Genomic DNA, 1153433 nt, shown 5'->3' with positions numbered 1-1153433 from the left:
GGAGCTCCGTATGCCACGGCAAACTGGCTGACACTGACGGCGGCGGTGCACAAATGCTGCGCAGCTAGCGCCATTCGACGGCCAACACCGCGGTTCCTGGTGTGTCCGCTGTGCCGTGCGTTTGATCATTGCTTGTACAGCCCTCTCGCAGTGTCCGGAGCAAGTATGGTGGGTCTGACACACCGGTGTCAATGTGTTCTTTTTTCCATTTCCAGGAGTGTAATAAGGACACGCCTGAATGTTACTGCAGGAAGGACAGGTGTAATAATAGTCTTAAAAAAGGGTGTATAAAGTAATTATCTAGATCGATTTGATGAAGACGTGAAATACATTTCTTTGTTTTCTTTGACGTTTGTTTAATAAGGGAAACACTATAGGGATCGTGAAGACAGGATTAATGCGCGAAGTCACGGTACTCTGACAGGCTATTGGATATGTGTATCTCGAGCGTCACTTCGACCAGCATAAAACTGAGAGCATACAATGTAGTCACAAGTTTCGTAACACCGTATGCTATAGTCACTAAGAATACTATAGGAGCTTAAAAGCGCAGGTAATTGGACAGATTTTGAGATTAGCGAAATATGGCAATAGGAAACATAACGTCACGCAACAATTATACGTAGATGTGACAACAGTCATGAAAGCCGCCTTAATATCGTGTCGGACTCCTGTTGCCCTGCGTAGCGCAACAACACGAAGTGGCATGACTTAACAAGTCGTTCGATGTATCCTGCAGATATACTGGGCCATTATCATCACGTCGGCAACCTTTCCACATGAATTGCCTGAGTACTAACGACAGCTCCGCCAATGTATTGCCCTTTTATATCCCGTGTACGCGATACTACAGTCATCTGTATAGGTGCATATCGTTGTCCCGCGACTTTTCTCACCTCAGTGTATAACATCATTCAACAATTGTATACTGTATAGAATATGAGCGGAAGCAACTTGGAAAAGTAATATTCGAGTATTTCTTGAAATTATTTGTGTAGAGGCCATAAATAAAGCACAGTAATGAAATTTGTGACGCTGCTTTGAATGATGGTCGAAATCACATAGAGGCAATGAAGTGCCGATTATGAATTTGAAGTTCAGTGTTTAATTTAGACTACTAGAGGATATTTGTGTGGGGTTGGTCTTAACCCAACAGACAACTATCTTCTAGTAGTCTAAAATTCTAACACTGAGCGTTAAATTCTTAATCGGCACTTCATTTGCTGTACATGATTTCGAGCATCATTCAAAGGTTCATCAAATATTTTTCTAATCCAGTTTATTTATTACTTTTAGACAAATCATTTCACAAAATATTTTACAATGTATTTTATTTCTTTTTATTTTCAAGTTCAGAAATCATTAAGTATAATGTATGTGCTACCCTTTCAACCATTTAAATAGACCTCGCGTTAGTCAGTTTGATACCCATTTGTCCACTTCCTACTCTTCGTTTGGCTATGAAAAACGCCCAAAACACTGTGCGTATTTGTAGTGAGTATTGGTTTTGTTCAGCTCAAACATTCTCATCTAAGAAATTACATCATCTGACCAAAAATCTGCCACCAACGCCACAGCAAGTGTGCAAGAGCAGGATAAGAGAAACGTCATTAATGGAAGCAGTGCCTGGTGAGCAGGCGCTGCTGTGTGATAAAGAGTGAGATGCCTATACGAGGTAATCAGATTGCTGCGAATTAAGATTGGACAATGTTGCATGGGGAGAAATGTAACATGAGAGCAACGTCATGACTGATAATAAGATCAGTGTATGAGTTACAGGATTTTTGAGACTCCGAGTGTAAGCGGCATTACGTGGAAATAGATGAGACGTTAAACTCATGTTTTCCGAACAAGTGATGAGCTATCCACTTTGACACCACGAGTGTCATCTGCTCTGCGTTCCACCGTGATTCCGCGGGAACGCAGACGCCAGCAGGAGAGCCGGTCTCTGGTCCACCCACGCGCCGCCCATAGCGTACGGCGCAGGCGCCAGCGCACAGACTCGGCGGAGAGTGCGGAGGGAGGGGGGTGGGGGAGGGGGGCGACCGGCATTTGTTCCGTGTCTCCGCGGCTCGCCGGGTCATTAGCCGCGCCGCGTGGGTGGATACCGCACCTCCGGTTTCGTCCAGGGTCAGTGAGCGATAAATCGGAATTCCTTCCCTAACGCCCCCGTACGTGTCTCCTTTCAGTGCTGGCGCCCTGTATTCGCTGAAAACTCGATCACGTGACGCCCTACATTTATTTATTTATTTATTCAGTTCAGCTAGATAATGTAGGTCGCTCGAAAAGCTCTCTCCTTGAGGTAGAAAATCTTCTGTCGACAAATCAACGCGGATTTAGAAAGCATAGCTCGTGCGAAATTCAGTTTAACCTTTCCTCGCACGATATTCCCCGAACCATGGATGAGAGCATCAGGCAGGTCTCATATTCCTAAATTTCTGGAAAGCGTTTGACCCGGTGCCGCACTGCAGACTGTTAACAGAGGTACTAGCATAGTATATGTGAGTCGGTCGAAGACTTCTCGAGTAATAGAACCCACTACGTTGTCCTCAGTGGCGAGTGCTAATCAGAGACAAGGCCAGGAGTTCCCCAGGGAAGCGTGAGAGGACTGCTGTTATTTTCTATATACATAAACGATTTGACGGGCAAGGCGAGCAGTAATCTGCAGCTGTTCGCTGATGACGCTGTGATGTACAGGAAGGTGTCGTCATTGAGTGTCTGCAGGAGGATACAAGGTGACTTAGAAAAAATTTCTAGTTGATATGATAGATGGCGGCTTGCTCTAAATGTAGTAAAACGTAACTTAATGTAGATGAGTAGGAAAAACAATACCGTTATGTTCGAATACAGTATTATTAGTGTGCTGCTTGACGCAGTCATGTCATTTAAATAGGTAGGCGTAACGTTGCAAAGCGATATGAAATGGAACCAGCACGTGCGAACTGTAGTAGGGAAGGCGAATGATAAACTTCGGTTTATTCGGAGAATTTTAGGAAAGTTTGATTCAGCTGTAAAGGTGACCGCATATAGAAACTAAAGCGACCCATTCTTGAGTACTACTCGAGTGTCTGGGATCCCCACCGGGTCGGATTAGAAGAAGACATACTGTAGAAGCAATTCAGAGGCGGTCTGCTAGTTTGTTACCGGCAGGTTCGATCAGTCCGAAATGGGAATCTCTGGAGGGAAGACGACATTCTTTTCGCGAAACACTATTGAGAAAAATTAGAGAATCGGCGTTTGAAACTGACATTTTATTGCCGCCAACGTCCATTTCGCGTAGGGACCACAAAGATAAGAGAAATTAGGGCTCGTATGGAAGCAGTTTTCCCTCAGTTTGAGAGTGGAACAGGAAAGGAAACGTCTGGTAGTGATACATACCGTGACTTGCCGAGTATGTATATAGATGTAGATGTAATTCCTCCAGTTGTACTTGGTGTTGTCTGAAGATTAGTTAATTGCATTTCGTTATTAAGAAAGTACCAACACTTGTAACGAATTTTTACTACGCAAAGCTATGAGCGTAAAATAGTCCTCAGTATAACGTTTTGGAGCACTAAGGCAATCATTGTAAAAATGAGTAAACTTCTCTTCACCCACGTCGTATAACGCTACCGTTACCGACACTGACCGCCATTTGATGACATCTTGAAGTTCCCCGTAATTTCTGAAACACTGACGGTAGTCTGTTTCTGTTTTTATTTGCGGGAAGAGGTCGTAGTCACAGGCAGTCAAATGAGTGATGAACAGATGACGCTCAGGCAATTGAAATCTAAAGCTAGTCAAGATTTTTTCGATTTTCTTGGCAGTGTGTAGAACATCGTCGTTGTGACGCATGACGACACTAGAACTCAAATGACACGTCGTCAATTTTGTGTTTCAGTCCATAGCATATATATATATATATAGCAAATATAATGTTCAGCAGAATGAAGTGATAGCTGAACCTCGTACCAAGAACTGAAATTTCCTATCCCAAAAGACGCTGGTCACAACCTCTTCCTAAGGTAACGTCTGGTGCCATTTCACAAGCTTCCGTGGTGAAATATCATGAGCCCATTTCTTAGACGCTATTTCGCCTCGAATTGACCATTGTCCATTGTCATGACATGGGATGTCGTGAAGTTACCTTACCAGGCAAGTGAGTTCTCAACTCTTTCTGTGGATTCTGCCCCCGACAGAAAGAAATATAGGCAAACCATTACGGTTCCTCTATGTATTCAGTACGAAAATTTTCGTGAAGCGTTAAGAATCCAGTCAAACACTTTCGTAATTGTGAATTGTCGACTTTCTTTGAGTGTTTCGTCTAGTTTTAGCATAAGTTTGGCGGTGACTGCAACCTGACTTCCACTCCAAGCGTGGTCGTACATTTCTCTTCCTCCATCCCAAGATATGCAGTACTACCTTCATTCATAAAGCTCTCCTCACAGACTAGACAAATCTCATTGTGAATATCCGCAGGTTCTTTTCTTCGCACGCATATCTTTGTCCGAAAAGAGATTTTAACTCTCGTGTTATGGAGTGACTGCTGACTGAACTACATACTTGTGTACAGTAGACGACGCCATGAATCCCATATTCTTCACAGTATGCAAACAGAAGTTAGTTCCAAATTGGCCTCATATGCGCTGAAAATCCGTGAAAGAATGCTGAAAATGAGTGGGATGTCTTCAGTAGCATGAACTTCGCTGCAAATTTGCCTTTAAAGAAAAAGTTCAGGAAGAAGAACGAATACAAAATTAGTTCAGTTTAAATTGAGGATGGAAAAGAAACTGATCAAATAACCCTTTTCTCATAAACAGAGTTACCACGTAAGATGGCTTCCGAAGAAACCAATTAACTAATAAATCACTAAGTTCTTCTTCAAGCTCTTCTAAGGAACATAAACATTCCGAAGGTACAGCCTTACGTACACGCTATAAGCTGTTGGCAGAGGACAGTGTACCTAGTCTATTAGTACTTGCGTTCTTTATCTTCGATTACCAATTATCAGTTACACTGTAGTTCGGGCAACGTAGTTCAGGTATTAGATACTAACGCCCCCTGTTTGTTCTCTAAAACACAGGGTCATGGTTCGAATACTATGCTGCATCGCACATCGGTCGACCAGACATGGTCTGCACATATGCACGTTATCAACTACGAAAACAATTTTTTCTTCATCCTTGTACAAACAAGTCTAATATGTAAATCCAAACTGCGATTCATATATCTCTGAAAAGACATAATTCCATGAGAGTGCACTTAAACTTTCGTGCGCCCTCCAAAAGAGGAAGAAATATGTAATCCAAAACAAGCGCTCCAATCCTGATCCATTTCACTGTTAACAGGGTTGTAAAGTGTTCGTGGCTGTCGTTCGACCAGAGAAAAGCAGAAACCGAAAATCAACTATAGAGAGTTCTGAGTATGAACGCGCGTGAATTGTAATTCACGTGTGCGCTGGCTCATTCCAAGCGAATTCTCGAGTGATCCTGATGAGACTTATACCATTTGGCTCCCTGAACACTGCCCGCCTTCATGAAGGCGTCTGGGAAACTTTCGATGGGATCAAGATGACCAACTGCAATCACGACGTCAGCACGCAGATTACGAGTATTTGACGCGGGCGCCTGATCCTTGGAGTAGGTCGGAATAGGATCGTGTTACACGCGTTAGATCTTCGGTGTACCTTCGCGAGATATTTCTCATCAGTTCCAGTCTATACCGAAATTACGAATCACGAAGCGATTAACATTAATTTGTAAGACTTGATATCGTCATGTAACTGAAATACAGCGAACTGTATTATTTATCAAATTTTTTAAATAGTCTTCATCGCAATAAAACATAAAATTACAGTTTGCTGATAACCAGTTTCGGCTGACTGATAACCATCTTAAGATCAAGCTACTAAGACTCAGTCTCTGTGAACAGGGTGGTTACAATTAAACTTTCGCTACCTGAGAGGGCCCAAGTGAGAAACGAGTCACTGTAGGAAAATGCAGTTTTGTTGAAATATTTGTAAGGACATCAACTCGAACGAAACTCCGTCCGAACAGGCCTTGGAAGGCCCGACGGTACCGACCGGCCGCCGTGTCATCTTCAGCTCACAGGCGCCACTGGATGTGGATATGGAGGGGCATGTGGTCACCACACCGCTCTCCCAGCCGTATGTCAGTTTACGAGACCGGAGCCGCTACTTCTCAATCAAGTAGCTCCTCAGTTTCAATCACAAGGTCTGAGTCCAACCCGCTTGCCAACAGCGCTCGGCAGACCGGATGGTCATCCATCCAAGTGCTAGCCCAGCTCGACGTCGCTAAAGTTCGGCGATCTGACGGGAACTAGTATTTCCACTGCGGCAAGGCCGTTGGCTTCTAAGGACATGAGGAACAAAAATAACGAATAAACTATTGAAAGAACCGCATTTTAAGTTCCACAACAGATGGTAAAATTTGTGTAACACGCTTACGTTCTAGGTTACAGACGTTGCTCAATGTGACAACCATCCGCATCCACGACAGCATGTAACCGCACTACAGAATTGCTCTACTATTGCCCGAAACATTGTCAGGTAGGGTGCGGGCTATCTTCCTCTCGATGCTCAGCTTCAACCTCCAAAGTATGTTAGTCCCTTATTCATAAACCCTCCCTTCAAGTAACCCCACAACCACAAATCACATAGGTTCAAAACTGGCGAACTTGGTGGCCACGCAGTAATTCGATCGGTAATTCGGACTTCCGAATTATGTTCTTCAACCCCGATGCGGAAAGAGGAATTCTACGTATTCGTTGAATCCGTCGAGACTGGCGAAGAGCGGCAGCACTATTGCTGTTGTTTTAATAGAAATTTCTCTTCGAGTAAAGCCCTGCTCACTTGTTCCAGACCCTTGTTGACTGTCTGCACCTGTAAATCACACTGATGCTTGTGTTTCAACCCCATGTTGCCGTGCCAGTGCCGGCGACTAACGGCAAGTCATGATACTATCACTACCAACAACGCAAATCCTGCAGTGCACAATCTGAACATCATTCCTATAAGGTTGGATACCCATGCTGTATATAGTTTTTCGCGCACACTGGCTCAAACAACGAAAGTTTTAATTATAACTACCCTCTTCAATGTTGGTCACAACTAAGTGTACCACGGAACATGCTATCTAAAGACCCAGTACCTATGTACACCGTTAACCCTAACAACATCAAAGTACAACTCGGAATTATGTTTTCTGAGGAATCTGTTGCTAAATAAGTGTTGGCCATAACATTGTTACTAAGTGCAACACGTCAACAATAAAATTTTTGTGAAAGAGTGGCTGCTATCGTTCAATCATATCTCATTATTGGAATATATCTCTAAACTAAAATTCATCTTCATCGTCAAGCAGTTACTGATATTAACAGCCTTACTCAGTGCCACTTTCTATTATTGACATGTTACATTCATTGTGGATGATATGGACAACTTTGTACTTAGGTACAGATTCCTTAGTAAGTATATAATCACTAAATCTTTAGTAACCTTGATTTGAAAATGATTGTCAATCGCCGGCCGCAGTGGCCGAGCTGTTCTAGGCGCTACAGTCTGGAACCGCGCGACCGCTACGGTCGCAGGTTCGAATCCTGCCTCGGGCATGGTCGTTTGCGATGTCCTTAAGTTAGTTAGGTTTAAGTAGTTCTAAGTTCTAGGGGACTGATGACCTCAGAAGTTAAGTCCCATAGTGCTCAGAACCATTTGAACCATTTGATTGTCAGTCAACCGAAACCGGCTATCAGCAAATTGTAATTTTTTCAGAATGAGATTTTCGCTCTGCAGCGGAGTGTCGCTGATATGAAACTTCCTGGCGGACTAAAACTGTGTGCCGGTCCGAGACTGGAGCTCTGGACCTTTGCCTTTCGCGGGCAAGTGCTCGTTGTTTTATAGCGATCAAGACTATTAACAAATCTGACACATTAATATCAAACCAACTAGCAACGAAGAGTTGTTTTGACTTACTTCTAACCTACCCTACGCACATAACCCCAGTTCATAGGACGGTCGCCAGACATCAGACTCTCCTAAGTACTATACGAACTCTCTCCAACAGAAATCTGCTTCACGAGCGGGATGTCACATTAGGACGAGCGGAATTCAGATTTAATATATGTTGTCTCTATAAGGCGAATGCTAAGATGGTCCCAGTAATAAGGTTACAGTCGACTTTCTTCTTCTCTTTGTCTAATCCCTGTTTGAATGTCGAAGAGAATGTTACGTCTCATTCGTCTTTCCTTCCCGCCACTGCTGCAAAACCCGTCCTTTTACAAAGGTCTCTGCTAGTGCACGGTACATCCTTACTTTAATACGATTTTTCCATGATATTACATAGTATATATATTTTGATCGTTCAACAGGTCTTATGTGAATATAGCAGAAAAATAATTTTGAAGGTCGTAAAACATGTCATACGCATGGCCGATTAGCGGAAGCCGCTCTTAAAACAAAAGGAAAGGGATTGGGTGGTCAATCCCAAAACATCCTGGCCTCTAATCTGGACAGCAGTGATCCAGATCCTAGCTGGAAACGTTATATTTATCTACTGCTGCCTGTAAATGACATAAGATCATTGTCTGTGGTCACTGTCCCTATTCAATATAATTGGTGCGTCTTGATAACTATTTTTTTTAATACGCACCCATAACACGTTTCAGCCACAGCTATCCACATAATCTGCACAGATAACAAATAGAACAAGTGAGAAGTAGTATTATTGCAAATATACATATTTGGAATAAAAATAAAACATGTCAAATTTACAATCTCGATACACTGTTCCCTGTTAGTTCTCTTGTATACTTCAACCACAGAAAAGTGCTGTTTAGTGAGGCAGTCTACTGTAAATAACAGTCTGTGGCCGTTAGGTGGCGTTAAGTACAAAAAGACTCGATTTTTTCTATTACTAAGTGTTAATCCATTTTATAAAATGATATATAAAAATAATACAAGGTGTCTCACATAAAACTGGTACGTCTCGTGCCCCAGATTCAAGTAAGACTAAACTAACTAAAAAAAGGACGTTACAAACATATAGTTACCTGTTTACAAGAGACGCTGGAAGTGGTGGCCATGGGCATCGTGTGATGATGGTACCAGCAACACGCTGTAATTCTGCAGGCGTAATGTTGATAATTTCTCTAGCAATGTTCCATTTAAGATAGTCTATTGTGCGAGGATTGTCGGCGTACTCTTTGCTTTTTAGTGTCACACATAAATAACAATCACCCACTGAAACTGTACACTGCGGTATCTTCGCCAAGTGGCGGCTATTGTGTTTTCTCCTGGTACTGACGAGGCAAGCGTGGCCATATCCTACGGGGTCTGCAGCCGACGCACACAAGACGGATAATATGCAAATACCATCTCCGACCCATCCCGCCCCATTCACTGTACCGTTACACTAGTAAGTCTTGGAAGATGCCAAAATACCAGTTTCATCTGAAAACATCTTTTCCTGTAAGCAGGCCCTGTAGTTCTCTCTTGCCGCGAACAAAGATTTCCACTTCTTCTAGTATTCTTGTATATGGCCTATTTTATGTTTGTCGGCGTCCAGGTGATTACCGAGGGCATTCGATGTAGAGAGCACACATATGATCAGAATAAGAGTGCCCACGGTAATTTCTGCATTGTGTCATCCCTAGAGTGACTCCCCATTTCACTCTGCTTCATCACCTTAACGCGTCATGTGCCCGCAGCCCCATCTGGTGGCTTTCAGTCTCACGGTGCGCAATTGTCATATTGCTTTGGCTAATTAGTGTTTGTGTGTGTGTGTGTTTTACAAATCTCTTAATGATACTGTTCGTGTTGATAGGGAGTTTTAGGTGCACTATTTAACGGACATCCAAGCAGCACTTGAAGCTATTTCACACCAGTCATATAAATATTTAACATAAAAACACAGAACATAATATCTGTCCAGATGCATAAGGCAGAACTAGATTAGTTCTTTAGTGCTGTATCAGACAAATAATAATATACTTGCTGTACTGTGGGCGATGTCGATCTAGAAACACATGCTGCTTTTATTGACTTGGAGGAAGCTCTTCATTCGGTCATTACAAACAGACTATGGACAATAATGGAAGAAAGAGGATATCCCGCACATACAGAGAATCAAAAGCTACACGAATGTTCCAAAATAATCATAAACACAAGTAGCTCAAAAACAGAAGAGATAATAGTAACGAGCGGTCTATGGCGCTGCAGTCATGGACTGTGCGGCTGGTCCCGGCGGAGGTTCGAGTCCTCCCTCGGGTATGGGTGTGTGTGTTTGTCCTAAGGATAATTTAGGTTAAGTAGTGTGTAAGCTTAGGGACTGATGACCTTAGCAGTTAAGTCCCATAAGATTACCCACACATTTGAACATTTTTTTGATATTAGTAAATAAATGCGCCAGGAAAGGGTTTAACTCGTCACCGTTGCTAATTAACATTTACTTATTGATGATCTCATAAGAAAATGGACGAATGAAATATATAACGGTATAGAACTGAAAAGACGCTGTCAGCTGAAATCTGCTGAATGCAGAATAACGAAGCAAACATACAACACATGGCGTATAGGTCATATGAACTAGGTAGGCAATGCTACGATCTGAAAATATCTTCCTGTAAAACAACAGTTATGGCTCACTACGAAAAACACCCAGCCGATCAAAAATCGTTGTTGAAGACAATTTACTGGAACAAGTACCCGGTTTTAGATATAAGGTCGCGACATTAACTTAAATAACAGTGTTGATGTATACAATAAAATCAACACATTTCAACACATATGTGGAACTTTTAATAAAAGCTTAAAGAACAAGACTAGGAAAGACACAAAATCAAAGCTTTACAAAACAATGACTGTGCATCTCATACTCCATAGTATTGATTCTTGGGTTTAGAAAATGAAAGACAGAAGCAGCATAAAGTCGGTTGAAATGAGATCTGTCAAGCGTTGCCCAAGGAGGAGCTCCTAGCAAATGGGAATATAGGTGAAAAATTAGGAATATTTAACTTAAAGGACAAAGTGGAAGAACATGGGCAGAAATGGAGGTAACATTCTAAACGTGTGGCAGAAGACAGAATTCCAGTCATTGTGAACAAGTGCATGAACTCAGGAAAAAGAGACATTGGAAGACCGAGAAAAAGATGGAAGAGGCATAGTGGCTAAACTTTGATGCGAAGAAGAAGAAATACATTAGATTAAAAGCGAACGATGAATGCGACTACATTGACTGCAGCGAATCAAAATGCAAATCTTACAACAGAGAGCAAAATTTCTCGGGTCAATAACTAAAGCCGTAAGTTAACTTACACGTGCAGAACAGGTTATAATAGATTGCAGGTAAAACAAACATTTTAAAGCTATAAAATTAGTAAGCAGCTGTTATTGGTGCCCATGTATTGTCGCAAGTCCAAAAAATGCGAAACATCAATACTTTGGTTCGGAAAGTATATGACGTTACCAAATAACAAGCCGCATCTCTACTTTAACTATCAGCGTGTCCATTACATGAAAGAGGCTTTATAATTTGGATGACAATCACACGACTGTAAAATATGAACCCATTGGAACTGTGTAATGCTACATGACTAAATGTCTTGGCACTGCAGCAAACATAACAAAGGAAGAATTTTTTAATCGATGTGATGTGTGTAATCTTGATTTTATTCCACGAATTTTTCGCCTCGAGCAACTCATCATATCATTTCCTAAACGTATAGGACACAATAGGAATCTTTTTACACCGGTTATTACAAACGGATTGCAAACTCACGTTAAACGTGACGAACAGCGAATCCATAACAACATGTTCCTCACCTTTGTAACTATGCTGGTTTCGCTCCAAGTGAACCACAATCTGTTTCGGCAACGACTCAGCCAAGACTGTCTTAGTCATTATCTGTGAAGAAGTATATGCGTATGTTGCTTATTATAACGTGACCAAAAGATGTGAATGCACTTGAGAAGAAATGCATTGGGCGCCTTGCACCTATAAATAAAACATGTTTAGCCTATGCATTAACTAGACAGATCCAAAACGGAAACAAAATATCTCATGGATTTATTTAGAGAAGGATTGTAAGCATTTTGAGGGCACGAACTCATTATCAAATTTCTTTGCATTAATTGTATTTGCATTGTGAAGTTTTGTGCAATTATTTTTGTGGTTTTGTCACCATGTCGCCAGTTTTCGTTGCGCCGTGCTTTTACAACCAAAGCTGCTTCTGTATGCTCCATGAGATACGGAACACAGCCTCCTTAGAAGAGCGCCAGGCTGTCTATGACTCTTAGATAAGATGAAACTCCAGAGAGGGCATCCGTCTGATGGCTCACAAATAGATCCCAAGTGGACATCCATTCGCCAGACATGGATATAAGCAGACAGGCGTTCCCACTCAGCAGCTAATTGGATGGTACCTACGGTGAGCGTGGTATCTCAACACAGGACAATCTACAGTCACCGCCAAGAAGAGTCAAACTGGACATTATGCAGCTATGTTAATCATTCGCTGGATTTAGGACTATACGAGTGTTTAAAGGCAGAACAGGGCAAGTGAAAGATCATCTATATTGCCACGCGCAGCTTTTACAAACCAATTACGTATCATAAATTTCTACTAATAAATAATTGTAAATAGTTGTTCACCTATGTTGCCATCTGTTTTGGCATAGGTGTAGCCTAACCTCATTTGACCCTGTGGCGAAGCTGTATAATTAATTGCTGCACAGAAGCAACACACCTGACAAAAGGAAAAAATTCGATAGTAGGATTTATCTTCCTGCCACATTCATATATTTGATGCCAAGTGCATTAGGTCAATACAATAGCTGACCAGAATGAAAATTAAGTGATAACAAGTATTTAACACGGAAAAATTGAGCATATGTACAAATTATTTACTCGCTATACCTGTTGTCTGCTCATAAGTGAACCAGATCTATGGCAAACTCAGTTTACTAGCTACAGTTTCAGTTGCGCCATGTGTTACTGTAGTTTCTTAACCCACCTCCTGGAATTTATTAGACGACTAGTATGCCGAAGTCCATCAGAATCAATGGGGGATGCGTTTGGAGAGCTTCTGTTTAGCGTTTTCCAAACTGTGCTTGGTGCTGTGATACGTATCCAACGCCTTCATAAGAAGAGAAAATGTTTCTTAATTTTTTTTTTTGTGTGTGGGAGCAAATGACATAATACATACCTCTTTAACAAGACGTACGTGAGGCATCGAGCGCCCTCAGGTCAACACGGGTAACGTCGTCTGAATCTTAAGAAGCAGGAGAGCATAGTACAGTCTTACACGCTGAACAGCTTTCAGGAAGTCTATTACAAGTATTTACACCTTTAGTTGCGCTGTACAGCCATCCCACATAATAGAAGTACTCCTAAAGGCCAAAACTAATAAGAACACACCGCTGGGAAAAAAAATTAGTACACTCTTTTAGATTTTTCCAATTCACTGCCGCGAGGGATTAGCCGAGCGGTCTAAGGCGCTGCAGTCCTGGATTGTGCGGCTGGTCCCGGCGGAGGTTCGAGTCCTCCCTCGGGCATGGGTGTGTGTGTTTGTCCTTAGGATAATTTAGGTTAAGTAGTGTGTAAGCTTAGGGACTGATGACCTTAGCAGTTAAGTCCCATAAGATTTCTCACACATTTGAACATTTGAACATTTTCCAATTCACTCAACATTTATTGTTGCAACAGTGCATATGGAGTACATGAAATGATTACATTTACAGATCAACAGCAAAAGCGGTTCTGAGCTACCAGGTATCGACCCATGCTGAAACACTCATATTAGTGTGTGGCGTAGTCCCCATGGGCAGCAAGGCAGGCGCTGACTCTGGCATTCAGTCGATCATACAGATGGCGAATTCTGTCCTGGGATACGTTATGCCACGGCTGCTCGACTTGTTCACGTAGTTCTGTTAAGAGTTGTTGGTTGACAAGCTGCAAGGGTCACTTTTCATCTCATTACATCCTACACGTGCTCGATTGAAGACAAGTTCGAAGAACATGCTGGCTGGTATGTTGGTGCACGTCTAGCAGATTACGTTAAGTTTCACGGGCAGTGTGTGGGCGAGCATTATCCAGTTGGAACAACACATCACCTTCCTGTTGCAAGAGCGGGAAAAGAACGGGTCTAAAAACATTCCGCACCTACCGAACACAGGTTAGTGTCGCCTGGGGAGATACCAGATAGTAGTAGCTTACCGCACCCCAGACCATAAGGATTGGAGTGTGACCAGTATAGCTTGAGCGAATGCATTCTGCGAGACACCGCTCACCAGCTTTACGTCGTACGCGTAAACGACGATCACTTGCGTGGAGGCAGAACCTGCTTTCATCGCTGAAGACCACAGCGCGCCATTCCATCTTTCAAATAATCCTCTAACGGCACCAGTGTAGCCATGCACGTCGATGCCGTGGCGTTAATGGAAGACTTGTTAGAGGTGTGTGTGTCCGTCATCCCACTGCTAATAACGGGTTCGCAAAAGTCCGTGTTGACACGTCTGGGCACACAAGAGCTATTACGAGGCGTATTCCGAAAGTAAGGTCAAATCGGTCACGAAATGGAAACCACAGTGAAAATCCGATAAAGCTTTGCATAGGCATGTCGGACAGTATCTCTAGTATGCCCGTTGATCGCATTACGTCTGTCTTTTCAGTTCTGAGCGCACAGTGAGCCACGTTAGAGAAGTGTCTCCCGCTAAGTATGAGTGCCAGTGAGAAATTTTTTGCCTGATTTGATGCAGCCCACACAACATAACTGCAAGGCATTTCCTTCTTCATGACAGTTCTCGGTCGCACTCTGCAGGGACAATGAGGAGATCCCTGCAGCGTTTTCGGTGGGAAGCGTTTGCTAGCCCTACATGCAACCTGGACTTTGCTCCCTCTGATTTTCATTTCTGCTGACATGAACCGCTGGCTATGAAGTCAACGTTTTGGCATAGACAACGAATTGCAGATCAGCGTAGAGAGCCGGCAAGAAGTGCATGTGGCTGCCTTCTATGACGAGGGTATTGGGAAGTTGGTACAACGCTACGACAAATGTCTCAGACGGAGCGACGACTACGTAGAGACGTTGCTGGAAGCTGTGGCTAACTACTGCAAATAAAACACTTTTGACCTTCACTGTGGTTTCCATTTCACTACTGATCGGACCTTACTTTCGGAATACACCTCGTATTGTGTGGTGGTAACTGTACGATCTGTCTGTCACTGCTGTCCTTACAATACAAAAATTATGTTCAAATGTGTGCGAATTCCTATGGGACCAAACTGCTGAGGACATCGGTCCCTATTCTTACACACTACTTAAACTTATGGTAAGAACAACACACACACCCATGCCCGAGGGAGGACTCGAACCTTCGACGGGAGGGGCCGCGCAGTCAGTGACATGGCGCCCCTAACCGCGCGGCCACTCCGCGCGGCTCGAAGATTATGGCGGACGTCTGCTGCATGATCGCCTACGGGTGTGAGAATGTCCACGTGACCACTGATACCAGCATCGTTGCACAACTGACGCAGCACTTCCAACTTGTGTGGCAATTCTCCGAAAGGACCATCCCAGCACTCGGAAGTGCTCCTCCGTTGCACGGATGCCTGCTTGCTTCACACGCCGGCACAACACTAAGCCTTCTGGCTGTGAGTACTCCCTATTAAAGGGTAGAGACAGATGGCGCTTTTGTAGCTACGCCGCTACTCTACCTGTCGGCAGAAAACATTGAAACAATTATTATTAGCTACACTATCCTTCAGGTGGAAGATGTCGTCATCGGATACAAGCCGACGTCGTCTTACCAGGTGGACTACAAAGTTTTTATAAATGAATATCGGGGTTTTAACGCTTTATAATATTTATTGCATTAAACTTACAGTTATAAACGCTATGTGAAATGAAAGAGCAACTCAAACAGTTTTAACAAGAACCTTATAAATGTTCAATGCGAGCACCATTTGTCACACACCACTTGAACTTCACTGTAACCAAGCGCTGGGTAGGCCGCAAGGGGTCCGATGACAGGGCTTGCTTTGCATAGCCTCCACGTTCACCCGACCTAACGCCATGCGATTTTTTCCTTTGGGGCTTCATCAAGGATCGTGTGTACGTGCCTCCGCTACCAGCAGACCTTCCTGAATTAAGAAACCGGATTGAAGCAGCTGTTGCTACAATCACTGAAGACACACTTATCAACGTTTGGGAAGAACCCGGCTATAGACTTGATGTGTGCCGTGTGACAAATGGTGCTCACATTCAACATTTATAAGGTTCTTGGTAAAACAGTCTGAGCTGCTCTTTCATTTGACATATCATTTATAACTGTAAGTTTAATATAATAAATATTAAAAAGCGTTCAAACCCCGACATTCATTTATAAATACCCTGTATTTTTTTCACGGCAGTATATATTTCAATAATGAAGATACGCCATTCTGCAAAGAGGAATGTGAGCATATCGTCCCGCTATTGGGTTAAATTTTTGTGCACGTGCGTACGGCGGACGTTGATGGACAGGCGACGAGCGACGAGAAACGGTCCGTGGGGACGGACAGCACTGGATTTGTGCGGCCCGGCAATGAATGGAGAGCACGCCATGCCACGCCACGCCACGCCACGCTCAAGTTGTAACCCGAGCGCCGTCTCGTCTGGCCAGAGGCGCCGCGCGGTCCATCACGCCTCGGCGCACTGCGCTTGCGGTCCTAAGGCGCTCCCATCCTGCCTACGTTAGATGGCTGCGGCACTGCGGGTCTCTGAACCGTTTGCAGCACGGGCACGCCGAGGAGCAGTGTCAGTCTCCCTCTTTCCACAACTAACCTATCTGAGACATTTGATAGTAACTAATTAATTTTTATTAGACAAACCGGGATTTCATGGTATTAAATGTAGATATTGTAGCGTCCCCTTATAATTAACGAAATAATGCAGAATGTAGAGCTATGTAATTCAACAAATATACACAGTCCACTCATATCAATATGGTTCAAATGGCTCTAAGCACTTTGGGACTTAACTGCTGAGGCCATCAGCCCCTAACTTAGAACTACTTAAACCTAACCAACCTAAGGACATCACACACATCCATGCCCGGGGCCGTATTCGAACCTGCGACCGAAGCGATATCGCGGCTTCAGACTGTAGCGCCTAGAACCGCTCGGCCACTCTGACCGCCCATATTAATATGACCACCCGCCAAAAACCTGAATGAAATGATGATAAATCAAGACCGTAAGCTGTCGACAAGCGTTGATATACATCAACAGTTGAAAATGTGTGTCCCGACCGGGACTCGAACTCGGGATCTCCTGCTCCAAGGCAGACGCTCTATCCATCTGAGCCACCGAGGGCACAGAGAACGGTGCGACTGCAGGGATTTATCCCTTGCACGCTCCCCGTGAGACCGACATTCCTAACTTAATGTCCACATACTATATTCGTAGTGCCCCTGCTCATTACACTCATTACTCGCCGCAGACTATGTTACCGAGTCCAGTAAGAGTTCGGGCAATGGTTGTGCATCCAGCAGAAGGTCAATGGCCGGTTAGTCTTAACTATATGAAGATGGTATCTGTTCTTTCGAACATGTCTGAAAGAACAGATACCATCTTCATTTAAAAACCTGAATAACCACCTTTTGCAGGTCGGACAACTGCGAGAGGTGCTGGAAGCTACCGACAGGGATGTGGAGCGTCCCAAGTCCGGAGCCATGGTCAGCTAGTTTACTCGGTTGAGGATCCACGACGTGAACACCCAGATCGAGATGATCCCACAGATTCTCAGTTGGGTTAAAATTCGGGGAGTCTGGTGGACAGGAGATTACGGTAAACTCATCCATGTGGTCATCGAACCGCGCACGTTCACTGCCAGCTGCGTGACCCGTTCCATTGTCCAACCGGCAGATGCCGTCGTGCTGAGGAAAAACAAACTGACGCATAGTTGTGTTGATCCATTGCGCCTTCCTTAATGATAAGATCACCCAGAGAATGCTACGAAAACACACCCTCCTCTGCCCTGGACCCTTCCGGTGATTGTTGTAGAGTGTTTGCTTTCAGACGTTTCAAGTCGTACACGCCAACGGCCATCTATCCGATGGAGCATAAAACGTGATTCATCTGAAAAACCCACCTGTCGCTACTCAAACTGCAGCCTTCGCCGCCGATGAACAGCAGGTAGTATGGGTGCACGAACCAGGCGCCTGCTGCGGAGGCCCACACGCAGCAATGTTCGCTGCACGATCGTTGAGAAAACACAGTTGGTAGGCCCTTGGTTCATCTGGGCGATCAGTTACTCAACAGTTACACATCTATTCGCCCGTACACATTACCGCAGCCGTCGTACACCCCTACCAAATATGGCCCACCGTGCACAACATAGCGTGATTTTGCCATGCACGGTGTACTTTAACCTCGGTGGTATGCGTATCATTTACAAACTTAGCAGTTTGGGGAACGTTTGCTCACTTGGCCCGAAAGTCAACGATCATTCCCTTTCGGACGTCAGATAAATCGCCCCGTTTCCGCATTACGACAACGACTGCATTGTTTTCCGCGTCCCTCCGACAAGCTTTATTCAGGGTGTTACAGAAAGGTACGGCCAAATTTTCAGGAAACATTCCTCACACACAAATAAAGAAAAGATGTTATGTGGACATGTGTCCGGAAACGCTTAATTTCCATGTTAGAGCTCATTTTACTTTCGTCAGTATGTACTGTACTTCCTCGATTCACCGCCAATTGGCCCAATTGAAGGAAGGTAATGTTGACTTCGGTGCTTGTGTTGACATGCGACTCATTGCTCTACAGTACTAGCATCAAGCACATCAGTACGTAGCATCAACAGGTTAGTGTTCATCACGAACGTGGTTTTGCAGTCAGTGCAATGTTTACAAATGCGGAGTTGGCAGATGCCCATTTGATGTATGGATTAGCACGGGGCAATAGCCGTGGCGCGGTACGTTTCTATCGAGACAGATTTCCAGAACGAAGGTGTCCCGACAGGAAGACGTTGGAAGCAATTGAACGGCGTCTTACGGAGCACGGAACATTCCAGCCTATGACTCGCGACTGGGGAAGACCTAGAACGACGAGGACACCTGCAATGGACGAGGCAATTCTTCGTGCAGTTGACGATAACCCTAATGTCAGCGTCAGAGAAGTTGCTGCTGTACAAGGTAACGTTGACCACGTCACTGTATGGAGAGTGCTACGGGAGAACCATTTGTTTCCGTACCATGTACAGCGTGTGCAGGCACTATCAGCAGCTGATTGGCCTCCACGGGTACACTTCTGCGAATGGTTCATCCAACAATGTGTCAATCCTCATTTCAGTGCAAATGTTCTCATTACGGATGAGGCTTCATTCCAACGTGATCAAATTGTAAATTTTCACAATCAACATGTGTGGGCTGACGAGAATCCGCACGCAATTGTGCAATCACGTCATCAACACAGATTTTCTGTGAACGTTTGGGCAGGCATTGTTGGTGATAACTTCATTGGGCCCCATGTTCTTCCACCTACGCTCAATGGGGCACGTTATCATGATTTCATACGGAATACTCTACCTGTGCTGCTAGCACATGTGCCTTTACAACTACGACACGACATGTGGTTCATGCACGATGGAGCTCCTGCACATTTCAGTCGAAGTGTTCGTACGCTTCTCAACAACAGATTCGGTGACCGATGGATTGGTAGAGGCGGACCAATTCCGTGGTCTCCACGCTCTCCTGACCTCAACCCTCTTGACTTTCATTTATGGGGGCATTTGAAAGCTCTTGTCTACGCAACCCCGGTACCAAATGTAGAGACTCTTCGTGCTCGTATTGTGAACGGCTGTGATACAATACGCCATTCTCCAGGGCTGCATCAGGGATTCCATGCGACGGAGGGTGGATGCATGTATCCTCGCTAACGGAGGACATTTTGAACATTTCCTGTAACAAAGTGTTTGAAGTCACGCTGGTACGTTCTGTTGCTGTGTGTTTCCATTCCATGATTAATGTGATTTGAAGAGAAGTAATAAAATGAGCTCTAACATGGAAAGTAAGCGTTTCCGGACACATGTCCACATAACATATTTTCTTTCTTGGTGTGTGAGGAATGTTTCCTGAAAGTTTAGCCGTACCTTTTTGTAACACCCTGTATACTATACTTCCACTCCCAGTGCTGCCACTTGCCGCCTGTGAGTGCTTACTGGACGTTGACGTTGAACATCGGTGGCGGTCACATTAATGTGACTTCACCGTGTAGATTGGGAAGGTTTCTGATACTGGTGAAAAATTATCATTAATGGTGTTCCTTGGGGTTCGATAATAACCACTACTATTTGCCATTTGTGTAAATAACATTTTACATATAACACAGCAAAAGAAGGAAGAAAGAAAAGGTAGATAACTGTTTAACGTCCCGTCGACGTCGGTATCTTTCGACACGGAGCACGTGCTAGGAATGTTTGAAGGATACGGAAGGAAATCGGCCGTGCCCTTTCAAAGGAACCGTTCTGGCATTTGCCTGGAACGATTTAGGGAAACCACGGAAAACCCAAATCTGGATAGCAGGACCCATACTTGAACAGTCGTCCTCCTGAATGCGAATCCAGTGCGCTAATCACTGCACCACCTCGCTCTGTCACAGCAGCAGAATTAGTTGTTTTCGTAGCTGAGTAGTCAGTACCAATAAACCTACACCAGGGAGATGAGTTAGGATTTAATTTTCCGTCAACGACAACGTCATTCAATACAAAGGACATTAACATATTATAGAGTTCCTTTTCCGTTTATAGATTGTCTAGTATAGGAAATGTGAATTCAGCATATCTGATTTCTGTAAAGTTACTCAAAGTAACCTCAGATGTATTAATTTATTTACATGAATTTTTTGTTGATTTTAATGAAATCTGATCCTGAGTTAACCGAAGGTTCCCCAGTTGTGGGTTGTGCAGCGGATGTAAGTAGTAGTTCTATAGGAAGGAATGTACTGGGTTACAAAACCGGACTTAAACAATTAATTCTTTAAAACTTATATTAAAATGGTACAAGCTATCTTAAATTTCAAATCACTATTGTTGGCAGTAAATTTCAATAGATTTTTCGTTCACATTTGGATACTTCATAGGTATTTTTAAGTGACATAAACTATGTAAGGTGTCAGGCAAATCCAACACCTTCCATGAAAACCCTGACATGATAAGCAAATCCAGTAGTATGTCACATAGCTCCGAATAAATCATGACATTAAATTAACCAAAATAATACGAGTAACGAGTGAGCAAATGGAATACCACAGACTAGCACAAGAATGCCTAAATGCATGTCATACCTTCCCACCGTGAGACAGATGCAGTTCCGAGGGGAGAAACGAGAACAGAAGCTGAGAGCAGAACCGTGTTAAGTTAGAAGGCCCTACGATAAGGGACAGACACCCACGTTACCAGCTAACCGCTAGGACCACACCCCAGCCGCAAGTTTTAGCGTGAGACTTTTTCGCGTCTCTGTTACGTCAGGACCACCCCCCCCCCCCCCCCCCCCCCCCCAGCCCATGTTAAAAGATAGAGCCCTCCAGAAAAACAGTATAGATCTTACGATAACCCAAAAAGGGCTACCCCAACCGCAAGTTTTAGTGTGAGACTTTTTCGCGTCTCTGTTACGTTGCAAACATTGCCCCACCATGAAAAGTATAACGTTTCTCATTGGATAGACAGAATTTTTGTAGGCGGAGCTTAAGTCACCATTGAGACCCTGATTGGTCAGATGAAAACACAGCCAGATAGTTTTTTTTAAACCAACTTCGGTAAATCGTAGTAAGGAGAAGTTAGGACAGAGTTGCTTCCGAGACGGCGAGGTGAGCGGAGCGGAGCTGCCCGCCGTCCCCTGACGAACACCGACAAGGTAATGAACGCACGCGATGACGCATAACAGCGCATAAAGCTTCACTCAGAACTGCAGAATTCTCATCTGTTACACCTCCTTTTTGCGTACTACTAGTGTCGATCGTCAATTAAAGCTCATGGTGTTCACATTTGCCACTTGAAATTAAAATCTGAAACGCGATGATTTTTCTGTTATATAGTTATTGAGAAGTCACATCAGCCACTGTAATTTACGACACGTTAGATAAGTAATTAAAGATGATTGAGGGTCACTGTAGACCATTTTGATAGTTTTCTCTCTTGTGAAACTTAATTTAAACCTAGATTATAGATGTGATATGGCATAGGTCATCCTTCGATCCATTGTAGAACTTGGAAACCCATTCAGGGAATATTCGTTCACATTTTTGTTGAACGCAGTTGGTTTTTACCATCCTGTATTAAAACATTTCCTTTTATCAATAGTGAAATTTAGAAACGATGTTTTGTGAGTAGAATAAAATTTCCAATGGTAAACTTAACTGCTTTTTCGACGTTATTTTACCAGCTAACTAAATATAGGAAAGCCTTGAACCCCTTCCACTAAATTTAGTTAGTATTGAGATTCTTTTACAGGGAGTGCAGTGGAGCTGACGCTGAAATCATTAAGTATTTGGTTATATCATCGCTAGTCTCACTGAACTCTTCTGAATTCTACATGTCATGTGTGGTCTGGCGTCTCCTTACCATCAACAGGTCCCAGGTTCAAAATTGTCAATTACCTAAAAAACACGCTCAGAGCTTCGTTGTGCGAAAGTGGTAGGGAGACACGATATAGAACAAACAGACACCACGCAGAATGTTAGAACTACACATGCCGTTTTTGGACTTATGTCAATTTTCTTGCCGGGGATGCGATATGTAGTTAACTGCCGACGCCATGAAGAAATCAGGCACACTTCTCCTGAGAAGGGAAAAAGGGGAAGGGAGAGGGAGGGAGAAAAGTAACAATGAGGCTGTGATCTGGCACGTGTAGAAGAGCGGGAAGTTATGTTGTTAGGTTGCCAGTTGATTGTTAGAGATGGCCTAATTTGATCAGGGAAAATAAATGCATAAATAAATAAACAACAGTCGCGCAGACACGACAGGATTAAAATTCATTTTTAGATGTGTAAATCCATATTCGGATGGTTCATAACTGCTGTGCCACCTCGCTTTCTTTCCGACGCTACGAAGTGAGGGGAGACACGTTTTCCACATTTAAATGTTCCCAAACATTCAAACGCTGGGAAAGGCCGCAGTTATTTACCAGTTAGTTACCACCTTGTGTTTGTATTCGCTAACGGGGCCCCAAACGCCGTGTGAACACACGTAGAATCAACATAAGAGTGCAAGCGTTTACGTATCTAATAAGTCACTTCACTAGAACAACACAACAGAGAGTACAGAATAGTCGACAAACAGAGTCAGCACCAGACTGCGACAGTAAAGCTTCGGCCAGAGTATCTGCAGAGACGGGATGGCAAACTGAGGCCTTGTGCTATAGACGGTACTCTTTGGCGAGTCAACACTGCCAGTCTAAGAGTTCAGAAATTCGGGACCGGGCGGGATCTTTGCCGAAGTAATACAAGGCTTATGTGACCAGTTAAATAGTTACTTGTGCGATCTGTACAACGAGCGTCTCTTGCAAGGAAGAGTCCCTAAACCGTGGAAGAACGCTGAAGTAATAATTAGTAAAGGGCAAGATACAGATCCAATGATACACAAATTCTACAGACCAATTTGCCTTTTGAACACTCTCGGCAAGATATTAACAAAACTACTATGCAAAAGATTACAGGATAGCAGACTGATACACGGGATGAGCCCTCACCAGTACGAGTTTAGAAGAGGTAAGTCAACTGAAGACGCAATTAACAAGGCGATTTCGCTAGCGACAGATACTCATTCTATGTACGTGCTAGCGGTGATGATTGATAACCTATGGTGGCCGTCTTTCTTGGTGGCCTTAGGCATTTGGAGTGTCCAGAAGCGGTGTAAAATTGCCTGAGCGATTATTGCCAAGGGCGACATGCTTTTTTAACGTTCCCAGGAAAGATAATAACGAAGACAATAACAAAAGGCTGTCCACAGGGATCAGTGTGTGGTCTGGAGTTTTGGGATGTAGCACTGGAGCCCATACTACAGAAGTTACATGACAGTGGTAACATAAGCGGTCTGATGGCATTTGCAGAGGGTGTGCTATTCGTTGTACGTCGTGACCCCAGAAGAAATATAGAAGACAAATAAAATGCGATTCTCCACGAACTTCAGGGGAACCTAATAAGAAATTCTAAAATAAAATAAAATGATGTAATGAGTAGGATAAGCGCAGTAACAAGATATCTAGGGGTATTTTTGGATGAAGGTAGTAGCTTTGCACATCTTGTATAGGAAGCAGGCAGGAAAGGCAACAACGTAATGAATAAAATTATAACCATTGCAAATAGGCAATTTCGGCTTCCCTTGAAGACAATCATAGTATACCACCAAATTATATTAGCATCCGTCGTAGGATATGGTGCGAGCAGCCTCAGTAGTGAGAAGAGTTCAACGAGGCGTGCTGCTTAGATTGACGGGCGCCTACAGCACTATCCTGAATGATGCTTTGTTGGTAATTCTAGGAATATGCCTTCTGGTCATGGAAATTTGGAAAAGGCGAGACTTTAACTGATTATAGAAAGGCAATCAAATGGAAGTACGAAGGGCGCTTGGAACTGAGGACAATTCAAAAAAGGTAATAAAAGATCGCATGTTACAACTGTGGCAAAATGAATGGGACACTTTAAGCACTGGCAGGAGAACATACGAATTTCTCCCTAACATCAGGGAGAGATTAAAAATGAGATTTCTTAACCCATCGAGTGGATTGATACATTATCTGACTGACCATGGCCCTTTCGGCACGTATCTATACAAAATAAGAAGATAGATGAATGATAGATAGCTGCGCCTACGGCAGTGTGGACACACCAAAACACACATTGTGGGACTGCGCGCTCTATGAAGATGCAGAGGTTAATGGACGTCAAGTATTAAGGATATGGGATATCAAAGCAGCACTAAAGGGCGAGTCTACTTGGAGCATCGTGGACGATGCTACAGCCGTGGTATCCAGCAAGGCCAAGGAAGACTTCATGAGGCATTCACCTTATCCCAGTTAAAAATGCGCTGTGAACATTGAAACGATGTCACAGCAAACGAAATGAAATCTTCAACAAGGCTAGCCAAAGAATGGAAAAAATTATGAATTTAACTACATGCTTGCTACATTTATGAGTCATTCTCCACGAAAATAAGTGTGTCGCTTATCACACAACAGATAACGAAAGTTAAGTGCAATTTGTGGGTGTTACCTCTTGGCTGGGTTTTCATATTCTTCCCCATTGTTTAATAAATTATTCACGTGTTTACGTCGGAGATTCAGTTATGAAGCTAAGTAGAGGACTTCACTATATCGATATAAATGGAAAGCCGTTACCAGAAATAAATTTATCACCCGATGAGCCTCTGAAAAACGCTGCGGCTCACAGTTTGTGAAAACAATAGCATCATTCCCTGCTATCTCACCTCTCCTCTCGCGTGAATGCAGTATTTCTGATGTGCACTTAAAAAGTATTGTTACGATGGAAGAATAAATGAGAAAAATTCCAAATATCTGTGAAAGCTGTAGACCCATTTGGTGTAGTACACATCTGCATATATTCTCTGTAAGCCACTGTACAGTGAATGGCGGAGGGCATTTCGTACTGTACAGTGGCCTTGAGAACAGAGTTCCAGGGTACAAAGAAACACAGCAAACGAAAGGAAGAACAGAACTAATCTGGCTACAGCAGATATTGAAACTGACCACCATTCATCTCTTGGGACAAAGGCCTTGGTCAGCAAGTTGCTGAAGGCGATCGAAACTGGACTGCTGAAATTGCTGCAGTCTCATCCGAAATGTTCTGCTTCAGTTCTTGAAGACTATCAGGGTTTTAGCTGTACATGTTAGACTTGAGGGTTCCCCACACAAAGCAATCGCACACAATCAAGTGACTTGGGTAGCCAGCTAGGGCCGCGATCAGACTGATCTCTGCTAAGAACTCTGTCAGGCTTGAACACTGTGTAAATATATTCCAAGTTTCGGCCGGCTGTATGGGCAGTTGCTCCACCCTGTTGGAAGTAACTATATGTCTATTTCTCCTTCGATAATGCTGCCACGAACGCTTTCAAAATGTTGGCAATGCAACGCTCGTAAGTCAGCGTCTGATGCAAGAAGATGGGACCAATAACGAGGCGTGCAGACACTGCACAACAAACCCCAACCTTCTGATCATGTCATTGTGTTTCGTGGAAGCTGTGCTGATTCTCCGCTACCCAGAACCTGTGATTCGGTGAGAGTTTCGTGGAAGCTATGTGGATTCTTCGCTGCATAGAACCTGTGATTCTGTGAGTTTACATAATCACCAGGAAACCTGGCTTGATCAGACATAAAGAACAGATCCGTGTCCAAGCCATTCATTGTTATCTCAGTGCACAGCCACTCACAGAACTGGAAGCGCTGAGGAGCATCTGCTGATTTTAATGCACGAACAACATATGAGCTGTGTGGCTGCTCAAGTCACGTGCTAGAAAAATCAAAATTGCAATTTAACCACAGCTACTCAAAGGAGATAGGAAGCCTTGGATTTTTGCTGATGGACAAACTTGTGGTTGGCACATAATTTTAATTTCCACCAAAGAAAAAATTTCATTATTACAGCGGTACAAAATTGGTATAATAACATAAATTTAATCTGGACCTTTGTCCTCTTAAGAGAATATACAACTGAGTTTAACCGTCTGCCATGAATTAATATAACAAACAATATTTTAAAGGTAATAATTAGATCTGATTGCAAAAGGATCACAGACAGTCCGCACCATGAGCCCACTGTTAAGTTCATTGCTTACGTAACCAAAATTTACACAACACTAATGATTCACTTTGAGTTACCTATAAAAAGATCTTGTCCGTCCCGGCGGACAGGCCGGATACTTAATAAAGGCTTATACACGGTGGTACTCAGAGCAAACGAGCAGAAAGCAACCGCCAAGCAATTTAGAAGATGATCAGGCTGCAAACCAGGGCAGAAAACACGCCGCACACACACACGATCTCAGCCTGCCCGCCAAGGCGACGAAACCCATCTGCTCCATCTACCAGACCATTTCTGAAACAGCAAGCCGGCCGGAGTAGCTGAGCGGTTCTATGCGCTACAATCTGGAGCCGCACGGCCGCTACGGTCGCAGGTTCGAATCCTGCCTCGGGCATGGATGTGTGTGATGTCCTTAGGTTAGTCAGGTTTAAGTTTTTCTAAGTTCTAGGTGACTGATGACCTCAGAAGTTAAGTCCCATAGTGCTCAGAGCCATTTGAACCATTTTTTGAAACAGCAAATAATTCACGCGGCAGACAAATTCAACTCGTGATTCAGCTTTTTCAAGACCATGCAGGGCTTACTAACTACGCGACTACATGTAATGTAACTGACAACCAAACTGAGACATTTACCGAATAAAAGAACAATTAAAACTACACTGACCTACAAAGCTCTGCCCTTCATATTAAAAGAAAGTCTAAAACGAAAATTGGGGGAAGAGCACACTAAGTAACATACTCCATCAAATTAACACTGCAAGGAACCTTTACAACAAGCGGTAAACAACACTTGGAAGCCTTAGATTTCATAAGTTCAGTATAACACTCTCTTATTCAGAACCATCCTTAGCTGATCTCCGGCAGATACAACATGCAACCATAAGTTTCACAAATCTTCACAGGTTAGCAGCAGCTTTTGAATCATACATAACTTAATGCTTCCAGTTACGCGATGAGAAGATGTCCAGCCTGAGATGACCTACCTGCCACTGTTTCGCAAGCAAACGCGTCGACTAAGCAGCACCGTACACATGGCGCGCGGCAAAACGGCAAGGACGGCGGGTCCCAAGCACAGCGGATAGAGACGAGGGCCTACCTTCAAAACATGTTGGTTCGTTGAACGCCGACGAGCGAGAGAGCTCGGCCACACGCCAAGCCGGAAGGTGGTTCAAAATGGCTCCGAGCACTATGGGACTCAACATCTTACGTCATAAGTCCACTAGAACTTAGAACTACTTAAACCTAACTAACCTAAAGACATCACACACATCCATGCCGAGGCAGGATTCGAACCTGCGATCGTAGGGGCCGTGCGGCTCCAGACTGTAGCGCCTAGAACCGCACGGCCACCGCGGCCGGCTAAACCAAAGGCGGAACAGTCAGACATATAAGACCAGACGAGTGCCGATATCAGCGACGGAAGCGGAGCATAACTAGCGCCAGTCGCCACGGCTCAGCAGAGACTCGGTAGGGATGTACAGTCGTGCTCAAAAGTATCCGAATGACCTGAATTGCATTTCACCTGATTCGAATGCAACCCACATAGCACAACTGTCTAGCAGGTCCTCTAATCGCCCCTCAGTACAGTCGTTTGACTATTGAAAATGGGTCCAACAAGTCACCACTAGAAATCACTGCTCTGTATCGCAATAACTCAAGATGTAAAGTAATACCAAGGTACTACAAATATCAGGGAACATCTTATCATAGATAAGACGGTTCTTCAGGCTTGTAAGTTCACATTTATTACAATAAATGACATAAACGAAATGTTATCACTCTCATTATTACGTCAGATAGGTAATTCACGTTGTAAGTCCGTCGTATTCATGATTTCCTCTTCAAAATAACATACCGTACTTATTATTTAACACATAATGACAATAAATATTTAAGTTATTCACGAGCAGCTAGTTGAGAATATGTATGAACTTCCAATGACACGACGAGCAGTCTCGTTCTGCATATGGATTCAAACCCAGGTCATGCAGACTAAGCAAAGACTTCGTGACTGACGGAAACTAACAGTCATTCCTGACTAGGCATACAGAGAGTGCTATACCTCGATTTTAGACAGTATCAGTTAGCAAATATCAACTTTAAATTACATAACGTAAACATTGTTAACGGACGCGAATTCCTACCCAGCATCTATTATCCTTTTTAACGAACTACGAGAGATGTTAAATATTGCTTCTTCACAAGTAACTTACTTGAAATGCCGTGAGGTAAAGCTTTGTGTTGGACAGGGATTCGAACCAGAACCTAATTGGATTGTCATCGAAGCACCATCAACTGTGACATATTGGATTTTCTCGGCAGTAGCTAGATGTTTTAACTGAAATGACGAGACGAAACATTAATTTTTTCTTTCCCAGGACTCCAACCTGGCACCTATCGCTGTTGAACGTTAAAAATGGGTTTGTTACAACAGCAGCAACATGTGAGCATGTTTGAACTAGAAATAATATGACGAAGAGTACAGTGCTGACTGGGAATCGAGCCCCACACATATCGTTGTTGACTGCACACAAAGAGACGTCAGCTACCGAATTTTTCTCCACAAGCAACTCGGAATAACATCCTTGAATTTACAATGATTTCGCAAACAGATCTGTGTCTCACTGGGACTCAAAAACGTCAGATACCGTCAGTGTTGACAACGAATGAAAGTTCATTAAAAACCAAAATTATTACCCGCCAGCAGATAGGTGTTCTCATGCTAGAGCTAGATAATACATAATGAAAGCTTTAGTGCCGGGCCAGTATTCGAACCCTTTCACGCGCAATATGTGGAGATGTTGAGGAATCTGCAGTTTTGAACAAACAACAAATTGCAGTCGAGCTGTATTGTCACGAAGGAATCAAATTCCGCTTTAAGGGCGGTCTGAGTTTCATTCCCAGATCAGAAGCAATTTTATCGACATACAGAAGCTCATATAAAAGATAGAATAAGTGTCCTGTGACCCTACATTGCGTTTGTTTCGTCATTAGAAATAAATAACTAGTATAAGAAAGGTTACTGCTGATAGAGTTTATACGTGACCCGACTCCTGACTGGATTGTGGTTCAACCTAACGTCTACTTGGTAGAGAAGGAACATCTTGTTCTGGAGGAATTGTTGTTGAGTTCTGGAGATGTTGTAGCTCTGTGTCAGCTAGTAGCGTAACGGTTAGCGTCACGCAGTGTTGATAAAAGGTCGCGAGTTTGGGTACATTCACTGCTACATTTTTTAAAACGCCATACTGCTGTCTGCTGAAGTTATCGATCTAATGGAACTTTGAACATAATTCCCTTCACTTCTCAACCCAAAATAGTCGCATGTGGAAAAAGGGATAACTTCTGCGACATTTTGTTCTTTTTCAGGTTTCATAGATGGCCAGGCTGCAATGCATCTCGAAACTTTTGTATTATGTATGGGGAGAGCGCATCGTGCCAAAATACGTCAGAAAAGTATTTTCTACATTAGCTGTCGTGTGGCAGTGGCATTTTATTCTTCATAAAACCTTGTTTGACAGCTTTAACTACCGAGCGAGGTGGCGCAGTGGTAGCACACTGGACTCGCATTCGGGAGGACGACGGTTCAATCCCGCGTCCGGCCATCCTGATTTAGGTTTTCCGTGATTTCCCTAAATCGCTCCAGGCAAATGCTGGGATGGCTCCTTTGAAAGGGCACGGCCGACTTCCTTCCCCATCCTTCCCTTATCCGATGAGACCGATGACCTCGCTGTTTGGTCTCTTCCCCCAAACAATCCAACCCAACCCAACAGCTTTAACTCAGAACAAGTTTTGTACATGCGTGTAATCAATAAACTGTATGTGCACTGTTAGACTGTTATAGATTACATCAGAGAATTCGCATATAACGTTGATGATTAATTTCTCTCTCATGGTAACTAATGTTTTAACAACGCTAAAAGAAACTGTACGAAAATTGTGCACCGTATAATAAGAAATAAAATAAAACTATCCACGATAAGCTTACGACGAATGTCTGTTTCAATAAAACTGAGTATCTGTACACACACGTGCCTCTATCGGCACTAATTAGTAAAATACTAATCACTTAGATTTAGATTGGGTCTGTGTTTGATTGGTATGCTGTGTCATACTCAAGTGCAAATGTGACATTTCATAAATAAAGTTATGTATTCCTAGAAACCCAAAATTTGTTTGTCAGAATCGGAAAGAGACATTACCTGTTGTGCAGCATTGTAAGTTTTTCACCATTGCACTATGAGCCGAAAGTATTGTCTTGCGATTTCCTTACCGATGTGTGATCTGACTGCTTGTAGCTCTTTCACAGAAGGGATGAAAACGTTACAGTCAGAAAAACTGAAACCACAAACCATAACAGACACTTTCTCTCAGGTTAGCACGTTTCCACAGAGCTAGGGAAGAGGCAGGCGTCTAGGTCGGCTCTTACGAGACCAGTAGTGGCTAGAACTCGTAAACCGCTATTTAAAGGACGAGATTAGATGCGATTTTCACGTGCAACGACTTTCTTGGGCTGAAAACCGTAAATTTACAATCTTTTGTTACAGCTCAAGCGTTAATAATAACTCAGATTATTCAATGGAAATGACAGGAAAAATTAAGTGAACTCTGAGGCTTAATTCCGTGCACACCAGGAAGTAACTCGTCGATCACAGAGTTGGCAAATATACCTCGCCTTGTTGCCAAATCTCAGTTACATTACCAGCAGGAAGAAGACGAACCGATGTGATCTTACAGCGGGCTGGAAGTGACCATAGCTGGCGTCTCAAAGACGCGGCTGCTACGGCCTGGAATACGTAATACGTCTGATTCACATGTCTGTAACTGGGTTTAGGGTCTGGAGCGTAGTTACTAATAATACTCAGAACTGACTGCAAACTAAGCTTCATAAATCAGTAACTCTCATAGTTGTTTTTATACAGGGTGAGTCACCTAACGTTACCGATGGATATATTTCGTAAACCACATCAAATACTGACGAACCGATTCGACAGACCGAACGTGAGGAGAGGGGCTAGTGTAATTGTTTCATACAAACCATAAAAAAATGCACGGAAGTATGTTTTTTAACACAAACCTACGTTTTTTTAAAATAGAACCACGTTAGTTTTGTTAGCACATCTGACACATAAACATATACGTAATTGGTGCTGTTTATTGCATTGTAAAATGTTAATTACTTCCGGAGATATTGTAACCTAAATTTGACGCTTGAAACCTCCGACGTTCAGTTGCGTGTTGTAACAAACACGGACCACGGTCGGCGAGCAGCATCTGCAGGGACATGTTTACGATGACGACTGTGTTTACGAGTGTGGCTGTAGTGCACTGTTGTGGTTTGGTCTAGCTGTCGCAGTGTCCGCATGTAGCGCTTGCTGCTATTGTTATTCTGCATTCGTCTCCGCACGCAGACCAATTGTAGTACACCGTGTTACCACACGTCTGTGATAGTGTAGTGTTGTAGGAACTGTGACCATGGTGTATTCGAACTCTGAAAAGGCGGAGATGATACTCATCTATGGCGAGTGTCGACGAAATGCATCTGAAGCCTGCAGGGTGTATGCAGAACGGTACCCGGACAGAGAGCATCCAACGTGCCGAACATTGCAAAACATCTACCGCCAACTGCATGCAACAGGTATGGTCGTAGCACGCAAACAGATCCGTAACAGGCCCGTCACAGGAGAAGCGGGTGCAGTTGGTGTGTTAGCTGCTGTTGCCATGAACCCACACATGAGTACATGGGACATTGCGAGAGCCGGTGGACTGAGTCAAAGTAGTGTCATGCGCATACTGCATCGTCACCGCTTTCACCCGTTTCATGTGTCGCTACATCAGCAATTACATGGTGATGACTTTAATCATCGAGTGCAATTCTGTCAATGGCCATTAACAGAGAATGCGTCGCAGTTCTACCTGCTTACCGATGAAGCGGGTTTCACAAACCACGGGGCAGTGAATCTACGGAACATGCATTACTGGTCCGTGGACAATCATCGCTGGCTCAGATAGGTAGAGCGACAGCGACCGTGGACTGTAAATGTATGGTGCGGAATCATTGGCGACCACCATATTGGTCCTCACTTCATTGCAGGGGCCCAAACAGCTGCAACATACATCGCGTTTCTACAGAATGATCTGCCAACGATGCTCGAAAATGTCCCACTGGAAACGCGTCGACGTATGTGGTATCAGCATGATGGTGCACCTGCACATTCCGCAATCAACACTAGGCTAAACCTTGACAGGATGTTCGACGGGCGTTTCATAGGACGTGGAGGACGCATAAATTGGCCAGTCCGTTCTCCTGATCTTACACATCTCTACTTCTTTCCGTGGGGCATGTTAAAGTAGAATGTGTACCGTGATGTGCCTACAACCCCAGAGGATATGAAACAACGTATTGTGGCAGCCTGCGGCGACATTACACCAGATGTACTGCGGAGTGTACGACATTCATTACGCCAGAGATTGCAATTGTGTGCAGCAAATGATGGCCACCACATCGAATATCTATTGGCCTGACATGTCGGGACACACTCTATTCCACTCCGTAATTGAAAACAGAAACCACGTGTGTACTTGTACCTCACCCCTCATGGTAATGTACATGTGCGTCAGTGAAAAATACCAATAAAAAGGTGTTAGCATGTGGACGTAATGTGCTGTTCCAGTCTCTTCTGTACCTAAGGTCCATCACCGTTCCCTTTGGATCCCTACGTAATTCGGTGCTCTCCGATACACACGGCCGAACAGTGGTACTCAAGCGTCAACTTTAGGTTACAATATCTCCGGATGTAATTAACATTTTACAATGCAACAAACGGCACTGATTACGTATTTGTTTATATGTTCAGATGTGCTAACAAAACTAACGGGGTTCCATTAAAAAAAAACGTAGGTTTGTGTTAAAAAACATACTTCCGTGCATTTTTTCATGGTTTGTATTAACCAGTTACACTAGCCCCTCTCCTCACGTTCGGTCTGTGGAATCGATTCGTCAGTATTTGATGTGGTTTACGAAATACATCCAGCGGTAATATTAGGTGACTCACCCTGTATATCTTTCGTAAGTGTACTCAAAACTAAGAAAATTACTGACGAACGTTTTCGTGCCTCGCCGATAGTCGAGCACAACAAACAAATAAAAATAAAAAAAGACTGTGTGTGTGTGTGTGTGTGTGTGTGTGTGTGTGTGTGAGAGAGAGAGAGAGAGAGAGAGAGAGAGAGAGAGAGAGGGAGAGAGAGAGTGAGAGTGAGAGAGAGGGGGGGGGGGGGAGAGAGAAAAGAGAGAATGTGAGGGAGAGAGATAAAAATAAAGAAGAATGAGAGAGAGAGAGAGAGTAAAAAATTGTTGCAAAGAAACTGAATCACGGTATGTAAAGAAATCTTTCATTAAAATGACACGTTCTACATCATTACGAAATGTATTCATGATCTGTGGAACAAGTATTAATCTAATGTAATCTAATCATATCATATTGCTGACTAGTCATGAAGAGGCACGAATTATAGATATTTTCGCCAATATCAGTAACCAAATCTAAACTTGAAAAAAAAAAAAAAACAAAGACGACAGTTTTTGTAATAAACCGGGACTCCTTTAAAGACGCTTTCGTCCCTGTTAACTAACCACGAAATATGTGTGATATACGTCCATTCCGAAGGAACAAAGTGTTCATGCATTTAAAGATGAAGCGCATGATGTGAAGTTCAGTGGCGGAAATACGAACCCAGCACGCAATCGGATTGTTAACTAAGTAAAATCAAATGTTAAGTATCGGTTTTTCTTACCAGCTGCTAGATGTTTGAATCTAAAAAAAGGATACAAATTTTTGTGCCTGAGTGACAATCGAACCGCACACCTACCATCCTTCTTTATCGTCCACGAACATAAGTAACACTTGCTTACTCACCAATAGTAAGATGTGTGCGTGTTTGACCAGAAATAACGACACCTGCTGCGATTGTTGGCAACACATGAGCAGACATTAAAAATGCACGTTAATTTTCACTAGCAGATTAGTATGAACGTGATAGGGCTTGAAATGAAATTATGAATATTTTTGTAATGGATCAGGATTCGGACCCACATACTTACCTTTGGAGGAGACCAAGAGAAGATTGCAGTCTTGGGAAAAGGAACGAAATGATTGAACTCTACTGTTCCGGGAGATTCAGATCCTCGAAAGATGAGATACGAATTCGAATCACAGTCAAGCACCAAATTTTTCAACGTCTCTAGTTCAATCAAGTACAAGAAAAATAAGAGCCCTGTTCCTTTAAATCAAATAAAATAAAATTTGCTAATGTAAGTAAGTTTATTGGAGACAGTATTTCTGTTTACCATAACTTCCGCCTATGTCATTTCCCAACGTAAACCGGCTCTGCCCAATTGGTAATGCAGGAATGTGATGTTTAATGCGGATTCTGGATTATAACGTCTTTCTCTTGAGGTTACCACAGGTAAAGTAAATCTGTTTGTGCCTCTTAAAAGTAGATGCCTGAACCCACACATTGCACCTGTGATAGTTCGTTCCACCAGACCATTGTGGTTACATTTCCCACCCCCAGGAGTGTACTGTAACGGATGATGTGCTTAGCTTACAAAATTAGTCACGGTGGAAAAAATGCGAGTCTAATAAATGGTTAAGTAGAAGCAATCTTCTGACGTGGAGATTATGCTATTCTCATGTTAGCAGGATGTAAAGACTCTTCTAGGCATCATAGCCTCGATGTAAAGCCATTTTGAAATATTCACTAATTCAGTAAATTTCATATTTCGAGAAAATCCACTGTGAAGTGTGAAGTTACCGGATACTTCGATTATTACCGTCATTATAACTATCATTTTCTTTATACCGTTGCTGGAACACATGTGCTTGAAGATCATTTAATGCCTTTGGTCATTATAGAAGTAGTTGCCCAAGAAGACGTTCTTTCCCTGTCTACGGAGTCCTTTTCATGTTAATATCAAACTTCAGCAATTACTCGCAGATTACATTAAAACTAAAGTAATTGATGAAGACGTTACTTGATAACAAAAACGCGCTGCCTTTCTTAATTTACTTGCGCCAAGAAATGGCTGTCGAATACTGCCAAACCAAAAGCCAATGGATCTTACTGCCTTCCATTATACGTCGCTGTCAGTTCTTCCACAAGATTTGGTCGACATGACCTGTTTAAAGTTGTGATTGGCAGAGAATGTTTTAGAAAATCAATTGTTTTCCTTTGCAATAAACAGAAAGATTTTCATTGTAAGCTATCCAAGTTCAAAATTTTCGCATTATTGGTTCAGATTTAGTATTCATACTCATTGACCTTATACTTAGTCGCTGACCATAAATTCTAAAATTCGTCAATAATTTTCTTAGTTTTGAGTACACTTACGAAAGATACATAAAAACAACTATGAGAGTTACTGATTTATGAAGCTTAGTTTGCAGTCAGTTCTGAGTATTATTAGTAACTACGCTCCAGACCCTAAACCCAGTTACGGACATGTGAATCAGACGTATTACGTATTCCAGGCCGTAGCAGCTGCGTCTTTGAGACGCCAGCTATGGTCACTTCCCAGCCCGCTATAGGATCACATCGGTTCGTCTTCTTCCTGCTGGTAATGTAACTGAGATTTGGCAACAAGGCGAGGTAAATTTGTCAACTCTGTGATCGACGAGTTACTTCCTGGTGTGCACGGAATTAAGCCTCAGAGTTCACTTAATTTTTCCTGTCATTTCCATTGAATAATCTGAGTTATTATTAACGCTTGAGCTGTAACAAAAGATTGTAAATTTACGGTTTTCAGCCCAGGAAAGTCGTTGCACGTGAAAATCGCATCTAATCTCGTCCTTTAAATAGCGGTTTACGAGTTCTAGCCACTACTGGTCTCGTAAGAGCAGACCTAGACGCCTGCCTCTTCCCTAGCTCTGTGGAAACGTGCTAACCTGAGAAAAAGTGTCTGTTATACTTATGGTCTGGGTTCAATTCCAACTTCTGCTGATGATTTTTGATAAGGAGAGACAGATTCTGTTCTCTTCTGGCTACGCCAAGTGAAGAAGGTATAACGGCGTTGTGGTCTGAAATTCACGTTAAACAAGATATTCCTTCTCTTCCTAGTAGACGTTATGTTGAACCACAATCAAGTCAGGAGTCGCGTCACGTAGAAACTCTATCAGCAGTAACCTTTCTTATATTAGTTATTTATTTCTAGTGACGAAACAAACGCTATGTAGTGTCACAGGACCCTTATTCTATCTTTTATTTGAGCTTCTGTATGTCGATAAAATTGCTTCTTATCTGGGAATGCAACTCAAACCGCCCTTAACGCGGAATTTGATCCCTTCGTGACAATACAGCTCGACTGCAATTTGTTGTTTGTTCAAAACTGCAGATTCCTCAACATGTCCACATATTGCGCGTGAAATGGTTCGAATCCTGGCCCGGCACTAAAGCTTTCATTATGTATTATCAAGCTCTAGCATGAGAATACCTATCTGCTGGTGGGTAATAATTTTGGTTTTTAATGTATTTTCATTCATTGTCAACACTGACGGTATCTGACGTTTTTGAGTCCCAGTGAGACACAGATCTGTTTGCGAAATCATTGTAAATTCAAGGATGTTATTCCGAGCTGCTGGTGGAGAAAAATTCGGTAGCTGACGTCTCTTTGTGTGCAGTCAACAACGATATGTGTGGGGCTCTATTCCCAGTCAGCACTGTACTCTTCGTCATATTATTTCTGGTTCAAACATGCTCACATGTCGCTGCTGGTGTAACAAACCCATTTTTAACGTTCAACAGGGATAGGTGCCAGGTTGTAGTCCTGGGAAAGAAAAAATTAATGCTTCGTCTCGTCATTTCAGTTAAAACATCTAGCTACTGCCGAGAAAATCCGATATGTCACAGTTGATTGTGCTTCGATGATAATCCAATTAGGTTCTGGTTCGAATTCCTGTCCAACACGAAGCTTTACCTCACGGCATTTCAAGTAAGTTACTTGTGAAGAAGCAATATTTAAAATCTCTCGTAGTTCGTTAACAAGGACAATAGATGCTGGGTAGGAATTCGCGTCTGTTAACAATGTTTACGTTATGTAATTTAAAGTTGATATTTGCTAACTGATACTGTCTAAAATCGAAGTATAGCACTCTCTGTATGCCTAGTCAGGAATGACTGTTAGTTTCCGTCAGTCACGAAGTCTTTGCTTAGTCTGCATGACCTGGGTTTGAATCCATATGCAGAATGAGACGGCTCGTCGTGTCATTGGAAGTTCATACATATTCTCAACTAGCTGCTCGTGAATAACTTAAATATTTATTGTCATTATGTGTTAAATAATAAGTACGGTATGTTATTTTGAAGAGGAAATCGTGAATACGACGGACTTACAACGTGAATTACCTATCTGACGTAATAATGAGAGTGATAAAATTTCGTTTATGTCATTTATTGTAATAAATGTGAACTTACAAGCCTGAAGAACCGTCTTATCTATGATAAGATGTTCCCTGATATTTGCAGTACCTTGGTATTACTTTACATTTTGAGTTATTGTGATACAGAGCAGTGTTTTCTAGTGGTGACTTGTTGGAACCATTTTCAATAGTCATACGACTGTACTGAGGGGTGATTAGAAGACCTGCTAGACAGCTGCGCTATGTGGGTTGCATTCGAATCAGGCGAAATGCAATTCGGGTCGTTCGGATACTTTTGAGCACGACTGTACGTGCAGATTCAGGTGGAGTATGCGTCGGCATGATCGGCGTGATATGCCGGTCTATTGTGACAGGCGTCGCGTTGAATTGGCGAGACTCTGACGCATTTAATGGTGAGCCGCAGCCACGTTTTCTCGTGTGCTGGAACGTTTCAGAATGTTTTTTTATTTGTTTATTTAAAACGTATCCTGTCTGATAACATTTTCGCTCTACACGTTGTATGGCATTCTTTGCTGATACTTTGATACCTTTAAACTTCTCAGCAAACAACTGATCACACCGTCTCCACGACTTTTTTGTCAAGTGTACTTTCCACAACGAACACCAGCTGCTCCACTGTGAGTACCATCGTCCTCTTTGCATAGCTCCACTCACACGGACACAGCCTGCACTACACTCTAAACCGATGTGGATCACGTGGTCGGCGTACGCGTGGTGTGCGAGTTGTGGGGCGCATGCATACATTCACGTCCATTCGCATCCAATCGTCCGGACCACTTTTATTTGCCCCACCCCGTATTAGTGATGCTCTGTACTATTTCATTTGCGTAATGACAGAGGGAAATATGACAGCCTCTGTATATACGAACGTGTGCTCGTCCATCCCGAGGCGACACGTTCGATGGTGTCAGCAAAACTATTGCAAAATCTTCATCGGATACAAGACTCATAAATTTACGCAACAGGGTTTCGTGCGAAAATGTCGTCTTTCCCCAAGCATATCTGTTACACTTTTTATAGGCTATACCGATCTGTTTCGATCCTAATACCATGTCTCTGAATTTGTTCGGTATTTGCTGTCAAACACTTCGTAATGGCTCCTGCACCACTATCGTATAGGACATGACTTTAGTTAAACAGTAAATTTTGTATCTTCTTTGTTTCTTTAAATCATTCTAATGCTTAAAAAATAGCAGAATTTGGCGATGCCAGGAATATGAAATGAATAGATTGCGATATGCAAAAGTTTGTTCTTGTGAAAGGAAAGGATTTCTGATATTGGAATTTGCCATCGTAAGTATATCTGAATGGTGCGTAAAGTGGCAGTTGACCCTAAATAACGAAAAGTGTGAGGTCATCCACATGAGTGCTAAAAGGAACTCAAACTTCGGTTACACGATGAATCAGTCTAATCTAAAAGCCGTTATCTAAATACCTAGGTATTACAATTACGAACGACTTAAATAGGAAGGAACACACAGAAAATGTAGTGGGGAAGGCTAACCAAAGACTGCGTTTTATTCCCAGGACACTTTGAAAATGTAAAAGACCTACTAAGGAGACGTTTGTCCGTCCTCTTTTAGAATACTGCTGCGCGGTGTGGGATCCTTACCAGATAGGACTGACGTAGTACATCAAAATGGCTCTAATCGCTATGGGATTCAACAACTAAGGTCATTAGTCCCTAGACTTAGAACTACTTAAACCGAACTAACCTAAGGGAATCACACACATCCATGCCCGTTGCAGGATTAGAACCTGCGACCGTAGTAGCCGCGTGGTTCCGGACTGAAGCGCCTAGAACCGCTCGGCCATGACGGAGTACATCGAAAAAGTTCAAAGAAAGGCAGTACGTTTTGTATTATCGCGAACTATGGGAGAGAGTGTCACAGAAATGAAACAGGATTTGGGCTGGACATCATTAAGGCGTTTTCCGTTGCGACAGAATCTTCTCACGAAATTCGAATCACCAACTTTCTCCTCCGAATGCGAAAATATTTTGTTGACACCGACCTACATTGGGAGGAACGATCACCACGATAAAATAAGGGAAATCAGAGTTCGTACGGAAAGATACAGGTGTTCATTCTTTCCGCACGCTGTACGAGATTGGAATAATAGAGAATTGGGAGGTGGTTCGATGAACCCTCTGCCAGGCACTTAAATGTGATTTGCAGAGTATCCATGTAGATGTAGATGTAGAAGTGCTGATACTCAAGTTCATATCTTTCAAAGTGGTAGTCCTTCCAAATACAATTAAATTCATCATAACTAAACCCTTTCAGTCCCATAACACATCAGTAACGATCTTGTTCTGAAAAGTGTTATTCACTGATATTTTTCGGTTCAAGTGAATTTGGGGTACTGTTGTTTGGACTCGCACATACGCACGAGACTGACATTTTAGAGTCAGAGGAGGTAAATGAAAAATATGCCTACCTCTCGGTGAAAGCACTCGAAAAAATATGTGCAGGTGCCTCCCTTTTGCCTTTCACTGTACGTACAGTTCACGAAAGCCAACAAGTGAATTAAAATTCCGAACAATGTTGCTTTTAAAGTAAAGAGTCAACCTATTTTTTAGTTTTCTGGGGTTAACAACCCAGAGCATGATGAGGGCACGAAAGTGTATGATGCTACCACCCAACTTGAGCGTTCGATTGTACTTCCATTTTAAAAGCAGTTCTGAGACTAGCACTCTCCAAAACGTTGTCTTCCATTAATTTAGCCATGATATTGGTGGCTGTGTATTAAATGGCAACCAACCACTTGTTATATGATTTTATTTATTTCAAGAAACGTTTCGAGTTTTCCCCCATAGTCGATTGACGCAATACAGGCGTATGTTCATGGTTATGAAGTTTATACTGACTGAGTTTTGAGCGTAGCAGTTGCCACTCGTGCTTTACCTTATAACTCGTTTTCGATTTATATTCATACAAGTAAAACACTTTTCTGTTCACTGGTGCATTGATGCAGCGCAGCATTTGCCCTATGGCCGACAGAGTAAAACACAGGTACAACATTTACAATGCAGTCGACATGAATGTAATAATTTTGGTAAACAGTGCTGCATCAGCTTCAATTAATTTATAGATTGACATCACGGATAAACATCAAGCAGTTTTTGGTGATACGTGATGCTGTTCTTTAATAACATAATAGTGATGCAGGTACAAATGTACTACAACTGGAGGTTGGTGGAAACCAGAAACACCTTTCGAGATCAAGAATGGTGTAGAAAAAGTGGAAGGTTGCTGTTTTTTTGTTTTTTTTAAGTAACATGTTCTTCGATGGAACTTCACCGTGTATGTCAGTAATCACTTTAATACCCACATAGAAGTTAAGAAAGTTGTAGATCTAACATCAGTTGTTACGGATTCCTAATTTTGGAACAAAATATAATCTAGATAAGCCCTGAACGTGTTTCAGTTCTCGAAGCTACGCCACGATACATAATTTACAAAGATCCGACAGCTAACAGGAAAGTCGAAACTGTGAAACAAGTCGCAAAAGAATCAGGTCAAAGAGGAACGGACAAGCAGACATTTTCCGTTATGTTCTCAACGACTGAACATCATGAATATTCGAGAATCATTTGACAGAAAACTGCATCGGAACATGTAACAATGACAGATGAGGTCAGAGCAGAGCCTAAGGCGCACAAACATTGACCGGGGTACTGTTCTCTATAAAAATTTACCTACAAATGAAAATACTGACCATTCTTTTTTTTCAAGAACTTTCACCTTGTGCAGTGAAATACTGAATTTGAAATAATGAAAACTATTCTCATTAAATACCAAAAGTAACTAGCTGTGTACGCAGTAAAAACTATTTAATTAAAACTCAATACTGAAGTGGATTATGAGAGTTTCGTGACACGAAGCGCAATTTCTGACTTGAAATGTCCACAAAAATAAAATATTGCTCTACCAAGAAGAAAATTAACTGTTTGAGATTACCTACGCTCTTCTCTGTTAATTAATATGCTTGCTTAGCACAACAACACCTGATAATTCTGACTGCGAACTTGTAACGCCGGAAATGCATATCCTCCTATTTCCATCTATTGTGCTATTATTTTTTTTCCTTGTTTTGTTACCTCAAGATATGACATTTCTGTCTCTTTATATTCTTCTTCTTCTGCTTTTACGGCCTCATTGGACCACTTCAGTCAATCATTTCTGGTCCTCTTCTTTGGTATTTTCCCCTTCCGAGTGGCCCAGTATCTCTTCATTCGTTCCGATGCTTTTCGTCGTTCCTCATCTGTAAATACCCTTTTCATTGTATGTCGTTTGTCAATTTTTGGTTTAAATCTTATTTCTGTGTCCCTCAACTTCTTTAAATTTGGCGTTTTGTTCTGCAAATCATCCAGAGTTATTTCCAGTTCTTCCATATCCTCTCTTATTTCCTTAAGCCATCCTCCTTGTTGTTTCAAATTCCAGAGTTTCTCAATAATTTTCCTTGATAATCTGGTTTCTGGTGTCCTCAGAATGTGACCACAAAAAGAGATCCTTTTCTTTCGTATAGTATCGGTGATGGGCTCCAGTTCTCTGTATACCACTTCATTTGGAACTATCCGCCATTGCCCAGCTTTTTGATATTTCTTATTTATGCATGTTCTAGCAATTCTTCTCTCTACTTTTAAAATTTTGTCAATTCTGTTTTTCTGGGTGACTTTAAAAAGAGTTTCACTTCCGTATGTAACCTCTGGTTGAACCACCGTCTTGTAATGTTTTAATTTTGTTTTAATTGATAGACATTTTTTATTGTACGTAGACCATGTTAGTTTTTGAGCTTTTATCATTTTATTAGTTCTTGCTCGCCATGCAGGTTTCTCGTCCAATTTGTGTGTTATAATTTCACCCAGGTATTTAAATTGTTTCACTATTTTAATTTCCCTATTGTTCACTGTGATGTGATCTATTACAAGTGGATCCGTTACCATTATTTCAGTCTTTTCAAATGATATCTGGAGTCCTAATTTTTGTGCTATATTTTGTAAGCTTGTTATTTGTTTCGTGGCTTCCTGAATATTATTAGCTAGTAATGCTAGGTCATCAGCAAATCCCAAGCAATTTAGGTTTATTTTATCTTTCTTAGTTCCAATTTTAATATTCATAGGATTTTCCTTGTACCATTCTCTCATTACATATTCAAGAGCACAATTGAATAGCAATGGTGATAAACAATCTCCCTGTCTCAACCCTGTTTTAATCGTAAATGGTTCAGATATTTCTCCTCTAAATTTTACTTTGGATTTGGTGTTTGTTAAGGTTAACTGTATCATTTTTATTAATTTAGGATGAAGTCCAAAATTCCTTAATATTTTCATCATTGAAGATCTATGGATGCAATCATACGCCTTTTTGAAATCTACAAAGGTTATGACTAGTTGTTTTTGCCTTCTTTTGTAGACATCCATAACTAATTTCAAGGTGATTATCTGTTCTGGGCAGCTTCTCCAGGATCTAAATCCTCCTTGATATTCTCCCAGTTCCAGTTCTAGTTGATCTTTACAGCGGTTGTATAGTATTCTTGACATGATCTTATACGTGCAGTCCAAAAGGGAAATTCCTCTATAGTTGTCTGGATTTGATTTTTCTCCTTTCTTATGTAATGGATGTATTATAGCAGTAGTCCAATTTTCTGGTAATTTCTCTTCATTCCAGATTTTTACTATGCATTGGTGTAATGCTATCTTTACTGGTTCTGCTGCATATTTCCAAAGTTCAGCAAACGTTTGATCTTCTCCACTTGCTTTGTAGTTTTTGAGTTCTTTCAAAGCTCTGTAGACCTCATTAATTGTAGGTGGATTTATATTTTCTGCTGGTGTTTTAATTGGGGTTTCTGTGTTTATCTGAAGAAGTTCTGGGGGATCTTCACAATTTAGTAACTTGTTAAATGCTTCTGCTAGAATTTCTGTATTTTTACTATTGCTATGGGCTAGGTTATTATCTTTATCTTTTAACATTAATGTTGGAGGATCATATCTTTGTAATTGTCTGCCAAATATTTTGTAATAGTCTCTTGAGTTTGTTTTTTCACTATTTGTTTCTATCATTAGAAGTATATCTTTTTGGTACTGACGTTTAACTCTCCTTATTATTTTTTGTGTTGTCTTCCTTTGTTTTGTGAGTTCCAAATATGATTTTTCTGTTTTTTCATTTTGATGCCTTAACCAGGCTTGGTGTCGACCCAACACTGCTTCATCACATTCATCGTTCCACCACTGGTGTTTTTTCCTTGGATTTATAGGGGCAACTTTTTCAGCTATTTGTTTCAATTTGGGAATTATTTCTTCCAGATCATCTGTTATTTTTATATCCCTGGTTTGTGCTTCATAATCCTCATTTTGTATCAGTTTATGAGGGTCATAGGTTCTCTTCTTCTTTTGGTGGGATTTTTTCTTTGCTAATGGGGTTAATTTAATTTTAATTTTTATCATGTAATGATCTGATCCGGTATCTGTCCCTCTCAGTACTTTCACATTGTAAATTTCCTTGTGGTAATTCTTATCCATGCAGACATGGTCCAGTTGCCATTCTCCTTTTTCCCAGTCTGGATGTTTCCAAGTTTTTAGTTTACTTGGTCTTCTCTTAAAATACGTCGACTTTGAGATCATGTCATGGTTTCTGCAAAATTCCACTAGTCTTATGCCATTTTTGTTTGTTCTTCTTTGTGCTGTCCATTTCCCTATTATGTCTCTATATCTCTTTTCCCTTCCTAGCTGGGCATTGAAGTCTCCAATTAAAATTTTGATGTGATTTTTATTAATGTTATTCGTCGTTTGATCTAAGAGCTCCCAAAATTTTTCTACCTCTTCTCTGTGTTCTTTTTTATTATTTTTATCATTTGTCGGGGCATGGGCATTTATTATTGTGTACATTTTATTTGCAGCTTTTAGAGTTAATGTTGAGAGCCTGGGAGATTGTGCTTTAAATTCTATTATGGACTCTATTATTTTCAGACTCACCACGAATCCTGTTCCAAATTGTGGACACTGTTTCATGACTCTTTTCCCTGGTATTCCCTTATAAATCCTATATCCTTGTGACTCTATCGGCTCCTGATCAGTATTTCTCATTTCTTGAAGTCCGGTTATGAGAATCCCCTTGCGATCCATTTCATCCGTCAGAATTTTGAGTTTGCCTGGTTGTATGAGGGAATTTATATTGTGTGTCGCAATGTAGTTTATTTGTCCTGTCTTGAGTTTTGCTCGTCTGTCCGTTTTGGGTATTTTCAGATGCTCCGACTCATCCAAGTTATCTTTCAGGTGACTGCCCACCGTATCCGAGTGCAGTCTTCCTTGGTTATTGCCAAGCGGTGGATTATTCCTTGAAAGATTTCCTTCCATGTTTGACTTTCAAAGGTTGTCAACCTTGTATGGAGCAAGCTCCGAGTTACAACTACGGTTGTTAGCCGTAGAGGTTTTTTAGTGTTTGGTCCGCGAGAGCTATTTTATTTCGCTCAAGTCCGCCAGTAAACTGGTGAGGACCCCCCTATCCGCCACCTGGGACGCGCCACGTCGGAGTATCACCTCTCCGCCTGCTACGACACCGTAGTAGGTTCGTGCGTCTCTTTATATATTGTAATTGTTTTACTGTTCGTATATATATATATATATTTATGCACTTATGTCGATGTATAATTGGTTTGTTTCGTAAATATTATTTGTATTTTTACGCTGGGTCTTGCCTAGGGAAAACTGCTATCGAACGATTACATCGATGGGTCGTATGAAGAATCAAAGTGTGTAGGATCTTTGGTAGGGTTAACTCTGCCGCGTGGAGCGCGGGCAGAGCAAGTGAGAGTCTGTCGGGAGTAGCGAGTGGAGCAGGTGTCGTGTGACGCTCCCGCGAGTTGCCGCGCTTTCGGGGTTTGGCAGCATGTAATTGCGCTCGACTCGCGATGATAGTTTCTGACATGGTGTCGCGGACGGGAAGCATTAGCTGGCGCACATCAAGAGCCCGTTTCGCCTGGTGACCGTGTCGAGAAGAAGGCGCGCCAACATCCAGCTTCTGCAACAGCGACGGCCGACAATGAGTGACTGTCGCCACCTCCTCGATCGACGGCTTCAAACCTTCAATCAACCAACAAAGAAGACTAAAAGCACGTAAAGTTTCAGAACTGTATGGCAGACCTCAGCTTTTCAAATTGTTCCATTTGCCTCGCAAAATTACAGCAACTTAGCATGAACCTTTGTTGCTCATTGTCCCAATTGCATTGCCAAGCAGGGTCCCTTCCTTTTCCGAAATGAACCCGAGTGTCGTTGAAATTCAAACGCCAGCATTAAAATAATATAATTAGATTTCACTGCTTTAATTTCAAAGTTCAGTAGCTGGCTACAATATTTAGGTTACACGAGCACAAATTTAGAGTGCGAGTTTTGTTAGCATATTTTAGCTTACCTGTGACTGCAGCTCAGCTTGGTACGTACTAAATTTTACTGTTGTTAATAGTTCAGAATCATTTAATTCAAGTTCAAAGTTAAATCTCTTGTTTCTAAATTGCGTAGAGTCAAGTTGCTTTTGAAATGATTGTTGAGGTAGTCCAAGACTAACCGTATTTTACTGAATTTCGATGTGCTTAAGAAAGAAAGCTCACTATTAACTTCAGTCACTAAATTAACTTTCGATTTTCCGGTTTTATTAATTCTTTTGCTAAATTAAGTCAGAGTGTAGCGAAATTTATTACTTCTGACAAACTTTCAGTTTTCACACTACACGTGTCAACCTTCAGTTGCCACGCTTCTAGTGTTAATTATATGTGTAATAACCTTTCTTTTTCAGTTACTATAGTAATTGTCCTTAGGACTGGCGACCGTGATTTCCCCCAAATCTCAAATATCTAATTACCGCTAGTTAATTGTTAACGTAACGGCCGCACATTTACTTTCTTTATTAACTTTACCCCTTTTCAAAATTAATTTCCACCAGTTTCATTTGCATTTTTCCTTTCATTTAGATGTAACCCTTTCCTCCCTCTTTACCGATAGATTAACTTCGGTGACGATTGCTTTTCCCAAATTTCCATTAGGTACACGCGGTTTAATTTTTTACTGTCATTAAGGTCGATAAGTGAGGGGGGAGGTTACAAACTGTTTCCTCAAAAGAATACAAAGTGAGATCCGCCTTGAAAGAAAGCAACTTACCTCACGCCCAGCATGTTCTTTTGTGTCTAGTGTACTGACGTTCTCGAAAGTAAATCGAAATCAGCAGAAGCAGCGTCCGCCCTCGGTAGCTGAGCCGCCGGCACGGTAGCTCAGCGTGTTCGGTCACAGGGCTGCTCGCCCTCTGTAGTAAAAAAAACTGAGTAAAGGAATCAACGGTCAACTTGATCGGATGTTTTGTGACGTCCGCCCAGACCAAAGTCAACGAACAAAAATTTAAAAAGAAATAGTGGTCAGCGTGACAGAATGTCAATCCTAAGGGCCCGGGTTCGATTTCCGGCTGTGTCGGAGATTTTCCCCGCCCAGGGACTGGGTGTTGTGTTGTCCAAATCATCATCATTTCATCCCCATCGACGCACAAGTCGCCGAAGTGGCGTCAAATCAAAAGACTTGCACCTGGCGAACGGTCTACCCAACGGGAGGCCCTAGTCACACGATATTTAGCAGCAGTTAAAGAAGGATAAACTACTCAACACAAAATTTGTTTTTTGCTTCTGTGGCTTCGCGTGGCGCAACGTGCAATCCACACACGACAAAATATTCAGAACTTTGCTAAGAATGATGAACGGGGGTTTTAAAGATCGTCGTTACTTTAAAATTAAATTCTGGTTATTGTCAAAAAAGACTGTTCAGCACAAGAAGACTCTAACAATTACGAAATTCCCTCAAAACAAAATTTGCAGACTTTCCAACCAGTCGCGTTATTTGTCACATAATGAAAACAAAGAGCTCAAATTAACACTGATCATAAATTTTATTAGTTACCTGAGGAACAAAGATTTTCTTCAATTAATAGTACTGGCAAACATACCTTACATTGTTGCCCATGCATTGGTACCTTGAAAAATTCCTCCAAAAACTTTCTCCTTCAATAGAAGCAACAACATACACTATGTGATCAAAAGTATCCGAATACCTGGCTGAAAATGACTTACAAGTTCGTGGCGCCCTCCATCGGTAATACTGGAATTCTGTATGGCGTTGGCCCACCCTGATGACAGCTTCCACTCTCGCAGGCATACGTTCAATCTGGTGCTGGAAGGTTTCTTGGGGAATGGTAACCCATTCTTCAAGGAGTGCTGCACTAAGGAGAAGTATCGATGTCGGTCGGTGAGGCTGGAACGATGTCGGCGTTCCAAAACATACCAAAGGTGTTCTATAGGATTCAGGTCCGGACTCTGTGCAGGCCATTCCATTACAGGTATGTTATTGTCGTGTAACCACTCCGCCACAGACCGTGCATTTAATTACATTTCCTTCAGTAAATATTTCTAAAGATTACGACTTTCGTGCTGTAGGGGCCGCTCTCTGCCGGGGTGAAAACCCCTACAAATTCGACAGGGTGCAGACCGAGCACCTTGCTCGATTGTGCTGAAAGATGCAATCGCAATCCCCGAATTGCTCTTCAACAGGGGGAAGCTAGAATATGCTTAAAACATCAATGTAGGCCGTTGCTGTGATAGTGCCACGCAAACCAACAAGGAGTGCAATTCCCTTCCATGAAAAACACGACCACACCATAACAACACCGCCTCCGAATTTTACTGTTGGCACTACACACGCTGGCAGATGACGTTCACCGGGCTTTCGCCATACCCACACCCTGCCATCGAATCGCCACATTGTGTACCGTTATTCGCCTCTCCACACAACGTTTTTCCAATCGTCCAATGTTTACGCTCTTACACCAAGCGAGGCGTCATTTGGCATTTACCGGCGTGATGTGTGGCTTATGAGCAGCCGCTCGACGATAAAATCCAAGTTTTCTCACCTCCCGCCTAACTGTCATAGTACTTGCAGTGGATCCTGATGCAGTTTGAAATTCTCATGTGATGGTGTGGATAGACGTCTGCCTGTTGCACATTACGACCCTCTTCAACTGTCAGCGGCCTCAGTCACTCAACAGACACTGTCGGCCCGTACGCTTTTGTGCTGTACGTGTCCCTTCCCGTTTACACTTCACTATCACATCGGAATCAGTGGACCTAGGGATGTTTAGGAGTGTAGAAATCTCGCGTACAGACGTATGACACAAGTGACACACAATCACCAGACCACGTTCGAAGTCCGTGAGCTTCACGGAGCGCCCCATTCTGCTCTCTCACGATGTCTAATGACTACTGAGGTCGCTGATATGGAGTACCTGGCACTAGGTGACAGCACAATGCACCTAACATGAAAACGTAAGTTTGTGGGGGGGTCCGGATACTTTTGGTCGCATAGTGCATGTTTACAAACAAGATTTTGTCAGATCCAAAAATATCAAATGTCTTTCTCTAAGAACACAGCATGTTGTTATCAATGGAGAGACGTCTACAGACGTTAAAGTAACCTCTGGCGTGCCACGGGGGAGTGTTATGGGACCATTGCTTTTCACAATATATATAAATGACCTAGTAGATAGTGTCGGAAGTTCCATGCGGCTTTTCGCGGATGATGCTGTAGTTTACAGAGAAGTTGCAGCATTAGAAAATTGTAGCGAAATGCAGGAAGATCTGCAGCGGATAGGCACTTGGTGCAGGGAGTGGCAACTGTCCCTTAACATAGACAAATGTAATGTATTGCGAATACATAGAAAGAAGGATCCTTTATTGTATGATTATATGATAGCGGAACAAACACTGGTAGCAGTTACTTCTGTAAAATATCTGGGAGTATGCGTGCGGAACGATTTGATGTGGAATGATCAAAAAAAATCAATTGTTGGTAAGGCGGGTACCAGGTTGAGATTCATTGGGAGAGTGCTTAGAAAATGTAGTCCATCAACAAAGGAGGTGGCTTACAAACACTCATTCGACCTATACTTGAGTATTGCTCACCAGTGTGGGATCCGTACCAGATCGGTTTGACGGAGGAGATAGAGAAGATCCAAAGAAGAGCGGCGCGTTTCGTCACAGGGTTATTTGGTAACCGTGATAGCGTTACGGAGATGTTTAATAAACTCAAGTGGCAGACACTGCAAGAGAGGGGCTCTGCATCGCGGTGTAGCTTGCTCGCCAGGTTTCGAGAGAGTGCGTTTCTGGATGATGTATCGAATATATTGCTTCCCCCTACCTTACACCTTTCTTCGCCTGGGCGCTAGGAAGTGGCAGGTGGCGGACCCAGCGACCCAGACACTTTGAACGCCCGGGAAAGACACCGGTACTCAATTGATACCAGGCTGAGTGGACTTTGGGCTGTTCTGAGGGGCTGCAAGAGGGACTAATCGCCGCCCCCAGCCGGGACTGAATCCAGGACCTCAAGGGCAGGGATGTAGTGTTCTACCCACTAGACCATCACGGCCACAAACACAGCTACCGAATCATACATTTTTTTGAGAAAAGTCAAGAATTTTGAAACAACAGTAACTGACTGGGTTTGTACGCTGGTTTACATCGTCTCCTTTAAGTTTTTTTGCTTGTATCTTCACTCAATTCCATTAGGGTAATCAAAATGGAAAAGGAACAGCTAATTGAGTTCACCATCCATGCTGAACTTCGTGAACTTTTTTCTGACTTATCATTCTCCACCAATACCAAAACAACGGTTTCGAAGGCGCTGAGTTGAGAAAGCTGCTTCTGATGAAACAAGTTTCTACAACGAGCAATTAGCAATAAAGAAGTGTGCGCACCTTCGTAGTCTGACCTCTAGCCGTCCCTGTAAAGTATTTTCGCGCGTCTTTATCAGTGTGACGCCGCTGCTTGCGCAATGGCACTCCCCTTGGGCTGGTTACTGGCGCCGGTCGCCGGCAGACGTGCCCTCGGCCAGCCATCACGCCCACTGCCGCGTGACCGCTCGCCGCTGCCGCTGCCGCCACGGGCCACGCCCTCGCTGCCTAGCGACAGCCTCCACACACACACACGTCACCCGTCACTTCTCGTACTGTACTGCCCCCTACTCCCACTGTACTGTCTTATCTGCAGTCGATACTGGGGTCTTACAGTCTTGACATGTTAACAAGGGCTTTCAAAATTATACCATCTGCAATACATTACTTTCAAATGGCTCTGAGCACTATGGGACTTAACTTCTGAGGTCATTAGTCCCCTAGAACATAGAACTACTTAAACCCAACTAACCTAAGGACGTCACACACATCCATGCCCGAGGCAGGATTCGAACCTGCGACCGTAGCGGTCGTGCGGTTCCAGACTGGAGCGCCTAGAACCGCTCGGCCACTGCGGCCGGCAACACATTACTGATTACTTCTGAGCGATAGATATTGTGCAGTGATTTTTAACGAGGTGCTTCTCGTAGTCTGCACCCCCCTAACACTTAATAAAAAAATCACGATACCTGAACAAGATTTATATTGTTGATGGTTAACGTAATTCGAGGGGGGAAAAGGGGGGGTCGGGGGAGGAAATGGGTTCTCCTATTCCAAACGTCCGTACTTGGTTAATGTTTAACGGCTCTAAGGACTCTGTTTGTTAAAATGGAACGATTTCTTTCTCAACACCATTCAGAGTTTTTGAGAGAGTAGAGAGATACCCTCAGGTCGTTGGCATTACTATTGCATCACAATATGGCCTCTCTCGCACTGACTTCTTCATATCCATATGTCTTCTACATCCTGCATAATCGATATTCGTTTTTACATTTGCGGATCTTTATCCATCCCTACCAAATTCTCTTACCTCCAGTACTGTCTACAATCTGAATAACAAGTTCTATACTCTCTTTTTGTGCAGCTGGTGCCCAGCATCCCGTAAATATTTAAAGATAGTCAATAATCCCTACAGCTGATACTGAATAAATCTTTGATACTACTTTTAATCTAAATAATCATCAACATACAAACATACAACAAAAAGACTGTTATTCCAGCCGATATGGCACCTGCAAACGAAGACGTCCAATAAGTCCACAGAATCCTTAAAAATATGATGGTTTCTTAATGTATCACTCATTGCCAGATGGAGGTTTTATAGGCAAGGTTTAAGCAGACTGTAAATCGTGGTCTGGTGACTTGTGTGCCTAGTAAGATGGGAGAGACCCACCGTGGTTTTCATACAACAGTTCGGAGGATGCTGAGGGACCAGAAACTGCTGCACTCTCGGTTCAAAAGGGGACGCACAAATGACGACAAGCGAAGGTTAGTAGAGATTCGCGCGCCTGTGAAAAGATCTATGTGCGAGGCGTACAGCTACCACCACCGTCACAGCTTAGCAAAAGATCTGGCAAATAATCCGAGAAAATTCTGGTCCTACATAAAATCGCTAAGCGGATTAAGACTTCCATTCATTCCCTTGTTCGCCGGCCGGTGTGGCCGAGCGGATCTAGGCGCTTCAGTCTGGAACCGCGCGATCGCTAAGGTCGCAGGCTCGAATCCTGCCTCGGGCATGGATGTGTGTGATGTCCTTAGGTTAGCTAAGTTTAAGTAGTTCTAACAAGGGGAGACCACACTGATTTACTGCAAACTTCGTACACTCGTAGTACTCCACGAGGACAATAAAATGTGTAAGCAGTAGCACGTACTTCTCAAGCGATATTGAGAAAATCGCAAGGCATCCCTGGCGTAGAGAAACAACTGAAAGATTTGAAACCAAATGAATCACCAGGTGCGAATGGATTTCCAGTTCGATTTTACAAAGAGTACTCTACGGCATCGTGCCCTTACCTAGCTTGCATTTATCGTGGGCCTCTCGCCCAGCACAAGGTCTCAAACGACTGGAAAAACCCGCAGGTGACTCCAGTATATAAGAAGTGTAAAAGAACGAACCCGCAAAATTACAGACCAATATCCTAAACTTCTTTTAGCTGAAGAATCCTTGAACATATTCTCCGTTCAAATATAACAAACTTTCTTGAGACTGAGAAGCTTATGTGCACGAATCAACATGGTTTTGGAAAGCATCGGTTGTGCGAAACTCAGTTTGCCCTTCTCTCACACGATATACTGCGAACTGTGGATGAAGGGCAACAGGCAAACTCCGTATTTTAGATTTCCAGAAAGCATTAGTCATGGCGCCTCACTGCAATTTGTTAACGAAGGTACGAACATATGGAATAAGTTCACAGATACGAGGTGCATTCAAGTTCTAAGGCCTCTGATTTTTTTTCTCCGGACTGGAAAGAGATAGAAACATGCGCATTGTTTTAAAATGAGGCCGCGTTCATTGTCAATATGTCCCAGAGATGGCAGCACTGTACGGCAGATGGAATTTTACCGCCAGTGGCGAGAATGAGAACTGTTTTAAATACTTAAAATGGCGACGTTTTCCTTACTTGAACAGCGTGCAATCATTCGTTTCCTGAATTTGCGTGGTGTGAAACCAATTGAAATTCATCGACAGTTGAAGGAGACATGTGGTGATGGAGTTGTGGATGTGTCGAAAGTGCGTTCGTGGGTGCGACACTTTAATGAAGGCAGAACATCGTGTGACAACAAACCGAAACAAGCTTGGGCTCGCACAAGCCGGTCTGACGACACGATCGAGAAAGTGGAGAGAACTGTTTTGGGGGATCGCCAAATGACTGTTGAACAGATCACCTCCAGAGTTGGCATTTCTGTGGGTTCTGTGCACACAATCCTGCATGACGACCTGAAAATGCGAAAAGTGTCATCCAGGTGGGTGCCACGATTGCTGACGGACGACCACACGGCTGCCCGTGTGGCATGTTGCCAAGCAATGTTGACGTGCAACGACAGCATGAATGGGACTTTCTTTTCGTCGGTTGTGACAATGGATGAGACGTGTATGCCATTTTTCAATCCAGAAACAAAGCGCCAGTCAGCTCAATGGGAGCACACAGATTCACCGCCACCAAAAAAATTTCGGGTAACCGCCAGTGCTGAAAAAATGATGGTGTCCATGTTCTGGGACAGCGAGGGCGTAATCCTTATCCATTGCGTTCCAAAGGGCTCTACGGTAACAGGTGCATCTACGAAAATGTTTTGAACAAATTCCTTCCTGCACTGCAACAAAAACTTCCGGGAAGGGCTGCACTTGTGCTGTTTCACCAAGACAACGCACCCGCACATCGAGCTAACGTTACGCAACAGTTTCTTCGTGATAACAACTTTGAAGTGATTCCTCATGCTCCCTACTCACCTGACCTGGCTCCTAGTGACTTTTGGCTTTTTCCAACAATGAAAGACACTCTCCGTGGCCGCACATTCACCAGCTGTGCTCCTATTGCTTCAGCGATTTTCCAATGGTCAAAAAAGACTCCTAAAGAAGCCTTCGCCGCTGCCATGGAATCTTGGCGTCAGCGTTGAGAAAAATGTGTACGTCGGCAGGGCGATTACGTCGAGAAGTAACGCCAGTTTCATCGATTTCGGGTGAGTAGTTAATTAGAAAAAAAATCGGAGGCATTAGAACTTGAATGCACCTCGTATGTGAAGACTTCGTAAATAATAGAATCCAGTATGTTGTCCTCGACGGCGGGTGTTCATCAGATCTTCAAGAGTGCTCCAGGGAAATATGATAGAACAGCTGCGTACATAAATGGCTTCGGAACCGCGCAACTGCTACGGTTCCAGGTTCGAGTCCTGCCTCGGGCATGGATGTGTGTGATGTCCTTTGGTTAGTTAGGTTTATGTAGTTCTAGGGAACTGATGACCACAGATGTTAAGTCCCGTAGTCCTCAGAGCCATTTGAACCATAAATGGCTTGGCGGACAGGGTGTGCAGCAATCTGCGGTTGTTGGCTGATGGTGCCGTGGTGTACGGTAAGGTGTCGAAGTTGAGTGACTGTACGAAGGTAACAGACGACTTAGAGGAAATTTCCAGTTGATGTGATGAATGGTAGGTAGTCCTAAATGTGGATAAATGTAAGTTAATGCGGATGAGTAGGAAGGTCAAGCCTGTAATGTTCGGATACAATATTACTAGTCTCCTGCTTGAGACAGGCAAGTAGTTTAAATATTTGGGCATAACGTTGCAAAGCGATATAGATGGAACGAGAATCTGAGAACTGTGGTTGGGAAGGCGAATGGTCGACTTTGGTTTATTGGGAGAATTTTAGGAAAAATTGGTAAAGGAGGCCGCATACAGGACGCTGGTGCGACCCATTCTTGAGTACTACTCGAGTGTTTGGGATCCGTACTCTAGATCAGATTGAAGGAAGACATCGAAGGAATTCAGAGGCGGGCTGCTAGATTTGTTACCGGTAGGTTCAAACAACACATAGTGTTACGGAGACGCTCTGGGAGCTCATATGGGAATTGCAGGAGGGAAGGCGACGTTCTTTACGAGAAACACTGTTGAGAAAATTTAGAGAACCGGCATTTGAAACTGACTGCCAAGTGATTCTACTGCCGCCAACACTCATTGCGCGTAAGGACCACGAAGATAAAATACGGGAAATTATGGCTTATACGGAAGCACATAGGTAGTCGTTTTTCCCTCGCTCTGTCTGCGAGTGGAACAGGAAAGGAAATAACTAGCAGTGGTACAGGATGTCCTCGGCCACACACCGTACGGTGGCTTGCGGATTATCTATGTAGATTTAGATAAAGAATCGATGATGACTTTATCTTTAGCGAAGCTAGACGCACCAGCGGCGAGAATACCTTCGCTTGCTGTAACCAAAAAGTGAATAAAATATCTTCAACCATCGCCAAATGATCATGCGAAGTTGATGCACTACTGCGTCAGCCTCTGTCACGTGATTCCACAGAACGCTAATATTGCAGCAACGTGTGGTCCAGATACGCTAGTTTCGCTTTCGGAAGAGGTTTGGTTCAATATCCACGGTCTGCCAGCCAGATGTAGATTGTTCGCGGTTTCCTTAAGCCGCATAAGGCAAACACTGGGATGGTATCCTTGAAAAAGATGTGGCCTGTGTCCTTCATCCTCCCTAACTCCGAACGTGTGCTGCGTTTCCAAAGACCGCTTCCCAGATGAGGCTACAAATCCTAATTTTCCTTGCTCCTTCAAAACCCAAGGCGCTACGACTCCTTCGAGTAACTATTTAGTTGTCTTCACGACATCAAATATACACTACTGGCCATTAAAATTGCTACACCAAGAAGTAATGCAGATGATAAACGGGTATTCATTGGACAAATATATTATACTAGAACTGACATGTGATTACACTCTCACGCAATTTGAGTGCATAGATCTTGAGAAATCAGTACCCACTGATTCCATATTCTGCTAATAGTCATTGGATCTCGAACAACGAGAGCAGCAACGTCGCGATACGATAAACCGCAATCGCGATGGGCTACAATCCGACCTTTATCAAAGTCGGAAACGTGATGGTACGCATTTCTCCTCCTTACACGAGGCATCACAACAACGTTTCACCAGGCAACGCCGGTCAACTGCTGTTTGTGTGTGAGAATTCGGCTGGAAACTTTCCTCATGTCAGTACGTGTAGGTGTCGCCACCGGCGCCAACCTTGTGTGAATGCTCTGAAAAGCTAATCATTTGCATATCACAGCATCTTCTTCCTGTCGGTTAAATTTCGCGTCTGTAGCACGTCATCTTCGTAGTGTAGCAATTTTAATGGCCAGTAGTGTATATACACTCCTGGAAATTGAAATAAGAACACCGTGAATTCATTGTCCCAGGAAGGGGAAACTTTATTGACACATTCCTGGGGTCAGATACGTCACATGATCACACTGACAGAACCACAGGCACATAGACACAGGCAACAGAGCATGCACAATGTCGGCACTAGTACAGTGTATATCCACCTTTCGCAGCAATGCAGGCTGCTATTCTCCCATGGAGACGATCGTAGAGATGCTGGATGTAGTCCCGTGGAACGGCTTGCCATGCCATTTCGACCTGGCGCCTCAGTTGGACCAGCGTTCGTGCTGGACGTGCAGACCGCGTGAGACGACGCTTCATCCAGTCCCAAACATGCTCAATGGGGGACAGATCCGGAGATCTTGCTGGCCAGGGTAGTTGACATACACCTTCTAGAGCACGTTGGGTGGCACGGGATACATGCGGACGTGCATTGTCCTGTTGGAACAGCAAGTTCCCTTGCCGGTCTAGGAATGGTAGAACGATGGGTTCGATGACGGTTTGGATGTACCGTGCACTATTCAGTGTCCCCTCGACGATCACCAGTGGTGTACGGCCAGTGTAGGAGATCGCTCCCCACACCATGATGCCGGGTGTTGGCCCTGTGTGCCTCGGTCGTATGCAGTCCTGATTGTGGCGCTCACCTGCACGGCGCCAAACACGCATACGACCATCATTGGCACCAAGGCAGAAGCGACTCTCATCGGTGAAGACGACACGTCTCCATTCGTCCCTCCATTCACGCCTGTCGCGACACCACAGGAGGCGGGCTGCACGATGTTGGGGCGTGAGCGGAAGACGGCCTAACGGTGTGCAGGACCGTAGCCCAGCTTCATGGAGACGGTTGCGTATGGTCCTCGCCGATACCCCAGGAGCAACAGTGTCCCTAATTTGCTGGGAAGTGGCGGTGCGGTCCCCTACGGCACTGCGTAGGATCCTACGGTCTTGGCGTGCATCCGTGCGTCGCTGCGGTCCGGTCCCAGGTCGACGGGCACGTGCACCTTCCGCCGACCACTGGCGACAACATCGATGTACTGTGGAGACCTCATGCCCCACGTGTTGAGCAATTCGGCGGTACGTCCACCCGGCCTCCCGCATGCCCACTATACGCCCTCGCTCAAAGTCCGTCAACTGCACATACGGTTCACGTCCACGCTGTCGCGGCATGCTACCAGTGTTAAAGACTGCGATGGAGCTCCGTATGCCACGGCAAACTGGCTGACACTGACGGCGGCGGTGCACAAATGCTGCGCAGCTAGCGCCATTCGACGGCCAACACCGCGGTTCCTGGTGTGTCCGCTGTGCCGTGCGTGTGATCATTGCTTGTACAGCCCTCTCGCAGTGTCCGGAGCAAGTATGGTGGGTCTGACACACCGGTGTCAATGTGTTCTATTTTCCATTTCCAGGAGTGTATATACACTGAAGCGCCAAAGAAACTAGTGTAGTCATACGTATTCAAATACGGAGATATGTAAACAGGCAGAATACAGTGCTGTAGTCGGCAACGCCTATATAATACAACAAGTGTCTGGCGCAGTTGTTAGACCGGTTATTGCTGGTACAATAGCAGGTTATCAAGAGTTAAGTGAGTTTGAACGTGGTGTTATAGTCGGCGCACAAGCGATGGGTCACAGCATCTCCTAGGTAGCTATGAAGTGGGGATTTTCCCGTACGACCATTTCACAAGTGTTCCGTGAATATCAGGAATCCGGTAAAACATCAAATCTCCGACATCACCGCAGTCGGAGAAGTTCCTGCAAGAACGGGACTGACGACGACTGAAGCGAATCGTTCAACGGGACAGAAGTGCAACCCTTCCGCAAATTGCAGCCGATTTCAGTGCTGGGCCATCAGCAAGTGTCAGCGAGCAAACCATTCAACGAAACATCATCGATACGGGCTTTCGGAGCTGAAGGCCCACTCGTGAACCTTTGATGACTGCACGACACAAAACTTTGCGCCTCGCCTAGGCCCGTGAACACCGACATTGGACTATTAATGATTGTAAACATGTTGCTCGGCCGAATGAGTCTCGTTTCAAATTGTACCGACCTATTGGAGGTGTACGGTTATGGAGACAACCTCATGAATCCATGGCCTGCATGTCAGCAGGGAACTGTTCGAACTGGTGGGGGCTCTGTAGTGGTGCTGGGCGTGTGCAGTTGGAGTGATGTGGGACCTCTGATACGTCTAGATACGACTCTGACAGGTGACACGTACATAAGCATGATGTCTGATTACCTGCATCCATCCATGTCCATTGTGCATCCCGACGGACTTGGGCAATTCCAGCAGGACCATGCGACACCCCACACGTCCGGAATTGTTACGAAGTGGCTCCAGGAACACTCCTCTGCGTTTAAACACTTTCACCGGCCACCAAACTCCCCAAACATGAACATTACTGAGCATATCTGCGATGTCTTGCAATGTGCTGTTCAGAAGAGATCTCCACCCCCTATTACTCTTACGGATTTATGGACAGCCCTGCAGGATTCATGCTGTCGATTCCCTCTAGCACTACTTCAGATATTAGTTCATAGCAGTTCTGCGTGCTCGCGGGGGCCCTACAGGCAGGTCTACCAGTTTCTATTCTTGCAAAGAAATTACCTAATAATATGAATAGATAGTACTACGTTGATCATTCATTTCTCAGTATCACTCAACGTACATTCTACATACACTATACACACACTGTCTAAAAAATTGACTTAGCATCTGTGACAGTCAAAAGGTGATGTCTTATTTTTGTTGTCGTTGCGATAACTTTGTCGTCTCCGCCTATTTGTATAGTAGCGGAAGTGTACGTTGATATGGGTTGAATATTCACGGTGTAACAGCCATGAACAGGAAGAATAGCAGACGGCCATCTGAAATAATAACTTAATTGTTGAAAGGGATGGTATCACTGTACGTTTGTTCGGGTAAATGGTTCCAAAATACTTTAGCATGGACCTTATGGGCAGTTGTAAAGAGCAGTTGCCCAGAGGCAGTTACCCTGAGGAATGGCTTACAAGGGAACCTCCCCATCGCACCCCCCTCAGATTTAGTTATAAGTTGGCACAGTGGATAGGCCTTGATAAACTGAACACGGATCAATTAAGAAAACAGGAAGAAGTTGTGTGGAACTGTGAAAAAATAAGCAAAATAAACAAACTGAGTAGTCCATGGGCCACATAAGCAACATAATGGAGAATGTAAGCTTAGGATCGATGTGGTCTCGTGGTAGCGTGGGCAGCTGCAGAACGAGAAGTCCTTGGTACAAGTCTCCCTTCAACTGGAAATTTTACTTTCTTTATTTTTTCATAGTTATTATCTGTCCGTTCGTTCATTGACATCTCTGTTCACTATAATAAGTTTAGTGTCTGTGTTCTGCGACCGCATCGCAAAACCGTGCGATTAGTAGACGAAAGGACGTGCCTCTCCAATGGGAACAGAAAACATTTGATCGCAAGGTCATAGGTCAACCGATTCCTCCACAGTAAAACACATCTGATATATTCTATACGACACTGGTGACGGCATGTGCGTCACATGACAGGAATATGTTGTCGACCCACCTAACTTGTACACTTGGCGAATGGGTAAAAAGATTCTTCTACCTTGCCCGATTTAGGTTTTCTTGTGGATATGATAATCACTCCCAAAAAAGTGATGAAAACATAAGAGTTTGTCACATAAACAGAAAATAAAAAATTAAACTCTTCACTAGATGGAAGATTTGAACCAAGGACCTTTCGTTCCGCAGCTGTTCACGTTACCACGAGACCACGGCGCTCCTGCGTTCCTATCGTCCTTATTGTTGCTTATCTTCCCTTGAACTACTCAGTTTGTATATTTTGCTTATTTTTTCACAGTTCCACTCTTCCTGTTTTCTCAATTTATCTGTGTTCAGTTTTTCAAGGCCTATCCACTGTGCCAACTTATAACTAAATCTGAGGGGGGTGCGATGGGGAGGTTCCCTTGTTAGTCAGTTGTTGCGGAAAGTTATCGCGAGAAGTTGAGCGCAATGGTTAAATTCACACTGTGAAATTCCCGGCGCAGTGACGGCTGTGAATGAGTGCCAGCTATTCTTTATTCCTGGCAAGAAATATTCTGGGAAATGAAGCAGATACCTACTGTCAAAAAGCGACAACAATTTAGTGTGAAACCAAGTGTGATCCTAAACACTATTAATTAAATGTGTATTAAACTATATGTGAAACACCTGTTTAAGGAACACGTATATGTTATAGAGATTAGGTCACCACTACTAAAAATCGTGTACGTACTTTCTGAAGCAAAATATTCACTTTACGGTGTCTAGGCTACTGCGACTATTCATTTATTCACAATACCGTCTTTTGCACTAACTAATATAGGATGTATTATTTTAAATGTTCATTAATACCACCACAACCGACTGGTGACATTTATTGAATACCAGATTGCTGAAAAATGCTTTGAAAAATGAATTTACCGTTTTTTGCTACTATTGGCCACACACTGAATGACACTTCATAGATAAGATTTCAAAGTGAGAAGACATGTAAACTACATTGACACTGACGTACTAATAGTCTAATAAAAGAAAAACTCAGTTGCGCTTGGAGGTATACCTCCATACAGTTCTTTTCCTACGAGATTTCATGAAACTTTCACTTTGTTGACGTCCACAAGTCTTGACAGCACGCCTTGCTTACTTCTTTCCTCGTCGCACACATTTGTGGGCTAACAAAGAAAACGTATTTAAGTTTTTTGGAAACATGAGCATTGAACATATGGTGTAAAAGTTGAAAATGTAACGAGTAAGAATCAATACCAGTAAGGAAACAAACATTGTTTTCGGAATTCTAGCTTCGTCCGCCATCGACGCAAATACAGTAAAGAGGGTTTAAATGGACTACGAAAGCATCCTTTTCACATTAAATACTTCGGATCTTCGTTATCTGTCGTGTATAAACAAAATGAAAGTTACTTTCACGAGGGCAAACGTATCATATTACTGGATCATTATGCATTTAAGACCAGAAAAACGGTTAACAATGCCGTTTTGACACTATATTATTAGTGTAAACATTGTAATATTTGCTATTTAAAACAACAGTCGTGTGCACACGACAGGAATTACGAACAAAAAGAAATTGTAAACAATCTCCATGCGAACAATATTCTGCTAATGTTTTGGGGCACCTATCGCATCGGCGCCGGATTCAAAACAACGTACAGCCCAAGTCGATAGCGCCTATCTCCTATTTTTACTGCCATCCAACCAACAGACCAATAATATCTTTGCATTACAATTACCTCATTTTACATACTTTTAAAAGTTTTCGTCTCTTTATATTAATTTCAGTGATTTTATCCCTCAATAACTCAAACTGTTATGGGGATAACTTTAAAGAAGAATCTTCCGCTCCCTAATATTTCAACCAATGAAGCATATTAGCACGGGAAGCTATCATTTTACTCATTCAATATTCGTTTGCTTTCTTCTGGGATTCCCTAGCAACTCACAAACAATTCGCGGAAGTATGTAATTTAGAGCAACTAAGGGAACGATGGAAAACATATAAAAATGACGATCACAAATAATTGATCATATCGTCCGCCACCAGAGTCGCATGATCGATATACGATGTACGATCGCACTTTCGATATGTATCTTTTGGATCCCGCGACTTCGATAGGCAATCATTCTTGGAAATAACCCATCCCTCCATAATAAGTGTCCGCCCGTCGTGGTCTCGCGGTAGCGTTCTCGCTTCCCGAGCATGGGGTCCCGACGGGGTCAGGAATTTTTCCTGCTTCGAGATGACTGGGTGTTGTTCTGTCGTCTTCATCATCATCATTCATCCCCATTACGGTCGGAGGAAGACATCGGCAAACCACCTCCATTAAGACCTTGCCTAGTAAGGAGGTGCGGGTCTCCCGCATCGTTCCCCTACGCTCTGTAAAGAAGCGTGGGACTTCATTTCCATTTTCCATAATAAGTAGTATATTGAGCTCGGGAAGAGATAATTTTATAGCATTGCCCACTCTAGAGTTTTAGATTAATGTTTCCCAAAAAAGAAAAAATTGCATTGGGAGAATGTATTGTGAAATGGAAAAGACGTTTTAACCTACATGTAAACTCCGCAAGTCATTTTGCGGTGTGTGCCAGAGGATACTTCGTGTGGCAGTGTCACTGTTCCAGTCGCGAACTGTCCACGGGAAGAATGTTTTCTGGTAAGCTTGTGTGAGCTCGAATTTCTTTAATTTTACCTTCATGGTCTTTGCTCGGGCTGCACGAAGGAGGAAACAATACATTGGTTGACTCTTCAAGGAACGTGCGCTCTCGGAATTTTAACAGCAGATCACACCGTGATACAAATCGCTTGTCTTGCAACGTCTGCCACAGGAGTATCTTCGTGACGTTTTATCGCATACTAAGATAACCTGTAGCAAAACGCGTCCCTCTTCTTTGGATCATCCTATTTCCTTTGTCAATCGTATCCGGAGTGGATTCCACACTGAAGAACAATACTGAAATATTTCTCGAACGAAAGTTTGTAAGCTACCTCCCTTAGGGGTGGAGAACACTTCCAACGAAGCTCAGTCTGGCATATATCTTACCTGCGAGCCGTATTGTGCAGTCATTCCACTTTCTATCGGTCCGTACGCTTAATTCCAGTTTATAAATGTGTCTGCTTTCAGTGATTGTTCTGCAATTGTGTAATCGCACAAAAAAGGGATTTCCAATACATTACATTTGCTTTTGTTTGGAGTTAGCAGTCAGTCTCTGCAACAAACGTCAGACCTCTGCTGGTGTCCCTGCACTTCGCTTCAATTTTCTAGCGTTGCGACTTCTCTCTATACAGCAGTATCATCCGCGAAAAGCCTAAGGAACTTTGAACGTTGCCCACTGCGTCAGTCATATATTTTGTGAAAAGTAACGGTCGTATAACACTCTCCTAGGGTATGCGAGAAGTTTCTTTTAGGTCTGAAAATTTATTTGCACTGAGAACGACATGTTGTGTTCTGTTTTCTAGAATATCTTTAATCACAAAGCTGGTCTGATATCATGTACGTTCTTATTTTGTTCATTAGGCGGCAGTAATACAAAACGTCCAGCGCTTTCCGAAGGTCAAGAAACACGGCTTCAATCTGGGCTCCGGTATCTATTGGTTTCTGGATCTCGTGAACGAAAAGAGCGAGCTTTATTTCACACAATCGTTGTTTGCGGAACCCACATTGATTCCTACAAACATTTTCGATCTTCAGAAATGTGATAATGTGTGAGCATAAAACACGTTCAAAAATTCTTCAAAAGACCGACGTTAGAGGTGAGATTTGTTCTTTTGTTTGTCTGTTCGACAATCGTTCTGGAAAACGGGAATGTGCTAAACTTTTTCACAATCGTTAGGAACGCCTCGCTCCTCCAACGAGGTACGATTCACAGCTGCTACAGAGGAAGTTAAGTTCTTCCTCATAAAATTCTTCATTCGTGTGGCCATAGTGTCCGTAGCTGGTTTATAATTCTTGAGTGTATTTCGGCTGTCGTTGCAACTACAAAAATGCTTGATTTTTTTTTTCACCAGACGCGTTTCAGTTTATCGAAGTAAAGCATCATTAGTTGTCTGTAATTAAGTTATATCATTTTGATTTGCTTCTAGATCGAAAATCAGTTCGTTAACAGTGATTAGTAGTTACGGTGATTTTCGGCTGATTTCTCGCTTACATCGGGAAATGCCGGCTGATAGCAGATCGTCGGTTTTCTACCTTAGACACTGATAATTTTGGTCTAATTTTTAGTTGCTCTGCAGGGCTATGCTTTTCTTATTTTTTTCACAACACACTTACTTTATCATATTCTATGTGCAATCGTACTGGTATCTCAGTAGGCCCAACGGTCTTTCCTGTATTCAGCGATTTCAGTTTCTTTTCTGTCCCGTGGTTAATAATTTTGATATTCGTCATTCTGACGTTATTGTGGCGATTGAAAGGAGGAATAGTGGTACGATCTTCGTCAGCGAAACTGTTTTGGAAACAGGCGTTTAGTATGTCAGTCTTCTCTGTCGGTCTCCATTTCAATGCCATTGCGGTCACAGAGTGTCTGGAGAGACGGATTCCAACCGTTTACTCCTCCAACATGGGGCCAACTCGTTCTTTGGTTTTCTTTCAAGCTAGTAAATAGAATTTGCTTTTTCATTCGTTAAAAACTTCACACGTGGTTCTCGTAAAGCTAATTTTTTGTTTCGTTCAGTTTCTGTTACTCTTTGAGGCTTTAGCTACGTTTAAATTTGCAGTAATGTTCTCTTTGCTTTCTTAGCAGGTTTCTAACAAGGCTATCGAACCACGGCGACTCGCTCACAACATTCCTCCACACATTCCTGTCTACGGCGTGTGGTACAATACCCTTGGACTATGTCCATTGATGCTCAACATTTTCGATCACGGAGATGGGTTTTTCAAGTCAACCCCTCAAGAAATCCGAAAACTGTTTTTGTCGCTTTTGATAAGCATAATAATCTTCCTAACTTTCTTTATATTCCAATTTACAACCGCATTCAAGCATTCTGTAACGGCCTTGTGATCACTGACAGTTTTGTTCGACGTTACTTAAACCGAAGAGTCCGGGCCTGCTGGTGACCAGGAGTACTAATATGTTGCCTTCATGAGTCAGTTCTTTGATTAGCTGTTAAGGCAATTTTCGAACAGGAGTTTAGAACGACCTCCCAGTATTCCCTGTTCCTCATATAGTCTTTATCACTTGAGTCCCCCAGTCTATAGCTTGTTAAGTACTTAAATATGCCACGCAGTTTACACGAAATATTCTCAAACTTTTCCCTCAAATGTTCCGCCACTAATACTACTGAGGCAGCATCCGATGACCATGTTTGATCCTCCTATAATACTTATCGCGTTATTTACTTATTGTTATTTACTTTGTTCATATTTTCTACCATACCATCGTCTCTGTTATCTGTGCAGCGCTTCACCGCATAGAATCTAATGCTTTATACATACTTTCTAACTGACATTTTAAATGAGTTTGTTTCAGTAACCTCTTTAATCTCCTCTGGAAATTTATTGTACAATGTAGTTTCTTGACACAAAATGCTTTTTGAGTTTCATGGTTTTTTCTACCTTCGTAAATATAAGTTAAATGTAGCCACAGATCTCGTTCCATCTTCATGGAAAGAGCTCCAGTGCATTAGTTATCAATCTTATTGTTAACATGCATAGCTGATTAGCGTATACTCATTGTGTTGAACATCTTTACAATGAGCCTGATTACTATTTTTGTTTATTATTGTTAAGGTCCTTCTCAGTAGTTTGAAAACTTTGTAAACTTTATGTGCATTTAGTCCTCAGAAAAGAATTCCATAGATAAGGATTGAGCATGTATGTATACAGTACAACTAATAGATATTGGCTGTAACACACCAATAACAGTATTCTAAGGTCGTAACATGCTGATAATATCCAGCTTTAAAGTATCACATCAATGTGTGAAAGTAGGTATTTGACTGCAGTTTATCATTGTGACAGAAGTGTGAAAAAAGTTGAAAGTCTCTTTTTTATTTTAAACTCATGTCTGTAAGTGTCAAGATAGTATCTGAGAAATGTGCAGAACTTATTTTGTTATGTAAATTTCGTGTAGTGCATCAGAACTATGGTGAAATTTAATTTTGAACAGTAATCTGTAGATCTCATGCTGCACGATGCGAAACCAGAGCAGTCGGTACATCAAGTAATTGGTCTGCGAGAAAGCAACCCGTTTTCAATTAAACTTACATGTGTCATCTGACGGCAAAACAAAATTAGATAGATTAAAATGTTGGCACTGAAATTGCTAATCTTTATCATTAGTCTTGCAAACAACTGTTATTGTAATTACAGAGCAAATGAACATAAAAATTAACGCAACTGTCTTTCTGATAAAACTGCTCGACAGTTAACAAGATAGCACTTTACAGAAATCTTTTACTGGTATTAAGCCTCTGAACTGATATGATATTTCCACTACTACACTCTTGACAATCATTGTGCTTTACAGAGGACATAAACCTTGATTGTAATTAAATTTATTGGTCTTTCTGTGAACGGAACGCTTGTCTGCTCTACAAGTTGTTGCTATTAGGAATAAATTTGTGACTGTCAAAAATCAAATTTCATTCGAGATACTTGCAATGTGCAATACAAGACGCTTCCTTACCAATTTTCATATATGCTTCGCAGTACAGAACTCGCAATGTGCAGTGCGAGTGTACAGTCATAAAAGTAAAAATGTAAATGGGCAACTAAACTTAACGACTGAAATTACAACAAAGACTACAAGTTTAATTATGATTCATTAAGCCAAAACATGCCTTTTAATGAAGTTCTCACAAGTACACAAGTTAGCAAAAATATTTCTTAATAACTCTACCGTATACAGTTGTCTTTCTTGAAATCTGTTTCGACTATAAGACAAGGTCATGTGCTCCATTATAAAATTTCCACAGCAGACTTCAACTATATGCAGTTTCCTAACAATAGGAAACTACACAGTCACAAAATTTTAAAAAAATGGAGCATTTTGATTGAATCTTGGTCAAACATTGCAAATTAACTAAACAAACACTGTTTTATTTATTTTTTATTTATTTATTTATTGTTCCGTGGGACCACATTTAGGAGAAGTCTCCATGGTCATGGAACAAGTCAATACATGAAATTATAACACGATTGTAGAAACAGATAAAATGAAATATAAGAAACATATTCAGGCGACCAGTCGTTAGTTTAAATAAAGAAAGTCAAGAATGTAACACTGGAATTTGCTTAATTTTTTAGCTCTTCCAGGAGCTCCTCGACAGAATAGAAGGAGTGAGCCATGAGGAAACTCTTCAATTTAGACTTAAAAGAGTTTGGGCTACTGCTAAGATTTTTGAGTTCTTGTGGTAGCTTATTGAAAATGAATGCAGCAGAATACTGTACTCCTTTCTGCACAAGAGTCAAAGAAGTGCATTCCACATGCAGATCTGATTTCTGCCTAGTATTAACTGAGTGAAAGCTGCTAACTCTTGGGAATAAGCTAATATTGCTAACAACAAACGACATTAAAGAAAATACATACTGTGAGGGCAATGTCAAAATTCCCAGACTATTGAATAGGGATCGACAAGAGGTTTTCGAACTTACACCATACATAGCTCGAACAGCCCGTTTTTGAGCCAAAAATACTCTTTTTGAATCAGAAGAATTACCCCAAAAAATAATACCATATGACATAAGCGTATGAAAATATGCGAAGTATACTACTTTTCGTGTTGAAATGTCACTTATTTCAGATACTGTTCTAATGGTAAATAAAGCGGCATTTAGTTTCTGAACAAGATCCTGAACATGGGCTTTCCACGACAGCTTACTATCTATCTGTACGCCTAGGAACTTGAATTGTTCTGTCTCGCTTATAACATGCCCATTCTGACTGATTAAAATGTCAGTTCTTGTTGAATTGTGAGTTAGAAATTGTATAAACTGAGTCTTACTGTGATTTAGCATCAAATTATTTTCCACAAGCCACGAACTTATATCATGAACTACATTATTTGATAATGTTTCAATATTACACACAAGATCCTTCACTACCAAGGTGGTGTCATCAGCAAACAGAAATATTTTTGAATCACCTGTAATACTAGAAGGCATATCATTTATATAAATGAGAAACAGCAGTGGCCCCAGCACCGACCCTTGGGGAACGCCCCATTTCACAGTGCCCCATTGGGACTGAACATCATTACCACTCTCAATATTGCGGAGGATTACCTTCTGCTTTCTGTTCTTAAAGTAGGAGGCGAACCAATTGTAAGCTACTCCCCTTACTCCATAATGTTCCAACTTCTGCAGTAATATTTTGTGGTCAACACAGTCAAAAGCCTTCGTTAAATCAAAGAAAACACCTAACGTTCGTAACCTTTTATTTAATCCATCCAAAACCTCACAGAGAAAAGAGACTATAGCATTTTCAGTTGTTAAGCCATTTCTAAAACGAAACTGTACATTTGACAGCAAATTATGTGAATTTAAATGCTGCAGTAAGCTTGTATATACAACCCTCTTGATAACTTTAGCAAACACCAATGGCATAGAAATAGGTCTATAATTGTCAACATTATCCCTGTCTCCCTTTTTATAAAGTGGCTTCACTGCCGAGTACTTTAATCGGTCAGGAAACTGACCACTCCTAAAGGAAAAGTTACAGATATGGCTAAGTACTGAGCTAACATACGTGGAACAATACTTCAGTATTCTGCTAGATACCCCGTCATATCCACGAGAGTTCTTGGTCTCTAGTGATTTAATTATTAACTCAATCTCCCTCTTGTCAGTATCATGGAGGAGCATTTCAGGTAACAGTCTCGGAACACTTTTTTCTAAGAGCGCTATATGATTCCCTGTTGGGACTAGGTTTCTATTTACTTCACCTGCTATATTCAGAAAGTGATTATTAAGTACTGTACATATATGCGACTTATCATTAACACGGACATCCCCACTACGCACTGATTCTATATTCTCGACCCGTCTCTGCAGACCAGCCACTTCCTTTACGACTGACCATATGGTTTTAATTTTATCCTGAGACTTAGCTATTCTATCTGCATACCACATACTTTTTGCCTTCCTAATAACTTCTTTAAGCACCTTACAATACTGTTTGTAATGGGCTGCTGCATTTAGATTTTGACTGTTTCTAACGTTTTGATATAATTGCCACTTTGTTCTACAAGATATTCTTATCCCTTTAGTCAGCCACCCAGGCTGCCTGTTTGTGCTAGTACCCTGTTTTGAACGTTCTAACGGAAAGCAACTTTCAAAGAGCATGAGAAAAGTCTTGAGGAAAGCATTATATTTATCGTCTACTGTATCTGCACTATAAACATCTTGCCACTCTTGTTCCTTGATAAGGTTTACAAAAGTCTGTACAGCAACTGGATCAGCTTTCCTAAAAAGTTGGTAACTATATTTAACATGTTTCTTGCCTAGTTTCACAAATTTTATTATAGTTACTGGATAACCTAGGTTTCGGATCATAAGACCATTTTCAAGTACGTTGGTTATTCCAAAGATGATAAAGCAAAGATATACGTGATTATAAGGCAAAGATAAAAATCTGAATTCTGAACGTATCGATCCTTCGCTTAATGTAAAATTACTTCAGTGATCCCCGAATCAGATTTTCACTCTGCACTGCACTGATATGAAACTTCCTGGCAGCTTAAAACTGTGTGCCGGACCGAGACTCGAACTCGGGACCAGTGTTTTTTTTTTTCGTGAGGTACGTGTACCAAATAAGGCCCACTTAACGTTTAGGAATTCATATTCAGTATGTGTAAGTGGTAAGATTCCAAGATCGCATGTGCAACATCCTACAACTGTATTCAGTTCAAAAATAAATGAACACTGGAAGTTTATTTAATTAATATCATCACTTTAAAGAAAATGTTTTTCAAGTGGGCCTTTGTTAGGAGACCTTGTTCCTAATATGGCCCATAGCCACATCTTGTTCATATTAACATTCTGGGGCATGTAAATGGCAGGAAAACTGTTTGAATACACTGCAAGAGTTGTAATGTAACTTTATTTTAGAAATAAGTGGAATTAGGTGATACATAGACTTTTATAGTTACTTGTTTTTACAAACGCTTCATACAGAACTGTTGGTACTTACAGCTTATTAATTATTCAAATTATTAAATTTAATCAGCAATCAGAATTGATCTGACAGCAGTAAGTTTCCTTATCGTAATAATAACAATAATTTTAATCATTACATTTTCAATGAACAAATGAATAATGATTCGTGAAACTGGTTTGGTTCATTTAAATCATTTTTTACAGGTGAGGAACAGGAAATTTCACATTTTGTCTTTGGCTGTCTACCCTACACAATCTTAATGCACATATTTCATACATTTTTTGCAAAGTCTCAAGTCGAATATCCTGTCTTCACAGCAGACGTGACAGAACAAGCCAACATCTTGCAACACTTTCTTAGTGGTAGAGGTGCTGCTTTCTTCAGCAAAGTCGTTATTTTTGCATTTTTTCTTCTAAATATTCTTTACTGACAGTGAAATTTTTTTTCGACGTATATCTTGCTTAGACCCAGTGCCTTCGTTGGTTTTTCTTTTGATTCTACGTGAGCAGTGCCGTACATACGACTTCCGCCTTGGAATTTAATGCTTCCTTCCGTGGTGTTTTCTTTTTTTTCAGCTTTGGTGTTTGCAAAATTTCCTTGAAAGAACAATCGAGATCTTCAGCTGCGTCACTATCTTCAAGACTGAAGTCACTTGAACTATCCTTTACTGAATATGCCTTGCTTTCTGACGAATGGGAATCAATTGACTGGCGTCTCTTTTTACAGAAAGCCTTTGGGACTGATTGAGACTCTGGCAGTTTCCCTGTTTCAGGGCAACTGTCATGTCCTCTTCTGGGTCAGGTCGCTCTGATAGACGAGAGGGAGCAAATGCAGTGTCTGAAATAGCTTCTGGATCAAAAGGATAAATCCCTGTTGAACAGAACCCAGACATGACATTTACTGGGGATGCTGGTTTTGGCCACACCTTGCTGAAGATTTTTCCAAACACACGTCTATTAATTGCTCTGTTTTCTTTCCTTTCATGTGTAGATAAGTGCAGCTGAGCTTCGTCATCCCAGTAAGACTCAAACGGCTTGAATACTGATTCATCCATACGTTGCACCTCATGTGTTGTGTTGCTGGGCAAGCAGTAAAGTCGGATATTGTGCTCTTCAGCAACGTCGCAAATTTCAGGATCCAAATATGACGATGCTCCATCAAATACCAAAATAACGTCTTTTTCAGGCTTGTATTTGGCAAAATGATGCATCCATTTGATGAATGTCGCAGTATTCATTGAACCCTTATCTGTCATATCTACTGCTGTCCCACGTGGTAAATAGTCTTCCCGTTCTGGCTTGCATCGCTTTCCTTTGAAAAGTATCATAGCAGAAATAACCTGTCCAATTGCATTCCCGCACGAGACAATGATAACATTTTCCCAAAAAAAAAAAATGTTCTGGGGAAACAAAGTGCAAGCGTTTCTCACCTTTCTTCGCTAAAACTTCAGGAGACTTGTGGAGTGAGAGGCGACATCCCTTTTCGTCCACATTGTAGATAAGGTAGGGTTTGTTAAATAACTTCAATTCGGACAAGACCGTTTTCAGTTTCTGAAAATGATCATTTACAATAATCTTGTTTAGCTTTGTAGCTCTTCCTGAATTCAAGTGTTGTGCCTTCCTTCTTGCAATGTCTGTGTGTCTTGGTAGGAAGACCTTGAGCCACTTGCGTCCAGCCAATCTCTTCGTCTCATTAAAAGAATTCTGCACACTGTTCTTTTCACAATATATATTTACATACACATATTCTGAGCACTTTTGCTGTAACTGGATATTCAACTTCAGCGTGTCGAAAAATTCTTTGACAAAATTCTCTTTCCTGAGCTTCGTCCAAACAAGTTTTTCGTCCCAAACTTTTGGTTGTTAGTTCACAACATATGTGGTTGTAGGTTTCGTAACGTACTGTGCCGATTTTCGGCACGATTGTGTTCCGGTCGCGAGTGTTAAGGTCGATATTGGCCTCGCCAGAGATACTGGAGCGCCGAGTTGGCGGCGAGGGGCCCTCTGGCAACGAGGAAAGGAGGGTTAGAGAGTACCGAGCGAGAAGGACAGAACGGCAGAGTGTTGGGGTTCGGATAGTCCGAATTGTGCATTAATAATTTTGGCACTCTGTGGTAATGAACTGATCGTGAAACCGAGACGCTTGGGAATTCAAAGCTACTACAGAACGATAAGCCGTGGGCTCTGCAATTGTATGGACGCAATTTATGGCGAGTTGTGACCGATGTCGTTTGTGGGTGTTTTTGCACAGCAGATAAAAAAGACAGTATATGCCCAACCTGAACACGCTGTACTGTAGCATGTTCGCCCAAGATAAGGATGTCATGATATTGGAGAAGAAAGCAGTGGAATACGGTACGTGTAATAACCTTCAGTGACTTCTGCAGTGTTAGTTTACTTAACTATGTGGAGATTGAGCAGTAACTGTCACGAGTGTGTAAAAGTGTGGCCAATGCCGGATGGCCGTTGTCATAAAGTTATTACATGTCTTATTGTGAACATAATTTTCTGTTATCAGGATTACTCATTGGACAGATTTGAAATTGTCAGATCTGTGCTGTGGCTCAACGGGTTATAAATACTGGAATTTTACAAATATGCTGACTATGAGTTTTGTATAGTATGTCTTAATATTTTCGCGATAAATAAAAGCGAATTTAGAAGATTGTAAAGTACCTTTCTACCATAACGATTCTGTAGGTTTTTATTTGGAAGTGATGTTTGCTACTGCTATTGGTTGAGAAATTATTACCCGATTAATCAAAGGAACTGTTATTTAACCAGCCTTTCTATGAGGTGTTTTAAGACTTGTTTTTCACTGAACTACTATTAATAAATTTCGTAAATCAGTAATGTTGTGTAAGCAGTTCTTGAAGGCACCAATCTCTAGTAGCCAATCAACCATGGCTGGGAACGGGCATTGATGTAACATTAGGGGACTAGAGGCTATTTGTTAAGTTGTGGCAACGCTAATCCTGTTGTTTGTTGTTCTTATTGAAGTGTCTAGTCGCCCCTAAATTGATTCCGCACAGTACATCGATGAAGCCTGTATGTTTTTGATGCGGCTCTGACAGACATCCCTTCAGTCCATAGCTCGTTTTAAATTATCTGCATCCCATGTATCTGTGGTTCCATCTAAAAACAAACATTTCCAGTAAGCCTGACGTTCCTGAATTAGGGCTATACAACTGTGATTATATATGTATCTTACAGTACCGTACTTCAGTTAAAGCTGCTAAAAATTATTGATCTAAATGCAGAACGCCCTGTCACAACGATTACCAAGAAGGAATTTAAAATGTTTTCTTTTGACATTTCTTGCAACGACCAACTAATAGCTCAGTAAAAATGTATAAATTTAGATTTAATTTAGAGATAGTAAATACGTGTTACATGAGGTTTCCCAGGATACGCTAAAATTAAATACGCATTGTCGTTATTCAGAACTCCATACAACAGGATACCAATAAGGCCCTCCTGGGACTTGTTGGAGCGCCACGGATGGTCCTTATTGGAAACAACCAATTTAAAACGAGTGTGCGTTTATTGTTTAAAAAGAAGCTTATTATTAGGAAAATAGTGGCATTATCTTAATACAGCACAGTTTTCTGCTCATTTGAAAACCGTAACACAACTGAAAGTAAAATGGCAGGCACGAGAGCAAGTGCAGAAACAGTTGTTGCCTTGGCCACTAAATGTCACAAGCTATCACTACCGAAGACACTTAACGCTGTTTTCAAAGCTTTCTATGCTATTAAATGAGAATGGGCCTTATTAGGAACTGGGCCTTATTTGGTACATGTACCTTATACCAGTACACAGTTCAGCAATTACACTGACATGTATAAACGAACCTAGCAATAAAGTTATACATCAGCCTAGAATTTTTTGTCTACTGATGACTGAGGCCCCAAGTTTTACTTCTGTCTAGGAGTTGTGTTATTGTCTAAAAGGACGCACGGTCTAGGGGGCGCCTAGCCACGGTTTGCGGCTCTTCCCATCGGAGGTCAGAGTCCTCCCTCAGGCATGGGTGTGTGTGTTCTTAGCGGACCGTGGGTCAACTCCACTGGAGTAAAGGTTGAAATCCTTTTAAATAATTTCTATTTTTTAGTTGCAGCTGGTCATGAAGTAAATTTTCTCTATCAATAAGATGTTTAAAAATTTGCAATTCTTCAAGGGAAAACGTTCTGCATCCTTTATAGGCTTGGGAGCATGGGCCATTTGGACAAGATGTTCATCAAATGTAGATCCTCGTGTTCCATCACCGATTTTAGTCGTCAGAGTTGGCCCACGGTCCACTTCGAATGGCCGATGCTGTTTCCCATCTGCTTTCCCCCTTTATTATAGTGCGTTTGTACATTCTCTGCATATTTTGTATTATACTGGTAATGACACCAGTGGCAAAGGTTTCTTAATTTGCCTGTTTTATGTTCAAGATATTTCTTGCTTCGCACGCCTGTGCCTCCCATACTAATTTATTAGTGACTGTAGTGGGGTTTCGCGCTCTTATTATAATATTTGAATGTAAATTTTCTTGCCCTGACTTAGTTAATAGCTAGTTCTTAGGAAAATCGTTTAATGTATTGTACCATAGGTAGGCATTTGACCATTTGCAGGACTGTTTCCTGTCACGTTTTGTTTACAATTTACATTGCGCTAACAAGGGAACTTCCCCATCGCACCCCCCTCAGTGGATAGGCCTTGAAAAACTGAACACAGATCAATCGAGAAAACAGGAAGAAGTTGTGTGGAACTATGAAAAAAATAAGCAAAATATACAAAGTGAGTAGTCCTTGGGCAAGATAGGCAACATCTAGGTGAATGTGAGCTGAGGTGCGCCGTGGTCTCATAAGTCTCCTGGGCCTGACGGAATCCCGGCGGAGTTTTATCAAATGTTCAGAAGGCAGTTGATTCCCAAATTAGAGTGTATCTGTAACGAATTAATGAATCCCGCCAATGGCGTCCCACGCGACTTCCTAGAAGGAACCATTGTTCTAATCCCGAAACATCCTGCAGGAAAATCTGTAACAAATTTTAGGCCTATCACTCTCCTAAATTCGGACTACAAAATATTTGCCCGCATCATAAACGAAAGATTAAAATCAGTATTGAACACAGTCACTGGATCATATCAATCGAGCGTAGGAAAAGACAGGTCAATTTACCAAACACTGCGCGACTACAGAGATAATATTTCCATTGCCGCAGCCTGTAAAATAAAATGCGCCATCGTATCATCGGACTTTGAGAAAGCGTTCGATAGAGTCGATCATGCTTACCTTTTTCACACCATGCGTGCCATGAACTTTCCGCAAGGTTTTATCAACATTATTACAAATCTTCTGCAGAAGTGAACATCGACAGTTATGGTAAACGGTCAGCCCAGTAGGCCCATTGTAATGAAAAGTTCGGTGCGACAAGGGTGCCCGATGTCTATGTCACTCTTTGCAATAGCAATCGAGCCATTACTTTTTCGCCTGAGCCACAACCTACAAGGATTCACTACACGCGGCCGTAGGATTGTCTGCAGGGCATATGCCGATAACGTTGCATTTATTGTCAAAGACAACGACGAGATAGAGAAAGCACTCGACATAATAAACAAATATGAACAAGTATCTGGTGCGAAACTGAATAGAAATAAGTCTAACATAATGAATATTGGAAGCGGATTAGGAGTTCCCATTCATGGGCCAATAAAGGAAATTGTCACCATTACATGTCTTGGGGTGGAGTATACAAGGAATATTCGGCAGAAGATCGCGGTTAATTACAGAAGAATCCTCAACACCATCCGTGCCTGTATACGTCAGCATAATCTCCGTACTCTTGATGAGATACTAAGAGTGGCTCTCGTCAACATTTATTTGTCCTCTAAATTAAATTACGTGGCGCAAGCCCTGCCAATGCCGAGGGAAGTGGAGAACAGGATTTTGGCTGCTTCTGGCCACTTCGTCAGCCGCGGCGACATCTTCAAAGTCAAGTACCAAACATTGACTCTGTCGACTGGGAATGGTGGATTGAATCTCACAGATGTGTACAATAAAGCACAAGCATTGTACGTCTGTAAAACATATAAACTGTGGAAGCGGTCAGTCAATAGTGTCGCCGCATTCTTGTTAAATGAAATAGCGCCGGCCAGCCAGGACGCCCCAATAGACGTTCACCACATCCCAAATGAACTTTACCACCTAAAACATTTCTTCGTAGAATATAGCTACATTAGACTGGGAACACCCGAGAAAGATGTCATCAAAGTCAAGAAAATATACCCAAACTTAATGAACTTTCAGACCAAGAACATCATAGAGCAAAAACACGCCGGTCCCTCTGGGCATGATATCTGGAGGAACATACACCACCCGTATTTACCAACAAAAGTGCGGTCATTGTGGTACTACTTTGTGAATAGGAAATTTCCAACGAACTCCAGACTACATTCCATTCACCTGGCTGATTCCCCTTTGTGTACCACTTGCAACCTGATTGATACAGATGAACATCAATTTGTCTGTGGAAATGCGAATAATATATGGTTGTCAATCAGAAAAAAATTAGCAACAATGCAGAGAAAGCCGCCGTATTTGATAACGCCAGCGTGCCTTTTATGCCCGGAAGAAGAGCTATACCTCACCTGCAAGAAAAATGCCGTCAACTGGTTGAAGGGACACGTTGTATTTTACCTGCTGTCCAGTAAAGAAAGGAGCGAAGGAGACATTTGGACGTACATTTCCGACCAGCATCACAAGCTACTACGCATGAATAATTATTCTGATACATACGCCAGCTTCCTCAGAAGAACAGTCATGTGAACTCCATTTTCGATGATGCGATTCAGAACATGAAGAAACGAGAGACAATTTGATCTTTGAAAAACAAATACGATCAAGTGACGAACATCACTATCTGGTTTAGACTTGGATTTTTTTCTAAAATGCCAAGGAACCTGTAATTAATTTTAGTTTGTTTTATTACTTTTAAATGTCAGTTAAAATTATGTACTACTGTGGAATGTTATGACTAATTTAAAAACAAAAAAAAAACCTGGTTAGCGTGAGCAGCTGCGGAACGAGAGGTTCTTGGTTCAAGTCTTCCCTCAAGTGAAAATTTTACTTTCTTTATTTTTGCAAATTTATGATCTGTCCGTCCGTTCATTGACGTCTCTGTTCACTGTAATAAGTTTAGTGTCTGTGTTTTCCACCGCACCGCAAAACCGTGCGGTTAGTAGACGAAAGGACGTGCCTCTCCAAAGGGAACAGAAAACATTTGATCGCAAGGTCATAGGTCAACCGATTCCTCCACAGGAAAACACGTCTGATATATTCTATACGACACTGGTGACGGCATGTGCTTCACATGACAGGAATATGTTGTCGACCCACCTAACTTTTACACTTGGCGAATGGGTAAAAAGATTCTTCTACCTTGCCCGATTTAGGTTTTCTTGTGGATGTGATAATCACTCCCAAAAAAGTGATGAAAACATAAGAGTTTGTCACATAAACTGCAAAAAATAAATGCAACAATTTCACAGTAGCACAGTTTTCCCTGTGCTCTGCCAAAACATATGTTTTTAACGTTTCAAATTTTTCCATGTGTAGACCGTCAAATCCTGCATATGTCCAATCAAAACTGAACATGTCCTGGAATTTTGGAAAGAGAAGTTGATTATGTGTGAGTGCCTGAACTTTGATAATTGCCCGAAAATAAAAAATTAAACTTTTCACTTGAGGGAAGACTTGAACCAAGGACCCCTCGTTCCGCAGCTGCTCACGCTAACCACGAGACCACGGCGCTCCTCAACTCACTCTCCTTGATGTTGCCTATCTTGCGCATGGACTACTCAGTTTGTATATTTTGCTTATTTTTTTCATAGTGCCACACAACTTCTTCCTGTTTTCTCGATTGATCTGTGTTCAGTTTTTCAAGGCCTATCCACTGTGCCAACTTATAACTAAATCTGAGGGGGGTGAGATGGGGAGGTTCCCTTGTAAGTAATTTTGAGACAGTTGTCTCTAGCGCTTGCACGCGCCCTTGGCCGCTGCCGAGCCTCGCCGCGGAACTGCTCGCGACGCCTATAATCCATTCATCATAAGAATAAACCTGATGCAAACAAACACAAACGCGATGATTGGCCAGAAGCCGTAGCACACGTACACTGGTGGTGTTACGCTCTTGGAAGTAGTTCTTACTCATGTATTGCATATGTTATTACTACGTTACGTTAAATGAAACTTTAGAGTCTTCAAATGTATTAACAGCCATCAACGTTTTTCATAATCACGCTTTAGCTACTTTTTTTTTCAAAAATCGTGTGCAGTCACGGCCTCTGCAGCGTTGTGCTGTGATTGTCGCGCTGTTAATGCGCGGTATAAAAGTAGTTGAGGCTGCTTTCTGTTCCGTAGTGAATCACGCGCGTGGAACATGCTCAAAGTGCCGAGAAATACACTGTTCCTAATGTTTTTCATAAATTTATGGAAATAATCGACTTTGAAGTTTCCCCAGCCTATATAAAATGCAGTAATAATTAACCCTAAATTGGATGTGTAGCGCACTTGGTAGCGTATTGGATCTCTGATTCCAATACGGTTACTCGTGCGTTAGTTCAAATGTCCCTAGTATCATTTTTTCTCGTTCAATTTGAAATATACATCTCGTAATTATAAAACTCATCATTTTTATGAATAATGCATGTCGTATTTTTTCTAATTACATATTAGACGCGAAATTCCTGTTTCCAGTCCAAATACGAATTCTAAAATTATCGAGGTTTTATGAAATACTGTTCGTAAGTTTTTTAAATTAAGAAAACATAATTTAAATTTTAAGGCACAAATAAAAAAACCAAATCCTCTCTATCTGGACTATGTCCATCGTTTTATACCACGGAGGTCGACAGGTATCATACATGAAAAACATTTTCACAGCATCGAGCACATCATAAAATGCTACATTTTTACATTTTGTAAGGTGTCAGGCAAATCCAACACCTTCCATGAAAACCCTGACATGATAGGCAAATCCAGTAGTATGTCACATAGCTCCAAATAAATCGTGACATTAAATTAACCAAAGTAATACGAGTAACGAGTAAGCAAATGGAATACCACAGACTAACACAAGAATGCCTAAATGCATGTCATACCTTCCCACCGTGAGACAGACGCAGTTCCGAGGGGAGAAACGAGAACAGAAGCCGAGAGCAGAACTGTGTTAAGCTGGAAGGCCCTACGATAAGGGACAGACACCCACGTCGCCAGCTAACCGCTAGGACCACACCCCAGCCGCAAGTTTTAGCCTGAGACTTTTTCGCGTCTCTGTTACGTCAGGACCACCCCCCAGCCCATGTTAAAAGATAGAGCCCTCCAGAAGAACAGTATAGATCTTACAATAACACAAAAAGGGCCACCCCAACTGCAAGTTTTAGCGTGAGGCTTTTTCGCGTCTGTTACGTCAGGACCACCCCCTCCCCCCCAGCCCATGTTAAAAGATAGAGCCCTCTATAAAAACAGTATAGATCCTACGATAACACTAAGAGGACCACACCAGCCGCAAGTTTTAGCGTGAGACTTTTTTGCGTCTCTGTTACGTTGCAAACTTTAAAAACATTGCCCCACCACGAAAAGTATAACGTTTCTCATTGGATAGACAGAATTTTTGTAGGTGGAGCTTAAGGTCAACATTGAGACCCTGATTGGTCAGATGAAAACACAGCCAGATAGTTTTTTTAAACCAACTTCGTTAATTGTAGTAAGGAGATGTTAGGGAGAGTGGCTTCCGAGACAGCGAGGTGAGTGGAGCTGGGCTGCCCACCGCCCCCTGACGAACACCGACAAGGAAATGAACGCACGCAATGCTGCATAACAGCACATAAAGCTTCACTCAGAACTGCAGAAGTCTCATCTGTTACACCCCCTTTTTGCGTAATACTAGTGTCGATCGTCAATTAAAGCTCATGATGTTCACATTTGCCACTTGAAGTAAAAATCTGAAATGCGATGATTCTTCTGTTATATAGTTATTGAGAAGCCATTTCAGCCACTGTAATGTACGACAAGTTAGATAAGTAATTAAAGATAATGGAGGGTCACTGCAGACCTTTTTGATAGTTTTCTCTCTTGTGAAACTTAATTTAAACCTAGATTATAGATGTGATATGGCATAGGTCATCCTTCGATCCTTTGTAGAACTTGGAATCCCACTCAGGGAATATTCGTTCACATTTTTGTTGAACACAGTTGGTTTTTACCATCCTGTATTAAAACATTTCCTTTTATCAATAGTGCAATTTATAAACAATGTTTTGTGAGTAGAATAAAATTTCCATTGGTAAACTTAACTGCTTTTTCGACGTTATTTTACCAGCTAACTAAAAATAGGAAAGCCTTGAACCCTTTCCACTAAATTTAGTTAGTATTGAGATTCTTTTACAGGGAGTGCAGTGAAACTGATGCTGAAATCATTAAGTATTTGGTTATATCATCGCTAGTCTCACTGAACTCTTCTGAACTCTGCATGTCATGTGTGGTCTGATGTCTCCTTACCACCAACAGGTCCCAGGTTTAAACTAGTCAATTCCCTAAAAAACACGCTCAGAGCGTCGTTACGCAAAAGTGGTAGGGAGACACAATATATAACAAACAGACACCACGCAGAATGTTAGAAAATGGCGACCCTGCCAGGATGGTAAAATACCATGATTGAAGGTCGACCACATGCCTAACTAGGTCAGAAAAATATCCTGTTGAAAAATTTTCGTAATAAAAAAAATTTCTTTGTACGTTATAAATAGTCGAAAACAGTAGCTGCAGCGATAGATAGTAAGAAAGTATTCAATAAAAGTGAGACATTCAGGCAGAGACAATAGCATAATTAAGTTATGAATTTTAATATTGTTAGAATTAAGTTTTCTCTCCAATGCAAGAGCACAGGTGGCGGATACATTGTTGACAAGTTGGTTCTGACCCAACAAGTAACTGAATGGTTTGTCAAGTCGTGTGAGCAAAAAGTTTATGAAACGCATGAGATCGTATGAGCGCATGTTGACTCGAAGCAGGGCGCGTGAATTGCTTTTAAAACAGAAAATAAAGGATTCGGAAAGATTAGCAATGGAAGATCGAGACCTTGACCGAATTGAGGTAGAGGCCCAGCATAAAAATGGACAGAGAATAGAGGACAGTACAACAGACGATGCAGTATCGCGAGAAATAGGACATATAACGCACCATAACGAGGATAATGTACGTCAAGCCATAGAAAACGTAAGTCAGCATACGACAGAGGAGCAGGAAAGTAGAGAGACAGTCGATGAGGATTCTAACTTGCGTCTTGAATACGTAGAACTCATAGTACAAGTAATCAGAGCTCCCTCACCACAGAGTACAAGGAATTCGAGCAGAAACGTGTCACCGCACAGTTCAATGCAATCGGTTGCGAACCAACACTTGGGCGAAAACACATAGCGTAGGACGTCGGAAGAAAACGCAATAGGACCCACCAATCTGACAGAATTATTACAATTAATGACGGAAACCATGACAAGACAAAATAAAGAAATTGCGAACCAAATTAACATTCAGAATGCAGAAACGACGAACCAAATTGCAGAAATCACGAGACAAATGCGTGAGATTAAAGAACAAAACAAAAAAATTCAGTTACACCTAAGTCATATTGAAGACGAGGCAAAAGAATCTCGAGAAGTGACAGGAAACTTAATAACAGGTCACAATCAATTGAGAATAGACATTGACAAGTACAAGTGGACGTACAAACATTGCGTAATGACATTCAGGACGAGATCAAAACATTACGTAACAACACCCAGGGAGAAGTCAAGAAACTACAGAAACAAATAAACGAAATTACTAGACAAGCAGCTGGTACAGCGCGTGAAATTGTTGAAAACAGTGTGTTACACAAACGTAAGCCGGCCGGAGTGGCCGAGCAGTTAAAGGCGCTACAGTCTGGAACCGCACGACCGCTACGGTCGCAGGTTCGAATCCTGCCTCGGGCATGGATGTGTGTGATGTCCTTAGGTTAGTTAGGTTTAAGTAGTTCTAAGTTATAGGGGACTTATGACCACAGCAGTTGAGTCCCATAGTGCTCAGAGCCATTTGAACCATTTGAACACAAACGTATCACAAAAGCAGCGCTGAAAAGATATGATAACCGCATAGTCAAAATAGAAGCGCAAACGAGGCGACAATTTCAGAAATTGCGAACAGAGTTGTTCCAAACCATTGAAGAGCGTAGTGAACAAGATCGAACAAGCACAGAGTCTGCAACCACATCCGTATCTGTAAGAGCACCGGAAAAACAAGCAATTAACGAAGATATTACGCATTTGCGATTCCAATCACAGGCGGAAAGTAACACACGTGAAATCAGACAGCCTGCACAGAAACAAACACGTTTCGAAATTCTTGATGATCAAACGTCATCACAAACACATGCGGAACCACAAATGTATGTTTCAAGACAGTTTGGATCGTGCAATGAAGCAGCAAGGTTAGCCAGACAAGATACCGAACCAATACCTGATAATGGAAAGCCAGGTCGCGAAGAGTACAGTGCAATGCATTCAGCTACACGTTCACAACCGATGGAAGAACATTATTGCGTACCACTCCAACGATACTACGCAAGGGTAGGCGAAAGTTACAGTGGACAATATCCAATGGATCTACCTCAACCGGAAAGAACGACGGGAGAAATGATCAGAAACAAAAGTGGCGAAGAATCGCGAATTTCATATGGAACTATGACGAAGTACGACAACGATCATTTCCTCACAGTCAGAAAATTTCAACACTTTCGAGAAGGAAACTCATTACATCCACGAACTTTTATTGATCAATTCCGAGTAGGATTACCAGAACACTGGACGCTAGCACACAAATTAGACTTTATATGTGCACGCATGTTAGGAACAGTCGCAGAAACCATGCAGAATGTTGCAGCGACATGCCGATCGTACGAAGATTTCAGAGAGAAGTTTCTCTCACGATACTGGTCCAGCGAAGCACAGAACAGAGTGAAGTACGAATTATTACAGAACCCATATTTTGAAAATTCAGGAGAGAAGAGTCCCGTGAAATTTTTCGAATTAATGGCAAAGAAAAATCAATGCTTAGATGTACCATACAGTGACGGAGAGTTGATTAAATTATGCGCGATGAAGCTACCATTGAAATACCAGCGGAGGCAATGACGTCGAAGCATTTAAAGGTATTCTAAGGGAACTAGAGTTCATATTTTCGGAAGATGACGCAAGAAAAAGAAGAAGCGCACGTGAAAACGAAAGCAAAAAGCAGTGGAATCCACAAGACACAGTACGAAGAAACAATAATTACGAACCATGTGATAACTTCGCACCAAGAAACGACAATAGATTTCAACAAAGAACCGGTTATGGATTTTGAAGAGAATATGGCAATAACTATAATTCACCCAGGAACGGCAACAACTGTTACAGTGGGAATAACGACAACCGGAACGGGTACTGGAGAACCAATAGACCGACATATTATCAACAAAGAAACCACTATCAACAAGCTGAACAAGAAAAGAGAATACAGATAGAAGAGGTGGAGGTAAGACCACCAAACCCCGATAAATGTTCGAATTGACAGCTAAGCGCCCATGCCAAAGAGAATGACGCACCGACTTAGGACAATTACAGCACCTTGAACAGAGAAGTAAAAATCTTATCACGAGAAGAGAAGAAGGAAGAAACAAATCCGCAGGGACCAGATGAAAACGAAGACAAGAAAATAACAATATCGTGTTTGGACGAAATTAATTGGGAGAATACCGACGAGGATGATGAATTACCAGAGGCATGCACAACGAATGTAGGAGGAAAGGACGAAGTAATGAGTATTGCAGAGCTACTTGAGATGGAAACCAGGGAAGCGAATTCAATGAGGATAATGCGCAGACGACAGAAGTTGAAAATAAGTTACGAGCGGGCACACAACTCAACGTATATAATGAAGGAAGTTATGAAGCGATAATTAGAGCATTTAGATGCGATTATGTGGAAGTAGCGACGAAGAAGGAGAAGATAGACGAGGATGAGGAAAAAGTAGAGGATGCTGAAGAAAGCGTAAATGAAGGAAGAAATAGAGAAGAGGAAATAAAAGAGAGAGAAGTAGCAGTCGAAGTTTATCCTACAGAAAGTTCGAATTCACAAGGGAAATTCCTAAAAAGACTCATGTATGATTCAGTGGAGGATTCGTTGATGCAAGAAGAAGAAGAACGGAACCAACCCTTTCAAATTCAACTAATTGTGAAGGCCATGGTAAAGCATATCCCAGTCAATATTGTAATTGATAGCGGAAGTGAACTGACTGTGATCTCAGAAAATTTATTCATGTAGTGTAATGCCAATGAGGAATTGCCAGTTCTGAAAACACGTAAGATTAAAGTAAGAGGTCCTATTAGAAACAATGCTGCGGAAGTTACGAGACAAACAAGGTTAACTCTTTCGTGTCAACGTCAAAAGATCGAAGCCAACTTCGTGATTATACCTAAACTAACTGTAGATTTGTTTATAGGTGCAGATTTCTTAAATGAGAGACGAGCGATAATAGATATGGGGATAAGTAGCGTAACATTCGGGAATGTCACACTTCTCTTTGAGCAAAAGCTAAAATTAGAAGAAATACCAGTTATAAACAAACAATTAAGGATGACGCGAGATAAAGAGGATGAACAATTAGAATGGTATGCACAAAAGAGGGAATCGCCTCAACTCATGTTAGAAGTCCATAAAGAAATCGACGAAAAATTGCAAGAAGTTCAAGGTATTTCGGAACACAGTAAAAGAGAATTAGAGGGTATTTTACGAGATAAAGCAGAGGTATTTTTACCTAAGACTGGCAGTATTAAGCACTTTCAGTACAATTTTGAAGTAAAACAGCACAAACCATTTAGAGTGCCACCCTATACAATCCCATTAAGCTACAGGAATAAAGTATTCCAGGAGATATCTAAAATGTTAGATGACGATATTATTGAACCAGCTGCCTCCACATATAACAGCCCGCTCAATATTGTAGAAAAACGAGATGGGAGCATCAGGTTAGTGCTTGATTCCAGACAGATCAACAAAATCATAATCACTGAGACAGATCGCCCAGAAAAATTAGAGGAATTGATACAAAGCTTCCACAGTGCTAAGATATTTTCATCAATTGATTTATGGAGTAGTTTATGGCAAATAGAATTAACCCCAGAATGTAGCAAATTTACAGCATTTATCGTATTCGGTAGATGTTACCAGTTTAAACGATTGCCATTTGGTTTAAACATATCATCAGCAGCATTTATTAGGGGATTTAATACTATACTCAGTCCTGAAATTTTACAAAAAATTACTTGTTATGTTGATGATGTGATTATAGCAGAACACTCTTGGGAACATCACAAAGACACATTAAATCGGTTTTTACAGATCATGAAAGAGCATGGGGTCACAGTAAATATAACAGAATCCAAATTTGGAAGGTGAGAGGTCAGATTTCTAGGACACATAATTTCTGAGAAAGGGGTAATGCCCGACCCAGAAAAACTAATGGCAATCAAAGAATTCTGTACTCCATATAATAAGAAAACTCTCAGAGAATATCTAGGTCTCACCGGATTCTATAAAAAATTTATTTTCATCGACTCTCTCGCAACACCACGCCTATGTGCATTGACTGGAAAAAACATGCCATGGGTATGGGATCAACAAGCCAATGAAGAATTTTTAAAAGTGAAAAACGCACTAACAACAGCACCGATTTTAGCACATCCTGATCTAACACAAAATTTTTGTATGGCCACTGATAGCGTGAAAACAGGTTTAGGAGTTGTTTTGTTCCAAGAATACGAACAGACAGGGCTAAGATCGTATAGAACAATTGCATTTGCCAGTCGGGTACTCACAAGAAGCGAGAAAAACTATTCAGTCACGGAGCTGGAAGCATTGGCCATTGTATGGGGCTTCCAACGTTTTCGATACTTCCTATTCGGAAGAAAAACAAAAGTATACTCTGACCACAAAGCATTAGAATTTCTGTTATCCGCCAAACTAACTCATGGGAGGTTATCCAGATGGATGTTAATACTACAAGAATTTGAATTCACTATTACATACATACCAGGACCAGCGAATGTATTAGCAGATGCTTTATCACGATGTCCACAGGGTGCATCCAATAACATAGGTTTGGAAGCAGCAGAAGACCAGTTTACAATGTACTATGCGAAACATGTACCTATCGAAAACTACATTACGACAGCATTGAAAAACATAGGCAAAGAACAGGACAAGGATCTCGAAATACTAGGAATCAAACACAAGTGGAGAAGTAAGGATGTTCCAGACATTCGACAGCACTATCTCGTAAAAAACTATGTTTAATTTTTTAGACGAAATGTTGCAACGAATGAATGGTTAATTTATATCCCAAATGAACTAATTAATAAGTACATATGGTATACACATTTCAGTAATGGCCACTTTGGACCAAAGAAATGCTTTTTAAAAATAAAACACACAAGCCATTTTCCTAATATGGAAAGACGAATTAGAACAGTATTAGTCAAATGCAAAAAATGTATGAGGGCTAAACACGTCACTTTCCAAACCTTGCCACCTACGTTTCCAATAATCCCTAAAAGATTAAAACAAATAGCTGCAACAGATTTGATGGGGCCCCTCCCATGCACAAGAAATGGATATATTTTCATATTTGTCGTTTTGGAACTTACTTCTAAATATGTTACCTTGACACCATTAAAACGGGCAACAGGTCTTACTATAAGTAAAGCATTTAGACAAGATTTTCTCAGACAAGTAGGTCAAGTGGAACGAATAAATTTTGGATAATGGCCCACAATACAAATCAGTGCAATGGCAGAACACGTTAAAACAACACAAAATAAAACCCATCTACATATCTAAGTACAAACCTAGCGTAAATCCAGCAGAATGATCTATGAAGGACATAGGCACTTTATGCCGATTATATGTAGGCAAAAGACACAACACTTGGGATATATACCTTAAAGATTTTCAAAAAGTAATAAATGAAATTCCACATAGCACTACACTACTACCTCCAGTTACTGTACTTAAAAATATTGAACCCCCAAACGTAACCAGAGGAAATGTTAGATTCCCTATTGTACCACGTAGACAGCACAAACAAGTCATAGCAACAGCACTCTCCAACATCAGAAAGGCAGCCATTAAAAGAAAAGAAAGAGGAAATAGAACAGCAATTAAAAGAACATTCTCAGTAGATCAGAAAGTATTTGTAAAAACACACCATCTCTCCAGCAAACAGAAACACAAAATACATAAGTTTTACGCTGCATACAAAGGCCCTGTCATAATTAGCCGAATTGCTCATGATAATGCTGTGGAACTAATGAACCCAAAAACAGGCTAAACCTTAGGACTTCACCATGTGAGCCATATCAAAAAGTTTGAAGATTAATTTTATTACTGGTAAATAATCAGCACAATATTTCAAGATTATGTTGCAGATAAGATTGTCAGGAGAAAGAAGAATTAAGATAGAGGAAGGTGGGAAAAAGAAAGTAGTTTCAATAAAAACAAAAACAAAAATAACACCAATAGTACCATAGATTAAGGTGAAGGAATAAAACGTAGATAGTCTAACAGCATGAAATACTAAAATGCTATACACCATGACACTACACAAAAAATAAAAAATAAAAACGAATTTGAGGATTCTTTTAGAAGTTGTGACTCAAAATATCTAAGAATTGTAACATGGAAAGGGCGCGGAAATTTGTAAAGCTTTTAAAAAGGCGTAAAACAATGTAGGTACTAGACATATGTTAAATGATTATAAGTAAAACTTTTTGTAAGAACCATTGTAAAAACTCCAGCAACGACAAGATGCAACGACCCACTAGTTGCAACGAGAGAAGTATCAAGAAAGAAGAGGACGTAATTAGCAAGACACGATTCCTACAAGGCAGAAGCGTCGAGAGAAAGGAAAGGACAGCGAGACCAACAGAAGGCCCTTGTATCGGAAGTGGGCAATAAATCTGCCCACTAAGCGGAACCCTGCTGGGACAGAACACTGAACCACACAGTAGTGGAACCCTGCAGAGACACGACAGGACACTGAACGCCAGAAGGGTCTCGGAATGCCCCCACCCAGCGGAGTGAGCAAAAAACGGCCCGACGAGAAGACCACTTGGGCAAGCCACCATTGGCAAAAAATATGTGTAAAAGTCACACTACTGCTATTAAACACGATGCTGATGCACGAAACTGAAGAAAACTTCCACAAAGTAAAAATGACACGTCTAATCAATTTATCAAACTGTTACTAAAAGGAGAACTTCAAAGCGACTAGTTATCAATAAATATTTCCATATCCTGCCCAGAGAAGAACCAAGAAGCAAGTAATAAGCAGAGAAAAAGCAGGAAGAACAGAAGTTGAAGATTCGCAAGATTGAGACCAAGAAGGAAGATGGGTGAAGAATAGACGACATACCTTCCCAAATCCCTATCCTATTGTAAACTAGTCGTCTGCAAAGTATTACAACGAAAAACGACCGCTCTCAGCGACACATAACGATGACTTTCACGCATACAAAGCCAGTAAACCACGAGATTCTGCACTCACAGCTCCATTCCATTATGGGACCTCCACAACAGCAACACACACTTGCAAAGCCAACAAGGAACAACGAACGAAGCTGTACATCAAATACTTGCCCACATCCATCTCGCTCAAGTCCATCACCTTCGTGCAAAAAACATTCACCAACCTCATACTTAAACATTCATAGGATTGTGTGAATGTGTGAAATCAAATTATGTGATGTAGGAATTATGCAAAAGAAATGTGTGAAAAACTAAATACGTTAAGCACACCAGACAGCTAATAAACTACAAAATAACAGTCATTGACTATGGACTTACGTAAAAAATAGATTATCGATAAAAATAAGTCATTAGTTCTGAAAGGGACAGTATATAAGGAACAAAAGTAAGGCATAATAAACACTAAAACTATATGCCACTTATTTTCTCCTTATAAAAATTAAAGAATAACTATATTTTACTTATTTTCTCCTTATAAAAACAAAGAATAAAAAATTATCTTGTTGGATGTTTTCCCTTTTTTTTAACATTTGTACCACTTGTTAGGATAATATCTCAATACTTGTGTGTGTATATTTCTTTGTCAAAGCAATTCTTGGAAATAATTCTTATTTGTTAGTGTAACAATGTTGAAATGAGTGTCTAGAAACAAAAACATTTTACTTGTTCATGATGTTTATAAAATGTGTTAGGAATAGATTTTACTTAATTATTACATTTATAAAAAAAATATATTTCTAAGAAAATCGATGTGAAAGACTCCTCACTTTCGATAACAAACTTCTTAAAAAATAAACTTCACACTTAACTAAAGAAAGAAAATAATTAAAAATTAATAATAGCATAAAAATATTCTTCTCTTGTCATTTTTGAGAATAATGTGGAAGAATATAAAAATATAAATTAGTAATACAAACTAGCGTAGAACCAGAATAATGTGGCTGAACAGTAGGCAACAAAATTTAGATAAAGGAATAATTTTTGACTGGCTTAGACAACGATTCAATCATTGCCTAAATTCAGTGCAAAAATGAAGTTCGAAGGGTGGTGATATGTAAAGAGTCAGGCAAATCCAACACCTTCCATAAAAACCATGACATGATAAGCAAATCCAGTAGTATGTTACATAGCTCCAAATAAATCGTGACATTAAATTAACCAAAGTAATACGAGTAACGAGTGAGCAAATGGAGTACCACAGACTACGTTCCCACCGTGAGACAGACGCAGTTCCGAGGGGAGAAACGAGAACAGAAGCCGATAGCAGAACCGTGTTAAGCTGGAAGGCCCTACGATAAGGGACAGACACCCACGTCGCCAGCTAACCGCTAGGACCACACCCCAGCCGCAAGTTTTAGCGTGAGACTTTTTCGCGTCTCTGTTACGTCAGGACCACCCCCCAGCCCATGTTAAAAGCTAGAGCCCTCCAGAAGAACAGTATAGATCTTACAATAACACAAAAAGGGCCACCCCAACTGCAAGTTTTAGCGTGAGGCTTTTTCGCGTCTCTGTTACGTCAGGACCACCCCCTCCCCCCCAGCCCATGTTAAAAGATAGAGCCCTCCACAAGAACAGTATAGATCTTACGATAACACTAAGAGGACCACACCAGCCGCAAGTTTTAGCGTGAGACTTTTTCACGTCTCCATTACGTTGCAAACTTTAAAAACATTGCCCCACCACGAAAAGTATAACGTTTCTCATTGGATAGACAGAATTTTTGTAGGCGGAGCTTAAGGTTAACATTGAGACCCTGATTGGTCAGATGAAAACACAGCCAGATAGTTTTTTTAAACCAACTTCGTTAATTGTAGTAAGGAGATGTTAGGGAGAGTGGCTTCCGGGACAGCGAGGTGAGTGGAGCTGTGCTGCCCGACGCCCCCTGACGAACACCGACAAGGTAATGAACGCACGCAATGCCGCATAACAGCACATAAAGCTTCACTCAGAACTGCAGAAGTCTCATCTGTTACACCCCCTTTTTGCGTAATACTAGTGTCGATCGTCAATTAAAGCTCATGGTGTTCACATTTGCCACTTGAAGTAAAAATCTGAAATGCGATGATTTTTCTGTTATATAGTTATTGAGAAGCCATTTCAGCCACTGTAATGTACGACAAGTTAGATAAGTAATTAAAGATAATGGAGGGTCACTGCAGACCTTTTTGATAGTTTTCTCTCTTGTGAAACTTAATTTAAACCTAGATTATAGATGTGATATGGCATAGGTCATGTTTCGATCCATTGTAGAACTTGGAAACCCACTCAGGGAATATTCGTTCACATTTTTGTTGAACGCAGTTGGTTTTTACCATCCTGTATTAAAACATTTCCTTTTATGAATGGTGCAATTTATAAACAATGTTTTGTGAGTAGAATAAAATTTCCAATGGTAAACTTAACTGCTTTTTCGACGTTATTTTACCAGCTAACTAAAAATAGGAAAGTCTTGAACCCTTTCCACTAAATTTAGTTAGTATTGAGATTCTTTTACAGGGAGTGCAGTGGAGCTGACGCTGAAATCATGAAGTATTTGGTTATATCATCGCTAGTCTCACTGAACTCTTCTGAACTCTACATGTCATGTGTGGTCTGGCGTCTCCTTACCAGCAACAGGTCCCAGGTTCAAACTAGTCAATTCCCTAAAAAAACCACGCTTAGAGCAGCTTATTTCAGTCTATCTGGAAAATATCACGTTTCAGTGAGCTCCTGCCTATGTGACTGAGAATCCTATTTATCTGATGGGAACAAGCTTTTAATACTCTGTTGGAAATGCCACCAGTTCCATGCAAACTTTTACTTTTGAGTGAATTTATTACTCTCCTAATTTCAGTAGGAAAGGTGGGTTGAATGTTAATTTAATTACTTCTATAGGCATAGCCTCTTCCACATACAGCCTTGCATTTTCTAATGAACAGCTGGAACCTATTTTCTCTGCAACAGACATAATTTTCTCAGACATAATGCATGTACTTCTGGACTTTGTAATAAGTGTTCTTAATACAGTACGGTAGTTTTATGATATTTGGCTGTTTCTGGATCATTACTCCTCCTAGCTATAAGGTACCCTTCCCTTTTCTGTTTACAAGATATTTTTATCCCTTTAAGCCTTGGTTTTTAGATGGTTTCTTACAATTATATTTCACTGTTTTCTTAGGGAACCTGTTTTCAAATATACGTACAAAGGTATTATGAAAGAGGTTAAATTTTCAATTAGCATCAGGTTCCCTGTACACCCCATCCCAGTCTGTTACAAACTTTCCCTAAAATTTGCAACTGTTAAGCCGTTAATTGAACGCACTATTTTCGAGGACTGTTTTGCATTACTGCACTTGTTTTGAACTGTGGCCATTGGTGTTGTACTGTATTACACAGACAAGAAATTATTTAGTTGCTTCTTTGTTCTGAAAGAAAGTGCGCTCCTGAAAATATTTAATGTTTCTGATATTTATAATTGAGAAAATATGGGCCCTTGCTGCATCCATATAATTAGGTACCAACAAGAAATGTATTTAAAAATACTATTTATAAACGTTAAACCACACTTGTATGGTGAGAAACGACGCTACTGAACTATTAGTGCCCTTGTTTCAAATAAATTTACTATATTAAGAAAATAGAAACGGATTTATCGATATTTATAACGCACAAAATTTCAGCTTAGGTCGTGGATGTCAAGGTATCAAACACCATTTTCTTAAATTAAGGAAGAGAACCATAGAAATGCTGAATATTGACTAGTGTGACAAGAACAGGGACTACAACCAGTATAGGACACGAAATTTCAGCTGATGACAGCCTACGCTTAAAGAACTAATTTTTGTGTACAAGATATACCCATGTGTCTCACTCGATAACCGTCGGGAGTAGTTGATTGAGCCAACACCTAAGTGGAGCATATGTTCCTGAGAGACTAAACTCAATTCATATGTGAGAAAATTAAAACAAACATAATTCAACAGGTAACCGCGTCGTAACAAGTGCTAAGCGAAATTTACATTCACTTTAGAGTGGCCAAGCTGCATTGATGTACATGTACAGTAAGGAATCGTTGCATATCAAACTTCATAGTTAATCCTTCTTCTAATGCCGGGGAAACACCAAACTTACCTAAGGAGATAATGTACTGTTGCTTTGAAAAGTGGGGAAGGAAAGTCCTTGGACCTTCTAGTCTCGCCTTTTGAATCCTGACAATGCTTATTCACTTACTGTTTCAGTTCACTAGATATCAATCAACTGCTGACGCTATTGAAAAGTTGCCCTCCTGGAGCGGGAAGTACAACAGGCTTCCTTACGCAAGAGATACCTTATGAGTGGACTTGCTGAGGCCACCAAGAGGGACTACGGGGACGACTATTCATCATTACTCAACCTGTCGAACCCTCGCTGCATTTGAGATTTCGAGTCGGTGAAGTCTGTCGGATTGGCTTAATAGGAGAACAGCATCTCCACACCCAGCGAGGTGGCGCAGTGGTTAGCACACTCGACTCCTACTCGGGAGGACGACGGTTCAAATACGCGTCCGACTATCCTGATTTGGATTCTCCGCAATTTTCCTAATCAGGTAAATGCCGGGATGGTTCCTCCTAAGGACACGGCCGACTTCCATCACTAATCTGATGGGACCAATGACCTCGTTATTTGGTCCCTTCCCCCAAATCAACCAACCAACCAACACCTCCCAAGTCTCGCTGTATATGCCGTAGCCGTCAACAACGTAAGGTACACCACAAGAAAACGAATGCAGTGCTCTTTGCAAAATTTTGCTCCTCTCCCAAGCTTGCAACAGTAACCACCCACGATTAGCATTAAAGCTTTTAGTGAGCTGAAAGTATAGGTCTCGACCTATCGATCGAAAAGATGGTGTGCGTGTGGAATTCTAACGTTCATGACGCATTACGTGATCCACCTATGTTCATAATGTAGAACACTGTTCTATACTTGAGAAAACCGTTGCAATTGGCCGGCCTCTTATAGGTTTACAAGCCACGTCTAAGGGACGAAAAGAGATGGTGCCTTACAGAATGTCATGAAGAGCTTTAGTCATACGTCCTGGAGAGCAGAAACAGCATGGCTCTTCCAGCTCTACAAATCTTTCCAATGGTCATTCTAGGCGCCCAAGTTAAGTATTTCACACTCAGCAACATCTAGCTGAAGGCCCAGCCAAGGAAACGACATTCACAGATCGGTCACAACCTGCAGAACTTTTTTGGCCCCGTGAGAAATAAGACCTAATGGCACTTGGTTTGGACCAGTTACGAGCACTTGCTGTGTAGAATGTTAATATTATACTACCTTCCTTACATTAACGTTTTTCATCGAAGTAATTAACTTATAAGAATAGGTTGTTTCGTAGATGCCACAAACCGTTTGTGGAATTGAGTTATAGTGTACACTGTTTGGGAAGCGTTGATTTAGAAAGTAGCCAGAAGATGGAATTCGGGCTCTCTACATATCACGAATACTAAATGAAGCTTCGCTGCGCTATCGCTATAGGGCATTGGCCTGCCGACAAATCAGTATTTCATCTCTGTCTACGACGTCATTGGATGGCAGCACTGGAGGGGATGCGGTCAACACAACGCTTGGCTGTGGACGTGTGCTTTCGAAACTGGAGTAGCTGCTTTTCCACCAGGACCTCCTCATTGTTCTCCGGAGTCTGAGTGGATCTCGTTCTACGGTTTTCCAGCGAAATATCATTCCATCTTCACGGCATCGGAAGCAGGCGCTCCCTTTTGCGGGTTTGGCTTTTGGCCCTTGAGCTACAGATGCAGACCAAACTATTGCTTTCAATATGATTTAAAAGTTTCGTAAATACTTAGCAGCACGACATTTGTTTACTATTGAACGTTACGGAAATTTGATTCTCATTGTTTCCTGTTCAGCGTTCGCTTACTAAGGTTCTGTGTTGGCAGACCTTGGGAAATAAGATTAAATTAGTTGGTTGCTGAAGTATGAGAACTTGCTGTCTTAAGATATGTGTGTGTGTGTATGGGGGCGATACAGATACTGGCAGGCTACTGCGTGGAACAATTGAACGGTTTACGATTAGATTCTTTTTTTACATTTTTAAGGTTGGATAGAACTGTGCAGTATAGGATAACGATGCAAGAAACAGGAAAATTGAAATATTTCTAAATGTTAAAGTCTTCTTATATGAGTACTTTATTTGGCAAGAATGCAGTTGGCTGTACAGTGGTAACTAGTTTCGGCAAAGTGGAACTGTCGTTTTCAGATCGCTTTAGTACGAGCAGTAGCGTCTACAACAACCATTGCCGTAATCGATAATAATGTTACTAACAGTACAGGTATCAACGACTTGTAACATTTGATATACATTTTATTTCTGTGATTGTCATGGAACGTATATAGTATACCTCTACTGTAACATTACTCTCGGTGTGGGGCGGGGGGACTGCGGTGGCCTGTTGTGGGGTTGTGAAAAACTGAGGGCTGTGGCGCGACGAAGCCAATCTGTCGTTTCTAAGTCAACGGTTCAATACGCAGTACACAATACAACGTTACTCTCGATTATGACAAAGTTTCTACCTATTAATGGGCGTTGTAAAGAATACTGCTTTTTCTAATATGATTTGAAACTAGCAATTCAAATTTGCCGAAACTAGTCATCATTGTACAAACAATTGACATCTTGCCGAATAAAGTGTTCTTATAAGAAGACATCAACATTTATGACTAAAGATCGCCCCCAACAAGAGTGACTATGTAAGGTAACAAGCAATGCAGAGTGGAGTATGTCTACAGGAAATAAATTTTGTCAAGTAATTTATGCAAAGTTTAATGAACCAGTACTGACATTGTTCATTGTATGAACTGCATTGCCCATGACATTGTAATCGAACTTTTATTATATTGGTTGTAACCGGTTTATGGCTACATCTTCCCCTTTGTTCCATTTGATTAAAGACGTTGGCATCCAAGAATTGAATCTGACTTTTCAGTTAGTAGCGTTGACAGCCATAGCCCAATCGCTAGAAACTTCCATCCAGCCACATATCAAGAGAGTGAACTCCACGACCTACAAGCTACTTCTGCGCAGGGATATCTGTAGAAGGCAGCAGATTTGTAAAATTAAAACTTTTGTAAAGTTTTGCTTGTGGTACATCCACAACTGCCATAAGTAATGTTCACGATTAAAATATGCGCTACTGCTGTACAGATTTTATTGACTGAAGTTTTTACACTACCAGGTTTCAGTGAATCATCCCCATCTTCAGGTGTATCTATAAAAAGTAGGTTGAAACGTCCATATCAAAGCTAACTTAGAAGGCAAAACATCTGTTGAGCCCCATATCGCAGATCTATTGCCTTGTAAGTTAGTTCTGATATGGACACTTCGACCTACCATTTATAGACACACCTGAAGATGGAGGCTAAGCCCCTAAAGCCTCGTAGTGTAAGGACTTCATTCTAAATAACTACACACATCAAAAAGTTTTGCATCACCTCGATTCTGAGAGTTCCGGAACCTGTACAGAAAATTGGAATAGAGATCAAAATAAACATCATTTCCGCCCTTTTTATTGCTCATGAAAACCACACATTGTATATTGTACCACCATAGAACGAGACTTTCAGAGATGGTGGTCCAGACTGCTGAACACACCGGTACTGTAATACCCACTATCACATCCTGCTGCATTGATGCATGCCTGTATTCGTCGTGGCATACTATCCACAAGTTCATCAAGGCACTGTTAGTCCAGTTGTCCCACTCCTCAACGGCGATTCGGTGTAGGTCCATCAGAATGGTTGGTGGGTCACGTCGTCCATAAACAGCCCTTTTCAATCCATCCCAGGCATGTCGATAGGGTTCTTGTCTAGAAAACATGCTGACCACTCTAGTCGAGCGATGTCGTTATCCTGAAGGAAGACATTCACAAGATGTGCATGACGGGGACGTGAATGAAGACGAATGCCTCGCCAATATGCAGCCGGTATGGTTGCACTATCGGTCGGAGGATGGCATTCACGTATCGTACAGCCGTTACGGCGCCTTCAGTGACCATCAGCGGCGTACGTCGGCCCCACATAGCGCCTCCCCAAAACAGCAGGGAACCTCCACCTTGCTGCACTGCTGGACAGTATGTCTAAGGCGTTCAGCCTGACCAGGTTGCCTCCAAACACGGCGCCGACGATTGTCTGGTTGAAGGAATATGCGACACTCATCGGTGAAGAGAACGTGATGCCAATCCTGAGCGGTTCATTCGGCATGTTGTTGGGCCCATCTGTACCGCGCTGCATGGTGTCGTGGTTGCAAAGATGGACCTCGCCCTGAACGTTGGGAGTGAAGTTGAGCATCATGCAGCCTATTACGCACAGTTTGAGTTGTAACACGAGGTCCTGTGGCTGCACGAAAGGCATTGTTCAACATGGTGGCGCTGCTGTCAGGGTTCCTCCGAGTCATAATCCGTAGGTAGCGGTCATCCACTGCATTAGTAGCCCTTTAGCGGCCTGAGCGAGGCAGGTCATCAACAGTTCCTGTCTCTCTGTATCTTCTCCTTGTCCGAACAACATCGCTTTGGTTCATTCAGATGCGCATGGACACTTCCCTTGTTGAGAGCTCTTCCAACGCGGACGCGATCGAACCACGGTATTGGCCGTCTAGGCATGGCTGAATTACAGACAACACGAGCCGTGTGCCTACTTCCTGGTGGAATGACTGGAACTGGTCGGCTGTCGGCCCCCTCCATCTAATAGGCGCTGTTAGTGCATGGTTGTTTACACCTTTGGGCGGATTTAGTGACATGTCTGAACAGTCAAAGCGACCGTGTCTGTGATACAGTCTATCTTCAGGAGATCTGGGAACCGGGGTGATGCAAGACTTTTTTTAATGTGTGTATAGAGCTATAACAGATGTTTTAATCATGAAAATAGAACTTTTGTGTTTTGCCTTGATGCAAGAGAGTAAAACCATAGCCCATTGCACGTCCTGCATTCAGAATACGAATCTAGACAGTGGCATGGACGCTAGGACGCTGCGCTGGTTGTGAAGAACATTGACTCCTGTCTTCATTATGATGGAAAGGTTAATCAGATGTCAAACAATTAGCTCCCACACTCGTAGCAGACCAGACGAATTGTTCCGCCGTACTCTGTCAACATCGTTATTGATGGGACGATAAATCCTAATCATGCTTGCTACAGTGCTCCTTGCTGGTACACGCTCTTCTGTGCGCAACACCGCGTATGCGATGCGTGCATTTCTGTGATCTCCGCGGGCCAATCTTGGGACGTGGCTTGTTGTGATTAGCACCACTTTCTTCCAAATCTGGCTGACTTTCATTTTAAGGCGTTTCTGGTAATCTATATTATACTATTTCCTTCAATACTTGTGAGTCCTTCCGAGATTCTGGATGTTACACATAAAAGGTTTTCGTTGTTCTTTAAAGTGAAAATCCAGGACACCTATGTTAAATTAACTCAGAGAGTATGTGCTTTAAATTAACATCTCTTTAAGTAGTTCGATCGATTAATTTATCAGCGGCAATGAATCTCCGAAAATTCTCCCCAGTTTGATAGTTCTTGTGATTAAGTGATACCCGATTCAAATTTCATCCTTTTTTCTAAAATGGTACATGGCTTGTTATTGCATATTTCATACTTTTTGAGATGAGACGAATGACTCGCAAATTTTGTGACGCTCATTAAGCATTAGTGGACTCAAATACGGCACCGAAGAGGCAGACATTTCACGCTAAATACCTGGGGACAAAACATGTCTCCTAATTGTATATCGGGATATCAAGAGAGATTATTAGGACGAAAATCAATAAATGTGACATGAGCGTTAGAAGTATAATGTTGGATGCGTAAAACTTTAAGAGAAACAAAACTATAAGAGAAGATCAAAATATTATACCATTCAACGTTACCGATTCTTGTATGATAAAAATACTGATATATTTAAGCTTTTCAATTTTTATCTAATACTTATATAGGTGTTGTATTTCATACTAGAATGTCGTGTTTCCAGTTTGGCACAGCTTTGGCACGGGAAACACGAAACAGTCCGAAGACGTCCGTCTTCTGGTCAGCTCCTGATCGTTGTCAGAATGCTAGTTTCTGATTACGCAAAGGCTTCTATTGTTTGGAAAAGAGCCCCGATTCGTTTACGTAATCATCATGAATTTCATAATTACCTAAGGGACCTTTAACAATGAACAATAAAAATTGCATTTGCAAATGAAATCATTAATAAATGGGGCGGCCATGAGTTATATAGAAAACAAGGAACGGCTTTCTGTCTACGACCAGGTTGCCGCAGTATTCTCTGCTGTCGTAAAGGCTGATAGACAGTTATAAAAATATGACATGGAGGTAAAAAAAGGAAAAGAATAGAATAAGAATTCTGGTAAACACTAAATATATTCAAATAATACACACATGCAATTAGGGCTTATTTATGAACAGCATAACTTACATAAGTAGTTTTCTGACTATGTTGTCGCGATAATATTTCAGCTTCTTGGTTCACGTCTGTATAACAAATTACACTCATTATCTTTCTCTTTCTTTCGATGCAATTCTTTCACTGTTTAACACTTTTATAACAATAACTTGCCGATCTACAGTATAGAACGTAAATTACTTGAATTTTACCAATTAATAACTGTTGTCTGTACGCTGACAAGACCGCTCATTTTTATGGCTCACAATCCACCTTCTTTACCCTTTCACATTACAAGAAGTGCGATAAAATCTGAAGATCTACAAAAGTTTTTACCGTCATATTTTTTATTTACAACGAAGCGGAACGCTCAGTTCAGCTTATGTTAAAATGTGTCTCTGACTGCTCAATCGATGTATTAGCATTTGCGCTAGATGCACATCTTTACAGTTACGTAAACTATACAAACCAAATGTCTTTCAAAGAATAGGTCTCATCTCATAAGTTGATCATTTAATACGTAGCTTGGTGAATGCCTTTCCAAGGCTACTGATAGCTTTCATACGACGGAAAGCCCAATGATATTACATCGCTTCCCGCATGAGGAGTTATGATTCTGAAAGATCCTTACGACTAAAGTGCAATCGTAATATTATTGGATCCACGTACTTAGTGAATGAAGTATTTAAGGATCTCTCCTTGTATGGAGCAAAACAAATATAAGGCATATAGAGGTACATACGTTTCACATTAAGTAGTCAAAATCATCACAGTTGCTTGATCATTAACAAACAAGGTTGTGGCTTGCTGCCGTCATAAGTGTTAAAGGATTTTACATAGGTTACTTCTTGCGTATTCTCAAGAATTACTTTCAAGCAACAGGAACATTGAAATGCTAACATAGATACAAATACAAATGCAAATACACATACATATATACACAAATAATGACAAGAAGAAAAGAAATTAATTTACAGGAATCATTTGAAGTATTGGCATATTTCCACCAATTTTGAACAGAACATAAAACTTTTATCAGTCTTTCTCGCAGCGACGTCACTCTTCACTTTGTAGTTGGGGGTATTTCTTATGAACTCGGGTGTTTTTACAGGGGAATTCTTTCATCACCTTTCACTTTTCACTACACTATAACTGGGGATCACCTTTTCACATTGTAGTGGAGAACACTGGGAATTTCACTGTGTGAAGAGGACTCGACGATCCATCGGGTCGTGTTGGGAATCAGGAAAGTTGTTGACTGGTTTAATGACGAATGAGTCAGTTTGGTGGCAGTCTTAATCTCATTCCAATTCATGTTTCAGCACATGAAAATACAGAGAAAAGAACTGTATTAGGTCTTGCTCATTAACTAGTATCTTAATCTAAGGGAATATAGAGTAAGAATTGAAGACAAAAAATTACTGTACAGACTATGTTCAGACATCTTATATATTATTCATGGTTTGTGGCTACGTTTCATATTCTTTAATTAGCAAGCATTAGCAAAACACGTTTCGTCTTGGACAGGTCTTTCCTAAGCAATGGATTTAGGAATATTGCCGTAGCAATTTTCATAGTTAGGGAAAAGTCGTCATTACTGTCCTTGTCATGTAAATATATTAAAATCGTGCGTAGTTAATTATCGTTTTATCATTTTTTATTTCCTCTCAAATGTGGAGCACGCACGCGCCCGTTATGCAGAGGAATCTTCATTGTTAAACGCCGGCGGGGAGCAGTCGTTGAATGTTGTCACAGTGCTTCACAGTCACGTGGTAACGAATTGGCGGTTTAACAGCGTTGGAAGTCCACGTTCTGCACTAGGCAGATAGTTCAGTGGCTACCAATCGTTTTATAACTTGCACATCTTGTTGAATAATGGATACTGGAGCAGCTCGTCAAGGTGACATAGTCAACCTGGACGGTAAATTGACTGCACCAGCGACGAAGAAGAGTCGTCGATGAAAATGACTACTATTACCTGTTGCGGTGAGCACAATAGCTTGTCTATCCTTTGTTTGGTAGTCATTGTATCGTCGTTGCAACGTGTGAATACTTATAATGCTACTTCACACGCGTATTATCACACGTGTCCATAAGTTTATCACAGGTTTGATTCACACGAGATATAGCTAGTTTTTCGTGCACATACATGTCAGATTACGGTTTTACACGCACCAGTATATATGTGTCCATCTTTTTGTCACTAAGTGAGCCACACGCAGCAATCCATATATGTCCATGTAGGTGTCTTTATACTACAGAGTAACATAGGTAATGCTAAAATCACTTATCATAAAAAAATATTTACAAAATATACATAGTTTTTTTCCTTTTTTTTAACTACTGTACAAGACCTAACGAAGGTCGTGTTTGCTATTCTGAATGGTGCTTCTGAAGCACGTTAGATTATATGTATTTTAAATCTTATTCATTCCCTTTTCTTATTGTTCTATAATAGCCTTTTTGAGGTTCTTTGTTCATTTACTCCGTTACATCAATAATCAGTAAAATATACCCTCCTTCAAGTGGCGAACAGTTCACGTTCAAAACTTCATCCAATAGAAATCGGGGACATTGTTAATATTTCCCAGGCTGCTTTTGCTCACAGCAAATCAATTTCTATCGCGTTTCGGTAAGTAACTGTAGATACGCATTAACCAATGAGCCACGATCGTCAGTACACACAATATACACACGTTTAGTCTTTTGAACCTATTTCCAAATTTCTTCCCCTAGGGGTAAGGTAGAAAGGTAAGAATGCTGAGGAAGAAAGCAAAGAAATAAAAGATACGAAGATAGATCAGTGAAATAATCAGTTTAGCAAATTCATTCTTTGCCTACACCGTTTTTAATGTCATCCACGCGGTATAACTTGACTTCAGCATTAAAATGTCGCACAAATCAGCCTCCAAAGCATCGTCAATATATAGTCAAAATCACGCCATGCTGACATATGACATAGCAGTATAATATAAGTAGATTATCTCAGTCCTCAACTAGGTATCTTAATATCGAAGATTTCTATATGATACACGTGGCATAGGAACGGTATCTCTAAGTTTCTCCAATACAGGACCTAATTATCATTATAAATGCATCTTTCTTGACCTGGTTGACTCATAGTAATAAATAAATTAAAGTTGCTCTCCGGTTGCGAGTACCATTACTCATTTCTTTTTACATTAACTATATGTTGCTGCTTATACTCGGTGTAACCTACGTATTACTTATTACTTCACATATACGGACATTTTGGTCTCAATGCAGAATTTGAAGAAAACCTTTACTACTTGGTTATAGAGAGATTTGAGGCAACGGCCTTGCCGCAGTGGATACACCGGTTCTCGTCAGATCACCGAAATTAAGCGCTGTCAGGCGTGGCCGGCACTTGGATGGGTGACCATCCGGGTCGCTATGTGCTGTTGCCATTTTTCGAGGTGCACTCAGCCTCGTGATGCTAATTGAGGAGCTACTCGACCGAACAGTAGCGGCTCCGGTTAAAGAAAACCATCATAACTACCGGGAGAGCGGTGTGCTGACCACACGCCCCTCCAATCCGCATCCTCAGCCAAGGATGACATGACGGTCGAATGGTCCCGATGGGCCACTTGTGGCCTGGAGACGGAGTAGCAGGTGGCATTCCGGCACATCCCTACTCAATTCGACGACTGCAGCCTTCTATGGTTCAAGAAACTTAAAACTAAGGCAAATCCTATTTTCCAAATACGTAGAGTACCTTCTTCAATCACATCATATCCTTCAAGCTCCATCATTACTTTGCGTCCACATCACTCAAATGATTACGTCACCTGCAGAATACATGTACATGCTGTTAACTTACATGCTTTCTAAACAAATCAAACTCTTGTTAAAAGTTGCAGCTTAACATAATAAATAACCCTTTTTGAATGTTTTTCCTGGTACTTACTTAGGTCTACATGGTGGTAAAGTCCTTTTACTCGTCCACTGACTGGCTCTGTCAACACATAAAAACCAATACGTGGCTTCCTGACTATAAGAGACGGTCCTTCGCATAGGTGTTGCCACTTAAGATTTTTATGTAAGATGAGAGATGGTTTGAAGAGTGACCTCAGAAGAACACGCTCGTTCAAGCGATACGACAGAAATTTATTGACATGCTTGTCAAATGCCTTTTTTCTTAAATTAGCATGAGTTGTGAGAGAGATCAGGGCTTGTCGTAACTTATTATGAATCGTTCAAATGCTCTGAGCTCTATGGGACTTAACATCTGAGGTCATCAGTCCCCTAGAACTTAGAACTACTTTAAACCTAACTAACCTAAGGACATCACACACATCCATGCCCGAGGCAGGATTCGAACCTGCGACCATAACGGTCGCGCAGTTCCCGACTGTAGCGCCTAGAACCGCTCGGCCACTCCGGCCGGCACTTATTATCTAGGTTGACTTCTGGACCTTGTATCTTGCGGATAGGATCAGCCCATTCATTGCTTTCCTTTCGCCTGGAGATTAGTTCTGAAAGTGTGAAAGCGGTCGAAGTGTATGGAAGGTTATTTACAATCTCTTCAAATGGAGAGTGGTCGTGCGGTTCTAAGCGCTACAGTCTATAGTAATTAGTTCTAAGTTCTAAGTGACTGATGACCTCAGAAGTTAAGTCGCATAGTGCTCAGAGCCATTTGAACCATCTTCAAATGGAGTAACGAAATCGACCCACAGTGTTTGTTAGTTCGGTACATAGGTGAGAATAAAACGATTAAACTCTTTGAAGACTAGTTCTGTCGGGTTACTTTGGGTTCTAAATCTTGAAATTAGAATCTAACACCATTACTGGTAAGAAATTGTCTCCACTCTTTTCCAACTAAGTTTGAAGCATTATCAGATAACATGGTTTCAGCGTACCAAAACGAGGAAAATAACCCTTTTATATTCGTCTTGCTAAAGGTTTTGCACTGGAAGAATTCATCGCGTATAAACGCACGTACTTAGTGACGAGATCTAGCAAAACAGCAAGGTACTTAGCACCTCCTCTTCATCTCGGAAGTGGATCTGCATAGTCATTTGATTAGGACGCTCAGTGTAGATAGTATTCAAAGGTATGACATTCGAAAGATTGAAGGGCTTTGCCTTCTGACAGATTAAACAATTGCTTAGCAGTTTATGAATTATCTTATGCAGATTGGGTACATTGCAATAGGCAGAAATCTTTCTTTTACACTTCTCAGGGCCATAATGTCCCCAGGATAGGTGAGTGTACCATATGAGATATTCAACGTACTCATCAGAAATACAAACACACCATTGCTCCGTCAACATAGATGTACGATGAAATAAAACACCATTGTCGTATTTATAAAATCTCGACAAACGATGATTAGGGTTGTCTTGTAGAAGCTGTTTGACTCCCTTCCGTTTATAGTCGCTTTCTTGCAGGGTACCCATCTGACGGCAAAGACGCAGAAAATAACTACGGTTCAAGGGATCTTTCATGATAAGTATCTTGTGATTGGAAACCTGTTCTACAAGTTCCGTAGGCTCCGGCACACCTTCCGGAGTGCGTGACAATGCATCTACAGCGATGTTGTTCTTTCATTTCACGTAAACAATTTCGAAATTGTACTCCTGTAGAAATAGGCACCAGCGGGTATGTCTCGGATGATAGAGGTTACACGAAAGGAGAAAACTAAGAGTTTGATGGTCGGAATACACTTTGATCGGATGACCATAAATGTAATAACTGAAACGGCGGAGCGCCCATACAACTGCCAATCCTTCTAACTCCGTAACAGAGTACGATCTCTCGCACACGACTGGCGAAACTAATTATCCTAATCTCCTCTTTTATCTCAAGTTTTCTTTAGCTGGAACAAATAAGCGCCCAAGCCTTGAAATGAGAAGTCACAAGAAATGCAGAATTCTGAGTTTATATCCGTATGACTGAGGATATTGCTGTTCAGAAGAGCTTATTTGATTTTGTCAAAGGCTTGCTGACATTCAGAGGTCCATACCCAATGATCGTTTTTCTTTAATAGATTGTTCAATTATGGATTGTTCATGGATTTATTTGGTATAAAGCGACTAAAGAAAGACATTAACCCTAGAAAACCTTTTAATTGTCTTTTGGTGCATGGCACAGGCAAGTTCCTTACAGCAGACAGTTTGTTAGGATCAGCAGAAATTCCCTCAGAAGAGATGATATGATTAAGGAATTTTACTTCTTTCTTTGCAAACTTTGATTTCGGTGAATTGGCGGTAATGCCAAAGTTAGCAGACCTCACGAAGATCTTCCGAATCAAGTCAAGATGTTCCTCCCATGAAGTCGAGGTTACTAAGAGATCACCGGCATGGACAGTTATTTTGTCCAGTAAATCGTGACCTAATACATGGTAAAGAGCGGCAATAAAGACACCTGAACTAATATTCAAGCCAAAGGGTACGACACGAAACTGATATGACCGACCTGCAAAGATAAAGGCCGTGTACTTTCTTGAAGATGGCGAAAACTTCACCTGCCAATAGCTGCTTCGAAGATCTATGATTGTCAGAGCCTTTGTAGTTGCTCCTCCAATGGTTCCGGTCGGGTACACACAGGTACAATAATTTTGTTGATGTTCCTAGCGTCTAGAACAAGCCTAACACTTCCGCCCTGTTTAAATATAGACAATAATGGACTCAAATATGGAGAGTCATGGGGCTCCATTATTTTCCAGTTTAACATTTTGCGGGTTTGCTAGCTGCGGGATTGCGGAACTTCATAGGAGGTTTTACAGTAGGTGTTGTGGAGCTTAACTTTCATGTCGAATACGTAGTTGGGTATAATTCCCGGTTTCTTAGTAAACACATTGATAAATTGTGATAACAGGTCGTATAGGTCCTTTCTTTGTCGGTCACCTAATCCGTCAGATTCATCGGCCTTCGTCAGTAATTCTACATGTGTCGATAATAAGTCAGTCTTCGTCCGCATCTTCTGACTCGTCTAAATAATTGAAATATTGTTGTCGAGATGTTAGCTTGCAGAGCTTTACTTTATATTCTTGGCTGGACAAGTTAACTTTGGTCATCTTAAGTCGAATAACTATACTCTTATCACTGCGTCTGAGAGTACATATACCTTCATACAAATGACGACATGATTCTTACGTAGAAACTCCATTCCTAGGAAGCAAGGTACTGACAGATTTTTAACAAGTAGACAAGTGCATGGTACGGTGTCTGATGCAAATCTCACTGGTACATGAATTTGTAGCGTCACTTTTTGAACTAAAGAGCCTACAGCTCCGGATACGGTACAACCTTGTACTGGCAATGACAGAACTTTTGCTACAGAACACAGTTTCCTATATTCACATAAAGGCAAAACATTGATATTGGCACCAGTATCTACTATAGTGACAAGTGGTACATCATGAATATGAATCATAGTGGACGCCTGAACCTGGTTTTCCCATAAATCCTCACCATTCAAAACGTCCTTCTCTTTCAACAAGTCATCCCATAAGTCAGTCATTGTCATATCGTATAAGGTTGATTTGTCCTCTAATTAAATCGCTCCCAACATGTTCCGCACCTTCTCCAAGGAGGCAAGGAAAAGAAGCTGCTTTTAGTTTTCCGCATGTTCACTACGTTGAATTTCGCTCACAATTACCTTTGAAGTACCGGGCGGTACGCTCGGTATGAAGTTTGGTTCTGCATTCCACATAAATTGCGTACTGTTTGTCGGAATTTCAGCCGAGATGGTGAGTGTTGGCTGGTTTTCTCTGGCATAATAGACGCGAGAATTTTGAGATTCATGGCTTTGAAGTTGATTGTTAGTAAAAGGCGGCGAACTATTCCTAAAGTTTGGAGCATACCGTTGTTTGTATTGCTTGGAAGGATTTTGAGCATTTCTCCCTTGAGAACAGTGCTGGAATCTAGGCTGGTTACCATACTGCTGTTGGTGTTATTCCAACGTCCTTCTCCATTGAACTTATTATTATTATTATTATTGCCTTGGCGATCGTTATTGTAGTGATAGCGATCATTGTAATTAACCGGCGAATTACCGTATTGCTGTTGTGTTATCTGGTATATGGGGTGATACCTGTTTTGATCCTGGAATTTGTTTCTGCTTCCGTTGCTGCGATAATAGTTATTACACGGCACGTTGAGTCCTTTACTGTTGTTGGGTTGGTATGACATATCTGAGTCTGCGCCTACGCCGTGCGGCTATGTAGTGTGCGGGCGAAGATTAGAATTACTTCGCGCACTTGCACACACGTCCTTTTGAATCCTGTCAAAGTTGTCAAGTACTGACAGAAAAGCCTCCAGGCCATCGTTACTGACGTTTACTAACTTCTCCTTGAGTTATACCGGTAGCTTTGACTTAAGGATCATAATTACGTCCTTCGTGGAAATGGGCGTGTCCCAATATTGTATGTTTTGCAGATATTTCTCAAAGTACCTACGGAGACCAGGACTTCTCGTATTAAACGGTTCAGCATTATATACTTCCTTTCTGAGGTGTTGTTGCATGCCTGAACTCCAGAATTTGTTCAGAAATTGTTTATTGAAGTCAGCGTAATTATTACATCTGTCAATCACTTCTGTTCCCCAGATAGAGCCCTCTCCTTGAATGTAACCTACTATAAAGCGCATACGTTGCTTGTCCTCTCAGCTCTCGGAAAAGACACCATTAAATGACTTCAGAAAAACTATTGGGTGGATGTTGCGTTTCTCTGGCAGAAAAGGCCGGAATACGAGGTGCCTGAGAACGCTTTCTTCTTTCATAAGCTCAAGAGTTACTTGATCATTCTGGTAGCGTACTAAAGGGTTCTTACTGCTGTGACCATGAACAAGTAGAGAGAATTATACACGAGACACGGGATTGTTATTGTATTCATGTTCTGAAGAAAGCAAGTGTGAATACTCACTTCTATTGCCATTAGGAAAATGATTGACTTGTTGTTTCAACTGCTCGATTTCCTCAGTGAGGTGTAATTTCCACTCGGGAAGATCTCGGTGAAAAACTCTACGAATTTCTCCTAATTCACTGAGAAGCGTATCTCCCGATGTACCTGGAGCAGCTAAAACTTCAACTGTGACTGACTTAATGGCTTGTTTTCTATGTACTGTTCTGTAGTCTCGACCCATTCTACAAATTCATTTCCTACCGTGGAACGTACGTTTGCGGCAGCATCATTCACCCTCTTTTCAATATTAATGTCGGATAGCGCCTGTGTCAGGTCATTGACCTGGCCTTGCAGAGTGATGATGTTGTCTGAAAGCTTGTTTACTTTAGCTCCGACCTCAGCAGACTTCTTTCGACTTGTACTTTGAAGTCTTTGTACATGTTACCTACTGTGCTCTCACATGCCTCTACCTTTTGCAGAATACCTTCTATCCTTTCATTAACTTTAGTACTTAATTCCACGATACATTCCACCGTGAATGTCCTTATTCTTGCCTCTAAGTTGGCAAGAACATCATCTAACCGAGTTTTGGTTGTACCAGTAACAGAGGTCAGATTACCAATGGTGGTATTTAGATGAAACCATTTTCGCTCTGTCTCCTGTTCATTTTGCTCCCTTTCGTGTTTTGCCCTTTCTTCCTTTTCCCTTTCTTTTTGTTCCCTTTCTTGTCTATCACGTTGTTCTTGTAATTTATAAGCTTCACTTTCCAGTTTCTCCTGTTCTCTTTCTTGAAGGAAAAATTCTCATTTCAACCATCGAAAATTCTCCCGCTTGTTGTGACAAAGCTTGCTGTGACTATACGTCACGCACAGTAACATCGTCTGCCGTTCTCTCTATTCGCCAATCGGGTCTGCCTATTCCCGTTCGCGAACGTAGTGGGTATGACTTGACAATTGTCATCACCGTCATCCACACTCTTTGTCGGCTTGCATCTGTCACCTTCCACGTTTATTTTAAAGTTTGTGACGTAAGTGCTCAAAGATATCTTTGGCGGCACGCCGATCGTTAACTCTCAGATGCGCACGCTCCGACGCTTCCTGATAGTCGAAAGTCACACCGCGGTAGCTGACGATTGCAGAGCTATAACGAGTAGAAGACAAGATGGCACCTAACTTTGAAAATAAGTGACAATCACCTACTAGACACCGAGTCCTACTATTATGGCATCCGTCTTGTGATGTTAACCGTAGTAACAACGAAGATGCTAATAATACTAACAAATAAACTTTGCGTGAAGAGATGATCAGAAATGACTCCTAACGACGTAGATAAGCAATTATGGAAGGAAATTGACAGAGATAGGATAAAATGAAGCAGTAAGGAAAGAAATTCCGGAAATTGGTCTTTTTTTATATAAAACGCGAGATTTTACGCGTAATGTAAACTGTACTTACATCCATCGTTTTGCGCACTGCTGTTATTTTTCGAAATTGTTAATACTTCAACCGTTTTGTTCAGTACTTCTAGTATGATAAAAAAATATTGATATATTTCAGTTTTTCAATTTTTATCTAATACTTATATATGTGTTGTATTTCACACTAGAATGTCGTGTTCCCAGTTTGGTACAGCTTTGCCACGGGAAACACGAAACAGGCCGAAGACGTCCGTCTTCTGGTCGACTCCTGATCGTTGTCAGAAGGCTAGGTTCTGATTACGCAAAGGCTTCTATTGTTTGGAAATGAACCCAGGTTCCTTCACGTAATCAGTATGAATTTTATGATTACCTAGGGGACCTTTAACAATGAACAATAAAAATTGCATTTGCAAATGAAATCATTAATAAATGGGGCGGCCATAAGTAATAGAGTAAACAAGGATGCCGCAGTATTCTCTGCTGTAGTAAAGGCCGATTGACATTTATAAAAATGACATGGAGGTAAAAAAAAGGAAAAGAATAAAATATGCCGGCCGGTGTGGTCGTGCGGTTCTAGGCGCGTCAGTCTGGAACCGCGAGACCGCTACGGTCGCAAATGGTTCAAATGGCTCTGAGCACTATGGGACTCAACTACTGAGGTCATTAGTCCCCTAGAACTTAGAACTAGATAAACCTAACTAACCTAAGGACATCACAAACATCCATGCCCGAGGCAGGATTCGAACCTGCGACCGTAGCGGTCTTGCGGTTCCAGACTGCAGCGCCTTTAACCGCACGGCCACTTCGGCCGGCGCTACGGTCGCAGGTTCGAATCCTGCCTCGGGCATGGATGTGTGTGATGTCCTTAGGTTAGTTAGGTTTAAGTAGTTCTAAGTTCTAGGGGACTGATGACCTTAGCTGTTAAGTCCCATAGTGCTCAGAGCCAATAAAATATGAATTCTGGTAAACCCTAAATATATTCAAATAATTCTCACAAGCAATTAGGGCTTATTTATGAACAGTATAACTTACGTAAGTAGTTTTCTGTCTATGTTGGTGCTATAAGATTTCAGCCTGTCCTGTGATCACTTCTATCACGTCTATATCACAAATTACACTCATTCTTTCTCTTTCTTTTGATTCAATTCTTTCACTGTTTAACACTTTTCTAACAATAACTTGCCGATTTACAGAATCGAACGTAAATTACTTGAATTTTACCAGTTAACAACTGTTGTCTGTACGCTGGCAAGACCGCTCATTTTTATGGCTCACAATCGATCTTCTTTACCCTTTCACATTACAAGAAGTGCGATAAAATCTGAAGATCTACAAAAGTTTTTACCGTCATATTTTGTATTTAGATCGAGCGGAACGCTCAGTTCAGCTTCTGTTAAAATGTTTCTGTGACTGCGCAGTCGATGTATTAGCATTTGCGCTAGATGCACATCTCTACAGTTACGTAAATTATATAAACCAAATGTCTTTCAAAGAATAGGTCTTATCTTATAAGTTGATCATTTAATACGTAGTTTGGTGAATGCCTTTCCAAGGGCACTTATAGCTTTCATACGCCGGAAAGCCCAATAATGTTACACGATCTGAATTAGCATCAGTGTTTGAAACATGGGATCTGGAGGACTGATTAAGATCACATGGTATTTCGATGTAACCTGACGACAGAAGGTTCGACAGTAGCATTATTAGAACAGAAGATGAATTCATGAACTAACAGCATCCCACAATGAAGAAAATATGGAAAGTACAGAAAGAATCGAGAATACAGAAATAGCAGGTAGTTCATTTAGGAAATTGAGTACTGTACTGAAAAAATGTTCCTTTTACGCTTGGAACGAAAACTATAGAAACGGCGTATAAATTCAATCCTAATGTGTGAATCTTAAATGGTAAACCAAAAACCAGTATGTCGCTGAACAGGCAGTGAATTAAACAATGTTGGAAGATACGAGAAGGGGCAGGAATGTAATAAATGCGTAAGACAGAAGCTATGACTGTCGTAACTACTTTTCATAACTGAAGCTGGGTTAGGCATATAGCAACACGAACAGGCGAAATATAATCTAATGAATGCCGTTGGATTCGCCGGAATTAGAAATGACCTACGCGGTGATATAATGGAAAGTGAATAAACACCACCAGTACATACACAGTACAAACTTAAATAAATGAATCTGAGAATCCTACCCCATGGAGTATTCTGGAGGAGGCTTTAATTACACAGTAGATGGAAAACGTCTGATTAATTATTCTCTTCCAAAGTTCTGTCGAATATCAAATATGAATCAAATGCAACACAAATAGCTGTGGCATATCTACGAGTTACATCCACTCATTTCACACGCTCTTCTATGACGCCACTACCCCAAATTCCGTAGTACAGAGGTAAGTACGAAACCTGCGTCACATAAACTCTCTCACCGCTTGTTCACACATCCAATTTTCATCATCAAGTGAATATACATTGAATCAGCCTCATTAAAATATATTTCCTGAAGAGATTGCTGGGTACTAGTTTTCTCATACAGCTTCAATTTGTAGGTACTTTGCAGGGGTAGCGTCTTTGATTCATAATCAAAACGTCTCCGGTCCCGGTTTCGATCCCCACCACTGCCTACATTTTGATAAATAATCAGCATTGGCGGCCGAAGACGTCCGGCATAAGAAGTCAGCCTCATTCTGCCAACGGCCTTGTCAAAGAGGGCGGAGGAGCGGATAGAGGTTCAGGGCACTCTCTTGTCCTAGGGGTGGGAAATTGCCCCTAAAGGCGGAAGAATCAGCAATAATCAACGACATGAGGATGCAGAAGGCAATGGAAACCACTGCATTAAAGACACGTAACGTGTATCCACAGGACATGTGACCTGTAATTGAAGAAGTGTCATGATGATCTCTCCATTGGCAAAAGATTCCGGAATAGTCCCCCGTTCGGATCTCCGGGAGGGGACTGCCAAGGGGGAGGTTACCATGAGAAAAAGATTGAATTATCTACGAAAGGATAACGTTCTACGAGTCGGGGCGTGGAATGTCAGAAGCTTGAACGTGGTAGGGAAACTAGAAAATCTGAAAAGGGAAATGCAAAGGCTCAATCTAGATATAGTAGGGGTCAGTGAAGTGAAGTGGAAGGAAGACAAGGATTTCTGGTCAGATGAGTATCGGGTAATATCAACAGCAGCAGAAAATGGTATAACAGGTGTAGGATTCGTTATGAATAGAAAGGTAGGGCAGAGGTGTCTTACTGTGAACAGTTCAGTGACCGGGTTGTTCTAATCGGAATCGACAGCAGACCAACACCGACAACGATAGTTCAGGTATACATGCCGACGTCGCAAGCTGAAGATGAACAGATATAGAAAGTGTATGAGGATACTGAAACGGTATTGCAGTATGTAAAGGGGGACGAAAATCTAATAGCCATGGGCGACTGGAACGCAGTTGTAGGGGAAGGAGTAGAAGAAAAGGTTACAGGAGAATATGGGCTTGGGACAAGAAATGAAAGAGGAGAAAGACTAATTGAGTTCTGTAACAAGTTTCAGCTAGTAATAGCGAATACCCTGTTCAAGAATCACAAGAGGAGGAGGTATACTTGGAAAAGGCCGGGAGATACGGGAAGATTTCAATTAGATTACATCATGGTCAGACAGAGATTCCGAAATCAGATGCTGGATTGTAAGGCGTACCCAGGAGCAGATATAGACTCAGATCACAATATAGTAGTGATGAAGAGTAGGCTGAAGTTCAAGACATTAGTCAGGAAGAATCAATACGCAAAGAAGTTGGATACGGAAGTACTAAGGAATGACGAGATACGTTTGAAGTTCTCTAACGCTATAGATACAGCAATAAGGAATAGCGCAGTAGGAAGTACAGTTGAAGAGGAATGGACATCTCTAAAAAGGGCCATCACAGAAGTTGGGAAGAAAAACATAGGTACAAAGAAGGTAGCTGCGAAGAAACCATGGGTAACAGAAGAAATACTTCAGTTGATTGATGAAAGGAGGAAGTACAAACATGTTCCGGGAAAATCAGGAGTACAGAAGTACAAGTCGCTGAGGAATGAAATAAATAGGAAGTGCAGGGAAGCTAAGACGAAATGGCTGCAGGAAAAATGTGAAGACATCGAAAAAGATATGATTGTCGGAAGGACAGACTCAGCATACAGGAAAGTCAAAACAACCTTTGGCGACATTAAAAGCAACGGTGGTAACATTAAGAGAGCAACGGGAATTCCACTGTTAAATGCAGAGGAGAGAGCAGATAGATGGAAAGAAAACATTGAAAGCCTCTATGAGGGTGAAGATTTGTCTGGTGTGATAGAAGAAGAAACAGGAGTTGATTTAGAAGAGATAGCGGATCCAGTATTAGAATCGGAATTTAAAAGAGCTTTGGAGGACTTACGGTCAAATAAGGCAGAAGGGATAGATAACATTCCATCAGAATTTCTAAAATCATTGGGGGAAGTGGCAACAAAACGACTATTCACGTTGGTGTGTAGAATATATGAGTCTGGCGATATACCATCTGACTTTCGGAAAAGCATCATCCACACAATTCCGAAGACGGCAAGAGCTGACAAGTGCGAGAATTATCGCACAATCAGCTTAACAGCTCATGCATCGAAGCTGCTTACAAGAATAATATATAGAAGAATGGAAAACAAAAGTGAGAATGCGCTAGGTGACGATCAGTTTGGCTTTAGGAAAAGTAAAGGGACGAGAGAGGCAATTCTGACGTTACGGCTAATAATGGAAGCAAGGCTAAAGAAAAATCAAGACACTTTCATAGGATTTGTCGACCCGGAAAAAGCGTTCGACAATATAAAATGGTGCAAGCTGTTCGAGATTCTGAAAAAAGTAGGGGTAAGCTATAGGGAGAGACGGGTCATATACAATATGTACAACAACCAAGAGGGAATAATAGGAGTGGACGATCAAGAACGAAGTGCTCGTATTAAGAAGGGTGTAAGACAAGCTACAGCCTTTCGCCCCTACTCTTCAATCTGTACATCGAGGAAGCAATGATGAAAATAAAAGAAAGGTTCAGGAGTGGAATTAAAATACAAGGTGATAGGATATCAATGATACGATTCGCTGATGACATTGCTATCCTGAGTGAAAGTGAAGAAGAATTAAATGATCTGCTGAACGGAATGAACAGTCTAATGAGTACACAGTATGGTTTGAGAGTAAATCGGAGAAAGACGAAGGTAATGAGAAGTAGTAGAAATGAGAACAGCGAGAAACTTAACATTAGGATTGATGGTCACGAAGTCAATGAAGTTAAGGAATCCTGCTACCTAGGCAATAAAATAACCAATGACGGACGGAGCAAGGAGGACAGCAAAAGCAGACTCGCTATGGCAAAAAAGGCATTTCTGGCCAAGAGAAGTCTACTAATATCAAATACCGGCCTTAATTTGAGGAAGAAATTTCTGAGGATGTACGTCTGGAGTACAGCATTGTATGGTAGTGAAACATGGACTGTGGGAAAACCGTAACAGAAGAGAATCGAAGCATTTGATATGTGGTGCTATATACGAATGTTGAAAATTAGTTGGACTGATAAGGTAAGGAATGAGGAGGTTCTACGCAGAATCGGAGAGGAAAGGAATATGTGGAAAACACTGATAAAGAGAAGGAACAGGATGATAGGACATCTGCTAAGACATGAGGGAATGATTTCCATGGTACTAGAGGGAGCTGTAGAGGGCAAAAACTGTAGAGGAAGACAGAGATTGGAATACGTCAAGCAAATAATTGAGGACGTAGGTTGCAAGTGCTACTCTGAGGTTACCACAGGAATGGAATTCGTGGCGGGCCGCATCAAACCAGTCAGTAGACTGATGACAAAAAAAAAAAAAAAAACAAAAAAAAAAAAACTGAGCACTCTATGTGGAAGAGCCCTGAATGGTGAGAGATTCAGAGAGGAGGGAGCTATGAGGGAATTTGAGCGCGGTGTGATAAAGGGAGAAAGAATAAAGAAATGATGCTGATACTTGGAGACGACTGTCTTTGTCACTCCATAAAAGTTGGAATGGCTCTAAGACCAGAGAACTAGTAACTGAAGAAGATTACCGGTTCGATTCCCAGCGCGACATTCGACTATATGCTGAAAACAGATACCGTACTTCTGGACATTTCGACATATAAGGCCTGGGCAAGCTAAAACATCAGAGGTCGGTAAAGATAAATGACAAGGAGGGGGGGGGGGGGGGAGATGGGTGGGGAGGTCATCTACACAGCAACTCTGCCCTCTGGGTCTGCGAGTAGTTTCATCACCGTTTGCAAAATGGTGGTGTTTCATCAAAGCTGATCCCGTCTCCTGCTGTTTGCTGGGAAGGTCTCTCCAAGGACATAGGACAATTGTGGCACAACGATCATGTATAGTACCTCCAACTGCCCATATTGCTCGTGTACATAGCACGTGAACTTTCCATTTCCATCGGATAACCATGTTGAACACTGTGACCTTAAAAATCCATTGTGACAACTCCGAATTGTCGGACTTGAGTTGGTCAGCGATGTGTATTACAATGACATGATTGTTATTGTATGGGTAATAATGTAAATACTGTAGCTTACATGGGAAAGGTGAAAATTACTCAACTCTGTGAGGATGCTACGTACTTGAGTGCGAGTCTAGACGGTTGGCAAAGATGTTACTGTGCAGCGTGTAATAACGCAAGAAAAACAAAAATGCATTCATATCAACGCCGTTTAAACACTAGCGCCACCACAAACCAAAGATGACTAATGACAGAAGTTATCTATCGTGAAAATTATTGACTAAGGGATTAGGTATCATTAACTTTGTCTCTGTTTTTTGAAAAGAAGAGAGCATTAGGACAGTGTTATTAAGGAAACAGTCGAAATTAATTAGCAAGTAACCTTACGAAGAGAGATGGAAGTTTTCACTTAGCTTCTAAGTGGAATACTGCTCTCTCGCTTGTCAAAAAACAGAGGGGCAGAGTTAATGCCGCTTCTCCTCTTGGTTACTAATTTTCTCTGTCGATAATTTCTGGCGTCGGTCGTCTTTTGTTGTATGGTAGCTCTCATGGAGGTAGAAAAGGAAGGAGCTGCCATTACGTCACATGCTTGGAGCCGATGTCCGCCATCTTACATAGTCCAAAACATTAGGTTCACAGCATTTATACCTCCATGGTTCATCGCTGTGATACTTCCCCGTGACGTAATTCTGAGTTTCCTGCCCCCAGTTTCGACCATTGGGAATATCTATCGACTTTCGTTGTCGTATCTCAAGTAGCATCTGGTACTTTGATTATGTGGATGTAATTATTCTATTAAAATGCCAGCTTGTGTCGTTTACGTGTCTACTAATCTATCCAATCGTAATCTGAATTTAAAAGAATCACATATCATCCGTAGGTCGAGCCTTTCAAGCAATATGTCCTTTTGCATACATGAATTATGGTTGCCCTGTTTACGTTCATTCTAGTCATTTTATTTCTGTCATTTACCTTTAGATCCAACTAGCAAAGCTCTCCGGGTGAACGCTGTAGCAACGAAAGATTGGGAAGCAACCATATTCAACAAAATATGTTCACATTATTTTCGGAAGAGAACATAGACCGAACATCAGTTTCGACAGTTCATACTACGCAAAATGCTGTGCCGTTGATTTTTCCTGCGATAAATTTTGAATTCAGCTCCTGTAAAATTATATTATAAAAGTTTTCTGCCAAGGTATCAGACATTACTTTTGTTACTATGTATGTCACTGCAGAACTGATATGTAATTATATATGATTTATTTTTGAAGGTTTCGTAACATGCAACACCTTTAATTAGCATTGCGGGCACGTGACGCGGTAACAAAAGTATGTCAGCGGAGTAGACGCGGATGGGGGATCACCTTGGAGAAGATATGGGCTGCAAACGGGGAAATTCATTGAGATAAGGGACTTCGACAAAGGGCAGATTATTTTTACACAGAGCCTATGAAAGAGTATCTCGAAAACGGCGAAGCTGGTCGAATGTTCACCAGCTACTGTCGTGAGAATCTACGGAAAAAGGCAGGACAGTGAAATTTACCACCAGGCGCTAAATGGTTGTACGTCCACGACTCTTCACAGAACGTGGGGCTCAGAGGCTTGTCTGCTTTGTAAAGAATGACAGATGGTGATCTGTGGCTTCACTGCCGAAAGAACACAATGATGGTGCACGCACAAGTGCTTCGGAGCGTACCGTTCATTGTACTTTGTTGAACATGGAGCTTCTCAGCAGACCACCCCTACGTATTAACATGTTGACACAGCGACATCATCAATTATGACTGCAGTGGACACGGGACCATCGGTATCCGACCGTCGATCAATGGAAACGTGTCGGCGGTGAGTCACATTTTTGCTACGCTAGGTCGATGGTCGTCTCTACAAACGTCGTCATCGAGGTGACCGGCGGTTCGAAACGTTCAGCGCGCCACGGACTCGGGCAGGTGCGAGCAGTATTGTTATGAGATACATTCTCTGTGCTTGCATGGAACCTTTGGTAGTAATCGAAGACACGCTGACGGCTGCGAATCTCTTCACGCTCCATGTCTTTCCCGACGGCGAAAGCATTATAATTGTCCGTGCCTCGGAGCCAGGACAGTGCTGCAGGGGCTTGAGGAGAATTATGAACTCAGTCTCATGTCTCGGCCACCAAATTCGCCTGTAGTAAATCCTACGAAACCCATCTGGATCGCTATCGCACGCCATCACAGTGGCTTGTTATTTACGGAAGTTACATGACCTGTTCTTAGGCATCTAATGCCACATACCTACCAACAAACTGTTGGATTCCTGATACGCTGAATCAGTGGTGTATTTCGTCCCAAAGACGGATTAACAAGCTATTAAGCAGGTGGTCATAATGTTTTCGCTCGTCGAAACATTAACTTTATTTTTCACTAGTGCCACTATCGTAGCCTGCACATATAACTGAGTGGAAAGAATGGTTCAAATGGCTCTGAGCACTATGGGACTCAACTGCTGAGGTCATTAGTCCCCTAGAACTTAGAACTAGTTAAACCTAACTAACCTAAGGACATCACAAACATCCATGCCCGAGGCAGGATTCGAACCTGCGACCGTAGCGGTCTTGCGGTTCCAGACTGCAGCGCCTTTAACCGCACGGCCACTTCGGCCGGCTGAGTGGAAAGCTTTATCTACTATACAATGGACTGTAAGGCAACAATGTTATGTCTACATGGACAAAAAAAATGGCTCTGAGCACTATGGGACTCAACTGCTGAGGTCATTAGTCCCCTAGAACTTAGAACTAGTTAAACCTAACTAACCTAAAGACATTACAAACATCCATGCCCGAGGCAGGATTCGAACTTGCGACCGTAGCGGTCTTGCGGTTCCAGACTGCAGCGCCTTTAACCGCACGGCCACTTCGGCCGGCCTACATGGACAGGTGCTTGTTTCTGAAAGCATTGTGGAAGCCCTGATAGTCATATGCAAATGAAATAAATATGGCCATGAAAGAATTATTAACACTATCTGGCTCAAAATAAATCTTTAAAAGTAGTCACAAAGCATACAGTTCCATATAATGGAGCACAACGGTTAATTAAGAGGCCACAAAATCTCAGTATAAAATGTAATATGTAAGCAAACAGATTTGAAACGGCAACGAGCAGGACGGAGAGGAAAACAGCTGTAGGCGAACGAACAACACGATCCACTAAGTGGTAAGAAGTACAAATGTAATACAGTTTACGAGTAAGACATCGAAATATGGGTCGGTAGAATGACTAATTACCTAAAGACAAGAAGAGAGAAGAAGATTTGTCAGTGTATTCATAACCCTTGAATATTCACTTGAGTGGTAATTCAGAAAATGACAGTACAGTTCGACAAAAATATTAAATTTCAAATGCATAACACTAACAAGTGAGGTGAAGCACCGAACAGTTAAGAACTATTAAATGAATTTCCTTTACTTTACGCCTTTGGTGACAATTTTGTCATCAGACTAACGGTTTCTGTGTAGAATGACCATCTTCAGATCTGCTTAATAAAGCAGACTTATAAAACAGATCTGAAGATGGTCTTTATAGACCGAAACGGTTAGTCTGATGACAAAAAATTTGTGACCATAGACGTAAAGTAAAGGAAATTTATTCTATATTCGCGTCACTGTTTTATTCGCGACCATCACGCAGCTTGTGTAAGAACTATTTGTGTCTTATGTCAAAAGTGACTACAATTTTTCTGATTTGCAGTTTTGACTTTAAACATAAGGCGCAAGATATCAGAAATAACGTGCAAGACAAGATTTAAGTCAATAGCTTTCAACATAGATTACATGGATGTACATGTTGCCAATAGTTCCGCTGATTACGCATTTGGTAATTTGCATTTCAATCACCAATAGAAATTAACTACGACGAAATCCAAATGCAAAATCATTCCAGGAATAGAGCCCAATCTGCATGTAAAATCTTAGACATTAAATGCAATGCTGTAGAATTACAAAAAACACATGAATAACAAAATTCGTGAAACTCGGATAGCAGAATTAGATGTGGTTAAAGCGAAACATGTCATAATTTAATAAAAGAACTACACGGTACTCGCCCCCCCCCCCCCCAAGAGATTCTAGTCGGTATGTAAAATTGTAAAGCTACGGTTTTAACGGCGAGCAAGCCTAAAAGCTTACACCAAGAACAAACTGAACAGACAAATATAGAAATTAACAGGATAAATTCCAATTTGATAAAATGGATCAAAATAAACAGGCACTCAGCAAATCATAATAATATTTTACTCAGCTGGTCAGCTACGCAAATCAATGAACAAATACGCCTAATGATCCATTGCCTTCAAACTTATCAAACTGGCTCTTCAACATGAATAGCACCAACTTGGTACAGACAGGATATATTATACATGTACAACTCATTCATTATAATGATTCTGCAACAAACTTCGTTAATACATGTACCACTCACATAAGTTTGTGTATCACGTAACTTAAGGAGATTATAAGAAAACAGCGAAAACAAAATGAAGCGGAATTTACTAGTGAAAATTTTGATAAATAGGCACCAGCGATCCATATACCTGACACAGATCATAACAACCGCTCTGTAGCAGCATTACACGGAAAATGAGGACATCAGCACATCCTATGGGCAAATAGCACAAATACCGGCTTGGCGGTGCTCCTGAAATACGAAGTGACAACTGCCCACTAGGGTACTTCTAACGGACAACGCAACCGCATACTAAGAGAAACAAGGACTAGAGACTTACCATAGGGTACAACGAAGATCACCATACGGTATAGCAATCGCGGATATAGTGCACCATTCAGGAGATCTAAATATCACTACAAGTTGCTACCGGTGGACACACCACACAAATAAGCATCACAAAACAACGGACGTTACGTAAGCCGTGATAGATGACCATTCGGTATGGTTAACTTGACATTTAAGTACTTTGCACAGGCACTCAACTATTCACGTGGTTCCAAAAAATACAGCATAAAAACGTTTCTCAACGCAAGTAGCCACACACCACGGCCAGATAGCACAAGGCGCACGTAACTAACAAGGGAACATTCCCAAGTGTCAGTAAACAATCTTGATGAAACTTTTAGTGTGTGTAGGGGGCAAAATAGTAAAATACATATTTTTTTGTTTGTGCCAACTTTCAGTTTTAAGGGGTAAAACATAGAGGGGATATCTTCGAAACGATGCTATATAAAAAAGTTTTCACATGAAAGTTTATATGTAATTAATGTTCTTGAAAACTGTATTACCAAGTTTTGTAATAATTTGAAATTTTGAAAAATACCCCACCACCATTAATTAATTCTGAGCAATGAAAACTTTTGTTTCAACATAAATTAAAGTTTTCGAGAAACGTAGAGCCCTGTGTAATAATGCTGGTTTCTGAAATTCTGGTTTTGAAAAATAGGGTGTACACAATGAATTTTAATATCTCATTAAAATACCTGCACATTCATTACTATTCTGATTGAGTTTCCTCTTATTTTTTAAGTTTTAAATTGTTATTTTACATTCATGTTTTTTGTTTTTTAGTTCACTATTTTACATACGTGTGTATCGTTAATTGAAAATATTATGGAAAACAGTTATAATAATGATAATCTTAAGGAAATGCTTAAAACCTAATGCTTTTGCACCATCCACATAAAATGAATCAAATTTCTACACGTAATATACACGACGGAGAAGCGAATGCAAAACAAAATTCGGCTGGATTTCAAATTGTCACGGGTGATCCTCTAAATATCCCTATTTGCATCAGGCTTATTTCAGTATATTGGTAAAGCTTGGCGAAGAGAACTGATTACATATAGTGCCTATATTGTTTCTCAAGTGGGGATTGTCACCATAATCATTCAAAAGAACTAGAGGTGAAAGACTCACAAAGTTCTTCCAACATCGAAAATCTGTATACGCCCTACGGCTGTACCTGTGCTGTCAAGCCCGTTGGAATCACCAGATGAAGAGGTTCCTTGTCCTCAGGCACGATACTACAAATGGTTCTTTCACAACGACCGCCGCAAGAATCTAATAATAATATACAGGGTGAGTCACTAACTATTGCCACCTAGAATAACTCCGAAAATATGATAGTAGCTGAAAGGTTTGTTGGACGAATGTTGCATGGGACAACGGGGGCCATAATATGACGTTGGTATTTTGTTGCTGGGTGGAATCGCGTCAGAGATATGGTCAACTTTGTTTTTGTAAATGGGGTACTCTAGTTTGGTACTTATTTTCTGATATCGGCTATCGAGACGAATCCAATGATGTGTAACAGTAAGGTCTTTGAAGGTCAACGAAGGTCACAAAGCTGGCATGAACTTCCATTTACAGAAGGTATTCAAAGTGATGACCCTTGGTATCAATGCAGTGCTGCAGTCTTTTTATCATGGATTGAGTGGTATTCCTTATCACATCGACACTTCTCGAAGCACATGCGCTGACATTTCTCTCTCGTATATCGTGGAGATAGTAAATATTCGTCTAATACGGTATATCCATCTAACGTGCCACTGACATGTAAAAAGCATTCAACGGTTTCGTAACACAACACTAATAGGAACGGTAAGACTACTATCGTCGAGTCAAGCGAATGTGAATGATGTATTCCTTCGAAGAACAAGTCCATATGCTTCTCATGTACGGATAATGTCAATGAAATTCAGTGAGAGCTAGATACTTACACGCTGAAAGATATCCTGAACTCCTCACCCTACACGTCGTACGTTTAAATATGTGTATGATAAATTGAGAGCTGGATCTTTAACGCATCGGAAACAGATCTGGCAAAGGAAAGTTACTAACGAGGAAACGGAAATTGGTGCTCTTGTCACTGTGGTTCGAGATCCTTGTTAGTTCGCGTCAAATCGCAAGGGAATCTGGCATGAGCCAGAGTAGTGTTGTTCGCGTTCTGCATCGTCATAAATATCATCCTTACTATATCAGTCTCCACCAAGAATTAACTGGTACGGATTGTATGCGTCGCATTGAATTCTGCCGATGGACTAAACTTCAGATTCAGAGGGATGACGCGTTTCTTAATTTGATTTTATTTACTGACGAGGCTACATTCACGAACGATGGAAGTGTTAATTTGCATAACATGAATTATTGGGGAACTGAAAATCCATGTTGGCTGCGGCAAGCTGCACACCAAAAATTATGGTCGGTGAATGTACAGTGTGGGACTGTAGAGGTCAGAAATATAGGCCCTTATTTCATCGAAGGAAATCTTATGGGTAGGAAGTACACCACATTCCTGCTAGAAACATTAGGTGTGTTATTGGAAGAAATACCTTTAGGAACAAGGAACAGAATGTGGTATCAACAAGATGGCTAGAAATGAGTTGCAGAGACAATTCCCAAATCGTTGGACTCGACACGGAGGAGATGTGGTGGCCGGCTCGTTCGCCAGACTTGACACCTCTGGATTTTTTCTTGTGGGCATTCGTAAAAGACATTGTTTATAAAGACGTTCCAACTACACCTGAAGATATGCGAGAGAGAATTGTTAGAGCATGTGCTTCGATAAGTCCCGATGGGATAGGGAATACTACTCAATCTATGATAAGAAGATTACAGCACTGCACTGATACCAAGGGTCATCACTTCGAATACCTTCTGTAAATGGACGTTCATGCCAGTTTTGTGACCTTCGTTGACCTTCAAAGACCTTACTGTTACACAACATTGGATTCGTCTCGGTAGCCGCTATCAGAAAATACGTACCAAACTATAGCACGCCATTTAAAAAAACAAAGTTGATGTTCATATCTCTAAGGTGACCCTACCTATCAACAAAAAACCAACAGCGTATTATGGCTCCCGTTGCATGCAACTTTTGTAACAAAAACTTTTCAGCTCCTATCATACTGTCGGAGTTACTCTTGCTGGCAGTAGTTAGTGACTCATGCTGTATATATTTGTCCCTCATTTTCAAAGAAAACGTCTGTCGAATATCGTTTGACCTCGTCACCGTTTGTTTACCAGATTTCGAAACTTTCAGAAGGACATTTTGGGATTCAAAAGGAGACTCTCGAATTCTCGTTTCAAATTCATCACTAGTTTCTTTTAAAAATATGAAAAGGAGGGAGATCAACGTGAAAAAACAAAAGAATCATTTTGAGCATCGTACAAGAGGACAAGAAACTGATGTAATCAAAGTTCACGCGCAGGCCGGAACCGTGGGACTGCTACGGTCGCAGGTTCGAATCCTGCCTCGGGGATGGATGTGTGTGATGTCCTTAGGTTAGTTAGGTTTAAGTAGTTCTAAGTTCTAGGGGACTGATGACCACAGATGTTAAGTCCCATAGTGCTCAGAGCCATTTTTAATCAAAGTTCAAAATATTATGATTGTGATTTATAGTTTGGAGCTCGTGTAACTTGTTATATTAAAGTCGAAATTGTTGCTTATTTTTTATAACAGTGACCATGTACATATTTCAGAGAACTGACTATACAGTAATTTTTCAACTGACAATAAAACTGATTACATGTGAGAGAAGGTTCTCGTACAGTACAGGCAATGTAACTTACACCGGTCTGTGCAAGCGACGTCGATCAATGGCCACCTGCTCCAATGGATAAAGACCTGCATATTTCATAGGATCGCCACATGTGCTCGATGCTGGCACGTAGCCGGTATTCGTTTTTGATATATGGGAAGAGAGAGATACGGTAAAAATCTGTCGGATGAAATTAAGGGAGCTTTTATATTTCGTAATTTTTCTCTGCTGGATGGTGAAGAATAACGATGATGAATGTTTGTGTGATGGACGTGAATGGATCCTGAGGGAGGCGGATCTACTTCGATGTTGAGTCTTCCTAATTTTCCCAACAAGAAACATAACTGTAACTGTTCGTACTGTCGTAGTGTTGCAGGAGCAGGCTTCATTTGGCACTGACGTTACACATCGTATACGGATGGCGGAGCAACGACAACTTACTCCCATTCCCACTGAGCGGTCAAAACACAGTCCTATAGCATTAACTCAGCTCACTGTGTTTCTACACAGGTTGCATAGTGTGGTAGACATTGCTCTCTCCGACTTTTGGGTAAAATTGATCTCGCTATCAACTGCTGTGTGTATTACAGCACATCGCCCCATATCAATGGTATCTTTCCCATCCGACCATCCACTGGGAACGCTGTTGATTACCGCACAATGATTGACTAAGATCACTCCGTTGAGATGGAGAGAACCTTGGCGGAACACTGGGTATCTGCTACTTGTCGCTGTGGAACATGGGATTAAATGTAGAGGTCATCACCTTATTACAGTTGTTTGGAAGCGCTCCTAAAGCTACAGACTCGGCCTATTTCCATTTGGTGCGATGCCCTCAACATGTCTTTATTTTTATTTTTTTTTAACAATAAGATAACAGTACCTCTTTTTATTTGTGCTGCCTCATGTTGTGAACAGCACCTTCCGGCGATGGTCAACACCAGAACAGTAATCATGTACAGTCATGCTCAAAAGCATCCGAACGACCTGAATTGCATTTCGCCTGATTCGCATGCAACCGGCATAACGCAGCTGTCTAGCAGGTCCTCTAATCGCTCCTTGGTACAGTCGTTTGACTATTGAAAATTGTTCCAACAAGTCACCACTAGAAAACACTGCTCTGTATCACAATAACTCATGATGTAAAGTAATACCACGATACTACAAATATCAGGGAACACCTTATCACAGATAAGGCTGTCCTTAAGGCTTGTAAGCTCACATTTATTACAATAAATGACATACCCGAAACTTTACGACTCTCATTCTTACGTCAGATAGGTAATGCACGTAGTAAGTTCGTCGTATTCATGATTTACTCTTGGAAGTAACGTACCGTACTTATTATTTAACACAAAATGACATTAAAAATTTAAGTTATTTACGAGCAGCTAGTTGAGAATATGTATGAACTTCCAATGACACGACGAACCGTCTCGTTCTGCATATGGATTCAAACCCAGGTCATGCAGACTAAGCAAAGATTTCGTGACTGACGGAAACTAACAGTCATTCTGATTAGGCACACAGAGAGTGATATACCTCGATTTTAGACAGTTTCAGTTAACAAATATCAACTTTAAAATTACATAACGCAGACATTTTTAACGGACGCGAATTCCTACCCAGCATCTACTGTCCCTGTTAACGAACTACGAGAGATGTTAAATATTGCTTCCTCACAAGTAACTTACTTGAAATGCCTTGTGGTAAAGCTTTGTGTTGGACAGGGATTCGAACCCAGAAGCACAATCAACTGTGACATATCGGATTTCCTCGGCAGTAGCTAGATGTTTTAACTGAAATGACGAGACGAAACATTAATTTTTTCCTTTCCAGGACTCCAACCCGGCACCTATCGCTGTTATATTCTAGAGAAAACGAACGTTAAATATGGGTTTTGTTGCAACAGCAGCGACATGTGAGCATGTTTGAACTTGAAATAATATGACGAAGAGTTCAGTGCTGACTGGGAATAGAGCCCCACACACATCGTTGTTGACTACACACAAAGAGACGTCAGCTACCGAATTTTTCTCCACCAGCAGCTCGGAATAACATCTTGAACTTACAGTGATCTCGCAAATAGGTCTGTGTCTCACGGGGACTCAAAAACGTCAAATATCGTTAGTGTTGACAACGAATGAAAATATATTAATCATCAAAATTAATATCCACCAGCAGATAGGTGTTCTCATGCTAGAGCTTGATAATACATAATGAAATCTTTAGTGCCGGACCAGGATTCGAACCCATTCACGCGCAACCTGTGGAGATATTGAGGGATATTCAGTTTTAAACAAACAACAAATTGCAGCCGAGCTGTATTGTCACGAAGGGATCAAATTCCACTTTAAGGACGGTCTGAGTTGCATTCGCAGATCAGAAGCAATTTTATCGACATACAGAAGCTCAAATAAAAGATAGAATAAGTGTCCTGTGACCCTACATAACGTTTTTTCGTCACTAGAAATAAATAACTAGTATAAGAAAGGTTACTGGTGATAAGAGTTTCTACATGTCGCCACTCCAGAGTTTATTGTGGTTCATACTAACGTCTACTTGGTAGAGAAGGAATATCATTTTTAATGTGAATTTAAGACCACAGTGCCTCTATATCTTCTTCAATTGGTGTAGCCAGAAGAGAAAGGAATCTGTCTCTTCCTATATAAAATCATTGACAGGAGTTGGAACCGAACCCAGACTCATTTTTCTATCGTAATGCCGTTGCGCCACACTGGATGAGAATTCTTACACACAGGCTCCCTGTAGTAATTTGCAGCACGTTCAGTAAATTCATTTTATTGGTTGACCGAATCACCATGAACTAGCTGCCTCGGCTACCCAGTGCATATATTCGACTATTTTGTAATCACCGAAATAAAATCACGTAACTGCCACCTTCACGGAACAGCCAACAGTGTAGGATGCAGAAATTGAAATAGGAAATGTTCCTTTCCACTTGAGCTACTCTATTGCGCTTTCTGTTTGTTGAAAACGTCGTGCAGTGCAAAAGAAAAGCTGTAACTCTCTCTCAGAAGTCTAGACCCAGCCGTATGCATTATCTCACAGCGCAGTGCAGTGCAGAAGTTCTGGAGGAACTGTTGAGTTCATGGTAAGTGTCGTGCACTGTATATAAGACGTCGCGAGTTCGAGTACATTCACTGCTACGTTTTTTAAAACGCAATTCTGCTGTCTGCTAAAGTTATCAATCTAATTGAACTTTGAACATAATTCCCTTCACTTCTCAATCCAAAATAGTCGCATGTCAAAAAAGAGCTAACTTCTGCGACATTTTGTTCTTTTCAGGTTTAATAGACAGCCAGGCAGCAGATGCATCTCGAAACTTTTGTATTGTGTATGGGGAGAGCGCATCGTGCCAAAATACGTCAGAAAAGTATTTTCTACATTAGCTGTAGTGTGGTAGTGGCATTTTATTCTTCTTCAAACCTTGTTTGACAGCTTTAACTCAGAACAAGTTTGCTACATGATGTAATCAATAAACTGCATGTGCATTGTCAGACTGTTATAGATAACATCAGAGAATTCGCATATATCCTTGATGATTAATATCTCTCTCATGTTTACTATTGTTTTAACAACACTAAAGGAAAACTTACGAAAATTGTGCACTGTATTATAAGAAATGAAAGAAAACTACTCACGATAAGCTTACGACGAATGTCTGTTTTAATAAAACTGAGTATCTGTACACAAGCGTGCCTCTATGGACACGAATTAGTAAAATACTACTCATTTAGATTGGGTTTGTGTTTAATTGGTATGCTGTGACATATTCAAGGGATATACAAATGTGGCATTTCATAGATAAAGTTACATATTCCTAGAACCCAAAATTTGCTTGCCAGCAGCGGAAAGAGGCGTTACCTGTTGTGCAGCATTGTAAGTTTTTCACCATTGCACTATTAGCCGAAAGTATTTTCTTGCGATTTCCTTGTCAATGTTTGAACTGACTGCTTGAAGCTCTTCCACAAAAGGGATAAAAACGTTACAGTTAGTGAGACTGGAGCTACGAACCATAACGGACGCTTTTTCACAGGGCAGCACGTTACCAAAGAGCTGGCGAAGAGGTATTTGTCTTAGCTTCGTCTAACGATGCCAATGGTTACTAGAACTCGTAAACCGGTACTTAAAGGACGAGATTTGTTGCGATTTCCACGTACAACGACTTTTCTGGGCTGAAACCCGTAAATTTTTAATCTTTTATTACACCTCAAGCGATAGTAACTCAGATTATTCACTGGAAATGACAGGTAAAATCAAGCGAAGTTTGAGGCTTATTTTCGTGCACAACTGGAAGTAACTCGTTGATCACAGAGTTGCCAAAAATACCCTGCCTTGTTGCCAAATCTCAGTTACAGTACCAGCAGGAAGAAGACGAACCGATGTGATCCTACAGCGGGCTAGGAAGTGACCATAGCTGGCGCCTCCAAGTCGCGGCTGCTACGGCCTGGAATACGTAATGCGTCTGATTCTCATTTCTGTAACTAGGTTTAGGGACTGGAGCGTAGTTACTAATAATACTCAGAACTGACTGCAAACTAAGCATCATAAATCAGTAACTCTCACAGTTGTTTTTATATTTCGTTCGTAAGTGTACTCAGAACTGGTAACTCACTCTCAGAAATTTTCGTGCCTCGCTGATAGTCGAGCACAACAAACAAATAAAAATAAAATAGTGTGTGTGTGTGTGTGTGTGTGTGTGTGTGTGTGTGTGTGTGTGTGTGTGTGACAGAGAGGGAGAGAGAGAGATAGAGAGAGAGAGAGAGGGAGAGAAATCAAAAAGAATGAGAGAGAGTGAGTAAAAAATTGTTGTAAAGAAATCTTTCATTAAAATGACACGTTCCACATCATTACGAAATGTATTTATGATCTATGGAACACGAATTAGTCATAATCTAATCTAATCATAACATATTGAGAAATAGGAATGAAGAGTCATGAATTACCGAAAGTTTTGCCAATACCAGTAACCAAATCTAAACTTGAAAATAAAAGACGACAATTTTTGTAATAAACCGGGACTCCTATCAAGACCCTTCGTCCCTGTTAACTAACCACGAAAGATGTCTGATATACCTCCATTCTGAAGTAACAAAGTGTGCATGCATTTAAAGATGAAGTGCATGGTGTGGAGATCTGTGACGGAGATACGAACCCAACACATAATCGGATTGTTAACTAAGTAAAATCAAATGTTACGTACAGGTTTTTCTTACAAGCTGCTAGGTGTTTGAATCTAAAATAAGGATACAAACTTTCGTGCCTAAGCGAAAATCGAATTGCACACCTACCGTACATCCACGAATATAGTTTAAGTATCAGCTGCTTACTCATCAGCAGTAAGATGTGTGCGTGTTTGACCAGAAATAACGGCACCTAATGCGATTGTTAGCAACACATAAACAGACATTAAAAATGCACGTTAATTTTCACTGGCAAGCCGGTAAGCAGGTGATAGGGCTTGAAACGATATTATGAATATTTTTGTATTGGATCAATATTCGGACCCACATACTTACCTTTGGAGGAGACCTAGAGAAGATTGCAGTCTTGCGAAAAGGAACGAAATGCTTGAACTATACTATTCCGAGAGATTCAGATCCTTGAAAGAGGAGATACGAATTCGAGTCACAGTCCAGCACCAAATTTTCAACGTCTCCAATTCAATCAAGTATCAGTAAAATAAGAGCCCTGTTCCTTTAAATGGCTATCGGTTCATCAAATAAAATAAAATTTTCTAATGTAAGTAAGCTTACTGGCGACTGTAAATCTGTTTACCATGACTTCCGCTATGTCATTTCCCAACGTAGACCGGCTCTGCCCAGTTGGTGATGAAGGAACGTGATGTTTAATGCGGATTCTGGATTATAGCGTCTTTCTCTTGAGGTTACCAGTGGTAAAGCAAATCTGTTTGTGCCTCTTAAAAGTAATTGCCTGAACCCATGCATTGCACCTGTGACAGTTCGTTCCACCAGACCATTGTGGCCACATTTCCCAGCCTAGGAGTGTGCTGTAACGGATGATGTGCTTAGCTTACAAAATTAGTCACGGTGGGAAAAATGCGAGTCTATTCAATCGTTAAGTAGAAGCAAGCTTCTGACGCGGAGATTATGCTATTCTCATGTCAGCAGGATGTAAAGACTCTTCTAAGCATCATAGGCCTGCCATTTTGAAATTTTCACAAATGCAGCAAATTTTTTAGTTCGAGAAAATCCACTGTGAAGTGTGAAGTTACCGGATAATTCGTGTATTACCGTCATTATTACTATCATTTTCTTCATACCGCTGCTGGAACACATGTACTTGAAGATCATTCAATGCCTTTTGGTCATTATAGAAGTAGTTTCCCAAGAACAGGTTCTTTCCCTGTCTGCGGAATCCTTTTCATGTTAAATGAGAGTGTCAAATCTTACGGGACTTAACTGCTAAGGTCATCAGTCCCTAAGCTTACACACTACTTAACCTAAATTATCCTAAGGACAAACACACACACACCCATGCCCGAGGGAGGACTCGAACCTCCGACAGGATCAGCCGCACAGTCCATGACTGCAACGCCTTAGACCGCTCGGCTAATCCCGCGCGGCTTTCATGTTAATATCAAACATCAGCAATTACTCGAAGATTACATTAAAACTAAAGTAATTGATGAAGACGTTACTTGATAACAAAAACGCTCTGCCTTTCTTCATTTACTTGCGCCTAGAAGTGGCTATCGAGTACTGCCAAACCAAAAGGCAAGATATCTTACTGCCTTCAGATATTCGTCGCTGTCAGTTCTTCCATATGATTTGGTCGAAATTTTTGATTTCTCTCTCTCTCCCTCCCTCTCTCTCTCTCTCTCTCTCTCTCTCCCCCTCTCTCCCTCTCTCCTCTCTCTCTCTCACACACACACACACACACACACACACACACACACACACACACATTATTTTATTTTTATATTTATTTGATTGTTGTGCTCGACTATCAGCGAGGCACGAAAATTTCTGAGAATGAGTTCTCAGTTTTGAGTACACTTAAAAGAAATATAAAAACAACTACGAGAGTTACTGATTTAGGATGCTTAGTTTGCAGTCAGCAACAAATCTCGTCCTTTAAGAAGCGGTTTACGAGTTCTAGTAACGATTGGGCTCGTTAGACGAAGCTAAGACAAATACCTCTTCGCCAGCTCTTTGGTAACGTGCTGACCTGTGAAAAAGCGTCCGTTATTGTTCGTAGTTCCAGTCTCACTAACTATAACGTTTTTATCCCTTCTGTGGAAGAGCTTCAAGCAGTCAGGTCAAACATCGACAAGGAAATCGCAAGAAAATACTTTCGGCTAATAGAGCAATGGTGAAAAATTTACAATGTTGCACAACAGGTAACGCCTCTCTCCGCTGCTGGCAAGCAAATTTTCGGTTCTAGGAATATGTAACTTTATCTATGAAATGCCACATTTATATACCCCTTGATTATGTCACAGCATATCAATTAAACACAGACCCAATCTAAATGAGTAGTACTTTACTAATTCGTGTCCACAGAGGCACGCTTGTGTACAGATACTCAGTTTTATTAAAACAGACTTTCGTCGTAAGCTTATCGTGGGTAGTTTCATTTCATTTCTTGTAATACAGTGCACAATTTTCGTAATTTTTCCTTTAGTGTTGTTAAAACAATAGCAAACATGAGAGAGATATTAATCATCAAGGATATATGCGAATTCTCTGATGTTATCTATAACAGTCTGACAATGCACATGCAGTTTATTGATTACATCATGTAGCAAACTTGTTCTGAGTTAAAGCTGTTAAACAAGATTTGAAGAAGAATAAAATGCCACTACCACACTACAGCTAATGTAGAAAATACTTTTCTGACGTATTTTGCCACGATGCGCTCACCCCATGCATAATACAAAAGTTTCGAGATGCATCTGCTGCCTGGCTGTCTATTAAACCTGAAAAGAACAAAATGTCGCAGAAGTTAGCTCTTTTTTGACATGCGACTATTTTGGGTTGAGAAGTGAAGGGAATTATGTTCAAAGTGCAATTAGATTGATAACTTTAGCAGACAGCAGAATTGCGTTTTAAAAAAAGGAGCACTGAACGTACTCGAACTCGCGACGTCTTATATACAGTGCACGACACTTACCATGAACTCAACAATTCCTCCAGAACTTCTGCACTGCACTGCGCTGTGAGATAATGCATACGGCTGGGTCTAGACTTCTGAGAGAGAGTTACAGCTTTTCTTTTGCACTGCACGACGTTTTCAACAAACAGAAAGCGCAATAGAGTAGCTCAAGTGGAAAGGAACATTTCCTATTTCAATTTCTGCATCCTACACTGTTGGCTGTTCCGTGAAGGTGGCAGTTACGTGATTTTATTTCGGTGATTACAAAATAGTCGAATGTATGCACTGAGTAGCCGAGGCAGCTAGTTCATGATGATTCGGTCAACCAATAAAATGAATTTACTGAACGTGCTGCAAATTACTACAGGGAGCCTGTGTGTAAGAATTCTCATCCAGTGTGGCGCAACGGCATTATGATAGAATAATGAGTTACGGAGAAGATGGGTTGGTGGTCTCTTGGATTGATGATAGGTTCATATACCTACGGTCTGTGTTCGATTCCAACTCCTGTCAATGATTTTATATAGGAAGAGACAGATTCCTTTCTCTTCTGGCTACACCAAGTGAAGAAGATATAATGGCACTGTGGTCTGAAATTCACATTAAAAATGATATTCCTTCTCTACCAAGTAGACGTTAGTTTGAACCACAATAAACTCTGGAGTGGCGACATGTAGAAACTCTTATCACCAGTAACCTTTCTTATACTAGTTATTTATTTCTAGTGACGAAACAAACGTTATGTAGGGTCACAGGACACTTATTCCATCTTTTATTTGAGCTTCTGTGTGCTAATAAAATTGGTTCTGAACTGGGAATGCAACTCAGACCGCCCTTAACGCGGAATTTGATCTTTTCGTGACAATACAGCTCGGCTGCAATTTGTTGTTTGTTTAAAACTGCAGATTCCTCAATATCTCCACAGGTTGCACGCGAATGGGTTCGAATCCTGGTCCGGCACTAAAGATTTCATTATGTATTATCAAGCTCTAGCATCAGAACACCTATCTGCTGGTGGATATTAATTTTGATGATTAATATATTTTCATTCGTTGTCAACACTAACGATATTTGACGTTTTTTGAGTCCCCGTGAGACACAGACCTATTTGCGAGATCACTATGAGTTCAAGATGTTATTCCGAGCTGCTGGTGGAGAAAAATTCGGTAGCTGACGTCTCTTTGTGTGTAGTCAACAACGATGTGTGTGGGGCTCTATTCCCAATCAACACTGAACTCTTCGTCATATTATTTCAAGTTCAAACATGCTCACATGTCGCTGCTGTTGCAACAAACCCATATTTAACGTTCGTATTCTCTAGAATATAACAGCGATAGGTGGCGGGTTGGAGTCCTGGGAAGGAAAAAATTAATGTTTCGTCTCGTCATTTCAGTTAAAACATCTAGCTACTGCCGAGGAAATCCGATATGTCACAGTTGATTGTGCTTCTGGGTTCGAATCCCTGTCCAACACAAAGCTTTACCACAAGGCATTTCAAGTAATTTATTTGTGAGGAAGCAATGTTTAACATCTCTCGTAGTTCGTTAACAGGGACAGTAGATGCTGGGTAGGAATTCGCGTCCGTTAAAAATGTCTGCGTTATGTAATTTAAAGTTGATATTTGTTAACTGAAACTGTCTAAAATCGAGGTATATCACTCTCTGTGTGCCTAATCAGAATGACTGTTAGTTTCCGTCAGTCACGAAATCTTTGCTTAGTCTGCATGACCTGGGTTTGAATCCATATGCAGAACGAGACGGTTCGTCGTGTCATTGGAAATTCATACATATTCTCAACAAGCTGCTCGTGAATAACTTAAATTTTTAATGTCATTTTGTGTTAAATAATAAGTACGGTACGTTACTTCCAAGAGTAAATCATGAATACGACGAACTTACTACGTGCATTACCTATCTGATGTAAGAATGAGAGTGGTAAAGTTTCGGGTATGTCATTTATTGTAGTAAATGTGAGCTTACAAGCCTTAAGGACAGTCTTATCTGTGATAAGGTGTTCCCTAATATTTGTAGTATCGTGGTATTACTTTACATCATGAGTTATTGCGATACAGAGCAGTGTTTTCTAGTGGTGACTTGTTGGAACCGTTTTCAATAGTCAAACGACTGTAACAAGGAGCGATTAGAGGACCTGCTAGACAGTTGCATTATGCCGGTTGCATGCGAATCAGGCGAAATGCAATTCAGGTCGTTCGGATGCTTTTGAGCACGACTGTACATGACTGCAAAATGATCGAACAATGCTTTTCGAAATGGAGCCCTGAGACATCTGCACCCTGTCGATGGGAAGATGAGATTAACTGTACAGATCATCACGTTCGAATAGCTGTTGGAAGCACTCTCCAATACCGCAAACTCTTCCAGTTTCCATATGTTGCAATGTCTTCCACATTTTTGTCAATGGGAAACATCGCCTCTGTGTTATATTTCTATAAGCCTGTGTTGTTGTAGCTGTATAGTCTATGCCATGCGCTGTTCAGTTGTCTATGAGAGCCAGAGGATCGAAACGTGTTAATGTCGGTTTATCAGCAGCTGACGCAGATCTCTGAGTCATGATAGAAAAACAGTATATGGGGGTGTACACTGACTAGGTGTGTTACAACCGAAAAAAGCAATGTATTAAACTGCTTATGAAGTAACAATACAGGAACCTCTCGTGTGATTGATAGTCTGTTGGATATGGTCATCTTATAGTACAGGCGATGAAATTTAACACCAGTCTGTGAAAGCGACTTCGATCACGAACCACCTGCTCCGATGGACCAATAGCTGTATATTTAATAGGATCGCCACATATCTTTGGATGATAGACATGAATGCACCGCAAGACACACAGATCTCCTTTGGGCTGCATATATGTAGTTTGGAGACGCGTTGCAATGCAGTAGCAAAATATTTGTCCTTCCTCCATGCTTATGATGTGTAGTCTTCCTAATTTTCCCAACAAGAAACACCACCATAACTGTTCATACTATCTCTTATATTACCTCGTGTTGCAGAGGAAATCTTCTATTGGCTCTGGCCTTACAGACTGTACACGGTTGGTGGCGCTATAACCCCATGTTCCCACATCCACCGATTGGTAGAAACGCGCTCCTGTCGCATTAGCTCAGCTCATCCCGTTCACCACAGGATTCAGAAGGTCCTAGATATAGCACTCTGCCGGCCGGTGTGGCCCTGTGGTTCTGGGCGCGTCAGTCTGGAACCGCGTGACCGCTACGGTCGCAGGTTCGAATCCTGCCTCGGGCATGGATATGTGTGTGATGTCCTTAGGTTAGTTAGGTTTAAGTATTTCTAAGTTCTAGGGGACTGATGACCACAGATGTTAAGTCCCATAGTGCTCAGAGCCATTTGAACCATATAGCACTCTTCGTCTTCTGTACAGGTCAGACTTAAACTGGGACGATCAAATAGACTAAGCTGCAAGGAGTGCAGGGAAGAGACTTAGGAGCAGTTACAAGATGCAGAGGGACTGTATAAAACACAGCGCTGGACTTCTTGGTGTATGCGATCCTTAGCAAATAGGTTCGAAAAAAAAAACAGTGACTCGTTTTCAGATACGGGAGTGGCATGAAATGATTCTCCAGTGTGCGCAACCATTAAGACAGCTCTACAGGACCCAACGCAAATATATGGTTGAATGGATGGACTTGATTCCAAATTGCAGACAGCATTTCTGCCTGAAAGCGCAACACTGTCAGTGAGCTGCGTGCGCCTGTAGACTCAAGACCACATTTTATGCAGAGTGATGGTAACATAGGCGCTATGTTCGTATTTTTTTAATAGCGTGGTCGTTACGTGAAATGTATGTTGTGGGTTGTAGAATCCCTCTGTGGTCAGCTTCAGATGTTATTTCTCAACAGTGTTCCTCGAAAAGAGCATCGTGTTCCGTCCATGGATTCCCAGTTGTCCTGCTTGGCGAGTGTAATCCGACTGCTGAAACAAAATTACTCGCGATACAAAATAACTGTCATGATCAATTTAATTAATTGATGTCAATGACGTGCCGCCTGGCGGGCGGAAGAGACGCCTTGGACGCCACAGAATTTTTGTATTCGTTGCACCGATATCTTTTAACGAAATTTTAATCTCCCGCCTACACAGGGTGAGACAGGCTCTCACGATTTGATTTGTAAACGCTGGTATGGTATAGCATCACATTGGTAAAAGACGACCTGTCATAGTGTACAAAACAGGCACATTCTCTTGAATTATAGCTTCTTGTTGTCAAACATAACATGATTGTGTTTCTTTCGACATGTGACCCAAAGACGTGAAAGATTGTATTCTCTAACGTTATTTCACGTGCACGACAGTTTATTTGCAGACACTGAACGCAAGAGACGCTCTCAGGTGGTATAATTTGTTCAACAGGCTGAAAGAAATCGCTTAATATAGATTTTTATTATTTTTTACTTTGGAGTTTAAATTATCGCTTTTTCTTTACTCCGCTGACGGTTTCGAAACATCTGGACAGTTTTCATGTGTTGGGAGTGTACTTGGGCTTTCTATCCAGAAGAATCAGGGTTTGAATCCCAGAAAGGGTACAGCCATTTTTAATTTCCCGTCAATCCCAAGTGCCTCTGGTGTTAGGGGGGTACACTTGGGGTTTCTGCCCAGGGGGGCCAAGGTTCGAGTCCCGGTAAGGGCACTGCCAATTTTAGTTTCCTGTAAATTCCCGAGTGTGGTGTGGGGTGGGATGTCAGCACAGCTCTGGGACAAAGAAATTCCCACCAAAATTCGAAATTTCCGCCAAAATTCAAAATTTCCACCAATGGGCAAGTTGGGAGAGGTGGTGGGGCGGGATGCGGAGGAGCGAGGGGCAGGGGCACACATGCAGCTGAGAGAAACACATAACGCCATCTTGGGGCTGGGGTGGGCGTGCCTGGGTCCGGTGGTGGGGGGCGTGGAGGCGGTGGGCGGGAGTGGGAGTCATTAATTGATCAATTTAATTAATTCGCATATCAATTTGATTTCAAAATTGCGCTCGTAGCACCTCTATGCTACTACTAATAGCTCATTTGCCGCCATACGGGACAAAATGGCGCTATCCAAATCCGACACTGAGGTAGCTGATGTGCACCACAGATGCCAGGGATGAACGACGGCTGTGGAGATGTGTATGGGCGAACAGACGTGCAACTGACCACCCAGATGAGTCAAGGTGCTACCAGCAGTGCTTCCTCAACGACCGTTCTGTGAATGTTGCTGCTTATGGGCATCCGCAGTAGGCATCTGGTTTTTGCACCATGCTGTCGTTCATCAGCGACGAAGGCTAGAACTTGCACCCCAGTACCGCTACTGGACGTCCAGTGAGTGGTGACAGGTGGCATTTTCACCTGAGTACGTTCTATGATCCATCAGACAGATGGCCGTTGGCGTGGAAGACGTGACACATCTGAAAGCAAACACTCTGCAACATCCATCGGAAGATTCCACTCCAGAGGTGGGAGCGTTATGGTCTAGGGAATGTTTTTATGGTATTTCCTGAGTGGTGTCGTCCCCATATGCAATTTGTTTTTCTTCGGCACGATGGCGTCTACCAGCAGGACAATGCAATGTGTCATACAGCTCGCAGAGTTAGTGTGTCGTTCGAGGATCACCAGGATGAATTTACCATATTCTCCGGGCCTCTAAACTCCCTGGATTTTAATCCAGTCGATTGGGCTGTTCGTGTCATGGATCCTCAACCGAAACCCATCGCAGCTGACCATGGCTTTGGAGCCGGCATGGCAACACATCCCTGTTGGTACCTTCCAGATCCTCACTGATTCGCGTCCTGCACGTCTTGAAGCGGTTCACAATGGAAAAGGTGATTATTGCTTTTGACAGGTGGTGAAATGCCTGGGCTAGCAGGCCAGAGCGGATTACGTTGTGGAAAGTGGACAAAATTAAGTTCCTGTCAGTTGCACTCAACACACAAACTTTATTTATCAACACACAATAACAAGAATCCAAAACACTCAAAACTTTAATAGACCTCCTTGATTAACTTTAGGTTGGCTGAAGGCCACACTTAAAATGGAAGGCACAAGGCCTAAGCAAAGATTGAAATACGAGGTTCTTCTGGAGGTTTCACCAAAGAATATTTTCTAAATCTTCAATCTAATGGGCTGACGGCCTTAGCAATTTAATTTTAATGGAACTTGTTTGGAGGTCGCATATTAAGCAATAAGAAGAGTTTCAATCAAAAGGCAGAAGGCCTTATCTTTAAACACTGAATGCAAAATTCGGCTGAAGGCCCATACAAAAGCATCACAATCTTATGCCTTAAGAGCAAGACAAGAACATTAATTTAAGAGATATTAAAACTCGGCTGAAGGCCACACGTCAACACAATAATTTAACGGCTTAAGGCCTTAAAACATTTCATGTAAAATTCGGCCAAAAGCCCCATATAAGGAATAACAATCTTATGCTTAAAGGGCAAGAGAGGAACATTAATTCAGGAATATAAAAACTCGGCTGAAGGCCACACATCAACCAAATAACTAAAACGCAAACAGGGAAGTTAGTATGTAACAGACACGGAACAGTGCTCAGAAGTGTCCAAGGGTCGGCCTGGGATTGAGACACCAACGCCCGTTTAGGTGAGACAGGCAGCCTGTCCAATGACTTCTTAATCTGGATGCAACCCAACTGACAGACAGCCGACCGACCAATCAACCAAATCAGTTCCACTCCACGCAACCAGCAAATAACCACAAGATTTCAATACAACGACGCACACAATATTGGCAACCACAACGACTAACAACACCTCAGCTGTCGAACTACACGCCACGCTGGACACCAACAATGCGACGAGGAAAATACACTGCCTAAAACTACGTCAATGACCACAGCAGGTAACCGGAACATCAACGGCCACAAGGGAGACGATACCGCTGGTGAACTTCAGTAACAGGGAATAAATTAAGTTATACTCCACAGGAAGATGGCTGGAATCTTAGTCGACTTAAATACCTACACGTTGTTGGTAGCTGGAGAGTCCCAAAAGCGACAACCAGGATCAAACGAAGAAATGCAAACAGTTGTAGCTCGATAGTATGTTAAGCGAAGACTCAACCTTCATTTCCAAGATCAGTGGGCGACGAACTTCGTAGCACTCGTAACCAGATCCTCACACTCCAATCGCGCGTGCACGCCGCCAGCGGCTCCAGCCCGACTCCGCGCGACAGGGGCTTGCTTGCTGCTCCACGCCAACCGACTGACTATACTGCTGGTCCGTCCGCGACTGCTGCTCCGTCGCGACTGCACTGCTGGTGCGTCTCCCGCTCATTGACTTCCTTCGGACGGACGAAATCCTGGAGATACTGGCTCAGACCCAACCATGCAGAGGGAACACAACTGACATCTCTACACAGGAAAGAACCGACCCAAATGTACGTCGTCGATGAGACGACCGACCGAACGACCAACCAACGGTCGACCCCGCTGGTACTGGCTGTGCAGACCTCACTGGGGCTCTGTCGCAACCAACTCCAGCGCTGGTCCTTCTCCAACTGACCGCCAGAGACACGACGACAGGGAAATACTATTGGTCGCCCAGAGGTAGTACGACATTGCGCTTATCGATACGCGCTGCTGCTGCCGCTCACAGGCAGGCAAGGCAGCAATTCAGCGACACCAGTAATTGAAATTAAAATTACGAGGCGGCCGTACGGTAAAAACACGATGAGACATACTAGATGGCACGAACATTAGCCACGCACGGCTCAGGTGGTCACATTAATGTGACTGGACAGTCTATACTGTAAACGTTTCTCGTCAGTTGAGTGACGGATCGGGTTGCCTCCAGTGGAAAGGCAGAGTCATTGTGAGAGGCTGACATTCTCATCGGTTTCTCTGTGGTTAATCGGAACTAAAGACAAAGGTTTCTAGCATCTTAGATGTATGAGGCAAGAGAAGACCACTATTCACCAGCTCGGCGGGGTGGATGTCTACAAATCACGTCAGCCAGTCAGCTCGTGAATGACTGAAGGTAATCGGCTGGCAAATGTATGCAGACATATTGGTAAACTAAGCATTGGAATGCTTGGAAGATCAGTGATGAACATTATCAGAAGCATCAATGACTACGAATGTTGCAAGAACTATTAAGAAAGGTAGGCAAATATTTTTGCTTAGCATGAGTGACAGGATACAAATTGCAGAGCATCTGAGCAATCAGTATCAAATATTTTCTGAGGATGAAGATGAGCACAAATGGATAATTTTCAAACATATTGTTCGATGCACCTTAGATAAGCATGTGTGCCGAGCAAGGCTTTAAGAGATGGGAAAGACCCACAGTGGTTTAATTTTCGTCTAATAATTTACTACTAAAGTAAACAGAGCTTCAACAAAAAGTTAAACGATGTCAAAGCCTAGCTGACAAACAGTGTTGAACGAAACGAAAGTTGGTGTAAGGAGAGCGATCAGAGATGCGTTCAATGAATTTGAAAGTAAGATTTTACCAACCGATCTGGTCAAAAACCCTACGAAGTTTTGGTCTCATGTAAAAATAGTAAGCGGATTGAAGTCATCTTTTCAGTCGCCCAGTGGCGATACTTGTACTGAAAATGAGGATAACAGATAGAAGTCCGAAAAGCTGAGTTCGAATTTTTGAAACTTTTTCATAGCCGAAGATCGTAATGCGGATGCTCTATTGCAGCATCGCACGAACACCGAAGAGACATATACAGAAATAAGGGATCTCGGACTAGAAAACAACTTATTAGCGGAAAGACATCTGCACCTGACGAGATAGCTGTGAGATTCTATAAAGATTATGTAAAAGAAAGCGCTGTTTTTCTAGCAATAGTTCATCGTACTTCGCTGGAGCAACAAAGAATACCTAGCGAATGAAAAAATGTGCAAGTCATTCTCGTTTTCAAGAAGAGTCCTTGAAAGAGGCACTTCGTTATCAGCCTATATCACTGATATTAATCTGCTTTAAAGTTGTGGAATATGTTTTATGCTCACGTATTATGATGTTTTTGGAGAACGATAACCTCCTCTATAAAAATCACGTATGAAATATGCAAACGGAGAACACAGCTTAGCCTGTTCACCTATGAGATTCATAGTGCCATAGACATCGGGGCCCCAGTTGATGCTATGCTCTTTGACTACGAGCTTACTAGAGATATAACTGGACTCAGGAATTACCTGCAGATACCATAGAACTCAACACGTCACTCCTTACGGAACAAAATCGAAACGTGTAAAGGTAATTTCAGGAGTACTAAAGGAAGTGTGATAACACCCTTATTGTTTGTGACATACTGTATGTTATAGCTATAAGTGCAGATATTTGTATTGATGACTGAGGACAGCGTACTGAACAACATTAGATCAGAATTAACTTTATTTGCAGACTAATAATAGCAGCTATTACGAGAGGGCAGTAGATCAGATATTTTAGGGTGGACAATGGCTCTAAGCACTATGGGACTTAACAGCTGAGGTCATCAGTCCCCTAGACTTAGAAATACTTAAATCTAACTAACCTAAGGACAACACACACATCCGTGCCCGAGGCAGGATTCGAACCTGCGACCGTAGCAGCAGTGCGGTTCCGGACTGAAGCGCCTAGAACCGCTCGGCTACAGCGGCCGGCTTAGTGTGGACATGTAGACGCAAAACGCATAGTCTATACTGACAGGCATAGTCTTCCACTTTCACTGATGATCTCCCTCCATAGCTGGTCAGATTCCAAATCTGACTCTAAAAACCCACGCTACGCGAATTTCGTCGATGCCTACGGGCCATATGTCACTTCTTACAGGAAACATGGGCTGGATCGAGTGTCGTCTTAGACACAACAATAGTGCAGGGGGCGGGGGGTACACAAGCACTTAAGACGAAACAGTTGGATGGCCTTTCGTTGTTCATCAGAGTCTTCTCGGCGGGCCACAATGACTGGAACCCTGGTATCTGCTCACATTAAAAGCAGTTGTTATGAGATAGAAATGCAACCAGTGTTTCACATATCCAGAAAATCGTTCGATAAAAGATAAAAATTATTCAGATAGTTACGGAGAGGAAAGTTTAATTGCCGGCCGCGGTGGTCTCGCGGTTCTAGGCGCTCAGTTCGGAACCGCGCGACTGCTACGGTCGCAGGTTCGAATCCTGCCTCGGGCATGGATGTGTGTGATGTCCTTAGGTTAGTTAGTTTTAAGTAGTTCTAAGTTCTAGGGGACTGATGACCACAGATGTTGAGTCCCATAGTGCTCAGAGCCATTTGAACCATTTGAAAGTTTAATTGTGGCTGGAGAGAAGAATACAAAAATGGTACGTTTCCTCTATCTTGATGTGTGTATCAACGCATTTGTAAAGCAAGCTGAGGTAGTACGTATATCTGTTATTTCAGCACGTGTATAATGTGAATAACCACTCTCTTCAAATTCATGAAAGAAATAAAAAAAAACACAAAATTTATCTACTGGACATTACAGTATTTTGATGCGGAATGTGCGTTTTTCCGGAACAGGTCACTGGACTTACATGGCAGATTCACAGTGTCTCCTGTCGTTCATTACGAGCACGAACAGTTTTACAGCACTCACTTTAACCAACGAAGAAAATTGCTTTAACGTTCTTGTGGTAATTACTAGCGCCAGGCTCGCAAGCGCTAATTCCTCCAGTTACTAAAAGAAACCGAGAAATTTGCAGTACAGTGCCAAATTCTTGCACTGAGAGGATGCCAAAGAAGACTTACTTCACTGTAACTTGTTTAGATAATGTTACCAAATTTGCGTTTTCACTTTGCCGATTATGGACACAGCATTTAAGACTGTTTTAAAAATAAAATACAACACTATTTTGGAATCCTCTACCAATTATTTGGTAGTATTTCGCAAACACATACCACTACACGTTCTACCTTGCTCTCTAACAATTAATTTTCGAGGTGCTTACCAATGTATTGAACGAAATGTTGCAGTAATTAGACAACAGGACTCGTATTAGTTAGCAGCAGGGCCTAGATACCCATCTGGCAATCCTGATTTACGTTTTTCGCGGCTTCCCTAAATGAGATGAGGTAAACAGTGAGATAGTCTGCCTAATGAAAAAAATGAATACAGAAGACAAGGTCGGATGTCACTGTAATTTCGTACACGTACACATCATCAGCAGGTATGTAAATTATTCCAACGACCTTGTCACAATTTTAACACGTGTTCCCGTCAGATCACCGAAGTTAAGCGCTGTCGCATTTGGCTCGCTCTTGGATGGGTCACCGTCCGGGTCTGCCGACTGATGTTGGCAAGCGGGGTGCACACAGCCCTTGTGAGGCCAATTGAGGAACTACTTGACAGAGCACCGACAACGGCCGGGAGAGAGATTTGCTGAGCACAAGCCCTTCCGTATCCGCATTCGGTGACGCCAAAGGGCTGGGGACGGCACGGTGGCCGATCGGTACAGTTGAGCCTTCAAGGACTGTTTGGACGGTGTATGTTGGTGTATGTAAATGATTAGTTAAAATTCTCTGTGACGGGTAGAACGGCCATCAGAGTGCATTAGTGTTCTTCGTGTTTGGTGTTGTTACCAAGACTGGTAGGATATACAAAGAAGACCCAAAGAAACTGGTACAACTGCCTAATATCGTGAATGGTCCACGCGAGCACGCAGAAGTGCAGAAACACGACATGGCATGGACTCGACTAATGTCTGAAGTAGCGCTGGAAGCAATTGACATCATGAATCCTGCAGGGCTGTCCATAAATCCGTAAGAGTACGAGGAGGTGGAGATCTCTTTCGAACAGCACGTTGCAAGGCATCGCACATATGCTCAATAATGTTCATGTCTGGGGAGTTTGGTGGCCAGCGGAAGCGTTTAAACTCAGAAGAGTGTTCCTGGCGACACTCCGTAGCAATTATGGACATGTGGTGTGTCGCTTTGTCCTGCTGGAATTGTCCAAGTCCGTCGGAATGCACAATGGACATGAAGGAAGCAACTGATCAGACAGCATGCTTACGTATGTGTGTCCTCTCAGAGTCATATCTAGACATGTAAGAGATCCCATGTTGTTGTTGTTGTGGTCTTCAGTCCTGAGACTGGTTTGATGCAGCTCTCCATGCTACTCTATCCTGTGCAAGCTTCTTCATCTCCCAGTACCTACTGCAACCTACATCCTTCTGAATCTGTTTAGTGTATTCATCTTTTGGTCTCCCTCTACGATTTTTACCCTCCACGCTGCCCTCCAATACTAAATTGGTGATCCCTTGATGCCTCAGAACATGTCCTACCAACCGATCCCTTCTTCTAGTTAAGTTGTGCCACAAACTTCTCTTCCCCCCAATCCTATTCAATACCTCCTCATTAGTTATATGATCTACCCATCTAACCTTCAGCATTCTTCTGTAGCACCACATTTCGAAAGCTTCTATTCTCTTCTTGTCCAAACTAGTTATCGTCCATGTTTCACTTCCATACATGGCTAAGCTCCATACAAATACTTTCAGAAACGACTTCCTGACACCTAAATCAATACTCGATGTTAACAAATTTCTCTTCTTCAGAAACGCTTTCCTTGCCATTGCCAGTCTACCTTTGATATCCTCTATACTTCGACCATCATCAGTTATTTTGCTCCCCAAATAGCAAAACTGCTTTACTACTTTAAGTGTCTCATTTCCTGATCTAATTCCCTCAGCATCGCCCGACTTAATTCGACTACATTCCATTATCCTCGTTTTGCTTTTGTTGATGTTCATCTTATACCCTCCTTTCATGACACTGTCCATTCCGTTCAACTGCTCTTCCAAGTCCTTTGCTGTCTCTGACAGAATTACAATGTCATCGGCGAACCTCAAAGTTTTTATTTCTTCTCCATGGATTTTAATACCTACTCCGAATTTTTCTTTTGTCTCCTTCACTGCTTACTCAATATACAATATACACAATAATAAAAGGGATCCCATATCACTTCCATTGAACATGCCCCACACCATTACAGAGCCTTCACCAGCTGACATGCGGGGCCCATGGATTCATGAGGTTGTCTCCATACCCGTACACCTCCATCCGCTCGATACAATTTGAAACGAGACTTGTTCGACCAGGCAACATGTTTCCAGTCATCAATAGTCCAATGCCGGTGTTGATGGGCCCAGGAGAGGCGTAAAGCTTTGTGTTGTGTAGTCATCAAGGTTACACGAGTGGGCCTTCGGCTGCGAAAGTCCATATCGATGACGTTTCGTTGAATGGTTCGCACGCTGACACTTGTTGACAGCCCAGCATTGAAATATGCAGCAGTTTGCGGATGGGTTGCACTTCTGTCACGCTGAGCGATTCTCCTCAGTCGTCGTTGGTCCTGTTCTTGCAGGATCTTTTTCCAGCCAGAGTGATGTCAGAGATTTGATGTTTTACAGGATTCCTGATATTCACAGTACACCCGTAAATGGTCGTACGGGAAAATCCCCACTTCATCGCTACCTCGGAGATGCTGTGTCGCATCGCTCGTGCGCCGACTATAACACTACGTTCAAACTCACTTAAATCTTGATAACCAGTCATTGTAGCAGCAGTAACCGATCTACGATAATTGCACCAGGCACTTGTTGTCTTATATGGGCGTTGCAGATCGCAGCGTCGTATTCTGCCTGTTTACATATACCTGTATTTGAATACGCATGCCTATACCAGTTTCTTTGGCGTTTCAGTGTATAAGGGGCGTGAGCAGCGCCAGCTGTTGAGTGGTCCCTGTGAGGATCATGGAGATGCCGCGTACTCGTATGAGACAGCGTTCCCAGCACCTTACAGAGTTCGAAATTTGAATTTTGGCCGGTTGGTCGAGTCGTGCAATATCCAGGTTTATGGGGAATTCGGACATCACAGTGGCCCGGTATTGGACTTCGTGGAAATGAGGGCAGGGTACCCGTCGTCAAGGTCCCGGTCGACCACGTTCGAGCACCTGAATGAAAGATCGCTGTGTTGTGCACTAAGTACAAATTTATGCCTGCCATCCGAGAACAAATAATGGACTCAGTATCACATTATGTGTCACCCCGCACGATTGGTCGAAGGCTAGCAGCAGATGGGCTGGAGAATTAGAGAATTACTGTTCCGTGCGTAAGCTGCCGTTAACACTGCAACACAAACGACTGCGTTTGTATTGGTGCCGTGACCGGGAAGCATGGAATGTTAAAGAGTGACTTCGAATTGTTCAACGATGAATGGAGGTTCTGCACTATCCTGGATGACTATCGTCGGCGAGTATGTCAGCAGCTGGAGAGAGCTCCCATTGTTCCAACATTTTGGAGAGGCACAGTGATGGTACTCCTGCCGTCGTGGTGTAGGGAACAATCGGGCATGACTACAGGCCGCGGCTAGTAATGATGGAGCGAACTCTGACGGTGCAAAGGTACGTCACACACACCCTGCGTCCCCGTGTATTACTTCTCATGCGACAGTATCGTGGTAGAATTCGTGAACAGGACAGTGCTCGTCTAACGTGGCATGTATCTCAATTAACCGTCCGCGTCATGCTGAAGTAATCCTGTGGCCTGTAAGATCTTCAGACATGTCCTCGATAGAACGTTTGTGTGACCAATAAGGACGTCAACTCCGTCCTGGTGTCAGTATCCATGATATCAAGGACCATTAACAGTAGTTGTAGGCCGGCGAGCCTTAGGAGAGGATACAACGGCTTTATGACACCCTTCCCAACCGAATCAGAGCATGCATCAGGCCGGGGGAGGAGGGGGGGAGGGCGCAACGTTACACATATAAGTGCCGGCCGGAGTGGCCGAACGGTTCTAAGCGCTACAGTCTGGAACCGCGAGATCGCTACGGTCGCAGGTTCGAATCGTGCCTCGGGCATGGATGTGTGTGATGTCCTTAGGTTAGTTAGGTTTAAGTAGTTCTAAGTTCTAGGGGACTGATGACCTTAGAAGTTCAGTCCCATAGTGCTCAGAGCCATTTATCCTCTATACAAATAAGTGGGCTCATAGGCTCATACTGCCAAGTTCTTTGTAAATTCGAATCGATTTTGTTATCACTAAAATAGCCTCACATATTCTCTCAACCCGTGATGTCTCATTTCGTTTCTTTCTCCCCTTAGGGTGCATCATTTTTTTTTTTTTTTTTTTTTTTTGGTCAGGTAGTGTATTTCAGAAAATAAGCCAAGAGCCATTTTCTTTTTTGTTGCGTGTTTGTTCGAAATATAGCGCTTACTTCAATGCGAGATGCTTTTAATAATTTCCACAACGAAATTCTGTCTTGAAATCTGGCAGAAAACCCAAAGAGATTCTGGTCATACATAAAGCACACCAGTGGCAAGACGCAGTCAATACCTTCACTGCGCGATAACAACGGTGAAGTCACTGAGGAAAGTGCACTAAAACAGAGTTATTAAACACGGTTTTCCGAAACTCCTTCACCAAAGAAGACGAAGTAAATATTCCTGAATTCTAATCAAGAACAACTGCCAAGATGAGAAACATAGAAGTAGATATCCTTGGTGTAACAAAGCAGCTTAAATCACTTAATAAAGGCAAGACCTCCGGTCCAGATTGTATACCAGTCAGATTCCTCTCAGAGTATGCTAATAAAATAGCTCCATATTTAGCAATTATATACAACCACTAGCTCACAGAATGATCCGTACCTAAAGACTGGAAAATTGCTCAAGTCACACCAATACCCAAAAGGGGAAGTAGGAGTAATCCGCTGAATTACAGGCCTGTATCACTAACGTCGATTTGCAGTAGGGTTTTAGAACATATACTGTATTCGAACATTATGAAGTACCTCGAAGAAAACAATTTATTGACATATAGTCAGCACAGATTCAGAAAATATCGTTCTTGTGAAACACGATTAGCTCTTTATACTCATGAAGTAATAAGTGCTATCGACAGGGGATGTCAAATTGATTCCATATTTTTAGATTTCCAGAAGGCTTTCGACACCGTTTCTCACAAGCGTCTTCTAACCAAACTGCGTGCCTACGGAGTATCGCATCAGTTGTGCGACTGGACTCGTGATTTCCTGTCAGAAAGGTCACAGTTCGTAGTAATAGACGGAAAGTCATGGAGTAAAACAGAAGTAATATTCGGCGTTCTCCAGGAAGTGCTATAGGCTCCCTATTGTTCCTGGTCTATATTACCGACATAGGAGACAATCTGAGTAACCGTCTTAGATTGTTTGCAGATGATGCTGTCATTTACCGTCTTGTAAAGTCATCAGATGATTAAAACGACTTGCAAAATGATTTAGATAAGATATCTGTATGGTGCGAAAAGTGGCAATTGACCTTGAATAAAGAAAAGTGTGAAGTTATTCACATGAGTACTAAAAGAAATCAGCTAAATTTCGATTACACGATAAGTCACACAAATCTGAGGGCTGTAAGTTCAAGTCAATTCTTAGGGATTACAATTACAAATAACCTAAACTGGAACGATCACATAGATAATATTGTGGGTAGAGCAAACCAAAGATTGCGATTCATTGTCAGAACACTTAGAAGGTGCAACAAGTCTACCAAAGAGACTGCTTACACTACGCTTGTCCGTCCTATTCTGGAGTGTTGCTGTGCGGTGTGAATCCGCATCAGGTGGGACTGACGGATGACATCGAAAAAGTACAAAGAAGGGCAGCTCGTTTTGTATTATCGCGAAATAGGGGAGATAGTGTCACAGACATAATACGTGAATTGGAGTGGCAATCATTAAAACAAATGCGTTTTCCGTTGCGACGGGATCTTCTCGTGAAATTTCAATCACCAGTTTTCTCCTCCGATTGCGAAAACATTCTGTTTACACCCACCTACATAGGAAGAAATGATCATCACGATAAAATAAGAGAAATCAGGACTCGCACGGAAAAATTTAAGTGCCCGTTTTTCCCGCGTGCCGTTCGAGAGTGGAACGGTAAAGGGACAGCATGAGGGTGGTTCATTGAACCCTCCGCCAGGCGCTTTATTGTGAATAGCAGAGTAATCACGTAAAGTAGATGTTGTAGACTGTCCGCAGAAACTCTAATCTTCACTGAGTCGTTCCACAATGGTAAAACTCTGGATTCGCATTCAGGAAGACGTCGGTTCAAATCCCCATCTGGTCATCCAGACACGTGTTCTACGGTTTCTCTAAATACCTTTGAGTAAAAACGTGGATAATGACGACACGACCGATTTTCGTTCCCATCCTTCCCTAGCCCTAGCTTGTGCTTCGCCTCTAATGATGTCGTCGACGATACACCAAACACTGATCTTCCTTCCTTTCGCTTCGTCTCATTGCGTTCACAACCAACTTCAAACTAAATTTTCGCTCATATCTCATAGCTTCTGAGCGTTTTCATTGGAGGGTACCGTTTGAAATTTAATTTCGTTACACAAAGTGTAGTATTATGGTCAGGAATAACATTATTCGGATACAGATAAAGACTGCTTTGACGCCACCTTTGCGAAGCCGTTAAGTACAGAACATTGGTACATGACTGCCACGAGGACATTACTTCATTCTTTTTGTGAAATTTCATTTAAGTCGTTCTCAAACATTTTGCACTACAATGAAGGGAAAACCGATAGAGGTACTCAAGGTACAATCCGCCACACACCGTCAGGTGGCTTGCGGCGTATGGATGTAGATGTAGATGTAGAAATTAATAACATACACCCAGTTCATTTTTAAACTGTCTCTGATGGAAAGAATATTACTTATAATTTGCACTGAAATTTTGTTTGTTTTTATTCAACATAAACATTTGTTTACAAAGTATCAGATTCTCAAACCAGCTATGAACTACTCCATTGTATATTCTCGATAAATTAAATAACAAAGAAGAATTACTTCTACGTGTAGGCAATGCGTTACAAGTAATCAGACAGCGTATAAATGAGGGTTTGAAGACTACGTCCGTCTCAGCCCAGATACGTTCACTTACGATGAATTAATGTGTTCCTTGGAAGTCTATCAGCAGCACGTGTAATGTTTAGGTGCTGCAATTTCATATTGATAAGACACTGGATTCATATTCGATACATGTCCAAACACTGCTCACTTTCGATCTATCTAGATTTAACTTGATGGTCCCCGTAGATTACTCTTGGAAAATATGGACTGCTTACAGCCTCAGCTTTGTAACTACTCGATAAGAGCTCGATATCTTATGATTAGCGGCTCTAAAGCAAACGGTAAAATAGACTTCAATAGCTGAAATACTGAATTCGGTTACAAAATGTTCACACACAAAGTAACATAAAGGAAAGGTGTCAATATTCATTACTGACCATTACGGCGGTAAGTGACAGTAATGTCATAAATTAAATTGAAATGTGGCTGAAATCTTCGAATCTCAACAGTGGACCTCAGTACGCAATTAGAAATTGATCAGCTAGATTGTATTTAAAAAATACATTAAAAATAAAAGCGAAACGTATCAGAACCAGCGTCTTGTATCAATTAAAACAATCCTGTAAGCTCAGTATGAGGTAAAACAAGTAGCAGGAATTATTTCAGTGGTAACATAGTTGGAAAATGAAGTTTCTATACGCCGGCCGAAGTGGCCGTGCGGTTAAAGGCGCTGCAGTCTGGAACCGCAAGACCGCTACGGTCGCAGGTTCGAATCCTGCCTCGGGCATGGATGTTTGTGATGTCCTTAGGTTAGTTAGGTTTAACTAGTTCTAAGTTCTAGGGGACTAATGACCTCAGCAGTTGAGTCCCATAGTGCTCAGAGCCATTTGAGCCATTTTGAAGTTTCTATAAGAAAAACATTTATACGGCCTACAACTCAAGTTGACCGGAACACTATCTTTGGAAATTCTGATGGTGTCATAGATAAAATACAGAGAGCGAAAAGTTATCCACAGCTCGTATAGAAACCAGACAGTGATTATAAGAGGCGAAGGAATTGAAAGGATAGCAGTACTTAAGAAAAGAGTGAGACAGGGTTCTAGCCTCTCCTCGATGGTATTCAATGTGCACACTGAGCAAGCAGTGAAGGATACCAACGAGAAATTTCGAAAGGAAATTGAAGTTCAGGGTAAAGAAATCAAAATTAGGGGGTATACTAAAGACACTATAACTCTGTCACAGAGGACAAAGGGCTTGGATAATCAGCAGACTGGAATGGATAATGCCTTGTGCAGAAATGAAACATGAACGGTAAACATCGCAGACAAGAAGAGGTAGAAGCTTTTTAAATATGATGATATACAAGAAAAGCGAAGGTTAGATGAGTAGATCGAATAACTAATAAGAAGGTACGAAATCAAATTGGAAAAAAGAGGCATGAAGAAATCGTCAGTTTAGCAATGGAGAAAATGTGGGGGGGGGGGGGGGGGAGGGGGGAGGGGGGAGGAGGAGGAGTAGGAGGAGGATGCTTGAGTATAGTCAGAAGGTAGTGTGGAGAACTGCGTCATACCAATCTTTGAAATGAAGACCAAAACAACAACAAAACATCTCAAGTGTGCTAGATTCATATCAGTATGGCCTTAAAGAGGAACTCAACTTAGATAAAGCGCAAAAGGCCATGGTCCTATTTGACGGCAGAGGAAATATAAATACTGTAAAATATGAACTGACAGGCACTTGATGAAAGAAGCTCATCCTGTGAAATCCTATTTACAAAATTCCAAAACCGGATTTTAATTAAATCCAGGATCATTTCTTAGGTTTGTAGTTGTTATGGTCTTCAGTGCAGAGAGCGGTTTGATGCTGCTGTATCCTGTGCAAGCCTCTTCATCTCCGAATAACTACTGAAACTTCATACATCCTTCTGATTCTGCTTATCTTATTCATCTCTTTGTCTCCCTCTAAGATTTTTATCCTCCACGCTTCCATGCAGAAGTCAATTGGTGATCGCTTGATGCCTCAGAACGTGATCTACCAACCAATCCCTTCTTCTAGTCAAGTCGTGCCACAAATTCTTCTTCTCCCCAATTATATTCAGTATCTCATTAGTTACGTGATGTACCCATCCAGTCTTCAGCATTCTTCTTCAGTACCACATTTCGAAAGCTTCTATTGTCTTCTTGTCCAACATGGCTGCACTCCATATAAATACTTTCAGAAACGACTTCCTGACATTTAAATCTATATTCGATCATACTGATAAATTTCTCTTCTTCAGAAACGTTTTTCTTACCATAGCCAGTCTACTTTTTATACCCTCTCTACTTCGGTTGTCATCAGTTATTTTGCTCCCCGAATAGCTAAACTCATTTACTATTTTAAGAGTCTCATTTCCTAATCTAATATCCTCAGTAGCATCTAATTTAATTCGACTACATTCCATTCTCCTCGTTTTGGTTTTGTTGGTGTTCATCTTATATCCTCCTTTCAAGACATTGTCCATTCCGTTCAGCTGCTCTTCCAGGTCCTTTGCTGTCTCTGGCAGGATTGCTACGTCGTCGGCAAACCTCAAAGTTTTTATTTCTTCCCCTGGGACTGTAATTCGTACTCCGAATTTTTCTTTGTTTGCTTTTCTGCTTGCTCAGTATACAGATTGAACAACATCGGAGATGTGCTACAATCCTGTCTCACTCCCTTCTCAACCACTGTTCCCTTTCGTGCTCCTCGACTCTTAAAATTGCAATCTGGTACCTGTACAATTTTGTAAATAGCCTTTCACTCCCTGTATTTTACCCCTGCCACCTTCAGAAAATTTCTTAGAGACTTCCGTATAAATCATTCTCACATGGAGTACGACTATAAAATACCACAGTAACTGCGTGCACAGAGGCATAAGGCTTGTCGTATTCCTGTGCTCTGTCCGCAGATGGAATGTGAGGGTACCATAATGTAGTGGATATACCGATAACACTTGGACAGGTTTTGGGAATATGTTCCTAATATTACAACGAGAAAGATATGATATGTTAAAGTGTTGTAGAAATTGTATGTCAGTTATAGAAAGAGTATTGCAGCATGTCAAAACACGCATTGACAGTTGTCAACACGCTTATGAACACGCTGGATTGCTGTTGCATGCCTCTCCAAGACCCTCACACGATGTTGAAAGCTTTCGTAGCGTTTCGTGACCATCTGATTACATTTATCATCATTTCACAACTGCAACACCGGATCAAATACTTCTAGCACTTTGGCTTTACGTTTGCAAAACAGTAAACCTTTCTCGATCTCCTCAATTTCAGCGATACCGCTGTGGAACAAATTAATCTGTAGCCTGTGTCTTATCCATATCACTCTCCATTCAAGAGTCAACAGTTATCAGTGGCGTAGCTTTGCTCTCGGCATAACCCAGCCGTTTTACTGCTGTCTAGGAGACGCACTGTAATCTATCTAGGCTTTCCTCATCCCTCTTCATTTTTGTTTCCTCCTTTCCATCTCATCTGCTAACCTTATCATGCTGTTTCTCGCTCCTCTGCGCAGTCAACTTCTTCTCCATATTTATTCTTTCTGTAGTGTTGTCGCCGGCCGCGGTGGTCTCGTGGTTCTAGGCGCGCAGTCCGGAACCGCGTGACTGCTACGGTCGCAGGTTCGAATCCTGCCTCGGGCATGGATGTGTGTGATGTCCTTAGGTTAGTTAGGTTTAAGTAGTTCTAAGTTCTAGGGGACTGATGACCACAGCTGTTAAGTCCCATAGTGCTCAGAGCCATATTTGTAGTGTTGTCACATATTTTTGTTAGATATTGCCACTCACGTTCGACAACAACGTGATGAGGAAATTGCGTAATGTTAATAATACTGATATTTCTTAAACTCTACATATTCATTATGAGACATATAATCGTTATTATTATTATTATTATTATATTATTATTATCGTTATGGTTTTATACCACCCACGTACGGTACGATTTGTAATACGTACTCGCTAAAGAAGTCTGTTTAGATGTAAGGAAGGTGCTGAAGCCCCTAATCTTTCCAGATGAAATAAATACAGTGATAAAGGAAAAAATAAACTGATTAAGTATCTATGCGATTAGAGTCTACATTGCATAAACTAATTGTTTTAGGTATGTTCGCAAATAAAGTAAGAGGGACAGTGCTGTGGTGAATGTGCAGCGCAGAGAAACTGGTTCACCATTATCCATCTTTCTTCCATGATAAATACGAGCCAGTACACCTCAAATAACGCAACTTCAGTGTGCTGGCGTGACCCATCATACATAAACCGCTAGATTATTATCAATACTTTGTTAGTAGTCGCTCTGTAGAAATTGTTCGTATGTAAGAACTGTTAGAACATACGAACCTTCTGGATAACAACTGCGTTTTAGTTGCTCCTAGTGTCCAAGCTGATTAAATACGTTGAGGGTGTTATTTCTGGCCGGCAGGGGCGGCCGAGCGGTTCTAGGCGCTACAGTCTGGAACCGCGCGACCGCTACGGTCGCGGGTTCGAATCCTGCCTCGGGCATGGATGTGTGTGATGTCCTTAGGTTAGTTAGGTTTAAGTAGCTCTAAGTTCTAGGGGACTGATGACCTCAGAAGTTAAGTCCCATAGTGCTAAGAGCCATTTTGTTATTCCAGAAGTAGTCCGCCCCGGTAGCTGAGTGGTACGCAGTCTGCTTTAGGCAGTGGCGCGGCACGGACCTGCTGTCCCGGCCGCGGGCGCGCGTGAACGAGGAAGTGTTTACACCGCCGGTACTCGCGCGTGTTGTTGTCTGACTCGATCACCATGGCACACAATTTTCGAAAGACTACGCTCCAATTTACGTTCGACAACGAATTTGCCAGACCCAAAGCTTTCGAAATAGAGCGTTTTTTGAGGGAAGAAGTTCGTTTACCTGCTGCAGACATAATTGGAATACACCTGTCCATTGTAAGCAGTACAATGTACGTAAAGATGACCGATGAAGCTGCGTGTGAAAGAACTCTCTCCGCTGCTCAAAGAGGCTTTAAATTTCGACACTCTGATGGCCATATCAGCGATGTAACAGTAGCTCCTTCAGGATTGGGTGTGAGGGTCATTCGGATCTTTGAGTTGCCGTTTGAGGTGCCAGAATCGATGGTTACTGAATCGCTGCGACCATATGGAACGGTACTTAGTCATACGCCTGAACGCTGGGCTAGTTTTAATACCTATCCTGTGCTAAACGGCGTGCGACAGGTGCGGATCGTCCTTACTAAACATATCCCGTCTTATTTATACATTGGCGGGTGTCGAGCTATCGTGATCTATGATGGCCAGCCACGCACCTGTTCTGGCTGTGGTGGAGAAGGACATATCCGCTCGGAGTGCATACAACGCCGCGTCGTGCAACTGCCACGTGGAGAAGCGTCACAGCGAGAAGTTCCCACGCAACTGCCGATGACGTACGTGTCGGTGGCCCGCCGGGAGGTGTTGCCAAGTTCGGAGCGTGACAAGGACGTGTTTATGCAAGAGCAGACCGAGTTACGGGAGCATGGAGGTGACTCGGAGAATGTCCCTGCACCCATGTCACGACAGTTGAGGGAGGAACCTTCCGAAAACTCACATGTAGCAAGAGACGTGGAAGTGGATGTCCAGACGGTGGCGCTGGCAACGGACCAGCGAACGACCGACGAACACAGTGAGGCAGCAGAGGGCAGGGCACGCAAACAGCGATCGCCGAAGCGTCGCAAAAAGCGTCGCCATAGTTCGGGTGACACGTCCCCCCCTAGCCTAGGGGACACGGAAGGTATCCTAGCCGAAGAACTGTCTGACACAGAACACGTGTCTTCAGAGGACGCTGACAGGATTCCGTCCGATGGTGACCGGATGTCCTGCCTTTTAGATGGTCCCTCTTCATTGACACCGACTGACCCAGCGCTGCCGACGAAGGAGTCAGGGACACCAATGTCCCGGCAGCCACGTCGAACTACATCAGAGGACGTTTCTCGGATGGATGACCACTGCGACTGGGCGGAACCAGTCGAAGACCTACAGGAATTGCCACCCGCAAATGATGACCACTCACCTACAGGATGCACACCACGGAACGACAACGAAGGAGGGCAGCCCGTTGGCGGGCACCCCTCTGAGCACGAATAGTGGACTAAAGCCCTTGGAGTTCTCAATGACATGACACGAGCATGACAACGACAACGAACCAAGCATATAAGGTGGGCACAGTGAACATTAACACCGCACGTTCGCTTGCAAAGATGCAACTTCTCCGGGACATGATTTACGCCACAGACGTTGATATTTTGCTGATGCAGGAAACCTTCAATGCTGCTTTTCCCGACGTGCATGGTTACAACACTTATCTAGCGCCGACTCCAGATGGAGGACGTGGCACAGCGATACTAGTCCGGGAAGGGATTCCGATGTGTGACCTCGATTACCTTCCTTCGGCTCGGGGTTTGGCTATGACCGTGAACGGCATTCGTATCGTCAACATCTATGCACCCTCCGGATCTGACACTCGACAGGCGCGTGCACGATTCTACTCGGAGGAGATTGCCCCCCTATTCCATGGGAGGTATGACCACATCTTGGTAGGGGGGGATTTTAATTGTGTACTCACACCGAAGGATCAAACTCCTAATTTCAGCTCCTGCCACGCATTGAACACGATCTGCCGGGACATGGCCCTTATGGACACGTGGGAAAAGATCCATGGGCAGCGAGAGGGCTACACGTATTTTACTAGCCATTCGGCGAGCAGGCTGGATCGGATTTACGTTTCTGAAGGACTAAGAGATCACGTGTTGGCTGCTGAACGTTGGCCCACAGCTTTTACGGATCACCTTGCGTATTTATGCACGTTAACCCTCCCACGGCAGCGGGTCTGGCGGAGTCGTAGTTCCTGGAAGCTAAATTCCTCCTTATTGGTGGATCTCGAATGTCGCCAGCGGATCGAAGAAACATGGCAGACTTGCACTCGCCGTCTGCCGCTGCACCGTACGGTTCTTTCGTGGTGGCTGCAGTGCGCAAAACCGGCGATACGAAGAGCTCTCATAACGTATGGCAAGGAAAAAGCAAAATGGCTCCGAGATACACTTGACTATTACTACATGGTGCTCCGCGACCTGTCCTCCAGGGCCCCATCGCCCGAACGTCAAGCGGAAGTCCATCGCCTTCAGGCCTGCATTTTATCAATCACGAGACGTCGACTGGAGGGACTTTCGATCCGTGCTCGGTGCTTGGACAACGTCGATGGAGAACGTATTGGCATGCATCATGTGTCCAAGGGACATGCGCGTAATCGCCGATCCCTAATCACAGTCCTCCATGATGACGATGGTCGGCCCTTGACGTCACAACAGGCCATTGCTACTGAGTTTCTGGAGCATTACCGCCTCCTTTTCACTGGGACGCCGACGGACAATCGGACGGAAGAAGAAATTTTACGACAGATGCAAACGGAGGTGGATGGTCCGGATGCAGAGGTGCTATTGGCACCCCTAACGGAAGATGACATCCGGGGCGCACTCGCGAAGGGTGCGGTGCATAAATCCCCTGGGCCAGATGGGTTGACACTCGAATTTTACCGCGCATTTGCGGATTTAATGATGTCTCAGTTGGTATTGATGTATAACGAGTTATTGAGCCCTGACACGGATGTTCCGTCGCAGTTCATGGCGGGACTGCTTATACCAATACCGAAATCGACAGCGAGTGACAGCGCCCATCAATTTAGACCGCTCACGATGCTCAATACTGACTATAAGATCTTTGCGCGAATGTTGGCGGCAAGGCTCAAGATTGTAATATCCAAAACAATACCACCAGACCAGGCTTGTCTAGGGGTTCGGAGCAACATACATTCTATCCTCGGCGAATACCGTGACGTAATTTCCCTGACGGACGCTTGTCGTATGCGAGCGGCGTTCGTATCGGTGGATTTTGATCGTGCCTTTGACAGGATCAACCATGATTTCCTTGACTCGACCATGCGACGCATGGCGATACCACAGGATTTTATTACCGTCCTCATGCGCCTCCTTCGCGGCGCTTCTTCGACGGTGAGAGTCAATGGCAGGGAGGTAGGAACGATTCCTGTTCGCAGCTCAGTTAGGCAAGGATGTCCCTTGTCGATGATACTGTTTACAATTGCGCTCGAACCATTGATGCAGACTCTTAGACGGACTCTAACAGGCGTCCGACTCCGTGCGAGCTCCTTCACGTGTCGTGCATATGCCGACGACTTGATGATACTCGTCCGGTCGGAGAACGAAGTAAGTCAGGTGGTTACCCTTCTTACTACGTACGGGGTAGCTGCGGGAAGCAGGGTCAACATGAATAAAACCAAGATCATGCACATCGGTCGAGGGCTGGACGCTCTGCGAAGTCCGTTTACGACGGTGGACATCTTGCGATGCTTAGGTGTCTTGTTCACCCGATCGCTACGGCAATCAGCGGCGGCGAGCTATCGACGTCTCCTCCAGAACGTCCGACTGCACATACGCAACAATTCACTCCGAACGCACGACCTGCTCCAAAGGGTGGACTACACTAATGTTCACCTGGCCTCGCGCCTGCCGCACTTGGCACAGGTACTGCCAATGCCACATGGTCTCGCTGACAGATTAATGGCGGCCTTTGGATACTATGTCAGCCAAGGAATGTTGTTTAAGATCAAATACGAGACTTTAACTCTCCCATACCACTCTGGAGGACTTAACCTCACGGATGTGCGGAACAAGGCTCTAGCTCTATACCTGCGAGCGACGCTACGAACTTGGAACCAGCGGCAACACGCCATCACGTCGGCCATCCTGGATGTGCTTCTTCCCACGTCCTTTGAACCACCGGTAGCAGTAGGCACCATCTCGCCCTCGTTTTCTCACGTCGCGCGATTTTTTGTTGATTTTAGTTATGTTCAGTTACAGATACCTTCTACCAGAATCCCCACTACCCGTGAGATATATCGATACTTGCGGCGTCATCATGGCAGCAATGTTGTCGAAATTAAATACCCAACACGAAACTGGCGACTGATTTGGCGAGCTGTCCACACACCTCTCCTCACCACAGCAGCGCGATCGTCATGGTATACACTAATCAACCGCAAGACAGTCAACCGCCAACGATTGTACGACATTCGCATGGTAGATTCCCCGCTCTGCCTTATATGTGGCATGCAGGACACCGACGAACATTCTCTGCAGTGCGGTGAGGCAAAGGATGTTTGGCGGCTGACGCAACGCATCATGGCCCTCCTCCGACGCACCGACGAATCCACGATCACGACGGACGCTTTATTTTTCCCTGACCCTGTCTTTTTCCCCTCACACAAAACATCGGCAATCCGATGGATTGGAGGACACGCATCACACTACGTGCTCTCGCGGACGTTGATATCGGTCATGGGCTATTGGCATTATCTACTAGAACAACACGAAATCATCAGACGCCACTCTAAATATAAAACGCATTTTGCGAACTTTCTAGGCAGCATGTTTCATAACCCCCCGAAGCGGTGGGGAGTCCCAGGTTTACGTTGGATCGAGGGATAGGATTTACTCCCAGTGAGGTGACGAGGATGTCACTTCGGCCCTATATTTATTTCCCTTCTTTTTTTATATATGATTTTTCTTTTGGGACATTAAAATTAAATGAATAAATAAAATATTATTGTTACTAAAACAAATTACAATATCAATGTTTCCTTCCTGCTGCCTCTCCCTTATCCTGTCAGGGGACGGGGACACCGTGGCCAGGCCTCCAAGTACGACCCCTGCCCACTCTGCCCCCTGACCTACAATAAAAAAAAAAAAAAAAAAAAAAAAAAAAAAAAGTGGTCAGCGTGACAGACTGTCAATCCTAAGGGCCCGGGTTCGATTCCCGGCTGGGTCGGAGATTTTTTCCGCTCAGGGACTGGGTGTTGTGTTGTCCTAATCGTCATCATTTCATCCCCATCGACGCGCAGGTCGCTAAAGTGGCGTCAAATCGAAAGACCTGCACCAGACGAACGGTCTACCCGACGGGAGGCCCTAGCCACACGACATTCCAGAAGTGTTCTTAGGGAAAATTTACTATAAAAGAAAATTTGCTATAACATCTCTTCCAAATATTGCACCTATTAACAAGATGGAGAAACCAAACGATGTACTGTGTTTAATTTCAATAACTTTTACTCGGAATTTAATTTCTGCAGTAAAAGCTCACAAACTTTCCTCTCTTTTTGTATTGATATTGAATAACTGCGAACTGAATAAAAATGACGATTGGGCACTTAAACACAAAGTTTTTATTGAAACCAAAACATCATCACGCCATTAACAGAAACAGTATTTATACATACGTTTGTCCTTTTATTCATTATATACTTCGGCCATAGCGCTAGAAATTTTGAACACTAACTGAGTGGGCCATCTGCAAGAAAAGAAAATTCACGCCAGTGCTTGCAATGTGACATGTTACTTAGTGAAGTAATAATAAAATAACAATAGAGTAAATTGTAACTAGCCGTTAGTCTAAGAGAACCAGCCGGACGATGTGCGTTCCGAAAACGCAGTTAAGTATCTTACACAGATCACTTGCAAGCATTTGACACAAAAATTCTTTTCTATTTCTTCAAAATTATGATTCTTCAAAACAGTGTAATACCAACTACCAAGCAACACACTAATACCCTGTTGAAAGGTATCCATAACATCAAGTGCAATAACTAATTGAATACAATGAGAAAAAAAATGATCTCTCTCCATGAACTATTAAGGGTCAAATGATAATTAAATCGAAACCCTTAGCTGCCTACAGGTGTTGTTGATATACATCAATGGGGACAGGTGGATAGAGCGTCTGCCATGTAATCTGGAGATCCCTGGTTCGAGTCCCGGTTGTGCCACACATTTTAGCTGTCTCCATTGATGTATATAAACAACACCTGAAGGCAGCTAAGAGTTTCGATTTAATTATCATTTCATTCTAGATAAGCTGCACGGTCATCAATAGTATCTGTTCTTTCGGGAACAGATACTATCTTCATACACTCCTGGAAATTGAAATAAGAACACCGTGAATTCATTGTCCCAGGAAGGGGAAACTTTATTGACACATTCCTGGGGTCAGATACATCACATGATCACACTGACAGAACCACAGGCACATACACACAGGCAACAGAGCATGCACAATGTCGGCACTAGTACAGTGTATATCCACCTTTCGCAGCAATGCAGGCTGCTATTCTCCCATGGAGACGATCGTACAGATGCTGGATGTAGTCCTGTGGAACGGCTTGCCATGCCATCTCCACCTGGCGCCTCAGTTGGACCAGCGTTCGTCCTGGACGTGCACACCGCGTGAGACGACGCTTCATCCAGTCCCAAACATGCTCAATGGGGGACACATCCGGAGATCTTGCTGGCCAGGGTAGTTCACTTACACCTTCTAGAGCACGTTGGGTGGCACGGGATACATGCGGACGTGCATTGTCCTGTTGGAACAGCAAGTTCCCTTGCCGGTCTAGGAATGGTAGAACGATGGGTTCTATGACGGTTTGGATGTACCGTGCACTATTCAGTGTCCCCTCGACGATCACCAGTGGTGTACGGCCAGTGTAGGAGATCGCTCCCCACACCATGATGCCGGGTGTTGGCCCTGTGTGCCTCGGTCGTATGCAGTCCTGATTGTGGCGCTCACCTGCACGGCGCCAAACACGCATACGACCATCATTGGCACCAAGGCAGAAGCGACTCTCATCGCTGAAGACGACACGTCTACATTCGTCCCTCCATTCACGCCTGTCGCGACACCACTGGAGGCGGGCTGCACGATGTTGGGGGGTGAGCGGAAGACGGCCTAACGGTGTGCGGGACCGTAGCCCAGCTTCATGGAGACGGTTGCGAATGGTCCTCGCCGATACCCCAGGAGCAACAGTGTCCCTAATTTGCTGGGAAGTGGCGGTGCGGTCCCCTACGGCACTGCGTAGGATCCTACGGTCTTGGCGTGCATCCGTGTGTCGCTGCGGTCCGGTCCCAGGTCGACGGGCACGTGCACCTTCCGCCGACCACTGGCGACAACATCGATCTACTGTGGAGACCTCACGCCCCACGTGTTGAGCAATTTGGCGGTACGTCCACCCGGCCTCCCGCATGCCCACTATACGCCCTCGCTCAAAGTCCGTCAACTGCACATACGGTTCACGTCCACACTGTCGCGGCATGCTACCAGTGTTAAGACTGCGGTGGAGCTCCGTATGCCACGGCAAACTGGCTGACACTGACGGCGGCGGTGCACAAATGCTGCGCAGCTAGCGCCATTCGACGGCCAACACCGCGGTTCCTGGTGTGTCCGCTGTGCCGTGCGTGTGATCATTGCTTGTACAGCCCTCTCACAGTGTCCGGAGCAAGTATGGTGGGTCTGACACACCGGTGTCAATGTGTTCTTTTTTCCATTTCCAGGAGTGTATATTAAGGTTCAAACTTGGAATAAATCCTGAGAAACACAATCTGAGGATATGGTTGATGGTCCCGCAATGGAGGTGAGTTCCTTCCCAGCTGAAATCAAGTGCTGGCTGTGCAACTCTACTACTCACGTTTTCGTGTTGCTTTCGCAAATCAAGGGACTAGCAGAAAAAGATTGTATTGTATTGTATTGTATGGAACTGGAGACCTAGAAACGACAGAGAGACTTTGTCCCCGCCATAGCCACGCAACAGGCTGCAGAAGTCCACTCACCCCACCGCCACCCCACACCGAAACCAGGGTTATGTGCGGTTCGGCTCCCAGTGGAAACCCCGGGGAATGTCTCACACCAGACGAGTGTAGCCCCATTATTCGTCCCTGCCGTAGCCCCGCAACAGGCTGCAGAAGTCCACTCACCCCACCGCCACCCCACACCGAAACCATGGTTATGTGCGGTTCGGTTCCCAGTGGAAACCCCGGGGAATGTCTCACACCAGACGAGTGTAGCCCCATTGTTCGTCCCTGCCGTAGCCCCGCAACAGGCTGCAGAAGTCCACTTACCCCACCGCCACCCCACACTGAAACCAGGGTTATGTGCGGTTCGGCTCCCAGTGGAAACTCCGGGGAAGGTCTCACACCAGACGAGTGTAGCCCCATTATTCGTCCCCACCATAGCCCCGCAACAGGCTGCAGAAGTCCACTCACCCCACCGCCACCCCACACCAAAACCAGGGTTATGTGCGGTTAGGATCCCAGTGGAACCCCCGGGAACGTCTCACACCAGACGAGTGTAGCCCTATTGTTAGCGTGGTAGAGTAATTAAGGTGTACGCGTATGTGGAGATAGTGTTTGCACAGCAATCGCCGACACGGTGTAAGTGAGGCAGGAAAAGGGGAACCAGCCCACATTCGCCAAGGCAGACGGAAAACCGCCTTAAAAACTATCCACAGACTGGCCCGCACACCGGACCTAGACACTAGTCCGCCGGGCAGACTCCTGCTGGGGACCGGCACGCCTTCCCGCCCGGAAAGCAGTGTGTCAGACCGCACGGTTAACAGGGCGAGCAACGGAAAAAGATTAGTTTTAATGCCCCGTCGAAGATAAAATTATTAGTGATAGGTAGCAAGATCGGATAGGACAAGGATGGGAAAGAAATCTTTCCGAAGAAACCACGACAGTATTTACCGTAATCGGCTTAGGGGAACCACAATAAAGTTAAATCTGGTTTTCCTGACGGTGAATCCCGCTACCCCCAGGCCCTTAACCATTGCGCCACTACACTCGATTTTTGTGGTTCAGAAAATTTTGTAAGAGACATGGGCTTAGACACGGGCGTAAGGACTTCAGTGAAATAACGAGACTGAAAAAAGATTGCAATAAATTTTAAGAAATGCCTGATTTCTCTCCCGGACATGAATATTTCTTTCTGAGACTGAGATACTCCACCCTTTGATGTAAAAAGATTTTGTGTCATTTAAAAACTTCCCTTTTCCGTAGTTCGAAATAATTAAATATTTTTGTTCAGTTTAAGCTTCAATTGATTGCCTTCTAAGATGACCAGTTCAATGAAATTACCATTCGATTTACTCAGTAATTAAACCAGTTCACTCTTCAATGTGATGACTGTGGGTGCGTGTGCGTTATTGATACATATCCTTAGGCAGGTACTAAATGTAATAAAGTCAGAGTGATTTACGCACTCCCGTTTTTATGAGCTTACACAACTGCCACATCTTTTTCCTGTTTCATTTCTTAGTTCTGACCGTCTGTTTTCCTTATAGAGTTAATAAACAACGTTACGTCACTAGAGATAATCGTTTCGCAACTTCATGATGGACGTAGAAGTGATATTTTGTTTCTGTCATGTAGCAGTAAGATCACCATCTAAGCACAACTGAACCGTGGGCAGCATAAAGCCAAGTTGTGCAACCAGTGAAATAAAAAACCTTAACTGCCACATCGCAATCATGCGTCACTCCCTCCCTCCCCCCCTACGCTAGTGACCAAAAACCTCATCCAATGAGCTACAGTCCAGAGTGTAACAGCTAAGGCTTCAGACTTCCTCACTTTTTGGCCAACAGTGCGGTCATCTACGGGGACATCTCTGGAGGTTCAAGTCGTAAGCTGAGGAGTGCAACCTGCCATTATAAGAGAGAAAGCACTAGCTAGGTATGTACACTGTAACGTGTATATTTACATCTGTATCGCCTTTAGTATCTGTCGCAATCATATTTGCAACATTTATGAGAGTGGTCAGCCACCGCAGGACTTTAAACAGGAAAGCGAGTCCTTGACGTGCTAACAGGTAGTTTCCTCTAGACACAGCAGAAGAAACAAACATAACTACATTTTCGGCATTCTTTCAAGTCTGTGACGGTGACCGTTAACATTACGTTCTCTGGCCCCATATTAGTCTTTCGATTAATTCTGTTATGTCCAGACGGTAACAAGCATAGAATGAAATTTATTTTCAATGTACTTAATGTTTCGGCATGGCATGTGACGTGTCTTATGGACAATATTGCACGAATTTTAGATAAATTTTTACTTCAGACACAAACTTAAGCACTTGTTCCTTTAGTTCAATAAAATAATAAAAGTAATGACAATTACAATTCGTTTTGCGTAAGGAAATCTTAATAAAGGTACGAAGTAAAATTTATATTTATCACGCCCATGAGAATTGACTTTGTTAATAATTTTAAGAGATTCTGCTATAACAGGCGGAATATTCCGGTTATTCTTTAAAAACATGTTATACTAGCAGCCAAATGTTAAGCATAACCCGGAAACGAGAAAAATGAGAAGAAAAAACAGCAAGATTTCCGCACAGGGAGAAGTGCTCCGTGTTCCGAATTGGCACTAGATTGAAGGATAAAGAAAAAAATGTGGTTAAAGCAATGTTTACACAGTCTTTGAACGCAGAGATTACTTCTTTAGTGAGCTTTAAATAGTAAATCACGAAGACTTCATTAGTATTATATATTGCAAGGTAGAATCATAGGACGCTTCGAAGCAGGCATCAATCTCAGCGTCGTTGAATACGTCACAATGTCATTTAAATGCCTTAGCGACAATTCGCAGACACACGAAATGTTCCTCTTACTCCGTGACAAGACAGTAACCTGGCTGTGCAAGTGAATTATAAAATACAACGATGCCTGCCTTGTATACAGCTGCCTCAGCAGTTAAGAATTTCCCGGAAAACTGTGTATCGAAGGCTCACAGCAGTTCCGTTGGATTTCAGAGATTCGGCACTGTGTGTTTCTCTCAGTAGAGTACAGAGACAGGCACCCTTATTATGGAGTCAGCAACGTAGGGATCCCTGGATGAACATACTTATCGTATATATTGGCTAACTGAATTCTGTATAACAGGACCGAGATACATAGGGAAGGCGTATTTCATCCCGATTGCTGTAACCAAAGGCTCTTACAGATCTAATAGTAGGTTCAACTGCAAATAGAACTCTTGATATTCTGAAGCATGACAAGATTTTCTTAAATCGGTCATCAGATTATCATTGGCTCTCCTTATTGACCCGAGAGTACAGTCACTGTGATACGTCGTCTGAAGATTACGCCAGGCGGCGAAACTGTACACCATACCGTCACCATACAGTAGTTCAAAAAGATGTTGCCGGAGAGGATGACTTGCTATTTCATGTTTAGTTTATTTATAACGTTTAGGTATTAACAACGTACATGGGATATTTTTAACATGATGAATGAAAAGTTAATATGGAGATCGGTGTTTTATAGAATCACGAAATCGTAAGTATCGATGTTTATCTTAATTAATGACAATGAATTTTAAAGGTTTATTGGCGTATTATGGTTCGATTAATTCATCGAGCGAGGCGGCGCAGCGGTTAGCACACTGGGCTCGTATTCACGATGGCGACAGTTCAAATGCCGGCCGGAGTAGCCGAGCTGTTCTAGACGCTTCAGTCTGGAACCGCGCGACCGCTACGGTCGCAGGTTCGAATCCTGCCTCGGGCATGGATGTGTGTGATGTCCTTAGGTTAGGTAGGTTTAATTAGTTCTAAGTTCTAGGGGACTGATGACCTCAGATGATAAGTCCCATAGTGCTCACAGCCGTTTGAACCATTTGACATTTCAAATCGCCATCCGACTGTCCACATTTGGGCTTTGATTCCTTTGAAAAAGGCGCAGCCGACATTCTTCCCCGTCCTTTCGTAATCGGGGCTTGTAGTCCGTCTTTAACGATCGTGCTGTCGGTGGGACGTTAAACTCCCTTGCTTTTCTTCGATTAGTTTATTTATTGTATTTTATCCTCGGCAAAGACTGTTGACGAATGTACGTGCTGCCATCAATACAAATGATTTTCTTTTGTATAGGCAAATAAATTTTTATCATTTCCTTCTGGAAAAACTGAAACTGAAGACAACAAAGCAGAAGCACAAACGTTTAACTCCGTTTTTAAATGTTCCTTCATATAGGAAAACCCAGCTGTAATGCCCCACTTTAGTTATTGTATCACTGCAAAGATGAATGAAATTGATATTAGTGCCAATGGCGTTGAGAAACAGCCGAAGTCGTGAAAACTGAACAAAGCTCTAGGGCCTAAATGACTCCCTATCAGATTCTATAGCGAATTTGAGTCTGAGTTAGCACCTCTTTTATCAGTAGCATACCGAAGATCCTCTGAACGGAAAAAGTGGCCGGTGGTTGGAAGAAACCACAGGTCACACCCGTCTACAGGAAGGGCAGCAGAGGTGATACGCACCGCCCAATACGCTTGAGAACCATTTGTTGTAGAGCCTTAGAACATACTCTGAACTCCCACGTCAACCAGCATGGGCTCCGAAAGTATAGATCACGTGAAACCCAATTTGCGCTTTTCTCACTTGACGACATGACATCCATAGATCAAGGCAGTCAGATAGATGCAGTGTTTCTTGACTTCCAAAAAGCAATCGACTCAGTACCAAACCTACGGTTATCATCAAAAGTACGGTGATAACGGGTGACAATCGACCTTTGTGACTGGACTCAGGATTTTTCGGTGGGGAGGATACAGCATGTTGTCTTGGTTGGAGACTCTTCGACATGTGTAGAAGTAACTTTAGGTGTACCCATGGGATCTTTCTGTTCATGTTCTAAATTAGTGACCATGCGGACAATATTAATTCTAACCTCAAATATTTTGCAGACTATGCATTTATGTGTAATGAAGCTACACATATATTCAGTCTGATCTCGACAATATTTCAAATCCAGTCTGATCTCGATAATATTTCAAAGTGGTGCAAAGATGTCGATTTGTTTCAAATGCCCAGAAATATACAAAGCGAAAAAGGAGATGGCATCAGTGAGTCATAGTTGGAAGCTGTCAATTCACACAAATACTGGAGTGTAACATATTGTAGTGACATGAAATGGAACGATCACATCCTCTCCATCGTAGGTGAAGCTGGTGACAGACTACGGTTCATCGATAAAATAACAGCGAAATGCAGTCAGTCTACAAAAGAGACTGCAGACGAAACAGTCGTGCGATCCATCTTAGAATGTTTCTCAAGTACGTGGGACCCGTACCAAATAAGACTAACAGGGATGTACAACGTTTACAAAGAAGGGCAGCACGACTGGTCATACGTCTGTTTGTCCCATGGGAGAGTGTGAAGAAGATGCTGAAAGAACGCAATTGGCAAACCCTTTAAGATAGTAGCAAACTATCCCGTGAAAGCCTACTTATGTAGTTTCGAGAACCAACTTTAAAGTGATGAATCTAGGAATGTACTACAACCCCCAAAGTATTACTCTCGTAGGGATAGCAAAATCAACACCAGACTAATTGTAGCGCGTACAGAGCCGTTTAAGCAAATAATCCTTCGCGCGCTCCTTGCGTGAATGGAAAGTCCTAATAACTGGTACAGTGGGACGTTCCCTCTGCCACACAATTGACAGTTCTTTGAAGAGTGTGGATATAGATGATGTAGACGTAGTTAGAATGATTATTTTTCAAGAGTTACTTGAATGAAAAAATTATAACAAGTTTTAGCTCGTACGATTTGACAAGTTCATGTAGTTGATGACCAGTTGTCGTTGTTACTGCAATTTTTAATTAAGTTCACAAAAGTGACCGAGGAAATCCATAAGGAATTGTAAATCACACATGCAATCTCAGTCTCCTGTTTCTTGTATCAGATTATGAAACTCTTTTAACATTTCACATAACCCTTTACTTCACAACAATAAGACATATCTTAATAATTGGGAAAATTATTTCTGTCAAGTACTACTTAAATTTGGCGGGTGGGGGAGGGGGGAGGAGAATTTGGAACACATGACTTGCTAAATTCAATATTTTTATCTACAAAATTTGTCAATATAACACAGCTGTTGTTGGTGAATAGTGCAGTAAAAATTTCATAAATATTTCGGGTTGGTCTTTCGAGAAATGTTGGAATTATCTCCTCCCCTATTACTGGGGCCCTATGCATATATCACAGGCCTATAATGAATTTAATTTAAGCCCAGATCTTTTGAAAACTATATTGGTTCTCAAATAAAGCTTCACTTCAGTGAGATAAAAATATTTATCGGCTTATCGAAAAACTACTCCTGGTTGTGCTGTATCAGAGGCATAAACATTGTAATCAAATCCATATATAACATATTTAAGAACAGTCTCTTTGTTCGTAGCCAACGTAATTGAATGATGGTCATAAAACAAAGGCGTTATGCCGTTAAAACTTAATAACGGACACAATCAGTATTTACATCATGTAGTGATGTTATCATTTTAAGCAAGATTTTAACTATGTGTGAAGCCGTGATAGCACAAACACTAATCAAGAATGTTTTGTAATCTGATAACGGCTAGATTGTTAGCCGAAACCAGTAACCTAACCAAATAAGGAAGATTCCACGTGCGAGCCTGACTTCATGGGTTCTGAACTCCTAACATAAATAACAAATTTACAGCAGATCGCATATCTCATGATTGACACTGTCAAAAAACTTAATGAATAATTTATCGTGGTAGAGTGCTGTTGTCTATGTATTTCTATACTGTAACTACTGTTGCTAATGAAATAAAACGATGATGTTGAGTGAAAGTTTACGTGATATTATGTGTAAAGTGTGACAACTATTGGAAGAAATATATACATGTATGTTCGCTTGACAGCTGACCTTGTCTTATTTGTCAGTTCTAAGAAGCTTTCGAAATGTGGTGCTACAGAAGAATGCTGAAGATTAGATGGGTAGATCACATAACTAATGAGGAAGTATTGAATAGGATTGGGGAGAAGAGAAGTTTGTGGCACAACTTGACCAGAATAAGGGATCGGTTGGTAGGACATGTTCTGAGGCATCAAGGGATCACCAATTTAGTATTGGAGGGCAGCGTGGAGGGTAAAAATCGTAGAGGGAGACTAAGAGATGAATACACTAAGCAGATTCAGAAGGATGTAGGTTGCAGTAGGTACTGGGAGATGAAGAAGCTTGCACAGGATAGAGTAGCATGGAGAGCTGCATCAAACCAGTCTCAGGACTGAAGACCACAACAACAACAAGAAGTGCTACAAGTAAAATAAACATTTCCTCTTACTGCCACGATGCCATCATCTTCAATTTCCTCTGTAATTGTGGACAATGAGGTATCTGTCGTTTTCCTGATAAATCAGAAACTTCATTTCTTCAAAGTACCACGTGGCACGACCTCCTAATCTTCTGTCATTTACTTCTTTCAGTTCCTTGTGGAAAATCGTTAGGAGTGAACTGAACTGAACTGAACTGAATATCTTTCGGTCTTAGCAGGAACTGATGTGTATTGCGCAATGCCGCCCTCACTGGGCACATTATACTACACAATATGTAGAACGAACTTCAGTATTTTTAAAGTTTCCCATCATCCTTCAGTCTATTGCGCAAACTGTCAATATCGATCTCAGATAATGGATATTAATTAGTAATATTGAACAGTATTACTCATCAATACTTATTATTGCGCAATAAATATTGATCGTGCAAAGGGCTCTTAACACGCGACATGCAATCAGCGACTCTGTACACTTTCCTCTTGCTGCTTGCAGTTGCGTGAACGCCTATAAAGCATTAACAGTTATTGCTAGAGGTGCAGTGAGAAGTAATTAGCCGACCACACCTGCTGCAGCCGTGTTCCATGAGCGACACGTCAGGCATACGCTCACATAAGAGATCCAGTAGTACCCACAGTTCTATGAAAAAAGGCCATCACTTCCTCGTCACTTGAAGAGAAGCATGTCATGCTGAAGTGTGGCATGTGGAGTGGTTCAAGTACCTCCGCCTCCAAAACCTTCCTGACGTAAAGGATACTGTTCAGACTGCCCCCAATAAACATGAGTCGAGGTTGCATTTCGAACCTAATGGCTTCCGAAACCATTTATCTGCTGTGGCATTAATAGATGCAGGCCGTCAGATTGCGGCCACTCCTGCAGAGTGTAACAAGCACGTGGCCACATCCGCAATCCTGGCTGAAGTGACACACCAAAACTTTAAATTTCACTGGTTAAAAAGGCCATTCACGGCGACGGCATTCATGTATCCAGCGCAGAATGACGCTTTTTGTGGTTTCTTTACAATAAATCCGAGACAAGCATGCTTATTAGTATGTTTAAAACTGCGATCGGTGACAGTTAAATATTCTGCCGGCAGTTCCCAAAAACGGGCTACGTGTGTACACCGTACTACTCGAAAAGAGCAAGTGAACTGACGCTCTGTTGTGCAACGGTGGACATTCCGCTTGTGATCTTTCGAGCGCTGATTGGAGCAACTATCAAACGACGAGCAATATTAATCAGACTCTAGCATCAGGAGCCGCCGAGCCACAGTCTTCGACAGGTCCTCCCGACCACTGCGACACTCCAGAGTCTAGAGAATACTGTGGTCGGATAATATAGTGCTTTATGGTCGTGGGGACAAGATGGTGGTCATCCAGTACCCTGGTCACATTACGTGGTCAACTACCTCCTCATCGATAACCCGTCACAACAGCATATCCTGAACGAGCTGCAGTGGCACGATATGAGAAACACGTTTTCCGAATCGATCACCCTGCCCTGTTGTAATTCACTCTCATGATGGTTTCGACGAGCCATCCTTGCATCCGCTTTCGCATTTACACTTGCTTTGATGGCCGTTCACGGAATGAGTTTCAAGTAACACGGGCCTTTCCAGTCACGCAAAGGAGAGACGTTGTAGTCCTCCAGGCCATTCACTTGAAGTCTGAATCGCTTACTGCTGGCACCCCTACGAGTTCTGATTAATTTTGTTTATAGGTTTGCAATTTTCGCCCTAATAAATAAAACTGCCCTACTGTAAATTCTCTACCCTACACGAAGGCAGAAGTCTTCAGTGTGACGTGAAAACTAAAATTCGATTAAGTGCTGGTATTAAAACAGCCGTAATGCATTTCACGACCACCGTTTCTATTGCTACAAGGCGTCGCTAAGTTGTACAGTAACATGATGCAGAATCGCCGGAGATTACTCCTTCAAAGAGCGTATCCGTATGTAGAGCTGCTGCAGTACTTTTTCTGTATGCATAAGAAAATTTGTACACCATCGGAGCATGTCATCTTAATAGGATGTTTCGACATCGCACGCTACAAGGCTGTGGCAGACGTGCGACAATTGCTCAAAAAAGCTTCAACTTAAATTTCGATATTCCTTCCCACTGACATCTTCAGATTTTTTGATAGTTTTTCTCCTTATAGTTCGCTTAATCTTCTGGTTTGCACAACTGCATAGGTTATTGGATGAATTAAAACAAGGAGTTCAAGACGAAATTCGAGGTGTCCTAGTTGAGACGTCGCAGCAAGTAATGGGAAATATCGACGACACTTTACAAAAATGCTTATGGAGAAAGACTCAGTTTATAACCTTGACAGTGTCCTTGACGTGTTGAGACCTGGCATTGTTTCAGTTTTAGTCAATAGAATGCTTATAAAGTTATGTCGCTAATAACCTGTTTGTTGCAGATCTAGATTTCAACCGTTATGCGGCTATCATCAGCATTATCGCTTGTCTATACGAACAGCGATAATGATAATCTGACTTGCACCTTACCGCACTGATGACAGCCATACAATGGTTGAAATCTAGATCTGCAACAAACAGATTATTAGTGACTGTTTGCTGCACATTTTCTCAGCTACAAACACACACAGTAACTGAGCATATCCGTACCATAGGGCAGAGAACCTGTCAACACTTCTATTCGATTTCTTCGAATTTTTTTGTCTTCATGAAAAACTCTTGAGTTTTTTTCATAAAGTATATTATGAAATTAATAATTACAGCTCTTCATTGATCATAAGCCATTCTGCAAACTGAACTGTTTCCTTCTTTAAAAGCTCCATAATGTGCATTTACACTTGTAGGCAAATCGATTCTCCTGTGTGTTATGACCTACCAAGTATGGTCTTTAACATTTCGAAAACTGAAAACTTTTCCTTTATCGCCAGTTGATTGCATCTAATGAACTTACTATACCAAAAAACGAATTCATTTTCAGGTACCTGGAGGTCTGATGTCTGGGAAGACTATGCCTCTAAACGACCAAACTGTGATGGACGAAACACAGGTAATTCTTTCTGCTTTTCTATTACGTCTTGGATTACCCGCCCGTTTTGTTCATCGTTTGTTCTGAGCGACTGTTTTCCCAGGGGAAGACAACCTCTCGCGGAATTATTTAAATATGCTTCTGCCAGGTATTTCAGTGCGATTTGCAGAGTATCCATTCAGACGTAGATGTAGAGAATCATTACTAACAAAACGATCGAATTTTGTAAATACTTTTTTGAAAAACAGTAACATACCAGAAAATTGAGAAACAGCTGTCGTTATTCCATTATTTAAAAAATGGGATCGCAGAGAATGTGACAGTGATCTAAGTATTAGTCTTCTGAACTCTGGTTAAAAGATATACCCAAAACTAATAACAAATACACTTGAGATACTTTGGGAAACGTTTCTTACCGAAGAACAGAATGGGTTTCGGATGGGAAGATCTTTTTAGATAGTGTTTTTTCCATTCTGCCAAATTACTGAAAAACACAGAGAACACAATTATCCCTCATATATAGCCTTTATTGACTATGAGAAAGCTTTTGATAAAGTTAACAGAGATCAATTATGGGAAATTTTAGAAAGAGTGGTATACCCTAGCATCTAACAAATGTAATTCAAAGTATGTATACACACAATAAAATTAATGTACAAAAAGACAGTCCATTTGCGAGAAACATACGTCAAGGAGTGAGTCAAGTGTTCCTTTATTACCCACGTTATTTAATATATACATAAATGACGTCGTAAAGAAATGGAAGAATAAAGTAGTGCACCATTATAAGCTTACTAATAAAGTTATAAATAAGTTTTTGAAAACACCCACAATTAGCACATTGTATTTTTTACTTACCGCTTTCCTTCTTCAGATGATGAATTTCATCTTTGTCGCTGTCAATGTCATCGTATGCTACTGTACTTTAAACGTAAATTTAAGTAATATAGTATGGCCAGGTTAATGTTTAGAGCTGCCAGTCAACTTTAAACGCAGTCGTTAATGCTGTCAGGCAACTTCAAACTATAAATTCTGGTGATGCTCTTGTTCATTTGAAGAGCGAAACCTGTAAATAAGAAATACAATGAGTGATTTGTGGCTGTTTTGAAAACTTATTTTTAAAAGTCGCTGCCCCTGGAGCCAATGCCTGGCCTTACTTAAGTTATAAATACACTTATGTTTGAAGATAATCAAATAATCTTAGCGGACACAGAAGATAAATTACAGAGAGCAATTTGGTTGTTGCACAAGATGGCAGACGATTATAAAATGATAATATCTAAAAGTAAAACTAAGATAATGGAATTCCATGGTAAAGAGCACTTAAGACCATAAATAATAACTGATGATAAGCTATTAGAAAAATAAATACTTTTAAAGACTGGTATTTAAGGTCTAATATAGTACAAACAATGATCAAGAATACATACTGAAAAAGTCCCAGCAGTTAGTAGGTACTCCAAATCGCACTCTCCTCACAGAAGCTAGAAAAGAGACAGTACAATTTTTTTTTAATGTGATGGCAGTGCCAATTGTAACATATGGGTCAGAGACTTGGACCCTAACCGCCACTCAAAGGAGTAGGGTTGAGACAGCAGAGATGAGATCCTATCTGGTTGCAAACCTATAGATCACGTAAAAAATATTGAAATAAGCAATGAAATGGGTGTCAAAAAGCACACTTCAAAAAATAGAGGAGTACAGAAAGAAACGCATGAGCTCATTCACAAGATGTCAGAAGAACGAATACCTAAAATAGTATTCAAATACACACCTGAAGGTAAAATGAATGTTGGGTGTCCTAAGAAGAGATGGAAAGATCAGCTGCAGTCTACTTGGAATTGGAACAAGCGGGATATGATGATGATGATGATGTTTCAGTACATTAGGATACATACACATCATACGGTATGAAAGTTGCATTTTTGGGTATTTAACGTTCCTCAACTTTAGATCTGAAAACGCCGTATATTCTTACTCTCGGACACGACGCCGTATGTTCTCACTCTCGGATACGAGATATCATTTCGTCCTTGTGTATGAGTAGCGTGTAGATGTTTGTTTCTGTCGTTTTTGTCTTTAATGCTCTACTATACGGTGGGATTTTGCTATGGAGATCAACTATCTGCACTCCGTATGTTTATGTGTCATTTTATAGTACGCATGCGGATATACACTAATTGTATGATGATAAGAAGCCATCGACGTCAATCCACAAACTTAACGAATTACTAACTCATCACTGCAGTAATATTCAGTTATAATTTTACAAAAAGAAACCTCTGATGTAACGACTTTCAACTAGCTATTAATGGAGGAAAATGCACGATACGGACAAGCAGGGTTCCTAGTGACTGCAGGATTGATGGATCAGATTAGAGTCTGTCTTCTCATTCAGATATTTCGAAGTAGATGTGCAGAGATATGAAATTTGACGATCACATAGAATCCGGTGTAGCTAAAGAACTCATCCGTCTTCATCCTTAAGACGCTGTAAGACAACAGTATGTCCTCAAAACAGGTTGTACCCACGACGATTGTACGGACTCTAATTAAATGCATCTCAAGTGCATGGAACCTATATCAGGTCGGACTAACTGAAACCGTAAAGAAAATATAAACAAGAGAGATGCGAATGTAATGGTTAGAGAGGCTAACAGAATATTGAAAATCTAAGCTGACAGACACGTGAAGAAGGATGCCATACATCTCGCAAGAACCTGTTACAAAACTCGAAAATCGGGTTTCCAGTGCGGAAACTTCCATTATTCTCCAGTCCCTCACGTATCTGTGCCGCAAAGAGTTAGCAAATAAAACTAGGAAATGATAGTTGGCATAGATGAGTACAAACGGTCATTCCCAACCCACTCCATCTGTGAATAGTACAGTAAGAAACAATATAGACCTTATAATTCAGATTAAATGGAGGTGTAGATAGTATCTGCTCAAGCCTCTCAATAACATGTGCAAAGCTGACATCGCAGTTGCAGCTTCTTCCACGCGCTGACACTGGATAGCAGAGCAGAACCCACCATCTCAGTTTCACTTTACAGTTCTTCCCAGGAGTTATCGAATATAATTAAAAAGTAAAAAGTATCTGAATATAAATTTGGAATACTACATCTGTTTCAAATTCTTGGTAGATGAAGACGTAACAAGAACCATTTTTGTGTACTAACGTTGAAAGCCCAATTTCGACGTCCTCAACACTCCCGGATATACAGAGAGAGGATAAAAACATGGAAATACCAAAAACTCGGCACTTTATCATGCTCAATATGGCGCATAAAACCCATTGGCATTCAATACAGTTTCCAGTCGTCTCAGAATGAACATATTCAGGTCCTAAATGGTTTTCAAAGAAATCTTATACCCACCTTCCTGCAAAGTAGTGGAAAGTTCGGCTAACGGTGATGGAAGTGGATAGCGATCGCACATCCTTCTCTCCAAAGCGAACCATAAAGATTTAATAATACTGAGATCTGGAGACTGTGATGATCAGAAGAGATGTGACAATTTATCCTCGTGCTCACAAAACCACTTCTGAACGATCCAATATGGGTGAACAGGAGCTCTATCGTCTTGAAACACACCATCACCACAGGGGAACAAACGCTGGACCGTGGGATGGACATGATCAGCCGAAATGGTCACATAATCTTTGGCAGTAATGCGACCTTGGGGACTAACCATGAGACCCATAAAATAGCATCATATGGCTGCTTAAATCTTAACTGAACCCCACTCTAGGGACCTAAACTAGGCCAGAAGTTGAAAACAGTGTGAATATCCGTAAGACACATACAGCCAGATGAATTTCTCCCGCTGCTCCACAGACCTGGTCTGATGACTTTGGCTCCACGTTTCCCCGTTACGGGCATTTCCATCACTGATGAATGGTTTCGGAATTCCAGCTCGCTCTGCATTTCGCTGTTTATGTAGCTCTCTTCGTGTTGTTTTGGTACTGACAGTGTTTGCGAGTGCGACATTCAGTTCTGCAGTGGCTTTTACAGCTGTCGTTCTCGTATTTTTAGTCGCAGTGCTCTTCAATGACCGTCTGTCACGATCCATCAACAAATACTTTCATCCACGTTGTGACTTAGCGGATGATGTATTTTCGTTTGCCCTGTATGCGATATAAATTTTCGATAAGATGCCTCTTGAAACACCAAACACTTCAGCTCCCTGGGTGACGGAAACACCTACCATACGAACACCAACAATGTGCCCACGTTCGAATTCACTTATCTCCGACATAATGCACTCACAACAGCATAGAACACTGTTCTGGCCACGACTGACAGTTGCAATGTACTGAGGTACATTGCACAGGTGACTTTCGTCGTCAAATACAGCAGCGCAAATTGCAGGCTCGGCTAACGTCTGCATTTATATCTAAGCAAGCATTTCTCGCTGTTTTTCCATATTTTTGTCCAGTCCCTGTATCTGAGACACATCACAGAACTCACCCTGTATACAGTGTTGTTCGCAAGATTTATACGGGCATGTCAAAGCTCTTCTGCCACAGCATTTCCAGTTCAGCTCGCGAATATTGCAACGGAAAAATGTGTCACTGTGTTTCTTTGCACGCAATCATACGAGGAAAAAATCAAAAATTCTCGCTATGCAACGCTGTCTTCTTTTGGGTCAATATGCTTCTTTCATTGTTTTCCCTTAAGTACTTTCCATTCCTCAAGTGCACTCTGGAAGACCTTGCAAGTTGACTTCATTGCGTTACAAACGCTGCACGTTTTCACGATTTCTCTTCTTACAAGGGAACCTCCCCATCGCACCCCCCTCAGATTTAGTTATAAGTTGGCACAGTGGATAGGCCTTGACATACTGAACACGGATCAATTGAGAAAACAGGAAGAAGTTGTGTGGAACTGTGAAAAAATAAGCAAAATATACAAAGTGAGTAGTTCAATGGAAGATAAGCAACATTAAGGACGAGAGAAACGCAGGAGCGCCGTGGTCTCGTGGTAACGTGAGCAGTTGCTGAACGGAAGGTCCTTGGTTCAAATCTTCCATCGAATGAAAAGTTTAATTTCTTATTTTCAGTTTATGTGACAAACTCTTATGTTTTCATCACTTTTTTGGGAGTGATTATCACATCCACAAGAAAACCTAAACCGGGCAAGGTAGAAGAATCTTTTTACCCATTCGCCAAGTGTACAAGTTAGGTGGGTCGACAACATATTCCTGTCATGTGACGCACATGCCGTCACCAGTGTCGTATAGAATATATCAGATATGTTTTCCTGTGCAGGAATCGGTTGACCTATGACCTTGCGATCAAATGTTTTCTGTTCCCATTGGAGAGGCACGTCCTTTCGTCTACTAATCGCACGGTCTTGCGATGCGGTCGCAAAACGCAGACACTAAACTTATTACAGTGAATAGAGATGTCAATGAACGAACGGACAGATAGTAACTATGCAAAAATAAAGTAAGTAAAATTCTCAGTCGAGGGAAGACTTGAACCAAGGACCTCTCGTTCTGCAGCTGCTCATGCTACCACGGGACCACGGCGCTCCTAAGCTCACGTACTCCATTATGTTGCGGCCCATGGACAACTCAGTTTGTTTATTTTGCTTATTTTTTCACAGTTCCACACAACTTCTTCCTGTTTTCTCAATTGATCTGTGTTCAGTTTATCAAGGCCTATCCACTGTGCCAACTTATAACTAAATCTGAGGGGGGTGCGATGGGAAGGTTCCCTTGTTATCAAAAATTAATAAAAAATTCAAACAAAAAAAAAATGGCTCTGAGCACTATGGGACTTAACTTCTGAGGTCATGAGTCCCCTAGAACTTAGAACTACTTAAACCTAACTAACCTAAGGACACCACACACATCCATGCCCGAGGCAGGATTCGATCCTGCGACCGTAGCGGTCACGCGATTCCAAACTGTAGCGCCTAGAACCGCTCGGCCACTCCGGCCGGCAAAATGCAAACACCTTGAATACGAGTCAACATAAATCATGTCTTACGATGTCGGTAGAATATTAATACTGGCGTAAAGCTAAATTTAAAAAAAAAACTTCATTCCTTATTCTTGGCCGGCCGGTGTGGCCGTGCGGTTCTAGGCGCTTAAGTGTGGAACCGCGTGACCGCTACGGTCGCAGGATCGAATCCTGCCTCGGGCATGGATGTGTGTGATGTCCTTAGGTTAGTTAGATTTAAGTAGTTCTAAGTTCTAGGGGACTGATGACCACAGATGTTAAGTCCCATAGTGCTCAGAGCCATTTGAACCATTTGAACCTTATTCTTGGTAGAATGACACATAAAAACATGCAGTAATCACCGATGCAGTAATATAAATTCGGTCCGCAGACCGATGAACACTGAGTGTTTGAGATCAACTTAAGAAGACTCGTAAGATGAGTTCGCGCAGTCACGTGCATGTAGCGCTACAATACAAACGTAACGATACATATATGCATCACGTGGGGGTGAAAGTATAATCCATTTCATTTAAGTTTAAGATAGTTGATTCAGTGATTTACAGGGAAACGCTCTTCATTTGAATCATACATCAGTAATTTTGCAGGAGGAAACAGTGTCTAAAACTAAACATTGTTTCATTGCAGAATTACATTATAACTTTATTTTATCATATTAGCGAACGTAAGGAAAGCAGAATTCCATCAATGCATCAACACAATCGTCCGCATAACCCCCTTCACTTCACTGGCGAAACTTTAAGCAGTATAAGGAACCCACGTAGGTCTGATAACTTAAAACATTATTCTGTGAATTACAGGTAAAAACTGGATATTTATATTGCCCATTGATAATGCTCTGCAATAACGTGGAACCTATATGTTGCAAAGGATGTCTTCCTCGAGACGATATGTGCGTTTGGATGTAAAAATATTTAGAGTAGAATGCACGTTTGGATGCATTTAGTTATATTCATTCAAATGCTAGAATATACGTGCCAACATTTTACTTATCAATAACCAACAGTCGAGGTCTGAAGTTATACTTACAATTTTCTCGTCTATTCCGTTTTCATAGCCCATGATGTTGTGTATATAAAGCAATTAGTTACAGATGTGATAAATGACTATTCTCATAGTACTATTTTACCTTTTTTTCCGCTTGGGACTGCTGGAATGCGATTCACGTAACATTGATCCTAATAACACGGAAGTCATGACAATAGTTTTTTTGGGACATGGAACTACGAACTGGTCAACAATATTTTGAGGTTTGATACCATAGAGACTGTATTAAGTCTCTCGTTTTCTTTAAAAATACAGGACACGCAAACGTACATTGTGGTATATAAGGCGGTCATAATAATCAAACATTTTATCGTAGTCAATAGGACTGCAACAACTTGTCGACGATGAATTCGTTAGACACAGTCAATCTCACTTCTGACAAGATCTACATCTACTTTTACATCTACATGAGTGCTCTGCAATTCACAAATAAGTGCCTGGCAGAGCCTGAGACGATACGCTGTACCCACACAATGTGATTAGAAGTCGCTTTTGAGGAATTGTCAAAAGCTTTCTAGAAATTTAGAAGTATGGAATCAGTTTGAGATCCCTTGCCGGTAGCACTCATTACTTCATGTGGATAAAGAGCTAGTTTTGTTTCGCAAGAACGATCTTTTCTGGGTCCGTGTTGTTTTTCAATAAAACGTTTTCTTCGATGTAATTTATAACGTTCGAACAAGATCGTGGAAAGCTCTTTCTTCTCTGAGGTGGTGGCTAGATTCCTTACGAAGACAACGGAATATACGTGTCTTTTCTATACACCCTACGTCCCAAGATCCTGTCCCCTCGTGTGTTAATAAATGCATCTAAAAAAAATTTGTTGGTGATTATTCTGCTTCTCCATCGTACACTGTATCTTAGGACTGATATTGTTGGGATGTATCAGGAAGACGTCCAACCCCTCTCCACCGTGTGTTCATACCACGAAGAGATCACCGACATAGCGGTACCACCAGGCTGGTCTTTTACTGGCTGACTGCAGCGCCCGTTGTTCAAAGGTCTCTACGTATAAATAAATTGACAATAGCCGGATTAAGAGAACTGCCCGTAGCCTCTCAGTCTGCTCATAAGTCATTATTATATTGAAAACAGGTTCTGATGAGGCAGTGTTCGAACAATTCCACAATATCTACTGGATACACGCGATAGCTTCTTTCACCGGATCCCAGTGTACAATTACACAACATGGAAACTAACAAGGATATTATCTGAGCCAATGTGCATTTCTTTTAATCTGTCAATGAAACGATATGAATTTTTAATGTGACTGTCAGTTCCACCAATGTAAGATATCAGCAATAAGCCAATGTGTCTAGAAAATCAACACAAAAACGGTAGTTCAGGTATACACGCCGACGTCGCAAGCTGAAGATGAAGAAATAGAGAAGATATATGAGGATACTGAAAGTAATACAGTACAAAAGAGGAGATGAAAATCTAATAGTTATGGGAGATTGGAATGCAGTTGTACGGGTACGAGCAGATGAAATGGTTATAGGAGAATAACGGCTTGGGACAAAGAACGAGAGAGGAATAAGACTAATTGAATTCCGCAATAAATGTCAGCTAGTAACAGCGAATACTTTGTTCAAGAATCACAAGAGGAGGAGGTACGCTTGGAAAAGACAGGGTGATGCGGGAAGATTTCCGATAGATTACATCATGGTCAGACAGGGATTCCGAAACCAGATACTGGACTGTAAGGTTTACCCAGTGGCAGATATAGTCTCAGATCACAATGTAGTAGTGATGAAGAGTAGGCTGAAGTTTAATACTTTAGTCAGGAAGAATCAATACGCAAAGAAGTAGGATACAAAAGTACTGCGGAACGACGAGATACTCTTGAAGTTCTCTAAGGCTATAGATACAGCAATAAGGAATATCTCAGTGGGCATTCATTCGAAGAGGAATGGAAATCTCTGAAAAGGGAAATCACAGAAATTGGAAAGAAAAACATGGATACAAAGAAGGTAACTGCAAAGAAACTATGGGTAACAGAAGAAATACTTCGGTTGATTGGTGAAAGAAGAAAGTACAAAAATGTTCAGGGAAATTCAAGAATACAGAAATACAAGTCGCTGAGCAATGAAATAAATAGGAAGTGCAGGGAAGCTAAGACGAAATGGCTACATGAAAAATGTGAAGAATCGAAAAAGATATTATTTTCGGAAGGACTGACTCAGGATATAGAAAAGTCAAAACAATCTTCGGTGAAATTAAAATCAAAGATGTGACATTAAGAGTGCAACGGGAATTCCACTGTTAAATGCAGAGGAGACGTCGGATAGATGGAAAGAGTAGATTGAAGGCGTCTATCATGGGAAAGATTGTGTCTGGTGCGATAGAAAGGAAGCAGGAGTCGATAGGTAAGAGATAGGGGATCCAATATTAGAATCAGAATGTAAAAGAGCTTTGAAGGAATTAAGATCAAATAAGGCAGAAGGGATAAATAACATTCCAGTAGAATTCCTGAAGTCATTAGGGGAAGTGACAACAAAACGACTATTTACGTTGGTGTGTAGAATGTATGAATCTGGTGACGTACTATCTGACTTTTGGAAAATTATCATCCACACTATTCCGAAGACGGCAAGAGCTGACAAGTGCTCATGTGTCCAAGTTGATGACAAGAATGATATACAAGAGAATGGTAAAAACAAATTGAGGATTTGTTAAATTACGATCAATTTGGCTTTAGAAAATGTAAAGGTACCAGAGAGGCAATTCTGACGTTGTGGTTGATAACAGAAGCAAGACTGAAGAAGAATCAAGTCATGTACATAGCATTTGTTGACCAGGAAAAAGCGTTCACAATTTAAATTGGTGCGAGAAAAATAGGTGTAAGCTATAGCGAGAGACGGGGAATACACAATATGTACAAGAGCCAAGAGGGAATAATAAGAGTGGAAGTGCTCGGATTAAAAAGGATGTAAGACAGGAATGTAGTCTTTCGCCCCTACCATTCAAGCTGTACGTCGAAAAAGAAATGATAGAAAGAAAAGTAAGGTTTAGGAGTGGAATTAAAATTCAGAGTGAAAGGACGTCAATGATCCGATTTGCTGATGAGATTGCTATCCTCAGTGCAAGTGAGGAGGAGTTTGCAAGACAACAACCATCTGCACGAACAGTTCGACGACGTTTGCAGCAGCATGGACTATCAGCTCGGAGACCATGGCTGCGGTTACCTTTGACGCTGCACCACAAACAGGAGCGCCTGCGATGGTGTACTCAACGACGAACCTGGGTTCACGAATGGCTAACCGTCATTTTTTCGGATGAATCCAGGTTCTGTTTACAGCATCATGATGGTCGCATTCGTGTTTGGCGACATCGCGGTGAACGCACATTGGAAGCGTGTATTCGTCATCACTATACTGGCGTATCACCCGACGTAATGGTATGGGGTGCCATTGGTTACACGTCTCGGTCACTTCTTGTTCGCATTGACGGCACTTTGAACAGTGGACGTTACATTTCAGATGTGTTACGACCCTTGGCTCTCCACTTCATTCGATCCCTGCGAAACCCTACATTTCAGCAGGATAATGCACGACCGCATGTTGCAGGTCCTGTACGGGCCTTTCTGGATACAGAAAATGTTCGACCGCTGCCCTGGCCAGCGCGTTCTCCAGATCTCTCACCAGTTGAAAACGTCTGGTCAATGGTGGCCGAGCAACTGGCTCGTCACAAAACGCCAGTCACTACTCGTGATGAACTGTGGTATCGTGTTGAAGCTGCATGGACAACTGTACCTGTACACGCCATCCAAGCTCTATTTGAGTCAATGCCCAAACGTATCAAGGCCGTTATTACAGCCAGAGGTGGTTGTTCTGGGTACTGATTTCTCAGGATCTATGCACCTAAATTGGGTGAATATGTAATCAGATGTCAGTTCTAGTATAATATATTTGTCCAATGAATACCCGTTTATAATCTGCATTTCTTCTTGCTGTAGCAATTTTAATGGCCAGTAGTATATATATATATAAATTGAGGTTTATTAGCCACTCGTTGCTATTGCATAATGGACTGACAGTGGAGTGCGGTTCACAAACCGCCTGCGCCTTATCTGGACTATTTCCGTTCCTGCTGACGGCCAGTAGCGAAAGTCTTGAACACGCGGCTACCGCGTCCCTGGGCGGCAGCGGCAGTGGTGACCTGCGCGCTGACCCAGGCCGGCCGCCGTGATAAGAGCGCCGGTGGGTGCGCCTCGCGCCACTCCAGCCCAGCACCGCGGCGCGCACAGACCTCCCCGTACCCACCCACACGCCAGCAGACATGTACGGCCGACGCCAGCACCTCGCCACAGAGCAGCAGCTCGATACGGTGAGTCTCCAGTGGCGGGACACTACACTGATCTAACAATCGATAGCTCTGCCGATCACTCGGATTTTTCAGTCGAATGGAACCACCGCAAGTATTTAATGATTTAATGTCTGCGGCCATGTCGAGTATATGAATGTTTTCACTCACTATCTGGGTTTCACTGGTTCCACTCAATTTGATAATATGACACAACCGACTGACACAAATCTCTGACACTTACGGATGAGCTTTCTTGTTTTTTTGTTTTTTTTTTTCGCTTTATTTTTTTTGTGAGTCATCACTCTTCGAAATGATTTGATGCGGCCGGCTGCGAATTTCTCTTCTGTGCCAACCACTTCATCTCTAGCAACCTACGTCCTCAGTTATTTGCTGTATATATTCCTGTCTCTGCCGTCCTATTTAGTTTTTGCCCTTTACAGCTCCGTCTAGTACGGTGGAAGTTATTCCTGATGTCTTAACAGATGTCTTAATATCCTGTCCTTTCTTCTTGTCAGTGTTTTCCAAATATTCCTTTTCTCGCTGATTCTACGGAGAACCTCCTCGTTCCTTATCTTATCAGTCCACTTAATTTTCAACGTCCTTCTGTTGCATCACATTTCAAATGCTTCGATTCTCTTCTGTTCCAGTTTTCCTACAGTCTGTTTCACTACCATCAACGTTGTGCTCCAAACGCGCATACTCAGAAATTTCTTGCTCAAGGCCTATGTTTCTACAATAGTAGACCTCTCTTGGTGCCGGTCGTTGTGGCCGAGCGGTTCTAAGCGCTACAGTCTGGAACCGTGCGATCGCTACGGTGGCAGGTTCGAATCCTGCCTCGGGCATGGATGTGTGTGATGTCCTTACGTTAGTTAGGTTTAAGTAGTTCTAAGTTCTAGGGGACTGATGACCTCTGAAGCTAACTCCCATAGTGCTCAGAGCCATTTGAACCTCTCTTGGCCAGGAATGCCCTTTTTGCCGTTTGCTAGTCTGCTTTTGATGTCCTCCTTGCTCCTTCCGTCATTCGTTATTTTGCTGCCTAGGTAGCAGAATTCCTTAAGTTGATTTACTTGGTGACCATCAATCCTGATGTTAATTTTCTGGTTCTTCTCATTCCTACTACCACTCATTACTTTCGTCTTTCTTCAGCCTTCCGCTGTGGCCGACTGGTCCTTGGCGCTTCAGTCCGGATCCGTGCTGCTGCTACGGTCGCAGGTTCGAATCCTTCCTCGGGCATGGATGTGTGTGATGCCGTTAGGTTAGTTAGGTTTAAGTAGTTCTGAGTTGTAGGGGACTGATGATCTCAGATGTTAAGTCCCATAGTGCTCAGAGCCATTTGAACCATTTTTTTCGTCTTTCTTCGATTGACTCTCAGTCCATATTCTGTACTTATTAGACTGTTCACTCGATTCAATAGATCCCGTAATTCTTCTTCACTTTTACTGAGGATAGCAATTTTATCAGGGAATTTTGTCATTGATATCTTCATCTTTAATTTCAGTTTCACTCTTGAACCTTTCTTTTATTTTCGTCATTGCTTCATCGATGAACGATAGGGGCGGAAGACTACTCCCTTTTTCAACTGAGCACTTTGTTCTTGATCTTTCACTCTTGTTGTTCCGTCCTGGCTCTTGTAAATATTGTGTTACCCGTCTTTCCCTACTACCTACCTATCTACTTATAAGAAACAGTGTCTACTCTCTACCTACGGCAGATGTATGAATCTCTCGGTTCAGTTTCCGGGTTTGAGATTTGTCATTTGGGGTTTGTTTGGGGAAGGAGACCAGACAGCGAGGTCATCGGTCTCATCTGATTGGGGAAGGACGGGGAAGGGGGGAAGGAAGTCGGCCGTGCCCTTTCAAAGGAACCATCCCGGCATTTGCCTGGAGCGATTTAGGGAAATCACGGAAAACCTAAATCAGGATGGCCGGACGTGGGATTGAACCGTCGTCCTCCCGAATGCGAGTCCAGTGTCCAACCACTGCGCCACCTCGCTCTGTGAGACGCTTCAATTGCTTTACTTTTTCGCGCTTCTCTTGCATGAGCCATTATTAGGGTTCCCATCTCTCTTGAGACAAATAACATATCTTATTTCAAGGAGAGCTGAATAAATAGTCTAAATTGGAAATTTGTGGTAAGGACTATGGGACCAAACTGCTGAGGTTATCGGTCCCTACGATAACGCACTACTTAATCTAACTTAAACTGACTTACGCTAAGGACAAAACACACACACACACTCATGCCCGAGGGAGGACTCGAAACTCTGGCGGGGGGAGCCGCGCGAACCGTAACAAGACGCCTGAGACCGCACGGCTACCACGAGAGGCAATAAATAGTCTATAGGGATGGCCTCCGGCCACACTCTACCACTGATCTTGCCAAATACAGATTAACATGCCGACACCGTGTAGATGAGGGATAAGTCTAGACAAAGTAAGACGTTTCTTCCAAACCACGATCCTGAAACGGAGAATGCACGTTACTTATGAACAAACAACAACGGTGCAGGCCATTTTCTAAAATAAAATTGTTCAGAAATAGCTTTACGTTGAGTTACGTCCATTTGCAAATAGCCTTAGCGGCCTTTGCTGTCATGCGTTCTGTGCTACGCCTAATGCGCAACTCGAATAACTCATAAAGAACTGGTTGAAAAAAATGTGCTCTTTAATACAAAATGATCCTCATTGTGTTATGTAAGTGAGTGGTAGAAGTGACGACGGACTTACTCCACGCCACTGCGCCGCACACTTTGTAAATCTGACTTAAGATGTTACAAGCAGTTCATAAGCCCTTCCTAAACTGAGAGAAGGCACGATAGAAGTTGAAAGTAAAGATTTGGTCGGCACTTTTGCAGTAAAAATCTTCTTCTCTGAGAACACATTTAAAGTGTATATTGGTATGTTGTAACCGTTTACTGTCCTCCAGTTTACTCGTGCGTCGATGAGATGTTAACTTCTTAACAAGACGCTGCCCCACCCTCATTGGGGTTGTAGAGGCTGGTGCCCGTCCCGATGTTCCTAACGTGCGACTCTGTTCTACAGGCATAATTGGTCCCTCCTACGGCGTTACCTATTCCTTAGATTCAGATTGAATGTTGACTAGATGTGGTATTTGAGTTCGGAGCAATTTGGGTCCAGCGAAATGGTCCTGATGTCTGTTTATCAAACATTCACTTTGAAACCTGATTATCATATAAATGTCCAACTTAAACTGTGACGAACTAAAATAGATTCAAAATTGTCGCATCGAAACGCATATGTTAAGGTGAACAAAAACTGTACCGTACTAAAATCTACTTTGATGTCAGTTTATTATCAGAACTGTCTACACTGTTTTTGTTTTTGTCTTCAGTCCAAAAACTTGTTTGACACATCTCTCCATGCTAGTCTATCCCGTGCAAGCCTCTGCATCTCCGAATAACTACTACAACCTAACTGGTGCAATATACATCCTTCTGAATCTGATTGCTGTATTCATCTCTTGGTCTCCCTCTACAATTTTTACCCCCCAATACTAAATTGGTGAGTCTTTGATGTCTCAGAATGAGTTCTATCAACCTATCCCTTCTTTTAGTCAAGTTGTGCCACAAATTTCTTGTCTCCTCAATTCTATTTAGTACCTCCTCATTAGTTATATGATCTATCCCTCTAATGTTCAACATTCTTATGTAGCACAAGATTTCAAAAGGTTCTGTTTTCTTCTTGTCTGAACCTTTTTAGCGTCCACGTTTCACTTCCATACATGGTTACACTCTATACAAATACCTTCAGAAAAACTTCCTAACACTTAAATCTATGTTCGATATTAATAAATTTCTCTCCTTCGGAAATGCATTTCATAAGTTATTTTGCCGCCCAAATGCAAAACTCATCTACTACTTTAAGCGTCTCGTTTCCTAATCCAGTTTCCTCAGCCTCAACAGATTTACTTTGACTACATTCCACAATCCTTATCTCGCTTTTGTTGATGTTCATCTTATATCCTCCCTTCAAGACACTGCCCATTCCGTTTAACTGCTCTTCTAAGTCCTTCTAAGTCCTGGCAGAATTACAATGTCATCGGCAAACCTCAAAGGTTTTATTTCTTCTTCCTGAACTTTAATTCCTCTTCCAAATTTTTCTTGGGTTTTCTTTACAACTTGCTCAGAGTACAGAATGAATAACATCGGGGATAGGCTACAACCCTGTCCTACTCTCTTTTCAACCACTGCTTTCCTTTCGTGATCTTCGACTATTATAACTGTGGTCTGATTTCTGTACAACTTGTAAATAGCCTTTCGCTTCCTGTATTTTACACCTACTACTTTCAGAATTTCAAGAAAATATGCCACCCAACATCGTCAAAAGTTTTCTCTAAGTCTAAAAATCCTACGAACTTGGTTTGTCCTTTCATAACTTTCCGAAATCCAAACATCTTCCACGAGTTCAGCTGTCTACAATAGCTGATGTAGCTGACGATTTCACTATCTTAGCACTGTTTTGTGGTGCTTTTGTCACATTATTGGTATCTCAGAAACACTGAAAAGTGGGACTGAAGTAAGCAATAGAGAGCGATACTGTGGAGCAGACGTTAGTCAGTATTCATATATCCTTTTCAGCTGCAGTGAATCCCTCGTGAAAGTAGCATAGAAGAAGCGTCCACTGGAAGCCACACTTATAAGAAGTTGTGGGATCATTGAACTGCAAGCAAAGGTGTCTGTTAGGCAAATCCAAGACAACAAAACTAACTTTAAAAAAGCAAATTTTATTTATATAAAGATTCAAATACAATATTTTCCCAGATAATCTGTCTTAAAATAGTAGTTTCAAGTAATCTTATTGGCTAATTGATAAATGCCTACCCCTAATAGCACTGAAGCTACTTACAATATCATAACTTCGTTCTCTTAAAACATCGCCTTCAACACTGGTCGAAGCAAACATAGGATGTGTAAGGGCGTCTCAGCGAAACTTCTGCAGTTTACTCGAAAGAACAGGCACGCCAGATCCGGGAAAGTCATTATAACCTTTTTCTTTGACTGGAAGGGTCGGCTGCTTATTGACTTTCTGGAACACGGCGTCACAATTAAAGCACAGCGGTACGTGGACTCTTAGTAAAAAATGAAGCGCACAGTCAACTGCATCATTCTGTTGCAAGATAATGCCAGTCCACATCTTGGCAAGGCTGTTTTTACTACGCTGCATATGTTTCGCTGAGAAGCTCCTACACGTCTTCCGCACCGTACCGATTTCTACCCATCCGATTTCCATATTTTTGGCTCGCTGAAGAAAGACTTTTATGACCATCGATTTGCTTCGGACAAAGAGGTGTACGCCTGTATACATTCATGGTTCCGTTGGCAACCGCAAACATTTTTCCATGAAGAATCTGACGGTCTTGTCTCACAGCAGAATAAATGTATCAAGAGTTACGACGATTTCTATTGAAATAATAAAGAGATCAATTACTTTTTTCCATTTGTCTCGGTTCCATTTGACTGCACTTCATAATTACTTTGCAGAGCTCTGTAGCACATGGAGGACACAAAAACTTTATGTACCATTTTGAGAATCCTGTCGATCGACTCCCTCATAGCGGATCATTAACAAAACCCTTAGAGTGGCAATCGGAGGAAGCCAAACCTAATTAAGAAAGGCACACGATAATTTCTGAGACATATTTGTCTGTTTGTAGCATGAGGTCGAGCATCCTCATGTTGGCAGACAGTATTCCTTCATGGATGTAATGAATGTTGGACCTAGTAGAGTGGCTGCAAGTAGGTTGGTTTCATTCAGGATTTCAGTACACTATTCTATTCCCCATTGTTCTAGTTAGGATAACTTTATTTTTCAATATAAACACCGTTCCTTACTCCACCTTACTGGGAGGGTCTGTATGCCCGCCATGGTACAACTCTACTGGTCGACGCCAGAGCCAAGGTCTTGCAGCATCAATAACTCCCCATCACCAACATACTGCTTCCCGCGGAGTGCATCCTTCATTGGGCCTAACAGATGGCATGTGCGAGATCCCGACTGCAGGACAGATAAGGAAGAAGAGTCCAAGAAAGTTTTGTGAGATCCTCTCGGGTGTGCAGGCTTATATGAGGCATTGCTTTGTCACAGAGAAGGAGAATTTTATTTGAATTTTTGTGGCAACGAACAGGCTGAAGTCGTTTCTTGAACTTCCTGAAAGCAGAACAATACACTTCACCGTTGATCGTTGCGCCCACCGTGACGGAGGACATAAAACATAATAACCGCTTCAGAGCCCCAGAAGACCATCGCAATGACTTTACCGGCTGAGGGTGCAGCTTCGAACTTTTTCTTCGGAGAAGGTTTGGTGTGAGGCCACTCAATGGATTGCCGTTTCGTCTCCGGTTCGAAGTCGTGAACGCATGTTTCATCGCCTGTGATGATGTTCGATAAAAATAGTCACGATCAGCCTCGTAATGTGCCTTGTGTTAGGCGGCGAGGAATCCAGCGGGCACACACCTTTGGGTACCCTAATCGTTGGACGAGTGTGTCAGCACTACCAACAGAGATGCACAGTTGAGCAGCGAGATGTTTGATTGTGACCCGTCTAACATCTCGAATGAGAGTGTCGGAACGTTCCAACATTTTAGCAGTGACAGCTGTGTACGCCTAATAGGGACGCAGCAGAAAGGACAGGTTTGCGCGTCCGTGTTGCGATGATGACAGACGTCTCGCCCAACGACTCACTGTGCTTTTGTTCACTGCCAGATGTCCGTAGACATTCGCAAGCGCCTGCGAATACCTGCCATGCTCTGGCTTTCCGCCAAAAGAAACTCAATGACGTCTGTCTGCTTGGAAAGCAGCTCCGTTACAGACGCCATTTTGAAGGCTATGTATAGCATCGCCACAAATCGGATCTTCATGAAGTATATGATCTGAATCGTGAATGTTCCACGATGTCCGACAACAAATTCTGCACTTTTATCAACCAAAATTGGCAGAGAAAAAACGTGTTTCATTACCTATTGAATGTCCCTCGTATTACGTTAAAGATACGAACATCTGTTTAATACATTGGTGTTCAAAATTTGAGGACGAAAGTAAGTGCCAACTAGACTGCTCGATGAAACTTAATCCCTGCGTAGAAAAAGCTGCTACAGTATAGTACAAGAGGTAACTGAAACCAGTACAAATGTACACTTCCAGTCAAAGATTATAATTGCATTGAAATCCCCGCGTTGGATATTACAAAAGGTGAAACACGGTTCTTAAAAGGAAGTGTAATCACCATGGACGACATTGCCTGCTCAGAAGCGAGCTCCCACTCTGGCCACGAGGGTGGTAAGGACATCTTGTGGTACGGCTTCCCATTGCTTCACTAGCCGCATTCGAGAACTGCTGGACGGTCCTTCCTGCAAGTGGACCTGCTGCAATACGGCTGCCAAACGTACTCTCATTGACGAGAGGTGGGAACACGTAATGCACCCAAGAACATGGTCGAACACGATTGGTTTGGTGGTCCAGGCGTTATGCTGTGGATAGGCATAATGAAACGTGAGCATACTGACCTCCATATCACTGGACACTGTGCAGTCAACGGTTAACGTTATTGTGTCACTGCACTCCTTCCCCGTGTGCGTCTTTCCAGGGCTTCATTCGACCCTGACTTTATTTTGTGGATGACAACTCACGACAGTCTCGAATTGTGCAAGTGGAGGAGCTCTTGGACCGAGAGGATATTTGGCGAATGGACTGACTTCCCCGTCCCCCTGCCGTAAATTTCATCGAGCACGTCTGGGATGCGTTGGGGAGATGACCTTCAGCACGATAAAGGGCACCAGTGACCGTACAGCAGCTACTGATGGCGCTGGTGGAGGACTCGAACCCTCTACCACAAGAACTCCTTCCCAACCTTGTGGCCAGGATGGGAGCACGTTACAGAGCATGTATTACGGTCCCTGGTGACAATACACCCGCCTTTTGCAATGCCCAAGGGGACCATCATGAATCGCGGTGAATTAGTGTAATTACTATCTTTGAATCAGAGTGTAGTTTCTGTTCATCTCGCTGCGTATTTCTTTCAGTTACCTACGGTAGTTATTTCTATGTATGGACAAAGTTTCATCGAGCTATGTTACTTAGTAGTGATACATCATTTGAAAGTTACTTTCATTTTCAAGTTTTGTACCTCAGTGTATCTAACCTAAATCTGAACAATTATGAATCTACATAAGGAAGTCCTCGTGAAAAATTGTTTTGAATTTCAAGCTTCAAATGGCTCTAAGCACTATGGGACTTAACATCTGAGGTCATCAGTCCCCTACACTTAGAACTAAACCTAACTAACCTAACGACATCACACACATCCATTCCCGAGGCAGGATACGAACCCGCGACGTAGCGGTCGAGCGGTTACAGACTGAAGCGCCTAGAACCGCTCGGTCACAGCGGACGGTGACTTTCAGGGGTACCTCGTGTTTGGCACGGGAAAACGGAGAAAGTAGTTGCTTGTCAGAAAGACGTGTCTCGTAATATCTAGGCATGTTAAAGTGTCGCCCAGTGTAGCGGCCATGATGACACTTTAATATATCTGATACATAAGTGGAATAAGAATCGACAAATGAATATTACTAAAATCTCGTAGGTACCTTTTCTTAATTTGTTGCAGTTAACATTAAAAATCATTACGTAAATTTGTACAAATCTGCTATTTCGAACCTGGAGATACTAACCAAGCAATTTCGACTTCTACGAAATCATCGACAACAAAACCAAGAATATTGCGGTCGCTCATTTTCTTGGTCGAAAAAGGTGTCTGTAGCGCTGAACTCGCGTCAGATGTGGCGACACACTCAAATTCTGTTCAAGACACAGAAGTATGAAAATATCACGGTCTCACAGTGACAGGGTTATTAGAACTGTTACGATAAAATTTTGTACCTGATGGAAGTGGCAGATGCACTTTGTTTGTATGACAACGGCGCAAAAATGTCAATAACAACTATCATCAGTCGACACAGGGATTCATTTTCACTTCGAAATTCGTAGGAATCTTTTAATTCTACTCCTTTATGGTCTTCTTTTTCTTCTGATTTTTCGTCTTCTTTCACCATACAATGTAACTTTTTTTTACCTTCGACGTGTTATTGAGGAAATACAGTCAAGATATTTCTTAATGTTAGTGATGTTCTTTCACTATTCTCGAAAGAAAATGCAACGGCGATGCTTCAAACGGCAGATTGTTGATAATCTCACCTCCTCGTTCCGTAGAAGCAAGACATACAATACAGATTTCACCTCTCCTTCCACATGATGTGACGCAGCAATGTAAATTCTAAATAGAGCTTCCTGTGTTTATTTTGTCTTCAACACACCTTAACCCTGAAGTCAGCGGCAGAATCGTCCAAATTGGATCGCTTCTTTATCCTACGCCTGAAGCGTAACTGATAGCAAGTTTGCGGGAGACATGAATGAAAAAAAAAAACACATCATTCACATGCGGCAGTAAATTTGTGTTTCGAAGTCGTCACACTCCCTCCTAGCAGCTCCTTGTCCTCGCTCGTGTCATCAGACTCATCACTTGTTTGCAGCTCTCTTACCGATGAAAAATCGCTTACATGATTAGGCATCGAACCTGGATCTTTCGAGTGTGCGGTAAGACACACTAACCTCTCAGACACGGCGCTCTCATAAACCAGTATCAAATTTCCTACTAGAGAGTGTAGTTCTGAAGGCCCGTTGTCAACATCTTGGGTCTTCTAACTTTTGCAGTCAAGATGTCATCGGTATTCCCAGATACGCAATAATTAAGTAGCAACTCATCGTAGTCAGTGCATAGAAGCCAAGTACTAAATTTGTTGATCGTGAAGGTCATTTAGATCGCCTTGCTCCAAATGGGTCAGTAATTAGAACACGACGCGCCGGTCAATAACGTTCTCCTTGGGCTGGGTGATGCCTGAGTACACACACCCGTGGAGCTGTTCCTCGTAAGAGTACTGTGTACAGATTGCAAACCAAACTCTGACTGCGTTTACTCTCACGGAACAGTGTGCCGTGTTTGAAGACGCAAAAGCTGGCTGCATACGAGTGTTGGTGAGGAGCGCAAACACAGCGCGTGGGCCGCCCACGTGCCTGCAGACATCCGCCTCGCTTAACGATCACCTCGTCCGCGGCTTCAGCACCCCTGGGGCGCTCACTGCGTTATTCGCCGCGGACGGCGTCGTTACAGCGAAGGGCCTCGGCTCGGCTCGTTACGTGATGGTCGGCCGGCGAGAAGGTCAGGAGCACGCGCGAGCTGACCGCCCAGTGGCGAAATCGCCGCCGACTCGCATCGCGCGCTCGCCGCTAGATAAGGCGCTGTTTATCCTGCGTTACGTACGGCGCTAATGTTTACAAATGCGTCTGATGATGGGGCAAGACCGCGTGTTTACGGGATCGGCGACCCTCATTAGGTCCTCTAAACGCCCAGAGGCAGACTGCCGAAATCACGCGTGTCGACCTCGCGATTATGTGACCTCGCGACCCGGCTCGCAGATAGGAGGCGCCGTTTCGTCACAGCGCCTAGCCAGAGGCACACTGAGACGCACATTACGAACGAAACGAACCGGTCTCGACAGCTGAAAATAGCTCTTCACCCTCGAGACACTTTTTCCTTTTATAGCTCAATTGCGTGCGTGCCCGTTACCGACAGCAGCTCGTACGCAGCACAGTGTTCCTTGTGGCAGGTGTTTTGGAGCCGGCCTCGGCGGTGTCATAGAAACAGCAGTTGATTGTACTGCTAAAATATTCTGACTAGGCATGTATTATCCATATTTTTCTTACATTCTGGATGAAAGAAACCTGTTATTGCTTAAATCGATAGCTGCATCGTCAACACGTGAGATACGCTCGTGCTACTCCATGACAATAGATGCTCATGCAGAGTACCTCCGCAACTTACGTCTGGGTCCTCCAGGTTACATATGCACGAACCACTCGCCTATCCCCATTTTCCTAAGTCACGTAACACTGATGCTGGTATATGTAAATAGAGAATAGCCGTCTTACTCTTTCACTACAATCAGTGCTCTATTGATATCGTCGACGAGACATCTTAAACCCTATCCGTTACGGCTGGCTGATTCGCCCATCTGTGATTCGGCAATTGGCTGCCTCGCCAATGCATAACCTATTGTCGTTACTTAACATTCCTTTCGTGCCTTCGCGAGTATTAACGGGACGTGACTCATTACTGGAGTGAGTTGGCCATAACGCTCCGCGAGGTATCATTTTGAAAGAAAAAGTGGACCAACGGCTCTTGTACAAGTTCTCTTGGTAAATCTTTTCAGTCTATCAGAGTATACGATAGCAAATTCAGTCAGCCCTTAGCACTATTCAAGTGCCTGGCAGATTCGACGTATTCGTTTTTTGAACCGGTAGCAGAATCGACAACTCTTGGTTCAAAATGGATCAAATGGCTCTGAGCACTATGCGACTTAACTTCTGAGGTCATCAGTCGCCTAGAACGTAGAACTAATTAAACCTAACTAACCTAAAGACATCACACACATCCATGCCCGAGGCAGGTTTCGAACCTGCGACCGTAGCGGTCGCTCGGTTCCAGGCTGTAGCGCCTAGAACCGCACGGCCACTCCTGCCGGCGACAACTCTTGGAACAGGCTCACGCAATGCTACTTGCGTCGGTGTCCTCCAGACTGCCCATTCGCATTTCTAACTTTATGACAAGTGTATCATTTAGACAAGAGGTGTAATACACTTCCACTCTCAGCTTGTGACCACTGCGCGTACTGACATTTCGAAGAAATAGACGCTCGTGATGTTCTTACACTGCCTACCACATCCAGTTGATGAGGTGCTGCCGTGTATATCAAATATGTAAATGTAGGTTGTTGGTAATGATGTCACGTGCAGGCTAATTTTCAGTATGACATGTTCGATCTTATGTGGAAATCGAACAAACATGGGGCACTATACCAACTCTAGTTAAAAAATCCCATAGCGCCTTCAATTTGATGCTGCGATCCGATGACCGATTCTTCGACAGTTGCTTATCACTTCCACAATTTTACCTAGTGGTCTGCCACATAAACTAGCGATCAGGAGATATGTGGGAATTCTTTGCTACAGTCATTACCCAAGTGAAATTTCGATGGTTTTTGTGCAATGATCAGATTAGTCGTGATTCTGGTCTGGCTGGCAATGTCTCGTTCCTAGAGCAACACAAGACAACTTTTATCTACCAAACTTCGAACATTTATTTTTCTCCTATAATATTCATGTAAAAAAGCTCCACGTCAGTTTAATTATGTAATCTCAAATAATTACATCTCATACCACTGACTACAGAAAAAATGGTGGAGTTTTGCAGGTATGCTTAAATGCGCTAATACAGCAGGTAATTCAAACAAAAAAACTTATTTTTCAGTCTATTAACAAGCAGCAGAGGTCAACGCATACGTTCGTTCTAAGGAACAGGAACAAGAAGTAAATTTCTGTTATTGTAACGATGGAAACGCTTTATTTTTCCTTTTTATTGACTCGATCAGCTAGATCACAAACAGCACAAGTGGCCTGTTCTTCTGGACAACCTTGAACTACCAGAAAAATAGAGAAACACTACAAAATGAATTTCTAACTCCGTAGTATGCTGCAATGAAACTTCTGTGTGTGTGTGTGTGTGTGTGTGTGTGTGTGTGTGTGTGTGTGTGTACCACGATTCTGCCCTAGATATTCTCATTCAGTGTTGTTACCGACGGAATTATACAGGCACTCGTAGTGGGTCGCCTCACAACTTCAGTTTTTCACTGTGACTCTGCACAGGCCTTATTGCGTACCTAGATAGTATAGCGTCGCTTTGGGAATGGCTGTGATGGAGCATGTATTTGACATAGCCTAAGGTTGTTTCAATAATTAATATTTCACTGTGCAGTTGAGCGTACACTGGACCGTGACTCGAGATTCGAGAAATGCTCTTACCAATAATCAGGTTCACACGGAAGAGCAGTACTGTGACCCCATGTGCAATCTCAACTTGCTACAAATGGTCAACACAGTTGTGTTTCGCCAAGAATAAAAGAATGAATTTCTTTGCTGCAGCTCTGGATAAGACAAACTCCCCGCTGTATCAGTTCTTTCAGGGGCCCCTGGACCCACACAGGAGAACTTTTGCAAATTTTGGATGTAATGAGGCGGAGCCGGTGCCAGGTTGAATCAGTGGGCATGCTCGGGTGACGCAATCGGAGGAGAACCACCATTAAAGGCGAGTGTCCAGTTGCAAGTCCTGAATGACGTTTACGTCTGGCAGTGGTAATCAAAACTTCCTAAGTTACTAATACAAAATAATCAGACGACGCTAATATCTTGGTGAACATGTATTACTTTATTTTAGTTTTCTGCAAAAAATTAGCATTTTTATATGAAATTTCGTATTTTATACTATAGCTTTCGTTGGAACTGTATTTATTCTTTTTTCTCTTTTATCAATAGCAAGTCTCCCGGTACTGCATAACGTACTGACACCTGCACTAACATCTGATTGAAAACATTGCTTTCTATCTTTCAAGTTCAGTTTGAGTACCTTTTTACTTTCTTTTGGCAATATACACCTTTGCAATTTCAATTATTTTCTCTCCTAATGGAATTTTAGCCATTGTTTGCATGTAAAAACATTTACCTTTTATTTTAGCCCTCTTCTATATGATTTCTTATTCTCATCTTTCACCATTAATTAGGTTTCAAGTTTTCTTTTTCTACGTAACTCACTGAAACCGATTGTCATATGCTTTGGTGTGGCAGGAATGTTAATTGACCATGTCATATTCTCGTTATTTACTGGAATTTTATAGTGGTCTACATTCTCTGTGTGCCACAGAACGAGTCAATTTTTTCTTCACCCCTTTCGTAAGTTTAAACATGTTTACTTTAAATAAATTTTAAAATTTTCTTGTTGCAATTTATCTTTGACACACGAAAGAGATCGACATCCGTCAGCTCTGTAAAATGGGTGAGATTTAGAAAAATTCTTGGTACCCGCTAATACGTAATATGAACTGTCAACGGGAGGGCAAGTAATTTTAATTTCATCCTCATCAGAAAAGGTTCCATTGCAAATCAGAGAAATTAAAAGAGCAGAATTATTTATCTAACCTCAGAAAAATTTTCTTTCTGAATTTTCAACAATAACAGTCAACTACCCTTCGAACAATTACTGTGCAAGCTGAAATTTTACTCATGCTCTAAGTCATTTAAGATTCGCAGCCATTCTAATTCCAATATTCGGTTGCCACTTGAAACATGCCATACATGTGACAGGAAAAACTCTTAAAAATAAAGTAGAGAATATCCAAGAAACGGTTGGGGCACCTTGCTGACTTTATCGCTACATTGTCAGAGAAAAATCGAATCATAGACAACAGTATGTCTGATTCTAAGTCGTGTCGTTTTCCTCAATAAAATTTAAATTGAAGCAATATCCTCTTAGAACAGCGACAAAGACAGACATTTTTATAGAGAAGTGACAGCTGCAAAATATATTTACGAAGTTAGTTTCAGAAATACAACAGTTCTTTTCACGTTAAAGAAAAGTTTAGCAGTAGGTTTTAAAACCAAGCAATGATAGGCCGTTGGCTTTAACTGACCTGAGAGCTGTCTCTGCAAATTATCAGAGGAATCCCAAACACAGTGTGGATTGATATTTACCACATATAAGAAGAATTTACAGGAATTAAAAATTGTCAGGTGCCAGAAGATTTGAAGCCAAACTCAAGATATCTAAACCCTGCTTAGCCGACATACAAATGGTTCAAATGGCTCTGAGCACTATGGGACTCAACATCTTAGGTCATAAGTCCCCTAGAACTTAGAACTACTTAAACCTAACTAACCTAAGGACATCACACACACCCATGCCCGAGGCAGGAGTCGAACCTGCGACCGTAGCAGTCCCGCGGTTCCGGACTGCAGCGCCAGAACCGCACGGCCACCGCGGCCAAGCCGACATACATCCAAGGTAGAACCGAACCATACTTACCAGTTTTAAAAGTTCAGAAACGCCCGACACATGGGAACACGTACGCGGACGAACGAACACACACACACACACACACACACACACACACACAACGTAAGTGGCTTCATGCCTGGTACAGGAAGCCTGCCAAGGTTCTGAAAGCCGCACACGGACGTCTATGTATCAGGCGGTTAGCGCTCTGGGTCTGCGGCCAAGGTGAGGAGTCGCCTACGGATATGGGAAATGACGTAAAACGAAATACCCGCTCGCCTTTACTTCCGGCAACAGGAAAGGAAAACTTGATTATCTGTTTCCCTAGTAGTTTGCAGGAACCTAAGGTGTAGTCATCTTTCCTGCCATCTCGCTTCCGCCTTGCGCCACATACGGAGATTTCCCCGATGAAGCGTATCTGAAGACTCCTTGCACTGCAAACAATCACACTGTCTCGATATGAGGAGTATATCACTAAAGCGGCGGTGGCTTGTGGCTGAGGAACGAAACAAAGCTTAGACATCAAGGCCACTAGAAAGTAAATTAGAAATTCGCAACTTATTAGCATTGAGGTCGTTAGAGATAGATCACTTGCTCCGTAAAACAAACGACGGAGAAGGAAAGTTATCGTTTTAAGCTTTCGCCTCGACATTCTTCTGAAGTGATCTAGGAATATCGAGGAAAACTTGACTCAGGAAGGCAGAGCGAACATTTGAACCGTTCGTCGCGAACGCAAGGTCATTAGAAACGAAGTAGACGATCAAGCAAGCAATGACAAGTCGCCGTGGCCTTGCCGGAAAAAATTCCCTCTTTATGCGGTTGAAGCGTTTTAAGGAAACTATTGTTACAGACTACAGTACGGAGACTGTTGTGATGCAACGCTGCACGCTAATCTGCCCCGTGCACGTCTCTTTCTTTCTGGCCAAGTACTGCAGCCTAAATTTATTTGCACAAGGGGGCCTGTGGGAAACTTTCGCACTTTTATAGTTTTATATTATGACAATATCTGGGATAAGTGTAGTCCTTTGGGTAGGAGAAGTTGTGGAAATGAAAACCGAACGACGTGGAATAACGAATATGTGATACATCCTTGTTTATATATTTTCATGCACATAATTTTGAACAAAGTTATTTACAGTGCATTACAATACTTCGGTGTAAACAATATTTGAGGAAAGAATGTATTCTTTGTGTGCTTTTTGGTTTTCATATACAAAAATATTATGTATTGTAATCTTCTTTTGAAAACCAATTTATTTCCCAAGACCGATATGTTAACACAATTGTTGGATTCCTAGTGTCGGCAATATGTTCCGCCACACTCAGATCTATAAAAACGAAATATTTCGAAATTATAGGTTTACATTAAAAAAAATTACTGGGGCATACACAAAAGCAAAATAACAAAAATTACATACTCATAAAACCGTGTAGCGGCAGTTCATCATAGAATGCTTACAGCACTCTGTCACAGGAGGACTGAACAACGTACTGTAAAATAATAACTCATGAAATTCTGCTCATATGGAGGGATGCAATCCAAAGTCAACAAATAAACATGGATACTTGTAGTAAGTAAAAATTAACAGTAATACCGTAAAAAGGTCAAGGCCTAACAGCGACATGCCAGGTTTTATGACTGAACACTATTCGTCTGAAAATATGGAGGAGCATGTGCTGCTTGGGTAGCTTTATACATTAGTGTATCCATTTATTAATTTAGAGACCACTGTGCTTAAACACTAGATAAATACGCTTTAGCACTGTATTACGGTCACATTAAGCTTATATTTTCAATTAAAGATAACCAGTTGAGCAAGGAGTTTGCAACAAACCATATGTTTTACAACGTTCACTATGTATCGTATTGTTAAGTTAACAGAAATACGTGGCCTTGAAAAATACGACAGCGCTGGTGGCAGTAATTCTCAATCCACATTAATAGTAGCCTATGACAGCCACTGAGAAAAGTCCAAATTTTGATTTTATATTAAAAAGCGAGCGCATTCATATGAAAATGCACTTATTGTCTTCTCTTTTTTTAATGACGTTTGAAAATTACGAGCGGTTTCCCTTGTTTTGGTTCGATCTTAACATCTCTCCTAAACAAACATTCAAGTATTGACCAGTCAGCGATTTAGTATTGACCGTCTCAGCAATTCTTTGGTCGAAAACCAACAAAATATTCTTTTGTGTTTTGCTTTGTATTATGAACTGCCTTCTTTCACGTAAACTCGCTGGAATAATGTCAGTGATTAATGAAAAGTTCCGATTATATCACGAATACAATTTAGCTTTAATTTATTACTATATTTCACTACCTGTGATTGCTATTTTGCCAATTATTGCAAAGAATAACTCTGAAGGTGAGTTAATCGTGAACACCAATGCTTCGTCAAAACACTGATTATTTTTCTTATACTGATTATTTTTCTTTTTTTAATTACTTTTTGATTTTTTATTGCTTCTTTTCACCGTCTCTGGCTCCATCAGACACGGCATCTTCTCTCCTTCTGCCGAATCTTTCTCTCTCTGAAGCAGTATGTAATGGTACACTACTCAATCATATCCGTACTTCTTAGTTGCACACTGCCTGTAATTCGATCCGTAATCAGTTGAAGTGACACATTATTTTTGCACGTTACAACGGCATCCTCCTTCCATACTCTTAACGACAGCGTCATCTCGCTGTTTGTGGCTGTATTTAAGAGTTTATCTTTTTGCACTAGAGTGTTGGAAGAACATATATTACGCGTTTTCTATCCAGTGCTTATACAACCAGCATATTTGACTGTATGACGGATATGCAGTGGATATAGTAACGTTTTAGTCTCTCATACTAATCATTTTTTACAGATATTGTTAGTATGTCTTCATAATGCTATAGCTAATTGTATGGAATGTATTTCATAGCCTTGCCTACGCCTTTTATTTTCTTATGTTTGGTTCAAACGCTTGTATTGTGCACCGGTCACCGAGAAAGAGTCACACGTTTTGTTATTGGTAATTTAATCCAAACATATGCTTTAAAATTCCATTCATAAATTCAAAGGTCGTCACCACACGTGAATGGTTTGAATTGTGAATAACTAGCAAGACTGACGATACGCATCTCTTCCTCGAGTGCCGTGGGAAATCCACTTTTTTTGGCGGCTACTGACTGTAACAAATTTCCTCCGTATTCACCACGTGGGCTTTAAAGTGGTTATTCTAAGCACGGTTTTCTGGGGAAGTGTCGCTTTTCCAGGGGAAGGAGCTTTCCAGAAAAGAATGAAAATATTGTCGGCTCCCTGTGTCAAACCGGCTCACGGAGACAGTCCGCTTGAGCACACAATCACACATTTACACCCAGGCGACCACAAACCACGGTAAAACGCTTTTACCAGAAAATACGTTAAAGGACCTATTAGAAACGACTGATTCAATTACAGAATACACTTTATGCTCGGCTGTTTCAGAGAACAAAAATGTGCTCTTTAGGAATAGACATGGGTTCTTCAGATGGAGAACTTGTGAAACTCAGCTGACTCTCTTCGTTCATAAAATCCAGAGCGTCGAACGCCATCTAGGTTGATACCCTGTTCCCTAAACTTCCGCTTGTTATTCATACAGTTCCTATCTGATGCTTAGAGAACAAAACACGAGCAAGTATCGGGCCAGCTTTGTGGCTGGACTCGGGACTTCCCAGCAGAGAGAACTCAACACGTCGTCCGTGAGGGGCCGAAATCGTCCGACGTAAAAGTAACCTCGAGAACATTCGAAAGGAGTGTTATAGGGCGGTTAGTGTTCACGAAATATGTAGACGATCTACTGATTAATGTCGAAACTCCATAAGGCTGTTCACGACCGATGTTGTTGTTGATAAGACAACTCCTGTGACAGAAAATTGTGATGAAATGCAGGAAGACGTAGAGGATCGACGCTTCGTACAAGGAGTTACAATTGACTGTCTACAAAAATGAATGTAGCCTGTTACGCTTAAATAGGCAGAGAGACGCAATGCTGTTTGGCTACACTGATGGCGATAAGACACTGGAAACAGTAACAAAATCAAATGGCTCTGAGCACTATGCGACTTAACTTCTGAGGTCATCAGTCGCCTAGAACTTAGAACTAATTAAACCTAACTAACCTAAGGACATCACACACATCCACGCCCGAGGCAGGATTCGAACCTGCGATCGTAGCGGTCGCTCGGTTCCAGATTGTAGCGCCTAGAACCGCACGTCCACTCCGGCCGGCACAGCAACATTTATAAAATTTTTGGAAGGAACCGTCTGGAGCGACCTACAGTGGTGCAACCATGTAAAACTAGTTTCAGGAAAAGCAGGCTGAGATTAACGGAAAGAGTCATAAGAAAATGGTGATTCATCCATGATTGAAGTGGCTTACAAAATACTTGATCGATCTATTGATCCTTGAATGCTGCCCGGCCACCTGGGGCTCTTACGAGGTAGGTTTGCTAGAGGAAATAGAGAAGATTCAAAGAAACGGTGGGAGTTTCGTCACGAATTAGTTTGGAAAACATTAGATCGGTACGGTATTGCTCATCAAACATCTGTGGCATGCACTTAGTTAGGAGCGTTGTGCATCAAGAAAATGTTTCCTTTGCAGTTTTTAGTGTGTACGTTCCAAGAAGACTTGCGCAACTTATTACTTCCTACCACACGCACCCCGAGAAATGACCAGGACGGGAAAATAAGGAAACTGGGGCTCGTTCAGAGGTTTACCGAAAGCCGGTCTTACTAAGTAGCGTCCGCTAGTGGAACAGTGAGAGCGGTACCAGAAGTATGCTCCACCACACACCGTAAGGTGGTTTACGGTGTGTAGATGTAGTTATAGTTACGACTGCAATGTCAAAATAACTTTAAGGCGATTAAGTTTCACACAAAACAACGTTCTGGTCATGTCAGCCTCAAGGCAAAACACAACGACCGCTATTTGGAACAAGATATAAATCTGTAGTGTTATGTTTCTGTGGTAATAGCGGCAATCGTGACGGTCAGAGTACAGTTCAACCAGCATCATGCAACTACGAGGCCTGTCCAGAAAGTAAGTTACGATTGATCGTGAAATGGAAACCACAGTGAATATCAGAAATGTTTTATTTGTAACAGTTAGCTACATCTTCCAGCTAATTCGCTACGTAGTCGCCGTTCTGACTTAGACATTTGTCGTAGCGTTGTACCAACGTTTCAAGACCCTCATCATAGAAGGCAGCCGCCAGTGCTTTCCGCCAATTCTCCACGCTGGCCTACAGCTCGTTGTCCGTGCCAAAATGATGTCTTCATAGCCAGCGGTTCATGTGAGCAGAGATGAAACTCAGAGGGAGACAATTACTGGCTGTATTGTGGGTAATCAAACATTTCCGACTGAAAACGATGCTGGAGCAACTTCATTGCCCCTGCAGAATGCGGCTGAGAATTGTCTTGAAGATGAAACAGCACGACAGTCATGTAATGTTGGCTGCATAGCTTCAGGCGAAATTTCTCACCAGGACCTCGTACTTGGCGGGAGATACTATTTTCTAGACATCTTTACGCGCTCACTGTGAGCTCAGAAATGAGAAGAGCGACGTGATGCTGTGTGATGTGATACAAGAGACACCGCCCAACACATCTGTGCAAAGCTTTATCGAATTTTCATAGTCGTTTCCATTTCTCGACTGATCGGAACTTACTTTCTGGACGCCCTTCGTATTTTCCAAAAGTAGCACTACTCAAAGCTTGCCGTTAAATGATTGGCAGCAATCGTAGCAGTTGGAACTGTTCGCGCTTGACGAAACACACACTGCATTTCTCAAACAGTGATTTATGGCGGACATTCAGATTTTCACGTGGACTGACAACTGACACACGATCGCAGTGCCGCACTCTACAGTGGAATGGCCTTCCATGCTCTGGAGGTCCCACGATACAACTTAACACTGAGCGTGACTACGTATCTTGTATCTCAGTTATATCGTGGCGCAGGATGACGGTGGGAGAGGAAAGTGGCTGGGGGCTGCGTAGGCGCAGACTCGCGACCAAAGGCAAAACAACTTTATTAAATACCTGAACAATATAAAAGTGCATGTTGAGAAAGCACGAACCAAGAGTTGTCGTTGAGGTTATCAGATGACCTTGATACCTGGTATAATACAGTAATACTTATGACACTCTTGACCCACTGGAGTAACCAGCCTTGTAGGGCACAAACATGTAAAAAAAGGAGATCTGATACACAGCATCAAAAAGTAATTAATGCTAGTAATGAAATTTGGGGAATATATTTGTCTAGATGAGCTATGTGATTAACTTCGCAGGATCACAAATTCATGTAAGTGCAAGGTAGGTCATTGCACAAGTAAAACGCTGGAACGTTAATAACCGGTGTAACTGCCAGAATGTTGAATGTAAGCACGTAAAAGAGCATGCATTGTGTTGTACTGGCGCCGGATGACAGTTTGTGGGATGGAGTTCCATGCCTGTTGCACTTGGCCGGTCATTACAGGGACGATTAAAGCTGTTTGTGGATGACGCTGGAGCTGTCGTCCAATGATGTCCCATATGTGCTCGATTGGAGACAGATCTGGTGACCGAGCAGGCCAAGGCACCATTCCGTCACTGTGTAGAGCATATGGGTTACGACATTGGAATGTGGGAGGGTGTTATCCTGTTGGAAAACAGCCCCTGGAATGTTGTTCACTAGTGGAAGCGCAACAGGTCGGATCACCAGACAGAGGTACAGAGTTGCAGTCTGTGCGTGTGATAACCACTGTCCTACGAAGTCGCATCTAGCGCGCGCACAAATTGGTTGTAGGTCCTCGACTGGCCTCCTTCTAACCAACACACTGCCGTGACTGACACCGAGGCAGAACCAGTTTCCATCAGATAACACAACAGACCTTCACACTGCCCTCCAATGAGCTCTCGCTTGACACCACTGAAGTCGCAAACGGCGATAGTTTTGAATCATTGGAATACACGCTACAGAGACTCTAGCTCGTAGATGTCCTTGAAATAACCGATTTGTAACAGTTCGTTGTGTGGCTGTGCTGGCTCCAGTTGTTGCTCCAGATGCAGTACGATGCGTCAGAGCCATACGTCAAAGACGATAATCTTCCCTCACGAAAGTGCCATGTGGCACACCAGCCTTGTCTTCATGCGACCGTACATTCCTATGATCACAGCTGCCAGCAATGACAAACAATGGTAACATTCCTGCCAAATCTTTCTGCAGTATTGCAGTAAAGAAAAGCTCTTCCGTAACTAAAGCGGTTGCCATTGGGCCGAAGAGACCAGTGTATTGGCGGAAAGATTCAGAAACATTCATGATAAAATCTTATGAGTACCTAGATTGCATCATACTCCTCTTCAGATTTCTTCAATGATCGACGCTTCGATCCGTCTGTTGTACTCTTCTTAGTGAAGTGTTGATAATGACGTCTTTATCGCCTTAAGGAAATTCTTAACTGACATCAACTTACCACGTCCAGTCTCATAGGTAACTAACCCTCACGAGCCGGCCGGAGTGGCCGTGCGGTTCTAGGCGCTACAGTCTGTGTATCGAAGGCTCACAGCAGTTCCGTTGGATTTCAGAGATTCGGCACTGTGTGTTTCTCTCAGTAGAGTACAGAGACAGGCACCCTTATTATGGAGTCAGCAACGTAGGGATCCCTGGATGAACATACTTATCGTATATATTGGCTAACTGAATTCTGTATAACAGGACCGAGATACATAGGGAAGGCGTATTTCATCCTGATTGCTGTAACCAAAGGCTCTTACAGATCTAATAGTAGGTTCAACTGCAAATAGAACTCTTGATATTCTGAAGCATGACAAGCTTTTCTTAAATCGGTCATCAGATTATCATTGGCTCTCCTTATTGACCCGAGAGTACAGTCACTGTGATACGTCGTCTGAAGATTACGCCAGGTGGCGAAACTGTACACCATACCGTCACCATACAGTAGTTCAAAAAGATGTTGCCGGAGAGGATGACTTGCTATTTCATGTTTAGTTTATTTATAACGTTTAGGTATTAACAACGTACATGGGATATTTTTAACGTGCTGAATGAAAAGTTAATATGGAGATCGGTGTTTTATAGAATCACGAAATCGTAAGTATCGATGTTTATCTTAATTAATGACAATGAATTTTAAAGGTTTATTGGCGTATTATGGTTCGATTAATTCATCGAGCGAGGCGGCGCAGCGGTTAGCACACTGGGCTCGTATTCACGATGGCGACAGTTCAAATGCCGGCCGGAGTAGCCGAGCGGTTCTAGGCGCTTCAGTCTGGAACCGCGCGACCGCTACGGTCGCAGGTTCGAATCCTGCCTCGGGCATGGATGTGTGTGATGTCCTTAGGTTAGTTAGGTTTAATTAGTTCTAAGTTCTAGGGGACTGATGACCACAGCAGTTAAGTCCCATAGTGCTCAGAGCCATTTGAACCATTTTGAACCCTCACGACCGGTACAAGTGTCTTTAAAGCAAACCTGATTTGTATGCTCATACTAGCGCTACTAGCACCACTCCTATGTGACTGGCGCGAAATCTGGACAGACATCATGTTTCAGAAGTAGAAACACACCTACCATCTTTCATTTATGTCGGACAACTCCTTCTCGGTGTTGCGATTTTTATTTTCGACAGTGTATGTACATCCTATAGAAAGGATGTAAAGAAAAGCAACATTAATAACAGGCAACTTGTCCCTAAAATACGATTCGGTCAGGTATAGCACTGTTCTTCAAATTCTAGTCCTAACAGTGGATTTGCTGAGTTTGACCAACGTAAATCCTCAGTTACTTAAGCATGCTACCACGAGCTCAACGGTTTGCACGACAATATAGCAGAAGACACTACATGCTGCCTTCCACTTGTAATAAATGAAACCACACATCAGCTAGTACTTACCTACTCTCAGCTGCTCCGTGTCTGCTGGACATAGGTAGGCAAACACCGCCCACTGCTCCAGCAAGAACCATGCCTCGTGTTGGCAGCAAGTTGGACCAAGCCTTGGCAGTCCGTCAGTCCAACTGCCTTGCTGCTGTACCCTGCTTCCAACTCGACATTCAAGTGTCCGCCCTCGATCTCCAGCTTGCTGTTCCCGCTTTCTCTGGGTAGTACGAACTCATACTCTTCTCCACCTCAGCCTCCTCACGACAATAGTGACAGTGGCTGCCCATCCTCTGTCTACATGGAACTGCGCTGAAACTGGCAAATCCAGGGCCAGCTATGCCAATATCCAAACCAGCTCGGCCGTCGCGCCATGCATCGGCCCGGCCCGGCGATGTACTGAAGACTCGTCGGCCGGCCTTCACCCACTGTGGTCCGACACTGGCACCAAGTTGAAGTTGCCACTTCAGTTCCGTTCGTCAGACTCCAGTTCGCTTTGTGAAAGCGCGCTACTACTCGCCTCGCTGTGGCGCTGCACTCGGCAACGAGCAGATACCTGCAACCTCTGGCGCATCAGGAAAGTAGGAGCAACGCTTGTGCGACTGTCAGTTGGGGCAGCAGTTCAAGCGTAAACGTGAAATTGACAATTCGCGACACAGTATCTAAAAAAATGGTTCAAATGGCTCTGAGCACTATGGGACTTAAACATCTATGGTCATCAGTCCCCTAGAACTTTGAACTACTTAAACCTAAATAACCTAAGGACGGCACACAACACCCAGTCATCACGAGGCAGAGAAAATCCCTGACCCCGCCGGGAATCGAACCCGGGAGACACAGTATCTAACTCTTGACAGTAAAAGCTATGTGACAACAACATCATCGTGAGAAGTACTCAGTGGCATGCCTAATGAAGTGAAACTTACCCGTCGTTTCAAATTAAAATTTAGCGTTTAACATTTCGTCGACGATGAGATTAGTGGAGACTTAGCACAAGCTCGAGTTGGACAAGGATGGGCCTGTAAATCAGCCAGCAAGCCTTAGAAAAACCGAGGGAAATCTTACTCAGTGCGGTCGGGCATTTGAGTCCTACTGCTGCAGAACGGGAGCCGACAGCTCCCTTTATTGTTGCGTGATTCACAGCCGGTCGTAGGCCTCTTTATTCGTCTCCACCTCGGCAGTTGGCGTGTCAATGTCACTGCTTATTCAATCTGCTCTTCAATTGACTTCGCGAGGCTTTCTGGCTCCTGTCCCAGACCATCTGTAAGCGGAAAAGTCCTAACAGTTAACCTCGCACGGATAGCAAATGACACTACCCACTAGACCGCATAAACGGTTGTTAACGATATTAATACAAAAACAAACCAAAAAAAAATGTTCAAACTGTAGCGCCTAGAACCGCTCAGCCACTCCGGCCGTCAAAAACAAACACTGTGGTAATATTTACAATATTAGCACGATCATATTTTGATCATGTATTCAAGAATGAGCGACTGACAGCTATCATTAGCAGCTGTACTACGGAGCATAGTAACTGTACTACGGAGCATAGTAGCTAACGCAAAAAGCTTCACTAAATTATTTACAAATCCTTTGTTGTAAGACAAACACAGTTGTGTTATATGCACGTGTGATGGAAAACTAAATAAATAATAAATTTCTGGATACCTTTGTTTGTTGACGATGTATTGTAAGAAAGTATTTCGTTTGAACACAAAATTTGTTTATTCTTACATTTCTTTTGTTATCTTGCGTTTCCTTAAGGAATATATTTGCTTACAGCTCCAATACGACGAGGCACAACTCTTTGTTGTTGTTTCTTAATCAATATCGTCATTCAAAGTGATTTTAGTAAATCCTTAATGAGTTCAATTATTTTCATTTTTAAATGAATTTTTTTCATGAGTTTCTACAAGGTTAGAGTGAGTCCTGGCGAGGATGGTTAAGGGTGTAGACATATAAAGGGAGCTACTGTAGTAAAATAGTTCTTTAAAAATTAAGATGTTTTCTCGTGACGGTATGCTGTATGGGCGCGAGTTAGCCAGTCAAAGTGATGTTCAAAGAAAGTTATTTTTATTTAGTGTCGAAACAAAGTTCTGAAAATAAGGAGAGATATAGTTCACGTAATTGCTAGATGAAAGCCGGTGCCACAGACACCGTCCAATGCAGCAGCAGCCAGTAGTCAGCACGTCATTTCTCTCATTCCCTCGCTAGTGGCTACTCACGGCGGTGAATGGTGGCTTGTTTCTACATCCACATACGTACGCTACAAGCAACAGTACGGTGCGTGGCGGAGGGTACCCTGTACCACTATTTGTCCTTTCCTTTCCTGTTCCACTAGCAGATAGAGCGAGGGAAAAACGACTCTCTGTATGCCTCTCCGTATGAGTCCTGATTTCTCGTACCTTATCTTCGTGGTCCTTACTCGAAACGTATATTGGCGGCAGTAGGATCATTCTGCAGCCAGCTTCAAATGCCGGTTCTCTAAGTCTCCTCTATAGCGTTTCTCGAAAAGAGCGCCGCCTTCCTTCCAGGGATTCCATTTGAGTTCTCGAAGTATCTCCGTAACACTTGTTTGTTGTTCGAACCTACTGATAATAAATCTAGCAGCCCGCCTCTGGATTGCTTCGATGCCTTCCTTTAACCCGACCTGCCGCGGATCCAAACACCCGAGCAGTACTCAAGAATGGGTCGCACTAGCATCCTATACGCGCACTTCAGCACGTTCAACAGGAATGAACAATCTCGATGAAGCGGTGATCCTACTCGCCATGTAGGCCACAATGAATCATACTTGGGCGTCGGAGGTGACAATTTAAGTGAAAAATTTGGCTAAAAAATATAAATTTGTGACGTCCCTTAGACCACCTAGGCGACTTGTACAAAGTCGTTAAACCAAAAATTGTGTAGCAAAATTTTATAGAATTAAATTATGAACCTCAAATGCTACGTTATAGTCTTCTGATTCAATAACTTCTCTAAAATAGTATTTTTGCGAAGTAGTTAAAATTAAATTTCCTCTGGTAGGATTTGAACAACAGGGTTAGCCTAAGAGATCTATAGATCCCAAATACTGCCTGCACAAAAAAGCGAGTACTCTCCTACATTGTACAGCGACACAGAGACACGAGGCTGCCCGCATTACTTAGGAACCATTTCATCTACACCTACATCTACATGTATACTCTGCAAATCACATTTATGTGCCTGGCAGAGGGTTCATCGAACCACCTTCACAATTCTCTGTTATTCCAATCTCCTATAACGCGCGGAAAGGATGAACACCTATATCTTCCAGTACGAGCTCTAATTTCCCTTATTTTATCGTGGTGATCGTTCCGCCCTATGTACAGGGTGTTTCAAAAATGACCGGTATATTTGAAACGGTAATAAAAACTAAACGAGCAGCGATAGAAATACACCGTTTGTTCCAATATGCTTGGGACAACAGTACATTTTGAGGCAGACAAACTTTCGAAATTACAGTAGTTACAATTGTCAACAACAGATGGCGCTGCGGTCTGGGAAACTCTATAGTACGATATTTTCCACATATCCACCATGCGTAGCAATAATATGGCGTAGCGTCTGAACGAAATTACCCGAAACCTTTGACAACGTGTATGGCGGAATGGCTTCACATGCAGATGAGATGTACTGCTTCAGCTGTTCAATTGTTTCTGGATTCTGGTGGTACACCTGGTCTTTCAAGTGCCCCACAGAAAGAAGTCACAGGGGTTCATGTCTGGCGAATAGGGAGGCCAATCCACGCCGCCTCCTGTATGTTTCGGATAGCCCAAAGCAATCACACGATCATCGAAATATTCATTCAGGAAATTAAAGACGTCGTCCGTGCGATGTGGCCGGGCACCATCTTGCATAAACTACGAGGTGTTCGCAGTGTCGTCTAAGGTAGTTTGTAACGCCACAAATTCACGAAGAATGTCCAGATAGCGTGATGCAGTAATCGTTTCGGATCTGAAAAATAGGCCAATGATTCCTTTGGAAGAAATGGCGGCCCAGACCAGTACTTTTTGAGGATGCAGGGACGATGGGACTGCAACATGGGGCTTTTCGGTTCTCCATATGCGCCAGTTCTGTTTATTGACGAAGCCGTCCAGGTAAAAATAAGCTTTGTCAGTAAACCAAATGCTGCCCACATGCATATCGCCGTCATCAATCCTGTGCACTATATCGTTAGCGAATGTCTCTCGTGCAGCAATGGTAGCGGCGCTGAGGGGTTGCCGCGTTTGAATTTTGTATGGATAGAGGTGTAAACTCTGGTGCATGAGACGATACGTGGACGTTGACGTCATTTGGACCGCAGCTGCAACACGGCGAACGGAAACCCGAGGCCGCTGTTGGATCACCTGCTGCACTAGCTGCGCGTTGCCCTCTGTGGTTGCTGTACGCGGTCGCCCTACCTTTCCAGCACGTTCATCCGTCACGTTCCCAGTCCGTTGAAATTTTTCAAATAGATCCTTTATTGTATCGCTTTTCGGTCCTTTGGTTACATTAAACCTCCGTTGAAAACTTCGTCTTGTTGCAACAACACTGTGTTCTAGGCGGTGGAATTCCAACACCAGAAAAATCCTCTGTTCTAAGGAATAAACCATGTTGGCCACAGCACACTTGCACCTTGTGAACAGCACACGCTTACAGCAGAAAGACGACGTACAGAATGGCGCACCCACAGACTGCGTTGTCTTCTATATCTTTCACATCACTTGCAGCGCCATCTGTTGTTGAAAATTGTAACTACTGTAATTTCGAAAGTTTGTTCGCCTGAAAATGTACTGTTGTCCCAAGCATATTGCAACAAATGGTGTATTTCTATCGCTGCTCGTTTAGTTTTTATTGCCGTTTCAAATATACCGGTCATTTTTGAAACACCCTGTAGGTCGGTCTCAACAAAATTGGTGAAAGTTGGTGATTGGAATTTCGTGAGAAGATTCCGTTGCAACGAAAAACGCCTTTCTTTTAAATATGTCCAGCCCAAATCCTGTATCATTTCTGTGATACTCTCTCCCATATTTCGTGATAATACAAAACGTGCTGCCTTTCTCTGAACGTTTTCGATGTACTCCGTCAGTCCTATCTGGTAAGGATCCCACACCGCGCAGCGGTATTCTAAGAGAGGACGGACAAGCGTAGTGTAGGCAGTCGCCTTAGTAAATCTGTTACATTTTCTAAGTGTCCTGCCAATAAAACGCAGTCTTTGGTTAGCCTTACCCACAACATTTTCTGTGAGTTCCTTCGAATTTAAGTTGTTCGTAATCGTAATACCTAGGTATTTAGTTGGATTTACGGCCTTTAGATTTGACTGATTTGTCGTGTAACCGAAGTTTAACGAGTTCCTTTTAGCACTCATGTGGATGACCTCACACTTTTCGTTGTTTAGGGCCAACTGCCACTTTTCGCACCATTCAGATGTCTTTTCTAAATCATTCTGCAGTTTGTTTTGATCTTCTGATGACTTTATTAGTCGATAAACGACAGCGTCGTCTGCAAACAACCGAAGACGGCTGCTCAGATTATCTCCCGAATCGTTTATTTGTTGTGAAACGAGACTGTTTTCCGTGAAACGAGACTGTTTTCCGACCTTTGACTGTGTCCTTAACCTCTTTGCCCTAAAATCGATCTCCTCATCGATAACGAACGAGGAGTATGGTACAGACACGTTCTTGTGCCCGCGGGACAATGTTTTGGTCGAGGTAAAACAACATCGTGTGCGGGGTAAAAGACAAGAGACTGAAGCTGCAATTTGTGTACATAACAAAAATGTTGAAATTACGGTAGTCTCCTTCAAAGTAGAACTCATTTAAGTTCACACACATTTCTTCGTTTTGCTTCTGTCATTTCTGCACCTCGTCTTCCGCGAGAGTGTTCGGGAGATCTGTCTCCTTGCCTTCCGGCGGAAAACAAGAGCACGCCCGCAGTAAACTGTCTCACTAGTGCCACCGAGTTGAGCGACTTTTATAACTGTTTCACACGACAAGCAAAAATTTCACTATGGAAAACAAGCTGAGCAAAAATACGCCACGCAAAGCGTTCCTTAGCCAGTAACCCCTTATCCCCGACTCGTTAAGGAACCGAACTCCCCTGGAAAACCGCTTCAAACGTCTGAATTACTTCACAAATGAGTTAATATGTTGAATATTTGACGACGCGCTCCGTTTTAGGAAACCTAGTTTTTAACGTATCTCGTACTGTCATACAAAGACATAATTTTGCAGGTAAATTCAGTGGTAGATGTGGATACTGACTGCAAAAAGGGGTTGTGAATAGATTTAGTAGCGAAGAAGTAATAAATTAAAACGTCATGCTTAATACTGAAGTTTTACAATAAGTACAGCGAAAAAAAAAGGTAGTGGCCCATCACGTCTTCTCCCCTAGCCGGATGGATACTTGCATTGAAAATTTCATTCACCTCCAGGACTTTAACACTGGAGTGCTCGCCCTCGGCTACTGTAGCGGGTAGGTCAGTTGGATTATCGACATTTGTGTGTAAAATTTACCAACTGGTCACAATCATTTCCAATGTGCTGGGAACTGACTGAGAAGAACGCTGTTCTGCTACAGCGCACCATGCTCACTTTTCAGATGATTAAGTATAGTTCCATATCAATGTGGAAGAGGAATTCAGGAAGTTACTATATGATAGCATATCTGAGGCACAAAACAAATTTTGCAAGACGAGTCTGGGAAAGACTTTGATTTAACGAGCTGTAGATAGCGAAGAATTCGTAACAGGTGGTCTACGTGGAGCCAAGACAGAAAGAAACTATCGCGTCTGGACGTTCCCATGATAACACCGTGTATTTGTTTACCGTTTTTTTTTTGTCGATGCGAGGTGCTCAATGTGTCTACAAGGAATGGGGTAACACTCTCAGCCGTGTAACGACGGTGTTGTATTAAGAAGACACTGCCAATGACAGTTGGTTTCAAACCCGACAGGACTGCTGCTGTCAGTTAATACAAGTCCGTCTCAACCAGTTTCCGAGCGGAAGTTGTGCCAGGAATTGCATGCAGTCAAAAGTTGGCGGCTACGTCGCAAAACGCCGTTGCTCACAGCGACATATGAAGTTGCATGGCTTCAGTGAGTCAAGCAACACAGAAACTGGGCAGCAGCTGACTAGCGTGCAGCGTGGTCCGAAAAACTGAGATTTTGCCTGTTATCAAATTAGGCAAGGTGTCGAATGCAGCGGTGGCCCATTGATGCGTTTCACCTACTGTGTATGTCTGCTGTAATTCATGGCGGAGGTTGTTCTACAATGTTTTGACGGCGTTTTTCTTACCATGACTAAAGACCCAATCATACAGAATACGTACGAGAAGTAGGGTTAACTCAATGTTCTCGGTAACAAAGTGATGCTCTTTTTTCTCCACCTTCATGATGAGAATACTCCGCACACTCCAAGAGTGACAACTACCTTCTTCACAGGGCTGCACGCATACTTTCACGGTTTGAGACAAATATTCAGCCACCGCCGCTAGCCCGCTTTATATTAGCCACAGAAAATGTCTGGGACTGTTTGGAATAACAGATGATACGTAACAACCCACATTCCCACAATTTAACATTTCTAGGGTATCCGATCATCAATGAGTATATTCATCTGCATATGGCGTACCTGAAGAAACCTGTGGACTCGGTTTCCTGGGCGGTGACTAATTTTTTTGTCCAGTGTGCTTACATCCAGAGTACCAGCGATGTCTACGAAACTGTTTCGAGTAGTGCTTGACTGCCCGGTCGAAAGAACAACTGAAGGGCAAAGTACTGAAAGCTACGATTCCGTTGTGACAGCGAGTATGCGCAATCGCCGCCGGCCAATCACAGCCGGGAGCAGAAACAATTGGCGGTGACTAGCGGTGGGGCAACTCGGCTCTCCGGTTACGTCAGCCGCGGTGCGAGCAGGTGGTTCCGCCTGGACGGGTTGCCGGTTCATCGTCTGCACACTCCGGGAATGCGGCGGAACCTGTCATCCGACACTTGCAAGGGCAAACAGAAAACACTCGCCCCTTTCAGTGTCGTTTATGTTAAGGCACTTTTCTGCATCAGCCATGATTAGCAACGTACACCAAATTCACCAGTAGTGCATTTTGTGTAACGGGATTCAACAGACGATCTCTTTTCTTAACTCAAATTTCTCGTATGATGATGTGTTAATAGGAAGTACACGCACAATGTAATGGTCTGTCGACATCAAGATCATTAGCAGTAATGTAAAAGCCACGCGGAGTGGCCGCGCTGTTTGAGGCGCCATGTCACGGATTGCGCGGCCCCTCCCGCCGGAAGTTCGAGTCCTTCCTCTGGCATGGGTGTGTGTGTGTGTGTGTTGTTCTTAGCATTACTTACGAGGTGCATTCAGGTTCTAAGGCCTCCGATTTTTTTCTCCGGACTGGAAAGAGATAGAAACATGCCCATTATTTTAAAGTGAAGCCGCGTTCTTGTCAATACGTCCCAGAGATGGCAGCACCGTACGGCAGATGGAATTTTACCGCCAGCGGCGAGAATGAGAACTGTTTTAAATACTTAAAATGGCGACGTTTTCCTTACTTGAACAGCGTGCAATCATTCGTTTTCTGAATTTGCATGGTGTGAAACCAATTGAAATTCATCGACAGTTGAAGGAGACATGTGGTGATGGAGATATGGATGTGTCGAAAGTGCGTTCGTGTGTGCGACAGTTTAATGAAGGCAGAACATCATGTGACAACAAACCGAAACAACCTGGGGCTCCCACAACCCGGTCTGACGACATAATCGAGAAAGTGGAGAGAATTAATTTGGGGAATCGCCGAATGACAGTTGAACAGATCACCTCCAGAGTTGGCATTTCTGTGGGTTCTGTGCACACAATCCTGCATGACGACCTGAAAATGCGGTGTCATCCTGGTGCGTGCCACGAATGCTGACGGACGACCACATGGCTGCCCGTGTGGCATGTTGCCAAGCAATGTTGACGCGCAACGACAGCATGAATGGGATTTTTTTTTTGTCGGTTGTGACAATGGATGTGACGTGGATGCCATTTTTCAATCCAGAAACAAAGCGCCAATCAGTTCAATGGAAGCACACAGATTCACCGCCACCAAAAAAATTTCGGGTAACCGCCAGTGCTGAAAAAATGATGGTGTCCATGTTCTGGGACAGCGAGGGCGTAATCCTTACCCATTGCGTTCCAAAGGGCACTACGGTAACAGGTGCATCCTACGAAAATGTTTTGAAGAACAAATTCCTTCCTGCACTGCAACAAAATCGTCTGGGAAGGGCTGCGCGTGTGCTGTTTCACCAAGACAATGCACCCGCACATTGAGCTTCGTGATAACAACTTTGAAGTGATTCCTCATGCTCCCTACTCACCTGACCTGGCTTCTAGTGACTTTTGGCTTTTTCCAACTATGAAAGACACTCTCCGTGTCTGCACATTCACCAGCTGTGCTGCTACTGCCTCAGCGATTTTCCAGTGGTCAAAACAGACTCCTAAAGAAGCCTTCGCCGATGCCATGGAATCATGGCGTCAGCGTTGTGAAAAATGTGTACGTCTGCAGGACGATTACGTCGAGAAGTAACGCCAGTTTCATCGATTTCGGGTTAGTAGTTAATTAGAAAAAAAAATCGGAGGCCTTAGAACTTGAATGCACCTCGTATTTTAAGTAATGTGTAAGTTAGGGACAGATGACCTCAGCTGTTTGGTAACCTAGGAATTCACACACGTTTGAGCATTTGAGTAATGTATAAGTTTACCTCGACACAGGTGGGTCAGGAATCAGCTATAGCCTGCAGTAGTGTAGCGAAACTGTGAATATCCTAAATTAATTTAGCTGGACGGAGGCTTGAATCTTATTCCTCACGGCTAAGAGCCCTGTATCTTAACCACTTTACCACAACAGTCGGACTATACATTTCTACCGATTCTTCTGCAAAATCACATTGATGTCCGATCCCCCCCTAGTTTTTAAAAATGAAGACAAAAATTTGGAGTAGGAGTCTGTCTCGTCAGCGTTGAAACTATTAGAGACGGCGTACTGAATAGGAACGGGGGGAGGACGGAGCGAAGTAAATTGTTGCAGCCCATTTAAAGAGCCGACAAGGCAGTTGTATCGAATAATTTAGAGAAACCACAGAAAATGGGAACCATGATACCAGGACCTCTCCGGCACTTATCCAGTGGCTTCAACATGGAGCTCCCTCGTTTTGTCTTTAAAAAACAAGAAGGTATGAGTTGTTTCGAATGATGTATCTGTGGTTACTATGGCTACAATGAAATTACAATTCATCGATCACAATTCTAGTATTGCGTATCAGGAATAATTAATGCACTTAATAACACTAAACCTATATATATCGCCTTCCGGTACGCAAGGGAACGATGAGTCATGATAGTCGTGGATCATTTAGGACTACACTATTCTTATGATGGATCAGCAGTTCGAGTGTCACATACCGTCATCATATAGATGTATGATCCATTTAACGCGGAAAAATAATAACGTTATTTTAAATACTTACTATACAGGGTGCTACAAAAAGGTACGGCCAAACCTTCAGGAAACATTCCTCACACACAAACAAAGAAAGAATGTTGTGTGGACATGTGTCCAGAAACGCTTACTTTCCATGTTAGAGCTCATTTTATTACTTCTCTTCAAATCACATTAATCAGTGAATGGAAACACACAGCAACAGAACGTACCAGCGTGACTTCAAACACTTTGTTACAGGAAATGTTCAAAATGTCCTCCGCTAGCGAGGATACATGTATCCACCCTCCGTCGCATGGAATCCCTAATGCGCTGATGCAGCCCTGGAGAATGGCGTATTGTATCACAGCCGTCCGCAATACGAGCACAAAGAGTCTCTACATTTCGTACCGGGATTGCATAGACAAGAGCTTTCAAATGCCCCCATAAATGAAAGTCAAGAGGGTTGAGGTCAGGAGAGCGTGCAGGTCATGGAATTGGTCGGCCTCTACCAATCCATCGGTCACCGAATCTGTTGTTGAGAAGCGTACGAACACTTCGACTGAAATGTGCAGGAGCTCCATCGTGCATGAACCACATGTTGTGTCGTACTTGTAAAGGCACATGTTCTAGCAGCACAGGTAGAGTATACCGTATGAAATCATGATAACGTGCTCCATTGAGCGTAGGTGGAAGAACATGGGGCCCAATCAAGACATCACCAACAATGCCTGCCCAAACGTTCACAGAAAATCTGTGTTGATGACGTGATTGCACAATTGCGTGCGGATTCTCGTCAGCCCACACGCGTTGATTGTGAAAATTTACAATTTGATCACGTTGGAATGAAGCCTCATCCGTAAAGAGAACATTTGCACTGAAATGAAGATTGACACATTGTTGGAGGAACCATTCGCAGAAGTGTACCCGTGGAGGCCAATCAGCTGCTGATAGTGCCTCCACATGCTGTACATGGTATGGAAACAACTGGTTCTCCCGTAGCACTCTCCATACAGTGACGTGGTCAACGTTACCTTGCACAGCAGCAACTTCTCTGACGCTGACATTAGGATTATCGTCAACTGCACGAAGAATTGCCTCGTCCATTGCAGGTGTTCTCGTCGTTCTAGGTCTTCCCCAGTCGCGAGTCATAGGCTGGAATGTTCCGTGCCCCCTAAGACGCCGATCAATTGCTTCGAACGTCTTCCTGCCGGGACACCTTCGTTCTGGAAATCTGTTTCGATACAAACGTACCGCGCCACGGCTATTGCCCCGTGCTAATCCATACATCAAATGGGCATCTGCCAACTCCGCATTTGTAAACAATCAACTGACTGCAAAACCACGTTCGTGATGAACACTAACCTGTTGATGCTACGTACTGATGTGCTTGATGCTAGTACTGTAGAGCAATGAGTCGCATGTCAACACAAGCACCGAAGTCAACATTACCTTCCTTCAATTTGGCCAACTGGCGGTGAATCGAGGAAGTACAGTACATACTGACGAAACTAAAATGAGCTCTAACATGGAAATTAAGCGTTTCCGGACACATGTCCACATAACATCTTTTCTTTATTTGTGTGTGAGCAATGTTTCCTGAAAGTTTGGCCATATCTTTTTGTAACACCATGTATACTCACCTAACCGAGACTAAGAAGAAACGGCGACTCGAAGCTAGTCGAACGGTTGTCTAAGGAACGTGCGGAAGACCAGAAAATCGGAATTTTAAATGAAAAATATTTTTCCACCGTTTAGCTCAGGGAAGATGTGAAAGAAATGACTACCGTGAAGGAGATGCTACTGACAAAACATCTAGTGTAGAGATTGTACAGATAAACGTACGTGGGAAATAACGTTAAAGATTGATATGTTTTGGCCATTGGGAAGTATCCTATAGTCAGTGAAGTAACTAAAATGTTTAATATGGCACCATGTAACTGTGCTATCAACAGGTCTGTGAAGACTGATTCAGATTCCAGACAAATGTTGCCCGTTTTAGTAACTGTGGACAGACCACTTTGCAGATTTTCAAAACCGTCGTTTTCCACCTCGAGCGGTCTGTCTGAGACTCTCTCATATCTTTAGGGCCTTATTGCCGCACATTTTGCTGTCTCATGGGAACTGAACGGAGAACGATTGCCCGAAACCCTCAACACAAAACGCGAAACTTTATGGTGGAGGCACTAAAGACCAGACCTGTACAGTACAGCCTTTTATCAACTCGTAAACCTTCTATCGATAGTAGTCTTCGCTCTATTGTACTTTTAACTTTTTAACCTACTAGTAGGCAATAGGTGTTCTAAAAACATTTTCATTGGGTTTTCATAAAATTGTGATGTTAATTATATGGTAAGTGATTATTAATACATGCTTTAACTTGCTATAACTCTGTTTTGTAAATTTTATTGGTAAAGATACTTCCCTACTTCATAAACCTCCATTACTGTGGAACCGATGGGCTGTTAGAAAATTTTGCCACTAACACCGATACAAAAGTGGGCGGTAACTTTTGTGACTACAGTTTTTCAAGTTGGCTGTTAACACTTCATTTATTTCATTTCATAAGCATTAACGAGTTTATAAATTATTTAAAATTCTGATTGTCTGTTTACATTTTTTTCTATTTTTTATTTGATATGGTTAGGTTTTATGGATCTATAAAATGTTTTTCAGAATTCTGATTGTCGATTTTCATATCCATTTCTATAGTGTTTGTGTTATCTGTTTCCACGTTTTACGAGAGTTTTTTTCAAATATTTCAGTTGTCTTTTGGTGATAGATTAATGCCCTGGGAAAACTATAAAATTGCATCATCTTACCAGGCAGTGTGCACGTCAAGATAATCGGGGACAGGGGGTAGTCGTCTGTCGTACATTGGATGCTTTATTGCGTGTTTTATAAATCCTTTTAGTCTCTGTGGAGCACGTGTTGCTAATTCTCATGTACTTGTGTTAAACCTGACGGTAATAAACTTACAGAAATTTTATTTTTCCTAAGGAGCAGCGCTGAGCTTGAGTCAAACGAAATAATTTCGATTTTTTGGATATATGGACTTTTACTGGCACTTTCCACTACCAGCTCATCGCTTTTTACCTTTCCAGGTTCCATTTATGTGTTACGCGCTTTACAAATCCCATATGTTCAACAATTCCACACCGAAATATGCATGTATGGCGTATTGCTTGCAAAATTTCAAAACGTGCAAACAAAATAGCTCCTCAGTAAATCTTCATGGACAGAAATAGACAAAAACGTAAAATGAGCTGAACATAGATCATATAATCGGAACCGATAAAATATAACCACAAATAAGCAAACTAAGTTCAACGACTCATTATGCAATCAATGCTGGAATCTTAGACCAAAACAGCGACAAAAAGCCTAAGTTTCACAATATAGTATTTTCATATGAAAAACAGCAATAATGAAAACACGCACTCCGAACGTGGAAATAATCAGCAGATAAAAAAACGTAGAAGGGCTACAAGCCGTCAGTCTTCTGTTTTCATGCGACTCGCCGCGACTTTCTCTTCAGTGGCAACCTCTTCGTCTTCTAGTAGCACTTACAACGAACATCTTTGGTGGATATATTCCACTCTCTTTCTCCCCCTTCGGTTTGTAGCCTTTGCAGCTTACTCTGGTACCATGGAGGTTATTCCCTGACGTCTTAACAAATGTCCTGTCATCCTGTACCTTCCTTTTGTCAGTGTTTGCCAGATATTTCTTTCCTCTACAATTCTGCGGGTAACCTTCTCATTTCTTATTTTATGCCAAGCTAATTTTTAACATCCAATAACAATATCTCAAATTTTTCGATACTCCTCTTTTACAGTTTTCCAATAGTCCACGGTTCACTTCCGTACATTCCAAAACGTACATTCTCAAAAATTTCTTCCTCAAATCAAGGCCAATGGTTGATACCTGCAGACACCTTTTGACCAAGATGTGCTAATCTGGTTTTCTTAGGTCCTTCTTGCTTCATCCGCCATATGTTATTTTGCTTCCGAGGCAGCATAATTCCTTTACTTCGTCCCTTTCGTGGTTCCCGATTTACATGTTGCGTTTATCATTAATCACATTTCCGCTAGTCGTCTTATCCGATTTGCTGTCAGTCCATATCCGATACTCACTGTTTCCTGTAATTCTTCACCGCTGAGGATAACAAAATCATCAACGAATGTTATCATTGATATTCTTCAACCCTTAATTTTAATTCCAACCAGAACCTTTTATTTCTGACATTGCCTCTTCCATGCACATAATGGAAAGTGGAAGGAAAGACTGCATTCCTACTTTACACCCTTTTTAATAGTGGACTTCGTTGTTTGTGTTTCATTGTCATTGTTCCCTTCCTTACAAACAGCAAATAAAGAGAATCTCATACCCGTACGAAACAAGTCTAAAACAAACTACAAATGAAGGCAGTACTAACAAACCACATACGTTGGTACAAAAGAAGAAGTATCAGTCAGTACCTTTTATTATTGACTTATTTTCAATATAGTCTTGATTTGTAGCAACGCTCTTCATTTTGAACCTATGTGTACCTTTCAATAAACTTATGTATGTTTGCAGGTGGGTGTATTCAGCCGCCAAATAATTGTTAAAATTCGTGGTGAAACTTTCGGCTGTCCTTTTTTTCGCAATTCTCAAGTGGCCACTACCAAGTTAAGCTGCCGTTTATGCCAACTTAGCTTGATAATGGTCATTTGACCGAAACTAGTAGCGATTTGTGCAAAACAAAGGATAGACAGAGGTTTCACCATGAATTTTAACAATTTCAATAAACTGATTGGACATTTGTATAACTTACAGACCTGCTGTAAAATATTTTCGTATTCAGACACGCTACCCAAATTTGAGAATTGCTTTATGGCAGAGATAAAACGTATTTCCAGAACTCAGGAATTCAGTGAACTGTAAACCGAGGTAAGGGCGTTCATTGAATTTTCGTGTCTAATGAGTGTTTCTGATTTTTAGGTCTATTTTCTAAAACTTGAGTGGCATTCTGAGTGGCGGAAATTGTGAGAAGTATGTACGAAGAAGCGAAATGGCCTCCAAGAGATCTTCCTGCACCGCATCCTTGTACGGATCTCTGGAAACAAAGGCCGACGTTGAGAAACAACTGTCTGTCAGACCGCAGCAGCAGGAAATGAAAGAACTGTGACATCGGAGGCGGAAGTCCCGTACATAACCGTATCAGAAGATAACACACATTTTTCTAGAAATAAATCTTCCAGAAACTTATTAAAATTAACGGAGACAAGGAAGTAAGTAAGGGTTTAGGATAATGAACTTCAATACTCAGAATTGTGTTTCGGGATTGGGGACAGTCAATGCATACAGAGAAGTGTAGAAAGTCCTTCGAGGCTTACTTGAATCTATTGACCACGATGATGAAAGAAAACTGGTAGCGACAAAGTGATATAAATTTATAAGGCAACAAACGAAGTTTCAATGAAATTGTAGTAACGAAAAATTTCAATTTTTGGAAAGAGAGAGAGAGTTTACTGTCTCTCGGGACTCGAGATTATTAGAGAAGTATCAATGGAGACTGACAACAGGTACAGAAAATGCAAACTCCTGGGAAGCAGCGGTGACAGAGGTATGGCGAAAGGGCACTCTAGACAGATTGTACTGCATAAGGTATTCCAAGAATTAATGTAGTTAATTTTAGAACTCGTGAGGGCGTGTCGTCTATCGCAAAACGTTTTCCTGGCATTCATTTTCTACTATACGTCCTATGCCTTGCAGCATCGTCCACTGAAAGTGACATGAATTGTAGGTGAATGCGCAGTTCAGACGGAAGCCTACGCAGAGATTGGTGTGTGGTAGGGTTTCTTTAAGAATGCAAGATATTCATCTCTTAAAAAGAAAGAATAAGTAAGGAACAAGAGCAAAAAAGCTCTCGGGGTTTCTGCCTATGGAATATGCCAACATGCCAGTTAAGTCTAGCGCCGTACTGTCCACCCTCAAGACAAATATGCGTGCCATTTAGCATAAAATGAAATGAGTGGCTTTAGAAGGAAAACCTTTTGTCCTTCACAGCCATTCGCGCAGTAAAAGTTGGTTCTGATGTAACATATGAGACACTTTCGGCTACTACATAAAATTTCTTGAAATTACCCGTCTCCTTCCGTAACGATCTTTTTACTCATATTTACTTTATCCGCTTCTTCGTGTGATTCGACTTTTCATTTTTGGTTTGTCTCGTATAAATTATACACAGCGTTACTAACATTTACTGGAAGTCAGAACCACCTCTTATACGCTGTGGAATAGTAAATTTTGTGGAGGATGCTTTTCGATACTTTCCTTGAAAAACGTTCTGAAGTATAGTTGTCGATGTACACAGTCAAAATATCTTGATATAACTAACTTGTTTAGTCCAAAAGAATATTTTTTAAATTAATATTGATTAAATAAAACATCGATACAAGTGAAAAGATAACTTAAGAAATACTTTGCCCTCGAAAAATTCAAGACCATATTAAATGCAATCTTTTGAACCACATTCTGTTTGGTTTTGATTCTGACTGTTTTGTAGTGATTTTCGTTTTTGTATGTTTTAGTCCTTATATCCCGACGTAAAAACGGTTCAGTCAAAGTATTTGAACATGGTTTACGTACAAACAGAGTCGGCAATCTGTGAAGGACAATGAACTCTATTTTGGCCCACTAAATCATAGCGAAAATTGGCCTTCAGTGTTACTGGAAATTGTATAAATGATCTATTGGTACATAAGACACTTCGAATTTCTGGCGTAGGGCTCGGCTGACGCCGTGTGCGCGACTTCATAAACCACCAAAATAAAAAATAAAAAAAACTGCCCCACCTGGTGCTGGGCAGTTGTGGAGAGTTTTCAGTGAGTACGCCAGTTACTATCAGAGTGACTCGAACTACAGTTTCAGATGATTAGACTGTAATAAAAAGCATTGTGAGAAAGTAACGACGCTATGCTGAAATGGAGCAACATGCTTTTTTGCGTTTGTTCTGAATGATAATGAACAAACATTACTCACAATCACAGAATGAACGCTTTGACGGCCGGTACTTGCGTTATTGCTACTATTTGATTTGTCGACATAAGGCCATGGTCTAAGGCATAATTCTCAGCCTAATGTTTCGTCTTCTACATCTAAATAAAACAAATACCGTAGCCCCAACTCTTCCCCACTACAAGCTCCGATGCATACGTCAGCGCGTCTCCGTGAGCTCAGGCAGCGGCCTGATGACGTCACGAAGCGACCGTTGCGTCGATATATACACAGACAGTTCGGCTTGCTGAGCTTTTTTCAGTCTATACAACTTTCTGAGTCGTTAAAGCATCTGATGAGGTCTCCAGCGGTGGAAGACGAAACGTTAGGCAGAGAATTATGCCTTAAACCACGGCTTTATGACCATAAATCAAATATCAGCAATTACCCAAAATGTCTGCCTATTTTTCAACATTTCAGATCACCCAAGACATGCGAAGCCGTGAAAGTGCACGATGGCTGTGGGAGTGAGAATATACTGAGAAGTTGCGACGTTATGCCAGAAGAACGAATCGTAGGTAGATCTCAATCGACTGCTCGAATATCTACAATCTGTGCTTAAGTTTGCGGTGCCGAAGCAGTCACCAAACAGTATTGCCGGTCTAATACGCCGTCCCGCAACAGACAAGATGAGAAAATGGTCTTTAAGACAGCACAACAGAGCAAAATTCTCCAGGTAACTCTCTGCTGGATCCGGGCGGCGCCAGACTTTTTGGAAAAGTTCTGAATCAACTACGCGCTAGCGCGACTAGGTCAAGAATAAAGTTGGCCGGCAATGATCAGCCGAAGGAGAGCTAATTCATGTGTGCCGAAGAACAGTTCTTACAGTATCTTACAAACTTTTAAAAAGTTTGTTAGGTAATGTCAGGTGGACGATCTTACAGGTATAGGAATGTGCGCAACAGATCTAGCCAAGTGCTACGTCTGTTGTGTTCTCATTTGTATGTTATTTATCCTTTCATGCAATTTTAATTGCTCTGAAACTATTTTTGCAACGGAATATCTTTAACACGAACGAATAAATAAAACCGACGTCACGTTAGCTCCTCCGTGAAAAGAGATTAACTTATTGGTACGTCTTTAGTATTGCGGATGTATAAGATATACGGGGTGTTTCACAGTTCATGTTAAACATTTCTATAGTTTGTGGAGTGCCTTAGTAGATCAAGTTACACATCGGAATCCATGTGCGGAAACGTCATCCAACGACGCTACGGAGCGTCAAAGTTATAGGCACCAACGCCTTTCAACGAATATATATGCAGGGCGATTGGGAGATGATGTTACAGATTTTCTAGGATAATGCCGGAGGATAAATGTGTCAATCTGAGGTAAGGATCCCAGTACCGGAAACGAACTAGTCGAAAGTTATAGGCGAAAACCTTTCTGATACCTCTGACAGTGGAATACAGGTACCATTAATGTTGTTGCTAAGATTGTAGGGAAGGCAACTTTCACAGATGGTAGTATGGACCAATACAAGAAAATATGTCCAGTAAACATGGGCTCTAAAATGCATGCCTTAAAAGCTACGACCACTTGTTCAATACAATCTCAAATAATTGAAATACTTACCCTTCTCCACAATCCTAGAAAGTCTGTAACATTATCAGGGAATCGCCCAGTATATATGCAGGGTGGTCCATTGATAGTGACCGTGCCAAATATCTCACGAAATAAGCATCAAATGAAATAACTATAAACAACGAAACTTATCTAGCTTGAAAGGGGAAACCAGATGGCGCTATGGTTGGCCCACTAGGTGGCGCTGCCAGAGGTCAAACGGATATCAACTGCGTTTTTTAAAATAGGAACCCCCATTTTTTGTTACATATTCGTGTAGTACCAAAAGAAATATGAATGTTTTAGTTGGATCACTTTTTTCGCCTTGTGATAGATGGCGCTGTAATAGTCACAAACGTATAAGTACGTGGTATCAGGTAACGTTCCGTCAGTGCGGACGTTATTTGCTTCGTGATACATTACCCGCGTTAAAATGGACCGTTTACCAATTCACCAACAGCGGTAACGTAAACTGGCAGAATATGCACTATTGGTCAACGGAAAATTCACGATGGCTGCGACAAGTGGAACATCAGCGACCTTAGCGGGTTAATGTATGGTGCGGCATTATGGGAGGAAGGATAATTGGCCCCCATTTTATCGATGGTAATCTAAATGGTGCGATGTATGCTGATTTCCTACGTAATGTTCTACCGATGTTACTACAAGATGTTTCACTGCATGACAGAATGGCGATGTACTTGCAACATGATGGATGTCCGGCACATAGCTCGCGTGCGGTTGAAGCGGTATTGGATAGCATATTTCATGACAGGTGGATTGGTCGTCGAAGCACCATACCATGGCCCACACGTTCACCGGATCTGTCGTTCCCGGATTTCTCTCTGTGGGGAAAGTTGAAGGATATTTGCTATCGTGATCCACCGACAACGCCCGACAACATGCGTCAGCGCATTGTCAATGCATGTGCGAACATCACGGAAGGCGAACTACTCGCTGTTCAGAGGAATGTCGTTACACGTATTGCCAAATGCATTGAGGTTGACGGACATCATTTTGAGCATTTATTGCATTAATGTGGTATTTACTGGTAATCACGCTGTAACAGCATGCGTTCTCAGAAATGGTAAGTTCACAGAGGTACGTGTATCACATTGGAACAACCGAAATAAAATGTTCAAACGTATTTTTTTTTCCTTTATTGATTTTCAATTCCCCCCGAAGGGGGCGGGCTGGCAGCAGCTTAGTACGCTGCTCTACAGCCTACAGACTTTTATTTTAAAAAACGGAAGAAGAAAAGAAACAAAAAAAACAGGCGATAAAACGGTGACGTCAAGTGTAAAATGGCGGAAAAACGCGGAAAGTTAAAACAGAAAGCAAAAGGGGTTGGCAACGTTAATAAAAGACACAGAAATCAGACAAGTAAAATAGTACACACACAATTAAAAATACACGGCGACAGTCTGGTTTCTGTTCGCAAGAGATAAGGCACACCCAGTGACAGTATGATGGCCGTTCGCAACACTTCCCAAAAACACAACACGGAACACTCACTGTAAAACACTCACTGTAGAACACTCACTGTAGAACACTCAATGTAGAACACTGCACGAAAGTGGCGGCACAAAGATGACACTCCCGAGCCAAAGGCAGATGGGGGGGCGGGGGGGGGGGGGACCTGGAGGAGGGGGAAGAGCAAGGAGGGAGGAAGGAAAAAAACGAAAAGGGGGGGGGGGACCAAGGAGGGAGAGGACTAATAAAGGGGGAAAAGGGCAGACGTGAGAGGGAATGAGAGGAGGCAGAGGAGGGAAATGTAAAAGGACTCGGGGGAGAGAACGGGGCAAAGAGAGGGGAGGTGGGGAAGAAAGAGGATGGAAGGGGGGGAGAGGGAGCCCAGGAAAAGGACAGAGGAAAGGAGGCAGAATGAGGATCAGAGTTGATAGGAAGGATAAATGGAGGGAGAGAGGGCATCATCCGGGAGGGGGAGTTGATGGAAGCCACCTTGGGAAAGGAGATGTAGGGTGTAGAGATGGAGGGTAGGGGGGACACAACAGTGAAGACGTGGCAGGGGGCGGGGATGGGAGAGGAGAGGAGCAACCAGGGGGTGAGGGGGTTCAAGGCGGCGGGAGGTGTAGAGGATGCGGATATGTGCGAGGAATAGGAGCAGATGGGGGAAAGATATGAGATCATAGAGGATCCGCGTGGGGGACGGGAGGCATATACGGAAGGCGAGGCGGAGTGTATGACGCTCAAGGATCTGGAGGGACCTATAGAATTTGGGGGGGGGGGGGGGGGGCAGATATCCAGGCAGGACTGGCATAACAGAGGATGGGATTCAAACGTACATACGTTCTATATTTTAATTTAAAAAGCCTACCTGTTATCAACTGTCTGTCTAAAATTGTGAGCCATATGTTTGTGACTATTACAGCGCCGTCTATCACAAAGCGAAAAAGTGGTCCAACTAAAACATTCATATTTCTTTATGCACTATTCGAATATGTAATAAAAATTGGGGTTCCTATATTTAAAAAAACGCAATTGATATCCGTTTGACCTATGGCAGCGCCATCTGGCGGGCCAACCATAGCACCATCTGGTTTCCTCCTTCAAGCTAGACAAGTTTCGTTCTTTGTAATTTTTTCATTTGCCGCTTATTTCGTGAGATATTTGGCCCGGTCACGATCAGTGGACCACCCTGTATAAATTTACAGGCGACGGCGCCAATAGTTTTGACGGTCCGTAGCGTCGTTGGATGTCGTTGCCGGACATGAGTTCCTATGTAAAACTTGATCTATTAAGTCGACTCTAGAACCTCTGGAAATGTGTAATATTAATTGTGAAACGCCCTGTATATCAATCGCAATTCAGAATGTTTTCGAGAAATGCGTAAGCAGGTATGGTACTGTATTTTCGCGAGAAGAAGTGGTACACAAAAATACTGTGATGGTCCGAACAGGGAACCACATTCTGTCAAGGTTAAGCGCTGTGGTTTCAGCATCCGCGCTCTCCGCGGAGAAGGAGGCGGCAGGGCCTGTGCTGTCCTGTGAGGCTTCTGTCCACTTCTTGTTTTGTGTCTGAAAAAATTGCAGAGGCGCAATAGACTGGAACTGGCGACAGGGCGAAAGAGGGGGAGGGGTGGGGGGGGGGGGTTTGGAGACCGCCAATGCAGCGTAATTTGGGGATCTCCAGCCGTGGCTCCCGCGTAGCTGGCTGACGTAACTCTGGGGCAGGTTGCACTACGTCCGTCTTTTGCAGACAGCGGCGGGAAATTGCGCCCGCGCCTGGGAAGGGTAAAAACCACTGCGGAGAACGCTGATCGGATCTAGTTTACCGGCCGGACGGGACCGGCCTCGCCGTAGGAGAGGGGGGTCGTGCGTGCCGGCGCTCTGTCGTATATATAACTGGGTGAGCGCGCCGGCGTCGTAGACAGCACGGAGCCGGTCCGCAGTAGGTCCACTTCACAACAGCAGCTCGCGCGCCAGAGCCACTCTCGCTGACCATGGGGCTCTCCGAGCTGCCGCATACGCGGGAAGAGATCATCGATGACGTAAGTTAAAACTACATTACGAGGTGCTCCCATCAAACACCAGTAGTTCGCCTAGTGTCTTCCAAACGATGCCCACAGCTACTCCTGGAAAGATAGTATAGAGAACGCTCTGAAGGCACGATCTACTTCAGTATTCCGGAAGCCATCGTACTGTGTTTAATAGAGTGTAGACCAGTATCACTTTCTTCTGTGTTTATTACAAAAAAAAAAAAAAAAAAATGGTTCAAATGGTTCTGAGCACTATGGGACATCGTAGGTCATCAGTCCCCTAGAACTTAGAACTAATTAAACCTAACTAACCTAAGGACATCACACACATCCATGCCCGAGGCAGGATTCGAACCTGCGACCGTAGCAGTCGCGCAGTTCCGGACTGAGCGCCTAGAACCACGAGACCACCGCGGCCGGCTGTGTTTATTACATCCAACGGTCGTCGGTATCCAACAACAGCTCCGAGTTGCTTATTATTTGCTCTCGTGGTCATTACTTGAGATGCTACCGAAAATAATTCAGTTGTACTGGAACGTGGGATCTTACAGTTCTGAGAGAAAGGTTCTCCACTATTCACAATTTCTTTCTAGTAGTGTCTATTTGTGAGGCTCTAGGACAGTCTAAACAAACTCGTGATGAATAGCGCAGTCCTTACATGAATCATCCCCATCTCATTTGTTAATTCAACTTCATAAGGGTCCAAGATGGACAAAGAATATTGATATCTTGGGCAGACGAGTTTTTGTATAGTACGTCAGGGGAAGACTTTCTGCTTCTTCATGAAATTATGATGGGAAATTTGAGATTTTCCAGACGAAATTAATCACATATGTTTGGCAAGGTTTCTTCAAACTAAAGACCGATGTATATAATAAAGTCATAACTTACGTGCCCCGTAGTAATTTTTTGGAACAGGTTAGACTACTAGACAGCCAACCCTGAAGGCCGGAGTAAAATTGCAATATAAATTTGGTAACATCTGCAATTTTATTACTTTTTTATCGCCAAGTAATACAAAGTAAAAGTTTGTATTGCAGTTACCGACCGTTCTACGGCTAATATATACTGTTTTGAGCACAGTCGCTACACACTATCTGCTTCCTCTGTGTGTATTTGTGCAGCCACTTCTTACAGTGAATGCACTGAATCCGGTTCACATACGGTCCGCTGTTTTCATAGTAGTTTATTTCACATACAATACAGTCGTTGTCTTCGGTAGTCGATTTAAAAAAAAAAATTCTATGTGTCGTTTAGTGACTGGAGAACGTTTTTTGGGTCAGTCCTTTTCTGTTGTGCTGCTTTTAAACTTTGTAGGGTTTCCTGATCTGTCAACACCGATGCCATTTTATTCCTCCTTTTCCCCGGTATTTCAAAAACTGGTATCGGTGCAATCTCTTGAAACGAGGTACAGGTTCCTGCTATAGCCGCAACACATTTGGATGCAATTTCTGCGCTTACAGATTCATTAGGAGAGTTGGATTCGGAGTTGCCAGATCCACCAAGAATGTTAGTTCCAACAGGACGCATCTTCGTAATCTCAAGGCATCATCTGCACATAAATGAATGAACAAAATAGGTATACGAGTGTCCATCTTTCCCCAAAGAAAATATGGCGTCTTACCCAGGTATCAGGATGAAATACGTATTCCAGTATGACAGCGAACTGGACGTAACTGGACGCACAAGTTTTTAAGTATTCTTGCGATTATTTTACAGCGTAAATATTAATACATAGTGCAGTTTTTTGTCTCCCAAAGAGGAAAAATATCCATTACAACAGCACCTACCGCATGTCTCTCGAGACTTCGACTCTAGGAAGCAGTGAACCACTGGGTTCTCAGCTCTCTTGAGACAGTGAAGTAACAGCAGAAAATAGGCATCATTGCCCGATTACCATCTCCCCCTGATTTATTCTAAATTATCACCTTCATAGGTGAATGATACAATCTTTAAGACTTTTCTGGTGTATCTCATTGTCAGCCTGGCGTCTGCCTTTCCTATGTCATTTATATTTCGTCATTTCGCATAATCTTTCGTGAAAAATATAATCTGTATAGATGTTGTGTGCTGCGCCTTTGACCCGAAATAAAAAAATCATCTTCTTTCGAGCAGATGTTTGACGATTTGATGGCGCCCACTGACTAATCGTGGATTACATAATCAACCAATATGTGGTCTTTTCGTCTATTTGTGTACAATAGATTTACTTATGTTGATGGGCAGCTACCAGTCTTGGCACAAGCGCTTGTGTTCTTCAAGTTTTCCTTTTATTCGGAACAATTTGCTAATGATCTGATCTCTATATTCTTTGGAATAGTTTTAGAGAGCCACAGATATCGTCCGCGAGGTAAATTACACATATGCGAGCGTTAAAACAACTGCCACGCTTCCCGAAGGGATGGCAATAATGACTTTTATGTTTGACGCTGTCTCTCCAACAAGAATGACATACATGTCCTGTTTAACAAGTCTTCAGTTGAACTGCGTATCGGATCCAATATTCAACAAGCACTCTTTTTGTTATCTCCCAAACGCCGAAATACATAAACACATTCGCCTATTCTAAGAGATAACTGGCGATAGTGGCGTAGCACAGTAATGGTTCAAATGGCTCTGAGCACTATGGGACTTAACTTCTGAAGTCATCAGTCCCCTAGAACTTAGAACTACTTAAACCTAACTAACCTAAGGACATCACACACATCCATGCCCGAGGCAGGATTCGAACCTGCGACCGTAGCGGTCGCGCGGTTCCAGACTGTAGCGCCTAGAACCGCTCGGTCACCTAGGCCGGCAGCACTGTAATACTTGCTTGCATATGTTCTGTGACCGTTGTAGACTGTAACAGCCGATTCGTATTTTCAAACACACAGGACGTTCCCTCATTCCAATGGCCTACCGTGAACTGCAGGTAGAAGGTACTTTCGATACAGAATCTAACAGGTGCTCCATCAAGTACACTGACCTTTCCTCTATCAAAAGTCTTCAGTTGCTTTTCAATTTCGGATTCAATTATTTCTATAATTATTATTTTTTCGCCCTTGAGACGCTGAAAGAATGTGGGAACCATGATGTGATTTTTCTCGGCTGAATTAATTTCAGAAGACAAAATGTTGTATTTCAGCCCTCGTTTTATCATCTCCTGCTATGGTGCGATCATGATCAATTAATATCCATACACAGTCCATGAGCGCCGATTTTACGAAGTACTTAGAAGTTTTCTGGATTTCTTAATAACTCAGTAGATAGTCTCTTTATTGAACACTTCTTGGGTCACTGTTCATACGCTTTTATGAGTTGGTTTAGTTCTTGTGGCTATATGCCGTGGCTGAATGTATCAAACTTTGCATAAATCCTGGTGTTGCAAAGACGTCCCATCCTAGGGAATCTGACCAAGTGAAGAGCCTAACTCCTGTACGGGGTTGCGAAGACCATACAGTGCATCGCTGCCATGCTGCCATGGCTTAGCTTCCGAACTTTTCACAACATTTTATGGCCAGAGTACAGCACACTGTTGATGGTGAATTATCCTTCAATATGCACTTTAAATTCTGCGATCGGGAATGTAGTTTTTAAAATACCTACTAACTTAGCTGACCAAGAGCCACTTTAGCGAGGCAAAGGTACGTAATTCAGTTTCCATTCGATACTACGACTTCCTTTCGGACAGTTACAATAACTGGCATGAAAGTATTTTTGATAAGTATTTATGATGTGAAATAAGGCAAAGCGGACCGTGTTTCACGTTCCTTGATAACCTGTTGGCGCAAACCCTTGTCCCTCTGCCTTCTCAATATATCGGTTCATTTAACAGATTGCAGAATATCAGATTGCATAGAGCTCTGTGATTTTTGACTCAGTATTCGGCTTGTGGCTGCTTCAGTACTAAGCTGTATGTTGGCCTTATTCTGCAGAACAGGCTTATTTTCTTGTCAAGTTTGGGTGGTGGTGGTACGGTCCTATGGGACGAAACTACTGAGGTCATCGGTTCCTAGGCTTACACAGCACTCAATCTAACTTAAACTAACCTACTCTAAGGACTACACACACCCCCATGCCCGAGGGAGGACTCGAACCTCCGACGGGGGGAGCCGCGCGAACCGTGGCACGACGCCGTTGACCGCGCGGCTCGAGTTTGGGAAAGACAAGCTTTACGTTATTATACGTCAGCCAAGTCATTAATAGTGTCTTTCGCACTCTCTCTATAAAACGTTGACAGAAGACTCGTTATTCAACTTAGAAAGTTCGTACACAATCTGATCATAGTAAATGTGCTCCGTTATCTGTGTTGCCAATAGAGTCAAGTAACGGTCGTGTACATTTTCCTTGCGTTTGAACTCAGATAAACTCAGTTTGTTTGTGCCATGACAAAAATACGTTGTGTATGTGCTCAGAGATAAATATGAGCAAACCACAGGTTATTGTTGTCCCAGTTTGGCGTGAGAAACGCGTAAATCTGAAAGTGACATCAAATTTAGAATATAAATAACTTACTAGTGAGCTATGCATTTCACTCTTTTTCACTGCCTTATTTTATTGTACTCGGAGGTCGATTTTTAATATACAGTGCTTTACTAGGCATAGTCCCTTAAAGACAGTATGTTCTTACTATTCTCCTGCATATGTTAGTACGTGTTTATGTGTGTGTGTGTGTGTGTGTGTGTTTGTGTGTGTGTGTTTAGTAACGTTATTGCGGACAAGATTAGCGCTTAGAGACAGCATCATTCGTGTGTTACAACGCTTTGATTTAACAGGGTAAAAAATCCGCTTCAATTGCTAGTGATTTCTTGTTTAATGTAGGACTTGTTTCGAGGCCCAGAGTTTCATCTTCATCGCCAAACATTTATGTTTCCGTAATTATTTGGTGGCACATGAAGATGAAGCTGTAGGCTTCGAAACCAGTCGTGCAATAAACGAGACATTAATGGCAACTGAAGCGGATTTTTTATTCTCTTAATATGTTCTTTAGTTACAGATGTTTGCCTGATCAAATCATTTGATTTAATTCAGAGTCGTCATTTGATTACTGCTTTGCATGAAAAGCCTGATGAAATTGTAAAGTTTGCGGTGTGTTTTGTGTTGTAGCCGATGCTAATGACGGGAGGCAACTACATCAAGGAGGGCCTCGACTCCGCCAAGAGCATCTGCCTCATCTTCTCGCCGGGAGAAAAGGACCAGGTCGGCGGGCTCGCCAAATGCCTCAAGCTCTTCGAGGTGAGTCCTTCTCCAATTCTTTTCTTTATTCACGTGAAGTACTTCTGATTTACTGAGCGCGCCATATTGTAATCCGAACAAACGTTTCATTCACTATTACAAGTGCTCTTCATAAGAGTACGTCACATAATAAGACCACTAGCTGTAGTGCCCCTAACACTGGTTCGTTTTATAAAACGTCGCAATCACAAATTCAGAAGAATTTTAAGGAAACTCAGTGCGGCCGCGAAAGCGTTCATATGCAGGGTGATTCCGTGAAGATGTTACAAGCTTTCAAGGATGATGGAGAAGGGTAAATGTATCAAAAAAAATGGTTCAGATGGCTCTAAGCACTATGGGACTTAACATCTGAGGCCATCAGTCCCCTAGACTTAGAACTACTTAAACCTAACTAACCTAAGGACATCACACACATCCATGCCCGTAGCAGCAGCGCGGTTCCGGACTGAAGCGCCTAGAACCGCTGGCCACAACGGCCGGCGTTAAATGTATCAATGTGAGATAAGCGACCTTACTTGGGTAAGGCGAAAATCTACTCAAGTTCCTCCTTAGCCTCGCGCAGTCCTCAAACTAAGGGCCACAGCTACCGAACCCTGATTATGTACAGAATTCCAGCTGAATACTCACCGGTAATGTCAGATAATTTCCCCTGTTGATGGATTAGTAAAGTGCAAGAAGTAACTTAATGTCAGAGAGACCGAAAATCCTAAGTCTACGGTACAGTGATAATGAATTCCACTTACCTGCACAAGTTTCATAAACCGCTGCATTTACAACAGTTGTTCAAAATGGCGCCCCAGCGTCAATGCAGGCATGGCATCGTCGTACAGAGTTTTGTCGTATCCCTTCTAATATCCCCGGTGTCGTTTGAACAACGTAGCATGCAGCGAGAATTCTTACCAGGAGGCCCACTTCAGTCTCGACAGGCATCTCATACACCAGGCTTTTAATATGGCCGCACAAGAAGAAATCAAGTGAGACCAGGTAGGTGGACGTTCTCGTCACGAAACAGGACCTCCTCTACCTACCCCCGTTTCAGGAACTGCCTGATCCACGAACCCTCAGTTTAACCTGAAGTGGAGATTTATCGTGTTGGAACCACATACATTGACGAATAACAAATGGGACACGTTCCAGCGATCTGGGTAGTATGTATCTGGTAAACACTGTGTGCACTGTAGCATTTAAGCGAGTAGGAAGAAGAAACGGACCTAATATGTAATCACTGCCTGCGCCTTCCCATCCGTTGGCAGATAATCTGTGTTGATGGCTCTTCACAGGTGTACGTGTGCATTCTCATCGCCCTAAACATGACTGCGACTATTTGGCCCTCCGTTTCTTGTGAAACAGGCTTCTACCCTGAAAAGTATATACGCAGGAAAGTGAGTATCGACTACATCTACATATCTACATCTATATATGTACTCCGCTAGCCACCAAGCGGTTTGTGGCGGAAGGCACTATTCGCACCAAAGTCATATTCCCCCTCCCCTTTGTTCCACTCGCGGAACGCGAGAGGAACAAGCGACTGTCCGAACGCCTCAGTACGATCACTAATTTCCCTTATATTTGAATGGTGATCATTGCGCGATATGAAAGTTGGTGGTAATAATAGATGCTCTACATCCTCGGCGAAGATCGGATTTTGGAATTTAGTGAGCAGCCCCTTCCGTTTAGCGCGTCGTCTATCTGCAAGTGTGTCCCACTTCAAACTATGAGATTTGTAAGGCTCTCGCGATGGCTAAATGTACCAGTCACGAATCTTGCCGCTCTTCTTTGGACCTTCTCAATCTCTTGAATCAGACCCAACTGGTAAGGGTCCCATACAGACGAACAATACTCTAAGACAGGACGAACTAAAGTATGGTAAGCAATTTTCTTTGTTGAAGGGCCGCATCGCTTCAGGAACCTACCAATAAAGGCGCTGCACAACCATTGGCTGAAAACAACACGAGGTCAGGAGTCCGCAGAAATCAAAGCACGCACTTCCTGTGGACGATAGATATGTAGCTGAATTTTTCCGTAATACTCGCCACACAGTACTCTGCGAAACATTTATTTCACGTGCAACTGATCGAGAGCTGATTGCAAGCGTCTCACCCACTCAGGCAAGCACTGCATCTTCAAAGTCGCGAGTCCGTGTAGTTCGTCATCCTCCCTGGTCCTTGTGCTGTGGTACCAACTGACCTGTTTCACGATATCACTGGAACAGACTTGGAAACATGGTGTGAGCAGGATGTCTTGCAGGCCGGTGTTTGGTTCTATACAAAGTTTGCGCTTCTCTGCTGCTTTCACTTGCTTGCACATACACGAAGATCATGTCTGCAAGTTCCGTCACCGGGTACAACTCCATTTGGTTAGGGCTGATCAATGTTATTACTTCAACTTGTAGACATGTACTGGAGTCTACTACAGTACCGACATTGTATACCAGGATTGATCATATCAGTAAAACGTACGCCACCTACAATGGATCAGTTGATCATCCCAACATTTACACATAGGTGTTCGTCAGGATTCCCCAGCCCTATAATCTTAGAAAAACGGTTCCGATACACGTCTTCTGCTGCCAGAGGTACCAGAAAGATATTAGCTTATAATTTTCCACTCGATTATTTCCGAACGAGGAACAAATTACCTCTAATTGATATCTTTACCCTTCTCCATCATCCACGAAAATTTATGCCGTCATCACGGAATAACGCTGTATATCAGTTCTCGAAATTGTTTAACAACTCATTAAGTGTTGTAGAAACCGACAAGTTACTTACAGCTAACTTCAACACCCATTAATTCGAGACACACACGCTAGAAGAGACGGATAAGGTTTTCACTTAAGTTTTATTGTTTGCTGTGTCCCTAGACAACACAAATTCACCCCTCTAAACCCACAGCCAGTGATAAGGACTGTATGCGTACTATGCACAGAAAAATTGCTTATGTGTAGGCCACTCACAAACAAAATAGCAATTTATTCCTATCTATCTCCCTTGAGGAATTGGACGTTTCTGTGGGGTTTTCGACTGCTACGATGGCTTGCGATAAATTAACTTAGTCTGTTTTTTCAGTTACCATATAATCAGTAAATCACGAGGCGCAACGGCAGCTCGTATCAACCTCAAGTATCTCGTTCTTGCCTTGTATTAGCTATTCGCATCTTCATAGCAAACTAGTTTCTCGTCCGTCATTCTGGTAAGTCTCCACTGCCAGTTACATAGACACGCGAAAACATGTTTGCTCACTTTCACTCCCTTAGGCTTCAAGGTTATGTAGTAGTGTGCTTTCCTAAAGGATGTTCTTTGCCCAGTGAGGGCTACCAGAACAGTTTACACTGTTAGTTCGCGGACTTCATGTAGACCGCTGCTCGAGGGTCTAATAAGAATTACGCCACACTTGTTCCAGTTTATACACTTCCTCACATTGCTTTCAGTTGTAAACACTAGCTCAGTTAAACCTAGTTCAGCATTTCTCAGTGAACACGAACAGCACTTGGGCAACATTTTCTTAAAAAGAACACAGAAAATTTGTGCACTGAAATGAAACTTCCTGGCAGATTGAAACTGTGTGCTGGACCGAGACTCGAAATTGGGACCTTTGCCTTCCGCGGGCAAGTGCTCTACCATTTGAGCTACCCAAGCACGACTAACGTCCCGTCCTCACAGCTTTACTTCAGCCAGACCACGTCTCCTACTATCCAAACTTCACAGAAGCTCTCCTGCGAACTTTGCAGAACTAGCACAACTGGAAGAAAGGATATTGCGGAGACATGTCTTAGCCACAGACTGGGGGATGTTTCCAGAATGAGATTTTCACTCTGCAGCGGAGTGAAAAACTCATTCTCGAATTTCTGCACTATTCTGCAGGCTCCATTTACAACTACCCTCCAACATAAATTCATATCTTCCCGTTTCATGGCACGCGCTTTGCCACTGAACCACTAAGCCCGACGACGGCAATTTTTTGTTGTGGTTTGATGCAGCTCTCCATGCTATTCTATCCTATGCAAGCTTCTTTATCTATCAGTAACTATTGCACCCTACATCCTTCTGAATCTGTTAAGTGTATTTATCTCTTGGTCCCCTTCTACGATTTTTACCCTCCACGTGACCTCCAATACTAAGATGGTGATCGCTTGATCCCTCAGAACACGTCTTACCGACCAATCCCTTCTTCTGGTCAAGTTGTGCCACAAATTCCTCTTCTCCTCAATTCTATTCAGTACCTCCTCATTAGTTACGTTATATACCCATCTAATCTTCAGCATTCTTTAGTAGCAACATATTTCGAAAGCTTCTATTCTCTTCTTGTCTAAACTATTTATCGTCCATGTTTCACATCCATCGTTGGCTACACTCCATGAAAATACTTTTAGAAAAGACTTCCTGACACTTAAATCTGTACTCGATGTTAACAAATTTCTCTTCTTCAGAAACGCTTTTCTTGTCATTGCCAGTCTACATTTTATATCCTCTCTACTTCGACCATCATCAGTTATTTTGCTCCCCAAATAGCAAAACTCATCTGCTACTTCAAGTGTCTCATTTCCTAATCTAATTGCCTGAGCATCACCTGATTTAATTGGACTATATTCAATTATCCCCGTTTTGCTTTTGTTGATGTTCATCTTATATCCTCCTTTCAGACACTGTACATTCCTCTGAACTGCTCTTCCAGGTCCTTTTCTGTCTCTGATAGAATTACGAAGTCATCGACAAACCGCAAAGTTTTTATTTCTTCTCCATGGATTTTAATTCCTACTCCAAATTTTTCTTTTGTTTCCTTTACTGATTGTTCAATATACAGATTGAATAACATCGGAGAGAGGCTACAGCCCTCTCTCACTCCCTTGTCAACCACTGCTTCCCTGTTATAACTGCCATCTGGTTTCTGTACAAATTGTAAATAGCCTTTCGCTCCCTGTATTTGACCCCTGCCACCTTCAGAATTTGAAAGAGAGTATTCCAGTCGACATTGTCAAGAGCTTTCTCTAAGTATACAAATGCTAGAAACGTAGGTTTGCCTTTCCTTAGTCTATCTTCTAAGATAAGTATTGCCTCACGTGTTCCAATATTTCTGCGGAATTCAAACTGATCTTCCCCGAGGTCAGCTTCTACCAGTTTTTCCATTCGTCTGTAAAGAATTCGCGTTAGTATTTTGTAACAGTGACTTATTAAACTGATAGTTCGGTATAATTTTCGCATCTGTCAACACCTGCTTTCTTTGGGATTGAAATTATTATATTCTTCTTGAAGTCTGAGGGTATTTCTCCAGTCTTATACGTCTTGCTCATAAGATGGTAGAGTTTTGTCAGGACTGGCTCTCCCAAGACTATCAGTTGTTCAAATGGAATGTTTTCTACTCCCAGGGCCTTGTTTCGACTTAGGTCTTTCAGTGCTCTGTCGAATTCTTCACGCAGTATCATATCTCCCATTTCATCTTCATCTACATCCTCTTCCATTTCCATAATATTGCCCTCAAGTACATCGCCCTTGTATAGACCCTCTATATACTCCTTCCACCTTTCTGCTTTCCCTTCTTTGCTTAGAACTGGTTTCCCATCTGAGCTTTTGATATTCATACAGGTGGTTCTCTTTTCTCCAAAGGTCTCTTTAATATTCCTGTAGGCAGTATCTATCTTACCACTAGTGATATATGCCTCTACATCCTTACATTTGTCCTCTAGCCATCCCTGCTTAGCCATTTTGCACTTCCTGTCGATCCCATTTTTGAGACGTTTGTATTCCGTTTTGCCTGCTTCATTATCTGCATTTTATGTGAATTGCAAAAACTATTGTTCTTTTCTGATTGCTGGTTTTTCTAAAATATTTTATACGACATCATCTCTGTGTATTCCACAATGCTGTAACCGATTCGACCAGCAACTGGTAGTCTTTAGATTGTCAATGGTTAAAGAGAGACAAATAATTGTTTTTGAATCTATAAAATCTGCTAAGTAACTATGTACGTAATGACAAAAAAGAATAAAATTATACGTAAACGCACATACTGTAAGCGGTAATGTAACGTTCCCGTTGCGTTATCAGCAGTACTACAGGCAACAGAAGAAGCCAAGGGTTTTCATAGGTGTAGCTAAATCCTCTTTTTGTCTATCATACATCTGAATTAACGAATAGCTTCTTCGGCAGGTTTTATAGTCGCATCCAGTAGAACAATGTGACAATTTTTAAACACGTGAAGAGTTCAGAATTTGTAAAAATGGGGTTAGTGGTTCACTGTGACTTGATGACGAGCATGCATTAAACAAGGAAATCATTGAATAGGAGTAGTAATTAAGAATACTAAAGCAATGTAGTGCAGGTGGAAGAACAATTAGTTGGCTCAATTCAGGCCAAACGAGGACTCTTTCTCAAAGCTCGAACCGCAGCTCCAAATGTGATAGTTTTCTGCTGCCTTTTTTGTGTTATTTCAAGGCAGGGTGGTGTCTGTACCATATTATAACATTGCTAACAAAGATGTTTTCTTGGGATAGGTTCATTTCAGCAGAAAGTGATGAGGAATGAAGGTAAGGCTTTAACGTCTGGTCGAGGACGAAACGTTAGTGCTGACCACGGAAAATACGAGTATTGATGTTCGTGGCAGAGTGTTGATTTGAACTGCTTTTTTGTAAAATGCGTGATCAGTTTCATACTCAGTTCCCCAATATGAGTCCATTGCATTAATCACTGTATCGCCTTCACTTGCTTGCACGAGATGGTCCACGACTGCGCAGGCCTGAAAGGCTATCCAAAACGATGGACACCAGCGTGACAGCTAGGCTGCGACTTCCACCGACTGCCCTCACTCAGGGAAAACAGCTCTCGCAGCGTTCTTCTTAGCCACGCAGCAATTGGAGACCCCATAAACCTGGGGACACCAACACACCGAAAAGATCGCATCCAACTTTAATTCGATGTTTGTAGAAGGTTTAATGCAGCTACACTTACTGGAAATTTCGTATCATAATCGGACAGTTTTTAGGTTCCGCACCTCACTCGGTTAAAACGGAATCTTTATAGCATCACTTTGAAGCTTATAACTCAATGCATTCAAAAGTTACGGCCATTATTGGTCATATATTTTGATACTCGCAAACTCACTCTTCAAAACCTATACCGTACTTTCCGTTGACCTAGAATCATGAAATTCGTCAAGTAGTAAGGTTTCAAAATATAAGTAAAGGAAAAAATTCTAAGATTGTTAATTTGCAAGTACACCACATGAAAAAAATTTTTTGTCATATGTTATCTGTTAACACCCATTTTCTCAGGAACGAGTAAGAGTATCAAGTTGAAATTTGTGTTACGTACGAAGGTCTATCGTTCCTTCTTAGGATAAAAACGTAAGCTTCTAAGTCAATGTAACAAAAAGATAGGGACATTTATTTCAGACATTTGGTACTCGTAAAATCACTCATCAAAACCTATAGGGTGATTCTCGTTGACCTAGAACCATGAAAGTGGGCAAGAAGCAAGATTTCTCAGTATAAGTAAAGGAAATACTCAGAAAGTCGTTAGTTTGTAAGCTTATCGCACAAAACATATTTCTTTTGTCATTTGTATCCGACTTCAAATTCAAAATTAAAACATTCTCCAAAGCCTTCTAATTCCCGGAACCGATATCTTGCCCTCATCAGCGTAAGTAGCAGACAAAAATGGTCAAGAGTCTCGATTCTCGGGATGGATGAATTGTGTATATAGATAATTAAGTTCGTAAGGAACTATCAGAGAGCGATTGCTACTCGTTCGTGCCTGGCTTTTTTTCTTTTACATAGCCAATGATGCCTATCTTTTACATTTCTAGCGAGAGCTTGTGTTCCGGAAAAACTATTACAGAATTGAACCCTCTGTTCCAAATTTTCATGCTTTTCGTGTGAAAAAGGGTTTAAAATGTGAATTTCTGGAAGCTGCTCATCTTTTAGAATGTACATCGCTGTGATTTAGGATCTAAATCTACAGCTACATATATCCCCCGGAAATTAGTCAAGGCCATCTGCTGCGTCATATGACGTCGGTTCAAACGCCAGTGACTGGTTTCATCACGTTATACAATTCAGCATCCTAATAAAAGATGCATACTTAAGCTAAAACCATATTTGCTGTGTAATCACGACAGATAACGTCGCAATAAACAGCCTGAAATGGGGGATGAGGCAATTTCAGAAGACATTGGTCAACATTAAAGCAATGCAACTGTAGCTGTTACGAATGGCTGTTTGGCTGAATGCGGCGGTTTTCGATTCAGGTTGTAATATTTATGAAGACCTGTTCTTACTCAGGCACATAGTTACGGCTTGCATAGTTATCGAGTGTTTTCCCAGCGTGAGGTGTCACAGGCATAAAAATGGCAGCGAACACACACGATGTGCTACTATTTATAAGCTATACTAGAAATTTTCCGATTCGAGATGGTTTACAAAGAATCGGAGCACTTAAGATGGGAAACAGGTACATGCAAAGGTATTTCCAGCCTTAAGTGCATCGTAATAGAATAAAAATCTGCTTCAATTGCCAGTAATTTCTTATTTATTACACGACCGGTTTCGAAGTCTAAACCATCTTCAGGTGTCACCAAACAATTATGGAAATGGAAATGTGTCGGCTGTCGAGGCAGGCGCCCCAGTTGATGGTCCTACGCTCCATTTCGTTTGTTTGTCGGGGGTGTGACCCATCGCGGCACACTGTCCGACTACCACACAATTATGTTTCCAAAATTTGTCCTGGCATTAGAAGATCAAGCTTTAGGTTTCGAAACTGATGATGATATAAATAAGAAATTACTGGCAACTGAAGGGCATTTTCATTCTGTTAATATGTTCCTCAATTGCGGCTGTTCGCCTGATGAAATATTTTGTATTAAGTGCATTGACTGTGTGTAACCATCAGGAACGGCAACATTTTTAATGTAGTTCGTAAAACAACACGAACAATAGCACATCGGATGAATTCTTTGTGATCTTATGCCTGTGGCAGTTTACTTCGGGTAACCACTCGAAAATAGCGATATAGCGATATAAGCCGTGACTAAGAAGAGGTCTTAATAAATGAGAAGAAAACTGTCGCCTTCATTCAATAAATTTGTAGCTGTGGTTCCCACAACGAAGAAGATGTAAGAACGACACATTCTAGCAACATGTTCTGTGTCATCTGTTAGCAAGGCAAACGAAGCGCAAATCGTTACCGGTGCTGTGAATAATATTTGATCCGATGTTTCCTCAGGTGGTTCGTAATTTATTTTCATTGACGTCAGCAGCCTGTCATTCTGTAATTCTTCCTCTATCTCAGTTGGTTTCCTGGAGTTCTCATATTTCAGAAATTTATGAGAGGTGTATAAATTTAGAGGATTTCTTACATTTATTTCTCAGATTACATTATTCCTACAACTTTTGTATTTATTTAAGGGAAGTGAAATTATTATTATTAGAATTGTTATTGTTATATTACAGATCTAGTGCTTAGAAAGCCATTCACAAAATTCCTCCAAAGTTGTTTCGAATAGCCCTTTCTAGTGAAATTTTCCATTAAGTTCTCTAAATTGGCTATTAAGATTTTTGTTATTGTTTTTCAGTGTGTTTACTTTGAGAAGGATGAGTGGACTGCAGTACTGTAAACAAACGTATTTCAAGGTAGTTTTTGTTCTGATCTTTATCGTGGCAGATGGCTTCTATGCATTGTTCCTGTAAAAGAGAGATTGTTTCTGACTTATCGTAGCAGGTGGTGAAACACCTCGACAGCATGCCATGTTTTATGCGGTAATCGTCGAAATATGAAAACAGTTGCCACAGATGTGAAGTCTCTGTGTAGTCAATTAATAATGAAAGATTCACTCAGTCAACTTGAATTTTACGATCTTCCAGCGCAAGCAACGAAATTTGAATTCTGAGGACTTATTTTGCGAGGAACAGTGAACAGTGAGACATCAAATAGCGACTATACGATAATCAGAAGTGTGAATGTTGTTCAGTCAGTGATCAAGAACTTATTTTTAACTGTGGGTTCCTTTTTGAGAAACTTTTCTAAGCCTCCGCTATGAGTAAATAAAAAGTGTACCGTGCACTACAGATTCAGTGCATGTTTTACAGGTGGAACGAGTGTGAATAACAACAGACCTTAACTAAATTCCTTAATAATACATCAGCGACTGTAATTTCCAGAAAATCTATTTAAAAACAGGTCTTTACTTCAATTTCGTGAAGAATAATTGGAAAAATTACAGTATATTGGGAATCTTATTTTTAAGCTTACTCTAGTTTAAACCAACTCGTTTCACTTTATTTGTAAAGCATCGTACATGGTGGTTCAGTACGTGTTTACGTTAAGTAGAATTAAAAACTGTTTTGCTTACTAATGTGATGTGTGTGCACGTTATTTACGACGCTTATTGCTCCTTTTCACATGTTTTGCAAAACAACTGGCTTTTCCTTCCAATGACAGCAACACTTGCAGTCGATCCGCTTGAATTCCCTTTCACTGGGGAAAGTAGACGTTCCACTTTCAGGGTATGCTATCGCTGTAGTACAAGTACTACATGTTTATAAAGAATTTACGTATACTTCAGCTTGACTACGTAGTCGATATGATAACGCACACTAATGCGTCAGGACGCAGAGGTAACCAGCTAGAATCCTAATTGTCTAATAATATTTCAGCGCCAGCATCTAACCCGTAGCACGATACGCAGTTTCTAATCGTCAGACTGCATCGTCTCAATCTGCGACCATGAACCTCGATGGCGGAGTTAGTTTTGGTTGTAGAAGTCTGTGTTTTGCTTGTTCAAGTATCGTTCAACCTCGAAAAGCGGCTCATCGTCATTTTGGAAATGCCTGAAACGCAATGGCTTCCTCATCCGAAGAAATGGGAAGGATTCACTGGGTGTCACGTCAGGACAATACAAGAGACAAGGCAAAATTTGACAGCCCAAAGACGCGGCGTTTGTGGCTGTCTCGTGCAGCTGGGCCGTTTTAGTGTCGCAAAAACTACCTCCTCGGACAGCTCCCCGCAACGTTTTGCCTTGGCAGACTCCCTTAATCTCGTCAGCAGGTTTAGTTAGTATGCCTCTGTGACGGTTTGCCCCTTACAAATATAATCTATTAGAACAACACCATGGCAGTTCCAAAAAACAGCATCACATTCCACAATAGGGTATGAGCCTACACCTTTTTCGTCGGTGGTGTGTCCTCAGGTTTTCCTGCTGATTGGTTTCTTCGATTTGGGGTTATAGCATTCACCCAGCAGTCATCCTTGGTCATAAGGCGTATAAAGAAGTGATCTGCATTAGCCTTACACAGCAGCAACTTCCCTGCTGCTGCATCGTTTCGTCAGGCTTCGTGAATGGGTGTGTGCAGTCGCGGCACATCAGCGGGCGGCGACCTTTGTCATGTTCGAAATGTCTTGCTAGACTTTGGAAACTTATATGTCACTAATTTTCACTTTTTCCCCTCTAGCCGTGGTTGTAATACACAGGTCTTCCAGCACACGGGCCTAAACTTCTATTGCTATTCACAGCGCTTCACAGAGAGATGGCCCTCCATTCTTCTTCACTGAAATTTATTTGACCACATAGGTAGTGTCACCTAACTACTGTGTGTGTTGTAGCACTGTTCCCCTTCCACTTTATGAGCGGTTTGTACCATTTTGTTTTGGTTCCTCCAGTGACGTTCCGTGGTTCTGTACGCGCGTGTTTCAATGTGTACCAGGACTGCAGAGATGTAGCCACAAAGAAACAAGAAATTGATTAGATAACACTATTTTTTCGAGTTGATCATTATGACTAACCCTTGTACTGAGTCAAATACCAAACCTCTTTACAGTCCACAATGGTGCTTCTGTTGACTGTGAACGTGGAAGTGAGGTTCTGCGGCCATCTTGACGGTATTCTACATAGGATACACTCTGAGCCAGTACCCTCTGTTTGCTTTCAGTTTCATAAGCACCCATAACGCTAAGCTGTGTAAGTATTCATCGGTCATCCAAATGATACAGATAAACGCTTAACACACTATGCCGGAGAACGAAGACAGAGCCAGTTTGGTGCATTCCACAAACGGACGTAGCAGTGCGTCGTGGCGTCCATGTTTCTAGTAACGACTACGAAACGCATTGGGATACTTTACAGCAATAATATTTGAGTTTCCTTAAGCCTTGGCAACGGTTCTGCTTTGCCTGCAGAAACACTCGGTGAACCTGATGCACATCGAGTCGCGGTCGTCGCAACGGTTCCCCAGCCAGTATGAGTTCATGGTGGAGTGCGCGCCGGGCGGAGACATCGGCGGCGCCGTGACCAACCTGCGGCAGAGCTCCGCCTACTTCCAGATCATCTCACGCAACCACAAGGACAACAGAGGTGAGTTGCCCGCCAAGTGTCTTCTTAAAGTAAAGTTCTGGCACAATCCCATACTTGAAAACACAATTATTTGCCCATTTGTAACTACATAAAACAGCGTGCTGGACTGTGATTCGAATTCGGGTTCCTACCTTTTGCGGACCAACTACTAAAAATACCTTTCTATACGTGTAACTTGTTGCAATTTTAGACCTATCGGGAAAAACATTCAAACATAGCACAGATACCTAAATCTTCAAAAATGTTCTGTCAAATACATTTGCATTTACATAACTAACAGTTTGAGACCCTCTATTCACATTATAGATCAGAAACGAGGCGAGTGCAAGTGTAATGTTGAGGGTTGCATACACTAGAAGTCAAGGCGTCGCTGTTATGTCAGTGCTACACCGGCTTTCTTCCTTCCCGCTGTAATTCCGCGAGTATGAAAAGCCTAAGAACGGTGACGCTGTCGTCGGTTCCTGGTCGTTGACTCGTTCTCTCTTACTGAAGTATGCAAGAGAGTAGGGCTACTCGTGACGTACAGTATGGAAGCTGAGTGCAAGGTCGTACTGTTGTAAAATGACACCGACAGAGCGGAACGACCGATTGTGAGACTGTGGAAGGTGTAATATGAAAATAAAAAACGGCAGTGTATACATTACAAATAAAATGCCCTCTATGTGAATGCAGAAATCCTTCCACGGAACAGAAGGAGTTGTCAAGGAGAATCTTTCTCAGTTTGTTTTCGAATTTTACTTTGCTGTCTGTCAGACGTTTTATATCACTCGTTAAGTGAAGAAAAATTTTTATTGCAGCATTGTGCACCCTTTTCAATGCTAATGACAACCTTAATGTGGAGTAATTAACGTCATTTTATCTTCTGGCATCGTAATTACGTAGATAATTGTTCCTTCTGAACTTCAATGGATTATTTACAACAAATGTCATGAGGGAATAAATATACTGTGAAGCAGTAGCCAAAAAGCATAATTCCTTAAACATATGTGTATAAGATGATCGTGGGTGAGCACCACATATTGTTCTCACAGCAAGTTTTTGCGCAATGAAGACCCTCTTTCTTAAACATGAGTTACCTCATAACACTATTCCACATGACATATTGAACGAAATATGCAAAATATGTCAACTTACTGATTTTTCTCTCCCTAAGACATGTAATCTGATTTTTCTCTCCCTAAGATATGTAATGATTCTAAGTGTAAATGTGGCTGAACTAAGTTGTTTTAGGAGTTCGAAAATGTACTTTTTTTCAATTTAAATTCTCATCAGTATGGACACCTGAGAATTTTGAAGTTTCCACCATATGTACTATTTCCTAGCCATGTGTTAGTTACACTTTTCATTGATGTAGTATCCCCAGATGTGTGTGCGTGTGCGCTCACATGACTACATATATTAACCACAACGGAGGGGTATCTGTTGAGAGGCCAGACAAACGTGTGGTTCCTGAAGAGGGGCAGCAGCCTTTTCAGTAGTTGCAAGGGCAACAGTCTGGATGATTGACTGATCTGGCCTTGTAACAATAACCAAAACGGCCTTGCTGTGCTGGTACTGCGAACGGCTGAAAGCAAGGGGAAACTACAGCCGTAATTTTTCCCGAGGGCATGCAGCTTTACTGTATGATTACATGATGATGGCGTCCTCTTGGGTAAAATATTCCGGAGGTAAAATAGTCCCCCATTCGGATCTCCGGGCGGGGACTACTCAAGAGGATGTCGTTATCAGGAGAAAGAAAACTGGCGTTCTACGGATCGGAGCGTGGAATGTCAGACCCCCTTAATCGGGCAGGTAGGTTAGAAAATTTAAAAAGGGAAATGGATAGGTTGAAGTTAGATATAGTGGGAATTAGTGAAGTTCGGTGGCAGGAGGAACAAGACTTCTGGTCAGGTGACTACAGGGTTATAAACACAAAATCAAATAGGGGTAATGCAGGAGTAGGTTTAATAATGAATAGGAAAATAGGAATGCGGGTAAGCTACTACAAACAGCATAGTGAGCGCATTATTGTGGCCAAGATAGATACGAAGCCCACGCCTACTACAGTAGTACAAGTTTATATGCCAACTAGCTCTGCAGGTGACGAAGAAATTGAAGAAATGTATGATGAAATAAAAGAAATTATTCAGATTGTGAAGGGAGGCGAAAATTTAATAGTCATGGGTGACTGGAATTCGAGTGTAGGAAAAGGGAGAGAAGGAAACATAGTAGGTGAATATGGATTGGGGGACAGAAATGAAAGAGGAAGCCGCCTGGTCGAATTTTGCACAGAGCACAACATAATCATAACTAACACTTGGTTTAAGAATCATGAAAGAAGGTTGTATACATGGAAGAACCCTGGCGATACTAAAAGGTATCAGATAGATTATATAATGGTAAGACAGAGATTTAGGAACCAGGTTTTAAATTGTAAGACATTTCCAGGGGCAGATGTGGACTCTGACCACAATCTATTGATTATGACCTGTAGATTCAAACTGAAGAAACTGCAAAAAGGTGGGAATTTAAGGAGATGGGACCTGGATAAACTAAAAGAACCAGAGGTTGTACAGAGATTCAGGGAGAGCATAAGGGAGCAATTGACAGGAATGGGGGAAATAAATACAGTAGAAGAAGAATGGGTAGCTTTGAGGGATGAAGTAGTGAAGGCAGCAGAGGATCAAGTAGGTAAAAAGACGAGGGCTAGTAGAAATCCTTGGGTAACAGAAGAAATATTGAATTTAATTGATGAAAGGAGAAAATATAAAAATGCACTAAGTGAAACAGGCAAAAAGGAATACAAACGTCTCAAAAATGAGATCGACAGGAAGTGCGAAATGGCTAAGCAGGGATGGCTAGAGGACAAATGTAAGGATGTAGAGGCCTATCTCACTAGGGGTAAGATAGATACCGCCTACAGGAAAATTAAAGAGACCTTTGGAGATAAGAGAACGACTTGTATGAATATCAAGGCCTCAGATGGAAACCCAGTTCTAAGCAAAGAAGGGAAAGCAGAAAGGTGGAAGGAGTATATAGAGGGTCTATACAAGGGCGATGTACTTGAGGACAATATTATGGAAATGGAAGAGGATGTAGATGAAGATGAAATGGGAGATATGATACTGCGTGAAGAGTTTGACAGAGCACTGAAAGACCTGAGTCGAAACAAGGCCCCCGGAGTAGACAATATTCCATTGGAACTACTGACGGCCGTGGGAGAGCCAGTCCTGACAAAACTCTACCATCTGGTGAGCAAGATGTATGAAACAGGCGAAATACCCTCAGACTTCAAGAAGAATATAATAATTCCAATCCCAAAGAAAGCAGGTGTTGACAGATGTGAAAATTACCGAACTATCAGCTTAATAAGTCACAGCTGCAAAATACTAACACGAATTCTTTACAGACGAATGGAAAAACTAGTAGAAGCCAACCTCGGGGAAGATCAGTTTGGATTCCGTAGAAACACTGGAACACGTGAGGCAATACTGACCTTACGACTTATCTTAGAAGAAAGATTAAGGAAAGGCAAACCTACGTTTCTAGCATTTGTAGACTTAGAGAAAGCTTTTGACAATGTTGACTGGAATACTCTCTTTCAAATTCTAAAGGTGGCAGGGGTAAAATACAGGGAGCGAAAGGCTATTTACAATTTGTACAGAAACCAGATGGCAGTTATAAGAGTCGAGGGACATGAAAGGGAAGCAGTGGTTGGGAAGGGAGTAAGACAGGGTTGTAGCCTCTCCCCGATGTTGTTCAATCTGTATATTGAGCAAGCAGTAAAGGAAACAAAAGAAAAATTCGGAGTAGGTATTAAAATTCATGGAGAAGAAATAAAAACTTTGAGGTTCGCCGATGACATTGTAATTCTGTCAGAGACAGCAAAGGACTTGGAAGAGCAGTTGAATGGAATGGACAGTGTCCTGAAAGGAGGATATAAGATGAACATCAACAAAAGCAAAACAAGGATAATGGAATGTAGTCTGATTAAGTCGGGTGATGCTGAGGGAATTAGATTAGGAAATGAGGCACTTAAAGTAGTAAAGGAGTTTTGCTATTTGGGGAGCAAAATAACTGATGATGGTCGAAGTAGAGAGGATATAAAATGTAGGCTGGCAATGGCAAGGAAAGCGTTTCTGAAGAAGAGAAATTTGTTAACATCCAGTATAGATTTAAGTGTCAGGAAGTCATTTCTGAAAGTATTCGTATGGAGTGTAGCCATGTATGGAAGTGAAACATGGACGATAAATAGTTTGGACAAGAAGAGAATAGAAGCTTTCGAAATGTGGTGCTACAGAAGAATGCTGAAGATTAGATGGGTAGATCACATAACTAATGAGGAAGTATTGAATAGGATTGGGGAGAAGAGAAGTTTGTGGCACAACTTGACCAGAAGAAGGGATCGGTTGGTAGGACATGTTCTGAGGCATCAAGGGATCACCAATTTAGTATTGGAGGGCAGCGTGGAGGGTAAAAATCGTAGAGGGAGACCAAGAGATGAATACACTAAGCAGATTCAGAAGGATGTAGGTTGCAGTAGGTACTGGGAGATGAAAAAGCTTGCACAGGATAGAGTAGCATGGAGAGCTGCATCAAACCAGTCTCAGGACTGAAGACCACAACAACAACAACATACATAATACTTATTTACTTCGTAAATTTTGTTTCGCTAAAACCAAACTCTCCCTCTCTCCCCATAGGGTAGGGTATGAGAGAGAGGAATTAGAGTTTTGCAAATGTTGACCCAAATACTGTATTAATTTTTTCCGCAAATTCGGATAAGTTTTGTTTGTTTCGTGGTCATGAGCCCACACAACTTTTAATTATCAAACCCCATCCTACGGGGAGAGAGGGAGAGTTTTAGTTTTAGCGAATCAAAATTTACAAAGTAAATAATTATCTTTTATTTATCCGTAACCATTTCCCACGCAAAAATGAGAACATGGATTTTCTTGAATTACAGATCCAACTACCAAGAATCAAAACAAATTTTTAAGACACAATGTACGTAGTTTTTTTATGTAGAATCTGATTCTGCAACAAAAAATGGGGGTCCCCATTTGAAATTTTGAAGTTGCCTCCCACCCCACCCCCAGGGGGCAGGGGTGGCGGGCTAATTTTAGCGCCAGAAGATGTCCCCCTCGAAAATAATCAACTTCGGATTCTACACAGTTTTTCGTGTGAAGTTTATTTTTCGAGTTATTCTGGTTTGTCAACTTAAAATTTACACACTGTATATAAACATTACAATGTTTAATGCTAACCAGTCAGGCATTATACTGGTATATAATATAATAATCACGTTCCCGAACGGTTGCGTATGCAGAGCCAGTGCCGTAAGTTCTCTGTCGAACTTATTGTGTTCTCGCTCTCCTTTCTACGCTGGTTTTTGTCCACTTGCACGCGGCAACGGGCTCAAGTGACAAGTTTCCAGTTAAATGGGCTCCGATCATACGGAGAGGGGAGTTTGGAGACACCGCTAGCGAGTTTACAGCTACTATACGGAGGCCATTTATGATCTCTAATTCATACAACTTTTCTACATAGAAAAGGATACAGAAAGAAAATAAATAATGAAGTGATTACGCTCACACGGATGGCACGTAATGTGACAACGCAAGTGTTTCAGCAGTCTATGTTGCCAGTTAGTATTCATACTTACAAGTTGCAGACTTTATGTTCTGGTTTGAGTTCCAGTAAAATTTGACCCTATTCCTTCACGTGAATTTCTGTTTTTGACATATCACAAAAATTCTGCAGGTCATTTTTTCATAGGTGGATGTGACAGTCGGTTCCTTCATTTACTATTCTGGCGACACAAAAGAACAGCACTGAAGATTTTGCAAACTGTCTTCAGCACTGCCCCTATGTCAGCGAGCAAAGCGTCACAGTGGCTGAGATACAGGAACTCGAAACTCTCACGCAAAAGGAGCAGGTTTAGATTCCACTCTAACTATTTAATTACTTTATCATCATGTTGGCGAGCTTTCTTCAACACTGCCATGGACATTCCCCCACCCATCATAGTCTAACCGAGCTAATGCTCCGTTTGTAGTGTCAATATCTAAGGACCTCATCATCAGACGGAAGTTAGAACCTAATCTTCCTTTTTTTCGTTTGCAAAGATCAGAACAAAACGGGACATTAAACCTTGCCCTCGCTTCGCACTTATGTTAACATTTCATTCCATGTAATAACTGTTGTCCCATTTTCGACATAGTTATTGGTAGTCATTTGAAATGCGAGATCAGGCTCCTTCGGGATCATCCAGCAGAAACGTTGGAGCAAATTAAAGTACGTTAACCTAGGATTATGCTTGGTTTCAGATACTGTTCCTTGGTTTCCACGCCGTATCCGTGACTTGGACAAATTTGCCAACCAGATCTTGTCTTACGGAGCCGAATTGGACGCAGACCATCCCGGTTTCACTGACCCAGTGTACAGAGCACGAAGGAAATATTTCGCCGATATTGCCTACAACTACAAACAGTAAGTAACTTTCGCCAGTGAAGTGTAGGCCTTAACGTACAACATTCATTTGAAAAATGTTAAAGTATATCTTTTAAGACACAGGTTCAAATCAACAGATACTATAATCTGCGGAGACTTCCAGTTGTGAAAACAGCTTCCAACTCGCAGAACTGCAAGCTCAATATCCGACTTCAAGCTTCAAATAACTACCTCAGTTGCAACTTCCAAACACACCCTCTTTTCGTATAGCTGAAACGCTTTGTGAACCTCAAACTGTTTGTCGTGCTGTTGAAGATATGGCAATACGCATCAACTGACGTTGCATCTAATTCACTGCTCTGATTGTCTCCAGAGCAAACGTGGAGGCAGAACGAAACACTTCTCGTCAACTGAAAAAATTCCGATTTATTTCTAATCATATCCATGAATATATGTGACAAAATAGCAAGCTGATTTCGTCGTATATATTCTCACTCATTTAAGGAACGTTTTTCATAGTGCCAATGCTTAACAGATTTAAAACAAAAAAATTTCGTTAAAAGCTTTTGTCTTAATTTCGTAGCCGGTTTGCAGCTATAACACGTGGATCAAAATATTTATTTCCATAATGCAGAGAATTGGTGGACAGTATGGTGCTTGACTATTTTATAATAGTATATAAGCTTATTTCGGTTTTACTGCCTTCATCAGTACATGTCCTGGCGTTGTAGACGGACATGTGTCAACTTGGAGTAAACTGTTATAGCCGTCTGTGGTTGTTGGATGCAATATATTTTTTTTTCAGAGACGTTTTAAAGTTGTTCGATAATTTTCTGTTGCACATATATTATAATACGTTTTTTATTGTTTGATAGGGGTAGAAATTCGAGTTTGACAGCTAGTTGTTTATTCAAAGATACTTATCAATTATGTATGAGTAAACTGTAAAACTTGAATTTATACGACTGTCAAGTAATTAAAAGCGTATTGTAATATACGTCAACAGCAAATTATCGAACAACTTCGAAATGTCACTGAAAAAAAATATTGCATCTAACATGTACAGACAGCAATAATAGTTTACTCAGTGTTGACATATCTTCATCTACAACGTCAGGACATGTCCTGATGAAGGCAGTAAATCCGAAATAAGCTTATATACTAAAATAAAATATCAAGCAGCATATTTCCTTGGCCTACCAGTTCTCTGCATAATGTCCTACTATGATATAATATATGCTGCAGATCACACAACAAAGAAATATTTATTTCCATTCCTGTCAGTGAAAAACTTAGACTTTTGCCAACAATAATAAGCTACCGAAATAAAATGTTATCTCTCACCTACTATGGTTTAACTTACTGGTCCTCATTTTAAGCTTCTGCCTGTTCCTCAGTTCATGTATCTTAAATGTTCGGTATACAGAAGAAGCAGTGTGATATGGCAGCCCGCAGAACGATGTTTAACGTCCGATCCTCACCCGGTCCTATGATTGTCTCGGCTGTTTACCTACCTTTAGCACTACTGTGGGATGATTCCAATTACACATTGGTCGTGTTTCTTCATAACTTAGTTGCATAACTGATTTTCAGGCAAGAATGTGTTATCACAAATATAACCGCGTCTAATACGATAATGTGGCTTTCAGACCAAACTCCAAGTTAATGATAGTAACACTTTTTTTAGAGTTGTTCATTGGAACAATTTCTGATATTTTGACACTTACTTAAGATCCCGTATACCTTGACGTGTGTTGGCGTCGAGCGTACAGCCGTCACTGATATTTCTGTGCGCTGTTCCTTCCAGTGGTGAACCTCTTCCTCACGTGGACTACACCAAGGAGGAGACCGAGACCTGGGGTAAGGTGTTCCGCGAGCTGACCAAGTTGTACCCGACGCACGCGTGTCGTGAGCACAACCACGTCTTCCCGCTTCTCATTGAGAACTGCGGTTACCGCGAGGACAACATTCCTCAGCTCGAAGATGTCTCCAACTTCCTCAAAGGTAAGCAGCCCATTCCGTGCATTATTCTCTAAGCTGTGAATAATTTCATCAAAATATACTCAGTGTTTCGCTCTCGATGACTAGCAAAGAGATACTCAAGGAAAGAAGTCACTGAACATCCGCTCTGGCCTATCCAGTCAAGCTCGTACCTAAACATTTTCGTTGTAGGTGCACTGCCGCAAGCTCTGAGTCACAACGGAGTTATACACAAACATACAGACCTCATTTATGTATCAGGTGTGTCTTCTTCAAGCCAAAGACAGCAGACATGTACTCTAGTGACAGTGTAATCGGAATTATAGCTCAGTCGTACTTTTACTGCGAAATATTACTACATCACTGCACTAGCATTTTCTTGCCACTTGAGCTGTAATGGAAATAACTCATCGCTCCTCTTTCTTATTTATTTTAAGGGCTCATATGATAAAGTTCATTTGCACTGCGTTAGTGACGCGGAGATTACTATTTGACGATGTTACGTATAAATATTTTGCTTAAAACTGTACCGCTTCTAGCGAGTTTTGAATGCTGTAGTTACGAGTCCATGCAATACGGGATATTTCTGGCTTGTTCTATTCAGAACATTATGCGGTTTACCTTCATTTCATTTGAACTGCACTATTTGATGACGTTATGTACTGATGTGTTGTCAGAAAAAATCTCATAATCAGGTTTATTTGATTCACATGACTACTGGGCGTCTTTGCCTCTAACGAGAAACTACAGTCATATCGAGGAGAACTGAGGCTATGTGGACATAATTATGATTTGGGGATTTTCTTCGTGCTACTGTACAGGACCACCTACAGGTATGGAAGGCACTCTTGGCCAATTTTGTTATGAACCTACCTTCAGGTGTCACGTTTACCCAAAATTATGATTGTGTTTTTGTGTAATATGGGGCATTCCAGCAAGATAATTTTGCGACATGGCTACAAATGTCAGCAAATGACGAAGAACGTGGTCTAACTACGTTTCAAAATACTTCTCTCGCCTTTAAATTCTCCAGAAGTTATTCCAGCTGAATGTCTATAGGATCCCTCCGTCCAAGGAATACCACGATCACTTACTGGTGTGATTTCGGGCGCTCAATCGAGCCGAGTTGCTAGTTCCATTTTTTCTGCACGGTATTTCGACAACCAACCTAGAACTATTTATGTGCGTCGCTATTTGAACTCCACTCAGGAGTTGAAGCATTGTGGTTGAAGTCTGGGAAGGAAGTACGCATAACAACACAGGTCGCAGCACCTGCTAGTGCTCATCTTCAGGCATTGAGGCAGTAACATATCATTTCTGATATTAAAACTAGTACGTAGATTATGCATATTTTTTGTGTTGGCTGGATATTCATTAGGTCAGATTGTATGGCTCCCTACATAGAAATAGAAAAAGTGAATGGTATATTTCTAACCACAAATACGTGCGAATTAGCAAATATTTTTCTACATAATTACGATGGCGACTATGCAACCCTACAATGTTGTTGGTGTTGCAGGACTGCAGTGCTGACCTAAGTATACAGCAGTAAAACTACTGTAGACTCTCATAAGCACATGTAAATTACAGTAGTTTTTCTAGTAGCCTTGGTCACTTAATATTGCAACGGCATTTCCTGTATGCTAGGTGTGTTGCATATCTATCGGACGTTACTCCATTTCAGCCGCTTAGTTCGTATATGTGATCAGTGTCTTACGGGATTCCACTAGAAACCAGAAGTGGTGAACAGTCTCGAAACTGACTGAGGATGTATAAAGGGTGTGTAACCTATGGAACATTTTTATTCTACATAATTATCCTGCTGTCTGTTATTTAAAAATAAACATTATTTGTAGAAATTGTCAATATTTAATTCAGGCTTTACTCGAGAACTGTTTATTTGTAAACTAAAAAAGAGGGACGTTGCAGTTAAAAAAGCAAAAAAAAAAAAAATAAATGTTTATCATATAGCGCTAGAAATCATTATTTCAACAAAAAAAAAAACGTAAAATAAAAAACATATCACAAAACAAAAGCACAAACATTGCTTCAATATTTCATTGAGCTTACATAAAATATACTATTATTCATAAACGACATTCACATTTATCAATAATAACAGGGAATGCGTGGCTTTGATCATGATGGAGATTTTATATCTGTGCTTGTCAACTGTACTTCTATCAACAGTAATTGCTTTGGTCACGTAAAACTGCAGAAGTTACGCGATCAACTAATTTATATTACTTATGAAACCCGATTTATATTTTGTAAGGATATAAAATGCACAATGGACTAACGCTGAACAATGTACGTTATGATTATGTGCCAAAGAAACAAAAAACAAAGACAAGTCGTCGGCTCCCGGTTTGTCTCTCACACATTTATTTATGTGTGTTTTCCTACCAATGCTACCAATACTAACGATAAACCTACAGTGTACTACGTCATTTATGTAGTGTACAAAGGCCAACGAACCGTAGTTTTGGTCGGGCGCAACTCTAGTTAAGTGTGACGTGTGGCGCTTGTCGGCAGACTGCACGGGCTTCACGCTGCGGCCGGTGGCCGGCCTGCTGTCGTCGCGCGACTTCCTGGCCGGGCTGGCGTTCCGCGTCTTCCACTCGACGCAGTACATCCGGCACGCCAGCTGCCCGCTGTACACCCCCGAACCCGACGTGTGCCACGAGCTGCTCGGTCACGCGCCGCTCTTCGCAGACCCCGCGTTTGCGCAGTTCTCGCAGGAGATTGGCCTCGCCTCCCTCGGTGCACCTGACGACTACATCGAGAAGCTCGCAACAGTGAGTACTGTAGCTATCCCACTGGCGCCAAGTTTGGTATTCTGTGTGGGGCGGGCAAAACTATGGATTTACCAAAAATGCAACACATTACCATGCCTCGCCTCGTATGGTGTAGCAAAACCTTGGGCATTCAAAACCACTTCTAGTCGTCTTGCAATGGATAAATACAGGTCCTGTATGGCTTTCAAGAGATTTTTATTCCATTCTTCCTGCAAAATAGTGGTAAGCTCAATAAACTATGGTTTAGGTGGATAGGAATCACGCACTCTTTTCTCCAAAATATAGCATAAAGGCTCAATGATTTTGAGGTCTGGAGATTGTTGTGGCCATCGGAGATGCGACAATTCATCCTCGTGCTCACAAAACCAGTCCTGAGCGATGTGAGCTGTGTGAACAGGGCCCATGCCGTCTTGGAACACAGCAACACCGTTGAGAAACAAACATTTTACCATGAGATGGGCATGATCTGCCAAAATGCTCACGAAATCCTGGACAGTAATGCAGCCTTGCAGAATAACCGTTGGACCCATTGAATACCGTGATATGGCTACCAAAATCGTCACTGCGCTCCCGCCAAGTTCCGCTCCTCGTATGTAAACTTGACCAGAATCTGGGAAGAGTGTGAAACAGACTCGTCAGACCAATTATCATTCCTCCATTGCTCCATGTTCAGGTTTCACGGCTTTGACACCACGTTTTCCCACTTACAGGTATTTGAATCACTGGTGTGGGATTCTGGAATTCCAGCTTGTCCTGCAATTCACGCCTTATGGAGCTCCCTTCGTTTTAATCATACAATGTAGGCTTTCACGGCTAGTGTTGTCTTCAGTTGAAACTTCCGGGATGACAGGCCGTGGTCGATGTATAAAATTTCCACCTAACGTTTCGTATCCATCTGCGTGACACATCTTCTGAGGCCGTCCGGCTACTGCCACTGAGGCTCCAGGTACTCTCGCATTTATAGAGCGCATAGAGGGCACCAGCATTCGTCACGTGATGCCGACGGTATTCCTATCTTTGGAAGGCGTCATCATTCTCGATTAAGAGTGATCGATTGTCATTCTGCTGGCGCAACATCGACATCAATATTTTCTCTAACTTTAAAACTTCTTCTTTTCTATTAAAATTGTTATGGTGTTTGTGAATCTCTATTGCTTCTATATACATGCGCACATGGTAATGGGATGTTCGTGCTAGAACGCTTGTCCCTTTGTTTTGTTTTGGTGTTGAATCAAGAATGCGACATTCAATTCTGCAGTGACTTTTGCACCTGTCGTCCTCTTATTTTTCGTCATAGTCCCCTTCAATGGTTTTCAGAAAGAGACAATTGGAAAAGAAAGTTTACATGCAAAAACAAATGAAAATGACCTGCTGTTAATTACTTTTGCGTTAAGTCAGAATATTGTGGTTAGCTCAACATCTTTCCCCCGCAAACAGATCCACAAAGGCACCTGGATTTCCCCAGATGGTGGCACCATCAATCAGATAAATCATCTGCTGATAGATGAGAGGCACAAGAAGTGTGTGATGGATGTGCGATCATACAGAGGAGCAGATGCAGACACAGACCACTTCCTAGTCAGCCAAATTACGTTTACAGCTGTGCTACAAAATGAAAAAGAACGTGGCCGAGAGACAGTTTGATATAGAGAAGCTTAAGGATCCAGAGATATGCCAGCAGTATAACATTAAAGTGTGTAACAAGTTTGAAGTATTGGCAACAGACCACGCTGATAATATAAGTGTTAACAAGCAATGGAAAGAGATAAGGACCTCTATAACTGAAGCAGCTGAAGAAATTCTAGGAGAGACAAAGCTAACAATGAAGAAGAAATGGTTCAATGAGACATGTGAACAAGCTGTGAAGGCAAGGAAGAGAGCAAGGGCAGTGTACATGCTGGATAGACAATGTGCGGTACAACAGGAAGCACTCAAGACCGTAAGAAGAGAAACAAATAGGATTCTGAGAACAAATAAAGTTCATGAACAATATGATTGATGAAACTGAAAAGGGAAATAAAACATCAGACAGCAGGAAAATTATTTCAGATGTTGAAACGTGAGGAATGGCCACAGAAACAAAGCTTTAGTTATTAATGGTAAGGATGGAAATATGCTAACAGACAAGAAAAAAAATTCTGAATAGGTTGAGAAAATATTTTGAAGAGCTGTTAAAAGCTGAAGATCCAAAGAGTGTCTTTCCATGTGAGAATAATACAGACTGTGAAGGAGAAGCCGCAAACATCTAAGTGATTCAACAAGATGTAGAAAGAGCAATGAGGAAACTAAAGAATAATAAGGCATCAGAGAGGATAGGATAACAGAACAGATGTTGAAGGCAGGAGGGGAAACTCTTCAGAAAGAGCTACGCTATCTCATAAAAGAAATATGGGAAGAAAAGGAAATCCCAGAAGAGTGGAAATCACCCGTCATTCTTCCACTGCGTAAAAAGACCAGTAATAGGAATTGTAACATCTACAGAGGCATTTCTCTCCTAGGTGAACCTTATAAAGTTCTATCTTTAATAGTACTTGAAAACCTTTAGCCATTTGCAAAAGATATTGTAGGAGAGTACCCGGCAGGCTTCCAGGAAGGACAGTCAACCACCAATCAAATATTCGCCATGAGGCAAATCTGGGAAAAGTGGTGGTAATTCAACCACCGATTACGGCTGACATTCGTGGACTTCTCAAAGGCTTATGACAGTATCCACAGATTAAGTATGTACAACTTCCTGAGAGAGCTTGGTATACCAATGAAGTTAATAAATATGGTCAAGGTGTGCACAGCAGAGACAATAGCCAAAGTCAAATACCAAGGGAGCTGTCCGAGGAATTCCATATCAGAACGGGTGTGAGACAAGGTGATGTTATTTCACCACTGTTATTCAATCTGGTCCTAGAGAAAGCAATCTGAGAAATTAAAAGAGAAAACAAAGGGGTGACGCTAAATGGTAGGACAGATTTATTGGGTTACGCAGACATTGCATTTCTAGCAGAATCAGAGGAAGAGACAGCAGAAACTGTAGAGGACCTACTGCAAAATGCAAGTAAGATCGGGTTACAGATTAATGCGGAAAAGATTGAGGTAATGGAGGTATCAAGAGAAGCCCCAATGACATCCAATTACAGGTGGGGATATGGAAATCTGCTAAAGTGGAAAATTTTAACTATCTCGGTACATGGTTCAACAGGCAAACTAATTTAAATCAATATATTGTGAAAGGGTCTAAAACTTATTTCAGTCTAAAGCAGATAATGTCATCCAAGAATCTGTCAATTAAGACCATACATAAAGCATACAATGTCGTGATAGTGCCAGTATTGTTTTATTGGACAGAAACCCTAAGCACAACAAAGAAGGATGCAGAAAACTTGCTGGTCTTCAAAAGAAAAATTATGAGAAGGATCTTTGGACCTGTCCAAGAATTATATGAGGTGATGAGGCAACCGAACATCGTTCAAAAACTGAAAGTGTGGAGAATAAGCTTGGCAGGCCACATTGCTAGGAGAACAGTTACCTCTCAGGCAAAAGGCATACTTATGGGAAAACCTGATGGTACCCATCCAATCATAAGATCCAGGAAGTGATAGGAGGATGAACTACAGAAAGACCTCTGCCAACGAGGAGTCTGTGACAACTGGATACAAAGTGCACAAGATCGCCATCTGTGGAGGAGCATTGTGAGGTCGGTGCATGATCTACAGGGTCCTCGATCACCAATTTGATGATGATGATGATGATGATGATGATGATGATGATGATAAAGAACAAGAATTAGATGAGGAAATTGTAAATAATGTATTTTAGAAAATTATTAAGTGGTTTTTTGCAAATGTACTCTCACTAAAGTTTGAGGAAAAACTGTACATAAAGTTCTGTATAGTAAATGGCATAACACCATCGGTAAATATAGACTTTGAACAGAAATCTGTTGTTAAGGCAGAATAGTCAAAATTTTTGGGTGTGTCCATTGATCAGAAATTGAATTAGAAGAAAATGATCTGCTGAAATGTTTGAGTTCATGTTCTTATGCTAGTAGGATTATTGCAAATTTTAGTGATAAACATACCAGTAAATTAGCACTATGCCTGTTTTAGTTCACTGCTTTCATATAGCATCATATTTTGGGTTAAATCTGACTGTGGGCACAGAAAGAGGTGAATTAGTTGCCACAAAAGCCTTTGGTCATTTACCAAATAGAATTAAGTCTGGCAGATAGCAAACCAGAATATGAAAACAAATTAAAAGAATTTGTGAATGACAACTCCTTCTACTTAATAGATGAATTTTTAGATATGAAGTAGTAATGATAAAAAAAAAAATCATGTAAATAAACTTACATTAAACTGACATGTTCCATATCATTACAAAGTGTAGTATTCATGATCTACGGAATAAATATTAATGTAATGTAATACAGTCATCCTGAGCATTTTCCAGTTGAAAGGGGAATAGCGTATCAATTGTCATTTTGGCCTCACGATTGTGAAGCAGAAAGAATGGTGTGAAACCTGTAGTATCTTGCTTCACTGGGCATTATTGTATACATCTCTCTCTGTTCAACATTGACGTACATTGAGAGCACATCTGCCAACTCTTATTAAAGCAGTCTATGAGACCATTAATTTGTCAGTGGTAGACATTTCCCATGATGTGTATGATGTTGAAAAGTGAGATTACCTCTGATACTAGTCATGACAGTAAAGCTTTTTCACAATGTGGTCAGTGCAGACTATTCTCCATTGATTCCCATTTGTTGACTTCAGGAGAATCCCAAACAAGTTGTTACCAATTCAGTGGAATGGCACTGCTAAAGGTAGACTTGATACCAGATGTCCTTAAGGTAATTGTGGCACATGCTTTCATCACTGGCATTCCTAACAGTAACTCACATAGTGCACATCAGATCAGTAGTGATCAACAATATCTGCATCTGATTCTGTCTAGAGCCTTCATGAATTCAGATGACCAGACGTTGGAGCATCATGGATAAACTTCAGGATACCTCACTGTAAATGAGCTGGGATGACAAGCAAATATTTTCACCCTGCTGGATCATATTTCCTCTTGTACAAAATTCTGTTAATTAATTTGATTTCTCCTTTGGTCAGTTCTTCACTCTTCAAGGCTTCTGTGGTTGTCAGCAATGCTAGATCTTCTCTTTGTTCTATATATCATCTTTTAATGGTGCGACTACTGAGATTTTATCCATGCTGCTGGTTGGAGTGCTGTATAGTTTAATGGCGTTACTTTGAACTCATAGAGGCCATCAGGAGGTGTGAAGGCCGTGTTTGCCTAATGAGTGTCATCAACTTTGATTTACCAGTAGCATGTCTCCATGTCCATAGTTGAGAAATACTTTGCACCTCTCAAGAAGCCTAGGGTGTTATCAATGCATGGCAGTGAGTAGACATCTTTCTTTGTGATTTTGTTCAGTTGTTGGTGGCTTATGCAGAAATGCCAAGTGCCCTCCTTCTCCACAAGGACCACTGGAGAGGATCAAAGACTACCTAAGGTTCAATGATGTCATCTCACAGCATCTTCACCACTTACTCCCAGATGATCCATCATTCAGCGAGTGACACCATATTTGAGCAATGGCTAAAAGTGGGTGATCCCCAGTGATGGTAGGTGTTTTATCAAGAGCCATTTAGTCCATTCTTTCTCCACTCCAGATACGTAAGCATATGACAACTGGCCCAGATCTGCTAACACTCACTGAAACTGTTATTTGGTCAGGCTAGATCCCATTGGGAATTCAGTAGTAGCTTCCTCCCTTACGTTGTATGTAGTGGAAGTAGAGCATGATTCTTCATTGATGGCTAATGCCCATTCCAGACTGGTTTGACTGTCCCTGGTACATATACCTTTAGAGATAAGTTGTGGCTGCTCATGACAATCAGTTCTCCTAGACAATCTACAGGGCTTATCCTCATCACTGGCAAGTAGATTTCTTTTGTGCCTATAAGAAACTTTTTGAAGTCAACAAAAGCTTCACAGTAAAATTGAACAAACTTTGTTATGCAAGCTTATTGAAATAGCTTCATCAGTCTGGAATTCTTATCTTCCACAATCTATACCTGCTTATGATGCTTACAAGAAGTCCCATTAAAGAATAATGTTGCGACTACATTCTGATAAAATAATAAATTCAAAGGGCTGTTTCCTGATGGGATATAGCTATGGCGTATTAAAGAGTGACCTCAACCAGGATACAGTGATAGTCTTAGACTTGCAGGTCAACTACATTCATCTGCAATTCACTGGCATGAATAGAACAATTGTGATGATTGATGTCTGGTGGGGATGTGAAAAACCGACCAGTTAAAATTTTTGGTTCTTAAATCAACACTTTTCAAAGACAGAGTAAGGTTTAGTCATAAAATTTCCATTGCTCTGAAACATTGCGTTATAACAGAAAATGGGTAAAGTACTAAGTGCTATTTTAATAACAATTTTGACAGAAATGAGCAACACATGGCATAAGAACTGGTACAGTATTGCTGAGACAATTATTTACCTATTACCATGTGTCATGGCCTATTAGGTGGTACGCATGTGTATGCAGTGAGCAAGACTTGCCCCATCTGGTTTATATCGTAATTTCTCACTGTCATTATCAGAAATTAGTTGTGGTACAGAATGCACCATTTCGAGTCTGGAAGTATTTAATGAAATGTGGTATCGAAGAAGAACACAGCTCCATTTGCTTTAAAACAATAAAAATGGGTGGAGCCACAAAATATTTGTGACATCATATAAGGAAAAACTTAAAACTTAACAATTCATTAATAATTTACAATAAAAATAGAAAGTAGCTGATCTGCTGCATGTGTCCACATAATATGCCTTTATCTGTTTGTAGGCCTTGAAAACAGAAAAATTAACATGAAAAACAGAATTTGTCAACCTCCATTTTCACTATTTAGCGGTGACTATCTGTAATGCCCAAACAGTGGTGTGATTATCAACTACAACATGATTTTTGAGCAGAGTTTCAAAAAGTTAGAATCAATAGGAGAATTCTGGTGATTTTTTGGTAGTTGCTGGCTGCAACTTGACTCTAAGTAAGCACAGCTTCCTCCTTTATAGAACGAGCATTTCAGCTCAACTTACTGATGTGTTTCTGATAGCCAAACAAAACAACCCTGGCATAAAACATGCATCCACATAAATTGCAGTGTATAGTTGGAGGAGTGCATGGTTGTAAGTGTTGGAGGTTTCTTGCTTGTCGCTTGGCCCCTTCGTGTCTGCAGTGTTCTTTTTCAAACAAGCTGAGAGCAGTGGATGTAGGGTTCCTCTGCAGTACATGGTCCACAGCACATTCTTCCCACGTTTTTATGTTTATGCCAGTCATCTTCATGATGTGTTTTATCTGGTCCTTGAAGCATTTGAGATGGACTCCACAAGGTCTACGGTCAGAGCAGAGTTCATTAATAAAGGATTGGCAGGGATGCCTTGTATCACTCATGTGATGAACATGCTTAATGTTCAAAATGTATCTGACTTTAACAATATTATGGAAAGGAAAGTTGCTACCCACTATATAGAGGAGATGCTGAATCACATATAGGCAAGATAAAAAGACTGTCACAATATAAGCTTTCGACCCACGAGGCCTGTGTATGAATAGTCCAAATATTGCATGGACAGCCCCAATTCTTTTATTAACATCTTGTTCACAGGTACAGCAGTTAGATAAGATGCTTCCAAGTTATGAAAAATGCTCATCCTGCTCAAGTGTTGTTTCTAGGATAGAGATATTGAACTCTAGGAGAGTTAATCCTGGGCACCTTGTGTTAGTGTACCTTCAATTTCCCACATTAATGGTAAGACCAAAGCAATCAAATGCAGTTTTAAAGCAGTTGACTGGCTGTTGTGATTCTGCCAATGTTAGAGCAGGAGATGTAGTGTCATCAGCATACTGTAGCTCTCTTTTAGTGTTCAACTGCTAATCACTTTATGAAAGAAGCATCAAATGGTGGATGGACTAAGTTTTCTTTTATTTCACTGTTTAATTTAATGCTTTAATTTCATGTGTCTTGAAACTGAGTTAGTCAAAATTTTTCAATCTTTGTTCCATTTCTATGTGTATTACGGGAAATAATAGGAATAAAAAACCAAAAATCATTTATTTCAGAAACCAGTTATTTTGAGTGATTTTAACAGTCAGGTAAAACTGGTACTGAAAAAAACCAATATAACTGAAAACTGGTTGTTTCAATGATAACTGCCATTCCTAATGTGTGGTGGCATAGTAATGGTTGAAAACTATTATTCTTTCTCTGTAGTAACATACAACTTGCCCAAGGTGTCACAGTGGACACTTAGCATTCTGTTTTATTTTCTCAGTGTGCTAGCACCATTTGATAATTTCCTTTCTTGTTGTGACAGCCTTTACCAGAGGAACTTAGCACACATCTTCTGTGATTCTATTTATCAAGTGTGAGATTTTGTCAGCTTCTGTCATATCTGGATTCACCATGTGGCACAGAGACAACATTCTGTATGTAAGACTATATCATTTGCCCATGTTCTTCAATTATTCTTCTGTTAAGTGAATGCTACTGACTGTCACCAAATGTTTTCCTCAGGTCAATCTAGAATTTGTCCAACCTATTGAGCTTCTCTTAATTGTTCTAAAATCAATGCAGTCTGTACCATCACAGTAAAAGTACACATTTGCCAAACACGTCATGTCATCCAACATGTTGTATTTGATGACTCAGTCAAATCCTTTCAGCCATTTCACAGTGTTCTGACCACTGTCTCTGACAGATGGCTGATGTGCAGCTGACTTACTGCTGTTTTGGAATCCACTAGTTTCTTGAATATATGAACCTTGGGAATGAGGCGCTGCTTGTATTCATGTTCTTGTCCATACAGGTGACGGCTGCTATGTTGCTTAATTGGAGCATCAGTGACATAGATGTCATGAAGTTTCCTAGTGTCTCCGCCAAATAATGTCATACCATAAAAACAATCAAATCCGAATATGAAGGCAGAGTCATCAATGAAATACAACACTTGGCACTGAAAGCTTGTTTATTACTGCCACCAATGTACTGCCAGAACAGAACTGAACCGATTCATGGCTGGTGCTGCAATTTATCCAAACATTAAATATTCCAGAAAGCTGTTGTTTATACAAATATCAAATATTCCAGAACATACAAACACTGCTAAAACAGGAATTTTAGAGAACCTTCAAGAATTAGTAAATACTTAATGACAAATAACTGTGGATGAATGAGTTTGAATTACCAACCCACAGCATGCCAGCTAGCAATAATAACTGTTAACTGTACAGCAGTGCAACTCATGGTGATTTCATCAACATTGTTACTGTAGGTGACTTGAAGGGGCCTGAGATACATGAGTATATGAAACCCTCTCACCACTTCAGTGCACTAATACTTTCAGAATAATATCAGTCAACTTACCTGTTTGTTTGTACAGGGCATTAGTAGCTGTTGTATCAAAAGTTTCTTAATGCTTGTACTGGATATGTAACCACTGAAAAGCATTTTTCTGCATCATGATACACATTTCATTTTATTCACCAAAATCATCACTAGAGGTAGTGTTTTCTCATCTGTTTCTTGCTTACAATGATATGATGTCCGCATGCACATTTCATTAGAATTTTCCTCTTTGACACTGTTGCTGTACATAAAAGATAAAAGAAAATGGGAGAAGATAAATGGCACACAATGTAACAGAATATAGTTGACAATGGTGGCGAGCCATTCACATAGCCCCATTCCCTGCCTCACCCCTCACAGAATTTCATCTTACCCACATACTGTATTTTTGTGAGCTGACTGGACTGATTCCAGTTGCTACTAACCAATATTACAGTCATAGAATACTAAGTTCTTATACTTCTTGAAGAGCACAATTTTACATTTCTACAGATTCAATGAAAGTTGCCAATTTTTGCACCATTTTGGAATCTTATTAACATCTGACAATATTTTTGCAACTGTTTTCTTCAGATTGCACTTCATTATAAATAACAGCAGTATCTACAAAATGTCTGAGGTTACTATTGATATAGCGTGCTAGGTCATTAACATAGAGGGAGTTTCAGCACACCACTGACTGACTTTGAGAAATAATAGGTCACATAAAGATGATCATCTTTTGTAAAGCAACAAGTTCATTTCAGTCCATCATTTATGAGATAAGGCATGTTCATAATGCATACTGCCACCTAGTAACATGCTGCACAGGTCCTAGTGAGTTGTTCTGTGGAGTCACATCAGTCCTGTCACTCAGATTTCAATGTATCTTCAGTGGCATACATCTTATTAGTACTGAATTCATGTTTTATGCTATTAGAACTGAATGAAACTTGGAGTATGGATTTTATCAGTTCACTGTCAACATTTTGTGATATTCTGAAGTGAGGGAAAGTGGAAGAACAGCTCTTTGTTTCTAAGAAAGATGATGCCATTACAGGAGACACTCCACCATAGTGTTATTTCTACAGTACATGGACTCTTATGAGAAACAAGGAGTTTTCATCCTCAGCATGTTGGTTGTGCTAGATGGGAAAACAACAGATTTTGAGGGTGAAGTGATCTGTAGATTCAGCAAAGAATCTTCAAGCAGCACATGTGCTATAGTCGTGCTATGGGAACAGGGCATGTATCTGTTTGGAGGTTACTGCAGGAGTTCAGTCTACATGCATACTATCTTCACTCACATTGTTGTAGTTTGTGCAGTGGTTCAGGCACAAAGAATGAATGATGCTGCCTTCCACACACATTTTATTTACAGCTGATGCCTTCTTCACACATGATGGGTATTCTAACAGCACGGACAACCACATCTGCGACTATGAGAACCCACATATGCACATGTGGATGCTGTTAGATTGCACCAACAAAGATTCTCCACAAACATGTTGGTGGGAATTGTGGATAATCATCTTCTAGGAACTTTAATACTGCCACCTAGAGTAACTGGAGCAGCTTACTCACAGTAACTGCAGACCACACTTCCAGAACTGCTGGACAACCTACTGCTTGCTGCATGCAGAGATCTCTGGTTACAGCATGATGGAGCCCCAGCATACTTCAGTGTGTGAGCACAACTGAACTGTCAATTTTTGGGAACAGTGCATAGGACAAGGGGGCTTGTTGTGTGGCCAGTTCATTAACCTGATGTGATGGCCCCTTGACTACTTTCTTTGCAGACATGTCAAGAGTATGGTTTACACTACTCCAATTGCCACTATAGTGTAGGTGATACCCAAAAACACTGATGCATTCCACCAAATCAGATAGAATCTTGATGTGCTCTCCAAAGTTGGAATGATATTGAGATGTATGGAGGCTTAGGGCAGATTGTTTGAACCACTCATATAAATCACTGTCAGAACAAGCCCAACAATAATAAATGGTAATTTTTATGCAACTGTATTTATTCATTATTATAATCTTAAGGATGTGCTTAAGACTGTGAGCCCCCCGCCCCCTTCCCTCTGATGTTCCTCAATAAAAAAAAGATTTTTTTCTCTGTGTAACCTATAATTTCTCAAAGTTTGTCGGCGAGGTCCTAAACACCGTATAAAATTTGAAGGGCAAGGATTCAAATACATCTACCTGAGGAATGCCTGAAATTAATTAGATATCTGTTGATGACTCTCCATCCAAGATAACAGACATTGAAATTTTTATAGTTTGCATCAGCCAGTTTAAATATTACAAATCCCCATGCAGTGATATTATGAACACAATAAATAAATTTCAGCTAAAAATATCTAATTTCCAGAATTTGTTTTCTGACTTATCTGCTGTTCTCTTTTGATTTTTACTTATACTTTAGTATTTCTGAAAGTGTTCTGGGCAAACGCTGTATCCATGATTGATATGGGGTTGTGTTGGTCTATTCATATCTGCTTAGTTTTCACACCCTTAAAAGCAGTCACAAATCTGCTAAAGGTAACTAGAACTGTTGCATGCAGTATCATGGCAGCATGTATATTTCATGAACAAACTGCTTCTGCTGTAAGCAATTGTGGAAGAAAAATGAAACTTCTTGAAAGATGGTAGAAGGTGTAAAAGAAGATTGTTACCTCTAACAGAAATGCTGCTGCCATGAAACTGAGTGTCGACATTAAGGTCAGTCTAAAAATCTTAATAACAATGAAAAAAATACCAGAGGAACCAGGTAAATGAAACATTCAGAGTAGTGTTGATACTACAAAAGTTGTAAATTAGGTGAACACAATGAAATCGCTTCAGTTGTGCAAAACCCTGTAGTGTTCAACAGCGGATACATCGAAGTGGACAAATGGTTCCACTTTGACAGCATTCACTATCACAAGATCCACATACATGTGAAGAGCCGCAGGAGACTTGCACTATAGGTGCTGTATTCTTGTAACAGTGAAACTTGGTTCAGGATCTGTAATCGTCCAAATGGCCATGTCGTGTTTTTAAATATGTTCTATGATCATACTGAAATGAGAATTTAAGTGCTAAGATTTTCATCAATACTTGGGTGTTACGGCTCTTAACATGCTTGTGAAAAGCCACAGTTGCATATCAGTAAAATAACAAAACTTTACAGGTCAAACAAAGTAATAGAAGCAAAAACTGTTGTGATTTTTTTTGTCACTAATATGACCCTGCATAAAGTAACTGTATGTGTAATGCATTTCTGTATGACAAGGTCAGTAATGGTTAAAGAGGGAGGAGAGGGAGCAACAAGCAAAAGAATCCAAAGCATTTAGACTTTACTAGCACTATGTAGTTTTTAGTTCACAGGATGTGTAATTTAGTTATAAATCATGCTGACAATAGTAGTAATCACATTTCATAGCTGCTGTCCATCCTATCTCCTCTATACAGTATTATTTTTTCTATGTTTCAAAATTTTCATTTAAGGATTAAGAAGTTTACATTATTTTCTGGACAGACAATACTATTTTTACACCATATACATCAACAGAATGTTTGTTTGCATAGCAGTTATAACCCCAAATGCTGCTTTGTGAAAACTGCAGCGTTATATGACAAAATGTATATGATGATGATGATGATGATATGCCTTTGTTATATTTGACTGTTTGATCAAAATGTCTGTATGTTCCAACATATAATGGTGAATTCCTTCTTTGCCTGAAATCGCCCAATATTATATATTTCACTTTCTATAGAAATGAGCATATAGAAGTTTTATGACTGACTTTATCATTAGTGAAACAGACTTCCACAAGTGATAACTGACACACTGCTATAGAACTAGTGTGATATTCCTGTCTTGTGATGCATAAGGTGTTAAACTACTGCCCTATGTCATATCAGGAGAGAGGGGCAGTGGGGCAGACCAGCACATGTAATGAGTTACCTCGAAGACTTGTTGAATCTAAACAGTATTCCTTTATTTTTTTGTTTTAGTGTTTCTGGTTCACTGTTGAATTTGGTCTGTGCCGTCAAGACGGTCATCTAAAAGCTTATGGTGCTGGTTTGCTCTCTTCCTTTGGAGAGCTGAAGTACAGCCTGAGTGGAAAACCAGAGCTAAGACCATTTGAACCATCAAAGACTGCAGAACAGAAATATCCTATAACAGAGTATCAACCTGTCTACTTTGTTGCAGAAAGTTTTGAAGATGCAAAGGAAAAAATGATGTGAGTAAAATAAAATATTCATTGTTAAATTTATAATTACTGGCCACTATTTAACATCAGAAGGTGAAACTCTGAGTACTGCCTCTGAGTACTGCTGATAGAAACACATAAAATTATGCTATATTTTTCTACTAGAAATATTGGGAATTCCCTGATCCAGGAATTCTGACTAATAATTTTATAGTTTCCTAGATCAAATTTTCCTTCTGATCCATGTATATAGAATTTAATATATTTTCTAGTTACCTATTGTAACACTACTTTTTTTCCCCAGAAAATATGCTCATACAATTCCACGTCCATTTGGAGTGCGCTACAATCCATACACGCAAAGCATTGAAATACTGGATTCAAAGCCACAGATCCAAACTCTGGTGGACAATATTAATGAAGAAATGCAGATTCTAATGGATGCACTGCGAAAATTATAAAGCAGCAAACATAGTTCCTGATCTGTATCATACCAAAGCTATAATATGTAGATAGGTGTGTTAATATTATCACGCAAAGATCGTACATTAAGCATCAGGTTAATTTACAAGTTAATTGTAAAAGTGTTACCTCTATGTCATGAATACATCACTATTTTGTAAATACTCACTGCTCATTTCTAATTAAAGATTTTTTTACAATTTTTGTCTTATTTATATTTTTTTCTGATACAGTTCCTCAAATCGGTGCTTTAGATAACACACCAAATTAAATTAAGTCCAGACATTTCACAGAGAACACTGTAGCTTACCACACATGAAGTAATCACAAGGAAGGAGAGAAGACTTCATTTCTACAACTGCCTTCAAATGCTGTGCTTACCATCCTTTTACCCATAGTGTTTGGCCCATAACTGTCAGTAATCTGCCTATGAATTTTGACCATTTCCACATCTTTTGCACACACAAAATGTGGTTAACACAAAAATTGGATTTTTCAATTAACTGGAACATTTTAAATAAAGATAAACAAATGTAAATGTATAGAAATGCTTCTATTTGGTGTTTGTGGGTAGCCAGTAGATACAGGTATTTGGTGTGGCTGTACAGATTGCCAGCCACAACACTGCACCAGCCATATTTAAAAACAATAGTTATTAGTCATATATGAAGACCACAAAGCAACATAGTGAGGCATTTACATCCAGTCTGATTTTTACAGTAGAGACCACACATAATTCTTTTTTATGTTATCTGAAATGACTTTCATACCTCACAATTACATATTATATGAAAGGTGCCAAGCTACACTGAAATAATGACTCCACGTTAAACTGTAGGTCACCCAATAAATGGATGTGTGTGCCAGTTTTCGGAATGGAGGAAGACAAGAATGATACCACCCTCAATAGGACTCTGCCTCTGAAAGCTTTGTAGTGTTCCAGCTATTCTCCAGGATGATGACTGATTCACAAAATTTTCAAATGCTATTGTATTTGAAAATTTAGCACTCTAATTGCAGGTCTTAATGAAATGACACATACTCACAGCAAAGAATTATTTTATTCTTCATCCATTCATTGTAATGAATCAGACTTTCATGAAGGAGAACATTCAAGGATGTGGCAAAAGTCAAGTTATTTACTAACAATGAGAAGCAGCTGTTTTAATCTGCATTAATAATTAACTATCATTAAACTGCTCTAAACTACTTGTGATAAATCAAGCTAAATTTAACATAGAAAAATTATGCCACCGTTTGAGAAAATGTGCCACTTCCTCAGTTATTGAAAGTCCTATATAGCTGCTGTTTATCTCCTCATTCTATGTTAGTATGTATGATTACTCATGATAGAACAATAGTTACCTACAGTTGTAACAGCAAATGGTTTGCTACTTGTCGTACATGAATACAGCTTGAGCTAAGATTGCCAGATAATATGTAAATGGAGTGGCTGATAAGGTACTTTCCAACTTTCTTTTGAGTTCATACAGGTACCAGTTTCTTGCTTGATGTCTAATAGTACTATGTTAGAGGTCCTTCATGTTTTCCTAGAGACTGTACCTTCCTGCAAAGTCAGCATGACAAGTTTTTTTTCTTACATTGTTGTTGGGTAAATCACAATTCAACTAAACTGATTTTTAGTTTCAAAAATCAATAAAGAGTAAATGTACCGGGAAGTAAGGATTAAAATTTCAAGTTCTTTGATAAGAACTCTGGTAAATATGCAATTATCAACTTTACACAATTTTATCATCACTCACTTTTACCAAACAAATAATTTATATTCATTCCCTATATTAACAATACAACATAGATGGAAATCATGCAAAATAAGCTAGCATCCTGATCTTGAAGCCAACTTACTGTGAGGTACTTCTAAGTGAAAAACATGCAAAACTGAGCTTCTTGATTAGATTATCTGACTGTTGCCTTCATTTTAGCATAACTGAGTCCAAAGGAAATTAACAGAAAGGATTTCAGTTCTATAATAAACGTCTACTTGTAGAACATTTTTTATTTATTTTGTTTTTCAAAATACTATTTATTTTTATTCATTTAGAAATACTCAATACCTATGTGAGACATGCCTCTGAAATATAGAAGTGGCCCAGATGAGTGGGTATGATCGGACATGAATGTATGCATATAACCACACCCCGTGAAATGTACACTACGTGTAGAACAACCACACAATCCACATCAGTTCAGAGCGTAGAGCAGGCTGTGTCATTGTGAGTGGAGCAATGCAAAGGGGACAATGGTACTCACAATGGAGGATCAGGTGTTCATTGTGGAAAGTTAAATGACAACAAAGTCATGGAAATAGTGTGATCAGTTGTTTTCTGAGAAGTTTAATTGTGTCAAAGTGCCAGCAAAGAGTGCCATGTGTGCCTTGCAACGCTTAGTCAAAAAATGGTGTCTGATAGCATCTGTTTTGAGCAAGTCGAAAAACATTCCAAAATGTGCCCACACAGCAAAAAATGTGGCTCCAGTTCACCAGAAAATGCTTCAGAGTCCTACCAAATCAATATAATTCATGTTGCAGAAGACAGGTATAACACATCATTCGTGTGGACGAATACTCCACCTGCAACTACACACACATTCCTACTGAGTGACTGTTGTTCATGTATTAAAACCAGCATATATTCCTCAGGACCTCCAATTTTTGTGTGTGGCTGTTCGCTGAGATAACAATAAATGGCTTGGACATAGATCCATTCTTTATGTCTGACGAAGACTGCTTTCACCCGAGTGGGTATGTCAGCTCACAGAATCACAAGTTCTGGGCACCAGAGAATCCACATAACTTCTACCAAACACCGTTGCATGATCAGAAGGTTGGGGTTTGGTGTGCAGTGTCTGCATGCTGCATTGTTGGACCCATCTTCTTCCATTAGATGTTGACTTCTACGCATTACATTGCCTACATTTTGAAACCATTTGTGGCAGCATTGACGGAGAAGGATGGAGCAACTACCCATACAGCCGGCCTAACCTGGAGCACATTTACACAATCTTCACGCCTGACAGAGCTGTTAGTAGAGGCCGGTCTGGTCACGGCCCTAGCTGGCCACCCAGGTCACCTAATCTGTTGGTGTGTGATTGTGTGAAGAGCCCTCAAGTCTAAGGTGTATCACAACCACCCTCATAGTCTTCAAGAACTGCAGCAGAACATTTCAGATGAGACTGTAGCAATGCTAGCAGTACAACTTTGATCTGCTTCAGCAACTTGCTGACCATGTTCCAAAAGTGCCAGGAGATGAATTGTGGTCACTTTCAACATCTGCTATAGTCAAGTCAGTACTGCATTTCCTTTCCTCTGCTGTGTTTCTTTGTACACTGGAACTCTGTTCTCTGGACCAGTTTCATTTGCCCCACCCTGTATAACAAGAAATGTGGGGCTAACAGCAGAAAATATAAAAGGTCAACTGATAATAGATTTGCAACACCGCATGTGTTTCTCGTTACAGTTAGGTGAGTTAGTAGATGGAGTCAATTCACCTCAAGTCATGATTTTTGTAAGATTAATATTTTCAGATATCTGTGTAAAAGAAGACTTGTTTACAATTTTGACCTTGAGAGACACTACATGAGAGAAGATTTTCATGACACATTCAAATCCATCATTTCTGAAAACAATCTCCCAAATCAGAATACTGTGTCTATTAGTGCCGATGAAGTGAATTGCATGGTGGGCAAACACAAAGGATTTGTTACCTTGTGTGTGAATGACAGACCTTTTCTGCCTTTCTTTAAGGATCATTGTATCATGCACCAATAGGTACTTTGTGGACATATTTTGAAAATGGCACATGTTATGAGTATTGTTACAAAAGCAGGCACTACAGAGAAGAAAGTTTACAGTGATATTAGAAGAATTGGATAGCCAATACAGAGACCTTCTATTGCATACTGAAGTTCGACAAGTGAGTAAAGGTATGGCTGTAAACAGATTTAGAGAACTGCTGACAGGGATAAAATCTTATCTCAAACAAGAGAATGATTTATTACAGCTACTTTAAAAACATGTCAGAGATAATATCAGCCATCAGACACATGCCTTTGTCAAGAAGTACTGTAACAATTGGATCTGACATGTGTAACTGATATGACAGTTAAACTACATGAGTTAAACAAATAACTCAAAGGAAAACCCAAACCATCACAGCATAATTATTATGTCTTCTATAACATGTTTCATGCAAAAACTTGACCTCTAGATAGCACATTTACAGAAATTAAATGTGGAACACTTTCCTCAAATACTGTCAGAACTGTCAGACCAACAAACATCATTCATCATTGGATCAAAAAGCTGCAAAGAAGTATATGGCCAACCTGACACCACTGAAGACAGCGTTTTAAAACTAATTTTCAGATTTCAAGGCAATGGAACCTGGCTTAGCTTTTGTAACTCTATTTCAAAATGGCATTTCATTAAAGTCAGAATACAATAAAGACAACTATTGAAAATTAGTGAGTGTACAAAACCTACCCTAACACTGACATTGTATGTTTTATTTTGTTTTGGATTAACTTATCTATATGAGGCAGCGTTTTCAAAGATAAACATAGTAAAATATAAGCATAGAAATAAATTGACTGGTCCTCATCTTTCAGACTGGGTAAAGGTGCTCTGACAAATCATTCACCAGTGGAAAATCCAGGATAGAATAATGACAATATTATGAAGAGGATACAATTATACTCACCATATAGACAGAGATGCTGATTTGCAGATAGGCACAACAAAAAGAGTGTGAAACAAGTGTGATTCACATATACATCACCACAGTCTTTGGCTGCTGAGACCATATCTAGTCTGGATCAGGCTGCTGCACAGGCAACTGCATTGAATGTCACATGCTTCCTCACATAAGATTTTGTTGTCGTTCAAGACCCACAGTGTACGAAAGTATTGACAATATTTAGCTGACTACTACATCTGGTGATAAGAAGAATAAAATACCTGTTAAATCAGTCACTGCTCATGCTGTACCTGATGGAGTATAAACTTGCCAATGATATGCAAAGCCAAGTATCTGATTAAACTTTTTTCAACATTTATGATAGTGTATATTTTAATTTTTTCCACGTATTTAATATCCTGAAAGTTGAGTCATAGGCCTACAACATTTGGTGGCAAGAAAATTATCTTTTACTGTGTGTCATTAAAATGGTTATTTTGGCTAGACTTGTTTAGTGCTTAAACCTTTATGAATTTTTAAGTTAGTAGATCTCTAAATGGGCTACAGTGCATGTAGTATGTCTCAAGCCTAAAAAGGTTCAGCACCCTCAATGTCAGGTGTCAAAAGGAATTTAATGTATTAAGTCTGTCTAAGAACCATGTAAATACAGGAATCCATACATAAAATACAGAGGACTGTAAATCAGCATCCTTAAATGTATGGAAAACATGGAAGAAGGAATAACTTCCATGCATGTAAAAAATAAAGTAAAGTTCAAATCTAATGAAACTAGTAGTTTATACTTATGTCAACAAGTGGAAGTCTGTGCTTGTGAATTTCTTCTACTGGAAAAATCATTTATAATTAGTATCATATGTAGATTCCCACTGGGAAACTTCCAAATAGTCTTAGAAAAAATTGTGTCATTAATGTGCTAGCTAGCAGACAAAAGAAAATGGACGATACTCTACGGAGCTTATAATATTAATTTTCTGAAAGCTTCAGATAAAAGAAATGATGTGTGAAAAAAAAGGAAAAAAAACAGGAATTCTGTTGTTAACATCTCCATCAGAACCATACAGCAAGCAGCACACTACTAGACAACATTTCTGTAAGCGAACACTTTATCAGTTTTATAAATGATGGCAACTCTGCTCCTAATGCACAGCTAATCATACTAAATAACTTAACTGATTTCAGTGATGTGTATCATAGAAAATAATCAGCCTAATTAATGGACAGTCTTAACGGAAGCTGGAAAGATATTTACAATGCTAGTTCCAAATTTACTGTATTTGTAGGTGGGTTTTTATCAGTCTTTAAGAACTGTTTCCTCCAAAAAACAATAAATTATAGCACTAATAAGACATCAAAAAAAGCTCTGGATTATAAAAGTAATTAAAATATAATGTGCAATGATAATGAAATTTTTGAAATGGTTAGGACAAACAGAGAAATAGGACTGATCACGTATTACAAGAAATACAGTACTGTCTGACTGTAAGTGATTTAAAATTTAAAAAATCCTATGTGTAATGCCTGAAATTAATAACACTCGTAACAAAATACGGTTAGGTTACTTTACTGCTTCAACCCTTTTCCAATTTCAGATGCACATTATGAGATATGGAGTAAGAGGACTTAATTTTGCATTATATATTAATCAAGAGTAAAAGGAGTAAGCTGCCTTAATATAATGCTGCAAACAAGATAAATGATATCTAGTTTTAGTGCTTCATATCAGGTACTTACAGCATAAAAATTGGCTTAAAGCTTTAAAGATATCATGTAAAAATACTGAAAACTGCTTCTTCAGTGAAGAGTGAGACACCGTCTGTGATGGACAAGAAGCTTCAGTCTCAAAATGCAGGAATAGGTGCTAGTTTGGTCACAAGAAATAGTTGCTTTCCCTTTATAATTATTTGAGACTATGACTATAAGAATAAAAAAAGATATGATTTGAGCTGTAACTACAACATAAAAAGATAATTTTCATGCCACACTTTCTTTCTTTTTTTCAGCCTTCTACTTTCCACTTCATATAAGCCTCTCAATACAGCTTCCTTTGATTGTATGTTCTCTCCTCTTCACTTAACATAGATTTATAATCAACTTCTTATCTTGTCTCTTATATGCTTTTAATATGAGTTTTCTTCTAATGATTAATAGCCTGTTTACTTGCACTCATCCCCCAGCAGCTGACTGTTCTCATGATATTTCGCATCATTCTCAAGTCTGAAGGCAGCAGTGATACTCTTTTCAAGATTATGTCTCGTGGGACATGAGCTCTGAGTGGTTTACTTCATCCTTTTACTAATCATGTCACATGTCTATCCTTCCCACTTATTTTTTCTTATGTTCTTGAAGAAAAAGAATCTAATTGTGAAAATGAGTCATCACATTTAATTAGCAGTGTTGGCACTCAACCTCATACTCCAACTTCAGCTATGCTATACAATACATCATTGATTCTTTGCAAACAACTTGAATATTGTACAAGCAGAAAACAAAAGAGATGCTAAATCAACTGAAAATCATATTCAGCAAATTAGAGTATTTCCATTTAAATCCAAAGGCAGGGAATGTGAACATTCAGCAATAAGGTTGGTTTATATTTCCACAAGCTATGCTGCATGATATGCAGAGTGCGATTAGCTTTGCTGGTTGGCGTGTTGTGGCTCACGAGTTCAAATCCAATCACCAGCAAATATCGTAATTTAGGATTACCGGTAATCACTTTTACAAGTACCTGAAAATTTGTTATGTTTGTAAAGTTTGCATATTCAATGTTTGTATAAATTTTAGCACTTTGTGTCTGTTCTGCCCATATGTTTGTGTTCCAAATAAACATGCTTTCAGTGTGCTAAATGTTGTATTTCATTGATGACCCCACCTACAGGGGGTCATACCAAATATGACAGAAACTGAGAAAATCACACTCTTGATGAAAGGAGTTGCAGATGATGGTAAAGGATGTCACAACAAGAAAGGTATTCATCAAGTGGTATCAATGCACTCAGGAAATGCAACAGAAAAGAATCAGATGAAAGAGGTGTGACTAACTCTTGAATATGGTCCCTATGGCAGTTGTGGAAGACAACTATGACCTTGCTTCTCCTGTATGCCAGGTGGTAAGAGAAGAAATACAGCATTTTATGACAGCCAGAACTGTAAAATCAAGAAAGCAAGAAACTGCAGCCCATGTATGTTGACCCCATATGATGTGAATTAAATGAGAATGTTGGAAAAGAGGTGTGTTGATCTTTAGCATCAATCTCTGCCACCAGTTGAATCCACCAGAAAGAATGGACCATCTTGACTTAGGCCACAATTGACAACACAAGTAGAATGAACTCCTCCACAAAGAATAATGCCAAACAGAAGAACAGATATTTGGAGGGCACAGGAAAACACAAGGCTAAGTTTCCACTGTGGACACACTGAATAAGTTGTATGCTGCTGCAGAGAAAGAAAAAAATAGTGTCCAACCACTACTATGCTGCCAGACATCAACCATAACATCAGTTCTATTCATGTCAGGCAACTGCAGATGATTGTAGTTGACCTGTGGGGCTAAGACCATCACTGTATCCTGGATGAGATCCTCCTCAGCACATTATAGCTATTTCTCACTCCCATAAAAAGCTACTAACATTTTGCTAAGCTGCCATATTCAGGAAAAGTAAATAAAGTGACCATCTATGGAAGTGAGGTCGCCATAGATGAAAATCCTTCATGAACCGAGTTGTCAGAAAATCTCAGTGACTTTATCAACAATGGCCAACCTCTGTGGCTGCTAGTAGACTCAGGGGCTTCTTTTTCGTTAATATTGAAAGCTTATTGTCACCAGGTAAAGAAGACTGATCCATGATATGAAGGTGATCATGCTGAAAGTCACAAATGAGAAATATGTCCATCCGACAATAACATATGTTGCAAGAATAATTATCAATGACAGGACACAGCCACTTGCACCTGTTGTTTTATCAGAGTGTAGTCGCAACATTATTCTTGGATGGGACTTCTTGAAGGCATCACAGATAGACTGTGGAAGGAAAGTGCTCCAGAGTAACGAGGCTATTTTAACAAGCACATATAACAATGTCTGCTCTGGGTAGTTTTTTGTTGTTGAAGGTGTTGTTATCCCACCGTCATCAATGACATGAGTTTCGGTCATCAGTCTAGATGCTCAGTTAAACTGTGTATCCTTGATTGGTTTAAATAAGCTGCTGATGCTTATAAAACAAAACTACATGTCAGTGATGATGATAATCTTTTTTTAGGTGGTCAAGGAGAAGTCTGGGTCATTAACTGTCATGAATAGCCACAACTTACCCCTAAATGTATGTATGTAGGGGCAGTCCAACCAGTCCAGGATAGGCATTAGCCATCAACAAAGAATCGTGCTCTGCTAGCACTACATACAATGTAGGGGAGGATGCTACTATCTAACTGCCAATAGGATCCAGTCTAAATGAAGAACAGCTTTCATGAGTGTTAACAGATCTGTGCCAATAGTCAAATGCTTTCTTCATATCTAGAGAGGAGAAAAGAGAGATCAAGCAGCCCATGGCAAAACACTGTACCATCAGTGGATATCATCCACCAGTTAATCAATGCTTGAATATGGCACTGCCAGCTGAACGATGGATAACCCAGGAGGAAAAGGAGAATATGCTGTAAGACGACATCACTGAATCTTCTGAGTCTTTGGACCTCACTTGTTATCCTTGTGAAGAAGGAAGGCACATGGCATTTCTGCATCAACAATCACCGCCTTACAAAATCTCAAAGATTTCTACCCATTCCTGTACTTTGATGACACCCTAGACTGTTTTATAGGAACAAAGTATATCTCAACCATGGGCACACAGGCAGGCTACTGGCAAATCAAGATTGATAATGCTGACCATGAAAGGACGACTTTGTAACAACTGATGGTCTCTATGAGCTCAAAGTTATGTCATTTGGACTGTATAATGCTCCAGCTACCCCATGAATGTATGATGGACAAACTACTTTGACATCATAAATGAGCCCTAGTTAGTGGCAATGGAGTCCACGTCAGTTCAGAGAACATAAGAGCAGTCCAGATTTTCTGAGTCCTCATTACATTTGTGCTGTAACAAGTTTTCTCAAATATGCTCATGTCACTGGTGATTTATAAAGGTTTTCTATACTAAGGCACATCCCTTACAAGAACTACTTCAGAGAGACAACATACTTTCCTGGGATGAGATGCAAGGAAGATCTTTCTTTTTCCTTAAGAAGGCATTAGCACCTTCTCCAGTCCTAACATTGTATGATGAGAATACTGAGACAGAACTTAACACCAATCTTAGTGGTTATTGGATGGGTGCAATTCTCATGAAAATTCAGAAAGCTGCTGAAAAGATGGTAGCTTATGCTTCCAGAGATATACTACTCAATATCCTTTGGCAGAACACAACAGAGTGGATGAAATCTCAGTATTACTGTATTTTATGACATTGTTGCTGAGCAGAGGGAAGATCCAGCACTACTGAGACTGAAACTTCCTGGCAGATTAAAACTGTGTGCCCGACCGAGACTCCAACTCGGGACCTTTGCCTTTCGCGGGCAAGTGCTCGACCAACTGAGCTACCGAAGCACGACTCACGCCCGGTACTCACAGCTTCACTTCTGCCAGTACCTCGTCTCCTACCTTCCAAACTTTACAGAAGCTCTCCTGCGAACCTTGCAGAACTAGCACTCCTGAAAGAAAGAATATTGCGGAGACATGGCTTAGCCACAGCCTGGGGGATGTTTCCAGAATGAGATTTTCACTCTGCAGCGGAGTGTGCGCTGATATGAAACTTCCTGGCAGATTAAAACTGTGTGCCCGACCGAGACTCCAACTCGGGACCTTTGCCTTTCGCGGGCAAGTGCTCGACCAACTGAGCTACCGAAGCACGACTCACGCCCGGTACTCACAGCTTCACTTCTGCCAGTACCTCGTCTCCTACCTTCCAAACTTTACAGAAGCTCTCCTGCGAACCTCACAGGAGAGCTTCTGTAAAGTTTGGAAAGTAGGAGATGAGGTACTGGCAGAAGTGAAGCTGTGAGTACCAGGTGTGAGTCGTGCTTCGGTAGCTCAGTTGGTCGAGCACTTGCCCACGAAAGGCAAAGGTCCCGAGTTGGAGTCTCGGTCGGGCACACAGTTTTAATCTGCCAGGAAGTTTCATATCAGCGCACACTCCGCTGCAGAGTGAAAATCTGTGGCTAAGCCATGTCTCCGCAATATCCTTTCATTCAGGAGTGCTAGCTCTGCAAGGTTCGCAGGAGAGCTTCTGTAAAGTTTGGAAGGTAGGAGATGAGGTACTGGCAGAAGTGAAGCTGTGAGTACCAGGTGTGAGTCGTGCTTCGGTAGCTCAGTTGGTCGAGCACTTGCCCGCGAAAGGCAAAGGTCCCGAGTTCGAGTCTCGGTCGGGCACACAGTTTTAATCTGCCAGGAAGTTTCATATCAGCGCACACTCCGCTGCAGAGTGAAAATCTCATTCTGACTACTGAGACTCTTAGAAGCCTTGAAGGAGGAGGAATGCACCAAAGGAGAATTACAGTTAATGAAAGGAACATTGTAGAAGATGAACTATGATGTCATCCCAGCTCAACTGTTGCCAGTAATCCCGAAGTATTTTCTTAACACTGCAACTTCTGGTAATCTGGAATTCATGGAAAAACCATACATAATCAAATACATGTCCCATTGACCAGGTGTGTTCCAATCTGTTAGACCCTGTGAGGAGTTCCAGCAATGGAAGTATGTGCTATAGTTACCACCAGAGCCATCCATCAGACTGGACTCAACCTCTTGGGGAGGTTCCTGAAGTCAATAAATGGAAATTAGAAGATAATATAATCTGCACTTACTGAGCAAGATATTGCAGTGGTCAGAACAGTGGACTCACATCTGGTACAAATTCCTGTCCTGCTATCCAGATTTCAGCTTTCTGCAGTTTCCCTAAATCACTCTAGACTGGCCTTATATCTATGTCAGTGGTGCCTCCCATGTGACATCTGTTCATCCTCTTGCAACCAAAGGCAGTGGCTGCATTAGTAGCAAGGTGCAGCACCTCTGAGTCACTATCCAAACCTGCTTTTGGTCAGGATATTAAAATAATAACTTTCTCTTTTAATGTTTTGTGACATCTGCCCCACGTGTGTTTAAACAGATGCTTTGCACAATGCCACAGGCAATCTGGATAGAGTTTTCATTGAAGGATGTCCATAAAATCAACCACTGCCAAGCTACAGTTACAAACAATCACTGTGTTTGTCAGCATGTGCTGAGATACAGTAGAGCAGAGTGAAAAGTGTCATATCTCAATGAGGAACTTGAAACAAGTAGTTCTGGATGGGAGAATGCAGAAGGACTATCATTCAATTGTAAAAGAATTGTTTACAGTGGATGGGTATGTACATATCAGAACACTTCATAATGAGAGGAATCCTCTACAATATACACTCACTGTAAAGAAATTTCTAAACTGACAGTGATTACTGTATAATATGTGTGAAATAAAGTATGGGGCAATAATGAAGACATGCTGAATAAAACCTGTTTGGCTAGTAAGAGGGCAATGTCTGAGGTTTTCAATGACTGTTGAAGCACAATATTATAGACATATCTCTCACAAAGCCCAAAGATATTCAGTCCATGCAAATAGATTGTTAATGGTATAAAAGGCAGTCTCCAGACACTTGGATGAAACAAGAACTGAAAAATATGGGAGCAAAGTGAGAGCAGAAATGCTGAATTCAGTTTTCAAACATTCATTTAAAAATTGTTTGAAGTATTGTCCCAGTTTAATTCTCATACCACTGCAAAGATCAGTGAAATATATATTAGTATAAGTGATTTTGAGAAACAACTGAAATTGTTGAAACTGAAGAAGATTCCAATGAAATCACTAACAGATTATGTACTGAATTTGAGGCTGAGTTAGGGTACACTTATCAAACTTCTATACTTGTAACTTCAGGTCTGCCCCAGGGAGTTGTGTTGGGACACTTGCTGTTCATAGGGCGTTAATGACATTACAGACAATATAAATAGTGAAGGTAAAATCTTCTACACTGTTAGGCTGCATCACATTCCACTTCAGTCTCTTCTTATGCAATCAATATTTCAGCCTCTCTGCTGGGCTCTTCTGTCATTTCCAGTTAGTTGGACACTATCAAAGACCAATTTTGCATTCACTTATAAGAAGGTGTTACCCCACATTCATTCTCCAGGAGCATGGTTAATAGGTGAAATTCCTCTGGTTGCTACTGGGTGGCTATCATCATTAAATAGAAAGTGAAACAGGCAGAGCAACAGGAGGGGAATGTTTATCAAGACATTATTGTCACGTTAGAGACATGGCTTCCTGGTAATTGATTGCATGCTTCACACACATTTGTTGCATATTTATTTCCTTGACAGCAGAAAAACATGAAGCTAGAAGCCTGTAACTGTCTTCACTATTGAATGAAGCTACATTCATTCTTGGAAATCTTTATCACTTCTGTGATCTCCCTTCTATAAATGTTTCTTCCCTAGGCTAGTATATGTATGTTATTGGCTCAAATGTTTAGCTACCGCAGATATCATCAGTAGTTTTAACTGCATGTGGCATTAATGCCCTTTAATATGTTCTTTCACTGTTCTCCCCGTTTTGGCTATATACACTTTGGCACAGCCACATGCCACTTCACAGATTCCAATAGAATGGACATAATCAGGTACACCTGTTCTGTGCAAAAGAACTTTTCTGACAGAAAAATGTGGTCTGTATACCATCTATGCATAGACTATTGTTGATGTGATCAGAAACACTAGAACAGAACAGTGACTTAACAGAATGATAAGCCAGTTCCCCATTCTTGTCATTAGCATAATTAATAATATTGTCATGTCATAACTATAACCAAGTTCAAATCCAAAAGCAAGGTCGTTAATGAAGCACAACACTTAGCAGTGAAAGCATGTTAATTATGTATACTAATGTAGAGAGAAAACAGAATTGTCTCCTGAATGTAGAGTGCTGCTATTTATACGAACATCGAATATTCCAGAATACGCAAAAGTTTCAAATATTATAAATTTCAAAAATGCACTAGAAATGCTAAGTACTGATTGGCAAACATTTGTTGATTATTGGATTTTAATTGGCAGTCTGCAGCCCACCAGCCAGCTACACTAACCACTATGTCACTTTGGATGCAGCACAGCTCATGGCATTGCTACCTCTACTGGAGAAACCCACTGGTTCTGAGAATCTCATTGGAACTGACTACAGCATCATAGACCTAGAACTTATCATTGATCCACTCTATGGCAGCACTGAAGGATCCGCATATTCTCTTCATTATGATGAACAACTGAAGGTAGGCCCTCCCATTCATGCTTTGCAATCATCAAGTGGAGCTTCAAATTCTCTGAATGAGAAGGACCCCAACAATCTGCACTTCAAGAATGTAGTAGGGCTACAAGTGGGGGACATGGACTATGTCTCCACTCTTTTGTCTTCTTGATGAAGGGTCATAATCATCGACTTTGTATGTGACGTCTGATGCATGACAAAGGATACAAAATGGCCCAATGGAGCATTTTAGTTACTTTTCCAGTAGTCCCACTTTTGACACAGGAATAAATATCCATATTCTGTCTCCCAGGCTTGATCTCACTGACCAACGCTTTATGTTATAGCATTCTAGTTCCTTCTCCTGGGCTTCCAGGATCACATGCAAGCAAGCTGTAGGTGGTAGCTGTAGATAGTAGAGCACTTGCCCGCGAAAGGTAAAGGTACTGAGTTCAAGTTTCAGTCCAGCACACAGTTTTAATCTGCCAGGAAGCTTCATGTCAGCGCCTACTCCACTGCTGAATGAAAATCTCATTCTGGAAACATCCCCCAGGCTGTGGTAATGCCATGTCTCCACAATATCCTTTCTTCCAGAAGTGCTAGTTCTGCAAGGTTCACAGGAGAGCTTCTGTGAAGTTTGGAAGGTAGTTCGAGTCTCGGTCTGGCATACAGCTTTAATCTGCCAAGAAGTTTCATATCAGCACACATTCCGCTGCAGAGTGAAAATCTCATTCTGGAAGCTCTCTTGCTTCTGCTGACAATGTGTTTCATGCAGTCAACCTAAATGTGGCTACAGTTGCCTGAGACTGCAGTCATGTATGTATGAGTTTGTAACGCCGGAAATGCATATCCTCATATTTCCATCTATTGTATTATAATTTGTTTTCCTTATTTTGTTACCTGAATATATGACGTTTCTGTGTCTTTGTATACTGTAATTGTTTTACTATTTGTATATATATGCATTTATGTTGATGTATAATTGGTTTGTTGTGTAAAGATTATTTGTTTTTTTTACGCTGGGTCTGGCCTATCGAACCATTCCATCGATAGGTCGTATGGAGAACCAAAGTGTTTAGGATCTTTGGTAGTGTTAACTCTGCCACGTGGAGCGCGGGCAGAGCAGAGAGAGTCTGGCTGGGGTGGTGCAGTGGAGCAGGTGTGTTGTGTGAAGCTCCCGCGAGTTGCCGCGCTTTCGGGGTTTGGCAGCATGTAATTGCGCTCGACTTGCGATGATAGTTTCTGACATGGTGTCGCGGACGGGAAGCATTAGCTGGCGCACATCAAGAGCCCGTTTCGTCTGGTGACCGTGTCGAGAACAAGGCGCGCCAACATCCAGCTTCTGCAACAGCGACGGCCGACAATGAGTGACTGTCGCCACCTCCTCGATCGACGGCTTCAAACCTTCAATCAGCCAACAAGGAAGACTGGAAGCACGTAAAGTTTTAGAACTGTATGGCAGACCTCAGCTTTTCAAACTTTTAAAATTGTTGCATCACAAAATTACAGCAACTTAGCATGAACGTTTGTTCCTCATTGTCCCAATTGCATTACCAAGCAGGGTCCCTTCCTTTTCCGGAATGAACCCGAGTGTCGTTGAAATTCAAACGCCAGCATCATTCGATTTCACTGCTTTAATTTCAAAGTTTCATAGCTGGCTACAATATTTAGATTGCACAAGCACAAATTAAGAGTGCGAGTTTTGTTACCGTATTTTAGTTACCTGTGACTGCAGCTCAGCTTGGTACGTACTAAATTTTACTATTGTTAATTGTTCAGAATCATTTAATTCAAGTTCAAAGTTAAATCTCTTATTTCTAAATTGCGTAGATTCAAGTAGCTTTTGAAATGATTGTTGAGGTAGTCCAAGACTAACTGTATTTTACTGAATTTCGATGTGCTTCAGAGAGAAAGCTCACTATTAACTTCAGTCACTAAATTAACTTTCGATTTTCCGGTTTTATTAATTCTTTTACTAAATTAAGTCAGAGTGTAGCGAAATTTATTACTTCTGACAAACTTTCAGTTTTCACACTACACGTGTCAACCTTCAGTTGCCACGCTTCTAGTGCTAATTATATGTGTAATAACCTTTCTTTTTTCAGTTACTATAGTAATTGTCCTTAGGACTGGCGACCGTAATTTCCCCCAGATCTCAAATATCTAATTACCGCTAGTTAATTGTTAACGTAACGGCTGCACATTTACTTTCTTTATTAACTTTACCCCTTTTCAAAATTAATTTCCACCAGTTTCATTTGCATTTTTCCTTTCATTTAGATGTAACCCTTTCCTCCCTCTTTACCGACAAATTGACTTCGGTGACGATTGCTTTTCCCAAATTTCCATTAGGTACACGCGGTTTAATTTTTCACTGTCATTAAGGTCAATAAGTGAGGGGGAGGTTACAAGTTGCGTCTGTGTGAGCTGTGTATCTGTCATCTACTTTTGACGAAGGCCTTACGGGCCAAAAGCATTTGTGACAGTCTTTTTGTTGTGCCTATCTGGGACTCAGCATCTCCGCTATATGGTGAGTACCAACTTTCCTTTTCAAACTATTGTTACATTCCATGCTGGATTGTCCACTGTTTGATTTCAACCTAAATATCATCTGGCTGAAACAGGAACAGCGCATTTATCATCACTTCGGCCACATGACCATGGAGCAGAAAGAATCATAGGAATCATTTAGTGTATTGCTTTGCTGTGTTATATGTGAATTTTACAACAGGAGGTATTGTATCCCAAACTTTCTGTCCAACACAAACATACATGGGGGGCAAATTTGCCAATGTCTTATTAAGGCATTCTGTGAGGCCACTGTCTGTGTGTGTCAGTGCTCACCATGTACCACATTGTTCAGAGAGTAGTAAGTGCAGACTATATACCTATTGATTTCCTTTTCTTGGCTTCAGGAATCTCCCCAAGAGGTTGATTCCAATGGAATGGCTCCATTGCAGGCAGAACTGGTATTAGTCATTCTGGAGGTAACTGTAGCACATGTTTCCATTGCTGGTATACCTTACAGGGTCTAAAAGATCAGTGGACACCTGGCCAATGATACCTACATTTGTTTCTAGCTAGGGCCTCCATGAATTCCAGATGACCATAAGTTGGTGTGGTTAGGAAATATTTCGGGATTGCTGGCAATAGATGAGCTGGGATGACATCATATTTCATCTTTGGTGCATTCCTCCTCCTTCAAGGCCTCTGTAGTTTTCAGCAGTGCTGGTTCTTCCCTCTCCTCAGCAACAATGTCATGTAACACAGTGATACTGAGATTTTATCCACACTGCTGTGTTCTGCCAAAGGATGTAGAGTAGTTCATCTCTGGAAGTGTAAGCTACCATCTTTTCAGTCGCTTCCTAAATTTGCACCAATATTGCACCTGTCCCATAACCACTAACAGTTGTGTTAAGTTCTGTCTCAGTATTCTCATCATACAATGTTAGGACTGGAGAAGTTGTTAACGCCTTCTTATGGACAGAGAGAGATCTTTCTTGCATGTCATTCCAGGAAAATTTGGCGTCTCCCAGCCATAACTCTTGTAAGGGATGTGCATTGGTACAGAAAACCTTTATAAATCACTAGCGACATGAGCATATTCTGAGAAAACTTGTTACATCATGCAATGCATGTCTGATACAACATACCTATACAATATGTGTGCCTGACAGTATTTTGGTATTTCGGTGGAGGTGCACAATAATGTCTGACTTCTCACAGTAATACAGTAGGGACATGAGCAAAGAAGAATAATGGAAACAGACACTCCTCTGTGTGCGACACATACTGGGATTTGGGTCAGAGAGGAGGCATGCTTGGATAGCTGAAGTGGCTAAGGCGATTACTTGCATAAAGTGGAAAATTTGAGTTTGGTTCCTGGTTTGGCGCAAATATTTTTTTTTTTTTTTTTTATCTATCTATCACCAATGGCTTATTTTAATGGCACAATACAGAAAGTATCTATCATAAGTTGTACTTTTCTGGGAAGCAAGAGACCAGGAGTTGTAACAACAGAGTTAATTCTCAGTAATGTGCCAAGTATATACCTAACATGATTGATTTCCCCTCAAGTGATGTTGCTCCTTTGACTTCCACTGACCAGTTTTCTTTATCATAAAAATTACTCCCACTTTATGGAGGAGGAGATTAGTGTTTTAATGTTCTGGCAATAACGAGGTCATTAGAGATGAAGCACAAGCTCGGATTAGGGAAGAATGGAGAAGGAAAGCAGCCTTGCCCTTTCAGAAGAACCATCGCAGCAATTGCCTTAATATTTCAGGGAAATCATGGAAAATCTAAATCAGCATGGCCAGACATGAGTTTGAACAATCATCCTTCCGAATGTGAGTCCAGTGTGCTAATCACTGACCTCACTCAGTACCACTTTATGAAGATTTCATTAATCAAATATCCCTTTCCTTTGTTTAAAGGTGGATAAATGCAAAATGAGGGATGCAACTATGAGAAACCTCTTACTGTATTTACTTAACATACTAGTGGTTAACCTCTAAGAGTCTATCACATAGTTTAAATAGATATGATAGTAGTATGAAGTGGTACAAAATGGGACAAAAATGTGAATTCAGTGGCAGAGAAGCTGAATGAAATGCTTAGATTTACTGGAAGGTTTTTGGGAAAGTGGAGTGTATCTATTAAGGAAATTGTGTACAAAATGTTAATGCAACTAATTTTAGACTACAGCTCAGTCATTTGGAGCATTCATCAAAAAAAGCGTGCTAGTGGGCATCCAACAAATTCAGAGACATACTTTAAGGATCCTTACATGCCAGTACAATCCATACAAAAGTGTATGATAACTTACATATTTTCCTTTTGGAGGCACAGAATGTTGTTTTTAAATTTTTTAAAAAAGAATACTGGCACTCAGGGAACTGTGCAACAGTTCTGCTGCCTCCATCAAATCACTCACATAGAGACAATATGAATAAGATGAGAGGGATTTGTATTGACCATATAAACAGCATTTTTCCACTCACCCCAAAAGCAAATGGAATAGGACATAAAATCACCAATATTGGTGTGATCCTGGCTAATGGAAATGAAATGTTTGTCCACCAAACAGCAGATTTGCTGAAAGCTGGCTGGTGAAGAGTGAAAGGGATGGATATTACCTTTGCTTCAAATACTTCAATACATTTAGGTTTCATTTATCTCAGTATACATGTTCTCCTCTTTGATTATCTTTTCAGTTCTCCTGTCATACTTTTGGTAATGTTAGCATTGCAAGCTTCCAAAATACACAGTACTGAAGCAATAATATACTCTACACAACTTATAGAGAAATGCATGTGAAATCTTCTTGTTATTCTAAGTTCACACGGACACTCCAGCCTTGCAACACACTAGTGTGAGCCTGTCAGTGACTTACATATCAATGTGATGGACATGTATTCACTCAGTACAGGTTTTGCTTCTGTTTTTTAGATATGGGCACAAGAAGTCTTGAAGATCATCATGCTCTACTAGCACTATTTATTACTGGATTCTGAGGATGGCATTTGGTTAATATTGTTGTTGTTCAGTCCAAAACTTGCTTTGATGCAGTGCTCTATGCTAGTTTCTCTTGTGCAAGCCTCTTCATTTCTGCATAACTACTGCCATCTACATACATTTAAAGTTGCTTATGGTTATCAATACTTGGTACCTCATTACAATACCAATCCCCTTACATTTTTCTCTATTACCAAATTGATGGCTCCACGCTGCCTTGAATGAGTCCTAACAACCAATCCATTCTTGCTGTCAAGCTGTGCAGTAAATTTCTTTTCTGCCTGATTCACCTTCAGTATCTCTTCATTAGTTACCTGATTTACCTATCTAATCTTAAGCACTCTTCTATGGCACCACATTTCAAAGTTTCTATGGTCTTCAAAATTGTCTGAACTGCTTACATGCAGATTTCACATCTGCATGAGGCAAATACCTTGAGACAAATACCTTCAGAAAAGATTTCCCATCACTTAAAATTTATATTTGATGTTAACAAATTTCTCTCTTTCAGAATTGATTTTTACTGTTATGTCAGTATACATTTATTATTCTCTCTACTTCAGCCACTGTCATTTACTTTGCTGCTCAAAGAAAAAAAACTCATCTACTACTTTTAGTCTCTCATTTCCTAATGTAATTCCCTCAGCATTACCTGATTTAACTGAAGTATGTTCCACCATCCTTGTTTTACTTTTGTTGATGTTCATATAACAACATATTTGCAAGGCACTATCCATTTCATGCAAGTGATTTCCAACTGCTTTGACATACCTAACAGAATTACAATGTTATCAGAAACCCTTGAAATTTTTATTTCTTTTCATTAAAACTTCAATTCCCTTTCCAAATTTTTCCTCGGTTTCCTTCAAAGCTATTTCAACGAATAGATCAAATACTGTCAGAAATAGGCTACACCACTAGTTTACCTCTACTCAACTGCTGCTTCCCTTTCTTGTCCTTCATCTCTTGTAACTGCAGTCTGGTTTCTGCACAAGCTAGATAACCATTCACGTCCTGTATTTTATTGCTGATACTTTCAGAATTTCAGAGACAGTACTTCATTCAACATTGTCAAAAGCTCTCTCTAAATCTACTATACCATAAAAAAGTTTTGCATTCCTTAAAACTATCTTCAATAATAAATCATAAATAACATCTTCTGCGACTTATTTAACTGATGGTTCAGCAATTTTCACATCTGCCTTCCTTGTAATTGGACTATTACATTCTACGTGAGGTTTCAGCATATTTTGCCTGTCTCCTAGATCTTGTATACAATGGAATAATATTGCCATGGTTTGATCTCCTGAGGGGCCTTAACAAATCTGAGCCAATGTATCCTAGGCCATGGTTCTTGTTTCAACTTAAGCCTTACTGTGCTCTGTCAGATTCTTCTGTATAGTATCTTACTATCACATCTGCATATACTTCCTTTTCTCTTTCTATAATATTGTCTTCAAGTTCATTACCCTCATATAGACCCTTCACACATGATGTCTCACGAGAAAAGATCAATATTTAGAAAAATGAGAGGAACGATCATTTGAGACACGAAAGTATAGTAAACATTTGCTCTACAAAGTTCCCAGCTCAGGAGCTATGAACACTTGTTTACCTTCACTACAGTAAAACACATCTCTTCTACGGAACAAGTGCTCATATATCTTAAGGTTCCCTTTTATAGCCCATGTTTACCAGACAAATTTTCTTGTGTTGGTCCATACTACCTCCTTCAGAAATACAGAAAACAAAGAGCTTGTAGTAGAAGAGATTTGTTTCACATTATCGAAGATGAAGAAGTGCTTGTAGCTCTTAAGGTTTATTTACTAGGCTTTTTTGCTTCGAATGTTTGTTCCTGCCATATCCCTAAATACTGACCACTCCTCCTGGGACACACTGTATACTCCCTTCATTTCAGCCTTCCCATTTTTGCTTCAGACTAATTTGACACCTGGACTCTTAATGCTCACACAGCAGCATTTCTTATCTCCGAAGATACCTTTAATCTTACTACAGGCAGATTTCCCTTAGTACTGTGTGTATCTAAAGGTTTGCATTCCTCCTCTAGCCCTTCCTGCTTAGCCTTTCTGTTACCCTAAATTTTCAGACATCTTTATGCTCTTCTGTCAGCTTCACTTTTATGTTTTCCCCTTTCATAAGCTAAATTCAGTATCTTGTGTGTTATTCAAGCATGTCTGCCTGATCTTGTCTTATTGGCTGGTTGCTCGCCTGCTGCCTACACTCTCTCAAAACAATCCATTCATCTTCTGTTGTTTTTCATTTCTCCCATTTCAGTCAATCATTATTTAATACTTCAGGATAGCTGGCCACAGAAGAGCTGGGATGATGAGCAACCATTTCTGCCCCACTCTTATACAAATTTCCTTTCATTAACTGGAATTCTCCTTTGGTCTGTTCCTCCTCCTCCAAGGTTTCTACAGTTTTCAGCAATGCTGCATCTTCTTTCCATGCAGCAGCACTAACATACAGGGTTGAGAAAAATTGTGTCACGAAATTCTAACCTTGGACAGCTGATGCCAGTAGGAACCAAAATTACTAATGTTGTGTAGGTCAACATTGAATCATTTTTTAACTATGGAAACTTAGCGCCACACGCTCCGATTGGCCATGGGGTTGCCCTGTTACCGTTCATCAGTTGACGGGTAATGTTATGGTTGTCGGTTCACACATATAAACGTCCCTCATCCCCGTCAGTGCCCCAACATGACGCGCGCGCGCGCGCGCGCGCGCGCGCACACACACACACACACACACACACACACACACACACACACACACACATGTCGAATAGGTCTTGCTGTTTGTCTTCACCTTACATCAGAAGCATTCAAAAGTAAGCTTCACTTTGGAGCACACATAATGTCACCTGCGATTTAGCCATACAGTAAGCATGGCAGTACAGTATTCATTTGAAGAACAACGATATACAGCGTTTGTTTATGGACTAACTGACACTATGCACATGAACCTCGACAGATGTAGGAGGAACATTACCCAGCAAGACACCACCCATACCCGCAAACGTTTACAGCAGTTCACCGGTGACTTGGCGAAACAGGCTCATTAACGGGATATCATGGTGATGCTGGAAGACCTTGAACACGACAAGATACTGCATTTGAAGAGAATGTTCTCGAGCGCTTTGAGGAAGCACCTATGTCAAGCGGTTGGACACAACATGGGGTCACTGATCGGTCAGTCTGGGAGGTTTTGAGGGATGACGGCCAGCATCCATTTAGTTTCCACACTGCCCAAGATCTAAATCCTGTGGTTGGCTATGAAGACAGGCTAGGGCTTTGCTGATGATTTCTGCGACGTGTTGCACGATATCCCAACTTCCTCACGTCACATGCGTCCACGGACACCAGGAACAATTTTTGCTCAACATTTGGGCAGGCATTGTGGGTGACCATCTGATTGGGCTGGTCCGTCTACTACCTCGACTTACTGGGGCAAATTACCTTCACTTTTTGCAAGAAACTCTACCTGGCTTGCTGGAAGATGTTTCCCAGGACATATGGCTATGCTTGTGGTTGCAGCATGATGGTGCGCTGCACATAACAGGACAGCACGGATATTTAAATGAACTCTTCGACGGCTGGATAATTGGCAGAGGTGATCATAGGACATGGCCCCTGCAACCACCAGGCCTCACGCCACCGCACTTTGGGGATTCTTCAAGGTTCTAGCTCAGCCACCTGGGCGCGAAGCACCTAGAAATGAAGAGGAATTAATGGATTGCATTCAACATGCCACCGATCGCATCAGGGCAATGCCAGGAATCTTTGAAAGAGTTCGGCAAAACACTGTTTGACGTTACCAAACTTGTGTCACATCAGAGGGTCGCCAGTTCAGGCACCTGCTTTAAGTAAACGATATCCTAGCTACAAAAAAAGGACCTTTTAAAAGTGGACACAATTTGTAAAAGACTTTCTGTATGTGAACTAACAGCTACTGATGGGTTTGTTCCCAGTACGTCTTCTCAAGAAACTACAATGGATGTGTTAAGACCCAGCAGATTCTCCCCCAGGTCCACAGGGTGGAAGGCTGGCATGCTACCACAATACATTCCCAATCTCTGGCAGGCAAAGCATTCATGGTCATGCGTTGTCTAGCAACAGGGCAATCCCGCGGCTAATTGGAGCGCATGGTGCCAAGTTTCCGTAGTTTAAAAATTGTGCATTGTCGACCTACACAACATTACCAATTTTGGTCCCCACTGGCATCAGCTATCTAGGGTTAAAATTTCATGACAATTTTTCTCCACTCTGTATAATGCAGTGATAATGAGATTTCCTTAATACTGTTGTAATGTGCCAAAGAAATCACTGAAGTGCTGTCAACGTTCTTATGTTTGTGTTAGGTTTTGTATACCACTGTGACATACTCATAGTCACAGTGACAGCCTTGCCAGTCAACCCGAGGAATCCTTCAGGCCAGTCAGCTAGTGTATAGAATGGTGGTCTATAACAAAGGTGCGTGATTTGCCAAATAAATCAATCTGGAACATGTTCGTTGTCAAACAACTGCAAGGCATTCTTTCTACATTGTAGAGTAGTCCATCTTAGAATTGTAGGGTATTCTGGAAACATAACCCATCAAATTTTCAGCACCTTCCTGAATTTTCATCAGAACTACACTTTTCCCATAACCACTAGGGTTGGTGCAAAGTTCTATATTGGCATTCTCGTCATCCAATGCTACGACTCATGAAGATGTTAGTGCCTCCTCAAGGGCAAGAGAATATCTTACTTGCACCATGTTCCAGGAAAATTTGGTTTCTCCCAGCAATAGTGCTTGCACGCAGATCAACATACAGGAAGAATAGAACTGTCTCTTAGATGGAGAGTGCTGCTATTTATACTGACCTCAAATATTTAAGAATATGAAACATTACAAACATACAAAAATCTGAGAATCTTCTGGAAATGAGAAATACTAAATAACAAACATTTCCCAGTGATGGGATTTGGAAGGGCGACCTACAGCACACCATCCAGCAACATTAACCATGAAACTATGTTGCATGCAGTCGCAGTAATGTTTCATTTGAAACCTCTTTCTATGTACAAACAATAATAAACTGCTGGCCTTCATTGTCTTCTTCAAGAAATCCAACTCCGATTCCAAGCTGTTATTGTCACTAATACAACATTGAACTGGTGTTGAGGCTCTGTTTGCTTCTGGGCTGGGTGGTGAAGTAAAGGGGCATCGAAGACCTATTTGTCTTTGTAGGTATTCTATATATTCTGTGTCCTAGAGTTTTGTCAGATCTTCTATAGACAAATACATCTTGAAACGAGAAACCAAGTGTATTTCCTACCTTCAAGAAGAAGTTGATCTTGGGATGAACCTCACTCAAACGCAACTGAGAGCTATCAAGTTCTTTACAGCTATGTGGTCATAAAACAATGAGCCAGTCACATAATAGAGCCAACAAGAAGGCTTTGGTGGTGTATTACTTAATGCCTGTTGTTCAAAATGCTCCGAAATATATCAGCTATTACTGGTGACAAAGTTGAATCCATTACAATACCTCCAGATTGCTGAAAAGAATCTACTATACACTTAAAATAGTTCAATGTAGAATTAATTCCATCAGGTCACACAAACAGCAATGAGATTATGATAAACATTCCCCTTCTCTCACTCTGCCTGTTTTGTTTTCCATCCAATGATGATGATCAACCAATAACATCAGAAAGAATTTCAGCCCATAACCCCACTTCTTCAGAATTCACACAGGATACCTCCCATTTATAGATGGATGTGCCATACGTCTTTGACAGTGTTCAGTTTACTGGGAACATCAGAGATCATGCAGAAGATCACAGCATAAGAATTCAAATGTCAATTGTATATGAAGAAATTAAACAGTGTAACAAATTAGAAGATTTTACCTTCAATGACAATGGCCACAAAAGCCTGCAGACTTACATAAAAAGCTTGTATGGACAAGATATTTACATGCTCACTAGACAAAAAACGAGCACAGATGAATCATTACACCTTTACAGACAGTGCAATGATCAAGTCACATGCTCAACTGTACATGTACTGCCTCTATGTGAGCATAAGGCAGTAGCAATCAGTGATAATATCACGTTTCACATGGACACTATATGTAAACAGGGGTAAATGTAAGGACATGACAATGTGGCAAAAAGGGGCAATCGTGTTTGGCCATATGGTTTTTTTAGTAGCTGGATTTGTTGACGTTTCACAGCAGACTGTCCAACGTGTTTGGAAGCAGTTGTGTAACACACATGGCTATGAAACACGATCTCAGACTTATGGTTAGAAAATGGTCCTGGCATAGAGAGACTGGAGATGTGTTTCTTAGCTTGTGAATCAAAATTGCTTTCAAACCCAATAAGAATTGTTGCAGGCAGTGGACAGTAGGTCCACACCAATCGGTTGGCAGAGAACACTGTCATGCGATCTGCATGCAATGAACATTTGGAGTCGGTCACCTCAAAAGAGGCTATTGCTCACACAGACACATACAGATGGCGACAGCCAAGTTCATTGAGCTTGGTGTATGTGTGATTTGTTTTCTGAACACTCCCCAGCAGCCTATTACATCTCCACTGCCCTGCGAAATCACTTGATTTGAACACTACAGAAAATCTATAGAACATGCTGGAACAGCAGATAAAACACTGGCATCTGCATACCCACTATTTGGTGGAACTGTGAAGTGAGAACCTCAGCGAGTAGCTTAACTGGGATGCAATATACCTGCACAACTTTGTGGACGACTTCCTAACCAAATCCAGGCAGTTATCAAGTAAAGGGGCAGATTACATGGTATTAAATTATGCTTGTAATAATCTCTCTTGGGGTGACAAATTTTTTGTCTGGTGAGTGTACCACCTTTAGGAGACTGGAGAACTTTTGCGAATGAAGAGGTTATTTGCTTAGTGATCTGGATTTTCTCTCTTGGTGTCAGAATCAGTCACCAAGTGCAGTTAATAAATACCACGAGGATCTACATAAGAGCTAGTGAACCACTTCTTCATGAAAGAATCCAACAAATACCCAGGGGCTTATATTGTGTTAGTTCCATTTCAACTGTTGTATATTTTTCACTAGCAATGTTCCCTCACCTCAAGACAGAATGAAATTCAATAATGCAATAAGGTTATCAGATTTCTATGCAATGAAACAAAAAAGAGAAGATCTAGAAGTTGTAATTGCATAAATAAGATACCATTCTTGATCCAAAATGGATAGTTGTATACCTCTCATCAGAGGAATTAGATGAAAGAACCACCTCAGTTCTGGGTACAGGACTAAATTTCATAACTAAATCTATGAAAGTTGTTAGTGCATCAAAGAATCCTTGTTTACTCTTCTGGAGATTCAGTCCAAAGAAGTATGACAGGACATATTTATTATTCTGTGGTGAATGAAACTGCCCAAATGCAACATACCAGCAAAGGAAAGGAAAGCTATTGATGAGAGAGAAAAGCATCACTTGACCAAAGCAGATAAGGGTAATGCTACAGCTGTTATGGTTGCTGTAGATGCACCAAAAGAACATGGGACAACTATTCGCTGATCCTGTGTACTGCAAGGAAAAAAGTGACCTGACAAACTGAAACAATAGAAAATTTATAAAAATCTGTTATCAGACTCTAGAACAGACAGTTCTGTCAGCAAGATTTAATGGTCTACCAAAGATACACAAAGAAGGGTGTCCGAGACCCATAGTGAATGGAATTAACTCTCCAATTTACTTTTCAGCATATCATTTGTTGGGGAAACCGAGACATCGAGATGTGTGTGACCTGATCTAACTATGTGTTTGATGAGATAGTTTAAACATAAAAGAAAGAAAAATTTGATGGATAAGCTGATGGCGTTAGTCTGAAAAAGACATGGCGAACAGAATACATGCTGCCCATGTAGCATTTGGTCGTCTCAGAAAATGAGTCTTCCTGAATAAAGACCTACCACTATACACCAAACTGATGGTTTATAAAGCTGTTATCATCTCTAACACTGCTCTATGGTTGCAAAACCTGGACATTATACCGCCGCGATCTGAAGAAACTAGAATGCTTCAACCAACAAAAGCTAAGATACATGGAATGGGATGACTTTATATCAAATACCACCGTTCTAGAGAAAGCAAAAATGAATAGTATAGAAGCTCTCATTATTGGGCACCAAATAAAATGGGTTGGGCATGTCCAGCGGATGAGAGATGACACAGACTTTCACATCAAATGCTGTACAGTGAAGCGAGTGCAGGTAAAAGGCCATGAGGTGCCCCTCTTAAACATTATAAGGATCATTATAAGAAAAACCAAAAAACTTGAACATCAATTCGAGTAACTGGTCCACCATAGCAGAAGATCGCAGTTGCTGGTGCTCAACTACCTCAAATGCTCTTCAAAACTTTGAGCGGGAACATCATAGACCGGAGAGTGACAAACGCCAGAGATGCAAACTCCTCCAGGCCCCTGTCACGCCCTCCACCTTCCATCATTTGTAATTTCAGTGGTCGCGTATTCCATGCTAGGACTGGACTACTATGCCATCAAAGACATTTCCATGCCTGAACCATGACAAAGGAAATCTCAGGAGAGAAATGAAAACTCGGATATGAGTATCAGCCGACAATGACGACGACGACGACTATGGTTTCCTCTATTTTGCCACTAGTGGCTGACATTTTTATGGGACATTTTGAAAAACAGATATTAAGTAATGTGCCACTAAGGCCTTCTTATTGGCTCCACTATGTGGATGACACATGTGTTATAAGGCCACATAGCACATTTTCACGGTTTTTTGAAAATGGAATTCATCCCAGCATCAATTTCCCCTTGAAGGTAGAGTGTGAGGTCAGTCTCTTACTCCTGAATGTGTTGGTCTATACAAGATATGACAAACACTGACAGGTCTTTAGATACCAGTTCACACCACTACCCAGACCAGATGCAAGCAGGGCTGAACAATCTATCTTCACATGCCATTCATGACAGTGACAATAATAGTTTGGATTTTTTAAAGAACAAATGAAGGCCAATATCAATGTTGGTTTGTCCATAGACAGGGCTTTCAAATGAAATATTATTAATTATGCTAATAAGAAAGATGAGGAAGCAGCTTCTCCATCTGTTAGGAATCCCAGCAGATAGGTCCAACCATCGACTGTATGAGAAATTGAAGAGGAAAGTGTCGGAAAGTAACAACTAGGAAGCTTCTACCTTTACTATTAATTTAGTCCTCAAGATCATTGATATACAATATGAACAGCAAGTATCTTTCCATAGTTCCCTGAGGTGCATCTGAAGTTACTTCCACATTTATAACAAGCTGTTCTTCCTATCATCAATGTCACAGGACACAAAAGCCTGCAGCCTTCCTTAATATTAACAGCAAACTCAGACTTTTTTGCAGATGGTGCAGTTATCTATAATGAAGTATTGTCTGAAATAAAGTGCAATAATGATCATTTGGATCCTGATAAGATTTCAAAACAGTGCAAAGACTGGAACTTGCTTTAAGTCACAGTCGGAATCAATTAACTCACATATATTACTTGGGGGTAACAATCAATAGGGCCATGACATATAATGATCACTTAGGCTCAATCATAGGTCAAGTCAGTAATAGACTTTGATTCATTGATATAACACTACAGAAATGCAATCAGTGCACAAAGGAGATTGCTTACAAAACATTCATGTGACCGACCTATCCTAGAATACTGTTCTAGTGTACTGTACCCACAACAAATAGGATTTACTGGGGACATTGAACTTACACAAAGATGTGCAGCATTTGATTGACTCACGGGACAGCATCATGGTGATGCTGAAAAAACTGAACTGGTAAACTATCCCACGAAAGCTACTTAGTAGGTTTGAAGACCAAACTTTTAAGTGAAACTATGGAAATCCCATGTTGGAATTTCAACAATATTATGAAAAGGATAATTTGTTTCTCATTGTAACGATTACATATTGAGTTGCAGACAGGCACAACAAAAGACAGTTACACACTTAGTTACAGTCAAGCAAGTCACTTGTGTACAGTTGTGTATGTTTCGTTACTTTCGACAGAGAAAACAAAGCATAAAATGAGGATAAACTTCAATGGTGTTGTATTGAGTTATTCAAAAATTGTTTAAAGCAGCAAACAGTCGTCAACTGGACACTGGAGAGAGATGACTTATGAGGCATCTGACAATCTGTGAAATTACATTTCAATGGTGTCATCAGGAGCAAATGGCTTAGACCAGTGAGACTCAAAAAATGACAGAGAGGAATTATCAGCATAGATGTCTCAAAGCAGTGTGAATATTCTTCAAAACTACATACTAACTACAAAAATATAACAAGCGAACTTTACACAGTTTTCTTCATGTGCAGTTCCAGCTTAACATACTGGAAGAGATTCTCAGTCCCTTTGCCATTTTCTGTCGCTGTTCACATAAACAGTATTAAAAGCTGTCCAGCAATTATTACTTTTAAATACATTTAATTTTAGTATACTGCATTAATAATAAATAAGTGACTTTACACACAATAATTTGTAATTGAACTGAAAGGTACAAAACAATAACACAAGACACCTGCAGTAAAACAAACAAGGTGTATAATGCAGATCATTCTCTTTTTCTCAAACTAAATTTGGTGTAAAGGTGAAAATAAACTCTACTGACTGTAAAAACATACATAGTTATCTACAAAGAACGAAAGAGTGTAAATGGTATTTTTTATACAAGAGATTACACCACTGTTTTACAACAAAATTTGTAGCACTGAAATGAATGAGATTTAGGTACTACAATGCATTGCTTCTGGTATAAACTACTCCAACTGCTAAAAGTATGTATTTCATTATTCATATATTTCATGCAAAATTAGTTTCATTTTTCAGTCACAGGTTTTGAAAAAGTTCTAAAAATATATGTTTTAATTTGGCTATACGAAAATAACAATGTCTTCATTTTTTTTACTGATGAACAAACAGTTAATATACCGTCAAACGGGGTGATTTCGGACGGTTTTGTCGTTATTTTGATTGTAACTTTCGTATATATTGTCAGATTAAATTGATTGTTATGGAAGTGGCAGGGTATATGTGTAATGAATAAAATATCCCAGAACCAGAAAGTGTATGTGTAGGTGTATTTATCTGAGGCAGTTAAATAAAGTGTCCGAAGTCATCCCATGGATTGGGGTGATTTCGGACACGTGTTTTTTAAATCTCTGTCTGAAGTTACAGTATATAGAGGGCAAATTTGGACATTTACTGCCTTTTTTTAAAAATTCTACATGCCTTTTTTTTTATTCTGGTGACATTTTACACATTGATCATGTTGCTAGGTGGGAAATTTTCCAGCTTTGCCTTGATATTGGAGAAAAACATCTTAACAGTCTCTTTGTTCACTCCTGCATGAGCTCCTTTAATATTTTCGCTTAAGCGAACAGTGAGATGTTCTGATGTCGTTTGAGGAATAAATGCACCCATTCTTCTCCTGGCAAATTATTACGAAATTTCTTCTCTTTTTGGCCAGATTTATCAAGGTAGCCTTTAATTAAATATCTAATATCCAATGTAGTGTAGGGAAATCCCCAAAGTGTAGCCCTCAAGATACCTTGCTTCAACACTTTTTCTTCTTTATTTAGCGCTGGCTGTCCTCCCAAATTTTTTTGGATGTGCCTCCTGCACTTTATTTTGTAGGGTTGATTTAGGTATACCATACAAATCACATGCTTTTCTGTATGATAATTTACCACTCTGAATATCACGAACAGCTTTATCTAAAAGTTCCGGGTCAAAATTACACCATACTGCCAGCACCTCTTATATGTTCTTGGCATTGTCTGAAATCACCCCACACAGTACACAGTTTTACAAAAACCTTCGTTATTTTATAACCTTGCAAGAGAAACTCAACAAACTTGCACAGAAATTGTCTCAATGCTGTTAGCTACTGAGCATGTCGACAATTAAGGTAACAATAACTTATCAGTCGGCACAACAACAGAAAGTTTCCACTTCACAATAATGCATGGATTTTTAACACTGAGACTGTTCATCAATTATTCATCTAGGGGAACAATTGACGCAAAATAAAAGTTGTGGAAAGCAATACATACAATCTTGCACTTAAAATAACTGGTGCACGGACGTTAAAATAAGTAACTCTCTGTTTCTATGCAGTGGCAAAGAGCAAATAAGCTATACTGTCGGAATTCGCCCCAGTGTCCGAAATCACCCCGTTTGGCGGTACATGGAAAACAAAAGATGGCTTTACTTCCCTGCAATTACCTTATGTTCCACAATTTTACACTACAGTTGTTACAATCAATAAAATTTGCATATGTCCATAACATATACATATATAGTGCACATGAAAGGATTTTTCAATTAAGACTTTTTTGAGAGCATGTTGACTGCACTTTGGAAATGAATGCAAATACATTCTATGTACACATTAATTACACACGTAATTTGTCAGACTTTCCAAAGAAAAAATATTAAAAAAATATCAATAACAACAAAAAAATAAAATCTGCCATTCTATTAACAAATACAAAACTAACAAACAACATAACAATAATTTTATTCAAGTAACACAGCACAGTGAAGTTGTACGTTTCCAGGCATGTGTGTCAATGGCACATTGATGGAAAAAATAAGCCAATTATATCTCACTGTATCAGACAGTAACTGAAAGTGCACACTGTCAAATGAGAACAACTTAATATGAATTTTCATGATAAATCTACAACTGTTGTCCTCAATAAAAAATACTGTTTTTTTTACAATATAGAGATACAAGTGATTTGTGGCAAATTCACACATATCAATGCCTGCTTAGTGTTCTGAAAACAGTCAAACTTAGAAACTAGGTACAATTTTGAATGATTTCATTTGACTCTAGCATTTTCATGGGCAAGCTGAGATGCTGACCACTTTCCTTTAAAAACTAAATGAATGAGAAACAATAATTAATCAATGCCTCTATAATCTTATAAAAGGAAGGCAATAAAATCATTTACACATCCATACATCAACTGTGATTTATAAATACATATTGGTCTGCAATACAGGATAGAATCAAAATGTATGTAAGAAAAATTGGCAAATGTCAAATGTTGGAGCTGCTGAGCAGCAGGCAGGTACATAGTAAATTGCTTAGCTTTTGAACATTAGTAGAAGAAATAAATTTCACAATTTCTAATATTATGTGGAGCACATGTGAAATGTAGCTGTTTTAATTAGTGTATTACAATGGCAAGAATGCAAATGACAGCCTTTCACAAAGTGCTTGCATCACATATTTTGCCAATAAGAAATACTATGACAAGCAACAGTGTGCACTATTATAAGCCATCCTGTTGCTTGTTTTAGAATTCTTTGGAAAATGCAGAGTTAATTCTGAGGCTTCTAGGTACAAAATTCCCTTTCTTGGTAGTTGTAAAGACAGTGGCAGATAGCAAAGTGAGGACAAACAGAAAGTCCCCCCCTCCCCCGTTTTTAATACTGAAATATTCATATTTATTTTCAATTGTTATCATATTTATTTATCAACCTTTTAGTAATAATTTAATGTTTATAATTCATATTAGTGCATTTGTAAGATACTGCACTTTATTTCAGTCATACGCTCAAATTCTAGCTGTGAAATTTAATGAAACAGTCCACAGTGTGACTGAGTGGGCAAGAAAAATTACACAGACATAGCATTATGTTGTGCTTGTTGCAAGATATACTAGGCAACAGTTCCAAAATGTTCCACTAAAGCAGAAACCAACAATATTGTTTTTGCACAAACTAAAGAACATTTTATTTTATTGCTTGCATCTTCTTACCACTCTTCACACATATAGCAATAGACAACCCTTAGTGGAATATAAATAATGGAAGGAGCAAATATAACAATTCATCATATAGCCGAGGCTTTGAGTTGTTGATAGGCACTTAAACACATCTGAGAATGTTGCTGGGCTTTTGGAAAAATCCTTCTTCATAGCTAACAGATATACATACACACAAATACATAATACCTGTATGCCTACATTGTCCTGGTCAATTACTCAGTTCTAGTACTATAGCTTGACTCGGTTGACAGGCAAGAGGAGAACGGAGGCAAGAGAGGGTTCGAGGGAAAGGTGGCTAATGGTCGGGAGCAAGAGGCAGCGCATGCACAAAAATAGGAATACGATACCAGTGGCATGATGATAAGCAGTCAAAGTCATGGTGAAAAATATGGTTAAGATGTTCAAATTCGACTACTAATCATTGTGCCCGATACTGGGGAACATACTACCTACAACTGTTCCCACTGCCTCCAAAGTGATATTCCATTACCACCCATTCTACAAAATATCCTAGTTTATGCTAACATTACACCTACTCCCAATCCCTGGCAGCATGGGTTATTCTTCCTTGGAAAACCTAGGTGCAAGGCCTGACTGATGACACATCTGGAATCAGTCCTATCCCACCAGATCTACTGCATAATATTTTATGTGGACCTGCCAACTGATCAGCTGTCCACCTATTTGAATGGCCACCCCAAACTGTGGGCAAGACCTGAGTTGACCACCCAGTGGTGCTGAGCACATCATCCTCAGCTTCAATGGCTGCTTTACCTCAAGCCATCTGTTGATGAGAATTATCCTCACAACACTGTCTATCAATGCTCCTGTCCTCAATCTACACTAGTTCCTGTCCCAAACCCACCTCCACTCCTGTCCTCACGATCGCACAGCACTCATTCTACACTCACATCTCCCACTTCCTCTGTTCTACCTCCTCCTTTTTCAATCCACTCATCACCATTGTGCACAGCACAAAATAACCCCTGCCTGCATCAGAGTGAGATTCCCGAAATCACATTCCTATCTCGTGAGCTTGCTGCCTCTCCATCTCAGCTGTTAGCCACTCTTCCGTCCAACCCTTCCTCTCATTCCACACCTCCTTTCTCCCCTCAGCCTTTTCATCTGACACTCTCCCTCACCCCAGTCAAGATGCAGTGCTGGCACAATGTAGTCAACTAGGATGTTAGTACTGCACAAGAATGTAAGTGTATTCTGTTACCTCTGAATAAGGATTTTTTTGGAAGCTGAGCAATATTCTCAGTGTTGTTTAAGTGCCCATCAATAACTCAACACCTGAAATATCACTCTTTTTGAAAACTTAGACGTCAGTGTTTGTACGTTGTAGTACCAATCCCTACATCAGAAAATTATGGTTTATACACAGGCTAAGCACAATATCAACAACCCATTTGTTGAACACACTGCAAATGGCAGCAGTAACAGCTTCAGAAGCTGTTTTAACACATGCCATGTGCTTCTAACCTCCCCTCCCCCCTCCCAAAAAATCCCTCTTCAGCATCAGCTTCTCCGGCCTAAAAGGTAGAAATTGCCTCTTCGGCATACCCTACTTCCTCCGTTAGCCTTATCCAAATATTTCCTGTCTTTTCATTTCTCACATAATTCCTCTCCTGTCTAATTTCACTAAATTTGCTGACAGCCAACTGTCTTTGTCTTCTGCTGTGCTCCCCATAATATTCCTAAACTCTTTTCCCATTTTTCAAAGGGAATACAAAGAAAATGACTGGAGTTGAAGAAGTAAAACTTAACTTTACTGTTAATTGTTTGACTACTGTTAGATAAATAAATATTTACAGTGCAAATCTGGCAAGAAAAACTACTAGCAAAAAAAATTTACAACCCTCCATCAAGAAAAATTACTGGCAGACATGAAAGATAACTGGCAACTTACAAATGAGAAACTTTAGGGTAAAACAAGTATAACAGGCAATATCAGGAATTTATATATTTGTCGAAATGAATTCGTAACTTCCAACATTTACTGTACAACATCTAATACCAATACTTACACATCTCATTTTGTATAATAAAGGAATGCATCTGTTCACAGCATTGATGTATTACTATCACAAAAATATTTCTCATTTTTAAATTCTATACAATATTATATACAAACAACTTTAAGACCCTGTACATTATCTTCAATATACAATAGAAATACAAAACATAACATGAATTTTACAGTAGCTGTATCCTACAAATAACATTTCTTGATATTAATAACCTGTATCTGATGTCTGGAAATTACTAGTGTTGTTTATGTTAAGAGAAATTCACCATTTGGTCACTGTTGTTGTTGTCCAGAATTAGGAGATGAAAAGAGCAACTGTGCTTGTTGCTGAGAAAGCTGAAAAGGTATTGGTTCCTCTGCTCCATGAGCTTGCAAATTCGCCTGAAGCCACAAAGTAATATGAGTGACAGTGAAAAATTAAATTAAAAGTTATTATCATCACAGAATCAAAGATATTCACAGCTATTAATCACATTTATAACCCTCAATTAACTATGAAATTTACAATAAAAGAAGCAATAACAAAAATATTACAAGCATGACATGACAAAATTATTTCATTTTATGTGCATTATATGTATTGTGGATAAAAAAATAGTGGACAGCAGGAAACAGAATTTTTATTAAGCTCAAAAATATTAATAATTGCTGATACCTTGCAAAACAGAGGAATGTAAGGAAATTGTCATTAATGACTTATTAAGATAATGAGCAAAGAAGTGATGTGATTTCTAGGATTTTCTCAACAAGTTTGACAGAAGATGTATTTCTTGGTATTCAATCAGGTTGACAATTACACTTAGGCCAGAATATTTTGATGACCAGTCTTATACAAGTGTTTTCATCAAATGCTGTGAGAACTGGTCTTAAACATGAATGCTCCCTGAAATCCAATCAGATGATGAGTAATCGTTAGTAATGTGCAACTATTTATATCACAGTTCATTTCCGAACACAAGCTACCGTATTTACTCGAATTTAAGCCGCGCTCGAATCTAACCCGCACCTGAAAAATGAGACTCGAAATAGAGGAAAAAAAATTTTCCCGAATCTAAGCCGCACCTGAAATCTGAGACTTGAAATTCAAGGGGAGAGAAAAGTTTTAGGCCGCACTTCCAAATCGAAACAAACTTGGTCCATTGTAATATGAGACACAATTTAGGTTGAATGAATGACATACAGCTGTAGTAGTTTGGTTCGAGTCGTAAGCTTAGCAGTTAAGCTTTACCAGGTAGCCGTTGTTATGCGTCAGGCGCTCCGTACCCTTCCTTTTTCATGTGCTTCGTCTGGTTTGAATTGATTGCTTATTTTTCTTTGATCTGACAAGTGCAGTTCTCTTTGTTATAGGTGTTTCCGTCACTCAAAGCTGAAAATGCATTACTGTACTGTGTCATGCATTGTTTGTCGCATTCTGAAAATGAGGGTTTACGGCCTGTCGCCGCTCGCGGCATGGCTTGCTTTTGAGCACGCTACCGCCGCTTACAACTAAAAAAAAAAACAAAGAGAGGAATCGTCTCATTAGCGAAACAATGGCATGAGACTGCTATTCGTTGCTACTTACACTGCTGCTTTCTTTGATAATGATTAACAAGAATCAAATAATAGACTGCGTATGATAGATGTTCTGAACGAGAATTTAGCGAAAATTTTTTCCGTTTGAAAATCTTTGCAGACGCCTCTTTAGTACATTGTGCACAGAAATTAGAGTCACCTTAGATTTAAAAATCTAGTCAATTGCCGTGCTTCATTTTTGACTGTATCACTATTAGGCATAAGAATAATACGAATATAAACATGACATGGTATGTATATTCTTCCGCGTCTGCTGTTGTCTCACTCTAGTTTCGTAGTTTATTAGGCAGACAGGATTTAAATGAGATAGCAGCAAACACGAAAGAATACATGGCAAAATGTTTATATTCGTATTATTCTTATGGTGAAGAGAATACTGCATGTGATTCACAATTCATAAAAGTTCCTATTAGCAACCATTTCTTCTCACAGTTAGGAAAAAATTCAGAAAGCAGAGTTGGCTATATTGACAAATATCCCAAACAGTCTTGCCAGTCGGATTTTCATAGTACATTGAAATGCTGCTACGTTCGAAGAGGAACAATACGAATTTGTATTTACTTCGTTGGATAATGTATGAAAATGCAGTGGTCGAAACTCGGGGCGGAGAAAAAAAAAAGCTCGTCTTCCACCTTTTTTTAATTTATTTACTGACGCAGAGGTTTTGGTGCCAGTATTTGTCTTTGTGCCTGCGAAGCATGCCTGCGTAGCGCTACATACATTCAACGACAGAAGTTAGTTGTGGCGGCACCTACCAACATTTTTCAGAACTTCCGCTTACTTTGCACTCGATTCTAAGCCGCAGGCGGTTTTTTGGACTACAAAAACCGGAAAAAAAGTGCGGCTTAGATTCGAGTAAATACGGTAACCCTTTAAACGCATGTTTTCTGACAACGGCACTGTTGTTCAAAGAAAAGTATGTCCCTTACATAAGTTCAACGCTAACTATTAGATTTCCTGAAGCTCCTACCGTAACAGACTCCCATATCAGAAAAGCTGGAATCATGATATTAGTCTTGCTGTATCTCATTTTATGCTTAATCTCAAGGCAGTGCTTCACAGAAACTTATTTGTTTGGCTTCCAATAAAATGAATCACTAGGAACCGATAAAATTGGATTGAAAGATAATGTGACAAATAACGTGAATTTGGTGGTTTTTAAGGAAGTAATGCGATTTTGGCAGTTTTTAAGGAAGTAACACAAAATCAGTGTTTTTCAACAAATTTTCTCCGTTTCCTCGTAAGAAGTGTCGTAAATCTAATGATGTCAGTAACATATTTAATGTTGAAATGTTCCATGTTCAAATGTCGCACTACTTTTTGCAGTTGTGACGTCACTAGTGGCCTTCTGACTATCGACTTTTGCAAGCGCATACCATTGTGTGAATTTCAATTATTTATTTCTTTTGTATTGTATGTGTCACAGTATGCCATTTCAAAGCAATGGCGCAATGAAAATCTACCACTAACACACCATCCTGCTCATTAAATGTGGTTACTAATGCAGCAACAATATAAGGCTTGAAGAAATGTGATCACTGAGACTTAAGACAGTAGCCGAATGAGTAAGCCGTAATCTAATGGATATTTTCGTGGTTTATGATATGAATGGATGTAGGTTTGTGTCCCACTGCATGCTAGTATGTATTTTTTTCCATCGTAGCATTGTCAACACAGTCTGGGTCTTTTGTTATGAACGTAATGCAAATATTTGGAAGGAGGTGGGCACGAACACTGCCAAAAACATCATGAATCATTCAGCTTATGACTCTACCACTTTTTACACTAAAAGTAAAGGGAAAAATCCGAAAGTGTAAAACAAGTATGTTCTGCAATAAATGATGTTAACATTTCTGTCTGATTAGAGGTCGAAGAATGAAATAAGTATTTGGGTGTTTATTTCCAAATATGTGATGAGCTCCGAATGGTTGGTGTGGCAGGTATCTTACAGGACAGCATTAATTTCTGCTACAGAAACAAGAAGCTATAAAATTCATCTTTTTGGATTTCCAGCACACTGGATTAATAACAGGACAGCAACTTGAGTTAACCAGTTTGCTGTAGAAAACAGCCAAAGTTGCAAAATTCAGTTACTTTTGTTTAATTGATGACCAGTTTCCCGTATCAGGACCCATCTTCAAATAATCCAAACAAAGAAAAAGGTGTACTCTGCGATAGCACGCAAACCACATTAATATTGTACAGTCTCGCTAGCGGGATGAAAGCAGAGCTCACCATCTGCAGCATCGTCAACAGGACTGACTGCGGACCTTTGGTACAGAGCAGAGTGGAGGGTCTGAATCAGAGACTGAGACGGTTCTGCGACCATGTGGGCTGCAGATTCCTCGACCTGCGCCATAGGGTGGTGGGGTTTCGGGTTCCGCTGGATAGGTCAGTAGTCCACTACACTCAGCAGGTGGCTACATGGATAGCAGGGGTTGTGTGACGTGGACTGAGCAGTTTTTTAGGTTAGATGGCCTCGGGCAAGTACAGAAAGGGCAACAGCCTCAAAGGGTGTGGGGCGGAGTCAGGACATGTGGGGACCAAGCAGCAATCGGTATTGTAATTGTAAACTGTTGAAGCTGCATTCGTAAAGTACCAGAACTTCAAGCGCTGATAGAAAGCACCGAAGCTGAAATCATTATAGGTACGGAAAGCTGGCTGAAGCCAGAGATAAATTCTGCCGAAATTTTTACAAAGGCACAGACGGTGTTTAGAAAGGATAGATTGCATGCAACTGGTGGTGGCGTGTTTGTCGCTGTTAATAGTAGTTTATCCTGTAGTGAAGTATAAGTGGATAGCGCCTGTGAATTATTATGGGTGGAGGTTACACTCAACAACCTAGCTAGGTTAATAATTGGCTCCTTTTACCGACCTCCCGACTCAGCAGCATTAGTGGCAGAACAACTGAGAGAGAATTTGGAATACATTTCACATAAATTTTCTCAGCATGTTATAGTCTTAGGTGGAGATTTCAATTTACCAGATATAGACTGGGAGACTCAGATGTTTAGAACGGGTGGTAGGGACAGAGCATTGAGTGACATTATACTGAGTGCACTATCCGAAAATTACCTCGAGCAATTAAACAGAGAACCAACTCATGGAGATAACATCTTGGATCTACTGATAACAAACAGACCCGAACTTTTCGACTCTGTAAGTGCAGAACAGGGAATCAGTGATCATAAGGCCGTTGCAGAATCCCTGAATATGGAAGTTAATAGGAATATAAAAAAAGGGAGGAAGGTTTATCTGTTTAGCAAGAGTAATAGAAGGCAGATTTCAGACTACCTAACAGATCAAAACGAAAATTTCTGTTCCGACACTGACAATGTTGAGTGTTTATGGAAAAAGTTTAAGGCAATCATAAAATGCGTTTTAGACAGGTTCGTGCCGAGTAAAACTGTGAGGGACGGGAAAAACCCACCGTGGTTCAACAACAACATTAGGAAACTACTGCAAAAGCAAAGAGAGCTTCACTGCAAGTTTAAACGCAGCCAAAACCTCTGAGACAAACAGAAGCTAAACGATGTCGAAGTTAGCATAAGAAGGGCTATGTGTGAAGCGTTCATTGAGTTCGAAAGTAAAATTCTATGTACCGACTTGACAAAAAATCCTAGGAAGTTCTGGTCTTACATTAAATCAGTAAGTGGCTCGAAACAGCAAATCCAGACACTCCGGGATGATGATGGCATTGAAACAGATGATGACACGCATAAAGCTGAAATACTAAACACCTTTTTCCAAAGCTGTTTCACAGAGGAAGACCGCACTGCAGTTCCTTCTCTAAATCCTCGCACAAACGAAAAAATGGCTGACATCAAAATAAGTGTCCAAGGAATAGAAAAGCAACTGGAATCACTCAACAGAGGAAAGTCCACTGGACCTGACAGGATACCACTTCGATACTACACAGTCCCAGTCTTCAAGAAGGGTCGTCGAGCAGATGCGCAAAACTATAGACCTATATCTCTGACGTCAATCTGTTATAGAATTTTAGAACATGTTTTTTGCTCGCGTATCATGTCGTTTCTGGAAACCCAGAATCTACTCTTTAGGAATCAACATGGATTCCGGAAACAGCGATCGTGTGAGACCCAACTCACTTTATTTGTTCATGAGACCCAGAAAATATTAGATACAGGCTCCCAGGTAGATACTATTTTCCTTGACTTCCAGAAGGCGTTCGTTACAGTTCCACACTGTCGCCTGATAAACAAAGTAAGAGCCTACGGAATATGAGACCAGCTGTGTGGCTGGATTGAAGAGTTTTTAGCAAACAGAACACAGCATGTTGTTATCAATGGAGAGACGTGTACAGACGTTAAAGTAACCTCTGGCATGCCACAGGGGAATGTTATGAGACCATTGCTTTTCACAATATATATGTAAATGACCTAGTAGATAGTGTCGGAAGTTCCATGCGGTTTTTCATGGATGATGCTGTAGTATACAGAGAAGTTGCAGCATTAGAAAATTGTAGCGAAATGCAGGAAGATCTGCAGCAAATAGGCACTTGGTGCAGGGAATGGCAACTGACCCTTAACATAGACAAATGTAATGTATTGCGAATACATAGAAAGAAGGATCCTTTATTGTATGATTATATGATAGCGGAACGAACACTGGTAGCAATTACTTCTGTAAAATATCTGGGAGTATGCGTGCGGAGCAATTTGAAGTGGAATGATCATTTAAAATTAATTGTTGGTAAGGCGGGTACCAGGTTGAGATTCATTGGGAGAGTCCTTAGAAAATGTAGTCCATCAACAAAGGAGGTGGCTTACAAAACACTCGTTCGACCTATACTTGAGCACTGCTCATCAGTGTGGGATCCGTACCAGATCGGGTTGACGGAGGAGATAGAGAAGATCCAAAGAAGAGTGGCGCGTTTCGTCACATGGTTATTTGGTAACCGTGATAGCGTTATGGAGATGTTTAGCAAACTCAAGTGGCAGACTCTGCAAGAGAGGCGCTCTGCATCGTGGTGTACCTTGCTCGCCAGGTTTCGAGAGGGTGCGTTTCTGGATGAGGTATCGAATATATTGCTTCCCCCTACTTATACCTCCCGAGGAGATCACTAATGTAAAATTAGAGAGATTCAAGCGTGCACGGAGGCTTTCCGATAGTCGTTCTTCCCGCGAACCATACACGACTGGAACAGAAAAGGGAGGTAATGACAGTGGCACGTAAAGTGCCCTCCGCCACACACCATTGGGTGGCTTGCGGAGTATACATGTAGCTGTAGAATATTGTACATGCTTGTGTTTAAGCCATTAGTCATGTTTACAGACACCATTCATTGGCAGGACAACTGTTTTGTGAATGCTCGCTGCCAACCAAAGCTGAGTGCATATCTTTCTGCATGTATTAACTTACCAAAATTTTAATTAACATTGCTATGATTGTTTTCAAATTTCGTTGAAATAAGGTTCATTTAAGCAGTTACCAGTTGCCCCGCACATGCAGAGTTGAAATCGTGTATAAGCAGTGCCTACTCGCACTTTTGGCTACTTGGAGTGTGGTTGTTTAGTGTATAAGCAGTGAGAGAAAGCAGCCAGAATGTATCCGGAAAAATTTTTCTGACACTGCCAAGCTGCCAAATTCGCACATGCGCATAGCTGTCTGTGTTAGAGTGGGGGTGCACTTCACTAGACTCGTGTTTTGTTTGTGGCGCGTTTTTCAATCGTTTCAAAGCTATTGCAGTTCCCGCGTTCGGATACTCATTTTTATAACTGCTTTTTTTCATTCGTTGTATTCTTATTCTAGACTCGGTGACGAACAAATTTGTTCTGTGCAAATGCCGAAGCCTACAGCAACTGCTGACGAAAGGGTGCGAGAATCTGAAATCGATGGTTTATATGCTCCCGATAAGTTAACAGTGTTCTGTAAATTCTGCAATATCGGAGTTTCATGAGAGTATAAAGATTCTATAGTGAAACATGAGCAGACCGAAAAACATAAGGGCAACAAGATGATGCAGACCAGTTTGCCAATAAAGCAGCAGTCTACAATTAGCAGCAGCTTTGAACTGCAAAAAAGAAGATGATCTATTGTGAATATCTGGCCCAAAGGACTGTGGAAACATCTTTGAAGGTCAACATTCCACTCTACAAATTGGAGAACGAAGACTTTCGGCAGTGGACGAATGAGTTCATTGAAGGTGAGCAGTGGTTATATTGTAGCTACAGCCTGCCTTAAAACTTTTTTTGGTAAATCTTCAATTTACGTGTACTCTCTATCAGTTCATAATTGAAGTCCGTACCTCTCATCTTTGATAAAAATATAGAGGGGACCAGGCAATTGGAACAGAAATATATATATATTTTTTGAATACTTGCAAAACTTCAAAACAAAACAACTTAGATATTTGAGTTAAAATTTATGTTGATGCTGAGACTTTCTCAATTTTCTCATCTTTGTATCTTACGATACGGGCAAACCATTAATAGTTTTAAAAAAATGTTAAGTCTGCAACTGTAAGTTCTAATTACCACATCTGGAAGTATCGGAACAGTGTGTCCCACTCCTTCACACTTACAATGAATGAACGTATTGTACAGCTGTTAGGGAACGTACCTAACCTCATCACTACATACCCTGAAATTTTCACCAAAATCTAATTAGTGAATCTCAAATAATGGCACTAATTTAGGCATAAGAGCTGATTGTTACAAATCCACAACAACTGTTTGCCATTTTGTTGAAAACTATTGAAGCTTGGAATGAACAGAAACTTTTTGTGGCAAGTGTGAAAGTTCTCAATGGAGCAAACTTGACACAATGTACTCATGCTATTTTGGAGCCTCCTCAAACATATAATATACAGTACGATAATGTTAAGGCAGTAGTGAGTGACACTGCTAGTTATATGAACAAATGCATTAACTCCTTGAAAACAATAATAGGTGATAATTTAATCCATGTCCAATGCTGGGGCTGCGCGGAGTGGCCGAGCGGTTTAAGGCACCATGTCATGGACTGCACGGCCCCTCCCACCGGAGGTTTGAGTCCTCTGTTGGGCGTGTGTGTGTGTGTGTGTGTGTGTGTGTGTGTGTGTGTGTGTGTGTGTGTGTTTTGTTCTTAGCATAAGTTAGTTTAAGTAGTGTGTAAGACTAGGGGCCAATGACCTCAGCAGTTTGGTCACTTAGAAATTCACACACATTTGAACATTCAATGCTGGGCACATAAAATTAATCTAATTGCTAACATTTATTCCAAGGAACTTAGTAAGTTAAATGCTACTATCAGTTTTAAAGGGTGCTTTTTTAAACACCAGGAAGAGGAAACATTTATATCTGCAATCTCTTAAAGAGAAAATAGAAATCTGAAGATTTTTCCTCTTCCAGTTTTTACATGATGGAACTCTTGGCTCTCCACAGCCATTTATGCAGCAGAATATTTTGAGGTAATGATTGAATTCTTCTGCAGTGATGATATACGAGAGATGCTGAATGCAGGCACTGAGTATATTTCGCTGTCAGATAATGATGTTAGAGACTTCAAAGCATTCAACTTCACATGACCTTTATTCAAAGCTGAAGCATCTTGAAGTATGCTTCAGTATTGTGGGAAAAGGAATATTTGGCAATGAAACCAGTGAGATTTTAAAAACGATAAAGAGGGAAGTGCTTCAGGCAGGAATTAAGGAGGGATTGACGTGAACTGGGCTGCAACTCCAAATGAGATTGTTGATTCTAATGGCCACAGATCCAAGTAAATCAGTTTTCAAAGCCTTGGGTTCTTGTTTAGATCCAAAGACAATAACTCTCAATCCTATTAATTCCGAAATGGCCAGAATCTTGCAATCTGTACCTGGGATGACTGTTCTTAGTACTGCATATACTCTGTAAGGGTATCAGTGTGTCTCGAATTTTGTTCAAACCCGAATGTCAATGCAGTCGGGACATGTTGACAAAGTGAAATGTTTGCAGGCAACTGCAGTTGACAGAGAGCAATTTGCAGCTGCAGCATTGAAAGCTGACAGCGAGAGGCTGTTTTCAAACTATAATGAAGTACTGACAGATAGGCGGCACAATCTCTCTGAATACAACATTGAAATAATGACAATGCTGTCATTTGAAAAAAACTGTCTACAGAGTGTGCCTTAGTGCTACTGTAGACCTATCTTTTTTAGCTCATTTCTTTATTCTTCTTAATAAAAAAAAATATGCATATTCTCACTTTTTCAAATGTTTACTCGTTTTTACTTCTCTGATGTAATGTTGAACTATGCTTCTTTTGTTTGAGGATGGATTTCTGTTTTGTCTGTTTTTACCCTATTTGTCCAGATTGCGGTAAAAACAGCTGAAAATGCAGTACATAAATGAGCCTTACTACCAGTTGTATACATGTGTCAAAAAAGAAGAAGAACAGACTACATTAAAGGAAGTTTTTGTGTTGAAAGACTGTGTTACTGATAATAAATAGAATTTAAAACTCAAAACTTGTACTGAAACATATTATAAACTTTGTTTCCAAGCAACATGTGCGTGAACATTAAAAAAATTAAGAACATTAAATTTTGTCTCACCCTACCTTAGGTGTCATTCCATTTTCAACATAGCATTGAAAAATGGTGAAATATGACAAAAATAGATAACTGATAATAGTAAAAGCTTGCAAGAAAATAACACCAATAAGTGGGGGAAAAAAAATAAAAAAATAAAAAAAAAGAAAAAACCACCTATTTTGGTCATAAAATAACACTGATTTTTTCCTGTTCCTATGTATCACTGATGTTTCTTGCACTTTTCTACAACTATTCTACTAACCTCCACCACATAAAACCAGCATAAACTGCAGCACTGGCACACAATGTATAACAAACTATTTTCAGAGGCATAGATCATCTTTAACATTACAAGGCAGATCTTTTTGTCTTTGGGGACAGAAGTGAAATACAATCATTGCCAAATTTTCATTGGATGCTACTACATTTCTACTGATAACATTCAACAACACCAATAATTAGACATGAGATATTTCATCACTAAGAAGGAAAAGGAGGAGGAGGAGGAGGAGGAGAAGTAATAAACTTGCTCACCTGCTGAGGATCTATCATGATGGAAGCCGTTGGTGTATGGGTGCGGGCTGTGACAGTAGCCACAGTGATCGGTGCATGGTAAAGCTCTGATGAGACAGGAGTGGATGATTCACCCTCTCGTCCCACAGAAGTTGTGCTACTAACAGCTGCATTGTATGGCAGTGTAACCTATAGAAATGGAATGTTAGCCTCATGTAAGAACCAATTTTTAATTTCAGTTAGTAGAACAGCAAAACTTTCTATAGATATGATGAATATTGACAGTGCTTAATCTCAATTTCAATTATACAATGAAAAATCACTGATCACTACTACATCAATGATTTCTAAGAAAAGGTTTACTTCATTTCAATGAGCCATATGTAACAATCTTTTCATCGACAAATGAGACAAATTTAACAACATAACATGTCAGCCTATACAAAAACATAGAGCAGATGAAATTATTTCTTTTTTATTTTATTATTATTTTTATTTATTTCTCTCTATCACTCTCCTTTCCCACTACTCCCCCCCCCCCCCCCCCCCCCCTCCCCTGCCCGCCACCTAACCTGCAAGACTTCACTGAACGCCATTTCCACCATAAAATCCCTCCCCCTCTCCACCCCAGCCGCCTCCTTTCCCCCACCAAGTCACCACTCCCACCATGCACTGGAGCTGCTGCTCACAGTGTGGTTTCAGTTGCCTGAGACTGCAGTCGTATGTGTGCGTGTGCGTGTGTGTGTGCCGTGTGTGGTTTTTTTTGTTGACAAAGGCCATTGGCAAAAAGCTTTAAGTCTGAAAATCTTTTTGTTGTGCCTATCTGCGACTCAGCATCTCCACTATACGGTGAGTAGCAATGTTCCTTCTCGTAATATTGTTACATTCCATCTTGGATTTTCCATTGTATGATATTTTCCTTTTCTTCTTCAGCACACACAAGGAAAGGCTAATCCCAAGACAAGTAGTTTGCTGCTGAATCCCTTCAACTTAGCATTGGATATCTCGTGTAGCAATAAAATACACATGATAGTTACTTTGCATTATCTTTACTCCTGCATTTATATTGAGCATGAGAAGATGTATATGTAAGTATACATGTAAAAACTTTCCATGGGCACAGCATTACAGGTCTTTCAGAAAAAGTATTACTCTGTAACTTACGTAATACTAAGTAACAATATTATGAAAAGGAAAGTTGCTACTCACAATACAGTGGAGATGCTGAGTCACAGACAGGCACAAAAAAAAGAATGTCACAAATAAAGCTTGGCCTTCGTCAAAAACACACACACACACACACACACACACACACACACACACACACACACACACACACACGCAACTGCAGTTTCAGGCAACTGAAACCACACTGTTAGTAACAGCACCAGTGCATGATGGGAGTGATGAATGGGTGGGGGTAAGGAAGAGGCTGGGGCGGGAAGGGGACGTGACATGCGGTCCCATTCCAAATATACCGAGGGTCTCACTGAAGCATTCACAGACCGTAATTCTCCTTACAACCTTGTACAAAAACAAATCTCCTGTGTCTTATCTTTCCTATCTCCCACCACCTCCCAAGTCCCACCATCCAGCCTCAGAAGAGCCTTCCGCTTATAACTCAGTACCACCTTGAACTGGAGCAAGTGAATTACATTCTCTGCCATTGTTTTGACTACCTCTCGCCGTGCCCTGAAATGAGGAATGTCCCGCCCACTATCCTTCTCACCCCTCCCACAGTGGTATTCTGCCATCCAATGAACCTACGCAATATAGTTGTCCATCCCTACACAACCCCTGCTCTGAACCTCTTATCTCATGGCTCATACCCCTGTAATTGACCTAGATGCAAGACCTGCCCCATACATCCTCCTACCACCAACTACTCCAGTCCAGTCACAAACATCACCTATCCCATCAAAGGCAGGGCTACCTGTGAAACCAGTCACGTAATCTACAAGCTAAGCTACAACCACTGTGCTGCATTCTATGTGGGCATGACAACCAACAAGCGGTCTGTCCGCATGAATGGCCACCGAAAAACTGTGCCAAGAAACTAGTGGATCACCCTGTTGCTGAGCACGCTGCCAAACATGACATCCTTCATTTTAATGACAGCTTCACAGCCTGTGCCATATGGATTCTTCCCACCAACACCAGCTTTTCTGAATTGCGCAGGTGGGAACCTTCCCTGCAATACATCCTACGCTCCCCTCGTGGCCTCAATCTTTGTTAGTCACTGTCATCACCCACCCACCCCCTTCCCTATTCCCATTCCAGCACTACCCACCCCTCATTGACCAACGCACCCAGTCTTTTTAGTTCTCTCCTTTTCTGCTTCCCCACCCCTCCCCCAAGATCTCCCCTCCCCTCCATCTAACCTACAGCACTTCACTGTCCACCACCCCTACCCTACTATTCCTCCCCCTCCCCACTCCAGCCTCCTCCTTAGCCCCATCCAGTCGCCTCTCCCATCATGCACTGGTGCGGCTGCTCGCAGTATGGTTTCAGTTGCCTGAGACTGCAGTTGTGTTGTGCGAGTTGAGTGTGTGCTTGTATGTGTGTGTGTCGCCCATTTTTGACGAAGGCCTTACTGGTCGAATGCTTTATATTCGACAGTCTTTTTGTTGTGCCAATCTGGGACTCAGTATCTCCACTATATGGTATCAACTTTCCTTTTCATAATATAGTTACATTCTATCCTGGATTTTCCATTGTTTGACATAATAATAAGTGAAAGAAATATTCTTTTTTGGATAGGTAAACATAAGAAACTTTACTACTCTTTCTATGGAGTTATGAATGTATTCATTTAGTTATTTTCCAGAAAGTTAAAAAATGTAAGAAACATTACTTCTTATGTGATGTTCTGAACAAAAGTGTACACAGTTATTTCCCAAGTAGTTTCAGCAAGGAATTATAATTTGTTAAATAGAGTTGTTAGCATTATTGGAATAAACGAGATCTCTGCATAAAATTTTAAAGTTAAAATTAAAACAGTCTTCAGCTCATAAAACATATATTATGATGGTAACTGGTTTTGGTTTATTTACAGACCCTCTTCATCTTCAGCCCTTTATACAATAGCAGTAAGTGGAGGTGGAGGGCAGTTGATGTTTGTCTTTAAACAGGGAGCACCTGCTCTGTTCACCACCTCTGCCTGCCACCACTGAAGAACAGTTTGAAGATGGTCTGAAATAGACTGAAACCAGTCAACACCATAATAATTGAGACTGAAACCAGCCAAAATCATAATGAATGTTTTTATGTGGTCAAGGTGTTTTAATTTTAACTTAACATTAAATACAACATTACTTTTCTATCATTTAGATGATGTACTTAAACCAATTGTGTGCAAATCAATTTAAATCCAATTTCTATCAATTTTAGGTAGGGAGCCAGAAATGTTCGAAGTTTTAGGGGTGGATGAAACATAACGGGTTGTTTTTGATCGAACCTCCAGTAGCCACAATGGTACTGTGTGACATCAGCATCCACGCCAGAGGCTAAAGCATTGTCGCAAACATCAGTGCCACCATTGCACTACTTCACTTCCACGAATCACAAGCCCACAGGAGAGCCAATAATTCACACTCCAGGGTTATGCTGACTGTAACAAGGAGTATCTTATCATAGTGTCCAACTGCCAAGCCAACGAGAGCATCTTCCATTCACCTCTCCACTGGCCTTCATCTATCCTCGAGCAATCTACTACTCACTGCCGACCACAGCCTGACGGGCTTCATCAGTGTAAAATCATTCCATTACAACATCAGTGATTGCCATTCAGTCTGAACCAAGTGGTACTAAGCCACGTCCCAAGAAATTGTTTCCTTGTATTCTCTTTAGTAGACTTAATAAACATACAATTGTTCCTTTGCTGCCTGGGCACCTCAATTTGCAGCATGTTGTTCCCGTCAGTCAAGAACATTAAAGTTCATAATTCTGCAGAAACAGTAAAGTTTCTTATGTTTGCCTAGCTGCATAAAGATTACTTTCACTTATTATTGTGTTAGTTACAGAAAAAAATACCTTATCTGGAGACTGAAAACAGAAAAGGATTTCTTAGGAAAATATTCAGATCAAATTCCTGCGAGGGAAATCAGATAAAGAGGCCAGTGAGATAGATCTACAAAGAGACAACAACAGTAACAGACACCTTTACTAGAAGAAGGATGAAATTCTATGAACATATCCACAGGATGAACAGGATCAGGGTCAAAAGGCAATTCTTTTGAGGTAGCAAAAACAAGACAAAATAGATCATGGAAACAGAAGAAAATATTAAAAATTGGGACTCACACAAGATAATATAAGCAATTGACAATAGTTCATGAACACCATAAAAACGCTTTTACACAAAAACACAAAGAAAAGAGAACAAGAAAAAGTGGTCAGAAGAACCAAGAGAGAATACAGCAAAAGTATGAAAAGAATTTGGGAAGATTGACGAAACAAGAACAAATCATGGAACAGATGCATGATCTGTTATTTGGAAAAAGTATGCTGCAACCTTCCTTAAACTTACAACTAAAAATATCAATTATAGCAATGCACCTCACTGTGCTGGGAAGATAAGCTGGTATCACTGACTTTGAGTAAAAGACTATATTGTTGAAAGAGAACTTTGAACAGAGGTAAGACATACTGTACAATGAAACCAGAACTATAAAAAAAATATATAAATAAAATAAAATAAAAATACAAAATTTCCACATACTAAAAAGTAAAGGCAGCCCTGATAAGCACTATACATAGGGATGATTATGAGATAAAGTTTTAGCAATTCACATTGCTCTGAATAATAATGACTGAAGATCCTGTGAAATGTTCCAACAAGACCCACACAATAGTTCTGAACCACAAAAGAATTAAAATCATGCATTTTGAAGCAATGTTTATCCTACCAAATAAGGAAAAATGTGATAAGCATGTGGAGTTCCAAACATTCACTGACAGTGCAACAGTAGAAAAAAACATACACATTTGAACTGTTATGAAATATAGTTTCTACTTGAATGTATGTCCAACAAAGGCAATATTCTTAGAAGGATAGTTGCTACTCACCATCCAGCGGAGATGCTGAGTCGCAGATAGGCACAACAAAAAGCGTATCAAACAAAGCTTTTGGCTGAACAGGCCTTCATCAGAATGAGACAACATACATACACACACACACACACACACACACACACACACACACACACACACGACCAACTGTCTCTGGCTGCCAAGGCCTTGAGAACCAGAGACTGTTGTCATGCTTGCGCGTGTGTGTGTGTGTGTGTGTGTGTGTGTGTGTGTGTGTGTGTGTGTGTGTGTGTGCGTGTTGTCTAATTCCGATAAAGGCATGGTTGGCCGAAAGCTTTGTTTGACAGTCGTTTTGTTGTGCCTATCTACAAATCAGCAGAGAGAGAGAGAGAGAGAGAGAGAGAGAGACTTTTTTCTTCTTACTGTCTCCTTAACTGGGTAAGTTGGCACTATTTTTTGTCTCACAAATAATATTTGTGTTCATTCTTCACTTACAAGGTGACTGGCAGCAGTGCTGCTGATATTAAGTGACATAGGCGAAAGAAGACCATAGCGTGCCATAAACAACTGCTCTGAGACACGACGAAGTTCCTCTTGTTGTTGTACTATCAACTGCTGAAGCTCTTCATGCTTGCGCTGCAACTGCTCCTGAATGGTGTTCTGTGCTGTTGTCATTGCAATTGGCTGCCGCACCAGCTGCAAATATGAACATTATAGCTAACATACAGATTGTTATAAATTACAGAATGAATCTAAATCAGAACACAATAAATGCTCCTGATACTTTAAGTATGCTTATAGCAGAAAAAATTTCACAGATACATAAATGTGTTGGTAATACCAATTTATTCAGTTACCAATTTTAAGAGAACTGTAGTGTGTAAAATTTTGGCAGACTGTTAATAATTTAGGAGTACAGAAGAACACTGACAGAATATCAGAAGCATTGAATCATCGACAAAAAACATTTCTGTTAGCAGGCGATGGTAGATGAAGAAGGGGGGGGGGGGGGGGGGGGGGGGACAGAAATAGAGGTTAGCTAGTGATTCAGGGGGAGACAGCAATTTTGCTGGCTAAGAATGCTGGAGGGAGGGATGGCAGGATCACAGGCTCGGCATGTGATACACGGGTACCAGAGGCAGTGAGATGTGGCACATAATGAAGTGGCACAGATACATGGAGTGGGAGGGAATGACAGGCAGAGGAAGGAGAAACGGTTAGGTGGAGGGTATGGTAACAGAGGCCAGGAGGGGTTACAGGAGCGAAGTATGTGTTGCAAGGTTGTGCTAGTCAGTGGCCAACTTTGTTCTTGGCCACAGCTTTGCGGTGACAATTTATTCCCTACTAATTTCCTAAGGCTCATCCCAGAACTTCTCCTCTGAGTCCATCTACCTCCTCACCCGAACAGCACCCCCCGCCCCCCCCCCCCCCCCTCCCTCCACACCAATCTTCAATATTTTCTCCAAAATACACAAACTCAATAATCCAAGATGCACCATTAGTTATTGTGCTCCTACTGAAAGAATTTCCACTCCTGTTGACCAAAACCTCCAACTAACTGCCTAAAGCCTACCCTCTCACAACAAATACTACCCACTTCCTTCACTGACTCTCCGCCAGTCCCATACCTTTATCGCTTGGATCCTCCCCATCCCTTTACCAACTGGAACCCTTCTCGCCAATGGTGATCTCACCTCCCTACACACCAATATCTCTCATGCCCATGGCCTTGCCCACTATGAACACTACCTCTCCCATCATCCTGCACAGTCCAAACCTCCTAACTCATTCCTCATACACCTTGCCCACTATATCTTCACACATAACTACTTCTCCTTTGAGGGGAAGGTATATAAACAAATTTGTGGCACAGCCATGGGCATCCACAAGGCATCCTGCTAGGCCAATCTTTTTATGGTTCATCTAGAGAAAATCTTTCAAGCCTCACAAACCCAAACCTCTCGTCTGGTTCAGGATCACTGATGATATCTTCATGATTTGGACTCAGGGCTAAGACATCCAATACAGATTCCTCCACAATCTCAATACCGCCTCCCCTACAAGTTTCACCAGGTCTTCCTCAATCCAACATGACACCTTCCTCGACATTGACCTCCACCCTTCTGATGGCTCCCATCCACACCTGGTCCACATTAAACCCACTAATTGCCAACAGCACCAGTATTTCAACAGCTGTCACCTGTTTCACACGAAAATAATAGCACCCATACAGCCTAGCCCCCTGTGGACAGTGTATCTGCAGTGATGAAAATTTCATTGCCCAATGTGTTGAAGGTCTTAAGAGGACTTTTCTGGACTGTGACACTAATTGCCCCAACTCCCACCCAAAAAACCTAGTCTGAAAACTGATTTACAGATTTCCCACGCTGTATCCTCATACACCCCTAATCCTCCAAGCACTCCTAAGAATCAGTTACAAAAGAGGACCCCCTTCATCATCCAATATCAACCTGGACCACAACAACTGAGCCATATCCTTCTCCAGGGCTTTGATTATCTATCACCATGCCCAAAAATGAGGGACATCCTACCCAAGTTCCTTCTCACCCCTCGTTGTTATTGTTGTTGTCATCAGTCCTGAGACTGGTTTGATGCAGCCCTCCATGCTACTCTATCCTGTGCAAGCTTCTTCATCTCCCAGTACCTACTGCAACCTACATCCTTCTGAATCTGCTTAGTGTATTCATCTCTTGGTCTCCCTCTGCGGTTTTTACCTCCACGCTGCCCTCCAGTACCAAATTGTTGATCCCTTGATGCCTCAGAACATGACCTACCAACCGATCCCTTCTTCTAGTCAAGTTGTGCCACAAACTTCTGTTCTCCCCAACCCTATTCAGTACTTCCTCATTAGTTATGTGATCTACCCATCTAATCTTAAGCATTCTTCTGTAGCACCACATTTCGAAAGCTTCGATTCTCTTCTTGTCCAAACTATTTATCGTCCATGTTTCACTTCCATACATGGCTACACTCCACACAAATACTTTCAGAAACGACTTCCTGACACTTAAATCTATACTCGATGTTTACAAATTTCTCTTCTTCAGAAATAATGCTCTCCTTGCCATTGGCAGTCTACATTTTATATCCTCTCTACTTCGACCATCATCATTTATTTTGCTCCCCAAATAGCAAAACTCCTTTACTACTTTAAGTGTGTCATTTCCTAATCTAATTCCTTCAGCATCACCCGACTTAATTCAACTACATTCCATTATCCTTGTTTTGCTTTTGTTGATGTTCATCTTATACCCTCCTTTCAAGACACTGCCCATTCCGTTCAACTGCTCTTCCAAGTCCTTTGCTGTCTCTGACAGACTTACAATGTCATCGGTGAACCTCAAAGTTTTTATTTGTTCTTCATGGATTTTAATACCTACTCCGAATTTTTCTTTTGTTTCCTTCACTGCTTGCTCAATATAGAGATTGAATAACATCAGGGAGAGGCTACAACCCTGTCTCACTCCCTTCCCAATCACTGCTTCCCTTCCATGTCCCTCGACTCTTATAACTGCCATCTGGTTTCGGTACAAATTGTAAATAGCTTTTCGCTCCCTGTATTTTACCCCTGCCACCCTCAGAATTTGAAAGAGAGTATTCCAGTCAACATTGTCAAAAGCTTTCTCTAAGTTTACAAATGCCAGAAACGTAGGTTTGCCTTTCCTTAATCTAGCTTCTAAGATAAGTCGTAGGGTCAGTACTGCCTCACGTGTTCCAACATTTCTACGGAATCCAAACTGATCTTCCCTGAGGTCGGCTTCCACTAGTTTTTCCATTCGTCTGTAAAGAATTCGTGTTAGTATTTTGCAGCCGTGACTTATTAAACTGATAGTTCGGTAATTTTCACATCTGTCAACACCTGCTTTCTTTGGGATTGGAATTATTATATTCTTCTTGAAGTCTGAGGGTATTTCACCTGTTTCATACATCTTGCTCACCGGATGGTAGAGTTTTGTCAGGACTGGCTCTCCCAAGGCTGTCAGTAGTTCTAATGGAATGTTGTCTATTCCCGGGGCCTTGTTTCGATTCCGGTCTTTCAGTGCTCTTTCAAACTCTTCACGCAGTATCATATCTCCCAATTCATCTTCATCTACATCCTCTTCCATTTCCATAATATTGTCCTCAAGTACATCGCCCTTGTATAGACCCTCTATATACTCCTTCCACCTTTCTGCTTTTCCTTCTTTGCTTAGAACTGGGTTTCCATCTGAGCTCTTGACATTCATACAAGTGGTTCTCTTTTCTCCAAAGGTCTCTTTAATTTTCCTGTAGGCAATATCTATCTTACCCCTAGTGAGATAGGCCTCTACATCCTTACATTTGTCCTCTAGCCATCTCTGCTTAGCCATTTTGCACTTCCTGTTGATCTCATTTTTGAGATGTTTGTATTCCCTTTTGCCTGCTTCATTTACTGCATTTTTATATTTTCTCCTTTCACCAATTAAATTTAATATTTCTTCTGTTACCCAAGGTTTTCTACTAGCCCTCGTCTTTTTACCTACTTGATCCTCTGCTGCCTCCACTACTTCATCCCTCAAAGCTACCCATTCTTCTTCTACTGTATTTCTTTCCCCCCTCCTTGTCAATTGTTCCCTTATGCTCTCCCTGAAACTCTGTACAACCTCTGCTTTAGTCAGTTTATCCAGGTCCATCTCCTTAAATTACCACCTTTTTTGTAGTTTCTTCAGTTTTAATCTACAGTTCATAACCAATAGATTGTGGTCAGAGTCCACACCCTCCCCTGTAAATGTCTTACAATTTAAAACCTGGTTCCTAAATCTCTTTCTTACCATTATATAATCTATCTGAAACCTGTCAGTATCTCCAGGCTTCATCCACGTATACAACTCTCACCCCTCCTAAAGTGGTATTCCATTGCCTATGCAAACTTCACAACATCCTAGTGTGCACCTACGCCACTGCCACTCCGAACACCTTGCCACAGCGAACATACCCCTGTGGAAGACCCAAGTATAAGACCTGTGCAATCCACTCACCCAGGACTCCTATTCCAGTCCTATCCACCAGAATTAATGACCAGTGCCAAACTGTGTCCAAGAAAAAAGTTGACCACTCAATGGCACAACAAGTAACTGAGCACAACAAGCTCGAGGTCAATGGCTGCTTCACGACCTAGGCCATCTGGGTCTTTCCCTCCAGCACCAGCTTTTCTGAACTATGCAGATGCTGTAACAACTGGGTGGATTTCTGCCATTAGCTTCCCCAAAAATTAGTATTAATTGTTTCCAAATTCTGTGATCTCTTTGATTTTATCATTTATATGGCATGTGCACAGTGCATAATAATCTCAAATTTTGAGTCAGGGCTTATCCATCTTAACTTTATCATTTGTTACAGTCTTTGGGTTATTTTGAATCTACTAGTGTGATTAGTTTACCTCAAAACTGCAGTAATTACAAAACATCAGAAATTTCAGATTTTGTTGTCACTGTTTATAAGTACACAGATAGCAAATTACTAACTTCCTGACAGAGTTAATAAAAAGGAATATAAATAATTATATCATTTAAACAGCTAATGATGAAAACATACTAGCAACCTTGGCATTCACTTAGTTTCAGAGTAATTGAGCTGTTTAGTTAGAAATATTCTTACTGAAACAGAATCCCAATTTATGCAAACTAGCCAATGTAATTCAACAGAAATTATTCTTGTATCTAGAAGTCCTCATTCAAACAAATCTTTTGATATTTTGTTACTCAGAATATAAATCTTGAATTTTAATTTATGAAAATACAGCAAACAACAATAGTTAAAGCTATGTCAAATTATCGTAAATCTATGTAAGCAAACATTTAGGAAGCCAGTTTAGTCAATCTGCAGAAGACTGTGAAACAAGCAATCTGTGTCCACAAATACGGGACAATGCACTGCAAAGCAGAGGAGTCAACAGAAATCACAAGTCACAGAAGTACCATCATTTATCTAGATTTCATGTCCTGGAGTTTATTAATAATTTAGTGACTGTTGTAAATGAATAATTAGGGAGTGATGGGAGTGATGAAGGACTGTGCCATACTTCAGTAATGCTTATGGTGAAAACTAGATCAGAATATGAACAGTGCTACTTCCAACAGTTACTTGCTGTTTACATCATTTTTGTATTGATATTTCTTCAAGGACAGCAATTTGAGAACTTTAATCAGTGACTGTGTTAATTATTTGTTTGCCACATGTGAACTTCAGGGTCACTTCAGTGCTAAGTTACTGCACTTGAACAATCACATTATAGGACATCAGCCGAGTACAGCAACTGGCTAACTGTTTGTCTGTGTATAATTTAAATAAACAAAACTTGAAGTGACCGTATATAGTAGTTCATTCAACATCCAAATGTAAATAAAGTGTTTGAACTGCAGAACTGGTGTAGACGACATTACTTCGAACAGACTATTTTTGACACCCACTTTTCAGACATATTCGACACAGTCACAGCTAGTGGGGGCATACACGTACAGCCAACAGTTACGCTACAAAGGGAAATGCAAAAAACCTAAATTTAATTTCAATGTGATGCAATGAATGGAAGATTGACTAAAACATTAAAAAATTCTAATTATGTAGGTAAACAGACAACAATAAAAACTCAGTAATAGTTGGCTATAACGTACATTATATGTCCCTGGACTCTGATTTTGAATATACAAAAAGTCGATTATAGTTAGACCCACTGGAAGCTGCTGACAAAAGTCTACAAAAGTTGCACAAACGAGAACCTTGAGTAATCTCTTGAGTACTAACAGATGGTTTGGATTTCTTATCAAGTCAACATGAAGTATTTGAATGAGGGAATTCCAAAGTGGAATGCTGCCAGCATTCTATCCAACAGGTTTAGTCAATATGAGAGTTATTGAAGATGTTCACAGAACTTCAATGGGAATTAGTAACATAAAGGTAATTTTGCACAATAAATGTCATGGGTAAATTTATCAATACGTATAATCTCATAAATTTAAAGCATCTTTGTTTAGTACAGATGTTTCCATGGCATATTTTACTACAGGTAAGGAAAAAAAACAAGAGAAATTAGAAGAGATGTGGAGCACATGGATAATTACTGTTTCTGCAGCCTATTTATCGAAATAAGACAAACAAAAAGAATAGCAAGAAATATCTGCTAGTGTACATTGTGCAGTGTCTTGAAAAGTATTTATCCAAATGTATAAGTCAACTTTAAATTTATAGACAGGTGGCAAAGCTATGTTTATATCAAATGACAGCTTCTCACATTATGAACAGAATTAGAAATTGTGCTAATTGTGAACTGTACTAATCATTCATTCTTGGAATACTATGCTGATAAAGTTTTAATGAAAGTGTAAACATCAACTTCCCATGAATAAACTAGGGCAGTGGGTTTTACAGGTGAGAAACTTACTGAACTGTTCATACAATATAAGCTTCCACGACTGATACTAGCATCACTTTAAACTTCCGGGCTATTAACCCATTATCGATGTATAAAACTTTCTCCTAATGTTTCCTCTCTGACTGCGGGAGACATCTTCAGAGGTAAAATGGCTAATTGCAACCAGAACTCCAGGGAGCACTCATTAAACAGGCAGTGCAGAAGGCACCACAGTTTGTCATGTGACATCGGCCATGAGATTATCACCAGTATTGCCAACATTCTCGATTGGAAGTAATCTATCACCATTCTGACGTTGTAATGTTGATATTAAAATTTTGTCTAATTTAACATCTTCCTCTTTTCTGTTAAAATTATTATGGTATTTATAGATCTCAATAGCCTCTCTATACATACACACATGATAATGCAATGTTTTCGTTATGACACACTTGTCAGTGAAGTTTATTTCATGAACATACTTTTGGGAAAGATGTTCTGCTACAGCAGATTTATCCATATGTTCTAGGCGGCAATTCTTCTTGTGTTCAACGGGATGGGTGTTAACACTTCTCTTTGTGGTACCAATATAAACCAGTCCACAACTATAAAGAATTTCATATACACCCGGTGTGGCCAAAGGATATTGTGTATCTTTCGCCAATCTTAAACATTCTTTTGGTCAGAAGATAGCTTCCACACTGCACTTGCTCAATGTCTTCCCAATGCGATCCGTAATCGTACTAATGAACGGAAGGAAACCTTCCCTTTGGGTGGCCATTGTTCCTCATTGGTCCTGTTTCTCTCCCTAGGGCAAAGTACTCTATCTGTCTCCTTGTTAGAATGACCCCTCTTCTTGAATGCTAACCATAGATGTTTCAGCTCATCTTTTAAGTTAAGTCGGTTCTAAAATTTCGTGCGCCCCATCTACCAGTGCTTTAATCATCACTCTTTCCTGTCTGGTGTGGTGGTTAGAATCTTTATGCAGGTAACGGAGAGTATGCATGGCTTTTCTATATATGTTATGGCCCAATGTCCCGTCCTCTCACTTGATAACAGACACATCCATGAAATTCAGTTGGGCGTTATTCTCCGACTCCACAGTAAATTGTATTTTTGGGTTGATACTGTCAAGGTGTACCAGCAAGGCATCCAGTTTCTCTGCACCTCGAGACTATGCTACGAAAGTATCAACAACATAGCGGTCCACCTGGCTGGTATTTTCCTGGAAGTCTGCAATGCCTCTTGTTCAGAGTTTTCCATAAACAAATTGGCAACAGCTGTGCTAAGAGGACTGCCCTAGGCACCCCAACAATCTGTTCATAAAAATCATTGCTGTATTGAAAATAGGCTGTGGTGATGCAGTGTCTAAAAACTCCACAATATCTCCAGGAAAAAATCAGCTACACATGGGATAGCTTCATTCACTGGAATCATGGTAAACAATGACACATAAAAACCAACCAGGATATCACCTTGGCCCCTTTCTTTTAACCTGTCAATGAAATGATATGAATTTTTAATATGACTATCAATTTTGCCAACATCAGATTGCAGCAAGGTGTCTAACTTATTCATGGGTGGGAGACTCTAAGCACTCACAAATATGCATCAATGGAACAGTGAAATAACCTCACAGTCATTGGTGACTGAAATGTCTTAATTGATTGTGGAATGATTATTTGCTCTGTCAGTTCAGGCAAAATACAGGAGACAACTCATTAGAGCTCTCGACTTGGTATAGCACCAAAAACATGCTTCCGAGACAATTCACTTAGAAATTAGGTATAGAAAGGCCTACCATCTCCCCCGACCCCGCACAGCCTCCCCACACTGCCCGTAACAGCTCTGTCCTGTCCCCCATCACATACCTATCTTAAAGGCAGCACAGCGTCTTCCCCCACTCCTATGCTGCTATCCCTCCCCCTCCTCATCCCAAGTTGTCTCGTTACCCCCAACCCCACCCATCCCATCAAATTGTCACTTATGTCAGACACAGTCACAGTCAGGCCCCAGCACCTGGAGACAGTGGTCATGTTCGTGGGTGTGTGGAGGGGGGGAGTCCTATCACACTTCCCTGGGGCATTCCTGATGATACCCTAGTCTATGATGAACACTCTTCATCAAGGACAAATACTGGGTTCTATTACTTAAGAAGTCGTAGAGCCACTCGTGCATTTGTGAACTTAATCCATACGCTCGTACCTTCATTAACAGCCTGCGATGTGGCACTGTGTCAAATGCCTTCTGGAAATGTAGAAATATGGTATCTGCCTGTTGCCCTTCACCCATAATTCGCTGTATATCGTGGGATAAAAGGGAAAACTGAGTTTCGCACGAGCAATGCTTACTAAAACCATGCTGATTCATGGAATAAGCTTCTCAGTCTCAAGATACTTTATTAAATTCGAACTGAAAACATTGTAAGATCAACACTATTACCCTTGCTGTTATTCTTCTGTGTACTGAAATTTGCATCCAGAGTGTAGAAAACAGAAAAAAGCTTACAAGTATAAAAATTGTAGAGTGAGACCAATAGATGAATACGGTAAGCAGATCCAGAAAATGTAGGTTGCAATGGTTACTCAGAGATGAAGAGGCTATCTCAGGGTAAAGTTGCATGGAGAGCTGAATCAAACCAGTGTTCAGACTGAAGACAGCAACAAAAACAAGTAAAAATGGAGTAGGGTTCTCTGTACCAGTATCTGTCGTCGCTTTCCTGTTCTACTCACAAAGGAAGCGAGGGAAAAATGTCTGTCTAAATACCTGCATACAAGCCATAATTCTTCTTATCTAGTCTTCATGGATCATACGCAAAACATAAGCTGGCAGCAGTAGAATCAGTCTGCAGTCACCCAGAAATGCCAGTTCTCTAAGTTTTATCAATAATGTTTCGCAAAAAGAACACTGGCATCCCTCCAATGATTCCCATTGAGTTCATGAAGCATCTCTGTAATACTCACATGTTGATCAAATGTACCAGTAACAACTCTAGCAGCACACCTTTGAACTGCTTAAATGTTTTCCTTTAATCCTGTATCAATGCATTCATGGGTTTTGAGCTGCTGAATTGTTTGCTTACCTCAGTTGCAGGCAATGTAGTAACAACAGCTGGGAAACCTGTAGCCAATACTGGCTGGACAGGTATGGCTGTAACATACTGCTGCTGGGCTTCTAAGAATGGAGCTGCCACTGGTAGTGAAACTTGGGACGTTGAGGTTGGTATCGCATTAGATGATGACTGTTCTTGTTGTTGTTGCTGTTGCTGCTGCTGCTGCTGCTGCTGCTGTTGTTGTTGTTGTTGCTGCTGCTGCTGCTGCTGTTGCTGTTGCTGCTGTTGTTGCCGCTGCTGTTGAGCTGGTGGAGTTACAGGCATCTGTAATTTGTTGCTGACTGACTTCGACCGTCGCTGCAATAAAATCATCATTCTTCTTATTTTTGAAATGGCACATTTTTATGGAACTACTGACTGTCATTATTTTTCTGTAATATTTACTGCAGGCACATATAGCCCTTCATGTAAAAGCAAGCAATTTCACATTATATAAATATATTGTGTCTCTCTTATAATATTCTAAATTTTTAGACTTCTTTTCACATTAAAAAGTTTTTCTTCTTTGTTGATACATCATTGGAATAATCAACCTTGTACTCTGTTACATACGTAAATTTATCTTCCTAGTTCTGCAAGATTGAAGTGATTTTTACTATCTTATATATATTCAGACACTTTACTGCTACGAAAAGGAAAATGGATGTGACCAGTAATATAAAAAGCAGGAAGTGTTTCTGAAAAAAGAGTGTTTGTAGCATGTTATCTATATCTCTATAAGTCCTTGTCCATAGTTTTCTGGTTTCAATTGGCAGTTGCATTCACATACAAAAGTCTTGTATTTTCTTTCTCTGTTTTGAGTTTACACAGCATAGTTGCAGCTATTCATATGTTTCATCGAATTACCCTACACTGGGTGTACTGCACATATGGCTCTGAGCACTATGGGACTTAACATCTGAGGTCATTTGTCCCCTAGAACTTAGAACTACTGAAACCTAACTAACCTAAGGACATCACACACATCCATGCCTGAGGCAGGATTCGAACCTGCGACCGTAGCAGTCGCGCAGTTCTGAACTGAAGCGCCTAGAACTGCTCGGCCACCGCGGCCGGCTACTGCACATAATTGCATCATCTGTGCATGAAGTTCATAGACATGGTCTGGTAAGGTTAACACCACAAACACACATCTGTAGTCATAATTTACATACATGCTATACAAGCTGCCATGGGCATTGTAAGACAATACTGGTCACTGTTTGTCAAAACTGCTTTTATGGAACACATGAGAGACATTCACCAGTGTTGAGCATATGCTGAACCTGATGATCTATCATTAGTGTAAATTTCATGCAACAGATTAAAATATTAAAACAAGACAGAAAATTATGAATTAATTAATTAATGACTTTAAAGAATACAAATGGTGTCTGCTTAGCAGAACAGGATGTTCTGAAGGAAGAAGTGAATATTTTGCTACTGTCTTATGTAGTTAAAGCATATGTGATAACACCGCACAGGGGGGGTTGACGGAGAGCGAGAGGAGGGAAGAAGAAGCATAGTAGTAGGATAATAGCACTCCAAAGAAGCAACCAACAAGTAACAACTGTTAATTTTAGACAGGCGTGTGTGATAGTTTGTGACTCAATATATTTTGTAGCAAAAAATGAAGTACTGCGTAATACGTCCTCATTCGTAGAGGAGGGTAAAAATAAAGATACGTGAATCAATGGTTTGCTATAGTGAAATTACATCAATAAAATCAGAGAGAGTGACAGGACTTTACAGGCCTCTGCAAAAGATGAAGCTGACCAAACATTGAAGAGATTAAGCATTTTACTATAGATAGATTTAATATACCATTGACATTTTATTTCTCTGGTGAACTAGCTTTGGAGAAAGGTAAGTAACTCCACTGGACACATAGATAGACACTGTCCTTTTAAAGTGAAAACTGCAGAAGAAAAAATGCCAATACAGTATGTACGAAGAAGGTTGAGGCTTCAGTGTATGAGGCAGACAACAAAAGGTCTAAAATTAACAATGAATGATGAACTGAAGAGACCTGTAGGAGACAGGGAGAAATGTAGGACAAGATATCCTAAATGGTTCAAATGGCTCTGAGCACTATGGGACTTAACATCTGTGGTCATCAGTCCCCTAGAACTTAGACCTCCTTAAACCTAACTAACCTAAAGACATCACACACAACCATGCCCGAGGCAGGATTAGAACCTGCGACCGTAGCGGTCACGTGGTTCCAGACCGAAGCGCCTAGAACGGCACGGCCACACCGACCGGCCAAGATATCCTACCAACCCATCTATGGACTGCAATCAAAAGGAAAGAAGATCATCTTTTAAATGGTTTCCCCAACAGACAACTCACGGCACAGGTTTTACAAAGAAAACAGAATAGTTAATGAATTCAAAATAAAACATTCAGAATGAGCCTGTGGAGCAGTAGCTGGAACAATATTTACAATTAAAATGATTGGTAATGTGATCATCATTTCACATATTGGAGAGCTGTCACAACAAATCGCTGAAAGACAACAAAACAACACTGCACAGGAAAAACTCGATAATTGACAAGATAAAACTGAGAGACTGTTACTATCAATGCCACTTAAGAAGATGACACCTCACCTCAACAATGTTTAAGTGTTCCCAGCGCCAACAAATGGCATTTCATTTCATTTGTAGAAAAAAAGACAAGAACGCAGGCAAGCTCCCAATGCGTTTTGGCAAGCTTGTTAATTGGGAATGTGTGTCGTTATTCAGGCACAAAATTTACAGGAGGCCAGAAGGCACCAGGAGGGGAGGGGGGGAATCACATGAAAATTTGAAATTTTCTCAGGAATAACTACAAACGCCTTTGTACAAAATTTGTTTTAGCAAAGCAAATCTGGAGATTGTGCTTCAGAATTGTTTACTGTTCGACACAGCATCATAGACAATGTAGGAACAGCTACAACAGCAGAATAATTGCTAAATGAAATGAAATTCTATGAAGAAAGTTTCACTTTCAGATCCCAGGAGCTGCCACAGCTCAGTTATACTCATTGAATTAGCTATCCAGTCGAAGCCTATATGCCATCTATTTTACAATGCTATAATTATTTAAGGATTGGACACAGTACCAAACGAAGCCACAGATCACAGGATGTGAGTATTGCAGATGTACTCACAAAAGCAACACTTATGAAGAAACCAGTCACAGTTTCTAATTATCGCACATGTGATCCAAATGCCATATTAAAAATTTGTCCAGCATATATAAAACACAACTAAATTAATAAATTTATGGCTCTTAACATTATTACTTTCTGGGTATCAGTAGCTTCACTTGAAAACAGAGCTTACATGAATGTACTTACCCCTTACCCAAAATAGAGAGACAGAACAAAAAATTTCTGCCCTTACCAAGCCACCACCATTTTAATGGAAACTTCAGCACTGCCACCTACAGCTCACAGCAATTAGCTCACACCATAAAGCTAATGACAAAGATGACAGAAAAGGAAACTTGGGTGGCAAAATTGCCAGAAAAACATCCACCTTTTGCTGTACAACACAACCAGCCACAATGGCAGCAATGTGTAATATATGAAGACCACAGAGGACCACTTGATAACTCTGTAGCCCAGGAACAAATATATCACAACCTTCTCTTCCTCTTGCCCCACATGGCTGCGATCCTTTTCTATCACAATACATTAAACATAAATATTACCATAATGAATGACAACAACACATATAGGCAACCCTTTTTATGGAAGAACTGACAACTGCATTATCCCAAGAGAAGAATACAGCACCTGGCACCAATTATACATCACAAAAAAGGAAACTATTGTTGCTAAATCTTTATTAATAATCTATTGCCTTGAAGACTCAAAACAGATGTAATGAAAATATACCATGACATCTCCATTAACAAAATGAGAAAAGACTAAGACTGACTACCCTGCCTGACAATGCTAATGCAAAGGATTATTAAGTGGCATTCAGAATGGTGGTGTGAGAACTAGAAAGTCTTACAAGATCAGAAATTTCTTTTGGAAAGAGACTGAAATCCAATTACAGCTACTCATTGATGAACAACTAACTTTTCTAGAACTTATTACAAGTTAGTTGCATGCATATACTTGACCAAAAAGCAAATGAAAACTTCCTTATATCAATCTTGGGGGAAAGAATGAGAAAACTTAAAATTCCCAAAATCATTTGAGAACAACACTGTACACGCTTCTGAGAAGTTGGAAAGTAACCATACTGCAAAGCAGAAATATGTTGGGGCCATAGAAATTAAAAGAGGACATCCACAAGGTTCAGTCTTGGCTCCCTTACTGTTCAACTCATGTAACACAAACTTTCAAGAATATTTTCACAGTGGTATCCAAACACTACAATATAAAGCTGAAATGTCTACATAAGCAGAAGACAAAAATTTACAGTCTTGTCAACAAAAAATGAATACAGACATTAGACTTACCCATGACTCATGCATAGACAGAGGCCTTGTATTATCTGTAGTAAGTCGACAGTGATGATCTTAACTATACACAGAACTCTAAGCAGCCAAACAATGCAGCTGCGACAGTATAACTTCCCAACTGCTAAAACAACAAAATACCTTGGAGTCATAATAAATAATAAGAACAAATGGAAATATCATCTCAGACACATTGTTATCAGATTTGATTAAGCTTGCTGTGATATTATGAGGTACAACGGAGTATAGTAGGTTTCCAATTGATAAACAGTTGTGACTCTACAATGAAGCCTAATGCGGACTCATTTGATTGTGGAAACACATGATATGGATTTGCACCAGACAGCACACTCCAGAAACTCGATACTATGCAGTATGAAGCCTTGCACACAATTACAAAAGATATTACATTGACCAGGGCCAATGCATTGCTGAGTGAAGTAAACACGCCACTTTCAAGACAATGAAGAACATTTTTGTGTGTAGCAATCAAAATTGCTGTCTGCTGCATTTGTATTGCATGTTTGTTTTCATCATGACTGTCAAAATGTTTATGCGCCAATTGTCTGATGTGCTGTGTTTAGTTTATTGTTGACAGTCAAAAAGGTTATAAGTGTTTGAGTGCTTGGTAAATTTTTATTTCCAAAAAGTTGGACCAAAGTATTTGCATTAAATTTTGCTTGAGAAATGGAATAAAGTGCAGCACCACATTCAAAGTGTTGACTGTGGCTTCTGACGAATCTACTACGAGTAAGACAAAAGTTTACTAGTGGTATAAATGTTCCAAAGATGACTGAGAAGATGTTGAAGATGACAACCTCCCTGGACACTCTAGCACATCAGTTACTGACGATGACGTAGAAGCAGTGAGAAAATGGTTCTGGAAAATCCACAAATCACCAAAACATTTGTATATTTCCATCATTAGTGGTCTTCTGAGCTATTTGTTGCAAGATGCTATAAGAGAAAGTATTTTGTATTATTTTGCAAGATGTCTTGTTACTCTCTCCACTTACAAAGCTGTAATTATCCCAATCGACTGTTAAGTGATACCAGATTCAGTGTGGACACTGTGAAAGAGAGTTTTTCTATTTGCTGACATCTAATACGAAGTATGATAAAAAAAGTAATGGGAATTTTTGTTTTTCTTAAAGAACCTTTATTTATTGATCAACACCAATGATGTTTTCTTCAAAGCAATTCTACACTTTTTCCTATCTTGGAAGACCTTCTGGAACTCACTTTTCATTATTCTGTTCATCTCCTTCAGCGACTCTGTTTTTGCCTCACCAATGATGGCAAAATATGTCCTTTCATGGTTCTCTTCAGCCTCAGGAATAGAAAGTTGTAAGGGGCCTTGTCCGGTGAACGCAACACAAAGGTTTTGTTTTTTGCTAAAAGTCGTGAAGAAGCATTAAAGTGTGAGCAGGAGCATTATCGTGTGCAATTTCCACAACTGGTTTGGTACAATTTTGCTTCATGCAAATGGTGCATAACTTGTAAGTAGTATTCCTTATTGAACATAGAACGATAAGGCCTGGTCCAACATAGAGGTTGCAGGCTGGCATATCCCCTGGCTGACACCAAGCAATTTGTTTGGATTTTTTTGGCAAGAAACAAGTGGCAGCAAAGTTCGTTCCATACTTGTTTCATTTTGAACAAAAACGACGTTGCGTAGACATTGCTCAGAAATTTATGAATGAAGCTGACAATCATCCATAACTTACTTATAAATTAATATCAGATGACAACACATGAATGTACAGGTATGGCTGTGAAATAAATACGAAAATACTTAATTCCTTTGAAAATTAATAACTTCTAAACACCTTAAGTCACCTTAAAGAACACAGCACATACAGATAGCGCACGAACAGCACTTTTACGAAACGGCTTCAGAATTTCTATTAACATAGGACAAAATGAGTTATGAGAGACAATGTTCGTTCTAAGAGTTAAAAAATGCATTCTAATGCAAAGTAAATTGCAATATGATTTGTGCAGTGGTAATATTAGATAGTAGATCACAATATGTGATCGAAAGTATCTGGACACCTGGCTGGAAATGACTTAAAAGTTCATGGCGCTCTCCATTGGTAATGCTGGAATTCAATATAGTGTTGGCCCACCCTTAGCCTTGATGACAGCTTCCACTTTTGCAGGCATATGTTCAATCAGGTGGTGGAAGGTTTCTCAAGGAATGGCAGCCCATTCATCGCAAAGTGCTGCACTAAGGAGAGGTATCGATGTCAGTCGGTGAGGCCTAGCAAGAGGGTGTTGTTCCAAAACATCCCAAAGGTGTTCTATAGGATTCGGGTCAGAACTCTGTGCCGGCCAGTCCATCACACGGATGTTATTGTCATGTAAGCCACAGGCCGTGCATTATGAACAGGTGCTTACTCGGTTGAAAGATGCAATCGCCACCCCCCGAATTGCTCTTCAACAGTGGGAAGCAAGAAGGTGCTTAAACCATCAATGTAGGCCTGCGCTGTGATAGTGCCACACAAAACAACGAGGGGTGAAAGCCCCCTCCATGATAAACACGACCGCACCATAACATCATCGCCTCTGAATTTTACTGTTGGCACTACACATGCTGACAGATACCCACAACCTGCCATCAGATCGTAACATTGTGTACCGTGATTTGTCACTCCACACAATGTTTTTTGACTGTTCAATTGTCCAATGTTTATGGTCCTTACACCAAGCAAGGCATCGTTTGGCATTTATCGGCGTGATGAGTTGCTTATGAGCACCCGCTCGACCATAAAATTCAAGTTTTCTCAACTCCCGCGTTACTGTCATAGTACTTGCAGTGAATCCTGATGCAGTTTGGAATTCCTGTGTGATGGTCTGGACAGATGTCTGACTATTACACATTACGACCCTCTTCAACTGTCGGCGGCCTCTGTCAGTCAAGAGACGAGTTCGGCCTGTACGCTTTTGTGCTGCATGTGTCCCTTCACATTTCCACTTCACTACCACATCGGCAACAGTGGACCTAGGGATGTTTAGGAGTGTGGAAATCATGCGTACAGATGTATGATGTGACACCCAATCATTTGACCATGTTCGAAGTCTGTGAGTTCCGCGGAGGGCCTCATTCTGCTGTCTCTCACGATGTCTGATGACTACTGATGTCGCTGATATGGAGTACCTGACAGTAGGTGGCAGCACATGCACCTAATATGAAAAACGTATGTTTTGGGAGGTGTCTGGGTACTTTTGATCGCATAGTGTATTTACAGAGGTTTGATTCTCATTAGATTTAAAACAGTCAATGGTAAATAATGCTAATCTGACCATTTCTCTGAATAAGATTTAATTAACCCAAAACCAAGGGCTCTAGCAAGCAACTAACACCACCACAAAAAAGCTGGAGAAAGTCTTGCCCTATTTCATGTATAATGCTTATGGTAGTGATAAGTTTAATATAATTTTTATTCATTAAGTTTCATGTGCAACCAGTAAAGACATTATGCTAGATTTTCTGATAAAAAGACATGAAACTATCAATTTTTAAAAGCTCATGGAAATCAGCATGCAAGCACAATACTTGTAGTGTTTAGACAGGCAGCTTTTACAGTAATACGTACAGTATGTGAAATCGACTGGAAAAATCCTGTATAGTCTCAGGACTTCAGCTGCGAACTGCAGCATCGTGTTTGGAAACTTGACGGCTTAGACTTGTGGACTTCGAAAAGTTGTCCACAACTAATTTTGTGAACTTCAAATTAGAACAGTAACATGGTGAGCTGGGCTTCGTGCATTCTTGAACAAGCTCACAAATCAATCAGACATTGCAGTCACAGTATTACGCAAGAGCTCAATAAACATTTTAACTTCTGAGCAGCACCCAGCATATCTTCAAGGGAGGTTTACTATCTTTGGCTCGAAAAAAAGCACATTCTTTGAGAATTTTTTTCTTACGATGTGTTGTAGATATCAATGTCAAATTTGGTCAAAATGTTTATTGATATTTCCTCTACAAACAGGAATTTTTTTGACCAGGAATGTCGAAGAGCAAAGGCGGAAGTGCCGTTAGAACGAAACAAAATTTCGATGTAGACCTCCACGCGCAGTATGTCACAGGTCAGACGGCTCGTCTGAAATCGAAATTGAGTTGACATTAGCGAAGTATATAAGATTCTTTAGGAGTTGTACCTCGCTTACGTTATTTGGACCATAGGAAACAAAATGGCGGCCATTTGACCTTCGTCAGCCAAGTAAAAATATTTATAATTGATGGATCGGAATAAAAGTGGTAAAACTCCTAGACAATTTGTTAAGCTTCATCAGAAACAAAGAATCATGCCAATCGGTTCAGTAGATTTGAAGTTACCATACTACACGGTAAAAAAAAAAAAAAAAAGGTCATTTCGAGAAAAACGCTTTTGAAGTTTTGACTACATATAAATGCAATATTGTGCAATGTACGTTCAATCTTCTATTCCGAGCCCATAAACTAGTCCTTCCTCTTCATTGTAGAGGGCGTTCTGCACAATCTGGGCCATCCTGCGCTGCTCCAGAGCCGCTTGTATGGCTGGTGGCAAGCGGTTTTTGGCCGCTTGAATCCGGTGGTCATCCAAATGCTTGGAAAGCTGAATCGAATAGAGTCCCAGGGTGACGTCCATTGTTGTCATGGTCTTCAGAATTGCTGAATACCCTTTGATGAAGCTGCTCAATGCCAGGAAAGTCGCATCTCCACAGTCTTCGTACCAGAATGCAAATGCTTGGGGGCTAACTTCCAGACATACGTGTTCAAACTCTCATTTGAATTTTGTGTGTTTCCTCCCAAGCACCGGTACAATAACTCGTCCTCCGAAAGAAACAAACTGGTGAATGGAAAAGGTCGATTTCAGGCAGGTGCATTTTTTTGCTCAACCGTGAACAACAAACATTTCTGTTCCATATTCGGAAAAACCGTTTCAGGGGTGGATTCTAAACACCTTTATGGATCAAACATTCAATTTAAACAAAAAAAAATCGATTTTTTGAACCAAAAGATAGTAAACCTCCCCTTAAGAATGTGTATTCATTTCACCAAGCACAATGCTGTCTACAATTTAATCAAGTTATTGGAAGTTAAGACAACATTAACAGTGTGATGTAACAAGTGTGTGGCCATAGACACACAGGATGTCAATGAACTTTAAAAATCGGTAACACTATTACTTAAGCCCTTTGACACAAGAGACAGTGTGTAGGCGGAAATAATTCTCCATCTGACAGACAAGTTTCATGTCTTTAATTTAGTTCTGGTTATAAACCTTTCCTTTAAGACATACTGGGAAGTTACTTCTGAATATAGCAATTATCCTTGGAGGTGGGTGAGGCACTAATGCCAATTGCATAAAGATGCGAAAAGCAATGGGGAACGGGCACATTGAAAGTTCAGTTTGATACCCTATATTTAACAACCATGGCAGAATCTAATAATCCATCCACCTTTAATGATCATGGGTGTAAGATCCCAAGGTCCAGCAGCAGGAGAGCTGAGGCTCCTCTGGTTGCCACTCTTCAAAATTTTCACACACAAAAAACAGCAAGACCAGAAAAAGAAGGGAAAAATAAATTTAATACTGGGAGCAAGTGCCATTGAAAGAAATAAATGTAGCTGAGTAAACTTATCAAAGAAATAGGAGAGCTCGCCTCAAGGCTGCAGCAGTCAGTACTGTAGAACTAGCTGGACTGACAGTAAAATTAGTGAGATGGCTCAACAAGAAATAGAAGAAGCTACTGAAAGTCATAAGCCATGCCAAAGCAAAATTCACTCGACACTTAATTAGACACAATATTCTTTTACAAAATGTCTCTGAAGGTAAGATCGTAGGTAAGAAAATGATAGATGGAGATGAAGAGAGGAAGCTGTGGCGGTAGAGACAAGGCTTAGCCTTTTCAAAGGAGAACAATATAGCATTTAGTTTTCCAAATGAATGCCAAGCCATTTTTAACCTCTTGTTTATTTCTTTATGTGCTCATCTTCATGTTGTTAGGTACACAAGTAGCGGAATGTTATGCCCAGCGCAAAGCACAGTTACATCATGATTTTGAAGATAATGATTGTGATTTTTCAGAAGACAATGTTCCAAATGAATCTGGGGATGAAGAGGACTAATGTTCAAGATTAAATTATGGAGATTCAGGCAAAGAATATCTGGAACAAAATACTTGTGTTTTTTATTCAGATTTTTGTTGAAAGTGCTTTCAGTGTGTAATTCCAAAGTGATTTCACTTTCAAATATGACTTTGCGGTACATCAGAAGAAAAAGGCAGACACTAAGTCACTTCAAGTGTATACAGTAGTGTTATCCCCTGAATATCACACCCGAGTGTGAATGACTACGCGCAATGGTGAACTATGACAAAAGCTGAATGGCCACTGACTATGTGCATGTAAACTACAAAATACAAATTTCTTTCTCCTACCTGAACACTATCAAATTGTGCACAGTGTGCTCTCACAAAGGCAAGAAGCTGGCTGCAAAATTGTGATACAAAAATACAAACTACCAATGTAGTGACTACAATGTCACATAATACAAACTACAGTGCTTCAAAATTTATCTCACAAAGAAGTAAATTGTTTCATAAAATGTTCCCGAACAGTATTACTGTACACAAGACAAGATTTATGCTTCATTATTACGCATTTTACATAAAAGAAACATGTTGCTCTCTGAAAAATTCTGTGTATGTTAACTTTGACAATTTTTTCTCATTGAAAAAACAATGTTATAAACAACTGCTTCAAAGAAGTACATGTTAATTCAAGAGTATGGTATTAAATATCATTTAAAATTTGAAACTGTATTTTTTATTAATGTAATTCTTATTACTATGTCAAAGAGTTTCTGTGAGTTACTATACCTGAAATTAAAGTAAAATCAGATATGTTATTCAGCTGGGATTATTTATTAATACTCAGGGGCAAAAGTGTTAAAGTTGTCTATTACTATCTTATAGAGTGAATTACTTTCCATAATTTCTGTAACTCACCAGAGGTCTTCAACTTTTTCTGTGGGGCGTAAAGTTGTTGATGCAAGAACTTTTACTTTTATCAGTAAGTATATTTTTTTATTTTCAAAACTATTCATGCTATTCTGTCAGCAGTTTATGAATCATAGACAGGGTGTATCAAATTAATGGCACAAATGCGTACAATTGAAAGTACACAATACTAGAAGCAAAACAGTCTCAGTAGGGTTGAAAATGCATACCTTAAGAGCTAAGAGCAATTTTTCATCTTTGATACTGTGAAGAAAATCTTTTCTACTGCAAGCTCTTTGCTTTCCAGATTTTGGGAAATGGTAATTTGGACCAAAACAAGGAAAAAATGTCCAATAAACATGTGCTCTAATATGCATACCTTAAGAACTATGAGCACATACTCATCTTTGCTATTTGGAAACACAACTCTTCTAATGAACAATTGCTCATAACTTTTAAGGTATGCATTTTAGAGCAAATGTTCACTGGACTTTTTTCTCATTTTGGTCCATACTACTACTTCCCAAAATGCGGAAAGCAAAGAGCTTCCAGTAGAAGAGATTTGCTTCACAATATTGAAGATGAAAAATTGCTCATAGCTCTTAAGGTATGCATTTTTGGTCCTATGTTTACTGAAGCTTTTTTCCTTCTAGTATCATGTACTTTCAACTGTATGTGTTTACGCCATTAATTATGATACACCCTGTACTGAGAGTAATTTAACAATCAAGTCTTTACAGGCCAAGGTATTTTGTTTTCACAAAAATTCTTGTGGCAACTGTGGTCATGGAAGTAACTGGGTGCGCCCCATGTTTCAAATACACTGTCAAAGTTCGTTCAGTCCAATACTTCAAATGTGCTCCAACACAGTTCAAGAATGCAGTATCCCAGAAACTAGTATGTCATATATAGGGTCTCTTTTTGACAACTCTGTGCATAGTATGCCATCCTGCCAGGACCAAAAAATTTGGTGAGAGACATGTCTAGTGTTAAAACCTTGCGTAGAACATCTCACACAAGTTTCAGCCCATCTCCAATTGTTTCTAGATGTTGAAGATAAACATTCGCACAGCTAGTTCACATGCTGAAAAGGTGGCAGAACAGATTATATTGTTAAGATTAATTAATTCCAGTCAACCAGTTTTTACTAAAGAAGGCAATGTGGACTCTCTGGGAGGGTGCACACATTTACTGTCTAAAACAGAGTACTGCAGGCATGTGCCCAATCCAAGTGGTGTTCACTCTGATGAGGAGTGCAAGGGAGGGGGAGAGGGAGTGGGAGAGTGCAAATAAACTTTGTTCAGCTTGATGGGACTCTCAGAAGATAACCAATACCACCTCGCCTTATTGACGCAGATAATTGTGTAGGTTGTATACTGCACAGACTCAATGCATTTCCTTTCCTTGCCACTATACAGAATGTTGCACTGTGATGTAATTAACCATCATGTTTCCTTAGATGTGTGACAGGTGCCACATGCCTGTTGTGTCACAAGTGCTCATGAGTGCTCACCCACATAAAGGCAAAAGAGCCTAAGCTGCATGGATAGTGAGTGATACGAAATGTCTGCTGTTTTCAGCTTTAATACGCAAATGTGGTACTCTACCAATAACTATGCCACTGGTAGCATAGCTTATTGCTTCATCTGAACACCTAAACCTCTTCACTCACATTGTCAGTGAAAAGTAAGGCAGCATCCACTGGTGAAAATCAACTGTGATATTACACATCACACCAAAATAATGTAAATATAATCCACAGAATATTCAAATAAATAATAAATTATATTAATTACATTAGAGTAAGTGTTACAGTTATATCGATAACCATCTGCATGCAATATAAACATTATCTAATTTGTTGCAAAATGGAAACATGAACAGTTTTGTTTGTGTGTGTGTGTGTGTGTGTGTGTGTGTGTGTGTGTGTGAGAGAGAGAGAGAGAGAGAGAGAGAGAGAGAGAGAGAGAGATCAGGAGATTGCAACCAATAATATATTGTACACAGCTTCTAATTAATAGTACCGTGCTAAGTTGTGAATTCCTTGATGATGTTGCCTGTGCAGAGGAGCTGGTTGCTGCAACACCCACAGCAGAATCACATGCAGATCCAGGACTAGGTGTAGCAGAACCTGGAGTAGTAGCTGCAGAAGGAACTGTGTTCGTAGTACATCCAGACTGATGCTGCTTCTGTGTCACTGGCGATTTTGTCTCTGCTCTAGACACTTTTCCTGCTTTTTGTAAGGCAGACACTTTGAAGCATTGAAGTTAACATAATAATTGAGTAGCCCGATGAGAGAGAAATCCATGCCACAAAAGTTAAAAATGGGAATAACTATTAATTTACACCTACAGATTGTTACCACCATTTATCTTTCCTCCATTTAATAACTAGTTCCCTAGAATGAGACCAATATCAACATTACAAAACTCCCACTAGCGTGGAAAAGAAATTAATGAGATCAGTGCACTTTTTTTATGAGTAATGGCTAGTATTTTATCTTACATTCCTCAGATGTGAATCAGTTATTATTCAGAGTTCTGAGATGAGTCACAGAACAGTCAGTAAAATAATAGCATTTATTTTATACAAAGTTTATTTTTAAAAAATTCTCTTTATACGGTACCAGCAAATATGATCACACAATCAAACAGCAGATGACTAAAATAATGAGACAACTACAGCCTACTGAATAATAAAATTCTTCCCCATTGCGCAAACAACAGTGTTTATGAACAGTACAGAAAACTGTCTGTACTTCACTTTTGTTTTTGTGTGGCAGAGCTATCTCTTTCAAAGGACATCTCAATTACATTTCTTTGTGTCCAAACACTTCTAAAACTGATTAGTTCTCACAATGATTGACACAGATATTGCTTTTACTTTTCCAAATACATTCATGACATGGTTACAGAATTCCAAATCACATTTGTGAAGAAGAAAATAAAAGTTGACTGCAAAACACATTAACTTCAATAACTTTTTTTCTGCATTGAAACAAGTACAGTTGCACTACAGACTGGATACAGAAATGCAAATACGACACAAGAAGTGGAAAGTTATTAAGTAAATGAAAAAATTACAGTAACAGAATATGGACAAGTCCATTAACTGAAACACCAGTAACAATCTGCCGAAGAAACAAGTCCACAGCTGTGAAATACATTATGTTACAAAGAAACATCACAAAATTCAAATAATGAAAGAAAATTTGCCTTGCCCAACAGAGAAATCCTCTGGTGTAAGATCTCGGAAAATTATAGTGAAGCTGAAGGTAAAAACATTAGACATGAGTAGAAATTTAAAAAATAAGGAGTGTGTAGAAAAACAATAACCTGTAGAAGGTATATAATAAAAGTTTGTCATTAAATATTCAAGATAAAGGTCACCAATGGTGTGTTCATTTCAACTGGAGACTCTGAAATACTCAAAAACTACACATTGGACCAAAAACAGTTGTAATTCCCATTTGTTTGTTTCGGAGAGGGACAACCAATGATACCACACTCAACCTGCCAAGCCACCCCGTGGTTGGGTGGTGGTGGTGGTGGTGGTGGTGGTGGTGGTGGTGGTGGTGGTGGGAGACTATGAAATCTTTAATGGGAACCACCATTTTCTATTGCAGATTATGATTCTACGGCAAAATTTACATATGTTTTGTGTCTAAGAATTTTCTTCATTTCTTCACAAATGGAGCTGCAGTCAGAGGAACAGAAATGGGTATACAATCATAATTTATGACAAGCTACCCAATGGCCCTTGAATATCCAATGGCACATGGAACCCTGTCTTCATGCCGTTACAGTAGGACAGGCCAGTATTTCATAACTTCTAATTGGAAAGCCCATTCGCAAAGTTGTATTCTTCTGACATATCAAACAGAGACTACCCTACGTGCCACTGAGGCGGTGTAGCTAAATAAGACGTATACTACCAACTGGAGCTCACACATCATACAGACATAGAACAGATAGCGGCTCTTAATGTTACAATACTTGCACAGTGTTTATCACCTGCACACCTACCTATCATTCGAAGAACAGACATGCAAGTGGACGATGAATGTTGCTACCATAGAAGAAAAAACTGAAATAATCCTTATTTATGGAGGAGAAATGGTGAGGCTGCTGTTGCCTTGTATGCCAAGAGGTTTCCAGAGAAAGTTCGCTCTCTTTCGTTCTTTTATAAGATTGAGAATGCCTTTATGTCTGATGGAAGCATACAGACCGGCAAAAGGAAACAAAGCAAATGTGTTACAGGGGAAGCTAATGAAATAGCTGTACTAGCGACAGTGCACCACAACCCACAGATAAGCATCCGGCAATTACACCATGATACCAGTATGTCTGCAGGGAGTATTGTCATTATACTGCATTGTCAAAAGTATCATCTATATCAAGTGTCACTGCATCAAGAACTTCATCTCACCGATTTCCGTGACCACATAGTGTTTCGTAAATGGGACATCAACAAATGCAAACGAACCTCACATTCCAAAACAGCCAGAACACATCTTTTAAACAATTTGAAAAAATCACCCAAAGGGATGTGGAAAAGGAAATATTGTCTCTAAAAAAACAAAACCTCACATGGGTGGAATGAAATAACAACATCTGTAATCAAGTATGTGTACGAGATTATTTCCCAACCACTGTCAACTATTATAAATCAATCTTTTGAACAGGGATGCTTTCCAGAGGTATTGAAATATGGTGAGATCAAACCTCTATTCAAGAAAGGATCGACAGAAGATATGGGGAATTACTGCCCCATCTCTCTCTTGCCGGTCTTCTCTAAAGTGTTTGAAAAGATTGCAGCAAAACAAATTAATAACTTTCTTACTGTAAATGATATAATTTTTAAAAACCAGTTTGGATTCCAACAGGGTAAAAGCACTGTGAATGCTATAAATGAGTTTATCCAAAAAATATGCTCCACGTTAGATAAGGGTAGAAAGGTCACAGGTATATTCTGTGATCTGACTAAAGCTTTTGATTCAGTGAACCACGCATTACTCCTCCACAAATTACAGATGTATGGAATCAGAGACACTGCTTTAAAATGGTTTAGCTCTTACCTGTCAGGTAGGAAACAAAGAGTAATTTTAACTTCAAATGGAACCAATTATTCATAAGACTGGAGAACAGTTCCCCAAGGAGTCCCACAAGGTTCGATATTGGGTCCCTATCTGTTTCTTTTTTACGTAAATGACCTACCACTTGCTATTGATGTTCATTCAGTCTTATTTGCTGATGATACATCAGTTCTAATTGAAAATGAGGTATCTGAAAATATTCCAGAAAAAGCCAAAAATACTTTAGAAAAATTTGAATCTTGGTTCTGTCAAAATGGACTAAAGCTAAATATAACTAAAACCAAAATGGTGCAATTTGAAGCTAAATCAGTAGAAAGGAGTGAAATAAAGATAACTTGCAATGATCAGGATATCACAGAAGCAAACCACGTGAAGTTCTTAGGCCTAAATCTTGACAAAAATTTAAATTGGAAGGTACACATTACTTAGCAAATAAACTGAACAACTTAGCATTGCAATGTGTATTTTGTCAGGTGCCACAAACATGGATACCAGAAAGATAAACATTACTGCTACTTTGAGTCAGTTATTCGTTATGGCATAATCTTCTGGGGTTAGGTTAGTGTTTTTTAATGTCCCATCGACAACGAGGTCATTAGAGACGGAGCGCAAGCTCGGGTTAGGGAAGGATGGAGAAGGAAATCGGCCGTGCCCTTTCAAAGGAATCATCCCGGCATTTGCCTGAAACAATTTAGGGAAATCACGGAAAACCTAAATCAGGATGGCTGGAGATGGGATTGAACCGTCGTCCTCCCGAATGCGAGTCCCGTGTGCTAACCACTGCGCCACCTCGCTCGGTAAATCTTCTGGGGAAATTCAGCAAATGTCACTAAGCTCCTAGTATTACAAAAGAAAGTAATTAGAAACATGTGTGTTGCAAAAAAAAAAAAAAAAAAAAAAAAAAAAAACGGGAATCCTGTCGACCACTGTTAAAAAATTTAAAAATACTATCTATACCCTCACTTTACATATATGAGATGGTGGTGTTCCTATATAGAAATCAACATACACTAGACACTTTCCGTTTTGATCACAACTACAGCACTCGCCACAGAGATAACTTCAAACTTCCAACACACCGTTTAAAACTTTATGCCCAAACACCAGAGTATATGGGATTAAAAATTTTCAATAAAATAAAAGGCAGTAATATATTTAAAATGGAGATTGGTTCACTGAAAAAATTGCTCTTTACTCTTCTGGTGGAAAAGTGTTATTATTCTGTCGATAAATTCATTGAGGACAGCTTCACAATCTGAATACAGGGATTGTATTACATGTATTTTTTTATGTACTTGTGTAGCTGTAACTTAGAAATGTAAAATATAATGTAAACTTTTGTATTTCTCTTAAAAAAGTGAAAAAAGTTTCTTTTGTAAACCTTGACATGTCTCCTGTACATCAAATCAAATGATTTGAAAATTATATGTAATGAGATGAATAAACCACATACCACATTCTTTGCTGAGGTACTATTTTCCAATGAGTCTACATTCACAAACCATAGTAGTGTTAATCAGCATAACATGCATTACTAGAGCATAGACAATCTCCGATGGCAAGTTGACCATCAACGTCCCAGGTCAGTTAACATATGGTGTGGCATCATGGGGAACAAACTCATTGGTTCATATTTTATCAATGGCGTATTGAATGGGAATAAATATCTAATGTTTCAGGAACGAGAACTATCAGTATTAGTGCAAGATGTTGCCCTGTACTTTCAACAAAATATATGGTTTCTGGATGATGGTTGTCCAGAGCATTACACAACTGAAGCACATAGGTATCAGGCCACGTTTACACTCGTCAGTGGATTGGCAGAGATGGTTGGTTGGTTGGTTTGGGGAAGGAGACCAGACAGCGTGGTCATCGGTCTCATCGGATTAGGGAAGGATGGGGAAGGAAGTCGGCCGTGCCCTTTCAGAGGAACCATCCCGGCATTTGCCTGGAGTGATTTAGGGAAATCACGGAAAACCTAAATCAGGATGGCCGGACGCGGGATTGAACCGCCGTCCTTCCGAATGCGAGTCCAGTGTCTAACCACTGCGCCACCTCGCTCGGTGGGCAGAAATGACTATATTAATTTGCCCACTAGGTTACCAGATTTGACATCACTGAATTTCTTTCTGTGGTGGGAATTTAAAAGATAAAATGTATCAGCAAACACCAACAGGCCATGAAGGCATGGTCGACTGCATCAGAAACACCTGTGCTGACATTTCTGGAGATATGCTTCTGTACTGAGTACGGTCATTTGAAAAATGGATCACTAAGTGTACTGAATTTGGCTGTACTATGTTTGAATGCTAAACTCTAAATGGAAAAGTAGAGTAGCATTCACCTCGAGTCATGTTCACAGTGGTGCAACGCGTGGTCCCCTGTTTGATATGTCAGAGAAATACAACATTGCAAATGGGGTTTCCAATTAGAAGTTATGAAATAATGGCTTGTCCTACTATTGCAGCATGGATGTGCGCTCCTATGTGCCACTAGATATTCAAGGACCATTGAGTAGCATTCAAATATGATCGTGCACCCATTTCTATTCCTTCAATTGCAGCGCCATTTGTGGCAAAATGAAGAAAATGATTCAGACAAAACGTATGTAGATATTGCCATAGCATCATAATCTGCAATAAAAATGGGGTTTCCATTGAATACTTCGAAGTTGTCTCCACCACCCATGCAAGTGGTGGAGTGGGATCAAGTGTGGTATAATTGGAATTATAACTCTTTTTTTTATTCAGTGTATAGTTTTCAAGATATTTCACTGTCTAAAATGAACACACTGTATACAAGTGAAAGAAATGAACTCTTGCACAGATGGTCAATTAAATTTCGGTTTGCAGCTGCAGAAAGCTTTTTTCTTCTCTGAACATTTCAGTCATATACCTTTCAGCCACGTGCATCATTAGCTGACAGATTTCATCAACATGGAGAAGAACAAAATAAATTAATTGGTAGAATACCACAGCAGAATGAAGATGAAAGTTTACAAACGTGGATTCACAAGTAATTTGAAAAAATAAATAAATAAATAAATAAATTAAATAAAATAACTGAAGGATACAGACAAGGTGGATTGCATTCATGGGAACAGCAAGAAACTAAATTATGTTACAGTGGAAAGCTATTTTACCTAATCATAAAAAGTGAATCTGTAAACAGCAAATTTGGGTGGAAGAGCTCAAATGCTCTCAGAAGGAAGGACATGGATGATGTATTTATGGATTTATGTAAATCGCAAATGAGGCAATGAAGAAGACACAATAACACACTGGCCAGGGAGTTGTGGTTTGGGGGACTGCAGAAGGGTGGAGGGCAGCAACGAAACACGCTATAAAGTCAAGAAGATAACAATAGCAAAGTTGTGTTCAAAAAATAAACATTAATGATCTTGTATTTCATCAAACATATTCTTGTAGTTCATTTGTACTACTCTGCAGTATGAACTGCACCACTTTCATTTTGACATTACTTTTAATTCCTACTGTGTATACTATATGGCTTATTTGACTTCTGAATTACGTTTCTTTGCCTGTTTTCTTTAACAATTTTCAGAACCTGTTTATGCACTTGCATACCTTCATATACAAATAAAGCTGTACCATTGCTTCCTTAATGGTGAGCTTTATGATATTTTGCTAGTACATAGCTCTGTCACACTTCATACCAAATGTAAAAACATTAGCAGGCATAAAATGGGCACTTTTGTCATATCTTACTATAATTTTTAGAAAAAAAACCCAATGCAACATCCCAAATTGTCAAACAGCCCATACAAGATGTAATAGAAAACCATCCCACTTTAAAAAGAAATCACTGCAAGGGCTTTGGAGGATGTTGAACAGTGATAAGAGGTCTCATTGGTTACCTGTAGTATTACTACTGCAGACGATATTAATACTAACGGTGAAGAAGCTCAGTGCTTTCGATTTTAAACTGTTTCACAGAAACAACGATAACAACTAAAAGGGCATTCCTTATGCACCGATTTCATTTCTGTGTGTGCTTCTTTGCTGAAATTGGGAAAAGTGATTTCTGGGCATTGCTAAAGCACCTATTTTTGCATGGCAAAGCAACTGATGCAGTTAAAAAAAAAAAAAAAAAAATAAAAAAAAAAAAAAAAAATTATATGAGATCTACAGGGAGTCTATATTACCACACGGTATTCTCCACAAAGAATTTTCCATCAGCATAAGTTATTCAAAGAATGTAGAATAATCTGTGGATACTGTACTGAACAGTAGATAACATAAATTTGTGATACTCTTGGATTCCCAAAAAACACCTAAAAGTGAATGGTCTACTTTTCTTTAACAGCGTAAGACATATTTCACTGCTGCATCACAGTAGTATAAGTGGAGCTACAGGGTAATAGTGAAGTTACAGTATAATATTTGCACTGTAAATTACTGTCTTTTAAATGTACAGCATTAGACTAAAAGCAGTTTGTAGAACTACGGATATTATATTGATGCTTATGTAAGCTGCTCATGTTTTCTTGGGTTTCTCCCATATTCTCATTCTATTAACATGTCAACAATGACAGTTTCACATTTGAGGTACATCTTTCCTTCTCCTTTAAGTATTCTCACGACATGGATTTTCTATGCTTGTTCATTTGGTGTAGTGATCTGCCTCTCCTCTCTCTCTCTCCAGCCATTCCAGTTTTTATCACTATACTGTAGATCAAAAGTATCTTCTATTACAGATTAATTAAATATAATTAAAAGGCACAAAATGCATATTATTTTTCCACACAATGTCTCAATCTATATAAAATTAGCAATGCTTCCACATAATGTCTGAATCTATATAAAATTAGCTGTTTCTTTAATTCCCTTCTGCAAGAAATAACAGTGAGGTGCACCAAAAGTTGTGTATGAACTATTCTACTGAGTCATCATAGTGCTGCTGTCCTTTGGACATACATCTGATTGAGCCAAATTATTGAAGTGCTCTGGGAAAAATTTGTAAAGTTCAAAGAACATTGCAGTACTCTGCAATGAAGGTATTTCAATTTAACTTCTTAATCACACAACAGGATACTATTTGCCTTCATAAGCAGTCTGTAAATGAGTGTACATCCTATTCACTCAGTGGGGTACCACACAATCTTGGGCATGGCAATGAATTCATTCACCCTACCCATTATCTTCTTAAAGTTACTTGTCTATCTGTCACTAAATAAGACATTAGGTGACAATTCTATTTGATATTCATCATCATCATCATCATCCTCCTTTCACTGACTAGGCCATGGCCTGTTCCGAATCCTTAAACAGAATCATTCCCATCTTTCTTGAGAAATTACAATACCTCTTTTTCTGTTTGGCTTATGGTTCATTATCTCTGGGGAATTCCATGACTTGGCATTCTAACAAGATGTCATCTCCAATTTTCACAATATATTTCAATTTTTTTTATTCGTGTTCAAAATATTTAATTCTGTTCTAATGTCTTCATTTATAATAATGTCTCTTCTTGTGCAGCCCTTCATCTTTTTTAGGAACCTCATATCTGCTGTTTGCATTTATTTATTTATTTTGTGGTAGTCCAGCTTTTGCTTTCATCGAATAACACAGGAACCACCACCAATGCTTTATAGATTTTTGTGATGGTCTCTTTTTGTATTTTTTTTTTTTTTTTACTCAATGATCTGCTAATGGTACCACAGACAGCTTGGAATTTGTGTATCTTATTTACAATATCAGTATCAAAATCAAAACTTACACAATAGCCTAAATAAGAGATTTGAGACACTTGTTCTACAACTGAATTATACAAAACAATTTTTGATCTTACTAGATATTTTTCCAGAATGTCATTATTTTTGTTCTACTACAAAAAATTTTAAAGTTGTATTTCTTGCATATTTTGTTCAGCTGCTATACTGATCTTTGGAAGTCATCTTTCTTTTGCATAATAATATCATCATGACATTTCATCCACTACAGTTTTATCTTTTTGGAGGAACCATGAGGTCAAAAGAATAAGGTAAAGCAGTTGTGACTAAGGAATACAAGTTGTATTGTTGTCACAACTAAACCCTTTGTGACAAGGAAAAAGTTATTATGAACATTTTTTATGGAAGTTCGTAAGTTTATTTCAAAGACCAGTGCGCTGTTGATCACAGCCAGAAAGGATCAACACACCAGAATGCACTTCTTGTCATAAAAATATTAAATGACAGCCAAAATACACATACCTGAAGATCGAGAAGTCCAGGCACTAGAAGAGATGCTACCTTGCGATGTAGTACCCACTTGTTTATCAGAAGATTCCCATGCACCCATCTCACTGTCTTGGCTTCGTTCACCTTCTTCAGGGTCCTTTCTCATTTGCTTCATTACATCCATGTAACTATAACATTAAACTTGTTAAAATTAATGTTGGACCAATTTTTCTGAATGAGGAAACATGTTAACTTATAAATAAGTCAATGCCCGTGAGGTGCAATTTTTGATTTTGTTACATTATGATTTCCTATTTGTGCCTGTCATCATCATGCAAATATCTTGCTCCTCCTCAAAAATAAATTACCTTAAATGTAATGAAATTGAAACTGTAAACAAAAACACACACTATGAAATATAGGCTGCTGCACAGTTTTATGAGCAATTATTCCTCATTAGCCTTCAGTACCCAAGCACACAACAGGTAAATTTTGATTTGCACATTATATGTCAAATATTTACTTCAATATGTACTTGAATTACTAATCTGACAGATTAGTAACTAGTTTTGAAATATGATGCATTTATTTTTGTAGTTGAGACAAAAACAGTGAATGGCAGGAAGTTTTTAAAGTGTCTGTCGGGCTTGATGGTCTAGTGGTAAAGCGTGTGCCTGGAAACCAAGAAGTCCTGGGATTGAATACCAGTCAAACCACATATTTTTCAGTCTGCATTTTATACTAGCCTTCATCTCTTGATGACATGAGGAATCACCGAGAATGACATGTGGTTCAGATTACACATTAAACTGTATGTCCTCTTTCCCTTATGGTTAACTGGAGTAGATTAGGGACACGCAAGTCACTGAAGTGACATCCAATTGAAAGACTTGTATGAGGCAACTGAGCTATAATAAAATTATTATAAATTGATTACTTATTGGCCCAATAAAAGAATATTTACTACACATATAAGCCTGTACCTCATTATGTGAAGAGTCAGTTGGGTGTCAGAGACTGATTGGAAGAGCAGCAGAAAGCCAAGGAGATAGACCTATGTCAAGCGACACTTTAACACTTTTCGGAATGTTCAGAGTTTCAACTAACAGCCGCACACTCATTTGAAGGTCAGCATTCAACAACTCATGCAAACGAGTAACATTTTCATCAGTTTAGCTTGTTGATGACTGTTCAAAGACCTTGTCCACCCCTTCTTGGTCCTGCTTAAACTACTTCATCCACCTCATAATTTGCACATACAAAAGAGCAGACTCTTTGTAGACTTGTTTAATCAGTTCATGAATTTCTAGAGTTTTTTTGTTGGCCTTTGTGCAGAATTTGATTGCCCAACATTGTTCACAATCATACCCATGTTGCACCATTGATGCTCAGAACAGATATTGGTCTAGAGTGTGGAGCAACAAAGCTGAGGAAAGTCCTCCCCCCCCCCCCCCCCCCCAGCTAATTTGACACACACACACACTCTCTCTCTCTCTCTCTCTCTCTCTCTCTCTCTCTCTCTCTCTCTCTCTCTCCATGACTTTTGAGACACACCTTGTATGTATCTGATAACTTAAGATAAAGAAATTAAAAGAATAGTACTAGAAGGCACATCTTATCTGAAATTCTGAAATTTTACAAAACATTTGTCACTCCCGGTTGTAATGAATGGAAGTGAAACCTGGATAACAACAAAAAAGGATACACTAAGAATCTAGCATGCAGAAATGGGATTCCTTGGATTTGTAGGAAGACATATAAGGCAAGATCGAAAGTAAAATACAGAAATAACAGCACAATTAGGGTTAATATATCTATACAAAAGAACTGCAGAATACAGAACGAAATGGAAAGAGCATGTCATTAGGATGGAAGATGACAGACTACAAAATGTACTATACAAACACAGACCAATGGAATGGAGACACGTAGAAAGACCAAAAATCAGAACTTAAACTAATCCCTATAAGAAGGCATAACAGACAAAGCCTAATACACACAGAAGATGATGTCAGGGTTGCCACAAGTTTCCCCAAAGTGAAATTCCCTGATTTCCAGACATGTTTCAGCATTTCTCCCTGACAAATTTTAAGATCTCAAGGGTAAGGAAAGACATAAGTTGACCAAAAAATGTAAGGAATTCTGTGTTTCTATAGGTTTGAGCAAAAATCTTAAGTATTAACACCAACATCTTGTGTAACAAACTGCATTTCGATGGAGAAAGCAAGCCAAATGGTATATATGTTTTGATGTTATTTTATTTCAATAAAGCGAAACACATTTGGTGACGAAGATACACATTTTGTTGGAGTTGCAAGACAGATTTAAAATAGCTTCACTGCTTTCAGAGATAACCTCAGAAAAGAGAAAACCTCCTGCAAGGAAATGAATAAGGTGGGAAAGAGTTGTGTAAACCAACACTGTAGGTGACCACAAATAAAATGTTGGTTCTACTATGTTCGATGGTTATTACCCACTGTGTTATGTCTATTATTCTACAGGTATTGTGTGATTTTTCTTTCAAGAAATACACGAGTGCATAATGTATAAACTGCCAGTGACTGCCACAATTTTCTTCTTCTTATCATCCATACTTTCTAATGTATAAACTACTTTCAAAGTGTCAAAATGTACTAGAATAAATAAAACGTCTATAAAATGCTGCACTGTACAATGTACTTGCAGTGAGACAGTCGCTATTCTCGAAATCCGTTGCCTGTGGCCTCTGGCTTGCCGAGGAGCATCTCAGTCCTGGGTCCATGGAAAAACCATGAATATCCACCACATTACAACACACAGGCAGACCCGCCTGCGGGCAGATCGGTGAGACTAGATCCAACAGGCAGGGCCCACATGTTAGTGGTAAAATATTGGCTTTAGATCAGCAGGCCCAATCCATTAGATATACCCACAGAAATGGCCTGCAGTTTTGGCCTGTCATGGAAGTCCACTCGTCTAGCCAGCCATTCACATTTCTCAGACACCATGTTGATGAAATGAGACCCCAGCAATCACCGACGCAACAGATTACTTGTGCAAATACTATGAGAATCAATACTAATGAGGATAGGTAGCAACTCACCGTAAAGGTGATTGCTGAGCCACAGAGAGGCACATAGAAAAGACAATCACACTTTCACAACTAAATTTTTGGCCATAGCCATAGTCAGAAAACGAGAGCGCACACACATTCACACAATCAATCAGATAACAACTCATGTACCATTGTCTCCAGCCGCTGCGTCAACAAGCTCTGAGAATCACTTCCAAACAAACCACTTCTCACCCCACAGTACCTCTCATTGGTAGCTGCTAGGCTAGCAGCAAGTAGTGGTGGCAGCACTGACTGCAAGCAGAGGCAAGGCGTGGGAAGGGGAGAAGTAGTAAGAATGAGAGAGTTGGGAAGCAGTGCACGTACTCAGCTGCACCCAGCCAGCGATGAAGCACGACATCTCGTAAACAAACAGTTTCATGCTACTGAGACAAAAACGAGATTTTTCAGGGTGAATACCTGGACAAGGGAAAAAAAATTTCGCGGATTTCCCGGTTAAAAATACACTTTTTCCGTGTTAAGTGACAGTATACTTTTCCTCGGAACTGCAAAATTTATCAATTTATAGAGATTGCAACGCACTTTTGTAAGCCAGTCGTAATTCATGTCACGTGATCTCGCCAGCCGATACAGCAGATTTTCAAAGCAAAGGACACGTCATGTTGTCAGCCAATAGCATTATCACTGTTAAGTAGTGCGTACACACAAACAGGAAAAGTTAATGGTTTAAATTAATATACATAGTGTTGCTACAAGAAAAGCAAAGCTTTCACATACAATATTGGTATCAACGATTAATAAGCTGCAAGAGACGCTTAACTTTCACGTATAACATTGATCTTCTTTGCGCGTGTTACACTTTAAGATACATCACACAAATGCACCAGTAAAATTTTTAATAAAGACATAAATGTATGGTCTTCTGGGCTCAAAATTTTTCTAAATCGTCATCCTCAAAGAGTTGATTTTTAAATGAGAGTCAAACGCTCTGTGATTAAAGAAATTCATCGCACATAGTTCATCTCGGGTAAAATGAAATTTACTTTGAAAGTAACGCTTTTCAGTCAATCATTCACAATATTTTTCCGCGACCTGTTAGAAACAGGTTTGTTTCAGCAGTTGCCAGAGAGCGCCAATTACAGGCGTCACACCGCTTGTGCAGCTACGATGGCGCAAGAAGCCCGTGTGTTCGTACGTGTAAAACATTAAAAGATCTTACGTTATGTCATAAAAGAAACAAGACATCAGAGGATATTCCAAGAGCATCGGAATTTCATGAACCATAATAACGTGCATAATTCGGTCTAAAGTGCATATTCGTACGTCCAGATTCGGTTGTAAATTTTCTTCGAATACCAGTACTGTATTATTTCATTTTTGGTTCTTTATAATGGCATAATGCCATACTTGCAACAAGACGAAAACATGCTCTTTTGAAATGCAGAGAACAGTTGAAACTAGCCAATAGTGTAGAATTAAGCATTTTGTTACAAATAAATTGACTGCCTCAGCGGAAAAGATTAATAAAAACAACTTTTCTTTAGCAAACAGAGAAAAATAACTTCATTGTTCTGCAAGGCGATTAATGCTTGACTGAAATTGTCGCCCGGGCAGATACCCCGGTTCGCTCCTAGTGAATATGGCAGCTTGCGCACGACAGTAAAATTTTTCCGAATAGCATCTTGCTGCTACTGCTTATATAGCTAACAGACACACTTTAGTAGCCAGAAGCAAGAGAAGGTGCTACACACACGCGTCGCAACTGCGCATGCGCATGGGCCCGCATGCAACTGCTGACAAACAGTTGCGACGTCACGCTCATTGAAGGCAATTTGTTGTTATGAAGCATTGCATAGTCTTCCTAAAGCCTCTGACACATTTTGCTGCTGGCAGATGCTTGTATGAGAACTGTGTTTTGTTGTTGTACATGGCACATTTCCTTTGCAACTTAAGTTTTATTTTAGTTTTTTTCTCTCGTTCATGTTTTATTGCTGCAGTATTATTCTGCAGTAGCGGGATACAGTAATATCCTTTGTTTGAGTATTATATCTTACCAGTCAAAATGACAAAAGTTTAACTGAAAACTAAAACAAAAAATCCCAGAATTCTAAAAAAATTCCCGTGTTTTCCCAGATCTCCCGGTTGTCCCAGGTCGTATACACCCTGTTTTTCCATTATTTTCACCCAAATTTCCCTGATACATTTGAAATTTCCTGATATTCCCTGATTTCCAGAACTTGTGCCAGTCTTGGATGTATGTAGAGAGATGCACAAAGATGTCTTTCCTCAAAAACATTACTGTAAGAATGCACTGTGGGAATACATTAGCACTGTGACAACAGGATGGAGAGGAAGCAGCAGTAGCTAGTGGCACAGCTAGCGAGGGGCGGCAGTGTAGACGATATTGCAGCCTGCCCGAGGCCTACTGTTCTGTACAGTCACGACAGTGATGGTGGTGGTGACAGACCGCAGTAGAGCATTCCTCAAACCTTTCCAGATTGGTGCACAGGTGTTCAAAGCAGTGTATAGTACTACTGCATAGACCACACTGATAATGTTTATGATGAACATGAACAACAAAACAGATACCACATTAATTGCAAGACACCCACTACCAACACAAATCTTACCTCTACATGATCTGTCACAGCTGGCAAATGTAAGTTCGCTTACTGCCCTACTGCCTTCCTAGACAGCTCCATAGGTCTTTCCACAAGCTGCTTGCCACACCACGTCTTTCTCTCAGACATATGGATAACATCACAGTTCCTTAGCAGAGGTACTAACCCTTTTGTAGAAAGAAGTGACAGTAGTATTTTTTTGTATTCCACAGTTTATGGTGCTATACAACTTTTTGTGATTGTCACCATGCCACTGCAGAGCTGGAAGGCTAAAAAGCCCTAGATGCACTGAGGAGACAAAAGTGATGGGGCAGAGATATGCACATACGCATATGGCAGTAATATCACGTGCGCAGGGTATAAAACAATAGTGGAGTGGTACAACTGTCATTTGTGCTCAGGTGAAAAGTTTTCCGATGCAATTGTGGCTGTATGACAAGAATTAAAATACTCTGAACATGGAATGGTGGTTGAAGCTATTGTTCGCGTCACGTAAGGTGGCGGCCCAATTTTCGGCCGTTCTGTGCATCCCCGTCCACTAGTCACTAGCGGCCAATAATATTCACTCTCTTTCCGAGTGGCTAGAAGTGAGTTACAGCTAGAGAGCGAGAATCTCACTACTACATGCTGCACTATTTCTGCACTTCGTGACAATTTAATAATTCATTCAACTATCAATTTTTTTGTTTGTTCCTTTTTTTTTCTTGTAGGAGTATAGCTGTGAATGTGTATCTTGTAAATGTTTAGGTGCGATTAAAAAAAAGTCAGGTGACGGCAATAAACGTTAAGTGCTTCACAAGCAGGCGAGGCGGATTATTTACTACATTTATAACTTTTTCAAATGTGAATTTAAAAGCAGGTCTCCTACAGTTGGTATTGGAAAACACAAGAACCGACTCCAGAACCATGTGGTGCCAGCAAGAGTAAAGAGAATTTTAAGGGAAAGTGTCAGAGCTGTAAGAACTGTAGAAACAGTTGGTTTTGTGCCACATGGAAAGCATCGAAATTGTAAGGAACCTGTAACACAAATGGATAGTTTTAACAATGATGTTTTAAAGTGCTCCGTGCGAATGATGAATGCCCAACATGACAAAAACATGTTCCACTTATGCAAGATTCAATGATAAGTGCTCCGTCGAGGTAAAGACTTTTAACACTTTGGGTCCTGAGCCATTGGGCGTGGGTGTCTACCATAAAGACTGGCTGACTTTAACGTATTTTAAACTACTACAACTCATGAAAGCTTTTAGTTATAGCAATAAAATTACTCTTATTGAAAAACCTAGACTTTCTTGTTTAAAACCATATATAATACCTTTCTCTTGAATTAATACATATTTTTGACAAGCGTTATTATTATAACATTGTTTTTGAAAAAAGGAAAAATTGGTCAAAGGTATATTCCCTGTATTTTCTAGAAGGATTTTTTTTTAATTTTACGCAAAAATTGTGATTATGATGGATACAGTATGTCTCCTCTACAGTAACCTCCTGTAACTATTTTAGGATCCAATTTTGCTCTTTGTGTGGTAAATTTTGAAGCGCGGCATTTTGCACAATGCTACTTTACATTCACTACCCTGGTAACTTCTGTCTTTTCGCCACACTTTGCCAGAAACTTCCTTATTTCCATAAGTGTAACTCCTTTCCACCTTGATAATGAGCAGGTGGGTGAAAGGGAATTTGTGCTTCGTAAATTCCTGATGCATTGTTGAGCATACAGATTAGTTTGTTCCTTTATATGTTTCATCACACTGTCTGGTCTAAACTGACAACATTGCGTATTCCAAATTGTCCTGAGAATAGATCGATATCTGGTGCACGATCAGTAGATGTCCAACCTTCCTCAGAATCGGTGTGGCGCGCACGTCTCGGCTTCCCCCTCGCTGTTAGTCTCACTTGTTCTTCAGGCACAATATCGACTGGATTACTTGCTGCTGAAGTGCTTGGACACCTGCTCTCCTCTTCTGAGTCTATCAGAAGAGTAGTATTTGCAAATAAAATCATAATTACGTACTGAGAGTTTTTTTAGTGAAAATCTGAACAAAAATTATAGATGTCGTTTGGTCAGAACTCTTAACCTAAACTGCCAGAAACTTCTTCTTGAACATAGTCCACATCATCATCAGAGTCATCTACAATATCTTCCCCTGACAAATCAACGTCAATTGCTTCTAAGTCACGATATAACTCGCGAGCAATTTCTTCGTCCGTCAAGCCACGCTTCGCCATGTCGACGCTACTGAGACCGCACGGGACAAAATCGCTGCTGACAAAACCCGACAAATAAAAAGGGAAGCACACTCTTCCACAGCATGCTCGCACTATCTAGTGACCAATACTCGAACTACAGTCCATGCAGCGCCTCCCACACAATCGGGAGCCGTAAGAACACACAAAGGAAAGAAGGGGAAGAACGAGAACACGCGCCCGTTACATTACGGGCGCCAGGCTTTCGGGCAGGTCGCGCACGCCCGTATTTTTACGGGCATCAGCGCCTAAGTGTTAAAAGACATTGGTCCAGGTACGTATGTTAAGATGAGAGTTTTTATTTCAATGAAGTGACTTAGGTGCAGCATGAACTATATCCCATAAAGATTCACGACAAGAGAAAAAAGTAGTTCAAGAGTGTATTACCTTGATGAAACATGGATCAATTAGAATCATTCCAAGAAGATCTGCTGGAAAATGAGTGATGATACTGGCAGTTTTAAACTTCTCATAGGGATAGGTTCTCAGATAATTATTCTGCATGCTGACTCTTCTTCTGGTTTTATTTCTGAAAATAAACTTGTTTTCTTGTGCAAGAAAAACAGCAGTGATCGCCATTTGGCAATGAACACTTGTCAGTTTCATGACGTGATTCCCAATTCTTGTCATACCTTGCTTCGAAGTCGTTCATTGCCAGTTATAATTCAACTGTTATAGAGAAAACAAAGTACCAACACCAGAAAAGCAGGCATCTTTCCCCAACTTAAAAATGAAAATATTAAGCACCATATAAATCACTTTAGTGCTGATCTGCAGCTCATTGATTTACACTGTACAAGTCAGGTGACAGAACGACAAACTTGACTTCCTTGCACGTGAGTGGGATCACACAGTTTTGGATTTACCCACATATCACTGTCATTAAAGCCCCATGAGGTTAATTTGGGTTGGTTGGTTTGCGGAAGGAGACCAGACAGCGTGGTCATCGGTCTCATCGGATTAGGGAAGGATGGGGAAGGAAGTCGGCCGTGCCCTTTCAGAGGAACCATCCCGGCATTTGCCTGGAGTGATTTAGGGAAATCACGGAAAACCTAAATCAGGATGGCCGGACGTGGGATTGAACCGTCGCTCTCCCGAATGCGAGTCCAGTGAGGTTAATTTGGGCAAATGGTTTTAAGACTATGTGGGAGAAAAAAAAATGTTCAAGATAACATACAGTGAATCACTTTGTGCATGAGGTAATAGACAATGAGGCAACAGGCAACAGCCCATCTGTAGTGTGGGCACACTCTGTGTGGCATGCTGAAAAGCTTCAGAAAGAAGAATCTGACAGGGAAGTGATGGTGGATATAAGCCTTGAACCTATCGTCATAAATTTAAAATCAGACTGTTCGGAAAGAAACTCAAACAAAACAAACTCAAACAGAAGTTACGATGGTATTGTAACAAAGTATAATATTTCTTAGTTTTTAAAGAATTGAGGTTTAAAAAATGTGTCAACATATTGGTTGCACACATAATAATGAGAACTTCCTAGCCTTTTTGATTAGGACTTCTGTATCCTTTTAATTATCCAGACTATAATGTTCAAGAAGTTGAGATTCTCCCACCATGTTGTAAACCTCTGTCATTTCCAACGCACGAACTGATGAGGTCCTAAAATAACAGTAACTGTTACTTTTTGAGATACAGGTGGCTTTTGATGTTATCGGTCAGATTCCCTGGAGTTAATCACAGATGATGATTAATTGTTTGCTTGTTCAATGGATTATAAATGCAGTCGCTCACTGTAATATCAAATGTGTTGGTTTACGCTCATAATGCCCATTAACAACGAAAAATATGACAACTTTACAATAGCCTTTTACATTAGTCTTTCTACCACTAATTCTTTTTTACACGCAGTGATTACACACACACACACACACACACACACACACACACACACCCCTTACACATTCTATTGAGCAGAAGCAGTTGTGAAGCAAATATAATAAAATCTGTGGAGCAGTGGATGTTAATTAACGACGTGAATTAATATTTCACTCGTGATGATTGACTGAAATTGGTTTAAGTGTTTGTTATTCCCCTCACAGATTTGAACATATAATACAGGCAAACTAGCCTAGCTCTTACCAGCAATGCAGTTCGGCAACGAGGACTTTGTTTGCCCACTCCCAGCTGCCGCGCATGAGCAGTTCTCACCCCCCCCTCCCGTGCTTCCTTTCCACTCTGCCCCTATGCGTGGAAGTGCTGTCCTATGTGACGCGGGCTTTAGATGCATGGGACATTCCATTTTAGAAATTGTTAGGGAATTCAGTATTCTGAGATCCACAGTGTTAAGAGTGTCCCAAGAATACCAAATGTCAAGCATTACCTCTCATCGTGGACCATTCAGTGGCCGATAGCTTTCACTTAACGACCAAGAGCAGTGGCATTTGCACAGAGTTATCAGTGCTAACAGACATTCTGCACTGCGTGAAATCAATGTGAGATGTACAATGAATGTATACATTAGGATACTGCAGCGAATTTTGGCATTAATGGGCTATGGGAGCAGGTGACTGATGTGACTGCCTTTGCCAACAGCATGCCTCTCCTGGGATTGTGGTATATTGGTTGGACCCCAGACAACTGCAAAACCCTGAACCAATCAAATGAGTCCCAATTTCAGTTGGTAAGAACTGATAGTCGGTTCCAAGTGTGGGACAGACCACAAGTAACCTTGGACCCAAGTTGTCAGTAAGGCACAGTGCAAGCTAGTGGTGGCTCCATAATGGTGTGGGCTGTGTTTACATGGAATCGACTGAGTCCTCTGGTCCAACTAAACAAATCACTGACTGGAAACGGTTATGTTCCGCTAGCTGGAGACCATTTGCAGACATTTATGGACTTTATGTTCCCAATCTACAACGGAATTTTTATGAATGACAATGCGTCATGTCACCAGACCACAATTGTTCTCAAATGGTTTGAAAAGTGAATAACAATACCATCTACACTCCTTCTACTCTTTGTAATGCTGAAAATGCTAGATAATACAGATGCAGATTTATGTGAAAATATGACTTCACTGAAATCACTCAGTTTGTAAAACAAACTACTAGCAAATAAAGCAATACCACTCTTTTACAAATATAGTCATCATTTTCTCGATGTTTGTTTCTTCCCAAGAAATTGTTTTGGCTTTCTTCTTCCACAGAAGCCAGTTCAGGTAGGACAGAGGACTGGAGGAGGAGGCATAGTTTGAGTAGGTCATTTGCCTGTGAACTACATAAACTCTGTTCTCTGAGTGTTCATATCTGAACTACAGTTTTCTTCTGTGTGTGCGACTGAAGTATAACCACAAAACAAACATTGCTTTCATTTTGATGTGTATGGGAAAATCTCAAGTGGGATGCCAAGTGTGCCATACTGTCAGTCCCATGTTCAGTGAACAGACTATACCAACATGAGGGACATCTACATAAATCCAAAGCAAGGCTCTGTGCCTTTCACTATCTAAGCAAATTATATCCTTATCAAGTTCCCCAATTTCCAGATAAACATGGTACTCTGCTCGCAAACTTCTCAAAGCTTCTCATAGCTTTCCTATTCCCTTATGTAAACTTTCTTTGTATTCTAATTTGGCTCCGTAAGTTTTACTCATTTGTCAGTTTCAGTATCATTACACAATGAATGTGATTCCCAACAAAAATATTATGGACACAGGAAAATAGTATAATCATGATATATCAAACGTGTACGTTAACTTTGTGTGGTAAAATTGGAATGTGCAATGTATTCAACAGCAAGAAGGTCATGGGGCTCACCTGACAACTCTGTGTGTGCATACAATGAACTCTGGCTTCGAGTTCCATTGATGGTAAGTTATGTAGAACCTAGTTTGTAACCATATCCACTGCTGCCCTTTGGTCAGAAAACGATAATGGCAAGAAGTACCTTCTCCCTTCTGCATCACTGGAAATAATAGAAGAAAATGCCTGAATTCTGAGCAGGAATAACACAGGTTTATGATGAATAGCATTTTCGTTTATACTTACAAGCTTCATGGCACGTGACAACTTTCTCAAGATCATCCACATGGTAATAATCATAACCTGATGTACCCAGTACTTCAAATGGTAAATAGCCAATAATGGGAGGTGCTCTGAAAAGTATCAAAGAATGAAACTGCAATAACAATGTCATTATTTTGAATGAATATTCAAAATTAAAGTGCCATACCAATATATCTCAAAGAAAAGTACAAGTAACTTATAGCTCACTTTATGAAAGAAATTTTGTTTTCAGTTTCTCAGAAGTTTCCTTAAAATTTCTTCGCAGGTCACACCCATATTACACAGATTTCTAAAAATTAAATATGTGTGTTCTCAGACATTTAATGTTTCACACGACAACAACTGGGATTTACTTAGAATTACATACACTTGTTTCCTGCATACATTTTATTCACTTGCTCCTCCCAAAAGAAAACACAGGAGAATCAGGTTTGAGTTACGAAATTTCACTGCAAAGTTAAAAAATACAATGTAAGACATTCCTCTCTGGTTGAATACAAAATTTCCTCCCTGTCAAGATGCTGCTGATGAGGGCTGTATGTCAGGCATAGCATAGTTACTTAATGGTGTTTTCTAATGGCACATGAAACATTTGGAATTTATGGATACATGTTTTATCAATAGAACACATTTTCAAATCTTTCACACAGAGACTTCATTTACTTAAGAAGCAGATATTAGTACAAAACCATTCCTTTCTCAGCATCTTTGGAAAATCGAACAGATTATTATTCTCCGTAAAGCAACAGTTACTCTTCCACACAGTATATACATGATGTAATCACAAGTTGTGAATAAATCCACAGGAAGAGGTCATAAGACCCCGTTAGTTCAGGCATTCAGTCAGAGAGATTCCACAGGTGCCTCTGCCATTGTTAACAATGTTATATGAAGAGATGTGGAAACATCAAGGAAGCACTAAATGCAGTCAGAGCTGTGGTAGGTATTAGAAATTAACTGCTAGAACATGTTTGTCAGCTTATAACTTAACTCTACAAAGCTACATGATGTTATCGGCAGTGAATATTTTTACAGTTTAATGTCTTTTTATGCTTATGACTATAATTAAAGTCAAGCTAAAAATTTGGTAAATGTACCACAATGCAAACTGACATACAATGTTACCAAAATAAGACTCATTTTATTTAATAACAAGGAATCATAACTCTGAGATTTGTGGCAAGTTCCCCCGGAATGTGCAAATGTATGCACAAAAGTGTTATGATAAGTTACTACAGCATAAACAGTAGCATAGCTTCACATTAATCAGGGAAGTATCAAACAAATGACACGTGTCTTCTTAAACTAGCCATGACTGCCATCAGTACATAGTATAAAAACACGATAAAAGTGTGATAAACACACATGGCTTTGATGCAGACATGCCATTAGCAACATCGTGCTTGCTGGTGAAGTACAAGCAGCTGAGGAAGATTGGCCACTATGTGTTGCTGATCAGAATCACAGTTTACAATGGTGAGTTACAAAGCTAGCAGCAAGATATTTATAATTCTACATAAGCCAAAATAGGATGAGTTAAAATGTAATTTAAAATGAATTACAGCAAACAAATAGGTCCACAGTAAAATATTAGTTATAAATGCCAGCTCTCAAACAGGTGTCTATGATTATGCTCTTCAGATGCACACACCTGTGAGGAAGACATGGGCGGCATGGGAACATGGACGGAAAATAAACGGACAGAGTCAGAACATCAGGATGCTGATTTACCTTATTGTATAGTAGCACGACAAAGCTCTCTGTTTCTGTTTGCACACTATTTCTTTTAATATGTATACATATTAATGTTTTTCTAGGCTGCTTGACCTTTATATTGCGAAAAATAATGCCTTTCAATGGGAAATAACTTACTTGATGCACTGGCTGACACTTTTATTACTGACTTATATACATAATTTTTTAATAATTTCACAAACTGTGCAAAGCAGGACATTTCCTATAAACATTATGTGGATGATACCTTGACGATGCTAAAAGGTAGCGCAAATAATACTGATCTATGCACCCCAAAATTAGCTTCACCACCAAAATAGAGAAAATTAATTTCATCAACCATCTGGGTCTGATGACTGCTAAAACTACCAACAGACATACGTTCAGTATTTATAGAAAGTGCACCAATAATAATATTCAAGCCAAAATCTGTCACCCAATTCTGCATAAAATAGTGTCCTTTTTACTTCCACGATATAGTGACATATTCACTTGCCATTAGACAGCCAAGAAATATGTAAGAAATTACACTTTTTAAAACAAATAGCAGTGGCAAATGGGTACACAGAGAGCTTTCTCATGAGATCATGCAATAAGATAAAGAAATAAGATTGACATAAACACTCAAGGGCACAAAAATGGGGAAGGTGACTGGACAACATACACTGAAGAGCCAAAGAAACTGGTACATTTGCCTAATATCATGTAGAGCCCCCGCGAGCATGCAGAAGTGCTGCAACACAACATGGCATGGACTTGACTAATATCTGAAGTAGTGCTGGAGGGAACTGACACCTTGAATCCTGCAGGGCTATCCATAAATCTAAGAATACAAGGGAGTGGAGATCTCTTCTGAACAGCACGTTGCAAGACATCCTGTTGCTCAATACTGTTCATGTGTGGGGAGTTTGGAGGCCAGCGGAAATGTTTAAACTCAGAAGGGCAGTCCTGGAGCCACTCTGTAGCAATTCTGGACATGTGGTGACGTACGTTTCACCTGTCAGAGCCACATACAACAGTATCAGGAGTCCCATATCACTCCAGCTGCACATGCCCCACACCATTACAGAGCCTCGCATTCGGGAGGACGACGGTTCAATCCCGTCTCCGGCCATCCTGATTTAGGTTTTCCGTGATTTCCCTAAATCGCTTCAGGCAAATGCCGGAATGGTTACTTTGAAAGGGCATGGCCGATTTTCTTCCCCATCCTTCCCTCACCCGAGCTTGCACTCCGTCTCTAATGACCTCGCTGTCGACGGGACGTTAAACACTAATCTCCTACTCCATTACAGAGCCTGATCTTGAACAGTCCCCTGCTGACGTACAAGGTCCATGGATTCATGTGGTTGTCTCCATCCCCATACATATCCATCTGCTCGATACAATTTGAAACAAGTCTCGTCCGACTAGGCAATATGTTTCCAGTCATCAACAGTCCAATGGCGGTGTCGACAGGCCCAGGGAACATGTAAAGCTTTGTGTTGTGCAATCATCAAGGATACACGAGTGGGCCTTCGGCTCCCGGAAGCTCATATCGATGAAGTTTCGTTGGATGGGTAGCATTTTTGACGGTCTAGCATCGAAATATGCAGCAATCTGCGGAACGGTTGTACTTCTGTCAGGTTGAATGATTCTCTTCAGTCATCATTTGCCAACTATAACACCATGTTCAGACTAACTTAAATCTTGATAACCTGCCATTGTAGCAGCAGTAGCCAATCTAATAATTGTGCCAGACACTTGTTATCTTATATACACACTGCCAACCGTAGCACCGTATTCTGCCTGTTTACGTATCTCTGTATTTGAGTATGCATGCCTATACATTTCTTTGGCACTTCAGTGTATCAGCTAGAGAAATTACTTAAGAACACAATTGACAGACGCGGCTTCCAAATAAATTATACTCCGAAACTGCAGCTTGAATATAAGACAGATAACAAGTAAAATAAATTTGAAAATACTGACATTCACATAATACACTCCAACGATTATGATAAATTTTATATTGGACAGATGGATATAAATTTTGATACTCGTTTTAGGGAACACACATCCACAGAACAAAACTACATTTGTACAACACCTTCCTGAACACAAATGAACACAGGTTACAACATGCAGATCGTACATACAGCACCAAATGGGAAATAGACATCTATGGGTATAAGAAATACCACCCAGCTAAAATAGTGAATGAATTTACATCAAACGCCTATTTTTCACTGTACAACAGGCTCTTGAAGTTCCTGCACATCCTGATGTTCTGACCCTGTACATTTATTTTCCATCCATGTTCCCACGCCAGCCATGTCTTGCTCATGGGTGTATGTGTCTTGTTGACACTGTTTTTGTGAGCTAATTGTGCCTGTGGGTTTTGTGTCTTGGTATGCTACTTCCAATTAATTTCATTACTTATTATATACACCACAGACATGTGTTTGAGAGCTGACTTTTGTAAGTAATATTTTGCTGTGAACCCATTTGCATTCTCTAATTCAGTTTTAATTATATTTTTAACTCATTCTACTCTGGCTTAGGCAGAATTTCAAATATTCTCTCTCTGGCTTTGTAATACAACATTGTAAACTGTGCTTACTGTCAACATCACCAAGTGGCCAAGCTTCCTCAACTGTCTGTAGCCTTAAGCACAGTGTGTTAATGATGGCCCTACACCATGGGACATGAGCGTTCACTACAGTTTTATCATGTTTAAATATCATATGGTGATGCCAACCATGGCCATAAAATTTATTTTCTTCTTTTACTAAGTTTGTAGGAGACAGATATGTTTATCAGATGTTTCTCAGGAACTGTGAATAAATATTACTAATTATATTGCAGTCACTTATCATAATGCTCTTATTCATAAATATGCACATTCTTTTTAGGTCAATCTGATTGTGATCATAACAATTAAAATTGTTTACTGAACTGAGTAAAAAAAATTGCAATCATAGACTATTGTTCCAAGTATGTCTTCATAAATCTTTGGGATGATGATGATGATGATGATGATGATGATGATGATGATGATGTGTGTTGCTCATGTGCATGGTCAATCCACCTAAAAATTGGCAACTATTCAGCATGTTCCACAAAGAATAGGAAACAAATTGAACTTTCAATGTACCAGAATTTTTGGGGCCAGTTTCTACATCTGTATCTACAAAGATCTCTATCTCTGCAAGCCACCACACAGCACATGGCAGAGGGCACCCTGTACAACTATTAATCATTTCCTTTCCTGTTCCATTCAGAAACAGCACAAAAGAAAAACAACTGCCTATATGGCCTCAGTGTGAGCACTAATTTCTTGTATCTTATGTTCATGGTCCTAAGGTGCAATGTATGTTGGCAGCAGTAGAATAGCTTCAAATACTGGTTCTCTAAATCTTCTCAATTGTGTTTCTCAAAAAAAGTCTTCTTCCCTCCAGAGACTCCCACTGAGATCCTGAAGCATCTCCATAACACTTATGTGTTGATCAAACCTACCAGCAACAAATCTAGCAGCCTGCCTCTGAACTGCTTCGATGTCTTTCTTTAATACGACCTGGTATGCTTGCCAAATACTCAAGCAGTATTGAAGAATGGGTCACACAAGCATCCTATATGTAATCTCCTTTACAGATGAATCACTCTTTCCCAAAATTATCCCAATAAACCAAAGTTGACCATTCGCCTTCCCTACCCCAATTGTCACATGTTCATTCCATTTCATATCACTTTAGAGAGGTATGCTCAGATATTTAAATGACATGACTGTGTCAAGTGGGACATTATTAATACTGTATCCAAACGTTACAGATTTGTTTTTCCTACACATCCGCACTAACTTACATTCTTCTACATTAAGAGCTAGCTGCCATTCATCACACCAACTAGAAATTTTGTCTAAATCTTATCTTCAAACAATCACTCAACTTCAGCACCTTACCGTACACCACAGCATTATCAGCAAACAACCACAGATTGCGTCCACCCTGTCCACCAAATCATTTATGTTCATAGATAACAACAGAAGTCCTATTACACTTCCCTGGGGCACTCCTTTGTTTCTGGTGAACACTCACCATCAAGAACAACATACTGGCCCTGTACCTTAAAAAGTCTTCTAGCCACTCACATACCTGTGAACCTATTCCATATGCTCATACCTTCATTAACAGCCTGCAAAGGGCACTATGTCAAATGCTTTCTGGAAATCTAGAAATATGGAATCTGTCTGTTACCCTTCATCTATAGTTCACAGTATAACATGTGAGAAAAGAGCAGGGTTTCGCATGAGCGATGCTTTCTGAAACTATGCTGATTCACGGACATAAGCTTCTCGGTCTCTAGAAAATTTATTACATTCAAACTAAGAATATGTTAAAGGATACTGCAGCAAATGATGTTATAGATATTGGTCTGTAATTTTGCGGGTTCATTGTTTTACCCTTCTTATATACAGGACACATCCGCACTTTTTTCTGTTTGCTTGGGACTTTGCGCTGGGCAAGCGATTTGCTACAAATGCAAGCTAGGTAAGGGGGCAGTGCCAGGGAGTACTCTTTGTAAAACCAAACTGGGATTCCTCTGGACCTCTTGATTTATTTGTTTTCAAATGTTTCAACTGCTTCTCTATGTCAGTGATGCTTATTACTATGTCGTCCATACGAGCATCTGTCCGATGTTCAAATGATGGTATGTTTGTACAGTTCTCCTGCATGATAGATCTCTTGAATGAAAAATTTGAAACTTCAGCTTTAGTTTTGTTTTCTTCAATTGCCACTCCAAACTGGTTCATTAGGGACTGGTTGGAAGCTATTGATCTGCTTAGTGATTTTACACAGGACGAGAATCTTCTTGGGTTCTGTGCCAGATGTTTTGTTAAGGTATGATGGTGGTAGTTGTTGTACACTTTGCACACAGATTTTTTTGCAAATGCACGAATGTCTACTAACCTTTGCTTGCAATCATTTGTGCATTCTCTTTTGAATTGGGGGTGCAACAGCCTCTACGTCCTCAGAATTTTCCAAATCTCATTATTAAACTATGGTGGGTATTTTACAGCCTTAATCCACTTACTAGGTTGATAGCTCTCCAGACCATGATTTACAATCTGCTTCAACTTTGCCCATAATTCCCCTGCAACTACCTTACTGGAAGTAAGCGAGCGTCAAATCACTGTGTAAGTAAGATGATATAAACTGCTTATCTGTTCTTTCTAGCACATCTGGGTATTTACATACTACTGACCACAGACATTCTTTGAATGACTATAGAACTGTCACAATGGAATTGAGTGGCTGATAAAAAGTTCAACAATTAATTTGGTTTCACCTACACCTGCTATCTGCGACCAGACAACTTCCCTGTCAAACTCAACTTTGACCTCAGTAGAGACAACATTTTTGGCAACTGCAATGAACACTCCCACTCCTATGGTCTCTATTCTGTCTTTCTGATACACACTCCATGATTCGCTAAATATCTCAGAGCTTTCCACCTTGAGTTTCAGCAAGCTCTCAGTCCCAAGAATAATGTGAGTGCAAGAACTTTCCTGGAGGGCAATAAATTTGGGAACTTTGTTACGAATACTTTGACAATTTACTGATAAAATTTTGACAGCTGAAATGTCTTTCCTCTGAACCCGGTCTGCCTTTCCTTGTTGCATATCGACTGGCGAATGTTCATCAGAGTACCTCAAACTACCAACTAGCATAAAAATACCAAATATGCTTTCCACAAGTACTCTGCTACCTGAGTAGTTGCTCCCTTTGTATAGTTCAGCCCTAACCTATCAAGGGAATCCCACAAATCCCCACTCTTTCAGCACAGGTTTAGAAATCTGCACCAATGTGGTGCAGAGTCAGCGAAGCCTTTGGTTGAAACCCTCCACTCAGCTCAAAACCAAAGGACCCTGATCAACTCTGGGAACAATGATGTAAATTGCAAGCTCTGCTTGTAACCCAAGTGTGAGGCCAGCAGCCTTCACCACTCCTGCCAGCCCACCTGTATGAACTGAGAATGGCCTCAGAACCCATGTGACAGGCATCGTTGATGCTGACGTGAGCCACAACTTGCACATGACTGCACCCTGCACACTTGATAGCCACAGGCACAGCTGCCTCCACATTTTGAATGAGCCCCTCCAGCAGATATACTCAGTGCACATTGCCTTTCTTTTACAGCCCTGGATGCTTTCTGTCTAAAAAGCTCCATAACACGTCTAGCGATGGAGCTCCTGATAACTAGTAAACCTCTCCCTGTTCGTACCTGTTCAAGCGGCAGCCACATGTTCTCATAGGGTGAATGGACAAGAATGGGCAATGCCAGACGGCCTGTCTCCATATGGCCCTCCACCTCAAGTGACATGAAAGCATTACCACCCACCACTCACCCTGCAGTGAGGGCAGATCTACCACGTCAGGTCCACTGCGAGGTGGCTCAGCAGGAGCCCGTGGGCAAAACAAGCAACACCTGAGGTGTCCCATGCAACGCACAAGATTCTCCGCCACAGCTAAGTTCTGAGGCAGCACCCTGAAGGTGACTGGCCATAGCCAAAAATGCATTCAGCTGTTCCGGGAACTGCAGTCAGCTACTACTGGGTCTGCATGCAGCATGTACACATCCTACCCATCCTATCAAGTCTACGTGAAGAAGTAGACTGCAAAAGCGAAAAAATCCTAGATATGCAGCTTGCTACTCTCTTGATGTGTCACCAATAACACTGATGCACTAATAAGCTATATAGATGGCTGTTCAGAAGAAATGAAAACTGTGCTACTGACTGAAAGAATTTACAATTACAAAACTGCAAGATTAAACCTATTAAACAGAGAAACATGCACAAAATTTAAGAAATACACTACAGGGAATACACTGGAAAAGATAAACACTTAACCTGGTTCTCCGAATGTTAAATACTGTTACAGTAGCAACAGAGGACCCTGTATGTTGGCATTCTTAGTGTAATGAAGAATAATTACACAGCCCAATGAATTTTTTTTTTACTTTGATAGCTGATCTTTATAGATTTTTATGAGCTGAATCCAAATCTAGTCTTAGTTTTTTGGTATCACCCTTAGTTTTCAAGCGATATGCTTTTTATTATAAGGTATAAAAATCATATGCTATATGGTAAATGGGGAAATTAATGAAACACTTTGTTACAAAATAAGCATGGTTTGTATCTACGGTAAGCTACTTAAAACAATGACAGTGGTATGTGTTAACAGAGGTTTCACTTGTCAGCTGGAATTGGTTTGTATTTTCTTTCTTTTTTTCCTTGAAGCTTCTTGTGTTGCTTTTTCTATGATGCGTTGCTTGCTGAACTTGACCAACAGTAGTCCCCCATCATGTTGGTGTTCCTGCAGCCTTGGTAGCGTTTTTCCATCACTTTAATGTTCTGGTGAAAACACTCTCCTTGCTCCTCACTAACATCTCCCATATTGTCCGGGAAGTAACCAAGGTGACTGTTCAAAAAGTGAACTTCCAGGCTCATTAAACATCCTAAAGTTTCGAACTTCTTTAACATTGTAGCTATAATAGAAACATGTTTTGGGTCTTTTTTCATGTCCCACGAACTTTGTAACGATTTGCTTGAATGATGCCCGTGCTTCTTTCTCATTTAAGGTCACTGCAGATTCAAAGTTAACATCAAATATCAATTTTCTAATGTCAGGTCTGACAAAGACGCCTTCTTTTAGTTTAGCGTCTGAAAGGTATGGAAACTTTTGGCAGAGATACTTAAAACATGGTCCATCTTTAGGCAAAGCCTTTACAAACTGTTTCATTAGGCCTAACTTTATATGTAGAGGTGGTAGGAGTATGCTTTTTTTTGGCCAGGTTTGGATCTACTAGGTTTTTGCGTAGAATGTTCTTCTTACCAGGTTTTAAAGACTCCCTCATAGGCCGGTTCTTTCTGCACCAGTGTTGATCCCTAGTCCTACTGTCCCATTCGCACAAAAAGCATGGAAATTTGGTAAAGCCACCTTGCTGACCAAGGAGCTTGCATGTTACTTTTAGATCACCACATATCATCCAACCATGAGCAGAATAGCCTATTTTATTTAGCACTATTACTAGGTTTTCACAGCTTTCTTTCATATGAACAGAATGTCCAACATGTATAGATGCATACATGTTACCATTGTGTAACAAAACAGCCTTTAAACTAGTTTTGGATGAATCAATAAACAGCTTCTAGTCTTCCTTTTTGTATTCAATACCAAACTCATTCATCAGATGAGGAATGTCTGAGCAGTACACTAAATAATCTTCTTGTTGAAAGAAACCAGGGAAATTGCAGATCTCTCTTTCTATACATGTATATGCTGGTTCCAACTGCCAATAAGTTCCTTTTCTTTTAATCTAGATCCAAGCAATTCAGCTTTTCCTTTTGTTAAGCCCAGATCCCTAGCCAAATCATTAAGCTCGGTCTGAGTAAACAATTTGGGCTCTAGATGTTCTGTATTACAATGGAATTCATCATCAGGACGTTAATCTAAATCAGATTGTACATCAGAAAATACTTCTGTTGGAATAGAATTTAAATCATCTGGTGGTTCAGGAACCGGCAAATCTATACCATTCCCTACTGGTCAGGTGGCAGACGGATGGTTAGCGCAGCTTATTGCCTTCTTGTTTTTCGAATTATGGCACTGCAAAAGTAGCAATCATTGGAATGATTTCTTGGCTCTCTCCATATCATAGGAACAGCAAATCTAAAGGCTTTTTTTCTGCTTTTTGGACCATTTTCTCAGATCTTCAACACACACATAACATACCTTATGCAGTGCCCAAGATTTATCTTTATCACTAAGTTTAGATCCAAAGTAAGATAGATAAACCTTTTTCACAAAGTCTGTAATGTTTCTTTGGTGTTTTTTAATCACAAATTCATAAAAAATATAACAAAAACTGTCAGCAGAGTTTTTACAACCACGATTAGATGTTGTATTGAGCACATGTACGGGAAAATGAGGTTAGGTTGACAGTAAACAAACACCATCTGTTAACTCAAAAACAAAATTGACCTTTTTTGCCAGCAAATGTTTTTCAGCAGTGCTACCAACATCATCTAAATTCATTACACCTCCTTTTTAAATTATTTTAACTTTATAAAAGGTGTAAAATTCTTTAAAAATCACTTAATTTAATAAATATAACAGTAAAATGTGAAGAAATGGTGGGTGATACAGTTTTTTAAGTATCGTATTTGGATTTCCCACCCTAAAAAACATAGGAATAAGGTATTTTCAGCAAAAAAGTTTTTCCATCATTGGCCTGTGTTATTATCTGTACCATTATCTGTAACCATGTAGTGCACTCCTCAACAAAAACATGATTGTTGCTATACTTGAACTATTTATATTTTCAGGCTGCTATATTGCATATGGAACACCATACACACACATCAATACTAATTTCAATACCAGTTAAACATCTGCAGGTAATCAATATTTATAGCGCGTCCTTTGGACACAATGCTAACAATATATATTGATTCGACAACAACATCCAATGTTTTGGGAATTAATGGATTCTGATAACTATCATACAACTTATTCAAGAGCTGGCCAACAGCAGCAACAAATAGCCAACACATTTTTACAAGTGTGTGTGTGTGTGTGTGTGTGTGTGTGTGTGTGTGTGTGCGCACCCATGCGCGCTCGTGCTTACGCATCCTACTCCAACCTGTGCTAAAGTCATGGACCACACACCTGTTAGATATTACATGGCAACTGCAGTCTGACAGCTTGTGTTACTGAGAGGCACAGCAGTCTTTATTCCTATGTGTTAGGAATCATATGAACAATAACAGCTATCTCAGCAACACTGTAGAGACTGCGGTATTGTCTTTCCACAAAGTAGCTCCTTATGCCAAATTTGAGTAGGGCAGTGTCTGACCAGTTGTGATGAGGAATGTATAAATCTTCTTCAAGGAGAGACGGGTGCATTGCTTCACAGCCCTGTGAGTTCACCTGATGTCTCACCCATCAAACAAGTATGATTCGTTGGTAACATTATGGACCTCCAGTGACCATTGTTCATTTAAAGCGACCGCTCATACAAATGCTGTGGAGGGAAATTCTCCAACAACATATCCATATGCTCACTGCCTCCATGTTACAATATTTAGAGGTTCTAATGAGGGCTTCACACCATACCAGTTCATCAAAACCAATGGGAATGCATACTTTTGTAATCCTCACATTATGTATTGTCACATACTTAATCTGGGGTATAAAATTTATTTCAAGCATGTGTATCCTCCTTGATGCTGAAATTTTCACAAATGTTAATCCAAAGATATAGAGGAGTCTCTATTATTGTGCACAACACCATGTTCGGTATTAGTAAGAATTCAAGGTTTTTTTGTTTTTTTCCTCCTTGTTGTGTATTAGGACTGTTGGCATGACCTTGAAATAAAAGCAGTTTCAAAGCACGCCGGAGTATGAAGCACTACAATTAGCCACTGCATTTTCCAAATCTCCTTCCACTAGTACACACTTTTTTGTTTCACCAAATACATGTGATACATTCTCCTGGAGATTAAAATTGTGACAAATCATAGAAAATTTACTGCATTCAGATAATAATTGTAGAGGGCACCTATGTCACCCACCAGCAATCCAGTATACTCTTGGGAATAGCTGTAGTTGTCTCTAAGAGCTTGGATTAGAGGCTTCATGCCATGATAGCTTGAACATTGTGTAGTCAATAAACAGAATGCTGAGTGTCAGGTTTCTGTCAACAGAAATTTGATATGTTTCATTCTGGCAGGTCAAAATCAATATTCAACAATGGAACTTGTGACCAAATGCAACTATACCAATTAAATTTAGACATAAAATGACAAATTAGTTCTGGATTTTCCACGATAATTCTCATAGAACAAAAGTGATTAAGGCAAGGATGAGCATAATAATGATATTCAGAAAAAGAATTTTAATCAGAAAAATTGGTGAAAATAAAAGATTTTGTTTTTGTAACAGTAACAACAACTGATCATTCTTAGGCAGCAACATGATTCCAGGACTTAATAGGTCAGATAAAAGATACACGATACCTATACTTCAATTAAAATTACTTTGTGATTAACATTTGAAGTGGTAGGGCAAGACTCAGCCAATCACAACTGTTTCTTGGGCTGCACATGATTGCTGTGTTAACCGTCCTGCAAGCAAGAGCCTTGTCGGGTGATGCATCCCACAGAGGTTGGGAGGGGGCCAGCCGGGGCCTCTTCCAAAGGCTGGAGCAGAGAAGGACCACCAAATACGCAATGATTTTTGCACATTCTATTATGCCACTATAAAAATAGTTTTATGCCAATATGGCAAAACTATATCCCCTGCTAAAGTTATTACTTTGGTAAATATTTTAGTTTTTGAACTAAAATATTGAAATAATAATGTCAGATTTATCATATTTATCAAGCAAACATAAATAAACTACTTGGTCAAAAACTTCGATTCTTTCGTATCTTATACTCTCATACTGAAGTGTGGTTTCAGTGGTTGCAGTATTGAGATGTTTTGAAATTAAGAAACCTGTACCAACTGATTCAGAGAGCTTGCAATGAAAAATGCAGTCATTTGATTTTTTTAAATATTTACATAGTCACAGTCTGCTGCTCGGTATCACAGTTCAGTTCATCACTTCACTCACATCCACAGTCTAAGTTGGTGTTACAGTTACAATGACTGTAACAACATTTAATGAAATGAAGTTGTATGGGTGACACACTGGTGTAAGAGTAAAGCATTGGGCTTGTAATGGAAAGCTTGTGAGTTCAAATACAAGTCCAAACTTTTTTTAAAGCTTGTTACGCTTCTCTAAGAGTATTGTCCTTGAAGTAAAGCTGTCATAAAATTAATGGCTATCATTTCTGTTAGTATCATTCCTTCTACTAATTTAACAAACTTAGTATTTTTTGTTCTTTTATATCAAAAGAAAATTTTAATGGAATTGTTTGGCTCAACAAAACATGAGTACAGGTTGGACAGAAGATTCAGTAACTAGCACCACACTACACCCCGTTGGAAAAAGTAACAGGCTGATTCTTCTCCATGCAGGTACATTAGCAAGATTCATGGAAAAATGTATTTTGTCATTTAGAGAGAAGAAAACCACTGATTACTACAAAGTAACGAATAGAGACACAGTTCAGCACTGTTTTAAAGACTCAGTTTTGAAAAACTTGAGAAAACCTTTCATAATAGTTCTGGACAATGCCTGACAACATTTGACTATCCCTGGTAAGGTGGCTATAGTACCTTCCAGCAAATAAGAGATTATCAACTGACTACACTGAAAAAATGTTCCCATATTAGATGACTTTAGAAAAGGTGAACTATTGGATCTTGTGGCTCAGAATAACCTTTACCTCTATATGTCATAGATGAACTGGCAAAAAAATATGGCCACATGGTCCTTATCCTCCCACCATATAACTGCCAATTCAATTTCATTGAATTAATATGGGCTCAATTTAAAGGTTATGTGGAAAGGAATAACAAAAACTGTACACTGGCAAAAGTAGAAAGATTGGCAAAGAATTCTATCAACCAAACTTCATAATGTTGTAAGGTACACAAACAAAGTAATGATGAAAGCAGTTAAGAATGAGTGTGTAGTGGAAAATAATACTAAACAACTTCTTATTTCATTTAATTCTGACAGCAGTTGTAATGATCACACTGATGATAGAGAAAATGATTCAGAGATACGTGGTTTGCATCCGACAGTGGTATACTTATTTATATTCACCCCTCCCAGTTTCCTCCGCTTATTTAGAGAAACAATTATTTTGTGGCATGTGTGTGGTTGCACTTTCTTCTTACTGCTGTTATTTGCCTATAATGTGTGATAGGGTATCTTACGCACTGCCGCCCCTACAGCAACAGTGGCCCCCACCACTGTTCTCCCCAATAATTACAAAGACCTTAGCAACAGTCAGTAAGCAGATGACTTGTCTCTTTCTTGGTGCATGCACAGTTATCAAGCACATGAGCACATGGCATACTGTGCACAAGCTGGCAAGTCTGCTCCCCTCCACTGCCATCTGTCAGTCACAAAGCAGTTTTAATCAGAGTATAATGTGCGTTCACAGGAAATGTATCCTGTAATAGCAAGAAATACGCTGATGAGGTCTCCACTAGCAAAAGAAATCTAGATTTGTCCCCAATAAACAGAGAACACATGAATAGAATGATATCTTCTTAATTTTCTTTACTTACGTTTATCACACAGTTATCAAAATAATGTAATTTCTTCATTAGCACCTTTGTATACTGCAACTGTTTTAGAGGCAAATAGATAAACAACGGTCTCAACAATACCCTACACCATGTACGGTTCAAAAGCTTAGACATGCACTGAAAGAAAAGAATTGTGGACTATAGGCTTTTCCCTCTGATAATATAAATAATGCTACTAATGCTAGCAAAGGATATGGTGGGATTTACCTGTGATCAAGGAACAAGAATTTCCATTCTAGGCTATGTCTTGAAGTGAATTCACTTTTAGTAGAGTCCACAACTGACATTTCACGGATTAACAGTGGAGTCTGCAAGCGTCCAACACCAACAAAAACTAATCTAAAACAGAAAACATAATGAAACTTATGACTATATATTTTATTTAATGAAATAATCAGTTACTGGAAATCCTATTTCTAAAGGCAAGGACACTACAGGAAATTATAAACAAGATGCTGCTAATGTCAGTACCATACACAAAGCATATTTCGCTACAATATTCTCAACGTAGGCATTTTGTAAGCTACCAATCTTACTGATTTATGCAATGCTCTTTCTTTGTCTATTGTTAAGAATTCAACAGATGGAGTAACGTTTCACCAAAGCTATTCCAAAATGTCTAGTTTGTTGATAATTCAAGGTAATTTTGATACATGACTGTAAAGATGACTGTCTGCTTCAGACCTTTCACGTCTTTAACCTCATACTTCATCTGAGTTTATCGTCCAGGTACTTCAGATTTTCTTGAGGAGGTTAACCACAGTTACTCTGAGTAGCTACCACATATATATCATTTTTAATATACTTCTCATTTATTGTCAAGAGCCACTTAATGTGTCATAGTCCTCAATTACAGAATATTCAGATTTACTTGAATGAAAAAGAGGTATTTTCAGCAGACTAAGTTGATGAAACTTCTACAGCATTTCTCAATGCAGCTGCAAATCATTAGCAAGTGTTTCCTCTTCTCTGTGCTGTTGTCCACCTTTCAAATGACTCCATCTAATAGTGTGGATGAAAATCACCTTTAATGCAACTACTTCTAGTTACCCTGTGTTGTATGTATCTAATACTATGAATTTATATTGTAACTGAATGGACTGATATAGTGCTACTTAGCTATCCTGCTTTTGCTAGGGATCAAATCTAGAGTAATAATTCCAACTTCCTTTCAGTATGTTGTGACCATGTCATTGATGGTTGCCATCTTATACCCGAAAAAGCTTGAGTGTTATATGCTCACTTAAACATATTCATCATGCACTTGGAGCTGCACCCCAACAAGGTTTCTTGAATATAACCTGTTTGTCTTACATAAACTGTACTCTTCCAAAAATTACAGAAATCTTAACAATCTCACAATTAAGTATGAATATAATAGAGGGAAACATTCCACGTGGGAAAAATATATCTAAAAGCAAAGACGATGTGACTTACCAAACGAAAGTGCTGGCAGGTCGATAGACACACAAACAAACACAAACATACACACAAAATTGAAGCTTTTGCAATCAACGGTTGCTTCATCAGGAAAGAGGGAAGGAGAGGGAAAGACGAAAGGATGTGGGTTTTAAGCGAGAGGGTAAGGAGTCATTCCAATCCTTGGAGCGGAAAGACTTACCTTAGGGGGAAAAAAGGACAGGTAGACACACACACACACACACACACACACACACACACACACACACACACACATCCATCCGCACATACACAGACATGTGCGGATGGAACACACACACACACACACACACACACACACACACACACACACACACACACACATCCATCCGCACATACACAGACATGTGCGGATTGATATATGTGTGTGTGTGTGTGTGTGTGCGAGTGTATACCTGTCCTTTTTTCCCCCTAAGGTAAGTCTTTCCGCTCCCGGGATTGGAATGACTCCTTACCCTCTCCCTTAAAGCCCACATCCTTTCGTCTTTCCCTCTCCTTCCCTCTTTCCTGATGAAGCAACCGTTGGTTGCGAAAGCTTGAATTTTGTGTGTATGTTTGTGTTTGTTTGTGTGTCTACTGACCTACCAGCACTTTCGTTTGGTAAGTCACATCATCTTTGTTTTCACAATTAAGTATGTTATACATCCTCCATTATTGCTCAGACTTCTACAAGTTTCATAAAGAATGATTACAGTGTAAAAGAACAAAGCTTGTAAAGGATTCAGTACAACAAGACAAATGTGATGAAACTTGATATAGGTCTTTAGAACAACTAGATTAGGTGCATCTCTTTATTGGGATTACATTTTATGAATCTCTCAGAGACTCACAGACATGTACACTAATACATGGGCAAAGAACAGATATTTTAAGATATACTGATATAGTTATCCTAACAAAGTGCAGAAGATCTTGAAGTCACATTAATTAAAATGTATATGGTTACGGTCAGAGAATAAAAGATGAAAATAAATAAGTACTAAACAAAATTGATGGCAACTGATAAAGAAGAGAAAGGCAAAGTCAAAATTTATGTTCATAGAGAGGTACTTGAGCAAGCTGACTCATTTAGTTATTTAGGAAGTAACATCAGTAAAAAGTGCTTTCAACAACAAGATGAAGAGTATATTATTATTATTATAAAAATGCTAGCCTAGAAATCAGGAAAAGGTTTTTCAAAGCCTATTTTTTGGAGTTACGGAGATTTATAAACAGAAGAAACTGCATTCTTCTAAGACTCAACATTAGAGACACATGCTCAAAATAAAGTGGGTTGATATGGTTACAAATGTAGAAGTCTGCAAAAGAGTGGATGATAAGAGAAGCCTGTGGAAATAAGCTGTAAAAGAAAGAGAGCAAACTACATATAATGGCCATCCAATGAGACCCAAGGGACTCCTCAATGCAATAGTAGAGTAGTATGTTAAGGGAAAGAGACAAACATGGATTTATTTTAAAAAATTATACAACTATATGAGAAATGTGCTCTCATAAAGACCGGAAATGTAAGAAACAAACCTGTACCTTGCCTAACAAGAACTAAAGCAGCTCTTAACCATCAGAGATGCTGCACATTGGGCATACAAACTACACCACACTGCTTACAAGCAGAAGCAGAAGAGTGTTAGTCAAGCTGTGAGAAATGCAAAACTCTGGCATGCCCATATGTTATCTGACAACAGAAATAGGCCAACTCATCTATGGAATAAACATGTGTGGTCTTGGTACTAGCAAAGTAAAAACTGCAGCTGATCCCACTGTCCCAGAAGAAAAACTGAACTGGTACTTCACATTACCTACAACCGCAACTGAACCACACACGAAACAGAGACTCACTGATTACTTTGTGGATGCAAATGACTGTAGCAGACAGTTGTCACAGTGGCGTAAAACCAATTCCACATCCGCAAAAAGATTGAAAACCGTAATTTCGTGCAAAAAAAACATGGCCTCTGTGTTTTGGAATTGAAAAGGAATCATTCTAGATGAATTTCTGCCTCGAGGCAGACCTTCAATGCACAGCGATATTGTGAGACCCTATAAAAACTCAAAAGGAACATTCAAAACAAAAGGAGGGGAATATTGACAATGCCCCTCCTCACACAGCCTTAGTCACCTTGGCGTTTTGGATTTATTGGGTTGGGATGTTTTGAATGATCCCCTCATATTCCCCTGACCTGGCATCTTCAGATTATCATCTTTTCACCTTTCTAAGGCAAACATGAGTGGAATTACATTTACAACTGATGAGCCGGTGCAGAAAGACATTCTTAAGTGGGGGAAGGGACTGGCAGGACAGTTCTTTGAGGAGGGCATAAAGAAGCTTGTACCATGGCTCACCACACGCATTCACTGGGATGGCGATTGTGTGGAAAAATAGTCAATGAGTGCAATATTTTTTTTTTTTTTTTTCCAGATACAGTTTTTCTGAAAAATATAAAATCTAGTAGGCTTATTTTCTAAACATGCCTTGTAGATATATCATTAACTACCTTCCAAAGTAGATGTAATTCAGTTCTCTAATATAATGTGGGAGGTTATTTCAGAGTTGGGTTGCTGCTACTGAGAAAAACTTCAAGAAAGTGGATGAATGATGCAGTGGGACAGACTAGATTTTCCTCTGATGGGAATAGTTGTTTCTGCCGTGTTGTTCAAATAAGAACATTATGGTTGAGCAGATATATGAGGGACAGTGTTAATTGATAAGACATTAAAGCAGACAGAGGGTTTGAAAATATCTGCGTTTTTCTGCATGCAGCCAGGATAGCAGTTCTTATTATGCTGAAATATGATCAAAAAGTTAAACATCACATTTATAACAAACACAGGCTTTCATAACCAGTTCCAGGCATCATGAGCTTTCCTGAGAAAGGTCTTGCATGATAAAATCTCTGTGGTCAATAATTGGAAATATACGTTTTTCTACAAGTCTTTTTTTTTTTTTTCAGGCAAGAGAGAATAAATTTTTATATTTTTGTAGAGTGTGGAGAGACGCTGACGCCTTCTTGCACATTGTAGTTACATAATCTGCCCAATCCGTTATTACACCTAAAATCTATGCTGAAGGAGAGAAGTTGACAGCATTAAAGGTGGTAGGGATCCCTGACAATTCGGGCTAATGAGCCTAGAATGACCAATGAGTACCACGTGGTTTTTGGATAGGTTGAGCTCAAACCCTATATCCTGCACCCATTTTGATACCGTTCACAGGTTGGCATTGAGATTCTTGATAGCTGTTTTCAGGTTTATTGGTTTTATACTTAGATACAACTGGAGGCCATCAGCATACATGTGGTACCTGCAGTAGGACAAAACTGATGACACATCATTTATGTACAATGAAAAGAGTACAGGACCTAATACTGAACCCTGGGGGAAGCCGGGATGACTTTATGGTGTCAGCATGATGCATTGCTGGCGAGACACCAGGTATGAACAAAAGCAACGCACTGTACTTGGCAATAAATTTAGGCTGCTAAGTTTGGCAAATAAAATGTCGAAGTCAACAGTGTCGAAGGTTTTGCTGAAGTCTAGGAAGCACATGACAGTTGCTTTTTGTGCATCCATGGGAAGCTTCATGTCATCTGTTATTTTTATTAAGGCAGGTGTTGTGCTGTGGTATTTACAGAAACCTGATTCATATTTGTCTAATAGGTCGTTTGTGGTAGTTTGTCAGCTGGCTGTGGATTATATTCTAAGGCCTTGGGCAGTGCAGGAAGAATGCAAATAGGATGGTAATCAGAGGATACTGTGCAATGTTCTTTTTGGGTAGTGGCTTAACTAGTCCCGTTTCCAGACCCCAAAGAAAACACTTGCAGTTAAGAAGCAGTTGAGGATACATGTTATAGTAGCCAGTAGTGCATCAGTAATAAGCTCCATCATTTTCACTGTGATTCCATCATGTCCAGCATATGCTGATTTGATATGCATGGCGGCTTTCTGATGGTATTGAGAGTAACATACACATTTCTAACGAGCCACGAAAGTTTCATCTCCAGTCACGAAAGGGCTCAGAAAATTCTCACCTTCCAATTCAGTTTCATTAAAAAAAAACTTACAGGCACTATTTAGTTGTGCTGCACTGTCAGCTGTTTTGGAACTGACAGTGTGCACAGTTTCTCGTAACCCAGCATTTCTGTGAGTGTTCTGTTCATCATGAACATTTGTTCTGCCTCCACTAAACTCCCTGCACCACTTATAATACGCAACTTTTCTGCTCACAATACCTTTGCTGTTAACTGCTCTGCTTACAATACCTTCACTGTAAACTGACAGGAAGGGCATCTGGGCACTCTCTACCACAACCATTTCCAAATCCAGATTTACATGCTGACCCTGTGAAAATACGGGATACTACCAGGAAAAAGAAGAGACATATGGCTGCCTGAACATATTGAAACACTGAGATGAACAGCCCCTAAAAAATCCTCCTCTTCACACACTACAGTCACACACTTTAGAGAGGAGCTCTGGTACCTATTTCAGAACAATACTGTAGAATCACATGCTGGCAAATTCTCTAACCTGCTCAGAGAAGAAAACTAAAGTGCTGCCCTCAAAAGAACTGCAACTTGTTATTCCCCATAACAAAACATTAGTTCCCACTGCCATACAAAATTATTTCTTGGCAAATATCACCAGACACCACAGTTTATCTCCTGCCAGTCTCCTCGGTTCCTGCACCAGTTAGACAACATTGCTATAATTCTGTCATCTCTCTGTTATCATCTATATGAATTTCCTTTAGGCGTGGTCTATTATGGGTGGTATGCCTTTGCCCTTCTATTCTTATGTGACTGACAGCTAGTAGTAGGAACAGCCACAACTTATGGACTCTGAACCATTGTGCAGTTTAGCATTTTTCTTACAAACAAATCACAGCAAAAGGTGAAGAAAGTGAGAAGTTAATAGAAAAAATATCCCAGGAATGCTCAAACATTTCCATTTTCACTCACATCACATGCAATATATAGCCTACTCTCTTCACACATTGAATCACTGTCAGTTGGATGACCTATATACACTCCTGGAAATGGAAAAAAGAACACATTGACACCGGTGTGTCAGACCCACCATACTTGCTCCGGACACTGCGAGAGGGCTGTACAAGCAATGATCACACGCACGGCACAGCGGACACACCAGGAACCGCGGTGTTGGCCGTCGAATGGCGCTAGCTGCGCAGCATTTGTGCACCGCCGCCGTCAGTGTCAGCCAGTTTGCCGTGGCATACGGAGCTCCATCGCAGTCTTTAACACTGGTAGCATGCCGCGACAGCGTGGACGTGAACCGTATGTGCAGTTGACGGACTTTGAGCGAGGGCGTATAGTGGGCATGCAGGAGGCCGGGTGGACGTACCGCCGAATTGCTCAACACGTGGGGCGTGAGGTCTCCACAGTACATCGATGTTGTCGCCAGTGGTCGGCGGAAGGTGCACTAGCCCGTCGACCTGGGACCGGACCGCAGCGACGCACGGATGCACGCCAAGACCGTAGGATCCTACGCAGTGCCGTAGGGGACCGCACCGCCACTTCCCAGCAAATTAGGGACACTGTTGCTCCTGGGGTATCGGCGAGGACCATTCGCAACCGTCTCCATGAAGCTGGGCTACGGTCCCGCACACCGTTAGGCCGTCTTCCGCTCACGCCCCAACATCGTGCAGCCCGCCTCCAGTGGTGTCGCGACAGGCGTGAATGGATGGACGAATGGAGACGTGTCGTCTTCAGCGATGAGAGTCGCTTCTGCCTTGGTGCCAATGATGGTCGTATGCGTGTTTGGCGCCGTGCAGGTGAGCGCCACAATCAGGACTGCATACGACCGAGGCACACAGGGCCAACACCCGGCATCATGGTGTGGGGAGCGATCTCCTACACTGGCCGTACACCACTGGTGATCGTCGAGGGGACACTGAATAGTGCACGGTACATCCAAACCGTCATCTAACCCATCGTTCTACCATTCCTAGACCGGCAAGGGAACTTGCTGTTCCAACAGGACAATGCACGTCCGCATGTATCCCGTGCCACCCAACGTGCTCTAGAAGGTGTAAGTCAACTACCCTGGCCAGCAAGATCTCCAGATCTGTCCCCCATTGAGCATGTTTGGGACTGGATGAAGCGGCGTCTCACGCGGTCTGCACGTCCAGCACGAACGCTGGTCCAACTGAGGCGCCAGGTGGAAATGGCATGGCAAGCCGTTCCACAGGACTACATCCAGCATCTCTACGATCGTCTCCATGGGAGAATAGCAGCCTGCATTGCTGCGAAAGGTGGATATACACTGTACTAGTGCCGACATTGTGCATGCTCTGTTGCCTGTGTCTATGTGCCTGTGGTTCTGTCAGTGTGATCATGTGATGTATCTGACCCCAGGAATGTGTCAATAAAGTTTCCCCTTCCTGGGACAATGAATTCACGGTGTTCTTATTTCAATTTCCAGGAGTGTATTTTACTTTTAAAAGGCCATTTCTTCAAAAAATCACTTTATTTACAAATACAAAATTACCTGTACTTCCAAGAATAGTCAGGGATTTGAAAACATTCCTATACCACTCACATCATTGTCTTCAGGTTCGTGTAGAGTTGTGCCATGTTACAAAGTGAATCTGTCTGATACACAAACCTGCTAATAAGTAAATTGATGTAAATATGTGGAGAGTACACTGTTGCCTCTGTTGAATCAAACTCCACAGAGAAGTAACTGTACCAACAAATTTCTGTACAAGTAATGTCAGCTGTGAAAATGAGAGTAATCTGAAATGATTATGGTATTTACCCAACAATATGACAACCCTGAATATAAGATGACCCACTTCTTTTGAAGAGGTTCTGTATGAAATTTTTATTTTTAATTTATTCTGACTAATCAAATTTACAAACTGTTTTACTGATATCAAGTATCTTAAAATCCATCTAAAAAAGTTAACACTATGTACTGCAGAGAGTCATGGTGTTTTATTTAGATAATATGATAGTGATGAACGATAGCTGTGGGATGTCATTGGACTAGCACTGTTCTATATCATACTGCAAGCCCCATCCTTTTCAAAATCACCACCAGCTCATATTTGTTTTGAATTCTGCAACACATGCAGTTGGAAAATTCCTCTTTATCTCCAGCGGCTTCATTTGTGTAATTTATCAAGTAATTGGGAAGCATTCATCACATTTCTCTCACACATAGAGAACAGCAAGCTATTCCAATTCATGAAACCGTCCATGATTTGGTCCCCTGAAAGTTTGGTATGTAGAACTGGCAATCTCTAATTTATTTTTCATCTGATACCACCTACAAACATTCGACTCTGTGACATCAGATTTTCTTCCTGCTGTGACATTATTTGTGGCCTCTGTGTCACGAATAACCATTAACTCAAAATTAGTTTTGTGCTATGTGCATGAATAAATTGTGAAGTCCAAACTTATAGAGGCACATTTTCTCAACAGAGTCATCAGTTATCAATCACTACAATTTCTGTTCCTACAGCGTTAAGTGAACTGAACAATAATAATATGTCATCCTCTTGGCTCCTTACTGCTGAATCAACAGATATCAGACCACTTCTGGCTAACAGTGTGCTTCATCCTTCATTGACAACTTTCAAAATAAACAGTGCTGTCGAGCAGTTGGTGCTATACTATAATTCTTGAACCTGATGTTTCATTTATTATATTGTGTTTTGGATGTTTTGTGTGAATTTACTTATATTAGAACTAATTTATCTCCTGTAGAAAAGTATACTACTGTTGATTATTTATCCATTTGTATGCTCAGTCCAGTTCTGACTGCATTTACATTCAGGCGAACTGCAGTTTAAATGTTGTAATCTTCCACAAAAAGCAAGATATGTGGGATTATTCTAATGGTTGGTATAATTTCTCTATCTTATCTTCATGGTTTTTATGAGACATTTACGTTGGTGGCAGTGGAATCATTCTGCAGTCTTGTACCGGTAACCGATCTAGAAGCACTGCTCTCAGTTTCTTCAATGTCTTCCTTTAATACGATTTGTTGGGTATCCAAAAACTCTAGCAGTACTTGAGAATGGGTCCTACTACTGTTCTGTATGAAGCCTCCTATACAGATGAGCTACTGTTTCCCAAAATCCTCTCAATAAACTGAAGATGACCATTCACCTTCCCTACTACCATCCTCACATATTCATTCCATTTCATATCATATCACTTTGCAACGTTACACCTAGATAATGTGCGTAGCAGCACACTACTGATGCTGTATTTCTACATTACAGGATTGCTTTTCCTACTCAACTACACAGACTTAAATTTTTCTTTGTTTAACTGCCATTCATCATACAAACTACAAATTTTGTCTAACGAGGAAACCACACAGCAACCAGATTTTTGTAATTTTTTTATATTTGTGGTACACATATTTCAGAACTCAAATAATTTTTCAAAGCAATTTGATGCAATTTTCAAAAATTCTCCAGAAAATCAACTTTGAAGTTTTCAAATCATCTTTAATGTGTGTAAGTTAGGTTGATTTGTCAATATATATAGCACGGCTCTATGGTAGGGTGCTCACCTGTGAAGTCAGTGGACTCAGTTCCATTCCTAGCGGATTCAAATTTTTAAAGAATGACATGTTCTGTAAGCATTTGCATTAAGCCTAAAATACATAAAGATGGAAAATAATCAGTAAGGCTTGAGATAGGTAGCCACTGGATCAAATCTCATTTCAATAACTTTTTTCATTCTTTTCTGTTCACTTTGAATACCTACATCATTTAAATATAAATTTCATCAAATATGTGGCAATTAACACAAACCTAATTGTAATTTTAATGAAAAATGCATGTCGTCTTATTTCTAATTACATATCATACAGAAAAATCCAGTTTTAGTTACAAATATAAGTTCTTAATTACTGAAATTTCATAAAAGACTAGCAAACCCAGCAATGAAAAAAGTCATGGAATACCTCCTAACATTGTGCTGGACATCTTTTTGCCCAGCGTAGTGCAGCAAGTCAATGAGGCATGCACTCCACAAGTCGTTTGGAAGTCCCCTGTACAAATATTGAGCCAAGCTGCCTGTATACCATTTCATAACAGGGAAAGTGTTGCTGGTGCAGGATTTTGTGCACGAACTGACCTATCGATTAAGTCCCATAAATGTTTGATGGGATTTATGTCGGCTAATATGGGTGGCCAAATCATTTGCTAGAAATGCCCAGAATGTTCTTCCAATCAATCATACATAATTGTGGCCTGGTGACGTGCATTTTCATCCATAAAAATTCAATCATTGCCTGGGAACATGAAGACCATGAAGGGCTGCAATTGATCCCCAAGTGGCCGAACATAAATGTTTCCAGTCAATGGTAAGTTCAGTTTGACCAGAGGACCCAGGCTATTCCATGTAAACAGAGCCCACACAATTATGTAGCCACCACTAACTTGCACAGTGCCTTGTTGACAACTTACGTCCATGGTTTCATGAGGCCTGTGTCACACTCAAATACTACCATCAGCTCTCACCAACTGAAATCAGGACTCATCTGACCAGGACTCGATTTTCCAGTAGTCTAGGGTCCAACTGGTATGTTCACAATCCCACGAAATGCACTGCAGGCAATGATGTGCTGTTAGCAAAAGCACTCGCGTCATTCAACTGCTGCCATAGCTCATTAACACCAAATTTCACCACACTAACGGATACATTCGTCACATGTCCCACACTGATTTTTATGTGGTGTTTTGCTTGTCTGTTAGCAATGACAACTCTAAGCAAAAGCCACTGCTTTTGGTTGTTAAGTGAAAGCCGTTGGACACTGAGTTGTCTGTAGTGAGAGGTAGTGCCTGAAATTATGGATTCTTGGCACCTTCTTGATACTTTGGATCTTGGAATATTGAACTTCATGATTTCTGAAATGGAATGTCCCATGCATCTAGCTCCAACTACCACTCTGTGTTCAAAGACTTAATTCTCATTGTGCAGCCATAATCAAGTCGGAAATCTTTTTACATGTACCACCTGAGATCAAATGAGAGCTCCATCAAAGCACTGTCCATTTGTATCTTGTGTATGCTATACTTCCGCCATCTGTGTACGTGCATATTGCTATCCAATGAATTTTGTCAACTCAGTGTATATATGTCCTAATCTTCCTCCCTTTCTCCCCTCTCTTTCTACCTCCTCCTTGCCCCCTACCTCTTTTCACCTCCTCCTCCCACCAGTTTCTGAACTTGTCCCTTATTTATTGTCACTGCCAATGAAACTAAGGCTGAGAATTGAAGTTGTTTAAATGAATGGGTAATTCAAGTGGGATCATTAGTATACAGGACTGACAGACCTCCTATTACAGAATCTTTTGAGGATAGTAGCCTCAAGGGGAATATTCCACATAGTTTTACCTTTTTTTAATGGTATTCTAATCATAAGCCGTTAAGCATGACAAGAAAATGATTCTCTCATTCTAAGGAGGATCATTTTGACATCAAATGAGCCAGGATTTGATGAAGATTGTTTAAATGCATTAACCCTCAATGAACCATGTCACTGTACTTGAGAACTGGCAAATGTGATGAACTATAATCATTCTATCATATTATGAGATTTGCACGCAATGGGGAAGGTACAAAAATCAGGTGTATGGGTATCACATGTTCCAAATCAAAATCACAAAAAAACGATGGTGGCCAAATGTGCACCTCTGCTTGCTCGTCATCCATTGGTTCGTAAACAACACTGACCACTCATATCCTGTACTGTTACTGGTGACGAGAAATGATGTCTTTATGCTAACATATGGAAAAGAAGGAATGGTTGAGCCCAAACAAAGCAGCAACTTCCAGTACAAAGACCAGCATGCATCCACAAAAAATAATGATAGGCATCTGGCGGAACAGTGATGGAGGGGTGTACTACAAATTGCTTCCCCGAGATGTAACCATCACTGCTGACACTTATTGTCAACAACTGAGATGTCTTGCAGATGCAATCTAAGAACAACAAACCAGGAAGACCGCATGAAGTGATGCTATTCCATGGTAATGCCCACCTTCAGTCTGCTAAACTGCCAAAGAACACTGTACATGAGTTGGGTTCGGAATTCATTTTGCACCTATTTTTTCACTTTATCTTGCAACTTCAGATTTTAAAATTTTCCACCCTCTGTAACACAACTTTTAAGGAACTTCCTTCCCAGATGAAAATGCATTCCGAACATAGCTCGACGAGTTCTTCGCCTCAAAACCAAGTGATTTCTACAGTCGCAGAATCGAAAAGTTACCCCTGCACTGGCAGACTATTGTAAATAGTGAAGGAGAATATATTATTGATGACTAACATCTCTGTTACAAATATCTGTTGTATTTCTTAAACTTACAGAAAAATACTACACTTACGCACCAACGTAATACATTTAAAAAAATGTATAGCCTAAGTCTGCCCAAATGTTTATCAGAGTACCATACAAAAATTTGAAGTAAACCAGACAAGAACTTTTCGAAATTTTGGGAGATAATGTTAAACAATGACTTCTCTTTATATAGTAGAACAGATTTTTGGTCCAGATTATTTAAATTTTTGAGTGAATTATACATTAATTTTTCTCCTACTTTACCAAATTTACTCGAATATAAACCGCACTCAAATCTAAGCCACACCTGAAAAATGAGACTCAAAATCAAGGCAAAAAAAAAATTTTCCCGAATCTAAGCCGCACTGAAATTTGAGACTCGAAATTCAAGGGGAGAGAAAAGTTTTAGGCCGCACCTCCAAATCGAAACAAAGTTGGTCCATTGTAATATGAGACACAATTTAGATCGAATGAATGACGATACAGCTACGGTAGTAGCTTCATTTGGTTTGAATTGATTGCTTATCTTTCTCTGATCTGATAAGTACCGTTCTCTTTGTTAAGGGTGTTTACGTCACTCTATGCTCAAAATGTATTACTGTACTGTGTCACGCATTATTTGTTGCATTCTGACCTCGCGGCATGGCTTGCTTTTGTGCACGCTGCCGCCACTTACAATTTAAAAAAACCAAAGGAATCGTCTCATTAGCGAAACAATGGCAAGAGACTGCTATTTGTTGTTACTTACACTGCTGCTTTCTTTGATAATGATCAACGAGAACCAAATAATAGACTGCGTACGATAGATGTTCTGAACGAGAGTTTAGCAAAAAATTTTCTCCGTTTGAAAATCTTTGCAGACGCCTCTTTAATACGTTACACTCTGCACAGAAATTAGAGTCATCTTAGATTTAAAAATCTAGTCAATTGCCGTGCTTCATTTCTGACTGTATCACTACTAGGCATAAGAATAATACGAATATAAACATGACATGATATGTATATTCTCCCGCGTTTGCTGTTGTTTCACTCTAGTTTCGTAGTTTATTAGGCAGACAGGATTTAAATGAGATAGCAGCAAACATGAAAGAATACATGGCAAAATGTTTATATTCATATTTTTCTTATGGTGAAGAGAATACTGCAGGTGATTCAAAATTCATAAAAGTTCCTATTAGCAACTATCTCTTCTCACAGGTAGGAAAAAATTCAGAACGTAGAGTTGGTCACATTGACAAACATCCCAAACAGTCTTGCCAGTTGGATTTTCGTAGTACATTGAAATGCTGCTATATTTGAAGATGAACAATATGGAATTTGTATTTACTTCATTGGATAATGTATGAAAATGCAGTGGTTGAAACTCGGGGCAGAGAAAAAAAGGTCGTCTTCCACCTTCTTTTTTTTTTTTTTTTTTTTTTTTTTTTTTTTTTTTACTGACGCAAAGGTTTTGGTGCCAGTATTTATCTTTGTGCCTGCAAAGCATGCCTGTGTAGCGCTACATATATTCAACGGCAGAAGTTAGTTGTGGCGGCACCTGCCAACATTTTTCAGAACTTCCGCTTACTTTGCACTCGATTGTAAGCCGCAGGCGGTTTCTTGGATTACAAAAACCGGAAAAAAAGTGTGGCTTAGAGTCGAGTAAATACGGTATGTATTTTATGCTTCACACAAATGTTCATAAAACATGTAACTTTGCTTAAAAATGTGAATCTGCCTCGAACTGCATGCAGGCCCCCAAGTAGCAGGAGAATACTCTACCACAGAGCCACACTGCTGAAAAAGGGTCCTTACATTAGCTTATTATGCACGGTCAGTAAACTTCAAAGTCAATTTTCTCAAAAATTTTTGAGAATTGCATAGAATTGCTTTGGGGGCTGAACTGCTTTGAGGCTTTGATATTTGACGTCTATCCGCCCATGTAGCTGGGTGGTAGCATGCTTGCCTCCCATACACTAGGTTCGGGTTCAATTACCGGCCGCGTTGGAGATTTTCTTTGCTTGGGGACTGGGTGTTGTTTTGTACTCATCACCATTTCATCCTCATCATTCACTGCAAGTCGCCCAATGTGACACCGACTGAAAAAGACTTGAACTTGGTGGCTGAACGCAAGTGGGAGATCTCAGTCAACAATGCCATACAATCATACCATACCATTTCATTTCATGTCTGAAGTTAACATATCATAAACAGAAGAAAAATACCAAATCTGATTGCCGTGTGGTCTCCTTGTATGTGATCTTGCAATCTCCTATAGTCACTCAATGACTACACCTTCCCGTATACCACAGCATCATCAGCAAATAGTTGCAGATTGCTGCTCGCCATGTCCAACATTTATGTATATACAGAATAAGAGTTGTCCTATCAGATTTCCCTGGCACTCCTGATGGTACCTTTGTCTCTGATGAACTTGCCATCAAGGACAACATATTATTATTTAAAAAGTCTTTGAGCCACTCACATATCTGGTGACCTGATATGTGTTTTGGAGCTTTGTTAACAGTCTCCTATAGGTCATCGGAACCTGCAGTGGGGACCCCAAGCCAATGTTTTCTGGAAATCTAGGAAAAAGGAATCAGCCTGTTGCCTTTCATCCATGGTTTGCAGGATAACATGTGAGAAAAGACCAAATTGAGTTTTGTATAAATGTTTTCTAAATTCATGCTTCTGTCACAAGGAAATTTATTTTATTTGAACTCAGAGTATGTTCAAGAATTCTGCTGAAAACTAATGTTAAGGATATTAATCTGTAATTTTGAGCACCCATTCTTCGGTATGAGAACAATGTAACAAAACTACTGAGGCATATACGGTAAAACACCTCATTTATCAATATGAAACCAAGTAGAAGTACTGACATTAAAATATATATGAAAAGAAACACATGAATCTAAACTATTTTTAGTTCACATTATTATCATAAAACTGCACCAATCTTTACAAACAAGGATTATAAGATAAAAAATAGTGTAACACTCACTTCATGCCTACTTCTCCAGAGAAATTGACCAGCCGATTACTGCTGGAAATAAGGTGGTCAACCTCCAATGGATCAATATCTGACCCTAAAAATTAGAAACAAAAAGCAAAAGTGATAGAAGTTATTCTCATTAAACTCTACTGAACAAGTTTATCCCCACTGACACCATAACTTACGAAAATAGCCCACAAATTGAACAAGCTCATATGTATCCTCATCTCGGAAATCCAGACCACCTCGACGCATGTGACATGAAAAGGATACTTGATTTTCTGCAGAAAAAACGAGAGACAAAAATTTACAACTGTTATTTAATTCTCCCTTTATTCTAAACATTTCAAAAATGTTGTACATTCTAAATACCTTTTGTGTCACCATAGTTCATTGAGTCAACACTGCTAGCTGGATTCAATAGTATGTTGTAGAGAGCTGACTGGTCCTCCTCATACACCATGTCATAGATCGTCATATTCATTAAGTCACTCTGTAGCAAAAAAAGTATTACTTGTAATTTTAGCAACAAATCGTGGCAATACAAGTGCCATTAGCAAAGTTCTGAAATAGAAGGGTACAAGTGGGCAAGTCACAATTTTATTCTGCGCATGTCAGATGTTCCTGACACGAGCGTCATTGGTAGACGTTGACGGGCGTCCTGAACGAGGGTCATCTTTAACTTCCGTCTGGCCATTTTTAAACCGTGTGAACCATTCATAACACAGAGTATGGCTTAGGCACGTATCACCATAAGCTTCCTGCATCATTTGGTGTTTCTCTGTACAGGCTTTCTTTGAGTTTCACGCAAAATTTAATGCAGACACGTAGCTCCTCTAACTCCGCCATATCAAAATTCGCAAACTGTGCAACACAACATTCTACTCAATACAGCACTGAACAATAACTAACAGACATACAACAATGGAACTTCCAGGAGTTACACATTAAACACAGATGTGTACAGGGTGTCAAGCACATTTCACTGCAACACACCACTCACACAAAATTATTAATGTTCCAGAATTTTTTAACAGACTTCTTACACTGTCAATGGAATGTCCATTTTTCTAGCATTTAAAACACCTCAACAGACTGGACACATCTGATGATACTTTAAGACTGGGAAAACAAGCTTAGATGTGTTTTGGCAATACCTATGAATTAAGAATAAATATAATGTAGCTATTTTCCTAGCTCACCAGTTACTCTCTTCAGAATATTTGCCAAATCTGCCACACTCTCATGTTCTCACTCTTCCCTTAGTTCATAGAGATCTAGTGCCATTAAATAACTACAGGAAACAATACATTTTCAGAAGCTCACAGTGTTATGAAACAGTGGTCATTATGGTTTATCGCCAAGTATTTTTGCAGTCTGTAACTGTTTAGTTTGTAGAGAAGTAAATATTTCTATAAGTAATGTATAATTCCTAAACTGTTTCATGGATTTACATGTCCAGGGCTTATGATTACAGAGAACTGGTAGTGTTCACCAGCCTCCAACTATGAAATGCTGAGTTCACCACAATGGTACTTAGCAAAGTCTGCCTAAGTTCCCAAGATGAACTCAGTTTCATACAATCAATGGGGAATGTACAGCATATCAAATATAGCACTATGGGTGAGGTGAGCATTAACCCCTGCTAATGATAATGTACACAATCCATTGATGAAATAAGGTATTTAATTAACTACATACAGATAATGACAATTCATTTGAAGTACAAATTAGGAAACTGGAACTTACTGGTAAATGGCCAAGGAGAGAAGTAATGCTCTCAGAAGCATAAAAGATCCTTCCAGATGAGGAGAACACCATGATGAAACCATCTAATGCCTTCAACAAAAATAAAATAGGCAGCATAAATAAACAAGCAAAGAAAAAAACTGAATACACAACAACAGACCTCATTGTAAGTAGTTTACTTATAAATGAATACAATGTTTAAAAAACTATATAACAGTACATACAGGGTGTTTCAAAAATGACCGGTATATTTGAAACGGCAATAAAAACTAAACGAGCAGCGATAGAAATACACTGTTTGTTGCAATATGCTTGGGACAACAGTACATTTTCAGGCAGACAAACTTTCGAAATTACAGTAGTCACAATTTTCAAGAACAGATGGCGCTGCGGTCTCGGAAACTCTATAGTACGATATTTTCCACATATCCACCATGCGTAGCAATAATATGGCGCAGTCTCTGAATGAAATTACCCGAAACCTTTGACAACGTGTCTGGCGGAATGGCTTCACATGCAGATGAGATGTACTGCTTCAGCTGTTGAATTGTTTCTGGATTCTGGTGGTACACCTGGTCTTTCAAGTATCCCCACAGAAAGAAGTCACAGGGGTTCACATCTGGCGAGTAGGGAGGCCAATCCACGCCGCCTCCTGTATGTTTCGGATAGCCCAAAGCAATCACACGATCATCGAAATATTCATTCAGGAAATTAAAGACGTCGGCCGTGCGATGTGGCCGGGCACCATCTTGCATAAACCACGAGGTGTTCGCAGTGTCGTCTAAGGCAGTTTGTACCGCCACAAATTCACAAAGAATGTCCAGATAGCGTGATGCAGTAATCGTTTCGGGTCTGAAAAATGGGCCAATGATTCCTTTGGAAGAAATGGCGGCCCAGACCAGTACTTTTTGAGGATGCAGGGACAATGGGACTGCAACATGGGGCTTTTCGGTTCCCCATATGCGCCAGTTCTGTTTATTGACGAAGCCGTCCAGGTAAAAATAAGCTTCGTCAGTAAACCAAATGCTGCCCACATGCATATCGCCGTCATCAATCCTGTGCACTGTATCGTTAGCGAATGTCTCTCGTGCAGCAATGGTAGCGGCGCTGAGGGGTTGCCGCGTTTGAATTTTGTATGGATAGAGGTGTAAACTCTGGCGCATGAGACGATACGTGGACGTTGGCGTCATTTGGACCGCAGCTGCAACACGGCGAACGGAAACCCGAGGCCGCTGTTGGATCACCTGCTGCACTAGCTGCGCGTTGCCCTCTGTGGTTGCCGTACGCGGTCGCCCTACCTTTCCAGCACGTTCATCCGTCACGTTCCCAGTCCGTTGAAATTTTTCAAACAGATCCTTTATGGTATCGCTTTTTGGTCCTTTGGTTACATTAAACCTCCATTGAAAACTTCGTCTTGTTGCAACAACACTGTGTTCTAGGCGGTGGAATTCCAACACCAGAAATTCCTCTGTTCTAAGGAATAAACCATGTTGTCTACAGCACACTTGCACGTTGTGAACAGCACACACTTACAGCAGAAAGACGATGTACAGAATGGCGCACCCACAGACTGCGTTGTCTTCTATATCTTTCACATCACTTGCAGTGCCATCTGTTGTTGAAAATTGTAACTACTGTAATTTCGAAAGTTTGTCTGCCTGAAAATGTACTGTTGTCCCAAGCATATTGCAACAAACGGTGTATTTCTATCGCTGCTCGTTTAGTTTTTATTGCCGTTTCAAATATACCGGTCATTTTTGAAACACCCTGTATCAAAAGCTTATAAGACTCACATATTTATCAGTAATAAAGCAAACAAGCTGTGAAGAATACAAGGTCTCTGAATCAAGCTCAGCTAGTAAGATTAGAAATTTGTTGTTGTTGTTATATATTTAAATTTTATTTATATCTACATCTGCACTCTGTAAGCAACAATATTGTTCACAGTGGAGGGTACCTTGCAACAGTGCTAGTAATTCCCTTTCCTATTCCACTTGCAAGTGGAACAAGGAAAAAACAACTGTCTATATGGCTCCGTACAAGCCTTAATTGTTCTTATCTTGTCTTCATCGTCCTTGGGTGAGATGCACATTGGTGGGAAAAGAATTGTTTTGCATTCAGACACAAATGTTGGTACCCTAAAATTCCAATAATGTTTCACAAATATAATTTTGTCTCTCCAGGGATTCCCATTGGACTCAGGGAGTATTTCCATAATACTCATATGTTGATCGAACCTACCAGCAACAAACCTAGCACTGCACCTCTGAACTGCTCTGATGTCTTACTTTAATCCAACCTGGCGGGCACCCCAAACACTCTAGCAGTACTCAAGAATGGGTTCCACTAGTGTTCTATACACAGTCTCCTGGATAGGTGAGATACACTTGCCTAAAATTCTCACAATAAACCAAAGTGGACATTTTGCTTTCCCTACAACCAACTTCATGTGCTCATTCCATTTCATATCATTTTGCAACATTACATCTAGATATTTTTATCAATGTGAATGTGCCAAGCAGCACACCAGCAATGCTGTATTTCAATAAAACAAAGGGCTGTTTTCCCTACTCCTCTGCATTAAATTATATTTAGAGTAAGCTGCCATTCACCACACTATATAGAAATTCTGTCATCCTGTATCCTCCTACAGTCACTCAATAATGACACTGAGCTGTACAATACACTGCATCATCAAACATCATTTTATTTTTGTATGTAGAAAGTAAGAGCGGTCCTATTACACTTCCTTTGAAGCTCCTGATGATATAATTTTCTCTGATAAACACTCACTCTTCAAGACAGCATATTGGGTTCTATTACATAAAAAGTCTTCATGCCAGTCACACATCTGAGAATTTATTTCGTTACTCAGATCTTTAACAGTCCACAGTGAAGCATCATGTCAAACACTTTCCAGAAATCTAGGAAAATGGAGTCCACCTGTTGCACTTCACCACCCGTTCACAAGATATCATGCAAGAAAAGTGCAAGCTGCATTTCCCAATAGCAATGCTTTCTAAATCCATGCTGATCTGCAGACACACTCTTTTCCACCTCAAGGAAATTTAATATTTTCAAAGTTAAAATATGCTCATGTGTTCTGTTAAGAATATTGACCTGCAATTTTAAGAATCCATTCTTTTATTCGTCTTATACACAGGAGTCACCTGTGCCTTTTTTCCAATTGCTTGGACTCTGCGATGAGCAAGAGATTCATGAGAAATGCAAGCTAGGTACAGTGTCAATGCTGCAATGCTGTGATTTCATCTGGATCTGGTGACTTATTTGTGTTCAACTATTTCACTTGCTTATCAGTGCTAGGACGTCTATTTCTATGTCCTCCATGTGGTAGTCTGTCACTCAAACATTGGTATGTCCATATGATCCTCCTGGCGGAATTTAAAACTTCTGCTTTTGCTTTTGGTGTCTTCTACCACTGCACCACACTCGTTGATGATTGATTGGATACAAACCTTCAAGCCCGATAAGTAATTTTACATGGGACCTTTATTTTCTTGGCAAGATCTTCCACTAAGTTATGATGGCGGAAGATGTTATATATTTCACGCATCGATCTTTTTATATCACCACACTGCATCCTATATTCAGTTGAACCTGTTTACCTTCAAACACTTATTTTTAAAATGACAAAAGGTGAAAAGTATTTAGTTTTTGTAGATGTCTTACTAAACTGCAGACTAATGAGCCAATTTCTAACAACCTTTTTTTTTTTCCTTTTTAAATGGAACGATGATGAAATTCTCAGTGCGTTATGAGTGTTACTGACAATTCCTCTTCAAAACAGAAAGTTATCCACATTGAGGGTAGACACTTACAACATAACAGCACTTTTCTCTCTAGAGACATTTCTTTCATCCATTTTCTATGTCCCATTTAAAATCAACCACATAAAATATGTACAAAATAATTAGGCCTACTGTCTGTAACTCACTTGATTGCTGGATTCCTTACTTCTATCTACAAGAAATTGGAAGACTTCTGGCTGCCAATTCTTTGTGTCTGACCACTGGTGGTGGTTGTATTACTACTACTACTACTACTACTACTACTTATGATAATGATAATAATAATAATAATAATAATAATAATACTGTGTATGGCCTGGGGCAGTGAAGTAGCCATTAAAAAGTTACTGTTGTTATGTTGTCAATCAGTTCAGTTGTTGTTGCAAAATAAATAGTGAAGCAATCTCTGATCACTTGTGGCAATAATGTACAACTTGGAGAAGGCCTGTTCATAAAATGTTTAAACACATGTGATGAATATGTATCAATTTTGCTGCTGCAGATGCATGGTACAAAGTACTAAACACACCGATGGGGGGAAAAAAAATGCAGCATCACAAGATGATTAATGTAGAGTAACAAAATTTCATGAATACATTTGTCTACGTAACATATTTCAGTGATTCAACATTCCACGATCACAGGTTAATGTAAGCATGATATACGCCATAGCAAATGTGAATCTGGTACATTAATTTCTGGCAGTGCAAGAATGTTAAATGCAAGCATGCAAAAGTGCATGCATCGTGCTGTAGACGTCTGGATGTCACTTCGTACGATGAAATTCCAATGACTGTTGCACTTGATTGGTCAGTACAGGGACAGTTAATGCTGTTTGTGCATGACACTGGAACTGTCATACGAATTGCACCCCAGATCATAACTCCAGGTGTAGGTCCAGTGTGTGTAGCACCTTGACACGTTGGTTACAGACACTCAACAGGCCTCCTCCTAACCAACGCATGGCCATCACTGCCACCGAGACAGAAACACCTTCCATCAGAAAATGCAACAGAGCTCCACCCTGCCCTCCAACGACATCCTGCTCGACACAACAGAAGTCACAAATGGTGGTGGTTTGGGACCAATCAAATGCACGCTACAGGGCAAGTGGCTCAGAGTTGTCCTTGAAGTAACCGATTTGTAACTGTTCGTTGTGTCATTCTAGAGCAAACTGCAGCTCAAATTGCTGCTGCAGATGCAGTACGATGTGCGAGGGCCATACACCAAACAAGGCAGTCTTCCCTCTTGGTGGAGTTACATGGACACCTTGTGCCCAGTCTTTTTCTGAGTCTCGTGACCACCGCTCACAGCAATCATGTACAGTGGCTACATTCCTGCCAATATTTCTGCAATACTGCAGCGGGAACATCCAGGTTCTTGCAGCCCTATGACATGACCTCATCCAAATTCAGTGATGTTGATAATGGTGCCTTTGTCGCCTTAAAGGTATTCTTGACTAACATCAACCCACCATCTCCAATCTCAAAGGTAGCTAACATTCATGACTGTTACAGAGTATATTTAAAGCAAACCTGATTTGCATTCTCATAGTGGAGCTACTAGCACCACTCTTATGCGACTGATGTGAAATCTGAATGGATATAATCTCTCAGATGTGAAACACACCTACCAACTTTCGTTTATGTTGTCCGACACCTTCTTGGTGTTGCAATTTTTTTTTCCCCCATCAGTGTACTATGACAGGAAGATGTGTGTCATACATTTCTCACACAGACTCCCCACCACATTAATGCTAGAATTTGAAAAAAAAAAAATGTATTTATACGTAACTTTTATATTCAGGATTACAGTGATAAAACTAATGATCTTCTGAAAATAATTTAAGTTTCGTGACTGAAACACAATTGATCCCTTTTGTTTTCAACCCTCAGAAAATAAGATTTTATCCCTTAGACGGTAATTACCCCCAAACTGGGAACAACTGCTCTACGATTTTACTCTCTCCCCCCCCCCCCCCCCCCCCACACACACACATACAAAAACACAACTTCCCTCCAACAATAAATTAGCTGTCACTCAAATTCTAAGTGAAGTAAAGCACAAATTTCTTTTTTCTTTAATTTAATTTAGTACTTCTTCATTAGTAATCCAATCGACTCTGGAATTTTTCAGTAGCGCCACATTTCGCAAGCTCCAATTCTTTCCTTTTCTGAATTGTTTATCTCCATGTTTCACTTTCACATCAGACTACACTGCAGAGAAATGACTAAAGAAAATAATTCCTTACACTTAAATTTGCATTAGATGTTAACATATTTCTCTCCTTTAGAAAAGATTTTCTTGCTATTGTAAGCCTGGATTTTATACCTTGCCTACTTTTGCCAACATCAATTATTTTATTGTTCAAATACTGAAACTTTTCCGCTACTTTCAGTATATCATGTCCTAATTTAATTTCCTCAGCACTCCATGATTTAATTCAACATTCTGTAATCTTTGTTTTACTTTTGTCAATGTTCATCCTATAACCAATTTTTAGGACTCTGTCCATTCCAGTCAACTCTTCTTCCAAGTTCTTTTCTATCCCTAACAGAATAACAATATCATCAACAAACTATAAAGTTTTAATTTATTTCTATATACTGGTGGACTGAGCCTTCAGTACCATTGTCTATGTGACACTGCTATTCTCACTGGAAGCACCCAGGGATGGCAAGGGAAGCTTCATTCCCAATTACTGTCTTTACTCCAATTATCACATTACTGTTTTTTAATAGGTTGACCACACACAAAGTGAACAGTGATGCTTTTTCACTCTGTACTGTCTGTGCTTGCTGCACCAAAAAGCGGAACACAGTGCTAAAAGTTTAGTTAAAAAGTTTGTTAAGTGTCCGGTGTCCTGTGATTTTGGAGTAACGCCATTCATTAATTAAATTGCTAGCTGCACCAGTTGGTTGTTTTATGTTACAATATACAGTGGAAAATTTCAAAATTAATGCTCTCCTTTGGTTGTTGTTATATTTCAAGCTAGTGTATTCATGAAATTAAGGAGAGTAACTTACTGTTCTCCTCAAACTATCATTATAGCATTATCAATAAATGCATAATTATTGTACTTTTAACTCAATCAGTCGATTCCACCCTTTCATTCCCCAAATGGGCCTGCCTGTTTGCCATAATGTCAACCCAACAATAATAACAATAATGATCTACGACCCCTCATTTTTCAAAATGCCTTCTCATAGCTGCTGGGAACAAATTTTGAACAAATAAGCCTGCTACCAATTTAATGCTCTTGTTGACACAATCTAAAACAAAATCAGTAGGTAACTCTGTCATTCTCATTCACAAAGTCTCTATAAAAAACTTAACAAACAAACCGAAACTTTGTGGTTCCTTTTCCTCTTCTATTTTTGTTGTTGTTGTTGTTTTGTTATTGTTGTTACTGCCCTCAGCCTACCTATTTTTCACAATTAACTAGCATTCAAATAAAATTTCATTCTACATTATCCCACAAAAACCAACTTGGTCTCCAGAATACTTCGGACAACTTCATCTTTACTGATTTTACCCTAATATCCTACAAACAATTTGACATTCTGGTGGTCACTGAATCATCTTAAATTTAATTTCCATTGGATGCTCATTACACTTGCTTAATATCTTCATACTTTCAGCCTCTTGCATTTTTCGTAAGCAACCTGTCTGCTAGTTCCTCCCTGCTTCAATCCTCTCTAACAGCACTTAACACTGTCCTATGTAAATATCCAATGTGACAGCTATCTCAGCTCATTTGGCATGTTGAACCCCATTTCTAAAACCTTTTTAGTTCATGAGTGAGATCACTTCATCTCTACAAGTATTTTAAAATTTCCTTTTCCTTTTTTTTAACTAACACTAAACAAGTTATACTGGTAAGAAAAACTATAGATGTAAACATTTTAAAAATTAGGATCTAAATTAAATCATAATCTTACCTCTAAAATAAGGTGTGTAAACTCTTCATTTGACAGGAAAGACGGTTTCCAGTCTTCCTGAATCTCATGTGCTCTTGAGCGAACAGCTAGTTCTTGAAAACGTTTAGAAAGAGAAGGAAAAAACACAGTACATTTGATTTTGTATAGAATTTGAATCTCAAAATTAATTAAAACATTACAATAAATTTTTTATGTGGATATGTTTATTGGAGAAAAAACAGACAGACATGAAGAAAACAGTAGTTTCTGAAATGTAGTGCTACAGAAGAAGGGCCAATCCAAATGAAGTGGTCCAATAAAAATTGAGTGCTTGACCATTTTTAAATATTTTAAATTTTTTATATGTCATTGCCCTATATTTGAGAAGTTCAAAATAGTTTTTTAAAATAATTTATCTTGCACCTTTACTGGATGGTGGCCATTTTTATTTGTAGATGCGCGACGATTTTTCAGTCAGGAGACATTAGTGTAAATCTGAATATCTCTGCACTGGGTTAAGTTACAACATTGCAATTTGCTTTATTGTTTTTAGAAAAGTTTCCTCTACAATACTGTCTAAAACACAAAATACCCTAAATTCAAAAATAACCAGTCAAAATTCCCTTCAAAATTTGGTATCCAAATTTTCAAAAATCCACTTTTTATGCCCAAAAATAGCAAACAAGGAGTGATTTATGAGAGTCTATTTTTTCCTACAGTTAGATATCATACACTACTAGCTTCATATAGAGCAAGAACACTTACAAATGATTCATTAATTTTTTATGAATTTTTGAAATTTGAAAAATTTCATTTTTTGTGAAGTTTGGGGTTAGTTATGTCAGGTGGGACTGAATATAAAAATACGACTTTTGCACAGTTTGCACACCTACATGATAGCAACATACTGTAAAAATTTCAACATTGATATCAGACTGTGAACAAAGACTTTTTGAAAATGAGGAGATAATTCACATTACTCTACAACTGATCTTATGGCTGTTGCCTGTTCATGTGTGATATTGGCGGGATATGATCAATTATTATTGAAGTAAGATACTGAATTATATACAAAAAGTGGAAACATCACTCAAATTAACATTTACATTATTCTGACATACTTAAAATACATATTTTCAATTAACATCCTTCGAGATGCGACTGTTCCTAAACCTGGTGGTGAATGTTAAGAACACATTTTTTCAGACAGCTTCTGTGACATACAATAAGACCTCCCAGTTGCTCTGGTAAGTTCAAGCACTGAAAGTTTCCATAAAACATTTGACATTGGTATCCAAATTTTGTCACTAGTAGATTTCTTGAGTGATGTTCTTGGGCCAGCAGGGTGGTAAAAATGCTCGAAAACATCATTGTTTTCCAAACTTATTCTTTCAACCTCTGCAAGCCACCACTGTCCATCATACACACATGCCGCCTTGTCATCGGTTTCTAATGTTACATATCATCGAACTAAGCTTTCTGCAATGCCAAGGAACTGCAGAAATGCTTTGTTTCTTTTATTGCTATACAGTTTTCAAATCTGGTTCGAAGTGTTGTTTTCATATGCAGAACCACTTCTTCTTTCTTCATAAGAAAATAGGCAATGCCTTTAATATTATCCTTGCAAAAGACATACATGTCCTGTACTGTGAGAAATTGGTCTGTGGTTGGTCTTTGTAGGCTGGCTTTATTTACTTCATGTTTTGTTGTACCTCCTACTCCATCACATGCATTTTTACCACTGTAAGATGCAAAAAAGTGCCATTCAGCCTCCAACCCAAAGTCTACGTTGTGGTTGCACAGATTTGGAAAATTCTTTTTGTTTTTATACTGACTACCACTTCCATCTGAAAAATATATCAGCCTCTAAACCTTGTGAAAATTTTCTTTTATGTCATTTATCACATACTTTTGAAACGCATGTACAGCCAAAGTGTTGTGCTCCAAGTAGTCGCTTAGACTCCAAATTGAAGAACTGCAAACTTCATCTCTCTCATTTTTAAAGCAGAAAATAAATGGATGCACTGTTGCCTGGTCATTGATTGACCCAGTGGTACCCTTGTATTGCATTCTGAATCACAAATGTAAAATTTTCCGCAAAATCAGTTAGCGCTATGTATTCAGTTTCATGAAGTTATGCTTTTTTTCCTTCAAAAACTTACTTTGGATTTTAGAAACATAGTGGTGGTAGTTTTTGTAAGTTATCAATTAAAGATTCCAAGTACTCTTCCTGAGATTTAACCACTGTTATCATTTCTGCCCTGTCAGTTCCATAGTTTGAAGGTAATACTGTCTGGCATTTCTTCGTCATATTCATGGAACAATTCATAACAGCTTCCTTACCAGGGCATTTATTACACAAACTCATCCTGCAGTCATAGCTGTTAGTGTCACAGACCATTAAATCTGGTAACTGAGTTTCACACCCGCAATCATCAGTCTGACATTTTGATGATATAAACAAACACGTATGGAGTGTGTCCCTGAGGATCCAGCCAAAATACACCACTAAGGGTGGAGGTCACAAAATTTTGACCTTCCAATTTTGCATTCAGGATGAGAATTTTTGAAAGCTACATAAAGTTCATTTAAATTTGACACCACTAGTCATTTCTGCTTTGTTACTTTAACTCCATTTGTAATAATTCTTTTGCTATCTTTGCAACCTGGGCCCATTCTATTGTTTTCATCATCTTCAAAAACTGCTGGATCTTCGCGAAATTTAACCGACAGGAAGAAGATGCTGTGATATGCAAATGATTAGGTTTTCAGAGCATTCACAAAAGGTTGGTGCCGATGGTGACACCTACAACATGCTGACATGAGGAAAGTTTCCAACCGATTTCTCATACACAAACAGCAGTTGACCAGCGTTGCCTGGTGAAACGTTGTGATGCCTCGTGTAAGGAGGAGAAATGCGTACCATCACGTTTCCGACTTTGATAATGGTCTGTTTGTAGCCTATCATGATTGTGGTTCATTGTATCGCGACATTGCTGCTCGCGTTGGTCGAGATCCAATGATTGTTAGCAGAGTATGGAATCGGTGGGTTCAGGAGGGTAATACGAAACGCCTTGATGGATCCCAACAGCCTCGTATCACTAGCAATCGAGATGACAGGCATCTTATCCGCATGGCTGTAACGGATAGTGCAGCCACGTCTCAATCCTTGAGTCAACAGATGGGGACGTTTGCAAGACGACAACCATCAGCACGAAAAGTTTGACGACGTTTGCAGCAGCATGGACTGTGGTTACCCTTGACGCTGCATCACAGACAGGAGTGCCTGCAATGGTGCACTCAACGATGAACCTGGGTGCACGAATGGCAAAAAGTCATTTTTGCGGATGAATCCAGGTTCTGTTTACAGAATCATGATGGTACATCCGTGTTTGGCAACATCGCGGTGAACGCACATTGGAAGCGTGTATTCGTCATCACCATACTGGCGTATCACCCAGCGTGATGGTATGGGATGCCACTGGTTACACATCTCAGTCACCTCTTGTTCACATTGATGGCACTTTGAACAGGGGACGTTACATTTCAGATGTGTTATGACTTGTGGCTCTACCCTTCATTCGATCCCTGCAAAACCCTACATCTTAGCAGGATAATGCACGACCACACGTTGCAGGTCCTGTACGGGCCTTTCTGGATACTGAAAATGTTCGACTGCTGCCCTGGTCAGCACATTCTCCATATCTCTCACCAATTGAAAACGTCTGGTCAATGGAGGGTCGAGCAACTGGCTCGTCACAATACGCCAGGCACTGCTCTTGATAAACTGTGGTATCGTGTTGAAGCTGCATGGGCAGCTGTACCTGTACACGCCATCCAAGCTCTGTTTGACTCAATGCCCAGTCGTATCAAGGCCGTTATTACTGCCAGAGGTGATTGTTCTGGGTACCGATTTCTCAGGATCTATGCAACCAAATCGCGTGAAAATAATCACATGTCAGTTCTAGTAAAATATATTTGTCCAATGAATACCCATTTATCATCTGCATTTCTTCTTGGTGTAACAATTATAATGGCCAATAGTGTATTTTTTTCTCTTGACCAAGAGTCAGAGAGAAAATTTAAAATTTTAACTTTTTCCTCTTTAGATGTCACTGAACATGTAATTTTTAATTTTTCTATTAAGCTCAAATATTCAGTGTCAGATGATGTTGGTGGTAGGTTTTCTTCTTCTTTAGAAATAATAATGGTATCTGTATTATTAAAGCATGATCTTAAGTCTTTTCTAATTTTGTCTGAAATTTGTTGTACATTATTTTCAATAGCTGCTTTTCTTTTTATGCTACTTAATTTTATTATTTTCAAAGCACAAGATACGTCTAACTTAGAACAAGCAAAATCCAATATGCTAACAGTTTCCCCATTAGGAATATAAATGTCATTAACAAGGTTACATGATTCTGGTTCTGGATTCACAACAAATATTTTTGAGTAACAATTTGGGCACAGGGAATTTCCAGGAATCATATTACGTTTCAGTTGGGAAACTGTTTCACTCTCACATAACAAGGACAAATGTTCAAGTTTTATTTCCATCAAACCTTTAGTAATAGGCTTTTATGAACTTTAAGTGGATCACAGCACTTTCTTCCAAAAATATGGTTGTACTTCAGAATATATTTCTTCTTATGATACTCACACACTGATGTTACAGAAGAACTTACTTGAAATTTAAACAAAGTTCATGTAACTTCATCAAAGTCATTGGCATTTTTCAAGTTTTTTGAAACTGAACCATAAACTGCTTTGTGACACACTTCACTTGCTATCTGTCCAATAGAGCACTGTTCAACCATGTTATTGCATTCCAGTAAAGCATATAACACATTCTACACTCTTGCTGAAGTATGTACATCCACTCTAACAGAGGTTTCAGAACAAACTGACTACAAGAATGGCACACCCAACAATAATGTACTTCTACAACGCCACACCCATCAATAATGTACTTCTTTACTGACAATAAACCTAAACGTAAATGGGCATTTTTATTACCATAGAACCAAAGCGAAAGCACCTTCCAATAATGCATTATTAAAAATAAATAGACTAAATGAATATTGGGTGATAGTGTTAACTAAATACATGTCACAATTAAATTTTATTACAATGAAACAATAACCCATTTAAATAGGCGACAGCCATAAGATCAGTTGTAGAGTAATGTGAATTATTTCCTCATTTTCAAAACTTCGTATCTTTGTTCACAATCAGATATCAATGTTGAATTTTTTACAGTACATAGATATCACATAGGTGTACAAACTGTGCAAAAATCATATTTTTACATTCAGTCCCACCAGAGATAACTAACCCCAAACTTTACAAAAAATGAAATTTTTCAAATTTCAAAAATTCATAAAAAATTAAGGAAACATTTGTAAGTGTTCTTGCTCTATATGAGGCTAGTAGTGTATGATATCTCACTATAGGAAAAATAGACTCTCATAAATCACTCCTTGTTTGCTATTTTTAGGCATAAAAAGTGGATTTTTGAAAATTTGGAAACCAAATTTGAAGGCAATTTTGACTGGTTATTTTTGAATTTAGGGTATTTTGTGTTATAGACAATGTTGTAGAGGAAACTTTTCTAAAAACAATAATGAAAACTGCAATGTTGTAACTTAACCCAGTGCAGAGATATTCAAATTTTCACTAATGTCTTCTGACTGAAAAATCGTCACGCACCTACAAATAAAAATTGCCACCATCCAGTAAAGGTGCATGATAAAATTATTTTAAAAAACTGTTTTGAAATTCTCAAATATAGGGCAATCACATATAAAAAATTAAAATATTTAAAAATGGTCAAGCAACCATCACTGGACTACTTCATATGGATTGACCCAGAATGCTGAAAATTAGATGGATAAAAAATCTGTAGTACAATTTGACTAAAATATGGAAAAGGATGATACAACACATTCTGCGGCATCATGAAATGGTCAGTTTCGTAATGGAGGGAAGTATGGGTAGTAAAAATTATAGAGGGAAAAGAGTCCCATGTTCAGTTTCTGGCTGTGCCAAAGATTTTCTCTGCTTGGGGATTGGGTGTTGTGCTGTTCTTATGTTTGTAACATCTTAACTGACTTTCCACATTTGAGATGAATGTATGGGCACATACCAAAAGCCACTAAATTAAAAAAACACGTTTACAGTGACAAATGAAGTATGTCTGTAGTGTTGTACTATTATAACATACGTTGTTTGAACATTTTATACTGTCTCTAATGATACTAGATAAAAGGTTTATATAGTTGAATGATATCATACACACCACTGATAACAGCTGAACAACTGAAGCTCCACGTAATGCTTTATCATTAACTGATGCTGCTTAATTGTTCTGATAATGGTCAGTGGTGGTTGATACCAATTAATAGTCAAATACTTTTATGTGGTTGTGTCGAAAAAAAAAAATATATATATATATATATATGTGTGTGTGTGTGTGTGTGTGTGTGTGTGTGTGTGTGTGTGTGTGTGGATGGATATGTGTGTGTGTGTGTGTGTGTGCGAGTGTATACCCGTCCTTTTTTCCTTTTTTTCCCCCCTAAGGTAAGTCTTTCCGCTCCCGGGATTGGAATGACTCCTTACCCTCTCCCTTAAAACCCACATCCTTTCGTCTTTCCCTCTCCTTCCCTCTTTCCTGATGAGGCAACAGTTTGTTGCGAAAGCTTGAATTTTGTGTGTATGTTTGTGTGTCTGTCGACCTGCCAGCACTTTCATTTGGCAAGTCACATCATCTTTGTTTTTAGATATATTTTTCCTACGTGGAATGTTTCCCTTTATTATACACACAGGTACAAACAATGTGTAATTTTTGCCAAATAACATAGTTTACAAGTTTGTAGCCAGCCAGAAATACTATAGTCAGACTTGCATCCTCAGGTCTCTTTCTTGTCCTTATTCCTCAGTGTCATTGCATATGAGTGTTTGTGTACATATTAAGATGGGTGTATGGAAATAGTAGTACAAACACTTCTTCCTCCATTCACACACACACACACACACACACACACACACACACACACACACACACTCTCTACGAGAAAAGTTGACCACTTTCATAACATATGAAGATACTGCATCAATAAATTAAACTGGCTTACTGCATTACAGAATTTTCTGCTTTTTACATAGTGGGATAACTGTGTTAAATCTGTATAGAAGCTTATATGGAACAAATGTAGCTTAATTCCAATACAACACGATAAAAAACAAATTTCACATTTAATTCATCACAGCAAAATAATGGAATGATTTCCACGGATATGTATTAAAATTTCCAAAAGGTACCCGCACTTTGATTCTTGTCTGCAAACAAAAGGCGGAAACTGCTTGGTTACCACAATAATTTTGCATTAAATGCCTGCTTTTCTGTGATTACTCATTCCTTTACCAAATCGCAGAAATTGCGCCTTTTCTCAAAGCTTTAGTAACATTACATGAAATATTTCATATTTCTAGAGTTCTGTTTGTCTCCTGTTGCAATTCCTCAGATCCAGAGAAAGTAAGTATTAGTTCCAGATGCTAGCAAGTAAAGCTTGGACCTGATAAAGGAGTAAAATGGAACTTTACAACCTATCCCTCTGCTTTGGGGACATTTCCCAACAGTTGAAAAAAATTTGTGCACTTACATATTAACTTGGTGGAGCGACTTCTGCCGTCAGAGGGATCCCACTACCTGTTTACAGTTATTGATGGGTTTACATGTTTGGCAAAGGCCACTCCTATCACTGGTATTTCAACTGAGACCATGGAAAAAGCATTTTTGAACACATGAATAGCACATTTCAGTTGCTTGATATGTCTAAAGACTGGCAGAGACAGACAGTTTGAGTCAATTCTATTCCAACAGTTACCCTGGCTGTGCAGGGTGAACCACCACAAGACGAACAGCAAAGCAATGGAATGATGGAAAGCTGGCACATGTCTTTGAGGGCAGCTACAATACATCTCAAGGACAAATGAACATAGGCCCTACCATTGGTTTTCCTGGGTTTATGCACTATTTATAAGTCTGACATCGGTACACCTGTAGCAGAAAAGATATATGGCAAGAATATCCATGCCCAGCAAATTTCACCAAAGACACGATGCCTACAGCAATGGGGGCTGACGCATTGTCAAAGTTTATTGCACAGTTATGACAACAGATGTCTCAATTTGGCACACTTTCATGGAGCAGACATGGGACCTGACCAACTTTTGTTGACATGGATTTAAAACGGTATGCTCAAATTATGCTCCAATCGCACATTATCAAGCCACTGTTTCAGCCACCGCATTCAGTGCCTTAGGAAGTATTACACAGAGAGAAACCTACAAAGGAAATATGCAAAAAAGGAAACCCCATAGTGGATTAAATACAGAGTGTGAAGCCAGCATTTATGATCTCTGATAATTCCCAAGCTCCTAACCAAGTGATAACAAAAGAAGCACCAACTAATCCACAAGAACCAACACCAAGCTCACTTCCACTGACAACTTAACAAACGACTAAACAAGAGCGAAAACCACAAAGGCAGATCCAAGCAGAACATAAAGTGTATTTTAAATATACGTACATGCTCCGCACTTTAGAAGGGGAGGCTGTGTGGCAGATGATCATGAATCGATGTGGCAGCACAAAAGGCAGAGAGATTACAATGCAACAAAGTACACTTGTGTTTCTGACATATTTGACTGTTTTCCTTACTGATTTTTGTGTGTGTGTGTGTGTGTGTGTGTGTGTGTGTGTGTGTGTGGTGTGTGTGTGTGTGTGTGTGTGTGTGTAAATTCTCTGATTCAACATTCTAGTTACCTCAGTGAAGTTATGAATTTTAATAATTAACAAAACAAATTAATATTCTGAACACGATTTTTAGTGCACGGTAACTGCAGTAGATAAACAGGAAGTTCAATCTTAGCGCACTCCCCAAAGGCACAGGTGAGTTACTTCTGCCTCTGTCAATGACTTTCCATACGTGATGACATGATGTGTTGTCCCAACCAAGAAATCCTCCATACAGTCACAAATAGCACTTCATACCCCATATGATTGTACTTTCATTAACAATAGTTTGTGTCATTCAAAATCAAAAATTTTCAGAAGTCAAGAAATACTACACCTAGCAAACTGCCTTGCTCCATGGGCTTTTGGGATTTCAACTGAGAGAAACACAAGTTGAGGTCTGCATGACCAATGTTTTCAGCATTAATGCTGGTTGGAATGGAGGAGATAATTATCTTTTAAATGCATCATTATGTTCTAACTCAAAATAGCTTGTACGATTTTACAACAGATGGCTGTCAATGAGACTGGACAATAATTTCGTGGATCACTTTTGCTAACCCTTTTTTGTGGATGGCGTGTACTGCGGTTCAGGGGCAGCTCGTTCTTAAGGTCCAGAGGGCCCCAGCCACACCAGAAATTGTGTGATATCATTTTACTTGGTGTATTTTTTCAGTAAAGTGAGTATGACATGACTTTGATGTAGTGTGAGTGACAAAGACCAGATGTAATCAAGCCAGTATTCAATGCTCCGTTGCACAGACAATGTTACCCTGAGCTGCCAGTAGCCAGGTCATTCGATCAGTGCTGGGCCAACATCAGGTGGCCCATACTCCCACCTAACATCAGCCAACCAGTACCATAGCACTATCCAGTTTGCAGATGACACAAGCATATTAGTCAGCGGGAAGACTGCAGAGATACTACAGACAAGACTATCTGAGGCATTAACAAATGTTGTAAACTGGTTCAACCAAAACAAACTAATAATAAATAAAAGCAAAACAGTAGTATTAAATTTTCATAATATCAAGAGAAACATTGAAGAGGATATAAGAATTCTGATGTCAGACACGGATATTGCAAGTGTGCCTAATACAAAATTTCTGGGGGTCTGGCTACAGGATAATCTTAGATGGGAAACTCACATTGACAACATATTAAAGAAGCTAACTACCATGTGTTATTTAATGAGAGTGCTAGAAAACTGCTGTCATAAGGACTGTCTAATGACAGTTTACTATTCTAATATACATTCTGTCCTAAAATATGGGATCACTTTTTGGGGTAACTCGCCATCCTGCCTAAAACTCTTCAGGATGCAAAAAAGAATAGTGAGAATCATGGCTGGAATAAAAAGGAACAAACCATGTAGACCATTATTTAAAAGGATGGGGATTCTTCCCCTTCCATGTATTTTCCTATTTGAAAGTGCAATGTTTATAAAGAAATATACAATAACAAATCCTAGTATCCTCCCCAAAAATGAAAATGTTCATCATCATAATACAAGACAGAAAACTGACTTTCATGTACTCCATACAAAAACCAGTTTGTGCCAAAAAGGAACATTACACCATGGAAAAATTATCTACAATAAATTGCCAAGAGAAATTAAAGTAATGACTGATGTAAAAAATTTTAAAGCAGCATTAAAAGAATATCTGTTGACACATTGCTTTTATAGTGTGGAAGAGTTCCTCCAAAATCCTCGAGAGTCTAAGTGATGATTATGCAAATACTGTAACCATTAATATTGGCCTATAAATACATTCAGATGTAATTCTCAAGTTTGTAATGGGGTTCAAGTATAAGTTGTATAGCGACTTGCCCAGTATATGAAGTAAAATTCTGTGAATGTAATTCTCTAGTGTACATGTCAGTTCATAGTGTAGAAAAGTTCCTCAAAAATCCTTAGAGCTTAAGTGAGGATCATGCAAATACTTTAATCGTTAATATTGGCTTATACATGTATTCAGTTGTAAACTTCAAGTTTCTAATGTGGTTTAATTATAACTTACACATTGACTTGCCCAGTATATGAAGTGCTGTAAAATTTTGTGAACATATTTTTCTAGTTTCTAAAGTGTTTTGATTGTAAGATATACTTTGACCTGTCCAATATCTGATGTGCTGTACTGTACATGTAAGATTTACTGGACCAATAAATACAATACAATACACCCTTGGCTCGTAAAACTGCCATCATAGTGAAACAACCACAGATCAGGCATGTCCCCTGAACAGACCAGCTCAGGCACGACCTCCTTTCTCTGCAGCCCAGTGAACCCTGCTGTCCTCTTTCCCCTCCTGCTCGCTCATCTACACAATGTTTGTGACCAGCTGGCTAGGACTCCAAGCAAGAGCCATATCATTTGTGCCCTTGGCAAAACTGCTGAAGCTGTGCACCCTACCTCTTCAAGGAAAACTATCTTTCTGCAATTTTTTCTACACAGATCTAAGACATTTTGCAATTTGTACACAAGGTTTAATGAAAATAAAGCCTCAGGGAAGAATATCATTCAAATAAGCTATACAGATGAAAAATATAGTGCCCAACAAATTAAATGTGTCAGTGTAATAAATAAATTACTAATTTTCCAAACTTTCTAAAAAAATTGAAAGTAAAACAAAATATATGTCTTACTGTTTGTGGCAGGTACTGAACATTGATTTTATCATGACCTATAATAAAGAACAGATTTTATTTGCTCCTATTAAATTATTAACAGTGTATGAATCAGCAACAGAAAATAAAAAGAGCCAGCCCTATATACGATGATAATTTCTGTGGGTTATGTCACAGGTTTATTGACATGATTCTGCTATGACAGTCATCCATAGGCTTTGTGTGTTGCTCTTCTGTCAGGCAGACATGTTTCATTTAGCATCTAACTCAATGGAAGGAAGTAGGTTGACTAACAGGATGTTTGACTTTTGTGACAGAATACCCAGAACTACAATGTATTAGTTATAAGCAGTGGAGAACATCTCCAAATTAAATTTGAAAAAAACCATCAATAGAAATCGCTCCAACATAAAAACACGACAGATATTAATGGCCAATAAAAAGTATCTGCGCAAACACACTCAGAGGACAACAGGCTCGCAAACGTCTGTCAGTCCTTATGTGCCATAAAATATCATTTGGATGTGATAAGGGGAAGGGGGAAGGGGGGGGGGGTGGCATGGTGTTTGCACACTAGTCTCCTCACCAGTATCAGCTTTCCAAATGTTGGAGCCATTATTTCTCATCCAAGCAGCCACTCAATTGGCTTCATAAGACTGAGAACACCCCATTCCAGTTCTCCCACCGAAGAAATCCCTGGTAATAGGCCTACTAAGAAATGAACCCAGGTCCTCCACATGACAGTCAGAAATACTGATTGCTCAGCTAGGAAGGTGGACACTAATGTTTGACTAGAAGATGAGTGGTCTAAGCCATGGGTGCATAAGCAAGTTCACTCGAAAAATGAGGTAATAAGTGACAAAGCAAAGACCACTGCCAAATGCAGTACAACTTAATGTGGATCTGTCTGACTCAAATGAAATATAAATACATATAAATAATATCATTAGGAGTGAACAATTACTGTAATTTTCACTTATGAGATTTTACTTGTTAACTTCAAACATCCCATACATTCTGAGGTCTACTGTGGGAGGTTGTTTCGCAAATTAATAAGGGTAATATAAATATGACTGGACACTATACACTCCATATCATAGATAGGAGAGAGAAGTCTTTCAATGAAAGCTATGTGTATACACAGCTATATAAAAACAATGACGCCACCTTAATAATGTAACTATTATTTTATTTCATCTCGAGCTTACCATTATGATTTTTCAAAAATGATATAGTAGACTTCAGAACAGTTGATTTATCCATTTTACGATTGTTTGTAGAAACCATCGAACTTAATTCATTGATGAGCATGTTGAACTGGTCTCGACGTTTCTTCTCACTCAAATTTCGAGATTTCCTGCAGACAATAAATTGATATAGCAATAATAACCAACAGACTTCTAACACATCCTCCCACATATATTTCCCACATTTATATTCACCGTTTGGTATCATCCTTGTCATCACCGTCGTCGTCCATGGTATCACTGTAACAATTATTTAATTTGTCATTGTGAGAATTTCGTTCTTATTCTACAACTGCAGCCTTATTTTGCAGTTACTAAACACTTCTTTGGGATGACTGCCAATTTTTTCGCATTAAAAATATGCACTCTTTACCGCAATAGGTGATCATACATAGTTTGCAAAACATTACTACAGATGTATAGTACTTACTCGGATCTCCGAGATGGTTCCCTTTTAATGTAACTAGACATTTGTGAAAATTATTCTCTACTTCTCAGCGCTTGTCCACACTCTGCAACACACCTATCTTGCTTAAGAGATTCAACACTACTATATTCATAGCCACTGATCTAAATAATTCCATTCAGATTATAAACACAACACAAATCTGATGTTTCCGTCATTACTGTGCTTCGCTATCGTCATTTATTTCTTTCATTGTAGCCAACAATCGCACCCGGGAAGTCTATTCAATAACCAAATTATAATTTTTTACGGTGTTGTCATTAAAATATTATATTATTTTCGTCATCTTTGTTCTATTACAGTAGACAGAAAACGTTTTCATCCAGTTGCTGAAATGAATTTATGAATTCTGAACTACCACTAAATAATAAAACGGACGTCAGCCGTCAGATGTTTTGCGAGTTGTCAAGACCAATTTGTTTTCCTATACCGTTTGTAAACAGGCCGGGGACGCCTGTGCTTAGAGAGACTTCTTGTCAGTGAAAAGTCAGTGTTTAGCGTCGAATTTGAACTTACTGTTTAGAACATGGTCTACCTACATTTTCCTTCTAATAAAACAGAAGAGGAGTTAATGTTACAGGCAAAATACGCGAAATTAAAGAAAAAGGTTAGTTATTATCCTATGTCTAACTCATAAATCACAGTGAATAGTTATTAAATCGCCATGCCTTTCTTTCGTACCCCTAATCAAGGAAAACTGCGCTGCATGCGGTACCTAATGTATTATAGATATTATACTTTTCGCAAACTATCAGCGCAATGCGTAATTGTGCTAAGGGTAAAATAATTAAACTCAGTTGTTAACATTTCTTGAGGCTGCTTTATACATGACGTCAATCTGCATTGTTTCTCTGATGTTTTGTGAATGCAGAAGGCAGATTCTTCAATACTATTTAAGTCCATATAAGTAAGCTATTCCATGTGGTTGTGTTTGAAGACAAACTAAAGCCATTTGGTTCCTGGGTTTCTAGGCTCATTCTGTACCGTTTAAGGAGGGAAAAAAAAAAAAAAAAAAAAAGCTGGGGGGGGGGGGGGGGGGGGGGCAGGGAAGGGGCAATCATTCCACTTGGGACCTGTTGAAGGTACATTAGCTTATTTGTTTCAGTTGTAAATATTTGTCATGTATTATTGTTTTTCTGACATGTTTGACACCCCGGAATACTTCCTCACTACATACAAATTGTAATTAAAGTAAATCTGATCTATTGATATTGTTAATGCAGCAACAGGAAGAAGTTAAAATTTTCGTGAAGCGACTGGGTCTTGAATTCAAACACAATTTTCATGTTCCATTGAGATATGTGTGAACAGCTCAATTGAATTTTGTCTGAAGATCTAAAGTGACTGGATTTAAGTCCCAGACCAGCATGCCTTTTTAATTTCTGAAGCTGCATGCTTACCGCCACTGGTGCAATACAAGTCTTCCATACAAGTTTCCAATGCTGTTCACGACTAAGTTTCTCATTACAGTCTTGATCCATACTAGCAGCAAACATTACTCAAAGTGTATTTGCATTATTTGCTATGCTTTGTTTTGTAATGATTACAATACATTGATATGTGATGCTTCACTAGTAGTAGCCTCCTCAAAAGTTTAAGCAAATGAAGAGAAAGATGCTGTCACAACTCATGGATAAAAACATGCTACAGGAGCTGAATATGGAATATGGCTCTGGTAACTATAATTTCCCTAGGACATTCCTTCTGATTTTGAAATCCTGGCAAATTTTGTATCACTGTGTATTTCAAAGAAAGATAAAAATTTTAAGAAAGCAAGTGTGATGGACCAAGGACTTACTGCTACTCTACATTTTTCAGCAGTGTGGGATTAATTTCAGAACCTTATATATTTATTTCGCATTCTGAAGCAAACAATATCTCAGATAGTGCTGTACCTGAAGTAGCGATGGTTGAAGGTCTTAAATCTTAGGGCTATACAAAAATAAAAATTATTGAATTTTTATTTGAAATTTCTTTACCTTGTCATCTTGTAAACTTTGTCCAAACCACTTTGTCATAGTCGGTACTCTACCACAACCACCCACATTTTTGTCAACATGCTATTGGGATTGAACACAACAGAAATTTTCTTCAATGAGTGCTGTACTTTATTATTTTTTTTCGTACTCTTCCTAATGTTCGGCAGGAACTCATCTGACCCATGCAAGATAATAATAAAGAGAAGTTGTGGTTCCACATTGGCCACTATGCTGTGGTATTTTGCATACCAAGATATGTTATAGAAGTAAGTATAGACCCATGTTGATAGTCACATTTGGAAAACTCGTCAAATATTTTTTTTACACTTTCATTTCCAAAGAGAAGATGAGGAAAGCTACATACCTAGCTGTAGGACACTTCAAGCATTTGCAAAAAGCACTATATGTGTCATCTTCAACTATTTAAATAATTGCACCTTACCAAGAACCTTTTAGAAAACAATAAATCAGACAATGGAAACTCCAGATGGGAATATCAACAATGCAGGAAAAGACAAATTGGTACTTCCATAAAGAATATGCATTAAATTTGACATATGCACAATTAAAAGACACTTATATAAAGCTTTCAACCACAGCCTTCATCGGCAAAAGGGAAACACACACGTTTCGTACACACAAGCAAGCACACCTCATGCGCACATGACCACTGACTCCAGCCAGCATTCCGACCCAAGGTGCTGGAGTTGGCGGTTATGTGTGCATGAGGTGTGCTTGCTTGTGTGTATGAATGGTGGTGTTTCTCTTTTGCTGATGAAGGCCATAGCCAAAAGCTCTATATAATTCATAGAATGAAGGCTTTCATGACCGGATGACATAGCTGCTGGTAAACCTTTCGGGATGTGAGGTCGTGGTCCAAGAAAATCTCCTGTTCCTGACGTTTCGTCCAGGACTGCACTGGACATCCTCAGAGGCACTCCTCCGCAGAGTCTTGCTGACTAATCGGTCAGACTTTCGAGAGTGACATACAGTATATGATCAAAAGTATCTGGACACCCCCAAAAACATACATTTTTCATGTTAGATGCATTGTGCTGTCACCTACTGCCAAGTACTCCACATCAGTGACCTCAGTAGTCATGAGACATTGTGAGAGAGCAGAATGGGGTGCTCCACGGAACTCAGGGACTTCGAACACGGTCAGGTGATTGGGTGTCATTTGAGTTATACATCTGTACGCGAGATTTCCACACTCCTAAACATTGCTATGTCCACTGTTTCTGATGTGATAGTGAAATGGAGACGTGAAGGGACACGTACAACACAAGATTGTACAGGCCGACCTCTTCTGTTAACTGACAGACACCGCTGACAATTGAAGAGGGTCGTAATGTGTAATAGCCAGTCATCTATCCAGACCATCACACAGGAATTCCAAACTGTATCACAATCCACTGCAAGTACTATGACAGTTAGACGGGAGGTGGGAAAACTTGGATTTCTTGGTTGAGCGGTTGCTTGTAAGCCACACATCATGCTGGTAAATGCCAAATGACGTATCGCTTGGTGTAAGGAGCATAAACATTTGACAACTGAACAGTGGAAAATTGTTGTGTGGAGTGACGAATCACAGTACACAATGTGGCTATCCGATGGCAGGATGTGGGTATGGCGAATGCCTGGTGAACATCATCTGCCAGCATGTATAGAGCCAACAGTAAAATTCAGAGGCGGTTGTGTTATGTGTTGCCGTGGTTTTCATGGAGGGAGCTTGCACCCCCTGTTGTTTTACTTGGCACTATCACAGCTCAGGCATGTTGTTGTTGTTGTGGTCTTCAGTCCTGAGACTGGTTTGATGCAGCTCTCCATGCTACTCTATCCTGTGCAAGCTTCTTCATCTCCCAGTACCTACTGCAACCTACATCCTTCTGAATCTGCTTAGTGTATTCATCTCTTGGTCTCCCTCTATGATTTTTACCCTCCACGCTGCCCTCCAATACTAAATTGGTGATCCCTTGATGCTTCAGAACATGTCCTACCAACCGATCCCTTCTTCTGGTCAAGTTGTGCCACAAACTTCTCTTCTCCCCAATCCTATTCAATACTTCCTCATTAGTTATGTGATCTACCCATCTAATCTTCAGCATTCTTCTGTAGCACCACATTTCGAAAGCTTCTATTTTCTTCTTGTCCAAACTATTTATCGTCCATGTTTCACTTCCATACATGGCTACACTCCATACGAATACTTTCAGAAATGACTTCCTGACACTTAAATCAATACTGGATGTTACAAATTTCTCTTCTTCAGAAACGCTTTCCTTGCCATTGCCAGCCTACATTTTATATCCTCTCTACTTCGACCATCATCAGTTATTTTGCTCCCCAAATAGCAAAACTCCTTTACTACTTTAAGTGCCTCATTTCCTAATCTAATTCCCTCAGCATCACCCGACTTAATTAGACTACATTCCATTATCCTTGTTTTGCTTTTGTTGATGTTCATCTTATATCCTCCTTTCAAGACACTGCCCATTCCATTCAACTGCTCTTCCAAGTCCTTTGCTGTCTCTGACAGAATTACAATGTCATCGGCGAACCTCAAAGTTTTTATTTCCTCTCCATGAATTTTAATTCCTACTCCAATTTTTTCTTTTGTTTCCTTTACTGCTTGCTCAATATACAGATTGAACAACATCGGGGAGAGGCTACAACCCTGTCTTACTCCCTTCCCAACCACTGCTTCCCTTTCATGTCCCTCGACTCTTGTAACTGCCATCTGGTTTCTGTATAAATTGTAAATAGCCTTTTGCTACCTGTATTTTACCCCTGCCACCTTTAGAATTTGAAAGAGAGTATTCCAGTCAACATTGTCAAAAGCTTTCTCTAAGTCTACAAATGCTAGAAACATAGGTTTGCCTTTCCTTAATCTTTCTTCTAAGATAAGTCGTAAGGTCAGTATTGCCTCACGTGTTCCAGTGTTTCTACGGAATCCAAACTGATCTTCCCCGAGGTTGGCTTCTACTAGTTTTTCCATTCGTCTGTAAAGAATTCGTGTTAGTATTTTGCAGCTGTGACTTATTAAACTGATAGTTCAGTAATTTTCACATCTGTCAACACCTGCTTTCTTTGGGATTGGAATTATTATATTCTTCTTGAAGTCTGAGGGTATTTCGCCTGTTTCATACATCTTGCTCACCAGATGGTAGAGTTTTGTCAGGACTGGCTCTCCCAAGGCCGTCAGTAGTTCCAATGGAATATTGTCTACTCCGGGGGCCTTGTTTCGACTCAGGTCTTTCAGTGCTCTGTCAAACTCTTCACGCAGTATCATATCTCCCATTTCATCTTCATCTACATCCTTTTCCATTTCCATAATATTGTCCTCAAGTACATCGCCCTTGTATAGACCCTCTATATACTCCTTCCACCTTTCTGCTTTCCCTTCTTTGCATAGAACTGGGTTTCCATCTGAGCTCTTGATATTCATACAAGTCGTTCTCTTATCTCCAAAGGTCTCTTTAATTTTCCTGTAGGCAGTATCTATCTTACCCCTAGTGAGATAGGCCTCTACATCCTTACATTTGTCCTCTAGCCATCCCTGCTTAGCCATTTTGCACTTCCTGTCGATCTCATTTTTGAGACGTTTGTATTCCTTTTTGCCTGCTTCATTTACTGCATTTTTATATTTTCTCCTTTCATCAATTAAATTCAATATTTCTTCTGTTACCCAAGGATTTCTACTAGCCCTCGTCTTTTTACCTACTTGATCCTCTGCTGCCTTCACTACTTCATCCCTCAAAGCTACCCATTCTTCTTCTACTGTATTTATTTCCCCCATTCCTGTCAATTGCTCCCTTATGCTCTCCCTGAATCTCTGTACAACCTCTGGTTCTATTAGTTTATCCAGGTCCCATCTCCTTAAATTCCCACCTTTTTGCAGTTTCTTCAGTTTTAATCTACAGGTCATAACCAATAGATTGTGGTCAGAGTCCACATCTGCCCCTGGAAATGTCTTACAATTTAAAACCTGGTTCCTAAATCTCTGTCTTACCATTATATAATCTATCTGATACTTTTTAGTATCTCCAGGGTTCTTCCATGTATACAACCTTCTTTCATGATTCTTAAACCAAGTGTTAGTTATGATTATGTTGAGCTCTGTGCAAAATTCTACCAGGCGGCTTCCTCTTTCATTTCTTAGCCCCAATCCATATTCACCTACTATGTTTCCTTCTCTCCCTTTTCCTACACTCGAATTCCAGTCACCCATGACTATTAAATTTTCGTCTCCCTTCACAATCTGAATAATTTCTTTTATTTCATCATACATTTCTTCAATTTCTTCGTCATCTGCAGAGCAAGTTGGCATATAAACTTGTACTACTGTAGTAGGTGTGGGCTTCGTATCTATCTTGGCCACAATAATGCGTTCACTATGCTATTTGTAGTAGCTTACCCGCATTCCTATTTTCCTATTCATTATTAAACCTACTCCTGCATTACCCCTATTTGATTTTGTGTTTATAACCCTGTAGTCACCTGACCAGAAGTCTTGTTCCTCCTGCCACCGAACTTCACTAATTCCCACTATATCTAACTTCACCCTATCCATTTCCCTTTTTAAATTTTCTAACCTACCTGCCCGATTAAGGGATCTGACATTCCACGCTCCGATCCGTAGAACGCCAGTTTTCTTTCTCCTGATAATGACATCCTCTTGAGTAGTCCCCGCCCGGAGATCCGAATGGAATATTTTACCCAAGAGGACGCCATCATCATGTAATCATACAGTAAAGCTGCATGCCCTCGGGAAAAATTACGGCTGTAGTTTCCCCTTGCTTTCAGCCGTTCGCAGTACCAGCACAGCAAGGCTGTTTTGGTTATTGTTACAAGGTCAGATCAGTCAATCATCCAGACTGTTGCCCTTGCAACTACTGAAAAGGCTGCTGCCCCTCTTCAGGAACCACACGTTTGTCTGGCCTCGCAACAGATACCCCTCCGTTGTGGTTGCACCTATGATACGGCTATCTGTATCGCTGAGGCATGCAAGCCTCCCCACCAACGGCAAGGTCCATGGTTCATTCAGAGGCGGTTGTGTTATGTGTGGCCGTTGTTTTCATGGAGGGAGCTTGCACCCCCTGTTGTTTTACTTAGCACTATCACAGCTCAGGCATACATTGGTGTTTTAAGCACCTTCTTAATTCCCACTGTTGAAGAGCAATTCGGGGATGGCGATTGCCTCTTTCAACACGATCGAGCACCTGTTCATAATGCATGGCCTGTGACAGGGTGGCTACATGACAATAACATCCCTGTAATGGACAGGCCTGCACAGAGTCTTGATGTGAATTCTATAGAACATCTTTGGGATGCTTGGGAACCCCAACTTCATGCCAGGCCTTGCTGACCGACATCAATACCTCTCCTCAGTGCAACACTCCGTGAAGAATTGGCTGTTATTCTGCAAGAAAATCTTCCAGCACCTGATTGAACGTATGCCCGCAAGAGTGGAAGCTGTCATGAAGGCTAAGGTATTTTTCCATAAATTTGTCTAATCCTTGTCCTTCGGTCTTCTGCTTGTTGGTTGCAAAATTCTCTTTTCCTGAGTAGCCATTTTTCTCCAAGGCCTGCTTCAAATGTTTTATTTCAGCGTCCAGGTGTTCTGATGTGCATGTTCATTTGGCTCCATCGACAAGACTTTTAATGACACCCCTTTTTTGTTGTGGATGGTGATTGGACATTGGAACACCGGGACTCTGAAACAAAACATCTACAACAGGCCTTTGAGAAAAATGGCTACTCAGGGAAAGAGGTAAAGAGAATGTTGTGACCAAGGAACAGAAGACCAAAAGACAAGGATGAACCACATCAATGGAAAAATACAATTTCTCCACCTTTTATTAAAAAAATTAAGACAGATCAGATAGGTAAAATTTTACAGAAACATGACATCAGACCGGTCGTTAGATCAACAAAGTAAATAAGTCAAGTACTTCGATCTGTGAAGGATACACCCTCCCCTGTCGACATGTGGTGTGTACAAAATTCTGTGTATGTGTGGTGAAGTTCATATTGGAACTACCAAAAGGAGCATAAATACACGGCTAAAAGAGCGCAAATGCTCTTCAGTCAGGAAACCATGAAGTGAAGTTTTATGAAACAGAAATTTTATCTACAACGTCAAATTATTATCCACTACTATGTAGAGAAGCCATTGAAATTGATAAGCATGAGGATAATTTTAATAGGAAAGAGGAGTCAATGAAACTTAGGGACATATGGACAGTAACTCTGCAGAATCACTAGATGATGTTACCTTCAACAAGATGACAATTGATATTTAAGTTCTGTCTTTGACAAGGATTATCTTTGCTCATCACGTGTTACTTTGACTGTGCCCACTTTCCTACAGTATATATGTCACTCTTGGATGTCCGACCAGTCAGTCGGCAAGACTCAGTGGAGTAGAGTCTTTGAAGATGTCCAGCACAGTCCTGCATGAAACGCCAGGAATGGAAGATTTTCTTGGACCACAACCTCACACCCTGAAAGGTTTACCAGCAGCTTTATATAGTTGTCCTTTAATTGTGTCTGTCTGCAAGTTAACGTGTATTCTTTATGGTAAGTAGCAATCTGTCTTTTCCTTCATTGCTGTTTACAAAACCATAAAATACTCTTGTCCCATAAAAAAGCACTTAACAGTTCAGAAGCTTCTATCTGGAAAAAATAAAAGATGATGTCTGATAGTAGTGTTATCTATAGGAAAATATAATTGTTAAGTAAATGTAAAGATATCCAGAATGTCTGAGATAAAGTTCCAGTTCTGCAGTGAATGGCTGTTCACTTTAAATGGAAGGTGGTGAGCATAAACATGGAGATATATTCCTGTAGGCCATACTTGTACATTACATCAATCATGATAAACCATTGGAATCTGTAAGACTCGTTGAATATCTAGAGGCATCGTTTTATGCCAAGTGCTCTATTGGTCCTTGGCTTACTACCACAGATTTTCTAGATGTCTTTACATGTTGTGGGTAATTGCACAAATTCTTAGCACTTACTGAAGCAGTACTTGGCTTTTGGAGCCCCTTGAGCTGAAGCTGATGATATTTTGTGATGAGGATGCAGAAGATTTTGTCACTTTTTTGGTGATGTCTTTCATTGTTTAGCTTGCCTGCATCCCTATGAGTTAATACACAAGTTCAAGAGTTTGGACAGTACAAGTATAAAAACTTCAAGAGTTTTGATATAATGTTCACTCTACTAATGGCTCTCAAAGTTGTCAAGAAATTTTATCAGAAAGAAAAGCATTCAAAATTTGGATAAACTTATTTCCTGAAGTAATTGTCATAAAAACCAATGCTTTTCGGAAACTGCGTTCTGTTAGTTTCTTTGTGGGATCTACAAAATGTAGCTTTCATGAGTGGATACCTCTTGAGATAATTACAGCAAATTTTGCACCAGTAAATGTTTCTTCGATATCTCAGGAAGGTTACTTCTAATGCAGTTCATTCAACATTCCCTGAAAGCAGCATGGTTTTTGCTACCAAGATACATCATGCAAAAGTTTGTGAATGAAGGAACACAGTAGATTTCCGCATATTGAAGTTTCATGACTGTAAAATGTACTTTCATAGCAAGCAAAATTACAGTATGTCCTGCTGTGAAACAGTAGCAATTTTTAAACATCACAGCTTTGTTTTTTTGACACAGCTTGTCTTTAAAACTGATCATCTCTTTTTGTGCTAGCATGTAAAGTCAGACAATTCCATAACAAACAAGGGAATGTAATCTATTTTTCTCCTGCTACATACATGAATTTAATAAAAATTGAAGCAGTTAATACTGCTGTGCCATGTGCTGCGCCATATATACCGAGTGCCTTGTTGAAAATACGAATAGATGTGTTGGATTTACATATTAAAAACACTTGCCCCTAATCGGGAAGGAAGTAAGAGTAGCATCAATAGAGATGGTACTTAACCTCAAATTGGATAAGAATGGGGGGAGGAAATTAGGTGGCTGCTTTTTATTCAAACTGTTCACACTCATCCTTCAGTTCCTACTCTTATGTGTGAATTTGCTTCTCCTCTGTTATTTTTGCATTTTAAGTTAGCTGCCTAACACAATGTCAGTGTTAGCTGGAGCTATTAAAGTGTTGGATTCATTTGTTTAGCTGGTTGGTCAAAGTATCTGATTAGAACACTGAGGACCAAGGCATGATCCCAGGTACCCTCAACAATTTTTCCTTATGAGTGGACTGGAATGTGGTCAACACAGCCTCATGAACACAACTGAGATGTGCTGCTCAGGTTTCAACTGCCAACCGCATACCACTCCAGTGTTTCTGAGTGCCTCATTGAGGAAGTAGAGTTAGATCTGGTAGCAGTATTATACAGATCCGTTCTCTCCCACCATTGAAGTCTCTTCTTCTTCTTCTTTGTAGTTGCTGTCTGAAGGGATGTTCTTCAATTTCTCCTGCAACATGGTGAGCTTTTTTGTACCAGTTGTGGAGCAATCTTATATGGTACCATAATGAAGTTAGTGGCAACAGCCTTGCCGCAGTGTATACACCGGTTCCTGTGAGATCACCGAAGTTAAGCGCTGTTGGGCGTGGCCGGCACTTGGATGGGTGACCCTCCAGCTGCCATGTGCTGTTGCCATTTTTCGAGGTGCACTCAGCCTTGTGATGCCAATTGAGGAGCTACTTGACCGAATAGTAGCAGTTTCGGTCAAGAATACCATCATAACGTCCGGGAGAGCGGTGTGCTGACCCCACGTCCCTCCTATCTGCATCCTCCTCTGAGGATGGCACAGCGGTCGGATGGTCCCGGTAGGCCACTCATGGCTTAAAGACGGAGTAATGAACTTAGTGCCATAATTTATCTGAGATGATTAGTCTACCTGGAAACAGAGCTATGGACCAACTATCACTCTGTCCATTTCTGTTTTGCCAGACTGTTCAGTTATGGCCTGCTGCTTATCAACTGAAACACTGTCTACTGTTCAGAATTTTTTTTAAAAAAATGTTGTTTCCATAACATAGTTAGCAGACAGCTGCCTCTAATTGTCTTAGTAGGCCTCTTCTTCCATGGTTAATGCGAGTAGGGCCAAGGCCAAACAAAACAGAGCGTGACTTGTTGATGCCTTCACCAAATTTTGCAATGCGAACAATGGTTTCTTAAGTAACCTCATCTAGTATTTGTTTATGGTAGCTTCATATTTATGCCAACAAAGTGCATGTTCTTTCCTTTGTCCAGCATAAGAAAGAAAGAACAGAAAAGGATAGGAAAGAAAAAATGTAGAAAGACAGAAAGAAAACAAGTAGCTTACAATCTGATTATTTTTCAATATTTTTTTTCATAACTTTTGTTATTTGATTGAGTACACACACAAATGATTTGATTTGTTATAATTTTGAAAAACTAATATGCCATAAATGGTCACATACAGTTCAACCCATTTTATAAAAAGTTTAATTAAATGATGGGAGACTGCTGAAACATGCTCCCTATATTACTGCCCCATAGTATGTGAGTAGATGTAGAATACTGGAGTAATGATTCCACAACATACAGCCAACTGCGTAACCCTCAGAATGAGTGTATACTTTCTCCCTTTTCTCCATGATCATCACAGTAATAATAATCATCATCTTCTTTCTTGTACCCTTTTTTCTCCTTGCTAATACATAGCCTGTGGCATACACCATACTATAATTTTCTATCATGATTTCACTACCAGTGAATTTTTCCTGCAGTTTCTTTCAACATGGATACTTATTTATGCACAATTTAATCAACTGCAATTTCTTTGGAGCATCTATATGATATCATATTGGAAAGCAGTACTTGTCATTTTCCTAACAAGTCAAAGACATTTTTGTGGTACTTGTTTGCTAATCAACATTTACAAATAACTAGAAAATGCTTAAATAAAATTATACTTTTTCTACCCTTATATTTATTGACCTATTTGTTGTAAAGACAAATGATCAAAGATTTAAAATTTAATTTCTGTTTAAGAACCAAAATAGGCTAATCATCCTTTCTTTACATTAAAATTTTAAGTAAACCATACTGTATTGATTTTGCAGAAGAAAGCTGTCCAGGCTTTAAAATCACCTCGTCCAGAGCCAGAGAGGACACCACAAACACCAAAGCGACCAGCTGAGGCTAGAGATGCAAGAGAAGTGGCAAAGAAGCTCCTGAAGTCAGGTGCAATAACTGCTATACCAAAAGCTCCTCAAAGGCCAGAACAGGCTGGATTTAAAAGACCAAGAAATCTCAAAAGAAAATTTCCGGGAACTGAAAAGACTGTTAGTGGTTACCAGCCATTTTCTGCTACACATCCAGAGGATCTAGAAGCAGATAACAGACCTAAAGTTAAGGTACAGCTCATTTTATAATGCTAGTTTATCATGAAAGCCATATGCACTCTTTGCTGCTCCTTTGTTGCCTGTGATTGTACATGTCATGTATAAACACTTCAACCTTAATTAATTTTCTAAGAACAGACCCAAGACTACTGCAGTCTGTCAGAGGGTGAGAGCATATCTCACTGCATGTGAAAAATTATGAATATGTCAAAGACCTTTTTATGTAGGTATACTTCAAAGTAGGTTCCAACAGTTGTTCCAGTCCCCAGCTCGTGGTCTAGTGGCTAGTGTTGCTGCCTCTGGATCACGGGGTCCCGGGTTCAATTCCCAGATGGCTTGGGGATTTTCTCTGCCAGAGGACTGGGTGTTTGTGCTTTCATCATCATCATCTTTCATGACAGTGGCTAGATTGGATTGTGTAAAAATTGGACTGTGTCAAAATTGGGACTTTGTACGGGCACTGATGACCTCGCAGTTGAGCGCCGTACGAACCAAATATCAGTCACTCCTGTAAAAGTATCTTCTTAAGAGAGTAATATATAAAAGCATAATAATTTTTCATAAACTTTAAGATAAGTGTTCACCAAATGAACTAGTTCTACATTTCTGTCTGCTTCCAAATGTCACTTCTGTTTGCTGACTAATTATCATTTCTTCTTCTTCTTCTTCTTCTTCTTCTTCTTCTTCTATCTTTGCAGACCAGATAGGGGCTATGTTTAATTTTATATCCTCTTGTAAATGTTACCTTATACTTTGATGCTACATAGCAAGTATAGCTTTCAAATTTAGTTCTGCGAGTGAAAACCATCCACATAAACTACTGATCATTTGATGTATACAATTTATGTTAACTGAGGTTTTTATAAAAATTAAGAGTTTTACACCTAGCCCTCAAAACTTTTGATCTGAGAAATGTGCAAACATGAACACTCAGTGTATATAAGAAGACTGTGGACTAATAGCAATGAAGAGAATGGATAATAGTAAATGTGTGGGAACACGGGCACGGTGCTTTAGTGATAGAGATCATTGTGTAATATGCTAAATTAAGCATTAAAATCCAGACATTTTCCAGTTGTCAGATGGAGAAGCATAATGGTACAGGTTTCAGGTTTGCTAATTCTTCCAGAGACACCATAGGACTTGGTAAATCCATTGAACGGAATGGATAGTGTCTTAAAAGGGTTTATAAGATTAACATCAACCAAAAAAATAAAATGATGGTTGTGAAGTTTACTCAGATTAAGTTAGGCGATACTGAAGAAATTAGATTGGAAAATGAGACACTGAAGGTACTGTATGAGTTTTGCTATTTGGACAGCAAAATAAATGACTGACTGAAGTAAAGGGATTATGAAGAGCAGTTCAGTAACAGAAAGAAAAGTGTTTCTGAAACCAAGACATTTGTTAGCATCAAATATAAATGTAAGTGTTAAATGGTCTTTTTAGAAAGTATTTGTCTGGAGTATAGTTCTACACAGAAGTGAAATATTGATGGTAAACACTAAGACAATATGAGAATAGAAGCTTTGAAATGTGGTATTGTAGAAGAATGCTGAAGATTAGGTGAGTCGGGTGAGTAACTAATGAAGAGGTATAGCAATGGATGTCAGAGAAATGGGCTTTATGACACAAATAGATTAAAAGAAGGAATAGTTTGTTAGGGCACATCCCAAAGCATCAAGAAATAGTTAACTTTGAAACTTCCTGTTACATTAAAACTGTGTGCCAGACTGGGACTCAAATCTGGAACATTCGGCTTTTGTGGGCAAGTGCTCTGCTGACTGAGCTATCCAAGCATGGCTCACAACCTACCCTCACTGCTTTACTTCGATCAGTACCTTTTGTGCTATCTTCCAAACTTCACAGGAGTTCTCCTGCATACCGTGTGGGATTATTACTCTTGGAAGAAAGAATATTGTGGAAACTTAGCTTAAGACAGTCTAGAGGATTGCTTTCAGAATGAAGTTTCACTCAACAGCGGAGTGTGCACTGATTTGAAACATCCTGGCAATTTAAAACTGTGTTTTGGACTGGGACTCCACTGCAGAGTGGAAAGTCATTCTGGGAATAATTAACCTTGCTTTTCATGGGCAAGCCCTCTACTGACTGAGTCATTACTGCTAAACTGGTTGAGGGCCCTGACATTTACTAAAGAATACATATTCATGTGGTCTGTGTAGCCAGATCTGCAACTGGATTGTTGACTTGTTGATTAGCAGAACACTGCACTTTATCCAGTGTGGAGAGCCATCCTCAGATACGGAAGTAATTCTGGGTGTATGTGAGGTGAGTGTGGTTGGGCTGTTACTGTTTGTATTATATACAGGGTGTGTCATATCTGCTTTTATAAATTTTTGATGAATTTGTCATGTCAAAACTAGAGAGAGTTCTTATATCTTCATATGCCGGAAAATCTTTCATTTTGTGTTTTAATAATAGTTTATAGTTAACGTGTTTCAAAGTGAAATTCAAAATCTGAAATTTTTAACCAGTAATTAATATTCCTTTTTTTTTTAGACAGTCGAATATTATTGCCGATACAAGTTAATCTGCAAATGCACGTATTGTGTCCTCATTGATAATTTGTAGGTGACAAGCCATGTCTACATGCGATATGTGCATACATTTGAGGGTAATCTTGCCTGAACATTTCACAGTAATGATAGTGGGATACTTTTTAAGGGTTCATTTGAAACACGGCAGGATATTTGTTTTCTGTGAACAGGCAGATATAATTTTTGCATGCAGCCTTCTGAAAGGTAACAGATATGAAGCTGCCCAGATGTGTCAGTTTAGATTTCCAGACAAAAGACAACTGAGTCATACCAGTTATGCTGCTGTTTATCATTATGTTGCTGTGACAGATTCTTAACACCACTAATTGTGTACTGAGATGGTCGGTAAAAATTCACTCATGCAACTTGTAACCTCCCCCCTTACTTATCGACCTTAATGACAGTGAAAAATTAAACCGCGTGCACCTAAAGGAAATTTGGGAAAAGCAATTGTCACCGAAGTTAATTTGTCGGTAAAGAGGGAGGAAAGGCTTACATCTTTATGAAGGAAAAATCCAAATGAAACTGGTTGAAATTAATTTTGAGAAAAGGGTAAAATTAATAAAGAAAGTAAATGTGCAGCCGTTACATTAACAATTAATTGGTGTTATTAGATATTTGAGATTTGGGGAAAATTACGGTTGCCAGTCCTATGGACAACTACTATAATAACTGAAAATGAAAGATTAATGCACATATAATCAGCACTAAAAGCGTGGCAACTGAAGGTTGACACGTGTTGTGTGAAAACTGAATGTTTGTCAGAAGTAATAAATTTCGCTACACTCTGACTTAATTTAGCAAAAGAATTAATAAAACCAGAAAATTGAAAGTTAATTTAGTGACTGAAATTAATAGTGAACTTTGTTTCTGAAGCACTACGAAATTCAATAAAATAAGGTTAGTCTTGGGATCCCTCGACAATCATTTCAAAAGCTACTTGAATCTATGCAATTTAGAAATAAGAGATTTAACTTTGAACTTGAATTAAATGATTCTAAACAATTAACAATAGTAAAATTTAGTACGTACCAAGCTGAGCTGCAATCACAGGTAAGCTAAAACATGGTAACAAAACTCACACTCTCAATTTGTGCTTGTGTAATCTAAATATTGTAGCCAGCTATGAATACTTAAACTGAACTTTGAAATTAAAGCAGTGAAATGGAATGATATTACTTTAATGCTGGTGTTTGAATTTCAACGACACACGGGTTCATTCCGGAAAAGGAAGGGACCCTGCTTGGTAATGCAATTGGGACAAAGAGCAACAAAGGTTCATGCTACGTTGCTGTAATTTTGTGAGGCAAATTAAACAGTCTGAAAAGCTGAGGTCTGTCATACAGTTCTAAAACTTTATGTGCTTCCAGTCTTCCTTGTTGGTTGATTGAAGGTTTGAAGTCGTCGATCGAGGAGGTGGCGACAGTCACTCATTGTCGGCCGTCGCTGTTGCAGAAGCTGGATGTTGGCACACCTTCTCGACACGGTCACCAGGCGAAACAGGCTCTTGATGTGCACCAGCTAATGCTTCCCGTCCACGACACCGTGTCAGAAACTATCATAGCAAGTCAAGTGCAATTACATGCTGCCAAACCCCGAAAGCGCGGCAACTCGGGGGAGCGTCACACAACACCCTGCTCCACCGCCCTACTCCAGCCAGACACTCTCTGCCCGCACTCCATGCGGCAGAGTTAACACTACCAAAGATCCTAAACACTTTGGTTCTCCACACGACCTATCGATGTAATCGTACCAGACGAAAGCGTTGGTATGTTGATAGACACACAAATAAACACAAACACACACACAAAATTCAAGCTTTCACAACCCACTGTTGCTTCATCAGGAAAGACGGAAGGAGAGGGAAAGACGAAAGGATGTGGGTTTTAAGGGAGAGGGTAAGGAGTCATTCCAGTCCCGTGAGCGGAAAGACTTACCTTAGGGGGGAAAAAAGGATAGGTATACACTCGCGCACACACACACACACACACACATATCCATCCGCACATATGCAGACACAAGCAGACATTTGTAAAGGCAAAGAGTTTGGGCAAAGATGTCAGTCGAGGCAGAAGTATAGAGGCAATGATGTTGTTGAATGACAGGTGAGGTATGAGTGGCGGCAACTTGAAATTAGCGGAGGTTGAGGCCTGGTGGGTAACGGGAAGAGAGGATATACTGAAGGGCAAGTTCGCATCTCCGGAGTTCTGATAGGTTGGTGTTAGTGGGAAGTGCTGGCCTTGCGCCAAGGCATGTTTAGCCACAGGGTGATCCTCATTACCAACAAACACTGTCTGCCTGTGTCCATTCATGCGAATTGACAGTTTGTTGCTGGTCATTCCCACATAGAAAGCTTCACAGTGTAGGCAGGTCAGTTGGTAAATCATGTGGGTGCTTTCACACGTGGATCTGCCTTTGATCGTGTACACCTTCCGGGTTACAGGACTGGAGTAGGTGGTGGTAGGAGGGTGCATGGGACAGGTTTTACACCAGGGGCAGTTACAAGGGTAGGAGCCAGAGGATAGGGAAGGCGGTTTAGGGATTTCATAGGGATGAACCAAGAGGTTATGAAGGTTAGGTGGATGGCGGAAAGACATTCTTGGTGGAGTGGGGAGGATTTCATGAAGGATGGATTTCATTTCAGGGCAGGATTTGAGGAAGTCTTATCCCTGCTGGAGAGCCACATTCAGAGTCTGATCCAGTCCCGGAAAGTATCCTGTCACAAATGAGGCACTTTTGGGGTTCTTCTGTGGGAGGTTCTGGGTTTGAGGGGATGAGGAAGTGGCTCTGGTTATTTGCTTCTGTACCAGGTCGGGAGGGTAGTTGCAGGATGTGAAAGCTGTTTTCAGGTTGATGGTGTAATGGTTCAGGGATTCCGGACTGGAGCAGATTTGTTTCCTACGAGGATCTAGGCTGCAGGGAAGGGACCGTTTGATATGGAATGGGTGGCAGCTGTCGTAATGGAGGTACTGTTGCTTGTTGGTGGGTTTGATGTGGACGGATGTGTGAAGCTGGCCATTGGACAGATGGAGGTCAATGTCAAGGAAAGTGGCATGGGATTTGGAGTAGGACAAGGTGAATCTGATGGAACCATAGGATTTGAGGTTGGAGAGAAAATTCTGGAGTTCTTCTTCACTGTGAGTCCAGATCATGAAGATGTCATCAATAAATCTGTACCAAACTTTGGGTTGGCAGGCCTGGGTAACCAAGAAGGCTTCCTCTAAGCGATCCATAAATAGGTTGGTGAACGAGGGGGCCATCCTGGTACCCATGGCTGTTTCCTTTAATTGTTGGTATGTCTGGCCTTCGAAAGTGAAGAAGTCATGAGTCAGGATGAAGCTGGCTAAGGTAATGAGGTAACAGGTTTTAGGTAGGGTGGCAGGTGATCGGCGTGAAAGGAAGTGCTCCATCGCAGCGAGGCCCTGGACGTGCGGAATTAAATTTCGGCATCAATGGTTACACGGATGGTTTCCGGGGGTAACAGATTGGGTAAGGATTCCAGGTGTTCGAGAAAGTTGCAGTAGCTGTGATTTGTCCAGTACCTCGCAAAGAAAAGAGAATATAGCTTTTTCAGTTGTTCAACAACATCTAAAGCCAACTGTACATTTGACAGCAAATCGTGTGATATAAAATTATCAACCATCCCTACATACACAGTCTTTTCAATAACTTTAGCAAACACTGATGGCATAGAAATGGGTCTAAAATTGTCTACGTTATCCCTTTTTCCCTTTTTATAAAGCACCTTTACTACTGAGTACTTTAATCGTTCAGGAAACTGACCGTTCCTAAAGGAAAAATTACAAATGTGGGTAAATACAGGGCTAACATGTGCAGCACAGTACTTTAATATTCTGCTAGGCACGCCATCATATCCATGAGAGCTCTTAGTCTTCAATGATTTAATTATTGACTCACTTCCCCCTTGTCTGTATCACAGAGGAGCATTTCAGACATCAATCTCGAAAAGGTATCTGCCAAGAAAGTTATATGCATTCCTGTAGAAACTAAATTTTTATTTAATTCACCAGCAGTGCTCAGAAAATGGTTGCTAAATACTGTACATATATCTGATTTATCAGTAACAGAAATATTTTTGCTGCAAACTGACTTTATAATGTCAACCTTGTGCTGCTGACCAGACACTTCCTCCACAACTCACCAAATGGTTTTAATTTTATCCTGTGAATTAGCTATTCTATTTGCATACCACTTACTCTTTGCCTTCCTAATAATATTTTTAAGCACCTTACCATATTGTTTGTAATGTGCTACTGTAGCTTGAGTATGACAACTTCTAACATTTTGATATAATTCCCGCTTTGTTCTACATGATGTCCGTACCCCACTAGTCAGCCACCCAGACTGCCTATTACCGCTAGTACCCCATTTAAAATGTCTTGATGGAAAGCAACTCTCAGGGAGCATGAGAAATGTGTTAAGGAAAGCATTGTATTTATCATCTATGTTATCGGCATTATAAACACCGTGCCACTCTTGTTCCTTGACAGTGTTTAAAAAACTCTCTATTGCTGTTGGGTTAACTTTCCTACATAGTTTGTAATTATATGTGACATTTGTTTGAGTACAAAAGCCTTTTAGTGTTAAAATTTGTGCATCATGGTCTGAAAGGCCATTCACCCTTTCACTAACAGAACGTCCTTCTAGTAATGAAGAATGAATAAAAATATTATCTATGGCTGTGCTACTGTTCCCCTGCACCCTAGTTGGAAAACAGTCTGCATCAGATCATATGAATTTAGGAGATCTACCAACATACTTTTTCTTGCACCATCATATACGAAATTTATATTGAAGTCACCATGTATAACTAATTTCTGGTATTTCCTACATAGTGAATCAAGAACCCCCTGTAGCTTGAGCAAAAATGCTCTGAAGTCAAAGTTAGGAGACCTATAAAAAACAACAGTTAGAAGTTTAGTTTCACTAAATTCAACTAATGCTGCACAACTTTCAAATATCTGTTCAGTGCAGTGTCGTGATACCTCTATGGACCCAAATGGAATACTGCTTTTTATGTACATAGCCACTCCCCCACCCCACAAGGAACTCCTTGAAAAACAGCCAGCTTATCTGTAGCCTGGTAAAGGAAGTCTCTGAATTGTCAAATTATTTAAGTGGTGCTCCACTATACCAATAATTTCAGAGTCAACATCTATAAGCAGTTCACTAACTTTATCTCTAATACCTCTTATATTTCTTCTCTACTTGGAAACATGACATCCTCTGAAGGTGAGCCCTTAGTTAGAGGGATTTCCTTTAAGCAGGTCAACTGACTGCAGCTCTAACACCAACTACTACAGGAATTTTTCCATGAGTGGTCTCACCACCACCCACCATACTGTCACCTATAAGCTTAGCCAGCCTCCCCTTCCCATACCTATTGAGGTGCAGGCCGTGCCTAGTGAAACCCGACCTACTGATAGACCCAACTAGCACCACTGAAATATGACCCATGCCTTCAGCCATGACCGTTCTCTCCAGCCCCATGTTAATGCACCTAACAACTGCGTTAAGATGAGGCCAAACATGACGCTGAAACAGTTGCGTGAAGTGCACATTAGTGCCACCAGTTTGAATAGCTATCTTTACTAGGTCACCACCTACATCATATTCCCCATCCTTATCAAGACTGAGACTGTTCCCTGCTCCACCCACTCCACCCACTATCACTATGTGATCCTCCTTCGTAAAATTCCTACATAACTCCTCTACGCTGTCAGTCACCTGAGCCAACCCTGCACTAGGCTTCACAATGCTGTTGATCTGGTACTCACACCCCAACACTTCCTGCAACTGCTGGCCCACACCTCTACCGTGCGAATTACCTAGCAGCAGAACAGTCTTCTTTCTGTTGGACTTTGCAACTGACCTAGGCCTCCTAATTGTTGACGACTGGTGCATGTTCCCTACGACTGAGTGTTCCACTTGGGGCAGGGGGGGGGGGGGGGGGGGGTGAACTGTGCTTGTCTTTACTGCATTTGAGTTTGGCCTGTTGGAGGACTGTGAACCGTGCATGCTGGTTGTTACCCAAGTTCTGTGTGTGCGTGCCTGTGACGAGAATGTTTTCTAAATAATTTGCTGTGCATGGCACCCTACAGATGAGGTGCTCAAGGTGGCACTAAAAGTGGCCAGAGCACTGGAAATGCCAAATAGAAGTCTGTTGTACTGAAACAGTCCAAAAGGAGTATTGATCACTGAGAAGTGTTGGGAATCCTTGGCCATGGCAAACACTTCACTGACCATGAGGAGGTCATTACGTCCTCTAACTTGGGAATAGGGTAAGCATCTATAACAGAGTGAGCCTTAATGGTTGTCTGGAAGTTCCCACAAATGCACAATGTGTTGTTTGCTTTTTTTTACAGTAATAATGGGGGATATCCATTGCCTATGTGGAATGGGAGTGAGAATACCCCCATCCTGCAACTACTGTACCTCAAGCCAAAATTTGTCTCTGAGTATGTAGGGAACATTTCTGGCTTTGAAGACCTTCGGTGTCACTGGTAAGAGAAGAGCCACATGTACCTCAAAATCTTTAACACTCAAGTATTTCTCACCAAAGGGAGTGGCAACTAATAAAACACTGGCTCCAGGAAGGGAGCTTTTGATGGCAGTGTCTGTCTGGCTGCTGAGTCTTTGCTTGCATTGTGTGAATCTGACCTGGGTGGAGGGGGGGGGGTTTTGACTAGGGGTGAGGGTGGCACTTTGTTCATGCTGGGAACACTTGGTGTGATGGGTCCTGCAAGATGGTTGATGACCTGAGAGAGAGTTCAAAAGTTCTGATAATCGATAGGCATGTTTCTAAGGAAGGGCTCTCCAATTTAAGGAGATCCCTGCATAGTTCTTCGTTTGGGGCAGTGCAAGGGAATGATGTCCAGGAACCTGGAAGCCACGCATGATTGCTTACACTGAAGATTACTGCTCTGTATACAGCAGTTTGTCTAAGACTTCACATTAACTTTATGGCAGCTGAAAAATTTGTGGCAGGCTGCTGCCACATGCACATGGGAGTCAAAGAATTGTAACAAACTAGACTTCAACCTGTCATAGTCCAGACTGTGTAGTTCCACTTCCAAGTTAAGTTGTTGCAAGAGGTGGTAAATGCCTGTGCCTGTGTATGCCAGAAAAGAGGCGCACTGCTGGGCATGATGCTATGGGCTGAGAAGTGCTGTTTCATGTGTGTCACGTAGTTCGCCCATGGCTGGACCTTCTTGTTGAACTACTGGAACAGCAGGGGCATCATCCGGAAGGCCTTGACCATTTTGTTGATCCAAGAGAGGCAGTCAGAGAGCTCCATAGATGAAGAGGAGATAGCCACCAGCCACATGGCCAGGAATTTGTGGGTGTGCTGCATCTGATGGAGCAGTAACAACACCTGGGCAGTGACTTCCACCAGTTCCTTCATACTGGAAGCAATGCGACATTAATTGTTTCTTGAAAGTGGAAAAACACCCGTCAAAACATTGTATACCTGGCTCAAAGCACATGCCTAAGACACTGATTAGAGATTTTTTTTTTAAAAAAAAGAAAAAGAATTCATTACCAACTGAAGTATTCACCAAAGACGGCAGAGGAAAAATACACAGGTAGAAAATGAATATGAAGTTTATTGTAACACACATAAACAATCTTCTCTGACAGGAGTTAATTTAGGACATAATAATTGAAAACAAGTCGCTTCATGTATATTGAAAGAACTATAATAAACTCCAAAGAGCTGGAAATGTCACTGCAAATTGAGAGTTTCAATATCCAATGTCCATACACTAAATGTGCCATTATCAAGGTCCAAAAGGGACGTGCAAAAGTGTAAATCCTGAGAGAATGAACAAAAGTTAGTCCCAAAGGGACACAGAAAAGTTTGAATCTGGTGTAACACCAAGGAAAAACAAAGACAAATATTACAAAGTCCAATTTCTGGTCACAGTGTCAGAGGCCACGCCTCTTTGATGTAGAGACCGCAAACGGTTGCTCAGTAGCTGGCAGCTCCTAAAGGCAAAGGTTGACGTGGATGGCCTCATCGTCATAGCAGCGGCTCCAGACTGAGATCCTGATAGTGGTAATGCTTTTTCATTCAATGCCTGGTGCGGGAAACTTTCTTGGAGCAAATTCCTTGAGCATAGCCCAGCTGCCAGTTTAAATACCGTGCCCAGGCCCCAGGATACTGCAAGTACTATTTTCATTCACATGGCCCATAGAGAATAGAAGTTCAATAGGGACCAGTGACCTCTGGTGACACTGGGGTTGCAGCCAGGCGGTATGGCTGAGTGCAATCATCCCTTGTATGTCATCTGAAGAGCTGTCCTCTGTGAAGCCCATACCAGCTTAACCTATCTGTGGTGATTGTTGCTGGTTGAGTGGGTGCAAGGCCTTGACACAGCAGTTAGCTTAGATGTTTGACCTGCTTTCCCCCACAGTGCAATAGACATGTTTTGATACAGTGCTGCTCATGTATTCTGTGGATGTCTCCATTCGCAACTGTTACTCTGTTCTATTCACACAGTAACTTTTCAAAGTTTGGTTTATGTAGTTACAGTAATTGTGGTCTTTTGCCATTCTAGTCTCCTCTACATTTCTGGAAGTTATTCAGTATTGACTTTAAGGGATTGTTCTATTCATTGTTCTGCCTGCACAGGCAGACCACTTTGAAATTTGCCAAGAAAATGACACATTGTTGAAGCTGCATAGAACAAAAAATTCTGTAGGTAGTAGTAATGATCATGAGATTGATTTTCCAGTATAAAAAATTGTGGTGACAGATCTTCATAGACTTGAAGTAAGGATGTAAGTCATATACTTCAGCAACTATAATACACTGCTCTGCTCGTCCTAGATGCAGACGTACAGTACTTCCAACTTTTATAATTCTTCAGAATCTGAAAGAGATTGTGAAGCTCTTGGAAAAGGTACATGCTTTAGCAGCATGTTTGACTGAAAAAAGTAGATTTTGTCCATTTAAATATGTGTTCAGTGATATGACTTCATCCCACAAATATCAAATAGGTAAATATCATCTTTCATGATATTACTAATAAAAGACTTGATATTTACCCCCATTGAAACTAACTGTTTTATTCACACACCAAGTCACATGTGCAAGATTCCGTACGTTTGGTTGTCAAACCTCAAAGATTTGGGATTTACGATACTTAATTGCTTCACTGCTGTTTGTTGTACCATGAGTCTGGCAGTAAGTTTCCAGTCACTGATCCAGAGATGTAGTTTGGTACACTACAGTTTTTTTTTTTTTTTTAAATGTGGCCCAGTAGTTCCTTTTGTGAATGCTTCACTTCAGTGCACCTCTGTCAGTATTGGAGGAGAAGAAGCAACTGGTATTCAAGTTGAGATGTGTTTCACTGGCTTCACAAGCACAGAACATCATCATGTTGTACTTCTTATAGGAATGAGTGCAACACAAGACAGTTGCACAAGAAACTGAATTGAGGAGACATGCTCATTATATCAGCTGTACATTGTACATCATTTGACAATCAAGTAATGTGACACAAAGAAGTGTGAATGCTGACCACTTTCAACATCATAGACATACTTGAGATGGAAAAGACTGACAGGTTAAACAGTGGGTAAAAAAGAGTTGAGAAACTTTTGGTTAAAACTCAATTACCAGGCTATTGACCTGTGTGATGTGCTACTGGCCTCATTTAGATCAGTTCTTAGAGCTGCGGAAAGAAACAAACAGATCATTTTCCACATTCTGGACCTGTGCGTTTAAATTCCCGATATTCTCTACTGGGCAGCAATAGGCCAAAATATGTTAATAGCAGAATTTTATCTATCTCTGGTGACATAACTTGTAAAGATCTCACAAAAGAACAAAGAAAAGTAGACAAAGGAAGATACTCTGCTGAGTGTAATCCTCTACTGTATCCTTAGACGCAATTTCCAATTTGTTTTGTAAGAGAATAATGCAAGAAAAGTGTGCTGATGCAAAGATGTGCAGTTCCCTTGAAATAGAAAGAGTGCAATGAAATCAAATATGAATGCAAAACATGCAACCTACATAATATGTGTAATACCCTTTTTCTTTCCTAAACACACAAATAAAAATTACTAACCATGACCAATGCCCAGGAAGAATGATATAAGTGATACTCCTCAAAACAAAAAAGAAAAGAAAATAAAGTACACAAAACAAAAATCAAACTCACATATGCTTCTAACTTTGCAAATGTTGGTTTAAAACTACAAACAAAAAGAAAGACTGAGAATACATATCCCATGTGTAAACAGAATTGAGACACATATGAATGCAATGTTTCACCGTGATATGTACTGATAAAATTTTCTCAAGCTTCCAACCACATCATGTGGTTAAAATTCTCAAACTTTCAGCCAAGTACTCCTGTGTCTTGGAGAAGGAGATGATATGTGGTGTCATTATTCAAGTGCCTTTCCAACAAAGATTTTATTGATCTGCTCAGTTATCTGATGACAGTATTGCAGATTTATTTAAGCACATTCTGATGTCATCAAATTTTTTGTATGTTGAAGAATATTTTAGCCAGATGGACGGCGTCGTGGTGGGGAGCCCATTAGCTCTAGTTATAGTCAGCCTGTTTATGGCATTCTACGAGGACATTGGCCTGGAAATGGATCCTGCAAAGGCTAATTGCCTTTATCATTATGTTGCCAACATGTTTGTTGTCTGATCTTATGGATGTGAACAGCCGGCAGAATTCTTGGACTGCACCAACAATATCCAAGACAACATCTAATTCGCAATGGAGGTAGAGACAGATGGTGCCTTGCTCTTCCTTGATATCCTAGTCTGGCATAAGGCAAGTGGGTGTCTCAGCCACAATGTTTACCAGAAACCCAACCACACAGACCAATATCTGCTTGCTGACAGCTATCACCATTAGTTGCAGAAATGTTCTGTTCTGAGGTTCTAGGTGCAACCAATGGAAGCCATCTGAGACATTGAAAACCTGCCAAAGGAACCGGGCCACTTACGGGAAGTATTCAAGGAAAATAGCTACAACTACTGCCAGATTTTGAACACCATCACCCTAAAAACATGTAAGCAGAAAGACCTGGAGGAGAAGTCAAAGAAACTTGCATTTTTGCCATTCTGTGACTCAGTAAAGGGAAATATTAGCCAACTTCAAAGAGGCATAAAACTGTTTCAGTCTTCAGGACGCCAACAAATAGTATGAGCACTATGAAAGATGATGTAGGCCTCAGAATGCAAGGTGTATATAAAATACCATGTGGATATGGACAGTTTTAGGTCAGACAGACTGTGTGTGCTATTGAGCAGAGATGTATAGAACATGAGAGATGCTTTCACCTCTGGTACCCTGAGAACTCGGTGGTAGCAGAGAATGCTCAAGAAAGCAGATATCATATTGCATTTGATGAGACACCAGTTACACAGATTAATACTTTCTGGGGTAGTGTAATGAAAGAAGCAATCAACACAAAAATTTGTGAAAATATCCTCAGTAATGATGGCGGCTTGCAGCTGACCATGGCTTGGGACCTGGTCATCAGAAGGCTGAAGCAGGGTCAGCGGATACGCAATGAAACCATTACGTTATATGGTGCTGGAGCGAGTGACAGTGATGTCACAGAAGTCAACATGGCTATATAAGGACGGTAGCAGCAACCTAAAGACAGTCACCACTTGAAAATCGCTGAAGAATATTCGGCCGAAATGACTTGATGTGGCTGGAAACTCAAGAGTACCTCGTCAGAATTCAGAAACTTAGATATTCTGATTTGAAGCATCTCTCCAGATGAATTACTGCATTTAAAAAGAATATCCACACACTGTGCCATCCAAACAATATTTATAAAAAATTGTCTATTTGTGGTGTTGAGTTATTTGTATATCAACAAAAAGTACAAGATTCAGAGAAATTTTGGTATTGAAGATTTCCTAGGGACAGTTTATTGACTTACATGTACAAAATCCGCTGGGACACTTTCAATAACTATTCCAACACACTCTTAGCTTGTCTGTGATAGTTGTTTATTGATAAATTTTTGTGCTAATAGCAATCAGGAAACAGTGGACATTTCTGGTTCTACAGCATTTTTTTTTTTAAATTACCTATATCAGACAAAATTGTAATGCTTCAGAAATTGTCAGTACAGAGTGTGGCTGCTTATTTTGATAATTCAATTGCAGATAGTAATCTCTCTTCAGTGCACAAGAAGTTATTTGAAACCCTTTGAAAAACTGCTAAACTGGACAACAAACTTTGTTGCTGTCACACTGTTTCTACCCCCCCAGGGGATCCACAACTCTTTTGTGGATACGTGCGTAGCGAGCACGGGGCCCCGAGCTAATGTGGCCTTCCTTCCTTTCCGGGCTGCATACCTTCCCTTTCCGCATCCTTCCCCATCCCCTGTCTTCACCCCCCCCCCCCCTCACCTCTGGCTCTTTCCTTCCCTTTCTCCCCCTCTGGGAGTATGGTTTGTGCCTACGTCCGGAGACGGACGCTTGTAAATGTACCGCACTCTTCGCTTTCCTTGCTTGTATGTCTTCATCTTTCTTCGTCCTTCTCTTTTCCTTACCTCTTCTCTTTACCTCTTCTCTTTACCCTTTTCTCCGCTGCGGCGTTTGAGACCCCTCTTCTTTCCTTTCCCTGTCTCTTTCTTCCTCCCTGTGCGTGTCTGAAGGCCGACCCACGCACTTCCATGCGTAGCCGGTGACGGGGTAACGCGTAATTCCCCGCCCCGGGTAGACAGGTAGGACACGTACATACCCCCTGGTAAAGGCCAGGCCCAGGGAGGGGTGATTACCCGAGCTGATACCTTCCGAAAGTGCCGATTGGTCCCTCCGTCCGTTTGTCGGGAGGTGTGACCTGAGGTGTGAACAATCACCTAAGGCGGGTGTGCCCTCGGTGAGGGCCCCCACAAGGGAGGAGCGCGCCATCGGAGACGCCGGTAATCATGGGGGATTCTTCCGCAATGGTTTCCTCACCTTCCACTATGTCTGCTCACAAACGTAAGTTCACTGAGTCTCAGCCACAGACGGTTCTTCCATCGTTGCCACAGTTCCTTGTTGTTTCTCGGTCTGACGAAGGTCACGACTTTTCCACGGTCAACCCTTTCATTATTCAGAAAGGTGTCGACGCAATTGCGGGTCCTGTAAAGTCTTGTTCCAGATTACGGAATGGTACCCTGTTGTTAGAAACACACAGTGCCCTCCAGGCTCAAAAATTGCTGCGTACTTCTCTGCTCCACACCTTCCCTGTCCGGGTGGAACCGCACCGTACCTTAAATTCCTCGCGTGGAGTCGTTTATACACGCTCCCTCGATGGATTGTCTGACGAAGAAATTCAGCACTACCTGTCTGACCAGGGCGTCACCGCTGTTCATCGGGTTATGAAAAGGGTTGACTCGAACATCATTCCAACCCGCACTGTCTTCTTGACATTTGACAAAGTTCAACTCCCATCAAAAATCAAAGCAGGCTATGAGATAATTTCCGTTCGCCCTTATGTCCCAAACCCTACGCGTTGCTATCGATGTCAGCGGTTCAATCACACCAGCCAGTCCTGTTCCAATCCGGCCAAATGTGTTACGTGTGGCAAGGATGCCCATGAGGGTGCTTGTCCACCTCCATCCCCACACTGCATCAACTGTATGGGTGACCACGCTGCTTCCTCTCGAGATTGCCCCGTTTTTAAGGATGAAAAGCTCATCCAGGAAATAAGAGTGAAGGAAAAGGTGTCGACCTTTGCTGCTCGAAAGTTACTCGCCAGTCGACAGCCCACCGTGCCCCAGAAAGGAAAATACAGCACTGTCCTTGCTTCTCCTCGGCCAACAAAGGAGGCGGCCACGCAGACTTGCGACCTCACATTTAGTACCACGGTCGTCAGATCGGCCAGCGCAAAGATCGCCCGTTCAACCTCACCACTTTCGCCTGCCCACTCTATGGCTCACCCTTCGTCGGGTTCTGCTAAATCTCGAGCCCAAAAGTCAGACGCCAAGTCTTCGAAAAAAGAGCATTCTCGTGAAGAGTTTTTACGTACTGCAACTTCACAACCATCGGTTCCTCCTTTATCTAAACATCATACCTCCAAGAAGGCTACGAAGAAACACAGTTCCTCTCCTTCTCCGCCAAGGCGTGTCCCAACTACAGCACCACCTGGCGGAAATCGCCCTCGGCCATCTTCCGTGTCGCCGAGGCGCACTGCTGGTGGCCGGTCAACTGGCCGATCGTTGGTGGCAGGAGCTGCTCCTGACCAACCTATGGATCAGGATCTTCTGCCTTCGACTGAATGCCATTCCATGCTGTCGGTCGCAAGCTCTGAGCAGTCGTTGAGTTGACAGCACCCTTGGTCACGTTTCTCCATTTTCTGTTCACCCTATGTCCATTATCCACTGGAATATCCGCGGCATTTGCGCCAATCGGGATGAATTGTCGATCCTCTTACGATCCTACTCGCCGGTCATCTTCTGTCTTCAGGAAACAAAGCTGCGTCCCCATGACCGCTTTGTTCTCCCTCATTTTCAATCCGTCCGATATGACCTACCCTCTGTTGAAGGCACTCCAGCCCATGGAGGACTCATGATTCTGCTCCATGATACTCTCCATTATCACCCAATCCCCTTAAACAGTTCCTTCCAAGCTGTCGCCGTCCGTCTTTCCCTTTCTGGATACACGTTCTCTCTATGTACGGTATACATTCCATCGTCTACACCACTGGCACGAGCTGATCTCCTTCATCTTCTTGATCAGCTTCCACCCCCCTATTTGCTGGTTGGGGACTTCAATGCCCACCACCCGCTTTGGGGATCTCCACATCCTTGTCCACGTGGCTCGCTATTGCTAGACGTCTTCCACCAAGCGGATCTAGTCTGCCTCAACACTGGGGTCCCCACGTTTTTGTCTGCCTCCACGGCAAATTTATCTCATTTGGACCTTGCGGTCGGTACTGTTCCGCTAGCCCGGCGCTTCGAATGGTTCGCCCTTGATGATACACACTCGAGTGACCACTTTCCATGTGTCCTTCGACTGCAGCCTCAACTGCCATATATGCGCTCGCGACGCTGGAAGTTTGCCCAAGCCGATTGGACACTTTTTTCGTCTCTAGCGACATTCGATGACCGTCGCTTTCCCAGCGTCGACGATGAGGTCACACATTTTACCGACGTTATTCTCACAGCTGCGGAACGTTCAATACCACGCACCTCCGAATTGCCCCGGCGCCCCCCAGTTCCTTGGTGGAACGAGGCATGCCGTGACGCAATACGTGAGCGGCGACGTGCTCTTCGCATTTTCCGTCACCATCCAACTTTGGCCAACTGTATCCGATATAAGCAGCTCCGTGCGCGTTGCCGTCGCGTCATCCGCGATAGCAAGAAGGCAAGCTGGCAATTCTTTATTAGCTCATTTAACACCTTCACTCCCTCCTCGGAAGTTTGGAGTCGGCTTCGACGGTTCTCAGGCGCGCCTAGTTTCTCCCCGGTCTCTGGGCTCACTGTCGCACATGATACCTTAGTGGACCCCGTCGCAATTTCTAACTCATTGGGTCAGCACTTTGCTGAGATTTCGAGCTCTTCAAATTACCCGCCAGCGTTTCTCTCGAAGAAACGTGCAGCGGAAGTGCGACATCTTGCTTTCTCCTCTCAAAATCGCGAAAGCTACAATACTGTTTTCTCCATGCGCGAACTCCAACATGCACTCTCTTCTTCTCGCTCCTCCGCCCCAGGACCGGATGGTATCCATGTCCAAATGTTGCTGCATTTATCAACCCATAGCCTGCGCTACCTCCTTCGCCTTTATAATCGAATTTGGACCGACAGTACCTTTCCCAGGCGATGGCGGGAAGCTATTGTCGTTCCCGTTCCGAAACCTGGAAAGGACAAACATCTCCCCTCTAGCTATCGCCCCATTTCTCTCACGAGTAGTGTCTGTAAGGTTTTGGAGCGTATGGTGAATTACCGTTTAGCTTGGTGGCTGGAATCCCGCAGTCTTTTAACACCATCCCAATGCGGATTCCGACAACATCGTTCTGCCGTTGACCATCTTGTTGCTCTCTCCACTTATATCATGAACAATTTCCTCCGGAAACGCCAAACGGTAGCAATATTTTTTGATCTGGAGAGAGCATACGATACCTGTTGGAGGACAGGCATCCTCCGCACACTGTTCTCTTGGGGCTTTCGAGGCCGGCTGCCCCTTTTTCTTCGCGAATTTATGGCAGAGCGCACATTTAGGGTGCGGGTGAACACTACTCTATCCCGTATTTTCTCCCAAGAAAACGGGGTACCCCAGGGCTCCGTGCTGAGTGTTGTACTGTTTGCCATTGCCATTAATCCAATTATGGATTGTCTCCTTCCTGATGTCTCGGGCTCCCTCTTTGTGGACGATTTTGCGATCTACTACAGCTCTCAACGGACCAGCCTTCTTGAAAGACGTCTTCAAGGATGTCTCGATCGCCTCCACTCGTGGAGCATCGAAACCGGCTTCCGTTTCTCACCCAGTAAGACAGTTTGTGTTAATTTTTGGCGCCGTAAGGAGTTCCTTCCGCCCTCCTTACATCTAGGTCCTGTCAACCTTCCGTTTTCCGACGTCGCTAAATTCTTGGGTCTTATGTTTGACAGAAAACTGTGCTGGTCCTCCCACGTTTCCTATCTTTCGGCTCGCTGTCTGCGTTCCCTTAACACCCTCCGTGTCCTGAATGGCACCTCTTGGGGAGCGGACCGAGTGGTCCTTCTCCGCCTCTATCGCACCTTAGTGCGCTCGAAATTGGATTATGGAAGCATAGTCTACTCCTCTGCTCGGCCGTCTATTCTTCGGCGTCTCGACTCTATCCACCACCGTGGATTACGTTTAGTGTCTGGAGCTTTTTACACCAGCCCTGTGGAAAGCCTTTATGCTGAGACTGCTGAACCTCCGCTATCCAATCGGCGGGCAGTCCTTCTGAGTCGTTATGCTAGCCATTTGTCTTCCATGCCTGCTAATCCAGCCCATGACATTTTTTTCGACGCCTCCCTTGATGTCGGGTATGCAGGCCGCTCCTCCTCCCTACTACCCCCGGGAGTCCGCTTCCGTCAACTGCTCCATTCTCTTTCCTTCCGCTTTCCTAAAACCTTCTTGACAACTTGGGGTACAGCACCGCCTTGGCTCCGTCCCCGGATCGACTTGCTCAGCGACCTATGTCAATTTCCCAAGGATGGTACCCCTACACTTGTTTACCGTCGGGCATTTGCTGCTCTATGTGCACAAATGACGGAAGCCACATTTATTTACACCGATGGCTCGAAAACATCGTTAGGTGTAGGGAGTGCCTATATTGTTGGCGACACCCCAAATCACTTTCGCTTCCCGACCAGTGTTCGGTTTATACTGCGGAGCTTTACGCTATTCTCCAGGCTGTCCACTACATCCGCCGCCATCAGCGGATACAGTACGTAATCTGCTCAGATTCTCTCAGCTCTCTCCTAAGTCTCCAAGCTCTTTACCCTGTGCACCCTCTGGTCCACCGGATTCAGGACTGTCTGCGCTTGCTCCACCTGGGGGGGCGTCTCAGTGGCGTTCCTCTGGCTCCCAGGACACGCTGGTATCTGTGGAAATGAGGCGGCCGATATAGCGGCCAAGGCTGCAGTCTCTCTTCCTCGGCCAGCTATTCAGTCTCTTCCGTTTACCGATCTACGGAGCGGTTTATGTCGCCAAGTTGCTCATTTATGGCATGCGCATTGGTCAACACTTCCCCATAATAAATTGCGGGAAGTGAAAGCCCTTCCTTGCGCATGGACCTCTTCCTCCCGATCGCGTCGTCGGGAGGAGGTAATTTTAGCTAGACTCCGGATAGGGCACTGTCTTTTTAGTCATCGACATCTTTTAAGCGGTGATCCTCCCCCACTCTGTCCCCACTGCTCTCAGCCGTGGACGGTCAGACACCTTTTAATTGAATGCCCCTATTTTAATCCGTTACGCTCCTGTCTACAGCTAACGCCGGATCTATCGTCGATTTTAGCAGATGACACGCGCTCAGCTGACCGCGTTCTACAGTTTATTAGTGACAGTGAAATGACGTCAGTCATTTGAAGCCTTTTTTTTGGGGGACAACCAACCCCTTTCTATAGTGGAATTTTAAGCATTCCTTCTGCCTTTAGTTTCTCAAATTTTATGACTTTGTTCCCATTGCTGCTGATTTTAAATTTCGTTTTTTTCCTGTTTTCTACGTCACGGGCTGGGCGCTAATGACCATAGAAGTTTTGCGCCCTAAAACCACAAAAAAAAAAAAAAAAAAAAAAAAAAAAAAAAAAAAAAAAAAAAAAAAAAAAAAACACTGTTTCTACAGTGTCCACATTACAGAAAATTAATGTGAGCTCCTTCTGTGACTAAGCACTAACTCTGCTACATTGTAAGGAACATGTATCATGAAGCTACAAAACAGGTGTCATTCAACAGTAAATACTGTAAATCACTATAAAGCAGTGGTATGGCATCACAAACATTCTGTGCACCTCATTAACCATGTGACTAAATAAGATGTTTTGCTCTACCAAGACATACTATAAAGTAGTAAGCCAAGATGTGGAGGTAAGTGTTGCAGACAGGCAATGTGGCAAACAGTGTAACTCCCCCCTCCCCTTCCCAAACTCAAAATATAAGTAATATATGGTGATTAAAAATATTTGCACAAATATTAACAGATTTATTCATTTCTTAATCTAATGCCATGACGAATACAGGCAGAATAGTTGATTTTATTATGTAGCAAGGGAGGATAGTGAACAGCTGAAATGAATCAGAAATGAAACCTCACTTTCATTAAAGCGTAGTAATAGTATGTATTAAACTGCCAATTAATGTACAATTCTTAGTGAAAAGAAGTAATTTTATCATCTCTGTGGTTTCGCCATTAAGTAACCAATTTTTGGAGAAACTTCAACGTGGTATAACAATCATGTACGAAAGGTACTACGGAAACAAAGAAAGCTTCATCATAGGTTTAAGAGTAGTCGAATCATAGCTGATAAGGAAAAGCTGAACGAAGCGAAAAAGAGCATAAAGAGAGCAATGAGAGAAGCATTCAACGAATTCGAACATAAAACATTGGCAAACAATCTAAACAAGAACCCTAAAAAGTTTTGGTCATATGTAAAATCGGTAAGCGGATCTAAATCCCCTATTCAGTCACTCGTTGACCACGATGGCACCGAAACAGAGGACGACCGAAGAAAGGCAGAAATACTGAATTCAGTGTTCCGAAACTGTTTCACTGCGGAAAATCGTAACACGGTCCCTGACTTCAGCCGTCGCACGGACGCCAAAATGGAAAATATTGAAATAAACGATATCGGAATTGAAAAACAACTGCTATCACTTAGTAGCGGAAAAGCATACGGACCAGACGAGATACCCTTAAGATTCTACAGTGATTATGCTAAAGAACTTGCCCCCTTTCTATCAGCAATTTATCGTAGATCGCTGGAAGAACGTAAAGTACCTAGCGACTGGAAGAAAGCGCAGGTCGTTCCCATTTTCAAGAAGGGTCATAAATCAGATGCGAATAATTATAGGCCTATTTCGCTTACGTCAATCTGTTGTAGAATAATGGAACATGTTTTGTGTTCTCGTATTATGACGTTCTTAGATAATACAAATCTCCTTCATCATAACCAACATGGATTCCGCAAACAGAGATCATGTGAAACTCAGCTCGCCCTATTTGCCCAAGAAATTCACAGTGCCGTAGACACTGGCGAGCAGATTGATGCCGTATTCCTGGACTTCAGGAAGGCATTTGATACGGTTCCGCACTTACGTTTAGTGAAAAAAATACGAGCTTACGGAATATCGGACCAGGTTTGTGATTGGATTCAGGATTTCCTAGAAGAAAGAACACAACATGTCATTCTTAACGGTTCAAAATCTGCAGATGTAGAGGTAATTTCGGGAGTACTGCAGGGAAGCGTGATAGGACCTTTATTGTTTACAATATACATAAATGACTTAGTTGACAACATCGGTAGCTCCGTGAGGCTATTTGCAGATGACACGGTTGTCTACAAGAAAGTAGCAACATCAGAAGACTCGTACGTACTCCAGGAGGACCTGCAGAGGATTAATGCATGGTGCGACAGCTGGCAGCTTTCCCTAAACGTAGATAAATGTAATATAATGCGCATACATAGGGGCAGAAATCCATTCCAGTACGATTATGCCATAGGTGGTAAATCATTGGAAGCGGTAACGACCGTAAAATACTTAGGAGTTACTATCCGGAGCGATCTGAAGTGGAATGATCACATAAAACAAATAGTGGGAAAAGCAGGCGCCAGGTTGAGATTCATAGGAAGAATTCTAAGAAAATGTGACTCATCGACGAAAGAAGTAGCTTACAAAACGCTTGTTCGTCCGATTCTTGAGTTCATCAGTATGGGACCCTTACCAGGTTGGATTAATAGAAGAGATAGACATGATCCAGCGAAAAGCAGCGCGATTCGTCATGGGGACATTTAGTCAGCGCGAGAGCGTTACGGAGATGCTGAACAAGCTCCAGTGGCGGACACTTCAAGAAAGGCGTTACGCAATACGGAGAGGTTTATTATCGAAATTACGAGAGAGCACATTCCGGGAAGAGATGGGCAACATATTACTACCGCCCACATATATCTCGCGTAATGATCACAACGAAAAGATCCGAGAAATTAGAGCAAATACGGAGACTTACAAGCAGTCGTTCTTCCCACGCACAATTCGTGAATGGAACAGGGAAGGGGGGATCAGATAGTGGTACAATAAGTACCCTCCGCCACACACCGTAAGGTGGCTCGCGGAGTATAGATGTAGATGTAATAAATGAATAATTTTTGCAGCCACTTTATTTGGTTTTTTTGTGACAGTGACTAACCTGAGTGATGAAATTCATCTCTTCTAGTGTTCCACAAATGTTCAGCTCAGGTCAAGTCAGGCAATTGGATAACTTAGTACCTAATAGCAACCCGAACACAAAGCACTCAGCACAGCCCGACAAATGAGCTAGTAACAGCTCAGTTCTTAAGACAACATGTAGCAAGTATAACCACAACAGTCCAAGGTGCTGTAAGTCTGTTTCTTCAACAACACAGGTTTTATTATGCACAAATTATTTACAAATAAATTACAAATAGTAATATTCCTGACTCTTCTGGAAACACACAAAATGAAAAGCTTCTGTAGGTGGATACGCCTTGGTCAGTACAGTAGTCTGAAAGTTTGTTGAATAGCTCATACACTAGACCAGGAGAACACTGTTAGTAGGTTTGTCTGAGAAACATTTGAACCTCCTGTCGGTACACCCACATTTTATCAGTTCATTTACTTAGAACACAGCTGTCAGTTGAATGGTGGGTGAGGACATTATCAAATTAGGCAGGCAGCAAGTCCATGTGCTAGCTAAATATCAAAGGTAGGATACAATGAAGTCCAGATCAAAGTCCAGAAGAAAACTACTTAGCACATAGTCATTGACAGTAGGCACATGAAACTCTGAACATTGGCTGGTAGCGACAAGTGAACCCTTGGTGGTCTGAGATAGCCCTGAAATCTGGTGCAGGTATTTTCCCACTTCACCTAGCACTGGTGGATGTATCCTTGCACACCACACCTGGCGACATTGCCAATTGTATCACAATAACATTGACTGATCCATTGACACATCTGGCAGTATTAAGAGGAGAGGGGTAACAAGTACTCTACACTTTCCTGGGATTTCATTTGATAGCATTTCGTAGTGTTATCCCCTAGAGACATGATTAATAAACTGTAACTGGACTCAGCAATGTCAAGCAAAACAATGCATGGAAATATGGAGGGGAATGGTCACATGGGCAAAGCAAATAGGAGAGTTCATTTTATTGCTTGTACACTGGGAAACTGCATCTCATATGTGAAAAAGACTGCATACAAAACACTTGTGTGCCACGTAATGTAATACTAATTCAGTGTGAGATACGTATCAGGTTAAACTAAGGTCACTGGCCTAGTTACCGTGTGGGTGAGTGTAAAAAAAAGGGGGGGGGGGGGGGGCATAAAAATCCCAAATGACTGCCATGGAAAGAAATATATTGGATGTCCAGCAAAAAATGGCTTTTCATATCACATGTAAATCAAGAATCTGCTACTCGCTGGAGTAAATGTGTTAAGGTCGAAGTTGACTGAATGCCAGCTGACAAAACTGACAAACAACTTGAGGTAGCTCTTACAAAATTTATCAGCATGAGAACTGGTTATGCTGATCCCAGTGTCTGAGGTGTAGAAACAGTCAGGCCTGGGCTGAGTCTGCTGTGAGCATAACTCTATTGAGATTTGGTACTGTTTGTGTGTCCTACCATACTCTTCAAACCATGACACACTATAGTGTAACACAATAGGGTCATATGAGGTCCTACTGCACATACAAGTTCCTGGAATGTTGATCCTTTTCTGTTATGTCTGAAAAGGAAAGTTTGCAGCCATTATGTATTATCAGGTTTGATGTACGGCTGTGAGCCATTGACTTTAATTGGAAAAACCATTCGAAATAGACCATGAGAGATACTGGAGTGGAAGACGTAATTGTGACATTTTGAAAATGAAGCAGAGGTGAGCCAGACATTACTCCTACTTCTTCTTCTTCTTCTTCTCCTTCTCTTCCTCCTCCTCCTCCTGCCGCTGCTGCTGAAACGTTTCTGCTTATGGAGGTCATTTATAGAGTATCTTCCAAGCATCTCTTTTCACCCACAGTCTATCATTGAGCACCACCTGCTATTGTGGTTCACATTATATTTCACCTTGCCTCTCCATTTTTTCCTTGGTCTTCTAATTGGTCTTCATCCAGATTCTGTCAATTCTAGGGCTCTTCTTGGAAGTCTTTCTGGTACCATTCTTTTGATGTGGCCAAAGCGTTCAAGCCTAGTAGTCTCCATAGTTTCTTTTATGGACTTGATCTGCAGGTTGTTTCATATTGTTTCTTTCCTGTTCGTAGCTGAATGATTGGAAGATATCCATAGGAAATTCAAGAGATAATTAATGATTGTAATGACCTAATGAAAGGTAGGTAGATGTCGTTAGAAAACACCCAGGAGCAACATGTATGAATTTAGCTGATGGTCAAATACATGGAAAAGTCAATAGGAGATGTTAATCCATCAGAGGATATCAAATGATTGATTAAGAGTGACTGTCCTGTGCCACCTACTTAGTTGAGATTTATAGAGTATAGATGTAGAGTTAATAATAGGGCTGCCAAGAAATGACATGCTGACAAAAGTAAAGATATCATAAATAAACAAAAGTATTTGCATGAGTTTCTTAGTTCTTGCTTTTGGTTTATTTACACATTTTCAGAGAATTGAGAGATTGGCCCAGGAGGCCCTGTCCCCTTCTTGCACCAGAAGCAACATCCATCTAACATACATTTCATGTCCATTAGGTTAATGATTATTTTGCCACATTAAACAGATCACATTATCATAATTTACTCAAAGGTGTTACAGGATTTTAAGTTAGATTACAAAAAGAAGGAAGACAGTTAATGTCAGAACTTGCCTTCCTCACTGTTCCTCTTTAATCCTTTTTCAGTCACTTTGCGTAGCTATTTTAATGTTTGTTTATTCATGCACACTCATAATGTCTCTTATCCATAGTTTTCATGTTGATTGGTCTCTTCCTATTAAATTTATAATGTCTTTTCGTTTGTTTGCTTGAACTTCCAGTGAAAGATGGGTCTACAGTCTGGCATTATTGGTTATTCTTAAATTCTTAAATGTTCTCCACTATTTACAGCCTTTTGTCTATGTATATTAGATATCTTGAAACAAATAAACTTCTCCCAATTCCTTGAGTTATCTTTTGATTTATCTTTCCCTGCTATTTGTATATGATATAAGATCAGAAATTAGAAAAGCTGAAAGCCAAAATATGAAAAAAATGTAAATAGGAAGTGTTATCGGTGTGTTAACTATTTACAGATGTGAGTAATTATTCCCTTTGAAAAATGTCTATTTGTTCAAGAAAATATTAAATTTCCAGTAGGAGATAAACAGTTGTTGTTTGCTCCCCAAATAGCAAAACTCCTTTACTACTTTAAGTGTCTCATTTCCTAATCTAATTCCCTCAGCATCACCCGACTTAATTCGACTACTTTCCATTATCCTCGTTTTGCTTTTGTTGATGTTCATCTTATATCCTCCTTTCAAGACACTATCAATTCCGTTCAACTCCTCTTCCAAGTCCTTTGCTGTCTCAGATACATCCCGAAGCCCATACTGCCTCTGCTTTTTCATTTTTTGTGAATTACTTCCCTTAGACCTCCATGAGCTTAATGCCTCTCTTAACCGGATCTGTTTATTAACTAGGTGCAGTTCTTTGATGAAATTTTCTTTTCATGCCACTATGAAGGATCACAGTCTCAGGGAACTCATTGCTTAAGTCAGATATAGTAAAAAAAAATATAGTCTGGTTTTGTTAGAAACCAACTATTTATTCCCATTTCTGATAAAGTTGGGCAATTGATAGATTTCTACTGTAATGCTATTGATACACTATTTGAATTTTTTGCCTGTTTGTCATTCTCAGCTTTGATTCTGAAGACAAATTAGGATCAGGGAATGTGAAGGTAATAGATTTAAAGATATGAGGGTGATCTGAAAAGTCCTCAGCCTGATAGTGAAAATGACAATTTATCCTTTCAAAAAAGTTTTATTTTCGAACATAATCTCCTGTAATATCACTAAATTTTGTCTAGCGATGTTCCAGTGTCATTATCCCCTTTATGTAGTGTTCATCCAGAAGTGCTACAAAGTATCCATCTGCAGCCACAGTGGCTTCTTGAATGGATTTAAATTGCTGACCAGTGAGGAATTTCATCAGTTTTGAGAATATCTGGAAGTCCAAGGGAGTAAAATCTGTGGAATAGGGTGGATGTACCAGCACTTCATAGTGCAAATACCTCAGCTTCCCCTTTGCCAAGACATTTTTGTGGGCAGGTGCATTGTCCTGATGGAAGATGATTTCTTTCTTCTTTAAGAATGATCTGTTTTCACAAATGTTTCATCCAGTTTCGTTAGAAGTTGAGAGTAGTATTCTCCAGTTATGGTTTTACTTTTTTCAGAATAGTCTATCAACAAAATTCCTTTCACTTTCAAAAACACCGGTGCCATGTTCTTTCCTGCCAATGGCACCATTCTTGCCTTCTTTTAGCTGAAGAACCAGTTTCTGTCCATTGCATAGATTGCCATTTGGATACGGGTGTGTAGTGGTGAATCTGTGTGTCATTTACTGTCGCTTATCAACGTAAAATGTCATTTCTCTTTTTCTTGAAAAGCGCCAAGCAATGTTCAGAAAGAATCTTGCGAAAGCATTTGTGATCCACAATTAGCACACGCGGCACCTATCTTGCACAAAGTTTTCTCATTTCAATTCGTGGTGCAATATGTGACCAACACATTCTTTTGATATCCCAAGAACATTAGCAGTTTCTTGCATCTTTATATGACAGTCTTCCAAAATCACATCTTGCACTTTGTTGATGATTTCTGGTGTGCTTGCACTTTTAGGACGTCCTTCACGTGGATCATCTTGGATGCTTTCATGGCAATGTTTAGACTTGGCCAACCATTTATTCATTGTGGAAACTGAAGGTGAAGAGACACCATACATATTTACATGTCACAAATGAATTTTGGTCTGTGTTAAATCTTCCTTTACAAAGAATTTAATCACTGCACAGTACTTGATTTTTTTTCAATTTTCGACACTATGTGCACCATAACTTTTTCAAATGGCTGCCTACAGTCAACTGCTGCCTGGAATGACTTGCAATTCTATCTTCCATGTACTAACATAGGTACCAAGGTAAAGGGGGAAAATCATGTAAGTAGTGCTGTGATCTTGGGCGAGGCCAAGAACTTTTCAGACAACCCTGATAGTTGTCATAGCTGAATTTTCATGTTTTTGCAAAGCCTATTGTTGATTGATAAAAACTACTTATCTTCTTAAATGGTGTTAATTATGTGCAAAATATAGCAAGTCATGTGCATCTTCTTCTTCTTCTTCTTCTTCTGCTGCTGCTGCTGCTGCTGCTGCTGCTGCTGTTGCTGCTTATCCATTAATAGATGTTGGTGACCACATGTTGCATCCTTCTGTGAACTGCAGTATGTAGTATCTGGTCTGTACTTCATAGTCCTGTCCACTGCTTTATATTGTCCAACCAGGATGTTGTTCTTCACCTTTGTATTCTTTCTCCTTCAATCTTCCCCTCTATTATTAACTGCAGAAGCATATATTTGGTGTTCCGTACTATATGTCCTAGGTATGCAGTTTTTCTTCTTTTAAGCACTGTTAACATTTCTCGCTGCTTGTTCATTCATTCCAGTACTTTAGTGTTGGTTATTCTTGCAGTCCACGGACTCTAATTTCTTCATTGTTGTCATATTTAGTGTCCATCCTTCAGAGCCATATAGAAGCACAGATGTAGCATTTTACAAATCGGCCCCTAGGTCTGTGCTTGTAAGGATATTCTTAAATTTTTTGAAGACTTTTCGGACGTTCTCTATGCGACATTTTTTTCCAAGTCTGCTCACCAGTCTTCACAAAGCCAGGTTCCGAGGTATTTAAACTTGTTGACTCTTTGTATTACAGACCCTTGAACTCATAGATTTGCATCTTTAAATGAGTCAGACTCTCATGTGACAGTCATAACGCTAGTCTTTTTGATGTTTATATTCAGTTCTAGAGTACTGCTGTAATCTCTTACTATGTTGACTAGTTGTTGAAGGTCATCTAAATTATCAGCCATCAGTAAGGTGTCATCAGCATAGTGAATGTTGTTGATATACACTCTTTTAACTTTTATGCATTTTTCTACATCATCAAGTGCCTCCTGAAAAATACTCTCAGAGAGTAAGTTAAATAACAGGGGTGACTTTATGCATCCTTGTTGGACTCCTCTACATATATTGACCAGATATGTGACCTCATTATCAAATTTAACCTGCACTGTCTAATTCCAATATAAATACTCTATACAGTGGACATCTTTCTCATCTATATCAATTCTTTTGAGAATTTCCATGAGTTTATAATGTTGTAGTCTATTGAATGCTTTTTCAAAGTCAATAAAACAGAGGCCTACATTTTTACCCTGACCATAGCACTTTTGTAGTAGAAGTTGTAGTGTGACTATTGCTTCTCTTGTACTTAAACCTTTCCTAAATCCAAACTGTGCCTCACTAATGAATTTCTCACATTTTTCATATAGCTTTTGCCGATGACTATCGGAAACATTTTCAAAGAACAGCTCATAAGACTAATGAGTCTGTGATCTTCACATCTTCTTGCATTCCCCTTCTTTGGTAAGGGAATAAAAGTTTATAATAGCCATTTGGCAGGGTAAGGACCAGTGTCGTAAATTTTGTTAAACAGTTTGTGTAAGACTTTGATGCCTTCATCGTCCAGGAGTTTAATAAGTCCGATTGGAATTTCATCAGGCCCTGTGGCTTTATTGGTTTTTGAGTTTTTGATGGCTTCCTCAATTTCTTCTTTCATGATTTGAGGTCCTGTTAAACTGTTGTTCCTAGAAATCTCAACATTTGGTCTATCATCTGAAAAGAGGTTCTTAATGTAGTCTTCCCATATATATCTCTTTCTTCTCAATGGTATCTAGAACTACTTTATTATTTTTGTTGGTTAATAAGGAGATGTTTTTTCTCCTATATATCCCAGCAGTTTCTTTTAACTTTTTATGTAAGTTAAAATTATCATGTGAAGTTTGCAAGCTTTCAATTTCTTCACATTCATGTTGTAGCCATTCATTTTCTGCTGCTTTAATCTTTGATCTTATGAGTTTCTGGATACTATTGTATTTAATTTGATCTAACTAGGCTTTATACCTTCGCCTTTCATCCATCAATGAAAAAATTTCGTCAGTCATCCATTTCTGTTTTTGATATTGTGTTTTATATCCTATTATTTCTTGAGCAGTGGTTAGCATAACGTTTTTCATCTCTTCCCATACTCTGGTACTGTTTTCTTGGTCAATCAGAGGTTTCATTGTCACTATTTTATTGTTGATGTCCTTGCTAACTTCACTTCTTAATTCTGGCTCTTTGAGTTTTTTATAAGCTACACTCCTGGAAATTGAAATAAGAACACCGTGAATTCATTGTCCCAGGAAGGGGAAACTTTATTGACATATTCCTGGGGTCAGATACATCACATGATCACACTGACAGAACCACAGGCACATACACACAGGCAACAGAGCATGCACAATGTCGGCACTAGTACAGTGTATATCCACCTTTCGCAGCAATGCAGGCTGCTATTCTCCCATGGAGACGATCGTAGAGATGCTGGATGTAGTCCTGTGGAACGGCTTGCCATGCCATTTCCACCTGGCGCACTCAGTTGGACCAGCGTTCGTGCTGGACGTGCAGACCGCGTGAGACGACGCTTCATCCAGTCCCAAACATGCTCAATGGGGGACAGATCCGGAGATCTTGCTGGCCAGGGTAGTTGACTTACACCTTCTAGAGCACGTTGGGTGGCACGGGATACATGCGGACGTGCATTGTCCTGTTGGAACAGCAAGTTCCCTTGCCGGTCTAGGAATGGTAGAACGATGGGTTCGATGACGGTTTGGATGTACCGTGCACTATTCAGTGTCCCCTCGACGATCACCAGTGGTGTACGGCCAGTGTAGGAGATCGCTCCCCACACCATGATGCCGGGTGTTGGCCCTGTGTGCCTCGGTCGTATGCAGTCCTGATTGTGGCGCTCACCTGCACGGCGCCAAACACGCATACGACCATCATTGGCACCAAGGCAGAAGCGACTCTCATCGCTGAAGACGACACGTCTCCATTCGTCCCTCCATTCACGCCTGTCGCGACACCACTGGAGACGGACTGCACAATGTTGGGGCGTGAGCGGAAGACGGCCTAACGGTGTGCGGGACCGTAGCCCAGCTTCATGGAGACGGTTGCGAATGGTCCTCGCCGATACCCCAGGAGCAACAGTGTCCCTAATTTGCTGGGAAGTGCCGGTGCGGTCCCCTACGGCACTGCGTAGGATCCTATGGTCTTGGCGTGCATCCGTGCGTCGCTGCGGTCCGGTCCCAGGTCGACGGGCACGTGCACCTTCCGCCGACCACTGGCGACAACATCAATGTACTGTGGAGACCTCACGCCCCACGTGTTGAGCAATTCAGCGGTACGTCCACCCGGCCTCCCGCATGCCCACTATACGCCCTCGCTCAAAGTCCGTCAACTGCACATACGGTTCACGTCCACGCTGTCGCGGCATGCTACCAGTGTTAAAGACTGCGATGGAGCTCCGTATGCCACGGCAAACTGGCTGACACTGACGGCGGCGGTGCACAAATGCTGCGCAGCTAGCGCCATTCGACGGCCAACACCGCGGTTCCTGGTGTGTCCGCTGTGCCGTGCGTGTGATCATTGCTTGTACAGCCCTCTCACAGTGTCCGGAGCAAGTATGGTGGGTCTGACACACCGGTGTCAATGTGTTCTTTTTTCCATTTCCAGGAGTGTATCTTCCTTTGTTGAGTTGGTTTTTTGTGTTTTACAAGTTTTGTTTTTAGAGAAGCTATTAGTAGTATATGGTCAGATGGAACATCTGCTCCAGGAAAAGTGGATACTTTTCTAACTGAAGTTCCAAAACACGTATTAATTAAAATATGGTCTATCTGGTTACAGACTATGTTGTTTTTGTTGTCAGCTGAAGATTTCCATCTATAAAGTCATCATGGTGGTAATTTGAACCACGTATTAGTGACTTTTGTGTTTTCTTCTTGGCAGTATTGTAGCAGACAATCATCTTTCTCATTTCAATCATTTCATGTTCCTAAACCAAAAGGACCTACAAGGTCCTCATATCTGCCATTTCCCAGGTTGGCATTGAAATCTCAAATTATTATATTAATTTTGTGATGTTTTGTAAGTGCGAACACTTCTTTGACTTGGTCATATAGAGAGTCTGCTTCTTGTTCATCTGCATCTGCAGTTGGTGCATATACTTGAATAAAATTGAGGTTAACTGGTTTGGCACTGAGTTTTAACAAGGCTCTATTGGAAAGTGGCACAAAATATGTAACACTCTTGGAACAGTGCTCTGAGACAATAACGCCCACTCTTCTTCTATGATTACAGTCCTGATTCCCAGAATAAAACAGTGCACATCCAGCTGTAGAACACCTTCCATTGTCAGGCCACAAAGTTTCTGCTATACCAAGTATATCAATTCTTAGTCCTGTCGTTTCTTGGATAACATTTGCTAATTTTCCTGCTTCGTATATACTTCGAACATTCCAGGTTCCAATATTAATTTTCTTCCTTGTGTTAATCTTTAACATGGATCCATTCAGAACTGTTGCCCCCAAAGATCCAACTGGGGAACTGTTTCAAACTCCGGAACATTTAGAAATGTGGTTCTTTAGGAATTCTGTCAGGGTGGTATTCTGTTGCCTTCTCCCAAAGTGTCAGCTGCTCCTAACAAGTGCTACACTAATTTAAATACCCAGAAATTGTGAAAGAAAACTATTAATGTTTGGGGGTTGAGAATTTGCTTCCACTTATTTTACACCTATGAAAAAAAAAAAAAAAAAAAAAAAAAAAAAAAAAAAAAAAAAAAAAAAAAAAAAAAAAACCTCACCTATAAACAAACTGAAAATGAGGACATTGTACTAGCTTCAAATACTAACTTCCCTTGAAAATGAAAGACCACTGGGTGATCTGGATTGGGTAGTGAGGTGATAAAAAGGATTGACTCTGCTCCCACTGACCTCTCTCTCCCTGGAAGGGGTTTGTTGACCCATCACATCATCCAGAGAATACAATCTGTGGCGTGAGAACACATTCAGCTAAGGATACAGGAGTAAAAAACCAGCTTGCATTTGGTAATCAACGCATTTCTCATGTAGAATTAATATTTTGAGAAGCTGATGGCTGTCTTTTTCTTTTCTGAATTTGCAAGAGCGAGTGTCTAGGGACACTCATTCCCATTATCCTACTGAGCTAAAATTCCAAACAGAGTATTTTCACATTGAATGGAACCAAACCTCGGTAGTCTGAAAAGTCAAAAACTTGAAAAAGTGCCAATTAAGAACCATCGTAGTGTGCAGATTAAGTCTCTGATGGTTTCTTCTCTGTCATTAATGTGTACCCTTAACTCATTGCACATCCATGATATCCTACAGAACATGATGAATGAATGGATGATTAAAATGTCCTCACTTATGAGTAACTGAAGTAATGTCAAAGTCAACAGGAAAAGTGGTTTACAGTACAAATTTTTGTTTTGCACACTACGGATGTTTTTTTTAGCTGGAACTGCAGTTCCAAATTGAGTGACATTTGATGTTGAGGAAGTGAGTGTTGATAATATTAAATGATTACTATTTCAGTGAGCAGTTCATGTTACCTGTTGCTTGAAGGGTGATCCATTGTTCGTGTTGTACTCAGATTATCCCCTCCCCTCAATTTTGCAAATAGATCACTAGACTTGATGCAACCCTAGATATCTTCACTGACCATATGTATTTCCCAAATTAGTGAAAATAGTACTTTTTTTTATTTTTATTTTTTTTTTAATGATGAATTTCATGCCATAGCATTTTTATTTGCAAGAGACCAGCTAATGCTAAAGGCTAGAATATGATGTCTGGCTTACAGGCAATTCTTTTGTATGAGAGCTGGGCAAAATAAGACAGTATTTTGCTGGAGTATTGTCTAGAGAATGAAGTCAAGAACACCAGGATCTATTCAGTATAGTAGACTGTTGTTGATGTGCCTACAGTCAGTACCAGGAGTGACTTACCATTGAAGTCAGTTGCACACCACATTACATCATCGGGTCTTAGAGCATTGTGATACAGGCATTTGGTGCAAAGCAGCAGGCCTCTATACATATCTTCTCTGGTCGTCCTCACCAAGCCAGAAGTAGAACCCATAACTGAATTCCACAGGCTACCATCTGAGCCCATAATTGTCTGACATTGCATTATTCCAAATTTTGCTGAGATGGGTAGTTATGAGGTGTTATCATCACCATAGAGAAGTCAATGCCAGTCTCTGTAATACAACCCCTTTAGTTTCTTCCAATCAGGCACTCAGCTACAAGAGTGCAACAGTTTGATCACTCATTCAAATTGTATTTTGTTAATTCATTCACTGAGCTACAAAGGCTCTCTCTCTCTCTCTCTCTCTCTCTCTCTCTCTCTCTCTCTCTCTCTCTCTCTCTCCCCCCCCCCCCCCCCCCCCCACTTATAATCAGTTTCATTGACTCTTCCACATGTCAACTTTTCCTTTGTGTATTTATTGGTTAATTATACATGTTGTGTATGATGATACTGATTGTTCCTCCATTAAATCATAATATTAATATGATCATCATCACAATCACAATTGGATTTAATTCTCTGTAACTTATTTTAAAGGGCTTAAATTGTCAATACACAAAAGAAAATAAAGTGGGCTGGGGGGAGGATCCAGGACTACATAGTCTGCCGGAGAACGTGACAGAATGAACATGTGTAGCTGCACAATGTTGTATATTGTACTGCAGTCGTGATTTGATTTCTGTCTTTTCCTAGGTGCATCCATCAACTAAGTTGCCTCACAAACTGTGTACTAAAACAACCCAATTTCACCTGAAAATCCACTATATTTTGTGACTTCATTGTTTAATCCATACAAATTATAAAAAAAGAATGTGTGTTTGTATATGTGTATGTAAGTGTATTATACATCTCTTCCTAAACCACTGAACCAATTTCAACCAGACTTGGTACACATATCATTTACTGTCTGGAAAGAATTACCTCTGGGGAAAAGAACCAACCATATATCAAATTTGTGGGGGTGAGGCTGAAAAAGCAGTGTAGCCCAAGATACGAGAATACCTATACTTAAGCTATCCAGTGTTTGAGAATGAGAGCACTTAGAGACTTACTAGAAACTTTACACATAATTTCAAACCTTTATGAAACTTTTTCTCATTGACTCCCCCACAAATAAGGAAAGGAAATAAGTTTGTTGTCCATTCAGTAAAACTGCCACATGAAGCATGACTTTTCATTTATTCCTTTGTCTCTACTTACAGTATTTTTGATACATTTTGCAGACAGTATCCACATATGCACATACATACATACAAAAATATATCATTGTACGACAAATAGTTCAGGTGATATGATGTTAAAAACCGAGATGTGTGAAGAACTGCCACATCATGCATGGTGTTTTAATTTTACTTCTTTACTACTAACTCTGTTCACAACACATTTCACAGACAGTAGGTGCATATACAACTGGATGTACCTGCAGTATTATATCACTATACAGCACATAGCTCTGGAGATATAACGTCATAAACATTAAACTGTGTGAAAATGAAACTGCAGGACAAAATTACTAGATGTGCAGGTGAAATATGTGTACAAATGTGAGTGAAATATGTTAAATATGTGTGAAATATATTTGATATGTTTGTATGCAAGCAAATCCACGGGTAAAAAGCTCATCCTAAACCCTTAGAACAATTTCAGTTAGTTGTGGTACACATATTAGTTACAATCTGGAAAGAAATACTGTAGGAGTAAGAACCCAGCAGCCTCCTATTGGGGTGATTGTGATGATGTGGAGAGAGAAGAGAGGCAAGCAAATGGACAGACAGCAAGGGGAAAGGAGGAGGAGATGGACAAAGATTGAAATAAATAAATAAATACCCAGGCAACGCCAGGTTTCTCAACTAGTTTGAAATGCAGTGGCAGTCCTAATACCACTTTTCATTTTTACTGTAAAAACCATGACCGGTTTCAGCCCATAAGGCCATTTTCCATGTTATATTCCACTGTCATATTTAAAATAAAGGAAAAGCAACCCCACTCACCTATAGCGGATAAATGCATGAAGCACAGTAACACATAACAGAAAACTGCCATGGCAAGACTAATTATTGGTACTGTCTGGTCTAATGAAGGCAGGGAGGACATAAGGATGGGACAGATGACTTCATGACCACAAGCAAGATGAAAAGAGTACAGAGCTTGAAACAAAGAGAGATGCAGGAAGAGGAAGAGGGAGTTTGTGGGGAGGGGGGCAAGGGAGGAAAAGGACAGAAAGGTGAAGATGAACAGAGAGAAAGAGAGGGGGTAGAGAAGTGATAGGGGTTGAAAAAGGGGGTGAGAGAGTGAAACAGGGACAAGAAGAGAAGAGAGAATGTAAGGGGGGGGAGGGGGGTGAGGAGCAGTGGGAGAAGGCTGTGCGTGATGTGGACAGAGAAGAAGTGGTGTGGACAGAAGAGAGAAGGGACAAGTAGTGTGAACAGATGAGAGAAAGGAAAAACAATCTGCGGCAGTGGGACCAGGTTAACAGAGGTTTAGGCCAAGGGAGCTGTGAGGGTAAAGGATGTGTTGGAGAAACAGTTCCCATCTGCATAGATCAGAGAAACTTGTCCGTGAAAGGAGTATCCAAATGGCCCATGTAGTGAAGCAGCTGGTGAAGTCATTTGTGGTGTGCAGCATGTTCAGCAACTTGATGGTCAAGCTTGTGGTTTGGCACAGTTTGGCCATTCACGTGAGTAGATAGTTCATTACTAGTCATGCTCAAATAGAATGCTGTACAGTAATTTGCAGCATATCTGATATGTAATTTGACTGGTTCCACATTGTCCCTGACTTTTATTGGGTAGGAAATGCCTGTGACTGGACTGCAGTAGGAGGTGGTAGTAGTGTGTTATGTGGCGGCCACAAGGGAACAACCCATTGGGTGTAGGATTGGGGGGAATAGGATTGGTATAGGGATGGAGAAGGATATCTTGTAGGTAGGGATGGAGAAGGATATCTTGTAGGTTGGGTTGACAGAGGAGCACTACTTACTTCGGATGATTTGGGTAGGATATCCCTCATCTGAGGGCACAACAAGAGGTAATTGGAGCCTAGTGGAGGATGAGGCAGAGCTTTCCAAGGCCAGAATGATACTGTGTGATGAGAGGAGTGCTGGTCGATGGCTGGCTAACAGGTTTATTGATGTCAGAGGAGCAGATGACATGGGAGACTTGTTTATGGATGAGCTGGATATATATCTGTCAGTAAAGGCTCTTGTAAGGTTGTCAGTATATTTTGACAACTCTTGCCTGCCACTGCTGATGTGGTATCCACTGATAGCAAGGCTGTAAGGAAGCGACTTTTTGGCATGCAATGGGTGACAGCTGTCAGGGTTGAGCTCCTGTTGGCAGTTGGTGCACTTGATATGGACTGACATGTCTATGGAGCTGTCTGAGAGATGGAGATTGCCATCTAGCAAGGTGGCTCAATGAGTTTGGAAGGACCTGATGAAATGGATTTGGGAATATGTGTTGAGGTTATGGAGGAAAGAGAAAAGGTTGTCTAGATCATGAAAATGCCATCATTGAATCTGAACCTGACAACAGGTTTAGGTGTTGACTGGCTAGGAAGGATTCCTAAGGCCCATATATAAGTTGGCAAGGGATGGTGCCATGTGAGTACCCACAGAGATACCATGGATATTGTTTGTAACTTTTGGCATTTGAAAGTGAAATAATTATGGGTCAGGATGTGGTTAGCTAGGAGGATTAGGAAAGAGGTTGTGGGTTTGGTATCAGAAGGTCATTGGAAAGATAGTGACATGGGGATGTTGGTGTATGAGGTTGTCACATCCACAGTGACCACCAATGAGTCTGGGGAATGGGGCAGGAACTGTGGAGGCAGTGAAGAAAGTGAGCAGTGTCTTGAATGTAGGATGGGAGGTTACAGACAATAGTTTGGAGTTGTCGGTCATCAAGGGCAGAGGTCCATTCTGTGGGAGAATTGTACCCAGCTGCAATGGGATGACCAGCAGGGAGACCTCTGCGGTTAGGTTTTTGGAGTTTAGGGAGTAGGTAAAACGCAGGAGTGCAGGGGGTTGCTAGTGTGAGAAGGGAGATGGATTCAGGTGTCAGGTTTTGGAGGGACCTAAGGCCTTGATCACTGCTTGAAGTCATGTTGGACATCTGGGATGGGATTGTGGTTGTAAAGTTCATATGCAGAGGTGGGTGAAGGTTGGCAGAGACTCTCAGCCACATAGGCACTACAATGATTGACCACTGTGGTGGAGCCTTCATCTGCAGGAAGGATGATAAGATCTGGATTCTTTCAGATTGCGGATAGCAGTGTGTTCCATAGAAATTATGTTGGACTTAACTGGGAAGGGTCTTAGGAAAGGAAGGTGAGACCAGGTCAGAAGTGAGGAATTCCTGGAAGATTACCAGGGGTTATTTGAGAGGAAAGGGAGAAGGATCATGGTTGGAGGGAGGTTGAAACTGTTGTATTAATTATATCGAGAAGAATGTAGCAGCAGGCATCATCAGCTGTATGTGTAATAAAATAAATAGTGTTGAAGTCCATTTATCCACAAAAATCATTAAAACAGCTTAACAAAATAAGTAAAATTGTATAAACTTGTCCACAGTTTAAAGAACTACGTAACATTGAAAACCAACTCATCAAAAAACATCATAAAATAGCATAACAAAATTAATAATGTTGTTTAAACTCATCCACAATGTAATAAATACCGCAGCTATATGTTACATGGATTTTCTTGTCAGGTGCTCTGAGAGTTTGTTGTTTAATATTTACCAAATGCACACTGAACAGTACACATTATACACCAATTATACTGTCATGATGTTAGGAACAATTGATTACTTACTCATTATGAACAATGTACATGTGCACGAACATTTGAAGATAAGAATTTCAAATGTTTTATTAACAACTAGTGGTAACAGCATTTAATTTTTATCTATCAGTTACAATTATGTACTACAGTTTGATTAATTTGTACAATTAAAAAATAAATAGCTTGATTTTTGAAATGTATGATGCTGATATGTATAAAATCCATTATTTCAAACAATTATCATTTATTTTTTCTGATTTCTTTTAGTTGTAGTGATATGATGCTGTACAGGAATTGCTTACACCAATATCACTGACTACCGCTAACTTAAAAGTGTTAACTGTTTGGCACTTTTATATATCCTCCACAAAATGAAACTGCAGAATCAGTTCTGTCTGAGAATTTTCACATTTTCTGTTATTCAGCAGGGGGGGGGGGGGGGGACCGGAAATTTCTCAGCCAAGCTGTGAAAGACTGTTTTTATGTAAAAAAAATGCACTTGTTTTTTGACACACTCACTTATAGACAATGCACTTTGTTCAGCATTCTTCCAATATTTTCATTCCAACCCAAAACTGCAGATCTGCATCTACATCCATACTCTGGAGACCACTCAGAAGTGTATTGCAGATGGAACTTCCTACTTTACCAGTTATTAGAGCTGCTTCCCATTCCATTGATGTTTGGAGTACGGAAGAATGACTGTTTAAATGCTTTATGCACACTGTAATTAATCTAATTTTGTACTCACGATCCTTATGGGAGCGATACATGGTGTGTTGTAGCATATTCCTAGATTCATCATTTAAAGCTGTTACTTGAAACTTTGTAAGGAGGCTTTTAAATCTCTCCTCAAGTGTCTTCCAGTTCAGTTGCTTCAGCACCTTTGTCACACTCTGCCACAAGTCAAACAAGCCTGTGATCATATGTTCTGCCCTTCTCAATGTACGAGGTTGGTTTGAAAAAGTTCTCGGAATGGAATAGAAAAAAGTACTTACATCACTGAAACTTTTTTTATGTTTCAATGTAGTCTCCTTGTAGATTAATGAACTTGATCCAACGATGTTCCAGTGTCTTGATCCCGTCTCGAAAATGAGTTTCCTCCAGGCCTGCAAAATAGTTGTCAACTCCAGCTATCAATTCTTTGTGTGAAGTGAATCTTCACCCACCAAGAAAAATTTTCCATTTTGGTAAGCGATGGAAGTCTGACGGAGCCATATCCGGTGAATAAAGTGGGGTGTGGCAATAATTCGTACCTTATTTCATGTAATTTTGCCATGACAATGGCACATGTGTGCGGGCACTCATCGTCTTGATGGAAAATAACTTTCTTCCTTGCTATACCTGGCCTTTTTTCATGTGTCTTTTGTTGCAATTTATCCAGGAGGATAGCATAGTATTTTCCAGTACTTGTTTTCCCAGTGAGGAGATAATCGACCAACGGAATTCCCTTTGCAACCCAGAACACATGCCGTGACCTTTCCCATCAAAGGAATTGTCTTTGCTTTCTTTGGTGGTGGAGAATCAGCATTTTTCCACTTCTTTGACTGTTGCTTTGTCTCTGGGGTATAGTAGTGCACCCAAGTTTCATCTGTGGTCACAAACCGGTGCAAAAAATCTTGTTTGTTTCTCCTAAAACACGCCAAACATTGTTCCGATATGTCCATTCTCATGTGTTTTTGATCCAGCATCAAGAGTCTTGCAGATAATTTTTGCATTTCTGATTCTTCAGTTAAAATGTGATATACCATTTCAGAACACATGTGGCAAGCATGAGCAATTTCACGCACTTTCAATCGGCAATCCTCCATCACCATTTTGTGCACTTTTGCAATGATTTCCGGAGTAGTGACACATCTCGGCCGAGCACTATGTGGATCATCATCTAAGCTCTTCCAACCAAATTTAAATTCATTTGCCTACTTGGCAACAGTTGAATATGAAGGAGCAGAGTCCCCCAGTGTATTCTGGAAATCGGTGTGAATGTCCTTTGCTTTCATACCTTTCTTTACGAAGTACTTAATCACTGCTCAAATCTCGATTTTATTTCCCCCCCCTCCCCCCAAATCACTGCGCGAGAACAACAACCATGCCACCACCACAGCTCTCTTCCAAGAGCACTAATGTGCCACATGTTTACAGGCAACAACCCAATGAATATCACGTGAACAACTTGTTGCGCTACCACTGACCTCTCGTGGTGATTCCGAGAACTTTTCAAACCACCCTCTTATATTCAGTATCCCCTTTTAGTCCTATTTGGTATGGGTGCCATACACTTAAGTAATAAATGTATAACGCCATAAGAGATGAACTGTCAAACTACTGTCAAACCATAATTAACATATATTGTTGTTGTTGTTGTCTTCAGTTCGAAGACTGGTTTGGTACAGCTCTCCATGCTATTCCAACCTGTGTGGGCCTCTTCATCGCCAAATAGCTACTGCAGGCTACGTCCTTCTGAATCTGCTTACTGTATTTATCTCTTGGTCTCCCTGTACAATTTTTTGCTCCCACAGTTCCCTCCAGTACTAAATTGGTGATGCCTTTATGTCCTGAAGTCTCAAATATGTCTTATCCACTGATACCTTCTTTTGGTCAAGCTGTGCCACAAATGTCTTGTCTCTTGTATACTCTTCAGTACCTCCTAATTAGTTACATGATCTACCCATCTGATTTTCAGCATTCTTCTGTAGCACCAAATTTCAAAAGCTTCAATTCTCCTCTTGTCTGAACTGTTTTATCATCCATGTTTCGCTTCTATACATGGCCACACTCTGGACAAATACTTCCAGAAAAGACTTCCTAACACTTAAATCTATATTAGATGTTAATAAATTTCTCTTCTTCAGAAATGTTTTTCTCACTATTGCCAGTCTATATTTTATATCCTCTCTACTTTGGCCATCATCAGATATTTTGCTACCCAAATAGCAAAACTCATCTACTGCTTTAATTTTCTCATTTCCTAATCAAACTCACCCAGCAACACCTGATTTAATTCTACTACATTCCATTATTCTGTTCAACTGCTCTACCAAATCCTTTGCTGTCTCGGACAGAATTACAATGACACTGGCAAACCTCAAAGTTTTTATTTCTTCTTACTGAATCTTAATTCCTACTCCATATTTTTCTTTGGTTTCCTTTACTGCTTGGTCTATGTACAGATTGAATAACCCTGGGGAATAGGCTACAACCCTGTCTCACTCCCTTGTCAACCACTGCTTCTCTTTCATGCCCCTTGACTCATAACTACCATCTGGTGTCTGTACAAGTTGTAAATAGTCTTTTGCTCCCTATATTTTACCCCAGCTACCTTCCGAATTTGAAAGGGAGCATTCCAGTCAGCATTGCCAAAGGCCTTCTCTGAGCCTACAAATGCCATAAATGTAGGTTTGCCTTTCCTTAACCTATCTTCTAAGATAAGTCATAGAATCAGTATTGCATCATGTGTTCCTCCATTTCTCCAGAATCAAAACTGATCTTTCCCGAAGTTGGATTCTACCAGTTTTCCCATTCTTCCATAAAGAAATTGTGTCAGTATTTTGCAACCATTTCTTGTTGAACTGATAGTTTGGTAATTTTCACATCTGTCAACAACTGCTTTCTTTGGAATTGGAATTATTACATTCTTCTTGAAGTCTGAGGATATTTTGTCCATATCATACATCTTGCACACTAGATGGAATAGTTTTATCATGGCTGGCTCTCCCAAGGCTATCAGTGGTTCTGATGAAATATCATCTACTCCCTGGGTGTTGTTTCAACTTCCATCTTTCAGAGCTCTCTCAAGTTCTTCTCATAGTATCATATCTCCCATCTCATCTTCATCTACATCCACTTCCCTTTCTATGATCTTGCCTTCAAGAACGTCTCCCATGTATAGACCCTCTATACACTCCTTCCACCCCTTGGCCTTCCCTTCTCTGCTTTGGATTGGTATTCCATCTGAGCTCTTGATATTCATAAAACTGCTTCTCTTTCCTCCAAAGGCCTCTTTAATTTTCCTGTAGGCAATATCTACGTTTCCCCTAGTGAAAAATGCTCCTAAATCCTTACATTTGTCTTCCAGCCATTCTTGCTTAGCCTTTATTTATGTCTTATCAAAACAGTGACATTTATAAGACAGTTCACTAATGACATAATATGGATGTCACAATACTCAAGACATATTTGACAATGCCAATAAATGCCGAAACAGTCTGTCATGAATAAAGATTAGTTACTATAAGCAGCTATTGTGGTGCATCTTTCTAACAATCATGTCATTATCTGAATCTGATGTACATTATGCTAGGGGGGGCGGGGGGCGGGGGGGGGGGGGGGAGGGGGGGAGAAGATATGTAAGGAATCTCCTTTGAAGACAGATCGCATTTCCCTAGTATTCTATCAGTGAACTGAAGTCTGCCACCTGCTTTACATTCAATTTCATGTTCCTTCAAAGAGTTACATGCAGGTATTTGTATGAGTTGACTAATTCCACTTATGAGTCATTAATACTGTAATCATAGGATACAATGTTGTTTTTGCTTTTTGAAGTACATAATTTTACATTTCTGTACATATAAAGCAAATTGCCAATCTTTGCATGTCTTTGAAATCTTATCAAGATACAACTGAATATTTGTGTTGGTTTTTCAGACAGTACTTCATTATAGTTAACTGCATCATCTGTGAAAAGCCTTAGGTTACTATTTATATTGTCTGGAAGGCTATTAATATACATCATGAATAGCAAGGGTCCCAACATACTTCCACTGGGCTCACTCGTAGGTCTTTCTACAGCTGTGGATGACTCTAGATCCAAGACAACATTCTAAATCATCCCTATCAAAAAATTCTCTATCCAGTCATAAATTTTGCTTGATACTCCATACAATCATACTTTCAATAATAACCATAGTTGCACATGATTAACATTTTTGGAATCCATGGTGGTCAGCATGTAACATGTCATGCTGTTCCTAATACCTTGAGCTCAAATTTGTTCTAAGATTCTACAACAAATTGATGTCAAGGATATTGGATGCTAGTTTTGTGGATCACTCCTGCTACCTTCCTTGTAGACATGTTTTTTTCTGTGGTATTTTCACAACCATTGGGCACAATGTTTTGTTCAAGGTATCCACAGTAGATTATTGTAGTGGACAGGACACTTCAAATCCTTCAGTCTTCCCATTGCGGAAGTAGCGCTGTGAGCAGATGTATTGTCCAGAAAAAATAACCTTCCTTTAGCAATTCAACCCTCTTAAACATATTTTTTTTCACTCATGTGACTCTGAAATCATTCCTCATAGTGGCCAGTTAGTGGTTTATGTTTTGCAAGGCAGCCAAAGAGAGAATCCCTTTTGCTTCTTAGAAAACACTTGCCGCAACCTATCTAGCAGATCAAATCAACTTCACCTGTTTGGTACAAGGCCACCGACTTCCACCCAGTTCCTCAATTGCTGTTTTATTTATGGAATGGTGGATGTATGCATCTCCAGCACTAAAATTGTTGCAAAAAGTCAGTTGGATTTGTCTTAAAAGGGTTCAAAGGTTATTGAGAAATATTATTTCACATTTTCTTCTGGTAAGCATTCATCAAATGTAACACACATCTTGGACCATGCTTGTTCATAGTTAATTATTTGTGTAATGTGTACTATGTTCATATTTTTGATATGTTAGAGGCATCATTACTTCACACAACTTTAATCACTGATTATCCGATACTACACTGTACACTTTTTTGAAGTTTTCATTTATGATTCCAGTGTTGTTCAAATGTCGTCCACATGGGGCCTTCTTCAAGAAAAATATGAACACATTTTAATTTGGATACTCAAATTTTTTTATCCGTCAGAATGAAGCTCACACAGTACAGCTACCTTAAAAATATGTATAAACAAAAGTATTCTGCAACTGACTTACATTATTGTGCAACATATACTAAACTGCACATTTCCTCCCTATCCTCATAGGTGATTCCTTGTATATGTACCCTGTATCATCATACCAAGACATAGTTTCCAAAACCAGTGTGTAGTAATTCTGTGTTGATTTGCCAGTATGCTGAAGAGAACCGAGCTACATGGATACATTCTGCAGATTCAGCATATGCCATTCTGTATCAGTCTTCTTTTTTTTTTGCTCCATAGTTGAGAACTAGTTACCTAGTTTTGCTCACGATTTTTTACAAAATATAGAATATTGGGTTATAATTACAGTTGTATTAATTTTCAAGATTTGTAACTTATTCTATTCGGTAGGTGTGTAGTCTAATGAGGGCTGCCATGAGTGGTAAAATTAAATATGACAGGATAGTGACCTTATCACACAAAAACACTAGATCCACTCTTGTAGCTTCAAGTATAAACAGTTTCATCCAATTGTCTTTCTTCAATATTGACATTCAGTTACTGTGTTTACATTGACTGAATGTTAATTTTTGTAGACCATCTACTTTCAACCTTTAACACCATTTCCCTTTTTTATATTTTGTTTCAGAATCTATATGAAAGTTTTGTCACTGCTAGAGACAGAGAAGAGAGAGGCAGACCAGATAAGCCAAGGCAGGGAAATACCATATTTGTTGCAGGTCATAAAATAACAGAAGATTATCTTCGGAAAGAATTCCAGCGTTATGGCAATATTGTCAATGTCACAATGGAAATCGAAAAGAAGTGAGAATATAAATGATGCATGCATAGTTGCCTCTGTTACATTCTGCAGAATATATTCTCTAAATATATGTATTGTTTTTGCTTCATTTTAGCCGTGGTTTTGTAACTTTTGACAAGATGGAAGCAGCTGCAGATGCTATTAGTGAGGTAACTAAAATTATCTTCATGAAATCTTGAGTTTAGTAATTTTAATCAAGTACAAATCTTCATCTTAATGTATATTCATGAATGCATACAAATTGTCCGTGTGGACATGATCCTTTACAGACTCTATTTATATCATTAGCTTTCTCTTTTTGTATATGATGGTGATGAAAATCTGCTCTCATATTATGTTTCATGTAAAAACAGTGAAGCTGTCCTCAGTTCAACAGTTGGTTTGAACATAACAATGTTTTACCTGTGGTTTTGCAAGGATTACTACAATTTAGGACATTTGTTATTTTCTTATGTAATTTACATGAATAGTGCACACCTATTTGTTTGGTCTGCAGCAAAATGCCCTATTTATTACCTACTGAGACTAGATCTTTCAATTTTAATATTGATTTGTAATTAAAATTGAAGTACAACTAATGGGTTTTGATTTTGTGATAGTGAACTTGTGAACAACTTTGTATTGTGTGTACGTAACAAGGAAGTTTTATGTCTTTGTTTGTGATAGAGATTAAATTAATGTGTCATTTCACACAGAAAATAATTTTAACTTCAGTGATACAAGTATTTAATATCTTAACAATCCTGCATAAGATGTCATACTAATGTTAGAACTTCGGGCCCAAAAAGAACTCAGTACTGCCATGAACAAAAGGATGTTGGTTAAGATGTGGCACAAAACACTGTCCTTTCTTTTGTCTTTTTAAGTTATAAAAACTGGGAAAACATAAATGTAAATTGTAACGGGTAGACCATGCAGCAAATTTAGAACATCTTAATTGTCATTACAGTGTTTTGCTACTGCCACTGTGTGGCTTGTTAATTGATCTGATGCATTTGTGGACAATAAAGAGATAATGTACTGTAAGAAAAGTTTTCAGTTTGAGCTTGGTCTTCAAAGTTTACTGAAATTTGGTTTTGCGGACTACAATAGTTAATGTAGTCAACAATAGATAAAAATGAAAAGAGGCAACCACTCACCTATGGCTGACAGGTGTATAGAACATGGGTCCATGCAACAACACAAAGAATTATGTAGGAATTAAACTTCTGCTCTTTTTGTAGTACATGTGCATACTCACCAGTGCTTCTATACATCAGACATCAATCAGCTCAAGATGAGGGGTTGTCTTTACTCATTTTTGGTTTTATTGTTTGCACCTCAATATTTCTGCCATTGCTGTAATTAATGATGCGCTGCTTACATATTGGCAGTGTATTTTAAGTTTAGTCCACTAGTTTTAACAAATTTCAATCAGTGAATGCTGTAATCTCTTTGAAACATCCAGGTTATCAATTACAAATTACAGGAGAGTATATAAATCACTTACTGCAGAAAGGCAACATGTCCACATTTCATACTTTTATAACAGAGATAAAAAAGTGATTAAAAGTGGTTTAATGCCATTTCTCCCCTGACAAGTATTTCTGGTTTGTTGATGTAGGTGTACTTGATTATTATATTCTTGTAAAAGTCAAGTATGGATCAAGGGGAAAGAGGGGGACAACTTTGTTGGTGTTGGACATGTTCCTTCCTACAGTACACTGGATTTTCAAATTAATTTTAGGGTTAAGATACTTGTTTTAAAAATAGAATTGTACATATAACTGTCTTTTATTGTAATAAACATTGTTGCATATTTCTGAATAATATTTTACATTTTGTATGATTGCATTACTCAGTTATCTTCATCTGTATTACAAGATGTCATTGTTGTTGGCCATGATGTGACTGAATTGTAAAACTGCATCTTGTCTTGCAGGATAGAGAGCACAGATCTCTTGATGTCATCCATTTTGTTGTTATTTGTAGGCAGTGCAGGTATGTAGGCTTTTCTTTGAAGGGAATTCCAAAGGTCAAATGTTGTACAGCTTTTCTCAGCCTTTAAGTGTCCATTGTCAAGCCAGTAATATTCACGTTGCATGTGACACTATGCAGATTTTCAGCTGAAAAGGTCATATCAGGGTATTCTGAAGTAGTGAGAATGCATTTAAGATGTCTAGGAACATCTTCTACTTCTACTAACATGTTCCGAACTAGTTCCCTATTTGCAGTATACACAAAATTGATGTCATTGCTAGACCCATGTTATCAAGCAGACAGGTTTCCTTTTTGCCATAAACAATGCATTCATCCACTCAGAGCTATAATCATTTAAAAAAAGGAAATTTATAAATTTTGGACTAGTTACCTTTCTGCAATAAGTAATTCGTGTATATTGCAATGTAAATGTAAGAATTCGTACTACGTAGAATGTACATTTACTTGGACTTCATAAGTTAATATCTCACATTTCCAAGATGTTTTATTTTTATGCGAGTAATATTCTTTTCAACCAAACTTAGTTTTTCAAAATAGTGGGCCTACACATTATGACATAAAGCACAAAATATGCAGAGAAAATATGTGCTAAATGTGGGACTTTATTCATTTCTGTAGTTTTTGATCTGTGGTTGTTATAATGTGGAAAACTTGATTGAAAGTTCCTTTACAGTCCCATTACTTTGAAAATAGATCTGTAGTCTGAAACCATTAACGAAATAAACAAGCCAAAGGCGGCTATGGTGGAACTTTTATCAAAATTTTCTGCTTGCTGTGTAGACATTTATGAAGTAATAAAAACATCTGCAATCAGCTTCTGAAGACAGCCTTGAGTGTATAATACCTGTGAGTTTCTCATTTTTACATGATGGCAAAAATCTATTAATTCTAGTGAAAACTGATATGGATGAGAATATACATTAACTAGTGATCTGCCCTGGCTTTTCACAGGTAATCTACGTAATAATACTATTTTTTATGATATTCTGCATAAAAATATGCATAAAATTCAGGGAAAACACTTTCGTGTAACTAGCTTGATGTAAGCAGTGCACGCCAGGAAGTTTCTTTGGAGGCATGAACGTTTTCTGCTCCACATTGAATGGGTGTTAAGAGTGACATCTCATGGCAATTACATGACAAAATCGTGTTGTAATTAATTTGTTTACTACCAATGTGGATATTTTAGTGAATCATTGTTAAAAAAGGAGAGATTGCAATCAGTTATGCAACTTTCGTGTCCCCGACCATTTACCTAAACATGAAAAGAGAACCTATAGTGTGACATGGCCATATAGTGTAATGTGGCACCCAAACCTCAATTTGTTTCTGGTGAATTCACACTTCTGTGAAAGGTGAATACTAGGTTAAATAGAAGTAGACTTGAGAGGGAGGGGGGTGGGGTCGTCTGGCGAAGATTCAATCCTACAATCTTTCACTTTCCATGCATACACTTTACAAACAGGCCCGGTATGGAATCTGGTCAAGCTTTGCTGCTCTCTCTCTAAGAGTTGTGGTGGCTGTAATGCTAGGTGGCAACAACATCGACTTCATAGTGACGGGAGACTTCAATTCATCACAATTCCGGCAGTTTCCACAAAGTTGGTTACAAGCTGCCGCTGTCTTCACTATGAAATGTTGACATTGTTAGTACAGATGTTTATGAAATGTTAACTTTTCATTTAAGTCACCTTGCATTTAGGGTAAAAATTGTGGTGTTCAAACCAACATTTATGTTGAGGATAGCTTTATTTACTCAAGGGAACCTGAACAATAATTATAGGAAGAAACACAGTTTCATTCTCTAAAAGGGAAAAACAAATGAAAGTAATGTATATACAGAGACATACAGTGCTATTTCTCACGTGCTTGATTCACGGAGAGGACGTGAATAACAACAATTAATTATATGAAGAACCCTTTCCCATTATTGTATGGTAGCTTATAGAGTAATTTTTGTACATGTAGATCTAGATGACATGAGTGTTATGGGATGTCTTAAGGACAACTTATTCTCAGTCTATAAGCTGGTTAATAGATTTCTGTCTGATGTATTATTTAGCTTAATGATAAATGTGTCTAATAGGTGATACATAATTAACCTGCAAGTTAAGAATTGAAGAGGAAAAAAAATCTGTGCCCACAAAAGCTTGGTAAGGCTAGCACAGGAAAGAAATATATTGCCGAAGTTGGTGGTTTATTTATTAATATAATTTTTGTTAGAGTATACACTTGATTTTCATAATTCCTATCATCACATGCTGTTGACCAGAGAGAGTAATAATTCTTAGTCAGTGGGATTTGTGTATACAGGGTGTACATAAAGTCCAGCAACACTTTCAATTGTTTATTGCACAAGAACCAAACATTGTACAGATATCATACATAGGTCATTTCAAAGAGAAAGCTTCCTCCCCCTCCCCCCCCCCCCCCCCCCCCCCCCCCCCCCCCCTCCCATGTACACTGCCACAGCGTAATTTAGTAATTTGCTGATAGTCTGCATTAGTCGATGAATCGGCCATGCTACAGAAGGGGACAGCTGTATCATGAAATGGCCTCTATGATCACCAGGTCTCACTCAGTGTGACTTTTTTCTGTGGAGACACATTAAAGATCTGATGTATGTACCGCTTCGACTATGTGATGTAGCAGAGCTCCGAGAGAGAATACGGAAGCGACTGCTACAGTTGACAAGGCCATGCTGGGATGTGTGTGGCAAGAATTTGATTACCATATTGACTTCTACTCGTGGTTCGCATATCGAATGTTTGTAAAAAAAACTTTCAGAGTTTCTCTTCAAAATGCAACATGTATTACGACATCCGTACAATTTTTATCCTTATGCAATAAATAATTGAAAGTGTTCACGGACTTTATGTATACCCTGTATTATCGATTATGTGGTAGTTAATCAGATTGTGGTAGTAATTTATTATTTCTTTTACCCTTTCAGACTGATGGATCCATCGTATCTGGCATACAGTTAAAAGTTTCTTTGGCTAGGAGGCAGCCTGTCATACAGCCCATTAATGATGCGTCATCATCATCGGCATGGTCTACAATAGGTATTATATGGCAATTTTACCTCGTCACCAAGCCTGAATTAGTTATGGAAAAAAAATATAATTTTTTTTCCTTTGGAAATATTTCTCTTAATTTTATGTGAAGTCCTTTCCTCACCTTTGGTCAACAAAGACTACAGAAGTTAACTTCTTGAGATTTATATGTACAAATACATTTAAGCATTAATGATATGTTATGAATTATTGTGGTATCTTTATAAATGACAGGATTAGTTTACATTGCCAGTGCTGTAAATTATGGTTTTATGATTACACCACTTGACAAAAGGGGTATCAGCGTGTGGACAAATATCATCCTGAACATTGATGCTCTCAGGTGACATGTATCTGCTACCAATCCTTATCCTCAACCCCTTGCCATACTGAGAAGAAGAAAGGGATTCGTTTCTTAATGAGCTTACCACCTTTAAAAGTGTCATATATCATTGAGTGTGCTATATTGTTATTCTGACTAATCAAGTTCTGTGTTGATAGTATTTATGCCATACCAAAAATCATACATCTATATCGTACATTTCACTCATGTTCTAAATTCACACTTCAATTATACTTCAGAACTGTATTTATTGTTTTCTTTGCACTATATTGTTTTCCAAACTGTTCCTAAGTTTCATCACATTCAACATATAACATTTTGAATATACATTTTTGTAATTTTTTCTTGATTTATGCAAACAAGCACATTACTATTACAAAAATTTAGACTGTAACCTTAGCGAACCTGTGTCTGATTATTCAGACTAGAAATCCAATAGGTAATATGTTTTGAAATGAAAAGAACTATATAAAACATGAATTAGAACATAGAGTGGGAAATGGTTCTCTGAAAATTTCCTCCTTCAATCTGTTAACATGAGACTCACTCATAGCTCAAGGACCTAATGGCTTTGTTAAATGAGCACAAAAGCTGTTAAGTTTAACATAAGGTTAATGAAATGTACAGATGGTTAACTTGCAACCTGTGTAACTTTTTGTTTCATTTCCTAACATTTTCTTTGTTTCTGTACAGAATTTTGAGAGTTAGACTAACTATCTAGTACAATATTTTTTGTTTGATGAAGAATATGTGGCTGTATTTAAGAAAGGGCCTTATAGTCCCAATCTTGGCTGTCAACAAAGGGCACAAATGATACAGACAAACAAAAACAATTGAATCAATATTTCTACTTTGTTTGTTTGTTCATTCAAGTATTCAGTATATTTTAAGTTACGTGCTGATTTAAGTCCTCTTTCTTGCTGTTGAAAAATAGTCAGTACATGTGTTTAGCTTTTGTCATTATTTAATACTGCATATGTTATTGCTCACTGTAAATTCATCATTTCTACAAGTGCTTCATTTTTACAGCTGCCAGCCATTCCCAGAAAGGAAGCCATAAGGACAAACGAGAAATAGTTACGTACGATGATGACGACATATTTGGATGAATACTTCTTCCATGAGACATTGTATGCTAATGCTGACTTATGTGTATTAACTGAGAATTTTATTGCTGTGAATTGTGTAAATTTCAAACTTTTTGATATGTTTTAAATTGCCTACAGGAAACTGTGATTGTTTAAGTTGTACAGTCATATGTCATTTTGAAATCTTATAAAATTTTATTAAACTGATATTTATTTCTATTCAGGCACATGAAAGAAATGAAAACTTCCTGTAGGTTATTGCTTTAGATTAGAATAGCTATGCCTTTTGTTCTGTAGATACTCAAGGGTGTCATGAAACAAGAATATGTAATACATATTTACAAAAATAGGGGAGGGGCATCCTTCCACAGAAGCTAATTGAAATGGTCCTCAGTGCTCAGTTACAAAATGTTGTAAAGCAAGGATGTTAGCTTCCAAATAAAATGTGCTTCATACAGTCAATATTATTTTTTGGTAGTTCCACAGTGCATTTTGAGAGTTTTACTCCCTCACCTTCAGGTGGAGAGTCTTGTTACACTATGCAATGATGTTGAACTACAACATTTTACATCCTTTGTTTTACATTCATTACATCTCTTGGGCCTTTAAGAAAAGGGAGTGGGACTGTGCATTTTGATTCCCTCCAACAAGGGCAGTGACAATTCCTTAACGTTACACACCGAGCAAGGTGGCGCAGTGGTTAGCACACTGGACTCGCATTCGGGAGGACGACGGTTCAATCCCGCGTCTGGCCATCCTGATTTAGATTTTCCGTGATTTCCCTAGATCACTTCAGGCAAATGTTGGGATGGTTCCTTCGAAAGGGCACGGCCGATTTCCTTCCCCACCCTTCCCTACTTCGAGCTTGTGCTCCGTCTCTAATGCCCTCGTTGTCGACGTGACGTTAAACACTAATCTCCTCCTCCTCCTCCTCAACATTACAGAGCCATGACATCAAGTAACATCGTGGAAAAGTGATCATGGTAAACCAAATATGTACCCTGACTAGTTCGCAAGGTAATGAGTCATTGACTGAATATAAAATGTGTCGTAACCGCGACCGTTCTGGTCACGGGGTGGCCAAGAAAGTGCAGTGGGACCTAACGGAGAGCGGCCCATGAACAAACAAACAAACAGAATGTATTGACATGAAACAATGACGGACAATTGAGAGAGACCTTACGACAACAACACGCAAGAAGCAATGGAGTGACAGAGACAACCAAATGAATCCAAGACGTCCGCTAGTAATGAAAACAAGGAACAGTAAACACGCTGTCCGTTGTCAAGGCGATACGTCAAGACGCACGCAACGATTAGACTCACTGGCTGAGCGAGAGGCAAACACTTAAATACATCAGGGGCGCCGCTATTGGCCCCCGGGACCATGTGTTCCACTGTGGCACCCTCACACTAAATGTGGGCCAGGAGGTGTGTGCCGCCACGGCTTACGGCGCGATGGTGCAGAGATCTCTAGGGGTCTTCGACGTCCATGACGTCTGGCACAGATTCAAATTCTGCAGCGCGCGGTACCAGAAAATGCCTTTATTGATCCAGAATGACACATTTTGGCATATGCCGTTATCAGATAGTCCTAGCACTGAAGTCTATTCATTCTGTTTACATTAATATCATATAACTAGCAGGTCTATTTGTTACCTTCAGTGCCAGAATTATATGATGATGGCATAAGCCGAAACACATCATTTTCGATCAATAAAGTCATTTTGTGTTCAGTTAATGACTCATTACCTTGTGACCTACTCAGTTTTCAACAGACTACATATATAATCCCTTGACAGAGAAAAGAATATTAGTGCTGATATTAATATTGTGATTGAGCTTCATCAGTTGTTGTGGTTCAACTGTTGACGGCAACACTGCTACCCTGCCGTAATTAGAAACTTAGGATCAAGAATTATCTTTGTTCGAACTGCAGTGCCATGAAGACACTTGCCCATGGTCGTATGTCCAGACTTCTTACTCCAGCCAGATTCCATATGGACGCCATCAGGAAGAAATTGTTATGGAACTGTTTGTAAACTGGGCATTTATTCTGGCTGAACTTTTTCATGTATTTTGTTGATGACTCTGCTATTCTACAGCTATCACGTCTATATACTTTTCTCAGTAGACTCTAATAGATATAAAATCGACTCCAAACAAGAACCTGAAAGATGTCTGTCTGATGACTCCTACTCTAGAAAAATATCTGAATGTGTAATAATACAGTATATGGAAAGAAAGGTAGCGTAAGACAATCATTTATACAGTCATATTGCCTTTTTTTTTTTTACTGAGGAAGTGTAATGTATTTGTTAACTGAGTCGAGACCTCAATTATGATGCATGGAATATGCAAATAACCAGCTTCATGCTTCAAGTGCATTTTGTCGTGGATTTAATAAATTTTGTTATTCAGGCATCACAGTAAGAGACTACAAATCTACAAGAAATCACCATGAAACAAGCATTACGGGAACTGTTATAAAACCAAAAGGAATGTACAAAACTTCTCCAATAGCAAACAATTACAATTAATGACATTGCCAAACCTAGTTTTTCCCTCATTTACTGAGAGTGTTGATGATTGGTAAGTATACCAGAATGTCTTCCGCATCGTTTTGCTGTGCATCACATAACACATCCTACAGTTAAGCTGCTCGTGATTTTTGCTTGGCTTCTTGGGACATAGTTAGCTTTCTTTGCAAATTGTGCCCTCTGCAGGACTTCAATACTGTGTCGTTTTCCTGTGTTAGTGGGCTGATGTCTGCGTACTATAGCAGAGATCCGAAATGTGAAATGATTTGGGTGAAGGTCATGGTTAAAGCAGGCTCAGACATGTTAATTGGATGTCTCTATAGGTCCCCTGGCTCAGCAGCTGTTGTGGCTGAGCACCTGAAGGATAATTTGGAAAATATTTTGAGTAGATTTCCCCACCATGTTATAGTTCTGGGTGGAGATTTTAATTTGCCGGATATAGACTGGGAGACTCAAACGTTCATAACGGGTGGCAGGGACAAAGAATCCAGTGAAATATTTTTAAGTGCTTTATCTGAAAACTACCTTGAGCAGTTAAACAGAGAACCGACTCGTGGCGATAACATATTAGACCTTCTGGTGACACACAGACCCGAACTATTTGAAACAGTTAACGCAGAACAGGGAATCAGCGATTATAAAGCGGTTACGGCATCGATGATTTCAGCCGTAAATAGAAATATTAAAAAATGTAGGAAGATTTTTCTGTTTAGCAAAAGTGACAAAAAGCAGATTACAGAGTACCTGATGGCTCAACACAAAAGTTTTGTCTCAAGTACAGATAGTGTTGAGGATCAGTGGACAAAGTTCAAAACCATTGTACAATTTGCGTTAGATGAGTATGTGCCAAGCAAGATCGTAAGAGATGGAAAAGAGCCACCGTGGTACAACAACCGAGTTAGAAAACTGCTGCGGAAGCAAAGGGAACTTCACAACAAACATAAACATAGCCAAAGCCTTGCAGACAAACAAAAATTACGCAAAGCGAAATGTAGTGTGAGGAGGGCTATGCGAGAGGCGTTCAATGAATTCGAAAGTAAAGTTCTATGTATTGACTTGGTAGAAAATCCTAAGAAATTTTGGTCTTATGTCAAAGCAGTAGGTGGATCAAAACAAAATGTCGAGACACTCTGTGACCAAAATGGTACTGAAACAGAGGATGACAGACTAAAGGCCGAAATACTAAATGTCTTTTTCCAAAGCTGTTTCACGGAGGAAGACTGCACTGTAGTTCCTTCTCTAGATTGTCGCACAGATGACAAAATGGTAAATATCGAAATAGACGACAGAGGGGTAGAGAAACAATTAAAATCGCTCAAAAGAGGACCTGATGGGATACCAGTTCGATTTTACGTGGAGTACGCGAAGGAACTTGCCCCCCTTCTTGCAGCGATGTATCGTAGGTCTCTAGAAGAGCGTAGCGTTCCAAAGGATTGGAAAAGGGCACAGGTCATCCCCGTTTTCAAGAAGGGACGTCGAACAGATGTGCAGAACTATAGACCTATATCTCTAACATCAATCAATTGCAGAATTTTGGAACAGTATTATGTTCGAGTATAATGACTTTTCTGGATACTAGAAATCTACTCTGTAGGAATCAGCATGGGTTTCGAAAAAGACGGTCGTGTGAAACCCAGCTCGCGCTATTCGTCGACGAGACTCAGAGGGCCATAGACACGGGTTCACAGGTAGATGCCGTGTTTCTTGACTTCCGCAAGACGTTCGATACAGTTCCCCACAGTTGTTTAATGAACAAAGTAAGAGCATATGGACTATCATACCAATTGTTTGATTGGATTGAAGAGTTCTTAGATAACAGAACGCAGCATGTCATTCTCAATGGAGAGAAGTCTTCCGAAGTGAGAGTGATTTCAGGTGTGCCGCTGGGGAGTGTCATAGGACCGTTGCTATTCACAATATACATAAATGTCCTTGTGGATGACATCGGAAGTTCACTGAGGCTTTTTGCAGATGATGCTGTGGTGTATCGAGAGGTTGTAACAATGGAAAATTGTACTGAAATACGGGAGGATCTGCAGCGAATTGACGCATGGTGCAGGGAATGGCAATTGAATCTCAATGTAGACATGTGTAATGTGCTGCGAATACATAGAAAGATAGATCCCTCATCATTTAGCCACAAAATAGCAGGTCAGCAACTGGAAGCAGTTAATTCCATAAATTATCTGGGAGTACGCATTAGGAGTGATTTAAAATGGAATGATCATATAAAGTTGATCGTCGGTAAAGCAGATGCCAGACTGAGATTCATTGGAAGAATCCTAAGGAAATGCAATCCGAAAACAAAGGAAATAGGTTACAGTACGCTTGTTCGCCCACTGCTTGAATACTGCTCAGCAGTGTGGGATCCGTACCAGATAGGGTTGATAGAAGAGATAGAGAAGATCCAACGGAGAGCAGCGCGCTTCGTCACAGGATCATTTAGTAATCGTGAAAGCGTTACGGAGATGATAGATAAACTCCAGTGGAAGACTCTGCAGGAGAGACGCTCAGTGTCAATATATGACATAGCTCCATTCAGCAATACTAAACAGTCCTCCAAAGTAGTACGTTCAGTCAACGATTTAACAATTGCAAATTTCAGGGAAAGCCTACAGCAGTTAGACTGGGATGAGGTGTACCGTGAACCTGATGCCAATTTAAAATATAATTTATTTCATGACATTTTTGTAAATGCATTTGAAAACTGCTTCCCCAAGAAAATAGTTAAATATACTCGTAAGAAACCTTGTAACAAACCATGGCTTACTAAGGGTATAAAAATATCTTGTAACCGGAAAAGGGAAATGTATCTGACAGCAAGAAAGAGTAGTGACCCAGAAACTATCAAAAATTATAAAAACTACTGTGTTATATTAAGAAAAGTTATTAAAAAATCCAGGAGTATGTCTGAAATCAGCAACTCTGATAATAAAATTAAAACAATTTGGAATATTATTAAAAGAGAAACAGGTCAACCAAGAGCAGAGGAAGACAGTATTACCATCAAATTGAATGAAAACTTTACGAACAAAAAGTCAGAAGTTGAAAATATTTTTAATAATCATTTTCTAAATGTTGTGGATATAGTAGGATCCAGGTGTTCATTAGAAGATGCTAGGCTGTTAATGGAAGAGGCCATACCTATGCAATTTGATACAATTGAAATCTCACCCACTTCTCCCTCTGAAATTAGGAAAATAATAAACTTGCTTAAAAGCAAAAACTCACATGGAATTGATGGCATTTCCAGCAAAATACTAAAAGCTTGTTCTCAACAGATAAGTAAGATTCTCAGCCACCTGTGTAATAGCTCTCTGGAACAGGGCATTTTCCCTGATAGACTGAAATATGCTATTGTTATACCTTTGCATAAAAAGGGGGATAGATCTGATGTCAACAATTACCGTCCAATCTCCCTTCTAACAGCTTTATCCAAAATTTTTGAGAAAGTAATGTATTCAAGAGTAGCTTCACATATCTGTAAAAATGAAGTACTAACAAAATGTCAGTTTGGTTTCCAGAAAGGTTTTTCAACAGAAAATGCCATATATGCTTTCACCAGTCAAATTTTGAATGATCTGAATAACCGAACACCACCCATTGGGATTTTTTGTGATCTCTCAAAGGCTTTTGATTGTGTAAATCATGAAATTCTGCTAGACAAGCTCAAGTATTGTGGCATGAGTGGGACAGTGCACAAACGGTTTAATTCGTACCTAACTGGAAGAGTGCAGAAAGTTGAAATAAGTAGTTCTCGTAACATGCAAAGATCAGCACATTCCTCAAACTGGGGAACTATCAAGAATGGGGTTACACAAGGGTCAGTCTTGGGTCCTTTGTTGTTCTTATTATATATTAATGACTTGCCATTCTATATTCATGAAGAGGCAAAGTTAGTTCTCTTCGCTGATGATACAAGTATAGTAATCACACCTGAGAAACAAGAATTAACTGATGAAATTGTCAATACTGTCTTTCAGAAAATTACTAAGTGGTTCCTTGTAAACGGACTCTCACTGAATTTTGATAAGACACAGTACATACAGTTCCGTACAGTGAATGGTATGACGGCATTAATAAATATAGACCTTAATCAGAAGCATATAGCTAAGGTAGAATATTCCAAATTTTTAGGTATGTCCATTGATGAGAGATTAAATTGGAAGAAACACATTGATGATCTGCTGAAACGTTTGAGTTCAGCTACTTATGCAATAAGGGTCATTGCAAATTTTGGTGATAAACATCTTAGTAAATTAGCTTACTACGCCTATTTTCACTCATTGCTTTCATATGGCATCATATTTTGGGGTAATTCATCACTGAGGAATAAAGTATTTATTGCACAAAAGCGTGTAATCAGAATAATAGCTGGAGTCCACCCAAGATCATCCTGCAGACATTTATTTAAGGATCTAGGGATATTCACAGTAGCTTCGCAGTATATATACACTCTTATGAAATTTGTTATTAACAACCAAACCCAATTCAAAAGTAATAGCAGTGTGCATAACTACAATACTAGGAGAAAGGACGATCTTCACTATTCAAGATTAAATCTAACTTCGGCACAGAAAGGGGTGAATTATACTGGCACTAAAGTCTTTGGTCACTTACCAAATACACTCCTGGAAATTGAAATAAGAACACCATGAATTCATTGTCCCAGGAAGGGGAAACTTTATTGACACATTCCTGTGGTCAGATACATCACATGATCACACTGACAGAACCACAGGCACATAGACACAGGCAACAGAGCATGCACAATGTCGGCACTAGTGCAGTGTATATCCACCTTTCGCAGCAATGCAGGCTGCTATTCTCCCATGGAGACGATCGTAGAGATGCTGGATGTAGTCCTGTGGAACGGCTTGCCATGCCATTTCCACCTGGCGCCTCAGTTGGACCAGCGTTCGTGCTGGACGTGCAGACCGCGTGAGACGACGCTTCATCCAGTCCCAAACATGCTCAATGGGGGACAGATCCGGAGATCTTGCTGGCCAGGGTAGTTGACTTACACCTTCTAGAGCACGTTGGGTGGCACGGGATACATGCGGACGTGCATTGTCCTGTTGGAACACCAAGTTCCCTTGCCGGTCTAGGAATGGTAGAACGATGGGTTCGATGACGGTTTGGATGTACCGTGCACTATTCAGTGTCCCCTCGACGATCACCAGTGGTGTACGGCCAGTGTAGGAGATCGCTCCCCACACCATGATGCCGGGTGTTGGCCCTGTGTGCCTCGGTCGTATGCAGTCCTGATTGTGGCGCTCACCTGCACGGCGCCAAACACGCATACGACCATCATTGGCACCAAGGCAGAAGCGACTCTCATCGCTGAAGACGACACGTCTCCATTCGTCCCTCCATTCACACCTGTCGCGACACCACTGGAGGCGGGCTGCACGATGTTGGGGCGTGAGCGGAAGACGGCCTAACGGTGTGCGGGACCGTAGCCCAGCTTCATGGAGACGGTTGCGAATGGTCCTCGCCGATACCCCAGGAGCAACAGTGTCCCTAATTTGCTGGGAAGTGGCGGTGCGGTCCCCTACGGCACTGCGTAGGATCCTACGGTCTTGGCGTGCATCCGTGCGTCGTTGCGGTCCGGTCCCAGGTCGACGGGCACGTGCACCTTCCGCCGACCACTGGCGACAACATCGATGTACTGTGGAGACCTCACGCCCCACGTGTTGAGCAATTCGGCGGTACGTCCACCCGGCCTCCCGCATGCCCACTATACGCCCTCGCTCAAAGTCCGTCAACTGCACATACGGTTAACGTCCACGCTGTCGCGGCATGCTACCAGTGTTAAAGACTGCGATGGAGCTCCGTATGCCACAGCAAACTGGCTGACACTGACGGCGGCGGTGCACAAATGCTGCGCAGCTAGCGCCATTCGACGGCCAACACCGCGGTTCCTGGTGTGTCCGCTGTGCCGTGCGTGTGATCATTGCTTGTACAGCCCTCTCGCAGTGTCCGGAGCAAGTATGGTGGTTCTGACACACCGGTGTCAATGTGTTCTTTTTTCCATTTCCAGGAGTGTAGTATCAAAAGTCTGACAGATAACCAACAAGTGTTTAAGAAGAAATTAAAAGAATTTCTGAATGACAACTCCTTCTACTCCATAGAGGAATTTTTATATATAAATTAAGAAAAAAAAAAAAGAAATAAAAAATAAAAAAAAAAAAATAAAGAAAAACAAAAAACAGAAAAAAATAAAGTTGTTATATTAACTTAAGTATGTTGTTAAATTAACCTAATTATGTCATGTATTGGAAAATTCGACTCGTTCCACATCATTACGAAATATCGTATTCATGATCCATGGAACTAGTATTAATCTAATCTAATCTAATCTAATCTAGCTTGGTACGGGCTTTTGCTAAAGTTTCGAGAACATACCTTCACCGAAGAGTCAAGCAGTATATTGCTCCCTCCTACGTATATCTCATGAAGAGACCATGAGGATAAAATCAGAGAGATTAGAGCCCACACAGAAGCATACCGACAATCCTTCTTTCCACGAACAATACGAGACTGGAATAGAAGGGAGAACAGATAGAGGTACTCAGGGTACCCTCCGCCACACACCGTCAGGTGGCTTGCCGAGTATGGATGCTGATGTAGATGTAGATAGCAAACAGATTTTTGTTGTACAAGAAATCCAGTTGCAGTTACTCCAGTTACCAAAGTCCACATCCAGTCCTGTTCTGATATGGTGGCAGAAATGAGAAAATTTTGTCAGTATTGTAATCTGTTTGCAATAATCCTTAGAGTGAGTAATCTTATGCAGACTTCTCAATTTGTGATTGCACTGTATGGTTAGCCTGGGATAAAGAGATCCAAGTAAAGACATTATACCTATCAAAGTCACCCTTATCTGAAATTTTGTCAATTGTGGAAAGTTTTTAATTAGTTCAGGGAGCAGAAAAGCATCTTCAGCGCAGTCAGGATGTCACTGTAGTGCACAGTTAGGTTCCAGTCACGCTATAGTCAGCCTGGTTACCTTCTCCTGCCACAGAGTGGACACAACACAAACTGCCTAGCCACTCTTTGTAAATCTTGTGTCAGATTGGTGTAGCTGCATCTAACATCACCAGTGACAAGTACGCCAATCCATATTTTTGTAGGCTTGCACCATAACTGCCCCAAGTACTTTATCTCTCATTCATGCCAGAACTATAGACAAATACAGCCTCAGTATTTTCACTGCAGGGAAGTTTATCCAAGTTAGGAATGTCTGTCTATCTCACCCCATCTGCCACACAATTCATTTCAAACAGGATGATGCTTTGCATGATATACATGCACAGGTATCATCTAGCAACAAATAGATGTCAAAAATTACTTCATGACTGTTAAAAACCATTGAAAAGCCAAGATCGCACAAAATATTTTTTATTCAAAACAACCAGTCTTAGCTTAGATAACAGTCTTAGCTGTTATTTTCAGGTCTTAAACATTTTTTGTAGTAAAACATATTCATTTTATGCTGAACTTCTTGCATAAGATGTCAAGTGGATAAAACTTAGCACATTATAAATGTTTATCATCGCTAAAATATTTAAAAACACACAGGCCTGTCTCCATGGGTCTCTGGTCATCTCGTGCTTATTTGCACTTAACGCCGCCACTAACTCTCCAGCATTTTCACTTCACAGTCCTGCCCAGTTTATCTACACTTGGGGGCAGCAACCACTTCACAACCTGGGGTCAGGGGTTCCTGGCAGTGGGTTGAAACTACCCTGAGTTCCCCATCACATTGGACTTCTCACATCACTTGGGAAAGCATTGATTCTGTGGATACTTGTAGGTGCTGCCCTGCTTCACCATTCACTCTCCTGGGAGGCAGGGCACAGGATCTGTGGCCTTCATGGAGATGGCCTCACCACCTCCTTCTTAAGGGGGGGGAAGGAGTGCTGTACATCGGCTGTACACCAACTACATTGTGCTTCCAGCACAACATTTTCACTGTGCGGGTTTGTCTACCATTGCCCATAGGCATTTATTTTCCAGATTATTGCCGGCCGAAGTGGCCGTGCGGTTAAAGACGCTGCAGTCTGGAACCGCAAGACCGCTACGGTCGCAGGTTCGAATCCTGCCTCGGGCATGGATGTTTGTGATGTCCTTAGGTTAGTTAGGTTTAACTAGTTCTAAGTTCTAGGGGACTAATGACCTCAGCAGTTGAGTCCCATAGTGCTCAGAGCCTTTACCTTTCCAGATTATTTTCAAATATCACAAGGACATTGCTTTTTATGGACGCGATATTATTTATAAACAATACGATGCCACAATTATTATAGGTGCCACGGGAGGAGGGGGGGTCACCAGTCATACTCCCGAGCAGCACATGCATAAGCAAAATGCAGTGTTGTGATTGAGGAACTCATTTCGGTCCACAGGTAATATGGTTGTCAAACTCCTGCAGACATCCTTCCACATGCTCGATATTTAAGGCAGAGCACAACCTCCAGCAGGCAGTATTCATTCGCTTGCTCAGTTCGAGGACATGAGCAAACTGCACCTTGCAGCCTCTCCGGCAGACCTCCACCTAGCCAACCTAGACACTTGGATTGCACTGCCACATTACACCATGCTGCACTCACTTGTGCATTATCTACATGCTTTAATGTTTACGCAAAGAAATGTCACACCTTACTGCACTGCAAATTCAATAAACAATGACTCAACAGCCACCGTGGATGAGACTCCAAATGGGGTTGGTATTGCAGCAGTGGACTTTGTTTCTGTTACTTGTATGTGATTTCAACTGATCTTTCAGTTGTTACCCAGAATGAAACTTTATTGTCAATTTGTGCCTAATGATATCTCATTTGTCTGCCAATATTCCGTGAGATTTTGTTCGTGTGTTTGCACATTTCAGAAATAGCTCATCAACTTTAAGTAGTATGTGAATGAAATACATAAACACCATACATGACACTTTCATGCAGAATTCTGAGTCTTTATTGGGCCTGTTCAGCGTGTACTTTAGTTCGTACAAATTAGAATACATGTAATGGGCTATCTTTGAAGGAGATACATTTTGTAACATGAATCGACTCTTTAAAGTGCAAAAATTTCTTTGCAATATTCTTATCAGCAGTCCTGTTCATTTAACATAAAATACATTTTGTATTTATTGGTTGTGAATTTAAAATGTTTGATGGAATTTTGGGAACACTCTTAGTGTCTGTTTAGAAAAAAAAATCTGCCTGCCTCAATAACTTATTTATGTATGCTTTCATGCTGAAACAGTGATGACCTCTTCTTTAGTTGATTGTTTTAAAATAGTATTAACTTGGTAATTACCTTCTTCTGCACATGAGTTTGTTATTGCATCATGGACACGTGTTAATTTTAATTAAATGCGTTGTATATTGGAAGGAAAATCAATAAGAGAAAAATAAGAATATAACATTTTATTTACAATAAGTGTCTACATCTCTGAAAATATTGTGCATGATGTGAATGATTTTTAAAAATGATGCAACATTTTAGGGTGAAGTTTGTCAACAACAAAGATTAATTTATGAAAAGGGAAAATCTTGAAGTATTAAAAATTTCTTTCAGTACATTTTCAGGGTGGTGGAAAAACATAATCCCAATGATGGTAGTGAAATGTCTTTCCAGATCCAAATCCAAATAACACCAGAGCAGCAACAGCAACAAGAAGCCCACACAATACAACCTGTTAAGATGAAAATAACACAATTTTTAGTTCATTTATATAATTGTGTTGTACTATTAGTCATCCACACAAAATCTATAGCATGATTTGTTTTGTATAAAGCATTGTTTCTATTTGAGTAAATATTATGCTAGTAGATAATAACTGACTGAGTAAACTGCTAGTTTCATCTCTACTGTCAAGTCACAGATTCTGCTATACAACTAAAATATTCTTGTAATCGTGAGGAGGACTTCCTTTTGTGCACAGTCAAGTATTTATTATTTAAGGAATGTTTGAAGTTAGTATGAGACATTCCATAGTCCACACTGATTCAAATGTAGAATATATCAAAACTGAATGCAATGAAATTTACCTGCAATTCACGACGATGCTGTTCAGAATCAATATTTGCAACTGAGCATGCATACTGAACAGAACGATTCAGGGCTCTGACAGCAGCAGCCTGGCATGTTGCAATCAACTGACGCCCCAGCTCTACGGCATTGGCTTCAGAACCGACAGCACCTGCAGCTACTCTTGACCTTCCTCGAGAAACAGGACGTGATATTGGCAGCTCAGGTTCTTCCTCATCGGTGCTAGAGTGTCGCAGCTGTGGCCTTGGTATGTGTCTACGACGTCTGCTTACAGGTGTTGAAACTGACACTGGCACTTCTTCTTCCTCCTCAGACTCGTACTCTCTATGCCTATGTCGGCTAACAGAAGGTGGAATGGTACTGGTTGGTTGTGGCTGAGCTGCCTGTCGATACTCAGCTGCTGGCACAGCCTGCAGTTCTGTGGCCTCTGTGTGTGTTGTTCGGACTGGCTCTTGAGATTCGGACTGCAAAACAAAATTTTAATTTCAGGATATGACAAATGTCAAAGATAGATGTGTCAAAAAATGGGAAGTCATGGTCTGAATAACAACAATAAGAAAAGGATAGATTGCTACTCACCAGGTAGAGGAGGCATTGGATCATAGGCAGGCATAACAAAAAAGACTTAATATTTTAAGCTTTGGACAAAGTCCTACTTCTGAAATTAAATGGAAAACACAGACACACACACTATGGCTTGCTGTGCTGGGTGAATACAGTGTGCCAGAACTGCAGTTCTGCAACTTGACTGGGGTGAGAGGAAGAAGGTTTTGTCAGGTGGAATGTGCAGTGAGAGAAAGGAGGCATGGGATGAAATCGAGAATTTGGTTGGGTGGCTGAAGGCTGGGAGGGAGAGGCAGCAGATGCCTTGGATGGAAATACAACATGGGCACCAGCACAAGCACGTTCGTACACCACACAATGACAATAACATGTAAAATGGATTGGGATCAGAAAACAGAACAGAGAAAGTGGACACTATGGGAAAGAGAATGTGAGTGCAGGATGAGTGAAATTAGGATCTTAGGTCAGTACAGGAGGTGTGTGTGGTGCATGGGTCTTGGAGAGAGTGAGCCAGGAGGATTACGAGATGGAAGCAATGGAGTGTGATCCTGAGACAGCAGCCATTAAGCAATACATCAGCAAGTGTTCATGAAAACTTCAACAATTTTGTATCAAAGGATGTGTTACTTTCCTAATAACTAAACACAAAGACAGTTTTATACACAACTGACCATTATGAATTTGGATGTTTAATCCCATGCATCCAAATAAACCAGTAGTTTTTAAGCAATTTTCTCATTGTCTGGATTTATAATCCCTCTGAATCTCACACAAACATGATAATTCCTGAAACTTGACAAAAACAGAAAGCAGTCAGCATGATCCACGTTTCTTAACATCACATCACAACTTCCACCTGTTTGGTCAGGAACAAGCTTCGTGGCCATCGATTTGATGACAATGTGATTCTAGCAGCTTTCTGTGAAGAAAGTGTTATTCTATGTACACATTAACTGATCTAATAAATAAGATAATACCACTTTTAATATAAGATTTGAAAGCCTGGATGTAATATAAATAACGGAAGGAATAAAGTTAATGGTCAACAGACACATAAATGTGATTGAAATCGTTGCTAAGCTTTCTGATGATGTCCTTCCTCAAAGCTGATTTACCAACAAAAATACACAGATACACATGCATGTCTCCATTGTCCCAGCTGGCTACATTGCTCTAATGCTACAGCCTGACTAGGGTTAAAGGAACAAGAAGAAAGGGAGTGGTTGACAGAAGAGCCAGTGGCCGCTGGGAAGGAGAAGCTGTATGTGAATGGAACAAGACTTTGGCGCTGGCAAGTCTGCCCTAATACAAGCAAGAGAATCTTTGTGTGACACACATTGGTAGAGAAGTAGGTTTAGGAGGGGAGGGGAAGGGGTGCATCGAACAGGGGAAGTGGTAAACCATGGAGAGATCTGTGTGAGTGTAGAGTAATACAGAGAGGAGCAGAGGTGATTGTGGGACAAAGACTAGCAGAGATGGAGATTGGAACCAGGATGATTGTTATATCAAAGGATGTTTTGTGAAGGATAAGATAGCAGATATTGGGGTTGGGAGGGGAAGCAAATTTTAATTGGCACAGGTCGAGGAAGTTGAGCACATTGTGCTTGGCAGCAGGCAGCACACTCTACTACTGGCTGATCACTTTGTTCTTGGCCTCAATTTAGCATTGGCTGCACTCAGGCAGACAGCTGGTTGGTGGCCATGCCCACATAAAAGAAAGAAAGAAGACTGGGATTCCTCAGAAGCTATAGTAGGGTTGGTGCATGACATGACTCTTTTTACAGTAGCCCTGACTCGGATAAGAATTAATTCCACCATCATATAATTGATTTATCACATGCTGGTCATACACACTGCATTTTTTTATAACTCACATGGGTACAGTATTACTGTAGTCTCACACCTATCACCAAAGCGTTTTTTAAGTGTGCCAATATCTTACAGTTGTCAGTAGTTTCCAGTCATTTTTACAGTGACTGGAAGTAATTTGTTAATGTAACAACACACAATTGAAGAAATTAAAGAAGTGTGTGATTCATCTTCAGAACTTGTGTAAATCAAGATTCCTAATATTAAAGATAAGACTTTATTATGTCTCTATACTGTCTTTGTTCTTTAATTTCTGTCTTTACCTGTTAAAATTTTAAATGAACTGTACAGAAAAAACAAGTGTATTTCACTGTCTGTGAGCACTGAACATACAGTTGTAAGAAGCAGAAACTTCATGAAAGGTACTTTAGACTGTTGTTTTCCTAAATAAAATAAAGTTTGCTAATTAGATAGAGCAAAATCACAAATTTGTGTAGTATAAATAAATTCGAAAGCCAAATAGTGAAGAAAAATTTAGAAAATTGTGATCAGCTGCAAATAAATCAAATTATACTATGTACTGCAAATTGACCTGGTTCACTGTGTTAAAAATTGCACAAATTTAACTTATAAATGTGTTTCTTTCCACTGTTTGTGTAACATTCAAATGAAGAGAATGTATAATGATATAAAGGTACAACTGTCACTGGAAAATTCACAGGTAAAAAGCATTGCTAGTAACACTAGAATGAAACAATCACAAGAAACCAGTGTTATCTATAAGTTTAAATATGGATATAGTGAAAGAAGTGTGTTTATGCTGATAAAACAACAAAATAGCTGCTGGAAAACTAGCTTTTTGAACAAAAAATTTCGTTCTTAGGACCCACACAAATGCAAGAATGAAGTGCACATAAACATGTTAAGGAAAAGCAAACAAGTAAGAAAGATTAAGAAAAGCAATAATTCTCTAAAAATAGTTACAGAGAAGCCTATCAACAAGTCAAACTCCTTTTTGAGAGCTCCAGCATCATAATAGATATGTAAAGTTAAACAAGAAAATGGGCAACATAAGAAGAATATGAAAGAACAGAAATATGAAGAAGTAAGTAGCTGCACCCAAGCTATAGAGGCACTGAAACATGTAGCTATGTCCTATTTGCTTTATTTCAGGAAGTTACAAAATGGTTTGTGTATTACCTACAAGATATATTTGGTCGCATTCACTGCTTCAGGAGTTGTGTAATAATTGAGCCAATACAGAGTGACATTATGTGACTAACCTTGAATTGATGAATGGTGTCAACAGATTTCCATTCCTATGGGGGTTCACATATTGGTGTTGTATTCATTAGGAGAGCACATCAGGCCCCAATTTAATCATCTTGGTTTAGTGAACAATTTAATCATCTTGGTTTAGTGATTATATCTGACTTTGTAAGAATAGAAGAAAGTGATCATAAGCAGATAATCAAATATACAATTATAAAAATTTTAAAAGATGTCTTTAAAACATTTTAAAATTGTTCAAAAATTTTCTGTATACAGTCTCAATTGCATTTAACATTAAATTTTTTTACAAAGTTATGACCAGTTTCAGTAGCTTGACTGCCATCTTCAGACCATGCTCTCTGTGACAGCACTGTAAAAATTTGGCAACTGGAAAATCTATCTTTGCAGTCACTGACTGTAACAAAAATAATTACAATGATGTTTCAGCGTATAAAATTTTTATGATGCTGTACAGGCTCTTTGTTCCAACTGCTGTCACAGATAGCATAATCTGAAGATGGTGTGTATGGTACTGAAACTGGTCTTCACTTCGTAAAAATTTTTAATGTCAAATATAAGGAAGATAATATATAGAAAATTTTTGAAAATTTTAAAAAGTTTCATAGAAAGTTTTTAAAACATTTATTAATTTTATATTTGAGTTTCCTGATTTAGGTTTTACGTGGATTCCATACATAAATTAGAGTTAATGCTAGGTGGTTCCCTCAAAACACCACAGCAATTTCCTTTGCAGACAATTTCTTCTCCATTCATTGTTAATTTTGAGCTTGTTTTACATCTTTAATGGCCTTGTCACGGATGAGACTTTCACTTCTAGCCTTCCTTCCTTCCTTTCTTCCATTCCTAAATATTAAGGGAAGTTAGAGTTTAATGTCATATCAACACTGAGGACACCCATTCCATCCCATCAGTCTAGCCTGAGATCATTGCTTCTGGCCATCTCCAAATATTCCAAGCGTCTCACGGAGGCCTTCATAGACTGAAATTACCCTCCCAACCTTGTCCAGAAACAGATCTCCAGTGCCTTGTCTCTCCAGTCACCTACCATCTCCCACATACCCCATATCTGGTCATAAAGGAGCAATTCCTTCATGACTCAGTACCACCCAGGACTAGAGCAACTGAATCACATTCTCTGCCGGGGTATCAACTACCTCTCATTGTGCCCAGAAATGAGGAATATTCTCCCCACTATCCTCCTCACCCTCCCCACAGTGGTATTTACTACCTACTGAACCTAAGCAATATCCTTGCCTGTCCTTACTCCACCCCAGCTCCAAACCACTTGCACCATGGCTCATATCTCTGCAATAGACCTAGATGCAAGACCTGTCCCATACAGCCTCCCACTAACACCTACCCCAGCCCTGTCGCAGGCATCTCCTGTCCTATCAGACCACCTGTGATAACAGCCATGTGATCTACAAAATAAGTTGCAACCACTTTGCCACTTTCTGTGTGGGCATGACAACTAACAAGCTGTCTGTCTGCGTGAATGGTCACCACCAAACTGTGGCCAACAGACAGCTGGGTCACCTAGTTGCTGAACTTGCCACCCAACATAATGTGCTTCACTTTAATGACTACTTCACAGACTGTTCCATCTGGATTCTTCCTACCAACACCAACTTTTGTTAACTGCACAGATGGAAACTCTCCCTACAACACGTTTTCTTCATTCCCACAAACCCCTGCTGGCCTCAACCTTCACTATAGTTGAATTCTTTTATCTTGGCGGCTCGCGCATGCCCGCCCAGATGCGGGAGGTTGCTGCGTTGCCAGTTGCACACGACGCACGCGCCAATAGAAGCAGCGCCATAGTATAGCATAGTTCGCAAGCTTACGTTTAGGAGGGAGCGCGCAGTTTATGAAGTAAAGCCACCACGGCCGCATTAACCCTTGCGCTGCTACAAAGACGTGCTCCCTGCATTCCGCGCTGTGCGCGATTTTGTCACTGCACTGCTCGCCTGTGCAGGCACATTGTGTTCCGACTGCTTTGACACTCTTTATCATTCGATTCCACAAAAACAATTGGGCTCAAAAATTAGATTTTTACCTATCTTCTTGACTGATACCTTCCCCCCATAAATGACTTAATTTTGTTTCGATGTTCAACGCAGTTATTATGCAGCATTAAATATAGTAAACCATTGCACGACATTTTGAAGAGTTTGCAGAGGTAAAGTCCATAGAGTATACTTTCCGGATGGTCGATTTTAGTTGCCACAATGTGGACAAGATACCTATATATTTCATATAATTTAAGTACCACCTAAGTGTCGTATGTAATATTGAGAAATATTCCACCTTTCGCGACTGTAACAAAAGTTTTACTTACACTGGGCACGTTTGGCTTTATTTTAAAGCACTTCAATCAATCAAAAGGAAGTAGACAAAATACATTAAACAAAACTGTGGACTTACAAAAACATTAGGACTTGAATATACCGTCTGTCAGTGAAGTGCTCAGAGCTATGTCAAATATAATTTTGTGTGTGGCACACACAAACAGCATTTATTTGCTAAAACACTGATGAGCCAACACAAATGTTGAATATTGTGCTACCACAGCACAAAACTACGAAAGGTGACTTGGCAATGGAGGACACAAAATACAGTCCTCTTATGATTCTTCAAAAGAGAGAAACGCGTCTCGTCGAAATAAGTCGCTTATTACAGTTGCAGAAGAGGGATATATTTCAATACCATTGGTAAAACTGCGACTGTGGAACAAAAACAAGAAATAGAACATGAATACCATTGTGTATGTGCCATACCTTTCATCGATGGAAGTGCTTTAAAATAAAGCCAAACGCGCCCTGTGTAAATAAAACTTTTATTACAGTCGCGAAAGACGGAATATTTCTCAATATTACATACGACACCTATGTGGTACTTAAATTAAATGAGATATTGTTATACAGTAAATATTATATGAAATTTAGGTATCTTGTCTACATTTCATTCTGAACATTGTGGCAACTAAAATCGACCATACGGAAAGTATACGCTATGGACTTTTACCTCTGCAAACTCTTCAAAATTTCGTGCAATGGTTTACTACATTTAATGCTGCACATCAAAACAAAATGAAGTCATTTATGGGGGGAAGGTATCAGTCAAGAAGACGTGTAAAAATCAAATTTTTTGCCCAAATAGTTTTTGTGAAATCGAATGATAAGTGTGTCAAAGCAGTGGGAGCACCATGTGACTGCACAGGCGAGAAGTGCAGTGATGACAAAATCGCGCACAGCGCAGAATGCGGGGAGCACGTGTCTGCAGCAGCGAAAAAGTTAATGAAGAGGCAAGGCACTAGAAATTTCGTTCAAACGAATAACATTCGTGAAGTAAGGCACTCCAATATTGTTTTTAAATAAATAAAATATTAAGCACCCCACAAGGTTTCAACTCACAACTCTTCGCTTGGTAGCCCAACACCTTAACCGTTCCGCTACCTCAGCTCATCTGACAGTGTGACTCCATAAGAACTCTAACACCTCACGCAACTACTTATAAACACTGTTGGTGTGACTATGAATTACTCACGCTTCGTCGAAGTACAATAGGAAATAAACAATTACCGCTGTTCTTTATTGCGAAAAAGCAGTTCGTGAGATTGAAACAAACTCCTTTCCTTGCTATTGCCTGAATTAGGAGTCTTATTGCTTGTTTGGTTTAATTAATTAATAGAATATGAAGCAATTGGTATAAAGAATGCTTATTCCAAACTTTCTATAAAAGAAAGTCTGCTATCAAGACTTTGCTTTTGTTCTGTTACTTTATTTGTGACTGAACGTTTGTAAAACTGAAGACACTCGTCTGTGCTCTGCACTGCAGTCGAGATCTGGCAACGTCGTTCTCTGTTCATTGGCTGACTGTGTTTTGTGACGTCACATGCGCAGAACGAACCTAAACTCGGCCGCCAAGATATATGACGCGAACTTTAGTGCCTGTCCTCCTCTGCCCCCTCTCCAGTACTACACACACCTTCTACCCCGACAATGCATCTACTTAGGTCTTTGCCCTTTCCTACTTCTATCCTCTCTCCTCCCCTTCTCTCCCCTCCCCCTTGGTTTCCCTACAGTACAGCCTCCCGGCATTGCATCTAACAGCCCTATCCTGTCCCCACCATATCCCTGCAGTCTCCCATAGGTAACACTAACACCTTATTTTACCCCTACCCCACTATCCATCCCCCCCTCCCGCCACCCTGTGCCTACTTACCCCCACCACCCTCCCTAGCAGTGTGTGTGTGAGTTGTGATTCTGTGGATGTGTATATTTTCTGCACCAAAAGAAGGACTTTGCCAGAAGTGTAAATATTTTAGCAGCTTTTTTCATTGTGTGTTTGCAACTCAATGTCTCCTTTATGTGGTGAATCTTAAGGTTGACAGTTAGTTGTATGCATCTATCAACAGTGAAATCTGGAAGGACTTCTTCATGATAGAGCTGGAAGCTACAATGCATAGCACATTGTACTATGTCTAGCTGTTTAATAAATATATTATGCAGAAACATATGGTAGTTGCAGTTATATTTGCTGGCTAACATAAAGAAACTGGATGATTACTAACCATTCCAGCCCAAATTTTTCATGGAAAATTGTTGTTAGTGAGATATTACTGCAATCACATGTCAGTTCTCACAACTCTAGATGTGGCTATTCAGAATACTAAAACAACTGACAGTTGTCAATTTGTAAATAACACATAAAGGAGACAACGTCATTATCATTGTGTTAAATAAAGTTCAAAATGAGATGTAAAACTGGTGATCCTATGGCCTGCACCTTCTGAATGTGTTGCATCTGTAAGCTGTATCTCTGAAATACTCTCCAGAACCCTACATCTGTGCCTACAGCACATATCACTCACCACATACTGGTTGAAGGTGAATTATTACCATTTATATTGTGGTATCCTAAAAACTCACATGAAACTTTCTACCACTAGTATGGTCAGGATAAATACTCTCCAAGGTTTCAATAAAGTGAAGCAAAGGTACAGTGGTGTTGATGCCCTTGTTAGGAAACTGATGCTGTATCAAGAGAAATGGTCAGTCATTAGTGACATAACAGGTGTGATCATTTGAAGCAAAAAAATTTGTATGGACATATGCCCTATTCTGAACGGTTCCTGAAATAGTACACACTTAATGTACATTGTTATTTATTTTCTGTACTATTCAATACACTGTCACATTTACACATGTCCAATTGTTAGTAAATATTACAACATGCATTTTACAAAGTATCATTGAAAAATGCATACCTTTTAAAACATTACCCTCTAAGCATTGTTGTACACATCAGATTACTTATTCACAATACATTTTCAAACACCCACCATCAACATCAACCCATCTGTGTGCTATTGGGAGAACATGTTGTGTTGCTTGTCTGAACAATCCTGCACATTCCCTAATGAGGGCAGCAGCATCAGTGATGCTACCGAGCAGTTCATCTCATATATTCACCTTTCATTTTTACCCCTCAAACTTCATCCAACCTCAAAAACAAAAATCTGATGACATAAGATCTTAAGATCTTGGTGGCCAGTTAATTGTACTACCATCCAGCAATTAGAGTGTTCAACAAATGTATTTTCCAAAAAATGCAAGTAGTTCTGTCCTGCCATTCTTCATCCAAAAGGACTGGGCCTATCAACATGTTACTGATGATGCTGCACCAAACATTGATTGAAAAACAAACTTGGAAATTGATTCCCACTGTAGTGCATGGATTTTCCTGCAACCAGTGATGATTATTACATTTGTTGTTGATTCCATTCCATGTAAACATGGCTTCATCAGTGAATAGTATTAATGGAAGAAAATGATAACTGTCATTTAACTAACAACAAAATTAAAGCTGTGTGGCATTGTCACCAATGTGAAGATTGTGAACACATTGTATGTGAAATGTGTACATCTTTCCTGCATGTAATGTTAGCCATGTCTTTGTGAGATGTTGATAGGTACAGGAAGTTACCATGTGCTGGTAGCAGGACTACATTGCAATATTTCAACAGCATGTTGCTGTTCCTGAGCAGGTTGTTGGACTACATGTTCAGAAGAAAAGGGGGTACTTAGAAGAATGCCTGTTGCACCCAATGTGCTGAAAAACCTGGTAAACACTCTATGATCAGGAAATTGACCATTCAGAAAGCATTGATGATATTCTTTGACTGCAGTAGGAGCATTACCATCTATAAACATACACCATATCTGCATATTCTTCGTTAGTACATATGTTGGGATTTTAGCCATCTTGTGTACAAACACAGTTAGCTGATGCTTCTCTGTGAGGCTCTCTCAGTCACTCACATTACTTCACTTGCAACAGACCATGGAGAACTGTGCATTCAATGGGTATTTCAATGGCAGAAAGACATCCCATGCAAAAAGGATGAAAGCAATGAGGCAGGTTGTGCTTGAACAAAATGTCAAAGAGTTCAGACAGATAAAGCACATATGTACATGTTACTAGCCCAAAAACAAATGTCCATTAAATGTCTTCTATCTCGGAAACTATTCAGAAGAAGGTATATGGCCATATGTCATTTTTTGCTTCAAATGAGTGTTCCTGTCGTATCCCTGGATATTGACAATTCCTCCTGTGACTCCCTGTGTATAATGAGCACCTGTTTTATTGTGTCTCTCCTCACCATAACATGTAAAAATCTTTCATGTGAGCTCAGTTATTTTGTAGTCCATAAAGAACCCAGAACCTCATATTTAAGCAACAAATGGTGATATATACTGAAGGCTAAGAATCATGACAACAACTAACCTTGAGTTGATTCAGTACACTATATACCACAATCACTGTGCTTTTCCCAAGCACCAAACACATATGTGAAACAGAGGATATGCTCCCTAACAAAAAAAAGTAGTCTTCCTGTGTGATCTACCATCACACAATTTTTGTCAGTGTGCTCCTTAAATGCCCTGTATACCCATCACAGCTGGCAAGACCTGCACATAGGAAAAGCCACTTGTGAGAATATCAACTTCACTTAGTGGCTCGTCTGAACCCTAAGAGAGCACCTGCATGAGATGGAAGAACCACACTGTGAGAAAGACAGGCACAGGCAGATGGTATTCACTCATCACGTATAACTCCATAATAAAATGTGTTCAACATCACAACTGCAGAGTTTGTTATGGTTCAGACACCACATAAGTGTCTCTGCAGGAGGTCATTCCTCGCCTAATAACTACAACCTATTGAAGTGACACACTAGTATTCTGCATTTGATAGATATCCATTGTTTCCTGCTCCTTCTAACATCTTACTCATGCTATTTTCCCTTTTTGTTTCTCTTTCTAGTTTTCACAATTCATCACAGTATCATTCTTTTAATCTTTATTCACCCCTCAACTCTCTATCCAGCACTTCCTTGCTTTTCACTCTCTTTTTTTCTTCCTTGGCCATTTTGTCTCCCATCCCGATATTCACAACATCTGTATTTATTGTTAATTTATTGTTCACTGATTGACTGTTGTCTGTCAGCCACACACTTATGGGTTCACTTGGCATAACATTTCTCAAATGTGAAAAAAGAAAATAATGCTTATCATGGAAGGCAAGATTTCAGAATCTCATTCTTATAAGCAATCCTGTTTAAATTTCCACTTTTATTGGATGCAAACATTGTTTCTGTTATTGTAATTATATTTACTATTGTAACAAAAATATGTTGTGGTTGTAATATTTGCACAGTTGCCAATCTGAAAGCAATTGGAAAGAATTGTCAGAATAACATATGTGCAAGAGGAGAAACAAACATATGCTTTCTTAGTGCAGTTCAGGGCTATATTATTTTTTGTCCACCTTATATTTTCTGCTATTCAGTGAAATCAGTGATTTGATGAAACAATTTGCCATATACCTTACTATGCTTTCACTGTTCATTAGACTCTTGTGTTTCACACAAAATAACAGTCAAAGGAAAATTAGATCCTGCATCTGAACTTCTCTGGATCTTATGACTTCATTATCAAGAGCTAAGAAGAACAGATGGCACTAATTTGTTCTGAGTGTCTCAGTATTGTGTTTTTAACTTTTATGACATGAACTTTTTCTTTCAAATGTTGACAATTTAGTTTAACTTCTTCGCATTGATATTTCCACATTATAATTCTTATATTCAAATAATATGGCATTTAAACACTGCTTTTTACTGTTAACAGATTTTTATTTGTTAATTTTATATTGATCCTTTCATGATACTGCATTTTTCTGTTTATTTTCTAGTTCATGTTGTGATGTATATTTTACCTCTCTACATTTCTTTTCATCAAGGGATATTCTTGACTGTCAAGACTAGCAGACCATTCCCATTGATAGAAGTCACTGAGGTTTGGAGCAATTTCTTGACACAAATGAACCCATAATGCTCAAAAAATAAAATAAAAAATTACAGAAGCATATTATGGCAAGAAAAATAGAAGTTCTGAGAAAATAAGCAACCCTGTGTATTGCATTACCTCAGCTGTCTGCTGTGCTTGAAGAGAGTCTCGGAGCTCTTGCAGCAGTCCAGATGGAAGCTCAAGTGTGCTCACAGCCAAATTTGTTGTCTTTGAACTGAACTCAGCAGCCTGCAGTGACACGCTGTCCACATCTGACACCACCATCTTGCGTGCTTGAAGCTCCCCAACAGTCAGCCGACCCACGTCCAGCTCCGACACCTTCATGCACCACACCATGCACCCACCACAAACACTTAGTCTCATAAGCAATTCCAATGATAAAATAATAAAGACTGGGTATTTTTGTTGCCAGTACCTTTCGTAAGAGAAGATGAAAAAAAGTGGAGATAAAAAGTACTGAGTGTCAAAGTATCTTTTGAAAACGCGCCTCTTCCAGTTATACTTTTAGGCAATACCCTGCTGCTATTTAATAGAAATTATTTTCAGTTGTTTTTCTTGTCAGAGTTAAAATTAAATGAGTGCTTAGTTTCACTGTACAGAAAATTTACTTGTGCAAAAGCTGGTTCCAATCTTTTGAATTTTACTACATGCAGGAATTAAGCAATTATACTCTCATGCAAATGATTAACAGCTTTAGTGTATAACACATCATAATAACAATGAAGTCACTCCTAAGTTAATCATTTGGACTCAATTTTTCCTACTTTAATAACCATGTTTTTTAATTTGAACTTCCAAAATGTTCAGCCTAAGAGGAACTCATATGGCGTGTCTTGTATTTTTCAGTAAAGCTTCATAATGGAATGTTTGAATGAGAATATCGATCTACTGGACTACTGTAAATTTGAATCTTCTGCATTATTTTTACTAACAGTCTTTGTTTTTTTAATCCAGTGCATGTTTGATAGCCTATAAATATGTGGTCATTTCGCCACTTGATGTGGCATTGATTACTAACACCAGATAAGCAGACAATCATTACGAGTATCTAATACTTAGTGTAATATGTAGACACATGCTATAATACCTGTTTTCTAATATATGTTCTTGTTTCATATTCATAAATGATGGTGGTGAGGTCCCATACTCTGAGGAGCGTATAGGATGATGTGGGAGACCCACACCGACATACTAGGCAAGGTCCTAGTGAAGGTGGTTTTCCATTGCCTTCCTCTGACCATAATGGGGATGAATGATGATGATGAAGGTGACACAACAACATTCAATCATCTCAAGGCAGGAAAATTCCGTGACCCCACCGGGAATTGAACTCAGGACCCAGTGTGCGGAAAGCGAGAAAGCTACCGCAAGATATTCCTAAATGGGACACTGCAGACTACAGAACATTGTACATAAGGAAATAGATGCATTTTGTTGACGATGTCACTTACTCAGTCAATGCTTGGTTTCTGAGAGGGAATGACTCAAATCCAACATTCATTAAACTGAATTAAACAATGCATACATTATTCTTTTTAGTATTGGCTTGTACTGACATAGCCATGGAGGTGTGTTTGTCACTGAATCTAATTAAAAACTAGAGTATCCAGTCTAAAAGAGCTTAATTTGTATAAATATTCAGTCTTCTGTGTTTTATATTTAAGTGGCTGTATAGTGCTTGGAGATCATCATCAGCCATTTCACACCCACTGGTGGATTAAGGCTTCCTCAAGACTTTTTGATGTATCACAGCCTTCGGCTACGTACATCCATGTTGCTCGTACATGTTTTTTAATTTGAACTGTCCATCCTCCAATAAGTCATCACCTCAGCATATTATAATCTCTTGGAATCCAGCAAAGAACTTCTCGATTTTAAACTTTCACTTTCAAATAAATCTGGAGGTTAGTTCTGAAATCCTGTTTAGTCTTCCAAAAGCATCCACCATTTTTCTATATGGTTTGATTTGTCTACTGATCCATTGTCTTCTACTTCCCTGGCTGAGAAATGAGTAGGTTGAGCCATATGTGGTAAGTTTATAAACATCTTGTCAACCTATGTTCAGGAATCTAAGAATTCTGAAACTGGTCTCACAATATTCATTGCCATTTGTTGTTACCATTATGAGCATATTCCTATGAAGTAGCAGCTTTCACTCAGTTAATACTAGGCAGAAACCCAATCTGCATTTGGATCACACCACCTTGACTCTTGTGCAAAAATGTGTACAGTGCTAATCCATTTTCAAGGTACTCACACTTTTTATTGTTTAGGGTTAATCATCTTTTTTGCACAATGCAAGTATCTTGTCTAATCACTTATATAGATTAAGAACAGAAGAGGTCCTATAACACTAACTTGGGAAACCCCATATAACACTTTAGTTTCACTACATGACTTCCTGTCAGTTATTACAAACTATTACCATTTTGACAGGGATCATGAATAAAGTCACACTAGTGTGATGGTGCTCATAGGCACCCAATCTGATTAGAAATGGCATATGAGGAATGATGTAAAAAATGTACTAGAAATCTAGAAACATGGAATCAACTTGAGATCCCCTGTTATTGGCACTCATTACTCCATGTGAGGAAAGAGTCAGTAGTGTTTCATAAGAATGATTCAGCAGATTTGTAATACGAGTTATGATGGTGGCCAGGAGGTGCACATTCGACTGTTTGTGTCTATTGTGATAATATACATTATTTTTAGATCATTTTCATGGCATAAATCCACTTTAAATAGATCATTTTATGTGAATATCTCATAAATTATTAGTTTATTTGAAAATTAATGGAGATATAAACTGAAACATTAGAATATGCACAACTATGTGTGTTGGGTCAAATGACAGATTTTTAGGACAATAGCATTTTGACAAAATGTTGATGTCCACATTTGTTTCAACACCTGGATCTATCATATCTGACAGTAGATTTTACATGTCCTGTGATGTTTCGCCATTGGTTTGGTAATATCACTCTGTCTAATATTTATTATTAATCAAAATAACATTAAATTGTTGGTGCAATTTCAGCATCTCTGAAGAATTCTGTGACCACTGCTTTGCAAAACCTGTCTGATATAGATTATTTAAGCAATAATGATAATACCCCTGATTTTCCTAACTGCAAAGAAAAATGCTGGAAAAGTTTGCCTGGATCACAATCCTCAGGTGACAATTTTGTAGAAGCATCCACTTTACAGTACAATGAAGATGACAAGCAATAACATTCAAATTAAAATCTAGAGAAAGTAAAACACCACCACCACCAAGAACAACAACAACAACAACAACAACGACAACAACAACCAAAGAAGCAACAGCAAGAGGGACAAAACACACTTGTTCTGGCTACAGCTATAGCAGCAAATGTTGAAACATCTAGTTAGTGACACATTTAGGGGAAGCAGCTTTTTCTCAGGTTTCACCAGCTTCTGACAATCGGACAGAACATACACCATACCATTTACTTATATTAAAGCAAAGATTTTATGTGTGCACAATATTTTTCAATAAAAGATTCATTTCATTTGTTTCAGGTTGTTGTCGTAGCTATACATACAGCATCTTATTTGCTAAGTATTGTTCCATGAAGGTACAGCCTGTACAGACATTTACTGCAAGACTAAAACTGGACAACAACTGGCAATAAGTTCACAGGAAACCAAGAAATTGTTCGGTGTGTGCACCAACTACACATAAGTGCACTCAATCAATGGAAGGAACTGTTGTGAGTGATCAGCAAATGGAGGTATATTGTACACACATAAAAAGTAAGAAGTGGAACCTGGAGATAAATTTACATCTGATGAATGTGGCAGGTGTGAGTTCAGTATAGGATTGACAGTAAAGCAAATAAAGTTCTAACAAAAGACATACATAACCTGCTTGCATTCTGGACATCCATGAGGAAATTCCTCATCACAGCACAAATTGGAAGTCCATGCAGGGATTGATGATTATGATGAAACAGAAAAGAACATTTAATTACAGCTGAAATCAAAAGATGTATACCTTAATGTTCACTGCACACAGATAAGAAGTTGGATAAATTTGATCAGTGGCCTATTGATGAAAATCTGCAAGACATTGCTGCAAAAACACATTGCAAACAGCATCAAGATCAAAATGTGATGATTTTGATGTCTACCTGTGGTTATCAAAAGATACTAACTGTTTTTGTTTGTATCACATAAAGAAATGACAGTGAAAATATGAAGTAGTTAGATTGTATATGTCATAAAATAAGTTGCAGTGAAGACTCAACATGCGTAATTTTGTGGTTGCCAAATTTCCAGAAATTTCTAAGAATAAATTTATTTTCATTTTCCTAAAGAATTAATGATGGTTTTTACACCCTAAAACTTCCTGTTTTCAAAATAGCACTTATAATGCAACCTGGGGTCTGAAAGGGATATAGTTTTTTAACTTCTTGCCTCTCTCTCCTTTATTGTGAAGGATAATATTACCGCAACTTTCACTTTTGAGCTGCTGTTTTCTTTGCAATCTTTCTGTTAATAATTTTGTGTGTTCATTTTGCAAGACTTTTCCTCAAGCTGTAATCATTTGTATTGAAACACTGTCATCTCATGGCACTTACCTTTTCATTTTACCACAAATGGCTTTAAACACCTCATTTGCCATTACTTTCAGAATGTCATTGTTTTCATTACTAAATGTATTTGCTGATTTATCTCATGAACTATACCAACATGTAAAGAAAAACTGGAATACTTTTTCAATTTTTCCCCTGTTGTCAGTTACACACCATCTTGATTTTAACTGATGAAATTTAGCATCCATTCAGTCTAAAGTCTTTTTCTTATACCTTTATTGTTTTCTGTTGTTCCTCTTAATACATTCTTGTTACAACTTCTCACATTTATGAATGGTTCTGTTTAATTCATCATATTCTGTCATGTCCCTGATACAGTTTGCTTGAAACTCATACCTTCTCTGTATTAGCTGCATTATTACATTTGAGATTTTCATTTCTATTGGTTTCCTTGTAACTGCTACAGTGTGACATTTTTTGTTAAATAACTGTACCCTTTTATTAATGTCTGTATAACCTTCTTTTTTGAGGTGTTACAGCCTGTAAAATGTCTTTATTATTTGACAAATGTAGTATTTTTAATTTTTCCATTATCTATATTTTTCCTGAATGAAAGGATTAACATTTTGTTGTTCTTGGCAAATTATACTAATGTATGATCTTTGTCATTTCTGGTGTCATATCCAGAGGATCCCACTGAAAAACCAAATTTGTACTTTTTGTTCTGCTTTAATATTAAAATCTGCCCCCTTATCATCCTGAAATGGGATTTGTTGTCATATATAAGCTTCTGTAACTTTCTGCAGGGGTCTTTTACCTTGTCATTAGAATGTGAACATACAGATGCAAAACTGAATGATTTGTAGGAACTATCCATTATTTGTTTTCAAAACAATCTTGTTTACTATTATTAAGTTTATACCTGAATTTCTTACTACGCTGATCTTCTGCAGTAAAACACGTCATTATTTAAATTCTGTCTTGTCTTCACTTTTTCATTACACTTGTTGTAACACTTCTATAACCCATTTGATATTATTTAACTTCTATTCCAAGTTTTTGAGGAAGTTAATCTAGAAGAAGTTATTAGTGACCATAATGTCATTGTGGCTTCGTCAGTGGAAGTTGCAAAAAACCAATGAAACAGCATAGAGCTTTCTTGTTTGGGAAAGTAAATAAAAGTGTCATTAACGAATATCTTCATAGTCAGCTCCAAGCATTCACCGCAGGACATAAAGATATTGAGCATCTTTGGTCAGAATTTAAAGTTATTTTCCACCCTGTGTTAGAGAAGTATGTGCCTAGCAAAAATATAGGGGAGGGAAAGGATCCACCTAGGCACAACAAAAATACTAGGAAGTTGCTGAAAAAGCAGAGAATTTTGCACAGTCATTTTAAATGTAGTCACTGCCCCACTGACAAACAGAAATTATGCAAATGAAGGCAGTTGTCAAAAGGTCAATGAGAGATTCTTTTAATGAATTTGGAAGCAATGTTTTGTCTGCAGATTCTAAAAACCCCAAAAAGTTTTGGTCATATGTAATATCCATGAATGCTACAAGTAATTCAATACCTTTTCTTGCTGACGGTGCGGGTAATGTAACTGATGATGATAAAACAGAAGGCTGAAATTCTAAACCTAGCTTTCAAAAACTCATTTATGGTTGAGGACTGCAGTGCCATTCCTCATTTCAATTATCGAACAAACACAAGGATGGCTGGCATAGTGTTTAGTGTATCTGGGACTGTAAAACAGTTAAGATCCTTAGATGCCAGGAAGGCATCTGGCCCAGATGATATCCCCATAAGATTATATGTTTGTTGACTATGCAACAAAATAGCACCATTTTTATCCATCATCTATCAGAGATCATTGGAACAGCAGAAAGTTCTATGGTACTGGCAGAAGGCCCAGGTCATTGCAATCTATAAAAAGGGTAGAAAATTGGTTGCACATGATTACCGGCCAGTTTCACTGACATCGATTTGTTGTAGAATCATGGAACATATTTTGTGTTCAGACATAATGACCTTTCTAGACTCTGAGAAGCTCATCTGCAGAATCCAGCACAGTTTTAGGAAACAGCAGTCATGCGAGACACAGCTGGCCCTCTTTGTGCATGATATACAACAGGCTCTAGATACCGGCTCCCAGGTTGATGCCATATTTCTTGATTTTCAAAAGTTGTTCGACTCAGTTCCACACTGTTGCTTGCTCCAAAAAGGGTGCATTTATGACATATGCAGTTGGATAGAAAGTTTTCTAACAGACAGGGAGCAGTATGTCATCCTGAATGGGGTGACTACTACAGAAACAAGCGTAACTTCAGGTGTGCCCCAGGGCAGTGTAATAGGTCCACTGCTTCTTCCAATTTACATAAATGATCTGGTTGATGGTATTGACAGTGGCATTAGACTATTTGCTGATGATACTGTAGTCTACAGGAAAGATGTGAACAAATCAATGAGGATTTGCAGAAAATAAATGCGTGGTGTAATGACTGGCAGTTATTTCTCAATATTAGTAAGTGTAACCTACTGCATATAACAAAGCGAAAATCCCCATTAATGCACAAGTACAAAATAAATGCCCAGTCTTTTGGAAGCGGTAACATCTGTCAAGTATCTGGGTGTGACTATTCGAAATGATCTCAAATGGAACGATCAGATTACACAAGTAATAGGTAAGGTGAACTCTAGATTGCAGTTTATTGGTAGACTCCTGTAGTGATGTAGTCCTTCAACAAAGGAAATAGCTTACAATACGTTAGTTCATCCAGTCTTAGAGTATTGTTCATCTATATGGGACCATTACCAGTTGGGTTTGATTCGAGAGATTGAGAAGGTCCAAAGAAGAGTGACAAGATTCATGACTGGTACCTTTAGCCATCGTGAGAGCATTACAAATCTCATAGGAAGTTTGAAGTGGGACACACTTGCAGATAGACAGTGTGCTAAAAGGAAGGGGCTGCTCACTAAATTCCAAAATCCAATCTTCACCGAGGATGTAGAGCATGTATTATTACCACCAACTTTCAAACTGCGCAATGCTCACCATACAAAGATAAGGGAAATTAGAGCTCGTACTGAGGTGTTCAGACAATCATTTTTCCCTCACACAATCTGCAAGTGGAACAGACTGGGGGAAAATATGATTTTGGCACAAATTGTGCCCTCTGCCACACACCGCTTGGTGGCTTGTGGAGTATATATGTAGATGTAGATTTAGAATTACTCTATCTTAGGATCTTACAATTCTACAGGTTTATGTCCCTACATAAAAAGTAGTAGAAGTCATTGAGGTTCTAAGGTCCATGTTACTATCTACTTAGCCCAACTTTGCATAGTAAGATGTGAATGGAGCAGTATCTGGGCATGTCCCATGGCCTGAAACCACTGCCTGAGTTCTCTCAGTCCACTGCCCACAATATTCGACATCAACAGATTGACTTGAAAGTAGCAGAAGGGCCACCAACAACCCTGAAAATCATACCCTTCCCTGCCAGACCTCAAGGAGTTTGTTGAGAAATGTGAACACTGCTAAGGTTTGGTAGAGCTATGCTCAAAGCAGTCTCAGCCTGGATCTGTGTGCTTCTGCATGCCATAGCTTGAGAGCAACATTGCCAGTTCACATACTGATCAAATACCAGTAGAGCCCTCAACTCTTCAATTAACATTGGAATTTGACAGTCAGTCAGCCTCTGTATCACCCTTAACATTTTCAGTTGAAAGGGTAACAGACTTTTATTCTCCACACTGTCTACAGTATAGGTTGGTGAGCAACCAGTCCACATTTATTCCACATAAAGTAGCCCATCAAGATTCTTACCTTATGCAGATTACTAACTGTAACTGTGACCTCTCAAAATCATCAGCAGGGTTTCCTCTCATTGATTTCATTAGTAATTATTAAGATGCAGTTAACACCCCCCTCCCTCCTTCCAGTTCTTAGTAGAGTCACACTTTGCTCTGAGGTTATGAGAACTATGTTGCTATAATAATACGCAGTACCAAGATAATCAGATAGGCCACCTCATCTGAAACTATGACAGGCAGTCAAATGAAAATCAAATGCCTGCCACAATTGGACCATGGAATGGTTCTATTCAAAAGTAATCACCATACACATTAAATATGTTTATGCCAATGAGAGACAAGATGATCAGTTCCTGTTTTGTAGAATACGGTTGGCTGCTGAAGGATCCACAGCCACACCCACTCTCACAGTTCCTTGTCTAACAGAAACTGACCTCCACCTCACATGGTGCTATGATTTTGATCCTGAGAGCAAATGGCAAAGCCAACAGTGGAAACATCCCACATCTCCCTGCCAACAAAATCCAAAGCTGCCCACACAAGTTCTTGTAAGTTCATGATGAGCCCCTTCTTCAACTACAGGGGGCTTCTGCTCATCAAGTTCCTCAGACATGGAATCACAATCAATGTGCAGTACTATGAAGGCACTTTGCAGAAACTGTGACATGCCATAAAGAAAATGCAGAGGAACGCAGTCAGATGCAGTCATCCTGTTGCATGATTAAGCCTGCCCCCACACTGCCATTTGGACGAAGGCTATGCCTGAGTAATTTGGTTGAGAAACAATGCAGCATCCTCTATACAGCCCAAATCATTCACCATGTAATGTTCATATCTTTGGTGACCTGAAGAAAGATATGTATGGATGTTGGTTTCAGTCGGACAAGAAAAAGTAAGAGTGAGTGTGGTTGTGGATCTCTCAGTGCCTGACCATGTTCTACGAAACAGAAATTGATCACCTCATCTCCCATTTGGATAAATGTCTTAATGCATGTGATGATTATTTTTGAATGGAACCATTCAGTGTCCTGTTGTGGTGAATGTTCAGTTTTCATGTGACTGGCCCTTATAGTTAATAATAAAAATTTGATTGTGGTCACTGAGCTCTAAAGGCGTATAAATAAATTAATTACACAATTAGTGGTAGAGCAACACTTGCATATGTGTATGTCTTTATGGCAAAATAGATCAGATTTAATATTTTTGGATTCTAGTTTTTTTAAACCATCACACACTATGAGTAGATATGCTGGGATCATGTTGCTAAACTGTTTTGCCACTGGTGTTGCATATTCAAAAATAAATAAATAACAGACTGAACATGTTTATCTGACTTACACTGACATGTTATAACACCACACTTTGTTATATCATAATTATCAAAGGCAACTGATTCTCACACATGCAGCAGAAAAAAAAATTAAATGCAGCAAATCATGGCAGTAATAATAACTTGACCAATCAATTGCAGGTTTACAGCATTTCATGCTGTTAGGTCTAACAAAGGGAAGGATGTGTTATTATCTAGAAGAAAACATGCCAAATAGATTATAAGATCATCATTCCATTCGTGCTTATATCTTTTCTTATATCAAGAAGAAAATGTGCAGTGGGGTTCAAACACGTTTGGATGATCATTATATATGTACAGTTGCAAATGTTTTCCTCCAACCTCTTCAGTTCTCTTGATTACAGTATATTTCACAGTGTCTTTAGAAAGTGAACAGAAACATTCCTATGAGTCTCTCTCCTTTCATAGGTCTCTAAAATTAATATGTATATATTCAAGGTAATAGGTATTTGTGTGTTCAAATCTTTTGTGTAATGTATTTTATTGTACAAATGCATAAAATTTTCATTCTAATATTTAGCTAGACACAGGGTTCAAATTAGCAAAGATTGAAAAAAAAGAGTAATTCATCTAATACACACAACTAAAATACTACTTACAAGATGGCACCGTAAATTGGCCACATGTTTAATGCACACAAAAAAAAACTTAAATTTACAAATTACTGAACACCACACCAATTATGATACTAGAATGGTAATTTCATCACGGTTCTAGTTCAATATACATGTTGGTACAACTGTGATAGTATAAGTACCTAAAAATACATATTAATCTTAAAGAAAAATGAAATACGATGAAAGAGAAAATGAATTTTAGGCTAAAGCTGATTAATGACAAGACAACAGAATGGTAAAAAAGAAAAGGAAAACACTCAACATTATTACAAGCACAGTACCTACTAATCTGTCAGGAAGTACCATACCTACTGCTGTTGTAATGGAGAGTAAGAAATAATTTCTATGAAGTTCCTTAGTAAAAGTCTACTACAGCATGTACACAAATTATCATCTCCTACCACAGGGAGATACAGTGTGAAGAAAACTTGTGTCACTACATTATTTTTATGTTCCTTTAAAAAACTTTCATCACAGTTTAAATATTTCTGAGTTATTGTAAATGAGTCAGTGAAATACAAATTTGAAATCTCCTTGTTGTTTCAAAATAATTGCCACTTCACTCAGTCATGTCAGAGGGAAATGTAATCTTGAACAGCAAGACCTAAGCAATTGTGAGAGTTTCCATTAACTTCTGAGAAGTAATCATCAAGCAATCATTGCAGACTTATGAATGACTTAAGGCAGCACTGTCACAATGAATAATTTTTATAAGTATGCTGAATCACTTGAGTGACATATCACAATAGTTTTACTGAGAGAGGTGGTGTAGTGGTTAGCATAATGGGCTCTCATTTGACAGCATGAGAGATAATATTCCCACCCATTCATCCAGATGTAGGTTTTTCATGGTTTCCCTAGATTGCTCCAGGCAAATGCCAGGATTGTTCCTTTGAAAGGGCTTGACTGATTTTCTTCCCCATCCTTCCCTGATTCAAGCTTGTGCTCCATCTCTAATAACCTTATTGTCAATGGGACATTAAACTCTATCTTCCTTCCTACCTTCCTTCACAATAGTTGCTTCAACAATCCTATGTCAAATTCCTCTTCCATTTATATTTAATAAGGTCATTCACTTTCTCTAAAAATAAATGAAGAATCATTATTCACTTTAGCAATATACAGTATATATTACCAGCTGAAGCCAGTTAATTTTAGTTAGCATCTAGCCCCTTTGAATGAATTTCCTAAATTAAACTATTTTTCTGATATTGTTTCAACAGAACCTAACCTGTATTGAAAATATTCTATGCCTGTGTTTAAATGTTAAAAATAAATTATTTCTTTTTCTTCTTGTTGTTTTGGTCTTATGTAGGCAAAGTTAATCTGGATCAAGTTCCTTTCTTTCATTCAGGCATTCCTTGTCTCATATCCTCACACTTACAGCTTTCTCCATTCCCCACTCTATGATTTTTTTGTTCTGGAAACTTGTGGCAGCCTTGATTCTTTACTAGAAGTTTACACTGTTGTAATTTTCTATTTCCCATATTCCCATGTTTTCCTAAATCATTTGTATCTGGTGGATCCAGCACAGAGTACTTTGACTTTGTTGGTCACAAGAAACTGGAGTATCTTGTGTGTCAGTCTCCCCTGGCCCATTCTCTGGGTGAATTGAATGAGTATTTTCCTTCTTTTCATGATGGTATCCAAGGTCCTTTCTATCCTTTCTATTCTGGTTTGCTCATCTTCCAGATAAACTTTCTTTCATTCTTTGGGGTCCCAAAACCTTTATAATAATCTTTAGTTCAATGTGTTCTAGTGTCCTAAATAAACCTGTCCTCACAAGGTTCAGACCTTCACCTATGTACAAACCTTCAGACTGGATCACACCCTGGTGAGGTCTTACTCTTGTATTCTTCTTGTAGATGTCCATAGTGAGTTTGTATGATAAATTCATCTTCCTGCCTCATCCTTATTATTATTATTATTATTATTATTATTATTTAACCATAATTATTTCTTCTGGTGTCCGCCTGTGTAGCACACCAGTAGCATTACCGCCTACCATGCAAGGGGGCTCGGGTTCGATTCCCAGCAGGGGACTGGGTGTTGTGAGTCTTTCATCATCAATTTCATTATCATTGACATGAAAATCAATGAAGTGGCGTCAATTTTCAATACAGCAGCTGAACACCGCAAGGGATATACCGGCCAATAAATGCCATACAATCATTTCAGTTCATTTTTTTTTTTTCTTTTGATTTGGTGGTGTTCTTCATCTCTTCCTATTTTGTGCTAATCTTTTCATCACAATATGCTCTCTAATTTAAGCATTCCCAATAATGTACTTTGTACACTCTAATCTTTATCTGCTCTAAAATAAGTTGTTGCTCTACTGCTCTTCCATGTGTCAACTTTATTAGTGCTGCTGGCTTTAACACACAATCCATTAACCTATATCTCACTGTGGTAAAGGTTTTCCACAGTCTTCTTTTCTTGCATGTTTGACTGAGTAGCTCTTGATTTGGTACTTCATTTATTCACTTAATTTTTGACTTCATTCTGTAGCTTTACATAATCAATTATTAAATTATTCTACTTACTTTTTCTCTAATTTTCCTGTAGTCAATACTTCACTTTCAAATGATACAGTGTTTAAGAAATACACTTTCAGGAACTTCTTTGTCTGTCCCATATCAATATTTGGCACCATCAGAACTCTTTTTGCGAAAATAGTTTTATTTTCTGGCACAAATCTAGGCACACTTAACAAAAAATAAGGCACTCCCAGGGGGCATTGAACTAATACTGTGTAGCACCACCTCTAGCCTTGACAGTGTCCTCAGTTTACTAAGTAAGAGGGTCAACAAGTTTTTTCAGGAATACAAAATTCAGCAGAAGCCTTTTATTGATGATTAGGTCCCACAGAGATACCAGATTGCTGGAATTGCAATCATTGTTTTATCCACTACTCCAAATAATCATACATTCTCAGATATTTATATGGGATTAAGACTGTGATTTAGCAGACCAGCAGAAGTGCAGTTAGGCTGACTGCATGTTTGTCAAACCAAGAACATAAACATGCAGCCTTTTGAATAGGGCTGTTGTCATTGTGGATGATGAAAGTGTCCACAGCTTATTCGTCATGAAAATTTGGAAGAAATGGCAACAGTTGCTCATCAGGAACGTTGAAATACACATATTGGTTCATGTTTACGGTAATCTGAATAAATGGGCTCAAGTTATGGTAGGAAAAAAAAATCACAGAACTACCTGTGGCTTAAATTACACTCACCACAATCTGTGGGTTAGAAACCTCACTGGGATGCCAGTGCACTCAGCACTTTGTGTCATTTCAGGAGGGAGAAAACTGCAATTCATCAGACCACACTCCTGGCCTCTAGTCAGCTATTGCCCAGCTTCTGGATTGTGTAGCCCATGGAAGACATGCAGATTAGCATGCCACTGTGAGCAGTGCCCTTTGTGATGTAACCAACTCCAAATACCCATTGCTTGTAGTTCCCCTTTGTAATGTTTGCTCATAACTTGGTTGAGATGTAGCTGCAAACACTGGCTGCAGAAATTCCTTCCATGTTTGAAACTGACTGTCATTGACAAGCCATGATACTCATCTCCAGTCTCACTCAGTTAACATCATTTTATGGTCACTTTTCTTATTTCATGTTACATGGCAGTCAGTGGTTCACCATTTCCTTGTACTTATGTTGAACAGTACACACTGATACCTCAACAAATTGGGCAACTTCATCCCAGTGCCATGACTTATGTCAGCAGGGGAGGCGCAGACGGCCATCTGATACCAGTCCTATGCCATCTACACAGGTACAAAGCAAGCAGTATCTTTTAAGGGAGTCACTAATATTTTGTTTGGTGAGATTACTTCATATGCTTCCTAGTTTGCTATGTTATGGAACTTTTATTTTATTTTACACTTCTTGTGAAATTTTCTTTCCCGTTTTTTTATTTATTTATTTTTATTTTATTGCCTTTTCAACAACAAAGATAAATACCCCTTAGAAGAATTTTTGGTAGAAATAAAATAGGGACAGAGAGAGAGAGAGAGAGAGACTGGACATAATTAGGTATAAATCATTCTATGAAACTAAAAGGTAGCTTAACATAATCATGCAAATGCTCAGCACACTGCAATATTTTCATTAAGATAGTGTACACCTACATCTACATGATTGCTCTGAAATTCACACTTAAATGCTTTGCAGAAGGTTCTTTAAACAGCATTAAGACTATTTCTCTACCATTTCAGTCTCTAACAGCTTGTGGGAAAAATGAATACTTAAATCTTTCTGTACCCGTTCTAATTTCTCTTATTTTATTCTGATGGTCATTTCTCCTCATGTAAGTTGGTGACAATAAAATATTTTCACATTTAGGGGAGGAAGTTGGTAAATTAAATTTAATGAACAGTTCTTTGCAGCAACAAAAAATACCTTTGTTTTAATGACTGCCACCCCAACTCACTTATTGTAACTATAATACTTTCTTCCCTACTTTGTGATAGTACAAAATGAGCTGCCCTTCTTTGTACTTTTTCAGTGTCCTCTGTCAATCCTACCTGAAATAATCCCATACCGGACAGCAGTATTGTGGCAGAGGATGGACAAGCATGCTGTAGAGAGACTCTTTAGTAGATATGTTGCATCTTATAAGCATTCTGCCAATAAAATGCAGTCTTTGGTTTTCCTTATGCTTCCAAAGCATTAACTTTTTATGTGATTGTTGCAATTTAACACTCGAATGCCCAGAGGGGTCAAAATGACCCTTTTCAGTTTTTAAGTATTAGATATGTTTTGAAGAATACTTCAAGTGACATTTACTTTTGTGACATTCATTTATTTGGAATGTAGTTTCATTATATTAAAAAACAGTTATTTTGCCTAATTGATTATCACTTTTTTCCAATTTTACCTTTAACACCCAGAGGGGTCAAATTGACCCCTTTAGAAAAAAGCTATAATTTTGTTTATAGTTATGCCATACATTTATTTCATGCATTCTCAAGCCTTGGCTGCTTTACTCTGTAGTTCAATAATTTACTTTCATTCATATGATTGCCATATGAAATGACAACAATGGACTCAGTTCACTGTTGTCCATCATTCCCTTGTAAGAATCAGTCTTTCAAAGGTGACTGTGAGCTGAAGATTGAAATGAATGAGAAAGAGCATTTACAAGACAAAGAAATTCTTGCAGAGTTACAAAGAGTTATGGAGTGTGATTCAGATGGTGGCGAACTTTTTCAGAGGAAGTGTTTTTACTGCAGGCATTGAGAAAAGATGAACCATGTAATACGATGATTCTGATTCTTCCGAAACAGATAATGGAAGTTTACAGTCTAGTAAGTATATTATTATAATTGCTGCTAATTTATAATCATCATATTCTTATCTACATATAATGTTACTGTACTTAATTTAGATTTTATGGTGGCTTTCTTAAATATATTCTGTAAAGCCCAAACTCCTACTGAATTGTGGTCCTAAAGCAGTGTTATACGTAAAAAGTTAGTTATTGATATATATCAACAGCCTTTGAATTAACTAGTGTGGTATGAAAGAGGACAGAATCCCTCTAAGATCAATCTGCGACGTGCACTCAGTACATAAATTCCTTCACCCAAATTCTTAAATGCCCATAAACAAGATCTGATAAGAGATTTGAAATGTCTGTGTATACATAAAATCACTCCACTCTGCCATACTCACCAATGGCAGAAAACTAGAGTCTCTTTTTCACTTGATGTCATGACCTAATCTTTCTTTGTCTATTCCCTCCTGCTCTCAAGAGCACCTCTTCCATCACTAAAATCCACCAATGTTACAACACTTCAGCCAATGACAGCTTGACTAGCTCCCCACCAAGTAACTCAATTTGTAAAACACTTCGACATTTATGCAAATGGACCACCATTGCTACACTAATGAATCTATAACTGAAATATAGATCCTTAATTGACAGGTCCTTATCATTTTATTTATACTGATGGGAATAAATCGCAACACCAAGAAGTAGTTGTACAACATAATCAGAAGTTGGTAGGCGTGTTTCTGCATTTGAAAGATGCTGTCTATTCTAATTTTGTGCCAGTTGCATAACAGTGGCACTAGCAGCACCACTATGATGATGAAAATCAGGTGTGCTCCAAATAAATGCTCTAACGGTCATTAGCATTAGTGACCTATGAGACTAGACGTGGCGAGTTGATGTTAGTCAAGAATGCCCTTAAGCAATGAAGCCCCCATTATCAACATCTCACTGAGTTCGAACAAGGTCATGTAATAGTGCTGAGAAGTTGGATGTTCCTTCTGCAATACTGGAGAAAGACTTGGCAGGAGTGTAGCCATTGTACATGATTGCTGCAGCAGCGGTCATGAGAATTTACGGTTGCAAGAAGACAGTATCTGGATGGTCACGTGGCACTATGGAGAGGGAAGACCATTGTGTTTGGTGTATGGCTGTGGCACGTCATACTGCATCTGCAGGAGCAATCTGGGTACCAGTTGGCACCACAATGACATAATGAATGATGCAAATTGGTTGCTCTAAGAATGGCTCTGAGCCAGATCGCCTGTGGTGTGCATTACACTGAACCCAAACCATCACGATTTGCGATTTCAGTGGTGTCAAGTGAGAACTCAGTGGAAGACAGGGTGGATGTCTTTTGTTTTTTCTGATGAAAGCTGGTTCTGCCTCAGTGCCAGTGATGCCCATGTGTTAGTTAGATGGAGGGCAGTTTAGGACCTGCAACCAACATGACAGTGTGCTAGACACACTGGACCTTCACCTGGAGTTAAGGTCTGGTGCATTGTCCTGTACAAAAGCAGGAACACTCTCATGGTTACCCCATGCACCCTAAATGCAGGTTTAGATGTCATTCTAGGGATTTGATCTGTTGTGTTGCCATTCCAAGAGGTGTTTTCTAACAGGGTACTGCTCGCCCACATACCGTTGTTGTAAACATGCTCTACAAGTGTCGTTATATTGCCTTGACCTGCACCATCACCAGATCCATTTCCAGTTGAGCACACATGTGATATCAACAGATGACAACTTTTGTGCTCTATAGATCGAGGAGAATCATGTAACAGAAGAGGATATAATCCTGTTTCTCAGAGAGCAGAACAAGTAACCACTTCTTCATCATCTGATGAAAGACATGAAGTTGCTCCTGATGGAACAGTTTGGATAGAAACAGTGCCTAATTCACAAGGTGGGCATGTTCCTATAAACAATATTTTGAGAGAATCTCCTTGACTTATACCACATGTAAAAAGAAATGTAAGTGTTGAACTTATATCAAGTGCATGGCACTTGTTCATAGACAATTATATAATCAAACGTATCTTGAAATGTACTACAACAGAGGCACACAGAGTACTAGGAAATGACAGCTGGTCAACGACCACAGAAGAACTAGAAGCATTTATGCCCATGGTGGTTGCTGAAGTACAGACCTTCACAGCTTATGGTCAGATTCCTGGGGCCTACTATTTTGTGTGGAAACCACGAGTAAAAATAGATTCTGTAAGATAATGAGATTCCTGAGGTTCGTCGAGAAGTCTACATGCTCTGTACGATTACAGAATGATAAGTTTGCATTGGTTTCTGCTGTCTGAAACAAATTCATAGAAAACTGTACAATGTGTTACAAACCTGGAAGTGACATATCAATAGACGAGCAGCTCTTCCTAAGTAAAACTTGGTACTCGTTCACACAATTCATGGCTTCAAAGCCTGACAAGTATGGGCAAAAATATTGTTTACCTATAGATGCTGAAAACAAGTATATACTCAATGGTTTCTCTTAAGGATACTGCATGATCCCAAGATGAAAGGATTTCAGATTATGTAGTGATGCATCTTATGGAACCATTTCTGGGCAAAGGCAGAAATGTCTTCACACAAACTAGTCAAAAAATTGAAAGAAAAATCAACCTTCATTGTAAGCTGTAACACGGTCTTTGACGCTAATGTTGGGACCATCAGAATATCATGATATGGCTGCCCACACCATCATGCTTCCACTTCCATGCTTAACTGTTGAAGTCCAGCAATCAGGATTGTAGGCTTCTTTTGGTGTTCTCCTGACATAAACCTGGCCTGACATTGGAAATAACATTGACTCAACGGACCATATGACATGTTTCCACTGATCAACTGTCCAGGATTTATGTTCCTGACACCATCTTTTACATTTATTTGCATTGGTTGTCATCACTAATGGTTTTGGTACAGCAGCTCATCCATGAAGATTCACTTTATGCAGTTCTTGTCGGACAGTGTCGATAGATACAGGGTCTTGAAGATGGCTATTGAGTTGTGCAGTCACTTTAGCCACCACAGTTTCATGTTGTTCTGACGCAATTTGTATTAGCATATGATGATCTCTGTCATTCAGTTTTGATTTGCACCCACTATTAAGTTTACATGATGATGTCATCCCATGTTTTGTGTAGGCTGTGATGACTGTTGAAACAGTTGCTCTTAAGACATTCAGTAAGTTGGCTGTCTTAGTTATTGATGTTCCAGCTAACCAGGCCCCCAGGATCTGCCCTCTTTGGAACTCTGTTAGGTCTTTCATTGTACACTGACCTCGGCCTCTGGATGCCAATGCGAAGTGTGCACTACTCGTAAACAACCTGCACTGATGCCTAGTCCGTACTGAACATGCACAGTCCAGCACAACACTTGCCTTACTTGTGTTGTTGACCGTCAAACACAATCATCCCATTACTACCACTGTTCACACTATTCCCTGTAAATGGTACAGTATCCAACAATTAAAAAGTAACGAGATTAATCACCCGATTCCAGGAATGTGGATCAGTTCCCTCAGCACTTATAACCAGGACAGAGGTGATATTATTTTTTACAGCCCATGTTCTTCAGTAATTCTACCTTTTGTGTCTCCATTAATATAGTTTTGAAGTAATCCAGAGTATCATATTTTCATTCTCCTTTACATGTTTTATGCTACACCTCTATAGCTGAGTGGTCAGTGTTGCTGTCTGCCATGCAGAGGACCCAGTTCGATTCCCTATCTGCCAGGAATTTTTCCTCCAGGGGAGGGGGAGGGGGATGCGAGAGGAGAGGGGTTGGTGTAGTGTGCACTCAGTCTTGTGAGGCCAACTGAGGAGCTACTCAACCAATTAGTGGTGTTCCAAAGTAAACTCAACAATGACAATGGAACAATGTGCTGACCATATGCCCTGCCAAACCACATCCAATAAGGCCACTGGCAGAGGATGACATGGCACCCATTGAGCTCCAACTGGTCTCTCTTGGCCCAATCTTCAATTTTGTCACATACTTTTCCCATTTTACTATCATAAAATTGGGAAATGGAAATGAAAATGTGTATGATTGTGGTTAGCATTGGCTTTGCTCCATCCTGAGAAGAATGTTTAGTCGCTCACAGTTGTTCACTGTCACACTCTTCCCTGTTCATAAAAAGGCTAACAGCAGTCCTGGTTCTTTAGTTACCAATCTAAAAAACTACATTAGTCTGTCCACTAATCTCTATGGAGTACCACTTCAAACTGTTCATCATTCTCTTTTCAGATTTTCTGTTTTGCCAACAAATTAAAACTAATTAAATTCCATAGTATGATTTCTAGAATGTAAGTTTTGTTCATCATGTTTCTGGTAACTCCTTTCTGAGTAGTTCAAACTGAACATGTCTTTAAATGAACAACTGCTCTAAAATATAGGTTTGCCTTTCTTCAACCTATCTTCTAAAGTAAGGTGTAGGATCAGAATTACCTGTGTATTTCTACTTCTCCAAAATCTAAACTGATCTTCCTGAGGTTGGCTTCTATCAGTTTTTCCAATCTTCTGTAAATAATTCATATCAATATTTTGTACCCATGACTTATTAAACTGATGGTTTGGTGGTATTCACAACTGTCAGCACCTGCCTTCTTTGGAATTGGAATTATCACATTCTTCCTGAAGTCTGAGGGTATTTGCCTGACCCACATATCTTGCACACCAGACTGAATTGTTTTGTCTTGGCTGGCTCTCCCTAAGATGTCGATCATTTTGAGGGAATGTCATCTACTCTAACGACCTTTTTGGAATTTAAGTCTTTCAGTGGTTTGTTAAATTCTTCTAACAGTATCACATCACCCATCCAAATCATCTACTTCCCTTTCTATAACATTTTCTCCATGTTTCTTTCCCTTATATAGCCCTTATGTATATTCCTTCAACCTTTCAGATTCCCTTTCTTTGCTTAGTTCTGGCTTTCTGTCTGAGCTCTCGAAATTCATACTGCTTCACTGCTTTTCTTCAAAGGTCTCTTTCATTTTCTTGCAGACACCATCTATTTTTCCCCTAGTCATGCATGTTTCTACAGTCTTGTATTTGTCCTCTAGCCATTTTTACTCAGCCATTATTGATTTTCTGTTAATGTCATTTTTTAAATGTTTGTATTGCCTTTTTCCTGATTCATTTTCTGCATTTTTATGTTTTACCTTTGCATCAGTTAAATTCAGTATCTACTATATTATTTGAGGATTTCTACCAGGGCTTGTGTTTTTGCCTATGATATCCACTAATGCCTTCACTATTTGATCTCTCAAAGCTAGCCCTTTGTCCTTTATTGTTTTCCTATTCCCTATTTCAATGTAATATTCCTTCTGAAACATACAGTAGTGTCTGTTTCTTTAAATTTCTCCATGTCCCATCTCCTTAAATTCCTGCTTTTTTGTAATTTATTCAATTTTAATCTGCAGTTCACAATCAGCAAATTATGGTCAGAGCTCACATCTGTTCCTTGAAATCTCTTAAAGTTTAAAAACTGGTTTCTAAATCTCTATCTTTCCATTAAGTAAACAATCTGGAGTCTTCCAATGTCTCCAGGTCTCTTCCACATGTACAACATTCTTTCATGATTCTTAAAGCAAGTGTTAGCAATGATTAAATTATGCTCTGTGCAAAATTCTACCATATGGATTCCTCTACCATTCCTTCCCTCCCCCCTCCCCCTCCTCCCCTCCCCAATTCCATATTCACCTACTATTTTTCCTTCTCTTCCATTTCCTAGTATCGAAAAGCAGTCACCCATCACAATTAAGTTTTTCTCTCCCTTAACTATCTGAATAATATCTTTTATCTCATCATACATTTCTTTAATCTCTTCATCATCCCTGGAGCTACTTGGCATATAAACTTTTATTACTGTGGTGGGTGTTGGCTTCACGTCTATCTTGGCTATGATAATGTGCTCACTACGGTGTTCATAGTAGATTACCAGCATTCCTATTTTCTTATTGATAATAGGGCTACTCCTGTGTTATTCTTATTTCTTTTTGTCTAGATAACTCTGTACTGACCTGACCAGAAATTCTGTTCTTCCTGTCACTGCACTTAATTAATTCTCACTATATCTAACTTCAACCTATCCACTTCCCCGTTTACATTCTCTTACCTACCGATCTGTCTGATTAAGATACCTAACATTCCATGCCCTGACCTGCAGAATGTTAATTTTGTCTGCCCTGATGACTATGTCCTCCTGAGAAGTCCCTGCCTGAAGATCTGAATGGGGGACAATTTTCATCTCTGGAATATTCTATCAAAGAGGATGCTATCAATGTTAGTGCTTGCATGCACCAACATTACCAAAACCAAGAGAACCTAGGTTCCATGATCACAGTTAAAAGTAAATTGCATTTAAAATGTCTATGCAATGCACCAACATCAATCACTGATCAGGGACTCTTGTTCACAACAGCCAAGATTAGATATTTTATGCAACAAATTTATTATTCTGACAGTGTATTAATTCTTCAAATATCAGCAGTTCAAGTTTACTGTAATGTATTAACATATCTTGGCAATTTCCTGACAGATGATCAGGGAAGTGAGTATTATATTCAAATATTCTATGTTTTTTTTAATCTGGCATGTTCCACACCCATGAGAACCACCTCATTTTTAATCTATGGAACAAAACCTGGATCTAATCTAATCCATCCCATCTGGTTAGCCATGCAGTCTAACGCACGGCTTTCCAGATTGCGAAAGAATGCCTAGTCCCTGGCACGAAACCACCCGGCAAACTTGTGTCGAGGTTCGGTGAGCTGGCCAATCTATGGATGGTTTTTAGGTGGTTTTCCATCTGCCTGGGGGAATGCAAGCTGGTTCCCCTTATTCCACCCCAGCTACACTATTTCAGCGATTGCTGTGCAAACAAATTTTCCACATACGTGTACACCACCATTACTCTACCACGCAAACACAGGGGTTACATTCGTCTGGTGTGAGATGTTTCCTCAGGGGAGGTGGAGGGGGGGGGGGGGTCCACTGGGGGCTGAACTGCACAATAACCCTGAAAGAGTGGTTAGGTGTGGGGCGGCGGAGGGGTGAAGTGGACTGCGTTAGTCATCGTGCGGTTGTGGACCACTGCAGCTGCAGCTGGGATGGAGCCTCTCCATCATTTCTAGGCCCCCGGTTAACATACAAAACAATGAAATACAATAATCTAATCTAATAATCAAATCAGCAAATTTTCATCAGTCAACCATGCATTTGCCCATGGTTAAGTCTGTGTACTGTGATGGAAGGAACCCCAGGGCGGCAAAGATATGATAGAGATACGAATTTGCATACAGCTACCTATATACACAAGCTTTCTAGAAAATCCTTGGTAAGTGACATCATTGTCACATGCTCTCCCTTTCGTCAACAAGCAGAAGTGTGTGTATACCTCACCACTAGTCCATTTGTTTATATTTGGTGAAAAAGAAAACAAAAGAACAACACCAAATTTTTCAAAGAATGAGGTGGACATACTTCTCAGTTTTGTTCTTGTGAAAATAAAAGAACAGATGGCTGCAGTATCAAAGAAGAAATGTACAGCATCTCGTTTTGGTCACTATTTTTTTCATTTTTTACCATTCACTTCAAATACCTATGTCATTCAATTATAAAATTCATCAAATATATACTAATTAGCACATCTAATTGTTATTTTATGAAAAATGCATGTCTTCTTATTTCTAACTATATGCTGCATACAAAAATCCAGTTTTCATTGCAAACAACAATCTTTTATAAAAGATTGTTGATCAAGATTATATAATTTTAAAACTACAAAATAAATTTTTCCTATCTTTTTTTACTTTTTCTTTACCACAGAGAGTAAGCATGCTACAACAAAGGCACAGCACTTGTCACAATAAATCTACTTTATTTTAGCATATTTAACATGCTCAGAAAACTTATAAGTTGAATTTCCTGAGAATTTTTGAGAGTTACATTGAACTGCTTTGAGAGAGGTTTATTTGAGTTTTGAACTTCAGGTATCATAAATGAAAAAAATTACACAAATCCAATTGTTGTGTGGTCATGTTTGGAGGCACAATTTAGTTATACTCCTGTAAATTTGATTCATAAATTGATAAACTTTCTAGGTTCATCTTACATATAGAGTACAGCACACAATGCCTTGAGTCTGTGTCAGTACATCAAAACATGCCACCATCTTAGTACTATATGCTTATAAAACCCTGGTCATCTCATGAAAATTGTGTTTGAGCCACAGTCAAATTTAACTGTGGTCAGCTCCCTCATTTAACTTTGATCGAGTTTGGTGTGCCAGAATTTTGTATTGAACAGGATTAAATGCTGACTTTACCATGTTAAACTTTTAATCGAGGTTGGTGCACTCATCTGTAAGTGATACAGTAGAGCTGCATGTCCTCAGTGATAAAAGTAAAAGTTGTAGAATCCCCTTTCTTTCCATTATTTTACAATACACAATAAGAAGTAGGATGCACTAGTTATTTTCCTGCTTCTACATTTCTCCCTGCCCCCCTCTCTCCAATGATTTCTATTTCTTTCCCCTTTGTCTTTTTGTCCTGTACTTTTTACTCAAAATGTTAGCAGTGATTGGAACACAACAGGAAGCTTTAGAAAAAGAAGTAAAATAAATCAGAGATTCCATCAACTTGGCTGCAATAAAATGTGCAAACAGATAGATTGTTAAATAATGATTGAGAATATTCACATGAGGATGTAGCTAATTGTAAAAGTAATAGATGAATATTAGTTATATATCAAAGAAGAGCTTTTACCTAGAAATGATTTTGGCCACTTTAGGTAGATCAAGTGTAAAAGTGTGTGATCAAAAACATGTATTTGATGTAGAGAATATATTTTCAGCTGCTTCTAAAGTAATACTTAAATGAAAACTTAACAAATAATAGGTACACACCTCAAGCCGCCGAGCTTTAAGCTCAACTTCAGTGTCAGCATCTGGCATGACATAGAATGGCACAGGTTTCTCAATTATGATTGGCTCTGGCGGTGGCTGTGGCTGTGGTTGAGGTGTTGGTGGCTCATGTGGTTGGTCAACTGATGCCGTAATTCTTGCCTCCTGCATCATTGCTTTTGTCTCTGCTGCCTTCTGCAAAGCCTCTTGTTCTGCCTTCAGCCGTGCACTCTCTTCAGAAAGGGCTTCCATCTGCTCTCTCAGTTCTCTAATTTCCTCTTGCACTTCTTCCTGCAGATGGTAAAGTGAAAAAAATTTGAAAGTAGGAAAAGATGAACTGAAACTTCAAGAACATGATGCATTCTAAGGGAGACAAAAATTTCCTGTTATCATCTGAATAGCATAAACAATGTTTAAGTTATACAGTAAAGCCTTGACCAGTAGGGGAATTTTCTCACTTTTTCATTTTTTGTCTTATTTCTGTGCAGAATTTTGTAGGTGGTGCATCATGTAATTGCAGTGATTACAATACAACATATGCACTTTTTCCTCAACCAGTACTACTAAAGGAGGTTCTCCATGTAAAGCATGCAAAGCAAACAAGTACTGGTACAGGCCTACCTGTTCTAACAAGGGAATGGTCCTGTCTGACATATAAAAACTTGCCCTGAATGTTTTATACAGGACGAACACACCAGAAGAAACAAAGTGTCAAAATTTTAACTACTAAGACACACTTCAAACATTCTTTTTTAAATATTGAAAATTTCCAAACTTGTGGCTTGTCAGGCAGTGGAAAAATGTACACCCCTACAGGAGCTCCAGCATACAGTACATGTGTAATGTAGCAGGCACATAACCTTTGTTGCCAATGTGTAGTAAGTAGATAATGTGACCAATGCAATTTTATTTTGTAAACTGAACTTCAGTTTACATTGACAGTTTCTCTGACACAACGGTTCACTGTTGCTATCCACTTGGATTTACAACTCATTTAATATCCATAATAAGTAGCACTAATATCCCAAAGACACACTGATTTGCCCACTCAGATTGTCAGTGCTATGACCATTTTTCATCTGAGAGAAAGAGAGAGAGAGAGAGAGAGAGAGAGAGAGAGAGAGAGAGAGAGAGAAGCAGATGATGACAGTAGGAACTGCAAAATTTCTGCAAGCATATCATGTTATCATGTCACTTGCTAATGTGTCTGCTGCTCACATTATTTCACTGGCAGTACTTTTACAGCTGTTTCCTTTGGTGATGACAAGCACCATAGTTTTCAGTTCCTGAAAAGGAATGCTAGCCATAGTGTTATCATGCCATTTTTTCCAAGACTGAAAGTAATATCTCCTGTGTGTCAATCCAAACAATACAATAACTGTTATAGAATATTAAACATTTTTCTGCAAAATTTTGAGTACTGAACACAAAAGAAAAACACAACATTTAAACATTAGTTGCTTTTGTTTTTTGACAATAGTATTACATACTGTCACTTTTCTAGCAGTGATGTGTGAATGGATACTTTTCCAAATAAACTGATGGCTTTTTGTAATCTCATGCTATGTTTTATGGTAGAAGTCCAATTTGACAACTATGTCCTGAAATATCCTGCAATTACAACTTGATTACTCATATATATCTAGCACTATTTAAATAATGGAAGGACTTAAGGTAATAACTTACAGTATAGTTGATGTGTTGAGTGGTCAACAGGCACATAAAAAAGGCTGAGATACTGGGTGATTCCATTAGCACTACCTAGCACAGAATAAACGCACACGCACGTTGACTGACAACATGACTGTGTGAGGCAACTGTAGAATGAACTAAATGGACTTTATATGATGAGTGAATTTTGAAAGGTTTTGGACTACATTGTCTGATTTTCCATGACAACCATTAGAGAGGAAGTAGGAGACCAGTGTTAATTAATCTGAAATGTGAAGAAATGCTAAACATTTAATAAAAACACAAGGCTTTGTTCTATTGGAGTAGTGGAGTATACAGTATTTGACTTTGCTCTTCAGCAGGCTGGATACGAGTTTAACATGCTGAAGTTAATTTTTTTAAGTGGTTGTCAGCCTCAGATTTTCCTGTTTGTGTTACGATACTGTCAGTTGTGCAAGTCTCGGTCAGGGCTTATGATCATTGTTGAAGAAGGGAGTCAACAGCTATCCATCTCCCTACTTAATTCTCAAAGGGAAATTTATTGTGTCAGTTTATGGTTTACAACTTCTGATTTACAATTTTGTCTTTGCATATCTGTTTCACGTAAATATAGATCTGACTGGCTATAGAATGGTTTCTGAAGGGTTGATGGCTCTAACTCCACGAGAAAATTATTTGAAATAACAGTGAATTACTCATGTATTTGAATAATGGATTCAAGTATTGTGCTATGTGATAACTGAATGAGACCTATAAGCATCAAAATGGATTCTGATGATGATTATTATTATTATCATCATTCTTAGACATGTTATGAAATAAATTATCATTTGGAGAGAAATTTTATAATTCATATAAGTACTGCAGGATGAAAAGTAATTCAATCACTAACAAATGGATATCTAGCAGAGTATGATTTATATTTGAGTGTCACAAGATGAAGGTATATGTAAGAATGCATCAATGAAATGGGAAAGATAATTTATGTATTAATCCTGCCAGAGGTGCATGCCTATGGGGGAGCCAAAGTAACTGGTTTGACCCATTGTTTTTGTGGCATGTCTTTTGCAATGATTGTTTTGAATATTGACCATTGGTGATGACAGCTATTAACTAGTTGTTTCCAAAATTCACTCCAGATTTTACATGGATTACTAGTCACTGTCTATTTCCTATCAGAAGGGCCATTTTCAGATGTGCTACACTCCAGTACGTCCACCAGATAAGAATTCATGAAACTGTGCTGGAAAATGTAATTGAGCACTGACATTATGCACCTCAAAAGTGCATCCCCCTGATACAAATCATGCATGGTCTCCATTCACAGAATATAAAGTGACTTGGTTAGCAAAGCAGGTTACAAGACCCTTTGCTAAAAAAGTGTTGACAACCTCTTTCCTGAGTGAAAGTACAGGACAGAAGACTCATCCAGTGATAGAGGTGGGGGGGGGGTGGGGGGGGGGGAGGGGAGAATGGCTTAAAAGACAGTACAGCATACGGCTCTAGTTTTTAAGACAGTTGTTAATCATTAAATGATGCAAAGACAGTGAAGAGAGGCGTCAACTTCAGTAAGATGCAATGAATTGGAAGAAGAGAGCTGCAGCAAAACTGCGCAGATCAGACAGAGGGGGCTGTAGGACTTGCCTTTGGTTGAGTGGTGACTGCTGCCTTGAGCTCTGTCTCAGTGCTGGCGTCGGCAAACGTAGGTGGTGGCTCATCAGAGGCAGGCTCAACACACACATCATCGGGCAGTGGGTCTGTCTGTGTTGCCACTGATGCCTCCTCAGCTGCCGATGGCTCTTCATCAGCAGCCATTGCCTCCACGTCCATGGCATCTTCACGCAATGCACCAACTAGAGGCTCTTCCTCTTCAGCCTCCCGCCGTGCTGCTTCTGCTATAGATTCTGGCAGTGCAGTGTCGTCCTCCACCTGAGGTGTTGGTTCCATTTTTCACAGATCATGTATATGGGGTATTATCATATAGGGGCTAAGGCGGATTGTTCCCAAAACATCAAACTATACGTACATTTGAAAAAAAATAATTTGGTTTCTTATTTTTATGAAAGTAGTGATGTATTATATTGATACAACTAGAACTACTGTGAAATGTAAGGGTGAAGTTGATAACAATGTTAACAACACAGAGGACTTAAAAAGTCAACACTTACATAGTAATTTACACTTACGTTACAAAATAGCACAATAAACATGACCTCATACTATGGTAACCAAAACTGTGAAAGAAAAATAACTGAAGGAGGAAATTACTGTCCCCTAATAAATACTACCAAGTGTCATTTCACTTTGTAATTTGCACCTTGCATTCCACTGACAAATTACTGGTGACTTAATTTGTCACTGGCTCATATTATATGTATGTTTCTGATGGATTTCATTTCGCTTTTTTCAGAGAATATAATATATTGGTTACACATGGAAAATTATTATTGTCTTTGTAGAAATTGGAGAAGGGCTAGAACCATACAATTTGAAATTTTAGTAGGCCTAGTATGCATGTTTGGGTGGTTCAGTTGGTAGATAACCTCTTGTGGATGCAGGTATCTAAGTTTGAGTCTCAGTCTATTCAACAATGACTGTATGAAAGTGAGTTGTTCCCACTATACAAGCTAGTACAGCTCAAACAAATTAACCTTGTGATTGACAGACGGGAGTAGTGAGAAGCAGTTTTGCTAGCTGATAAGCAACATGTGATATGCTCATGTGGTTGATAGTTGCATGTAGTACTTACAAATTATTATCATCACTGTAGATAGCGAAGAGAGAATTAGCAAAGATACCTGTATCAAAGTAGCTTTAGTAAGTCCTATACCTACATCAGTACCATAATCACACATTTAAAGATGAATAACAATCAAAAGATGAATGTTCAGTCTCACATACCATATTGCATATTAATCTTGGAAAAATTGAAAAATATGGACAGAACTGAAGCATTTGTACAACTGTTTATGGCACCAACCGTTAAACTTGACTTGTGAATAACTTTCACTGTTGTTCAAACGGTTACAGTTAGAGAAAGTTTCATAGAGGTTTGAAATTACTGTGAAATTTGTTGGAAGTCATTAAGTGCTCTCATTCCCAAATACTGGACGAATATAGTGTGGGCAATTTTTGTGCCTTAGGTTATGCTGCCTCATGACATATATACAACTTCTTACTATAATATTATCTTACTGCATATAAGCTGCCCTTAAAGGGTAGATTATGATAGAATTTTACATTTTTAAATTTGGGCAATGGTTATATGAAGTTCAGAAAGTCAAATTATTATTTTTTAAAGGAACACACCGCCATTTATCTGTTTTATTGTTTATTTAAGTACAACCCAAATTTTGTACTTTTATGCCTTTTTCAAGTATCAAATACTTTTCCTTCAGCACCAGTGGGCTCTCAACCTATGGACCTCAGGGCACTGGTCTGGTTGCCCTAAATCTGTTACACCCTTGCTTTGTTCATTTCTGCATGCTTAGAGAGGGTTGCTGTGCTAAATTAATTGTGGACATCCCATGGGAATCATCTTGCTTGTCAGAGCATGGAGCAAAGGTTGGCGATAAAATTTCTATTATAGATGTAGTAAGTAATTAATTGTCAATGCGTGTACAAGTAGGCCATGGAACAGGGCAGGCGATGCAGTTGCATGTTCATTTTGAAACAACTCATGCAGAAAGTGATTTACACCAGCTGCAACATGCTGAATACTCCATGGGCATTGAACTGTGAATTGAACAGCAAATATCAATCATGAAATTTTTTTTTTTTTTTATTTTATTTATTTATTTATTTATTTTTTTTTTTTTTTTTTGAGACATATGCTGATTGTGAACTTCTTACCGTGTCATCTGAAGTTAAACTGACTAATAATCATGACAAACAAAATGATGTTCTGCTCATGAGAAAAAAGTCACTAGACTTGTATGGTCTATCTATGAGGGATATTGTAGTATGTAAGGCCTATATAACATTAGTATTAGTATGTGAACAGTACAGCTAATTGATGTAATACCTCAGAATAGAAAACAAGTTCTGCCAGATCTGTGTTATTTTTCATAGTATAGCAGCACCCATTCGTTGCACATTGGGCTTTTGCTTTGTACTTGAAAAATAAAGCATTTTTACTATTGGTGCCACCACAGAAGAAGAAGAATCAGTTTGCCATAAAACAACAAGTAGGTGACTTAGGCAATGGTCGCTAAATATCACTGTCAGCTACCTGCATAATGTAATTTTGCACATGTCATGCTGTTTACATTGGTGTCGTATGTTTACAACTTCTTGCTGTAAAATGACAATGTATGCATGGTCTAAAGCCAAGTTTCCACACGCAACAAAAATTATGCCACTTGGCTGCTGCTCGAGTGCAGTCACCAAAGTTGCATGTGGAAACACCCAAATTCCTGTGGCAACAATGTATGACATCACTTTTAGCTATGCCACAAAAATTAAAAACATTTTAACTTTGTCACAGAACTTCCCTTCTCTCACCACTCAGTAACATCAGAATGGGCTGCTGTCTTTGACACTAAGATGCCATATTTGATGGTTTTCATATTTATGCTAGCATATTAAGAGGCCATGTGCTTTCAGTGATAGATTGCATTAAAGTCTTTCCAAAATGCATTGTTTTGTGTATGGTTTATTATGCTGCAGAGGTGGAATGTGCAATTTCAGTGTATAAATGTTTTGTCGTTGATGTTATGAGCACATAATGGTTCATTTCCATAGTGAAAGTAGATGATTTTTCTATTATGTGATGTATGAATAAAATTTGTATGTGAATAAGCAGATATTATATACTAAGTTAAATGACATTTGTAGTTTCACAGCAGCTAACTTTATTCTAAAAGTGGTGAAAATTAATGTAATACTGGCAGTATATTCAGATAATCATATTCTGGTATAGGTAACTTCAAATGCTTTTTAAATACTTGCCCAGTGGATTTGAGAAAGGAAATAACAAGTTTTCTGTTGGCAGTATTATTTTGTATTGAGTGTTGCTTTTAATAAAGGCATTCAACTATACTACAGTGTCTTTTAGTGCACTTGGATGAAGCATAACTCCAAAATTCAGTATAGCTTAATTTATATATTTCATTGTATTTAACTGACCGCGGTGCAAGAGTGAAAATGAGTCTTTAGGCCATCACAAATAGCATCCAACATCTCACACAAATACTTTGAAATAGTACTTTTGAGAATGTGATATAGGGCTAAATATTGGAAAGATTTAATCACCAAATGGCAAATACTGGAAGTGTCACTCCTAACCTTACTTGAGTCTTTCATTTGAGTATCAGACTTTTAATAGACCTTTAAATCATAGCTCTACAAGTACTCGAACCTAGCATGCCTTATCCAAATGTGTTTCACATATGGGTCTTCATTTACAAATGATGTGTCCATTACTTTGATCCGCTTGTGTCATTTGTGAATAAATTCCAATTCCAAATACAACATCTGTACTTTTTCTTCTTCTTATTGGATTCCTGGCTCAGTTCTAATACCATAAGCTGAATGACAACACTAATGTCTGTAGTCTGTATGAATAATCCCAGCTGATACCATGTTGAAAATGGTGTCACAACAATTTTTAAAAGAGTATGGGAACAACAGCACACAACTCCACTGCTGTATCAGCTGTCATGTCACTTGTTCTGGCATCACTTTTGTTGCATGTGGAAACACAAATTAAGATTGAAATGGTCATGTGGTGCATGTTGGCAGTGTACATAAGTAGACCTGTCCCAATCATGGCTGGAGACAGAGCATGTTCCTTTGAACTGATTTATGAATGCAGGTTTAATTTTATCTGTGTTGTGCAGGTGGCTTTATGTAGTCATTTCCTGTGGTAATAAGAGTGCCAGTATTGAAATGTGGTCTCTAATTAAATAAAAAATACACAGAAACATAAGATATGCAAGTCACAATGGTAGTCCAAACATTTTTGCAACATCTATAACACTGATGTATCACCTGTTGGTTGTTTTCGGGGTGTATGACCAATGTTTGTTTAGAGATTATTTAGATGTCTCACCAACATGAGTGGCTGGCACTGTCAAACATTCACAGTCCATTGCCGATTACAGACTGGGGTCAAGTGCGAGGCCAGAGGTGACATGTATCTGCCCACCAACTTCTGAGGACCTTTCCCCAGTCATTGCCTCTCTTTCTGCAGTGGTTGCTTCCTGCAGCATAGGAAATGAAGATCTATTTACATTGATCTTTTTTCTTGTTAAAACTGTTGTCATATTAGTTAATTCTTATGGCTTCCCTGAATGAATGGGCATGAAAGATCTTCGCTAACCTGCATGTCAGTAAATTTTGTAATGTGGCAGGTTCCACACAGCACATCCTCTGTTATGGCTGATAACTCCATCCATTCCAACCAGCAATATGTTTACAGTCAGTGATCCTATACATGGAATGTGATATACTCACGATATTGTGTCAGGGGCCCCTTTGTTGTCTGCTAATCTGAGATATTCTTTGATTATCTTGCCAGATTTGTAAATAGTCTTTACATCATGTTTGCACAACATATGGCTAGTTTTATCTATCATCATGAGGACATATGGCAGAAAGGTCATGACATTTCTTCATCCAATGTGTCATTTCCATGGCTGTTAGGTTTTCTGACACTTTTTGTGCAACTACCTGTCACTTTTCAGGATGAATTTCCGGTGTTTCATCTCAATTATGAAATGCTGTTGGTCATATATTCATCTTGCATGGACTACTCATGATGTTGGGAGTATACCACATAAAATGTTCATGTGGAAAAATCTATTTAGGGATGACTAGGCAATCCAGCAATGCCAGGATCATCAAACATAAACAATATTGCAGGTTGTGACAGGTGGAGAAATCTGTCATGGGAGAGCATGTGCTGTCTGAGATCAGCCAAATAAAAGAAATTCACTGACATGCAGGTTCTTGCTATGGAGAAGAATTACCATGCCCGTTTGTTCAGAGAAGCCACAGAAATTCAGTAACATGGTAACAGTTTGACAAGAAAGAAGATAGTCTCAAGGTAAGCAGATTCTGGATTCTTGTGCTCTAGTGAATAACTGTTGAAGGTGAGACATGGAGCACCACAGCATTAATATCCAGGGAAAAGTCCTCAGACATTGGTGTGACAGCTACATATGATCTCTGGCCACAGTCTTGATTAAAATCCACCAGCAGCAGAGGATGGTGAATCTTTGGCTTTGATAGCCACTTGTATTGGTGACATGTCAGAAAAATCAATATACTACCATATTCTGAAGATCTTGAGACAAAAGGCAACAGGCAACATGATAAGTGGTTACAGAAGCCTCAAAATTTTGTACCTTTAATGTTTTTCACCTGTCTGTCCTCAGCTGCTTTTGTACAGAATGATTCAAAAAGAAAGACCAGCTTTAAATTTTTTATTACAAACAAATTATAAAAGATACAAACATAATGCACATGTTACTGGCTAGAGGAAGGTTCAAAGTTTTATATTCGCACAGACACTATAGTATACACTTGTGGCGACTATCGACCAAGTCACGTGTAATATCTTTGTTTTTTGGCAAGCTCTTTGCCCGAGTCTGTGGTCGCGCGTGAAAGTGTACGGACGTGTACCGAGAATTCAGAATGTAAACAACTGTATATGTGTGCTTACGAGAAATAAAAATAGTGTTTATTACACGTGGTGTAGCGTGCATCATTGGATTCGGCAACCCTACAACGCTACCCATACTGGTGACCCCGAATTTTGTTCGCGAGTGCTACAACGAAATCTTATACCGTCGAGCAGTACACAATGGATCGCTTGCCGCCTGCTACACCGAACACGTGCCAACTAAGTGTTCCAACGGATGCTTCGGCATGGTTTTACAATTATCCACCGGGCGTCCGCAATAGTTCTATGCAGTTTCCGAACACATCGACTAGCTGTACTCAACAGGACAGTGTTTATACAATTCCACAGCCACGTGTGCCGGCATCAGGTACGAACAATAACTTTCCGTTACCGTACATGAGTCAGCCGTCGTGTGACAGTGTTCCGTACCATCAGAACGTTTTCCGCGCAAAAAACTTTGAATATGAACGTATTACGTCCAATACGAACTTTCCACGTGTTCCGAGTGCTCAACAGCCGACACAATGTGCTCAGACCCCAGTGACTATGTTTACAGGTTTCCCAAGTGCAAGTGTGAATTTTCCACCCGAATCAGTGACTGTACAAATCGAGCCGGACGCTCAAGACAGGAGAGTTCATATTTCTGCCGGAACTCCGGATTTTGCACCAAGCCCCCCTACACCACCAGCGTCCGCTTTACGAGTGTTTCCGACGGCACACGCCGTTCCTGCCGCGTGTGTTCCACAAACATTAGGTGATTTTAACTATTTTAATGCACCTGTAGGGGAGGGGCCCGGAAACTGTATTCCGTCGTTCGCCGCACATCGGTCGACTACGGTCGATTCTACCGCGCCGGTCCATTCTACGCCCGTCGGCGTCACTCCGTCGACCGCTTGATTCGTCGATTTCTCGACCAAGGTCGAGCCAGCCGCGCCTACCGTGCCGCGTGCCACTGACAGTGGCGGAAGCTGGTGCACCGCTACTGCACCCGAGACAATTACGTTGCAGAACTATGGACAGGGAGAGACAGTTTCTGATAAACATTTATGTCAAGACTTTCCCACCCGTTGGCCGAAGCTACCACCCCTTCGCAAGGATCACCCACGCACATGGTTTGCCTTGGTTGACCACGTCCTGCAGCTACACGGCGTCGCCGACGACAATTCGAAGTTCCTATGCTTACTGTGTCACCTCCATGACGAAGTGGATCTGATCTGCGACATTGTGGCTTCGCCCCCCGCTACGGACAAATATGCGTTCGCCCGACGCACCATCCTCGAGCGACTATCCACATCGACAGAGGAAGCTATCCGCCTCATCAGTCAGGAATCGCTGGGATCCAGGTCCCCGTCGCAACTCTGGCGTCATCTCCGCGCTATGATTGACAGGCATCACATGCCGGACATTACACTTTGGACCATCTGGTTGCTGAAACTTCCCCCGCAAGTTCAACTTCACCTTCTACATGTAACTTCGGCCCCACTAGATGCCAAACTGAAGATCGCAGACTAGGTTTACAACATTCTGCCCCCCCCCCCCCCGCATCCCCCCCCCAGGGTGCCCTCAGGCCTCAGGGGTTGGCACACCTGCGCGGCAGTTCCCATCCTGCAGTACAGAGTGCGCACGACTCGCTCCACGCATGCGCGCGGAGCCAACGCCGCCTGGCAACCGCCGCAGTAACTCCTCTCCTACCAGCACTACTGCAGCGTCGCCATCAGAGGGAACTACAAACAAGTCCCCCTCCACTGCCGCTTCGACCTCAACCAGCGCGACGGGCGACGCCACGCGCCGCCCCGCTTGGTGTTATTTCCACTCCCGCTTTGGCGACGCGGCTAAGAAATGTCGTTCTCCATGCGCGTTCCCAAACTAATAACGCGACCCAATTCAGGCGCTACGGGGCGCGTTGCACCGCACAGACGCCTATCACTAAATACTTCTTCTCCTCACGCGCCAGGACGCTTGTACGTGAAAGATGCAGTGTCTTGCCTTTCATTTCTAGTCCACACGGGGGCCGAGGTTAGTGTGATACCTTTGTCCGCAGGTATTAAATTCGAGCTTCAGCCTTGCCCCCCGCTTCGAGCCGCCAATAATTCCCTGATCCGCTCTCATGGAATAACGAATTTAAGCCTTAAACTGCAGGACATTAATACGCCCTTACAGTGGACTTTCGTTATCGCGGATGTGGATGAACCCGTGCCTGGGGTAGATTTTCTCTTAGCCCACGCACTGTCACCCAACCTACAACGAGGCACACTAACCTTTAACTCGGGAGACCGTACCACCGGTTCAGATATCTTACCCCTCTCATCCGAAAGCGCCATTCTGCTGTGTGAGCTAGCGGAAACTGCTGTTGCAGTGCTTTCTCTTAGATCACACAACGACGAACTTCGGGACAGCAATGGGGCCCTCCGCTTGCGCATCGCCGCCGTGCAAGCCAAGCTCACGGACGCGCGTAAGCAGACCGCCCAGCTGTCGCACACGGCCACGCCCCCAACCCCCGCACCACTTCCTCGCACCTGCAGCCGACGCCGCGTGACATTTCTACTGCCGGACGGAAGCTGTACCCGCGACGCTACCAGGTACCCCACCGAGCTCTTCGACAAGGACTACCAGTGGATCACCGCCACTGCTGCTGAACTGCCGGCCTTGGACACACACACGTGTGCATTACAGGTTAGTCACAGTGCAACGGGTGCTGGTCCAGCATCCCCATCGGTGTTCGCGATCAATAACGGTACTGTCCACAGAATAAATACCACAGAAGGCCCACCGGTACGTGCAAAGGCTAGGCGTTTAAATCCGGAAAAACTTAAACACACTAAAGCTATTGTTCAGGAACTTTTAGATAATAAGACTATCCGCCCTTCTTCTAGTTGTTGGTCATCACCCATTCATTTGGTGCCCAAGAAAGATGACACTTTCCGCCTCTGCGGTGACTATCGGGCGCCTAACGCCAGAACAATTTTAGATAATTATCCCGTCCCAAATATTCAAGACTTTGCTTCCCAGCTGCATGGGGCACAAATGTTCAGTGTAGTCGATTGTCATAAGGCGTACCACCAACTGCCAATGGCACCTGAGGACGTTGAAAAGACCGCTATCATCACCCCGTTCGGGTTGTTCGAGTATTTGTTTATGCCATTCGGCCTTAAAAATGCTGCACAGACGTGGCAACGGTTCATCGACTCGCTGGTTGGAAAACTGGACTTTGCATATGCGTACCTGGACGACTTGTTAATTTTTTCTTCCTCCCTTGAGGAACATGAACAACATTTAAATACAGTGTTCCAACTATTAAAAGCAAACGGTATCGCAGTGAACAATACTAAGTCACAACTCCGCCGCACCAGTGTCACTTTTCTGGGCCACAGAGTTTCTGGCGACGGCATCCGCCCCCTAACTGAACGGGTGGAGGCCATTAGTACGGTGCCTTTGCCCAAAGATTTTCAGGGCCTCCGCCGCTTCCTTGGAACGGTAAATTACTACCGTAAACATATTCCCCGTGCCGCCGACATACAAGCCCCACTGACGGATGCCCTCGCAGGAAAAAACACATCAGGGTCTCGGGCGGTCACGTGGACTCCAGATATGCGTTGCGCATTTGATAATCTAAAGTCAGCCTTAAAGACAGCTGTTACGCTTGCTCACCCCATTCCTGATGCTCCCATCTCGATTACTACAGACGCAAGTGATACAGCAGTGGGGGCAGTACTTCAGCAATCCGTGGGTTCTGTTGTACAGCCGCTCAGATTTTTCTCCCACAAACTGACCGCTTCCCAACGTAAATGGTCGACCTTCGACCGGGAACTGTTTGCTATTTACGCTGCTATCAAATATTTCCAAGACGATATCGAAGGTCGCCATCTCGTGGTATTTACCGACCACGAGCCATTGGTTTACGCTTTCCGTAACCCAGGTAAGGACTCATCCCCAAGACGTTTTAGGCATATGGACCTTATATGTCAGTTTATGAATGACATACGTTACGTCAGAGGCGCAGACAATGTCGTCGCTGATTTTCTGTCTCGGGTGTCGGTTTTATCTTCACAACTGGACCTCAGTGAGCTCCCTAAATTGCAGACAGAGGATACTGAACTCGCAGCATTGCATTCCGATATCAAAACAGGACTCAAACTAGAGTTACGGACACTTCCTGGGTTTTCATCACCCATCTGGTGCGACATTTCAACAGGACGCATACGCCCGGTGATTCCTGCACCTCTCCGCCGGGACATATTTAATAGTATCCACGACTTGGCACACCCTGGCATTCGCGCCTCCGCACGTCTGGTATCTGAATGTTTTGTTTGGCCCGGGGTGATAAAACAGTGTCGCAGTTGGGCACGAGCATGTGTGGCTTGTCAGCGCGCAAAAGTAGGACATCATGCACAGCCCCCCATGAGTACGTTCGATGTGGCAAAAAGAAGATTCCAGCACATACACATCGATATCGTCGGGCCCTTACCTCCCTCAGGCCCCTTCCGTTACATACTGTCCACAATTGACAGGTTTACCCGCTGGGTAGAGGTAATTCCTCTCACTACTATCACAGCCGATGCAGTGGCCCGAGCCCTGCTGTTAATGTGGATCTCGCGCTTCGGCTGCCCAGTCTCTGTCACCACCGACCAGGGCCGCCAGTTCGAGTCTGCCCTCTTCCGACAGCTTTGTGAACTGTGTGAGGTGAAACGATTTAGGACTACAGCATACCACCCCCAGAGCAATGGGCTTGTGGAACGCTGGCACCGAACGCTTAAAGCTTCCCTGATGTGCCACGGAGGTGAGTGGGCCGATGCCTTACCATGGGTAATGTTAGGTGTTTGGGCCGCGTACAAAGAGGACCTTGGCGCATCCCTGGCAGAGGTACTGTATGGAGAACCCCTCACACTCCCAGCAGAGTTAGTCGAGCCTTCACTTCCTCCAGATCAAATCTGCGACTCGACATTCGTCGGGCAGGTCAAGGAGCTAATTGCTAACATCCGCGTGCCGCCTCCTCGACCACACACGCCCCCTCCCGTATTTCTGCATAAGGACTTGGCGTCGTGCACTCATGTCATGGTGCGTGATGACACCATCCGACCGGCACTCAGACCTCCATATACGGGCCCGCACAGAGTCATATCACGGCATACCAACACGTTCGAAGTGCTCATTAACAGCACGCCTCAAACGGTATCCGTCTGCCGCCTCAAACCTGCATGGACTCTGGGAGAACTGCCCGATACCCCACCCAGTCAGACCCCATCCCCTGCTGCACCCACCTCGCATGAGGCATCTACCGACAGTCCATGGATGAGCGACGCCCATTCCCACACGTGTGACGTTCCCCACTCCCAGTCGTGTGACAGTGCTACAGGTGCGTGTGACATTCCTATGCAGAGTGATGCGTGTGATGACTTACCCTCCTACAGGCAGCCCCTCGCCTCTCCCCTGTTAGGATTCAGTGATGTATCAGGGACCAGCCTCAGAGCGTGTGATGTCACCGATGACGACTCGTGTGGAGATTCTGTCAACCCGTATAAGGAAGTGGTAGTGAATGTCAACACAGATCTTATTTGCAGCTCTAATGTGTTTTTTGTTATGCAGCCGGATAATGTGTACATCTTCTACGAACAAGCCAGCTTCCCCAGTGACAACTTAACTCACATTCATCTCCTCCAGTCTGTCCCCTTGCCTGTTGGTACTGACCCATCAACGGTCAAAGTCCTACGTACCGCCACAGGCATTCAGATCCGCTATCCTGGCCCCTCACAACCCACCATCCCCTCCCCAGATCCCTCAACTGCTGTACGAGGATTCACCCGGTCAGGCAGGACCATCCGCCCCCCTCGCTGGCTCGAAGACTTCAATTACTAATGTAATGTAATGTAAGGTATGGTTTCTGATTAAACACCCTCTCCCTCCCCCCTGGGTGTTCCCTTTACATGTATGCCCCAATATTTATGTTTGTGCTCCACACTATAGGGGGGGGGGGCTAATGTGGCGACTATCGACCAAGTCGTGTGTAATATCTTTGTTTTTTGGCAAGCTCTTTGCCCGAGTCTGTGGTCGCGCGTGAAAGTGTACGGACGTGTACCGAGAATTCAGAATGTAAACAACTGTATATGTGTGCTTACGAGAAATAAAAATAGTGTTTATTACACGTGGTGTAGCGTGCATCATTGGATTCGGCAACCCTACAACGCTACCCATACACTCAACACGAGCACCATGTGTTGCTCAAGAAACATTGAAATAGTAATCCAGTTCATTCTAAACAAGAATTAACAGATCCCTGTTTATTGAATCAACAGCTTCAACAATTTGATTTCTCAGCTCTTGAAGAGTAGCTACCATAGGTGAAATCTGTCACTCAATTTTAGTTACTTTAGTTTCAGTTAGTTCCATGTTCCATGGATCATTTTCCACACTAAATCATAATGATGTGGAATGAGTCATTTCACATTGAAAGTTAATTTGTACATATGTTTACATTATGAACATTCTTAAGTTTTTAATTTTTTTATTACAAAGAGAAAAAATCTATAGATGTGAGTTAGTAATTCCTAGCAACCACCTTTTACACATCACAGAACAGAAAGAGTTGTCAAGGAGAAACTCTGTCAGTTTGTCTTAAAATTTTACTCTGCTGTCTGTCAGACATTTCATATCACTGGGTAAGGTAACAAAATTTTTTGTTACAAGAATGTGCACTTCTTTTTGTGCTAAAGACAACCTTAATGTGGACTAATGAAGTTTTCCTTCTAGTATTGTGATTATGAACATCATTGTTCCTTTTGAACTGTAGTGGATTATTTACAACAAACTTCATGAGGGGATAAATACACTGTGAAGCAGTAGCCAGAATGCCCAACTCATTAAACAGATGGCTACAAGATGATCATGGGTGAGCACCACATATTATTCTAACAGCACTGTTTTGTGCAATGAATATTTTCTTTCTTAAAGATGAGTTACCCCAGAGCATTGTTCCATATGATGTTACTGAATGAAAATATGCAAATGTGCCAACATACTGGTTTGTCTCTCCCCAAGTTTTGCAATGATTTGGCTAAACTAAGTTGTTTTAGGAGTTCCAAACGGCATTTTTTCCAACAGATTCTCTTCTATATGGATCCGTGACAACTTTGAAGTTTCCACCCTATTTATTATTTCCTCTTTGCGTGTTACACTTAGCATTGGTGACAGTGAGACCATTTGCAGAAAACCAGTCAATAATACTTTTAAGAATTTTGTTCACCATTTCTTCTGTCTCCATATATGCATGCCTGGATAGATCACAATACTAGTTTCATCTGCAAAAGAACCAGTCTGCTTGTTGTATATTAGACAGAAGATCATTTACAGATATGAAAAATGTAGTAGACCTAGAATTGAACCTTGGGGAACCCCACATGTGATTTCCTTCCAGTCAGAATTATGTCCCTGGACTATGTTGCTTCAGTTACTAAGCACAATTTTCTATGTTCTTTTGGTTATATGTGACAATATCTATTGGTTGGCTATACTACAACTCCAATAAAACATCAATTTATCTAGGAGAATATTGTGATTCACACAGTCAAATGCCATAGAGATTGTAGAAAATACCAACCATCACTATTTTATTATTTAATGATTGCAAAATCTGGTGAGTGAACATGTAAATGGCGTTCTCAGCAGAGCAGCCCTTCTGAAACCCAAACTGTGATTTGCTAAGGATACGGTTGTTGCTAGTGTGAGATACTACTCTAGAATGCACCACTTTATCAAAAAATTTGGAGAGTGATGTCAGCAGTGAAATGTGTTAGTAGTTACTGATATCTCCCTTATCACTTTCCTAAAGTGGGATTTAATAACAATATATTTCACTCTCTCTGGAAAAATGCCTTGAGTTAGTGATGCTTTACATACACTCCTGGAAATTGAAATAAGAACACCGTGAATTCATTGTCCCAGGAAGGGGAAACTTTATTGACACATTCCTGGGGTCAGATACATCACATGATCACACTGACAGAACCACAGGCACATAGACACAGGCAACAGAGCATGCACAATGTCGGCACTAGTACAGTGTATATCCACCTTTCGCAGCAATGCAGGCTGCTATTCTCCCATGGAGACGATCGTAGAGATGCTGGATGTAGTCCTGTGGAACGGCTTGCCATGCCATTTCCACCTGGCGCCTCAGTTGGACCAGCGTTCGTGCTGGACGTGCAGACCGCGTGAGACGACGCTTCATCCAGTCCCAAACATGCTCAATGGGGGACAGATCCGGAGATCTTGCTGGCCAGGGTAGTTGACTTACACCTTCTAGAGCACGTTGGGTGGAACGGGATACATGCGGACGTGCATTGTCCTGTTGGAACAGCAAGTTCCCTTGCCGGTATAGGAATGGTAGAACGATGGGTTCGATGACGGTTTGGATGTACCGTGCACTATTCAGTGTCCCCTCGACGATCACCAGTGGTGTACGGCCAGTGTAGGAGATCGCTCCCCACACCATGATGCCGGGTGTTGGCCCTGTGTGCCTCGGTCGTATGCAGTCCTGATTGTGGCGCTCACCTGCACGGCGCCGAACACGCATACGACCATCGTTGGCACCAAGGCAGAAGCGACTCTCATCGCTGAAGACGACACGTCTCCATTCGTCCCTCCATTCACGCCTGTCGCGACACCACTGGAGGCGGGCTGCACGATGTTGGGGCGTGAGCGGAAGACGGCCTAACGGTGTGCGGGACCGTAGCCCAGCTTCATGGAGACGGTTGCGAATGGTCCTCGCCGATACCCCAGGAGCAACAGTGTCCCTAATTTGCTGGGAAGTGGCGCTGCGGTCCCCTACGGCACTGCGTAGGATCCTACGGTCTTGGCGTGCATCCGTGCGTCGCTGCGGTCCGGTCCCAGGTCGACGGGCACGTGCACCTTCCGCCGACCACTGGCGACAACATCGATGTACTGTGGAGACCTCACGCCCCACGTGTTGAGCAATTCGGCGGCACGTCCACCCGGCCTCCCGCATGCCCACTATACGCCCTCGCTCAAAGTCCGTCAACTGCACATACGGTTCACGTCCACGCTGTCGCGGCATGCTACCAGTGTTAAAGACTGCGATGGAGCTCCGTATGCCACGGCAAACTGGCTGACACTGACGGCGGCGGTGCACAAATGCTGCGCAGCTAGCGCCATTCGACGGCCAACACCGCGGTTCCTGGTGTGTCCGCTGTGCCGTGCGTGTGATCATTGCTTGTACAGCCCTCTCGCAGTGTCCGGAGCAAGTATGGTGGGTCTGACACACCGGTGTCAATGTGTTCTTTTTTCCATTTCCAGGAGTGTATTTTGGATAATTGTGGGTTTTTTACAGGGGAATGAATATTTAGAGCTCTACTACTGGAAACACCATCAAAACAAGATGAGCTCCTATTTTTAAGAGAATGTATAATTTTCTCAGATTCAGAAGGAAAAGTTGGTGATACATTCATATGATCGAATTTTATGAGTTACATACTCAACATACTGGTGTGATTTTGCTCTTGAACTGTTTGTCCCTATGCTTCATACCATATTTAAGAAATGATTATTAAATGCATTTGCTACTTGTTAGTGATAATTTATAGCCATTCTATTCAGTTTAGAAGTGATGTTGTCTTGTTCTGTGGCTGGTTGTCGCAGACTGCATAGCATTCTAATAACCTGAAGTCTCTTGTTGTAAGTACTGGTTTATAAATTATGTGCATGTTCTTTGATTTTTTAATAACCTTTCTTAGTAATTTTCGGTAGTTTTTGTAGCGTGTAAGTACTGCAGGATCCAAACTTTCTTCTGTCACTGGATACATTGCCCTTTTCCTTTCACAAGATGCTTTAATCCCTTGAGTGATCCATGGTTTTTCACCTGGCTGTTCAATGTCCTTTCTGATTAGCTTAAGCAGAGAGCTATTTTCAAATAATGATACGAATTTATCATGGAATAGATCAAATTTTAAGTTAGCATTTGGTTCATTATAAGTTACATCCAATGTTATCTCCTGTAAACTATTCTTAAAAACATTTGTCCTGGAGTCATGGCAGTAAGTTGTTTATCCTAACCAACTGTGCATCATGATCAGATAGAGTGTTTGTTACTGGGTAAATAGTTTTTTTTATCTGCGCTTCATCAACAAAATCATCATCAGTTAGGGTCCCATATTGCAAAGTTAATTACTGAGATCAAATTGTGGGATCCAAATAATGTTTCCAGAAAAAAAATCGAAAAGTGTGAGGTCTCGTGAGCTGGGAAACGAAAAACAAATAACAAGATTTTGTTGTCCACCTCTCCCGATCCAACGCTGTGGCATGGTGTTGTTAAGAGAACACCGTGATGTGGGGCACCATCACACATAAACATGAAATCGTTGGAATCTTCGTAAAGTTGAGGGAACGAACAATTTTGCGCCATGTCCAGGTATGACATTCCTGTTACAGATTCCCCGCAAAAAAGAAAGTTCCAGAAGCTTTGGGGAAAGAAAGGGTACAAAAAACATTCAATTTTGGCGAGTCTCTTTCATCTTCGACCACGACGCCAAGATTTTGTGACCCTCGATATTCTTGTATGAGTCTGTTTCATGACGACGACGTCAAGGTTTTGTGACCCTCAAGATTCTTATATCATGGTGGTTTGCTTTACCCGGTAGAAGAAACGTCGATTCGTCCGAAAAAAACGAGTCGTTGGGAAAAAGTGCCCGCTGCCATATCTTGGAGAACTGAAATGCAAAATTCGTAACTTTTGTTGCAGTTGCAGGGCCGCAATTGGTGCAGTAACTGCAGCTTGTAAGGCTTCATATGCAGGCGTCGTTTCAGAACACGCCACGCCATTGTTTGAGGAATTTGAAGTTCCTGGCCTGCCCGTCTTGTGGACTTTCGAGGGTTACGCGTGAAAGAATCTTGGATAGCTCGACATTTTCGTCAGACGTGTGTGGCCGACCAGTGCTCTTCCTTAGCATATGCAACCAACTTTCAGGAATTTTGCATGCCGCTCATAAATGTCCCCGTGCAGGGGCGGCGGCTGCTCGCTGAATCAGCGGCAGAGTGGACGTTGCACTCCAACACCAACAAACAAAATGATTTCTCTTGTGGTGTAGTTCTCATGTTGTTACAAAGAAACAGCGCAGCAGTGTCAAAACTTTGAACCCTCCTCCATCCAGTGTCGTGGGCAACGTGTTTCTGCCTTGTATACTGAGGTGACTAAAGTCATGGATAGTGATGTGCACATCACTGTCTTTACGTGCGCCATTCAAATTGAGTAATCGTGCTTCGTAGCGTTCAGCATTCACCATCTGATCGGGTCGCAGCAATCCATGGTACATCGCACCAACCATGACGCATTTTGTCACTTACCTCTAAATCATTGTCTTTGAACTGCCGAAACCAAGGTATAAAAGCGCAGTGCATTGGCGGCGCTGTCTTTTGTATTCAGGTGATTCATGTGAAAATGTTTGCAACGGGATTATGGCTGCACGATGGGAATTAACAGACTCTGAACGCAGGGGGGTAACTGGAGCTAGACGCATGGGAAATTCCATTCCGGAAATCATTAGGAAAATCAATATCCCGAAATCCATGGTATCAAGAGAGTGCCGAGAATACCGAACTTCAAGTATCAACTCTCACCAGGGACAACGTAGTGGCCGACAGTCTTCGCTTAACGACCAAGAGCAGCGGCGTTTATGTAAAGTTGTCAGTGCTAACAGAGAAGCAACGTTGCTTGAAATAACCCCAGAACTCAATAATATACAAGGAATTTATCCATTAGAAATGTGCGGCAAAATCTGATGTTAATGGGCTATGGCAGAAGACGACTGACGCGAGTGCCTTTAATAACAACACGAATCGCCTGCAGCGCCTTTCCCGGGCACCTGACCATATCGGTTGGACCTTAGACGACTGCAAAACCATGGCCCGGTCAGATGAGCCCGTATTTCAGTTGGTAAGAGCTGGTGGTAAGGTTCAAATGTGGCCCAGACCCCATGAAACTAAGGACCCAAGTTGACAACAAGGCGCTGTGTAAGTTTGTGGTGGGTACTTAATGGTGTGGGGTTTGTTTACATGAACCGGACTGGGTCCTCTGGTCAAACTGAACCATTTACACCCGTTCATTGACTTCTTCTCAAACAACAATGTCGTGTCACGGGGCAACAATTGTTACAGAATGGTTTGAAGAACATTTTGGACAGTTCGAGCGAATGTTTGGGCCATACAGATCGCCCAACATGAACCCCACCGAACATTTATGGGACTAATCGAGAGGTCAGTTCTTGTCCAACATCCTGCACTGGCAACACTGAGACAGGCTTGTGAGCTACCCCCGATGTTATTCAATCTGTACACTGAGCAAGCGATAAAAAGAACAAAAGAAAAATTTGGAGTAGGAATTAAAGTTCAGGGATAAGGAACAAAAAGTTTGAAGGTTGTTGATGACATTGTAATTCAGTCAGAGAGAACAAAGGATTTGGAAGAGGAGTTGAACGAAATGGACAGTGTCTTGAAACGAGGATTTAAGAGGAACATCAACAAAAGTAAAATGAGGAAAATGAAAAGTAGTCGAGTTAAAACAGGTTATGCTGAGGAAATTAGGTTAAGAAACGACACACGCGAAGTGGTGGAGTTTTGCTATTTGGGTAGCAAAGTAACTGATGATAGCCAAAGTAGAGAGGGTATAAAATTGAGACTGGCAATAGCGAGAAAAGCCTTTATGAAGAAGAGAAATTTGTTAAAATCGAATATATATTTGTATTGTATTGTACTGTATGTTAACCGGGGACCTCGAAACAACGAAGAGGCTCCGTCCCCGCCGCAGTGGTCCACAACCCCATGACGACTACCGCAGTCCACTTCACCCGCCCATCGCTGGACACCGAACCCAGGTTTATTGTGCGGTTTGGCCCCCAATGGACCCCCCAGGGAATGTCTCACACCAGACGAGTGTAACCCCTATGTTTGCGTGGTAGAGTAATGGTGATGTATGCGTACGTGGAGAACTTGTTTGCGCAGCAATCGCCGACATAGTGTAACTGAGGCAGAATAAGGGGAACCAGCCCGCATTCGCCGAGGCAGATGGAAAACCACCTAAAAACCATCCACAGACTGGCTGGTTCACCAGACCTTGAGACAAATCCGCCGGGCGGATTCGTGCCGGGGACCAGGCGCTCCTTCCTGCCCGGAAAGCCGTGCCAACCCGGGGGCAAATATATATATTTGTGTTAGGTAGTCTTTCCCGAAGGTATTTGTCTAGAGTGTAACCTGTATGGAAGTGAAACATGGGTGATAAACAGATTAGATAAGAAGAGGACAGAAGCTACAGAAGAATTCTGAAAATTAGATGTGTAGATCATGTAATTAATGAGGAGGTACTCAATAGAATTTGGGAGTAAGGAAATTTGTGGCACAACTTGAAGGCATCGGTTGGCAGACACATGCTGAGACATCAAGGGATCGCCAATTTAGTACTGGAGGGAAGCGTGGGAGGTAAAGATAGCAGAGGGAGGCCAAGAGATGAATACAGTAAGCAGATTCAGAAGGATGTAAGTTGCAGTAGTTATTCGGAAATGAAGAATTTTGGATAGGATAGAGTAGGATTGAGAGCTGCATAAAATCTGTCTTCTTAAGACCACCTGTATGCAACTGAAAAAGGCAATATTTGTTCAGGTGCATACAGACGGTCCTAGCTTTAAAAAACATAACTTTTCTCTGAACAGGCTGCGTACACACGGCGCTAGGCCGCGCTACCCACCTCCTGGGCGTCTTCGCGGGCGTCGCGCTGCTTGCGGGGCGGCCTGGGCGGCGGCGGCAGCGGGCGCCCCTTCATGCGCTCGACCACGTCGCCCGCCTGCAGCGCGCTGCTCGCGCCGGCCACGCCGCCGTCGACCGCCGCTGGCTCCTCCTCGCCGCCCTCCAGCGACTTGCTCGCCGCCTCGTCGATCTCCACGTACTGCTGCTGCTGCTGCTGCAGCAAGCGGGTCCGCCGCGGCGGCCGCGATGGTCCCAGCGTGCTGTGGGCGCCCACGCAGATCATTCAGGGAGGCTCGTCTGCACTATAGTCCTTACTCGATTGTTGACACTTTACGCCGTAATCTCTCCAATCAGAGCGCCCAACGTCACGCACAAAACTTTCGTCGTCGCTAAACAGCCCCAACAATTGGTCAGTTCACTTCCAATTCCTTGTCCTGCTTTCTTTGTGTGTTGGAATCCCAAATCATAGGTCTGTCACTAGTATTTCGGATTTCATCAATCACACACACACACACACACACACACACACAGCGATGCAAATGAAACAGAAATACACAGTTTTCATACACACTACTAACCAAACACTGCCGGCCGGGGTGGCTCAGCGGTTCTAGGCGCTACAGTCTGGAACCGCGCGACCGCTGCGGTCGCAGGTTCGAATCCTGCCTCGGGTATGGATGTGTGTGATGTCCTTAGGTTAGTTAGGTTTAAGTAGTTCTAAGTTCCAGGGGACTGATGACCTCAGATGTTAAATCCCATAGTGCTCAGAGCCATTTGAACCATTTAAACCAAACACTACCGGGTCCTTCTGTGGAAGACGTGATTCGGCGTCATACTTACAGTTATCATAGTCACGGAGATGGACTTACATCAGCTAAGCTTTGCACGACATTGCTTGAAGCCGAATTTCTGAAAGCTGCAATTCATCGTGGGGACAGCCGTAAATACCTAACACGGTATGGTGCCATAAAAAAATAGGTACGCAACTCGTGGTCTCGCGGTCGCGTTCTCGCTTCCTGAGCACGGCGTCCCGGAGTCGATCCCCGGGGGGGACAGGGATTTTCATCTGCCTCGAGATGACTGGGTGTTTGTGTTGTCCTCATCATTTCATCATCATTCATCAAAGTGGCGAGATTGGACTGAACAAAGGCTGGGAGTTTGTAGGGGCGCTAATAACCGCGCAGTTGAGCTCCTCACAAACCAAACATCACCATCATCATAACGCAATGGTTACCATAGAAAGTTGATCTATACGTCATAGGTTCGAATCTCCTCAAATATAGCACATTTTTTTAATTTCTAAAGCCAATCAAAAGTGTCTGATTGTTACTTTTATTTAATTAACTGTTTTAAATGTAACTTTTTATTTCTAATACTTTCCTGTTTCATTTTCGCCATCATATTGACTTCTTTATTTGCTATTATTTTTCTTCCTATCATTATTTTTTCGTTTGGAATCTGCCCGTGTCGCCTACAAGTTGCAACCAAACACCAACAAGGACTGCTAATCGACCAGTAACGAAGCAGCTCGTGTAGCCAGTATGAGGATAATTTCAGGTAATAAATTATAGCGAGAAATTACTATTTGCTTTTAGTGCAGAAACTGAATTTTTCCCGACTTGAGTTTGCTCGTAGATGTTAGCAAACAGATCACGATTTCAGTTCTGCCGCAGACTGTTGACGGCTGTTTTCTCGGATACCAAGAGGCTGTGGTTAGTTTAGCACCGTTAGTTTAAATTCGGGGCTACAAAACGCGCCATATGCCGCAGTTTAGTCATTGGTCACTTAAAACCAGCTTTCGGCAAAGAATCTCGCATTCCGACATACCTCGCGGCGGCTACTTCCAACATAGCTCCACGTTACACATTAACAGCTTTTCTCGAGTGACCCGCCGTATTTGTGGGTCACCTATAACGGGGAGGTAGGTGGCAGCCTATGTGGCAACACTGTAGCCGCAAGTGACAAGACATTAATTGGGCCATAGAGATCGAGAGCGTACCCAGCATATGAAATAAAAGAGAGAAGGGAGCGGCAACCCATGGTTAGTTTTCCTATGAATTATGAATGCTGAAGTAATTCTGAGATTTCACGACAAATGGCTCTGGGTAGACTTGCCACTCTTCAGTATCTAATACAGGTTCTGCCTTTCTTTAAATACATACTGAACTGCTTCATTTCACTGTTTGACAGGGTAGGATGCGAGTTCAGTTTGAGATATTTTAGGGGGTAGAGCAGGAGATGGATGAGGGGCGCAGCTATGCTCCTGCCCCGCTGGATACGCCCTTGCTGGAGGTCATAAACGTAACAACAGTTTGGACCATAAAGAAAAAGGTCCGACCGTTAACAGTGAGAGTATTGTAGTTATTTCATCTTTCAGCCGGTTTCACACACGCCACTGATGTGACGCCACAGCTTGCAGCTTTCTGTAGTGGCACCGTGAGCTGTCATTCACACAGGACGCCACAAATTCTATGTAGTTGCACGGCGTTTAATATGGCGTCAAATGAAATCGTATGCGCGGGTATCAATGTTATAGTGCAGGTTAAGGCATTCAGGGATAAATCGGGGGCCACAAACACATATATAAAAGAAATAACAGATGGAGGCGAAAAATGCTGTCTTCTATGGTAAACTAACCAACAGCTGGCATGTAAATATAATCTACAGACAAACCACTCTTCCAAGATTTTACAATCTTATCATTTTCGTTGATGTAGAGGTTTAGAATAAATAATTTTTAATTTAACAGCAGCCACATGCTCACATCACACTATTTCCTTCGTATAATCCACGATTTATACAGACTTCGCCTCAGAAATATAGGGCTTACTTTTTTGGTTACATTTTAGGTTTATGTATTTATTCATCCAAAAATCTTTTAAGATTTTGGCTACGTCATTGGTTTACAAATATTACGCGCGCGAAAGGGGTGCAGTAGCAATTACTGCGCGATAATTGCGACAGAATACTTGTGTTTCGAAATACAGCCGCCAGGGAGAACTAGTGAAAAGAAAGTGATACAATAAAGTACAACCAAGATGAACTTTTTGTGGCATGACAAAAGTTGCGTCTCCTAAGTTCACACATGCAACTACATTGCAACTGTTGTATGCCACCAGCTGTGGTGGCACTTTTGTTGCGTGTGTGAACCCGCCTCTATATTCCACTAATAACAACAATGAGGAATAATCTACCAGCTGCTTCTGAAGTGGGAGATAGGAGGAAGATCGTAACACGGGAAGAGTGGCCAGTAGCGCATTGAAGTTTTAACTAAAATATACAGGACGGCATAGTAATTATAATAATAAAAACATTGATTAATTAGTGTTTGCACTGTCGGTGTTACAGTTTTTTCTTTCTAGCACCCACCCTACAGCGAAGAACTGAGCAGGCATATGGACATATATTTGGGACCAAAGTGAACAGCATACAATGCAAGTAATTACTTTTTGCTACGCGTAGAAATCGTGCACATGTCGACAGCGAACGAAACGCGAAAATATACCGTTTTAGTCCTTTTATATGACTATTTCTTCATTATACATCATGTGTCTTACGGCTTCTAAGAAGTTTCTTTAACTCATCTACATATTGATTGTTATGACACGTACTCCAGTACCAATAGCAGGGGCTCTAAAGTACAACTTAGTATTTCCATTAACATTAACTCGTCAAATCGTCACTGCTTCATAGCATTTTTGTTGCGTTTATCAAGATAGCACCATTACTTCCATAGTATTACGTGAAGGCATCTATGTACATATCTAAAGTTGTTAAAATTATTACAAATAAAGCTAGAGAGGTTATTTGCTTAATTGTTGCAGTTAGAATAAAATTCTATCCTGTCAGCTCAGCGATCGGTCTATCACTCCATCTTTACAATCTAGCTATGTCCAGGGAAGAGAAAGCAAGTGTGCTTGTCGATCATGTTCGTGGCGGAAAAATGCTTTCCGCTGGGACAACACTCCAGTAAGAAGTGCCATCCAATCCCAGTTCAGCAGTTTCCTATTTAATTGTCCTCTCATACATGGGCTCTAAAGCAGATGTATGGCGTCTGCACTCACACTATCGACGGTGCTTCTACTGAAAAGGCTTACGTTCTATCTCTAGTTTCCACATGAGACTGCTGCTGATTGATTATGCGTAGCCTTCACCGACGAGCCATGTCTTCTGTTTCGCAGAATGAATTGTTTTAAGCGTGTTCTGCGAGAAACGTCTGAGAACAAAAGCTGTATTTCCATTTACAGAGGGACCCGGTAGCGATAGCATTGTGCGTTCGTCATATGTTTCGTGGTGTGTTTCACAACCAATAATTCATGTGGAAGTCCTGTTTTCCAATGTTATTGTCAATACAACTTAGATCTCACGTTCGATAGGACATGACGGCAGTTTTATAGGAGATTTTGGAAAAAGAAGTGTCTTGAATTATATGGAAGAGCACCACCAAATGTTTAGAGCGTTTCTGTGGCCTCCAATTTCCCACGTCTCATGCAACTGAGTATCTCAGAGGCCACTTCAGTCACAATTCCGTGTGAATCGACCGCGACGCACTTTCAGCAGTTGCGAAAAACCAGGCAGGATGCATATCAGCACTTAACAGAGCTCATTATGTCTGGCGACAATGGTTCCTCTAGATAACCATGCTATTATGTTGGTGCATAACTTCGTAGCGTTTTTTTTTTTTGCGTGTGGTATTCCGGTTGCTATGGGTTTGTTTATCGACTGTCATTTTTTATCTGTAGTTCACTATTGCTATGGACGCTAGAAAATGGAGTGCCAAGTGGAGAAATAGGAACACTTCCGACATACGTATTCTTCTGTTTGACTTCAGTAGAGGGGTGACAGCAGCAAAGGCAGCCAGAAATATTTTCACGGAGTATGACAACGTCATTGGACAGAGCATGGTAAGAAAATGGTTTTCTCGTTTTAACGAGGATCTTTTTGACATTAGTGACTCCCTACATTCAGGGAAACCTTCAGGGTTTGATGAAGACCGTTTAAACGCATTGGTCCACAATAATCCACGTCAGTGTACTCGAGAAGTGGCAAATGTGATGAACTGTGATCATACCACCATCGTGCGACATTTGCATGCAATGGGAATGTGCAAAATCCGACATATGGGTTCGCACTCCCTAAACCAAATTCATAAAAATCAACGTGTGGCCAAATGTGCATCTTAGTTTGCTCGTCATCAATTACGGTACTGGCCATTAAAATTGCTACACCACGAAGATGACGTGCTACAGACGCGAAATTTAACCGACGGGAAGAAGATGCTGTGATATACAAATGATTAGCTTTTCAGAGCATTCACACAAGGTTGGCGCCGTTGGCGACACCTACAACGTGCTGACATGAGGAGTCTTCCAACCGATTTCTCATACACAAACAGCAGTTGACCGGCGTTACCTCGTGTAAGGAGGAGAAATGCGTACCATCACGTTTCCGACTTTGATAAAGGTCGGATTGTAGCCTATCGCGATTGCGGTTTATCGTATCGCGACATTGCTGCTCGCGTTGGTCGAGATCCAATGACTGTTAGCAGAATATGGAATCGGTGGGTTCAGGAGGGTAATACGGAACGCCGTGCTGGATACCAATGGCCTCGTATCACTAGCAGTCGAGATGACAGGCATCTTATTCGCACTTGCAGCCACCTCTCGATCCCTGAGTCAACAGATGGGGGGACGTTTGCAAGACAAGAACCATCTGCACGAACAGTTCGACGACGTTTGCAGCAGCACGGACTATCAGTTCAGAGACCATGACTGCGGTTACCCTTGACGCTGCATCACAGACAAGAGCGCCTGCGATGGTGTATTCAACGACGAACCTGGGTGCACGAATGGCAAAACGTCATTTTTTCGGATTAATCCAGGTTTTGTTTACAGCATCATGATGGTCGCATTCGTGTTTGGCAACATCGCGGTGAACGCACGTTGGAAGCGTGTATTCGTCATCGCCATACTGGCGTATCTCCCGGCGTGATGGTGTGGGGTGCCATTGGTGACACGTCTCGGTCACCTCTTGGTCGCATTGACTGCACTTTGCACAGTGGACTTTACATTTCAGATGGGTTACGACCTATGGCTCTACCCTTCATTCGATCCCTGCGAAACCCTACATTTCGGCAGGATAATGCACGACCGCATGATGCAGGTTCTGTACGGGCCTTTGTGGATACAGAAAATGTTCGACTGCTGTCCTGGCCAGCATATTCTCCAGATCTCTCACCAATTGAAAACGTGTGGTCAATGGTGGCCGAGCAACTGGCTCGTCACAATACGCCAGTCACTACTCTTGATGAACTGTGGTATCGTGTTGAAGCTGCATGGTCAGCTGTACCTGTACACGCCATCCAAGCTCTGTTTGATTCAATGCCCAGGCGTATCAAGGCCGTTATTACGGCAGGAGGTGGTTGATCTGGGTACTGATTTCTCAGGATCTATGCAACCAAATTGCGTGAAAATGTAATCACATGTCGGTTCTAGTATAATATATTTGTCCAATGAATACTCGTTTATCATCTGCATTTCTTCTTGGTGTTGCAATTTTAATGGCCAGTAGTGTAGCCTGTGAACAACACCAACCATCCCTATCCTGTAGCGTTACTGACAGCGAGAAACGGTGTCTTTGTGCTAACGTAAGGAAAAAAAGAAATAGTTGAAGCCAAACAAAGCAACAACTCCCCGTACAAAGACCTCGATGCACCCACAAAAGATAATGTTCTGAATCTGGTGGAACAGTGACCCTGAGGTGTACTAGAAATTGCTTCTCCGGAGTCTAATCATCACTGCTGACATTTGTTGTCAACAACTGAAACGTTGAACAACAACCAGGGAGACTGCATTAAGTGATGCTACTCTGCAATAAATGCTGCCCGCATTCTGCTAGACTGACAAAAAACACGAGACAAGAGTTGGGTAGGGAAGATATTCCGCACCCATCTTATTCACTTGATCTTGCGCTCTCATATTTTCACTTTTTCAGCCCTCTATCAAACAGAAGGAACTTCCTTTCTGGATGAAATGCGCTCCGAACACGGCTCGACGAGATCATCGCCTCAAAACAACTTCTACAGTGACGGATTCGAAAAGTTTCCTCTGCTTTCACAGACTATTGTAAATAGTGAAAGACAACATACTGTTGATGACTAAAGTTTCTGTCATGTGTATCTGTTGTATCTATTAGACTTATGGGAAAACGCTACGAACTTATGCCCCAAACCATTACATCTACGTCTACCTGTATACACAGCAAGCCACCCTCTGAGGTCGTGATCACGACAGTGTAATTAGAAAAATAACAAATTATAATATCATCCATCTTTCACCCTGCGTATTACCCATGAATGGAACAGGAAGGGGGCAAATGGGACCAATGCCCCACACTTTGTATCCTCCGTGATTACAGAGAAGCTGACGGAGCTGTAGCAGAGCTCCTTCCGTATGTCATCTCAGATAAGACACTTCACTGCACATCACTGTGAACAACGTGTTGTAGCTGTTGGAAAGCATATTCCATGTCTAATGATTTGTTATTGTGACACGATTTTTTAAAATGTGTATCTTCAGTATGAGAACTTTTCTAGTTAATTGTTCTGTTCTATCAGATGTGCCAGATAACTTGTGATTGTTTGTTCATTCCGCAACCCTTTCAACATTCTGAATTCTTTATCTGATCATGTTTAACTTGCAGCAATCTGTATGTGTCATTTTAGTGTGCCACATAGCCGAGGTTCCTCATACAGAAGCGGCTTTCTCTCTGTGTGACCCTCAGAGTTAAAATAGCTGAAAAAAATGGACAGAGTTATCCGTGATGCACAATACTTTATCCGTGATAACAAGCTGCTTTTCCTGAAATCTTTCCTATTTCTTTCACTAATCCATGGTTAGTAAGGGTTCCAGGCCAAGAAAAAGTATTCAACAGTTGTTTGTCGAACGATTATTTTGTAAGCGACCTAGCGTGCTTGAATTGCAATTCATTAGGATTATTCTACAAAATCGGCTCTACCACCTTCGTTGCCAACGGCTAAAATTATGTGGTCGTTCACTTTAAATTACTCTGAACAGAAACTCCTAGAGACTTGAATATATGACTGACTACAATGACTGATCGCCGACTGAGTAGTCAGATTTTTTTCACCTACGTACGTTTATTTATGTTCAAAGTCAACTGCTAATAATCTTTACACAACGCGCTGATCAACAGTTAGCCTCTCTAATATTTCTGATTCATGAAGAAGATATGTATATATAATTTATAATTACAGTAATGATAAGTGTGCAGTATATTTATTATTATCTGTTCTGTGTTTAACTGACGTTTGGAGTGACGTCTCATAATAATGATGGGAAATACGAGCTGATCAACTACAGAGGAGGCGGTATCTGGCGGGAAAAGCAGTAAACAACCGCCACAACTCCAGAGAGCAGCAAAGCTTGACCAGAATCCGTACATCTATGCATAGGCCTACAAGATTAACGTCACATGCCGCGTTCTTCTGTACGTATGTGTAGGCTAATCATAAGAACTACTCAGGCGTTATGATACGGCTTTTACTAATAAATAAGCTGCTTGCCGAGGAATGTTTTTATATATATATAATATAATAATAACCACTACGCCAGGCAAGCCGTCTGGCCGTAGATACAATTAGAGCTACCCGTGTGGAGCCGGGGCAAGTCGGTAATGTGTGTAGGTATATATACATATATAAAACAGTTGACAAAAAAAGTGAAGCACTCAGAAGATATGGTCGGACGTCAGTGTAACGTCGTACACGTACACGCCATTGGCAGATATGTAAACGATTAGCGTTACAATTATCTGTAACAGGTAGAACAGTCACCAGGGTGCATTAGAATTGCCCATGTTTAGTATTGTAACCAGTCCCGGTAGGTACAGCAGCAGATTTTGAACAATCAGTGTGAAGGACACAGAGACGCCATGTAGTCATGTGAGACAGCGTTACCAACACTTGACAGAATTTGGATGGGGAGCTCATTGTAGTTCTGCATTCGGCCGGCTGGTCGAATCATACAACATTCAGAAGTGGCAGTGGTCCGATGTTGGACTGCTTGGGAACATGGGGGCAGCAATGCTCGTCGTCAAGGTTCCAGTCGAACGCATCTGATCACGGCAAAGGAGGATCGTCGTGCTGTGGGCCAAGCGCATCGTAACTAGTACTCGTCTGCACCTGTCATCCGAGAACAGTAATGGACTCCTTGCAACATTTTGTGTCTTCCCATACTATTGGTTGGAGAGTAGCAGCAGCCGAGCTAAGGAACTACCGTCTCATGCGCATCCTGCCGCTAACACCACAACACAAAATTCTGTGTTCGGAGCTGTGCCGTGACCAAGAAGTACAGACTGCTGGTGAATGAATTTGGTTTGTGTTGAGAGATCGATTACAGTACTGCGCTACCCCGGATGACTATCGTGTACGGGTATAACACCGAGCTCAGCAGAGCTCCTCTTCTTCGAATGTTTTATAGAAACACAGTGGTGTTACTCCAGAGGTGATAGCGTGGGAAGCCATCAGGTACGACTTCAGGTGACGTTCGTTGTGAGTGAGAGATGCTTGACGGCACAACGGTCTGTCAAAGACAGCTTGCAATCTGTTTTGTTACCTCTCACGCGACTGTATTGTGGAACCATTTTTCAACAGAACAATGGTCGTCCACACATGGCACATGCCTCTATAAACTGACTGCGTGACGTTGCAGTCCAGCTAGGTTCCCAGATCTGTCCTAGATAGAACATGTGCGGAACCAGCTCGGATGTCAGGTGAATGCCAGCGCCAGTATGCAGGATACCAAGAATCAGTTATATCAGTTGTAGACCAGCTTGCATGGGGAGGGGACACAACTGCTTTATGACGCCCTTCCTAAACGAATCGGTGCATGCATTCAGATCAGAGGTGGCGCAATGTTTTAAGTGAGCTCATACTACCAAATTCACGCTGGGAACACCGGTTTCCGCCCGATCACCGAAGTTAACTTTGGGCTCGGCTAGTACTTCGATGGGTGACCTTCCGGGGAAAAGCAGGTGCCATAAGCTGATGGACACGCATGTTGCCGAAATGGCGGCCAATGAAAGACTTGCTCCAGGCCCGTGTGACGCACGACATTAATCCGCTTCCGTAGCTGAGTGGTACGTCGCACGGTAGCTCAGCGTGTTCGGTCAGAGTGTTAGCTGCCCGGTGTAATAAAAAACTGAGTGAACCGATCAACTATGAACTTGAACGGGTATCAAGGGGCGTCCGCCCCGAACAGATGCAACGAACAAAAAGCGATAAAGAAAAGTGGTCAGTGTAGCATGCTGCCATGCGAGGCGCCCAGATTCAAGCTCCAGCCAAGTCGGGGATTTTCTTCGGTCGGAGACTGGCTGTTGTGTTGTCTTCATCATCATTTCATCCTCGACGACACTGACGTCGCCGAAGTGATATCAACTTAAAAGACATGAAGCAGGTGGTCGGTCTACTCGACAGGAGGACTCCAGCTACCCGCACAAAAAAAAAGTTGATTTGACCCAGTTTTGTAATCACTGTAATAAAATATAACGCTCTCTCTCAATCTGAAGTTTCATTTCGTTTTCTTTTTTGCTTCTGGGCGCTACACTTCTTTTGCCGAGCAGTCTAGTTTGCGCCTTTTTGCACAGATGTAAGTATTTTGAACAGAATTACCTCCTCCGTGCCAACCAGCATGGATTTAGAAAACACCAGCCATAAGAAATCAAATTCGGTCGTCAGACACGGCATACTGAAAGTCGCGGATCAAGGCAAAGAGGTGACTGCAATTCTTGCCTAACTTCCGGAAAGTTATATACACTAGTGACTCGCCTTGGCTTCCCACAGGTAGAAAAAGAAGGGGAGAGGGAGAGAGAGAGAGAGAGAACGTGGTAGTGTGGGCAGAAGCGCCAAGAGACAAAGCTGCTGGCCAATGGCAGCAGCGGTACGGCTACCGACCTGTAATTCCTGACGGGGCGCACCGGCGGCGCCGGCCGGAGGGCCCTCCTGGGCAGCGAGAAGAAGCGCGGCGTGACCGGCAGCGAGCGCCTGCGGGGCGACTTGGGCTTGGTGCGGCGGCTGGGCGCGCGCGGCCGCGCCACCACGGCCGCGTAGCCCGGTTCCGCCTCCGCCTCCGCCTCCGCCTCCTGGTCGGCTTCCACCTCCGCCTCCGGCTCGTGCTCCGCCTCCGACGGCAGCGACTCCGCGCCGCGCGACGTGGCGTCCTCGTCGGCGAGCGACGTGCCGCGGGACGACCCGGCCGCCCGCCGCCGCAGCCTCCGCGGCGCCACCGGCGGCTGCCGCGGGCCCGGCTCGCCCTCTCCTTCCCCGGGAATGATGTAGTCCGGCTCCAGAGCCAGCGCCGCCTGCAGCACCCGCACTCCCTGTCCTCAGCAGCCCACTCAGGCAATTCACCACATATCATGTTCAAAATGGTTCAAATGGCTCTGAGCACTAAAAAAAAATGGCTCTGAGCACTATGGGACTTAACTTCTAAGGTCATCAGTCCCCTAGAACTTAGAACTACTTAAACCTAACTAACCTAAGGACATCACACACATCCGTGCCCGAGGCAAGATTCGAACCTGCGACCGTAGCGGTCGCTCGGCTCCAGACTGTAGCGCCTAGAGCCGCACCAGCATGAATCCTGCAGGCCTGTCCATAAATCCGTAAGAGTACGAGGGGGTGGAAGTCTCGTCTCATCAACACGTTGCAAGACATCCTAGATATTATCAATAATGTTCGAGTCTGAGGAGTTTGGTGGCCAGTGGAAGTGTTTAAACTCAGAAGACTGTTCCTGGAGCCACTCTGTAGCAATTCTGCATGTGTGGGGTGTCGCTTTGTCCTGCCGCAATTGGCCAAGTATGTCGGAATGCAGAGTGGACATGACATGAATGGATGCAGGCGATCAGACAGGATGCTTACGTACGTGGCACCTGTCAGAGTCGTATCTAGACGTATCGGGGATCCCATATCACTCTAATTGCACACGCCCCACACCATTAAAGAGCCTCCACCAGCGTGTACAGTCCCCTGCTGATATGCAGGGTCCATGGATTCATGATGTTGTCTCCATATCTGTACACGTTCATCCACTCGATACAATTTGAAACGAGACTCGTTCGACCAGCCAACACGTTTTAAGTCATCAACAGTGTAATGTCGGTGTTGACAGACCCAGGCGAGACGTGAAGCCTTGTGTCGTGAATCATTAAGGGTACACGAGTGGGTCTTCGGTTCCGAAAGCCCATGTCTATGGTGTTTCGTTGAATGGTTTGCAAGCTGACACTTGTTGATGGCACTGCATTGAAATCTGTAGCGATTTGCGGAAGGGTCCTGTCATGTTGAACGGTTCTCTTCAGTCGTCGTTGGTCCCGTTGTTGCAGGATCTTTTTCCGGCAGCAGCGATGTCGGAGATTTGATGTTTTACCAGATTCCTGATATTCACGGTACACTCGTGAATTGGTCGTACGGGAAAATACCCACTCCATCGCTACCTCAGACATGCTGTTTCCCATCACTCTAGTGCCGACTATAACACCATGTTCACACCATGTTCAAACTCACTTAAATCTTGATAACCTGCCATTATAACAGCAGTAACCGATCTAACGAATGCGCCAGACACTTGTTGTCTTATATAGGCGTTTCCGACCGCAGCGCCGTATTCTGCCTAACAGGTCGGCAACGCCTCTGTATTTGAATACGCATGCCTATACCAGTTTCTTCGGCGCTTCAGTGTACGCTCTCCATACACCACGAGCACGTCGGCCTTTTGTGCATTGGTAAATCCCATTGTTCACTCGCGACCTGCTGCTTGGACTGTCACACGCTAACTGGCTAGCAAGTCGCAATGCACTGAAGGAAACACAAGCGCAATATAAGGAAACATAACATCTACGCAGATTGAATGGCACAAATAAGTGTCTATGCGGAAACTTTTCAAAATACGATATCTCGTAAATGACTCGCACTAGGATCTTGTAAAAAACATCCATGAAATCTAATTTACCCTACTTTCAGTTTATTAATGTCAGCCGTGGTCTAGGGGTCTGGGGCAATGCCTGGAGAGGGATAGTTCATTTCCTTTTATAATGGTAAAGTTAAGGTGGCGGTGCCAAATAGGGGTGGATTTGATTTTTGTTTCTTTTATTTTTAGAGATTACACTTAGTTACATGAGAAGACAGGTTCACGACCTATAAAAAGGCGAAATAATAGGAAAAAAATAAAAATAAAGAAAATGGCTGAGTGGGTAGGCTGACGGTTTACGAACGTAAAGGACGAGCGTTCGACTCTAACTGGAGTCAGTTGTAATTTTTTTTTTTTATTTAGACCTCTGCAGGTAATATTTTAAATCTTAATTCGCTACAAATTGTGGAGTTGTGGGCATTTCAAGGTTCCACATTCCTTCAAGAAATTCCATTTTATAATAGTCTAATCCTAAACAAACAGACAAATGATCTTAAAGAAAAAAGTTAGCGTCTTTTATTAGTAATCAAAACGTTGTCGGCCCCAGGTTCTAACCCCGTCACCGCTTATATTTTGAATAATAATCAGCATTGGTAGCCGAAGACTTCCGGTATAAGAGGTCACCCTCATTCTGCTAACGGCCTTGTCAGAGAGGGCGACGGAGCGGACAGAGGTTCAGGGCACTCTCTTGCCCTTTGGGTGGGATATTGCCCAAAAAGCGGAAGAATCAGCAATTATCAACGGCATGAGGATGCAGAAGGAAATGGAAAACATTGCATTAACGGCACATAACGTGTATCCAAAGGACATGTGGCCTGTAATTGAAAAAGTGTCATGATGATCTCTCCATTGGCTAAAGATTCCGGAATCGTATCCCATTCGGATCTCCGGGAGGGGACTGCCAAGGAAGAGGTGATCATGAGAAAAACATTAAACAACCAGCGTAAGGATAACGTCCTAGAAGTTGGGATGTGGAATGTCAATAGCTTGAACGTGGTAGAGAAGCAAGAAAATCTGAAAAGAGAAATGCAAAGTCTCAATCTAGAAAATGAAATGGAAAGAAGACAAGGACTTCTGGTCAGACGAGAATAGGGTACTGTCAACAGCAGCAGAAAATGGTATAACGGGAGCAAGATTCGTTATGAATAGGGCAGAGAGTGTGTTATTGTGAACAGTTCCGTGGTAGGATTGTTCTCATCAGAATCGAGGGCAAACGTATTTTTAATTATGCTCATAAGGATTGATGACCTGCAGCTGTCTAGAATGAAATTATAATTATATTAATACCTTCAGCTGTTGACGGGCGTTGATATATATCAACGTGGGCAGGTGAAAATGTGTGCCCCGCCCGGGACTCGAACTCGGGATCTCCTGCTTACATGGCAGACGCTCTATCCATCTGAGCCACCGAGGGCACAGAGGATAGTGCGACTGCAGGGACTATCTCGCGCATGCCTCCCGCGAGACCGACATTCTCACCTTGTATGTCCACACACTACATTCGTAGTGTCCCACCCCAACACACTCATTACTCGTGGAAGATATTCTTCCAGTCCCGTAAGAGTTCGGGGAATTGTGTGCATCAGCACAGAAGAAGGTCATGGCCGGTATTGCCAGACTATATACTTATATGGATAATGTGTCTGTTCTTTCGGACAGGAGAAGGCGCAATGTGTTATCAGGTATGCAGAATGCAGATCTGTGACAACGGTACTGCGGGATTATGACGTCATTATGAGAGGGCACCGCCGACAAAAACAAGCATACGAAGTGGTTCAAAGACATTGAAGAGACAGGCAGCGTCACAGACCTTCTTCGAAGAGGATGTCCCCCTCTGTCTCAAGCATCTGTTGACAGAAAGCAAGTTGCATTTCAACGCAGCCCCCAGAAGTCAATTCGTCATGTGGGAAGCACTGAATGAGACAGTTCCTGAGAGGTGGATGGGTCATGATGGTCCCATCGCATGGTCCGCACCCTCCACCGATGTCATACCATTTCTGTGGGGTTTAGTCAAGGATCGCGGGGACACAGCACCCGCCAAGAAACTACTACCGTTCTTGCAGGAATGAATGAAACATCAGAACTGTTGATGCTGCAGTGCTGATCGTACACTGGCAGAATTCGAGTATCGCTTTGACGTCCTACTATCGTCGAGTAGAGCACACATTCAAATTCTGGCAGAACAGAAAAAATAGTTTTGAGAGATGCTGAACATTTCTACAACAAACCACGGTACGCTACTTCCAATACTTCTAATAGTTAGATTTTTTTAATGATACTGGGACCGTATGGACACCACGTACGACAGAAAAGATGGTTCCAAAACAGAAGAGCTTTACCTCGTGCTTGCTGGACTGGACGCTTTCCAACCAGTCTTCTTTGGTGTAGTGGCCGTTCACGACGGGCAGCCTAGCGTCCACAGAGTGCCTCCTGTAGTCGTCGTGGAGGGCGTCGCCGTTGACGTAGCGACCCTCGACCTTCTCCTCGGCATCCTCCGCGTACCGGATCTCCTCTTCTACCTTAAAGTCGCTGACATCCTCGGTGGTATAGCGGCGTATAGTCGGCACTTCATTGAGCCGGTAGCGGTCGTGCGCCTTCGCAAAGCTCCCGTTGGCGTACCGGTCGCCTTCCGTTGCGGAGACGTCCCTGTGTAACCTGTCAGCGGACTCGGCTGCGAAGTTCTCATTGGCGTACCTGGGCTGCGCGGCGAAGTCCTCGCTGCCGTACCGGGCGGGAGAGGCGTCTCCGGCGTCGAAGTCCTGGTTAGCGTAGCGCGCGCCGCCTGGCGGGATGTCGGAGAGGTCCCTCCTGCTGCGCCGCTTCCTCTTGGGCGGCTGCGGCGGCTCCGGCTGCGGCAGCGGCTGCTCCTCGTCCTCCACCTCCATGGCCCACTGGCGCTCGTCCGCCGACTGCTGCGTCTCCACCGACTCCTGCGGACCCGTCAGCGTCAGCGTCGGCGGCGCCCGGGCCGTCGGCCCCTCGGCCCTCTTCGCTTCGTCGTCCTCGGCTGCCGGGACGGCGTCGATATCGGCGTCGTCTTCGTGTCGCTGCTGCGGCTTCTGCAGATCTTTCTCCTCCTCCTCCTCCTCCTCCTCCTCCTGCTGCTGCGATTCCTGCTGCTAGAACAACACACGAAGCAATTAAATGTCTCGCATATGTAGCAATGAAGCACAAGATAGTAGAATACGTACTTTGAGGGCAAAGTCTTGCGACACTGCACTGAAAGCTTTCTACACCCACATCTATATTTATATACACACATAAGCAAAAGTTTTGAACCACCCCTTCATTTCAAATTCGTGGCATCAAAAATTAAAATTGGCTCACTACTCATCTGAAATATATCCAAAAAACCAAATCAAAGAAATAAACATCTGCGTAATGCCAAAATCGTCTGTTTCCTAAAAGGTGGGAGGAGGGGGGGGGGAGGGAGGTTGAGGGGAGGGGAGAGGTGAGGTATGTTCACAGCAGTCCTGATGTCACTGTGTGGTGGAAAGTCCCCTGACTCGGATTTGGGCTTCAATCTGTAGTGGCATACCATCGCTGAGATCACCAAGCCAACTCCGGTCCAAATTGTCTCGCTCTTCAACGGCGATGCTTTGTAAGTTGTGCAGAGTACATGCACGTTGCTGACGCGCGAAAACAGTTAATTTCAATCGGTCCCACACATTCGATTGGGTTCATGTCCGTGGTACAGGCAGGCCACTTCGTTCTGGTGATCTAATCATGCTGGGGCAGGCCACTTCGTTCTGGTGATCTAATCATGCTGGGGGAACGTGTTCACGAGAAAAGCACAATGAGCACGCGAACAATCATCCATCGTGATGAATTTGTCACCAAAATGTTGGCGATACATTCCCACTATTCACTTATATGGATGAAAGAACAGACACCATATCCATATAAGTATATAGTTCCGGCAACACCGGTCATGACCTTCTTCTTCTGTGCGGATGCACACATATTCCCCGAACTCTTGCGGGACTTGGTAAGAATGTCTTCCACGAGCAATGAGTGCGTTGGGGGTGATACACTACGAATGTAGTGTGTAGACATACAAAGTGAGAATGTGGGTCTCGCGGGAGGCGTGCGCGAGATAGTCCCTGCAGTCACGCTATCCTCTGTGCCCTCGGTGGCTCAGATGGATAGAGCGTCTGCCACGTAAGCAGGAGATCCCGGGTTCGAGTCCCGGTCAAGGCACACATTTTCACTTGTTGCCGTTGATATATATCAACGCCCATTAGCAGTCGAAGGTATTAATATAATACTAATTCCCACTATTGGCAGCAGATACTTGTCTTTGCACCGTAGAGCAGTGAAACTGCCCTGAATAACCCTGACAGGTGTACTGTGGCCACAGGTAGTCTACATTTATATACACACATCAACAAAAGTTTTGTATCACCCATTTCCACATTTACATACACACATCAACAAAAGTTTTGTATTACCCTTTTCGAACTGCATGGCACAGGAAATAAAAAATTGGTTTTGTAGCAAGCGTTTATCTTCATTTTCAATATAGCTAAATTACAAAATAAAATAAAAAAACCACATTTGTGGAATGCCAAAATCGTCTGTTTCCTACAAGGGGGTAGGAGGGCATTCACAGCAGCAGTCCTTAGAAATGTCTGTATGTAGTGGAAAGTCCCCTTGCTCGGATGTGGGCTTCCATTTGTTGTGGCATACCATCGACGAAATCACCAAGCCAACTCTGGTCCAAACTGTCTCGCTATTCAATGGCGATTCTGTCTAAGTCGTGCAGAGTACGTGATCTTTGATGTCGTCCAAAAGCAGCTCGTTTCAATCGATCCCACACATTTTATTGGGTACATGTCCGCGGAACAAGCAGGCAACTCTGTTCTGGTGATATAGTTTGCTGAAGGAACGTGTTCACGAGAACAGTACAATGACCATGCGAGCTATAATCCATCACGATGAATTTGTCACCAAAATGTTGGCGATGTATTCCAACTATTTGCTGCAGATTCTCTTTCCTGTACCGTAGAGCAGTGAGACCGCTCCCGACAACTACGACAACAAAGAAAAGTGTATAGCGACCCTAGGTACAGCCACCGCAGAACATCGCTCCACCACCACCTTGTCGCACATATGGCACACACTGAGTTCGAGGCACTGGGTATTACCGCGTTGTCACCAAAGTCGTTGTCTGCGTTTATAGCAGGGTGCAATAAAACCCAAGGTTCGTCTGTAACAACGCCCAAATCCAATCCTGGGGTATTCGTTCCGCAAGATTATAGCCCATCGAGCAACCTCCATCGCTGACATACATGGAGACAACTATTGAAATGTATGAAATAAAATCGTCAGAACTTCAGAACGGTTTGCGTTAGCACGTTCAAACTGAACGGTTGACCACGGGACATGATGAGAATAGTTGATGTGAATATGGTTTGGTTTAGCGACGAAGCTCACTTTCATTTGGATGGGTTCGTCAATAAGCAAAACTGGCGCATTTGGGAGACTGAGAATCCGCATTTCGCGATCGGAAAGTCTCTTTACCCTCAACGGGTGACTGTGTGGTGTGCAATGTCCAGTCACGGAATAATCGACGCGATGTTCCTTCATGGCACGGTGACTAACGAAAGGTACGTGAAGGTTCTGGAAGATGATTTCATCCCCATTATCAAAAGTGATCCTGATGTCGACAAGATGTGGTTCATGCAAGACAGAGCTCAGCACCATTGAAGCAGGAGAGTGTTTGATGTACTGGAGGAGCACTTTGGGGACCGCGTTGTGGCTCTGGGGTACCCAGAGGCCATGCCATGGGCCTCGATTGGCCGTTATATTCTCCCGTTCTGAACACGTACGACTCCTTTTTGTGGGGTTATATTAAATACAAGGTGTACAGCAATAACCCCAAAACCAATGCTGAGCTGAAAACGGCGATTCAGGAGGTCATCGACAGCATCGATGCTCCGACACTTCAGCTGGTCATGCAGAATTTCGCTCTTCGTTTCCCACGCCCGGGTTCCCGGGTTCGATTCCCGGCGGGGTCAGGGATTTTCTCTGCCTCGTGATGGCTGGGTGTTGTTTGCTGTCCTTAGGTTAGTTAGGTTTAAGTAGTTCTAAGTTCTAGGGGACTGATGACCATAGATGTTAAGTCCCATAGTGCTCAGAGCCATTTGAACCATTTTCGCTCTTCGTCTGCACCACAAAATCGCCAATGATGGCAGGTATATCGAACATGTCATGACCTAAATCAGAGTATTTGTAGTGCCGTTTACATGTTGAATAAAGTGTGTGCACCCTGTAGCTTGTAACTAATTTACATTTCATTTCATATAGTTCAATAATTGTCACTCTGTACGTTTGCACGTAATGTGATGATGCGGTTCCGATTATTGGTCGCGAATATCTTTCGTAACACTATGGGTGTTAACTCTTTTGTTCCACAGACGCCTCTAATGCGTTCCTATGTGCTGTGTCAAAACGCACGGGCTACGTTCGCCCTTACTAGTGCTGAGCATCCTACACGATAACTTAGTAATAACCCCTGGTGGTTACTGTAAGTATACGTGTACGATGTATTAAGAAAAAAAATATGTTGTAGATGAGCCGCGAACGACGACGAAAAAACAGGTGGTGAGCGCGCGCGACTTCAGCGATGCAACTCGCCTTCGGCTGGGCCCAGAGATGCTGCTTGAGCGATGCGCAGTAGCCGGTCGCTGTCGTAGAGAACCGACAGCAGCACGAATAATTAATTAATTGTCAAACGCTGGCGTGGCGCTGCGTGTTTGTTCGTTTTCAATGCTTCTTATGGTATGACATAAAGAGTTAATTCCCATGTAGACCTCTCAGCGACTAAGTGGATATATCGGTGTGCGTCTAGGTCCGACAGTAGAGCGACCCACTGCGTGGTGTAGTGAGGCACCGCAGCTGGCGGTTAAGGCTTGCGAGAGGGAAAGGAGTTTTGATTGGTAGAAACAGTATTTTAATTTGTTGCAGTTCACGGAGGCAACGTGGCTATTTTGCTAGGCCCCTGTTCATATACATGGCTGTGTTTCCTCCCAACGCTGAGCAACGGAATATACAGAGATTCTGTGGGACTTGCTGAATAGTCGCTGGTGATACACTGGTTTTGGCGAATTTAGGTGCACGAGCTATCAATTGATTGTCGTCTTGTGGACAGTTTCGGTCGTAAAGTTAGCTGTGGTAAATCCAGCGTGAGCCTGGTTAGAGAGAGAAGTAGATTTGTAGGTGCTGAGTTTTTGGGAATCGGTGGAACCGATATCCTGTCCGTGTTGTACGATTAGTGGTCGCGGCTCGCCCAGAGGTAATTGGGTCGTTAGCTGTTTTGTTGAAGTGGTTTGGTAGTGGCTGGTGTGTGTGTGTGTGTGTGTGTGTGTGTGTGTGTGTGTGTGTGTGTGTGTGTGTTGAGAAGGGAAAGCCTCGAACACATGTTCGTAGTTGTTGTTTAAATACCACTATCTTACAGCGGACCGTGAATTGGCTCGAATAAATACGAACTGTTTCACTATATTGTGATAGAGTGCAACAGTAGTTGAGTGGATAAGGGACGATAAAATAAAGGAACCATTTTACAAGCAGCACGCAGCTAAACAAAAACTTGATTAGGCAAAGTGACGAGTGGCCGAATTCAAGTAGGGAACTTAGCGGGTCGCGTATTGTCAACGCCTGAAGAGGTTCAGAATTGTTTTAAATTGTCACTTACGGTTAGATTTAAAGTGGTAGTGGCACTTAGGGTTTTTGTTTAATTTTTTTGTTACTGAATTTCTGTGTTGTTGGGTGTAGTCTTTGATGGCACTCGTTAACTTACGTGAATGAAATTATATAGAAATACCTAAACAAAATAAATTCAAGTTTTCTTGGGTTAACATAAACCTTACGTGTATTTAATTAGTATCTGTGGTGTGTATATATATTTTACGAGAAAAGAAAAGGGTGAATTCCAGAGATCTTAATACCGCATTGCAGGACACAAGTATACGCCGGTATTTGTAAGTTTGTCTAACCAAAAGTTCATTGATTGAGTGGAACCACGATAAACGTAAAGAGGGTAGATATTCTAAAAAGTTAAAACGATTTCATTGATGGAAAGAGTGTCTAAGTAAATGCAAGTAGAATTGAAGTTGTCGTAATTTATTACGGGAAGGTCAACGATTACACCAAGGACAAAGATTAATAAATCAGTGAAGTATGTGACGTCGTGTTATTTACATAGCAACGCTGGGCTAAGTGGAAAGAGATTTAGTGGTAGCATAAACTATTTCAATTCTTATCGATATTGGTGGAAGCGTCTTAATACAAACTGCTCTTAACGCGACGGTACATGGAATAGGAATTTTGTTACGAGTCTATTCCAGGGATTATGTACTGCGTTGTGAGGATTTCGTTGTGTGAGAGAACAATTGCAATCTAGATGGGGCATTTATCTCGGCATAATATAAACAGGTACTGTATTTAAAGAGATTTGATGCTTGGATTCGACCAGTAACTTAGATAACAAGCGTTGTTATCTAAATTGGCCTATCTCGTAATTACTGCTTGATACTGGTGATCATTGTCATTAGAATGTTTGGATGTGTCTATTCGTAACGTAATCGTGTCATTGTTCGATCTCGACGTTGTTTAAAGTAACGGTGCTTTCATTATTCGATATTCGAGCCGGCTGCATAGTCAAATGGCTCTGAGCACTATGCGACTTAACTTCTAAGGTCATCAGTCGCCTAGAACTTAGAACTAATTAAACCTAACTAACCTAAGGACATCACACACATCCATGCCCAAGGCAGGACTCGAACCTGCGACCGCAGCGGTCGCGCGGTTCCAGACTGTAGCGCCTTTAACCGCTTGGCCACCACGGCCGGCGCTGCATAGTCAGTGGTTGAGGTTGCCGAAGTAGTAATTATACTAAGGGTAATCTGTCTTCAATTTGTTCCTTGAGAGTGCGATTACGGTACGAGCTCGACTTCGAGTATTCGCCAGGCGCTCCACTACGACTGGAATCTTCTAAAATAAGATAGCGATCCGCAGTCATAACATCGACTGAGAAATTAAGAACTGTATCTAATTAAAGCTCTGTAGTGGTCGATTGGTTCGCCCAAGTATTTTGCGCGGCAAGAAGCCATACATTAACGGTATAGCGGCGTTGGTACAGTACGATCCATTGTCGTAAGTTCGATCTTGGATACCGCCAGTCGGCGTTACACCTACTGGTACTTTACTTTCAACTAAAATGCTGCAATCCATTCGAGTGCAGCTTTCAACCTGTTCGTAACGCCCGTGGTAATTGTGTGTATGTTTACAAACAAGTTCAAGGTGACTTTCCGCTCGGTAGAGTAATAGTCACAATAGCAATGCAGCTGCATGACATACTGGAGTGGTGCAACACTTTTGTTGATGAGTGTATATATTCTGGAAGCCAACGAACAGGATGTCCCTGAACCTTTCCGGATTTTGTACAGTTGGGGAAATAAATAATTGTTGAAGCTGACAAAAAATGTTGTTGTCAGTATCGTATTGTTTTGTTTCGGTATTGCATCGTTTCAGTTGTGAAACGATGGCTGATGTGAGTGGATATTGTTACACTGTTGAGTGATTAGTGGTGCTGTATGTTCGTGCACGAGACTCCGCAGACAGGACAAACAATAACAAAGGTAACTGATGCTTTTACGTATCACTTTGTCAAGGCCCCAGCGTGTAAAAAAAAAAAACATTGCTTGCTCGAGAGAAACGTACTTTTGTCGTCTGTTGATGATTGTCACGTTAGGTCCGTCTAAGTGCACCTGAAGAAAATCAGTTTTATCATGAAAACTGGTTTCGCCTTTATGTTTTGAAAGAAATCATCGCCCGCATCTCGTGGTCGTGCGGTAGCGTTCTCGCTTCCCACGCCAGGGTTCCCGGGTTCGATTCCCGGCGGGGTCAGGGATTTTCTCTGCCTCGTGATGGCTGGGTGTTGTGTGATGTCCTTAGGTTAGTTAGGTTTAAGTAGTTCTAAGTTCTAGGGGACTGATGACCATAGATGTTAAGTCCCATAGTGCTCAGAGCCATTTGAACCATTTTGAAGAAATCATCAGTGGCAAGGTTTGTAGATGTTATTCTACACGAGTGATCACTTTGCTGGTTTTAAAGCGAATGTTCCCAGTCTTTCGAATCATCACTAGCACAACACTGAAAATATGAATACTAAGTTTTCTTCATGAAGAAAAACATCATTAAGCTGTGACATAATGGATGAATGTTACGTGGGATGATAAAGCATGGCATTACGTGTGGATTGGTTCAAATGGCTCTGAGCACTATGGGACTTAACATCTATGGTCATCAGTCCCCTAGAACTTAGAACTACTTAAACCTAACTAACCTAAGGACAGCACACAACACCCAGTCATCGCGAGGGAGAGAAAATCCCTGATCCCGCCGGGAATCGAACCCGGGAACCCGGGCGCGGGAAGCGAGAACGTGTGGATGGCAACAAGTATGAATTCTACAGAACTGTGCGTATCAACCTGTGTAAATCCTATGGTGAAATTAGCAAGCGTTATCACTGCCTCATCGTAAGCAGTGTTTAGATTTCTCGTTTCATGACATAATATTACGATCTAAAGGGTACAAGAGCACATTATACGAGGGCGTGCTGAAAAGAAGAGCCTCCTAATTTCTTATGTGAAAACTCTTATAGATTTTTAAAAACAAACGATATCAGCATTCTACATCTTTATTCTTCATTTCTACATATTTGTAGCCCTAAGCCGCTAGAGCCGGCCGGTGTGGACGAGCGGTTCTAGGCGCTTCAGTCTGGAACCGCGCGACTGCTGCGGTCGCAGGTTCGAATCCTGCATCGGGCATGGATGTGTTTGATGTCCTTAGGTTAGTTAGTTTTAAGTAATGCTAAGTTCTAGGGGACTGATGACCTCAGATGTTAAGTCCCATAGTGCTCAGAGCCATTTTTTTAGCGGCTAGAGGTCTCACATGACAACGCTATACAACACACGAGTGCTATGGCATCTGCAAGAATCTAACGCCTTGGGTTCACTGTCATCGATCATCCTCCATACAGTCCCGACTTGGTCCCATCCGATTTTCGTCTGTTTCCAAAACTTAAAGAACACCCTCGAAAACTTCGATGTCAGAGAGACATTACATTTTAGTGATTTGCTTATACTTCTTTGTGTTTGTAGTTCCCCAGTACAACTGTTTAGAATATACAATGTAGTCAGAAAGAGTCTGAAAAGCCTGTAAGGGTGTTCCAGGATAGGTTGTGCTGAGATATTAATGTTAAGAAAAAAATTCGATACGTTGCGCCGTTTTCGAGCCAATTAACATTGAAATTAACCAATTAGGCCGTTGCGTGCACAGATTCAAGCTGCCCACCAGGTACAATTAGTGTCAGCTGTTCTCATTGCATAAATGATAGCGCACGAGGCTGGTTAGCCGTTGACTCAGGTTCGATCAGGTTTCAGGAAACGAAACGAAGAACACATTTGGCAACATCGTCTCTGGCGGACCCCTTGAATTTGCGCGCACAACGGCCTGATTGGCTAACTTCAATGCTAATTGACTCGAATGTGGTGTGACGTATCGAATTTTTTCTTAACATTTGTTTCTCAGCACAACCTACCCTGCAACACCCTTACACGCTTTTCTGACTGTTTCTGACCACCTTGTACAGTCTCTGGAGGGGTTAAATTGTGATGTGCAAATGAGTGATAACGTCTTCAACTTTTGTAGTCCTGTCTTCCTCAGTTGCGTGTAATATTACGATATATTGATAGTTTTTGCTTATGGACCGTCTGACAGCAATTGAATAAAACACAATTTTAGTGCCATACGCGTTTCGCCTTTATTTTCTGCAAGGCATCACAGTGCCCTGGAATATGTACGTATGTTTGCTATTTAATTTACAGTTTGGCCACTGTACCTATAGGTTATAAATAGTTCTGGTAGTTGGTATTTCTATTAAATTGTAATGTTTTGAACTGTACTTACAGGTTGCGTGGACAATTTCCTACATATTATGCTCCTATTGCATTTTTGGAGTTGTTCTTCTTCTTATGAATGCCAATTTGCGGTTTTTTCCCACATTCCACAGCACTATGAACTGAACGCTTGTTTCAATGCAATGTTTGGGTTTCTGTTGCCGACTGTCAAACGTTTTTGCCAAAGATCGAATGTTATTGCCAAACTTTCGAGTGTAATTATTGAAGTATCTGTGATCTGTTCGTGTATGCTTTTGTGTGTGCGTTTTTGTATGTGTGTGTGTGTGTGTGTGTGTGTGTGTGTGTGTGTGTGTGTCCAGAAGGTGAAAGGGGAAGAGTTTTTTTGTTTTATGTTTATGTTTATGTTTATGTTATCATTTCCTTTATTAAGTGTAGTAGGGAGCCTGTGCTGATGTGTGTTTGCTCATTTATCACATGTTTGTTTTCAGTTATGGCTTTTTGGATGTGGAAGTTTTCTTACGTTTGTATAAGATGTTTGTCATGGTTGCTTATTCTAATTATTTTCATTTCTTGTTCAATGTTTGTAGGATGATGGTTATGGTGTTTTAAATGTTCTGCAAATCTGGAATGTTTTGTTTCGTACTTTTAACATACCGTAATATGAGTAATAACGTGTCTTTAACTGTGGTGAAAGCTCCTTCTCCGTTCAGAAATATATGGAATGGTGCCAAAACTTGTCTGCACATTGGCTGAGAGAAATCTTCGTCAGCTCCTATACTCAGGGAATAAAGTCCACGAACGAAAGCTATTCACGCATGTAGAACGATCACTGTACAAGAGAGAAGCAAGAAATGAGACCAGGCCAGCAATCAGGTAAGTTTCTATCACTTTCCTGAACTATACTTCAAGTACTGATCCGTCACTTAAAATTCTTCATTGTGATATGGAATAGTGTTCGTGCAGAAGGGGAACGCTTCTCAGAAATATATCGCTCTGAGCGCAGTATGGAAGTATTGCAACAGATACACGTTGCCTCTGGGTAGTGGTGGGCTGGTAATATACTGCAGAGAAACAGCTCACTGTCGCTCTTGCCACAGAGGCAGTCGTTAACTCTCGGTACTTATAATATGTGAGCGAATAAATTGTGACTTATGGAGGCCTTCTGAAAGAGATGGAAAAGGATTGCCTGATGGGATTTCTAAGTTATCATCTGTTCGCCTGGAAAACAAACTTACATAAGCACCTAGACTCTGCGATGTATATCTACTGTTCATCTATGTCACACGTGGAAATGTGAGCATATTCAGTGGGTACTGGGAGGGCAATATGGGAGAATGCGCAATATTGTGGATAACCCTAGAGGCCGGCCAGAGTAGAGATGAGGAGAGAAATCATAAAATATTTAAATGATAACATCTAATTCCTTATGTTTAAAGTACAAGTGTAATATCATTAAAGAAAGTCATTTGTAGTGTATAATTGTATAATAAAGCGTTTATAATGGTAGTAGATCATTATAAAGAGCAAAACAGCAACTATTCACAGTTATTATTATTTTTATTAAAAATAGTGTAGTTAGGGGTTTCGGACCGATTACTTTTCAGAAGGTTATTAAGAGTTATGTCATATGTTTGCTGTGGTGCAAGTTTCTTGTCACAAGTAGACAATATTATTAGCACTGTCAAAATTAAAACATGAAATAATGCTTTCTCTGACTGCGTATCGGTATTTGCTGTAGGGCGCCATCACCCCAAGAAAGAAGCAACACATTTGGTAACAAACGACGTTATGTAGTCAGTACTGCGTAAATGTCCTAATATAAAGATAAATGTGATCAGCCGTCTAAAAATAAGCCGAAAGAGAAACTGGAATGACGCTACTTTTCAGAAACAGAAAAATTAACACTTGCTGGATAGTGTAGTTGTACAGAGATTCGTGTAAAGAACAGTGCAGTACTAACTTTTTATATTATAAACAACTACTCTGCAAAAATGTATGAACAAAACAAAATTATACACTGGGGATAAACTGAACTAACTTGTGCTTTTATTAACACACTGATTTGTATTTTGGATTATGGAGACTCCAATCCATTTTTTGCCAACCTGAATTATATTTTCTGTGGTTTGCTTCAGTTATTTCGGGTAAATTTTTAGAATCTCACTTTCATCCTCCAGGTGCCTAGCTATACGTGTAAACAAACACTATAATTCTTGACATGGGAGACTCGGTACAAGAAAAAACACCCTGGACGCTGCACCGTATTCACTTGCCATAAGCAGTCGATTGAGACAAAGTGTCTCTGTTGTGAAAGAGACTTAATACTATTGAGCCACTGAACAACTGGACGTTTGCGACGGTGTGTGTGTACTACACCCACTTTTATTAGAATAAATACATGGTAGAGATCACGGGGTGTTTGGGCAGTAGCAAGCTGCGACGCTTACTTTCCAACCGTCCCTGTTACCACTCCGTATGCACCCGTCCCCTCCCCAATATAGCCTAGTTTTCGGTCACGGGGTGTTTGGGCAGTAGCAAGCTGCGACGCTTACTTTCCAACCGTCCCTGTTACCACTCCGTATCCACCCGTCCCCTCCCCAATATAGCCTACAGTTTTCGGTGTATTCCACTGGTTCTGAGACTATATGGTTTAATTTGTTTTCAGTGAAAAATAATGGTTTGCTGTGCAATTGTGAGTTGTAATGGCCACTGCAGACAACTAAATAATTTTGGAATTAAGTTTGATACATTTCATAAGAACACTGAAGGAAAAAGGATAAACAATTGTAGATGTGCTGATTGAGCTAAATATTTTCTTTCTCTGGTTCGTATTATGAAAGCAATCTGAAAAGTGAACTGTTGAATTTTCTTCCGAAAGGCAAGATGTTATTCCAGCTCTATATCTCCCATCTTCCAGACTTCATCTACGGGTGGTAATGAGCCTAATAATGAGAGAAAATTCGGGCAGAAAAACGAAGTTGCTGTAACGAAATTAGAAGAGATTTTACAAATAAATGTATTAGTAACTAATGAAGAAACTACTAGTAGAGAAAACATGTACACTACGGAAACAGCCAAGCCCGTAAATGCAAGGGCGCCTTGTGCCAACAATTAGAGAAATTATGGGAAGAGAAATAAAAGACCCTAGGCAAAAAATACCAATTTACTGGATAGTAACTCGCGGTGTAATGTTGAATTCAAGTAACACTTTCAAAAAGTGATTGCGGGTTCTTTTTCTGGATGTCAACAAGTGGCTGACGCGCTTCGGAAGCTTTATATTGGTATTTTGGCAGCCATAGAAAAATAGCGCAGATACATTTTAGAAAACAATCTTTTAGATATTTTATAAACTACGTATTATGCAGAGAAAAAGTTTCATTTAAAAGCATTTTTATTTAACTAATGAATAAGTTAATAATAACAATAATAATAGACATAACACGAAAAATCCCGAATGTGTTGGTAGCTGTGTTCCAGTTAAGCACGTGCGCACGATGCGCTTGTAAGCTTGTACGCGGTGCGATAAGGCATGTGTTCCGCGATGACGTCACCGCTGACATCACATCTGCGCGTGGTAACTACCATCTACAAAGGGCATTAGGAAAGTTTTGCAATACAGCTTCATTTGTTTAAATTTTTCGAATTAGTTTCAGCCACATTGAATACAGCTCTCTATCCTCCGAAACCAATCCCTAAACCAGTTCTCCCAAGTTTCTCTAGGGAGTAAGGTATACTCTCTGTCCCAAGCCCTCAGGAGGTCCTAATCACTTGAAAACTGCACTCATTCCAGCTTCATTTTCACATGCAGGAACAGTGCAAAGCCGCAAGGAGCAAGGTCTGGACTGTAAGGAGGGTTCTCAAGATGTGTCAATGCTGTGCCCCACAGATACTCGATAAGCGCAGTGAGCTGGAGTGTTGTCGTGATGGAGGAACTTAGTGTCCATTCTTAACATCGGTCGCAGGTTATTCAGAGATTGGATGACTTTGGACAGGCATTGCTCAGAGTAGCACTTAGCTGTGACTGTCTTCTGTGTGCCCAAAACAACACGCGCCACAATTTCACAGAATTTGACAAAAAAAAAAAAACAGTTACCATTTTCTTCTTTAGTGATCGGGAATTTCTGACAGCTATGGGTGTGTCGTCTTTGTTTTGAGTCTTTGTCGAAACGTCACAGTAGTACAGCCAAGTTTCGTCATCTGTCACGTTGTTCACATACTAAGATTGTCCCTCAGAAAACTTCTTTAACATCTTCCGGCACGGCAAAGGTCGTGCCATCTGCTCTTCCGTCACTGTATACGGCACCTAGAGACAACGAAGTTTCTTTACCTGCAAATGATCTTGCAGGATCGAAGGAATTTCTGGTGCATTTAGCCCTAAGGTATCCTCTATCTGTTTACAGCTCACTCATGGATGTTTTCCTCCGTAACTGATGATTGTGGTCTTCCCGTCCTCTCAGCGTCCTCCGGAGCGAAGTTTCATCTTCTGAATTGTCTGTACCACCTGAATATAGTTGTACGATGTGGACACGCATCACGAGCCCAAGAGTCATTTCTTCAAAGCACTTGTGTGTGTTTAAACCACGCGCGGAGTTGTACCGCAAAACTGCCCGAGTCTCACTTCTGACCGCGATGCCATAGCAGGCACTTCACACTAACCCCACAAAGTTGACACAGCGGCTACAATGCACATATGATGTAGTCTCAGAACACAGCCTCAATCAGCCTCCCGCGACCTACTGTTGCGTTGTGTTGCAGAAAGCGGTAGGTGGATCAAAACAAAATGTCAAGACACTCTGTGACCAAAATGGTACTGAAACAGAGGATGACAGACTGAAGGCCGAAATACTAAATGTCTTTTTCCAAAGCTATTTCACAGTGTAAGACTGCACTGTAGTTCCTTCTCTAGATTGTCGCACAGATGACAAAATGGTAAATATCGAAATAGACAACAGAGGGGTAGAGAAACAATTAAAATCGCTCAAAAGAGGACCTGATGGGATACCAGTTCGATTTTACGCAGAGTACGCGAAGGAACTTGCCCCCCTTCTTGCAGCGGTGTATCGTAGGTCTCTAGAAGAGCGTAGCGTTCCAAAGGATTGGAAAAGGGCACAGGTCATCCCCGTTTTCAAGAAGGGACGTCGAACAGATGTGCAGAACTATAGACCTATATCTCTAACGTCGATCAGTTGTAGAATTTTGGAACACGTATTATGTTCGAGTATAATGACTTTTCTGGAGACTAGAAATCTACTCTGTAGGAATCAGCATGGGTTCCAAAATAGACGATCGTGTGAAACCTAGCTCGCGCTATTCGTCAACGAGACTCAGAAGGCCGTAGACACGGGTTCCCAGGTAGATGCCGTGTTTCTTGACTTCCGCAAGGCGTTCGATACAGTTCCCCACAGTCGTTTAATGAACAAAGTAAGAGCATATGGACTATCAGACCAAGTGTGTGATTGGATTGAAGAGATCCTAGATGACAGAAAGCTGCATGTCATTCTCAATGGAGAGAAGTCTTCCGAAGTAAGAGTGATTTCAGGTGTGCCGCAGGGGAGTATCGTAGGACCGTTGCTATTCACAATATACTTAAAAGACCTTGTGGATAACATCGGAAGTTCACTGAGGCCTTTTGCGGATGATGCTGTAGTATATCGAGAGGTTGTAGCAATGGAAAGTTTTACTGAAATGCAAGAGGATCTGCAACGAATTGATGCATGGTCCAGGGAATGGCAACTGAATCTCAATTTAGATAAGTGTAATATGCTGCGAGTACATACAAAGAAAGATCCTTTATCATTTAGCTACAATATAGCAGGCCAGCAACTGGAAGCAGTTAATTCCATAAATTATCTGGGAGTAGGTATTAGGAGTGATTTAAAATGGAATGATCATATAAAGTTGATCGTCGGTAAAGCAGATGCCACACTGAGATTCATCGGGAGAATCCTAAGGAAATGCAATCCGAAAACAAATGAAGTAGGTTACAGTACACTTGTTCGCCCACTGCTTGAATATTGCTTACCAGTGTAGGATCCGTACCAGGTGGGGTTGATAGAGAAGATAGAGAAGATCCAACGGAGAGCAGCGCGCTTTGTTACGGGATCATTTAGTAATCGCGAAAGCGTTACGGAGATGATAGATAAACTCCAGTGGAAGACTCTGCAGGAGAGACGCTCAGTAGCTCGGTACGGGCTTTTGTTGAAGTTTCGAGAACATACCTTCACCGAGGAGTCAAGCAGTATATTGCTCCCTCCTACGCATATCTCGCGAAGAGACCATGAGGATAAAATCAGAGAGATTAGAGCCCACACAGAGGCATACCGACAATCTTTCTTTCCACGAACAATACGAGACTGGAATAGAAGGGAGAACCGATAGAGGTACTCAAAGTACCCTCCACAACACACCGTCAGGTGGCTTGCAGAGTATGGATGTAGATGTTGATGTAGACATAAATGATACTTTTATATTACACAGTAGCAGCGGTGAGTGCAGTACCTGTAAGTGGTCCCGTTCTGGCCGGTCAGCTTCCGGCGGCGGCGGCGGCGGCGCCTGCTGCAGCAGCGGTGCGCGGCGGTTGCGCTTGGGCCTGGCGGGCGGGAAGGTGCCGAAGTCCGGCTGCGCCGCCTCCGCCGGTGGGCTGGGGGAGTGGCGGCGGCGCGCCGGCCGCAGCGAGCGCGTCCTCGCCGGCCGCTCTGGCTCGCGCTCGGGCGTTCCGCGGTACTGCGCCGCCAGCGGGGACTCCCGGCCGCCGCCGCCGCCGTCCTCGTCGGCGTCCATCCGCCGCAGCGCGTTCACCGGCGAGCGGAACGCGTCGCGGATCTCCGACGTGAGGTACCTGCCGACGGCCACGTCCTCCTGGCTGATGCCCTTCTCCCGCAGGAAGAACTCGTCGGAGTCGATCTCCTCGAGCACGCCGGCGCGCCGCCGGTCCGACGAGCTGCCAGACGAACGCTGCTCGCGGTCCGAGTCTCCCACGCTGGCCGGCTCCTCCGCCCTGCAGACACACGCGCGGCGGCGCAGGCGCGTCACCAGGACATCCGACCGGGCCCTGCCTCGCTGGCGCCTCCTTCCTTCCCCTCGCAGGGGCCCCTCGACAGAAATAGTCCCGCGAAAGGACTCTGGCGAACGTTACTGTCTCTGCACAGCGGCTGATGTACTGTGCTTCAACCGAGAGTCTGACTACGACAGTAAAGAGGAAGTCCTGACAACTGTATCGAGAGGCCGTGGGCTTTAAAGCTGTGTTTGAAAACCGTACTCAGTGGAGACAAACACTTACGGCATACAGTCATCGCATCTACTCCTTCTGTCAAACACTAGACGTCAAGGAGCAGTATTATGCCAAGGAGCTACACTACTGGCCATTAAAATTACTACACCACGAAGATGACGTGCTACAGACGCGAAATTTAACCGACAGGAAGAAGATGCTCTGAAATGCAAATGATTAGTTTTTCAGAGCATTCACACAAGGTTGGCGCTGGTGGCGACACCTACAACGTGCTGATATGAGGAAAGTTTCCAACCGATTTCTTGTACACAAACAGCAGATGACCGGCGTTACCTGGTGAAACGTTGTTGTGATGCCTCGTGTAAGGAGGGGAAACGCGTACCATCACGTTTCCGACTTTGATAAAGGTCGGATTGTAGCCTATCACGATTGAGGTTTATTGTATCGCGACATTGCTACTCGTGTTGGTCGAGATCCAATGACTGATAGCAGAATATGGAACCGGTGGGTTCAGGAGGCTAATACGGAACGCCGTGCTGGATCCCAACGGCCTCGTATCACTAGCAGTCGAAATGATAGGCATATTAGCCTCATGGCTGTAACGGATCGTGCAGCCACGTCTCGATCCCTGAGTCAACAGACGGGGACGTTTGCAAGACGACAACCATGTGCACGAACAGTTCGACAACGTTTGCAGCAGCATGGACTATCAGCTCGGAGACCATGGCTGCGGCTACCCTTGATGCTGCATCAAAGACAGGTGCGCCTGCGATGGTGTACTCAACGACGAACCTGGGTGCACGAATGGCAAAACGTCATTTTTCGGATGAATCCAGGTTCTGTTTACAGCATCCTGATGGTCGCATCCGTGTTTGGCAACATCGCGGTGAACGCACATTGGAAGCTTGTATTCGTCATCGCCATACTGGCGTATCACCCGGCGTGATGGTATCGGGTGCCATTGGTTACACGTCTCGGTCACCTCTTGTTTGCATTGACGGCACTTTGAACTGTGGACGCTACATTTCAGATGCGTTACGACCCGTGGCTCTACCCTTCATTCGATCCCTGTGAAACCGTACATTTCAGCAGGATAATGCACGACCGCATGTTGCAGGTCCTGTACGGGCCTTTCTGGATACAGAAAATGTTCGACTGCTGCCCTGACCAGCACATTCTCCAGATCTGTCACCAATTGAAAACGTCTGATCAATGGAGGCCGGGCAACTGGCTCGTCACAATACGCCAGTCGCTACTCTTGATGAACTGTAGTACCGTGTTGAAGCTGCATGGGGAGCTCTACCTGTACACGCCATCCAAGCTCTGTTTGACTCAATGCCCAGGCGTACCAAGGCCGTTATTACGGCCAGAGGTGGTTGTTCTGGGTACCGATTTCTCAGGATCTATGCTCCCAAATTGCGTGAAAATGTTATCACATGTCTAGTGTAATATATTTGTACAATGAAAACCCGTTTATCATCTGCATTTCTTCTTGGTGTACCAATTTTAATGGCCAGTAGTGTAGTTTTAAAAGAGTTTTCAGAGTTATTAAGTCAAATACTGGTCTTTCTCCATATTTAAATCTCCACTATGCAGAGTGATTATAAACCATTGGCAGATTTCATTAGGTTATGTTTTCATCAACACTGAGCACAAATATAAGCTCACAACATCAAGAGAGAGCAAACTTCTTTTTATTTACCCTGAAGTTAAATGTGTTGATGTAAGCTCCTGTAATACGACAGACGCCCACAAAGTCGTCACATTTTCAGTAGCCCTCCCCAGTACCTCTGGAGTGATTAATAAATGGTTCCAGAATGAGATTTTCACTCTGCAGCGGAGTATGTGCTGATATGAAACTTCCTGGCAGATTAAATCCTTTTTTCAGGATGGCTAGTTCTACAAGTTTTGCAGGAGAGCTTCTGTAAAGTTTGGAAGGTAGGAGACGAGGTACTGGCTGAAGTAAAGCTGTGAGGGCGGAGTGTGAGTCGTGCTTGGGTAGCTCAGTTGGTCAGCCGGCACGGTAGCTTAGCGTGTTCGGTCAGAGGGTTTAGCTACCCTCTGTAATAAAAAGAAACTGAGTAAACGGATCAACGAACAACCTCAACGAGTGTCATCGGACGTCCACCACGAACAAATTCAACGAGCAGTATAGAGCAAAATGAGATATGAAAAATAAAAAAAAGTTGGTAGAGCACTTGCCCGCGAAAGGCAAAGGTCCCGAGTTCGAGTCTCGGTCCAGCACACAGTTTTTTATCTGCCAGGAAGTTTCATACTAAATGATTGTTGTTTACAAAGGCCGGAGGGGACACAGAAATTAGGTTAACGTGCTCGTCATTGTATAGAACGTGTTGTCAGTGGAAGATGTGTAACTAATTTATGGCGCTGTCGGATCTTAATTTAGGTTCTACTGGCGGAATTCAACTGACGAACCCTATCATATTGGAACACGAACACTTCTTATTCCACCTAAACCATGTTCCAACAAGTCCAAGTAAATATGTCTTTGGATGAAGAGAAATCGGACAACTGCGAGTAGAACGCCCGCTCTGAGGGTTCCGTACAAACTTAATTGTACATCTAGATAGCTCATCTGTAGCTTTTGATGACTGAGTTTCCGAGTGTCTAAAGATGTGACATAAATGACTGTATCTTTTGACTGCATTTACTTAGCAGCTCAAATTTTTTACGCCGCCAACAGATAGAAGACCTTTGTATTTAACATAAATTGCAATTGATACTTTTACGCATTACTCAGAAAAGGGGCTTTAACAGACGGATAGACAGGCGCACAACACAGTGACGTTATAAGGGTTCCGCTTTTACCGTTCAAGGTACCGAACTCTAAAAATGGGCGTAATTTTGTCACTTTCTGCAGGAACGTTAACGCACTTCGTGCACTACATACATTCTGAGACGAAATAAACGACGCACCACGAAGGAACTATCCGAATGGGACGGAAGTCGGTATATGTGATGTTCATCCACAGATAACCAAATTATTACAGTTTCAGAAAAATTGGATGACTTTTTCAAGAGAAAGAGCTTCTCAAATTGAGGAAGTCAATAACGTGTTTTTCCACGTCTGGCCCTCACACAAGCAGTTATTCGGATGGACATTGATTGATAGAGTTTTTGGATGCTCAGCTAACACATATCTTGCCAAATTATGTACAATCGATGTGTTAGATTGTTAAAATCCTGCGCTGGTTGGAGTGCCCCGCCCATAATTCTCCAAACGTTCTCAATCGAGGAGAGGCACGACCATGCTGGCCAAGGTAGAGTTGACAAGCAAGGAAACAAGTACTAGAAACTCTCGCCGTGTGTGGGCAGGCATTATCTTGCTGAAATGTAAGCCCAGAATAGCTTGCCATGAAGGGCAACAAAACGAGGCGCAGAATATCGTCGACGAACCGCTCTGCTGTAAGGGCGCCGCGGATAATAACCAGAACGGTTCTCCTATGAAAAGAAATGGCCCCCAGAGCATCACTCCTGGTTGTCGGGCCGTATGATGGGCATCAGTCAGGCTGGTATCCCACCGCCGTCCGAAGCGTCTCCAGACACGTCTTCGCTGGTCACTGGGGCTCATTTCGAAACGGGACCCATCACTGAAGACAGTTCTACTCCAGCCAGTGAGATTCCAGGCTAAAGACGTGTCTGGAGTCACCCTGGACAGCGGTGACATACGAGTCTGTCACTCGCCATACAGCCCAACATCCAGAAGTAGTAGTCTGGGGTGCCATTTCATTTCATAGCAAGATCACTTTGGTTGGTATCCGCTCCACTTTTACAGCACAGCGGCGCGTTGTCTATATTCTACGCCCCGTTTTGTTGCGCTTCGCGGCAAACCATTCAGCAAGAGAATGTCCGCCCGTACACGGCGAGAGTTTCTGCTGCATGTCTTCGTGGCTGCCAAACCTAACCTTGGCCAACAACGTCGCCGGATCTCTCCCCAGTTGAGAACGTTTGGAGCATTAGGGACAGGGCCGTCAATTAGCTCGGAATTTTGATTATCTTGTAAGCTTATTGTCCGTCGCTGACATAGAAGATCGCAAACCTTCTTTCCTTCCCGTCTAGGCAAGCTGTGCAGTGACTAGAGTACATATAAAGCTTACTGGGAGTCCGCAGCTCGTGGTCGTGCGGTAGCGTTCTCGCTTCCCACGCCCGGGTTCCCGGGTTCGATTCCCGGCGGGGTCAGGGATTTTCTCTGCCTCGTGATGACTGGGTGTTGTGTGATGTCCTTAGGTTAGTTAGGTTTAAGTAGTTCTAAGTTCTAGGGGACTGATGACCATAGATGTTAAGTCCCATAGTGCTCAGAGCCATTTGAACCATTTTTGAAAGCTTACTGGGACAGGGTAGATGTTAGCTACAATGAAGTCGATAATTCGGTTGTAATATTGGCATTTTAATTTGATATCCCCCACAACCGACAAAATTTACAAAAAAATGTGAATTCTTTGTCCACCCACACACTCCTGAGAATGGCACATTAACAATTTGCAATTACGCGTTCCTATTACCGGCAGCTGCTCTGATAAATACTCGGCACCTCGCAAGGATAACTATCAAATCAAGAATATTAGGTAATTTGTTGGGAGTGGTTAAGCGTTGGTGAAAATCTCGCTTCTGAGCACGCAAAGAGCTCTAACCGCAGAACTCTGCACGGAACACGCGTTGGTGCAATGCTGCGATACAGACCGTCTATCTCCCTCCGAAGTCGATGGCCAAGACGCCGTCTCCCAAGTCCGTACCGCTCGATGGCTGAAGGCGAAGCCCACTCTCTCCACAATTCTCCCGTCTCCCACGCGTACGAAAACGTGGCGGAAGAATACTCAGTTTCGGCCAATGTCGAACGCTCTATCATCGCCGAAATCCCTCCAACGGCATTTCTGAGACCTACCCAATGATCGATTAGGTCATAACGCACCTAGGCAAATGAAATTCTCGTCTTCGCCACGTGTTGCCCAGCACAGGTGGCTCCGGATGCCGGGCTATCCCCAAAAGCGTCGTATTGTCCCGCGCTTCCGGTGACCGCTACCTGCCGCCTACGGCGGCCCGGCGAGCTACGGCCATCTGCAGACTTTATCATCCACAATTCTCAACTTCCGACACTTTTCACCAACGCTTTGAGTTAGTGGCTCAATCATGCATACATGCAGGGAATACTGCTCGAGATTGCCTCATATTTTCCATAATTCAATAGAGTCATGATCTGATGCCCTTGCCAGTTCCTTTAGTATTAATACTAATGTTGGTAAGCTAGCGTGTAAGTGCCCATGTCCTGGCACCTTACAGCCTAACGCACCAATTGGACTGGTTTTGGAACGATATACCGCAGGATGAAACCTAACAACTCTGTCAATCAACGCCAAACCGAATAACTGGTGACATAAGGGGCAGAGGCGGACCAAGAGCCGGCTTCTATGGCCGAGCGGTTCTAGGCGCTTCAGTCCGGAACCGCGCTGCTGCTACGGTCGCAGGTTCGAATCTTGCCTCGGGCATGTATGTGTGTGATGTCCTTAGGTTAGTTAGGTTTAAGTAGTTCTAAGTCTTAGGGGACTGATGACCTCAGGTGTTGAGTCCCATAGTGCTTAGAGCCATTTGAGCGGACCAAGACGTTATTGACTTGCTAAATTTGTGAAGATCTTTCACTTGAGTAAATCATCTAATTTTTCTAAAATTGTAATGATTTGTTTGTCTGTAAATGTACACCACACCCACCGATTGCCGCCCCGTTCGGATATTTCCTTAGTGTTGCGCCTTTTCTTATCTTAGAGCGTATTTACTTAAACATGCCCCTCCCTCCCTCTCTCTCCTCCTCACCCTCATACCCCCCCCCCCCCCTTCTCCTACTCGGAGCCTGTTCTTTCCCTCGATGATAGATGCATCCTCTTTCGCTAAATTCTTCGGATCACTTATAGAATGACGTCCAAGAGAAACAAAACATAGTACCCAATTACAGTGTAAATGCCCATCAAAACGCAACACTGTTTCAACAAGCATATTCAGGTAGGACGGTAATATCGCTACTTTCATCATCAACGACAACGGACACATTCCCACTTTGCCCCATAAATGACGTAGGCCACAAAATGTCTGCAGCGAAATTTCAGGTTATTGTATTTTACGTGGCCCCACTTGTCAGTATTGTGGAAAAAGGCTCTTTTATATGGGAAAATCATATCTAATATTGTTCAAGCACACGGATACAAAGTACTGTGAATGACGAAGCAGACTATGGTCCACACGTACATTTATACGGATTTTTGTTATAATTCGACAGATAGCTGGACATGAACTATGACAGGACACAGGAACTAAGAGTATTTTTTTTTCTTTTTTGAGGTGGAGAATGGTTTTTGCGGAAATCACAGTTTTCACAGTCTGGCGGGATTGTGGCTTGTGGTGCTATACACATAGAGAAAGACTGAAAATTAAGAAGATAATTATCTTGAGAAATCATTCACTATTTTACTTAACCTCTACGCGAGATTTTCTACAATATTTTCTAATGTATCGTATGCTTGCTGAGATTATTTTATGAATAATGTAAACTTATTTGTACATGTATTGCTCGTATTCTTCTTCAAAAAGTAATTCGTATTGAAAACATTTTTAAAAAATAAATATAAAAATAAAAAAATTGAAATACCTGCTTCTTTTCTTGTACGGTCAGATTAAGAAAATAGTTCCAACTTAAAGCAAGTAGTAAAGGAAACCAAAAACAAATCTGGAGTAGGAATTAAAGATCAGGGTGAAGAAATAAAAACTCTGAGGTTTACCTAAGACACTGTAGTTCTGTTAGACACAGCAAAGGGCTTGGATGAGCATTTGAACGGAATGGTCAGTCTTGGAAGGAGGATACAGGATGAACATCAACAACAGCAAAAAAAGTTTAATGGAATGTAGTCGAATTAAACCAGTTAATACTGAGGGAATTATATTAGGAAACGAGACACTACAAGTAGATGGGCAGCAAAATAACTAATGGTGGCCGACGTAGAGAGGACATATAATGTTGACTGGCACTGCCGAGAAAAGCATTTCTGAAGAAGAGAAATTTGTTAACATAGAATATAGATTTAAGTGTTAGTTAGTCTCTTCTGAAGGTGTTTGTGTAGAGTGTAGCCATGTATGTAAGTAAACATGAACGATAAAAAGTTAATATAAAAGAGAAAAGATGCTTTCGAAATGTAGTGCTGCAGAAGAAAGCTGAAGATTAGATAGGTCGATCACGAAACTGATGAGGAAGTAATGAATGGAATTGGGGAGAAAAGAAATTTGTTGTACAACCTGACTAGAAGAAGGTATCGGTTGATAGGACCCATTCTGAGACATCAAAGGATCACCAAGGGAAGAGTAGGGGAATAAATGATATAGGGAGTGCACGAGATGAATATAGTAAGCAGATTCAGAAGGATATAGGTTGCAGCAGTTATTCGGAGATGAAGAAGCTCGCACAGGGGAAAGCAGCACGGAGAGCTGCATCAAATCAGTGATGTATCGGGATGTTTGGAACCAAGTAGCCAAATGGCTGAATGATCATCCTTCTATTGACTGGTTGTGGCAACAATTTCTGTCGGTAGGTGAGGGTCCAGAAGGACTGCCTGCACCTATATCTCACACCGATAGCGGACATTTGATGTTACACTCTCGAAAAGAGAATCCCATTCCAATTGCATTCTGCTCTTGCAGCAGGTACATGAACCATGATATCATGGAGCACTGTGCGCAGAAGTCTGGACGAAAGTGACATGTGTAAGATGCGGTCTACGACGCGTGTACCGACAACCGTTCATCCCTGGCGGAACCGATTTAGTTAACAACGATCGTATTTCCCGTTTCTACTTTTCAAAATGACTACAGGCTTATTTTGTTAAGGGGAGAGGCTGCAAGCTGTTCACGTACATCTTACAAAAAAACTCCCCATCGCAACCCCCCTCAGATTTAGTGGAAACAGGGCCCAGTGGACGACCGTCAAAAACTGAACACAGATCAAGCATGACAGTAAGAAGGTGTTTGGACAGCGAAAAAAGAAGCAAAATAGAAACGGCGAACCGTGAAAATCCCGGAAGTGCAACATGGGGTGCTATTAAACAAGCAAGGCGTCATGGTTAGCCGGCACGGTAGCGCAACGTGTTCGGTCGGTGGGTTAGTTGCCCTCCGTAATAAAAAACTGGGTAAAAGGATCAACAGTCAACTTGAAAAAGTGTCATGGAATATCCTCCCGGAACAAATAGAACGAACAATATCGAACAAAACGATATTAAAAAAAGTGGCCATAGTGTTGGACTGCGAAGAGGGCGAGCCGTGTTTATAGTTACCCAGTGTCTTTTTTTTTTTTTTTTTTTTTTCACTGCTCGCTGTAACGTATGTAACGTCCGTGTTTGCAACAGCGAGGTGTAAGGAAGGGACCTGTAATGAAAGTTGATTCTGCACAACTAATCTATTAGCAGCAAAAAAGGAAGTGGCTTTCGAATGGCAACCGCAAACGTTTGATGACAAAGCGACAAGTCAACCGAATCCTCCACAGGAAAGCATGTCTGGTGTGTCATGCACGGTATTAGTGACAGCACGTGTGTCGTATGACAGGAATCGCTTACCGACGCACCTAATATGTACGCCTGGTGAGTGAGTGAGATATACCTCCTCGCCCGATTTAGGTGTTCATATGAATGTGAACGTGATCACTCCCAAGGAAATTGTGAAAATATAATAGTTGATCACATATGCTGCAACAAATGAACGCAAAAGTTTCACAATTACACAGTTTCTCTGTGATGTGTCAGAAAATATGTTTTTACCTTTTTTTAAGTTGCGTTCCATCTTGGAAGTTTTGACTCTTGAATTCCTTTGTTGTAACTCAGTTCACACTCGTTTATTTGTTGTTTTCATTTCTGTTCAATAATGGCTCAAATGGCTCTAAGCACTATAGGACTTAACATCTGAGGTCATCAGTCTCCTAGATTTAGGACTACTTAAAACTAACTAACCTAAGGACATCACACACATCCATGTCCGAGGCAGGATTCGAACCTGCGACCGTAGCAGCAGCGCGGTTCCGGACGGACGCGCCTAGAACCGCTTGGCCACAGCGGCCGGCTTCATTTCTGTGAGTCGTCTATGTAGTATCTCGCCTGCTCTTACAATTTGTCACATTTATTTGCGACGGTAACGTATTCTTACCACATGATTCATATTCTGTAAACGATGTGTTGTATGATAACTGCCAAGACTACAGAAAGAGAACAAACATTTAGTGGCCGGACGGACATTCATAATGTCGTGGAAATAGATAAATAAATAAAAATAAATGGTAAAAAAGCAGCTAAAACCTTTCGTTAAAAATGGGACCGCGAAGGAGTCCTTCGTGAAGTAACTGTGTATTTGTTATTACGGGCAGTCACTGATTACAGTATGAAATATTTTCCTGGCTAGTACCAATGTATTTTAAACTTGTTTTAGATTCAGTTTTCATTTCACTGGCCTCAAATTTCAACCATGGCCTATCTTAACAGGAGGTAGAGAACTGCTTCAGCACGTCATATGTTACAGTTTACTGCGAATTAGTCACTTAAAAATAGGTGTTCCAAGTGTCGTCGTCGCATTTGCATGCAATACTGGACTCGTCTGTGCAGTGAGTTTCTTCCAACACAAAGCACTATCTCGTAAGACTTGACAAGACTGCAAATTAGCTGCTCTAGTTCTTCTTCCGTATCAAAGTGCTGTACACTTTGAGATGACCCCAGACAGAAAAATCCAGAGGATTGAGGTCAGGTGAAAAGCCAAGGTAGAGCTACTGCTACACCTGTCCGTCTTGGGCCATTATGTCGTCTTACACCTGCATCAAATTTGCCGGTGGTCCATTATGCATCTGACATAGTTCTAAACCATGGGCCACGGGGGGAAATTTGAACTCAGTTAGATGGGGACGTAATCGAAAAGTTTACAGTTCATATACATTTGTACTAACCATGACAATATTTCATACTGAAGTCAAAGGCGGCTCATAACCACGAGTTCGCACTCACAAACGGTTCTTTGGCGGAACCATGTTTACTGGACCATTTTTGCTTGTAACAACGTGTATTTTCGCCCGTGTCAGTTTTCACCATTAATTACGTTACATGCTGAATAAAAGTGTTCTATGTTGTTATGCATGGTTAAGCTGTCAGCTAGCCTGTCGTGGGTGAGCAGTCATTGTTCATTTCTGCCGCAGATGTTCACCTGTTTGAGATGACTAATAAGTTACTGACTATTATGACACAGCAAGTACAGTTGTGATTAAACGGCTGTGTAAAGAGGCATCCTAGATTTTCTTTTAAAAGGTCAGACACTGTCCGTTTCCTTAATTAAGAGCTGCAATTCTGAAGTACTAACGACAACTGTGAAAGCGAGATCGCCAGCACAGCTGAGACGTTGGAAGTGTCAGGATGAGTTTTACCAACATTGAGGGATGTAATATATATTCTAACTACGAGTTTGTTACGGTCTCCTTCGATGTAACATGAAGTATGGTGGGCTGTCTGCTAATGCCCCTCCATTGCAGATTGCCGAGTAAAGTGATGGCGCCGGCCGAAGTGGCCGTGCGGTTAAAGGCGCTACAGTCTGGAACCGCAAGACCGCTACGGTCGCAGGTTCGAATCCTGCCTTGGGCATGGATGTTTGTGATGTCCTTAGGTTAGTTAGGTTTAACTAGTTCTAAGTTCTAGGGGACTAATGACCTCAGCAGTTGAGTCCCATAGTGCTCAGAGCCATTTTTTTAAAGTGATGGCTCTACACAGTTCTACGTGCCTTAATAAAAGCAAGTCTTCTGGTCCAGACTGTATACCAATTAGGTTGCTTTCAGAGTATGCTGATGCACTAGCTCCATACTTAACAATCATATACAATCGTTCGCTCGACGTAAGATCCGTACCCAAAGACTGGAAAGCTGCGCAGGTTACACCAATATTCAAGAAAGGCAGTAGGAGTAATCCACTAAATTACAGGCCCATATCATTAAAGTTGATACGCAGCAGGATTTTGCAACAGATACTGTGTTCAAATATTATGAATTGCCTCGAAGAAAACGGTCCATTAACATACAGTCAACACGGATTTAGAAAACATCGTTCTTATGAAACGCAACTAGCTCTTTACTCGCACGAAGTGTTGAGTGCTATTGACAAGGGATTTCAAATGGATTCCGTATTTCTGAATTTCCGGGAGGCTTTTGACACTGTACCACACAAGCGGCTTGTAGTGAAATTGTGTGCTTATGGAATACCGTCTCATTTATGTGACTGGATTCGTGATTTCCTGTCAGAGAAGTCGAAGTTCGTAGTAACTGATGGAAAGTCACCGAGTAAAACAAAAGTGATTTCTGGCGTTCCCCAAGGCAGTGTTATAGGCCATTTTCTGTTCCTTATCTATATAAACGATTTGGGAGGCAGTCTGAGCAGCCGTCTTAGGTTTTTTGCAGATGGCGCTGTCGTTTATCGATTAGTAAACTCATCAGAAGATCAAAACAAATGGCAAAAAGATTTAGAAAAGATATCTGTATGGTGCGAAAATTGGCAATTGACTCTAAATAACGAAAAATGTGAGGTCATCCACATGAATGCTAAAAGGAATCCGTTAAACTTCGGTTATACGATAAGACAGTCAAATCTAAAGGCCGTAAATTCAACTAAATACCTAGGAATTACAATTGCGACCAACTTAAATTGGAAGGAACACATACAAAATTTTGTGGGGAAGGCTAACCAAAGACTGCGTTTTATTGACAAGACACTTAGGAAAAGTAACAGATCTAGTAAAGAGACTGCCTACATTACGCTTGTCCGTCCTCTTTTAGAATACTGCTGCGCGGTATGGGATCCTTACCAGGTAGTATTGACGGAGTGCATCGAAAAAGTTCAAAGAAGAGCAGCACGTTTTGTACTATCGCGAAATAGGGGAGAGACTCACTGAAATGATACAGGATTTGGTATGGACATCATTAAAACAAAGGCGTTTCTCGTTGCGGAGGTATCTTCTAACGAAATTCCGACCACCAACTGTCTCCTCCGAATGCGAAAATATTATGTTGACGCCGCCCTACATAGGGAGAAACGATCATCATGATAAAATAAGGGAAATCAGAGCTTGTACGAAAGATATAGGTGTTCGTTCTTTCCGCGGGCTATATGAGATTGGAATAATAGAGAATTGTGAAGGTGGTTCGATGAACCCTCTGCCAGGCACTTAATTGTGATTTGCAGAGTATCCATGTAGATGTAGATGCCTGCCTCCTTCTCTAAATCTAACAGCACCAACTGTAGTCATTCCTTGAAACATGCAACTGCGGGCCACTTATATACCATACAAGCAAACTGCAATGCCGTTGGTGCACATGTGGCATTCTTACGCAGCACTACTGTGCATTAGACACCGGCGCCCAGGTAGATATGTTCCTTGACTTCCGGATAGCACTCGATACAGTTCCGCGCTGTCTCCTAATGGACAAAATACGAGCCCAAGGAGTATTATACCAGCTGTGTTAGTGGACTGAAGACTTTCCAGCAAACACAGCATATCGTTCTCAACGGAGAGAAATCTTCAGACCTAAAAGCAACTGTGCGGATACCCCAACGGAGTGGTGTAGAACAATAACTTTTCCCAATATATATGCAAATGGTATTTGTGGATAACGTTGTAAATTCCATCAGCCTTATCGCGGAAGATGCTGTTGTATACAGACAAGCTGCAATGCTAGAAAATCGTATAAAATTTCAGGAAGACTTCCCGAGAAAAGAAGTATATCGTAGGGATTGGTAACTAACCATTATTATGAACAATTGTAATGTCTTGTGCAAAAATACGCAATTGCAGAAAAAATCAGTGCAAGCTGTCACATTCGTTAAATATCTGGGAGTATTTGAAAGGAACGTTTTAAAATGGAACGACCACATTACAGAGTCGTAGGTAGGGCTTATGTCAGCCTTACATTCACTGGAAGAATTAGCAGAAATGTTGGCTACCCACGAAGGACGTTTTTTACACACCCGTCGTTCGACAAATACTTGAGTTCTGCTCGTCAGTCTGGGGATCCGTATCAGACAGGATTGATAGGGGAAACAGAGAACATCCGAAGAAGGGCTGCAAGTTCCACCGCGGTTTCATTTAGTAAGCGCGACAGCGACACGGATATTTTCATGTAACTCTAGTGGCACACGCTACACCAGAGGTGTTGTGGATAAAGATTTCAATTGGCCTGAGCACTATGGAACTTAACTTCTGAGGTCATCAGTCCCCTAGAACTTAGAACTACTTAAACCTAACTAACCTAAGGACATCACACAAATCCATGCCCGAGGCAGGATTTGAACCTGCGACCGTAGAGGTCGCGCGGTTCCAGCCTGAAGCGCCTAGAACCGCTCGGCCACAATGGCCGGCGATAAAGATTTGATTTACTGTTAAAATTCCATGAACGTACGTTCCTAGAAGACAGTTTACAGCTTATACGGATACTTACCAAGAATCATTCTTCCCGCGGACCATTCGCTACTGAAAGAGGAAAGGGAGAGAGTGACACAGGCACACAAGGTACTCTCCGTCACACACCGTAAGGTGACTTGTGGAGCACACATGTAGATGTACTGTGACCTCAGCAGAACCGCCTTGGTGCCTATTATTTCACAGCCTCTCGAATTATTCCTTTTTTTGCGATTTTTCCATATTTTGTGGAAAACTACATGGTTTGCAGCTTCTGAGCTCAAACGTAATCGGACATACCGATCAGAATGATTTTCTCCAATATCACCGATCATTCGAAATCGACACCCTTCGTTTCTGACCCAACATCTTGCAAAGCCTTGGATCAAGCCCATAGTATCATTTCATTACCTGAATTATCGCTTTCGCCTGCAACAGCGTAGTATTGTAAATAACATTGTTGGCTTGTTAGCGTTCCGTGATTTTTAACACACTTTGTTCCGTGACTTTACTAACGATTTTTTTTTCTGATAGTAGACTTGACTATGGAAGACGTATTTACAAAGGAGGTATACTTTTATTGTTAAAAAAGAAACGACAGCCGCCATTGCTGCGTGATATAAGAAAACATTAATTTTTGTCAGTAGACGCTCTTGTAAGAAGCTGAATCTTGCTGTTGTGGTCTTCAGTCCAGAGACTGGTTGGATGCAGCTCTCCATGCTACTCTATCCTGTGCAAGCTTCTTCATCTCCAAGTATCGACTGCAACCTACATCTTTCTGAATCTGCTTCGTGTGTTCATCTCTTGCTCTCCCTCTACGATTTTTACCCTCCACGCTGCTCTCCAGCACTACATTGGTGATCCCTTGATGCCTCAGAACATGTCCTACAAACCGATCCCTTCTGTTAGTCAAGTTGTGCCACAAATTTCTCTTCTCCCCCATTCTATTCAGTACCTCCTCATTAGTTATGTGATCTACCCACCTAATCTTCAGCATTCTTCTGTAGTAGCACGCTTCGAAAGCTTCTATTCTCTTCTTGTCTAAACTATTTATCGTCCATTTTTCACTTCCACACATGGCTACACTCCACACAAATACTTTCAGAAACGACTTCCTGACACTTAAATCTATACTCGATGTTAGCAAATTTCTCTTCATAAACGCTTTCCTTGCCATTCCCAGTCTACATTTTATATCCTCTCTACTTCGACCATCATCAGTTATTTTGCTCCCCAAGCAGCAAAACTCATCTACTAATTTAAGTGTGTCATTTCCTAATCTAATTCCCTCAGCATCATCTGATTTAATTCGACTACATTCCTTTATCCTCGTTTTGCGTTTGTTGATGTTCATCTTATATCCTTCTTTCAAGACACTGCCAATTCCGTTGAACTGCTCTTCCAGATTCTTTGCTGCCTCTGACAGGATTACAATGTCATCGGCAAACCTCAAAGTTTTTATTTTTTCTCCATGGATTTTAATTCCTACTCCGAATTTTTCCTTTGTATCCTTTACTGCTTCCTCAGTATAGGGATTGAATAACGTCGGGGATAGGCTACAATCCTGTCTCGCTCCCTTCCCAAGCATTGATTCCTTTCTGTGTCCCTCGACTGTTATAACTGCCATCTGGTTCATGTACAAATTGTAAATAGCTTTTCGCTCCCTGTATTTGACCCCTGCCACCTTCAGAACTTGAAAGAGAATATTCCAGTCAGTATTGTCAAAAGCTTTCTCTAAGTCAAGAAATGCTATAAACGTAGGTTCGTCTTTCCTTAATCTATCTTCTAAGATAAGAAGCTGAATATATACTGTAATAGTTGAACACTGAGAAGAACGTTGTTATGAAATAATAATTCTTATCTTAAAAGATAAAATTTTTCTCATTTCTCAAGTGAATATTATTCTCACCTTTTCCCTCCTAGTAATTGCGATGCAAAGCGCAAGCAAGCAGAAGACTTAGGTTTTTGAATGCTAGGTAGTACTGTGCGATCGCTGTTTAATAACACGGTCGTTTGGAACGAACAGATTCTCTTTTGTGACAAGCGAAAATTTGTGGAACTTGCCCTACGGTCACAGAGTATCGTAGTTGTTCAGAATCGTATCCGTCTGACTTGCTCTTCAATAACAGCGTCAAGAATTTTCCAGAGCTACATTACGACGCAGATCTTGAAAATATGTTTCTTACGCTGGCTGTTAAGAAGAACTTTAACCTTGGGTACGCTCGATTGCATTCCGGAGACGCCATGCATTACTGAAAAATTGATAATTTACTCTTTTTCAGCCAGGAAGACAGTAATTAAGATCCACAGCACTAAATATTTTATTTTCGATGGAAAGGTCAATTTCAATTTTCATATTCAAAAGTAACACCAAAGGACAGATTTATTTATTACTAGTACTAGGAAGGAAAGAGGACCTTGTAAGAGTAGGGAACAGTAGTTACAATTAATTTTTCACCGGGAAGTTTCGAGGCTGCCGGTCTGTTTGTTCTTTTTGCTCTTATCAGGAATACTTGATAATTTTTCTAGTGGCCATGCGAGGGTCAGTATTGTGGAAAAAGGCTCTTTTATATGGGAAAATCATATCTAATATTGTTCAAGCACACGGATACAAAGTACAGTGAATGACGAAGCAGACTATGGTCCACACGTACATTTATACGGATTTTTTGTTATAATTCGACAGGTAGCTGGACATGAACTATGACAGGACACAGGAACTAAGAGCATTTTCTTTTCTCTTTTGAGGTGGAGAATGGTTTTTGCGGAAATCACAGTTTTCACAGTCTGGCGGGATTGTGGCTTGTGGTGCTATACACATAGAGAAAGACTGAAAATTAAGAAGATAATTATCTTGAGAAATCATTCACTATTTTACTTAACCTCTACGCGAGATTTTCTATAATATTTTCTAATGTATCGTATGCTTGCTGAGATTATTTTGTGAATAATGTAAACTTATTTGCATATGTATTGGTCGTATTCTTCTTCAAAAAGTAATTCGTATTGAAAACATTTAAAAAAATATATATAAAAAATTGAAATATCTGCTTCTTTTCTTGTACGGTCAAATTAAGAAAATAGTTCCAACTTAAAGCAAGTAGTAAAGGAAACCAAAAACAAATCTGGAGTAGGAATTAAAGATCAGGGTGAAGAAATAAAAACCCTGAGGTTTACCTAAGGCACTGTAATTCTGTTAGACACAGCAAAGGACTTGGAAGAGCATTTGAACGGAATGGTCAGTCTTGGAAGGAGGATACAGGATGAACATCAACAACAGCAAAAAAAGTTTAATGGAATGTAGTCGAATTAAACCAGTTAATACTGAGGGAATTATATTAGGAAACGAGACACTACAAGTAGATGGGCAGCAAAATAACTAATGGTGGCCGACGTAGAGAGGACATATAATGTTGACTGGCACTGCCGAGAAAAGCATTTCTGAAGAAGAGAAATTTGTTAACATAGAATATAGATTTAACTGTTAGGTAGTCTCTTCTGAAGGTGTTTGTGTAGAGTGTAGCCATGTATGTAAGTGAACATGAACGATAAAACGTTTATGTAAAAGAGAAAAGATGCTTTCGAAATGTAGTGCTGAAGAAGAAAGCTGAAGATTAGATAGCTCGATCACGAAACTGATGAGGAAGTAATGAATGGAATTGGGGAGAAAAGAAATTTGTTGTACAACCTGACTAGAAGAAGGTATCGGTTGATATGACCCATTCTGAGACATCAAAGGATCACCAAGGGAAGAGTAGGGGAATAAATGATGTAGGGAGTGCACGAGATGAATATAGTAAGCAGATTCAGAAGGATATAGGTTGCAGCAGTTATTCGGAGATGAAGAAGCTCGCACAGGGTAAAGCAGCACGGAGAGCTGCATCAAATCAGTGATGTATCGGGATGTTTGGAACCAAGTAGCCAAATGGCTGAATGATCATCCTTCTATTGACTGGTTGTGGCAACAATTTCTGTCGGTAGGTGAGGGTCCAGGAGGACTGCCTGCACCTATATCTCACACCGATAGCGGACATTTGATGTTACACTCTCGAAAAGAGAATCCCATTCCAATTGCATTCTGCTCTTGCAGCAGGTACATGAACCATGATATCATGAAGCACTGTGCGCAGAAGTCTGGACGAAAGTGACATGTGTAAGATGCGGTCTACGACGCTTGTACCGTCAACCGTTCATCCCTGGCGGAACCGATTTAGTTAACAACGATCGTATTTCCCGTTTCTACTTTTCAAAATGACTACAGGCTTATTTTGTTAAGGGGAGAGGCTGCAAGCTGTTCACGTGCATCTTACAAAGAAACTCCCCATCGCAACCCCCCTCAGATTTAGTGGAAACAGGGCCCAGTGGACGGCCGTCAAAAACTGAACACAGATCAAGCATGACAGTAAGAAGGTGTATTGAACAGCGAAAAAAGAAGCAAAATAGAAACGGCGAACGGTGAAAATCCCGGAAGTGCAACATGGGGTGCTATTAAACAAGCAAGGCGTCATGGTTAGCCGGCACGGTAGCGCAACGTGTTCGGTCGGTGGGTTAGTTGCCCTCCGTAATAAAAAACTGGGTAAAAGGATCAACAGTCGACTTGAAAAAGTGGCATGGAATATCCTCCAGGAACAAACAGAACGAACAATATCGAACAAAACGACATTAAAAAAAAAGTGGCCGTAGTGTTGGACTGCGAAGAGGGCGAGCCGTGTTTGTAGTTACCCAGTGTCTTTTTTTTTTTTTTTCACTGCTCGCTGTAACGTATGTAACGTCCGTGTTTGCAACAGCGAGGTGTAAGGAAGGGACCTGTAATGAAAGTTGATTCTGCACGACTAATCTATTAGCAGCAAAAAAGGAAGTGGCTTTCGAATGGCAACCGCAAACGTTTGGTGACAAAGCGACAAGTCAACCGAATCCTCCACAGGAAAGCATGTCTGGTGTGTCATGCACGGTATTAGTGACAGCACGTGTGTCGTATGACAGGAATCGCTTACCGACGCACCTAATATGTACGCCTGGTGAGTGAGTGAGATATACCTCCTGCCCGATTTAGGTGTTCATATGAATGTGAACGTGATCACTCCCAAGGAAATTGTGAAAACATAATAGTTGGTCACATAAGCTGCAACAAATGAACGCAAGAGTTTCACAATTACACAGTTTCTCTGTGATGTGTCAGAAAATATGTTTTTACCTTTTTTAAGTTGCGTTCCATCTTGGAAGTTTTGACTCTTGAATTCCTTTGTTGTAACTCAGTTCTCACTCGTTTATTTGTTGTTTTCATTTTTGTTCAATAATGGTTCAAATGGCTCTAAGCACTATGGGACTTAACATCTAGGGTCATTAGAAGGCAAAGGGTCATTAGAAGGCAAAGTAGCGGTTGCTTTTTTTTACAGACTTCCGGAAAGCTTTTGACTCAGTACAAGATCAAAGCTTATTCATGAATAAGTGATATTGTGGGATATCAAACGAAGTTTGTTAATGGGCTGAGGCTTTCTTGATTGGGAGGACGGAACATTTTATCCTGGATGGAGAGACGTTGACAGAGCATAAATGGAAAGATTAGGCATTTGCTTTAAATGTTCAGAAATGTAAAAGTTTGCATTTCACAAAACAAAAACAAAATAGTAGTATGCTATAACAATAGTATCAATGAGTCACTGCTGGGATTGGTGAACGCATAGCTTGGTGTAACAGTATGAAGGAACATAAAATGGAATGATTACATTGTGGTTCAGTCGCAGGTAAAGCAGGTGACAGTCTTTGGTTCATTAGCAGGGTACTGGGAGAATGGAGTAGTCTACAAAAGAGACTGCTAACAAAAAAATGGTGCAATTAATCCTAGGATGGTATGCCGAATCAAGCCAATTAGTACTAAAAGGGAATATTGGACTTACACAAAGTCCCATGGAATATTGTTGTGGGAAAACTGAAAAAGCAGTTTTAAGAAAGACACTAGCTCTTCCATGGATGGCTACTTACAAAGTTTCTATAACCAGTAATAAGTGAGGAATCTACCACATCGTTATTTCGTTTCTCCCGCCCTCCTCTCCCATACAGATCGCCATACATGGCTAGACAAATTACAACGCACACAGAGGCATTTAAGGAGTCATACCTCCTCAGCGCCGTATGGGACTGGAACAGAAATAAACCATTTTATGAAACACTCTCCGCCATGTACTTCGCAGTGATTTGCATTGTACATTGTCTCACAAAAAAGGGTGCATCTAGAAAGCATGGTGCAATGTCAGTGTAACATAGAACACATCTGCGCCGTCGGTGAATATGTAAATGATTAGAGCTTAATTCTTTGTGACAAGTAGAACCGACACCAGATTGCATTGGGTTGTTCGTGTTTAATGATGTTACCAGGCATGGTAGGTTATATAAAGGATGTGAATACCGTCAGATGTTGAGTGATCACTGAGAAGGACGTGGAGATGCCCCATACTCGTGTGAAACAACGTTATCAGTATCTGACAGTTTGAAAAAGGCCTCATTGTGGGCCTTTGTTTGGCCAGCTGATCGAATCAAGCAATATCTAGATTTGCGGGGTATCGGATGTGAGACTGGCCCAATGTTGGGCTGCATGGGGACCTAAGAGTGGGTATAGGTGTCGCAAAATTTCTGGTTGGCCACGTGTGATCAGCACAACGGAGGATCGACATATAGTGCACCAAACAAATCGTAACTCTTTCACACCGATGGCTGCCGTCCGAGATCAAGTAATGGATTCCCTGCAACATTTTGTGTTATCGTGCACTATTGGTTGGGTTGTAGCAGCTACCAGACTGGGGAACTATCATCTCATGCACAGGCTGCTGTTGACACCACAACACAAATCGCTGTATATGGGTGGTCCCGTGACTGGGAAGCATGGTCTGCTGATGAATGGCGTCGCACTGCGTACCCCAGACGACCAAGGTGACAAAATGGTGCGAGCTGCCACTAGTCCAATATTTTGGAGAATCACAGTAATGTCACAGCTGGCATCATGCTAAGGGGAGCTATGGTGTATGACTCCAGGTCGTAACTGGTAGTGATTGATCGGAGTCCGACAGCTCAACAGTAGGTCATGGACATCGTGCATCTACATGTTTTAGCTCTCCAGCAACAGTATCGTCGTGCAATTCTGTAGCAAGACAATGCTTGTCCTCGCATGGCATATACTACTATCAATTGTCCACATGATGTTGAGGTACTCCAATGGCTAGTAAGATACCCAGATCTGTTCCTGATGGATCATGTGTGGAACCAGTTCTGACGTCAACTGCGTCCCAGTGTCAGTATCCAGGATGTGGAGGACCATTTAGAGCAGTTGTGGGCCGATTTGCCTCAAGAGAGCATACAACGGCTTTATGACACGCTTCGAACTGAACCAGTGCATTCATCCAGGTCAGAGGGACAGCAGTGTCTTCAGATAATTAGGATTATGCTGTCAACTTATTTGTAAATTTGACCAGATTCTGTAATTACTGTAATAACGTCGCATATTCTCGCAACCAGTGAAGTTCCATTTCGTTTCGTCCTGCCCTGCCGGAAGTTTAATCTTTTTTTGCCAAGCAGTGTATTTTCGCAGAGTGGGTGAGGCGCGCTTACCTGCCGTAGCGCGTGTCGGCGTCGGGCGGCTGGTCGCGGCGCTCGAGCGAGATGGCGTAGCCGAAGTCCTTGTCGTGGAAGGGCGCCGTGGACTCGGTGCGCGGCTCGTCGTCGTCGCTGGGCTCGTGGGCGGGCAGCGGGGCGCGCGTGCGCTCCCCCGGCGGGCCGCCCTCCTCCTCGTCGTCGCCCAGGTCGGGCAGGTTCTCCTCGTCGTCGGCGAACTTGATGTCCGTGAAGCGGTGCAGCCAGCGCTGCCCCACCGGGCCTTTCTTCCGCGCCGGCGGCACCTGTTGCACAAGCGACGACTAGGGCTCAGCCGCGCACCGGAACCGCCGGCATTGTTCGCTGCAGCGCGTTCACACGCCGTGTGGCAAGCGCGCCTAATCTGGCAGACGTGGTCACTCGTATGTCACCCTGCTCGCGGGAAAAACGCGGGAGACTGCTCGTGGTGCTGTCAGAATGATTTGCGAATAATGCCGTTTCTATTACTTGACGCTTTTAAAAAATTATTTGATTATTTCACGACATATTTTAGCTGATATCATCATCAGATGCTTAATTAATTAATTAATTAAGGAAAAGTAATATATATGTCTGAAACGCTTGTCGTGATGTTGTAGGACAGATTGTACTGAGACATAAATGTTAAGGAAAAAATGCGGTACGTTGCGCCGTTTCGGAGTTATTTAGCATTGAAGTTAGCCAATAAGGTCGTTGCGCGCGCGAATTCAAGTTTCTGCTAACCAAAAAAGCACTCGTTAGGTAACACCGCCCCTGGCAGGCCGCTTGAATGTGAGCGCGCGACGCCCCGATTGGCTACATTCAGTGCTTAATAACTCGGAAACGGTGCAACGTATCGCATTTTTTCCACAACATTTATGTCTCAGTACAATCTGCCCTACAACATCACGACAAGCGTTTCAGACATTTTCTGACCACCATATATATATATATATATATATATATATATATATATATATATATATATATATATATAACGACTCTGTGGGCTTTATGCAGCTCACAGTCCCTTCAGAAAGAACGCGCAAGATTTTCGTATTCTCTTGCTCGCTAGGCGCAGACGATTAGCCCCACAGAAAAGATTAACAGGACCTTTTTGTAGGAAATTCAATATAGTTAATTTTTGTCCTGGGTGGCCGTGCGGTTCTAGGCGCTACAGTCTGGAACCGCGTGACCGCTACGGTCGCAGGTTCGAATCCTGCCTCGGGCATGGATGTGTGTGATGTCCTTAGGTTAGTTAGGTTTAAGTAGTTCTAAGTTCTAGGGGACTGATGACCTTAGAAGTTAAGTCCCATAGTGCTCAGAGTCATTTGAACCATTTTTTGAGATACTTTTTCGTTAGAGGCAGCAGTTTTCGAGTTATTCAAGAAAAACGTACAAAACTGACCTTCAAGCACGTTTGTCAACTGAAAAACAGTGGCCTCCAACGAAAACATATCCCAGCACAAAATTTGACGGTATTAAATTTTCTGCAAAAGGTCCTGTTAATTTTTTATGAAGGACTAATAATTTGTGCTTAGTGAGTGAGAGAATATGAAAATTTCGTGCGTGGGTTTTGAAAGTATTGCGGGTTGCATAAAACCCATAAGTAGGAGCAGTTGAGTCACCTGTTATGTATATGAGAGCTTTCTTTTTTTTTTTTGTCAAGGCCTGGTGTGTAGTGAAATTAAAACAACAGTGAAAATCCAGTGAAGCTTTGCACAGATGTGTTGCGCAGTGCCTAAAGTATGACCGTGGATCGCGTCACGTCGTATTTTTCTGTTCTGAGCGCACAGTGAGCACATAAAGATGTACAGAACAATGTAGATAAGAGGTAAGGAGTGTGTGGTCTACATGATATGAAAAAAAAGTGATTGGAAAAGAAAAAAGGAAAAAATCAATTGGAAAGTCATGAAACAGGTGTAATTTTAAGAACTGTGTAAACAGAAGTGAAAGTCATAGGAGAAAATATAAGCTACTTAGCTTGGCAATTAAAGTGACATAACAGACAGCGATAAAAGTCGATCAGAGCAGTTTGCCAACAAACTTTTCATGGGTTGCTTGGAGGAGGCTTTCCTGGAATCCATGTCTTCAGCCACTCGTTTCGTTTAGATACATTGATGATGACTACCATATGGACTCATGGTGAGGCCGACCTGCTAAAATTCCTAGAATATCTGAATACCTTCTCCCTATCAAATTTCACATGGTACTATTATGAGTCCCATGTCACTTTTCTTGATGTTGATCTTGTCCTCATCGAAGGCCACCTACTCTCTTCCATCCACATTCAGCATACCAACAAACAACAGTACCTACATTTTGACAGTTGCCATCCATGTCAAACATTCCCTCCCATACAACCTCGGCAAACTTGGTGTTTGTTGGATGCAGACGCTTTACAGCAGTCAGAGAAAGATACGAATGCCAGCCGATAATCTTGTTCAGCGAGTGTATCAGGCGATTCGAGAAATTCGTCTACGGAGGGTAATTCAGAACCTGCGAAGAGGAACGTTGTCACCAGGCATTGTCTACTTCGTGACAAAGCTAGGCCGCACACTGCAGCAGCAAAAAAGACGCTTCCGCAGAATTTTTGATGGAAACTGTTTGAGCACCCGTCGCACAGACCGGACTTGAATGCCTCTGATTTTCATCTCTTTGCTCATACGAACAGGTGGCTACGAGGACAGAGTTTCGGCACAGACAACGATCTGTACTCGAGCAACGAGAATTGGGGGAAAGTATAGGTGGCTGCCTTCTATGATGAGGGTATTGGTCAGTTGGTGCCACGCTACGACAGATGTCTAAGTAGGAGCAGTGACTGGGTAGAGAAGTAGCTGGAAGGTGTAGCTAAATGTAGCAAACAAAACGTTTTTGATTTGCATTGTGATTTCCATTTCGCGACCAATTTCACCTTCGGGGAGAAAAATAGCTTACGTATATACATGGTATTTCAAAGCCTTCGTATCAAACGTCTAGGGACGTTAGATCACATCACGGGTAAAAAATTTTCTTAGAGACAAAAATCTTCGATGCTGCTTTCTGGCAACGCTAGGCATCTTTTAATATTGGGTATGCCCCAAAGAGGGAGCAGGATACAGGCACACTGCAGCATGTGTATGCAGTATGTGTTGCCTTGATTCCAATCATGGGCTCTGAGTTCGCGATTCGCTTCTAATATACATTGCTTAAGGTTTTCGTATTGAAAATCACTCTATCAGTTTACTGAGGTAAGTAATATGCAGATGCAGCTCATATGGCTATTTCGATAAAATATCGTCCTTGTAAAGCTGACGAATTCAATAAAAAGGATCACAAGCGTAACGTGCACTTACTGTTTCTAAAACAGATCTTTGTGTAAACTTTACCTCATAGCTTTGTGAGTTTTAAGGGCATAAAACCCGGAATAAATAGTTTTATTTGTCTGGAGCTCTTACTACGAAACTACTGTGCTTCAAAGCGTTAAGTTTAGATCGATTTGTAAACGTCATAAGCTTTTGCATAAGTTTACAAGAGTCTTTCTTCTTTCATTACCCACAAGGGCGAAGTTTAAAGTAATAATGTTAACGAAATAGTCATCTAAGCAGATGGTGTAATAGCCCAGTCAATGAAGACTAAATAACGTTAACTATGGGAAATTATTCTTGTAGTTGCAATTTTTTGTACATTGGTAGGAGGGAGTACTATGAATGACGTTGTAAAAGTCCTGACCGATTCGGGGGTGAGTGGGCGGGGGGGGGGGGGTGCCTTTGAGCGTCACTTCTGTACGCTGTTCTTGAATAACTCGAAAAACCGTTACATTAAATTTTCTGCGTAGAAGGTGCTATTCATTTTTTCTCTAGAACTAATAGTATGCGCCAAAAGAACGATAGAAATTGAAAACCTTGAACGACGCGAATGTCCTGTAGCTCAGGTGGTTTTTGCAGGCACTTTGAGTTTTCCTGACTTGATAAACTACAAGAGTCCTATATCAAATTGTTCGTCTCGACTTCCTCTATACCACTGTGTTACGTTGCAAACAGTTATCGTTTACACACACAGACACATCATGCATATAAAAACACACACACACTCGAGAAGTCGACACGTGCGAAAAAAAGACCAGAGCTCAGAAGTTCATGTGAAAATGAAGTCGCACTGCACCAAATTTCACCTCAATTCTGCCCATCGCCACAGTGGACGCGTCACAAGTGGGGAAGGTTGTTGTACCCCGTCTTACCCATATTTCGCCCCTTTGTTTTGACGTCTCCGCGATAGTGGTTAGAACCGCAACGCCCAGCGTTGAAATCACACGGCTTTCTTATATTTGGTCGAGAAAAACGTTTCAGACCCACCGCCGCTCATACTCCGCGCTAAAAGACCTTTGTGGATAGCATTAAGGGATTCAATGAAACCACCTCTTTCCTTGAGACGTTTACTCTCGCACATTTTGCGTTCGAAAACGACAGTTCACAGTTCGATGAGCGACAGAACGACGTTCTTGACAATTGTCGACATTGCTTACCCCCTACGGACGCTTCAACCCTTCTCTAAAGACATCGTTGATCAGAAACACCACTGAATGTGATAGCAGCCTTTTGGAGTGCAGTGCGACTGCAGTTTTTTCTCTAATGTACAGTGTAGAATCCCAAGCGACTTTGGCGCCCTCATAAGGCGTGATCATGGACTGGTGCTACATTGACGAAAGCGTGAATGAAACGGCGAAGGGCCCCTCTAAGACTCCCCCCCCCCCTTCGGTAATACCCTCTGGACACACACTCACATTTCTTGAGACCGTGACGAGAGTACGATAGTCCTAGGTGCCTGGTAGTAGACAACTACTTGGCACCTCTCTGTTCCGGCATGCCTACTTCCAGGCGGCCACGTGGATTCCTCGAGGCCTTAGAATAAGTCCAATCAGTTGACACCTTCTTCAGTTTGTTGCGTGATAAAACTCTTTCTTCCCCAGTCCGGTTCAGTAACTCCTCATTAGTTATTCGACTACCCATCCAATCTTTAATGTTCTACTGCAGCTCCGCATTTCAAAAGCTTCTCTACTCTTCGTATCTGAACTGATTATTGTCCCCGTCTCCGTTCTGTACAGGGGCACACTCAAGAAAAATATCTTCACAAAATATTTCCTAACATTTGAATTTACTTATATATTCGATGTTAACAAATTTCTATTTTTCAGAAAAGCTTTTCTTGCGATTGAAAATGAACACACTTCACACGCCGCGGTCCCAGTGCAGCCACTTTTATTGCTCGAAGATGACGGGTTTTAACAGTCTTATGCTGACATCATCTAATATAAAGGGAAAACAATGATAATAGGCGGGGGTGGGGGGAGGGGAGTGGGGTGGAGAGGGGCTACAGTTCATATGACGGATATATAAAATACACAATAGTCCACGTAACTTCTGGAACTTGCTATAAAATTGCCATGTTACATTACATGAAATCAAACCTAAAAGGAACTCCCCACTTATACAAGCCTTGATAAAAATCCAGTTGGTAAAATACACGAAAATGATGAAAAAGCTCGCAGATAATATCCTCGCATCGTCCATGCAAGCAAGCAGCGTTCATCATTCTCAAAGCTTGACGCGCAGCACCACGCTGCCGGCGGAGTGTCGACATAGAGGTGGCAAACCCGCTACGAAGTTATCTATTTCGCAGCTGGATGGCGTGTGTAGTACATGCTAAATGATCACATGCGGTGATCACAAGAAATGGACAGCGGCGCACAAGAAAGGAAACTGGATTTGTCTAAATGTTCGATGTACCATATAGGAATGCCACCTGGCCACACATGTGAAATTACCATGGGCCTACGCCCATATAAAATCTGTAGTAATTACAGACTGCGTGCCTACTGACAGTGAGAAGACAACAGTAACAACCGTAAGCTCATCCACATGAGTGCTGAAAGGAATCCGTTAAACTTCGGTTACACGATGTAGTAATCAAATCTAAAGGCCGTAGATTCAACTAAATACCTAGGAATTACTGTTATGAACAACTAAATTGGAATGAACACACAGAAAATTTTGTGGGAAATGTGAACCAAAGACTGTGTTTTATTGCCAGGGACTTAGGGGATGCAGCAGATCTGCTAAAGAGACTGCCTACACTACGCTTGTCTGTCCTCTTTCGAAGAATTACTGCGCGGTGTGGGATCGTTACTAGATAGAGTGAGAGGAGTACATCGAGAAAGTTAAAAGAAGAGCAACACTTTTGTGTTATCGAGAAATAGGGGAGAGAGTCTCACGGACATGATACAGGACACCATTATAACAAAGGCATTTCTCTTTGCGGCAGGATCTTCTCACGAAATTTCAATCACCAGCTTTCTCCTCCAAATGCGAAAATATTTCGCTTTCGTCGACCCTTATAGGGAGAAACGACCATCTTCATACAAGAAGGGAAATCAGAGCTCGCATGGAAAGATATAGATGTTCGTTTTTTCCGTGCGCTGTTCGAGAGTGGAATAATTAAGAACTGTTGTGAAAATGGTTCGATAAACTCTCTGCCAGGTACTTAAGTATGATTTGCAGAGTGTCCAAGTGGATGTAGATGTAGATGAACCGCTTGTGTGCGAGCGTGAATGCTAAACTGGCCAGGCCTGGAGGGGTCCCGCGAAGTATCCCCATGAAGAGAAAGGGGTAGGGGGAGATGCGCGCCAGTGCTTGTTATTGCTAGCCTGCATTTTATACCCTCTCTGCTTTGGCCAATATCAGTTACTTTGCTGCCCGAATAGCTACACTCATCTACCACTTTTAGTGTCTCATTTCCTAATCTAATTCCCTCATCAGACATTTGCAAAATGATGAGGTAATTTTCGAGGTGGAACGTTTCCTGTACTACCAAACTGAAGACTCCCACATCCAAGATCGTCCATGGGCAAAACGTGTCTTTGAATAAATAGAGAAGCACTAAACCCATCACCAAGTTTCATGGACTCAACTTGACGTTTTCCAAGTGTTGATTCAAACTTCATAACTACTTTCAATACTGTACACCTGATGATACAGTTCCACGCTTTGACATGTGAGCATTAGTGCAAAAAGCCGTGTGTCGTTTTGTTGAGATACGTAGGCTACTTTTCAAGTTATTTTATCAGAAACATAGATCTTTGTGTAAATAAATCCATGTAGTGTGGTGACAAACTATGGTAAGCATCTTTTATGAGGTACGGACATCTTAATCTTCTGGAGACGATCGTGATATATATACGGAGTGTTCAAAACAACTATACACACCTCCCCCCCCCCAAAACAATTCAGATCTGCGCCCTCACGGGCAGCGTGGCTTTCATCTGCTTTTCCGGCGTCCGAGGTCCGATAATCATCGAATTCTTCGAGCACGAAAGAAACCATTAACTTTGACTTGTCTGTGAGACGTAACGTAGCCGTCGCAAGTCCATAAAGAGCAAACAGCTTGGGCAGCTCACGGAGGAACTGATTCTGCTTCACGTTAAGCGCGTCCACACAACTCCAAGGTCACGCAGAGTGTAATCTCCAAGTTCAAATGAGAGCAAATTGAGCATCCACCCTACAGCCTGTACACGTCGCCCTGCGATTTCCATGTTTTACGTCAGCTAAATAAACCTCTAAAAGGGAAGTGCTTCAAATCAGACGACGAATTGAAGGACGTAGTGGAGAACTTGCTTCTGTCACAACCAGAGGAATTATGGGAACAGGGAATACTTCGAATCATGAAACAGTGAAGTAGTTGTGCTCAGGCCTCTGGTGATTTCTTTTGAATATAGAGTTCAATTATACCCACAATGTTATTTCGTACCTTTTCTTTTGAACAGCCTTATATGTTCGTTAAAATATTTTTAATACCACATACGACAACATTTGCGTGAAAAACCTCAATAGGTGGTTGGGTCATTCGTAACTCTTAACAGTACATGTAATAGAGGTACTTTGGTTAAATACGTACAGTACGGTTAGATAAGAGCAGAACAACTCGTGACTTCGGCTGTGCTGATAAAGCTCCACGCTAATGTAACTGATAAGATCTGCAACCACACGGCGTTTCAATATAACGTGTCCCTGGATATTTACTTAAGTTACAAGTGATCAAGTGATACGCAGTGTGACTGTGGTAGTTTGACGTAAGTTGCGATGAATACGTCGCGCAGTCTTGAATAGGAAAACCGCGTTCGTACCCGTACTCGACTGAGAATTTGAAATATCGTCTCGTTACATTCGTGACACTTGAACCTACTGAGATGGGCTATCCGGTGATTGTAAGCTCGTTATTTTCTAATACAAATCCGTTGAGAAATATTGTTCTATTTTTTTCACCCTAAATCATGAAGTCCCTGTAAAAGCAGCCGAGATTTGGCAGATTTCTATTATATTACATGCTGTCTAATTTCACTCATATTGATTACATAACACGGAGTTACTCAAGTTACGCTAAATACTGTACATAATAAGCAGTGACATGGAATGACTGTCCATCGCCTTCACTCAACTGCAGGAAGGCAGTGTTTTCAGTTTTAAACAGAAAAGAAAATCATCAGAAGACAATTGAATAACGCCTTTACGTCAGTAAAAGAGTTCATACGCTGCGAGAGTGGGATGTGTGTATTTTCTCTTTTGAGGGCAAGAGCGACGTATCTCAGCGCACTTGTATTCCGCAAAATCGTTTTTTGGATTATTGAGTCACGAAATTGGTGTTATGTCCCCGTGCTAAGTAATATGCTGCCCAGCGAGCGCACCAATCGAATACAAAACAAAAACACTTATTTTCTAAAAAACGTTCTCAATAAACACAATTACTGCAGTGCTACCTTTACAAAGCGAGGACTATTCCTTGTTTAGCATATGAACCACCAGCTAACACATCAGGAAGACAAATTTACTGCATATTGTCAGTCTACAAAGGCAGAAAAGCAAAGACTGCATAATAAATGTGCATGGACGAAAAGAACAGCAAAATTCAGGTTAACGACCGCAACGAGAAGACACAGTCTTTCTAGAGCTATGAAGTAGCGCAGACTGTGAACTCGTCACCTTCAGTCTAAGGAAACTGGGTCGACAGCAAACATCTGTTAATAGCCGACGGGGAAAGGCTGTTGTGTTGCCAGGAGGTTAATCTTATCCCTTTTTGCTCTAGGCTATTCGTATTCTGCCGCTGACGCGTCTATTGAACATAGTGTACGGAAAGAAGTTTGGCCACGTTTCAACAAAAATACGGCATCCGAGTACGTTACGTCTTCTGTCGACATTTAGATGGACAGAAAGCATAGCTTCAAGTAAGTGTGTGAGCTGGTTAATAAAACTGTGCACGTACATTCCTGTGGCCGGATGCGTAACAAAGTCCTAGAGTAAAGGACACTTACGTTGGCTCACTGTTGTAGGTGGAGTATTGTACAGTGTTGCACAATCACACTCCCAGAATAATTTCACGGAAAGCAAGAAAAATGTTTCTTAAGGTTCGTCAAAGCTTATGAAATAAGTAGAAATATGTAAACAGAGAATCTCTTGACCTTATAACATTGATGACGGGATAATTTAAAAAACAATTACTGACACAAGTATTAAGGTGCGACATGAGTAGCGCAGGAATAGCCTTATGCCACTGCTGAATAGGTCGTTAGAACAACTGGTTACTCGTTGTTCAAAAATACTTATTTACTGACGCGTTTCGGGCAAAACCCATTATCAGAACATCTGTTCTGATGGCGGGCTATGCGCGAAACGAGTTAATAAATAACAATGTTTGAACACCATTCGACCAGCTATTCCAACGACCTATTCAGTAGTGGCATAAGTCTCTTAAAGACAAAAGCGTTGACACGTCTCATTCATGATTACACTAAATGAAAAAAATTTAATCGTCCCTTGACTTTAAGAATATCTGACGTGAAAGACATGTTTTGTGACAGTGGGCTTTTCAAATTGACATTGCAGGACTGAGTCTATTGTCATCTGGCTAGCGGGTCTGAACGAATGTGTTCAGTGTCCCGCACTACATCGTTCGGCACGAGGAGCCACGTCTCTTATCGATCCGAATATCGGAACTGTATGCAACCAGAACAGCGAGAAGATGGCTTATACTATGTTATGAGTGCAAACTGCGGTACAGAATGAATCGATTTTCAACGGTATATTGCATAAGCATATGGAAAGACGATTATATTGTCAATCAGCAGTGGAGGCACTCTTTCAGAATTAACAGAGTTATCACATTTCTTTCGCATCCCGAGCACTCAGAGTCGTAGCAGACTGTCTCTCTCTCTCTGTATTTCAGTATGAAAATCCTCAACCTTTAATGCAAGTGTATCTGCTTACTGTGTCATGGATACGATCAAGAAAGCGATCGAGTGATTTCCAAGAGATTTGTGAATGCTGATGCACTGTCGTGCTTGAAAGTATCCGAACGACCGGAATTGCCTTCCCCCTGATTTGTTTGAAACCCACATAACATAACTGTCTTGCAGGCACTCCAAAGTATTTCGGCACATTCGTCTGACCACAAGAAAATGGTTACTACAAGAAACCAGTAGAGACACTGTTCTGTATAAGTCTAGTTGCAAACAGATGCCACAATAAGCTGCAGCTTGAAATGATATGATGAAAGTTTTGTGCCGAACCACGATTCGAACCCAGACATGCGGTTTTTGTGGACAGCTCGAGGAGATTGGAATCTTGGAGAACAACGAAACGATGGAACTATATCGTCCTGAAGGTGTTAAATCCCTCGAAAGGGAATATTGGAGTTCGAATCGCAATGCAGCACTGATCTTGCTTCCTGGGTAGCACACAGGGCTTCAAGTAGACACAGACAATATTGAGGTCAAATATGCGTAATACGTTACTATTGTATGACGTTTTGGGCAGCCTCGTTTTAAATGTACGTATTGCCTATTAGGGTAGACTTTCGTTATAATGGTCGACTTCGGTTTATTGAGAGAATGTTAGAAAAGAGTGGTTCACCTGTAAAGGAGACCGCATATAGGACGCTGGTGCGACCTGTTCCTGAGTACTGCTACAATGTTTGGGATCCGTACCAGGTCTGATTGAATGAAGACATCGAAGCAAGTCAGAGGTGGGCTGCTAGATTTGTCACCGGTAGTTTCGAACAACACATATTTGTTACGGAGAGGCTTCGGGAACTCAAATAGGAATCCCTGGAGGGAAGGCCACGTTCTTTTCGAGAAACACTATTGAGAAAATTTATAGAACTGGCATTTGAAGCTGACTGTCGAACTATTCTACTGCTGCCAACATACATTGCACGTAAGAAACACGAAGATAAGATACGAGAAATTAGGTTTCATAAGGGGGCATACAGATTGGGGTTTTGCGCTCGCTCTATTTGTGAGTGGAACAGGAAAGGAAATGACTAGTAGTGGCAGAGGATACCCTCCGCCACGCACCGTATGGTGGCTTGCGGAGTATCTGTGTAGATGTAGTGGAACAGTGCATATATGATAGCGTTTCCTGAAGACTTTTTGAAATGGTTGTTCAGTGAGGTAAAAGAAGATAAACGTTTGAGCACGAAAGTTTAGAAGAATAAGTGTGGTAGGGATTGCTTTCAAGCTTCTGGCTAGGTTTTTTTTAGAAGAATAAGTGTGGTAGGGATTGCTTTCCAGCTTCTGGTTGGGTATTTTAGTGAAATCAGCAGAATGTAGACGGGTGTTCTCGTACAGCAGCAACATTTGATGCAGACTCTTTAGTAGTTTTTCTTATATGATGACTACAAGGCGTCTCAGTCGTTGGCAACAGATAGCAACTCCGATGGACACATCCGTGGAATAAAGTTCGTAACACAAAACACTTCTGTAGTCCCACCAGATGGATGACATTGCATTTTGTAGACTCACGTTGGCCTTTGCTCCAGGTATTTTCTGTTAAGGCCAACCATTATATTCTTTTTATGAAGTTGACACATGGTGATTCAAATACCCGTTTCGTCATCCTGATTTAAGTTTTTCGTTATGTCCTTAAACAGTTTAAGTGAAATACTGGAATCTTTCCTTTCAATGTAAACATTTATTTTACTTCCCAATCCCAGATTCTGATTTCGTCTCTAATGACTTCGATGCAGACGAAGGTTTCATCCTATTCATCCTTTCTTCGCTTTCTTTCCAGACGGCCGCTGTGGCGGAGCGGTTCTAGGCGCTTTAATCCGGAGTCGCGCTGCTGCTACAGTCTCAGGTTAAAATTCTGCCTCGGTCATGGGTATGTGTGTTGTTCTTAGGTTAGTTAGGTTCAAGTAGTTCTAAGTCTAGGGGACTGATGACCTCAGATGTTAAGTCCCATGGTGCTTAGATTTGTTTTCCCCTTATTGTCATTTCCATTCCCCATCAGGGGTGGGCTGGTAGCAGCATAAGTGCTGCTCTTCAGCCAAGCGACATAAATAGACAGAAAGACATTAAAAACAATATAAAGGAGATAACATGGCTGAATACAGAAAATGGCGAAACAGAAGCAAAGAAGACATACAAAGTGGTGACTGTAAATCGGAGATAAAATTCTAAAAGAAGTATGTTACACAAAAAAACTACACACTACATTAAAAGGCACCAGGCGAAGTACGGCTGGAGCATAAAAGTTCGTAGAATGAGTAAAACAGTCACATGAAGGACGGCGTAGCAAGAATCTGTCATGGATGATAAACAGGTCGAGCACACAATTAAAACCCACATCAATAGATGACACTGTATAACGGCACCGAAACACAACACTAACATAGCACACTGATAACGAATAAAAACATGGGAGGATCTGCAAGGGGCGGGGGGGGGGGGGGGGGGACAAGGGAAAAGGGAAGAAGGGGAAAGGAGGCGACGAGGAGGGGAGAGAAAAGAGGATGAGGTGGGGAGGTGCACTGAAGGAGGGCTCGGAAGGGAAGGGACGGGAAACAGCCGAGGAGGGGATGCAGAGACTCAGGGAGGGAAGGAGGAAAATCCACTCTGGGAGAAGACGGGAGAGGAAAAAGGGGGCTCCTGGGGAGGGGGGGGGGGAACAAGGTCAGGTTACAGTTGGAAGGAAGGGTATATGTCCCCGGGAGGGGGAGGTGCTGGAAATTGCCCTGATGAAAGAGATGGAGGGTGTGGAGGTGGAGAGAGGGAGGCATACAGCGATACAGGCGTGGCAATGGGCAGGGGGTGGAGAGGAAGGAGGAAACCAGGAGGTGGGGGGGGGGGATCAAACCTGCGGACAGTGTAAAGGATGTGGAGATGTTGGAGGAAAAGGAGGAGATGGGGGAAGGGGATGAGGTCATACAGGAGCTGTGTGGGGGGAAGGAAGGTGGATACGGAAGGCAAGGGGGAGCACATGGCGTTTGAGGATTTGGAGGGCCTTGTAAAAGCAGGTGGGTGCAGAGATCCTGGCAACACTGGCATAAAAGAGGATAGTATGGATGAGGGATTTCTAAGTGTGGACGATTGTAGAAGGATGCGATCCCTATGTCTGACCAGAGAGGAGTTTGAGGAAGCGGAGGTGGGAATGGGCTTTCTCCTGGATGGTCAGGAGGTGATGGGTCCAGGTGAGGTGACGGTCGAGGGTGAGGCCAAGGTATCTCAGGGTGGGGGTGAGCTGGATGGGGTGAGCATAAAAGGTGAGGTAGATATCATGGAGACAGAAGGAGCGGATGGTGTGGCCTATGATGATTGCCTGCATCTGGGATGGGTTGAGATGAGGGAACCACTGGTTACACCAAGTGGTGAACTGGTCAAGGTGGGTTTGGAGGGTGCATTGGGACCATTGAAGGGTAGGATAGAGAGCCAGGAGGGCGGTGTCATCAGCATATTGGAGAAGGCAGACAGGTGGGGGTGGCTTGGGCATATCAGCCATATATAAGAGATAAAGGAGAGGGGAGAGAACAGAGCCCTGGGGGACGCCAGCAGTGGGATAAAAGATACAGCAGTTGGTGTTGTGAAGGGTGACATAGGAAGGACGGCGTGAGAGGAAGGAAGCGACCAGATGGACAAAATTGACAGGCAGGGCGTAGATTTGGAGTTGGGAGACCAGGATGCCATGCACAGTCATAGTGCTTAGAGCCATTTGAACCATTTTGAACTTTTTTTCCAAACACTGACCACTGAATGCAAAACTCTCGCGACGGTTAAATGGTCTCACAACATCACATTTGCCAACAGTTGGGTGGAACATAGCGACAAATCGTAAAAATATCTTTCATCAAAGCCCGTTGGTCTTCTTGTATGTGGCCAATAAATCATATCAAAATGATCCTACTTCAAATGAGAAACTATTTTCTGACGTAATTTCTTCGACGCATTTACCCCGTAACCGGCAAATGGCTCCACTGCTGTAACGGTCTATTAAATCCAAAGGGAACAAAATCTCACACATTAGACTTTTTTTCGTTTCACGCTCCATTTTATAATCTGCAACCCACTGTATTTTCAGTTCATGCGGGTGGCCGTTATGCGATTTTACTTCAATGGTTACAAAATCAAGTCGAAAGTACGTGTTGCGTAGCCGATTCGCTTGTGATTGGCGATAGAGACGAACTACGAAACGAATGCTTTGAATGGACTCTGATTACTCCACCTCCACGGAGACAGAATTCTCATCCAACGTGGAGCATCCTTCGTTACGACAAAATCACGAGCTAGCCATGTCTGCAGTTTGGTGGTCTACTGCAATAAGTCCATCTGTGTATAATTAAGGACTGGGTTCGATTCACACTTCAGGCAAACATTTTTTAGTAACCATGAACAGACCCCTGCGCCTTTGGTAACGCCAACTGAACAGTGTACAGTTGCACCGTGGTTCCAAATCCATATTAACGTTGTATGTCCCTTCGGTACCGATTGGAAGAGACAAGAGAGTACGTGTAGGGCGGGCCAAGACAGGTCACAAGCTGCGGCTATGAGAAACTCTGTCACCAGTATGCGCTCTTACGATAGGAATTTTATTTTATTAATGAACCAATCGTCATGAACGGTCACAGGGCACTTATTTCTTATTGCGTTTGAACTTAGATGCTGAAATATTTGGTGCTGGACTGCAATTTGAAATCCTCACTTTCCTGAGATTTGCCTCGCTCGGGACAATATAATTCCATCGTTTCGTTGTTTCCCCAAGATTCCAAATTCCTCAAGCTCTCCACGAAAACCCATAACCGGGTTCGATTCGTGATTCGGCACAAAACCTTTCATCATATCACTTGAAGTTGTAGCTTGAGCACACCAACCTACAGGTGAAAAATAATCAATTTTAACGTCTCTCTGTGCGTTGTCAACTATAACGATTGGTACTGTTGTCAATTCCCAGTCAGAAGCAGATCTTTTCATCACATTACCGATTCCACCGTGCCACTCACTGCTACTGGCGAAAAATAATTCAATAGTTAAAGTCTCTTCGTGTGTAGTTGACGACGATAGTATGTGGGTGGTTCGCAGTCAGCACAAAACGTTTCCTCACATTATTTCGAGTTCAGGGATAAGCGATGAAATAAGTCGGTGTTTAATGTCCATTCGTGGCGAGGAAAACGTCGGGGATAGTTGCTGGGTTCGAATCCCGGTAACGAAAAACTTTTTCATCTCGTCGTTTCGGTCTGTCATCTCTCTACCGTGAAAAAATTTGATATTTAACATTTAATAGTGCCTGGTTAACGATCCGATCAGATGCTGGGTTCGAATCCCCGTCCAACACAAATATTACGTTACGTCATTTCAGTTTTAAATATGCGAACACTTTGTTACTTGTGACTGAAACCATATTTAATATCTTTCGTGATTAACTAGCAGGCTTAATGGCTGCCGCGTAGGAGCCCCGGGTCCTGGTCCAAGACAAAAATTTTCGTCATGTAATTTCAAAGTGAAACTTGCTTTTTGAAATGTCATTTGTTGTAATAAATTTGAGTTTTACAAGCATTAAAGACTGTGCCTTGTGTAATGATCAGTTTCGTGATGTTTTCATAATCGTGGTATCAGTTTGCAACTGGACTGATAGCCATAGAGAACAGTGTTCTCCACTGCTCTCTTGTAGTAACCGTTTTGTGTAGTCAAACGGATGTATGGAAATACATTACAGTGCATGTAAGAGAGTTATGTGATGTGGGTTGCATACAAATCAGGCGAAAGGCAATTCAAATCGTTCGGATACGTTTGAGCATGATAGTGTTTCGCAATACATTAACACATCTGAGGTATGATCAGTATTAAAGAATTGTATCTACACAGTTTGTAGAATGTCAATGACCTATCACTTGTTCATTCCTACAGATATTTTAACAATGTCGTTCAGTGAATGAGGAAGCTTACCTAGGTGAAAAAGTAATTTTGTGTTAACGATGGCTTATTATATGTAGTGTTTCTGGCAGTAAATGTGTTAACCGGTATGTGTTGCTTGCTAGAGAGATCCGAAACTGATTACAAACTGTGGCTATTGACTTTCTTCAAATTCATTTAACCCAAAACGTCCTTCGCTTGTTTGTTAATTATGGACCGACGAAATAGTAAACGTGTCGAATTAGGTGAGGGGGGAGGGGGAAGAAGAAGAACTGACGGGAATCGAAGAATACATACAGTTATGAGGTAAGGTGCCCCAACATCGTCCCAAGTGCAAGTGAAGTCTCGTCGACATAAAAAGCGGAATATCGGCACGACAGTGAGTTCAAACATGGTACAATGATTGGTTTATCGTATCATGAAATTGTGACTCGCACAGGACACGCTGCTACGTCGGAGACGCTTGTGTGGATCCAGTGGATATAAGACGTCGTACTCAGAAATGAGCGGATGCTGGATCATACAATGTGACCACAAAGCGGGATGACCGCCATCTTTACCGCACGTCCGTAATTGAAGTAAATGTTTCGTTCACGGTGTTGGGCAGAGCTTGGAGCGCTACAACCGATGTGGATATTTTTGTCTCGACGGTTAGAGGTGGGGACTGTGGCATGTATGCCAGTGACTCAGCTTCCATCGAGCAGAAACCGCCAACGCCTCACAGAACATTGGGCTCATGAACGCCATCACCAGCGTCGTGAGTGGCAAAGTAAGTTGTTTTTGGACGACTCCCACTTCAGCTTGTCCCACAGTTATGGACTTGTACGTGTTGGACGCTATCCCGGTGAATGCAGTCTGCATTGTTGCGCAGCGTAGAAACGTGTAAGTGATGGCTTATGTGCGATTGCAGTCTTTCTCGGCGTATTCCATTGATGAATTCTTCTCAGGTTATCAGGCGAGTGGTGACGTCGTCTTGTCGCAACGTTTCGATGAGTTTCGTACCCATAATCTTCTGGCGAACACTTGTGACAAGGCGACGCCACCACTCGGCTGATAACCCGAGAAGAATTCACCAGTGATGGCTTGGGGTGCCACAGTCTATAGCATGCCATCTGCCTGCTGTGTACTGGGGGAATATGAGCAGCAACCGCTACATCAGGGAGAGCTTAGAGTCCGAAGCACTGATCCTCCTGCAGGCAGCTCCCTATGGCATATTTCAGCAGGACAACACTCGGCCATATATGGCGAGTATGTGCAAGCCTTCTTCGAAGGATGATGGGCACCACAGCTTCCCTGAGGTGCGCGTTCGCCTTACATGTAACGCTTCGAACATGTCAGGGATATCGTTCTGGTCGTCCTGCGACCACTGTCGTTGCTTTGTGGATGCGCCTGTTAACCACTTGTCAGTGTGTTTCCCAGCAGCATATCCAGGCCCTCTTTGATTCCATGCCATGACGCCTAGATGCTCTGACTGCGGCACGTGACGGGTTCACACCATACAGAATTCTCACTCTCAGGGTGCATGAACGGTTCTGTAATTCTAATCATTTGTGTATTGTCATGTCTCTAGTCTATGGATTAATTTCATTGTAATCACATGTCTTCTTCTTGTTGCAATTTTTACAAATAGTAGTGTAGTTTCTACAAACAGCTTCAATTTATTAGTGTGGTCTGGCATTTCTTCTTCACTAACGCGTACAGGGTGTCCCACGAGTCTCGGTAGATAGAGATATGAAAGGAACGATCATTCGAAGCAGAAAAGATGGGCTCTAAAATGCATGCCTTAAGATCTATGACACTTCATCTTGGATACTGTGAAACACATCTCTAGTACTGAAAAACTCTTTTTCTTATTTTGGTTTGTACTACCTCCTCTCAAAATATGGAAAGCAAAGATCATGCAGGAGAAGAAATTTGTTTCGCAGTATAGAAGATGAAAAAGTGCTCATAGCTCTTAAGGTGTGCATTTTAGCGTACATTTTTTACTAGACTTTTTGCTTCGAACGATTCTTCCTTTCATATCCCTGAATACTGACCAATCTTCCGGGTACACACTGTATGTCTGTAATACGACACAGTGAAAGAAATTTCTGTGAATATTACTGTAAATTCGTTGAAGACGTTAATCCTGATAAGGAAAAGCTTTTTTTTAATCAATGTGGAACTTTTAAACGAGATGTCAGGCGAGAAAATTTACTCAACAGTGAGAGTGAACTAGGGTGGTTCATGGCAGGAAAATGAAATAGCTTATGCGCGGCTTCTTTAGACTAAGTAGGATGGAGGCGCAGCAGCCCCGCGCAGAACGTACCCGCACTTGCTGAGGTGGTGGTGTCAGCTTCCGCGGACCAGCCTTGGGCGACGAGGTGGCATAGTCGCGCGACCGCTTCGCGCGATCGAAGATGCGCGGGTAGGACCTGAAATCAAAGTCGAACAGCCGTTTGTGGCCGCCCGCTGTGGACGAGGCGGTGGAGACGGTGGAGGCGCGGTCCCGCAGCGGCCTCCGTATACTGCTCGTCGGCTTTTTCTTCTTTTTCTTCTCCTCGTCCTCGGGCGTCTTGGCCGCGCCCGGCATCGTGAACTTGGGCCGCTGCGGCATGTGGAACTTGGGCCTGTCTGGGAGGTGGAACTTGGGCCTTTCCGGCATATTGAACTTGGGGCGTTCTGGCAGACTGAACTTGGGCCTATCCGGGAGGTGGAACCTGGGGCGGTCGGGCATGTTGAACTTGGGCCGTTCAGGCAGGTTGAACTTGGGTCGGTCCGGAAGATTGAACTTGGGCCGTTCGGGCATGGAGAACTTGGGGCGCGACATGCCGCGGATCTTGGAGCGCAGGCGGCCCGCCTGCGAGCGCAGCCGCTGCTGCAGCCCCAGCTGCGCCGCCTCGGGCTCGGCCGTGATGCGCTTGCGGGCGCCGCGTTTGAGCGGCAGGTCCTCCAGGCCCGAAGAGTCCAGCTGGCTGGTGTTGATGTCGCAGTCGGTGCGCGACTCGGTCGTCGTGGTGGGCGTCGGCGTGGCCATGTAGCGGCTCTCCGCCTCGGCGTCGGCAGCGGCAGCGGCGGCGGCGTCGGCGTCAGCGGCGGCGACGGGCTGGCCGTTGGCCGAGTCGCCGAGCTGCGGGCCCGCCATGGCCACGTCCTCCTCGGTGCCGTCGTCGGGCACGGCGAGGCTGTCCTCGAGTGCGGCGCCCAGGAAGCGGCGCTCGCGGCTGTCGGCGCTGGCCGTGCGGGGGCCCAGCTCGGCCACGTCCTTGAGCATCTCCTCGTCGGCCAGGTCGTCGGCCATGTCCACGTCCGACATCTCCGCCGCCACCGCCGACTTCGCCTCTTTGTCCGTCATTTTGGTGACTTCTGGCGGCGGAGAGATCGGCTCGTACAGGTGCTCACTGTAACATAGAAGGGTGCATTGCTGTTATTCCAATCCCTGCGATGCATTCTAAGTGTAATATAAAGAAAAGAAGAAGGAACAGTCCAATGATAGTTATACGGGGCATTCAAATGAAAATGGAACAGATGAACAAAAACGGGGCACCAAAAATTTGGAAATCGCAGTGGAGAGATGGGGACTGTGTGGAGGATGTGCAAGGGCTTCAAAGCAAAACTTTTCCATTGTAGTCGAAACATCCTTGGCAACATGTGAGACTGTGGTTTTTTAGAGTACATTTCAGAAGATTCACTGTGGACCCCTTACACATCCTCCATATGTTCCTGATCTCTCGCCAAATGATGTACATGTTTTTGGAGACCTGAAGAAAGGCATTCGTGGCCGCCAACTGCCTTCGGACGGTGACGTGCATGCTTGGGTACAATCATGACTCCGTCGACATCCTCAAACGTTATTCCATGAAGGCAATAACCGTCTTATCTCACAGTGGGATAATTGTATTAATGGTGATTACTTTTGAAGTAATAAATAATTTCCAGAATGAAATTTTCACTCTGCAGCGGAGTTTATGCTGATATAAAACTTATTAGCAGATGCCGAACCGAGAACCGAACTTGGGACCTTTGTCTTTCGCGGGCAAGCGCTCTACCATCCGAGTTACCCAAGCACGACCCCTCGTCACGGCTTTTCTTCTCGCAGTACGGCGCCGGCCGCGGTAGCCGAGCGGTTCTAGGCACTTCAGTCCGGAACCGCGCGACTGCTACGATCGCAGGTTCGAATCCTGCCTCGGGCATGGATATGTGTGATATCCTTAGGTTAGTTACGTTTAAGTAGTTCTAAGTTCTAGGGGACTGATGATCTCAGATGTTCAGTCCCATAGTGCTCAGAGCCATTCGCAGTACGGCTTCAGTAAACAGTTTACTTACTTTTTGGCCATCTATCTCGTTTTCGTTTGATTGCCCCTTGTACTTTCATCAATCTTTTATACAATCCATAGTCTGTATGCCGCACGGCACTCGTGGACTTCATTTCTAATAACTGAAATTTCACTATCGGTCTCATAGGATTTATTTTAAATTTTTTGTGCCGTGCTGATATCGGGCCACATTATCATCTGCAGCCACACTGTAAGTATATAACACAATGACAGTAACGTGTGCAATGAAGATGGGAAGGCAGATACTAGTCATGCATGAAAAAAATTGAAAATAATTCCTATGCAACTAATGTCGACATTTTACTCATCAGAAATATGCTCATTTGAGGATGTTGCTCTTAATGAAACTCGGTGTTATTCTTATCTATTTTGGCCCAGTCATATTTCAGTCAATTGCACAACCATCAGTTAACTTCGTTTGTTTACTATCAAAGATAAGTTTCATGGAAGAAAAGACTATGAAGTTCACTGAATATTTTTGCACGAAAACACGCACATTCTCTTTTCATTTGCTCATTATATGACTGTTGTCTCAGGTGGGACGACTGTACTTCCTTTACAGCATTTGTTGTTATAGACGACGTCGTCATATACCTATATTTTTAAGAGAACACCTACATAAGTAGTGTCCTACAAAACCTCAAAAGTAATGACACTGACGTCAACGTCATGATACAGACTTAGACAAGCAAGTGGAAGGAAATCGGTAAAAGCCTCCTACAAAGTTTCACCTTTATTTGATTCTCAAGTGATTCAGGGGACTGCCTGATAACCTAAATCTGGACAGTTTCGACCCAACTACTGTGCACTGACACCGTATCATCTTACTTGATGTGGGATGTAAGTTGGATTAAGTACGTGTTGTGGGAAATGAAATAGAGTGAACGGGGGCAGGTCTTGTAGGAATAGGTGTGTGATATCTTAATGAAGTTATGCACTTGAGGGTTTGGGAGGGAAGGCTGGTCCACACTGCTCTAGAATTGAAATATCTCTATATGGTACAAATCCAACCTCGAACTGTTACCCATTTCAGTTCACTGTAACCCTCTACAGACGAAACTTCGAACTTAGGCCGCTCAGTCAATCACAGAGCTAATACACTGTCAAGTCACAGCAGTAAGACCACCTCCGAGACATTCACAGCACATATCTATAGTACTACAGTGAAGGTGTGTCGTGAGTGAACTAATGTCGCCGATGCAAAAAACCATCGTGACACTGTGGAGATACTGAAACCATTGATGCCCGAAGTGCATGGAAGTCATATCACACGCAACAATGAAGCATCTCATCTTCATGGTAAATGAGAAACCAAATAAACTCGAATTTACCTCAACGCTTCTTCAAGGTCTGGTGCTCACTGAGCTCCATCGCAGATGGGTGATGTCTACGCCCTTGCTAAGGGCTGTCATTCACGAGAAATACTAGATTCTGTTGCCTTTAATGAAACTAGACTAGAGGTACAGTTTCGGCTACGGTAGAACGGATGGAAGTAGGCACGTCTAGTGTGAAATGGCACAGAAGAAGCATTATGCAAGCGGATAACAAGGCGGCGAAGGAATCGTTTAGTCTGGGCAATGTCTTCCTGGAACACTTTATTAATAGGAATCCAAGGGGAAGACACTATGACGAGAAGTGATCACGAATCTGTTCTCAGAGATCACAGAGTCTTATGTGATGATTATCTTCCCCCGGGAGGAAGTAACAGTTAAGGTAGATAATCTGACTTGTCACGTTAGTAGAAATGTATGCTAACAGTGGAAAGTGCACAATTACGAACTGAAAGTATTTCCTCGACCACCAAATCTCTGACATCTAAACGCTATGAATATATGTGTGACTACCAAAATATTAGGGTTCTATGTATTAATCCGCCGCCACGTATCCCTCACCACCTGTGGGAGGCACCGTAGATGAGAATGGCTCCAAACGTACGCTAAGAGCTATCAGCATCAAGTACTGGTCTATATTTAGATCAGAGTAACCAAGTAATTGAGATTTGAGCATGGTATGGGACGATGTCGTTGATTCGCCGTTACCCGTGAGCGCAGTATAGCTAAGTAGATCCGTAAATGAGTACTTCTGCGCGTTATCCGTTAACTTGCAGCTTTGAATTCACTTTGTAGGATCGTACTGTATACTAATATTATACAGGGCTGGCTGGTTCAAATGGCTCTGAGCACTATGCGACTTAACGGCTGAGCTCATCAGTCCCCTAGAACTTAGAACTAATTAAACCTAACTAACCTAAGGACATCACACACATCCATGCCCGAGGCAGGATTCGAACCTGCGACCGTAGCAGTCGCTCGGCTCCAGACTGTAGCGCCCAGAACCGCACGGCCACTCCGGCCATTATACAGGGCGTTTCAAAAACTATATACATATTATAAATTATTATGTTATCAATACTATCGTTCGCTGCGCCACGGTTCGGTTACTGGAGTAGTCCTAGAAATTCAACTTGTCGCATCAGTCGGGAGCTAAAACTGCCTACAATACTAGTTGGCCGTATTTTGAGACGCCGGCTGGCTATCAAGCTGTGCAAGTTACACCTGTTACAGGCACTACGTCATGATGACAAACGGAAACGTGTGGCATTTTCTGATGAGCTTGAGAATGCTGCTGACAATGATTACACTTTCGCACAACGCATCGTTTCCAGTGGTGAAACGTCTTTCCGTCTTAGTGGGAATGTAAAGAAACACAGTGTTCGAATTTGGGGCCTAGAGAACCCACATGCACACACTGAAAATGTATGAGATTCACCCAGAGTCAATGTGTTTTGTGCGATATCCCACTCATATGGCCCAGTGTTCTTTGATGGAAACATGGTTAACGGTCAGCAGTATCTCATTATGTTACAAAGCTGGTTGTTTCCGAGGCTGAACGATGACAACTTCACTTTTCAACAAGACAAGGCACTCCATCACTGTAGCCGCCAAATGTGTGAATATGTGAATGAAATTATATCGAAACGTTGGTTCGGTCATCAAACATCCGGCCACTTGGCACTTCTCAACTGACCTCCATGGTCACTGGATTTGACGCACTGTGACCAACGTTTATGCACCAATACTTCCGCAGAACCTACAAGAGTTGAAGAACAGGATCTTTACCGCCATAATATCACTGACGATCGACATTCTTACCCGAGTATGGCAGGACATATTGAACGTCTGTAATGTAGACATGAGAGATTCGTAAATATGTGTCCGAAGTTGTATGTCGACCCGATTAATAACATATACTTTCGAAACATGTATATTCTCTTTGAAACACCCTATATATTGAAATTATATATATATTACTTTTATATTGTACATTAATTTTCGCAGATGATGCAGTTGTCTGTAATGAAGTATCATCTGAGTAAAGCAGCACATATGAGTAAAGCAACACATATATTCAGTCAGACCTTCAGAGGATTTCAAAGTGTTGCGAAGGTTGGCAACTTGCTTTAAATGTTAAAATAAGTAAAATTTGTACTTCACAGAACGGAACAACATAGTATCCTGTGACTACATGATCAAAGAGCTGCAACTGGGATCAGTCAACTCGTACAAAAACCTGGGTGTAAAAATCTGTAGGGATGTGAAATGAAACAATCATGTGGGTTGATTCGTAGGCAAAGCAGGTGGTCGACGTCAGTTCATTGACGGGATACTAAAGAAATTCAATCAACTCTTCAAAGCAGATTGCTTGCAAGACACTCGTTCGCCCCATCTCTATACATAAAATGCAAAGTCCCGACTGACTCACTCCCTGACTCGTCACCGCCCAGCGCGAGCTACTGAGGATAGAAACTTGAAACTTGCTGAGCGTATTGATCTTACACTGTAGGCGTCGTTTAAGACGGGATTCTTCGAAAGTCCACCCCTAAGGAGTGAAATACAGGATGAACTTTTTTTTTTTTTTTTGAAAAATGACGTTACTAACGTAATTTGGAAGCTAGACCTACGAAAATTGGTATTTGTTTTCTCGGTCAGAAATAAAGATACGTGAGTTTCGGGATTTTTGAAATTGTAACCCCTATATAGGTGAAATAGGAGATGAAAATTTTTATTAGAATATTTCGTCACATTAAAACATTTTTAAAGTCAAATCCATGAAAATTTGTATTTGATTTCTAAATAAATAGTACTAGGAGATGAATGTTTCTATGGAAATATCACCACAAGAACTAAAAGGGCGGATCAACAAACATTTTCAACTCTAGATACCAGAACAGTTTTTTGTTCGGAAGTAAATTCGGACCATGCTTCTATGGGCTTAATTAGTGTACCAAGTCAGAAGGTGTTGCGATTTATGAGTAAAGAAAAATTCGATTAACGGGAAACGAAAAAATCGGTACAGACCACACAGTCAACATGAGCTAAGCAGCGGGCGCTAGGCTAGTCCTACAATATTGTTCAAATGTGTGACACCAGTACCAGATAGAACCAACGGGGTATAGTGAACGCATACAGAGAACGGCAGCACAAATGGTCACAGGTTTGTTTAATCCGCGAGACACTCACAGAGATGCTGTAGTAACTGATCTGGCAGACACGTGAAGATAGACATAATAAACCATCCTGAGAAAGACTATTTACAGAGATTCAAGAACCAGCTGTAAGCGATGAATCTGGAAACAGACAACCGCGCAGAAAAAATTATACTAATTACAGTTGCCTTATCATTTCCCTGTACAACTTCACTGTTAGCTTAACTCATTCTGCTGTGTAAAAGAAACACGCCGCACAAAGAAACGAATGACAGAATGACAAATCACGAAAGTTGAGGCACAGGCGGCAGCTGAGGCAGCAGAGTGGTATGGCAGTGGTGAGCAGGGCGGAGGGGGTGACCCAGCTGGCTGTCAGGCTGGTAGCTGCCACTGACCGGCGCCGGCGCCTGTGGCGGGCCTGCTCGCAGGCGGCGCACGCCAAGTAGACGCAGGTGAGGCCGCCGTGCCGCAGCGCCGACAGCACCGGCCGCGCCGCGTGCTCCGCCGGCCGCCGCATCGCCGCACACTGGCTGGCTGGCTGGCTGCACGCGCTACACTCCACTCCACGCCACACCTGCTGCTCCAAGGCCGGTCGTCCCAAGCGCGCTCTCTGTTCGCAACTTTCTTTGCTCGCGGAAGTCTCTGCCCCTGTTTCATACTTACAGGGGCAGATAGAGGAAGGGCTGTAGGAATTTCCTTGCCTCGTCGCAGGGCACAGATTTACACTACTGGCCATTAAAATTGGTACACCACGAAGATGACGTGCTACAGACGCGAAATTTAACCGACAGGAAGAAGATGCTGTGATATGCAAATGATTAGCTTTTCAGAGCATTCACACAAGGTTGGCGACACCTACAACGTGCTGACGTGAGGAAAGTTTCCAACCGATTTCTCATACTCAAAAAGCAGGTGACCGGCGTTGCCTGGTGAAACGTTGTTGTGATGCCTCGTGTAAGGAGGAGAAATGCGTACCATCACGTTTCCGACTTTGATAAAGGTCGGATTGTAGCCTATCGAGATTGCGGTTTATCGTATCGCGACATTGCTGCTCGCGTTGGTCGAGATCCAATGATTGTCAGCAGAATATGGAATCGGTGGGTTCAGGAGGGTAATACGGAACGCCGTGCTGGATCCCAACGGCCTCGTATCACTACCAGTCGAGATGACAGGCATCTTATCCGCATGGCTGTAACGGATCGTGCAGGCACGTCTCGATCCCTGAGTCAACAGATGGGGACGTTTGCAAGACAACAACCATCTGCACGAACAGTTCGACGACGTTTGTAGCAGCATTGACTATCAGCTCGGAGACCGTGGCTGCGGTTACCCTTGACGCTGCATCACAGACAGGTGCGCCTGCGATGCTGTACTCAACGACGAACCTGGGTGCACCAATGGCTAAACGTCATTTTTTCGGATGAATCCAGGTTCTGTTTACAGCAGCATGATGGTCGTATCCGTGTTTGGCAACATCGCGGTGAATGCACACTGGAAGCGTGTATTCGTCATCGCCATACTGGCGTTTCACCCGGCGTGATGGTATGGGGTGCCATTGGTTACACGTCTCGGTCACCTCTTGTTCGCATTGACGGCACTTTGAACAGTGGACGTTACATTTCAGATGTGTTACGACCCGTGGCTCTACCCTTCATTCGATCCCTGCGATACCCTACGTTTCAGCAGGATAATGCACGACCGCATGTTGCAGGTCCTGTACGGGCCTTTGTGGATACAGGAAATGTTCAACTGCTGCCCTGGCCAGCACATTCTCCAGATGTCTCACCAATTGAAACCGTCTGGTCAATGGTGGCTGAGCAATACGCCAGTCATTACTCTTGATCAACTGTGGGATCGTGTTGAAGCTGCATGGGCAGCCCGTACGCGCCATCCAAGCTCTGTTTGACTCAATGCCTAGGCGTATGAAGGCCGTTATTACGGCCAGAGGTGGTTGTTCTGGGTACTAATTTCTCAGGATCTATGCACTCAAACTGCGTGAAAATATAATCACATGTTTGTTCTAACATAATATATGTGTCCAATGAATACCCGTATATCATCTGCATTTCTTCTTGGTGTAACAATTTTAATGGCCAGTAGTGTATAACGAAATGTAACCATACACGAGAAACGTCATATTTCAACCGGCGAGAGATACCGATAAGTATTTTGTAATTGTTTTTAATGACGTTAGCCGCATTTGGCGATGGAAAAGAATGAATGGTAACAGGTGAAAATTTGTGCCGGACTGGGTCTCGAACCCGGATTATGCGCTTGATGCGTGCGCTCGCTTTAACCGCCTCGGTCATCCGAGCCCGCTTCCCTTCCGACGCAAATTCCCAGACTGTTATCCACTACTGATGTAGCGACACCTACTCATGAACCCCTTACTCATAGTCCCTGATTCCCGTAAGACATCGGGTACGGTGTGCATCTGCGCAGATAGAAAGGATCGTTGGTCGTCGGATATGCACAGAATGACAGTTACTGAATTACATGAAATAAAATCGTCATAACTTCTGAACAGTTTGCATTAGGACGTTCAAACAGCACAGTTGGCAGTGGAGCATGATGAGAATTAGTATGCGCTGTATGGTTTGGTTTAGCGACGAAGTCCACTTTCATTTGGATGGGTTCGTCAATAAGCAAAACTAGCACATTTGGGGGCTGACAATCGCATTTCACGATCGACAAGTCTCATCACCCTCAACGGGAGACTCTGTGGTGTTCTGTGTCCAGTCACGGAGTAATCGGTGCGATGTTCCTTGAATGCACGGTGATTACCGAATATGAAGGTTTTGGAAGATGATTTCATCTCCGTTATCCGAACTGACCCTGATTTCGACAATATGTGGTTTATGCAAGGCGGAGCTCGACCCCATCGAAGCAGGAGAGTGTTTGATGTCCTGGAGGAGCACTTTGGGGACCGTATTCGGGCTCTGGGGTAATCAGAGGCCACTGGCGTGGGCCTCGAATGGCCACCAAATTGTCCAGATCTGAACACATGTTCCTCCTTTTTGTGGGGGCTATATTGAATACAAGGTCTAGAGCAATAATCTGAAAACCATTGCTGAGGCGGAAACAGCCGTTCAGGAGATCAACGACAGCATCGATGTTCCGACACTTTCGCGGGTCATGCAGAATTTCGCTGTTCGTCTGCGCCACATCATTGCCAATGATGGCAGGCACATCGAACATGTCATAACCTAAATCCGAATATCTGTGTTGACATTTACATGTTCAATAAAGTGTGTGCTCGTCGTAGTTTGTAACGAATTTGCGTTTTTTTTTCATACGGTCCAACAAATGTCACCCTATATAGTTCGATTCTCGACGCCAACGGCATTGCCGCCGTGGAAACACCGGTTCCCGTCAGATCACCGAAGATAAGTGCTGTTGGGCTTGGCTAGCACTTAGATGGGTGATATTTCCAGGTTTGCCGAGCGCTGTTGGCAAGCGGGGTGCACTCAGCCCCTGTGAGGCCAATTGAGAAGCTAGCTGATTGTGAAGCAGCAGCTGCGCACACAAAAACTGACGACGACCGGGTGAGCGGTGTGCTGATCTCATGGTCCTCGAAGTGCAGCTATCGATTGAGGCTAACACAGCGGTCGTTCAGTACCTTTGGGCCTTTGGACGGAGACACGTATATTAAAGTTAACTACAAGAGCTAACATTGCAACACTAATGACGTGGCGTCAACTGTTAATCTTCGTCTACTACTACAATAGGTTAGGCTATGCTGCGCGGAAGCTCTCCACGTTTGGAGACGCATGTAGAGTGTCTCCGCAAAAAAGGATCGAACCCTGCTGTAATAATAGACGAAAATTAACAGTATCAATACTGACGCATAAGCTCTTGTAGCCGGCCGTTGTGGCCGAGCGGTTCTAGGCACTTCAATCCGGAATCGCGCTACTGCTACGGTCGCAGGTTCGAGTCCTGCCTCGGGCATGGATGTGTGTGATGTTCTTAGGTTAGTTAGGTTTAAGTAGTTCTAAGTCTAGGGGTCTGATGACCTCAGATGTTAAGCCCCATAGTGCTCAGAGCCATTAAGCTCTTGTAAATAACTTTAAGATAGATGATGATCAGCGGTTCAAAACTGATTATAAATAAATAATTATTGATCACAAACTCTTGGAGGTAAAATATAACGCTTTTAAAATAACTGCAAGATGTGAGGCACAACCTCCAAAAAAGACAACAACAATAATTTATTAGTCAGTCTTGATCGCTATATAGGCCTACATCACTGCATTACTGGTTTCAATAAATCGTTAAACGCTTCAGATCCAAAGGACTTACTGAAACTGACAGTTCAGGGTCGTATACAGGGTGTCCCATTTATCTTGACCACCCTATATAACTGTTTGATCAGATACAACTTACAAAATGTTTCAAGCAAATGTTCTTTAGCTGTCAGGGGGACATCAATCATCATGATTGCCTTGGCTCTAGCTTCGCTTTTTACAAAGATGTGAACAGCGGCATGACTTTTTCAAATGGCACCCTGTATTTTTTATTCGGTAATTCAGTTCCTCCTCTAAAGACCTATTCAAAAATGTATCACAGTGTACTATTCACTGAAACATAACGTTGTTAATTACATAGCAAAACATTGACTTTGAGCCCGGGATCACAAACTCGCCCACTTGATGGAGTTGTCAGCAAACAACTGAAAAACAAGTAAAAACATAACACAAAATTGACTTCGACTCTCCTGTACCATTGACCACGCTTAGAAGGCGCTCAAAGTGGTGACTCTGGACACCGATACACTGGTGCACTCGTTGAATGAAGTAATTATTTACTGCTGCCAGTGTTGCCTGCTGAAGAGAATTACAAGCAAGCACGATACTTTCCTGCATGTCCTCTGCACTCTTTACAGATTCGTCCCGCTCCAGTTTACAGATCATTACCGACGAGTGTGCGGAGAGTCGCCTCTATTTTGGTAGTAAGAGAAATATTCTTAAAATCCTGAAATCTAGATATGATACACTGCAACCATTTATATGACTATGCAGAGGTGTCGCTGATCCGGACCTCCTCTTCGAGTTCATCGAGCAGCTCTTGTAAGTGAAAATATGCAATGAATGGACTCACCACAAAATTCTCCGAGTTTGCATCGTGCAGAACTTGTCTTGGATCCTTATAGAAGAATACTTACACCCGTCACTCGCCACTAGGGCTTTTACAAATTCCGTCGTCCAAGATGGCGCAGTGATGACAGAGATTTCCACCCTTTGTATTTTTTAAAATGTGTATATTATATTTGAGACCTTTCATAACAAATATTTTGGAAATATATGCCGAATGTTTTGCGATTAAATGATACTTCATTCTGTTTCGTTTCGGACATATTGTGTAGGAAATTTGCTCTAATTTCCTGACGATGCTTAAGTTTTGAGCACTAGGATATTGTTCATCCCAAAGTAAATAAACGAATGGTAACATTGGGATCTTTGTTGATACATGCTTTCCGTTTGCTTTGGTATCTTCCATCTGATAGCGACCTCTATTGCACATAGTACGAACGATCCAGTGTAGCATCCGAGGATTAGCTGAAAGTTTCTAACCTAGCACATACAGAATCTATAAACGAATTGTGAAACTTCGTCTTTCGTATAAGACCCTCCAAAGATTCCAAAGATCATATTAGAAGTAGGCACTTGAATTTTGTTTTGTGAAGATGTGTTTCTAAAATTGGACACAGCCATTAATAATCTATGATCTCATCAGCAGACAATCCAAGCGCAACATCCACGTGCGACGATGTTAGTTTTGCACTAGAGCCGATAGTAGAGTGTCAGTCTGGCTTTTTCTACACATTTCAGAAAAATCGAAGCTAAAATAATCACTCAGGAGTTGTTTACTTTAATAACAGCCTGGAACAGTCGTGTGGTCGTGGAATCACACGGCTGTGTCACATAGACCTTACATCGCGTGTGAAACATTTTTGTTACGGCGTATTGATGGAATGCCGTCATCTGTTAGATCAGCTCGTAGTAAAAAACTGCTATAATAGTTTCCAAAGATCCTTGAACGCTGCGTTGGCTTGTGGCTTACCCTATGGTAGTGGGAAGATAAACAGAGACGTAAGAACAATCTCCAGTACCTAAAACTGTTTTAAAGATTGGGTTGTATTACGAAGGGAGTAAAGGAGGACTGTTGCCTAAGCCAACCTGTTGAACCTTTATGTGGAATATGCCGTAAAGTTGATGACGTAATCCGTCTCGTGGAAATCAAGGAGGGCACTAAGAGTAGAATAGAAGCGAGAATCTCTTTAAACATAAACCAAGAAGGTCAGATGTATGGAAATAGTGACTTGGTTAAAACATGCGGGAAGCAAGATAGCTAAAGCTAGTGAGACCTCATAAGCAAATTACGCATACTGAATAAAAACTCTCATCTGTTGAAGTATATTCACACCGAGTGTAGGAAACAGTCCTTGAATGTGCATGTGTTGAACAGAGTGTTGTATTAAGTGTCGTGTTATAAAACGATGTTAGTAATTAAGTGGCCAGATAAAATACGCAATGAGAAGATACAAACGTAGGAAATGACAGAAGCATACGTAATCCCCTACCTGGGGAAGGACAGTTTAATGTGATCTACATCTACATCTATATATACACTCCGCTAGCCACCAACCGGTGTGTGGCGGAGGGCACTATTCGCGCCAAAGTCATATCCCCCCCCCCCCTCCCCCACCCTCTGTTCCACTCGTGGATCGCGCGAGGGTAAAACGACTGCCTGAACGCCTCAGTACGAGCTCTAATTTCCCCTATCTTTGAACGATGATCATTGCGCAGTTTCAAAGTTGGTGGTAATAATGTATGCTCTACATCCTTGGCGAAGATCGGATTTTGGAATTTAGTGAGCAGCCCCTTCCGCTTAGCGCGTCGTCTATCTGCAAGTGTGTCCCACTTCAAACTTTCTATGAGATTTGTAACGCTCTCGCGATTGCTAAATGTACCAGTCACGAATCTTGGCGCTCTTCTTTGGACCTTCTCAATCTCTTGGATCAGACCCAACTGGTAAGGGTCCCATACAGACGAACAATACTCCAAGACTGGACGAACTAAAATATTGTAAGCAATTTCCTTTGTTGAAGAACTGCATCGCTTCAGGATTCTGCCAATAAACCGCAATCTAGAGTTCGCCTTATCCGTTATTTGTGTAATACGTGGTGCATCTTCCAAGAGACACGAACTCGGCACTGAAAGGAGAATTAGAGGGGAAATATTAGAACAGGGTAAACAATTTATCGAGGACGATAAGTGCGATACATATGCAGAAATTGAAAGATTTCCGTAATGTAGGAAGATTTTGAGGACGACGTCGAACTAGTCGAATGACAGATGACTTTGAATAGATGATTCCAGAATTCCTCCTTGCTAAATAGCACGATAGACTTCTTCCCGAAGCAATTTAAAGAGGACCGTAAGTTTTCTTGTAAACAGTATCTACGGAAAAGAAATGTAAAAATGTGCGACCGCAACTGACTTGCTGTTCGAGATGTTGACACCGAAAGTAAGGCCGCAACCTGGCTCGCCTCTCACCTGCTAGGGCTAGGCCCGGCGACGGCGTGAAAGCCACGCGTGCGCGACGCGTGGGCACTTGCAGGCACGAGTTCGCCCACGGCGCCGGCATCAGCATACAGACGACGTTCCTCTCTTCTTTTTAAACTAATTATGCACGAACGCCCGGTGTACAGGGACGGCAATGTGATACCGTCGTTGTTCACAGGAAGGTATATTCATTTCACTTATCCTCTCGCTTGCCAAGAAATACGTGTCGTGTAGCTGTACGCCTGGCGCTCTAAGTAAGTGGCGAGATGTCAGAGACTGCTTAATTGCATGTCAGGTTTCCCTCATTACAGGCCAGCGGGACAGAGCAGATAGCGTAGCTGCACCTGCAGCTAGAAAGAGAGGAGTGCAGTATAAATATTTGTAGATTGGTTTCTGGTTAGATTTTCGACAAGACAATGACCAACCAATGACAAATGGTCTGTGAATGTGACTGCAAGGAAGAAATTTATTGTCTATGAAACGCGTGCGTAATTAATTTTGTGAATTTCTTCTACGAGTATGAACAACATCATCGCCTGAACTGAGGGGCACAACAGATCTCACAACAGAGCACAATAAAAGAATGTTAGATTTTAGCATCTCGTCGATGCCAAGGTCACTAGAGGTGGAGTGCTAACTCACCTTGATAGAGAGACAAGGGAACGATCAGCTGTGGCTCTTCGAAGCAACCATCCAGACATTCGCCAGAAGCGAATTAGTGAAAATACGGAAAACGTATGTTAGGATGGTCAAGGGGTAATTGGATTTGATCCCTTCGAACACGTCTCCATGCACAAATGATCCGCTCGGCAACTGCGGCAGATTCTCGGACGTTATTACTTGAAGAAGTTGCCTCTTTATCGCTACGGACGATTTCCAGCAGAAAGAACGAGCGAGGCATTTTGAGATCTTCTTCTCCTTCTTCTTCCTTCCTTCCTAAGCTAATGTCTGCTTCCAGTTTACTCTGAGTTTTTCGCGCCATCTTTACCTTGGGAGGCCGATATATCTTTTACCAGCTAGTAATTTATTTCTTACGATTTCCACAATCTTTCTTTCATCCATCCTGTGTATGTGTTCGTTTCCTTCATGATTTCTCTTGTGTACCCATTTATTAATGGAGTCCACTTTACAACCATTTCTAATGTTTTCACTTCTCTCTCTATCACGCAGTGTTATCGCTGTAATCCTTCGCAAAATTTTAGTTTTCATGGTTTCCGAAAAATCTTTTTCTTTTTGACGTTTCCGGTCTTGTCTCAGTGGTGTATGTCATAACTGGTCTCACTATTGGTTTGTACACTCTTGCCTTTGCATCTTTTCCTATTGCTTGTTTTCCCAAATAGTATGATTTAAACCCCCTGCCACTTTATTTGCTTTTGCTATTTGTTGTCTAACTTCCCTTTCGACATTTCTACTGCTGGACGGTTCAATACCACTATATTTAAATGTCATTACGTGTTGAATAATTTTCGCATCCACTTCCAGTTCACATCTAATTAGTTCCACGAATGTGGTCATATATTTTTCTTTTTTTGTGGACATATCCATCTTTAGGTTTTTGGCTGGCACGTAAAATATATATAAAATTTTCTGCAGATTATCTTCACTGTTTGCCAGAAGAACTGCATCGTCAGGATAACAAATGATTTTTATTTCTTCGGCCCCCTTTCTATAACCACTATCAGTTAATACCTTCTTTATTACCTCGTACATGAGTATACTAAAAATTTGCAGGCTTGTCTAATACCACTATCAACTGCTATGCAACTATTTAAGCTGGAACCAATATTCACCTGGATGGAGTTGTTGAATAAATGTCTTCAGATTGTAAGTAGGCTGTATAGGTTTTTTTATTGGTAGCGCCACGTAGCGCTCTGTATGAAAATCACAGGCTGTGCTGTGTGCAGTCTGTGGCTGGTTTGCATTGTTGGAATTTGCTATTGTAGTGTGGGGCAGTTGGCTGTTAACAGCGCGTAGCGTTGCGCAATTGGAGGTGAGCCCCCAGCAGTGGTGGATGTGGGGAGAGAGATGGCGGAGTTTTGAGAGCGGATGATCTGGACGTGTGTCCATCAGAGACAGTAAATTTGTAAGACTGGATGTCATGAACTGATATATATTATGACTTTTGAACGCTATTAAGGTAAATACATTGTACTTTATCAAAATCTTTCATTTGCTAACTATGCCTATCAGTAGTTAGAGCCTTCAGTAGTTAGAATCTTTTATTTAGCTGGCAGTATTGGCGCTCGCTGTATTGCAGTAGTTCGAGTAACGAAGATTTTTGTGAGGTAAGTGATTTGTGAAACGTATAGGTTAATGTTAGTCAGGGCCCTTCTCTTGTAGGGATTATTAAAAGTCAGACTGCGTTGCGCTAAAAATATTGTGTGTCAGTTTAAGCACAGTCATTCATAATTTTTCTAAGGGGACGTTTCAAGTTGTTTTCATTAAGTTGGAAGGATTCATACGATTGTAGAGCGAGTTAACACATCTAGCATTTTGAAGATACAGAGACGGATGTAAGATCTAGTCGATACATCTACCGTGTAAGAACGTGAAGCACGTAATCAAATTCTCTTTTCATTGGAGTACGACATTTTTTTCATTCTCGATGAAGCGGTCCCTCTCAGTGATATAGATGTTACAGCTACATACGCTGAAGAGCCAAACTAATTACTCCCACTTGCTTAATAACGTGTGTTCACATTTGAAGCGCAGTACAGTAGCGAATGGCCTCTAAGAGTCCTTGGCACCTTTACGGGGATATGTGGGACCAGATATCTCTACGCACGGGTCACGCAATTTCCCTGAATTACGAGCCGGTGGTTTGTAGGCACGGAGCTAGCACCAGATAACGTCTCAGTTGACTTCCACAAGGTTCAGATCAGACGAATTTGGTGTCCAAGACATCAACGTGAGTTTGCTGTCATACTCCTCAGAAGACTGTAGCACGATTCTGACCTTGCGAGGGGCACGGGTATCCTGCTGGAAGATGCCACCGCATCAAGCACGAAAGATGCCGCGAGGAGTAGCCGCTCGGTCTAGGCACCTTGCCATGGTTCGCGCGGCTCCCCCCTCCCCTCCCCCCCCCCCCCCCCGTCGGAGGTTTGAGTTCTCCCTCAGGCGTGGGTGTGTGTGTGATCCTTAACGTAAGTTAGTTTAAGTTAGATTAAGTTGTGTGTAAGCCTAGGGTTTGGTCCGATAGGACCACCACCACCACGAAGGATGCAGGTGGTCCGCAGCTGCAGCAGTGCTTTAGATTACAACCGCAGGTGCCACTGAAGCCAGGTGAATGACCCCCATACACTAATGTTGCCCCCAAACGCTTGCATCCATGGCGTGGTTCTTGTTTAGAGCAGCAAGTAGCCTATATGGCGTTGCTTCGGGACACAGCCATCCACCTGGCATAACAAGATACGTGATTCATCCGATCACGCGACTCTTCCATTGATCCACTGTCCAGTCACGAAGATTCCGTAGCCACTGCATTTGTAATTAATGATTTCGTTATGTCAACATGGGGAATACGTATAGGTCGTCTGCTACTGAGCCCAATGTTTAACATTATGCTCCGTAACATTTGTGCCTGCAGCAGTACTGTGCTCTGTCTTCAGATCTGCCACTGATCGCCGCCTGTCCTGGCTTACAGAGCGGGCACCTCCACGTCCTGGACCGCCCATAGACGTTCATGACAGTATCACGCGACAGCCGACCAGCTCGTCGACAGCTTGTTCCCAAGCACCGAGCCATAACAATCTGTGCCTTTCTCAAAGTCGCGTATGTCACTGGATTTCCCCATTTGCACTCCGTGTCGTCACTAGAATGATTCCGCATTCGTCTCTGCTCCACTTACGTACATTCTTTTCTGCGTCAAGTGCCTGCAAAGCCACAAGACGGCATTCAATCTCACGGTTCGCTGTAGTAATAATGATTCGGCTAACCAGCGGATACAGAGTGGTCAAAAAAACGCTGAAAAGCTTGTAAGGATAATGCATGGTAGGTTGTGCTGAGAAATAATTGTTAGGAAACAAATTAGATAAATTGCGCTGTTTCCGAGTTAATTAGCAATGAAGTTAGCCAACAAGGCAGTTGTGTGCCCAGATTCAAGTGGTCCGCCAGACACAACTAGTATCAGTTGTTCTCACAGCAGAGACGATAGCGCACGAGATTACCCAGCCTTTGGCTCAGGTTCGATCCTTAGTACCGTCAAGTGTCCAATTTTTTTGTCGCTCTCTTGTTCGACTTTAGGAAACCAAACGAAGTACACGTTTGGCGAGAACTTACGTGCGGAGCGGTCTGATTCGCTAACTTCAGTGCTGATTAACTCGGAAACGGCGCAACGCATCGAAAGTTCTTATTAACAAGTATTTCTTAGCACAATCTACCCTCCGACACCGTTACAAGCTTTACAGAATGTTTCTGACCACCCTGTATACTGCGCCAGGCACGGTGATATACGTGGCAGATGGAAATTTTTGTCCTATGTGGTTGCACTTTTTCCCGTTGTTGCTTTTCCTGTTTCTTCTGGAGCGAATGATTTTAATTCTCTTAGTTAACGGTATATAAGTAAATGATGTTACCTATTTGCGAAGAAGTACGAGGAGCGTTCAATAAACAATGAGGCACATTTTTTTCTTGCTGAATTTCGGTTGAAAAAAATGTGTAATTTGTTGTTAGACATCGTGAAATATTCCCGCATCAGCCCCTATAACTTTATAAAGTTCCGATACATGGCGGCGCTAAACGTACACATAGCAACTGTAACGGAGGTGCGTTCCTAGCAGAGAGCTATCATTGAGTTTCTTTGGCGGAAAGCCAGAGCATTGGAGATATCCATACGCGCCTGTAGAATGTCTACGGAGACCTGGAAATGAACAAAAGCACGGTGAGTCTTTGGACGAAGCGTCAGTCATCATCTCAACAAGGTCGCGCATACCTGTCTGATCTCCCGCATGCCGGCCAACCGCATACAGCTGTGACCCTTGCAATGTTGGGATATGCAGACACTCTTATTCGAGGTGAACGACGGATTACAATGAAATGCCTAGCTGCTCAACTATACTTCTCTGTTGGTAGTGCTGACACATTCGTCCACCAGCCGGGGTACTCGAAGGTGTGTACCAGCTGGGTTTCTCGCCGCCCAACAGAAGACCATACAGACCAACAAAGGACCATCTGTGCAGGATTTCCTGTACGTTAGAAGGCTGATCTTGACAATTTTTTGTCGAACATCGTCACAGGCGGTGAAGAATGGGCACATTTCTTCGAACCGGAAACAAAACGGCAATCCACGGAGTGGCGCCAGACCATCTTTCCTCCGAAGAAAAAAATCAAAAACCGCACCCTCATCTGGTAATGTGGTGACTCTGAAGGGTTTATTCTGTTTCACGTCCCCCCTCATGGTGCAACGATCGACTCTGAAGTGTATTGTGCTACCCTCAGGAAACTGAAGTAATGACTTCAGCCTGTTCGTCACCACAAAAATGCAAACGAACCTCTCCTTCACTATGCGCTGTTTCCTAGCAAATTAGCATTGAAGTTACCCAACTAGGCACTTGTGAGCCCAAATTCAAACGGTCCGCCAGATACAATACAATTAGTTGCTGTCACTGCGTAGACGATAGCACACGAGACTGCTCAGTTTCGTTACCATCCAATGTCCAATTTTTGTATTGCTCTCTTGATCGACTTTCGGAAATCAAACGAAGCGCACGCAAGTCTGCGCACCCGAGAGGAGCTCACAAAAGTTCATTGGACTGTTCTTCCTCATTGACCCTACAGTCCTGATGTCGGACCTTTCGACTTTTATGTGTTTGGCCCAATGAAGGATGCAAGCCATGGGAAGCATATGCGGATGATGGGGAGGTTACTGATGCAGCAGGACGTTGGCTCCGACGTCGGCCAGTAGAGGGGTACCGTGCGGGGGCGCAGACCCTGCCAGTGAGGCCACCGCACTGAACGGAGATTATGTCAAAACATAAGATTCTGTAGCTAAAAGCGTGGGGAATAATATGGTGTATTGGATTCCTGAATGAAAGCAACCTGCTTTCAGAAAAAAATGCGTTGCATTACTTATTGAAGTCCCTCGTACTTTGGTAGTTATTTGCAAATTAAACTCATAATTGAAAAGCAATCAATATAATTTCATACAAATAATGATAAAATAAAGGACATTTATGAAAAATACTGGAACTTCTTGTATACGCAAACAGGTATGAGACCTGATATTTTTTAGAAATAATACTGCTGTAATACGACAGCGAAGAAGCGCAACACTTTGAACACCATTTTGAACATTGCAAAAATTTTAAATTAGTTCTGTGAAAAATATTCTCAAGTTGCGTTTCTACAGAGGATCATAACGCAAGAAATATCGAGACGGAATTTACCATTGCGACGCTGCTCTTTAATCAGTGCCCACAAGGGTCAGATGTTAAATCAATTCATAAGTCAGCACGTATAAAGCTATTTCTTTTCGATGAAACCCACATTTTCTGCTATAACGTTGAAGAAATGGGTGGGAAGAAAACTACTTTCTATTATTCTACATGGTTCGAGAAACACTATGCCGTTATGATCGCGCGGTGTCGTCACCCAAAGGGACCACTGAGACTAACGCTGTGAGAAGCGTGAACACATTTCTTGCCAGTTACAGTGTTAAGCATACGCTGTTGGAAGCAAGAACGGTCATTGCAATCAAGCGTTTATTCTTTCCCTTACGGGCGATGGTGCTGTGATTCTTTTCTGGTTGAGAGTACTCTCGGCTTAACATTTTCCACGCTTTCAGATTTTGATTTGTACTTTTTTTCTCTCCATTTCTTTGACCTCTTTTGAAGATATTTCTCGTTCGTTTTTATCGCACTCTGCGCGCAACGTTGCAACATGCCTCTGAGATTGCGGCAAACATTCCAGCACGGAAGAAGCTAAAAGCAGAACGCTGGCTAGACTCATATCGGGTGTCTTCCGGTGAGTAAGACATGAGAATGGCGTAGCCTTCTTGTCTCTTCCGATAGTGAAGTTTCTAAAATTTCTCTGACGATATAGCGAGCTGGAGATCTTGTTATAGATACCTCATCGAAAATGTCAACTGGGCACCACTTGTCTTATAAAGGTGAAGGACTTTTTCCCACTTTCATTAACAACAGTAATAAAGTCGATGTTTCTAAAACCCTATTTGTAGTTCCGCTGAAAGTAGTGAAAGTAGGATAAATAGAATAATTATTCATACTCTGAGAGGCTTTACAAAGCGGGCGGTCTGCCAGAGCTTTGAATACGGAAATAGCGACGACGCAATCCTGTCATCCATGACACATTTCACTCATTTTGCCAGCCTTTATACTGGTTTAGCAAACTAGTTTACAGCATGGATGTAGAGCAGGTAATTATGACTAAGGGTCAGCAATCAGATGCTTACAAATAATAGTATATCTACGTTCATTTTCTGAATTTCTTGGCGAATTAACTGTTGAGAAAGGTAGTTCTCCAAACACTTAACTGAAAACGTAGAGAAACTATGAACTTTCATGTAGCGTGGTTTTAATTTGTTATTTCATAAACAAAAAATTAAGATGCAGAACATTTATACCATCAAATAAAACACATCAACAGTCGTGTATTACGAACGTTCTAAAGTAATTGCATACTCGCTACACACTTAAAACTTTTATATCAGATCCAAAAATGAAATGAATAACAATATGTAATAATTAGATATAGTATTCTTATCAATCATCAACGATTATTCGCTGATAAACTCTACAAATATGTGGTAGTTTTGCCACATTTCTCCAGAGGAGCGCTGTTCATGTCCTCTTGACTTGAAGTCATCTATAATAATTCAGGGTGGCATTACCTAGCGGAAGACTCCGAGTGGTTGTTCAGAATTCTAATTATCGTGATCCATTTTCGATACGTTCTTGTTTCACGTTCTGCTTCAGATTTTCTAATAGCACCGTGAAATGCATATGAGTTCGTAACCATACGCTACCATTTATTTACCATTCTCTATTCAGCGAGAAAGCAACAGTCTGCATTTTCGCAGAATTCTCCGAATAAAACCATTAAATTAAGATGGATATTTGCCATCACGCATCATTTTTCTTCTCCGTTTCCATGAAAATTGTTAGTGCTGTGCTATGATGTGAGCTTGTTTGTTAATCATTTACACAATGCTTGAATGCTAGCATCGCTCTGCTTTCACAAGCTTTCAAGAATCGGAGCTATCGTAACTGACTAATCATTTAGTCGATAAAGTTACAGGGTTTTTAAGCATAAGTGATCTTAGTAAAAGCCGTTTCATAAACTGGAATTTCGATGCGTTCGTTTTCAACCCGCTCGGATAGTCGTGCGAGTTAAAACGCTGCTTCCGGCTCGAGGAGATGCGCCTGCTCTGGACCGAATCTCCCCGGCGGATTAGCGACCAGGGTTGGTATGCCAGCCAGCCTGCATGTGGCTTTTAAGCGGTTGCTCACATCCCACTAGGTGTATACGGGGCTGGTACCCAAGTCCCACCGCAGTTACACGATTTCCAAACATTGCGAAAACTTCGCCCACTTTCACGTGAAAAACACTTCACGCAGACAGTTGGGATACTCATATTCCATCCTGAAGAGTACGAAATGGCGTCAGGGAAAGCATCCGGCCACTCTTAAATTAACCATGCTAAATCCGTTAATAATCCTGCCATTCTCGCGCCGATTTGGGACGAAGACACAAGAAAAAGAAGAAGAAGATGCATTCCTTTCCATTTGTGGCTAATACAACAAGATAAAGTGTTACATACCTCCACTCAGTGAGGTATTGCGATTTTTTACTGGATGTACGGTATGGCAAATCGCACAGTCTAGTGATCCCACTATTGTGGGAGAAGCGTTTTGATCTGAAATATTATGGCATTTGAGGCAAGATGTAAAGGGCGAAATGAATTCGGAGCTACATTTAAATGAAAATACTGTGCATGTATTTTAGTTCCCCATACGTGTTATTCGACAACTAAAACGCATCTTTTACACAACATCGTTTCAGTGGAGCAATTTTGCCGAGTATGAAGGTCGTTACGCAACCCTGACAAATATTGAACGCTTAACTGTTACGGCAGTGTTGCGCTCTGATGTCAAGCAATTTGTTGCATCTGAAGTTGCTGAATGACCGTGTAGAGTAGCATTTCTTTTGTGTTGCTGATGATAATGACGAGAAGGGAGAGTTGAAGGCAGGGATAGCATACCGGTATTTGTCTCATATAACACCGTCAGGTCTGTCTAAGTTAACGTTTCCGTTTAACGTACGGACCAACATCAACAACATAAAATCACTTTTGTTGCAGTCACTCTCGCATACAATTATTAAGCTATACCGCTTTTGACTTACAGTGTGACAAATATTTAATTGTATGAAAAGAAACGTAAATAGTTACAAAACTACGGCGTGCACACACTTTGTTCAACATGTAAAAGTCACTAGAGATATTCGGATTTAGGTTATGACATGTTCGACGTGCCTGCCACCATTGGCGAAGATGTGGCGCAGAGGAATAGCGAAATTCTGCTTGATCCGCTGAAATGTCGGAACATTGATGCTGTCGATGACCTCCTGAATGGCTGTTTTCGGCTCATCATGCTTTTGGGTAATTTCTGTACACTTTGTATTTAATAAAGCCCCCACAAAATGGAGAAATTTATCGTAGATCGCTTAAACAACGAAAAGTATCTAACGACTGGAAAAAAGCGCAGGTCATTCCCGTTTTTAAGAAAGGCCGTAAGCCAATTATAGACCTATATCGTTGACGCCAATCTGTTGTAGAATTATGAAATATGTACGACATTTTTGGGAAATAAACATCCCCTCTATAAAAATCAACATGGATTCCGCAAACAGAGAGCTTGTGAATCTCAGCTCGCTCTGTTCCTCCATGAGATCCACAGCGCAGTGGACAACGGCATTCAAGTTGATGCCGTGTTCCTTCATTTCAGTAAGGCATTTGACAGCGTCCCGCATTGTCGTTTAATAAAAGAAAAACGACCTTCGGAGTATCGGAGGAGACCTGCGATTGGATTCAACACTTTCTTCCAGATAGAACTCAACACGCCGCTCTAAACGGAACTAAATCGGCAGATGTAAAGGTAATATCCAGAGTACCACAGAGAAGTTTGCTGTTTACAAAATATATAAATGATATAGTAGAAAGCGTCGGATGCTCTTTAAGGCTATTTGCAGATGATGCAGTTGTCTGTACCAAAGTAGCAACGCTAGAAGGTAGTAACAATTTGCAGAACGACCTTCATAGAGTTGATGAATGGTGTAGCCTGTGACAGTTGACCATGAACGTAAATAAATATACTGCGCATACATAGGATAATAAATGCACTAATGTACAGCAACACTATTGATGACAAACAGCTGGAGGCAGCGTCAGACGTAAAATATCTAGGCGTAACTATCCAGAGCGACCTTAAGTGGAATGATCACATAAAACAGATAGTGGGAAAAGCAGACACCAGACTCAGATTCATCTGAAGAACCTTTAGGAAATGCAACTCATCCACGAAAGAAGTGGCTTATAAGGTGCTTGTTCGCCAGATTCTTGAGTATTTTTCATCTATCTGGGGTCACTACCAGGTAGAGGAGATAGAGAAGGTCCAACGAAGAGCGGCGCGTTTCGTCACAGGATCATTTAGCTGGCGAGAGAGCGTTTCGGAGATGCTAAACGAACTCCACTGGCAGACGTTACACGAGAGGCGTTGTGCATCACGGAGAGATTTACTATTGAAATTTCGGGACAGAACCTTTCATACTACTTCGCCCCACATACATCTCGCGTATTGACCACGAGGAGAAAATTCGAAAAATTAGAAACAATACAGAGGCTTACCGACAATCGTTCTTCCCGCGCACTATTCGCGAGTAGAACAGGGTTGGAGGGATCAGATAGTGGTACCGAAAGTACCCTCCGCCACACACCACTAACTGGCTTGCGGAGTATGATGTAGATGTAGAGTCGCATGTGTTCAGATCCCGAAAATAGGGTGGTCAATCGAGGCCCATGCCAGCGGCCTCAGTGTACCCAAGACCCAGAATGCGGTCCCCAAAGCCCTCCTGAGGACATCAAACACTCTTCTGCTTCGATGGGGTCGAACTCCGTCTTGTATGAACTACATCGTGTCGAAATCAGGGTCGCTTTGGATAATGGGAATGAAATCATCTTCCAAAACCTTCACGTACCGTTCGGTAGTCACCGTGCCATCAAGGGATATCGCACCGATTATTCCGTGACTAGACACTGCACACCACAGAGTCACCCGATGAGGGCGCAGAGACTTCTCGATCGTGAAATGCGGGATTTCAGTCACCCAAATGCGACAATTTTGCTTATTGACGAACCCATCCAAATGAAAGTGGGCTTCGTCGCCAAACCAAACCATACAGCGCATACTAATTCCCATCAATTCCCCGCTACCAATTGTGCAGTTTGAACGTCCTAAGGCAAACCGTTCAGAAGTTATGGCGATTTTATTTCATATAGTTCACCCTGTATATTAATCGTTTGCATACACCTTCAGTTCTTGTATTATTCCGTTACACAAGGATTCACGAATTGGTCCTATTTTTGAAGATGATTTAACGTTTGGCCGAAAGCAGTTATAGCAGTTTGTACGCGTACTTCCGTGCTCTATGTACGATACTAACTTTTAATATGCGCAGAAGGATTATCTTACCTAAATCTTCCGTACAATTAGTATCATTCTGGGCAAAGTATACCATCATTTTAAATATGAAAACATCTCAAATTATTACTGAAATTTTGCCGTATGCTGACAGTTAAGTTTACAGAAAGGCAACAAACATAATTAGGTTTCGCTTTATTCGTCCACTTTCATTATTACAGCAATCTAAGGCAATCTAGATTACCGTTACTTGAACATTTAAATAAATCAGCTAGCCTGAGTGCCTCTACATTCTCTTTGTAGAACTCTTTTGTTATGTGATTGATGTCACTGTATAACTACTTTCCATCACAGATTCTACAAGTAGGATCGGAAAAAAGCTACTATGATATCTGAGATTATATCATCTTGCAAGTACTCCCTTATTTTTAATTACTTATGACATAAAAAACATTCTGTTAATTTGAAAATAGGTTCCCTGTTTAATGTCTTGTCACTGTTACGTTTTATTATGTGCTAATTTCATTCCTGTTTATTGTGAACACGTTCTTAGCAGTGTTAAAAAATGGCTCTGAGCACTATGGGACTTAACATCTATGGTCATCAGTCCCCTAGAACTTAGAACTACTTAAACCTAACTAACCTAAGGACAGCACACAACACCCAGCCATCACGAGGCAGAGAAAATCCCTGACCCCGCCGGGAATCGAACCCGGGAACCCGGGCGTGGTCTTAGCAGTGTTAATTTCGAAGAAATTTCAGTAGTTACAGTCAGAGATTTTGCTATCTTAAAGTTACATTATCTTTGTTACAGTCACTTTATATTGGCCATTCCGTGCAGGAGACGAGAAAGCTACAGCCACCGCTTAGTACGACAGACGTTTAATAATTCCTCGCCTTCAGTTACCAGAGAAGTGACAACATATTAGAATAGCGAAATGTTTTATCCAAAAGCGTTGTGACTGAATATGTGTAATATTGCACAATAGCAGCATGTTGAGAAACAGCTAGAGGTGGAAAATTGTGATGATGATATTTCGACTACGACTGGAGAAATGTTTTTAATTTCTTTGGTGTTGTTTACAATAACTGCTAAATAGTAACTTAATAAAGTTCAGGTAAGTTTATCAGTGAATTGTATAAAAAAGTACATTCACATCATCTCCTTAAATTTTTAATTCCAACTGCGCCAGTAAAAGAGCGTGACGTATCGTGCATCGTTTTAGTAGCAATGTTTCTGATTGCTGTAAAACCAATTCCATCGAATCTGTGATGGAAAGATCTTATTGTCACAGCAATGACATAACAAAAGAGTTCTACCAAGATAATGTTTGTGTGAACCATCAACATTATAATTTTTTTTTTCTTAGCTGTTTTGAGGTACATCGGAAAATTAGTGGTCCTGAAACTTAAGTTGAAAAGCATAAATATAATTAATGCAGTCTGATAAGTTAGTAACATTCTTTTACAAACCGTAATAAGACAGTATTTACTCATGAGATCATCCTTAGAATTACTGTACCAGCTGAATAGCTTGTCAACCATCTCTCCCCGCTCCTACGGTATTATACGATTAAACAGTATTGCTGTGTTGTGAAGATCCGTAGATGTATTACAAATTCTAGTTTTCGTTGTGTTTTTGTTTGATCTACTGATAATGTTCGTTGTTCAGTTATTCCAGAAACTGCAAGCGAAGTAACGTACGAGACACACTAGAATTTTATGATGATGTGCGTCTAACTAATCAGGAGCTACGTAAGCCATGGAAGTAGTGAGATCAAATTAGCTATGCACGCTGATAAGGTAAGAATATCATTGTTTCTTATACTACTTGTTTCCTTAAATAAGTCAGTAAAACTGTGTCTTTGGTACGTGCAAATTTCGTATTTCGAATGGAACAACAATATTGTCAACCAGGTGTTATTCTTGTGAACTAAGGATAACCGAAGAAAAGAAAAATCTTTGGGTAACTGTTCAGCAAATGATCTGGGAAGTGAGACAATAGGGGGCAGGTCGAAGTCAGCACGAGATGAATTAAGCTTGACATCTCATAGACGTTCAGGTCATTAGTTGCGGGCTTCCTTATTCTTTGAGTCTGATAGTCGAAAGACTTCGGGATGCTATTGTTTTGTCCCTAGCCACTGACAACCTTACCCAGCTAACGTTACTGTGCGTAGCAATGAATTAGACATTATTTAAAAGAGTGAATGTTGAGTAATGTCAAGACTGTGAGAGGAAAGCGGAATGTTTTTCATCCTCGTCCACATGCAAGTCAGTGTGCTGGGTGGCGTTAGGTATCTTTGTTCCCCGCACATCTGTTAGTGATCAAGACAAGTTTGCAAGAAGTACTATAAGGAATAGTGGAAGATGAGCCCTGGTTCTCCCGTTTTAAAATCATATATCCTTATATCTGTACCGCTTCTCTTCATTACATTACAAAATATGGTAAAGATAAAAAAACTATTCGAAAGAGGCGAGAAAATATTTCAAGGTAAGTGCTGAGAAAGACGTTCTGTAATAAATACTCTGGAGTCGTTCTAGCGAAAAGGAGTTTTAGAGTAAATGTTTATCCATTGCGATGTAGGTTTTTCGCCGTTTCCCTTTAGCAAGGCCCCAATCAACTCCTTCATTCCAATCCGAGCTAATGCTTCGTTTTTATTGGCCTGGTCACAGACGGGACGTTGAACTGTAACCTTCCTTACTGCTAGACTGGTAGAAGATAGGCGAAACTAAGGCAAAGGTTAAGGTATGTGGATTAATGAAACCATTGTTGCAATAAAAGATGAAAATTCGGAAGAGTTAGCAGTCTGAGAAGAGTACTTCTGGAACTGCCAGCGCTTTCAGAAAGAGAGATTGATACAAATATTAATAAGGCGGTAGAAATCAGCAGTCAAGTAGTTTTTTCACTTACTGGCATTATGTCTGAAGTAAACAAAATAGTACGATAAATGTAGCTCTTGTCAGAATCAGTAACATTTCCCACATTTCCTATTGCAATATTATAAAATGCCTCAGGTCCAAGCGAAAGCAATGAATACGTCTGTAAAAAAAAAAAAAAAAAATAATAAAAAAAATGAAAGTAGCAGCAGACAAAAAAGCAAATAGGATTTGCTTGCATTTTTATTCAAGACTAGCTGCAAAAAATGCACAAGGAATGGAAAGTATATGTAGACTGTCCAACGTTGATTGTAAAATCTACTCATTTTTATGCCGAAATTCTCCCATTTTTTGACTTCCGCATGCGCACTTTTGTCTGGCCAAGATTTTTAACTTTCCTGTTGTTCGCAGAGCGACTATATAAAAGAACGATTTTTCTTTTGCCTTTCAGCATCCAAACAGGACTTCCATCTTGCAACCGCTACTGTGCATTTTCCGAAATAATTATCAAAAGCATGTAAAGGCAACAGGTTGTAGCGTATGGAAAGCAAAATATTTGAAACTACATGTTTTGATCAGAAATGACACGGATTAAGGCAGTACTAAGTTACTCACACTGTATTCATCCGGTACTTGAGAATGAGAATACTCAACGCCTTCCAACAAACTGTACACATAACTTCAAACTTTTCGAAACTTTTTCTTGCTGAGACTCCCCCCCCCCCCCCCCCTTCCACCGTCACAAAACGATGAAAGCAAAAAGGCTTATCACTTACTACATTTTCGCTGTTCGTGTAGTAAAACGTCAGCATCAGAACGACGTATTAATTTTTTACTTCTTTGCTATTAACGCTATTCGGTACATGTTTTGCAGACAGAATCCTCATATAGCTGTGAATGTCCATACAAAATTATATCGATGTACAGTACATAGTTCGTCCGCCTTCGTAGTTGATTCGTCAGCTCGGCTGTTTGCCATACGGGGAGCCCGGGTTCGATTCCCGGTGCTGATAGGGATTTTTTCCTTGGTGGGAAGACCAGTACGCCTTGCACTCAGCCTAGTGAGGCCTACTGAGAAACTGCTTGACTAATCAGTAGCCGTTCAAAAGTCAAGAAACCCAAAAACGGCTTGGAGAGCGGTTTGCCGACCACATAACCCTCCATACCCCATCCGATGACGCCATTGGCAGAGGATGACATGGCACAATTGACATGTCTAGGACCAGGCGCAGAACTTATTGAACTTTCAGCACGCAGTTCAAGAAGTATGACGTCGCTAACACTGAAATGCGCGACCTTTTCCTGAAAATGGAGAGCATGTTACCCGGTTATATTCATGCAGTGCGCTTAGCGATTACCAACAGACTTTGAACATAATATCAAACCTTTTCTAAACGTTTTTTTCGCTTTCATGCTAAACGTCAAATGATTAAGTCTTCACAATTATTGTAAAGTAATCAGATGGTTGAAGCTATTTCAAACATATATGTTCGATTCCTTAAAATATCGGGGTTTATTAATTGTACTCTGAAAGACGAATGCCTAACTATTGGGGAGATAGAGAAAATAGAGAATGTCTTTCCTTGAATTTTTACATGTAAATGGCACAATTACGGTACACTGAAATTGCATTTGTTCACCATCAGCTGCTTACATGTCGGATTACTGGTACTAGACTGTGATGCCTACTGAGAGAAGGTGCAAGGAAATGAAAACACTTGCGGCCCTGGTGAATAGCGCGCAATACGCGTCAGGGCTGACCGGTGACAACTGAGCTTTACTGTACGCCCTTGAATGCTTTCCAAGACGCTGAGGTGTATCCTGAAGAGCGAATACGTGAATATTTCAACAAGGACGACTAATACGAGTGCTAGCAACGATACAGTGAGTGTCCTTATATTTGCAGTAGTATGATCTAGAGTCAGTGCAGTTTGTTGGTAGGCTCTTGGCCCACGTTCCATGAAGGAGTTTTGATTGTATCATGTACCACGGATACTTGTATCTGACTGACCGCACCGGATTTCCCACAGGGGAATTAGCAGCTCTTATAGTAATTGTCTTCAGTGTTCTTGAATTTATGTAATTTCTTTTTCATTTCAGTGTATTGTCTTTTCAGAACGTTACAAAGCTGAACACTGCCATCAAAGTGAAGAAATTACAATATATATTGCAGTTATTACAAACTGTAAATGAAATGTTGGCGAAGGCCAGCATTCAGAAATAAATATTGAGTCTAGAAATAAGAAATATCTTATACTGATAGTGATGAAAAGCTAAAGGGTGAAAGGCACGTTGACGACAAGATCATTAGAGATGGGGAACAAACTCTGAAAAGTATTGGAAAGTAATTTGGAGTTTCCTTTTCGAAAGAAATATTCCAATGTTCAGCGAATCTACGGTTAAGCTCAATTTGGACAAGACGGGAATTTAGGCCTCGATTCCCCCGAACGAGTCCTGAGTATGCACCACTGTGCTATTTCTTTCGGTCTTCCGGTATTCTCGTTGATATTGCAGAAGTGTAACGTCTCTGCAAATATCTCCAACCAGTTACTATAATATTTTAACTAAAGTTCAGTCTTGATCGCAACACATATGTCTCAATAACATAGGTGATCGGTTTCGGTTATATTTATATAACCATTTTCAAACCCATGGCTTCCTTGGAGGATGGTAGACGGAGCTCTCCTCAGCTGCTACGAAGTCAACTGAAGCCATGGGACTGAAGATGGTTATATAAATATAACCGAAACAGGTCACCTATGTTATTGAGACGTAAGTGTTGTGATCAAGACTGAACTTTAGTTAAAATATAATAATCTATTGATCACTGTTTCCAAAAATGTTTACCAAAATCGTACAGCTGCTATAAACTATGAGATCAAGTGACGGCTGCAAAAGGTTGAAATTGAACAATGGAAAGTCCAGGTAGGTATATCAACAATGTAGGAGAAGACAGACTGCTACTTACCACAAAGAAGACACGTCAAATGCGATTGCAGGCTTTCTTGGCGTATTTCAGCTATGAAATATTCACGGGTTATCAGCCGAGTGGTGTCGTCTTCTAGCCGCAACGTCATCTTCGCTTGAAGATGATGGATACGCAATCCATTGAAACGTTGCGACTAGAAGACGACGCCACACGGCTGAAAACACCTGAAGATTTCATAAAAGACAGGCACAATTAAAAGACACTCACATAAAGCTTTCGGCCTCAGCCTCTATCAGTAAAACACTCTCTCTCTCTCTCTCTCTCTCTCTCTCTCTCTCTCTCTCTCTCTCTCTCTCACACACACACACACACACACACACACACACACACACACACACACACAAAACATTCATACACACGCAAGCAAGCACACCTCACGCACTCACGACCGCCAACTCAAGCATCTCGGGCCGGAATGCAAGTTCAGGAGATATGACGTCGTAAACATTGAGATGTGCGACCTTTTCCTTAAAATTGGGCACATATTACCCGATTATATTCATCCAGTGCTTCATAATAAGAGCACTCCGGACCGAGATGTTGGAGTAACCGGCCTTATGTCTGTGAGGTGTGCTTGCTTCTGTGTATGTGAAATGGAGTGTATGTGTATGTATAAATTGAACATCAGAAGTGATCTATGCTTTATTGTAGGAAAGTCTCAACGGCTATATGTCTGATCAAGGCAGTAAAAGTGATGTACCTAAACCAAAGGGCAGCTCGTTGGGGTTAATGTTAGAAGTGACTGAAACACTGTTTGATCCTGGAGTTATATCTATTCATGTTAGTGCTGACAAATTTGTTTGTCTTTATAATGTTTCATTATTGCCAAAAACGTTATACGTGGTTTATGAAAAACCTTAGATTTTGCGTTGTGTCTCTGTTACGGCCCCTGCCAGGCAGACTACACTCAAGACACCCCTGTGTACCATATACACAAGCACTTGCAGGCACAACCAAGAGGAAAACAATTCTTCAAAATAAACAGAACTTGCTAGAGACTAATGCGGACCTTTTTCTGCAGAGGTCGCCTCACAGACACAGAGAAAGTTGGAGTACTCCGCCGGCCTCCGCCGGCTTTATAAGGCCAGCGCAGCAGCAGTACAGCCAGTTCCTCGCCGAGCTAGGACCAGCTCCGACGGACCTCACCGACGCTCTTAATAGTCGTCTACATGTTTTTTTTTCTTTGTGTGTATATAGTGATTGTTCGAGAAGTGTAGTTCAGTTTCAATAAACGCCATTATACTGAGTGTTCTACAATACTGAGTATTTTCACCAACTGCGACATAATCGCGTATATAAATAGTGATTCAATACTGTAAAATGCTTTTTTGTTCCGGTCACTGATCACAATATGAATTCTTTAGACGATGACCGGTTTCAGTCTGTAATGACCATCGTCAGATCTTTTTTACACCATGCCCTACAGTGATACGGCCATAATCTTTTGACGATGCCATTATGGCCATATCACTTTAGTACATGGTGTAAAAAGATCTGAAGATGGTCATTACAGACTGAATTAAAAAAGCATTATACTGAGTATTCTTCAGTCTCTTTTGTAGTAAGTCACTTTTGTAGTAATGGTGCGATTTTAGGGGCGGTAGTGCGTGTAGACAGGTTTACATCAAATGATGAACGTGAACCGTGCAGAAATGCGAGACAATGCTGCGCTTTGTGCAGTGGGGCGGCGAGTTGCGGCCGCACAGCAGCCAGGCTGTGCCGTGGCTGTCTAAAAGCGGCCGCAGCGATGTCCCGCTGTGGCACGCTGCCAGCTGTTCGCGCGGCTTTCTTCGCTGCCTCCGTACAGCTCCCAGGGACCGCTAATTGGGGACGGGCAGCTCTTCCAGCATCTCTGGATGGCCACAGCTCGCTTTTAGCGTATCCTGCGGTCAGCGACCCAGCCCTCAGAGACAGACACGCTTGACACGCATGCAGGGAATGGCACCCGCTTAGTAAATGTCGCCCAGGACTCGCTTATCTGCAATCATTCGATACGACTATCTGTTTCTCACCAGACACACAAGATAATGTTCTCCATAATTAAATAACAAATTTCACGCGTCAATCTGGGGTATGTATGCCATCTGTACATGATTTGGCATTTGTACAGGGGTGTAATACTAGACGGAGAAAATTACGTACCATGGAATGGTCATGAGAAAAGCTTGAGCTCCATTGCCCAAGTGACCAATATTTATGTATTTGAAAGATGAAAGTTCCAGACAATTCAGGAGAATAATATTTCCTAAAGTGTTGTCTTTCTCATTTCGTTTCCTTGACACCTGATTATCGGATAAATTCAGAGCTATATGCGATTTAGAGAGAGCTATACTGTGTGGTACGGTTAAGACATTGACGACAAATTCGAAAAGAACTGGTATCATACCCCCTCCAGCCCTACTAATTTAAAAAATGGTTCATATGGCTCTGAGCACTATGGGACTTAACTTCTGAGGTCATCAGTCCCCTAGAACTTAGAACTACTTAAACCTAACTAACCTAAGGACATCCCACACATCCATGCCCGAGGCAGGATTCGAACCTGCGACCGTAGCGGTCGCGCGGTTCCAGACTGTAGCATCTAGAACCGCTCGGCCAGTCTACTAATTTAGATTTTACGTGGTTTCCCTATATCATTCCAACCGAATGCTGAGTTGGTTTCTTCAAAAGTTTCTTAAGGCAATGGTCTAGATGTGACACTACTGTTGTATTGGTATTTCTCAACCCATTCTGTTTGACAACCTGAACGCGCTTCATCCCATCCCTTGCATGTATTCAACAGACAAATAAATCCAGAAAATCCAAGAGCCCTTTCTGCACCTACCACTTCTGGAAAAGAAAATATCATGCTGTTTGAGATCATGAAGCAAATTTATTGGACCACATTACCTCTTGCAGCAGCCAAGCAATGTGTCTTATAACGGAAAGGCTACGTCTCAGTTTAGAACCCTACAAGAACTCTCATCGAAAAGACCAAGGCTCATGTATAGTTTCAGAATAAATGGATCACTTCAGAATAAACTGCGAGGTTGACGGATAACATACAGCGGTCGGGAAAGATGAAGATAAGACCGTGGCCTACTATTTTCAGAATAGGGCAGAACCCTTTGTCCCAACGATAATATCGATCAATCCCGTTGATGAGACAGTTTCCCGTGGTTTGTTTTGAACTTCAGTTTCAGTCCGAACACAAAAACAGTGAGAATCGAGTTTTTAAATTTCTATTGAAGTTTTAAATTCACATGTAAACTGCTGGAGAGGAGTGTCTCACTTCCTCCAATAGACGGACTCCAATCAGTTAATTATGGGCAGTTTTCTTGTCACGGCCACTGTCACATTTTCATAAAAGTTTTTGTTATACCTTTCGTACTCAGTATTTTCATCTGTCTTATATTATAACATTTATGTTTCAATGATGTTGTATTATTAATTTAAAAGCTGTACTTTTTATTTCACCATACATAGCTGTTAATAAATTCGCCATCATGTGCCCACACTTCAAATAATCTATCGACGCAGGATAGCTTTGGAAGCATTCATGGTATAGCTCCTACAGCTATTACAAGTCAGTAAAGAAACCAAACCAAAAGAAGAGATTTTTAGATGATTAATTTCACAGTCTTTCATAAATTGCTAGTCTCAATGTAAATAAATATGCAATTCATTTGAAACTACAGTCTCTATTGCTTCTCACTGTTTAGATTAAACAGTTATTTAAAATGGCAGCACAAATCGGAAGTTCTTTTATACTCTTATTTTTGTGTGTTATTTCTTACAAAATTGAATCATTTGAACTTAACTTTAGTTTTATATTTATTTCTTTTCTTGGGCACATCCAATCATTTAAAAAAGATTAACATATGATGAGTTGCACACTCAGGCAGTTGATAAGCTGCATTTGCATCTGCACTCCTGTTTACGAACGTAAATTCATATCAGTTCTTTCAGTATCAGTTTGTGTATATCTTAGATATTTAAATGATATTTGTATTACTTGTGTAGTTCAATATGTTTAGGTCAGTCAAATGTAGGGTTTACGTATTTACTTACATCTTTAGATCTTAAAACATTCAGCATATTGTTACACAATAGTTCGTATGTACTCTTGTTCGATTGAAGTATTTCAATTTTGTATTTTTTGTATAGATCCATAATCTATAAACGTCGCTTATCTTTGGAAATAACAGTCTGTACAGATAAAGGCTTTTGCTGACGTTTGTGGACTGTCTGTTCAGTCTAAATTGTCTGACAATGGCTTACAAAGCCGAAATCTGGCTCACAACGAACTGTAAAAAATATTATTGTGAAACATTAACACCTATATTCCTCCAAGTACCGGCGAAATATTCCGCAAATGTCAACGTTTTTTTTTAGGGGGGGGGGGGGGAGGCGGGGGGTCATGGAATTTGGCAGAAGGAAGAATATTTGTCAAGGTTGTAGTTTCGCCACACTCTTCAGCCGATTGCTTTTGATATACTAAGCAAATATCGATACAGTAATGTTCGTGTAATCTATCACATTGTTGTCGTTGTTGTGGTCTTCAGTCCTGAGACTGGTTTGATGCAGCCCTCCATGCTACTCTATCCTGTGCAAGCTTCTTCATCTCCCAGTACCTACTGCAACCTACATCCTTCTGAACCTGCTTAGTGTATTCATCTCTTGGTCTCCCTCTATGATTTTTACCCTCCACGCTTCCCTCCAATACTAAATTGGTGATACCTTGATGCCTCAGAACATGTCCTACCAACCGACCCTTCTTCTAGTCAAGTTGTGCCACAAACTTCTCTTCTCCCCAATCCTATTCAGTACTTCCTCATTAGCTATGTGATCTACCCATCTAATCTTAAGCATTCTTCTGTAGCACCACATTTCGAAAGCTTCTGTTCTCTTCTTGTCTAAACTATTTATCGTCCATGTTTCACTTCCATACATGGCTACACTCCATACAAATACTTTCAGAAACGACTTCCTGACACTTAAATCTATACTCGATGTTAACACATTTCTCTTCTTCAGAAATGCTTTCCTTGCCATTGCCAGTCTACATTTTATATCCTCTCTACTTCGACCATCATCAGTTATTTTGCTCCTCAAATATCAAAACTCCTTTACTACTTTAAGTGTCTCATTTCCTAATCTAACTCCCTCAGCATCACCCGACTTAATTCGACTACATTCCATTATCCTCGTTTTCCTTTGTTGATGTTCATCTTATACCCTCCTTTCAAGACCCTGTCCATTCCGTTGAACTGCTCTTCCAAGTCCTTTGCTGTCTCTGACAGAATTACAATGTCATCAGCGACCGTCAAAGTTTTTATTTCTTCTCCCTGGATTTTAAAATCTACTCCGAATTTTTCATTTGTTTCCTTTACTTCTTGCTCAATATAGATATTGAATAACATCGGGGAGAGGCTACAACCCTGTCTCACTCCCTTCCCAACCACTGCTTCCCTTTCATGCCCCTCGACTCTTATAACTGCCATCTGGTTTCTGTACAAATTGTAAATAGCCTTTCGCTCCCTGTATTTTACCCCTGCCACCTTCATAGTTTGAAACAGAGTATTCCAGTCAACATTTCTCTAAGTCTACAAATGCTAGAAACGTTGGTTTGCCTTTCCTTAATCTTTCTTCTAAGATAAGTCGTAGGGTCAGTATTGCCTCACGTGTTCCAGTATTTCTACGGAATCCAAACTGATCTTCCCCGAGGTCAGCTTCTACTAGTTTTTCCATTCGTCTGTAAAGAATTCGCGTTAGTATTTTGCAGCCGTGACTTATTAAACTGATAGTTCGGTAATTTTCACATCTGTCAACATCTGCTTTCTTTGGGATTGGAATTATTATATTCTTCTTGAAGTCTGAGGGTATTTCGCCTGTCTCACCAGATGGTAGAGTTTTGTCAGGACTGGCTCTCCCAAGGTTGTCAGTAGTTCTAATGGAATATTGTCTACTCCCGGGGCCTTGTTTCGTCTCAGGTCTTTCAGTGCTCTGTCAAACTCTTCACGCAGTATCATATCTCCCAATTCATCTTCATCTACCTCCTCTTCCATTTCCATAATATTGTCCTCAAGTACATCGCCCTTGTACAGACCCTCTATATACTCCTTCCACCTTTCTGCTTTCCCTTCTTTGCTTGGAACTGGGTTTCCATCTGAGCTCTTGATATTCATACAAGTGGTTCTCTTTTCTCCAAAGGTCTCTTTAATTTTCCTGTAGGCAATATCTATCTTACCCTCTTACATTTGTCCTCTAGCCATCTCTGCTTAGCCATTTTGCACTTCCTGTTGATCTCATTTTTGAGATGTTTAGTATTCCCTTTTGCCTGCTTCATTTACTGCATTTTTATATTTTCTCCTTTCATCAATTAAATTCAATATTTCTTCTGTTACCCAACGATTTCTACTAGCCCTCGTCTTTTTACCTACTTGATCCTTTGCTGCCTTCGCTACTTCATCCCTCAAAGCTACCCATTCTTCTTCTACTGTATTTATTTCCCCCCTCCATGTCAATTGTTCCCTTATGCTCTCCCTGAAACTCTGTACAACCTCTGCTTTAGTCGGTTTATCCAGGTCCCATCTCCTTAAATTACCACCTTTTTGTAGTTTCTTCAGTTTTAATCTACAGTTCATAAACAATAGATTGTGGTCAGAGTCCACATCTGCCCCTGGAAGTGTCTTACAATTTAAAACCTGGTTTCTAAATCTCTGTCTTACCATTATATAATCTATCTGAAACCTGTCAGTATTTCCAGGCTTCTTCCATGTATACACCCTTCTTTTATGATTCTTGAACCAAGTGTTAGCTATGATTAAGTTGAGCGCTGTGCAAAATTCTACCAGACGGCTTCCTCTGTCATTTCTTAGCCCCAATCCATATTCACCTACTACGTTTCCTTCTCTCCCTTTTCGTACTGATGAATTCCAGTCACCCATGACTATTAACGTTTCGTCTCCCTTCACTATCTGAATAATATCGTTGATTTCATGATACATTTCTTCAATTTCTCCGTCATCTGCAGAGCTAGTCGGCATATAAACTTGTACTACTTGTACTGGGCTTCGTATCTATCTTGGCCAAAATAATGCGTTCACTATGCTGTTTGTAGCAGCTTACCCGCATTCCTATTTTCCTATTCATTATTAAACCTACCCCTGCATTATCCCTATTTGATTTTGTGTTTAACCCTGTATTCACCTGACCAGAAGTCTTGTTCCTCCTGCCACCGAACTTCACTAATTCCTACTATATCTAACATTAACCTATCCATTTCCCTTTTTAAATTTTCTAACCTACCTGCCCGATTAAGGGATCTGACATTCCACGCTCCGATCCGTAGAACGCCAGTTTTCTTTCTCCTGATAATGACATCCTCTTGAGTAGACCCCGCGCGGAGATCCGAATGGGGGACTATTTTACCTCCGGAATGTTTTACCCAAGAGGACGCCTTCATCATTTAACCATACAGTAAAGCTGCATGCCCTCGGGAAAAATTACGACTGTAGTTTCCCCTTGCTTTCAGCCGTTCGCAGTACCAGCACAGCAAGGCAATTTTGGTTAGTGTTACAAGGCCAGATCAGTCAGTCATCCAGACTGTTGCCCCTGCAACTACTGAAAAGGCTGCTGCCCTCTTCAGGAACTAAACGTTTGTTTGGCCTCTCAACAGATACCACTAAGCTGTGGTTGCACCTACGGTACGGCTATCTGTATCGCTGAGGCACGCAAGCCTCCCCACCAACGGCAAGGTCCATGGTTCATGGGGGGGGGGGGGGGGGGGGGTCTATCACATTAATGTGTAACAAACAATGTTCGGCGGCTTTAGAGGACGCATGCGGACATTTTCATGAATTGGCAAAAATAGTGGGAACTCTGTTACACAAAATATATTATGACTGATAACAAAATGTCTCCGGAATTAAAAGAATCTACACACTGCGGAGAAAAAATAAACTTCTAAAATTGAAATAGTTGGATCACAAACAGAAACAAGGTGCGGTACACGACTAAGGAAGCTGCTTAAGCTAAAAAAGATAAATTTCAAATATTTTTCGAACTCAGTGCTGCAAAACCTTGATATGTTGAAGGAAGACCATTTTTTGAAAGCTAGTACGCTGCTTTATGGATACAGTGATTACTGACGTCTAGTTTCGGTCGTGACATCTTTATTAAATCGGCGTAAATATGATTATGCTGCAAAGGCCTTACATGGATAGGCCTAGTCTGCAATAGTTGTACGTCGTTTTTGGGCTGGCTGTCGTCGCATGGTGTTCCACATTACTGTCATTATATTTTGGATGGTAACTACGATTGACGAATCACTAATCAGCCATATTTTGCAGGTAAGTATTAATAACATGTTAGGCTAACAAGAACACATGTTATTTATCAAACAACAAGAAAGCACTCAAAGATAGGATAAAAACAAAAGACTGGAGAGAAACTTTGTATGTGTACAGCGTCACTCAACTGGAAAACTTAAGAAAGGTAGAGAACAAATTAATAGACCTATATACATTGCGCAAGACTGGAGAACACATTTGTAAGAAAAAGGAATACAATGCAACAATAATGGTAGATCAAAGAGGAAAACATTTTAGGAGGATAAAGCTCTCTGTTGTTTTATTTCGCTCTGAATTTGATCCCGACGCTATTAAGTTAGATAGGATATGAGTTTCAAGAAAGTATGTGAAACTCAGTCACACAAGACAAATTGAAAATATGAAACTATATTTCCTAACAGAACGCTAGATTAAACTGATTCTGCGGCCAATAGAAACGTTTCGAAAGTTGTAACGGTACCGAGTATGTGTTAGTGGCTATTTTCCACAGCAGCAATATAAATATTTATATGTATAACAACAACTTGCCTTTTGAGAGCACCATTGTTGATGATATAAATAAATTATTTCCCATATTGTTGAAAAGGTGCGTTTGGGATATTTATCAGACATTCCATTCTTCGACATGCATAAAATCGATACCTCGTGTGTCCCATATGGTTCGAACTGTTTTCTTCCGTGAAGACTTAACATTACGGCAATGACGAACAACTCAGGGTGTTTCGATATGAAGCCGAGAAAGAATGAACCTTGAACTTACTGAAGAAGCCGTTTGATTTATGGGAATTAAATAGGAACGACCAGAGAGGCTACCCACTCAAAATACAAGCTTATTTTTTAAAACAGAATTATGGTTAATCGAACAGTGTCTCCTGTGGGCAAGAATCCAACGTAAGAATCATGAGCCATTCATAAATGGGGCAACCGTGTCATGTGCCTCTATAACGTTAAGATTTTTTTTGTGGACAAGGAGCGATCAACTTGGTTGGTAACCAGTGGATGGTAAAGCAGGAGACTGAGAAGGCATCACGAAATTCAGTAAAGGTCTGTTGCGCTACGTGCAGCCTGAAATTCTTACCTTAGATCATATCATGGCGGTTAACCACCGTTGAGGTCTGTCGTAACTTGCCCCTGCCAAATAGCGCATGTACAGGGCATCGCAATCAGTTCCCGAACCGTGTGTGGTTAGGAACTATGAGCTTTTGTTTTTATTGGACAAACTTGCGTGTAGACTCTCGTTGAAGTGCTATACGAAACCATGTGTTATTGCTATACACCAAATACTTATCACTTTCTCATCATAACCTCTTTTTTCATACACACCTTTACCTAATTATTGGAACATTAGTTGAGAACAGTAAGTGCTGGCAAGTGGTTTACAGTATCTGGCGTGAAGATTCCTTATTCATGTTGTGGTATCCATTCATTTCTAGAGCGATAGCATTGCTGTCTGGTGAAAGAAGGTTAGACCTTAACTTTCTGACGACTTCAGTATTGTTAGAGCCGAAACACAAACTCGTAATGCATTGGGTAAAGCGAGGAAATCGCTCGTTGCGTCTCATGGAGTCTTTCTACAACTCTCCTCCAATGTTTGGGGAAGTCGCAGAGAACCCAAATCTGGATGGCTGTACGGGTGTGTTAATCCCATTCTTTCCAAGCGAGTCCAATGTCTAAGCCATTCCACTACTTCACTCGAGCAATTAACATGTTCTTTTCTTTTTTTTAAGTGTCACATATGTCTGCAGGACATAGTATAGGTCAGGACTAGAAGAAAATTTCCTATTATTGTATGTCCGAAACCAATACTAATTGAGATATGGTCAGTCTGTCTAATCATTCCAGTTTGTTACGTAGAAAGAACACTATAATCAGTGCTTCATGTGGTTACCACGCATCCTAACACATTCTCTATCCATCATTCTTCGCAGTGAATCATACACTCTTTGAAATACATTTGGCTACTCTTTGAAATTTACCTGGCTCCTTTCAGATTACGTCACACGTTTCTATCATGTATGTCCATTATCGATAGATTGGGCATACTCAAATGCCCATAGCCGGAAATCCAATGGATTCAAGTCCAATGAACGACGATGCCATGCTACCAGCCCTCCTCGAGCAATCCATCGCACAAATCTGTGGTAAACAGCAACTTTTAATCTGTTTGGTAGAGTGTGTGCCGTAAGAGTTTGTTACAAGTAAAACGACCCATACCTTAACAGGTGTTGGTTTCCAGATATACAATTACAGAAACTTTTCTCCTAGTTTTGATCAACACAACCTCCTGCAACACTATGTTACTCTTTTTAAGCACCCGATATAGACGAGTTAGATCAGTTTGAGTTGGATACGAACTGTTAATTTCACTTACTGCACTGCCAGTGCGTTCAAGCCATACCTCAACGTTTCAATCCCATTTATACAATCAGAACATCTAAATAGCGGAGAAAGTAACAAAAAATAGATATATTGGAACAGCAGTATAATAACAAGTATAACAATATGTTACGTTGATTTCCTAAGTAGCGCAAATTCTGAAGTAGTATTATGAATCTACGTTTTAAATCTGCCAGGAGGAATTTTAGGTGAAATAAATGCTGCATGAAAACAACTCAGCGCATATTAATTAATATTTGCTATCGGAATCGTTCAGAAAACTCACACAGCAATATTTAAACAGTATTATTTATTTGAGGGGTGCAAGGGACAGTTTTATTTAGCATTTCTGCAATACAATGTAAATCTTTTCGTGTGGAAAAAAGCATTCTAGCAACAACATTGTGTAAATAAACAATTAGAAATCAACAAGAAACATGGTACAGTTTCGTACCATTGCATAGCGTTACATTTACGAACTGCCCCTTGAGTTTCGTGGACTTCGAGCTATCTGTGGTAAACCGTGTTTTCTGCATTTCGTCGTAAAAATGAACAGCCGATTGCGCCATTCGAGCGTACCATAGTGCGCGTTAGTAGGCTTGCTCTGTACTGTGATCAAGTGTCAACTAGAGGTCAACATAAAGTGTATTTCTTATTTATTAAAACTGATGACCATAGATGTTAAGTCCCATAGTGCTCAGAGCCATTTTCTTATTTATTAAAAACGAAAGGACACTTACAGGGAGTGAGCCTGGAGTTTATGAACAGCATTACACCGCTAGAATGAGTCCATGCACACGTGGTCATTGTTGAATATTCAATGTAATCGATGTGCAGGTAATCTGGTGATGATTGAAATAACGCAGTAGGTGAATATGAAACGAAGGAAGGAAACTTAGAGGAAGCAAGCTGTTCTCAGAGAAAAGCGACGCCGCTCAAGCTGCATTTTTGGCAAAGTACTGGAAACTAACTTTAGATCAGGATACCGAAAATATCTGACCACTTTACGACTCTTGTACAGTTAGTTTTCAAGAGACAGTACAGTACGAAATAAGCAAATAAACTTCCTATATCCGCAGAGGTAATAAAAAATAAAACGTAGGAAGAAAGATTAGAGAATAACAACCCTTCAAACTCGATGAGGGTGTTGCTTCAGTCGGACTTAGAGAAGCCTAAATCAAGGATTCGAGAATTTTCCCCACATATCCTGAGCAGGCTTCAGTGATGAAACCACTGTAACAATTCATCCGATGTCAGTGGACGATTATCACGGAAACGGTTAAGATTCTTGGAACTGCTAGTAGACTTCGATGGTATTCATTTATATGTCTCTTCCCTGAAGGTATACGTCGAAGACTCCCTGCCCTCTGAAAAATGGTGTAACTGATATGCTGTGGAAGGAACAAGTATTCTGCGGTTTTGGGGACCGACATTTCACAGCATTTTGTTGTAAAAGGGACTTGTCTGCAGGGCACCAGAAAATATGTCTTCGTTAACCTTATGACATCGTCAGTTACGACTATGAAGGGTACACAAACATCTTTTGTTCCACGAAACATTGAAAACGAGTTCCCTAATTTGGTGAACTGCTAATCCAGTTACGTATCGTAGACGTTGGTGTTAGGAGACATGGTCTTTCAGGAGGTTGCTTACTCAACCCAAATGGCGCGGAATGCATAAAGCGTTGTTAGAGATACAAATTATCTACTAACAGACACGCACAAAAGCTTCCAGGAAATGTGGTAGTTGAAGAAGAAACAATGCTGGCTATTAAAATTTCAGCTACGTGATTGCGGCGTGAAATAAAGTCCAAATTAGTATGAAGTGCACTACATGCTTTGGCATGTAAATGCTTAGTATTTCATTGCAACCGTACGAAGAAGGTAGAAGTAACAACACCTCCATTCTGTATACAAGGGAAGACAACGTAGCGAGTTTCTAATTCATAAATCGCATTAAGCAGGTGGATTCCATCCAGCTGCTATGTTTTTCTTCCCTCCAAAACAATTTTTTTTTCAACTCTCTTCAATAGAGTTATTTTTCTAACATGTGTACAGTATCTAAAAATCTCAAATATTGGCTCAGGGCTCAACCAACTTAACTTTATTATGTTATATTCTTTTCGTTAATTGTAACTCATAAGCACAACTAATTTCCCCATAACCGTGCTAATTACAAATTCCAGTAATATAAAACTTAGTTACCACTTTTCAAATGTAAACATATACCTGATCGCTAACTTCCTGATAAAGTAGATAAAAAAGCCATGTAAAGGGCTGTAGCATTTATACAGTTGATGCTGAAAATATGTTAGGTACCAACTTCTGCATACATTTAATTCCAGCGTAAACAGCATTCTTAACTAAAACATTGTTATTGAAATAGACTCCCATAGTTTGGCAAACCAGATAGCGTAATTCAACAGCAATTATTGTTCTATTTAACTTTCAGGTGAATGCCTCTTTATATTCAGTTAATTAGAAATGTAAATCTTTATTTGTAACTTACGAAAATACGGCAAGCAACAATAGCTAACTTTAATTTTGCTTATTGCACGCTTTTAAAATAACTTCTTTTAGAAAGCTATTTTAGTCAGTCTGACGAAGGTTGTGAATGATAAAAGATCTATGTCCATAAAAACGGGGAAACGTACCGCAGACGAGTTACCACATGTTACAAGTCTGAAAATGTACCGCGATCTATCTAAATTTCGTCTCTGGGAGTGACTGTTTTTACTGATCGACCGCGTAGTTGTATTTAACTTCTGAACTGTGTTGATTTTCTAATAACGGCTAATGCTTATAGTGATAATTGGATAGTAATATTAACAGAGATACTTCCAATAGTTACTTGCTGTTCATCTACATCTACATACATACTCCGCAATCCACCATACGGTGCGTGGCGGAGAGTACCTCGTACCACAACTAGCATCTTCTCTTCCTGTTCCACTCCCAAACAGAACGAGGGAAAAATGACTGCCTATATGCCTCTGTACGAGCCCTAATCTCTCTTATCTTATCTTTGGAGTCTTTCCGCGAAATGTAAGTTGGCGGCAGTAAAATTGTACTGCAGTCAGCCTCAAATGCTGGTTCTCTAAATTTCCTCAGTAGGGATTCACGAAAAGAACGCCTCCTTTCCTTTAGAGACTCCCACCCGAGTTCCTGAAGCATTTCCGTAACACTCGCGTGATGATCAAACCTACCAGTAACAAACCTAGCAGCCCGCCTCTGAACTGCTTCTATGTCCTCCCTCAATCCGACCTTATAGGTATCCCAAACGCTCGAGCAGTACTCAAGAATAGGTCGTATTAGTGTTTTATAAGCGGTCTCCTTTATAGATGAACCACATCTTCCCAAAATTCTACCAATGAACCGAAGACGACTATCCGCCTTCCCCACAACTGCCATTACGTGCTTGTCCCACTTCATATCGCTCTGCAATGTTACGCCCAAATATTTAATCGACGTGACTGTGTCAAGCGCTACACTACTAATGGAGTATTCAAACAATACGGGATTCTTTTTCCTATTCATCTGCATTAATTTACATTTATCTATATTTAGAGTTAGCTGCCATTCTTTACACCAATCACAATTCCTGTCCAAGTCATCTTGTACTCTCCTACAGTCACTCAACGACAACACCTTCCCGTACACCACAGCATCATCAGCAAACAACCGCACATTGCTATCCACCCTATCCAAAAGATCATTTATGTAGATAGAAAATAACAGCGGATCTACCACACTTCCCTGGGACACTCCAGATGATACCCTCACCTCCGATGAACACTCACCATCGAGGACAACATACTGGGCTCTATTACTTAAGAAGTCTTCGAGCCACTCACATATTTGGGAACCAATTCCATATGCTCGTACCTTAGTTAGGAGTCTGCAGTGGGGCACCGAGTCAAACACTTTCCGGAAGTCAAGGAATATGGCATTCGTCTGATACCTTTCATCCATGGTTCGCAATATATCATGTGAAAAAAGGGCGAGTTGCGTTTCGCAGGAGCGATGCTTTCTAAAGCCGTGCTGATCCATGGACAGCAACATCTCTGTCTCAAGGAAATTCATTATATTCGAACTGAGAATATGTTCGAGAATCCTGCAACAAACCGATGTTAAGGATATTGGTCTGTAATTTTGAGGATCCGTCCTTCTTCCCTTCTTATATAGAGGCGTCACCTGCGCCTTTTTCCAGTCGCTCGGGACTTTACGTTGGGCAAGAGATTCGCGATAAATGCAAGCTAAGTTAGGAGCCAATGCAGTAGAGTACACACCATGTTCTTATTTATATGACTTAATAGATTCCAAGTGCAGTAATTTAATAACTTTATTTAGTGAGTGTTGCAATTATATATATTTTTCCCACACGTGAATTTTTGTATAACTTCAGTGTTACTTTACTACATTCGAGCGATCATTATCACATTACAGAATGTCAATCGCGGGCAGTACACCCAGGTGACAAAAGTCAAGGGATCCCTCCTAATATCGTGTCGGACCTCCTTTTTCCCGACGTAGTGTAGCCGCTCGACGTGACATGGACTCAACAAGTCGTTGGAAGTCGCCTGCAGAAATATTGTGCCATGCTGCCTCTAATGTCGTCCATAATTGCGAAAGTGTTGCCGGTGCAGGATGTTGTGCAAGAACTGACCTCTCCATTATATCCCATAAATGTTCAATGAGAGTCATGATGGGCCATCTAGGTGGCCAAATCATTCACTCTAACTATCCGGGCCGGCAGAAGTGGCCGTGCGGTTAAAGGCGCTGCAGTCTGGAACCGCAAGACCGCTACGGTAGCAGGTTCGAATCCTGCCTCGGGCATGGATGTTTGTGATGTCCTTAGGTTAGTTAGGTTTAACTAGTTCTAAGTTCTAGGGGACTAATGACCTCAGCAGTTGAGTCTCATAGTGCTCAGAGCCATTTGAACCATTTTTTTAACTATCCGGAATGTTCTTGAAACCAATCGCGAACAACTGTGTCCCGCTAACAGGTCGCCGTTGTTTGGGAATATGAAGTCCACGAATGCCTGCAAATGGTATTCAAGTAGTCAAACATAAACATTAGCCGGCCGAAGTGGCCGCATGGTTCTGGCGCTGCAGTCTGGAACCGCGAGACCGCTACGGTCGCAGGTTCGAATCCTGCCTCGGGCATGGATGTGTGTGATGTCCTTAGGTTAGTTAGGTTTAAGTAGCTCTAAGTTATAGGGGACTGACGACCTCAGATGTTAAGTCCCATAGTGCTCAGAGCCATTTGAACCATAAACATTTCGAAATAATAGGTTCAGTTGGACCAGAGGAGCCAATCCATTCCACATACACACAGCCCTTACCACCATGGAGCCACCACCAGTTTGCGCAGGGCCTTGTTAACAATTGCGGTCCGTGGCTTAGTAGGGTCTGCGCCACATTCGAACCCTACGATCAGCTCTTGCCAATTGCAATCAGGACCCATCCGACCAGGTCACATTATCCCAGTTGTCTGCGCCCCAACCGATATGGTCATGAGCCCATAAGACGAGCTGCAGGCGATGTCGTGCTGTGAGCAAAGGCACTCAGTCGATCGTCTGCTGCCACAGCCCATTAATGCTAAATTTCGCCGCATTGTCTTAACGGGTATGTTCGTCGTACGCTCCATACTGATTTCTGCGGTTATTTCACGCATTACTGCTTATCTGGTAGCACTGACAGCTCTACCCAAATGACGCTGCTCTCGGTCGTTAAGTGAAGGCCGTCGGCCGCTGCGTTGTCCATGGTGGGAGGTAATGCCTGAAATTTGGTATCCTCGCACACCCTTGACACTACAGATGTCGGAATATTAAGCTCTCTAACGATTTCCGAAAGGAAGTGGCCTATGCGTCTAGTTTCAACTACCACTTTGCGTTCAAAGTCTATTAATTCCCGTCGTGCAGCCATAATCACGTCGGAAACCGTTTCACTTGAATCACCTGACTACAAATGACACCTCTGCCTCTGCACTGCTCTTTCATATCTTGTATACGAGATACTACCACCATTTGTATACATGCATATCGGTCTCCCAAGACCTTTGTCACCTCAGTGTATGTGACTACTTTTATCTGTACTGTAGTTAATGCGAAGGAGACATGATCTGGCTACAAACCGTAGGTTATTTAACATCCAACTGGAAGTAAAGTATTTAAACTGCAAACCTACTTTTGACAACGATTTTTCAGCCATATTCGGTGGATGCGTAGCTACCGAGGGCGTACATTTGCAGGTAAATACGGTTACGCTACGCGTGGTCTATTGAGACTGTGCTTTTTCGTTCCTAAATACTGCAGTTCGCACTGGTCCGTGTCCGACGACTGTCATGAATGTACAGAATCGAGCGTTCAGGAGAATCATATTCAACGGCATATACAATCTCAACGGCCCCATTCGACTAGTACAAGAGACGACAGACATATTGTTTACTCATCTATGCCAAATCGTTCACACACAGACATTAGCGACGACGTCTAGACCACGTTCCTGGATTGCATTTGTCATAGTTATACTGACCTCGCAGCTGATGTGATGCTATGGGATACTGTTGGGTACGCGACACGATCACGTAACGTCAGCACAGCCTATAATTTGGACAGCAGCAGTTAAAATTCTGACGTCCAGTGTCTGGGCCCTATTTCCTAAGTCTATCAACATGATAACGCAAGACTGCGTGTCACCCGTGCTGTCCTGACCTACCACGATACAGTGTGTGTTTGCCTGTTGCCATAAACAGCACGTTCTCGAGATCTCTCACTCATTTAAAGCATTTGATCATTGATGCCGAGGGACTGGTTCGCCACCACGCACCAGCCACTACGATAGGTAAACTCTGGAATATTGTTGTAGCAGCATACATTTACAGAACTTATCTGTATCACTCACCCAAAGTAGTTCGACTCGCTTCCCAGACAGTTTAGACCACTGTTGCTACCAAAGTTGGCAGCTCTGGTACTAAATTTCTCACCCTATGTATCTCCAATTAACAACAAATTCAACCATTTATTCTTCCTACTATACTGTATATGCACTACGAGTAAAATAACGTTATTTGCTATCCTTCGTGATGCTGTAGTTTTAATAGCCAGTACTACAGCATGAAGGCAATGGACTAACTCTTTGTTATTAGTTACCACGACAATGTTATGATGGTCATTATTATCTTTTCGTGTCTGCCATTTTCCCATCAGAACCTGAGACAGACATATGCCACACAGCGAGACTCGTATAACACTGTTTTGGGAATATTTATTGTGAACAAACGCATTATCAAGAATGAAAACCTAGCTTCTCAGAAACAATTAACTGTATGTAGACCCTGTGTGCATCTACATAAACAAACGTATCAAGAAATTTAAGTAACAAGGTTATGACAATGTGCAACTGTTTCGTTAGATGAAAATGCAAAACGCGCTGGTAAGTGGAGATAATGCCATTTATTATCTTAAATTAAAACTGCATATACAGGGTGATCCGAAATTATTCGCTCAGTTTAATACAGGAGGTAGAGAACATGAAAAGAAATATATATCGATAGGAGATATATGGCTTCTGAAGTCAGCTTGTCATATTACGGAACATTTTGTTAGTGGTGTTAAGGTTAAGCTGTTGCGTCGGTGTGCTGACAGACCATCACTACGTATACATGCTACACATCTTCCGAAAGCCGAAAATCGAATTTCGGAAACCATTTTTCGCTGTCGTGTTCACGTGTTAAGGCCTGAAGCAGATTTGCTACACCAATTAAATATGGTGCTTGAAAAACAGCTGTTCCACTTTCTGATTTAGTCAGCACAATTGCTGTATCCTTTCACTTAAATGTTAGAGGCAGACAGTTCCATGCCGAATCTAATATTTCTGCATCCATTTCATTGCACAGTAAGTCACTCCGTCCATATTGTGGGAATATTTTGAGAACAAGACGTAAATTGACAGCCCAAGCATGTTTGAAAAACGGTTGTGCGTTTTCATGGAAGAGAGAATCGATTGCGGCAGTGGGAAACTGGCAGCTAGTAACTGATTTGCAGAATCGATTTTGGAGTGTTTTCATGACCAACCAGAAGCGGTACTGGTAAACCGGTTTACGAAATCCGGTTTTGGGAGCCCATGTAGATATATTGCATGTGTACTGACACTCTAAACTCCTTTGAGCATGAGTAGTTGACTCTGAGGTCTGCTTGGAAGAACAACGATGCTTTCGCAGGCATCACCGCCTTGTGACAACAATGGTGACTTCCCTGTAAACAAACCGATACAGTCGCAGTCATTACCGCCTTGTGTCAACAAGAGTGAGCAGGGAGCGGTTTACACATGCTGAAAATGCTGACGCGCATTTGGTATACAGGTCTGTGAATGGAAATGGACGAGATGCAGTGAGAGAGTATCGACAGCGCTTTCCCAACCGACAGGTTCCACAACACCAGACATTCGGGCGTGTCCATCATATGCTACGTGAAATAGGAACTTTCCGCTCAAGTGTGCATGATACAGATCATAATCGAACAGTGCGAATTCCCGACATGGAAGACGAGATTCTAGTACAAGCTGAAGACACTCCATCTACAAGTACTGCAGACGCCATTGGCATCATACATAACATTGAGACCAGCATTGTGTGTACATGACCTGCAGCTTCATCCTTTACATCTTCAGCACGTGGCAGCACTAACACATGAAGATTTTCCCACCTTGTGCAGTTGGTAGAATGGTTTTTAGAACAGACTGCCCTGGATCCCTTATTTCCGGCCTTATTTTCGGCTATCTCGTGAACGCTGTTTCAATATCCACAATTCCCATGTTTGCGCACATGTGAATCCATGAGATACTCGACCTCGTGCTCATCAGCAGCTATTTAATGTTAATGTGTGGGCCGGCATTCTCGGTTATATGTTGACAGGACCACACATCTTTCGATTACTCCTGAACGAGAAGAGACATCGCATCTTCGTGGACCACGTGTTGGCAGAACTGCTGGAGGGTGAACCTCTGAATGTTAGACAAAGGATCTACTTCCAGCACAATGGGGTGCCAGGCGATTTCAGCGTTGCTATGAGGAATCGATGGATAGGCCGACAATTTCTACCTATGGGGATGTACGAAGTAGCTGGTGTATGAAACCGTTGTGGAAACGGAAGATGACCTCGTCGCTAGAATAGCCGTCGCTACTGGTACCACTGCCGATATGCCAAGGGACGAACGGACACGACAATAATGGTCCGAAGATGTACTGCGTGCATTCAGGTAAGTGGTCGCGCACGCTAGCAGTTCCTGTGAGTGGCTTGGCTGTAATTAGCACGCTAAACTACCCTCTGTGTAAATCGTTCGTAGCATCAGAAATTGCCGTTAGGGACCACATGTACCACAATTACATATACGTATTTGTGTTGATGTTCTCTACCTGCTGTATTAATTTCAAGGAATAGTTTCGGAACAATCTGTATATCATTTATGTAACATGTAGATAGAGTACGAGGATACAAAGACGGCTTTTCGGGTGTTTCACGCAGCGTCTATTGTGAACCGAAAATATTGTTTCAATCCTCATTACAAGCTAAATATTGTGTAAGGTGTGATGTTACTAACTCAGTTGATACAGTGATCTCTAATCAGTCTGGTACAATATTCAGTTCAATAAAACATGTAGCTGTTCACGGCAACCACATAGAATAACAGTGTTCCCAGCAGTGATTAAGTAAGGCGACTGGATGACTGCACTGTGGGAACAACGAAGCGTGACAAACGCCTCATACAGCAGTCTTGCAGTATCGCTCTTGGGACACAATGTACTCTTCGCGTTTCATGTCACCGTCAATAAACAGCCTTCAACGGAGCATTGCACCATATTACACTCCTGGAAATGGAAAAAAGAACACATTGACACCGGTGTGTCAGACCCACCATACTTGCTCCGGACACTGCGAGAGGGCTGTACAAGCAATGATCACACGCACGGCACAGCGGACACACCAGGAACCGCGGTGTTGGCCGTCGAATGGCGCTAGCTGCGCAGCATTTGTGCACCGCCGCCGTCAGTGTCAGCCAGTTTGCCGTGGCATACGGAGCTCCATCGCAGTCTTCAACACTGGTAGCATGCCGCGACAGCGTGGACGTGAACCGTATGTGCAGTTGACGGACTTTGAGCGAGGGCGTATAGTGGGCATGCGGGAGGCTGGGTGGACGTACCGCCGAATTGCTCAACACGTGGGGCGTGAGGTCTCCACAGTACATCGATGTTGTCGCCAGTGGTCGGCGGAAGGTGCACGTGCCCGTCGACCTGGGACCGGACCGCAGCGACGCACGGATGCACGCCAAGACCGTAGGATCCTACGCAGTGTCGTAGGGGACCGCACCGCCACTTCCCAGCAAATTAGGGACACTGTTGCTCCTGGGGTATCGGCGAGGACCATTCGCAACCGTCCCCATGAAGCTGGGCTACGGTCCCGCACACCGTTAGGCCGTCTTCCGCTCACGCCCCAACATCGTGCAGCCCGCCTCCAGTGGTATCGCGACAGGCGTGAATGGAGGGACGAATGGAGACGTGTCGTCTTCAGCGATGAGAGTCGCTTCTGCCTTGGTGCCAATGATGGTCGTATGCGTGTTTGGCGCCGTGCAGGTGAGCGCCACAATCAGGACTGCATACGACCGAGGCACACAGGGCCAACACCCGGCATCATGGTGTGGGGAGCGATCTCCTACACTGGCCGTACACCACTGGTGATCGTCGAGGGGACACTGAATAGTGCACGGTACATCCAAACCGTCATCGAACCCATCGTTCTACCATTCCTAGACCGGCAAGGGAACTTGCTGTTCCAACAGGACAATGCACGTCCGCACGTATCCCGTGCCACCCAACGTGCTCTAGAAGGTGTAAGTCAACTACCCTGGCCAGCAAGATCTCCGGATCTCTCCCCCATTGAGCATGTTTGGGACTGTATGAAGCGTCGTCTCACGCGGTCTGCACGTCCAGCACGAACGCTGGTCCAACTGAGGCGCCAGGTGGAAATGGCATGGCAAGCCGTTCCACAGGACTACATCCAGCATCTCTACGAACGTCTCCATGGGAGAATAGCAGCCTGCATTGCTGCGAAAGGTGAATATACACTGTACTAGTGCCGACATTGTGCATACTCTGTTGCCTGTGTCTATGTGCCTGTGGTTCTGTCAGTGTGATCATGTGATGTATCTGACCCCAGGAATGTGTCAATAAAGTTTCCCCTTCCTGGGACAATGAATTCACGGTGTTCTTATTTCAATTTCCAGGAGTGTATTTTCACACCGCTGTCTTGACTTAGCTCGTGACACAGGACTTCCCACATATTGTTTGTAACGGTAACCTATACAGTTTTTCGTCTTGATACCTTATACGGGATGGAACACCCATTAGTTTCGGAAGACTGTCATTCCAAAAACGTAACTGAAAATATCTGCTCAAATACCTGATAGTAACCTCTGAACGTTCGTTACGAGGATACCCGGTACCAAAACCACAATATATTGCATCACAATGACGAAAGGCGGGCAACATTAAAGAGTTAAGAACGTTTTTCCTACGGTAAGACTGAAGCACTCATATAGACAGAGCAAATATGTAAAATAACAAATTTAGTAACAGGCTGACTTCCCTAAGAAAAGGTGAAGTTGCTTAGCTCTTCGTGCAAAATATCTGATGCTGCAACGAAGAGCATCGCTTTGCCGCATGAGTGGGGAGCTATTCTTGAACCTTGTCCCAGAAGTGAGTTGCGAAACTCCCTTACCGTAACTCGAGCAAGAAGATAATCTACACTGCAGGACAGCCCATTTATTTTAAGCTCTTCATCTTGCCAACAAATCGAGACTTGCCATAATGTGTAGCATAAACTGTACTATAACGATGGAGCAAAGTGCTCAAATAGCGAGCGACCAGCTGTTTGCCGTTTATAACTGTTTCCCGAAGAGGCCCTACACTCAATTTGAGAACCGGAGAAGAGATCGGTATCTTCAAAAACTCTAATTTTCGTGGAGCTTAAGGCGTTGTCTGTCATTGATACGTCATGTCAAGATGTAAAAGCGTTTTGTTGGTAAGTAGTCACTTGATTCACAAGAACTTTTTAGCTTGTGTCGCAATCCCCCCATTCTCGTTTGTGTGTCGATTGCGCGAAGGGCAACACCGTTAATATTTGCCCGAAGTCAATTTATTGACCAGTACCCTTCATTTGAGTGAAACACAACGTGTTAGATATGCAGCTCATGGTTAAAAATACCATAAATTAGATCCGTTATAATTTCGCACGGGATGTAAATTCATGAGGTCCTCTTTGAATCATAATTCTATAAAGAACCCATAGAATGGGCTAAATAAAACGCTCGCTAGAAAAGTGCAAGATTCCCATCAATATCTCCCTGCTACTTCCGAGCCGGCCGTTGTGGCCGAGCGGTTCTAGGTTCAAATGGCTCTGAGCACTATGGGACTTAACTACTGAGGTCATCAGTCCCCTAGAACTTAGAACTACTTAAACCTAAATAACCTAAGGACATCACACACATCCATGTCCGAGGCAGGATTCGAACCTGCGACCGTAGCGGTCACGCGGTTCCAAACTGACGCACTTAGAACCGCACGGTCACACCGGCCGGCGGTTCTAGGCGCTTCAGTCTGCAGCCGCGCGGCTGCTACAGTCGCAGGTTCGAATCCTGCCTCGAGCATGGATGTGTGTGATGTCCTTAGGTTAGTTAGGTTTAAGTAGTTCTAAGTTCTAGGGGACTGATGACCTCAGATGTTAAGTCCCATTGTGCTCAGAGCCATTTAAGCCATTGAGCTACTTCCGACAACGCAAGACAATGCATTGCTGAAGTAAATTGCAAGAATCTGTAGAACTGCGCTGGGTAGCTTTACGTTTAGTCGATATTTGTCAATATGTTTCCATCACAAAGGCACAGATATATGCATAAATGGATAAAAGATACAATACCTCGCGTGCAGCAAGCTGAATAAACACAGAAAATCTACTGCTATTTAGTTTTAATCAGCTTGTAAACAGTATAATCACAATTTGAAAGACATCAAAAAATTCAAAAAACGAAGGAAGGAAAGTAGACGTTAATGTCGTGCCGACGCGACGTCGGCATCACAAGAGACCAAGCGTGAACTCGAACATGTGAAGGAATGCTAGGGACATCGTTATTTGTATAAGGATATGTCCCGACACATGCCTTAAGTTCTTTAAGAGAATCTGTAAAAATTAAACAAAGACGACTGGAAAGGGGCTTGAATCCCATTCTGCCAGCATACGTGTCCGGTCTCTTAATCAGTGATCCACCTCGGTCGGTACTAAAATCAGCAAGTAATGTCCTTCACCTACTGACTTTACAAAGCCGATGATATGTCTACAGATCAGAAACATAAAGTCTCCAATAAAAATAGCACACCAGTAGTGGATGTGTTCTTTAGTAGCTTTGGACGAACGACCAGGAAGCTGGCTTCCTAACAGCCAAAGAGGGCGGAACGCTCTCTCCGTACAGGTTCCAAAACCAACACACGTAGGTGTGTTGACAGCTAGTTGGAAGCTCCACCTCATTATTATAGGTAACGAGCTCGCCGTTATGTAGACGATTTGGTAGGCTCTCTGTACTAACAGGAAACTTTAAACCGCATATCCAAAATATATAGAGGGAGTAAAAATGGATATCCCTAGAATAAACGATTCTCGTGTTTAATTTTAAGGCTACCGCTTTCAGTAGTAGGACATGTTCTCAGAATCATTATCTCAGTATTTTTATCCAGCCGTTCAATAAGCATAACTTAGAGCAGAACATAATCTCATATATATGTTTCAAAATAATTTAATTGAGTAATTCGCTTGTCAGATCATGCGTAAGCATGTACTAATACTGTCACACCCCCATTTCCTCATTTGAAGTCAAATACACGTATCCCTATAACGAATGGAAATTGTATAAGAGGACTAGTAATCGTGCTGTCCTCGGTCAGCATAACCTCATTCAAGCATTAGTCGATTTGTGTCTGCATCATAAAGTTGTTCTTGATTGAAAATGTCAGTTTACGAGCCTAATTCTCGTCATTTGCGGGAGGTGTTACTGTTTTGATTCAGTATGAAGAAACCAGCGGCTGGGTCTCATCGGATGCTCTCAAGTGCGTACGGTAAGGACGCTGTTAGTGAAAGAACGTGTCGTGAGTGATTTCAACGCTTCAAGAATGGTGATTTTAACATCGTAGACCGGCATAGTGATGGAAGAGAGAATGTTTTCGAAGATGTAGAATTGGAGACATTGCTGAGTGAAGACTCGCATCAAACTAAAGAAGAATTGGCACGATTAGTGGGAGTGACACACCAAGCCATTTCAAGACGACTAAAGGCTATGGGCGTGATGCAGACAGAAGCAACTTGGCTCCTGTGTGAGCTGAAACCAAGAGACGTTGAACGGCGTTTGTGTGTTTGTGAACAGTTGCTTCAGAGGCAAAAGGGGAAGAGATTTCTGCATCGCATTATGACCGGGGACGAAAAATTGGTTCATTACGATAACCCTAAACGCAAAAAATCATGGGGGGTATCCCGGCCATGCTTCCATGTCGACGGCCAAGCCGAATATTCACGGCTTCAAGATCATGATCTGCATTTGGTGGGACCAGCTCGGCGCCCTATGAGGTGTTGAAACCAAGTGAAACAATCAAAGGTGTTCGTTATCGAACGCAATTAATGCGTTTGAGCAGAGCATTAAAAGACAAACGGCCGCAATACAGCGATAAAGTGATTTTGCAGCACGACAACACTCGACCCCACGCTGCAAAAGAGGTCAAAATGTGCTTGGAAACGTTAAAATGGGAAGTCCTACCCCACCCGCCGTATTCTCCAAACATTGCTTCCTCAGACTAGCACCTGTTTAGATCAATGACGCATGGCCTGGCTGACCAACACTTCCGATCTCATGAAGAAGTCACAAATTGGACCGATTCGTGGATCGCTTCAAAAGATGAACAATTTTTTCGACGCGGGATTCGTACACTGCCCGAAAGATGGGAGAAAGTAGTGGTCAGCGATGGAAAATACTTTGAACGATACATGTGTAACAATTTGTTTCACAAGGCCTCAAATGTTGGGGAAAAAACGGCGGAAGCAAAGTTGTACACCTTCCAGTTCATGGTTAATTGCATTTTCCCGTTTGCAGGTTGCTTATTTAACGGCTTCCAAGTCCAACGAAAAACTGATTTTCAATATTTCATAAAATTATTGACGGAATCTAAAAATTTAAAATGCTGTCATAATCTGAGCATTAAAAGGTATAACCATATGCTATAGGTTTAACGGAATAAGACAGGTATACAGTTGGAAACTGTGTATATATTTTGAAGGTGCGTAACTCATGGCGCGCTTCTTACCCAAATGATATTTATGAAGAATTTGAGAATCCTATGGGACCAAACTGCTGAGGTCATCGGTCGCTAGGCTTGCACACTACTTAATCGAACTTAAATTAACTTACGCTATGGACAACACACACACACCCACGCCCGATGGAGGACTCGAGCCTCCGACGGGGGGAGCCGCACGAACCGTGGCACGGCGTCTTCAGACCGCGCGGCTACCGCGCGCGGCAGAATTTGAGAATGAGAGCACTCAGTGACCTGCAACAGACTTTACACATAATTTCAAACCTTCACGAAACTTTTTCTCGCTGACGCCACTTGAGCAGTCCTAAAGCATCGACTTCACACCGACCAATGCAGCGCCTCGAAACGGCCTCAAGAAGGCGCTGACCCGCGCGCTAATGTAAAGAGCGGGCAGCGCCATACCTCCAGGAAGAGTTCAGTGCCCCCTGTCAACTCTGATTTAACCGGCCGCCCATCGCTGGTCGGTCCATTTCGGTCGCAAACTTCGAGAGCGTCAGTACTGAGTAATAGAGAGAAGTTACTTAGGCTGCGTTCCGCCAGTATTACTAGAGAGTGTGGAACTTGTATGTAGGAGGCACGGGAAGCATAGGAATCAAATTAAGTTACGTTTATTTTCTTTTTAGAAATAACGTGTTCGGTTAATCTTAGGGTATTATGTACAGATCATTTTGGATTACTGCCACCTGCCACGGCATTTTCTCTCCTTCCTTGTTTGTGTCCGTACTGCTTAAATGGCTCTGAGCACTATGGGACTTAATACCCGAGGTCATCTACATCTACATCTACATCCATACTCCGCAAGCCACCTGACGGTGTGTGACGGAGGGTACCTTGAGTACCTCTATCGGTTCTCCCTTCTATTCCAGTCTCGTACTGTTCGTGAAAAGAAACATTGTCGGTATGCCTCTGTGTGGGCTCTAATCTGTCTGATTTTATCCTCATGGTCTCTTCGCGAGATATACGTAGGAGGGAGCAATATACTGCTTGACTCCTCGGTGAAGGTATGTTCTCGAAACTTCAACAAAAGCCCGTACCGAGCTACTGAGCGTCTCTCCTGCAGAGTCTTCCACTGGAGTTTATCTATCATCTCCGTAACGCTTTCGCGATTACTAAATGATCCCGTAACGAAGCGCGCTGTTCTCTGTTGGATCTTCTCTGTCTCTTCTATCAACCCTATCTGGTACGGATCCCACACTGCTGAGCAGTATTCAAGCAGTGGGCGAACAAGCGTACTGTAACCTACTTCCTTTGTTTTCGGATTGCATTTCCTTAGGATTCTTCCAATGAATCTCAGTCTGGCATCTGCTTTACCGACGATCAATTTTTTTATGATCAGTCCATTTTAAATCACTCCTAATGCGTACTCCCAGATAATTTATGGAATTAACTGCTTCCAGTTGCTGACCTGCTATATTTTAGCTAAATGATAAGGGATCTTTCTTTCTATGTATTCGCAGCACATTACACTTGTCTACATTGAGATGCAATTGCCATTCCCTGCACCATGCGTCAATTCATTGCAGATCCTCCTGCATTTCAGTACAATTTTCCATTGTTACAACCTTTCGATATACCACAGCATCATCCGCAAAAAGCCTCAGTGAACTTCCGATGTCATCCACAAGGTCATTTATGTATATTGTGAATAGCAATCCCCTAGAACTTAGAACTAATTAAACCTAACTAACCTAAGGACATGACAAACATGCATGCCCGAGGCAGGATTCGAACCTGCGACCGTAGTGGTTGCGCGGTTCCAGACTGAATCGCCTAGAACCGCTCAGTCACACCGACCGGCATTGTGTCCGTTCTGCCTCCCACAGGAGCCGACACAACACCACCCATAAAATGATGAAAGAAAAACTACATTTTCGCTGTTAATGCAGTAAAACACCGGCTTCAGGCATGATGTTTTCATTTATAATTGCTTTACTACGAACTCTATTCGCAACACGTTTTGCAGACAGTATTTACATGTACCACTGAATGTACCTGCAAACATATATAATCATACGGCACACATCTTTGGAGATACGACGTCATAAGCGTGGGAACGGCGGAAATATTGCTTTTGCTTGAAACCGAGCGCTAATTCCTCATACGGTGTTTGATAATGAGAGTACTTAGCGACTTGCGACAAACTTTACCGTAAACACAATTTCAAAGCTTTTCTAAACTTTTTCTCTCTTATATGTTTAACAGCAAATACTTAACAATTAAGTCTTGTAAATTAATCAGAAGTTTGAAGCTGTTTTATAATGGGAGTTCGATTCTTTAAAGAAGCGAGGGTTTACTGGTTACTGACAAAGAGAACTTCTTTCACTAACTTCCGGTGTGTGTTGAGAGTCTTGGTCTTTGACATGTTTGCATTCACGGGAAAACATCATAAATAAGAAAACACCTCCTGGGGACATCAAGTTTTGATCATATCGAAAGATACAGGGTGGAGAAAAATTGTGTCACCCTGGATAGCTGATGTCAGTAGGACCCAAAATTACTAATGTTGTGTAGGTCGACAATGCACCATTTTAAACCACGGAAACTTGGCGCCACGAGCTCCGATTGGCCGTGGAATTGGCCTGTTGACTTTCATCGGTTAACGGGCAGTGCTACGTTTGTCGGTTCGCACATACAAACGTCCCTCGCCCCGTCACTGCCCAAACGTGATACGCACACGTGTCGAATACGTCTTGCTGTTTGTCTCCATCTCACGTCAGAGGCATTCACACGTAAGCTTCGCTTCGGAGCACACTCACGTCACCTGCGATTTAGTCATACAGCAAGCATGGTGGCACAGTATTCGTTTGAAGAACAACGAGATATAGTTTTTGTTTATGAACTAGGTGACGGTAATGCGCTTGAAGCTCGACGGTTGTATGAGGATGTACTCAGCAAGACCCCACTCACACCCGCAAACGTTTATAGCAATTGACCGGTGACTTGGCGAAACAGGCTCATTGGCGGGATATCACGGCGACGCTGGAAGACCTCGAACACGACGGGATGCTGCATTTGAAGAGACTGTTCTCGAGCGCTTCGAGGAAGCACTTACGACAAGTACTCGAGCGATCGGACACTCATCGGTTAGTCTGGGAGGTTTTAAGGGCTGACAGCCAGAATCCATTTAGTTTCCACACTGTCGAAGACCTAAATCCTGTGGCGGACTATGAACACAGGCTAGGGTTTTGCCGGTGGTTTTTGCGACTTGTTGCACGACATCCCGACTTCCCTGCTATTGTGTTGTTTACCGACGAGTGCATCTTCCATCGGGATGGCCTTTACAACACTCGAAACGTTCATTACTGGGCAAGGGGATATCCTCATGTTACGTACGTCCACGGACACCAGGAACGATTTTCGCTCAACATTTGGGCAGGCATTGTGGGTGACCATCTGAGTGGGCCGGTCCGTCTACCTCCTCGACTTACCGGGGCAAATTACCTTGCCGGCCGAGGTGGCCGAGCGTTTCTAGGCGCTACAGTCTGGAACCGCGCGACCGCTACGGTCGCAGGTTCGAATCCTGCCTCAGGCATGGATGTGTGTGATGTCCTTAGGTTAGTTCTAGGGGACTGATGACCTCAGAAGTTAAGTCTCATACTGCTCAGAGCCAACTTTTTGTAAGAAACTCTACTCGGCCTAATGGAAGACGTTGACGTGGACATACGGCTACGCATGTGGTTGCAGCATGATGGGGCGCTCGCACATAACAGTCGTGCTGTACGCGGATATTTAAATGAAATTTTCGATGACCGGGTAATTGGCAGAGATGCTCATAGGACGTGTCCTCCGCGATCACCAGACCTCACGCCACCTGTGTCTTTCCTGTGGAGATTGTTCAAGGTTCTAGTTCACCCACCCGGACGCGAACCACCTACAATCGAAAGGGAATTTATGGATCGCATTCAACATGCTGCCAGTCACATCAGGGCAAGGCCAGGAATCTTTGAAAGAGTTCGGCAAGACACCGTTCGACGTTACCAAGCTTGTGTCTCGTCAGAGGGTCGCCAGTTCGAGCATCTGCTTTGAGTAAACAATGTCCTAGCTACAAAAAAGACCCTTTTCAGGACCAACACAATTTGTGAAAGACTTTCTGTACGTGAACTAACACCTGTTGATGGGTTTGTTCCTGGTACGTCTTATCATGAAACTACAATGGTTGAGTCGGGACGCCGACGGGTTCGCCCCCAGGATGGAAGGCTGGCGCGCTACCACCGAGCGTGCCGGCCGCCTTGGATACATCGCGATCTCCGGCAGGCAAAGCATTTGCGGTCATGAGTTGTCCAGAGCATCCGGAAACAGGGCAATCCCGCGGCCAATCGGAGTGCGCGGCGCCAAGTTCCCGTAGTTTAAAAATTGTTTTGTCCACCTACACACCATTAGTAATTTTGGTTCCTACTGGCATCAGATATTCAGGGTTAAAATTTCGTGACACTGTATAAGGGGCAGTTACATGAAATCGAGACAGACTATATAACGAGCGGACGTTAATACGCAGGTAGGTATGGGTACAGAAGTGCCTCCTGTTGGGAAACAAGAAGCAGCAGCCCGAACTTCACAACTGTGTCACTTGTCTGCTGTATGTGCTCGAAATCAGGCCAGCGAAGCCTGTGCGCGTCCGACTTCGCTATGAAGGCCGGGAGAGAGAAACAGCGAGTGGTAGTGTGCAAGAAGTGCCAGGGTATTTATTTCATGTCCCAATGTGTGCTGTGTATGGTGAACACTGTATGGCGTGTACGCGTGGAATAAAAGATTTCGAAGAGGTCCGGCGTCATGGAAAGACAGCAGTCGGACAGGACACGCTCATCGTGTCGTTACTCCTTGTGTGTCGTTGCTGCGTTGGTTGCTGCCGTCAGAAATAACCGGCGGCGGACGATAGAAGACTTACGGATCATGTTGGTCATCGGTCACGGTACCATTCACGCTATCATGACAGAAGTTACGGAAAATTTGTGCGCAAGGGGCTCCCCATAGCCTGACGGAAAAACGCAGAAACTGAACAGAATGTAGGTCTGAAACTTCCTGGCAGTTTAAAACTCTGTTCCAGACCGAGACCCGAACTCGGGACCTTTGCCTTTCGCGGGCAAGTGCTCTACCAACTGAGCTACCCAAGCACGACTCACGCTCCGTCCTCACACCTTACTTCCGTCAGTATCTCGTCTTCTACTTTCCAAACATCACAGAAGCTCTCCTGCGAACCTGACAGAACTAGCACTCCTGGAAGAAAGGATATTGCGGGGACATGGCTTAGCCACAGCCTGGGGGATGTTTCCAGAATGATATTTTCATTCTGCAGCAGAGTGTGCGCTGATATGATATGGCGGAAGTAAAGCTGTGAGGACAGGGCGTGAGTCGTGCTTGGGTAGCTAAGGTGGTCGCCGGCACGGTAGCTCAGCGTGTTCGGTCAGAGGGTTAGCTGCCCCCTCTAATAAAAAAAAAAAACTGAGTTAATCGATCAACGACGAACTTAAACGGATGTCCTACGACGTCCGCCCCGAGGAGATGAAAAAGAAAAGAGTGATAGAGCACTTACCCAGGAAAGGCAAAGGTGCCGAGTTCGAGTCTCGGTCCGGCAGACAATTTTAATCTGCCAGGAAGTTTCATATCAGGACACATTCCGCTACAGAGTGAAAATCTCGTTCTAGAATGTAGGTCTCACTGCAGTACGTGGAACGGTTTCATGATGAAGAATATTGTTTCCTGTCCCATATCGTCGCGGGAGGTGTAACATGATGTTATCATTTTGAGCCGGGGAGCAAGCGTCAGACCCAGCGATGAAAGCACATGGATTCACCCCCACCTAAAAAATCTTAATCCGTGCACGCCATCTCCGGGAAAGATCATAACGACATCTTTCTTTGGCTGCGAGGGCCCGCTATTCATTACCTTGGTGGGACATGGTGAACATTCTGCAAAAAACTGAAGTGCGCCAACAAGACCAGACGCCCAGGAAAGCTGATGATGGCATCATTCTGTTGGAGGATAATGCCCGCCCATATGTTACTTAGGTTGTTTCGACTACGCTGCAGAAATTTCACTGGGAAGTCCTTACCCATCCTACACACAATCCCGGCCACTCTCCTTGCGATTCCCTTATTTTTGGAGCTCTGAAAAAAGACATTCGAGGCCGTCGAATTCCTTTGGGCGAAGAGGTGCACGCTTGGGCGCAACCGTCGTTCCGTCGGCAACAGCAAACATTTTTGCACTATGGCAATGACCGTCTTATCTCACAGTCTAATAAATGTGGTAACAATTATGACAATTTTTGAAATAGCAAAAAGTTTACTTGCTTTTTTCTATTCGTCTCATTTTCATTTGACTGCCCATTTTATTTTATCGCTAACGGCCTTGCCGCAGTGGTAACACAGGTTCCCGTCAGATCACGGAAGTTAAGCGCTGTCGGACTTGGCTAGCACTTGGATGGTGACCTTCTTAGTCTACCGAGTGCTGTTGGCAAGCGGGGTGCACTCAGCCCTTGTGAGGCCAATTGAGGAGCTACTTGATTGGGAAGTAGTGGTTCCCGTCACAAAAACTGACAACAGCCGGAAGAGCGGGTGTGCTGACCACATACCCTCCCATATCCACATCCAGTGACGCCTATCGTTTGAGGATGACACGGATGTAGGTCGGCACCGTTAGGCTTTCCGAGGCCTTTTATGATGAAGTTTTAGTTATATTTTATCATAAGGAACTCTCTGCTTCTTGATTTTTGAACTGGATGAAGAATGCTGTTTGCCGCATGTAAAATAAGATTTGAAAAAAAGAAAACGCTGGGAGAATATTTACTGCAAGTGTGGAGAAGTTGTTGTGCGTTCCATTTGATGAAACTGATTATTCTAATACAACATTAATTTTGTTTATTAATACGTAACAAACCTTTGTTCAAAATAGTGCCGCAGCTACTACGACTTACATAAGAAGGCCATGTTGAGCGATATCAACCAAACAGCGCTTTACTGAGGAAAATGCGTTTTTAGGTATGAAGGGGATATGTTGTGCGTAGGCCTCCGGTTAATAAATGCCTATCTGGTAGGGCTGCCTTATTTCATACATATTTAAAGTGGTTTTCCGCACCGATTTTTCCCTCCGTAAGCTATTACATGTCTTTGTTACTCACAGACACTTAAGACGAGGTATGATGACATTTATGTTTTCCTGAATAGCTCTCATACCATGGAACACAGACCAGAATGTAACAGATAGTTGGCCCTTTATTAGATGCTGTAGCATAAAAACGACACGAAAAATACTTCAGTTATATAGTTCTGCATAATGCCATAAAAATAAAGGACATGGAAGAGGAAAGCACAGTCGTTCTGACAATGCACAGGCCAATCGGTTTCGATCGACCGCCGTATCATCCTCAGCCAGTGGTACCATATGATTGCGGTACGAACGGTTGTGGGGTCAGCAACCGCTCTTCCGATAGTTATGGGTTAGCAAAACTTAGTGTCACTGTTTCTCGTTCAAGGAGCACCTCAACTGGCAACACGGACATTATTCTAGTCCTCTCACCGTTCCTGGAACTGCCAGGAATTGAACCCTGTCGGCCGCTGTGGCCGAGCGGTTCTAGGCGCTTCAGTCCGGAACCGCGTGACTGCTACGGTCGCAGGTTCGAATCCTGCCTCGGGCATGGATGTGTGTGATATCCTCAGGTTAGTTAGGTTTAAGTTTAAGTAGTTCTAAGTTCTAGGGGACTGATGACCTCAGATGTTAAGTCCCATAGTGCTCAGAGCCATTTGAACCATTTTTGAACCCGGGTCTTGTGCATGCCAGTCAGCCGCGCTAACTACTCAGCTACGGAGGAGGATAAATGAGGAAGATACCAAGAGGTAAATAAATGTTCACCGATGTGTGAAGTAGCGGTAACAGAGGAAGTACTGGAGGCTATTTTCAGAAATGTAAGGTGTATCACAGTGGGGTTTATCTAGGACGATTCAGTCGTCAATAGAAAACAAAAATCTACATCTACGTTTACGTCAATACTCCTCAAGCCACTTAAAGCTGTGTGACGCAGGGCATTTCTGGTACCACTAATTGATGCCCCCTTGCTTGTTCCACTCGCGAATGGCACGCGGGTAGAATGATCGTTGGTAAGCCTCTGTGTTAGCTCCAATTTCTAGAATTTTCTCGTCGTGGTCATTTCGCGAGATGTATGTGTGAGGAAGTAATATGTTGTCCGACTCTTCCCGGGAAGCACTCCCCCGAAATTTCAATAGTAAACTTCTCCGTGATTCACAACGACACTCTTGCAGCTTCTGCCACTGGAGCTTGTAGAGCGTCTCTGAAACGCTTTGGCGCCTACCGAACGAGCCGGTGACGAAAAGCGCCGCTCCTCGTTGGATCTTGTCTATCTGTTCTATATGTCTTGCCTGGTAAGGCTCCTATTTTCATGAACAACACTCAACAATTGGTCGAACAAGCGCCTTGTAAGCCACTTATTACGTGGATGAGTTTCAGTCCCTTAAGTTTCTTCTTATGAATCTGCCTGGCATCTGCTTTTTCTACTGTTCGTTTCATGTGGTCACGCCAATTAAAGTCGCTCTGGATTGTTATTCCCTGATATTTTACGATCGATAAAGTTTCCAGCAATTTTTACATCAAATCATGATGTTTGGCCCTTATTTGCGCATTAATACTCTCTGTATAGGAGCAGTCCATGGCCATGAAAATATTCTTTCACTTCCAGATACAGTTAATAATATGATGCCATTTTGCTTTGAGTAGAGCCCTGCGCGGATGTTTACGCTAGAATATGTCTGTTTAAGCTGCGTATTCGGATATCTTGTGTCTTGTACATTGAAAAGACAGCGTAACTATGTTGGTACCACAGAGTGTCCTTTACAGTACCGTACGTGTTTCAAGTGATGCATTGCGGCAACATGTCAGTGTCAGTACGGTACATTACCCGATGCTACATACAGTTTTATGTTAGCACCGAGTTTAATAATCGCAAGACAGACGTACTTCAGTTTCATTCACCTAATAAATTTACATATGAAGGGTGAATACAACGTCATTTTCTCGTATAACAAAATAAAATAAATATTGTGCGACAGCACACAGAAGTTTTGTATCTAAATGTTGTAAATGTGGTACTCTAGAGTCTGCATACGGAAACGCAACTAGAAATGAGAGTAGAAATATACCAGGTTATTCTGCAGAGCTAAGTGTGCAATTATAATGACTCTGGAGAGGTTCCGACAAGAAAGGCTTTCAAATCCCTATCCAGTCATTCTAGTTAAAATTCTCCGTAGCTTGCATATATCACTGCAGCTGACACACAGGATGGTTGCCCAACAGTTTACAGCTGCTATCTGATCCACTTATGGAAATCAGCCACTTCTTCGGTTCGCAGCGTCTGTGGCGTCTACATTATGTTAAACTATGAACTTGCTCTATAGCTTCCCCTTGCTATTATCTCTATAGACGCATTTCAAAGAAAGGTTGCTGATTTGAATATTTGCTGATGTGTTGTCCCTTTAACATGAACTATATGAACGGTACTTTTGCTGGAGAGATATGTTCGGAATCCTATTGTAATGTGGTACTTCATCAATAAAGTTTCATGAGCAATGCTGCTTGTTCCAATGTACATAGTTGAAACAGAGTGACGCACCTCTTAGACTGAAATATCGATTTCTAAACTTGTGCCCTTTCTTTCTATCCCGCTTGTTGTGTCTATTACGTAGGTGTAGGAAGATTCAGAAATACGTTTCAAATTTAAGCGAAATTACCACAGTTCAGAAAAACGCGTATTTGCTCCTAGAAACGCGATCAGCTAAAGAAGGTCGTTTGGGAGGAAGGTCTTTCGCAGCAGAATCCAGATAATGGTTCTAAATGAACAGGAATACTACGTTTTAAGTGCTGCAGCGTAATATACGAGTAAGTGTTTACTTCATCAAATATATCAAATTTAATCCAGAGAAATATATTGTGATACATAACACATCAGTGCATGTAGGATTGGCCAGCAGCTGAGGAAGTACATCACAGGACGGATGAGTAGATTTGAAACTCAGATGTCGTGATAGGGTCCGTGTCATGGGTCAAACATGTCGTACTGGACGCTATATGGGATTTAATGGCCTTACGAATCTTACAGTAACAGCGCAAATAACGTTATGTTTCTTATTCCTGGAATTCGTTCACGGTTTTTTTCCAAAAAGATCGTGAATATTCTAGCTGACACCATTAGCAAAATGGCAATGAACGACGGGATTTGGTCTACGCCAAATAATGAGGGGAACTCTCAACTTACAGTCAAACATCACCCATAATGAGAAGTGTTGGTCTTAAAATTCCGACAACGTATTTGCCCCACAGGTTTTAGTAACATTACTCTGTTTACATACTTCTGTATATGCAGTTGTGCAGCGGAGATTTATGTAGTTTACTAGAATCATTGACTCTGCTCTCTATGCCGTTCGCTTACTGTGCGCCGGATGAACGACTATCAGTTTGCCTCCATACGGTTCCGAGTTTCTCGAATTTTGAGGATAAAGTCATTACGCAAGTTGTGCGTCGAGTCAAGTAATATATTTTTTGGCTCTTTTCTCAACGATCTCTTTCGAGGCCACAAATGTTTTCGCGAAACATAATTTTCCCTTGCAGCGTCAGCGTCCCCGGGTACGTTCTGATGTTTTCCCGTTGACTAGACAAATATGGGGCGATCCTGCAGCTCTTCCCTGCAGTTGTCCGGTCTCATAAATTAATTCAACTTGCCATGGTCTCAGACAAAAGAACAATGTTTAAGTTGGCATTGTAAACACTGAATTATATTTCTTTAATAATCGTCTGATTAATCTCAAGTTAGCATCTGCATTCCTTGCGTAAATATTTGCGTTGTCGTTGCTTCTCAGTTCGGTTCGAATTCATGTGCCATACTATTTGATGGCTGTGAATGGTTGCTCGGCGGTGTTCATATCAGTCAGTCCTTCAGTTCATTTACCGTCATCGAACTGCGTTTACTGATGCTGTGGTTCAGCCGCCAGTATTTCTGCCAGGTGATGATCATCTGCAGATACGAAAGCTTGTATTAAAATTCTCTGAGGTAAGCCAAACGCAACCTCAGTTTAACACAAAGTTTTCTCAGTAAAAATGACATAATGAGTTACGTTTGCTGACAAATCAAAATTCAATTACCTTTATGATCGGTTACTCCGAAAGTACACGTTTTATTTATTACGCCCAGGTGCTATTATGAATTTTGTGAAATTGAGACGTATAAAGCGTCGTATACTGTCTCTCGACGTTCTATTTACGGATGCACTGTAGATTAGGAGTATCAAAAGCTGCTCTAAATAATCGTTTCTCAGTTATTATTGTTATTATTTATGATATAAATGCAATTATCAATATGAAATTGAATTATAATGCGAAAAAGTTTGTCTGTATAAAAGTCTGGAAATATGTAGGAGAGGCTTCAGAACCCCAGTGTAATAGGTTTGAATGTACAAAGAAATAAATAAATAAATTTAAATAAATAAAGTAACAAATTAGGATCTCCGTGGCACTGCGGACGCATTGCGTTAATGTCTTTGATATTCAGATATAGCTCTACGGCACTAGAGTACGAAGTACATTTGACGTTGACAATGGCTATGTAACGTATTACTTGCTACTTGAATAAATGTTGCTGTCTGCTAAACAGTTAGCAATTTACTCTTTTTGGACAGTGTTATGATGATTATGATTGTTTATTAAAATCCAAAAGCGTGTAGTACTGCATCAACTACGTGCTTCGACAGTTTAACAATCATCATCATACGACAGGCGTTTTTAGTGTCAAACGTTGGCAATATCTTGTAGCAACTTGCAAGGTGGCCATGAGACTCATGGCAACTTCACATGATACTGAGTTGCTAATGCTTAGCATTGAAATAAAGCTATTTAAAAGATGACACCCACTTCATGATGATCGTTGAAACTCCGAAACGCATAATAAATGAAGTAAACTGTTTGACTGAGTCAGGGTTATATGTTATTTTCATTCAGTTGAACTATGCTGCGGAGTGCGAGCACTTCACCCCTCTGCCCGGACGCACAGCTCATTTTCTTTATGAGCAAGTAACAGTCGACTAATCTGAGTGAATGCGTGTCAGCAGGGCGCACGCACGTGGTGCGTGTGTGTGTACTGAAGAAGCGCGAGCTCTTCGCGGGGGCTAAGTATAGCCGTGGCTGCCGCCGCCGCCGCCGCCCTCGCCAGATATACCCAGCTGCTTGCGGCCCGGAGGCGACTCGCCGAGACCTGCTCATCGCCCCAACACACCTTCGCCTGCGTCCAGTACACCGATAGTGTCTCTCACCGATCTCCAAATTCCAGTGCTTTGTTAAACACACGGAGGATATGGCTCTGCCTACTAATTGAATACATATATCTTCCCTGAGCTGACAAAAGTCATGGGATACTACTAATATTGTGTGGGACTTCCCTTTGCCCACCGTAGCGCAACAACTCGACGTGTCATGGGCTCGAAAAGTCGATGGAAGTCCCCTGAAGAAATATTGAGCCATGCTGCCTCTATAACCTCCCATAATTGCGAAAGTATTGTCGGTGCAGGATTCTGTACACGGACTAACCCCTCTTTTATGTCCTATAAATGCGATTCGTATCGGGCGATCTGGGAGGCCAAATCATTCGTTCGAACTGTCCAGAATATTCTTCAAACCAGTCACGAACAGTTGTGGTCCGGCGACATGGCACATTGTCATCCATAAAAATTCCGTTATTGTTTGGGAACATGAAGTCCATGAATGGCTGCATGTGGTTTCCAAGTAGCAAAACAGAACCATTTCCAGTCAATGACCGGTTTATTTGGACCCGAGGACGAATTACACAGCATATAAACACAGCCCAAACCATTATGGAGTCACGACCACTTTGCACAGTGCCTTGTTGCCAACTTGCGTCCATGGCTTCGTGGAATCTCCCCCACATTCGAACCCTACCATTAACTCTTATCAACTGAAGTCGAGATCCGTCTGAGCTGTCCACGGTATTCCAATCGGCTTCGGTCCAAAAAAAGTGTTCAAATGTGTGTAAAATCTTATGGGACTTAACTGCTCGGATCATCAGTCCTTAAGCTTACACACTACTTAACCTAAATTATCCTTAAGGACAAACACACACACCCATGCCCGAGGGAGGACTCGAACCTCCACCGGGACCAGCTGCACAGTCCATGACTACAGCGCCTTAGACTGTTTTTTTTTTTTTTTTAATCTCATTTTGTTCGTCTTCGTTCCTTGTATCTGCTCGAGGCGGACATCGCAAGACACCCGTTTCAGTTCGTCGTTGATCCATTAACTCTGACCGAACACACTGAGCTACCGTGCCGACTGACCGCTCGGCTAAGCCCGCGCGGCAGGGTCCAACCGATGCGGTCACGAGCCGAGAAGAGGCGCTACAAGCGATGTCGTGTTGTTAGCAAAGGCACTCGCATAGGTCATCTGCCGCCATAGCCCATTAACGCCGAATTTCGCCGCTTTGTCCTAACGGATACGTTCGTCGGACGTCCCACATTGATTTCTGCTGTTTTTTCATGCAGTACTGCCTGTCTGTTAGCACTGGCAACTCTAAGCTGCCCTCGGTTTTTAAATAAAGGCAATTGGCCACTGCATTGATCGTGGTAAAATTTGGTATTTTCGGCAGACTTCTGACACTGTGTATCTCGGAAAATTGAATTCAATAACGACTTCCGAAATAGAACGTCCTATGCGTCTAGCTCCAACTATCATTCCGCGTACAAAGTCTGTTGATTCCCGTCGGGCGACCACAATCACATCGGAAGCCTTTTCACATGGATTACCTGAGCTTAAATGACAGCCCCGCCAATGCACTGCCCTTTTATACCTCGTGTGCACGATACAACCGCTATCTGTATATATACATATGGCTACACCATGACTTTTGTCGCCGGCCGATGTGGCTGAGCGGTTCTAGGCGCTTTAGTCTGGAACCACGCGACCGCTACGGTGGATGTGTGTGATGTCCTTAGGTTAGTTACGTTTAGGTAGTTCTAAGTTATAGGGGACTGATGACCTCAGATGTTAAGTCCCATAGTGATCAGAGCCATTTGAACCATGACTTTTGTCAGCCCAGTGTACTCCCCTGAAAAACCAAGACGCATAATACATGGTGTCTTATCGAGCGTGACGGGTCAATATCTCTCCCCTTGAAAATCAGCTGATCAAGTAGAAATGAATTTCCTTCCAAGTTCTTGATATTTAGACAGTCCCTTACTGAAATTACATTTCGCTGTGAAGAAGAACTCTGTCGATTTATTTTTGCGTTATCGCTTTATCTTAGTAAACAGTAACAGCAATTTTTTTTTATTAAACATCTAGTATTAAGACAATGGTATATTATTGCTCTGATCATGCACTTTGTCATATACACTCCTGGAAATTGAAATAAGAACACCGTGAATTCATTGTCGCAGGAAGGGGAAACTTTATTGACACATTCCTGGGGTCAGATACATCACATGACCACACTGACAGAACCACAGGCACATAGACACAGGCAACAGAGCATGCACAATGTCGGCACTAGTACAGTGTATATCCACCTTTCGCAGCAATGCAGGCTGCTATTCTCCCATGGAGACGATCGTAGAGATGCTGGATGTAGTCCTGTGGAACGGCTTGCCATGCCATTTCCACCTGGCGCCTCAGTTGGACCAGCGTTCGTGCTGGACGTGCAGACCGCGTGAGACGACGCTTCATCCAGTCCCAAACATGCTCAATGGGGGACAGATCCGGAGATCTTGCTGGCCAGGGTAGTTGACTTACACCTTCTAGAGCACGTTGGGTGGCACGGGATACATGCGGACGTGCGTTGTCCTGTTGGAACAGCAAGTTCCCTTGCCGGTCTAGGAGTGGTAGAACGAGGGGTTCGATGACGGTTTGGATGTACCGTGCACTATTCAGTGTCCCCTCGACGATCACCAGTGGTGTACGGCCAGTGTAGGAGATCGCTCCCCACACCATGATGCCGGGTGTTGGCCCTGTGTGCCTCGGTCGTATGCAGTCCTGATTGTGGCGCTCACCTGCACGGCGCCAAACACGCATACGACCATCATTGGCACCAAGGCAGAAGCGACTCTCATCGCTGAAGACGACACGTCTCCATTCGTCCCTCCATTCACGCCTGTCGCGACACCACTGGAGGCGGGCTGCACGATGTTGGGGCGTGAGCGGAAGACGGCCTAACGGTGTGCGGGACCGTAGCCCAGCTTCATGGAGACGGTTGCGAATGGTCCTCGCCGATACCCCAGGAGCAACAGTGTCCCTAATTTGCTGGGAAGTGGCGGTGCGGTCCCCTACGGCACTGCGTAGGATCCTACGGTCTTGGCGTGCATCCGTGCGTCGCTGCGGTCCGGTCCCAGGTCGACGGGCACGTGCACCTTCCGCCGACCACTGGCGACAGCATCGATGTACTGTGGAGACCTCACGCCCCACGTGTTGAGCAATTCGGCGGTACGTCCACCCGGCCTCCCGCATGCCCACTATACGCCCTCGCTCAAAGTCCGTCAACTGCACATACGGTTCACGTCCACGCTGTCGCGGCATGCTACCAGTGTTAAAGACTGCGATGGAGCTCCGTATGCCACGGAAAACTGGCTGACACTGACGGCGGCGGTGCACAAATGCTGCGCAGCTAGCGCCATTCGACGGCCAACACCGCGGTTCCTGGTGTGTCCGCTGTGCCGTGCGCGTGATCATTGCTTGTACAGCTCTCTCGCAGTGTCCGGAGCAAGTATGGTGTTTCTGACACACCGGTGTCAATGTGTTCTTTTTTCCATCTCCAGGAGTGTATTCAGTAGTGTAAAATTGAGAACGTTGTGGAGATAAGCGATATTTGTTTCAATATTAATCACTTTGTTTAGCTTTTTCAATCAAATTTTTTGGAGTCTGTTTGGAAATAATTATAACGTTATAAATAACGGAGAACGAAAAACTAAACAATCTTGTTTACAAAAATTATCGCCAGGGCGTATAAACTGGAAACTTCTCTACTTCACGCGGCTTTATACTTTAATTTATGGGTGCGAAAGACAACACCATTTGTTCAAAATTTGCGCTACCTAGCTCGATGAAGGAAAAAAGGCTCCATTAATCAGGCATTTTGTCACAATCATTAGTCTCCAGATTATTGTAACGTCACAACGCGGAATTGATGACACAAAGCAAAAGGTCAAAATCGAAATTTTAAGACAAAATAACACTATACGTCTCATTTAATAATACTTTTTAAACTTTATTCTCGATATTGCGTAATTCGTATAAAAGATTAGCGTGTTCGTTTTACCGCTTAAAGGTTAGTACCGAAAGTTTCTGAATACTTTCGCTGAAAGGACACCCCCATTTAAAACTTGACCTTCATTATGTTGTTTAAATAAGCGCCTTCGATTTATTTCGTTACGGGCGATGCCTTTGAATACTTCAGTAAAGTACATATATAGCACGACGCTGACAGGCAGGTACTATTTCTGTAGAGGAAGACATTTAACGTTCCTTTTTAAAGCGCTATGCCATTGTTTATGTGGACTGTTTGTCGGAGACCTGGCTTGTGTTTCAGAGGTCTTGACGTTCCTGGCGGCTTACGTAACCGAGAGGCGTCGCCGCACACTGCCGTGTCCCGACGCTCCACGGCGTACGGTACAGGAGCACACACCAACCGCCGCCGAGCAGTGTCTGCTGCTGCACCGTAATATTACGTTACGACTGACCTCGTTAACATAATTCTGGCATGGTGTCAGGGGCAATAACAGTTTGAAAAAGTTGTGATTACCGTCTTTTTCAACTGCCATGCTTTCCTATTAAAACTGTCGAAGGCAACGACTCCTTTCCTTACAAAGAAGAATTACATTATTGTGGTACCTATTTAGTATACAGAGAAAACATCTTCAGCAACATCATCAACATGTTAGAATTTCTAGACGTAACCCAAGGGCGCTGAACTGAAGAGAGACTTGCAGATATCCGACATTTAGTGTTGAGATCGGCAACTGACCCTAAATATAAAAAAGACGAAAAAGACACTGATATTCACGCAATCGACGACTGGTCACTTTCATCAGTCACAGCCTTCAATGTCTATAAATGCGCGGCTGGAACTTTTAAGCCGTAAGGACGACATAAACCTAACCGCGGGAAAGGTAAATGGTAGGCACACATTTATTAGAAAAAATCCTAAGGTGCTGTACTATAAATCATGCATAAAAGCGGTCTCCCATAGAACGCGGTCTGGGGCCCTTACCAAATTAGGTTAACGCCGGCTGGGGTGGCCGAGCGGTTCTAGGCGCTGCTGTCTGGAACCGCACGACCGCTACGGTCGCAGGTTCGAATCCTGCCTCGGGCATGGATGTGCGTGATGTCTTTAGGTTAGTTAGGTTTAAGTAGTTCTAAGTTCTAGGGGACTGATGACCTCAGATGTTAAGTCCCATAGCGCTCACAAGGGAACCTTCCCATCGCACCCCCCTCAGATTTGGTTATAAGTTGGCAGAGTGGATAGGCCTTGAAAAACTGAACACAGATCAATCGAGAAAACAGGAAGAAGTTGTGTGGAAATATGAAAAAAATAAGCAAAATATACAAACTGAGTAGTCCATGTGGAAGACATGCAACTTCAAGGGTCTGTGCGGTCTGGAGTGCCGTGGTCCTGTGGTTAGCGTGAGCAGCTGCGAGACAAGAGTTCCTTGGTTCAAATCTTCCCTCGAGTTAAATTTTAATTTTTTGTTTTGAGACAATTATTATCCGTCCGTCTGTCCGTCTGTCCGTCCGATGCGATCACTTTTTTTGGAGTCATAATCACATCCACAAGAAAACCAAAATCGGGCAAGGTAGAAGAATCTTTTTACCCATTCGCCAAGTGTACAAGTTAGGTGGGTCGACAACATATTACTGTCATGTGACGCACATGCCGTCCGCAGCTCGTGGTCGTGCGGTAGCGTTCTCGCTTCCCGCGCCTGGGTTCCCGGGTTCGATTCCCGGCGGGGTCAGGGATTTTCTCTGCCTAATGATGACTGGGTGTTGTGTGATGTCCTTAGGTTAGTTACGTTTAAGTAGTTCTAAGTTCTAGGGGACTGATGACCATAGATGTTAAGTCCCATAGTGCTCAGAGCCATTTGAACCATTTGACGCACATGCCATTACCAGTATCGTATAGAATATATCAGACGTGTTTTCCTGTGGAGGAATCGGTTGACCTATGACCTTGCAATCAAATGTTTTCAGTTCCCATTGAAGAGGCACGTCCTTTCGTCTACTAATCGGACGTTTTTGCGGTGCGGTCGCAAAACACAGACACTAAACTTATTACAGTTAACAGAGACGTCAATGAATGAACGGACAGATCATAACTTTGCGAAAATGAAGAAAGTAAATTTTTCACTCGAGGGAGGACTTGAACTAAGCACCTCTCGTTCCGCAGCTGCTCACGCTAACCACGGGACCACGGCGCTCCTGAACTCACATTGTCCTTGTTGTTGCCTATGTTGCCCAAGGACTACTCAGTTTGTATATTTTGCTTTTTTTTCATAGTTCCACACAACTTCTTCCTGTTTTCTCGATTGATCTGTGTTCAGTTTTTCAAGGCCTATCCACTGTTCCAACTTATAACTAAATCTGAGGGGGGTGCGATGGGGAGGTTCCCTTGTCAGAGCCATTTGAACCATTTTTTGAAATTAGGTTAACGAAAGACATAAGAGATTCAAAGAAGAACTACACAATTCGACATGGATTTGTATGGTTAGCTTTCGAATGTCAGGGAGATTCCCAACAAACTTAAGCACGACACGCTGCAAAGGAGGCGTTCTACATCACAGAGACCACATTTACAAAATTTAGAGAGCCCACATTTAAAAACGATGCAAGGAACACACTACTTCCTTCACAACACATCTCACTAAACAGCCAAGAGGTTAAAATAGAATAAATTGGGATCTACCTATAGGTACAGAGGTCCTTTCCGCATGCTGTCCGCGAATGTGGTAGAAAAGGAGAAAGATGATTGTGGCCCACTTATACAGTATAACCTTCGCTTGCGGAGTATAGATGTTGGTAATGGTGTAGAAGGTGATCACTGGTGCCTTTCATCACGTTACTTGCAATAGTGGGGTATCTTCTGGACGCTAACAATAAATTCTGCCTCGCGGGGTAGCCGTGCAGTCTGAGGCGCCTTGTCACGGTCCGCGCGGCGTCCCCTTTCGGAGTTCGAGTTCTCGCTCGGACATGGATGTGTGTGTTGTCCTTAGCGTAAGTTAGTTTAATTTAGATTAAGTAGTGTGTAAGATTAGGGACCGATGACCTCAGCAGTTTGGTCCCATAAGACCTTACCACAAATTTCCAATAAATTCTCCCTGTGGCAGAATTGTAAAAAATTTGATACCAGAAAAGTACTTTAAAGCATTTTTTGCACTCTTTCGGCCAATGACAAACATTAAATGCCGCAGGATTTCAGCTGTGGTATTAGCGGATGACGTATGACGTATAAGGAAGTATTCGTAATCATACGTATTGTGACTTCCACATGGCTGAGTGACACCAGAAAATGATATTAAAATGTCCCGGAACTATAATTTTGCCGAAAATACTTAAAGTAGCGGCTTGTTTTTTCTCTTCTGTTTCTTGCCTTGCGTGCCAATATGAACCAGAGTACTTTGATTCTCAGAAAACACAAACCAATGCTTATAGCGGACACTTCCAGCAATATTGTGCCAAGTCAAGATCTAACTGCCACGGATCGTCGCTAACTTTTGTGCAGTACATCATGACTGGTTGCAATGTTTGTCTTTATACAGTGTTTGTATCTTAAAATTGCAGTGTCCTTCAAATGTGAATGATATATCCATGCCTCGACGGAGTAAAATGAAGATGCAGGAATCACGAAATGTACTAGCGTAAGGGTTGTGGACTCCGTGACATATGGAAGTTTGGATCTGTCCTGGAGGCACGCTCAGAAATTGTTAAGGCGACCGCCCGCGGGATATCCGGGTTCGAGTCGCAGTCCGACAAAAATATTCATGTGTCGCAAACAGCTGAAGTGACTCCAGAATCGCGAAATGCGAGTCCATTTCGTAACGTTTTGTGCAGTAACCGTTTCTTTCCTAAGCTATTCATAGTATGGAAGGAAGAAAGACTAGGATTTAATCAATAAACCCATGATTCTTTGGAGAATCGAACTCCCATGTATAAAACAGCTTCAAACGTCTGATTACAAATGAGTGGATGAATTAAATATTTGTTTTTCCGCATGTAAGTAAGAAAAAAAATTTAGGAAAGGTTTGAAATTAAGCTTAAACTTTGTTAGAAGCCTCTAAGTAATCTTATTATGAAACACTGGATAAATATAGTCAAGGTGATTTACGCTCCATTTTAAGCAAAAGCTAGTTTATCAAGCAGCTAAAAGTTTATGAGGTCTAAGTTACGTGTCGTATAATGATATACACTACTGGCCATTAAAATTGCTACACCAAGAGGAAATGCAGATGATAAACGGGTATTCATTGGACAAATATGTTATACTAGAACGGACATGTGATTACATTTTCACGCAATTTGGGTGCATAGATCCTGAGATATCAGTACCCAGAAAAACCACCTCTGGCAGTAATAACGACCGTGATAGGCCTGGGCATTGAGTCAAATAGAGCTTGGATAGCGTGTACAGGTACAGCTGCCCACGCAGCTTCAACGCGATACCACAATTCATCAAGAGTAGTGACTGGCGTATTATGACGAGCCAGTTGCTCGGCCGCCATTGACCAGGCGTTTTAAATTGGAAAGAGATCTGGAGTATGTGCTGGCCAGGGTAACAGACGAACATTTTCTGTATCCAGAAAGGCCCGTACAGGACCTGCAACATGCTGTCGTGCATTATCCTGCTGAAATGTAGGGTATCGCAGGGATCGAATGAAGGGTAGAGCCACGGGTCGTACACACATCTGAAATGTAACGTCCACTGTTCAAAGTGCTGTCAATGCCAACAAGAGGTGACCGAGACGTGTAACCAATGGCACCCCATACCATCACGCCGGGTGATACGCCAGTATGGCGATGACGAGTACACGTTTCCAATGTGCGTTCAGCGCGATGACGCGAAACACGGATGCGACCATCACGATGCTGTAAACAGAACCTGGGTTCACCCGAAAAAAATGACGTTTTGGAATTCGTGCACACAGGCTCGTCGTTGAGTACACCATCGCAGGGGCTCCTGTCTGTGATGCAGCGTCAAGGGTAGCCGCAGCCATGGTCTCCGACCTGATAGTCCATGCTGCTGCAAACGTCGTCGAACTGTGGGTACAGATGGCTGTTGTCTTGCAAACGTCCCCATTTGTTGACTCAGGGATCGAGACGTGGCTGCACGATCCGTTACAGCCATGCGGATAAGATGCCAGTCATCTCGACTGCTAGTGATACGAGGCGTTGGGATCCAGCACGGCGTTCCGTATTACTCTCCTGAATCCACCGATTCCATATTCTGCTAACAATCATTGGATCTCGACCAACGCGAGCAGCAATGTCACGATACGATAAACCGCAATCGCGATAGGTTACAATCCGACCTTTATAAAAGTCGGAAACGTGATGGTACGCATTTCTCCTCCTTACACGAGGCATCACAACAACGTTTCACCAGGCAACGCCGGTCAACTGCTGTTTGTGTATGATGGTGGTGGTTAGTGTTTAACTTCCCGTCGACAACGAGGTCATTAGAGACGGAGCGCAAGCTCGGGTTAGGGAAAGATTGGGAAGTAAATCGGCCGTGCCCTTTCAAAGGAACCATCTCGGCATTCGCCTGAAACGATTTAGGGAAATCACGGAAAACCTAAATCAGGATGGCCGGAGACGGGATTGAACCGTCGTCCTCACGAATGCGAGTCCAGTGTGCTAACCACTGCGCCACCTCGCTCGGTGTGTTTGTGTATGAGAAATGGGTTAGTAACTTTCCTCATGTCAGCACGTTGTAGGTGTCGCCACCGGCACCAGCCTTGTATGAATACTCTGAAAAACTAATCATTTGCATATCACAGCATCTTCTTCCTGTCGGTTAAATTTCGAGTCTGTAGCACGTCATCTTCGTGGTGTAGCAATTTTAATGGCCAGTAGTGTAATTTTACAGGTACATTCAGTGGTGTATGTGCATAATGTCTGCAGAGTGTTTTGGAATAAAGTCTGTAGTAAAGAAGTAATAAATTAAAAGTAAGAAATACAATTTTGCCTTTCATCATTTTGTGAGAGTATCAGGGAGATAAATTTTCGTTAAGGTTTGAAATTGTGTGTAAAATTTGTTTGGAAATTGTCAAATACTGGATGAATAAAATCCGGGTACTTGCGAACTGACATTTACGTTGCCTCAAAACAAACACACAGTTTATAAGTCTAATATTTCTCTTGTTGTATTAATCTTTTAACATAAGATTATATTACTTAATAACAGCATATTGAATTTTTAAGTTCAGTCGACAGATACGAGATGTATTGAAAATCTAATTACTGTTAGATAGGCTAGCTGCAACTGGTACCTGGTCTACGTAGAGGTCCTTAGACAAGGAAGGGAAACTCTCATTGGACAAGAATGGAGAAGCTAATCAGCGGTGTTTTTTTCAAAGAGTTCATCCTGGTATTATCTTTAATCGATTTAGAGAAACACAAAAAAGCCCGGATGATCAGGCAGGGATTCGAATTCGAATCCAGTTCCTCCCGATTATGAGTACAGTGTGTGCCAGTTTATTCGGTATTCGCAGTAGCGTTCAATGGAAATACCAACGGCCTTGCCGCAGTGGTAACACCGGTTCCTGTCAGATCACCGAAGTTATGCGCTGTCGGGCTGGGCTAGCACTTGGATGGGTGACCATCCGGTTTGCCGAACGCTGTTGGCATGCGGGGTGCACTCAGCCCCTGGTAAGGAAAACTGAAGAGCTACTTGAATGAGAAGTAGCGGCTGCGGTCTCGTAAACTGACATACGGCCGGGAGAGCGGTGTGCTGATCACATGCCCCTCCGTATCCGCATCCAGTGATACCTGTGGGCCGTGAGGATGACACGACGGCCGGTCGGTACCGTTGGGCTTTCCAAGGCCTGTTCGGACACGGAGTTTTCAATGGAAACTCATCTAGGATAACGCCCGCGAGAGTTGTTTTACTTCATAACTGTACCAACTGTCAAAGCCAACTGAGACTTGGCTGAGGCAGGAGTGCCTCCGTGTTCAAGTGCATGAAACAGGGAGCGAAAACATACAACACGTCTAAACGCCAATGTCCTGCATAGTATAAAAATTGAACATTGACCGACACTTCTAAACGGAAGTTTGAAATAGATTTTCTTGCGGAATATCACTGTAACACCATTCATTCACAATGTAATGCATATGACTCTATGTTTCGTTAGAATAAACCAGTTGCCTCCTCAACTCTAATGCTTAATATGACATAGTGTGCTATCTTTTGAAACTAAGTCGTCTTTCGCAACAGGTAACTCGTTTGTTCTAGAACCTTTTAAAATCAAATCCACATAAACAGACCATTTTTATTCAGAATTTCCTTCCTATGTCTACATGATTACTCTGCAAATCACACGTAAATGCCTGACAGAGAGTTCATCGAACCGCATTCAATCAGTTTCTCCCTTCCACTCTCGAACAATGCTCAGAAAAAGCCGATACTTAAATCTTTCCATGTAAGCTGTAATTTTTCTTATTTTATTACAATGATCATTTCTCCTTATCTAGGTGGTTGTCAACAAAATATTTTCGCATTCGGAGGAGAACGTCGGAGATAGAAATTTCGTAAAAATTCTTTGTTTTATTGATCGCTTCCCCATCTTGCGTATCATGTCCGGGACACTTCTCCTCCTTTTCGACATAATAAATAATCAGCTGCCCTTCTCTGAACTTTTTCGACGTCTTCCGTCAATCCTATACGGTAAGAATGCCACACCCCACAGCAATACTTCAGCAGAAGACGGACAAACTTAATGCAGGCAGTCTTTTCAGTAGACCTGTTGCAGCTTCTAAAGTGTACTGCCAGAAAAACACAGTCTTTGTTTAGTCTGCCAGACAACATTTTCTATGTGATCGTTCCAGCTTAAGCTGTTCGTAATCGTAAGTCCTAGACATTTGGTTGAACTGACAGCTTTTAGATTTGTGTGATTTATCGTGAAACCGAAATTTGATGAATTCCTTTTAGTACCCATGTCGATTGCTTGACACATTGCATTATTTAGGGTCAATTGCCACTTTTCTCACCACACAGATATCTTGTCTAAATTATTTTGCAACTATTTCGATCTTCTGAAGACTTTACAAGACAGTAAATGACAGCATCATCGCCACACAATCTAAGATGTCTGCTCGTATTGTCTCCTAAATCATTTAGATAGATTAGAAACAGCAGAGGGCCTCTAACATTTCTTGGGGAACTCCAGATATTACTTCTGTTTTACTTGACGACTTTGCTCCAATTAGTTTGAACTGTGACCTTTCTGACAGGAAATCACGAACTCAGTCGCACAACTGGGACGATATTCCATAGACGTAATTTGATTAGAAACCGCTTGTAGGGAATGAGATCAAAAGCCTTTTGGAAATCTAGAGATTGTCGAATGCTAATATATTTATATGTCTCGTCACTGGGACACTTATTGTGTGGTCTTCGTTTTTTTTTCTTTGGAGGTTACACTTGAATCCGCTCTGTACAGCATCATGTCCCTCCTGCTGTAGGCGGCCGGAGTGGCCGTGCGGTTCTAGGCGCTACAGTCTGGAGCCGAGCGACCGCTACGGTCGCAGGTTCGAATCCTGCCTCGGGCATGGATGTGTGTGATGTCAAATGGCTCTGAGCACTATGGGACTCGACTGCTGTGGTCATCAGTCCCTTAGAACTTAGAACTACTTAAACCTAACTAACCTAAGGACATCACACACATCCATGCCCGAGGCAGGATTCGAACCTGCGACCGTAGCAGTCGCACGGTTCCGGACTGCGCGCCTAGAGCCGCGAGACCACCGCGGCCGGCTGTGTGATGTCCTTAGGTTAAATAGGTTTCAGTAATTCTAAGTTCTAGGCGACTGATGACCTCAGAAGTTAAGTCGCATAGTGCTCAGAGTCATTTGAACCATTTGAGCCTCGTGCTGTACTTTTCACACCATCGACTTACTCAGCTTTATTTTTTTTTTTTTTTGCATGTCCCGTCACCTTTTCCGTTGACGTTTACTTTTTCTTCTTCTGACTGGCAGTAAAATTTTTGAGGTAAACAGAAAACTGCCACGACAGCCTGCAAAGGCATTTTCCACTATCACTTTCCCTGTTTCCACTGTCATGTAATATTTTGAAGTGAAATACGTCTGTACCTAGTCAAGTGATCAAGTTACTTCCGCGGCGGTCTGGGATACGCTTCGCTTTGTATTATAATACTTGCCTTACGATGAACGAAGTTCAAGAATATTGTGCAATACGTTTTAGACGGTTATGTGCGGAACAAAGTTGTGAAGGATGGAAAAGACGTGCCGTGCTTCGACAACTGCGTTAGCAATCTGTTACGAAAGCAAAGATAATTTCACTGCAAATTTAAACGTAACCTAAGCCTCATAAACAAACAAAACGAACGAAGCCAAAATCACCGCAAGGACAGGCATGTGCGAAGCACTCAATAAATCCGAATGTAATGTTCTATCTACCGACATGACAGAAAATCCTAAGGAGTTTTGGTCCTATTGTAATATTGAATGGATAGAAGCCATCTATCCATGCACTCTGTGCCCATAACGGCATCGAAGCGGAGGATGACATGGAAAAGGCCGAAAACTAAACGTGTTTTTCGAAAACTGTTTCACTGAGGAAGATCGCACTGTAGTTCCTCACTTAAATCGTCACACGAATGTCAAAACGACGTACACCGAAATAAATGACAACGGGATAGAAAAGCAACTGAAATCTCTGAACAGAGGATAGACCAGTGGATCTGATTGGATACCAATACGGTTCAACGTAGCGTATGCAAAAGAACTTGCCCTCTTCTAGTAGCTGTGGGCCGCTAGTCCCTAGGGGAGCTGAGCGTACTCAATGATTGAAAAAAAAAAAAGAGCAGTTTATTCCCGGTTTCGAGGAGGATCGTCGAACAGGCGGTCGAAACTATAGGCCTACATCTCTGAAGTCGGTCTGTTGCAGAACTCGATATCATGTTTTATGCTCGCGTATTATGACATTTCTCGAGAACGGAAGTCCCTTAGGAATCAACATTGGTTTCCAAAGCAATACGCGGGTGAAACCCCGCTCGCTCTGATCGTCCAAGAGACCCAGAAAGCAGCAGATAACGGCGCCCAGGGTGATGTTGGGTTCCTTGGCTTCTGGAAGGCGTCCGGTACAGTTCCGCACTGTCGCCTACGGAACAAAACACGAGCGTACGGAATATCGGACTAGCTGTGTGACTGGACCGAAGAGTTTCTTGCAAGCAGAACACAGTATGTCATTCTGAACGGAGAGAAGTCTTTAGACCTAAAAGAAACTTCGGGTGTGCCACAGGGGTGTGTTGTAACACTTTTCGCAAGATCTATATAAGTGACGTAGTACATAACGTCGCAAGTTCCATGAGGCTTTTCGTGGAGGATGCTGTTGTATACAGGAAAGTTACCACGCTAAATAATTTCAGCGAAATGCAGGAAGACCTGCAAAGGATCGACACTTGGTTCAAGGATTGTCAGTTCACCACGACATAAACAAATGTAACGTATTGCCCATAAATAGGCGGAAAGAGCTATTATGTATGATCACACTATTGCAGAACAATCACTGGAAACAGTCTAATCCATAACATACCTAGGAGCATGGGAAGGTACCGATTTAAAGTGAAATGACCACATAAAAATAATCGCAGGACAGGCAGATGACAGACTGAGATTCACTGCAATAATCCACAAGAAATGCTGTCCGCCAGCTAAGGCAGTAGCTTACAAAGCACTCATTCATCCAACACTTGAATATTGCAAGTCAGTCTGGGATCCGTACCAGAAAGGTTTGGTAGATGAAATACAGAAGGTACAGAGAAGAGCAGCGTGTTTCCTTACGGGTCCATTCAGAAAGCGCGAAAAAGTCACGGAGATGGTCGCTCGGCTTCAGTGGCAGACGCTGCAAGAGGGGCCTTCCGCATCACGTTGTGGTTTACCGTTAAAGTTCCGGGAGCGTGCGTTCCTAGAAGAGTCAACGAAAATATTGCTTCCTGCCAGTTATAGGCCAGCCGGTGTGGCCGTGCGGTTCTAGGTGCTTCAGTCTGGAACCGCGTGACCGCTACGGTCGCAGGTTCGAATCCTGCCTCGGGCATGGATGTGTGTAATGTCCTTTAGGTTTAAGTAGTTCTAAGTTCTAGGGGACTGATGTCCACAGATGTTAAGTCCCATAGTGCTCAGAGCCATTTGAACCATTTTAACCCAGTTATATCTCACGAAAAGACCATGAATGTAAAATTAGAGATATTCGAGTTCACATAGACTTACCAGCAAGCATTTCTGTGAACATCTGCGGCTAGAAAAGGAAAAGGAAAAGTGACAGTGATACACGAAATAGTCTCCGCCACACTCTGTGAGGTGGCCGGCCGAGAACGGATATAGATGTAGATATTTAGTAGAAATTCTTTGCTCTCTTTAAAGTAATGTTCGTCCCATATACGTCTTCGTAGTCGACAGCCATTTCTCACATTCTTGGCATGCGACAATCAGTGATTTACACATCGGTTGTTAACAGTAGAATGATCTGCACAGTCACGATAAATATTCGTCATAAAAACTTTCTTACATCTTGGATAAACCACACCTGTATTCACAACACGAAAGAGCGAAACGCACGGAGACTTTTTATATCACCTAGACAACCACCTCTTCTATTCACTATGCGTATTTTCTGCTGACATCCGGTAATAGTAACATGACACGAGTTTAAATAAATATCATCGTAATTTTCTTTGTTGTACGTAGAATGCTTCAAACGCATCTACGTGTACTCCGCACGGCACTACAGAGTGCGTGAGCAACGGTATTTATGAGTTTGTATATGTCACCATCTTTGCTGGTTGACTTTTCAAGGAGCGTGGGAAAATGACAATGTTTATGCCACAGCGAATGGCTTTATCTATCTTGCGTTCTTCTAGTTTCCCTTCTGCGAGGTACACGATATAAACAGTAAAATAATTGTAACAGACCGTCTTGGATGTTAGTTCTTTGTATTTATCAAACAGCGTTTCGCCATGAAGACGTAGTCTTTTGTTCACGGATTCCTTTAAGATACATGAACATACCCCTATCATTATCCTATTAAATGAGCCAGGAGGTTAGAATGCTAGCAACACACCTCTGAATTCTTTCGAGCTCCCCTTTTAGTTCGACCTGATGCCGATACAAAGCACTAAGGAAGGCTCAAGAACAGGGGCCAAGGCATCTAGTGGTATTCGTCGTACAAGCACTCACTTTTCCATAATCCTTGCAGCACCTCCGCTTGGGTCTTGATCGTCATACAATACATCGCTACAGTTTTATTCAAAAGAAACCGACTTTTCTCCTGACCACGCGTATTACTTTGAATTGGTGACATTCGTCTAAATCGTCCTGAATGTCTCTAGAGTTACTCAGCGATAATACCTACATGTAGTCAACCTTAGTGTACTACTCTCATTGTCTTAACAGTTCGTTATATTCTTTGTTCTGAGATCAAATTGAGTACACGTGTGTCTTTGGTTTGATCGAAGCTATTGAAGAAGAATTAACTTCTTATTGTTTGACGTCTTTTATGTGAATAAGGACAGTACCCATTAATGCCTAGGAAATTACACGTCTGATTAGAAATCTCCGTGAGCGAAGCGGACAAAACATGGTGTGGGGAAGACGAAAGCCTTTTCTTGAAAGAGAGCGGAAAACTGTCTCAAAGCAAGGTAAATATTACACGGAATATACGTGGCCTATCGATTCGCAGTGAAATACAATATGGCTTCCACCTTTTAACATTTATTATCGGTATTGCAAATCAGCCGCTGGAAACCTGCCATCTCAACGAAGGCACTATGTTTACATCTGCAGAATCTGGCAAAATGTTAAATTCTTTCATTGTCTTTAACTTCTTAATGAGTGACGTTTCCTTAGAAAAACAGAGGCACGTCGGTAACGCAACCTTCAGGATTTCATTTGATACTCCGATAAAAGTGCAATTTCGAAAATGACAAATGATTATATTTGACGAGTTGTGTTACCGCACGTGATTTTCGTGCACATGTTATCTAAAATCACTACCATATATATATTGCCAATTCTTGCCTCATTATACGGCCGAAGTGGCCGTGCGGTTAAAGGCGCTGCAGTCTGGAACCGCAAGACCGCTACGGTCGCAGGTTCGAATCCTGCCTCGGGCATGGATGTTTGTGATGTCCTTAGGTTAGTTAGGTTTAACTAGTTATAAGTTCTAGGGGACTAATGACATCAGCAGTTGCTCCATATTGCTCAGAGCCATTTGAACCAACCTAGCCTCATTGTCAGCAATTGAAACAACATGACAGGATTTTGTAATATGATATTGGATTACCGAAAGCAGCGATATTCCTCAAATAAGAATCGTCCTCGGGAGGTAATAGGGTTATTTAAAACAATACGTAGCTGTAGTGACAATGTAAAAGCCAAATGAGCGAAATCAATCTGGAAAACTGATTGGTAGAGTAGTTGCATCTACACTCTGTCTTTTATGTAAAGGAATTGATGTATTAGAAGAAAATACAAGTAAAAAACACCGGCAGTGTCGAAGGAAGGTGCTATTACACGTTTTTCCCGCTTATTTCGTTACACTTTGTAATGAGCTGGCGACAATAGTGAAGTGGCATTGTGCCTCTGAGAAGCATGTTATCAGCTGCAAGCGTGGCGTCACCAAGGATAGGCGCTCTTCCGGCGCATTGAATTATGTATTAGCTCATAGGCGCCCGTCGTGTTCGCTTGGCTGAAGACGATGAGCAACCGAGCTATGTTCTCGCTGCACGTAATAGCAAGCGTCACAGTCCGATCAGTGCTTTGAGCTTTTAACTTGCCAGCATCAGGACAAGCAAAACACAGCGAGCTGTTACACTTTACAATATAAGGCATCATTTTATTGCGACGGGTGCGTATTATTGATGTTAGGATAGCTGTTTGATAACCATTTACAGCACATCTCTCATTAGCTTACAAAGTATAATTTAGCACATATTCGGCAAACGTTCCAGTACCATGAGGCGTGTAATTATCTTCATTTTTGACGCATTCAACAATCTCTGTTCGCGAACTGCCAAACCTGTATTTGTCTATACATATTACAAATTAAGGTCCGCACGCCGTTTTTTCTGTCTGTATGTGAAGTTTAATTTCAGAAACGACAATAATGTTTTGATCAACAGACGAACTGAAGATGAAGATTTTGTGTATGATTTATAATTATTGTAATGATGAATGTGTAATGTATATATTGTTATCTGTTCAACAATGAATTAGCGTTTGGAGTGACATCTCGTGGCAATGACGGGAACTGCGAGCTTTTCCATTTATTTATTAAATGGCCTTTGGCGTTGCACCTTTAGCCAGGGAAGTGAGACTGGCAGATTTGTTATTTAATATAATATAGACAACATAGGTATTTTAAATTAGACTGATGCAATTTAAACTTGTTGAAATACTTTGTAAAACTGAAACAGTGGATAATAATACAGTAACAATGAGGAGTTAATGGTCAGAGAAGCTGTGGAGTTACGAACTGATGGACTACAGAGAGGCGGTATCTGGCGGAAAATGCAGTAAACAGGCACCAAAACTCCAGAGAGCAGCGCACCTTCACCAGAATTTGTACACATCTTCTCTTCATATCATAAATCAAAATCCACCTCAACGTATTTGTGTGTGTGTGTGTGTGTGTGTGTGTGTGTGTGTGTGTGTGAAGAATTCACTCAGGAGCTGCTGTAGAGATTTTGATTACGCTTTTCACTAATAGGCAGTCTGATTCACGACGAAGGCTTGTGCGTATAATTTGTTATCGCCAAGCCAGACAAGTCGTCCGCCCGTAGATCCTGAGTGCTACCTGTGTAAAGCCTGGACTGGTCGCTAGTTATTTCATATTTCAAGGCCATTTACCATAGTTACCTAGACTGTATTTAGTGAGACCATAGACTACATCTATTGCTTTAGTGAAAAGTTCAGTGGAGCTGCTAATTAACTACTTCTCCTTAATGACACTGCAGCTTCTTTCCTCAGCAGTATACCGCTGACTGAAAGACTGCGTGAAGTTGCTGATCATACGTAAAGTGGGTGTCTCTTGCGCATACGTCAATGATTACACAATCAGTGACGATGCCTCTATAATTTGCGTTAATTGCAGGTAGCAACAGAGGCATTTTTTGCTCAGTTACAGAGGTTTGATATTTTGGTCTGATACGTTGTCACATCAGTGTTGTTATAGTATAAGTACGACGAATGACTTGCTGCAGATATCTATCTAGTCTATTCGGCGCAATTCCCTTCATCTCTGCATGACTACCGCAACCTACAGTCCTGATAGAATGGGGGATGGAGGTTCGTGAAACAGAAGTGACTATCTTACTTCATTCTATCAATAATATTCGTAGACAGTTAACCATTTCATTTACGGTTCAACTATTAGTCAACACTGGAATGATTAATTATTCAGTAATGATGTAGAGATTCATTTCAGTACAGTGATGATGTATTGTGGATATTGCTATTGTATGTAGTTCAAATGGTTCAAATGGCTCTGAGCACAATGAGACTTAACGTCTGAGGTCATCAATCCCCTAGAACTTAGAACTACTTAAACCTAACTAACCTAAGGACATCACACACATCCATACCCGAGGCAGGATTCGAACCTGCGACCGTAGTGGTCGCGCGGTTCCAGACTGAAGCGCCTAGAACCGCTCGGCCACTACGGCCGGCTGTATGTAGTACTTCCTGTGTTATCGCTGAACCGTACTTCACATTACCTCATTAACTAAATCATGGTTTGCAGATTAACGTGAAATCTTAGCCATGTCGCTATCAACCAGAAGTGAAAAGAAGGAAGGAGGACAAGGTTTTAACGTCCTGCAGACATCGATATCCTTGGAAACGGAGCATAGCCTCGAATTCGGCAACGAAATCGGTAATGTCCTTATCAGAGCCTTCTGATTCAGCTATTTAGCGGAAAACTAAATCTGAATGGCCGGACCACTTTGCCACCTAGTCTGATGTTAACAAAATGTGAACGCCGTAGAAAAAAGGGAAGAGAAATATGGCCGTCTTATTCGATACCGCGACCTTCTAATTACTTTTTTGTCACGTGGTCAATCGCACTTCTTAGACAATTCATGAATATTTCGTAAACACTTACGCAACTAATATTTCTTACAGATTTTTTCGACTGTCGTCTGTTCCGAGGAGCGACAGCATCTGCTTACCTCTTCAACAACTCACCTATTCACTTATGTCAGCAATCGTCAAAGGTGATTTAGAATAATTTAAGACAGAAAACTATTTACACCGGTGCTACTACAGTATTCTGCAGTTACAGCAGTTCGCAGCACGCACGCACGCACGCACGCACGCACGCACACACACACACACACACACACACACACACACACACACACACAGAGAGAGAGAGAGAGAGAGAGAGAGAGAGAGAGAGAGAGAGATTAGGTAGTTTCCATCATAATGCTGTCTATATACATCTTCATCCGTCTTTTCATCTTTCTGAACAAAATGGTTCAAATGGCTCTGAGCACAATGAGACTTAACATCTGAGGTCATCAGTCCCCTAGAACTTAGAACTACTTAAACCTAACTAACCTAAGGACATTACACACATCCATGCCCGAGGCAGGATTCGAACCTGCGACCGTAGCGGTCGCGCGGTTCCAGAACATAGCGCCTAGAACCGCTCGGCCACTTCGGCAGGCTGAGAACGAGTTCAATACAGACAGAACACACGCTTGTAACAGACGCGGGTAAGAAAAGCAAATCGGCTGTGTAATTTCCAAAGTAACCATCCGGGCTTTCGCCTTAACAGATTTAGAAGTGGGCGGTGTGGCATTTGAACCATGGTCCTGTCTAATGCAAAATGGCTCTGAGCACTATGGGACTCAACTGCTGAGGTCATTAGTCCTCTAGAACTTAGAACTAGTTAAACCTAACTAACCTAAGGACATCACAAACATCCATCCCCGAGGCAGGATTCGAAGCTGCGACCGTAACGGTCTTGCGGTTCCAGACTGCAGCGCCTTTAACCGCACGGCCACTTCGGCCGGCTTGTCTAATGCAATTCCATTGTGTTAATCACTCAGCTACCTCATTCGATCGACCGTAGTGAAGGTAGTATTCTACGTAAATGTAGCATGATTTAACAATAAAAAAAGACGGTTATGGGACTCGCGGGTTCACGACCAAGTCATTACCGACGATGTATAGTGTGACTACAGGTAATGCACGTCGACTGTATTGATTGTGTTCGGTCGCAGAACGGTTTGTTATTCTCTGCCGGACCAGAATACTCCCTTCAAAACAGTATGTGCCACTTCCAAAATATCTCCGGGAGGAGAGCGCTGCTGCAGCTGGAGTTGTAGACGCTGCCGTTCATCCAGCGCTGTTTGCCCATGTCCTCGGGCGCGGTAAGTAACGTCAGCGCTGTTTGGTTTACGCAACCCTGTCTGCGAGGGAGTACGCGCGGAAGCATACGTGCTGTACTAGTATCCTTGCGCACGTGATTTACGCGTAGCGCATTCTCTTCCCTTGTCTTGGACAAAAGGAAATCAGAGATAATTTATAGCTGACATTTCCTAGATGCAGACTACGCTAACGTTAATACGGCGAATCGAAAAACCTTGCTGTTTTCGATGGAAGAAATGTGTGTGCTTTATTTTCTATCGATAGTGGACAGCGACAATGTTTTTCCTGATTTTCATCCAATAATATTTGCCCCATTAACTACAGAGCGCTTTATTAAAAGAATTATTCAAAGCCCCTCTTAATTAGCAAATGACAGAAATGCTGCATCAGAGTGAAGTAATGGCATAATAATAAGTGCTCCCCAAGCATTTTGCACTCAAGGTTGCATTTCTGGTGAATCATGCTCATCGCGAAGTGTACTGAGTTCTTTCTTTTGACACTTCCGATACATCTATCGCTCCTAAATCTTTAGTGTCAGCAATTTCCAGCCCGAAGTGAAATCTGTCTCTCAGTAATTCTGCTACTTATTTTAGGCTTCATCTCTGAAATACTTGTTGCGCTCTAGGAATTATATTACGTTCGGTATAACACATTTACATCTACATCTTTGAGAGTTAACACCTTCGCGACTATCGCTTCCTGTTGCCAAGTGATGTCAGTTCATAAACAGTTGTCCGCAGCTCATGGTCGTGCGGTAGCGTTCTCGCTTCCCACGCCCGGGTTCCCGGGTTCGATTCCCGGCGGGGTCAGGGATTTTCTCTGCCTCGTGATGACTGGGTGTTGTGTCCTGTCCTTAGGTTAGTTAGGTTTAAGTAGTTCTAAGTTCTAGGGGACTGATGAACATAGATGTTAAGTCCCATAGTGGTCAGAGCCATTTGAACCATAAACAGTTGTGTGTGGTGTTGGGAATTTTTCCATTTGTCCAGTATTCTAGTTGGTCATTAGCCATGACGTTGATTCGACGCCGTGTCGCAAATCTACTGATTCATACAAAAGGTAGGTTTCAAGAGGGCGTCCTGCTGAAGGACAATGGAAGCTGCCTCCAAATTTCGGACTATCTTATGCATTAAGTTTCAGCGAACTCTCGACACCAAAATGAGGAGGCACGAGAGTAGGTACCACATCTGGCTCCACCAGCAGGAATGTTATTTTAACACAGTGGTTCGCTAAGAACAGTGCTTTAAGTTACCAAAGAGGTGAAGTTTCTTGGAAATCATACAGTTTTCGCATTCATTTCTAGTTAATCCATGTAAAATTATCGACTGTACTTCTGAAACTATCACAACAGTGATGTATGATTGGTTGTAATAATTGTTTAACAAAACATGCGTTTGAATCTTGCCACAGTTATAAACCTAGTCACGATACATCATTGATGGCTACAGTGTCTGCGTTGGTACATCATCTGTATCTTGACAATACAATGTCATTCAGATATGCATGCATGCATGCAAGCACGTCTGAAGGACATCGTAGTGTGAAGATACAGACACAATAGAAACACAGACATTGTAACCACCAATAATGTATCCATGCCTCGATGGGCTAAAATGACGCTATAATATTTGTCTCCCTGTGCGGGAACTTCGAATTCTGGGAGCATACGGGCTGTGACTACATGACATGTGGAAGTATCGTTCGGTCCTGGAGGTTCGCTCGGACCGACTGTTTGCACAAAGCGGAAAATACGGGTTCGAGCCCCGACCCGGCATAAATTTTCATGTGTCGCAAACAGCTGACATCAACGCTTGGCCGTAGAATACGAATCTATTTCATAATAGTTACGATAGTGACGAATGTCCTTTGTAATAGGTATACAAACATCAGGATACCATTTATAGGCAAAGGATACTTGTAACATAGTGGGGACAATCTGAGCTGGCTTTTAGCATAGCTATCAAAAGTGTAATAGGACTGGTGTTTGACACTATTCACAATATCGCATTATTAATCTTACCGCATTACCGTCCTCCAAATTTCAGTTTTACCTTAATACCACAGGAACGACTGGTGTTGTTCCGAACGACGAATATCACTGTATTCGTTGACTTAAGAACTAATGATGAATCAACACCTGTTTTATCGAATACTGAAACTGTAGTGAATGTTGTTGGTTCAAATAGTGGCAGATTCGTCGCACTCGATATGCTAAGTGCAGTTTGGTTTACAAAGCTACTACATAAAAAAGGTCAATTTTAGACTGTTTCAAAATTGCTTCGTATGAGCCACTAAAAAGTATTTGTATGTCAAATTCAAAGATGAAAAATCAGTTTATAATTTAAACCTTACGCTGTTACGTTCGATAATAGCTACTATAGCGAAGCATCTCCTTCTTCTGTTTCTTTTTTGTGAAGTATTTACTCAGGAAGTTCAGTCTGAAACCGCGCGACCGCTACGGTCGCGGGTTCGAATCCTGCCTCGGGCATGGATGTGTGTGATGTCCTAGGTTAGTTAGGTTTAAATAGCTCTAAGTTCTAGCGGACTGATGAACTCAGGTGGTAAGTCCCATAGTGCTAAGAGCCATTTTTTACTCAGGAAGATGTACGTTACCGTACTGTCACTGTAAACTGGACCACTGCATCTTCCGCAGTACGGTAACCTATAACACATATCTGATGTAACATCGATCTATCTGAGGTGGTTACTGCTCAAAGGGGATAAAAATACCTCTGCTGCTTTAAATCTAAAAGACGGTGTACGAAAGCTGTTACAGAATTTTTCTTCTACTGCTCAGACGAGCGACTGATATTCTCCGCTATTCCAAATCCGTATTTGTCGTTGTAGTCACACGCGCACACTGTCTCACACTGTACGTAACCGTGCGTGACCGTCGCACTCGGCACGCAGCGCTCGCCGCGTCGCGTGACTGCACACACTTTACCTAGCCATGGTGAGGCGGCGACGCTGTCTGGGGAGTGTCTCCGGTGCACGCGCACTGCTGGCGGCAGTCACATCCGAGGCGCGTGCAGAATCTAGTCCGCGGGATCGAGCGCGGGCCACACGCGTTACCGGCAGAGGTGGGCGTGTCCGCCCGCGACCGACACAGTGCGCTCACTCGGCGCGATGCGCGGGCAGCGTCTGCGCCGGCGGCGATTACGGAGCTGCCGGCCCGGCCGGGCGGGCCAAGGCTTGGCAGGCGTACAGGAGTCGCCGCGCCGCCTATCAACAAACAGCCGCTCTCAAAGACGCGGCCGCACCGCTCCGCTCGAACCCCACCCACTGCGTAGCGTACGACCTCTGACACTCCTTCCTGGAAATAACCTCAGTCTTCTGACGAAGTAAAGGAGCATCTACGGCTTTCATCACCCTCAAGGGTAATTGCCTTAATCGCTCACCTTCACCATTTATCCGATTTGCGAAGGTATTACTACAGTGTTGGACATTAAAACTGCAACAATTGGAAGGCCAACAAATGACAAATTTAAATTTACAGTACGTATACAGCATAGTAAGAAGAGTACATAATTTCGTTTGTATGAAGTTCATTCAAATGGAACCTGGTCAGTGCGTCCACCTTTGCCTTACACGTAAGGTGGCACCACATAATTCCTGGTATCGTGGCGCCATCTGTCGGTAGATAGGCTGACGCGTGCGCACCGTTTGATGTTGCATAGCGCCAGTGTGGTTTCACGCTGAAGAGAAGCTAGTCACACAAGTTATCGGCCACTACCGAACATCTACATCTGCGTGAATACTCTGCTATTCACAATAAAGTGTCTGGCAGAGGTTCAATGAATCACCTTCATGCTGTCTCTCTACCGTTCCACTCTCGAACGGCACGCGGGAAAAACGAGCACATAAATTTTTCCGTGCGAGCCCTGATTTCTCTTATTTTATCGTGATGATCATTTCTCCTTATGTAGGTGGGTGCCAACAGAATATTTTCGCAATCGGAGGAGAAAACTGGTGATTGAAATTTCATGAGAAGATCCCGTCGCAACGAAAAACGTCTTTGTTTTAATGCTTGCCACTCCAATTCACGTATCATGTCTGTCACACTATCTCCCCTATTTCCCGATAATACAAAACGAGCTGAACTTCTTTGAACTTTTTCGATGTCATTCGTCAGTCCCACCTGATGCAGATCCCACACCGCACAGCAGTACTCCAGAATAGGGCGGACAAGCGTAGTATAAGCAGTCTCTTAGGTAGACCTGTTGCACCTTCTAAGTTTTCTGCCAATGAATCGCAGTCTTTGGTTTGCTCTACCAACAATATTATCTATGTGATCGTTCCGATTTAGGTTGTTTGTAATTGTAATCCCAAAGTATTTAGTTGAATTTACAACCATCAGATTTGTGTGACTTATCGCGTAATCGAAATTTAGCTGATTTATTTTAGTACTCATGTGAATAACGTCGCACTTTTCTTTATTCAGGGTCAATTGCCACTTTTTGCACCATACAGAAATCTTATCTAAATCATTTTGCAAGTAGTTTTGATCATCTGATGACTTTACAAGAAGGTAAATGACAGCATCATCTGCAAACAATCTAAGATGGCTACTTAGATTGTCTCCTATGTCCTTAGTATACACTCCTGGAAATGGAAAAAAGAACACATTGACACCGGTGTGTCAGACCCACCATACTTGCTCCGGACACTGCGAGAGGGCTGTACAAGCAATGATCACACGCACGGCACAGCGGACACACCAGGAACCGCGGTGTTGGCTGTCGAATGGCGCTAGCTGCGCAGCATTTGTGCACTGCCGCCGTCAGTGTCAGCCAGTACCGTGGTGTTGGCTGTCGAATGGCGCTAGCTGCGCAGCATTTGTGCACTGCCGCCGTCAGTGTCAGCCAGTTTGCCGTGGCATACGGAGCTCCATCGCAGTCTTTAACACTGGTAGCATGCCGCGACAGCGTGGACGTGAACCGTATGTGCAGTTGACGGACTTTGAGCGAGGGCGTATAGTGGGCATGCGGGAGGCTGGGTGGACGTACCGCCGAATTGCTCAACACGTGGGGCGTGAGGTCTCCACAGTACATCGATGTTGTCGCCAGTGGTCGGCGGAAGGTGCACGTGCCCGTCGACCTGGGACCGGACCGCAGCGACGCACGGATGCACGCCAAGACCGTAGGATCCTACGCAGTGCCGTAGGGTACCGCACCGCCACTTCCCAGCAAATTAGGGACACTGTTGCTCCTGGGGTATCGGCGAGGACCATTCGCAACCGTCTCCATGAAGCTGGGCTACGGTCCCGCACACCGTTAGGCCGTCTTCCGCTCACGCCCCAACATCGTGCAGCCCGCCTCCAGTGGTGTCGCGACAGGCGTGAATGGAGGGACGAATGGAGACGTGTCGTCTTCAGCGATGAGAGTCGCTTCTGCCTTGGTGCCAATGATGGTCGTATGCGTGTTTGGCGCCGTGCAGGTGAGCGCCACAATCAGGACTGCATACGACCGAGGCACACAGGGCCAACACCCGGCATCATGGTGTGGGGAGCGATCTCCTACACTGGCCGTACACCACTGGTGATCGTCGAGGGGACACTGAATAGTGCACGGTACATCCAAACCGTCATCGAACCCATCGTTCTACCATTCCTAGACCGGCAAGGGAACTTGCTGTTCCAACAGGACAATGCACGTCCGCATGTATCCCGTGCCACCCAACGTGCTCTAGAAGGTGTAAGTCAACTACCCTGGCCAGCAAGATCTCCGGATCTGTCCCCCATTGAGCATGTTTGGGACTGGATGAAGCGTCGTCTCACGCGGTCTGCACGTCCAGCATGAACGCTGGTCCAACTGAGGCGCCAGGTGGAAATGGCATGGCAAGCCGTTCCACAGGACTACATCCAGCATCTCTACGATCGTCTCCATGGGAGAATAGCAGCCTGCATTGCTGCGAAAGGTGGATATACACTGTACTAGTGCCGACATTGTGCATGCTCTGTTGCCTGTGTCTATGTGCCTGTGGTTCTGTCAGTGTGATCATGTGATGTATCTGACCCCAGGAATGTGTCAATAAAGTTTCCCCTTCCTGGGACAATGAATTCACGGTGTTCTTATTTCAATTTCCAGGAGTGTAGATCAGGAACAATAGAGGGTCTATAACAAACACTTCCTTGCGGAACGCCGGATATTAATTCTGTTTTACTCGATGACTTTACGTCTATTACTACGAACTGTGGCCTTTATGACAGGAAATCATGAATCCAGTCTCACAACTGAGGCGATACTCCGTAGGCACGCAGTTTGATTTGAAGACGCTTGTGAGGAACGGTGTCGAAAGCCTTCTGGAAATCTAAAAATATGGAATCAATTTGACAGCCCCTGTCGATAGCACTTATTACTTCATGAGTATAAAGAGCTAGTTGTGTTTCACAAGAACGATATTTTCTGAATCCGTGCTGACTATGAGTCAATAAATCTTCTTCTTTGAGGTACTTCATATTGTTCGAATACAGTATATGTTCTAAAACCCTACTGCAAATGAACGTTAGTGATATAGGCCTGAAATTCAGCGGATTACTCCTACTTTCCCTTTTGGGTATTGGTGTGACTTGAGCAATCTTCCAGTCTTTAGGTACGAATCATTTTGTGAGCGAGTGGTTGTATATAATTGCTAAATATGGAGCTATTTTATGAGGCGAGTAAGCAGGAACAACGGGGAGTGATTCGTTTTTGACGGCGGCGGGAGTTGGAGGCCTTGAAATATATCGAAGGGTGTGTATTGCGAGTACAGGCTGAGTCATTCAAGTGTTGTGGAATGGCGCAAACGATTCCTCGAGGGGCCCGAGTCACCGGAAGACGATACTCGTCCTGGACAGGCTCATCGTGTCATCACACCGGAAATGGTTGTGGATGTGAATTCTCTAGTCTTGAACAACCGCAGAATCACCGTGGACGAGATCCATCTGTTACTGGCTATTAGCGTGGGCACCGCCCGCACCATAATGCATCAACACTTGAACTTTCGAAAAATCTGTGCGCAGTGGGTTCCCCACCAGCTGACTGCCCAACAGTGCAATACTCGAATGGTGCTCTCTTTGAGTCATCTTCGACGTTATCATGAGGAGAAATACGGCTTTCTGTAGCTTACTGTCACAAGTGACGAAACATGGTTTCATCATTTTGAACCGGAAAGCAAGCGTCAGAGCAAGCAGTGGAAACATGCGACTTCACCACCTCCAAAGAACTCAAAGGCCGTGCACACCAGTTCTGGTAAGGTCGTGATGTCCTTTTTTGACCACAAGGGCCCACTGCTCGTCGAGTTCCTAGAACGGTGAACCACCGTCAATGCCCAGCGATATCACGCCACTTTACAGAACCTTAGACGAGTCATCAAATCGAAACGCCGAGGCATGTTGTCCACTGGCGTTATCCTCCTGCGTGATAATGCCCGTCCAGGCACGGCCAATGCGGTGAAGACGACATTGCAGAAGTATCGGTGGGAAACGCTGTAACATCCACCGTGCAGTCCCGACCTTTCACCGTGTCACTTCCGTGTGTTTGGACTTCTAAACCAAGCTATTCTCGGACATCGATTCGTAACGGACGACGAAGTGTGTGACCGGATCCAGGCCTGGATCCGACAGCAGCCTACAAGCTTCTTAAAGGATGGAATCGACCGGCTAGTGTCGCAATGGGATAAATGTGCCAACAGTTTTGGCAACTATTTTTAGTATGTGTACTGTGTATCACAACATTTTTGAGTTAACAAAATCGTTACCGTTACTTGTTGTTGTATGCCCCTTATATCTCAAGGATACGACGAGCGAAGCTTATTACATAGGCTGGCACCCCTCGCAGCAACAATGACTGCTTTGCCTCCGCCAGTCGCGGCACACAAGAGGGCGCCGCGTAACCGGTAGTCTCAGCATGGTGACGCGGATATACTAGTGTGCAAAACTTAAGGACGAAAGTAGCTTTCGCATCATGTATCGCTGCCAAGTACCATGGCCCAATTAAACTTGTTAGACTATACATAGGAAATCCACTGTAGTATAGTACAGAAGGTAACTGAAAGAAACGCGCAATGAGACGAACAGACTGAGACTTGTTTAAAGGCAATAACTACACTGATGACACTGTGATTATGTTGGTTCCGAAGACATTACAAAAGGCAGTCTTAATAGGTGTGGTCACCGTGGACGGCAATGTGTGTTCCTATGCTGTCCACAAGAGTGTAAGGAGTTCTTGTGATAGGGGGTACAGTTCTCCACCAGCTCGGCTGACAGGTGACGGATGGTTGTTGGTGCATATGGACATGGTGCCGTACGCCTCCCCAACGTATCCCACACGTGATCGATGGGGTTTAAGTGGGGGGAACGGATACATCAGTCCATTTGTTGAGTACCTTCTCCCTTCAAGGGCCTCTACACCTGCGCTGTTCGATGCGGCCGCGCATTATCATCCATAAAATTGAAGTCAGAGACAAACGCCCCTCTGAATAGACGCACGCGGTAAAGAAGTACCGTGTCACAATAACGCTGACCGGTTATGCCCCCCCCCCTCCCCACACACACACATCATTATACTTAGACCAAGAAAACGATCACATTCGACAATGTTCCTCGATGTATTACGTTTTCCCACCTCCTGCCGTGTGAGAGTAGGACCAGAATTGTCAAACATGTTCGTTTGGGTGATCTAGGTGTTATGGTGTGGGGAGGTATAATGTTGCAAGGGCGTAATGACCTCCAAAGCTTTGAACACAGTGAAGCCAACGATCAACGTTATTGTCACACTGTAATCCTTCAGCAGGTGCGTCTTTTCAAGCGTGCGTTCATCCCTGATTTCAGTTTTATAGATGACAATGAGCGACCGCATCGAACACCGCATGTGGAGGTGCTCTTGGAGAGAGAAGGTGTCCGGTGGATGGAGCCCGTTCCTCCGACTTAAATCCCATCGACCACTTGCGGGATGCTTTGAGGAGACATATTGCAGCAACTCCACATGCACCAACAAGCATCCATCATTTGTCAACCGCACTGGTAGAAAAATAGAACGTCCTACCATATGAAACCTTACCAATCTAGGGTGACCATTAGATCACTTTGCACAGCACACAGGCCGTCCATGGTAATCACACATCCCATTCAGAACTACGTGCTGCATTTTGTTATGTACTGAGAACCATCAAAAATCGCAGTGTCTTCAGTCTAATTATTGTCTTTAAACAAAAATGTCATTTCTGTTCGTCTCATTGCGTGTTTCTTACAGTTACCTTTTACACTATACTTTAGCTTACATGGTCCAAGTTTCATTGAGCTATGTTACTTGGCAGGACACAACACAAGAAAGTTACTTTCGTCCGTAAGTTTTGCGGACGACTATAATTACAGCAGGACAAACGAAAGTGGTATAATCGCTGGTCACGTATCACGTTGTCATCATAGACAGAGAAACAGACTTTTAGTAACCAGGCAATCTAGTTTTGTGTCTTAAGAGCCTCCACTAGCGGCAACCATGCAATACCCAACTTATCACCCATTATCTTTCGTCTTCTGTCAGGTTCTCCCAGACGGTGAATATGTAGTGACTGCACTGTCCAGAAACATTAATGTGAACAGCTGTAAACAGCCTGAATAATCTTTTGCACCTCGCAGCGGTGAGAGGTGTGCAGAAAGAGAGTCAAATGGTTCAAATGGCTCTGAGCACTATGCGACTTAACTTCTGAGGTCATCAGTCGCCTAGAACTTAGAACTAATTAAACCTAACTAACCTAAGGACATCACACACATCCATGCCCGAGGCAGGATTCGAACCTGCGACCGTAGCGGTCGCTCGGTTCCAGACTGTAGCGCCTAGAACCGCACGGCCACTCCGGCAGGCGGAAGAGAGTCCATGAGGTTCTGGAAGGTACCGACAGGTATGTGGTACCATGACAATCCCAGTGGCGTGGCCAATTGCTCTATGTTTCTCGGCTAATGATCCAACGCGCGAACGACCAGATCTACGTGGTCCCACAGATTCTCGATTCGGCTTTAATCTTCACACGTAGACTGCGAGCTGTGTGCCACGTTGCGTTGTCCTGCTGGTAGATGCCATCGTGCCGAGGAAGAACAAACTGCCTGTAGGAATGGACATGGTCCCCAAGGATAGATCCGTACTTGTGTTGATCCATTGTGCCTTCCGCAATGATGAAACAACCCAGGGAATGCCACGAAAACATTCTCCAGGCCATAACACTCCCCCCTCCGGCCTGAATTCTTCCGACTATTGTTGCAGGTTGTTTGCTTTCAGATGTTTCACTACGTACGCGTCAACGGCCATCTAATCAATGGACCATAAAACGTCCTTCATCCGAAAAGACCACTGTTTGCCACTCAGTGGACAACCAATTGCAGTACTGGCGCGCTAATTCCATTCTCCAGGCCATAACACTCCCCCCTCCGGCCTGAATTCTTCCGACTATTGTTGCAGGGTGTTTGCTTTCAGATGTTTCACTCCGTACACGTCAACGGCCATCTAACCAATGGACCATAAAACGTCCTTCATCCGAAAAGACCACTGTTTGCCACTCAGTGGACAACCAATTGCAGTATTGGCGCACTAATTCCATTCTCCAGGTCATAACACTCCCCCCTCCAGCCTGAATTCTTCCGACTATTGTTGCAGGGTGTTTGCTTTCAGATGTTTCACTCCATACACGTCAACGGCCATCTAACCAATGGACCATAAAACGTCCTTCATCCGAAAAGACCACTGTTTGCCACTCAGTGGACAACCAATTGCAGTATTGGCGCGCTAATTCCATTCTCCAGGCCATAACACTACCCCCTCCGGCCTGAATTCTTCCGACTATTGTTGCAGGGTGTTTGCTTTCAGATGTTTCACTCCGTACACGTCAACGGCCATCTAACCAATGGACCATAAAACGTCCTTCATCCGAAAAGACCACTGTTTGCCACTCAGTGGACAACCAATTGCAGTATTGGCGCGCTAATTCCATTCTCCAGGCCATAACACTCCCCCTTCCGGCCTGAATTCTTCCGACTATTGTTGCAGGGTGTTTGCTTTCAGATGTTTCACTCCGTACACGTCAACGGCCATCTAACCAATGGACCATAAAACGTCCTTCATCCGAAAAGACCACTGTTTGCCACTCAGTGGACAACCAATTGCAGTATTGGCGCGCTAATTCCATTCTCCAGGCCATAACACTCCCCCCTCCGGCCTGAATTCTTCCGACTATTGTTGCAGGGTGTTTGCTTTCAGATGTTTCACTCCATACACGTCAACGGCCATCTAACCATTGGTCCATAAAACGTCCTTCATCCGAAAAGACCACTGTTTGCCACTCAGTGGACAACCAATTGCAGTATTGGCGCGCTAATTCCAGTCCCCGTCGCCGGTGAACGGCACTCGGAATGCGACATGGCGCCTGCTGCAGAGGCCCCCATACGCAGCGACATTCGTTCAACGGTCGTTGAGGAGACACTGGTGATAGCCCCTCGGTTCATCTGGGCGGTCACTCTGTCAGCAGTTACACACCTATTCACCCGTATACATCTCCGCAGCTGTCGTTCACCCTGTCAATCTACGGCCCGTGGCGCATCATACTACACTCGGCCCCGGTTTTGGATAGCGCCATTTTGCCATGCACGGTATACTTTAACCACGGTGGCACGCGAACAGCTTTCGAACTAAGAAGTTTCGAAAGTGCTTCCACCGTAGCCCCAAAAGCCAGTGATTATGTCCTTTTGGTAGTCAGATAAATCGCTCTGTTTCCGCATTACGATAACGACTGCATTATTTACTCCCCCCCCCCCCTCCCCCCCTTCCCGACACGCTGTATGTTCTGTCCACTACTGGTGATGCCACCTGCCGTGTGTGAGTGGCTGTTGCACGTTGACGTCGAACACAGGCGGTGGTCACATTAATGTGACTGGTCCGTGTATAGCTTCTGATCCACCTACGTCTTAAACAAGAGAATGTAATGTTGTGTCAGTTTGAACAAGCCATTCCTTTGATCACTGTTTTGTCCATTAAAATAAAGCGCTTCCTGAAAGATAATGTTCGGAAGCAAGAGAGATTATCGGAAATCAGGTAACAGGAAAGAAGATGAATGATGGCAAAGCTGTCTTATTTATATGTACGCTCTCTAAATAGGTGGGTATGGATGAGACAAAATGGTAGTTTTCGTGGTGTCATATTATTAATTGCTCTTTCCACTTCGACTGAGGGAAACGTAGTAAGACTTCCTAGATGTCACCGAAACCGCTGTGTTTATTCTCATATTTTCTTCGCGGTTTCCCTGCGACCGATACTTAATTTCTTCTGACATTGTTTCTAATCTCTGATTTACAAAATTTTTTTAAATTATTTAAGTTTTTCTTTGAGAAGCACTCAGTTCAGGTCCTACCACGAGGGCAAACTGTGCTTCAAAGAAAAAAAAAAAAAAGATTTTAACAAGATGAACTGACATTGCTTTCTGACTTAAATTGTTTTATAAGCATCTGAGAATGACTGTAAATATTCTGATGCTTATATTACAAATCTGTGTAGAAATAAAACAGTAGGGTTGATTTCTAATCCCATTTTGTCTTCAATCGTCTCTAAAATAACCATAAAATTTCATTTGGGTGGTGTGGAGAAAGGCGTAGATCACCATCAGGGTATCCTTTTACCTCTAGCATGGGGTGTTTTCGATTGATCTGGAATTTAATTCCGGAAATAGATGAACGATATGTTGATCAGCCACCAACAGTCTATGCTTTTCAATTTGTAGCGATGAAAACTTTTCCACATTGTGGATTCAACAGCTACTTCTGAATGTTGAGTTCTGTTACGCCAAAAAGATAAGATATTCTTAATACCCATAGAATTTCAAAGATGCATCATAGAACTTTTTTGTGTGAAAGTTATCCATAGATGAACTCTAATTTCGAGAATTCTACTAATGGACCAATCATATCCTTAATAAACATGTCCGCGAAAAGTTAATGACATTCGTAACTTTGATTATAAGTCTTCCGAAAAACTGTAAGCAGCTGCAGGTCATAGAAATACAACGACGTCTTAGACTGTTCATTCGTATGATTCCCAATTTCGGTACATTATAATAGTGTTATAGTATCACGCCGAGGTGTAATGTGAATGTACATGCGATGTTTAGGTTTTTGCATCTGCAAAGGAAATCATTGAAGAAGAATCATGATGAAATATGAATTATATGCATAGATATTCGACAGTGGAGAAGACTCTGCACTAAATGGAAAAAGAATCATTGAGATTACATAGAGCTTGAGAAAGAACGTCGAACAGATTATATGGGACAAATACTTTATCCTCTAGCATGCTAAAATTTCCGATAGGCGCATGATCCTTCAAACGACATCTAAAGGGTTTGCGTTAATTCTGAATCTCCGTGCAGTTTTTTGTATGCCTCAGTGCACGTGAAAAAAGGTATTAATTCCTGAGGGAGCACCAATAAACTTAGAGACAATGATAACCTGGAAAAATATCGATCTGAACATGACGAACGAGTACTGGGTTTGACGTTACCTCCACATTTTAGATCTACATCGATACTCCGGAAGCCGCCGTACGATGAGTAGCGAGCGTATCTAGCATCAGAATTATTTCACCACCGTTCTGTTTTATTTAAGGATTGTACTTGAGAAGAAATATGATCAACATCTCTGTACAAGCTCAATATTTCTTTTTGATGGATATGGGTGAATGTTTTTTGCCTATTCTCCCCGATAATTGACTGTTGCGACTGATTCTAGTGATTCATTGGCGTTTGTGTTGTCACACGATGTACCGTCGTCTCGTCTAATAACATGCATTGCGTAACATTTATAAATATCTAGATTTAATTATCAGTCTTTGCACCATACGTCGATCATTTGTAAATCTTATAACGACTTGAGTATCCTTTACACAAGAGTCATCTGCGAACAGCCTCATAGAGCTTTAGAATTACCCATCGGGTCATTTATATGTATGCATTATGAACAGTAAAGTTTTATGGCCATGAAAGAAAGAAATGACTAGCGTGCCGAGCAGTCGGGCCTCTTTTCACCAGGGAAGACAATGACACGGTCCTTGTTTGAGAAGTCGGTGCTGGGTATTTTTGTGACCTTGACGGCAATGATCTAATATAAAGACGTCGACAGAACATTACAAATGTTAAAGGTATCTACAAAAAGTAAGTCAAGTAACCGAAGAGAGGAGGTTGACAAATAACAACGAATAATGTTTAAATTTTCCCTGAATTTAATGTCTTGCCACTCCAGCCACCATTCAGCGGTGGAGATATTATCTGTATAGCAGAGTTCTGCGATTCTTGGGAGCGCGACAAACGCGTCATACGGGGATGGCCATTGGCTCGCTACAGGAAATAAACACCAGGTCTGGCGGCTGTCGTAACAGTTCGTATTTTGTTCCTGAAACCTTTGTACAACGAACCTCAAGCGCAAAAGTTGCCTCGTTTTTGGACCCTGACTTTGAATTTGGAACGCTGATTGTGTACTGTTGTGTTTAAGACGATGCTGGCTTTATTTTCAGGTACTCAAAAGAAGTGATCGTGTGCCATTGACGGCCAGGAGTCACCACCTGAGAAAGGTCGGTCGCCAACTTGCACGTCTTTTCAGTTGACGCCGCATGGGGCGACTTGAGTGTCGATGATGATGAAATGAAGACGAAGACAACTCCCACTCCTTCGGAGGAGAAAATCTCCGCCCTGGGCGGGAATTGAACTCGGACCCACTGGATGGCACTCAGACACGCTGACCACTCAGCTAAGAGAATGGATTCTGATTGTGATTCGACCTCAAGTTACCTGCAACCGTGGCGTTCACTGCATACAACTTTTCGACTACCGACTAAGCGTCGATCTTGTTTCCCACATGCTGCGTCGTTTTCGGCAATGATCTGTATTTAATATCAAGCTATGACACAAAACGCATATGGAGAAAGCTATTTACACTTACAGTGAGAGTGTACTTAATTCATTAGATAATAAATTACAGGCTACTGGCATTTTCTGTGACCTGTCAAAAACCTTTGACTGTGCGATCCACAGCATTTTCCTAAGTAAATTTGAGTATTATGGTGTCACCGGCAACGCTGCGAAATGCTTTGAGTCTAACAGTAAACAAAGGGTGTCGTTGTGAAATACCTGTGCAGTAAGCAATCAGTCTTCATCTGACTGGGAGTTAATTACTTGTGGTGTTCCTCAAGGTTCCATTTTGGGTTCTTTGCTTTTTCTTGTGTATATTAATGACCTCTCATCTGTTATATTGCCAGATGCTAAGTTTGTTTTATTTGCAGATGATACAAACATTGCAATAAGTAGCAAGACAAGTACAGATTTTAAAATGGCTGCTAATCAAATTTTCACTGACATTAATAAGTGGTTTAAAGCTAATACTTTGTCATTAAACTTTGAGAAGACCCACTATATGCAGTTCAGAACCTGTAAGGGATTTCCTTCCAGCATGAGTATAATGTATTAAGACATGGAGATCGAAGAGGTTGACAGTGTTAAATTTCTGGGATTACAACTCGATAATAAATTCAGTTGGGAAGGGCATACCATAGAATTGCTTAACCGCCTAAACAAGTCTGTATTTGCCGTGAGAATGGTGTCAGATGTAGGAGATATAAATATAAAAAAACTTGCATACTTTGCTTACTTTCATTCAATTATGTCGTATGGGATCATATTCTGGGGCAACTCATCAAACCGAGCAAAAGTTTTTAGGATGCAAAAGCGTGTGATAAGAATCATTTGTAGTGTAAATTCAAGAACATTTTGTAGAAACCTGTTCAAGAAACTTTGTATTCTAACCACTGCTTCTCAGGATATTTATTCTTTTATGAAATTTGTTGCAAGTAATACATCTCTATTTCCAACCAATAGCTCAGTACACAGTATCAATACTAGGAATAAGAAGAATCTACATAAAGGCGTAAAATCACTAACCTTGGTCCAAAAAGGGGTCCAAAATTCAGGAACACACATTTTTAATAAATTGCCAACATCCATTAAAAATTTGGTTTCAGGTAATGCACGGTTTAATAGAGTTTGAAAGACTTTTTGATGGGCAACTCCTTCTACTCCATAGATGAATATTTTAACAGAGACTGTTAAGTCAGGTCAAGTAAAAATATCTGTTAGATTTCAGTTTTGACAACACTTGGTCACAACAGTCAATATTAGGTATTTTGCGTATGATAAATTTATTAATAGTGGATAACAATGTTTCATTCTGACAGTGTGTTGACTCTGTAAATATTATCTGTCCAGTTCACTGCATTGTATTAGCTTATTTTCGACTATCTCTTGACAAATGATCATAGTATTAAGTATTATATTCAAATGTTTTATGTTTTTATGTCATACTCTCTGACATGTTCCGCACCCACGAGAATCATCTCATTTTTTGGGTCTATGGAACGAAAACTGAATCTAATCTAATCTAATCTATTCGTTCATCCTTGGTCCTTCTTTTACCCTAGAGTTAGCCACGTTATCCCACGGTCCGTATTTCCCAGAGATGGTTCCCACTTTTGAAAAATTCTTTTGAGTTAAAGAATCATGTCGTGGTATGTAATACGATGACCAGGTGACTTCTGTGATGGTGGCCTGTTTTTCAGGGCTCAATGGTAGTGAATGTGAACGGGTCTTGGCAGAGGAGGAATAATAGGCGTGCTCGGCTCGAGACTAGCTGCTTTATTTATGAAAATCCATCTTTTGCTGTGGCTCTGCTCGATATCCGACGTCACGGTGTCTCCCAGGGATCTGTGCGCTAAGACCAGTGACGCCGCCAGCCTGAAGTCAGTGGCGCGACCGCGAGGCCGGCCGTTGCAAAGTGGCCGCGTCCTGGCGGCGTCCCACGCGCGGCCGCTCGCCTGACCAGGCCCAGTGTATGCCAGCGCCAGAGCGCATGCGCGGGCTGTTGGAGGCGACGTGGCACCTCGGCTCGCGGAAATTTCGACGGCCGCGGCTCCTCCGCAGCCTCTGCCAGGAGACATTTGCAGAACACCCACAAAAATACCTGACGTGAGCTGCCGCAAGCCACGCCAGCACACAGGGCCTTCCTGCCCCAGCCGCAAGATAGCGCGCGTTGTTCTATATCTACGCCTAACTCCTACCGATGTTTGCCAATCTCTGACCTTTGCCTTTCACTTACGGTGTGAGAAAAATCTGCTTATCTATAAAAAGTCCCATATGTCAGAGTACGAACCCTATCACTGCGTAGGCGACAGAGTGGGTTACCAGGAAGTTCCAAATTGAATATTACATACTTCAGCCGGCCGGGGTGTCCGAGCGGTTCTAGGCGCTACAGTCTGGAACCGCGCGACCGCTACGGTCGCAGGTTCGAATCCTACCTCGGGCATGGATGTGTGTGATGTCGTTAGGTTAGTTAAGTTTAAGTAGTTCTAAGTTCTAGGGGACTGATGACCTCTGCAGTTAAGTTCCGTAGTGCTCAGAGCTATTTGAACCATTACATACTTCATCCAGCTTAGGCAAATGGAGTAAGTCGGCCGATTCTTTCTGCATCATAGGTGTCCTACGGTCCGCCTTAAGGGGCTTGCGAAGGCACCATTTAGTTGATGTGCGGTTCCTGAAAACACCCGAAATAAGCGTTTTTGACCATTTTTTGACCAGCAGCAGCGGATATCTTCAATCATAACATGTATCCAAAATGCCTCCGGATCACGTTAGATAGGAGTCTTTATTTTATGGAGCACCTGAAACGAACACCTACTAAGCCCAAAAGCCGAAACAACATTCTCCGTAAACACTCTTCGAGTATCAGTACTCGGATTAGTATACTCAACAGCAGAGTACTGTGGACGTATGTGGCTTAATAGTCCACGCGTAAAAAAGATGTGTGTACAACTAAACGAAGAGATAGGCATTGTTAGTGGCTTAGTACGACCTACTCCCATATATTGGTTACCTCTCTTGAGCCACATTCCACCTCCTGATATCAGACAGAAGAGGGCGCTACTAAGTGAATAGCAGGGGACTGCTGATAACACCGACATTCCAATACTGAACGATGTAACTTATTCCTTGCGAAGCGAAAAAGACTGAGATCAAGATATACCACTCTTATCACAGCCAGAACTCTCACTGAAACTGAATTCAATACCGTCGATGAATGGAAACGCTGCTGGCAACAAAAATGTCCTCCAGAATGCCTGAAACTGCCCTGCACCCCTTGGATTCGACCAGCCTTGGACAGTTGGACTACCCTGAACCACATCCGGAAGTGCCATGGAAGATGTGCAGACAATTTTCACAAGTGGGTCAAATGTTCATTACCCTCGTGTGACTGTGGTGCGGTACGATAGGCAGTTTCTGGTATTGTATCAATGTGTCCCTCACGTTCCTGCAAGGCTCCTCTCGAAAGTTTTCTGAGAGCGATGAATGATGTGATAAAATACATAAAAGACCTTGACATCCATATAAAGCTGTTGCCATTTGTGTTATTTTATGTTGCAGTGTTGTGTTTAGATATTGACAAGTAATACTTTTGGAATCTTTGTCTATGCATTGCCATACTATAGACAATTAAAATAAACGGATAGCTACGTAACTAACCGCAAAAAACTGCTACAATTTTAATAGTACATTCTCTAGGCATTTATCTGGAAGTGCCATCTTCTCATTTTCAAAAATCTGAACCGATATCGAGTAACAACCTAAAAACATAATTTTTGGGTATCAAGCCGAGCTGCTGATTCCAACAGACGGCTACGAACAGAAAATGGCTGAAAGTTTTGCGATATATTCCTAACATCCGGATGTCATATAACCTAGAAAATTTTCTCAGTATCTTTATCCGTTTCCGAGATTAAGTTTCATGTAGGTAAACTTTAAAAATTTTACCGACTTATAATTATTTCCATATGGTTTCATCCTTTATTTCAGCTGCGAAAAGAAGGGAACAAGCGGAAAAATGCTCCTATCGGAGCACAAAAAGGGCGAATATGATCCTCTTTAAAAACTCCTACTGAAAAGTCGGGCACCAACTGCCTCATTGTACCTTCCTCCACACCTTTAAAAATTTTGGCATGCTAACATATTCGTGCTTCCTTTATGCTGAGAGAGAAGGACACAGTGTGAGTGAGGAAGAGACTAAAACGTAATAAATATATACTGGAAAACAGTAGATTGTGGTTTTGTTATAGAAAGAGCGAAGGAGACGATGGCAGTGTGAGAGAAAGAGAGGGACATAGTGGCAGTGGAACATAGCTGACTGTGACAGAGAACTGCTAGGATAAGAGTGAAGCGGAGAATGCGGAAGGAATAAAGAGACTGAGAAAGTGGAATTGGGTGAGAGGCAATGATAATGAGATACCGAGTATATGGCAATGACAGCGAAGAAGAGAGAGATAGTGAAAGTGTGAAGAGACAGCAGCAGTGGGAAGAAGTGAATGGCATAGCAGCAGTAAGAATGAGCAAGAGAGAAACAGTAACAGTAAGAGGAGTCTGTAATAATAGGACAGAACGAAGGATACTGTGACTGTGACACAAGAGACATTGAGAGTTAAAGGAACACAAAGAGATGCTGACAAAGAGCTGGGCTGGATGAGTGAGTGAGAAGGGATAAGTGGGAGTGGATGGGTACGAGCGATGGAATAGTATATGTGAGTGAATTACAGTTAGGGAAGCTTGTGGCAGTGAGAGTTGAGTTGTACATTAAAAAGAGTGAAGAATATGTTTACAGGCTGAGGGAAGTAGAATAAGGCAGCTGGTATCCCATTTCTCAGTCACAATATTTTAAACAGGAGCGTATACGCCATTTTGTGCTCCGATAGAAGCGTTTATCCGCTGGTTTTCTCTTATATTATTCTCATGATCCCGAGGTGAAATATACGAAAAGGATGCTGGGCACGTCATAGTTTAACTTTCTACAGACGACGAGGTTATTATCTGAGTAGATGGTGCAACACAAGCTTGGAATAGCGAAGGAGGGAAGGAGGGGAAAGGAAATGGCCATATCCTTTTCAAAGGAACCACTCGGTAATTTGCGTTAAGTAATGTAGGGAACCACCCAAAACCTTGATTTGGATCGGTGCATGGGGATATCAACCGAGTCTCTGAATTATTTCGATGTCTGCTGTCAGACCTATTCGTTGAGGACTCCAAAAGCTGGACCAGTAGTCGTTCTGTACGGCACTTTTTTTTAGATGCATTGCTCTTTCCCAGAATCCTTCCCATAAATGCAAGTCTTCTGTTTTATTTCCCTACTAATGATGTTGATCTCGTAGATTCAGAAGCTTCATTCATAATATTTCTACTGCGTTGTTTGAAGAATATATCTTCAGATAAAGTCATGGACTGTTGGTTGAAAGATCAAGACTCAACAACTCACATAAATAAAATGTGCTCTTATGATTACTATAAAATTCTGATTTCAAAATTGTAGCAAAAGCCAGAAGAATGTAACTTTCAACAGTTCAAGTATATACAAATATAAATGTAGGTTAACAACCTCACTTCCAGATTACTAATACAGTTTATGAAGCAAACAGATTCGAACGTTAGATTGGAGTTAACCTAATTTTCACTTAATGAAACATCACAAAAGTTTGTTTTGGAGCGATTTTCAATTTAGTCTTACATCTTTACTGTAGTTATGTGCAATTATTTCTCTTTATATAAACCGCAATTGACATATTACTCATAATGTGTAGATAATTCCATATTTACAATTTTGTTTTAGTCATAGTACAGGTTGAAATGATAACTTAATTTGGTTCACATTGTACATCACCTCTTCCTTTTTCCTTACAATTACTCAATGCTTGATTTTAATCTTTTCTACAGTGTCACGATTAGAACCTCGAAGATAATTTTACTCTGTAAGTTTTTCAAGACACCGTTCATATTTAATGTGTTTTTGAAAGCCGTTCTCCACCTTGTTAACGTGTTCGACAATCATAGTAAATTATTATCTGACTATGGACTTGTTAGCCGAAAACTCGTTCATAAATAAATGTTGTAGAATATTCACTGTTTGTGTTTTAGTAGATGACTGTGAAATTTTTCTTAACCTATGCAGAAGATTCCATCAATTCCGCTGCTTTTTTGTTCATCTACAGTAATTTTACTATAATTGATCCTATTTAATTAAATATCGGTATGTGATTGAAAATCATTTAACTCGTTATATCTGCATGACTAATACCACGTGTTAGTAAAGATATAGCAAGTTACACGTCAGTTGTTCATCTGCGGCTGCATGATCTTACAGAGGGAATATAATTCATCGTCACTCCGGACGCCAATATGGGAACATTACCACGGTTCATTTTTTCGGTTAACATAGACTCTGAAGGGGCGTATTATATTCGAAAGAGGAGGGACGGAGCAGTAACATTCTATCATAGACAGCCGTTCCAGAACATTACGGTTAATCTAACAGTTTTTTTAATGACCATTTTGCTCAGCACCTACGTAAACATTAAGATGTTTTGTTTATAAACGAATACGATTAATATAAGTTCATATGACCAATCAACTATGATAAGAACAGTTATTTCATAAAATAGGTTTCACATATGACTGTGGGGCATCCTTGAAATTTAATCACTGGAGGCAGTAATACATTATATTTGTACTGTCATGTTTCCAGAAATATCGATTCGTTGTCGTTATTTTTGCTGTTGATATCAAGAATTTGTAATGACGTTCTGATTTTTGTAACTGCGCTTAACTCTCTTCCATTGTATCTTTCTTACTTGAGGTCGTCGCTTTGCACTTACACCATCTTCGTTCAAAGCAGCAATAATATTGATAACCCATTAGCTACACATTTTTATAGCACTTACTGCGCCCGTGCGGTGGACTTACACGAAAGCAAGACACCCGTAGCACCATTCACCGCGTGTACGACGTAACTGAGGCTCAAGCGAGAGTGGATGAGGGTGGGGATGTGGGGGCGGTGCATAGACGTAGTGGATCTATTCTAAGGCACTGGAAACACTCGTGTTGACTTTATTCAGATGGCAACTCGAAAAACTAGTTTCGCATCATATATCGTGCTGATATCCAGTTCCTAGTTTTTGTACCAGTACCGGCAAATCAGTCATTCTTCGTATTAGTTAGTTGATTACGCCACGCTTTCCGAAGGAAAAACGTCCACAGACACTGTCACGGACAATGGTCATTACACTGGCTCCTTAATGCGTGTTTTGGTGCATATATCAATCCATTATGAAGTCGGAATAGCGTCCTAACTAAAAGTGAGAGGTACAAGAGCATAAATAACGCAAAATGAAATGAAAACTTCTATTATTACTTAGATGAAGTTTGTGAAAATCATTGTAATGGAGGTAATTTCTGAAACTCCCGTATTAACTGGAAATATGCTCTAATAAACTGCACAGAGATATCCTCTAAATGTTCTGCAAGCCTAAATCAACTCCTATATCTAGGGGACGGGCCCGACCTCCAGTGACAAGGTTACACAGCTTATTATATTGTGCAAGCTAGGTATCCACAGCCTCTTTGCTTTTTCTTTAGAAAAAATTAAGTATCTATTTGTTCCTCGATTAGTTTCCCCTTCGTGACTGTTGTTATAACATAGAATGAGGCGTGCTAGTAGGTAATGTTAGGTAAATCCTTGATGAGTAATCCACGGACTGACCCCGATAGTACTGTTCAGTGACCACCTCGCTCTCAAGATAGGACGCGGAAGTGACATTTGGACTGTAGCAGCGGTTCAAGGCGTGCACCAGTGTTCTGTGATATTGCACCCCATGAGAAAAACTCCGCACAATTACCTATGATCATATCGGTCGATACTGTGAAAACCAGTTTTGAGGAGCACTTCTTAATACACAGTAGTTTACGAGCCAATATGCTTTATGCTCCATCTCTGGACATGTGTTTTCTGGTCAGTCCATACGTAAGCGTCCAAGAGTAAGCAGCTTCATCGTTTTATATGGGGAGTAAGATCACCTGCGATGAGAAGTGTAATGTAGAGATACCAAGCAGAATTTATCAAGAGAAAAGTGGTCTTAGTAAGAATTAAAGTATTTTAACGTCACGTTGTAACTTGCAACTTAAGAAAATACTTATAAAAGCGTTCATTTAGACCATTGGTTGTATTGTTGTGAAATGTAGACTTCTGGAATCGAACTTAGGAAGAGATTGAATTCTTTTGAGATACGATGCTAGAGATCATGATAATGACCACAGGGAACGACAAGATAATAAAGAGGATGAATGGAAAGCTGTATAGAAGTCCACAGTAACGGGGAACAATTGCCTTATTGGACATTTACTGAGGTACTAGAGGCTCCTGAAAACAATAGTAGACTAACATGACAAGGGGAATAGTGAAACAGAGGACCACAATTGAGGTACAGAAACACATTTTGAAATACGCATGATATGATATATATGAAGAAATAAAAAGGCAACTGGGGAAACGAGATTAGTGGAGAACTCCTATTGATGGACTGGCGGTATGCTGGGATGATGGTTCACAGTGCAGTCTTGATTTATGTAATAGTACGATGTGCATGCCAGACGAAGATGAGCTGTCGACAGATTTACCAAGGTAATTACTTTTATCGATATCGCGAGCATCACACATTCTGTTTTCGATCAGTTACACATGATTTCATGAATATTTTGGCTGAATTATATGTAACTAGCCACTATTTTATGTATAATTCAGTGACTTCTCGTAATTCGAGCTAATTGTGGGCTCTTATCGCAAGATAAACTAAAGTACAAACAAAATGTTACACAGTCAAGTGGAACTCTCATTTCAGATTTTCTATTGCAACAAACATCTTACTCTCTCACAGGAAATTCCTTGCATTAATGTGGTCAGCCAGTATTTGTGAACAACCTCCGAAGTAGATTTCCCTTCTTAAATGCCGTTTCACTAGTGTCTTCACTATATGATCACTCAATTCCATCTTCATCACGAGTCTGTGTCATTGTACCGCAAACTATTTCAACTTCTTTCCTTCCTCAGTTCGCAAAGCGCAAATTTCACAACCGTATAGATCATCACTGTATACATATGCTTTTAGAAGCCTTTTCTTAATTTCAGCATAGTCATATGAGACGTTAATACGTTACAGCAGCACCGGCGTCGATCGAGAGACTAATTATCGAATAAGATGAAGAACATGAAGATGAAAAGACATATGGGAGTCTCGAGCGCGTCATATAACCTGTAGTTGCTGAGAACGCCGAGCAGCTTGATCAGAAAGCGATCTAACGTAAACAGTGTTGCCAACTTAAAGTTTAGTAAATGCCCTCCGCGCTCTGTGTGCGGAAATCCTTAGCTGCAATCTCATCCGACGATTCAAACAACGAGCTCGGCAGTCTCCAATGGCAGTTGTTCCCATATATTACTAAAGCCAGCCAATGTCTTTGAATGATGACTTAAGATTCGTCATTAAATTATCTTTCAACTTAAGTTGCGGCTTCGATATCAGTGTGAAAGCTGTAAACAAAATGTAATGAACTCTGTTACGATAGTGTAACAAATTGCAGTCTCTAACACGAAAATTAGTCCAGAGTCGCTGACATAAGACATGAAATCGTCCGCACCTATTCCGGCGGAGGGCACGATGCGGCGGATTTAGCGATAAGCGAAACGCCTCAACTCTCCATATTGGGCGACTGATATACCAAACTTGGCGGTACGCTGGGATGATTTCCTCTCTACCAGTAGCCGGCCAAAGTTTGTGAACAATATTTTTCCGCTTTTCCGCTGTGTCCTCTTATTTTTACCTCTATATCAGATTGCAGATTCACATGAAATCAAATAAGTCTTTGGTAACAATATGGGAAATTATAATTTCCACCCTAAAAATTAACCCAGCCGGAGAAAAAACAGACGTCATCTAACTGTAGTCCGTTTAAGCTCGTTGTACAATGCGACACATTTACCCACAAGCGAATCAGCAAATCTCATTGGTGTGTGGTCTCGCGACTGAAGCCCTTCTCTGGTTGAGTTACCGAACTCTGCTGTCACAAGTGGCAGGTGGAATGGTTCCCTGATATCCGCAATGTTAGCCGAAATCTTTGAACAACGCACGAAAGTTCGTCCGCGAATTTCGCTACCACTCTGCTTCGCATTCTCGGTTGAGGTGCTAACGCAGGGTATGAAAAGAGACAGTGGCTATTGCGACTATATGATGATGATGTTTGGATTGTGGGGCGCTCAACTACGCGGTTATCAGCGCCCGTACAAATTCCCAACCTTTTCTCAGTCCAATCTTGCCACATGCGTGAATGATGGTGAAATGATGAGGTCAACACAAACACCCAGTAATCTCGAGGCAGGTAAAAATCCTTGACCCCGCCGGAAATCGAACTCGGGACCCCGTGCTCGGGAAGTGAGAACGCGACCGCGAGACCACGAGCTGCGGACGGCGATTATATGGCAAAAGACACTCGCCATAACAAAAATTAGTCCAGCATCATCTCAATGTAATACTGTCGGGCCCGTCGCGGGATGTAGCACGTTTAACGATAAGTGACTGACATCAGTTCTCATCCATTCCACTGATGAAAATAACTTACTAGCCGCAGTTGGGATGGTTCCCATACATCCACGCAGTCAGCCACAATCTCAGAATAATGCACGAAAGTTCGTCCACAAAGTTCGCGACTATTGTAAGGAGGCTACGTATGAAAGCAGACGAGGGCTGTGATGAATTATGGCAAATAGCTCTCTGCACCACGATAGTTAATCCACAGTAGCCTACAACTGGCGTAGAGGGAATGCAGTCCTCTCGGACGGATGAGGACAACACAAACACCCAGTCATCTCGATGCAGGTGAAAATCCCTGCCCCAGTCGGGAATTGAACTCGGGACCCGGTGCTCGGGAAGCGAGAAGGCGACCGCGAGACCACGAGCTGTGGACGGCGACTATATGGCAAAAGACACTCGCCACCACAAAAATTAATCCAGCATCATCTCAATGTAATATTGTCGGGTCCGTCGCGGGATGCAGCACGTTTAACGATAAGTGACTGACATCAGTTCTCATCCCCTCCACTGACGAAAATAGCTAACGTACTACCCGCAGTTGGGACGGTTCCCTTACATCGACACAGTCAGCCACAATCTCTGAATAATCCACGAAAGTTCGTCCACAAAGTTCACGACATTGTAAGGAGGCTACATATGAATTATGGCAAATAGCTCTCTGCACCACGATAGTTAATCCAGAGTAGCCTACAACTGGCGTCAAGGGAATGCAGTCCTCTCGGATCCGTAGTACGATCTGGCACATTTAACGATAAGTGAACGACCTCAAGGCGCATCCCCTCCACCGTCTGAAATACCGAGCCGGGCGGCGAGCGGCGGCAGTCGGGGAGAGGCGCGAGGGCGCGCTAGCGTCAGCTCACCCCGAGGCGGGCCGCGGTCGCTGCATGGTGGCTGCGGGCGAGGTCGTCGGCGAGTCCGCGGTGCGGCTCGGCGGCCTACTGGACGGCCGCTGGTGCGTCTGCAGGGCGGCGCGCTGCGCGGCGCGCTCGGGCAGCAGGCTGTCGCTCTGGTAGAACTGGCAGGCGCAGCGCACGCCGCTCCCCAGGCTCGACGCGGACGAGTCGCGGCGGCTGCGGGGCTGGCCGACTGCCGCGGCCGCCGCCCCCGGGCTGCGCGGCTCTTCCGATCGGCCGCGGGGCTTCATCCGCACTGCCGCTCGCCGCCCCCCGGAAGCTGCCGCTGCTGCTGCTGCTGCTGCTGCTGTTCGGCTGCGATCCCCTAATTACACCGCATGCGCTCTCGCCTGGCTGCCGGCTGCTGGCTGCGCCGCCACCGTTCTCACCGGGCCGAGTGACAACGGGTGGCCGCTATTTTTATTGCCGGACTCTTCGCCAGGGGACAGCGGCGTTGCCAGCAATGCTCCGATTGTTTCTGTCAACCTGCCGCTTAGGAAATCTCCTAGCGGCGCAGTAGCTTCCGTCCCCGTCCCTCGTTCCAAATGCCCCTTTTCTTACCAGTCCGCGCCGCATCAGTACCAAAAAAACCGCACGAAATCGGAAGAATGAAGCGTTTGCGGTAGCAGCAGACACTGAGACTGGTGGTAGATCAGGTAAATATAACGCGGCCCATCGACTGGCGAAGCGGTGGGCTTGAGGCAGAAATAGTGCTGGCGAAATATCAGGCGGGAGCCGGCGCGGCGGGGCGACGTGCCAGAGGGAGCAGCCGAGTGGGCAGCGGCAGCGGGAAGGCGCGCGTCTGCCCGAGGACCGGCGCTCGGGCGATGACCGCCACGTGCTATCTGGTCCCGGAACAGCCGCTGCATCTCACCACCACCGCACTCAGTGGATGATGGGCAGGCCCATCCCCGAGAGACGCTCTAGTTACTGAGCTACGTAGCACAATGAAACTTCCTGGCAGATTAAAACTGTGTGCCGGACCGAGACTGCCGGCTGGTGTGGTCGAGCGGTTCTAGACGCTACAGTCTGCAACTGCGCGATCGCTACAGTCGCAGGTTCGAATCCTGCCTCGGGCATGGATGTGTGTGACGTCCTTAGCTTAGTTAGGTTTAAGTAGTTCTAAGTTTTAGGGGACTGATGACCTCAGAAGTTAAGTCTCATAGTGCTCAGAGCCATTTGAGCCATTTGACCAAGACTCGAACTCGGGATCTTTGCCTTTTGTGAGCCAGTCCTCTGCCAACTGAGCTACCCAAGCACGACTCACGCCCCGTCCTCACAGCTTTACTTCTGCCAGTATCTCGTCTCCTACCTTCCAAACTTCCGTGCTTGGGTAGCTCAGATTTTGATCTGCCATGAAGTTTCATATCAGCGCACACTCCGCTGCAGACTGAAACTCTCATTATGGAAACATCCTCCAGGCTGTGGCTAAGCCATGTCTCCGCAGTATCTTTCTTTCAGGAGTGCTAGTTCTGCAAGGTTCATAGGAGAGCTTCTGTATAGCTTGGAAGGTAGCAGACGACATACTCGCAGAAGTAAATCTGTGAGGACGGGGCGTGAGTCGTGCTTGGGTAGCTCAGTTGGTAGAGCACTTGCCCGCGATAGCAAAGGTCCCGACTTCGAGTCTCGGTCCGGCACACACTTTTAATCTGCCAGGAAGTTTCATATCAGCGCACACTCCGATGCAGAGTGAAAATCTCGTTCTGTAAACATCCCCCAGGCTGTGGCTAAGCCATGTCTCCGCAGTATCCTTTCTTTCAGGAGTGCTAGTTCTGCAAGGTTCGCAGGAGAGTTTCTGTATAGTTTGGAAAGCAGAAGTAAAGCTGCGAGGACGGGGCGTGAGTCGTGCTTGGGTAGCTCAGTTGGTAGAGCACTTGCCCGCGAAAGGCAAAGGTCCCGACTTCGAGTCTGTCAGGAAGTTTCATATCAGCGCACACTCCGCTGCAGAGTGAAAATCTCATTCTGGATACGTAGCACAATGATTGGGGCTTCCAAATTTAACTTTCCTACGGTTTCCCCTAAACGCTTAAGGTGAATGTCGGAATAATGACATCGAAAAGGACGTGGAAGACTTCTTTCCCTCTTTCCCGTCCTGTGATGTCTGTAACAACCTCTATGTCAACGGCATGTTAAACCCTCACCTTCCTCCATCCGCCCTAATTCTGCAGGCGCGGCAGTTTCTGAATAAATCGTTATTACGTAGAATATCTACTTATTCTATTTTTCTCAATTAATTCCAATCAACTGCGTTTGGTTATATTCACTTATTACGTTATATTTCGAAATTCTCATGACTTCATCATCAAGAACATGCTAAGGCCAACCAATTGCTGAGCAACTGCAAAGTATGTATCTGCACAATCGTTGGACTCTATCATCTATAGCTTCGCCATAACTGTCACATACACTGTCTGACCAAAAGTATTCCGACACCTCTGTGTAATGCTGAACTGCCCACTACATGTCTCGAGAGACGGACCTGCCAGTATAAAAGGCAGCAGGAGGTATGGTGTCGTCAGTAAAGAGGCAATAACAGCACAATGGGTCGGTATGGACAACTGACTGACTTCGAATGTATGCTAGCCACTGGATGTCAACCGAGTAACAAATCCATCACGGATATTTGAACCCTTCTGAAGCTGTCTAAGTAGATTTTTAGGTGATGTGGTTGTGAAGTGGAAATATGAAGAAGCAACCACAACTAATGTAAGACCAGCCAGACCACGTGTACTGACAGTTGGAAACCATCGATCATTGTGGAAGGCGGTTGTAAAAAATCGTATGAAATCACTGGGAGTTCCAAATCACTATCAGCAATCCAGTTAGCACAATAAGTATGCATAAGGAGTTAAAATGAATTCTTTCCAATAGAACACAGTAAACCGAATACGATTGGATGCTCGTACTAGGTTTGTCATGTTGTATACATGAGGAATGACGCATATTTGCTTACTAACATGTACATTAGTGGAAACTGTACGATTGCACTTAAATCTAAGGACGTGGTGTGAAAATGGACGTGATTGTTACAAACTTGTCACTAAAGGAAATGACTAGTATCGCAACCACAACTATGACGGATACTGAAGGAAAATAAAGATTTTAATACGCACATCAAAAAAAGTTTTCATCATCTCAGTTCCGAGAGTTCTGGAACCTGTACAGAAAGTTCGAACAGAGATCAACGTAAACATCATTTCCGTCCAATATATTGCTCATGAAAACCACACATTCCATGTGTACCACCATACAGCGAGACCTTCACAGGTGGTGGTCCAGAATGCTGTACATACCAGTACCTCTAATACCCAATAGCACGTCCTCTTGCATTGCTGCATGCCTGTATTCGCCGTGGCATACTATCCACAAGTTCATCAAGGCACTGTTGGTCCAGATTATCCCACTCCTCAACGGCGATTCGGCGTAGACCCCTCAGAATGGTTGTTGGATCAAGTCGTCCATAAACAGACCTTTTCAATCTATCCCAAGCATGACTGATAGGGTTCGTGTCTGGAGAATATGCTGGCGACTCTAGTCGAGCGATGTCGTTATCTTGAAGGAAGTCATTCACAAGATGTTCACGATGGGGGCGCGAATTGTCGTCCATGAAGACGTATGCCTTGCCAATTTGCTGCCGATATGGTTGCACTATCGGTCGGAGGATGGCATTCACGTATCTTACAGTTGTTACAGCGCCTGCTATGATCACCAGCGGCGTAAGTCGGCCCCACATAATGTACCCCAAAACAGTAGGGAACCTCAGCGTTGCTGCACTCCCTGGACAGTGTGTCTAAGGCGTTCAGCCTGACGAGGTTGCCTCCAAATACGTTTTCTCCGATTGTCTAGTTGATGGCATATGCGACACTCATCGGTGAAGAAAACGTGATGCCAATCCTGAGCGGTCCATTCGACATGTTGTTGGGCCCATCAGTACCGCGCTCCATGATGTCGTGGTTGCATAGATGGACCTCGCCATGTACGGCGGGAGTGAAGTTGCCCATCAAGCAGCTCATTGTGCACAGTTTGAGTCATAATACGGTGTCCTGTGTCAGCACGAAAAGCATTATTCAACATGGTGGCGTTGCTGTCACGCTTCCTCCGAGCCATAATCCGTAGGTAGTGGTCATCCACGCCCCTGGGCGGCCTGAGAGAGGCATATCATCGACCCTGTCTCTCTGTATCTCCTCCATGTCCGAACAACATCGCTTTGGTTTACTCCGAGAAGCCCGGACACTTCTCTTGTTGAGAGCCCTTTCTGGCCAAAGTAACAATGCGGACACGATCGAACCGCGGTGTTGACCGTTTAGGTATGGTTAACTACAAACAACACGAGCCGTGTACTTCCTTCCCGGTGGAAGGACTGGAACTGATCGGCTGTCGGACTCCCTCCGTGTAATAGGCGCTGCTCATGCATGGTTGTTTAAATCTTTGGGTGGGTTTAGTGACATTTCTGAACAGTCCAAGGGACTGTATCTGTGATACAATATCCACAGTCAACGTCTATCTTCAGGAGTTCTGGGAACTGAGTGATGCAAAACATTTTTTATCTCTGTATTATTAGTATATAGAACAACGTCCCCGTCTCCTCAGCAATATGGAAGATGAAGTAATAAATTATATCAATTAGCTAGCAACAAATGTACTGGTTCACCACTTCCTTTTCTCCCAATGATCTTCTCCCAAAGATCATAAGTATTCTGTCTCTGGAGCACCATTCGAGCAATTCTTTGTGTGTAACTAGCTCATTAGTCGGAACTCAGAATTACAGGAGGTGTTTGTCCATAGACTGATGCTGTATACTGGCTGAACGCCCTATAGATCGGCAAGGGTGCACCATCGGCCTAACTTCTAGGAGGTTACATCAGCTGCTAGGCCAGCTGGTGGCAGAACGAGCACCACCAGAGTTCGCTAGTCCAGCGGATGTGCTTCCCACCATGGGCCAAATGATCGCAAATATTTCTCTACGTGGCCTGGAGGTTTAGGACGGTGCAAAGCGGCTTGAAGCATCTCCTGTCGAGCTCTGGACCAGACACTGACTGCACCCGCAGTACTTCAATCAGAGTGTCGATCGGAACCCTGGCTACCTACGATGCTGCGCCACCGCCGACTGAGAGAGCCACCAGTGTCTGTCTTCACCGTCACCAGGATTTTGCACTGGAAACGACCAGGAACGTAGTATTAGCCGTCGACCTTTACTACCTTATTTTGTTTTGATTGACATTCATCTTTTACTGTTTCTTCATTATGGCCTTCATCCTAAGTTTGGACCTATGTAGGTTAAGCGTTAACCATAAATTTTCACAAACTATTGTACTGATTAACTTTTCTTCAAGAGATGAATATTTGGTTTACATATTTTTCAATAAAACTCATCTGCATTATTTACCTGGAATGTGTTTTCTTGCGCCTCAACCAGTGTAAAACTTAGCGAGTGGCGATGAGGAATTTTTCCATGAACCAACATCACCATGCGTGTTCACACCCCAGATACACAGTGTCAGTCTGCGTGTGACTTCTGCGTTGCGAAGATCTTGACAGCATATTTTTGTTCCATCATGCCCAGCCCTTCGGATGCTACTACCAACGTTTTGCTGCTACTCCATAACATGTGAAAGGCCATGCACGCAATGGTGGACAGGATATTGGCCATCACCACTTCTGACCAGGAGCTGTCCATTTGTCTGTCCTGCATCAGTTCACTGATAGAAGGACGTAGAGGGGCGAGCCACCTTCCCAGGTGTATGAAAGGAAGATCGAGCCCTGGGCAAACCACATGGCCGGAAGGTAGCAACATTTCCTGGCTATGATATCACAGGTGACAAATAGCAGTTCACGTTCTTCTTGGCCTATGCAGGCCTGGAAATTTATCATGTACTGCATCAGCTCAACCCTGAAGTGGATTCCAATGCTCTCCCGTACGCTCGTTTAAAGACACGTCCACCAGAATATTTCGACGCTCAAGCGCATGTTGCAGTGGCCCGCATAACATTTTTAGTTGCCGCAAGATTAGTGGATAATCTTACAGATGAGAACAGCCAAATTACAGGGTTTAAAGGCCTCGGTAATAACCTCCTCAAACTCAAGTATCCCACGTTAAGGACTTGCCTCCCCATCTTTCGGGCTTTTGAACAGTCTCTACAGTCATCTGCAACATTAAACGACCTTCGTAAGTGTTTGCGGCCCCAACCAAAACCACGGCCGTCACCTGCAGCTAGCGAGCCCTCAAACAATGTGCGTTGCCCACAATGGTTACCCTCATATGGCAACTGTTTTATCACTCACCCACAGCAACAGTCTTACTATTGCAGGGCTACATATTTTCCTGTGGCAAGACAGGAGACAGGGCTGAAGTCTTTCAGTCTTCCCTCAAGAAGAATGTAGGTTACGCCCACATGGAATGCCGTGTGTGTATTCGACGCCTATGCTCTGGATATGTCCACACTGTGCTCCCCGTATCTAATAGACTTTTAACGCTCATGGTGGGAGTCAACGCAGTCCCAGTGAAGTTACATGTTGATAGGGGCTCTTCCACGACTATTGTGATACCAAAGTGTCACAATTTGGGCTCACCTCCGCTGCAGGTATACTAATGACGTCTACATGGCTACAGCAACAATACTATCGAAGTGAAATGACAGATCATGGCTCGCATTCAGTATCATTTTAGTGTCTTCATGGCAGGCATCTTGGTGGTAAACACTGAGGAAGTTACGAACGTTGTCGGATTGGACTTTTTGAATGCTTTGGGCGTGGAAGTACATGACTCAACCAATAGCATTCAGCGATCAGGGACTAACTCATGTTTAAGAGACCTATGCTCTAAGTACAAGTTAGTTGCCCAGCTATTCACACGACATTATACTTCACTCGACAGCTCAATATACAAGCGGCAGCTTTGCCTTCAGGTTATGATTGGGACAGGAAACACAATCCGATTGAGAACCAGAGGTCAGCTGCTACATGCACCCAGAAACGGAAGATGTCAGAGCCGCTATACCCTTGCATGCCTGTGACTCCCTGGAGGATCCAGTTATCCATGAAGTACTCTGTTTGTTGCACCAACGGCGGCTCACTGGTCGGAAACTGTTGGATCATCCAGTAGTCCAAGCATTCTGACACAGGCGCTACGAGTTCTCCACCCTCAGATAGTCCTCTTGTTGCAAGAAGAAAGTCCACTTTGCAGCACTGCATCCTGTCCCTCCTACATTAGGGCCACTGGACAGCTGTGCTCCTGAAGAGACTGGCCCATCAATATGTATAAAGGTGAGGGATCGATGCAGATAATAACAATGTGGTGGTACCACGCAAGACCTGCCAAATCAAACAGGTATGACTCACTCACAGAAACTTTCCTTGGGCGGATGCTTCAGCACCCTGACCATGATTCCATTTAGATGCAGGGCCCTTCCTTTGCTATTTATGGTTTACCATAAATAAACCAGGTTCCCCTATGTTTCTCGCCTGTCCTCAATATCATATTTCCAGTTGTCTTCAACATCCTTGGCATAGGCTATCCAGGTTCTTACACAGATCTTCTCCATAGAAGGGCTCCAGGAAACCAAGAATACGGACAATGGATCTCAGTTCACATCTTCTGAATTTACCTCTTTTTGTTCTTCCAACAGCATCGCATTCACGAGTTGAGAGTCATGAGCTGTGATTCATGGACAGTCTTACAGAGAGCGAATAGCCAAATTGCAGGGTTAATCCCACGACTGCTCGGTTCAAGCGCATTTCATTCCGCCTCCAATGAATTAGCAGAATGTTTTGTTAACACGTTCAAGTCACACTCGGCAAAGTTAAACCGCCATCATGATTTAGATGAGGCCCTCACTGTGTTTTTGATGTATTCTTGCTCCACCCCTCAGGACGGCGTCAGCCCTTTGAAAATCTCCATGGACAGCAGTACTGGTCCAAACTCTCCATCCTCCACCCTACATGAACTTCGTTTTCCCATCTGAAGTCTTGACGACCCTGTTGTTCCATCAAAGATGATGCCTGATCGTTGGTTTTCTCCAAAAATTTCCGCCAGTAGGCCCTGACAGTGAGCATACACTAATTGGGACAGGCCATGGTCAAAGTACTATTGGCTATATTTATTGGAAGCATGTCAACGAGGTGCGCACATAGAAAACAGCGACGTCTCCAAGCAGTGGGCTATCTTTTGTTCCAGAGTTGGATGTCCCCACTCCCTGGACTTTGGATGCCATAGCACAAACACAGCAGCTACGTGGTCCACATCCTGTGACCTCTGGCAAGAACAGTCCAACCCCAGTCCAGATACCCACTCCGACGGACATCTGCCTCCCCATCTGGGGTCAGCAGTTCCATGGTCAGTGAAGGAAGAGGCTCCAGTTTCCTCAGACATCGAAATGTGCCACATTCTCTCATCCTTTGAGGGGTGAGAGGGATGCCGTGTACCAGCCATACGCCCTACAGACTGGCAACTCTTCTCAGAGCAGTGGTATACCAGCGGCCTAATCTCAAAAAGGCTACATCAGCAGATGACAGAGCTCCAATCATGCATGCTGCATAGGCCAGCAGGTGGCAGAGAGAGCGCCACCAGAAGTCGCTGGCCCCACAGGCCTGTTTGACTTTGGGGGCTCCATGATTGCAAGTATTTCCTCTAGTATCTCTACATGGCCTGGGTATTTAGCGCGGCGCAAAGCAGTCTGCAGCATCTTCCGTCGAGCTCTGGGCAACGCGTCGACTACACATGCAGTTATTCAGCGTCTCGATCGGGATCTTCGCACTGTACATCACTGTGCCACACCAGCCACCTCCGACCGATGCAGTTGCCAATGTCTGCCTTCAACATCACCAGAACTTTGCACTGGAGACGACCAGGAACTTAATATTGGCCTTCGACCTTCACTACGATATTTTGTTCTACTTCCGAGTGAAAATAAACTTTGACTGTTTCATGATTGCAGCATTGAATTTAAGTTCGGACTTACATAAATCTAATGCCAATCACTAATTTTCACAGGCTATTGTAGTGATTACGTTTTTTCCAATAGTTGAGTATTTTGGATTTTGTTCTTTTTTATAAAACTGTTCTACACTGTTTGCCTGGGCTGTGTTCTCATTGCACCTCAATTGGTGCCCAGCTTATCAATGAGGGCACTGGAAAAGGGATGAAACTTGGTTCCAAAATTCGCAGGGATCAGGCAGCGTATTGGGCTGCAGAATCTGCCATCCTGATGACATTTATTGTAATCGATTTTTTGTGTGCTCTGCAAATACTTAACACTGTAAATGCTTGTCTTTCGACGTCCAGAGCCCCTTTGTAACGCTCATAGGCAGACTGTGCAGCTAAGGCCATGCCAGGCACAAAGCTGTCCAACGAAAACACAGCCATGCACATATTTTGCAGTGCCCATCCTTATGTGATGGAACACTTGCAACACAAACCACACTATGGGCCAAATTGTAGGCATGTAATCGATGCGCTATCTACCCACGTTGGTCATCGCTCGACTCACTCCTCGCACCCGCCTGCACTATTCTTTCTCTGCCGGTACCCATGCTGCACGTTTCTCACGTAGTGTAACCTGTAAAACGGCTTTTCAGTTAAGAAGTGGACATCGGGTGGCGCTCCAAAAGACTACTGGGAATGCTACATAAAAGTAATTGCAATAAGCGTGTAAGACCAGCCACGCACAAACTACGTAAAAGGGTGCGCCTGAGGGGAGACTTCTGTCTCTGACAAATTACAGCTCATGACTCACAACTTGTGAATGACCTCTCTGCACGGTTATGGATCACTTATGTATACTGCCACGTGCCGGCACCCAAAACATTGTACAATTGGTGCTTTAATGCAAGTCAGTCACTTTTGATGATTGATTTAAGCTCGACCGTATTATCTGCAGGAAAACTGTAATTTCAGCTTCTTATTACGTTGTTAATAGATGAACCCTGCTTCAACGCGAAGCATATCATTTGTGTCAAATGGAATATTGTTACACAAATACTTAAAGGTACACAAAGGCACTGTAAATAGCAGTGCTTCTGATGTTGCTACAGGAAAAGAAAGTAAGTGATGTGAGACTTTTGTGTTCTGCTCTAAAAAGGAGCATCTAACTTGGACACGGATTTAGGTGTAAATAGACCGTTACCACGTATAAGAAACCACCGTAGCGCCGCGCGGAGTGGCCGCGGGGTTAGAGGCGCCCTGGAACTGCTTGCTCCGCCCCTCTCGCCGGAGGTTCGAGTCCTCCTTCGGGCATGGGTGTGTGTGTTGTTCATAGCATAAGTTGATTTAAGTAGTGTGTAAGTCTAGGGACCGATGACCTCAGCAATCTGGTCCCATAGGAATTCACATACACTTGAACATTTTGAACGTCCTAGCGTTAGTCGCCAGGTGGTCAGGAAAACCATGAAAACCTCAAATCAGTGTGGCAGGACGGGAATGTGGACTCTACCTCAGCTGAATACTAGTTCACTGTCTTAACTACTGCTCAAACTTTCGCTGCTAGAGCGCTGCATATTGACTATGGAAGTATACCGAAGAATCGTTTATCTTCATATAGGGACGTTATTTAATTTCTACTGCATGTATTGATTGTTGTTCGCGTACTGCTGTTACCGTCCACAGATATCCCCAATATAAATATGCCTGAAACTAAATTTAGCATGTTATATCGATTGGGTACATAAAATTACATTTTGAGCTAAATTTTGTTTAAGTGAGAACACATGTCTTCTGTTTACACTGGAATTGGCATGAAACACCCGATGAACAGTTTTTGTTGGTGCTGATTTCATACTGCAAAAATGAAATTAAAAATACCTTTCTAAACATCAGATAAAAATGCAACACACGACGAGGAGCAGAGACACTCCGGGTAAAGATGAAGATATAAGGTGTCTGTTTCATTAAGTGACGCAGTTGACCCATAATTAAAAAATGAGCAGAGTAGAAATACTTGATTCCTTTCATTTAACATATGCATCGACCACTAGAAAGGCCATTCAACCTAGATGCTGAACACACCGTCAAATGACCAAACGGGAATTGCACTTAGTGGCCAATAGTATGCCCATAAACTGAGTCCAGTTATCTGCCTAATAGTACGTAGGACCTGTTTCTGCTGCTATTAATGCGTTCGATTTTCGAAGAAGGCTTTCCACAAAGTTTTGGTGCACTGAGGACGGAAATCGTGTCCATTCTTCCTAAAGTACGGTACGAAGTTGACGACGGGTTTATGTATTAACTCATTGCGACAGACGTTCTGTTTTATCTACGCCAACATCAACACACATACATATCAAGCCATCGTATGGCGCATGGGGGAGGTTACCTTATACCATTACTAGTCATTTACTCCTGAGTCGAAACAAGGCCCCCGGAGTAGACAACATTCCATTAGAACTACTCACAGCCTTGGGAGATCCAGTCCTGACAAAACTCTACCATCTGGTGAGCAAGATTTATGAGACAGGCGAAATACCCTCAGACTTCAAAAAGAATATAATAATTCCAATCCCAAAGAAAGCAGGTGTTGACAGATGTGAAAATTACCGAACTATCAGTTTAATAAGTCACAGCTGCAAAATACAAACACCAATTCTTTACAGACGAATGGAAAAACTGATAGAAGCCGACCTTGGGGAAGATCAGTTTGGATTCCGCAGAAATGTTGGAACACGTGAGGCAATACTGACCCTACAACTTATCTTAGAAGAAAGATTAAGGAAGGGCAAACCTACGTTTCTAGCATTTGTAGACTTAGAGAAAGCTTTTGAGAATGTTGATTGGAATACTCTCTTTCAAATTCTGAAGGTGGCAGGGGTAAAACACAGGGAGCGAAAGGCTATTTACAATTTGTACAGAAAGCAGATGGCAGTTATTAAAGTCGAGGGGTATGAAAGGGAAGCAGTGGTTGGGAAGGGAGTGAGACAGGGGTGTAGCCTATCCCCGACGTTATTCAATCTGTATATTGAGCAATAAAGGAAACAAAAGAAAAGTTCGGAGTATGTATTAAAATCCATGGAGAAGAAATAAAAACTTTGAGGTTCGCCGATGACATTGTAACTCTGTCAGAGACAGCAAAGGACTTGGAAGAGCAGTTGAACGGAATGGGCAGTGTCCTGAAAGTAGGGTATAAAATGAACATCAACAAAAGCAAAACAAGGATAATGGAATGTAGTCGAATTAAGTCGGGTGATGCTGAGGGAGTTAAATTAGGAAATGAGACACTTAAAGTAGTAAAGGAGTTTTGTTATTTGGGGAGCAAAATAACTGATGATGGTCGAAGTAGAGAGGATATAAAATATAGACTGGCAATGGCAAGGAAAGCGTTTCTGAAGAAGAGAAATTTGTTAACATCGAGTATAGATTTAAGTGTCAGGAAGTCATTTCTGAGAGTATTTGTATGGAGTGTAGCCATGTATGGAAGTGAAACATGGACGATAAATAGTTTGGACAAGAAGAGAATAGAAGCTTTCGAAATGTGGTGCTACAGAAGAATCCTGAAGATTAGATGGGTAGATCACATAACTAATGAGGAGGTATTGAATAGAATTGGGGAGAAGAGGAGCTTGTGGCACAACTTGACTAGAAGAAGGGATCGGTTGGTAGGACATGTTCTGAGACATCGAGGGATCACCAATTTAGTATTGGAGGGCAGCGTGGAGGGTAGAAATCGTAGAGGGAGACCAAGAGATGAATACACTAAGCAGATTCAGAAGGATGTAGGCTGCAGTAGGTACTGGGAGATGAAGAAGCTTGCACAGGATAGAGTAGCATGGAGAGCTGCATCAAACCAGTCTCAGGACTGAAGGCCACAACAACAACAGTCATTTACTTTTCTGTTCCGCTCTTAAATCGAGGGAAAAATGCTTCCGTACGAGCTCTAATTTCTCTTATCTTTGTGGTCCTTACGCGAAATGTACGTCGCTGGCAATAGAATCGTTCTATAGTCAGCTTCAAATACCGGTTCCCTAATTTTTCTCAATAATGTTCCGCCAAAGAATGTCGTCTTCCTCCAGAGATTTCCAGGTGAGTTCACGAAGTATCTCTGTAATACTCATATGTTGATCGAACCTGTAGTAATAAATCTAGCAGCATGTCTCTGAATTACTTCGATGTCTTCTTTTAATCCTAGCTGACCCTTAAACACAAGAGTGGTATTCAAGAATAAATCGCACTACTGTTCTACACGTAGTCTCTTTTATAGACGAGTTAACTTTCCTAGAACTCTCCCAATAACTGCAGTCGACCATTCGCCTTTCGTATTATCGGCGTAGGTGCTTGTTTCATATCATATCGCCTTCCACCACTACTCCTAGATACTTAATCGACGTAGCTGTGCCAAGCACCACACCACTAATACCGTATTAGAACATTACGGGCTTCTTTTTCCTGCTCGTTCACATTTATTTACGTCTTCCTATAGGTACTTACTTCTCCAGTGATTTCACAGATATTCTCAGGTGATCAGCACCATGCCAATCTAATGAATCAACCACATTTATTCAAAGCACGTTGCAATGCCCATGCTTTACGGACACAATCATCATCATGCACAAATAAAATAGAGCCGATTTCAAATTTCAGTTACAATGTGGAATCATGCTATTGTGTAAAACGATTTTTATATAAGCTTGCGTATAATTTGCAATCGTCGAAAAGTAACCATTACACCATCTCTGTCGAATTTCAGTATTAACACAATAAAGTGAAATTAACATCATTCGACACACCTCCGAATGGTCATGACGCACTATCACATCTTTTGACTCGGTTCTCCTTCGGAAAACCAATTTGTCGTTGACTGCAGCGTTTTTTTCTTGTCCTTTCGGCCAATGGCCTCTGGAGGCAGTACGACAATGAAATCCGAGTACTGTCGATTGTCGACGAAATTTTACGCCACTGATCTCAGTAGGTGGACCTGCAAGGAAGTCAGCAGTAGTTGAGAAGGGGATCTGCTGTTTGGTTTGTACAAAAGGAAACAGCTAGCGGCGGTTCCGGGAAGTTATTAGACCTGTCAGAGTTACGATTGGTTTCAGTATTTTCCTGAACTTTTTATTTCGCTGTAACATCAGCAATGGTGGTTTTCTGAGCGTGTAGCTCATTGAAACTTCTCTGACGGAGTAACTGAACTTGTAAGTTCTAACAACCACCTATCGCTAGAAATCACTCAATTAACCCCGTCCTCTCATTCGGGAAAATTCACATTGTTTATTTTTATAAATTACGAGTAAGCTCGTATCCTTGGAAGCACAGCCTAGCGTCATACCGAGCCTGTTTCATGAGGTTCCAGGACGCATTCGCCCACTAAGTGTAGAACTTTGGTTTCGCTGTTATACGATTGATCTAATCGGTTAGACCATACACTAATGAACCAAAACATTATGACCACTGAATGCTATCTGGTGGCGTTGAGGGTACATGACGCGGTAAGGAAAGTACTTAAGCAATGCAGAGCCAAATGAGGAATCATTCTAGCGACTATACGAGCCTCAATTGGGGAAATCCGCTGACACAAGCAAGCTTGACATTGGTCAGATTGTTATGCCCGGCATCAGCGAACCATTATGTCGGAAATGGCGAAGCTGGTCGGCTGTTAACGTACTACAGTCGTGAGCATCTATGAAAAATAGCTGATGGACATCAAAACTACGAGGAAGCGATAGGTTGTTGCATGTTTATGTCTTATCATAGGACGTGGAGGTCAGAGGCTTGCAGCTCTGTGAATCAGGATAGGTAGCAATTTATGGAAGATCTGACGGCAGAGTACAAGCTGTAGCAGGCACAAGTGTCTTGTGTTTCGTACCACACCGTCCAGCGCACATTATTGAACATGGAGCTGTGCAGCATGAGACCCCTAAATGTTCCCACGTTCACGCAACGACATCGTTAGTTACGACTTCAGTTGGCATTGGATCATCAATACTGGATCTTGGATCAGTGGTCAGATGATGTTACACTAGGTCGCTGGTCGTGTCCAGATACGCTGTCATTCACGAGAGCTCTGCTCGAGACTTGCACCGTCCCACGATGCACGCCGGCGGAGACGGATTTCTGCGATGGGGAAGGTTCATCTGTGCTTCCACTGGACCTGTCGTAGTAATCGAAGGCAAAACATCTGTCGAGTAGGTGAAAATTATTGCTGACGGCCTTAATCCCTTCATGTTTCATGCCTTCCTCATCGGCGAACTTCCAGCAGAATAACTATCCGTGTTGCAATGTCAGAATAGTGCTACAGTGATTTGAGGAACACGATATTGAACTCATGTTTACGTCTTGGCCACCAAATTCGCTTGTTCTGAACACAATGTGGCACAGGTGAATGCTATTGGACCCCAGCTTTGCGCCTACAAATGATCGGTCCGTATTTTACGTGCACTGCGGGACCTGTGCATAAACGTACCGAGAACACATCGAACCTATGTCATGCGGAATCACTGCTCTGTTGCTTATCAAAGCTGGACGAACACACTATTAAGTGGATCGTCATCACGTTCTGGTTTATCAGTGTATTAAGGGCGTGGTGTAACTCTAATTGGGAGCATGTACTAGCATAAAAATGTAAGGTATAAGCACTAGACTACTGAAAGACAAATGGGTACACAGACTTTGAAGCAGATGATAACCGCGTGGAAACAAAAATATTTTGCAGGACGATGGAGTGGATTGTGGATATAAGTTTTCTCAAATTGGAAAAGAAATGGGTCAGTGCACTTAGATTTTATGGTAATATATGAATCGACACACAAAGAACTACTATGCTTTCACGCCAACTGACAAAATGTGCTGCTGTCAATAAATCGAAGACGCTACAAGCGACAAATGTTCTTCATGCTGCACATTATAAGCATAAATTGATTGCTGCCATACAAAAGGTTTCAATTCGGCACCTTATCTACTAACAAGCCAATTTTCTTATTCATCAGTCTGCTGATGACAATAAACAGTTCTACCTTCGTTTTTATCTGGTATTAAAGTACTCGTAATTGGTAATTTGTTTAGTCATCAGCCTTTTAACTTTCATAAGACAGATTTCTTTTTATCTTGTGCAAAATTCTTCATATTCTTTATTTACAGTATCAAATGCCATCTCTTTCCTTGTAATTCTTGTCCTGCCCACCTCCATAGCTGAGTGGTCAGCTTGGCAGGATATCACGTGAGAGGCCTGGGTTCGATTCCCGGCCGGATCGGCGATCTTTTCTGCTCAGGAAATTGGTATCCTTCATCCTCATTGACATGCAAGTCGCCGAAGTGTCAGTCTGACTTCGGCAGTGGCCTGATGAACACGTCTTGGTAACATCTCACCCGTTGCGAGCTAAAATGCGTTTGTTTACTTCCGATTAGCACCTGTCTTCGGATCCGATTTATCGACAATTATGGCATTTTTCTATCGCCAAGCCACGATAAAATTAACTTTCCCTTTGGATCATGAACAACCAAAAGTGTTCAAAGTGGAATGGTTTATATGGATCGAATTTTCTCGGATCATATTTCGATCCTTAGTACCACTGTGTACATCAAGATGACGAATGAAGAGATGTGCGCTGACGTTGTGCTGTGTCATGCTAACGATCTCAAGTTCTCATGCTCTGACGGCCATATAGGGGATGTCATAGTTGATCATGCTGGTTTTGGCATCTGAACGTTGAAGATTTTCGAACTCTTGTTTGAGGCGCCATTGGGCGTTGTGATGGCTGCCTTTAAACCTAACGGCAACATCGTCAGTCACGCTGCAGAAACGTGGAAGGCGTCCGAAACCTACCATGTCCATAATGTTTTCTGTCAGATAAGAACTGAACTTAGGAAATACACGCCTTCTGACTTGGATATTGCCGACTTCAAGGCTGTCGACATGTACAATAGCCAACTGTGCACTTGTTCAGTTTATGGCCAGCAAAGCCATGTCCGTCTGGAATGTCTCCCACTTTTTCAGTTTATGGCCAGCAAGGCCATGTCCGTCTGGAATGTCTCCCACTTGTTCAGTTTATGGCCAGCAAGGCCATGTCCGTCTGGAATGTCTCCCACTTGTTCAGTTTATGGCCAGCAAGGCCATGTCCGTCTGGATTGTCTCTGACACAGACTTGTTCATACGCCGATTGCAGATGTCGCTCTCCCTGCGGCGCCCACTGTGTTACCTCTGTCTTAAATGTCCATGGTGTGGCCTCGTGCTGCTCCCACTCTGAATCAGTCGACTCCTTTCGATGACGCGAAGGGCGTTTTGCATGTTTCTCCTACACTGTCATTGGAGGCAGTACCATTGGACGATGGTTGTCAGCAGACGCATCTGCTTGATCCAATGGTTGTTGATCATGGAGCTGTACTGACATCCGCTCTTCTGTCGTCTATCGGATGACAGCCGTCCGCCATCTGACATGGAACAACATGTCAGGAAGCATGGGAAAAAAGAGGCAGCGCTGAACGTCTTCTGATGACTGCCCCCAACGGATGTGTACACAGGATAATGACGCTCCTACACATAAAGCGCTGTCCTCCGATGCACTGGCATCAGCTGCTGTGATGTCTCTCTCCATCTCCAGTCATCGTTCACCTATGGGCATCGACCTCCCCCTATCTGCGCCTGATGTGGCTGTCCCCCTTCTTGTATCTGACACTACCTATGGGCCCACCTCTGATAGCGTTCCACTGAAATGGCCTGGTAAGATATCTGTCTCCTCGGTGGACGACATCAATGCTGAGGATGGAAGTTCTGAAGATGTACAGGGTGATGGAACCCCCTCAGTGGGATCGCCTCCCTCCCAGTCACAGCGATGTGCCATTCAATGGGAGCCTAACGGCGAGCTCCCTGTACTTCTCCATGTTTGCATTGCCTGACGATCTGGCGATGGTAGCTTTTCAGACTTATTTCACAGCCACAGTTAGTGTCAAAATCATTCGTGCGCGCCATACGCTGGCTTTACTCCATGAAATTCTGTCTGCTGCAGATGTAGACATTGTCCTCCTTCAGGAAGTGCATGTTGCAACTTTTTATGCTCCTGATGGCTTTACAGCGGACATATCCCATCCTTCCCCTACCGGTAGTGGGGTGGCGATCCTCTTATGTGATGGTATCCTCGCTGATGCAGTTGCCTATCTCCTGGATGCCAGAGTTATGGCTCGTGCATTTAGTGGCATCAGGATCATCAGCGTCTATGCGCCATCTGGTTTGGGTCGCCGCTGCGAACATTACACTTTCCTCTCCGAAGTAGTCACCTCTCAGCTAGGTCAGCAGGATGCCTTCATTGTGGGAGGCGACTTCAACTCCACCTAGGTGCCCCCAAGACCAACTACTGTAACACTCGCCATGTGTGGTGCTAGCAGCTGTAGTCCAGCATCTCAACCTTGTGGACTCTTGGGAACAAGTTGCTGGTGATTGTCCAGGGTTTATGCACTTCACTAGCCGTTCTTCCAGTCCCCTCAATCTTCTACAATATTGTTGGTGAGGTTGCAGGCTGTGTTCTCTGACCATGACGACTATGTCTGTGCCATCAGTCTCTGCCACTAATGGGCACAGCATGACTGGGGACCACAGAAACTGAATACAGTCCACTTTACTTCACCCAACTAGTGGCAACTCATCGAGACCACATGGACGACCTGTCGTCAACAGTGCGATGCATACCTGTCAATCTTGTCACGGTGGGTCCTCTGTACAAAATCCACCCTCCGCAAAGTCTTGATTGGTTATGGAAGGAAGGTTGCCGAGTGGCGGTAACGAACCCAGGATTCTTACTTTACATTCTACAGGAGTGTACTATGATACCGCATCTGCCAAAGCATCAGGCGAAGGTGAATCGTGCCAAGGGTCAGCTCACTGCCCTCGCTCGACGTCACATTGAAGGAGCTGTTGTCAGGGCCAGTACACTCAACGGGTTAGCGCAGGAGTGTCCATCTATGTACAAAGTGATAGCCGAATAGCGCCACAGTTAAAGGAATTTGATTTATGTTCTTACGTCTGATGATGGGTGGCGCTTAGATACCCCAACGTGATATAGGATCTGCCCTTCAGACACATTAGGTTACACTGTATTCTCCACAATGTCACCACCCTGTCACCATTATGTCGGATTCCCAACTTTCCTTTGGCTCGGTTCCTGGGGATGCTTTCCAACGTCACAGAGGACGAAATCCACGATGCTGTCCAGGCAGATTCTACGAAGAAGTCACCCAGCCCTGACGGCCTCCCACTACAGGTTTTTGTCCCCTACTGGCACCGGTGTGGCGGAAATTTGTCGGCACCTTATTTCACCCGCCGCGCAGATCTCAGATGGTTTCCTCAATGGTCTCCTCATTTTCGTCCACGAGCCTCAGGGCACATCGCGGATTTGCGGTTATCGCCCCTTGACGTTGCTCAATAGCGACATAAAGATTTTACCTGGCTATTGGCTGCACAGCTTTTGACAGGCCGGTAAGTGGTTTTTCCTGATCAGACCTCTTTGGGAGATGACAATAACATCTGCGCTACCCTCTGTCTCTCGGTGGTCACGTATTTTGCTGCACTGCTTATGCGGACGATCTCGTCCTCGTTCTTCGTAGCAGCGACGAACCCAGCAGCGAAGCTTCTGGTTGTTGCCTTAGCTTCCGCAAATCATGCGCTATGGCTATAGGTGCAGGGCTTCCTGAGGACAGCGCTGCTCCATTGCACGTAGCTGCTACAATCCAATGTCCGTGACAGAGCGATAGCCCTTTTCGATAGCTCTCAAATAGTGCTGTCGTGCCGATGTCCCTCGTACCTTACCAGCCTGTTGCTGGAGGCACTTGCACCACGCGCTCTCTCAGCCCCTATCCAGGTTTGGACGTTCTGCTGCCCTTCATTTACTCAGCCATTTTTTTCCTCGAATTGAGCTATGTCTGTACTGCGATTCCGCTAACGCGCTTGATGTTCACGAAGGTAATCTATGGATTTCTTCAGCAGAACAAGTCAACAAATGTGGTTGAGGGGATGTAACCCCACGTCGACTGGCGTGCCGTCTGGCGATCGGCGTGCGTTCCTTACCTTACCACTGACGTCCAGTGTGCATGGTACCTTACGGTTAAAGGGAGGCAAGTACGCTGGTTGCGCCATCACGGGATTCACCTTGCAGACACCCCGTTGTGTGTCGGCTTTGATGTTCTGCACTTGGACGAACATCGGCTGGTGTACGGATCAATGATAGCGGTCTGCTTATTGGTGCGACAGATCCTGGGCTTAATTACCTGTACGACTCCTCATAAGATATTTCTCTGTCTGCTACTCTTTCCGGACTCGATTTACTACTACCCACAATCGAAGATAAACTCCGTCATCAAGTGGGTTTGTGGACACGCAGTTCACTACATGTTGCTGACGGCGAGAAAAATGTCCTTGATTTTAACACTTCCTTGATGAACGAAATTTTGCAGTTGGCCGCAGTCCCAAATACAGACAATTTTTCTCAATTTTATTTTTGTAGTGTCTTTCTTAACCCACGCCATTTGGGGGTGTTCCAATGAGAAGTTGATCCACCCGTTTTCCACTCTTAGTACCGCTTATTCTCTGGTCATTGAAATGTCCTTCTCAGAAAAACTGTGCGTCGATTCGCACCAAATGTAGCGAATTCCCACTCCCTCGAAAAAATAAGAAAAAGCTTGTTTCATTGATGTGCTTTGTATCTCTTCTCTATGTTCTCTACGCTTTCTTTGGTTCCTGAGGGAGGGAGAGGACATGATGGCCAGGCTTCGGGTTCCGATCCCTGCCTCCCTTGCCGCGAACCCTCCCTTTGGGCGCCAGGAAGGTTCGACTGAAAAAAAAAAAAGAAACTGGCGTTAATTGAAAAGACTTGCACCAGGCGATGAGCCTACTTGATGGGAGGCCGTAGCCACAGGCACATTTCATTTCATTCTTGTTTTACGCGATTATCACTACTACTAAATTAAGTAACTCTTCTTGGTTCACGGTATATTTCAGTTATACGCTTTTTTCTAGTTTCTTTTTTCTCAGATTTCTTTCTCCTTCTTCTCCATCTAGACGTATTTCATATTTTATCTCCTAACTTTGCTCTATACAGTTAATTATAGGAAGTTTATTTTCTTAGCCACGAACACTGTCTACCTCTTTCGCGGCAAACCGTTTCTTTGCCATTGCCAACTTTATTTCAATCCCTCACTTTATTTCATTATATTCTATGACTGGGTTTTCATTCCTCTGGGACACTGCTACAGATTTTGACCCCAGCTGTCTATCACTATTCTTCCCGCCAGTTCTTAATCCCTTTATTTTTCCTTAGCCTACAATACATATTTTATTGGGAGTAAACTGAAGGCCGATGAGAAAAATGGTTCACATGGCTCTGAGCACTAAGGGGCTTAACATCTACGGTCATCAGTCCCCTAGAACTTAGAACTACTTAAACCTAACTAACCTAAGGACATCACACAACACCCAGTCATCACGAGGCAGAGAAAAACTTCAGGAACATACGGAGAGCAACATTGTAAAGAAATGCTTTCCTGTTTTCAAAATGGAACCAGTCAATCGAGCATCAGCGTAATCCAGATTTGACGATTATTAGGAAATAAGTTTCTCTTGTTTTGTGTTAAATTTAAATAAATCAAAGCAAAGATATGAACTTAGGAAAAAATTTAAGCAGGAGGTATTCAGGTTATATGTGGCCCTCGGCGTAGCCAAACCAAATGCAACGCATTTTTCCTACTTTTGTAATACAGATGTTTATTAACCGCGCTTATATTATCAGCATGCTCCTTCATCCTCTATGGGCGAAGAAGCGTTGTTAGCGGCACAGACAACCCGCTCTTTAGCCAAATGACAGAGAAAACTAAATGAAAAGAGAAACAAGAAACAGGATGGTGAGATATCCACAATGAATTTCAAACTTTTTAATGGAGAAAATAAAATGGAAGTTTTTATATATACAAGAAACATAACTTATAGCACTTGTAGTTACAAACGTTAATAATAAATGGTAAAACTAAACACAATAAGAGCAAATTTAAAGCATGATGCCAAAACACTGATATTTAAAAGATGCAATTTCTGGGTATTAAAACTAGAAGGACCAACCCTGAGATAGGAAGTTTGTTGTTGAAGGGGAAACGCTTGTCCGGTGAGGAGAGCAGGAATGTGGTGGTATAACGATGGAGGACTGATGCATACTCTCGATAGGGTAGGAGTGGCTGTTGGCATAGAAGGCAGGGTGGCGTATAGGGGGTTATTGGTGAGATTAATACTTGACAGCGAAAGGGGGGTGAGGAAAGAAAGATAGACAGGGAGAAAAGGAGGCTAAGGAAACGTGGGACGTGGAGGTTGCCCTGATGATGTGGGATGGTTTGGGTGGACTTACACAGTAGCTGGTAGAATTGGTAAATGTAGGGAAGTTCACAATCTGGGAGGGGTAGATTGGCTGAAGTTCCTTTGGAAGAGTATATTGAAGATGTGTAGGTGTAGGGTTGGTGGGATGTGCTGATAAGGGCTTGGAAGCATATATGGATTAGAAAGCGGAGGGAAACCTATAGGATTAATGGAGTTGATTTTGCGGATGGTATAGGTTTTTGGAGGTGTTCAATGTGAGTGAGGTGAAGTGTGAATTTGATGAGTTGGTAAAGGGTCCTTGTGGGAGGAGGCAAAACGATTGGGAAAGTGAGGCGGATTGCATGGTGTTCCAGGACCTGCAGGGACTTTTAGAACTTGAGTGGGGCAGAGAGCCATCAGACATCCGCATAGCAGAGGACGGATCGGATCAAGGTTTTGCAGGTATGGAGGACAGTGGAGGGGTGCGTTCCCCGAATTCGGCCAGTTAGTGGTTTTAGTGTATAGTGGGCTTTCTGTTGGATGATTAGTAGGTGAAGTTTTCATGTTAGCTGCTGGTCGATTGTTAGTCCAAGATATTTTAGTGTATTAGTTAGCTGTATAGAACGGCAGTAAACAGAAAAGCAGATGTCATGGAGACGGAAGGTGCCAGTGGTGAAGATTATTGCCTGCGTTTTGGAAGGGTTGATCTGAGGAGCCATTGGTTACATCAGGATGTAAACTGATTAAGGTGGATTTGGAGGGATCGTTGGGATTTCTGGAGTGTAGGATAGAGTACAAAGAAAGCGGTGGCATCAGCGTAGGCCTACTGAAGGAGGTGGACTGGCAGAGGTGGTTTCATGTCAGCTGTGTAGAAGACCCAGAGTAGGTATCTTCCCGCGAGTAAGAAGTACCATTTCTCTAGTCAATGACAAGACAAGCATAGCAAGCGAAGGCTTTGAATAATTTGGTTTCTGTTACAAGTACAAATTCAAAGGTACATTCCAATATTTAATCTTCAATATACTTTTGAGCCGTGCTGATCCCTGCTTATGCGTAAGCTTGGCTGTTACTATGTGTTTGGTTTCCCGCGGTTATTGCGGTTATGTCGTGGTTCTTCCTCTTTCTACGTGTCACAGTAGCGGTGTGTATCGATATTTGCACCGTATACCATCTTTGGTCTGGTGTTTATAGTTCTGGCTTGGCGGTGTGCAGCCAGTCGGTCGGTTGGAGCGGATCAGCAAGCAAGTCTCCGCACGGCGCAGTCGGCCGGGCCCGCTCGCGGTCTCTATGTAGTGTCGGAGCATGTGGGGGCTGTTTCAAGTGCTACGAGGTTCGTGGCTCACCGACCCAGGACATGAAAGTTGAGTGGTGATTTAATTACCGAAGCCACGTCTGTTCACGGTGTCCCCTTGGTTGGTGGTTCGCTGTTGGCGGTATTCCTGGGAGCTATGTGGTGGAATTAACTATATCTGTCGGTTTGAAATTCAAGTGCACCAGCGGAATTTTATGCCTTGTGGCCATTAGTGTTCCGGTTACCTGCCCTGGTCGCTGACGTAAATTCAGACTGTCCTCTCCTCACCTGTTGTCTCTGTCCAACATGGTGTGTAGTTTTTGACAGCTTAATGAATTTTGGTTGTGGGCGGCTATGTCTGTAACGTTTTGGCTTTGGAATTCTCGTATACTGGTCGGTGGTTAGCAAGTCGTCTTGTCGGTGGGTCCCTGACTGTCTCTTGGTTGTGCTTCCGGCGGATCGAGTATAGTTGGGCCGACTTCTCGTCTCACCTAAGAGAACGTTAAGATTTTAAGGGCAGACCGAGCCCCCTGGAAACTTCTGAGCGCCGTTGCCTATACTGCCTTTCTTGTTGGCGTTTAATTGTGTAGTTTTAATGGCTCATAGCCGATGGTTGGAATTTGTATGCTTGTAATCGTGTTTTAAAAATCAAAGGCCTTCAGCCGTTTTAAAAGTAGGTTCTTCTAAATTGGGCAAGTCTTACATTGTCTGAAGATAAAGTTTGGGCCTTCTGCCTGTTGAAAATGTATTGTTTTAAAGCATCGGCCTTCAGCCGCTCTAGGTTTTAAGGATCTTACTTATCAAGTATTACCTTTTGGAAGATAAAGCTGTGGGCTTTCTGCCTGTCGAAAATTTATTGTATTGTTTTAAAGCATAGGCCTTCAGCCGCTTTAAGTTTTAAGGTTCTTACTTATCAAGTATTACATACTTTCAAGATAAAGCTGTGGGCCTTCTGCCTGTTGAAAATTTATTGTAGTTGTATTGTTCTTAAAATGATGGGCCCTCAGCCGTTTTAAAATTTTGTACTTATCAAGTCTTAGATCACATGAGCTTGAATACTATTTAAGGTTAAAAGCTTTGGGCCTTTTTTAACAAAGGCCTTCAGCCGTTTTGGAGTAAGATTTCTTATTGGTCATAAAGCTTGGGCCTTCTGCCTATTGAAAGGTTATTGTAGTTATATTGTTTTAAATTTATCGGCCTTCAGCCGCTTTTAAAAAACTTAATCCATCTGACTAGTCAAGTCTTACATCGCTTGGCCTTAAATACTATTTAAGGTTTAAGCCCAGAGCCTTCTGTCCCAAAAAAAAAAAAAAAAAAAAAAATATTTATAGCAGTTGTATTTAATTCATGGGCCTTCAGCCGTTTTAGAATTAAAGACGTTTACTATCGATAGTCAAACTTAGAAGTAACTAAATAAAGTGTTACGTTTGGAGTGTAACTGACAGCCACTTATTCTGGCCCCCTTCCGCAATTCCTACTACTTGGCCTGTCCTGCTGGTTTAGCGGGGCGTCTACCTTTTGTTAATGTTTAATATCGTCCTGCATTCGATCTACTAAATCGACAAGTCGACAGTTACTCGTCCTCGAGTATCAATACTGAAATATTCTGGGGCTCCATCGTGTTGGAACTAGAGGCTGTCGCGCACAGCGAACAGAGTTTTATCCAGAAATCCTGTATGTATGGTGTACAGAAACACATGACATATTGACCCCTTTCACGTATGATAGCTGATTTACGGCTAGCAGAAAATGATTAACAACCATTTTACCGCAAATATCCACGGAATGACTTTCTTGATGAGATTCAAAAGCAGGGACATACTCCCTATTGTCTTCTGACGGTTAAAATAACAGGCTCACGTAAAGTAGGCCTCATTTGTGCATAACACGTATAAGTTGCCTCGCGTCACCGTAAAACGTGATCATGTCATTGACTTCAAACAATACGTAGTTCAAACTGGATATAGAACATCACACATAAATAGTAGCTGTTAAAGCACATAGCTTAGGAACGGAACAAGTAACTACGCCTTGGCTACGGCACTTTATGTATGACGAGCAATCGACACCATTCATGCGTATAGCTCATAAACGGCAAGTCAACAAGAAATGATCCGCTACGTGTACACCGCCGTCGATGAGGTTCTGTAAAACTTACGAGTATTTCGTAAAGCGCCGACAGAGCCTTCCCGCCAACGAACCACCGTCAATATTGTCACATGTTCTCAGTTAAAACACAATACTTGGCACTTCACAATATAAAAGTGATATTATGCAGGAAGAAAGGAAACCTGTACAACTAGGTGGCACAGCATACCCTTCAGTGTCTCCTAGCCGACAGTACGGTATGACATTTTCACCCTCGTGACGCTTTGGAGATGCAAATAATTTCGCCGGACATTGGAACAGACAGTCTTGAATCGTACGATATCTACATGACTAATTCTAAAAATAAACATTTCTTCCCCTTCCGAGATAGTGTGTGTGTGTGTGTGTGTGTGTGTGTGTGTGTGTGTGTGTGTGTGTGTGTGCGTGCGTGTTTGAGGGTCAGAGGCGCTCAAGGACGAGGTTATCAGCTCTCATACGAAAAGTAGTAGAAACTAATTGCTTAAGACGTAGAAAATGCGATAAAAGAAATAGAAAGCTATTTTAGATAAGGCGGAACTCGCTTCCTTCGAATCTCATCCACGACCACCCACACAACTACGCTAGTGCACGTCATGTAAACGCTAAAAATGGTCCAATATTCTACAACAATTAAAACAAAAGTGAATCAATAGATACAGAGGAATATATGGCTGATCACTTACAAAGAACACGGATGAACAAGCTACCCTGACATAACAAATTAAAAACATCGCCCTAAAATTTCCAATATTGCACAAACCTTAAAAGACGTACTACATTCGGGTCACTGACATTTAAAATAGAGGACAGAAAGGTCGACAAATGAACGGCTGCCCACTTGTTTGAAAACAAAAGACAGTCCAGTGAAATGTGGCGCACACATTGGAGAGTCCTCTCGTTGGAGCAAGAAACCATGCGTCATAGGGCACAGTCCAATGCGAAGACGAGTGAGAAGGACTTCGTCACGTCTGCGTAGCTGGAAGGAGATACGTCACGGCCACGTTGTGGACTATAAAAGCTCATTGTCTATCACTGCCAGCCAAAATTCTTCCCGCTGATGCATGACTCTGCACCTCAACAGTGAGGCAAATATGTGTAAGTGACTCGCTGCTCCCAGTTCACCAGCATACCTTATTGTTGCTCGTTCAGCTATGGAATGCCTCTCTCTAGTCATTCATCGAGCAACAAGGCCGTTTGGGATCTGTGTGAAACGTGTGCTTGAGTCATTTGGTATGCGACAAGTAGAACCCAAACCCAGCCTTAACCGACTGCCACCCTGGTTACTACAAAGAGTTAGAGTAATTGTAGATTTAATGCGGTACAGGGGAGGCTGCACTTCTGCATCTGTTTATAATACATTATTTTATGACATTTTAACTGAGCACCACAACTAGCTGTATTTACGGATTAGTTTAAATAGGGGACTACATTAGTTGTTCTGTTCTGTTCTTTTCCTTGACCGTGTCCTCAAGATCCGACTGCCTCACAAATATACTGTCTTTGATGCGGAATTATGGGCGATCTTACGGTCACTGGAGCAGGTAAACGTCTTGTGAGTTTTAAATTCCTCGTTTGTTCTGACGCTCTGAGTGCCCTTCTCTCTCTACAGCACTTGTACCCAGCATATAAAATAGTCCGCAATATTCAGGAAACTCTTCTCCGCTTACAAAGGTTGGCGAAGAAGGACTCTTTCTGCTAGATGTCATGGCACGTGGATATCACAGGGAAGTTATTTTTTTAATCTATTGCTAAAATACACAGACTATAACTATGCAACAGCTAAAATAATATAACAGAATTGGGCTTAGTTGATCATTTGGAAAATAATAGAGGGTGCCGACCAAATGAATGAGGGATTTTGAAGAGAATGTTGCAAATCTAAATATTACTTGACTAAACTGTTGCCAAGCAATTAGTGGAATCAGTCACAGTCGAGAAATAGCTAGGCGTATGTATGTACCCGAAGTGAATTAACGCAATACACTTGCAGTGACGGTGAAGATTAAGATTCACTGTATGTACACTAACGAAATGTAGTTCATTCTCGAATGAGATCACTTACAAGGCACTCAGCGTACCGATCATTTCGTGATACTTCTCTAGTTCAGCTTGAATAAACGGAAGAAGCAGAAAAAATTCGGAGAAGGGCAGCGCAGCTCATCAGCTGGTTTCTTAGCGCAGGGTGTCACAGACCTTCTGAATAACGGCCAGTTGATGAAGTTGCGCTTCAGATAATGTATTATCCTTTGAATTCCGAGAGCGTGTGTTACGAATGCAGAAACATGTTACTTCCTTCTAGAGCATCACATTTAATGATCATGTCAATAAAATTAGAGAAAGTCTGGCTTACACTAATGCTCAATTTTTTTCCGCTAACTGTCAATGGAAAAAGAAAGAGATTAAAAGGATAGAGGTACACTACACAACATGCCGTGGTTTCAGGAGCAGAAATCCTCGTGCGGCCACCAAGATTTAAGTTTCCGTGAAATCCGCAAAGTGATTAAGGCGAACGTAGGGATAGTTACTTTGAAAAGGTCACGGCCGTTTTTACTCACCGTATTTATCCTAGCCGAGATGGCACTGTCGTTCGACGAGACGTTAAGCCCTCATCTTACTTCTTTCCTTTTTCAGCCTCTATAACACCAATACGGTCATTTGGCGCTTTGGCTGGAACACATCATCTAAAAATCAGTAAATACTTCGCATATACTGACAGCTTTTCTAAAAATATTTCACGCACACACAAAAAACGGTTCAAATGGCTCTAAGCACTATGGGACTTAACATCTGAGCTCATCAGTCCCCTAGACTTAAAACTACTTAAACCTAACTAACCTAAGGACATCACACACATTCATGCCTGAGGCAGGATTCGAACCTGCAACCGTTGCAGCAGCGCGGTTCCAGACTGAAGCACCTAAAACCGCTCAGCCACAGCGGCCGGCAACACACACATATCTTAAATTAATTTTCTGTGCTTTTACTTGAGGTATAGCTTACTTTTTCACCGCTTACCGTCCGAGTGTTTGGGAACGTAGCATACAAAATGGAACGTAAGAGAGGGAGGGGTATAATAGTAATAAATATACCAGTCTCTCATCACTGGCGATATCATTCAGTCTTGACACAGTCGCGCGCACCTCGCTGTGCGTTTTGCGCTCTTTGTCATTCAGTAGGCTCGGAAGAGTTGAGCCATTCAGCGGCAGCCTTTGGTAAACAGCTCGAGTTCCACTAGCGGTGCGAACGCTGCTGCCGGCCGACCCACTTTCGCCAAAAGCAGCGGCAGCGCTCTACGTATACAAAAGTGGCAGAGGACGGGAAAAGTTACTTCGCTTCAGACGTACATGACGGCAGTCTTAGTTATTACCAGGCCGCGGGACCAGAACAACGTTACGTAAGTCAGTGCCTTATCTCCCAAGTCTTAAGACGCGTTATCCGTCAGAGTGTAGGTCAGACGGGCTGTTTAATGCATAACACGTATTTTTACGGGTTTTTCGTGCGATTGCGTTTTAACTGTGCAGTCAAATATAGCTGAATAACTTCGCCATGTGTCTCATGCCCTTACCAGAAAATGTTGTACTTTAACGTAGCTTCTACTAAATTTGCACAAACTTAAGGTTGCCCACAATAAGACGCTGCACATAATATTACATGCTACATGGTTCGTTAGAAACTCAAGAATCCGTAATGGGTTAAAAGTTAAAACTATTTCAGAAGAGGTCCACTCTACATCTAAAAGATTTTACACCAAACTTCCTTACTTAATAATCCACGTATGATATCGATGTCCGGACAAACACAATAGCCCGAAGTTCGCATCTCTACCACGTCCGTAATACAGGCTGAAGCTGATATACAACGTTCAACAATACAAACATTGTAATAACGTATTTATGTATGTTATAGGTCAAACATTGTTGAAAATAATTTTTTGAAGAATTGTAAATTGTAATAGGGAAAGCAGAAAGGTGAAGGAGTATATCGAAGGTCTATACAAGGGAGATGCTCTTGAGAACAATGTTATAGAAATGGAAGAGAATCTAGATGAAGATGAAATAGGAGGTATGATACTGCGTGAAGAGTTTGACAGAGCACTGAAAGACATAAGTCGAAACAAGGCCACGGGAGTAGACAACATTCCATTAGAACTACTGATAGCCTTGGGAGAGCCAGCCCTGACAAAACTCTACCATCTGGTGAGCAAGATGTATGAGACAGGCGAAATACCCTCACACTTCAAAAAGAATATAATAATTCCAGTCCAAGAGAAGTTAACAGATGTGAAAATTACCGAACTCTATTAGTTTAATCAGCCACGGCTGTAAAATACTAACGCGAATTCTTTACAGACGAATCGAAAAACTGGTAGAAGCCGACCTCGGGGAAGATCAGTTTGGATTCCGTAGAAATGTTGGAACACGTGAGGCAATACTGACCCTACGACTTATCTTAGAAAATAGATTAAGGAAAGGCAAACCTACGTTGCTAGCATTTGTAGACGTAGAGAGAGCTTTTGACAGTGTTTCCTGGAATCCTCTCTTTCAAATTCTAAAGGTGGCAGGGGTAAAATACAGGGAGCGAAAGGCTATTTACAATTTGTACAGAAACCAGATGGCAGTTATAAGACTCGAGGGGCATGAAAGGGAAGCAGTGGTTGGGAAGGGAGTGAGACAGGGTTGTAGCCTCTCCCCGATGTTATTCAATATCTATATTGAGCAAGAAGTAAAGGAAACAAAAGAAAAATTCGGAGTAGGTATTAAAATCCAGGGAGAAGAAATAAAAACTTTGAGGTTCGCTGATGACATTGTAATTCTGTCAGAGACAGCAAAGGACTTGGAAGAGCAGTTCAACGGAATGGACAGTGTCTTGAAACTAGGGTATAAGATGAACATCAATAAAAGCAAAACAAGGATAGTGGAATGTAGTCGAATTAAGTCGGGTGATGCTGAGGGAATTAGATTAGGAAAAGAGTTTTGCTATTTGGGGAGCAAAATAACTGATGATGGTCGAAGTAGAGAGGATATAAAATGTACACTGGCAATGGCAATGAAAGTGTTTCTGAAGAAAATAAATTTGTTAACATCGAGTATAGATTTAAGTGTCAGGAAGTGGTATCTGAAAGTATTTGTATGGAGTGTAGCCATGCATGGAAGCGAAACGTGGGCGATAAATAGTTTGGACAAGAAGAGAATAGAAGCTTTCTAAATGTGGTGCTACAGAAAAATGCTGAAGATTAGATGGGTAGATCACATAACTAATGAGGAGGTATTGAATAGAATTGGAGAGAAGAGAAATTTGTGGCACAACTGGACCAGAAGAAGGGATCGGTTAGTACGGCATATGTGAGGCATCAAGGGATCACCAATTTAGTATTGGAGGGCAGCGTGGAGGGTAAAAATCGTAGAGGGAGACCAAAAGATGGATACACTAAACAGATTCAGAAGGATGTAGGTTGGAGTAGGTACTGGGAGATGAAGAAGCTTGCACAGGATAGAGTAGCATGGAGAGCTGCATCAAACCAGTCTCTGGACTGAAGACCACAACAACAATACTATAATTGTAATACTGCAAATTATAATTAATCTTTTGAACAGTTTTTAAAATATTCATCTGCGCCTTGTCATGTTGTTGTGTTTTTATTACCTCCGTATTAGATGTTTTGTCCCATTATTGTGATATGCTAGGTGTACAAAATATTTATGTAGTGGGTGTAAGGACCCGTTGGGTCGGAACCCTCCAAAATAAAATAAAAATTACAGAAATATCGATGTAGCGCCCTGAATGAACGAAGGAAACGCCTGCAAGTATCTATCAGAAAGAAGGAAACATTTGTTTCTTGCGTCAGAATAAATTATGAAGTTGCTGTGAATCATAAAGAAGTTATGCCATATCGTTTTGCGAAGACGCGGACTACCGGCAGAACACCAGATCTCAACGTGACCACGAAAAGAAAACGCTTTGCAGAGTGACAGAATTTACTGTCTACCCGTTCGCGATAACAATCACTATCTGGTAATAAAGGTAAAGTTATTGGAAATGTTTACTTTTCTAGTAATATTATATTCCGATTAATTTTAAAAATAGCTTTTACAGTTACACCTAAAGATGGTGTACGATCACTTCAACTGAGACAAGTGGGAAAATCACAATAAGGAGATCTTAGGAGCATATAACAGAAATCAAATACAGTGACAGTGCATATCATTTTTCTGCTGAGGATGACTTACAGTACCATTTATGTTTACTAATTACCGTGTATTTGTCTCCTTAATTTCACGTTTATCGTGAAGCACTTTGCTTGAACTTACAATAAGCCGGCCGAGATGGCCGTGCGGTTCTAGGTGCTTCAGTCTGGAACCGCGTGACCGCTACGGTCGCAGGTTCGAATCCTGCCTCGGGCATGGATGTGTGTGATGTCCTTAGGTTAGTTAGGTTTAAGTAGTTATAAGTTCTGGGGGACTGATGACCACAGATGTTAAGTGCCATAGTGCTCAGAACCATTGGAACCAATTTTGAACTTACAATAAACAAACATTCTTATTCAAATCTTGTGCGCAACGCAATGATTATTACGAAGAAACAATATCTTTCTTGGCTTGCCTCCTTATAATTTAATGTGCCGCACCGCACGCCGCTTATTGGCGTTGATTGAAGTTTCGGATCACATAGTTACGATGAACGTATTCCGTGCGAATACGGAGAAAAGAAACAACGTACTAGTTTCCAAATAATACAACTTGACGTCAACACAACGTTAGTCATCAACCTCTGTCCGTTTTCTCATATTGGAACTATGCCAATCTACTATCGGCATTTCGACTCAGACTTTAAAGCCTCACACAAATATAGGGTACTGCTTTGCTCTGAATCTTGTGCTATAACACTTTTTCGCCTATGCTGATCTATTCTTCGTGGCTACATTCGTAACACATTTCTCCCACGCTGTTTGTGGTGGTCGAGCATGATATTCCAAAAGTTGAAAATTACTGAATAATTGAGTTATCAATTAAAAAAGAAAAACAAACGAAAACTGTTGCCCCAGTGTGCAGGTACAAAGATTATTGAAAAAATAAGGTGACGAATATGATATGAGAATTTCCTGGGTTCTAAAGTTCCACATTAAAGAGTGGTATATCAGAAGCTGTAAAGCGCTAACCGTTATTTATGTTATTACAGAATTTACCCAAGATGAAGAGTAAACTCCAAGTACATGTAACTTCTGCAGTTACTTACGAGGGAGAGTTTAGAAGGACCGTAAGTGCCTCATGGCAGCTTGTACAGGGATAGTTTTAAAACGAGTCTTCTTCAACTTCAGAGAGCTGGACGATCCGTAAGCAGTTTTCAAGACCGCTGCTGCCATTATATTAGATGAGCAAGAAACCAAAATCTTTTAAAAAGATATATTACTTAAAATTATTATGACGCTGATGGTGATCTATCCGTGTAGGACAACGTGTCACATTTAACATTACATTTTGTTGAGTGAGTACGTAATTTGCTTGATTCAGTCAGAGGGTGAATGAACGATAGCGATACAAGATACGCTTTCCTTCTCGTAACGATCATCGGAAAAGCAAGTTCTGTTGACTAATACTGGCAGCATTCTGAGTCGACTGCAATATCGCGGGCAACGGAACTGTTCTAAGAACGTAGCTATTTGTATCTAGTTCCATGCAATCTATGGATTTACAAGCACAATTGTATCGATCGCCGCAAGTGACTTTCAGGCATTTTTAGTGAGTATACAGAAGGCGATCGTAGCAGACATGTAATGCTAAGTCTGCAACGTTTACAGAGGAGTCAGCAACAAACTACACTAACTACGGAAGTTCGAAAGTTTATTAGATGCTCAACGATCACGACTTTGAGGTGGGACCAGTTGTCTCCCTCTCCCTACGGCCGTCATCCGGATGCTAGTTATTTCCATTGTTTTCTGCATCTGGACGACACATCCTTGAGATGATGAAGACAGTCAACGGCTGCTTATAACCATATGCGGAAAATATTTAGGGGGCTAGAATACAAAATTTGGTCCTGAGTAGCGATGGGGAGAGATGTATATACATACACACATCAAAAAAGGTTTTGCATCACCTCGGTTCCGAGGCTTCCGGAACATGTACAGAAAATTCGAATAGAGATCGACGTAAACGTCATTTCCGTCCTTTATATTGTTCATGAAAACCACACATTGCATGTTGTACCACCACGCAGCGAGACCTTCAGAGGTGGTGGTCCAGATTTCTGTACACAGCGGTACCTCCAATTCTCAGTAGCACGTCCTCTTGCATTGATGCATGCCTGTATTCGCCGTGGCAAACTAACCACAAATTTATCAAGGCACTGTTGGTCCAGATTGTGCCACTCCTCAATGGCTATTCGGAGAAGATCCCTCAGAGTGATTGTTGGGTCACGTCGTCCATAAACAGACCTTTTCAATCCTTCCCAAGCATGTACGATAGGGTTCATGTCTGGAGAACATGCTGGCCACTCTAGTCGAGCGATGTCGTTATCCTGAAGGAAGTCGTTCACAAGATGTTCACGATGGGGGCGCGAATTGTCGTCTACGAAGACGAATGCCTCGCCAATTTGCTGCCGATATGGTTGCACTATCGGTCGGAGGATAGCATTCACGTACCGTACAGCCGTTACAGCGCCTCCTATGACCACCAGCGGCGTACGTCGGCCCCACATGATGCCACCCCAAAACAGCGGGGAACCTCCAACTCACTGCATTCGCTGCGCAGTGTGTCTAAGGCGTTCAGCCTGACCGGGTTGCCTCCAAATACGTCTCCGACGATTGTCTGGTATAAGGCATATGCGACACTCATCGGTGAAGAGAACGTGATGCCAATCCTGAGCGGTCCATTCGGCATGTTGTTGGGCCCATCAGTACCGCGCTGCATGATGTCGTGTTCGCAAAGATGGACCTCGCCATGGATGGCGGGAGTGAAATTGCGCATCATGCAGCCTATTGCGCACAGTTTGAGTCTTAACATGACGTTCTGTGGCTGCACGAAAAGCATTATTCAACATGGTGGCGTTGCTGTCACGGTTACTCCGAACCATAATCCGTAGGCAGCGGTCATCCACTGCAGTAGTATCCCTTCGGCTGCCTGAGGGAGGCATGTCATCGACAGCTCCTGTCTCTCTGTATCTCCTCCATGTCCGAACAACATCGCTTTGGTTCACTCCGATACGCCTGGCCACTTCCCTTGTTGAGAGCCCTTCCTGGCCAAAGTAACAATGGGGACGCGATCGAACCGCGGTATTGACCGTCTATGCATGGTTGTACTACAGACAACAAGAGCCGTGTTCCTATTTCCTGGTGAAATCACGGGAACAGATTGGCCTCCGTCTAATAGGCGCTGCTTATGCATGGTTGTTTATATCTTTGGGCGGGTTTAGTGACATATCTGAACAGTCAAAGGGACTGTGTCTGTGATACAATTTCCTCAGTCAACGTCATCTTCAGGAGTTCTGGAACAGGGTTGATGCAAAACTTATTTTGGGGTTGTTATAAGAAGTGGCATGTACGTGTTTGGTTTTTCAACAAACGTAATCGTTGTAGACCCTTAGCCCTGTGTTTCATGGCGTATTGCAACTTGGCATTCCTCCTGATAAGAAGAAATTAAAGTAATTACTAACCTTCGGGACAGTATAATGAAACATCTGATTTATACAGTCCATCACCTTCGTAACATACTTCAGTGTATACATGAAAAACGCCATAAAAATGACTGACATCTGGACTCTGCGTTTTGCTTGCACTAACGCAGTGGTATGTTCAGTTCTAAAAGAAGGAGCCACTGCTGTTTGTTGTATACTGACAACATCAGAAGCAGCAGTGTCCTTTAGAAATATATTTAAAACTTACAAATTTCGGTGGATATTTCCTCAGTTTCCTTGTGTTTCGCAGAAATTTTGATTCACTGTCGGTGACTGTGTTTCAGATGTCTGTGATTGTGTTTAACGTGAGATCTACCGTAGCTGCGACTAATACTGCATCATGCATTATAAATTGTCCCTTGTGCTCTCGATCTATGTGATTTTTCTCACTTTCTAACTACGAACTAAGACTGAAAAAATTTCATTCTTTAAATTTCGAAATTATTTATGATTAGCTGATAAATTAATTTCTTTTCAGCGAGGAGCAGGACACACAAAGTAAAACTCGTCATTCATGGTCTAGAAGTCTTTGCTGCAAAGATTAACTTTTTATTTTGTCATTTATTATCTCATTTAGATGACCGTCTTCAGAAGTAAAATTATTTTTTGGTATGGTTTTCAGACAGCCTACCTCTGGTCGTTTATTGCATTGTCAGAATCTTATGTGTCGTTATTCAAAGAACGTCCTCGTAAAAGAAGCATTTCCCTCGAATATCTGAAGCAATTTCAACCAAACTTGAACAATGTGACAAGACAGTACCAGGAGTCTAAAAAAATGATCTTAGTGTCTCGAGGCCGATTAGTAAGAGCCTAGATCACATTATTTGGTCTGGGGTAACAGACCTGGTGACATTTAACATTTCCGGGTGTGGGCGGCTATAGAAAACGTTACGTGTAAAGCATAACTCTAGAACGCTTGGAGCTATTTCAGCCAAATTGATACACGCTTCACACAATATATTGAAGAACATTGAGGTACAAGACACACCAAGCATCCGAAGATGTGGAAGCGGAAAGGAGGATATGGTGACATGGAAAAATAAGCGAAAAGATTGATATTATCAGTTCATATTCATAGCATTCGTGGTCGTTGGCTGATTGGAGGCCGTCCCGATGGCAATTGACTAACGCAGGCGGGACAGGCGTGGAAAGGGGGTAAAAATAACGTGAACTGTCTGAAACTAGTGTCAAAGCGGAAGTTTAGAGGTCGCTTGGAGGGACTCGCGAAACTCATGACGACATTTCTCATTTACTGGTGTAGGCGGAGCGAGAAGGTGGATATGCAACGTAACCAGAAACGACCAGTTGTAGTGTCGAACACTCGTTTACAGGTTCTCCAGGCAAAATCGTAATAATCCCCGTGGTATATGCGCTTGCGTTTGGCCGGACTGAACGAATTTGACTACGTAGAACCTCCTGGAAGGAACGAAACACGCAAGAACGTATTTTCTCATGTGCATATATTCTGAATTATCATTTATCTCTTGAAACATCTTATTATGCTGTGAATTGTTGAAGGCGCATGCGACAATGGATATAATGTAAGACTGGGATAAACAAGTAACCGAATTGCTTTATAGCATCTTCCTTACCTCTCATTATCACCAACGACACAAACACGACACTACATTCTACACGCTCCAATCACAGTCAACTACGCTGTTACTGTTAACACGCCCCGCACGCAAGACGCCGAAATGGCATTTGCGTCAAGCCGAGAGCCACAGAAAATGAACAAGAGAATCCTGCAACAAGATTTGAAACTGACTGGACCTCTGTTAGGATATTGTCCCTGGAAAGATGTCACTGTCATAATTTGACGATAAGTTCAGTTCCCCAGTGTTAATTAATGAACCAAAGCCTCAAATCTACTTCATGAAATGTAACATGGGCGGTTGCTGGGCATCCCATTATCTCTATCGATTACTCGTATTAGCATGAAGTAACCTGACAGTATATAAGTTAACTTTATTGACTCTTTACTTTACTTAATAATGATATTTCGTTTTCCTTAGCGTTTGATAAAAACAGTCCTTCAGTAGAACAAAAACCAATCCAAGTTGCAAAATTTTTACTCTTTATTCATTCGATGACTACCGAGCGAGGTGGCGCAGTTGCTAGCACACTGGACTCGCATTCGGGAGGACGACGGTTCAATCCCGCGTCCTGTCATCCTAAATGGCTCCAGGCAAATGCCGGGATGGTTCCTTTGAAAGGGCACGGCCGACTTCCTTCCCCGTCCTTCCCTAATCCGATGAGACCGATGACCTCGCTGTCTGGTGTCCGTCCCCAAACAACCCAACCCATTCGATGACTAGTTTCGGGCCGAGACCCATTTTAAAATCGTCATAAGAAAGTCGTGATGATTTTAAAATGGGTCTCGGCCTGACACTAGTCATCGAATAAATAAAGAGTAAACATTTTGCAACTTGGGCTGGGTTTTGCTCCACTGATTAACAGAAGTCGCTGACCCAAGCTATTCCGCATGCAGGAAGTTCCTATATATGCAGTCCTTTATGGTAATACACAGTAATATTCTTGTAGTCATATCCCGCTCTAGGATAATGTGGCTACGCTGTGGAACGTCTAACGGAGTATGACATCAGACTAAACGAATGCCTACCCAAAGTTACTATTATTTCTTCTATGTATAATGATCATGACATAGGCATGAACGCCGATCCAAAATTAACTGACAATATTCTGTTTCAACAGAGTGAACCTTAGTTTTCATGGTCATGTGAACAATGAGGGGGGTCGTACTTCAGTGGTTAGTGCTTTTAAATTACGTGGTAATTACTCGACAGATGTCGTCTTGAACGAAGTTTGTTAGACTTTGGATGTGGATCTATTCGACAATTCGCAAAGAAATCAATATTTTAGCCAAACGAGTCCTTAGCTTTTTTGTGAATAGCTTCGCTCGCTAACTAGCAAACAGACGTGAATCGATGCGTCCTCTACTCACACACTTGGGAATTTAATTCTTTACTTTAGCGCTCGTATGTAATGTACTAGCGTCAGTTCCGGTGCATTTTTGGACTACATCTTGAGAGGGTAATTTCCTGTCAATGGCGTTTCTACTTTCACCATTTCCGGCAGCAGCACAGCGCACGTTACGCTAAGTTAGTTTTCTTCATCTCTCCACCGGACTACAACCCAACTGCAAAATATATACCGTGATTTGCATTTATAATGATATATTTTAACAGTAAGTTTTATACTGCAGCACTCATGTGTTAAGCAACTGTCTCGGTATCCGGCTATTGTCATAGGATTCTGTTCGACTGTTTTTATCTTAATTGAAGGGGGAAATCCTGATAAAAAAACCGCTTTGGCTAATAAAATGCGTCTTGTTATTCCTTATAAACTCAACCAGCCAGTCAGCATACAGAACTTTAATGTATTACAACGTGCTCTCCAGTTTCTTGTCTTCTATAGCTCAAGCTGCTAGAAAATTGTCCCGCAGTCTGAAACTGACTGGTTGAGTTAATTCTTAGGCTTTAGGAGTCAGAATCGAATTCAAAAAACGTTTCTTCTGCACTGAAAACCTCGTCATGAAGCAAAGTGATGCATAAACTAGTGTATCAAGTGGCCTCCATCAGGTGATGACTAACAGACAGCTTTATCATATCATGAAACTAACATTTATGTTATTTTACTAAACAAGGATAAAGCATTTACAGCTGCAGTCTGTATCCAATAATACGACTATGAAGCTTCTGCTCATTTTCATCTTGCGCTTTCTTTTCAGTTTGTTGCGGAGTGGCCTCTGTTTCGGTAATATAGTGCATTGGTCCGGATACGGCTTTATGATCCTTCCTCCACTGATGGAAACTGTTCTCTGCATGTAGTAGCTAGGACGTGTGTGAACCGCGTAGGCGACCCTGTAACAGATAGAGGAGGCTCAGAGGAGAGAACCAGTTAGTAGCAGGCCGAGGCCGCTACCTGCTCCAAGCTCATGGCCGCTACAGCTGCGCTCTAAACTATGTCTGCTGTATAACGACTTGAAGGAATAACTGAAATAGTTGTTAACCGTAGCCGCCAAAAAAAAACACCCGGTAAAAATTCTTTCGAAATGTGATAGGCACGTTTCTTAGAAGAGTCTTTTAATTTGTAGAGATAAGCTGTGAAATCTTTCTATAAAAGCGGATCGCCATCTAAATCGCTGAGTTTTGGTATGAACAACAATGGCAGCATTCTCTCGTCTCGGTTCCTCCAGTACAGTTATATTTCTTGACAAAGACGGGATAAGGGTTCCAGCCAGTAGTGGTAGTGGTTGCTCTCGACCAGCTGCCGATGCCGCACTCAGTCTAAAGATGGCGTCCAGGCCGGACGTCTCTCGCCGGACTACCACATTCGCGAAATCCAGAAAAGATACTCCAGCCCTCTCAACTGGAACTAAGCTGAACCAAGCGTCCTTCAGTCGTGCACAAAGAGCGTAGCAGCACGGCAGCCGAGAGCAGAATAGCCCGCATCAGTGTCAGATAGCCACTAGCTTTAAAATACTGGACTCAACGTCGGTATGCGAGCACTTTACTCACCCTTCCAGCCACTCATATTTCGTCTTTTTTGGCTACGTAAATTATTGAACATTAGAAATGGGGTGGCCCCTTTAATAGCGTCACCACCGACTGCTTTGTCAGCCTTGTTCAATTGATGATCCCAGCATCGGCGGAACGTTAAATAGTAGAAAAGTGGAGGAAGGTTAACGTTAAACTCCCTGTCAACACCGAGATTATGAATAACGAAGGGCGAGCTCGGACTGGGCAATGATGGGGACGGGAATAAACAGTAGCTTATTCAAAAGTAGCCTTGCAGTATTTGCCTGAAATCATTCGTGCGATCCACAGAAGACCTAAACCTGTGTTCGTGAGGGTTTGAGAATCGCTCTTCCTGAGCAACAGTTCTGTTTGTTGACCACTGCGACATCTCGTGTGGTGCGTAACAACAACTCGGAGAGCGTGTAGACAGAAAGGTCATCCAACGGAAAACTGGGTCTTGCTCTCTAAAGGTTCGAGAAAAGTGACGTCTCAGTTTGAAAACTATGGAACGAGTGAAGTGAAATGTAAGGTACCGGTACTGTTAACGTAATGTGCGATAGTGCTTGTCGATCAGGTGGTTTCAAATTCACAAATTTTGAATATCTAGCACAGCTGACACGAAGCAACATGGACGATTATGTATCATCCGTTAACATACACGTGCCAACGACGGACTTAAATGAGATACATAGTGTTTTTTTTCTTTGAGAAAAATGTCCCATAACCTTACAGAAGAGAGTACTGGTCAAAATTAGAAACTAGAAACATATGTCCGAAAACAAATACTTGTCATGTGAGTCCTACGAGAGCCAACTGTCTACCGATGCTACACGTGCTCAATGTGGTTACCACTCAGTCTTACACATCCTTCACCCCTTTTGCTCCAAGAATCACGAACTCGAGCGACCACACCTGGCTGCTCTCGAATTTGGTCACATTCATGCGACACTCGCTCTAGTAACGTTATCGATGGGTCTAGAATACACCAATGTCTTTAAACGTTGGCATAACCAGGATTTTAAGAGATTAAGATCAAATGAAAGGGGAGACCATGTTACTGGATCTCCTCGAGCAGTCTATCGCTCTTTAAACGTTTGTGTTGGGTACTATCTTAACGAACCGTAAAATATGGGATCGTGCCCCATCGAGCATAAATCACATCCCTTGTGTTCCTGCCGGCCGTAGTGGCCGAGCGGTTATAGGCGCCACAGTCTGGAACCGCGCGACTGCTACGGTCGCAGGTTCGAATACTGCCTCGGGCATGGATGTGTGTGATGTCCTTAGGTTAGTTAGGTTTAAGTAGTTCTAAGTTCTAGGGGACTGATGACCTCAGCAGTTAAGTCCCACAGTGCTCAGAGCCATTTGAACCCTGTGTTCCTGTAATAGCGCGGATAATTTGTTACGCAGAAACTGATGATGCAAACTCCCTGTTGCTTTGTCTGATAAAGTGTAAGGTTCTACGTGTCTGTCACCCACGATTCCTGGAGGTTCCTTTGACACCAAGCCGAACCGGATGCCTTGCTTCCACTATCACTTGAGGTTTTCCATCTGTCCATATAGTTACTGTGGTACATTACAGTAACACTCTGTGTGAATTTCGTGTTATCTAAAAATAAACTGCAAGCTGTGACCTGCGGATTTTCTGCGTTCCGTCTTAGAATCCCTTACCAGAACGGTAATGTGGGTCGGTGTTCTTGTGGCCTGAGAGCTGTAAACGAGACGGCTAAAGTAACTGCTCGCGCAGCGTAGTTATGCCATCAGGAGCATCAATTTTTGGCATACCTTTTTTAGGATCATTTTACACTCGTCGCATTACTCGCTCCTCTATATCAGGCGCACCCGCTGTTGAAGGTCTGCTGCGATTCCTTATGTCATTGTGAGTAATCTCGTAGTCTTTAAGTCGCAGGAACTATCCTCTGAAATACCGAGTCTGCCGTTTCCCGCGTGAATATGAGAATTCCAATATACTGTTGGCATTTTTCACACTCCACAGAATCAATAATCTCGTTCTGATACTAGCACAGCCTCAAAACGTGACTAATCTTAGCGCTTCAAAGTTAAGTTAATTCGTGTCTCTCATCCAGAATTTGTGTGGTTAATTAAAAGTTTCTGAAGCAAGTTTATAAGTTTGTTTACATTAATGTTTAGTTGCGTATTAGTACAGGTTACGAAACTATTGTGTTGCTGAAGTTATTTTCTGCTTTTGTGTTATGTTTTACTACCAAATCATGTGTGACAAGTGTGGTGGTTGCCATAGAAATTTGAAAGAGGAGGTGTTCTGTATAGACTGTAGGTTGTGGCTTCACTGGGGCGAGTGCAGCGGAGAGGAAACGAGTGTAGATAATGAGGCTCTTCCAAGGCAGTGTAGGTTATGTAGAAAGGACAGAAAAATCGGGGAACAGGAGGCAAAGATTTGTGCCCTTAAGGCTGAATTAGAAATCGCGAATTTGGAATTATGTAAGGTAAGGGAGGAAAAGGACTCTGGGCGCTGGGAAAAGGTAATAAGCAAAGGGCGAAAAAGGGAAACAATTGATAAAACTTCTAAAATTCAGTTAGCAAATCAGTTTGGCTTGCTATCTGAAGTAGTGGAGGAAGGGCATCATTCAGATGTAGTTGAATGTAGGTTGAAGCAGAATACTAGCTTAAATAAAAAAAGACAGGTCGGTATTAAACCAGAATAGGAACAGAAGAATTCCGCTTATAGGTAGCAGTCATGGGAGGGATGTGGGCCAACAGCTTCAGGAGAAATTAGGGACAGAGTACCAGGTCACAAGTTTTGTGAAACCAAGTGCTAGCCTTAGCCAGGTGACAGAAAACTTAGGTCAGCTATGCAAGAACTTTGAGAAGGAAGATGAGCTAACTATAGTTGGGGGAGCAGGAAATAGCCTGGCTATGAATCCAAGATATAGTATCAGAAGTGACCTGGATAAAATAGGAGCAGAAACTGGGCACACGAATGTGGGGTTTGTGGAGGTTTTTCAGCGCCATGATCAGCCCTGGGTAAATACTGAGCTGAACGGGATGCTCCAGACACCGGCAAAGTCTCACATGAGTGTTGTTCAAGTTGATGCTATTGGTAGGTGGGGTTACACTACACATGGCCTGCACCTTAATAGAATGGGGATAGATAAGTTAGCTTCTCTATTAGCAGATACTGTAAGGGGGGTCACAGTCAGACAAGGGGTGATCCCTGTGGTTATTGGGACCAGGCAGACAGGTTTTTTAGGTTGAAGCCAAATTCCAGACAGACAACAACCAAGGAAAGTAGAAGAAAAAGAAACTTCATGCACAGCAAATAGGGATGAAGCTAAGGGTGGTGTCAACTTACTTCACCAAAATATCAGGGGAATAAAAGATAAAGTAGATGAGCTGATAATGTGTTTAGATGATCTTAAAAATAAGAATGAGATTGATATACTTTGTCTGTCTGAGCACCATGTAACTGTGGGGATGGAAAATGTCAGAATAAATGGGTATCATTTAGCATCTTACACTTGTAGATCTAGCATGGATAAAGGAGAAGTTGCCATTTTCATAAAACAAGGGTATAAATACAGAACTGTTGAAGTAAGCAAATTTTGTGTTAATCAGCACTTTGAGGTTTGTGCATGTGAACTTCAGCTAGATAATGTTGTGTTGATATTAGCAACAGTGTACAGGTCTCAACTAGGAGATTGGGAGCTATTCATAAAAAAGTTTGACTCTCTATTATGCTGTCTGTCAGACGAAAAGAAGTTATTAATCTGTGGTGATTTCAATGTTAACTTTCTAAGCAATTCTGATAGCAAAAGTGAACTAGAAGTGTTGTTAACAACATATAACTTAGAATCAGTGATGAATTTCCCTACACGTATAGCTCAGGACAGTAGCACTCTAATAGACAATGTATTTGTACAGCAAGAGGATGTAGAACAAACACATGGTTTCCCTGCGGTAAATGGATTATCTGACCATGATGCACAACTGATTAACTTACAAAAACTAACAGGGTGTACACTTCAGAAACCATTAAGTAAAAGTGTGAGGGTGCTCAATCCAGTATCTATAGATCACTTTAGAGAAATTATAGGAAATGTAAACTGGGAAGATGTATGTAATGAGCCAAATGCTAATGATAAATGCAGCATATTTCTTTTTTTTTGTTTACTCGGTGAGTTAATGAGTTCACTCTTTAGTAAGTAGGATGTTTGGTTAGTTAGTTAGCTAGTCAGATGATTTGTTTGATAATTGCAAGTTGTGTGGCCTCATGACTACGAAACATACCAAACTTACCCGAATCTGCGGAAAAAATTAATATTTGGGTCAATATTTGTAAAACTCTAATTCCTCCCTCATAAACCCAATCCTATGGGGAGAGAGAGAGAGTTTTAGTTTTAGCGAATCAAAATTTTCGAAGTGAATAAGTGTTTTTTTTATTTATGCTTATCCATATTCCACTCAAAAATGAGAACATGGATTTTCTTGAACTATAACGCCAACTAACAAGAATCAAAACAAATGCTTAAGACAAAATGTACATAGTTTTTTATGTGGAATCTGATTCTGCAATAAAAATGGAGGTTCCCATTTGAAATTTTAAAGTTGCCTCCCGCCCCACCCCCAGGGGGCTGGGGTGGCGGGCAAATTTTAGCACCAGTAGATGTCCCCCTCCAAAATAATCATCTTTGGATTCTACAAATTTTTTCGTGTGAAGCTTATTTTTCGAGTTATTCTGTATTTACACCCTGTATATGAATGCATGGTCAGGAATCTGAGAAAGATACTGCCGAAGTGCTTCACATATAGCGTGGCATTATAAGGAGCTGAGACGTGGACAATGAGGAAACAGGAAGAAAGAAGAATTGAAGCATTTAAGATGTGGATTTGGAGTAATATGGAAGGGATAAAATGGATAGATAAAGTGAGAAATGACGAGGTGATGAGAAGAATGGTGAAAGAGGGAGAAATTTTAAAGGCAATCGGGTAGAGGAAACGCTACTGGCTTGGACACTAAATGAGATGAGGATGTTTACGGATGAATTCTGTGGGAGGAACGGTGAATGGAAGAAGAGGATGCATGCAGAAAATACTAGATGGTGGATAGTATATGGATAGGAAACGATCATGAGAAAACGAAGAGGGTAGCAGATGACAGGATTGCATGGAGAGCTACATGTGAAGACCTGCCCTAGGGCAAAACACTGGATTCTACACATTTTTTCGTGTGAAGCTTATTTTTCGAGTTATTCTGTATTTACACCCTGTATATGAATGCATGGTCAGGAATCTGAGAAAGATACTGCCGAAGTGCTTCACATATAGCGTGGCATTATAAGGAGCTGAGACGTGGACAATGAGGAAACAGGAAGAAAGAAGAATTGAAGCATTTAAGATGTGGATTTGGAGTAATATGGAAGGGATAAAATGGATAGATAAAGTGAGAAATGACGAGGTGATGAGAAGAATGGTGAAAGAGGGAGAAATTTTAAAGGCAATCGTGTAGAGGAAACATTATTGGCTTGGACACTAAATGAGATGAGCATGTTTACGGATGAATTCTGTGGGAGGAACGGTGAATGGAAGAAGAGGATGCAGAAATACTAGATGGTGGATAGTATATGGATAGGAAACGATCATGAGAAAACGAAGAGAGTAGCAAATTACAGGATTGCATGGAGAGCTACATGTGAAGACCTGCCCTAGGGCAAAACACTGATGACGATGATGATGATGATGATGATGATGATGGTGATGATAGCAAATGGAGTCCTGTAACTGACCCCAGCTACAGTTCTCACCTTGCTCACTCCACTTTTCTCATTAAATACGATATTGCATGCCTGTGTTGTTCAGAATAACGATGCAATATTCCTTCGGACATGCGTTCGCCGACTCCGGGCAAGCGACTTTCAATAAAAATGTTTCTCCTGTATGGGAGATACATAATGAATGTGCGAATGCAGGTTGTAGACGCGTGGTTGACGGCATATGGGAGTTTGAGTCTGGCCGTGAGTCGTGCGCGAATAGCCAAATGGCAGGGCGACTGCTGCGATAAGCGGGAAGTCTGGGTTCGAGTTCCCGTCCAGCACAAATTTTCACTGTCGTCATCGCGACTGCGAATATATTTCATGTATTTCATAACGGCTGTAGTCGCTCAAAAAATGGCTCTGAGCACTATGGGACTTAACCTCTGTGGTCATCAGTCCCCTAGAACTTAGAACTACTTAAAACTAACTAACCTAAGGACAGCACACAACACCCAGTCATCACGAGGCGGAGAAAATCTCTGACCCCGCCGGGAATCGAACCCGAGAACCCGGGCGCGGGAAGCGAGAACGCTACCGCAAGACCACGAGCTGCGGACGCTGTAGTCGCTCCAGGGCATGCATGTCTGAAGCAACAATGCATCGTAATTATGAACAACACAGGCACTGCTATATCGTATTTATTCGCCGACTCCGGGCAAGCGACTTTCAATTAAAATGTCTCCCTGTACAGGAGTATACATAATGAATGTACGGGCCGGCCGTAGTGGCGGAGCGGTTACAGGCGCCACAGTCTGGAACCGCGCGACTGCTACGGTCGCAGGTTCGAATACTGCCTCGGGCGTGGATGTGTGTGATGTCCTTAGGCTAGTTAGGTTTAAGTAGTTCAAAGTTCTAGGGGACTGATGACCTCAGAATTTAAGTCCCATAGTGCTCAGAGCCATTTGAACCATTTGAAATGTACGAGTTCAGGCCGTAAAAACACGATCGACGGAATATAGAAGTTTAGGTCTGGTCGTGAGACGTGCTCATAAGGCAAAATTCTGTTTACGCACTAACATGTTCATTTAGTGCACAAATGAATGCAATAAGTAGTCGCCATTAGTGACATTTTTTAATTATATATTTTCTTCCTCAAAACCTATATTTTAGTATGTCTAAGGCAAGTAATTGCTTTGAAAGTCCTTTACAGGAAGTTATACGTGTTAGTCTTAACTCCGACAATGTAACACGAGATATAGCAGTCTGATACGATGTACGTATCTTAAAAGAGGCGTCAAAAAATGAAAACATAACAAAGCAAAAAACAAATTTAAACTGTACGAAATTAAAGTTAAGAGACTTATATTAGTGAGATATTACAAAATCACATGAAACTGATAAGCTACTTTTACAACCTGCGTCCATATGGTTTCTATGTGTGGCCTCTGATGTTAGGCTGCCTGCATTTGGCTCGAATTTTGTGTACATTAAAAGGAACATTTATAGTTACATATACAATGTCTACAACTATTGTGACTAAACTGCGTTATAACAATACTTATCTAATATGGTTAGTGCATGTCGCGACACATCTCCAGCCATGTCAACTCCAATGGGGATATACTCGCAATTTCGTTTGCAAACCGCTAATGGATGCTACACTAATTATTTTATTGTAAATAAAACTCCGACTATTGAGTGACAAGTCACAACAACTCTGTGTGGGTTATAAATACTGTCTTTTTATTAGCTGGTTTTTGTATACTCTATACAGAACGCCCCATTTATTTGACCATCCCACGTAACTTTATTCTTGAAGTAAAATAAAAAATGTAGCAAGGAAACGCACCAGAGGGATATTAACAAGCAACACTGCCTTTCTTGCAGCTTGGTGCGTTCAGCTACTTATGCTATTAGGGTTATTGCAAATTTGGTGATAAACACATCAGTAAATTAGCCTACTATGCCTATTTTCATTCACTGCTTCCCTATGTCATCATATTTTGGGGCAATTCATCATTAAGAGAGAAAGTAAGTATTCACTGCACAAAAGCAGGTAATCAGAATAATAGCTGTAGCTCACCCAAGATCACCTTGCAGACATTTAAGCAACTCGGGATATTCACAGTACCTTCGCAATACATATATTCACTTATGAAATTTGTCATTAATAACCCAGCCCAGTTCAAAAATAACAGCGACGTGCATAGCTACAACACTAAAAGAAAGGTTGATCTCCACTATTTTGGATTAAATCTCACTTCTGCACAGAAAGGGGTGAATTATGCTGCCCCAAAAATCTTTGGTCATTTGTCAAATAGTATTAAAAGTCTGATAGATAGCGAACCAACATTTAAAAGCAAATTAAAAGAATTTCTGAATGACAACTCCTTCTACTCAATAAATGAATTCTTGGACATGAAGTAGTAACTGTAAAAAATAAAAAAAATAAAAATAAAATAAAAAATAAAATAAATGTTTTGTGTAAAGAAAACTTACGTTTGAGTGACACGTTCCACATCATTACGAAATGTCATATTCATGATCTAAGAAACAAGGATTAATGTATGTAGGAAGATACAGGAGTTGCACAAAAATATGGAAACACAGCGAGAAACGCATGCTTGAACGTAAGTCCAGATGCTATCCAAGCCTACAGGTTGCACTGTGGTTTATTGACCACGAACGGCACCTGTGCTATCAACGTTCTCAACACTTTGTAAGTGTCGCTCGTGGTCAGAACAGTGTTGTGTATAGTTGCGAGCTCATTAGGGGGGCGCTATCGTAACCAAGGTGGCCGAAGTGTTTTGTATTTCAAGTGGCGCCACATCGACAATTTATGCTGCGTGCAAGAAAAGCGGAAAAGCATCGTTCGCTACGACAGAACGCGGACGGAAGTGTGTGTTGAGTGATCTTGAAGGACGGTCGTATAACGAAAACTAAGTGGACGGCAGCTGCAAAAGTCACTGTAGAGCTGAAAGTCATCACCAAAACAACACAGGAAATTGCAGGGCAAGCTGGTATTCCAAAACTACTAATTAGTGATGCAAACGCCCCCAACAGGAAAACGTAGTGCTGAAGCCATAAAACCTAGACTGTGGAGCAATGGAATGTTGTCATTTGGTCAGATGAGTCTTGTTTCACACTGTCCATAGCCTCTGGCGGAATTTACGTCCCAAGAGCGAAACATGACGGGGATTCGGTGATAATTTGGGCAGCCATATCGTGGTATTCCATGGGTCTCACGGTTACTCTGGAAGGCTGCGTTACTGCCAAAGATTATGTGACCGTTCTGGCTGAACAGGTCCATGCCATGGTACAATGCTTGTTTCCCATTGGTGATGCAGTGTTCCAAGACGACAGAGCCCCTATTCACACTGTTGGCATCGTTCAGGACTGATTTTGTGAGCACGAGGTGAATTGTCGCGTTTCTCTTGGTCACCACAGTGACCAGATCTCAATATTATGGAGCCTTTGCCATCTGCTTGGAAGAGAACCGTGTCTGATAGCTAACCACCTCTATCATCCTTACCTAAACTTGCCGCTATTTTGCAAGAAGAATGGAATAGGATTCTCTGGAAAACCATACTGGACCTGTGTTTATCCACTCCAAGACGAGAGAAAGCAGTGTCGATTGCCAACAGTTTTAATACACCGTGTTAGACATGATAACGTGTTGAAACTTCCTGACAGATTAAAACTGTGTGCCGGACCGAGATTCGAACTCGGGACCTGGTGGAAGTAAAGGGGGATGAGTCGTGCTTGGGTAGCTCAGATGGCGCCGCCACGGTAGCTCAGCGTGTTTGGTCAGAGGGTTAGCTGCCCTCTGTAATAAAAGAGTTAATGGATCAACGAAGAACTGAAACGGGTGTCTTGCGACGTCCGCCCCGAGTAGATACAACGAACGAAAACGAACAAAAACCGCCGACACGGTTCGAAAATGGTTCAAATGACTCTGAGCACTATGGGACTTAACATCTGAGGTCATCAGTCCCCTAGAACTTAGAACTACTTAAACCTAACTAACCTAAGGACAACATCCATGCCCGAGGCAGGAGTCGAACCTGCGACCGTAGCGGTCGCGCGGTTCCAGACTGAAGCGCCTAGAACCGCTCGGCCACACTAGCCGGCGCCGACACGGTAGCTCAGCGTGTTCGGCCAGAGGGTTAGCTGCCCTCTGTAATAAAAAATCGATCAACAACGAACTTAAACGGATGTCTTACGACGTCCGCCCCGAACAAATGCAACGAACAAAAGCGAACAAAATGAGATGAAAAAAAAAGATGGTAGAGCACTTGCCTACGAAAGGCAAAGATCCCGAGTTCGAGTCTCGGTCCGGCACACAGTTTTAATCTGCCAGGAAGTTTCATATGAGCGCACACTCCGCTGCAGAGAAAACCTCATTCATGATAAGATGTTGTTTTTTTGGTGTCTCCATATTTTGTCCTACTCCTGTATGACCAGCAGTGCCTTTTTTAAATATCACCTTATATTTTTTGTAATCATCTTCCTCTCCTCAAGAGCTCTTCAGAAACGCATCACAGTCTACCATTCACATAATCATGACGTACTAAAAACGTATCACAAAAGTGAGTTTGATTCTCCTTGTACTAACTCACACTGCTGGTACCTGGAGTAACGTATTTCGTTCACGTGCTGGAGTAGATAATAAATACATGGAAAAACAACAAATAATCACAATGGTCGTTCACCCAACCGTCTTCAATCGACGTTTTGTGTGAGTACAATGTACACCACCGAAAAGGAGGCAGAAATGCTGCTTATCTATGGAGTAGCAGAACAGTAATTGCGATATTGTTTTGTTATTTAGCCGGCCGCGGTGATCTCGCGGTTCTAGGGGCTCAGTCCGGAGCCGCGTGACTGCTACGGTCGCAGGTTCGAATCCTGCCTCGGGCATGGATGTGTGTAATGTCCTTAGGTTAGTTAGGTTTAAGTAGTTCTAAGTTCTAGGGGACTGATGACCACAGATGTTAAGTCCCATAGTGCTCAGAGCCATTTTTTTTTGTTATTTATAATACGGGTACGTGCAGTACAATGCGGTTGTACTCCTACACGATACAGTGTGTACAGTAAAGGCAGTCCTCCATTAAAAACTGCATCATTAATTTTCTTTTATTGTCGTTGAAAGTAGGTGTAATGGTAAGCGGATAGAGAAACTGTACAGAGAGTGATATCCTGACAAGAATCCACCTTAACGACGAATTTTTTCTCGTCTTGTTGTGAAGCTTCAGGAAACAGGAAGCTTCAACTCAAGGCAATGTAATCATCGAAGTTACTGTACACGAAATAGCGTTTCAAAGTACTACGATACTACATGTACCGGTACAGTAAATAAGAGAATATTATTGCAGTTATTGTTCTGCAAACTTACATTCTAGAGTTTCATTGTGTTTCCATTTGTTTCTTTCTGCAGCAAGTCGACGAGTTACATTACCCCTGGCAAATAGCACTGTGTGCTATTACAAGAGAGTCAAAGTCATTTTTGTGTTACTTTGACAATAACGTCAAGTTTACGTCAGTGCTACACTGCGATGTTTTCGAACAGCTTTTGAGAAGAGGTAGCGGATCACCGAATAAAAAAAATGCTGTTCATATCTCCGTAATGAACAAATTTACAAGAAAGGCTGCAATTCTGGTTAATGCACCCTGGTAACAACATTTAGATACATTTATTATTTCGCTTTTGGACAAAAAGTTAATTTGTGGTGGTCATGAAAAATGAACACTCTGTGTATGACTGCAGTTCTCGTAACGCTTCATTGATCGTAAGGCGTTTGTACGTTATTTGTTGCAATTCTACTTGTTCCTTCATGTGCAGCGTGATTCACAGCCACCCAAGCCCAAACTGCGTTGTAAACAACTGTATCTGATGCATAAACTATAATTCATTCCCGGCCAAATCCTTCGCCTTTATCACTCGTATGTCACTCCACAAAACTTAGTTTTTCGTATTCGCCACCATTCATTCTTGTACACTCGAAGCTTCCTCGTTACTGGCGTCTGCACCGCCGCTCCCTGCTCCGCTTTTGTTAATATCTGTCAGTTTTGTGTTTCTGCCACTGTTGTTAGCATATACGGGGAGCGTTCAATAAGTAATGCAACACACTTTCTCCGAAAGCGAATTGGTTTTATACAGGATTCCAATACGTTGTTTTGGCTACAATACCTTATTTTTCAACATAGTCTCCATTCAGTGCGACTGCCTTACGCCACCCTATTGTGTAGCCTGTATGCACGCGTGGTACCTCTCTACTGGTCGACGTCGGAGCCAACGCCTTTCCATCGATAACCTCCCTATCACCCACGTGCTCCTTCCCGACGACTGCATTCTACATGGGGTCAAACAGGTGGAAGTCGGAAAGGGCGAGATGCGGTCTGTAGGGTGGATGAGGAAGAACAGTCAAATGTAGTTTGGTGAGCTCCTCTCGGCTGCGCAGACTTGTGTAGGGGTTTGCAATATTATGGAGAAGGAAAAGTTCGTTTGCATTTTTGTGGCGACGAACACGTTGAAGTCTTTTTTTTTTTCAGCTTCGTGAGGGTAGCACAATAATTTCTGGAAATTTGTGGTAAGTTCCTATGGGACCAAACTGCTGAGGTCATCGGTCCCTGGGCCTACACATTACTTAAACTAACTTATGCAAAGGACAAGACACACACACACCCATGCCCGAGGAGGGAGGACTCGACTTGAACCTCTGATGCGGGGTTGGGGGGGGGGGGGGGGGGCAGCCGCGCGAACCGTGACAAGGCGCCCAAGACCGCACTGTGGTAACAACACAATACGCTTCAGAGTTGATCGTCGCTCCATGAGGAAGGATATCAAACAGAATGATCATTTCAGAGTTTCAGAAGACCGTCGGCGTGACTTTACCGGTTGAGGGTGCTGCGCTGAACTGAGTTGGTGTGGCGCCACTCTATGGATTGTCGTTTTGGTCCCCATTCGAAGTGATGAACCCATATTTCATCACCTGTGACTTTGTTCGACAAAAGAAAGTCATGATCAGCTTCGTAACGCACAAGCGGTTCCGCACATATGGTCTTCATTGCTCTTTGTGGTCTTCTGTTAGGCGGCGAGGAATCCACCTTTGAGTGCCCCAGCTTGTGGACGAGTGTGTCAGTACAACCAATAGAGAAGTCCAAATGAGCAGGGAGAAATTTTATTGTGATCTGTCGATCACCTCGAATGAGAGTGTCCAACGTACCAACACTGTATGAGTCACAGCTGTTTGCTGTCGGTCGGCACACGAAAGATCGGTTTGGTTTGCGCGAACTTTTGCGAGATGCCTCTCCCAACGACTCACCGTGCTTTTGTTGACTGCCATGTTTCTGTAGACATTCGTTACAGTCCTACGAATATCTGCGATGTTCTGATTTTCCTGCCAAAAGAAAATCAAAGACAGCTCTGTCCTTGGAACGCACCTCCGTTACAAATGGTATTTTCAAAGCTACGTATATCGTCGCCACGAATCGGAACTTCGTGAAACTATAGGCGCTGAAGCGATAATATTCCACAATGTCCCACAACAAATTTCTCATTTTTTTTCATCAAAAACTGTTCGTGAAAAGAAACGTGTTGCATTACTTATTGAACACCCTTCGCATTTCAAATTTAGTTCTTTCCTATATATGTTCCAAAAGCAAAATTGGCTGTCCCAGCATTAAAGATAATTTTCTGGAAAGATTGACCGGTAAATAAATACTGTGAGGCCATATTCAGCACCACAGGCTTCTTATTCCAAAATCTGTCGTTTGACCATAAGCGTCCGAAAAAAAGCTTATATACTGCCTGGCTCCAATTACAGTGTAAGACATAGTGAGCAGACCAACCGGAGAGCCGGCCGCTTTGGTCTAGCGGTTCTGGCGCTGCAGTCCGGAACCGCAGGACTGCTACGGTCGCAGGTTCGAATCCTGCCTCGGGCATGGGTGTGTGTGATGTCCTTAGGTTAGTTAGGTTTAAGTAGTTCTAAGTTCTAGGGGACTTATGACCTAAGTAGTTGAGTCCCATAGTGCTCAGAGCCATTTTGAACCAACCGGAGTGGCCGAGCGGTTATAGGCGCCACAGTCTGGAACGGCGCGACCGCTATGGTCGCAGGTTCGAATCCTGTCTCAGGCATGAATGTGTGTGCTGTCCTTAGGTTAGTTAGGTTTAAGTAGTTCTAAGTTATAGGGTACTGGTGACCTCAGAAGTTAAGTCCCATAGTGCTCAGAGCCATTTGAACCATTTGAACATAGTGAGCAGCAGGCCATAATCAAACCAGTAATTAGCATTCAGTGTAACGGCGAGGCGAAGGATGCGAATAACGATCAAGACGTTAGATAACACTGTAAGTGTAAAGTTCTTTCGCTCATTAACTAAAACTTTGCTGCTTTAATTGAAGCAACGCAAATGTATCTATTCTTTATCCATAGATAATCATACCTAAATGAGATATCCCCGTCAACTAACACACACACACACACACACACACACACACAAGTGGATACTTTTACAATTATTTTTAATGTCTAAGAATTTATAGTAGCTAATGCCCGGTCAAACTAATAAGCGTGACCACCGTCAGAGGGCTGGACAGGCCTCGACGTGGCCGTTGCTAATTAGAAGGCACACACTTCTATTCCTGGCAGCAGCTTTTGGTTGAACTGACATAGGAAATGGCAGCCTCTGGCACTTTGTATCAGCACATTCCTTCGAGTACTTCTGTTTCAGATCGAAGGCGTCCCTCGCGCAGGGTGCAATCGATTCTGCCACGATTCGCGAGACGGGAGGGCTTGGCTGGCACCGCGCCTGCGCGTAGCTGGCCCCAGTGGGAGCCGCCACTCTCCACGTGTGCTCCACTTGCATCCGTTTTGCTGCCGGCATTACGCACTTCAGATTTCAATGCGATACTACAGACATTCGTTGCTTTCGTAATTACAGATAAATTGCAGGAGACTGTTGCCACGACTACACACGAAACAATATGCGTAATTTAGGTTTGCAATGAAGTACTTCTGTCAGCGACAGCAAACAACTAGGAAGATCGGTTCAACGGAATGGATAGAGCATGAAAAAAGGTTATAAGATGAACATAAATAAAACTAAAGCGAAGGATAACGAAATTTAGTCGAATTAAATCCCGTAATACTGAGGGAATTAGATTAGGAAACGAGACACTAACAGTAGTCGGCCAGTTTTACAACGCGGGCAACAAAATCACTAATGAGACAGAAATGAACAGAACTGAAACTGCAAGTGTCCATAGAAAGAAAAACTCTCATGGGAAAGAGAAATACTCGTATGTTAACAATTGATATTATTTTAGCTGTCACTAAGTATTTTCTGAAAGTACACCTATGACATAACGACACACCACGAAGGAGCTATGCAAATTGATCACAAACATATTCATAGAAGTATCAGTGATAAATGCAAAACTGAAATTGTAAACTTGGCGGCCGATGGATGAATGTATGACGCTGCAGTGCAGTTTCACGGCGCAACTGTCAAGGATAGTAAACAGAGGACATGTCGATTCCAACTCAATAAAGTCTAAGAATTTCATTCGGCGAACTCAGCTGGACAGTAACTATGTCAAGCAGATAGGCGCGTGAACAATATACGCAGGTTTCATCTTCTGACGGAGAAGGTGTAGTTGGGCCCAAAGAAGCTAATTGGAGTAATCGGCGAATCGCTCGACATTTGAATAGAAGCGATGCCACTGTTCCACGATGTTGATGTATTGGATGAACCATGGCCGAACACAGCGTTTAGAAAGAAGCGGTCGACCCAGAGAGACGACAGAAAGTGAGGATCGAGCAACCGTCAGAGAGGCACTCAGAACACCGGATTCATCGTCTCGAGCAACTAGTACTTTTGTGGTTACAAGAGTTCCAAATCAGTACCAACAATCCAGCTAACACGATGACTGTAGGTCGGGAGTAAAAAATGTCGGGGGGGGGGGGGGGGGGTGTACAGATATTGGGCAGCTCCTCATAAGCAGCACATTTCTGTTCCCTGTGCTAAGCCACGCTTGAGGTGGTGTAAACAGCGATGCCATTGGACAATGAATGACTGGAAATGAATGCTGTGGAGTGATGAATCACGCTATAGATTATGGCAGTCGATGAAAGGCTTTGTTTGGGTTTTGGAGAATGTCTGGAGAACATTACCTGCCATCATGTGCGGTGCCAACAGTGAAGGACGAAGGAGGTGGTGTTGCGGCGTTGAGTGTGGTTTTCGTGGTTAGGATAGGTTCCCTTATTGCGCTTAAAGACTAAATGCGGAAGGGTATGAAGACATTTTACAGCATTGTGTACTGCGTAGAGCAGAGGAACAGTTCGGAGACGATAACTGTATCAGAATCACAAGGCACCCTGTCATAAAACAGCACGTATGAGACAATGATCTGTGGACAATAAAATTCCTGAAATGGACTACCCTGCTCAGGATGCCGACGTGAACCCAATGGAATACCTTTGCGATGATTTATAATGTGCACTTCGCCCTAAACTCCAGCGTCCAATATCACTACCTTTTGTGGTTTAGACTCTTGAGGAAGAATGGGCTGCCATTCCTCCACAGACAGTCACACACCTCAGTGAAAATGTCACCAGCAGAACTCGTGTCCGCCATTAAAGCGAAGGGTTGACACACCTCATATTAATGTGCACAATAGGGTACTTCAATAAACAGGGCAAGTGGATGCAGGTTTTAGCAGTTATACTAATATTTCAAAGGACAGACTAGCGTGGAGAGCCGCATTAAACGTCCGAGGATTGAAGGCTGAACCAACCACCAACAAATAAAGGCTTTTGTGTTTATGAAAATGTGTCAGACGCATTTATAGAAAGTCTGGAATGAAGTTTTGTGCCTTGGATGGTGCCACAGTTAATGCGTATTACAGCAGCATCGTCACGGTGTGCGCAATGGGTTACGTACAACAGAGACTTTCACTTCACATATATTCAGCAGCTGCACGCATGCTTTGCCAGACGGACGACAATAACACACCGTAAATTTAAGCAGAAGCTATTTCTCTACAGCAACTTCAAAACATTTCAGTGTAATGGTGCTGACTGTGGGTGTATTTTTGAAATGTTCAGAGTGAAGTATTCAGATACGTTATTCATTAATTTTACTTCTGAGAGTACACTGACCAGACAGAACATTATAATCGCCGACCTGATATCGATATAAACCCGTCCAGGCGATAGCAGCGTCACCGGACGAGGAATGACTGCTAGTCAGACACACGCATGGTGCATGTAGTATCAATGAGCGAGCTGCCTGTCTGTAGAGAGGGCAAGGCGCGCGATCTACCTGAGTTTGATCGAGGGGAGATTATGATGGCCGCAGGCTCGGCACGAGCATTTCGGGAGCTGCAAGACTGCTGTGGTGAGTGTCTTCAAGATGTGGTGAAACCAATGTGAAACCACGTCCAAGACGTCATGGAGCCGGGTGGGCACCCTCACTACGAATGTCGGACGTCGTAGGCTGGGCAGACTTGTAAAACAAGACAGGCGGCGAACTGTGGCGGAACTTTAATGCTGGACAGAGTACAAGTGTGTGTGAAAACATAGTGCACCAAACACTCCTGGCGATGGGCGTCCGCAGTCGACGAGCAATGCATGTGCCAATGTTAACACTACATCTACAACCACGACTGAAATAGGCAGGTGACCATCGGTACTAGACGTTGGAGCAGGGCAGAGCGTTGGATGGTCTGATGAATCCCGATACCTTCTTCATCATGTCGATGGGAGGGCGCGAATCCGTCTTCTTCCAAGCGAAATGTTCCTTGACATCTGTACTGTGGGACGCAGACAAGCTGGAGGCGGCCCCATTATGCTCTGGGGAACATTCACATGGGCGTTCATGGGTCCAGGGGAACTTGTGCGAGGTATCACGACGACCAAGGAGTATCGTACACTGATTGCGGACCACATACACTCCTTCATGATGATCACGCTTCCCAGCAGCAGTGACATTTTTTAGCAAGAAATGCGCCATGTCAGAAGGCCAGGAGTGTGAAGGAGTCGTTCTAGGAACACACCGGCGAGTTCCAATTGATGTGCTGCCCCCCTCCCCCAACTCCCTATATCTGAATCCGATCGAACACAACTGCGATGTGATTGAACGTGGCGTCGCCCCCTCCCAGGAATTTACGGCAAGTAAGTGACTTGTGAGTGCAGATGTGGTGCCAACTCCCTCCAGCGACCTACCAAGGTCTCTAGCTTCCATGCCATAATGCGGCGCCACTGTTATTCGTGTCAAATATAGACATACCGGCTATTAGGTAGTTGGTCATAAGGTTCTGGCTGACAGCGTATTAACCTTCTCCCTAACTTCAGCAGACTGTACATAAGTTTCTCAGCTTAATGCTGTTGCGTTGTTTGTGTTATGGAGAGCCCTTCCTGTATACACATCTACTTATGCAAACGGCAAGCCGCTCTACAGTGCAAGACAGAAATCACATTGCGCTATTATTAGTCCCTAGCTCTTCTGTCTTATCTACATTTGGAGAAAAACTGCTGCTTCGAAAAAGAACAGGGAGAACACCAACAGCTTCCTCAGTCATATTCACTAGCAGCTATTTATCACTTTCTGACAGCTTAATATTTACAAATACTCATTAGTACTTTTTAAGAAAGTAGTTGACTACATTTGCAATAACCAAGGACTGTTTGCAGCACACTACTACTTCTCATGCAGAGTTATTATTATCATTGCTACTTGCTATGAAGCTAACAGGAATTTTCAATCCTTTAATAAAAATAGTCAGATCGTTTGTAGGGAAACCAATGAGCTACCTGTTAAATTTACTTCTCAGTCGGCGGGGATTGCCAGAGTCTTGCTTCATTTTAGTGAGAACTTATTGAAAACCTTGGCCCCAAACTAAGCAATTCCAGTCAGAACCATAGATAAGGATACATGAAAATCATTTCACTCGAGTTCTTCCACGTTTCACACCAAGTTAAAACATTCAATAATATCTCCCAGGCATTTACAGCTATATGGTTTATGGGTACGTCATGTTGATTTCATTGTCTGCACCTGAGTCGAAGAGAGAGTGGTCGAGTCGTAACACTGCTGCAGAGAATATGAGCTTTCATTCCTGTTCTGTCCACTGATACCAACACATCACAGATTGAACTGAAACGTAATAAAAATTCTTATGAAATCGATTATAAAACCATTGCAACGACCGGGAGAGCGGTGTGCTGACCATACGCCCCTCCTATCCGCATCCTCATCTGAGGATGACACGGCGGTCGGATGATCCCGACGGGCAACTTGTGGCCTGAAGGCGGAGTGCTTTTTTTTTTATGAAATCGATTCGATCTCATTTCGGGCTGGTGGAAATACCTAGCATCGCAGAAGAAATATCTGAAACTGCACATTTCTAGCACATTAAAGAAGTGACAGTCTGGTAGGCCATCACCTAAGACATCCAGAAGCTTTGAACTTTGTACTGGAGAAAACACTGCAAGAGAAACATGGGGTAGCAATGGACATGAATCTGGAACACGAAACATGGAATATGTAGGCCGTTAGAAAAAATGGCTACGAAGATCGCTTTATGCAGGTTATGAGGACCTCTGTCCTCAAACTATTGGTATATTGCTGACAAAAAAACGTATCCGACACTCTTTTAAGATTCATCCATGTCAAACGTGCGAGGCAAAAAAGGCTGTTTTAGACTGCTATCAGACTTAGGAGATCAGTTCCTCTGAGTCTGTATTGGAGGTGCGTATGGCTAGACACCGTGCTTCAGGACTATAACGATCGCTTTCAGGACAGGACCCTCCGTATCGTCTTCAAGGTCATTAGCTGTTCGCACCAAGCTGAGTAGACCCGTCCTCCTTCAGCCCCTTAAGAACTTATCCGCTGTACCGGCGATCGATCCGATTCTCATGCGTTAAACACGCTGGTCACTCAGATACTATGGTAGACAGACGTAAGTATCTACTTTTTTTCATTCTTATTAGTTTTCTGTACCACTTAAACCCATTTAAGTTATTATGAGAAGGTTAGAGTAGTATTCTAAGCATGTAGAACAGAGGCCTACTGAGAGGTCCGTCATTAGCCTTAAATCCGTTTTTGTTATTATGGGAAGGATAGAGCAGTATTCTAAGCATGCAGAACAGACATTTAATGGGAGGTCCGTCGTCAGCCTAACTGACGGGTTCTACTGTATGTCCGTGTTCCATATACCGAAAGCAGTGAATCAATTGTTAAAATATTGGACGCGATCTCACTCAGATACCATACTTTCAGCAAATTACATCCAGATCAAATGAAGCGTGGGTCCCGTGATGATATCACCACTGCGCCTTATTACGTTTCTGAAACAGGAAGAGTTATTCGTGTATCTACGACATACACCAAAGCAATACCACGTACATACTTTTACACACCATATTACTCTCCTTTTCACAGAACGAATACTAAAAATCAGATAACAACCGTCCTGAGCATATTGCGCCTCAAACAGTTTCTGAAAACACGGCTGTCCTATCAGGCACACGTTTCCTTTGACTGGGCTGTACCTAGGAATGCAAACAGTTATGACACGGTCGTTATGAAAAAATTTTTATTAATCACGGTGCTCTTCGCTGTAAATCTTATTGCCTTATATTTATAGAATATGAGACCAAATAAGGACTCCTTTGCAAGCAACGAGCTCTCTGTATCTGCTCAAGTAGAAATATTCTCGGGCAGAGACAGCGTTGGATTCGATGATACTAGTTCTTTTGTGTTGCCGAATAATAGCCCACTCAAATGTAAACTAGTTCTAGCGAACAGTTTTCGTTATAGGGTTTCTCAAAATAGTTACACTGTGTATATTTCATTCGCGTGCACAAATGGGTGTGCAGTGACGTCAAAAGATCTTTGGTTTGGACATCATAAAGCTCTTTGTTTTGGATGTTTTGTGGCCGACAGAAATTCATTCAGAGTTGACGAAGGTTTATGAGTTTCATTGTCAACAGTACAGAAATGGACGGAATTTCTGTTGAAAATGAGCCACGTAGAGGACATACCGAACAAAGAAATTACTGGTGAAAATATCGAGATAGTAAGTGCACAGTACTGTATCGGTTCGCACATAAAGGTGTATGGAAAGTACGATGTCACAATTATATCAGAAGAAAGAGTCTGCTACATTTTGCGCTAGTATTTAGCCATGAAGCAACAATGTGAAAGATGGGCACACGTTAGATGTTCCGATCTTTCTTTTAAATTTCATCTGATTTTCTTTGCCAATGTCGATTTTTTTTTTTTTTTTTTTTTTTTTTTTTTTTTTTTTTTTTTTTTTTTTTTTTTTTTTTTACCATAGATGAGACATGGCTTCCTCAGTTTACTCCAGCAACCAAAATAGTTGGTGAAATGTGATGGCCGTGCACTAAGAAGTGTGATGTCAGGTCTACTGCCGGAAAAGGTAGGAAACAAAGAAGAGTAGGATTTAACAGCCCGTAGACAGCGAGCTTATTAGAGGCCGAGCACAAGCTCAGGTTAGGGAAGAATGAGAGAGAAAATCGACCGTTTTCTTTTCGAAGGAAGTTTCGTGGCACTTGACTTAAGCTATTTAGGGAAACCAAGGAAAGCCTAAACCTGGGCGGCCAGACGTGGATTCGAACCGCGTTCCTTCCAAATGCAAGTCCAGGGAAAGATAAAGGTCAGGATGGGAGCGGAATGGAGGGTTAACGTATTTACTGGTAAAAGTACGGCCAGTGTTTCTTGGAACATATAGGAATTCTTCTTCTTGATAGCCTGCAAAGGAGAACATAGGAGCTACTACGCAAGTCTTCCGCTCCAATACAAAAAAAATGTAGGAGAGAATGCCTGGATTTTATAACAAAAGACTGGACAAATGTGAGTAGGACTCCCGCTCTGAGGGTTCCGTACAGACTTAATTATGTAAGTAGATGATAATATTGGCCCGCCCAGTTGGCCGTGCGGTCTAACGCACGGTTTTCCGGGCGGGAAGGAGCGCCGGTCCCCGGCACGAATCCGCCCGGCGGATTTGTGTCGAGGTCCGGTGAGCCGACCAGTCTGTGGACGGTTTTTAGGCGGTTTTCCATCTGCCTCGGCAAATGCGGGCTGGTTCCCCTTATTCCGCCTCAGCTACACTATGTCGGCCATTGCTGCGCAAACAAGTTCTCCACGTACGCGTACACCACCATTACTCTACCACACAAACATAGGGGTTACTCTCGTCTGGTGTGAGACGTTCCATGGGGGGGGGAGGGGGGAGGGGGGAGGAGGGGGGAGGGGGGAGGAGGAGGGGAGGGGGGAGGAGGGGGGGAGGGGGGGGCACCGGGGCCCAAACTGCACAATAGCCCTTGGTTCGGTGTGGGGCGGCGGAGGGGTGAAGTGGACTGCGGTAGTCGTCGTGGGGGTGCGGACCACTGCGGCTGCTGCGGGGACAGAGACTCACCGTCGTTTCTAGGTCCCCGGCTAACATAACATAACATAGATGATAATAATAATTTCGTGTGGCTCAGTGGATCGGTGCAAGTCTTTCTATTGGACTCCACTTCGGGGACTTGCGTGTCCCTAACCGGGGAAATGGGGCCTACAGTTTAATTAGGAATCCAAAACACGTGCTGTTTCTGGTGATTCCACACATCGTTGAAAAATGAAGGCAAGGTGAGCTGATGCGGCGTTGTGCTATCGTTGGATTTTCCGACTGACTGGCGTCCCTGCACGAGGCTCGAGTGCCGCACTGATTCGCTCGGTTTATCACTGTTTACGTGTGAGAAACAGGCGGGAGCCGTGCCGCGGTTTGGCAGTCGGTGTGGGTACGAGGCGGCAGCAGGTACGAACTGAGGGGGCAGGGTGTTGACGTGGTGGCCATTGGGGGGCTCTTGGTATATTCGGAGCCGTATGCACGATAGCATCCACTGTGTCTGGTTTCTGGGTTTTAGAGAGAGAGTGCGCCAGCAGTTTGTCTTCTGGAATGTTCTCGCCGTGTGCAGTTTGGATGCTGGCGGCCGGAATAGTGCTTCGAATGATGGCATGTGGAGTACTAAAGAAGTAATGATGCGTATTGTGTTTATTCCCTCAGTAGACCAAGAGTGTGGAGTTTGAAAAATGAGGCTTTAACATGTCGTTTTGTAGGGCGGGCAATCACAGCCAAATTTCGACATTTTTCCAAAGAAAATTCATTGGCTGTATCAATGATTTTTATTAGATCTGCGACCGGCTTCACACCACTTATCGGTGCATCCTAAGGCAATCTGTACAGAAAATAACATAATAAGAGCTCATATAAACTATTCGATCCCCCAGTTCTGAGGTATAAACTGAACTTTTAAACAACCAGTTTTTTTTAAATAAACATAAGGAATATACGTAAGTAATAGTTTATCAAATGTTCAGCACCCCCCACTCTACACACCTTGTACACGTCATCCGGCCTGTGTGAGCGCTTTCCGGGTTTCGGCCAGTCAGTCAGGCCGTGTCCACTGCCGCGCGGCTCCTCTGAGCTTGCACGGTAAGTTCTGATATGTTTACATGACCCTAATTCCGCTGTTTATTGATGCTAATGTTTGCGCTCTTAGTCGTTCGTGTTTACGGGAGTTTTACCAGCAACGTATTTTATTTTTATTTTCTAGGTCATTGCCGCTGCCATCATTTAAAAAAACATTTTAAAAATGATTTTTAAATTTTAATTACCGCTTTCACCAGATGACGGTATATTGGACGAGAATGGTGGGGAATGGCTACAGGTCAATGTTCAACGTTACCATGTTATAAATAGCGTATGTGAGTACTTTGCCGGCCGGAGTGGCCGAGCGGTCCTAGGCGCTACAGTCTGAAACCGCGCGACCGCTACGGTCGCAGGTTCGAATCCTGTCTCAGGCATGGATGTGTGTGACGCCCTTAGGTTAGTTAGGTTTAAGTAGTTCTAAGTTCTAGGGGACTGATGACCCTAGAAGTTAAGTCCCATAGTGCTCAGAGCCATTTGAACTATTTTGTGGGTACTTTCTTACCTAATTCAAAAAACTGGTTGTTTAAAAGTTCGATTTATACCTCAGAATTGGGGGTTCGAATTGTTTAAATGAGCTCTTATTATATTATTTTTTGTACAGATTGCCTGACGATGCACCGATAAGTGGTGCGAAACCGGTCGCAGATTTAATAAAAATCATTGATACAGCCAGTGCGGAATTTTCATTGCAAAAATGAGGCTTTCTTGCAATTACTGTCACCTGTTTGAAGCCGCGAGTGTAACTTTGCTGATTTGCTATGTGTGTATAAGAAGTGTTGTACGGCAGGTGGTCTGTTAGAATCTCCGAGTCAGTCTCGGGTTACATGAACGTTTACTTAGATGGACCACTGACTGAAGTGGTAAATTTGTCTTTGAACTGTTCTTCTACGCTAGCCGGCCGGTGTGGCCGTGCGGTTCTAGGCGCTTTAGTCTGGAACAGCGTGACCGCTCCGGTCGCAGGTTCGAATCCTGCCTCGGACATGGATGTGTGTGGTGTCCTTAGGTTAGTTAGGTTTAATTAGTTCTAAGTTCTAGGCGACTGATGACCTAAGAAGTTAAGTCGCATAGTACTCAGAGGCCATTTTTTTTTTTTTTTCCTTCCACGATTCTGCCGGCGTTACTTAATGTACACTGCTGTTTCCATTTGTTGTTCGTTAGCTTTAAGTCATTCCTTATCAGTTGCAAGTTTGTCAGCTTTTGAAGTTTTAAACTAATGTTCTTTTGGAATTGTTTTAGATGGGTTTAAGTCTTGAGTGTCTGAAACCTCAGTCTTATCTGTAAACGTTAAACCTGAAGTCCGAGACAGGAGCTTTAGCTTATATCTATTATTCTGTAGTTTAAAAAGAGCATTCGATGTCTACTGGTAAATCCTATCGATGTCTATTGGTTATTCTTTTACATTAGCTGTTTTAGTACAGTAATTGAAATTTCTGCTTATAATTAAAAGGTTTAAGCGTTATTCACTTAACTTAGAGTTATTTAATTGCTTAGTGAATGTTACATTTATTAAATCTTCAAAGACCTGAAGACGTTATTGCCGGAGCTTTGTGATGTGTATGCTACTTGTTGACAGTCCTGACTTGCGAGCTATGATACTGTAATGACGCGGCGCTTGCCATCGTGTACGTACTTCTGTATTTCGGCCTGTGCATGTACTGGGACGGCGATGCGTCTGCTGTGGCCGTTAGCTCTCGCTGGAGTTGTGTTTCCCGCTGCAGCTGGCAAATCAATTAAGTTTTCCCGATATTCCATTTGATCGGTGGTTTTAAGTTACTGCCCTGTTCAGCTTGCCCTATCTTGTGACCTAACGTAACAAACCTTAAAATCTACTTGCTGTACTTGCGTTAACGAACATTTATGTACTTAAGTTTTTGAACGTTTAAATTCCGTGTGTAATTCATTGCCCTTGGTAGTCAGCTGGCCTGACTTGGTTGCATACTTCTTATAATTCACTGGAAGGTTACCAGACTTAAAGATGTAAATTTACCCTCTCTCTTGGAGGATTGATTCTTGTGCTTGGTTGTTGTGCAATTTAAATGAGGAACCTTTACTTAATTCCACTGTTATACTTGTGTGGGTTTTATTTAAGGGCCTTACGGCCGTTTAAATTTTTGGATTACCTAAACTTGCTGTATGCTGAGTTCTAAGAGTGGTCTCTGCGGGGGGTATGGGTGGCTTCGAACTACTTATTGTGATAATCGGTAGTTATTTCAATTATTATTTCTCCGCTTTAAATTTGCTTGTGTCAGTGAAGCTAGTCGTTTAAAATAATATTTCTCTTGTCTTAAAGACTGCTTATGTAAGGAAAACTTGCTGTTCATTATTATGTCAGATGCAACAGAAGATTGTGGTTTTATTTTGAAATAAATTTGTAATTTCTTAAGGAAAAATGATGTGCTCAGCCTGGGTTCTCCCTTCCACGTCTCCTATCCTTTGTCCATCGTATGTTCGGACGTTTCACTAGGTTAAAACGAACATTGGACACTCCGTAGTCCAAGAGATATTCGGGTCCCCGACCTCTCCGTTTGCAGACATATGCCTTACCGCTAAACCTTCAGGCTTGGCGCGTGTATAGCTAATTCATCTATAGGTTCTGATGAGTGAGTTTACGAGTACCGAAATATGTGACATAAATGGCCATCTTTTGACTGCATTGACGTAGAAGCTGAAATTTTTCGCATCTACGAGGGAGCGTAGACACTAGCATGTGACAAATTTCGCCTTGATACCTGTGTGCTGAAAAAAGGGATGTTAGACGGACAGACTGACACACAGACAGATAGACAACAAAGTGATCCTATGAAGGTTCCGTTTTTACCGGTCGAGGTATGGAACATTAAAAATAAATCCTGTTTCATCAGGACAATACTCACGTCGAAGAGCTACTTTGGCGATGGTTAACGGGCTGATTTGAAATTTGAATTGCTGCAATATACAGGGTGATCCAAAAGTGCCTTAACATTTGAAAGTTCAATACTTCATGGAACAAAGTAGTTAGAGAGGTAAAAATTCACATATATGCTATAAATGACATGAGATCCTACTGAAACAAAAATAAAGTGCCCAAAATAACCAATAGATGCCGCTTAATATGATACAAAAGCAATAATTAACATAACAATTGATTTTTAGCGCAAACGATGTTCTTTATAGCAAATGATCAACTTGTCGGCCGTTATTCAACAACAGTAGTCGCAGTCGCGGGACAATGTTGTGAACAGCACTGCACAGCTTATCAGTAGGTCTGGTGAGAAAGTGTCATCGGATGTTGCCTTTTAGTATCCCTTATAAGGTCAAACGATGGCGGCAGAAATGCGACTTCAGGTAACCCCACAACCAATAATCACACAGATTGAGGTCTGGGTACCATGGAGGCCAAGCATGTCGAATGTGGTGGCTCAGCAGGCGATTCTCACAAAACTACGTGCGCAAGAGATCTTTCACACGCGTAGCAACATGAAGTGGAGCACCGTTCTGCGTAAAAGTCGTACCTTACAGCACGTGCTTATCAGCCAGGCTAGAGAACATCTGAGTCAGTCTCTCACTACACCTCATTTGATACGCGATTCTCAAGCGGAAGCACTGAGGTGTTGCTGTCCAACGCCAACTGCTGGGCAGTTTTTGCACTCGTTTCTGGTTTCAATAAAATCCTATGTCATTTCAGGCATGGTTGCCAATTTTTACCTCTCTACCTGCACTACTCCGTGAATTAGTGCATTTTCGAATGTTAACAGACTCTTGAGTCACCCTGCACCACCTAGTCTTCAGATTTGGCTCCTTTTGGCTTCTACTTGTACTTATGTACAGCATAAAAATTTGTGCCTGAAATTTGTTTTTGGTCAAATGAAGTAGTTCTGGAAAGTAAATATGGGATTGTAATCTATTCCAAGAAGAAACGCTAGTCAAAGACCACAGGTCTCAAATGGGACGTTGATAAACAAAAGCGTTTTTTAACTACAAGTACAACTTAACACTGTTAGGCTGTGATTTTTTTCTGCTTGGCCCGGTATCTGGTCTCGGAGGGCCCAAAGGACTCACTGGAAGGCAGCAGCACTGACCTGGGCTCAGCGAGCGGGTCGAACGGCGGTCCATCGACGTGTGTCCACGGGTAGCCGCCGCGCAGCCGCTGGCGCCGCACCTCCTCGAACAGGTACGTCTGCGGAGGGATCTTGGGCCGCGGCTGCCCGCCCGCTGTGGAACACATGAGAACGCTCGCACTCTCGCCACCAGACTGGCTGCTCGCTTATCGGACGCCGGCGTCGGGCGCCGGGCGCGCGTCGTCTCTGCTGTCATCTGCTGCGCTGCACCCAGGGCGTCTGTGCGATCTCTCTGAAAGGCGAAGAGGCGCGCCGCCAATGCTGCGCCGCGCCGCGCACCGCCGCGCCACGCCGTTCGATATTCTCCCGCCGCACGCACGCTGCGCCGCCGCCGCCGCCGCCGCTGCTGCCGTATTCAAGTCAGCCGGCGGCGCGCGCTCTCAAAATTTCGCAATCGCACTCCAGCCGTGACTGCCGTCGCAGCAGCCGTCCCAAGTAGATGCCATTACATCATGGTGAACAAGGGCTTAGAAGGACTGTAGATCGACAGCAGGAAGCCTGTCAGTTTGTGGCGCAATTACCCATTCAGACGCAAATTTCAGGAGCCTCATGTGTCTGCGATGCTGGCAGGTACGATGGAGAGACGTCTACAGACGTTGAAGTAACCTCTGGTGTACCACAGGGGAGTGTTATGGGACCATTGCTTTTCACAATATATATAAATGACCTAGTAGATAGTGTCGGAAGTTCCATGCGGCTTTTCGCGAATGATGCTGTAGTATGCAGAGAAGTTGCAGCATTAGAAAATTGCAGCGAAATGCAGGAAGATCTGCAGCGGATAGGCACTTGGTGCAGAGTGTGGCAACTGGCCCTTAACATAGACAAATGTAATCTATTGCGAATACATAGAAAGAAGGATCCTTTATTGTATGATTATATGATAGCGGAACAAACACTGGTAGCAATTACTTCTTTAAAATATCTGGGAGTATGCGTACGGAACGATTTGAAGTGGAATGATCACTTAAAATTAATTGTTGGTAAGGCGGGTGCCAGGTTGAGATTCATTGGGAGAGTCCTTAGAAACTGTAGCCCATTAACGAAGGAGGAGGCTTACAAAACACTCGTTCGACCTATACTTGAGTATTGCTCATCAGTGTGGGATCCGGACCAGGTCGGGTTGACAGTGGAGATAGAGAAGATCCAAAGAAGAGCGGCGCGTTTCGTCACAGGGTTATTTGGTAACCGTGATAGCGTTACGGAGATGTTTAACAAACTCAAGTGGCAGACTCTGCAAGAGAGGCGCTCTCCATCGCGGTGTAGCTTGCTGTCCAGGTTTCGAGAGGGTGCGTTTCTGGATGAGGTATCGAATATATTGCTTCGCTCTACTTGTACCTCCCGAGGAGATCACGAATGTAAAATTAGAGAGATTCGAGCGCACACGGAGGCTTTCCGGCAGTCGTTCTTCCCGCGAACCATACGCGACTGGAAGAGGAAAGGGAGGTAATGACAGTGGTACTTAAGTGCCCTCCGCCACACACCGTTGGGTGGCTTGCGGAGTATAAATGTAGATGTACTTCAAAGTTCAAATTTTTGTTACAAAGGAAGCACACCAGACAAAAAAAATTGGTCATCCCCCAGGAGACATCACACTAAGACCATGTCTCTAGTCCTGATGATGGCCCCTATACGGCGAGGAAGAAAGCTCACAACTTTCTTCATGTACGCCGTATCCAGCTGAAATCACTCACTCGTAACTAGGTCCCGTAGAGCTATCAAAATGAGATGATCTTGGCTGTTGCATTTAATCCGCTGTTTGAAATACTCCCAGGTATTTTTACAGGTTTAAGAGAGGGTGATTTCACGGGCCATTCAAGGGGCGATAGGGCGCCTGACTATTCGTCAAACCAGAAAACGTGTAGCCCTCTGAACACGGTTGTTGCTATCTTACGAGACAGAATCCCTCTTTCCCCTTTTCGTGGCCTTATCCCGTGTCTTACAGGGTCGGTATGTTAATGTGGACTTGGCAGTGTTAGTAGCAGAGGGCAGCCAAATGCCCTTGCTGTCGCCATCTCCTTCCTCTCTCCTACCCCGACTTGCGACTCAATTTGTGTGCCCCACCTGCCTGTGTCTAGTGCTATCCCACTTGAAATTTGGTATAGACGCGGAACATGGGTACCAGCCTGGTATTCACCTACTCAGATGTGGGAAACCGCCTAAAAACCACATCAAGGCCAGAAGGCACACCAGGCCTCGTCGTTAATCTGTTAGGCGGATTCAGTTTAAACGCCCCGTTGGCCCGTCGCTGCGTCCCACGCGTTGCATGTGTTGAAAAGATGTAGCGTTTTGATGCGTCGGACCATGCTAAGCGTCTCCATTCAGATGTTCTCGAGCCCCTTTGAGCTCTACGAGCCGATGTAACAGCCTTTTTCAGGTACTCGTCTAAATTTCTAAACTTTCTTTCGCAAAAAGTCCCTTGGAAACAGGTAGAAATGGACCTGTATTCACAGGTAGAAGCAATTGCTATTGTGTTTGAAACTGACTGGTACCGAAACTACGTGAGACTCGTCTCCGGCCTCTATGGGTCAGGATCTTTTTAAAACCACTGTACTTGCACTACGTTTTACGGCTGCGAGTGATACACCATTGCCGGCCGGTTTGGCCGAGCAGTTCTAGACGCTTCAGTCCGGAACCGCGCGACCGCTACGGCCACAGGTTCAAATCCTGCCTCGGGCATGGATGCGTGTGATGTCCTTAGGTTAGTTAGGTTTAAGTAGTTTTAAATGGTTCAAATGGCTCTGAACACTATGGGACTTAACATCTGAGGTCATCAGTCCCCTAGAATTTAGAACTTCCATTCGAAGGCCACCCTAACCCCTTGCCTACATGTCCGTGCTTGTACATCCACAACAGATTCGCGATGGGTTGCATATACGGGAGGGCGCTTGAAAAGTCCGTGCAAAGTCCGAGAGATGGCACGACCGGCGCGTATTGAGGTCATGTTTAGTTAGTGCCATCTTTGGAAAGAAGGCAGACCAAGTTTCAGCCATATTCGTCTATTTATTTGTGTTTGGCATTCGTGTGAATAAAGGAAGTCGAGTGACTGTCAAAAAATGGATGAAGAAGAATTTAGTGTGGTGATTAAACATTACTTTATGAAAGGCAAAACGCCTCAAGAGACTAAAGAGAAGCTTGATAAACATTACGGTGCCTCTGCACCTCCGATTAGAACAGTTTATCAGTGGTTTCAAAATTTTCGGAGTGGCCATACGGGCACAAGCGACGTTGAACGTTCTGGACACCCTGTGGAGGTTACAAGTCCAGAAATCATTGATAAAATCCATGATATGGCGATGAGTGACAGAAGAGTTAAGGTGTGTGACATTCCTAGTCCTGTGGGCATCTCGAATAAATGGGTACATAATATTTTGCATAAACACTTGGACATGAGAAAGCTATCTGCAAGATGGGTTCCGAGATTGCTCACGCTTGACCAAAAACGGAATCGTGTGAAGAGTTGCAAGGATGGTTTGCAGCTGTTCAGGAAGAATCCGCAGGACTTAAAGCGTCATTTCGTCACTGTGGATGAAACATGGCCGGCTGCGGTGGTCTAGCGGTTCTAGGCGCTCAGTCCGGAACCGCGCGACTGCTACGGTCGCAGGTTCGAATCCTGCCTCGGGCATGGATGTGTGTGATGTCCTTAGGTTAGTTAGGTTTGAGTAGTTCTAAGTTCTAGGGGACTGATTACCACAGATGTTAAGTCCCATAGTGCTCAGAGCCATTTGGACCATTTTTGATGAAACATGGATACATTACTATACGCCAGAGATCAAACAACAATCTAAACAATGAGTTACCAATGGAGAATCTGCACCAAAAAGGCGAAGATTATGGCGACTGTGTTTTGGGATTCACAAGGGATAATCCTCATCGACTATCTGGAAAAGGATAAAACTATTACAGATGCATATTCTTCATCGTTATTGGACCGTTTGAAAACCGAGCTGCAAGAGAAACGCCAGCGATTGGACCGCAAAGTCCTTTTTCATCACGATAATGCACCAGCGCACACCTCAGCAGTTGTGGTCGCAAAATTAATGGAAATAGGATTCCAACTCGTTTCACATCCCCCCTGTTCTCCAGACTTGGCTTACTCGGACTACTAATTGTTCCCCAATTTGAAGAAATGGCTGGTGGGACAAAGATTTTACTCAAACGAGGAGGTGATTGCAGCAACTAATAGCTATTTTGCAGACTTGGACAATTCTTATTATTTGGAAGGGATCAACAAATTGGAACAGCGTTGGATGAAGTGTATAAGTCTAAAAGGACACCATGTCGAAAAATAAAAAAGGTTTACCCCAAACGTGTAAGTAGTTTTTATTTTTGCAAAGACTTTCCTAGCGCCCCTCGTATGCTGCAGCTATGCACTCAACGGAAAGCTTTTTCATCGCCCCTTATACAATGCATAAGTGCCGAGTAAAGTTATGAAAGATCGAGAGGCCATGTTCTGTTCTACAACCCAGTTACACTGCCCACTCACATTAATTTAACCACGTGTCAAAAGCCTGAATAACCAACTTTTGCAGTGCAGACCGCTGTGAGATGTACAGGAAGAGTGTCGGTTAGGATTTGGTACTGTAGGTACCAACAGGAATGTGGAACCATGCCGACTTCAGTGCCGTGACCAACTGTAGTTTGAGAATCCATGGCGCAAACAGCCCAATCGAAGTAGTCATAAAGGTTCTCGATTGGATTTAAACCCGGGAATTGTAAACCCATCCTGGTGCTCTCCGAACCATGCACGTGTGACACTTTGCATTGTCCTGCTGGTAGATCCCATCGTGCCGAAGAAAAGTAAACTACATGTAGTGGTGGATATGGTCCCCAACGATAGACGCATACTTGTGTCGACCCACGGTGTCTTCCAGAATGACGAGATCACCCAGGGATTGCCAAAAGGACATTCCCCAGACAATAACGCTCCCTCCTCCGACCTGAGTGCTTCTGACGGTTATTGCAGGGTGTTTGCTTTTAGACGTTTCTCACCGATGGAGCATAAAACGTGATTTATACGAAAAGGCCACCTGTTGCCACTCAGTGGACGTGCAGTTGTGGTAATGGCAAGCAAATTCCAGCGTTCGTCGCCAATAAACAGCAATCAGCATGGGTGCATGAACCAGGCGCCATCTGCGCACGCCCATACGCAGCAACGTTCGCTGAACGGTCGTTGAGGAGACACTGTTGGTAGCCCCTTGCATCATCTGAGTGGTCAGATGCCCAACAGCTGCACGACTATTCGCCCGTACACATCTCCGCAGCATTCTTTCATCCCTGTGATCTACGAGCCGTGGTAGCCCACAACTGCCTCGGAGCCGGTTTTGGATAGCACCATTTTACCTTGCACTGTGTGTTTGAACCACGGGGGCACGCAAACAGTTCACAAACTTAGCCTTGTCGGAAATGCTTCCACCCTTGGCCCAAAAGTCATGATCGTGCCCGTTTGGACGTCAGATAAATCGCTCCGTTTACGCGTTACGACAATCACTGCACTGTTTTTCGCGTCCCTCCAACACGCTTTGTATAACCTCCACTGTTAGTGCTGACCTCTGCCGTCTGTGAGTGATTATTGCAAGTTGACTTCGAACATAGGCAGTGGTCACATTAATGTGGCTGTGCCGTGTAGAAAGTTTCTTGGAAAGGAAAGACAGCCTCAGCACAGATTTGAATGTAGCCAAAGCTATGTGACAAACAAAAAGTCTACGAAGCAAAAATGAGCGTGACGATAGCCAGCTTAAATTTATTAACGAATTTCAAAGTAAAATTCTATCTACCAACATGATAGAAAATCCTATGAAGGTTTGGCCTTACATTAAGTCAGTAAATGGATCAAAGCCGTGTTTCAAGCATTCAGTGATCATATTGGCACCGAAATGGAGGATGACAGAGAGAAGGCCAAACTAATAAAGTCCGTTATCCGAAATAGTTTCATAAGGAAGATCTCACCGCAGTTACTCCCTACAGACGTGTGAAATATCGGTCCACCTTTGAGAATGGATTGAAAGGTTTTCTGCTAACACAACCCAGCATGTCATTCTTAACGGGGAGAAATATTAAGAGGTATATTAACATCAGTCGTCCTCCAAGGGAATCATAGCTTCACTAACAAACTTTCAGAGGTTGTAAGGCATATCTTCTGAGTATTTTAGTATGCAGGACCCATAATTCCGGCGGTCCGTTACAGAGTTATTATACACTCCTGGAAATTGAAATAAGAACACCGTGAATTCATTGTCCCAGGAAGGGGAAACTTTATTGACACATTCCTGGGGTCAGATACATCACATGATCACACTGACAGAACCACAGGCACATAGACACAGGCAACAGAGCATGCACAATGTCGCCACTAGTACAGTGTATATCCACCTTTCGCAGCAATGCAGGCTGCTATTCTCCCATGGAGACGATCGTAGAGATGCTGGATGTAGTCCTGTTGAACGGCTTGCCATGCCATTTCCACCTGGCGCCTCAGTTGGACCAGCGTTCGTGCTGGACGTGCAGACCGCGTGAGACGACGCTTCATCCAGTCCCAAACATGCTCAATGGGGGACAGATCCGGAGATCTTGCTGGCCAGGGTAGCTGACTTACACCTTCTAGAGCACGTTGGGTGGCACGGGATACATGCGGACGTGCATTGTCCTGTTGGAACAGCAAGTTCCCTTGCCGGTCTAGGAATGGTAGAACGATGGGTTCGATGACGGTTTGGATGTACCGTGCACTATTCAGTGTCCCCTAGACGATCACCAGTGGTGTACGGCCAGTGTAGGAGATCGCTCCCCACACCATGATACCGGGTGTTGGCCCTGTGTGACTCGGTCGTATGCAGTCCTTATTGTGGCGCTCACCTGCACGGCGCCAAACACGCATGCGACCATCATTGGCACCAAGGCAGAAGCGACTCTCATCGCTGAAGACGACACGTCTCCATTCGTCCCTCCATTCACGCCTGTCGCGACGCCACTGGAGGCGGGCTGCACGATGTTGGGGCGTGAGCGGAAGACGGCCTAACGGTGTGCGGGACAGTAGCCCAGCTTCATGGAGACGGTTGCGAATGGTCCTCGCCGATACCCCAGGAGCAACAGTGTCCCTAATTTGCTGGGAAGTGGCGGTGCGGTCCCCTACGGCACTGCGTAGGATCCTACGGTCTTGGCGTGCATCCGTGCGTCGCTGCGGTCCGGTCCCAGGTCGACGGGCACGTGCACCTTCCGCCGACCACTGGCGACAACATCGATGTACTGTGGAGACCTCACGCCCCACGTGTTGAGCAATTCGGCGGTACGTCCACCCGGCCTCCCGCATGCCCACTATACGCCCTCGCTCAAAGTCCGTCAACTGCACATACGGTTCACGTCCACGCTGTCGCGGCATGCTACCAGTGTTAAAGACTGCGATGGAGCTCCGTATGCCACGGCAAACTGGCTGACACTGACGGCGGCGGTGCACAAATGCTGCGCAGCTAGCGCCATTCGACGGCCAACACCGCGGTTCCTGGTGTGTCCGCTGTGCCGTGCGTGTGATCATTGCTTGTACAGCCCTCTCGCAGTGTCCGGAGCAAGTATGGTGGGTCTGACACACCGGTGTCAATGTGTTCTTTTTTCCATTTCCAGGAGTGTATTTTGTTCGGTTTCTTGTCCCAATTAGATTTGCGTCTGTATTGCACTGATAATTGTGCACCACAGCGCAAATGTCGACTTGCCTTGTTTCCATTCGCTCACGATGCCTGCTGTAGGCAACAGTAGTACCCATTTCACTATTCGTCTTCAAGCTTGCATTCAGCACTGCTCGGTTCTGACTTGGGTTTGTTTTTCTGACTGTGTTAGCTGTACGTAAACAGTGATACACAGTTGCGTGCATAGGTTTCCCAATGAACAACTGGCCGATGTGCACTTCGTGTATAGGTTCTCTGAATGCATTGGGAGAGCGGCACGACGAGTTTCCTTCAGTACCTCCTCGTTTATTACGTGATCTACGCGTCTAATCTTCAGCATTCTTGTGTAGCACCACATTTCAAAAGCTTTTATTCTCTTCTTGTCTAAAGTGTTTATCTCCATGTTTTACTTCCATACAAGGCTACAATCCAGACAAATACCTTCAGAAAAGGCTTCCTAACACTTAAGTCTGTATTCATTGTTAATTATATTATTTCTTCAGAAACTCTTTTCTTGACATTACATTTTCTGCTGCGGCCATCATTATTTATTTTGCTGCCAAAAAAGCAAAACTCATTTACTACTTTCAGCCTCTCTTCTCCTAACCTAATTCCCTCAGCATCGCCTGATTTAATTCGAGTACTTTCCATTATCCTTGTTTTGCTTTTGTTGATGTTCACCTTATATCCTCCTTTCAAGACATTTTCCATTCCGTTAAACTACTCTTCCAAGTCCTTTGCTGCTCCTGACAGAATTACAATGTCATCGGCAAACTTCAAAGTTTTGATTCCTTCCCTGTGAACTTTAATTCCTACTCCAAACGTTTCTTTGGTTTCCTTTGCTTCAGGCTCAATGTACAGATCTGATAACACCGGGAACAGTCTACAACTCTGTCTCACTCCCTTCTCACCCACTTCTTCCCTTTCATGCAACTTGACTCTTATAAATGTCGTCTGGGTACTCTACAAGTTGTGAAGAGCCTTTCGCTCCCTTTATTTTACGGACACTACCTTCAGACTTTCAAAGCGTGAATTCCAGTCAACACTGTCTAAAGCTTTGTCTTAAATCTATATGTGATATATACGTAGCTTTGCAATTCCTTATCTTCTAAGACAAGTCGTAGGATCACTTGAAATCTGAGGTTCTATCGCCTGTCTCACACATCTCCCACACCAGATGAAAGAGTTTAGTCACAGCTGGCTCTCCCAAGGCTATCAGTAGTTCTGACAGCATGTCGTGTACTGCCGGTGGCTTGTTTCGACTTAGTTCAGACGCTGCTCTTCTCCCAGTGTCATTCCTCGACTCATCTTCATCTATGCCCTCTTCTGTTTCTGTAATATTACCTTGAAATTCATCACCCTTGTATAGACCCTCTACATACTCCTCCCACCTTGGAGGTTTCCCTTCTTTTCTTAGGACAGGTCTTCATTCTCAGCTCTTTTTAATCATACAGATGCTTCTCTTTTCTCCACGGATCTCATTAATTTTCCTGTAGGCGGTATTTAACTTCCCATAGTGAAATATGCACCTAAATCCTCACATTTGTCCTCTAGCCTGCTTAACCATTTTGCACTTCCTGTCAATCTCATTTTTAGACGTTTGGGTTCCCTTTCGTCTACTCCATTTGCTGCATTTTTATATTTTCTCTTTTCATCAGTTAAATTCAATATCTCCTGTGTTATCCAAGTCTTTATATTAGGCCTTGTCTTTTTACCTATTTGATCCTCTACTGCCTTCACTATTTCATCTCTCAAAACTTCCCATTCGGCTTCTATAGTATTCCTTTGCCCTGTGCTAGTCAACTGTTGCCTAATGCTCCCTCTGAAACTCTCAGTAACCTCTGGTTCTTTCAACTTATCTGGATCCCATCTCCTTAGTTTCCTACCATTTTGTAATTTCTTCAGCTTTAATCCATATTTCATAAACAATAAATTGTGACCAAGGTCCACATCTGCCTCTGGAAATGTCTTACAGTTTAAAAGCTGGCTCTAAAAGCTCTGTCTTACCAATATATAATCAGTCTGAAATCTTATGGTTTCCATAGGACTCTTCCACGTATGATTCTTAAACGAAGTGTCAGCGATGATTAAATTATGCTCTGTGCAAAATTCAACCAGGCGGCTTCCTCTTTCATTCGTTTCCCACAGTCCATATTCACCTACACTGTTTGCTCCTCTTCCTTTTCCTACTCGCTAATACCAGTGCTCTACACAATTAAATTTTCGTCCACTTAACTATATGCATAACTTCTTATATCTCATCATGCGTTTCTTCAGTCTCTTCATCAACAGCGGCGCTAGTTGACATATAAACTTGTGCTGCTGTGGTAGGTGTGGGCTTCGTGTCTATCTTGGATACGGTTATGCGTTCGCTATGTTGTACATAGTAGCTTATCTGCGTTCCTATTTTCTTATTCACTTTTAAAACCCACTCCTCCATTACCTCTATTTGACTTTGTATTAACCCATCATACACCTGACCAGAGGTGCTGTTCCTGCTGCCACCGAACTTCACTAATTTTCACTGTATCTAACTCCAACCGATCCATTTCCATTGTTAAATTTTCCAATTTACTTGCCCGGTTAAGGGATCCAACATTCGACGCTCCAATCCGTAGAACGCCATATTTGTTTCTCATGATGATGACATCCTCCTGAGAAGTCCCCGCCCGAAGTTCGGAATGGGGAACTGTTTTACATCCACATGCTTTCGGGAAAAATTACGGCTTATGGTTTCATCTTGCTCTCAGCCGTTCGCAGTGCCAGCACAGCAAGGCCATTTTCGTTGATGTTATAAGACCAGACTGTTGCTCCTGCAAAACTGAAAGGGCTGCTGCCACTCTTCAGGATCCCCACGTTTGCCTCGCCTCTCAACAAGTACCCCTCCATTGTGGTTGCACCTATGGTACGGCTACCTGTATCGCCGAGGCACGCAAGCCTCCCCACCGACAGCAAGGTCCAAGGTCCATGATTCATGGATGAGGGGGCAGGGGTGCGGGGAGGGGGGAGGGATTAAAAAATGGAGATTCCATTCTAAGGAATGCATTGCGAATGCTCGCACAAACAATAAACGGTTGTGTATGGTGAATAAAAAAATGGCTCTAAGCACTATGGGACTTAACATCTGAGGTCATCAGTCCCTAGACTTAGAACTACTTAAACCTAAGGACATCACACACATCCATGCCCGAGGCAGGATTCGAACCTGCGACCGTAGCAGCAGCGCGGTTCCGGACCGAAGCGCCTCGAACCACACGGCCGGCTATGGTGAATAATTACAGGAGAGTTTACGAGCAGGTAAGTGTTATGTCGTTAATACCATAGTGTTTAGGACGCTCTTTGTCTTGTCGGCATTAAAGGATGCCATGTTATCAAAGCACTCAGTCCGAACAGTGACGAAAGTAGGGCTGCTTTGATGGAGTATCTTCGTATCGAGACAATGCTTCAGCTTCATGCGTTTACTTATCGATTCCTGACTTCGGTTGTCCAACGGGATCATAATGTATTTGAACCTTGGCAAGATATGCGCCGCTGTCTTCAACCATTTTCCGACGGTGGCTAAACCAGGATATTTTTCTTATTCCAAGATCTCTTTTACACGTCTAAGTCTTCTTGGCTACCTAGTGAATTTGGAATTCCCGCAATGGTTCATAACGCATCCATTTGGGCTTCCATTCTTGGTTGGTGAAAGAAACTCGGTTTGTCTCCTTTATTTCATATGTATGTAGTTGGTTAACAACCATGTTTGAAAACTTCAGATTTTCTTCTTTTAGTTTGAGTATCTTTCCAAATCAGTCCTTAGACCGTACAGAAGAATAAAATTATGTAAGAGTTCAAAAAATTGTTTTTGTTAAAACTAATGTTATAATAAACGCGGTACTGATTGAAGATTTAATTTCCATCACATTCCTCAGTAACAGATTGTGAGCATATCCGCAGTCTTGAAGAATATTTTTATCTTATGCCAGACGGAACCTCCACTTCTTCCAACTGTTCATCTCGTAAGGCTTCTTTTACTGTGAAGAACATCAGGCAACGTACTTTGGACAAAGTCTGGTTTAGTGTCCAGGCTATAACTCAGATTACAACTTAGCCGTTTCACAAGAGCATCTCGACTCACAGATTTCTGGCATCAAGTTCTTCTCTTTTCTTCGTTCTACATTCTTAGATCTGTGATGACAAAAGTCGGGGAATTTCGCCAGGGAGGAGCTCCACCGTGCGAAGCATGGCGCTGCAGACTCTGAGCGACTACTTGCGATGATTAAAACTCATCGAAAGGGTATCTTTCGCTGTCGCACGACGCTCCAGGAGCCTTCAAGCATCAAAGCCCAACTCCACAAACCCCTGAATCGTCTTAGTACCCTAACTAACGATTATAATGCAGCTTAAACTTAGCTGAATGATTACTCAGTTATACTAACTGCTAAGGATATAAGTTTCACAAAACCCCTGAAATATTACCCAACGTGTTTGTACCCTTACAAGGTTTACGTATTACCTTCTCCGATTTTATTTGTTATAAGTCGGTAAATTGAAATATATTCTATTCCACCTAGACATATTTGTGAGTTCTGTGAGCCTTTAATTCTAAGACGTTTGTCTTTCTTTCTTTTCCCCAGCGTTTATCTCGTCTAGTATGGGACCAGATATTCAATAATTGAGAAAATTTTATTTTATTATTTAACTCTCTAGCCGGATGCCCTTCATGACGACACAGTCATAAAGGTAACCTAAAGGAGGATGTACGCCACTGTCTGTGAATAGTGTAAACTTTGTTCTGTGAATTATCGCATTTTAACTGTTTGCATATCGTATTCTCTAAGGCGGAATTTCGAGACCAGCCCGGCATTTACCTAAACGTGCATGAGAAACCACCTGAAAACCACATTCTGGCTGGCCACTGTACCAATCCACAGTAGTTAATCCGCCGCGCGGATTCGATTCAAGTCTCACTTCCGCCCCACAAGACGGCACGCTATGCGTTACCCTATGCGAGCAGGTTCATTAATTCTAAAATGCCATTTACATCCTCCAATTCTGAAGACTTTTATCGTCTTTACAAAGTGATCTTGACTGCAAAAATAACCCCTTCTAGTGATACAACATTTCTATAGATTTTATTCAGGCTTGAAGTATTAGTTGAGTCAGGATCATTCTAGACCAAAGTATAGTTTCTCACAGCTAATGACATGACTTCCTGGGTTGCTTCAGTAATGCCGCTTTTCACTTCTCGCAAAATTCGGAGAAAATTGAAGAAACAGTCCAATATGGCGCGCATAGCCCATTTATATTATAGGAAAAACCGAGTTAGGGGAAATAAGTCAATTTAGTATCCTACATGAAAGACACTGGTAGACTATGGGTCTCTCCTCCTCTGTCGCAACCAAAATGTTTCAACATTTTCTCGCAATTCGTAAATTTTAGAAGTATTGTAGAAGTCTTGCATTATGTCACATATTATACGACCTCGTCCTCTCGCTCCCTCCTCCCCCGCCCCGACCACTACTACAAAGTAAAACGGCCCTATTTCGTGCACAACATACTGTAGCCTTACACTAATTACTGCACCAGTTAAAAAATACACACACATTTAGCATATGTATTTTTGGGACCTCTTCCTGGTTTTATTGTTCAACGTTGTGCGCATTAGTTAGTCTGGAGTTATGCTGTTCATCATAGATGTCTCAGTTTCTCATACTACATATATGTCAAAGTTCAATTAATACCTCACATTTGCGGCTCCTGGAAACAACAATTTTAACTACTTCGGTGTATTTAAGCGTTGCTTAAGCGTTGAGCACCTGTCCAGTACGAACTGTTTCATATAAGCAAATTGTCAACTGCCCAAGAGTGAGTCACGGTAACAGTATTATAAGCCTTTCTGGTTGCCGCACGATAGGTTCGCGAGAGCGCATCACCTTGATTAGGTCGGTGTAAAGTCTTGGGACTCCACAGTCTGACAACTCCCATGCCTTCAATAAACATCGAGTTTATTAATAAAATTCACTCTAAGGGAAAAAAACACGTGCAGTGAAGGAATTAGCCGAATTGAATGAAGTCGGTGATGTGATATGCATGTGTAAACAAACAAATGATTACGATTTTAGAAAACTTAGATGATTTATTCAAGTGAAAGAGCTTTACAAATGCTTCACACGGCTCTGAGCACTATGAGACTTAACATCTGAGGTCGTCAGTCCCCTAGAACTTAGAACTACTTAAACCTAACTAACATAAGGACGTCACACACATCCATGCCTGAGGCAAGATTCGAACCTGCGACAGTGGCAGTCGCGCGGTTCCGGACTAAAGCGCCTAGGCTCGGCCACCGCGGCTGGCAGAGCTTTACAAACTGAGCAACTACATAACGCGTTGGTCAATATCTGGCTGTTATGCAAGCACTTATTCGCCTTGGCATTGACTGATTGACTTGTTAGCTGTGCTCCTGAGCGATATCGCGCAGGATTCTATCCAGCTGACGCGTTTATTATTGTCAAAGTCGCGAACTGGTTGGAGAACTCGTCCCGTAGCGCTCCAAACATTCTCAACTGGGAAGAGATCCGGCGAACGTGCAGGCCAACATGGGGTCTGACAAGCAGGAAAACGAGCAGTAGAAACTCTCGATGTGGGCCAACAGGTATTATCTTGCTGAAATGTAACCGCAGGATGGCTTGGCATGATATGCAACAAAACGAAGAGTAGAATATCGTCGACGTACATCTGTACTGTAGAGATGCCTTGGATGACAACCAAAGGGGTTCTGCTATGAAAAGAAATGACACGCCAGACCACAGACCATCACTCCTGGGTGTCAGGCCGTGTGACGAGCGTCAGTCAGGTTGGTATCCCAACACTGTCTGCAGTGTCTCCAGACAAGTCTTCGGGCTCGAATCTGATCGATTGGAGTAAAGTAATCTTCAGTGATGAGTCCCGCTTCGAAATGAACCACGATGACAAGCGAAGACTTGTCTGGAGGCGCTCAGGACAGCACCGGGATACCAATCTCACTGCCACTCGCTATACAGCCCGACAAGCAGGAGCCATGGTCTGGGGTGCCATTTACTTTCGTAGCAGGACCCCTTTGGTCGTCATCCGCTGCATCCTCAGAGCACAGTGGTACGTCGACGGTATTCTACAACCCGTTTCGTTGCTCTTCAGGTCAAGCCATCCTGAGCTTACATTTCAGCAAGATAATGCCCGCCCGCACAAGACGGGAGTTTCTACTACTTGTCTTCGTGCTTCCCAAACCCTACTATGGTCAGCAAGATCACCGAATCAATCCTTAAATGAGAACGTTTGGAGCAATATGGGCAGGGCACACTAACCATATCGGGATTTTGACGATCTAACGCACCAATTGGACAGAATTTGGTAGAATATCCCTCAAGGAGGACATCCAACAACTTTATGTCAATGCCAAGCCGAATAAATGCTTGTGTAACGGCCAGAGGTAAACTAACGTGTTATTGACTTCCTCAGTTTGTGAAGCCGTTTCTTTTGAATAAATGAAGCATTTTTTTGTAAAATTGTGAGTGTTTGTTTATCTGTACATGACATCACATCTACTGATTTATCTCCCATTCGGATAATTCCTTCGTGGTCCATCGTTTCTAGTTTTTTTCGTATTAGAACTTATATTTTACACACCCAATACTTAAACCAGCACCCTTATACAATACTTTGCAGATAAAAACGATGTTGGGCCTTCCCATACGATAGAAAATCCTACGGAAAAATGTTCTTCCTTCTCTCTCAAACGTGACTTTTCTACTAGCGTCGTAATAGGTAGTTGAGACTGAGACCCGAAAATATATGCGACTTAGTCTTGAGCAAAACAGTTACCGACAGGCAAAGTAAGCGTGAAATAACTCAAAAGTGGACGAGAAACTTTGTTAGGAAGTAATTAAGTGCTTTCAGCGATTAGTAGTCGTGCTTCAGTGTTTAAATAGATGATATTCAATTTCAAGAAGGTGTCGATGTGAGGGATTGTCTGATAGAAGAATATTTCTCGGCTCGAATAGCATGTAGGTGGCCACTGAGATTATTTTTTTCGATTTTAAATATTACTGGCATAAACAGTCGAATAATATATGAAGAAAGTACAAATTTGGTTATTACTAGGAGACAATACCTGGAAACGATGGCTCTGGGGCTAACACGACCACATATTTTGCACAGGAGTGCAATGCAAAATCTGTCTTATGCTCTAAAGCAAGTTATAAAACCATTTACCAACGAAACTGAAGTTTCAGACGCTGAAAAATCCAGTGGCATTTGTCAAGCTTGTCCAAGATAAAACAAATCAGAAGACAAAAAGAGGCACGTATTCATCATCAAAATACTTTTCGTAATGAACATGCTGTAACATTGTGTGATACGTGCAAAGATCGGATATATGACGAAGATGAAGTCACAATAAATAAATCAAGATTTACTAGCTTTGTTTTTGTTTCAATATTTTTGTATGAATTCCTTAGAAGACTGCCGATTTTAATCGGCCTAAGATTATTACCAGCAATATACACACACTGACTGTCTTGTGCTGCAAATAAATATTTTAAATAGTAAAACATGGGCGTTTAGTTATAAAAATAACAAAAAAAACATACTGATTTACACATATTACGTATATTTCAGACTGCTTGTTGAATGTAAGCAAAATGATTGCACGAAAGATCGTAGAACTATTAGAGGCTTGAGTTCTCTCGGGCTAATAATAATATGTCAACGTACTCTATGTTTGTGAACTTTTGGCAATCCATAATGTCTCAGTGAAACTGCTGCTCTCTCTGTTTTAGTTGCTTAAGACTCTCATTAGGTAAGCCAGTTTATCTGAGAAGCACCATAGTCTTCTTCTCCACCCTCTTTGTAGGATCAGTGTCGATCGTCTGGGATGTAAAAGATTCTCATTTTCGTAATCGACTGGCAGGGTAATGGGATTTCTAGTTAAGAGCTCACATTTTCTGCAGGATTTTTAAATCATTTCCAACAAATTCCTTATGATTCCTTCAATAAAGGCGCTTCTGTGTGAGGTTTATTGCTCGTCACAATATCAGGAGTCGGGAGATGTGGTATGAAATGACTGCACTTGCGGACTTAAAGTAATTCTACAAGCCTGCTAGGTTGTAGGACATTGATATATTCATTTCCAACTATCATCGATTTTCAATATTATGGGGATTTTTATTTTATGAAAGCTACTCTGAAATATTGACGATGAAGTTTAGATTCCGAATGTTTTATATGAATTAGGAATACGACGAGAAATTGAAGAGTTCGTGCATTGATCAGTCGAGACTACACAATCCTTCACCCTATGTATTTACAGATTAGAGTTAAATTATAACAAAACGTCCCCTGTTACAGTGAAATTGTAAAAGAAGCCCCATGTTGCTGTAAAAATTGTTTCAAAATACACCATGAAATTGTAACAAATTACCCTCTGGTACAGGAAAAATTACAACGAAATGCCCCAGAAACCGTAAGTAGTTGTCCCAAAGCTGTTAAAGATGTCCCAAAATTATAATTAACTGTAGCTAAACTACACTCCACATATCAGCAAAAATTGTATCAAAATGCCCCTAAACTGTAACAAAATGCCCCAAAATTGTAACGAATTTCCCTATGTTATAGCGCATTGTAAGAAATCACACTGTCTTCCAGCTGAATAGTAACAAACAGCCCTTTGCTACACCAAAAACTGTAACAAATTATCCAGTATACACTATGTAACAGTAAAATTCACTTAACACATACAAGCTGCAAAATTCAGTGCTGCCGGTCGCGGTGGTCTCGCGGCTCTAGGCGCTCAGTCCGGAACCGCGCGACTGCTACGGTCGCAGGTTCGAATCCTGCCTCGGGCATGGATGTGTGTGATGTCCTTAGGTTAGTTAGGTTTAAGTAGTTCTAAGTTCTAGGGGACTGATGACCACAGATGTTAAGTCCCATAATGCTCAGAGCCATTAATTCAGTGCTGTTACCAAAGATCTCTTAACTCCAACATAGGTGTATCGCAATGCGTTTTTTACTGACAACACACTGTAAGTAGGCCACCTGTGCAAAGTGTATAATCCAACTTTACACCTAAATCCAACATGACGATCCAAGATGGTAGACCTATCATGTCAGAATCGAAGATAGTAGACCGGTGGATATAGACGTAGCCCAAAATGGTTGTTCCAGTTTCCGTAGCGCAGCAGTCGTTTGTCCTCTGCCACCCATAACACCACCCACTCATCAGCTGAGCTTCACAGATGTACTCAACATACCCTAGTGAAAGACGGATCATCTTGAGGTGTCATCGGAGATCCGCCACCTCCAGACAGAAAAAATTAACTCGTGTAATTAATGGTAAGTCTTTATCTATACCTCTCTCTGAATGTTTCTCATTATTCAAATGGTTCAAATGGCTCTGAGCACTATGGGACTTAACTGCTGTGGTCATCAGTCCCCTAGAACTTAGAACTACTTAAACCTAACTAACCTAAGGACATCACACACATCCATGCCCGAGGCAGGATTCGAACCTGCGACCGTAGCAGTCGCGCGGCTCCGGACTGCGCGCCTAGAACCGCGAGACCACCGCGGCCGGCTTTCTCATTATTATTCAGTGTGTCTACGTGCATGTGTTTTCATGGTTTTCATTTACTTCTCTCTCAGCTTAACATCTCACTGACGTAAAAGATGAAGTGCCTGATACGTCTGAGCACAGTTGCAATCGTGTCAGCATGCAGATAGATTCCACTATGCAGCACGTGATACATCAGAGCAGGACAGAATTATTTAGAGACTCTGAGTTTCCAATTTATTCAACAAATGCACCAGTCTTTGCACCAACAGCATTCCATAGTGCACCTGGTACATTGGAACAGAAAACAAGTCAGTATGCGGAACTGTTTCCAGACCTTTACTTTCTAATATCACCAATGTCTGCACCACTCGTCAAGAGGCGCCGTGGTATACTGCAGCTACGAAAGTGGTGTTAATTATCTGCAATGTAATGCTGAACGCAATTGGCAGTAACCACAATGTTGTGGGCTTTATGCACAGATAATGAGTTCAGCATCTGCAGATAAAAAAGTTGTGTGTGCACTAAATGTATACCTTCCATGCTGTGTGTCAGATTCCTATTTTAGCTAGAATATGAGCATTTTCGCCGTGAAAAATTCAGTATCAACGAATAGTTTCCACATATTAAGTGTTTAAATGAACTACTTTCATTTGTCATGTTGCCTCTTCTGGTAATGAACTATTGAGACCAACAAAAACTGCTGCGTCTCACTTTCTGACGTTGCAACAACTGAACTGTTAAGTTCCACCTTATGTAAAAATGTGTTAAGTCTCTTCGACCTAGCAGTAACTTGGCTGTAAGATCATGGTCCCTCACATCAAGAACTGTTTTACTAGATATGTGTGCATCCTATGCATGCATTAGACTCGATATATAGTTCATTTATATGCTCCTGTACACAGATAAAAGTTTCTAGTTCCTCCTTGAGATATGTCTCGATTGTTTCTTTATCTAGATTACCGAACGTGAAAAGCATTCTCTTTCCAATTTGTACTGTAGTAAGCTTCCCTGTATACTTTATACAATACATTTGAGATTTTGGAGAAATAAAGCACAATGTAGAGTCATAGACAGTCATTTATTTCCACTTTTTCAATTTGATCTAATGTTGTAGCCTACACAAATAAATACAAATACGTGTGTAACTCTGCAGCAATATCAAGTAGTGATGCTGATGCATTTGAACCGGAGAACAACACACATCGAAACTTGTAGTAAAGACTTCTTCTGAAGTTCTCTGATGGGTAATTTTTGTAAGTGTGTGCCAGACATTTTCAAAATGTCCTTACATATCAGAACACCACCTGAAACACGATAGACCATAAGCTGAATTGTTGAGCTAACACACATGCGGTTGCTGAACGTAGATACCAGAAAGGAAATTCACTGTGTGGTATTCTTTTTGTTGCATATTTTCACTGTTCTTACGTAGTCTCCAGCATATATTGGATGACAATCCAGTAACAGTGCAGGCATTTGAGCATTGAACATTACAATTATTTCTATCGGATTCTGGCGTAACTGAAAGCATTACATTCATGTCACTAAATAGTGGATTTTCTAACAATACCATTATGCTGAAGTCATGATCTGAGTACAAGCCTACGACATTGTACCTACCGTCACTCGCATGCATCATTTACACTGCAAAGAATAACACCACTTTTGTAGCTGCACTATCCCATGGTGCCTCTTGAAGAGTGGTGCCGACATTGGTGGTAGTAGAAACTAAAAGTCTGGAAACAATTCCGTATGCTGACTTGATTTCTGCTCCAATGCATCAGGTGCGCTATGGAATGCTGTTAGTGTAACGATTGGTGCATATGTTGAAAAAACTGAAAACTCAAAGTGTCTAAATAATACTGTGTCCTGCCCTAATGTATCACGGGCTACATAGTGGAGTTTGTATGCATGTTGACATGATTTCTGCTGCTGCTGCTGCTGCTCAGATGTATCAGATACTCCATCTTCTACATCAGAGAGATGTTATGCAGAGGGAGAAATAAATGACAAGCGTGAAAACACGTATACATAGACACAATGAATTGTAATAACCATTTAGAGAGATGCATGGTTTAACACTTACAATCAGCTACACGAGTTAGTTTTTTCTGTCTGGAGGTGGCAGATTTCTGATGCTACATCATAATGCTCAACCTCTCACTAGTATGTACAGAAAATGGCTGTCGTTTGATGAGCGTATGGTGCTGAGGAGTGGTGGGGAGTAAACGACGGCAGCACCACGGGAATTGGAACAACTTTATTGCGCTACATCTGTGTCCCCAGGTCCACCATCTTGGATCGGCTTCTTGCAGTCTGATATGGGTGATGTCCTGGATCGTGGTCTCAGATTTTAATGCCATAGGTTTACGATATACACTACTGGCCATTAAAATTGCTACACCAAGAAGAAATGCAGATGATAAACGAGTATTCATTGGAAAAATATATTATACTAGAACTGACATGTGATTATCTTTTCACGCAATTTGGGTGCATAGATACTGAGAAATCAGTACCCAGAACAACCACCTCTGGCCGTAATAACGGCCCTGATACGCCTGGGCAATGAGTCAAACAGAGCTTGGATGGCGTGTAGCGTGTATAGCTGCAGCTGCCCATGCAGCTTCAACACGATACCACAGTTCATCAAGAGTAGTGACTGGCGTATTGTGACGAGCCAGTTGCTCGGCCACCATTGACCAGGCGTTTTCAGCTGGTGAGAGATCTGGAGAATGTGCTGGCCAGGGCAGCAGTCGAACATTTTCTGTATCCAGAAAGGCTTGTACAAGACCTGCAACATGGGGTCGTGCATTATCCTGCTGAAATGTAGGGTTTCGCAGGGATCGAATGAAGAGTAGAGCCACGGCTCGTAACACACATCTGAAAGGAAACGTCCACTGTTCAAAGTGCCGTCAGTGCGAACAACAGGTGACCAAGACGTGTAACCAATGGCACCCCATACCATCACGCCGGGTGATACGCCAGTGTGGCGATGACGAATACACGCTTCCAATGTGCGTTCACCTCGATGTCGCCAAACACGGATGCGACCATCATGATGCTGTAAACAGAACCTGGATTCATCCGAAAAAAATGACGTTTTGCCATTCGTGCACCCAGGTTCGTCGTTGAGTACACCATCGCAGGCGCTCCTGTCTCTGATGCAGCGTCAAGGGTAACTGCAGCCATGGTCTCCGAGCTGCTGGTCCATGCTGCTGCAAACGTCGTCTAACTGTTCGTGCAGATGGTTGTTGTCTTGCAGACGTCCCCATCTGTTGACTCAGGGATCGAGACGTGCCTGCACGATCCGTTACAGCCATGCGGATAAGATGCCTGTCATCTCGACTGCTAGTGATACGAGGCCGTTGGGATCCAGCACTGCGTTCCCTATTACCCTCCTGAACCCAGCAGATTTCATATTCTGCTAACAGTCACCAACGGGAGTAACAATGTCGCGATACGATAAACCGCAATCGCGATAGGCTACAATCCGACCTTTATCAAAGTCGGAAACGTGATGGTACGCATTTCTCCTCCTTACACGAGGCATCACAACAACGTTTCACCAGGCAACGCCGGTCAGTTGCTGTTTGTGTACAAGAAATCGGTTGGAAACTTTCTTCATGTCAGCACGTTGTAGGTGTCGCCACCGGCGCCAACCTTGTGTGAATGCTCTGAAAAGCAAATCATTTGCATATAACAGCATCTTCTTCCTGTCGGTTAAATTTCGCGTCTGTAGTATGTCATATTTGTGGTGTAGTAATTTTAATGGCCAGTAGTGTAGAATCAAGTGACCATCTAGGTTTCTACACTTAACGTAAGTGACCCAGTTCCAGTGTGATGTCAGTGAAAAAGCAGTAGGATGTAACTATGTTGGAACTGAGAGGCCTTCGGTAACAGCATCAGACACTTGTGGAACCTATGACGCTATATCTATTAACAGCCACGTATAAGCACGATCAGTATGTGAGTGACACAGAACTTCTACTGACCTGCCATGTTGCATCTGTCCTAAAGCCCTCACATAACTGTATTACTTGTATGTGATCAGTGAATTTTACTGTAACATAGTGGTGTACTGGCCTATTTGTTACAATTTTCGCTGCTGCAGAGGGCAGTTTGTTACAGTTTAGCTGTAAGATGTGTTTTCCTACAATTTCACTGTAACAGAGGAAATCTGTAACAGTTTCACTTTAGCATGGGCATTTTGTTACAATTTCCCTGTAAAACGTAGGTGTTTCAGATAAGTGTTAAGTAGTCACCACTGATCCATAGATGAATTGTCCATTTCATCAACATTTTCCCACTTCATATACGAGGGGCGTTCAGAAAGTAAGCTCCGATCGGTCGCGAAATGGAAACGACTATGAAAATCCGATAAAGCTTTGCACAGATGTGTTGGGTAGTGTCTCTAGTATAACCCCAGTTAGCATCACGTCGCTCTTCTCATTTCTGAGCTTGCAGTGAGTGCGTAAAGATGTCTAGAAAATAGTATCTGCCGCCAAGTACGAGGGCCTGGTGAGAAATTTCGCCTGAAGCTATGCAGCTAACATTACAAAACTGTCGTGCTGTTTCTTCTTCAAGACAATTCTCAGCCGCATTCTGCAGGGGCAATGAAGATGCTCCTGCATCGTTTTCAAATGGAAATGTGAGATTACCCACAATACAGTCCGCAATTGTCTCCCCTTGAGTTTCATCTCTGGTCACATGAACCGCTGTCTTTGAAGACAACATTTTGACACAGACAACGAGGTGTAGGCCAGCGTGGAGAATCGGCGGAAAGCACTGGCGGCTGCCTTCTATGATGAGGCTATTGAAAAGTTGGTACAACGCTATGACAAAAGTCTAAGTCAGAACGGCGACTACGTAGAGAAGTAGCTGAAAGGTGTAGCTAATTGTTACAAGTAAAACATTTCTGATGTTCACTGTGGTTTCAATTTGGCAATCAATCGGAGGTTACTTTCTGAACAGGCCTCGTAAAATATTGGTAGTCCAAACTTCATCCCCAATATTTCAAAGTAGCATTCATAAAATCAAACTCCCCATGAGCTCGAATAACTCAAAGACCGATGATAGGCAGAAACGTTTCACTGTAGTCGAACACACACTCAAAAAAAAAAAAAAAAAAAATAATGCATCACAAAGGAATTATCCGAATAGGACGGAAATAAGTAGAGGTGATGAACATGTACAAACAAACAAATACTACAATTTCACAAAAATTGGATGATTTATTCAAGAGAAAGAGTTTCACAAATTGAGCAAGTTTATAAAGCATTAGTTCGCCTCTGGCTCTCGCGCAAGCACTTATTCGGCTTGGCATTTATTGATAGAGTTGTTGGATGTCTTCCTGAGGGATATTAGCAACATTCTGTCCAAGTGGCGCTTTATATCGTTAAAATCCTGAGGTGGGTGAGGCGTCCTGCCCATAATGTTCCAAAAATACTGAACTGAGAGGGACACTCTTATGTGGTTGGCCATTATCTTGCTGAAATGTAAGCCCAGGATGGATAATCATGAAGGGCAACAAAATGAAGGGTAGAATGTCGTCGACGTATCACTGTGCTGTAAGAGGGATCCTGCTATGAAAAGAAACGGCACACCAAACCATGACTACTGGCATGCGACAGTCAGGTTGGCAACGTGCCGCTGTCCAGGGCGTCTCCGGACGCGTCTTCAACCAGGAATCTCACTAATTAGAATAAAACTGTCTTCAGTGATGAGTCCTGCTTCCAACAGTGTCCTGATGACCAGCAAAGATGTATCTGGATGCGCCCTACACAGCAGTGGAATACCAGCCTAAATGCTGCCCACCACATGGCCTGACAGCCAGGAGTGGTGATCTGGGGTGCCATTTTCTTTCATAACAGGAACCCTTTGGTCGTCATCCGTGGCACCCTTACAGTTCAGTGGTACGACGACGATGCTCTAATCCCCGTTGTGTTACTCTTCATGGCAAGCCATCCTGGGCTTACATTTCATCAAGGTAATTACCTCCCGCATATGGCGAGAGTTTCTACACTTGTCTTCGTGCTTCCAAACCCTACATTGGCTAGCAATATCGCCAGATCTTTCTCCAGTTGAGAATGTTTGGAGAATTATGGGGAGGGTGCTCCAAACAACTCGATGTTCCGACGATGTAACGCGCCAGTTGGACAGAATTTGGCATGTTATCCCTGAGGGGGACATCCAACAACTCTATCAATCACTGCCAAGCCGAATAAGTGCTCGCATAGGGCCAGTGGTGGCTCAATGCGTTATGGACTCATTCAGTTCAAAATGGTTCAAATGGCTCTGAGCACTATGGGACTTAACTTCTGAGGTCATCAGTCCCCTAGAACTTAGAACTACTTAAACCCAACTAACTTAAGGACGTCACACACGTCCATGGCCGAGGCAGGATTCGAACCTGTGACCGTAGCGGTCGCGCGGTTCCGGACTGTAGCGCCTAGAACCACTCGGCCGGCTGACTCATTCAGTGTGTGAAGCTGTTTCTCTTGAACAAATCATCAAATTTTTCTAAAATTGTAATCATCGTTTGATGTCTTATGTATAGTCTAAAACACAATTTGTGTGAGAGATGGATTAGAAAACTCTTAAAAAAGCAACGCTAACCTGGACATGAGAGCACTTTCTATTTACCGGAAGGAAGTTTGTAGTTTAATGTTTTGTCTACATCAATATCAAATTTCTATCACACCAAGTGATAACTACAGCGAAAACCAGTACCAGTTAAGGAATAATACTGTTACTATCAAAAAGTGTGTGGCCGTTGTTGTACAGCTAGTTGAGAATCTATGGTATGAATCTACTAGTAACTACAGGTAGTTGGAAACCCATTTAAATCTTTAGTACAAATCTACTGCTACTGATTTAATAAATTCGTCTTGGGACCTATTGTTAGCATCTCTGGAGTGATTCTGCCATTACAACAATTACTAGTACTCTACCAGCTGCTCGGGATCAACCACAAGTTTTTAAGAACTATTATAATGCATTTTCCCGCACAAGTACACGTATAATTGACTGTGGTGTAAGAATCAATCGTGCTACAGTGGTTTGAGGAACACTCATGTTGATGTCTTAGCCACAAAATTCGACTGTCCTGAATGCATCTGGTACTGTATTAAACTTGAGCTTTTCATCCACAGTTTACAGGAAATGTGTAAACATGTAATGCGAGATACCCTTGGAAACATGAAGAATCTGTTGTAATATGTTTGATTGGTTAACAATCCTAAGCCTTCATATGGAGTGCAATGTAAGTTGTAACAGCAGTAACTCAGGACACTGACTTGTATTTTTCGATACATATGGATGTCTTTTCATTGACTCTGAGTGGAACTCTTACAGGTGATTACTTGCAAGAGTTACACTCACAGTTCTTAAGTTGACGGTTCACAATGGTATCTAGAAAGAAGTGTGCACATGATAATACGAAGTAAAGTTCGCATTGGTGATAAATTATTATATCCATAACATACAGAACCTTTACACTACTGAGTTTGAACGTTTTTTTGTGCAGTTACGTGTTGTGTTCCCTGTCAATCAATTCCATCTATGCTGCGAGGAAAACGTTAGGTGGCTACACAGTGCTTAAAGGTATGCATCCAGCAGATAACTGCAGTGCTGTTCGAGAGATTATACTTTAAAATATGGACCTACGGACTGTAGGACGATGTGACGACATTACCAAGGTAATGTTGAGAGTTCAGGCACGTACTCAGTGCAGTTGCCAAATATTTCACTGACGACCCATTCCTCAAGTGTTGGTAATTACTATACATTCTGGTGGAATGCATCAAAAATTCGTGACTGTGAAACCGGGGTTTGATGGGAATTTCGTAAAATTTGAAACCGTGTCATTTGCTGACGTAATAACTACATTTGACTCTTCAATTTAGAAGCTCAACAGTAGTGGAGGATGTCTTATTAAAAAATGTGATGATCACGTAAAGTAGATTAGGAAGGGTGGATGGAGTTATTGGAAGGGTTCTCGGAAAATTCCGTGTACTGTAAAGGAAATAGCTTAGAAGACGCTAGTACGATCAGTTCTACATTGTTCGGAGTACTTAATGAAGTAAGCATGGTAACAGATATTGAACGAAATCAGGGACATCCTGTTAGGATCATACCAGGTATGTATAGCTCAGACGAAAGATTAACGGTAAGGAACAAGATTTTTGGTACAACATACTAGAAAAATCATTGTCTGACTCCACTGTGTCGTTAGACCTTGCGTGTTAGATACCCCAACCAACAGTACGCATGTAGCGCACCCCTGTATGGTTGTCTCCACTGCAGCGTGCAGGTGTTGGCTGTGGAGGCTGTCGGGCTGTCCCAACACTGTGGCGGCTTGTGGTTTGGCTGCACGTGCTGAGATGGGAGATCCGGAGGAGCCAGAGGTGGGAGTGTACGTGGGAAAGAGGCCTCTCCCGGTGCTATATTTGTTTAAATAAAGACGCAGTTCTTCCTATTCTATTCCTACGACGCAGCAAAAGTGAGCCGGCCGTTGTGGCCGAGCGGTTCTAGGCGCTTTAGTCCGGAACCGCGCTGCTGCTACGGTCGCAGGTTCGAATCCTGCCTCGGGCATGAATGTATGTGATGTCCTTAGGTTAGTTAGGTTTAGGTAGTTCTAAGCCTAGGGGACTGATGTCCTCAGATGTTAAGTCCCATAGTGGTTAGAGCCATTTGAACCAAGCAAAAGTGACCTGGCAGATGGGGTGACAACTGTTTAAGCTATGACGTTAGAAAGCGGGGGGGGGGGGGGGGGGGGGGGGGAATTGTTTAAACTTTGAACATTTCGGTTAGCAATTATGCAGGCTGTGCTTGTATTCACGGGTACTCCGACACCAGCAAGGCACGGCGAGAGCTTGGCGCCCGATTCTCCCCAGCGTGATACGCAGGACCATACCAGCAGTAGACATCACTAGGCAGAAATACTGAATTCAGTGTTCCGAAACTGTTTCACTGCGGAAAATCGTAACACGGTCCCTGACTTCAGCCGTCGCACGGACGCCAAAATGGAAAATATTGAAATAAACAATATCGGAATTGAAAAACAACTGCTATCACTTAGTAGCGGAAAAGCATCCGGACCAGACGAGATACCCTTAAGATTCTACAGTGATTATGCTAAAGAACTTGCCCCCTTTCTATCAGCAATTTATCGTAGATCGCTGGAAGAACGTAAAGTACCTAGCGACTGGAAGAAAGCGCAGGTCGTTCCCATTTTCAAGAAGGGTCATAAATCAGATGCGAATAATTATAGGCCTATTTCGCTTACGTCAATCTGTTGTAGAATAATGGAACATGTTTTGTGTTCTCGTATTATGACGTTCTTAGATAATACAAATCTCCTTCATCATAACCAACATGGATTCCGCAAACAGAGATCATGTGAAACTCAGCTCGCCCTATTTGCCCAAGAAATTCACAGTGCCGTAGACACTGGCGAGCAGATTGATGCCGTATTCCTGGACTTCAGGAAGGCATTTGATACGGTTCCGCACTTACGTTTAGTGAAAAAAATACGAGCTTACGGAATATCGGACCAGGTTTGTGATTGGATTCAGGATTTCCTAGAAGAAAGAACACAACATGTCATTCTTAACGGTTCAAAATCTGCAGATGTAGAGGTAATTTCGGGAGTACCGCAGGGAAGCGTGATAGGACATTTATTGTTTACAATATACATAAATGACTTAGTTGACAACATCGGTAGCTCCGTGAGGCTATTTGCAGATGACACGGTTGTCTACAAGAAAGTAGCAACATCAGAAGACTCGTACGTACTCCAGGAGGACCTGCAGAGGATTAATGCATGGTGCGACAGCTGGCAGCTTTCCCTAAACGTAGATAAATGTAATATAATGCGCATACATAGGGGCAGAAATCCATTCCAGTACGATTATGCCATAGGTGGTAAATCATTGGAAGTGGTAACGACCGTAAAATACTTAGGAGTTACTATTCGGAGCGATCTGAAGTGGAATGATCACATAAAACAAATAGTGGGAAAAGCAGGCGCCAGGTTGAGATTCATAGGAAGAATTCTAAGAAAATGTGACTCATCGACGAAAGAAGTAGCTTACAAAACGCTTGTTCGTCCGATTCTTGAGTATTGCTCATCAGTATGGGACCCTTACCAGGTTGGATTAATAGAAGAGATAGACATGATCCAGCGAAAAGCAGCGCGATTCGTCATGGGGACATTTAGTCAGCGCGAGAGCGTTACGGAGATGCTGAACAAGCTCCAGTGGCGGACACTTCAAGAAAGGCGTTACGCAATACGGAGAGGTTTATTATCGAAATTACGAGAGAGCACATTCCGGGAAGAGATGGGCAACATATTACTACCGCCCACATATATCTCGCGTAATGATCACAACGAAAAGATCCGAGAAATTAGAGCAAATACGGAGACTTACAAGCAGTCGTTCTTCCCACGCACAATTCGTGAATGGAACAGGGAAGGGGGGATCAGATAGTGGTACAATAAGTACCCTCCGCCACACACCGTAAGGTGGCTCGCGGAGTATAGATGTAGATGTAGATGTAGATATCGGCACATCCTGAGACTGTGGAAGGGCGTCGATTCTGGCGCAAGTTGCTAGAGTGGTTCCAACTTACCATTGCTCCCGTGCAGCTATTGGTACGTCTACATGATACTGCCACCTAGTGAACATCTGACATACTCTTAGGAATACGCTTCATCGAATTTCAGGCTACTGGTATCATTTTTCCTTTTTTGTTACATACACTGCCAGAAAAAAATTCGTGCACCTGGAAAGACGACCTCGATTTTGATCCGATGATGGCGTATGCCACTTGGGGGATAGGAGGTGTAGTGTTAATGGCTTCGACGTCGTCCACCAGCAAATAGCATAGTGGCGTAGCCACCAGAGCGCCGTCTGTGTTTTCCCTTTAATAGGAAATGCTGACGGTCAGAAGGCTCAGTGTGGTGCAAACGGGGGAAGCAATCAGGCAATTGTGCTACAGAGCATGCTTCTTACAGCCAACTGAAGGGGTTTGGAAGAGATCAAATTGTGGCCTTCCAAGTGGCGGGGTGGTCCCTTCGGATAATTGCCACCCAAGTTGAACGTGCTGCGTCAGCTGTACAACGATGCTACTATCAGTGGTCACGTAAACATTTTCACACACCCCCGTCGACGAGGTTCTGGACGTCCACATAGCACAAACGCCCTTCCAGGACCGTCGTATTGCAAGGGCAGAAGTTAGATCGTACAGCTATCACAGCCGAGTCCAGACATGTCAACACAAATTGTTGCGAACCAGTTATTAGCAGTGGGACTACGAGCACGTCCACATCTAGCCAGTCTTCCATTCACCCCACCGCAATGAAGTGCACGACTCGACTGATACCGTCAGAGGATCACTTTGGAGAGGGAATGGCGCGCCGTGGTCTTCAGCGATGAAAGCAGATTCTGCCTGCATGCATATGACGGTCGTTTGCGCGTATGATGCCGACTTGGTGAGTACATTCGTCCAAGACACACTGGACTTGGACATCTGATGTTTTCTGGGGGAACGCTAACCAACGGGATAATGAAATTATAATTAAATCAAGACCATAAACTGTCGACACGCGTTGATATACATCAACGGGGACAGTTGGAAATGTGTGCCCCGACCTGGAATCGAACCCGGAATCTCCTCCTTACTTGGCAGACGCTCTATCCATCTGAGCCACTGAGGGCACAGAGGATAGTGCGACTGCAGGGAGTTATCCCTTGCATGCTCCCCGTGAGACCCACATTCCCAACTTAATGTCCACACACTACATTCGTAGTGCCCCTGCCCATTACACTCATTACTCGCGGCAGACAATCTTACCGAGTCCCATAAGAGTTCGGTACACGCGTATGCATACAGCACAGAAGGAGGTCAATGGGCGGTTAGCCTTAACTATATGAAGATGGTATCTTTTCTTTCGGACACCATCTTCATATAACAGGATAATGCTCGCCCACGCACTGCGTGCAAATTCAACGTGTTCTGCAAGACGTGCAGCAACTTATCTGGCCAGCACTGTCTCCAAACTTGTCTCTAATGAAGCACGTGTGGTATATAATGGGACAAGGGGTGACCCGTAAGACTCCTCAGCCAATAACTCTTACATAACTAAGTGAACTGGTCGAACAGGCATGGTACAACGTATCACAGAAGAGTATTTACCATCTGTACGATCGACTGGATGCCAGAATCAGAGCCTTCATTGTCGCCTGCGGAGGTTATACCGCCGGACGGCGTGGCCGAGCGGTTCTAGGCGCTTCAGTCTGGAACCGCGCGACCGCTACGGTCGCAGGTTCGAATCCTGCCTTGGGCATGGATGTGTGTGATGTCTTTAGGTTAGTTAGGTTTAAGTAGTTCTAAGTTCTAGTGGACTAATGACCTCAGATGTTAAGTCCCATAGTGCTCAGAGCCATTTGAACAATTTTTGAGGCTATACCACATACTGGTATGGGTGTTTCAACGTGGTTCGATACCTGGTACTTCAGAACCGCTTCTTCTATTGATCTGTAAATGTAATCATTTTAGGTAATCAATAGACACTGTTGCAACAATAAATCTTGAGTGAATTGGAAACCTCTAAAAGGGGGGTACTAATTTTTTTCGGCAATGTATTTACGTTTTTCACCTGACTTACCCTTCTAGAAGGGGCACTTTTGAAGCCATCAAGAGGTCGCAGTAATCTTCCTCTCTGAAGCTTTGCCTTAATTACCACGCAGTTAATGTACAAGTGGCAAATGTGCACAATTAGCCAATCCTGGCCACATAAGGTTTATCTCGTGTATCATGAAAAATTTAATCTCAAAGCCCATAACACAAAAATCTCTCATGAGTTTGTTAGTCACCTCATCATGGTGCTGTAAAGACAGGATACATGTTTCCATAGGAAAAGGTTTCTACAAATACACTCTTGAAATTTCGAAGCAGTTAGGTTTTACAAGAACTGGCTGGAAATTTACATAAAGTCATACTCTATAAGTGCCTTTATGGGAGTGATTAAAAAAACACGATGTTGCCGACAAATCAATTGAAATTTCCTAGTATCGCCCCAGATACGAGAAATATCTCACTCTAAAAATCATCACAGAAATTAACCTGAACACTACCTCCGCAATCAGCCAAGACTTCGCTATTGTAGTCAAAACTTCTTGTTCAATATCAGGAAACAGAACAGCGTTCTGACGCGCAGCAAAGGCCAACTAACACATAGTAGTGAAGAGTTATAGTGAACAGATTTGAAATCGGAAAACGAATTGTCGAGGTATACTAAGAGAGTGAACCTTATATTTTCCAAGTATGTACGAACAACAACTTACGCTTGTATAACACTTCGTTCAATATTCCGTAGGTGCTTGGCAGAGCACAACAACAATATTAAATAGGAAATACCTCCTAATGCTCTACAAAATCACATTTATGTAGTCATGAACTGGCTTTCGGCTTCCAAGGCCTTCGTCAGGTGACAAATCAATGTCGCAAACTCAGATAAAATATCGTGCGCCTTACATAAGGTTGTTTATAAAGAAGGTACAAAAGAATACAAAATTAATGACACGCAGAGTGTTTACACACTAAATAATTTCATTGTTATGTCACACAGGAATAGTTACAGCTAACAAAAATAGGATAAATATGGGGTTTTATGTGAGGATATATTTAAAAACCGATCAAAAATAAAGTTGAATTTGCAGTTTTAATCTGATACTTTTATAATCAAAAGTTAATTTAACAGAAGGAAACAAACGAAACCTAATTTGATCATTTAATATTAACAATGGGACTGTGCTACTCGTCGTTACCGATTTCATCCAAATTTACGTTAAATGCAAGTTTTGGCAAGAAATGAGAGCGACAGAAATGGGAACTCCACATATATGAGTGTTTAGAAAAATAGCATTTTTGGCGCGATTCGGGTGAGGCATAAGCTATTTATGTTGGCACAGTATCCAGGTTGCAGTTGGCACGGGAGAAAGGGTTAAAAACGTTAATCCGAGAAGTCGTGGGGTCGAGTCCGTCGGGAGAAACCTTTTTATTATTTTTCATTTTCAGGTTTTTCAACTTTGTACTTATTAATATTTTCATAAAAGGTATGAAAAGAAAAGGCAAAGGTAAATTTGGGACTGTGAATAAATATCTAAGAAACAATTGTACTTACAGCGTGTGTGAGGACTCTGCAAATAAGTTTCCAAGACGGGATTGTAATTAAAGCGTCCCTTAAAACAGGTAAGTCGAGAACTCTCATTCATCGACGTCAATTGATATGCTCTTTTTAACGTCATGTACAATAAAATATTTGCGTTCGTATGTTCTGTTTCAAGGTTGCCAGTACCAATAGACTTACAACCGAACCGTGGAGCATCAAGGCATAGTAGTAGTGCTCGTGAAATGACAGGATACGAGCAAAGTAACTCACTCGTATAAAGCGCAGTATGCTATAATTCTTTCTGAAAAAATATTGAGAACAGTCTACGTATGCATATAAGCGAGTTCTAACTCTTCGGCCGGATGTTCAAAAAATGGTGGTTGCGTTTGTGGCAAAATAAAAGGATGTCGTCATTGTTATATAAAAATCTGTGCAACTTATAACAACCTTACACTGTAGCGGCCTCTCACCTCTGGGCCAATAAAGTCTGGTGTCAGAAGCCCCTGGTTGTCAACTGGTGCCAGCAGATTCGACTTCAACATACCATGCAGTAACGTCACACGGCGGGATGAGTGAAGAGACTATTATTTTTTTTGGTTGTCTTCCTCTTTTCGTGTGTAGAGAACAAGGGGTCTATACTGGAGGTTCACTGGAATTTTAAGGTTACTTCATTGCAGTTACCAGAACCAGCTTATCTTACTAAGTTCCGTGGTAATATTAGGGAGAAATATTTGCAACCTGTGAGGTGTAATCAGTGTAATTTGCTTCGTCATTCTACGTCATGTACTGAGTCAGCGTCAGTAATTTCTTTGTTTTCGTAGGTGTAGTCAAGTGGATAAACAATGCACGGTGTTGAGATGGCTCCTGATGATATGTAGGTTGTAACTGGTATATTGTAGTGTTTAAGCTATTGTTGACTGATGTTCTGTTTTACTTGGTGTGTATCGAAGATTAGGGCTCTGCATTGATAGAGTCTAAAATACAGAGTGTTACTGAGCAAGAGTTGCTTAATAAGGTAGCAAAAGTAAGGGTGGATATAACAGGCTTATTTGGGAAGCTTGCAGCTAGGGATGAACAAATGGCATTAGCTGAACAATCTAGTCCTCTAGTAGATCCAGCCACTGCAATCTTGATGGCGCCATTCTCTGGAAAATCGACTGAGGATACAGTGTCTTTCTTGGATAACCTACATTTAGCAGTTAAGACTGGAGGTTGTCCACAGGACCAATTACTCGAAATAGCAAAATTACGTTCAATACTGGAAGCAAAAATCTGTCATGTGTCAAGAAGGGCTAAAAATGCACAGACGTTTAAGGATTTGGAGAAACACCCAATGTAAAGGCATAAGAAAGAGATCAGCACGAGATTTTTCCGCGAGCTTTTGAGTAGTGCAATGAAGAAGCACAGTGAGTTGGTAGAAAATTTTACTGACAGAGTACTGTGCTTGCTGTGTGTGGATGCAGGAGGAGCTGGCCGCAGTTCGGGAAAATCTGAATGTGCTTTTGGCTACAGTCAACCACCTTCAGGCTGCTGCCGCGGGTTGCAGCGGTGGCGGGGAATCTGGTGCATCGCATGGGACACCTCAGATGTTTCGGCCAAGGACTCTGCTTCCAAGGCACCTCCTTGTGCACCCGACGCAGTGGATCTACCCTAACAGCAGGGTGAGTGGCGGGTGGTAACGCATTCGCGTCGCTCGAGGTTCAGAAATGGTTCAAATGGCTCTGAGCACTATGGGACTTAACTGCAGTGGTCATCAGTCCCCTAGAACTTAGAACCACTTAAACCTAACTAACCTAAGGACATCCCAAACACCCATGCCCGAGGCAGGATTCGAACCTGCGACCGCAGCGGTCGCCCAGTTCCAGACTGTAGCGCCTAGAACCGCTCGGCCACTCCGGCCGGCTCGCTCTAGGTGGAAGGCCAATGTGGAGACTGATCACTTGGCCTTCCCATTCATCCTGTGAGTGGACAGGTGGCCGCTCCTTCAGCAGGGTCCGAGCAGGCACATGGGGGGAGGGGTTTACTAGTTATTGGGAGCTTCAATGCTAGGCAAGTTATGCAGCCCCTTAGGCGGAAATCGTTCAGAGTTGGAAAGAAAGCCAATGTGCACGCAGTATGTCTGCTGGGGAGCCTCATCCAAGATGTGTAGGCGGCCTTGCCAGTGGGTATCGAGCATGCAGGATGCAGTCGTCTGCATATTGTGGCTCACGTCGGTACCAACGACACCTGTCGCATGGGTTCTGAGGCGATCCTCAGTTCATACAGGCGGCTGGCGGAGATGGTGAAGATTGCTGGCATCGCGCGCAGGGTGCAGGCAGAACTCACAATTTGCAGCATCGTTCCCAGAGTCGATCTGGCTCCTTTGGTTTGGGGCCGGGTGGGGGGTCTCACCAAAGGCTTCGTCGATTCTTTGATGGACTTGGCTGCAGATTTCTAGACCTGTGTTGTAGTGTGGGGATTTGAACGACCCTCCGTGATAGGTCAGGGATGCACTACACAAAGGCTGCAGCTGCTCGGGTAGTAGAGTACATGTGGAGTGCACATGAGGGTTTTTTAGACTGTGAAATAGTTTGAGGTGCTCTGACGAACACTCGCCAGTCGATATGCAGCAAGAGAAGTCAAAAGGCGTTCAGAATAACGACACTTCGACTGTCACAATTTTACCAGTAAACTGTCGAAGTATTCGTAATAAAGTTCCCGAATTTTCTGCCCTCCAGGGAAGTTCTCGTGCTCAAATTATTCTTGGGACCGAGATCTGGCTGAAATCCGAAGTGGAAAGCTCTGAGATATTTAGCGAGTCGTGGAACGTATATTGGAAAGGCAGATTAGAGGCCACAGGAGAGGGAGTGTTCATTGCAGTTAACAAAAATATAGTCTCTTTTGCGGTCGCAGTTGGGGGTGACAGTGAAGTCATCTAGTCGCGTATAACAGGTGTAAATGAAACCAAGTTAATTGTTGGATTTTTCATCGGCCACCCGATTCTGCTATAACAGTTCTAGAGTCATTCAAAGAAAGTCTGTAGTCAATAGCGAGTAAATACCGATACGACTTTAACATTCCGCATATAGACTGGGATGTCTATGGATTCATTGGGGTGGAGGGGGGGTGGGTGGGTGGCGGTACAGACAGACAGTCATGAGAAATACTTTTGAACACGTGTTCTGAAAATTGTCTTGTGCAGCTAGCTCGGCAGCCCTAACGCCATGGAGATATCTTAAACCTTGCAGCTACAAACAGGCTGGATATTACCGACAATGTCAGTACAGAAACGGAGATTAGCGATCATGATGTCACTATAGCAACTTGATTACGAAAGTTAATAAATCGGTCAAGAAGGCTAGGAGAGAATTTCTGCTAGATAGAGCAAATAGGCAGTTATTAACATCTCTCTTAGACAGTGAATTGGCATCGTTTAATTCCAATAACATGAATGAGAGGAATTACGGGCAAAGTTTAGGCAATTATAAAGCGTGGGTTGGAGAGTTATGTGCCTAGTAAGTGGATAAAGGATAGAAAAGACCCACCATGGTTTAATAACAAAATTCGGCGGATACTGAGGAAAAAGAGGCTGTTGAACTCTCGTTTCCAAAGGTAACGCATAAATGACGACAAGCGAAGTTTGCAGAGATCCGAGCGGCAGTGAAAAGATCTATGCGATAAGCATAAAACAACTACCACCGTCACACCTTAGCAAAATATCTGGCAAAGAACCCGAGAAAATTCGGGTCGTATGTAAAATCGCTAAGTGGGTCTAAGGCTTCCATTCAATCCCTTGTTGGCCAGTCTGGTGTGGCAGTTGAAGATAGCAAAACGTAAGCTGAAGTTTTAAATTTCACGTTCAAGAACTCGTTCACACAAGAAATCGTACACATATAACGTCATTTGACCATCGGACAGACTCTCGTATGGACGACACAGTAATGAGCCCACTTGCTGAAAGATTTGAAAGCAAATAATCACCAGGTTCGAGTGGAACCCCAGTTCAATTTTACAAAGAGTACTCTACGACATTGGCCACTTATCGAGCTTGCATTTATCGTGAATCTCTCGCCCATCGCAAAGTCCCAAGGAACTTGAAAACTCCGCAGCTGACTCCAGTATAAAAGAATGGACCTGCAAAATTACAGACCAATATCCCTGAAATGGGTCAAATGGTTCAAATGGCTCTGAGCACTATGGAACTTAACATCTGTGGTCATCAGTCCCCTAGAACTTAGAACTACTTAAACCTAACTAACCTAAGGACATCACACACATCCATGCCCGAGGCAGGATTCGAACCTGCGACCGTAGCAGTCGCGCGGTTCCGGACTGCGCGCCTGGAACCGCTAGACCACCGCGGCCGGCACCAATATCCCTGACTTTTGTTTGCTGCAGAATCTTTGAACATATTCTCAGTTCGAATATAATAAATTTTCTGGAGACTGAGAACCTTATGTGCACGAATCAGCATGGTTTTAGGAAGCATCGCTCTCGCAAAACTCAGCTTACTCTTTTCTCAAATGATATACTGAAAACTATGAATGAAGGACAACAGGCAGATTCCATATTCCTAGATTTCCGGTAAACATTTGACACGGTACCCCATTGCTGGCTGTTAACGAAGGTACGAGCATCTGGAAAAAGTTCACAGATATGTGACCGACTCGAAATGGTTCAAATGGCTCTGAGCACTATGGGACTCAACTTCTGAGGTCATTAGTCCCCTAGAACTTAGAACTAGTTAAACCTAACTAACCTAAGGACATCACACACATCCATGCCCGAGGCAGGATTCGAACCTGCGACCGTAGCGGTCTCGCGGTTCCAGACTGCAGCGCCTAGAACCGCACGGCCACTTCGGCCGGCGACCGACTCGAAGACTTCTTAAATAATACGACCCAATATGTTGTCCTCGGAGCGAGTGTTCGTCAGGAGTGCCCCAGGGAAGTGAGATATGACCGTTGTTGTCCTCTACCTACGTAAATTATTTGACTGACAGGGTGGGCAGCAATCTGTTGTTGTTTGCTGATGACACCGTGGTGTACGGTAAAGTGTCGAAGTTGAGTGACTATAGGAAGATAAAAGACGATATAGATAAAATTTCCACTTGGTGTGGTGAATGGCAGCTATCCCTAAATGTGGAAAAATGTAAGTTAATGCTGATGAGTAGGGAGATCAAACCTTTAATGTTCGGGTACAGTCTCACTAGTGTCCTGCTTAACACAGTCAGTCGTTTAAACATCTGGGCGTAACGTTGCAAAGCTATATGAGGTGGGACGAGCATGTGAGAGCTGGTAGGGAAGGCGAATGGTCGACTTCGGTTTACTGGGAGAATTTTAGGAGAGAGTAGTTCACCTATATGGGAGACCGCATGTAGGACGCTGGTGCGACCTGTTCTTGAGTACTGCCCGAGAGTTTGACATCCGTACCAGGTCGGATTGAAGGAAGACATCAAAGCAATTCAGAGGCAGGGTGCTACATTTGTTACCGGTAGGTTCGAACAACACGTAAGTATTACGGAGATGCTTCGGGAAATAGGGATCGCTGGAGGAAAGGCGACGTTCTTTTCAAGAAACGCTGTTAAGAAAGTTTGGAGAACCGTCATTTGAAGCTAAGTGCCGAACGATTCTACAGCCGCCAACAGACAGTGCGCGTAAGATACACGAAGATAAATTTGGGCTCATACGGAGGCATATAGATAGTCGTGTATCCCTGGCCCTATCTGAGAGTGGAACAGGAAAGAAAATGACAAGCAGTGGTATAGGTTACCCTCCGCCACGCATCGTACCATGGCTTGCAAAGTATTTATGTAGATGTAGATGTAAAGTCAATGTACTAACGCACGAGTTGAGGGAGAACGATGAGGCGAAAGGAGTCATACTGCAGGAAGCTGAAAATAGGGCACTGGATGCCTTTTCAGGGGGCCTAACACCCAATATGTCCAAAAGGGTTAAGACAGGTGCCCCAAAGGACTTACACTCTATGGTCAGATTGGCTACAGAGTTTGAGGAGGAGTACGTGATACTCGAGGCGTGTTTCCCGCTAGCGTCAAATGCTATAGATGTGGATGGACAGGTAATACGCAGAGGCAATGTTGGTAGCTTCATTGTAGTGGCTCTAGTGTGCCTGGACACCATCAGCACAATTGTAGGGGCACAGTGGGAGTTGTGAGAACGAAGTACAAGTTCTTGTTGGACACTGGGACACTTGTGTCAGTGGCAAGTGCGGACTTGGCAGACTGAAAGCAATCGAACCCACCGCGCTATAGTTTGCATGGGGTTGGGGACAGTAATGTGAAGTCTTTGGATTCAGAAATGGAGAATCTTCAGGTTGGGGTAGAACATTTTAAGCAATGTGTGGAACTCATGGAGCCAACAGCCTAGCCACAATGGTAACATCGGTTCCTGTCAGAACATCGAAGTGAAGCACTGTCGGGCTTGGTTAGCACTTGGATGGGTGACTATCCGGGTTTGCCGAGCGCTGTTACCAAGCAGAGTGCACTCATTCCTTATCAGGCCAACTGAGGAGCTATCTGACTGAGAAGTAGCAGCTCTGGTGATGAAAACTGACAACGGCCGGGAGAGCGGCGTGCTGCTATATGCCCCTACATATCTGCATCTAGTAACTCTTATCGGCTGAGGATGACATAGCGGTCGGTCGGTACCGCTGGGCCTTCCGAGATCTGTTTGAATGGAGAGAGAGAGACACACACAGACAGACAGAGAGACACACACAGACAGACAGACAGACAGAGAGACAGACAGGGAGACAGACAGACAGACAGGGAGACAGATAGGGAGAGAGACAGACAGACAAAGAGGGAGAGAGAGTAGCAGTCGTACCTCATATAAGCAAAGATTATTGATGGTGCTAGGGTTAGACTTACTTATAACAAAGCATGCGACAATTACCTCAGGCTAGGCTACATTCTAGCTAGGGGCCAGTGAACTGCTGTAGCAAGGTTTGTCTATCTTAAGCTGTGAACCGCCTGAACTGTAAGCATCAGCACTAAGGCTTCATTCGCATGATATTGTGCCTCAAGGCGCCGAGAAGTTGCTTTGGTTGAAAGTGTACTCAGAGCGGTCTGTCAATATTTTGTGTGTGGTAGAACCACTTGCAGAAAATGATGTATTGCATGTATTACAAGTGGCGGTTGCTGACACATTCCATTGGCAGTGGAAAAAAATCGTGCAGTATCAGAGTATGAGGAAATATCAATAATTCATATAATCCATAATCATATACTGTATCAGACAAAATGTATAGGAAAGCAGAAATAAACATTTATTACAACGACACTCTTCTTACACACAGTAACATTTTCATACATTACTGGAGAACACGATAGGAAGCGTTAGTATACGATTTCGCAAAAGAGAGAGTGGTTTAGCTATATTTTTCTCGTGTCTGCCTGAGAAATAAAACGTAACAGCAATTCCCGAAATTTTTCTCGCACTGACAAAAGTACGCGAGTGCACATATCGACCGCGCTATTCTTCACTGCTCATTGGGTATGTGTGGACACTTCTACTTGACAGCCTTGAGAGAGGGGTGTTTTGGTATACGAGTATGCTTGCGTAAGACACCGGCAGAGGCGGGGCGTGAACTACCACGTTTACAGCACTGACAACCCAAGTAAACAATTGGGCTTTAGGCGATACCGAATGCTGTTTGTACTCAGCATTCGAATACGATCCTCACAGCATAGCTGAAATCAGCGATCCTCATGACCTTTACTTCACCTCTATCTTTGCCTGCTATGCAAATGAGGCATGGACTTCCTCCATCCTCTTATGAAGCCCTATATATCCGCGAACGCCACGCACTCCGCCTAGCCTTTCGCATCCGCCAACCCTTCCCCACCCGCATCCTCTACCTACTTATGAAATTCTCCTCCCTCCTCTTCCATTTTGAACACCTCCGAAAATCCTAAATTAACCATAAATTAGGCACTAACCACCCGCTAGTTGACCCCTGCTCACTGCTCCTGGTACTCTGCCGGGTCTCTACCACAACATTCCCCCAACGCTACACCTCTCCAAATTCTCCACATCCTCTCCCAACGAAACTTTAATCGCCTTTCCTTACCCGACCACGAAATCCGCCTGGTATTTACCCATCCTACCAGGTCTAAAAGAACCCATCCCACCTCCCCGAGTCAGGGTTCCGTTGCTCTCCACTCCTCTCCCATCCCCCCCCCCCCCCCCCAGTTATAGGCGCTTCAGTCTGGAACCGTGCGACCGCTACGGTCGCAGGTTCGAATCCTGCCTCGAGCAGGGATGTGTGTGATGTCCTTAGGTTAGTAGTTCTAAGTTCTAGGGGACTGATGACCTCAGATGTTAAGTCCGATAGTGCTCAGAGACATTTGAACCATTTTTGAACCTCTCCCCCCTCCCCCCCCCCCCCCCCCCGCCACATCCTAGGCCTTGGTCCGTAATGCCGTAATGGCATCCCTCTTCACTCTCCCGAATTTCTCCTCCAAACATTCACCCACACAAACATCCTCTTACACACTACCCCAACTGCTACATTCCCATGATATCCCTATTCCAGGTAGTCTAGGCCCACTCATCTATGTACCTACTTTAATCGGTCAGGACACTGCATACTTTTTTTGACTGTCCCTCTGTCTTTTATCTTTTGCGAAACTTTCATTTACCATTTCATCTGTGTCAATCTTTTAATTAATCAACAAATTTACCTTTTATATTTTAAATTATTCAACTGAATCTATGTCTTTCTATCAGGTCAAATATTCATTTTGTCAACTGCCATGTCCACTTTTAAATCATATTTTAAACTTGTTTATCTTATACGGCTGAAGAGCGGCGACTTATACCCGCTGACAGCCCCCCCCCCGCCCCCCCCCCCGCCCATATTGGGGAGGTGAATGAAATGACAATAGAGAAAAAAAATTGCCTTGCAGAAGAACAGAACAATGCGTGACTTGTCTCTCGGCATCGCTGTTCGCGCCTCGACCGGGTAAAGTCCTCATTTGTTTACTATAGCGCCCAAATGCCAGAATAGTGTCCGATACAACATGAGTGCCATTAGTACATAAAATGAAAGAGCATACATACATTCGAACTAGTAATCGGATTTGGGGGAAGCAAATTTAATCAAATTACTAACATTTAAAACCAAAAGCATTGTACTCACCAAAAGCAGCAACTCAATGACTTTGGGAAGACAGCTTCAAAATAATTAGGAGGAACGGTATTGGTAATTCATTCATCGCACCTTCTTGTTGGCCAAAGAATCTATGACCCTTGCGTTGAAATTTTCAGTTTTACGCAGAAATGGCTTTTCACACGATAACATCTTTTAAGGCATTCAGTCGTTCTTCTTTACATACGTCCGCATGAGACATTATCTTATAGAAAAATGAGAGCTGAACTGTCTCTGTCTGTACGAGCCAGCTTCCTCTAAAGTAGAAATTAGTTTTATGCTCTCACTTTTCCAATGGCTTCCATGACAGCAATAAGGTCTTCCCTGTTTATAATCATACTTTACTGCTCTTAAATGGCAATTCCGTATCGTGATAGACACATGGGGCAAGCTTTTCTGAAAAATGGTACCCAAAACTTTTGATCTCTATGGCGAATTTAAAAAGACGGAAGAAACACCTGAAAGATGTGCAAAAAAATGTGGGCATAACAATGGATGCAGTTGGCATATGGGTATTTGTCTTTAATTAATTTCTGCACCTCATTTGACCTCCCGCTCATAACGTTTCTTCTTCTTCTTGTTCCTATCCGTTCCGGATGTTGGTAACCATCTTGGAAATGCTTTTCCTGTCACTTGCAGCTCTAAATAGCTCTGTATATGTTTTAGAGGTCCACGTTCTGATGTTCTTAGCCAGGATATTCTTCTCCGGCCAACGCTTCTCTTCCCTGGTATTTTTCCTTGCAGGCTGGTCTGGAGGAGATTTTATCTGTCACTGTTCACCATGATGTGTCCCAGGTACTGAATCTTTCTTGCTTTCACGGTAGCCAGTACTTCTTTCTCTTTCTTCATTCTTCGTAGGACCTCGACATTTGTGACATGCGCTCTCCACGGTATTCTTAACATTCTCCTGTACCGCTACATCTCAAAATCCTCCATCCGCTTACCCAACGATTCTGTCAGAGTCCATGTTTCAACACCATAGAAGAGGGTGGAAAATACGTGGCAGCGTGGAAGGCTGATCTTCGTCGTCAGCGCTAAGCCATGATAATTGAAAAGGTTACTCATCTTGTTGAAGACAGCACTGCCTTTTACAATTCGAGTTCTCACCTCATCAGAAATATCCCACTGGTCATTTATTGTAGTCCAAGGTACGTGTTTTTGTGTACTTGCTCTATGTGATTTTGGCCTATCTTAATGTGACATGCAGGAACTCTGTTTTTACTGATTATCATTGTTTTCGTTCTTTGAGGGTTGATACCTAGGCCATATCCAGAGCTTTTTTTGAACGTCTATCGACAAGGTACTGCACACTATTCTCACTATCAGAAAATATTACTGTGTCGTCAGCATATCGGATGTTGTTGATATATTTTCCGTTTAAGAGCACTCCCATCTCTAGAGCTTCCTTAAAGATGTGTTCTGAATAGACGTTGAAAATCAGTATATATAATATACAACCTTGTCTTACCCCTTGTAGAATGTCTATGTTTTCTGTATTTTCTCTGTCCAGCCTCACAGAAGCCGATTGGTTCCAATATAGGTTCACAATTATACGTAGGTCTTTATCATCCAAACCAATGCTTCTTAAAATGTCACAATCTTCTGGTGTTTTACTCTGTCGAAAGCATTCTGATAATCAATAAAGGAGGCATAAATGTTGCAATTCACGTCTCTGCACCTCTGAAATAGTACCTGAATACTAAATAACGCTTAGCGCGTGCCAAATGCATTTCTGAAACCATACTTTGTAGAGGAAATTTGTTCTTCACAAATCTTGTAAATTCTTTAGTGAATGACCCTCAGAAAGATCTTTAGCAGGTGACTCATGAGGCTGATGGTCCTGTATTCAAGTATTAGCTCCGGGATTTTCGGGCAATGCAATAAATTCGGATTTAAGCCAGTCCCGTGGAATGTTACCAGAGTCGTACATGTCACTGAATATTGCAGTCAACCATTTTAAATTATTCTCACAGAGCAGCTTCAGAATTTCGGCATTCGCATTGTCGGGATCAGGTGATTTACCATCTTTCAAAATCGGTAAACGCCAATTAAGGTTTCAATTTCTTTCAGAATATTCTATTATACAGTATAAGCATTCTGCCTTTTTGGACTGACAAAGTTCCAAAATCTTTCAGCAAGTTTTCCCTCAAAGGTATGTCGCAAAACAATAACCAATTGTAATTCTCAAGACACAACTGTGGTTTCATCAGTGAATATTGCAACATAATCTGCCCGTTTTATTTCTTTACGAACTTCCCCACGATACACTTCCAACATGCATTGCAGTAATTCGATCTGAACAGTCATAGAAACATCTTTGAACACTGATGCTTGACTGAGATGAACTTGTTCTTTAACCAGTTCCGCATGAAATTGAATAAGCTCACGAATCCCCCCTCTTCCCCTTTCTCTGGGTGGTGGGGGGGGGGGGGGGGGGGGGAGCATCAGATTTATCTGTTGTGAAGTATACGAATGTGGAAATAATGCCTCTTAGTTTCAAAGTCCAACGACATAATTATATTCAGATTATATTTAGCCATTTATAATGATTTTAAGTGTATTGTCTCTGAATTCGATTTAATTCATCATTAACTGCGTTTCCAAATGCATTACCATGAAATTGCAGAAACGTTGTAACTTTGCTTTACAGGAAGTTTGAGCCCGGAATGTATTCTAACATTTTCGCTAGATGGCAGAATCTTGCTTCTGTGTAGGTTCTTCTCTTTAGTGCGCACTGACCGGTGGAACTTAACGCTCTTGAGTTGAGTAATCTTGACTCTATCCCTGCAATAAGAACCGTATATAAACAGACAACCTAGCCTTTTATGCATAGCTTATGAACACAAACGGTGTCAGTCTGGAGCTGGCTGCAAGCTTGAGGAAACTACCGAGAGACCTAACAAACCTCTTCAAATCAGAGAGCACGTACTTGGGAACAATGTTTTATGTGAAATTCTTATAGACAACTGTTACTTTTTTTCGCACAAGTGGTGCCACGGCACAGCGTAGCGGTACTACTTGAAAAGCCGCCCCTGCACATCACGTTGCTCTGTGAGATGAAGCATTGTACATGTACAAGGGTATGTGGTACCCATAAATGTAGACAATTTTGGCGCCAATGAAGTGAAGCTGACCAAGCGGTAACTAATCTGAATATCCTAGACGACGATGATTAGGAAATCATACTGATACTGCCACTAAAACTGTATCTCCGGTATCAATGAAGGTAGAGCATCCAAAAGAAACAGAAAGAGTGGAAAATGGAGAAGTTACTAGACTTTGAAATTTTGTTTTTTCCTAGATATTGGTTGCCAGTAACACCTGTGATACAACATCGAATTCCTTTAAGGAATAAAGCACCAGTGTATCATAAACTGTATCATTTACCTTAGTGTTCGCAGACAGTTGTGAAGATTTTATCAACCAGCAGGTAGGTAACACATGGAATAACAGGCGAAATCATTAGTCCACTGGGGCCACTATGGCAGGGGTGCTGAAGAAGTCACCAGATGGAATTTAAAAAAATTATATAGATTCTGCAGTGACTACTAACACATTAACAGTAAGAGAATATCAGAAGTGTACCCAATACTGCATATCAAGGAGGCTGTTGACAACATGGGATAGTGCAAATAGTTCTCTACGATGGATCAAGGAGCAGGTTCAATCAGCTGGAGGTCTTGCCTGATGACCGACTGAAGTCAGTGTTCAAGGCACCCTGGAATCGTTATCTGTATAAAAGCATGTCATTTCGGTTAAAAAATGCGCCAGCAACTTTTTTTGGATGGGATATTAGGAAGTCTAAAATCTCAGCAATGCATGGTATACCTCAGTGATATAATTGTTTTCACGAGGGGTATGGCAAGCATATACTGTTGTTATGAGAGGTTTTCGAAAGTTTACATGTGGCACATTTCATCTACATCTGCATGATTACTCTGAAATTCACAGTTAAGTGCCTGGCAGAGGGTTCTTCGAACCACCTTCAAGTTATTCTCTGCCATTCTACTCTTGAACAACGCGTGGGAAAAACGAACATTTAAATCTTTCTGTGCAAGCTCTGATTTCTCTTAGTTTATTGTGATTATCATTTCTCCCTACGCAGGTGAGCACCAACAAAATATTTTCGTGTTTGGAGGAGAAAGTTAGTCATTGAAATTTCACTAGGAGATCCTGCCGCAACGAAAAACGAATTTGTCTTAATGAGTGTCACTAATTCACGTATCATACCCATGGCACTCTCTCCCCTATTTCACCATAATACAAAAGGAGATGTCTTGCTTTAAACTTTCTTTATGTTCTCCGTATACCCTATTTGATGCAGATTCCACACGGCGCAGCAGTACTCCAGAAGATGACGGGCAAGTGTAGTGTAGGCAATGTCTTTAGTGGCCTGTTGCATTTTCTAAGTGTGCTGCCGATAAATCACAGTCTTGTTTCATTTTTCCACAAAATTATCTTTGTGATTTTTCCAATTTAAATTATTCGTAATTGTAATCCCTATGTACTTAGCTGAATTCACATCCTTAAGATTTGTATGATTTGGCATGTAATCAATGTTCAGTGGGTTCCTTTTAGCAGTTACGTGGATGGATACACACTTTTCAATATTTAGAGTCAATTTCCATTTTCTGCAATGCACAGTTGTCTTGTCTAAAACATTTTGCAATTGGTTTTGACCATCTAATGACTTTACAAGATGGTAAATGACAGCAACCTCTTCAGAAATCTATGAGAGCTGCTCAAATCATCTCGTAAATCATTTATACAGATCCCGAACAGCAGAGGGAATGCCAGATATTACTTCTGTCTTACTCAATGAATTTTCGTCAGTTACAATGAAGTGTGATCTTCCTGGTAGAAAATCACAAATCCGGTCGCACATCTGAGACGATACTTCATAGGCACACAACTTGATTAGAACTCGCTTGTGAGGAACGGTGTCAAAAGCCTTCTGGAAATTCAAAAATGTGGAGTCAGATTGACATCCCCTGGCAACAGCATTCATTACTTTGTGAGAATAATGTTTCGCTTTTGAATCTGTTTTGGGAATTTGTCAATAAATCTTTTTTCGGTAATTCATGATCTTAGAACACAGTATATGTTGCAAAATCCTACAGTACTGGGTATGGCTCTTTAGACCAGTGAGCGGCTGTATATGACTGCTAAGTATGGAGTTATTGTGTCAGCATACTCTGAAAGGAACCTAACTGGTATACAATATGGACCTTTATTAAGTGATTTAATAGTTTAAGTGATTTTCCTCCCTTTGGAGGAAGTTGTGTGCTTGGGGCATGTAAGCAGTAGTGAAGGGTGCCATGGCTTAGCCATGTCTCCGCAATATCCTTTCTTTCAGGAGTGCTAGTTCTGCAAGGTTGGCAGGAGAGCTTCTGTAAAGTTTGGAAGGTAGGAGACGAGATACTGGCAGAAGTAAAGCTGTGAGACCGGGCGCCAGTCGTGCTTCGGTAGCTCAGATGGTAGAGCACTTGCCCGCAAAAGGCAAAGGTCCCGAGTTCGAGTCTCGGTCGGGCACACAGTTTTAATCTGCCAGGAAGTTTCGTATCAGCGCACACTCCGCTGCAGAATGAAAATCTCATTCTGGATACTTAAACCTAACTAACCTAAGGACATCACACACATCCATGCCCGAGGCAGGATTCGAACCTGCGACTGTAGCAGTAGCACGGTTCGAGACTGAAGTACCTAGAACCGCTCGGCCACCATGACCGGCTGTGATACATGGGAGTAAGTATTTTCGTTGTTATTTATATGGGAACAAACCAACCAGACAGCTCTTAAATGGCTGCTAGGGCTAAAGGACGCTTCTAGTAGACTTACAAGATGGGCGCTAAAATTGAGCGAGTTCGAATATGAAGTTGTGCATAAACATGGTAAGGAACACAGAAACATGGACGATGTAACCAGAAATGTAGTGGTAATACAGGCACTGGGTCACGGCCTTGCACATTGGCAAGTGGCTCAAACATGCTGATGCTGATTGCAAAATGTGCACAACACAGCCACAATTTGACAGCCTGTTATGTAAGACAATAACGTTGGGGCCACATGTCATAGCTAAACTGAAGGAAGAAGGCCTGTGAGAGTTACATTTCCACCTGCTGTCTGGGCATGGAGGACATAGAGCAACGAATAAGGCAGTGGTGGTAAGCTATTAGCCGAAAACGAGAAGAGGAGATGTGGGCCAGTACATAAGAAATTTTACACAATATGCACAATAAGCAGACACGAACCATGAGCTAGTACCATTGGAATTTGCTGTCAGAGGTTATTAAACCCTTTCTAATGTTTGGGTTTGATATCTCGGGACTATTTAACTGGACTGCTGCAGGAAACCATTTTGTATTAGCTATTGTTGATCACTTTTCTTGATACATGGAAATGTTCACCATTCCTAATCAGCAAGCAGCAAAGGTGGCAGAAGCATTGGTCAACAGGTGGTTGCTCAGGTTTGGTGTGCCAGAAACCATAATCACGGATCAATGGAAGAACTTGATGTCTGATCTGATATGTTTTTGTTGTGGTCTGCAGTCCAGAGATTGGTTTGATGCAGCTCTCCATGCTACTGTATCCTGTGCAAGCTTCTTCATCTCCGAGTAACTACTGCAACCTACATCCTCCATGCCTTGGTCTCCCTCTACGATTTTTACCCTCCACATTTCCCTCCAATACTAAATTAGTGATCCCTTGATGCCTCAGAACGTGTCCTACCAACCGATCCCTTCTTCTAGTTGTGTCACAAATTCCTCTTCTCCCCAATTCTATTCAGTATGTCCTCATTAGTTACATGATCTACCCATCTAATCTTCAGCATTCTTCTGCAGCACCATATTTCGAAAGCTTCTATTGTCTTCTTGTCTAAACTATTTGTCGTCCATGTTTTACTTCCATACATGGCTACATTCCATAAAAATACTTCCAGAAAGGACTTCCTGACACTTAAATCTATACTCGATGTAAACAAATTTCTCTTCTTCAGAAACGCTTTCCTTGCCATTGCCAGTCCCGCATTTTATATCCTCTCTACTTCTGATATCACAATTATGTCATTTGATATAGGTCTGGAAATTAAGAACTAGTCCACTGCAGCTGCAAACTAATGGTAGGACAGAGCATGTGCATTGTACTGTTGGTAGGATGTTGAGTCTCTATATAAACTCACACCATAACGACTGGGACAGATATTTATCATTTGTTGTGGTTGAATAAAATTCAAAAGTCAATACTAATACTGGGCTACCTTCGTATGAAGCGGTTTATGGAAGGAAGATGCCTTTGCCTTTGCCAGTCCAAAACTCAGCAGGGATGGTGAGTCCACTAAGGATTTTGTCAAAACATTTAGGGATGTATGTAGGGGGGCGCCGGCCGCGGTTGCCGTGCGGTTCTGGCGCTGCAGTCCGGAACCGCGAGGCTGCTACGGTCGCAGGTTCGAATCCTGCCTCGGGCATGGGTGTGTGTGATGTCCTTAGGTTAGTTAGGTTTAAGTAGTTCTAAGTTCTAGGGGACTTATGACCTAAGATGTTGAGTCCCATAGTGCTCAGAGCCATTTGAACCATTTGATGTATGTAGGTGCGTAAGGGGAAACATCAAAGTCCTAGAACGCCAAGAGCAGGTAAGGAACCACATGGTGAAACGACCATACCAGATAACTCTGGAAACATTCGCCCAAGTATAGTCATCCACCAGGTGGAAAGTGGGGAGTAGACAGGAGGGAGGGGGGGGGGGGATAGTAGGAAGAACGGTGAGTGCAAGAACACTATGCGACCTGTGAATGTAATTCCATATGGATTTAGGTTTAGGATGTAGGAGAGGACATTTCGCGTTTTGTATTGTCTTGTGTACAATAAAGGGGTTAAGTTGAAACATAATGTGAAATAGGTTGCTGTTGTGTAAATGACATTGGTTGGGAGCAGAACTTGTTGCGAAAGTCTTGTTGTTTTGTCCACGATGTATATTCTTTGTCTAATTATTTCTTTCTGTGTTTACTGGATGGAAGGCCTATCCAAAGGGGATGGGGGAGGGAAATGATTGCAGCTCCCTGTTCCAATGATGCTATACGCACGGGGTAGATATGAGAGGTATCCTAGTCATGGCGGTGCTTCGCTTCATCAGAAGTGGTGTGGGGCACTACAGTACAACGGTTGGCGAGCAGAGTGCTTTCTGTTAAAACAACAGGATGTGATTCTCACCAGCCATTGAAGAACACTGAAACTAACTTTAAATGCATGGAAGACGCAATTTGGAGAAGGAGTATTGAATAATACATGCACGTTACAAAAGTTAACTACAGAGATGACGCAATTTGTAAAGACAATGGTAGATGTGGTGGCCTGAACCTGGGACTTACACAGCACCAGGTCCTTTTGAGGTGATTATATCTGATTACCAGTAGTCACACACGGTTTAAGTGCTTCACCATTTAACTTTATCCTTGAAGGTGGGAGACCTTAAGAGAGTTCGTACAGATTAAAACAGGGCAAGCATTGCTGATCTTAGAGGATGGAGATAGTCACACAGTGATGTCATTGGGGGAACTTAAGCACTGTCAGAGGGTTACAAGTTGGCTGACCAGGGTAACTGAGACTGGCGAAATTCAGTTGTACTTAGGTACTGTGGTCAACCAGGGCTGTCCACACGACACCCTAGAGCCGCGACCCTACATCCAGCAAGTGGAAACATGCTCGGTTTAGTCAATGAATAGGACCACAAAGGTGGTACTTAACTCCTGCGAGAACGGAAGGTTCACAGGAACTAAGTAACTGCAACTGCACGGTAGTGGATTAATAATTAACAGAGCAGACTGCGACATTACAGGGTCAACATTTCACCTGTCAGCTGCTGTAAGAGGAGAGACCAAATTAAACTTTAGCCAGCCACAGTTACACTCCCTACATAAGCTCTAGAGGTACTCCCAATGCACAATTTTACATTAGATCCTGACCTAAGGAGTTGAATAATAGTGTTTTGCTTTCTAGCTATGTTTTCATAACCCATCAGAGACATTTAGGTTCTCCTAAACAACCCATAATGACTGTTGATGATGTGACTGTGAAGTGGAAGCATGAAGAAACAACCACAACTAAACCAAGACCAGGTAGATCTCATGTACTCACGGACAGCGGCTGTCGAGCACTGCAGAGGGTAGTTGTAAAAAAGTCGCATGCAGTCAGCGGAAGGAATCACTCACGAGTTTAAAAGTTATACCAGTAATCCAGCTACCACAATGACTGTATGTAGCGAGTTTAAAAGAATGGGGTACGTTGGCCCAGCAGCTTCTGATAAGCTACACATTTCTGTAGTCAATGCTAAGACATGCTTGAGATAACTTAAACTAACTTACGCTAAGGACGACACACACACACACACACCCATGCCCAAGGGGACTCGAACCTCCAGCGGGGAAAGCCGTGCGGATCGTGACAAGACGCCTCAAACCGCTCGGCTACCACGCACGGCCTCTCCAGTAGAGTTCAAGCCATCATAAAGGTGAATGGCGGACTTATCTCATATTAATGTCAATTAATCTAGGTCTCTAGGTACTTTTGATCAGATAGTGGAAAGATGCATGTATGTAGCTGAGGTCTTGGGTGGTGTGTACGATACTACAGAACATGATACCTCACTATCTGAACATTTCCAGTTGACAGCCTACTGAAACGCTCATTACCAGTTGATGTTCCCCCGTTTCTGAAGTGCTTGTACCAGTTGTGAGTCCGTGTCTGGCCCAAAACCTTGTCTCCAAAAGTTTCCTTCAGTATTTAGTGAGTTTCTGCAGAGGCATTTCAAATTTAAGACAAAATACAGTTACACATGCTGAGGATTGTATTTAAAATTTATAGACCACTAGGCTACACCTGTGGTGCATGTCCTACACCAAGAAAAAATTTGGTGAATACCATGAAAAAATAGCATTTTAGAGCAATTTTAGAATTGCAGCCTATGGAATTGCAGCTACAATTTAAGGTTTAATACGTAATTGCATAAAATTTTACTATACAGTTTATGATGTAATTAACTGGTGAGGATTTTAATGATTAAAGTATTCAACATGATTTATGAACACATTTTGAATAACTACGTGTTTAAGCCGGCCGGAGTTGCCGAGCGGTTCTAGGCGCTACAGTCTGGAACCGCGCGACCGTTACGGTCGCAGGTTCGAATCCTGCCTCGGGCATGGATGTTTGTCATGTCCTTAAGTTAGTTAGGTTTAAGTAGTTCTAAGGTCTAGGGGACTGATGACCTCAGAAGTTAAGTCCCATAGTGCTCAGAGACAACTACGTGTTTACAAATAAGGAATAAGCTAAGATCATCTCCATGCAAAAACCAGTATTTCATTTTTTTTAAATGTAATGTAATAACTGTAGGCAAATGTGTTCTTTAGGCATACGTAAGATAACAAAACGAATGCATTAGTAAACCGCGTTTACCTATAATTAATTATAATATAATACTTTGCCAAACAGACAGCGTTTAAGTGATAGTTTTAAATAAACTTACTGGGTAATTTTTTTGTGCCTGAACTTCATACAGATGAAGCTAATTACGGGCGTTGGAACTTAAATAGTGGCAACTATTTATTCACAACCGACACAAAAGAGTTACATGCTTGCACCTGTTACTGTCCTTCAAAGTAGTCACCAACGTTGTGTAGGAACCGTTGCCAGCGATGTGGAAGGCGTAGTATACCGTTAGCAGAGCCTGTTCTGTTGTGGTGCGAAGGGAGCGGTCTTCTGCCTGTCGAATCTCTGGAACGGTTCTGAAGCGAATGCCACGAACTGGTTCCTTCATCTTCGGAATCAAATGAAAGTCACAAGGACTTAAGTCCGTGGAGTATGGTGGATGGTACAGTACTTCCCAGTCCCATCGACCGAACAGAGCAGCCACAGCTTGCGCTGTATGCGCCCGCGCATTGTCGTGCAAAATGATGGGTGGGTTGCGCAGAAAGAGTCGTCGCTTCTTTCGCAAAATTGGTGATGCTCCAAAAACGAGCAGTAATACTGTGCACTGACGGTCTGCCGTCGAGGAACGTAATGCGTTAGGATAACACCATCGCAGTCGTACACGAGAATCACCATAATTTTAGATCGATCTATTCGCACCATCAACAGAACAGGCTCTGCTAACAGTGTAGTACGCCTTTCACGTCGCTGGCAACGGGTTCTACACAACGCTGGTGACTACTTTGAAGGACAGTAACAGGTGCAATAGTTGCCACTATTTAAGTTCTAACCATCGTATAATTTCTTCGTATCTCACTTGTCTTAAATGTCATTTTCAGTACTGAGTGCAGGCAAAACATTGAGCCTGTCGTGTAACATGGAGGTTCAAAGGCCTGTTTTAATCAACTTTAAGTTTGAAACTGACCTTTTCTGCCGCTCTTTGTGATCATAAGTGACAGACACATTCTTAGAGTGAAGCCAATATTAGGTAAATATCTTTGATATTTGATTGGTTCTGGTTTTGATGAAATGAGGTATGAGGAAATCAATTTTCCACAGGATGCAGTTCACTTCAATACTCCAAACTACCAAAATTCCGTTAACCCTTTTTTGAAAGGATCTTGGAGATTTTGCCAACTTAAATGACGTAAGTCTGACCAAGTGCGACTGGAATTTGATAATTTTATACTAGGGAGTGCGAGTTTTGAGAGGTGACTGCTGACTTAATTCTTGTCAGCTGTACACTCAAAACTTGAACTAAATGAGCCCACACAAAGCAATTACATCTACATCTTTTACAACTGCAAAGGGGCCCCACCAAAGAATACGCAAAGACATTTTTATTTTACATTTCTAGGGTGTGTGTCTATAGGCTGCATCCTATATAAACCAAAAAGGAGCCTTTTATCCAGTTCTTAAATGTCCAAGGGATGTCGACTGGCTGTCATATCAAAATGGTTCAAATGGCTCTGCGCACTATGGGACTTAACATCTGCGTTCATCAGTCCCCTAGAACTTAGAACTACTTAAACCTAAGTAACCTAAGGACATCACACACATCCATGCCCGAGGCAGGATTCGATCCTGCGACCGTAGCTGCCATATCATCCTCTGCCATATGGTGTCATGTGAATGCGATATGGAGGGGCTTGTGGTAAGCGCACTGCTCTCCCAGCTGGGTTGGTGACGTACCAGATCTTGGAGCTGCTACTTCTGTCAAATAGCTCCTCAAATTCAGCCTACGTAGCTTGCACATAAATACGACCCTTGACGTGCTGCTCTTTCAGGTTAGCTACCGCAAACTCACAAAAAAATATTACAGAACTGCTTTCCAGAACGACCCGCAAGATATGCAAATTCACAAGACTCAAATTAGTGACACATCTGTCGACCTGCATAGTTGATTAATCTTAAACGTATGAGTGATCGTTACTTGCAATAGTGTAAAAACGGACTTGTATGTTTTGGGGAAGTAAGGAAATGTTTTGGAAGTCAGCTGGACGACACGGCCAGCGAAGCAAATGCTAGGAAGGCTAGGCACTCCTCTGCATTTCTTCTGTGAAGGGACCACGAGCGGTGGAGGTCACACAATGGCTAAGGGCTGGCAGAGCCTTCTCTGACACCCTGCACCACGTGAATTCCACAACAGGGAGGGCTTCCAGTGGGAACCACTTGCGAGAATGTTTTATGAGATGGAGTGAGGAGAAACCTTAGCAGAAAGTGGTATTGTCTGCCAAATGCAGCCATGACTTTCGATACAGATACTGGAGATTGCTATTGGAAATGTGAAAAAACAGCCCCCAGTCTTTGAAAACCGTGGTATGCTGTTGAATGTGGGGCTCTTACACAAAACCTTTGCTTAATAACTTAAGAAAAATGGACGTTGGATCATCTGGAACTTTCCCCAGAGTGATTAAGAGCATGGCAGGGCCGAAAGGAATTTCCTTTATTGGCTGATGAAAGAGACATGAGCGAGGAACGAGCTTGTTCACAGAAAACTGTTGGAAGTATTTCACTGGTTAACCAAATTAAAAATAAACATAGCTCAGGGAAGGCGACCTCAACTCTGAGATGCACCTTTAGGGGTCGGAGCTCACAAGAAATAGAATACAACCTAATCAGGCCTGCCGTTACACAGTAAAATCAGAATTCATAGTACCCTCGGCTTGCACAGCTTCTCTGCAGAACTTCTACTTAGATCTCCATTACAGACCTCCAACTTAGGGCGCACACTTACAAGGAAGATCATTGGCGCTGCCGCAGATTGAGGTTGCAGTATTTCTGCCACCAACAGAAAAACCGAGTCAGTTCAACATAAGACGTAGGGAAAGTCAAGTAAGTTTACAACTTTAACATCTCAGAGCTTCACTCTAATGAAATAACTTGCAAGTTATGAAACGTTTGCTCCCAAATCCTATAACAGGTGTAAGGTGCTGTCTTCCATAATTCTGTGTGTTGCCTTCCTTTACTAACTCATTTCATGACAATCACTCAGTGCTCAGGTGATTTATTTTCAGTTTCCTCCAGCCCTCATGTCACATTAACAGATTTGCGTTCACACATGCTGTCTTATGTAAGTGGTTATCGAGAGTCACTCCTCGCCCTACACCTCTTTCAAGAAGGAAAACGAGATGGAGAAGTGGCACTCGAAGAATTGTATCTGCGAATCACATTCTTAGCAAAGCCAAAAAAAAAAGGAAAAAAATTACTCCATGACTGAGCTAGAGGCGCTTGCCAACATTTGGGCTTCCAGTAAATTCAGGTACTTTTTGACAGGCAGGACAAACAAGGTTTATATAGATCATAAGGTCCTGTAGTTCCTAATGGTTGCGGAGATGGAGCATGGGCGATTCTTACATTGGGCAACTTATTTACAAGAATTTCAGTTTTTAGTACATATAAAAAATGGTTCAAATGGCTCCGAGCACTATGGGACTTAACATCTATGGTCATCAGTCCCCTAGAACTTAGAACTACTTAAACTTAACTAAACTAAGGACATCACACAACACCCAGTCATCACTAGGCAGAGAAAATCCCTGACCTCGCCGGGAATCGAACCCGGGGAACCCGGGCGTGGGAAGCGAGAACGCTACCGCACGACCACGAGCTGCGGACTAGTACATATCTCAGGGAAGGAGAGTATGGAAACTGATGCACAGTCCACAGAACCAACTGGTTGAATGAGGCGAGACAATTAGATCAAGCACTCTCATTTTAACATGCTGTATATAAAGAAGATAAACTTTAATAATGCCGTCGGAGGTGTGCTTTGGAAACTCGGAAGACAGCAAGACAAGGACTTAGCACTGTACGCAATTAAAGGGAAGTGGAAAGATTGATCAACTGCCTAAATTAGATAGTTTTATATGGTAAGGAAGAATGTTTTGTTGAGATGGACGAATCCTGTAGAGAGCAACTGGTTGGTCTGCATACCGGATGAAGCAATAAATAAATTCATTTGATACACATACCTGAGCCATGCACTTTTTGGGCCACGAAAATGTCACACAAAGATGAGAGGATCAATTTACTTCAAGAACAGGTACAGGCAAAGTAGGGAGGTTTTAATTGTATGCACTCCCTGTCAGAAGGCTAAACCTACAACCTCAACCAATTGAGCACCTATGTTCCCAAAAATGTGCAAACGAGTACGAGACATTGCTGCAAAGGACCTGTTCCAACCTTGAACAAAGGTTATCGCTGCATCCTTGTGATTGTAGAACCGATCTCAAAGTCTGTAGTATTCATTCCCTTAATGAAAGCTTCTAGACGGATGATAGCCAGCACATTCAATAATCACATCCACAAGACAGGAAAAGTAAAATTAATTTTGTTGGTCAATGGACCTCAGTTCAGGTTAGAGATGAGGACATATTTTATTCAGCAGAAGGAATCAGGACTATATATATATCCTGCTACCATCCCGCTTTGAACCCTTATGAAAGAATTGCGAGGGAAATTACGAAAACGTGAAGGTTATACTGCCACAAGTGACTCCGAGCATGGGATGAGTACATCAAAGATTTTGATGTACTCATGAATTGCCACATGAAGCAAATTGGCTTGGCACAACAATAACTTTTGATGAACCAGCCACTGCAGTATAGTGTAAGAATGACTGTGGACTTCACTCCGATTCGACATACAAACCATCAAGAAGCAATAAATGCTACCATTAAGAATATTTGCCGGCCGGTGTGGCCGTGCGGTTCTAAGCGCTTCAGTTTGGAACCGCGTGGCCGCTACGGTCGCAGGTTCGAATCCTGCCTCGGGCATGGATGTGTGTGATGTCCTTAGTATAGTTAGGTTTAGGTAGTTCTAAGTTCTAGGGGACTGATGACCTCAGAAGTTAAGTCCCATAGTGCTCAGAACCATTTGAACCATTTTTTTAAGAATATTGTTCCGTAAGTAGAAAGGGAAGGAAAAATCAGAAGGGACAAGCACATGAATTGATGCTCTACATAGCAGATGAAGTCCTGGTAGGATCCAGAAGAAGATAAAAAGATAGTCACTATTTATATAAAAAATTCTTCTGTGTATGCTGCGGATCACAGCGAGTGAGAAGAATTGTACATCAGAATGCTCTGAGTTTGAAACATTAAAAAGCCACAATAAATAGGGAGTCATCACACCTCCTGCATCTTAATATTTAAGGGATAAAAGAGGATTAAGGGAAGTGTAACATCGAGTCTGTGTTCTGTCATGAAAGGAAGCTAATTTTCAACAACGTGAAGCTGATCCAAGAGAAACATAATTGAAATTACATGGGATAAATGAAGCTCATCCAGAGAAGTCAAGGAGATACGAATGGTGATGTGAAGAGTAGGAATATTGCACGACTGTCAATGATAAGTGTGCAAGTAGAGAAATATGCATCGGAAATAAGTAATTTTGAGAGATGATGTTTATGAGATCTCGCAGATGCAAGGCATGCTGCCGAGTTATAAGAATTGAGGTATGAGATTTATGGGGGTAAGGCGTGCAAAGGATGCTGATTGGATTTTGTTTAGAGTAACATGCTGGTTTAAGTGAGTAATTTATGTACTAATGAAAATAAAATGTAACAATTTTACATATCCCCAGGTACTATTAATGTGATGTGAGCTGTATTATTGATAAGCTATGTGACAAAGCCAAAGCCAGAATGAATAACAAAAGGAGAAACTTGTAGCAATACATTTGGAGATAGACGAAAATAGCGATGGATCTTGCTGAGAGATAAAATAAAAATAAAAAGAGGTAATGTAAACATAAAATGTAAAATCAAAAGATGTTTATAGTTAACAACCCACAGTGGAGTAGAAGAATAATGTGTATGTTGTGAACAAATCATGTGAGTGCTATTGGTTACAGATCAATGGATCCACAATGAAATAAGACGAAGGAGGACTCTTAATTTCCCAAGTACACAAATTGTCAATCAACAAAAAAAAAGAGTAAGAGGGGTAAGAATAGGTGTTGCAGGTGGCTACAATAGACTAGAGGTGATGGAATTGCAGCTGGCATGGGTAATAGAGAGAGAAAACCACCTAGCATTGGTGGCACACCAACTCAATCCCATATGACATCAAATGAATGTAAATTTAAGAATGTAAACCAGAGGAATGAATGTGAAACCTGTAAATATTGAATTTAAAAGATTCAGCTTAACTTCACAATAATATTTTGAATTTATGAGGTAGAAGCATTTTTGTTTGCTCAAAAGGTAATTATGAAGCAAAAAACCTATATGTAATCGATTAACTTATGTGAAACCAATCAGTTTATTTTCTCAAAGAGTAATTTAAAACCAAGAAACATCGATTTTTTGAGTAAATTTTACAAGTATGTGTAGTTATATGTAGTTTCACTTTGTTAAATAGTAACATAAATTCGGTGAGATAGTTGGTGGGTCTGTAATGGATTTCAAAGACAAGAATCAGTATGCAAGTTGTATGCTGTTGAATGAGAGTAATACTTTGCAATTGTTCTATGTAAGTCATGTAACTATTTATGATGAGAGGCGACGCAATTCGCAGGAATGGCCTTGGAGAAAATGGAAATGGAGGATGTACAGCTTAGAATGGGGATAGATGGGATCAGCTTGCATATGTCCGCCATTCTTGGCCACTGTTGACGACCACAGCCCAAGGGAATGAAACAGAAGGGTGCTGACTCAGCGCAGGCTGGAAGAGGCCGCCGTCACACCATGGGCTGCCCCCCAACTGCTGTTGCCCCCACAGAATGTCAGAGACTGTAGCTCATACAAGCACATGTTGTGCACAGGCCACGTCACTCACCACCACGCTATATGCTTTAACTAGAGGCACCTCGCCTAGCCTACTGATTATATTCTAAAGACTGTTTGCCAAATGATACCACATGCCTTATTGGGGGATCATTTTATCCTGCATTTCACTACTATGAGTTAAGGTACTTAACTTATAACTATGTGTTATGCAAATGCCCAATCATGTGTCCCTTCAAGACTGGTCACTAATTCTTCAGCAAAACTGAACACCAAGGACGCTAAACAGTCATCCGTTATAAGACAATCTATGATATGTTGACCAGTTGCCAATACAAACATTATACATCCAGCCATGAACTGAATGGAGACATGAACTTGTAGAACAATTTAGTCATTTTTGTCCCCGAGAAAATGAACCATGAACAACGAGTGTGCACATGATAAACTTTAAGGCTAGTAGACAATGAATGGTACCAGATTGAAGTTAGGCTACCTTGCTCCAAAACGAATCCCATCCGTGATGTTATGGCAAACAAACTGAATGAACAGTGATCACTGATCTAGTGCAACCTCTCGTATTTCAACAGTGTTAATACTCAATGTGACAATATAGTATGCCTAGAAACAGTGTAAAATTTTGTTTCTGCTTTAGTGGATGTATTTTCAGAGACAATTCTAAATATCAATAATTTTTTTAATGTATTGTGCTTGTAAGAAAGGACTGAATTTGTAGATGAACTACAGTGAACAAAATGTACCAGACCTTGGAGCCACTACTTCTGTCAGGTAGCTCCTCAGTTGCACCCTACACAACCTGTGCAAAAATACAACCCTGGATATGCTGCTCTTTTGGAGGAGCCACCATAAAACCGAAAACTCGCGAAAATACTATGTTACAGGGTCGTTTTCCAGAACAAAACACAACATCATGCAACTTCACAATATTCAAGCTGTAGGATCACTCTTGAATTGCATAATTAATTGATCTTAAATGGAAAAATGATCATTACTTACAGTGGTGTAAAAATGGACTTGCATAATATTGGGAAGTAAGGAAATGTTTCGGAACCAAAGTGGACAACTGAGCCACAGATCCAAACACCAGGATGGCCAGGTGTCCCATTGTGCTTCTTCTGAGAAAGGACCACAAGATTTGGCAGTCACCCAATGGCCGAGGTCAAGCAAAGCCTCTTTGGATTGATGGAAATAAATGATTGTGAAAGTCTTCAGCTGTGATGTCCTTGTACTGTGCTCTGTTTGTGAGACAACGAAATTTCCAACAAAAATATATCTTTTTCGGCACATAACCTCAGTGGGATACACAGCAAGGTACACGAACCTCACTTCATATAAATTACAATGTAAAAGTAACTCTAAATGCACCTGATGCTTACAGCATGCTGCCAAAAATATGTCAGACTAATAAAATATTAGTGATAAGTGACTGTTGTAGTATATATTATTTCATAAAAAAATCACACACATTTTTATAACCCTAAGGGGTATATACAGGGTGGCCCATTGATAGTGACTGGGCCAAATATCTCACGAAATAAGCATCAACAAAAAAACTACAAATAACGAAACTTGTCTAGCTTGAAGGGGGAAACCAGATGGCGCTATGGTTGGCCCACTAGATGGCGCTGACATAGGTCAAACGGATATCAACTGCGTTTTTTTAAACAGGAACCCCCATTTTTATTATATATTCGTGTATTACGTAAAGAAATATGAATGTTTTAGTTGGACCACTTCTTTCGCTTTGTGATAGCTGGCGCTGTAATAGTCACAAACGTATAAGTACGTGGTAGCACGTAACATTTCGTCAGTGCGGACGGTATTTGCTTCGTGATACATTACCCATGTTAAAATGGATCGTTTACCAATTGCGGAAAAGGTCAATATTGTGTTGATATATGGCTATTGTGATCAAAATGCCCAACGGGCGTGTGCTATGTATGCTGCTCGGTATCCTGGACGACATCATCCAAGTGTCCGGACCGTTCGCCTAATAGTTACATTATTTAAAGAAACAGGAAATGTTCAGCCACATGTGAAACGTCAACCACGACCTGCAACAAATACCCAGGTAGGTGTTTTAGCTGCTGTCGCGGCTAATCCGCACATCAGTAGCAGACAAATCGCGCGAGAATCGGGAATCTCAAAAACGTCGGTGTTGAGAATGCTACATCAACATCGATTGCACCCGTACCATATTTCTATGCACCAAGAATTGCATGGCGACGACTTTGAACGTCGTGTACAGTTCTGCCACTGGGCACAAGAGAAATTACGGGACGATTACAGATTTTGTACACGCGTTCTATTTAGCAACGAAGCGTCATTCACCAACAGCGGTAACGTAAACCGGCATAATATGCACTATTGGGCAACGGAAAATCCACGATGGCTGAGACAAGTGAAACATCAGCGACCTTGGCGGGTTAATGTATGGTGCGGCATTATGGGAGGAAGGGACAATTGGCCCCCATTTTATCGATGGCAATCTAACTGGTACAATGTTTGCTAATTTCCTACGTAATGTTCTACCGATGTTACTACAAGATGTTTCACTGCATGACAGAATGGCGATGTACTTGCAACATGATGGATGTCCGGCACATAGCTCGCGTGTGGTTGAAGCGGTATTCAACAGCATATTTCATGACAGATGGATTAGTCGTCGAAGCACCATACCATGGCCCGCACGTTCACCGGATCTGACGTCCCCGGATTTCTTTCTGTGGGTAGAGTTGAAGGATATTTGCTATCGTGATCCACCGACAACGCCTGACAACATGCGTCAGCGCATTGTCAATGCATGTGAGAACATTCTGTTGAGAGGAATGTCGTTAGACGTATTGCCAAATGCACTGAGCTTGACGGACATCATTTTGAGCATTTATTGCATTAATGTGGTATTTACAGGTAATCACGCTGTAACAGCATGCATTCTCAGAAATGATAAGTTCACAAAGGTACATGTATCACATTGGAACAACCGAAATGAAATGTTCAAACGTACTTACCTCCTGTATTTTAATTTAAATGGTTCAAATGGCTCTGAGCACTATGGGACTCAACATCTTAGGTCATAAGTCCCCTAGAACTTAGAACTACTTAAACCTAACTAACCTAAGGACATCACACACACCCATGCCCGAGGCAGGATTCGAACCTGCGACCGTAGCAGTCCCGCGGTTCCGGACTGCAGCGCCAGAACCGCTAGACCACCGCGGCCGGCTATTTTAATTTAAAAAACCTACCTGTTACCAACTGTTCGTCTAAAATTGTGAGCTATATGTTTGTGACTATTACAGCGCCATCTATCACAAAGCAAAAAAAGTGGTCCAACTAAAACATTCATATTTCTTTACGTACTACACGAATATGTAATAAAAATGAGGTTCCTATTTTTAAAAAAAAACGCAGCTGATATCCGTTTGACCTATGGCAGCGCCATCTAGCGGGCCAACCATGGCGCCATCTGGTTTCCCCCTTCAAGCTAGACTAGTGTCGATTTTTGTAGTTTTTCCGTTTGACACTTATTTCGTGAGATATTTGGTCCGGTCATGATCAATGGACCACCCTGTGTGTATATATCATTGGACAAATATATTATACTAGAACTGACATAATTTGGGTGCATGGATCCTGAGAAATCAGTACCCAGAACAACCATCTCTGGCCGTAATAACGGCCTTGATACGCCTGGGCATTGAGTCAAACAGAGCTTGGATGTTGTGTACAGGTACAGCTGCCCATGCAGCTTCAACACGATACCACAGTTCATCAAGAGTCGTGACTGGCGTATTGTGACGAGCCAGTTGCACGGCCACCATTGACCAAACGTTTTCAATTGGTGAGAGATCTGGAGAATTTGCTGGCCAGGGTAGCAGTCGAACATTTTCTGCGTCCAGAAAGGCCTGTACAGGACGTCCAACATGCAGTAGTGCATTATCCTGCTGAAATGTATGGTTTCGCAGGGATCGAATGAAGGGTAGAGCCACAGGTCGTAAGACATCTGAAATGTAGCGTCAAATGTTCAAAGCACCGTCAGTGCGAACAAGAGGTGACCGAGACGTGTAACCAATGGACCCCATACCATCACACCGAGTGATACGCCATCATGGCGATGACGAGTACACTCTACCAATGTGCGTTCACCGCGATGTCCCCAAACACAGATGCGACCATCATGATGCTGTACACAGAGTCTGGATTCATCCGAAAAAATGACGTTTTGCCATTCCTGCACCCAGGTTCGCTGTTGAGTACACAATCGCAGGCGCTCCTGTTTGTGATGCAGCGTCAAGGGTAACTGCAGCCATGGTCTCCGAGCTGATAGTCCATGCTGCTGCAAACGTCGTCAAACTGTTCGTGCAGATGGTTGTTATCATGCAAACGTCCCCATCTGTTGACTCACGAATCGAGACGTGGCTGCACGATCCGTTACAGCCATGCGGATAAGATGCCTGTCATCTCGACTACTAGTGATACGAGGCCGTTGGGATCCAGCACGGCGTTCCGTATTACCCTCCTGAACCCATCGGTTCCATATTCTGCTGACAGTCATTGGATCTCGACCAACGCGAGCAGCAACGACGCGATACGATAAACCGCAATCGCGATAGGCTACAATCCGACCTTTATCAAAGTCGGAAACGTGATGGTACGCGTTTCCCCTCCTTACACGAGGCATCACAACAACGTTTCACCAGGAAACGCCGGTCAACTGCTGTTTGTGTATGAGAAATCGATTGGAAACTTTCCTCATGTCAGCCCGTTGTAGGTGTCACCACCGGCGCCAACCTTGTGTGAATGCTCTGAAAAGCTAATCATTTGCGTATCACAGCATCTTCTTCCTGTCGGTTAATTTTCGCGTTCGTAGCACGTCATCTTCGGGGTGTAGCAATTTTAATGGTTTAAGTATCATATGATGCTCCAGAAGGTATATAGTAACACATTCATATTCGGATGCAATATTGTGTCAAAATTTCAAAGCAATCAGTGAAGAACTACGGGAGATATATGATTTTGCACGAAAGAACACTAGACATTTACATTTTTGTTTACACATATTGATTACGAAATATGCCTATTTTTGTTGTTTTAGGCAATACAATAAGATCAGCTACCTGTATAATTAAAATTGTGCATGTTCTACATTTTATGCACTTATTCCCCCTAAGTAAATACAAAGACAAACAATATAAAATAACGCTGTACATCGCAATGTCTGAAGGCATTTACCATATGGAATAGTTATTGTATCAGTCCATAATACATAAAGATGAAACAGTTCTTTAAAACAGATAAATATGTTATTTTCATGCTATAACATTATTCATTATCAGCATCATTTGGTACACATTCTCCTAAGAGATTTGATAACACGTTCTAGTAAAATGCCCTTCTATGGGGATGTGTAAAGGGCTTTAACAACTGTAGATGTTTGGTATTTTCTGCAGATAATCTTGTAGGTGTCATGTGAATGGGCTGATAGTCATGTTTCACCAAAATGTTGGATTTAATTTATTGAATGCCTTTTATGAAATGAAGGAAAAATTATATAAAAGTTCTGAGGTGAATTATGCTTATGTTATAACCATTTTGTCTCTATACAAAGGACTGACTCTTCCACAATCTTTTGTTTTTTATTAAGATGACATTGAAAAAGTAGTACACTAAAAATGAGAAAATCTTTATGCTCAAGTTAAACTACATTTATAAGCGGTTTTCTAGGAACTAATGTTATCAAATTAGCCCAGTCCCTAGGTGTATCAACTTATGCAGTTGTATAATTTTTATTTTTTCGACAGCTGCATAAATGTAGTCAGCCTTTATGTGGGTTTGACCAAGTTAAGGAACTTATGATTAATAACCTCTAATTTACTACCACAGTGTTTTAGTTCATGAAATTTATTTATAAGCATGACTATGAAATTAATATTCGTCTTCTGGTAGCTGCAGATGTTACTAAACATATTGATCTCAACGCCATCTACAGACTATGCTTGTGGATACAAAAAGCTATTTCATTCCCTATGTGGCCAGCAATAGTTTCATCTGACATATAACACTGAGTGTCTTTATGGTTATTGGTTAAAAAGTACACAGTTAAACTAAGAGTCCACAGTGATCATTTATAGAAAGCTATAACTTTGTATAATAAAGATTTTGGTAAACACTTTTGCAAAGCAAATCACAGAAAATAAATTCTTACATTTTTCTTCCATTTCTCTTAGTCAAGTTTCTTCTGCGCATAACTAAATTTTACTATACTTAAATGAACGATCTTCTCTTCTTCTATTTTAGTTTCTTCTTCCTCATTATTGACTTTGATTATTACAGCAGTGAAAACCATAGAAGATCTTTAATCAGTGTACATTTTGGTTATTGTTCCATGAAGTACTTCTGTGTTTATGACATAACATTGGTTTTCCAGAAGCCCTGGTCTGTAGCAATAATTTAAAATTTGCTTTATTCTCACATTTTAAACAACTTGGTCATTTTATAGTTGATTACGTAACTTGTCTCAAATTCATGAAAATCTAACATCGATTATTCTTGCATTAACCCACAGAAATATTTACTTTTCGTCATTTTAAAAATAAAAGTGCTGAAATAAAATTCTTTTTCATCGTAAAGTTTAGTAGTTAGACGCTAATGTTGATGATAGTTGGGGGTGGAGGGGGCGAAAGCAGGGGTACTAGTTAAGATGCATTCAGGAGTAATAGTTTCAGAAAGCTTCTATAAGAATTCAGCATTTCCTTGATGTGATGAAATACCTGTCCATATAATATTTTGATACAGAATTGTCAACCTTCATATATTGTAAGGGATTTCCTGTATTTCAGGTTTTAAAAAAATTATTCCTTAAGGACCTCCTAAGGGAGGCTAAAATTTATTATTTAATTTTATGCACTCCATGTCATTTATCTAATTCGTTAAACTCAACTGTCAAAATTACATCAATGTTAGGCCTATAAATATATTGGTGATCAATGTATTGAAGTATGAATTTATCTTATAATCTGTTTGTCGAAATCACAGCACAAATTTCACATTATTTATTTAGTATCAGATTATGCATTTTAGTTAAACTTTCATGATTTAAGGGAGTTAGTTGATCAGTTAGGTGATATGGGCAATACGACTTTAATTCAATGCTTTTTGTCATCAAATATCCAACTGTTTTTCATGCTACATCACAGCTGGCATTGTCACAAGGAAAAACAGTGTGACGTTTTTGGTTGTGTTTTCTGATTTCATCAATAACTTCCTCTAAAGCAATGATCATGAGATGCCCAGTATAACCAATGAAACAAATGATTATTTTCTTGGACATTCTTTGCGAATTAATCACTTTTGTTGTACGTCTTAAAACAGCCAAGTAATTGACTGCTGACTAGTTTTGACAATTCAGGCTTTGTGCCAGACCAAGACTCAAATCCTGATTTGCCACTTTACATGAGTGGTCGCCTTAAGCACTTCGGATATCAGAACGGACTTCCTGTCCAGCCCAAATTCTTAACTTGTTGCACCTATTTCTGTAGCAACCCATTCTCCACTATCCTCATTGTTCACAGCATTTAGCATGATGCACACAAGAGGTAGGACCTAGGGCGCATCCAAACCGAAAAGGTTAAAAATGCTGTAAAGGACTATATGTTACTATTATATGTGTGGTGTCTGTTCTTTTGAACATGTTTGGAAGAACAGACACCACATATGTAATATTAACGTCCAATCTGCTTTCGTCCGAGGACATATTATACTGATTTTACTTTTCCTGTGTCAAATTTTTGAGAAATTCCTCACACCAGTTATAATGACACGAGCATGTTTTTGAACTCTGTTCAGATTGTACAGATTCCATGAGGACCATATCTTTTTAAAAACTAAATGTTCAGTCAAATTCAAATGTAGGCCTGCTGCAGTCTTTACTCTTTAGTATGCATAAGAATGCCTCTAATAGCAAGTCACTTGACAATATTTCTCAGTCAAGCTACATACAGCGTCGATGTTTTTTGGAACAGCAGATTCTGATCGACCTATAGGAAGTTCTTCGCTGCCAGGTACACCACGACAATGAAATTATGCAACCAACTATAAATTTCGTTTGAAATTTCAGTTTTTGTATACTACAATGTTAACGGTCCTACACATGCACCAATTAACTGGTGGGCCGATTTGATGGCAGCATCGACACAGCCTGATCAACAGCATGCAGCTATAACAGCGCCATCCTGTTCGTACCGGTGGCTGCTTGTTGTTTGCGTTAGGTCATTGAGGTTATATTGCTTGAGCTGCCACTTAATAGAAAGGCACCTGTAAATGATCAAACAATTTGTCAATCTTCACAAGTTTTGTCAATGGTTTAGCTGTATGTAGCTTTATTTGGAATGCTTGTCAGCAGAGGGAGTGTCGTGTTTGAGAGAAATTTTGATATTTGGCTGATTTAACAAGATGGGAGACGTTTGGGTTGATCTTTAGCAAGAAAGAGGTTTAATTACAGTTCATTTCACCGTATCGTTGGTTTCCACAACTGTAGCAACTAAGATCAGGGATAAAAACAAAGGAACACTGGCAGTTACCAATATGGTAGAAGTGTTTTGTCTTTCCCAGCCATATATTACATAGGAAAACCTTAAGAAGAAAATCGATATTCTTCACACAACATGCAGGTGGAAATGAAACAAAATTTTAAAAAACGGTGCTCTGTGGTTCTTTCATGGAGAATGTACATGTTCTCACATTGTAGTATTTTAATGAACTTTCATCAGCTTTTCGTGCATATATTTGTCTCTCAATTTTCTACTATACCCTGGATCAGAGTCTTGCTTTCTTTTTCTTCTTTATACATAGTGCTATAGTCAGTGCAAGAAATGCTTTGACTGCGTTGGTAGCCATTCACATTAATGTCAAAATACATAGCGACAATAGCTTGAAAAGGAAAGTAAATTTGACGAACTTTGTTGGTCACTCTGTGACTTGTTTGACAAACCAATGGTTAGGAAACAGCAAATTCCACAAACAAAACTGATCGTTACCAGGGGCCTTAACAGAGGGCAAAAACTTGGACTTGTCTTGAGTATCTTAGAAATGGCAAGGCCTGAAATGGTGAGAGAAAACTTGGAGGATAAGAAATAGCTTCCTAAAGTGAAGAAATTCACCCACACTTCGTTACTGAAAGAACTAGAATCCAACCATTTCTGAAGTTATTTACGAATGGACGAGAAATACTTTTCTAAATTGCTAAAGCTCTTCACGTTAGTCATATTCCCAACCACAGTGACAGAAGACAGATTTGTCAGACAGCAAGGTTGGTGCATGAAAGGAGGGGGTGAGAGGGAGGCTGAGGAAGAGGGTTGGTCGTGTCCAACTGAACGCCCGACGTGGAAAATTGGTCTATCGGTTGGGTTGCAGTTGTTAGATCGGTTACTGCTGCTACAATGGCAGGTTATCAACATTTAAGAGAGTTTGAACGTGGTGTTATAGTCGACGCACGAGCGACGGAACACAGCATCTCTGAAGTAGCGATGAAGTGGAGATTTTCCAGTACAATCATTTCATGAATGTACTGTGAACATCAGGAATCCGATAAAGCATCAAATCTCTGACATCGCCGCGGCCAGTAAAAGATCTTGCAAGAATGCGACCAACGACGACTGAAGAGAAGCGTTAACGTGACAGAAGCGCAACCCTTCTGAAAATTGCTGCAGATTTCAGTGCTGGGCTATCAACAAGTGTCTGTGTGTGAATCATTCACCGAAACATGCTCACTATGGCCTTTCGGAGCCGAAGGTTCACTCGTGTACCCTTGATGAGTGTACGACACAAAGCTTTATGTCTCGCCTGGGACCATAAATACCGACAATGGACTGTTGATGACTGGAAATATGTTGCCTGGTCGGACGAGTTTTGTTTCAAATTGTATTGAGCTTATAGACGTAAACGGGTGCGAAGACAAACTCATGAATCCATGGACCCTGCATGTTGCCAGGGGACTGTTGAAGCTGGTGGAAACTCTGTGGGGCATGTGCAGTTCGAGTGATGTGGGACCCCTGATACGTCTAGATACGACTCTGACAGGTGAAACATACATAAGCTTCCTGTCTGATCACCTGCATGCAATCATTTCCATTGTGGATTCCAGCGAACTTGGGCAGTACCAGCAGGACAATGCGAACCGCTCATGCCCGAATTTGCTACAGAGTGGCTCCAGAAACACTCTTCTGTGTTTAAACACTTTCGTTGGCCGCCAAACTCCCCAGACATCATTGAGTATGTCTGGGATGCCTTGCAACGTGTTTCTCAAAAGCCGTGCAGGATTCGTGATGTCAGTTCCCTCCAGCACTACTTCAGACGTTAGTTGAGTCCTTGCCACGTCATATTGCGGCACTTCTGTGTCTCATTAGGGCTCTACACCACATTAGGCAGGTGTACCTTCCTTTGGCTCTTCAGTGTATTTTAAAACAAGATCTCAATAGTTTCTAGCGGTTGTTTATAGAACCTTAAAAAGCAACCCTTGTACCAACCATATATATTCAGTCTATTAATATTTTATTGTATGTATATTCCCAATTGTATGTAGTGCTGTATTATAAAATAGACGCATCCTGTACAGTAATTATTGGTGAACGGTTCAGATGTGGTAATAAATGTTAATAGTAAACGGCAAAGTACCATCCTCTTTAATTTTATAAATGTATGTAGTTAAGGCAAGGAATGTTGGTAAAGTTATAATCCGTTCGTCCACTGACGATGATATCTTGATATATACTCCACTAGCCACCAAGCTGTGTGTGGCGGAGGGCACTATTCGCACCAAAGTCATATTCCCTCCCACCCCCGTCCTCTGTTCCACTCACGGATCGTGAGAGGGAAAAACAACGACTGTCTGAACGCCTCGGTACGAGCTCTAATTTCCCTTATCTTTGAATGGTGATAAGTGCACTATATGAAGGTTCGTGGTAATAATATATGCTCTACATCCTCGGTGAAGATCGGATTTCGGAATTTAGTAAGCAGCTCCTTCCGTTTACCTCACCGTCTATCTGCAAGTGTGTCCCACTTCAAACTTTCTATGAGATTTGTAACGCTCTCGCGATGGCTAAATGTACCGGTCACGAATCTTTCCACTCGTCTTTGGACGTTCTCAATCTCTTGAATCAGACCCAGCTGGTAATGGTCCCATGCAGACGAACAATTCTCTATGACTGGACGAACTAAAGTATTGTAAATAATTTCCTTTACTGAACGACTGCATCGCTTCAGGATTCTACCAATAAACCGCACGCTATAGATCGCCTTACCCGTTACTTGTGTAATCTCGTTCCATTTGAGATCATTTCGAACATTCACACCCAGATACTTGACGGATGTTACCGCATCCAAATACTAGACATTTATTTTGTACTCGTACATTAATTGGGATTTTCGCTTTGTTATACGCAGTAGGTTACACTTACTAATATTGAGAGATAACTGCTAGTCATTACACCACACATTTATTTTCTGCAAATCTTCATTGACTTGTTTACAACTTTCATGTGATACTAATTTCCTGTAGATTATAGTATCATCGGCGGTTTAATGCCGCTGTCAATACCATCAACCAGATGGTTTATGTAAATCGTAAAAAGCAGCGGACCTATTACGCTGCCCTGGGGTACAACTAATGTTACACTTGTATCTGTTGAAGTCTCCCCATTCAGGACGACATACTGCTCTCTGTCTGTTAGAAAACTTTCTATCCAACGGCATATGTCATCGGACAGACCGTAAGCGCGCAGTATTTGGAGCAAGCAATAGTGCGGAACTGAGTCGAATGCCTTTCGAAAGTAGAGGAATATGGCACCAGCCCGGGAGCCGGTATCTAGAGCCTGTTGTTGTATATCATGCACAAAGAGGGCCAGCTGTGTCTCGCATGGCTGCTGTTTCCTAAAACCGTGCTGATTTCTGCAGATGAGCTTCACAGAGTCTAGAAAGGTCATTATGTCTGAACACAAAAAATGTTCCATGATTCTACAACAAATCGATATCAGTGAATTTGGCTGGTAATTATGTGCATCCGATTTTCTACCGTTTTTATAGATTACTGTGACCTGGGCCTTCTTCCAGTCCCGTGGAACTTTCCACTGTTCCAGTAATCTCTGATAGATGATGGATAAGAATGATGCTGTATTTGTAGCATAGTCAATCTTACGGGGATACCGTCTGGGCCTGATGCCCTCCTGGCGTCTAAGGATCTCGACTGTTTTACAATCCAAGATACACTGAACACTATGTCAGCCATCCTTGCGTTTGTTCGATAACTGAAAGGGGGAATGTTGCTGCAGTCCTCTAGTGTAAACAAGTTTTTGAAAGCTAGGTTTAGAATTTCGGCCTTCTGTTTATCATTATCCGTTACATTACACATACTGTCAGCAAGAGGAGGTACTGAATTATTTGTAGCGTTCCTATATCTTACGTACGACCAAATTTTTTGGGGGTGATTTTTAGAATCTGCAGATAAAATATTGCTTTCAAATTCGTTAAAAGAATCTCTCATTGCCCTTTTGACAGCTGCTTTCATTTCGCATAATTTCTGTTTGTTAGCGGGGCAGTGACTACGTTTAAAACGACTGTGCAAAATTCTCTGCTTTCTCAGCAACTTCCTAATATGTTTGTTGAACCAAGGTAGATCCTTTCCCTCCCATATACTTTTTGCTAGGCACATACACTCCTGGAAATGGAAAAAAGAACACATTGACACCGGTGTGTCAGACCCACCATACTTGCTCCGGACACTGCGAGAGGGCTGTACAAGCAATGATCACACGCACGGCACAGCGGACACACCAGGAACCGCGGTGTTGGCCGTCGAATGGCGCTAGCTGCGCAGCATTTGTGCACCGCCGCCGTCAGTGTCAGCCAGTTTGCCGTGGCATACGGAGCTCCATCGCAGTCTTTAACACTGGTAGCATGCCGCGACAGCGTGGACGTGAACCGTATGTGCAGTTGACGGACTTTGAGCGAGGGCGTATAGTGGGCATGCGGGAGGCCGGGTGGACGTACCGCAGAATTGCTCAACACGTGGGGCGTGAGGTCTCCACAGTACATCGATGTTGTCGCCAGTGGTCGGCGGAAGGTGCACGTGCCCGTCGACCTGGGACCGGACCGCAGCGACGCACGGATGCACGCCAAGACCGTAGGATCCTACGCAGTGCCGTAGGGGACCGCACCGCCACTTCCCAGCAAATTAGGGACACTGTTGCTCCTGGGGTATCGGCGAGGACCATTCGCAACCGTCTCCATGAAGCTGGGCTACGGTCCCGCACACCGTTAGGCCGTCTTCCGCTCACGCCCCAACATCGTGCAGCCCGCCTCCAGTGGTGTCGCGACAGGCGTGAATGGAGGGACGAATGGAGACGTGTCGTCTTCAGCGCTGAGAGTTGCTTCTGCCTTGGTGCCAATGATGGTCGTATGCGTGTTTGGTGCCGTGCAGGTGAGCGCCACAATCAGGACTGCATACGACCGAAGCACACAGGGCCAACACCCGGCATCATGGTGTGGGGAGCGATCTCCTACACTGGCCGTACACCACTGGTGATCGTCGAGGGGACACTGAATAGTGCACGGTACATCCAAACCGTCATCGACCCCATCGTTCTACCATTCCTAGACCGGCAAGGGAACTTGCTGTTCCAACAGGACAATGCACGTCCGCATGTATCCCGTGCCACCCAACGTGCTCTAGAAGGTGTAAGTCAACTACCCTGGCCAGCAAGATCTCCGGATCTGTCCCCCATTGAGCATGTTTGGGACTGGATGAAGCGTCGTCTCACGCGGTCTGCACGTCCAGCACGAACGCTGGTCCAACTGAGGCGGCAGGTGGAAATGGCATGGCTAGCCGTTCCACAGGACTACATCCAGCATCTCTACGATCGTCTCCATGGGAGAGTAGCAGCCTGCATTGCTGCGAAAGGTGGATATACACTGTACTAGTGCCGACATTGTGCATGCTCTGTTGCCTGTGTCTATGTGCCTGTGGTTCTATCAGTGTGATCATGTGATGTATCTGATCCCAGGAATGTGTCAATAAAGTTTCCCCTTCCCGGGGCAATGAATTCACGGTGTTCTTATTTCAATTTCCTGGAGTGTATTTCTCTAGCTCGTGGTGGACAATACCTTTAAATTCGGACCAGAGATGTTCAATATCATTGTGTCCCACGGTGAATGCTTGGAGCTGACTACGAAGATATTCATTAATGACACTTTTATTTGCTCTACCAAACAAGAAAACCCTACACTGTTTCTTTGGTTTTTTTGCAACTTCCACTGACATAGAAGCCACAACGACATTATGGTCGCTAATACCTTCTTCTAGAGTAACTTCTTCAAAGAGATCAGGTCTGTTTGTCGCCAAGATATCTAATATGTTTCCATCTCGAGTTGGTTTTCTAAACAATTGCTCAAGGTTGTATGTTGAGAGCGCTCCTAGAACAACTTCACACGAGTCTTTGCTTCTACCCCCCCTGTGATAAACGTGCATTTTTCCCAGTCAATGGACGACAGATTAAAGTCTCCACCTATAACTAACGAATAATTTGGATATTTATTTCCTATGTGCTCAATACTTTCCCTGAAACGTTCTGCGACGTTTGTTGCTGACGCTGGTGGTCTATAAAACATCCTAATACAATGGTCACTCCTTGTCTGATTGACAGCTTTATCCAGACTGTTTTGCAGTCCGACTCAGTAGCGATCTCAACTGTGTTTAAACAGCTTTTAACTTCAATGAACACACCATCTCCCATAGCATCAGTCGTATCCTTCCTAAACATTGTCCAATCCAAGTTCAAAATTTCATTGCTATTTACGTCTGGTTTAATCAGCTTTCGGTACCTAATACAATATTGGCATTACTACTGTTTATTTCAGAGAGTAACTCGGGGATCTTGCCACTTCTACAACTTATTATCCATCTAGCTAATATGTGATTTACTATAAGAAACTTAAGGAAACCTAGTGCCATACAAGGTTAACAGCTATACTCTAGTTGGCAGAAAGGACATTCAACAATGAAAACAACAAAAATGTCTGGTAGAAGCTAGATCTGGTCCTTATTTTCCTGCTAGGGGCTATCTAGTGAATACTAAAGAAAGAAACAGTGACCTACAGTCAACTGCTAGGGGCTATCTAGTGAATATTATTAAAGAATTAAACAGTAACCTAGGGTAAGCTACACCTACGGATTATCCCCATAGAGTAAATATCTCTGGAGTGAGCATTGCGTTCTGCGCATGTTGTCAACACTAAACCAGGACTGTCACGTGTTTTCGGGACTTCGCTGTGCGTGTGTGCTTTCTGCAACGTTTAAAGTTTATAATATCAAGAGTTTTTGTTGTGTTTCACCGTTTGTTGATAGTATAATAACGATGGTGAATTACTGTTGTTGCTACGGATGCAAAGAAAAATATGTGAAAGGATGGATAGTAATTTTTCACGGGTACATACAATGTAGCTCTAATTATAGTTATTATATTAGTAAGAGACACTGTATATGTTTAAAAATTTCGATACGCAGTATAGTTAAGGCTTGATTCTGTAGACCTATTTTTCTACGATTTTATGACAATATAATAGATATTACGGCTCGTACAAAATCTTACGAACAATCGCTTCCTCTCGTAAATTTGCTAGTGGAACAGGAAAGGGAATGGTTAGTTGTTTCAGCAAATACTATCCTCCATGCATTTATCAGTCACTTGTCGATTATGTATATAGATTACTCAGTGTAATATTTATTTAATAAACTGGGAGCAAGTACGTAAAATGGGTTAAATAAATACTTCAAAGTGTCACCAGTAAGAAAAATTGTGCTTTAGGTCGCAAAAACGAGAAAATAAATACGCAGAAATAGCAGAAAAAGGACGAATTAGCAGGGATATAATCGCTAATGTGTGGCAAATTCTGTGCTTTTCGGACACTTGCAAAAGTACTAGCGTACTGTCAAGTCGTTTTGCAATACTATCACTGCAAAAATGTACGTCATTTTCTGTAATACTAAAATGTGCCGTATCATACCGAAAACTACTAAAAATCGAGTGCATCTCAACTGTTGACACCTATGGCAAAGAAGCAGGATGTAATATCACTTGCCCTTAAAAGTTAGGTAGCTGGTCTATTCCCGGTATCAAATGGATGCTGTTAAAATGTCTGCGCAACATATATAAATGATCCACGACACGTACGAAAAGAATCCGGCTGTATTAGGGATGTAGTGACATTCTAAATATACAGGGCGTTACGGAAAAACACACGACGTCCGGAGAACACGTGACCAGGCCGGCAATGTATGTTGACAACACAAAATCTGTTCTGCGCATGTGAATGCTCACTCCAGAGATATTTACTCTATGATTATCCCTCGTATTTATAATGTAAACAAACGTTTACGTACAAGCGAAAGTGACCTAATAAAACTATCAAAGCTGCTACCTTCAATGTATCGAGTCTAAATGGCACTAATAAACGTAAATACTGAGTATTGTACACTGACAGATGCAGGTACAAAACAAAACCTTTAGCTAAAAACGAGAGTTGAGAATGTAAAACACAAATACTATCTCTACTTTATAGGAACCAATGGGCTTACAGTGCACGATCACTAAACCCCATGTGAGAGTTAAGTGGGTGTGGCAAGGCTGCTTCACGTGAAATCGATGCATTTATATGGCCCAACTGCAGTGTTGTAGCTGTTCAAGGTGAGTTGAGTACCAGTATGGTGTGCGTTCTGTTCTAAATATTTGCATTGCATTCCATAGATTCTGAAGTGAGCTTCGTGATTATCATTGCGAAGATGACTTCATCTAACACGGCAAGACGAAGTCTGGGAAAATAGCAGTGCTGAAAGTTCAGTCATTTGAATGTGTACATACTACATATTTACTTTGAAAGGTAGAAGGTGCAATGTGGTAACTGTCAGAGCGGCAGATGCACTGCATGTCTCTGCAGTGACAGTGAATAGAATAAAAAAGATTCAGCTGAGCTCCGTTCTGCCTTGACATATAAGGAAGAGATTGTTGGCTTTGACGAAAATGCATACACCCGATACATATGTAATAGTGAAAGAAAGAGCAGGATTATCTGACACTTAGCAAGTTGATAATTTTAATGTCGGAAAGTGATCTGTTCATAGGCAGAACGAGTCTTTCCACATATTTGAGGAAATTTGATTCAGACTGAAAAGGTTCTCATGGAGATGTTACCTTTAAGGGGCACTAGCAGTGAATTCAGAAAATGCAATTGGGATTGATGAAACATGGGTTGACATACGTAATACATGATAGTTGCAAACAATACATGCTACTAAGCAGTGAGTGGAGGAAACTTACTATTGTTTATGCTGGCTCTATGAATTGGTGCTGTGTCTGATTCTGTTTTTAATTAAAAATTGTAATTACCACCAGGAAAAGAATGCTGATATATTCAAAGACTGATTGGATATTCGATTTGTATTATATGTGAGTTTCTACTACATCTACATGGATACTCTGCAAATCACATTTAAGTACCGGGCAGAGGATTCATAGAACCACCTTCACAATAATTCTCTGTTATTTCAATCTCGTACAGCGCTCCGAAAAAACGAACACCTATATCTTTTGGCGCGAGCTCTGATTTCCCTTATTTTATTATGTTAATCGTTACTTCCTAGGTAGGTTGGCGTCAACAAAATATTTTCGCAATCGGAGAAAAAAGTTGGTGATTGTAATTTCCTGAGAAGATTCCGCCGCAACGAAAAACGTTTGTTTTAATGAGTTCACCCCAATTCCTGTATCATGTCAGTGACACTCTCTCCCCTATTTCTCGATAACACAAAACATGCTACTGTTCTTTGAACTTTCTCGATGTACTCCGTCAATCCTGTCTAGTAAGGATCCCACACTGTTGCAGCAGTATTCTAAAAGAGGACAGACAAGCATAGTGTAGACAATCTCTTTAGTATATCTGTTACATTTTCTAAGAGCCCTGCCAATAAAACGCAGTCTTTGGTTAGCCTTTCCCACAACATTTTGTACACGTTCCTTCCAATTTCAGTTGTTCGTAATTGTAATTCCTAGGTATTTAGTTGGATTTACAGCCTTTAGATTTGACCAGTTTATCGCGTAGCACTTACGTGGATGACCTCATACTTTTCGTTGTTTAGGGTCAATCACTAATTTGTGCACCATACAGATATTCTTTCTGAATCGTTTTCCAATTTGTTTTGATCCTCTGCTGACCTTACAAAAAAAGAAAAAAAACGACAGCGTCATCTGCAAATAACCTAAGACAGCTGCTCAGATTGTCTACTAAATCGTTTATATAAATAGAAACAGCAAGGGGCTTATAACACTACCTTGGGGAACACCAGAAATCACTACTGTTTTACTCGATGACTTTTCGTCAATTACTGCGAACTGTGACCTCTCTGACAGAAAATCACGAATCCAGGCTCATAACTGAAACAATATTAAGCACACAATTTCATTACACGCCGCTTGTGTGGAACAGTGTCAAAAACCTCCGGGAAATCTAGAAATACTGAATCAATTTGAAATTCCTTGTCAATAGTACTCAACACTTCCTGTGAGCAAAGAACTAGTTGTTTTCTAAATCCGTACTGACTGTGTGTCAATAGACCCTCTTCTTCGAGGTAATTCATAATGTACACAAACACAACATATATTCCAAAATCCTGCTGCATATCGACGTTAATGATATATGCGTATAATTTAGTGGATTACTCCTACTACCTTTCTTGAATATTAGTGTTACCTGTGCAACTTTCCAGTCTTTGGGTACGGATCTTTCATCGAGCGAACGGTTGTATATGAGTGATAAGTATGGAGCTATTGTATCAGCATACTCTGAAAGGAACGTAACTGATATAGTCGGGACCAGAAGACTTGATTTTGTTAAGTGATTTAAGTTGCTTCACTACTCCGAAGATATCTACTTCTATGGCAGCTGTTCTTGATTCGAATTCTAGAATATTTACTTCGTCTTCTTTGGTGAAGGAATTTCGGAAAGCTGCTTTGGCAGCACATTCGTCGATAGTATTCCCATTGCTATCACGCAACGAAGGCGTTGATTGTGTCTTGCCGGCAGCATACTTCACGTACGACCATAATCTGTTTGAATTTTCTGCCAGGTTTGGAGACAAAGTTTCTTCGTGAAAACTGTTATAAGCATGTCGCATTGAAGTCCACGCTAAATTTCGAGCCTCTGTAAAAGATCGCCAATCTTGGAGATTTTGCGTCCACTTAAATTTGGCATGTTGTTTAAGTACCATCAAATGGGGTGAAGGTGATCGCAGGAGTGACGTTGACCTAAAAGTTAAAAGAATGTTTAATAACTATACATAGGTGATGACAAAAATATTTTATTTTAGTTATATTTACTGTTCGAAAATTCTTCTTCTGTACCAGTGGCTAAATGTACACTGTTCCGTACCTCTTTCTGAATACCAAACGCCTTCAAAACAACTGTTTTTTTTTTTTTAACTTTTTGAATGACCTAAAACTTTTATTCGTGTGACTGCCGTAAGACATCTCATGTTTCTAGATCTTATGTACGTCGTGCACAATGCGAATTAGAGCAATAACAAAAGTTAATCTGTTGTAATTATCTATTTAGAGACAAATAAAACTATGCAACTTCTTTGTAGTTCAAATGGGTTCAAATGGCTCTGAGCACTATGGGACTTAACTGCTGTGGTTATCAGTCCCCTAGAACTTAGAACTACTTAAACCTAACTAACGTAAGGACATCACACACATCCATGCCCGAGGCAGGATTCGAACCTGCGACCGTAGCGGTTGCGCGGTTCCAGACTGTAGCGCCTAGAACCGCTCGGCCAACCCAGCCGGCATTCTTTGTGGAATCGGGGTGAAGTTGGCCATCTGGGGTGAAGTTGAGCGTCTTTTCTCGGGCGGTTATATTCTGTACAAACATTAGTGAATGCTGCGAGAATCTGACCTACATCTACATCTTCATCTGCATCTACATTGATACTCCGCAAGCCACCCAACGGTGTGTGGCGGAGGGCACTTTACGTGCCACTGTCATTACCTCCCTTTCCTGTTCCAGTCGCATATGGTTCGCGGGAAGAACGACTGTCTGAAAGCCTCCGTGCGCGCTCTAATCTCTCTAATTTTACATTCGTGATCTCCTCGGGAGGTATAAGTAGAGGGAAGCAATATATTCGATACCTCATCCAGAAACGCACCCTCTCGAAACCTGGCGAGCAAGCTACACCGCGATGCAGAGCGCCTCTCTTGCAGAGTCTGCCACTTGAGTTTATTAAACATCTCCGTAACGCTATCACGGTTACCAAATAACCCTGTGACGAAACGCGCCGCCCTTCTTTGGATCTTCTCTATCTCCTCCGTCAGACCGATCTGGCACGGATCCCACACTGATGAGCAATACTCAAGTATAGGTCGAACGAGTGTTTTGTAAGCCACCTCCTTTGTTGATGGACTACATTTTCTAAGCACTCTCCCAATGAATCTCAACCTGGTACCCGCCTTACCAACAGTTAATTTTATATGATCATTCCACTTCAAATCGTTCCGCACGCATACTCCCAGATATTTTATAGAAGTAACTGCTACCAGTGTTTGTTCCGCTATCATATAATCATACAATAAAGGATCCTTCTTTCTATGTATTCGCAATACATTACATTTGTCTATGTTAAGGGTCAGTTGCCACTCCCTGCACCAAGTGCCTATCCGCTGCAGATCTTCCTGCATTTCGCTACAATTCTCCAATGCTGCAACTTCTCTGTATACTACAGCATCATCCGCGAAAAGCCGCATGGAACTTCCGACACTATCTACTAGGTCATTTATATATATTGTGAAAAGCAATGGTCCCATAACACTCCCCTGTGGTACGCCAGAGGTTACTTTAACGTCTGTAGACGTCTCTCCATTGATAACAACATGCTGTGTTCTGTTTGCTAAAAACTCTTCAATCCAGCCACACAGCTGGTCTGATATTCCGTAGGCTCTTACTTTGTTTATCAGGCGACTTCCGGAAGTCATGAAAAATAGCATCTACCTGGGAGCCTGTATCTAATATTTTCTGGGTCTCATGAACAAATAAAGCGAGTTGGGTCTCACACGATCGCTGTTTCCGGAATGCATGTTGATTCCTACATAGTAGATTCTGGGTTTCCAGAAATGACATGATACGCGAGCAAAAAACATGTTCTAAAATTCTACAAGAGATCGACGTCAGAGATATAGGTCTATAGTTTTGCGCATCTGCTCGACGACCCTTCTTGAAGACTTGGACTATCTGTGCTCTTTTCCAATCATTTGGAACCCTCCGTTCCTCTAGAGACTTGCGGTACACGGCTGTTAGAAGGGGGGCAAGTTCTTTCGCGTACTCCGTGTAGAATCGAATTGGTATCCCGTCAGGTCCAGTGGACTTTCCTCTATTGAGTGATTCCAGTTGCTTTTCTATTCCTTGGACACTTATTTCGATGTCAGCCATTTTTTCGTTTGTGCGAGGATTTAGAGAAGGAACTGCAGTGCGGTCTTCCTCTGTGAAACAGCTTTGGAAAAAGGTGTTTAGTATTTCAGCTTTACGCGTGTCATCCTCTGTTTCAATGCCATCATCATCCCGGAGTGTCTGGATATGCTGTTTCGAGCCACTTACTGATTTAACGTATGACCAGAACTTCCTAGGATGTTCTGTCAAGTCGGTACATAGAATTTTACTTTCGAATTCAATGAACGCTTCACGCATAGCCCTCCTTACGCTAACTTTGACATCGTTTAGCTTCTGTTTGTCTGAGAGGTTTTGGCTGCGTTTAAACTTGGAGTGGAGCTCTCTTTGCTTTCGCAGTAGTTTCCTAACTTTGTTGTTGTACCACGGTGGGTTTTTCCCGTCCCTCACAGTTTTACTCGGCACGTACCTGTCTAAAACGCATTTTACTATTGCCTTGAACTTTTTCCATAAACACTCAACATTGTCAGTGTCGGAACAGAAATTTTCGTTTTGATCTGTTAGGTAGTCTGAAATCTGCCTTCTATTACTCTTGCTAAACAGATAAACCTTCCTCCCTTTTTTTATATTCCTATTAACTTCCATATTCAGGGATGCTGCAACGGCCTTATGATCACTGATTCCCTGTTCTGTACATACAGAGTCGAAAAGTTCGGGTCTGTTTGTTATCAGTAGGTCCAAGATGTTATCTCCACGAGTCGGTTCTCTGTTTAATTGCTCGAGGTAATTTTCGGATAGTGCACCCAGTATAATGTCACCCGATGCTCTGTCCCTACCACCCGTCCTAAACATCTGAGTGTCCCAGTCTATATCTGGTAGATTGAAATCTCTACCTAAGACTATAACATGCTGAGAAAATTTATGTGAAATGTATTCCAAATTTTCTCTCAGTTGTTCTGCCACTAATGCTGCTGAGTCGGGAGGTCGGTAAAAGGAGCCAATTATTAACCTAGTTCGGTTGTTTAGTGTAACCTCCACCCATAATAATTCACAGGAACTATCCACTTCTACTTCACTACAGGATAAACTACTACTAACAGCGACGAACACTCCACCACCGGTTGCATGCAATCTATCCTTTCTAAACACCGTCTGTACCTTTGTAAAAATTTCGGCAGAATTTATCTCTGGCTTAAGCCAGCTTTCTGTACCTATAACGATTTCAGCTTCGGTGCTTTCTATCAGCGCTTGAAGTTCCGGTACTTTACCAACGCAGCTTCGACAGTTGACAATTACAATACCGATTGCTGCTTGGTCCCCGCATGTCCTGACTTTGCCCCGCACCCGTTGAGGCTGTTGCCCTTTCTGTACTTGCCCAAGGCCATCTAACCTAAAAAACCGCCCAGCCCACGCCACACAACCCCTGCTACCCGTGTAGCCGCTTGTTGAGTGTAGTGGACTCCTGACCTATCCAGCGGAACCCGAAACCCCACCACCCTATGGCGCAAGTCGAGGAATCTGCAGCCCACACGGTCGCAGAACCGTCTCAGCCTCTGATTCAGACCCTCCACTCGGCTCTGTACCAAAGGTCCGCAGTCAGTCCTGTCGACGATGCTGCAGATGGTGAGCTCTGCTTTCATCCCGCTAGCGAGACTGGCAGTCTTCACCAAATCAGATAGCCGCCGGAAGCCAGAGAGGATTTCCTCCGATCCATAGCGACACACATCATTGGTGCCGACATGAGCGACCACCTGCAGATGGGTGCACCCTGTACCCTTCATGGCATCCGGAAGGACCCTTTCCACATCTGGAATGACTCCCCCCGGTATGCACACGGAGTGCACATTGGTTTTCTTCCCCTCTCTTGCTGCCATTTCCCCAAGGGGCCCCATTACGCGCCTGACGTTGGAGCTCCCAACTACCAGTAAGCCCACCCTCTGCAACTGCCCGGATCTTGCAGACTGAGGGGCAACCTCTGGAACAGGACAAGCAGCCTTGTCAGGCCGAAGATCAGTATCAGCCTGAGACAGAGCCTGAAACCTAATGAATGCAGCAACAATATGTGACAGTGGATGAAGCAGCAATTGTCTATAACAGTCTAAGAAGGTCCCTGACATCTCGTAGTGATGTTGCCAGCTTCCAACTGCAAAACACTTAACGGTTGCAGGCGAAGGCAGGAGCTGTCTAGAGAGATGTGACAACACTGAGGCGTTGTCATAGAGACATTTACAAAAACGCGATACGTTATCGTCTGAGGTTCGCCCAGCCCAGCCCACTGCACCTGTCAGAGATCGACGTACGCCGGTTCAATTAATGTGGTGGACTTCGTTGTTGTTAGTGCCTGTATACTGAATTATGAATTTGTCACTTAAGTCGCAGTTCAATTTGTTACATTATAAAAGTGAGATCATAAGAGTTGTCACTACGAAAATTTCACGTGTTACGTCAGGTTAATTGAACAAATATATACTTGATGTTTTAGTAGTTTGTCTCATAGAAATCAAGTGGACAAATAATTATTAACAAGGCTATTCAAATGTATAAAATTCACAAAGGAATCTTGATAAAAAGGATTCACGGTCATCATGCTAATACCCAAGGTGGTTAGATGGGTTATAGTGCTAAAGAAGAAGAGGCTTTACTGGTGGGATTTCTTGACTGAAGAAACTGATGATATCCACTTTCTGACATGAATCTTTGACATATAGCAAAGGCATTCCTTGATGAAAACAAATCAGTCTCCATGGTGCTACTTCAATAATACTCCAGCAACCAGTGAACCACTATGAGGAGCAAGTTTTTACAAGCTGCCATTGACAGATAGATATTTCATTCGTTTCTAGAAATGAGTCTCATTTCGTGTGGCCTGTAATTGACGATATAGACACAATCGTGGTTTCAGATGCTGTAAAAATATTGCCAAACCCAACAGGCCTAGTTGGAAGAAGGGCAGATTTTCCTTTTGATGTTGACATATCAGGGTTCAATGACAGTAAACATGTAATTGTTAAAAATATAAATCATGCTCTCTCTCTCTCTCTCTCTCTCTCTCTCTCTCTCTCTCTCTCTCTCTCTCTCTCTCTCTCTTTCTCTCTATATGACAATTCCTATATCATGTATATGATGAAATGGATGATAATAAATCGAATTTTGTGTGTGTTCCTTTGGAATCTCATATGCAAATTTATGATCACATTTTTTGTCCTTAAATTTTATTTGTATATTACTATGAAATTAGCAATAAAATTTAATTATTATTTGTCAGTTATTGGTAGAGTTTCAGAACAATTCGAAGTAACCCTGGAGTCATAAAAAAGTCGTAAACAATCAATAATTATCAATCTGATTTGATCCATTATAAATGGTTATTTATATTATCACATAAAAGATAGTTGTCAAATTCACCTCAGTTTAGAGTAAAGGTAATAAAGATGAAAAATTCTATTACTAAAGCTTAATACCTATGTTCTGAAAGAAACACCAATACACTACTTTTATTGGCTTCTTAAATATTCAAGCTTAATTTCCAAAATCGGTAAATTTCACGCCATTGGACGGTACTGCTAGTATGTTCGTAATGGCGAATGTGCTGTAGGCCATACCATTCGCTTACAGGTAAATAAGACACCAGCTATATGTCTTTGCCTTTTACTTAAGAAAAGATGAAATTTTGGTCTCTTTGAAGCAGAATAATCTAGACCCTGAACAAAATAAATAAAAAGATAAAAACAGTAAAATCAGTGCATTCCAATGTGACTGACCGTCTCCACAGTGGAATGTTTACAGTCACTGCCTTTGGTGCAGAAAGACCTAGGTTGATTCCTGGTGTCTGACTAGACTTTTTCTGATGTAGGCGGGGCTGCTACGGGGTCTACTCAAACCTTCTAAGGCCGAGTGAAGAGCTGCTTGAATAAAGTAACAGTGGCATCCTGAGGATTCATCTGTTGGCAATAGTGGCTGGAGGGACTGGCGAGATACTGATCACATGTCCCACGATCATAGATCACTCCTGGTACTGCCTTTTAGGCAGCAGTCGGACAGGCAGAACAGGCATAAGGTCCAATCTTTGAATTGTGTTTATTATTTACTTTATCAACATATGCAGTACCTGATTCCTTAGCACTGAACCTCAATCACAAAGTGACTATGTGTCCTTCCATTACATCTTTCTCATCTCAGTGCCAGTGAGCGTGTCTATTCACCAGTTAAATCAAATATTATGCTGGCAGTTGAATTCTCATACCACTGCAAAGATGAGTGATATACAGATTAGGGTCTCTGGGACTTTTAGTCTATGATGCAGTTGTGAACAATTAGGTTCCAATTGTTACTGGGATCAACTGCTTAGGAGGCATTTGACAAAGTTTATGAAATCTAACAATTACAGTACGACAACTTTTTAGAGAACTCACCCCATCCTACTTCTGCTTGTGTCGTCTTGGCATAAATCAATGGATATTTTGCCTTTTCTCGTTCTTTCAAATACTTACGATATAACAGTCTGACATTCAGTAGACACACTAGTGTAATTTAAAATGTCTTTGGATTTCTACTGTTTAGGTAATTGCCACTTCAATTTATTTTATTTAGTATTTATTAGCACAGATAGTATGATATTTGAACATGAGCATCCTTACAATTTGCAATAACGACACCTTGTTATTTTCGAGTTCTACCATAGCAGCTGATCGGCACGAGTTTATTGCATGAGCACTGCATGAAATGCTGTTAACTGCTTAAACCTGCAGTGCCCTTTCCCCCTCACTCCCTCTGGGGTGATTTGGCTGTTCATAAATATAGATTTTTTTTTTTTTTTACGAAGTTCGAAATGCCATATTTCATAATTTTTTGTCCTGTCCAAAATGCCAAACAGAAAGCGAAAATTTTCTGGCAAATATAGTGAGAAATATTCTTTTCTTAAGAAAGAAAAAAAGAATAAAGTCTTTCGCAAACTCTGTTACATGTATTTAAGTATTGACCATGGAGAAACTGCAGATATAAAGAATCACGTTGGAAAGGAGAAACATAAATCCAATGTATCATCCTCAAGTGCATGTAAAACTTAACAAATTATATAGTAGAACATGAACTTTAGAAGGAGAGAAAATTACTCTAGCATAGTTGTATTTTGCGTACCATGTGGTCAAGAAATGTCAGTCTTCTGGTTCTATAGACTACCTTAATAAATTTGTGGCAACCAGCAGCAATTATGTCGGGTAGTATAAGAAAACTCTGGTCAGTGGCGTAACTCCGCTGCAGCACTGTTTTTGCAGTAAGTTCATGCCGATATTCGGTTTTATTCACATACGTTTTCATGCATTGCTAGCAAAAAATAAAGTGTACATATTCTGTATTTGTAATTGCTATCATTATATCGTCAGCATCCTCGCTTGGGTCCTCTCTAAACTGGTGATCCTATGACAAACAGCAGACTACCCCATGATCCTTGTTTCACCTTATAGGCGACAATAATGGAACAGCAGGCATAAGAGCTGAACTAAGCGTGAATGGATGCCATCAGGGATGACATCATTCACACTCACTGGGACAGTGTCCTCCAGCCAGTCAAAACAAACAGGCGACCAGTTGACAACACCATTCTGCCAAAACTTTGTTGGTTTCATGCATGTTTCAATGACAAAGCACGCAACTGTACATCACCATGTCATCACACAAACAGGAAGAACGATCCAGATCAATGGACCAATAAACATCGCCTGCCTAGTCATCATGTGAGTCAATCAAGTTGCACGCCGCCTCGAAATGAGTGTGGTAGACCCTACCATCTTGGATCGTACTCACAAGCTACACTGAAGAGCCAAAGAAACTGGTACACCTGCCTCATATCGAGTAGGGCTCCCGCACGCAAGCAGAAGTGCCGCAACATGATTTGGCATGGACTCAACTTATGTCTGAATGAGTGCAGGAGGGAATTGACTCCATGAGTCCCGCAGGGCTATCCATAAATCCATAAGAGTATGAGAGGTTGGAGAACTCTTCTGAACAGCGTGTTGCAAGGCATCGCAGATATGCTCAATAATATTCATGTCTCGGGAGTTTGGTGTCCAGCGGAAGTGTCTAAACTCAGAAGAATGTTCCTGGAGCCACTCTGTAGCAATTCTGTACGTGTAGGGTGTCGCATTGTCCTGCTGGAATTGCCCAAGTCCGTCGGAATGCACAATGGACGTGAATGGATGCAACTGATCAGACAGGGTGCTTACGTACACGTCACCTGTCATAGTCATATCTAGACGTATCAGGGAGTCTCATATCACTCCAACTGCCATGCCCCACACCATTAGAAAGCCTCCACCAGCCTGAACATTCCCCTGCTGACATGCAGAGTCCATGGATTCATGAGGTTGTCTCCATATTCGTACATGTCCATCTGCTCAATACAATTTGAAACAAGACTCGTCCAACCAGGCAACATGTTTCCAGTCATCAACATACCAATGTCAGTGTTGGTGGGCCCAGGTGAGGCGTAAAGCTTCATGTTGCGCAGTCATCAAGGGTTCATGAGTGGGCCTTTGGCTCCAAAAGCCCATATGGAGGATGTTTCATTGAATGGTTCACAATCTGACACTTGATGGCCCAGCACTGAAATCTGCAGCAATTTGTAGAAGGGTTGCACTTCTGCAATGTTGAACGATTCTCTTCAGCTATCGTTGGTCACATTCTTGCAGGATTTTTTTGCGGCCACAGCAGTGTCAGAGAGTTGATGTTTTCCAGATTCCTGATAGTCACGGTACACTCATGAAATGGTCCCCAGTTCATCGCTACCTCAGAGATGCTGCATCCCATGGCTCATGCACTAACTGTAACACAATGTTCAAACTCACTGAAATCTTGATAACCTTCCACTGTAGCAGTAGTAACTGATCTAACAACTGTGCCAGACACTTGTTGTCTTATATAGGTGTACTGGGTCTTAAATGAGTGCCATGCCACCTGAGCTACCATTGAAAAATCTATCATCCAGCTCCTTGCGTAAACAATTCACATATTGCATGGAACCACATCTCAGACCTTGGACATGGGTTCGGAAGATATGTTCCCATGACAGTTTTTCATTGCTGTGTCAAGGAACCTGTGCTGGGGGCTGACTTTCTAAGGCATTTTTATCTCTTCCCCAATTTGGCTTGTGGAATTCTTCTACATTACACCAGAGGATTTTCTGTGGCATCCATCGCCATTCATGCAGCTACATTCCATGAACACCAGCTCACAATAATCCATTCCACTAACTCAAGCAAACATGGCCAACAGTAACTTCAAGACTATCATCAGCATTGATATTGCAGCAATTCATCCAGTGCTACATCAACATAAAATATGAAACACTTTGCCTATGTGAGGAGACTTACCTATACATGATAAAATTTGTCCATCTAGGGACGAGCTCGCTGCTGCGCATTCATACTTGGAACAAGTCACTCAACAACAGCCTCATCATTCCAACATTGTCACCAATGATCAGTCAGCAGACATGGTGTGCCACACAATCAGACATACATACACCTTCAGAGCAACCTGCAACATCTACGCCAGCACCAACACAGGTCAGTTCAGTGTATCAGTCTACCAGTGCCCATGAACTTACTGTGTTTCTCCACACTCTCTAGATTCACATGTGCAATTCAAACAAAGTGCTATCCACAACAAAATTGATCATGAAATTAACACCATGCCAGGCCCTTGATCCAACACAATGCGTGTAGAATAGCTCTGGAACTTCATATAGCCATGTTGGCTACTGATGATTTATTACAACCTCACATCATCAGACAGTCTGATAGTCATTGGGCATTGCCCATACATCTCATACCAAAACGGAAGGGCACATATACATTGTGGGGCGACTATCAGACTTTTAATGCCTGCATGCCCTTATACAGTTATCCAGTTTTGAATATCTAGGTGTTAACTCATAATCATTGAAATTCAGAAGATAGCAGGGGTAAAATACAGAGAGCTAAAGGCTATTTACAACTTGCACAGAAACTAGACAGGAGTTGGGAGAGTTGATGGGCATTAAAGGAAGCAGTGATTGAGAAGGGATTGAGACAGGGTTGTAGCCTATCTCCAATGTTATTCAATCCATACATTGAGCAAGTATTAAAAGCATTAAAGGAAACCAAAGAAAAATTTGGAGACGGAATTAAGGTTCAGGGAGAAGATGTAAAAATGTTGAAGTTTCCCGGTTACATTGTAATTCTGTCAGAAACAAAAAAAGACTTGGAAGAGAATTGAACAAGATGGACAGTGTCTTGAAATATGGGTACAAGATGAACATCAAAAAAAGCAAAACAAGAATCATGGAAACCAGTTGAATTAAATCAGATAATGCCGGAATGCTGGAGATTAGGAAATGAGAGACTTAAAGTAGTAGTTTTGCTCTTCGGACACTAAATAACTGATGATTGCCAAAGTAGAGAGGATATAAAATGTAGACTAGCAACGGCAAGAAAAGTGTTTCTGAAGAAAAGAAATTTGTTAACATCAAGTGTTGGCAAGTCTTTTTCTGAAAGAATTTGTCTGTAGTGTAGCCATGTATGGAACTGAAACATGGATGATAAACAGTTTAGATGAGAAGGGAATATAACCTTTGGAAATGTGGTGTTACAGGAGAATGCTGAAGATTAGATTGGTAGATAACATAACTAATGTGGGTGTACTGAATAGAATGGCAGAGAACAGAAATTTGCGGCATAACCTGACTTGGGGAAGGGGTCAGTTGATAGGACACATTCTGAGACATCAAGAGATCACCAAGTTAGCACTGGAGGGAAGTGTGTGAAGTAAAAATGATAAAGGGAGACCAAGAGATGAATATAGTAAGCGGATTCAGAAGGATGTAAGCTACAGCAGTTGTCTGGAGATGAAGAGGCTTGTAGAGGATAGAGTAGCATGGAGAGCAGCAGCAAACCAGTCTTAAGAATGAGGTCCACAATAACAACAACTCATAATTTAGCAGTCACCTCTGTGTACAATGTGTTGGACCGTAAAAAGGCTTATTTGCAGATTCTCATGAACCAAGAGGATGTACCAAAGATGGATACCAACTCTTTTGAATCTTATGAATTCCTTTATGTGCCATACAGACTCAAAAATGCAGTGCAGATGTGACAAAGGTTTGTAGACAATGCTATTTTCAATTTTTCTTTTCGGTATGCCTATTTAGATGATATTTTATTCATCTATACTTATTCAATATGAACACAAAAAGCAACTCACACTAGTTTTTGGTGCCTTACACATCCTTGGTGTCATAGTCAATGATGATAAATGTCATCTGCAACAATCAGAGGTTTTCTTCCTTGGCCATTCAGTTAACAGCGATGGCGTAAGGCCTACTACACAGTGGACAGATCTCATTGGTCAACTACTGGAGCCACAAAACTTACAAGAATTATGTCAGTTTCTTAGCAAGGTACATTTTTTATTACAGACACCTACCTCACACAGCTGCTATCCAGGTACCATTGATGAATGAATTAGCAGGCAAACACACAATGGACAAAAGAGATATTCAATGGGCCTCGCAAATGCAGCACACATTTGAGCAAAATGAAGACTGCCTTTCTCAGGCTATGCTGTTGGCACATCCACTACCTGTCACACACCTGTCTGTCACCTAAGATGTGAGTGATTCTGTGTTTGTAGTAGTCCTCCAACATTCAGTAGTAAGAATACAACAACCACTACACAACTTCTCCAAAAAGACAACTGACTCCCTGTGTAAGCACATTAAATGCATTCATAGTTTGCAAATATGGACAACCATCAGCTGTAGAGTGGAATGACAACAATGAAAATTTGTGCTGGACCAGGAACCAAGATTTCCTGCTTATCACAAGCAGTCACCTTACCATTTGGATATCCAAGCATGACACAAGATCAGACCCAAACTTCCATAAGTTGTCAACCTAGTGCAAGTGGTCAGCTTATGACAGGGAATTGTTGGTACTGTATGAATCAGTACAACACATTAAAGATGATGTAGAGGGCATGCCTTTGACAACATACACTGATTGTTAGCCTTTGACAGATTCTATTTGCAATCCTACAAGAGATAGTAGTCCATGACATTTTCGTCATTTAGATCATATCGCAGAATTCCCAGTAGACACCTGACAGCTTCATGATGCAGACAGTGTTGTGGCAGATTATACCTCTATGATCAACAAACTCTCAGTGGGTACTGGTTATGAAAAACTAGCAGAAGCACAACTACAGGCTATGAAATTAGGCCAACGCCTACATGATTCCACAACAGGTTTTCAGACAGAATGCTGCACTGTTCCTCACTCTTCAACAAAAGTACTATGTGATGTTTCACAGATTTGTCTTCAACCACTAGTACCCCTCAGCATGGGAAAATTTGTCTTCAATAAACTGCATTGTCTGTCCCATACAGAGGTCTATTCAACAATGAAACCTGTTTTGTGTGGCCAGATGTCAAAAGAGATTGTAAAACTTGGCGGCAAGCATGCACTGCCTGCCGATGCTTTCAGATCGGAAAGTGTGCAGAAACAGAACACAGTCACTTTCAACCCCTGTGGGGTGATTTCATCGTGTCCATCTAAACTTTGTCAGTCTCCTCCATGACTGAGGTGTTTTTTTTATATCCTTTCAGCAACTGACAGAATAACTTGCTGAATTGAAGCTATTCCAATATCTCAAGTCAGTGCAAAAACTATGGCAAAAGTATTTGTCACTTCTGGTGTTTCCTGTTTCAGCTGCTCCACTCCCATAATGACAGATCAAATCAGATACATTGAATTGGCTCTTTCCACCAAACTCTGTCACTTGTGCCATGTTTAGCACTTCCAAACCACCATATACAACCTTCAAAATAATGGAATAGTAGAGTACTGGCACCGAACACTCAAAACGGTACCCATGTTCACAGAGGGGTGGGTGTTCAGACTTTAGAGAGCCTTCTCAACCAGCAGCATTCTCTTCTCATCCACAAGGTGGAGCATTGCTCATCTCAAGATACCAGCCAAGCATGCACATTCTTCACACAAAATTTCTGCCATCATGCTCTAAATGACCACAACTACTTAATGCTGAGAGATGACATAGTCTGCCTGCATTGCAGCTGCCATACTGTAGCCTGCACAGAGTGATTAAATAGCACAATAACATGTCTGACATCTTATCGATTGGGAAACCAACAACTGTTGCTGTCAACAGACTCAAGTCTGCATAGATCCTACAGGATACACCTGAGACAAGTGCAAATAGCATCAACTGCACAGAAAACAGCACTCATATTGATCCAGATGACAATATTTTTGTAGTGTGGGTAGACATGTAACAACTTAACCTGAAGCTATCTTGGTTAAACTCTTCAATGACCTTCTCATAGTGGAAGGACAGCATGCCAAACAGCAGGGCAATGAAGAGAAATTTCCTGGAACTTTCTCTCACTGTTATAGACTTCTGCGGGAGATTGATCCAGACACTATCACTTCTAAGTGGTCAGTGGACAGAACGCTCAGTGTCACAGCTAACAAGAAACAAACTTAGCCTCTGCATTCACAAATGGAGAATGATACACCTGTAGCCCTCATTTCACCACCTACACCATTTAAGGCTTCACGTCACTCCAGTGCCAATCAGCAATCTCATTATGGATGACCACACAGACTGCTACTCACGTCACACAATATCATCTATACCAATCAGCAACAATCACACTTCCCTCCATCCTGTTGATATGCTGAGAAATGGTCTAGCCATGCCTTGCTTAGGCAACTGTCCATGGCATGACTGGTCTGACAAACCTGCGTGATGAGGAGGTCAACAGCAGTTGCATTCACAACCCTCCACCCCTTCCCTTCAGTGCTCCACACTACCAGGAGAGGGGGAGAGAGGCTCTGTGCTGACCCAGCAGTGATTATTTCAGTGTTAATATACAAGAACCCTCTGGTCAGTGGCCCAGCTCTGCTGCAGGACTATCTTTGCAGTTAGCTCATGCTGACCTTTGGTTGTATTTGCATGGGTTGCTATATATTGCTACCAAGCAATAAAGAGTACATATTCTGTATTTTTAGTTACAATCATTGAATCATCATCATCCTCACCTTGGTCCACTATACAGGTTAAAACCAAAGATATTTAAAAACTCAAACATTGCCTCTCAAGAGGCCCCAGCCAGAAAAAAAAACAACATGTCTGATTAAGCAAGTTCTTGCATCTCATTCAGTTGAGCTCATTTGTAGTTTTTTCAAAGTCACTCCTTAGCACTGACATAACCACCATAAAAATAAAAATAAATGTTTCCACTCTTGACACCAAGACAGGTTAAAATATAAAATTACTGAAATTTTGAAGTTTAAGAGGGAAGACATCAGATATGGTGGTCAATTTTTTTGTGCAAGTTTTAAACAATTCAGAAATTGATGTAAAGGAATGAACTGGATTTGGAGGTGACAATGTTAACACCAATTTTGGAAGATGAGAGAGATATCATATATAATAAACTAAAACTAGAAACTGGAGCAGACACTGAAGGAACTGGATGCCCTGCTCACATGTTACATATTACATCACAGACAGCAGCTGACCAATTATCTTGTGACATTGATCAAATAATTCAAAAATTATTTAATTGTTTTGCTATATACATTGTCAGAATAGGAAGGCTGAAAGGTTTCCACAAGTTTGTTAATGTAGTATGTGAAACTCTGCTCTCACATTTTAAAACAAGGTGGATGGCTTTTGTTACCTTTGCATGTACTATAAAGTTACTTGATTCTTTAAATGTCTTTAGAAAGGGAAACCTTCAAAATTCAACTTTACTTTTTTCAGAAATCTCCTCAGTTAAGTCTGTTTTTGGTTCTTCATAGCCAATGTACCACTTTTCACTTCCAAATATTAAAAATTGTAGGAAGGGAAAAGTCAGTTATAGAATTTTTAAATGTTATTACATCAGCTGAGAACAAACCAATGGAAAAGTTGAAAATTCAGGTTTTAATCTCCCAAGTTAAATCAGTTTGAAGCAAATGTCAACAAAAGGAATAATTTTGAGAAAACGAATAGAAGTCTTTCAAGGAGACACAGTAAAGTTTTATAAAACAACTATTGATAACTGTGGATGGTATCATTAAAAAAAATACAGGGTGACAATTGTTGAACTATTGAAATAAAATCATCACAACTTCTTAACAGTTTGTGTTAGGATGTCCAAACTGCACGGTTTCCCGTGGGGCGTCATGGGAATTAATATGCACATGCGCGCACACCTTGTTGTTGTCGGCCATTTGCACATGAAAATGACGCAGTACAGTTTGCATGAGCATATAGTGCTTGTGGAGGCCTACTATGTGAGCCATGACAGCCCAGCTGTGGCTCAAAGGAAGTTTGTGACTAAGTTCAAGCTGAAGACAATCATTCCAAGTGTACTAACAAATGCCGGCCAGGATGGCCGAGCAGTTCTAGGCGCTACAATCTGGAACCGCACGACCGCTACGGTCGCAGGTTCCAATCCTGCCTTGGGCATGGGTGTGTGTGATGTCCTTAGGTTAGTTAGGTTTAAGTAGTTCTAAGTTCTAGGGGACTGATGACCTCAGAAGTTAGTCCCATAGTGCTCAGAGCCTTTTTTTTTTAACAAACAAGAATTTGATTCACAAGTTTGAGAGCATGGGTAGTGTTTGTGATGACAGTGTTGTCAACATCAATCATCCAAAAAGGGTGAAAATGCCTGAAAACATTGAGAAGACATGCACTGTGTTTCAAACCAGCCCCAGGATAGCGATCAGACGACCTGCACAACTGGTGGGAATCAACTGGGAGACGACACTGCAACAAATTTTTGTCGAAGACCTGCATCTCTTGCCATACAAAATTCAAACCCATCAGTCATTAAGCCCCAGGGTCATGGAACATCAGTTGTGTTTCACCAACACTATTGTCCACAGAATTGAACAACAAGACTTCGATGTGAATATGGTTTGGTTTAGTGACAAAGCCCACTTTCATTTGGATGGATTCATCAATAAGCAAAATTGGCGCATTTGGGGGAGTAAGAATCCGCATTTCATGATCAAGAAGTCTCTTCACCCTCAGTGGTTGAGTGTGTGGTGTGCATTGTCCAATCACAGAATAATTGATTTGATATTCCTTGATGCTATGGTGTCTACTGAATGGTATATTAGGACAATGATTTCATCCCCACTATCCCTGATTTTGACAAGATGTGGTCCATACAAGACAGAGCTTGATCCCATCAAAGCACAAGTGTGTTTGATGTCCTGGAGGAGCACTTTGAGGACTGCATTCTGGCTCTGTGTTACCCAGAGTCCACTGGCATGGGCCCTGATTGGCTGCCATATTCTCCAGATCTGAACACATGTGTCTCCTTTTTGTGGGGCTATATTAAAGACAAGGTGTACAGCAATAACCCCAAAACGATTGCTGAGCTGAAAACAGCCATTCAGAAGGTCATCGACAGCATCAATGTTCCGATACTTCAGCAAGACATGCAGAATTATCTATTCATCTGCACCAATCATGGCAAGCATATCAAACATGTGATAACCTAAACCTGAATATCTGTAGCAATGTTTACATTTTGCATAAAGTGTGTGCATGTCATAGTTTATAACTAATTTACGTTTCTTTTTTCATGTAGTTCAATAATTGTCACCCTGTACTTTGTGTTTTCTTGGATGACTTTGGAAAAAATAGCAGAATATAAAGATGTAGAAAAAGTGGTAGAATACTTGAAAACAAAAAAATATTAATTTACATGATCCACTCACATTAATTTCAGCACTTGTCAGAAGCCTACATAACCAACTTTTACACCCCAAGGGAAGAGAGTCAGTGGGGTTCTGGATGGTACCAACTGAGATATGGAGACAACTCCAGAGTTGTGACCAGTTCCATTAGGTTTCTTGGTTGAGGATCCATGGTGTCAATGGCCTGATTGAGGTAGTCCCACAGATTGTCTATTGGGTTAAAATCTGTTGGTCAGGGGAATATGGTGATCTCATCCTGGCGCTCTTTGAGCCATGCACATACACTGCAGTCTGTGTGATATGTTGCAGTGTCCTGTTGGTAGATGCCATGATGCCAAGGAAAAAAACGAACTCCATCGTGCCTTCCAAAATGACAATATTACCCAGCAAATGCTGCAAAAACCTCTCATAGACCATAGTGGACCCTCCTCTTGCCAGGAGCCTTCTGATGATTGTTGCTGGGGTGTACATGCCAACAGTCATCTGTCTGGTGAACATAAAATGTGATAAACCTGGAAAGGGCATCTGTTGACACTCAGTGGACATTCAGTTGCACTATTAGTGTGCAAATCCCATCCTCCCTCACCAATGAAAAACAGTCAGCATGGGTGCATGAACCAGGCATCTGCTGTGGAGGCTCACACATAGCTGAACAGTTATTCAGGAGACACTGTTAAGAGCCCATTGGTTCATCTGAGTAGTCAGCTGCTCAACAGTTGCATATCTGTCTGTCAGTCTCTGCAGCTGTCATTGACCAGTGTCGTATATGAACTGTGGCGCACCACAGATGTCTCTGCAACTGTTCTGGATAGTGTCACTTTGCCATGCAAGGTACCCTAAGAGGGTGTTACTTTGGCCCTTTGCAGGTAACTTTGGCCCACTAGGCAGAAAAAGTTTTAATTTTTTTTCCTCACTAAAACTGCATCATTAGCATAGACCAGGGGTTCCCAACAAAATTTTCTTGAGGACTCCCTCATCGAGCATGATTGGTACCTTGTCATATCACAGTATCAAGTACCTAAAAAAGCCAAATTAAGTTAGCATTCGCTAAAGCTCTGCTCATGGAGGAAGCGGCCAAAACAAAAAATTTGTTTTCATACAAAATATATTTGATATATTTTTTATTGTAATAGCATCTTGCGGACCCCTCTGGCATAGCTCGCGGACCCCTGGGGGTCCGCGGACCACCTGTTGGGAACCACTGGCATAGACTAAACGAGGCAGCATGCATTTACAATGCATGAATAACCATCTACAATGTTGTAAGTTCCATGTGGTAATACAGTGTTGGCAGCACTGGACTTGGTCATAAACATTTTAGCAGCTATTAGACCACAATAACTTCTGCCTTGAGAGTTCACATCAGTTCAGCTGAAAATACTGTGAGTGTAATTTTATATTTTGTCAGTATTTGGTAATAAGGTGAGACACTGTCATCTATGTGACACTCAATTCAGATAATATATTTAACACTTCTGTCAAATGGTGCATATTGTTTTTTGCAAATTTTTGAAAATATGGGGTTACTTTGGCCCTAACCAAAATAACCCTAAAATGAAGATGAGGTGGTATTCGGATCTGATGGTGATTCTGAAAGTTTCTCTGATGGGAAAGATGTTAAAAGATAAATCAGCAGTTGTGCAATATGCTACAGTTCCATACAACAAAGAAGAATATTCCAAAACTGGAATTGAGGGGAGTGATTAGGGCACTAATGTGAATTGTATGGGAAAGACAAAGTCCTACTGCAAATGGTCACAACAAAAATATAATCTAACCTATCTTTGGGAGAATATGATAAGAATTATCAGTCCAACGTGACTAAGAAAATGTGGCTATTTTCAAGTACCAGAGCTTCAGTAATTTGTGTAATAAGGCTCATATCCATAGTGCACAGTAATCTTACGGCATTACATTTATTCTCTTTTCATATTGTTACCACAGTGTAAGATGTAACTTGAAAATTAATTAGTCAGTTGATGGAATACACTATACTTGTGTATATACTGTGTCACTTTCTGAGTAAAGCTTAATATTCCCTGTACTTGCCTTCAAAATTTATTATTTTATTTGTTCCTCATGTTATTGAATGTCTACACCAGAGATATTCATTGAGTTTATTTTGACCCCAATATTATGTTACCACTTTTTCATGAATATATGAATGAGTGTGTCAAAGTAGTCCTGAGTACGGATGACATTGGACCATTTTTTTATGATACCACAGTCACAGATGTGATGTATTTTATTTAATATCTTTTTCAACTGATAGTACAAGTCATTGACAGTACTATAAAAATGTATTTGAAATTTTCTCTCCTCCACTATCCTTTGTTTTCTTGCCACATATAAAAATGCAGGCAAACATTGGGCCAAAGTAACTACTGTTTATAGTATACTTCAACCATGACAACATGCAAATAGTTTATGAACTTAGCCATTTTGAAATGGCTTCCACCCTTGGCCCAAAAGCCAATGACCATGTCTTTTGGACATCAGATAAATTGCTTCATTTTCTCATTTCAACTACAACATTGTTTTCTGCATCACCCTGAAACACTTTATGTAACATCTACTGCTAGTGCTGCCACCTGCCATCTGTAAGTGGTTTCTGCACATTGATGTCAAACATAGGTGGAGGTCACATTAATGTGATAGGACTGTGTAAATGACACATTTGTATTTAGCCAAATCACCACAGTAGAAACCATTCCAACTAGTCAACTAATGTCCAAACTGGAAAAGCAAAGCAGCTGCCAAAAAATGATAGTTTTTTCCCAATTAGAAACAGAATTTCAGAAACAGTACAGAGATTTATATTGCATGTGCAAGTATATTTTTTCCTCATGAGGCCACAATGATAACATATAAATATAATTGACTGATAAGATGAATAAAATGTCAATGGATACTATAGAAAGTATTCTGTTATGTTTGTAAAATTAGTATTTTGATTGTTATGAAGTGAATGATTACTTATTACTTAACAAGGCTCTATTAAAAAAGTACAAGTAAAATGCACAAGTAAAAAGAAAAGAAATAAAATTTCAGATTAATTTCTGTGTTACTGTTGTTAACTTGTAAGATATGCAACATTATTTCTGTTGCCATAAACATATATTCCTCTTAAAGGTACAAATATATTTGATATGTACATACATATATACAAATGTATACATTTTGTTTATATTTTTTGTTTTTGTTCTTAATAAACATATTTTACATTACTATTTGAGAGTTTCTTTTTATCATTGTGTAATGGATTGGTGACCGAGAAATCTGCAATCCTGCATATAATGAAGTACTGTCTGGAATAAGGTACAAAAATATTCAGTCTGACCGTAGAAGATTTCGGTGTGCTGTAAAGACTGGAAACTTGCCTGAAATGTAAGAAATGTAAAATTTTGCATTTCACAACATTACAAGTACAACACAGAAATTTAAAATAAAAAGGTCTTCGTGTTAATAATGTGTGTGGTGTGGAGCTCCTTATAATGATAAAAGATGTAGATTTAATTATTTTGAATGAGCTTATTCAGCTGAAGTTTTCAGTGCATACTGGTAGCTGACAAGAATTAAGTCGGCATTCATCTCTCGAGCCCCTTGCTCCATAATATCATGAAAAACTGACTTCTTCCTCATGTCTCCAAACCAGAACCAACAGTGTGTCAAAGACTGTTTCCTTAATATGAAGTCACTCTAAGAATGTGCCTGTCACTTATGAGCACAAACGGCAATGGAAACAGTCAGTTTTAAAATTCAAGTTGATAAAAAACAGAATTCAGACATTCACATTAGAAGACATTTTGGCTTATCCAGTATTGAACATGACATTTTAAGACAATTAAGTTATAAAGATATTGTATCTTCATTTGCACAAAAAGTACACACAAAACAATTCCATCACTTAAAATTTTTATTTTACTGCTGATTGTTTGAGAAATTATTCTATTACAATGAAATATAAGTAAAATTTTTTTTATTGATACATTCCTTTTGATATCTTGCAAATGTCTAAGAAAGACATCTGCTTACAGTTACAACGTGATGTTTTTAAAAGAGAAATCCTGATCTTTGCACAGAAATGAATCAAGGCTTTTTGTTTGAAATTCAAATTTCATAAATCAAGTTGAATACTTTAATGATTACAATTATTTTCAGATTTTTAACATCACCAATTTATTAAATGATAAAATGTATAGTAAAATTGTATACAATTAGAGTTGCAGGCATTAATTCAAGAACTGCTCTAAAATGCTATTTTTGACAGTAACCACAAATTTTTCCACTGGTGGGATCCACAATACAGGTTCAACCTAAGGGTCATATATCCTACATACAGCATTGATGGCAATAATCCCTTCAACAAGGTATTGTCCCAGACAGAATAAAGTATGTAAATGTGAAACCACTATTCAAGAAAGGGCATAAAACTGATGCTTCTAACTACTGTATGATTTCCTTTTTAACAAATCTTGACAAACTTATATAGAAGAGAATTGTGGAGTATCTGAACATCCACAAGGCTCTTAGCCATTGTCAGTTCAAATTCCCAGCAGGCCTGTCTACTGATGATGCTATATTTTCATTTACCAACAATGTTTTAGAAGAACTGAACAATAAATTAGCTTCAGTTGGTATATTTTGTGATTTAACCAAGGCCTTTGACTGTGTGAACCATGAAATCCTCTTTTCAAAAACTGTCTATTATGGCTTAAGTGGCACAATGGAAATGTGGCTTTGTTCACACCTAACTGATAGAAAGCAGAGGGTATCGCTTAATCATGGAGATGGCACAACAGCCTCATCTGATTGGGGAACAGTAAGTACAGGAGTGCCGCAAGGTTCTCTGCTGGGCCCCTCGGTCTTTCTTGTTTCTATTAATGACCTTCTACATTGTACAAAAGCTCCTACCAAATTTACTCTCTTTTAGTTGAAAAAACACCTGATAGTGACATTCCAACATCTGCCAACTTGAGAAAAAGTCTTAGTTCAGCAACTTATGCTCTGTGTACTATAGCAGCGACTGCAAATACTGACACTGTTAAGGCTGCTTATTTTGGCTATTTTTGTTTATTGTTGTCATATGGAATTATGTTTTGGGGAAGTCAACCAATCACAAATAAAGTATTTGTCACTCAGGAAAGAGCAATCCAAATTCTAAGTAGAGTGAGTAGAAATCACTTATGCAGAATTTTTTTTTAAAACACACAAAATATTAACAGTGACCTCGCAATATATCCTATCCCTTGTGTCCTTTTTAGTTAGAAACCTAACCATGCACAAAACCGACAGTGACTATCATGACTATGATACAAGATGAAAACACAACTTGCATGAGGATGGAAAAACTTGAGACTAGCACAAAATGGTGTACACTACTCAAGCAAAATGGTATTTAATGCACTTCCTATGGACAATAAAAAGTCTTACTAGTGTAATACCACAATTTAAAAGTAAATTAAAAAAATGTCTTCTGGAACACTCTTTTTACTCTCTTGATGAGTTCTTTGACATATACACTTCTATATTGTAAGTCAGATATGGCACATTGACTTGTAATATTTGCTTTCCACTTTGCAACTGAACATGATGACCTATGTCAGAATAACAATGTACTTCACCTCTAGAAAAATTAATATGGAATAATTGTAATTTATTATTGTATTGTTTTACAGCTCTGTTTTACTTTAGGAAGTGGCTAACCTGGTAATTGTTAACATATTTTGTTCCTTTACGCATATTGCAATTTGTATCTATTAGCATCCATAAGTAGTTTACTGTTCTCATGTGTACAATTTTTTGTATACTGGATCTACAGAACATAATTAAATAAATACATAAAATATCAATGAATCAGACTTGGAATGTCAGTCAGTTCGTTCAAAGAGGCTACCTGGATATAAAAATTTGTAGCAACATAAAATGCAATCATCATGTGAGCTTAGCTGTAGGTAAATCAGGTGACAGACTTCATTTCATTGGTAGAACACGGGAAATGTGATGAGTGTACAAAGGTGTTTGCTTTCAAAACATTCATCTGACTCATCCTAGACTATTGCTCAGTATGGACCCTATATCAATTTCGACTAACAGAGAACACTGAAAGTATTCAAGTAAGGGTGCCACAAATGGTCACAGGTTTGTTTGAATCAGAGCAGAGCATTACTGAGATGCTGCGCAACCTCAGCTGACAATGCATGAAGAAAGATGTCAGTTATTTCATGAAAGCCTGCATACCAAGTTTCAAGAAACAGTATTAAGTAAAGACTCTAGAAATACATTTCAACCCCTACACGTCACCCCCATAGCACCCTTGAAGGCAAGTTTAGACTAATTAGTATGTACACAAATCCATTTCAGCAATCTTTCTTTTTGAGCTCCAGACATGAAAGGAACTGATAAAAACTCAGTAAATCATACATTGGGGTATAGCCCTGTCATTCACTTCACAGTAGTTAGCAGAATATTTTAACAAACTGTAGTGTCACATTCCTCACTCAAAAACAATTAAGAAAAGTCAGTATAAATAGGGCCTATCCTTCCAAAAATAGTTGAAAGTTAATGATCAATTCATTCCATTTAAATTTGTAACCAATACTTACAATTCGTTTTATTAGATAATCTAGTGATAATATTTATATAAGTCAGTCTGCTGATGCTGATCATCATTGGTGATGCACTGTTGTGTAGACACATTTGTATTTGACATCTGAATAGATTTGACAGTAATGTGAATGTTTCACATGTTTTGTAATCATGAGTGACATGATAGGGATTCTGATTGGTGATGGCTACTCATTTCATGAGCAGATAGATGTGATTTTTATATATCACCATACAAACAGCAATGCATGCAAAGCCATATAAAAATGTGTTTCTTGGCATAAGACCTGTGACTAATCTAACGTTTGCTGCTGTTTCTCACAACATTGCTTTTACAGGGTCCATACCAACAAAAAAATTGACCAATGTAGACCTAGATCTGTTTTTATGCCTGATGAAAAACAACACAATCTATATGAAGCTGAAAAAGATCCAGGTCAAGCACACTATAGCACATATATGTCACATAGTACCATACAGAGGTTACTTTGCAGACAGTTCAGATATCTGTATCACCTTCAATATGTGCAGGGCCAAAGGCCTGACAATTACCGAACAGGGATCAATTCTTGCTCATGGTTTGCTGCTCAAACTACAAATCCATTCTTTATATCTTCATTGTTATTTCCAGATGAGGTAACATTTGGAAGAAATGGAATCATAAATTTCGGCAGTCATTTTTTGTAGGTGAATGAAAATCTCCATGTTATAATTCATGGTTGACACAATCACCAGTGTGTAGGTTAGAAATGTAGCTGACAGCCTGCAAGGTGCTGTTGAGAAGGACTTTTCTGAAAATTCTTCCAGACTTATTACAGAATGAGCCCCCAAAAATAAGAGAAAATAAATGATTTCAAATTATGTGGATCCAACACCTTAGCTCCTTTCTTTTCTTTTCTTTTTTCTTGAGATCCATTCAATAATGTTTTTGATAATAGATGGGTGGACAAAGGAAGATTATTTCCATGGTCTGCACATTCTCCTATTTAAAGTATTATCTGCCAAGTGGTTTATCCAGCAGATACTTAATCAGAATATCATGGAAACCCATAAAACTATTTAAGTATTTGAAAGTGTACCAAAATTTATTGTCTGATGAGTGCATACATGTATACCTCCACATCTAGAAAATTTTGAACAATTGTTATAATTATGTGTCTTTAAAATTATGAAAAATGCAGTGAAGAACTTTTTAAACTGTTTGTTTGTATGAAATTTTTTATTCTTTTGTTGTGTGGAACCTCCCCCACCCATCCGTCCCCTCCCCTTCCCAACCATCCCTTTCCCAAAGTTTGTTAAAGTAGTTCTGTAAAATCCTCTGTTTGCTCAATACTAAGCCCTTTGTTTGCTTACTAAGCTACAAATCTGATCACATTACAGGATCCTTTGCATAATTTACACATAATCTATTTTTTAACACTGAGTAGCATAATTAAAGATGAAGAAACATATGTTGATAGCTACTGATAGGGTGCACAAATTTTGAAGTTTTAGTATGGCAGATCTAATGAATATTTTTTCTCAATTTAAGATTTCTGTACTCTTGGTGTTAATTATGAATGAATAAACATACTATACTGTCTTACTGAAATGACACTAGTTAACATTAAACAAGATATTGATTTTTAGATCAATGATTTATTTGTGTAACTCATGCTAGGTTATGTATCTGCTTGTGTTTTATAATTTCTGTTAGGAGTATTCACTGAGCTGTGTGAATGGTGTTGTGGGCAGAGGAACCAATGTTTTGACATCAGGACAGGTGTAGAACAGAGAACTCAGTGTCATATGTCACTCCAAGGAATACTTCATGCAGAAGCCTTACTCAGATCAAAAGTAACAATGATGTATGAAAAAGAACGTGAAGTGAATTGTATATATAGTCAGTCATCTGGAATACTTTATCTTGGAAAGGTCTGTTGCATCAAAGAATGATAATAAACCAAACCAATACTCTGAAGTCTATGACTGCTTATTGAAGTAGGTCTGGGCAATAAATATATAGTGAAATACTGAAGAATAAGGGCGAGGGTTCTGCAGAGCTAGAATTTATCTTATTTTCTCATGTGGAATCCTTGAATTACAGGTCTCAGGTTGTTGGTTAAAGCATAACCCAGACCCAGGATTTGTTTGGATGAAAGTAATAAACCTCCTAAGATCACACTCAAGTTGTAGAAGAGTCCAACCCTTACCAGCCTAGTATAGACCAAGTCAGCCCTCATATCTCCAGTCTGATATACTGTTGTGCAGCTATAATTACAGACTGGAAAATTTGTAATTCTGTTTCTGCTGTATGAATGGTGATCACCATTCTGAAATAGAGAATGCCTCAGCTCTTGGACATGACACTTTTTTAAACTTGTAACACTTTTATCAAATTATTATTATTATTCCCTCTCCCACTTCTAGCATGGTAAATAGCATGTTATACACCTGACTGATGCATTAAAGTTGACAGCTGAAGTATAGAGAAGTACACCTGCTATATCACATGGCAGTCTATGTCTTCAGATTGATAAGGACATGTACAGAGATGATTTGAGAACTCTATGTTGGAAATATTCTGCAAAAGTTTGCATCTGTTTGCATTGTATGTCAGGGCCAAAACTGCTGCTGAGCCAAAGGAAAGGGAGTAATTCACCTTGAACAGTATGACTGCCAAACAAAGCTAAGTTATATACTGGTTGTTATAACTACAGTATTCTCATTCACACTTAACTTACATAACACCAAAATAGACCAAACGTGGAGTTTACAAGAATCACTGTAAACCATTCCCAGAAATGCTTGAGAATTCTGCAGTCAGTAAAAACATCTGTACTACACATTAATTGAAAGAGGACTCTATACAATTTTACTTACAATAAATACTAAAATTCTCTACATACTACAAGGTGTCTGAAAATAACTAAGTATTATAAAATAGTTGTAGAAGTTTTGACATTGATGAATCAAAATTGAAATAGTGTGTACATATAGATAATTAAATCAGGTCTGGATCTCTGCAGTCATGGTGCAGGCATGTGACACCTGGCTCCGGTGTCATATTGCCAAACTGGCACCAACACAGCTGCAGACATCTAACTGCCAGGCCAGATTTCGGTCCACACTCAGCATTTGTTCCATCTCCCTCACTCCCTCCCTTTACTCTTTTTTTCCCCCTCAGTGAGCACTTGTTTTTACATTTTCTGCAGTATAGGTTGTTACCGTGAAAGGAGCTGCACACAGCAACTGAAAAGATGGCTGGTCGCCTGACTGTTCAATAGTGAGTACAGATTGGTGCATGTTGTGAAGTGTGCAGTTGCATTCTCCTGGTGCAAAAATGGTGGCGTACTATGAATGGACTGAATGCCTCAATTCATCCTGAGATGACAAAGAATTGTCATGGGAAGTTAGTGGCCACAGGCTTGGCAAAAGATACAACAAAAACTGGTCATCCATCCACATCTCAATCTGATGACAAAGGGGCAACTGTGCAGGAAATGTTTGTACATAGTGCTTTGATATGAACAAGAGAAGCAGCACGTGAAAGTGGACTCCCAAGCTACACAACATGTAAGATCTTGCATAAAGAATTGAATTATCGAATGTGGAAACCTCATCATGTTCAACAGCTGATAGCAGAAGACTAGGATTGCTGAATGGAGTATAGGGAGTCAATGCTGGGTTGTCATGAAGAATGGCCTGAACTGTTTAATAACACCCTCTGAAATAATGAGGCCATATTCCACATGGGAGGTTTTATCAGACAACACAATTGTCATTATTGGACAGAACAAGATTTTTGGTGTTATGGTGGAGAACATACAGCTTCAGCTAAAAGTGACTATGTAGTGTGGAACGACTGCCACAAATGTTATCAGGCCATATAACCTGCATGATACAATGACTGCCAATGCTATCTGCAGATACTTGAAAATTATGTTTGGCCCACAGTATCTATAAGAGGAAACATCGAATACGTTATTTTTATGTATGATGGCACAATCCCTCACTTTGTAACGGTTTGTGAGTGTGTGGTTGGATGAGAAGTTTCCAGGATGTTGGCTGGTAAGATGCAGACCTCTTGAGTGGCCTGCAAGAAGTCCAGATTTGATCAAAATATAAGGCGCACTGGACAAAACCTCACACACTGAAAGAATTGAAAGCATGGATTTGTGTCATTAGGAGCAGTATCCCATGTAACTTTCTCCAGAGGACTGTGGATTCCATACCCAGTGATTTGAGATAATTGACTGATGTCTCAGACAGCTACATTGAATTTTAAAGTGTGTATCCACATCTTACATAACAATGTATGCCGGCCGGAGTGGTCACGCGGTTCTAGGCGCTACAGTCTGGAACCGCGCGACCGCTCCGGTCGCAGGTTCAAATCCTTCCTCGGGCATGGATGTGTGTGATGTCCTTAGGTTAGTTAGGTTTAAGTAGTTCTAAGTTCTAAGGGACTGATGACCTCAGAAGTTAAGTCCCATAGTGCTCAGAGCCATTTGAACCATTTAACAATGTATGCATTATATTACTTTCAATAAATCAGCCTCATTAATAAGGAATTTATTCACCTATTTCACAACTGAATTACTTTCCAGACACCATGTAATTACTCATATACTACATACAGAAACCACTTAGTTTTTCATGTCTGAAGGGAAGGTTTTTTACTATCAAGATATGAAAGTGTGCTTCATACTCACTGAAGCTGTGTGAAAAGAGTAGATATATCCAATGGGTGTCTTCTGCAGGCAGAAAAACCTCGTTGGGATTGTTATCACGACATATTAGGTCAATGTACTGTTCCAGAACTAAAAATGCCATGGTCAACAAATGTACCACTATACATAACATACCGTGATCAAGTAGAGAACTCTTATTGGGCATCACTAGTCATCAGAACAGACTTGATAGTTCACATTCATTTTCCAAACTTTCATAGAGATGATGTGGGACTCCTGAATGTGATTCAGTTTAATAGGTCTACAGGAATGTCATGCCAAAGAATGCACCATTAGATCACACATGATAATGTTCTCATTATCATTGTATGGTTAACATAAATAATATTTCAGAACTCTCACAGACTCAAGTAACTGCACTGCCAATATAATGTAGAATGTTAAAAATCTCTACAGTGCATTCACTTACAGGAATGACTGAAACAGTCTAACTTTACCAACAGACCCTACAAAAAACAGTGGTGTTACAAATGATTAGTTATGTAAACTCTTTGATAAACACATCAATTGTACTTAATATTTAGCAACTAGTGTTTCACACATATTGATGTTTATGATTTCTAGTAAAGGAGTAATAAGCTGAAATGTCATGTGTGATGTAGGAGATATACTGTGTACCATTTGAAGCAAAAGCTAGTTTCTCATGCAGCTCAGTGTTTATGAAATTTTATCTCCTGAACTATGTGCCATACATTGATACAATGTTGCAGGTACATTCAGCAATAAATATACATACTGTCTGCAAAGTGTGTTGTGAATATAATACATAATTAAGAAGTAATAAATTTAAACATCATGCGTGATGCTACCGTTTTAACCGCATGAATAGTGGACATGGAGTATGAGATAACTTTTTCCCATTCAATATTTTGTGACAATGTCAGCAAGAAATAGTTTCATAAAGGTTTAAAATTATGTAGAAAGTTTGTTAGAAGTCGCTAAGTGCTCTCATTCTCAAATACTGAATGAATGAAGTCTAGGCATTTGCGCTCTGTCAGTCATGTTGCCCCAAGACAAATGCACAGTTTCGAACTTTAGTACTTGCTTTATTGTCTTAAACTTTTAACATACAATTATACCTCTTAATGAGTAGATTACAACAGCATTTTAAATTTTTAAATTCGATCAATAACTACACAGGCAACCTGCAAATGGGTCTGGATACTAAGCCCCCAGGTTCCAGGATGGTTATTTAGTAGCATAGATTAGTTATTTTGGCAAAAAATACTATATCATAAATTATCCACAAAAATATGTATGTCTGTGTGAACAAGGACTACAGCAGTTAGCACTATAAACATAGGTCTGTCTTACTCCTAACTGTCAGTCTTTGGAGTATCGAAACTTTCACTGTACTCACAGAACGTTCCAAGTTTACTCAGCCCATCTTATAATCGTGACACTGGCCTTCATCCTACATCACATTCATAAAGAAGAAAGTGTGAAATGTTTGGGGGAAAAGGACAGTCAATTATAGTGGGACTAACCTACATCCTGATCGTGCGTGTGTGTGTGTCTTTAAAAGGCCCTACTCTAGTATCTGACTTAAATCTGAAGACTTAGCAGACCAGAGTAATAATTCTGTATTCTTTAGGGGCAGTCAGAATGGATATGGTTTCATCTCTGGAGACAGAAACAGCTCTCTACCTGGTAAAGACTGTACTAATGTGGGTGCTAGAGTATTTTTAAGACTTCCTGCCAGCTGAGTACTTGTTCCTGCTTGTTGAAGTAGTATACTACATTGGATGTGTGTTGACTATCTTGGCAAACCTTCCTTCTTGCAGAATCTCAATACATGAAAAAGAGGTTCAATAAGTGTGGCATTGCTGTGTGTGTGTGTGTGTGTGTGTGTGTGTGTGTGTGAGAGAGAGAGAGAAAGAGAGAGAGAGAGAGAGAGAGAGAGAGAGAGAGAGAGAGGCACAATATTTCAGCAAGTGACCACATCATCATCATCACATGCACTAATGAATTGACTGCCTGGGGCTAATGTGGCACTTTTATCTCACCCCCTCCTCTGATCTGCCACTCCATGCATGGTTTAAGCCCCAGGGTGTAAGCATGCAGCCTGCATCTGCTCCCCCTCTTCATTACACCGACTCACTGTTACATCCATGGTTCACGCATGGAGACTCATGCTGGCAGCACCTCCGCTGTTGCTCTGCCTGCCCCGAAGTCAGTTCAGTTCAGCTGATCCTTCCATTATTGATCAAACTAAGTTCTTTCTGACATCTTACTAAGGATGTAGCCACTATCATGACCGATCAGTTGTTCCCCCACTCAAACTTCAATAGCTTCTTTAATGACACAGTCCTGGAAGTTAAACATCTGTACCTCAACCTTAGTATGGTTGTAATTCACTCTGTTTAAGTTTCCAAGAGTGGTAACTTGTTAGGCTACATCATGCCACATTGGCAGGGTATGTGATAGACTCCAGACTTCCTTAGACTAAGATGATTCTTGACACTACCAAGCAGTGCCTATGTTTTAGCTAGTGGGTGGAGAAGAGTCTTCAGTTGGTATTTCCACAGAATTCATCATGTCTTTCCAGATAATGAACCAAAAAATGGAATAATCACAAGTCCTACTGCCTTGAGGTTTCTCTTTTGTTTCCACTGGTTGTATTCTTGGTGTAGGCTATATGGTCTCCAACTCTGCCACTCTGTGAAGCTCTTCTTCTGGAGCACCATTCTCACAAGCTCAAATTCTTTGTTGAGTCTCTGATTGTCAGATAGCCTGCAAGCCCTACATACGTGTGTTTTGAGCATCATGTTCCTTTGTGCCAGGTGGCAGCAGTTGTTCATGTCTAGGTATGGTGCATGCTGTGGCTCAAAATGCTACCAGCTCTTCTTTTTTACTAGAACACCCAGAAAGGGGACCATTATATCCATATGATGAAGTGTCATCAACATACTGGAAAGAAAACAGTTTGGTTTCCACTGGGCTGATTCCATAGCTTCCTCTTTGAAATAGGACTTATTTGAGGTTTGTTCAAAAAGTAAGCTGACTTTCCAAAATGCACGGGCAACATACATTCAATTATCGATCTTTCTTTTTGTTATGTCGGTTCACATGTCCCGAACATATGTTCACAGTTTCAAGTGTACAGCATACTTTGTTTTTGACAGATAGAAAGATTAGACATGTTTTAGTGTGTTTGGCAATTTTTGATTATTATAAAAAATGGAATAAAGAATTTGCATCAAATTTTGTGTGAAAAATGGAATAAAGTGCTCTAAAACACTTGAATTGTTGACAGTGGCATTTCGTGAGTCAGCTCTAAATAAAAAAAAATGTTTACAAGTGGTAGAAGCACTTCCAAGATGAACGAGAAGATGCCAATGACGAACCTCATTCTGTATGCCCTAGCACATCAACAACAGATGATAATGTTGAAGCTGTGAAGAAAATTGTTTTGGGAAATTGTCAGTTTACCATAAGAGAAGTTGCTGAGTATGTTGGCATAGCAGTCAGCTTGTATTATGCAATTTTATTGGATGTTTTTGGCATGAGATGTGTACATGATCATCATTCAGCTCCTTATTTGCTCAAAAGGGTCAAAAATGGAGCTGAAACATGGGTTTACAGTTATGACATGAAAACCAAAGCCCAATTGTCCCAATGGAAGCATCGTGGAGAGCCAAGACCAAAAAAAGCACACTAAGTTGGATCAAATGTCAGTTTAAATTGCCCCCCCCCCCCCCCCCCCCCCCCTCAAGGTCGTATGGTCAATAAGGAGTATTATCCTGATGTTATGCACTGTTTGCAAGAAGCAATGTGCAAAATAACATCCGGAATTGTGGAAAAACAGTTCATGACTTTTGCATCATGACAATGCACCTGCTCATTCATTGTTGCTTGTGAGAGATTTTTTGGCCAAAAACAACATGACAATCCTGGCTCAGCCACCATATTCACTGGATTTGGCCCACTACAACTTTTTCCTGCTTCCAAAACTAAAGAGATCTATGAAAGGTCGAAGATTTTCAATGACCGAGGAAATCCCTGGAAGTACTCAAGGCTGTACCAAAAAATGCATATGAGAAGTGCTTTGAGGACTGAAAGAAGTGTTGGCACAGGTGAATTGTATCTGAGGGGGATTACTTTGAAGGAGACAACATGAATATTGGTGAATAAATAAATATTTTTTCATAAAAATATAATGTTACCTTACTTTTTGAACACACTTCATACATGTTGGCGATGATTGATGAAAGAGGATTCTTCATGGCTACTCCTTCCATCTGCTCAAAGTAGCCATGCCAAGACATACCTAAAAAGGTTAGTCATCTCTATGTCAAGTTTCTTGCCATAAGCGGCTTAAGCAAAAAGATTCTGACACCTTTTTGAGCTTTGACATTATCCCTCATTTCACCAAAGTGCCTTTATTCTTGGAACTTTTGGAAAAGGAATTTTTCCATTATGTTGATGGCACCTTCTTCATACCATCACATGTAAGAGACAAGATGAATAACTTACTTGACATCAAGTTTACCATAGAGGTCAAAGTGGATGGAGTGCTATCCTTTCTGAATGTCCTGGTAAAAATAGGGCTGATGTCATGTTGGGCCACAGTATGTACCATAAGAAAATGTACACTGGCCTATATGTCTATGTGGACAGCTGTCATTATATGCAAAGTGGAACATGGTGCTCAAAACATTGATACATAGGGCTCAACTAGGAGCTTGAACATTTGAGCATGGTGTTCCAAAAGAATAGCTTCATAGAGTGCAAAATTTGGAGAATTAAAGAATCTATTGAGATTCCAGTAAGGATATAGCTAATCAGTAGGGCCAGGATTTTAATGACAAGTCATGTTTTTTTCTGAACTATAGGGTGAATTTTAGAAGAGTTTATACACAAATCTAGGCATTTTAGTGTCAAAAAATGTATTTTGTTTGTGCATATAGAGTCATATTTCAACAAATTTTAGTAACAGGTCATATTGCGGCTAACTTTTAATATAATAGGTCATTTTTCCATCAACTTTTGCCAAAAATACATATACCGTTTTTCTCGTATCTTATGGGACACATGAATAAGAAAAGGAATATGTTGCTCACAAGACAATATTTAATGTGCTATTATGAAAGATAAACAGATAAATTAGTATACAGCTTTATTTCCCAGGACTGTAGCAGAAAATCGGTGTACCACAACAGTCATTTCGCGAACATAAAACGTTGTTGCGCAGAGTCGACAATATGTCTCAGAGCCAACAAAGGCGGCTTCTGGTGTAATAATCATCACAGTTGCACAGGTGTTCCCAGTGACCAGTTCGAATACAGCGTTGCCTTGTTCAACATACCTAAAGCAAAGTGCTCCGACAGCGTGAAGTCACGAGGATATGTTCGAGAATTTGGAGAGAAGTTCTTTAGTACTGATGGGAAAATATTATTTTGTAAACTGTGTGAAGTTACAGTTAGTGCATAAAAGTGCTTTAATGTGCAACAAGACTGTAATACCGCTAAAAAAAGTGCTGAAAATAACAGCAAGCAAACACTGTTATTTGAACAGACAGGTCAATCGTCAACCATGCAATCATTCTGCAAGTATTTGTGTGAGATAATGGTGTCCTGTAACATCTCATTGGAAAAGCTGAAGAATCCACACTTCAGATGGTTCTTGGAGAAGTACACAACACATTCAGTTCCAGATGAATCTACACTGAGAAAGAACTATTTATCCATATGCTACAATGATGTGCTCAACAAAATACTAATTACTATTGCTGAGCAAAAGATCTGGTTGTTGATAGATGAAACTACAGATATTAGTGGACGATATATTGCAAATGTTGTTGTTGGTGTTCTAAAAGTTGATGTTCCTGGATATATGTTCCTACTAATGTGTGAAGCTCTTGATAGAGTAAACAATTCGACGATTGCTATTTTGTTTGACAACTCTCTGAATTTACTGTGACTGGATGGTGTGAAAAGAGACAACATTTTGCTGCTTGTAACAGATGGTGCTTCATATATGGCTAAAGCAGCCAAAGGGCTTCAGATTCTCTACTCCAGTATGGTGTAAGCCAGTTGCCTTGCACATGTGTTGCACAGAGTTGCCGAAGGGGTGCGATCAGATTACCGTGACATGGACAAATTAATTTCCTGTGGCAAGAAAATCAATGTGAAAGCTCTGCTACGGGCGTAGAAATTCAAGGAACAAGCACCTTTAACGCCCCTCCCACCTTAACCTGTTCTTACACAATGGGGTTCTTGGCTTAATGCTGCTGAGTATTACACTCAAATAAAGACAATCTTCTGTGAGCTTGATAGCGAGAATCAAGTGCTATCAAAATTGTGAAAGAAGTTTTTACAGGTACATTGTCTCTAAAATTGGCATACATCAACGCCAATTTTTCAGTGATATCAAAAGCCATCAAATGACTGGAAGCTGTTGGCACTCAGCTACATGAGGCCCTGAGTATTGTGCAACATATGCAGAGTGAGTTGGGTTGAGCTCTTGCTCATGTGGCTGACAAAGAGAAACCAAATAGCAAAGTGTTCTCCAATGGAATCCTGGATATTCTACACTGTGCAAAATTAGTGACAGTCTTTCAGGGAATGCCGCAACATTTGAAGATACTGAAACAAAGCTGAACTCCAGTGACCTGGCTGCCTTCTAATATGCTCCAGTGATGTATTGTGAAGTGGAGAGGAGCTCTTACAGGTACAAAACTATCCTCAGCGAAAACCTTTGACAATGGAAAACCTGAAAACGCACCTTGTGATCCAGTGCAACTTTGCAGATACTGAAGGAGATGAAACACTTTAAATACTATGTAGAAATAAAAACATTGTTTTACTGTTTCAATAGATGATCTTTTCACTGTAATTTGTGTTCAGAAAATAAAACATTCAGACATTCAAAAAATAGGATGCAAATTTGCCACAAACCGTACAGAAAGAAAGAACTATACTTACAATATTTTGAGAAGTGAATTTTGTGTTCCTTTATGGTGAATACAAAATTAAATAAACAAACAAGAATGCTTTAAATAAACTTCTATTAGTTATATTTTATTTTTAAGGTCATATTTATGTAAGTTTTAGGTCATACATGCTTGCATATTTTACTATTTTTTAAGTGATTAAAATCAGGCCCCTACTGATCTGTCATGATACTAGCTACATCCTTAGTAAGGCTTGGGAATGCACCCTTAGCTTGATTAAGAAGGGGAAGAAGATATACCAAACTGACATCAGGAGTAGGTCTCTCCGTGTGTGAACTGCCGATGGTGGGACAAGTTGGTGGGAGTCAGTTCATCACTGTAACTGATGATGACAACACAATCGCTTGCTGAAATATTGATTCCACTGGACACATACATCCAGTTGTTCACCCATAACCTATACTGAGGTAATAAAAGTTGGCTCTATAGTTGTCCATAATTGCAATGTGCTGCCACTGCAGGATTTTGTGCATAAACTGACCTTTCAATTATGTCCCATAAATGTAATGGGATTCATGTCGAGCCATTTGGGTGGCCTGATCATATGTTCGAATTGTCCAGACTGTTCTTCAAACCAATTGTGAACATTTGTGGCCCAGTGACATTGTTATGTTTGGAACATGAAGTTCATGACTGAAAATGGTCTCCAAGTAGCCAAATATAAGCATTTCCAGTCAATGATTGGTTCAGTTGGACCAGAGGACCCAGTCCATTACATGTAAACACAGCCCACAACATTATGCAGCCACCACCAGCTTGCACAGTGCCTTGTTGACAACTTGGGTCCATGGATTCATGGGATCTGCACCACACTTGAACCTACCATCAGCTCTCACCAACTGAAATCAGTTCTCATCTGACCAGGCCACAATTTTCTGGTCATCTAGATCCAATTGATATGGTCATAAGGACAAGAGAGGCACTGCAGGCCATGTGCTGTTAGCAAAGGCACTCATATCAATCACCTCCTGCCATAGCCCATTAATGCCAAATTTTGCTACACTGTCCACATGGATCTGATTGTCGTATGTTCCAATTGATATCTGTGATTATTTCACACGGTATTGTTGTCTGTTATCCATGCAAATGCCATCGCTCTCGGTCATTAAGTGAAGGCCATCGGTCACCGCATGAGAGGTAAAGCCTGAAATTATGTATTCTCAGTACACTGTTGTCACTGTGGCTCTCAGAATATTGAATTCCCTAATGATTTCCAAAACGGAATGCCCCATGCATCTAGCTTCAACTATCATTCCGCATTAAAAATTAGTTAATTCCAGTTATGTAGCTATAATCATGTCAAAAACATTTTGACTTGAGTCACCTGACTACATATGACAGCTCCACCAATGCACAGCCCTTTTATACCTGATGTTTGTGGTACTACTGCTGCCTGCATAAGTGCATATCGCTATCCTATGATTTTTGTTGCCTCAGTGTATTTCATCTTAACTATGATCAACATTAACAACTGCAGACTAGCCAGTGGACCCAACACTGAATAAAAATATCCAGGTAAGTGCCACAAAAATGAATGAGATAATACAGTTTTGTGAACTGCATCTGTCATCAAATACATTTAGCAATTTTGATCATAATAGCAATTAATAAGAAGTCATGAGTCCATGAATTAATTGAATAAAAGAAACATTGTATCAAATGCAACAGATAAAGAACAAGATGGAACACAGAGTCAAGAAATACCAAGAGAAAATACAACATACATCAGAAAAAAAAAAGAAAAAAAAAAAGAAAAAAAAAAAAAAAAAATTGAAGGCATAGTGAAATCTGGAGCAAGATTCAACCAGATCCTCACCAACACTGATGATTGCAGTAATTTGACAATGAGTGACTTTGTAGTTCTTATAGGTGGTTCCAATGATGTACACCATAATGAAACAGCTGTAGCAACAACAGCTCTGAAGACAACAGTGGGCAAGTTAATAAACACAAATGTTATATTATTTAAAATACCTCATCATTATGATTTGATTGAAACATCATGTGTAAACAGAGAAATATTCAAAGCTAACCAGTATTTTGAAACAATTTGCAAACAGCTTAAAAATGTAATGCTTTTAGATAGTAAGGAATGTATAAGTTGTAACCATCAACCCTCTGACAATTGTTACTGCTCAAGAATTTGTCATCCAAGACATGGTCATGGCCTAAGTGGTTTAGGAAAGACACTGCTGGCCCAAAAACTACTTAGTATGGTAAATAACAAATTATCTTGCATCAGCAATTTTAAGCATATGCCTTGAAACTCAGAACCAGATCAGGGAAACATATTAATCCGACCAAGCCTGAAATGTGTCAGACTTGGTCAAAACAAAGAGCTTTATATCTTAATACAAAAAAACACACTTAAAGTAAATAATCAAACTAAGCCCAACGTAAGCAATGTACCACCTTGCAGCAAAAATGAATTACTTTTGTTACATATAAATGTACAGTCCATAAGAAACAGTGAACTACAGTACTGGCTGGAGGAAATTCAGTATGGCATTCTCTGTGTGAATGAACATTGGATTAAAAGTGAGGAAATAAGCCTATTTGTACCATTTGGCTACTCACTGGCAACAATCTGCTGTGGGCCAAACAATGCCCATGGTGGAATGTCAATTTATATCAACAAAAACTTGAATCTAAAATATTTAGTCATAGACCTCACAAGCCTGTCTGTTGAAGGACTATTCAAATCATCTGCCTTGGTTATACACACTCAGAAACTCATAATTGCAACAGTTTAGCAACCACCAGCTTCTGATGAGGAGATATTCATGGAAAAACTCTCTGAATTAATCTTACTGACTACCAAATACAAGAAGTATAAAACATTTGTCACAGGAGACATTAATATAGATGTAGGAGTAAAGAGAAAAACTGTGGTATATATCCTAAATATCTTAAGATCAATTAACTACTACTGCTTAAATGAAAAACCCACCAGAATGGAGGCATGACTTGACAATATAATTAGCAATGTGTGTAGGAATCAAGTAGAATTGGATACCATCAAATTAGGACTGTCTGACCATGATGGTATATGGCTCAAAATTAGAAATCTGACACTTGATGATACCAGGACTCTAACTACATATAGAGCTCTCAAGGAAGAGAACATTGAAGTAATGAGGAATGAACTGAGTAGAATAGAATGGGCTAGAATACTAACCATTGACAAAGATATAAATGAAAGCTTTACTGCATTCATATCCAATATAAAAAATACATTAGACAGTAACTGCCCTCTTATTACTAAGAGATGTAACTGTAGCAATATGCATAAACCACAACACGCAAAAAAGTGGCACACTATGCTTGTCAATAAAATTAGAATCCTTCTACTCATGCTGAAGGACAAAATTGAAGGCAATCAAGAAAACAAGAATAGATATATAAACTTAAGAAAAATAAACAAATCTGAAATTAAAGCAGCAAAAATGAAAGCAAATGAGGAGTATATTTTAAATTCTAAAAACAAATGTAATGCTGCCTGGAACATAGTTAAAATGAGATAAACATGGGGAAAGAAGAAATCAATAACCTAATTGATTGCAACACTCTCAATGAATACTTCATAAATTCAGTAAATGCCCAGGTACCAAAAAGTGATGATTTAATTGATGTGGAAGCTTTTCTTTCACAATCACAGAATAAAACAGATAAAAGATTTAACTGGAGTAGAATAACTCCTACAGATATAAAGAACTCTGTAAACAAGTTGAACAACTCTAGAATAGAAGACTGCTACGGATTCAGTAACTTTGTAATAAGGGCTACAATTAAGGAAATTAGAAATCCTCTACTCTACCTTGCAAATAAAATCCTTGATGATGACATTTTTCCTGATTGCCTTAAAACTGCAATTACACTCACCATATACAAAAAGAGTGACATAGAAATGCCAGATAACTATAGACCAATATCAATTGTCCCCATACTCGCCAAAATCATAAAGAGCTGCTCACACGCACAGATTTACATGTATTTTGTGAGCAATAAATTACTTAATGACAGGCAGTTTGGATTTAGAACTAATCAGTCAAACATAAAAGCTATTGAAAGCCTGATAACTGAAACACACAATACTTTTGAAAGGAAACTGACCACCTGTGGAAAACTCACAGACTTAAACAAAGCATTTGATTCAGTATCACATAAGATAATTGTTAAAAAATTAGAATACTATGGTATTGCAGACAAACCACTTAATTTGATTAAGTCATACCTAAATAACAGGCAACAGTCAGTGTATGTGAACAATGGAAGGTCAGATTTAGTGAAAATTAAGCGAGGAATTCCACAGGGCTCCATTCTTGGACCCATCCTCTTTATTGTCGATGTTAATGACTCCTCAAACTATATAGCCTGCAAAAATGTCCTACATGCTGATGATATGACCATGATCTCCACAGGTGAGAGTATGCAAGAGGTTTGTTGTTGTTGTTGTGGTCTTCAGTCCTGAGACTGGTCTGATGCAGCTCTCCATGCTATTCTATCCTGTGCAAGCTTTTTCATCTCCCAGTACCTACTGCAACCTACATCCTTCTGAATCTGCTTAGTGTATTCATCTCTTGGTCTCCCTCTACGATTTTTACCCTCCACGCTGCACTCCAATACTAAATTGGTGATCCCTTGATGCCTCAGAACATGTCCTACCAACCGATCCCTTCTTCTGGTCAAGTTGTGCCACAAACTTCTCTTCTCCCCAATCCTATTCAATACTTCCTCATTAGTTATGTGATGTACCCATCTAATCTTCAGCATTCTTCTGTAGCACCACATTTCAAAAGCTTCTATTCTCTTCTTGTCCAAACTATTTATCGTCCATGTTTCACTTCCATACATGGCTACACTCCATACGAATACTTTCAGAAATGACTTCCTGACACTTAAATCAATACTGTATGTTAACAAATTTCTCTTCTTCAGAAACGCTTTCCTTGCTATTGCCAGCCTACATTTTATATCCTCTCTACTTTGACCATCATCAGTTATTTTGCTCCCCAAATAGCAAAACTCCTTTACTACTTTAAGTGTCTCATTTCCTAATCTTATACCCTCAACATCACCTGACTTAATTCGACTACATTCCATTATCCTTGCTTTGCTTTTGTTGATGTTCATTTTATACCCTACTTTCAGGACACTGCCCATTCCATTCAACTGCTCTTCCAAGTTCTTTGCGATCTCTGACAGAATTACAACGTCATCGGCGAACCTCAAAGTTTTTATTTCTTCTCCATGAATTTTAATACCTACTCCAAATTTTTCTTTTGTTTCCTTTACTGCTTGCTCAATATACAGATTGAACAACATCGGGTAGAGGCTACAACCCTGTCTTACTCCCTTCCCAACCACTGCTTCCCTTTCATGTCCCTCGACTCTTATAACTGCCATCTGGTTTCTGTATAAATTGTAAATAGCCTTTTGCTCCCTGTATTTTACCCCTGCCACCTTTAGAATTTGAAAGAGAGTATTCCAGTCAACATTGTCAAAAGCTTTCTCTAAGTCTACAAATGCTAGAAACATAGGTTTGCCTTTCCTTAATCTTTCTTCTAAGATAAGTCGTAAGGTCAGTATTGCCTCACGTGTTCCAGTGTTTCTATGGAATCCAAACTGATCTTCCCTGAGGTTGGCTTCTACTAGTTTTTCCATTCGTCTGTAAAGAATTCGTGTTAGTGTTTTGCAGCTGTGACTTATTAAACTGATAGTTCGGTAATTTTCACATCTGTCAACACCTGCTTTCTTTGGGATTGGAATTATTATATTCTTCTTGAAGTCTGAGGATATTTCGCCTGTTTCATACATCTTGCTCACCAGATGGTAGAGTTTTGTCAGGACTGGCTCTCCCAAGGCCGTCAGTAGTTCCAATGGAATGTTGTCTACTCCGGGGGCCTTGTTTCGACTCAGGTCTTTCAGTGCTCTGTCAAACTCTTCACGCAGTATCACATCTCCCATTTCATCTTCATCTACATCCTCTTCCATTTCCATAATATTGTCCTCAAGTACATCGCACTTCTATAGACCCTCTATATACTCCTTCCACCTTTCTGCTTTCCCTTCTTTGCTTAGAACTGGGTTTCCATCTGAGCTCTTGATATTCATACAAGTGGTTCTCTTATCTCCAAAGGTCTCTTTAATTTTCCTGTAGGCAGTATCTATCTTACCCCTAGTGAGATAGGCCTCTACATCCTTACATTTGTCCTCTAGCCATCCCTGCGTAGCTATTTTGCACTTCCTGTCGATCTCATTTTTGAGACGTTTGTATTCCTTTTTGCCTGCTTCATTTACTGCATTTTTATATTTTCTCCTTTCATCAATTAAATTCAATATTTCTTCTGTTACCCAAGGATTTCTACTAGCCCTCGTCTTTTTACCTACTTGATCCTCTGCTGCCTTCGCTACTTCATCCCTCAAAGCTACCCATTCTTCTTCTACTGTATTTCTTTCCCCCATTCCTGTCAATTGTTCCCTTATGCTCTCCCTGAAACTCTGTACAACCTCTAGTTCTTTCAGTTTATCCAGGTCCCATCTCCCTATATTCCCACCTTTTTGCAGTTTCTTCAGTTTTAATCTACAGGTCATAACCAATAGATTGTGGTCAGAGTCCACATCTGCCCCTGGAAATGTCTTACAAGAGGTGGTAAACAAAAATAATGAACTTTTTTAAAAATGTAGGGTGTGGTGTATTGCTAATGAGTTATGTATAAACAACACAAAAATAGAGGAAATTTATTTTAATCTGAAGGTATGGAAAGCAGAGAGTCACTGTGTCAAATTACTGGGACTAAAAATAGACCAAAGGCTCTCATGGGATGACCATATAAGCTATCTAACAAGCAAACTTGTACGCGTAATATTCCTGCTGTATAAACTAAGAAATTCTGTCAGTAAAAGTTTATTGATGCTTTGCAACTGTGCATTCTTTCAGTCACAGCTACAATGTGGGATTCTGTCATGGGGGTCATTGGGTAATTCACCAGGCATAAACTGTGTATTCTTTGAATGGAAAAAAAAAAAAAAAAAAAAAAAAAAAAAAAAAAAAAAAAAAAAAAAAAAAAAAAAAAAAAAAGCAGTTAGATGTTTACAAGGATTGGGTCCAAGAGAAAGCTGTAAGGAGCACTTCAGTATATTAAACATAATAACACTCCCAAGTCTCTATATGTATAACTGCTTAATATATGTAAAAGAAAATATGCAGCAATTTACACAGAGAAAGAATTTACATTTGCACAGCACTCGAAACAAGTGCATGCTTGGTATACCATATTCTAGGCTGTCACTGACACACAAGTCACAAACACCTAAGTCTAAAGTTATATAATAAACTGCCACAATTTGTCAAAACCCTCACCCACTTTAAATTTAAGGAGGTATTAGACACATGGCTCAAAAATAAAGCATATTACACAATTGAAGCATATCTTGGAAGTATTTGGAAAGGAATGTATAAACAATGAAATAATGTAACTATCATTAAATAAATGTGTAAAACTGTGTAATTAATTCTTGACTGTAAACTGTATAATGATTATTGCTGAAATTGTCTGATTAGTAAGAAGTTTATGTATTTATGTATATGTAAAATGATGATGTGAGTAAAATGTACAAATTAGTAACTACTAAAAAGATGTATGTATATGTATGCATAATATATAATGTAAAAATTAGTAATGACTATACTTATATGAAATATGTAAAATGTATTTTTATGAAGCCAGTTGTGTGGTAAACATGCTGAATGGCTAATAAATAAATATAAGAAACTTAATGAGATATCTGCAAACAAAGTTTTGGAACAACAACATGATCAACAGTTATAAAACATTACTGTCCGTAAGGCTGAAACTCATGTGGTCTGAGTAATGCGATTTGCAAATCTGGTGTGATACACATGTATAATGCTATAAAGTGCAGAACTCATAAAAATGGATTAATTTAACAATAATTGTGGAACAATGCCAACTCCAGCACTAAACTTGAAACATTGGTGCTTGACAGAGGAGAAAAAGTCATGTATCCATCATGAGAGTAAAGCCATTTTAACTTAGCATAACTGGCATTTTTTTAAATTTTCCCACCATTTTTACTTAGGACTAGGATCATATTTCTGCCACCTTGGTTTTTACTTCACACAAGTTGGTTATGTTGACCATCTTGGATTTTTCCTGTCTTTTTACCAGGAGCAAAAGACATATCATCAGTTGCAGACATTACAACTATGGGCCAGATTGAACTTTGTTTAGCTGAATGTTTAGTACTTGTGATGTACCTTCCTTTTAAATCTTTTCGTGTTCTGTATGTCACATATTTCTCATTAATAAAGGAAATAAATTACTTACATTATGGATTATTCTAGATTGCTTAATGTATTTTTTAAATGTATTACTTTGTTGACATGTTTCAGCTACTGTCATCATTTGTTCCTGCCAACATTTCTTCCTGTAATAGTAATAGGAAAAGTGTTATGTACGCATTTCCAGTCAACATAATTAATAATTCATCCAACAATAATTAGAACTGGTGAAATAATGCTCACTCTCACTTGCAATAAAACATATGTTAAATATGGTATCAACTGTCAACTTAGGTAAAAATTTTATAAAAATACAACTGCTAATCAAGATGTGGCACTAGTGAGGAATGAACTGTTTTATTATATTATTATTATTATTATTATAGAACACATCAGTAGGTTTGATTTCATAATTATAAAATTCTGTTCTCAAATGGTAGCAACAAGTATATGTGGAGTTTACCAAAATATAACAAGTACCCTTCACACCTGCTTTATAGTTGCATATTATTCACTTCCATAAAACTTAAGTTTTATAGAAATATTTGTCTTAATATGCTGTTATGGTAAAACAAAACAATTCTGGAGCTATAACTATATTTTCTGTATACATAAAAACTATCCCCTTAGCACCAAAGCTCACTCAGACAATTTGCTGAAATGAGTGGGATGGTAAAAGAGATTACAAAGGATAAAACAATTTGAATTTTAAGTTAACACGTTTCAAGGAGGCAGTTTCATCTTTTGGTAATATGAGTAAACAGTTTGTTGAGTATCAAGGCAACACTAGACCTTTGCTTGCTGTATTGAATTGTCAGCCATTCTGCTACAATGTTTTGATGATGGCTGCTAAGTGAAGGATGGGGTATGATTGTTTCTTTGAAGATAGCTTCATTGAACAAGTTTCACTTAAACTGCAATTACAATGATCTACTCACATGCAGTGATATGACGATTACATTCACTTTGGGATCTGACACCAGTCAGCTGATGACTCAGGCATTTAGTAGAAATCATGGGCAATTATTTGTTCAACATTGATGTACCAGAACAGGATCGCACAACAAAAGTCTCTACAGGCAACATTTTGGTGATATGTTCACCTTTCCTTTCGACACAATAATACACGAGAACACCATATGCAAGCCATTAATGTTTTCCTTCAGGAGGCAAGAATCAAATGAATGGCATGGCCTTTGGTATCTGATAAACTGATTGAGGATGCCTGAGATGAGTCGACACTTCTGGAGCATCATCACAAGGAGACTGGATGATCTTAGGACAGCCTGTTGAAGGGTTGCAAAGACATGAGCATTGATACCTTGACCAACCTGTGGACAGCAGCCCAATGAGGATTGCAGTATGTTATAATCCATTGGGTGGAAGAAATCATCTTAAACTGTGAGGATTGGGAAGGTTGTGCACTTGATCCCAAATAGAGTTCTTGAATGACAGAACAAAATGAAAAATAGATCCCAAAATTCTCATGGAGGAACACTGAGATACTTGGTAAAAATAAAAGGTTCTTACAGAATTACTTATTTGATGTTGACCTGAGTTTACTACACTTTAAATCCTGAAATCAAATATGTAAGTAAAACTGAACCAAATATAAAAGAATCATAAACTTATGGTTAAAGAGGAAAAATACTGTTTCAAATTAAATGTGGATGGCAGTTCTGCAGAATGTGTAACGTATATGACATTTTTAGGTATGAATTTTGACTTTCCTGTCATTTACTGGTTGCGCTAAATGAATAGCATTCACAGTCACACCAACACAGCACAAGAGTCCAGTTAGTGCAAAAGGTTTCAGCACATGTCATCAAAGCATACTCACTGTCCTATATTGTAAAGTAAAGGGGCAGTATGGTAGAACACCCACAGCTTAGAGGTTGTTAAGTTAAGACAAAACTGTTCTGGAACTTTAACAATCTTTTAACACCATTCTCATCAAATATTGCCACCGAATTAGAAGCTGTTTGTGGTACCAAGACAATGTGACCTAAAATTTGCTTTCCAAGATCAGACAGTTTTTGATAAACCACAACCATATGACTATCAGCATGACTGAACAGTCATTTATACAGTATTATTCACAAGGAAATGATATCTCAATGCAAAACACGCTGATTATAAGCTTTCCTGTTGAGGATAATGACCTGAACCTGAAACAATTGCACTTCTTAAAAGTGTTGTGGTTGCATATTTATCTCTGAGTATTAATAGTATTCCTACAAATACCAATGATGATATGAAGCTCCATAAATTGGGACATTTTGGTGTCATCCCACACTAGAATCCACCACTAGCAAACTAATATTTTCCAATGAAGTTCCTATTACCTTACAAACTACCACCAGTTTTCCTCCAGATGAATTCAAATTGTGGAGCACTCTCCAAATTGAAGTGGAATTAATCTGACAATACCCCTTCATTCATTCATGATCCAGTTTAAGCATTGCCAACTCCACAATAAGCAGGCCAGTCTTTACACTGTCATGAGCATTAGTAAACTGCTAATTGCCTGCCATGCAGAACAGCTGCTCCAAGCCTTCTTTATAGAGTTTATTGGAGAGCAACAATTTCCAAGGCAGCATTAAATGCTACAGACAATTACCTTGCAAACACTGTTCAATTTTGTCATGCAATTAATACCAGATATTTGCTCTTTTGTGGAGTTGCTGCTGCTCTTAGTTAATCTTCCACTGGACTACCGTGAACATTTAGACTATTTTGGAACCATTGTCAGAGTCTTGAAATGACACATCTGTGACTGCTGACTGTCCCTGATCCGTTTCAAAGGAGCCAAAAATCAGTAGTCAAATACTATTTTTGTGGGATTATGTCGTAATCTTTAGCAGAGACTACACTCAGCTCACAATTTAAGTACAAATGTGAACATGATATTTAGTGTCTAATGCCCTGCTTTCCATTAACTTTCAATTATTTTATGCTATTCAGAGCAGTGAACAGTTCTTTCTCATTTGTGTCACTTAATTCAGTGATATTTACAATGATTGCAATGTAAATGTTTCTCTTTCTATTGTAATCTTATACTGCTTATGCTTAATTTCTGGACTCCAGTGTACATGCTACATCATGAAATAGGCCCATGTCCAGCTTGTTTTTGCTCATATAATATATATTAGTGCAGTAATTTCAATTTCATAGAAGACTAACTTTCTGGAAAGAACAAACTTTTCAAGGCATCCCCAGTATTTCCTAAGTTGAGCTGTTTGACTTGAGAGCTTAAGATAGATGATGAAACAGACATTATAAAAATACTGTGACCAATTCTATTCCCCATCACTGTTCAATAGTTGTGCAGGTTTTGTGAGATTGTGTGAGCCAAATCTATTTGGCTATGGAATGAGTCAATACATAAATGACAGAAAAAGTGATAAGAAAAGTTATAAATCAGAAAAGAAAACTATAAATGCTGAAAAAAGAAAAAAAGATTTACAACAGTATATACAATAAGTAATATATTACTGTTTAAGGCTGTAAACTACTATGAGGAAATCCCATACAGAATATGAGGGCTGTTCAAAATGAATATAACCTTACCTTGTTATAGTTGAAACCAACAATGGTATCAGCATATGTGCACTCTCTGTGCTTGTAGTCAAACAAAGTGCATATGCCTGATTTTTTTCATGACTGTGGTAATACGCAATCACTAATCAGCCATTCACAACTGAACACCTGTAAGCGGTAGTTGCCAGATTTTGCGTTGTGGGCATCATGACAGAAAAAGTGGAACATTGTTATTGCATCAATTTATTTTAAAGCCTGGAGATTCTCAGGCTGAAACAATCCATAAGATTCAACAAATGTTTGGCTTGAAGCAAAGGGTACTACACAGAAATGGCTTCAAAGATGGCTGCTCATCAGTGGAGAGTGAAGTACATTCAGGTAGGTGTCAACATCCACAAATGAGGTTGTTATTGATCACATAAAAACCCTTATGATGCAAGATAGATGAATCACAATTAGAGAACTTGCACAAAAAGTTCAAATTAGTATTGGATCTATTCATTCCATTTTAACAGAACATTTGGCCCTCAGGAGGATCCAATGAAATTTGTGTCAGAGTTGCTAACAACTGAGTGGAAGCAACTTCATTCAGAGATCACACAGGACATGCTGGACACTGTGAACAGTAATCCCAACTTTCTTAATATAGTGATCACAGACAATGAGTCGCCAGTTTATGGGAACAATCTAAAAACAAAGTTTCAGTCATTACATTGGAAGCATACATCATCCCTGAGACCCAAAGAAGTGAGGTAGTTCCACAGCAATGTGTAAGTCAAACTGACTATTTTTTTTTTTTTTTTACTCCAATGGCATGGTCCATCATGAGTATGCCCCAGAATGTAATGCCAATAAGGAATACTACCAAGAGGTTCTGCATTGCCTTCATGAAGCACTGAGATGGAAATGGCCAGACTCATGGGCATTGGGCAGTTGGCATCTTCACCACGATATTGCACCCGTTCATCATTCTCAATTAATACAGTATCTTTTTGGCCAAACACAACACAAGTGACCTCTGAACTTCATCTAAATTCAAAGAGACTCTGAAAGGGACCAGATTTCGGAATATGGAAGACATTACGCAGAATTCGATGGAGCAGCTGCCCACCATACCAAAAGAGGCTTTCCTTGGATTCTTCCAGCAGTGGCAGCAGCTTTGAGAGAAATGTGTTGAAGCTGAAGGGAACTACTTTAAAGGTGACTAGTGTCAAGCAAATATATCTAAATGAAGATTGATTTTATAAATGAAAGTTGGATACTTTTTGAAAAGCCTTCATAAAAGGAATAGGTGACAAGAAAGCCTTTCAAATTATATTTGAAAATCTAGGATTTATTGCTCAATTTTTTTCAAATCTGCTGCAGGTCTGAAACTAAACCTGCAGAACAGTGCACACCTTTCTGCACAATAGTTAAAGATAATTTATTCAGTTTTTTTTCTTTTGTCAGGTATTCACTGAGTGATTGTGGCAGGTACTTTTGAATGAATCCATATTATTAATCACAAATTCTTTGAGGCTATGTATGTACAAAGATGACAGGAATTAGAATACTGAGATGCTTAAGCAATGGCCTGTGTAAATTTAAGAGACAGTGGGTTTGCTTTTGTGGAGTAAGAACATACATTGTGCACACATAAGTGTCCCAAAATATGATAGTATGGGATATAATAGGGTGAAAGTATGCAAAGTAAACAAGGCTTCATGTTGCAGTGGCAGAGACAGTAGAAATTATCTTTACAGTAAAGTTTAGTTTCTACACAAGATTTGGATTATGATACTTCTAAGAAAGCTTTCCATTTGTCGTAAGTCTTAAGAATGTAAAATGCCCAACTTTACTGATTATTTTGTCTCTTTGCTCAGTAAATTTTTGCTTCCACAAGACTCTGTGTCAGAAATTGTGTGCTTTGAGTGTTTTTTTCAGTTAAGCATTAATCTGTTTTCTATAAGTCAGGGTCTAATTTTACATGTTTGCAAAATCATTTATACTATATTCCATTCCAGTTGACTCTTGAGTCATCTAGAAGTAGAAAAAATGAGAACTTGCATAGAATGTTTAATAGCAGATCATTGATATATAGAAGAAAAGCAATGAAGCCCAACCCTGTTTCCCCATCCAAGCACTAACTCACTTTACAGCATCCTAGTCAGAGTAAAATATTTTCTTTGTATGTTTTATTGATACCAGTTGGCAAACTCCTGTTTCTTGGTTTCTAGATAACATGAGCAATTTATTATTTTCTTGATGTTATGTATCGTTTTAATAAATCTGAAGACAGTTTTCAGAGCTTTCCAGTATTGTCCATAGTGAAATTCTGTTAATGAGCTCTGACCGCCCCTCATATTATTAAACAGCTCCTATTTTCTCCTAATAGTATACTAATTTCCTTAGTTACCCAAATTGCTTGCTTAGTAGTATGGCATTTCTGCCTGTATTTTTTTGATAAATGAAGTGTTAAAAAATTGTAAAGTTTTATTGAAATGAATTATACTTGTTATTCAAGTTGTCTGTAATTTAGACTTCTTGTCAAGTGTGCCCTTCAGGAAGGTCTTCATTAGAAGTGGAATCATATCTCTAAAGCTTTTGTATACTACCTTGGGCTGTGACTGCTTTGATTCCTTTTCATGTTAACTATTTGTGCATCATGTTCTGAGAGGTCATTAACAATTTGTCTAGTGTGTCCCTTAACTAAACTAGAGGACAATCTACGAAAATATTATCTATAATTGTGTTACAGATCGATGTACTGTATTGGAAAATGCAACAACTGAATGGTAAAACACATTCAATGACTTCCATTCCTTGAAGAATCAGTCAAAAAGTTTGTACTGAAATCCCTACAAACAATTAACTTTCTGTCTTTTTTAAGGACTGAGCTTAGCAAAGTGTCAACTATGTAGACTGTGTGCAGGAACATCTGTTAATCTGAAATAAGGGTTCAGTAGAAGATTACAACTGAAAACTTTCCTCAAAAATTCAAACACTGCAGCACAACTGCCAAATAATTGTTCTGGCCAATATTTTGATAAGTCATATCTTCTAATGAAATATTATGTTTGGCATAAACAAGCACTCCTTATATCTGCTAAGAATTCCTCACATAGAAAAAAGTGAAGATACACCCCATTACAGGAATCATTCCTCTCTAGCTAAATGATGTTCTGTGTTGGAGACAACACCGAGAGTCAAGATCTATTAGCATTTCATTTGACCTTGAATGAGCTCTAACCCAGCCACCCAATTATACTATCACTTATATACTTACCCAAGCACACATTCCCAATTTTATTCACGTGAAATCTGTGTCCACTGTAACATGTCCTATAAGAACTCTCAACCAAAATCACTTACCAGCAACCATCAGTACCCCCATGTCCTACGTTAACTTGTCTTATAGCTTTTTCGGAATGGGGATGACTGTGATACAGCAAAGGCTATACAAAGTGAACATTAGTGGTGTGAAACTGAGAAGCAAATTATGTACAATACGTCATGTACAACATATGCCCAGTCTCTAGCAAGACTGTTCCCAGTCCCTTCCATTATCACAATCTGATTCGATTTGGTAAAGTGCTTACATAATAGCCAGTCACCTTACCAAGCCCTGCATTTGGGTTAAAAATTCTAGTAATGTGGTATTCCCTGCCTAATATCTATAGTAACTGTTGGCTTAAACCTCACACCTGATTGATAACAAGCAACAGAATCTTCCTCCCTTAACATTTCTAACTTACACCTTTAACAACATTGGAAGTTTGCTGCATCTTCCCTGTTTCTTCAACTGTACTTTTATAAAGTACCCTGAAAACATATTAGTAATAGTGTTTATCTGTGTAGCTACTAATAATGGGAATTATTTCTACTTTCCGGACAGGTAGAGGAGATAGAGGATCTGATGGAAAGGAGACAACTAGATATTTCAGGCATAGGAGAGTGAAGATGGAAAGAGGAAGGCAGTGGGGGAACTGAGGAGAGGTTACAGGTTTATTGGAGTGGAAATGAAGAGGGAAGACAAAAGGGAGTGGGAGTTTTTGCAAGGAATGGTCTAAATGAAGAAATACATAGGATAAGTGATAGGATAATGAAGGTCAGAATAGTGGCAAAGGGATGAAGCGTGGAGATGGTTCAGGTGTATGGCCCCTCAAGTGGGCAATGCGTTTCAAGACAAGGAGGACTTTGAGGAAGAACTACACAAGTAGTTTAACAGACAAATGATAACAGTCATGGGACAGTTGAATGAACATGTAGGGAGTGAAAGACTATGAAATGAAAATAATCTGGGGCAGAGGGATGGAGAAATAGAAATCAAGAAGGAAAGATATTGCTGGAAGTCTGCAAGAGAAATGGTTAAGTGATAGGTAACTCCTGGTCTCTGAGGAATGAGAGCCACAAAGTAACATGGTACAGCAGGAATCTAGAGCAGACATCTTTGGTGAATTACATGCTCTATGATTTGGGAAATAAGAGGACTGTAATGAATATAAAGGTACTACCATGTGAGGCATTGGATAGTGAGCACTGGCTACAGGTGATAGCATGAGAATCATGAAGGAATGGAAGAAGACAGAAAACTTAGGAAGGAGAATTAGATTATGTAAACTGAATGAAAAGAAAGTGAAGGAAGAGTACCAGGAGAATATATGGGAAAGGTTACCAAAGGATGAACCAAAAACAGATGAAGAGAAATGAGCACAATTTATAGGTGCTACAGTAGAAGCTGCAGAGTTGTATGTGGAAGGACTTATTTATTTGCAGAAACAGTTGGATGAGTGGGAAGAAACTGTGAGACAGTATGGAATGAAATTTGATGTAAACAAATTTGAGAGCCTGGTTACAACTAGAAAGACAGAGCAACTAATGGAATAAAAATTGGAGATGAACAATCAAAGAAGTTAGAGGGTGTCAAGCACTTGGGAAGTGTGACAGAGAAAAATGGAAGAAATGAGAAACATATCAGTGAACATGGCAGACTGGCAGAGGCATTCCTTTGAAGTGTTAATAGCTTGATTTGTAGCAACAACACCTAACAAAAAATAAGCAAAGTATTGATATATAGAAGTTACTACATCACAATACTGACCTGTGCATATGAAACATGAGCAATGAAGAAAAGAATTTTAAGAAGATTTCAGGCATGTGAAAAGAAGTTCCTCAAAAGTAGAGTAGGAGTACCAAGGAGAAAAAGGATAAGGAATGAAAGGGTAAGGAAAAGAGGAACTGCAGCACAGCAGAATATAAACATCAGGGCAAGAATGGTACTGACACTTAAAAAGAATAGTAAACAAGAGGATTCCCATGAAGATACACGAGATGGAGATGTGAAGAAAATCATGAAGAGGAGGACCAAGGGATAGATAGCTAAAAGGTGTGGAGGAGTGAGTCGAAAAAAGAAAAGAGTGAACACAGAAACATGTTGGGAAAACAGGACTAGATGGTGGTAAAACAGGACTAAATGGCGATGATTATGTTCCATACAAACCCAATTTGGGTTTGAAAACTCTTCAACATGATGATGACTTCTAAAAAAAATATGCATATGCGTATGTATATTAGAATGAAAATATCTACTCTGAAAACAGCCACTATTCATTTTATTATACCATGCAGTTGCAATTTTTATGTCAAACAAACTATTTATGTAACTGTACACAGACCACTATCAACTGTCTACATAGAGAAAGACCCAATATCTGTTCACCATAAACAGTTGAGCCATGCACAATTTACATCCCTGAGTCCAGTTGTTCTGATATATTGTAGGAGTGACTGATGAATTATTCTTTCACTTAGTTTTTGAATTTATGGTGATTTACAGTTTTCTGCCTGACATATATTGATAGCCTGTTGTAGATTTTTGCAGAAGAATATAAACTCCATTTTGAAACCTATATAGGAGGAATGCATAGTATACATGGGAATTATTTTTACTTTTAATACTGTGGCCATGAATTCCACAACTTGCTCTATATTCACTCCTGATATTAACTACAAACAAAATTTGGGAGCATTTATATTGGCATATAAGTGTAAGAATCCCTATGCCCCTGAAGAGACATTTTTAAGATGTTTGGTTATGAGTGAGGAGTGAGAAGGTTTTGCTGAATTGGTTTCAAGTACTTAGGAGGAACGACAAGTCCGACAGCCAGCAGCCTGTGGTTCTTTCAGCCACCAGCTGGTGTCTGGCTGTGGACCAGTAGGAACCGTGGAAGGAAGAGTCCCAAGGGATGTCTTCCAAGCTAGAGAAGCCGAAAGAGTATAAGGTGCCTCCAGCTGGAGGATGGGGACCAGTGTCACTGGCAGGTGAGGAGGCAATGCTCCAAAAATAGGTGCAGTGGAAGCATTGGAGCAGGCCCCAATGGGTAATAGCAGGTGGCTCTGAGGACCCACTCTATGAGGCGCAACAGAGGAAGCCACCATCAACAGAGAAGGTGACGACATTGCAGCTGCAGGGTAATACTGTGTCATTTGTTTGGGATTAAGACACTCATACTTTTCTCTGACCTCTTGATATATGAGCTTGTCCATGGTCTTATACACCTTGATTTTCCTCTCATGCTTAAAAATGGAGCAACCTGGTGAGCAGGGAGAGAGGAGTTCACTGCAGTTTACACAGATGTGAGGAGGGACACAAGGAACATTCGCGTGCAGCAGACATCCACAATCCCTGCAGACAGGGGTGGCAGTGCGAAAGGAAGCATAAGTCCAGACTTCATACACCTGAAGCATCTCATAGGAGGATGAACACAGGGTTTCACATAACACTGGTAGACCATCACCTTGACCTTCTCAGGCAGTGTATCACCCTCAAAAACCAAGGTGAAGACCCCAGCCGCAACTCTGTTTTCCCTTAATCCCCTATGAACATGATGGATGAAGTGCACACCCCGTTGCTCCAAGTCAACCAACAGCTCATCATCAGACCACAGAAGAAGATTGTGGTGAAATATGATGTCCTGCACCATATTAAGACCCTTGTGGGAAGTGACAGTCATGGGAATGTCACCCAACTTTTCACAAGAGAGCAGCACCTGCGACTGGACACAAGATGATGTTTTAATCAGGAGGGAACTGCTCTTATGTTATAAATGGCTGCAACTTCCCCATATTTGTCTTCACATAAAGGCTCTGTGGCCAAAAATGTGTCCCTGTTGGTTCTGGTACAGACCAGGTGTTGGGGGGAAGGATTTTGCTCCTGGTCGTCTAGTCCTGCATTACTTCCACAGTGTGGCAAGGGAAGGGGACGTGTTGGGGTGTTACTTTGTTGCATCATATGAGGCCTTTTCATCCATTTGAAGAGACTGCTGGAGCCATGTGACCACCAGAGGGAGAAAGTTTAAGTCGCTTCATGTGCAAACTGTCCGCCGTAGTGCCACCCACTCTGAGCAGTGGCTTCCACCTTGGACACAATCTAGCCACAGCAATGGCTACCTACTCAGGAAACTTTTGCTGGGAGTCCCTATGCCCTAGTCATGTTGAGCACATACTCCATGGCATACATTGGGAGTGTGTAGCACAGGAACCAACAGTGTGATCCCTGCATGGTCAGGGAACTACCATCTTGTAGGTACTTCATGATACCCCACAACAAGAGTCTGCACCAAAAGGATCATCCGAAGGAAAGTCAGAGGAGGTACAAGATAATCAAATTGTACATTTGCAGCACAGGAGGAGGAAGTAGTGCAGCAAAAGCTGGGGCCCTGTGGTAGCCAAGCACATGCTCCCCAAAAAGTGATGAGACCCATGGGGGCACAGGTTAGGACTGGTGGCAGTTCACATACTTTTATTCTCAGGCTTGCAATACTGACTCTTTCCACACTTTGATGAAGTTGTTCTGTAATCAAAGTATGAAAAACGATGCCACCATAAAATCAAAAGTGCTTCAGACAAAATCTTTTTATGGGTCCTCATTTTTTTATACTGATTATTTATATTAATACACATTCCAAGCCAATTTGAAACAAATTTGTTTGTCTCATTACTTTTTCATCACAAATGAGATGAGGCTGACAATTACTCAGCACAGAGGAGAATCAGTGAACAACAGTTATGCACAGGAATAAAGCATCCATTATTGTTACTCAGCTATTATTCTAGCATTCTTCTTAAAATTTTACATACCATGTACATATAATTCTCACACCATCAATTATATTACATTTAAGATTTTCCATTATCAAGTTGCAATTCTGATTATGAATTTTTCACTATTACTAACATTCCTTTCTATTGCAGCGTATCAGCCTATGACATCAACATTGCCTCTACGTGGTGAGTAGCAGTCTATCCTTTTCATACTGTTGTTATTTCACAGTGCTTTTATAATGTAATAAAAATAGCAATTTTATTATACCTAATGCTTAATAAATTGATGCTTGTAATCCTGTTTCTTGTTTCTGGAGAGCTTTTGGCATGGACTTAATCCCAGCACTCAAACACTTGCTCAAAATTTGTAAATCCCACAGAGGTCTGTACCTATTACTGTTCCATTATATGATCACATTTATGAACTCTGAATAGTACATTCACTTTTAAAACCAGTTGTGAATGAATAATGCTGCAAGTTTTCACTCTCACTACATCTTTCCTGATTTGCCTTTTTTTTTATCCTTTCACACACAATTGTTTCTCCTTTCTGATAGTGGCAAATGACATTTTCCCAATTACTCTTCCCACATGTCATGAATGTATTTGTTCTCACAACACAGCTTGAAGGTTCTGTTGCAGGAAGTGCTGGAATTGGTTTGATGGCAACACATTTGGTGTGGTCACTTTGTTTCTTCTTAACAAGAGGTTGGGATGTATATTTAACATAAGTACCTCTTTAATTTTTCTTCATACTTTGGTTTTTAGTGATCATCCCTATTTTATAAACTTCTCATTATATCTCCAAACATATTCTCTTAATTGTCCCTATATTCTTTAGCACTTACATTTAATACTCCCTTCCTTTTCATCAGCTGTCCTTTTTCCACTGAAATTGCACTTAGTTGTGACATGTCTAGGTAATGTTTGAAAAAATATTACGCTATTTGTCAAAAATAAGTCTATGGTTCCTCCATTCTCTAATTCTGGTTTATGACTTTCCTCATTTATAATAATAATGATAATAATAATAATAATAATAATAACTAAATAATAACGACCTAGCGATACTGACCTATGACCCAACATCAGCAAAAACACAGATCGAAATCCTGAAAGAATGCGCCGAGAAAGTCGGCCTACAAATCTCTTTTGAAAAAACGCAAGTCCTAACAAGAGAAGGCGACGACATCACAACCAAGTACGGCAAAATTAAAGGGGTCACACACTTCAGATACCTAGGCGAAATCATCGAACCGACCGGAACAGAGAAACTGGCTTACGAAGACAGACAACAGAAGACATGGAAATCACTAGGCATGGTACGAAACGTCTACAACAAACAATGCATTTCCAGAAACACCAAGATCAGACACTATAACACAGTGATCAAACCCGCCGTACTGTATGCCAGCGAAACACTAGCACTCAACAGGAAAATCAAAATTGAAGAAATCAAAAAAGAAGAACGCAAAATTATGAGGAAAATTTTAGGAGGAAGACCCACACCAGATGGCTACAGACTACAGAAGAACTCAACAGTAGAAGCATATTCGAACATCGAGAATGATATGAGAAAAAGGCGCCTTAAATTCTACGGACATTTAGATAGACTCCCTGAAACAAGACTCACCAAGAAAATTCTAGAACACATCAAGACACTTAAAGTCTCGACACCCTGGATGGAAGGAGTCCAAAAAGACCTATAAGCAATTGGCACCACAAACACCACAGACAGAAGCACCTACCGAAAACACATAGACAATTGGGAAGTAAAGTCAGAAGCGCTAAAACAGCGGACCAAACAAGAATGGTCTGAGGAGAGAAAAGAGGCCCTCTCCAAGAGAATGAAGGAGTACTGCAAGGACAAGAAGAACAAGCCTTCAAAGTCATAAGCTTAATGATTTCCTTTTAGGGAAAATTCGCCAACAATAAATAAATAAATAAATAATAACTAATTGATTGAGGAAGTCAAGGACATGTGGCATCAGGATAAAGTTGACATTATACCAATTATACTATCAACTACAGGACTCATACCACACAATATCCACCAGTACATCAATGCAATACAGCTACATCCAAACTTATATATACAACTACAGAAATCCGTAATTATTGATACATGTTCAATTACCCGAAAGTTCCTAAATGCAATATAACATATACCGTACAGTCAAAAGGAAGTCACGCTTGATCAAGGTCTGCGTCACTTTCCATTTTTTTAACCAGACATAACGTCTGAGAAAAGGATGATAATAACAATAATAATAATAATAATAATAATAATGCAACTCATTAAATGATAGTCTTTCCTTGTCAATTCAAAATATCATTCATTGTGGTCTTAACTGATTGCATGGTCACTAGGACATCCCTTTCGCATCAATATATTTTTCAAAGGGGGGAAAACTGAGATGCTCTTGAACTTTTATGAATATTTGCTTAAGAATACAGGGTACTTTTCTGGCTCAATATTTTGTAAAAATCATCACCTAGTTCTTTCAGGCACTGTTTGTAATGTATATGTTTTAGAGATTTTTTGTTGACATCAGGCAATGCGGCACACTTTCTAAACAAATTAGAAGTATTTTGAATATTTTTGAAGCTGCTTAGGTTTATAAAAAAAAATTACAACGAAATTGATACAATTTTTTTCCTCAGATTGAGGTACCATTTAATCCAATGCTATACATCTGAAGGAGACCAAATTGTTACCAGTTATGCATGACATGATGGTTGAGGTACTAGACCTATTTAATTCCACATATTACGTATATTACTATGATAAAAATTTCACATCTTACATTTTAATTTTTATAATTTTTTTCCTAATAAAATGTTATTTTTTCTGTAATTTGGATGATTCTGCAATAAAGCTTAGATCTACTGCATTAGCATGGACTATTCCAAGTTACAGAAAAAAAATCAGAGCAATGCTTTATAAACTTTAGGAAATATTTGTACCTGAATTCTGAAAAATACAACTTGCAGGAAATTGCAAATGAAGATATGAGTCCAATTAAACTGTGCCTCAGAACATTCCTGAAGCATAGTCTTCATCCTGCAGCATTTCTTCATCTTCAATCTTCCTCTTGACATTTCTTTCAGCACTTCTTGCTTCTTTGGTAACTTGAAGAGCAAATCTTTCAGCTTCATGCACCCGTTGTCTGTCACATGCAAGCAACTGATCTTCCATATTAGAGCCACATTTTGTGACTAAATTTCTCAGGTCTTCCAACCTTCCTATCTCTCCATCACTGAAACGTATCACTGCATCTAGTACACCAGCTTTTAATGTATTTAGTCCTACAAAAACATTATTGGGTAATCTTTCCCACATGCAATGGTTGAAACTTTCATTTGTATTCTGAGTGCCCCCATGATGGCATTTACTAAGCAAAACAGGGTCACTCAGGTCTCTAAAAATTGGTTTTATTTCATTCATAACAGGCTCAGGAAGAGAATGCTTATGATGGTATATTTGACCACTTTTTTTTGCTTTTTGGTAACCACACCAAGAATCTGCTCCTTTACGTCAAAAGTCCGTGAACAGGGTGGTCATCTGTGGACAACTTATGAAAGTAGGTGGCCCATACAGCTTTTCTCATTGCTGTAACATCATTCAGAGGTGCAGTTCATCTAATGGCCAGTCCACAATAACTCTGAAGGAGGTCTATTTCAGTTTCTGTCAATCTGCCTTGGCCAGACAGAGATTTTCTATTAGAGAGCAACTTTCCTTTTATTTTTCTTCGTAGCCTCCCCAATCTAGCACCCATCCTCTTTTGCATATGTACACAACCAAGGTATCACCATTAACATTGAACTTATTAATTTTTTTGAAAGCTTTAGAGTCTCCATCACCTAGGTACTTCGTATATCTAACATTGTAAACAGGCACCAACCTCTGAAATATTTTTGTAGAACTCCATTGCACTCCATACCTCGCACTGTAATAATTGTAGTTCTTAGAACACTGATGTTCAATATTTCATTCAGTGTTACCACAGCAGATGTGGCAGTACTTAGATAAGCACTCAACATCAACAACTTTTCCATTCTCCAGAGAAGTATCACTTACAACACCATTCAAGGAACGATGTCCTCGACGTTGCCATGCCCCATCTAGTGCAACAGCAATGTTCGTGGTTCCACTAATATTTACAGTTTCTTCAACTGCACATTTCATAGATGCTTTAGACACAACTGTCAAGGCACCTAAAAGTGTTTTTATATAATTGCTGAACCTACTGGAAGGAGGAGGAAGGTCCATCAAGCCACAAAATGTTAGAGCAGTCTTTGCAAGCATAGCGTACACTAACTTCAAATTCACATCATATCAATTATGCACAATGTTCAAAGTTATTTTCGAGGTAGGTTTATTGCAGAATCTACACAGAACAACTGATTTTGACTCTAAACCCTTCCTGGTGCTTTGTTGTTCAGTTATTTCCAGACAGCCAATATCATCACATTGTTTACATTTTGCCACATCCTTTATCAAAGAAGATAAGATGCCCACATCAACAACAACAACAACAACAACAACAACAACAAATCAGCTACAAACAGTGTCATTGTTAACAAAAAAAATTGAATCACCAGGAGGCGTGCCATGTGGGAGTTCCTTCCCTGAAGAACTGATACATAGATTACTTTCAACAGTGTGGCTTGCTTTGTTTGTGAACTGGTTACCTTGGAATTTACTTTTATTGAATTTCTTGATGAGTGGCATAGTTCATATTTATTGCACACTAAAGTATAGTACTTCCACAAATATATGTAGCACTTGGGCAACAAACATTCCGTAACACATGAACAAGCTGTTTCAGCAAAACAAATGTAAATACTGGCTAAGATAATCATTTACAGACACTAGCATCCTGCACTGTTACCAACATATACAATGTATCATACGTATAATCACTGGAAACAGGAAGTTCACAGTTCTCTTCAAAATAATACTGGTTTCTGTAATAGAAATAAAGGGGGCGTGGTGGCATACATGACCGTAATTAAAAAATTTGGTGTATATCACGTGGGAAAAATATATCTAAAAACAAAGATGATGAGACTTACCAAACAAAGGCGCCGGCAGGTCGATAGACACACAAACAAACACATGGGTTTTAAGGCAGAGGGTAAGGAGTCATTCCGATCCCGGGAGTGGAAAGACTTACCTTAGGGGGAAAAAAGGACAGGTATACACTCGCACACACGCACATATCCGTCCACACATACACAGACACAAGCAGACATTTGTAAAGGCAAAGAGTTTGGTAAGTCTCATCATCTTTGTTTTTAGATATATTTTTCCCACGTGGAATGTTTTCCCCTATTATATATATATGCTTGTGTCTGTGTTTGTGCGGATGGATATGTGAGATATGTGTGTGTATGCGAGTGTATACCTGTCCTTTTTTCCTTTTCTCCCCCTACGGTAAGTCTTTCCGCTCCCGGGATTGGAATGACTCCTTACCCTCTCCCTTAAAACCCACATCCTCTTGTCTTTCCCTCTCCTTCCCTCTTTCCTGACGAATCAACCGTTGGTTGCAAAAGCTTGAATTTTGTGTGTATGTTTGTGTTTGTTTGTGTGTCTCTACCAAACGAAAGTGTTGGTATGTTGATAGACACACAAACAAACACAAACACACACACAAAATTCAAGCTTTCGCAACCCACGGTTGCTTCATCAGGAAAGAGGGAAGGAGAGGGAAACACAAAAGGATGTGGGTTTTAAGGGAGAGGGTAAGGAGTCATTCCAATCCCGGGAGCAGAAAGACTTACCTTAGGGGGAATCAAGGACAGGTATACACTCGTACACACACACATATCCAACCGCACGTATATAGACACAAGCAGACATTTGTAAAAGCAAAGAGTTTGGGCAGAGATGTCAGTCGAGGCGGAAGTATAGAGGCAAAGATGTTGTTGAGTGACAGATGAGGTGTGAGCGGTGACAACTTGAAATTAGCGGAGGTTGAGGCCTGGTGGGTAACGGGAAGAGAGGATATACTGAAGGGCAAGTTCCCATCTCCGGAGTTCTGACAGGTTGGTGTTAGTGGGAAGTATCCAGATAACCCGGACGGCGTAACACTGTGCCAAGATGTGCTGGCCGTGCACCAAGGCATGTTTAGCCACAGGGTGATCCTCATTACCAACAAACACTGTCTGCCTGTGTCCATTCATGCGAATGGACGGTTTGTTGCTGGTTATTCCCACATAGAAAGCTTCACAGTGTAGACAGGTCAGTTGGTAAATCATGTGGGTGCTTTCACACGTGGCTCTGCCTTTGATCGTGTACACCTTCCAGGTTACAGGACTAGAGTAGGTGGTGGTGGGAGGGTTCATGGGACAGGTTTTACACCGGGGGCAGTTACAAGGGTAGGAGCCAGAGGGTAGGGAAGGTGGTTTGGGGATTTCATAGGGATGAACCAAGAGGTTACGAAGGTTAGGTGGACGGCGGAAAGACACTCTTGGTGGAGTGGGGAGGATTTCATGAAGGATGGATCTCATTTCAGGGCAGGATTTGAGGAAGTCGTATCCCTGCTGGAGAGCCATATTCAGAGCCTGATCCAGTCCCGGAAAGTATCCTGTCACAAGTGGGGCACTTTTGGGGTTCTTCTGTGGGAGGTTCTGGGTTTGATCTTCTCCCAAGTAATACTGTCTTAAACCAATGAGTTGTGCAATGTATTAAAGACAGAAGAATAACTCATTGAAAAAGTGTATCCACTTATTGAGAGACAAAACTATATAAATAAGAAATCTGGTGTGTGTGAACAATTTCAGCAACAAAAATGACTTAGTTCATTAAACAAATCAGTGAATACAGAATATGATACCAGTGGTCAAAAAAATATTTAAATAAACTGCAGAGACATGAGAGAGGTTCTAAACATCACAGAAATGGAAATATTAACTGGGGGGAAAAGGGTAAGCCACAAATTTGAGTTATTTCAGCTAAATTACCATTCAGCTTTAAAAGGCTCCAGTTTCCCATGAAGATTAGCTTGTACAATATGACCATCAAAAAACACAAGGGCAAAAATTCCAACGTTACTGTGTGAATTTAAAAGAATTGTATCTCTAGTGTGGATAAGTATACATGGCGTGTTACACAACCACAAAACTGTTCATTTTTTGCACCTGAGAGAAAACCACCAAATTAGATGCTATAAATAACGGTTAGATTGCTACTCAGCACATAGAAGGGTTGTTGAGCCACTGACAGGCACAAAGACAAAGACTGCTCAAATATTAAAGCTTTTGTGCAAAGTATTCCTTCTGCATCAGAAAACACACACACACACACACGAGCGCGCGCGCACACACACACACACACACACACACACACACACACACACACACACACACACACACACACGGCCACTGTCCCTGGATGTTGGGCTCCAGCTTTAATATATGAGCAATTATTTTTCATTGTGTCTGTCTGCAACTCAGTACTTCCTCTGTGTGGTGAGTAGCAATCTATCCTTTCCATATTGTTTTAATTCCTTCCTAGACTTTTCATTGGCTATATGATAACATGAATGACATGCGTAATGAAACACCACATTTTGGCTTATTGATTCAACTTAAATTCAGCATTAATCTGCCTAAGTATGAGATTAGTATTCTAAACTGCCTGACGTAAAAAGTGAAGCACCCAAGTGTACTTGGATCTCTGTACACTTACACCCCATCGGTGTGTAAATAAATAAATTCTATTCTCCATGACAGACAGAACAGCCATTAGAAAGCATTAGCAATGTTCATGTTTAATGTTGCTACTACACCTAGTGTGGTATATAAGGGGTGTTAACAAAATTGGATGTTGAGTGATCATTGAGAAGGAGATGGAGATACCACATACTTGTCTGAGACAGCATTATCAGCATCTGACAAGAGTTTGAAAGACGCCTCTTTTGTGAGTCTTCATTTGGCTGGCTGGTCAAATCATGCAATATCCAGGTTTGTGGAGCATTTGGATGTGACAGTGACCTGAGGCTGGACTGCTTGGAAATGTGAGGGGCAAGCATACTTGTCGTCATGGTTCTGGTCAACCATGTCTGATCACCACAAGGGAGGTTTGCTGTACTGTGCACCAAGCACACTCTAATCTCTTCACATCTATGCTTGCCATCCAAGAACAAGTAATGGACTCCCTGGAATTTTCTGTTTCATCATTCATCAGACTAAGGTAGTATAGGCTGCCACTAACACCACAACATTAAAGGCTGCATTTGGAGTAGTGCTATATCCAGAAAGTATGGACTACTGGTGAATGGCACTGCAGTGTGTTCAGTGACAAATCATGGTTCTGCGCTACCCAGATACCATCAGTGTGGCATTGTCTGAGGAGAGGTCACATTCTTTCGATGTTTTGGAGAGAGAGAGTGTGTGGAGCCATTGAGTATGACTTGAGATCATGGTTGGTAGTGTTTGAGGGAACCCTGATGGCACATTGGTACATAAGAGACATCCAGTGTCTTCATGTTCTCTCTCGTGTGACAGTACATTGTTTTTCAACAGGGCAATGCTCATCCACACACGGTACATGTCTCTATGAACTATTTGTGTGATTGTGAGATACTCCCATGGCCAACAAGATCCCCTGAACTGACCCCGATAGAATGTGTGTGGAACTAGCTTGGACATCAACTCTCTCCCAGTTGTAGGCTAGCTTGAGTCATGAGAGGATGTAACAAATCAGTGTAGGCATCAAGATAAGAGATGGTGCAACATCACACTGATAAGTGGACTCGTGCTGCAAAGTGCTTTGTAAATTTGACTCCATTTTGTAAACACTGAAATAACATCACATACCCTCTCAAACCATGAAGTTTCATTCTGTTTTCTCCACCACTTCTGGTGTACTATCAGTATAACCTTGACAAAATACATGTCTGGATCCGTAACACATACAAACGTGCTTCACTGCCTGTGGCTTCAGACACATGTAGGCAATTTCATTACAAAGCCTCCTCTACGTGTCAGTGTATTTCAATCTACCACAAACAAAATGAAGGTGTTCAAAGCCAGTTAAAGGATGATCTATAGTTTAATGTGTACTTCAAACCACAGTGGAATTTGGCATACTTCACACAAATCATTTCTAGGTGTGAAAAAACTGATAGGTGATGAAGTCCTAGCACTGATCTAGATTCAAGCTATAAACCTTTGGATTAACTATAGCTTTGTGTAACATTCTGCTTGGGTGAATGGTCACTCCAACAAAGTAGCTATAATAACAACATACTATACCATCTTATGGTCATGGTACGACATGTCATGATGGGCTGGTCAGTTCTGCTAGTAATTTAGATTTTTCTTCAAATATCAACACTTCTAAGCACCGGCATTCTTCCACACTAGATCCATAGTATCAATTACTTCATCATCCATTAATCAGTTTTGTGTTTCCTTTGACCTTCACTGTTCCTTATTCTTAAGTGCCAATACCTTAATGCTTATGTTGCTTACATCTTCCTTAGTTAAACTTTGGTTTTCACGTTCAGCAAATATTGTATTTTATCGTCCAATTACGTTCAGATAATTATTACTGTAATGGTATTTGAATTATGATTCTTACATACTGTTGTTATTTCCTTCACACTTTTTGTTGCCTATCATTTTGGGTGATGTTTTCCTCTTTCACTACATACTTAAACCTCTATTTCTTCTCTTCACTCAACCCTGATGAAAAAACTGTCAGTTCTATTACTTAATAATTTCACAGTTTTGTATGTTTGTCAACTCTGTTATACTGATCTGAGTTGCACAAACTGACAGCAGTGGCTCTTAATGTGGGGTAGTTTATATCCCAAAGCCAATGAGATCTTAACATATTCATTCCCCCGAAATTTTTTTTAAGAAAGTGACTGTCACAGGGAGACAATTTTATATTATTATTATACATTTCATTGTTAAATTCTGCCATTTAAGAGTTCATCAGTTTCAATATATGAGGAAATAAATATTGACGAACAGTCACTTTCATCTGTTTACATCTTCAGATGGACAACCAGTGGTGGTTGAAACCTGTCAACCATTAAAACTGTAAATGTTTTAATCACAGACTTCTCCTTTGACATGACAATTTTTTCACAAATATATCTACTCTGCATGCTACTGTTATATTGTTTAATACTTTATCAGGTTCCTTCCTCCTCGAGACATACATCTCCATTCCTTAGACATTTTAGGAGGAGTGAACATTTATGTTTAAAGAAGGAAGAAACCTATACACTGCTGAACATGCACAACAATTTCTCCATGAATGCCTGTTTCAACATCTGCAACAAACGACTCACTTAACTTTCACTATTCTGCCATCCTGATGGACCCTATTGCCTGGAATCCAGCTGACAGTACTCAACTGCTATGTGCTATCCTCTCCACTGTTACTCTTTTCCACTAATTTGCTTGTTAAATGTATCGATCATGTGCCTATGAACTAACACCCTCCCTGCCCCCCACTCATATCATATCGCTTCACTTCTTTTTATGAAACTGTAATTATAAAATTAATGTCCAAAGTAGCTATTCCTTTCACAAATATAGACATGTATGAATAGGCAATATACACTACTGGCCATTAAAATTGCTACACCATGAAGATGACGTGCTACAGACACGAAATTTAACCGACAGGAAGAAGATGCTGTGATATGCAAATGATTAGCTTTTCAGAGCATTCACACAAGGTTGGCGCCGGTGGCGACACCTACAACGTGCTGACATGAGGAAAGTTTCCAACTGATTTCACATACACAAACAGCAGTATACCGGCATTGCCTGGTGAAACGTTGTTGTGATTCCTCGTGTAAGGAGGAGAAATGCGTACCATCACGTTTCCAACTTTGATAAAGGTCGGATTGTAGCCTTTCACGATTGATGTTCATTGTATCGCGACATTGCTACTCGTGTTGGTCAAGATCCAATGACGGATAGCAGAATATGGAATCGGAGGATTCAGGAGGCTAATACGGAACGTCGTGCTGGATCCCAACGGCCTTGTATCACTAGCAGTCGAGATGAAAGGCATCTTATTCACAAGGCTGTATCGGATCGTGCAGCCTTGTCTCAATTCCTGAGTCAACAGATGGGGACATTTCCAAGACAATAACCATCTGCACAAACAGTTCGACGATGTTTGCAGTAGCATGGACTATCAGCTCGGAGACCATGGCTGCGGTTACCCTTGACGCTGCATCACAGACAGGAGCACCTGCGATGGTGTACTCAATGACGAACCTGGGTGCACGAATGGCAAAATGTCATTTTTTCGGATGAATCCAGGTTCTGTTTACAGCAACATGATGGTCGCATCCGTGTTTGGCGACATCATGGTGAGCGCACATTGGAAGCGTGTATTCGTCATCGCCATACTGGCGTATCACCCGGCGTGATGGTATGGGGTGCATCGGTTACACGTCTCGGTCGACTCTTGTTCGCATTGACGGCACTATGAACAGTGGACGTTACATTTAAGATATTTTACAACCTGTGGCTCTACCCTTCATTAGATCCCTGTGAAACCCTACATTTCAGCAGGATAATGCATGACTGCATGTTGCAGGTCCTTTATGGGCCTTTCTGGATTCAGAAAATGTTCAACTGCTGCCCTGGCCAGCACATTCTCCAGATCTCTCACCAACTGAAAACGTCTGGTCAATGGTGGCCGAGCAACTGGCTCAACACTATACGCCAGTCACTACTCTTGATGAACTGTGGTATTGTGTTGAAGCTGCATGGGCAAGCTGTACCTGTACACGCCATCCAAGCTCTGTTTGACTCAATGCCTGGGCATACCAAGGCAGTTATTATGGCCAGAGGTGGTTGTTCTCGGTACTGATTTCTCAGGATCTATGCATCCAAAATGCGTGAAAATGTAATCAAATGTCAGTTCTAGTATAATATATTTGTCCGATGAATACCCGTTCATCATCTGCATTTCTTCTTGGAGTAGCAATTTTAATGGCCAGTAGTGTATATAATAAAACCTCTACCTCTACTTAGTGCTGCCATTAGTATTGTTGACAACATAATGAGACTGTTACGTCACTGTTTGCAGCGTGTGCTTGTAGATGTAATTTTATTCTTTTTATCATTACATGGATAGTTACTTGGCAGAATATACAGATTCTATAATGATTACACTGTGCAACAATGAAAATGTAAACTGAATGAAAATAGCCAATTCCTATCAATTCTAATGTGCTGATTGCGAATACCACAAAGACAATTCAAAATTAGCACTAGCGTCCATTTTACACTGTTTTATTATGGTGAAATAATTATATACGGATTTTTATGTTAAGTTTAAAATCAAATATTATAATGGTTTGTCATAGTCATAATAACTAGTAACAATGGATTATATTATTGTTAGTTGTCTTTTTTATGTGCAACATTTTGGATATAAACATTTTGATGCCAATTTTAGTGATCTTTTTGTCTCCCTCCTCTTCAACTTCAGTGACTTTATTAATGCATGTAATAATTTTTGCACATTTGTTTCCAGATTAACTACCAGTTGTTCGAGTTGACTGCTATTGAAGTGAACAAAAATGCTACGAGTCTGTGTTAACAGTGCTGACACATTTTGCTACATGTGTGTGTGGTGAAGTGACTTTTGCTTCACAAAAATAGCAAATACCTCCATTGATTAAAAAACCTTACAGTTGTTATTTTGGGTGCAAAATAGGTGATCAGGATAAACCGTGAGCTCCACATGTGATCTGCAACACATGTGCCAGCAACCTCAGAAACTGGATCCATGGGAAAGGACGATCAATGCCCTTTGCAGTGCACATGATCTGGCATGAGGCAACTAACCATATCAGTGACTGCTACTTTTGTTTAGTTTAGTAATGTCATGTTCTGCAGATAATTTTCACGATTATTTTATCGATATGATGCGGAACAAGTCAGATTACAAGATACATATGCACACATGAATAGTGCTAATATTAACATTACTGAAATTTTTAGTTCTACACATGCGACTATATTTAGAGGTACAATTTTTTCATTCACATGAATAAGGAACAGCAGAGGACCCAAAATTGAACCCTGTGGGACTCCCTTTGTGATAACTCCCCATTCACTAGAATTTACCACCCTCCCAGCATTATTTGAGTTATTCAGCACAACTTTTTGTTTTCTGTTTGTTAAGTGTGATTCAAACCAGCTGTGTGTGTAGCCTTCAATTCCATAAAACCTGAGTCTTTCTAAGAGTGTAACATGATCCACATGGTCAAATGTCTTGGAAAGATCACAAAAAATACCAACTGGCGATAATTTGTTAGTTAGGGTTTGTACTTTTTGATGGGTAAATGTGTAGATAGCGTTCTCAGTTGAGTAACCCTTCTGGAATCTGAACTGTGACATGCTGAGTAAATTATTTTCACTTAAATGTGAGGTTACTCTTGAATACATTCCTTTTTCGAATAGTTTAGAAAACGAAGTGAGCAATGAGATTGGTCTATAATTATTTAAGTCACTCTTGTCCCCTTTCTTATGAAGAGGTTTGACAATTGCATGTTTCAATCTGTCTGGAAAAATTCCCTGTGTCAGCAAAGCATTACATGTATCACTAAGGAATCCACTTATTAAATTAGAACAACACTTCAAAATTCTGTTAGAGACTCCATCAACACCACATGAGCTCTTGCTTTTCAGTATATTTATAATTCCCTTAATTTCAGTGGGGAATGCTGCTGCTATTCCTAAAGGCCTAAAGTCCTGAGAATGACATTTTTAACATATTTTTTTGCTTCTTCAACTGGACCCTTTAATCCTATTTTTGCTGCTACATTAAGAAAATGATTGTTAAAAATACTTGCAACTTGTGAATTATCACACACATCATCATCATTTCCCTTTATTGCTATGGTATGCTGTGCACTGTCAGGCTGCTCCGTCTCCCATTTGACAATTTTCCATATAGTTTTAATCTTATTATCCACAATATTAATTTTTGTCAAAACACATAAGCTTCTCAACTTCTTACTGACTTTCCTTAAAATATTACAGTATCATTTGTACTGAGCAAGTAATGTTGGATCCTGACTTATTCTGGCCTGTACATATATTTCCCTCTTCTTCTTACACAATACCTTAATTCCCTTAGTAATCCATGGCTTACTTGACTTTGTAATGGTTTTTTGGGTAACAGTTCAGGGATGAAACTCTCAAATATTGAGACAAATTTACAGTGGAATAAATTGAATTTGGCATCAGTATAATTTTCTGTGTATACTTCATCCTATTCCACCTTTTCTAGGCTGCTCTTAAAACTCTGTATCCTGTTCGCATCAATAAGCATCCCTGCCTTGTATGAACCTGCCTCAAGCCTGTAAGGTGCTATATGTTTTATTTCCATTAATTGTGCATCATGATCAGATAGATCATTAACAACTGGGTACACATTAATTGTTTCTACCTGAGCACTTTCTATGAAAATGTTATCAATAAGTGACCTACTATCCTGCTGCACACGAGTTGAAAAATTTACAACAGATACTAGATTGAAACAACCAAACAAACCTATCCGTATCTTTTAGGAAATCTACATTAAAATCACCACAAACCACTAACTGCTTCTTTTTCTATGACAGGTAGCTCAATAATGCCTCTAGATTTTTCATGAATAGCTGAAAGTTACCTTGAGGTAGATTGTTACAATTACTATAGAAGTATATTGCAGTAGCAACTCACAAGCACATGCTTCAAGGATCTGATCAACACAAAAACTATTTATTTCAATATTTTTGACGGTGTGTCCAGCTTTTATATAAGTAGGAACTCCTTCTTCTTCCATGTTGATTCTACATGAATAAGATGCTAATCTGTAATTCCTTAAATTTAACTTCTCCATCCCTGTGGTTACATGGTGTTCAGAGAGACACAAAACATCTATACCTTCAGAATTTATCCCATTTTCTAGGCATACAAGAAGCTCATCTATCTTATTTTTCAATCCTCTAATGTTCTGATGAAACACACAAATTTTCTTTCTTTGGATACTGCTACAGACATTATGGAACTGTTCTGTTTTAATCTCTTTCAATACTCTCTGTCTGTAACCTGACGTTGTATGGTTCCTCCTATCAAGAAGGGAATATCTAAGAAGAAGAAGCGGACAGTGATCCATCCTAACATTCCATCTGTCATACATCTAGTTCTACATGGGGAAGGATTGACAACTCTCGAACTACCAACAGAGTATGAGATTACTTCTGATGGGGATTCTGAATGTCCTGAACCACGTACATCATAAGATCCAGAGTTTCTTTCAAATATATAATCAACTGATGATCCACAAAAATTGGCTCAAAATGAGTTAAGTGATCTCATTAGAGATTTGGAGCTCTCTAAAGCTAAGGCTGAGATTTTAGCATCAAGATTGCAGCAGCGCAATTTTCTGAAAAGCAGTGTAAATGTTTCATTCTACCACAGAAGAGAGCAACAATTCACTTCTTTTTTTAACATGCAAGATGTTCTTGTGGCATGTGTAGGCATAAATGGTCTAATGAAGGCTCTCAGAATTAATTACAACACTGATTGGAGACTCTTTATTGATTCACCAAAGTAGAGCTTAAAAGCAGTGCTTTTACATATTGGTAATGGCTTCCTTCTTCTGGTACCGCGCGCTGCGGAATTTGAATCCCCACCAGACATCATGGACGTCGAAGACCCCTAGAGGTCTCTGCACCATCGTGCTGTAAGCTGGGGCAGTGCGAGCCTCCTGGCCCGCATTTAGTGTGTGGGCGCCACAGTGAAACATGTGGTTCCAGTGGCCAATAGCGGCACCCCCGATGTAGTATTTAAGCGCCTGCCTCTCGCTCAGCCAGCAAGTCTAATTGTTGTGTGAATCTTGACATATCACCTCGACAACAGACTTCGTGTTTAGCATTCATTACTAGTGGACGTCTTGGATTCGTTTGGTTCTCTCTGTCACTCCGTTGCTTCTTGCGTATTGTCGTCGTAAGGTCTCTCTGCATCGTCCATCATTGTTTCGTGTCCATCCTTTCTGTTCGTTTGTTTGTTCCTGGGCCACTCTCCGTTTGATCCCCCATGCTTTCTCGGCCACACCACGATCGGAACAGTCACAGTTACAATATCTGTGGCGACGAGGTAAACGGTTGTAGTTGGTAGCATGGATGCAAAGTTGGTCTGTCACCTGGAGCAACAGCAGTAGCTCATGCAGCAGCAGCAGCTCTAGTTAGACATCTTACAACAGTCACTGCAGTTGCTAATGGACAAAGTCGATGCCCGGGACATGTTACCACAACAGCTTCCGAGTCCTTGGGTGTCCGATGCTTTCCCACGTCCACCATCGTTTCCACCCTTTAATGACGCTAAAGAGGACTGGGAAACTTACTTACATCAGCTGAAACAACATTTCACGGCTTTTCAAGTCACGGACGACTCCTTGTAGTGGTCGTTGTTTTTGTCTTGGGCCTCCCCAGACACGTTCTTTCTTCTCCGTAAGTTGGCACCATTGTCCGATCCAGTGGCTCTCTCTTTCCAGGAGATATGCCTTTTGCTGACAAACTATTATTCCCAATGCTACCATGTGGTCGCCTCTCAGTAGAGTTCCACCAGTACCATAACAGCCTGGTCAATCATACCGTTCCTGGGTCACGGACTTGCAGGGTCTCAGCCGTCGATGCGATTTTACTTGCACCAATCAGCAGTGTAAGGCTTTGTATGCAGACTCCCTGATCCGGAATGTGGTGGTTCAGCTGGCTCTCGATCTTGAGGTCCATACTCAGTGTTGATACTCGAAAACCCCTCCTTGGAAGCGATTCTCCACATTGCCCACTCCTATTTCAAAGGAGATTCTCCACATTGCCCACTCCTATTTCAAAGGAGTGGGCAATGTGGAGAATCTCTTCCAAGGAGGGGTTTTCGAGTATCAGCACTGCAGTATGGACCTCAAGCAAGTAACGAGCATCTTATGGCATGACCGCAGGTGGCGGCAATCGCGACGTCACAGCAGGTTCCACCCTCGCGATGTCAACGTGGCCCAGCCGACAGAGGCCAGCACCTTTGGGACTCTGGAAAATATGCACGGAAAACGTGCACCCTGTGTAACAAGGAGGGCCACATCCAATCGGTTGTCATAGTCGCTCGACTCGCTTCAGTCCTGCCCCTCCTGGGCCTCAAGATACAGTCATTGCTCTGCAATTGGTCGTCCCACAGGATGACCCATCAGTGCGGAAGCTTTTCCTCATGCTCTGCCTTTTCACGGAGGATGTCAGTTTTCAGGTCTACACTGGGGCCACCGTCTCCTTGATTAATATGGCGACATATATCCGACTGGGCTCTCCTGAGCTGTCACCTCGCTCTCCCATTTGATCGCCTATGGACACGGTTCCATTCCCCTTCATGGGCAGTTCGTCGACCAGGCGACATACAAGTTCGTTCCCTGGATGCTTACTCTCTTTGTCGCTGACCATCTGTTGGCTTCGAATATTTTTGGCCTGGATGCATTTCAACTGTTTGGCTTTTCAACTTCCGATGAAGTTAAGGACGTTTGCATGGCTGTTTCTTTTCAGGACTTGGACGATCTGTGCTCCGCTTTTGCGTCATTGTTTGCAACAGATCTCGGATGTGCTTCCAGTTTTCAGGCGCACATCACCCTCCGGCCAGATGCACAGCCTCGCTTTTTCTAGGCCCAGCCCCTTCCGGTGGTCTTACAGCCGGCAGTCATGCAGGAACTTGATCAGCTCCAGGCCGCTGGCGTTCTGGAGCCTGTAAATTACAGTGCCTGGGCCACGCCATTGGTAGTCATACGGAAACCGAATGGGTCCCTTCGGCTGAGTGGGGACTTCGGTACTACAGTCAATGCTTAGTCCCTTGTTGACACTTACCCCATTCCCCGACAGGAAGGAACTCTCACCAAGCTTGACGGGAGAGAGCATTTTTCAAAGATCGACCTAGCTGAGGCATACCACCAGTTGCCCTTGGATGTCGAATCTCAGAACATCATGGTTATCAACACGCCTTTCGGATTGTGTAAGTACAAGCACCTTCCCTTTGGTGTCTCTTCAGTGCCGGCCATTTTCCAGTGATTCCTGGAGCAGCTTACACAGCCTATCCCCGCCTGTGTGAATTATCTGGATGGCATCTTGGTCACTGGGCGTTCCCGCCAGGAACATTTGCAAAACCTCAGTGCCTTATTTCACGCTCTGCAATCTGCTGGTTTATGCTGTCGGCTGGACAAGTGTTGTTTTTTTCAACCAGAAGTGGAATACTTAGGCCACTGGCTTAGCAATGATAGCATTCACCCTTTGGGTCGTAATGTCGCGGCCATTGAGGCCCTTCCTCGTCCCAAGGACTTATTTGATCTCCACGTGTTTTTGGGCAAGGTTACTTATTACTTAAAGCTCTTGCCCCAGGCTGCCTCCATTGCTCAACCCCTCAATCACTTGCATCACAAAGGGGTACCCTTTGATTGGACTCCTGCCTGTGACGAGGCTTTTCTCCGTTTAAAAGCGATGCTGAAGTCCACCTCTTGCCTTACTCCCTTCTCTCCAGACCGCCCCTTGGTTGTGGCAGCTGATGCGTCGGTATACGGCATTAGGGCCGTCCTCACACACCGGGATGCCGATGGCTCCGAACAGCTCATCGCTTATGTCTCCAAGACGTTGACCCGAACACAACGGAACTACTCCCAGATTGAAAAGAAGGCCCTGGCGATAGTGTTCACCGTCCAAAAATTTCACACCTATCTCTTTGGGGCAAAGTTCACCCTCCTGATGGACCATAAACTCTTGGTTACACTTTTCGGACCCCACTCTCACCTTCCAGAGCAGACGGCTCAACGCCTCCAGTGCTGGGCATTGTTTTTACGTAAGTACGCTTACACCATGCAGTATAAGCCCACCGCCCATCAAGCTAATGCGAACGCTTTGTCATGTTTTCCAGCAGGCCCCGATCCTGCCTTTGACCAACAAGAGGTTCTCTGCTTTCACATTGATTCCGCCCGCTGGGATGCGCTGGACGGTCTGCCTCTCATGGCTGCTCACATTGCTGCGGCTACCCGCCACAATCCTGTATTGCAGTAGGTTCTCCACTACGTGGTCCACCGGTGGCCCTCCTATGTTACTCGTCAGATGCAGTCTGATTTCAGCCCCTGTCCCACAGGCTCCCCTTGGTCAATGATGTCCTTCTGTTGGCCACGGTGTCGGCTGCCCATCGGGTGGACATCCCTCCAGAATTGCGGCTTCAGGCGCTCGGTTTGTTACACCGCAGGCTCTGGGGTATGTCCCGTATGAAAGTTTTGGCTCGCCGGCATGCGTATTGGCCCGGCATCGATGGCGATATTGATCGCCTGCTCTGTGGGTGCACTTTCTGTGCGCGTGACCAGGCAAGCTCCCCTCAGTCGTTTGCACCCTGGCCTGTGCCTTGCCGGCCCTGGGATCGCATCCACATTGATTTTGCGGACCCGTTTTTGGGGTCCATGTGGTTACTCATCGTTGATGCCTACTCCAAAAAACCATATGTTGTCTGCATGGTATCCACCACCACGGAGGCTACACTGGCCCAGGTTCTCACCACTGAGGGCCTGCCACACACATTGGTCTCTGATACCAGTCTCCAATCCACGGCGTCGTCCTTCCACGACTTCTGTCATGCCAACGGCATCAAACATATCCATAGCCCCCCTTTCCACCCTTCATTCAATGGTGCAGCGGAGAGGCTAGTTCGCACTTTTAAACACCAGTTGACCAAGGCGGTCGACACATTTCCAACCATGTCGGCCCTCACCCTGTTTTTGAGCACCTATCGCACTACACCAATTGACGGACGCAGCCCGGCAGAGCTCCTTCATGGGTGACAGCCGTGGACCCTACTCCATTTGCTGACGCCATCTCCCACCCGCCCCCACTCCTGGCCCTCGCAGCAGTATGCCCCTGGCACGGCCGTGTGGGCCCACGAGTACGGGCTCAAGTGGGGTTGGACACCCACCACGGTCGTCATGGCCCATGGGCGGCGTGTGATGTCAGTGCAGATGTCAAAAGGGTTGGAGCGCCGCCATCATAATCAGCTCCGCCCGCGTGCCCCCGCAGGACTCACGCCGCTGCCTCTTCCCCTACCTCCTTTGGGTGTGGACGTGGTTCTGGAGTCACTGTCCCTGCACCCGTTTGCCGTCTCCCCGCGGGCCTGCCGCCAGCCCTCTCCACCCGCGAGTGGATTGGCGGCTCCGCAGAATTTGAATCCCCGCCAGGCATCATGGACGTAGAAGACCCCTAGAGGTCTCTACACCATCGTGTCATAAGCTGTGGCGGCATCCACCTCCTGGCCCGCATTTAGTGTGAGGGCGCCACAGTGGAACACGTGGTTCCAGCAGCCAATAGCAGTGCCCCCCATAGAGTATTTAAGCGCCTGCCTCTCGCTCAGCCAGCAAGTCTAATCGTTGCGCGAGTCTTGACATACCGCCTCGACAACAGACAGCGTGTTTACCATTCTTTGTTTTCATTACTAGTGGACATCTTGAATTCATTTGGTTGTCTCTGTCACTCCGTTGGTTCTTGCATGTTGTTGTTGTAAGGTCTCTCTCCATCATCCATCGTCGTTTTGTGTCCGTCCTTTCCGTTCATTTGTTTGTTTGTGGGTCGCTCTCCGTTTGGTCCACCGCGCTTTAGCGGCCGCCCCGCGACCGTTCCAGTCGTGGTTACAACACTTCTATTCCAGTTGGGCATAGTGCGCATATGAAAGTCATACCAAAACATGAAAATTTTACTAGAAGCTATCAGTAGAATGACTCTCAATGGCAGATTTGTGGCGACTTGAAAGTGGTTGCACTGCTATTAGGTATGCAGTTAGGATATACTAAATATTGCTGCTTTCTCTGTGAATGGGATAGCCGAGCTCGTGCATCTCATTACAGTAAACATGGATGGCCCACCAGAAAATCTCTTCAACCAGGTATAAAGAACAATAAGAGTAAACCTCTAATAGACCCTAAAAAGATTCTGCTCCTGCCCTTGCACATCAAGTTGGGTCTCATGAAAAACTTTGTTAAGGGAATGAACAAAGATGGTGATGCGTTTAAGTACTTTAGGCAAAAATTCCCTTACTTAAGTGATGCCAAAGTAAAGGAGGGCATCTTTGTAGGCCCACAGATTTGAGAGCTTTTTGGAGACCACGCTTTTGGTGGAATCATACAAGGTGATGAGAAGCAAGCATGGGAATGTTTTAAGACAGCCTGTTTACAGTTCTTAGGGAACAAAGGAGCAATAAATTAGAAGATTGTAGATAACATGTTGTCATCTAATGAAAAACTTGGTTGCAACATGTCACTGAAAATGCAATTCTTACATAGTCATCTTGACTTCTTCCCTAAAGGTGGTGGTGCAGTAAGTGATGAACATGGGGAGCGATTTCAACAAAATATTGCCACATTTGAGAAGCGATATGCCAGAAAGTGGAGCCCTACTATTTTAGCAGATTACTGCTCGGGAATTTCCCGAGTATGTGTATAAATGTCAAGCCAACCAAAAGTGGTCATCATCTGAATTTATCTCTGAACAAAATATGTAATTGTATATATTGTACATATGGACATTTAACATCTGTAATCTTTTATATACATTTGTGACCAGTTAATTTATATATTTTCTTTTGTGCTTTAGATAGTTCTGGTACAAAGTAGACTTACAAAGTATTTTCATTCATGTAATAATATCTTCATTTTTTCTTAAAATTTTATTTTTGTACTTCCAGAATGGCACTGAAATTTACCAATGCATAACACATAACTCAATTCAAGTAATTATTCACTTAAAATTTGTTATGCTGAATCTTGGAACATGAGTTAATATTTAGTTAGTGAGTTATTTATACAAAAATGTAGATTACTTTTTTAAAAAACTAAATATTTATGAAGATGATGATTTTGTATCATTTTATACTGAAATAAACATCACTAGCTCAAAATCATGCAATTTACACACTTTCACATCAAATTTGTTGTTCAGTGTTATTTTTCTCCTCTTTTTATCTATTGACAGTGCTGTCTCATAAACATACAAAAAATAAAAGAACCAGCATTTAGTAAATTACAGTACTTTTAAAACTCATATTTCTTTGTGAAAAATGAAGGAATCATCTTCACGTATGATCATGAGCAACACAAAGAACAGATTAAATATGTCAAATTATGGAACAACACTACATTTTCAAAATCTCTGTTTGATGAAGTTGTTACAACAATATCTACACATACCAACATTAAACAGTCTTTGAATATTTACCCAAGAGATGAAATTCCAAACAGCTCCAAGTTCTAAATTTTTATTGGCTACAGAGTAAGCATAAACCAGTCAGTCACTGACAGCTGAAATCTCAAGAGATGTTCAGTCAGTGAATTGACAGGCTAAGAAAGATATGGTATCGTGAAGAAAATTAACTTGGACATTCTTCCAACTAGAGCTCCACAAATACTTAAAAAAAGGTATAACTTTGGATGCTGCTCTTTTTGTAATATAACTACTGCCATGGACAGTATCTATAATTTATTACAGGCAGCTCAACTCAAAACTTTCTGGAACATGAAACAATTATGCTACAGATTCATTATGTGCAACACTAGGTTTTATACGGCCAAAGACTATAGCATCTCACATACACATACGTCACTGAAGTTCGAGTAAGAATCAGACAACAGAATATGATCATTGGTTATCAACTGACTTGCCATGATCTGCACTGAAGGATCACACTGACCTTCAGTTTCTTTATAGTTTATTTGCTCAGTGGTAACATGCCAGAAAACTAATCCAAAGGTCTGGGAGTCAAACCCCTGTGAGTCCTATGATTTTAATCTGTCGCCTTTCACTTCTTCCACATCTAGGAATGTTTGTTAGTGTGAAAAATGCTGAGTTGCACCATGGTTCGGAGTCCACATAAAACTGTATGTACTGCTATAACTGGACTTGGGTCAGTGTGAAGGTCAGAGAAAGGTAAGGGCATAAAATTTCCAATAGGCCCATGGTTAATAAAGGACTGAGTTCTTTAAACCAACCTTCAGGTGATGGCAGTTTTTCTCTTACTACACGAAAGAGTACAGACAGTGTCAGTCTTGTAATTATTCTACAGTCTTTTGACTACTATGAGGATGAGATTTATGTCATTTGTGATGTCAAATTTATTTTATATTTTCTTTAGCTCACATGCATCACTACTGCAGCCCACACTACATTTTTGACTAATTCAAGAAGGCCAACCATTAACTTCCATCAAAACTCTGTAATCTGGTAATACCATATTGTTTAGTACGATAAAACAAAGTGATTTAAAAGCCAAATTAAATATTAGCACATGATTCACTCTCTTCAATGGTCCTCTACTAACCATTACACCGCAAAGAAACATGGTCATCCAGAGTACATTGGATACCCATATATTTATTGGTGTTCTGAGATTAACATTTCTTGACATTATACACTATTTTTAATGGTCTGCAGGAGTCATTAGCATACTACATTCATGGAGCTGCAAATTTCACACAGACTTACGCCAAAGTACTGAATTCAAAAATGATTACTATCTTCTCCTGCTCTGGAAGAGTGTGTGTTTTAACTGCACGCAACAAAATCTGATCAAGAAGAATTTATCTCAAATGCTAATATTGTGTTATGTCAACAATTATTCACCAGGCTATTCAAAATAACAACAACAACAATAATAATAATAATAATCATCATCATCATCATTAGTAGTAGTAGTAGTAGTAGTAGTAGTAGTAGTAGAAGTGGTAGCAGCAGAAGCAACAGCAGCAGCAGCAGCAATGACAAGTCAATAACAAGTAAGTACTAAGAATATGAAGATATGTTTTTCACAGAAATGCATTTTAGTTATGTAATCACTAACTCTCCATCAGGTAATCAGTTCATAGTACACTTACATGATTGTATAAGAATAGGCATTAGCTCCGAGATGTTCTCATTGTCATGTGTCAGTAAAGATGGTTCAAATGGTTCTAAGCACTATGGGATTTAACTTCTGAGGTCATCAATCCCCTAGACTTAGAACAACTTAAACCTAATTAGCCTAAGGACATCACGCACATCCATGCCCAAGGCAGGATTCGAAACTGCGACCGTAGCGGCCACGTTATCTGGACTGAAGCACCTAGAACTGCTCGGCCATCACGGCTGACTGTCAGTAAAGAGTCTTACTTTACATAATATGTAACTTCAAAAAAGTACAAAGTATTTTATGCAAATAACTGCAACAAGCTGTGTATTGTTTTGTGTTATTGAATTTTTAGTTTTGCTCTTTATTGTGGAGCATATATCACCTGGAAGCCCAATGTATGGCCCATAATCTATGTATGCAAAGTCGATATTCACATTAAACTTTCTATGACACCTATATTTGTTGACTTTCTTCTGTTTGTTGGAATGCACACGAACAATGGTAAAAGCAATGATAGCCAACCCAAAGTGTTCAGTAGCCACAAACGGAAGAAATGATGTCAATTTTCACTATTTATTGATGAGTTGCTACATTTCCTTTCCACTTAAAATACTTTAAGAGGAGCAATTTATGCCATGATGTAAATGACACCCTCCCCTCATCAAATATTTTTCCTGCAAAGTGCCACGAAATAGTGTAATACGGTGAATGTGTATTTATAACAACTTGTTATCAAAACAAATAAATGAAATTTTAGGTACCTATCAGCATCATGTCTACTGTTCAGTTTTGCTTATGGAAAAAGAGTTTTGAATTAAGTTCTATTATAAACTCTCTCCTATCATAAAAACATTTCAAAATCAGCTGAGATTCTCAACATCATGTGTTACTTCCACACACTACTGTTCTTCTACATAAAAAAGTAAATGTTAATTGCAAACATTTTGAAAGGACAAAGAAAAACACAGAAATAAATAATTGTCGACAAATAACCAGTAACAATTAAAACAATGAAACACATTTCAATGAATTTCCACAGGTCAAATCTGAATCACCACCAATGTCATTTGTACTGTGATTTACTCCAGAATATCTCTCTGTTACTCACATTACACAATGTTCACAAAATAAGAAGTTATATTCTGTAGATTCTGTTGCTACAGACAGGTTTAACAAGAAGAGAAACACACACCCTAAGCAATTTTGTTTTCCCCATGGATAAAATGCTTCTAGTTGTGCAAGCTACAAGACTCAGCAAAAAGTCAGAACAAAGTGATAGTTCCTCAGCAAATGTTCCATTTAATACAGTTTCAGTCCAGTAAATATGAAGCACTGAATTATCAGTCATTTACAAATGACTTAATACAAGCCAACTAGCAGTTAAACATCTTTCAAATATATTTTCTTTTATTACTGAATAAAACATGCAACATTACGTATAAAAAGAACTGCAAGACCTGTCCACTTGCCCAATAGTGTTAATGACCTGAACTACCCTCATTCTATTTGTGTGTTTCTGAGAGGCAAATAAGAATAACTAAAAATAAACTGCTATGTATAAAGAGACGGTGAACAGAGAGACCAGTTGTTAGAAGGCTTTCAGTAGCTAACCTCACCTGGCCTACTGACTGCCATGACCAAAGTCTGCTACCGTGTGCTGAGTGCTTCTCCAGAATAGCTAACTTGCTGATGCAGATTATTTCAGGAAATCACCTGTTTAACTAACCTCTTCACTAAACAGTTTCAAGTACAGCTATTTTAAACCCATAGCTACACTAATGAGATGTTGAGCTATTTGTATCAAACAGTTTCAGAGCTGAATCACTCTTTTGCTTCCATTATCAGTTAAGGTTCTGTGGTACAGTATTTTGTGCATCACAACACCAAAAACACTTAAGTCATCAGATGCACATGGCACTATTATTGTACCAGACTAGCCACCTGAAGAGCTGCCAAGGAAATGACCTAATTTTAAACACACACACACACACACACACACACACACACACACACACACACACACAGCAATGGGTCCCACTTCTTTGGCACTGTTTCAGCTGCAAGGAAATGCATAACAAACAGTACCTTCCCACAAAATACTGAAAATCTGGTGAAGCTAAGAGCACCAGTAAATGCATACACATAATGGATGAAAACTAGCTACTAAATATGCATACATATACTAACAAATTTCATGTTAAATTGTTATTTATTCTGTTTGGAGATATTTCATACTATTTTTGCACAACAATTATTTGTACACTTCAGTTTACAATTTGTAAGGAAGGCAAAATAAACACACTGACATGACAAAATAATTACACAATAAATATCTGACTATTTTGTAACTACAATAAAACAAACTTTACTGCTTAGAGTATATTACTACTTTTAAAGAACCTTCTGATTTGTGTTACATTCAGGAATGCAATTTTCAAAAAGTAACGTATGTCACTTTATTTGGAGAGTTTCAGACATTTGTACTATTTTATAGAAAGACAAATGAATCTCTTATATATTCCCGTTATTTAGGGCAACTTTCTCTTAATGGAAAATGTCAAAAGCAGGACACACGCTGACAGGAGAGAAGCTGCAGCAACGTACAATGGACCATTAAGCTGAACTTCTCTTTGCATGAAAAAGCACCAGAAACAATAGCTTACAAATTATGAGGAAAAGCACTTTGAAAAGGCACATGGTCCACATATGAGATATTAACAAGTTTCAATGCATGTTAGTAGTACTAGATGATATTCAGGTAATCATCACATATTGAACAGTTATATCAGTAAAGTATTTTTTTCCACAGTGTCACTTATTCATACAATATTATATTACCTAGATAAAAGATGTGTCTAGGTTTTACATCTTATAAAAATAAGTCTCCAAAATAACAAGATGCTTGTATCTTTACTTGCTTTTAATAAATTCAGTTTCTAGGAATTCAGTAAATTAACTGAAATTTGGTGCTGTGGAATCTCTAACATCTAACTGCGCAATTAGTCAAAGTTGTGCATTATATCTACATTCAGCGAGATTTTCCTCCAGCAATATATACTGCAAGGAACATTACTATTAATACAAGGATGATTTTTTGTTGTTATATAGTGTGTGTATTTTTCAAATGTATCTCCTAAATATTTGATTTAATATGTTGCAATGATTATTGAAACCCCTCAAGCAGATAATGGTGTCAGTCAGTTATGATACAAAAAATGATATGTTGAAATCTAATTAAGAAAGATCAAACAGCACGTAGCAGCTGTATTACAGTATATATTAATAGAAATTGTATCTATATTGTGTGTTATTTTCAATTTGAAAAGCATTTTATCTCCTGAAGTATGTAACAATCTGACAATTTTTCTCTTATGTATTCAAAACACTACAGAGTTACTGGGAATGCTAACCTTTCCCATCTTTCACAATATTTTTATTTAGACGGCACATACATAAATAACGGAGGCACATTATGGAAGGAGGAAAAGGCCAGTGCCTTCATTATAAAAACTGGTGTTATGTTGGTGGTGTTCATGGTACAAACCTTTTCACCTACGCTACAAAATACTACTACTGTGATTTATTTACTATTATGTTTGTCATGTCTGAAAGAGAGAGAAAATTTCTTTTGTGCAAACTTTTTAACTACAGTAGCTGAGGTAAACTGGAAACAGAATCACATGCAAAGCAATTCTTATAGATCTGCTAGGTATCTTATGAGAAAACTTTTCTAGCCTAAAATGATTCTTTGAATTGTCATACTGATCACTACAGATCCAAATAGCACAGTACACAGAAATTTGGATTTCTCCAAATAAAGTGACTACTAAACAAAGAAAAGAAAATTCAATTTGAAAGTGATGTGGCAGACATAACAATGTAAAATAAAAGGGCAACAAAATGCTGCTGAACCTCATAACTACACATTTTAGGCATTATAAATACAGAGTGAGTGTGTGTGTGTGTGTGTGTGTGTGTGTGTGTACTAGATGTAGGATAATACTGAATGGTGATTATAAAATTAAATCCCTTTGAAACAGTAACAGAATTATCTTCACGAATGTAGCATGTATGAATACCAAAATATTGCACATGCACAAGGCATTTGTATAGGTACTTTGGTCTAAGCAGAAACTGATATGAGACCAACCTCTAACAAATTAACATTTAGCTTCTGCAACATACTGTGTGTAGTTCTCTATCTGCCAGCTTCTCCAGCTGATCCTCAATGTGTATTTTATTCACAGTCAAAACTAAAGATGACACAAAATATGAAAGAACTGAAGAATATAATCATATAACAGACTCAGGATTACAGTGCTCACAGAAAGTTAAATTCTATTTCTCCAACACAGAAAAGCAACAGTTTATTGAATTACAATTTTACAATGATAAAAACATAGAAAGGAAAGTTAATTACTCATGGTGAACAGACTAAGATAAAATCATCTACATATGTGTATGAAATGGTTATTGCATTTTTACACTAATCCCTGAATTATAAAACCAGAGAAATCTTTGAGGATAGAGTAAATATTCATTCAAAAACAATATCTGCAGGAATGAGCAGCCCAATGTGGAAGATAAGTGTTACAAAAGCCACAGAGGGCCACAAAAATTTGTTCCCAAAAACTCAACAATACTGTCTCTTTAAATACAGTATTTACATGTTGGGGTGTGCTGGAAATTGTTTAACAGTTCTTCAAAACTTTGACAGTTCCTGAAGAAGTTAAACATTACTATTCTAACAATACAAAATATATACATGTAGTTGTATAAGTGTTCTCAATTTTACATTAACGTCTTTAGCAAAATAATATTGTACAGCGTTAACATCCACTCCTTGTGAAACATTCCTCAGTCTTAAAAAAGGCTTAACTCAATTTAATAGTGAATCACTTGCTCTCAAACTACCAACACACCCCTAAATCGAACTGGACTATGTATACAACATAAGAAACAATTCACATACAGATTTTCGGCACAAATATCATACTCACCTTCCACGCATTTTGTAAATTTGACTAGTATCACTGCAATACATGTGGTGCATGGGCTCAGTTAGTCTCACAGCCTCTTGGAAATCCCAACTTCCCAGTTATGGCAGTGCTTCATTGGGATAACCTATTTGACTGAGCCCACTTGCCCTCAAAGCAAAGCGTCTAGTACAACTCCTGTGAGTCAGTGGATGTCCTCCAGCGAGAGCTATATCTCTATGCAACTTGCAAAGCTCGGTAACTTTTGATTACTTTTAACAAATATCAACAAACTCATCACCAAGGTCAACTTTTATATATTATTTTTTCTTAAAGCTATGAAAAGGATGATTTCTCTGGAACTGAATTAACATTTCCCATTCACCCTTTACCAATTGATCATTGGCAGAGTGAAAATATGGGCGTTAGCTGATGAGGATATAGTGGCAGATGAAGATGGTGATGACACTTTTATCAGCTGTAGCAGTGACAATGCTGGAATCTTGGGTCACAGCAATGGGGGCCGGCGATCAGTCTACTTCATCACTTTCTACGAAGTGCGATCGAACTTCCAAATGAGATGCTAGGTCCAAAACTAGATGATGTAATGCAGGGTGATCAAGTAAATCACCATCAGGCAAAGGTGGCTGGCTACGTGGCCTTAACTGCCTCCCCTGTGAAGAAAAGAAAAGAAAACTTTTAATTTTAAAAATGACATATTTCTTGATTTTGAGACAGATATTTTTGTGTGTGGGGGGGCGGGGGGGGGGGGGGGGGGAGGGGGGGGAGGTAGGGAGGGAGGGAGGGAGGGAGTGGCAGCTGGGGGAACACATTATTTCACAGATTTTATGTGAAGGAAGAAGAGGACACACACATTTGCCACAAGCCATCAAAATACTGGTAAATTAACAGCAGCATATGGACAGCAGTTAATCACAATGTGTCACTTGTATTAAATGGTGGCAAATACATAAAGGAAACATATTTAAAGCACTGGGGTGCTATATTCCAGATGGAATGACCAGCAATCAACAAACAAGTCAGATGACTGGAATGCTTATTTAGTTATAGTTTCACAAAGTTATATAAAAATCAGTGTGAGAATAAGAATGAACAAAAACATGTGTGGCAGCAGAAATAAACAGCTAACAAGAAAGAGCACCCGTTGTTAAAAATTATACAGCAGTTCTCGAAAGAAACAAATGATCACTCAATGGCAAAATCAAAAACAGGTAGGGGGTGGAAGGAGGGGGGAGGGGGAGGGGGAGAGGGAGAGGAGGGGGGGGGGGGGGAGAGAGAGAGAGAAATTCAAAATAAGTAAATAAAAGTATCTTAATAAATTTTAGGTCTCAGTGAAAAACATACATTAAATAAAAAGATTAGAGTAGAGTCAAAAATTGAAACGTAAAGCTAAGAGAGTGACAACAAGCTGAAAACCATCTTCATATCTGAATTATCATCAAACAAATACAAAAAATTATAAGTGTTTTAATATCCTGGTCACACACATGTCTCTAGAGATGGAGTACAGGTCAGTTGGATAAGACTGAGGAAGGAACAAGTCCAGAATGTAAGTTCTCTTAAATGTGAATAGAAATGAGGACAAATGAGGGGGCATAGGAGAGAAGAGATTCGATTAACAAGCAATAGCAATGACAGAGAAAGAAAATGATTGATAAATAATAAGTGTGTGTGTGTGTGTGTGTGTGTGTGTGTGTGTGTGTTCACAGAATTTTCTTTGTTCCTGCTGTTCATATTTATTCATTTAATTTTCCTTCCCATGGATTGCTTATGTTTCAAAATTCCTGTTGTCCCCAGATCATCTTTTATTTTCCACTACTTTATTCAGCATGGGTTGCAAAGGAGACTTCATGAAATTTGCCAACAAATGACCTAAAGTCATAATACAGGTCCATGATCACTATGTCACTAGTTACCATAATTTTCCATCCCGACTACTTTTGGTTACAAGCAATTGAAGGCAGAAAATTTGGTTAATGCCTGAAGACTGCTAACACCCATCATTATATACACTTGGGAAACACTAGTTCACATGAGTGGTTATTCCTTTTTACGACTACTGAGCACGTTCAAATCAGGAACACAAAACAACAAAATTAATTTTTTTCAATGGTAATTATCATATCGCTCAACTCTGCGAGATCATACATCAATAACGAATTTTAATACCTAATGTGCACAGAATATGCAGGCAACATACTTATGGTGCAGGAAAACCCTTACTAGAACTTCAATGCGCTGGACCAGTCAGTATCAATGGCACTGACATTAACTTCCAGTAACCAGACAACCTGGATGGTAGCATGATCCTTGCCAGGCTTGGTCTCAACATCGCCTTAGTCTCACTAACAGGGAGTCAACATAGTAGTGCTTACCATGTGGGTTCCACAGTAACACTCATTTGTGTTTACAAGGATTACATCTACCAGAAAACTTCCAATTTTAACTATAGTGACATCAACTTTGTGTTGGAAGATTATGATTGCCATGGTGTACATGGGGCTACCGGGTGACCAGAAATCATGGCTCTGTATTGAAGCACGGGAAAGTTACATTACCTACAATTAATTCACAACAGCAAAGTGTGATTCTCCTCTAACAGTGGTAGGTGGACGTGAAGATACAATCCTGACTTTCATTCTCTCTTCTGAGATGGCAACACAATGGGAGAACTGTGCGAGTGAGCTCAAAACACACACACACACACACACACACACACACACACACACAAAACATTTTCTTAGCTTTGGAACAAAACCAGAGTAGGTATTGTTTAAGAGGAGATTCAATTTCAGTAAACCCAACTGAAAATGCTTCGAATGAGGACACGACAACTTCATTGGCCTCATCAAATTTCATGAAGGTGCATATCAAGAGAGCGTTTGCAGGGTATTTCCTAATATGGTTCAAGACTACAAATGTTAGCTTTAAAACTTCCAAGATGGGGCTTGGCTCGAAGCATTTAATTTGCTGCATGATGACTGTTTAAGAAAATAATAAATAAACCTGTCACGTGAAAACGTGTTCCAATGGTGCAAAACCTGCCAGTGTGGAAGATTTTATTCATCACATGCAACTTTGGCTGCAGTTGCCCGACCTCTAAAATAATATTTCCAAAGCCCTCTACCAGAGCCTGGACATCATGAACAGCTGTGTTACCAACAGATTCAGAAGACATGGAAGGAAAGTGAGGCTGGTTACCTAGTTAAAGCCAGGAAGGGAACAAATGACCCAAAAATTTTCAACCTGTGTCACTACACTGCCAAATGACTGATACTCCACCAAAATAGAAAAATCCTGTAAGAGAAATTCACTCACTACAAGCAGGATTCCAACTATAAAAAGCAGGTACTGGCCAGTTACTAACCCCGACAACTTATTGTGGATGGCTCTGAGGGAAAGAAGACTACTGGAGTTTCCCTCACCATCATGATAGCCACCTAACAACAGCAGTCATAGGAAGCTACTGATTAAGCTGTGGAATCTAAGAATGGTCCCCCATATGATGTTAAGCACAAGAGTAGAGTCTTCATTAGCCTCTGGGCAAAGAATATCATATGTAGGAAACACAGGAACCAGAAAAATGGAAGTGTCCTGGCACCAACACCGCACAGTGCCAAATCACACCAAGCAATTCATGTATGCTGCTGATGACACAGCAGAGGCAGCTCGAAGCTTGAGGTTTACAGAGTGAGAAAAGACACTGACAGATAATCTGGATGTACACTGCATGTAATAAAAGGCTAAACACCTGAATCCAAATCCCAGCACGACAAGTCTGCGCGTTTCATTTCATCTCAGAAACAGAGAAGTGTGGCAACAACTTCACATGGTGTGGTGAGGCGAATGACTACAGCATTGTGCATAGCCCTTATACCTAGGCAAGAGATTCAAATGGCACTGTAACAGGAACAACATTGGATACAGGGCCTCTGCATGTAAAAAGAAGGTAGGCACTGCTACAAATGAGTCAGTGCAGGCTGCGATGGAATGCCTGAAATCAATTTTGGTGCAGAGTTTGTAATTGGACACCCTTTTCTAACATAACCTTTTTTGTAGAAGTAGCCGATACCAGGATTAATCCTGAATCTGGCATAGGTGAACATTCTCAGCTGTTTCACTGAAAGAATTTCATTTGATTTTGTATATGATGGATAATATTTTAGACTAAAGTGTATAAAAAGAAATTAATTTCGTAACACTATGGAATACACTCAAAATTACTCTTCTTTTAAAAAATTTGAAATTACAAAATTTCTGGTATACTTAAAATTCCTACTATTAATTGCACAATCTGATGATAATTATAAAATATATTTCTGGGCTAAGATTCTTCTTTTGTCAAGAAAGTTTGTAAACTCTTTTGCTTTGTAAACGTTTTGAAATATGGTGAGTACTGCAGATTGGGCATGTCTCTGATGGAAACAGACATATTTATATGATTGAAACTAACAATGTAATTTGGAAATTGTAAAAATGGTGTGATATTTAACAATGTGACAAAGAATAAAATTCAAGACATATACAGGCAAATCTTCATCAGTTATTTAGTCATCAGGAATCCACAACATAAATCAAAATTTCAGCTGCGAGAATGTACCCCTAGACGCAAGACTTGGTGCCAACAAGAAGAGAAAATGAAAATAAGTAAAAAGTTTTTCCTTTGTATATCTTACACCTCTTGAAGCTTTTGAAAATAACGAAGAGACTAAGAGAAATTGAATGGTGATGTATGGGAGAGTAAGATTACATGTTCTACCTGCTTACTCATACTGCACCCTTCATATGCATCAGATGCAGAGAGAATGCAAGAATCATAGCCAGCTGGGAAATACATGTGGTCGGGGTAAAAAATTAAAAATTCCTGCAAAGAACTCAGGCACGAACTGATGGCCATCTGAGTAAATGGTTGACAAGATGGAGAAACTAATATTAAATACCCTTTCCAGTGTCATGGACAATGTATGGGATGAGCATGGGGGTGCCATCATGCAAAGCTGGGGCCACCACCCATCTGAAGTAGACATTCTTTGCAAATTCAGTGAGGGCAGGATACAGTACATATGATGAAATGTGTATCTGCTTGTCACACCTTGAACCCAAGATGATCTCTTTATAATATAGAGAGACAGAAAATACATGAATGGATTAAGGATCCCTTTTTCTTTGTCACTGAATACTTTGTCTCATACATGATCTTATATCCCTTTTTCTCTGCCTCGTCAACTGCTATCTCATAGAAGACAATGTTTAAATAGATTTAAATGACAGATACATCAGCACATACAATTTCCATCTGTAAGAAGATATTTTTGAGGCAAATTTCAATGAAAGAGAGAGATCCCCACAACACGCCACAGCAGACCACCCACCCCACTGCCGCCCCACACTGAAGCCAGGGTTATTGTGTATTGTGCAGTTCGGCCCCCAGAGGATACACCCCCCCCCCCCCCCCCCCCCCAAGGAATGTTTCATACACTAGATGAGTGTAGCCCCAAATGTTTGTGTGGTAGAGAATTATGGTGTACGCATACGTGGAGACAGTGTTTGCGCAGCACTCGCCGACACAGTGTAACTGAGGTGGAATGAAGGGAACCAGACCGCATTTGCCGAGGCAGGTGGAAAACCACCTTAACAACCATTCACAGGCTGGCCAGCACACTGGACCTTGACAGTAATTTGCCAGGCGGGTTCATGCCGGGGACCAGCACGCCTTCCCGCTCGGGAAGCAGGGCTTTAGACCGTGTGACTAGCCGAGCAGGCTCATGTTCAGCTTACTTATTATCCACCATATTCATTCTTCTAGCCTCTAGAGTACTTACTACCGCATGTTTGAAAATGAAAGACTTCAAAAATTCATTAGTCCGGAAACATTCAAGTGATTTGAAATTTTGTGCTGGCCTAAACAACAAAACATTTGCTTCTCAATCCCAACTGATTTACAACTTATCTGTCAAAATTATTCATGTGATGAGGTCAAGTCATGCAAAAAGAGGTAAACCGATTCCTCCACACTGCCTCTGCACAGTATCAGCTAAATGGATCAACGTTCAGCAATGTAAGTACTTGTGATGCAATTTTATTTCATACTACAACAAAAAACAAAACAAATGTAACAAAACACAGGTGGGAAGTGCCATACAATTACCAACCAAACGTAGAATATTAATATGAAAGTTCTCCGATTCTGTTACACTTTCGTACGGCAACCAAGGGACAGATTATTTGAGCAATACACTTACCCTGGCGCTGCTCTGCACCATCAAATCAGTTTTACAAAATTCAGCTAATATCACTAAGTTAGAGCGCAGAAAAAAAAAAAAAAAAAAAAAAAAAGAAACTGCTACATCATTCGTATACAAGCTATACTATTCATTACTATTCATAATGTGTGGTTTGGTGGCAGTACATTTGACCAGTACATTTAACTGCTAGACCAAAATCCAAAGGAATACTACCCCGTCTTAAGCTGGTACTAGCACTTTTCTTTAAATTCATCATGAACATTGGAAAATAAATTCATACTGTGCTTCAGATTCACAGTAAACTATGTTTGAAAGGCTTCCTCATATGGCACTTTCTATTCTGGGCACAAGTTCATTGCAGTAGTTTAAAGCCTTTTGCTAGTGTGTGTCATTCATTTCTATACAGCATCACATCTTTTTCTGTTTCCACATTCTTTCACTTAGTTTCACTTTTTTAATTACCATCCTTTTATCAAGTTGGTGAACTGTGGATTGCTACTAACCGTAAAGATGACATGTTGAATTGCAGACAGCCACAATGAAAAGACTGTTACACTTAGAACGTCTGGCCAAAGCATTCTTCAGAGAAGGGAGGGAGGACACACACACACACACACACACACACACACACACACACACACACACACACACACACACACGCAAAAGCACTATTTCTGGCCGCTCCAGGATGCAACTGCATCAAATGGAAGCAAGGATTCCAGAGTAGCGTGGGGAGGGGTAGTAGGGGTAGGGGAGTTCACTAGGGTACAGCTGAGGGAGAGAAATGAGCATTGCCTGGTGGAACGTGCAGGGACTAGATAGTGGCAAGACAATGCTACCAGGTGTAGTGTCAGGAGGCTGTGGGGAAGGGAGCACATAGCAGAAAAGGAAAGGAGCAGAGAAGGAGAAAAGACCAGTGGGTGTGTTGGCAGATAGTAGCACACAATCAAGGTGAGGGAACATGATTTGGGAGGAGGTAATAGGACAGAGGGGACAAAAACTTTGATAGCAAGTGTGGGGACAGCACGTCACTAAAATGCTGCGCAATGACTGCAGCAGAGTACGGACATGACATTGCTAATTTTACAGGAGGTCAGGCTTCTAGTGGGTTAGGATACACCTGTGAAAGGACAGGAGTAAGAAGTGCTGGGTGTGTGGACTGGGCAGGTCCTCCACTTGGACCTTCCACAGGGAAGTCATCCCTGGCAAAGGGATGGGATTGGGAGAGGCATTTTGTGCAATGGGATGGACTAGGGTGTTGTAGAGGGTGGATGGGTGATGGAACACCATTTTCGGAGGAGGGGAGGAGGGAATGGTCATTGGTAGGATGTCCCTCATTTCAAGGCATGATGAAGGATGTGGTTCAGTTGTTCCAATCCGGGGTGATATTGTGTGATGAAGGGGGTGTTCCTTTGTAGCTGGTTCATGACTGTAGTGGGAGGATTGTGGATGTGGAGGGTACGGCACCTGAAATCTGTTTTCAGACTAGGTCTGGAGGATAGTAACTGTCTGTGAAGGCCTTTCTGAGATCTTCAGCATACTGGGAAAAGGAGTCGTTGTCACTGCATATACACTGTCCCCAGGCGGCCAGGATGAATGGGAGTGATTTTTTGGTGTGAAAGAGATGGCAGCTGTTGAAAAGTCGGTACTGTTAGTGGTTGGTGGGTTTAATCTGGGCAGAGGGGTGGATGGAGCCATCAGAGAAGAAGAGGTCAATGTCCAGGAAGGTGGAAGCTGGATTGAGGGGCCCCAGGTGAAGCAGATGGGAGGGATGGTGTTGAGGTTGTGAAGGAATGAGGATACAGTGTCTTGGCCCTCAGTCCAGACTATGATCAATTACAATTAACTGATGGTAGAGTTTTGTTTTTCTAGATACTCTTTTAGTGTACAGAAGCAGTGCTTGAACAAGTAATCCTTCAAGGTTGATTTCAAACATTCTGTTCATTATTATTTTTGTGAATTTGGGTAATGCATCATACAGTTTGGTGTTCGGATGGAATATGCCTTTTTAATAGAGCTGTATTTGTCTGTTGTACATGCACGTAATTTATTTGTTGTATGTGGTAGCTGTGTTCAGATTCATTGAAGGTGATGCATGGACTGTCAATGTTTAAATTTTCTTGACTAATACTCACATTTTCTAGCATGTACTAAGTGGAAGAGGTAATATTTCAATTTTTGTACACAAAGGCCTGCATAATGATCTTTGGTCTATCTCTACCATTAGTCTAATATGATTTTTACCTGTGCTCTAAATGATTTCAAACTTCCTCCACACTTTCCCCAAAATACTACAACATACTTCAATATCGAGTGATCATGAGTAAGATATACGGTTCTAAGATTATGATATGATTTACAGTTTCTTATTATCAGCATTATGCAACATGTTTTGCTCAGTTTTCTGTTTCTGTACTCTACACATGAATCCCATTTCATGGTCTGTTGTATCAATACACTGAGAAATTTTGTATGCTCTGTTTTTCAAATTGTTTGTCCATTTATTTCAATATGAGAATTAGCGAGTGTCCTATTCTGGGTGGTGAGTATGTCCATTGTGACAGGTTTTCTCCAGATTTTTCATTAATACAGTTTGCATCATAGTTCTCTGCTATATTCTCTGTGACAGCCTTAAAATTGTTTTGAAAATTTTCTTTGATATTTTCTGGAATTAAAATGGTGGTGTCATTTGCAAATTAGTATAGTTTTCTGTTTCTGCTTTTTCTAAGTGTGGCTTCAGTTGCCTGAGACTGCAGTCATGTCTGTGCGTTGTGTTTGCATATGTGTGTGTGTGTGTGTGTGTGTGTGTGTGTGTGTATTATTGTTGAAAGCCAATGGCCGACAGCTTTACTTGTGTGTCTTTTTGTTGTGCCTATCTGCGACTCATCATCTCCGCTATATGGTGAGTAACTACTTTCCTTCTCATAATATTGTTACATCCCATCCCAGATTTTCCATTGTTTGGATTTCTATCTAAATTATATACATACAATAAATACAGAAATGTACACAATAGGGAACTTTGTGAAACTCCATGTTTGACCACTAATATCTCTGACTGATGGGTACTGACTGTTCCATTTGCTTCATGTGTTATCTCTATGGGCTGTTTTCTTTCATGGAGGTATGATTTAATCCAACTTCATGCTGCTCTCTTAATTACCCAATTCTGTATCTTAATAAGTAATTTATCACAATTGGCAGTATTGAAGGCTTTTGATAAGTCTAGGAAAATGATATAGGTATGTTTCTGCCTATCTAGGGTCTGTACTGTTTCATATAGAAAAGAAAAGACTGCTGTTTCAGGGGTGTGATTTTTTTGTTCTAAAAACGTGTTGTGACTATTGACATATGATATTTATTTAACACATTAGGCAGTCTTTTCTTTAAAAAAAAATTGTCTTTCTAGATACCTTAAAAATACAGACAGTAGAGAAACAGCTCTATAGTTTGAACCTATTCTTGGGTTCTTTTTTTGTGAAGTAGTTTGCCTTCAGCAATTTTTAATCATGTTGGGAAGCTGGCAGCTGAGGACAGGTTTGTTTGTACTTTTTTTCAACAAAATCTAACACATCATCAATTCGTAAGGAATGTTTTGATTTTTTTTCTATAATTCCTGCCTATTACTGGTAGTTGGCATGAGAAATATTGTGTTATCTACCTGTTCAAATTTTCAGGTCAGGTGTGTGGCATATTTATGGGTGACATTTGGCTCAACAAGTTTTTTGTCTTATGTTTACAAATTAACTGTTAAACACATTAGCTACATCCTTCAGTTTGCTGATAGTATGTTAGATCAAATAATTAATGAGAAGAAAAAAGAAATTTATGGCACATCTTGAATAAACGAAGGGTTCAGCTGATAAGACACATCATGATGCATCAAGGAATCTCATTTTGGTAATGGAGAGAATTGTCATTGTATAGGGTGTAAGACCAAAGCTTGAATAAACAAGCAAGCTCAAACTGATGTAGGTTGCAGTAGTTATGCAAAGATGAAGAGGATGGCACAGGATAGACTAGCAGCACAGCTGCACAAAATCAGTCTTCAGACTGGAAACCACCACCACCACCACCACCACCACAACCACAACAACATCTCCAAGCTATGGTTATTCAGAAAATTTTGAACTACTTGATGTCCCTTTCTTCTTTAATGTTAACTCTTTCATTTGGCTTCACCATGGCTATAATGAATATCAACTGAAAATACAAATGCTGTAACCAGTCATATTTATTATATTAAAATTTACACTGTGAGTTTCAGATTATTATACCCCATCATCAGGTGGATTTATTTCAATTAATAGGGAATTTTTATATCGTATGTATGACTTTTGGGTAACCTATGGCAATGTGTTTTAGGAGCCACAGAATCTTCACACACACACACACACACACACACACACACACACACACACACAAAATGTCAAAGCAGACTAAGAAATCATACTGAGCAAAATTTTCAAATGATTGCAGTAGGAAGGCACTACTGTGCAGGTATGGCCATAAAATGACAGCCAATCAGCTAGCAGCATACGGAAATTTGTCTGGTGGGTGAATGTGTTGGAAAAGATCCATTGGTAAGATTTGGCTTACTAAGCTGCTGCTGCTGCTGCAGCACTATGTTGTGACTGTTGTGTTCCATTGCACTTGCTGCTGCATGCCGCACGGCTTATTATGAACAGGTACACAAACAAGAAGCTAGCCAACATTCACAATGTTTACAGAACAGTGGGAAGCAGTGCTGTAGGTATGAGAAGAAGATAAATTGAACGTTTTCGAAACAGAAGACCACCAGCAGTCAAAATCTTTAAGACTGCAGACCACTGGAAGACATGTTTGCACATAAAAGGCCAACTCTGCAACTTGATTAAGAAATAATCCAGCGTTTCAAAACAATGCCTTCAACCAGCATCCGAGCAACAGCTCAAAAACTCAATGTCATTTATTAACTAGTTTTGAATATCACAGAGGGAAATGGTTGACACCCTTACCATACATAAAAGTCCAAGATTTGACATTAGAAGTTTATTGAAGGCAAGCAGATTTTTGTGCCTCAGAATTAAGCCAATGTCAGAATCTCGACAAAGTGATTTTTCCCTATTTCAGTCTTTTTATAGAATGATCTTTTTTTTCCTATTACATTCAAGAACATGGTCACCATGGGAAAGGTTTTCAGTGTAGGCATATGTGACAAATTAACTAGACCTTTCACTCTGCCTCCTTGATTAAATGGATACAATTATTTACAGCTTTTTCCAAAGTGAAATTTCTCATATTGTTGGATGACAGTCTTTTGGAAAATTTCAAAGGACACTGTTCCAACATTTCACTCTGGCAGCCGGCAACAGTTGAAGAAAATTTTCGGGTACAGGTGGGTTGCGTATGGTGGCCTCAAGAGTGGTCTTTAAATCATCTGTTTTAACACCACTGAACTTTTTTGTTTGGTATTTTATGAAAAACTATATCCACCAGACACCAGTCAAACAAGTAAAGAGCTGGTCACAGCAGTCTCCGATGCCGTGACAATATTTCGCAACATGCTTGACATTTTTGAGAGGGTACACCCATCTTTTCTTCCACTAAGTCAGCCTTGCAATGATGTTGGGAAGGAATTTTGAGTATTTGTTGTAAAAAATGTGATTTGAGAAAGAAAGGACATTTTTAAATTTAATTTCCATTTTCTTTCTCACTGTCTTAGTTACACTCACAAATCTAATGTATTTGTTGAAATTAAAGTCCATTTGTGGTCTCTGTAAATTAATAAAAATTAAAGCACGTAACATTTAGATTACATTATTAACAATATTGCAACTTACACTACCTCATGTCAACTACCTAACTCCAGTGCTGGTTTTGCAGTACATTTTACTATCTGAATAAATTAGTGGCATTACGATTGTTGTATTTCATGTCTGATGTTCCAAACGGTGCATTTCTGACCTATGTTTACTTGGAAACCTTTAGTGAATCCGATATCCCCTATCCTGCTCCAACTTTATTATCAGGTTATTTTTCTCCACCTCTGAGAATATAAAATTGTGAAACACAATTGCTTTCCGGTACTCCCCATCAAGAGGTAAAATATAAGTTGATTATAATTAAAGCTAAACTTTCAAAACACTGTAGAAATAACACCACTGGTCAGAATGACATCAAATTGCAACAGAATATTATTGGAGATGGGGGAAAACGTGTGGCAGAAGAAAAAAAAAAAAAGTGAAAACTTATCAATAGATTGCGCTATGTATCAGAATATGTAAATGAAAACACCTGTCATTCGCACAACCCACTGAATTTGGTATAAATACGCTGGGTACACGGCTTTTCCACCTTTCATGTCTGCGACATTCGCCATGACTGTCTCAATGCAAGATTGGGCTCTGCTTGTAAAGCTGTATTACAAGAATGATAACTGTGCACACATCGTTATGCAGAAGTTCTGGACACCGAAGCGTCTGAAAAGGCATTAGTCCGATGACTGCCGAGGGTCTGGAGAAAATGAATCAGAAATTCGAAAAGATGGGTTCTTTTGGTGTGCAACCTGGTAGAGGTTGAACTGATTCAATGTCAGTGGAAGCTGTGACTACAGCAATGCTGGAGGAGAGGAGTGGTGGTGTGCAAACGCGAAGTGCACAGAGAATTGCCCGAACATTGGACATACTCGTGAGCATGGTGCGTAAAATCCTACGAAACATCCTTCATTGCTATCCATTCAAAATTACCCATGTGCACAAATTGCTTCCTGTTGACGTGCCAGTGAGAGAGACCTTTGCTTTAGAATTTCCACTGCCAATCATTGTCCACTTGCTTGCATGGAAGTGGACAATGATTGGCAGTGGAAGATTTTTGTGGACAGACGAAGCCCACTTCCATCTGACAGGATATGTCAATACACAGAATTGCTGAATAAGGGCAATGGAAAATCCACACACAAATCAGCCAGTACCACTTCATCCTGAAAAGGTCACTGTGTGGTGCAGGTTTACAGCATCATTTATCATAGGACCATATTTTTTCCTGTTACCAGTATCGTCACTGGTAAGTGATACGAGTGTCTTATGCAAGATGGTGCACCTCTGCACATTGCAAATCCAACTAAGCACCTGCTGAAGCACCATTTTGGAAATGCTATAATTATCAGCCACCATTTCCCTACAGCCTAGTTGTCCCGATCACCTGATCTTAATCCGTGTGACTGCTGGCTGTGGGGTTATCTGAAAGACTTTGTGTTCAGAGTTCTTATTGCAAACTTTGCTGCATTGAAGGTACACATTGCACAACATATGCTGAACGTGACCCTGGAAACACTTTTATCAGTTGTGGAACATGCTGCTTCTCGATTTCAACTTGTTGCAGAAAATGGTGGACAGCATATTAAACATGTTTTGTGCCAGTCATCTGGAAATTAATAATCCGATTTGATTTTGATTGATGCTTTTCATGCGTTTTTTGCCTCAGGACAATTAAAAATCAATGTGAGTGATGTTTTTTATGCGGTTTTTGGCCTCAGGACAATTAAAAACAAGTTTTCCCATCCAATGTAGTATGACCTTTCTGTGGTGGATGGGCTTACGTAACTAACAGTATCAGACCTGTACACCCATGCACACTGAGTAATACAGTTTGTTTAATGTCAAATGTACACCTTAGGCATTGTTGTATGATTCATTTGTCATTTGTAGTTGACCACTATTAAATTATGATGCTCACAGCGCCATCTATTGCTTTATTTTTCTTCTACCATACGTTTTCCCCCTTCTCCGATAATATTCCATTGCAATTTGACGTCATTCTGACCAGTGGTGTCATTTCTACAGCAGTTTGAAAGTTTAACTTTAATTATAATCACCCTGTGTTTCGTATTGCCAATAGACACCTATAAAAATACAAGACACTATTTTAGCTTCTGAAACTATTAGTTCCTTCCTCAGGGAGGAGAGAGGGTTAGGTTGGGCAACGTTATATAAGAAAAGCAAATTACTCAGTTCCCAGTATTGTATGTGTAAAATATAGAGAAATTTTCTTGGTTGGCAGTGGAAGTATTTAAGGTAAAAAACACACTTATTTTTTTATGAAGTCAATGTACTTTTTATCCAAGGTTCTTCTAATGAGTAATTTCCAACACTAAAATATGACTAGAAAATCCTCAGGAACCATATCTATGACGGCCATATCCTCTCCATTGGACAGAAAATGTTTTATAGTAACAAATTTCTTTAGACATGGAAATGTGAGGAAGTAAAAGGGGTTTCACAGCCACAAATTTCTGTAGGTGTGGGAATAGTCGAAGTTGGAGAGTGCTAAATCTGGTAAATAGGGTGTATGTTCCAACAACTGATACTTTAAATCCTTCAATTTTCCAATCACCATTTTTACAGACAGTGTATTTTTCTGATAAAATATGACTTCTTTTTCACAATTCAACCCTCTTGTTGAATTTCTGGCAGCAATAAATTGATCAAAACAAATAATTTTATGACAACATATTTTTCATTTTTCTTAGGGTTTTGTATGTCTATCAGCAAAAACAGAGCCCTTATAGGATCACTTCATTGTCCATCTGTATGTCTATCTGTCTAACTATTGGAAACCCTTTTCTTCAGGAATGGGTACAAGCACCAGGTTGAAATTTACTATTCACTATGGTCTACAGTCACTTGAATGTGTAAAAATTTGAAACTTCTACATCAATGGAATCAAGAAATATGGCCATTTATATCATTTTTATATACTTATAAACTCACTCATCAAAACCTACTATTCACCAGAATCACAAATTTTGAAAGAAGCAATGTTTCGCTGTACAAGTAAAGGAAAAAAAATCTGAAAGTTGTGGATTTGTAATCAGAGCATATGAAAGAAAAAAAAAGGTATTTGTTATCTGAGTCTCTTTCTGTCTGTCTGTTCTTCTGTTAAGCCCCCTTTTTCCCAGGAATGGGTAGATGTATCAAATTTATAGTCTCTTGGCAGTCTATAAATTTACGATTCTAAATCAACATAAGCAAGAGCTATGGCCATTTATGTCACATATTTTGACACTCGCAAACTCACTGATCAAAACCTATATGGTACTTCCCATTGCCTAGAATCATGGAGTTCGGCAAGAAGCGAAAAAAATTATGAAAATTGTTAATTTTTAACTATATGACATGAGAAATGTTTATTTTGTCATTTGAAATTAAAACATTCTCGAAAGTCTTAGAGTCCCTGGGACCAATATCTTGCAAGTATCAATGTCAATAACTGGCAAAAACCATCAAGATGGTCGATTCATAGCCTGGATGAACTGCCTGCATACACGATTAAGTCTGTATGGAATTCTCAGTGTGCGAGTCCTACTTGCACTTGGCCAAATTTTTCCCATGAAACATACACAGAACGTGGGACTTGACAACAACACATGAACAAGTTGAAACCTGACATATGTATATTATTATGTAACATGTACCTGTACAAATAAAAGTCCATTAATATCAACACTCTCTCTAACGTACAAGGAAAATTTCTCCTTCCCTCGTACATACCATGATCACAATAAAGGTACCAAATTTGGCTCCTGTATTCTACAGAGCTTTTACCTATTCATTTCATTCCTGAAAAGTTCTAAGAGGATTGTTTGGTAATTAATTAAATCTGAAACACAAACCTTAAAAGATCTGTGTAGATGAAGCACTACATCACAGAAAATGTACCGCAGCAGTAGCAATCGTAAGAAATCATCTCCAAAGAACTGTAAATACGCAGAATCTGGAAAAAAAGAAAAGCATTTATAAATGAGGAGGTATGCAGTATGATAAGGCAACAATAATAAATGAGATTACATGTTCACTAACCGATTCTGCAGCGAGTAAACAGTCTACTTGCTTCTGTTACAAATCTGTCAATATATGACTGGCATCTTTCCCATAAGTGTATAGGAATATTCAGAATGTTGCAAATGAAACAGAAGGCTGTCAGTGGACTGTGAAGGAAAAGTGTGAAGAGACTTCCATTGTGCTGATGATCTGAAAACAGAAGAAGTAAAATAAAATATCACAGTGCAGCAGGCATGGAAAATCTGGCCTCAGAATTATTTGAGAAATTTACCCTGAAAGGCTGGTGGCAGGTCCTGAGGTGACATCAGCACTACAAGAGGCTGTCCAAAGTAGCGTGGGATATGTTGAAACACAAAGCTGTTGTCTGAATCCACAATTACAAACAGCGGCTTTCTTGTGAAAGGATAGAGGTCACCAGGATACAAGCTGAAGGAAATACAAAAATATGTTGCAAAAAATTGTCTCATGGAAAATATAATGATATGGAAGAAAACTGTTTACAAAAGTCTTCCCAACACACTGCAAGTCTTCCTAACTACACAATGTGAGCGAAACTTTAAAGATACAACAAATGTAACTAACTACCTGAAGGGTTCCTTTTACTACTCTTACAGCATTTTATCTACAGAAAAAAAGACTTTCTACTAATACGTTGACTAAAAAAGTTTCATGCCTGACATTTCAAGAGAGTTAAGCAGGCCAGCTGTAATCCAACCACCTGGTCACTATGTTCCATGTTCTGTAGGCATATGCAGAACCTTGTTGGGTGTGAAAGGTCACATTAGCCAGAGGAGCAGAGAAACAGATACTAAAAGTGTTTGTGTCATCTGTCAAGGCTCTCTAAAAAGTATTTAACACAAATAAAGCAAAGCAATGTGTATTACTACGGTCAGCTTTTTGGTAATGTTTTAATTTTATGTAGAAAATGAAAACCATTATTTTGGGAGTCACATTTTGGCCACCATGCAGTCTTTATACATTTTAAGAAAATACTGGCCCAAGGAGGAGGTTGGAGGGAAGATAATTTGATTCGTTTGCATCTTACAGTCTCACATCACACCATTACATGGACTATCATCATTATTGACCACATTAGATAAGATGCTTCAAAATTAAGTAATCAACCACATTGCATACCAGGATGTTTGCAATGAAAAATAGGCACACCGAGTATTTTACGTTCCAAGAATTTAAATCACATCATTAATTAAGAAATTAGGTTAAGATAGTGAAATCAGTCATTTTTTAATGTTTTCTGCCATTATTTAGTTGATAAAGACGTCCTGTTATAACCATGAGCTGCATGTAAAATATTTAATTGCCCAATTGGTATTCGGACATTGAGGCCATCATCATCAATAGCATCTGATACAGAGGACAAACAAACAATTGTATACATATCTATATCTACATCAACATAAAACTTGTATACGACAGCAGAAACATTAATTTTCTTACATATTATGAACCTCTATATCAGATAAATTACAAATTCTCTTTGATGTCAAAATTTATGTCAATCCAGAAAACACAGAATGTCATGGATATTTATAATCTACTTATAACCATGTCTATGTGGTTATGATAGCATCTAAGGTCTGTCCTATCTCACAGCACACAAGTCATTATGTGTACATGTTACAGCTATTATTTGTTAAACAGTAACATTTCCCAGTCACACTGGACACTACTGTCACAGCAAGTAAAGGTGGAACTGATGGATAGCGTTGGTGTCATCCACAGAAAGAGGTCCCACATCAATGTTGGTATCTCATGAAGGGACCACAAGTAAGACCAGTCGCTGCCTGATACAGCAATGAATGAGAGGTGTCAGTGTGGACACGTCCTCAAGTGATTCTATATGCCGCCGCTGCTGGAAAACCAATTACATCATAGCGCAGTGTCACTTAGCCCCACATCATTGTTTACGACAATAGCATCGCCTTACTTCAGATCCAGCAGCACGAGTTTTATTAGCTACCAGAATTGTATATATTGAAGTTAACAGTCAATTGTATATTGAGAGACGACTTTCATTCTGTATGTATCAAGTGATAAGTTAGAGTTCAGAAACAGTAACAAATACATAAGTGATATTCGAGTGGACATGGATTGTTTCCACGTAAAGTAGCTCAGATTGTGCACATTTTAATAAAGAGATTTAATACATTTTGTTTGTATTGTAGTACGTACTCAGCCTTCTCCAGAAGTAAATCTAGGCTTGCGAAGACCCACTACAGTGAGGATGGAATGCCTCAAGTATTTTATTTCGTCTGGCACTACAGATAGACCATAGAGTCTATATTATAGATTTCTCGTTATCCCTGAGATCATGTTTAGACATATCTGTGACATATATCTGGGCAATTAGTAGATAAGACTAAAATATATAAAGTATGTAAGTCTTGAATGTATATGAACACATAAAAGTTAATTTTAACTGTGATAAACAACACAATGAGTAAGATGGGCATAATGCAAAATCTGTGTCTTTCTTAAAATGAGGTTGTCAATTTGGACCTAGATCAACTGATAAACCAACATACCCCACGAAATTAGTTAACTTTCCATAAAGGCAACAAAAGGAACTTTAATCTGAACCCATTTTGTTAAAACACAGTTAAAGTTCTGCATATACATCTTATTTTCTATATCTTCTCATCAAGGATACTGTCAGAGTGTTTTGCCATGTGAGTATGTATCTCAATTTCTTGGATTCATTAAAATTAATACGTTCTCTAAGCCTCGTTCTGAAATTTCTCACTGCCCAAAATAAAATTTATCATTATGTGTGATAAATTTTATATTCTCCAGTCATGACTCTTATGTATGTTGTGTATAATGCATATCCTACAGTATTCTCTGTTCTGCATATTGGTTACAGGACAGAGAACACCCTACAACAACCTCCAAACCTCCCCCATGTCCCCACATAGCTGACAAACCCTGCCTTGCAGACCTATTACATTTACCCCACCCTCCAAACTCCCTCCCACTTTCCAAAGACTTCACCTTTTGCCCCACTACCAAATTCAATCAGGCAGGACTGGTTAAAGACATTCGCTCCTTACCCTGGTCCCTACTGTGGAAACACTTTCTTGCCCTCAATCCTACTGATCAGATTCAACAAAAAAACCAATGCTGAACCCTGCCCGACTCAGTTCACTCCTCCATCCAACCATGAGCCACCCCCAGTGCCCCCAAATCACTCCCTGTTAACTTTCCAGAATTTTGTAACCTCGAACCTTGCCTCATAATCATTCCCTAAATCCCTTACATCTGCATAAAGAATCACAGTCCACCATTTAAAAACTGATCCCACACTTATAATCCTACCTGTGGACAAAGGCTCCATCACTGTTGTTTTGAACCACAAGGATTACCTGGCAGAACAACTCTGCCCACTGTCAGATACATCCACCTACAGACCTTGCCACAGTGACCCCATTCCAGAAATGCACCAGGATCTCTAGTCTCTCCTCAAATCCTTAGGCATATTCCAGAATTTCTCCCTGGAGTCCATCTCTCTGCTCATCCCTACCACTCCCCACACTCCTACATGCTTTGTAAAGTCCATAAACCCAGCCTGCCGGGATGCTCCATTGTGGCCTGTTACTGTGCTCCCACTGAGAGAATCTCTGCCCTCGTAGACCATCACCTTCAGCCTATTACCCAGAACCTACCCTCTTATATAAAAGATACCAACCATTTCCTCCACCAACTCTCCACAGCTCCTTTATCACACGGTGCCCTGCTTGTCACTATTGATGCCATCTCCCTTTATACTAACGTCCCTAATGCCCCTGGCTTTACCACTATTGAACACTATCTTTCGCAATGCCTGACAAATTCCATTACCTACAAACAAATTCAGGGTATAGCTATGGACACCCTATATGGCACCAAACTATGCCAACCTATTCACACGCCATCAAGAGGAATCCTTTCTGAACACGCAGAGTTCTAAACCCCTCACCTGGTTCAGATTCATCGATGACATCTTTGTGGTATGAACCATGGGAGAGGATAATTCATCCACATTCTTCCAGAACCTCAACACCTTTTGCTCCATCTGCTTCATCTGGTCCTACTTAAACCAACAAGCCACCTTCCTTGATGTTGACCTCCACCTCAAAGATGGCTACATCAGTACCTCTGTCCATATCCAAACTACTAACCAACAGCAACACCTCCTCTTCGACAGCTGCCACCTGATCCATACCAAGTCCCTTCTGTACAGCCTAGCCACCCGTGATCATCCAACCTGCAATGATGAGCAGTCCTTCTCAAAATATACCAAGGGTCTCACTGAGATCTTCACAGACCATAATTATCCTCCCAACCTTGTACAAAACAAATCTCTCATGCCTTATCTTTCCAGTCTTCCACCAAATCCCTAAGTCTCACCGTCCAGCTACAGAGGAGCATTCTCCTCGTAACTCAGCACCCCCCTGGACAGGAGCAACTGAATTACATTCTCCGCCAGGGTTTCGGCTACCTCTCACCATGCCCTGAAATGAGAAATGTCCTACCCACTATCCTTCCCACCCCTTCCACAGTGCTGTTCCGCCAGCCACCGAACCTACGCAATATACTCGTCCATCCCTACACAACTCCTGCTCCCAACCCCTTGCCTCATGGCTCATATCCCTGTAATAGACATATATACAAGACCTGTCCCATACATCCTTCCACCACCACCTACTCCAGTCCAGTCACAAACATCACCTATCCCACCAAAGGCAGGGCTAGTTGTGATATCAGAATTGCTGCATCCAATGTGGTTATGACAACCAACAAACTGTATGTTCGCATGAATGGCCACTGACAAGCTGTGGCCAAGAAACAACTGGACCACCCTGTTGCTGAGCATGCTGCCCAACACAACATTTTTCATTTCAATGACTGCTTCAGCCTGTGTCATATGGATTGGATCCTTCCCACGAACACCAGTTTTTCTGATTTGCACAGGTGGAAACTCTCCCTGTGTTATATCCTATGTTCCTGTAATCCTCCTGGCCTCAACCTTTGTTAGTCACTGTCCTTACCATTGTCACTGACCAACACACGCAGTCTTTTTGCACCCCCGCCCCCCTCCCCGCCACCTCTCCACTGCTTACCGTCTAACCATCTTAACCTCCCGACTGCACCTAGCTGCCCTACCCTCTCTCCATCTTGTCCCTGCACACTCCCCAGCAGCGTATCACATCACTGCCCGCCACCCCTAACCCCACTATACCTGCCCCCGCCCACCTCAGCCTCCTCCTTACACCCACCCAGTTGCGTCTTCCATCATGCACTGCTGCTGCTGCTCGCAGTGTGGCTTCAGCTGCCAGGGACTGCAGTCGTGTTGTGTTTGCATTTGCGCATGCCCAGTGGTGTGTGTGTGTGTGATCCGTTTTCGGCAAAGGACTTGTTGTTCTAAAGCTTATTTTGTTGTGCCTATCCTCGATTCAGCATCTCCGCTATATAGTGAGTAGCAACTACCCTTTTCATAATATTGTTACATACCATCCTGGATTTTCAATTGTTTTATCCTTTAAAAAATACTTACAAGCTGTGGAGCAGCAAGCATATAAGATTTTTATGTTCCTTAGTTGCTTCTATGCTCTTTGGGATGTCTATCTAAGCATCTAAATGAAAGGTGGATTGTTTTGTGCCATATGCATTTTGCTTCTTTTTATTTATGAAGTAGCCTCAGTGGCCCGTAATACATAATTGTTTTAAGTGTATAATAACTGTGGTACATAATGATTACAGGTATGTTACTGTTTTACAGTTGTTTGTTATTCTCCTACCTTTAGGAAGGACACTACTTTGAGAAGCACAAATTTCAAAAGGTTAAATTGCTATTTGGTTCTACTCATGATTTTACAATATTAGTATTCGATATGTGTCAATCTGGAGTTGTTCTTAATTGACCTGCGTACATAAGGATGTCCAATTTTTGGCATTTTTTCAAGATCAAGTCCCATTGCACAACACATGCATGCCATAACAAACAAATATCAAAGTATATACAGACACAGTAACACAAACTAAAGATGAATTAAAAATGCACAATGACAGCTGGAAACATTATATAAGGTAAAAAAAAAAACACAACCAACACGAAGTGAAAGAGAAGTGTTCAATAGAAATGTGTTTGAAAATGCCAAAATCAGACATCCTGGTGCACGCAGGCTGACTAGGTACAATTACTGCACCACACATATGGGTTAATAAGACCACAAAATTGTGAACTAAATACATAAAATAAACATTTGTTATGGGCCACTGAAGGCTATTCATAAATTTTTTTTAAAAAAGAGGCAAAGTGCATTTGGCACAAAACAAACAGCCTTTCATTTAGTTGCAATTGCTTTTAAAGCTGGAATGGAGCTTTATCATACTCCATCTGCAGTAAGTACATTTTATCCCTGACATGACAGCATTACATTCATCTTTTATAAACAATTTATCAAGTAAGTCATTCACAATAAAGTTTACACTGCATTAACAACTTTTTTAATTTTGTTTCAGGGTCAATTTGATGCAAACTGACTGAGATCCAGTTCCATATTAATCTACAGCAGGAATCAACAAATTCATGCCACAAGTAATAATACACACAGACCAGTAAAATACACACTGAGCTACTGTACTTCATGCCACAGCAAGACAATCTGATAAGCAAAACAATGTCTCTCCCTGTGTGGGAATAAGATGATCTGTATGTGACCACCATGGCACATAGACACTACAAGACGTAGAAGTTTGAGTCTGGCAGTGAGCTGTGAATGGACGGCCAAAGCGATTAAGGTAGCTGTTCATGTAAAGTGGGAAATTCAGGTTCGATTTCTCATCTGGCACAAATTTTCATGTTACTTGTAAATCATGTAGCCAGTGTACAATTGTATTTGCAGTGTGTAAATACATTTTATAATATTACGTATCAAAAGGATATTTTTGGATGAAGGTAGAATTCAAATGAACACGTATATTGCTCAAAAATATTGGTATTTAAAAGGATGTTTCATCTAACTAAAAACGGAACCAAAAGTAGTTTTTTTTTTTTTTTTTTTCTTATGGAAACAATGTACTTTTTATAATGGCACTTTAGAGTTCTTGAGAAGTCAATTTCAGCAACAGTAATAGAATTTTAAAATCCACTACCTTTTTGTTTAAAAATATTATTATTATTATTTTGTTTGGCTCTCAAAGCTGTAAGTTCCAGACGCATTTCTTCTTTTACATTTAGGCATGTTCAGTGGATTTAATCTAGAACAATACAATTTTATTTCTAAGTGCAATACTTATAGGGTGTGATTCAAAAGTTTCAAAACTTAACTCAGAACCAGAAATTTATTGGACATTTAAGTACAGGGGACTAAAATTCTTCAAAATATGATCCTTCAGCATCAACACAGTGCTGCCAGCACGTCTTCCACTGTTCATAGCCCTTCTGGAAGGCCTCGGATATCATGTTGTCAAGGACTCTCGTCGAAACCTGCTGGATGGCGTTGATGGGAGTTGAATTGCTTCCCTTTTAGGCCTGTCTTGATACGGGGGAAAGAGGAAAAAGTCACCTGGAGCCAAGTTGGAGCTGTAGTGTGCCTGCGGCAGTGTTGTCACGTTGAACTTGACCAAAACTTCAGCAGTGGCGCATGACGTGTGAGTGGGTGCTTTGTTGTGGTGGAGAATCCAATCACCGTTGATCGCTGGGTGGATGCGGCGAACTCGATCCCACAAGGGCAGAGCACTCTGGTGTAAAAGTCACCTGTGACAGTCTGTCCACAAGCAACAAACTCCACTCCTTGTGAATCACTCCTTTACCATAAAAAATCAGCATACACTTCACACACGACTTACCCATGCGAGTTTTCTCAAGCTTCGGCAAGGAAGCAGTGTACCATTCTGAGCTTTGACACTTCGACTCAGGTTCGTACTTGTAGTCCCAGGTCTCATCACCAATAACCACTTTCTCCAGAAGATTCAGATCAACATTCAACCATTGGAGTATTTCCTGGAAATCAGTCATGCACCGTTTCTTCTGATCCACCGAGAAAGCTTTTGGCACCAGTTTGGCGCACGCTTTTCACATAATCAAATTCTCCATCATAATCCTCCACACCATACTCTGAGTTCCAGTACATTGGCAATTGATCTAGTACTAAGAGGATGGTCATTGTTTGATAGTTCCTGCACTCTCTCCACATTTTGATCTGTTCTGCTTGATGATGGCCTCCGAGAGCAGTCATCGTCTTCAATATTCCCGTGGCCATCTTTGAAACATTTGTGCCACATGAAAACCATTGCATGGGACATAGCTTCTTCCTTAAAGGCCTCTTGAATCATACCGAGTGCCTCCGTGGCAGTTTTGTTCAGTCGCACGCAAAACTTAATCGCATAACGCTGCTCCAAGTGCTGCTCGAGGTCAATGACATGCACTCATGCTGCAAGCAATGCGCACTCTCCAGGGTTCCGGAGGCAACTGCTGCAGCGTCAGTTCGTTCCTTTCAAAAATGGCTCTGAGCACTATGGGACTTAACTTTTGAGGTCATCAATACCCTAGAACTTAGAACTACTTAAACCTAACTAACCTAAGGACATCACACACATCCATGACCGAGGCAGGATTCAAACCTGCAACCGTAGCGGTCGCACGGTTCCAGACTGTAGCGCCTAGAACTGCTTGGCCAGTCTGGCCGGCTCAGTTCGTTCCTGAGACCGCCCAGTACTCCCCCAACTGGCAGAACCAGTCCACATATGCTCCACTACTCAGAAATGAATCAGTCTTGAAACTTCTGAATCACACCTTGTATAGATTAAAAAACAATTCACAACATAATTTTTACACAAATAAATTACTTTTTATAGTTATTCATTTTTCCCAACTGAAATCTGTATTTCCTCTCATCTGGTCATGGGTTACAGATTGCACTGTCACTTCATTTACAAAACATAGGCATATTTTCAAGTCACGATCTTATGTCTCAATGTTTTATATGTGAAGCGTGGCTGCAATCTTTAACCTATGAGCAGATGATAAAAAACAAAGACTTCGGCCAGAAAAATGAGCAACTGTCAGCAGTACTTTATTTATGTAAAAACTGTGACGTGAACTGTTTTCTAATCTACAGTACCGCATATAAAAAAAACCTATATATTACAGATTAAATCAATTGAAGATACCTTAATACAATAAAAAACTGTATATTACAGATTACATCCATTGAAGATCCCTTAATGTAAAAGGCAAAACACATCTTGAACAAATAAAATACACTGCAGCAAGAAGAAAGATGTTTGAATTTATAAAACAAATAAAAAATATTTCTTTCTACAAGTTGTAAGGTTGTGAACTTATGAGAGTCTTTGCACAGATTAGGCATACTGCCTCTGTGAAACACAGTGACCGACTCATAAAAACGATTTATTGTATCTGCCTCCGGTGGCATCATAACCAGTTTCATATACTGCCAGGTCATGATCAGACAATCTGGTTAAAAAGAAGGAAAGAAAAGGGAAGTAATAAAATACTAGGAAACTAAGCTGCAGATTAGATTAATTTCTGTACACATGATGTTTCAGTACACTATATAATCTATGGAAATTATGTGTGACAGTAGAATAAGACTCTTCCATAAAAAAATAATTTCAGTCACTGACACCATTCGCTGATTTCTGAGAGATCACGATTGCAAGATATGAGACAGGGCAATGGGCATATGTGTTGTTGTACACATGTTAAAAGTTCACAATATCAATCAGGTGAATAATATTAGTACTACCTATAACAAGATACATAACATTAAAATAGAATCATCTATTGCATGTATACAGCTAAGAAGATTATATTAAGTAAGTGTATTTTAAAAGTTCAGAGTTATAATTTCACCCTCTCAATTTTTTGCATGAAACACTTTGGCAGAATATGGCAAAGTAACATCACTACATTGCAACTATTCCTTGCTGTTCAATCTAAGACTTATGTACTTACCAGTGCATATCTTTTAACTGAATTGCCTTTTTATTGGGGTGATCCACTTCCTTCTTGCTGTTGGTCATAACTCCTCCTAAGTCATAACCCACTGAAAATAAAAAAAAAGTTGAACTCCAGGCAACTCTTATAACTAAGTAAACATCAACTTTTTAGTTACAAAATTTCAAAATGCTTTGTAGTAGCTCTTCCATGGGACAAAGCTAAATAGGACAGTGAACCACCTACGTTTACATAAAAATACTATACCAATTATTGCTAAAACTACCACAATAAAGAAATGTTTCTGGCCATTTTAGGTAACTGCTGAAAAATTACAAACACAAACAGTTTTTGTCAATTGTGAAGTGGCGTTTACATACCAAAATCGAGTACTTGTGAATTTTTGGATCTGTTTTCACAAATGAAGACACAATATGGTGTATGCTCCTCTGGTCAAAGAGTAATACACACAAAGAACAGCACTTTCTCACTAGTATGCCGTACTGCAGAACAGTGTGAACTGACTGAAGGCCTCAATTATCTGCTTATAGGATACACAGTAGTATTCCTTTGCTAGTTTGTGGAAACATTTTTGTTAGTGACAGGTGAATGTTGACTTACATGCTCTTCTGAAAGTCAACATTTAATTATGTTTATGCGATGTAATCAGGCTTGTTAAGGACTGTACCATAAAAGAGTTTCAACTCATCTTTCTTCCACTATGAGTCTCTTGCTGTTGACTTGATCAACAGATCAGCAAAGCAATGAAAGAGACTGGGACTCTTTGCTTCAGTACACATAGACAGACATCAAAACATGCACAGAACCCAGTTGTGATTTTGATGCCTCACACTGTGAAACATTTCCATTCTTCTTCACAAAAATTCAAGTTCAGCACATGCAAATCACTAATATAACACTTGACGAAAGATGTTGGACTTCATTTCAAACACATGGAGAATCATGATTAAACAGAGGCATACAATTTAGATAGGCCCATAATGTGACACATGTAAAGCTCATCATAGGCTTTATTTCATGGCAGTGCTGAACTTAATACAGAAGGATGAAAATGACAAGAACGTGAAAATAAATAATTTTGGAGTATTTCTGGAGGCTGAGAAGGAAGGAACATTAGGATGTAACATATGGATGACAAGAGGTCATCAGATACAGGTCTGAAGTGAGAACCAAACTATCATCAGGCTTCTACTTAAAATGCATTTAAACAACTTATCCAAGACTACACAGATAGTGTGTTGCAGAAAATGTCAGATTTCTTCATTCAATACATACTCTTGTTGAACGCCAGTACAGTACGTCAGAGGACAAAATTAACGTGTATTTTATTTCAGTCTTTACTGGAGGATTGGATAAATTTAATTGATGTGACTTTACTGAAAAATATATAAGTGGGGGAGGAAGGGAGAGGGAAAGTGGGTGGCAGACAGAGAGGTGAGAGGAGGCAAAAATTAGGAAGGTGAGGGGAGAGAAAAAGAAAAGGGGGGAGGAGTGTTTAGACTTGCCAACATAGCAATGGAGAAACTTGAGAGTAACAAACAAATGCAGACAGGAGGGAGCTGTGAAATTGCATATGTCACAGGTAAGAAACTGGAAAAAGAAAATATTGACAATGATTATGATTCAATGTTGTAGAAACAGACATTGTACAACTGAAATATTTTGTTACATTTTGCAATGTTCTTACAAAAATGTAAACAGCCTATTCCAAAATGGAAGACGGTGGTGATTATCTGTCAAAGAGAAGTTCAATCAGTTTTATGACACAATTTCCAGTGAGCAGTCATAATGTTTTGTCGACGCCACTCAAAATATGTGTCATTAAGACATGGTGCATTAATTAGTGCTACATTACTTAGCATGAAATTTGTTGTTATATGTCTACCATGTCAATGACATTCCTAGATTTGGTGGAAGCCACATTATATGTACGAGGGTTGCCCAGAAAATAATGCACCACATTTTTTTTTTCCTGCGACAATTCTTTATTGAACATAATGAAAATTACACACATGAAAGAATGGTGTTTTATCCACACATCCTATTTTTCCATGCAATCTTCATCTCATTCTATGGCCTTCTTCCAGCACAAATCAAGGGTGTATACGTCCTGTTGGTATCTATCCTTGTCCTAGTGGCAGAGCCAGTGCTACACTGTGTGAATCACTTACTCATCGTCCTCAAAACGTCTTCCAGAATGGCATCCTTTAATAGCCCAAACAAGTGGAAGTCAGAGGGAGCTGTAGAGTGGATGAGCTAACACTGTCCATTCCTATTTTGTGACGTGTTCAGCAGTCAACAGACTTATCGTATTACAGCAAAACATTCCTGGGTCGCTGTGGTGCCAAAGTTGCCGGAAACGCGTCTTGAGTTTCTTTAATGCGTTGACATATGCTTCTGAATTAATGGTACTGTCTCTTGGCATCACATCAATGAGAATCACACATTCACAGTCCCAGAATATGGTGATCATGGCCTTACAGGCGGGAGCAGTTGCTTTGAATATTTTCTTCTGTGGGGACTGGGAATGGCGCCATTCCATTGAATGGTGAACCCAGGTTTCATCACCTGACACAATTTGGGACAAGAAGGCCTCTCCCTAACTTCAAAATGTTGCAACAAAACAACACAAATGTTTTTTCTGTGTGATTTGTGATCCACCATTAAGACACTGCAGGACCGACTTTGCACACACTTTTGAATATCCAAGAGTGTGGATAATTGCATCCACAATTCCTTTGCTGACTGATGGATGCAACGCCAACTGCCGAGTCGTAATGCGTCTCTCCTCATATCCTCGCTGCAACATGTCAGGTGTGACAGCCTCAGATGGTCTCCCACACTGCTGCAAATCGTAAAGCTCTGCCAAACTGCTTTCTGATGGCCTCACCCTCCGTGCCCAGTGACTAACTGCACTTCTGTTGACGAAAGTGGCTTTCCCATCAATGCCACAGGGAAAGTGATGGATGCTTTTCCTCACAGCCAACACAGATCTGTAATAATACAAATTGGTTGCACTGTTCCTGTCATACGATCAACCCCGCATGCTCGATGGAATTTCCAGAAAGGAGACTTGACGAAGTTTTCAATGGAACTGGATAACACCATTTGCTGGATACCTCCATCACATAAGAATTATCAACGCTTCATTGGTGCAGTAACAGCAGCAGCTAAAAAGTATATGCCAAGAGGATACCGAAAAGAATATGTTCCAGGATAGAATGATGAAAGTGGAACACTGTACCAACACTTACAGCAAAGTGGTGACCCAGAGATAGCTACAGAACTACAGTCCAGCTTGGATATATCGCAGAGGCAGAAATGGGCAGAGGCAGTCAAAAATATGGACTTTACCCACTCGAGCAGTAAAGCATGGAGTCTTCCGAGAAAACTGGGAGGAAGTGCACCAGCATGCAGAAAAATTTCCGAAGTGACACCAGACCAAATTGCTTCCCACATCATTACTACCTCAAGAGTGCCTCCTGACAAGAAACATACAAGACATATCAGATGACAGCTTCATGACTGAAAAAGATGGCATCTCCCTTATCTGAGTATACCCATCCGTTTACAGTTTCAGACACTGACTCTGGAGTGAAGGACCTCAAACCTCTTAAGGCGCCTGGATTCGATGGTATCTATCCAGAATTCCTGATCCATATGGGAGGAAAAGCTAAGAAATGGCTGGCAGAATTCTTCACTGACATCCTGCTGACTGGTCAACTTCCATTGGAATTTAAAAAGGTGAAGATAATATCTGTTCTGAAACCTGGCAAACCCAGCAACATGGTAGAAAGCTATCGCCCCATTGCCCTACGTAGCTGCTGCTACAAGCATTTTGAAAGGCTAGTATATAACAGAAAAAGTAGCGCTATCCTAGAGAACATTCCAGTTGATCAGGCAGGCTTCAGACCAGGGCATAGCTGCTGCAAACAAGTATTGTCTCTCACATCCTTCATAGAGTCAGGGTACCAAATGAAGGAGAAAACATCTGTGGTGTTTGTTGATCTAACTGCCACCTTCGACACTATGTGGAGGGAAGGCCATATCTACAAATTTCTCTGTATCATACCCTGCAGAACAATGGCTCGACTGATTAACAGCATGCTAAGCATTTGGAAGTTCCAGGTAATCACTGGAAGCAACATAAGTAAGGAGAGGAAGCTGAACATCGGATTGCCTCAAGGATCAGTTCTCTCACCACTACTGTTCAACCTATATCTATCTGATCTACCAGACACTTCGTACAGAAGATACTGCTGTGCCGATGTCCTGGCTCTAGACGTTAAGACACCAGGAAATGAAGATAACAGAAGAGATTCTAATCAATGACCTGTCTGCATTACATAATTACTTCAAAATCTGGAGACTCCAACTCGGTGTGAGTAAAACAGAAGTGTGTTGCTTCCATTTAAATAATTGGTTGGCGAACATAAAACTGGAAGTAAGTTTCAGAAGCAGAATTCTTCATCATAATTGGAGCCCAAAATATCTTGGTGTCATTCTGGACCATACACTATGCTTCAAACAACACCATCTTAACTTAGCTCAAAAGTTGAGGACTCAAAACAACATACTCCATGAGCTATGCAGAACTACCTGGGGATCTTCAGCAACCACCCTGCATTCTTCAGCTCTGGGCTTGGTGTACTCAAGTGCTGAATATTGTGCACCTGTTTGGATGAACAGTCATCATACAATTCTCGTCGCCACCCAGCTGAATACGACAACACACGTAATATCTGGCGCAATCAGATCTACACCAGTTTATTGGCTTCCAGTGTTAACCGGTATAATGCCTCCTGATCTGCACAGATGCACTGCCCTTATGAGAGAATTCCACAAGATCTCCAGGAATTCTAACCTACCCGTGCATAGCGACCTACCACTATTAATTCGTAAAAAGACTGAAATCGCGCCATCCAACTCTGTGATTGCTAAGGATTTTAAACCTCTTGAAGAATGGAAAGGTCGGTGGGAAGCAGTGACAGATGTGCACCTGCATAACAACTTCCAAGTGGATTTGACCTACCATGCAAGACCTGGACTATACTCAATAGAATCCGTAATGGCCCTGACTGATGCACGGATGCTCTCTATAAGTGGAAGAAGCGGCCTAATCCAGCCTGCGACTGCGGGGCTCCATACCAGACTGTTCACATTGTTAGTGAATGCAGGATTCGAGCCTATCACAGTGCTGAAGAGAACTTCCTGCCAGCAACTCCAGATGCAGTGCACTGGATTGAAGGACTGGATATTCAGTTGTAAAGACAAACTTAACTTTCTTGTGTGTGTCAGTATGTTCATATGTATATGTAATTTAATTTTATGATATGTCTGTATTAGCCATACGCTAAATAAGTAATGTTGACAGCAGATGCTCCATGGACTTTGCAGAAGCGTTTGTGAATATTCCCCACAGTTTCTTTCTTTGCAGTAAGAAATTCAATGATGGGACATTGCTTGTGATGTACATTACCTACAGATGCCATTCTGAAACTGTCCTGCAACTGCCTGAAGTTACAGAAACTTCACATGCTCACTCAGAAGACTTCAAATAATACATATGTAACATTTTGCATTCGTAGCATTGTTTTCGGCTGAGAGAAAAAAAAAAAAAATAAATAAATAAAAAAAATGTGGTGCATTACTTTCTGGACAACCCTCGTTTGCAACAAATTCTACAAAGTAACATAATATAATATATGCAAACAAATGAGGAAGTCCCCTTAAAAATACTGGAACTGTCTGATTAGCGTATGGACTTTGGACATCATTTTTCTCACACCATGTATCTAATGACTGGACAACTACAATTGGTTTGTGTGACAAAGGTGGACCAGGACACTCAGCACATTACTGCTAATGCAGTGGAAACACTCTTGTTTCAGTATACTTAATTTTTGCAAGGTTTTAGTACTGACCATAAACCTTTTCAAATTACAGGGTAGGAAGCTGACTCGAAATACACATTTTGTCTGAAAAAAAGCTAGATGTAATAAAAGAAATGATGTAAGATGGTAGTTTCTGTCTGTTAATACTGGCTTGATATTAACACAAATTTGAAAAAGACTACTGTATTTTTAATTTCTTGTGTAACATATAGTATAGAAATAGTACCTGTGCATACACATTATGTGATCACAAGTATCTGGACATCCCCATGTAATGCGGAATTGACTACTAAGTGTCATGAGAAGTGATCTGCCAGCACAAAACAAGGTGGGATGTATTGTACATTCAGTAGAAAAGCCGTAACAGCCAACTAGGTCAGTCAGGAGAGCTCAGTGACTTCAAAAATGGGATAGTCATTGGATGTCAACTGAATGACAAATCCATCAGGCACATTTAAACCCTTCTACAGCTGTACAAGTTGACTGCTGAAGATGTGACTTGAAGTGGAAACACAAAAGGGCAAACTACAGCTAAACCAAGAAAAGGCAGACTTTGTGCAGACCAGGGGCCATCAAACACTGTGCAAGGAGGCTGTAAAAAAGCATATTAAATCACCAGAAGGAATCACTCAGAGCTACAAAGTGCTATCAGCAATCCAGCTAGCACAATGTGTGTTAGACATTTAAAAATAATGGGGTATACTGGTTGATTAGCTCCTAATAAGCCACACATTTCTGCAGTCAATGCTAAGCAGTACTTAAGGCCATGTAAAGAGCAATGCCACTAGACAGTACATGGCTTGAAACAAATGATTTGGAGTGACGACTCACACTATACCCTGTGGCAATCCAATGGAAGAGTGTGGGTTTCGGTTTGGCAAAGATATGGAGAACATAGCCTGTCATCAAGAACAGTGGCAACAATCTCCATATCTACATATATACTCCACTAGCCACCAAGCAGTGCATGGCAGAGGCCACTATTTGTGCCAAAGTCATATTCCCCCGTCCCCCTCTGTTCCACTTGTGGATTGTGCGTGGGAAAAACGACTGTCTGAATGTCTCAGTATGAGCTCTAATTTCCCTTATCTTTGAGTGGTGATCATTGCGCGATTTGAAAGTTGGTGGTAATAACATATGTTCGACATCCTCAGCGAAGGTCAGAGTTTGGAATTTAGTGAGCAGCCCCTTCCATTTAGCGCGTCGTCTGTCTGCAAGTGTGTCCCACTTCAAAATTTCTACGAGATTTTTAATGCTCTTGCGATGGCTAAATGTACCAGTCATGAATCTTGCTGCTCTCCATTGGACCTTCTCAATATCTTGAATCAGACCCAACTGGTAAGCATCCCATACAGACAAACAATACTCTAAGGCTGGACGAACTAAAGTATTGTAAGCAATTTCCTTTGTTGAAGGACTGCATCGCTTCAGGATTCCACCAATAAATTGCAATCTAGAGTTTGCCTTACCCGTTACTTGTGTAATCTGGTTATTCCATTTGAGATCATTTCGAATAGTCACATCATTGATTTGTTCATAACTTTCATGTGATACTACTTTCCTGTAGACTACAGCATCATCAGCAAACAGTCCAATGCCACTGTCAATACCATCAACCAGATCGTTTATGTAAATCGTAAAAAGCAACAAACCTATTATGCTGCCCTGGGGCACACCTGATGTTACGCTTGTTTCTGTTGAAGTCTCCCTATTCAGGACGACATACTGCTCTCTATCTGTCAGAAAACTTTCTATCCAACTGCATATGTCATGAAGTACAGAGGAGGTAATGTTACACTATACAGCTGTTTTTGCCCTTAGGGTGTGGCTCTCTTATTGAGCTTAAGAAAACACTAAATAGGGAATGGTATGAGCACATTTCACAGCACTGTCTAATGCATACAGTACAGGAACAGTTTGGCGATGATGATTGTTTCTATAATATGGCAATGCATCCTGTCATAAAGCAACATCTGTGAGGACAATAACATTCCTGCAATTAAATGGCCTGCCCAGAGTCCCAATCTGAAGCCAATGGCAGCTTAGGATGAGTTAGAGCATCAACTTCTCTCCAGACCTCAGCTTCTAACATCATCACTACCTTCTTTGGTTTTGGCCCTTGAGGAAAAATGGCCTGCCATTCCTTTAGAGGCAGACACCTCATTGAAAGAATACTCAGTAAGAGTTCAAGCTGTCATAAAGATGGTAGATATACCTTACATTAATGTCCACTAATAGATGTCCAGATACTCTTCATCAGATAGCACAATCACTCAGAATAGTTATATTATTACTTACTGTCCTCGGGATGTTTAACTGATGAGAAGCATCCATCTGCAGAAATGTACAGCAGCAGTGCTCCATTTGGTGGTAGCTCTTTAAACCCTGGAAGAACACCACTTCTAAATGACCTGACATGAACTACGAAACATCCTTAATGGCCAACTCATAATAGAAAAATGAAGGAATGTAATAAAGTTTATCAGTATATTAACTGGTGTGGAAACATGCAATTAGTGTAAACTAAGAAGACCAATCCTATCCTTTAAGAGACCCACCCACATTATGTGGTAACAATGCCGCAGTCATCTCATTAACATTCACTCAAGTAATTGTTCTGTCCAAATCTGTTACTGTAACAAGAAAAGAGTGGCGGAGCTACAACGAGTAAAAAGAAGTTGATGATGTGTAGCAATGTACATCAAATTTTTAAGTTTAAAAATTGGAAACAAATGACAAATTGAATGAAATTTTGCAATTTACACAATTTCATAAAGAACCATTTAAATATATTCATAAACAAAAACTAGCTTAACACAGAACTTAAGCTGCCTCTTCCTTTTTATATTTTTTGATACAGCCTATACCTGTAAGTTAACCCACAAATTGTGAACTCAATACCACTGAAAATTCAGACTGGTTAAGCTGCTTTATACACAAGACAGTAATAAACAACTTTTTTTAACTAACAAAAATGAGGAGAGGCAACACTATCTACAGCTGATTGATGCCCCCCCCCCCCCCCCCACCCCCCCCCCCCCCCCACACACACACACACACACACACACACACAAACAAACAAAAATCGACCTCAGTAAAGCTGATTAATTGTGAGCGATTGGGCAGACTAACAGAATTGGGTGGAGAGGAAGATACTGCGTTAACCAAAAGGGCAAAAGATGTATGTGGCAAAACGTGGGTGGGGACACAATGAAAGACATGCTGAAAGAGGGACAGGTGGCTCTTAGAAACAGTAGCATAAAAAGCACAAAAAAGAAGATATCTACAAAATGGAGGAGCACTACAATATTGCATTTGTTGGGAGGGAGAAAACTTTGAGTGATTAGGTAGTGTTACAGTGTCACTTTTTGGGTGTCTGTCTGGTTTGTGTGTGTGTGTGTGTGTGTGTGTGTGTGTGTGTGTGTGTGTGTGTGCAGGCGTGCGCGTGCCTGCGTGCATACCTAAATCAGAAAAAGAGCAGTAATTTTAAAGCTCTCTGTTGTTGCATATTTTTACGTATCAATCAGCTACAGCTGCGTGGTCATCTTTCCTAATTTTTGGATACTGTTTCAAACCTCGAATTACTGTTAATGTAACAAAAATTTATTTTCATCACTGTAACACACTGTATTCCCATTCACTGTGATGGCTGTCAGTGTGTTTTAAATATTCATTTCCAGAAAAGAACCTGCACAAATCTGCCACTTAGTGAAAAGGAATGTGCAGAAATTAGTTTGAATTCTTCCATAAGAATGTCAACATTTGTCTCAGAACTTTCACTTTATATATCACCTATCACTTTCATCAAGAATATTTAATTTGAAAACTATGTTAACACCTACATGCTCCAAAGTCGTACATTCACTCAGTTTAGCTTCAGCATTGTAGTTTGCTTACCATATGGTAAAAAATTGTTTATCAAACCTTCCGCTGAAGATTTTAACTGTGCAAAGTTCGATACTTAATTATAAAAGCTTTACGGTACAATTTTCAAGCCTCAAAGCATAGCCTTATATTCTGTAGAGAAATCATATTCTGATACTTTCTGTTAGATTAACATTTTGCGGTCTAGCTGCGAGCTACGCACGCAGTCCCTGCAGTAAGCGTTGCCGACGAGCGGCGAGCTATGCTCGCAGTGAAGTAAAAAATGCACAGATAACAAACTACAGGCTATACTCGCAGTTCGTGTGCTTCGTCATGAAGCTTGATGTTTTAGTTATGAGAAAAATCCACAAGAGAAATGTTCGTGTCTTTACCTTTTGACATATCCATGCGAAAGCAGTGCTGGCAAGATGTCTCAGTACAGATGATCGCTTATGGATAAAGAAATTTTGGAGGTTTTATTCAATGATTCGGGGTCTGAAGAAGAATTTTGTGACGATTCTGAAGATGACAGAAATATTGCAGGTAATTATAACATATTTACTGAAATTTCGATTTTGTGACATGTTGTAATATGTACGAAAAAGTAGGCGGCTTGTATACTTTTGTTATTTATATTTCCTGTAACATATTTTAGACTTCTAACAATAATACAGTTTATACAGCTGTGTATATGACTTCTTTATTTACAGAAGAAGAGCTTCAGAAGGATATTGGCATGACGTCTCAATAGGAAACATGCCCAGCAGATCGCAAATAAAATATAGGCTGTATAAAAATAAACAATTTTGGCCAGTGTTGTGTAATAACTGGCCATGATGGCAGGGGAGCAACAAGTAGGACAGAACCCTTCGACTGTATGCGACAGACTAACTGGGTGACATTTTGGAAGAAAAATTCCTCCAACTGACAACAAAGCGAGGACGTGCTGATCATGTGGTGACAAGGCTAAAAAAGGGGAAAAGGAAAGAAATGACATACTACTGTCCAATGTGTGGTGTTGTTTTCTGCATGACAGAATGCTTTGAACTATGTCACACGAAAGCCAATTACGTATAGAAATGATTTATAAAAAATAGTAATGTAATATAGATGCGTACTGTGATTTTCTTTATAAATACCTTTCAGTTTGTTTTTACAAAACATAAACAAGTGTAATATTCTTTCTGCTTACAATAAATCCTACTACAAAACTTTATTTACCTTGTTTCAGCTAAAAACTTGTGATAACAGTGTAAATTTAAGTGAAGTTGGTAACTACAATGTGTTACTTTATTTTAAAGTTTAAAGTACAGTGGTAAAACACAAAAAGTCTGCAATAATTTATCTGTAACCATTCCCGAATTATGATTTTTTGAAAAACAACAAGAAACCACAGTCTTGTGCTAGAATGTCGTACTAAGTACCAGACCTTAAAGTGTTAAAGCTGAGTGCTACAGTAGGACTTGACCTGGAACCTTGCCTTTCATGGGCAATGTTCATACTAACTCAGCTATCCAGATCTGTCTCACAGCTTCAATTCTGCCAGTACCTCTCTCCACTTTCACATCTTGGAAGAGGGGTGCTAGCAAAACTGAAGTTGTGAGGAACGTCATCAATTGTGCCTGAATGATGCTCAGTAGAAGAATTGCCCACCGAAGGCCAGGTTCTATTCCTGTTTCAAAACAGCACACACACTGATGTAGACTGAAAGATTTACTAAGGAACCAAAATCTTTCACGCTACACAATTTTTTCTTCCCTGTCTTTGTGAAAAGGTCATCCACCAAGTTTTTTTCTCTTTCTTTTTTAGAACAGCAATAGGTGTGGTCAACAAGTACCTTCCCTTCCAACAGATTAACATGGCTTTTCTTTGGTGTTGGTGACTGGGAAGGACATGCAGAGTCCAAACTGAATTGATGTATCCAATTTTGCTTTTGCAATGATGAAACACACTTCTGATTACAATAATGAGTAAGAGGGACACCATCATACACCTGTACAATTGCTGAATTTCCTAATGGACCTCAATCCTCATTCCATCATGTCCAAGTATCAGCATCCATTGTGTGGGAATGTGTTTTGAGGGTGAGCCCTGTAAACCATTTCGCAATCGAATAATTTAATGCAAAGCATTTCCATTGCACAGCTGCTTCAACATTTCATAGGATGTATGATGGATTTCTATAGAGAGCAAAAATTAAAAACAACATAATTATTTAACTACATTTTCTGTAGGATAGAAGTTCCTGTCAAGCATTCTCTTGGAACTGCTGCTGTCAAAAAATATGTACACATTTCAATTTTATTTTAGCAACTCTGGGCACTTCTTCCTACTTTTTTAGGCAGTGGTTTATTACAACATACATTTTAGAAAGATAACATAGTACATCCTCATTATCCATGGATTTGTCTGTAATTTTGGAGACACATGTTACTCCATCATTTTCTACAGCCTCTCTGCATTTAATTATCATCTATGACCATTCCAAGATCAGTGGTGACGAAAAGCCTACTTGAATTTGACGCTCAATTGCTAGAACTTTGATGCCGCAGTTCTCTAAGGAGAACTCGTATTGTCATTTGACCTTTATACCGCATCAATGGTCAGAAATATGCAACTGTATATGTTACATTTCCAACGAGAAAGAAATTATTCATCTTTCAGGGATTTATGGATAACATAAAGGTGCATCTCAACTACTTTTCATTAAATTTCTGTCAATATAATGCTCATAAAAGGTCTTCATGAACATCGAACACTGAAGAGAAAGTTTTCATTTAACTAGCCATATCAAATTTACATAAAATTCCAAGCTTTCATTGACCGCCTCCATCATCATGTAAGGGGATATCTGACAGTTGTGAAACTGGTGAGACTGCCATTTTTATGCACACAGAACCGCATTCGATCAGCTGCATTATGTCACAGAGCTGGCCTGGCACATGCTGAGCTGGTGTCTTCTAAATCCATAGACTACATTGGTGCTTAATGACCAGCACTACTTGCAGCGTCATCACTCACATCAGGCGGTAAGCTAGGAGAAGTCTTCCTGTATGATCTTTCTTTATCAAGTGCAGCACTATTCCACACACTGCCCTGCGTACAGCCAGTGTTTATATTAAAATTGTTATCACAAAGTCTAATTTCCACTTTGTCCCTAATAACACAAGTCTCCATTCTGCCTGAGCCAGAATTCTCAATTTTCAAATAAAATCTTGTATTTATGTAACAGGCTATGCTGGAACACTACCAGTTTTTCAAAATTCCTCTATTTAAGCTGATGTCTTTATAGACTGTCCATTTTAAACTACTGCTATGCTTACAAGGAATATTATAAATCCCTAGAACTCCAGACCAAGATAATCTTAAAAATGTTGCAACATCTCTTTAATTTTTCTGGTTGGCCAGATGACTGGTCTTATTCCTTGACTGTTTAGGAATCTACCTGTCTTACTTTTTGTTGTATCATAGAATGGAAGCCACACTACGTGTTGGTCCTCCTGGTTTGGCTGAACACCATAGCATCTTGGTTTCCTCAATACCATTGACCTAATATCGCAGACCAAATGCTCGTTCCTTCTGAACACTATTTACAGTTGATTACTCTTGGAGCTGTGGTTCTCCTTGTTCAAAATTGTCCTGAGTCCTGGCCTGTGTATTAGAGTGTTAGCATAGCTTTCTCTGAGCCTGATAATGGAAGCTTTCAATACACAAAATGACCAAGTTCATCTGGTTTCCTTTCAACCAACATATCAAAGGAAGGAAAGTTCTTGCCCCCTCAACCTCCATGGTAAATCTAATGTTTGTATGTATACCATTCATACGGTCGATGAATTGCTGCAGTACCTCAATGCCATGTGGCCACATCAAGAACGTATTGTCAACATATTTGAAGAAGCAAGATAGATTGAGGGTAGAGACTGTCTAATGCTCGTTTTTTGATGGTAGTTACCGCAGACATTTCATAATAATTTCCAATGTACCAAAAATAGGTGGTTGTGAAGTCATGTCAAAATAATTTTAAAATTTCAAGGGAGAACTGAGGAGCCAATAGTTTTAACGTAATTTCTACTAGCACCTTTGTAAAAAGGGAGACCATGTCAAGGCTGGCGATAAGTTTCCTGGCGCCTATCCTCACCTGTTTTATGATAGCTGCAAACATTTATGAGTTCTTAACATGGTATTTATAGTGGGTAACTATAGGTGACAATAATTAAGTTAAAAGCTTTGTCAGCCTGTATACAGGAGAGATAATATACTGATGACTGATCTCAGAGGCACGCCACCTTTGTGTACTGATATTTTTGGGAGATCTTAATATCTGGGTGGCCTAGGTGCTCTTCGGCATAAATTATTTTAAAGTTCACCCGGGATGACAGAGTTATTTAGTGGCACCTCTGTCTTCCTGCTAAGTGTTGACATGGGATGCCATTTAAGAATCCTGTATTTGGTGTCTTCCTGTAACAAACACACTTTCTTATGACAGAATTCCATGTGACCCACTACAGCTTCAAAAATAGTAGTAATACACCAACTAGTCACATAGCGCAATGGTTGCAGTACAGTATTCACACGCAAAAGGTTGTGGGTTCGAACCTTGTCAGGTGCTTTGAAATATTTAATTTTAAATCTTTATTGAAATGAATTTAATCATTATTTTTATTCAATTAATTGGTTCCAACATATTTTTTTATTTCTATTTCTTCATCAAGTCATATTAATTGTATTAACTGTCTCATTTGCCCTTATTTTGACTCTGTGCCATTCTTTTTCATTCGGAATCTGTGCATGTTATTTTAATTGGGTTTACTTATCTATCATAATATTTAAACACATGAAAATGTCGATCAATCAGTTAAAAAGCAAAAGATAAAATAATCTATATGTAGTGAGTGCGCAATGGCGTCGATTTTTCTTTTTTTTTTTTTTTTTGTTACAGGATGTATATGTTTTTGAATGGTAATCAACATACAAACACCTAAAACATGAATTCTTATGGAAGAAATTAAATCAATGTTCATACATATAACAATGATAATAATAATAACAACTAAAATCATATGAACAAAGATTAAAAGTGCAAAAGAATGAGAGAAAGAAAAAGAGAGCAGACGAAAATGTTAATATGATAATTAAAATGATATGACAAAGAAAAAGTTGCATTTAAACCAATTAATTTAATAAAAATAATGCTCACAGTTATTTCGATAACTATTTAAAAACAAAAGATTTCAACCAACCTAACAATGTTCAAACTCACAACCTTTTGCATGGGAGGACTGAACTTTAAACATTACGCTATGCGATTAATCTATGTACTGTTTCTATTTTTAAAGTTCTGGGGCATCATGAGGAAATCCAAAGTTTTTCATCAGTTACTCGCAGACAAGGTCCCACCATGGTCAATGGTTACAGGGTACAATATGTACAATACCTTGGACCTTAATTTACACCACCATGTAGATGGTTTGGAAACTACTCTTTTTAGAATGTAGGATTAGCTTCGATGGACTGCATGCAAACAAAACCAGAGAATATCATTCAAAAATTCAAAATGAGCCTTCTGAATAAAGCAATGTGGTACTTTTTAATGTAGAACATCACTGAAATGTATCTCTGGGGTTCCTCATATAGCCCCAAGGCAATAATGAGAGGGAAAAAAAAGTCAATGAGTATAAAAATTCTGCCCAACTTTTAAATGTACCTTACAAGTGCTCAGTATGGCTGCCTGTTGTGATGCAACAAACATCACTTGCATGGCTCATAACAGGGGTGGCACTCATGAGCCTTAACTTTAGCTGTATGTAATTATGAAGTATTGGAGGCACGAAAACATGATTTTTCATGTACTATGTAAGGGAAACCTTGCATGAAGTTAGGTCGTAAGACCATGAAATCCTGGTCATAAGATCATGGAATCCTTAAAAAAGAGTTTAAGCACTGTGGGATACATATCTAATTCAACGTTTGTGCAGCATACACCAATCTATTAGGTGTGGTTCCTGCAGTTTACAGCTCTGCTCATAAGATCTACAAATTTGTTTGGTAAACGTATATTGCACATTTTCTACCCCCATTGATAGACCCCCAACAATATTTCACAATGCCAAGCAGCCAGTCTCATTTCATTATTGTCGATTGGATTTTAGATATTCAGCTTGGAATTGTGTACAAATCTGCTGGACCACCCAATTGACTCACCTTTAACAAGTTCAAGGACATAAAATGAATAAATAGCTAGTGTGGGACTATTCACCACATTCTGACACTACTGCGCCCTGGTAGTATTTTATCACTTTCACAATGCAGAATGAATGCACAATGAAGAACTCATAACATTTTTCTCATTTTTTCCTGCTCCATGGACACACTGTGTGTGTGTGTGTGTGTGTGTGTGTGTGTGTGTGTGTGTGTGGGCGCGCGCGCACGCGTGCGTGGGCTCGCCGTGTGTGCGCGTGCGTGCACTTTGAAAGACACAAATTCATACGTCAGCTCCAAAGTGCTTTTAAAAAACTGGTGGAATTTTGGAAACTAACTTAATCACTCAAGTAAGCCTCTTATATGAACAATTTGAGTTTGCCCTGGGATTTGGCACTGCTGATTTATTTTACTCTGCCTGAGCTTGTTTTCTAACACTAAAGCGAAAGTGTCAAATATGTTGAAAAACTGAATATTTCTGGTATCTGCACAATACCACAATGGTTGGCGGTATGTATGGTGTTTGTAGCTGTGTAAGAAGTTGCTACTGTTTGTTGGAAAACTGAAGCTGAAGAATACCCTGGACACTGCTGTATTTCATACATCACTATCAAACTTTATTATGCATTAACGTCAGTCTATTGGGTAGTACATTTAAGGTGTTGCATCATATACATATTTAAAGTTTAGTCATTCAGTTACTTTGGGGCTGCTGAACAGTTACTGAAATGTAACAATACAAAAACCAAGCACTGAAGATTTACTTCAATACACATAATAATAATCTTAATTTACAACGATCTTGCCTGAGGATGTCTTTTAGAGCAATGCAGTTTATAATTTTCAATGAAAGTCTTCTTGTGTTTGGGGGGTTGCGGGTAGGATGAGGGGGGTGGGGGGCGGCCATGTGGCTTTCTCATGGTGTATTTCGTATGATACTCAGTGCCAACACAAAATGCAATTTTGGTTCTCATTATGTAAAAGTCTAAATTATAATTTTATGTGCCTAATTGATTGAGTAATTTCAAATTACTATGGTTGATATTCAGTTTAATGATATTGCCAGGGACAGTAAAATATGAAGAATAATTGGTTTTCCCAGCAGCAACTGAGGCATAACTGCTGTGTCAAGCTGCACTGAATATACAGTCCTATCACACATGTGGATGACAAACAGTAAAATTCTCATGATGCTGTGCACCAAACATACTGAGATGATAAGGGAATTAGTTATTCTTTTTGTTTTGCTGTCACCAGCAATGTACAATTTATATCCTTGAAATAAAATCTTTGTCAAGCCAATTTAAGGTTGCTCTATTAATTGGGCTCATAAAATTATGATTTCAATATATTTTGTGCATTTCTGTTGACACAAGGCCAGAAGAAACACCCGACAGGAAGCCCCTTTTCGTGCTGACTCCATCCGCTCAAAACGAAGACCTAAAAATAGTTTTAAAAACACTATAAATTGTTACTTGATGGCTTCAAAGGGAAGCTTGGCACATGTGGCTCTACTCAGCATTTTTGCTGAGTTAACAAAGTAGATGCTGGACAGACCAACAGAAAACTCTAATGACGTCTACAGGGGTTAAATGTCCGGTTGAAAATACCTATGGTTAAAAGGAGATATGGTCCAAGTCTCTCTGATAACAAATGGTGTTTTTAATCCTTTACTTCGTAAAAAATAAATTAACTGTGTTTAAAGTAATAAACAAAACTGAAACACACCAAGAAACAAAGGTTATTATACAGCTTATTTCTATTTAAGGTAGTATCACATGAGATGATGAAGGCAGCTTGTAACTTTCAAGCTCCAGGTAATGCTAGAAGTGCTAGAGAGTCAAGCATGATACTTCCGTAGTTACAATCACAATGTTTAATTTCTACCCGAGATAAAAATTAATGTGTGTGTGCACATTAAGGTGTAACGAAAACTTACAAAGCAGTGTTTGCATTTCATTCTCTTCTTTATTAACACATTATTCAAACTGCAGTGCTAAGGGAACCTCTCAACTGCCATTGGTTGGGAATCTACTGGTTCACGTTTCAGAACTACACAGCCACTGGGAAAAATATAAAAAAAGAAAAGACGGAAATGATAAGAAAAGCAACAAATGCAATTTAAAAAACACAAGAAACAAATGATACACTTCTTTACACTTAAACATGCAAAAATTACAGTAAGTAGCTGGCATTTAAAACTATGTGCAGTTCACTAAAATAGGCTTTACGAGCTTAACACAATATATTTAAAAGGCAACTAAGTGATGCTCTGAATTTTTTACTAATGACTACTGACTCTAAAGAAAGCTGGAAACAAAACAATCAACAACTACATAGATAAGATGAAATACCATACTTACCAGCTGAGGCAGAATCCTGGAAAGCTATATCACACAAATTCCAATGAAACCTCTGGCCCTCCTAATATTTCTCGTCTTTTTACTTGATTGCTCTATATGTTATCTATGAGGCACACAAGTGAAGATAATGTATAAGAAAAAAAGTATGTTATTTGAGGTCCTGTTATGGGAGCAATCGGCATCCAATATGAGAATATAAAAGATGAAGAGCAAACGACCATTCAATGGGCAGTTATGCTGTGCATCATCAGCCGTTGTCTAACAAGAGTAAGGACTGAGTCATGAAAAAGATACACACAGGCCAGAAAAATAAAGGGCGACCAATTTTCAGTATATTCAATAGTAAGAAGATTGAAAATATTCTGTAAGTATATATGTACCAAGGTATTATGCTTGGTCAACCTATTACTAACTAAACTCCCACACTAATTTTCTTTCTTTGAACTCTGGTAACAATTTTCAATATATATTTTAGTCAGCAAACATCCACATGACTTTCACACATCCCAGCTTCTTGTATCCACTAAACTCACCATTTTCTTATTCATTCAACACTTCCTCAGTCTAGGCTGGAGCTAGCCACTTTTTGCCCTCTACTAAATTACTCTTATCCTGTACTATTTCTCTTTTTGTTACTTTTCAATCATAGTTCTCATTGCTTCTCATGGAACTGAAGCTTCATGAACAACTGAAGTCTGTAGAGAATAGAAGTTGGTTGCTGTACAACATGTGAAAAAAGAACAAACAGTAACAGGAATACAAATGGAAAAGTCAGGGATGTTGTATGTGCTTGTGCAGACGTTTGTACTATGAAATACAGTGAAAGGAAGGAGAGGAAGAATCTATCAAATTAGAAGAAATATTGTGAAAATTACATTTGAAGCACAAGTATGAGGGTCACTCCAAAAGAAATGCACACTATTTTTGTAAAAATACAGTTTTCATTCTGCATGTGTGAAAGTTTTACAGTGTGTAGATACATCCTTCTTGCTTGTTTTCAAACTTAGTTCAACCTGTTCCTGTGAGTGGCGCCATCACAGCATGTCTTCAAGATGGCTGCTACACTTGAGGTTCATCAGAAGCAACGTGCTGTCATAGAATTCCTGTGCTGTGAAAACGAGACAGTGGGAAACATCCACAAGAGGTTGAAAAAGGTGTATGGAGATGCTGCTGTCAATCGCAATACAGTTAGTCAGTGGGCAAGCAGGTTACGTGATGAAAGCGGGCACGGCAATATTAAGGATTGTTCTTGCAGCGGTAGACCTCATACTGCACACACTCCAGACAATGTGCAGAGAGTTAACGAACTGGTGACTGCTGACAGACGCATCACAGTGAACGAATTGTCATGTTATGCTGGGATAGGGAAAGGAAGTGTTTGCAGAATACTTAAAGTGTTGGCGTTAAAAAAAGTTTGTGCCAGGCGGGTTCCCAGGATGTTGACAGTGGCTCACAAAGAAACAAGAAAAATGGTATGCAGCGAACTTTTGGAACAGTACGAGAAGGGTGGAGATGAATTTCTTGGAAGAATTGTGACAGGTGATGAAACATGGCTCCATCATTTTTCACCAGAGACGAAGAGGCAATCAATGGAGTGGCATCATGCAAATTCACCCAAGGAAAAAAAAATTCAAAACCACACCTTCTGCTGGAAAAGTTATGGCTATGGTGTTTTTCCATTCTGAAGGACTCTTGCTTGTGGACATCGTGCCATGTGGAACCACCATAAATTCTGATGAATATGTAATGACACTGAAGAAACTTCAAGCTCGACTGAGTCGTGTTCAACCACGTTGGCAAAAGCAGGATGTTTTGCTGTTGCACAACAATGCATGGCCACTTGTCAGTCAAAAAACCATAGAAGTGATCACAAAACTCGGATGGACAACACTGAAACACCCACTTTACAGTCCTGCCCTGGCTCCATGTGACTATCAACTCTTTGGGAAACTGAAAGACTCTCCTCGTGGAACAAGGTTTGAAGATGATGTCTCCCTTGTGTACGCTGCCAAACAATGGCTCCAACAGGTTGGTCCAGAATTTTACCATGTGGGTATACAGCCGCTGGTTCCAAGATGGCGTAAGGCAGTTGAGAGGAATGGAAATTATGTGGAGAAATGAAAATATTGTTCCTAAAGGATGTATCTACACTTGTATCTACACACTGTAAAACTTTCAAACACGTAGAATAAAAGATGGACTTAAAAAAAAAAAATTGTGTGCATTTCTTTTGGAGTGTCCCCTGTACAAGAAGAAAGGTGATAATGGCAGGAAGCACAGGAAAAATAAAGACGCATTTATTTTGAGGACACACATGAAGCATTTGGTTTGGAAATGCTGAGAAAGAGACATTTTGGTAAGAGAGACAGAAGTAGTGCCTGTTAGCATTGGAGACAGCAGTGCGTGAACACCCAGTTACCATCAATAACTAATGCAGACATCTCCTAGCAGACACTGCTATGTCCGTTTTAAAAAGGTCACAGCTGACTATTGGTTGCAATGCAAATGATGGGTTTATAAGCCAACTACCTGAGTAAACAGGGAGACACATTGCTGCACGTACATCACAAGCACATTCCAGTTCTATTTTTCAAATGAAATGGAGCCTAATCATATGTAAAGCGACCTTTGAGAGGGAATCAGTTAGGTTTTCTTGTTTATAATTGTTTGAATTTCCTCAGTCTTTCCATTATGAGAATATACTCTAAAATTTAAATTGTTGAATGAAATAAATCAGTCTCCAGCACCCCATTGTTACTAATCTGTGTGTGTATTTCAATACATGCTAAAGTTATTGATGCTACACTACAGCATCTGGGAGTCAGCAAAATCAAATTTACAGATAATTGAAGTTATGCCATGGCACTTCAAATATCTAGGAAAATAATGGGCCTCTTCAATCAGGACGAACCCAGATGGAATACTATGCTCTAGGGGATCAACCACATTTGGTCAGAAACATGCAAAGGCGGAAGCCTTTCCACACATGCATCCATGGAAATGTTTAGTATACATGCCACAAAGGACAGCAAAGCTTAAGAAAGTGCAACCTATAAGTGTATAAAAACCTAACCACTTTTGTACTGAAATCATTTTGTGGTAGTATTGCAGCACTACCACCACGAGGCTACAACATTTTGGGGTGCCCATCCAGAAGGCTCATAGAGTTCTACCTTACATCAGGGCAGCCTGCCCTGAGAAACAAGACACACAGCCGCCGCTGCAGGCCAGCGGAGCCCTGGGACATAGTGCACTGGTGGCAGTGCTCCTACAACAGATCATGGCCGATGTAGTGCAGGAGACGACAGTCTTTCCTCGACCACCACTGCTTTAAATGCCAAGTTTGGAGGATGTCACTGACAGAAGCAGTAGCGTTGTACCACCGCACAGCCATTTTTCACTCTGTCAGTATTACAGGTTGTCTCGTTGTCTCTCTCTCTCTCTCTCTCTCTCACACACACACACTCTCACACACACACACACACACACACACACACACACACACACACACACACACACACACACACGAGGCTACTGAATGCCTCAACCACACTACTGCTGTTTGTAATGAATCATGGTGGAAGATTGCAATAAAGGAATTTGGAAAGCACAAAACAAGTCTACTTGCTCCAAGTCCAATTTCACTGGCATCTGTATACTGATATCGCAATGTCTCAACCTAAAGCCTATGGTACCACATGTCAAGTAAATTTAATTGTTGTTGAGTGTTTTAGTCATTGAAAGGAAGCTTGTAAGGCATATTCTGTTGCAAGCAGTGTCAGCAGATTCATCTCACTTCAGAGGTAATGGGAGTCATGACTGGCTAGTACCTGTCAGAGGTACGCCTAACTTAGAAGGTTGTTCAGCACCGTGTAAAAGAATTTGGTAAATATATTTTGTTTTGCGTTTCTTGTTATTATTGGTGTTTCAATATTAATGTCTGGAAGAACAAGGCTCCTGCAGAGTCAGAGATGTAAGGTGTGTCAAACTGGAGGCAGTTTGCATATTACATGAATAGGTATGTTATTGGCAACAAACAATATGGAGTTACACGGTCTAGCGGAGTCACTGTTTCCACAGTGAAGTACAGATTTATCAGCTGCAAGTTTAGTTGCTCCTTTCTCTGGGAAATCAACTGAGGATGTGCAAGCATTTGTGGAAGATCTTAAGAATTTGGCAGATATTGAAAAATGATGACAGAACTTTAAATGATAGCAAAGTTGAGATTAGTATGAGAAGCAAAAACTTATGCAAGGTATATGGAGGCTCTCAAGGGCACTAGAAAGTTTAGGGATTTCAGAGAGGGCTAGTCCAGGGGTATACAGAAGAGAATAGTGCACGACATTTTAGGAAACAGTTGAGCACCATAACAAAGAAGCATGTAGAGTCTATGGAAGAATTTGCAGACGTAATGAGGAAGATCAATCTGTGTCCTTCAAAGCTGGGACAGAGTGCTATGGTAAATAAGATGATTTTACAAGAGGCTGAACGGAGGGTGTCTGATGTATTTTTTTGGGAGGATTACTTTCAGAGGCGTCAAGAAGAGTATGGACACAGAGTTTGATTGACCTGCGCCCAGCTATCCGATTAGCAATAGAATGTGAAGAAATTCATACGTCAACAAGAGTGAGGATTAGACAGACAGTGTTTTCAACCAATATAATGTGTTATAGGTGTGGACAAACGAGGCATGTGAGGAGGGAATGTCATCAGACCTGGGACAGTGGGAGTAGAGGCAGAGGTCACAGTAGCCTCAGAGGTAGGGGACTGGGAAAGGATCAGATGTTAAATGCCAAGGGGAATCTGAGCTCCTGCTTATGGACATTCTCAGTAAGATTAGATGCTATAAAGTCGTTTGCTGAGGTGGATTGTGCAGAGAAATAGAAAAAAAGATGAATATCAGGATATTGATGGACACAGGTACACATGTCGGTTGCCCAGTGGTGATCTTGTGGTATATAAGCATAGGAAGCCACCATGGTATAGATTACATGGCATGGGGAATAAGGATGTCACACCATTGGAATTGGTGGACACAGATTTTTGCCTGGGTACAGTCCAGTTTAAACAATATGTAGATATTGTGTCACACGTCAGTGAGGGCCAAGAGATGATCTGGGGTTGGGTTTCTTGTACCAGTTAAGCGTCAAAAATGATCTACGGCCACACATAGTGGAGCCTGATGGGAAAGTGTTTCAGTCGAGCTGAACCACTCCCAGTGTAGCAATGTCAGGAGGTGATTCCATCCCGAATGACAAACCATTTAAGCGACAAACAATCACACTACAACTTGATGCACACAGTAGTGTACCTAAAAGGTGTGTGGTGAAACCATTGGAAGCAAATGAAATATTGGATCAGGCACGTTTCTTGATAAGTGTTACACATGTACATGAGATAAATAATGAGAATACAATACCTGTATTTGAGGATAATTTTAGCACTGAGGATTTCCGGTTAATGGAGGGGTTGGTGATCATTCATGTGGATATCTTGGAGGAGGAAGAGTGGGACAATTCTATCAGATATGGACAATAGCCAAATGCCATTGAAACTGAATTACAAGGAAAGGTAAAGCACTTAAAGGGAAGTTATACGGAATTTATGGAAGTTTCTTTTGGAATTTATGGATTTTTTTAAGAAAAGGTCCATTGCCAGCTATGCATATTACTCAGCACCGGGTATAAACAGGAACTGAATCATCTGTTTACCACAAACTATAGTGAGTCCTGAGGTACCTGCAGCCAATTCTGGAAGAATTTACAGATAATCAGCTGAAGAAGGGGTTATTGAGGAGAGTAGTAGCCCATGGGGGCCAGGATTGTTGCCATGCCCAAGAAGTTGGCAGACAGATCACTGAAGTATAGGTTTTGTTGCGATTATTAACATCCAAATGCTATAACTACAATAGATGCCTACCCTTTGCTGAACATTATGGGAACCATGGATTATTTGGGCCAGTGCAAGTATTCTTCAATGGTGAATGAAAGCAGGAGTGGCTACCATTGCCAGGAAGAGTGACCAAAAACAGCAGTTGCTTCACTGTGAGGTCATTATCAGTATAGGAGGATGCCTTTCAGATAAAACAATGCACCTACCACGTTTCAGAAACTGATAATATTCTTCTCAGGTATGCAGCTGGATCATTATGTCTTCATGACAATATTTCCGCGGTCCACCTGGCCGCCATCTTCAGGTGAGAGTGCTGGTGCACGAACTCACCGGAACTGACTTCCCAGCGCAAGCGGCGGCCCCTATATAAGCCGCAGAAGACCCACAACGTGTGCACGAGAAGGTGCCATGACTGCCCTCTAGCGCAGTAGACATACCCCGCCGCCAGTGGTGGAAACGGGCAAAATCGAGATATCACTGTAAAAATTAAAAAATTTCTATTCCAACGATCGAACCACAGACCATTGTATTTCAATGTCAGATAACACCGGATCCCAAGTCTTACTTAAAAGATAACCCTTGTCTCTATTAATAAGATTGGCAGATAAACGAATCTCTATGGATTCTTTTAAAATACAGTCCCAATAGTGAGATGCAGGGGCAACCATTTGTGTCTCGTCATATAGCATTCTGTGTCCCTCGGTGAGACAGTGTTCCGCCACTGCAGATTTCTCAGGCTGAAGCAGCAGTGTGTGCCGCTGATGCTCAACACATCGGTCCTGAATGGTACGGATTGTCTGACCAATGTAAGCCTTCCCACAGTGGCAGGGGATCTTATACACACCGGGCTTCCTCAGACCCAAGTCATCCTTAACAGAGCCCAGCAGCGCTCTAATCTTGGCTGGCGGACGGAAAATACTTTTGATATGATATCGTTTCAGAATCCTTCCTATCTTCGAGGAAATTCTCCCAGCAAAAGGCAGAAAAGCCACCGATTTGCAGGTATCTTCTGGTGGTTCACGCGAAGATCCAAACTGGAAAGCACGACGGATCTGTTTATCTGTATAGCCATTCTGCTTGAACACAATCTTAAGATGGTCCAATTCTTGTGTCAAGCTTTCTCCATCTGAGATGGCATAAGCTCTTCTCGCCAACATCCGCAGGACCCCCGTACGCTGGAACGATGGATGACAGCTACAAGCATGTAGGTAACGGTCCGTGTGCATAGGCTTTCGATAAACACTGTGTCCCAGTGTCCCATCATCCTTTCTGTACACCAGAACATCCAGAAATGGAAGCTTTCCATCACTTTCCACCTCCATGGTAAACTTGATGCTAGGATGCAGAGAATTAAAATGATCTAGGAGGCGGTCAAGAGCTTCTCTCCCATGAGGCCACACCATACACGTATCGTCAACGTACCTCCAAGAACAGGTTGGTTTTAAGGACGCTGTCTTCAGCACCATGTCCTCAAAATCTTCCATAAAAAGATTGGCGACTACTGGGGACAATGGGCTCCCCATAGCCACTCCGTCAGTCTGTTCAAAATATTTGTCATTGAATAAAAAGTACGTAGACGTCAACATGTGGCGACAAAGCCTGGTTGTTTCCTCATCCAGTTTCTCAACAACTAATTGCAAGGATTCTTCCAGAGGAATCTGGGTAAAAAGCGACACGACATCAAAGCTGACAAGCAAATCCCAGGGACTAAGAGACAAGGACTTCAATCTCTGAATAAACACCATAGAATTGGAAATGTGATGTTCGCATTTACCGACGTGAGGGCCAAGAACAGATGCTAAATACTTGGCTAGATTGTAGGTAGGAGCACCCAAATTACTCACGATCGGACGAAGTGGGACCCCTTTCTTATGAATCTTGGGTAGACCGTATAATCTCGGTGGCACGGCAGCACCAGGACGAAGTTTTTTCAGAACGTCGTCAGGTAAAGAACTCTTCTTCAGCAGTGAAAGCGTCTTCCGTTTTATCCGTTCAGTTGGGTCGTCCTGCAATGTTCTGTATGCTGAGTCTTCAAGTAAGAGATCCATCTTTCCCAGATAGTCATCACGCGACAGAAGAACCATTGCGTTGCCTTTGTCCGCTGGTAGAGCTGTCAGATCTTCGTCATCTCTAATGGACCGGACGGCAGCCCTTTCGAGAGAAGAGATGTTACTCCGTGGAGGCGGCGCCCGCCGCAATGTATGTGAGACCTCTTGCCTAATCTCTTCAGCTTGATCCTCCGAAAAGCTAGACACTGCTTGTTCGACTGCGCAGATGAATTCAGTGATAGGCACATTCCTCGGTGTAGGGGCAAAATTCAGGCCTTTCTCCAACACTGACAGCGTGGCATCGTCCAGTTCTTTACTCGTGAGGTTAATCACTGTCCGTCGATGGGTGTCGTCATCAGATATCATGGGTTGAGCACAAAGCCGTTGAAACTTCGAAGACTGTTTTCTGACAGCGCTCCTATGCGTCCAATCTGATAGTGCCCAAGAAGAGCTATCCACCCATTCCCAGGATGCATCCGACAGCAGCGACGATAGCTCCAAGTGCAAGAAAAGTAAATCCTTAGATATGAAATCCAGTTGTCTTAGAGTGAAGCAAATGCGCTCCTTGACTAAGGCGAAACTGGCATGCTTCTTGATGTTGTTGGCCGTTTTCGTATCAATGAAATGCACAAATCTAGCAAACTTAGGTATTACTCTTCCATCGTGGCATCTCAGCAAAAGGGCAAGGGCACTCAGCAACTTCCCTTTCTTCTTACGAAGTTTATCAAACTTCTTCACAAGTTCCACCATCTCCTCCCCGTAGAGGCTTGTGATGTGACTACGAAGGCTTTCCCGGCGTAATAATTGATAATATTCTTCTCGGGTATGCAGCCGGATCATTACGTCTTCATGACACAATATTTCCGCGGTCCACCTGGCCGCCATCTTCAGGTGAGAGTGCTGGTGCACCAACTCGCTGGAACTGACTTCCCAGCACAAGCGGCGGCCCCTATATATAATCTCTATGGATTCTTTTAAAATACAGTCCCAATAGCGAGATGCAGGGGCAACCATTTGTGTCTCGTCATATAGCATTCTGTGTCCCTTGGTGAGACAGTGTTCCGCCACTGCAGATTTCTCAGGCTGAAGCAGCCGTGTGTGCCGCTGATGCTCAACACATCGGTCCTGAATGGTCCGGATTGTCTGAGAAATCTGCAGTGGCAGAACAGTCTCACCGAGGGACACAAAATGCTATATGACGAGACACAAATGGTTGCCCCTGCATCTCGCTATTGGGACTGTATTTTAAAAGAATCCATAGAGATTCGTTTATCTGTCAATCTTATTAATAGAGACAAGGGTTATCTTTTAAGTAAGACTTGGGATCCGGTGTTATCTGACATTGAAAAACAACGGTCTGTGGTTCGATCGTCGTAATAAAAATTTTTTAATTTTTGACAGCGATATCTCGATTTCGCCCATTTCCACCACTAGCGGCGTGTTACGTCTACTGCGCTAGAGGGCAGTCACGGCACCTTCACGCGCACGCGTTATGGGTCTTCTGCGGCCTATTTAGGGGCCGCCGCTTGTGCTGGGAAGTCAGTTCCGGCGAGTTCGTGCACCAGCACTCTCACCTGAAGATGGCAGCCAGGTGGACATCGGAAATATTGTGTCATGAAGACGTAATGATCCGGGTGCATACCCGAGAAGAATATTATCAATTACTACGCCGGGAAAGCCTTCGTAGTCACGTTTCAGAAACTGTCAGACATAGTTCTCAGTGACTGAAACCCATCGATACATTGTCTATTTTGCTACAATTGTCTATACGAGTTATATGGAACAGCACATACAATACTCAAGAGAAGAATTCCTGAGACTGAGGGCAGCGAATTTAAGGTTGAGTACAGAAAAGTATAATTGTGTGTTGGATGAGGTGGCATACTTTGGTCACACAATTAGAAAGGCTGGGGATAACGCTAGATCCAAGAACGATTAAAGCATATGTGAATTTTCTGTGCACGAGTCAGTGAAGGAACTACGATCACTGCTTGGAGTTCTGAATTATTACCGAAGATCACTAAGGGATCTGAGGATGTTGCCAAATCATTGACACAATTACTGAAGAAAGGTGCAAAATGTGTTTGGTCAGAGGACTGTCAATGTGCTTTCAAAAAACCGAAAGAAACTCTGACATCAAGTCTGATTTAAGCGTTCTCATATTTCAGTAAAGAATTCATTCTATGATGCAATGCATCCAACCATGCTCTTGGTTGTATGTTGTCTCAAGAAGCAGGGGCGTAAGCACCCTGCACTATGCATCAAGGCAAACAAAATCAGCAGAGAGGAATTACTCCATGATGGAAAAAGAGATTTTGAGCCTTATCTATGGAATTACTAGCTTCAAGTGTTATTTCTACAGGAAAAAGTTTCAAGTGATAACAGCTGTTGCAGCACTGAAATGATTACTGGGGTTGAAGGACCTATCTAGTTGGCTGACATGATGGGTGGCATGACTGAATGAGATTGATTACATGGGAACACAGACGGCTTAAGTAGGAAAGTAACAATATTGCAAAGAGGTGGTAATGAGCTTAGGGAGAGGCAGACAGTGCACAAGACAGATGACAAGTGGCAGCAGTGTAGTAAACAACAACAGATAGGAGAATACATGGGACTTGTGAGAAGTTGAGGAATGAGATGATGCAGGGGGATTGTACCACATACAAGGAGGAGGAGAGGTTGGACCGATGTGGAAGGCCAATTTCTGAAAATTATGTTTGGGATAGCTGATGGAGAGAATGTCAGAAGGATGAATGACACAGTAGAAGAAATGAAACAATGGGTGAAAGGAAAAGAAGGCATCAAGTGAGAGGTACACCATGCAAACTGTGAGTTTGGAGAAAGATGTGTTGAACAATACTCCACTATAATGTCAGCTGACTGGGAAAGTGATTAATTGTGCAAAAACTGTACGAAAATCAGTAAACAGGAAAATTACGAGGCTGCAAACTGAAGCAGAAATATAGGACAAGGAACTAGTGGAAACAAAGATGTTACAGTCCTTGGAGAACATTGTGTGGGAAGCAGTAGAGATACAGGAAGCTATGCAGCAAGCTGTGTAAGGCTAGCTAGGAGTGAACTTCTTGTCACCAGAACAGTATCTGGAGGGGCTATGAAGAGTGCAAAAAGAACTACCACCAGAGTTAGGGTTGTTCTTGGAACCTAATCATACAGACTTACCTCTTATTTTAACCTAGTGCACAGCAAATGAAAGGACCAATTGAGCAAAACCTACTTTCTAGTAGCAGGGAATCTAGTAGCAGGGAAGCAGGCTTGGTACCAATGTTATGAAGTACACGTGGATCCTATTAAGTGGGGTATGCTGAAGAAATCTGACAGAGTAAAGATACAGTGATCATATTAGTTGCAGAAGATAAACAGACGTGGAAAAAGCAGAGTTACAGAAGTGTTACAGGAATGAGACTAAAATATGTACAAACAGAGTAAAGAGAGAGGGTCACAATTCCTGAGCAGTGAAGAAATGTTGGGTCAGAAAGCACAGAAGGATTGCAAGAGGGTGGTGATTGTACTTCCAGCAGGTTGAGGCACCTTAATAAAGTAGTAATACTAGTCACTTGTTTCTAGTAATGGAATGATTTCATTGGCCAGATCTCATGGGGAAGTGTTACCAGCTTACCAGCAATGAGTCTGGTTATGTTAAACCAGACTTTGGGACCCGAGTCAATACAGCCCATAGACAAACTCATTAACAACCAGAAGAGTCCAATCTCCATGGAGACATTGACGCAGCATGTGAGAGTACAGGGAAAATCAATAATAGAGGGAAACAATGTTGACCACTGTCATACCAATGGTGAAATCCTATGCACTCTCCTATTGCTATCACTGGTATCACCCTTTGTATCAGAAAATGAAGTTTATATTGTAAGATGCCATAACTGATGTGGTAATTAAAGAAAGGATCATTGGAAAATTTACTTTTGATACAACCCATGTGGCTGTCAAGCACTGTTCAAGGTTTATATGTCAGCAAGACATCTACTGCCAGTGAGAACAAACAAGGCTTGGGCAAGGAGAGTTTCCACAAGTGTAATTTGCATACATGAAAGCGAGTGGAGAGTGTGTATGGAGATGCAGAGCAGCAAGATGAAAGCATCCCAAGACACGACAATCACTAGTGTCATCCTGACAGTTGCATCTGTCACGTGTTACAGAATGTAGTTTGTACATTTAGTAGTGACATCTGTGTGGTATATATTTGTTGTTGTATGAGTCATTTTGATTCTCCCTTCCAGCATCAACATTTCAGAACTTCATAAATGGAGATTTGTTGTATGGCTTACACTTGAGATCATTCCTGTCACCGTCTACTTCTTTCCATCATCAGTTATTCATTTTGCTTCACTTTACTCTTCTCTTTTTATCTCTGTTGTTACTGATTTTTGTACTATCTTCAATCTTTCAACCTATCAATAACAAAATGGTTCAAATGGCTCTGCGCACTGTGGGACTCAACTTCTGAGGTCATCAGTCCCCTAGAACTTTGAACTACTTAAACCTAACTAACCTAAGGACATCACACACATCCAGGCAGGATTCGAACCTGCGACTGTAGCGGTCGGGCGCTAGACTGAAGCGCCTGGAACCGCTCGGCCACTCCGGTCGGCTATTAGTAACATTAATTCCATTTTCAGCCTGCCTTTCCTCTTTTTTAACTTGTTAACTAACTTCTTTGCCTGTTCTAAAATTCCACATTTTAATATTATATCTGTTGCTAGCATTTCACATCTGATTTTTCTGTCATTTGCGACACAGTGTCATATGTGACTTTTCTACTTTATTCCTCAAAAAGAGTCATTTTATCCTTTGCTTGCCTCACTTTTACCAAGTTACTGAACCCCTCGCAACTTTTTTTAACATTTAATTTAATTTAATATTAATTCTAAAATGCAAATGTGACTTAAAGATATACAACCATAGTTTTTTAATAAAAATAACATTTTATTTTTAATTAGAAATTGCATGAAAACTGATACAGACATCTACATCTATATCTACATTGATACTCCGCAAGCCACCCAACGGTGTGTGGCGGAGGGCACTTTACGTGCCACTGTCATTACCTCCCTTTCCTGTTCCAGTCGCTTATGGTTCGCGGGAAGAACGACTGTCTGAAAGCCTCCGTGCGCGCTCTAATCTCTCTAATTTTACATTCGTGATCTCCTCGGGAGGTATAAGTAGGGGGAAGCAATATATTTGATACCTCATCCAGAAACGCATCCTCTCGAAACCTGGCGAGCAAGCTACACCGCAATGCAGAGCGCCTCTCTTGTTAAATGAAAAAATTGTACATATATACATAATAATGTTCAGTTTTCAGAGAGAGAGAGAGAGAGAGAGAGAGAGAGAGAGAGAATTGCTGTCAACTACAACTGAACCAGTGACCCATGCATCCTGCAAAACACATAAATTGATGTTTGGACACTGACCTTCAAATGCTGTGCATATGAAGAAAATTGAAGACTGTTTTATATAGTTAAACTGCCCAACCAACTAAATTCACAAATGTGAATGTCAATTCTTAGGTGACAACCAATTTATCTTAATCAAAAAAACAAATTACTGGAAAAACCACCTCAACATTTGCCTTAAGTGAATTACAGAAATTTCAGAGAATGTAAATCTGAATGGCTGGAATGGGATTTGAGCCCCTTTCCTCTCAGCATGAATGGCAAGTTGCAAAGACACTACTTACATTTTGCATTTTTATGCTAGCTATCAATGACACCATCACTTCATGAACACATTTTCCTTCCTTGTTTTTAGATATCAATGAAGCCTCAAACATAATTATCTTTCAGATTTATTGAGAGAAGGGAGGCTGAAGTTTGAAGTGCCATCGACAAGGATGTAAAGATGGAGCACAAGCAAAGGACAAGGAAGGAAATCAAGCAAACAGCATCGTAGTATTCACCTCAAGTGATTTTAGGAAACCTACAATACCCAAATATGTATGCGTGGTTAGGGTCATTAACTTAATTCCTTTCCAGTTCAAATGTAGTATTTTTACAAATGTACTGTACTGGAGACGATGACAGCCAACAAAATATATACAGTCCGCTGAGTAAGATTGTGGTCAGGTTAACCAGTAGAAAAATGTATTTGACAACAAACTAAAACATATGCATACATCGAACATAAACAAAATAAAAGTGCAATCACAATTAACAATACATCCAGTCACCTCCAGTGTCAATAATTATTGACATCTGTCTGAAGCATGCTTGAAACCTAGTCTTGAGCATATTCACTTGAAAGACCGCTCTGAATGTGTTGAATTTGCATTGGCTGTTGTTTGAAAATGAATTCTGTTTGCACTTAATCCAATGTTAACAATGAGCCGCCCCCCCCCCCCCCCCCCCAAAAAAAAAAAAAAAGTTGTTACACATTTGTAGTCACTTTACCGCTTGAGCCACTTTCTTCAAAGTCATCTACATTTTTAACCAATTTATAGTATACTTGGAAGGAGAGGCAGCATTGGTCGTATATTTTTGTTTATTATCGCAAAATCGATTTTCGGTCACTTAGTGACCATCTTCAGTGCTGTAATTATAACTTAAATTAGTAAGCACTGGTGTCAATAAGCTTACGGCGATCACATAGACTCCTTCCAAGTATACCCATTATCTGGTCGTAGTGCACAGGACACTATGGAGTCGCCAATCAATAATTTATAGTATGTCACTCTCTTTTTTACACATGACTTTGATTTCCACACATATTTAGATGCTGTTGCATGACTCATTTGGTGTAGCTACGGAGAAATACAGCCTCAAAACGTGACACATAAGCTACACTCACATCTCTTCATGTGTATCTCAGTCAAGAATTCAAAGTGAACTAATGCTTCATGGACATTGCATGAAGAACAAAGGTTACCTCTATTGGCCTGTGAAAGAACCAAGGTGATATCTTTTACCATCTTTGTGTAATGCTGACCACACTCTTACTCAACTGACGGTACCAATGCCGATCACACTTTTAGGAAGTGATATTTGCATGTTACATAGAAAGTAAAATATTTTCAGCCAGTAGATATAATTGAGAATCAAAGCTAACAAGACATTCAGTTCCACAGTATTACAAAGTAAACTAAACACTTCAACACATGCTCTAAGATAAGTGCTTCATGTACTGAAATTTGCACAGGCAGCCATCATGCAGTAACATATTATTGACACATGTGATAACCTAACTATGTGACACTAGTCTCTGTAATAATAATAATAATAATAATAATAATTTCACTGATACAAAATTATGGGTTTCACAAAATCTGGTTACTGCAAATATAATAATTTAAACCTAACCAAAGCATTTATCAAACCAATAAATTGTTTTAACATTACTGTGTTATAGCTAGTACTTTCCTGTTGGGGGTGAATGACCTTGACTTTCTGTTATGTGAGCATTGGTATATTCAACCAATTGTTTAGTAACCTACACATTAATAGGCAAATCCTTGATTGAACCTTGGATTTATCGATTTGTATTCGACACACATCTACAGTCAGAGAGTCACTCTAATTTAAAGTCATTTTTGATAAATATAACTAGACTTCAAATTGCTTTAGTGCAGATACTGCTACTATTATGACCACTAAGAGTATCCTGCAGTTATGCTGAACTGGTAGTTTGCAACCACATGCATTTTAAAATTCCTCAAAACTTCTGCATATTATTTGCTCTATTTCAGAACACAAGTAGGCTGTAGGAAATAATTCCTAAAAGTTTGTACCTGATGAAAGAAACACCATAATTTGACTGAAAGTTGGTTTGTACAACAAATATTTGTGAGGATTTTCACGTTTCATAGGTCGATCCCCATTCTCTTGGCATACTAACTGGTATGGACCTTTACTTCCTCCAATACCATAATTCTTTTCCTACAAGAAAAAGTACAATCATCATTAGAAGCTATTATCTAACAACAGATACTAAATAATAAAAATAAGATAACTCCACTTTTACACTTTTCAAGGGACTTCGAAAAAATGGTGTAAATCACGGGAAAATGTAAAATGTGGGAAACAGCATTTTAAGCTGAAAAAGTTATGTATAGGATACCCACTTGCACTTTATGTAATAAAAACCACTGATTTAACTGGAACTGATAACTGTCTGGGAAGAGGGAACGTTTGAATTTCACATGTCATAATCAATGTTTTTGAAAGCCTACAGATTATTTATATAATGAAATACTGCACTAGTTACATATATTTTCATACTCAGCATGATGCATTTCGAGAATTTTTTTTTCGTTGTCAAGTGGAAATATGTAAATAAGTATTTTGTATGGTGTTTGAATGTGTGTTATTCTGCGTCTCTTGCACTGTAATCATCTTTTTGAGGTTATCAGATACGGTGCCTCATCAATAATGTAAAAAACCACCCACCCACCCACACACACACACACACACACACACACACACACACACACACACACACACACACACAAACTATCACTCACATTGTTTGTTTGTGTAACAGCACAAAAAATACATATGACAATAATGCACTTGACAAATAGAATAAATTCTCGAATCATGTTTTGCTCAGCATGAATAACATACGTAACCAACGCTGTGTTTAAACTAAAAACATTTGAGCAACACAAAGTAAATGACAGTATCAACTAGCGCTCCAAGTGGCCATATGCTGAAAGATGCTAAATATGGTTCGACAAAGGTGTCATGAAGATCACAACAATCACGAAATTGCGGTTGCACAGTAGAGACAGTTTGGAAATGGTTGTGATTGGTCATGATATCTTCATTCAAACGAACCCAGTTACTCAAATCAGCCACCACACAGTGGGAGATACCGCATGAATTGTTCGAACTGTTACATGTTTACCAGTTCAAATACACTGAGTAGAGTTTGGCTCTGAGCACTATGGGACTTAACATCAATGGTCATCAGTCCCCTAGAACTTAGAACTACCTAAACCTAACTAACCTAAGGACATCACACAACACTCAGTCATCACGAGGCAGAGAAAATCCCTGACCTCGCCGGGAATCGAACCCGGGAACTCGGGCGCGGGAAGCGAGAACGCTACCGCACGACCACGAGCTGCGGACCCACTGAGTAGAGTGCCCTGGTATCAGGAAACTTAACCACGTAATATTTGTAAACACTATTGGATGGCCAACATTGTGCCAGTGTCATTTTTTTCTCCACGAACATTTTTTTGTAATGCATAAATGGCGGGAAAATTATAAATATGTTGAAGCAAAATCAGGTGCAAATTAACATCGTGGGCATAGGAAATTTGACAAGACTGATGAAAAATGTCATAAACGGTGGAAAAATGTTAATTCCAGGAATGTAAAAGTGAGGTTATATTGTAATTTGTGCGGCCATCTTACAAATATTCTGCTTAAAGCACATTTATGTTTCCTCACTTGCTACCTGTGAAAGACAGACAGCTGGAAATGATGTTTCTATAAAAATGATGAAAGCTGAAGAAAAGGCAATGAAAGTGGAACTCACAAAATTATTTATAGAATGTCTAGGGAGGTAGGCAGTATCCTCAAACTAGAACATTACTGTAATATTTTGCTTCAGAAGAAGGTGACAAACAGGCTATAATAATAATAATAATAATAATAACAGCTACAGATCTATCAGCCTACTCATCACACAGAGCAACTATGCCTGATGGTATTAGCAATCCAGTGTAGGATGTGGGGGTAAGGAGGTGGTATGGGTGGGGAGGGGGAGTGATAGCAGGTTAAGGGTGGGGGAAGATGTAGTGCTGCTTGTGAGAGCGTGCAGGGACATTGTGGGGCAGGGTAGGGGTACTGCGTGCAGTTGAAAGGTTTGGGTTTGGGGGGGGGGGGGGGGGGGAGCGGTAAAGGAGAGAAGTGGATAAAGATCTGTGCGTGCTTTGGTGGAACAGAAGGTTGTATAATATTGGAGTGGGAGCAGGGGAAGGGATAGGTAGGTGGCAGACAGGGACTAGTCTTCCAAACTTCACAGGCTATGACTTATTAGCCACACTGAATCAACGATCTCGTCTGTGCTCAACACATGGCCACTTGACAGCGCAAAATGTTGTTGCAGCATCTCATGTCCCACATTCTTCAACCCCGACATAAATTATCAATATAAATCTCTCTCTCTTTTGCCTATTTTAACATGCTGTTTCCCGTGCCTTCCTGTGCCACTTGAACTTGTTGAACTTCGACCTTATCACCCCTTCTCTTTCCTTATTCTAGCACACACATACGAATCTCACCTAATCCATTTACAACTGCTGTCCGTTCTCTTGAGACATATCCAGCCACTGATCTGCATCCCACTATTATGGCCCTTTTATTTATTTTTTTCTTTGATTTCATTGCTCTCATGTCATTTTAGCTAATTTTCACCTTCACTATCAGCCCTACTCCCTCTGGTTTCATCTCCTTTCCCCCATACTTCATACATTCCATTATTTTTGTGATTTTTTCCCGTGTATTTTACTTCATATCGTCTATATCTGTGTTTCAAGAGTTATCTGAGCTGTTGCCACAGTTAGCTGTCACCTGATCAAGGCTAAAGAAGCTGAAATATTAAATACAAAATGTTGCAGGACATCTGGAAAATGTTTCTTTTTTTTTTCATTGTTACCTGATTCTGTCATACACTGATGGAGAATCAATTTTTTACTCATTTGAATAACACACGTACAACACATTTCCTTTAAAATCCCATAGAAACAAAACTCTTCCACACATCAAGTTTTCATTTGACTTATACTATTGTGCAACATGTTCAAAGAAAATCATTGACATCAAGGCTAGCTTTGTGCTATGCCATGGAATTTTTACTTATCTCTCATAGATTAAATTAGAAATCTCTTACTGCAATAGCTCAGTAGAAATCTGAACACTACTCCTTCCAAATATGAGTCCAGTATCCTAACCACTGTACAAATTTGCTCACAACTGATAACAATAACACAAGAATAATACTACATGACTATGTACAGATACAATGTTTAAGTGTAAGACTGAGTAAAAAAATGTACAAAAAAAAATTTGGAAGTGGGTGATTTATATGGAGAAAAAGTAAAATAGGACTAGAGAAATAAAGCTGACATACTGCTTGTATTAGAATACTTTCTTAAACAGAATATTAATGACAGAACAGAGCATTCAACAATGTGAACATGGCGCTGTTAACATTTACAACAAAGTTTGAAGATCTAGAGACTAGAAAGAAGCAGCTACTACTGTAGTCATTTAAGTTCTATACATAACTCTCAAAAATTTCAGTTTGAGAAATAAGCAGACTGCATGTTCTACATAATCCACCAACATACACAAATAAGAAGTAAAATTGTATTAAAAAGAGGACAATACTAGCAGACATCATGATATTTTTTTGGAAGAAACGCAAATGATATCAGGAGAAATAGCCCATATGGGAAAAGCAAATGCCCCAACAAATGAGGAAAGGGATGTCACACTGCAGAGCAGACTAGAATACAAGGTCAATGCAAAACAGCACAAATAAATGCCACAAGAAAGGAAGAAATGTGCCAGCTGAGACAAATAATTTCAAAAGAAACCCCAACTAGGATGAAAATGAATATTTCAAGACCTAAAATGAATGAACTGTCAATGTTTTGACTATAGACAGACAACAAGGTATGTATAACAGTTTAAAGTGTAGGGCAAAAAATAGAAAAATGGAAATTTGAAAATAAATTTAAGAAAATGTTTGATTTATGAGAAGCACAAAACATGAATAATACAATAAGACAAATAAAAATGAATAAAAAAACAAGATGAACACAATACGTTATGGAACAGAATTACTCACAAAAGTAATGAAATCAACTGAAGGGCAGTGTTGTGGAGGACTCATACCTTGCTTGAATTATTGAACCAATGTAATAAGAAGACATCAAATAAAGTAAGTCTTTTGTGAAAGCTGAAATATATCTTTCTGATATCATACTGTCTAGTGGATAGCAACAAGCAAGTAATTTTTCAATTATTTCATGGAAGTGTGTGCTTTATACATAAAGAGAATAACATGTCTGAAAAATGACATAATTCCACCAGGCTATGTTTTAAATAACTTTATTTGCACTGCTGGTTTCATTGTCCGTTTTCAAATGCATCTAAAAACATACAACACACAAAAAAATAAAAACGGTCATTAAAAACATGAAAGTCATGTAACTACATTGGATGTAGCATTGAATAAACATAGTAGTTACTTATACTAACAGATGTGGACACACTGCTGTCAGTTCATTAAAAAACCACGGGCTGTGCATTCATGTAAATGTGACAGTCATTTGAACAGGTGCTTGCAGTGTGATTTGTAGTAAATATTACATGGTTCATTTCCCTGATGCCAAGACGGTAGCTGACGACTAAAGTGCACACAAATACGCAATACACGTGATTTTTTAATGAACTGACAATGATGTGGCCACATCTGTTACTAAGGACGGTGTTTGATCTGTGTTGGTATGCACCAGTAGTACCCTCTGACAACAAGAAATCAGAACTGCAGATTTTGGGATATGGTACAATGGAACTTTATTTTTTACCAGTAAAAAGGTTGTATTCAGGCTTTTAAAATGCACAGAAAAGTGTTGAAATAATAATTTAAGAAGTCTAAATTTCAAAAACACTCCTCCCCCACCTCCTCCTCCAGAAGGTCACAGAATGGGAACCACTCTTCTTAAAAATCCAGCACTGACAACAGGTAACTATTATGTTTGTTTAATTCTATATCCAATGTAGTTATACACTGAGATGACAAAGTCACAAGATAGTGAGATGCACATATACAGATGGCAGCAGTATCGCATGCACAAGGTATAAAGGGGAATTGCATTGGCAGGGCTGTGATTTATACCTATGTGATAAGGTTACTGACGTGATTATGGCCGTACAAAGGGAATTAACATAGTCTGAATGTGGAATGGTAATTCAAGCTAGACGCATGGGACATTCAATTTTGGAAATCTTTACGAAATTTAATGTTCAGAGATCCACAGTGTCAAGAGCATGCTGGGAATACCAAATTTCAAGCACTATCTCTCACCATGGACAAAGCACTGGCTGACAGACTTCACTTAACAACCAAAAGCAGTGGCGTGTACATAAAGTTGTCAGTGCTAACAAACAAGCAACACTGCATCAAATAATCCCTGAAATCAATGAAGGATGTAGGGCGAACATATACATTACGAGAGAGTGGCAAAATTTCATGTTAATAGGCTATGGCAGCGAACAACCCATGTGTGTGCCTTTGCCGACAGTACGACACTGCCTGCATCCAGCACCTTTCCTGAGCTTGTGACCATATAGGCTGGACTCTATGCGAATGGTAAACTGTGGCCTGGTCAGATGAGTGCCGATTTCAGTTGGTAAGAGCTGATCATATGGTTGAAGTGTGGCGCAGGCCCCACAAAGCCATGGACCCAAGTTATCAACAAGGCATCATGAAACCTTGTGGGTGGTGGCTCCATAACGGCCTGGGCTGCATTACTTGGAACTAACTGGGCCCTCTAGTCTAACTGAACTGATCATTGACTGGAAATTGTTGCGTTCAGCTACCAGGAGCCCATTTGCTGCAATTCATGGACTTCATGTTCCCAAACACATCACTGAGCTATGATTTTTTCGAATATCATTTTGTAGTGAGCTCATGAAGGGATTGGAAAAAAAGGAGACATGCTGATTGCAAGTTAGCTGATTGAGAACTGCAGGTAAAAATGTGACTCATTCACATAAAATCTATAAGCAGAGGCCACCAGTCGACCAGCGAAACAGAGCTCAACAGTTCGAGAGTTCCTGCCAACAGACAAGCCTCACGTGACTCATCAGCCAAAAGCAGAAAATTATGTCAGTGGAAAAATCTATTCAATTAAACCTATACACTAAGAAGGAACTGTATTCTTGCTTACAGATACCTCTGGACTGTGGGTAGTTAGTCTGTCATGGCTTACATGTACCTATGACTGATGGTCACTTACAGTGTGACATGTAATGGAATCTGAGGGTTCGATTTTAGCAATAAGAAAGTGGCTCCTTTTGATGATAAAGAGTCGAAGTAATAGGCCCGGCAGGCTATTTGTTCTAGCAGTTCTAGTATGTAGTAAGCCTCGTCTATGTTCTAAACTCGTTATAATTATGACCTGGATACTGTAACCTTCGACATGTTCATGTAAACTTGGGACGAGGCAATATGATCAGACCAAGGTACCAACCCAGAAGTTAGTTTCTTCATTTCTACCTCCCTAGCCAGATACCCGAGTCTTTCTGCACAATATCCAACCACAGACATCTGATAAACCTGAGCTAGACCCTGTCGCCGACTTATTCCTTTGCACAAAGTAGTGCGTGCCAAAGAGTTGGAAGACCTGAAAAATCCCACATCGCTTCCTATTCGACTGAGGGGTTCACATAAGCATATTGCGACCCCCATCATCAGGTTATGACAGTTCTGGACCATTCGAGTACATCTTTTGGCCATCCACATCGCCCAACAAGAATGCCATCGAACATTTATGGGACATAATCAAGGGGTCAGTTTGTGCACGAAGTCCTGTACCAGCAACACTTACACAATTATGGATGGTTATAGAAGCAGCCTGGCTCAAGTAGGGAAATTTCAATGACTTTAAATTGCTGCACTATACCAGGCAAAAGGAGATCCAACAAGATATTAGGAGGTATCCCATAACTTTTGTGTATGATTCCATGTTTTTCTCTTCTTTTTTATTATTATAGTGTTTTGTATGTTTTTTGGATGCACACGAAAATGGACAGTGTCTGAAGCTAGCAGTGTAGTAAAGTAATTTAAAATACAGTCTGGTGGAATCATGTCATTTTTCAAATATATTGAGGCTGTGGGGCCCATCCAGACAAAAATAATAATGTATCTCTAGTCCTAAGTCACACACATTACATGGTAGTTAACACTTACAATGGAAGCCCGCACTGGAGCAGGAGATGCATCATAAATATGGTTGTATTCATCCTGAGGTTCTCTTTCAAGGGTTTGCACCATTCGAAACATATCCATTGTCAGTTCACTAAATTTTACCTGTAGAAGTTAAAAAAGTAGCACAGCACAATAAGTATTTGAAGATTTTTTTTAAACTTTCAGTAATATTTTAGGTTTATACCAATAATATTGTCTGACCTGATCATTGCAGTTGCCAATTATGAGTATTTCTTGAAGAGTGAGGTTCATAATGGGAGACTTCTCAACGGGCGGAGTTGTTAATGGACTGAGTCTAGAAACATGAAATAAAAATTTATACATGTATTTATACAATTCTGTTATGTCTACAGTTAAACATATTCACAGTCTGATCTTGACACCTTGGATTTCAGTATTTGTTTCAGCTGTAAGACCTTCTTGAAAAACGTATGTCCATATGTTTCAAGCAATTTGCACCATATCACATTTGTTGCAATTTTTCATTGATCTAAGCTCAGATTTTCAGATTAAACAATCATGTTCAAAAAATACAAGCAGCAACATTGGCAAGATTGAAGTAAAATGCTAGAATACGCTGTACATATACTGAATAGGAGTATACCCGCAGAAAACAGGGGAGTAACATCCTCCTCCTTCAACGTAATATTAGCCGATTAATAAAACTGTAATGGTTATGAAGCAAATAATTTTAACTTCATAATCATAACGTATCGAAATACTGTCTGCAATTACTTTAAAAATATTCATTCCAATATAATACACTGTCCTCTCTCTCTCTCTCTCTCTCTCTTTTTGTTTTTTACAGAGATACACTATTTTTCTGACTAAGGGCACGAAGAGAGTATCAACCTCTTTCATGACTTTACAAGGGAGAAGAAATGTATGTGTTAAAATGTCCCATTGTGAACAATGTCATTAGAGATGGAGGATGAACTCAAAATGTGGAAGAAAATTGCCCGTTTTCTCTATAGAAAAATCATCTAGACATTGGACTTAAGCGAATTAGGAAATCACAGGAAACTTATATGTTGACAACCAAATGGGGGAACTGAACCAAACCTCCAGAGTATGAGTTTCAATGCCTTAACTACTATGCAAGCTGGCTCAATATACAGCTTTGCAGACAGTAACAAAACAAAAATCATAATCATCTCCACATAAAAGTGTTCCGTATGGTAACTTTAGTTTGGTGCTTATCTTCAGTATCCATGCAAACTAGCCAAATATTATAAATGATGGCATCAGACAGTGACTTTATATGAGAGGAAAACACTGACGCCAAATTTATAACAGATGTCAAGACAAACTTTCTGTCAAAGAGTTCACAATTCAATACAATACCAAGGAACTATGTTTTCTAGCTGTAAAACTAGCTCACACATACTCTTGCAAAGCTGTCTTGCACACTATGCTGTCAACATAACATGAGACAACTGAACACATCATCAAAACTTGAAGGTTCATATATACTAGTTAAATGAGAAATGTAGTTTACAGTCATGTGACACCTTAGGTGGTGATAAATGCTGAACAGTATCTACAAGACATCTGTAAAAGGCAGGGAGGATACAGTTCTTGTGTCCCAGTGACATTAAGATCAAAGACAGCAGTAGCTTGGTCAGAAAAAGGATGCAGAGATGAACTGACCATGGACTTCATGCAGGAACCATCACAACATTCATCTACAGTGACCTCAAGAGCATGTCTTATCAACTGCACCACTCAGCTTGGCTACACAGACATGAAACCTGCACTTCTCAACAAAAAGTCCAGCACCTTACTAACCCAATCACTTCAGTTGGTGGGACACCAGTGAGAAAATGCTCCTAACATATATGTATTGTCCATGCGGCGACAAAATTCAAGTTCTATAGAAAGACTACATTCATTTTACATTAAGACATAAACATATGAATTATGCCAGAAATTGGTGGTAGGTTCTCAAACATCCAGTCAGTTACAGACACTTGTAAAAAATAGTATGAAACCTAGGCATATAATTTCATATACAAGAGGAAATAACTCAGATCTTCAAGCATTATGCACTGAAGAGCAAAAGAAACTGGTACACCTCCCTGATATTGTGCAGTCCCCCAAGAGCATGCAGAAGAGCCGGAACACAACATGGCATGGCATGGACTCGACTAATGCCTGAAATAGTGCTGGAGGGAACTGACACCAAGATTCCTGCAGAACTGTCCATTAATCTGTAAGAGTACAAGAAGGTGGTGGTCTCTCCTGAACAGCAAACTGCAAGGCATCCCAGATATGCTCAATAACGTTCATTTCTGGGGAGTCTGCTAGCCAGCGGAAGTGTTCCTGGAGCCACTCTGTAGTAATTCTGGTCATGAGGGTTGTCGCACTGTCCTGCTGGAATTGCCCAAGTCTGTCGGAATGGACATGAATGCATGCAGGTGATCAGACAGAATGCTTATGTATGTGTCACCTGCCAGAGCCATGTCTAGCCATATCAGGGGTCCCATATCATTCCAACTGCACATGTTCCACATCATTACAGAGCCTCCACCGGCTTAAACAGTCCCCTGCTGACATGCAGGGTCGATGGAGTTATGAGATTGTCTCCATACCCATACAAGTCCACCTGCTCGATACAATTTTAAACGAGACTTGTCCGATCAGGCAACACGTTTCCAGTCATCAAGAGTCCATTGTCGGTGTAGAGAGGCCCAGGCAAAGTGTAAAGTTTCATGTCATGCAGCGATCAAGGGCACATGAATGGGCCTTCAGTTCCAAAAGCCCATATCGATGATGTTTGGTTGAACGGTTTGCATGCGGACACTTGTTAATGGTCCACTATTGAAATCTGCAGCAATTTGCAGAAGGGTGTCATGCTGAATGATTCTCTTCAGTCATCATTGCTCCCGTTCTTGTGGGATCTTTTTCCAGCCACAGTGACGATGTGGATTTGATGTTTAACTGGATTCCTGATATTCAAGGTACACTTGTGAAATGATCGTATGGGGAAATCCCCACTTCATCACTATCTCAGAGATGTTGTGTCCCATTGCTCATGCACCATCTCCAATACCATGTTTGAACTCACATAAGTCTTTATAACCTGCCATTGCAGCAGCAGTAACCAATCTAACAACTGCACCAGACACTTGTTGTCTTATATATGTGTTGTTGACCAAAGCACGTATTCTGCCTACACCAGCTTCTTTGGCACTTCAGTGTCGTTAAGAGATAACAAAGAACTACAATAATAGTTTAGGAAGAAACCTATATTACTAAGCAACTGTCTCAGAACACAATACTAGTTGCAGGTTGTCTGTCTAACTGCTTCCTTGGGCAACAAAAATTTGATTTCCAATATTTTACATAATTACTGACAGAATTTAAAATGCTGTCATAATCTACTCATGATGTGGATACCACATTATAAGTAGATTATGTTAAAAGGTTAATCAAGTAAGACAAGAATTACAGTCAGAAACTGAGTCTTTGTCCTGAGGCAGCCTAACTGATGGCATACAAATATCTGGACTTAGCAGCCAGTATTTGTGAATGAGAGCACTTATAAACTTGCAACAAATTTTGCACATAACTGCAAATTTTCCAGAAACTTTTTCGAGCTGAAACTCCCTCCCCCCCCCCCCCAAGAAAACTGATGGGAAAAAAAGTTTATCCCTTACCACATTTTCATTTTCACTGTTCACGCAGTAAAACTTCAGCATCAAATACAGCGTTTTAATTTATTACTTCTTTACTACCAACTCTATTCAGAACACAGTTTGCAGATGGTATTCACAAGTACCACTTCATGTGGCTGCAATATTACATTATTGTACAACACATACACTACGTGATCAAGTATCCAGACACCCACAAAAACATACATTTTTCATATTAGGTGCATTGCGCTGCTACCTACTGCCAGGTACTCCATATCAGCAACCTCAGTAGTCGTTAGACATTGTGAGAGAGCAGAATGGAGTGCTCCGCAGAATTCACGGACTTCGAACACGGTTAGATGATTGTGTGTCACTTGTGTCATACGTCTGTACACGAGATTTCTACACTGCTAAACATCCCTAGGTCCACTGTTTCCAATGTGATAGTGGAGTGGAAACATGAAGGGACACGTACAGCACGAAAGCATACAGGCTGACCATTACACAGGAATTCCAAACTATATCAGAATTCTCTGCAAGTACTATGACAGTTAGGCGGGAGGTGAGAAAACTTGGATTTAATGGTCGAGTGGTTGCTCATAAGCCACACATCATGCCACTAAATGCCACACGATGCCTTGCTTGGTGTAAGGAGCGTAAACATTGGATGATTGAATACAAGGAAAGCATTGTGTGGAGTGACAAATCACGGTACACAATGTGGCGATCCGAAAGCAGGGTGTGGGTATGGCGAATGCCCGAAACAAAAATGTTTGAATTTTTAAGAAAGCAGCAGACTAGTAATCCTATATATTGGGGCAATATGCTAATAATAAAATCAGAATAAATTATTTGGAAAAGATCTTAGAAAGAGATTTTACATTACATTAAATGTGTGTGGACCAAATCAGTAATTAATGTTTATTTTAATAATACATAATGTTCTAAAAGGTACAACTAATTTATCCTCCTTTATAACTAGGCCTATCTACACAAATAACTAATTACTTAAGGTTTGTAATATATCAATAGATATCCTTTCACTTTTCATACCTGTGGGAAAGCACAATGGTATTTGAATCTGCATGCAAAACACTGACAACACCATCAGCTTTAATAAATGACTTTATTTCTTCTAAGACAAGAGACCACTCTAACTGATCATCAGGTTCGTAGGTGCTTGTATAATCTATAATTTGTTTGTCTAATTCCTGCAGAAAGAAAAAAACATACATTACTTTATTGAATAAGGCGTGAAAGTGCAACACATGTAATTCAGTAATCAATGGTCTGTTGCAGTTAAAATCTTTTTCTCAGCGCATCTTATAACTATGAACAGAACAGAACATCCACTCAATATGATGTGATAGGCTAAGTCATGAAATTAGAAAACAACATAAAACATATGCCAGATAAAATGAACAAAATATGGCAAATACCTTCTGTTGTGAAATTAGATCATCCATGTTCCTGTAAAAAGTTTCAGTATAAATCAAACAACATAAATTCCCGAATTTCATGCGACCCCTTCTCCTCAAAGGCACCTATTAAAATTCATAACAGTTACAATGACGGCATGAAATGTGAAAACGAGAACGTAAATATGTCATATATCCTTTGCATGTTACAAATACAGATGTGCTTTCAGACATGCAAATTTGAATGACAAAACAGCATATGGCAGAGATCAGATTACTAGTCACTGGCCTTTTTCTATATAAATTTACTTGGTTGGGAAAATGGATCAGATGGAACAACAAAGGAAGTATGTACTAGATGTGATGAGCAACTGAAATATATTTTTGGAAAATTTGTAGTGTAACAGGACATTGTGGATCAATGTTCTGCTGTACGAAGAATTTCCGGATCAGCTAAAGATGTTCGCAAAGTTTAAGTAAAGTAGCAAGGTCAAATATCAACACACCTACTGTGTGCACCATATCTGCTCCTACAGGCTGGGCAAACGAGGAAAGAAGTAGGCATAGTGCCTAGAAGACAGCAGAATGCTGTCTATGGACCCATAAGATGCACTCAGAATAAACGGGATTATGGAATCTCTTAGGAGAAAAACAAATTATGTTTTTTGATTTTAACATAGGAAACCTTCTGCATTACTGTTAGATCAGCGGTGCTCTTCTTTGAGTTCTCATAAAGAAGAAGCTAATTTACGTCATGTTAACGGAGTGAACTGGAAATGCCTTTATGCAATAAACATTTGGAAATGGACGGTTGAAATTGAAGATGTGTGTTCAGTCATCATTTGATAATTTGGTATAAGTCATTAGTCGGAAAGCTTTAGCAATTTTTGCAGCGGAGAAGACACTTTGGAGAAGTCCACACAGGTGTGGCACAGCACAGCTGGTCCACAAAGTTCTGCATGGCAACCAGAATTACATACAAGTCAGATTCATCAAAATAGAAGTAATCCTTTAACAGAATATTGTGATGCATCGTGTATGATGCAAGTGAACTAGTACCAAGTGATACAAAAGCAAACTTAACCAACTAACACAACCAAAACACAAATGGATATATTATTTATTTTTTTGTCATATATGAAAACCATGTCCTTGAGGAAAAATTGCAAAAGAAGAGCATTAACGACAGAATTTGCCAAATAAACAAAGAGCATGTATACCAAGAAGATAGAGTTGCTATGGGCAACAAACAACAAGTGATGCAGAACTAAGCAGTTAAATGCGAATTTAAATTGAAAATTGCTTGCCAATATCAGCAACACTACAGTGTCATGCGACACGAAAAAGATCAATGACTAAGAAGAATTTTGATGGAGAGACACAGAAATCGTGGGTGCTGCGGCATGCTACAGATGCATCTCAATACAACAACCTGGGGAAATCTTTGACTGCTGGCGGCACATAGCCACCTAGTTGCATCCTATGAGCACCAACGGCACACCACCATCAGCTGGCAGAAGCAGCCACCATTCGATGAGATACTAAATGCAGTGAATTTTGTCATACTGTCTGTGTTCAACAGAAATGAATGAAATATTTAAGTCACTAAAGCAACAATTAGCTGATAATAATAAACAGTTAATGGAAAGCATTAATCAAAAATTAGAAGAAACTAGTACTCATATAACAACAGATTTAAATGATATATTGAAAGAATGGGTCAACAGAAACCTCCAATCTTACTCGTCGGCTTTGACCCGTGACGTAAGCGTGTTGTGGTGTGTGACGTCATTACGGCGCGGAGTTTGGTTTGTGATTGTGGCGTGTTTGTAGATGTCGTGGGGGTGTTTGTCGTGCCCTCTGGTGGTGTGTTCATGGTTTACGTTTATTTGGTTTGTTGGGGTCAGTTTGCTGTTGCTCAGTGGTGAGTGCTGTGTTCGTGGTTTTGAAACGGAATTTGTATTAGTGAGTTAACGGTTTTGTGTGATGGTTAATGTAATGGTAATTGCTGTACGTCGGGTGAGTTTGTTATTGAGTGTATTTGGTTGTGGTTTTTTGTTCAGGAATGGATATGAAAGACCGCATGAATAGTGTTCGGTTTTTTTTTGTGTTGGTGGATGGGATCGGGAGATTCTGTTGAGCTATATAGGTCAAGGGAAGTGTTCGATCCCAATTTATGGGATCGTGAGCTGCTGCAGATGTATGTAGGTTTAAGGGAAATGTTTGTTTGCTATGGTTTGTGTTTTTTTTTTATTTTTGTATTGGTGGATGGGATCGGGAGATTCTGTTGAGCTATATAGGTCAAGGGAAGTGTTCGATCCTAATTTATGGGATCGGGAGCTGTTGTAGATGTATGTAGGTTTAAGGGAAGTGTTTTTTGAGTTTTGTATCGGGGGATGTGATCGGGAGGTTCTGTTGAGCTATATAGGTCAAGGGAAGTGTTCGATCCTAATTTATGGGATCGGGAGCTGTTGTAGATGTATGTAGGTTTAAGGGAAGTGTTTTTTGAGTTTTGTATCGGGGGATGTGATCGGGAGGTTCTGTTGAGCTATATAGGTCAAGGGAAGTGTTCGATCCTAATTTATGGGATCGGGAGTTACTGTAGATCTATGTAGGTCAAGGGAAGTGTCTGATTCTGTATAAGAATGCGTTTTTTGGTATTTGGTCAGTTTCGTGATGATGATTTTTTTCGTCGTTTTGCGTGGTTTTGTATGGCGGTCGGTGGCTACATTTGTGTATATTTAGTTTCTCCCCACCCAAAAACCCCCAATTTCCCACGCTTGTCCCGTTAGAGTCATTAGACTTTTTGTGAAACCTGTGTATTTCAGTGTTTATGATACGTATGCGATGTTTTTATATCCGCCATATTGGAATTGTCGTTTATGGTCGTTTCCGCCATATTTGTGACGTCATGGGTCAAAGCCGACGGGTAAGATCGGACGCTTCTGTATTTCCGAAAGAATATAATGACAATAATAAAAAACTGTTTGCCACTTTAAACCCTAAATTTGACACTTCAAGCACAAATTTCGAAATGTTATCTTCAACCTTACTATCTTTGACCTTACAGAGCACAGAGGAAAAATACTACAACAGAAGAAATTGCAGATGTTAAGTTTCATGCAAAACAAGATATCATGCAAAAAACTATTACTAGTAAGGTAACTAAAGCAATAAAAGAGGACTTCACAGTTCTAATAACAGAGCAGGCAACAAAGTTAACAGATATTGACACAAATATTAACAGTTTCACAGAAAACATACCCGATACAGTACATCAAGTAGTCCTGTTGTCTCTGCTATACTCCATGTCTTCCATGTTAAAATATTTCCATCTGGAAAGGCTTCAAGGCCACCATAGTCTGCATGGTTGCCCCCATACGACAGCAAGAGTAAGCCATGTACTACCTCCGAAAACTGCTTGTACATCACATGTGAAGTTCAAATGGAGTCCACGAAACACATTTGGACCTCCAATTAACTGTTGTTTATTAAACTGTCCAGCCAAATCAATGTCAATAGCTTTCCTGTGTATTGCAGTTTGAAAGCTATTGACATTGATTTGGCTGGACAGTTTAATAAACAACAGTTAATTGGAGGTCCAAATGTGTTTCGTGGACTCCATTTGAACTTCACATGTGATGTACAAGCAGTTTTCGGAGGTAGTACATGACTTACTCTTGCTGTCGTATGGGGCAACCATGCAGACTATGGTGGCCTTGAAGCCTTTCTAGATGGAAATATTTTAACATGGAAGACATGGAGTATAGCAGAGACAACAGGACTTTTGGCTAAGCAGCCTTATGGTACAGTTGTTCCTAGTATGCCATTTATTTTGAGTAGCCGAAGGAAGAAGAAATTGAATGCCGATGAGTAAATTTTTTTATGGTGCAAGATTGGTAATGGAAATTGTAAAACAAAGATCAATGGTGATTGTATGTTGTATTACAGACAATAAAGATTGTCCTACCCGAGAACCATCCTTATCTATCCCGTGAGATTTTTTTTTAAAAAAAGACTAAAAATAATGTTCACTTATAAGCTGGTCTTTAGGCCGCTCTTGGGCCTCGCTTCAACCAATATTTTCGTAATGGTAGAGATGAGTTCGACGAAGTACAACTCGAAATTTCCATTATGAATATATGGGTAGACTCTTTAGAGCATAACAAGCTCTTAAATAATGAAGATATATTTAAATCTTTAGAAACCAAACTTCATAATTTTGTAGAAGATACTATCAGTTTATAGAATAGCTCCACCACCTTTGAGGGTAATACTACAGATTGCCAAGAAGAATTACAAAAACTTTGGAGTGCAATTACAGACACTCACAATAGCTTACAAACCGAGTAAATTGGAAATTGTGTAAGTTTACCTGTGGCGATGGTAAAAGATTTGGAATTGAGCAATAGCTTAAATAGGGCAAAACAGTTCCCCAACTATAAGCTGGAGGCGGAAGTTCACCCAATCTATTTCTTAAAAGTATTTAACAGATCATTACCCAGTAAGTGGAGTGATCACAAGAAGACAGATGTTGCATTAGGATATTCATCTGGAGATGTCACAGAATTGGGTAATGCTCATTCTGAAGATTTAAACCATGGGAGGAGTTAAAGAAGTTTAAGAGGAAATACTGATCTACAGTGCCCAAGACAAGCTAACATTACAGCTTTTAGATACGAAGTGTTAAAATAGTTTGTGGGACACTTACAAGAAGTATACTGAATGGCATTTAACTAAAGCAAAGTATTTACATGATGTATTGGACGAAACTCACTCAGTTAAAGTGTTGATACACAGGCTACCACAATATATCAGAAAAGAAAAAGAAATGTGGTGTAGAGGGTGGTCAAACGTAGGAGACCTAGTATCCTTTGTTGAAGGACTAGACACAATAAACATAGAGAAGAACAAAACACAGTAAGACTAGGAGAGAAACAGTAATAACAGAAATGGGACACCTTTTCAAAGTTCAGGTACATTTAATAAAAATAAGGAAAATAATTACTGTAGGTTACATGGTAACAATACAAGCAAATTAAAATCAAATGAAAATAACAAAATTAAATCTCAAGTGTTTGTACCTCAAAGTAACCTGACTTGCATCATGTGTGGAGGTTATAAATACAAACGAAGATATGATGCAAAGTAACAATCCAGTGATTATCCAGAAAAATGGAGAGAATCCTGGGTCCAGGGCCAATATGTGACTGAACATTATGCGGGTCATGTGTAGAAAAATACATAGTTTCAGCTAACAAATATCTGCCATGAAATGGGTATCATAGGAGGAACTCCATAATGATGAGAAAATGTTTAAACCTAGAGTACATGGAGTTTTGTATGGCAATAATCTAGAGATATATGTAGATTCTGGTAGCAAAATTTCTTTAATATCTGAAGAGTTGTTTACAGCATGCAAAATGAAGGAAATATTACCAATATTAGTTAAGTTCTATCAGACCAAACTGCTGAGGTCATTGTTCCCTAACTGTAGTGTATGTAGTCAGAATAGCCGGATATAAAGGTAAGGTAATTAAACTAGAAACAAGAATCCCAATGCAAACTGGACCTCTTTCTTTCACCCAAACTTTATTAGTAGTGCCTAACACAAATATGCAAGTATTGCTACATTTAGATTCGTTACTGAAACATCATGTAATACTTGATTTTTTCCAATAGAACTTTACGATGTAGAAATCTTTCATTCAAATAAAATACAGATACTAACTAGTGCTAACATATCAGTGGAACAAAATAATGAAGAAGTTCAGGATCAATCCAGACAAGATATTTGTATAAAAGTGTTCCAATCAAATTTATTGACAGATATGTAGAAACAAGAGCTGTATGGCCCAGTTGTGTTTGCAAGACCAACACACAACAAAGCTTAGTATTAGTGCCTATAACAATCCTCTGTCAGTAGTAAAGAAAAACTACTGGCAGTGTCCATCTTGTTCTAAATGCAAGGACTTCAATAGATAAATTTGCAAAGATGAGTATTTTATCTTGATCGATTCAACATCTGGTTACAGGCAAAAAAATTAAGTGAGGAATCTAAACAATACACCAGATTTTTAAACAATTGAAGAGTGTACCAATTTCAAGTGCTCCCATTCGGAAAGAATATTTCAGTATCCGTTTTTATAAGAGCACTAGATCAAGCATTAGGGAGAGTTGCTTCAGGGACTCCTAGTATGCGTTGATAATATCCTTTTGATTTCAGCCAGTTGGAAAGAATACTGTAAGCTTTTGATTAAAACCCTAAACAAGTTTAGAGAAACAGTTATCACTATCAGAATACTTAAGTCACATTTTGATAGAGAAGAGTTGAAGTATCTAGGACGTCTTGTACAAGTGAACGACAGTAAACCTGACGCTGAAAGAATTAGAGCAATCAAGGAGTGTCCAGAACTACGAAACATGAAACAGTTATGTTGATTTCTCATGACACAAAGGACATGGATAAATGACACAATTTGGTCCGGTAACATTTTTGAGAGGAGTTAGGGAAACATCAATGAAATAATGTATGACTCACTAAATGACCCACATAAATTATGATAAAAGAACCCAGTGGGTTAAATTAGGAAGTATTATTGATGCACGTCAAAAATACTTGTATGAGAGAAATACAAATGAAAATAGTTATTGATACTACAGGGCAAGGATAATGAGTAGGACAAAGATTACACAGAGAGACCAGAAAGAAGGTGCTGAAATCATAACTGAGTAAAATTTGAGGAAAATTAGTAACAATTCCCTTCATTCCTGGCCAATAAAGCTGTTAAGGATGCTGACCAATACTGGCTGCGAAAAGTAAGGTAGACAATTGAATCTCCTTGATTTTTTGTGTTAATGTTTAAATGTCTGATAGCAATCTTACATCCAAAGAATATCTTAAATCACTTCATCCATTATAAATAAATAATAAAATGAATATTTCACTTACACATACCACCTGCATTCAGCACTGCAAGCAATTGGTAGCTATAAACCATCTGTATTCCCTGAAAATTGTTCCTAAAATATATGCCTGGATGACCTATAGCTCAGAACTGTAAACACCTAAACACAGTTATCAATTACTTTTCTAAATGTATAATTCGTGCAAAGAACAGTTTTGTAAACAAGTCCAAATATAAAGAAGGAAAGAAGTCCGGTTCCATCTCAAGTCAGAAAGGGTATGACAGGTGACTAAATTTTCTTTTTATTTATTTGTTTTTGTAAAATTTTAAGTTCAAACCCTAAAATAAAGAAGAGTTTCACACCCACAGTTTCAGGCAATGGAAAGACCAGGATTGAATAACAATATGAAAAGGATAAACTGCCTCCTCTATGTTTGAAGATGTTTACAAATTACACTTTATCAGCTTTTTATTCAACAGTTTCATAACTGACAAACAGGTGGTGCTGAAACTTCTTTTGAAATGGTTTTCATATTTGTCAACAATACTTTCAATATTCTTGTTTGTTGCAGACAATGCTCAGTCAGTCATATTTCTTAGCTTTATTTGTGTTAATTACAAAATGGAGACATGTAGTGTTGGTTTGTAAAATAATGATGCTGCATGTGATACCAACAACAGAAACTGTAAGATGTGGATGTGCATCCAATGCTCTGGCAAGGACATTGCACAAGAATCCATTGAGCAGAAATTGGAGGTAGATATGAAACATGGTGATGATATCAACAGCTTCTGTAAGTCGATGCATACCACAGAACCACCATAATCACACTCCAGCTGCCTGTGAGTGAATTCTGTGAAAATCCAGCCGAGATGGCTGATGACCTGCAGCAGTATACCATTACATACCAAAAGTATAATCTCCATCTCCATACCTAAAATATGGCAAGGAAAATTTGGTCCATTCTGAAATCCTAGTTTTGTAGTTTCTTGATACAACATGAGGTACAGGGCCATCAATGGGATAATTCTCAGTCAACCTTGCATTCATTCGTAGTACACTACAAATACAACAGTTTTGTAAAATCACTGAGCATATGCTGCATATCTGATCACATGCAGCACAATGCCACAGCTGTGCATATTTTCCTGAGACATTCTGTCAACAATATCAAACTGCAGCTAGCAGATGGGTGAACTAAAAAAATTATATAGTTCAGTGATGGTGCTGCATAAGTGTACAAATTAAGAACTTCACAAACCTAACTTATCATCAAGAAGATTTTGGGATTGCTGCAGAACGGCACTTTTTTGCTTCATGCTATGGGAAGAGCCCCTGAGACGGTACTGGTGGAAATGTAAAATGCTTTGCCAGAAGAGCCAGCTGTAAGCTACATCACCATCCAATTACATTTTGACACCTGAAGAATACAAAACATTATCACATCCTTTGCTTCTTCTCAGGAGATCAAATCTTACAAAGATTTTTTGGAACACAGGTACAGCAAAGTTACAGCAGTGCAAGGAACACCTTGCATCTTGTGAAAATGCTTTGTTGGTACAACTGCAGGTGGGGCAGTATGTGACTTTCAGATATGACGAAAATTAGTACAAAGGACAGACTTCCCAGATATTACATGAACTTAAAAGACATTGTGATTAACTGCATGTCTCCTGCGGAATAACAATTACTTTAATGGACTAATAGGAAAGATGCAATTTGGGTTCCCTTCTCCAATTTATATTAAGTAATATGGAAGTCCCATCATTACAAAGCCATGGTACACAGTTGTATAAACTCAACAATAAATACTACGAAAATATATTATCTCTTACCTCTAAGTGAACTTATTATGTTTTTGTATCAAGATATCAACTAAAACAATGTTACATGCAAGGTGAAAGAGTTTTTAAAACAGTTTCCTTCTTTATATTTGAATTTGTTTATGAAAGTATTCTTTGTAGAATTTTGATATCTTTCTGTATTCTGGTATGTCTATAAAAAACTTACAGTCTCTCACTACTACTTGCATCTTGTTATCTTTTTAATTTACACTACTAACAGAATAAGGATATACCTTCACATTTGTGCATCCAAGCTGCCTTTTGCAATCCTTTACACTGAAAAGATATTTAACAGTGAAATACAACATATACATTAAAAATGGATTAATAGCTGTTTTCAGGTCTCATATGTTTATAATCCTGACCTACAGGACAACCACAAATATTTTAGGAACAATTTTTCAAGGAATACACACGATTTTTAATTACCAGTTCCCTGTAGTACTGAGTTGGATGGTATGTGCAAGTGGCATTTCCATTTTATTCTTTTCCAATGGATAAAGCAAGCTAGGATATTCTTCTTTGGGTCTAACATTGCTATCAGATATGTAAACATTTCAGCAAAAAAGCTAGTTGAGACTGATTTGTCTATGTAACCCTAGCCCCCTCCCCTCTCCTAAGACTTCAAAGGCTGTCAAATTTGATTTTTTTCAGATTGAGTCATCTTTTAGTGAAGGTACGAACTATTAATTTCAATGCCACATGCTTTTCATTACTACTATTATTAAATACTATGACTAAAGAGTTACAGTGCATAAGCTGAGGTCTGGACTGTTTCCTTGTACGTGGTTACAGTTTTCTTAAAAAAAAAAAAAAGGGATAATAATAATAATTTGAAGCGCACCCTGAAAAAAGTGCATGTTTCATAGACAATCTGAATGATGTATCCTACTTTTTATACATTATATCACCCTTAGTGGCCTATGCACCTGCTGCAAAAAAAAACTGAGGTCTGTATGTCAACTCATTACTATGTAGTAGTTCTCTGAAAGTAAGGAAATTGGTGCCAGATTCATGACTGGGTACACACCCTTGAACCTTCAAATCTGAATTTCTCAAAAAGGTTAGAGTTAGGACAGTGCTATTTGGCAGTTTTACTTTTAGGATATGTGGTTATCCATGTACCAAATATGACTGAATTCTGAAATGATCACCTTAGGAACCACTAAAATGTCTAATAGTTTATATGGAATGCTCCTTTACGTTATTTGTCACAACTTTTCATGTAACTGAGCACTACTGTAGAGAGTGATTCACACTATGAGACAACAAGAAGACTTTCCATAATCAGCAGATAGCCTTTCTTAATTACTGTCTGTGAACTAAAGTAACCAACTTAAAATTGATGTAAATACTACTGTATTTGCATGTGTGTTTCAGCTGTAGATGTTGGTTGTATGTTTTGTTTATGGTAAGTCATTGCTTACTGTTACTGGTAGCTTAGATTGTGAGGTTTATTAGAGGTGGAGGAGATTAATGTTTAACATTCCATTGGCAATGAGATCATTAGAAATGGAGAAGAGGCTCTGATTGGGGAATTATGGGGAAGGAAATCGGCTATGACCCGTCAAAGGAACCATCCCAGCATTTGCCTGAAGCGATTTAGGGAAATCACAGAAGACCTAAATCAGGATGGTCAGAAATGGGTTTGAACCGTTGTCCTCCCGAATACGAGTAAAGTGTGCCACTTTGCTCAGTAAGTTTATTAGGCCCTTATCCATTGTTTTGAACTGCATTGCAAACTAAACCTATAAAGTATATGGATTTTTATGAGTTAGCAGTGACAGAATGTAGTGTACCTCAAAGTCTAATCTAGGTTGAAAGGTGATAGTATAGTTGTGAACTGGTAAGGGGTACGAATGTCTATGGAAATCTTCATTTTTCTTTAAATATAAATTGTGCTTACCATAGTTACATTTATAGTACTGATGAAAACCATTACTTTCCCGTCTTTGGCCTGATATTCTTAATAATTCTGAACATATTAATTTTATTCTGCTAAATGTTTTGATTGTTAGTGATGTCAAGAGTTGTTTGTTTGTGAAGCCTTTTATCTCTGCAACGATACGTATACAGTTGGCCTAAAGTTACAGTATTGCATTGGTAACAAATCCTCTACCATGACAACCAAAACAAGTTACCATTAAGTAGGCCACATAGCCTACAAAGAGCAGGTCTATGAGAGAAAGCTACATTAGCTGCCAATAGTAAATCTAAAACTACAGGGGATAGAGTTCAAAGTATCTGCATTTGAACCCTAGAAACTTACTGACACATATGCTTGTTAGTATACACTACAGGCAAATGAAACAAACACACTAGTGAAATTTATCAGCTGAATAATGGAAATGAACACGGAACCTTTGAGAGGATCATGTACAGCTACTTAAAGTTCAGTTACAATATTGTCTACATACCCTTCATTTATATCATATAACTAAGTTTTCTTTAATGTGAATGGTGTAACAACAGCGATTAGGTTATACTAGTAAGCACTATTAAATTCAAATTACTGACTACTACATTTCAATGAGTTCTGTATACAACTACAATCTGAATTCTAAGGAGTCTAAAACACTCACCATTACCAAATCTCTCACTAATTTCATCTTTTTGAGCAAGAGACAAACCACAATAAATCGTGCATAATACCTTAGCTTCTTTACCATCAAATCAGACCTGCAACATAGCACATCACTTACAATAATAAAAAATAAATAATTGTTTTACTCCAGATCATTCATGAGCATGCAAAAATACTTGGTAACTACCTATCTTCCTTAGAAGCTCTTGAGTAATAAGCTCTACCTCGTATTGCTGCATAAAATGAATATGCTTCATTCAAGTAATTTGTTTCACTTGTACGTAAACTGTTGACAAAGAAATATGCTTTAGAAAAAAAGCAACAAATTCAGCTCTGGACATTGTTTATACAAAAAGAGCAGAACAATCACTTACTAATAATGATAATATAATTGTCCTATTTTGGAAGCAATTTCCCCTATTTGCCATCTTTTTAAACCATATTTTGTATCTAGAATTTGCCTGCGAAAAAGACCATACAATATCAGGATTTACGCATAAAGAAAAACATCAAAAGTCAAGAACTTCACATATTATACCTATGCTGTTGTTGGAATTTCCACAGCTTTGTATAAATGTCAAATGTTCTTCCAAAGTATGCCTGCCATTGTTTATGACCATACTGGGGCAAATCTCTGAAAAACACAAAAACTGAGATGGTCATCTGTTTCTAATTATAATACCACAATATGTACCAGAGGAAAGTATTAGCAAAATGCATATCAAACTAAGTACCACCATGCACAATGGAAACATTTGTCAATTTAATAGTTTTCAAATTAATTTAAAGCAATAAAAATGTGGACATTAACCACACAGATCATTTAACCTGTCCCACAAAATAATGCTAAATTTTCATGGGCTGTATACTTTCAGAAATAATTAATCTGCAACATACTGTTTACTTAACAAAGCTTCTGACATGTGCACATGACAAAGAAGGTACAGTGCAGTTGCAAATGGAGCAGTTGCAGGCTCTAGGGGTGTGAGACAATACTTGGGATTGATTTGTCGTCTGATGACTTAAATTCCACATGTAGTATTCTCAAGTATGCAAAACTTTCAAATGTATAGAAATTTGAGTGTACTGTGAATGAAACAATTAGGTGTGTAGAACTATACTTAATATATATTAGCTGTGTACAAGTTATTAAAATGTTCGTACTTTACCTAAGGCCGTTAAACAGTTGTTTGGATTTTTCTAATAAATGACAAAATTCTATTACTATCTTCTTTTCGTGGTCATCCAACCCTGCCATAACGACCATCTCTCTCTCCCTATTGCTGACTGCCGACGACATAGGGTGGTTTTGGGCATCAGCGTTGCCAAAACATACAAATCGACTATGTGCTCTGGCGTCAACGACTATTCTGTGCTGCCTGTCATATGTCGAATTTAATTCAACGTGCAGCTTAACCTCATAAAATCTAATTCACGGCATCAATATGGAACAGTTACTTGAGAAGCTATATGAGGAAACAGAAACATTGCTCATTGCTTTGCAGTATCATATTCTGATGTCGAAAAAGTAACCGTAACCATCCATAGTGCTATAGTGGACGAAATGTATACACAATGAATCTTCTGAATGTATAGTCTGTGTGTTTATTTATGTCACAATGCAAATATTGACATCACTTTAACTTTACAGACTACCGGCGACAGGATCGTTTGGGGGAAATGTCTGTAGCGATAATTTACCGCGAGATGTCACTTGAGTACTCTGACATAAGGTTGTATTCAAAGATGTTCAATAAAGTGTACGGATATTAAATTCTTTGCATCATCGCCAGATAACATACACCCAAGGATCATATGCGCATCAGTTTTGAGGCAATTCAACAAATACAGAGCTGTAATACGGAGTTAAATATATGCAGGGAATGGGATATCACATAAAGATTTTAATGAAGGATGTAATGTAGGAGGCTAGACGATTCATCAGTAAACAATCAACTTGCCAATTAAAATGATAAAGAAACAGTACCGTAGGGCTTATTGGCACATACAAATCTGAACAATACCTGTTTCCAATCATCGAATATGAAACAACGTAACTGCAAAGTATGTAAGATTTCAGTAAATTACGCTATCTCCTCAATTTCAACGTCAACAACTTCATATATTACTTATTATAATGCAATTTATTGAATTTATGGAATTGCCTACAACTGGTATCGATATTATCTTCCTGACTGACAGGATAATGAATCTAGAGAAAATTTTTATGATTATAGTAAAGTTAAAATAAAAATCTAAAATAAGACTGCTTATTATCCATCACAATATTGTTGGTTATTTTGTTTATTTTGATTATTTCTGAATGATTCACCATACCATTTCTAAGCATCAGAGGAAGTGGTTGTAAATGGAACTAGCCAATTACTGCAGAACACTGTGCAGCTGATGTACAGTAGAATAAAAATTGGAAGAAAAGTAGTAACTGTCTTAAAGGTCTCCACTGGCAAATTTGGATTCTTTGTTATGCTGTCTGTCAGACAGAGGGAATCAAACTATTGTTTGAGGGGATTTCAATGTAGATTTTCTGAAAGAGTCTGATAGAAAGCATGAGATTGAAGTATTACTTGTTTCGTTCAATTTGACAGTATTTACAGATTTTCCTACTTGGTAGTAGAGAAACGCAGCACACTGACGGATAATGTTTATAGACAAACACAATCATAAAATTCATTGTGGGCTACTGTTTTAAAATGCTTTCATTAAGCCTATATTTGTTTTATTTTTTTCATTTATCCACTAGGTCAAAAGCTTTGATCAGCCTTATATGCTGGGATGAAGAATGGAATAGAATTAAATTGAACTGAATAGAACACAACATTTATTCGCCTTTAGATACATTTACATTCAGCCTGTGTTATCATATACAGTTTATGTGCATCTATGGTTACAACAGTTATATATATTTGAAAGCCTACTTGTCTAATTAAGCTACAATTATGTTACCAAGAAGGGACTTTCCCAAGCTACTACATTAGTAATGATCATTGTCACATATGTTGATTATTGTTTGCAAATCTAATGCAGTGTACCACAATGCATCAATGTAACACTTTAACACATTGTGGATGGAATCCAAGTTGGACCTGGGAAATGACAGATAGTCAAGGCAACAACATGTGAGTGTTTCAGCAGTTCTTGGAACAAGCAGAATAAGTGGGTGACATTTTGCCAAAAACGTACCACTTACTGAGAAAAAGTCAGAGCTAACATATGTCTGAAAAATACGTTCCAATGCCAATATGCCAGAAGGGACAAACTTAGCAACAAAAAAAAAAAAAAGAGTCCTTGTGGTACCGAAATTGTGATGTACCCCTTTTTTGTATGACTGAACATTTCGAAACACGCCACACTCAGGCAAACTAAGTATTAAAGTGGTGTGTACAAGTTTCTTCAGAATAAATATGATTCAATAAAACATTTTGTATATCAGCTAATTTTAAAATTTTATAATAAGACTTTAGGAGTAGATAAATCAGGTTTCTCCATTTCGAATGAAACATCACGCAAACTTATCACATTAACAGTTTCAAAGTTTTCATTTTCCAAAATTGTGCTAAAACAACAGTCTATCTGCCTCATTCAGGGTGACTGAGACCAGTCTCATATGTGTTAGTACCTTTGTGAAATATTAAATTCATAATTTTGTTTTATCCTGATTCAAAACTCCAAGTCAGCTAATTCAAATTTCTTCACTGCATAAAATGGATTGCTGTTTATCAGTTTTGTTATTGTGCTTCTGAACTCATTCAGAGACACAGAGTGACCATTTTTAGTTACTTTGTTAAAATACATGAAGCCAAGAAATTCATAACTGTAGGAGTGGAGCTTTGCTAGTGTGCCTGTGGCTTGTCAATTGCATGCCTATTTCATCTACTATGATAGTGTATTGATAAGCTAAGATCAAAGTTATTCATTTTTCTTTAGTATATACTACGCAGCTACAGATATAAAAGTGGGGACAGTCATTATATTAATTTACTTGGTGCCCATATGATCCTCAGAAAGGGCCTAAGAATGAAGCCTTGCAGCACACCTGTTGTAAGAGGTACAGAACCTATATTTTTGTTGTTTGCATACACTAAATGTCTCCGATTGCCTAGGTATGACTGCAATAGAAGAGAGGCATTGTACCCAATTCCATTCTATTGTCACTTTCTTGATAGGATGATGTGTGACACTGTATCAAAAGATTTCCTTCGATCCAGCAGTGTTGCACATGTTACTTATTTATTCTCAAAGGTGTTATATAATTCTGTTGTGATGGTGTAAAGCGTATTCGCAGTAGATGGAGTAAATGTAAAGCTGTAATGTGTAGGACACATTAGGTTATTATTTTCAAAATACTGGTTAATCTTCTGGGGCATGCGGTACTGTGTTAGTGCTTCTGAAGTACAACAGTCACCTTGCTGTTGCTGCAACATCTGATCTGCTCCTCTTGATGATGATCCTAGATTTTTGCTTCTAAAACTAATTTACGACATAGAAGTAATTGGTACACACAACATCACCAATTGTAATAACGTTTCTCATTCAAAGCTGCGTAGATTTTCAAATATCATACGAACATATTTTTTCATTTAAATTGATCCATTTAAAAAATTAGAAATAGAGAAATGGGAATTTTATAAAATTCTTCCCTGATGGCAGACAGTAGGTTAAAATCTAAAGTATGTTCGAGATTTTCCAGGTATCTAGTAACCTGCAGAAGAACTTCTAGCAACAGTTTACCACAGGACAATGGAATAATAAAATTTGCCACATGACAGGAAAAAAAGTGCTGGCCATTTCAGACCTTGAAACTGTACAGAAAAATGGCACAGAACTATAGACCTATATATTTTAGAGATTTGAACATATTTTGTGATCACATATGATGACTTTCCTGCAATGTAAACAGCTCGTCTCTCCGAAACAATGCATATATTCACAAGTAAAGCTCTAATGAAATCCATGTTGCTCTGTTTGTTCCTGAGGCGCAGAATGCATTAGACAGTGGGGCAAGGGCTGGCATCCCAGAAGCCTTTGATACAGTTTCACACCTTTACTTAGTAAACAAAATATTTCCATAGAGCACATCCAAAGGAATATGTAACTGGTTTGAAGACTTAATTACAAGTAGTACTTGCATTTCTTAATGGGAAATCATTGTCAGAAGGGAATAAACAGAAGTTGCTGTTCAGTTGACAGTCCAGTTTTACCAGAAAATTTAAATATGAAAATCATATCGCAATGCGATGTGCTATACGCTTATAGTGTAGTGACTAGTGTCGCTATCTGGCATGGATGTGTTGCCAGTTCAAACCTAACCACCACAAATTACTGGCTATAGAGTATTTACCATTTTTTGAAAGTTGTCGAAATACGAGACATGGCATCTGTAACGATCGCTTATTGTGGAATATTTGATGCTTCAATAGCGGAATTCTTCACTCCATAGTTTTGTTCAGTTTGAGTGTTAGTGTTCATAATAATGTGCTTTCAGTGCTAAGTGTTGTACTTCATTGGCGATCCTGCTTTCGGATTTGAATTTTATTATGATTACAATGTGTCAGTGTTTGGTGGCGACACTGGGTATTTAAAACTTCTACACCTATGTAACTCCAATTAGGAAATGTATATAATGTTATGTGTAAGTAGGCGAGTTATTCGTCTACCTAGGACTGTTGCTGGAGAGAACTGAATTTGCTTACTTGGCTAGCTGTGAGACGGTGGGACAAAGATACCGCCACCCCAGATGAGCTCAGGTACAGAGAAAACGAGCGCCTGGTGACAAATGGGAAAATCTTGGTATGGGGAATTTGGATGATGTGTTGATCGCTTAAGAGGACAGACAGTGCTCCAAGAAGTGGTGGAGTGTCAGACAAGATGAAAGATGGTTTCTTACAGCTCTTCAAGAGTCTATAATAATTCACAGAGATGTATTAAAGCAAATACGAATACATCTGTGATCTCAGAAACATGAGGCACATCCAATGACAGAACAGTATTTCAATATCTTCACAACTACAGAAATTAATGTCTCATAGCTAATAATTATTTTCACAATGATCCTCTGAATTAACAACTTTGAAATGCTTCATGAGATTTCAACAAACTATATCTTAGATGACAGCATTGCACTATAGCTATAATATCTTAAAGCCACTTATCTTTATCTGTTTTATTTCTAGATTTATTACATCTTTTATATCTTTTTATGATGCAGATGTTTGTGAGACAAATGATAACCTGTTATAATTTATTGTGAGAGCACTTGCACTGGATTATTTATTTTTTGACAAATCCTCATTTATATTTATTGTGAATGATCTGAGTGTGACTGAATGTTTATAACATATCTTTATTTAAATATTGTTGTCATATATTGGTGTAGTCGAGGAAGTGGTCAAGTTGAGTAAAATTATGTCTGTAGAACATATTTTTGATGGAGCTGGCCTTCAGCTAGTGGAAAAACTGACGGCAGAGGAACACTACAAGAGACAAGTGGAGACTGGGACTTTCTGAATGAAGAGTTTGAGGGAGCAATTCTGTTCACTTAATGTCGATTGCTGGAAGAAGGCATACCTACGGTAATCTGTGATTCACTTGTGTAGGTGATTGATTGTGGCCAGTGAACAGCCACCACCATACTTTAACTTCTGAAGGGACTTTATATTTTGAGAGGACTGGATGTGTGCTCCAGTGTAGGATTCTGACTTTCTCTAATTGTATTATGGAACTGAGCATAGACAGAGTATGAGTTACTATTCTTTGTATCATGTGTGTTAATTTGTGAATTATCATATTAAACTCTGAACTGTTCTGTGATGGTGAATATTTCATATATTGTGATCACGAAATGGTCTTTGTTTCCACATATCTTTGATAACTAATTAGTTTGGAGATTTTGCTACCATTCTCATAACGTTCCCAACGTAACTTTACTGCCTTTGATAAGGCCATTTTCTGTCTGCATTTGAAATGAATATTGTAATACCGCTTCCAACTTGCCTGAGTTGTCCTTTCTTGAGTAAACATTATTCAATATAGTTCTCTGTCATCTATGTGAATTACAGACATTAGAGTTGAATCCTTGTTGTGTAGTTATTCGTTTAACTTTTTTGTATTTTGCTGTCTCGCAGATATAGTCAATGCATAATGCCTACATTATTTGATTGCATGATCACAGCCACAGGTTATTATTTACAGTGAATTAGCTGCGAGACATGAAAGCAGACATGCATGGCTCGACCCTATGACTACATGAAGCTATTCTTTTTAAACAGAGCTATATGTAGCCCAAGAACCTAAAATGTGAGTAACTAAGGATTAAAGACGCAACTGAATGCAACTGGTCTGCTCATATGGGATGCTGTTTGGAAGAGCAGCTACATTAGCAGAAAATCGTTAGATAATGTAGCATGAAAAGACACTGCCTACACAGTCAGTAACCAGAATACAAGGACTAAATGGTGCCCAATGTTGGTTTATTCAAGAGACCAATGGATTCCCAAACAGCAGTAAGTCAGTTGCGCATCAGGTACACATTAGTTTTTCTGGAGATACTGGTCAAGACCTGACGAAATGGCTGAAAGGATTCGACTGAGTCGCCAAATAAAACAGGTGGGCTAACATGATTTGTTTGGGAAAAGTGTACTGTTACTCAGATGGTGCAGCCCAGAAGCGGTTTAAGAGCAAAGAAGGTAAGTACAATAAATGGGGTAGTTTCTAGGCTGAAATGAAGAAAGCATTTGAACACAATCAGCAGCAAGCCCGCTTAGAGGAAGAACAATTGAAGAAAAGGGGCCAGTGTCATGAGGAAACGACACCATGTTGCATACAGAATGTTTTGGACCCACTGTGAATCCAAATATGACAGATGCTGACAAAATATCACATTTGATGAAAAGGGTGCAGATGGCATATACCAAACTCTTTTGGTAAAGGATGTCACAAAAACTGAGCAATCTATCAAGTGGTGCCAACACAATGAGAAAATTCAAAAGAAAAAATTTGGATGAGAGAAGTTTGACTGACTTCCAGATGTGGTTACTTTGACAGCTTTGGAAGACCACCACCTATCCCATATGCCACATAGAAGAGATACAACAGTTTATGGTAGCCACATCTGTCAGACCAAATAAGCAAGAGATAGAAGACATAAAAGTAGACCCCACATGTCAAGAGATAATAGAGAATGCTGAAGGAGAGATGGATCGATATTAGAAGTTACAAGCTGTCTATCTTGCCTCCTTCCATTTATACTAAATTTACCTGCTTCTTGTCACGACTGGCGATAGTCAAGATACTTGGCTGCATCTACTTAAAGTCTCATTACGTCGATTTACTACAGGGAAATGTATTTTACAAATTTTCAGCATTCGCCGGTAAGGAGGCTAATAGTTTCAGTCACAGCTCGCACTCTGCATGCAGCATGTGTGTCACGGACACTCAGAGCTTTGTGCTGGCTTGTGCTTGTCAAATGGTCATCGATGTAACCTTACGGAACCTATGGGTCCTTTTCAAGAAGTAGGGGTTAGTGGACTGCGGCACGACTCGCCTCTTAAGATGGCCGAGGGCAAAAGTTTCAAGTGCTTACAGGGACACCACAGTTTATGGCGGAAATGTACACTTTTTGGAATGTTGGGGCAAACCACGATGGGAATAGGAACCTCGAGAAATTCAGAAGTGTTAAACAATGCTCTGATTCGCCCATCGCTGGGCGACGTCAGACGGGAATATCTGGGTAAAACTGGCGAGGAAGATGTGCTCTTATTGGCCCATGATTGACGACATTCCGTGGTGGGTATTTGTAAAACATGGCAAAGACACGTTATTGGCGGAAAACAGTAACGTTTACAGTGACTGGGATTTGTGGCCAGATTGGCGCAAATGATAGAGTCTGAAGCTGGTGGAAGAAAATGGGATATGCTTGGTTTGATTGTGGATGGAGACAGGTCGCTAGTTCGAGACGCCGTGGCACTTGGAGGTGTCTGAGTCCTGACTAGCGAGATTCTGATTCTCCACTACGACCACGGTCCTCCAACTTACCACCACAGCAGTGTGTAGCCTTCCCAAATAAATATAAAAATGATAATTTTTTTAATATTTTAACTCATGAAAACTGATAAATTTTGACGAAAGCAGCGCTACGCCATGGCCCTGTGAAATCAATCAAATTCTTACTTCGTGATGGTGTCGCTGGATAACACTGTCTACATATATCTGCTCATAAATGGCACTGCTTAGTGCAATGCTGGCCTATCTACTAATACTGGACATTTGTTTGAGATCTGAATTATTAGAAAAACTGACTTTCCTTATTGACATAGCTGCACAGATGGTCATCGACTATGATCTTAGAAAATTTCTGAAATATTTAAATTTAAATAAATGACTGGATCGTGACTGGTAATGAGTTAAGGCAAAATTATTCCTTCCTTTTTTGTTGACTGGTAAAAATTATATTCTAAAAGTCTTTTACATTACTGATAAAGATCTGCAATCCATTATGTGAATAATTCAATATTACAAATCTGGGTCAACTGCTGCTGACGAATCACAAAAAGATTGAAACAAATTCATATGAACATCTCATACAAGTGACTTAACTACGCGCATTCCAAAAAAATTATAAAATTTACCTTACATTACATGGCTATGAACTGCACTGTACCAGTGACAGACTACAACTGTACTGTAGCAGCGAGCGACTGCAACTGTTGCGGAGACTGCTCTGACCTGTGACTCTATTGCAGCAAAGATATTTTCTGTTGCAGGCAGCGTGTGAGCAATACATAGAAATTACATTTGCTCCAGCAGGGTGGTCAACCCCTTACAAGATTAGTGACAGTATACAATGGCTCGTCTCACTAGGTGGTGGTTAATTGTTTGATAGGAAGCGTAACGTTGCCACAGCTCTGGTAAATCAGACTCAAGTCTTAGTATCGTTTGATATCATATTCAATCGACCACTGGAGCATCTAACTTAGTCGTTGGGTTGTTGTGGTTTCATGATTTAATGTGCAGCTAGGATACAGTAACCAAGCCATCCCTTTGCTTACCTATCTTGTTAGTTGTCATCAGCAATTAACTTTGCTTTTTTCATAGAATGTTGATGGAAATACTTTGTAATTGGTTAATACAATAAATAATCAGGTTATGCTTCATTTGCATTTTTATTGAAGGAGCACATGGTTCCCTTCAATTATATAGAAGGATTATTGCAATTTCCCGCATTATAATTCTATGTTAGGGCATTTCAAGATAGTTCGTTGCGCAATTTACAGTTAAGGGGACTGTGGTGGAGTCTGTGTATTTCCAATTCTCTGATAGATTTCACATTCTCACACACAGTGGGATACTGCAATATTTTGCAGTTGCACACTAGGGAAAATACAATCTGTCAGTTCGATTTAAGCTACAGCCATCAAATGATAACCCTGCTTCTGACCGTTACAGGTACAACCTATTCCACTGCCAAGTATAATCCCCCATAGAAGAACATACATTTGGATAGCAGTGGTCAACATGCTGATGTGTTTCCGATGTGGGCACTCTGGGCACTTTGTATGCAACTAACAGGGAAATAAGAAGAGTGTTCGAAGATAACTACACCGCCAGACTTCAACAGCCACAGCACTTCTATTCATGCCAGTCAACTGCAGATGATTATAGCCTATCTCTCGGATTAAGCCCATCACCATACCTTTGACATGATTGCTCCCCAATATGCTCCTGCACTATACTGTTGTACCAACTGCTTGACTAGCTGTTGAATGCAGGAAAACTAAGTGAGGTGACTATCTATAGAAGCAAGACCGCCACAGATGAAAATTTTCCATGGACAACAGTCACAAAGATGTTGGGAAATCTGATGTTGTCATTGTACAGGTGCCAATCGACTCAGGGGCTTCTCTTTCTCTACTGTCAAAATCTTACGGTCGCCAGCTAAAGAAGGCTGTGTTGCGTGGTATGAAAGTCGCAAACGGGAAGCACATACAGTTGATAGGGACACATGCTGCAAGAAAAACTATCAATAACAGGACTTATCTCTTCGAATCTATTGTTTTAACAAAATGTAGTCATAATGTCATTTTTTAATGGGACTTCTTGCAGGTATCACAAGTAGTCATAGAGAGTGGAAAATTAGAACCACAGTTATATGGAACTGTTCCAACAAGCATACATGTAAAAGATTATGCTATGTGGTTGTTTGCCATTGAAGACGTTGTTATCCCGCTCTCAACAATGAGGCGAGTCCCAGTCGTCAATCTAGATGTTCAGTTAAAATGCGAAGCTTTTGTTGATTTCAAGGAACTGTAGATACCAGCGACGATAATAAATAACACAGCTGGTCAAGGAAAACTTTGAGTTACTTGTTGTGACGATCAGCCACAACTTATCCTAAAGGTATGTACGTAGGGCTCGTCGAACCAGTCCAGAATAGACATTAGCCATCAACTAAGATTCATGCCCTACTACCGCAACAGACAATGTATGGGACGAAGCTACTATCGAAATGCCAGTAGGATCTGATCTGACATCAATGTCAGCAAGTGTTCACCTTTCTGCACCAATTTTCGGATAGTATCGCGGGCCTGGGCAATCAGGCTATGGTAAAACATTGTACTAACATAGAGAGTCATCCACCACTTAGCACTTGTATAGGTTGTTGCTGGCTGAACCACACATAAACGAGGATGAAGTGGACAAGATGTTGTCAGACAACATCACGGAACTTTTAGAGAGTCCTTGATATTCTGATGTTTTCGTTGTGAAGAAGAAGGATGGCATATGATGTATGTGAGAAAAGTAATGGGACTGATAACACTGCAAGCGATCTGGCATCGCCATGTTGTTCTACTTGTGTAGACCAGTGTGTTCATCCTTTCCAGATGCTCAGTCAAAGTTTCAGCTCCACAGAGCCGTCACGTAATTTTAGGACGCGCCATCAGTGATGTGTTTTTGTTGTATATTACGAAAATGGAACAGTGGGAAAGAGCAGTGAAATGCCATCAGGTTCTGTGTTAAACCTGGGGAATGTGCCAGTGTGACCTGTAAGAAATGGGGAACATTCTTTATTATGTGCACAACTTTTTCGCTGACACAAATTATTTTTGGAAAGCCGAGAATGTGCTGAAGATGAGCCTTTTATCAGGGAAACCTTTAGCTTCAAAAATCGACGAAAACACCAAATGTGTGTGTAGTCTTGTGAGACCAGATCAACATTTAACAATAAGAATGATTGGTGATCTGATAAACACTTCCACCATACATCAAATGTTGACCAAAGTTTTGCACATGTGAGCGGATTGTCCAATAAAGCTTAAATTAAAAACTAAAAAAACACATAAAAAGTAGAAAATAATACGTATTGCCCTTTTAAGTTTAATGCAAATAGTGAAATTTTGATTCAAGCATAATCTCGTCGAAGAAGAACACTAGCTAATTAAAAAGGAAATAGAAGTTAACAGCAGCTATCCTTTCTAGAACAGCAAACTTTCATTATTGCTGGATATAAGTCTCTTTTATTTGGCATTATCTCTTCCAGGCCTGGCACCATGCATCAACACCTCAAAATAGTTAGTGAAGCTATAATTACTTATTATATAAAATACAGAAACCAATCAGCCTTTAATTAGCTTATCATTGTTAAAGAATAGAGTTATCTATTTATTTTACATTATATTTTTACATAATTACATATGAACTTAGTTTCATGGATGAATTTATCTTATGGGGCTTGCGTCCTGCAGTAGGTTGATGATAGCATATGAACTCACATTTCATGAAACCAAAGCACTAGTAGCTCAGTACACACTATGCTGTATGCAGGGAGTGACCAAGTGTGGCAAACCAAATGGGCAGTCATGGGTGGGCAGGTGTCGTTGATGATTGTATCTACATTGCTAATTTTTCAGAGTAAATTAATTAAGACTTAGACTCTGCAATTTGATATTGCTGTTTTGATACTTACCTATGCAGCCGATGTAGCCAACTTGTATTGAAATATGATGCTTTATCATGCTTATATTTATTGTGTTTTTATTTTACTTACTTAGCAGTCCCCTGCTTACATCAGAATGTTAATATTTACATTAACCTTAAAGGGGCAATACATATAATTTTTTTTAGTTTTTGTAACTTTATGTGTTTTTTTAATTTTTAATCTAATTTTATTTGACACTTTTTAAACTTCATATTTTAGTAGTAGACATGGTACAATCGACACTCTATCTACACATTCACAAAAATGCTTTCTTCTGAGAAATACGAAATTGCGAAGTGAGATCTTTTTCATGTATCCGATTTACATGTTTCTTTTTTTAACTCACACATATGTATTCACAGACAAAGTTTGAGTGCATATTTAACTAATTTATGTAACATAAGCAATAAGTAGAGGCGATAGTTCTAAATCAAGTGGAAAGAAAGTGAGCAGCCAGTGCGTTCACTTGCAAAAGGCTACCAAAAATATTAGGTTAAAATCGTTAGATTTAGTTCTAGACCTCAAAAAGAATTGCAAAAATATTTGTGAGAGCATATGCTTATCTTGTATAGATGAGTGACAATCACCTTTTTCTGCTTTGTAGGTGCTGAAACAGGCAACTTCTAAAGCCAAAAATCGTGTTTGCTGGTCACTTGTAAATGACCCTTGGACTTTATTTAGCTATTTTTGAGCGCTACAATCGAGTAGTACGTAACTTGACGTAGCTCTTATTTATTACATAGTGTACATCAAGAAAGCATGCTGGAGGAAAACATTTTTGCTTAATTTAGACTTTCATCTCAATTAAACTAGCTTTCAAATAAGAAATCTGTATTGAAATTATGTATTACATAGCGACATCAAGAGAGTGCGCTAGTGAAAAAATTCTTACTTCATTCAGCTGATGAAATTTAAACAGCTGAATAGACTTTCATGGAACATAGCTAAGAACCATTCTGATTAAACCAGTTTTGAAATAATAATTAATAAATCTGTATTAAAATCGGACCTTTCGTTTGGGAGCTATGACGCCACAAAAAGACACACATGTTAAACTTAAAATAGAAAAAATGCATGCATTGATATTGTTGAAAGGATTGCCAATGATTATGAGTGGTTCAGTCCTGTGATCACAGATAATGAGTCCTAGGTATTAGAGTATGATCCTGTGACAAAGCGGTAAAGTGAGGAGTGGCACATTGAGACATCTCCTCAACTTATTAAAGCTCCAATGAGGAAATCAAAGATCAAAACATTCCTCATTTGCTGTTTTGCCAGCAGGGGTACTGTGCATACAGAATTTTCTTCCTTCAGGACAAGCTGTCAACAAAGAATTTCACAAAGATGTCCTTGAAAGGCTCAGGAAAAGGGTGAATCAAGTGGCACAGGATATTGCAGACAAGTGGATGTTGCATCATGACAACGCACCATGTCACACGACCATTTCTATCACGGAATTTTTGACCTCAAAATGTTTTCCTGTTGTTCCACAGCCCCCCTATTCATCTTATCTGAATCCTTGTAACTTTCTTTTTTCCCCAAAAATGGAAAATATCTTAAAAGGATATCGTTTCGGGACCCTGGAGACATTCAAAAGAATGTGACAGACATTTTAAAAGCTCCACTAGTTGAAGCTTTTCAGTGCTGCTACCAAGAATGGGAAAAACAACTCTGCTGATGTGTACCTGCCAAAGGTAACTATTTTGAAAAGGACAATATTGTTGTTCGAAAAAAAAAGCTTCAGTCAATAAAAAATCAATCTCATTGCTTTTCTCACACACCTCCTATGGCATTTTTGCATTGACTAAAAATGACTGAACAAAATTGCAAACAGAGATTTCTATCCATTGCTGTATATCAACGATGCCCTGGTCTGCTGTCAAGGAAAAAAGTATTTATGAACTGTGAGTATGGAGACAGGCTTCTGGCAAATCAGTGCTGAGGATGCTGACCTGGAAAAGACTGCCTTCACAACTGCCGACTACCACTGTTATTTTAAAGTTATGCTGTTTGGACTATGTAATGTTTTGGCCACCTTTAAACATATAATGGTCAATTTGCTTCAACGTATTAAGTGGATGGTGTGGCTTTGTCATCTAGATGATAATGTTGTCTTTTCGAAAACATTTGAAATACATCTAAGCCACCTGACAACTGTTTTGAAGTGTGGTTCAAACTTCAGGCCTGCCTGAATCCAAAAAAGTGCCTCTTCGCAGCTGAGGAAAATAAAAATACTGGGGCACCTGGTTAATGACGATGGAGTCTGTTCCGATCTAGAGAAAACAAGAGCAGTTACACGTCGTCGACTCCCTGCGGCATTCGTGATGTGCGAAATTTCTTCCAAATGTGCTTGTACCACCAGCGATTCATGAAGGACTTCTGTCCCTTACAATAAATACTGGAGGAGGGCTGAGGCTTCAGAAGTATGATGTCACAATGGTAAAGAAAAGTGGATGCAAACACAAAAATGCAGACTGCCTATCAAGGAATCCTTTGACAGAATACAGCAGCGATTATAAAATCACAGTCATCGCTGCATTAAATGACATTGCTGCTGACCAGAGGGAAGCTCCAGCACTGTTGAAAACCATAGAAGCCTTGAAGAAGGAGGTACCAACCAAAGGAGAATTCCAATTAATAAAAAGAACATTGTGTAGGAGGGACTGTGTGATCCAATGGGGAGGAAATGGTTGCTCCTCATCCATCATCATCTATGGCTAGATAACCTGAAGCACTTCCGCCACTCCCTGACTTATGTCCACCTGGGATTAGTGAAGACTATATACAGACTAAGACGTAAATATCATGGGGTAGGTTTCTACCAATCCGTTAGATACTATATGAACCACAATAAGGAATGTCAGTAATGGAAGAACGTCCTGCAATTACCTTCAGGGCCAATTCCTCCTGCAACAGCGCGTAAACCAGACTGGAATCGACGTTTTAGGGATGTTACTGAAGTTGAAAAACGAGGTCTATAGATAATAATCTGCACCGACTACCTCTTGTGCTACTTTGTCACCAACGCTGCGCCAACTGCCAAAGCAATGGGAATTGCTAGGTTCCTTGTAGAAGACATTATTTTGAAACACAGAGCAGACTGTTATCTGAGGTAAATTCACGTTGCGACACCACTCACAGAATGTCACCTGCCTGCCACCTATAGACGAATATCGTAACAGGGCGCTTTAATAAAACGTTGGCAGATATCCTCTCGATGTATGTTGAGATCGAACAAAGAAATTGAAATACAGTACTACCCACCGTGAAATTTGCATACAAAACAGCAAAGCAAGCTACTACAGATTTAAGACTGTTCTTTCTGCTCCATGATCGCATGTGCTGTTGTACTTCCGATGCATATAAAGGTGCAGTCATTTGCGTGTGGAATCAGTTATGAGCGAGAGCAGAGTAGCTTTTCTGACCTGATGATGGCGGCCAGGTGGACCGCTGAAATATTGTGCTCAGATGACACTTTGATTCGGCTGGAAACCCGATAAGAATTTCATATACTAATACGCCGGGAAAATCTGCATGGTCACAAATTACATTGTTGTTTGGGAAGATGACGTCCATGAATGGCTGCAAATGGACTCCAAGTGGAGCTACCTACTTGCACAGTGCCTTGTTGACAACTTGGGTCCACGGCTTCGTGTGGTCTGCGCCACATTCGAACCATACTGTCAGCTCTTAGCAACTGAAATCGGGACTCATTTTACCAGGCCATGGTTTTGCAGTCGTATAGGAACCAACCAATATGGTCACGAGCCCAGGAGAGGCGCTGCAGGCGATGTCGTGCTGTTAGCAAAGGCACTCGCATCGGCGTCTGATGCCGTAGTCCATTAACACCAAATTTCGCCACGCTGTCCTAACAATTATGTTCGCCGAAGTCCCACATTGATTTCCGCGGTTATTTCACGCAGTGCTGCTTGTCTGTTAGCATTGACAACTCTATGCAAACGCCGCTGTTCTTGTTGGTTAAGTGAAAGTCGTCGGCTATTGCGTTGTCCGTGGTGAGAGACAATGTCTGAAATGTGGTATTCTCGGCACACTCTTGACCCTGTGGATCGCAGGATACTGAATTCCCTGGCGATTTCCGAGATGGGATGTCCCATACGTACAGCTCCAAATACCATTTCGCTTTCAAAGTCTTTTAATTCCCATTGTGCAGCCATAATCATGTCGGAAACCTTTTCACGTTGATCACCTAAGTACAAATGACAGCTCCGCCGATGTATTGCCCTTTTACACTTTGTGTAAGCGATACTACTCCCATCTGTATTGTGCATATCGCTGTGCGATGGCTTTTGTCACCTCGGTGTATAATCAAAATATAGGTCACTGGTTTGTACAGTCTTGTTGCCACTGCGGTACACGGCTCGTTCATTAACCACAGTACACAGCATATAAAGAACACAAACTCGTTTATAAGCTGTAGGAGAGAATCCAGCCGTCACAGTAATCCTCGCAAAGTCTTAAGTCCCTCGCAGTTGCAGTAACAATAGCAGGATCACAGACTCTAAATACTGAAGGGGACAACACGCAAGTGTTCGTCCGCTAGGCGCATTGGCATCTTTATTCTGAGCCGGAACAAGCTGGTGGGCGTCAGACAATCTCCGTTACGCCGAGAATCGTTTCCTGGTTTGTACAGCTGCTCCGATGTAACTGCGGTGATCTGCATGGTGGACTTCTTCTTCTTTAGTGTTCAACTCTGGCGATGGTTTGCAGCAGTACGCTACTCCCCCTCTTCATTTGCGCTTATGTAGCGCATAAGCGATTCATAATGTGCTGCATGTAAGGCATCCCTGGTCGATCCCGGAGGTTCATTTTTCAATAGTACATTCTGCTATAGTTCCCCTGGTGTTACTGTGCTTTAAATGTGGTCCTACGAGTTCCTCTTTTCTCGTTTGGATGTGCCTCCACCGAGATCTGGTTTCCTGAAATCTTCGCAGTACCTCTTCATTGGTAATTCTGTTTCTCCAGCTGATCTTCAGCAGCCTTCTGTAGCACCTAATCTCTAGTGTTCCTAGCCTTTTTCTCACATGTTTTCTTACTATCCATCATTCACACCCATGTAGGGACACTCTCCAAATGCTTTCATGATCCGTTTCCCTATTTCAAGAGTGATGTGCTTGCGGATGAGTATGTTCTTTCTCAGATAAAATGTAATTTTAGACTGCTGTATTCTACTCACAATTTCTTTCCGGCTTATTCCATCCCTTGTGATCTTGCTGCCTTCCAATTCTTATTCTCCGAGGTTCACATTTTTTTTCGGCACTGCATACCATTACTTGTCTTTCGGTTGTTTATTCTCACACCTTACTGGTTGCAGAAAATTATTTCCATTGTCCTGAGCACATTTTCTAGATCTTTCGTCTCTGTGATCACAGCAGTATCATCTGCACAACACAGCTTGTCTATCTTCTGCGCATTGATTTTGATATCCACCTCAGTAGTTTCGCGAACTTGATCTATAGTTTCTTGGATGTAGGCATTGGATATTATAGGGAGAGAGAATATTCTCGTCGTGCCTTTCCCAAATTTTGCTTCTTGTTCTTGATGAAAATTCTTAAACACAGCCACTTCGTTCTTACAGAAGCCAAGTACCACCCGCATGTATTCGTATTTTAGATATACTTTCTTCAGCATTATAACTATCTCTTGCCATATAACATTATCAGTTACCTTTTCCACGTCTGCAAAGGCAGCGTAAGTTGGTTTACTTTTCTATATTTGCTTTTTGATAAGATGCCTCAGTGCAAGAATCGATTTCCTTGATTTCAGCCTCCTCCTGAATCCAAACTGATCTTCACTCAACATATCCTCCACATTCTCCTCTTTCTGCTCAGAATTACGAGGGGCGTTTGAAAAGTCCGCGCAAAAATAAAAACTACTTACGTGTTTGGGGTAAATCTTTTTTTTATTTTTCGAAATAGTCTCCTTTAAGACTTATACACGTCGTTCAATGCTGTTCTAATTTGTTGATCCATTCCGAACAATAGGAATTGTCCAAGTCTGCAAAATAGCTATTAGCTGCTGCAATCACCTCCTCATCGGAATAAAATCTTTATTCCGCCAGCCATTTCTTCAAATTGGGGAACAAATAGTAGTCTGAGGGAGCCAAGTCTGGAGAATAGGGGGGATGAGAACGAGTTGGAATCCTGTTTCCAATAATTTTGCGACCACAACTGCTGAGGTGTGTGCTGGTGCATTGTCGTGATGGAAAAGGACTTTCTGCGGTCCAATCGCCGGCGTTTTTCTTGCAGCTCGGTTTTCAAGCGGTCCAATAACGATGAATAATATGCATCTGTAATAGTTTTACCCTTTTCCAGATAGTCGATGAGGATTATCCCTTGCGAATCCCAAACGACAGTCGCAATAGCCTTTCCAGCCGAAGGAATGGTCTTCGTCTTTTTTGGTGCAAATTCTCCCTTGGTAACCCATTGTTTAGATTGTTGTTTGGTCTCAGGAGTATAGTAATGTATCCAAGTTTCATCCACAGTGACGGAACGACGCTTAAAGTCCTGCAGTTTCTTCCTGAACAGCTGCAAACCATCCCTGCAACACTTCACACGATTCCGTTTTTGATCAAGCGTGAGCAATCGTGGAACTCATCTTGCGGATAGCATTCTCATGTCCAAATGTTTATCCAAAATATTATGTGCCCGTTCATTCGAGGTGCCCACAGCACTAGCAATCTCACGCACCTTAACTTCTTCTGTCATCCATCACCATGTCATGGATTTTATCAATGATTTCTGGAGTCGTAACCTCCACAGGGCGTCCAGAACGTTCAGCATCACTTGTGCCCATATGGCCACTCCGAAAATTTTGAAACCACTTATAAATTGTTCTAATCGAAGGTGCAGAGTCAGCGTAATGTTTATCAAGTTTCTCTTTAGTCTCCTGAGGCGTTTTGCCTTTCATAAAGTAGTGATTAATCACTACACTAAAATCTTTTTCTTCCATTTTTTGACAATCACTCGACTTCCTTGATTCACACGAATGCGAAACACAAAGAAATAGACCAATATGGCTGAAACTTGGTGTGCATTCTTTCCAAAGATGCTACTAACTAAACATGACCTCGATATGCGCCGGTGGTGCCATCTCTCGGACTTTGCTCGGACTTTTCAAACGCCCCTTGTGTCTTTAAGTCTTAAGAGAATTTTTGACATGTGTGATATTTGGCTTAAGGTACTGTTTGTAGTTGTCGTCTTCTTTGGTACGTGAACCGTGATCCATTTCTGGAAGTATGCGGAATGTTGTCTCCTTTGAATGTTGTCTCCGCCTGCTTCCTCTTCTTTTCCTAATACATCCTCTGATGAAAGTGTTCCATCATACAATCCCATAGTGTATTCTTTCTAACTCTTCATCATGTCTTTATCAAAGAGCACTTTCCCCTCTGTCTTCTACTTTATTCAAAATTGTTGTTTTGCATTTGTGAAAAAAATTGTTTGCTGTCCTGTATGCAATATCAGTTCTTCCATTTCGCATATTTTCTTCCACTCTCTGCACATTTCCTCAAGAAGACTTTCTTTTGCTTTACTAATTTCTCTGCTAACTATGTTTCTCATTATTATGTAGTCAATTTGCCTTGTTCGTTTATTGCGATTTTACATAACTACGTACTAGGGGGAAGAAATGAAAGGGGAGCTCGGATAATTGAGTTTTCTCGAAGCACCGATTAATTTCTGCAAACACACATTTCCATCACTATCGGAATACACCTGGCATTGCATTTTAGTGAAATCACGTTTCAGATATCAAGTTAAAGACTGTAGAAACTATCCACCTGCAGACATAGGCTGTGACAACAACCTGGTTCACTTACATTCAAATGCCTGAAGAAAAAAAAAGAGTAAAGGAGACATGGTAAACAGAAAAACAGAAACTGAAGGACTGGCAAGGCATTAAGAACAGGAAACAGAAAACGTAGCTAAAAATTTGTGCTGAATAACATCTGCTGTAATTCATTTCTTCTCATCTTTGGATTTAGCTTTCCCAAGTATCTTTTCTGTTGTAGTACATACACCAGACTTAGTTTGTTCTCAGCCTTCTTTTAATCCTCCGTGTTCCTGAAACATGATTTCACTACAACGCAATCTATTTGTTGTCTCCTAAGTCTCACGGGGCCTTCCAGGTATTCTTCGTTTGTGATGTTGGAAAAGTGTGTTTGCAACAACTAATTTGTGCTTCGAGCATAACTCACTTAGTCACGTTCCTCTTTCATTTCTTTTCGTAGTCTGTAGTTACCTACAATCTCCTTTTTCAATTCTTCGTCCCATGGCGCACCAGACTTCACGCGTGCAAGGTGTGCAGGCCTTGCGCCGGCCAAGACTAGGCCTATCTCGGCTTTGCTCGGTGCTTGACCGAAGTACCCAGAACAACGAGACATTTCACTAGGTACTGCGTGTGGCATTTTCGGTCGGTACAACTATCGTTAGTTCGGTAGAATCGTTGTGCCAGCGCTGTTTAACCTTCGCTGTTTGTTCATGGCATGTTCACTGGTCCATTAGCTGTTTGAACAAAAACAGGCAGTCTAGAGACATATAGTCACAAGCCTTTAGAAATGAATGGGAATGAAAGAAGAGAAGGATGAGATTCTTGATATGTATCACACATTCGCACAAGCAATGGGTACTGCAGATTTGCTATGAAATGACATCACAATACCATGCAGAAGGAATTTAAAGATTTAGTTTGCAATGAAAGCGCAAAAAATTACATCTATCGAGAGAAGGTATTCATTATTCTATTCATCAAGAAGCATTTTGTGCTAAATTTGCAGGCATGCAGCACTTGAAGAAATTATCGGTAAGACTAGTGAAATTCCTGAAATCGCACCCATTATTTCCCTGTCAGCTACAATAGTTTTCGATGGAACTGAACAAAGAGTATAGAGACTTTATACAGGGTCCGGCATAAAAAACTCCCCGATTACAAAGTAACGTGCAGCGGACAGTAGAAGGAGCAGAGTGGTGGGGGGCGCGTCGTTAAGTAGCTGCCTACGTGCCGTTTTCAGTGTACGCCATGGCGTGGTCTGGTGAACATCGTGCCTTCGTAGTGGAAGATTTTATTCAAAATGGCGAATCGCCTATTAATACTCAACGTGCTTTTCGCGTTCGCTTTGCGCTCGGACGACGGGACCCTGTTCCCGATAAGAAAACAATTTATTCTTGGGTGGCTAACTTTCGTGAGACAGGTTCCGCATTAAAAAGGAAACCACCTGGACGACCACAGACTGCAACAGGCCCCGGAAATGTTGATGCAGTTAGAGCTTCAGTTCAACAATCTCCTCGACGATCCGCTAAAAAGCATGCGGCAGCATTACGGATATCTGATCGAAGTGTGAGAAGAATCTTGCATCGAGATCTTAAAATGCATCCTTACAAACTTGTAACTACGCAGGAACTGAGTGAACGAGACTGTGGTGTCCGCGTAAGTTTGTGCCAAGACCTTCTTCGGAACATTCGTCCCAACGATATTGTGATTTTTTCTGATGAAGCACACTTTCACCTTGCCGGAACAGTGAACAGCCAAAATTGCAGGTACTGGTGTGAACACAATCCCCAAGAACTTCATCAACGACCACTTCATAGCCCTAAAGTAACAGTATGGTGTGCTGTTTACAATTCCGGAGTGATCGGTCCTTACTTTTTCGAAGAAAATTACAGGAATTTAACCGTCAACAGTGAACGCTATTGTGCCATGCTCCGCGACTTTCTCCAACCGCAACTAAGGGAGCTTTTTGGTGAAATAGAGAACGTGTGGTTCCAGCAAGATGGTGCTACAGCCCACACAGCGCGGCAGTCACTGGCATTGGTGAAGGAAATGTTTCCTGGACATGTGATCTCGTTGCGTGGAGACATTGGCTGGCCCCCACGATCGCCGGACTTAACGCCCTGTGATTTCTTTCTTTGGGGCTATTTAAAAGCAAAAGTTTATGAACAACGTCCACAATCTTTACGAGCCCTGAAAGAAGCAATTATACAAGAGGTTGAAGCTATTCCACCTGAAATGACTCAAAGAGTAATGAATAACTTCAGGGAAAGACTCAATCAGTGTGTCGACAGTGCAGGAAGCCATTTAAGGGATGTTTTATTTAAAAAGTAAGACCATAAGAGTATTTCCTAAAATGGCATAATATGTACTTTTATTTAGTATAAATAAAATTGTTCTACCTTATTTGTTTTTGTTTTTATTAGCTTTCCTTAAAGGGGAGGTTTTTCTGCCGGACCTTGTATGTTACTGCAAAGTACGTTGACTAAGTCAAGGGGCATGCCTGGAATGATTTTTGGATTTAGAACTCGCTATTTTCGAATTTATGAACGAAAAATGAGTGCAGGAACGAAAATTAGAACATCAGGAATGGATTGTAGACCTCACATTTTAAGTGGACTTGACTGCACACTGCCGTTCGGAGTGGCCGAGCGGTTATAGGTGCTACGGTCTGGAACCGCGCGACCGCTACGTCACAGGTTCGAATCCTGCCTCGGGCATGGATGTGTGTAATGTCCTTAGGTTAGTTAGGTTTAAGTAGTTCTAAGTTCTAGGGGACTGATGACCTCAGAAGTTAAGTCCCATAGTGCTCAGAGCCATTTGAACCATTTTGACTGCACACTGCCCACAGTAAGACTTTCAAAGGTGAGAAAGGACTTCTTTCTGATTTGATGGGGTTGCATTTAGGAAGGAAATCGCGTTGTAGAATGGTTACATTCTGACAAACACAGTCCAGTTCCCTAAGCTTATTGCCGTTGAAGAAAACGTGACGTTTGAAGAATTCATTGCAGCCTTGAAAGAATTACAAGGATAGTCTCCTAAATGCTTCGAGGACACTGTCAATCTTACATCTGTTTCCGAGCTATTTTCGAGACCGTTTGCCGTGTCAGTTGAAAGTGCCCCTGTACATGTGCAAATGTAGCTGACTGATCTGTAAGGTAAATCTCATTTCAAAGACAAATCCCTTTAATGTTAAAACAGAGCAGGATGTCTACATTGTTTTCCTCAGGTAGAGTTTCCACGTCTGCATAGTGAGGCTGCAAAGGTGCTATAGTATTTCGACTAACATATTTGTGTGAAAGACTTTTTTTCGATTATCAAACTAAATAAGTCACCTTACATGGTAACCTGAATGGGAAAAATCTGTGACATTATCTGCTTCTGTCCATATGCTGACAGTTCGTACTAGATAAAAATTGCATCTTTAGCGCACCAAAAATAACTAAATAATGCTGAAAATGTGTTTTGTTTTTGAGCTATGATGTTGAGGAATGTGAAATATAATACCAGATGCAGTGCGTCTGCATTGCTATTTAAATGCGATAGAAGGAAGGGAGGTAGAGTTTAACGTCCTGCCGACGGAGCACAAGTTATGGTTGTGTCAACGTTGGGGAAGGAAATTGACCCTGCCTCTTCAAAGAAACCATCCCGGCATTTGCCTGGAGTGATTAGGTAAATCATGGAAAACCTAAATTTGGATGGCCGGACGCGGGTTTGAACCGCTGTCCTCTCAAAAGCGAGGCCAGTGTGCTAACCACTGCACTATCTCTCTCGGTATTTAAACGCGACGACTGTCCGTATGCTAGGCCACAAAATGTTCACCTTGCCCTCATACAAGTCATCCTAGCGTCAGTGAACTAATGTTTCTCCATTTAATGGTTTGTTACACTGCTACTGCAATCGACGCACATCAGTTTACAGTATCAACTGTTAACCTAAAAATGAAATGCTGTTTCCAGATAAGCATGGTGATCGTGGCAAGGGAAAAAGTAATTAGAATTCTTCTCCTGTGGGCAGATTGATGACTGTGACTCATACTGATGCTAGATGTCTTTAGAATCAGTTGGCCAACTATCATCGGTACACATTACGTTTTATAGGCAGTGTAATATCTTTTATAACTCTACTAGAATAATAGAATAGTTAGAAAACTATAGAAATAACAAGTATAAGTAAAACTTCAAAATAAAATCTCAATTAGAAGTCCCAGTGAAGCTACGCTGGAAACAGTATTTAGCCTCCAAGTTGTCTAACGATGGTAATATCTTAGATGAAGCGAATATCGTTGTACTTTGTACATGGGACCGCTGAAATTAGTCCATATCCACTCTCTCATACGTATTAGCACTTTCACTCCGCTATAATATTCACTGAGAGAACACTGAGTCTAACAAAAAAAATTATTTACTAAATGTCACTTTGTAGCACAGGGAGTCGTTAACGGTAGTGTATCGAAATGTAGCTAGCCACTTATTAGTTATTTATTCACCCATAGATAATTATCAAAGTACCATCTTAATTGAAAAAGGAAACCACTAAAAAAATAACTGATTTATGCATGGAGTAATATTAAATTATCAAAAAGTAGTCTACAGCATTCACTTGTATCACATCACTGGTCACTTTCTACACTAATTACCTACATTAACACACACACTAGGTTCGATGAAAGGGAAATCTTGATGCTCACCTCCCCACAGTAGAGAGGGGGCAACGTTTGTGAGAAATGGCTAACGAGGGCAGGAACCGAATGATTCTTGAGATAAGGAATCCCACTCTGACAAGTGTCAACGCCCAATTCGGTGGGCGGATTAGTCGGTAGAGATCTAGGCCACCCTCTAGCCCTTGGACGGATAAATCACTCCCAAAGGCGGAAAACTCTTCTCGAGGCAACCGCGTAGTGTGCGGACGGCAAAGGGAGACCACCACATTAAAGATCCATAGGATATATGTCACGAAAGAACAGTTTCATTTCACTTGAGTAATGAAAATGAGACGAACTTTTGCAAAAGTTCCGTAATAGTCCCCCATTCGGATCTCTACGGGGAAACTGCAGAAGTCTGTGCTTCCAATAAAACAGAGGTTATGAAGAATACAAGAAAATGAATCGCAACATGAATACTTTTGAGGTGCGGCAACCTAGAAACGTCAGATTGGAAAGGACTAGAACGAGAATCGACATACTAGGAATGAGCGAGATGAGATGGCCAGATCGTGGAGGCTTCTTGAGTTGTACACAAGAGCAGCATAGAGAAGCGACCTGGCGATGGAGGGGTAGAGTGGTCCTCTGCAAAGACCGCCGTTGTAGAGAAGATGGTTACCAACAAACAGGCTAAAGAATACTATTTGTCAGTTGGACACAAAACCGAAGAAGACAGTCGAATTGTACATTCCTATGATGATGAAGAAGTGCAAGGGGTTTGCACTGAAATAAAAGATGCTATAAACATGGCCGAAGGACAGGACAACCTTATTATGAGAGACCGGATTGCAGAAGATGAAATGGAAGAGATGGTACTACAGTGGAACCTTTCGGGCTTGGAGTAAGAAATGAACTGGGGAGATAGAATAGCAGAATTCTGTACAGAACAACAAATAGTAATGTGTACCAATTCATTCTCGTTAGACGAAGGTTCGGGAGTGAAATGTAGTTTGTACCCAGGCCCAGGTAACGGTAGTGACCATGACAGAGTAACAGGAGAATATGAAATTCAAAAAACTTAAGAAAAGATCTTGTGAGAAATAAGATCTGAACAGACAAATAATTATATCTGGCGAAGAGTTCTCGGGCTTCCAGCCGGGTGGCGGTGTCTTCAAACGTCGCAGTTTGAAGACACCGCCACCCGGCTGGAAGCCAGAGAACTCTTCGCCAGCTGTATACGCCGGGAAAGCATACATTCACAAATAATTATATGGTTAGGTCGACATCCAAGGAACAAATCAAACATGGCTACAGTTATGATCAACACTAGTAATCTTGCAGAAAAATGGGAGCTCTTGAAAAGAAATATTCTACGAGCAGCAAATGAAATAACTGGCAGATAGAAGACAAAGCATAAAAAAGTGTAGATTACAGAAAGTATAATAACTAAAATAAATTTAAAACGTATGCTGAGACAAGGCAACACTGAGGAAGGACAAAGGCAGTATAAAGCGTCGAGAAATGAAATCAACAGAGAATCAAAGAAAGCTAAATAACAATCCTCGGAGAATCAATGCAAAGAGGTGAATGAAATGATAGAGGTAGGGAAGCTGGAATGTGCCTATAAATCAGTTGAACAATTCTTTGGAAATAGACGAATAAAATGGAGTGGAGTCCATAATGTAAATGGGAAATTATTATATGAGCAGATAGACATAGTGGAGATGTGGAAACAATACCCTAATACCCTGAAAAACTGTATACAGTAAATAAAGAAGATCTGGAACTGGGGAACGCGGAGGCAGTCGATCCGGAAAAAGAAGGAGACTGTATCTTGCTCGATGAGTTCGACCTGTAGCCAGGCAGCTAAGACCTGCAAAGCCACTGAAGTTGATGATATAATAGCAGAACTCCTCAAGGCTGCTGGAGAACAGCTGCATAAAGAACTGTTCCATCTCATACAAGTTATATACGAAACATGGGAAATCCCAACGTGCTTTAAAAATGTGCCAAAGTGCTAATGTCAAAGAAAGTATCTGCAAACAGACGTGAACAATACAGGGTCCTCAGTTTGGTAACAGACGTCTACAAGTTATTGACCTCTGTAAGCAGGATAGATGCAATGATTACAGGCAACCAGTATGGCTTTATAAGAGGTGTAGACACGCGATAAGCAATACTCGGCCTGCGATTAATAATTGAGAAAAGACTAAAGAAGGTTCAAGACACATGTATTCCCTTCTTAGACTTAGAGAAAGCATTTGATACGGTAGACCGGAGGCAGATTTTTAAGATGCTGAGAGTGAGTGACATAAAGTACTAGGACAGAAGAGTAGTGCAGAGACTGTATAGAGAAGCTATGGGTATGATGCGGGGAACATCAGGGAGAAGCTTCTGTTAAGCAGGGTGCGACATGTCTGCTCACTCTCTCCAGTCTTGTTCAATGGATGCCTTCAGAAGATGAAGTTAGGGAGAAACTAGGAGCCTCAGGAGGAATTAAAATTCATGGTAAGAAAATAGACAAGCTGAGATTAGCTGAGATATCGCAGTGTTAAGTGAAGATGCAGCACAATTAGAAGTTGGCCCAGATGGAAACCACACTCAGCTCTTTCTACAATATGAAAATTAAGGTAAAACTAAAATCTTAGTGATGAGCAGACAAAGAACCGTTGCCTAAGCTCCTTTAACAATGCACAACTGGAGACCGTCGAATACTTTCCCTATCTAGGGAGTAAATTTACAGCAGATGGAAGGTCAAGGAAAGGTATTGAAAGCCGAATCCACCAGGCAAAAGACGCTTTTAACAAGAGACAAGCCTTTTACATTCAGCAGCACAAACAAATCTCGGAAAAGCCTTCATAAAGACGTTTGTTTGGAGTGCTCTGTTGGACGGAAGTGAAACATTAACACTCGGAGAAGCAGAAAAACACATAATTATAGACTTAGAGATGTGGTGCTGACGCAGAATACTCAAGATTTCCTACGCAGACAAGATATCAAACGAAGGTTGGAAGAAGAGAAGCCTTGTCTCCTGAAGCTCAACAAACATAGAAAGGACACATGGATCGGCTATTTGCTGAAACGTGATGGGATTATTAAAAGTGTCACTGAAGGGACAGTAGCAGGGAAGGGTACAAGAAGCAGACTGTGACGAGGTCAGACCAGATCATGGAGGATACCAGCTGCAGCACTTATACCTCTCACAAGAGGAAAGCTAATGAAAGAACTGCATGGTCAGCTGTTGCTGACCAGCCTGACAGTTGAAGGCCTAAGAAAGAGACCTCTTTCATATTTTTGGGCAATATATTGTACCGTTTTACTCTCTTCAGGAAATGCTGTTGTGAGTTTTTTGTTTACCTTTTGTAAATGTAAGTCTGGTGTGGCTCTTGTTACATTATCCCCGATGCTGTTGTTCATAATTACTAAATACTCTTTTTCATGTACATAACAGATTGGTAGACGTACTCACAAGGTGCTGAAGAGCCAAAGAAACTGGTACACCTGCCTAATATCGTGTAGGGCCCCAGCGAAAATGCAGAAGTGACGCAACACGACGTGGCATGGACTCGACTAACGACTGACTTAGTGCTGGAGGGAATTGACACCATGAATCCAACATGGCTGTCCATAAATCCTTAAGAGTGCGAGGGGATATCTTGTAGGGCCCTCGTGAGCTCGCAAAAGTGCCGCAACACCAGGTGGCATGGACAAGACTAATTGTCTGAAGTAGTGCTAGAGGGAAGTGATCCCATGAATCCGTAAGAGCACGACGGGTTGACGATCTCTTCTGAACAGCACGTTGCAAGGCATCCCAGATATCCTCAATAAGGTTCATATCTGGCGAGTTTGGTGACCATCGAAAATGTTTAAACTCAGAAGAGTGTTTCTGGAGCCATTCTATAGCAATTCCGGACGTGTGGGGTGTCACATTGTCCTGCTGGAAAAGCTCAAGTCCGTCAGAATGCACAATGGACATGAACGGATGTAGGTGATAAGACAGGATGGTTACGTACGTGTCACGTGTCAGTTCCGTATCTAGACGTATGAAGGGTCCCATATTACTCCAACTACACACGCTTCACACCATTGCAGAGCCTCCACAGCTTGAACAGTCCTCTGCTGATTTGCAGGGTCCGTCCCGTCGATACAGTTTGAAACGAGACTCGTCCAACCAGGCAACATGTTTCCAGTTATCAACAGTCCCATGTCAGTGTTGACAGGCCCATGCGAGGCGTAAAGCTTTGTCGTGCAGTCATCAAGGGCATAAGAGTGGTCCTTCGGCTCCGAAAGCCCATATCGATGATGTTTCGTTAAATGGTTCGCACGATGACACTTGTTGATGGCCCAGCATTGAAATCTGGAGCAATTTGCTGAAGGGTTGCACTTCTATCACGTTGAACGATTCGCTTCAGTCATCGTTTTCCCCGTTCTTGCAGGATCTTTTTCCGGCAGCAGCGATGTTGGAGATTTGATGCTTTGCCGGATTCCTTGTATTCACGGTACACTCGTGAAATGGTCGTACGGAAAAATCATCGCTACGTCACAGGTGCTGTGTCCCATCGCTCGTGCGCCGACTATAACGTCACGCTCAAACTTAATAAGCGCCATTGTAGCAGCAGTAAACGATCTAACAACTGCGTCAGACACTTGTTTTATATAGATGTTGCCAACGGCAGCGCCGTATTCTGCGTGTTTACAAATCTCTGTATTTGTATACGCATGCCTGTACTACGTAGTTTCTTTGGCGCTTAAGTGTAGAATCTCCTGCATGTGGCCAGTAAAACTGGAATCGCCTAAAGACAGCCACTAGGCGGAGTTGTGCTGGATGCCTGTAGCCCCGTGGTACGTTTCAGGAGTAAATGCGGGGCGGGGGCGGCGATGGCCACGCGCAGGGGGGCGAACGCTGGCCTGTCACGAGGTGAGCGCCACGCGACCATGTTTGCAAGAACACGCATGGCGCGTGCTGAGGTCACGCTGCTGTTACTCTGATGGCGGACGTCCCATAAAAAAAGAAAAAAAAAGAACAGCGCGGCGTTGAGCGAATGACTGTTTTCGAGTCAACTTCTCAGGACTCCCTCAGCATGACGAAACAAATGAAGCACCTGGAAGACATGGTCTGAAGTCAAGGTAACTTCGTACACGGGTATGTGATTTGAACTGCGGTTTCCTGTGACAGGTAGGAAGGACATCAGAGTGCATTAGCGTTGTTCGTGTTTAGTGTTGTTACTAGCTCTGGTACGGTATATGAAGGCGTGAATAGCGTCACATTTTGAGTCATGAGTGCAAAGTACACGGGGATGTCGAGTACTCGTATGAGACAGCGTTATCAGTACATATACATCAGTACTCTGCAAACCACCGTGAAGTGCTGGCAGAGGATACGTCCGATTGTACAAGTTAATTTGGGTTTGTTGCCTTTCCATTTATGTGTGCAGCGCAGGAGGAATGATTGTTTGAATGCCGCTGTGCGTGCTGTAATTATTATAATCTTATCCTCACGATCCTTATGTGAGCGATATTTTGGGGGCTGTAGTGTATTCGTAAAACCATCCTATAAAGCCTTTTTTATGTTTTGTTAGTAGACTTTCTCGGGATATTTTACGTCTATCTTCATGAGTCTGCCAGTTTAGTTTCTTCAGCATCTCTGATACACTTCCTCACAGGTCAAACAAATCTATGACCATTCATGCTGCTCTTCTTTCAAGATACCCTGTTAGTCCTATTTTGTACGTGTCCCACACACTTGAGCAATGTTCTAGAACCGGTCGCACGAGTAATTTGTAGTAGTCTAACACCTGCTTTACCCACAACTGAACCTATGTGATCATTCCATTTCATATCCATGCAAAGTGTTACACCCAGGTCGATTTGGCCGATTCCAACTGCGACTTATTGATTTTATAGTCATAGGGTACTACGTTTTTTTTTGTTTTATGAAGTGCACAGTTTTACATTTCTGATAATTTGAAGGTTACTATTAAAATTGCCCACATTGTCAATAATATACAACATGAACAGTAAGGGTTTCAACACACTTCCCTGGAGCATACCCGACGTTGCTTCTACATCTGATGATGACTCTCCATTCGAGATAACACTCTGTGTCCTCCCTAGCAAAAAGTCCTGAACCCAGTCACAGACTTCACTTTATATCCCATACGATCGAACTTTTGAAAATAAGCGTAGCTGTGGTACTGAGTCAAATGCTTTTCGAAAATCAAGAAATACTGCATCGGCCTGACTGACTTGATCCAAAGATTTCAGAATGTCAAGTGAGAAAAGTACTAGTTGAGTTTCACGTGATCGATGCTTACGGAATCCATGCTGGTGGGCATAGAGGAGGTCATTCTGTACAAGATACCTAATTGGTTTTGAATTCTGAATACGTTCTAAGACTCTACAACAAATCGATGTCAAGGATATTGGACAGCAGTTTTGAGGATCACATCTACTATCCTTCTTGTTGACGGGTGTGATCTGTGCTTTCTTCCAACTACTGGGCACGGTTTCTGTTCGAGGGATCAACGATAGGTCGTAGTTAGAAGAGAGGATAACTCAGCTGCAAATTCAGTATAGAATCTGATAGGGAATCCACCAGGCTATGGAGCTTAGTTCAGTTTTAACGATTTCAGCTGTTTCTCAACACCATTGACACTAATACTTATTCACTCGTCTTTTCAGTGGCACGAGGATTAAATTGGCGCAATTCTCTTGAGTTTTCCTTCGTAAAGTAACACTTGAAAAAAGAGTTAAGCATTTAAGCTTTTGCTTTGCTACACTCAATTTCAGTTCCTGTCTCATTCACTAGGGACTGGACACTAAGTTTTGTACCACCAACAGCCTTTACATACGACCCAAATTTCTTTGAGTATTGTGAAAGATAATTTAATAATATTCTGATACCGTGGTCATTGAAAGCTTTACGCATTGCTATCTTGACAGCCAAACGCGTTTCATTCAGCATCTCTGTATCTATAATCCTAATATTTGTTTTGCACAAATTATGAGTAGTCTGTTTCTTTAGAAGGTTTTTTACAGTGACTGTACACGATGGAGCGTCCCTCCCACTGCGAACTGTTCTGCTCCGTACGTATCTATCCAGTGCATGTCAACTATTCTTTTAAACTTGAGCCATAGTTTTTCTACATGCTCCTACCCTGTGCTGGAAGTTTTAAGTTCCTCACTGAGATATGACGCTACTGATTTTTCATCTAGTTTACTGCACTTATATATCTTTCTGCTTGTTTTAGTTGTCCTTTGTACATTGGCAATCATCTTTGCCGTCACCGCGTCATGGTCACTGATATCATTTTAGATGTGAACAGCCTCAAAAATGTCAGGTCTGTTTGTTAGATCCATTATATTTCCGAACTACCTATTCTTCGTAGTACGGTTTCACAGGATATGTTATCACGCCCACCACTAACAGAACTGTAATTTTTCCAACTGATTGTTGGATGATTAAAGTCTCGACCTATAATTACAGTACGAAGGGGAGCTACGTAAAAGCGGAATGAGGTTTTCTCTAAAGGTTTCGGTTACATCAGGAGATGAGTCTGGTGGGCGACAGAAGGATCCAGTTACCATTTTATGCCCATCCCTGGTACTGAGTTTTGCCCAAACAATCTCACATGAAGTTTCAGTTTCTATCGCCGTAGATTTGATTTCTTGTCTTCTACGACAAACACACCACCTCCATTTCGCGTTAGCCTATTCTTTCGATATACGAGTGAAATTAAATTTTCCCCGTAAATTTCACTGCTATCAATTTCATGTTTCAAACAGCTTTCTACACCTAGTATTATGTGAGCTTCAGTGCTTTTCAGGAGGACTTCGAACTTTGGAACTTCGTGGCGAATGTTTCGGCAGTTTACCACTAGGATTTTAATATTATTACCTGTTGGAGGCATTTGTTTCGGTCTCACACTGATGCTTCTGGGTTTTCCACAGCTATCGTTATCTGGACTGGATGGAGGGTCGCCTAACCTAAAAAGCCCTTGTGTGCACCGCATGCACAGTCAGATACCTGAGTAGCAGTCTCTAATGTTTATTGCACGCTTGACCCATTTAGGGGAACCCTATAGTTCTCAATCCTATGGCACAAATCGAGGAAGTCGCAGCCTAGCTTGTCACAGAACTTTCGAAGTATCTGGCTCAGTCTTTCCACTCGACTCAGAATCAAAGGGCCACGATCAGTTCTAGGGACTACTGCAGATCGTGAGCTTTTTTGAAGCTCCAACGGAAAGGCTGGTCTTCTCAACCTCCTTTGCCAGTCGCTGGAGCGATCCCAGTATGACTTCGGAGCCCAGACGACAGGCATCATTTGTTCCAACGTGCGCCACAATCTGCAGCTGGTTGCACTCTGTAGGAATAGCCTCTACAACATGTTGAATGAGACCTCCAGGCATACACACTGAGTGCACCTGATGTCCTTTCCTTTCTCTCACTGCCATTTCAGTTAGGGATGCCATCATTCGCCGTACGTTTGAACGGTTAGTAGACCCCTACCATTTTGGGTTTGCCTCCTCTTGACTCCGGAAAAAAACATGTTCCCAAAGCAGGTGAAGTGACTTCCACTGCCTCAGTTTCAGTTTCAGTGAAAGATAGCACCTCGAACTTGTTGGTTAACGGATCTGGTATAACACACTGAGTCCTCCCTTGTCCCTGTCCACCCAGTACAGGACGCCTAGGTCTACCAGTGAAACATTTCTCTCAGCCAAGTGGACGAGTAATGACAGATACCGTATTTTCTGCAGAGGAGACAGGATCCACGGGAGAGGATACTACTTTCGACACATTTGTTGCCGGTACCGCAGGTGCAGGACTCCCGGAAGCTCGAGCAGCACACTGATTCGCAGCAGCTGCCAATCGTTTTACCGTGGTCACGGCGATTTCTAGCTGCTTAAAAATGTCAAACAACTCATCCTGTGTTCGAGAACAGCATTCACAATGGGGCTGCATTTTGGCTGATGCATTGTATTACAGGACGGCGAGCAAATAATTTTAAAATAAGCCTGCTGATTATCTTTTGATTTGTTGAGGTAAAAATTACTAATTCCCTATAAGAACCGAAGAAAATACGAGAAACGATATCTCTAATAAAGTAACAGGAAAACCTGTGGTAAAAAACACTAGTTTCATAAGTGAGGTTAATTATAATCGCTAATAAACTCGAAAATGGAGTTAATTCACGATAAATGTAGATATATACTCCATTTTTAAGGGAAAGCTGTGTGTTCGAAACTTCACAATACAAACAGATATTGATACAATCAATCAAAGATTATGCAGAAGCGACACGAACAGTAAAATATCCGAACCTAGAATTTCAGATCAGCGCACGACTCTTGCACCCGTGGTCCCACACAAAGAAAAATTCCGAAATTGGCTATTACAAGTAAATAAACGTACAGATTGCATGGTTTCTTGCTTAGCTGTTTGTGTGCCAACTTCTGCACTGGCGTGCCATAGGAGAACACTGTAGCGTGAGTTTATCTCATTCAAAATCGAGAAATGCGTAGCACCTACAAGAACACGTCTTCTGCCTGTTGCAGCTAACAAAATACCATAAAGAGTAAGAAAGAGGCTCACTGTGGGTCTCCATTTGGCCTGCATGTCGAATCATGCAATATACATATTCGTGTGGGGCATTCGGATGTGACGATGGGCTGATACTGAAATGCATGTGAACGTGCATATTAGTCGTCTGACCACCACAATGGGGGATCGCCGCACTGTGCATCAAGCACTTCATAATCCCATCACAGTTGTACCTGCCATCCCAGAGCGAGTAATGGACTCTCCTCAAAATTCTGCCTCACGCCTCACCAGTGGACGGAGACTAGCAGCAGGTGGGCTAGGGAATTACCATCCCATGCCTAGGATACCGTTAACACACATGTGTACGTTTGGATTGTGCTGTGAATGGGAAACATGGTTTGCTGATAAATGGTGACGCATTGTGTTCAACGATGAATCGAAGTTCTGCACTACCCCAGATGTCCATTGTCGACTGGTATGGAGGCGACCTAGGCAGAGATTCCACCCTTCCAATGTTTCGAGGAGGTACGGCAGTGTTACTGCTGGCGCCTTGGTATGGGGAACCATCGGGCATGACTTCCGATCATGCCTGGCAGACAGTGAGGGAAATATGGCGGTACAATGTTCGTCATGAACATCCAGCTTCTTCATGTGTTATCTCTCATACGACAGAAACGTGGAGCAATTTTTCAACAGGACAGTGCCGGTTCACACATGGCAAGTGTCCTATGAACTTTCTGCGTGTCGAGGTACTCTCTTGACCAGCTGGATCCAAAGATTTGTGCCCGTAACACATATTCGGGACCAGCTCGATCATTAACTCTGTCCTGGTGGCAAGTTAAAGGACATTAGGGAACAGTTACAACAGTTCAGGGCCATCTTGCCTAAGGAGAGTATTCGACAACTTTATGACACCTATCCAAAGCAACTGGAGCATGCTCCCAGGTCAGAGGGGGTGCAACGTCATTGTGATAAGTGGGCTCAAACTGCCAAGTGCTTTGTAAATTTGGCTCGATTTTGTGATCACCGAAATAACTCTACACACCCTTTGAGTCTGCGAAGTTTCATTTATTTTCCTCCTCCCCTTCTCTTCTATTGTCAGGTAGTGTATATGGGAAAGTGAAATACTACTCGGCCTGGTACACAAATGATATTAGTATCTATGAAATTTCGGTTTCTGTTGCAAGGGCTAGTACAAAGTAAGTTCCAAACGCCAGAATACTGCATTTTGTTATTTATTGGGGTTTTCCTCTTTTTCTCCAACATAACAAATACCCGAGAATTATTACACCTGTTACACAAGTTCTTAATTCATCTCCTCAGGATGTCCCTTCAGGTGTCCCGATCTTGTATATCTTCTTCCTCTCTGCCAAGTCTCCTCATTGTTCATTGTACATCATGGAGCCAGCTGGTCGTAGGGCGTCCTCTTCTCTTCTTTCCCTCCGGTTCCTATTCCAGCATCATTCTCGGTATTCTGATTTCTCACATTCTTTTTACATGCCTGTATTATTGTAACTGTCTTCGATCCATCACGTGATGTAATCTTCCTCTTACTTCCATCGTTTTTATTATTTCATCGTTTCTTATTTTCTCTTATCAAGAAATTCTTGCTGGCCTTCTCCAGAAGTCCATTCTACTGCCTGTAGATTTTTATATCTTTCGTATTAGTAATCCATGTCTCCACTCCATAACTATGCTCTCTACTATCGATTTATATATGATCCTTTTGGTTCGGTTTATTACATTGCTGCTCCATAAGACTGAGTCGAGCATCCCAATGATCTTCCTTCCACTGATAAGTCTTTCTTCATTTCTACCTCTGATTTTCCCCCCATCTCTGAAATGGATCACAAATAATAGAAATTATTGATGTTCGTAATTCTCTTTCCCTCTGTGTACAAATCATCTAGATAATTAGTGAGGTATTCTGTTTTCTGATAATTAATCTTCAGTTCCCAGTTTCTGTATTCTATTGCTAACTGATTACATATATAATTTGCATTCTCCCCGTCTTGTGCTATAACTACTTTATAATCAGGAAACAGTGGGTGATGCAATCTCCATCTATAATTTCTAGCCCCATTCCACTGCATTTGCGAGACCATGCCTTGATACTAATATCTATATAGATTTTAAATAATGTTGGTGACATGGGGCAGGCTTGTAACAAACCATTGCTTCTTCTAAATTTCTGTAAAAGAGTATTACCAGTTTTCACTTGACATGTGGTTATCTTTAGATACTTCTTGTATTATTTTAATTAAAGGACCCTTAATGTAATTCTGTCCAAAGTAGTTTTCTTGGGACAGTATCATTTACCTTACCTAAATCTATAAAAATTAATCCTATGTACACTCCTGGAAATTGAAATAAGAACACCGTGAATTCATTGTCCCAGGAAGGGGAAACTTTATTGACACATTCCTGGGGTCAGATACATCACATGATCACACTGACAGAACCACAGGCACATAGACACAGGCAACAGAGCATGCACAATGTCGGCACTAGTACAGTGTATATCCACCTTTCGCAGCAATGCAGGCTGCTATTCTCCCATGGAGACGATCGTAGAGATGCTGGATGTAGTCCTGTGGAACGGCTTGCCATGCCATTTCCACCTGGCGCCTCAGTTGGACCAGCGTTCGTGCTGGACGTGCAGACCGCGTGAGACGACGCTTCAACCAGTCCCAAACATGCTCAATGGGGGACAGATCCGGAGATCTTGCTGGCCAGGGTAGTTGACTTACACCTTCTAGAGCACGTTGGGTGGCACGGGATACATGCGCACGTGCATTGTCCTGTTGGAACAGCAAGTTCCCTTGCCGGTCTAGGAATGGTAGAACGATGGGTTCGATGACGGTTTGGATGTACCGTGCACTATTCAGTGTCCCCTCGACGATCACCAGTGGTGTACGGCCAGTGTAGGAGATCGCTCCCCACACCATGATGCCGGGTGTTGGCCCTGTGTGCCTCGGTCGTATGCAGTCCTGATTGTGGCGCTCACCTGCACGGCGCCAAACACGCATACGACCATCATTGGCACCAAGGCAGAAGCGACTCTCATCGCTGAAGACGACACGTCTCCATTCGTCCCCCCATTCACGCCTGTCGCGACACCACTGGAGGCGGGCTGCACGATGTTGGGGCGTGAGCGGAAGACGGCCTAACGGTGTGCGGGACCGTAGCCCAGCTTCATGGAGACGGTTGCGAATGGTCCTCGCCGATACCCCAGGAGCAACAGTGTCCCTAATTTGCTGGGAAGTGGCGGTGCGGTCCCCTACGGCACTGCGTAGGATCCTACGGTCTTGGCGTGCATCCGTGCGTCGCTGCGGTCCGGTCCCAGGTCGACGGGCACGTGCACCTTCCGCTGACCACTGGCGACAACATCGATGTACTGTGGAGACCTCACGCCCCACGTGTTGAGCAATTCGGCGGTACGTCCACCCGGCCTCCAGCATGCCCACTATACGCCCTCGCTCAAAGTCCGTCAACTGCACATACGGTTCACGTCCACGCTGTCGCGGCATGCTACCAGTGTTAAAGACTGCGATGGAGCTCCGTATGCCACGGCAAACTGGCTGACACTGACGGCGGCGGTGCACAAATGCTGCGCAGCTAGCGCCATTCGACGGCCAACACCGCGGTTCCTGGTGTGTCCGCTGTGCCGTGCGTGTGATCATTGCTTGTACAGCCCTCTCGCAGTGTCCGGAGCAAGTATGGTGGGTCTGACACACCGGTGTCAATGTGTTCTTTTTTCCATTTCCAGGAGTGTATCTTGATTTTTCCCTATGTTTCTCTAAGATCTGTCGTAATGTGAAAATGTGGTCTATGCATGATCTACCAGCCGTCAAGTTACATTGCTCTTCCTGGCTTTTAAAATTTATTTCGAGCTTGTTTTTTAATTACTTCCCCAAAAATTCTCATTAATGTGTTTATAACACGAATTCCTCGATATTTAAGAAAGGGGATCGCATAGCTGCATACCGTTTCAAATTTCATAGCCGTGTATTTCTTGAAGGTGGCACAACATGTGTGGAAGATAGACGTTACACTTGGCTGGCTTTTACTTCGATTTTTTTATTTTTTATTTTTCAAATAATTTTTCGTTTGGTGCCTCAAGTTTGGTTCAGTGCCGTGTAAAAACGAGTTGTGTAAAATTTGGTCTCAATGGTATAAGGAGAAAAGCTGCCACTGGGCCTTCAGAAATGGAAGAACCATAAAAACAAAGCCTTCAACCTCGCAAAACACTGTTTTTAAGTAACAAATCCATTCTCTACGTAGTATAGACAGCTGGTTTACGACAGACTTTTTAACTGAATGTATTCTCATTTCACAGATCGCATCGACAGGGCATAACGCTTCAGTGACTCCAAGCTGGATAGAGAGAGGGCAGTGCGAGGCGGGCCGTCCCCTATTGCGATTCAGTCCCTACCGTACCAGAAGTCTTACACTTTCGAGTGAAGGTAGCAGTCGCAGTAAGTGCCTTGACTTCGTCTTTTGTTCTTTTAGAACAGAACATTTATTTACTCGCGTATTACTCCCATGAAATATTTGGAAGTAAGCTGATTCTTGTCAAACAAAGGTTATGGTTCTCTTCCACAATTTGTGTCAAGTGCCACTCTAGCTACGCGGGAAAGAATGGAGAAAGCTATGGGAGAAAGCACGAATCCCGACACGTGAGATGGGAAACGGTGTTCCAAAATTAGAAGCTTTGTATCAGCGGAGGAGGCAACTACAAAATCTAGCTGGAAGATCGTTGGACGTCCATAAGCGAAAAGAAATAGATTTTGTTCAAAAACTTGTTGGAATTTTTGTAACAGTGCATGTTAATTCTTTAAGTATCATTATTACTGAAGGAGATAAATAGTTTTTGACTAACCAACAGTAGAAAGGAGGGCCAGGGATCATGTGTGGAATCGACCTCCAGCTACACGAGGGATGGAGAAGATGACCTGAGCGAACAGAAACAGCTGGGAAGAGGTGAGAGCGAAACGAATATGAAATTGAGCAATGTAATATGACATTTACTTATGAATTTGTAACGTAAATGTACCTGGATACAAAATAAAGAATTCTAACATTCATTTAATGCTGACAATGTAATCATATTTAGGTCGCCTAACTTGATATCGTTCAGAACTTACTTTTTCTCAGACGAACCTCGAGCATCGACTCATTACACTGTCTCAAATATTTCATTGTCACAAATAAAAAGGAGGTTTGAATGTCAAGTATTAACTATTCTCAATTTTACAGAAATCTTTTGTAAATGATCGACCGGTAACAGGAAATCAACTTACAATCTGAAAGTTACAATATAATCATTAACGCAAAATATCGAAGATTTTGCAGTCAGCAGGAGTCCTATTCACAAGTCCAGAGAGAAACTCTGCGAGAAAAAAGCTGCTGTTATCTGCAGCTAAGATATTGCGGAATGCTACCTTCCATTGGGATGGTAAATTGCTACCAGCATTAGCAGGTAACGATACGGTTCAAATACTTCCTATAATTCTTTCACACTGTCGTACTGAGCAACTTCGTAGAATGCCTGCATTGCTATGCGCGACTAGAAAAGAGCAGGTGACAGCTGTGTACGAAAATCTCACTAAATGGATGAAATGTATTCGCAGTTGCGAATATGGGCAACCACCAGTTGTATAATGAAACGGCGACAGCGAAACTTTGTGCCAGACCGGGACTAGAACCCGAATGTCCCGCTTATCGCGAGCGGTCGCCTTATCATTAGACTATTCGAGAACGCTTCACAGCCAAACTCAAACTTCCATATGTTGTCAACCACGTGTCTACAAACTGAACTCGTACATGCGTTATGTATATTTCCATACAGGGGAGATATTTTAATTGAAAGTCTCTTGCCCGGTGTCAGCGGTTAAATACGATATTGCAGTGCGTAAGCGAATGGGGGAGGGTGGGGTGACAGTTCCGACTGTGATTGCTAATTGTACCCACTCACCTCGTACATCCAATCGTCATTCGCTTCTTCCCTTGCAGTCTAGGAACAGCAGCTTGAGTATTGTTGTAATAAACGATAACTAACAAGTGAAACAAAGGAGTGCCAATTACCGAAATACAAGTTTTAGCCTAGTATAATCCATTGATGTATTTTTTAACACTTGCGCTACACAGGGCTGCACTGTTACACTCTTCACAAAATAACAAATATGTTGATACACTGATACATACAGTAACACTACACCACAATACATCATCCCACCCTGCAATCCAGATGCGGCGTTCGTGGCAATGTATGTAATCCAAGTTTCATTTACTGGCGCGGATGAGATGCTCGCGGGCATCTAATCATGTTCTCGCGATTGTCCTCCTGGTTTATGACTTCGCGAACCGCAGATTGCGTCTCATGGGGTACACGAATGATTACACAGCATCAAATACCTTTATAGTCACAAAATTTACTTGCTTTCTTAGCCTGATTCCTTAACATCTTCACACCACGCACACGGTAAACACCACCACGCGACTACTTCTCTCGTTCTGGCGCGAAAAAACAAAAGAAGCGACCATAGCGATGTTATCATAATCGATATCAGTGCTACTCGATACATGCTTACACTATGTTATTTCAGAAGTAGGATTCATTGTTCCTTCGGACAACACAGGCATTGCAATACCGTTTACTCCCTAATTTCAAAATGCTTGCAGGAATAAGCGAGGCACAAGTGTCCAGCTGTTAGTAAAATATATTCGACTAAAACGTCCAGCAAGAAAATACAAGCTTGTGAATGAAACTTATAAAAATCGAGAATTTCCAACAAATTTCGAAAAAGATGTAACTAATGCGCTTCCGAAACAAATAAGAATGTGTGCCTATGAATCTTACTGCACAGTCAGTAGAGTATTACGCTTGGGAATACTACTTATGGGAGTAGCTTAGCGAAGAATGTAAGGGAAAATTGAAAATAAATTATAAGAACATCAGTTTGGTTTTTCGAAAAATAGGGACATCAGCGAAGCAAATTCAGTAGTGCGGCCAATAACAGAGGACATATTTAGGAAAAAGGAAAGATCATGTACACTGAAGTGACGAAAGTCATGGGATACCTCCTAATATCGTGTCTGACCATTGTTTGTCTGGCGTAATACAGCAACTCGACGCGACAGGGACTCAACAAGTTGTTGGTAGTCCCAAACAGAAATACTGAGCCACGCTACCTCTATAGCCGTCCATAGCTGCGAAAGTGTTGCCTGTGCAGGATTTTCTGCACGAGGTGACCTCTCGATTATGTCCCATAAATGTTCTATGGGAATCATGTCCGGCGATCTGGGTGGCCAAATCATTCGCTCGAATAGACCAGAATGTTCTTCAAACCAGTCGTGAATAGTTGTGTCCCGGTGAAATGCTGTCTCGTTGTTTGAGAATATGAAGTCCATAAATGTTGCAAATGGTCACCAAGTAGCGGAACGTAACCATTTCCAGTCAATGGTCAGTTCAGTTGGACGAGAGGAACCAGTCCGTTTAATGCAAACACAGCTAACACCATAATGGAGCCACCACCAGCTTGTACAGTGCCTTGTTGACAACTTCGGACTATGGCGCCACACTTGAACCCTACCATCAGCTCTTAGCAACTGAAATCGGGCCCAGGCCACAGTTTTCCAGTCGTTTAGGGTCCAACCGATAGGGTCACGAGCCCAGGAGAGGCGCTCCAAGTGATGTTATCTTAGGGAAGGCACTCGCGTCGGTCGTCTGCTCCCATAGCCCATTAACGCCAAATTTTGCCGCACTGTCCTAACGAATATGTTCGTCATATGTTCCATACTGATTTCTGCGATTATTTCTGTTAGCACTGATAACTCCACGCTAATGCTGCTGCTCTCGTTAGTTAAGTGAAGGCTATCGGCCACTACGTTGTCCTTAGTGTGAGGTAATCTGTGAAATTTGGTATTCTCGGTGCATTAATGACACTGTGATGCTGCTCTCGATCGTTATGTGAAGGCCGTCGGCACAGCGCTATGCGTAGTGAGAGGTAAGGCGTGTACTTGGTATTCTCGGTACACTAATGACACTACGGATCTCGGAATTTTGAATTCCCTAACATTTCCGAAATGGAATGTGCCATACGTCCAGCTCCAACTACCATTCCGTGTTCAAAGTCTGTTACTTCCCGTCGTGAGGTCATAATCATTTCTGAATCCTTTGCACATGAGCCACCTGAGTACAAATGACAACTCGATACAGCAATCCACAGCTCTTCTACACCTTGTATACGCGATACTACTACCATCTGCGAATGTGCATATCGCTATCCCATGACTTACGTCACCTCATTGCACAGTGGGCCCAAGAAGTAATGCCATTCCGCATACCAATTTGACCTAACATTTGACGTAAGTTACGTGTACTAACGTTATAAAGGTAAAATTTTATTGATACCAGCAGGCCAAGGACATTCTACATTGCATTCGCAATCAACTGAAATACAGTCTCATTTGTACCGAGTTCGGAAGCGGAAAATTACAGGTCAGAACACATTAAAACTTGCGATAAATTTTATGAGGATACTTTTTTGACGACGTGTGTGATGAGGGGAAGTTATATAGGTAGGGCCGTCAGCGAACGCGGTCTGTAATTTGTGCGATGACTCCAGGGCGGCGCGTGCCGACGTCGCAGGCGCCGCTGTTTACAGAGACGCCCACACACGTGGCCCGCGTGTGGTAGGCGGTGAGGGGGGGGGGGGGGGGAGGTGGGCAGAGAGTTCGCGGCGTCAGGTCGTCTGCAGCCGCCAGGGCGCCCCGCAAATGTAATTACTACCAGCACCGTGACTCAAGCCAAAATAGACCTTTCTTGATACAACACGCAAATGATAGACAGCTGAAGTGAATCTTGCTGAGAGGTTAAAACTATGTGGCGGACCGGTTACTGAACACTTAACTCTTGAGTTTGGGTCACATTGTTCTTACCACCTGAGTCATCCACACACGAATTAGGATCATTTCACGCAGTATCAAATCTGCCAGCAAAGTTTCCCACTTACGAAGCTCTGCAGAGTGCAGTATCCTCTGTGAAATAAACCTCGATGTGTCATTCTCGGAATAGCTACGAGACCGTAGACTGTGATATATGAGCTGAACATATGGTTGCCACATAGAAAAATATAAGGCCCAATCCGGCGTTATATTTACCCAGATTTTTGGCCCTAAAAGCTGCACTGATTTTAAGCAGAAACAGAGACATATGGGTATTTTCGGTTGTTTATTAATAGTCAATTACAGGCAGTTTGTTCTGAGAGAGCAACCACGACTTGTTTCAACTAAAACAAAGACCAATCGGCAAATAGCCTTTTAATTTGGCTGTTATCATTGCAACTAAGTACTAGGTCTTCTTAATTGCTCAGTCTTCTTCCTAAGACAATCGTGTGTAAAAAAAAAAAAAAAAAAAAAAAAAAAAAAAAAAAAAAAAAAACTGAAGGTTCTCCATTAAATAAAACAAACAGTTATCTATTCTCTTTGGACGAAAAATGGAAAAAATAACAGCATCTATATAACGTACGTAGCCCGCCAACCACAACGTGGTACATGGCGGAGAGTATCTTGTACTATTAATAGTCATTAGCTTTCCTCTTCCGCTCACAAATGCAGTCAGGGAAAATCGACTATATACATGCCTCAGTAGGAGCCCTAATTTGTCTTATCATCGCGATCCTCACTTGAAATTTACGTTGGTAGCAGTAGCATCGTTCTGCAGTCATCACTTACGTAAACAGAAAGTAGTAGCTGTCTTGTCACATTTCCCTGGGCATTCATGACGATAGCCTCGTTCCTGATGAACCATTGCCGTGGAGGACAACGTGCAGCGATCTATTACTTAAGAAGCCTTCGAGCTACTCATATGTGGGAACTTATTTCGTACGCTAAGAGTCTGCAGTGGGGCACTGTGTTAAATGCTTCCCGGAAATCTAGGTATATGGAATCCACGTGTTGTCCTTCATTCATGGTTCACAGGATAATGTATGAAAAAATGGCAAGCTGCCTTCCGCATGAGCGAAGCATTTTAAATCCACGCTGATTTGTGAGCAGAAACTTTTCCGTCTCCGGGAAATTTTGTATTCGAATTTAAAATATGTTCACGAATTCTACAGAAAAACCGCTGTTAAGGATGTTGGTCTGTAATCTTGCAGGTCCGTTCTTTTATCTCTCTTATATACAGGAGTCACCTTCGCTTTTTCCCAGTCACTTGGGACTTTGGACTGGGCGATAAATTCGCGATAAATGCAAGTTAAGTATGAAGCCAATGCCGCAATGCTATACAACCGAATTGGTATTCCATTCGAATATGGCGACGTATTTGTTTTCAACTCTTTCAGTTGGTTCTCTGCGTTAGGGACGCACTTTACTATGTCCCCCATACCGAAGTCTGTGCGACGGTCGAACGACTACGTTAATACGATCATCCGGAGTGAATGACATCGTAAATGCGAGATTTAAAACTTCAGTTTTTCTTTTGCTGTCTTCTGTTGCCACGCTAGTTTGATCAATGAGAGACTGTTTCGGAGCCTTCGACCCGCTTAGCGATTTTACGTTTGACCAGAATTTTCTCGCAACATCTTTTGCTAAGGTTTGACGGTGATAGTTGTTTGCTTCCCGCATCGATTTTTTCACAGACGGCCAAATCTTCTTGCGACCATATACCATCCCCATATATTTGCTCGCCTGAAAAATACGTGAGGCAATGGGTTGAAGTGTTACATGCGTCCCATGTTTCAATGATTTGCGCACACACACACACACACACACACACACACACACACACACACACACACACAGTATATACTATCACTGTCTTAGCATATTAAGTGCAACTGTTATATACATTATACACTCCTGGAAATTGAAATAAGAACACCGTGAATTCATTGTCCCAGGAAGGGGAAACTTTATTGACACATTCCTGGGGTCATATACATCACATGATCACACTGACAGAACCACAGGCACATAGACACAGGCAACAGAGCATGCACAATGTCGGCACTAGTACAGTGTATATCTACCTTTCGCAGCAATGCAGGCTGCTATTCTCCCATGGAGACGATCGTAGAGATGCTGGATGTAGTCCTGTGGAACGGCTTGCCATGCCATTTCCACCTGGCGCCTCAGTTGGACCAGCGTTCGTGCTGGACGTGCAGACCGCGTGAGACGACGCTTCATCCAGTCCCAAACATGCTCAATGGGGGACAGATCCGGAGATCTTGCTGGCCAGGGTAGTTGACTTACACCTTCTAGAGCACGTTGGGTGGCACGGGATACACGCGGACGTGCATTGTCCTGTTGGAACAGCAAGTTCCCTTGCCGGTCTAGGAATGGTAGAACGATGGGTTCGATGACGGTTTGGATGTACCGTGCACTATTCGGTGTCCCCTCGACGATCACCAGTGGTGTACGGCCAGTGTAGGAGATCGCTCCCCACACCATGATGCCGGGTGTTGGCCCTGTGTGCCTCGGTCGTATGCAGTCCTGATTGTGGCGCTCACCTGCACGGCGCCAAACACGCATACGACCATCATTGGCACCAAGGCAGAAGCGACTCTCATCGCTGAAGACGACACGCCTCCATTCGTCCCTCCATTCACGCCTGTCGCGACACCACTGGAGGCGGGCTGCACGATGTTGGGGCGTGAGCGGAAGACGGCCTAACGGTGTGCGGGACCGTAGCCCAGCTTCATGGAGACGGTTGCGAATGGTCCTCGCCGATACCCCAGGAGCAACAGTGTCCCTAATTTGCTGGGAAGTGGCGGTGCGGTCCCCTACGGCACTGCGTAGGATCCTACGGTCTTGGCGTGCATCCGTGCGTCGCTGCGGTCCGGTCCCTGGTCGACGGGCACGTGCACCTTCCGCCGACCACTGGCGACAACATCGATGTACTGTGGAGACCTCACGCCCTACGTGTTGAGCAATTCGGCGGTACGTCCACCCGGCCTTCCGCATGCCCACTATACGCCCTCGCTCAAAGTCCGTCAACTGCACATGCGGTTCACGTCCACGCTGTCGCGGCATGCTACCAGTGTTAAAGACTGCGATGGAGCTCCGTATGCCACGGCAAACTGGCTGACACTGACGGCGGCGGTGCACAAATGCTGCGCAGCTAGCGCCATTCGAAGGCCAACACCGCGGTTCCTGGTGTGTCCGCTGTGCCGTGCGTGTGATCATTGCTTGTACAGCCCTCTCGCAGTGTCCGGAGCAAGTATGGTGGGTCTGACACACCGGTGTCAATGTGTTCTTTTTTCCATTTCCAGGAGTGTACATTATATAATAGTGTAGCATTTAACCATTTTTTCATATCAACATCCTGGTATTAATTTGCATAATCATAACACCATTATTTAAAGCAAGATTTAAAGCAAGATTTAAAGCAAGATTTCCATTTTTTATTTTTATCGGCCAGTCTTTTACCAGAGTTTTATCCACTAAATTACTTTTACATAAAACTTATCCTCCCGTCATGATAGGTAACTAGTTCAATACCTCATAGTGCAGTCTTTCCACTTCCGTATTTTTTGTAGTGATATGTTTCCCGCTTTTCTATACGTCAGTCATTCATTCACGGTTTCTTCTATATCCTGTTTTCTTCAGTACAATATGTAGCCTTCCTGTGCTTTATTAAGCGTCCATTCATTTTATTTCACCTGTAACTTCAACAAAAGTTTTAGTATTTTGAAACTTACTTCACCATCATACAATGATTCAATCACTACTCCCAAAACATCGGGAATCCGTACCATCTCTAATCCTAAATGGAACAAGTATCAACTTCTCTCCCTCAGCAAAGAATTTGAGAGTAATAATAGATGAAAATCTAAATTGGACAAAGCACGTAATTGCAGTGTGCAAAAAAGCATCAACTTCCTTTCATGCCCTACAAAAATATAAAAAAAGTCTTCCCTTTCGATCTGAAAAAGAAATTAGTACAAACGCTTATATTCCCAATCATTGACTACAGCGATATTATCCTGCAAGGTCTCTCTCAGGAAAATTCGCGACGTCTGTAACTGGTCATGAATGCCTGCGTCCGATATATCTGTGACGTTCGACTTTTTGATCACATTTCACCAGCGTATGCTCAACTGTCCTGGCTGCGTGCAGACAAACGCAGAGATTTCCATACACTCTGTCTCATCTATTGTCTTATAAATGTACACTGTCTCTCATATCTCTCCCCGTCCTTATCGCTGATGTCTGAACAACATGACAGAAACACACGTTCCCATCATAATAAAATCCTCTCTGTTCACTACATCGCTCAGTCACCTTCCCGAAGTCCTTTACAGTAGTAGGAACCCGACTTTGAAATAACCTCCCTCGTTATATTAGAGAACTTAAAAACATGTCCGGCTTCAAAAAACAGTTAATGACGTTTCTACTTAAGCAACTATAATGCCTTCCTCTGTACATGAATGCACTTCACCCCGTTACTTCCTTCTTTCCTCTAGATCTCCCTTAGTTCCCAGCTTTTGTTTTCTTTTCTTCTCTTAACTGATGCAGTTTCCTTAGATCTCCCTTCCCCAAAATTCGCTATACTAGTAAACATCTACTTTACACACCAATATACACTCCCGGAAATGGAAAAAAGAACACATTGACACCGGTGTGTCAGACCCACCATACTTGCTCCGGACACTGCGAGAGGGCTGTACAAGCAATGAACACACGCACGGCACAGCGGACACACTAGGAACCGCGGTGTTGGCCTTCGAATGGCGCTAGCTGCGCAGCATTTGTGCACCGCTGCCGTCAGTGTCAGCCAGTTTGCCGTGGCATACGGAGCTCCATCGCAGTCTTTAACACTGGTAGCATGCCGCGACAGCGTGGACGTGAACCGTATATGCAGTTGACGGACTTTGAGCCAGGGCGTATAGTGGGCATGCGGGAGGCCGGGTGGACGTACCGCCGAATTGCTCAACACGTGGGGCGTGAGGTCTCCACAGTACATCGATGTTGTCGCCAGTGGTCGGCGGAAGGTGCACGTGCCCGTCGACCAGGGACCGGACCGCAGCGACGCACGGATGCACGCCAAGACCGTAGGATCCTACGCAGTGCCGTAGGGGACCGCACCGCCACTTCCCAGCAAATTAGGGACACTGTTGCTCCTGGGGTATCGGCGAGGACCATTCGCAACCGTCTCCATGAAGCTGGGCTACGATCCCGCACACCGTTAGGCCGTCTTCCGCTCACGCCCCAACATCGTGCAGCCCGCCTCCAGTGGTGTCGCGACAGGCGTGAATGGAGGGACGAATGGAGACGTGTCGTCTTCAGCGATGAGAGTCGCTTCTGCCTTGGTGCCAATGATGGTCGTATGCGTGTTTGGCGCTGTGCAGGTGAGCGCCACAATCAGGACTGCATACGACCGAGGCACACAGGGCCAACACCCGGCATCATGGTGTGGGGAGCGATCTCCTACACTGGCCGTACACCACTGGTGATGGTCGAGGGGACACTGAATAGTGCACGGTACATCCAAACCGTCATCGAACCCATCGTTCTACCATTCCTAGACCGGCAAGGGAACTTGCTGTTCCAACAGGACAATGCACGTCCGCATGTATCCCGTGCCACCCAACGTGCTCTAGAAGGTGTAAGTCAACTACCCTGGCCAGCAAGATCTCCGGATCTGTCCCCCATTGAGCATGTTTGGGACTGGATGAAGCGTCGTCTCACGCGGTCTGCACGTCCAGCACGAACGCTGGTCCAACTGAGGCGCCAGGTGGAAATGGCATGGCAAGCCGTTCCACAGGACTACATCCAGCATCTCTACGATCGTCTCCATGGGAGAATAGCAGCCTGCATTGCTGCGAAAGGTGGATATACACTGTACTAGTGCCGACATTGTGCATGCTCTGTTGCCTGTGTCTATGTGCCTGTGGTTCTATCAGTGTGATCATGTGATGTATCTGACCCCAGGAATGTGTCAATAAAGTTTCCCCTTCCTGGGCCAATGAATTCACGGTGTTCTTATTTCAATTTCCAGGAGTGTATTAATGTACATCTGTACAAACCTTCATTAGTATTGCCAATTTTTCTTGTGTTAATCATTACTATTCCATTTTTTCTTTTACTGTTATTATTATTGCTTTTAACATAAGTTTATGTATAGCAGCTGTTGTAAAAATACTACCAGTATTTACTTCATTAGGTCTTAGTCATTACTCTTTATTCATATTGTCATTAGATTAATTTATTTTTCTTATTTCAAACTACTGTCATGATCTAACTATGATGTGTAAAATGCTGCATGTGTGGAACACTGGTCCTATGTAAGAGAGGGCCTGATGACCCTAATCTGATCAGGTTAAATAAATAAATAAATAAATACTTCTTTTATTTATGTACTATTTTGGTCTTAACTATCTTTACATGAAATAATCATTATCGGTTTACAAACATGATTTCAAATCTCACATTAATTTTTTTTTTTTTTTTTTTGCGTATTCATTTGCACTGCAAACATTCGTTATCTCTACCCTTGTAATGCTTCAGATCGATTATATTATGCATGCCTAATCTTTTGCCTGACTGAGTATGTACCAGACAGAAGACATAACGTTGAAGAACGCTGTCAATTTTGAAAGAACAAAAATACTTACGACTAAATCCAAATTCCAAAATTTGTGAATTCGTGTGCGTAATTGCCGCACGCCCTATGCTAATGGGGGCATTGTGCACAGATGTCATTTTATCCTGTGGTTTTTTCAACCGCTTTTTCATTACGCCTTTTGTGCTCAATTGGATTACTGCCAGTAAGTCATATCCAAGCGTAACACTCTTGCTTGACGAGTGTTCGTATGCTATATTTTCGTTCACTTCAGTACAAACACTAGGTGCACCTAATAACTTTAATCCCATTTCTACATCATGTATTCCTATTGTAACCATTGTTTTACCTCCTGTTCTAATTCATTACTTTTATTTTCGCATACGTAATTACGTTCGATTTTCAGACTATTCGATGAAATATCGTTCTGGTCAAAAATTTCATTTGCTTGTTTTTGCCGTTTATCTTTGCTCAGATCTTCATTTTTGTACAATATATTTTCTGCTTCTGAAGTATTCGACTCAGCAGTGGATTCACACTTTTCATTACTTAAATCATGTCGTAATACATCTACATTGATTTCATATACATTATAGTCTTCTGATTCTTCTATGAACTTCACGTGATCATCGACTACTAAATGCTCTTGCCCTTTAATACCGTGTTCGTTTGACCATACAATTCCGTCGACTTCGTTACTTTTGGGAATGGCATTTAATAACTTTCGATTTTTTTGCACTTCACGTGCTCCATTCTCCTCTTTATTTTCAATCATCTCAGATGCACGGCGTAGTATCTTTTTTAGATTACTCACCCCGCTCGTTTCACTCACTTCGCAATCATTGCTACTCTTTATATTCTGACTTCTTTTCGCAACAAAGACTACTTTTCTACGCATCTTGTACTTTTCCAATCCGTCATACATTTGAATGAATTATATTATCCGTTCCAAATCGTTTACAGCAGTTTCGACTTCACTGTCTGGTACAGTTTGCTTTGTCACGACCGGATACTGATCCATTATCGGCACTGCTACATCACTATTGTGGCCTAATTCACTGTTGCTTTAACATCTACTTTTTCGATCGATGTTACTTTCGCTTCATTATGCGTAGGAATATCATTATCCATGGATTAGTTTTCATGGTCATTATTTTCTTCTCCGTTAATCTGTTCGCAGTTATCTGTTTCCGCCTCCAAATTACTACAAATAGTTTTGTGGCTTTTAATTACTTTGTTCATTGACACGTTCAACATATCTTCCACAAAATTCATTATTCAGTTAATTCTCTGCTCATGACAGACGACATGGTTGTGATGGCAGGGAGTGCAACAGAGATGGAACAAATGTTAGATGATCTAAACACAAAATTAGAAGAATATGGAATGAAGATTAACAAGAAGAAAACAAAAAGCATGGTAATTGGAGGAAGGAGGAGAAAATGCCGTATGAAAATAGAGGGGTGAGGAAATTGAGCAAGTGAATTACTTCAATTACTTGAGAAGTGTAATAATGGATGATATGTATTGCTCAACAGAAATTAGGAAAAGAATTGCAATGGCAAAAGAAGGATCCAAGAGGAAACAGATATTACTCTGTGGACCACTAAACAAAGATCTGAGGAAAAGACTTGTCAAATGTTACATCTGGTGCGGAGACCTGGACATTGAGGAAGGAAGATGAAAGAAGATTGGAGGCACTAGAGATGTGGATGTGGAGAAGAATGGAAAAAGTGAAATGGGAAGACCGAGTAAGGAATGAAAGAGTATTAAGAAGAGTTGGAGAAGAAAGAAACATGCTGAAAGTCATCAGAAAGAGAAAACGGAACTGGATAGGACATTGTTTGAAGAGATACTGTTTGTTGATGGAAGGAATAGAAGGAATGGTGGAAGGAAAAAGGGGAAGAGGAAAAAGAGGATATCAAATGCTGGACAATATCAAAGGAGGCAAATATTCAGAAATGAAAAGACTGGCTATGGACCGACAAAAGTGGAAGAGGCTTAACCCATGACAAGGCCTGCCGGAAGGCAGAATACCATACTACTACTCCCTGCTCATTTCACCTCTGAAACTCTCCACCTTCTTCTTTTAGTTCCTTGCTCATTGAATTATTTGAGGAATCTGTTTTGCTATTGAGTTTGTTGTCTAACTCATCTGTTTTACTGTTCAAAGAATTTATTCTCCAGGTAAAAGATTGAATTGAAGAATTTATTTATTTCGTTTTTCAAATCAATGGCTATTTCACTGTCAAAATTTTTAAACAATGGCATCATATTGCTAATATACGAATCCGTATCATTTGCCTACTCTGTGAATGTCTCTTACGAACTTTCCTGATAGGAATCTGTGATTTCCTGTTTTATCGTTATGTAACTTCGTCTCCCATGTCTGTTGTATTCTTTGTTAACAGTTGTTAGCCAGTTCACTGTTATACATTCGCGAGCTTGTCTCGTGGCATGGTAGTAGTCACACTGTTTCCATTGTCAACTACTACATTCTTTCTACCTATTGTTTATAGCGCAACTACACTGATTACAGGTGGATTTAATTTGGAATAAGATTTTGCTAGGCTCCAGACACCAATATCTCTAAACTACACTGAGGCGCGAAACAAACTGGTATAGACATGCATATTCAAATACAGCGATATATAAACAGGCAGAATATGACGCTGTGATCGGCAACGCCTGTATAAGGATTAAAGTGTCTGGCGCAGTTGTTAGATCGGTTACTGCTTCTACAATGGCAGGTTATCAAGATTTAAGTGAGTTTGAACGTGGTGTTATAGACGACGCACGAGCGATGAGACACAGTATCACCGAAGTAGCGAGGATTTTCACGTACGACCACTTCCCGAGTGTACCGTGAATATCAGGAATCTGGTAAAACATCAAATCTTCGACATCGCTGCGGCCGGAGAAAGATCCTGCAATGACGGAACCAAAGACGATTGAAGAGAATCGTTGAACTTGACAGAAGGCAACCCTCCCGCAAATTGCTAAAGATTTCAATGCTGGGCCATCAGAAAGTGTCAGCTTACGAGCCATTCGACGAAACATCACCGATTTGGGCTTTCGGAGCCGAAGGTCCACTCGTGTATCTTGATGACTGCACGACACAAATCTTTCCGCCTCGCCTGGGCCTACCAACACCGATATTGGACTGTTGACGACTGGAAACATGTTGCTTGGTCGGACGAGTCTCGCTCCAATTTGTATCTAACAGATGGACGCGTACGGGTATGGAGACAACAGCAGGGGACTGTTCAAGCTGTGGAGGCCCTGTAATGTTGTGGAGAGTGTGCAGTTGGAGTGATATGGGATCCCTGACACGTCTAGATACTAATCTGACAGGCGATGCGTACGTTAGCATGCTGTCTGACCACCTGCATCAATTCATGTCCATTGTACATTCCGACGGACTTGGGCAATTCCAGCAGGACAATGCGACACTCCACACGTCCAGAATTGCTACAGAGTGGCTCCAGGAACACTCTTCTGAGTTTAAACACTTCCGCTGGCCACCACACTCCCCAAACATGAACATTATTGAGCATATCTGGATGCCTTGCAACATGCTGTTCAGAAGAGATCTCCATCCCGCCGTACTCGTACGGATTTATGGACAGCCCTGCAGGATTCATGGTGTCAGTTTCCTCCAGCACTACTTCAGACATTGGTCTAGTCCATTCCACGTTGTGCTGCGGCACTTCTGCATGCTCGTGAGGGCCCTACACGATATTAGGCAGATGTACCAGTTTGTTTGGCTCTTCATTGTCCGATATCCTGTCGACATACGGTTGGCGAGTGTAACGTTGGCGATAAGTTAAAGACAATGTCCTGTCACGTATTTTTGCCAAGCATGGCGTACCTATACTCTACGGTGTAAGTAAGGTTTTACTTGAGACGCTTAGCTAATGTTCTACTGGTAGTGGAAACAAGGCATCGAATCCAAAGATCAGTGCGTACCGATAGAATATACACTTCTAGAAAGAATTAGAAATAAATCAATGAGCAAGGATTTAAAAAAGAAGGTGGAGAGTTTTAGAGATCAAATGAGCAGGGAATTAACTGAAAGAATGAATTCTGTGGAAGATTGGTTGAACGTGTCGATGAAAAAAGAAATTGAGAGGTTCCCAATTCACTCAGGATTTATTGCTGCTATAATATATGTGGAGTACATGAAATGATTACATTTACACATCAATAGAACAAGCGGTTCTGAGGTACCTGGTATCGATCCATGCTGAAACAGCCATTTTATTACGTAGTGTAGCCTCCACAGGCGGCAATGCCTGCTCGACCTGTTCACGTAGCTCTGCAGGAGTTGCCAGTTGGCGAGTCGCACGCGTCATTTTTCGTCCCCTCATATCTCACACCTAATCGATTGGAGACAAACCTGGAAATCGTGTTGGCCAAGGAAGTTGCTGTATATCTTGCGGTGCACGTTGAGTTTCATGGGCAGTGCGTGGGCGAGCCTTATTCTGTTGGAGCAACTCATCACCTTCCTGTTGCAAAAACTACAAAGGAATAGATCTAACAACATTCTGCACGCACTGAGCGCTGGTTAGCGCTCCTTCAGTAACACCAAAGGCGAAACAGAGTTGCAGCTTGTCGAACTCCAGACCATAAGGCCTGAGGTGTGATCAGTGTGTCTCGAATGAATGTTTTCTCCGAGACAGCGCTCACCAGTTATACATCGTACCAGTAAGCGACCAACACTTGCTTGCAGGCAGAATCTGCGTTCATCGCTGAAGACCACAGTTCTCCATTCCATCTTCCAAGAGATCGTCTGATGGTACCAGTCGACCTACGCACGTCGATGTTGTGGTGTGAGCGGAAGACGTGCTAGAAGTGTGCTTGCCTGTGGTCCCACTGCTAACAACCGGTTTGCAACAGTTGGTGTTGACACGCATAAGCCCTCTTATCTGTGCTGTGGTAGTTGTCGATCTTCTACTATCGCCCTTACAATACGACGATCCTGGCGGGCCACTGTGGTGCGTGGAAGTCCAGAACCTCGTCTATCGGTGTGAGAATGTCCACGTGACCTCTGATACCAGCATCGTTGCACAGATTACGCAGCACGTCCAACTTGTGTGGCATTTCTCCGAAAGGACCATCCCGCCACTCGGACGGCTTCAATTTGACCTTTTTCAGTTTCGCTCAGTTGGCTGTAGGAAGCACGAGTGCATTTCTGTGATATGTTCAATTGTTCAAATGTGTGTGAAATCCTATACGTCTTAACAGCTAAGGTCATCAGTCCCTAAGCTTACACACTACTTAACCTAAGTTATCCTAAGGACAAACACACACACCCATCCCCGAGGGAGGACTTGAACCTCCGCCAGGATCAGCCGCACAGTCCATGACTGTAGCGCTTTACACCGCTCGGCTAATCCCGCGCGGCTTTCTGTGGTATGGTTGCCTGCTTGCTTCACACGTTTGCACCGCACTGAGCCTTGTGGCTGTGAGCATTTCCTGCTAAAGGGTAGAAACAGATGACGCTCCGGTAACTATGCCACTAAGCTATCTGTTGGCTGATATCTAATATCGCCAGGTGGCGTATGCCGTCATCGGATCGAAATCGACGTCGTCTTTCAAGGTGTATTAATTTTCTTCCGGCAGTGTAGATAGTTATAGCTTAATCGCTATCGCACGCATGTTTGTTACTGCATACATCAACGACCGAAACGAAAAAAATGGTAATAAATTAAATTTTCAGTGTAGTTAACCCTTATTTTGAAGGCCATAATCTAGTTTAAATGAATTTAGATTGCAGAAGAAGACTGTTCATACCTCGAAAAACGAGCGGAATTAATTTTCAGTGAACGACTGAAATGACTTTGAAATCGCGTAAGTATCGTGTGAGAAAGACAAAGCAGCAACTGGACAAAATGCAAATTTGCTACCTTACTTGAAAAAGACATGAACACAAAACACGTTAATTTGGAATGCAATGATGTGAGTTACCAAAACGATGTCCTACCCCGGTAGCTGAGTAGTCAGCGTGACAGACTGTGAATGCTAAGGGGTCGGGTTCGATTCCCGGCTGGATCGGAGGTATTCTCCGCTCAGGGACTGGGTGTTTGTCTTGTCCTAATCATCATCATTTCATCCCCACCGACGTGCAAGTCGCCGAAGTGGCGTCAAATCGAATGACTTGCGCCCGGCGAATGGTCTACCCGACGGGAGGCTCTAGTCGCACGACATTTACATTTACCTTAACGATCAATAATAATAACAATCAATGACAAGCGGCACTGTATTGAAACTGTACAGCCTGTTTGAAAACATGCCTAAACGTGACAAAAACGGATTATCGTTCTTTACTTATTACTTTACAAACGATCTCGTTTCAGATTAATGCCGTAATAACTTTCATTTAAGACAACAACTACTTTTGGTACAAATATTACATAGACGTACATACGTAACACCATTTACAATATACAACATAAAACTCTGAAACTACTTTGACTACAAGAAAAGCAGCAGACTTTTGTTATAGAAAATGAATTTCAATTAAATCACTTTTAATTTTAGCTGATTGTTTGCGGTAATAGTGCAGTACTACCTGAACCATTATAGTTGCTACTGCTTTTGAACACTATAAGTACTTGATTGAAAATCAGCTGTAAATTTAACTAGATTTGGCTTCTTTCGACTATAAGTTTCACTTGTGATTACAATGTTCCGAAAACTTGCTAAGACGCTGGCATTTCTCTTATAAAGCTACAAGATACTGGCTGTATATTACTTTGCGACGCGTTGCTTTGGTACGAAGTAGTGATTATTATGAGATATATTGTTGGCAGCAACAGGCATTTCTTGAATAGCGACCAGCTTGAATAAATTTGGGCCACACGGTATTCTTCATTACTTTCAACAGCTTCTTGCCCACATACTTGCTCGCTCACTTTCAATTTTCTAGGTCACATACATTGAGGTGACAAAATTTATAGAATAGCGATACACACATATACGGATGGCGGAAATATCGCGTACACAAGGTGTAAAAGGGCAGCGCATTGGCGGAGCTGTCATCTGTTCAAATGGTTCAAATGGCTCTCAGCACTATGGGACTTAACTTCTGAGGTCATCAGTCCCCTAGAACGTAGAGCTACTTAAACCTAACTAACCTAAGGACATCACACACATCCATGCCCGAGGCAAGATTCGAAACTGGGACCGTAGCGGTCTCGCGGTTCCAGACTGTAGCGTGTAGAAACGCTCGGCCAGCTGTCATCTGTTCTCAGGACATTCGTGTGTAAGGGTTTCCTACGTGATTAAGGCAGCACGATGAGAATTAACAGACTTCGAACACGGAATGATAATTGGAACTAGACGCATGGGAAAATTCATTTCGGAAATCGTTGGGGAATTCAGCATTCCGAGATCCACAGTGAAGAGTATGCCGAGAACACCAAATTTCACGCATTACCTCTCACCACAGGCAACGCAGTGGCCGACGGTCTTCACTTAACGAACGAGAGCAGCACCGTCTGTGTGGAGTTGTCAGTGCTAACAGACAAGCAACACTGCGCGAAATAGCGACAGAAATCAATGTTGGACGTACGACGAACATATCCGTTCGGACAGTGCGGAGAAATTTGGTTACTAGCTTGTGGTAGCAGACGACCGACGTGAGTACCTCTGCTGACAGCACGACATCGCTTACAGCGTCTTTCCTGGACTCATGACCATATCGGTTGAGCGAGCAAGTTTGTGGACACAGTATATTTTTTTATTATTATTTATTTATTTATTGTTCCGTGGGACCAAATTAAGGAGAAGTCTCTATGGTCATGGAACGAGTCAATACGTGAAATTATAACACGATAGTAGAAACAGATAAAATGAAATATAAGAAACATATTCAGGCGACGAGTTGTAAGTTTAAATAAAGAAAATCAACAATGTAACACTGGAATTTGTTTAATTTTTCAGCTCTTCCAGGAGCTTCTCGACAGAATAGGAGTGAACCATGAGGAAACTCTTCAGTTTATACTTAAAAGCGTTTGGGCTAATGCTAAGATTTTTGAGTTCTTGTGGTAGCTTATTGAAAACGGATGCAGCAGAATACTGCATTCCTTTCTGCACAGGAGTCAAGGAAGTGCATTCCACACGCAGGATTGATTTCTGCCTAGTATTAACTGAGTGAAAGCTGCTAACTCTTGGGAATAAGCTAATATTGCTAACGACAAACGCCATTTAAGAAAATATATACTGTGAGGGTAATGTCAGAATTCCCAGACTATTGAATAGGGGTCGACAAAAGGTTCTCGAACTTACACCACATATAGTTCGAACAGTCCATTTTTGAGCCAAAAATACACTTTTTGTATCAGCAGAATTACACCAAAAAATAATACCATACGACATAAGCGTATGAAAATAAGGGAAGTAGACTACTTTTCGTGTTGAACTGTCACTTATTTCAGATACTGTTCTAATGGTAAATAAAGCAGCATTTAGTTTCTGAACAAGATCCTGAACATAGGCTTCCCACAACAGCTTACTATCTATCAGAACGCCTAGGAACTTGAACTGTTCCGTCTCGCTTATAATATGCCCATTCTGTCTGACCAAAATATCGGTTCTCGTTGAATTGTGAGTTAGAAACTGTAAAAACTGAGTATTGTGATTTAGCATCAAATTATTTTTCACAAGCCACGAAATTATTCATGAACTACATCATTTGATACTGTTTCAATATTACACACATGATCCTTCACTGCCAAGCTGATGTCATCAGCAAACAGAAATATTTTTGAATCACCTGTAATACCAGAAGGCATATCATTTATATAAATAAGAAACAGCAGTGGCCCCAGTACCGACCCTTGGGGAACGCAAGAAGATGGTGGAAGTAATGAGGAATACAGTGTGGCCCAAATTTATTAAAGTTGGTCGCTAATCAAGAAGAGCCTGTTGCCGATAATAGTTCGCATAATAAGTAGTTTGTACCGAAAGGTTACGGTAGTGGACGACCGATGTGAGTCCCTTTGCTGACAGCACGACATCGCTTTGCGCGCCTCTCCTGTGCTATTGACCATATCGGTTGGACCCTAGACAACTGGGAAACCGTAGCCTGGTCAGGCGAGTCCCGATTTCTGTTGGTAAGTGATGATGGTAGGGTTCGAGTGTGTTGCTGACACCACGAAGCCATGGACGCAAGTTGATAACAAGCCACTGTGCAAGATGGCGGTGATGGAGGAGGAGGAGGAGGAGGAGAGTAGTGTTCAACGTCCCGTCGACAATGGGTCATTAAAGATAGAGCAGAAACGGGGATTAGGAAGGATGGGGAAGGATTTCGGCCGTGTCCTTCCAAAGGAACATCCCGGTATTTGCCTGAAGCGATTTAGGGAAATAACAGCAAGTCTAAATCAGGATTGACGGACGCGGGTTTGAAGCGTCATCCTCTCGAATGCGAGTCCAGCGTGCTAACAACTGCGCCACCTTGCTCGGTGATGGTGGTGTTGGCTCCATGATGTTGTGGGCTGTGTTTACAGGGGATGGACTGGTCTTCTCGTCCAACTGAATCGATCATTAACTGGAAATGGTTATGTTCAGTTACTTGGAGACCATTTACAGCCAATCGTCGACTTCATGTTTCCAAACAACGATGGAATTTTTTTGATGACAATGCGGCATGTCACCGTGCGAAAATTGTTCTCGATTGGTTTGAAGAACATTCTGGATAAATCGAGTGAATGACTTGACCATGCAGATCGCACGACTTGAATCCCATCGAACATTTAGGGGACATAATGGAGAGATTAGTTCGTCCAGAAAATCCTGCGCTGGCAATAGCTTAGAAATTATGGACAGATGTAGAGGCAGCGTGGTTCAATATTTCTGCAAGGGACTTCCAACGATTTCTTGAGTCCAGGCCACGTCCAGTTGCTGTACTGCGCGGGGTAAAAGGAGATCCGACACGACATTAGGAGGTATCCCATGACTTTTGACATCTCAGCATATTACAATAACGTTTCCAACGCAAAACACTCTGGTATTTGCGCGCCAACATATACTATATGTCCGTTCCACACCACAGATGCTTCGCAACTGCTTCTCTCTACGACTGCGCGCACTCGCTCTGTTCTCTGACTCGTGCCAACGATGGTATTGTTATACGAAAGATACTATCTGTGCTTTATATAATAAAAACTTCCCTGAAATGATCAGTGTATTTGCTACACTGAGTTGACATTAACAATTCTTGCTTATCCTGTCAACGCACATTACATTTTCATAACCACTAATTATTGATAAAATTCATTATTACATACCATAACAAATATGGTTATAAACAAGTAGCTGAAAAATATGTGAGGTCTTGTGTCATAGTGTAACAACCTGACCTACCCAGAGGAGTGCTACAATTCTCTGCCCCATAATGCAGGTTCAGTAATTTGCAGCCAAGACTGTCACAGAATAGACGGAGCCTTTGGTTGAGACCCTCCACTCGGCTCCAGACCAAACCATCACGTTGCTGGCTGTTCAAAAGATATGATAATTGCCCTACAGACTGCGTGGATATACAATTTACAGTTACCTAAAACGTGAGATTACACCCGTTAAATACAAAAACACGCGAGGGCTTTAAGAATTAAAGTAAAAAATAAAATAGAAAAAACTACATACTTAACTTGCTGCTTAATGGAACCTACAAGCAGCAGGTGAAACGAACTACTTGGGGAGTGCTGTAATTTCATTCTTAGCAGTATAAAACATTCGCAGTCACTCACAAGTTACTAGCTGTGACACAGTAACAGTACCCCAGACAAAGCGAACAATGGGCTGTGGGAGACCAGGAATTACCGGTGCACGTGAACTGGAGGAGCATGTTGTCGCCGACAGAGGTAGTGTTGCAATACAACTGCTAGCATAATTAAAGTAGGTCAGAGCACCACTTGGAGGATACTTGACTGTTAACTTCTGTATTCATACCACCTCCAACGGATGTCTCTGGTTGCAAAAGCAGGCTGTGATCCGAGAAACCAACGGCAGGTCATGTTTCACGAATTTTCACAACCAACACCCTTGGGCAGACGAGAAACGACGTCGCTCTAACAAGCGATACATCAGTAACATCCCAGGATTAAAGGTCAGTCACACGTCTCTCCAGGTGTAAGACAGTGGCGTCATAACTATGTGCCGTCCGTACGGTCATTTTATGTCCGAAGTTGCGACCGGCTTGGAATCGCACTTCACTATAATCATTATAATCCGAATTGTATCCACTCAGACTTTTTATCGCCGTCGCAATTAAACTGTGGGCCCAAAATCGTCTACAGCAGTAAATTTCAAATCTCAGTTAACAAAGCAGCTACCAAAGATTTTATAACCCGGCTCTCCCGCAATTTAGGGCTACTCGCAGTATGCAGAATATTTGATTTCAATTACATTGACTGAAAAAAACGCAACACCAAAGAATAATTAATGTAGAATAACGAAATTTCTGAAATACAGTCGTCTAGGTAATAAATTTAAGTGATTAACATTGCAAGATCACAAACGCGAGATAAACCATTGCTAACGTGAAATGCTCGTACGTTAGTAACCGGTGACACCGCCAGAATGTTGAATGCAGGCATGCGAACGAGTATCCGTTGTGAAACTTCCTGGCAGATTAAAACTGTGTGCCGGACCGAGACTCGAACTCAGGACCTTTGCCTTTCGCGGGCAAGTGCTCTACCAACTGAGCTACCCAAGCACGACTCACGCCCCGTCCTCACAGCTTTACTTCTGCCAGTATCTCGTCTCCTACCTTCCAAACTTTACAGAAGCTCTCCTGCGAACCTTGCAGAACTAGCACTCCTGAAAGAAAGGTTATTGCTGAGACATGGCTTAGCCACAGCCTGGGGGATGTTTCCAGAATGAGATTTTCACTCTGCAGCGGAGTGTGCGCTGATGTGAAACTTCCTGGCAGATTAAAACTGTGTGCCGGACCGACACTCGAACTCGGGACCTTTGCCTTTCACTGGCAAGCGCTCTACCAACTGAGCGACCCAAGCACGACTCACACCCCGTCCTCACAGCTTTACTTCTGCCAGTACCTAGTTTCTTGCCCGCGAAAGGCAGGAGTGCTAGTTCTGCTAGGTTCGCAGGAGAGCTTCTGTAAAGTTTGGAAGGTAGGAGACGAGATACTGGCAGAAGTAAAGTTGCGAGGACGGGGCGTGACTCGTGCTTGGGTCGCTCAGTTGGTAGAGCACTTGCCCGCGAAAGGCAAAGGTCCCGAGTTCCAGTCTCGGTCCGGCACACAGTTTTAATCTGCCAGGAAGTTTCATATCAGCGCACACTCCGCTGCAGAGGGAAAATCTCATTCTGGTGTATCCGTTGTTTTGTAAAGCTGCTGGATGTCAGTTTGTGGGATACAGTTCTATGCCTGTTACACTTAGTCGGTCAATACAGGGATGGTTGATGCTGTTTGTGGTTGACGCCAGAACTGTCGTCCGATGATGTGCCATATATGCTCGATTAGAGACAGATCTGGTGATTAAGCAGGCGAAGGGAATATGTCGGCACTCTGTAGAGCGTATTGGGCTACAACAACGGTATGTGAGCGAGGATTATCCTGTTGGAACCCCCCCCCCCCCCCCTCCCCGGAACGCTGTTCATGAAAGGCAGCACAACAGGTCGAATTACCAGACTGACGTACAAATTTGCAGTCAGGGTGTGTGTGATAACCACGAGAGCACTCCTGCTATCATAAATAATCGCACCCCAGTCCATAACTCCATGTGCAGATCCAGTGCGTCTAGCGTGCAGACATACTGGTTGCAGCCCCTTAACTGGCCTCCCTCTAATCAACACACGGCCACCATTGGCAGCGAGGCAGAATCAGCTCTCATCAGGAAACACAACACACCTCCATCCTGACCTCCAATGAGCTCTCGTTTGACATCACTTAGTTCGCAAATGGCGGCAGTTTGGCGTCAGTGAAATGCACGTGCAGGGCATGTGGCTCGGAGTTGTCCTTCATGTAACCATCACAGTTCGTTGTGTCACTGTGGTGGCAAGTGCTGCTAAAATTGCTGCTGCAGATCCAGTACGATGCACCAGAGCCACACGCCGAACACGATGGTCTGCCCTCTCGGTAGTGCCACGTGGCCGTCCGGAACCCGGTCTTCTTGCGACCGTACATTCTCGTGACCACCTGCCAGCAATCATTTACAGTGGCTAAATTCCTGCCAAGGCTTTCTGCAGTATCGTAGAAGGAACATACAATGCTTGTAGTCCTATTTACGACCTCGTTCGAACTCAGTGGCTTGTTGATGAAGGCGTCTTAATTTCCTTAAACGCATTCTTGACTGACGTCAACTTAACACGTCGATTGTCAAAGGTAACTAACGCTCACGACCATTTGTAACCTCTCTCTCACTTATCGACCTTAATGACTGTGAAAAATTAAACCGCGTGCACCAAATGGAAATTTGGGAAAAGCGATCGTCACCGAAGTTAATTTGTCGGTAAAGAGGAGGAAGGGGTTACATCTAAATGAAAGGAAAAATGCAAATGAAATTGGTGAAAATTAATTTTGAGAAAAGGGTAAAATTAATAAAGGAAGTAAATGTGCGGTCGTTACGTTAACAATTAATTGGCGTCAATTAGATATTTGAGATTTGGGGAAAATTACGGCCGCCAGTCCCATGGACAACTACTATAATAACTGAAAATGAAAGATTAATGCACATATATTTAGCACTAAAAGCGAGGCAACTGAAGGTTGACACGTGTTGTGTGAAAACTGAATGTTTGTCAGAAGTAATAAATTTCGCTACACTCTGACTTAATTTAGCAAAAGAATTAATAAAACCGGAAAATTAAAAGTTAATTTAGTGACTGAAATTAATAGTGAACTTTGTTTCTGAAGCACTACGAAATTCAATAAAATAAGGTTAGTCTTGGGCTACCTCAACAATCATTTCAAAAGCTACTAGAATCTACGCAATTTAGAAATAAGAGATTTAACTTTGAACTTGAATTAAATGATTCTGAACAGTTAACAACAGTAAAATTTAGTACGTACCAAGCTGAGCTGCAGTCACAGGTAAGCTAAAATATGCTAAGAAAACTCGCACTCTTAATTTGTGCTTGTGTAATCTAAATATTGTAGCCAGCTATGAATACTTTAACTGAATTTTGAAATTAAAGCAGTGAAATGGAATGATATTACTTTAATGCTGGCGTTTGATTTTCAACGACACTCGGGTTCATTCCAGAAAAGGAAGGGACCCTGCTTGGTAATGCAATTGGGACAATGAGCAACAAAGGTTCATGCTATGTTACTGTAATTTTGGAACAGTTTGAAAAGCTGAGGTCCGCCATACAGTTCTAAAACTTTACGTGCTTCCAGTCTTCCTTGTTGGTTGATTGAAGGATTGAAGTCGTCGATCGAGGAGGTGGCGACAGTCACTCATTGTCGGCCGTCGTTGTTGCAGAAGCTGGATGTTGGCGCGCCTTCTTCTCGACATGGTCACCACGCGAAACGGGCTCTTGATGTGCGCCAGCTAATGCTTCCCGTCCGCGACACCGTGTCAGAAACTATCATAACAACTCGAACGCAATTACATGCTGCCAAACCCCGAAAGCGCGGCAACTCGCGGGAGCGTCACACAACACACCTGCTCCACTGCCCTACTCCAGCCAGACTCCCTCTCCCCCCGCTCCATCGGCAGAGTTGACACTACCAAAGATCCTAAACACTTTGGTTCTCCACACGACCTATCGATGTAATCTTTTTATAGCATTGGTTGCCCAAGGCTAGACCCAGCGTAAAAATACATCCCCATAGTGGCACTACTAGCGCTATTCTTATGCAACTGGAGCAAAATTTGAGTTGAAATTTCAGATTGATTCCGTATTTCTGGATTTCCGGAAGGCTTTTGACACTGTACCACACAAGTGGCTCGTAGTGAAATTGCGTGATTATGGAATATCGTCTCAGTTATGTGACTGTGTCAGAGACGTCACAGTTCGTAGTAATTGACGGAAAGTCATCGACGAAAACAGAAGTGATTTCTGGCGTTTCCCAATGTAGTTTTATAGGCCGTTTGCTGTTCCTTATCTATATAAACGATTTAGGAGACAATCTGAGCAGCCGTCTTCGGTTATTTGCAGATGACGCTGCCGTTTATTTACTAATAAAGTCATGAGAAGATCAAAACAAACTGCAAAAGGATTTAGAAGAAATATCGGAATGGTGCGAAAAGTGGCAGTTGACCTTAAATAACGAAAAGTGTGAGGTCATGCACATGAGTGCTGAAAGGAACTCGTTAAACTTCGGTTACACGATAAATCAGTCTAATCTAAAAGCCGTAAATTCAACTAAATACCTTGGTATTACAATTACGAACAACTTAAATTGGAAGGAACACATAGAAAATGTTGTGGGGAAGGCTAAACAAAGACTGCGTTTTATTGGCAGGACACTTAGAAAATGTAACAGACCTACTAAGGAGACTGCCTACACTACGCTTGTCCGTCCTCTTTTAGAGTACTGCCGCGCGGTGTGGGATCCTTACTAGATAGGAGTGACGGAGTACATCGAAAAAGTTCAAAGAAAGGCAGCACGTTTTGTATTATCGCGAAATATGGGAGAGAGTGTCACAGAAATGATACAGGATTTGGGGTAGACATCATTAAAAGAAAGGCATTTTTCATTGCGTCGGAATCTTCTCACGAAATTCCAACCACCAACTTTCTCCTCCCAATGCGAAAATATTTTGTTGACACCGACTTACATAGGGAGGAATGCTCACCAAGATAACATAAGGGAAATCAGAGCTCATACGGAAAGATACAGGTGTTCATTCTTTCCCCGCGCTATACGAGATTTCAATGATGCAGAATTGTGAAGGTGGTTCGATGAACCCTCTGCCAGGCACTTAAATGTGATTTGTAGAGTATCCATGTAGATATAGATGTAGACATAATCATTTATATGTAGAAGCGCACCTACAAACGTTCACTTATATCGCACAACTCCTTCTTGGTGTTACGATATTTTTTCCGTCATTGTATGTTTATTCTCATATTAAAAGACCTTATTTTCACTTTAATCACTATATTAATTAATATGTATGGTACCTTTATAAGCCATTTTTGATTTCTAAAGATAGCTAACATTTTGCAATTTTCGTTGCATCTGCTATTTGTATTTTACTTTTCAGATTATTTAATTCTAACTTTAATTTTCGTTATAGGTCATAAGCATTCATTACACAAGATGTTACCTACTTTCACAAAATACATCAACACTGTAATACCTTTCTTCACAACAAATTTACAACGGTTTGTTTTGCACGTACTGGAAATCGTGAAATTACATCTACATAGAAATCGTGAAATTACATCCACATAGAAGCTCTCCATGTAGACTCAACCTATCTCATCTCACAGAACATTTTATTTCTTTTTTACATAGTTTTAACAATTATCACAGTAACTAGATGCAGCTTCTGGTGTCTTCTTCCGCTGCAACCCCGGGAAGATTGATAACCGACGATAACAGCAGAAGTGAAGAAATAAAAGCAAAGATTTCTTCGGGAAACAGATCTTAGAAATCACGTAGAAAATCGAAGATGATTGTCCCTCGAACAGTTATAAGGCCGGAGGTAATGTACGGTTCAGAAACGCTGACAATGATTATGGCAGAAGGGAAGTCGCTGGGAATATTGGAGGGGAAAATGTTAAGAATGATTTTGGAAACTGATTGAGGCAGGGCAATGAAGAATATGGAAAAACAAGGAACTGGAACAACTATATGGCTACGCTGACTTTGTTTCGGAGATCTAGGGCAACAGATTAACGTGGCCGGGCCATGTAGCTCGAATGCCAGAGGATAGATCTGTCAAGGAGGCCTACAGAGGAAATCAGTGTGGTAGAAGGTGCTAAGAGAGACCACAGAAGCCATGGCTGTAAAATGCGGAGAACGAATTGAGAAAAATGAGAGGAAGAAGATGGAGGAGAAGATCATCAAGACTGGGCTGCGATCCTAAATGAGGTCAAACTACTACGAGTGCTGAAACGCCATAAAATAAGAGTGAGTGAGTAAATTGATAGTGACGTGTACAATGTGCAAATACAAACTCCCCATACAGATTCAACTTATTTCACCTTATACAACATTTTATTTCATTTTTACATTGTTATAACAAACACCACGGCAACTATATGCAGCATCAGACATTTACTTCCGCTGCAACTCCGGGAACATTACATCCGGCGACGCTAACTCTTCGTGCAGCGTGGACAACTGCAGTCGGTTCCCATTTACTTTCTCCGCCGCTCATGTAACAAGATTTTGTAGTCTTTTTTCAATCTAAATTTCTACTAATATGCATGCGTTAACTAACACAAGAATAAAATGTGTAAGTGACTCGTCATATAGTGCTGAGGCGGCTCGATTACGGACTGATACACCGATGCACGATGTATCATTACATTAGCTCACTTCCACCATAACAATATACGGTTCCAACAACTTGAAACCCCTTTATTAACATTATAGAGATTACTTTTATTGAAAATTATTTCTGCTTTAATTCGATGAACACATTATAATTCAATAACCATTTCCTAACATCATAATATATCAGCAAATAAATAACAAGAATTGCAGTTACTTATGATTTTACATTATAAGTGGCATGGCAGTTTAGAGACTTTCCCGTTTACGTTCCACTGATAGTGTGGTCCTTAGTTGACTTCGGTTGATGAAAGGTGTGAAGCTTTTCGTAATCTCAAGAAATTTGCCTTATAGAATTTAATACTAAATACATACAAAGACAAACGGTGTTTCTCTTTTCTTTCTCTCTCCAACAAAATCTATGTAACAATTTCACTTATTTCAGGCATATGCTTTTTTTTTTTCATCAGCTTACATCAGATATCTGGTAGATATATTTTTGTTTTATTATTTCGAAAGAATTATCCTTTGCAGTTATTTTATGTCTCACCTACTAGCTATGTTATATTTATTGTACATTTAGGACCATTATATTTATTGCCTTCTTTAAGTTTCATTGTTACTTATCACTTTGCTATAAAAATTCTCAGCGTATGGGCTTGAAACCTGGCAGCGGGCCGTTGAATAGAAAAGAGAACACTCTCCGGAGAAGATTCTGTGAGAAATTTCTGAATTTCATATGAATAAAAAATTCTAAGCATATTCTCTGACATGGGAATACCTTCTCGCTACCTCCCATCCTTTACAAGGTTCTCGGTGTGTGTTGTGTGACACTTCTTGCACATAATACACGCGTAATCTTATAATTCTTTCAACTCGCTCAAACAGACCAGCTATTCAGTATACAAACAAGGACCTGGCATCAACGTGTTGTGAAAGAGTTTCACAGTGGTTCTATTTTACTTTTATGTGCGTAACAAATTATTGTGACGGTTAAAGGACAGTTTACGAAATTTCTGACCATGTTACCGAAATTTCAAGATGGGGGAAAATTTTTGTTGTTGAAGTTAGATGAACAAATTATGCGAAAGATATCCTAGGAATACATCATGTTCTTATCTACTCCAAACCGGAAGTGAGTCAGAGTTTTCTAGCACGAGATAGTTTTGGTGAAAAATGACGCGTAATGGTTTCTCGGGCGTCAAGTACTTACGCGGTTGCCTGAGTGGTTTTGTAACGAGACAAATCCCTTGGTTAGCAATGAAACAGTTATTAATTTTTCAGTTCTGTCTACTTATTTCTAACATAACAAAAAATAGGATTTATGCTGTGAGAAAACGTATCTTAAATAGGCAAATCGCTGTTGCTAGGAAGAAAAAAGCAATAAAATAAAACAGTACCTCAGTATTGCAGAAACATTAATTTTGTGTGATACAGACCAAATTCCTCAGATGAATTTCATTTGGAATTAGTTTCTAATAAGACCTTCCTATCAAAATTTCAAAACTTTCGACAATATAATTTTGTTATGTAATACTTACAACTGTAAACTACGCACGTCAAACATGCAGCTGGATCCCCCTGTACTCCATTTCTGTGATGACAATGGAAATCTCCAATGACATCACTCTCTTCGCAATGACGGATGATTGAAGTGTCACTGTAGTTATTTAATGGAATAATCACCTCTATCACTGACAGATTCATTCTGTCATGTAGAAGTCTGTTATAGGCTTCCTCATCAAGTACTTCTGGATTCTGGAATAGTGTCATTAAGCATGGTACAGTGTCATACCCTTTATCTTCTGAAATTAAGGCATTACACTGGTCCTCTCTTTTTAATTTCTCCATATCGTAGCATACAGATCCAGGTCATGAAGCGTCGACACTAGTAAGCATTTCACCATAACGTGTCGCCTGCAAACTGTTTGGTAGGAAAGCCCTTTCGGTTAATATATTCGTCTCCACATACAGTAGATTTCACGATTAGTATGCGTGTGCAATGGGGGGCACCAACAGCCTGATACGTTGACTGTCACTTACATATTACAATATGCATTTTTCCTACATTTCTGGGACATCGGATGCACAAAACTACTTCTTGCGTAACATGGTGAAAACCATCTGAAAACGTCGGTGATACATTTGTATTTTCCCGGACATCGGATGCACCTAACTACTTCTTGCGTAACATGGTGAAAACCATCTGAAAACGTCGGTGAAACATTTGTATTCTCCCTCGGTTAAGTCTCTAACAACGCTAGCCACGTATTTCGAACAGAACAATGCCACCACGCTACAATTTGAGAAGTGGAGGTATTTGTTGGCAACTGGTGCAACATTCGTCTGCGAGAATTTCTTATAAGCGAGCTGCCAATGATTAGTTATCCAATTAATTAAATGAAGTTGCACTAGTACATGGCTAGTCCAGGTCTGTAAAGATTCTGAGAATATTTTTGCAATTCTGGGTTTCAAAGAGAATGTCTTATCATACGAATCAATAGTAAATTGTTACTTATATTAGTTGGCCGCGTCGAAAACCCTTCAACATTTATTTCTGTTGTTTAATCATTTGTGTGATTCGCTTCTTTATGAAAGCATTATTGTTAGATGAGTAATACAATAATTAAAGTAACCACCCTTATAAAACTACACAGACACAAACCACTCTTGGAATCATAGCCTCGAAAGATTATAAAATTCCTCTTTACATAAAGAGCGACACGACATCTTGTACCTGACAGCAGTTATGTCAGCACTTTCTTGATCATTAAGATATAATTATAATTATTACACCACACAAATATGTCTTTACATTTAGTCTTATCTACTTACAATAATGTATTACGCCTGCCTCTAGGGCGAGTCATCTATGCCAACCAGGCAATTTAACCGGTAGCAATAGTAACCAGCCAGTTAACTTCAAACCATTATCTTTCTTCTTTCGTAATGTTAGTGCTTGTTGTTTGTACTTTCATTGACAATGTATAAGTCTTCAACAGAAGGCCTGTGTGAATATATCCACTTATATCAGAAGTCTACCATGAATTAAAATAATCATTTTTTAAATTAATAACAGCTAATCTTTTTATGCCCTCAGTCTGCCTAACACTGAAGACACTATGGTCCCAGAAAAGCCTTGCTTCTGCAATAAATGTCAAGGGATTCACTTCCAGACTAAACCTAGCGATGATGAGATCCCTTTCCTCACCTAGCTTCACCAGCTATGTTCCGTTTATTACAATTCTGGCAGTACTTGCAACGTAATATTATACGGGGTACTCTCCAAACAGCCATCAGAGACGTTTTCTCTGTTGTTTGAGTTTTTGCATTGCATAGCTGGAGACAGCCCGAATAAATGGTGCTCATCACATCTTTCATGCAATACCAAGTGTCAATGGAAAGCGTTGGTTTGCCTCCCGTTACAAACAAAGTGGCTGTTATAGCAGAATTTTACGTGCCCATTCGATAGTGCAGTCCCAGAACCTGCCAGGGTAGCCGAGAGCGCTAATGCGCTGCTTCCTGGACTCGGGCGCGCTGGTCCCAGATCGAATCCGCCCGGCGGATTAACGAAGAGGGCCGATGTGCCGGCCAGCCTAGATGTGGTTTTTAGGCGGTTTTACACGTCCCGCTAGGTGAATACTGGGCTGGTCCCCATGTTCCGCCTCAGTTACACGGCTCGCAGACATCTGAACACTTTCACACTATTCCATGGATTACACTCGATGCAGACAGTTCGGGTACACGAATTCCGCCCCAGGGGGTATAGGGTGGCGGCAGGAAGGGCATACGGCCACCCCTTACACATTAATATGCCAAATCCGATTAACGATGGCTGACCCTGCGGGACAAGGCTCAAGCGATAGAATAGAATAGAATTCGATAGAGCAGTCCCGGATTAGTGTAGTGAGATATTTCTTTTATCGATATGTGTTAACAGCCACAGTAAAACTCTTTAAGATCCAGTGCCCCTGCAGCGACAGACCGCCCTGGCCCGCCCTGACTGCAATCAGCGCTATTGAGTCGCTTCTAGATCGTTTTACACTGATCAGAAAAAAAACTTCATGACCACTACCCACGGCGACGTTGACGCTGCCTTGCGGACACGTTACGCGACAGTAAAAGTATGTAAGCGGAGCGAATACGGAAGGAGATAAGAGTAGCGAGGGTATGGGCTGCAAATGAGGAAATCCATTGAGGTAAGGAACGTGGACAAAGGGCAGACTATTATTATGCAAAGCCTGTGAACGAGTAACTCGAAATCAGCGAAGTTGCTCGAATGTTCACATGCTGCTGCCGTGAGCATCAAAAGAAAGAGGAAGAAGGACAGTCAAATTGCCACTAGGAGCTAAGTGGTTGAAGTCCACAACTCTTCACAGAGCTTAGGGTTCGGAGTCTTGTTTCTCTGTAAAATACGATCGCCGGTGATCTGTGATATCTCTGCCGAAAGAGCAAAATGCTGCTATACGCACAAATGTTTCGGAGCACTCCGTTCATCGTACATTGTTGAGCATGGACCTCCGCAGCAGACAACCCCTAAATGTTCACATGTACGACCTCGTCGATTATCACTGCAGTGGGCTCGGACGACCGGGATTCTACCGTGGCGCAATGGAAACGTACGGCTCTTCGCGTGAATCACATTTTTGCTCCACTAGGTCGATGGTCGTCTCTGTAAACGCCGTCATCGAGGTGAACGGCAGCCGGAAACGCGAACCGCGACACAGCATTATGCTGTTGGAGTATGGAACCTGTGGCAGTTATGGAAGACACGCTGACAGCTGCGGACCACCTGCATCTCTTCGTGCTTGATGTCTTCCCTGACGACGATGTCATGTTTCAGCAATGTAATTGTCAGTGTCTCAGAGCCAGGAACGTGCTACAGTGGTTTGAGGAGCATTATAGTGAACTCACGCTGATATCTCGGCGACCAAATTCGCCTGGAACCAATCTGGGACGCTATCGGGTGCTATCACCGCGTACGTAAATCAGCGGCCATTTATTTACGCAAATTACATGACCTGTGCGTAGACATCTAATGCGACATACCTTCACAAACGTACCGAGCGAGGTGGCGCAGTGGTTAGCACACTGGACTCGCATTCGGGAGGACGACGGTTCAATCCCGTCTCCGGCCATCTTGATTTAGGTATTCCGTGATTTCCCTAAATCGTTTCAGGCGAATGCCGACATGGTTCCTTTGAAAGGGCACGGCCGATTTCCTTCCCAATCTTTCCCTAACCCGAGCTTGCGCTCCGTCTCTAATGACCTCGTTGTCGACGGGACGTTAAACACTAACCACCACCACCACCTTCACAAACCAACCAACAAACTGTCGGTTACCTGATATGCAGGGTGAGTGACAATACATTTCGTTCCAAAGTCGGACAAACAAGCTATTAAGCAAATGGTCATAATATTTTGGGTCACCACTGTATATTCTTCGTGTTTTACTTTTTTTCTTTCTTTCTTGGGGCCTTTGTCCCGCTTCAATGAGGGGTCGGCCGTGTTACTATTGATTTGGCAGCGTTAGTTGCAGAGGGTGGCTGGATGCCCTTCCTGCCGCCACCCCAAAACCCCCGCGACAGAAGTAGTGTACCCCAGCTGTCTGCATCTAGTGTAAGCCATGGAATAGTGCGAACGTTTTCATATGTCTGCGAGTCGTATAACTGAGGTGGAACGTGGGACCGGCCCGGTATTCACGTAGTGAGATATGGAAAACCGCCTAAAAACCACATTCAGGCTGGCCAGCCTACCGGTCCTCGTCGTACCGGCCGGGGTGGCTGAGCGGTTCTAGGCGCTACAGTCCGGAGCCGCGAGACCGCTACGGTCGCAGGTTCGAATCCTGCCTCCGGCATGGATGTGTGTGATGTCCTTATGTTAGTTAGGTTTAAGTAGTTCTAAGTTCTATGGGACTGATGACCTCAGAAGTTAAGTCCCATCGTCAATCCGCCAGGCGGATTAGATCCGGGGCCGGCGCGCCTACCCGAGTCCAGGAAGCAGCGCATTAGCGCTCTCGGCTACCATGGCGGGTTGTCCGTGTTAATGCATATCTATAAAAGAAGTATCTCACTAGATTAATCAGGGACAGCTCTATCAAACGGGCACGCAAAATTCCGCTTCAAAAATAATTTTGTTTGTACTGGGAAACAATCCGACGCATACCGTCGACACCGAACGTCGCGTGGAAGACGTGATGATTACTATTTGTCCGAGTAGAATCCAGCTACACAAAGCAAACACCAAATTGGAAATATCTTCTGAACACCAGGTAAAATGCTTATGGCAGCTCTTATGAGGGACACCCTTTATAATTCATCACTTTATTTTATCATCCACACAGCCACTGATACCTGTCATCTCTAGACTACATTCATGTCATGTTTTCTAAGTTATGTAGAGACTTGATGCTATAAACAGTCGCAACCAAACTAAAATTTCCGCACTAATTTATACTTTTATCGACCTACTACTTTTTAAGTTCTCACAATTATGTTATACATACAACAGCCTATTACCTTCAGGTGCTCATTAATTAAAGTGGAATCTTAAAAAAAAATCACAACTAGTATTGTTAACCTAGATATTCTGTTGCAAAAGCTGACAGTGGCACTTTTTTCTTGCTAACGTGAAACACACTAAACTGCATTTCCTTCTCTTTTTCCTATTACGTTAAACACTCGATGCCATCGCACGTTTCCTTTTTTTAAATGTTTGTTAGAGCTACGATCCTCTACCGCATAGTTAATTCATGATCGTAGCTTTGTGCATCAGAAGGCGCATCATTTCCATAACTTCATAACTCAGCTCTTTTTGCCTCTAAATTACCCAGGAATATTCCATTAAACTCAAACTCTCTGTCAGGTATTCTGTTTTTTAATATTCGTAATGATTCATTTCTGGCATGTTCACACATCAGCAACAATCTGCAATTATGAGTGTGCTCTTTATTACGTAAGTCTTTCTCTTCTCCTGTACTTAGGGTATTTAAGCATTACTACGTCTGCGTGCTTTACTTCAAAAATTTCCAATGAGCCTTGGTTTCTGAATCAAAATTTTCTTGACCTTTTATTTAACTTAGAACTGTGTTCACGGGTCCTTACCATTACCACAACTACTACACAGAACACAGGTGGACGGGAGAGTACAGTATGGTTTTGTAGGCAGTGATGAGCACTTGATTGAAGCTTTTGTTCGATTACATTGGATGGAACTGGCACCTTGCTTTTACAGTGTGCAGCCCATTTTTATTTAGCTAATAGTCGCTCTTCCACTATGTTATTCCAAAAATTTCTTAAGGACCTAAACCTTTGCTCATGTATGATGGCTCATTTAGCAATTTTTCGAAGTCTCATAGGTTTTCTTTCCATTTACTACGTCGTTTTTTACAATACATCCTCCATAATTTACCCAACTCTCTTAACACCAATTATGCTGCGTTTCCTTAGAGGAGTACATGGAAGTTCTTTTACGTCTAAAACAGTGTTCTTCTAAGAACAATTTAAATTTGCCCCCTATGATCTGACTCCCATTGTCAGGTAGTATTTGTTTTGAAATGGGGCACTTTATGAAGTAATGTTTCTTTAAGCATTAGTTGTTATCATTTGCTGTAGCATTTTTTAACAGCTGTAGTCAAACCAACACACTAATGCAACAAATATGTGTTCCACTTCCTCTTCCCTTCAATAATGGTCCACAGAAATCGACGACAAATACATCCTACAGACCTTTAGGTACTGTAGGAAACAGTTGGAATTTACATCTAGGATTCATGTCTTTTAGCAACTGGTAAGATATACGACAGGATGATAGGACATCTGTTAAGATATGAGGAAATGACTTCCATCTACTGGAGAGAGCTGCAGAGGACAAAAACTGTAGAAGAAGACAGAGATTGGAGTACATCCAGCAAATAATTGAGGACGTAGGTTGCAAGTGCTACTCTGAGATGAAGAGGTTGGCACATGAAAGGAATTTAGTGGGATGACCACCCCCCCTTCCACCCAAGAGAAGGATATACGGCCTCTAACATTAGCTCTCAGCAATCTTCCCATATTTTTACACTAACAAAATTTATTTATACAAGTTAAACATAATTTTATACCTAAATGACCATAACCATGGTGACCATAAAAAATCAACTGGTCTACTACGTATTTCCGTATACACGTCTTTCAACCATCACTTCGCAGATCGTTTCTCCAGTAAAGTGTATCTTTATAAAAATTAATCAATGGTCACTTTGTTCCTTAGGACATCTCATACTCTCTAAAGAGCTCTAGATTAGGATATGAATCTTCTTCATTTACAATGGCTAATGCTAATGTCTTTTCATTTACATCTTTGACCTTTGATTTCAAGAAATAAATAAGGAACTCTTTCCCCATTCTCACCCTCACATAATGATATTCTGAACCCATGGTTAATTTTGATAGTACCTCTGATCTGATATTTATACTACCCTCCACATAACCTATCTAAAACTCAAATTCCTGTAGCAATAATATCCATCTTTTATATCATTTATACAACAGTTTGTTTTCATTAGAAATGAGTCTCGTGGTCTGTGTATATTATAGTTCTGCATCCCACTAATAGATACTGAAATCTTTTACATCCCCATACCACAGATAATGCCCCTTTTTTGTGACAGTATGATTCAGTTTGTGCTTCTCCCAATCTCGGCTAGTAAATGTCATATTTTGTTGGTTCCCTTTAGCATCACTAATGTTCGCTTGAAAGATTTCATAAACATTACCTTAGGATGAAGAATCCAAAGACATCTGAAAGAATTCGACACTTTTCAGATGCTGCAATAGGTTGACATTCATCAGTTCCATTTTTACAGTGTCAAAAATTCCAACCTACTGTTGACCTCATTGCCACTTAGCTTTTTCCATCAACAAGTATGAAACCCAACATGCAACTTAAATGCTTAACTTGCTGGTAGCTAAAAGAGTTTTCCACAGTTTTACTGTGATTATGTCCTCTAAAAAGGTTTGTAATATCTCTTCTAATACGTCCATATGTTCACTTCTTGAGATAATCATGACATCATCAATGTATAATAATGTTTTCGACAATAGACTGGTAGCTAAAGCTTGATCCAAAACCCTCATCGACTCTCTTACTGATATATTTAACCCAAATGATAAAACTATGAATTGGCAGGATTGTCATTAAAATAGAATGGCGTGATGAGTCTAGAACTGAGATGTAAAGGGACTTGCCAACAGCGAAGGGTCAGATCCATAAAGCACATGTATTTGATGCCTTCTAGTTTCACGAATGTTTCTTCAAAAAGAATAAGGTTCTTTCTTTCCTTTTCACTACTTTGATTAAGATTATGGGCATCAAGTGCAAGATATACATTTTTCTATGGTATTTTGTCTACTAGTAGAGGATTGTTACAAGGACTTGACTTCCTTTCAGTAATGTCTTTGTCAAGCCTTTTGCTGGTCTCTAGACTTGCTGCCTTCTTTGAAGCAAAAGGTACAGGATAGGGCTGAACGAAAAAGTCTTGCCGTCCATAAATTTTAGCTTACATTCATTGCCACGTATGGCCTCAGGTTCATTCCAAAAGAGTTTCTTGTAATGTACAAGTATTTTCAGTAATTCCTCCTTCTCATTGCTAGATAATACTGAACTTGTTCTAAAATTTTGTTTTCGAGTTCTTTGTTTGTCATCATCAATGTGCCTGTAACCTGAAAACCTTACATAATCAGTATTTTGCAGATCATTTATTGGTTTTCTGCTTATTCTTCACTCTGAATGCTACCAACAAAGGGGACCCTATCTGGTTTGTCCAAATAAGATATTACCAACTTATTATGTGCAAAGTCTAACATGGCTTGATGTTTGTTCAACCATTCGAATCCCACCAGTAGAGGAACACTCAAATTCTAAATAATTAGGAAACTGTGATCATGTATTACGTTTCCAATTTAAGAAGTTACCAAAACCATCTCTATTACAGCTTTTCCTCTACAGCCAGCTATAACAGTAGTGTGTACTCCCGTCACAGAGAATGTGGGGTATTTTTCTTTTCCTTCTACTTGATCGAACAAACCTTAGCTTATAACACTACAACTCTGTGTATGATCATACATTTTCTACGTGTTTTAGGAAGTTTGTTTTATTAGTTGTGCTGAACATTATTCTTGTAAATGTATTGTAAAGTTACGCATGGAATGTTAACATTTTGTATGTAGGCACGCTGGCGTAGTCAGGGAAAAACTATTGTCAAAGAGTACAACAAATTCTAAATGCATTATCGCTGCGAGCGCGCCAAAAAAGTCGTTGGTTTGTGTAGCCCCCGGTGTGACTATGCAAAAGTGCGGAGATAAAAAGTCTGTTTGCAAAGTGCGGAGCAGTGAAAACTGAAATGGTTGTTTTGGCGAATGTTTACTATGGGCAAACTATGTGTATGGCATTTATTGGGCACATAACATCAAGAGTACTGTGGGCCGCTGTTATTGGCTATGGTATGGCAAGAAGATCAACCTGTGCTCTAGTTTACCGCTAAATGAAGTAGCTCAACAAACCAACGGCATCACAAAGTGAAGTAAGATCTAGACTTTTTATAACTAGAAGTGTAATTGGCTGACCAGCGTAGTTGGAATTTTATTGCTTAAATAACATTGTTTTCGTAGATATTGTCACGTAAATAATTTTCCTATGTCGTTATACAAGTAGTATCCATCCCATCCCTTTGTACGAACCAAGATAATCAGAAAATGAACTGAAACAGAAGTGAACATTAATTTATTAGAGTATCAAAACATAATTTTTCCAATTTTTGGACGCTACGTAATAATGAAATCTTTGGCTGAGTAGGTCAGAGATAGAATGATGCAAAAGCCAGTATTAATTCATATGCTAAAAATAGAATAACTTCGATGATAAAAAATTGGTACCAAAACTTTACATAAATTGGACCCTGAACTTCACTGTCAGAGCACAGTTTCTAATTTATAGCTTGTGACGTTATTTATAACTTTTATTACAAAGAAATATCAGAGTAACTGCTAGGTAAATGACAGTCCTTACCAATGAGAAAATTCAAACAACCTTTCTGCTGCTACAATTACGACAGTCAGTATTACTATGACTAACGTAACAAGAAGTTCCAGGACACAGCCAGTAAACAACCTTACTTCAATTGATCTTTGAAAATTAATATAATATGTTGTATGTGTTTGCTGTTTGATTATTATCTGACTACTGTGACATGTGTGGTGTGAAGTACTCAAAAGTGTGCGTTAGGTACTGTCTACGTCATGGCGCCTGTAACTATTCTTGTTTGCGAGTATAAAGTTCAGTTTCGACTTCATTATTCTTGTTCTGGCGAGGAACTGGGGACCGATTGTTATTTTCATTAATGACACACTTTGAAAACCTTTTTCCCAAAATTTCCACTACCTACTGTTTGTTAAAGATTAGTTTACGTAATAAAAATATGTGAAAATAGCCGAACTTCGTTTCTAATCGTCATTGCTAAAGTACTGAGCAGTGACGATTCGCTGTAACTTCATCTACTTCTCTCGGTTTTGCATTATTCTTCGGAGCAGATGCCTTTTCCCCGCAGATTAGTGATTTTAGGTACCCGGTCATATAGAAAAACCAAATTAGCTGGAGTGGTAGGTGGGTTATAAGCTCAACACCCTGATGTCCCTATCTGAAACTAAGACGATGTTCACAGTTCAATTTCCAACATTTCCTACCATTAATGGTTTAGTAAGCTCATCTTCTTGCCAGATTTCTTTCCTCCCTCAACATTCTTTCTTTGTGTAATCTCTGCATTCCTAATTTTTACCTAGTGTTACTCCTTATTGGTCTCATGTCTGACCCCTCCCGTGACACCCTTGTCCCAACAGGACACAGATCGTTGGATGAATTCCTGTAATATTGCGCCTGTTGATTGTGTATGTGTTGGTTGAGGTTTCCTCAATAGTTGAACTTCGTTCTTTTTATTGCACAGTTCTGAGTATTCAGTGTTTCCAGTTCTCTTTTCAAATTCTTATTTTCATTTTGCATACCATTTTTATTTCTCCTGGACCATTGCTCTTCTCCCCTTTCATTGAGAATTTCTAGTTGTACTAGATAATTTAATACGTCACTGACTTTAGCACACTCTTTCCCCAACAACCTTTTCTGTGCTGGGACATGCAATGGATTTTTTTTCTCGAATAAGCTGGCTTTCGGAATGAAATTTTTACTCTGCAGCGGAGTGTTGACTGATATGAAATTTCCTAGAAGATTAAAACTGTGTGCCGTATCAAGACTCGAACTCAGGACCTTCGCCTTATATTCATTTTGTACGTTATTGTTCGTTGTATTTGGTCGTAGCGAACGTCACATAACATCTCCTGAAGTTCGTTGTTGATCGCTTGACTCAGATTTTTATTAAAGAGACCAGCCAGTTCTCAGACCGAACACGCTGAGCTACCGCGCCGGTGACTGAGCTACCCAAGCACGACTCACGACCCGTCCTCACAGCTTTACTTCCGCCAGTACCTCGTCTCCTACCTTCCAAACTACACAGAAGCTCTCCTGCGAAACATTGCATGGGGGCTTAATTATAATGCAATAATTTTAGTAGCTGTTGGCCTTGAGTAGTGTTAGTACGCAATCTGACCGCATAGAATAACAATAAAGAATGAAAGGAAATTTCCGTTAACACAATTGATTAATTAAGTCCCCAGCAACTATAAAAGCTACGAAACAACAAAGCATAAGTGTAACTGTTCTGTGTGTGGAAGTGTGATTCAACGTACACGTATCTGGCACAGTTCTTCCTCAATACGACAAGATATTTTAAACACCATTTACAATGAAGTAATTAAAAAACGAGAAATTGCACATAGAAACCAGAATTACATTCTAATACATTAACACAAGCCAGATGCTTTGTTGACTGAACCTGTGACCAAGAGGCGTAGTTATTTAGGAAATTTGAAATAAAAATTTTTTTTGTTACCTTCATATACACTCCTGGAAATGGAAAAAAGAACACATTGACACCGGTGTGTCAGACCCACCATACTTGCTCCGGACACTGAAAGAGGGCTGTACAAGCAATGATCACACGCACGGCACAGCGGACACATCAGGAACCGCGGTGTTGGCCGTCGAATGGCGCTAGCTGCGCAGCATTTGTGCACCACCGCCGTCAGTGTCAGCCAGTTTGCCGTGGCATACGGAGCTCCATCGCAGTCTTTAACACTGGTAGCATGCCGCGACAGCGTGGACGTGAACCGTATGTGCGGTTGACTGACTTTAAGCGAGGGCGTATAGTGGGCATGCGGGAGGCCGGGTGGACGTACCGCCGAATTGCTCAACACGTGGGGCGTGAGGTCTCCACAGTACATCGATGTTGTCGCCAGTGGTCGGCGGAAGGTGCACGTGCCCGTCGACCTGGGACCGGACCGCAGCGACGCACGGATGCACGCCAAGACCGTAGGATCCTACGCAGTGCCGTAGGGGACCGCACCGACACTTCCCAGCAAATTAGGGACACTGTTGCTCCTGGGGTATCGGCGAGGACCATTCGCAACCGTCTCCATGAAGCTGGGCTGCGATCCCGCACACCGTTAGGCCGTCTTCCGCTCACGCCCCAACATCGTGCAGCCCGCCTCCAGTGGTGTCGCGACAGGCGTGAATGGAGGGACGAATGGAGACGTGTCGTCTTCAGCGATGAGAGTCGCTTCTGCCTTGGTGCCAATGATGGTCGTATGCGTGTTTGGCGCCGTGCAGGTGAGCGCCACAATCAGGACTGCATACGACCAAGGCACACAGGGCCAACACCCGGCATCATGGTGTGGGGAGCGATCTCCTACACTGGCCGTACACCACTGGTGATCGTTGAGGGGACACTGAATAGTGCACGGTACATCCAAACCGTCATCGAACCCATCGTTCTACCATTCCTAGACCGGCAAGGGAACTTGCTGTTCCAACAGGACAATGCACGTCCGCATGTATCCCGTGCCACCCAACGTGCTCTAGAAGGTGTAAGTCAACTACCCCGGCCAGCAAGATCTCCGGATCTGTCCCCCATTGAGCATGTTTGGGACTGGATGAAGCGTCGTCTCACGCGGTCTGCACGTCCAGCACGAACGCTGGTCCAACTGAGGCGCCAGGTGGAAATGGCATGGCAAGCTGTTCCACAGGACTACATCCAGCATCTCTACGATCGTCTCCATGGGAGAATAGCAGCCTGCATTGCTGCGAAAGGTGGATATACACTGTACTAGTGCCGACATTGTGCATGCTCTGTTGCCTGTGTCTATGTGCCTGTGGTTCTGTCAGTGTGATCATGTGATGTATCTGACCCCAGGAATGTGTCAATAAAGTTTCCCCTTCCTGGGACAATGAATTCACGGTGTTCTTATTTCAATTTCCAGGAGTGTATATTGACGAAAAATACACTGTGATCGTTGCAACATCCCCAATCGAACAGCACCTGCTGTCTCGCCCAACAGAACAACTGCACACGACATGCCCTCAACTAGTACTGCTATCGACATCCTCTCAACAAGCACTGCCCACGGCAACCTCTGAACTACTACTGCGCCAGTGGAGGCGGCGGAATAATACTCTTTGGCGCAATCTCTGGCGCTGTGACTCAGTGTGGCCACCTTTCAACATGCAGAACTAGCACTCCTGGAAGAAAGGATATTGCGGAGACATGGCTTTGCCACAGCCTGGGGGATGTTTCGAGAGTGAAATTTTCGCTCTGCAGCGGAGTGTGCACTGGTATGAAACTTCCTGGCAGATTAAAGCTGTGTGCCGGACCGAGACTGGAACTCGGGACCTTTGCTTTTCGCGGGCAAGAGCACTTGCCAGCGAAAGGCAAAGGTCCTTAGTTCGAGTCTTGGTCCGGCTCACAGTTTTAATCTGGCAGGAAGTATCAAGCTGGTTTTCGTCTACAGGAATATCTAAAATTTTCCACTATTTAGATGCCACTTAAAATAACGTTTATATCCCCTTATTTTCTGCCACAAGGATTTGGATGTGAGAGTTTTAGAGAGAGATTTTCCTGATCACCTGCAGACCAATATTCTTCTTTAAACACTCTACAAAATATATGTCAGTTAATAAATTCATCGATATTGAACAACCCCCGGTTTCTCGCCTCTCCGCTCAATTGACCAACAGCATGCTGTATTCTTTTGTTTTTGTGCCATGGTTTGGGGAGCACACTTCAAAATGATCTTAAAAATAGCTCCGAATATATTCCATTACCCGGTTTAAATATCGGTATCTTTCTTGCCAATCCGTTTCCACTCACAATCTGCCATTCATCCCTGAAGTCCTTTACCGCACTTGCAATCCATTTACATCGTTCTCTCACTTATTTTTCTTTGCGCTTCTCACTAGAACTGCCTACATTTACATTAAGGAGACTACTCGTGGGATTCTCCTCTGGTATTTGTTGAAATGTCATGCCAGTGGCTGACCTACTTACATTTTCTACAACTACTCTTTGTCCTTCCTTATAAAGCTTAGAATGGCTATAGCTGACCCCTTACTCCAGGGATAGATATAGATTCTAAAACTGTGTTCCTTATTCTCTAAATCTATTCTAGCTCTTTCTCGTTGTATTTTAATATTCTGTAGCTGTCCCTGTAGGTGTTCTACAGACTTTTCTGCTTTTTAAGGTTATCGTCGTATAGTATAGGACTATACGATTTAATGTTGTCCAAAGACGCCGTTAACTCTTCCCTTAACTCTTTTACGTTATCATTGGCACCTTTTTGGACTTCGTTAAGCGTTTCCTCTAGATTTTTACTGAACATGACATTAAAAATAATAAACTGTTATGCTAATTTACGTATCTTTTTATTCATTAGTTCTTTCTCTAATTTTGACTACTGAATGTGATTATCTAGTCTTGCTGTGTTATTATCCATAATTTCCAAGAGTTCTCCTTTAAATTTTACTATTTCTTCTGTCATTTCAGTTAACTTTAAAATACTATTAGCTATGCTGTCCCTCATCTCTGTTTTTATTTCATTATTACTAACAGCAAAAACTTGTTTCATGTTATCATCCTGCCTACTTGCCATTCCTTGCATTTTACTAACCTCCCTATTCACCAATTCTTCCATTTTATTTTCATGCCTGGTTACAGTTTTTCCCATTTCACTATCTTGTCTATTCACCAATTCTTCCATTTTATTTTCATGCCTGGTTACAGTTTTTCCCATTTCACTATCTTGTCTATTCACCATTTCTTCCATTTTACCTAACATTTCTGTTCTTATTTCTGTAATGATAGCCACCAAACTAACAATATTTCCTTTATTGCTTTTTCTTGTCTATCGGCTTTACCTGACAGTTGCAGTTCCTCTATAACACGGTAAAAATCAGATGAAGATCCTAGTGGTCCCATTTTGAGTAATTACAGCTACAAGTTATTCTCACAAAATTTATACTACCCTCAGGGCAAATTAAATACTACTATTTCAGTTAAAGGGTAGTTCCTATAATATATTTCAATTATCTCTTCTAATTCCCTGATCTCAAAATATCTCTTTAAGTAAGTTATAATAGTCACTTCACAGTCAATGAGTGTTCAGCCAACAGTCCACTAATCAATCTCAGTCACTGCTTCTATTACGATCCATCGAGCTAGTAGCAAATAAAATGCGACTGGTGTAGCGGGAATGCACTTCCTAGATCCCGTGATTGTCCCATTGCATTGTGCTGGCAGGGAGATGGTTCAACGCTGGAGACTGTGACGGCACTGACACGAAGTGTTGGCCTCTGATGCTCGACTAGTCATATTGTTATCGCTGTCTGTAAAAAAGAAAGTCTCTTTTCCCCTCCAAAACTGGCCTCTTACACTTTTCTTGCATCTTTGTTGTTAGTTTTGAAATCGTCAAATTTTCATTTGAGTAAAGTAATACATTTATTGACCACGATAGGCAGAGCTAGGCCTGTTTAGCAGTGTGTATGTATTCTCAATTAAATATTTATTGGACATGAAGCACCCAGGCCGTGGAATAACATTTTACACTTCCTGAGAAACTCCCTCAAGCAAAAATTCAGTACAATTTCGCTGACCTTCTACATTTTTAAGTTAGAAGAACCTCCAATTAAAAAATTTAAACCGATTCAATTGGACTGTAATTCTTACATATTCCTTATGGGCTTTCAAAAGATAAATGCCATAACACAATTATGTACAATCGCCTTCCAAAGGCCAAAACTTAACTAATTCAAGTATTTAAAACTCAGTGCCACATGTCCAGACAGTCGTTACTTTAACGGGAGAAAGCTCTGTTTCATTGTGATCCAACACAATCGCCAATTAGTCATGCCCCTACATTACCATAGCCTCCACATATCATCAACAGCAAAATCACAAAATACGTCAAGGTTTCCGGCAACGCATGAAAATTCTTTAAACGCTAAAATACAAAATAAACGGATGAACTAAAAGGGCTCCTGCTTGGTTTAAAACTTTAACCCAAAAATACACGGTCAATTATGCTGTTAATGAACAAAGTGAAGGAGCCCCAAGACTAATTATTATCACTTAAGGTCCTCTGAACGGCACAATAGTTTACAAGTATTTAAACTCGACAACGACAACAACTAGTTCCTGCCATACATCTCTCAGAGAATGTAATATGTACCAGTTCGCTTCATCGCCCCTAGTCCACTGACAACAGCTTCCAGAGACAATCGTATTTCCAAGAAAAACATGCTTGGAACTGTGGACACTGCCTTAACTGACAGAAGTGTAAGCTTTAGATTACGCCACATAGTATACAGTGTAAACGTAAGTCGCAAAATTATCAAATACAAAATTTGCAACTATAAACCAGGTTGACGGTGGGTAACAGTTTTATGTTTGCAGACCAAGTTCACTAATTCACATCTAACAAGCAAAAAATAAGCGCTCATTAAATTAAATAAATCTGCCCTGGGTCCACCACATTTACGGCAGATTTCCAAGCTTCCGCAGCTTTTAGCGAAATCGGAAGGAGATCCAATACATGGCCACATCCCCATCCAAGGAACAGCAATGACTCCTCCCAAGGCACTACACCCGAAGGCAATGCATCCACTTACTTCCCGAAATGAACCCTCGTGGTGCCTTCCTGCCCTCTTCATGGATTGTCAATTGCTTTCAACCGGCCAGCGAACCCCGCACTTCTCACTGAGCCTCTTTCTGTCTCTGTGTGTGCAGTCGCGGAAGCACTTCTCTATACTCGCTCTCCGTCACCGACCCGACTACCACACACACTGTCGTCCGACAACTGTCCACAGTACTCACTTCGTTCACTCCATTGCCTGCGCACATGCGCCCCATCGTCAATTTGACCTCACGAGTGTGCTGAGTAACGCCATGCATCCAACCTGCCAATCACTGATCAAAGATCATCTTGACCCAACGGCCATATCGATACGACACACACCGCGGCTGAAGCTTGATCTTCTTCTTCTGACTTGCATCTTGTTTCTTCTGAGCATACCTTCTCTCTTCCATATGTATCCTGTTCCCTCACGTTTATTATTTTTTGATTACTTTTTTATTGTTTCAAAATCTGTGTCCACAATTTTTTTCGGTCTAAAAGGTCGCCATATTGCATTGGGACCCATGTTGCAGTGGTACCACCCTCCAGCTGTGAGACAGTAGCTCAAAGACTATGTGATATTGGACTTAATATCAATATCTTCGTTTTATGATCGAAACTGCTAATTCCCTGAAGTCCGCACTTCACTGTAATCCAAAGAGTTCAAATATATCTATGCAGAATTTTTTATCGCTTTTGCGATTAACTTGTAGGCCCAAACACTTTCTTTTTACAGTAACAAATTTCAAAATCACAATCAGACTATTACATCGAAACTGCTAATTCCCTGAAGTCCGCACTTCACTGTAATCCAAAGAGTTCAAGTATATCTATGCAGATTTTTTTATCGCTTTTGCGATTAACTTGTAGGCCCAAACACTTTCTTTTTACAGTAATAAATTTCAAAATTCACAATCAGACTAATACATACTAATAGCTCTGTTGATCCCTTTCCAAGGCAACCAATGATCCTACTACCCGACTCTCCTGCAATTTTGTGCTTTCCCAGTATGCAGACTGTCTATATTTCAATTATGTTTATGCTAATATTTAAAGATTTTGTTTTCAATTTAATAGTTGTTATTAATAAATACATATTGTACTTTTTAAGGCGGGACACATTTTGCTGTCCTTCAGTCGGTTAAAAAGTCCATTCATCAATGAAAACTCTGGCTTACTGTAATATTTGATTTTCAAAGAAATGAGTGGTATTGCACTTTTTGTAGCATCTGGCATCTGGCATCTGGACATTACATTTCACATTATTAAATTCTCATTTTAATAAATTCATGATAAATTATAGGCATTAATTACTTAGGATGATATCTATTTTCGCGAAAAGCAGCAACACCGTAACACGTTTCTTCCGACGAATTCGCAACGATTTATTAACAGCAGATTACAGAGTCTACCACGTATTGAAAATTGTGAAATTAACTTGACCGTGGCTTGTACAACATATAAATATAAACTCTGCATACAGACTTAACTTATTTCATCACATACAACATTTTCTTCTATTTTTACACTGTTATAATAGTTATCACAGTAATTAAATGCAGCTTCAAGCATCTTCTTATGCTACACGGCAGTCGACTCCGGGAAGATTACACCCCGCTGCACAAACTCATCGTACAGCGTGGAAAATTGCTGTCGGTTCATATTTATTTGCTGCGTTACTCTTGTAACAAAAGAAAAAAACATATTCAAACATCATGTAGTCTTTTCTATTTAAAGTTCAACCAATACTAAAATGAAATGCTAATGTGACTCACCACGTAATTTAGAGGTGGCTCTAGTACTATTCATATGGCTCATGAGTGATCAGATTCTCACTCATTTCAGTCTTATTGGTGAAACTCTACTAATTGGCGTTTACCTTCACATGTGGATAGTTAGAGGCGGACAAGTTCAAGTAGGAGCGTACAAGTTCTGTTGTTCTCTTGTATGCATAATATTTGTACAAATGGAAGTAACTGTGAGGAGATACTTCAGAAATGCAACGTCGCGAGACCATTTGTAACCAGACTGAAATTTTTGGAAGAGTGTGACAATAATGGATATAACTTGTTCATTGGTTATATTTCATCTGTTTTTTCATGTGGCAGGATAAAAGCACACCCATTGTTACGCAGGTAGTATCGGAATGCATTCCAAGGGCTATTTGTGAGGATCGGCACGACTGGACAGAGAGAGAAAGGGCAGGAGGGGATATTAATAGGGGTACGGTGAGATGGAGAGGGAAAGGGAAAGAAGAGATGGATATATAGAAGTGGAAGTAGGAGATGGACAGAGAGGAAGGAGGGACTGGACAGATAGGGGTTGGGAGGAGGAGGGGATGGACAGCTAGAGATGGGAAATGAGATGGATAGAGAGAGAGGAGGCATGAGTTGATGGACAGATAGAGAGGCACGAGGAGGAGATTGACAGAGAGAGAGAGAGAGGCAGAGGGGATGGAGTGAGCAAGGGGGAGGAGAACGTTGGCAGTGAGAGGAGGAGCAGGTTGAGGTGCAGAACACGGGTTAAAGATGGAGAGGGGTAATGCGTAAGTGCAGAAGGAAGAGAGGGAGCAGGAGACGGACAAAGAGAGGAGTTATAGAAGGTGGACAGAGAGAGGTGGGAGTAGGAGATGGACAGAGAAAATGAGAGAAGACCGACAGAAAGTGGGCCAGGAGGCGATAGCAGAGGCGGAGAAAAGGAGGAGATGGTCAGAGAACGGGAAACAGGAATGAAATATGAGGAGGAAGAGATGCACAGAGAGATTGGGGGGGGGGGGGGTGAAGACGAGATAGAAAGAGGTATGGGGGAAGAAGGAAATGAAAATAGGAGGGCGGAGATGAACATGGACAGAGAAAGAGGGGAGGGGGAGATGTGTGCAGTATACAAGGGTGATGTAACCGTTTCAGTGGCTTGAGTTTTGGAAATAACATGTTAGTGATAGTTTGCAAGCACAGGATAAAAGGTCTCTTAAACCAACCTGTAATAAATCCCATACATTCACGAAAATTAACATCAGTCATCTTAGAATGTTTCTTGCATAGTCAGATTGGGGCACAACAGTCAGCAACTAGGTGCACTAAAGTGAGAACTGTGGAATGCAGATACGTTACGTCAGCTCCACATGAGGGATTATCCGATTAATGGGCCGTGGCGCTCAATGCGAGAATTTCGGGGGATCGGGTCGAGAAACTAGCCGGGAGAGATCGGAGTTGCAACGTGAACGATGAAGGCGTGCGGACGGGGGTCGCGAGAGGGAATCGAGAGGAGTGCTGCGGGCCCGCACGGGGTGTGGAGACCAACCCGGGGTTGGTCGGCTGCTGCTGCCTTGGTCGGCTACGGTTGTCCTTCGCTGAAGTGGTCCGCGGATCTATGAAGTGGTGGCCTCGTGTCTACTGATACCACTGAGAACGCTGCCCGATGTGACCAATTCCAGCAATAGAAAACGGTGAGCCTTGCTGCACATCGGACAAACCTGGATGTAACAGTGTTTATGCAGTGGCGAATTTGATCACACGTTGGCTGCGAATGTTCCTTATCAATAGAGTTTAATGCTAGGAAATATGTATGCTGGTTATGGGCCTCACAAGTGTAGTAGGCTCAAGCATATGCACGTGACTTCGTAGTATAGATTGGTCAGCTGAATCACATAATCTAGTCTCTTCGCATTCACAACTGTAAATGCTCCCTTGCCTTGTCGTGCTTGCTGTAATATTACATAAGATGAATCTTACTAGTGCAGGCTGGCAGTAACATGGTACATTGTTTTCATTCTTGTCAGATAACGGAGTTTATCTTTGTGTCAATGCTCATGTGCCAAGCGACTCTTTAAACAATATAAGATTTCGGTGTGGCCAACTATTGCTCCGTAGTAGTTTTAGTACGTTACTCCATGTTGTTGGACAAGCAATTCAGGCTGTTTATGGCGGTCCAAATGGTCTGGGGCGATCAGTTGATGGAGGAAGGAAATTGCACAATGC

At 41.4% G+C, this 1153433-nt stretch overlaps 5 protein-coding genes, 1 non-coding gene and 2 pseudogenes across 12 annotated transcripts; 5 read left to right on the top strand and 3 right to left on the bottom strand.

Annotated features, from left to right (window-relative positions):
* The first annotated feature begins 102873 nt into the window (after positions 1-102873).
* On the top strand, positions 102874-102991 carry LOC124556051 (annotated as a pseudogene).
* A 62301-nt stretch (positions 102992-165292) lies between these two features.
* LOC124613053 (protein henna) lies at positions 165293-274620 on the top strand. The gene is made up of 9 exons (XM_047141632.1): positions 165293-165443; positions 173801-173869; positions 236666-236794; positions 248959-249133; positions 255442-255604; positions 257373-257569; positions 260081-260343; positions 273759-273988; positions 274263-274620. Exons 2-9 carry the CDS (start codon positions 173816-173818, stop codon positions 274417-274419), a joined length of 1368 nt encoding a protein of 455 aa, XP_046997588.1. The 5' UTR covers positions 165293-165443; positions 173801-173815; the 3' UTR covers positions 274420-274620.
* Positions 274621-305299: 30679 nt separating this feature from the next.
* On the bottom strand, positions 305300-424207 carry LOC124613040 (circadian locomoter output cycles protein kaput-like). Of its 2 annotated transcripts, none has more exons than XM_047141611.1 (17): positions 424009-424207; positions 423774-423818; positions 423540-423688; positions 410927-411018; positions 403177-403266; positions 401800-401920; positions 401613-401708; positions 401437-401521; positions 385878-386009; positions 370669-370775; positions 370438-370585; positions 358775-358929; positions 349490-349698; positions 336003-336329; positions 326026-326226; positions 320521-320688; positions 305300-310280 (listed from the first exon to the last, which is right to left on the bottom strand). In XM_047141611.1, exons 1-17 carry the CDS (start codon positions 424047-424049, stop codon positions 310173-310175), a joined length of 2274 nt encoding a protein of 757 aa, XP_046997567.1. In that variant the 5' UTR covers positions 424050-424207; the 3' UTR covers positions 305300-310172. The 2 variants fall into 2 exon arrangements, with proteins under 2 accessions (XP_046997567.1, XP_046997576.1); XM_047141620.1 differs by having other exon boundaries at positions 349490-349695.
* A 247-nt stretch (positions 424208-424454) lies between these two features.
* LOC124546286 (negative elongation factor E) lies at positions 424455-488938 on the top strand. The gene is made up of 6 exons (XM_047125025.1): positions 424455-424651; positions 436084-436377; positions 482091-482266; positions 482359-482413; positions 487198-487309; positions 488673-488938. The coding sequence occupies exons 1-6, from the start codon at positions 424571-424573 to the stop codon at positions 488750-488752; spliced, it is 798 nt and encodes a 265-aa protein (XP_046980981.1). The 5' UTR covers positions 424455-424570; the 3' UTR covers positions 488753-488938.
* LOC124556366 lies at positions 434534-434650 on the top strand (annotated as a pseudogene).
* Positions 488939-500684: 11746 nt separating the features above from the next.
* On the bottom strand, positions 500685-976614 carry LOC124613013 (titin). 5 transcript variants are annotated; one of them, XM_047141586.1, is made up of 13 exons: positions 976360-976614; positions 817555-817687; positions 632660-633731; positions 614145-614431; positions 592352-592850; positions 576269-577048; positions 571919-572325; positions 560948-561206; positions 541224-541508; positions 537912-538199; positions 513480-513680; positions 501324-501788; positions 500685-500968 (listed from the first exon to the last, which is right to left on the bottom strand). In XM_047141586.1, exons 1-13 carry the CDS (start codon positions 976376-976378, stop codon positions 500858-500860), a joined length of 4806 nt encoding a protein of 1601 aa, XP_046997542.1. In that variant the 5' UTR covers positions 976379-976614; the 3' UTR covers positions 500685-500857. The 5 variants fall into 5 exon arrangements, with proteins under 5 accessions (XP_046997542.1, XP_046997526.1, XP_046997533.1 ...); XM_047141570.1 differs by lacking the exons at positions 817555-817687; positions 976360-976614 and adding an exon at positions 750374-751009; XM_047141577.1 differs by lacking the exons at positions 817555-817687; positions 976360-976614 and adding an exon at positions 750374-751009 and having other exon boundaries at positions 576269-577045.
* On the top strand, positions 578055-578129 carry Trnat-cgu. Its single transcript has one exon. It is a non-coding gene; the product is annotated as a tRNA-Thr (tRNA).
* Positions 976615-976961: 347 nt separating the features above from the next.
* LOC124612997 (protein SCAI) lies at positions 976962-1065136 on the bottom strand. Of its 2 annotated transcripts, none has more exons than XM_047141550.1 (15): positions 1064598-1065136; positions 1063967-1064062; positions 1063803-1063889; positions 1063616-1063714; positions 1063427-1063541; positions 1051727-1051884; positions 1047237-1047330; positions 1047018-1047137; positions 1039813-1039960; positions 1013984-1014070; positions 1005789-1005879; positions 996078-996232; positions 995825-995995; positions 995638-995738; positions 976962-980393 (listed from the first exon to the last, which is right to left on the bottom strand). In XM_047141550.1, the coding sequence occupies exons 1-15, from the start codon at positions 1064726-1064728 to the stop codon at positions 980250-980252; spliced, it is 1797 nt and encodes a 598-aa protein (XP_046997506.1). In that variant the 5' UTR covers positions 1064729-1065136; the 3' UTR covers positions 976962-980249. The 2 variants fall into 2 exon arrangements, with proteins under 2 accessions (XP_046997506.1, XP_046997515.1); XM_047141559.1 differs by having other exon boundaries at positions 1063427-1063523.
* Positions 1065137-1153433: the final 88297 nt, after the last annotated feature.

Source organism: Schistocerca americana, chromosome 1 (assembly GCF_021461395.2).
Source record: "Schistocerca americana isolate TAMUIC-IGC-003095 chromosome 1, iqSchAmer2.1, whole genome shotgun sequence".
Taxonomy (NCBI): Eukaryota; Metazoa; Arthropoda; class Insecta; order Orthoptera; family Acrididae; genus Schistocerca; species Schistocerca americana.
The sequence above is the reverse complement of the archived record's forward strand: the minus strand, read 5'-3'. Positions and strand labels throughout refer to the sequence as shown.

Bases quoted from the DNA above. Each gene is read 5' to 3' on its own strand.
- LOC124613040 (XM_047141611.1), bottom strand. From the start codon at position 424,049: ATGTCTAGTTACATTAAAAGGGAACCATCTCGGAGATCCGA. The intron at 403,267-410,926 runs GTAAGATTATGA...TTTTTGTTGAAG, and splicing joins TTACACACCTTATTTTAGAG to GCATTAGATGGTTTCATCAT. The intron at 401,921-403,176 runs GTAAGTTCCAGT...TTTTTGCTACAG, and splicing joins CTCTCCTTGGCCATTTACCA to AGTGACTTAATGAATATGAC.
- LOC124613053 (XM_047141632.1), top strand. From the start codon at position 173,816: ATGTCTGGGAAGACTATGCCTCTAAACGACCAAACTGTGATGGACGAA. The intron at 249,134-255,441 runs GTGAGTTGCCCG...GCTTGGTTTCAG, and splicing joins CAACCACAAGGACAACAGAG to ATACTGTTCCTTGGTTTCCA. The intron at 255,605-257,372 runs GTAAGTAACTTT...TGTTCCTTCCAG, and splicing joins ATTGCCTACAACTACAAACA to TGGTGAACCTCTTCCTCACG.
- LOC124612997 (XM_047141550.1), bottom strand. From the start codon at position 1,064,728: ATGTCGTCGGCAGTCAGCAATAGGGAGAGAGAGATGGTCGTTATGGCA. The intron at 1,063,890-1,063,966 runs GTATAATATGTG...TCTTTTTCGCAG, and splicing joins AAATTCCAACAACAGCATAG to GCAAATTCTAGATACAAAAT. The intron at 1,047,138-1,047,236 runs GTCAGACAATAT...TAACTTCTACAG, and splicing joins TTGGCAACTGCAATGATCAG to GTAAAATTTAGTGAACTGAC.
- LOC124546286 (XM_047125025.1), top strand. From the start codon at position 424,571: ATGGTCTACCTACATTTTCCTTCTAATAAAACAGAAGAGGAGTTAATG. The intron at 482,414-487,197 runs GTAACTAAAATT...TTACCCTTTCAG, and splicing joins CTGCAGATGCTATTAGTGAG to ACTGATGGATCCATCGTATC. The intron at 487,310-488,672 runs GTATTATATGGC...TCATTTTTACAG, and splicing joins ATCGGCATGGTCTACAATAG to CTGCCAGCCATTCCCAGAAA.
- LOC124613013 (XM_047141570.1), bottom strand. From the start codon at position 750,657: ATGAAGCCCCGCGGCCGATCGGAAGAGCCGCGCAGCCCGGGGGCGGCG. The intron at 561,207-571,918 runs GTCGGTAGCCGT...GGGCGCCCACAG, and splicing joins CGCCCCGTCAGGAATTACAG to CACGCTGGGACCATCGCGGC. The intron at 501,789-513,479 runs GTAATGCAATAC...TTTGTTTTGCAG, and splicing joins AAGCACAGCAGACAGCTGAG to TCCGAATCTCAAGAGCCAGT.